General features: G+C 43.5%; 8 protein-coding genes, 3 long non-coding RNA genes, 10 other non-coding genes and 1 pseudogene across 62 annotated transcripts; 6 read left to right on the forward strand and 16 right to left on the reverse strand.

The window, feature by feature from the left end:
- Positions 1-2,274: 2,274 nt before the first annotated feature.
- GLB1 (galactosidase beta 1) lies at positions 2,275-84,569 on the reverse strand. The gene is made up of 16 exons (XM_030551218.1): positions 84,487-84,569; positions 61,219-61,388; positions 56,270-56,420; positions 55,533-55,593; positions 50,721-50,815; positions 41,214-41,394; positions 40,089-40,147; positions 39,249-39,370; positions 39,105-39,145; positions 38,383-38,495; positions 29,947-30,021; positions 26,913-27,002; positions 24,453-24,566; positions 23,181-23,312; positions 13,777-14,016; positions 2,275-5,229 (listed from the first exon to the last, which is right to left on the reverse strand). Exons 1-16 carry the CDS (start codon positions 84,550-84,552, stop codon positions 4,963-4,965), a joined length of 1,977 nt encoding a protein of 658 aa, XP_030407078.1. The 5' UTR covers positions 84,553-84,569; the 3' UTR covers positions 2,275-4,962.
- On the reverse strand, positions 75,175-84,573 carry TMPPE (transmembrane protein with metallophosphoesterase domain). The gene is made up of 2 exons (XM_030551219.1): positions 84,487-84,573; positions 75,175-79,652 (listed from the first exon to the last, which is right to left on the reverse strand). Exon 2 carries the CDS (start codon positions 79,556-79,558, stop codon positions 78,239-78,241), a length of 1,320 nt encoding a protein of 439 aa, XP_030407079.1. The 5' UTR covers positions 79,559-79,652; positions 84,487-84,573; the 3' UTR covers positions 75,175-78,238.
- A 6,464-nt stretch (positions 84,574-91,037) lies between these two features.
- Positions 91,038-91,156, reverse strand: LOC115647291. The gene has a single exon (XR_003999251.1). It is a non-coding gene; the product is annotated as a 5S ribosomal RNA (ribosomal RNA).
- A 1,150-nt stretch (positions 91,157-92,306) lies between these two features.
- On the reverse strand, positions 92,307-92,425 carry LOC115647338. The gene has a single exon (XR_003999293.1). It is a non-coding gene; the product is annotated as a 5S ribosomal RNA (ribosomal RNA).
- Positions 92,426-93,581: 1,156 nt separating this feature from the next.
- On the reverse strand, positions 93,582-93,700 carry LOC115647348. The gene has a single exon (XR_003999298.1). It is a non-coding gene; the product is annotated as a 5S ribosomal RNA (ribosomal RNA).
- A 1,157-nt stretch (positions 93,701-94,857) lies between these two features.
- Positions 94,858-94,976, reverse strand: LOC115647360. Its single transcript, XR_003999308.1, has one exon. It is a non-coding gene; the product is annotated as a 5S ribosomal RNA (ribosomal RNA).
- A 1,156-nt stretch (positions 94,977-96,132) lies between these two features.
- LOC115647372 lies at positions 96,133-96,251 on the reverse strand. Its single transcript, XR_003999316.1, has one exon. It is a non-coding gene; the product is annotated as a 5S ribosomal RNA (ribosomal RNA).
- A 1,157-nt stretch (positions 96,252-97,408) lies between these two features.
- Positions 97,409-97,527, reverse strand: LOC115647297. The gene has a single exon (XR_003999258.1). It is a non-coding gene; the product is annotated as a 5S ribosomal RNA (ribosomal RNA).
- Positions 97,528-98,677: 1,150 nt separating this feature from the next.
- On the reverse strand, positions 98,678-98,796 carry LOC115647309. The gene has a single exon (XR_003999266.1). It is a non-coding gene; the product is annotated as a 5S ribosomal RNA (ribosomal RNA).
- A 1,150-nt stretch (positions 98,797-99,946) lies between these two features.
- On the reverse strand, positions 99,947-100,065 carry LOC115647321. Its single transcript, XR_003999277.1, has one exon. It is a non-coding gene; the product is annotated as a 5S ribosomal RNA (ribosomal RNA).
- Positions 100,066-101,220: 1,155 nt separating this feature from the next.
- Positions 101,221-101,339, reverse strand: LOC115647333. The gene has a single exon (XR_003999288.1). It is a non-coding gene; the product is annotated as a 5S ribosomal RNA (ribosomal RNA).
- Positions 101,340-102,488: 1,149 nt separating this feature from the next.
- On the reverse strand, positions 102,489-102,607 carry LOC115647336. The gene has a single exon (XR_003999292.1). It is a non-coding gene; the product is annotated as a 5S ribosomal RNA (ribosomal RNA).
- Positions 102,608-103,761: 1,154 nt separating this feature from the next.
- Positions 103,762-103,870, reverse strand: LOC115647337 (annotated as a pseudogene).
- A 3,365-nt stretch (positions 103,871-107,235) lies between these two features.
- Positions 107,236-147,865, forward strand: CRTAP (cartilage associated protein). Of its 2 annotated transcripts, XR_003998869.1 has the most exons (8): positions 107,236-107,847; positions 113,882-114,031; positions 115,266-115,437; positions 120,618-120,746; positions 124,296-124,441; positions 128,359-128,442; positions 143,641-143,776; positions 147,414-147,865. XR_003998869.1 is itself a non-coding variant. In XM_030551220.1 (7 exons), exons 1-7 carry the CDS (start codon positions 107,380-107,382, stop codon positions 143,698-143,700), a joined length of 1,209 nt encoding a protein of 402 aa, XP_030407080.1. In that variant the 5' UTR covers positions 107,236-107,379; the 3' UTR covers positions 143,701-143,880. The 2 variants fall into 2 exon arrangements, 1 of the variants encoding a protein (XP_030407080.1); XM_030551220.1 differs by lacking the exon at positions 147,414-147,865 and having other exon boundaries at positions 143,641-143,880.
- Positions 147,866-154,698: 6,833 nt separating this feature from the next.
- Positions 154,699-231,717, reverse strand: SUSD5 (sushi domain containing 5). Its single transcript, XM_030549351.1, has 5 exons — positions 231,293-231,717; positions 216,738-216,915; positions 195,918-196,036; positions 178,618-178,806; positions 154,699-156,733 (listed from the first exon to the last, which is right to left on the reverse strand). The coding sequence occupies exons 1-5, from the start codon at positions 231,390-231,392 to the stop codon at positions 155,460-155,462; spliced, it is 1,860 nt and encodes a 619-aa protein (XP_030405211.1). The 5' UTR covers positions 231,393-231,717; the 3' UTR covers positions 154,699-155,459.
- Positions 231,718-287,245: 55,528 nt separating this feature from the next.
- On the forward strand, positions 287,246-435,590 carry FBXL2 (F-box and leucine rich repeat protein 2). Of its 6 annotated transcripts, none has more exons than XR_003998871.1 (16): positions 287,246-287,342; positions 325,604-325,665; positions 365,731-365,785; positions 367,456-367,530; positions 375,335-375,429; positions 379,209-379,277; positions 379,364-379,459; positions 379,757-379,883; positions 380,067-380,141; positions 381,939-382,069; positions 392,799-392,859; positions 396,248-396,292; positions 397,076-397,132; positions 404,050-404,262; positions 405,432-405,697; positions 432,376-435,590. XR_003998871.1 is itself a non-coding variant. In XM_030551227.1 (15 exons), the coding sequence occupies exons 1-15, from the start codon at positions 287,340-287,342 to the stop codon at positions 405,537-405,539; spliced, it is 1,272 nt and encodes a 423-aa protein (XP_030407087.1). In that variant the 5' UTR covers positions 287,246-287,339; the 3' UTR covers positions 405,540-409,123. The 6 variants fall into 6 exon arrangements, 3 of the variants coding, with proteins under 3 accessions (XP_030407087.1, XP_030407088.1, XP_030407090.1); XR_003998873.1 differs by lacking the exon at positions 432,376-435,590 and adding an exon at positions 426,502-428,175; XR_003998872.1 differs by lacking the exon at positions 432,376-435,590 and adding an exon at positions 413,319-413,580.
- Positions 306,393-320,649, forward strand: LOC115645941. The gene is made up of 3 exons (XR_003998874.1): positions 306,393-306,523; positions 311,334-311,340; positions 320,638-320,649. It is a non-coding gene; the product is annotated as an uncharacterized LOC115645941 (long non-coding RNA).
- UBP1 (upstream binding protein 1) lies at positions 396,552-472,047 on the reverse strand. 6 transcript variants are annotated; one of them, XM_030551224.1, is made up of 16 exons: positions 471,746-472,045; positions 451,907-452,058; positions 443,505-443,581; positions 439,364-439,469; positions 438,451-438,557; positions 436,554-436,706; positions 436,286-436,396; positions 435,625-435,732; positions 426,120-426,223; positions 424,288-424,342; positions 423,963-424,056; positions 417,057-417,147; positions 416,196-416,308; positions 413,587-413,729; positions 412,111-412,162; positions 396,552-396,833 (listed from the first exon to the last, which is right to left on the reverse strand). In XM_030551224.1, the coding sequence occupies exons 1-16, from the start codon at positions 471,856-471,858 to the stop codon at positions 396,826-396,828; spliced, it is 1,587 nt and encodes a 528-aa protein (XP_030407084.1). In that variant the 5' UTR covers positions 471,859-472,045; the 3' UTR covers positions 396,552-396,825. The 6 variants fall into 6 exon arrangements, 5 of the variants coding, with proteins under 5 accessions (XP_030407084.1, XP_030407082.1, XP_030407085.1 ...); XM_030551222.1 differs by lacking the exon at positions 396,552-396,833 and adding an exon at positions 398,954-400,386 and having other exon boundaries at positions 471,746-472,046; XM_030551223.1 differs by lacking the exon at positions 396,552-396,833 and adding an exon at positions 407,767-409,939 and having other exon boundaries at positions 471,746-472,043.
- A 6,433-nt stretch (positions 472,048-478,480) lies between these two features.
- LOC115645942 lies at positions 478,481-490,836 on the forward strand. 2 transcript variants are annotated; one of them, XR_003998875.1, is made up of 3 exons: positions 478,481-478,631; positions 480,263-480,392; positions 490,428-490,836. It is a non-coding gene; the product is annotated as an uncharacterized LOC115645942 (long non-coding RNA). The 2 variants fall into 2 exon arrangements; XR_003998876.1 differs by having other exon boundaries at positions 480,263-480,353.
- A 195-nt stretch (positions 490,837-491,031) lies between these two features.
- On the reverse strand, positions 491,032-783,214 carry CLASP2 (cytoplasmic linker associated protein 2). 30 transcript variants are annotated; one of them, XM_030551253.1, is made up of 44 exons: positions 782,994-783,214; positions 781,773-781,931; positions 769,163-769,241; positions 750,598-750,701; positions 743,066-743,157; positions 742,642-742,717; positions 739,997-740,094; positions 713,597-713,667; positions 666,999-667,145; positions 652,949-653,028; positions 646,895-646,987; positions 646,352-646,497; positions 642,755-642,890; positions 640,075-640,145; positions 638,427-638,486; positions 629,904-629,981; positions 627,473-627,640; positions 613,438-613,493; positions 610,378-610,551; positions 603,757-603,780; positions 591,784-591,801; positions 589,665-589,766; positions 589,510-589,536; positions 573,678-573,848; positions 572,513-572,620; positions 566,792-566,854; positions 565,966-566,072; positions 556,028-556,051; positions 555,309-555,553; positions 551,885-551,948; positions 551,480-551,482; positions 542,655-542,818; positions 541,785-541,863; positions 541,607-541,657; positions 535,992-536,135; positions 527,736-527,879; positions 521,461-521,567; positions 520,627-520,780; positions 518,161-518,389; positions 508,665-508,858; positions 506,542-506,670; positions 502,333-502,539; positions 498,390-498,506; positions 491,032-495,747 (listed from the first exon to the last, which is right to left on the reverse strand). In XM_030551253.1, exons 2-44 carry the CDS (start codon positions 781,902-781,904, stop codon positions 495,661-495,663), a joined length of 4,623 nt encoding a protein of 1,540 aa, XP_030407113.1. In that variant the 5' UTR covers positions 781,905-781,931; positions 782,994-783,214; the 3' UTR covers positions 491,032-495,660. The 30 variants fall into 30 exon arrangements, with proteins under 30 accessions (XP_030407113.1, XP_030407091.1, XP_030407106.1 ...); XM_030551231.1 differs by lacking the exon at positions 782,994-783,214 and having other exon boundaries at positions 781,773-782,812; XM_030551246.1 differs by lacking the exons at positions 498,390-498,506; positions 782,994-783,214 and having other exon boundaries at positions 781,773-782,813.
- Positions 783,215-830,201: 46,987 nt separating this feature from the next.
- On the forward strand, positions 830,202-884,743 carry PDCD6IP (programmed cell death 6 interacting protein). Its single transcript, XM_030551262.1, is given in 18 exon segments — positions 830,202-830,513; positions 837,693-837,747; positions 840,512-840,581; positions 843,019-843,146; positions 846,359-846,512; positions 848,696-848,796; positions 849,797-849,913; positions 851,747-851,969; positions 856,235-856,358; positions 857,954-858,131; positions 865,697-865,808; positions 866,774-866,943; positions 868,133-868,381; positions 873,655-873,794; positions 874,964-875,056; positions 881,136-881,271; positions 881,922-882,103; positions 884,085-884,743. Coding segments are annotated over 18 exon segments (2,604 nt in total). The 5' UTR covers positions 830,202-830,307; the 3' UTR covers positions 884,251-884,743.
- Positions 884,744-1,012,499: 127,756 nt separating this feature from the next.
- On the forward strand, positions 1,012,500-1,022,211 carry LOC115644901. The gene is made up of 3 exons (XR_003998623.1): positions 1,012,500-1,012,511; positions 1,017,214-1,017,219; positions 1,022,070-1,022,211. It is a non-coding gene; the product is annotated as an uncharacterized LOC115644901 (long non-coding RNA).
- The last annotated feature ends 131,222 nt before the right edge of the window (positions 1,022,212-1,153,433 follow it).

Genomic DNA, 1,153,433 nt, shown 5'->3' on the forward strand with positions numbered 1-1,153,433 from the left:
ATTATATTATGCTTCACTCATGGAGTAGAAAAGGAAGCCAAATGATCTGAGAGATTTAACAGTATCTCCAGTGGCAACTGTTACAAGCACTACAAGTTTGATTTTTTCACCGTTAACCTCCCAACATTTATGTCCCAGCACATATTTCCTTTCATGGCTGGGAATGATTTGCCATATGGCTGCCATATAGTTAAAGCGCTGAATCGCTATAAAAAATGTATTTAAATAGAAGTGCAATTCTGTGAATGCTTGCACCCACAAAACCCACAACCGGTGTGAAACTCATTCTGTTCCATTCCGTAGGCTCAAAATGTGGCTCTGATGTATTAATAACACTTAACCATTTATTTAACTCAGAGTACGTGTTCCAAGAGCTGTATAGACACAGGTGCCAGGAAAAACACCCAAATATTAAATACTCCAGGGGCCAACACGTAAAACAGTCCCTAAACCATTGGATTTTGCATATGAAGGACTGCACATAACAAAGGGGTTAGCCACTTAATATGTTAACTTTAGGGGCTCTCTATCCAGCCCATCTTATCTGGAGCCTTCTGAACTTTGAAAGCAACAATGGCCAGAGTATCTGTAGGAAGGTCAACTGCTAGTGAAGGGAAAAAAACTGTTACAAAACCAGAACACTGAGGACTGAAGGACCTTTACTAGGAGAGGCATCACTCCGTTTCTGCTCTCTCTTCACATGCATCTCTGGGCAGGGACAGGAGCACAGAGCCATCGACTAGAAAAAAGACAGTAACTGAAACCAGTAGCCATCACCACTAGGAGAGAGGGTGTATAGTTGCATTTCTCCTGAGTTAGCCACTCCAGACATTGCGACAATTCCTGGACCTCCACAGTCCAATCTGATTGTCCTGGTTTACTTTAGACCAATCTTATCAATGCAGCTATTAATCAAAAATGTTCCTTGAGCACCTTATATTTAGATATACTAAATCTAGTTCCTCCCACACTACTCCAAGTGTCCTGTCACAGCTCTGATAGAGTTCTCCCAGCTGAACATTCACCAGGCTGCTGTGCCTGGGTGCTCCTAAGCTTCCCTTTGACTGAGTAGGCTATAGCACTGTATCTTTTCTTGGTCTCTCTGGCATGATTCTGAGGACCAGACTCTCTATTACCCCTTCAAAGAACCAGGAAACTGCAACCCAGTTGCCTTAGGTCTCCAGGACCACGGCTGACCCCCCGATTCCCCAATAGTGTAAGCACACCATTTCCTAGAGTTGCAACCTTGTGGATACTCTGCATTTACACTCCACCTCTTCCAGGACACGTGATAGTGGAAGCAGACAGACACACACGCTTTGTAAGGCTTCCAAAATCCAATTGCTCTTTACTTTAGCTAGTGCAAGAAATAGACAAACCTAGACAAAACCGTACAGCTATATGCATTTCCCTGTCTCAGTTTCCTCACCACTTGAGCATTCTTTGGTTTAAGGTCGAAGTCCTCTAAGGAATCCAAGATCCCTCCTCCTGCACATGGCTTCTTCTCTCAATCATGGAGCCCTTCTCTGCTGCAGTCAGGTTCCCTCTTCCTCGGATGGTCCTGCAGTTCAGGAGGACCTTTCTGCCATGAAAGCATGCCCTTCTGCTCCTGCCCAAGCTTCCTTATCTCTGTGAGTCTCTCCGCCCAAGTGTCTCAGGGTACTTCTACATAGCAAAAGACCCTACCACTGTAGCATGTCTCAGAGCCTGGGTCAACTGACTTTCCTCATCAGGTTTTTCAGCCCAGGCTCTAGCCCAAGCCTGAATGGCTACACTGCTATATTTAGCCCTGCAGCAGGAGCCCAAGACCACTGACCTGGGCCCTGAGACTTGCTGCATGGGTTTTTTTTTTTTTTTTTTGCTGTGTAGACATACCCTTAATTTCTGGTTTGTTTTTTTTTAAGATCCAGTGTTAACACCTGATCTCTTTGTTCTGCTTGTGGGAAAATCCCACTGTTCCAAACCCTAGTCCCCATGCAGTGAGGTTGGAGAATACTGGATTTACCTATGTGATCATCTCCTCAAGGTTTAACAACTCTCCATTGTCTCTGATCCAGGGAATATGTGACACAGTCCAACACCATATGGCTGACTCCATATACACTGAGGGATTCAATGATACAGTAATTTCATCAGATCAACTAGAATTCATAAACTGGGCAAATTACACAAGTCATCATGTCCTCATCTTCTTTCCGCTTTCTCTTTGCTCTCAGCATGCCTACAGTTGAGGGAAGACTCCTCTTTAAAGAAAAAGGCTTTACTCACTTTCAATAAATTCAAAGGAAGCAAGTTGATAGTTTATTAAAACATTTTTATGTCCCTATCTCAACCCTTTGTTCTTTAAGGCTCCTCCTTTCATACAGAGTTTGCAAGACTGAATTAACACCAAAGAGGAGCAGTAAGTAGAGAAAGAGACTGATATAGAAAGCCAGCTTTCACTGACAGCAACAAGAGAAGATTCTGCATGGTTGCAAACAAAAATCAGGCACTTACATCATGATTAGTAATTAACTGGAACAGAATGGAAGACACCACTAAGTGATTTATAATATGTTCCCAAAGTAAGAGTGAAAACTATTGGACGGAAAATCTTCATCTTCTATGGCATTAGACAACAGAAAACGGGAATCTTCCAGCCCATTTTAGAAAACATGATCACGTTTAAGGCTGATTTTTAAATTTCTTTAAAATTTGCACTCAGTAGTTGAGTTCATCATGACAATGTGTCTCATCACAGCTCCATGGCTGTTCCACCTGGACAGCAATGACAAACTGATCTGATCTCACTTGCACTATTGTAAGTTAGAAGCAAACTCCCTTAAAGTCAGCAGTGTTACACGGACATGAAACCAGCATAAATGATACCAGAAACAGGCCCGTAGGTTATGCACGCCCTGGAAAACTGAACCTATTTTTACTGACCAGTTTGCACCAGTTTAAGCATAAACAGTTTATTGAGTTCACACTAGCCATGCTTACTTGTGTTCTGAACCATTGCAGTTTTGCTTCATGCCCACTAAAACCACTTTAAAATGTTCTGTCTAAACGTTTTTTGGAAAGAAAATGTCTTTTTGACTATGTGGATTTTCTCCCTGCTTTTGTCAATGTTTTCAGGTTTATGTTAAAAAAAACAAAAAAAAACAAAAAAACCAAACCACAGTTTGGGGGTGTACAAAGAAACATTAATTTTGTTTTTGTCAATTTTTCTCACAAGAAAAAGGTCATAATTTGCCAACGAGCTCCTAATGTCCACTGTACCAGAGTCAAGTAGCCTCTTTAAAAGCAGGCGTCACTACCTCAGGGATCGGGAAGGTCATGTGGCTGGGGGGAAGGAAGTGGGTCAGGTGACCAACTAGAACTGCATAAGAAACAATCTGGGGTTGACAGTATGGGGCAGTCCTGGGTAGAGACAGGAGCAGGAAAAGGCTGTCTAGAGGCTGAAGCCAAGCTAGAAAAAACTGCAAAAAGCTGACTGATAAACCAGCTGAGACCTGCAGAGACCAGGCTTTAGGAGAGAACCTGGGAAGGGGTCACCAATCCTAGTGGGCCAAGGCGGAGACCTAGAAAGAGAGAGATAGTGACAGAAAATCCAGGAAAGGACAGTAGGAAAGATGTAGAGAGACAGGCCCAGGGAGATGAAGCAAGGTGTGTAAATGGACTTTCTCTACTTGTACAGTCACGTAACTAGAACTCAGAGTAGAGAACACGTGGGTTCTCCTATGACACCAACTGGAGGTGGTGTGGAAATTCCTCTTCAACTCCGCAGTGCCTCCAGGAGGAGGGCAAGTGGATATCCTTGTGGAAGGAACTACGAGGTCCAGGGAGGGGACTACTGAGCCCCAGAGAGCCCCAACTTTTATGATTTTATCACAACTCTTGTGTTATTGGGTATTTTTCTAAGAGCCTCCGCTCCTGGAGACTATTATATGAGGCTCAGGTTTCATTGAAACATATCTACCCCCCATGGTTGCAGAGAAAAGCTTGAGAATGTGACTAAGTATACCTCAAAGACTCAAATACGAGGAGCCAAAATGGGGGAAAAAAAGTTGTTTTTTCTTAAAGTCTCATGATTACACCAATATCATGATTTTTGAATGCTAAAGTCAGGCAAGATTGTAACTGGTTCAAAAACCCTGCTTGAGGATTTGTTTTGTTAATTCCAAAAGGAGTTGACTTTGTTACTTAGCCAAATAGCTAAATCATGCCAGTGCTGGAGGAGAGTCAGTGAGTTAGCCCAAGGAGAAATTGAGGCAGATCTGCGACCAGAAGCCACTCTCTAACATCCACATCAGTGCTGTTTCATCATTTCACTTGCAATGCACTTTAGGTACCTACCCCACAATTTCCATCACAGGTCCCAGAAGCAGCAGATTCTGGGAGAATTCTAAAGGTCACTGGGAAGGTTTCGGGGGGGGGGGGCGGTGGGGACACAGAGGACTGACCATGCTGGCAGTAAGCTACTGCAGGCTGAAACAGTAGCCACACTAGCCAGGCATTTAAGCCTGGAGGAAAACAAGTCAAATCTAAATGGTACTTGGAATACACAAACCCTTTGGATACTTGCTTGTGGACATTAAATGTTTATAAGCATGGGAGTGGGGCCACTCAGTTCTTAGCAAGGTAAATTTCTCTATGTTCACAAGAGACGGTAAAATGACTAGTTTAAAATGCAGCCACAGTTCCCAAAGCTATCTGTTTACTAAGACTTTGATGTTAAATATTATCTTCCATCTAAGTCAAGTCTTGTGCACAACAACTTACTCTAAGGCTTGAATGTTCACTTTTAAAGGAGACCCTGTATTTAGTATCTCCTGTTAGAAAACAGCTATGCTTTCAGTGCTTGAAAAAATTTCCACAGTTAAACACACTTATTGATTTTTAATACTGATTTTCCCTGCGAAGAATGTAGGATTTGAGGGCGTGGTGTAGAAAAACAGGAGAAGGTAACGGGACACATTCCTAAATAATCAGAGGGTCCAGCCATAAATCTTTAGTGAACAGCTTCCGGGTGTTGCTTTCATACTGCAGTGTTGCATTGATATCAGGTTTGTCTACAAATTCTATGGCACATTTCTGAATGCCACAAGGAGACTGCTCCAGCTCCAACACTGTGATATTGTTCGGTGACGATGAAACGAGGATGTTGCTTGGAACAAATAGGGTCACTTGAGGACCACGGACTGGCCAGTAACGACCGAGGTTAAAACCATTGATCCAAATTTGTCCCTGACAAAAGAGAAACAAACAAAAAAAATACGTAAAATAAAAATTATTAAATTCATAGCTTATTTAACCTCTACCATCCTGAGGACAGGAATTGAGCCTTCATTTTTCATACAATGAAACACTATATTTTCATCAGTCTAAAATATGCTGGGATTTAAATCCTGATTAAAACATACTTTAAAAACAGGAAAAACAATCAGTTCCTTGATTAATTAAAAACGGTGTCAACATTTAAAAACGAGATGTTCAAAGAAAATATACCTTTACTAAAAAATGAAGACTTGCACACCAAGAAAATAAATTAGCAGTATCCATAAAACACCAAGGAGACAGAGAACTACCGTGTCCCAGGGCTTGTCTACATCAGAAAGTTGCAGCGCTGGTGAGGGAGTTACAGCGCTGCAACTTTGAAGGTGTACACATCTGCAGGGCATCACCAGCGCTGCAACTCCCTGTTTGCAGCGCTGGCCGTACTCCCGTTTTGTCTCGGGTGTAGAGGATCCAGCGCTGGTGATCCAGCGCTGGTAATCCAATGTAAACACTTACCAGCGCTTTTCTTGACCTCCGTGGAAGGAGGAAGCCTCTGGTAATCAAGCTGGTCTCCTTCCCCAGCTTGCTCTCGCGTTCCCGGAACCCCGAGCAAGCAGGTCTCCTTCCCTGCGGTTTGCAGGGGGGTTCGGGAACGCGAGAGCAAACCGGGAAAGGAGACCAGCTTCGCCGCGGTTTGCTCTCCCGTTCCCCGAGCAAGCAGGTCTCCTTCCCTGCGGTTTGCAGGGTGGCTCCGGGAACGCGAGAGCAAACCGCGGCGAAGCGGGTCTCCTTTTCCGGTTTGCTCTCTAGTTCCCAGAGCCCCGAGCAAGCAGGTCTCCTTCCCTGCGGTTTGCTGGGTGGCTCCGGGAACGCGAGAGCAAACCGGGAAAGGAGACCAGCTTCGCCGCGGTTTGCTCTCCCGTTCCCCGAGCAAGCAGGTCTCCTTCCCTGCGGTTTGCAGGGTGGCTCCAGGAACGCGAGAGCAAACCGCGGCGAAGCTGGTCTCCTTTCCCGGTTTGCTCTCCCGTTCCCCGAACCCCCCCTTGAAGCCGCCCAACAGCGCTGCAGTGTCGCCACATCTAACACCACTTGCAGCGCTGGTTGCTGTAAGTGTGGCCACTCTGCAGCGCTGGCCCTATACAGCTGTACTAATACAGCTGTAACTACCAGCGCTGCAAAATTTTAGATGTAGACATGGCCCCAGACCCGTCAATACTACTTGGGAAGCTTGAAAAAGTGACCCTTGGCAAGTACTGGAGACATTTGGGAGCAACAGAATTTCTGGATGTTGAGTTTGTGTCTCACCTGAAGCCATTTTCTGCAGAGCTCTGTGAAGCTCAATATTTTAGTTTTCAGGAGCTTTTGGCAAACCTTCCTTTGGTTTTATTTCAAGAGGGAGCTACATAATTTCCACCTCTGAATTTTGCTTTAAGTTTCAGGTTAAAAAAACCTGAAAAAAAATTATATTTGCTTAAAGATAACTGGTAAAGGTAGTGGGGGGACTTGTTGAAAAAGTGCACTGAACAAAGGTCTGAGAGCTTTTGTGCAAAAAAGGTAATTTATTTGCAGCTTGTTTTGGATATCAGAAATTCAGATGTTTCCGACTCTCAAAGTCTCTACGGCAACATGAGAACTTGATAAATAACATCACGAAAGAGAAACGTGAGCAACTGAGAAGAAAAAGGGACAGTCTAACTAGACTGTTAAACTCTGTTTTCGGTGGGTTTTGTTGTTGTTTGGTTAAAGTCAGGTTCTAGTGACCACCAAGACTTAGGAGAAAAAAATAATACTCTTGTTGAAGTTTAAAGATCCAGACCACGTCTGGTAATGCGAGATCTCACACATAGCATCTGAGACATCCAAGAAGCACTGTTGCAAAAAGAGGGATGACTTGACATTGTTGGTGTTTGTAATGTAAAAAAACAAGCTTAAGAAAGCCTTTCAAAAACTTGCATCTTTTAAATGCATCATAAAGCAGCAAAAAATACCCCCAAGCTCATTATTTTTAGAAAAATCATCTTAGTCATCTTTAAACTGTGACAGTTCATACCATTTCAGTGGAATTGTAAACGGACCCACATTCACTCATAACTGAACCTCGGTTCATGAACATTTTAACTGAACTGGGCTGTTTTGAGTTCATAACAAAAAAGAAAGTTCCACGTGTTTTTGAGGTTTAACACGCCACACAGCTCCAATCTCTCACGAACGCTTTTTCTGTGTTAGTCAGCTACAGGCTCAGAACACTGGGACTTCAATGGATGAGAATTCAACAGGAGCAGGTGAATTAAAGCATCAATTTTTCTCTATATAAAATATCCTTAGCAGTTAAGACTAGGGGGAAAAACTATGAGATGCATGGCACAAAGGCAGAATGTTGAATAAATAAAAGGGTTTCTATAAGGCACTGGGAAGGTAGGACTTTAACAGTATTGTTGTGGCTTCCGAAAAACTTAGGGTATGTCAAATTGCAATTAAAACTGAAAGGTGAGGAAAATGTAGCAAAGTCTCCCAAACACAGATCATTAGTAGAGTATTAAAAAGAAAATGGTTATATTGCAGTTGTTTCTGTAAATTTATTTCAAATCTTTATAAATCAATTTATGTCAAATTCATAGTTTTTCTCAAAAAGATGGTAAATTCGCAAATGAAGGTGAGTTCAACTTTCCATTTGCCTCTGTGGCCCAAGATCCTATCTTGCTCTGCTCTGCCAACGTGTTGTTAAACTTCAACCCCAAACACTTTTTTAATCAAATTAATCTCTTTCTGTGGCTTGTTTTTGTGGTACGTAGGGGAAAAGAAAATATTCTGCCTCAGTACTTTGCTTCTGTGTTCTTTTAGGGTGAAAAATGGCATTAGAATTGCTGTAAGTTACTGTCCCACACACAAGATGAATTTATTACGGTAATGTAAAATATACTCTAGCTCACTGAGAACTTGTGGGTTGGTGCAGGACTTAGTGGGGGAAATTCTAAGACCTTTACAGAAGGTCAGATGAAATGATCATAATGGTCCCTTCTGGTCTTTAAGTCTGACAGTTTACTTCATACAATTTCTTGGAAAACACGAGCTCAAAGGTTAATTTGCAAGGAACTGTTCGTAAGTTTACAGATCACATATGCAGCATGGTTATGAAATCATATGTCCATATATGCTCCCAAATCTACTAATTTATAACATCCATATAGACTAAATAACATTATACAAAATAAAAACAGAAGAACCAGCAATTAGAAACAGAAAACTTCCTTTATATGACTAGATATTGAACTAGAAACTTCTGCTGAGTTGTGAATAACTATCTCAACTCTGAAAACCCTTTTTAAACCATACCATTAAGTTCTGCAACAGACAGGAGTCTCTAAACCACTGTGTATATTTTTTAAAAGGTACAGCACACTTAGAATCATAGAATCACAGATTATTAGGGTTGGAAGGGACCTCAGGAGATCATCTAGTCCAACCCCCTGCTCAAAGCAGGACCAATCCCCAAATCGCCCCCTCAAGGATTGAACTCACAGCCTTGGGTTTAGCAGGCCAATGCTCAAACCACTGAGCTATCCCTCCCCTGATATGCTACAACACAGAAACAACTTAACTTTGCACTTGGTCAATTAAAACCTATGCAATTTTTTAGGAGTAAATTCAATACCACTGACAGATGTTAGATTAACAGTCAGACTTTTTTCAAAACGTTATCTTTGTTGTTTTTATATAAAATATTAAAACATAATGAAACAAAACATATATAAATACAAGCAGAAGATAGAAATAGCATATAAAGAACAAAATACAACATTCATTATTTCTAAAATCTGGAAAAAAACAAAACAAAAAACCTGTAGAGATCATGCAGGGCATCAATTATTCAAGTGACTAAATAGATAAATAAGTGAGAACATAACCTATGAGTACTGTGGACTAATATATACTAAACTGCAAAAAATATGCAATAGTTTCATGAGTAACCAGACAGCCTCAAATTTTTTCCAAGAATTTCTATTAGATAAAGTCATTTCTTCCATTAATGCAGTAATAGAGAACCACTAAGCCAGTCTGGGTATGACTGAGGAATTACAGAGCACCATTTTCTCAAAATAACTCTTTTGGCCACTAATATGGTTACTGCAATCCATTCTTAATGTTAGTCTTACATATTAAAAAAAAACAAAAAACCAAATGTTCAAGAGTACTGTATGAAAAAACCCCTCCAGTGTAATGACGACTGACCATGCACAGTATGCGGATATAGCGCAGAGTTGCACCTATCACTCATTTGGAGGGAGGTACTTTTATTTTGTCTTATTTTTCATAGCCATTTTAAAATCTCACTCATGATGAACGATTGTTACTTGTTTTCAAGGAAGTTTCAAAATGTTACTCATTCAAACTAAGATTGCCCAATAATGGCTATGAAGTATGCAACAATTTCATAGCACAAAACTATTTTCAACTTCTGCCAATACTGTATTATTTTGAAGGCTCCTGTGGAATTGATAAAAATGTCAGAAAAACCCTTTCAGTCCTTCATGAACACATTCATGGTTATGCATATGTAGTACCATGACACTGTAAAAGGTGGGTGGGTGGAATCTCTGGCCATGATACAAATTCCACTGAATTTGCAGGAATCTCTCAAATCACATTAACGTCATTCATGGCAAATACAGAAAGGTTGTGGAAACTACCTAAGAAGCATTAGGTGTTGGCACTTTTAATGGCTCTGTTCCAAACAAAAACCCTGGATCTAAGTTCATCCAAAATTTGAGAGTTAGTAGGTTTTGGAATTCAAATCAGAATTTGGCAATTGGTCTGTGTTTTAATTTGTAGGTTAACAGAAGATCTGGAACCTGTGAATGGCCTGAACTTTGAAGAGTGAAAAATCAAGATCCACATTTTCTTTTATAAAGACACATCATTGTGGTCATTCTGCTTCCGTCTTTGAAAAACAAATATCACCCTATTTTTGTTCTTCTCTAGGTGCAAGATTAGCTCCAAATCAGCAATTGGTGTACCTGCATCCGTGCAAACCCCAAGTGTTGCCACGTAAAGCCATGACTGGCACCGGTTGCCTGTGTAACCCTCAATTTATGCAAATCACTGCTTTTCTTGACTACAATTGGGGCTTGTGCTAGTGCAGCTACACAGGTTGCTATGGCTGAATCCCAAGATAGCTCAGGCTTATCCAGTTCAGCATTAGGCATCAACACTGCTCAAGTTTCCCCTCAGTCACTCACAGGCTTGTAGGCTGCTGCAGCGCTTGCATGCAGGAGTCTTTACTGCACTGCAGAATTGCAGTGACTTAGCTCTCTGGCTAAGTCAGAGTTCACCACTTCCGGAGCGTCAAAAATAAAGTCCAGTGGCAACACACAGTCTTCTGCCCTACGTTCTTCCAAGTCACAGCAGTTCCCTCCGAGGGTCTTAGGCAATCTTCAGCCCTTCCACCAGCTCAGTTTCCTGCCTCTAATTAATCTTCCCACATCCCACAGTAATAGCATAGAAGGGGTCAATGCCCACAGTCTACTATAGGTTCCATATTATAATTGGGCTATTTGTCCTTAGTCACTCAAGCTCTAGCCTTGTACTTCAGTTTTCCCCAGGCCATACTCCTCCATAAGCCTTCCTCCAGCTTCCCCTGTATATAAACCCCCTTCCCAGGGTCTCTCAGCTGGGTCTTCTCCCAGCAGCCTTCTGCTCCCAGCAGCCTCACTCCCCAGACCCTCTGCCTTGGAACTAGGATGAACCTTCACACTGCACATGCTTTCATCCCACCTCCACTCTCAAAGTGGGCTACTGGCGCTCCCTATGTACTTTGGATGGACACTTGACTGCCATCCCGAGGGCTCATTCCCTTCAGCTAGGGAGAAATTCTGGGCTTGACTACACACAAAATTGTACTGCTTTAATTACACCAATATAGGTAAAGTGGCACAGAGCCTCGCAACCTGACCCAAACCCAACAGGACCCGACTACAAATGTGGGGTTCGGGTTGGGCTGGAAACCAGCCCACACTCTCAGGCTCAGGTCAGCGCTGATCACTTCCTCCTGCCTGTGGGATTGGCACAGTGGCAGCTGCATGCCCTGCTCCTGAAACCACTGCCACCTCACTGCTCTGTGTGCTGACAGGTAAGAGGTGCTGCAACTACTCGTCACCCTCACTCCGGAGCACATGCCTCACAGCCAGGTGGCAGCCGGCAGGAGCAGGCCATGCAGCTGCTCCTGGGCCAGCCCTAAGGGCTAGAGGTGGCTGGCACCAGGATGACCCCAAGCCTACATGACAGTACTGGCACAGGTTCGGAGAGGGATGGAGTGAGTGTTGGGTTGGGTTGGGGCTTTTGGATCAGGTTTGGCTTTGCTGTGCTTGGGTCAGGTACAAGTCCGGGTCAGGCTTGAAAATTAGGCCTGGGCAGACCTCTAAGGTGGTACAACCCCGCTAGCGTGGATGCAGCTATAGTGATATAAAGTACCAGTACAGCTTATTCCCATAAGGGAAGGGGTATCAGCTGTACTGGTATAAGGCATCTTTATACAGCTACAGCTGCATCCATATTAGGGAGTTGGGTCTGATGCAGCTACTTCGATAGTCTAAATATCACATCCAACAAATCGGTACAAAACAACCCAAATCAACTGTTCAGGCCAGGAAGGGCCAACTCTTGGAGCTAGCACACTGGGCCATGCATGCGTCCTGGGATCACTGAACTGCTGTTCCCAGGTACAGACAAAGCCGGACCATCTGAAGAGTCCATTTTTAAAGTGAGGAGCCTGCTCAGTGAGGGAGGGAGACATAAAATTGAACTGGGGTGGGGGAAATAATTGTTGGGGGAGGATGCTAAACCAATCCAAGTGATTTCCTTGAGAAGATCAATAACTGCTGCATGCCACCAGCTCATATGCATTTTCAGCTAGATGGGGATTTAAAATGGAGTTCTAAATCCACATAGAAATTGGGGCTTGTAATCACCACAGAAAGGGCCCAGCTATGCTATGGGTGCAATTTCAATAAGCACTTAGCACTGGCCTCTAGCACCCCCTGAAGACAATGTAAATTCCACTATGGGCTTCAATGGAAGCAGAGAAGCCAACAGTGAGAGCTGCTGGAAATCCCACCCACTCAGGTTTATTTATTTAGCATTTGTGTACTCGCCTCGCCAAGCATTAGCATTCTTAGTGGCCAAGTGGAGCTCTCGGAGCCCACCACTGAATTTGGTTAGTAGGCACTCCTCGACAAAGGGTATCATTGTTCAACCTGCACCGTAGCTTGGACTGTCTCGAAGACCCCAATGGAGCTGGTTGGTTGCACAGAGGTCTTGCCCAATCCAGAATCAGTTAAGAAGAGCCTGGCGATGAGGCAGGTTGAAGCTGGGTGGGCAAGCAGTAGGGTCTGTGATGAGGAACTGATTGGTGGCTGATGTTAAGCACCAGTCTTCCCACCACAGGGACTCCACTGTCACATCCTGGTGTGGCAGCCTCGATCACAGTTGGGTGCTGTGATGAATGATGTGCAGCTGGTGGGCTACAGAGGTCACTGAACAAGGGAAAGCTTGGATCGGTATGTATCTTATCAAGCAGCTTGCTAGCTGCAATCGCCAACCTGATGTAAGGGGGAGCAATGTGGCTCAGAACTGGAAGCTATGCCAATGTCCAGTTGTGAGACATGATTAGGGATTTTTGCATTCCAACAGGATTTTTTTTGTGGGTAGTGAGGGTGGGGCAACAGGTTTTAGAATCATTTAGGCAACCGTGTTACAAATTAGGTCATGACTGTTCCTGTTGGGATCCTTCCTCCGAGCTAACAAGTCTCATCTTCTGACTCTGTCAGAATTGTGTGCTTTGTTAATGAGCAATTTTTTTTTTAAAGCTAAAAAAGCTAAAATCTCATACAATCTAATGCAAAGACACTGGCTAATTTTCTCTGCTCCTAGGCATGAAGAGTTTTTCTAGCGCCACTTCAGCAATTATGTCCTTTGTTACTTCTGTTCAGCCAGCTTGACTCTACTCTTGCCCAAGAGACCAACTTCCAGTACCTCACTTTCTCCAGAATAAGCAGCCTTTAAAATGCCTGTATTCACTTCCCTGCTGCAGAGGGCAGCTCTCTCTCCATCCCCTCAAGAAAAAAAGACCAAAACCGAATGCTGTATTCTAAATATGCTTGACCACACATATCTTTGTGTCCTACTCACTATATAATAGCTGCATACTTACGTGGCACATCATTTGCCTAGCCAACGTCACTGAATGACTACTTAATACGAGCTTCTCTCATCTTAGTTTGCTACCCCCAGATTTATTCAAGATTGTTAAAATGTATGATTCACAGACTAATCACTTATAAGATCTCAACAGCTCTGAATATCATCTGATATATGTGTGTGACCCTTCAAAACTACCACACCGTTGTTACCTAGTCTTCCACTCCTCTTAGCGGGCTGTTCTTGACCTTTAATAGCAATTTTAAGGTGACTTTAGAGTCAGATTCAGGTTTTTTGGTAAACATCTTAGAAAAAGAAACCTACCTTTGTCCAGCCAGGAAACTTGATATAGGTGTCTTGGGGTAAATCAGGGATTCCACTGGGAATAGAAAATCTGCCAGTGTAAAAAGCAGGAGCTGCATATCTTGAGGGATTACCACCAGAGGTTTTTGATTCACCTCCTTTGCTGTTTAGGCCATGGCCCACCACACCGTCTATGTCTAGTGGGTAGATCTCCCAGTCAATGAGTGTAACTTGGCCAAGAGATAAATTTGACACTAGACCCTGCAAAGAAATTAAAGGTGTTAACAAAATCAATAATCTCATCTCATTACAGTTATTTATCTCCAACTGTCCTGAGTACAGAACAGTTAAGAGAAATAAAATCTTGGCTGAACTACAGTAGTCACCAGTATTGCCAACCTCAAAACATGCGTCTGGTCCCCCAAAATTAAGATCATCTTTAAAAAAGCAAAAACCAAACCAAAAAACTGATCATTTTTATTTGCCTTCTGGGTTTTGAGCCTTTAGGATACATTTGGGTCATATTTTCAAGCTTTTTCTGCCACCATGGAGGCTAGAAAACTTAGCGTTAAAATCAAGCTGCAATTTTCACAATCATGAGATTCCAGGAATGGGCGCCTTAAGGAAATCACAAGAGTTGGCAACACTGTACATAGTAGTAGAGACAGCATTATTTCGTTCCTACAGAACTACTGGAGCTCATACGCAGCATCACAAAGTCAGGGCTTCAAGGCTCACCCTGAGCCAGCAAAGCACTTACGCACGTGCTTAACTTTCAGTATAATAGTCCGTGTAACCTTAATGAGACTAATGTGCTTAATTTGAAGAATGCTATTAAGTATCATGCTGAAGTAGGACCTAAGTGAGGACATATTTCATACATCAGAGGCAGATTCAGAGGCTTGCTTACAGAAATCAAATCCTCCCCTACCCACAAAAGTTGTTACAACAATTTCTATTACAGTATTTTATACTTAGGTCACACCAATAAAGCCTTCCCATGCAAACACAGTCTCAGGGTTGAATTTAAATGGATATAGTGAGACCAGTATAACTCCTAACTTAGACACATTTATTCCAGCATAAGAATGGTCTTTCAGCATAGTTTAAACCCCTTCCCAAGCAACATAAACTAAACTGAAAAAAAGCCTCTCTTACACCGGAATAAGTGTGTCCACACAGGGGATTATACTGGTAAAGCTTTCCCACGTAGACAGGTCCTTACTCTAATAAACAGTCTGAATTCACGTCATAAGTATATCTTTGGCCAGGTTTTCTGAACTTGCTTCCCTATATCCATGTTTAGGTACTTAGATAAGGAGTAGTCTGACTTTCAAATGGTGCTAAGAACCCACAGTTCCTAATGGATACTTTGTCTTTTGTCTTTATCAGCGTCTTTCTAATATTCATTAAAATACAGAAGCGAGTTTTCCAGGTAACATACAGAAAAAGATATAGGAAGCACCTACAACCACACTAGATCTGCTTCCTTCTTTTGTTTCCTTCAGCAACAAAAGACAGATCTGCAAATGCAAAACAACAGCTACTTTGAACTACTTTCCCAAAATCTAAATACTTAATTCCATTTCACATTGTTAAACCTTAACCAAAACAGGAAACACAAAAGCTACCTTATTTGCTTTAAAAATGTAAGCCTTTTTGCAAGGTTTGTGGCACAACTCCTTCAAGTTTAGCTTTGAGGACAAAGGTACTTTAAAAAAAGACTAGATAGTTAATTTCTCTTAGTTTCCTCAACTGATATTGTATGATTGCCCCTAAACCCTTGCTTACCAGAGCAGAGAGAGTCCCTTCTGCAAGAAAGAGTATTACACATTTTCCACAGGTATCTGGAAAATCCTAATCTCTTCTCTGTGCAAAGATGTCACTTCTTTGCAGCCTCTGGTGCACAGATGGGTTTCTTTTCATACCATACATGCCTACTGAACCTGATTTCATTGCTAATATTTAAATGCTGAATCCCAGATTTTCGTTAAAAGCTCAACTCAACCATAATCTATGGAAGCACAACTGGCTCCTCCATAATTCATCTTCTAAACTCATTTTGTTATCTTAATCTAGTTCCCAGTAAAAAAGGGGTACACATCCCCCAGACTATCAGCACACTTGTTATCCTTCTTGGCAGTCGTGGGCTAAGTGAGTCTCACACCCATCAGATAAAGGGTGACGCACACTGGCAGGGCAGCACAGATGGAACTGGTTCTACTGTTGCCCATGCAACACCTGTTCAGTAAATAAAGAAAGGACTTCAGTCTGCAGGACTTAGTCCACCAGCTTCCACAAGCACCACAGACACATACATGCACACATTTTGCCCAGGCTAGGATTTAAAGGTGTATTGTTAGCTCAATCTAATTAGCAACTTCTAAAACTCAAGACAGGACAAGTAAAATTGTACTTTGGCATGCGCTAAGCTGGTGAAAGCCTGGCACTGAGGTACTGCTTCCTTTCTCCTAATTAGAGTTTTACAAAGGTTAGTGAGATTGGACTAGCTAACAGACTCCAGCACTACACCCCTAAACCACACAAACTTCCAAAACGTATCTCACAACCATAAGCACCGTAGGTATCTAAACTCCTTTAGAGGGCTCTTGAAACCAAAGTGGCTGAACTGGAGGGGCTAAAGGAGACAAAGAGGTACATACACGAGACTTTCCAGGACCCAGTGGAGTGGTCCCGCCCACAGTGTGACATTCTCCATGCCGTTGAGGAGGATGAAAGCCTTGAGGAAGAACAATATCAAGCTGGAGTGGAGGGAAATGATCCTACAGTTAGGACACTCCTTCCATATGACATCATGGTATCCTCTTGTACTAAGGATAACCCTTCGGTAGAGGGGACTCCTGTTCCTAGGAACAGAGAGGTAATAGTAAAAAGGGGATTCAATTATCAGAAATATAGATAGTTGGGTATGTGATGATTTGGGAGAATTGGTTGCTGGATGCAAAGGTTGCAGATCTCTCAAGACATCTAGACAGACTTACGTGCAGTGCTGGGGAAGAGCTGATGGCTGTGGTACATGTAGGTACCAATGACATCCGGAAAGCTAGGAAAGAGGTCCTGGAAGGTAAATTTAGGCTGTTAGATAAGAGATTAAAGTCCAGGACCTCCATGATAGCAGTCTCTGAAATGCTTCTAGTTCGACATGCAGGCCCAGTTAGCCAGGCAGAAATGCATGATCTCAATACGTGAATGAGATGATAGTGTTCAGAGCAGGGATTTAGGTTTATTAGGAACTGGGGAACCTTTTGGGAAAGGATGAGCTTGTACAGGAAGGATGGGCTCCACTTAAATCAAAATGAAACCAGATTGCTGCATGTAAAATTTAAAGGTCACAGAGGAGTTTTTAAACTAAGAGGTGGGGGAAAGCCAACAGTTCAGACAGAGACATCCTTTAGGGGAGGATCTATTAACAGGGATTCTCTATGTCCTAGTAAAGAGGAGAGGATAGAAATTGACAAAGAACAAGTAGAAGATGAAGAGAAAGAGTCAAACAAAAAGGAGTTCCATTCAATTACACCATAGGAAGGCAAACAACTAAATACTGATACATTTTATAAGTGCTTGCATACAAATACTAAAAGTCTAAATACTAAGATGTGTGAACTTGAAAGCCTGGTATTAAATAATGATATTGACATAATAGGCATCACAGAAACATGGTGAAACGAGGATAATCAATGGGATGTGGTAATACCCGGCACACATTATACAGGAATGATGGAGTAGGTCATGCCGCTGGGGGAGTGGCACTATAAGTGAAAGAAATCACAGAGTCAAATACTGTAAAAATCTGAAATGAATCAAACAGCACCACAGAATCTCTGTGATAGCTAGTCCATGCTTGAATAATAAAAGAGTAAAGCAGTATAAATGTACTATGGACTACTTGGCCAGGATGGTGACAGTGACTGTGAAATACTCAGACAGATTAGAGAGGCTATAACAATAGAAATCACAGTAGTATTGGGGGATTTCAGCTATCCTCATATTTACTGGGTAACATGTCACCTCAGGACAGGATGCAGAAATCAAATTTCTAGACACCATAAATGATTGCTTCTTGGAGCAGCTAGTCCTGGAACCCACAAGAGGAGAGACAGTTCTTGATTTAGTTCTAAGTGAAGCACAGGATCTGGTCCAAGAGGTGAATATAGCTGAACTGCTCAGTAATAGCGGCCATAACGTCATTAAATTTAACGTCCTTGTAGGGAGCAAAATACCGCAGAAACTCACCACAGTACCTTTTAACTTCAGAAAGGGGAACTACACAAAAATGAGGAAGCTAGTTAAGTGGAAATTAAAAGGAACAGTCACAAAAGTGAAATGCCTGCAAGCTGCATGGAAACTTTTTTAAAACACCATCACAGCTATATGTATACCCCAAATTAAAAAACAATAACAGCAAGATAACCAAAAAAATGCCACCATAGCTAAATAACAGCGCAAAAGAAGCAGTTAAAGACAAAAAGGCATCCTTTAAAAGTTGGAAGTCAAATACTACTGAAGAAAATAGAAAGGAGAATAAACTCTGGCAAGTCAAGTGTAACAGCATAATTACACAGGCCAAAAAAGAATTTGAAGAGCAACTAGCAAAAGACTCAAAAAATAACATTTTTTTTTAAGTACGTCGGAAACAGGAAACCTCCCAATCAGTGGGGCCACTGGACAATTGAGGTGCTAAAGGAGCACACAAGGAGGATAAGGCCATTGAGGAGAAGCTAAATTAATTCTTTGCATCAGTCTTCACTGCAGAGGATGCGAAGGAGATTCCTACAACTGAGACCTTCTTTTTAGGTGACAAATCTGAGGAACTGTCCCAAACTGAGGTGTCAATAGAAAAAGTTTTGGAACAAAATGATAAATAAAACAGTAGAAAGTCACCAGGACAAGATGGTATTCATCCAAGAGTTCAGAAGGAACTCAAATATGAAACTGCAGAACTACTAACTGTGTTATGTAACCTCTCTCTTACATCAGCCTCTGTACCATATGATTGGCAGATAACTAAAGTAATGCTGATTTTTTAAAAAGGCTCCGGAGGTGATCCTGGCAATTACAGGCCAGTAAGTTTTACTTCAGTATCAGGCAAATTGGTTGAAACTATAGTAAAGAACAGACTTATCAGACATTTAGATAATATATGGAGATATACCTATCTCATAGAACTGAAAGGAACCCTGAAAAGTCACTGAGTCCAGCCCCCACTGCCTTCACTAGCAGGACCAAGTACTGATTTTGCCCCAGATCCCTAAAGTGGCCCCCTCACGGATTGAACTCACAACCCTGGGTTTAGCAGGCCAATGCTCAAACCACTGAGCTATTCCTTCCCCTGAAGACATGTCAAGGAAGAGTCAACAGCTTTTGTAAAGGAAAATTGTGCCTTACCGATCTATTAGAATACTCCTGTGGATAAGGATGATCCTATTGATAAAGTGTACTTGGACTTTCAGAGTGCCTTTCACAAGGTCCCTCACCAAAGGCACTTAAGCCATCATGGGATAAAAGGCAAGGTCCTCTCATGGTTCAGTAACTGGTTGAAAATAAGGAAACAAGGGGTAGGAATAAATGGTCAGTTTTCACAGTAGAGAAAGGTAAATAGCAGGATCCCCTAAGTACCGAACTGTTCAACATGTTCATAATGATCTGGAAAAGGAGTAAATAGTGAACTGGCAAAATTAGCAGATGATACAAAATGACGCAAGATAGGTAAGTCCATAGCTGACTGGGAAGAGCTACAAAGGGATCTTACACAATTGGGTGACTGGGCAACAAAATGGGAGGTGAAGTTCAATGTGGATAAATGCAAACGAATGCACATTGGAAAACACAATCCCAACTATACATATAAAATGATGGGGTCTATATTAGCTGTTACCACTCAACTAAGAGATCTGGGAGTTATTGTGGACAGTTATCTGAAAACATCCACTCAATGTGCAGCACCAGTCAAAAAAACTAACAGAATGTTAAGGACCAAGATAGATAAGACAAGACAGAAAATATCATAATGCCCACACCTTGAATACCACATGTAGTTCTGATCACCACATCTCAAAAAATGTATAGAATTGGGAAAAGTACAGAGAAAGGCAACAGAAATGATAAAGGGTATGGAACAGCTTCCATACAAGGAGAGATTAATAAGACTGGGACTGTTCAGCTTAGAAAAGAGATGGCTAAGGAGGGATATGCTAGAGGTCTATAAAATTATGACTAGTGTGGATAGAGTGAATACGGAAGTGTTATTTACTCCTTCCCATAACACAAGAACCCAGGGTCACCCAATGAAATTAACAAGCAGCAGGTTTAAAACAAACATAAGGAAGTATTTCTTCACAAAAACACATAGTCAGCCTATGCAACTCATTGCCAGGGGATGTTGTGAAGATCAAAAGTACAACTGAGTTCAGAAAAGAATTAGGCAAGTTCCTGGAAGATAGGTCTGTCAATAGCTGTTAGCCAAAACAGTCAGGAATACAACCTCATACTCTGACTGCCAGATATTGGGACTGGACCACTCGGTAATTGCCCTGTTCTGTTCATCCCCTCTAAAGCATCTGGCACTGGCCACTGTTGGAAGACAGGATGCTGGGCTAGATGATGACTGGTCTGACCCAGTATGGGCATTCTGATGTTCTTATGTTAAACAAAAATCTAGTTTAAATCCTTTTGTTCTGCATTATCACCATTACAAGATCATTCTTTCACTGTGTATCTAGTGTGACAGACCCAGATTAGTGGGGTGCAGGAGTCTGGGAGAGGGCAAATATACTGGTCACTGGATGAGCAGTTTTCTGCTCCCTGAGTGACCACAGCAGGGGCTACACTAGAGTAATCAAGAACCTGCAAGAACCAATTAAGACAGGCAGGATAATTAAGACACCTGGAGCCAATTAAGAAACTGCTAGAATCAATTAGGACAGGCTAGCTAAACAGGGCACCTGAGTTTAAAAAGAAACTCACTTCAGTTTGTGGCGTGCATGCGAGGAGCTGAGAGTGAGAAGACATACTGCTGGAAGACTGAGGAGTGTAAGCATTATCAGGCACCAGGAGAAAGGCCCTGTGGTGAGGATAAAGAAGGTGTTGGGAGGAGGCCATGGGGAAGTAGCCCAGGGAATTGTAGCTGTCGCGCAGCTGTACCAGCAGGCACTCTAGACAGCTGTAGTCCACAGGGCCCTGGGATGGAACCCGAGGTAGAGGGCGGGCCCGGGATCCCCCCAAACCTCCCAACTCCTGATCAGACCCAGGAGGAATTGACCTGAACTGTGGTTTCTACCAGAGGGGAAGGTCTCTGGGCTGTTTCCTGACCCACATGGTGAATCTGTGAAGCGAGCAAATCCGCCAATAAGCGCAGGACCCACCAAGGTAGAGGAGGAACTTTGTCACACTAGGTTATTATAATTTGCATCTCACCATCCTGGAAGACAACATCAAACTCTTAGTCAGGATTCCATAAAATATCCACTGCATAATATAACTGAAGACAATGAGCAACGTCGTCTATATGCGGTACACTGACAAGTCTCAGATGTGCTTTGGATAGACACATTTAGAGAGCGGTCTACCAAAGCAAGTCAAGAAAGACATTTTATTTTTATTTATTTTCATGTATTTAAAAAATCTACTTCCTCCTTCTGCACACATGCCTTTGCTGAGTAACCATGTAATCTCATTGCTGTGGCACCTTCTCTTCCTCTAGCCTTTCTCTAGCGGTTTGCTTTTGCCCTCACATCTAAATTGGGCTGTAAGCCTCTGCCAAAATCTTAACAGCACTGTGAGGTGCCTAGCTTACCACGGGGGCTGCAGAAAAGACAAGATCTTGATATAAATGGTCAGGATTCTCTGATGCCCAAGTAGAGCTACAGAAACCCCATTTTAATGGCCAGAGGTCAACTCCTGAAGCAGACTGGAGATGAAATTATTTTTCTTCCAAAAGTCATGCTCATGCCAGCAAAGCATCACTAATCTGACTGCAACTGGCCCCAATCCTGCCAAACAGCCGTGCAAGCCTCCACACAATGCAGCTCTTCTAAAGCAGTAGTCTCCAAACTTCTTTGATCGAGCACCCCATCAGTAAAAAATTTTTGAGCACGCACTCCCAATATATGTATATTTATTTATGTATAAATTATGTACATGTACTACTACACTAATATATTATGTACATTATAAAACATATAAAAAATAGAAATTAAAGGATAAGAGATGAAAAACAATATTTTAAAAATTTTTATTGTATTTTATTTATTAACGGTACAAAAAACCTTTTTGCTCTCACAAAAAAATTATTAATATTTTTAGTGAGAGCAATGTGATTGAATATGCTTCATTATTTCTGAATATCTTGGTTTAACATTTTGTGATACAGCGATTCGAAGGTCTGGATTAGGGTTAGGGTGTGGGAGGAGGCTCGGAGTGGGGTGCAGGGTCTGGGAGGGAGTTAGGATGTGGGAGGGCACTCAGGGTGGGGGTGTGGGAGGAGGATCAAGACTGGGGCAGGCAGGAGGTGCAGAGCACTTACCTGGGGCAGCTCCTGCTAGGTGCAGGAGGTGTGCAGGTGGCTCTGCGCAGCGCCGCCCCATGGCCACGATTTGGGGAGCTGCCCCCCACCCCGGACCACCCGGAATGCAGGGGTTTTAGGGGCTGAAGGGCCTGCGAGCACGGGCTGGAATGCAGCCCTGTGAGCATGGGCTGGAGGACTCAGGAGGAGCAGGGGCAGCTGAAGTTTAAAGGTCAACACCAAGCTTGATACTCACCAAAATTCATATGATAGCACTTCCCCCACCCCTGGTTCATGTTAATACAATGTTCGGACATTACTAATGATGCATTACATTCAGAAGTGTGCTTTAGACAAGCACCCAGGGGTTCTGAAGTTTATAACCAAGCCTTATCTCATCTGCTCAAACCTGGACTAGAAATTTGGCAAGATAAAGGATTTGCATGAGGTATCCTTCTTCCGGTGATGCTTAAAAGTGCAGCACTTGCAACTGAACCAGGACATGTACGGGCAATCAAAAGTACTAATTTTATATATAAAATCTGAATTTGAGCTTGAGTTCTAAATGATGTTTCAGCTGTTTTTAATTCATTTGAACTGGTTCATGCATCCCTAGATGATACATCAGAAGATTCAACACCTCTTGAGACCCCTGTGGGTGATATAAAGCCACCAAAAGTTAAAAGGTGTCCATTTGCTTTTAATGCTACTTTATCCTCAATGAGAGCAGGACTCATAAGAAAAGTATTAGTTGTATTTTGAGTTAGGTAGAGTTGCACCAGCATATTCCCAAACCCTTTGCTCTTACTATTGCATTAAGATTTTCTTCTATCAATAAAAGAAAAGCTGATCTCTGGTGTGCTTTGACAAGTTCCATTGTACAATCATTAGTGACTACGTTTACCTTAAAGTCATTGTTGTATCTACCATAGTTTACTCGACCCATGTTTTCTACCAACACATCCAGATTTGCTCCAGCCTTCCCGGTTATATTTATCATGTTTGATTTGCCTCTTTCAAGGACTCCCTGAGGAACCTGTAAGCAAAACACCAAAAGGAGAAAAATAACGTGAGGACAAAACTCAGGCTATTACACTGGATTACTCATTTCTGAGGCTTACTGGCTTGTACGAGGAAAATATCCCTCTGCTGCCCTGCTCAAGTCAACCCCGACAACTATCATTTAAATTGGTCAATAAGATATTCAGCTAAGTAGCGTTTCAGTTATTCAAATAACGGAAAGTTATCAGTTTCCTCAAAAGTGTGGTACATTTCGTTCACTAATTCTATTGGTTTTGAAATTTCAAAGCTCTGCAAGGCTTTTTATTCCTGAAAAACTCAACGAGTTGTCAAGGTCTGTTCAAATGACTGAAAACGGTTTGCACACTTTATAGGTAAAAATATGACTCATTCTCAGATTAAGCTTGGATGCTTTTTTTTTCTTTTGTAAAAGCACTTTAAGATTCTGAATAGAAAACAAAACAACAGTTTGGTTTTGCCAATAGAGACTGTACTGTTTACTACACAATACATCCTAGATGTATTATATAGAAAATAGGGTTCATTAAAGAAATATCAATGCAATATGCTGGAATAAAGACTTTGACAGTCCATAAATTGACTTTTCTCCTTACTGAGCAGGAACAAAGCTGTGCTGTACAAAGCTCAAGGAGGAAAGCGGGGGAGGAATCTACATCCTGTAAAAAAAATTTTTTTTTATTTGTGGTCAATAACCCAATGTTACAAGCAAAGATGTAGACTCAAGCTTCCTGCAATAATCAATTGAAACAATCTGCAGGGGTTGATCAAATATAGTCAACTTCTGATTTGTATCAAACCAGTAGTAAGCAAGCCCAGCTTAAAGATTTTTTTTCCTACTCGTATGAAGACCCTAGACCAATTTTCAGTTGTCTTGATACTAACGGTAAGACTTTTAAGCTGACCACAGAAACGGTGTGTACAGATTAGAATATTTTAAAAGCTTTAGTAAAGTGTAGAATGTACCAACTGTATGATCCCTTTTTTTCTCTTTACGTTTCATATTAAATAAACTAAACTGTATTTGTGTACATGGGGTAAAAAAGTCACAAAGTACACAGTATAATTATTAATCAGAGCTACCCAAAGGCAGCAAGTGACAGACATGGATATCAGTAGTTGTAAGGTCAATATTTACCCCATCTACGGAGACATAGGCACGGTCGTGGACTCCATTTAAAGGTGAAAAGAGTGGTGTTGGCTCACTACAATTTTTGGGGAAAGTAGTCCTGTACAGCACAAACCCAAAATACTAGAAGAAAAAAAATTAGAGAACCAAGTTATTCTGAGGCTACACTTGAGGCCACACAATGGAAACCATTAACCAGAATTTCTGCCTACACATTAGAAGAGTAATTTCAACTTTCATATCCTGTCTGGAGCGATAATCACAAATGGTTTCAGATATCCAGGTTTAAATCTTGTCAAGTGATTTCAATCTTCAATACTCAACGTAAATTTCATAAAGTTTCGTACACATATTTACATAACCTTAAAGATAAAGGTCTCAGATAAGATTTCTCCTCCTCTGCATCTCAGTAAGAGTAAAGGGTCATGAACTGAATCCACTGATATTTATCCATTTTCAGTGAACTACTGACAACTGGAAAAAACGTTGCAACTGAAGCTTAGGTAACAAGCTAAAAAACTGCACCCTACAACCAAAAACTGACACCAGTACTGCCAGTATAGGAGAACCAGCTGCTATACTACTGGAATAATTAAGAATATTTTCATGTGAAATACTGCCATCAGGGGACAACAGAATCAGTGCTGCTGGATTTGTTCCTGTAACAAATGAAACAAACACATGGAAACCATTCTGTTTTTCCCCAGTAGCATTAACATAACACCATAGTCTGCCATGAATTGGATTTTAACTTGGTTCCTGGCCTTCGGGGCAAGAAGAGGTGGGAGCACGGCAGTTCCAGCTAGGGCGACCAGATGTCCCGATTTTATTGGGACAGTCCTGCTATTTGGGACTTTTTCTTATATAAGTGCCTATTACTCCCCACCCCCGTCCCGATTTTTCACACTTGCTGTCTGGTCACCTTAGTTCCAGCTAGTCACATGTGACCACCAATGCATTCAACCGGCAGATGGTAGGAAAAACAAAACAAAGGGAGGCTGTGACCATTATGGACCGCCCCTTTTCCTGAGGCGTCTCTGAGGTCCCCATGAAACCAAGGCAGGTGACAGGGTGTAACAGCTACAAAGCCCAGCAGAGTGTGGAGAAGAGCAATGCATAGAGGGTGAGCTGCTTGAAACATGACCCAATGAGCAGGGATGCTAAAACCAGGGAGCTGAGTGGTCAGAGGCTCCTTTTAAACCAGTTTCTTTTCATAGGGTCTTTCAGCAGCTGACTGAGTGCCTGCTCTCTGCTCCCACAGAAGCGCACAAGTAGCAGGACAGCTTCTGAGCCTCTCTTCCCCCAGCTGGATCACTCTGGTATATGCAGGTAGAGGCAGAGAAGGAAAGCCATCCAGCTTACCGGCTGGTCGTTCTGGTTTGGCCAAGACAGATTTGGGTTTTGAACCCAGCCCAGCTAACGTTCAGAACTGGGTTTTGAATCCATCCCATCCAGTGTCCTGGGACTATGGAGCAGGTAGCTGCTCAGCAATCCTGCCCACCACACGTTTCCTAGTGGTTGCTTCTTTCAGCTGTAGGCAACTGGCTCCTAATCTGTACTTAGCTCAGCAGAGGGGGTGATCTGGGAGCCAGATGCATGCAGTGGAAAGATGGGGCCAGTGAGCAGCCAGGAGGCGAACAGAAAAGAAGTCGGGGAGAAGGGGCAAAAAATGTGGGGAGAGAAGGAGGATGAAGCCACGGCAAGAAGAGGAAAATGGGAGCAAGATGCTTTTTCAAGAGGTATTTTTCTAAATCAGCCTGTGGTGTAGAGGCCCCTTGGTGGATGGGATGTGTGCACTCTGATGAGTCCTGGGTGACTACTCTCAGAATTTTTTCTATCTACATTCTGAAGACGAAAGGAAGTAAAAATAAACAAGATACCCATAAAACATCAACCTTGTGACACCCCACCCCACTCCACCCCCTCAGATCCCCTGCCGTTTATCAAGAGAATTGTCCCTGGCAGATGTTTTGACACATCACCAACTATATACCAGAGAGAAAGAAAGAACAGACAGACCAAGGAGAAAGAGTGGGGAAAATCTGGAAAACAAGGAGGAACAAGGTGGAAGGGATCTTTGAAACCTAGTGCTTCACAGAGAGACTATAAAAGAGGAGAAAGAGCACGAGAAATGGAGGAAGATACTGAGGATGAAGAAAAAATGGAAAGCAGAGATAACAAAAATACATAAAAAGGGAGAGAGAAAATGAGCCAAAAAACCCCAGGTGAGATTCAGCAGTGATGTCAAAAATATGGTGGCCGCAGGAACAGATGGTGTCACAGATGGGGAGGGAACTCCAACCCAAGGAATCTTGGAACAACTACTGTAAGAAGCACAACACTGCAAGATTTAAAGGACCAAGTTCAGACATGGTTTAAGATCTTTCACCCCAATGCAGTGATATCAGGGTTGAATTTCATGTAAGATTTGGAAAATGATCACTTAGTAGTTACATGAGAAAGTCTTACCTGCTGCAACTGAACAAAGGTTAAGGGGTAAGTGCTTCTTATTGGCCCAGAGGGTGACAGGTCATCAAGAAGCTCTGCTACTGTGCCTAGCTGCAATGCAGAAAAAAGCAGATTTAGACTGGTCATAAAATTCAATGTTTAATTAGTAGCTAAATAAGACAAGACAAAAATATGGTCCAAATTCTGCTCTCAGTTACACTGGTGTAAATCTGATGTAATTATTGACTTCCAATGAATTACTCCAAATTTATTATCTGAGGTAGCTCGGAGCAGAATTTGGCTTTGTCAAGTACCATCTAAGAGGACTTTTAAAATGACTGAACTCGCATTTATTTTTGAAGCAGTAAGGCCCCAATTCAGCAAGATGTTTAGGCATAAGTTGAAATTTAAGCATGCAATCAGTCCACTGACTTTAGTAAGACAATGCACAAGCTTAAAGTGAAACATGTGCTTAAGTACCTTTCTGCATCGGTCCAATAGGCACAACTATACTGCAGGTTAATATACCCATGATGCCCTCTGACCTCTTTTTGAGATGATAAAAGCTCTCTTGCAGACTATGCTTCTCTCAACATTTGCTGTGGATTCTATGTATTAGTCAGGATTCACACAATATGCATAATACCCTTTATGGGCTCAAAGGTTCAAGTATTTTGGGCTTTTTTAAATAAGAGCATCAGAATTATAGTCTATTTTACATAAGTGTCTCCACGGGCCCAGCGTAAATTACATTGGTGATTCCAAATATTTTCCAAAGTCAGTATTTGCTTTCAAGTAATGTTGCAGAAAAGCCACTACAAAAATGGCACTTAAAATGTTGTAGAATTCAATATATATTTTATACACATTCACAGTAAAAAGAAAACAATGAAATGCTGGGCGTTTCAAAATAACAAAAGAGCAAGCTTTTGCACAGGCACGTTCAAAAATGAGAAATGCTGCAACATTAAAAACAAACCTCAACATTAGGTATGCAATCGTTTCTACACATTATAGGATAACACAAATCATCTATTCACACGCAATCATTGATTTTGTACATAAAAACAGAGTGACTACTCAAAGACGGTAGTCTGGATATAAGTGGGCTATTCATGCAATAATCTTTTAAAATGTACCAGTTCTATGGCATGCGCCTCACCATGGTAATTGAGTGCTTCCCAAAATTATCCAGTATACACAAAGGAAGGTTATTTCTCTTCCCGCCAGCAAGCAGAGAGTGGACTCTTTTGGAGGAGGAGAGAAATGGGAGGAATGTGGCTTACTGTGGTACGGTCAGGTCAAAGAAGTGGGTTTTGTGTTTTGCTTTGACCATGCTGAGGTTCATGGTCCATGCCAACCTCTTTGTGCAAGAAATCCAGATTAATGAATTAGTCACCTAGAAAGCTAGGTCTTTTGCACATGAGTTTGATTCTTGAGGTTGACAGTTCATCGTTCCAGTGGCAAACAGCTGTTGTGGGAGATCATAATCAAGCAGAAAGATGATCCCTCGGACAATATGGATACAGTATGTGGAGTAACAGGCCAATTAAAAATCCTGTGGCCTGATTCTCAGAGATGCCATGGATCTGCACCTCCCATTTATGTCACCAGAAGTTGTGGATGTTAGGGATGCAAATATCGTTTAAAAAGTTAACCGGTTAAATGACTAAAATTATATTGTTTAACAGAGTGCAGGGCTGGGACTGCTTCTGCTACTGGGGTCAGTGGTTGCGGTCCGCGGCCGCTGCTGGGGTCAGCATGGCCTGGGGCTGCTGGTCCCACTGGTGCAGCCACTGCTCCCATTGGACAGGCTGGGGTTGGCCAGCCAACAGGTAATGGGGCTACTCCAGCCAGCAAGGCTGGTGCTGGGGCTGCTCCAGCCCACCCAGGATGTACACATAGCTGTGTGTAATTTTACTCACTATTGAATATATACTAGCTCAGAGAAACCCTTATAAGGCAGCCTCTTGTCTTCTGAGACCACCCTAAAGTATGCTTAGTCAGAGGCGGCAGTTCTGCTTCACCTTGACTGGATAGCCATTTCTGTGAGAAATTTCACTGCTGCAGACCACTTGGGCTGGATGACTTAAGACAGGTTGTGCTGTATTATCTGTTACCAGTAATCAATGTTGCAACACTTCATATGCCATAGCAAAATGGGTCAGGCTTATCAATCAAAAAGGCTGTCTGCCCAAAACTAAAGAATTACAGAGCACTATCCAAACTTATGAATAACTACATCCAGCTTACCAACTCCCCCAAACAAAAAAAATGTCCCTTATGGCATATAGAGTATTTATTTGCAAAACACAGCACCTCCTCTCTTCCCGTCCTTCTCTTTCCTTTCAATCCACCAGCAGCTAAAGCAGCCTCTCATTAAACTTCTATCTTCAGCAGGCTGTGAAATAAACCCCACCGGCTTACCCAAACTCTGAGTTGTCCAAAGGCTGAATAACTAGAGCTATACAAATATCACGCATTTTAGTGAGACTTAACACACAGCACAGTGCATATTATAAACATTGCATTTTATTTACAAGCCATGTACATTAACATATTTCCTTTTGGTGTAATAAGGTAAATGTTAGTAATTGGTGGAGGTAATTTTGAGACCAGAGTCAAAATGCTTGTCAAACTGAATAAACCCCATTTTACACAGCTAATTTTGGCAAAGCAGTGTTAGTCCTATGGCTTAGTACTTCCATAGTGCTTTTCATCTGCAGATCTCATAGAGGTTAACAAAATTATCATCCTCCCATTTTACAGAAGGGGAAACTGAGGTAGAGGTTATCTGATTTACTCAAAGTCAGACAGCAAGAAAATGGCTGAGCTAGGAAGAGAAGTCAGAACTCCTGTCTCCTAGTCCCATGTCCCATATCTGTCTCTCCTCAAGAGGGTTAAGAAGCCTTTTATCTCTGAGTTTCTATTCTCTCCTCCCTGCTCCTTTATATAGTGCCCGTAGATGGCTATTTCAACTTTATAAAAACATTCCTTACAAAGAAACAAGTATGCACGCACAGATAGACCTACAGGGTAATAAATGAACATTTACCTTTTCCATTGTCACTCGCCCATATGCATATTTGGGTGTTGTTGGCGGGATAGGGCCCTCAGGTAAGTGATTATACTAGGAAAATAAGAGACACCAAATGAAATTTTAATATGAAACACATTTTAACCAAATTCTCATCTAACATTTTGTAACTTAAGGGGAATAAAGACACCAAACTAAAGATAGATTTGGCCAAAAGCAACATTTTTCGCAGAGCTGTAGGAATGCATTTGCAGGAGGTCTTAAAACGGAAGTGTTAAAATCCACCTGATTTGGTTATGTATTACACATGATTTTAACAGTAACTCAGAAATGGGAGCCTTCATAAGAATGTAGATAAATAGACAAATAGTTGCCTGACACTGCAGTCTCTTCAAATCTCATGTAAACCATTCCCAGTTTGTGAAACCATCTGTTCTTTCAAGCAGGTTTTTGTACGTTATGATAGCTAGCCTGGGCCTGCCAGAGTCTCTATAAGCCTCTGACTCATCCAATACACATCACACATTCTGTCCACTAAGGGCCCAACTCCACGCTCAATGCCACCAGTCAAGTTCTGATTTACTCCAGACAAGCATAGTGGCCACTGCAAACAGACTTTGTTCAGAAATAAGGCAGGGCTCTGCAGAACCCATTTTATTCACTTTGTATCCCTGCCTTGTTCATTGAACAAGATCCCGTCTGGGCCCTGAAAAGGCAGAACTCCAGCAGAAGAGATGCATACTTACATGTGCACAACGGGGCCTCATTAAGATTGCCTGCACAGCCTTAAGCATTGCCTCAGGGCTTGTCTACATCAGAAAGTTGCAGCGCTGGTGAGGGAGTTACAGCGCTGCAACTTTGAAGGTGTACACATCTGCAGGGCACCAGCGCTGCAACTCCCTGTTTGCAGCGCTGGCCGTACTCCCGTTTTGTCTCGGGTGTAGAGGATCCAGCGCTGGTGATCCAGCGCTGGTAATCCAATGTAGACAGTTACCAGCGCTTTTCTTGACCTCCGTGGAAGGAGGAAGCCTCTGGTAATCAAGCTGGTTTCCTTTCCCGGTTTGCTTTCTCGGTCCCGGAGCCAGCCAGCAAACCGCAGGGAAGGAGACCTGCTTGCTCGGGGTTCCGGGACCGAGAGAGCAAACCGGGAAAGGAGACCAGCTTCGCCGCGGTTTGCTCTCTCGGTCCCGGAGCCAGCCAGCAAACCGCAGGGAAGGAGACCTGCTTGCTCGGGGTTCCGGGACCGAGAGAGCAAACCGGGAACGCCGCGGTTTGCTCTCTCGGTCCCGGAGCCAGCCAGCAAACCGCAGGGAAGGAGACCTGCTTGCTCGGGGTTCCGGGACCGAGAGAGCAAACCGGGAAAGGAAACCAGCTTCGCCGCGGTTTGCTCTCTCGGTCCCGGAACCCCGAGCAAGCAGGTCTCCTTCCCTGCGGTTTGCTGGCTGGCTCCGGGACCGAGAGAGCAAACCGCGGCGTTCCCGGTTTGCTCTCTCGGTCCCGGAACCCCGAGCAAGCAGGTCTCCTTCCCTGCGGTTTGCTGGCTGGCTCCGGGACCGAGAGAGCAAACCGCGGCGTTCCCGGTTTGCTCTCTCGGTCCCGGAACCCCGAGCAAGCAGGTCTCCTTCCCTGCGGTTTGCTGGGTGGCTCCGGGACCGAGAGAGCAAACCGCGGGGAAGCTGGTTTCCTTTCCCGGTTTGCTCTCTCGTCCCGGAACCCCCCTTGAAGCCGCCCAACAGCGCTGCAGTGTGGCCACATCTAACACCACTTGCAGCGCTGGTTGCTGTAAGTGTGGCCACTCTGCAGCGCTGGCCCTATACAGCTGTACTAATACAGCTGTAACAACCAGCGCTGCAAAATTTTAGATGTAGACATGGCCTCACTTTGGAGTACTTAGTTTTGCATCTCTAAATCTCTTAACACCTTTTTTTTTTTTTTTTTTAAAGTTTCCTAGGTTTGTTTTTTTCTTTGAAATAAAAAATTCCATCTTGTGAACTTATTTGCTATTCAGCACCAGGCTGTTATGTCTTGCACAAGATGCATGCTCAAAGCCCTGCCTCATCTCTTAGGCACTTGCTGAGGTAAAAATTCATTCAAATCATCTACTTCTGCATGCACAATACTAATAGATTGTTGGGAGATACTAAAATAGCTCATGGAATTTGAAAAACACAATAGTAAGTGCACATGCATAAATTGTTGGTATTAGGGTTGCCAACTTTCTACTCACACTAAACCAAAACATCCCCTGCCCTACCCCTTCTCTGAGACCCCACACCTTCTCTGAGGCCCCATCCCTGCTCACTCCATCTCCCCTCCGTCGCTTACTCCTCCCTCCCTCACTTGCTCATTTTCACTGGACTGGCTCAGGGGCTTGGGGTGCAGGAGGGGGTGAGGGTTCCAGCGGGGTGAGTGGCCAGAAAGGAGGAGTTCAGGGTGCGGGAGGGGGCTCCGGGTTGAGGTCTAAAGTGGGTTGGGATACATGAAGGGATGACGGCTCTGGATGGGGGTGCAGGAGGCAGCTCTGGGCTGGGGAGTGGAGCCGAGTGGTTCAGAGTATGAGAGGGAGCTCCGGGCTGAGGCAGGGGGTTGTGGCGTGGGAGGGGGTACGGACTCTGGGCTGGGGGTACGGGTTCTGGGGTGAGGCAAGAAATGAGGGGTTCAGGGTGCAGGAGGTGACTCCACGCTGGGGCAGGGGAGGATGAGGGCTCCGGCTGGGAGTGTGGACTCTGGTGTGAGGCTGGGGATGAGGGATTTGGGGTGCAGGAGGGGGCTCCGGGCTGGGGCTGAAGAGTTTGGAGTGCAAGAGGGTGCTTTGGGCTGGGGGGGGTGAGGGGAGGACTCCGGTTGGGGGTGCAGGCTCTGGGCTAAGGATGAGGGGTTTGGGGTGGAGGAAGGTGCTCCGGGCTGGGATCGAGGAGCTCAGAGGGCAGAAGGGGGATCAGGGCTGGGGCAGGGTGTTCGTTTGCGGGGGAGAGGGGTTTCAGGCTCTGGGCATTGCTTACATCAGGTAGCCCCTGCACTTAGGAACCAGAGGCGGGACATGCCACTGCTTCCAGGAGCTGCAGGGAGCCTGCCTTAGCCCTGCTGTGGCACCAAGTGGACTTTTAAACAGCCCAGTCAGCAGTGCTGACCAGAGTCGCCAGGGTTCCTTTTCTGCCAGACACCAGGCAACCCTAGTTGGTATAGGGTGGGCATAAGAGGAAGTTACTCATCTTGTGGAGTAACCCTGGTTCTTCGAGCTGTGTTCCCCTGTGGGTGTTTCACTATAGATGTGTGTCCCTGCGCTTCTGATTGGAGATTTGTGTAGCAATGTCCATTCAGCCCACATATACACTCCTCCACCTGTCCCGTGCTCTTCCTTGAGGCTAATTAGCGTTGAGTGGGCGAACCACCCTCAGTTCCTTCTCTATCACAAAGACTCTGTTGAGAACTCTAAAATAGAAGGGAGGGGGTGGGTTGTGGAGCACGCATAGGGACACACATCTCCAAGAACCATTGTTACTGCTCAGTGTGAATAACTTCCTCTTCTTCTTTGAGTAGTGTCCCTATACATGCTCCACTGTAGGTGACACCCAAGCAGTGTCCAGATGGGAGATTGGGGCTTCGGAATCAAGTCTGTAATGGATGATAATACTGCACAGCTGAAGTTACATTGGAAGCAGAGTTCCCAGTGATCATGTAGTGTTCTGCAGTGGTATGAACAGACGCCCTGGTGGCTGCTCTGCTGATTTCTGAGATAGGGACGTTCTTGAGGAAGGCGACGAGGAGGAAACCGACCTTGTGAAGTGCGTGCGGATTAAAGATGGAGGTACTACACTGCAAACCTCATAGCAGTGTTTGATACAGTTCGAGACCCATTTGGAGAGTCTTTGGGCTGATATTGCTGCGCCTTTAGACATATCTGGAATGGAAAGGAAGAGCTTAGATTTCCTAAAAGCATTAAACCTGTCCAAGAAGGTGGCCAGGGCTCTCCTAACATCTAGAGTGTGAAGTATGGCCTCCCTGTTATTGCAGTGAGGCTTAGGATAAAAGGTTGGGAGGTTAATCGGTTGGTTCACATGAAAAGATGAAGTCGCCTTGGGTATGAGCTTTGGGTGCAGCCCGAGAGCAACCTTGTCATGAAAGAAGACTGTAAAAAGGCGGGTGCACCATCAGTGCTGCTATCTCCCCATTTCTCCTCACCGAGGTGATGATCAGAAATGCTGTCTTCATTGACAGGTGTATAAGCGAACAAGTGGCAAGAGGTTCAAAGGGTAGTCTGCTCAGGCTCTTTAAAACTAAGTTCACGTCCCATGTTGAGATGGGATGTCTGGGTTGGGGAAAGAGGTTTGTTATGCCCTGGAGGTCTCTCTTTCTAGTTGGGTGTGAGAAAACTGAGTATCCCTGTACTGGTTGATGGAAAACCACTATGGCCACCAGGCATACTTGAGTGAACTGAGAGATAATCCTGACATCTTAAGTATGTGGTCTAAAATCACAGGGAGAGTAGCAGATGCCAGGATAATTTGCCTGGAATTCCACTGAACTCGAGACCTGGTCCACTTTTTCAGGTAAGATGACTGGCAGTCAATTTCTTACTGTATAGTAACACTTTGGGTACCTCCTCAGAGCAGAAGCTCTCTATGTATTGGAACCATGAAGGATCCAGGCCTTGAGTCACAGTATCCGCAGGTTGGTATGGAAAGTGGATCCTTCATTCTGCAAGAGGAGGTAAGGAGTGGGTTGAAGAGGGATTGGTGGACATGCCGCCAGCTGTGACAGCTATGGGCATCACATCAATCTTGGCCACTTGGGAGCAATCAGTATGACATTTGCTTTTTCTCTTTTTATTTGTGACAGGATCTTCATCTGCAGAAGGAATGAGAGGAAGGTGTATAGAAGGCCCTCGTCCCTTGGAAGAAGGAGAGTGTCCAAGGCCAGCATGGACATTTCTTGTTCCGATAAGTGACGAACAAGCATATTGTCAGTGTCTCCCATTGACTGAATATGCTGTGAAGTACTATGGGGTTCATTTCCCACTCATGGTTGTGGGAGAAATTGTGATTAACACTGTCTGCTGTTGTGTTCTGCACTCTCGGCCGACAGGCCACTGACAATAGAGCATTATGGGAAAAGCACCAGTTCCAGAGGTTTAACACTTCTGTGCAGAGGACGACAATCTGGTGCCTCCCTGGCAATTTATACAGTACATGCACACAATGTTGTCCATCACGACTTTCATGTGTGTACCTCTGATCAGTGGAAGAAAGTGAACATAAGCGTTCCTGACCACTCTGAGGTTGATGTGGAGAGTTGCCTCCATGGGCGATCATTTGCCCTGAGTCATGAGGTTGTTGAGATGTGCAACCAAATCTATCAGGGATGCTCAGGTAGTGAGTAGTAGTGTTGGGGGGACTGTGTGAGTGGGACCCCTGTGCAAACAGCTGTTGAGTCTTTCCACCAAACCAGGGAGTGTTTCCTGTTCAAATGTTCTGAGTAAATCAGGTCCGTTTTGTGTGTGAAGGAGGAATGTGTATGTTAAAAGATAAGCGTGAAGGTCATCACCAGACCAAATGTTCTAGGGAGGAACTGAAGACAGGCACAAGGGCACCAGGAGGTTGCAACACATCCCTACTGAAATGTCAGAGGAGGGCAGATTGACGACTCTAAAGATGAGAAAGGCACCTATCAATGGGGACAAGATAACTGTAATCAAAACAAGTATGGGGTAACTCCCTGAGAAACCTGATGAAAGAACAAGACAAAGGATGAAAACAACAATTTATGAAAACAAGCACTTGACAAACAACAACTGATTACAGCATGATGGTGCAAAACTCACTGGTCCCAATGAAGAAAAATCACTATATAAACAGGATGCCTTGCCATGAAACTTTGGGTTCATCCTGCCAAGACTTCTCTGGAGTATCATGTCAGGACCAACAGAACCCAGATCCCACCTACCTGTGATCAACTTTTCTGGGCCCTACATTGATCTGGACTGGTAACTATAACCTGGACTGGCGGGACAGTGGTGTGTGTGGGTGTGGGTGTGAGAGACCGAGAGAGAGAAAATGCATATGCTAATTGGTATATCTTCAAAAAGTGTGGTATATTGCCTTTTCCCGTGAAAAAGATCCCATGTGCTTCTTATAAGCATAAAATTTTGCTGTACAGCAATCCTGTAGAGGATTTTGGGATGCTCCAGACAGCAGCAGATCCCGCTTAGCCCTTCCTTTTGGTATCTATTATTAGAAAAGCTCCGTTTTGTCTGTTTGTTTGTTTTTTCTTGTGTGTTAATGGAAAGGCTAATGAATGGACTTCAGTGACTCAGACACAGGTTTGATACAGGAGTGGGTGGGTGAGATTCTGTAGCCTGTGTTGTGCAGGAGGTCAGACTAGATGATCATAATGGTCCCTTCTGACCTTAAAGTCTATGAGCTATGCCACTATAGCCATCATAGTGTAGATATGGCCAGCGGTGGTAGCAAAGAAGCACTAGAATAGACCAAAGGAATCAGGGGCAGAAAAGCCAGGAGACAGTCAGAACAACTGGCATGTTTTTAAAAGCCAAACTGAAGGAGCTTGTCCACTGGACCATGACAAAGCACTCTCTACATCTGACATTTCTCCCTGCCAAGTTCCAACCACTTCACTGGTAGAGCTGTTAAAAGAAAGAATAATTTATCTCTCTAGATTATGGCATAACTCCACTTCTTCCTCGCTCTTTGTACTTGAAAATGGCTCAACCAGTTCGCTCAAGCTTTCATAAAATCCACTCCAAACAATTTTCACACTAGAGAAGAAACCAGACATAGATCGTTTAAGTCCAAAACCAGAAAGTGTTAAGCAACTGAAAGAGGCCTGTTAGGACAGGAAAACAGATAATACCCCCACACACATCTCCAACCTCCCTCCGTGCCCCCCAAAAAGCCTATAGGGGCTCACTGTGTGTTATGCTTACAACAAATCTATCATTTTGAAAGCAGATATTCATTACAGGACAACTCTCTTTTTAAATGTAACTTTACCTCAAAATGTGATTGAGCAGATAGATTATTATTGGTTTAGAACCCACAGCACAGACAGGAAGATTTTGTTTAGATACTATGGGTATGCAGGGTAAAAGCTAAACAAACCACAGCGTAAATGTTGCGTACACCAGTCTGGCCTACCAAAATTGACAGTGCTTATGTCAACACTTCAGATCCTATCAAAACCAGCTCTCTGCACGAAGTCGTATCTCCCGTGGTTCACATGCATGCAAACACTAAAGATCACATTTCAGATAAGCACACACTTTAATTAAGGAACTCAAGAGCAGCACTTTTTTGTAACATTCATTGGCAAGGGAAGCCACACAAAGATGTGAGGACTCTATACTAACCTGTACTCTAAGGGAGGCAATATAAAGCTATCAAAAAGTGATGAGACTTGGAAGGTTAAGCTTGGGAAAAATACAGAAAGTTATGAGACTGTTCCCCAGTAGCCTTTCAATGGAGACAAAAATAAACCCAACGCGACTTGTGCTTAAACACAGAGAGGGGCCCAAAGCAACTACTTGGATTGAACAGTCTTGAATTTTGGGGTGTTCAAAACCCAGATTCAAATTCCACAGCTCAGCCCATCTCTTGTTTGTAAAAGTTATGAAGGGAAAATCTGTTCATCGGCGTAAGCTTTCCCACTCTTAGAGACCCCAAACACTAGAGTTCACAACAAAGTTTGGAAGCAGACTTTGGGTGATTTTTTACACAACAATCAAAGAATTCAATAGCAGCAAAAAGCAGCAGTGTATTTCAACACCTGAAGTGGATAATAAATAAGTTGGCAGAATTTTTTTTATAATTTTAACAGATAACATCCACATTTATTTTTAAGCATTTTCCCCCTATTTTTATCTATTTAAATTTTTCACAGTTGGGGGAATTATGGAGGAGCCAGACAATAACTAAGGACAGCAGAGATTTAGGTTAAAAAAGTTAAAGCTTTATAACCTCTAAATCACAGATTGTCAACATCATCTGTCAAAATATGCAAAGTAAACATCCTTAAATCAAAGTCTAAATAAGCCCTCAAGCAGCACTTTTCTAACTTTGCATATCTGTACATTTCTGTTCTTATCTTTTTTCATTGGTTTGTGTGTGCTCAGTGAAATCGACATTTACTGATAAAAAACCTAAACCTTCCAAAGCTAGTAATAAATCAGGAGGCAACCCACACCCAGGGCCACCCAGAGGATTCAGGGGGCCTGGGGCAAAGTAATTTGGGGGGGGCCCTCCATAAAAAAAAAGTTGCAATATTATAGAATAGTATATTCTCATGGGAGCCCCTGTGGGGCCCATGGCAAATTGCCCCACTTGCCCTGTCCTCTCGGCGGCCCTGTCCACACCCATGCAGAACCAAGAGAGCTCACACAACAAGCCAGTGAGGTTTTAAAGAAACATTCTAAAAGCTGTGTCTTTTATAAACACTCACCCTACCAATGACTTCTCTCAGAGCAAAATATTTGTCAGTGAGGTCCCCTGCTTCACTCAGTGGAGCGTCATAGTCGTAACTAGTAGGCTGTGCCGCATATGGCATGTTTGCCCCTGTGAAAATTAAAAATTAATTAATTAAAAACAATTGATGGAGCTTCTCCAGTTTCCTCCCCAATGGGATAGTTTTTTAGACTTGTTTCTTTCCACCCACAAATTTCTTTGTTCATAGCAAGATCTCTAAGTCTAGGGATTCAGCCTGGGTTCCCTTCAGGAAACCATCCCTATTCATGACAGAACTTAAGCACCTGCTTATATTTCGCTGAAGTCTGTTGGAGTTAAGCATATGCTTAAGGAACGCCCTGAACTGGAATGGATTTATGCATATGCTTAAGTGTGTTCCTGAATGAGGGCTTTCGATAATGGTGATTAGCAGAGATGTAGTGCTGCTGAAGTATCGCTCCTGCACCTGAAATATAGAAGGTGATATGCTCTGGCACTTTTTAATTCAAGGGCTCCTGGACACCTAATCCTCCTTCCCCACTGGCATTTAAAATACTTACCTGTGTGTCTTAAGAAAATGAATATAGAATTGATTTAGGACATGGGGGACCTAGAGGCTGAAGGTTTAGAATGTGTGTACTTTGTAATATACTGTAAACGAAAGGTGTAGACCTCACCTGCAATTGGAAACCAAGCCACTTTTTTCAAATTGTTCCTTACCATTCCAATAGGCAAAATTGGTTCCACCTATAAACATGTACCTAAAAAGAAAAACAAATAAAGCCACTCAAACCAGGCTTTTCTGACTGCCACCTCACTCTCACTTTTCATTAAAAACAAATCCTCTCTTGAACAAGCACTTACATGTTAACATTAGCACCACGTGCCAGGATTTCATCAAGAGTTTTAGCTATTGTATTTGTTGGCACAACGGAATGAGGGTGACCCCAGTGATCCAGCCAGCCAGTGTAGAATTCAGAGTTTACCTGCCCGGGGTGAAATGTGGAGAGTTGGGGAGAGAACAGGAAAAGGGGGGGGGAGAAGGAGGAATATTAAGGAAACAATATCAGAATTGGAGGTTAAGTTATTTTAAGTTCAATTGATGTCACTAGCAATTAAAAAAAAAGCAGCTAAGTGCATTTGAATCATATTCAAATAATGACTGTAAATACGGTGAAATATGTTAAAAGCCACAGGAGATGAGGTAACTCTTTAGTTAGGATTGAATTCTTCTCTCAGAGTGGCTAAGGCATCAAAATGGCTCCTAATCAGCTCACATCCCATTAACTTGTGTAAAAATCTATGCTAGTTAAAAACAGGATGCAGTTTTTTAACCTGCTCTATTAATTCTGCCTCTAACTTCCGCTCTCACACACACTTGACTCACTCATCTAAGCATCTCTACTGCTTTGTACTTACTTTCCTAGGCTGGGAAAAATCAAGACAAATTGGGATCTTCTGAGACCAAAAAATACTCCACAGAACAGCAGTCAGGGATGGATCACAGCACAGCAGCATGGCACAGACATGTACAGAGAAACTGTCCCCAACCTCTGCCTCACCATGAAACAAGAGTTCCAATGTCCCATGGACCCAGGCACCCCAAGGAGCACAAACAACAAGCACTGCTACTGTCGACCCCTCAGTTTTCATTACTATCATAAAATTAAGAACATATGGAAATTTAAAAAAAAACAAACGTACCAAGGGGCCTCTAGGTTCACTGCCTCTTTGAGTTAAAAATGCTGCTGTGACATTACCACCTGCAAATAAAAAACAAAACTGAGCGGCAATATCCATGCTATTTCAGTCCTTTGCCTTCAGGAGCAGCAACTGGGATGCTGTACCTCTCTCCCCTGCATCAACAGCAACCGAGGTGGAAATCTGGACCTAAATTTTCAGAAGAGGCTAGTGATTTTGGGTGCCCGACCTGAGGCACCAGAAATGGGCCTAGTTATCTGAGTGCTCAGTGCTTTCTGAAAACCATGTCCCTTTCAGGAGCCTCAAGCTGAACACCAAGAACTAAGGCACCCAAAAATCATTAGTTATTTTTGAAAATGTAGGCCTTAGTTTAAAGTAGATTTATTTGTGGGAAGTGTAAACGTCAGGGAATTGGCAAATCAGATTTGGAGCTCCATCTCTAAGTCACTGGTCTGAAAGCCAAGAATAACTGAAAGTCAATATTATTTGACAGATTACCTCCAGGAAATAGGAGGTGTGAGAGATGTGGATTTTTTTCCATTAATAAATGGACTGAGACTACAAACATACCTTACCACAAAGGACAATTCACAAGCGAGGTCCCAGGTTGAAGGCACTTGGAAATTGAACTACATTCACATTGGACTGAAGCCCAGGAAATCTCCCATACTGCCAAGGCTGTGCAGTTTCTAGTGAGGACAAAGTCTCCTGTTCGAACTGGGCACTTTTTACAAGCAAAACACTCACTTAATTCTGCGTGCTTACAGTACCACAGATTGGGGCAATATGTCCCATTTTAACTATGTTCTGCAGCACTAGATTTTCTTCAGAGGAATGCAAGGTGATAATCTGATGGAGCTGGAATTTGGGCTGGACTAAGAGCCCTTGGAAAAACTGCTGACCATTGCTATATTTTTTCAGTAGGTTTGCACTGTAAAGAGACCAGACTGGTCCCAGAGGTGACTCCCTAGTGAATCACACCAGCTGGCTCTCTCTATATGTTTAAGTATATATCAAATGGCAATATGTAGATCACCACTTAAACCCAGGAGTTAAAGAGACCATCAACTTTGCTACAAGCGAACAAACATTGGCTTAGTTATCTTGCTATGAACAGCTGCTACTAACCTGGTGCAAAGTCCACCGTTGCATAAAGACCCTGCAGAGCTCCACATCTCAAGTAATGTTTGCTTGCCCCATCTGTTGTAAACAGTACCACCTCATCTCCAAGATGGTGATGGAAGAGCTTCTGAAGGTAACGAAGGTAATCGTAATCACAGGCAAAGTAGCTTCCATATTCATTTTCAACCTATGCAACAAAAATAATAGATTAGCAGCAAAGCGGACATTTGATAACCAGATCTGCACCCTTCACGGGGAGAAGACTTTTCATATTGAAAATGGAAAAGCCACTCAATGCGACACCATGAAAGCCTAATCTGGATTGCCTCCTCCTTGCAGAGACACAATGAAAGCCCAACAGAAATTCCAGAGAAGATGCATGGTATGAGGGGAGATGCCACACCACCAGCATCATTCTTCTCACCTCCCAGAAACCTGTCTTGCAGGAGAGCTCCACAGCTATCTGGAGAGGCGTTGTATCCCAAAGCATCAACCTCCCATTTCCACAAGAATGCCCTGCCGTAGTTAATGCTGGCTTAAACAACGTTAGCCTAAGCACTGTCTCACTTGTAAACGGCGTGCCCCAAGTACAACCGACAAAGCTCTATTGTAGCTCTGTTAACATGGGGATGGCAGGAGATGTGTTAACTTCGATGGAATAAATGGGCCTACAGAGTCAAAGAAGTTAACACGATCTTGTCACTGCACAACACTAGCCAGTTAAATGTGGTTCGGGGGTTCAAGTAAAGGGATCTCGGCCTGCTTAGTCCTGTAGCAAACTCACCAATATTAAAAATCTTTAAACCTTTTATTAAAGATACTGAAAAGGAAAAACAGTAATAGCATTTGAAATGACCATATTAAAGCCTTACTTAATACTTTACAATATCCCTTATTCCCTGTCGAGAGCTTTTACAGGGAAAAAACCCGTTTGCCACTTTTTAGAGGGTATTCTTTTTGAGGAAAAGAGAAGCTTGTTGAGATGAACTGGAGCTGTTGTTATTGCTGCTGTTGCTGAAGTCTGGTCCTGTTTACATAAAGACAAAACAAGGCACGCATGCAAAATGGGAGTGAAAGTAACAGCAAAGACAGAAAATGCAACTTCTGTCTCTGGTGCTGATTTTCACTTGCAGCTTCACTGCTGGAGAAACACAGGCCCAGCACACAGTCACTCCAAGACCTGGAAAACTTGTAGCAGCGGTGGGTTGTTTAAGGCATTGCATTTGGTTGCCTTACTGGGGACAAGCTCAGAGCACTGTTGCAAAAGATGCTGTCTTGTTTGGCTAAGCCAAACTCTTACTAAACAGAAGGCAAAGGAAGAGACAGAGGGAAAAGAAGAAATAAGCTGGAGAAGGAAAAGGACACATGGAGCGCAGTGACAGCAGAAACCAAAGTTCCATATGCCAGGTAGTGTTAGGGATTTAGCCAGCGGTGGTGGTGTCATCTGGGTCCCTCTCTCTGGCCTGGACTGATCAGGACTTCTCTCAGAATCAGGATGGTGAAGGTCTAACAGAGTCATGGAACATTCCTGGGTCCCTGGAGATGGTGGAGTTGGCAGTCATGATAACAAAGCTTGCTCCTTTCAGTCAACCCATCTTCTAGCCTATTTGAGCCTCCCCAAAGTCTCTTTTTAAGTACTCTAAAAGGGAGTAAAGGGTGGAGTAACCCATCCCCTCGCTATTTTGTTCACCAATTAGGCCTAATTTCCAACATACCAGTTTTAGTTAATTCATTCCTGGTTCCATTTGCCTCTTGTTTACCAATCATGATATTAACACAATTCTTGGGTGGTATTATTAGACCTTTCGCTTAGTCTAACTCAGTATTTTTGTCTCCCTTTTTTTTTTTTTTTAATAAAAACAACTCTTTATAACAGTTTGAGTTGAATTTTTGTTACCAAGTGTTTTTTACATTTGGTAACAAAAATTCAACTCAAATTGTTATAAAGAGTTGTTTCTATGGACATATCCGTGTAATATGCTATAGGCCTACTGTGGATGAAGCGTGCTTGATGTGAGTTGCATGTTGACAACCGAAGCAAGAATGTGAGTTGTTTGTGAAAAATAACTTTATAATGAGAAAGATAAGGAAATATTGGGGGCATTGCCATGGCAATGCATCCGCTGCACCTGTAAACCAAACTGGGGAAAGAGGAACATCTTGGGCCTGAGACTGTTTCTAAACATCCTGGGTTTTGGCAATTTGCCCAGTACTGTCACTTTAAAATTGCCCACACAACTGATGACATGATGGAGTGGATTATAAATGATGTTCTATACACTCACAATTTGGAGTCGTTCATGGATCCAGAGTCCTGTTTAGTTTAAGATGTGGTGCACAACAACAGAGCTCTAGAGGAGTTCTGGAGCCAGTGCAAGGAGGCCAGAATTTCCATGTGGATGGCTAGGGACTGCACTTCACAAGGATTTTGGCAGCTGTATAACTTTTTACAAATAGGTTCCTCAGCTAGATCAACAGGAAGGTAACCCCTTGTCCTGCCCCTAAGCCAAGCGAACAATGTCATGGAAATGCCTCAAAGGAAACTTCTGAATTTCCAATTATTCCTGCAGAGAGGACAATTTGGCCCAAAATGTTTTATTGAATACACATACACCGCACATAAAATAACTTGAAGACTGTCTGTTTTATTACACATTTTGCCTGTGTGATGCGGCATCTGCCCCACACTGGTGGAAAAAGGATTAAAAGCAGCTGGATTAGGGTCGGGACTTGGGGCGGTCAGAGGACAGGGAACAGGGGAATAGAATGGGGGCAAGGGTCCTGGGGGGGCAGTCAGGAAGGACCAGGGGTTGGATGGGGCGGTGGGAGGCAGTCAGGGGCAGGGGTTCCAGGGGCAGTCGGGACAGAGAAAAGGGGTGGTTGGATGGGGCAGGGATCCCGGGGGGCCATCAGGAATAAGAGGAGGGGCTGGATGGGGCGGCAAGGGGCAGTTAGGGGACAGGGAAGGGGGGTGGATGGGGCGGGGATCCTGGGGGTGGGGTGTCAAGGAACATGGGAGGTTGGATGGGGCAGGAGTCCTGGGGGGGTGAAGCAGGAGTCCCGGGGGGCAGAGGGGCACGACCCCCTCAAAGGGTGAGGAAGAGGGAACCGGCTGTTAATATTTTGGCAGCTCATCACTGATTAGAATTATTGTTTGTATTGTAGTGAAGGCTAAGGCCCTCAGCCATAGTCAAGGCTGCACTGTGTCTAAATGTAGAAGAGAAAAGGTGTCTCTCGGGTTTACCGGAATCAATTACCAAAGTCTGAACAGAAAAAAAAATAATAATTAGGAAAATAACCCTCCGGCCAAGACTGTGAAATTTCAACCCCAAAAGGTCAGCAGGAGGCAATTCAGGTAGGGCACGTTGTTCTGATTGTTAATCACATAAAAGCAGCTCTGTAAGCACTTCTGCTTGATCGTTCTCACCTTCCACGTCTGCCTCCACTTCATTTTCTTCACCTAGGGCTGACGCTTCAGTTGATTTCTGTCCTTCTTCAAGGGGCCCAGCTGACACTGCAGGCTCTCTTATTAAAAAGAGCAAGTCTATCAACTGCAGTGCAAGCTTCCCCATGTTAAGCCATCCATTGGCCTCAGCTATGTTCTGGAGAGTCCATCTGACGTCAGGAGGGTAATAAGTTCTCGAAAGGCAAAGGCATGAACTGGTACGGGGACTGAGCAACGATGCCATTTGTGATGAAGACACTACTAGGGACCTGACTGAGCTGAGGAACTCATTTCTCATAGATCCCTGAAGAGCTTTCAGATGGTAATATGTTTCCCTCACTACTGATTCATTTATTCATAGGCCTTGGTATAGCCACCAGCATCACAGAACTGGAGTGGTTTTTGACTAGCTATCAATAGACTTTCTCAAGCTATTTCAGAGTCCAGTATGTGGATATGTGGTTAAAACTGCTAACTTTTACCTTTAGCAGATGATTTGTCTTAGTTTTGACTCTATATCCCCTAAGTGTAGTAATTAATAGTGAGTTTGGGGCTCTTGCAAATTATCTCAGCCAGTTTCTTAAAATGTAAATATATAGTAAGTTGCAAAAGCTTTCTTTAACAACAAAAGTATAATTCATAAAGTGCTAATGTGGTTATGAAAATAAAGCAGTTCATAATACTGAAGAGATTTAATATTGAGATCCAGTTAAATTGTTATATCCATGAAACTCCAACCGCAGTTAACAGCAACATTGTACTTTTATCCTAACATCCATCTAGCAATATCAAAGTACTTTCAAAAAATGGGTAAGCACTGTCATCCCAGTCTGACAAAGGAAGTCACAGAGGGCTTAAGTAACTTGCCTCAGGGTATGTCTACATCTAAAATTTTGCAGCGCTGGTTGTTACAGCTGTATTAGTACAGCTGTATAGGGCCAGCGCTGCAGAGTGGCCACACTTACAGCAACCAGCGCTGCAAGTGGTGTTAGAAGTGGCCATACTGCAGCGCTGTTGGGCGGCTTCAAGGGGGGTTCGGGGAACGCGAGAGCAAACCGGGGAAGGAGACCAGCTTCGCCACGGTTTGCTCTCGCGTTCCCCGAACCCCCCCTGCAAACCGCAGGGAAGGAGACCTGCTTGCACGGAGGTTCGGGGAACGCGAGAACAAACCAGGGAAGGAGACCAGCTTCGCCGCGGTTTGCTCTCGCGTTCCCCGAACCACCCTGCAAACCACAGGGAAGGAGACCTGCTTGTTCGGGGAACGCGAGAGCAAACCGGGGAAGGAGACCAGCTTCGCCGCGGTTTGCTCTCGCGTTCCCCGAACCACTCTGCAAACCGCAGGGAAGGAGACCTGCTTGCACGGAGGTTCGGGGAACGCGAGAGCAAACCGGGGAAGGAGACCAGCTTCGCCGCGGTTTGCTCTCGCGTTCCCCGAACCACCCTGCAAACCGCAGGGAAGGAGACCTGCTTGTTCGGGGAACGCGAGAGCAAACCGGAGAAGGAGACCAGCTTCGCCGCGGTTTGCTCTCGCATTCCCCGAACCCCCCTGCAAACCGCAGGGAAGGAGACCTGCTTGCTCGGGGTTCGGGGAATGCGAGAGCAAACCAGGGAAGGAGACCTGCTTGATTACCAGACGCTTCCTCAGGTATGCTGGGATACCTGCTTATTCCACGGAGGTCAAGAAAAGCGCTGGTAAGTGTCTACATTTGATTACCAGCGCTGGATCACCAGCGCTGGATCCTCTACACCCGAGACAAAACGGGAGTACGGCCAGCGCTGCAAACAGGGAGTTGCAGCGCTGGTGATGCCCTGCAGATGTGTACACCTCCTAAGTTGCAGCGCTGTAACCCCCTCACCAGCGCTGCAACTTTGTGATGTAGACAAGCCCTCAGGCTTCACAGTGAGTCAGAAGCAAAGCTAAGTCAAACCCAAATCTCTTTATTTGCAGTAGCCTGTTCTAACAAACAGTCACCATCCTAGCCAGTAGATCCATGGCTAAATTAGTGGGAAATGTTTATATGAGCCTCCTCCCACTGTCTAATTTTGCAAACAAGACACAGGACATACTTTCTTAACTACTTGTTTTGTAGCTGAGTCCTATCATATGCACACATGACTAACTGCAGACATAAAAGTGAGCAGGGTAAATAAAAACTGATGATTTAAAAAAATTGGATTTTTTTTAATTTAAACCAGGGATTTTTTTATTATTTAAATTATAAACAGTTTTTCTTTTTAAAAATAAACCTGTTTAAAATTAAGTCTGAATATAATACAAAATATGTGAAGGGGTAAACGAATTATAATTTAGTTGTAAATGTGAAACCTGTTCTGATAAGCGAAGTTTATATATCCAAATCACTTAAAGTTGTTTTGATTAATAAAAATAAACTTTATATGCTGTTTTGTGTGTTTAATTAAATTCCAGTTACCACCATAATGCAGCTTAACACAAATTATGAGCAAAAAAGTTAATCATTCACTATTTTCTAATATACTAAAAATGTAGTTAATAAGAATTTGAAAATGTTAAGCTACATAGCTACAAACATATATAGAGTTATAGTGTACCCACAAAAAGATGGACCAAATCTAGTGTAAAGGCTCTATTTAGTTGTAAATCAACATGTTTTAATGTTATATCAACCAATAAAAATGCACCTTTCTTTAGAAAATAACTGAAGTAGAAATTGAAAAATTGATTAAAATGGATGATTTAAATCGAAGTTTTCCACTGGGTGAATTAAATCATGCTTTAAATCGCTGATTTAAGTCAATCCACCCTGAAAGTGCGTCTTTGAAACCTTCTTTCAAAATCTGAACCTTAATGCTTAATTTGTTCAGTGTAATAACCAGTGGAAGCACCAGGGCCAAATATTTAAGGTATTTTATCCTTCTTTCATTCCTGGCTATAGTAGGTCTGGTCAGGCTAGATACTCAAGAGCATTGGTTCTCAACCTATTTATCATTGTGGGCCAAAGAAGTGGCCCACAAAGCGTCAGTTGGGTGGCAGGTTGAGAACCACAGTGCCCCCAACTAACACCCACCCACACACACACACACACAAACCCCTATATCCAGTGCCCTCCACCCAAAAACCCCTCCATAGACAGGGCCGGCTTTAGGAAGTGTGGGGCCCAATTCGAACACTTTCAGCGGGGCCTGGCAGGGATGACTTAAAAAGAAAAAAGTGTAAAAAAAAAAGTCTTCCATTTCTTCCATGTATTACTTACTTTCCATAACTATATAAATAATAAAATTGTATATTATGTACATTGCATCATATATGCTGTTGATTGGTTATTAATTACTGCCGTTTCACATGTGTAAGTCCCCGCCACTCCCTGGGGATGTGCACGTGTGGGTTCCCGCTGCTTCCTGCCCTCCTCATTGAAGCAGGTGTGCAGGTTACTGGCCTAGGAACTGCAGGGCAGCAGTGGACATGGGGCGGGTTCGAGGCAGGGCAAGGGCTGACTGGAGGTAGGGTCTGGCTGCAGGCAGGGCAAGGGGTGCGGGGCTGGCTGAGAGGGGAGTGTGGCAGGGCAAGGCAGGGCAAGGGGAGTGTGGGGCGGGCTGGCTTCAGGCAGGGCCACAGGGGGGTGCATCAGGGGTTGGCAGGGCTGGAGACAGGAGTATGGGACTGGCTGGCTTCACGCAGGGGGGTGCAGCAGGGGTTGGCTGGAGACAGGGCTGGTGCGGGCAGGGGTGTGCGGCAGTGGTTGGCTGGACACAGGGCAGGGGTTTTGGTAGGGGCTGGCTGTGGGCAGGGGGTGCAGAGCTGGCTGCAGGCAGTGGGGGGCGGGCCTGGTGCGGGCAGGGCAGGGGGTGCAGCAGAGGCAGCTGGAGCCCTGGCCCTTTAAAAAGCCCCCCACTATCCCAGGGCTCTGGGGGCTATTCAAAGAGCCCGGGACTCTCCTGCTTCTACCCTGCCCCGGCCCTTTTAAATAGCAATGGGAGCCCTGGGGAATGCATGGGGGCGGCAGGGCTCCGGCGGCTATTTAAAGGACCAGGGTGGCAGAGGCAGCTGGAGCCCTGGCCCTTTAAATAGCCTACAGAGCCCCCTGCTACCCCAGGGCTCTGGGGGCTATTTAAAGGGCCCGGAGCTCCAGCCGGGGGCACGGAGCTTGCCGCGCTCCAGCCGGGGCTCCAGCCAGGAGAGCGGGGCCGCAGGGCTTGCGGCGCTCCGGCCAGAGCTCCAGCCAGGAGAGCGGGGCCGCGGGGCTTGCGGCGCTCTGGTCAGAGCTCCAGCTGAGAGAGCAGGGCCGTGGGGCAGCCACGCTCCCGCTGGCGCTTTGGTCAGGGGAGTGGGGCCATGGAAGACCCCAGAGCAGACCGCAGCCAGGGTAAGTAAAAAAATTTTAAAAGGTGCCTAAAGCACGGGGCCCTCTTAGGCACGGGGCCCGATTCCCAGGAATCAGGCGAATTGGCCTAAAGCCGGCCCTGTCCACAGAGTGGGGCTAGGAGTGGAGAGCTGGCATGGGGCAGGGACCCTGATCTTTTGCGCGGGGACCCTGACCCCCACTGTGTGGAGCTGGGAAGCAGCCGGCTGCCTGGACCCCAAACCCCACCGTGAGGCAGCCAGCTGCCCAAACCCCAGTCCCCAGACCCGCTGGGACCCCAAAACCTGTTGGGAACTTGGAGCCTGCTGCGTGGCAGGGCAGCCAGGAGCCTGCAGCAAGGTATCCGGGAGCCTGGATCCTACAAACTGTAGCACAGGGCCACAGCTGCATGCTAATTGGGTGTCATGCAGCCCCTGGGTTGAGAACTGCTGCTCTAGAGCTTTATCAAGCTAAGTAAAGAGAATGTTCCATTTAATGGCGATAAAAAGCACTGAGCTGTGTCATGGCGTAGCTTTCAGCCTCTTTTTGTGAGTAACTTGTGGTGCTTGGGCTACTGAAACAGATGGCACTGTTTAGAGCCCAGCATTGTGGGGGATTATCCTATGCATGTCTCCCCACACAGCTTTACCAGAGCACTCTAAGGCAGACTTGCTCTACTCCTGACTCCTGTTCTAAACAGCGACTGCCAGTTCTTGCAAACTATGTCAAAGTCATGCAGGGAGGGATGGGAGGAAGCAAGGGAATAAGTGATGGGAGAGTGGCAGGAGGCAAAGGAAGAGGAAAGGGAAGGCCAGCTGTGGTTTAGTCCTCTCTGTGAAGCCACTTAGCAAAGTTGTAGATACCACAAGATGGGGAGAAACAAACAAACAAACCAACAAACCCATCAACAGTGGACTGATCAAAAAGCTGGGAGATTTGGGTTCTACTGGTACTCTGAGACTCACTCTCTGGGCCTCATCTACCCAACCTGTGGAATGGTGATAACACTACTAACGCAGCTTTGTAAAGTGACTTAAGATAAAGGGATTGCAAGTGCACAGAAGATTTATCACGAAAATCTCCAACAGGCCTCAGGGGGAAAAGACCTGGGGTGAAATCTTGGTTCCATAGATGTGAATGGCAAACTCCCATTGACTTCAACAGAGCTGGCATTTCATATTTTTGGTGGGGAGTTGCAGGGAAGCCCTGCAGGTGATTCTGTATGTAATATGGAAAAGGGGAGCAAGCAGAGGGAAAAGCAGAAGAGATGTTAAGAAATAAGTTTGATTGAAGAGTCCCTGAGTCTCAGGAAGTGCTGGCTTCAGCTGAGCTATTCAACATGAGCTATGCATCAACAATATAGGCAAGCAGGGTGGCTAGTAATACATCACTTGGGTGAGTGAGTGGCCATGCTCATCACATCCTCACGCACAATCTCTTTCCACATGGTAAAGAGACATCTACACTAAGGACTAAAAGCCGACACTCAAAGCTTCACTTGTTAAAATGCTGGAGATGCAAGGGTAACATACTAAAATATTATCAGACACCAGACCCTTTTGTTTGTGATACAGTTTAAACTAATTTTAATCTCAGTTATCATGGAGAGCAAATATTATTTAAAATTTTAAAGAGCACCCATGTACATTACTGGAAACATAGCTGTAGAAGCACTGTTAATAATGGGGACCAAAAGGCCTTTTGCATTCACATAGTTAGTGTTCCCATTTGATTTTTGAAATGGATTACCTGCACCATAATAACTGGCCCTCCATTCTGATAGAGATAAGGCTTCATTTTGGGTAACAAGACACCCATCCACCTTTCTACAGCTGACAAGTAATCTGGAATATACAAAGAGAAAATTGTGGGCAGACCAGAGTTTATCTACTTTAAAACAAAAACAAACTACAAATGGGATATTTTTTGTAACCAATACCCTAAATACAAAGGGTATGCACAACATGAACAAGAGCAACAAATAATAAACTGAGAACATTCTGTACTTGCTCATAACTTCAGCCTCTCAGTATCTACAGAAGTCAAGTGGCTTCAAGGACCACACCCGAATCATTCCAATATAGTACAGTCTAAAAACAACAGGAGTACTTGTGGCACCTTAGAGACTAAGAAATTTATTTGAGTACAAGTTTTTGTGGGCTACAGCTGTTACACAGACAAAACTACACAGGATCTTTTCAGGGGGCAAGACAAAGATGCCACAATTATTATAACAACAATTTGATTTATGACAAATAACTAATATTTTAATCCTTATACACACACATTATACCTAATACCTACACACACACACACACACACACACACACACACACACACACACACACACACACACACACACACACGTTCTGCAGCTGCTGCATAGTTACCAGTCCTGAACATAGCTTGAGTTCATGGCTTGATTTTGCAGCTTGGGTTTGTAGCTTGTGGCTGCTAACTGGCCAGGAAAGCGAGGCACAAGGTCGAGCTGGGTCTCTGTTGGGCATATACCAGTGCCCTGGCAGCAGAATGTTACCCTCCAAAGTCTTCCATCTCACCTATCCTTTTTGTAGGCTTTAGTTTGAATCCAGAGTCTATAGGTCTTGCTGTGTCACGCTGCCTCTGGGTTTGGTGATTGATTACCCGTCAATTGCAGGCGTGACTTTCAGCCTCAGACCTGGCTTTGATCTTCCTTCTATTGTACCTTTTCTTTTTAGGGTGGACTCTTCTTACTTTGGCCTGGTCTACACTACGCGTTTATACCAATTTTAGCAGTGTTAAACCGATTTAATGCTGCACCCGTCCACACGAGGCCCTTTATATCGATATAAAGGGCTCTTTAAACCGGTTTCTGTACTCCTCCCTGACAAGAAGAGTAGCGCTGAAATCGGTATTACCATATCGGATTAGGTTTAGTGTGGCTGCAAATCGAAAGTATTGGCCTCCGGGCGATATCCCACAGTGCACCATTGTGACCGCTCTGGAAACCAATCTGAACTCGGATGCACTGGCCAGGTGGACAGGAAAAGCCCCGCGAACATTTGAATTTAATTTCCTGTTTGCCCCAGCGTGGAGCTCTGATCAGCACGGGTGGCCATGCAGTCCCAAATCCAAATAGAGCTCCAGCATGGACTGTACGGGAGATACTGGATCTGATCGCTGTATGGGGACGCAAATCTGTTCTATCAGCGCTCCATTCCAGAATACGAAATGCCAAAAGCATTTGAAAAAATCTCCAGACAGAGGCCACAGCAGGGACTCAGCATAGTGCTGCGTGACAAGCGTAACGGAAAGCCAAAGAATCAAATGGACGCTCATGGAAGAAGGGAGGGGGGACTGAGGACTCCAGCTATCCCACAGTCCCCGCAGTCTCCGAAAAAGCATTTGCATTCTTGGCTGAGCTCCAAATGCCTGGAGGGTCAAACACATCGTCTGGTGTCGTTCAGGATACAGCTCGTCAATTTACCTCCCCTACCCTCCCCGTGAAAGAAAAGGGAAAAAAATCGTTTCTTGACTTTTTTATATGTCACCCTATGTCTACTGCATGCTGCTTGTAGACACGGTGCTGTGGCAATGAACAGCAGCACCCTCTCCCCTCCCCTCCTCGGTGGCAGATGGTACAATATGACTGCTATCCATCGTCATCATCAGCCCGTGAGTGCTCCTGGCTGGCCTCAGGTGAGGTTGGCCAGGGGCACCTGGGTAAAATAGGAATGACTCCTGGTCATTCCCAGTAGATGGTACAGATGGGCTGGTAACCGTCTTAATCATAGCAACTGGGGGCTGAGGTCCATCAGCCCCCTCCTTTCATGTCTAAAGAAAAGATTCTGTACTTCCTGGACTAACATAGCAGCGGGATGCTGGGCTCCTCTCCCCTCCACCGTTTAATGTCCTGCCTGGACTATCATAGCAGCTGGAGGCTGCCTTCCCCTCATTTTATCTCACTAACAAGTCAGCGTTTCTTATTCCTGCATTCTTTACTACTTCATCACACAAATGGGGGGGGGGGGGGACACTGCAAGGGTAGCCCAGGAGGGTTGGGGGAGCAGGAAAGCAACGATTGGGGTTGTTGCAGGGGCACTCCCTAGAATGGCATGCAGCTCATCATTTCTGCGGGCTCTGACAGAGAGCGGCTGTGCTCTCTGGTTCTCTAGCACATTTGCCTCATATTCTAGGCAGGACTGATTCTATTTTTAGATAAACCATAAAGGAGGGAATGACCTGGGGGGGTCATTCCCATTTTTGTCTTTGTGCTCCCGGCCGACCTCAACCAGGGGCACCCATGACAGCAGCAGACGGTACAGAGCGACTGATAACCGTCATCTCATCGCCAATTTACAGTGGCATTGGAGACGGTACAGAACTGATAACTGTCTCTGCTATCTTGCAAAGGCAAATGAATGCTGCTGTGTAGCACTGCAGTACTGCCTCTGTCGGCAGCACCCAGTACACATACGGTGACAGTGACAAAAGGCAAAACGGGCTCCATGGTTGCCATGCTATGGCGTCTGCCAGGGCAATCCAGGGAAAAAGGGCACGAAATGATTGTCTGCCGTTGCTTTCACGGAGGAAGGAATGAGTGACATTTACCCAGAATCACCTGCGACACTGTTTTTCCATCATCATGCATTGGGATCTCAATCCAGAATTCCAATGGGCGGAGGAGACTGCGGGAACTATGGGATAGCTACCCACAGTGCAACGCTCCAGAAATCAACGCTAGTCTCGGTACATGGACGCACACAGCCGAATTAATGTGCTTAGTGTGGCCATGTGCACTCGACTTTATACAATCTGTTTTACAAAACCGGTTAATGTAAAATTGGAATAATCCCGTAGTGTAGACATACCCATTGTTAGGGCTCTTGTCTCTATTTAATCAGAACAGGCTGGGGCTGGAGGTTGATTCCATCATCCATAAATCACAATCTAAACTACACTAATAAGAGTATAGCAGGATTTGTGAAAATGAAGATTGGAGGAAGCTTTTACAAAATGGAGTGAGTGTTTGAAAATGAGGTTTGAATTACAAAATGGCAAACAGTGAATAGAAGTTACAATATAGACAAGTATAGTGGATGGCAAACAGTAAACAGAAGTTACGATGTAGGCAAGTGTAATAAATGGTGAACAGAAGTTATAATACTGAAAAAGTGCAAGTCTCAGTGATTTAAGCAGGAATTGGACTGATAGTGAAACTTACAAAGGCAGCTGACTGAACAGCTATGGCTCTTAACAAGCATTTTTATTGTCAATTAGCCAGTTATTGGGGTCACTGGTTTTATGAATGAATGTTGTTTCATTCATAAAACTTTACTTATGAAGTTACATAAATGAAGTGAACAATTAAAAACAATTTCATTTATCAGTTCTACACAGCCGACTTCATTGGATGCATGCAGTGGAAAATACAGTAGGAAGAGATATATATACACAGAGAACATGAAACAATGGGTGTTACCATACACACTATAAGGAGAGTGATCAGTTAAAGTGAGCTATTATCAGCAAGAGAGAAAAAGAACTGTTTGTAGTGGTAATGAAAATGGCCCATTTTCAGCAATTAACAAGGAGATGTAAGGAACTGTGTATGGGGGGGTGGGGAGAATAAGCATGGGGAAATAGTTTTACTTTGTGCAGTGGCCCATCTACTCCCAGTCTTTATTCAAGCCTAGTTTGATGGTGTCCAGTTTGCAAATTAATCCCAATTCAGCAGTCTCACACTGAAATTCTTTTTCTCTCTTGCTGATAATAGCTCACATTAACTGACCACACTCGTTAGCGTGTGTATGGTAACACCCATTGTTTCATGTTCTCTGTGTGTGTGTGTGTGTGTGTATATATCTATCTTCCTACTGTATTTTCCACTATATGCATCCGATGAAGTGGGCTGAAGCCCACGAAAGCTTATGGTCAAATAAATTTGTTAGTCTCTAAGGTGCCACAAATACTCCTGTTCTTTTTAAGGATACAGACTAACACGGCTGCTACTCTGAAGCCAGTCTAAAAACAGGTGGTAATGTCCCCACAAAACAGAAAAATATCCAGTTACCTTCAAGATCATTATCCTTTACAATTTAAGGGTCCAGCCCTGCAAATCCTTACACAAGTAGTCTTGCTGTTTTCCTCCCTCTTACTACCTTATTCTTTCCATACATTTATGCACAGTGCAGAAGTATTCAGAGAGTATGAAAACCTTATTCAAAGAGCATTCACATTTGTTATTCCCAAACTTTTAGCAGAAACAGGTTTCAGAGTAGCAGCCGTGTTAGTCCGTACCCGCAAAAAGAACAAGAGTCCTTGTGGCACCTTAGAGACTAAAATTTATTTGAGCTACAGCCCACTTCTTTGGATGCATGGAATGGAACATTCCGAAGAAGTGACAAAAGCTTATGTTCAAATAAATGTGTTAGTCTCTAAGGTGCCACAAGTACTCCTGTTCTTTTTTTAGTAGAAACAGTAACACAATACCATATCTGAAAATACTGCCTGACCCTAGAGTTTGGCCACCAAGTCTGCTTGCCATTGAAACATTTTTATAAATCTTTTTGAGCTCCTTACCTAAATCAGAAGATCGGAGAACAATCGATTCTTTCTCTAATAACCATGCTGGAAGACCCCCCTGTGAAGGGAAAGGAAACCATTTCAATGACCATTTGCAGGAAGTATAAGGATAAGTTTAACTAGCTATCCCATAACTATATAGATATTACCAAGTAAGTACTAGTCATTGGGGACCTACATAGGGTGACCAGACAGCGAGTGTGAACAATCAGGACAGGGGTGAGGGGTAAGAAAGAGACCCAAAAATCAGGATTGTCCCTAAAAATTTGGGACATCTGGTCACCTTAGACCGGGGTCCCCAATGCGGTGCCTGTAGGCACCATGGCGCCTGCCAGGGCGTCTAAGTGAACATCCACTGAAATGCCAGCAGCATTTTAGAGGTGACACCTATTGACGCTGCCACTTGTTGGCGGCATTTCGGCAGATGCTTGTCCGCCACCAGACGAGAAATGTTGGGGACCACTGCGGTAGACTTATAGTACCCAAGATCATATTAAAAAATGATCACGATTTAAGGACCAACGCGCTAGAGGCTATAGGAAGTCACGTAAGCAGAACCTGAACCCACAACTTTTAGTATTCTAGATGAAGAATTCTGCATTGAGCCATATGTTCAGTGGTAGGGAATCCCTCGCATCCTCTTCCCCCTCCCCCCCAAAAAGGAAGAACACATATTAGACAGAGATCAGATGTTAATTCTGCCTAGAAATTAGGAAGTTTAAATACAAATTTACCATGTCCCATTCTGCACAGATATAAGGTCCAGCTCTTAGTATCACCAACAAGCCAATCTCATTAGCTAGCTGCAGGAAATATTCTATATCTCTGTCGCCAGAGAAGTTATATACTCCTGGTTTGAATTCATGATAGTTCCATGGCACGTACCTGTGAAGAAAACACCATCCAGAATGAAAAAGGAACACCAAATAATGACTTAATCTAATGCTAAAGAAACAAACTATTTGCACCTCAACTTCACAATTCTGTAAAGATGTATTTACTTCCAGACTAATGAAAGACAAGAATGAATCTAGGACCTAGCTCCTGTAAGGCAATTCTAGAAGCTGAAGGTGCTAAGGTTAGCACCAGGGATGATCAAGAACTTAGAAGGGAAACAGATGTCGGTATTTTTTCATGTAGTCAGTATTTTTTGCACATAGTCTTCCTTTCTAACAGCATTAATGTCATAAAACATATTAAAAGCAAAAATAATTCATTGTGCATCCTCATCTAGCTTTAAAACTCTGAAAAGTCATTGTGAAACAGAAGTGGTGGGTAGTCAAGCAGAAAGCCTCTCACACAGCACTTTTAGGTTTTTATTTTTTTTTAATGTTTAAAGAATTTTTATGTTTTGTAAAAAAACGCCAAGAGAACAATGCAGTGCCAGTAATATCTTTTGTCAATAGACGAAAAACAAGAACCAGTACATGTGTGGATTACATAAATGTATGTATTTAAAAGTTAGGTACTACTTACAAAATATCAGAACTTCTCAGATTTGTAACACAACGGAGGAATCTGCTCAATTTTCTGTGCAGCCAAGATGCATCCTTTTAGCTCTGCAAAGTAATTTTAATTGCCTTCCCAACCTATTTATAAAGTTTCCAATATCCTTATTACTTGGCTCTTCTATAGCCAAGGATTTGAATATGAATGGGAGCATGTTGAATGTCAGTTTTGTTTTCTTGCCTGGATTTGAAAGGCTAATGAGGGGCAAGCTGACTGCTTCCATTAAAGATAGGATCATTAAAGCTGACAATTAAAATAAATAAATAAAAATCTACAGCCTTACTTTTAAAACACATTCATCGTCCCACAAGTTAAAGCCACTGAAAGAACACATATACCACCATCACTATCGTGATGAATCAGTGTTTTTTTCATCGTTTACTAGGTCACTACTCTGCTGAAAAGGGTTATTTTGCTTTCTACATTAGAACACTTTGCCGCTGCTTAGACTATATTCTTTATGAAGTGGAGAACAGCAGCACATCCCAGGTTGCTGAACCGGCCACATAATATCTGTTCTGTGTTCTCTCTTCCTGTTGCCTTCATAGTGGGGGAATCACTTTAAAAACCAACAGAGCAATATTAAAGCCCTTAAAAGGATACAAGGTTTTTACAAAACTCTTGGAATTATTTTATTTTAAGAATATCTATATTTAAAAAAAAAAGGAGTACTGAAACTTCAAGTATCTAGATGCAGCTGTTTCTTGGAGAATGAGTTTCCAAAAGGTATAACTGTATCTGCCACCAGCTAACAAAATTAAAAACAAACAAACAGACTATGATGTTCAAACATCCTTCATATAAATTCAGAGCAGCCAAGAGTATCCGTTGGTTCTTCAAAGAAGCCTTTTTGCTACTAATTTCTCCTGTGTTGTAAATATCTGGCTCCATCTAGTGGTTAGTTATTTAACTGCATCTTCCGAAAAACCACCTGTAGTCTCAGCCACGGATTTTCAAACTGTTTTTTATAGTGCAAACAACACTGTAAGAGAGATTGTCTTATGTACCAATATTTCTCCAATGCATGAATACACATGCTATCTTCTCTCCAATTCATGATCATCTAACAACCCTTTGACAACTACACCAACAGTTTACCCAGAAAGGCAATGTCAGGAAAGTATTTATTTTTAGCTGTCTGTGAATACAGCTGTAAAGGACGACAATGGGCATATGCGGATAGGCAGCTCTCTGTGGCGCACCAGTGATCACACTACAGAGTCTGAAATAGAAAGTTTAAGTTAATACCAATTAAGCTGGACCTTTTTAAACCTTTGACTATGGTGTTACTAATCTATACTTCAACTCTATCCACCATTCCACCCCTTCACATTTTGAAATATCACCAGGATTATAGCATCCAACTTTAATCAGTTATTTTGGAAGCATTTCTGAAGTTTTATCATGGAGATTGAAAATGTTAACTACAGGACCAATCTACCTGCAGAACCAGGTGCTCTCTTATGTCCTGTTGTTAATGTTTACAGGTTGGAGGCGCACTAGTGGCCTACTAAACCCTCTCTCTTCTCTGAGAGCCTCAGACAGCAGCCAGCCAACCTACATAGTCACGGTCAGGATGGAGAGCAAGAACTGGCTGGCCATTTCTGAAGGGAGGCAGAAAGGAATGAGAGGAAGGGAAGGTCTGCTTGACTTTCACTGAAAGGGATTCATCAGGAACCACGCAGCACAAGGATCCAGTGTCTTCTTCCCTGGTGAACTACATTAGGAGTTGTTCTGTAAGTAGGACCAGCCAAGTCCCCCTGCCTAAAGATAAAACAAGCATATCTAGCACCCATTGTAATGTATGGGATCAATGTCAAATTGCAATTGCAATCTCCATGGAATACTGAAGTTCCAAGAGTCAAGCTGCAGCCATTCATCTCATGAAACATGGAAGCTCTGCTGGGTGGCAAGGAGTTCCTTGAGACACAGCTACTTCCCTCAGAATTTGAGCTTCCATAAAAATAATTCTCCACAGTCTATACTCTTAACTAAATCAGTAAAGTACTTACTTAATGGTAAAACTAGAACTAAGCACTAATTTTCACAGGGGGACAGTTTGTATAATCCGTTTGAAGTTTACGCATCTTAGTCAAGTTTTATTAGTGGAGAAAAAAAGAAATCCACTCAATCTTCCTCCCCACCCTCCCATTAACTAAAAACCCACACAAGCCACATCCAAGTTTTCTTTGGCAGTGTGAAAAGTTACCACTAAGTGCCATTAATCAAAATCTGCTTGCCTGGCTACCTGCAAAGTTTCTGATTGATTTTATCTATAAACACACACACACACACACACACACACACGGCAGCAATAGAGTTCCTGGGATTCACCGCAGACATCCTCCAACCTGAAAGCCAGCAGCCCCACCCACCTGAGGCTAGTCCAAGGAAAGCATATGGAAAAGAACAGTAATGGTAGTGAAGAAAATTATGTGACCCCTTACACATCGACTCCATGAGTGCTTCAGGGCTCAAGCACCCACTGGAAAAAAATAGGGGATGCTCAGCACCTGCAGAGCTGGATTAATATTTTGTGGGCTACAGTGCCCGGACTATGGCCCTGCCAACCTCTTTTTCTGCTAGGCCTCTTCCCTCCTAGGCCCCGCCCCTGCCTGGCCTCTTCACCTGCTTGCACGGGGGAGGGGAGAGGAGTGAGCAGAAAGGAGCACCCACTGGCAAAAAACAAAAGTCAGCACCTATGCATGACCCCACATCCCACTGTAAATGTGCTCCTGCAGTACAGGTAAGAGAAGTACTTTAAGGTGGTACCTATCAGTCATCCCTGAACTAATAGCAACTGCTACATACTCAGGGAATACCTCTGCAGCCCTACTTCCCTTTCTTTGCAAGAGCATGCCTCTTAGAGCCACCAATGGACACTAGCACTCCAAGCATCCTGTGTAGCCTTTTGCAAAGGGAGGGAAAAGAGGGATGGGAGCCACAAAATAAGAGCAGTGAAAAAAAACAACATGCAGAGAAATTTTAAAAAGATGAATAGGGAAAAAGAACAGTGGAGAAAGAGAAAATAGCAGGATAAAAATGCAGTAATTATGCCAAGACACAGCATGAGGAGAGGCATGAAGGAGCCACTCATCTGCCAGTCCATCACACAAAGGAAGGTCCATCAGAAAAACCAATGACCTATTGTACAGAATAATAGAGAGAAGATAAAGGATCTCAAAGGAACAGGAAAGAGAAATCATCTGAAATAGCAGGAAAGGAACAAAAAGGATTAAAGGAAAGAAAGAGAGCAGAAAAGTGAGAGAGAATCAGAGGGGAACATAAGAAACTCAAGATCATGAGCCATAGAGGCAGAGCATATTACTACACCTAGGTTGGTAGTCAAGGTTTGGAAACAGAGGAAAAGAAGAGCAATCCGACCAACTGTTGACACCGTGTAGATTCATTTAACAATTTGGGATTATTGTTATTGCAATTTATAACCAAATTTAAAAGTAACTATTCATACACCTTGAAGCAACATCTCCAGGAGCCACCCAGCAAATACTCTACTAATCCCTCTTTTTTTGTATGACCAGAGTCATTGGCTACTGGCTTAGATTAATAAAAGAGCATCAGTCCAACTGCTCTAGAAGTACGAGCATGTTTTTGTAACTCACCAAATAAGGATGGACTCAATCCCCAAGGAGACAGTCTGGAACCATCAAACAAATCCCCTTTTTTCTCATCCACTCACGCACACTCACTCATCCATCCCCCTCACAGGGCTCCTTAGAAAATGGACAAGCTGTATGTCGGCAACAAACTATCGGACTCAGATGCGAGGGGCTAAGTTCCAAACATGCAGGCACTCCCCACTGAGCAAACCATGCCTGCTCCTGAACACATCCGTGAGCTGTCTGCTAGTGTGTCATAATTTATCTCAACTGCCAAGTTGTAATACAAGGAGAGAAGCACTTTAATATACAGGATCCAAATCATAAAAAGCTTTGTAGATTAGAAGATTAGGCATAGCAAGTAGAGCATTAGATAATTTGTTTCAGTTTGAAGTGGAGCATTTGTCAGCTCAGCTACATATTTGCAGCACTCCTGGATTCTCTAGGGTGTTGTCAGCTATAATCTAGAAGAGGTGGCCTTATACACTTAGCTTGCCTACCTCTCCCTTGTTGTTCTGGTCTAAGACTGCTCCCAAAAGTCAACAGTTACTTACGTTTGAATAGCATCAAGCCCCGCCATCTTCATCTTCAACAGACGGTCTTTCCAATAGTACCGGGGCACACGGGAGTAATGAATGCTGCCCGAGACATAGCGGAATGGTTTCCCATCCTTGAGGAAGTAGTTCTTGTCATAATTGATCCCAAAACTCCTCTGGGATGCAGTCTGTGTATCAAGAAGATTACCAGGCATGAACTTCAACCTCCATGAAAAGGACAACAGTTTTCTGTTAAAACATCCTGCTTATTGAACTTTTCAGTACACTAGGTCTCTGGGATGTTCTGAAGCACGACCTGCAGTGATATTATATTGACAATGCAAGGTCCCGTCCACCCCACCCTTGCTAAAAAACAAAAACAAAAACCCCTTCACCTACTAGGCCCCGCCTGTTGGGGCGCATGTGCTGCAGAGATCATGAATGGGCAATCCTGGGTCTCCATTTTTGGGGGGCATTTTTGGACTGCTTGCCTCATTTGGTGCAATTTGATCCACTCCAAAAAGGCAAGATGTTGCTCTTCAGTGGGACATGATTTTAAGACCTTTCAGTGATAAGTCAAGTACTATTTCAAGGGACTGCTTCAGAGGCTGATAAACCCTCCCACTCCTCTCTTCCAGTTGGCAGCAGAATTTTAATATGAAGCTCCCAAGAGCTGCTTCCAGCACATGCCAAATGAGCTGAGCTAAGCAAGATCAAAGGAACCACAGCAGACATGTAGGCCAAGCAGTGATGGCAATATTTAATGCTGCATGGAAATGGTTTGGTTCTCCACTGCCTTTCACCTTGGATAGTCTTTCGTCTGCATCAAGCAGCTGTAAAGCATCATCACTCTGTGCTGGTAGCATCACTTTGCACAGGTCTACTGGACTGCACAAGGTACAGGACAGTGAGAGTCAGGAACAAGGAACCTGAACTGATTCAGAGACTTTTAAAGACTCGTTCAACACGTCAAGTCACTGATCAGTTCATTCACACTTTGGAAAGGGAATGAATTGCAATGACCTTTCTCCTGCTAAATTTCACATTGAAAACTAAAAGGCACAAGCAGCCCTGAGTACTGACACAGACATGTCACAAACTCCATGTGCAAGAGTATGTTATCTGAAGGGTTTAAGAGCTTAGTTTCTAATAAGTGGGGGGCTGTTCAGTTGCCCATGCTCTTAAATTTCCATTAGTCTCTATATTAAACAATTTAATCAATTTTCAGGAGAGGTGAAAGAAGGAGAATTGTTCAGACATATGGCCAAAAAAAGACAGCACACTTCTGCCAAATAAGGCATATTATCTATGAAGTTAAAAAGACAAAGCAAGGTATACTGCAACCAAACCCCTACATTATAATCTAAGACAATTACCAATAATCTTCCACTAGCACTCCATGTAATACTGGGTTCTTCTGTAGCCCCTTTCAGCTGAGGATCTCAAAGCAATTTCCAAGCAGTGAGCTTAGCCTCATCACATTCTTGTTTGATTAATCTCTCCATCTAGCAGATGGAAAAACTAGAGCAGAGAGTTAAGGGCCAGATTCTGATATCTTAACTCCATAAATATAGGTTCACTCCTCAAGGGCTTCCATTGACTTTAGTGAGGTGCTACCCAGCATCAGTAAAGGTACTAGAATCTGACCTTAACTTGGCAAAGATTGATTATACAGGATGTCATTGGTAGAGCCAGGAACAGAATCCATATTGTTCTACAATCCTACTTCTCTGCTTTTAAAGGGACACTACATTTTAAATTTTGTAATTTTGAGGAGGGAAAAATCAATTAAAAGTATTTTTAAAACTATCAACCCGTTCACTTTGCCTCCCCACAGTGTCTGAAATCCTGTAGCGCTGGGAACCTGAAAGAGAAACTGACTGCACATACAGAAATGATACTGACTTTATTTTCATTCTCTAAGCAAAGAGAAGAGAGTAACAAACTGACCAACGAATTGGACTTTTATAATTTTCACTTTTAATAATCTGTCAGCACCAAGATACAGATATTTGTTTACAACATATTACTTTTGAGTTAACTGTACACTTTAACCACTAGCCAGATGCTTTCTTGTTCCCATGTACACCTATTTCATTGTTTCAACCAGATTTCTTGCATGCGGGTATTGTTTTTAGGTCATTCACCTTCCAGCATGACCTTTCCACATTTACACACACACACACACACACCCATTCATGTAGCATCAGGTGGTAGGTCAGAAGTTAAAACACAAAATGGACAAATAAGTAGCATACTTGTCCAACTGAAACAGACCTTTTAAATTGAGTGAATTTAATGCAGCTGAAAGGCAATGGTCTACTTTAAGTCTGGAAGGGTGGGCCTAAGTTAACATAGGACAAAACGCTCACACCCTCAGCTGAGGGAGGGACCACCAACCCCAGAAAATAGATTCAGTGGAAAAACAAATGGTAAATCAGGAAAGCTGGGGGATGAGATTAAAAACAAGGATACTGGATGAGGGGCACCAAGTAGCAAACCCTGATCACTACCAATTGCTCTGCAAAGGAGTCAGGAGAATTCTGCCCAGACGTGAGAGACAATTAGGGAACAGAAATAGCCCCATAGTAACAGAAAAGCTCCCCACTGAGCGTCCACCTCCCAGACAGATGGACGGCCATTCCGGCCAACGCCAGCAGAAGGTGAATGAGGGGGTCCCACGACTTTGTGTGGCTACAGACAAGGAATCCATGGAGGAAAGAATATGTGGAAGTGCAGCCAGCACCGCAGCAGGAGGTTCTGCAGGAGGCAGAACAAGGGTCTGGCGCAGATAGGCATGTGCTGAGGTTGTCCCCGCACTGCAAAACAGGGCAGTTGCCTCAGAGGGCTTCACAAAAACAGTGTCCACACCATTGCTTGACATCTGCGGGAACATGGATTCTTAACTTCTGCAGGCTTCTCAAGTTCCTGCATCTTCTCCCTGTTGGCATTTGGCTCTAGAGTTCCTCAACAAGCAAACTCTCTCCAATCAAGAGCACTACCAATTTCTTTTTACCTAGAGTTTGTGTTTTAAAATTCTCTACTGCAGCTCTCAGGAAATGAGGGCCCATACTACCTAAATAAAAAATTCCTAAAGTGTATCTTGAGAGATTTTAGCCAGAATAGAAGGAAATAAGAAGGAAAAGGGAGTTGGGGGGAGGGGGAGGGAAGAAAGACAGCACCAAATGAAATCTAGTGCACTAGGGGAGGGGAAGAACAGGAATGAGTCAAATAAGAACACTCAATGGGCAGGAGTAACCTGGAAACAGAGAGCTGCTGAGACACTATGGTGATGGGAGCACTAGAGAAAGAAACCCAGGAACTGGGCCAGTTCTAGGATCCCATTATTGGGAGTGCAAGCAGTTACTTTGGTTGTTTTTTAAATAGTGACATGCATGGGTCCCAACCTTCCAGGGGTCCACGGGCTAGACAGTGGGTGGGATAATAAGGAACAGCTAATTAACCGTGTATTTGCAGTGCAAAACGACAGCAAAAGGAGCCAATGGGATTTTAGGCTGGCTACACAAACAGCATGTCACAGACCAAAAAGGTAACAGTCAACATGGCTGTGGTATGACAGCGCCTGGAGTATGTTCAGTGCTGGGCACAATATTACTAGAAAGAAAAAAGGGCCTAGCCACCCTTAAAGTTCATGTGGATTAAAGTAGGGTGTGAATTTACAGTGCAATAGCTCTTCCTAAATCACTCCAGAAAAAGTGCCCACAAACGGAATTAAGAGTGCTTCATTCTCATTTCGTTTAATCCACTTTCAAAGTTCATCAGGAACAACTCCATGTTGTAGATGAGCTGAAGTGCAACAGCGTAACAAAGACAAACTGGAAGGAGCTCAGGGCTTGGCTACACTCGAAACTCCAAAGAGCTGCTGCAGGAGTGCTCCCGCAGCAACGCTTTGATGTGCAAGTGTGGTCGCTGTGTCAGCGCTGCAGGGACTCCACCTCCCCGTGGAGATGAGCTTACAGCACTGAGAGCCGCGCTCCCAGCGCTGGGGCACAGTTTACACTGGCGCTTTGCAGCGCTGTAACTTGCTGCGCTCAGGGGTGTGTTTTTTCACACCCGAGTAAGAAAGTTGCAGCGCTGTAAAGCGTCAGTGTAGCCAAGGCCTCAGAAGAGCAAGAACTCTCAGAATGCTCGAGGGAAAGATTGAGAGGCAAACACACGCAGTTCAAGAGTATCATTTAGGGAGAGGGAAATGTGAGAAGAGTGCAAAATCCAAGAGTGGGGGAGGTATTTAGTGAGGTTCAGTTAGGATAAAAGGGTGCAAATGAGGAAATGCTAAAATGAACTTGAGGAAAGACATCCTGGCAGCACTTCAGAACAGGCCATGTCTACACTACAAACTGTGGGTGATTAACGTTAAAGTTTGTATATTGCTGGCACAGGTGCACACTTTGCTGCTTGTGTTGGTGCTATGCGTACTCACCAGGAATGTTTGTGTTGATGTAAAGCATCTGTGCACTGTGGATAGCTATTTCAGTGTGACACACACTGCCATTGAGTGCAATGCCTTTTGGGAAATTTTCACAATATGTTGTGGAATAGAAATGACTCTCTCAGAGATCTCTGTGAGCTAGGGAGTCAAGTTTCCAGCATGCACAATTTCATAACGCCATCCACATGCCATGAAAAAAAACAACAAAGGCTGAAAATTAAGTCCCACAAATCCCCATGGCACTTGTTGGCATCTGCCATCTCTGAGAGAAGCATGGAGCCTGCAGAGCTCTGCACTATTTTCATGAAGCTGCAAATACAGGATGCATGGTTCTCCTGTATTTGCAGATCTGCAAGAGGTACCACAACAACCACAGACATGAGGATGGCTTTGAGGACAGTTTGCTGAGGGACAGATTAAAAGACAATTGAAGGTTGCTGGTGGCAGTCACAGAGCAGCTTCAGAGGGTGGAGTGCCACTTCTGGGCCCGAGAAACAAATACTGATTGGTGGGATTGCACTGTAATGTAAATCTGGGATAGCTGCAGAATTCCAGGCCACATTCCTGGATCTCTGTGTCAAGCTTGCCCAGGCCCTCCAGTTTAGGGACACCAGAATGAGAGCTGAATTGACAGTGGAGAATCAAATAGTGAATGAGCTCTGAAAGCTTGCAGTCCTGGATTGGTGCAGGTCAGTGGGAAATAGTTTTTAGAGTTGGGAAGTCAGAACCATTGTCATGTAACTGTGCAGGGCCATGAATCGCATCTTGCTATGCAGGAACTCTTGGCAAGTGCAAGACCCAGACAATGTATTTGCAGCAATGGGACATCCAAACTGCAGTGTGGCCACAGACAGTACACACATCCATCCATACTTTGGCAGCAGCCCACCTTGCCACAGAGTATATCAACAGAAAGGGCTACTTTTCTATCGCTACACAAGGGTTGGCGGATCACCGGGAGCGCTTCACGGATATCAGTGTGGGCTGGTCAGGGAAGGGTCACGATACTCACATTTTTAAGAACACAGAACTGTTCAGAAAAATGCAAGCAGGGACTTTCTTTCCCAACCAGCAGATTACTACTGGCGATACAGAAATGCCAAGGGTGATCCTGGAGGACCCAGCCTATGCCTTGATCCCCTGGCTCATGAGGTCATATGCAGGCCACCTGGACAGCACCAAGGTAAGATTCAACTACCAGCTCAGCAGATGCAGAATGACAGTTCAATGTGCTTTTGGTAGATTGAAGGGATGCTTGCATCTCAGTGAGAAAAACATCCCCATGGTTATCGCTGTCTGTTGTTTCTGGTATAACACCTGTGAGACAAAGGGGGATAAGCTGCTGCTAGGGTGCAGGACAGACATGGAGCAGCTGATTGAGTTTGAAAAGCCAGATTCAAGGGTCATTACAAGAGTTTAACATGGCGCTATGGAGTGAGGGAGGCCTTGAAAGAGTCCTTTACCAGTCAGCCACAGTAGTCTTCTGTGACGTAGTGTTCTCCGGGCCTGGAACTTCAGGTGCTGCTCAGAACTGTGTAGTGCTTGCTATATATTCATAAATATGACTGGGTGTTTTCCTGAAACTATGAATACTATGGAGCTTGCTGTACATTTACAAGGACTGTTTGCTTTGAATACCGCTATGCATTCTACAGTATTTGTTGTGAACTAATGAAGATCATTTGATTCTCCAAAAACATTAAGTGGGAAAAAACAGTATAAAAAAGTAATGTACAAAACCCGCCACAAGCAATACTAATGTGTAACATAACGAGGTGAAAACAAATGTTTACTTCCTTTCTAATTTTATGTCCATTTGAATGCACAAATGTAGTCCATTGTGGAAACACATATACCAGTTGCGGTCCTCATAGGTCAGTGTATGCAATGCTATGATTTCTTTGCTGCCCCACCTTCCTCCTTCCCTGTGTGGAATGATAGAGGCAACGATCTGCTCCGTGATGCCACGTAGTATGTTGTGGGGTGTAGGAACAGTGACCATAAAGTTCTCCAAATAGTGCAAAGAGTGGAGAATCCAAGATTTTGGGACCTGTAGGACAACCAGCAGCATTTGAATCTGCTGCCTGAGAAGACCCATTATGTCCTAGCACATTTCCCACTTATTCTGCTTGGACTCCTGGGCCTTTTCCTTGTCCTCTCTGTCTTTCTCCATGTTGTTGGTCATATGGGCTCTCTGAGCCCTTTGTTCGTGGTCCGATGCAGCACTGGCTGGCAGGATCTTGTAGAATACGTCTTTCTCAGTCCTCTTCTTTCTCCTCCTCATCAGGATCAGGTGTTCTGCAGGTATAGAGGGGCAACTCTTCAAGGCGGCCACCCTCGAAGGTGCTGATAAAAAACAGACAGATGTACCATTGGATTTACAGACACAAGGGAAAGGGAAAGATAAGTTTCAAAACTCTCTTCCTTTACTCCCATAAACATTTTTAAAAGACATGCTTATTGGTCCTTCTGCTTTGGAGCAACTCTGCAATCCCAGCCATGGTGAGTATGGCATGCCAGGGCAGGGAAGGTTCTGTTGTATGAAGCTATATAATTTTGGTCCCTATTCTGTAAGTAGTAAAGGGCACTGAGCACTGGCACTATTTTCCACAGGCAGTGGTGCTTTAAGCTGATGTCTCAATCTGGAAGGTATCAAAGGCACAGAGAGCACAGCTACTACGGGCTTCCTGAAGCAACCCAGACCCATATGTTGCTATCCTGTTTACTGCAATGGTGCCAGCCAAAGGCATCACGGAATGGCACGGGGAAATGTCCTACCGTCGAGGAAGACATAAGGCTGCCATCCCTAGCAATCACTGGGAAAGGACTGCAGAGTACCTCCATGAAAGTTTCATCAAACTTCTCTCAGGAGGATAAAAGGGACATCCCTATGCACAAAACCAAGATGCTGCACATGTCATTACCCAGCAGGGTTAGGTTGGGTACACGTAGATAACTCTACCTATGTTTTTTGTACCGCTACTTCCTCTTGTATGAGCAAATGAAAAGTCGATACCCATCTCCTGTTAACTTGGGGTTGGGCCAGGTTCCATCTTTAAATTTAAAGAACCTACAGAAAAATGCATGTACACACTTAACCAAGTTCCCTTCCCCTTCATCAGGCTCATCAACACTCACCTGGTGCCACTGGCTATACTGTGTCTGAATCTCACATAGGTCCCGGCTTGCTGCATGGCTGGAATCCCCTGCTGTGTCTCCCCCACACTCTTTCCTCCTTGCTGTACACACCAGATCTGTCTGTCTTGGGCTCCGCGGAGGTATCCACAGTGGACTGTGGGATGCTGGTGGGGTCTCCGCCAAGTATGCCATGCAGTAACTTGTAGAAGCAGCAGGCCTGAGATGCAGCACCAGATCTATTGTGGCACTCCCTGACCTTGTGGTATCCCGTGAAGTTCCTTTGCTTTCATGCGGCACAACCTCTTCTCCCCACAGGCCCAGGAGATTCAAAGCACCTGTCTACTCCAGCCTGGAGCACATCTAATACCTCTCTGTCTGTGTGGGGCCAGCACAGTTGGCTGGGCAGTTGCACACAAGAAGGGAGAGCTGTTAGGTGCGTTTACCAACATCTGCACTCAGGAAAAGGCATCTCAACGACATGTGAAGGGGAGGAAGGATTTTGAAAGGTGGGGGTGGCTTCTGGTCTCTGTGACCCCTAGGCAGTGGAGTTTAAAATTGTAACCAGAGTGGTCACTGTTGCAGAGAATGTGGCATTGTGGGACAGATTCTGACTGTTAGGGTTGACACAGGCCATGCAGTGTGTACACTCACACTGCACTGACCTCAGTAGGACAACCATGGTTCCACGTGGTTTGGGGAGATGGTTTTGACTGTGTTGATATAACAGGGCACTTACATCATAAGAACGGCCCCACTGGGTCAGACCAAAGGTCCATCTAATCCAGTATCCTGTCTTCTGACAGTGGCCAATGCCAGGTGCCCCAGAGGGAATGAACAGAACAGGTAATCATCAAGTGATCCATCCTCTGCTGCTCATTCCCAGCTTCTAGCAAACAGAGGCTAGGGATACCATTCCTGCCTGCTCATCCTGGCTAACAGCCATTGATGGACTTATCCTCCATGAATTTATCTGGTTTGTTTTTTAACCCAGTTATGGTCTTGGCCTTCATAACATCCTCTGGCAAGGAGTTCCACAGGTCGACTGTGCATTGTGTGAAGAAATACTTCCTTTTGTGTGTTTGCTGCCTATTAATTTCATTTGGTGACCCCTAGTTCTTGTGTCTACACTCCGATTTGTCTCCAGCCAATGTAACACATGCCCAAATAACGTGGCACAAGATAACTTATGTCAACCTAACTTTGCAGTGTAGACCAGGCTTTAGAACAGCCTCCCAAGGGAAGTAGCTGAAGCCCCATCACTTGTGGGAGATTTAAAACTAGACAGGCTAAAGTGATCTTGTATTGACCGAGAACTGGAATGGATGATCAAATAGGTCTTTTTTCCCCATCTAACTTCTATAAATCAAAAACCCATCCATAGGATGTGAACATAATCTGGTCCAATAAGAGATATTACCTCACCCACCTCATCTCCCTCTAAAGCAAGACTATAGACAAGGAGGCAATGAACAGCTGGATAATGGAAGCTATTTAGGCCCAGATCCTGTAAATATTTAAGCACATGCTTAACCTCATGCACGTGAGCTGTTCCATAAAAGTCAAAGGAGCTACTTGCATGAGTTAACACACATACTAAAGTGTTTTCAGGATCAGGGCCTTAGACAGCTGAAGGGTAAAGCAGATGATTACCAAGTATTTTAGAACAAAAATAACTCTGAAGTCTGGAGTCTTATCCTAGGAGTTACTTTTCTATAAGCACTCCCCCTCCTAGCTGCACTACCTCCCGACTACTGAATCTCAAGCCATCAGAGAATGCCCAAGTAAGTGCCAGCTTGATGATTTTTATTTTAAATCCGAGTGGAATGATGCAACTATTCCTTTGCAATCTGCACCTCAATTCACAGAGATCCTGCCACTGTACATGAATGGAAACACAGCGTATGTTCCATGGGGAAAACATTCATAAGCACCACCACCAGTAAACAGAAGGTGTTACACATTCTGGACGTGCCTCAAATGCAAGTGGCAACAGTGCCACTGTTGGAGCAACAGTTTCAGAATTACCATCATCATTAAACTAGGGCTTAGAACCTGGGCACAGTAACAGTGTTACACTATCCCGTTAATAAAATTACAAACAACAGCAAACAACTATGTTAAAAGAACATTAAGGTTCTAAAGTCAATCACAAAAAAGCTAGAAGATGCCACAACTAAGGTTGCTCCTTATCTATGCAACCTTAATTCGACCCTTGTGCATATACATTATGATATAGTCTTCAATTACAGGATCACAGAGTGGATAAAAATCAATTATTTAAAAAAAAATAAAAATAAAAATCATTTTTAAAATCGGATTTTTGATAAAACGCTTTAAGAAAAAACCTCTCTCAAGATAGTTTTAATTAAGATATATTATAGCTCAAAGATATCTCATCATGGAATAGGGATTATAAATTCTAATTCTATAGTATGAGATGATATATTTATGTAATGTTTAAGTTTTGTAAATGAGTTCTAATAGTTTATGGATTAGGGACCCAATCATATGGGATTGCACAGGCTTCGTACAGATTATTTAGGTTAATCTTTCTATCCACCCAATGGGACTCTGTGCTTGGTCTAGAAGATACTATCAGAGATGCTGAATTTTGCAGTTCTCAAACTGTGGATTTCTGTCTCCAGAGGTAACATGCTTGTTAACAGCAAAAATGGTTTTAAATAAATAGATAAATATATAGAGAGAGGTAAGAAACAACAGACCTCAACTCTGTTGTCTCTCTGCAAATTTCTGTACACAAAGTCAATCCCTTACCTCTCTAAAAAAGTGTAAAAGTTTCAAAAAGTTCAATAAATAGAAGATTGTTGGGGGCGGAGCAGATCTGGACAAGGAGAAGAAGTCTGGAGATAAATGTGAGAAGTGAGGGACATATGCTTGTTTTGTTAAAATATTATGTTTGCTGCTGAAGAAAAAATCCAAAATATTTAACTAAAACAACAAAGTTAAGTAAAACAATTTAAATGTGTGTCTAGTGATGTTCTCCTAATACAGCATGGCAAGAAAGATCCTCCAAATATTAATGATTAACTTGTTGAACTGGAGATATTGAGAGGTGAACTGACTTCATAAGTATCTGCTTCAGTTACCTTTGGTAAATGAAATAACCAAACAATTAATTTTCTGATATAGCTGTAAAACTACATCTGAAAAGTTTCCAAAATAAGTCACTGTTTAAAAACGTATAGTGTGTACCTTCTAAAAATGAAACCTACATCTATTTCTGAGTTGTGAAGAATATATTAAGATTATAACAACCAACAAGAATGCACTTTTATTTAGAAACCATGATTAAATCAAGTCTTCCTGACTGATTATTTAAATCAAATCCACCCTGCAGGATCATATACTTTGTCCTCCAGAGGACTTCTGCCTCATTTAATAGTTTTTGTTCGTACTTTTCTAAGTTAAAAAAAAATGAAAAAAACAAACACTACAAAAATTTGATCGTACAGAACCCTACTGACCACTGTGATGGGTTGGATCACAGAACCCCCTTGGGAGCTGCCAACCAATTGTGCCCAGACTACTTCTACCACTGCCTTCCCTGCCAGCTCAGAACCCCAGCACCCTGTCTTGCTGAGTCAGACACACCTGTCTGCTTCAACACAGACCCAGGGTCTGAATTACTTGCCCCAAAGCTGCAGGTTTACCTGAAAGCACCTAACAGAAGTGTTCTTGTCTTTAACACCCAGATGCCCAACTCCCAATGGAGTCTAAACCCAAATAAACCCATTTTACCCTGTATAAAACTTATGCAGGGTAAACTCAAATTGTTGGCCCTCTATAACACTGATAGAGAGATATGCACAGTTGTTTGCTCCCACAGGTATTAATATATACTTGGAATTTATAAGTAGAAAGTGATTTTATTAAACACAGAAAGTAGGATTTAAGTGGTTCCAAGTAGTAACAGACAGAACAAAGTAAGTTACCAAGCAAAATAAAATAAAATGCGCAAACCTATGTCTAATCAAACTGAATACAGATAATCTCACCATCAGAAATGCTTCAGTAATTTTTTTCCTCAGACTGGACAACTTCCAGGCCTGGGCACAATTCTTTCCCCTGGTACATAAAAGGGGCACTGGGGTCTGGGGCAGGGACACGGGGCCAGTAGCCAAAAGGCGAATCACTGGCCTGCAGAGGGCACCTCCTACTGGTTGCTTTGAGAATTAGCTCAAATTCCAGCTCGGAGCACCCTCTGCAGGCCGGTGATCAGCCTTTCGGCTACTGGCCCCATGTCCGACCCCGGTGCCCCTTTTATGTGGGGTTCTGCCCCCTGGCGGTAAACCCTTCCTTAGGGGTTTCCCCTCCCTGCGAACCCCCCACCCTCTATCCTCACTTTGCCTCAGGGTCTTGGCAACTGCCCAGTCATTAGCTAGCCCCACACCCTGGGGCAAACTGCAGTATTAGCGTCTCATCATCGGCAAAGGGGGTTGGACCTGCTGCCTTGGCCTACCCCTGGGTTGCACCCTACAACCCCAGTACCTCCTGGCCCTATTCTAGGCCGCAGCCTGGGGCTTTCCAGGCAGGAGCTCCACTATCTTTCCCCAGCCCTGCTTTACCCTAGGTACCTTATTTGGTTCCCTGCAGCCAGGCCCTTCTCCCTCTACAGGCAGAGGGAGACTGTCTGCCCTTGGCTTCCCTGGCCTTCTTATTAGGCCCTGTCACTCAGTTTGGGGTGTGGCCCCCAGCTGCAGCCACTTCCCCAATCAGCCCAGCCTAAAAGGGCTGCTTTCTCCAGCCCCAGCCCCTTTCCCGGGACTGTTTTTAACCCCTTCACGGCAGGAACAGAGATCCACTCTGCTACACTGGTTATAATTGTTTGGTTTGTTTGCAACAGATCACCTGTGCCCTACCATGACAACAACTATTGTAAAGATCATAGAGCAAGGGGCAGAGTGTTAGTGGCCCCCAAGTAGATGAATGTAAATGCAATGTCAGTACTGTTTTTACTAAAAATCACACTTACTATTTACCACGGCCAGAAAGTCCCAGCTAACACTAATAGCTGAGCTGGCCGACTTCTCGTTGACCTTGGAATTAGATGGCAAGACCTTACTGATGGCCTAATTAAAAGCAAAGAAGTGAACAAATTTTTAGAACAGATGACCAAGTAGGAAATTGGACTATTCATATTATACATGCCAATGGGGACATGTTACGAATTACCACCGCAGAGAAACAAACTACAACCTACCACTGGCTTGATATATTCTCTGGATGGTCCCCGACTACCACTGGCATCCTATCAGTAATGCTACGCCCCTTGATAGTAGTCTTAATATTAAATTGTATTTGTATAATTGGTATGTGTTTTCAGATAAAAAGAATGTATGCTAAATTGGAATCACAAACGCATGTTGCCTCACAGTACCTTCTCTTAAAACAGGTTAAAAAGAAAGTGACACTAATGATTATATACATATCGTAGTGTCAAAAGGGGGATTATGTAGGGATATTAAAGAAGGTACTAACAGTGATTCCCCCAAGTGACAGTGACCCCCCAGTTTCACCGAGTACAAAAATCTTTTAATTCTTACATTAAAACGTGTAAGTTCCTGTCTGCAGAAAACACTGATTGTATCTGTCCTGTGACAAGTTAATTGGACTTTGTTCTTCATGTAAACACTATGCTAGTCTTAAGCTGTAATTGATACAATGTAAACAAACAGACCCCCACCCTCTGTGATTACAGGGCCGGGAATCTCATAGGAATTAACACACATCCCAAAAGTGGTGGAGACAGTACAATTAAAATATGGTTAAGACATGGAATGTATGTTGATGAATGCTTGATGTGAATGAATGGTTAGGGAGGTGCCAGCCTAGAAAGGGAGTATCCATTGGCAGAAGAATGTGTCAAGTGGACCACCAGACAACCCCAGGAGGGTAAATTGAGATCCACCCCATCACATGAAAGGATGAAAAACACAAACTTTGAACAGTGTAAAGCCACCAAGAATGTGCCACTTTAGACAATGTGAAGCCACCAGGAATGTGCCATCTGCTGATTGAGTCAGCAACAGCAGGATGAAACAGCTCCCATAGAGTAACATGGGAATTAATTCCTATAAGAATGAGCTCTAAAGACTGAGGACTTTGAGTCTCTGGTTCTGCTACCAGCCTCCAGGAGCATCAGGTGCATCTGACACAGACTCGGCTCCATCCTCATGACCAAGATACCTGGCCAGTAACTTGGCATGAGCAACTTCTAGGCTGGTAACTATAACACCTATACAGAACTTGAATGAATGATTGTGTGTGTGTGTGTGTAAGGAATAAGTAGTAATAGGAATTAGTCAAACAACGTTGTTTACTTTTGTCTTTTGCTTTATTATTATATTTGCAATAAATGTGGCATCTTTGCCTCATCCCTCTTAATAAGATCCTGTTGTTTTTTATTATATTGGTATAACAATAGCAACAATCCTCATAAATAATTTAATGATTAGAAAAAACGCGGCCAAGAGAGAATGCTTTGCACTACCGAGTGGGAGACATGGATTTTAACTCAGGGCTTTCACTGACCCATCACTGGGGGCTATCTACACAATTCATGCTGGTCAGGTACCAGCTACACTAAGTCAGCCAGGGAAAGAGCAGTCAGAGAAACATAAGGCATACACACAAAAATTGAATGATATCTATAGGGGTCAAGTTACGTTTTGGGATCCTCAGATGACAGCTACTCCATAAATACAAAGCATTTTGTGAAGGTGCAGTGTATTATCACTGTTTTAGACACTGGGAAACTGGGGAGAAGTGGTTCAGTGGTTAGGGGGTTAGCTCGGGACTTGGATTCAATTCCCCATCTCTGCCACAAGTTTCCTCTGTCTCTGTTCCTCATCTGCTAGAACTTCTCTACTCTCACAGGGTTGATGTGAGGAAGATTGTGAGGTGTTTCAGATACTCCAATAACGGAGGCCATCTGAGTTAGACAGAGGCACAGGAAGATTTAATAAAGATGTTGATCTGCCCAGAGCCAACTGTCAAGAACGAGAGGGTGCACAGTTTTGGTGGGTGGGAACAGAGTAGAGAAACATCTAGACAGTGCTTATATGAGGAGAGAGAATCCTGTATGCGGTTAGAGAGTTAAAGGGACACCGTCAGATTAAGCCATTAAAAATCCCTTGGCTATAATTACTAATAGCATCTCAGATTAGTACACCTAGGGAAAGAGTGAAAAAAAGTCTTATTTTTGCACTTCAGTCAGCTTGGACAGTAAGTACAAATTAATTCCACTTCAATTTTTGATTCTTATGTCCTAGAACAATGTGGGAGAACCAAAAAAACCTGGTTTTATTTATATTAAAAACCAAACAATTATTAATTTAGCTATATTAAATTGCACTAAGAAACACACCAGACTGAAGCACGGATTCGAACGCTAGACAGTGCTCTTTAAAGAGATGCACAAAAAGGCAGCCATCTTTTTTCAAAGCAGAACAATTAGAGGTCAGGGCACTAGGAATTCTATACACAAACAGAAGTTACAGTAGAACCTCAGAGTTATAAACACCAAAGTTATGAACTGGCCAGTCAATCACACACCTCATTTTGGAACCGGAAGTACACAAGCAGGCAGCAGCAGAGACCAGACATAAAAAGCAAATACCATACGTACTGTGTTAAATGTAAACTACTAAAAAAAATAAATAAAAGGAAAGTTTAAAAAAAGATTTGACTAGGTAAGGAAACGGTTTCTGTGCTTGTTTCATATAAAACATGTTAAAAGTAGCATTCTTCTTCTGCATAGTATTAAAAGTTGTTTTAAGTTAATGTTCAGCTGTAAAATTTTGAAAGAACCACCATAATGTTTTGTTCACAGTTAAGAACATTTCAGAGTTTGAACAACTCCTGAGGTTTTCATAACTCGGAGGTTCTGCTGTACTTGCTATCTAATCTAGTTCTGGTCATGGGCAAATATTGATTTACAATCTAAATACCTTTCCTTTGAGTCACAGCTGCTTTGTTTTTAAAATTCTCTCTCTTCCCAGTTGCTGGGTTAAAAAAAAACAACAAAAACCTACACAAAACAGAAAGGAGGAAAGCAACCAACTAACCTGACCCAAATAATACAACTGGGAAAAAAAGTTTTTGCACTCCAATTTTTTCAAGTGTAGATTTTAAGGCTATATCTACACTAGAGACCTTACAGCGCACAGCTGTACTGCTGCAGCTGTGCCACTGTAAGGTCTCTTGTGTAGCCGCTCTGTGCCGACGGGAGAGAGCTCTCCCATCAGCTTAATTAAACCACCCCTAACAAGCAGTGCTAGCTACGTCTGCAGGAGAGCACCTACCGCCACCATAGCGCTGTCCACACCAGCGCTTGTCAATGAAACTTATGTTCGTTGGGGGTATTTTTTTCTACACCCCCGGACAACAAAAGTTTTACCAACAAAAGGGCTAGCGTAGACATAGCGTAAGTGTTGCTCATACCAACAGTAAAGTGCTGAATGCTCACACTGAAGTGGGAGTTTTAAGTTAACAGTGGTCCTTTTATAATATCGTTATTAGATACTCACTGGATGACTGGTTACATTTAGGCAAAACAAAGAAGCTATTTCCACCCTTCCCCACTATAAAAGTCTCTCCAATTCTTATGATTTTGATTTTTATGTAGATTTTAAACAAACAGATGCATAGGGCTGCACGTTGCCAACCCTCCAGGATTGTCCTGGAGTCTCCAGAAATTAAAAACTAATCTTTAATTAAAGTTTATGTCATGTGAGAAAACCTCCAAGAATATGTCCAACCATAATTGGCAACCCCAGCACGGGCATCTTACTTTACTGGTCATTCTGCAGAAGCACCCACAGTACCCAACTGAGATAAAGGCCCCCCTATAAAAAAATTAAACAGAATTCCTGCTATCACATGCAAATACCCCATTCACTTCCCATAGTAGGATGACTCGATAGACCTCAAAGAAGACTTTGTAGAGTACTTTGCAAAATTTGCATCCATAGTTTCACCACGCTTCTCAGTGAGTGAACTGCACATCCTCATGAGTTAGGCGGCACTCCATCAGATGCCAACAAACAAGTGAAAAATGGAATATGAATTAATGACAGATTACAGATATTAAATATACACAGTAAGCACACTTGAAACCAAACACTGATCTCACGGTGATATCGTTAAAATGCAACATATCAATAGCACAAATAATAAATCAATCAGATGAGTTCATCATTTCCACTTATCTGCAATGGGTGTTTGATAAGCTTACCTATGTGGCAGAAGAAATAGTGCTTTCTGAACAAAAAGCAGCAGCAGACTTACAGAACCAAGTCCATCACTGTTCTAACTTCACTGACTTCCCCAGAGTTATATCAGGGATGGACTTGGCTTGGGGGCTTGTGAGTCAAACCATCACTTCTACTGGCTGATAGAAGACACAGAATTTGTAAGTTGGCAGACCATTCAGGGAGAGCGCAGGATGATCTCTGTTATTTCAGCTCTGCTGCCCAGCCTCATTGGAATTCCATAATACATAGTCCCTGGGCTGACATATACAAAAGTGCTCTGCCCAACTTTATACAAGCCAACAAAGAAGGGATTCAGCAAATAGGCACCAGCATTCAGAGGGAATATTTGCCCACCATGAGTGTGGCCAGAAAGGATCAAATTTATGTCTGGCCGATCTTGGAGAGCCCATTTTGCAGCCAGTGGCTGATGAGCCAGAAGTACTATGGCATGATCAGCACTGCAGTCGACTAGGGCTTTTTTTAAATCCATGCCATGCCCAGAATAGCGCAACACCTGAGCCTCAATATCATCAACCCCAGCCAGACAGAACCAATCATTGTTGCTCCTTGGAGAAGAGATCTTCACATTCTCATTGTGGAGTGGATGAATGTTAAAGGACTTCAGTAATTCAAACCAGTTGTTGACATCAGAAGTATAATATTCATGGTTTCCAGTGACAAAATAATTTCCCAATGGGGAATTAAGCTCACTAAGAGGTTCGACAGCAGGTCGGATGGCCATCACTTCAGAATCTGACAGATCACCTACAATCACAGTGATATCTGGTTTTAAAGCTCTGACCATCTGCACAACCATTGCAAGTTTAGTCTTCCCTACAGTGGGTCCCAGATGAATATCTGATAGCAACACCACCTTCAGGCCGTCCATGGATAAAGGCAGTTTGTGAACAGGAATCACCACTGAGGTCACTGCAGGAGGCTGGGAGGCATTCAACAACCCAAGGGCAGTCAGTGCAACTGTCACCATAACAACCAAAACAGGTTTCATGACAGTTTTACTACTCTTATTGATACCACTTGTCTTAGCATCTCTGCTGACTAAGAGTTTATAAACTTGCTCTACAGAGCCCAGAGTGAAGAGAAAGAAAATAAGGATTATATAGGCTCCTAGACATGTGTAAGAAGCTAAGGAAAAGAAATAGGGCTCTTCTGCAACAAGAAACAGCAATGTAAAAAAGCTAGAGTGTGCCAAACCTAGAAATATTAACACAGCTATTTTCCATGGCATGAAACAATAGGAGTTAGCAGCTGAAAGCCTGTAGAATGTGGTCACTATACATCTCCAGATGTAAAGAGAACCTATGAGCATCAGCACATTAACAAACAGTGCCATCTGTAATCTCCGCAGCCACCTCTGTGTACCAAATGCAAGTTGCTCTGCCAGTAAGGTCCGGGATATCATCATGGAGAAGAAGACAACTCCAGCAGCCACTGCAGCCTTTGCTTCAAGCGGCAGTTGCTTGAAGGAGATCATCTTTACCGACTGACAGTCCCTGCACCTTCCTGTCCTATATGAGTTTCCAGTAGGTTAGAATGTGGTTGTGAAGGGACTTCTTGGTCAGCTTGGCCTGCAACCAGGAACCAGCATCAGCTTTTTTATATTAAGACATACAATCCCCCCTGCCCAGTCTAGAAATCAGAGAGAGGTATTTTTTGGCACCCACCTCCCAGGACACCAGGGTCGGTGAAGAGACTACTATCACTAGCACGGATAGCTATAAAAGGTTTATTAACTTAGAATAAAAATGATTTAGAACTCGGACAACCCAGTCCTGATCTTTATAATCTCCCATCCTCAAGGTTCCCATTGATAAGTTATCACAAAAACCTGTGAATGCTAAACCAGTAATAAGAATTCTCCTCACAATTTTGGGATATTATCTCACAAATCATATAGTGATGATTGCTTTCCAATAACTAATAAAATATTACCAGCCCCTGCTTACATCGAAGAAACACAGCTGTAGTTAACACTTTGCACTCACTACCTAATCTGCTTCCCTGACACAACAACATCTCCATTCCAACACCACACCATTACATGATAGCAAGTGTCAGTGGTACATAATGTTGCCGTCTCAAGAACTCAACAAAAAAAATCATTGACCCATGATGGTGACTATATTCACCCCAGAATAATGACATAGCCATCAATCATTCATTTCCAGTCTTCATCCATTCAGGATCACTGGAGCACAAACACAAAGCATGGAAACCACTTCCCACATCTCACCCCTGACTTCTGCTCTTTAGAAGAACCATAGGGGGAAAAATAAGACATGCATATGCACAAAACTCCCTTTAAGGCAGCACGGTAAAGTTATGATGAATATTTGCCAGCCCAGGCTGAAAAAAATACAGGCCTGCACTTCTCAAGATGATAGTTTACTCATTTTGCTGAGCGGAATTCTGAAAGCTAGTTTAAAGGAACATTATATATTTAGTGTATATACATTCAGTCCCTTCCACACCTGCACATTCTAGGCCAGGATTTATGGAGACTCTGTATCAATCGGAGTTTTGGCCTGGGAGCTAAAGAGCCATTGAGACCTAGACCAGTGGTTCTCAAACTTTTGTACTGGTGACCCCTTTCTGAATTATAAATGCTGGAGGCAAAGTGGGGTTTGGGGTGGAGGCTGATAGCTCATGACCTCTCATGTAATAACCTCACGATCCCCTGAGGGGTCCCAACCCCCAGTTTGAGAACCCCTGACTTTAGACCAACCTTGTCTATACCCTGCCTCAATAAACCCCTTTTATATGCATCCTGACAACATTCTGTCTCTCCCCTCGCCTTTTATTTTTAAGCCGAGAGGCCACGATACTGATTATTTAAAGTTTAAAACTGTGTTTGCTTTTCAAGATAATTAAAAAGACCAGGTACTGTGTTATGAGCTGCTTTCAGTTTAAACCAAAACTCCTCATGGAGTTATTCTGCTTTTTAATATGTGTTAACATTCTTTAGAATATGTATACAACATTAAAACAGATGACTATTAAAATAATGCTAAGGGTTTACTTCAAACACAAAAACTCAGAGGAAATGCTGCATTGGAACTCCAACTGTACTCTTCATTCAGACCTTAAGCCTAAGTATTGCAACTCATATAGGCCTTTAGCAAGACTGTGGGCTTGTCTACATCAGAAAGTTGCAGCGCTGGTGAGGGAGTTACAGCGCTGCAACTTAGGAGGTGTACACATCTGCAGGGCACCACCAGCGCTGCAACTCCCTGTTTGCAGTGCTGGCCGTACTCCCGTTTTGTCTCGGGTGTAGAGGATCCAGCGCTGGTGATCCAGCGCTGGTAATCAAGTATAGACACTTACCAGCGCTTTTCTTGACCTCCGTGGAATAAGCAGGTATCCCAGCATACCTGAGGAAGCCTCTGGTAATCAAGCTGGTCTCCTTCCCCGGCTTGCTCTCGCGTTCCCCGAACCCCGAGCAAGCAGGCCTCCTTCCCAGAGGTTTGCTGGGTGGTTCCGGGAACGCGAGAGCAAACCGCGGCGAAGCTGGTCTCCTTCCCCGGTTTGCTATCGCGTTCCCCGAACAAGCAGGTCTCCTTCCCTACGGTTTGCAGGGTGGTTCCGGGAACGCGAGAGCAAACCGTGGCGAAGCTGGTCTCCTTCCCCGGTTTGCTATCGCGTTCCCTGAACAAGCAGGTCTCCTTCCCTACGGTTTGCAGGGTGGTTCGGGGAACGCGAGAGCAAACCGCGGCGAAGCTGGTCTCCTTTCCCGGTTTGCTCTCTCGTTCCCCGAACCCCCGAGCAAGCAGGTCTCCTTCCCTGCGGTTTGCAGGGTGGTTCGGGGAACGCGAGAGCAAACCGGGAAAGGAGACCAGCTTCGCCGCGGTTTGCTATCGCGTTCCCCGAACAAGCAGGTCTCCTTCCCTACGGTTTGCAGGGTGGTTCGGGGAACGCGAGAGCAAACCGCGGCGAAGCTGGTCTCCTTTCCCGGTTTGCTCTCTCGTTCCCCGAACCCCCGAGCAAGCAGGTCTCCTTCCCTGCGGTTTGCAGGGGGGTTCGGGGAACGCGAGAGCAAACCGCGGCAAAGCTGGTCTCCTTTCCCGGTTTGCTCTCGCGTTCCCCGAACCCCCCTTGAAGCCACCCAACAGCGCTGCATTGTGTCCACATCTAACACCACTTGCAGCGCTGGTTGCTGTAAGTGTGGCCACTCTGCAGCGCTGCCCCTATACAGCTGTACTAATACAGCTGTAACAACCAGCGCTGCAAAATTTTAGATGTAGACATGACCTGTGTAACACTGGATGCAATCTGATGCAAATCTATATAGAAAGAGCAAGTTGCATGATAAAGCACATTAAAAATGGCAGAGAAAAGACAGATACACTTCCCCGTTCTCAACCCACACTAGTAAACTAATGTGTTCTACGTGGTACGTTGTCTGATGGTGCCAGAGCCCTGACAACTGCAGAACAGCACAAAAACAAATTAAACCATGACAATTTAAGATCTAGAGTTATCTAATGTATAACTTGTCAAGACAGATTCTGAATAATAAAGGCTAAAATAGGCCAAGAGGTGGGGGGCATTTTTTAAATGAAAATTCATGTCTTTCAGGATATCCTGGATTTTCTCTCTATTGTGGATGAGAGTTCAGAAAGCAATGAGCAAAACTAAGGCCTTGTCTACACTGGCAAGTTACTGCGCAGCAAAGCAGCTTTCTGCGGAGTAACTCTCAAGGTGTACACACTGCCAAACCACTTTATACACAAAAAGTCCTCAGTTGCAGTGCTGCACAAAAAAAAAACCCCACCTTGACAAAAATTGTAAGCCTTAAAGCACAGAGGCTCCAGCAGTGTAAACACACGATTGCTTTGTGTGCTGTAAATTGGCCTCCGGAAGAGTTGTGGCTGCTCTGTTCACTGTTTTGAACTCTGTCGGAGACCTGCGCCCCTCCCGACCTGGGGAGGGAGGCGGGAGCTGTTATTAGGGTTTCTCCCTGCCTTGAGACTGGTTGCTTCCTGCTGCTGTCTGCTGACACCTCTCCCCCCACCTCTGTGTACACGTACACGTACACGTACACACACACACACACACCCACACACACACACACCCTTCAGTTGAAAAGCAACTGGCAATGCAGTAGGATGTCCATGGAACAACGGGATCTGGAAACCTGCATCATATGACACTGTGCCCCATGAGGCATTGCAAACCCTTCCCAAAGCACCCTATGGGCCAGCTGCACAGTGGAATAGCTACCACAATGCACTGCTCTCTTTGCAGTTGCAAGAGCTGCTAATGTGCATGCATTCCACCATCACAAGGAGCACAGGGTGGGCATGCAACAGCAGTTTAATTCCAGCCCATTAATAAAAATGGTATGACTTGTTGCGCAGAAACTTGCCGTCTAGACATACCCTAAGTGTCTCACTAAGCCAGACAGCACAAAATCTGTTTGCTTTAAGAAAAATTGTAAACATGGTCTCAAAAAAGGTCAGAATCAAAGCTCCATAACCAAGTGAGGAGGAAAGTGAGCAAGATTCTACTAAAAAAGGTAACCATATTTAAGGATGTCTTCACTAGCAATGTTAAAGCGTTGCCGTGGCTGCTGTGTAATCACAGCACCCCATGCTGTTAAAAAAGGCCACCTCCATGAGGGGAATAGCTCCCAGCACTGGTGCACTGTCTACACTGCCACTTTACAGCACTGAAACTTGCAGTGTTCAGCAGGGGTTTTTTTCACACTCCTGAATGAGAAAGCTGCAAGCGCTGTAAAGTGGCAGCGTAGACAAGGCCTAAATAACCTGCATCTATCCCATCCACCAAACAAGCTGAATAAAGGAGCACTAGGCTCCTGCAATCTCCTCAGGCATCAGGCCCTTATTGGGCTTGAGTGGAGTTAGAGAGCCCCTTTCCACATCAGCACAGCTTGAGGAGTGGCAAGAGGCAGACACACCTGTCCTCAGAAACTACAGCTGAAAACACAGTCATAGCTGCCCCTAGACTACCCTGTTCCACATGCTTTGCACCCTGTACGCAGCCCACCCGATACAAAATTGAATCTGTGCTCAGAGGACAGTGCAGACAGCATGAGTACTTGCCATGCATCCAACTCATGCACCCCCACCTCCTGGCAGTCAGCCCTGAGCAGGGGGTGGGAGGAAACAACTGTACCGAAGCCCCAGCTCACCCGCCCTCCCCGCCTCAATGTTTGCAATGTGTAAATAAAATGAAATGGGATGGGGCCCCAAAATTCCTCTCCAGTGGGTGCTTTCCGCCCCCCCCCCCCCCGATCCCTGCACAGTCATTGACGCCCTTAGGGGAGCTCAGGGCCCGCAGGGCGCCCTCCACCGGCCCCAGCGCAAGAGAACGCTGCGGGCCATTCCCCATTTCCACAGGAGCCCCGAGCAGAGCAGAGCGACTCCCCGGGGACATACTTACAGCTGCGCCAAGCCCCACGGGAAGCAGCGCTACCAGCCCGGCCGCTCGGAGCAGAAAGCGAAGCATGGCCGGCAGGGGCTGCAAAACACGCGGCCGCTGGAACCCAGCCCGAGCCGAGTCTCCTGACTCTACGGAGTCAGCTGATGGCCTTGCAGCGTCCCCGCCCAGCTCCCCGCCGGGTACGCATTGCAGGAGTGCAACATCCCAGCTCGTACGCACAGCTCGGGCCAGGCCCAGCCACACCGCCCAGGTTTTCCACTAGGACCGCCCTAGCACACGGCCCAGTGGGAACTGCTGCTACCTATCGCAGGGAGGAGAGTGAACGCGCGAGCAGCCCACAGAACCACATTTCAAACAAAGGCCTCGCTTCCTTCCCGTCCCATGACAGGTATTGCTAAAGCCCTCCTCTTACAGACAAGAAAGGAAGCAAAAGTAAACGGAAAAAGAAAAGACGAACTGATTTTAAAAACTGACAGCAAATGGTACAACAGCCGGTAAGCCCAGACCGTTTCCAGCCTAGGTATAAAACAGAGAAACTAGGCAACAATTCCAAACTCTGGAATTTTCCTAGCCAGGCTCCCATCCAAGTATTAACCAGGCCTGATACTGCTTTGCATCTGAGCACCAAATGGACCACAGCTCACTTAAGCCTCCTCCCTACTCCCCACACAATATACCACTGCCCCTGCTCCACAACCCACACACTCTCTACTGAGGGTACGTCTACACTACAGGATAAAATCGATTTAACATAAAACGGTTTTATAAAACAGATAGTATAAAGTCGATTGCGCGCGGCCACACTAGGTACATTAATTCGGCGTTGTGCGTCCATGGTCTGAGGCTAGTATCGATTTCTGGAGCGTTGCACTGTGGGTAGCTATCCCGCAGCTATCCCATAGTTCCCGCAGTCTTCCCCGCCCCTTGGAATTCTGGTTAGAGAGCCCAGTGCCTGATGGGCAAAAATCATTGTCACGGGTGGTTCTGGATACAGCCTAACCCCTCCCTAAGTGAAAGCAGCAGACAACCGTTTTGCGCCTTTTTTCCTGGGTGAACTGTGCAGACGCCATAGCACTGCAAGCATGGACCCCCGCTTAGATCAACACCGCGATCGTGAACGTTGTAAACACCTCACGCATTCTCGTGCAGTCTATGGTGAACCATGAACTGCAAAGCCAGGCGAGGAGGAGGCGGCGGCTACGGCAGCGCGGCAACGAGTGATGAGGACATGGAAACGGAATTCTCCTTAACTGCGGGCCCCTGCGCTTTGGAGCTCCTGCTGGTAATGGGGCAGGTTCTACGCACTGAACGCCGATTTTGGGCCCAAGAAACAAGCACAGACTGGTGGGACCGCATAGTTTTGCAGGTGTGGGACGATTCGCAGTGGCTGCGAAACTTTCACATGCATAAGGGCACTTTCATGGAACTTTGTGACTTGCTTTCCCCTGCCCTGAAACGCCATAATACCGAAATGAGAGCAGCCCTCACAGTGGAGAAGCGAGTGGCAATAGCCCTGTGGAAGCTTGCAATGCCAGACAGCTATCGGTCAGTCGGGAATCAATTTGGAGTGGGAAAATCTACTGTGGGGGCTGCTGTGATGCAAGTAGCCAAAGCAATCATTAAGCTGCTGCTACAAAAGGTTGTGACATTAGGAAACATACAGGCCATAGTGGATGGCTTTGCTGCAATGGGATTCCCTAACTGGGGGGGGCCATAGATGGAACCCATATCCCTATCTTGGCACCGGCGCACCAGGCCACCCAGTACGTAAATCGCAAGGGGTATTTTTCAATAGTGCTGCAAGCAATGGTGGATCACAAGGGACATTTCACCAACATCCACGTGGGATGGCCAGGAAGGGTTCATGACGCTCGCATCTTCAGAAGCACTGCTCTGTTTAAACGGCTGCAGCAAGGGACTTACTTCCCAGACCAGAAAATAACTGTTGGGGATGTTGAAATGCCTGTAGTTATCCTGGGGGACCCAGTCTACCCCTTGATGCCATGGCTCATAAAGCCATATACAGGCAGCCTGGACAGTGGTCAGGAGCTGTTCAACTACAGGCTGAGCAAGTGCAGAATGGTGGTAGAACGTGCATTTGGCCGTTTAAAGGTGCGCTGGCGCACATTACTGACTCACTCAGACCTCAGCCAAACCAATATCCCCTTTGTTATTGCTGCTTGCTGTGTGCTCCACAATCTCTGTGAAAGTATGGGGAAAACGTCTATGGCGGGGTGGGAGGCTGAGGCAAATCACCTGGCCGCTGATTATAAGCAGCCAGACACCAGGGCAATTAGAAGAGAACACCGGGAAGCGGTGCGCATCAGAGAAGCTTTGAAAACGAGTTTCATCACAGGCCAGGGTACAGTGTGACTGCTGTGTTTGTTTCCCCTTGATGAACCCCACCCCCTTGATTGACTTATTCCCTGTAAGCAACCCACCCTTCCCCTTCGATTACAGCTTGCTTAAGAAAATAAAGTCACTATCGTTTAAAAATCATGTATTCTTTATTAAAAAGCTCATTATAAAAAGAGGGAGAGAACTGGCAAGGGTGTGGTTTGGGAGGAGGATAGAAGGGAAGGAAAAGGCCACTAAAATCATTTCAATGTAATGACAGCCTTTTGGTTGGGCTGTCCATGGGGGTGGAGTGGTTGGGTGCACAAAGCCTTCCCCCACGTGTTCTTACACGTCTGGGTGAGGAAGATATGGAACATGGTGAGTACTGAGGGTGGGACACAGGGGCTGCAGCGGCACTCTGTGACCTCGCTACTCTTCCTGAAGCTCCACCAGATGTCGGACGATGTCAGTTTGATCACGCAGCAGCCCCAGCGTTTCATTCCGCCACTGCTGATCTTCCTGCCGCCACCTCTCATCTCAAGCGTCTCTCCTGTCCTCACGTTCACTGGCATCTTTCCTGTAATTTGATACCATGTCCTTCCACTGATTCAGATGAGCTCTTTCATTGCGGGTTACTTCCATGATTTCAGAGAACATTTCGTCTCACGTCCTCTTCTTCCTCTGCCTTATCTGAGCTAGCCTTCGGGATAGAGTAGGGAGGCTTGAAAAATGTGCAGCTGCATGAGGGAGGGAAAAAAGGGAGAGAAGTATTTAAAAAGATACATTTTACAGAACAATGGTTATACTCTTTCACAGTGAACAACACTATTCACCTTACACAGCACACGTGATTTCACTACAAGGTCGCATTTTGCATCTTAAGTTTGAGTGCCTGCGGCTCTGGTGTTACAGATCTCACAGACGCAGGTCCGGGCATCAGAATTCAGCTTGCATGCGGCCATGGTAAGCCATTGTCTTTCGGCTTCAGCAGCCTTCACTTCCATTCACAGAAGCCACCTCCACCCCCCTTCCAATTCTCTAGGATGATCGCTTTACCCCCTCACCGCACTGCATGGCTGGTATGATGGAAGATCACTGCTAATCACCCCCCTTCCCCCCCACCGCATGGCTGGTAGCTGGGAAGATTCCTGCTAGCCAAACGCAAGAAAGCTCAGCGCTATCCTTCCTCCCCTCCCCCTCCTTGGCTACATGCAAGGAAGGATTTCTTGTAAGCAACAGGCAAACACCCCTGTAGGAAAAAGGCCATCTCTGTCCCCTTAATTAAATTCCTGAATTTCAACCAGGTTACCATGAACGATATCACTCTGCTGAGGATAACAGAGCGAGATAAAGAACGGATGTTTCTTGAATGCCTGCAATCACCGGGACCATACGCAGCTATGCTTTGTCATACAATGATACCCAATTACTTCCTACCTGCATGGCGTGGTAAAGTGTCCTACCATGGTGGACGGAACAAGACTGCCTTGCCCAGAAACCTTCTGCAAAGGCTTTTGGAGTACCTCCAGGAACGCTTCATGGAGATGTCCCTGGAGGATTTCCGCTCCATCCCCAGACATGTTAACAAACTTTTCCAGTAACTTTACTGCCCGCGAATGCATCCCAAGCCCTCAGGGCAAATCATTCATTAAAAAAAGCTTGCTTTTAAACCATGTTTTATATTTACAAAGGTACACTCAGCAAAGGTCGCTTCCATGGCTTCACTGTCTGGGCTAGTGGCTGGGGAGGGCTGGGACGGTGATTCCGTCTGGGTCAGAAAAAGCTCCTGGCTGTTGGGGCTAACAGAGTGCTGTGTGCTCTCTTCAAGCTCGTCCTCCTCTTCCTCCTCCTCACCTTCCCCGTCCGCATAATCCCCAGGCATGGTTGAGATTACAACCCCCACCACGGAATCCAAGGACGGGGGGAGGTAGTGGTGGCGCAGCCCCCTAAAATTGCATGCAGCTCAGCGTAGAAGCGGCATGTTTTCCGCCCTGCCCCGGACCTTCCGTTTGCCTCTTTGGTTTTCTGGTAGGCTTGTCTGAGCTCCTTCACTTTCACTCTGCTCTGCACTGAGTCCCTGGTGTGGCCTCTCTCCCTCATGGTCTTGGAAATTTTTTCAAAAGTTTTTTCATTTCGTCTTTTGGAACGCAGTTCTGATAGCACTGAATCCTCTCCTCATATAGCGATCAGATCCAGTACCTCTCGTGCGGTCCATGCTGGAGCTCTTTTTCTATTCTCAGGAGACTGCGTTGTTACCTGTGCTGATGAGCTCTGCGTGGTCACCTGTGCTGAGGAGAGCTCCATGCTAGCCAAACAGGATGTGAAATTCAAAAGTTCGCGGGGCTTTTCCTGTCTACCTGGCCAGTGCATCCGAGTTCAGATAGCTGTCCAGAGCGGTCAGTAGTACACTGTGGGATACGGCCCGGAGGCGAATACCATCGATTTGCAGCCACACTAACCCTAATCCGATATAATAATACTAATTTTAGAACTACTCCTCTCGTTGAGGAGTACAGAAACCGATTAAAAAAGCCTTTTATTTCGTTTTAAAGGGCATCGTAGTATACATGGCTGCGGAGTTAAATCGGTTTAACGCTGCTAAAATTGGCATAAACATGTAGTGTAGACCAGGCCTGAGACGGGACCCTCACAAACCCGCCACACGCACCCACGACACAAAACCCCGCGCACCACCACCCCCAGGTGCAGCGCAACCCAACGCCCAGGACCCCGCTGCGCCATGCACACCCGCTGCTGCTCGTCCTTTCCTCACAGCTCCTGGGGCTCATCACACCTTACGCATCCCTGGGGACGCCCTCCCGCACTTGGCCTGCCTTTTCCTCGCTCCGGGAAACCGGGACACGCGGCCCGGAGGCCTCGCCCGCGCCCTGCCCCATCTCCTGCGTGTGCCCAAGGAAGACCTGCAGCCGGGCAGTGTCAGGGAGCGGCAAAAGCTTACAGCACCCAATATGTCTCCCATCCAAGTACTAACCACACCCAACCCTGCTTAGCTTCTGAGATGAGACGAGACCTGGCATGCTCAGGGTACTATGGCTGAAGACAAATCTCCTGCTTTGCCTGCCTTTAAACAAGCCCGCCCACGAGCCCTGTCTCCTCCCTTATATCCAGTCCCCTCCCCTCCCCTCCGGCCCCGCCCCGCCCCAAACAACACAGGCACACGACACCAGCCTCACACCCCTCCCTCGCCACACCAACGCTCCCGCCCCGCCCCACGATCCGCAGACCCCCACCCCTGGCCCGCACACACCACGCCTAAGACTCCACCCCACCCACCCCTCACAAATACACCCCTCTCCCCCGCCCGCCGCGCACTCGCTCCTGAACCGCGGGACCCTCACTCATCCGCCGCACCCACCCACGACACAAAACCACGCGCACCACCACCCTCGGGCGCGGCGAAACCCAACGACCAGGACCCCGCTGCCCCACGCACACCCGCTGCCGCTCGCCCTTTGATCACAGCTCCTGGGGCTCCACACACCTCACGCCTCCCTGGGGACGCCCTCCCGCACTTGGCCTGCCTTTCCCTCGCTCCGGGAGACCCAGGTCGCGCGGCCCGCAGGCCTCGCCCGCTCCCTGCCCCGTCTCCCAATTCGCTAGGCCCCGGGGCAGGCGGATGGGACACCGACACCGACACCGACACAGACACCGCCTCCTCCTCAGGGGGATCAGCCCAGAGGAGACCAGCACCCAACTTCCCCCGAGCTGGGGACTGCTCCCGGCCCGCAGGCAGCCTTCCCGGACAAAAGGGCCACCTTCGGGCAGCAGCCGCCTCTCTCTCCTCCCGCTTTTAAAGGCCCAGCTGCCAGGGAGGCATGCTGCCAAAAGCAGCCAGCCGCAAAAGGCCCGGGCTGCGCTTTGCGGCTTTCCTTTCGCCCAGCCTCCCGCTCCCGCCGCCGGAGCCGAAGCGGCTGGTAGGGAGCGCGACCGCACACAGGCCTTGGGGCGCCTGCCGCCGCTTCGGCCAGCTGGCCTCCCACCCACACCTGCTGCCAACGGGGCAAGGCCGCCGGCTGGTTTCAAAGAGAAAAAACCCCGCGCCACGGGTGCCGGGCGCCCAGAGCCCAAGCCCTCGGCCGCGGCGGGCGAGACGGCTACGGCCTGGGAGACCTTAACGGAAGCAACCAGGACGAGGCGGTAAAAGCGTGTGCCCGAGGGAGACCTGCAGCCGGGCAGCGTCAGGGAGCGGCAAAAGCCTACAGCACCCAGTATTCCCAGGAGGTCTCCCATCCAAGTACTAACCAGGCCCGACCCTGCTTAGCTTCCGAGATCAGACGAGATCGGGCGTGTTCAGGGTGGTATGGCCGTAGACGTCGTCCTCTGCCGCTTTGCCTGCCTTTAAACAAGCCCGCCCACGAGCCCTGTCTCCTCCCTTATATCCAGTCCCCTCCCCTCCCCTCCGGCCCCACCCCGCCCCAAACAACACAGGCACACGACACCAGCCTCACACCCCTCCCTCGCCACACCAACGCTCCCGCCCCGCCCCACGATCCGCAGACCCCCACCCCTGGCCCGCACACACCACGCCTAAGACTCCACCCCACCCACCCCTCACAAATACACCCCTCTCCCCCGCCCGCCGCGCACTCGCTCCTGAACCGCGGGACCCTCACTCATCCGCCGCACCCACCCACGACACAAAACCACGCGCACCACCACCCTCGGGCGCGGCGAAACCCAACGACCAGGACCCCGCTGCCCCACGCACACCCGCTGCCGCTCGCCCTTTGATCACAGCTCCTGGGGCTCCACACACCTCACGCCTCCCTGGGGACGCCCTCCCGCACTTGGCCTGCCTTTCCCTCGCTCCGGGAGACCCAGGTCGCGCGGCCCGCAGGCCTCGCCCGCTCCCTGCCCCGTCTCCCAATTCGCTAGGCCCCGGGGCAGGCGGATGGGACACCGACACCGACACAGACACCGCCTCCTCCTCAGGGGGATCAGCCCAGAGGAGACCAGCACCCAACTTCCCCCGAGCTGGGGACTGCTCCAGGCCCGCAGGCAGCCTTCCCGGACAAAGGGGCCACCTTCGGGCAGCAGCCGCCTCTCTCTCCTCCCGCTTTTAAAGGCCCAGCTGCCAGGGAGGCATGCTGCCAAAAGCAGCCACCCGCAAAAGGCCCGGGCTGCGCTTTGCGGCTTTCCTTTCGCCCAGCCTCCCGCTCCCGCCGTCGGAGCCGAAGCGGCTGGCAGGGAGCGCGACCGCACACAGGCCTTGGGGCGCCTGCCGCCGCTTCGGCCAGCTGGCCTCCCACCCACACCTGCTGCCAACGGGGCAAGGCCGCCGGCTGGTTTCAAAGAGAAAAAACCCCGCGCCACGGGTGCCGGGCGCCCAGAGCCCAAGCCCTCGGCCGCGGCGGGCGAGACGGCTACGGCCTGGGAGACCTTAGCGGAAGCAACCAGGACGAGGCGGTAAAAGCGTGTGCCCGAGGGAGACCTGCAGCCGGGCAGCGTCAGGGAGCGGCAAAAGCCTACAGCACCCAGTATTCCCAGGAGGTCTCCCATCCAAGTACTAACCAGGCCCGACCCTGCTTAGCTTCCGAGATCAGACGAGATCGGGCGTGTTCAGGGTGGTATGGCCGTAGACGTCGTCCTCTGCCGCTTTGCCTGCCTTTAAACAAGCCCGCCCACGAGCCCTGTCTCCTCCCTTATATCCAGTCCCCTCCCCTCCCCTCCGGCCCCGCCCCGCCCCAAACAACACAGGCACACGACACCAGCCTCACACCCCTCCCTCGCCACACCAACGCTCCCGCCCCGCCCCACGATCCGCAGACCCCCACCCCTGGCCCGCACACACCACGCCTAAGACTCCACCCCACCCACCCCTCACAAATACACCCCTCTCCCCCGCCCGCCGCGCACTCGCTCCTGAACCGCGGGACCCTCACTCATCCGCCGCACCCACCCACGACACAAAACCACGCGCACCACCACCCTCGGGCGCGGCGAAACCCAACGACCAGGACCCCGCTGCCCCACGCACACCCGCTGCCGCTCGCCCTTTGATCACAGCTCCTGGGGCTCCACACACCTCACGCCTCCCTGGGGACGCCCTCCCGCACTTGGCCTGCCTTTCCCTCGCTCCGGGAGACCCAGGTCGCGCGGCCCGCAGGCCTCGCCCGCTCCCTGCCCCGTCTCCCAATTCGCTAGGCCCCGGGGCAGGCGGATGGGACACCGACACCGACACCGACACAGACACCGCCTCCTCCTCAGGGGGATCAGCCCAGAGGAGACCAGCACCCAACTTCCCCCGAGCTGGGGACTGCTCCAGGCCCGCAGGCAGCCTTCCCGGACAAAAGGGCCACCTTCGGGCAGCAGCCGCCTCTCTCTCCTCCCGCTTTTAAAGGCCCAGCTGCCAGGGAGGCATGCTGCCAAAAGCAGCCAGCCGCAAAAGGCCCGGGCTGCGCTTTGCGGCTTTCCTTTCGCCCAGCCTCCCGCTCCCGCCGCCGGAGCCGAAGCGGCTGGCAGGGAGCGCGACCGCACACAGGCCTTGGGGCGCCTGCCGCCGCTTCGGCCAGCTGGCCTCCCACCCACACCTGCTGCCAACGGGGCAAGGCCGCCGGCTGGTTTCAAAGAGAAAAAACCCCGCGCCACGGGTGCCGGGCGCCCAGAGCCCAAGCCCTCGGCCGCGGCGGGCGAGACGGCTACGGCCTGGGAGACCTTAACGGAAGCAACCAGGACGAGGCGGTAAAAGCGTGTGCCCGAGGGAGACCTGCAGCCGGGCAGCGTCAGGGAGCGGCAAAAGCCTACAGCACCCAGTATTCCCAGGAGGTCTCCCATCCAAGTACTAACCAGGCCCGACCCTGCTTAGCTTCCGAGATCAGACGAGATCGGGCGTGTTCAGGGTGGTATGGCCGTAGACGTTGTCCTCTGCCGCTTTGCCTGCCTTTAAACAAGCCCGCCCACGAGCCCTGTCTCCTCCCTTATATCCAGTCCCCTCCCCTCCCCTCCGGCCCCGCCCCGCCCCAAACAACACAGGCACACGACACCAGCCTCACACCCCTCCCTCGCCACACCAACGCTCCCGCCCCGCCCCACGATCCGCAGACCCCCACCCCTGGCCCGCACACACCACGCCTAAGACTCCACCCCACCCACCCCTCACAAATACACCCCTCTCCCCCGCCCGCCGCGCACTCGCTCCTGACCCGCGGGACCCTCACTCATCCGCCGCACCCACCCACGACACAAAACCACGCGCTCCACCACCCTCGGGCGCGGCGAAACCCCACGACCAGGACCCCGCTGCCCCACGCACACCCGCTGCCGCTCGCCCTTTGATCACAGCTCCTGGGGCTCCACACACCTCACGCCTCCCTGGGGACGCCCCTCCCGCACTTGGCCTGCCGTTCCCTCGCTCCGGGAGACCCAGGTCGCGCGGCCCGCAGGCCTCGCCCGCTCCCTGCCCCGTCTCCCAATTCGCTAGGCCCCGGGGCAGGCGGATGGGACACCGACACCGACACCGACACAGACACCGCCTCCTCCTCAGGGGGATCAGCCCAGAGGAGACCAGCACCCAACTTCCCCCGAGCTGGGGACTGCTCCAGGCCCGCAGGCAGCCTTCCCGGACAAAAGGGCCACCTTCGGGCAGCAGCCGCCTCTCTCTCCTCCCGCTTTTAAAGGCCCAGCTGCCAGGGAGGCATGCTGCCAAAAGCAGCCAGCCGCAAAAGGCCCGGGCTGCGCTTTGCGGCTTTCCTTTCGCCCAGCCTCCCGCTCCCGCCGCCGGAGCCGAAGCGGCTGGTAGGGAGCGCGACCGCACACAGGCCTTGGGGCGCCTGCCGCCGCTTCGGCCAGCTGGCCTCCCACCCACACCTGCTGCCAACGGGGCAAGGCCGCCGGCTGGTTTCAAAGAGAAAAAACCCCGCGCCACGGGTGCCGGGCGCCCAGAGCCCAAGCCCTCGGCCGCGGCGGGCGAGACGGCTACGGCCTGGGAGACCTTAACGGAAGCAACCAGGACGAGGCGGTAAAAGCGTGTGCCCGAGGGAGACCTGCAGCCGGGCAGCGTCAGGGAGCGGCAAAAGCCTACAGCACCCAGTATTCCCAGGAGGTCTCCCATCCAAGTACTAACCAGGCCCGACCCTGCTTAGCTTCCGAGATCAGACGAGATCGGGCGTGTTCAGGGTGGTATGGCCGTAGACGTCGTCCTCTGCCGCTTTGCCTGCCTTTAAACAAGCCCGCCCACGAGCCCTGTCTCCTCCCTTATATCCAGTCCCCTCCCCTCCCCTCCGGCCCCGCCCCGCCCCAAACAACACAGGCACACGACACCAGCCTCACACCCCTCCCTCGCCACACCAACGCTCCCGCCCCCCCCCACGATCCGCAGACCCCCACCCCTGGCCCGCACACACCACGCCTAAGACTCCACCCCACCCACCCCTCACAAATACACCCCTCTCCCCCGCCCGCCGCGCACTCGCTCCTGAACCGCGGGACCCTCACTCATCCGCCGCACCCACCCACGACACAAAACCACGCGCACCACCACCCTCGGGCGCGGCGAAACCCAACGACCAGGACCCCGCTGCCCCACGCACACCCGCTGCCGCTCGCCCTTTGATCACAGCTCCTGGGGCTCCACACACCTCACGCCTCCCTGGGGACGCCCTCCCGCACTTGGCCTGCCGTTCCCTCGCTCCGGGAGACCCAGGTCGCGCGGCCCGCAGGCCTCGCCCGCTCCCTGCCCCGTCTCCCAATTCGCTAGGCCCCGGGGCAGGCGGATGGGACACCGACACCGACACCGACACAGACACCGCCTCCTCCTCAGGGGGATCAGCCCAGAGGAGACCAGCACCCAACTTCCCCCGAGCTGGGGACTGCTCCAGGCCCGCAGGCAGCCTTCCCGGACAAAAGGGCCACCTTCGGGCAGCAGCCGCCTCTCTCTCCTCCCGCTTTTAAAGGCCCAGCTGCCAGGGAGGCATGCTGCCAAAAGCAGCCAGCCGCAAAAGGCCCGGGCTGCGCTTTGCGGCTTTCCTTTCGCCCAGCCTCCCGCTCCCGCCGCCGGAGCCGAAGCGGCTGGTAGGGAGCGCGACCGCACACAGGCCTTGGGGCGCCTGCCGCCGCTTCGGCCAGCTGGCCTCCCACCCACACCTGCTGCCAACGGGGCAAGGCCGCCGGCTGGTTTCAAAGAGAAAAAACCCCGCGCCACGGGTGCCGGGCGCCCAGAGCCCAAGCCCTCGGCCGCGGCGGGCGAGACGGCTACGGCCTGGGAGACCTTAACGGAAGCAACCAGGACGAGGCGGTAAAAGCGTGTGCCCGAGGGAGACCTGCAGCCGGGCAGCGTCAGGGAGCGGCAAAAGCCTACAGCACCCAGTATTCCCAGGAGGTCTCCCATCCAAGTACTAACCAGGCCCGACCCTGCTTAGCTTCCGAGATCAGACGAGATCGGGCGTGTTCAGGGTGGTATGGCCGTAGACGTCGTCCTCTGCCGCTTTGCCTGCCTTTAAACAAGCCCGCCCACGAGCCCTGTCTCCTCCCTTATATCCAGTCCCCGGCCCCCCCCCCCCGGCCCCCCCCCCCCCCAAACAACACAGGCACACGACACCAGCCTCACACCCCTCCCTCGCCACACCAACGCTCCCGCCCCGCCCCACGATCCGCAGACCCCCACCCCTGGCCCGCACACACCACGCCTAAGACTCCACCCCACCCACCCCTCACAAATACACCCCTCTCCCCCGCCCGCCGCGCACTCGCTCCTGAACCGCGGGACCCTCACTCATCCGCCGCACCCACCCACGACACAAAACCACGCGCACCACCACCCTCGGGCGCGGCGAAACCCAACGACCAGGACCCCGCTGCCCCACGCACACCCGCTGCCGCTCGCCCTTTGATCACAGCTCCTGGGGCTCCACACACCTCACGCCTCCCTGGGGACGCCCTCCCGCACTTGGCCTGCCGTTCCCTCGCTCCGGGAGACCCAGGTCGCGCGGCCCGCAGGCCTCGCCCGCTCCCTGCCCCGTCTCCCAATTCGCTAGGCCCCGGGGCAGGCGGATGGGACACCGACACCGACACCGACACAGACACCGCCTCCTCCTCAGGGGGATCAGCCCAGAGGAGACCAGCACCCAACTTCCCCCGAGCTGGGGACTGCTCCAGGCCCGCAGGCAGCCTTCCCGGACAAAAGGGCCACCTTCGGGCAGCAGCCGCCTCTCTCTCCTCCCGCTTTTAAAGGCCCAGCTGCCAGGGAGGCATGCTGCCAAAAGCAGCCAGCCGCAAAAGGCCCGGGCTGCGCTTTGCGGCTTTCCTTTCGCCCAGCCTCCCGCTCCCGCCGCCGGAGCCGAAGCGGCTGGTAGGGAGCGCGACCGCACACAGGCCTTGGGGCGCCTGCCGCCGCTTCGGCCAGCTGGCCTCCCACCCACACCTGCTGCCAACGGGGCAAGGCCGCCGGCTGGTTTCAAAGAGAAAAAACCCCGCGCCACGGGTGCCGGGCGCCCAGAGCCCAAGCCCTCGGCCGCGGCGGGCGAGACGGCTACGGCCTGGGAGACCTTAACGGAAGCAACCAGGACGAGGCGGTAAAAGCGTGTGCCCGAGGGAGACCTGCAGCCGGGCAGCGTCAGGGAGCGGCAAAAGCCTACAGCACCCAGTATTCCCAGGAGGTCTCCCATCCAAGTACTAACCAGGCCCGACCCTGCTTAGCTTCCGAGATCAGACGAGATCGGGCGTGTTCAGGGTGGTATGGCCGTAGACGTCGTCCTCTGCCGCTTTGCCTGCCTTTAAACAAGCCCGCCCACGAGCCCTGTCTCCTCCCTTATATCCAGTCCCCTCCCCTCCCCTCCGGCCCCACCCCGCCCCAAACAACACAGGCACACGACACCAGCCTCACACCCCTCCCTCGCCACACCAACGCTCCCGCCCCGCCCCACGATCCGCAGACCCCCACCCCTGGCCCGCACACACCACGCCTAAGACTCCACCCCACCCACCCCTCACAAATACACCCCTCTCCCCCGCCCGCCGCGCACTCGCTCCTGAACCGCGGGACCCTCACTCATCCGCCGCACCCACCCACGACACAAAACCACGCGCACCACCACCCTCGGGCGCGGCGAAACCCAACGACCAGGACCCCGCTGCCCCACGCACACCCGCTGCCGCTCGCCCTTTGATCACAGCTCCTGGGGCTCCACACACCTCACGCCTCCCTGGGGACGCCCTCCCGCACTTGGCCTGCCTTTCCCTCGCTCCGGGAGACCCAGGTCGCGCGGCCCGCAGGCCTCGCCCGCTCCCTGCCCCGTCTCCCAATTCGCTAGGCCCCGGGGCAGGCGGATGGGACACCGACACCGACACAGACACCGCCTCCTCCTCAGGGGGATCAGCCCAGAGGAGACCAGCACCCAACTTCCCCCGAGCTGGGGACTGCTCCAGGCCCGCAGGCAGCCTTCCCGGACAAAGGGGCCACCTTCGGGCAGCAGCCGCCTCTCTCTCCTCCCGCTTTTAAAGGCCCAGCTGCCAGGGAGGCATGCTGCCAAAAGCAGCCACCCGCAAAAGGCCCGGGCTGCGCTTTGCGGCTTTCCTTTCGCCCAGCCTCCCGCTCCCGCCGTCGGAGCCGAAGCGGCTGGCAGGGAGCGCGACCGCACACAGGCCTTGGGGCGCCTGCCGCCGCTTCGGCCAGCTGGCCTCCCACCCACACCTGCTGCCAACGGGGCAAGGCCGCCGGCTGGTTTCAAAGAGAAAAAACCCCGCGCCACGGGTGCCGGGCGCCCAGAGCCCAAGCCCTCGGCCGCGGCGGGCGAGACGGCTACGGCCTGGGAGACCTTAACGGAAGCAACCAGGACGAGGCGGTAAAAGCGTGTGCCCGAGGGAGACCTGCAGCCGGGCAGCGTCAGGGAGCGGCAAAAGCCTACAGCACCCAGTATTCCCAGGAGGTCTCCCATCCAAGTACTAACCAGGCCCGACCCTGCTTAGCTTCCGAGATCAGACGAGATCGGGCGTGTTCAGGGTGGTATGGCCGTAGACGTCGTCCTCTGCCGCTTTGCCTGCCTTTAAACAAGCCCGCCCACGAGCCCTGTCTCCTCCCTTATATCCAGTCCCCTCCCCTCCCCTCCGGCCCCGCCCCGCCCCAAACAACACAGGCACACGACACCAGCCTCACACCCCTCCCTCGCCACACCAACGCTCCCGCCCCGCCCCACGATCCGCAGACCCCCACCCCTGGCCCGCACACACCACGCCTAAGACTCCACCCCACCCACCCCTCACAAATACACCCCTCTCCCCCGCCCGCCGCGCACTCGCTCCTGAACCGCGGGACCCTCACTCATCCGCCGCACCCACCCACGACACAAAACCACGCGCACCACCACCCTCGGGCGCGGCGAAACCCAACGACCAGGACCCCGCTGCCCCACGCACACCCGCTGCCGCTCGCCCTTTGATCACAGCTCCTGGGGCTCCACACACCTCACGCCTCCCTGGGGACGCCCTCCCGCACTTGGCCTGCCTTTCCCTCGCTCCGGGAGACCCAGGTCGCGCGGCCCGCAGGCCTCGCCCGCTCCCTGCCCCGTCTCCCAATTCGCTAGGCCCCGGGGCAGGCGGATGGGACACCGACACCGACACAGACACCGCCTCCTCCTCAGGGGGATCAGCCCAGAGGAGACCAGCACCCAACTTCCCCCGAGCTGGGGACTGCTCCAGGCCCGCAGGCAGCCTTCCCGGACAAAGGGGCCACCTTCGGGCAGCAGCCGCCTCTCTCTCCTCCCGCTTTTAAAGGCCCAGCTGCCAGGGAGGCATGCTGCCAAAAGCAGCCACCCGCAAAAGGCCCGGGCTGCGCTTTGCGGCTTTCCTTTCGCCCAGCCTCCCGCTCCCGCCGCCGGAGCCGAAGCGGCTGGCAGGGAGCGCGACCGCACACAGGCCTTGGGGCGCCTGCCGCCGCTTCGGCCAGCTGGCCTCCCACCCACACCTGCTGCCAACGGGGCAAGGCCGCCGGCTGGTTTCAAAGAGAAAAAACCCCGCGCCACGGGTGCCGGGCGCCCAGAGCCCAAGCCCTCGGCCGCGGCGGGCGAGACGGCTACGGCCTGGGAGACCTTAACGGAAGCAACCAGGACGAGGCGGTAAAAGCGTGTGCCCGAGGGAGACCTGCAGCCGGGCAGCGTCAGGGAGCGGCAAAAGCCTACAGCACCCAGTATTCCCAGGAGGTCTCCCATCCAAGTACTAACCAGGCCCGACCCTGCTTAGCTTCCGAGATCAGACGAGATCGGGCGTGTTCAGGGTGGTATGGCCGTAGACGTCGTCCTCTGCCGCTTTGCCTGCCTTTAAACAAGCCCGCCCACGAGCCCTGTCTCCTCCCTTATATCCAGTCCCCTCCCCTCCCCTCCCCTCCGGCCCCGCCCCGCCCCAAACAACACAGGCACACGACACCAGCCTCACACCCCTCCCTCGCCACACCAACGCTCCCGCCCCGCCCCCCGATCCGCAGACCCCCCCCCCAGGCCCGCACACACCACGCCTAAGACTCCACCCCACCCACCCCTCACAAATACACCCCTCTCCCCCGCCCGCCGCGCACTCGCTCCTGAACCGCGGGACCCTCACTCATCCGCCGCACCCACCCACGACACAAAACCACGCGCACCACCACCCTCGGGCGCGGCGAAACCCAACGACCAGGACCCCGCTGCCCCACGCACACCCGCTGCCGCTCGCCCTTTGATCACAGCTCCTGGGGCTCCACACACCTCACGCCTCCCTGGGGACGCCCTCCCGCACTTGGCCTGCCTTTCCCTCGCTCCGGGAGACCCAGGTCGCGCGGCCCGCAGGCCTCGCCCGCTCCCTGCCCCGTCTCCCAATTCGCTAGGCCCCGGGGCAGGCGGATGGGACACCGACACCGACACAGACACCGCCTCCTCCTCAGGGGGATCAGCCCAGAGGAGACCAGCACCCAACTTCCCCCGAGCTGGGGACTGCTCCAGGCCCGCAGGCAGCCTTCCCGGACAAAAGGGCCACCTTCGGGCAGCAGCCGCCTCTCTCTCCTCCCGCTTTTAAAGGCCCAGCTGCCAGGGAGGCATGCTGCCAAAAGCAGCCACCCGCAAAAGGCCCGGGCTGCGCTTTGCGGCTTTCCTTTCGCCCAGCCTCCCGCTCCCGCCGCCGGAGCCGAAGCGGCTGGCAGGGAGCGCGACCGCACACAGGCCTTGGGGCGCCTGCCGCCGCTTCGGCCAGCTGGCCTCCCACCCTCACCTGCTGCCAACGGGGCAAGGCCGCCGGCTGGTTTCAAAGAGAAAAAAACCCGCGCCACGGGTGCCGGGCGCCCAGAGCCCAAGCCCTCGGCCGCGGCGGGCGAGACGGCTACGGCCTGGGAGACCTTAACGGAAGCAACCAGGACGAGGCGGTAAAAGCGTGTGCCCGAGGGAGACCTGCAGCCGGGCAGCGTCAGGGAGCGGCAAAAGCCTACAGCACCCAGTATTCCCAGGAGGTCTCCCATCCAAGTACTAACCAGGCCCGACCCTGCTTAGCTTCCGAGATCAGACGAGATCGGGCGTGTTCAGGGTGGTATGGCCGTAGACGTCGTCCTCTGCCGCTTTGCCTGCCTTTAAACAAGCCCGCCCACGAGCCCTGTCTCCTCCCTTATATCCAGTCCCCTCCCCTCCCCTCCCCTCCGGCCCCGCCCCGCCCCAAACAACACAGGCACACGACACCAGCCTCACACCCCTCCCTCGCCACACCAACGCTCCCGCCCCGCCCCACGATCCGCAGACCCCCACCCCTGGCCCGCACACACCACGCCTAAGACTCCACCCCACCCACCCCTCACAAATACACCCCTCTCCCCCGCCCGCCGCGCACTCGCTCCTGAACCGCGGGACCCTCACTCATCCGCCGCACCCACCCACGACACAAAACCACGCGCACCACCACCCTCGGGCGCGGCGAAACCCAACGACCAGGACCCCGCTGCCCCACGCACACCCGCTGCCGCTCGCCCTTTGATCACAGCTCCTGGGGCTCCACACACCTCACGCCTCCCTGGGGACGCCCTCCCGCACTTGGCCTGCCTTTCCCTCGCTCCGGGAGACCCAGGTCGCGCAGCCCGCAGGCCTCGCCCGCTCCCTGCCCCGTCTCCCAATTCGCTAGGCCCCGGGGCAGGCGGATGGGACACCGACACAGACACCGCCTCCTCCTCAGGGGGATCAGCCCAGAGGAGACCAGCACCCAACTTCCCCCGAGCTGGGGACTGCTCCAGGCCCGCAGGCAGCCTTCCCGGACAAAGGGGCCACCTTCGGGCAGCAGCCGCCTCTCTCTCCTCCCGCTTTTAAAGGCCCAGCTGCCAGGGAGGCATGCTGCCAAAAGCAGCCACCCGCAAAAGGCCCGGGCTGCGCTTTGCGGCTTTCCTTTCGCCCAGCCTCCCGCTCCCGCCGCCGGAGCCGAAGCGGCTGGCAGGGAGCGCGACCGCACACAGGCCTTGGGGCGCCTGCCGCCGCTTCGGCCAGCTGGCCACCCACCCACACCTGCTGCCAACGGGGCAAGGCCGCCGGCTGGTTTCAAAGAGAAAAAACCCCGCGCCACGGGTGCCGGGCGCCCAGAGCCCAAGCCCTCGGCCGCGGCGGGCGAGACGGCTACGGCCTGGGAGACCTTAACGGAAGCAACCAGGACGAGGCGGTAAAAGCGTGTGCCCGAGGGAGACCTGCAGCCGGGCAGCGTCAGGGAGCGGCAAAAGCCTACAGCACCCAGTATTCCCAGGAGGTCTCCCATCCAAGTACTAACCAGGCCCGACCCTGCTTAGCTTCCGAGATCAGACGAGATCGGGCGTGTTCAGGGTGGTATGGCCGTAGACGTTGTCCTCTGCCGCTTTGCCTGCCTTTAAACAAGCCCGCCCACGAGCCCTGTCTCCTCCGTTATATCCAGTCCCCTCCCCTCCCCTCCCCTCCCCTCCGGCCCCGCCCCGCCCCAAACAACACAGGCACACGACACAAGCCTCACACCCCTCCCTCGCCACACCAACGCTCCCGCCCCGCCCCACGATCCGCAGACCCCCACCCCTGGCCCGCACACACCACGCCTAAGACTCCTCCCCACCCACCCCTCACAAATACACCCCTCTCCCCCGCCCGCCGCGCACTCGCTCCTGAACCGCGGGACCCTCACTAATCCGCCGCACCCACCCACGACACAAAACCACGCGCACCACCACCCTCGGGCGCGGCGAAACCCAACGACCAGGACCCCGCTGCCCCACGCACACCCGCTGCCGCTCGCCCTTTGATCACAGCTCCTGGGGCTCCACACACCTCACGCCTCCCTGGGGACGCCCTCCCGCACTTGGCCTGCCTTTCCCTCGCTCCGGGAGACCCAGGTCGCGCGGCCCGCAGGCCTCGCCCGCTCCCTGCCCCGTCTCCCAATTCGCTAGGCCCCGGGGCAGGCGGATGGGACACCGACACAGACACCGCCTCCTCCTCAGGGGGATCAGCCCAGAGGAGACCAGCACCCAACTTCCCCCGAGCTGGGGACTGCTCCAGGCCCGCAGGCAGCCTTCCCGGACAAAGGGGCCACCTTCGGGCAGCAGCCGCCTCTCTCTCCTCCCGCTTTTAAAGGCCCAGCTGCCAGGGAGGCATGCTGCCAAAAGCAGCCACCCGCAAAAGGCCCGGGCTGCGCTTTGCGGCTTTCCTTTCGCCCAGCCTCCCGCTCCCGCCGCCGGAGCCGAAGCGGCTGGCAGGGAGCGCGACCGCACACAGGCCTTGGGGCGCCTGCCGCCGCTTCGGCCAGCTGGCCTCCCACCCACACCTGCTGCCAACGGGGCAAGGCCGCCGGCTGGTTTCAAAGAGAAAAAACCCCGCGCCACGGGTGCCGGGCGCCCAGAGCCCAAGCCCTCGGCCGCGGCGGGCGAGACGGCTACGGCCTGGGAGACCTTAACGGAAGCAACCAGGACGAGGCGGTAAAAGCGTGTGCCCGAGGGAGACCTGCAGCCGGGCAGCGTCAGGGAGCGGCAAAAGCCTACAGCACCCAGTATTCCCAGGAGATCTCCCATCCAAGTACTAACCAGGCCCGACCCTGCTTAGCTTCCGAGATCAGGCGTGTTCAGGGTGGTATGGCCGTAGACGTTGTCCTCTGCCGCTTTGCCTGCCTTTAAACAAGCCCGCCCACGAGCCCTGTCTCCTCCCTTATATCCAGTCCTCTCACCTCCCCTGCCCTTCCCTCCAGCCCCGCCCCGCCCCAAGCAACACAGGCACTCGCCACCAGCCTCACACCCCTCCCTCGCTACACCAACGCTCCCGCCCCACCCCACGATCCGCAGACCCCCACCCCTGGCCCGCACACACCACGCCTAAGACTCCTCCCCACCCCTCACAAATACACCCCTCTCCCCCGCTCGCCGCGCACTCGCTTCTGAACCGCGGGACCCTTACAAATCCGCCGCACCCACCCACGACACAAAACCCCGCGCACCACTACCCCCAGGCGCGGCGCAACCCAACGACCAGGACCCCGCTGCCCCACGCACTCCCGCTGCCGCTCTCCCTTTGATCATAGCTCCTGGGGCTCCACACACCTCACGCCTCCCTGGGGACGGCCTCCCGCACTTGACCTGCCTTTTCCTCGCTCTGGGAAACCCAGGTCGCGCGGTCTGGAGGCCTCGCCCGTGCCCTGCCCCGTCTCCCGCTTCGCTAGGCCCCGGGGCAGGCGGATGGGACACCGACACCGACACCAACACAGACACCACCTCCTCCTCGGGGTGATCAGCCCAAAGGAGACCAGCACCCAACTTCCCCCAAGCTGGGGACTGCTCCAGGCCCGCAGGCAGCCTTCCCGGACAAAAGGGCCACCTTAGGGCAGCAGTTGCCTCTCTCTCCTTCTGCTTTTAAAGGGCCACCTGCCAAAGAGGCAGACAGGCCTTTGGGCACCTGCCGCTGCTTCGGCCAGCTGTCCTCCCACCCACACCTGCTGCCAACGTGGTAAGACCGTGAGCTGGGTTCAAAATAATTACCCTGCACCATGGGGCCGGGTGCCCAAAGCCCAAGCCCTTGGCCTCGGCCAACGAGGCAGCTACGGCTTGGGAGACCTTAGCGGAAGCCAGCCAGGACGGTGCGTGTGCCAGATGCAGAGTGGCTAACCTAACCTTTTCTTTTTTGTGCCAGAATGCTCCTTCCCCTCGGGATGAGCCCATGCCACACCACACATCTCCCTGTGCCCAAGCTACCAGCTTCCTATAGCCAGAGCCTCCCCAGTCCCACCATGCCCAGCAGCCCCCTAGATGCGGTCTATGACGTTATTGATATTATCTCGGACCACATAAAACATGGTTGGCACCAAGGTCCTGTAGTTGCACCAAATCTTATGTAAAGGGGGTAATATAAGCAGTTTAAGACCAGATTATGGGTTGCTAGTTATGATTATGCTGTCTGTATGCGTCATTTTGTAGTTGAAGTTATGAATATTGGCTCTATACTGTCTGTACTTGAAACTTATGCTATGCTTCTGGGACACATCCCAGACAAGTTGGTGTTAGCTCTGCCTAGCCTGCTTTATGGCCCATTAAGGACCGTCAGCTGTATAACTTATCCACTGAGAGAAGGCAGATATGTCTTGAGACTCAGGGCTGGTCTATACTACGGGGGAAAATCGATCTTAGATACGCAACTTCAGCTACGTGAATAACGTAGCTGAAGTTCAAGTATCCAAGATCGAATTACTCACCATCCTTACGGCGCGGGATCGATGTCCGCGGCTCCCCCTGTCGATTCCGCAACTCCGTTTGGGTTGGTGGAGTTACGGAATCAATATAAGCGCGTTCGGGGATCGATATATTGCATCTAGATAAGACGCGATATATCGTCCCCGAGCAATTGATTCCTACCAGCTGATACGGTGGGTAGCGAAGACGTACCCTCAACAAAGTATGCAGGAACTTGCCCATGTGACTCCAGACTCCATTGTGCTGTAATTTTCCACAGTAAGGACAAAGAGGTTCTTACACCTGGAAAAGGCTATGAAAGGCTGACGCCTCATCTCCATCTGGTCTTCAATCCTGCTTCTTACCTCTGGAGCGCCTTTGCTACAAACTGAAGCTTTGAACAAAGGACTGAATGACCCATCCCAGCGGGGGATGTACTCCAGAGACTTGATTTGAACCTGCAGTTTACTCCATCACTGCTACACACCTGAACTAAGAACTTTGCCATTACTGTATGTAATTGATTCAAGTTAACCAATTCTAGCTCTCATCTATATCTTTTTCCTTTTATGAATAAAACCTTTAGATTTTAGAGTCTAAAGGATTGGCAACAACGTGATTTGTGGGTAAGATCTGATTTGTATATTGACTTTGGTCTGGGGCTTGATTCTTTGGGATTGAGAGAACCTTTTTCTTTTATTGGGGTGTTGGTTTTCATAACCATTCATCCCCAGGACGAGTTGCACTGATGGTGATGCTGGGAAACTGGAGTGTCTAAGAGAATTGCTTGCGTGACTTGTGGTTAGCCAGTGGGGTGAGACCAAAGTCCTCTTTGTCTGGCTGGTTTGGTTTGCCTTAGAGGTGGAAAAACACCTGCCTTGGGCTGTAACTGCCCTATTTCAAGTCATTTGTCCTGAATTCGCACTCTCAGTTGGATTTCGCCAGAACCGCATTGTCACACCCTCACAAATGCACAGCACTCTGCACAACACCACCCCACCCAGCATGCCCAGAGCCCCACCACAGCGGCACAGCACTCCCCAAGAAAACACGACTCTCTAGTGCCCCAACACAGAGATCTTCCCTACCTACTCACAGCCCAGCACCTCCCCACATTCCCAGAGACCCATTCCCCCACGCCCTGCCTCCCAGCCACAACTGTGTCTACAGGTCTGAGCCAGTAGCACAGCCAGTGCTAGTCCTGGGGTCAATTAATCCAGCCCATTGGGAGTGGCCCAGTCAGACAGGCTAGGATCTGCCTGTGCCAGGCTCCCTGGAGATGCAATTGCCTGGAGAGGCCCAGCCAAGCCAAGCCAAGCCCCCCTCCCCATCCCACCCCATTGTCTCCACTCCTCCCCGGCTCCCACTTGGCTGAGACAATCCTAGGCGGCTAAGCTCTGGGAAAACAGCAGGTGGTGCACCCCCCAGTTGGTAGGAAGTAGAGACTGCCCAGAGCCAGAGGCTCACTAGGGGCCAGCCAAGGGGCAGAGAGGAGCAGTGGGGTGGAGGCCAGGCTGAAAGGACCAAGTAGGCAGGAGGGAGGGGTGCCAGCAGGGTCGCAGGGCACAGTGCAAGTGGAGCAGGCCAGGGCCCCTTCTGAGCATAAGCCGGGCTCCATGGAGCCACTGTGCCATTGTAAACCTGGCACTGCTTGGAGTGTCTCTTGGCGTGTAGGCGCAGCTGTGAGGCTGCCTGACAGTTCCCCTCTGTTTTTATATTTGCCTCTGACACCTCATGTGCTGGGCGGGCAGGCGCAGTGCTTCTTTCCCCGCCCTCGCTGCATGCAGGTTTGGGGCCCGTCACCTCCCCCCGTGCAAAAGGCCAGCCGGCCCATTGTCCATTTTTCCTAGGACCGCCTCCCCCACTCTTTGTGCTTCCGCCGGGCTGGTAGCTGTTCCGTGGTGCCGGGTCCGGGTGCAGCGCTGGCGGCGGGCAGGATGGGCTGCGAGCGGCCGGGAGCTCTGGGGCTGGGGCTGCTGCTGCTGGCGCTGGCCGGGGCGCGGGCGCAGTACGAGCGCTACAGCTTCAAGAGCTTTCCCCGGGACGAGCTGATGCCGCTGGAGTCCGCCTATCGCTACGGCCTGGACCAGTACAGCAGCGAGAACTGGCCCGAGAGCGTCAGCTACCTGGAGGTGAGCATGCGGCTGCACCGCCTGCTGCGGGACAGCGAGGCCTTCTGCCACCTCAACTGCAGCGCTGCCCGTCTGCCGCCGCGCGGCTCCCCGGCCCGCTTCGCCGGCTTCCCGGAGCTGCGCCTCTTCGCGGACGTGCTGCTGCGGGCGCAGTGCCTCAAGCGCTGCAAGCAGGGGCTGCCCGCCTTCCGCCAGTCCCAGCCCAGCCGCGAGGTGCTCGACGAGTTCCAGAGGCGAGAGCCCTACAAGTTCCTGCAGTACGCCTACTACAAGGTGAGGCCGCCCCGCCGCTCCCCCAGTGCCCCACTGCCTTACATATCTGCCCCACTGCCCCCCCAGTGCCCCACTGTCTTACCATATCCCCCCATAGTGCCAACTGCTCTGTCATACATCCAGTGCCCCACTGCCTTACCATATCCCCCCCAGTGCCCCATTGCCCTGTCATACACCCAGTGCCCCATTGCCTTACCATATCACACCCAGTGCCCCATTGCCCTGTCATACACCCAGTGCCCCACTGCCTTACCGTACCCCCACAGTGCCCACTGCCCTGTCATACACCCAGTGCCCCACTGCCTTACCATATCCCCCACAGTGCCCCACTGCCCTGTCATACACCCAGTGCCTCACTGCCTTACCATATCCCCCCATTGCCTCACTGTCCTGTCATATACCCAGTGCCTCACTGCCTTACCGTGCCCACTGCCCTATCATACATCCAGTGCCCCAACCCCCCAGTGTTCCACTGCCTTACCATACCCCATAGTGCTCACTGCCCTGCCATGCACCCAGTGCCCCACTGCCTTACCATACCCCATAGTGCCCACTGCCTGCCATGCACCCAGTGTCCCACTGCCCCACTTCCTTATCATACCCCATAGTGTCCACTGCCCTGCCATACACCAGCTGCCCCACAGTGCCCCTCTGCCCTTTCATACACCTAGTTCCCCACTGCCCTGTCATATACCCAGTGCCCCTAGTGCCCTGCTGCCCTATCATACACCCAGTGCCCCACTGATCTCCAGTGTAACACTGCCTTACCATGCTCCATAGTGCCCCACTGCCCTGTCATGTACCCAGTGCACCATTGCCCTAGTATAAAACCAGTGCCACACTGCCAATCCATACCCCTATGCCCCACACACTTTTTGCCCCCATTACATCCCTGTGCATCCATAGTGCCCACTGCCCTATCATACACCCACCATCCCCGTTGCACTTCCATAGTCCCTCCTTGACCCCACACCTGCTGTCCCATGACACTCCAGTGTTCTCTCTGCCCCTCGCTGCCCCATTACACAGCCAGTGTCCTGACATACTTACTGCCCCCTCTGCCCCATCACACATACTATGCTTCCACCTGAGTGCCCATTTCACCCATGGTGCCTCCACTGCCCCCTACCCCTCACAGACCCACTAACCTCCTGACCACTGCCCCATCATATTTTTACAGGACCGGCTCCAGGCACCAGCATTCCAAGCTGGTGCTTGGTGCGGCATTCGGCAAGGGGCAGCAGTCCCTGTTGTTTTGAACCCAAGCAGTGTGCGGAATTGCCGCCACTGGCAGCGGGGGCAGTCCGTGTGCCCTTAGGGCATCAGGTGCGTTTCCGTGGTGTCGACAATTCGGCGGCAGCTTCTATGCTTAGCTGTCCGCGACGGCTTCAGCTAAACATAGAAGCTGCCACCAAATTGCTGCCGCCATAGAAACCTGCCTGCTGCGCATGGACTGCCCCCACCCACGGCAGCAATTCGGCGCGCTGCTTGGGGCGGCGAAAACCGTAGAGCTGGCCCTGTATTATCGTACTGCCACAATACACACACCATGCTCGCTGCTGTCATGCACTCACCATCCTATCACTAGTGTGCCCACTGCCTTTACCCCACCCTACTTTGTGCCCATTGCCCCCCCATCCTGTCATACATCCCAGTGCTTCCTGTCTCTGCACCCCACTATGTCCTCTCTCCCTATACCATAGTCTCATTTTGCATTGTAATGTCTTTTACACCCTCCTCCACCCACACGCTCTCTGCTTGCACTCACATCCCTCCCTGCCCTTTTCCTATCTCATGTACTCTACTCTGTATTTCAGTGTAATGCTGCACCCACCCCCCATATGTTCCCTCTCCCAGGATGTCCAACCACCTCACTGCACACTTCAGTGTGCCCCTGCATGCACACCCCCACACACCCCTTCTTGTAGTTGGGTTGCTTCTTCCCTATCGCCTGTCCCCCTCACCCAATCACCTTCTTCAAGGTAATAGTGCACCCCCTACCCATTATCTCCCCTCATATATCCTACTACTGGCTTCTTGTACACCCCATGCCCAGGATGTGTACCCACTATCCTACCAAGTACGCCCCAACCTCAGCCAACTACCTTTGCCAGGACATCCCATCCTACAGTCTATTGTATTATCTTATTCTTCACTGCCTTCACCCAGGCCATCCCATTCCAATTCGCACTGCCTCCCCAAGGCCAACTGAACTTCAAATAACCTAGTCTACTCTCTCATACATTCCCCCTCCCGCCATTTCAGATTATCCCACCCCAGTCTCCACAATTCTCTTCTCCCACAGGTTATCCTGCTCCATTTTTCACTGCCTCACCTACATGTTATCTCCCCACTGGCTCCCCTAGGCCATCCTACCCCTTGTCCCCACTCTGTGACTTCCCTGTGCCATCTCACCCCCAGATCCTGTAGCCCACTCCTCCCATATGCTCCCAATTTGTGCCACTATAATATAATGCAGCTCTGATCACAACCCCATATTTTCTCAGTCTTCCCAAAAATCATCCCACCTACTTGCTTGAATTACACCACTCAGCCCTTCTCTCACCAAGTGCCTTACTCTTGCTGGAATTCTGCACCACTTCACTATGCAGAATTTGCTCAGAATTCATGTTCCTCACAGAATTTTATTTTTTCATGGAGAATTTTTGATTTCCCTTACCCCCTTGGGCATCCCTGTCCCCGCCGTTCCTCAACCCAAGCTAGACAGCACAGCAGCCGAGGGCCCAAGGCAGGGCAAGGGAATGGCTTTCCAAGCTCTCATTCTCTTGGCTGAATACAGCAAGAGCCAGGACGCTGTCATTCTGCCCTGTACTGGGCAAGATGCAGCCATTTCACGTTTCCTATTTCAAGGAAACAGGACAACAATATCAAAAAGAAGAGGAACTTATTTTTCAGAGACATCACCTTGTAATGTTTTATTCAGCAGGGTCACTTGTATTACATGATATGATCTTTTTTTTGTGGTTTCTGCTTGAAAGCATATTCTTTATCTGATAAAGTGCTTTTTAGGCTTCTGCTACATGGGAAATTTCTACCATTTACACCAAGATAACACCCTGTGTGCACACTCTTATTCCATTATAAGAGTGGCTTCTGCTAGTATAAGCTAAACCCCTTGTGAAGTAACATAACCTAAACCAGAAATCTTCCCAGTTGTCATGAAATAAACTGGAAAAAAAACAAAACACTTATGCCAGAATAAGAGTGTTCACACGGGAATGGGAAGTTATTTCGACATAACTAGGTTGATTTATATTCACACCTAATACAAACAAAAATTCCCATGTAGATAAGTAACTCTTTATTAGATACATGAGGTACCACATACATCTCTTTAAAAATGAATGTGCAGTAACTCTACCCTCAACTCATATTCACTCTCCTAATTCCCAAACCAATATATACCTGACCATACCAGCCCTAATTTATCCTCCCGTCCCCACCACCTGTTCCCTTTACAGAGCATGCGGTCTTTACAAAGTACTTATGATCACGGTAGCAAGCATGCCGGATACATAAAATGTTTATGCATAAAGTATTCAGTAAATTACTAGAGAACACATCAGTGCCTTAACTCAAGCAACAGCAAAAGTATATGAGAGATCATTTGCAGAATATATTATAATTTGCAATTTGATTCAGTCATCAAATTTAAGAGCTTTATGTGGCTTCTGCATTCTAGGTATCGTGCAGCTATAAATCACTGCAGGCCCCACAAACCGTTTCTTGGCTGACGGGTTTTGTTAAGGAGGGAATGTTTGTCATTTATTTTCTCGATAACACCACTGTCAGGGGAAACTTTGGATGAAATTTTTCAGATGACTTAGTATTTATTCATGTGAGTGTAGAAGAAAACCTTTGCCACGTCTCAGATCCTGGGAGCAGATATTCTTATTCCTGCATTTGCTCCTTTGAAGGGTCAGGTTTGTCTTTCTCATTTCTGCTGAGTTTACTTTCTTCAATATGTATACAACTTTTTTTTTTCATGTGACACACTGAGATTACAAATAAATCATGGACTAAGCAAAGGAGAAATAAATATCAACCTAACCAGCAAACAGGTTTGAAGAGTAAAGCACAAGACAGGAAACAGAACTGGACCGTTGACGAAAGTACAGCTGCATTTATTCTTGGTCTTTGCTATGTCTGGCCTGATTACACATAGAATATGTGGAGAAGGCCAGTAAATGCTGTTGGCAACATTCCACCTCCTTGACAGTTATAGCTTCACAGTAGCCAGGCTATACTTAAGGGTGGGATTGGCAATTTTGTGCCCTGTCTCCTCTTGATTTAGCTAGTGGGAATGAAATTTTTCCTTCTATAAGCAAAATGTTGGGGGTTTGTGCATGTTTGTTTCGGGTTTTTTGTTCATAAGTATCTTTGCATAAGCTACTTCAGAGATTGTGAAGAGCACACTGGATTGTATTGGCCAGAATCTTAGCTTATCATAGCATGGGGAGAAAATGGTTTAGCAGTTCCAGAAATGTCAGATGGTTCCCTTCCCTCCCGTCTTCTGCCTCCTCCCCCTCCAGCTAAGTTGGCATGTAAATAGTTCTGGGTACCAAATGCATACTTTACTAAATATCTCTAATGTGGCTCAAATGGACAATGTCAGTTTGAAATCAGGTCAATTAAATAAATGACCAGGTAGCGTATTGGCCTATCTGTCCACTACCCAATTGTTGTGGTTTTATAATAGCAATTTCCCAGGTGTTTTTATATATATATTTGTCCCCTGTTGCTGTGTGAATGAGTACATAAACAGCAGAGGAAGCTAGCAGACTGAGCCCAGTTCATAGAATCATAAAATATTAGGGTTGGAAGGGACCTCAGGAGGTCATCTAGTCCAACCCCCTGCTCAAAGCAGGACCAATCCCCAAATTTTTACCCCAGTTCCCCAAATGGCCCCCTCAAGGATTGAACTTCATCAGCCATTTATGCACAAAAGTGGTGCAGGATTGGGAAAAGGAAACTATACATTTTGTGCATTGACCATTATATGAATTGGGAGGGAAAAAATTAAAAATTGCTGGTCTCTTTGATTTATAATAATCATAGCTGCTATTTGTAACAACAGGTGCTAAACATTAAGACAAAATGAACAGTTCAGAACTGTGTTGGTAGCAGTAAAACTAACCAGAATCATGTCAGTTTTACTCTGCTGATGCTTGGGAATGCTTTTGAGTAGCAGAACAGACCCACTGGAGCTGTGACCTCACTAATTGCCCTCCTTTCCCACCACTATCTTTTGTTCTCTGAATAGTGGGTGTCTGATAAAATTCTTCATGTCTCAAAATGTAGCACATTACAGCAGTTTTTTTTAGATTGTAAAACCCTTAGCTCTCAGACAGTGTGTTGTTTTTTTTTCTGGGTCTTGTACAGTAGACTGTGGAGCAGGTTATCAGTGGGTTAAGAAATAAAAAGTAAGACACCAGAGCAAATGTAATACAGTACTTGAATTACAAAATGGCATCCAGAACTCTAACCATCTGCAGTACGTGGCTTTTAGGCAGTCAAACAGTGGAGTGATTTATTGTAATTGAGCAATATGGTATGTCCTAGTGCCTTGTAACACTTAGAGTGTGAATTCATGGTAAATACACTTTTTTTTCCCTGCAGTTTATGCCAGGAATCAGTCACTTTTTTAAATTTAATAGCGTAACTCCACACCACATAGTTTTGTTGAAAAAGAACATTGGGGAGGATTCCTCTTCAGACCTGCAAAGAAAATGTTTAATGTGTGTTTTATTCTGATTATTTCAGAGTTGAATTCAGTTCTCTTTCTTTAAATAAATAAATCTTTTCGTTCGATGTTCACCACTAAATCTACCCTCTGGTTCTCGTAGCCAGACAGTTATATGAACTTGCTGTAGTGAAAAGTCTCCAGAGGTCATCCATTGATTCTATAAAGTGGAAATAAATGTGTACAATGAGATGGAAGGAAAGTTTGCTGGCAAAAATCAGATAATGGAAAAGATGTTTTTTTTAAGTTAAATGTTTTCTCCCTCTTTAGGCTAATAACTTTCCAAAAGCCATTGCAGCAGCTCATACGTTTCTGCTGAAGCACCCAAATGACGAGATGATGCAGAGGAATATGGCTTATTACAAGAGCATGCCTGATGCCGAGGAGTATATTAAAGACTTGGAGACAAAGCCATATGAGGTAAGTTCTCTACCTGCAGTCTGCTCTCCTTGAATACCTCCATTGACTTTCTCTCTCAATGCATTAGATTCAAGGTTCTCATTCTTCTTATAATCTTACTCTCAACTCTATCCCTATTTTCCATCCCATTCCCTCTCATCTTCCCAGTCACCTGTTTGCTACTTTCTGTTTCTCATATCCTGTTACATTACCCTTTGTGCCTGGGGAAGTCTCCTTTTTTCCATCTGCCAACAATCTTCTTTCTCCTCTGTCAAATCCCTTCTTATAACTCATCTCAAGCTCACTCTCTTGTACCCTCGCCTCATTACAGTAAATGTAGCTACAACACTAGCACACCGATTTGAAAGCTTACTCCTTTGACCTGGAACTTTATGCCTGTAGGTATGTCATCCAGCTAGTTTATAGTAAACCATGAAGTCAAAGCAGCCTTTATATAATAGTGTCCAAGCTGAGGGCCAGATTCTGTTAAGATGTAACCGCCATTTAATTTTGTGCATGCGAGTAGTGAACTCAACAGGACTAGGCAAGTATGCAAAGTTATTATAAGTGCAGGATCAGGGCCTAAAACAACTAGGAAATACATCTACGCTGCAAAGAAAACCCACAGCACCGAGTCTCAGAGCCCAGGTCAATTGATTTGGGCATGGGTTGCAAGGCTAAAAACGTCAGTGTAGATGGTCCCGCTGGGGCTGAAGCTGGGGCTCCAAGGCCCTCCTCCCCCCGCCAGGTTTCAGAGTCCAAGTTCCTGCCCAAGTAGGAACTCCATACTGATGTTTTTAGCCCTGAAGCCTGAGCCCTGCAAGTAGGAGTCAGTTGACCTGGGCTCTGGGACACAGTGATGCAGGTTTTTCTTTGCAGTGTAGACATCTCCTAGAACTCTCATTAGGTCATTTGGACCTTGTTGAAAAAATATATTTTTATAATTTGATTGTGGCTCAGGGTCACACTGAAATCTTTCTTCCACAAACTTATCTATCAGCTTTCTGAAATAGGATCATGTCCCCTACTCTCTAGTAAATACCTTGAAATCTCTCTTGATTATCTGTATTTACTTACTTATTCCCATGTGTTACTTGAATAAATGAGGTTGTATTAAGATTGAGAAATAAATGGCATTCATTGTATTTGAATCCCCGTAATTAAACATTTTATTTTTATTCACTGGAGCCCATAGAGCCACTACTTTTTCCACAGATTTAAAAACTGCTGCTTCTCACTTCTGCTTGTTTTTCAGACTCTCTTTGTCAGGGCTGTGAGAGCATACAATGGGGATAACTGGAGAACCTCCATCTCCGATATGGAGCTGGCACTTCCTGATTTCTTCAAAGCCTATGATGACTGCCTTGCAGCCTGTGAAGGTTCCCGGGAGATCAAAGATTTTAAAGATTTTTATCTTTCAATAGCAGGTTGGTGTTCGGCAGCACCTTAACTCTAGGAGAGGGGTGGGCAAACTTTTTGGCCCAAGGGCCACATCTGGGAATAGAAATTGTCTGGCAAGCCATGAACTCTCACAAAATTGGAGTTGGGGTGCGGGAGGGGGTGAGGGCTCTGTCTGGGGCCAGAAATGAGGTGCAGACTCATTTTTGGCCCCACCCCAAAGGAGTTCAGGATGCGGGAGGGGGCTCCAGGCTGGGGTGTGGGCTCTGGGGTGGGATTGGGGATGAGGAGTTTGGAGTGCAGGAGAGTGCTCTGGGCTGGGATCAAGGGATTTGGAGGGTGGGAGGGGACCAGGGCTAGGGCAGGGAGTTGGGGCGTGGGGGGAGGCTCAGAGTTGCAGCCTCTGGGCTGTACACTTACCTCAAGCAGCTCCCGGAAGCAGCTGCATGTCCCTTCTCCAGCTCCTACACAGAGGTGTGGCCAGGTGGCCCTGCACGCTACCCCATCCACAGACATCTCCCCTGAAGCTCCCCTGGTCTGTGGTTCCCAGCCAATGGGAGCTTTGGGGGCAGCACTTGGGGCAGGGGCAGCATGTGGAATGGAGCCCCCTGGCTGCTCCTATATGTAGGAGCCAGAGAGGAGCCATGTCGCTGCTCCTAAGAGCCATCTGGAGCACCCCTGACCCTGCTCCCCAGTTGGTGCACTGGAGCTTGGCAAGCCCCAGACCTCGCTCCCCAGCAGGAGCTGGCTGGCAAGATCTGGCCCGTGGGCCAAAGTTTGTCCATCCCTGCTCTAGGACAAGGAGTCTTGAATACATATTTTAGTTTCTAAATGAGTGTTGTTGGTGTGTGCTTTTCATGCTCCTCATTCTGCATGGTCACCTGCATGATGCCTCATCAATGCCAGATTGGGACCTATGTTAAAGAAGAGTTATAGTTGGCCATATCAATAGCTATCTTGTCCTTGGAAATAGGTACTATAGGAAAGCCATAATGGAGGGTGTTCATATACAGAAGACTATTAAAGTGAAATGTGTTGGTGTTTCTAAATATCTGAGTAGGCTTCTAGGAAATGGTAAGAATTTCTCCGTCTCATTAGCAGTATTAATCCAGACCCATTTCTCACCAGTAACTTTATTTGCTATTGAGCTTCTGTCACACTGTCTGATATGGCTTACAATTCAGAGTGCCATTCTCAGGTCAGACTGTCAGGAAAGAGGGCAGACACGCCAAACTGGTGATATATTCTATAATTAGATTTTACCAAGCCAGTAACAAATGTGCACTCATGGATCACTATATTAGTTTTACCATGGAGTCACAGACAGCTCCCTTACCACCCAGGCAAACTAGACTTTGTGTTGAAATAACCTACAGTGAGGTGATTTTATTTCCAACCTCAGCGGGTTGGTTACTTACCGCAGGTCAATGGATACTCAGGATCTCACACCAAAGACAACACCGACAGCCAATTTCTTTAGTAAACTAACTAAAGATTTATTAGCTATGGAAAAGAAATTAGAGTTATTGAGAGGTTAAAGCAGATAAAATACATCAATAGGTGAATCCAAGTTTGTAAGTTCAAAGTGATAGCAGAGATGTAGTGATCTGCTAATTTTCTATATGTCTCTCAGGGTTACTCAAAATAACTTTGGGTATCTCTCTCCAGTCACTCAGTATTCCACCCTATCAGAATCCATCAGTCCAGAGACACAATATCATTCCCTCAAACCACTATTTATAGATCCTCTTCACAGAAGACCATCTGAACGGTGTCTTCACCCAAGTGGGTTTTGATGAGTAGCAATTGCATGTTGAGTCTGTGAATTTCCATTATTCAAAGCAAGGGTCATTGTGTTCAAGTCAGCATTCTATTTCCTGGCATTCACAAGTAATTTAGTTAGGCTATGTCTATACTACAGACCTGACAGCAGCACAGCTGTACCGAAAGCTATGCCACTATAAGGTCTCCCGTGTAGCCGCTCTTTAATTAAACCCCAATGAGCGGCATTAGCTATGTTGTCAGGAGAGCCTCTCCTGCTAACATTAACCCTGTTCACACCAGCACTTTTGTCAGTGAAATTTATGTTGGTCGGGGGGGGGGGGGTGTATTTTTCCCATCCCTGATTGACAAAAGTTTTAAGTGTAGATAAAGCCATACCGTGATATAATAGTGCAGTTGCCTGCCATTACATTATAATAGGGATAGATAAGTGAAACAATTCAAGTGTCTATCATTCATTAACATTCATGACGTTCTAATACCTGAATATACACACACTTTAATCTGGGGTTATTTAATTACAGGGACATACATAATGTAATGCATCAACCGGTTTATAGGTTAGTGAAGACAATGCCATTAACATTCCCTTTCAACTCAGGTAACACAAGTGAATTGGCCTTTGGCTCTGATTTGAGCTGGCAACCTGCTAGAAAGCATCACAGCCTTAACATTTGACCTGGAAAATTTCTCCTCTCCAGTCTGTATTGTGAATATCTGTTGCAAATTTCTCCTCTCCAGTCTGTATTGTGAATATCTGTTGCATGCTCTGCAGTAGAGATATGCACTGTTGTTTGAGGCGGAATTTAAAAAAATTGAGATGCCTGCATCGCAAAGGATACAATTAGAAAAGCCACAGTTTTTGTGTTATCAAAATGGCATGTGTAAGTTTCCCTTGCTCCTCGGTAACAATGACAATAAATACCATCTCCAGAGCTATGTGAACCTCAGTAAAGGGGTTGCAGAGAGGCTTCTTTTCAAAGGTAGGTGTCTTGGTAACACAGCACTAGAAATGCAGCAGAATTTCTAAATTGCCAAAAAGATGGTTAGCTTGACTTTGTATCCTGAAATGTCTCAGCACCACCAGTCAAGATAACTTTTTTTTAAATTGAATTATAATTGCCTGCAAGTATGGGGAGATGGGTTCCTAATTTTATGAGTAACACTTTTATATTTGGGGATCCTGAATTATGGATAATACTTGTATACAGATATCAGTCCCGGAAACATTTTTGCTGATTGCCTCATGTCATTTAGATAAGACATAACACCAAATTGCTAACTGCTGCATTCAGAGATTCCATATCTTTTCTGAAAGAAGGAGTGATAAGCCCTGATGTTCTAATCAATTTCTGATGTGGGTAATTACATTCTGCCTTCCCATGTTCACCCTGCATTTTCAATGGATACAGTAGTCTTCACTTCTGGAAGGAAAGGGGGCTTAGTAGATAGAGAAAAGGAATGGAGGGGCTGAGTTCTTGATCTTTTACTGTCTCTGTTGATGACTCAGTGCATTACCTGTCAGTTCCATTTTGTTGACAAAGGAACTGAAGCGCCAATATCTGCTTTACCTGGGTGTTGAGTGATAAAGAGTTATTAATGTTCAGGATTTTGAGATCTTTTAAAAGGCCTGTAAGAAGTATATCTCAAAATTATTTATTACTTCAGGTTTTAGCCTGTTTTTGAGCTGTTCAGTGGTTTGTAAATGAGTTTGTGAATTTGAATTTAGGATCTTATATGATGAAAGACATTCTATGAATAAGTTGTCATATTTGCATCTATTTTATTGAGACCAAATACCAGAGAAAGGCAATTAAATAAGACTGCAAAGGTATCAACTACTTAAAAAAAAATCTCTGTTAAGGTCACAGATAGAAATACAGCAGTACTCCATTTAAATCATTTAATAGATAGAAATATCACTGTATATAAAGTGTGTCAACACAGGCTGTCTTTAGGTGTCTGTAAAACATAACATAGCTATTTACTGTGACTGAAACTTTTGGTCAGAAGTCAGGCCTGGTCCACACTACACAGTTAAATCGATTTAAACAGCGTTAGATCGATTTAACTCTGTACCCGGCCACACTACAAGGCACTTTAAATCGATTTTAAGGGCTCTTAAAATCGATTTCTATACTCCTCCCCAACGAGAGGAGTAACCCTAAAGTCGATATTACTATATCGATTTAGGGTTAGTGTGGACAGAAATCGAAGTTATTGGTCTCATTCCTTTAATGTAGCTACCCAGAGTGCACCGCTCCGGAAATCGATGGTAGCCTAGGACCATGGATGCACACCACTGAATTAATGTGCCATAGTGTGGACGCATAAAATCGATTTTATAATATCGGTTTTATAAAACTGGTTTTAGTAATTTTGATTTTATGCTGTAGTGTAGATGTAGCCTCACTGGGGCCTGATTTGCAGAAGTGCTGATCATTAACACTTCTTAGGCTACGTCTACACTACAGCATAAAATCGAAATTACTAAAACCGGTTTTATAAAACCGATATTATAAAACCGATATTATAAAATCGATTTTGTGTGTCCACACTAGGGCACATTAATTCGGTGGTGTGCGTCCATGGTCCTAGGCTACCATCGATTTCCGGAGCGGTGCTCTCTGAGTAGCCACATTAAAGGAATGAGACCAATAACTTCGATTTCCGTCCACACTAACCCTAAATCGATATAGTAATATCGATTTTAGGGTTACTACTCTCGTTGGGGAGGAGTACAGAAATCGATTTTAAGAGCCCTTAAAATCGATTTAAAGTGCCTTGTAGTGTGGACGGGTACAGTGTTAAATCGATTTAACGCTGTTTAAATCGATTTAACTGTGTAGTGTGGACCAGGCCTTATTGACTTCAGCTGGAATTGTGAGGGCTAAGACTCTGTGAACATCAGGACCTTGGTGCCTAGGACCCAGGGGAGCAGTGTGGGGACATAGTGTATAGAGGAGCTGGCTGCAGGAATACTTCTGAAACAGCTAACTGTGGGTACGTCTACACTACAGGATAAATTCGAATTAGCTTAAACCGATTTTATAAAACATATTATAAAGTCGATTGTGTGCGTCCACATTAGGCACATTAATTCAGTGGTGTGCGTCCGTAGTCCGAGGCTAGTGTCAATTTCTGGAGCAGTGCACTGTGGGTAGCTACTGTAAAAGAATGAGGCCAATAACGTCGATTTGCGTCCACACTAATCCTAAATCGATATAGTAATATCGATTTTAGCATTACTCCTCTCGTTTTGTAGGAGTACATAAATCGATTTAAAGAGCCCTTTAAATTGATATAAAGAGCAGTGTATTGTGGACGGGTGCAGCGTTAAATCGATTTAACGCTGTTAAAATCGGTTTAACAGCATAGTGTGGACCAGGCCTGTGTTCTATCCAGTTCTATCTCTGTTTTCCTTTAGATCACTACATTGAAGTCCTTGAATGCAAACTGCAGTGTGAAATCAACCTGACGCCGGTCATAGGAGGCTTTGTTGTGGAGAAGTTTGTGGCAACCATGTACCATTACTTACAGTTTGCCTATTATAAATGTAAGTAGTGTGTTGTTGTTTTTTAAATAAGCTTGGGATGGTGCTGGCAAGCCTACTTCAGTGCCCTTCACCTCTAGTGACAATGATTTAGAATATTTTATTTGTAGCATCTTGAAATTGCAATTAATCTATTTTGGACCTAAAAGTCTGAGACATTTAGTCTCCTTTCTCCCTGGATATGTGTAAGTGCTGTTGACATCTATGGGAGACAAACATATGTGAGGAGAGGTGAATAGCCCCCTATGAAAGTGATACGGGAAAAATGCATTTTATGGCATGATCCTGCTAAGTGCTGAGCTCCCCTCAACTGCCACTGGAGTGACAGAAGTTGTAGGAGGTGCTTGGCTGTTAATGGTCTCTAATCAGGTTTCTATTAGAGCAATGAAGTCTTGCATCTTAGACAATTACAGAATAAGCATGATTTTATTTGTCACATTCTGCTGCATTTCTTTGTCTCCTGTGGGTACAATCTACTGGTCCTTCTCAGCACTTGTCTCCACTGGGGACTTCTGCATCAATCTATCTTAGATACTTATATGGCCCCCATTACTGTAGTGTGTAAGCATCTCACAATCATTAATGTATTTATTCTCAATGCCCCTGTGAGGTGGGGAAATAGTGTTACCCTTATTTTACCGATGAGGAACTGAGTCACAGAGACACCAAGCAACTTTCCCGAGATAATCTAGGCAGTGTATGGGGAAGCAGACGTTGAACTTGAGTCTCCTGAGTAATCAAGCCATTGTTCCAACCACTTAACTATCCTTTCTTTCCTCGCTCCCTATTGTAGACATGTTTATCTGATGTACAGTGGCTGGAATTGGTGCATTCTGGGTTAAACTGCATCAGTGCAGGCTATTTTTTACACAGGTGCAGCACATGTACACTAGGCATTTGCCTTGGTACAGCTAGATTATTGTAGTTATACAGATGCAAAAACCTCAGTGCAGACAAGCCTTCAGTCCCAGACTAGCTTACACATCCTTTTTAGATAGAGAAATGTGCGGTTTTACCAAGACAAGAGAGCTTTTTTGTTATATAAGGACATCCAGCTATTTCAGCTAGGAAGAAGAGAAATAATGACCTAGAGGCAGTGCATCAAATATAATGCAAACCATTGAAAATTAATTTTACAAGTAGTATTTTTTCCATCACAAAGGACTGCAAACTGTTTCATGCATTTCTTTTCATAGTAGGACCTCATTCATCTGACTAAAACTGGGGACATGCATAAAGAGAGAACCTATTATTGCAACTCTCTCAGGAATGATAATTCTTATGAAGGGGTTTGGGCAAATGAGGTATTCATAGGGTGTACTTGGTATGGGAACCGCAGATATGGCTGTAATTGTGTATGAAAGCTTCCTTGCACACTTTCTATGATGGATATTTTTTCATTTGTCTTTGGCTGGCTCTTTGAATACCCCTCAATTGTTAAAGTGCAGTTGTACTCTTAAAAGTGACTTTGTAAACATTGTCCCTGCTTTCTCAGCAGATCTGCTCCTTGCATGTATTCAGAATCACATCTACTGACTGCAGTGACTAGAAGAATTTTCCCTGCTTTCTTCCCTACACTTTTTAAACTTCTGCAGAGACAATACAGCTGAGATGGAGCTAGGTTCTGTTCCTTGTTCAGAAAATAATTGTTTACTAATTTCCAATCAATTACACCTTTGCAGCCCTCTGAAGGGAGGTGTAACAAAAGCCTAATTTGACCAACTGAACTTTTATTGCTGTGGATATGTGAAAAGGGGTAGAAGGGTTGACTTACTGTACACCCACTCATGACTGGACATGGCACAGCAGACACCTCCTCTAGCGCTTATTGCCGACAGCTACTCTGGCCTTGTAGTAGTCTGCCTCTTCCTGGGATAGCCTTCCGGCCAGGTTATGCTTTAGTTCCATCATTTCCAGAATAACAAAGTCCAATGGAAAAAGTCCAGCATCTTTGCAAAAAGGCTTTGCCCCCAATGGGCCTCTGTAGTCCTCACCACCCTTCTCTTGGGATTGTCAGGGGCCTCTCATTACCCTCCCCAGAAGCTGGTAGAGGAAACCAGGCCTTCCCACTACACTGAGTTTCATTTCAGGGACCCTATAACCAAGGTCTTCTCTATCAGATTCCTTGCTGCTGCCTCATTGGACTTCTTCCTGCCATAGCCGGTCAGCAGGCTTCTCCAGGTTTACCCTTCTCTCAGGGCCAGGACTCTTTTTCTCCCACCCCAGAATCCCCCAACAAAATTCCCAAGCTGAGTACCAACTTAAACCTACTTCTGCCCTCTTCAGGTGTGACTTTCCATCCTCCTTTGCTCCTCAGTGGGACACCTTGTAGGGCTCTCTGTGAAAGTCCAGATCCTGCCTTATTATCAGGCCTCCTCACCAGAGCTTGTGCCAGCCCAATGGCTGCTCTGTATCTTTCCTGGCCTCTTGCTAGACTTTGCTACTCAGGAGAGGATGTGCTGGGCCAACTCTTCCGTTGATCTTCATCTGTGACCTTGCTGATCTCTCCGTTCTCTAACACCAAGAAAAAGACGACAATCTCCTTCTAACATGTGCTTTCTCTCTTTATAGTCAACGTGACCACCCCTGCCCCAGCTGATCTTCATCTTTAATTAAACCAGGCCCATCCTCAGGTGCAACCAGGTAGTATACTTGGATTCTCAGGCCCATATTAATCCATTCCTTATCTGTATGGGGGTACACACCCCATGGCAAAATGAAAGAGTCTGGCTTGACTTTCTAAGACCACATTGAGGTTGAAGGGCTGGCAGTTAGAAGGAACACATTTGATAAGAAGATCACTGAGAATTTTACAGTCTCTTTTTAGGTATAGATCTGCATTTTAAGAGCCAGATTTTGCCTTTGGATGCATGCCTAGCTCCTGCTGACTTCTATCAGAGGGTAAAATTCAGGCTTGAGTTGGGGTCTTTTCTGCCTCTTGTGTGTGCCATTTTATTATCCACCTCCCTGTTTGCTTTTCCCTCACCCTCTTAACTCAGTTTTACCATAAATATGCTACAGAATAGGGGAAGATAATCAAACTGGGCCAATATTGCCCTGGTTGTTGGAATGCAGGGAAGAGTTTTTGGTTAGGTTTTTGGGGGTTTTTTTGTTTATTTGTTTTATGTGTCAATGGTAGACTTTTGATATAAGATTATCTCTTGCATTTTTATGGTGAGAGAATTTCAGGTCTTCAAACAATCTCCACAGTTAAGAAGTGGGCTCTTTGGAGCATGCCTTGCATATTGTCATCTCGTGAAATAACCTCTTAGTGATACACATCATTCATCCTGTTACTTGAGCAAGGTTGTAGCCAGGTAATGTTCTGTCCAAGCTTTTCAGAGTAGGCCAGGATGGGAATTTTTTTGTTTTTGTTTTTTAAGTATGTCCTTTCTGGGGGGTTATTTATTTTTATACAGTTAGGAGGGAAGAATTTAGGAGGAATACTGTGCCTGTCGTCACCTGAATTTCCTGAGTTTGGATAATAAAGGGAAATGTGGGTTGTTGCTCATTTACCTTCTCTGCAGGCTTATGTTTGTTTTATTAATTCAGTGAATGACATGAAGAATGCAGCCCCTTGTGTTGCTAGCTACATGCTCTTTGACCAGAAAGATGAAGTGATGAAACAGAACATGGTCTATTATCAGTACCATAAAGACAAATGGGGACTCACAGAGAAGGATTTCCAGCCCAGACCAGTAAGTTGAGTGGGTAAATTGCTTGCAAGATATCTCCTAATATTAACCCCAAATCCAACAGAGTGGAAGTTATGGCAGAGAAGGATTGTTTAGAGGTTTTTGTGTAGAACACAATTCACTTACTAGAATGAGAGAGTTGTGAAAAATATCTGTATATTGTGTTGTCCTACATGTGTAGGAAAGGGATTTTACAATTCTTCCCTCTATGCTGGAGCATGCCGATGCACACATTAATTCACTGAGATATCAAACATGCCTGTTTACCACCTGTGAGGGCTACCTAACCAGTCACTGAAGTCTGGAAGTCTCCAGATCTGAGTGGGGCCACAATAGCACTGGGACTCTTGTTGGTCACTTCCTGCTTGTCCACAGATCACTCCCAGGTCATGAAAGCTGCCTTGCTTTCTTCTAAGTTCTGTAAGCAACGGACTGTAGCTATGTTTAATAACCATATTTACATCATTTTCCACAAATGATTTCAAAATATATTTGGTTGCTGTAGACAGGAACAACCACATTAAAAAGAAATGTGGTTTTTTGAGAAAGCAGTTACATAGCCAGGGTAGCTGGAATATACATATGCTGTATTACACTTAGCCATCTAACCTAGAATGCCTTCTGAAAAACCTTTTAATGTGACTTTCTTCCAAACAGGCCGGCCAAGCCATGTTATAAATCAGTTTAGGCAGGAACCAAGATAAAGTGCGGCTATACTTTGAAAAGTGACTCTGTAAAAATGGTATAATGTGGCTCTGACTCAGCTTGACTTCCAGATCCAATGTTTCCAGTTTACAAGTTTAAAAAAAAAAACTTTTTTTTTTAACTGCGTTCTTCCTCGTTCCTTCTTGCCAGTATTATGGTTCTGCAGGCAAAATAATGTCACTAGTGACACGTGCACAACCCCATCAGCTTCACTGGGTTTGCACATGTGTAACTGACTGGAATTCAGTTAACATTTCTGTTGATGATGCATGATCCAGAATAGAATCTGGCTCACACTCACTTATGATCTGTCTTCATTGCACAGTTAATTTGGGTTAGCCTAGCTGGAGCGAGAACAGCCACACTGTGAAACAACACTCAAGGTGCTATGTCCACACTGGCACCACACTCATTCATGTGTGGCACTTAGACGTGTATGTGCATGTCATGTGATTCTTATTACTACAATAACCTGAACCGCTCTGTGAATTGGAGGAAAATTTGTCTGTCCTTTCTGGGCACGTAGTGGAGAATTGTGGGAAGGCACTGGAGGACAAGTGGCATTCAAATGACACTAGCCTGTATCCACAATGTAGAGTGATCATGTTAGCAGCTGACAAGTTGTGTTCACTTGAACGTTGAGCCTGTATCCCCTCTCAGGTCCACAAACTCAAGTTAAAAGCACGACCACTCGAGTTTAAGGGTTTTGTGTGTGCACGAGTTGGAGCAACGCACGAGTTATTCTTTGACTTAATTTTGTAGTTAAGACAAGCCCTGAACTGTCCTGGCTTTGCAGGGCTAACAGGAGCAAAATGCAGTAAAATCTCATTGTCAGTAGGTAGGAGTCTGAGCTCAAACAGGGAACAGATCTGGTGAGTGAGAAGGTGCCATTTTTATATAGTCCCCTTTCAAAGTAGAAGTGAACTTCAACATTGGTCTTCTACATGGCTGCAAGATCCATAGGGAGTGACTCATGTAATGGCCATAAATGTAAAGGTTCTAAGAAACTAGCCACCTGCAAATGCATTCGGGATGTGGAATGCAGAGAAAGAAGCGCAGACACCCATGCTCTGACACTGTAGGATTCATTGCAGAGGTGGGCAAACTATGGCCTGTGGGACACATCCGGCCTGGAAGACCCTCCTGCCCGGCCCCTGAGCTCCTGTCCCGGGAGGCTTGCTCCCGGCCCCTCCTCTGCTGTTCCTCCTCCCCTTCAGCTTCAGCTCGCCCCGCTGCTGGCGCAACACTCTGGGCAGTGGGGCTGCCAGCTCCTGGGGCAGCGCAGCTGAAGAGCCCAGCCTGACCCGGTGCTCTGTGCTGCACAGTGGCGTGGATGTCTCCAGCCGGGCACCTGTCCTGGCACTCTGGGCAGCGCGGCTCTAGCGCCGCCAGCCACCGGTGCTCTAGGCAGTGCAGTAAGGGGGAGGGTAAGGGAGTTCGGGGTTGTGGTCAGGGTGTAGGGGTGTGGATAGTGGTCAGGGCAGTCAGACGGTGGGGAACGGGGGGTTGAATGGGGGCAGGGGTCCCGAGAGGGCAGTCAAGGGGGGGGGTTGGATGGGGCGGTGGGGGACAGTCGGGGGTGGATGGTCGGGAGACAGGGAGAAGGAGTGGTTGGATGAGGCAGGGGTCCGGGGGGGGGGCAGTCAAGAATGATAGGAGGGGTTGGATGGGGTGATGGGGGGGGGCAGTCAGGGGTGGGCATTCTGGGGGCAGTCGGGGAAAGGGAACGGAGGGTGGATGGGGCAGGGGTCCCGGGGAGGAGCTCCATGGGGCAGGGGCCCCGGGGTGGGGGGAGGCATCAGGGGGCGAGAAGCAGGAGGGGATTGGGGGTGGGGGCCAGGCCATGCCTAGCTGTTTGGGGAGGCACAGCTTCCCCTAACCAGCCCTCCATACAATTTCCAAAACCCGATGCTGCCCTCAGGCCAAAAAGTTTGCCCGCCCCTGATTCATTGACTACTTTCAGGAGCTCAAAGCCTGCAGCACCTGTATGTTTATGTACTATTTTAAATGCACACAACCACATTGTGCTTATCCTTTGATCCTCCAAAAATTATTAAAAATTGTTTGTTGTTTGAGTTGCTCAGCAGAAAATCCCATAGGTGACCTGCATTGCATTCCCTTAGTAGTTACCAGGGCTGCCCAGAGGATTCAGAAGGCCTGGGGAAAAGCAATTTCAGGGGCCCCTTCCATAAAAAAAAAAAAGTTGAAATACTATAGAATATTATATTTTTATGGGGGCCCCTGTGGGACCCAGTGCCTGGAGCAAATTGCCCCACTTGCCCCCCCCCCCCGGGCGGTCCTGGTAGTTATAGAGGGTTAAGTTGGCCAGGGGCTGCATTTTGACCCTATGCTATGCTTTGGACACCATTGTGAAGGAGAAAGGACTCCTCCTTCTCTTGTTACTCTCCCCGAAAGAGTTATATGGGACAAACATTGCAGATGGTGGTAATATCACCAAACATAGCAACTGTTTACTATAAGATAGATTGTGATGTTCAGCCACCACTCTGGGTAAAGAGCAATGCATAGGTGCAGGAACTAGGGGTGCGGCAGGTGTTGCAGTACCCCCAGGTTTCACTGTGAAAAGTTTGCTGGTGCTGTCAGAACAAAGCTAGTATTATTTCATGATTCTTGAGAATCCCGGAGCTGTGCTGCACCCGTGTGGTATGAGCAGGAATTGGGCTTTTTCACATTGCTTTTGAACACACATGGTTTGCAGCTTCATTAGCTGGCTTTCAGCACGCCCACTAGAGTTCCAGAGCCACTGTCAGCAAGCATCTCTCTCCATGGCTGGCCAACTCCATAGAATGGTGTGGAAGGAGGCCAGGGCTCCGTCAAGCACACTGACCACTCACTTTGTGCCTCTTCATGAACACCAGGCCAGGTATGGTCGGACCCTATAGCTGCTTACTTTGGGATCTTGCTCATTTAGTCTCAAACTGGCTAATTTTTAAGACATCAAAAAGATTCAAAAGGATGACACAATTTGAAGGATTCACAGAACGTATTAGATATTTGTTCATTCATTACTTCCATCTTCCTTTCGCAAACATGGGGCAATCTTGAAATTAACCCAGAATAGTGCTGAGTTTGGAACTGGCTTTGCTAGAATAGTTACAGGTGGTATCTGATGCCTTGGGAGAAATTCAGAAATATGTTCACAATGTCTTATTGGCCTAAAAAATAATCTAAAAATTTTGTTATTGTTCTGATAGGAAGCAGTTCGATATTATAACATAACCACACTTCAGACGGAAATGTATGAATTTGCAAAGCGGCATATAATGGATGATGATGAGGTGAGTTTTTGAGAGCTGAGGGTATAGTAATATATACCACTAGTGACACTAAAATAAATGTGATATGTGAAATATTTATTACGTATCATGGATATAATCCTGTGGCATGTGTAGAATATGACAAAATACTCTTTTGTAAAGAAAATAATTATCCAGGTTATCATAGTGTTCTTTGATAAGTGAAAATAGAAAAAGACCCAGAAAACCTAGTGTATATATGTGCCTTTGGGACAGTATATATGGGACAGTAGCACTGTTTACACAAATGTAGAAGTTATATGTGTTCAATAAACAAAAATGACCTTATAAGATCTTCTGCTCTGCAAAACAGGAGCACCAGGGAGCACAAAAGTGGTACTTGTATATCTAAACTTGAAATTTTCTTAGTCTTTTTTTAATCTACTTAAAACTAGATTTAAAAATTATTCCAACTTTTGTCTAGAAATAACCACATTTTAAAATTTAACTCTTCTTCAGCAGATAGTCCTGTTATCTTTGCTAATTCTTATTACACCTTATTACATCTTATTAAATTTTGGTCTTCAAGTCTTATTTCTTAATTGCTTAAAATTCATGAACAAAGGATACATAATTGACTACTGTGAGGTATGAAATTATTTATGTATTTTCATCAGTGCAGGAAAAATGGTTAAATTGCTAAGACTGATTTTTTTTCTTCCCCGCAGCTGGAATTAAAGTATAAATCATGTGTTTAAAGAAAATACCTTTCAGACAGAAAGGGTTTGTTTGTTTTAATTTTCTGTTAAAGTTAGGGAACGGCCCACTGGTGGCATCAAAATAAATGCAGTGTATAAAATATTTGGCCTAGGACTAGGTTGAAATCTATTGTATAACTAGGATAAACATTCCTTGCAATGACCACTGTTAGAGTGTTCCCTAGTTAGAACTGAAAATGGAGGGAAGGTATACCATTTTATAATATGAAATTGTTACCTTGTGATTTTGACTGTGTGACACAAAGGAAAGGATACATATTTTACATCTTAGAAGCAATGCCACCTATATGAATGACCTAAAAACCTGTACTAGAAGTAAAACTCCATTCCAAGTTTAGACTCTAGAAAAGTTGAAAAGACACCCTACCTCACCCCGCCCCAGAAGGTGTCTGTTGTGATTTAACTCTGTGATGTGTTCTTGGTAAGGCTCCCTATAGGCAAGGCCGGCTCTAGCCATTTCGCCTCCCCAAGCACAGCGGTATGCCGCTGGGGGCGTTCTGCAACTCGCCGATCCCGCAGCTCCACTGGATCTCCCATAGACATGTCTGCGGAAGGTCCGCTGGTCCCGCGGCTCCGGTGGACCTCCTGCAGGCATGCCTGCGGCTGCCACCCTCCCGACAAGTGGCAGAGTGCCCCCAGCGGCATGCCGCCCCAAGCGCGCGCTTGGCATGCTGGGGCCTGGAGCCGGCCATGCCTGTAGGATTAAGTTTAGGTGAGGTTTAGAGATCTTGCTTGTTTAATACTTTTTGAAAAAATGTATTTTTCCTGTATCCATAGAGTATTTTTGGTTTTCTCAGAGATTGCAAACATTTGGGCACTTTTTAAGTTCCCCAGTTGACTTGTAAAATATTAGCCCATAAAGTTTAATGTTAGACATAAGAATACATTTCTTTTGTAATTTTTCTCACTTTGCATCTGCTGTTATAACTGAAAGGAAGGGTAATGAAGGAGGTGGGGAAGCATTCCACCATGATGACCTTCAACATGTGATTTTAGAACAGAGATTATGGAGACAAACTATAGCCCTGGGCACGGGACATGGAATAAATGGGAGTGAATAGTTGTTGACTGTTATTCCTTTAATTCATTCAGTAATATAATCATTACATTTTCCCCTAAAACTTCATGCTTTAAAAGGGCCAATTTCACAAAGCCGGATTAAACAATTATGAGATAAATCAGCTGCGAGGAAGAATATGAACAGAAAAATGTGTGAGATAATTGGAAATTGATTAAGTGCACTATTTACTAGATGCTGAAATAGCCTCCATAAAGGAAGAAGGCCGTATTAGAAAACCAGCCTTGTTTAGAGAAGAAGTGAAGGCAGCTATTTAAAAAAAAAATAAAAGAAAGGGGAAGTTGATAGTAATGAATGTAAATCAAGCTAGGAATTGTAGAAAATTCATAATGGATGCAAAAAGACACAAGGAGAAATCTATGGCCAGCAGAGTAAAAGACAATAAGGAGGAGTTTTTAAAGTATATCAGGAACAAAAAGAATCTCCATCGTAGTACTGGCGATTGCTAGATGAAAATGGTAGAATTATCAATAATAATGCAGAAAAGGCAAAAGTATTCAATAAATATTTGTTTTCTGTTTGGGGAGAAAAATAGGTGATGCAGTCAGTCCATTCAGGAAGATGTTGAACAGCAACCAATAAACTTAGACATTTTTAAATCAGCAAGTCCATATAACTTGCATGCACAGGTTTTTAATTAGCTAAGTGAGGAGCTTGCTGGTTCATTAATATTAATTTTTAATATGTCTTGGACACTGGGGAAGTTCCAGAAGACTGGAAAAATGCTAATGTTGTGCCAGTAGTTAAAAAGGATAGACCCTGGTAATTATAGGTGTGTAAGTCTGACACTGATCCTGGGCAGGATAATGGAGCAGCTAATATGGGAATCGATTAATTAAGAATTAAAGAAAGGTAGTATAATTAATGCCCGTCAATGTGGGTTTATGGAAAATGCATCTTGTCAAACTAATCTGAAATCTGAGATTTCAAGTTTGATTGATAAAGGCAAGTGTTGATTTAATGTACTTAGACTTCTGTAAGACATTTGACTTTGTATTGCACAACATTTTGATTAAAAAACTAGAATAATATAAAATTAATGTGGCACACAGTAAATGGATTAAAAGCTGGTTGATAGTTTTCAAAATGTAATTATAAATAGGGAATCCTCATCAAGCAGGTGCATTTCTAGTGGGGTCCAGTAGGGATCAGCCCTACACTATTTAACATTTTTATCAATGTCCAGAAGAAAACATAATCGCTGATAAAGTTTGTCATGTGACCCAAAAATTGGGGGAGTAGTAAATAACATAGAGGACAGGTCACTGATTGAGAGGGATATGGATCTCTTGAGAAGCTGGCAGAAGCAACTGGTGTTTTGATATCAGTAAATGTAACTGTATACATTTGGGAACAAAGAATGTAGGTCATATTACAGGATGGGGGACTCCTGGGAAGCCGGACTCTGAAAAAGATTTCAGGGTCATGGTGGATAATCAGCTGAACATGTGACACTATGGCCAAAAGGGCTAGGGTGACCTCAGGAAGCATAAACAGGGGAATCTCAAGTAGGAGTAGGTAGGTTATTTTATCCCTCTGTATTTGGCACAATGTTCAGTTCTGTTGCCCACAGTTCAAGAGGGACATTGATAAATTGGAGAGGTTTCAGAGAAGACCCAGGAGAATGATTGAAGAATTATAGAAGATGCCTTATAGTGATAGACTTGAGGAGCTCAATCTATTTATCTTAAAGAAAAAGTTAAGGGGTGACTTGATCACAGATTCTATGTACCAACATGGGGAACGATAGTCAATAATGGGCTTGTCAGTGTAGGAGAGAAAGATATAACGTGAGCCAGTGGCTGGAAGTTGAACTAGACAAATTCAGACTGGAAATAACGGGTACATTTTTAACAGTAAGTTAATTAATCATTGGAACAACTTATCAAGGGTCATAGTGGATTCTTCATCACTGGCAATTTTTAAATCAAGATTGGATGTTTTTCTAAAAGATTTGCTCTAGGAACTTACTTTGGGGATGTTCTATTGCCTGTGCTATACTAGATGATCAAAATGGTCCTTTCTGGCCCTGGCACCTATGAATCCAAAACCAGCGAATGACCTTTTTCTGGCTGCGTTTGGGTTCTGCAGAAGGTGGTCAGGTCAATCTTTGTTGGCAGGTACAATAGGATCTTAGTTTAAACATTTTGGGTAAAAACCAGCACTATCAAAGGCCATGTGATCTCTACAGATCACTTAAAAAAAAATCTTCCCCCGCTATCCCCAAATAAATAAATACATCTTCATTGTACAATATGGGGCATCACTCCCCTGCTTCCATGGTTCACCAAGAAACTCTGCAGTTTTTTCCCTTACAGATCTTGAGGAACATACAGGAGACCATGGCCATCCACATGGAGTCCATGTGCTTTTGCATTGGTTCTGGCCTTTACTGGTTTACCCCTTATCTTCCTGGCTACCAGGAGCTCTCCCTGGCGACTGCTACTTCTGAGGACCCCTGAATGGATCATATGGAAAAGATAAAACAGCATTTCTGCTTGTCAGGGGGAGGGTTATGTTTTCTCCTAAGCCCTCCAATCACCAGTTCTCCCCCTACACAGATTCTGGGTACAGAGGCTACCCTTGCAAGGTCTAAAGGAAGAGAGATGGTGCAGTACAGGTGACTGAACCCACCTTCCATGCCAGGAGGAGTTGATTTGCATGTGGGGAGTCCCCACTGTGCACAGGTCTCTGGGAGGATCCATGCCAAAGAGTTTGTTTGCAAACTGTCTGTTTTTAAAGAAACTGTCTGGTTGGGACAGATTTAAGGCCTGTGGTGCTCCGTGTCTTGCCCACCTGATTAAGAATGGCTGGGATGGGAGTGAGGAAGTCCTAACAGAAGACAACTTGGAAACAAGAAGGCTGGGAAAATTCAAAAACTTTACCCAGATTTGACAGGACAGTTTATTCTATACAAACATTGTAAAGTAGAAGACAACATTAAATAGGGATGTGTTACAGGGAAATATATTAAAAATTGAGCCGGGGGAGAGAACCTTCCTTTTGCTCTTGTCCATCTGTTTCAACTGCAAGTGTCTTATGACATGGACCATATCTCTGTGAAGTGTACTGGACGAAGCTTGCTGTCTTTATAGTGAGCTATAAGCCACCAACCCTAAACTGTAACCTCAGAAGAAAACCACTTCATCAGTCCTTGAGTGGATGATTCCCAGCCAAAAGGATTAATAGGGTGTAGGTCTCTTCCTAGATGGTCGGTGCTCTTTCTCTCAAATCATTTAACTCTTTATTTAGATTCCACAGTGCTCTCCTGTCCAAAACAAAAAGCATTTTTTTTAAAATCCTAGTAGTAAAGCAAGTGCGAACATGTTTCATTCAACAATATAGTGCAATAGTTAGAGGCCTGAATATGCACTAATAATTTTTGCATATGTCACTACAAGAAATACTGCCTCATTCTTGTTACCTTTTTAATGCTTTTCCACAAGGAAATTAAAACCTCTGTTTCAAATATTTTATGTACGTGGAGTGACAGAAAATATTAACACCAACTTGCTACAAAGTACTTTCTTTTCTTTAAAAAAGATTACTTATGTATCCTTATTGAGTTTTCCACAATACAGATACAAATACATTATGCAGTGTTGTCATTCCTGAACAGAGATTCCTAAAGAGCAATGCTGGCACTTGAAATACTGTGTATCTTGATTTATGTTCAGACATGTAATGAATATCCTGTGCAGGAGGGATCCTTAGAGGACAAAGTAAATCTAAACTCTAATATTAAAATTACACAGCTTTAAAATAGCAGAGTGAAAAGTTACTTTATGTTGTCATTACAGCACATTACCCTTTAGCTGGACTAATCTGGTGTCGCTCTGACCCTAATGGAACCAATTTACAACTGCTGAGGATCTGACCCATAATTATGTGTTTTGTTGGAAGTGGGGGGTTCAGGGATATTTTTACTTGGCCATCGTAAATTGTGCAACATCCACAAGTATTTGGCTGAGATGATCGTATAATATGTCTTTTTTTCATACCAGATCAGTAGATGGAAAAATTGTTGGCGGATTTGACTTTTTTTGTCCCACTCTTTCTACTTGTATATAAAAATAAACAAAATGACTGAGGTTCAAATACAAACTTCCTTTGTGTGTGATGCAAAGGAGAGCGATTGCAAATACTGACCGAATGTGGCTGCTGCGTGCAGGAGAGATGGCACAGCATTGGTCAAATTATTATTTGCAAATGATAATCTCAGTTTAGTCAAAACAAATTTCTGTTTGTAGATTGTTAGCAAACAGACTGAGTTTTAAAAGCTTACTTGTTATTTCTAGTTGTTCAAAAGTTTGTGCAGACTAATGTGTTGTTTAAATGCCACCTGTTTGCTTTGACTATGTACCAGTCACTGTTACTGGTGTGTAGTTGGTCATGGAAGTCACATAGTATTGTTTCTACTCCCTGTTTGGGTGACAACTTTTTTAAAAAGAAGAATAGCTATTACTTGTTTGTTTGCAAATACGTATGAAGAGCAGTTTTTCTCCAGGTATTTGTACAAAAAAACCCTTGTGAATGTTTGTAAATAGTGACTAGAATACGCATGAACATGGTCTAACTGATTAAGATTTTGGAATTTGAATCAGTGTTTGCAAGCAATGTTCTTGCAGTATTCAGCCAGAGATATAATGTACCAGGGTAGGCAACCTATGGCACATGTGCCAAAGGCGGCATGCAAGCTGATGTTCAGTGGCACTCTCACTGCCCAGGACCTCCTAGGTCTGGGGAGCTCTGCATTTTAATTTAAAATTAAATGAAACTTTTAAAGCATTTAAAAAACCTTATTTACATACAACAATAATTTAGTTATATATTATAGACATAAAAAGAGCCCTTCTGAAAATGTTAAAATGTATTACTGGCATGCGAAACCTTAAATTAGAGTGTATAAATGAAGACTTGGCACATCACTTCTGAAAGGTTGCCGACCCCTGTAATGTACCATGCTAGTCCCTCCATCTGTGTAATGTGGGGGGGAGTGTTACAAAGACTGCTTTCAATGCAAAAAAAAGAAAGGGGTGGGGGGATGCTTACAGAGCTATCCCAAAGTAAAATCCTAGTGGAGACAAGAAACAGATTGCTTTTACGGTGATGTAGCTAATCAAACTAGTTAACCCTATACCCCCTGCCCTGGATTGACCTTGTCTCCACTAGGATTTTGCATCAAGAAAGGCTATGTTGTTACATCAGGAAAGCTATGTGGCTTGCTCCATTAAGAAACGTGCTGGGGATTTTTTTTGTTGATTATTTTTGTGTGTGTTTTGTTTCAGTGGAAGCTAATACTGATCAAAGCAGCACTAATTTGTTGTCGGTGCTCTGTAAGCCATATCCAAGAGAGTGTCCCTGAACTAGGGATGTAAAAGGTTAATCAGTAAGCATTTGGCTTACCGGTAACTGGACCTTAACCATTAACCTCCACATCTGGCTGCCCTGAGTCAGCTAAATGGTGGGACCCCGGCTACGGCGGGCCAGCGGGACCCCTGGCGTGCTGGGCTGGACCGACAGGGCCGGAGCGGCTTCGGCTGCACCCCCGTGGGTGCACCTGTAATTGGAGCACCTGTAGTCAATCAAGGCCCTGTCAGGAACCTAAAACAAAAACCCTGCTTCAGGCAGACAGGATGGTGCGAGGAAGGAGAGAGGGCTAGAGGTGGGAGGTGTGTTGCTGAGAATTGAAAAACCAGAGAACTGGAGGAAGGGAGACTCTGCCCCAGCAGGGCAGAGAGACTCCATCCCACAGCATCAAGGACTGAGGGTAACCCTATCCAAGGAGGAAGAGGGTAAGAAACCCACAGGGGTTGAGAGGGGTGGAGGCTCAGAGTAAGGCGCAAACCCAGACCCTTTCCTTGCTTCCCTCCCCTATCACCTTCCCAGGCCACTAGCAGGGCCCTTGGTGCCCCAAGAGTGGGGGAAAGGGGTGGCATCCTAGCCCCACCCCACCTGCCAAGAAAAACATGGGAACCACCATACCAACATCGGCCATTTTGCCACATCATAGTAATGCATTATTTTAATATTCTGTGATACTGCTGTGCAACCAAACATGCTTCATGACATATGAAATTCCTGTACAAAATACTGTCAATGATCTGTATGGAAAGCATGGGTTATTACAGAAAAGTTGTTTTCCCCACAGTCTTTCCAGTCCACAATAAGAAATGTTAAAGCAGATTATATTAAGAGGCAGTGACATAAAAGAGTGACTCATATTTGCCATGCAGAAACTAGTGTTCATTTTTGGCAGCCAAAGGAAAAACATCTGCCCTTTGTGCCCAAAGGGCCTGAAAGAGGGTGGAGGTGAGGGGGATAAGAGTGCTAATGGTCGCTATTACAATGTTTAGGTGTACTAGCCAAGGAAAAGACAGTGCTGGACCATCAGCCCCAAATGGACTGAGACAGCTATATTAACAAATTTTTTTTTCTCTATCCTGTTCATTTTAATAGCTGGCTGTTTCTCCTAAAAGATTGTATTTTATTTCTTTCTCTCCTTGTGTTGTATGTGTAATGTATTGGAAATGGACAGCAGTGACACATGGACATGGGGTAAAACTTCAAACCCAGTGTGTTACCCTATCCGTTGCAGATTCTGGGTTTTAGCCCACAAAAGCTTATGCTCAAATAAATTTGTTAGTCTCTAAGGCCTGGTCTACATTACGAGTTTATGTTGAATTTATCAGTGTTAAAGCGAATTAACCCTGCACCCATCCACACAACCAAGCCATTTTTGTCGACATAAAGGGCTCTTAAAATTGATTTCTGTACTCCTCCCTGACAAGGGGAGTAGCGCTGAAATTGACATTGCCATTTCAAATTAGGGTTAGTGTTGCCGCAATTCGATGCTGTTGGCCTCTGGGAGCTATCCCACAGTGCACCACTGTGACTGCTCTGGACAGCACTCTGAACTTGATGCACTGGCCAGGTAGACAGGAAAAGCCCCGCGAACTTTTGAATTTTATTTCCTGTTTGCCCAGCGTGAGAACTGATCAGCACAAGTGACCATGCAGTCCCAGAATCAAAAAAGAGCTCCAGCATGGACCGTATGGGAGATACTAAATCTGATCTCTGTATGGGAAGATGAATCTGTTCTATTAGAACTCTGTTCCAAAAGACGAAATGCCAAAACATTTGAAAAATCTTCAAGCCCATGATGGACAGAGGGACTTAACACAGCGTGAAACTTAAGGAGCTGAGACAAACGTACCAGAAAGCCATAGAATCAAATGGACGCTCACGGAGGGAGGGGCAGCTGACGACTGTAGCTATCCCACAGTTCCTGCACTCTCTGAAAACCATTTGAATTCTGGGTTGAGCTCCCAATGCCTGAAGGGTCAAAAACATTGTTGCGGGTGTTTCAGGTTATATGTCATTAGCCTCCCTTCCCTCCCTCCCTTGAAAGCAAAAGGAAAAAAATCGTTTCTCACCTTTTTTCACTGTCACCGTATGTCTACTGGATACTGCTGGCAGACGCGTTGCTGCAGCGCTACACAGCAGTATCTCCTTGCCTTGCCTTGCGGATGGCAGACAGTGCAGTATGACTGGTATCCATCATCGTTGTCCCGTGGGTGCTCCTGGCTGGCTTTGGTGAGGTCAGTCAGGGGTGCCTGGACAAAAATGGGAATGACTCCAGGTCATTCTCTTCTTTAAGTTTTGTGTAATGGAGATTCAGTCCTGCCTGGAATATCATGCCATCTGGAGACTTCTGCCTCAGGCTGCTCTCCCAGCCGGCAGCACCGCCTGGTCGCACCTACCCCAGCCTACCCCTTGCTACCAGGGCTCACAATCAGATACTTAGACCTCTACATTTTGCTGCAAATAAAAAAATTAAGCTGCCATTTAGAACTGTTCCCCAGCATACATATCCTGGGACATTTTGTATTTTACCAGTGTCAACCAAAGTCCTACACACAAATGGAGATTCAGTCCTGCCTGTGCTTCTATCCTAGTGCTTATCACAGATTCCCATTTTCAGCTATAGGCTGAGCAAGTGCAGATTGGTGGTTCACTCTACTTTGCTGTAAGCCAACCGCCCTCCCCTCCCCTCTTTGATCTCTGCTTGCAGAGGCAATAAAGTCAGCATTGTTTCTTATTCATGCATTCTTTATTACTTCATCACATAAATGGGGGGATAACTGCCATGGTAGCGCAGAAGGGATGGGGAAGGAGGGAAGCAATGGGTGGGGTTGTTGTAAGGGCACCCCCTAGAATGGCATGCAGATCATCATTTCTGCGGAATGTCTGGGGCTCTGACCCGGAGCAGCCGTTTGCCTCTCTGGTTCTTTAGTAGGCTTGCCTGATATTCTAGGCAGGACTGACTCTCTATTAGACAGAACTTAAAGAAGAGAATGACTTTGGGAGTCATTCCCTTTTGGTCCAGAAGCCCCTGACCAACCTCACCGAGGCCAGCCAGGAGCACCCATGACAGCGGCAGATGGTACAGTATGACTGGTAACCGTCTTTGTCAATTTGAAAAGCAGCAGACGGTACAGTATGGCTGGTAACCCTCTTTGCTAACTTGCAAAGGCAAAGGGATGCTGCTGTGTAGTGCTGCAGTACTGCGTCTGTCAGCAGCATCCAGTAGACATACAGTGACAGTGAAAAAAGGCTGAACGGGCTCCATGGTTGCCATGCTATGGCATCTGCCCGAGCAATCCAGGGAAAAGGGCGCGAAATGATTGTCTGCCATTGCTTTCACGGAGGGAGGATTGACTGACGACATTTGCCCATAACTACCTGCAACAAATTTTTGGCCCCGTCAGGCATTGGGATCTCAACCCAGAATTCCAATGGGCAGGGGAGACTACGGGAACTATGGGATAGCACTGGGATAGCTACCCACAGTGCAACACTCTGAAAGTCGACGCTAGCCTCGGTACATGGACGGACACCACCGAATTAATGTACTTAGTGTGGTCGCATGCACTCGACTTTATACAATCGGTTGCCAAAAATGGAAATCTGTAAATTTGGAGTAATCCCGTAGTGTAGACATACTCTAAGGTGCCACATGTACTCCTTGTTCTTTTTGCTTCTACAGACTAACACGGCTATCACTCTGAAACCAAAGGGATCCGTATTTTTTTTTTATTTTTATTTGTTTTAAACAATGGCTACACTTATAACTGCTTGTCATGCCAGTAAGTCTCATCAAATTGGATTAGATTGTGCAGAGACACTAAGCAATGAGGTTTGTTTAAAATCCAACTACTCAGATTTCCCATTTTGAGAATTTCATGGGCAACTTGTCTTTTTGGTACTGTCAAGATATGTGTTGTGGCCCCAATATTTCCTCAGTCTTTTATTCTACCATTTAGCAGTTGTTTAGCAATCTGGATAGCATGTTTGTTGATTTAAGCACCATATTTGTGTAACCCACATTAATACCGTGTGACTTTGTCTCCACTACAAAGTGGGTAGACTACAGACAGAGGTTTATGATTTGCTATTGCCTCTGCATCAGTGGGCTTAATCCTTTTAGCTGAATCACTAGAGACTCACAGACAACCTGACTAGGGGTGTCATTACATTTATTGTCTTAATATTATTATTTATTTTCTATTAGTATCCAGAAGGCATAGAGAGCATTGGGAATTGAGAGCATCCAGCATCTTGCTGGAGGTATTAAATATTTTGCTGCATCCAGGCCCTTGGACTCCAGGCCAGTAGGAAGCTATTAGAGCTCTGTTGACAAGCAACTTTCCCACAAATTAACATCTGTGAAGTATTTGCTGACCTCAATAATTTAAAATGCGTTTTTATTTCAGCTCCGCATTCCCAACAAAGGGATGATGCCCTGTCGTGAGGGTGCTAATGGGACAAGGATAGTGATCTGTCTATCAATAGCTTTAACATGACAATCTAATTAAATCTTCTGACATACCATTGTAGCCTAGATAGCCTTTTAATGTGGATGCCATCCACAGACCATAATATGCACAAAAATATAAATGTTTTACATTATGAGGGTGGGGCAGGCAAAGAGTTTAGGTACAGCTTTTAGTGTTCTTCAAACATAATCTAGAGTTGCTGCTTTCTCAAAAGAAAAATTAAACCAGTCTTCTGTTGCATTGCAGCAGATTTTTCTGGGTATTCATTTTTTACATGTTGAGCCAAATCTTGTTCTCCCTTCCATCCGTTTAACTCTGTTAGAGCCTATGGATTTGCATTAGCATAATGGGGGGATAAAATGTCTCTCTTTTTTTCCCCTTGGATATTCAGAGTCTGTGAAAAGAAACTTTAGATAATTTGGGATTTTAGTCAAACTTATTTCATCTCTTTTTTCAGGTTTAAGTAATACTCATTTTTACATGAGATTAGCAGACTTTCAAGTACAAAGGAAAAGGGGTAAACTTTGTTTGGGCCATCAGTGTCTTTGGAGTGTACTGTATTAATGGCGAGTGTGTGAGGAAAATTCTAGAAATGCAATACAATATATGTAGTCAGGATTTATTTCTCGGGGTAGCAGAGACTGAGTTATTAAAATCATAGTAGTGAAGATCACTGTGTCTTCACTCTAAACTATGCTGTCATTGGAAATAATGCTGTCAGACTTTTATGTTCCCTCCCCGCCCAAAATAACCTACCTTTTAAAGGTTCCCTTTGCATATTTACTGAAAAGATAAAAATTTCCTTTTGTCATCCTGTTTTAGCATTTTATTAAAATGTAATATTGAGGCATAGAAAAAGCATTCTCAGTTAGATCAGGGACACCCCTAGAGCATGACTTTCAGAAGTGCTGAATACCCAAAATCCCAGTCAAAATGAATGGGAGCTGCAGGAAATCAGCCCCTCAAGATAGCCTCTAAATTTGGGTACCTATACTTGAAAATTTGAACTGTAACTTCTCTGTGCCTCAGTTTCCATATCTAGGATGATAATACTCACCCCACAAGGGTGTTGTAGGGCTTTATTCATTCACATTTATAAGGTATCTTGAGGTTCACAAATGGTAGGCCCTACAGAAGTGCAAATTATTATTTTTAATAAAGAATAACCAGTTTCTTGCTATGCAGAGATGTTTTTAATACCCTTTTCCATAACCCCAAACTGCTTGCTTGCAGCAAGACAAATAGAGAATATAAAAGAACTGGTGATGTTTGTTTCTTGAACCTTTTTTGAATTGGATACTTACATGTTTCAAGTGAGCGAAACACAAAATAAACAGTCATCCTTCAGAAGCCACTGAAACCACTTCACAGTTTGGTTAAACTCCAACAAAGCTGTAAGAAGGAACTGTGAATTTGGGAATGAGAGCAGCAGTTATTCCAGCCAGCTGTCATCCCACTTTTGGAGGTTTTTCTGTCCTTACTAATTCACACTTCTGAAGAACCTGATATTATTTTTTTTTAATCCTGGCCAGAGTGACTATTGCATTAAAAATAAACAGAGCCTCTCTCTGCTTTAAATTCCTTTCACTGACCTTAGAGGATATAATACCCTTTTCCCATCTGTACGGAAGACTGCAGCAATATCCAGGCTCAGAAACTGCAGAAATAAACTTGGGTGTGCAGTATGCTCAATGAATAAATTCCTAGACAAAAACTTGGTTAAAATCTAGTTAACATTTTAAATTATTATTTTGTAGTACCGTAATTTAGCATGATACAAAACAGTCCATGCCCCAAACAGTTTACATGTGACAAACTAGAAAATGAACATAGTGGACAAAGAATGGGAGTACAAAAAAGAGAGGAGAATTCAAATAAATGTGTTACAAACAAAGCTTATAAATTCTCATTTTTAAAAACTGAGAACAAGGCACAGCTGGTCAGAATTTTTCCAGTGCATTGTTTTTCTGTTGAAAAATGTCATTAATCAAAACCACCATGTTCTACAGGAATGTGTAAATTTCAACAAAATTTCATTTTCGGGGGAAGAAGGTGGAAATCAAAACTAAATGTTTCAACCTGATCAGAACAAAGTGTTCGGATTTTTCATTTCAAAACAACATTTTGTTTAGAAGGTTATTTTATTTTTTAATTTTGTATTTAAAATTTTAAAAAGTTAAAATCAAATTGTGTTGATTGTCCCAAATTATATTTTTATTTATTTATTGGAAAATTCATTTTATGGGAAATTTCAACTTTTTCATTCTGATTAGGAATATTTTTTGTCCTAAAAAAGAAATTGGAATATCCCACCTAACAGAAATTCCAATTTTGGACCAGCTCTAGAATGAAGGTAGGTAAAAAGAAGAGTAGGTAGTGCAGGAACAAAGGTCACTGGTGGAAAACTAGGCCAGAGAAGTAGGGGCGGAGGAGCAGCATATGAAAATCCTTGATGCATCCGTCTTAATTTAATGGATATTTGAATGCAACCTTAAATTACATTCTTCTGCATTTTTAATTCGAGTTTCCTTAGCTTGTGTCTGCATTGCTGCTGGGAGGATGCTTTCCAGTGCAGGTAGAGACAGACAGACTAGCTCCGCTCAAGGAAGTGCGCTAAAAATAGCGGTCCAGCAGCAGCTTAGAGTAGCCATCTGAGTATAAACTCACCTGGACCCCTTGAATACCCACTCAGGAAGCTGGTCCAAACCGCCACCCATGCTACACTGCCTTCACAGCTATTTTTAGCATGCTAGCTTGAGCAGAGCTAGCGCCTGACTGTCAGCCTTTGCTGGGAAGCACCCTCTCAGCAGCTGTGTAGACGTATCCCAGGTGTGTTGAACTACAAAAAACTATGTATAAAAACTTGCTGTGAACTGTAATATTCTCTTCTGATAAGGCCTATATTTTGCTGTAAATATAGGCCAAGTGTAAAAACAATATATTTTAAATGAAAAACAAGGCAGCACAGTATTCTAATCAATGATTTAGCATGGAAGGGTTTGTAACCTTTCTGAACCCAAGTGGTTTGGTTGGCAGAGCTTCTAATTCCACTAGGCTTTTGAAATTTGTTACCTTTGCCAAGATCTGAGTTTTTTTCTAAAGTCTAAAGATTGATTTAACTGCCCATCTTTCCAAAAACTATTAAGCATATGCCTTACTTTAGTCATGTGAGTAGTCTGTTGAAGTGAGTGGAATTACTCATACTTTAAAATGAAGTTTTATGCTTTAGTATTTTGCTCAATCAGGACCTTAATGCGTAAACTAATCTGGATGTGTCAGTGACTACTCAGGGTCCTGAGTTTGTAAAATCTGGCACATAACTATAGAGTCATTGCTGTAGCCATGTGCTCTACACTTAAATAGGCTATCTCATTACTTTTGAAAGCTTTGCACTATCTTGAGCAAACGAAAGGTGCTATATAAAATCAGTCTGTTTTTGACAACTTCAGCTACAATCTAGTTCTAGAATAAAATGTAAAGCCTTTTCCATCCATTCCACTGTAAGTAATTAACATGTGTCTTGCTATCTTTTAATCTGTTTTAGGGTGAAGTTGTGGAATTCCTTGATGAACTCCTTGAAGTGGATGAAAACAGTGAATCCTGATGAACAAAAACAAGGCATAGTTTAAAAAAAAATAAAGACCCACTGTTGTGCCTTCATATCATCATTTATAGCTCAGGTTAGAGATACTTCAAGCTGTGCCTTTAACCTCAGGCCTTGGCTACACTGGCGCTTTACAGCGCTACAACTTTCTAGCTCAGGGGTGTGAAAAAAACACCCCCCTGAGCGCTGCAAGATACAGCGCTGTAAAGCGCCAGTGTAAACAGTGCCACAGCGCTGGGAGCGCGGCTCCCAGCTCTGCAAGCTAATCCCCATAAGAAGGTGGAGTACGTGCAGCGCTGGGAGAGAGCTGGCGCTGCGACCACACTCACACTTCAAAGTGTTGCCGCGGCAGCGCTCCTGCAGCAGCGCTTTGAAGTTTCGAGTGTAGCCAAGCCCTCAGTCAAATGTCATGAATCTTTCCTGTGCGATCACTGCCACACTGCACTGATCTTTTCATGAGTGTGGTTTTTCACTGTATGCTCTCAAAGTTGAGCCATATGGGGTATAATCTTGTTTGATTTCTTTAAAATGGTACTTTAGAAAAAGAAAGCTATTCAGTTGCTCTCACTTGTCACTGAGACTCCTTCAGTCTGCTCAGCTAAATTGTAATAGCTTGGCTAAATTCTGAAGAAGTTTTGCCAGAATATGGACCAAGTAATTGAATAGGGCATACCAACTCTCCAGATTTTCTGAGGCATGTAATGATATTTTGTATGTGGATTTCCCATGATGAGTAGCAAACTTGCACTAAATTTCAGTGCATCAAAAGATGCTAATGCATCAAACTGCCCCATAATTTAGATTGTAAACTTTTTGGGCAAAGGCTCTCCTTTTGTTCCGTTTATACAATCCCTAGTAGAGTGGGGTCCTGATCCATACCTGGCGTTCCCAGGCATTATGGTAATAATAAAAAAAAAAACTGAAATGTGCTTTAACTGACTTAGCTAGTTAGAGACAAGGTGGGTGAAGTAGTATTTTGATTTTATTTTAATAAAATATATTACCTCACCCACCTTGTCTGCAATATACTGGGACTCACAGGGCTACAACTACACTAACTTAACTAATGACCTTTTAAAAACTGCTCTGAGAAGTTCCTTCTGTCAGCAGTTTTGTTCTGTCTTGAAAATTGCACAAGGTTCAATGGCAAGAAGCAGGAGATCAGTCAGAATTAATGCAGTAAGTAGTTAAATTTCTCTCTCTCAATTTTTGCTCCTTGAGGGCCCAATCCTGCATACCTCTTCTCTCACAAGTAGTTCTTGTCCATGTGAGTAGTAGGCCATGTCTACATCTAAAATTTTGCAGCGCTGGTTGTTACAGCTGTATTAGTACAGCTGTATAGGGCCAGCGCTGCAGAGTGGCCACACTTACAGCAACCAGCGCTGCAAGTGGTGTTAGATGTGGCCACACTGCAGCGCTGTTGGGCGGCTTCAAGGGGGGTTCGGGGAACGCGAGAGCAAACCGGGAAAGGAGACCAGCTTCGCCGCGGTTTGCTTTCGCGTTCCCCGAACCACCCTGCAAACCGCAGGGAAGGAGACCTGCTTGTTCGGGGAACGAGAGAGCAAACCGGGAAAGGAGACCAGCTTCGCCGCGGTTTGCTCTCGCGTTCCCGGAACCACCCAGCAAACCTCAGGGAAGGAGACCTGCTTGCTCGGGGTTCGGGGAACGCGAGAGCAAACCGGGAAAGGAGACCAGCTTCGCCGCGGTTTGCTCTCGCGTTCCCCGAACCCCCCTGCAAACCGCAGGGAAGGAGACCTGCTTGCTCGGGGTTCCGGGAACGAGAGAGCAAACCGGGAAAGGAGACCAGCTTCGCCGCGGTTTGCTCTCGCGTTCCCCGAACCACCCAGCAAACCTCAGGGAAGGAGACCTGCTTGCTCGGGGTTCGGGGAACGCGAGAGCAAACCGGGAAAGGAGACCAGCTTCGCCGCGGTTTGCTCTCGCGTTCCCGGAACCACCCAGCAAACCTCAGGGAAGGAGACCTGCTTGCTCGGGGTTCGGGGAACGCGAGAGCAAGCCGGGGAAGGAGACCAGCTTGATTACCAGAGGCTTCCTCAGGTATGCTGCGATACCTGCTTATTCCACGGAGGTCAAGAAAAGCGCTGGTAAGTGTCTATACTTGATTACCAGCGCTGGATCACCAGCGCTGGATCCTCTACACCCGAGACAAAACGGGAGTACGGCCAGCGCTGCAAACAGGGAGTTGCAGCGCTGGTGGTGCCCTGCAGATGTGTACACCTCCTAAGTTGCAGCGCTGTAACTCCCTCACCAGCGCTGCAACTTTCTGATGTAGACAAGCCCGTAGTGTGAGTAAGAGCTAATCAGGTAAAAAGTATGGTTTGTGTATTCTCTCATCTAGATAAGGGTTTTCAGGACAATCTGCATATTTTCATGCCCAAAAGGAAGTTGAGATAAAACTATCTGTTTGAAGAACCATTTATCTTAATAAAGAGCAAACTTGAGATGTAATCATAATCTCTGTACCCATTGTTTAATGGTAGATGGGATGTGATCATGAAGAATACATCTATACCAACTTTTGACCATAGATGGAAGAACTATTTGGGATGATCTTTTTTCACTAGTGTATTTTCCTTGTTATTTTTGTATATTTTCCTTGTCATGTTATATGATCCTGCCCTATAAACAAGTATTTTGAAGACCATGAAAAATATTGTATTTAAAGATAATAGGTGAAATCCTGGCCCCATTGAAGTCAATGGCAAAAGTCCTATTGACTTCAGTGAAGCCAGGATATCAGGTCTTTCTTTAAGAGCTAGAACCTGCAAGTGCTTGAGATCTACTCACTTTAGTGGCAGGCAAGGGCATTCAGCCCCTTTCATGGCTGGGCCCTAACTCGGCTATGGAGTTCCAGTATGTGCAAGTAAATTTGGAGAAGCCTGGTCAGTAAAAATAACTTGAACCCTGCTATTTTGCCTACACATTTACCAGCTATACACTAGCTCCAAGATGTATCAGAGAATAAGAAAGGAAATCCACAGCTGAGGAGTCATTTTTAGGTTGTCTTGCAATCCCTAGTCATAAAAAAACAAAAACAAAAAAACCCAAACCCTTAAAATATAACCAAAGATGTACAGGGTCAGATTCTGTCTGCTGTTTCTCTTTCTTTTCTACCAGAACATTTAGTTTGCTGCAAGCTGGGGAGTGAATCCTCATACTAATCTGCTGCAAGTAAATTGTCATTTGGACCCTGCTGATCTGCATTAACAGTTAGTTAATGCACTTTGATGTAGTCTCATTTCAAAGAGGACCAGATCAAAGTGGATCAGCAGGGTCCACAGGAACAGTTAGTTCACAGCAGGCTGGCGTAGTAGATTCATACACCAGTTGGCTGCTAAATGTTCTTGTAAACAATCCCTTAATCTCAATTTAATCCATTGACTTCAATGGATTAAATTCTCTTTTGTGTTATATAGTTGTATATCCAGCGTAATACCCCCATTAATTTCAGTGCAGCTACCACTGTAATGAGAGCAGAATTTGGCCCACGCTCTGCCTTGGTGCTTTAGCATATGTGGCATGTTGTTATACTTCACAGCATTAGGGTTTATTTATTGTATGTTTATGCATGAATTTAACTCTGCTTTTAAAATGTGTAGCAGTTTATTATAAACTAGTTTTCATTCCATACTAAAATATACCTGTCATCGTGGTATATGAGTGCCTGTACCCTACTGGGATATTTTATCTCCTAGAGAATTTATGTATGCTTAGTACAAGAGATCAGGAGAGGCTGCTACCCTGGAGTTATCTCCTATCCCCTGGCTCTCAAAGATATGTATGGAAGGACAGTTTCCAACCTCTCCTATCAGAAACTTGACATCCAAGGTTAAGTCATCTGCCCAAATGTCTTCTCAATGAGATTCTCAGCGTCTCTTTCAGAAATCACGTGAGTGATATGGGGCTGTTCTGGGAAAGATACTTCCATGCATGTTGTCTTGTTCTTGTTAATTATGTTTTCAATTCTTCTGCCCCTGTTGTTGTGTCTTTTCGTAAACCTACATTGTGAGGTCAGTGGAGCATGGACGGTCTTCCTGTTACTTGTTTGTATGGTGCCTGGCACAATGAGCCTTAATCTTTGAGTGGAGCCTGTAGGTGCTACTGTAATACAAAAATAAATAAATAAAGTGCCTTAAAGACCTCTTCAGGAATGGATGCTCACGATTCGACTTACTGGGACTGATTTTTCCAGTTTTGCTTGCATCTAAGTGATCATTTTGGTCTTTTTCCCTTTAGCTTTTCCCACAATTTGGACATATTTAGATAATATCTATGAGTAGGGCTACGATTATGTCATGGAATCCATGACTTCCAGAGACTTCCGTGACATTTTCTGCACTGGGGCTGGACTGCTGTCGGCAGGCAACGGCTCTCTCAGAGGCCCCCAGCAGCTCCCACTCACTGCAGGAGGCTGGGCTCCCCGCAGCTGTCCAGCCACAGCAGGTGGCAGGAACCCCCTCCTCTCTCCCCCCCCCCACAGCTGCCAAGTCATGGCAGGCAGCAGGGAACCCTGCAGCAGCCCAGCCACGGTGGGGGACTCCTCCACAGCAGCTCAGCCACAGCAGGTGGCGGGGGAGGGACGGCGGACCCCACAACAGCCCAGCCTTGGCGGGCGGAGATTGGGCCTTCTCCCTTCCCATGTTGTCATGGATATTTTTAGTAAAAATCAGGGACAGGTCACAAGCTTCCATGAATTTTTTGTTATTGCCCGTGACCCAGCCATGATATTTACTAAAAATATCCATGACAAAATCTGAGCCTTGCCTATTAGTGTGGTTCTATACTGTAACTATTTGTGTAAAAATTCATGTACCCTTCTAAAATGGCAGTGATCTGTTTTCATTTTGTTCATGTGCCTTGTGGATTTTTATGACTTTTTCTAATTTCCACTACATATAGTCCCAAGCCAGTTCAATTTTAACAAGTGTAAGGAGTTCTGTAGCACCAGCTCTTTTCTAATGAGAAATAGCTGCTCTTCCAGTCCTGTAGTATTTAATGCAGCTTTTTTCAGCATTCTCATGTTCTTTCAAGTGATTTTTCTTCTGCTGCTATTGGTAAATGCCAACACTGTGTGTTACTGCAATAAATCTGTGTCCTTCCTGCCATTTCTTCTTGGGGTCAGCAAGTGGGCAGGGCAGTGTCCCCTCCACTCCCCCTTCGCTCCCCCCCCCCAAAAAAAAATTTCCTGCAACACCTTCATCCTAGCAGCGTCTGCCTAGTTGGTGAGATTTTGATGTTACATCTTCATTTTCTTTTAATATTTATTCAGGGCTTATTTTATGCTCCGTTCCTTCTCTTGTACTGCATCTCAGTCAAGCTACAGTGTACATGTGGCAGTTTTGACAGAAGTGTGTTCCATACCACTTTAACATGTGGCATTGGTGCACGCAGACATCTTGCACCTCATCCTACCACTCATATGTGGGTATAACTCAACTGACCTCAGTGGTGGTCTTGCCTATGACAGAACTGTAGTATCGAGCCTTTTATAATTGCTTACTTTTCTAATAATCCAGCAAGATATTTGGATAACTGCTCTTAGTCTCTCTGAGCCGCCTCCTGCTGCCCACAAGCAGTTATGTAATAGCCTGTTGAGATTACACAAATAATAATGTTGTCAGCATTATTGGTGAACACTGAATGAAATTCATCCCAGAGGGTATGGTTAGCACCAGGCCTTCTGACCCACTTAAGCTCTATGTTAAGATCTTATGTTGGACAGAGGGCTTTGCACAGGCCTTTTGCAAGATAGTGAATTTCCTGGAAGTTTTAGCTCGAACTGGATCACAGACTTTGACTGTCACCATCTAGTTCCCAATGGGTATTTGTCCACATATCTAAACTATCAGACAGTTGGGTATAGTGACAGTCTCTATTGATCTGTAGACTGTGAATCAGGACTAGACTATTAGCAGTATTGCAAGTTGGGAGTGAGTTTATTTGGCAGAGCTGTATTGAGTATTTTAACATGGACTCTTTCTAGCTACTACAGTGCCTCACTTGCTTCTAACTCACTTTTATAAGCTTCAACATTCATTCAAATAAAATAGATAATAAGAGTGGTGGTGGTTTCGTGTATTGTTCAAACATTAGAATAGTTATGTTCTGAAAAGCTACTATACAATGGCATAATGGATTCCATATTTACTGTGTCTCAACGGTTTCTATATTAAATATGTTCAGTTTAGAAGGAAAAATCTTTTTCTAAGTGTCAGTTCCTGCAAATTCAACCTGGAATCTGAAAGTTAAGCTGGGTTCTTTCTCTCACACTGCTAGCAATAAAGTTTCTGCCATGGAACCGTAATTAATAATTCTCTTGCCAATTCATAAGGCAAAACAGAATCCAGTTGTCTCTCCCTTACTCTCTACTCTTGTGCTGTATTGCTTTGCAATGCTACCAAGAATAATTTTTTTTGTAAATTAATAATTAAAGCAGATGTGATTCTGAATATCTCTGGGGAAATACTTCTGAGTAAGAAGGTGCCATTTTTACATACATATTTTACAGCATAGAACCATACTCATAGATGTAACTGAAGATGTACCTCCGAAACAAACTATTCCTTTCTTCCTTCTAAAACCATATTAGAACATTCTGCTTTATATGACTTTTTCTTACCCCATTGCTGTAGCTAATCTCCATTGCATATCCCTGCATTCAAGAAAGGTAATATTGGTGGATATTTACAGCAAAGGCAAACACAGGAAATCTGTCTTTTTAAAGAGGTTCCATTAAAAAGTGATTTTTAGTAACCTGCACTTCTTACAGCACTAAATACTGAGTTGCAAATAGACAAAGATGTGTCGGATTGTAAATGTACTCATGTTTATTATGGCTGCATTTGAGGGTAAACAGTTGCCTGCATGTGCCAGCTACTATGGAAATATGTTTTTTAAGTTCTAATGTGGGCTGTAAACCAAACCTACTTCAGTTCAGAAAAAAATTCAGTACTTAAACTGTGGAGAGAAGTACTGATGCCAGAGAAAACATACTCCTTTAATAATGTTTGAACATAGAGCTGTGATGCAGTTTGCAGCAGAGCAGTGAGAAAAAAACACAACTAATCCTTCATTGCTGCTGTCTGAACTTTTGGTTGTCTGCCATCCTTTAAACAGTGACTTCTTTTTTCTAGTGACTCAATGGGTGAATGACTTAGTGTGGAGAGTTTAAGCTACATACAAAAAGAGATGTTAGTAAGAAATAGCCTGACTTACAAAAGTTTTGGCTATATACACCAGCAGATCAGGTTTTTGTATCTTAACTCCTCTTCAGTGCCTAGAGAAAAATGTAATAAATGGAGACCTTTTTTTTGTAAGGAAATATTCAGTTGCTTAGACTCTCCTCTCTCTCTTCCCTTCCCTCTCCCCCCCAAAAGCATTTGGTGATGTATGGAAACAAAATTCTGTTGAGTTCTTGATTTTTAAAGTTTGTAAATGGTAACCTTTGGGTAGAAGTTTCTTTGATTATTTTTAACCTCTCCCCTTTAATATAGCTTTTGGATAGCTGTGTTTAAATGGCATTAAGTAGTTAATATGATTTATTTTTACATTTGCAAAGCAATGGAATTTTTACTTGTTTTAAAATAATAGGATTATGGGAGTCGGAGCTGTAATTTCATATAACTGTTAACTGTTGTTTTAAAATTAGCTTTGTCACTGTGTGTCAGTCTCTCTACCATTTATCTGCAAAAAGTGTTGGGACATTTTATTTACTGTCTGGAGCATAATCCTGTAAAACAGAGGTGGACAAACTGTGGCCCACGGGACCTTCCTGCCCGGCCTTATAACTCCTGGCTCAGGAGGCTAGCCCCAGCCCCTCCCCTGGTTTTCCCCCTCCGCCTCAGCTCACTGCGCTGCCTGCACAATGCTCTGGCGGCAGGCCTGCGAGCTCCTGGGGCAGTGCAGCTGCAAAGCCAGGGCCTGACCCGGTGCTCTGTGCTGCACGGTGGCATGGCTGGCTTCAGCCGGGTGGCGAGGCTGCCTGTCCTGGTGCTCTGGGCGGTGCAGCTGTAGCGCTGCCAACCACCAGTGCTCCAAGCAGCGCGGTAAAGGGGCAGGGAGCCGCGAGGGTTGGATAGAGGGCAGGTGAGTTCAGGGTAGGGGGCAGGGGTGTGGATAAGGGTCGGGGCGGTCAGAGGGTGGGGAACATGGGGGGCAGTCAGGAATGAGAGGAAGGGTTGGATGGGTGGCAGGAGTTCCAGGGGCATCAGGGAGAAGGGGTTTTCCCTGTCTTAATTTCAGCCCATTGCTGCTAGTTATACCTTTTACTATGTTAAGTAATTCCTCTCCTCACTTTTTTGCCTTTTCATCCTTTCAGTATTTGTATTTATCTTGCTCTCCACACCCTGCCTTAGTTGATCAGGCAAGTTACACATGAGAGGAGAGTTGGATTTCCTCTTCTCCTCCCCTTTCCCCCCCCCCCCCGAAATTTTTTTGGTCAGTGTCTCTCTGGTTATTAAGTGCCCACAAGTGCAAACAGCATTCTAGTTCAGGATGTAAATTTGAAGAGGAAAAAACATTCTGCCGAATAGTATCGGGCTGATGACCTGGATTTAACACTTTTTGACTAATTCTGATATCAAAAACAACGAGGAGTCCGGTGGCACCTTACTTCTGTATCTACAAAAACAACAAGGAGTATATCTGCTCCAAGAAATCCCCGATGGAGAGACCAGTATTTCCTCTACAAACAAATTTGTTTAGTCAGTTATTTGAACAAGAACACTCCTCTCCTCCCCGCCTTTGTAGATACCTCAGAGTACTATGTTAATGCACATTTTGTTCCTTTTCATGAATAACAAGCATCTCACAAGAGCCCCATGCAGTTTGCATTTGTAACTTTATTTGTGTATGATTTTTACATCGTGTATGTTTCCTGACACTAATAGTACTGACTTTGTTTACTTAGCTTGTTGAGCTGTACTTCATTCAAATAACGCTATGCAGAACTGTAACACTGATTTCATGCTTTAAGATTAAAAAAGTTTCAAAATTGATGTTTTTTGCATTTATTTTGCAGTATATTTCCACACAGATAACACAATATGTTTTAGTTAACAGACTCCATAAAGTTACTTAGTGCTAAATCCATTGTTTAAAAAAAGTTGCCTCATAAAAATATTTTACAACTGTAATCCTAGGTTATTTCATATTCTAGAACACATTAAAGTAATGCAGTATAACAGGAAACACACTATTTACAAATCTGAACAGTTTCTATTCTTGCTGTCTATATCCAGGCAACAATACTCAACTTCTCTTGCTCACTATAAAGTCATATTCTGTCACAAAATGTGTAGCTATATTTTTAAAATCCTGTTTTTAATTTTTGTTACCAGTATATGGGGATTGAGTTACACAAAATGGGGCCAGAGTTACTCAGAATATACACCACTGTAACTGAAGACAGAATTTGGTCCTATATGATCTCCACTGATTCATCTTTCAATATTTCACCTTTTTCCCCCTTCATGCTTTGATCTATTGAATAAAGTGAGTATTTTGGCTGAGACTGCCCTGTAAGGAGTAGAAGATGAGCTCATTTCTGACCTGCAGATTATTCATAGTTATGAGTACTACTTTTGTCATTAGGACAGGTAAGAACAAACAGTAAGATTTTTCATTCCTAAATAAGCAAAATTATTCCAGGGATGATAGAAGACATCTTCTATCTCTCTCTCCCAATTCTTAACAATTCTAAATAAGATGTTATGTTGGAAGCGCCTCCATGTTTGCAATAACTAAACAACATCCAATTTAAAAGGCAAGAGTTTTCATTGTAATAACTAGGCAAGGTCTTCCTGGCCTAGGTTTGTTTTTATACTTCAAACTAAAATAAGCAGTTTTTATGAACTTATGTATCTCCCACTGTTCCACATCATATCTTTGATAACTTTCTATTCCCCTTCAGTTCATCAGAGAATAAGAGCATAAGAATGGCCATACTGGGTCAGACCAGTGGTCCATCTAGCCCAGCATCCTGTCTTCTGTCAGTGGCCAGTGCTGGATGTTTCAGAGGAAATGAACAGAACAGGGCAATTATTGAGTTGTCCAGTCCTAGCTACTGACAGTCAGGGCTTTAGGAACACCTAAAGCACAGGGTTGCATCCTTCTCCATCTTGGCTAATAGCTATTGATGGACCTATTCTCCATGAACTTATCTCATTCTTTTTTGAACACAGTTATTCTTTTGGTCTCCACAATATCACCTGGCAATGAGTTCCATAGGTTGACTGTGCACTGTGCAAAGAAGTACACTGCTGTCTATTAATTTAATTGGGGAGATCCCTGGTTTTCATGTTATGTATAGGGGTAAATAACACTTACTTTCTTCACACCATTCATGATTTTATAGACCTCTAGCATCTCCCACCTTACTCCTCTCTTTTCTAAGCTGACCAGTCCTTGTCTTTTTAATCTCTCCTCATCTGGAAGCTGTTCCATACTCCTAATAATTTTTGTTGCCGTTCTCCATGCTTTTTCCAATTTTAATTTTGTTTTGTTTTGAGATGGGGTGCCCAGAACTGCATGCAGTATTCTAGGTATTGGAGTACCCTAGATTTATATCATGACATTATTCTTCTGTCTTATTATCTATCCCTTTCCTAATGGTTCCTAACATTGTTAGCTCTTTTGACTGCTGCTGCACATTGAATAGAAGTTTTTCAGAGAACCATCTGACCCCAAGATTATTTTTTTTAAACATATTTGAGTATACAAGTGTACTTCGGTCATCCCATAGAAGAATGTGGCAAATGTATTTTACATAACATTTTTAATTCATACGTTATAGGCTGTGTATTTAAATTCAACATTTTGATCAGTTGGTCTTAAAGCATTATTACTCAGAAGAACAAATTACTTTAGATGTATTTTCCTGCCAAGGTCTTTATTCCTGTTTGGCTCCTTGATGAGTAAGGGGCTACTCATAGCACCTGAAAGGAGGAATGCACTGACTACCACAGTGCTTGCTTACTTTTAAAGGAAAAATGGAGTTTTCTAGTATTTGTATTATCTCAATTCCAGTGAGAGCATTAATTCCACAAAAAATATTAATATAAAAAAGCACTTCTTTCCAAAGATTAAAACAACATCCCCTAGCCCCAAAATATCCTAATGTCCTACATATTTGGTTAATGTGCTTCAAGAAAATTTCACAACATTGAAGAAAAGTACCTTAGTGATCCTCTCTCCAAATGCAATATCACCCATTACATTAACATACTGTACCAAATATTTTTCCTCACATGATATGCCATGTAATCATTGGTTTTTGGTTAGTTCTAAAAGAAATAACAAACACCAACATATGTAGTAGCTCAAAGAGAGACTTTTGCCCCACATCTCTTTGTCTGGCTCACTGAAAGTAAAGCAGAAAGGTCTGACCAGTCCTGCCATTGGTTTGTAACCAGACAATGTCGTAGACAAAGAATTTGCTTTTATTAATTAATATGAGCAAAATGTAAATGCTGGATGATCTCCAGTTGCACTACATTCTTTTTTGCTGAGATCTCCAAAAAGACCCATGTGGTAAAAATGTACAGATTCTTTAACACTGAAATGTCAAGATATATTAAGTTGTGATTTCAAACAGCTGAACTTCCTTCTGTCTCACACAGGGTTTTTTTTGGTTTTTGTTTGGTTTTTTGCCCTCTGCTTCCTGCACTGATGGATTTCAGTGTCCACCATCCATGTGACTTTTTTTCTTGCTTTCTAGTGTCTGCCAAAAAACAGGCAGCAGGTTAGACTTTCTGCATTTCAATCTGTTGGTGGTGATGGGGATGTCTAGCCTGATCTTTTCCGTTCAATTTATATACAGAACTCTTCTGTTGCCGTTTTTTGAAACACCACACCGCCAGTATAGATACAAACAGTAATAAACATAGAACAATCACAGTGATAGCTATCATGGGACCTTTACTTGGGCTAGGACAATTCTCTCCTACGCAAGATTCAGAAGTGGGAAGAAGTTTTTCTCCTGTGCCATCAGTGAGATTTTCTTGCTCAAGAAATTCATTAGACAATGAGTTAGTAAAGACCTCCTGAGTTGGTATAGTGGCTGCTGCTTGTGTTGAGTATGCTGTTGTTTCTTCTGCCTCTGGATATGGAATGTGGTCAATGGGACTGACTGTTGTAGAGGTTTTCAATGTAGCAATTTTCAAGCTAGGGCAGTCATGCTGTGTAGTTGTTGTAGTAGACTCCCGAGTCACAAATCCCAAAGATGTAGTTGCATGATACCTGATCACATCCTCTGAGCCCTTGCTAGCACTCACGTTCTCGGGAGCACTTGTTGGTGTTAGTACTAATGGTACTTCTTTGATCCCATAATCATGCATCTTTGTTGGGGCTGCCACAATCTGTGTTAAATCCTTGTCTGGGGCTGGATTACTGTTGCCTGCTTTCCTAACTTCAACATGATTTGGTTGATCAGTTGTAAGGATAATGTCATCTTCTGTTCCCATTGATCCATCAACCTTATCCTCCTCTTCGTCATCCTCCACTGCTTCCTGAGTTACAGGGTAACCATCTAACCAGGATTCATCAGTATTGGTGACTGTATCTTTCATTGTCTTTGTATCATTGTTCACAAAAACAGGTCCAATGTGGAAATCCTTGCTGTCATAAATCATTTTGTTGCCAGGTTCATTATAGATGGTTTTCACTCCAATGTGGTTGTTGCCATCAGAAAATAGTGTTTTAGTGGCATCGTTTGTGTCTTTGTCAGATTCAGGTTCATTGAAAGACTCTGCAGGGAACCAAAACAAGTGTTTTTGGCTCAGCAATGATACAGGTGATTCAGTTGGTGTCTTGCTTCCTTTCTCAGTAGAATCTATACCCTGAGTAACATCTTTGCTGCTTCCAACTCTTTCTGCCTCTGTTTCTTTAGGGTGGGAAAACTCCTGCTCTTGTTCCTCCTCCCCTTCCTCTTTGCCATGCTCTTCCTCATGCCCAGCCACAGGCATAGACCTGTCATCAGGAAAATTATCTTCATAGTCAATGTGTGCCTCAGTCTCATCTGAAAAAGTTTTTTTTTTTAAAGTTTAATTTGGTAGAAAAAACGCTGGGCTCCTAGAATGAAGATTTGTTGTTATGCTGTGAATTAAGTGTTGTGTAGTGGTGTCCCTTAAAACATGGCTTACCATATTTTATATGTTGTTCTGCCTTTCATTGAAATATAAGTGGTCACCATAACTCTGATATATTATAGCAAGTTATATACAGTTTGGATAATGTTGCTACAATTTTAACTTTAAATTTACTGACTTTCCAACACTCTTAAAAAAGCATATAGAATTTATTATGCCCCCAGTTAAAGTTGTATACATGTTTCCACTCTAAAGAACCTTTTCAGTTGCTTATAATTTTATCAAGCGTTCACCTTTTAGACTATTTTCCAACTCTGCTCCCTGAGGGCAACATTTAAAAATTTTTAGCAAAACAGTTCAGCTGTTTTCAAGCAGGGGGAATAAATGGGAGGAAAAAAGACAATTCTGCTTTTGTTTCAAAAGTTTCAAATTTTTAAAAATAGTCCTAAATATTTATGGGAAAATATTCCCTGGAACACATGCCTTCCAGTGGTCTGGTGAAAATTAATTTTTATTTGCCCAATTTATGAAGGTTTAAATATATATGTATGAGTGTATATAATGTCATCTATTATGCAAAATGTTATCTTTTTATTTTTAAAAAAAATGCTCTCCCAGTGTTCCACTGACACTCTGCCTATGCATATGTGAATTGATAGGAATCAGGGCTGGCTTTAGGCCTATTCCACCAATTCCCCCGAATCGGGCCCCGCACCTAAGAGGGCCCCGCGCCCAGTGAGAATCCCTTTCCTGGCTAGAGGTGCTTTTTTAATTTTTACTCACCAGGCAGCACTTCGGGTCTTCAGCGGCACTTCGGCGGCGGGTCCTTTGCTTGCTCTGGGTCTTTGGCGGCACTTCGGCGGTGGGTCCTTCAGTGCCACTGAAGACCTGGAGTGAGTGAAGGACCCACCGCTGAAGTGCCACCGAAGACTCAGAACACCGCCCAGTGAGTACAAGTCCCATGTGTTTTTTTACATGTGTGGTTTTTTGTGTGTTTTTAAGTCATCCCTGCCGGGGCCTCGTCGAAACTGTTCGAATTGGGACCCGCACTTCCTAAAGCCAGCCCTGATAGGAATTTCTCATCCATATGTGATCAGGTAATTGACTGATGTATACATGCAAGGAGGTAAAGTTAAGGTTCACAGGCATTTCATGATCCCTGAGTGTTTTACTTTGCAGCCTTACACTATCAACATTGATATTTCAATTAAATGGTCACTTAGTGTTGGGGTTTAATATTACCAACCATAATACCCCTTTTAAAGCTTTTTTCTGGGAACAATATTCCATTGTCAGAAACTGCTTCCCAATGATTAGTACTGCCAAATTTATAAAAGTCAAACCTGGTGCTGTTTTTATACCAAATATCAACAAGACAAAGGGATGGTGTTGAAATCCTGGGCCTATTGAAGTCAGAGTTTTGCCATTGACTTCTAAAGGGCCAGGATTTCACTTTGAATCTCTAATGCTAGACCACTGTATGCAACAAAAAGTATATCACTGCTGACTGTGTAAAAACAGCCTGCTCTTATCAAGGTATTCTTCAAGGAAAGACTAAAACAATTTCTAGAATACATTGCTAAAAATTTACTTTCGAAGAAGTATAGTATTTGATGTATTTGACCCTGAAGGGTCAAACTAAGTCTTGACTATTGAATTCAATGGGAGTTTGCCTCAAAAAGGCCTATCAGATTAGGCCCTATAAATGAGGAATGATATTGCCACTGAAATACAGTCAGCTCTTTAGTAGAAGGGTAGCAGCCCTGGGGCGCTTTGCATTCTGCACAAGAACAGAGTAGGTGAAATTCTGGCTAGGGATACACAGGGAAACCCTTGCTCTTCTGAGATATGCGATGGGATTTTGTCCATGCAGAGCAGACAGGACCTCAGTTTTGAAAGGTCTCATCTGGAAAACACTCACTGTATGTGATATGGATCTGTATTTATGTATCTCAGAAGAATGAAAGCCTTGCCTGCTGGGATTTTCATAGACTCTAGGACTGGAAGGGATCTCGAGAGGTCATCGAGTCCAGTCCCCTGACCTCATGGCAGGACCAAATACTGTCTAAACCATCCCTGATAGACATTTATCTAACCTACTCTTAAATATCTCCAGAGATGGAGATTCCACAACCTCCCTAGGCAATTTATTCCAGTGTTTAACCACTGACAGTTAGGAACTTTTTCTTAACGTCCAACCTAAATCTCCCTTGCTGCAGTTTAAGCCCATTGCTTCTTGCTCTATCATTAGAGGCTAAGGTGAACAAGTTTCCTCCATCCTCCTGATGACACCCTTTTAGATACCTGAAAACTGCTACCATGTCCCCTCTCAGTCTTCTCTTTTCCAAACTAAACAAACCCGATTCTTTCAGCCTTCCTTTGTAAGTCATGTATAGATATATATCTATAGTGCCGGGTATGTAAATAGTGATGACTAGACTTCAGAATAATGCCCTCGGCCATCACCAATTGGACTACACATCTATTTCAATAAATAGATAACCAACAGGGCTGCTGGAACAATTTTTATTGTGGGGGTGCTGAGAGCCATTGAATCGGACTGTAAAGCTTGTATATAATGGAAACTACTTCAATCCAGGAGGCGCTGCAGCACCCCTAGTTCCAGAACCTACGGTTACCCAAGAACAATCAAGTGCAATATAGGGGAAATAACATAATGTCTGAGTTTAATATAGAGACACTGCCCCAGCTCTTTCATACCCACTACTCATTTCACAACAGCCTGAAATAATCAAGGCTTACAACACTAAACAAAAGTTTCAATTAAAGACAAAAAATAGAAGACTGCATTACTATTAATATTTCTGCTGTTAACTGAAAAATAATTACAGTCCAATGAAAATTTTGCTATCTGGGCAGGATGCCTGATTTTGAGCTCACACCAGTTTTACTCAATTGAAAGTTGATGCAATTTCTCCTGGTTTGTGCTGGCATACGAGCCTAGAGAACCATGCCTAGAATCTGGAAAATAAACTGAATCAGAAAAACCAAAGACTGTTTAGCCTTCAGTGGAGATAGTGAAGTCATGACCCTGAGCCTAGCGAGAGGCAGGAAAGAAATCAATAAGAGGAAACTATAAATGCATCAGTCTATAATGTACAAAGTCTTGTGTGTTTACTGTCTTGTTATAGGCTAACAACTTAGGGTAGATTCTTGACTGAGGCCTGTCTCAGATTCTCCATCCCTGGTCCCAAAGCATGTAAGAGAGCTGTGCCCTTGTGCTGACTTACACTATGAGGGATAATGTATAGCTTCACTCTCCCGAACTCCTTCCCCTAACACACTCCCTGCTTCCCCTCATAACAAGGGGTTATGTGTCTGATGTAGGAAGCAGATACACCAGCAGAGAATTATCCCAACACAAAGAAACTTCTCCACTGGCCCTCTGTGGTCAGTTAAAAACATGGGAAAACTTCCATCCGATGCAGAGTGGATTTAGCAGACAGGAGAATTCAGCCCTTTAAAGCACAAACATTTCTGGTAGGACACAAATTCGTCTAACTGTTCATAAAATGTGCTTGTGCAGTCTTTCATATCCTAGCTGCTATTTGGAAGATTACCAGAATATTAAATCAACAGGTTTGTAAAATAAAAACATATATAAATTATCAACAAAACATAAAACAGTTACAACATGCCAGCCTCAATACCTTAATTCCCTTCTCCCACTCATGAATTTTTCCACAGTGCCCTCTGGAAAGAATGCCTCATGCCAGCTTGCCAAGCCACCACCTCCTACTTACTCAAATCCCTCCTAAAAGAAATACTTGTGTGTGATGCCTGTTACAACCTGGCTCAGTCACCCTCTGTAATTAGACCCAACATGCTTCTAAACCACTGTGGACTGCACAGTCCAACTGCATGTGAGGATGGGGGACAGCAAGCAACAGAGGGAGGCGGGAAGATGGAGTGAGTGGGCTGGGGCCTTGGAGAAGGGGCGGGGCAAGGGTGTTTGGTTTTGTTTGGTCAGAAAGTTGGCAACCCTACAACTGTCCTGGAACCAGGACCTCAGACCTTCTGAGCTGCATAGGCCTGTCTATGCAATGTTTTGGAGCATGTGGGCATGAGCCTCCTAGCCCAAGTCAACAGACTCATGCTGGGTGCTCTAAAATTTGAAGTTACAGGTCAGGATGGAGTTCTGAAGCCTAGCAGGGTTACCAATTTTGGTTGGAAAGAATCCTGTGGCACCTTATAGACTAACAGACGTTTTGGAGCATGAGCTATCGTGGGTGAATACCCACTTCATTGGATGCATGTAGTGGAAATTTCCAGGGGCAGGTATATATATGCAAGCAAGAAGCAAGCTAGAGATAACGAGGTTATTCACCCACGAAAGCTCATGCTCCAAAAGGTCTGTTAGTCTATAAGGTGCCACAGGATTCTTTGCTGCTTTTACAGATCCAAACTAACATGGCTACCCCTCTGATACCTGAATTTTGGTTGGATGTATTCCAGGAGATTTCATCACATGACATAATCTTTAATTTCTGGAAGTCTCCAGGACAAACCTGAAGGGTTGGCAACCATAACACATAGGGAAGGGAGTGAGCTTTAGAGACCAAGCTCCATGCCAACCCTAAACTTCAAAACTTTGTCTATGCAGCTGCTTTTAGAGGCCCATTCACCTGAGTCTGGCAATGCAGGCTCTCAGATTTGCTCCCAGGGGCTCCAAACTGGTGGGTAGACATCCTCCTTTTTGCTTACACATGCTCCCCCTCTACCCCAGAGATCCACCCTGACTTCTAGTTCAATTCTTTTGGGGAAAACATGGTAGGAAGGCAAGGAACATGGTTTATAAGGGAATTTCTTAACCTGTTCTTAAAAAGCACTAGAGATTAACAGATTTTTGCAAAATAAAAGTCCTGAGATGCAGCTCCAGCTCCGCTCCTGTCTGCTTTCATCCATTCTGTGAGGTAGAGCAGGTCTTGTCAGTGTTTCAGGCTAGGCAGAGTCCAATCTGCTTGCACATGGAGATGGAGGGCTCTGATTCACAGAGAAGCACTTCAGCACAATCTCTCTTTTTGCAATGTGCTTCTCTGGCATGCTTGATCATTTTACGTCCTCATGTTAGAATCACAGAATCATAGGGTTGGGAGGGACCTCAGGAGGTCATCTAGTCCAACCCCCTGCTCAAAGCAGGACCTAATCCCCAACTAAATCATCCCCGCTAGGGCTTTGTCAAGCCTGACCTTAAAAAGCTCTAAGGAAGGAGATTCCACCACCTCCGTAGGTAACCCATTCCAGTGCTTCACCACCCTCCTAGTGAAAAAGTTTTTCCTAATATCCAACCTAAACCTCCACACTGCAACTTGAGACCATTGCTCCTTGTTCTGTCATCTGGTACCACTGAGGACAGTCTAGATCCATCCTCTTTGGAACCCCCTTTCAGGTAGTTGAAAGCAGCTATCAAATCCCTCCTCATTCTTCTCTTCTGCAGACTAAACAATCCCAGTTCCCTCAGCTTCTCGTAAATCATGTGCTCCAGCCCCCTCATCATTTTTGTTGCTCTGCGCTGGACTCTTTCCAATTTTTCCACAACCTTCTAGTAGTGTGGGGCCCAAAACTGGACACAATACTCCAGATGAGGCCTCACCAATGCCAAATAGAGGGGAATGATCACGTCCCTCGATCTGCTGGCAATGCTCCTACTGATACAGCCCAAAATGCCGTTAACCTTCTTGGCAACAAGGGCACACTGTTGACTCATATCCAGCTTCTCGTCCACTGTAACCTGTAGGTCCTTTTCTGCGGAATTACTGCCTAGCCACTCAGTCCCTAGTTTGTAGCAGTGCATGGGATTTTTCCTTCCTAAGTGCAGGACTGCACTTGTCCTTGTTGAACCTCAGATTTCTTTTGGCCCAATCCTCTAATTTGTCTAGGTCTCTCTGTATCCTGTCCCTACCCTCCAGCATATCTGCCACTCATCCCAGTTTAGTGTCATCTGCAAACTTGCTGAGGGTGCAATCCACGCCATCCTCCAGATCATTAATAAAGATATTGAACAAAACCAGCCCCAGGACTGATCCTGGGGCACTCTGGTTCATACTGGCTGCCAACTAGACATGGAGCCATTGATCATTACCCGTTGAGCCTGACGATCTAACCAGCTTTCTATCCACCTTATAATCCATTCATCCAGCCCATACCTCTTTAACTTGGTGGCAAGAATACTGTGGGAGACCATATCAAAGGTTTTGCTAAAGTCAAGGAAAAACATGTCCACTGCTCTCCCCTCCTCCACAGAGTCAGTCATCTCATTATAGAAGGCAATTAGGTTACTCAGGCATGACTTGCCCTTGGTGAATCCATGCTGACTGTTCCTGATCACTTTCCTCTCCTCAAAGTGCTTCAGAATTGACCTGCTCCATGATTTTTCCAGGGACTGTTCTCGTGTTATGAAACATGGCAAATAGGAGCACACAGTTTACCTTGTCTGCCATTAATTATTTTGTAAGCCTATATTCCCTCTTACCCATCTCTTCTCTAAACAGTCCCAGTCTCTCTTCATATGGAAATTTTTACATGTCTCTAATTAGTTTTTATACCTGGCTTTGAAAGCCTTCTACTTCTAAAATATCCTTTTTGAGATAAGTTGACCACAGTAATCCAGGTGAAATGAGGGTGTAACATTGATTTTACATGTTAGTGTTTAGCCAACCAGTTCCCCACCCCTCCATACTCTTTTTCTCTCTCTCTTTCCCTATGTGTGGTGTAGCCTCCTTATCTGTTTTTCAGATAGGAAGTTCTTCAGGCCAGGAGCTTTATTTTGTGTACAGATGCTCCCCAACTTATGCAATCATTCCATTCCAGAATACCTTGCATAACCGAATTTTGCGTAAGTTGGAAACGTATACCTGACCATTGTATTGCCCCCCCCCCCCACCGAAAAACAAAAACAAACAAAAAAAACACTCCTAGCTTATGGAACTTTTTCCGTAAGTGCGGATTTGTATAAGTCAGGTTTGCATAACGCGGGGGCGTGTCTGTATTGAACAGCACAGATCACTTTGTCAATGTTAAATAATAGTAATAAATGGTCTTGCTATATAAAGTGAAATTCTTTCTTTTCAGAATCTCACTTGAAATACATTTTCTGTTGTTTAGGATTTTTCTACTGAAATATCTAAGTCAAATAATAGCATGAGCTCTTAATAAAATGTTAGTCTCCAATCAAGTACCCAGAATTTGTTCTCTCTCGGCCCAATCCTGCTCAAAAATCATTTGGTCTTTTACCAATTACTTAACTGGAAACAGGAACAAGCAAATTTGTATTTTTTATTAGGGGCTCCTAACTTTGCTGTACAGTATCTACTGCCCATGCATACTTAAGTCTTATTCCTTTAGGGCTAGTCTACACTAGCAATGTTAAAGCGCTGCCGCAGCACTACTTTAACATGATTTGTGTGGTTATGGCAGAGCACTCTCCTGGTGCTCTAAAAAAACCACCTCCACGAGGGGCAAAGCTGCCAGCACTGGGAGCACAGCTTTGTTTTTTCACCCCCCTGAGCAAGAATGTTGCAGTGCTATAAATTGTCAGTGCAGACAAGCCCTTAGATAATTATTGTGGTCCAGGTTGTAAAGCTACTATAACATATTCTCATATGCAATGTCTGCTGTTTGTATAGTTTATAGCAAAGAAGACTATATACATAACTAATGTTAGCTTAGGGGATGCCAGAATGAAAGGATCTATTAATCTCTTTAAACATCAAAGGAAGCATTGCCCTGAAGTTTTGGCCTCAAACAGCCCTGGATTGCTTCCCGTAGTGGTAGTAGTAGCCCATTCTTTCTTCTTGGTTTTAGACCTCTAGATGAGGCCTACATTTGGTATTTAGCAAGTTAATGTTATGAGGACAGCCTTTTTAGCAGCTGTGGACCCTATGTTCCAGGCACTGCTAGCTTACTTTTTACACTCAGTTTTGTTCACTACCTAAGCATTTTTTGGAGCTTTCTACCTTCCAGGTTATAGGATCATAACTGAAGACAAGTGACCAAAGTGTCACTATGTCCACCCCTTATTTAAACAGCTGTAGCCTTTATTTACATGCATTTAAACCAATTACCAGCTGGTTTTAAAGTGGTTGTACCTTTCCTTTTAAGCAGGCTTGGCTTGAAAACTGCTTAAATTGAAAAGCACTGGTCCAAGATTCAAGTCTTTCTTTATTCAGTCAGAGTCCCAAACACACACCTCTCATTACTGCTGTGGACTCAGGGACTAATTACAGTAAGGAACTACTTAATGTGAGTTAGGAAAGCAGAATCTCACCCTATGGAAATCATAATAATAAATAGCTTCCATTTTTATACCGTACCTTTCATCTAAATCTCAAATTCCTTTCCAAACATTAACAAATTAATTAAGTCTCTTACAATCCTTCTGAAATGGGTATAGTAATATCTATTTGACAGGTGATCATGCTGTGGTATAGAGTTGTGAAGTGATTTGTCTAAGACCACAAAGCAAGTCAGTGCAGAGCTGAAAACAGGAACCAAGGACAGGATTATTTTTTGACAGGCCTGTGAAATATTTTGCCTGTGAGATAATACCACCATGTTCCCCCCCCACACACACACAAAGCAATAGACTTTTGTCCCAACATGTCCCAGAATAATAGTAATTAAAAAATGAACTGACTTTTATTAATTATCCCATTCTGCCTTATTGTGAATTGATAACAATCTCAGTTTTTAAAAATGATTGTAGTGGGACTATGATAGAAAGGGCGAGGTTGTTGAATTTGGCCCATAGTGCTTTGGGACAAAAGGTGCTAGAGATATTTATTATGAGTGGAATTTTCAAAAACACTTAGTGTGGGCCTCATTCGGCTTCTACTGAAGTCGATGGTAAAATTTACTCCAATGGGAACAAAGCCAGGTCAATGATGAATGTTTTTGAAAACCCCACCTTGTATGTTTCTTTTAGTGGCCAGCACGGTTCTCTCATGAGCTAACAATCTAAAAGGACAAAAAACAGACCAGGGGAAAGCAATAAAATATACATGCAAAAAGATAAAAGTAAAGTCTGGCAAGCATCATTTTAGTTCAAATTTGGGGACAGGGAATTGATATGATTTCTCATATCTGTAATGACTTGTTTTTTAGAACATAAGCTTTTGCGGGTATTTATTCTGTCTGAGCAGTGCCAGATACAATGAGGCCTCTAGGAGCTTTCACAATGTAAGTGTTAATGCTTGTTATTAGTTTTGTCTATATACAGGAGTTCTCAAACTTCTGACAACAAAAATTACTACATGACGCCAGCAGAAGTAACTAAAGCCTGAGACCAGCTGAGTTCCTACTGCTCCACGTGGGGGGTGGGCGCAAAGCCCGAGACCCACCACCCTGTTTTAGGGGCCAAAGCCTGAACCCCACTGCCCCTGGCTTGGGTGGCCAAAGCCTGGGGCTTCAGCCTCAAGCAGGGGACCCGTAACCTGAGCCCTGCACCCAGGGCTGAAGCCCTCGGGCTTTGGCTTTGACGCCCAGTAATGGGGCTCAGGCTTTGGCCCCGGACCCCAGCAAGTCGAACGCCAACCCTGGAAACCCCATTAAAACAGGGTCATGACCCACTTTGTAGTCCCGACTCTCAGTTTGAGAACCATTGGTCTATAATGAACCAATGATTTAGGGCAAAAAAAAGGAACATTGTCACTTAGCAAGTGATAGTTTCCTTTTCACCCTTTAAGACAGCGAAATACCAGCTTTCAGATCCTTATTATAATCCTAAACTTCAGGATATATTTTCTGAAACAAATACATTCTCTTCACTGCAGCAGAAAAAATAATAAATTGCAAAAACGTATCTTCCTGTTCTCTGCCTAAAGTTGCTTTGTTTGGGTTGAAATCCCTGTGTTTTCAGTTTTAACACAGTGCCCTTTCAGAGTGGGAAATGGCAAGAAAAATAACTATATAGAACCATTTTTCCCCTCAATAATATCTTGATTAAAAAGCATAGTGTGTTACCTCAAGTGTGTAAAACATTTTAGGCCTCTTGCAGCATGTTGCTTTATTAATTTTTGATGTACTTCATTGTATTCACAATCCATTGTCTACAACGAAATGTCAAACTTTAGGATTATTTTGTTCAGTGTGCTTATGCTAATTCTTTCAAAATCTTTCAGATTGTACACTTATTAATGAATTAACCTGGGCAATAGTAACATATGACAAACAAAGCTTGTAGAGTAATCATAATATTATGTAGCTTTTACATGGCACTTTTCATCTAGAAATCTCAAAATGTTTTACAAAGCTGGGTGAGAATAATTATTCTCTTTTTACAGATGGAGACAAAAAAGGGCACAAGGAGGTGAAGTCATTTACCCAAACTCCGAGTGAGTCATTGGCAGCATTGGGACTAGCAACCTGGTTTTTTGATTCCCAGACTTATGTCCTCCTTATTGGTCTATGTGGCCTCTATCTGTAAAAGCATTTAATCTGATTATGTATTTACTCCCTCAGAGCAGTTTCAGAATCAAGTCAGTTGTTTGGAAAATGTCATTTTAATGTAATGGTTTTTCCACACAGGCATTAGATTACAGTATCTTTTTTGTGGTCCCTCATTTCTGACAGGAATCAGCTGCAATAAAAGTTGTGATACATGTTCCCAAAAGTAAACTTTCACTGAAATAGAATCACTTTCCAGCATCAAAGCATCTGAAAATCTCTGTTCATGGGCCTCTGCTGGAACATTTTCCCCAAAAACATTTAGTGATTATTTTTCTCTGCTGTACCAGAAAATATCAACAACCAAATATAACCCAACTTCCTTTTAATTCTAATTAAATTCTTTTGATTCATTCTCAGTTTTTTCATAGTTAATTCTAAGGTTGCAAAACAGGCTTCCCAGAAGCCTAAATCACCTTTCAAAAGTGACTTATGCATATAGGAGCCTAAGGGCTTGTCTACATAGGAAGCTATTGTGAAATAAGGTAGTATGTGATTGTAAAGCACAATAGCTGTTCCTCACTATCTCCTCATATGGACACTCTTATTCCACAGTAAAAGTGTCTTTGTGAATTAAGTTTATCCACAAGAAAGCACTCAATCCAGAATAAAACTGTCCACATGCAAAGCTAGTGAGGAATAGCTATTGCACTTTACATTCACATCCTAGTTTATTTCACTAAAGCTTCTCCATGTAAACAGGGTCTAGGGCACTTTTGAAAATGTAACAGCTGTAGTACTAGTGATGACTCATTTTCACTGAGAACTGCTTTGACTTTTCCTCCTTTTTATCCAGTATCTGCCGGTGTCTATTCATGACATGAAATAACTGAGCAGATCCCAAACATTCCAGGTATGTGTATTCTGAAATGGAGACAGTAACACCAATCACTGTATTCCACCATTCCACCATCTGGAATTTTGAGAGTCTCTTTCTGTTTTACTTGTCTGGTCCAGTTGTGTCATGACTGCTCAATCCTTTTTTTAAAAAGTGGAAAGTTCTACCAGAACTAACTTCTTAGAGGTTTGATACTTCTCTGAACAAGCAGTGAAATGTTGACAAGGAAATTCTGAATACTGTTCCAGTTCCAAGCTTTAGTAATTGAATGGAATTATGTACAAAGAGAGAGAGAGAAAAAAAAAAAGCAAAGGAACTCATTTGAAAATTATGTCAGAAACTATATGCAATGGGCCACTTTGGCTGAGTTATTTTTTATCTAAATTAGAAATAAATCTGGTTGCAGAGACAGATCCTCAGCTAGTGTAAATTAAGTCAGTGGCATGTATTACAAATTTATCATGAGTTTTACAATGTTTGGTTTGTTTTCTTAAAGCACTAATTCCTGGAGTAATGTCATTTAGTGAGAATCTTAGCTTTCACTCTGAAAAAAAAAGGAAATATCTAGCCTTTGTGGTTGCAGAGAAAAGCTTTGAAAACATGTCCCAAATCTATCCTAAATGTTTTTTAAAAATAGGAAAATAAAAAGAATCCCAATTTTAAAAAAAGTCCATGATTTTTAAGCAGTTTCATGATTTTTTTTGCAGGGAGGAGTTAACAAACTTAACTTCATGTTGGAACGGTGGAGGAGTTGAGGTAAGATACTATGTAGACCTAGTTGAAAGTATTAGTTACTAGACAAGATACATTTTCTAAAGGTTAAAAGCCAACAGTGCAATCTTGGCTCCATTCTAGTAAATGGCATATCTTCTAATGACTTTAATGGGAAAAGGATTTCACCCGAAGATTGAGAGCCAGAATGTGTAGGATGGGATTTCCAAGAGGGATGTTTATTGGCCTAATTCTGCTCCCACTTAAGACAACAAGAGTTTTACTAGAGCAGCATTGCCAACCCTAAAAGTTAAAACATCATGAGACAGACTCCCAAAATCACAAGACTTAAAACAAACAAAAAAATGACTATTGTCTTTTGTGGGGGGGGCTGTCTGTTGATTTCTGAACTCCCCCTACCCATACCCACTATATATGAGAGAGAGAATTAGTGTTGCCCACTCCCGAATGTATTGAGTAAAGTGCCTTTGGCTCTGACTGCAGGAGTAATCACTATCTGCCTGATAGCGCAGAACTTCCAGCTTCTCCTCAAACCCCAATATTCTAGTTAAGTTTGTAGCCCCTCATCTCCACATCTGTCCATCGTCCCCAGCAATTAATTACACACTCTCAGCCCCCACATCTGCCTTTCCCCCACAGGCCCCACACCAGCTCTGGGGTCCTTCACCCCATTCCCAGCCAGGGGGGTGGGGGAAGCTGCAGGTGCTTTTCTCCCCTTTTCCAGGCCTGGGAGGAGGTGGCTGTAGGCTTTCTTCACCCCTTTTCCCCCTTTTTTCTAGGCCTGGTGTTATAAGAATGGTTTTATTGTAGACTCTGCCCCAGACTTCCTGTGTGAGGTGGGCAGATAACTTAACCTATCTGTGCCTTAGCTTTCCCAACCTATAACACTAGAATAAAGCCTATCCACAGGGATATTTAGCATGACTAATACTTGAGCTCCTCCATTCTAAGGTGCTAAATAATTGCAAATTATTATTGGAAAACTTATTTATTTTGAGAAACACCCCTGGGAGAGATCATCAGGATGACCCTAACCCCCAGTACAGCCATTCCATTGACCCAGCTACCACTTCTTAGGGAGGAGGAGGAGGAGCAGATTACCTTCAACAATGGGAGAATCCCTCCGGTCACTGTAGTAAGTTCCTACGCTGAAGTGCTACAGCTGTGGCACTGTAGCATTTTAAGCATAGTAGCTACGGTATATACCAAGGCTGAAGGTGAGGGTCAGAAAGGACTGAACGCAGAGGGGCAGTGGGAGGGGCTTACCTGCTGATGTCTCTGTCATAACATTTTTCCCAGATTTGGACCTTAGTGTCCAAAATATGGGTGTTAGCATGAAAACCTCCAAGCTTAGTTACCAGCTTGGACCTGGTAATGCTGCCACCACCCAAAAAATTAGAGTGTTTTGGGGCACTCTGGTCCCCCCAAAACCTTCCCTGGGGACCCCAAGACCAAATTCCTTGAGTCTCACAACAAAGGGGAATAAACCATTTCCCTTCCCCCTCCTCCTTCCAGGTGTTCCCTCCTTGGGTTCCTGGAGAGATACACAGAAGCAAGCTCCGTGAATCTAAACAGAGGGACCCCACCCTCCCCGTTTCCAGTCCTGGAAAACAGAAGTACCGAGAGAGAGCCAAGCTCCCCCTCCACCCCCCTCCTTCACCCAGAGGGAATGCAAAGTCAGGCTAGTAAATCTAACACACACAGATTTCCCCCTGACTTCTTCCTCCCACCAATTCCCTGGTGAGCTACAGACTCAATTCCCTGGAGTTCCCCACTAAAGAAAAACTCCAACAGGTCTTAAAAAGAAATCTTTATGTAAAAGGAAAGAAAAATACATAAAAATGGTCTCTCTGTATTAAGGTGACAAATACAGGGTCAATTGCTTAAAAGAAAAATGAATAAACAGCCTTATTCAAAAGAACACAATTCCAAACACTCCAGCAACTACACACATGTAAATACAAAAGAAAAAAAACAATAACCCCTATTGTTTTATGATCTTTGTACTCACAACTTGGAAACAGAAGATTAGAAAGCAGGAGACAGAAAAATCCTTCCCATAGCTGAGAGGGACAGACACAAGACAAAGAACAAAGAACTCACACACAAACTTCCCTCCACCCAGATTTGAAAAAGTCTTGTTTCCTGATTGGTCCTCTGGTCAGGTGTTTCAGGTTACTCCTTTCCAGGTAAAAGAACTTTAACCCTTAGCTATCTGTTTATGACAGTCTCACACCAGGAACTGGGCCCAGGGGAACAGTAAGAGGGCTGGAGGAGAGGGGGATGCTCCCCTGGATAGGATGATCTCCCAGCAGAGAGGCTGTGGTGGTTCCCACTGGGAAGAGTGGGGTTGTGCTCCATTTGGAAGGGCTGGGGGGAGGCTACCCTAGCAGAAAGACAGAAGAGGACTGAAGAGAGTCAAGGTATGGTAGGAGGCACTGATGTGTGATCTGTGAGATATCAAAGGGTGAGATGTATTGGGATTTTAATTACTACATGGACTGGTGTGATCAGTGGAGGCAAGAGAGCCTGGTGTAGAACCCTTGGGTTACCTGAGAGGGAAAACTGAGGTGGGTGCACGGTTGTGCCTAAGATAGAAGCTCTAGGGGTGTAGTTTTGCCATTGCTGCTTCACTTCGTGACCCCACTTAGCTGCTTTGGTCCTGCAGACAGACTGACCATGCAGCTCCTCTGGCCTCCTAGCAACAGGGGGGGTTGTGGTGCTACTCCTTCCTGGACTCCTCCCTGTGCTTCCTGTCAGTGAAAAGCAAAGAGGGGCAACCAGCACCCCAAGGTGACCAGCTAGAGAAGAATGGGGGAATGGACCTAGTGACCCCACTACTGGCAAAGAGAGACAGGCTGGGGTAAACTTGAGAGTCCACCCCAAGCAATAAGGACCGAGGGAGGCTCCCTATCCCACAGTAAAATGGGGCTAAATGTAGGGAAGTGCCAGAGGCAAGGGAGAATAGGGAGGAAAAATGCAGAAATTCTCTCCATCTCCTCCAACAAGGGAGCAGCTGAGAAACATGCCCCATGGGGCGGAGGTGAAGCTTGGTATCCTCTGATGGGGCATTAGTGCTTCTCAAGTAGGGGCAGTGAAGGGGAATAAGACACTTCCCTCAGGACCAAAAGAAAGCAGAATAGAGACCCTCCCCCACCTGTGAATGAGTCATGAGACTGCTAATAAATGAAACAAATGTCTAAGGGGAATAGGGGGGCAGGAGAGGGAAATGGAGACCTCCAAGTGTGTGGAACGGGGTGGGAAAAGATTCCACTGAAGAAAAGAGAGACCCCTGCCCCAGTGGGGAATGCCATGAGGAGAGCCAAGTATGAAGACAGTGGAGCGAGACCCCACAGAGGGTAGGAGCTTCCAGTTGGGCCTAAGGAGAGACACTTACAAAGGGAAGAAGAGAGCAACTGCAAAAAGAGTCCCAAGGGGGAAAAGAGAGGTGAGAGCCACCAACCTACGGGAGAGGGAAGTGGAGAGACCCACAAGTATGAGGCAGTGAAGCAGATGATCAAATGGTGAAAAGTACCCAAGGCGAGAGAGAGGAATGAACTTGAGTGGGTGGGGGGAAGGGGACTTCGGGCAGACCCCTGGAAGAGGAGACACTCCAGTGAAAGAGGCTGTCAGTGAAGAGAGAGATTCCAGGTGCAAGACCACAGTGACACAACCTAATGGGAGGGAAAAGAATAGGGCAACAAGAGAGAGGAGGGTGGAGGGAAGGACAGAAAAATTAATCAGCAGAAAAACAAATGCTGAAAATAACAGAAAGAGACAGATGAAGAGATAGAAGAAAATTAAAATGTTGAGTGACAATTGACAAGGAATAGAAGATAAATCATGGGAGACACAGTAAGTTACTATTCTTATCTGGCTAGCACCAATAGTTGCAAGGCACTTTACAGACTGGTATAAATTCAAGGTGCCTGCCCTACAGACCTTACAGACTACATAGGTAATGTATAAATGAAGGAAAATAAGTAGTGACGAAAACCAATACAATTGACATTTTGCTTGGATTTATTACTTTACGTTTAAAGAAAGCTCAGTGCCAGAAGAGTACCTGAAAACACTTTGATTTTTATATAGCAGAAACCCTCACGTGAAATGATTGTACAGAGATAGGGGTGTTTGGCTGGTCTGGTTCTATGGGTATTAGAGCCCCAGTGTCCTGCGTATGGGATGCGGGTAACATGCTTTGTTTTATTGTTAACAATGATGCTGACTTCTTCAGTATATTTTTGTATGTTTCTGTGTGCATCTGATGAGAAATGTATGAGAGTATTAAGAGGTTTGGTGCAGGAAAATTAACATTTTAAAGGAACAAATTTTGGCCATGTTGTGGCAATTTATTGAAGTACAGATATAGATAAGCTTACTTTTTTTGGTTCCAAGTTTTAAAGTTTTTGTAAATTTTCTAAAATTCAGAAAATTGTGCAAACTTTATTCAAAATCTATTGGTGGAAGATGCCTAGTCCTTCTCTCTCTGCCCCCCCGACCCCCTTTTCTTTCTCAGCCTTCCCAAACACTTCTTCAGTTTCCCCTGCTTTGGTTGGCTGTCTACAGGTGTGTATGTTGCCCCCAAATTTCCCACTGGTGATGGCAATAATGAAAGCATTAGAGTAGAAAGGGCTGCAAGCATTTTAAGAACTGTGTTGTCTAAGCCTGCTAGGAGCAGAAATATGTGACAAAAATGTTTAAGATGTCAGTGGTGCATTGTCTACACTAGTGCTCCTATCATTGGTGGAGCTGAATAACCGATACTATGTCTACATTACACAGCTTTTAATGACACAGCTGTGTTGCTACAGCCATGCCACTAAAAAGTGCACAGTGTAGATGCTGTTTGTCATCTCTCCTGCCGACAAAAAAACATCCCCTTGAAAGACAAAAGTTTTGCTGACAACAGCACTGTGTTGGCAGGAGCGCTCTCCTGCCGACAAAGCTAATGCTTCTCATTGGGAGTGGAATTTTTTTAACACCTCTGAAAGACAAAAGTTTTGTTGTTCAGTTGCCAGTATAGACAAAGCCTGAGAAACTTTAGATAAAATATCCTGGTGTAGACCAGGTCTAACTGTGAGCTCTTTGTTTTTTGTAGGAAAGATGTCTAAAGAGGGGTGATATGCATCAATTTTAGGTCTGGTCTTACTTAGCATCTTCATTAATGCACTGGAGGAGGGAGTAAAGTGTGTTAATTAGGTTTGCAGAGAAGACTCATTTGGATGATGAAGACAGACAAATTATGTGAAGTGTAACAGATGAGTGAAAGGTACAGGAAAGAAATAACAAAATGAGATTTAACTTGGACAAATGCAAGATAGCTAATCTTGAAAAAAACAATATGGAACACTGATTTATTAGAAGGTTGATACTTGGAAATCAGTAATGCTGAAAGAAACCTAGAGGTGATAGTGGACAACAAATTTAAAATAAGCTTGCAATGCAATATAACACCACGAATGTGATGGAGGTGGTTTTGGGATGTATTCAAAGAGAGAATTTGCTCAACTTTGATGATTCCAAACTTAGATTATAGGATTTAATTCTGAGCATCTCTGAATTCCCTCCAATTTGCCTAGGTCTTTCTAGAGAGCAATAAGAAGGTAATGAACACTTCACAGGATTAGGCCCCAAGTCTCTCTAAAATTAATGGGAGCTAAGGCACTCAGCTCTTTATAGAAGAAACTGAACACTTTGCAGGATTGGACCAAAAAATTAGCAGACAGGTGCATTCTGCACAAATTTCAGTTTCTGACAGATTTCAAGATGGAGTCACATTAGAACAGTGACAACATAATGGTATGGATAACACAGCAATATCTATAGTTGAGAGAACCATGTTTTATATATGCAGCTCTTGCAACTTTACTATGAAAGGACATAGGGTTTTCAGATATATACTGTATACTGCCTTTAAGTATCCAAAGGGAAGTGCAAAATCCAGTTTTTCATTCCAGTAGCCCAGGCTGTAGCAACTCTGGTGTTGTGTGTGGAAAATAAACATAGCACAAGACATACAAAACCTGCATTCACATCTTGTCCACTCCATCTGGTAAACAATGTATTTGGCTCATTAACAGTCTCTGGGCTTAACTACCTTGAACTGCTTTGAAAAATGAACCTCTGATTTTGTTATAACATCAGCAGTTAATTCCCTTCCTTAAGTAAATGAACCAAGTACCGTAGGTTAAAGACCTATGAGACCCACATCAGAATTAGCAAATACAAAATAATAAACAGCAGATCACTGCTAAGGGGCTGGTTCTAACATCATAGCTGGAGGCACATGCCCAGAGCTTATTTACAGTAAATGGGAATTGTGCCCAATACTGCAGAGAAAGGAGGTTTGTGAGAATGAGAAGAAAGATAGTGAGTGTAAGGCAGGGTTATTAAACTGAGGATGAACTCTAGTAAAACATATTGAATACCCTCCAGCAAAAGCACAACAGCAATGTGGCACCATGATGCAACATCATACATGACGTGATCAAGTCTCATAAATCCACAGAGATGACCATCATTGGTGCACTTTAAAAGTGGATGGCGTACAACTTGAATTGCAGGTACCACTTTGCCCTAGGGCTTGAAAATCTAGTAAGCTGGGAATGGTGTTCACACTTCTGTATATGCTAATAACCAAATCCAGCCCTCTCTCCCATGCATGCAACTCCATTCAAGTTGTTTACACTCAGTGCCACTCCCTTCCTTCTTGGCCTAAATTGATTGTCTCTTTCCTGATCTGGCTCACCAGAAAGAATGATCATGTCTCCTATGACCCCAAAAAGACTGGGAGACACTCCTGGGACAAATCTGGCTGGTCAGCCCCCACAAACCAGAGGAAACAAAGAAAATAGGAGACAGTAAACCTAATCAGAGAATTGTTTGGGTGGAACACTGAGTCAACAGAGTCAGCATGAGTGTCTGCATGAACAAATAGCCAGTAACTGGTACCCAAGTTTTTGGGGTCAAAATTATATCCAGAGGAAGTGACATGATGGATATCAGAAACTAACACTTAAAAGATGCCTTTACCAGCAGTTAGTGGTATCTTTTTCATTGCCAGAGACTACTGATACATTGAATTCCAGTGTGAAAGGCTTAAGATTCCATAAAATCAGGAAACCATAAGTGATAAAACAGTGTAATTAGTTTCTTAAATTAACTGCATCCCTCCCTTTTGGATTTTTCAAAGATACTGGATTTATTAAAGGAATGCACATATCGTCATAGCCTGACATGGCCTGGCCTGACATGCATAATTAACACATGGACCGAGGCCTCATTTTTTGGAAGAGAGAATTATGGAAGGAAATAAATAATCAGGTTGAAAACAGAATGTTTGTGCAAAATAAGGTAAATAAATAGATCAGTAGGCTAAGAAGACAGAATGTCTGAACCAACTAAGACTTTGTCTCCATAGCACTTTTATTGGTAAAACTTTTGTCAGTCAGAGGTGTGAAAAAACACCTCCCTGACTGACATAAGTTTCACCAACAAAAGCGCCGATGTGCACAGTGCTATGTTGGCAGGAGACGCTCTCCTGCCAACATAGCTGCCACCACCTGTTGGGGTAGTTTAATTATGCTGGCAGGAGAGTTCTCTCCCACCAGCATAGAGCGGCTACCCAGGAGACCTTACAGCAGCACAGCTGCAGTGGTACAGCTGTGCCCTGAAAGGTCTGTAGTGCAAACATGCAGGAAACTATTTACTATGAACTAGACAACAAGGGACAAGGAATGTAAAGATGAGGTAAAGAGGAAGTTGAATAATGGTCAGTACATGCTGCACAGGGGCTGGTTCCTGCAAAGTAACCAAGCCAAGCCAAAAATGTGTGATACAATGTATAGTAAATACAAGGAGATGTGTAATGTATAAAAAGGGAGAAGGATTCTAAGTAACTTTGGAGCTGTGATGTACCCTGCATCCATTTTTCTCCCTCCCCTTCACCATGTTTGAGTCTGATCAACTTAGCATAGCATTGTTGTATGCCAAATTAAGATACCTGAGTGACAAAGGGTGAAGTCAAACTGAGTTATTGGGAAGTGGAATGGAAAGAGGTCTTGGAGGGAATCCCAACAATATGCAGGGCCAAATCCTGCACTTAGTTACACCCATTCCACTTCACTGTGCAATAGCATGAAGAGTTTGATCCACACTCTTTTGCAAAAAATATATAGATGGCAAGTTTATAGGGCCAAATTCACCATTGGTGTAACTCCATTGGTTTTAAAGCCTATGCACCAGGGATAAACATAGCACTAAAGGTTAAAATATTTAATTTTAATTAGTCTTTGCTTCCCACAAAGGAAGCTTCTGCTGATGACTTCAGAGCATACTGGTACTAGTATATTTATCACTCTGCCTTGTTACTGTTATTATCTATTAATTGTGTAACAGAAGTTCCCAAAGGCCCTAAACCCACAGTGCCTGGTTGTTGAACAAACACTGGAAGACATGATAACCCTGGACCTTTTGCCATATTAGAAAGTGATATGGAACTCTGTGTTTAAAGTGCTGCCCTGGAAAATGAAGTTATTTAGCTGCTTATACTTTATGTTGTTAAGTTTGAATGCATCCATCAGTCCATTTGATATGATGCATTTTATTATGGTCTGATGATAAAGTGACACGGTGGAGGTCTTGAGGGAGGGAGGGAGGGAGGGAGGGAGGGTCTGGGAGTTGCTGCAGACCTTTCTGTGCATCCTGGTGAATTTTATGTTGTTTTTCCGAATTATTCCTTGTATAAGGGTGATAGCGACAGAGGAAACAACCAATGTTGTAGAATGCTCAGGTGACCTTCCAGACCACCAGCTTATTTGACAAACTGTCCATTGATTATTTCAAATGTGTCCCCATATTGTCCCTAATAGCACTCCTCTGTGCTCCCCTCCACACAGCACCCCTGCTGTGCTCAATTTGTTTTCTCTCTAGCCCTTACTTTGTGCTCCCCACACCCTTGTTTCCTCTCTGGAGGAGTATCCTATTGCTGCCTAAAGTAAGATCCTCCCAGCGCAGCCTTCTGGTTACCAGTATAGACTATATATTCCCCACTCCCACCCAGCACCTATATTATGCTGCACAGCTTCAGTGGAAGCAGTTGTCTTGAGGTCCCCCTGAAAATATCTAAGAGGTGACTGGGTTGGTACAGAACCTCAGAGTTACAAACACCTCGGAAATGGAGGTTGTTCATAACTCTGAAATGTTCGTAACTCTGAACAAAATGTTATGGTTGTTCTTTCAAAAGTTTACAACTGAACATTGACTTAATGCGCTTTGAAACTTTTGCTATGCAGAAGAAAAATGCTGCTTTTTAGCCATCTTAATTTAATTGAAACAAGCATAGAAAAGTTTCTTTGCCGTGTCAAATCTTCTTTTTAAACTTTCCCTTATCTTTTAGTAGTTTACATTAACATGGTACTGTACTGTATTTGCTTTTTTGGTCTCTGCTGCTGCCTGATTTGTGTATGTCTGGTTCCAAATGAGCTGTGTGGTTGACTGGTCAGTTTGTAACTCTGGTGTTTGTAACTCTGAGGTTTACTGCATGGTAAGGGCTCTAAGGGCCATTGGGAGGGCAAGTTGTGGAGAATCACCTGGTGCATAGCAGCTAGAGAAGCACTGTTACGCAGCACTGCTATAACACCTTTAACTGCGCACAGTTGCAGTCAAGTCCTGGGGACTGAAAATATCTCGTACCATTTGGGACACTATCAGCCAGACCAGGACTTCCTGACAGCTATGGTTGATAGGAATCTTGGTGTGTATGCTAGATAAGCTTACCTTTGACACAGGCCTGAACTTGCCCATACCATTCCCCACAGCTGTCACAGAGCAGCGTAAAAGCAGTGTCTTTGTTGCCCATGACGTAGCCCTGAGCACAAACATATAGCAGCTCATCCCCCATTTCAAACCCAGTGTGACCATACAGGATCGTGTGAGGGAAGGATGGGGGGTCCCCACATGGTTTGTCTGAGAAGAAAAAGAAACAAGAATTGTTAGGAGAAAATGTAATATGTTGAAGTATATTGCTAAGAATGGTGTTAAACTGGTAAGTCTAGATACAATCGCCTGTATATCCACAGAACACATACACTAGTGACCACATATGGTACACGCTCCCCAGAGTACTTCATAATTATGCTTCAGTCATGCCCTGGACAGGCAGAGATAGAGTTAAAAGAGTAGTTTGAGCTTCATGCCCATGCAATTTTGGGTTCTTTGCTGGAGAGGTGTCAGTACCCATTGAGATGGCAATATGTGTGGACCCATACCTAGTAGGGCTTTTCCCTACATTATAAATCAACCAGCTGCACGAAGGTTACAATGTCTTATCATGTATCTACACTATGAAAAAGGTCAAATTTTGGTCAGGCCTAGATAGCATGTTAGCTAAACCTGACATAAACTCAACTATTTTTTTCTGAGTCAAGACAAAGCTTTGGAAATGGACTGAGACTTCCAGGTCTTTCTATATAGTCCTCTAAAGAGTTGTCAGTTGGTGAGATCTAACTTGAGCCAAGTTAAAACCTGTAATGAAAGGCTCAGTAGGCCACTTTCAATCCTCTGAGCCATCCAGTCCCCTACCGAACAGCATATCTAATCTACAGGATTCTCATTAACCTTTTCCTTCTCATAACGGGAACTCATTTACAATCTCAAATTGGCTTCCAAAGAGGAAACCTAATCTTTGAAGCACTGACCCATGTTCTCAAATTCACAAAGACAGTTAGGGTTAATAAAGCTCTGAATTCTCCTGTGAGAAAACTGAGATGCTAAATCAACTTGTTTGTCAGGAAATAAAATATAAAATGCTTTTAACTGAATAACTCATTTGACAATACTTGTGTATGCAGCGCTGAGAACCTGAAAGTGAAAATGAATACAGTATAAACATACATGTAATTGACTTAATTGAATTTATTTTTTTCTACCTGAGAGAAATGCAAACAGTAAAAAAACAACAGCCATAGTGAAGAGCAAACTGCATTTTAAAAATTTATACAGTTTTAATAATCTAAGAAGGTGTCAATAGCATAAGGCCAGGCTATTCAGGTAGTAATTAGAGCACAGTGTCCTCTCCTTGCAGATTCTCCCCTCCTCATGAACATCCTGTGAGAGAAGGATTAGTTACAACCATGTCACCATCCCTTCTTGCTTCAGATTCCATAAGCCCCCCTTGGAAAGCCAAGGGTGTCAGGGGTGACGCCTTACCAAAACCACAATGGACAGTGAATACAACCACAAGACATATTAACTCTTTCATTGCCCCTTCCACACTTCCTTTCACTCACTCCAGAGACATTGATGGCTTGGGGGATACTGCTGACAGCATAGCTTCAACGAAGCCACATTGTCAAGGAGTTAGTGCAGATGGCACTGTTCTTGCAAATCTTATGGGACTTGTAGCTTGTGGGGCCAGGACCACTGGTTATCCTGCAGGAGGAGACACCTCAACAATCCTAGGAAAATCCCACAAGATCCTTGTTGTGTTTTCCTGCCCCTAGATCCACTCCCATGGGTATTTCTACTGGCTATCTAGGTTAAGATCCGGGCTATAGGGAAATACATTGTTATTAATGATATATGTTTATATGTTGAGAATTATTAACCTTATTGTGGAACTTTATTGTCATACAGAAAATACTGTTGTTACATGAAGGTGCATGTGGTGGAGGGATACTCCTTTGTCAGCATTTCCTCTCAGTATGGGGATGCTTTATGGCCCTCACTGAATGTTTCTGAACCAAGTGTGCTGCAAGACCATCAGCCGCTAATTTAGGGGAGACATGATCAACGTTAAAGCTTTGGAATTTATTCTCTCTTTAATATGCACATACAGCATCCAAGTTTCAGAAGTTAGTGGGAATTATATATACATCCACTGATAGGAGAACACACCTCTTTGAGCTACACAAAGCTCAGTTTATGCTCTGTATCATTTAGGCTTGGCACCTGAGGAAGTGAGGAGCAGTTACCAGCTAATGTGTTTCCTGTGAACTGATAAGAGTGATTAGATTGACATGGGTGAAAAGAATAAAAAATATTTGGCTGCCACATGGGAAAGCTACAGACCACTGGAATAGGTGTACTCTATTTGTGTAGTTACATTAATTAATGTTGAAAAGAGTTAGGTGTTTGCACTGAGGAAAGAATTGATCCCAAAGCATTCTAGTAATAGAGTTACTTATTTGAAGGTATCCTAACCTACAGTCAAGTTGCAAAATTATGGGGCATGGTGGGGGAAATTAGCATCTCCATACTTTAAATATACCTTATACTTAACACATTTGATATGTACACTATATCCTTCTAGGAGATAGAGTTGAAGGGCTAGGGTTGCCAATTTTGGTTGGATGTATTTCTGGAGATTTCATCACATGACACAATCTTTAAATAAAGATTAATCTTTAATTCCTGGAGACTCTGGGCCAATCCTGGAGGGTTGGCAACCCTGTGAAGGGCCCTAGCGACAGAGCAACCTAATGGAGGAGATAAAATGGAGCCTGTCCTTCTTCAGAGCATGCTGCAAAGTCTGCCTCTTTCCCATAACCCGTCCACATAAACAAATAATTAGTAACACTCAATTTAAAAGGAAAAAAAAGAGAAGAGAATTTTCAAGAACTTGGGCAAGGTTCTTGAAGAGCACAGTCAGCTGTGATATTGTCCAAGTATAATGCTACGTAAATGTAAATTACCATAGTGATGGGTGCCCTAGAAATACCTAAGATAGATGCACTGAGATGTCCATCTACATCCTACCTTAAGCAGTTGGTAACCAACTCCCAAAGAAAAGGATAGTGGAAGTGAGTGTGCATCCAGTAATCATTCATAACTTTAGAAGACCTTTTTAAATACAGGTCAGTAACTCTTCTTATTATGGGGAAATTTTCTGTACTTTACCCTGCCCCTGAAGAGTAACGTTAGAGAGAGTTCTACCAGCCTTTCAAGATATTAAAGCACATTAGCACCAGCAAAAAATTTTTTTTCTTTGCTCAAGAACAGGGGGATCAAGGTTAATAGATTCAAGATCTTAATGTCAGAAGGGACCCTTATAATTACCTAGTCTGACCCCTTGCATAAAAAAACCCCATAGAATTTCACCAAGTAGTTCCTGCATCAAGCGTGTGATTTCTGATTTGAGTCCAAGCATATATTTTAGAAATACATCAATCATGATTTAAAAATTTCAAGTGAGGGAGAATCTACCACATCCCTAAGTCAGTAATTCCGATGGTTAACTACCATTACTGTGAAACATTGTGCCTTATTTGTAGTGTGAATTTGTCTAGCTTCAGTTTCCAGCCATTGGATCTTGCTATGTCTTTTTTGTCTGCTAGTTAAAGATCCCTCTGCTATCAGAAATTTTCTCCTTGTGTGGGTATTCAGAGACCATGATCAAGTTACCTCTTAATCTTCTTTGTTAAACTAAATCGATTGAGCTTCTTAATCTCTCATTGTAAAGCAGGGTTTCCAGATCTCAAAGGAGGTGGCAGTAGTCAAAGCAGAATATAATGAGAGCCTGCATGAAAGAATTGGCTGTAGGAATGGAAAGAAAAGGGAAAGATCTTGGTGATGTTGATGCACAAACCCTGGATGTGGAATATATGAACCCTTGGCATAAGACTGTTCTCCATGGTCTTGCCTTCACTGCACAGTTCACTTGAGTGACAGGCATCTGAGTGTGACCACTCAAATTTGCCTAGCTTGAGTCAGAGAGCCAACACTGCAAAGCCAGACTTGAATTACTGCATCCATAAAGGTGCTGCACTCATTTGTGTGAGGTGGCAGGACTTCAGGGGGGCATAGCCCATGGTTCTTAACTGCACTAATCTGAGCTGCTTTCTCTGCATTCTTTTATTGTATTGTGAGAGAACTTGTCTGTCCTTTCTGGACACCTGTTCAGAAGTAGTCTTGGCTAGCAACTTATTAAAGTAAACCACTTGCAGCTTGGCATGCTTCAGACTTCTGTCTGTGGCCACTGTTCAAGCAGGTGGGAAGGCCGGGGTCCAACTTGGAGCAATGGTCTGTACCAAATGTTGGCATTAATGCAAATTTCATTTTGGGAAGAGGACGCAGGTATAGGGCATGAAAGCTGGTAGAGGGTGTTTCTGCAGCAGCTTGTCTCTATGAGAGAATGGGGGTCACCAGGAGAAAGCAGAAATATGGCTTACTAAGGAGATCATGTTAAATGGATGTAGAAATAGAGGAGTGGGGACAGCTGGTGCAGATTTTAATAGCTGATGAATCTCCCTACGCTGACTTGCAGTTCTGAAACAGGACTGTGTGCTTGGGACATTGCTGATCACCTAGTCCATCTCCTCATAGAACTGGCCTGTTCTCAGTGACTTACAGAGCACTGTGGTCCCTGGTCTTCCCATATGTGATCTTTATGGACTTGATACTTTTTTCCCTTCTGTCCTGAGGTCCTATCTGGGGGATCCCTTGCTCTGCCAGTTTCCTAGAGAGCACATAATCAAACTGTGAATTTCAAGTACTGGTCCTGAAATCAGCCTTTGTGGGCCTCCCACCAGAGATCCACAAGAACCCTCATGTCATCATCTGGTCAGCTGGTAGCATGCTGGAAGACAACCTCCTGGACACCATTTCCTGTACAAGCAATGGTACTGGTGCAATGAGCTGCCTGTGAATGTGGGGTCAAACGCCAAACCAGGCTATATATATTGGTAGGTGACTTCTGGTACACAAGTAGGGAGTGAATATCTGGCAAGAAAATGCAGCTCAGATAGTGTTGCTAAGCCTCTAGGATTGGTCTGGAGTATCCAGCAATTAAAGATTAATCTTTAATTAAAGATTATGTCATGTGATTAAATCTCCAGGAATACGTCCAACCAAAATTGGCAACCCTAAGCTCAAGTGGAATTGTGAGAAGACATTAGAGAACTAACAGCACTTGAGTGGCTTAGGCCTGTGTTCACACTGCAGAGTGGTTATGTTCATAGCTCAAGTATTAGCAATACTAGAGCCTATTTTGCCTCTTGGGCCAGCTGATGTTCAGTGAAAAGCACTAGCATGCTTGAACAAGAGGTTTTTGTGTATGCACAGGACTTGAGTCAGAGGCACCGTCAGGTGTCAACTCGAGTCAACTGTCCAGAAAAGACAAGGCCTAAGAGTGTTTGTCTGGCACCAACAAATCAGTTAAGGTCAGTGATAGCTCTGGTTACAGAACAGCAATCGATTCAGTAGCCTTTTCTTTACAAGCAGGTTTAAGAGACCTGAATTACTTCAGACTGCATATTTAGTCTTGACTTGGACTTCAGGAGTAATGACCATCTGAAGAAAGTTAGTGGCAGGTGATTTTTCAGTAGCATTGATGTAAGTCTCTATAGGGGAAAAGAAATCCCCAGTTTCCAGTAAAGAAACTTTCTTGACTTAAATTAGATGCAGCTGTTGAATCCGTAAAAAGGTTTTCTGAGACATCTTGACTACATTTAAATATGCAAATAAAGGACAATCTGAAATAAACAAATAACTCAATAAAGACACAAACCTCAGTTTCTTCGTACAGGTAAATCTCCTTTTGGCAGGATTAGTAATCTTTCCAGTTACCATTTCATATGTTTCACTGACTCCCAGATTCTGGAAGCTACCATGAAACATCTGCCTTCTGGTTTCTTTGAAGGTCAGCCAGGAGAATTTTCCCAGAGAGTTCTCTGGGGTTTGTGATGAGTTGTCCTATTGTTAAGAGTTTAGAAGAGCTCACTCGTGATGCCAAATCTCTGAAAGATGAGGGTGGCTGCTTTACTTTCCTTCTTGATCTTGGAGATACTTAAGCATGGAGAATTTTTCCCTTTTTCCAGATAAACACTGAGATGAAATGAAATGCAAAGAACCGAAACACAACCATATAAGTGTTCCTTGTAAGCTACTGCTGCTGGGGTGCCAATACCTCTTTCATCAGAGAATGGCTGGTAAAAATAACTTGATTTATTAGTTTAAATGACATCATCAGGTAGCTGGAAATTCACTGGCAGCTAAATGCAAAGCTTTGGAAAAGAAAACTATAGAAATTGAAAAACCTCCATGTTCATGGTAAAACATAGCAAATTAAAAAAACAGCATAAACACACAGAAACCTATAGTTTACTCTTTTAAAGTAAACTTTAAAATGTTTGCCTTAGAAAATTCCAACCAAAACTTGATTTTCCCTTTATTGCCGTAGAAAAAGCAAATTGAAATAACTACAAAATCCATCAACTTTTGAGGAATATTTGGAGTCAGAGGTTATGCCTAACAAAATTTGATTTGCATGTCTGCAGTGGAACACTACAGAGATCTCACTCGTTGCCTATAAAATCAATGGTTCAAACAAGGAAGGAACCAGTGAAGCCCAGGAACTACTGATAGGAGGTAGTAGTGGTGGTGGTGGTGGTGTTTTTCTATTGTTTTTGCTTGTTTGTTTGTTTGTTTTTCAATTACACAGGAAAATTAGAGTGAACCAAAACTGTTATTTAAATATGAGATGGAAAATGCATGTTATGTTTCCCTGGGGAAAAGTCTGCTTGACAGCAGAACCCTTTGATGATTATTCCTGTTTTATTCATTTCTTCTGTATTTACATGTATTCTTGTGAACTTTGCTGTGGAATGGCTTAAAACAGATTGTGTTAACATACAGCCCTTGGGCCAGATCTGGCCTACATGAGGATAACATGGCATATTTGGAACCTGCAGAATGTAATCTCTTTTTTTTTAAATAAAGAACGTGTCTATCCCTAAGTGTTGAGAAGATAACCTTTCAAATGTGAATTGAATATAAATCTACAGACAGCTTGAAACAGTGACTGAGATGTGAGCTTGATTTGACCCTTGAAGCTTTAAAAATACCAGCAACCTGCAGTGATGTAAATAATGTAATTTTTTATTTCCCCCTGCTTTTCCGCTCCGGCTGCGCCGCAGGTTTTGTTTTTTTTTTTAAACCTTGCTTTCCTAATTTTTTTTTTTTGCTTTGTCGTTCTGGCAGCTGCCCCCCGCCCTTTTTTTTTATTCTGCTTGAGGCAGCAAAAAAGCCAGAGTCGTCCCTGCTTGTGAATCACCGTGGGCGTTTCATGGACATTAACACAGGCTGGTCCGGAAAGGTGCATGATGCACACATCTTTCAGAACATTGGCCTGTTCAGGAAGCTGCAAGCAGCGACTTTCTTCCTGGACCAGAAGATCATCATAGGGGAAGTTGAAATGCCCATTGTGATCCTGGGAGACCCTGCCTACCCCTTAATGCCATGGCTTATGAAGCCATACGCAGGGATCCTTGACAGCAGCAAGGAGCGGTTCAACAATAGGCTGAAGCAAGTGCAGAATGACTGTTGAGTGTGTTTTTGGCCGTTTAAAGGCCTGCTGGTGCTGCCTATATGGAAGGCTTGACCTGGCCGATGACAATATTCCTATGCTTATAGCCGCATGCCGTACGCTCCATAATGTTTGTGAAGGGAAGGATTAAAGCTTCACTCAAGGCTGGACTCCTGAGGCTAGTGCCAGGAGGCTGAATTTGAACAGCCAGAGACCAGGACTATTACAGGGGTGCACGCAGGGCCATAAGGATCAGGGATGGCTTGAGGCAGCAATTTGAAGCTGAAAGCCACTAATATTTGTTGCTATGCTCAGGAGTGAAGTGCTTGTAATGCTAGGAGGTGATGGTGATTGGTGCAGATGATGCACTATGGAGGTTTAAGAAAATTGCCTGTTGCTTTGCAGGTCTCTTTTTGCTTTCAATTAATGGAATAAAGATTGCTTTCAAACCAAAACAATTATTTTATTAAAAAACAGCAACCAGAGGAGAGAGAGAAACAAAAAAACACATCAGCACTGTGGGGAAAGGAAGAGTCCCAGGCAGAGGTGGAGTCCCGGGACGGTTAAAGATTTGTGTATGTCCAGGTAATATATGCAACCTTGTCCTATGGAGTACAGTGCAGCAGGTACTGTACTTCAGCCAGGCTAACTTGCAGAGGGATGGATATTGAGTGCAGTGACTACTGGGAGTCCGCAGGGCTGGACTGTGATGGGGCAGGAGTGGAATGCAGCAGGTACAGACTGGTCCAGGAGGTTGATAAGAGTGTGTTGGCGGTGTCTGGGGGACACATGGAAAAGAGTTTTGCAGCTGCAGGGCAAGGCAGGTGCGGAGCTGCTTGGTTTGCAGTGCTAGTAGCGCCTGGAGTGTTTCTGCTTGGCACTCCATAATGTTTAAGAGCTGCCCCATGGCTTCATTCTGGCATGCCACGTTCTCCTTTCGGTCCCTCTTCTCACTGTCCTGCCACTCCTTCAAATCTTGGTTTTTGGCTGTGGCGTGCATCATGACATCATGCAAAGTCCTCTTTAGTTCTTTGTGGCCGCTTTCTAATTCTGCACAGCCATTCAGCTGGAGATAACAAAGATGGAGGCTGGGATCTCAAGGTCATAACTGTGAAGCCAAAATGCAACATTTTACAGAAGCAGTATTGTTTGCAACCCACAGACCGCTGATTCAGTGATTTAAAACACAGCCACTATTCACACACCTGTCACTAACTGGCTGACCCCAGGCAAGCACACATGAGCCATAAGACTCCCAAAATGGCGAGTAACAGCAGGGGCAGGGGAAATCAATGTTTCAGGACTGTACTGTACACTGGGACATGGCTCTTGGAGAGAGCCAGCACTGTGGGGGGGGCCCTTATAATCATTACTGTCCCCACATTTTCCACGGGCTGTGTTCATTATGGAAGACATCTCACTGCTGAGGGTGAGCAGGGAATCGAGGGAGGGTCTTCTCCAAGACTGCAGCTTCCGCCCTGGTCCTTATGCGGCTCGCTTGTGTGCAGCAATGGTCCTCCCCACAGTGACGGCAGAGTGGTGTGGAAAAGTTACCCTTAATGGGGCAAGAAACAAAGCAGTTCTGCCAAAGAACCTGCAGCAGTAGATTGCCCAGTATCTCCTTGAGAGTTTCGTGGAGAGCTCTGAGGCAGATTCCCTTGAAGTGACAGAGTCAATCAACACCCTGTTCCACCACTCAGACTAGGCATATGGTGGTACACTCATCATACAGAGACAAGCCTGCTTTTTGCAACCTCCTGCCCCCAACAACTCACTCCAGCGATTCCCAAAATCAAAGCCACTTACCAGGGGCCTCCTCTCCTGTTTGTGCTTCACCAAGCTCTGACAGCTGTGACTGACTAGCCTCCTTCGGGGTAGAGAAGAGCACCTGGCTGCATGCATCTCTGACCTCCAGTCATCCTCTGCCCCTGGGTCATCCTCCCACTCCACAAGCTTGTCCAAGATTTCCTCCTCCTGGCTCGGTCCACTCTCGACTGGCCCATGAGCCACCGAAGTATCCACAGTGGCCTTTGCAGTGGAGGTGGGGTTGCCATCAAATATCGCTTCCAGCTCTCAGTAGAATCAGCAGCTTGTGGGAGCGGCGGTTTGCCTCCCACGCCTTGTGGTAACTGTTCCGTAGCTCCTTCACTTTGACCCTGCACTGCAATGTGCCTCAGTCATGGCCTCTTTCTGTCATGCATTGTGAAATCCGTCCATAGGTATCATAATTCCTGCGGCTGGAGCGCAGCTGGGACTGGACAACCTCCTCTCCCCAAATGCTGATGAGATCCAGTAGCTCAGCATTGCTCCAAGCGGGGGATCACCTGGTGCAGGCATGGTCACCTGGAAAGATGCGCTGAGACCACTGCACGCATCACCGAGCAAACAGGAAGGGGACTTTTAAAATTCCCAAGGAATTTAAGGGGTGGGCTCACGGTTGGTTATCTGAGGACAGAGCAGTAGAGTTCTAACTGATGACTGAGAGGAGAGAACAGACATTGTGGGATACCTCCCAGAGGCCAACTGCAGCACTGTAATTGACCAGGGTGTCTACACTGGCATCATGGCGCTGTAGCCCCAGCGCAGAAAGCTGTATGCCTCTCGTCGGGGAGGTGTTTTTACAGCGCTGCAACTGCGCAGTTTCTGAGCACTAAGTGACTTGGTAATGTGTACACCTCAGGAGTTACACCACAGACAGCTGCTTTACGGCTCAGAAACTTGCCAGTGTAGTCAAGATCTAAGTACATGTAAAGAAATATAATACAATGAGGGTGGTAATTTTTTCCTCTTCTGGGCTTTTCTTTTCTTTCCCATTCCAGCCATTACAATATCTTATTTTTCTTGCATTAACATGTATTTTTCGTAGTTATTTAAAATTTACCTTTGGGGCTGTCTGCAGATACACACAAATATATTTTGTATTCAGAGCTGCTGTAAATCTCAAACCATCACAACATTCATCTTTTTCATTCCATACAGGGGTCTTTTTGACAGCAAATGCCAGAATGATGAGATATACTTCCCTGTGCTGTGAAAACAGCATTCTTAAAATATTTTAGCTGCATCTCTCACTGGTAAAACATAACCTTCAGTGTCAAAGACTGCCATCTGACTTTGTGCAATTTAATAGATCTGAATTCTAGAAGTGCAGAGGGAAAGGTGCTGATTCAGAAAATTTTAACTTTAAGTGATTGATTCTGCATTCCTTCTACACTCAAAAGTCCTCTTCGATTTTAGAGAACACTGTTACTATTGAATTCATTAAGAGCCTTGAGTGTGCAAAGAATGTAGCATTATGGTCTGTAGGCCTCAATCCTGCAAATACGTACTCGTACATGGGCCAAACTTCATGCATGTGAGCAGTCCTATTGAATTTACTCATGTGTTTAAAGTTAAGCACATGTATAAGTGAATGCAGGATCAGGGTCTTAGAAGAAAATTTTGGAATAGTTTACATTGGAATCTGCTGTGACTCTCTCAAATGCACTTTGTATAGCATTAAGGGTTGTAAAATGCCTTATTTTTAAAGATTTTATTTTAATCCCTAAAGGTTGAGTTCTGCTTAACATTCTGCCAGATTTATTCATTTAACATTAATGATTATATTGCCTCAACACTGTTGTCATAACTTTCCTACTCAGATCTGAACCTTAGAGTTCAGAACATGAGAAGTTAGCATGAAACCTCCAAACTTAATTACCAGCTTGGATCTTATATCGCTGCCACCAGCCAAAAGATTTCAGTGTCTGGCTCACTGTGGTCTCCCCAAAACCTTCCCTGGGGGACCCCAAGACTCAGATTCCTTGAGTCTCACAACAAAGGAGAATAAACCATTTCCCTTCCCCCTCCAGGTGTTCCCTCCCTGGGTTCCTGGAGAGATATACAGATTCAAGCTCCGTGAATCTAAACAAAGGGATTCCACCCTTCCCCCCCCCCTCTCTATTCCTGTTAAGTACAGACTCAATTCCTTCGAGCCTCAACAAGGGGGGGGAAAACAAACAGGTCTTCAAAAGCAAGCTTTATGTAAAAAGAAAGAAAAAGACATAAAAATGGTCTCTGTATCAAGGTGACAATATACAGAGTCAATTGCTTAAAAGAAAAAATGAATAAACAGCCTTATCCAAAAAGAATACAATTTAAAACATTCCAGCAACTACACACCTGTAAATACAAAAAAACAATATAAACCTATTGTCTTACTATCCTTGTACTTACAACTTGGAAACAGAAGATTAGAAAGCCTGGAGAGTCCTGTGGTCACTCTCAGAGCCCAGAAAGAGAACAGACCAAGAACAAAGGACTCACACCCAAAACTTCCCTCCAACCAGATTTGAAAAAGTCTTGTTTCCTGATTGGTCCTCTGGTCAGGTGTTTCAGGTTACTGTTTGTTAACCCTTATATAGGTGAAAGAGACATTAACCCTTAGCTATCTGTTTATGACAACTGTTAAAATGCTGTTGATTAAAGGTGATGATGATATTTCTCTAACAAATGAGGCTATGTCTATGCTACAGATCTTACAGTAGCACAGTTGTACTGATGCAGCTGCACCGCTGTAAGGTCTCCCGTGTAGCTGCTTTCCGCCAGGAGGAGAGAGCTCTCCCACCAGCATAATTAAACCACCCCCAGCGAGCGGCGGTAGCTATGTCTGCAGGAAAGCGTCTCCCACTGACGTAGTGCTGTCCACACCAGTGCTTTTGTTGGTGAAACTTTTGTCAGTCAGTGGTGTTTTTTTCACATCCCTGACCAACAAAAGTTTTACCGACAAAAGTGCTCGAGTAGACAAACCCTGAGTTAATAGGTCTCAGTGAAAAGTAAAATAATTGAAAGATTTAGACCTGTAGTTAGTCTTTTTGACAAAGCTGCAAAACAGGTTGGTCTTGGGCCATCTCTGTAGTTGCTACTGTGAGGTACCTAGCATATTTGTAGGATCTTAATAATAATAATTAATATAGTGTTGTTACTCGCCTGGGATGAAACTGCTGCTTCTGAAATCTAGGATATTCTCTCAGCAATAATTCAATTGCTTAATACTACTATCATTGTTATTTATATAGTGTCACAGATGTGCATAATGCTTTACATGCAAATAAAAGATACAGTCCCATCTTACATTGTAGATATCCAGTCCTGCAAAGTGCTGAGTGCCTCCTGGGAGGACAGGAAGTACTGAGGTCCTGTACCCTACAGGCTTCATTCTTCTCTCATTTTACATCAATTACACACCATTCTAAATCCAGTGAATTCAGTGGAGTTACTTCTGAGTTACACCAGCATAAATGATAAAAGAATCAGACTATATATGTTTGGGCCTAGGGTTAGATAAAACACGAAATAGCACAGGGATGAGGATTAATGGACGTCAATCCACAAAAAACTATATGAACACTAAACCCAGCTATGGGGAAATCTGTGTATCCAGTATATTCAGAATAGGTTAGAGCTAAATATTAAACCCATTGAAGTCAAGAGGCTTTTGCCCTGTTTTAATAGGATCAGAATTTGTCTTTTAGTATTTTTTTGTAACTCTCCCATAGCAAACATATATTAAAATCAATTCTTTTTCAAAAAGAGGGAAAAATCATATAAGCATTAGAATGTTGATATTACATTCCAGAGAATTAGCCACAGACTGTAACAGTGATTGGCTCCATACAGCTGTCATTCAGAAATACAGTGAGCAGCCAAGTTTTATGATAATTAATATACTTCACAAAGGGTATCATGTGTGAAAAGACTGCAGCTTTTTTAAAAGAACTTCACAGGCAACGAGCCAAGTGGAACAATTTGTCATGAAGAGGCTTAGGTCTCAGATCAGCCAACCTTTACTTAAGAGTTCTTGTTAAAACATAAATTGTTTATTCAGTATCTATCTGTTGAATATTCAAGCATGAGGGCACCTTGTGGTCATCTGGAAATATTGCTGAATTAAACACTGTTAGATGAGTGTGTTGGTATAGTCACCCTTTCTCTCATCAGGAGCCTCCCTGCCCCGCATGAATGAGCTGCTCAGAAATTGTCTCTTCTGTATCAATATTTCATTTCCCTCAGTTTTCATTGTGCAGTTCCACTGTGTCCTAAAACAATTTCTTCCATGTTTTGAAAAACAGTTTTTATGGTGTATTTGTATTGCAGTAGGGCCTAGGAGCCCCAGTCACAGGCCAGGACCCTGCTAGTCACTTCACAAGCACAAAACAAATAGAGTCCCTCCCTGCCTCACAGAACTTACTATTTAAGAACAAGACAAGGGACAACTGGTAGAGACAGGCAGGCAGAGCACAATGAAACAATAAGACAATACTGCCCAGCATGACAGGCAGTGGTATCAGTACCCTAACTACTTAACCATTGCCCAGTTTTTATAGGCCAGACAGCAAGGGAGAGTTTTAAGGAGGGATTTGAAGAAGAAAGATGAGATGATTGGGTGGATATTTATGGGAGCTTCTCTCGTGTGACAGGCAGCATGGGAGAAAGTTGCTTGTTTCAAAATGCAACAGTTGGGTGAGGAAAATGGCATCAAAGAGCAGCAGGTGAAAGTTGACATGATAATCAATGACAAATGATAGGAAAGGCTGGGGAGAGGCTGTGAAGGGCCTTGAAAGTGAAGATATGTAGTTTGTATTTGGTGCCATTGAGAAGGGGGAGCCAGTGGAAGGATTCAAAGACAGGGGTGACATGGTCAAAGTGAGAAAGTAGCACAATGATCTTTGCAGAAGTTACTGAATAGATAGAAAACTGGACCTTTTCAAGTCAAATGTTGCAGTATTTGATTGTCTAACAATAGATCAGATATACTGCACACCTTTTGTCACTTCAGCTTGATATTGTCATGTCATTATATTCACAGGCTTGACTAAGATTAGGGCTGTCAAACAATTAAAAAAATTAATTGTGATTAATTGCGCTGTTAAACAATAATAGAATTATATTTATTTAAATATTCTGGGATGTTTTCCACATTTTCAAATATATTGATTTCAATTACAACACAGAATACAAAGAGTAAAGTGCTCACTTTATATTTATTTTTATTATAAATATTTGCACTGTAAAAAACAAAAGAAATAGTACTTTTCAATTCACCTCATACAAGTACTATAGTACAATCTCTTTATCATGAAAGTTGAACTTACAAATGTAGAATTATGTACAAAAAAATCTGCATTCAAAAACAAAACAATGTATATCTTTAGAGCCTACAAGTCCATTCAATCAAACCATACAAGTTTGGTTACAATTTGCAGGACATAATGCTGCCCAGTTCTTGTTTACAATGTCACCTGAAAGTGAGAACAGGTAGTCACATGGCACTGTTGTAGACAGTGTCACAAGATATTTACATGCCAGATGTGCTAAAGATTCATATGTCCCTTAATGCTTCAACCACCATTCCAGAGGACATGCGTCCATGCTGATGATGGGTTCTGCTCAAGAATGATCCAAATGTGGGTAAGACAGAACAGGAGACATACAATTCTCCCGTAAAGAGTTCAGTCACAAATTTAATTTAATTTAATTTTAAGGAGCATCATCAGCATGGAAGCTTGTCCTCTGGAATGATGGCTGATGCATGAAGGGGCATATGAATGTTTAGCATATCTAGCACGTAAATACTTTGCAACACTAGCTACAAAAGTGCCATGTGAACGCCTGGTCTCACTTTCAGGTGACATTGTAAATAAGAAGCAGGCAGCATTATCTCCCATAAATGTAAACAAACTTGTTTGTCTTAGCAATTGGCTGAACAAGAAGTAAGACTGAGTGGACTTGTGGGCTCTAAAGTTTTACATTGGTTTGTTTTTTAGTACAGTTATGTAACAAAAAAAATCTACATTTGCAAATTGTGCTTTCACCATAGAAATTGCACTATGGTGTTTGTATGAGGTGAATGGAAAAATACTATTTCTTTGTTTATCATTTTTACAGTGCAAATATTTGTAAGAAAAATGATAATATAAAGTGAGCACTTTACACTTTGTATTCTGTGTTGTAATAGAAATCAATATATTTGAAAATGTAGAAAAATATCCAAAATATTTAATACATTTCAATTGGTATTCTATTGTTTAAGAGTGCGATTAATAGTAATTAATTTTTTTGAGTGAATTGTGTGAGTTAACTGTGATTAATCAACAGCCCTACTCAAGATTTGTTAAAACACCCTAAGCACTGTGTGAGTTTACTGTTTTTCACGTAATGTGTCAGTCAATACCATCTGCCTATCTCTTTCCTTTTTTGAAGTGGCACACAAAACCACATTGTGGGCTTAACAGGTCATCCCCACTATTCCATCATCCCAACTGTACAGTCTATATTTTATATAAAAATTCTCAGGTTCAAATTATTCTGTTACACAAACATATATCTAGAGAAAATCCACTGATATCCATGGAATTAGTTTGGATGTACCAGGTGTATTTGAGAGCACAATTTGTCCCTCAGTTTTTTATCTGAATGAGGAAAACAGATTCTAGATTTAATTCCACATGCTGAGTTCAGAATACTGACTCCCTAGCTGCCAAAGTCTTCCAGTAGCCGTAAGGGCCTCTCAGCTGCACAGAATTTGAATTTATCCAGTTCCGTACACTACTGAAAATGAGATTAAATTTCCATACTGGAAAGTGGCTTTTAAAAGTATGATAAGTTTACTATCAATAACAATATTTTTCTCATAATGCATCTTTACTGGTGGGCCATGATATCTGAGTATCTACAACTAAGGTTAATCTCTAGCACAGTACTTTAGTTTCACATTCAGGATGAACCATGACATCCAGAGTCCCCAAAGCAGGCCTGATCTATACCAACTGACTGGCATACCTTGTAATCGTAACATGCATGCAGCACTTCATGCCAGCACATGAATAGCCATCTTCAGTGTTTCACAAATATTATTTGCACTCATTTGTTGCAATATCCTAGATGAGGTCTTTAGCTGTGTAGTATTAGATGATTTCTTCCTAGAGTAACTTCACCAACAATACAATGTTTTGTATTGGGAAATTATGCAAAAACCCCTGTTCCCAACAACACAGCTGAGCGCTATCAGTACTTCTTGAATCCCAGAATGTATTGGTACAACCATGGTTGTAAGTAGAGCTGTGTGAATAATGATTTTTTTTTTTTTGGTTCATGAGTAATTCCAAAAAAACTTGTGTGGGGGAATCATTTTGGGTCAAACTGATTGTTTTGTTTTGTTTTTTGTTTTTGAAATTTTCAGTAAATCAAAAAGTAAGAGAAAAAGGGGGGGAGAGAGAGATTTTGTTCATTCTGAAAAGAAACATGTTATTTCAATTTTGAGTGTTTTAAAAATAAGTTGGAAGGAAATTTCTAAAGGAACCAAAAACTCAAAACATTTAATTTTGCAAATGTAATTAAATGTTCTAACTCCTGAGATTTTTGTTTTTTGACATGAACAATTTAGCAAACTACTTTGTGAAGTGTTTGTGTTGCTGAATCTGAATTTTTTTGCAGAAAAACGTTTTGGACAAAAGAAATTAACGCAGCTCAGGTTGTAAGATGTGTTTGTGAACACCAAAATGGTTCTATCAGTCGCCTTATTGCTAAACTCTTGCAAGAATAAGTTGGACCACCATGTCATGCAACTCATGTCCTTGCAACAGGTTCCTCACTTAATGGAGACACACTGTAAAGATTTATTTTGCAAAATTTCCCATAATTGCTCCCACTAGTAGAAAAATGTAAGAAAAAAGTCCTTTTTTGTAGGCAAGACAATGGTGACAGTACATTGTTTCAATGACATATCAGTGCTGACCTTCATCTTTCACACAAAATGCATTGTATCTGCCACTGGGAGAGGGATCATTTTCAATGTTAACATCGATAGCTTTCACACTCTGTTCGTTGCTGCCTGTCTTACTGCACACCATTGTCCTAAAATAGAGAAGAAGGAGAACAAAATCAGAAGTTTTGCAAGAACTGTACTGCATATATAGGTGAAATTGGTTGGCCTTATATCACTTCATAGACTCATAGACTTCAAGGTCAGAAGGGACCATTATGATCTTCTAGTCTTACCTCCTGCACAATGTAGGCCACAGAATCTCACTCCTGTAACAAACCCAGATCTATGTCTGAACTATTGAAGTTCTCGACTTGTGGTTTAAAGATTTCAAGGTGTAGAGAATCCTCCAGCAAGTGACCCGTACCCCACGTTGCAGAGGAAGGAAAAAAAAACCCAGGGCCTCTGCTAATCTGCCTTGGAGGAAAATTCCTTCCCGACGCCAAAAAGGGTGATCAGCTAAGCCCTGAGCATGTGGGCAAAATTCACCAGCCAGACACCCAGGAAAGAATTCTCTGTAGTAACTCAGATCCCAGGCTGTCTAGTGTCCTATCATAGGCCATTGGGCATATTTACCGCTAATAGTCAAAGATCAATTAATTGCCAGAATTAGGCTGTTCTATCATACAGTCAGGGAACAGCATTGCATCAGTCTTTATTATTGTCAGGACTGAACTTCTGAGGAGCTTGCACTGGGGTAGTAATGTGGAAAAGGCCATCCTGGTAAAGAACGGATAAGAGAGACAAGTAATTTTTTTAAATGTCTGGTCATATATTAATTCATATATTAATTCAAGGGCACATGAAGCACTAAAATTTGAGGACTGGCATTTGAAAGAGTGATAGCACATTTCAATTTGTGTACAGTATGTCTAAACCTTGGGACAAATCCCAAATCCTGCCTAAGGGCCATATGATGCTTCACTTACAACAGTGTGAATCCACAGCAACAGTGTTGGCTTCCACAGTGTACTCCAGATTCAAAACAGTTTAAATCAGAGCAGAATTTGGCCTTCTGTCTTTTTTAGTTCTTTACTCAAGTAAACTCCTATTAAAGTGTGAGTTTAATAGGATTTAATAGGAGTTTTGCCTGAGTACAAATTAGGTAAAGATCCCAGGATTTCCTATTATCACCAATAATTCAAAATACTTTATTAAAATATTATCCTTAGTATTTTATCATGTTTGTTCAGTTAATCCGTTTGCCACTGATTTGCAACATTGTAGGCAAATCACTTCACTTTTCTGTCTCAGGGTGTATCCACACTGTGCAGTTTTCAGCTCAAGCGGACCTATGCACTAGCTTTGATCAAGCTAGCATGTGTATACAAATAGCAGTGTAGCCACAGCGGCGCAAGCAGCAATATGGGCTAGCCACCCTAATATAGTCTCCTCCAAGATCCTGTGCGTGTACTCACAAGGTTGCTGCGTGCCACCAGCTGTGCTGCCTTGGCTAAGCTGCTGTTTTTAGTGCACTACCTGGATTATAGCTAGTGTGTTTTTGTCTACCCAAGCTGGAGATTACATCACCAGCTGCAGCATATATGTATCTCAATTACTGCACCTATAGAATGGGAATAATATTTACTCACCTACCTATATCTCAGAGATGTTGTGAGGATTAATTAATCTCTAATGTCTAAAGGCATCAGCTCCATAACAAAAATGTGATCTCTGCCCTGAAAAGTAGATCTTGCCTTCCTCACTGTAGTATCTGACCACCTCACAATTCCCCTGTGAGATAGGGCAGTGCCAATATCCCCATTTTATAAAAGAGGAACTGAAGCACAGAGAGGCTAAGTGACTTGCCCAAGGTTACACAATAAGTCTGTGGCAGAGTAGAGAATTAAAACCCACATCTTCTGAGTCCTAGAGCAATGCTTTAACTATTGGACTGTCTTACAGTAGGGGGAGAAAGCAAACAAATAGAGGAGTAAAAGGTAACAATGAGAAAATTATGATCTGAGTGATAAGCAGCAGTCAGAGCACACCAGCTAACCAGTGTCAAGTTTTTTGTAGGTGTTGAAGCACAGGTAAGTTTTAGGAAGCAATTTGAAGGAAGCAACGTGATAGTTTTGCAGATTTTTACAGGGTGCTCTTTCTAAGCGTAATGGGGGACAGGAGAAGAGCCTGAAGGTGCTTAGTGGAAAATTAGGCAATTAGACAATGAAATCTGGCATTGCTGACAGTGGAGGTGGGAATATCCGTCTGACAGAATATGAAAAATGATAAATAGGGTGAAATAGTCCATGGAGGGTCTTAAAAGTAAAGATGAATAGTTGTTATTCTACTGCAGCTATGAATCTGGTAAACAATTTAAACCTTTCTAAGACTGATACAAGATGTGCTTAGGAGCCATTACTGGGTGAATGGATAGGCACAAAAATGGTACAAAATGCACTACTACTTGTAGTAAGATGAGGCCCTGACATATAAACCCTTGGTATCAGAGGCCCGGTATGAGGCCTAAGGCCTGAGCTAAAGTAATGGTCAAGACTTTGCTAATATAAAGCAAAGTGAAGCTGTGAGCCAGAGGCAGGTCCTGCTCACAGAAGCTGGCAAGGAAAGGGCTGATGTTGCACAAACATATACATACAATGTATTGGATACTACAGATATAAACATACGGTACCAGGACACCCTGATACTGGCACATTCCACGCAGATAACAAGGAACAGGCTGACCCATCCTAACGACAGGGTCAAAAGGATAATATGATGGCTAGAGTTGTTTTGTTCCAACCAACATGTACAAGGTGAGAGGTGGCAGCTTACTGCTTAGATGGGTTGTATGTGCTTGGGGTGGCCCTGGTTACACCTTGCTAGGTAGAGTGCACTCAATACGTCAAGAGTGATACTTGTTTGTATCTGTGTATAAGAATGCATCCCTAGGGCGGTGTCTTTGTCTGGCCTAGAGGGCAGTGAAGAGTCTCGCCACTGACTGAGCCGGTCCATTGTCAGGGGGCACATATTCGTAGTATGTCCTGTAGAGTCTACAGGGAACTATTACTGTGCTTCATTTGACGATAAACCTGGCCAGGTGCCTTCGTACCTTATCAGAGTCTGTGGTCTTTGGGGGTTCTCTCAGGGTCTGCTGTGTCAGCTATCTGCACAGAGCTGAGGCAGCACGCAGAAGGAACACACGCACGCAGCCCACTGTTATCAACATTGAACAGAGCAGACACTACTATGAAAAGTGACACTTGAAACTGACACCTACATTTTTTGTGTCTGTGATTTCGATCAAACATGCTCCATTTATTTACAAGCAAAATATGTGTTTTGTTTTTCCCTACCTGCAAGCCCTGAAAACTCAGCTTGAGACCCTGGAGTCAAGCTAGTCTCTTTTTTTCCTTATACATCTTCCTCACCTACAATTAAGGTTTTGTAGAACAAATTATGGCCTCACTGCCACTTATGCAATCCCACTGTCTTCCAGTTAGGCCCTCAGTAACACCTATGCCATCCTATTGCCTTCAATGGGTTTTAACAAAAGTGACAAATTCGAACTAAGTATACAATTCTGTTGATGTTGAACAAAAAGGGGCATAGAATCCATCTCTCTCTATCTCAGCTATGGTGTCTCTACAGAACTAAGAGGAGCAAACAGTCGTATATTATAGACGAAGCTGTTAGCACTGCCTATACTTATGGCTACCCAAACTTACCATTATAAGATCCTATTTTCAGTTGCGTATAATTTTGATTAACTTTACCTGTTCAGGCTGAAACTTCTCATACTGGCATCTATCTTAGGCTGAATTTTTTTGGAAAGTTTCAGCAAAAAATGATTCAGACATTTCCAAGGATTAGATTAGGAAAAAATACACTGTTTTGCCCATGCTAAAAAAAAATTCTTATGAATTTTTCGTTGAGAAATTGTAGTACCTACATGCTTTAGAGCAGGGACATGACATTTTGGCACGGATGCACTTGATGGCAGGGATGTTTGTTTGTTTAATTATTTTTTGCTGTTCTTTTGAAAATCTGTTTGAATTTGACCAAGTTGAAAGCCTTTGAAAAATCTGTTCCCATATGCTTAGCAGAGACTTTGGCAGCTAAATTCTTCCAAGATTACATCTTCACTGACCATGCTCCGTGCCAGGGATGCAGGGACTATGCAATTGTACCACTCTACTTGGAACTGGTGAGGCCTCAGCTAGTGTATTGTGTCCAGTTTTAGGCACAACACTTTAAGATGTGGATAAATTAGAGAATGTCCAGAGGACAGCAACAAAAATAATAAAAGGTTTAGAAAACCTGACCTATGAGGATAGGTTAAAAAAGAAAACTGTTTATATTTATTCTTGAGAAAAGAAGACTGAGGGGAGACCTGATAACTCTTCATATCATATGCCTATATGCATATGTTTTACCTGTTCAAAATATTATTCTTAAAAATTGATTTGAAGGCTTACAAACTTAAAACAATATTAATGAGCTATTAAAATATACTACATCAAAAAACTGATGGTCTCATTACTTCCTTTTTAACTTTCTAGAATAGTTAAAGATGTCATTCACAAGTTGATACCAGAATTTAATTGCTGGCACCATAAACAAAATACAAGTTATGTTCATTTAAATATTTCAGTGATACAGAAGTTTAAAAAAATGAAAACTTGGAAAACCTCATCAGAAAGTCCCCCTTCCCCCCTGCAATCCCTTCCCCCCCCCCATGCATTTTTTCCTCCTGGAAAAACAACACTGCACATGGTGGGCTCATTTTACATAAAAAGCGTTCATGTGTGTGCGTGTGCACATTCATTCACACATGCATGTGAGAGTAGGAAGGAAATCTTTAGATTTTCCCTCCTACTGCATAAGGATGTAGCCCTGCCAAGACTTAGGCACATGCTTAACTTTTACTATTGAAATAAATGGAATTACTCATGGTAATAAGTTCTTGCAGCATCTGTGCCTAAGTGCATTCTAGCTGTTTGATCCTTTCAACCACAACAATTTGTTTGCATTATTTTATATGCAAAGTCTCACTGAAAGTCAATGGAACGTAGACTTACATGCCTAAGTCATTTCAGAAAATGAGGTTTAACTGCCTAAATCACTTAGGCTTTGCAGTGCTGAGCAGCGAAACATCTAAATAGCTTTAAAAGGCTGGTTCTAGGTGTCTAAAGTTTAGTACCCAAAATCCAAGGCACTCAGAATTAGAGAGTGAAAATTTGCTCCACAGTAAATTCAGTGGGAATTTTGGTCACTCATGATCTCTGAAAATCAATCCATGTCCCTTTGGATATGACTACACTGGAGCTGGAAGGTATAATTTCCAGTTCAAGGAGACATATCTGTGCTTGCTCTGATCAAGCTAGAGCACTAAAAACAGAAGTGTAGGTATGGTGGTGCAAGTGGCAGGGTGGGCACTGCCCAGAATACAGTCTCATTCAAGACCCTAGATACATATTCAGGTAGTTAGCACCACTTGCACCACTCTGATTAGCACGGGTATGTCTGCTCCAGTTGGAAATTACACCTTACATCTCCAGTGTAGACAGACTGTGTGTGCCTAAGTAAGGATTCAATGCCTGATCTCAGGCATCCAGTTCTGAACTTTGGAGCCTGCATTTTCTGACTTTTAATCCTCTGTTCTAGCAATTATCCACTACTGCAACCCAAAGCATCACTACTCAGTGTGCTATTTCTGGGGTTGACTGAAAATTTCTCTTTGGCTGACGGATCCTTGGAATTTTGCTATCATGTCCAAAATAGGATACTTTGAATCATATATAGGATTGTGTGTTTAAAGAACGAACTGCTTTTTAATTTTTTTCAGATGCCATATAAAGTTCCTGTGTGGTTTGCTATTGCAAGTATATAGCTGATGGAAATCTAATATAGTACATTGACTTGTTAATCCTTAGAATAGCATTTATTAGTTACTGTTGATAGAAATAAGACTTAATAAAAAAGCTATGAAGTAAGTAATTTTTACCATTATACACAAAGTAAGACTCCAGTGTGTTTGACCTTTTGAATCCCTTACGAAAAGATCCAAACTCTTGGATTTACAGCTAAACCATGTTCCTTCATTAAGTTAAAAAAATGAAATACTCTTCTGGTAGATTAATTCATTCCTGCTTCAAACAAGGTTTTAAGTCACACTGCACTTAAGAGTTTAACTTGGTACTGTATATTATAAAATTTAGAATTGTGAATTTGTTTTGATTTAAATTGAAAACATCCAGATACAATTTCTCTGAGAATGAAGAAATCCTCTCTCATGTAAATAGGGAAATAACTAAAGCCTATTTGATTCTTCCAACCCCACATTCTCTGTCTGTATGCTTTATGCCTACAGCCCAGTCCTGCAAGGTGATGAGCATTTCCTGTGAGGTGTTGACTGCACTCAACTCCCACTGAGCCCTTCAAATGAGAGGGCTCAGCACCTCATACCATTGGGTTTAAGGATCCAGCAGGCTTATAAAACCTTACTTGACTGTTTGGAGTCAATAGGCCTACTTGTGTGAGTGAGAGTTGCAAAATCAAGCCCTTTTCTGTAAATTCTTTGGGATGGGTATATGTCTTTCTACATGTCTGTAAAGTGCCAACCGCTATAGAAACAGTTATTGGTGATGCATGTAGCAGAGCTGTTAACAAAAGCTGCACATGTTTTTCATTTACCATTTCCAGTCCTAGAACTATTGCTGCTTAGGAGTCACCAGGGTTAAGACGATACTATACTCTGAACACCGAATAGAATGGAAGAGGGGGATCACTCTGCATATGTGTGCACTGCAGTAAAAACCCCGGGGCTGGCCTGGGTCAGCTGACTCCAGCTTGCAGGGCTGGGCTGCGGGGCTATAAAATTGCAGCGTAAACATCTGGGTTTGTAGTGGAGCCCAGGTTCTGAGACCTCGTGAGGGGCAGCGGGTCCCAGAGGCCAGCATCCAGCCCAAGCCTGAAGCTCTACTCTGCAATTTTATAGTCCCTCAGCCAGGGCCGGCTTTATGAACTGCAGGGCCCGATTTGAATACCTGGCAGCAGCCCGGGACTTCAGCGGCACTTCAGCGGTGAGGGGTCTGCTCTGGGTCTTCTGCAACACCGAAGGACCCCCCGCCACCAAAATGCAGCTGAAGACCCGGAGCGAACACACACACACACACACACACTCACACACCTGCCGCCGAAATGCTGCCGAAGACCCAGACCCCACCCCCGGGGGTGCCAGGTGAGTAAAAAAAAATTTTTAAATTAAAAAGGCGCCTAAGACGCAGGGCCCTCTTAGGTGCAGGCATGGGGCCCTCTTAGGGGTGGGGCCCAATTCCCGGGAATCAGCCTAAAGCCAGCCCTGCCTTCAGCCTGAGCCCCATGAGCCTGAGTCAGCTAACTGAGGCCAGCCACAGGTGTTTTGTTGCAGCATAGCCATGCCCTGTGGGATTTGAATTTGAGTGGATTTCAGTTCTGATTTGAGCCCAGATGTATATGGAATTCTACATCTTTTTAGCATATCCTTTAGTCTATTGCTTAGTCCAGTCTGGTCTGTGATTTGTACCCACTGTTATTTCACAAGTAGACACAATTTTTTTTCTCTTTGCAGAGGTCTATGCAACACTTAAATATACATGGAAGGAACTAATGAGTCAGAATACTGATGAGCCATAATAATTATGTGTTCTGGTAAACATCTGACCTGGATGTCAGCTATTTCTGAAAACCTCTTACAATACCATGAATACAGAAAAACTGTTCCTCCAATCATCATTAGGAGAAAAAAAACACCCATACAATTATTATATAGAGGGTGAAATCCAGATTCCATATGTACATTCCACTTTCTTCCATTGCTCAGAACTCTCTCAAACAAATTCTTTTTTGGGTTGCAAAGGAAAATTGCTTTAATTGTTCCTTAGTTACCCAAATGTGAAAAATATACTTTTCCTATATGTTACAATTAATTCACTTACATAAATAACAAAATAGTTTCAAGTAGAAGGTTTGCTCTGTGGTTGTCTTGTATATCCCAATTAAAGTAAAAAAATCAAGCCAAATTTGAAGACAAAAAATGGTTCGGTGGTTTTACAGTTACAGTTTAGAGGTGCCAGATTGGCACATAGGCATTAGAATTTTTATTTAAGGTTTTTCATGGAGCTTTTAAAATGTTGGTTCTGCCAATCAGCCCTTCAGCTTTAGTGGTGCCCTTAAACTGAGAACTTAGCTGAGACATGCATATGATATGCAGGCTTTTTAGTGGCAGTGGTGCCAACTACAATTCTTGACCTATTCAAGGAATGTTGAAGTGAATCAAGTGCAGCTTGTAATCTCCCCATGCCAAATAGCTCCACATTTCTTTTTTTATTTTTCCTTTAAAGAAACAAGATAACTAAATATAAAAATACTGCAATGTTAAGCTTGAGAAATCAAGCACGCCCAAGTCAATAAATTGAAAAGTTAAGGTTGCTTCTGCTGTATTAACTCAGCTAAATTGCACATATGTATTTTGTATTCCTGTTTTACTTGTTAAATATTAACTTATTGTCGTCGTGTTTTAGTGTATACCATAAAAGTATCAAATGATCAACCTGGTGGAATTAATGGCCCAAGAGGAATGCTAGTAAGTTTTGATGCCATTCAATAATCATACAATTATGATTAAGACATTTTAGTGTTTGTGGCCTCAAATAAGACACAACTTTAAAGATAGTATAGATTTTTTTCACAACATTTTCCCTTCATAGTATCACTATGGGGAGAATCAGAATTGAGTGAGGACCTTAACTTTGTATTTCCATACCTTAACATGTTTGGAATCTTTGATCGTTTAACCTTACCTTTGAATTCACTGGATTAGTAATGCTTGCTTTTGGGATAATTGAAAACTTCCTGTGGTGATCTTTTTACCTTCAAACTACCCTCAAGCTTCATTCTGTCTTAACGTAGCTTTTTGTCTGAGAATAGTTACGAATGTTTGATTAGCATAATAATGATTATTTTAATGTTATATTGCAGTATAATGATACTTCACCTTTGTTTTATTATATATTTAAAGAAATCTAATCTTTTAAGTTGTATGTATTATACAAGATACAATACTGTAATATCAATGATTGTAGAAGGAAGCCTGTGGAAATGGGTTTAACCCTGAAACAAGATTATCTGTAGCCAAATAACGCCCATTTAATCTTGCAGTTTTTACTGGAGGAGGCTAGGGTTTAGCAATGGGTAGGTCTGAGACTCTAAGGGTATGTCTACACTGCAATTAAAAAGCCGCAGCTGGCCCGTGCCATCTGACAGGGGCTTGCAGGGCTCGAACTAAGGGGCTGTTTAATTGCAGTGTAGATGTTCAGGCTTGGGCTGCAGTCCTAGCTCTGGGACCCTCCCATCTTGCAGGATCCTAGAGCCTGGGCCCCAGCCCAAGCCCAATTGTCTACTCCATAATTAAACAGCCCCTTTGCCTGAGTCCCGCGAACATGAGTCAGCTGGCATGGGCCAGCCATGGGTTTTTAATTGCAGTGTAGACATACCCTAATATGAACAGGCATGAGCCTGTTGCAAAAGGAGGACTTCTGTGTGTAGGATGCCATGAATAGTTTTGATGATGTTGAAAGGCAGGTTATCAGATGGAGTACTACATATTTGCCAGTTGTTCCTATTATGCTGTCATAGAATCATGGAATATCAGGGTTGGAAGGGACTTCAGGAGGTCATCTCGTCCAACCCCCTGTTCGCTCTTATATTGAGAAATACATTTCTTGACATCCAGGATAGCTTCATCCAAGATGGGGACAGAGTGAGGATATCTGAATGGAGGCATCCTCATTTGCTAGTCAGAGGATGCAGCATGTACCATCTGCTGACTTGACCCTGACCTCAGAAATTGTGATGTCTGATCCTGTTAAAACTTTTGACAGGACACTCTTTGATCTGTCAGATGAGGAGCACCACATTGACTGTCCCGTTTCTCCCACAGACCACTCCAAAGTTGGGAAATTCAACCAGAAAGAAGTGTCAACAACCATGATCCCTTCACCATGGATTAAAAAATAAAATAAAAGAAGACTGAATTCCCTGGTGGTGGGGTGTGGGAGCAGAGCACCAGAGTGATGTGAATTTCCTGACAAACTGTGCTATCATGGTCAAAAAGAGTCATGTCCTTCTTGATAGTGAAAGCCAGCAGGGAACACCTCAGTCCATTGCTGACCAATTTTGTAAAATCCTGCCTCAAGAGGGTCTTCTACTTCACACATTCTGCCCTCTTAACTGCCAGTTCAATAATCTATTCAAGGTGTTGTCCTAATCTTTACATCCCTGACGGGTCTAGGTCTGATCTGTCTCAGAGATCAGCACTGATTCTGTGACACAGGGGATAAACTCTGATCACAAAGGATACTGTGGCTGAGGGTGTCGGAGATGAAATTCAAGTGCTGGAGGCAGGGTGTTCTCTGAGAGGGACGATGAGCTGCAGTATTGCCTGCCAACGAATATCCAGATGATCCCAACCCTTACTACTTTTAGGACACAATGTAAGACCTTCTGTATAGTCAAGTCTTACAATCATGGAGCAATAAAAATGGTTTAGCCTCCTAGATAACAACAACCAACATGATGTGAGGGCAGAGTAAAAAGTCTAGGTCCTATTTTTGGAAATAAAATATTTTTACATATTTATTTTCTGCTTAGTGCTCCTTTGGGAAATACTTAGATTAGATATTGGCAGCCAGAGCAGAAAAGAAACAGCCCGAATGACTGATTTCATTTTAAATAAAAATGGCACTGATTTGGTGACACATCCTTCTCTCTTTCTACCACACGCGCACATACCGGAACACTTCATCAAGCAATATTATATGGATCCTTTAATCTCTAAATCACTATTTCAAATTTAGCCCTGTAGCGAGCAAAAGTTATTACCGTCTGATAGCAATGCTGCTGTCTGAGTGGGTGGTCACAGTCCAGTCCTTAGTAAATAGATGTTCACAACTGATCATGATATCATTGGTGGTAATTTCAGGAGGACTCAAAGGACTCAAAGCCCACAGAGACCCTTTCACTCACAAAATTGGCTCTTTTTAGGACTGGGCACATCATGCGAACAGGAGCTGCTAACAGGGAGTTTTGCAAGGGAGTTCTCCAGGTGAAGGAGGAGCACAGACAGCATCTGTGGGGTAAGTGACTGTCTGCAGTGTTTGGGTTTGTGTGTGTGTTTGGGAGTTACTTGCTGTGTGCTGAGCTTGTGTTTGTCAGTCTGTTTGGTTTGTTTGTTTGAAGGACCGTGTGCTGTAGCTGGCAGTTGGAGGTGGAGCTACTAGGAAGGTTTGAAAGCTAGAAGCCTCTGGTAATTGGCTGAACCTTAACCAGTGGGCGGGGCATTCACTCAGGCCAGGGCTTTATAAAGCTGCGCACAAGCGACCAGGGAGCTTAGCGACCAGGAGCTGCTAACAGGGAGTTTTGCAAGGGAGTTTGGAAGGGGGGGGTCCCTTGTCGGTCTCATCTGTGACCCATTGGTCCCCTGAACCCATAACCTGAGCCACATCAAAAATCTTTCTGTTTACAGCAGAGAGGAGCGGACAGGGAACTGTAGACGGGAATTTGCGAGAGTTTGACAGAGGGAAGCTTACAATGGTGAGGAGGACCCGCAACACCTGTGCCAGCACTGCTTCTGTCTCCTCCACCTGCGCCTGTAGCCAGACAGAGCACCAAAGCATGGATGCTTTTACCCAGATTCTGGTGTGGGCTTGCAAAGACTGTAATTTGCAATTTCCACTTACTGATATCCAGGCTGGGGGTGGCATCCAATGTGAAAGGTGCCTGCTGGTGGAATCTCTCAGGCAGCAGGTGGGAGAGCTACAGGAGGAGGTGGCCAGGCTGAGGAACATCTATGTCCATGAGCAATTCCTGGACAGTATTCATGTGGAGACAGCTGATGGTGCTGTCCCAGTTGACAGGACTACCGACACACCAGTGGAGGAGGAGATGCCTCAGGGTGTATCTGACACACCAGTGGAGGAGGAGGCTCAGGGTGGACACAGCCAGCTGGTTACTTCTAGCAGCAGGCAGTTCTCCACCGCTGCTGCGAACCCTCCTGTTGTGGTAAAAGATAACTGTTATGCTCTTCTTGATACAGGAGAGAAGAAATCACCCCCAACAGTGAAGGGGGTGAAGCCTCGTACCCCTAAGGCTGGGAGGTCTGCTGCCACCACTGATAAGAAACGTAGGGTAGTGGTGGTTGGAGACTCTCTGCTGAGGGGGACGGAGACACCCATCTGTCGCCCTGACCGTTCATCCTGGGAGGTATGCTGCCTGCCAGGGGCCCGTATCCGAGATGTTACAGAGGCTTTGTCGAGAATTATCCAGCCTTCTGACTACTATCCCATGCTACTCATCCATGTGGGCACAAATGATACTGCGAGGTGTGACGCTGAGCAGATCAAGAGTGACTACAGGGCTCTGGGAGTACGGGTTAAGGAGTTTGGAGCGCAGGTGGTATTCTCTTCGATTCTTCCTGTTGAAGGTAGGGGTCCGGGCAGAAACAGATGCATCGTGGAGGTGAATGCCTGGCTGCGAAGATGGTGTCGCCAGGAGGGCTTTGGCTTCCTCAACCACGGGACGCTATTTGAGGAAGGACTGCTAGGAACAGATGGCGTTCACCTTTCGAAGCGGGGAAAGGCCTTATTTGCGCACAGACTGGCTAACCTAGTAAGGAGGGCTTTAAACTAGGTTCGACGGGGACAGGTGTGCAAAGCCCACAGGTAAGTGGGGAACAAGACCTGGGAGATGGGTTGGAAACAGGAGGGAGCACGGGCTATAATGGCAGAGAGGAAGGAGGGTCAAGGCAAAGCTGGGAGGCAAGATCAAACCAGTATCTTAGATGCCTTTATACAAATGCAAGAAGTATGGGTAATAAGCAGGAAGAACTGGAAGTGCTAATAAATAAATACAACTATGACATTATTGACATTACTGAAACTTGGTGGGATAATACACAAGACTGGAATGTTGGTGTGGATGGGTATAGTTTGCTCAGGAAGGATAGACAGGGGAAAAAGGGAGGAGGTGTTGCCTTATATATTAAAAATGTACACACTTGGACTGAGGTGGAGATGGACATAGGAGACGGAAGGGTGGAGAGTCTCTGGGTTAGGCAAAAAGGGGTAAAAAACACAGGTGATGTCGTGCTGGGAGTCTACTACAGGCCACCTAATCAGGCGGAAGAGGTGGATGAGGCTTTTTTCAAACAACTAACAAAATCATCCAAAGCCCAAGATTTGGTGGTGATGGGGGACTTCAACTATCCAGATATATGTTGGGAAAATAACACCGCGGGGCACAGACTATCCAATAAGTTCCTGGACTGCATTGCAGACAACTTTTTATTTCAGAAAGTTGAAAAAGCTACTAGGGGGGAAGCTGTTCTAGACTTGATTTTAACCAATAGGGAGGAACTTGTTGAGAATTTAAAAGTAGAAGGAAGCTTGGGTGAAAGTGATCATGAAATCATAGAATTTGCAATTCTAAGGAAAGGTAGAAGGGAGTACAGCAGAATAGAGACAATGGATTTCAGGAAGGCGGATTTTGGTAAGCTCAGAGAGCTGATAGGCAAGGTCCCATGGGAATTAAGACTGAGGGGAAAAACAACTGAGGAAAGTTGGCAGTTTTTCAAAGGGACGCTATTAAGGGCCCAAAAGCAAGTTATTCCGATGGTTAGGAAAGATAGAAAATGTGGCAAAAGACCACCTTGGCTTACCCTTGAGATCTTGCGTGACCTACAAAATAAAAAGGCGTCATATAAAAAATGGAAACTAGGTCAGATCACGAAGGATGAATATAGGCAAATAACACAGGAATGCAGAGGCAAGATTAGAAAAGCAAAGGCACAAAATGAACTCAAACTAGCTATGGGAATAAAGGGAAACAAGAAGACTTTTTATCAATACATTAGAAGCAAGAGGAAGACTAAGGACAGGGTAGGCCCACTGCTCAATGAGGAGGGGGTAACAGTAACGGGAGACTTGGAAATGGCAGAGATGCTTAATGACTTCTTTGTTTCGGTCTTCACTGAGAAGTCTGAAGGAATGTCTAGTATAGTGAATGCTTACAGGAAGAGGGTAGGTTTAGAAGAGAAAATAAGGAAAGAGCAAGTAAAAAATCACTTAGAAAAGTTAGATGCCTGCAAGTCACCAGGGCCTGATGGAATGCATCCTAGAATACTCAAGGAGTTAATGGAAGAGGTATCTGAGCCTCTAGCTATTATCTTTGGGAAATCATGGGAGACGGGGGAGATTCCAGAAGACTGGAAGGGGGCAAATATAGTGCCCATCTATAAAAAGGGAAATAAAAACAACCCGGGAAACTACAGACCAGTTAGTTTAACTTCTGTGCCAGGGAAGATAATGGAGCAGGTAATCAAAGAAATCATCTGCAAACACTTGGAAGGTGGTAAAGTGATAGGGAATAGCCAGCATGGATTTGTAAAGAACAAATCATGTCAAACTAATCTGATAGCGTTCTTTGATAAGATGACGAGCCTTGTGGATAAGGAAGAAGTGGTGGATGTGATATACCTAGACTTTAGTAAGGCATTTGATACGGTCTCGCATGATATTCTTATAGATAAGCTAGGAAAGTACAATTTAGATGGGGCTACTATAAGGTGGGTGCATAACTGGCTGGATAACCGTACTCAGAGAGTAGTTGTTAATGGCTCCCAATCCTGCTGGAAAGGTATAACAAGTGGGGTTCCGCAGGGGTCTGTTTTGGGACCGGTGCTGTTCAATATCTTCATCAATGATTTAGATGTTGGCATAGAAAGTACGCTTATTAAGTTTGCGGACGATACCAAACTGGGAGGGATTGCAACTGCTCTGGAAGACAGTGTCAAAATTCAAAACGATCTAGACAAATTGGAGAAATGGTCTGAGGTAAACAGGATGAAGTTCAATAAAGACAAATGCAAAGTGCTCCACTTAGGAAGGAACAATCAGTTTCACACATACAGAATGGGAATAGACTGTCTAGGAAGGAGTATGGCAGAAAGAGATCTAGGGGTCATAGTGGACCACAAGCTTAATATGAGTGAACAGTGTGATACTGTTGCAAAAAAAGCAAACATGATTCTGGGATGCATTAACAGGTGTGTTGTAAACAAGACACGAGAAGTCATTCTTCCGCTTTACTCTGTGCTGGTTAGGCCTCAACTGGAGTATTGTGTCCAGTTCTGGGCACCGCATTTCAAGAAAGATGTGGAGAAATTGGAGGGTCCAGAGAAGAGCAACAAGAATGATTAAAGGTCTTGAGAACATGACCTATGAAGGAAGGCTGAAGGAATTGGGTTTGTTTAGTTTGGAAAAGAGAAGACTGAGAGGGGACATGATAGCAGTTTTCAGCTATCTAAAAGGGTGTCATCAGGAGGAGGGAGAAAACTTGTTCACCTTAGCCTCCAATGATAGAACAAGAAGCAATGGGCTTAAACTGCAGCAAGGGAGATTTAGGCTGGACATTAGGAAAAGTTCCTAACTGTCAGGGTAGTCAAACACTGGAATAGATTGCCTAGGGAAGTTGTGGAATCTCCATCGCTGGAGATATTTAAGAGTAGGTTAGATAAATGTCTATCGGGGATGGTCTAGACAGTATTTGGTCCTGCCATGAGGGCAGGGGACTGGACTCGATGACCTCTCGAGGTCCCTTCCAGTCCTAGAGTCTATGAGTCTATGAGTAGGTCAGCCTGGAGGAGCTTGCACTGTCATTGCCTTATTTTTACCTGTTATGTGGATAAATAGAGAACTTTGGTTGTGAGAGAGATCAAGACGATGGCTTTTCAGGTTACTATCAGTTTAACTTTGGAAAATCGGTGAAGATTTGGAGTGGTGTTTGGTGGGCTCAAAGGAAAAGCTGCACAAACCTTTCTAAAATGAATTCTAAAATATTTAGCACCTTCTGGCGATAAGGTAGTATAAATTGTTATATTTAGGCAGTGAAGTGGTGTTGAGTTTACCTGTAATTCTCATTTGTCAGCTTGGAATAACTGCTAATAGCTAGTTGCAACAAAATGACACTCTTGTGACATACTTGCCTGTCAGATTAATGACTCAATAAAACCAGTACGTGAGCTGCCAGTGAATGAAAGGAAGAAAAAGATGGAATGCTTTGTGAAGACATAATGGTCTTTTGCAACTACCGGTACTTTTTTAATTTAAACTTTAAATCTGAAAGCTCTATGTGAAGCCCAGCATGGTACAGTATGTTCTTTAGGTTTTCATTCCAACCTCTTCTTTGTGTTTATTTTTAGGTTTCTGAAAGTTGGAAAATGAACATCCCACAGATTATTCTGTCTTCCTGGAATCTCTGATGATCAAGGGTGATGGGGGCTCACATACAGTATACTATAAAATAGCTATTATTTATAGTGAAAACCCTATAATCATTCTCAGTGTTCTGTACTGAAGTTCTCAGGGCAAATATACTCATTCCCAGCCCCTCTTCCCAGCTGCCTTTCATCCCTACCAGAGCTGTCATCTCCTTGCCTAATTTTCATTGTCTTCTTGAAGAGAATGAGACCCTTTCCACTCCACCTAGCCCTATGCAGGAGACCTCTGTTCTGTTCTTGGCTCTACCACTGACTAGCTGGGTGAGCTTGGATCTCTCTTTCCCCTTTCTTTTTAGCTCTTTGAGGTAGGGGCTGTCTCTTACTATGTCTTTATACAGTGTCTAACACAGTGGGAGTCCCCACCAAGAGAGCGCCCCTCTCAAGTATAAAGCAGAGTAACGGTTTTAAGAGTGACCATTTACTTCATTGGGACTTGCATTTTTTTTCTTTTCACTAATCCTTAAGGAATACATCTTAATTGTACTTTTCTATCATTATTTGCCATATGACCCTAGTGTCCTATTTTCCCTCATAAAATAATAAGAATTACATGTATTCCATAGGCTTCAAGACACGCTTTTGTTGTTTTGGCGGTTCTTTGTATTTGTCTTAATATTTTACATAGTGAGACCAAGGTTTGGTGCCTATATTATTTAAAATCTAAACAGGTGGCCCAATTTTTCAAAAGTGCTGAGGATCCAGCAGTTCCTAATAATTTTAATGGGAGCTGCTGGTATTCAGTCCTACAGAGCTATTGCATTCTGATGTGCTACAGCAGACTGCTGTTAATTATGAATAGTTTAGCATTCTTCATAATCATGGTACTCAGGGAAATTCCTCAACTGGTGTAAATTTTCATAGCACCATTGACTTCAATGAGCAGTTGAGATCGGCCCGTCAGCCTATTGTGGCACAGAAATAGAGAATATTTTTGTTGTCTTGCACCTTAAAATGCTGGCAGTGCTTAGAGAGAGAAGAATGGGGACCCTTCTTGTCTCCCCCACTCCACCCACCCCACTTCCTCATTTAATTCTACTGAAAGTTGTATAAAGGGACCTGTTCAATAATCCTGCCATGTACTTTGTAGGGATGAAAATAGTTTTCTTGGCTTTCAGGCCTGCAACCTATTTCAGGGACTGGGTGGTAAAAGACAAAAAGAAGACATTTGAGTGAAGGAAGCTATCTTATTCCTTTTTTTTTTAAACTAGATTTTTTTAAATTCCAAAAGTACTTTAAAATTAGTTTTAAACACTTTCATTTGTACAAAAAAGAATGCCAGAAATAATTGCTTTTGTTTGAAGTTTTTTCATTTATAGTAAAATTTTCTGCCCTTTAGAAAAAAATAATTGGAAACTGTTATTAGTTATTTTAGATAGCATTGGGCTACATGCACTTTTTAATGATAAAGTGCATGTAGCCCAATGCTATCTAAAATAACTAATAACAGTCACCAAAGCTAATAATTCCCTAAAGTTTAAGAACCTGGGAACAGTATTCTGTGGAAAAACATAACTTTGTCAACACTGGACACGGACAGTAAATGAGCTAATGTACTTTACTCAGGAGAATTTTGCAAATACAAATTAAAGGAAGCAGTCGAGTAGAGCAAGGTTAAAGAGGTGAGAAACCAGCTGAAGGCAGAGTTGTTCACAAATTGGAAAGATGATCTTGTGGTTAACTCTCAAAACTAGAAACCAGGTCACCTAGATTCTGTTCCTGGCTTTGCTATGGAATTGCTGTGTGACTTTGACCAAGTCACTGTTTCTTTCCTATGTTGTTATAATGCAACACTGGTCATAGTATCGTATCTACTGATATGTGCTACATGCAAAAATAAATGCGGCTATGTTTCTGTCCAGGAGAACAGAATTTTGCACTGCTCCATTTTCTTAAGTTTGATTATCATGTTGATGTTACTGTGCTTCAGTTTCTGCATCTGTAAAATAGGGATAAGACGACCCTGGATCTTCTCCTGGGGGAATTCTGCACCAAAACATTAAAAATTCTGTGCCAAAAAATTAAAAATCCTGTGCACAATATTTTAAAATACTGTATATTTCATCTGTCAAAATAATTATGCCAGTTTCAGTTATTTTGGTGATTTATTTCAAAACACCTGTCAGCAACTATGCCTGTAACAATACAGACATCAGAAAAGATTCAGGAAATATTTGTTGACAAATAGATTCCATACTAGGCATATTAATACAGAACTTTGAGTAATAATTCATTTAAACTACAATACAGAAATATATTTCTTGCACCCCTCAGAAGCAGTGCAAAGGCTTAGAGGAGACAGGGTAATGGAGGAGCTGAGGGAGAGGGAAGTACCGTGATTGCTGGGAAAGAGCCTGGGTATGAACTTGGAAGCTGTTGGGTGTGGGTGAGAGAAGTATGGATCAGGGTTTTTTTGGGCATGGAGGGATTGTTAGGGAGCCTCCACCGTGTAAACCTTGGCTGCACACTAGCCCGTCTTATTCAGTCAGGCACATCAGCCCCTGTTCTGATGTGTCAATTTTAGTTATTTGTATATACAATAGAATTGTAGTAAAACACTCTAGATTAAACCAGACCTAGCTTAAAGTGTCCCAATCCATACATCATACAGGAAAATACTTTTTAGCTTGTTGTGAAGATGGTAAACACTCAAGGTCTAGCTTTCAGAAGTGCTGAGCACCTACAAACTCCTGTTGAAGTCCACAGGAACTGTACGTGCTCAGGACCTCTGAGATTAAGGCCAGATGTTTACTATATGAGGGGAGGAAAGAATGGCTTTGTGATTAATGCATATGACTTCGAGCCAAAAAAATTTGGCCTCTGTTCCCATGTCACTAATGACTATCTATGTACCATTAAATAAGTCTCTCTGTCTCAGTTTTCATAGCTATAAAATGAGGGTAACTATTCTTCCTTACCTCACATCATGTGTTGGGAAGGTTCCTGAATGTTCACAAAGCACCTTGAAATTCAAAGGCTTTGAAGTGTTACTTACTGCTCTCTTGTTTCCTGAAGAAACATATTTGACAGTTAAGAACTCTATTTATTCTTATAAGCTTCCTTGTCTCTGACATAATTATCCATTCTTTCCCCTTCTTCCATTTTTGTCTTTGTGTTTTTTTTCCTACATGGCTTTCCCATGTCTGGGACCAGCTCCCTGACCTAATCCACCAAGCATTCACCATTCTTCTGAGGGTCTCTCCCTAATACCCCTTCTTAATATTTATTATTTGTTTTGTTATTTTTATAGTGCCAAAAGGTGTACTAGGTTCCTCACAGAAACGAATAAAAAGACATGGTCCTGTCACAGGGAATTTACAGTTAGATATCATGTGACCAGTGAGGGAGGGTAACAAACAGGAGGGGATAGGATGAGAAAGAACATTGCTTCAGCAAAATGATCACACAGTAACTCCGTTTAGACACGAGCACCTAGAGACTTCAAGTGAGGTAATGGCCCTGTTGTGTTAGGCCCAATAGTTTGGCACCCTTGCCCCAACAATTTTACAATCTAGATAAATTACATCTATACATTTTAGTCCACTGACCAAAAATTGTGTAGTTCCTCCCAGTGTCCACAAGAAGTCCATCAATTATCAGTTATCTAAACCATCAAGGTGTGCTCCTGCCTAAACTGAGTCACCATGTGATCATATAGCTGAAGCAATGTCCTTTCTCATCCAATCCCCTCCTGTTTGTTATCTGCACTCGTCACATCAGATCCAAGTGTAAGTTCCCTATGACAGAAACATGTCTTTCAATTTGTTTTTGTGAAGAACCTAGCACTCCTTTGGGCACTATAAAAATTTATAATAACTAATACATTTATGCTGCATGGCCCCATTGACTTCAATGGGCTCTGGATCAGACCCTGTGTTTGTTATTTATTTTGTCCACAGAGTGCCCAACCCTGCACTATTGAAGTCAATGAGAGTTTTGCCATTGACGTCAGTGGCCACAGGATTGGGCCTGTAATGTGTAAGGCTCATATCCTCTAAAGTATTTAGGTGCCTAACTTAACACTCAGAATGGGAGTTAAATTTGAGGATCTGGGCCTACATTCCTTTAGGACTTGGTACACTGTTGGTATTCAACAAATAATAGTGAATGACAACATCCAAGATTTAACACCTAGCTACTCAATATTTTCTGGATTTAAATAAGATATTGTGTGGGCCAGAGGGAATTTGGTTGAAACAACATATTTCTAAGATTAAAAGGAAGACAAATATATTTTAGAACTGTGTATTAGGTGATCTATGTACACTCACATGTCTGCAGCATCAGCTGTACATGACTGATTTTGTGAAAGGTAACAGCGTAGTTAGCTTATCTGAATGAAACACTTGAGACTTGGTTACATAAGGATTTCTTTGTCACCAGTATTCCTCAGTAATAATATTAGCCAAAGGGGGAAAGCTTGTTTGAGAGCAATCATTCATGCTGGTTAGGGTGGATTTTGCTGTTTCCATTCTCCTTACCCAATGGTACCATCGGCCAGCCAACCTCTGGTGCATGCGGCAAAAGAACAGTCCACTACCGCCTGTCTCAATTCCTCTACAGTGGCTAAGCGAGCGCCCAGGTCCGTACACAATTTCTGAGCTGTGGTTAGGTTCAGATCCTGAGAGCTGTTTCTGGATTCAGCTGTGAACAACTTCCCTGCAGCACCAAAGACAGACAGACAAACACAACAACAAAACGTGTCACATGTCACAGTGTTGTATTAAATAAATACACAAATATATTGTGGATTGTGACAAACCTATCAACTGAAAAATTAAACTTATTTTCTTTTATGATCTTAGTTTAATTTTAACTGAGCTCCTTGATCTTGGGAGCTAGTAACTTAAGCCTAGATCTTCAAAGATATTTTCTATTGAAATCAATGGGAATTGAGCATCCAAACACCTTTAAGGTTCTGGTCCTTGCTTCTGGCCTATACCACTAGTAAATTACTACTCCTGTATACAAGTGTGTGCATGCACATACATACACGTTTAGCTATGTGGTTTAGCTCCTTTGGTCAGTAATTAGAGAAGTGGGGCTAAGTTTCCATATATTTCTGAGCCGGGTGAGTGGCTCCCCTTACTCCTACATGCCTGGATCCAAAGTCTGTATAGCTCTTGGAGTGTAAAGAGGGCTTCTTACTCCCTTATAAGGGTGTATAGTCAGAGTCAGAATCCATCCCATAGGAACTGGTAATGCATGTCTTACACTTAATTTATAAAATTAATCAAATTTATAAAATAATAAATACCAGTGTAAAAAGCTAGCAATGTAACTGGCTCTTCCATATCAGCAGCAAAGTAATTCCCAGTCTCTACTAGGCAAGGCAAGGCAAGGCAAGGCAAGGCAAGGCAAGGCAAGGCAAGGCAAGGCTTCATATAATTTGCAATAACCCTGGATCTAAATTCTGCTGCAAATCACCATGGTTTTCATATCATACTAGAGCTGCAGACTGGAAAAGATGCTGCACTTTCAAGTAAATTTTTAAAAAGTGGAAGGCTTTTATTTAATGAAATATGAAAGTGACTATAGAATCAGCAGAGTATTCCTTATAATTTGATTTTGTTTTAAACTCAGTTTATTTTACCCTGACTTTAAATTTTCAATGCACTGCAGATTTTTGTTCTTACAACGCATTCCTGCATTGTGGACTTTATCAGGGTAGAAGCTGGAGGTTTTAGCAGTTGGGCAGAAGGCAGATAGGGTTTTGCATCATGCCTAGGACATCATTGATTTGTAGAATAAGCATATTTGCTAGATGATTCAGCAAAAAATGATAAGCAGCAAAATAATTAACAATGTTTACATTTACATTTTTATAATTAGGTTTTGAAGTTAGCACACCACTGAGTTAATGCAAGTCTCAGAGCATTTGTGTTTGGATGTCTGCAGACCCAGGAAGACAGCAGTACATCAGATTACAACAGTTCATGTCAGGAAGGACTTCTTGTTTTCATAAGTAACAATTTATTTAAACAAAATCTTAGATTCTGCAACACAATTCGACAGCAATTGGGGCATTAGTAGCTGCCAAGGTATGAACCCCTACTCTGAACCTTAGCGTCCAAAAGATGGGATACCTGCATGAACCCCCCTAAGCTTAATTACTAGCTTAGAAATGATAGAGCTGCCACCACCCAAAAATATAGTGTTTTGGGGAAATTTCTGGCCCCCAAACCCTTCCCTGGGGACCCCAAGACCCAAACCCCTTGGATCTCAAAACAAAGGGAAATAAACCATTCCCCTCCTTTCTTCCTCCCAGATTCTCCTCTCCCTGGGTAACACTGGGAGATCCCTGTGATTCACCTCCTTGAATCTTAAAACAGAGAGGAAATTCACCTTCCCCCCCTTCTCTCCCACTCCCACACTCTCCCTGAGAGAGAGACAGTAATCCTAACACAGAGAGAAATCAGGCTTTTCCTTTCTCCCACCAATTCCCTGGTGAGTGCAGACTCCCTCCCCTTGGGTCTCACACAAGAATAAAAAAACAATCAGGTTCTTAAAAAGGAAAACTTTTAATAAAAGAAAGAAAAAGGTAAAAATTGTCTCTGTAAAATCAAGATGGAATATGTTACAGAGTCTTTCAGCTTATAGACACTAGAGAGAATCCTCCCCCCAGCACAAATACAAGTTGCAGCAACAGAGATACAACCCTTCCAGCAAAATACACATTTGCAAAATAATAAAACAATTAAAAGACTAAACCGCCTTTCTAACTGGTACTTACTAAATTGAACAGAAGAGGCTGTTTCAGAAACTTGGAGATATCTGCTTACATGTCTGGTCCCTCTCAGAACCCAGAGAGAACAAACAAAAAAAAAACCCAGAAAGCACAAACAAAGGCTTCCCTCCACCCAGATTTGAAAGTATCTTGTCTCCTGATTGGTCCTCTGGTCAGGTGTTCCAGGTTTACTGCTAGTTAACCCTTTACAGGAAAAAGAGACATTAACCCTTAACCATCTGTTTATGACAAGTAGCAAATTCCCTCATCCCAGATAACATGGGCCTTGACTAAACTAGCTCAGGAACCCTTCAGGCGATCCATCCTGCATTGTATGCCAGGCCCATCACCTTCCTCAAGCACTTCTGGCTTTAGCAAACAGATAACCCCCGCCTTGGAGCTAACTAAACTTTGGCTCTAGCAGACTGCAGGAGGGAATAACTTCCAGAGATGTGGCCCAATGACTGACAACATCCTGCCATCAGCAGCAGAGATTTTAACCCCAGTAACTGACAATGAGATCAATCAAGAGGATCACAATTCCTGCAATGAGTTATGTTTCAGGTAACACACAGACCCCAATCAAAGATTAGGTCTCTGATGTGGTAGGCACTGTATATGCTCCTTGAATTCCCATCAGAAATGAGCTGGAGCCAGTGCAGAGCAGAGACGGCAGCAAGCCTCTACATTTTCTACTACTGATACTTTTCAAAGGCAACAAATAAGAGTGCATAGGAGTAATGTAGCCTGATGATCAGAAATATGCACATGACTGTGTCAAGATCTTCATCAGAGGAGATGTTGGCAGACCTGGGACCAACTATAGCCTGAAAAAAAGGTGCCACAACAGCCACCTAAAAATCTAGGCATGATAATGGATCCAGTGAGACCGCCAAAGGGAAGAAGAGCATGTTTTCACCACCACCATTTGGGATCTCTCCAACAGGGAATTTGTCTACATTACTAAGCCATCACACAGGTCAGCACAGTTGAAGGTCTCTGTTCAGGATTGAGGTGCACCAACAGAGTTGTCTGGGGCAACCATATGCAGCATCTGACTTGAGCAGTAAATGTTAGTCCTTCATCTTAATAAGCACTACTTTCATCCACAAACATTTTAATTAAAAGAATGTAAAGGAAACTAAGTTGGTAAGTGATCAAGCTCCATCAAAATGTAATCTGAGGCAGTGCAGTTCATTAATTTTTTTACCAGCAGTCCATATCAATTGCAGCTTTGCAGGATTGCACCAAAGCTTCTTTCTTTTTCCAGCCAACCAAGACTGAGAGCTAAGGGACAACTTTCCTTATAGTGTTCAAGTAATTATGGCAAAACAAGCACTGCTCTTCAACGAGGCTTTACTGAAAATTCAGAAGATTCTGACAACCTATTTAGTTTTTGTTTGTTTGTTTTTAAATATAGTACAGTCCTACCTATCTGAAAGGTTTTGTGGATGTCCAAAATATTTGGCTAAATAGATTTTAGGGGAACGTGAGACTGATCCATTGTTTAGGGAAAGTTATTAGGAAGTTTTGGTTAGACGGGGTACAAATAAACAAGACTGACCTGGATACCAGATTGACTTATATACTTTTTCTAAAGTTTTCAAGAACATTATGGCTATCTGCCTAGTTTATAACGTGTTCTCAGTTTTATTTGTTTTCTCATTTAAAATAAAATAAAACAAATAAGCTTTAATCCTCTGGTATTTGACTTGCAAGACAGTTGGCATTTCCAATGTGTCTACATCATTCGCAGTAGGGTCCCATTAGAGCAGTGTTTTGGGGAATGAAAGGAAAAATATACTAGTACACCTACTTGGTAAGTTCCCTTATATGAATCAAAACTACAATATTGATTTTGAATTCCACATCTTATAATGGTGTTACAGAAATTTTGGGGGCTATTAACATATAATTTTATTTATAGATGGGCATTCTTGGGAGTCTCATCATTTGATAACTGAAATGAGTAATCAGAATTGTAAAATTAGCTTTTGGTCAAATTCAGCCCTCTTGTACAAAGTTGATGCTCTTAAATCAGTGGATGTTTTGTGTACATACCCCAAGACAGAATTTGGCCTGGAAACACTTCTAATGGAGGGCTTGCAAAATACATATTAATAGAATTTCAAGTACATCTTTGCCTATTGAAATTGCAAGTTCTTTGAGGCATGGCCTGCCTTTTTGTTATGTGTTTATACAGCACCTAGCACCGTGGGGCTCTGGCCACTGGGCACTAGAGTAATAATAATACATAATTAATAAAATTTTGATTTTCAGGTTGCCAGCTGAAAAGGCTTATCTACACTGGGAATTTTTACACCAGTGTAATAACTGCTTATGAGCCCTTCACTTTTATCAGGGGCAAATTCATATGCACACAAAATGTAAATGAGGAAAAATATTAATGATCTGGGGGCATGTATACTGACATTAGCGCTGAGAGCTTAACATATTGTGATAGAAGTACTAGATAGATGGAGTTAATCCTTTTGAATTGATCACCTCAGGAGGTTCTCAGGTTCAGTCTGCTTTAGATAGCCTCCTGGAGATACAGCACAAAATGCATAGCCCATGGGCTGGGGAGGCAAAGGTGGCTTTATGCAATGGCCCTGGCATCAGTTAGCCAGCCACCGGGAGTTCTGTGCACTCAGAGCTGCCGAGAACTACTCTGAACGCTCTGGTGCTATTCCCCCCCTCTATCTTACCCCTAAGCATGCTTCCTCACACCTGATCTCTGTCACACCATGCTCCCACCAGGCTGGCCAGGGGGACTAGTGTGGAGACAGAATCCCCTCCCTAAATTTTGCATGCTTATTTTTAGCCTGTTCAAAACTAGTCATGCCTCTTTGGCTTAGAAATTGATCTGGAATTCTTGTGAGACTTTCTCAAGAGATTTCATGCACTTCTTGGTTCCGGCAAGTTCAGAAATACTCTGAGAATAGTCTTTCTTGCAGTATTTTGGTATTTCCTCTCAGGTTCCAGCTGAAACCAGGAAGAGTAGAGACATAAACCAACCTTTTTCTAACCTCAGAAAGCTCATTTCAAGTTTTGGGAAAAAAATTGGGTCTCTTCTTCCAATCACTAATCAATAGTAATTGGCTCAATGCTCTAGTACTCAGGCAAGATTACTTCTTGAAGCCATAGGAGTCTAGCCTTAGTAAACAGTGGCAAGACATTAATATTTAATGACATTCCATTTACAGGCAATGTTTTTTCTGTAGTAAGAGCAGCCAGTTAGATATAGTTGGGAGCATTTTATAAGAGTGTTATGTCCAAGACCTTAAATTTCAGAGCTATCCTGACAGCAGGTATAGTTGGATTCTGTGATGTATATCTTCTTTGTGTATGTAAAATATAACAAATTTCACTGTAGTAGATGTTTATTCTGCTGCAAATTTTTTCTTTTCTCTGTCCTAATCCATAAGACAACGCAGTTCACAAAAACACTAGTGTATGTATCAAAATTATTGTGTTTTAAATGGCCTTTGTTTTTGACAATTGCACGGTAGTGTTCTTGATGCTTGTGTAAGCAGGGGAATGGTCCCGCTATTGTGGGGAACTTTCCTGGCTTCTTGTGCTACCCCGGTGGAAGTGGGCTAGCGAAAGGATCTGAGTCCTCACTCCCACTTCCTTTACCCAGAGGCCTCCCTGCCCTTGAGGACTCCCCTTGCACTCTCCTGTCTGGCAGAGTTCTTGTAGCCCCAACAAGGCTGGGCCCAGGATTCCTGGGGGTGCTCGACCCCCAACCCTGCTGTGGTTCACCTAGGACACGGGGCTACGGTGTCCCACTCCAGGGTACCCTCTCTGCCTGAGCACCTCCCTGACCCATTGATTATTCCATAAAAATTTAAAGCAAATACAAGTTGTTTACTTAACAATTAATTAAAGAAAAGAATAAGAAAAAATGGGAAAAGTTAAAGGAAAACACATCACCCTGTTCTGTGGCAGGAGCATTACAAACAGTGTCTCTCTGGACATCAAGGCACTTTGCATCTGTTGCTTGTAGGTCCCAGGCCTCCCTTCGCAGGCCCTGGCTGTGCTGCAGGTATGCTGCGGTTAGACACTTGCAAGGTGGTGGCCACACACCTCCAGGCTTTGGATGGTGGGACCCTTTTCCCAGTGCAGCCCCCCTCAGGTTAAGATCCCCCTCCCAGCCTGGTCTGCAAGGACGCTTGGCTGGAGGTGTCTTTCTGCACTGGGCCCTTTGCCCAAGGTCCCCCCTTGGCTGGCCCCAGTTGCTCACCACACTCGGCTCTATGGCTGCAGCTCTGCTCCCAGCACAGGATCTACTCTCCCTGGGCTGTGTCTCTGGCTCTGTGGCTGCAGCTCTGCTCCCAGCACAGGATCTGCTCTCCCTGGGCTGTGTGTCCGGCTCTGTGGCTGCAGCTGTGCTCCCAGCACAGGATCTACTCTCCCTGGGCTGCGTCTCTGGTTCTGTGGCTGCAGCTTTGCTCTCAGCACAGGATCTGCTCTCCCTGGGCTGCAGCTCTGGCTCTGTGGCTGCAGCTTTGGGCTTTCTGGATCTGGCACAGCTCTGCTCTTCAGCTCAGCTTGGGCCCCTGTTCTCTCCTTAGCTCTGCCCCACTCTATCTGACCCAGACAATTCCAGCTCACAGGGAAGAAGGGACCCACCCTGGCCTTCTGTCTCCCTGATTAGCCTGCCCACCCTGTCAATCAGACTGACCTAGAGCATTGGCCTCTCACCATTGTTCCTGGGGACTGTCAGTCTCAGGGTCCTGATTTCCCATCGACCCCTTCCCTTTTAGTGCTGGGAGCTAGTAAACCAAAACACCCCCACTGAATGTTAGTAAGGGGGCAACAATCCCCTTACACTTGATTAATTTGCTGCAGTTTGCATCTTATAAAGCAAAGGTCAGTGAGTGGTTTTCACAATCACGGCATTGCTTTTTTAGCCTCTAAATGTACTGATATTATTAAACTATTCTGTTTTTAGCTTTTGATCTGTTGGAAAAAGAAAAGCTTTGCCAGAAGCTGAGACTGGATGACAGGGGATGGAGGATCACTCAAAATTGCCCTGTTCATGCCCTCTGAAGCATTTGGCACTGGCCACTATCAGAAAACAGGATACTGGGCTAGATGGACCATTGTTCTGATCTAGTATGGCCATTCTTATGTATGTTCTTATGAAAGTTATTATTTATTATTTGATTAGCATGAACAATATATTTAACACCCTGTAACACACAAAAGTAAAGATAGTTTCTGCCCCAAATAGTTTACAGTAAAAAAAATGCATTCTGATATGTAGAAGACAAGATGCTTTAGAGTATCCAGAGATATATATAGATTTTAAGGCCAGAAGAGACCATTATGATCATCTAATCTGTCCTCCTGTGTAGGGCATGGCTGCACTTGCAGATGTAGAGCGCTTTAAGTTAAACCAGCCTTCGTAGAGCAGAGTAGAAAAAGCGCTGTAATCTGTCCACACTGAGGCCTTGGCTACACTCACACTTTACAGCGCTGCAACTGGGGTGTGAAAAAACACCCCCCTGAGCGCTGCAAGATACAGCGCTGTAAAGCATCAGTGTAATCAGGGCAGCAGCGCTGGAAGCGCGGCTCCCAGCGCTGCACGCTACACCCGTAAGGGATGTGGTTTACATGCAGCGCTGGGAGAGCTCTCTCCCAGCGCTGCCACTCTGACTACACTCACACTTCGGCAGCGCTTTGAAATTCCAAATGTAGCCATATCCTGACAGCTGACAGTACACTGGCGTGGCCACATTAACAGCTCTTGCAGTGGCCACAGAGAGCAGTACATTGTGGTAGCTATCCCAGCAGAGTGTGACAGGGAGTGTGTTGTGTGTATGTGTGGAGAGAGAGAGTGGGTTTTGAGGGGGCTGAGAGCATGTCAGCATGCTGTCTTGCAAGTTCAGACAGCAGCAGACTTCCCTCTTTCCTCCCCCCCTCACATACAGCATTCCACAGTAATAGCTGGTTTGTCTCAGAGCAGATAAGCATGCTGGCTGTCAAACGAAGCTTTCAAAGGGCATATCCAAAACAATGACAAGAGTAGCCACTTGACTTAAGGGGATTATGGAACCTTTCCAGAGGCTGATCAGAGCTCGGTAATGCAACACCTCGTTCCACCGGCGGGGGTGCATCAAACATTATTCTACTCGCTGAGGTGAATTACCAGGAGTGCTCTAGCCACGGAATCAGAGCACTCTACGTGCCTTAGGCCATGTCTACACTTACAGTTTTGCAGCGCTGGTAGTTACAGCTGTGTTCGTACAGCTGTGTAGGGCCAGCGCTGCAGTGTGGCCACACTGACAGCTACCAGCGCTGCAGTGTGGCCACATTTGCAGCACTTGCAGCGCTGTTGGGAGTGGTGCATTGTGGGCAGCTATCCCAGCATTCAAGTGGCTGCAACGTGCTTTTCAAAAGAGGGGGGTGGGGTGGAATGTGACAGTGAGCGTGGAGGAGACAGACAGAATGGATTTTTGGAGTTGACACTGTTCTCAGCTCCCTGCCTTGCAAGTTCTAAGGACTGGAAGATACACAGTGCCTACCTTCAATCATTTTAAAAGTTCTAACTCCCTTCCCCCACTCCTCTCTCATTCACTAATGATGAAATTATGTACTGCTAAATACCCGTCAGACCAGATAAGCAACTGCTCAACACGGACTTCCCCCTCCCCCTCTGCCATGTGAGCGTGCCGTTTCTCTCTTCAAGCAAACAGCTGTGAACATTCCAAAGTAATTCCCCTGCCTGCCTCCGCTCGCTCAGCAAACAGGAGCTGTGTTTGTTTTTTAAATAAGCAGTTTGGCTGAACTCCGAACTCTCCCTTTCTTCCGGTTTGTTGTGGACAGGAATTCTGGGATACCTCCTTATACCCCGAAGGTCAATAAAAGCGCTGGTGGGTGTCCACACTTGCTGACCAGCGTTGGATCACCAGCGCTGGAATCCCTACATCCGAGGCTCGACCGGGTGTACAGCCAGCGCTGCAACCAGGGAGTTGCAGCGCTCGCCGTGCTTTGCAAGTGTGGCCACATCCTAAGTTGCAGCGCTGTAACCCCCTCACCAGCGCTGCAACTCTCTAGTGTAGCCATGGCCTTACAGTGTGGACGGGGAGTGAGCTAGTGCGCCCGGGGCTCCTTTAATGCGCTGTAACTCACAAGTGTAGCCAAGCCCTTAGATTTCACATTGTGACTCCTATCTCCAGACCAGTAATTTGTGGCTGAACTAGAATATGTTAGCTAGAAAGACATCCAATCTTGTTTCAAAGACTCCAAGAAATGGAGAATTTACACCTTATTCCTTAGTAATGTGTTTCAGTGGTCCTTACATGCACTGTACCTTATTTCCATTTGAAATTTGCTGACTTTAACTTCTAGCCACTGAACCTTTTTATGCCTTTGTCTGACAGATTAAAGAGCTCTCTACTTCCAGACATCTTCTCCCTCTGCCAGTGATTATAGACATAATCACATTTCCCTTACCTTCTCTTTGGTGAGCGAAATAGATTGAGCTCCTTTGGGTATGATTTAAGGCCAGAACAGACTTTACATTCCTAACATTTCTAAGATAAAAAGCAAACCAAAAATAAAACAACAACAATAAAAAATCCTGTTTCTTTGACCCACACTTTTCAGGCTTTCTTTATGCATTAGAGAAAAGCAAAGCAAGAAAAGCCATAACCTTAGCATTCCAAAAATTGTTTGCAGCTCATTTTTATAGGGCTTCCCAACCACGGAGCAGTTCCATTGAACAATAATACAGCCCCTTTCCTGCTTAATCTCCAAAAACCAGTAGCCAATGGTATGGATTCCTCCAATCCCACCCCCAGTCTGTGCACATTCAACACAGACCTACTGACTCCCCCAAAATGCCCACCTAGTCTGCTGACCCCATGACCTGATGCCAGAAGGTTGGTCCCCTGAAGTTATATAATCTGATGAGTCACATCAAACCAGAGGTGGTGACCATTTGGAAATGGGGAGAGGTACATTTTGTGGGGGTCATCATTCCATTCTGTAGTGAAAAAGCAATTTTATTGCTGTTTCTATGGCTATAGAGTGCAATGGTCTTGGCTGTAATAGCAAGGGTGGAGCGTTCAATTACAGACAGTAAGATTTTTGCAATTATCGGCTGTGCTTGTTCATAAATGGAGAGCTTATTTCTGTAAGGATCTAAAATAAATGATTGCTTCTCATTTAATTGAAAATGCTTTAAATGTTGCATAATCGGAGAAATAGCAAAGTGGGAGACAAACTCTGCACTTCTTACTCAGGTAAATTCAGTTTTACCTTCTGTTTTACCATAGTAAGGGCTGGATTTTTATTTATTTATTGATAAAGCTGACAAATTTATTTTCTGCGCTGTGTAAATGGAAACCTGAATTGCTTGCACCTGCTGCTCATGCACAAATTCCTGGAGATAATAAAACAAAAATAGAATCATAGAGTTTGAGACCAGAGGAGACCACCAAATCATCTAGAACAGAATAAAGGAAAATTCCCATTCATTCTCTTGGGTTTGATTTACACCCCTAACATAGAGAATCAGTATAATATATATTTTTTATTTTACATTTTTTTTAATTATTTTCCCTTCCATCTAAATAGATAAAAGCAACAGGAACCAAGTGCTCAGGAGGGAACTGGGAGCTGCCTTTGTCACAGCTTTCTTAATCCGTTTTCAGTACAGGAAGTTGCTTCTTATTACTTTTCCCTTATTCTTTTAAATGTATCAGTTTTCCATCTGTCCATTAGTTCCTCTGACTTTTTTGTTTACTGATAGTTCCATAAGAAGAAACCTCACATTTGAAATAGTGGGGGTCTAGCCTGCACTCTGTGTGTGTGAGAGAGAACATTAATGGCAGTTTTGTAAAAACATATTGAGAGGAGAATATTCTCAATTGTATTTGAGAAATGAACCAAAACCCTAGATTTGAGTCCCACAACAGCCTAATTTTAGAAACATTAGATATGGTTTAAGGTCAGAATTTTGTAGCTCAGGCCAGTGTCTAATTGTGTCTAACTTTATGGATTCAGAATTCCTGGAATTTCTTCCACTTGCAATCTATGTACTGATCCAATTAGTAGAGCAGGCAAAATGTTTTGCATGTAACACAAAACCTAAAAAATAAAATTACTTCTTGCTGGAGCAATTTTGCAAGCTTTTGCCAAAAGTAAACTACTGGTGTTCACTTCAATATTATATTAATTGTACTGATTAATTACTGTCACATTGTTACAACATTTTGTTCATCTGACCAAATGTTCTGTAGAAAACTACTGTTGGTTTTATGGACATTTTGGCAGCTGTGAAAAAGGTAAAACAGAGAGTAAAAGTTTAAATTCTTTTACAGGGCCTGATTCATTTAACCCAGTGTAAATGCAAACTCCAGTTATTCCACATTTACACTGGTATAGCTGAGGCCAGTCATGACCTTAATGAAATAGCTAAAATCTCCATCTTTACAAGAATGAGGGTTAGAGTTTATTTTGATGTGCAGGTAGTTGTACTAAATCAAGCCATCCATGTAAATTCTTGTGACTATACATTCCCTCCATGTACAAATCTGGAATCTACCCGTGATTGTCATGGATGAACAGCCTTAGGGCTTAGTTCTCTACTTACCCTTGTTGTATTCTGTAGTAACTCCACTGACTCTAATGACTCTAAAATACTCCTGATTTACACCAGTGTAAATTAAAGGAGAAACAGGGTCTTAGGGAGCTTCTATCTGACTGACCTCAGTCCAGGTGCCATTAGCAGACACATTTAGGCTATGTCTACAGTACACAGCTTTTAGCGACAGGGCTGTGTCACTACAGCCGTGTCGCTAAAAGGCACACAATGTAGCAGCTGTTTGTTGCTCTTCTGCCGACAAAGAGCTGTTCACACTGGTGCTTGTCATTGGCAAAACTTTTTGTGTTTCTAGGGGTGGGGAGGCACGGGGGTTAACACTTCTGAAACACAAAAGTTTTGTTGTTCAGTTGCCAGTGTAGACATAGCCTTAACTTATAAAAGTCACACAGCAATTCTAAAGTATATTTTATTTTAGCTTCTACCTACGTCTTCATGGATTCTAGCTACACCATGTCCATGTGTGTTGTGGTGAACTATTAGATCAAATAATCCTTGAGGCTTTACACCTCCACCAGGTTTGTATGATCTCTAGTTATATTGTCTACACTATGTCATTATTTGCATGTCAGAGAGTAAAGCCAGAGTCTCCCTTAGGGAAATATATTGTAACCAGTTTCTGAGGTTTGCCTATATAGAGGCCAGGCTTGGTTTCATAAGTTTTTTACTGGTATACTCTAAATCCCCTCAGGAGTTTGCAAAACATTATTTTTTGTTAAAAGTAACAAATATATATATTATCCAGATTGTTCCTTGTCATTTTACCACTCACATCTCCAGACCTTACAGAGCAGAAATTGTCTGTAAAATTAAATTTTCATCTATAATTTTCACAAATGAGAAGATGGTTTCCTGTTCAGGCCAGTTCAGAATCTATTATGAAAGGAAATATTGTTCCTGGTTTATACTCTCAGATCTGTTTAAACCTGGCAATTCTACATAGTGACATAACTTCATATAAAGTGATTTCTCAGCATTACAGGAGTTGGCTTAAATCGTGATATAAAGAAAACACATTGAATAGCTTGGTAATAATGAACCAACAGGTTTTCCAGAATGTTGTTTAGAAGAAGTTAAATAAAAATGGAGACTATTTATCATTTTATAATAATGCTTTCCACTTATATTGTACTTTACATCTTCTTTCCTGTAATTCTTAATTATTTTAGCATATCTATGTATATTTCATGTGTAAGATGAATGTGACAAACTACTGAATGCCCATTAAAATATGTCATGAACTCCCTTAAGTAAGCCTTTAAAATGGTTACTGAAATACTGTTCAACAACATTTTTTCCTCTCTGTGTAAAAGCTCCAAAGTTTGTTTCTCTCTCTCTCTCACCAGCAAAAGTTGGTCCAATACAAGATATTATCTCACCCACCTTTTCTCTTGGCTATCTCAGGGGAGGTCAGTTTAGGATGGAACCAGAAGCCAGTCATTCCAGACACGCAGTAAGGTCTCTGGGATAGCTACCGCTGATACTTAAGGAAAAGCTTTCCTAACCAAGCAAAATAATTATTCCTTTCTCTGTGTCCCTGTTTCCAAATATAGTGAAGTATTTTTTCTCCCCACAAAGCAGTTTTGCTATATGAGGATCCTTCACTAAAACTGGAATTGCAGTTTTGCAAGTTACAGTTCTTTGAAAGGATGTGACCTTTCCTTCTTTTTCATTCTTAATTTCATTGTCACCAAATTCATGACAGTGAATTCTGCTGCATAAACCTTTATTATACACAGCATGCAATAAACATACACATGCAAGGAAAGTTTGTCTCCGTTTTCTCTTCCGTCTCTTATTTCAATTATTAAATGAAAATCGAAGACAAAAAACTGAGACGAAATATTCTCGGAGCAAAATGAAAACATTTTTGTTATTCAGTAATGTTTGTCTTACCATCCTCCGTAATCACATAGCAAACATCAATGGAATGAGGTTAGTGTACTTAAAAAACTGAAATCAGGCATAATTCTGTCTACCCGGATTGTGAGCATGAAGAAACAAGCGTAGCCATTCAGCACTGCTCTCTCCCAGGAAAACAGACTGTTGTTTTTTTTAAATAAATCATGTTCTTGTTAAGGCAGTTTGATCACCATTAATTAAGGTGAAATCGTTAAAACTGTACAGGCTTCTAGGAAGGAAAAGCATACCGTTCATTCAGATTATTGTCAGAGAGCAAAAAGGATCATTTCATGGTAGCTAGTAGCTGGTGCAGTAACGTTGGCAGATGTCTTGAGCCAGTGTAGTACCGGCGAGAAGACGTTACAGGGAAAAGTCTTTGACTTTTGTCTTCCTGTTTTTCAGGTACCTGATGCTTAAAAACTAGAGGGACCTGTACTGAGGAGATGTCAGGTTCGGTATTTGGGGAGACATTACTGATTGTGGGAGAAGCTATCTAAAATTTAACTATTCTTCTTCTTATCCTGCCTTTTTATTATTATTTCCCCTGGACAAGTGCCCAGTCACATATTTTTGTTCTAATAACATAATCTCAGCCTTATGAGATCTTAATTCTTTTCTCTGTTTAACCCCAGGATATTCATAGAGTTTAAAAAAACTCCGAATCAGGCGTTCCTTAACCCAGAATGGGGCGTATATTTAAGTTTATTTAATTTAAAAAAAAAATTTTGCAATAACAACATACAAATCTGATTCCACTAATAGTAACTCAGCCCGAACTGCATTGAACTCACCATCAGCCTCAACAGAGACGATCTGGAGAAGAAAACAGACAGATCCCATGTACCGGACAAAGGTGAGTGTGAATCTCTTAGAGCCTGGAGCCATTGCCATGCTATTAAGTCCTCAGCTGCAGGAGGTTGGCTATAAAGGGGTTTTATTTCCTCTGAGCCTCAGGCGCAGGATCGCTGGTGGTGATGATTTCAATGAGCACTTTCCTGCGTCTTGGGCTTGCACTAACGGAGGGAGGGATGGAAAAAGAAAGAGAGAAAGAAAGAGGAATCCTTCGCTTGGCTGCTACAGTGAGAGAATAGAGGGAGAGGAAAACGTCCAGCCAGCTGGGTTTGGGGAGCGGTTTTATATGGCCCAATTCTTCAGGGCAGTGCACATGGAGAACCGGTGTTAAAAGTCACATTGCGCTGTCAGTAAATATCTAATGGGTCAGAGTGGAAGAAATGTAAAAGCCCAGAGGGAGAGAAAGGGGGAAGCTGCAAGCATCAAGCAGGCGAAACCCCTGCCTGAAAAGGGGGAGTTAGATAGCGGGTGGTGCTGCGAGTGATGAGTTCACGGAGGGGGCTTTCATCTCTGGAGATTTGGGTTCAAATGTATGGCGATTGTGTGGTCTGCACCACATACTCGTCACCACGTTGTTTGGCAGTCTCAGCTCAGGCGAGGTCCAGATCCGGGATAGCAAAGGGTGCTGTTGCTGTTGTGAGGGCTGAGTGCATAGGCTGAGCGGTGTGGATTCCCAGGGCTGGACTAGCAGGAGGGATACTGCAGGTCAGGCTGAGGTGAACTGACTAAATTGTGTGGGAACCCAGGACGGAAAGGGCAGAGCAGAAAGGCTAGTGCAGGTCAGGAGCCAGGTGCATTGGCTGAGCGGTGTGGAATCCCAGGTCTGGAGAGGAGGTTGGGGCGAGGGCTGCAGATCAAGATAAGTACATCAGCCAGCTATGCAGGACCCAGACTAACGGGCTAGGGCCGCTCAAGAATGAAGTCCACTGACAGAGCTTTGTGTGGGAAGATTGCAGCTTCTCTCAGCACTCTGTGTCCCTTACTGTCAGCACTCCTCGGTCCCTTTTCTCCCTCACCCTAACACGTGCCCGAATAAGACTAAAAGGAAGCCTCCAGGAATGGATGCAGACCGAAAGGGACTGACAGTTGTGCCAAGAACCATTTCGTGAAATACTTAAACGGCACATAGTTTCGTGTTGCTGTTGGAACTGAGCAGAGCTCAGAAATGTTGTTTTTCATATTCTTGTTTGGGGATGGGTTTTTTCCGGGTTCTTAAGATTCCCCCCCCCCCCGGACATATGAGGTTGGGCAGGAACGCGCCAGCCTGCTGGAGAAACGCAGAGCCATCGAGAGAGCAGACTGCAAACGGAGGCTGCCGCTGCCTTCCCTCTGCACCGCCCCCCCCGCACCCCACAGTGTAGTAAATGAAAGAGGGCTGATACCTAGCTGCAGAGACTACGTTGCTACTGTGTTGAACCTTCAGAAAGTTATTTTCACAGTCTAGTAGAAATGGCTCGAGCTCAGGAGTCTCTCTGTGTGATCTCCAAGGGAGACTTTGGTGCTGGATGCCCTAGAAATACTTTAAATAGAATGGATTTGATTAATCTAGATACATGATGCTCTCCCTCAGCATTCCTTCTCACTCTGGTGTGTGTGAATTTAATCCTTGCAAAGGGTTTTAGATTGATAGCTTTGAAGTCTTCTGTTTATGCACAGAAAACACATAGAAGGGGGTTTCTCTATGGCCAGGTCCACACTACAGCGTTAAATCGATTTAAACAGCGTTAAATCGATTTAACGCTGTACCCGTCCACACTACAAGGCACTTAAAATCGATTTTAAGGGGTCTTAAAATCGATTTATGTACTCCAGCTAAACGAAAGGAGTAACCCTAAAATCGATATTACAAAATCGATTTAGGGCTAGTGTGGACGGAAATCAAAGTTAATGGCCTCTGGGAGGTATCCCACAGTGCACCAGTGGCCGCTCTGGACAGGTAAAGGAACTCTACTGCACTGGCCAGGTACACAGGAAAAGCCCCGAATTGCATTTCCTGTTTGGCCAGCGTGGAGCTCTCAGCAGCACAGGTAACAATGCAGTCTCCTGAGAATAGGAAAAGAGCTCCAGCGTGGAACACACAAGAGTTATTGGATCTGATCGCTGTATGGGGAGAAGATTCTGTGCTATCAGAACTGGGTTCCAGTAGACGAAATGAAAAAACTTTTGAAAAAATTTCTAATGCCATGAGGCAGAGAGGCCATAGCAGGGACTTGGTGCGCTGCAGTGCAGAGTTAAAGTGAAGGAGCTCAGACAAGCATACCAGAAAGCCAAAGCAGCAAATGGCAGATCCGGATCTGAGCCAAAAACATGCCGCTTCTACGCGGAGCTGCATGCAATTTTAGGGGGCTGCGCCACGACAAGCCCCCCCTTGTGTGTGGATTCCGAGGTGGGGGTAGTAATCTCAGCCATTGCTGATGATTCTGCGGAGGGTGAAGATGAGGAGGAGGAAGAGGAGGACGAGATGGCAGAGACCACACAGCACTCCATTCTCCCCAACAGCCAGGAGCTTTTTCTCACCCAGACAGAATTACCCTCCCAGCCCTCCCAAGCCACTAGCCCAGACAATGAAGCCATGGAAGCGACCTCTGGTGAGTGTACTTTTTTAAATATAAAACATAGTTTAAAAGCAAGCATTTTTTAATGATTGATTTGCCATGAGGGCTTGCATGCATTAGCTGGCATTAAAGTTACTGGAAAAGTCTGTTAACATGTCTGGGGATGGAGCGGAAATCCTCCAGGGACATCTCTATGAAGCACTCCTGTAGGTACCCCAAAAGCCTTTTCAGAAGGTTTCTGGGCAGGGCAGCCTTATTCCGTCCACCATGGTATGAAACTTTACCACGCCATGCCTGGAGCACGTAATCGGGTATCATTGCATGACAAAGCCTAGCTGCGTATGGTCCCGGGGATTGCTGGCATTCAAGAAGCATAATTTCTTTTTCTCTGTCTGTAATCCTCAGGAGAGTGATATTGTTCATGGTCACCTGGTAAAAATTAATGTATTTTATTAAGGGGACAGAGATGACCATTCCTACGGTAATGCTTTCCTGCGGCTTACAAGAAATCCTTCCCTTGCAGTTAGCCATGCGGGGGGAAGGGAAAAAGCAGCCCATTCCTACGGGGAGGTGTCTGTAATGGCGCTGACCTTTTTAGCATTTGGGCAGCAGGAATTTTCGCTGCTAATTGTCAAGGGAGGGTGGAGAAGGGGGAGGGGGTAAGGTTTCAGTGACCTGCCATTACAGCAGACCTGCAGAGTGGGGGGGAAAACCATTCACAATTTTCCTCTAGTGCTTAACCTTTCTGATGGCATAAGAAAAGAAGCAAAAGATGTGCTTTTTAGCAGTTTGGCTGCCCAGCATGACTTTTACCTGCTAATAGCCACGGGTGGGGCGAAAGGAGGAGGTTGTACGGTTAACTGCCATTAGATGTATGCCTTACCATGTCCGCCTGCAAGCTGATTTGTAATCCCCGGACCTGCGTCTGTGTTGATCTGTCACACCACATCCGCAAGCACTAAATACTAAAAGAATCCAAAGGCGACCTTGTAGTGAAGTGACATGTGCTACATACGGTGAATAGTGTAGTTCACTGTGAAAGAGTATAACCATTGTTCTGTGAAATGTATCTCTTATGATCCTTCTATCACTCTTTTCCCCCACTCATGCAGCTGCATATTTTTCAAGCCTCCCTACTCCAGTCCGAAGGATAGGTCAGATAAGGAGGCTGAGGAAGAAGAGAACACGGGAGGAGATGTTCACAGAAATAATGGCAGTAACCCGCAGTGAAAGAGCTCATCTGGGGGAGTGGAAAGACGTGGTAGCAAAGTACAGGAAAGCTGCCAGTGAACGTGAGGACAGGAGGGACGCTCGAGATGAGATGTGGCGGCAGGAAGATCAGCGGTGGCGGAATGGAACGCTGGAGCTGCTGCGCGATCAAACTCACATTCTCCAAAGTCTGGTGGAAGAGCTGCGGGGTCACAGAGTGCCACTCCAGCCCATGTTTAACCTCCCTCAGTACTCACCATGTCCCATATCTTCCACACCCAGACGTGTAAGAACGTGTGGGAGAAGGCTTTCTGGACCTGCCCACTCCACCCCCGTGGACAGTCCAACCAAAAGGCTGTTATTACATTGAAATGTCCTTAATGGCCTTTTTCTTCCCTCCTATACTCCTCCCAAACCACTCCCAGGGTACCTTTTTATTTCTCTTACTCTTCTTATAATGACATGCTATTCAAAGCAAGTGGGAGGGTGGATTGGTTACAGGGAATGACTTTATTTCCATAAGCAAGCTGTTAGGGAAGGGTGGAGGGTAGCTTGCTTGCAGCAGGAGTCAATAGAAGGGGGGGGAGGTTCATGAAGGGGAAAGAAACACAGCAGTCACTGGCCCATGATGAAACTCGTTTTCAAGGCTTCTCTGATGCACACCGCTTCCTGGTGTGATCTTCTAATTGCCCTGGTGTCTGGCTGCGCGTAATCAGCGGCCAGGTGATTTGCCTCAGCCTCCCACCCCGCCATAAAGGTCTCACCCTTACTCTCACAGAGATTGTGGAGCACACAGCAAGCAGCAATGACAAAGGGGACATTGGTTTGGCTGAGGTCTGAGCGAGTAAGTAAACTTCTCCAGCGACCTTTGAGACGCCCAAATGCACATTCTACCACCATTCTGCACTTGCTCAACCTGTAGTTAAACAACTCCTGACCACTGTCCAGGCTGCCTGTGTATGGCTTCATGAGCCATGGCATCAAGGGGTAGGCTGGGTCCCCCAGGATAACTACAGGCATTTCAACATCCCCAACTGTAATTTTCTGGTCTGGGAAGTAAGTCCCTTGCTGCAGCCGTTTAAACAGAGTAGTGCTTCTGAAGACACGAGCGTCATGAACCCTTCCTGGCCATCCCACGTGGATGTTGGTGAAACGTCCCTTGTGATCCACCAGTGCTTGCAGCACCATTGAAAAGTACCCCTTGCGGTTTATGTACTGGGTGCCCTGGTGCTCCAGTGCCAAGATAGGGATATGGGTTCCATCTATGGCCCCCCCACAGTTAGGGAATCCCATTGCAGCAAAGCCATCCACTATGACCTGCACATTTCCCAGAGTCACAACCTTTCGTAGCAGCAGCTTAATGATTGCTTTGGCTACTTGCAACACAGCAGCTCCCACAGTAGATTTGCCCACTCCAAATTGATTCCCGACTGACCGGTAGCTGTCTGGCGTTGCAAGCTTCCAGAGGGCTATTGCCACTCGCTTCTCCACTGTGAGGGCTGCTCTCATCCTGGTATTATGGCGTTTAGGACAGGGGAAAGCAAGTCACAAAGTTCAAAGAAAGTGCTCTTACACATGCGAAAGTTCTGCAGCCACTGTGAATCGTCCCACACCTGCAAAACTATGCGGTCCCACCAGTCTGTGCTTGTTTCCCGGGCCCAAAATCGGCAAGCAATGGGTAGAACCTCCCCCATTACCATCAGGAGCTCCAAAGCGCGGGGGCCCGCGGTTTCGGAGAAATCAGTCTCCAGGTCCTCATCACTCTCGTCGCTGTGCTGCAGCCTCCTCTCCTGCGTTTGCTGTTCATGGTTCAGCATAGACAGCACGAGAATGTGTGAACTGTTTACAACGTCCACGATCAAGGTACTGATCAGACCAGGGTCCATGCTTGCTGTAAAATGGCGTTTGCTCATTTCACCCAGTAAAAAACACGCGAAATGGCTGTCTGCTGCTTTCAGGAAGGGAAGGGGTGAGGCTGTACCCAGAACCACCCGCGACAGTGATTTTTGCCCCATCAGGCACTGAGGTAATAACCCATAATTCAAAGGGTCAGGGAACACTGCAGGAACTATGGGATAGGTACCCACAGTGCAACGCTCCGGAAATCGATGGACGCCTGGGACCATGGATGCACACCACCGACGTAATGTGCCCTAGTGTGGACGCGTAAAATCGATTTTATAAACCCTGTTTTACTAATATCGATTTTAATCTGTAGTGTGGACGTGGCTTATGTTGCCCTGCCAATCTGTCTCAAACCTCACATGGAAGGACAACCACTACTAGAGGTTAGAAGTTAGGTCAGTTTCCTGCCCATTCAGTCCTTGGCCTAATGTCATTATCTGATTACATTATTTATTATGTGTGTGCTAAATATAACAGATATTAATGTACAACATGATAGCAAGGGGAAAATAACCTTTTGGAGTTCTTTGGACGTATTCATTTGATTCTTTTACTAATGATGTAGCTACTGAAATAAAACAAACCTGATATTTGCTATTTGTTAACCTTCTAAAGGAGCCTGTATTTTGCTAGTCTTATTCATGCAAATATATCTATATATCTATCTCTCTCTATATATATATAGATATCTCCTATTGGCCCCAAAATACATGCGTAACTACGGTGTGCAGGATTTGACCATCTGTCTGAAGACAGAACACCAATGTTTAGGTATAAACTTTTTAAATTATTTCATAGAAGTGTGTGTGTGTGTGTGTGTGTGTGTGTGTGTGTGTGTGTGTGTGTGTGTGTGTGTGTGTGTGTGTGTTGTGACAGACCCAAACCAGTAGGAGTCTGGTCCTATTGTTATCCAGGAGGTGGGCGGGCAAAGTCTACCCACTTCTAAAGGACCTCCCCCAGCCTAAGGGGAGGATCCACAGGTCTGTGACACCAACTAATTCCGTGGGACAACTAATGAAAAAACAGGATCGGGAGTGAGGTCACACGGCTAAATGAAGGGAACCTGATGGGGACACCAAGCAGAGAACCCTGGACAATGCCCACTGCTCCTTGAAGGCATCAAGGGAGCCAGCGGACACCGCCCAGAGGAACTCTGCCCGGATGCGTGAACGGACGGAGGAGCAGAAATAGGCCCCACAGTCACAGGAAATCCTGTCAGCCAACCTCCTCTCCCTGGTTTTGTAGATGGCTAGTTTGACCAGGGCCAAGAGGAGGTTAACAAGGAGATCCTACAACTTGGTGGGGCCACAGATGGGGAGTGCGTAGATAAACAGGTGAGGGGAAAAGTGCAACCAAAAACGCAACATAAGATTCAAGAGCCCGGAACAAGGGCTGCAATCTGGCGCACTCTAAATAAATGTGCGCCAGGGTCTCTTTCATGCCACAAAAAGGGCAGGTGTTGAGGACAGGGGTAAACCGTGCCAAGTACACGCCCGTGCTCATGGCCCCGTGAAGGAGCCACCAACTGACATCCCCGGCGGGCCTCGGGACCAGGGCAAAGTATAAGCTGGCCCACCGGGGCCTCTCACCCTCAAGAGGTGGCAGGAGGTCCTGCCATTTGGTATTGGGGCGGGACGCAAGGGTGAGGTAGTGGAGAGTGTGGAGCATGAGCATGTACAGATGTTTCCTTGGCATGGCCTGGAACAGAACCGGCTGCAGATCGTGCAGCTGGCACGCAGTGAAAGGGTGAGGGGGCCGATTGGATCCACGGGGCGGGGGCCCGATAAAAAGGTCCACGGGGCCTGGGGTGGAGGGTGGGTGTGGCGTGCCCTCTCACAGGATCCAGTCGAGGTAGGCCCGAGCAGCAGGCAGTAAAGCGGCCTTCACATCCTGAAGTATGCACCGGGGAGTACGAGGTCTGGAGAGCCCCATGTGCTGAGCGAGCATCAGGGGATCCAGCCAGTCTCCCCGGTCGTAGTTCAGGAGGTCTCTGACCCTGGTCACTCTTGCCAAGACCAGCCTCTGGCACACCGGGGGGGACTCCGCTACCTGCACATAAAGCTGGGGGTTGTGTAGCAGGGGATCTGCGAGGAGATCGGCCCCCACGGTGGCCGCCACGGACCTGGTCATTGAAAAGAGCTTCCAGGTCCAGAGGAGGTCTTGGTAGAAGATCGGCAGCCCGGAGAGTCTCGCGGAATACCTCTCGGATGGAGGTAAAAGAGCTGCCGGTCGTATCAGAGCCCTCAGAAGTGGCGGAGGAAGGCGTGTGCCAATATGCTCCACGCTGGACTACCTGCACCATACAGGAGCCTCTGCAGGGCCTGGCAGCGGAAGACATGGACCTGAGTGTGTAGGCACTTCAGGCCCTGCCCCGCCTCCTCCAGGGGAAGGTGGAGGACCCTGCAGAGACCCAGTGCATCCCTGGCACAAAGAACTCCAGAATCATTGTCCGGAGTTTGGCCAGAAAACCCGGCCAGGACCAGGGTGTTGAGCCGGTACCAGAGCATGGACAGGACTAGCTGATTGAGCACCAGCGCCCTTCCTCGAAGGGAGAGGCACTGGAGTAGTCCCGTCCATTTCCGAAGCCGCTCCGTCACCCTGCCCTCTAAACAGTGTCAGTACTCTGGTGGAGACGGATGCATGGCAGAAAGGTAAACGCCGAGATAGAGCAGCGGCCCCACGCTCCATCAGATGGTCTGAAGTACGGGTGGGAGGGAGCTCGCCTGCCACCCATCCCCGACTGCCAAGCCAGAGCTCTTGACCCAGTTGACCCGGGCGGAGAAGGCCGCCAAGTAGATGGCCTGGCAAGCCTCCACCCACACCAAGTCGCCCGGGTCCTGGACCACGAGGAGCACATCGTCGGCATACGCCGACAGGACCAGCCGCAGCTCCGGCTCCCAAAGCACCAACCCCGTCAGCCTCCGAACGCCTTCTCCTGATCCAGGGACAAGAGGGCGAATGACAGACCATCCCTACACCCTAATTCCAGAAGGTCCTGGACTAGATACAGGTTATCAAAGATCGTGCGGCCCGGGACAGTGTAGGTCTGGTCTGGGTGGATCACGTCCGCCAGCACCGATCCTAGCCGCATCAAGATGGCCTTTGCAACGATTTTGTAGTCCGTGCTGAGGAGCGAGATGGGACGCCAATTCCGTACGTCGCGGAGTTCCCTCCCTTCGGCAATAAGGTGAGCACGGCTCACCTGCACGAGAGAGGGAGGACCCCGCCCTGCAAAGACTCGGCCCAGACAGTGACCAGGTCTGGGCCGAGGACGTCCCAGAACACGCGGTAGAACTCCACGGTCAGCCCGTCCGTGCCTGGAGATTTATTGGTGGGCATGCGACGGAGGGCTTCCGAGAACTCGGCCAGAGTGAGAGGCAGCTCTAGCTGGTCCCGGCTGCCCGTGCTGACCATCGGGAGTTCGTCCCAGAGCACTCTGCAAGCATTAGGATCAGTTGGATCAGGGGAGAAAAGAGTCGTGTAGAAGACCCTGTCCTCTCGCACATCTCTGCTGGATCCATGAGGGGGGTGCCATCCTCCGCCAGGAGGCAGGTGACATGCTTCTTGGCCCCACTCCTTTTCTCCAGGGTGTAAAAGAAGCGGGAGCCGCAATCCATCTCCCAAAGGAGGCAGATGCGGGACTGAACAAAGGCACCCCGGGCCCGATGGACTTCGAGGGCCCGGAGCTCTTCCTGCTTCTCCCGGCATGCTCTGCAGAGGGATGGATCCTCAGGGCTGGCGGCCAGACGCCTCTCCAGCTCCAAGACCTCCCGTTCCAACTGCCCTATTGCCGCATCCCTCCGTCGGCTGGCGCCCCGGGTGTAATCACGGCAGAAGAGCCGGGCGCGCACCTTCCCCAGGTCCCACCACTGCCGCGCTGAGGGAAAGGCATGCCTCTGCTCTTGCCAGGCCAGCCAGAGCTCCTGGAAGGATGCCACGAAGCCCGCATCCTCCAGAAAACTATTATTAAAGTGCCAATAGGCCGTCATGGTGGCAAGGTGGTGAGCTGAAAAGGGGGCCGGTTGAATGCTGGAGGAGTGGAAGGTGTGTGAAAGGTGGAAATGCAACAGGTAAATACGGTCCAGCCGGGAGTGGCACGACCGATGGGCCTCCACCCGGACGAAGGTGAACGTCGAGATGTCGTCCGGGTGGTGGTCGCGCCAGACGTCCACCAGGGAGTGGCAATCAACGATCTCCCAGAGGATGTCCGTGGCGGCTGGGCACTGCTTGGTCCCCGAGCGGTCTCGTTCCTCTAGGGTGTTGTTAAAGTCCCCGCCTAGGACCAGGCACTCACGAGGATCCAGGGAGCCGAGGAAGGCGGACGCCTGCTGATAAAAACGCAACCTCTCCAGGCCTGATGTCGGGGCGTAAACATTGACAAGATTAACCACAAGCCCCTCCATATGAACCTGGAGGTGCAGCAGGCGGCCCGGCACAGCCTCAGCGACCCCCAGCACCTCAGGCCGTAGGTCGGGGGAGAACAGGGTCGCCACTCCAGCCCTGCGGACTGAGAGGTGGCTAAAGTAGACCCTGTCCCCTCACTCCAGCTGCCAGCTAGCTTCAGCGGCTGGATCCGTATGGGTCTCCTGCAGGAAAACCACAGAGTACCCCTCCCCCCCGAAGGGAGGAGAGCACCTGGCTCCTGCGGAGACCCATCCTACAGCCCCGGGTGTTTAATGTGGCAAAGATGATTGGTGCTATGAGGAGGACTAGGGGGGATCCTCGCCAGCAGTTATGCCCGCGGCCTCCGTCGGGCCGCGCAGCAATCCGTGACCTACCCCGTAGGTGAGTAAAGAGTTGCGGAAGAGGTGGACCCGCTGGTAGGCCGCAGTGGCCTGCTTCTTGGTCCTCTTACCCTCCCCCATGAGGGCTCTTGCGGCCCGGAGGACCTGATGGAATCCCCCCACCGCTAGAGCGCAGCTGGACTTTGTTACGGGAGCCACGGACGTCCTCAAGAACTCCCGCAGCTCCTTCTTCAGCCATGGGGGGCAGGGTCACTGATCTATGACTGTCCCCCAGTGAGGCCCCTGTCACAGCCCCGTGGCCCACCGAGGCGGGCAGGCAGGGGGCAGACCCCCGATGTGGCGTCCGATGGGCTGACACCACATGTCCTGCCCCACTCCCCGGTTCAACAGGGGCGGTGTAAGGAAAACAGCAGTCCCTGATGGGTCGGGATGGGGAAAAACAATGAAAGCTGCTCCCTGAGGGGTATCCGCAGGGGCGGCACTGGCAGCACGGGAGGTGGAGGCGACAAGGACAGGGCTGGCATCAGGAATAGGGCAGGGGACAGGAGTAGGGCGGGGAAGGGAACCGAGAGTGGGGTAGAAGTAGGATCCTGAGCCTCAATAGTCGGGCCGCTAGAAGGCAGCCCCTCCTGGTTAGGCTCAGAGATCTGGGGAGTGGGAAGGAGACCCCCAACGATGCCGGGCTCAGCCACTATGGTTTGGGCAGTAGCCCCGGCATCAGGAGATGGATGGTCATCACCCTGCCCGGGAAGGAGGTTGGGTGCTCCAAAACCAAGAGGGACACCCTCTGGGAACTGGGTCCCGGCAGCGGGGCACCAGCCGTCGCCTCAATGGGCTCAGCGGCCGTCAGCAGGGTGCCGCCTTCAGCCAGGCGCCGCCTTCAGCCGGGCTGATGGAAGATTCCAGGGGACCCTCAGAGGCGGGAGCAGAAGCAGCGGTCAGGGGAAGGGAACACGGGGACAGGGGGACCGGGGTGAAGTCGCCCAGATTGGGGCCCGCTGGCAGAGGTTCATCCCCTCTCTGCGTGACTGGGGCCTCAGATGGAAACGGGGTGAGAGGGGCTCCCTCGGGGGCTACCATAGGAAGGGACCCCGGAGGAGGGGTGGTGTCACTTTCCGGCGCTGGCACGGCATCCCCAGCTGGTACCACACAACGGAAGTCGTCAGGGGCCAAGGCAGAAGGCTTGTTATCGGTGCTCCCCTTCCTGCTCTTCTGGGAGGGGTCTCCGAATCCGAAGGATGTAACAGGGCTCGAGCCTTCCATTTGCCCCGCTTCCGCTGCACTAAGGACCAGCCCTCCATGGCATCATCTGGGGGCTGGCTAACAGAGGTCGGGTCAGGGGGCAAGGGCGATGGCTCAGGAACTTGGGAAGGCAATGGTGGGGTAACAGGAATGAGGGAGGTGTCTCCCTGGGGCAAGCCCTCTCCCACGCCCGGTAGTATCTCCGCGCACCCTCCTCCACAGCGGTGGACCGAGAAGGAGGAGGGGCAGCTTCAGGTGCCAGGTGGCCAAGGTCATCGGCGATGACAGGGTCAGCGCCTTGCTGGAGTTTGGGGGTCTCGGACGCTCCTCCGTGCCAGGCCAACGGGAAGTCCCTCCGGACGTGCCACATTGCCCCGCAGAGGTAGCACCGGGCCTCCCCCGTCGAGTAATGCACCCGGTAGTGGGCTCCCTGATAGGGGATCAGAAAGGACCCCTCGAGTGCCTCTCCGCCATGCACCATCGGCGGCAGTTGAAGCTGCACTTGCTGGCGGAACGAGAGGACGTGACGGAGGGCAGGGTCCTTGCATCCCAATGGGAGAAGGCTGATGACGGAGATAGGGCGCCCCATGACAGAAAGGGCGGGCAGCAGGGTGGCATTGGGCAGGAACGGAGGGACGGAGGTCAGGACCAAGCGGATCCCCAGGTCTTCCAAGGCTCCAGGGGGATGAACACGCCCCCTGCCGCCAGGCCCATCTCTACCGCCTCCTGGGCAGCGGCCTCCGATGCCAGGAAGAAAACTACCCTCCCGTACAATTTGGAGGCTGCCACGATGGCCATGGGTCCCACCACCCTCGCCAACGCCCGCACGTAGGTCTCCACATGGGACGAGGTGGGCACCAGGAGGCAATGGACGCCGTGCTTCCTGGTCAAGGTGGGGAAGGGCCCCCGGCTGCTATAGATGGTAGCGGAAGTGGCAGTCGGAGGAGCAGCGGCAGGCGGGGGGGCTGCCGTCACCTGAGCGTACGCCTTGGGGGTTGGGGGAGGGACACCCACAGAGCTGGTGGAGGGAGCAGTGGGGAGGATGCTGGGGCCGGTAGCAGGGCTGTGGCAGTGGGGGCAGTCTCTGCCATGGAGGGCCTGGCCTTTTTAGCAGGGCCCTTACCCTTCTTCCCACCCCGACCTTTCCCACCGGCTGGGGGGGCTCCACCCGAATCGGAAGGGGTGAGGGACGTGGCAGCAGCGGAGGTCTCCCCGGTACTCGCTGCCACCGGTGCCTCAGCGGGGGCAGTGGCAGGTGGGCCGGCAGCAGCGATCGAGGTAGAGGCCTGGGGAATGGACATGAGGTTAGGTGGAGGAGGGGTGGTGGGAGCATCACGAGGGGTCTCCCCCGCCGCGTCCCCCGCCATAACGAGAGTGGGGAGGGAGACAGTGAGGGGAGGGCAGGGGAGGGAGAGGAGGCGACCACCCCTCCCTGCTAGGCTGCAGGCGGGGGAGGAGGGTGCCAAAAAGGGAAGGCTAAAGGGGTGTGGGGAGCAACCAAGGATCTAGGAGCGGGAGGGTGTCAGGTCACCGATTCAGAGGGGATTCCGGCTCCTCCAGTTGCACTAGGGGATATGGGGGGCAACAGGTGGGGCGGACAAATGTGGCAAAGGAAAGGGGGTCAGTCCAGAGGGTGGGGGAAGGTGGTGTGCCCACAGGCACTTGTGCAAAAGTCAATGCTTGGCTGCCGCTGCAGGCCCAAAATGATGGAAGCAGGCGTGGTGAGCCAGGTGAGCAGTTCAGTCCCAGAGGCAGGAGTCCGAAGCAGAAGGAAACAGCCAGCCGGGGTGGTGGAGGGGCAACAATGGTGGTGGGGGCAAAGGGGAACACGGATGGACCGGGGGCAGGCTCCACGCCACACCCCCAGTGTCCCAACAGACGCAGTCCAAACCCCCACTACAAGAGCACAGTTTGAAAAAGACTCAGTCCAGTAAAGCCCCCTCCAGATCGGTCCTCACGTGGTCTTCCAGCAGCGGGTGGTCCTCTTCTCCTCCTCCTTCTCCTCGGGGCTCCAACAGCTCCCCAGCAATAGCCACAGCAGTCCTAGCAGCTCCAGGTGGTGGTGGTCTGGTGTCCAGGCAGGAGGGACCCCGCTCAGATGGTGTCCTCAGCAACAAGAGCTGGGGTCCCTCACTCCCCTTCTTCCCTGGGAAGCAGGCCAGCAGCCTCCCTCCCACCCCTCCGGGGCTGTAGGTGGAGCAACAGCAGCAGTTGAGGGTGAGGGGAGGGTGAGGGGATCAGCAGCCAGCCAACTAGAGGGTAGCAGAAAAGGGGGGAAGTGGGGATGGAAGTGGGGGTGTCTGGCCCAGCCAAGGGAGCAGCAGGAACAGCAGCAGCAGCGGCAAGGGCTCAGTGCTCAGCAGGAACAGCAGCAGCAGCCCTCTCCCACCTTCCCTCTACAGCAGAGGAATAGAAGGGAGATCTACTGGCCACTGAAGAAGCAGGCTTCTGTTCCCTGAGTGACCAGAGCAGGGGCTGCACTAGAGTAATCAGGAACCTGCTAGAACTAATTCAGGCAGACAAGCTGATTAGAATACCTGCAGCCAATCAAGGCAGGCTAATCAGGGCACCTGAGTTTCAAAAGGAGGTCATTCCAGTCAGGGAGGGGAGTCAGAGGAGAGGAAGTGTGTGTGTGTGCTGCTAGAGGACTAAGGAGTATAAATGTTATTGGACACCAGGAGGAAGATCCTGTGGTGAGGATAAAAGGTGTTTGGAGGAGGCCATGGGGAAGTAGACCAGGGAGTTGCAGCTGTCATGCAGCTGTTACAGGAGGTACTATAGGTGAGCGTGGGTTCCCCCCAAACCTTCCAACTCCTGATCAGACACAGGAGGAGCTGACCCAGACTGTGGGGAAGATCACTGAGGTGAGCAAATCTGCTAATAAGTGCAGGCCCCACCAAGGTAGAGGAGGAACTTTGTCACAGTAAATATATATGTCTTCTAAAGGACTAGTTTCTCAGCCTGGAACTTTTTAAAAATGCATTAGAAAGTATTAAATTTTATATCTGCATGAGATTGTAATTAAATGGTATCCTGTACATATTTTTTATTTTAAAATCTTTAAGTCCTTAACAAACATTCTGTTAAATGATTAAAATCTTTTTGTGCCAAAGGAGAGCAGGCATGTCAGTCTGGGGGTGGGTAAAAACAAGATCAGTGAAAAATTCCTTCCTGACCCCTGCCTCCAAAAGAGGAGCTTCCTACTCCTTTAAAATGCTAAATTGAGGATCATCCATCAGACCTGCAGAACTGAGGTGTTACTTATTTAGTGTCTTGTTAAGCTTTTGAGTATTCCAGATCAGGATACTGACAGTAGTAGTTCACACATATAGCTACATGCAAATATACAGTGCTTAAGTGATATATAAGGTATTATTACTAGTAGTAATAATGATGATATATTAAGGGTGTCCCATTGGTAAAGGGCCCTGACTTGTCTCTGGGCAATGCAAAGAGTCATATCGCATCTGGAGGAAACAAGAAAGTAGGCTTCGCTGTGTCCTAACACATGCATATTGTTTTATTGTCAAGGCATTTTATCTTCAGCACACATCTGTTAGGGCAGCGGTTCTCAACCAGTGTTACATGTACACTGGGGAGTATGCAGAGGTCTTCCAGGAGGTACACCAACTCATCTAGATATTTCCCTAGTTTTACAACAGGCTACATAAAAAGCACTAGCAAAGTCAGTACAAACTAAACTTCTATACATAAAATGACTTGTTTATACTGCTCTATATACTATACACTGAAAAGTAAGTACAATATTTATATTCCAGTTGATTTTCTCATTTTTATCATATAATTATAAAATAATAAGCATTTTTTTCAGTCATACTGTGCTGTCACTTTTTTTGTATTTTTATGTCTGATTTTTGTAAGCAAGTAGTTTTTAAGTGAGGTGAAACTTGGGGGTACATAGACATAGCCTCCTGAAAGGGGTACAGTAGTCTGGGAAGGTTAAGAGCCACTGTGTTATGGCATGTCAGAACTTGTACCTTCTAGCCCTTCTCTCCCCCTTATTAGGCAGCCTTTATATATCAAAACCTTATGATTTCTCTCTTGCCAGTATAGAATCATAGAAATGGAGGGCTGGAAGGGACCTCAAGAAGTCATCAATTCCAGCCCCTTGTGCAGAGGCAGGACAAATATATCTAGATCATCCTTGACAGGTGTTTATCTCACAACCTGTTCTTAAAACCTCCCATGGACAAGACTACACAGCCTCCCTTGGAAGTCTATATATAGCATTAGTAGCAAAGACATATCTCCTTTGTCCATTGTTAGGAGAAGGTGATCTATCATGTTAAGGTCTTTCTCCATAGTGTGGAATGATCTGAATCCAGAATGAAAGGTGTCAGAAAATCTAATTGTTTCCAGATGGGACTGAAGCTGTTCAATCACCATCTTCTGAATAACCTTTCCCAAAAAGAGAGAAGGGAGTAGCCAGTAGTTGACCAAAGTTAACAAAAATAAACTTTTTAAAGAAAGGGCCACACATCTGCTTGACTCTCCATTGCCTTGCACTTTGTGTAGTCCCTTTACACCTGTGCAAAGTGGGAATAAAATCTGCTAGACCAGTGGGTGTTTTATACACCCATTTCACCACTACCTTTGCATAGTGTAAATGAATGCACAAGGTGCAAGTCAGTGGAGAATCAGTATGCCTATATGTACAGGTGGGTCCCTGACCTGAAAAGCAGCAGTAATGATCTCTAACAGCAGCAGTTACAGCAGGCCTGCACAACTCGTTAAAGCGGCGAGGGCCATATTCTTCCAAAGCAGAGGCGGCTCTATGTTTTTTGCTGCCCCAAGCATGGCAGTCAGGCGGCCTTTGGCGGCGTTTCTGCGGGATGTCCACCCTGGTCACATGGATTTGTTGGCGGTTCTGCAGGAGGTCCGCTGGTGGTGCACCTTTGGCATATCTGCCGCCGAATTACCACCGAAACTGTGGGACCAGCGGACCTCCCGCAGAAATGCTGCTGAAGGCTCCCTGATTGCCGCTCTCACAGTGACTGGCAGGCTGCCTCCTGTGGCTTGCCGGCCCAGGCATGCTCTTGCTGCACTGGTGCCTGGAGCCGCCCCTGCTCCAAAGAAAACAGCTGAAGGCTGAAAACCCCCGCCCCCCTCCAAAACACCCCCCCTAGCTCCACAGTCCCCCCGAAACACACACCCCTGCCCCAGTGCCACCTGGCCCTGTGGAAACGGCCCCCCACCCCCTCCTTCCCCAGCATCACCCTGCCAAACAATGGTATTGAACCTTGGTAATATGTTATAGAGGGCCCCCAAGGTAGTATAATTAAGATAAAAGAAAAATGTCTTTTTGCTAGAAGTAGAATAAGATCTTCCCCTCACTTTGGGCTTGGCTACACTGGAGAGTTGCAGCGCTGGTGGTGGGTTTACAGTGCTGCAACTTAGTAACTGTCCACACCTGCAAGGGACATCCAGTGCTGCAACTCCCTGGCTGCAGCACTGGCTGTACATCTGGTCTGCTTGGGGTGTAACGATTCCAGTGCTGGTGATGCAGCGCTGCTCATCAAGTGTGGCCACCAAAAGCACTGTTATTGGCCTCCAGGGTATTAGGAGGTATCCCAGAATGCCTGCTCACAACAAACCGGAAGAATGGCTAAACTCCAAGCTCCCCCGAGCTGCTTATCTAAAAAACAAACACAGCTCCTGTTTGCTGGGAGCGAGCAGGACAGGCAGGGGAATTGCTTTGGAAGGTTCACAGCTGTTTGCTTGAAGAGAGAAGTCACACGGCAGAGGGGAAGGGGGGAGTCCGTGTTGAGCAGCTGCTTATGTGGTCTGAAGGCTATTTAAGAGTGCATAATTTGCATTTAGTGAATAAAAGTGGGGTGGGGAAGGGCTACGAAACTTTTAAATTGATTGCAGGTAGGTGATGTGTAATGTTCCAGTCCTTAGAACTTGCAAGGCAGGAGCTGACAGATCTGAAAATCCACTCTCTCTCTCTCTCTCTCTCTCTCTCCCCCACGTTCCCCCTCACCCTCCTCTTTTGAAAAGCACGTTGCAGCCACTTGAACGCTGGGATAGCTGCCCACAATGCACTACTCCCAACAGCACTGCAAATGCTGCAAATGTGGCCACACTGCGGCTCTGGTAGCTGTCAATGTGGCCACACTGCAGCGCTTTCCCTCTGCAACTGTATGAAGACAGCTGTAACTCCCAGCACTGTACAACTGTAAGTGTAGCCATACTCTTTGTAGTCAGTTGCTCTGTTGAATGAATGAGGTGTGAATATGGAGGGCAGGCACCTCCAGACAGCTGCAACCCTTGGGGTTTGGCTACACTTGCAGCTGTACAGCGCTGGGAGTTACAGCAGTCTTCGTACAGCTGTGTAGGGAAAGCGCTGCAGTGTGGCCACACTGACAGCTACCTGCTCTGCAGTGTGGCCACATTTTCATCATTTGCAGTGGTGTTGGGAGTGGTGCATTATGGGCAGCTATCCCACAGAGCACCTCGTCCCATTCTGGCGCTGTGGGTTGTGGGAAGGGGGCGGAGGGGGCGGGTCATTCTGGTTCCTGTCCCAACGCCCTGTGATGCATCGCTTCACATCCCAGCAATCCCTGTGTTTCCGTCCACATTTGGCGCCATCTTTCAACGGTTTCTGTGCAGCGCGATTCTGTGTTCTGTTTCGGTCTGTGAGAAATGGAGCCCGAACTGCTAAGGTGTATGCTGATGAATCTCGCCAGCATATCACATTTGGCAGTTGAGCTACTGCTTAAGATCCAAAGTGACAGTGAGGAGTCTGACGATGATAGCAAGTCGCGTAATGCATATGACATGAAATTGCTTGTGGCATTCACAGACATGCTCAGCACTGTGAAACGCCACTTTTGGGCTCGGGAAACATGCACTGACTGGTGGGATCACATCGTCATGCAAGTTTGGGATAACGAGCAGTGGCTGCAGAACTTTCAGATGAGAAAAGCCACTTTCATGGGACTGTGTGAGGAGCTCGCCCCCACCCTGCGGCACAAGGACACGAGATTGAGAGCTGCCCTGCTGGTGGAGAAGCAGGTGGCTATTGCAGTCTGGAAGCTGGCAACTCCAGACAGCCACCGATCAGTCGGGAACCAGTTTGGAGTGGGAAAGTTGACCATTGGAATTGTGTTGATTCAAATTTGCAAGGCCATTAATCACATCCTGCTAAGAAGAACCGTGACTCTGGGGAATGTGCAGGATATTGTGGATGGCTTTGCACAAATGGGTTTCCCTAACTGTGGAGGGGCGATAGATGGGACGCATATTCCTATTATGGCACTACCCCACTTAGCATCTGAGTACGTTAATCAGAAAGGGTATTTCTCTATGGTTCTTCAGGCACTTGTGGATCACCATGGGCGTTTCATTGACATTAACGCAGGCTGGCCCGGAAAGGTACATGACGCACGCGTCTTTCGGAACACTGGCCTCTTCAGGAAGCTGCAGGCCAGGACTTTTTTCCCAAACTGGAAGATCACAGCAGGGGACGTCAAAATGCCATTGTGATGCTTGGAGACCCCGCTTACCCATTAATGTTGTGACTCATGAAACCTTGAGTCTTGACAGCAGCAAGGAACGGTTCAACTACAGGCTGAGCTGGTGCCAAATGACTGTGGAGTGTGCTTTTGGCCGTTTAAAGGGGCGCTGGTGATCTCTGTATCGGAAGCTGGACTTGGGGGAAAGCAGCATCCCCGTGGTTATATCCACGTGCTGTACCCTCCATAATATTTGTGAAGGGAAGGGTGAAAGATTCAGTCAGGCATGGACCTCTGAGGTTCAATGCCTGGAGGCTGAATTTGCACAGCCAGAGAGCAGGGCTCCTAGAGAGGCCCGGCACAGGGCTTCAAGGATCAGGGATGCCTTGAGGGAGGAATGTGAGGCTGAAAACCAACAGTAATGTTTGGTGCCTTGCACGGGAGTGAAGTGCAGTGGTTACAATGTTAGCAGAAATCTGTTTTTGCTAAGCTGATTTGCAGTGCCTGTTTCTTTCCTGGGCTAAGGTATCTTTAACTTTCTGCAATAATAAAGACTGTTTTCAAAGCTAAAAAATAATTTATTGAAGACACACAACTTTTTTGGAATCTGAAATGGCAAGGGGGTGGGGTGGGGAACTGTACAATCACAGGTTTGCGTATGTCCTGTCTGGAGTGCTGTGCAATGACTGCTGCACTTCAAAATGGCTGAAATACATGGTGATGGAGGTTGAGTGCAGAGGGTAAGGGTCGTAGTTCTCAAGGCTGGTTGATGAACGTACGGGTGTTGGAGGCAGCTGGTGGTGGTAAGAACCCGCATGCTGGGGAAGGGGATGTGGAGCTAACATAGGGGCACAAGGGAAAGAGGTTTGGGACAAGGGCAGCGGGGAGGGGGGCGCTGGCGGTAGTGCTCCACCTTCATGGCTACAAGCGCCTGGAAAGAGTCTGCTTGGCGCTCCAGGATGCTTATCAGTTGCTCCGCGCATTGCTTCCTTTGCACTGCGTTTTCCTTGTGGATCCTGCTTTCCCTCTCCCTCCACTCCTGCGCTTTTTGATTCTCTGTGAGAGATTGCTTCATCGCTTCTTGCAGCATGTCTTCTTTGCTTTTTCACGGCCTCTTCCAGAGGTTTTGTAGTCTCTCAGCCAGTGATAACACGGACAGCTGAGATCTCAAGGTTGCATCTGTAAAGGCAAAATGCAACACTTAACAGAGGCAGCATTGTTTATACCAGACCCCCCGCATTGAAGCAGGGCACATTAACAGTCTTCACAATAGCATAATTTTTCCATCCCAAAGAGAGCGCACATAACCCACGGGAGCCCCGAAATGGTGAGTAAGGGGGACTGATTGGTTCAGGGCTGTACTGGGGTTTCTGTACGTTGGGGAAAGCAAACAGCTGCAGGGGGCACCTACAGTGAACACCTGGGAAGCACGAGAGGGTCTTCTACTGCCATGCAGATTCCGCCCTGGCCCCTATACAACTTGCCTGTGTGCAGCAATGGTCCATCCACCCCTCGTGGAACAGTGGTGTGGACGCGGTAGCCTGATGGGAGGGAGGGAGGGAGGGAGTGGGGACTGAGGACTCCAGCTGTCCCACAGTCCCCTCAGTCGCCGAAAAGTATTTGCATTCTTGGCTGAGCTCCCAGTGCCTGAAGGGTCAAAAACATTGTCCCGGGTGGTTCGGGGATATGTTGTCAATTTACCCCCCTCCCCTACCATGAAAGAAAAGGGGAAAAATCGTTTCTTGACTTTTTTCAATGTCTCCATATGTCTACTGTATGCTGCTGGTAGACGCCGTGCTGTGGCGCTGAACAGCAGCATCCCCTCCCCTTCCTTTACTGATGGCAGATAGCACAAAAGGCTTGGAAACCATCCTCATCATCCCGTGAGTGCTCCTGGCTGGCCTCGGTGAGGTCGGCCAGGGGCGCCTGGGTAAAAATGGGAATGACTCCCAGTCATTCCCTTCTTTAAGCTTCTCCTGGAGAGGCAGACAGTGCAAAAGGCTTGGTAACCACCCTCATCATAGCAGCTGGAGGCTGAGCTCCTCACCCCCCACCCTTTCTTGTCTAATGAAGATTCTGTACTGCCTGGACTATCATAGCAGCAGAAGGCTGCGCTCCTCTCCCCCTCACCCTTTAATGAGTAAGGGAGATTCTGCCCTGCCTGGAATATCATAGTAGCTGGAGGCTGCCTCCTCCTCATTTTATCTCACTAAAAAGTCAGGGTTTCTTATTCCTGCATTCTTTATTACTTCATCACACAAATGGGGGGACACTGCCACGGTAGCCCAGGAAAGGTGTGGGAGGAGGGAAGCAACGGGTGGGGTTGTTGCAGGGGCAGCCCCTAGAATGGCATGCAGCTCATCATTTCTGCAGGATATCTGGGACTCTGACCTGGAGCAGCTGTGCTCTCTGGTTCTCTAGTAGACTTGCCCCATATTCTAGGCAGGACTGACTCAATTTTTAGACAAAACATAAAGAAGGGAATGACCTGGGGAGTCATTCCCCTTTTTGTCCATGCGACCCCGGCCGACCTCAGCGAAGCCAGCAGGAGCACTCATGACAGCAGCAGATGGTACAAAAGGACTGGTAACCATCATAGTCAATTTCAAAATCAGAAGACAGTGCAAAAGGACTAGTAACCGTCTCTGCTACCTTGCAAAGGCAAATGAATGCTGCTGTGTAGCACTGCAGTACCGCGTCTGTCAGCAGTATCCAGTACACATACGGTGACATTGACAAAAGGCTAAACGGGGTCCATGGTTGCCATGCTGTGGCGTCTGCCAGGGCAAACCAGGGGAAAAGGGCACTAAATGATTGTCTGCCGTTGCTTTCACGGAAGAAGGATTGAGTGACTACATTTACCCAGAATCACCCGTGACACTGTTTTAGCCCCATCATGCTTTGGGATCTCAACCCAGAATTCCAATGGGCGGGGGAGATTGCGGGAACTATGAGATAGCTATGGAATAGCTATCACAGTGCAACACTCCGGAAATCGATGCTAGCCTCGGTACATGGACGCACACTGCCGAATTAATGTGCGTAGTGTGGCACTTGACTTTATACAATCTGTTTTAAAAAACTGGTTTCTGTAAAATCAGAATAATGCCATAGTGTAGACATACCCCGGGACAAGGATCACAGTAGCTCTCCCAATAAACCTGCACAAGCCCATTGCCCACGCTCTGGATGAGACTTTTGAAGAGATTACTGAGGCCAATTACCGCAACGTGATAGACCACATCAGTGCGCTATTCTGCATCTAGGCATGCATGTATGCAGCCCTAACCCTCCCTCCTCTCCTGAAAAATTTCCATCCTGAAAATAAAAGCCACTTACTGGGAACCCGCTCCTCTGTTTTTCCTCCACCAAGTTCAGGTTGCTGCGACTGGCTACCTTCCTCCTGGCTTGAGAAGAGCTCCTGGCTGCATGCCTCCAGAAACTCAGGGGTGTCTCCCCCTACCCCAGTACCATCACTCTCACTCTCCTTCTCCTCCTTCTCCCCCTGCTCTGTAGTGTCCATTGTGGTCCTTGGAGTGGAGGTGGGGTCACCCCCAAGTATCATGTCCAGTTCTTTGTAGAAATGGCAGGTTGTGGGGGCAGCCCCGGAGTGGTAGTTTCCCTCGCGGGCTTTGCAGTAGGCACTCCGTAGCTCCTTCACTTTAATCCTACACTGCAGAGCGTCCCGGTCATGGCCCCTTTCCATCATGGCCCTTGATATCTGCCCATAGATATCGTAATTACTATGGCTGGAGTGCAGCTGGGACTGCACAGCTTCCTCCCCCCAAACACTGTTGAGGTCCAGCAACTCGCCATTGCTCCATGCTGGGGCTCATTTGCCGCGTGGAGGCATGGTCACCTGGAAAGATTCACTGATTGCACTCCACACCTGGCTGAGCAAAGAGGAAGGGGATTTTTAAAATTCCTGGGTATTTAAAGGGTGGCTCACCTGAGGCCAGGGCAGTAGAGTTCAAACTGATGAGCAGAGTGGCTGAATAGGCATTCTGGGATACCTCCGAATACCTCTGGAGGCCAATAAGAGCACTTTTGGTGGCCACACTGGCGGAGCAGCACTGCAGCAGCAGTGCTATACTCTTTGTACTCCACCTCAACGAGAGGAATAACCAGCGCTGTAGCCAGGGAGATACAGCCCTGTATGTGCCTTGCAAGTGTGGATGGTGAGTGAGTTGCAGCACTGTAAAACCACCACCAGCGCTGCAACTCTCCAGTGTAGCCAAGCCCTTGGAGAGGGGATGGGAGCCAGACCAAGGACAATCAAACTTGTTAAGTGGGTTGACTAGAGAAGAGCAGACATACCGACAACTCGGGGGTTAGAAGCAAGCACCTTCCTTTGGGAACACCCTCTTTGCAGCATTGGGACAACTCCCAGACCAGAGAAAAGCAGCAAAAAGGACCAATTTTTATGAGAGAGAAGATCAATAGAACAGGTCAGCCACCGACTCTCCGCTCACCTCCTCTGTCCACCCCAACTATAAAGCCCCCCCGCCCCTGCCTACCCAGCTCATCATCCCCCCACTCCCCAGGCTCACCTACTCACCCCCTGCCGTCCGCTCGCCTCCTCAGCCCCCTTCCCCCGCCACCACCACACCTGCACCCCGCCACTGCCCGTCCGCTCGCCTTCTCAGCCACCTGCTCACCTGCCCCCCCACTGCCCGCCTCCTCAGCCCCCCACCCCCTGGCTTGCCTACTCACCCCCCGCTGCCCACTCGCCTCCTCAGCCCCCACCCCTGGCTTGCCTACTCACCCCCTGCTGCCCCCTTTCCTCCTGAGCCCCCCACTCCCTGGCTTGCCTACTCACCCCCTGCTGCCCGCTCGCCTCCTTAGCCCCCTTTCCCCTGCCGCCAGCTCACTGCCCAGCCCACCCGCCACTGCCCGCCCGCTGACCTCCTCAGCCGCCAGCTCACCTGCCCCCCTGCCACTGTCTGCCTGCGTGCCTCCTCAGCCCCCCACAGCTTGCCTACTCATCTCTTGACACCTGCTTGGCTCCTCAGCCCCCCCTCCCCTGCCGCCGGCTCACCTGCTCCCCCACCACTGCCCACCCACTCGCCTCCTCAGCCCCCACCTGCCGCTGCTGCTGCTGCCAGCTCACCTGCCTATCTGCCACCAGCTTGCCCGCTCCCCCCACTGCCAGCTCACCTGCCTGCCCACTGCTGGCCTCTTACCTTCTGCTGCTATCCCTGTCCCCTGCCACTGGCCTCACTCCTCAGCCTGCCACTGGCCTCTTCAACACCCCGCTTACCCTCCAGCTGGCCAGGCGGCTGTTGGCTTGCCCCATCCTGCTGCTTGCCTACTCTCCCCCTGCGAGCCACACAGTGAGTCCACGTAGGCCACATGCGGCCCGTGGGCCATATGTTACGCAAGCCTGAGTTACAGAATACTGCCCTCTCATTAAATTTAACCAGCCAGGAAAGACATGAATCCATGACACAAGTGGTCAGTCTTGCCCACCAAGTAGCATCATCAGATTCTGAGAGATATCAACCTCTATGTGGAAGACAACATATATCTGAAGCAATTTGCTGGAAGCTGTTGTAGGAGCCCATAGGGTTATAAAGCTTCTGGTAGTTTTATAATGATTTAAAAATCAGTCAGTGTAATGATATGGGGAAAGATATTGCATCTAAGTAATTTAAACCAGTTAGGTTTAAATCCCCAGACTGGATAATGAAGAAATGTATGAACAACACAAAGATTAGTATAGCATGGGTAGATGGCAAATGCCTAGAAGACCTAGAATTTGCTCATGATATTATGCTATTGAATGACATCCCAAAAAAGCTACAGATACCTTGGCAAAAACAGCAGACCAAGTAGGGCTCAAAATCAGTTATGCCAAAACAAACATCCTTGAAACCCAGAAGTCAAGCAGTAACATCATGTTAGAAGGCAAAAACATCAAGAAGGTTGAAACAGTTCATTTACTTGGTCAGCACTGTCTTAGTAAATGGAGACCTAAATAAAGAAGTGACATCAAGAATAGGAAAGGCATCCACAGCATCCACTAAACTCAACAACATATGGAAATGAAAGATACGCAGTACCAAAAAAACCCACAGAATTTTCAACTGGAATGTAATCTCAGTGCTAACATATGGTAGCAAGAGCTGAAGATCTATTAAAATGTTATCTAGAAAACTAGTTGCCTTTGAAAACAAGTGCCTGTGAAAGATTCTAGTACTTGGATGGAGAGACTTGGTCACCAACGAGGAGATTTGAGAAATAGTAGTCTTTAGTAGTTAGAACAGAGGAATAGAAGCCCGGAAGAGCTGGATTCTATTCTTGACTGTGACACTGACTCTCAGTGTAACTTCATGTAATTTGTCTGGGCATCTTAATAGATAACTTAGTAATATTACATTGTTATTGTGGCAAATTTTTACTTTCTGAAGCCTCTGGTATCAGCTGATGCCAGAAACAGGATACGAGACAATATAAAAGTGTCTGGCCTTGGATGGCAAATCTTATGTAAAGGGAATTGAATTATCCAACAGACAATGCAGTATTTACATACAAGCACTGCACTGGTGGACATATGGCTCCTAAGAGATGCAGAGCCTGTGTGCCTGAGGTACTCAGAAAACACTGTAGTACTGTACAACTATTGTATGCATTGATAGTACTGTATACTGTCAGCTGAAGTTTTTTTTTTGCAGTTATATACAAGTTTCTAACTCCCAAAACCAGATGAGAGGGGTGAGGGGAGGGAAAGAGAGAATGATTTCTTTGTTTATAACATTTGAATTATTAAGCAACAGCAATGGAGACAAACATTTTTCAGCGTGTGGCACTCAGCAGCAGTCTGTTAGCCACATGGAGCTTTTTATTTTATTTATACAGAGTGTTTGCACCTCGTTAAATGAAAAGCAGGAACATGCAGAGCTACCTAAAAGTAATTCAGGGAGCTGCCAAAAATAAAATAAAAAGGCATGTACCCCAGTTTGTGGGTGGTGCGGTGAACATTGTGATATGGTTCTATGAGAATGGGTGTGATTCTTACACTTACATCATGTTGTGCAGGTCAAAGGATGTCATGTGACCGGCCAGGACCCACATATAAATCATTGCAATGCGATGTAAACTGTAAAAATCACACTTAATTCCTGGAGGACTGAGCAGACTCAGGGAGAGAAAGCAGAGGATGCCAGGCCAGTAAGCAATAATAATAATAATCAGTAATTAACACTTAAAATATAAAGATCACATGTTTTACTGAGTTCAGTTTAATATGCTGAAGAAAGTCAATGTACAAGACACTATCAGGGTTATTTTGTTTGTTTGTTATAAGATTTTTACTTTGTTTTTCTCTCAATTGTTTATAATATCCTCTTAGAAGGTTTAAAGAGAGAAAAATGATGCAGCCTTTTGAAATATGTTATTTACTCCAATTGTATCCCCTAGTTCTGTGCACCCTCTTCACATGAATTTCCTCCTCCTGTGTGGAAGTTGGGGGGTCAGCTACCTCTATTTCATTGTTTCCCCCTTCCTTAAGCCCCGCAAAGGGCTTCATTGGGTTCTGGGAATGAGCAGAGGGCAAGTCAAGGGGATGCATTGAATCCTCCCACTGCCCCTGTGTAACAGTCAGGGCAAAAAGATAATACAGTTTTGGGCAGGTCCCAGCTAGAGCTGGATGGGAATTTTCTAACAAAATGTTGTTTTGTTGGAAGATGCTGATTCATCAAAACCAAAACTTTTTGTGGCAATATATCAGTTTCTATGGGAGGGTTTCTCAGCTCCAGAATGGAATTTCTTGTCACAAGGACCGAGTGTGAGAGAGAGATCAGAATAGCCAATAACCCAGTTCTTAGGACACTCACTGAGAAACATTTTGAAAGGTCTAGGTTTCATCTTGATGCAAAATGGCAAAAAAAAAAAAAAAATAGGAAAACCAATTTTTACCCAGCTCTGGTCCAAGCCTTGTTGGGATTCTCTTTAAAGGGTATGTGCGGTGTGAGATACTTGGGTATAGTTTCTGACTGTAGTAGTCCTGTCTACGTAGCACCACTTGTGCTGCACAGACATGCGGAAGCGACTAGGAACCCAGGGCCATCATGACGTCACACCTTCCTCCCATAGAACAATTGGGGAGAAATGTTTGGGAGGAAACTCTCAAACAAAGTACTTCCAGTTTAGCTTCCTGCAGCTACAGGCTTTCTTTCAAGAGGGAGCTATGAGGTCCTCTGTTACAAATTTGGAAGCAGCATGCTCTAGTGGTTAGAAAATAGGAGTCTTGGTGCATAAAGCATGTGCAGGCCTTCTGCAATGGGATGGATTTTTGCCCTCAGTTTCTCAATCTGCAAATTAAATATACTACTAATCACCTTAGAACCTCATGGATTCTGTTGCCAGGAAGTTCATCTTATGCAGCAGAATTGTGCTCCAGAATCTCAGCTTTCATTTTTTTAAATAATATTTTTAGTCCTTTTGGCTGCATACAGAACCTTGAAAATGCAAACAGAGTATAACCAGTGCAGTGATGCTCACCCAAGTCTGCACATAGCTTGGAACAACAGCCCCAGAGCTGTGAGTTGCCCCAATCAGGGCTCTGTGGACTCTGCAATGTTCTGGTTGTGGAATCTGTCATTTTTCTACGAATTTGCAATATCTGCCGCACCAAACACCTGACATTTTGGTGCTCCTTCCCTGCTGGACCTTCCTGCAGCAGCCTCTTGCTCTCTCAGTTTTTCCATGAAGGGGAGTTAACTCAATCATAGTGCACACTCCCTGACTCTCTGTTTGACATCCTCTGCTCCTCGGCTCCTGCCAGGGTGGCTCTACCCCTTCATGAAGGGGTTTCTAAGATCACTAATGCCCTGTGGCAGACCCCTCTTCCTTGGCTCCTATCTCTAAAAGGGCCAAACACAAGTACTTAGTGCCAAACTAAGGCCATGAGTACTTATACTTCCACCCAGCCCCCAATTCCCTTGTGGTTGAGGTGGTTAACCATAAGGAGAGGCAGGGACAAACCAGGGTTACCCCCAAAAATAAAGACTCAAGGAGGATGGATCTTTTCAGACGAAAGGTTTATTCATCTTCCAGCCTTCAGCTGAGAGTGGCCAAGCACCAAGCCCTCCTTGGCCGATATGACTTCAATATGTGGCAAGCCATGGCTAAGTTCAAAGGGGCACTCACTGAGGCTTCCAAGAAGGAGTTCCACTCGATCCTGGATGAAGGCATGACCGTGCCCAGGGTGGCCCTCCAGGTGGCGTCAGATGCTGCAGACGGTGCTGCCCGCACCACGGCTTCCGCTATCTCCATGAGGCGAGCCTCTTGGCTGCTCCTCTCTGAGTTGTCTACTGAGGCTCAGCAGTCAATGCAGGACCTGCCCTTCGATGGCCTGACCCTATCTGCAGAAAAAACAGACAGCAAATTGCATGATCTCAAGGGCTTCTACACCACCCTAAAAACCCTGTGTCTCAGACAGTCCATGTGGAGTTCTTCTTCTTGTGGTCCTCAGCCTGGACCAATCTACATGGGAGGTCCACTTCCTAGATACCATGGTGCAAATAAGTGATGGTCACATTAACACCACCCTATACCGAAAACCTACCGACCGCTATGCCTACCTTCATGCCTCCAGTTTCCATCCCGGGCACATCACTGTAGACAATCCATTGTCTACAGCCAAGCACTGAGGTACAACTGCATCTGCTCTGACCCCTCAGACAGAGACCAACACCTACAAAGTCTCCACCAAGGATTCTCAAAGCTACAATACCCGCACGAGGAAATAAGGAAACAGATCAACAGAGCCAGACGTGTACCCAGAAGCCTCCTACTGCAAGACAAACCCAAGAAAGAAACCAACAGGACTCCACTGGCCATCACATACAGTCCCCAGCTAAAACCCCTCCAACGCATCATCAGAGATCTACAACCCATCCTAGACAATGATCCCACACTTTCACAGGCCTTGGGTGGCAGGCCAGTCCTCGCCCACAGACAACCTGCCAACCTGAAACATATTCTCACCAGTAACTGCACACCGCACCATAGTAACTCTAGCTCAGGAACCAATCCATGCAACAAACCTCCATGCCAACTCTGCCCACATATCTACACCAGCGACACCATCACAGGACCTAACCAGATCAGCCACACCATCACCGGTTCATTCACCTGCACGTCCACCAATGTAATATATGCCATCATATGCCAGCAATGCCCCTCTGCTATGTCCATCGGCCAAACAGGACAGTCTCTACGGAAAAGAATAAATGGACACAAATCAGATATTAGGAATGGCAATATACAAAAACCTGTAGGAGAATACTTCATCCTCCCTGGCCACACTATAGCAGACCTTAAGGTGGCCATCCTGCAGCAAAAAAACTTCAGGACCAGGCTTCAAAGAGAAACTGCTGAGCTTCAGTTCATCTGTAAATTTGACACCACCAGCTCAGGATTGAACAAAGACTGTGAATGGCTTGCCAACTACAAAACCAGTTTCTCCTCCCTTGGTTTTCACACCTCAACTGCTAGAACAGGGCCTCATCCTCCCTGATTGAACTAACCTTGTTATCTCTAGCTTGCTTGCATATATATACCTGCCCCTAGAAATTTCCACTACATGCATCTGATGAAGTGGGTATTCATCCACGAAAGCTCATGCTCCAAAAGGTCTGTTAGTCTATAAGGTGCCACAGGATTCTTTGCTGCTTTTACAGATCCAGACTAACACTGCTACCCCTCTGATACAGGATCAAGGGAGTCAGCCTTGGCAGGACCAGCCCCATAAATGAGCCAAGGGCTACAAGCACCCATAGGCACCAACTTTTCCCAGCACCGGTGGGTGCTCGGCCTGCCCACTCGCTCCCAGTCCTGTCCCGACTCCACCCCTGCCCTGCCTCCTCCCAGCTCTGTCCAGCCCCCATCCCAACCCCTTCCCCAAAGTCCCCATCCCAACTCTGCCTCCTCCCTGCCCCCATTGGATCCCTTTCCCAAATCCTGGCCCTGCCTCTTCCCCGAGCACGCCGCATTCCCCCTTCTCCCCCCTCCCTCCCAGCGCTTGCTGATGCACAACAGCTGTTTTGTGGCGGCAAGCGCTGAGACTGAGCTAGGGGGAGAAGCAGGGAAGGTGCGCTTAAGGGAGGAGGTGGAAGCAGAGGGAGCTGGGGCAGGGAGCTGCCGGTGGGTGCAGAGCACACACTAATTTTTCCCCATGGGTGCTCCAGCCCCAGAGCACCCATGGAGTCAGCACATATGCAAGTGCCACCTGCCTCCACCCTGTACCCAGTCAAGCTAAACCCATAATAAGCAGGGGGCCAAATGGTCTCATTGTGCCACAGAGTACACAGTGGGATGTGATGAGGAGGCTTGATATTTGTAAATTGTTTTGAAATCTTCTGAAGAAAAGTATTATTAATAAGAACACTATTTTCTGCTTTTATAATAAGGCCTTAAATTATGAAAACTGAAAGATTTTAAAAAATCTAATTTATTTTTACCCGTTGATTTATTTTTTGCATTTCACTCAGCCTGGGCAATGAAATTAGAGTAACAAATGTTCTTTCAGGGGTAGTGGTTTACTTTAAGGAATCCTTCACTTCTCATTAGCAAAGTTAACTCTGCCCTCTAGTGCTGCACAGAGCACTAGGAACTGGGCCTGTATTATAGCAGAATGGCAGCTGGCTATAGTTAAGATTAAGGGCATGGCTACACTTGAGAGTTATAGTGCAACAGAGCAGCCCCGGGCCCCGTAGCTCACTCCCCAGCCACACTGGCAAGGCATGTAGAGCGCTCTGACTCCATGGCTACAGCGCTGCTGGTAATCCACCTTGGCGAGTGGAATAACATTTGCCCCTGCTGGAGCGCCACGGCGAATGAGGTATTGCGTTATGCACAGTGATCAGCCTCTGGAAATGTCCCATAATCCCCTTACGTCAAGTGGCCACTCTTATCATTGTTGTGAAATCGGCTGCAGGAATGCAAAAGTGCCCTTTCAAATCTCCATTTAGGAGAAGATGGCTGCTTATACGCTCAGAGAAAAAGCAAACATTTATTGCAGGGGTCAGCAACTTTCAAAAGTGGTGTGCCGAGTCTTCATTTATTCACTCTAATTTAAGGTTTTACGTGCCAGTAATACATTTTAAGAAAATCTCTATAAGTCTATAATATATAACTAAACTATTGTTGTATGTAAAGTAATAAAGGTTTTTAAAATGTTTAAGAAGCTTCATTTAAAATTAAATTAAAATGCAGAGCCCCTGGACCGGTGGCCAGGTCCCTGGCAGCATGAGTGCCACTGAAAATCAGCCTGTGTGCTGCCTTTGGCATGCGTGCCATAGATTGCCTAACCCTGATTTATTGTTTGTTTTGAGTGAGTGAGAGAGAGGCAGGAGGGGAGGAGGGGTCTAAACTTACAAGACAGCATGTTGACACACTCTCAGCACCCCAAAAACCCACTCTCTCTCCGATTACATATACGCAACACACTCCCTGTCGCACTCCACTCCCCCCACCCCACCCCCATTTGAAAAGCACATTGCAGTCACTTGCATGCTGGGATAGCTGCCCATAATGCACTGCTCGCAATGCCGCTGAAAGTGCCACAAATGTGGCCACGCCAGTGTGCTTGAAGCTGTCAGTGTGGACAGACTGCAGTGCTTTCCCTACTGCGCTCTACGAAGGCGGGTTTAGCTCACAGTGCTCTACATCTGTAAGTGTAGCCATGCCCTAAGACTCACTTACTGTTTAAAAGATGACTGTTCTAAGTAGGATGACCAGATGCCCCTATTTTATAGGCACAGTCCCGATATTAGGGGCTTTGTTTTATATAGGCGCCTCTTAATCCCCCCACCCTGTCTGATTTTTCACACATGCTATCTGGTCACCCTAGTTCTAAGCGTTCTACAAACCACATGCTTTATTTGTCTTGAAATTTACTGTGTCTTATGGGATGTGGGGTAGGATTCATTGTTCAAATTTGTGGTCATTTGAATAAGTGGTTCTTGAGATACAGCTCCCTCCCTCTCCCCCCCCAAATTAGCACTTTACAAAATCACCTGGTTTATCTAACATGATTTTGTGGACACCTGGGACTCAAACTATGGATATGATTCTCTCCAAACTAATCTCTGCTTCTTGGGATTTATCTCAGTTAGGTCGTGTCTACACTCGAGAGTTTACAGTGGCACAGCTGTACTGATGAATGAAATTGTTTTTAATTACTCACTTTATTAATATAACTTCATAAGTAAAGTTTAAAGTTTTATGTAAATAAACAAACAGAACTTCATAAGTAAAGTTTTATGAATGACACAGCATTCATTCATAAAACCGGTTACCCCAAAAATGGAAGAACAACCGTTACGAGGGGTAGGTAACTGTTTTTTATACTGACAAAACTGCTAATGTAGACATAGCCTTAATACCACCACCACCCACTGCCCCTTTGGGGAAGCAATACTGAAAAAGTTATTAACCTTAGAATTTGGAATTCTAGGTTGGGTCCTGATAAACCAGGGGTTGGCAACCTTTCAGGAGTGATGTGCCGAGTCTTCATTTATTCATTCTAATTTAAGGTTTCATGTGCCAATAATACATTTCAATGTTTTTAGAAAGTCTCTTTCTATAAGTCTATAATATATAACTAAACTATTGTTGTATGTAAAGTAAATAAGGTTTTTAAAATGTTTAAGACACTTCATTTAAAATTAAATTAAAATGCAGAGCCCCCAGGACCGGTGGCCAGGACTCAGGCAGTGTGAGTGCCACTGAAAATCAGCTCGCGTGGTGCCTTTGCCACGCGTGCCATAGGTTGCCTACCCCTGTGATAAACTATTGAGCCAAAGAGATTGAAGTATGCATGTTCATCAAGACGAGGAATCTGTTAAAGGACAGGCTTTCTAGACAGGCTGTTGTCATAGTAACTGGGTGGTTCAAAATAGCATACTGTGGTCATTGAATCTGATCTACACTCACAGGCTGTGATTTTGAACCCTATCCTTGGAAGTATTCAAAGAATGTGTCGAGTGCATGTTCCTTGCTTTCTGCAGGAGATCCTTTGTAAGTTTTCCCACAAGACCAACTCTTCTAATTTCAGAGCGAGATTTTTAAAGTGTTCTAAAATAGACATGCAGATTCTGCTTTAGAAGTACTGTAAATAAATCAGTATTAGTTAAATAGAGAGAGGACTCCAGGAAGGAATTAGGATAACATAATCATGTTCCAGCTTTAATGAGAGAGCTAAGTATGCTCAAAGGAAAGCAAGTCATTTGGTCAAGGCAGGGGTTCCTGATGCCCAGCCCCAATGTGTGAGCTGCTCATAACATTTTCAGATTCTTACAACTTTTTCGGTGCAGAGCTTGAGAATATAGGGGGTTGGAGTGGAGGGATGGGTGAAGGTGCCAGAGCAGTGATGGGGATGTAAGAGTTGGGAGGTGAGGGGAATTTGGGGGCTGCAGTGAAGAGAGGGTGATAAATGAGGATGGGGAGTAGGAAACGAGATGAAGGGGCATGGAGAGGGGTGGAAATTAAGGGGAATGGGAAGGAAAAGGCAGCTAGGAGGGGGAGACATGGGTAGTAAGACGAGTGGGGGGATTGGGGCAGGGCCGGCTGTCAGTTATACATTCTTTTCTCCCATTTGAAACTTCTGCCCCCTCTATCTCCCTCCCCCCCTCCTCATCCTGCCTGGGCTGGGCTCAGGGGAAGATGTCTCCTTTCATGGCCCCCCTCTCTCAGGGCAGGGTCCAGAGGGAGGATGTATCTCACACAAAGCTGTGAGAAAGGGGAATGTGTGAACCAGCATATGGGGAGCCTCTGCCACTTTCAGAGTCTCTGAGCCCCTCTGCCTGCCATCCATGTGAGCTGGCATCTGGGTTACCCTGGCCTTCTGGGGGTCCTTGTTGCCCCATGTGTGAGACAGAATTTGGGGAGCACTGCCCCTCTGTGGGTGGTGTCTGAGCCTGTCTCCCTCCCCCCGTGAGTGTGCCATGATCAGGGAGGCACTGCTCCTCTGGAAAGTCTGAGCCTTTCTCTCTGCTCCCTCTTGCAAGGGGGGATCAGGGAGGACACTACTCCTCTATGTGTGGGATCTGAGCCTCTCTCCCTGTTTCCTCCATGAGTTAGCTGGGATATGGAAGGCCCTGCACCTTTGGGGGAATCTGAGACCCTCTCCCTGCATGCCATGTGAGCCACGTCTGGGGATCCCTTCCCCTCTGGGAAGGGTTGAGCCCCTATCACTTCCCTTCCCATGTGAGCCAGGATCTGTCCCTCTATGGGCTGCGGGACTGAGCCCTTCTCCCTGCCCCCCATGTGCGAGTAGGATAATAAATGCCCAGCGGAGGGGAAATGAGAACAGGCTCTGAGATAAATGGAGTGATTCACACCTCTCAGAGCTATTGTTTCAAGCTGTATTCACGGGGTGTTCTTACTCAGCTGGGAACAACTCCTTGAGATGACAGGGCCATTTCACACCTCTCTGAGCCTCCTGTGCTGCAGGTGGATGTGTAGAGCCCCTTCTCCAGATCAGAGGCAGGGACTCTGTATCTCTGCTTTTCTGCCCCTCCCTGCCTCTATCTAGTACAGCCCCACCAGCTTCTTCCCCATAGCCCCTCCAAGCTTCAAAGGGCATGGGAGTTACCAGGAGGAGGGTGATCCTGGTGTGTGTAGGGTGGGGCTCAGAGCAGTGGGGTTGTATGTGTTGGGGCTTGGAGCAGCGGGGATGTAGGAGCATCAGAGCAATGGACGTGATGGAGCAATGTCAGAGCAGTGCTGGGGGTGTCTTAGCAGTTGGAGGGAATATGGGGGTCAAAGCAGTGGGAGGAGAGCTGTTGGAGCAGTCAGGGAAGAGTGGGATGGAAAGCAGGGCATCAGAGGTGTGCAGAGAGGGATGTTGGGGAACCTTCATCTCCGTGCTCCCACACATATCTGTTCATGCCTTAAAAAAATGTCCCCACTGACTCCATGCTAGTCCCTGCATCCTCTCCCCAGCTCTCCCAAATCTGCTGGTCCCATGCTGATGCCTGCCTCTCCATCAGAGGAGGAGGAGGGATAACCAGGCTGGGCTGGACAGACATAGAGACGCAGGAATAGTGAAGAGGTAGGGGGCAGGGCCGGCTTTAGGAAGTGCGGGGCCCAATTCGAACACTTTCGGCGGGGCCCTGGCAGGGAGGACTTAAAAAGAAAAATGTGTAAAAAAAAGCCTTCCATTTCTTCCATGTATTATTTATTTTCCATAACTATATAAATAATAAAATTGTATATTATGTACATTGCATCATATATGCTGTTAATTGGTTATTAATGACTGCCGTTTCACATGTGTGGGTCCCCGCCACTCCCTGGGGGTGTGCACATGTGTGGGTCCCCGCTGCTTCCTGCCCCCCTCATTGAAGCAGGTGTGCAGGTTACAGGCCTGGGAACTGCAGGGCAGCAGTGGACATGGGGCTGGTTCGAGGCAGGGCAGGGGCTGACTGGAGGTAGGGTCTGGCTGCAGGCAGGGCAAGGGGTGCGAGGCTGGCTGGAGACAGGGGAGTGTGGGGCGGGCTGGCTTCAGGCAGGGCCACAGGGGGGTGCAGCAGGGGTTGGCAGGGCTGGAGACAGGAGTATGGGACTGGCTGGCTTCAGGCAGGGGGGTTCAGCAGGGGTTGGCTGGAAACAGGGCAGGGCAGGCAGTGCAGGGCTGGTGCGGGCAGGGGTGCGTGGCAGGGGTTGGCTGGAGACAGGGCAAGGGGTTTGGTAGGGGCTGGCTGTGGGCAGGGGGTGCAGAGCTGGCTGCAGGCAGCGGGGGGTGGGGCTGGTGCGGGCAGGGAGGGGGTGCAGCAGAGGCAGCTGGAGCCCCGGCCCTTTAAAAAGCCCCTAAGCCCCCTGCTATCCCAGGGCTCTGGGGGCTATTTAAAGGGCCCGGGGCTTCCCTGCTTCTACCCTGCCCTGGACCTTTTAAATAGCCGTGGGAGCCTTGGGGAATGCACGGGGGCGGCGGGGCTCCGGCGGCTATTTAAAGGACCAGGGTGGCAGAGGCAGCTGGAGCCCTGGCCCTTTAAATAGCCCCCAGAGCCCCCTGCTACCCCAGGGCTCTGGGGGCTATTTAAAGGGCCCGGAGCTCCAGCCGGGGGCATGGGGCTTGCAGCGCTCCGGCCAGAGCTCCAGGCAGGAGAGCAGGGCCACGGGGCTTGCAGCGCTCCGGCCGGAGCCATGGGACTTGTCGCGCTCCGGCCAGAGCTCCAGCCGGGGCCGCAGGGCTTGTCGCGCTCTGGCCAGAGCTCCAGCCGGGGCCACGGGGCTTGTCGCGCTCCAGCCAGAGTTCCAGCCGGGGCCACGGGGCTTGTCGCGCTCCAGCCGAAGCTCCAGCTGGGGCCACAGGGCTTGTCGCGCTCCGGCCAGAGCTCCAGCCAGGAAAGCGGGGCCGCGGGGCTTGTGGGGCTCTCGTCAGAGCTCCAGCTGAGAGAGCGGGGCTGTGGGGCAGCTGCATTCCCGCCGGTGCTTTGGTCAGGGGAGCGGGGCCGTGGAAGACCCCGGAGCAGACCACAGCCAGGGTAAGTAAAAAAATTTAAAAGGTGCCTAAAGCACGGGGCCCTCTTAGGCGCGGGGCCCGATTCCCAGGAATTGGGCGAATCTGCCTAAAGCCAGACCTGGTGGGGGGTATGGATCAGCCTTCATGTCGCACTCCCTGTCAGTACCTGCCCCGAGCCAGGGAAGCTAATGGTCCAACCAGCAGACCAAATTCAGTGATGAATCCTGGTCATGTGCCACTTGAGCTCGTTGTGTATATGCTAAGAAGAAGTGAAGGGACTAACTGTGAATTCTGTGCCTGGTCAATTTGCTCCAGAGGTAGAAGTGTGCAGGAAACTTTTCCTACCATTGGATTTCCAGGACAGTGCAATGATGACACATTGCTGCCGAGGAGATGGTTAAAATATTATAAAGTATTTTTTTCCATAAGTAAAATACTGAATTTGCAAATTAAATTGGACTTTGCACAACCTTTTAGAACATCAGCATTTTATAATTGTTGTACTAAAGAGTTGGGAAGGTTGAATCACAAAGTCATGTGTGCACCTGTGCGTGTGAGAGAGAGTTTTCCCTAGCTTTTTTATTTCCGCAACTGAGAACCTGGCCAATATGTGATTTCCAGACATGAATCTAATAGTGCATGTCACAAGCTGACATCTCTAAAATTAGATTTGTGGCTGAGACCATTTATTTGGAAAACTAATATATTTTTCCATATACTGTATGTACATGTTATGTTTCACATATTTGGGAATATGTAAAATACACTTAAAATATGACAATAAGTGATTTTTCTGAATGTTAAAAATATAACATGACAAAGTATTTTAGCTATGTATGCAATCCATTTTAGTAAATATATAATAAATAATTCATACTTTATTATAAATAGAAATTACATTATCTCTGTAGCTAAGGTACTGCTTAACCAGATATTTTACTGGAACATGTGTTTCTAAATTACTGATGAATACTTGCCGAAAGGGATACAGCCACTACTGGTGTGCTTAAAATAAGACCTACTAACTCTCTTTTGGTTTGTGGTCACATGAAAATACATCATACCATCCCTTATCTGTCTGGCCATTCTATTTCAGCCTGACTGGATATCCAGGTTAAAAAAAGGACTACATAAATTCATGGAGGATAGGTCCAGCAATGGCTATTAGTCAGGATAGGCAGGGATGCTGTCCCTAACCTCTGTTTGCCAGAAGCTGGGAATGGGCAACAGGGAATGGATCATTTGATGATTACCTGTTCTGTTCATTACTTCTGGGGCACCTGGCATTGGCCACTGTTGGAAGACAGAATACTGGGCTGGATGTACCCAGTATGGCCGTTCTTATGTTCCCATCTATGACCTGGCCAGAGGGCAGGACCTAAGGGGGACTGGGAGAGAGGAGGCGGTGCGAGCTGCCACAGGAGTGCCCCCCTCTGGGTAAGGCACTGCTGTTTGGCGGGGCAACAGTAACAGCTTGTGCCCCACCCCCAACTCTACCCATGGGCTTGGGGTTTCTATCTGCGAGGAGTGCATGGACTCAGGGCTTCAGCGCTGTGTTGCTTCCGGCTTCAGCCCGGGATGGGGGGGCGCAGGGGCTCCCCTGCCATTCCTGGCTTCCACGGGGAAGGGGCATCCAGGCTCCTGGCTTCAGCACTGCAGGGGGGCACCAGGGCTCCCAGCTTCAGCCCTGCACCGGTGCTGGCTTCAGATGGCAGGGAGGGCGCCAGGGTTCCCAGCTTCAGCCTTGTGGGGGGCACTGTGACTCAGGGGACCGAGTTTCAGCCCTGGAGTCCTGTAGCCTCCTGAAAGGGCTCGCAGACTCCAACGGGGCCACAGACTCTCATTTGAGAATCACCGGTCTACACTGCAGAATTTTGTCAATGCAAGTTATGTTGACATACAGCCACTGCTGTAATTAAATCACTGTTGCATGTCCACCCTGTGCTCCTTGTGTCGGTGGAGCCAGTGCCTGTGCAACCTATTAGGAGACCTAGGCGGTCGCCTAGGGCACTAGGATTTGTGGGGTGGCATTTTCTTCGGCAGCAACCACAGCGGCCGGATCTTCGGCCGCCCGGGTTGCTGCTGGCATTTAGGTGGAGGGAGCTGGGGCAGGAGGGTGCGGGAAGGGCCGCCTGCAGCAAGTGGCTGGGGTGGCATGCAGGGGAACTCCCTTCCTCAGCTCACCCCTGCTCAGCCTCCTCCCCAAGCACACCGTTGCTGCTTCACTTCCGCCACCTTCCAGGCTTGCGGCGCCAATTAGCTTAGGATCTCAGCGCATTTTGTCAAAAGATAATCAATCAATCCTCACAATACCCCAGTGAAGCGGGCAATTTATATCTGTTTTGTAGCTGGGCAAAATGAGGGGAAAGAGACGCAAAGAGAAGTATGGAATGTAAATGATGACCTGGGAGACTATTGGTAACACCTGTACAAGTGAAGGAGGGATGGAAACAATACTTTGAGGGTCTCTTAAATGAGGCAAATCCCTTTAGGGTGGAGTTGCCAACTTGTGATCCTAATGCGGTGCCTGAACCTAACATAAGAGGATGTGAGAAATGCAATCCAGGAAATGAAAAATGGTAAGGCCTGATGAAATTCCAGTGGACATGGTGAAAGTCTTACATGGGAGAGGTACAGTAGAACCTCAGAGTTACAAACACCAGAGTTACGAACTGACCAGTCAACCACACACCTCATTTGGAATTGGAAGTATGCAATCAGGCAGCAGCAGAGACAAATAAAACAAGCAAATACAGTACAGTACTGTGTTAAACATAAACTATTAAATATATAAATGGAAAGTTTAAAAAAAGATTTGACAAGGCAAGGAAACAGTTTCTGTGCTTGTTTCATTTAAATTAAGGTGGTTAAAAGCAGAGTTTTTCTTCTGCATAGTAAAGTTTCAAAGCTGTATTAAGTCAATGTTTAGCTGTAAACTTTTGAAAGAACAATCATAACATTTTGTTCAGAGTTACAAACATTTCAGAGTTATAAACAAGTTCCCTTCCCAAGGTCTTTGTAACTCTGAGGTTATACTGTATAAAATAATGGCCTGGTCTACACTATAAGTTTATGTTGAATTTAGCAGCGTTAAATCAAATAAACCCTGCACCCGTCCACACAGGGCTCTTAAAATCAATTTCTGTACTCCTCCCCGACGAGGGGAGTAGCGCTGACACCGGCATTGCCATTTCGCATTAGGGTTAATGTGGCCGCAATTCGATGGTATTGGCCTCCGGGAGCTATCCCACAATGCACCATTGTGACCGCTCTGGACAGCAATCTGAACTCGGATGCACTGGCCAGGTAGACAGGAAAAGCCCCACGAACTTTTGAATTTTATTTCCTGTTTGCCCAGCGTGGAGCGCTGATCAGCACAGGTGACCATGCAGTCCCAGAATCAAAAAAGAGCTCCAGCATGGACCGTACGGGAAATACTGAATCTGATCTCTGTATGGGGAGATGAATCTGTTCTATCAGAACTCTGTTCCAAAAGACGAAATGCGAATACATTTGAAAAAATCTCCAAGATCATGATGGACAGAGGCCACAACAGGGACTCAACACAGTGCTGTGTGAAATTTAGGAAGCTGAGGCAAGCATACCAGAAAGCCAAAGAATGAAATGGATGCTCACGGAGGGAGGGGCGATTGATGACTGTAGTTATCCCACAGTTCCCGCACTTTCTGAAAACCATTTGAATTCTGGGCTGAGCTCCCAATGCCTGAAGGGTCAAAAACATTATTGCGGGTGGTTCAGGGTATATGTCGTCAGCTCCTCCTCTGCCCCCCCCCACCATGAAAACAAAGGGAAAAAAATTGTTTCTCGCCTTTTTTCAATGTCACCGTATGTCTACTGGATGCTGCTGGCAGACTCAGTGCTGCAGCGCTACACAGCAGCATCCCCTTCCCTTCCCTTGCCTTACGGACAGCAGACGGTACAGTATGACTGATCGTCATTGTCATCCCGTGGGTGCTCCTGTTTGGCCTTAGTGAGGTCGACTGGGGGTGCTTGGGCAAAAATGGGAATGACTCCAGGTCATTCTCTTCTTTAAGTTTGGTCTAATGGAGATTCAGTCCTGCCTGGAATATCATGGCAGCTGGAGGCTTCTGCCTTAGGTTGCTCTCCCAGTCAGCAGCTACCAGGGCTCTCAATCAGATACTTAGACCTCTACATTTTGCTGCAAATAAAAAAATTAAGCTGCCGTTTAGAACTGTCCCCCAACATACATATCCTGGGACATTTTGTATTTTACCAGTGTCAACCAAAGGCCCACACACAAAAGGAGATTCAGTCCTGCCTGTGCTTCTATCCTAGTGCTTATCACAGATTCCCATTTTCAGCTATAGGCTGAGCAAGTGCAGAATGGTGGTTCACTCTGCTTTGCTGTAAGCCAACCGCCCTCCCCTCCCCCCCTTTAGTCTCTGCTTGCAGAGGCAATAAAGTCAGCGTTGTTTCTTATTCATGCATTCTTTATTACTTCATCACACAAATGGAGGGATAACTGCCACGGTAGCCCAGAAGGGGTGGGGGAGGAGAGAAGCAATGGGTAGGGTTGTTGCAATGGGCACTCCCTAGAATGGCATGCAGCTCATCATTTCTGCGGGATGTCTGGGGCTCTGACCTGGAGCGGCCGTTTGCCTCTCTGGTTCTTTAGTAGGCTTGCCTGATATTCTAGGCAGGACTGACTCTCTATTAGACAAAACTTAAAGAGAATGACCTGGGGAGTCATTCTGATTTTTGTCAGGTGCCCCCGACCAACCTCACCGAGGCCAGCCAGGAGCACCCATGACAGCAGCAGACGGTACAGTAGGGCTGGTAACCGTCTTTGCTAACTTGCAAAAGGCAAGGGGATGCTACTATATAGCACTGCAGTACTGCGTCTGTCAGCAGCATCCAGTACACATATGGTGACAGTGAAAAAAGGCTGAACGGGCTCCATGGTTGCCATGCTGTGGCATCTGCCCTGGCAATCCAGGGAAAAGGGCGCGAAATGATTGTCTGCTGTTGCTTTCACAGAGGGAGGATTGACTGACAACATTTACCCATAACCACTGGCAACAAATTTTTCGCCCCATCAGGCATTGGGATCTCAACCCAGAATTCCAATGGGTGAGGGAGACTGCGGGAACTATGGGATAGCTATGGGATAGCTACCCAAAGTGCAGTGCTCTGGAAGTCGACGCCAGCCTCGATACATGGACGCACACTGCCGAATTAATGTGCTTAGTGTGGTTGCGTGCCCTCGACTTTATACAATCTGTTTCCAAAAATCGGTTTATGTAAAATCGGAATAATCCCGTAGTGTAGACATTCCCAATGAGTAGAGTGGTTAAAGCCATATAATGAGACAAGAAAATTCCTGAAGACTGGTGCAAATCTATCCTGGTCCCAGTACACAAGGAGGGAAGCATCTATCAATGCAAAGAGATTGAGGGATAAAGATATTGTTGCATGGGACGAAGGTACTGGAACATATCATGGACAATAGAATTAGAAAAATGGTGTAATCCCTCCTTGAATAAGAACAATCGGTTTTAGGAAAGGATGAGGAACCATAGATGCCATGTTTGTAATAGTAAGGGATAGAGAAGTGGCTAGACTACCAACAGGATAGTTTCTAGGCTTTTATAGATGTAGAAAAAGTATACAATACGGTGGACAGAAGTCAGCAAACTGCAATATGAACTACAGTCTAGATTAGGGAGTGGTGGAAGTGTATGGAATAACATCTCAGAGGTTGTGGAAGACAAGCATATGCCACTGAACCTAAAAGCCCAACTCTATAGAACAATGGTGTACCTCACAAAGCTGTATGGTGCAGAAGCCTGAGCAATAAAGAGATGGCAGGTTCAATACCTACAGATGTTTAAGATGAGATGTCTTCATGCCATAAGAGGACTTACATGAGGACACAGGTTTCTAACTGAAAGTATTAAGATGGAAATCCAAGTCTGAGATGTGGCTGACAAATCAAGGAAGCATTACTTTGTTGGTTTGGACACATGCAGAGGAGGAATGAAGGTGACCTGGTGAAGGTAGTATGGCAGGAAAGGATAGAATAGAGATGCTGAGGAAATGATGGATGGATTGCATCAAACTAGATAGTAGGTAAGTGGATTTTAGTGCTTCCTCAGACATGCAATGATGGTGGATGCTTCCATGATGATATGACCCCAGTTGATAAGATAAGGGGAAAAAAATTAAATTTCAACATTTTCAAGAAGTAAAACTGATGGAAACTACCACAGAACATTTCAGCTAAACTAAAGTTAGATGTATTAAACTGTATTAATAGTTACAATGTAAGGAGTTAATAGAGGAGGTATCTGAGCCTCTAGCTATTATCTTTGGGAAATCATGGGAGACGGGGGAGATTCCAGAAGACTGGAAGGGGGCAAATATAGTGCCCATCTATAAAAAGGGAAATAAAAACAACCCAGGAAACTACAGACCAGTTAGTTTAACTTCTGTGCCAGGGAAGATAATGGAGCAGGTAATCAAAGAAATCATCTGCAAACTCTTGGAAGGTGGTAAGGTGATAGGGAATAGCCAGCATGGATTTGTAAAGAACAAATCGTGTCAAACTAATCTGATAGCGTTCTTTGATAGGATAACGAGCCTTGTGGATAAGGGAGAAGCGGTGGATGTGATATACCTAGACTTTAGCAAGGCATTTGATACGGTCTCGCATGATATTCTTATAGATAAACTAGGAAAGTACAGTTTAGATGGGGCTACTATAAGGTGGGTGCATAACTGGCTGGATAACCATACTCAGAGAGTAGTTGTTAATGGTTCCCAATCCTGCTGGAAAGGTATAACAAGTGGGGTTCCGCAGGGGTCTGTTTTGGGACCGGTTCTGTTCAATATCTTCATCAACGATTTAGATGTTGGCATAGAAAGTTCGCTTATTAAGTTTGCGGACGATACCAAACTGGGAGGGATTGCAACTGCTTTGGAGGACAGGGTCAAAATTCAAAATGATCTGGACAAATTGGAGAAATGGTCTGAGGTAAACAGGATGAAGTTCAATAAAGATAAATGCAAAGTGCTCCACCTAGGAAGGAACAATCAGTTTCACACATACAGAATGGGAAGAGACTGTCTAGGAAGGAATATGGCAGAAAGAGATCTAGGGGTCATAGTGGACCACAAGCTTAATATGAGTCAACAGTGTGATACTGTTGCAAAAAAAGCAAACATGATTCTGGGATGCATTAACAGGTGTGTTGTAAACAAGACACGAGAAGTCATTCTTCCGCTTTACTGTGCTCTGGTTAGGCCTCAACTGGAGTATTGTGTCCAGTTCTGGGCACCGCATTTCAAGAAAGATGTGGAGAAATTGGAGAGGGTCCAGAGAAGAGCAACAAGAATGATTAAAGGTCTTGAGAACATGACCTATGAAGGAAGGCTGAAGGAATTGGGTTTGTTTAGTTTGGAAAAGAGAAGACTGAGAGGGGACATGATAGCAGTTTTCAGCTATCTAAAAGGGTGTCATCAGGAGGAGGGAGAAAACTTATTCACCTTAGCCTCCAATGATAGAACAAGAAGCAATGGGCTTAAACTGCAGCAAGGGAGATTTAGGTTGGACATTAGGAAAAAGTTCCTAACTGTCAGGGTAGTTAAACACTGGAATAGATTGCCTAGGGAAGTTGTGGAATCTCCATCTCTGGAGATATTTAAGAGTAGGTTAGATAAATGTCTATTAGGGATGGTCTAGACAGTATTTGGTCCAGCCATGAGGGCAGGGGACTGGACTCGATGACCTCTCGAGGTCCCTTCCAGTCCTAGAGTCTATGAGAATGTAGTAATAATAATAAAAAAAGTTCACATGTGGCAACAGTATTTTATTACCTGATTTAATATTCTGCCCAGTTCAAAGTAGATTTTTATAAAGCTTACAATTTATATTATACTGAGTTATATCCACGTTTGGTTTATGTAAAAATTATAAAACATAAGGTTTTTTTGACATTTTGTAGAAGGTGTCATATCTTATATGTTTTATAATTTTTACATAAGCCAAACACATGTGGACATAACTCGGTACAATATAAATTGTAAGCTTTATAAAAATCTACTTTGAACTGAGCGGAAGATTAAATCAGGTAATAAAATACTATTGTTACTTGTGAACTTTCTTTCTTATTTCAAAGCACATGATCTTATTTCAGAAGTTGCTCATTCTTCAGATTTTGACTTAATGTCTTAAATATATCTTTAAGCCAAATATATTAAACTATTGGCATATGCAGTATGTGGTTAAATAGACACCACAAGTCTGCATTGTATGGAAAGTTGGTCTATATTGTGTACAGCAGATAGATATATGTGGCAGTGGATAAATATATGCGCTGTGTCCTTGGCTGTCACATAATTAATTTTTTTTTCAAACTTTCACCAGACTAGTTTTCTCAAAATGGTATTTTCTGGTGGTGAATATGATAGAAATTTCTACACCCATTATTTAAATGAGAAATTAAACTAAAAACACTTGAGCTGTGATCTGTCAAAACCACACAGCTAATAAAAATGTGCTTTGAAACACAATAATTAAGGTATCAAATCTATGTAAAATACACAGAAGGCAAATTCTGATTTCAGTTATGCTACTGTAAATCTCAAGTGACTCCTGACTTCTCTACTTAAAGGGACTACTCAGGTATGTAAGGAAAACCAGTTGTGTGAGTGTTTGCAAGACTAGGATCATAGTTTGTCAAGATCTACCACACAGGAAATACTTGCCAAACTATGGTGCTCCATTATATTTGAGTGAATGATTACTGTAGATGTTAAAGTATGGTAACTGATTAAATTCTTTAAATTTTTATTATAAATGCATTTCTTAAAAAACTTAATTAATGCAGAGTTAAGCTTAACTGGCAGTAGCTCAACTCTTCCAGAATGTGAAATGCACCAATACTTAAACCTCTGAAACAGTTTGACCGTAACTCTTTATTTCCTAACTCAGACTCTGAAAACCAGGAGATACAGAGTTAAAGGTAATGTCTCCCTCACTATCCCCAACAAAACCTTAACTCTGCCCCTTGGAATTGGCAGTAGGCCCAGGGCCCAAACCAAACTTGATATATCCCTAATAAAATCTGCCATTTTGTTCTGCTGTGTAATATATGATACTAAACAATCATTGCTCTTCAGATTCTCTGTCAGGAGTAAGGCCCCGCAGCTGCACCTGCTCAGTCTCCTGATGGTCTAACAAGTCAACTAAGCTCCCTGATGAACTGCTCTGCTTGATTGGATAAGGAAGCTAGCAAGCTGGTTCTTAGCCTCGCAGCAGTGATAGCTGGCTTGCTGCTCAATGCACATACTTGTGGATGCTTGTCTCACTCTAAGCCCTGCACTCAGCCTTGTTTCAGTCCTTTCCCAGTCTCACTCCTGCCTCTGAATCAGGACTGCTCTTGCTTTCTCTGACTCTGGTTGTGATCTTCAGCTCCAATTCCTAGCTCATACTTGGTCTTGACCCTTGAGTCTAGAATTTGGGCTGTGACTAGGGTTCTGAGCTTTGCCTCTAACAACTAGGTCAGACTGCCTATGTCCTGGTATCCTGACACACTCCTATTGACCCTCACTGTTACTGTATTGATTCAGCATTAGTTGCTACAAACTACCATATCTGGCACTGCCATTTTAGGAGTAACTGTAGCTAAAAGAAGCAGGGATTTTTTTCCTCCATGGCTGTGGTGTGCAGGAGGTCCAGACAGATGGTCACAATGACCTCTCCTGGATTTAAAATTTAGGAATGTATACAAAAGTTTTTTAAATATCTCTAGAGTTTTAGGGGCACTTGAACAGCTGTCATTGTCACCTCCAGAGGCTGATGTTTCACTCGGTATGTCAAGAAGATAGGCGACTAAAAGTGCTTCACCCCTTTCGAGCACTCATTTGTACATTCTCATTGTCTGCCTGAACACCACACTGCACTGGCATTTACACAATGCCTTGCACCCCCTCTATGCTTTGTTGCACTATTGCCCTGGGGAGTAGTAGCAGTCTATTGGCACACACAAAGGCTCAGCCAGGACTAATGGAAGATGATTTCCCAGAGGAAATTCCTTGGACAAGGCTGAATAACTAACTGTTAACATCTGGCAAGTCTGTGGTGATTTGTCTGGAGGAGGCAAAGAGATTGAGTATATGTGGTGCATACATACCTCATGTTCACTAAGTCTGACCTAAACTTGAACTTTATCTTAGTGAAGAGTTTTCTTTATATTATCAGTATGCACTTTTTATGCACCCCCTTCTGATGTTTAGGAAGAGTACAGTTCTGTTTTTCTCATAGGGACTCATTAGGGCAGTGCTCAAAAGTTGCGGTTAACATCCTCCCTATGGTGTTGAAGACATTACCTTAACTGTGTTTTTTCTGTTTTTCAGAAGGTTACATGGAAGAGTATGGGATACTGCCAGTCAAACTTAGCTCTGTATTAACTTTCTTGGATACTGAATTTCCCTTGTTTTTGCGGAAGTGGGATGTGATTGAGGACCATCTGTCTGCGTGAGGGATGAAGAACCATCCAGGAAACAGCTCACTGTTACTCAGCTACCAGCTCTGTCCTCTTGTCAGCCCCCTTTGGTCCTTTTAAAATTCCAGCCCAAATGTCAAAGGTCAAATTTGAAAAAAGAAAAGGGTGGTGGTACTCTTTAAAGCTCTGCCCATGTGAAATGCAAGAATGAGATGCTGCTTACGGTAAATGGTGCAGATACTCAAAATATGATTGTGTGCGCTACTTGGCTCCCCCTCATTGGGGCATCCATAAGATAATGTGGTCTGGTTGGCGCCTTCTTGTTTGCGGGAAAAAAATCTTGTTTAAGGGGGAAAAAAAGTGGCAAAATCTGCCAAACACCACCCATTTGTGGCACCAAAATGAGTAGTCACTTAGGTCATGGGTGTGGTAGTTTTGGGTATGCTCCAGTAGGTTCTCTGTTGCTGGGATCAGATTCCATGAGGGCAAGCAGTCAAGGCAGCTGCTTTGCAAAAGGCCATGTGCCCTGTGCAAGTTGAGAGAAGCTGAACCCAGGAGTAGAAAGCAGGCTGTTGTCCCTAATTCTGAAGCATTTTGTAGTAGGTTAGTGATTATTGTTAACCCTCAAACAGGGAAGCATGGGCAATGTTAATTATAAAAAGGGGAAATTGGGAGGGAAACAGGGCTGGCTCTAGGAACCAGCGTTCCCAGCATGTGCTTGGGGTGGCACTCCTCTTTTTTTTTTTTTTTTTTTGGCTTTGGTCACGGCAAAAAACCTGGAACTGGCCCTGGAGGGAAAATTCATTTCTTTTATTTTAATTGTATACTTTGAACGTTGTTTGATTTTAGCCAAACTGTTTCAGTTAAATTGTCTCAACTAGTATGTTTCACCAACTTCTCTTTAAGTATGATACTGGGGAAAGAGTCATTTATATTTTGCTACTCTCAATTTTGTATTTTCTTGTAATGGGTGTTTAAAAAAATCTGTATGCATAACTGAGTGGTTGATAATCAGTTAGCTGAGTGGCTAATGGTGATTTCAGCAGAGGAAGTGGAAGTGTATGCACAGATTCCAGCTGAAGATTCCTACAAGCAAATGGAGGGAAGATGTTGCTTTTGACTCAGCAGATTGTATAGATTTGGTGATCAAAGACTAACTGAGACTCAAGTGAGCTCAACAACAGCTTTTGAAAGAAAGAGAATGTCAGGGTTGGAAGGGACTTCAGGAGGTCATCTAGTCCAACCCCCTGCTCAAAGCAGGACCAATCCCCAGACAGATTTTTGCCCCAGATCGCTAAATGGCCCCCTCAAAGATTGAACTTATGACCCTGGGTTTAGTAAGCCAATACACCCTGTTAAGCCTGAGACTAAATCTTACAGTGACATTGTGGAAATCCTGGGGTCCCATTTTTCCCCCAAACCACTGGTAATTGCTGAAAGATATCAGTTCCACAAAAGAGACCAAAAAGAAGATGAAACGGTTGTACAATTTGTAGCAATTTTAAAAAAGCTAGCAGAACACTGTGAATTTAAAGAGATGTTAAATGATGCCCTGCGTGACAGGTTAGTGTGTGGCCTGTACAGTGAAGCTATACAGAAGCTCCTACTGACAGAGGCTCAGCTTACATTGCAGAAGGCTGTTGATATTGCTGTCTCCATGGAACTGGCTACAAGGGAGGTGCAATGCATTGGTGCATCCCCTAGGGTGCAAAAAGTGTCACAAGAACCTACCCACAAAACTGTGCAGCGTCAGAAATGTTATCGCTGTGGTAAGCCATCAGAATGCTGGTGTAAGAACCTGGTGTGTCAACACTGTGGCAAAAAGGGACATATTGATTGTGCCTGTAAACAAAAGAAAAAGATGCCTGTGGTCTGGCCAACAAAAAGAGGAACCCTGCATACCCTAGAGCACAGCCAGGATGATCAAGGTGACACCTCATCGCAAGAGGAAGTGCCACTGCATGTTTTGTCTTTGGCAGTGGGCTCACATGAATACTGGGTAACCCCATTGTTAGATGGCAAACTTATATGCATGCAACTGGACACCGGTGCAGCCGTCTCGCTGGTCTCCAAGACTGTGTATAAAGAAAAGCTACAGCATCTTCCGCTTAAGGCAACAAAAACTGTTCTGAAGACGTATACAGGAGAAGTTGTGCCCATGTTGGGCACTATCGATGTTAAGGTGGAGCTCAATGGACAGGCTGCTAAATTGCCACTGTTTGTGGTGAGAGGTAACTACCCAGCCTTAATGGGTAGGTCTTGGCTTTGGAAGATTCAGCTGAACTGAACAGCAGTGCACCGGATGACTAAAGAAGAAACCAGTCTAACCCCTATACTATGGAAACATGCTGCTGTTTTTGGAGAGGATCTGAGAAGTATGAAGGGAATCACTGTGACATTGAACATTAAACCTGACAGCCCACCAAAATATCTGAAAGCCTGAACTATGCCATATGCGATCAGGCCAAAAGTTGAAGCAGACCTGGAGTGCCTGGTCACCAATGGAGTCCTAATACCAGTTACCCATAGCCCATGGACCACTTCTATCGTTCCAATAGTGAAGAAAGATGGCTCTCTCCGGATTTGCGGTGATTTTAAAGTCACTGTCAACCCAGTGTTGTGTGCAGAGCAATACCTGCTTCCCCGCATCGATGACCTCTTTGCAGGCCTGGCTGGGGGACAAAAGTTCAGTAAATTTGATCTGAGTCAAGCATATTTACAGATGCACGTCGATGAAAACTCCCAAGAGCTGTTGACTATTGTGACTCATAAGGGGCTTTATCGATACTGTCGCCTACCCTTCGGAATAATGTCTGCTCCTTCTCTGTTCCAGAGGGCTATGGAACAGATCTTGTGTGGCTTGTCAGGAGTTCAGTGCTATCTGGATGATATCCTGGTCATTGGAAGGAATGAAGAGGATCACTTAAAGAATTTAGAGGCTACCCTACAAAGACTGGAAGAGTATGGCCTACGAGTTCGCAAAGACAAGTGTGAATTCTTCAAGTCCTCTGTTGAATATTTGGGACACATCATTGATTCTGCAGGTCTTCATAAGGCCCCTGCAAAAGTTAAAGCTATTGGGAGGCTCCCCCACCTCGAAATGTAAGCCAGCTGCACTCATTTCTAGAACTACTGAACTATTATGGAAAGTTCATCTCACAGTTAGCCACACTGCTAACTTCATGAGCTCCTTGGGCAGAACAAGGCCTGGAAGTGCACTGAAGCCTGTGATGTTGCATTTAACAAAGCTAAGGATGCATTGCTAAATTCTGAAGTTCTAACGCACTTTGATCCATCCTTACCCCTACAATTGGCCTGCGATGCCTCCCCTTATGGAGTGGGAGCAGTCATGTCACACATTATACCTTCGTGAGAAGAGAGACCTATTGCTTTTGCTTCATGCACTCTAAGCAAAGCAGAAACTAACTACGCCCAAATCGAACGTGAGGCATTAGAAATTGTTTTTGGAATTCAGACGTTTCATCAGTACCTGTTTGGGCAGAAGTTTACTCTTCTCACAGACCATCGACCTCTGACGTCAATTTTTGGACCCTACACAGGCATTCCCCCATTAGCTGCTAGTCGTATGCAACATTGCGCATTGTTACTTTCAGCACACACATATGATATCAAATATCGGAAATCCACTCTGCACGGCAATGCAGATGGCCTCTCAAGGTTGCCTTTGCCAGTCAAACATCAAGATAGTACCCAAAAGGAAATCTTCTACTTTGAATAGGTAGAGAACACACCCATCACTGCTACTCAGATAAAGAAGGCAACTTGCGTTGACCCAGTATTGTCCCAAGTTATGGACCTGGTGATGCATGGAAAATCTCGACAAACCTCTCTGGTCTCACCTGACCTTGTTACCTACATGTCCAGGAGGACAGAGTTATTGGTCCAATCTGGTTGTTTGTTGTGGGGGAGACGTGTCATTATTCCACCACCACTGAGATCACAGATGTTAGAACAGCTACATTCTGGTCATTGTGGAATAGTGCGCATGAAGGAAATTGAACGAAGCTATTTTTGGTGGCTTGGATTGGACAGTGCTATTGAAGAGAAGGCAAAAGCTCGTATGTCATGTCAGGGTGTGAGGAATGCACCCCAGTGGGCACCCCTACACCCATGGGACTGGCCTGAAACCCGTGGCAATGTATTCACATTGACTTTGCTGGCCCCCTTGGAGGAAGCATGTTCTTGGTGGCAGTAGATGCCCATTCTAAATGGCCAGAAGTCTCTATAATGCAGTCCACTACTGCAGAGAGTACTATCCAAAAACTACGGGGACTCTTTAGTCGTTTCGGTCTGCCAGAACAACTTGTGAGCGACAACGGACCGCAGTTCGTCTCTCAGGAGTTTCAAAATTTTATGAAGGCAAATGGGATACACCACATCATGTCAGCACCATATCATCCATCCCCCAATGGATTAGCTGAAAGATTTGTGCAGACAATGAAACACGCTTTGAAATCAGCAAGGGGACAAAACTCCATTCAAAAGTGTCTGGATACCTTCTTACTTTCCTACAGAAACACACCTCATGCTACGACTCAGGCATCTCCGGCTTTTCTAATGATGGGATGACAGCTGCACACATGCTTTGATCTGCTGAAACGTTCTGAACCCTGAAAAATTGTGCAACATCAGCAACAATATCAAGTCATCAGACAGGCACCCAGAGCAAAAGACCGAACCTTTAGCCCGGGACAGCCAGTTTTGGCTTGGAATTATACTTCTGGAGCAAAATAGGTCCCTGCCACAATCATCACTCAAACAAGACCTGTTTCCTACACAGTCCGGACTGCAGAGAATCTTACCTGGCAGCAACATGTAGATCAGCTGTTGCCAGGTCATGCCAGTCCTCAGGACACATCTGCAGTTGGGTGGTCTGACTTCACCTCTTCTGGTGAGACACCGAATCATGAATCACCTGTTCCTGACTGTTTTCCTCCATTACTGCCGGCGGCTGAGATACTCCTTTGCTCAGCATGAGCTGATACCACCTCCTCACCTGTTCGTGCTGCGGACTCTCAGCCCATGGTACTTTCGGGTGCAAGAACACCAGAAGTTCGCCGTAATCCACCTAGAGACAGAAGGCCTCCTCGTCGGCTGGATCTTTAGATAGGGCAAACCCATGGTTATGGGGCAAAATAATCCCCAGGGTTTAGCCGGGAATGGAGGCAGTCTACCCTCCTTCTCTAATCTAGTGTGTGTTTTATTTAGGGGAGGTGTTCTTATTGGGGGGGGGGGAGGAATATGTTGTGTATTTGGTTGTCGCGGTTTTTGTTCCTATGGCAACTGAGTTAGATTATTAGGAGATAGCCCAGCCAGCTTCGGCCGGTTAGGCGAGCTCTGTGTCTGTAAATAAATGATAGTTTTGTTAGCTGTCTGCTGTCTGGCCTCAAGTGATTTATTCCTAAACCGGCTGCCCCCAAGGATATAACACCCTAACCTAGCCCTAACCCCCTCCCACACTCCAAACTCCTTGGCCCCAGCCCGGAGCCCCCTTCTGCACCCCAACCTCCTTGCTGAAGCCCTGAGCTCTCTGCCACACCCAAACTCCCTCCCAGAGTCTGCTCCTCACACCCTCTCCTGCCCCCCAACCCATTGCCCCAGGACCGTGAAAGTGAGTGAGAGTGGGGGAGAGCAAGTAACAGAGGGAGAGGGGAATGGAGTGAATGGAGGAGGGGCCTCATAGAAGGGGCAGGGCCTTGGGGCAGAAGGCGGGGCAAGGGTGTTTGGGTTTGTGCAATTAGAAAGTTGGCAACCCTAGCTGGGTTTTTTAGGCTCTAGAAAAGGGCAATGAAGTGAACTCTAGCCCACCCAAAGGTTACACAGGCTCTTTCCATATGGACTCTGGACTAGTGCAGCAACAAACAATTTGTATTGTTAATCAGTGTAAAGGGAATTAACAAAAATCTGTCCCTAAGTGGGAATAGTGAGTTCATGTATTTCTTTTGTGGTCTTTTGTTTCTTAAAAAATGTAAAGGTCAAGATGGACCAACACCTGCTGCTATCTATTGTCTCTGGCAGACTTATCTCCCAGGGTATATCTCACTATGAAATTAGGTCGATTTAGTAGAAGTCGAATTTTTATAAATCGATTTGATACAGTCAATTGTGTGTGTCCCCACTAAGTGCATTAAGTCGGCGGTGTGCGTCAACAGTAATGAGGCTAGCGTCGACTTTTGTAGCGTTGCACTGTGGTAGCTATCCCACAGTTCCCACAGTCTCTGCTGCCCATTGGAACATTGTTGCGGGTAGTTCTGGGTACATTTCATCAGGCCCCCCTCCCTCCCTTGCTCCCTCCATTAAAGCAACAGCAAACATAATTTCTCACCATTTTTTCTGGGTTCCTGTGCAGATGACATACCACGGCAAGCATGGAACCTGCTCAGCTCACTGTCACTGTATGTCTTCAGGTGCTGCTGGTAGATGTGGTACTTCAGTGCTACACAGCAGCATCCCCTTGCCTTCCCTTGCTTTGCGGACAGCAGATGGTACAATGTAACTGCTAACTGTTGTCATCGTCCCGTGGGTGCTCCTGGTCGACCTTGGTTAGGTTTATCGGGGGTGCCTGGGCAGACATGGTTGCTCCTGGCCGGCCTCAGTGAGGTCTGTCAGGGGCGCCTGGACAAAAATGGGAATGACTCCAGGTCATTTTTTTTAAGTTTCATCTAATGGAGGTTCAATCCTGCCTGGAATATCATGCCAGCTGGAGGCTTTTGCCTCAGGCTGCTCTCCCAGTCAGCAGCACCGTGCTGGACAGTAGTAAGGAGTCCAACTATAGGCTGAGCAAATGCATAACGGTGGTAGAATGTGCCTTTGGACATTTAAAAGCTCACTGGCGCAGTTTACTGACTTGGTTAGACCTCAGCGAAACCAATATTCCCATTGTTATTACTGCTTACTGTGTGCTCCACAATATCTATGAGAGTAAGGGGGAGACGTTTATGGCAGGATGGGAGGTTGAGGCAAATCACTTGGCTGCTGGTTACATGCAGCCAGACCCCAGGGTGGTTAGAAGAGTGCAGCATCAGAGAAGCTTTGAAAACCAGTTTGATGACTGGTCAGGCTACAGTGTGAAAGTTCTGTTTGTTTCTCCTCGATTAAAACTCGCCCCCTTGGTTCACTTTACTTCCCTGTAAGCCGACTGCCCTCCCCTCCCCCCTTTGATCTCCACTTGTAGAGGCAATAAAGTCATTGTTGTTTCAAATACATGCATTCTTTATTAATTCATCACACAAATGGGATAACAGCCAAGGTAGCCCAAGAGGGGTGGCGGAGGAGGGAAGCACAGGGATTGGGTAGTTGTTGGGGCACCCCCTAGAATGGCATGCAGCTCATCAGAGAAGCAGCATGTCTGGGGCGCTGACCCGAAGCGGCTGTTTGCCTCTCTGGTGCTTTGGTAGGCTTGCCTAAGCTCCTTAAGTTTCATGCAGCACTGCTGTTATAACCTCTGTCCTTCATGCCCTTGGAGATTTTTTCAACTATTCTGGCATTTCGTCTTTTGGAACAGAGTTTGGATAGCATGGATTCATCTCCCCATACAGTGATCAGATCTAGTACCTCCTGTTCGGTCCATGCTGGAGCTCTTTTCTGATTCTGGGACTCCATGGTCACCTGTGCTGATCAGCTTGCCACACTGGCCAAACAGGAAATTAAATTCAAAACTTCTTGGGGCTTTTCCTGTCTACCTGCCCAGTGCATCGGAGTTGAGGGTGCTATCCAGAGCAGTCACAATGGAGCACTCTGGGATAGCTCCCGGAGGCCAATACTGTTGAACTGTGTCCACACTATCCCAAATTCGACCCAGCAAGGTCAATTTCAGTGCTAATCCCCTCATCGGGGAGGCGTACCAAAATCAATGTTAAGAGCCCTTTAAGTCGACAAAAATGGCTTTGTTGTGTGGATGAGTGCAGGGTTAAATTGATCAAATGCTGCTAAATTTGACCTAAACTGGTTGTGTAGACCAGGGCCCCGATTTCAGAGTTTAGGCCCTGGCAATATGCCAGCAAGAACCCCAAATGGATGTAAGTTGCAAAGGTCCTATGGGAAAGTTATCATGGGCTTTAATGCTAGTTTTATGCGCAGGGTACCCTCAGTATCCTGTCATTACTTAGCCCTTGAGCCGTTGTAAGTTGCTGAGGCCAATGAGGTAATATCTTTGGCTCAAAAGCTTCTTTCTCTTTATCTCTCACCAACAGAAGTTGGTCCAATAAACTATATTACCTCCCCCTGATCCCCACCTTTCCTCTCTTGGGGGAGACCCCTGCACTGCTTATTGGAGGGGCTCTTTCAAATCCTGAGAGCGAACACCCTTGTAGGGCAGGCACCTGGGAAGCCTGGCGAGGAACAAGGGAGTTCCCAACGGGCCCTCTGCCGTTAAACTTCTTTGGTTGAGGATTACATGGCCACAAGGCGCCAGGCTAACCGGGAGAGCGGGACACCGCCCGTGCGCTGGCCCGGGAACGCTCTCGCCTCTGGGGCACGTGCCATCCCGCAGCCGCTCATTGTGGGTAGTGGCAGAGAGGCGCAGCCACTTCGGGCCTCTAGGGGGCGCTGCTGCCACCAGAGTATTCCCCCTCAACCCCGCCAGCCGCGTCTCCTCTCCCGCCGCGCCCAACTGCCTCGAGCTCCGCCTCCCCGCGAATACGTGACCTCTGATGTGTGCACGCGACACCCCGCTCCCGCCCCATCTTCTCCCCTTTCCGTCCCTTTGGGTCACGTGAAGGGGATGAGCCGAATCAGCAGGGGTGTTCCCGGTCACGTGCCCCACTAAGCTAGCCCACTCGCTTTGGCTGCGCGCGCAGACCCTGCACCTGGCGGTGGCTGCTCTGCGCTCCTTGTCACCAGGACAACCGGCCCCGCCGCAGCTCGTTTGCCATGGTGAGTGTCGTGTCCGCGTCCCCCCGCGCGACTCGAGCGCCCTGGCTGGGGGGGGGAGGCTGAGGGGAGGGGTGCAGTGGGGGGGGAGTACGGGGGAAGGCTGAGTGGATTGGGGGAGGGGTGCGGTGCGGGGGAGAGGGGTGTTGGGTGTGGGGGGGAAAGGCTGAGGGGATTGGGAGGAGGGGTGCGGTGTGCGGGGGGGGGGAAGGCTGAGGGGATGGGGAGGAGGGAGGCGGCAGGGTGAGTGAGAAGGGGATGAGGTGAGTGAGTAGGAGGGAAGGGAATGGGGGTCCTGGAAGGGGCATGTGCGCTGTAGTATGTATCTCTGTGTTTGAGGAGGGAAGTATGTATATGATATGTGTTTCCACTGACTCCTGGAGGGGATCCTGAGCCTGAGTTGTTTCACAGTGGTTGCTTCCTGTTGAAGGGGACCAGAGCTCTGCTATGCTTTGATATACTTGGGGATATTCTTGTCTTCTGAGGCAGCAGGTTGTATAACCAGAGATCTGTACAGGTTTAATCAAATGTGGTATATGCACAGAGGTAGTCTATAATCTTGTAGTGTCCTTATACCTGTGAAAAATATAAATGATAGGAGGAGCTCTAGGAAGAAGAGAGGTGTGGATGTATCTTGTGTGTTGTTGCCTTTGATTCTGTAGAGGGCTTTCAGTTGGTGATAACCTGTGAAAGGTTTCTTTCCTTTTCCTCTACATGCAACCATTTCCATCCTTTCTTCCTTCTCTCTAACCTTGCTACTAGTTTGTACATTTTAAATGTGTATTCATTTAAAAGAAACAAAACATAAAAACCTATTGGGAAATAAAAAGGGAGATTTCCTTTGGCTGCACTACACTGTTCTACTGTGTAATCAGTTTTGTTTCTGGGAGGAAGACAGTTAATTGTGGAGGCTATCTTTATGCTAGGTTTGATCTGGAAATCTCCATTACACCACCACCAGATGGACTTCAGATGGTTGCTGACACTTTTACCACCATTTCATGTAGTACTGCTGAGAGCAATATCTGGTGTGCACCTCTTCCATTTCCCCCTCCATAAAAAGTGTCCTACACTGGTGTTTCCATTATCACTTCCAACAGAGGAGCTGCATTGATGGAGTGCTTCCAAATAAGTCTAAAATAGGCACAACTCATCTTCTAAATGTAGGGAAAACTAAGATTTTGAAAATAAAACACATTCATTTATACAATGTCAATATTGTGTAAGTAGATGCCTTCTAGCTACTGAGATTCAGATATCAGGGGGTAGCCGTGTTAGTCTGTATCCATCAAAACAACGAGGAGTCCAGTGGCACCTTGAAGACTACAGATTTATTTGGGCATAAGCTTTCATGGGTGAAAGACCCACTTCTTCAGATGCATGGAGTGAAAATTACGGATGCAGTATAATATAGTATAATAATGCCTGCATCTGTAATTATATATAGTTATATCTATGTATCTATCTATCTAGATCTATGTATCTGTCTATATATGTAGTATAATAATGCCTGCATCTGTAATTTTCATTCCATGCATCTGAAGAAATGGGTCTTTAACCCACGAAAGCTTATGCCCAAATAAATCAGTTAGTCTTTAAGGTGCCACTGCACTCCTTGTTGTTTTTGAAATTCAATTATAGACTTTCTTTGAAGACTGTCATAAGCAATTTTCCCTCTTTGCTGGTGGTAAAGGTTCTAATTAAAAGTTTTTTTGCAGTCTCATTCCAACAAACTTGCAATTTGGAAAGTAAACAGGCAATGTCGTTCACAGGTGAAATCAAGTTAATGATGCTAGATAAGCCCTCTTGTTGTTCTAATTTGAGTCCTAGTTGTTGAGCAGCCCCATACTTTTAATTTGAAGGCTAATGGAAAAGACCTGTTAATGAATGGAATATATTGTTTTTGATTTTCGAATATTCACTGTGGGAACACTTTTACATGGACCATTTTCTTTATAAAGATTATAACAAGGCTTTTGTTTCCCCACTTTCTTTCAGATCTGCATAATTTCAATAGTTTGATGTTAAATCGAATGAGCAAGAAATTATATTGACCAGTTAACACCAGGTGTTGTTGTAATGGTGAACCAATGATGTTCCCTGCAAAATAGCAAAAGGGAAGTAAATTAGGGCTACAGAGGTGCCTTTAAAGTTAGTCTGAGATAAGGTAGGGATGCTAAATGTGGAAACCTGTTTTTGTTTTTTTAAATGAGTGCCAGAGTCGGATTTCCACTGATATATAGCTGCTCTTTTATCTTAGTCTAGGAAAGCAACGCTAATTTCAGAATTATAGCAATGTTGTTTTGAATGGTAATCTTAGATCACTTAAATGGTGAATATTAGCTGTGTTTCAGGTGCTTTGTGAGCTAAAAGTCCATAACTTGGTATAACTTGTTAACTAGATGCACAGTAATTCTGTCCTTGTTCATGAGAGTTTTTGGATACAGAAAAGGAAGATGACAGAGTTGAGTGAGATGGATTTCATAATTTGTGAGTTTTTTCATAAAGATTCTTCTTAGAGCTCTTTCAGCCAATTAGCTAGCCACTCAGTTCATGTACATTCCTTACAATACATATTTCTGATAGATTCCTAATTTCATTCTCTAGCGAAATGCCACATCTGTTTTTCTAATAACCTTTTTATTTCCTAATTAAAATTAATTTCCCTGTTCTGAGAGTACATACACATTTTGTAAAACTGATTTTTCCAGTTGTCAAATGAAATGGTGATGTAACCCAGCTTTCCTGTTTTAAACTCATGCAAAGTTGGAGTTCAGTGATATTTTTAAAAATTCTCTTTTTTTTAAAGAGTGAAATATTTTATTTATAGCTTATGAAGAACAAAGCCTGCTCTCTGATCCATCGCTCAGTATTGTAAAATGCTATGAATGTGAAAGGATGTGCATATAGCATGTTTTCATGCAGCAGAAGTTGACATGATATTAGACTATTTTTGATCCTTGGGATTTGGTTATTATAGTCCCTGTGAACAGCATTCTAGTGTAGATTGCTTCTGAAACTGGATGCCATAGAAGTATTCATTTTGTACTTATAAAGTTTCTTGAATGGTCAATGGGAATATCTTCAAATATTTGAAATCCAGATTCAGGTGTACGCAAGTTTTTAATTTTAGTCTACTCAATTTATCATTATTGGTGAGAATAGAAAATCAAACAAATGGAATCTGATAACAGATGCAAGAGAGGTCCTAGAGTCATAGAACCCTTGTTTGACTACTACATGATCAAAATTGTTAATTGTAGTTTGTGTGACTTTTCAGTTTAATTGGCTGAATCCAAAAAGATTAAAAAAATTAAAAAATTACTTTTGCTAAAATCAAATCAAATACTGTAAAATGGGAAATGTTGATATTTTCTTATAATTTAAGAGAATAATATCCCATTTTAAAAGCTGAAATAGAATTGACAATTCAAAATTAAAACAGATTTGTAATTTATGATTCATTTTTGGTAGATTCGTTGTTTGTTTTATTTGGGGAAGGATAGCCCATTAAGATGTATCTTTGATTTAAAGAACTGCAAAACAGTTGTGTGTTTTTGTACATTTGGACTAAATTTTTTGCCATTAGATATGTGCCTTAAAGATATGATTTATGTTTTGTTTTGAGGGGAATATATTAGAAGAATATATGCATAGTAAGTGTGTGAGTTTATATACGCTCTCTCTCTTCTCTGCCCGAATTTTAAATCAATAACAAAATTAGTTCAGTGGCTTCCACAGTTCAGTGGCTGTGGTATCTAACCCTAAATCTGGAATAAAATGTATCATTTTATACATGGAGTTTGACTTTAACCTACAATCACCTTATTGGGACACGTGAAAGTGCTCCTATGTGGGAGACAGCTCACTTGAATAACATGCTGTTATAATTGAAATACTGAATGCTGCTCTGAGAGCTAACTTACTTCATGGGTATGGTTTCTCAGGAATCCCTTCAAAAGAAAACACAGGTTTTCATTATGTTTATTGGAGCTCTACTTACAGGGCATTTCCTGATTCTAGACAATATTGCTCCTAGCAGACTTTATGTACTTCTAGCCATTACTGGAGAGGGGCTAAAGTCAGATTCCTCCATCCTTTCTTTGGAACGCAAGGAAGGGTAAAAGCACAATCAAGACACAGATAAGGACCAACATTTACAAAGGACAGTTTTTGTATTTCCTTCTGCCTTAAACAGTAGAGTAATCCAACAGTTGCCAAGAGCCACACTTTGAATTTATATTACTTTTTGAATTTTTTGAACAATTTTTAAGGTTCAGGGTGCAACTTGTTTAATATTGTCACCCTGACTCTTCCTGTGGTTGTTGCCTCCCATCACATTGTCTACAGTACACTTGCCTTTAGGAAAAAAATGTATGGGAGTACACAAGGCTTTAAATATCACTTTCTGAATTACCGTGAAAAGGTGCTTCTTGATTTGGAAAAGTATTACCTGCCCCAGCATTTTTTTTCCTATCCTGTTTCAGCCTTAAACAACAAGTTGTTGTATTTTTTCTCTTGGATTTGATTAGTGATAAACTGGTTAACCAGTTCTGTCCTGAAAATCTAAATCACTAAGCAGCCATCAGCTGCTCTGCATAATTGCTAAACACATTCAATATTCCAGGCTTTTGTCCCTAAGGTCTGCTTTACACCTGAAAAGTAGCTTGACTCAGCAACATCAGTCAGTACTGTGAAAAGTTTGTGCACTGTGATATGTAGTTAAATGGACCTAACCCCACTATAGATGCAGCTGGATTGACTAAGGCCTTGGCTACACTGGTGGTGGCTTTACAGCGCTGCAACTTACTCACCGTCCACACTTGCAAGGCACATACAGCGCTGTATCTCCCTGGCTACAGCGCTGGTTGTACTCCACCTCTGCCTGGGGAATAACGATTGCAGCGCTGGTGATGCAGTGCTGCTCCGCCAGTGTGGCCACCAAAAGCGCTGTTATTGGCCTCCAGAGGTATTCAGAGGTATCCCAGAACGCCTGTTCAGCCACTCTGCTCATCTGTTCAAACTCTACTGCCCTGGCCTCAGGTGACCCGCCCTTTAAATGCCCCGGGAATTTTAAAAATCCCTTCCTGTTTGCTCAGCCAGGTATGGAGTGCAATCAGTGAATCTTTCCAGGTGACCATACCTCCACGCGCGAAACGAGCCCCAGCATGGAGCAATGGCGAGTTGCTGGACCTTATCAGTGTTTAGGGGGAGGAAGCTGTGCAGTCACAGCTGCGCTTCAGCCGTAGGAATTACGATACCGATGGGCAGATATCAAGGGCCCTGCTGGAAAGGGGCCATGACCGGGAAGCAGTGCAGTGCAGAATTAAAGTGTAGGAGCTGCGGAGTGCCTATTGCAAAGCCCATGAGGGAAACCACTGCTCTGGTGCTGCCCCCACGACCTGCCGTTTTTACAAAGAGCTGGACATGATACTTGGGGGTGACCCCACTGCCAATCCGAGGACCATGATGGACACTTCAGAGTAGGGGGGAGAGGTGGAGGAGGGGGAGGAGGAAACCGAGAGTGAGGGTACTGGGGTGGGGGGGAGACACCCCAGAGTCCCAGGAGGCATGCAGCCAGGAGCTCTTCTCAAGCCAGGAGGAAGGTAGCCAGTCGCAGCAGCCGGTACTTAGTGAAGGACAAGCAGAGGAGCGGGTTCCTGGTAAGCGGCTTTTATTTTCAGGATGGAAATGTTTTGGGAGAGGAGGGAGGGTTAGGGCTGCATGCATGCATGCCTAGATGTGGAATAGTCCATTGATGTGGTCTATCACGTCGCGGTAATCGGCCTCGGTAATCTCTTCAAAAGTTTCAGCCAGAGCGTGGGCAATGCGCTTGCGCAAGTTTATAGGGAGAGCCACTGTGGTCCTTGTCCCAGTCAGGCTAACGTGTCCGCGCTACTGTGCCGCGAGGGGTGGATGGACCATTGCTGCACACAGGCAAGCTGCATAGGGGTCAGGGCAGAATCCGCATTGCTGTAGAAGACCCTCCCGCTCTTCCCAGGTGACCCGCAGCAGCGAGATATCTTCCAGGATTAGCCCTGTGGAAAATGTTGGGAGAGTGTTCACTGTAGGTGCTCCCTGCAGCAGTTTGCTTTCCCCAATGCACAGAAACCCCTGCACAGCCCTGAAGCAATCAGTCCCCCTTACTCACCATTTTGGGGCTCCTGTGGGTTGTGTGTGCTCTCTTTGGTATGGGAAAATTATGCTAAAGTGAAGACTGTAAACTCCTTCATTATCTGGGAATAACTGTCTGAGATATAAACAATGCTGCCTCTGTTAACTGTTGCCTTTTTTTCCTTTCCACAAGCGACCTTGAGTTCTCAGCTGCCCGTCTTAACAGCAGCTCAAAGACTCCAAAACCTGTGGAAGAAGCCGTGAAAAAGCAAAGACGACCTGCTGCAAACAGTTATGGATTACGCTACCAGAGAGAACAAGGACTGCAGGACTGGAGGGAAATGGAAAGCAGGATCCGCCAGAGACACGCAGCAGCCAGGAAGAAAAGCACAAAGCAGCTGATAAGCATCCTGGCGCGCCAAGTGGATTCTATCCAGGCGCTTGTAGCCATGCAGGCAGAGCTCTACCGCACCGCCGCCCCCTGTCCCAAAGCTCTTTCGCTTGTGCCCCAATGTCAGCGCCAAACCCCCTTCCCCAGCATCCAGGTTCTTACCTCCACCAGCTGCCTCCAATACCTGTATGTTCACCAACCAGCCCTGAGAACTAAGACCCTTACCCTCTGCACTCAACCCCCATCACCATGCAGTATTTTCATCCTGAAGTGCAGCAGTCATTGCATAGCACTCCAGACAGGATATATTCAAACCTGTGACTGTACAGTTCCACACCACACCCCCCTGCCCTTTTAGGTTCCCAAAATTGGCCTGCTAAACCCAGGGTTGTGAGTTCAATACCTGAGGGGGCTATTTGGGGATTGGCCCTGCTTTGAGCAGGGGGTTGGACTAGATGATCTCCTGAGGTCCCTTCCAACACTAATAATCTATGATCTCTATGTTGTGTGTCTGTCAAGAAAGTTATTTTCTTTTCAATAAATGAATTCTTGGCTTTGAAAACAGTCTTTATTATTGCAGAAAGTCAAAGATACCTTAGCCCAGGAAAGAAACAGGCACTGCAAATCAGCTTAGCAAACACAGATTTCTACTAACATTGTAACCACTGCACTTCACTCCCGTGCAAGGCACCAAACATTACTGTTGGTTTTCAGCCTCACATTCCTCCCTCAAGGCATCCCTGATCCTTGAAGCCCTGTGCCGGGCCTCTCTAAGAGCCCTGCTCTCTGGCTGTGCAAATTCAGCCTCCAGGCGTTAAACCTCAGAGGTCCATGCCTGACTGAATCTTTCACCCTTCCCTTCACAAATATTATGGAGGGTACAGCACGCGGATATAACCGCAGGGATGCTGCTTTCCTCAAAGTCTAGCTTCCCATACAGAGATTGCCAGCGCCCTTTTAAACGGCCAAAAGCACACTACACAGTTATGCAGCACTGGCTCAGCCTGTAGTTGAACCGATCCTTGTTCCTGTCAAGCTTCCCTGTATACGGTTTCATGAGCCAAAGCATTAACGGGTAAGCAGGGTCTCCAAGGATCACAATGGGCATTTCAACGTCCCCTACTGTGATCATCCGGTCTGGGAAAAAAGTCCCTGCCTGCAGTTTCCTGAAGAGGCCACTGTTCCGAAAGATGCGTGCATCATGCACCTTTCCAGGCCAGCCTGTGTCAATGTCAGTGAAATGCCCACGGTGATCCACAAGCGCTGGAGAACCATGGAGAAATACCCCTTCTGATTAATGTACTGGGATGCTAGGTGGGGTGGTGCTAGAATAGGAATATGCGTCCCATCTATCGCCCCTCCACAGTTAGGGAAACCCATTTGTGCAAAGCCATCCACAATGTCCTGCACGTTCCCCAGAGTCACCGTTCTTCTTAGCAGGATGCGATTAATGACCCTGCAAACTTGCATCAAAACGACTCCAACGGTTGACTTTCCCACTCCAAACTGGTTCCCGACCGATCGTTAGCTGTCTGGAGTTGCCAGCTTCCAGATTGCAATAGCCACCTGCTTCTCCACCAGCAGGGCAGCTCTCAATCTTGTATCCTTTCGCTGCAGGGTGGGGGCGAGCTCCTCACACAGTCCCATGAAAGTGGCTTTTCTCATCTGAAAGTTCTGCAGCCACTGCTCGTCATCCCAGACTTCCATGACGATGTGATCCCACCAGTCAGTGCTTGTTTCCTGAGCCCAAAAGCAGCATTCCACAGTGCTGAGCATTTCCGTGAAAGCCACAAGCAATGTCGTGTCGTATGCGTCAGGGGACTCGCAATCATCGTCGGACTCCTCCTCACTTTGGAGCTTAAGGAATAGCTCAACTGCCAAATGTGATGTGCTGGCGAGACTCGTCAGCATACTCCTCAGCAGTTCGGGCTCCATTTCCCACAGAAATCGTGCTGCACAGAAACCATTGGGAGAGTCACAATGGCTCCAAACGTGGATGGAAAAACAGGGACTACTGGTATGTGAAGCGATGCATCATGGGGTGTTGGGACAGGAAGCAGAAGGACCCGCACCCTTCTGTCCCCTTCCCACAACGCCAAAATGGGACGAGGTGCTCTGTGGGATAGCTGCCCATAATGCACCACTCCCAACAGTGCTGCAAATGTGGCCACACTACAGAGCAGGTAACTGTCAGTGTGGCCACACTCCAGCGCTTTCCCTACACAGCTGTACGAAGACAGCTGTAATTCCCAGCGCTGCAGACCTCCAAGTGTAGCCAAGGCCTAAGAGTCTTCCGCCAACATAGCTACTGCTTCTTTGGGAGGTGGATTACCTACATTAATAGAAAACATTTTCTCTTGATGTAGAAAACATCTATGCTACAGCAGCACAGCTTCAGCACCATAGTGCTGCTGTTGTAGTGTAGAGATGGCCTTAGGCATTGTCTACACTACAGAGTTTTTTGACAAAAAGCAGCTTTTGTCACCAAAACAGTGGAGGTGTACAAACTGCAATGCCACTTTTGACGCCAAAACTCTCCTGTTTTGCCAACAAAATAAAACCACCTCGATGAGAGAGACAGAGCTTTTTGCAACAAAATTTTGTCCACAAAGTGCCAATGTAGATGCCGCGCATTGTTTTGTCACTGTAAATAGTCTCCAGGAGGTGTCCCACAATGCCCATCATGACCACTCTAGTTAGCAGTTCAAACTCTGCTGCCCTGCAGCCAGGTAAACAAGCATCCACGCCTCCCCTCCCTTAAAGGGTGGAAAGTTGTGAAATTCCATTTCCTCTTTTCTCGGCATGGAGAGCTCATGTCACATCTTCCCAGCTGGCCATGGCAGCTCCATGTGGCAAACGCTCTCCCACTTAGACCACTGCGGAGTTGTTGGATTTGCTGAGTATATGGGAAAAGAAGGCTGTCCAGTCCCAGCTCTGCTCCAACTGTAAGAACTTCAATACTTATGGGCAGATTTCTCGTGGCTTGTGTGAGAAGGGCTATGACTGAGACACGGTGCAGTGCAGAGCAAAGATAAAGATGCTGAAGCAGGCATACCAGAAGGCAAGGGAGGCAAATGGTCATTCCATTGCTGCACCCAAGAGCTACTGCTTCTACAGAGAGCTGGATACCATCCTCTGCAGTGACCCCACCTCTATCACCAAGAGCCCTGTGGACTGGTGGGACTGGAGGCAGCGGAAAGTGGACCTAACCCCAAGGATGAAGTTGTGGACAAGGAAGTGGAGTTGGAGGACGTTGTGGAGCCCGCTGCAGGGTGGTCCAGTACCACATGAGTCAGGAACTCCCTTCCAGTCCAGAGGGGTGTAGCCAGTCCCAGCATTCAGTTTCCAGAAAGCATGGTGCAGGAGCAGAGTAAGTAATCTTTTTGAGTTGATGCTGTTTGGTTACATGGCATACAGCTGTCCTTTGCTCTGAATATTATAGAAATGGGTGAAGGAAGGGGTAGAAATGTACAAGACTAGCTGTATTTCAGTGTGCTCCACATTTACCTGCTCAGCTAAGCAGTGTGGTGGAACAGTGTGTTAATGCACACAGAGATTTCACAGGAACCCTCCAGAGAGATCTCTAGGAAACTTTCCTGGAAGTACGTGGTAATCCTTTGCTGAAGGTTCCTTGGGAAAGCTGCTTTGCTTCTTCCCTCGTTTGTAGGAAACTTTCCTGTGCCACTCGGCAGTCGCTTATGCAGGGACCAAAGCAGCATACAGGTGAGCAGCATAGGGACCGGATCTGAACCCAGACGTGTGCAGCAGATGCATCCTTGCTCACCCTCAGGAGTGAGATATCGGCTTCAGTGACCCCTGCCTGTGGAAAATGGTGGCAGAATTTAAAATATTGTCCTCAGTTGCTTTAACTGATCCCCTGAAAGCATTACTAACACCCTTGCCCCATTTTGAATGCCCACCCAGGCTGAACTTGCCATGTTTAGGGTGTTCGTTGAGATGTGTGTTTGCCAAGGGACAGAGAGAAAGTGATTGCTATGTTAAAAGAGGTGTATTTCATTGTAATGATTCAGTGCTGTGAGCGAACAAACAATCATGCTTCTGTGAATTTTCTTGAGCTTCTGCAGATGTGGCCTTCAGGGAACCCCCTGCATGCTGGTGGAGCGCCTCTGCCAGATAAGGAAGCAGCCAAGATGGAGCACGGAGGACATGTTCAGAGGGATGCTCCAATTCTCCAATCAGAAAAAACAGAGCGCCATGAGAGAAATGGATAGAAAGTATAGTGAGGAGTGCATTCTAAAGGTCCATGAGCAGATGATGAAAGTGATAGAGGAGCAAACAGAGATGTTGAAGTTCCTAATCACACTCCTGGCAGAACAGATGCATGCTCGCCCCCCCTTCAGCCTCTAGAGAACTGTTTTCTATGCCCTCCCCAAACTCCTCCCATACATTCCTTGCAACTTCCCCAAACATCTCAATATCCTGTTCACTCCAGCCCTTGAGACACCTTCCAAAATGATAGCTGGATTTATGCACAGCTGTGAGAGCCCTCCACTGCTCAGCACTCCTACCTCCATTCCCACCAACCCTTTTGTGTGAGTTAATTGGTGTTTAATAAAAACAAACTCTCTGAAAGATAGCCAATCTTTATTTGTGTCCTACATGTAGTGATTGCTGCTGCTAGTAACGTATGCATGCATTCTAATAATTTTCTTACTACAAATCCCAGTCAGGAATCATCACAAGTGCTAGGCCAAATAAGATAACTGAGTTTAATGATGCATGGTAGATTGCTGTATAGAAAAACAGAGTACTAGTGCTCCTTATCAAAATGTTGCCTCAAAGCCTCCCTGATTCGAATTGCTCCTCCTTGTGCCCCTCTAATAGCCCTTGTGTTAGGCTGCTTGAAATCAGCAGCCACGTAACATGACTTGGAGCTCCACTCAGGGCAAACTTTTCACCCTTAGCCTCACAAAGATTATGGAGCCTTCAGCTATGACGATTGGAATGTTTTCCTCACTTAGATCTAACCTGCGTAAAGGCAGCACCAGCATGTTTTTAATCTGCCAAAGGCACATTCCACAGTCATTCTGCACCTACTCAGCCTGTTGTTGAAGCACTCCTTGCCACTGTCCAGGTTTCCCTGTAAGGCTTCATGAGCCATGGGAGTAAGGGGTATGCTGCGTATCCCAAGATCACTATGAGCATTTCAGCATCTCCCCACTGTAAACTTTGGTCTGGAAAAAAAGTCCCTGCTTGCAGCTTTCTGTAGAGGCCAGTGTTCCTGAAGATGTGTGCATCATGCACCTTCACAGACCACCCAACATTGATATCAGTGAAACACCCGTATTATCCACAAGCATCTGCAATACCATGGAGAAGTACCCCTTTCTATTGATGTACTCTGTCACAAAACGGTCCAGGGCCAAAATTGAACTATGCATTCCATCTATCGCCTTGCTGCAGTTACGGAATCCCATTTCCACAAAACCATCCACTGTTTCAAGCACTTTTCAGAGAGTCATGCGATTAGCAGAATGCGATTAATTGCCCTGCACTCTCGTGTTAACACAGCCCCCGCAGTTCACTTCCTGACTCCAAACTGATTCGTGACTGACTGGTAGCAGTCCGGGGTTGCTAGCTTCCACACAGTGATCTCCATGTGCTTCTCCATTGGTGTCCTTGTGCCTCAGGGCTGGGGTGAGCTCCACACACAGTTCCAGGAAGGTGGCTTTCTGCATCCAAAAGTTCTGAAGCCACAGACTGTCATTCCAGACCTGCATAGCAATGCAATCCCACTACTCAGTGCTTGTTTCCCAAGCCCAAAAGCGACGTCTGCTGTGTGCAGCTACTCCATGAATGCCAAAAGTAATCTGGTGTTGCTTCTTTCCATGACGCAAAGCAGGTCAGGCAACTCTGATTCCTGGTCAGATTGGTAGCTCATGATTAACTGCATGACCATCCATGATGTGTTAATAACAGTGACCACAACAGTAGAGAGCAGTGCAGGATCCATCCTTTCACACAGATGGTGGGCACACAGTAAACAGGGGCCATTGAAAAATGCTGCAAAAAAAGTCAGAAGACTGTGGAATGCAGGGACAGAAAATAATGCATTATGGGACATTGACTCAGCATCCATGATGTGGTGCGAGCCACTCTGCCTTCCCACAAGTCCTAGCTGCAGAAGGTGGCAAGTAGCACACTGGGATAGGTACCCACAGTGTACTGCTCTCACTGTCGATGCTAGAGCACCAAGTGTGGATGCACTCTGTCAACAGAGCTTAGCGTGAACATGCAGTAGACATAAAATTATTGCACTTTTTGATCAACATAGTATTTGTCAAAAGGACTCTAGTGTAGACAGCCTTAGAGGCTGATACTGAGGTCAGCTTCACTAAGGAAACAATCTCCTTGCATTTTATGACTTCAGTTTGCTGTGCTATGGGAAGGCTACTCAAATGTAAAGGGATATAATATTTTAGTGTGCTTGCAATTCTGAAGCTTTTCTCTATTTGTATTATGTATTTAGGGCAAGAATAACTAGGATCTTTTATTTCTACCATTCAAAGCCTTGGAATTTAGACTAAGGTCAACTATGGAGAAAGTTACATAAAAGTTATGCATCTTCTCCAGTTCTCAATTTCTTCCTTTTGTTGGAGCATTTTTGAAAGCTTGAGTCTGATCCTGCTCCCACTGAAGTCAGTCAGAATTTTTATTTAGTGATTTCTCTGTGATTATGAAAAGGTGCCTGTAAGCCGGCGGTGTCAGGGCTCATCCCTCTCAGGCGCAGCGGAGAGCCAGGGCGCCTCCTTACACACAGCAGTCCAGGTAGGCCTAACTCCTCAGCCGGCGTTGAGGGAATAAAGGGTCTGCAAACAAAGTATATCAGGCCGGGCCCTTGGGCAGGGCGGGGCAGTAAGCAGTTCAAGCTCAGGCCTTCAGCAGGCTGAGCAAACACAGTATATCAGCCCAGGCCCTTGGGCAGGGCGGGGCAGTAGCAGTTCAGGCTCAGGCCTTCAGCAGGCTGAGCAAACACAGTATATCAGCTCAGGCCCTTGGGCAGGGCGGGGCAGTAGCAGTTCAGGCTCAGGCCTTCAGCAGGCTGAGCAAACACAGTATCAGAGAAGTCTATACAGCAGGCCTCCTCAGGCCAGGGAGAGGGGGAGTCTGCCACCCTTGGGGGGGTGGCAGGGGGAACACAGGCCCTCCCAGCCCTGTGGCGGACGGTGAAGGCATAGGGCTGCATAGCCAAGTACCACCGTTGAAGTCGCATGTTGTGGTCCTTCATACGGCACAACCATTGGAGGGCGGAGTGGTCAGTGACCAAGGTGAACGGGGCCCCAAGGAGGTAGTAACGCAGGGCATCGCAGGCCCACTTCGCTGTGAGGGCTTCCTTTTCGACCACTGCATAGTTCTGCTCTCTGGGGAACAGCTTCTGGCTGATGTAGAGGACCGGATGCTCCTCCCCATCCACCTCCTGTGAGAGGAGAGCCCCGAGCCCCGCTTCTGACGTGTCGGTCTGCAGGACGAATGGTCGATGGAAGTCAGGGCTAAACAAGACCGGCTTGCTACAGAGGCTTGCCTTAAACAACTGGAAAGCCTTGTCACACTCGGAGGTCCAGCATACTTGTCGCGGACTGTCCTTGCTGAGGAGCCCAGTCAAGGGGGCGGCCATCGCCGCAAACTAGGGGATGAACCGTTGATAATATCCCACCAGCCCCAAGAACTGGTGGACTTGGCGCTTCGTGGTTGGCGGAGGACAGGCTGCGATGGCCTGAACCTTGTTCATGAGAGGTTTCACTTGCCCATTTCCAACGGTATACCCCAAGTAGGTGGTCTCCCGTCAGCCGATGCGGCACTTCTTAGGGTTGGCCGTTAACCCGGCCGCCCGCAAGGACCTTAGGCCAGCGGCGACCTTTTCTAGGTGAGTCTCCCACTGCTGACTGTAGACGACTACGTCATCTAGATAGGCTGTGGCGTAGTCGTGATGTGGTTGGAGGAGGCGGTCCAACAAGCGCTGGAACGTGGCGGGTGCCTCATGAAGGCCGAAGGGCATCCGCGTGAAGTGATACAGGCCGGTCGGAGTGGCGAACGCAGTCTTCTCCCTGGAGGCCGGTTCCAGGGGGATCTGCCAATACCCCTTGCTTAAGTCCAGGGTAGTGATATAGCGAGCCTCCCCAAACTGGGTCAGCAGCTCATCTATCCGGGGCATGGGGTAGGCGTCAAACTTGGAGATGGCGTTAATGCGCCTAAAGTCAATACAAAATCGCTGGGAGCCATCGGGCTTTGGCACCAGGACGACTGGACTACGCCACTCACTTTGTGAAGGTTCAATTACTCCCAGGTCTAGCATCGCCCGCACCTCGTCGTCAATGATCCGCCTTCGGTGATACGGCAGGGGTCTGGTCGCAGCCTGGATAACCACCCCCGGCTCCGTCTGAATCCGATGATAGACCATGGAGGTGTGTCCCGACTGGGCCATAAAAGTACGGAGGAACGCTTGAAGGAGGCAGCGGGTCTGCTCGAGCTGTTCTTCTGTTAGCGTTTCCCCAAGCTGGAGTCCCTCGGGGTCTTCATTGGGGTGTACCTGGGGCCCTAGCTTGGGTTCCAGTGGATAGGGATTGATCAACAACCCTTCTCGTTCCCGCCAGGGCTTGAGGAGGTTGACGTGGTACCGCTGGAGCTCTTTCCGCCGGTCAGGCTGACGAATTTCATATGTAATGGGGCCCACCTTTCGAACCACCTCGTAAGGGCCCTGCCATCGAGCCAGGATCTTGGACTCACTGGAGGGGAGGAGGAGTAAGACCCGGTCTCCAGGTTGGAAGTCACGGGTGCGTGCATCCCGGTTGTATGTCTGGGCCTGCGTTTCTTGGGCGGCTTTCAAGTTTGCCTGCGTCAGGGTCCCAGCCTGTTTGAGACGCTCCTGGAGCTGGATCACATATTGTAGGAGACCCTGGGCGGGTGATGGGGTTTGCTCCCAGGTTTCCCTCATCAGGTCCAAGAGGCCCTGGGGTCGGCGGCCATACAATACTTCGAAAGGCGAGAACTTGGTTGAGGACTTGGGGACCTCTCGCATCGCCAGGAGCAAGGCCAGGAGTAGCTGGTCCCACCGGCGGAGGTCCTCCAGGGGAAATTTTCGTAACATGTCTTTCAGGGTTCGATTGAACCTCTTTACCAACCCGTCAGTTTGGGGATGATATACCAATGTCCACAGCTGCTTGATCCCTAGGAGCTCGCACACCTGATCCAACAGCCGCGAGGTGAAGTTGGTCCCCTGATCCGTGAGGATCTCCCAGGGCAAGCCGACGCGAGCGAAGACCTTGACCAGTTCGCCTGCGATAGTGCGGGTGGTGATGTTACGGAGCAGGATCGGTTCGGGGAACGGGGTGGCATAGTCCAGCATCACTAGGATGTACTGGAACCCCGCAACACTCTTAGGGAGGGGCCCCACCAGATCCATGGTCACACGCTCGAAAGGGGTCTCGATTAGTGGCATCGGGACCAGCGGTGCCTTGGGCGTCCTTGCCGGAGCGGTCAACTGTCAATCTGGGCACGAGGTACAATAGTCCTTCACCTCGCGGTGTATCCCTGGCCAATAGAAGCATCCCAATATTCGGGCCAGGGTCTTTTCGGTACCCAGATGTCCGGCAGCCAGGACGTCATGGGCCGGTTTCATGACCACCCGTCGATGACATCGGGGCACGAGGAGTTGAGTTCGGGGCTCCCTGGTGTGTGGGTCCCTCTCGACCCAATACAAGCGGTCCTGCTGCAACTCAAAGTGCGGCCACTGGGCTGCTCGACCCGGATTAAGGATAGTCCCATCCACGGCAGCGAGCTGCTCATATGCCCTGCTGAGGGTGGGGTCAGCTCTTTGGTCCCAGCAGAAGTCCGTGGGGGCTGAGGGACCCCTTGCCTCCCCCGGGGAAGCATTGTCCCCATCCTTTATCTCGATGGGGTTCTCAGGGTGGGTGCTGCTCATCCTTCTCCATTTCGGGGGCCCCCCCGCTCATCTTCCTTCCCTTCTGGGGTCTCTCCTTCCAAGGCTGGTACGGGACCCATGCCGCCTCCGGTATGTTGGCGCAGGATGGCCGGAAACTCCGGCCAGTCCCGGCCCAGGATCACTGGATATGCCAGCCTGGGTGCGAGGCCTACCACCAGCCGTCGGGTCACCCCGTCTATTGTCAGTTGGGCCCAGGCGCTGGGGTAAGGCCATATGTCGCCGTGGATGCACTGCAGGTGAATTTCCCCCAGGCATGCATCTGCCTGGGGACCTAAGTGGGCGCAGATTAACGTCTGTCCGCAGCTGGAGTCGAGGGCCGCCATGGTCGGGTACCCCTCAACCACCATGGGCGCCGTAATCTTGGCGGGCTGTCGGCGACGGGCCCGAGCCTCCCCGGAGCAGACTTGGCCAAAGGTGCTCTCCGTATGGAGGCAGTCTCTCTGGAGATGTCCTGACTTGCCGCAAGCGAAACAAGGCCCTAGGTCGGTTCGTCCCGATCGGGCCGAATCCTGGGGGAGTCCCGAGCAGGGTTCCAGGGCATCTTCCGGGGAGTGGGAGTTGGGGCTTGGGGCGGCCTCGCAGGTGGGGCTGCAGCCCGAGTGGGCGTCGCCTTCTTCTCGGGGTTGGGGCGTTCCGGCCCCAATGGGGTTGTTCGGCCAGTCGGGCCCACCAGTGCTTCCGCCGCTAGGAAGTCCTCCATCAGGGTGACAGCCGTGGCCAGTGTGGCCGGTCGATGACGGAGGGCCCAGGCTCTTCCTCGCGATGGAAGGATGTGAGTGAACTGTTCGAGGATCACCTGCTCTGCCAGCTCTTCCGACGTTCGACATTCGGGCTGCAACCATCGCCGGCAGGTCTCCCGGAGCTCCTGGGCCACCATACGAGGCCGGGCCTCAGCGGGGTACGTCAGGCCCCGAACCGCTGTCGGAAAGTCTCTGGGCTTACGTCGAGGGCATCCAGGATAGCGGATTTCACCTGACTATAGTCCTGGGCAGCCTCGGCAGACAGGCCTCAATAGACTGCCTGAGCCGTTCTTGTCAGGTATGGGGCCAGGATGGAGGCCCATTGGTCAGGGTTCCACCCCGTGACGGTCGCCACCCGCTCGAAGGTGACCAGGAAGGCCTCGGGGTCATCGCCGGGGCCCATCTTGGTCAGTCGGATCGGTGGGCGGGGGCTCGGGGCCCCCATCGGTGCCTCCTGACTGGGCCCCCTCTTGGGGGGCCCGCTCCGCGGCAAGGTGCTGGAGGCTTTTTAGCTGGAACTCCTGCTGCTGCTGAACCAGGTCCTGGATCAGCTGGCGCTGTTGAGTCCCCAGCTGCTCGATGAGCTGCTGCTGCTGCTGGAGCTGGGCGGCCTGCTGCTCTTCTTGCCGCTGTGACTGAACCGCTTGCTGCCGATCCTGGTTCTCGGTCAGGAGGGCGATGAGCTGGGACATATCCATCTCGGGGGAGAGGGCTCCCTCTCCCGCAGCCCCCCGTTCACCGGCGTTAAGAGTCCACGCCCACATCCTGGACGGAACTCCCCACTTCTGGTACCACGTGTAAGCCAGTGGTGTTGGGGCTCGTCCCTCTCAGACGCGGCGGGGAGCCAGGGCGCCTCCTTACACACAGCAGTCCGGGTAGGCCTAACCCCTCAGCTGACGTTGAGGGAATAAAGAGTCTGTAAACAAAGTATATCAGCCCAGGCCCTTGGACAGGGCAGGGCAGTAGCAGTTCAGGCTCAGGCCTTCAGCAGGCTGAGCAAACACAGTATATCAGCTCAGGTCCTTGGACAGGGCGGGGCAGTAGCAGTTCAGGCTCAGGCCTTCAGCAGGCTGAGCAAACACAGTATCAGAGAAGTCTATACAGCAGGCCTCCTCAGGCCAGGGAGAGGGGGAGTCTGCCACCCTTGGGGGGGTGGCAGGGGGAACACAGGCCCTCCCACTCCACTGCGTTCCAGCCTGGGACCCTAGCACCGGCAAAGGCACGCTGCTGTCAGTGGGGATCCTGGCCGAAACACACTGACATGGGTTCAGGCTCTTCAGGAGCCAAACCAGGGTCGGCTACCCCTGGGCCACTTCAGACCTCCCCCTCTCTGGGTACCTGTCTCTCGTCAGCTTCGTCTGGGGGGTCCCGGAGCATGGGGTCCTCCGGGTACCGGTCGTAGCGAGGCTCAGGCAGCTCCTCGGGATACCGGTTGTAGGGAAGCTCAGGCCGCTCCTCGGGGTACCGGGCGCAAGGCAGGTCAGGCCGACGTTCCTGTGGGTACCAGGTATGAGGCAAGTCCGGCCAGCGTTCCTCCGGGTAGTGAGCACAGGGTAGGCTGGGCCCAGCGGGAGCTCTGGCTCCAGCGTCTGTCCTCTCCGGCAGCCGGCCTCCAACTGAGCACTTGGGCCGGGCTTTTATACTTCCTGTCCCGCCCCTTGACTTCCGGAGGGCGGGGACAGGCAGTGGTGGCTAACGAAGTCAGAAATGCAGCCTCCTTAGACACTAGACTTAATGGTGGGTGGTTATTTAAAACCAGTTTCATCAACCGGGGGGGGGGGGGTTCTGCTCTCAAAGGAGCAGCCATTTACCCAGGTCAATATATAACTCAGATCTGGCCTAATAATCATGCTGTTGCCAATCCTTTAGTATCTGATATCTAAAGGTTTATTTATAAGAAGAAAAGTGATAGTGAAAATTGGTTAAAGGACTCAAATACACACAATAATTGCAAAGTTATTGGATCAGGCTTGAAAGAGTGATGGCATAAACTGCCGGCTCAAGTCAAGTCTCTGATTGCTTCAGATGATTGGAAGGTCCTCAGTCCTTTAGTTAGAATGCTCCCATTAGTATGAGTCCGTAGTCCAGAGATCAGAGCAGGAAAGAGGCAAAATTGAGATGTTTCCAATGCCTTTTATAGCTTTTGCCATGTGGAGGGAAACTCAATGTTCCAAGCAAAACCCTCAGCATAGTTTGTGGAAAAGTACAGGCTCAAGATGGAGTTCAGTACCACATGGTCTAGTCACATGTCCTTGCATGCTTCAGTGAGTCATACCAGAGCCATTACTCATATTTTAGCTAGAATCCTCCACAGGAAAGTCCATTAGGTAGGGATAGGCTTCTTCTATGGCCCACTCTGTTTGTTGATGGGCCATTAACTTGAATACTCCATTCACAATGTGCTAGCTAGACTGTATGTAAATTACCTTGTGGGTATTACCACTGGAACAAAAACATTTGAAATGCAGGTACTGTGACGCAGTAGGGAGTGGGGTGGATTGACCTGGGAATGTCATCTGGTTTCATTGAGACAGTCTGCAGGGGGGATGGGATAGTAGGGGGTGACTTTACTTGAGGGACGATACCTGAGTCTGTATGCTGAGCCAGCAGGGGGATTGTGCCAGGTGATACCTTTGCTCAGGAAACTGGACAAAGGCTGGAGGAGGAGCCAGAAGGAGGGGGATTGAGACTGCTGGAAGGGTTTTTTTAGTCTTGGTCTGGCTGGGGAATTGGAAGGAACCCCAAGGTTAGAGTCTAAGCTCCCTGCCTCCCAGAAGGACCTGACTGAGGGGTCCTGTTTATGCTTACAAGCTCTGGTTTGGACTGTGTTCCTGTCGTCTAATAAATCTTCTGTTGTACTGTCTGGCTGAGAGTCATGGTGAATCGCAGGAAGCCGGGGGTGCAGGGCCTTGTCTCCCACAAACTGTGACAACTGGTGTCAGAGGTGAGATCTACTGCACCCTATGGATGGCGCTTCCTGCAGTAAGTGACTGGGAAGCAGTAAATGAAGAGGGATTGACAGGGACCAGGTGTGATGAAGAGTCAGCGAGAAGCAGTCTTGGGGTGGAGGAGTCTGCAACTCGACTTTGGGGGAGAGGTGGTGACCTGGAGAAGGGCTGGCAAACCAGGGATTCCTCCTGGAAACCAGCACATGGGCCAGCAAGTGGCCAGCAGGAGGATTTATAACAAGCGCCTTAAGAGCGACCTGGTGGAGCTGTGCAGGCAGAGGGGACTGCGCATTGGGAAGCTCACCAAAGAATAGCTGATTGTCCAGCTGGAGGAGAGTGATCACTCAGAGGAACTGATCCTTGTCTTGGAGGGAATCAGCCTGGCAGATGCTAGGCAGGCACCAGGGTCTGTCCCAGCTGGGAGTGGTCAGCCGGCTGCTGAGGGCATCCTGAGACCTCCTTCCTATGCCCAGGGGAGGGGCCGAGAGGAGCCCAGTGAATACCAAGGGCATTCTGACCCCTGCGGCCAGCAGGGGATCCTCCCGGCGGAGCTCCCCATTGCTGGAGCTGAGGCGGCTAGGATGGGAGAGGGAGCTAAAAATGAGAGAGTTGGAGCTGAGGCAGCAGGAACTGCAGGAGGAGTGGGAAGAATGGGAAGAGTAGCGTCAGCATGAAGTGGAGCTGGCGAGGCTGAGGAGTAGAGAGCCCCCTGCTGCAGTGAGTGAGGGGGGACCCAGGACTGCATAGAGCTTTGATAAGCGCATCTTGTCCTAGTGTAAGGAAGGGGAGGACATCGATGAATTCCTGATTGCCTTTGAGAATGCCTGCGAGCTGCACCAGGTTGACCCAGCAGACAGACTCCGGTTTCTAACCCCCTTACTGGACCCCAAAGCCATGGTGATGTACAGCTGAATGGAAGGCGCAGAGAGAGGGGACTACAAACTATTCAGAAAGGCCGTGCTATGTGAGTTTGGGCTGAATCCTGAGATGTCCCGAGGTTCCAGAGCCAGTATAACACCCCTGAGGTCTCATATCTGCAACGGGCCATCCACATGGAGGGATATGCTCACAAGTGGGCAGATGGGACCCAGACGAAGGAGGACCTGGTTAAGCTGATTGTACTGGAGCAATGTATGAGTGATGCCCATCCAACCTGAGGCTATGGTTGGAGGACAAAAAGCCAGAGAACCCGAAATGCGCAGGGCAGCAGGAGGATGAGTTTGTGAAGAGCTGGTCAAGCGGTGACAGGGAGGAGTCCCAAAGGAACAGGCTCTCCATGATGCAGAGAGAGTGCCCCCATGGGACCTCCCAAAGGAGGAACATGGAGAACCCCCTCCCAAGCGGAACAGCCGGTGTCAGGACCAACCGACTGGCTCAAGGGGACCAACAGGACCTGAGCTGCTGTCACTGTGCCACATATGGACCCAGTGTCCCAAGCTCGAGAACAGATTGAGCAGACCGACCCCACACCAGGTTAACTGGGTAGGGACCCAGCTGGACAAGGGGCAGGCTTCGCAGGCAAGAGGGGCTGACAGCTTTTCAACTGCTCAGGAAGGCGGAGGGCCCCAGACTAGCTCCTCTGGAGGTCTGGATGCTCCAGACTCAAGGTTCTCCGTTTACAGGGTGGACGTGGGGCTGTCCCTGCGGAGTGAGTGCCTTGTTCCCCTGAAGGTGGATAGGAGGAATGTCAGTGGATACTGGGATATGGGCGCGGAGGTCACACTGGCCTGGTCTGAGGTGGTGACTCCAGATCGGGTGGTGCCCAACACCTGCCTGACCCTGACGGGGGTGGGTGGAACCCCATTCAAGGTGCCTGTGGCGAGGGTCCATCTGAAACGGGGAGCCAAGGAGGGTCCCAAGGACATGGGGGTACACCACCATTTGACCACTGAGGTATTGATGGGAGGAGACCTAGAGGACTGGCCAAGAAACCCCCAGGGTGCCCTGGTCATGACCCAGAGCAGGTGAGGGGCACTACTCCCTGACATTGGGAAGGGTACCTTACCTGAGGCACAAGACCCCATCACGGAGGGGAGGGAGTTCTCAGGGACACAGCTCAGAGGGGCTGTGGTCTCAGACCCAGCTGGCAAGAGGGAGCAGGTCCCCATTCCTTCCCCTGCTGCTGAGTTGCAGAAAGATCACTCCTTGTGGAAGCTAAGGGACCTGGCCAACCTCAGGGAGGCACAGACCATGGGGAGAGGTTGCCAGGAGAGGTTCCTGTGGGAGAAGAGGTTCCTGTACTGAGAATGGGCTCCCACAAGGGAAATGGAGTCATGGGGGAGCAGGAGGCAACTGGTGGTCCCCCAGAAGTATCACCACAAGCTACTGTACCTGGCCCATGACCTCCCTCTCGCAGGGGATCTGGCGCACCAGGCAGAGGCTGCTATGGAACTTTTACTGGCCTGGGGTCTTTACTACTGGCTAACAGTATTGCCGATCCTGTGACCCCTGTCAGTGGATAGGGAAGGCCCGGGACAAGGGGAAAGCGGCTTTGAGACCTTTGCCCATCATAGAGGAGCCTTTCCAGAAGGTGGCTATGGACATAGTGTGACCTCTCAGCAAGATGACCTGGTCAGGGAAGAAATACATTCTGGTGGTGGTAGATTTTGCCACCCGCTACCCCGAGGCAGTGCCCTTATCTTCCATTGAAGCAGACACCGTGGCAGATGTGCTGCTAACCATTTTCAGCCAATTGGGGTTTCCCAAGGAAGGCTTGACAGACCAAGGTCCAACTTCATGTCGGCCCTGCTCCTGTACTTGTGAGAGAAATGTGTGGTCCGGCACAACTGGGCCTCAGCATACCACCCCCAGTCCCATGGGCTGGTGGAGAGGTTCAACAGGACGTTAAAGGTTATGCTGAAAACCTTTATGAACCAGCACCCGCAGGGTTGGGACAAGTACTTACCTCACCTGCTGTTCACATACAGGGAAGTGCCCCAGGAGTCTACCCGGTTTTTGTCTTTCAAACTATTATGTGGCAAGAGGGTAAGGGGGCCCCTAGACCTGATGAGAGACAAATAGGAGAGGAAGGCCACTCCTGATAGAGAATCAGTGATGGAGTATGTCCTGACCTTCCGAGAAAGACTTGTTGAGCTCATGGGCCTGGCCAGGGAGAATCTGGGCAGAGCCCAGAGGAAGCAGAAGGTCTGGTATGACTGCACAGCGTTGACTCGTGCCTATGCCACTGGGGATCAGGTGATGGTTCTCATCCCTGTGAGGAAAAACAAACTACAGGCCACCTGGGAAGGTCCTTTCAAGGTTGTCAAACAGCTAAATGAGATAAACTATGTGGTGGAGCTGTCTTACCGGGCACACCACCGCCGGGTGTACCATGTCAATATGATGAAGCCATACTATGACAGGAGATGTGGTGTGGACATTGGGAGAAGCAGGGAGATGACCCTTTAGTAGATCTATTCCCTGGGACAAGAGCTGTCTCCTCCCAGGAAACAATTCCTCTATCTGATCGGCTGACCTCTGCTCAGCAAGCTGAGATCAGAGAGGTGCTGCATCTGCACCGACAGCTGTTTTGCAATCAGTCTGGAAGCACTAATCTGACTGTCCACCTGGTGGAGACCGGATCATACCCGCCTATAAGATGCTCCCCCTTCTGAGTCACAGGGAAAACTGCTCAAGACCTGGAAAGAGAAGTCAGTGACATGCTGGCTTTGGGGGTGATCCAGCCATCTTCCAGCCCTTGGGCCTCGCCGGTGGTGCTGGTCCCCAAAAAGGACTGGTTGATCCCGTTCTCTGTGGACTATCAGAAGCTCAGTGTCATCACTGTATCTGATGCCTCCTACCCCATGCCCAGGCCTGACAAGCTCCTAGACAATCTGGGAGGAGCTTGGTACTTTACCACCATGGATTTTACAAAGGGCTACTGGCAAGTGCCGCTGGATGCAGATGCCAGGCTGAAATTGGCCTTTATCACCACTCTGGGGCTCTATGAGTTCCTGATCCTGCTTTTCGGCCTCAAACGGGCACCTGCTACCTTCCAGCGCCTGGTGGATCAGCTACTGAGGGGGATGGAGAGTTTTGCTGTGGCGTATATTGATGACATCTGTGTCTTTTAGTCAGATCTGAGAGGACCATGTGTCCCTGGTTAGACAAGTGCTGGTCTGACTCCAGGAGTTGGGGCTGACCATAAAAGCTAAGAAGTGTAAGGTTGGAATGGCTGAAGTAGCTTATCTGGGCCAGCAGGTGAGGAGTGGCTGCCTAAAGTCGGAACCAGCCAAAGTGGAGGTGATCCAGGACTGGCCCGATCCCCAAACCAAAAAGCAGATCCAAGCCTTTATTGGGATGGTGGGGTACTATTGAAGATTTATGCCCCACTTTAGCTCCATAGCCACCCTTGTCATTGAGCTGTGCAAGAAGGGGAGGCCAGACAAGGTGGTTTGGACTAAGGAGTGCCAGAAGGCTCTCTGGGCTGTGAAAGAGGCTCTGGTCAGTGGCCCTGTTCTGGCAAACCCAGACTTTGACAAGCCCTTTATGGTGTTCACCGACGCCTCAGACACAGGACTGGGGGCAGTGTTAATGCAAGATGATGAAAAGGGGGAGAGACACCCCATCATGTATCTGAAGAAAAAGTTGCTACCCTGGGAGCAAAACTACATAGCCATCAAGAAGGAATGCTTGGCCATGGTATGGGCCCTTAAGAAACTATAACCATATCTATTTGGGTGACACTTCACTGTGTACACCGACCACTCTCCCCTGACCTGGCTACACCAGATGAAAGGAGCCAATGCCAAGCTCCTGAAGTGGAGCGTGCTCCTGCAAGATTATGATATGGATGTGGTCCATGTGAAGGGAAGTACCAACATGATAGCGGATGCATTGTTCCGGAGAGGGGGCCCTGAACTTTCCCAGGTCACGGGTCAGAGTGACCCTGCTCAGTTCAGTCTCGAAGGTGGGAGAGATGTGACACAGGGTTGTGGTCTAAGCTCTCTACCCCCGAGAAGGACCTGACTAAGGGATCCTATTTATGTCTCCAAGTTCTGGTTTGGACTGTGTTCCTGTCATCTAATAAACCTTCTGTTCTACTGAGAGTCACGGTGAATTACAGGAAGCTGGGGGTGCAGGGCCCCCAAACTCCGTGACAGGTACATAGTCAATATTCATAACTTCAGATACAAAAATGATACATGAATACAATCATATTCAGAAAATCATAACTTTTTCATTCGAGTAAGAGTAATAGGACACTGTGTCAGTTCAGTCCTTGCTCTCAGTATCAACAAGGGTGTGAGTTACACTAGTGAGTTGAAGTGGATCAGTGATGTTTTGTAGTGTGGTCAGAGAAGCTTCTTCTAAAACCTTAGGGACAGTTGGGATGACTTGCCTCCTCCTGGGGTTCAGTCATTCTCTGGATATTGCAGAATCATCCCTGTAACGAATGACACTTTTATTTCTGGGGCTCAGAAAAAGTATTTTTGAAGAATAGATGCTCTTTGCCTCTGAAATGTAATAAGCTATTTTTCAAAAAATCTCCTGTAGGAGAGATTCTTCCCACTCCCTATGGCTGCCTTGGCCTTATAGGGACTGTCAAAGTTGAATTGCATGCGAACTGCCTCATCCCAGAGCAGTGCATCAGAATGTATGTAGGCATGCTGGTTACATGAGATGAGTACAACTGGCCATCAACAAAACTTAACAGCACTTTGTGTAAACAAAAAACAATTTTTTTTAGTCTATTTTTTCAGTCATAATCTTAAGGGTCATTTGTTTAAAGCAAAACAAAACATGTAAACAAACTTTCCAGGTTGAAATGTCCCTTTAATCTCTGCCAGCACACAGCAGGTTACTTAAATTGAAGCTCCATCCTGAAGATAGGGCCATTGACTAGTGATTACCTGTTCCTGAAGACAGGACATAAACAGCCTGAGCTGTATAAAGCAGAGGTCTCAAACTCAAATGACTAGGAGGGCCACATGAGGACTAGTGTGTTGGCCCGAGGGCCGCATCACTGACACCCCCCTTCACTGCCCCTGGCCCTGCCCCCACTCCACCCCTTCCACGAGGCCCCACCCCTGCCCTATCTCTTCTTAACTTCCTCCCCTGAGCGCGTGACTCTCCGCACCCCCCCTCCTGGAAAGTGCTAAGCGCCACCAACAGCTGTTTGGTGGCTTGGTGGTGGGAAGAAGAGTAAAAAAGTAAAAAAAAGAAGAGTAATATAGTAGTATAGTATTAAAATATAATATGATATTAAAAGTCAATTTATTAACTTTTTTATTAACTTCTTTAACTGTAATGTGAAAAGTCAGTGCTAATTTTGACAATCATTTCATTTTTGGCCACTTAGCTGGCAGCGTTTTGCATCAGCCAGAGCATCAGTATTAGGTTTGATATCCTGAGACGAAACCAGTCTCAGTGTTGCTTTCAAATGTTCATCAGTGAGTCTTGACCTTAACACAGATTTGTTAATCTTCATGGAAGAGAAAAACTGTTCACATATATATGTACTTCCAAACATTGCCATTATACTTGTGGAATCAGAGAATAACATGGAAGATCTTTCTTGCGAAAGAAACCTGTAGAATTCTGGAATTCCATCATCTGTATAGTTCTGCTTCAAAATGGTGTCACACTGAAGCTCCACTAACTCCATCTGCATTTCCTCTGCAACATAGTCAATTTCAACAGCAAATAGTGTGGAAAAAAGTTGAAAATGTGGTTCAAGTGCCTTGAAATCTTTAAACCTCACATCAAACTGTTTGTGTAAGTTAGAAATGATATCTGCATATTCTGTCAAGAATTTGGGTTCAACTTTTCCTAAGGAATTCAGTCAAGAAATGAACCAAATTGCCAGCAATCAGCTGTTTCCCCCATAAAGTAAGCTTGACTTTGAATGACTTAACACTGTCATACATCTGTGTTATCACGTTTTCTACCCTGAAGTTTCAAGTTCAGAGCATTCCGGTGATCAGTTACATCTGTTAGAAAAGCAAGGTTGCAGATAAAAGTAGAATCATAAAGCTGTGGAACCTCCTTGTTTTTCATTTTCATGAAGGAATCAATCTTCTCTCTAAAAAAAGCTTCAAAACATTTCTGCTATTCAACCATCTACCTTGAGTATGATACAGAAGTTCCCCATATTCACTGTCCATACTTGCTAGAAAAGAAGTGAACTGTCTGTGATTCAGCCTCGTGCACGTATAAAATTAACAGTTTTAACAACTACATCCATAACTTCCTTTATTTGTAGACTTTTACTACACAGGGGCTTCTTCGTGCAAAATACAATGTATACTGGTGAAGCTATTTCCTGGTATATTGAGTCTGTTCAGTTTGGTCTTCAATAATCCAACCAGTGTTTTCAGAGCCTGTTGATGGCGCGCCGTCCGTAGCCAAAGATACGAGTTTGTTCCATGGCAGCGCAGCTTTTTCAATGCACTCTTCCAGTCCTTGAAATGTGTCATGTCCTGTTGTGGTATCCTTCAGTGGCATTAAGTCTAGCAATTCTTCAGTTATATTCAAATTGCAGTCCACACCTCTAATGAACACTGCACGCTGTGCGGTATCTGATAAATCTGTACTCTCATCAAGAGCAACTGAAAATGCTCTGAAGTCTTTTGCCATTTGAATCAATTGTTTTGGCACATTATCAGCTAAATCCGTTATCCTGCAGGCAACTATATTGGCAGAGAAGCTTATGCCTTCAGACACTTTCTTCCTATCAGGACATAAAATTTTGCTGGCCTTCATAAGACATTCTTTTATGAGTAAGCCTTCTGTAAAAGGTCACGATGATTTAGCTATCATTTCACGTATCACAAAACTTGCTCTTACTGAATCTTCGCTAGACTTGTTAATTCCTGGAAAGAAATTTCTTTGCTTGGCAAGTGCTGCTTTATGTTGCTGAACTTTTTCCTCTTGGATTTTTCCAGTGAATGCATCATTGTTTTCACGGTGCATCATGTCGTAGTGCCGACGCACGTTACACTCCTTGGGAACAGCAATAGTTTGCTGACAAATAAGGTATTGAACGTTATCTCTTACCTCTGTGAAAAAATATAAATTCTCCAATTTGTCTTGAAAAACTCTCCTTTCTTCCATGAGTGTTCTTTTTTCCGACGAAGTCATTTCCAAGCGGGTTTAATAAAATATATACACTCAGTAAAGTCCCTACACTGCACTGGGCTGCACCACCACTCCACTCCTGCTCTGCCTCTTCCAGGGGTGGCAGGTTTGTAGAAATGGTGGTGGTATCCAGAACCTGCCCTCCCCCAAACTCTGCTCCCACCTGCCTAAAGCTCTAGGAGGGCATTTGGGTGGGGGAGGGGGGTCTGGGGTGCAGACTCTGGGATAGAGTTTGGGTGTTGGGTGCAGGCTCTGGGCTGGACAGGAGGTGGGGGTACAGGCTCTGGGATGGAGTTTGGGGATAGGAGGGGGTGCGGGGTGAGGATGAGGGATTTGGGGCATTGGAGAGGCTCATGACTGGGGCAGTCTGCCGTGACCCTAGTGGAGGGGGGCACTAGGACCCTGTCGCAGCAGGTGATGCTGGAAGCTGGCAGAGCCGAGTGGAGTCAGCATGAGCTGCAGGCTCCCAGCGGTGAGGGGGCAGCAAGTGAGGCCGGGGGACACTTGGGGGAGGCGTGTGGGGGTGGCAGGCGTGGCTGGGGGAAAGACCTGGCCCCAAACATTGGAGAGCAGTGCACGGGGAGCTTAGCTGCCATGTAAAATAATGCGGGGGGGCGGGAGTGAGGGGAGTTCGGCGTTGACAGGAAGGAACTGTGGGTGGGGGGCATGCAGGGAGCTTGGCGGGCCGGCCTGCCGCATGTTTGAGCCCCCTGGTATAAAGAAATAGCTGAACTGTCTAGCTGGTGTCTGGTTCCTGATCTAAACACTGATATGAACTTGTAATCAAGGGGGCAAACCTAGTTTTGGGGTTTGAAAGACTGATATCTACCAGAGGTCCACATTGGAGTTGGAGATGACCTCTGGTAATCTTTCAGCATGCTTGTAGGTTTTTAGATATGTTTTCTTTGTAATGCTTTTGCTCTAAGAATATAATATGCTTTGAAGACTGGTTAGTAATTGGTGTACACTATGCTAGCCCTAGGAAAAAGAGATAAGCACAGGTACTGATACCAGGTCAGTTCCAATCTCATATTGAATTGCAGAAGGATTGCAGGCCTAAACCCCTGGTCTGAAGGGGGAAAGAAATAGGTCTCTGCCCCCAGAGAGGTGATGGCTGGGAAGCCCACAACCTTGAATAGGTGCCGTCAAGGAAGACCTGGGGTGTGTATGTCAAAGATGCACTTAATCCTGAAACTATGATCATTATAAATAATGACAATAACTTTAAAACTTGTGCTTCAGGGCTTAAACAAATCCCTATCAGGTTGAAATCTTTGTGTGGGGACAAATTATTTCACATATGCCTACTGCAGAGTTATGCTGGTCTCTGGGGATAGGATACTGGACGAGATGGACCACTGGTCACATCCAGTATGCTACATCCTATATTAAACATTTGCCCAGTTATTTTGCCTCCCTCCTTGGTTATGAGAGAGAGTACATTTATAGGTTACAGGAATTTTTTTTGAGCGCCTCCTATTTAAATATTGGTAATACAGTACTGATGTGGATTCTGTAGTACTAGGAACAGGACTAAGCCTCCACAACTAAAACACATAGAATCATAGAATATCAGGGTTGGAAGGGACCTCAGGAGGTCATCTAGTCCAACCCCCTATTCAAAGCAGGACCAATCCCCAAGTAAATCATCCAGCCAGGGCTTTGTCAAGACTGACCTTAAAAACCTCTAAGGAAGGAGATTCCACCACGTCCCTCGGTAATCCATTCCAGTGCTTCACCACCCTCCTAGTGAAAAAGTTTTTCCTAATATCCAACCTAAACCTCCCCCACTGCAACTTGAGACCATTACTCCTTGTTTTGTCATCTGGTACCACTGAGAACAATCTAGATCCATCCTCTTTGGAACCCCCTTTCAGGTAGCTGAAAGCAGCTATCAAACCCCCCCTCATTCTTCACTTCTGCAGACTAAATAATCCCAGTTCCCTCAGTCTCTCCTCATAAATCATGTGCTCCAGCCCCCTAATCATTTTTGTTGCTCTGCGCTGGACTCTTTCCAATTTTTCCACAAACTTCTTGTAGTGTGGGGCCCAAAACTGGACACAGTACTCCAGCTGAGGCCTCACCAATGCCAAATAGAGGGGAATGATCACGTCCCTCGATCTGCTGGCAGTGCTCCTACTTATGCAGCCCAAAATGCTGTTAGGCTTCTTGGCAACAAGGGCATACTGTTGACTCATATCCAACTTCTCATCCACTGTAATCCCCAGGTCCTTTTTTGCAGAACTGCTGTTTATCCAATTGGTCCCCAGCCTGTAGCAGTGCGGTGGGATTCTTCCATCCCAAGTGCAGGACTCTGCACTTGTCCTTGTTGAACCTCATCAGATTTTTTTTGGCCCAATCCTCTATTTGTCTAGTCTCTCTGTATCCTGTCCCTACCCTCCAACGTATCTACCACTCCTCCCAGTTTAGTGTCATCTGAAAACTTGCTGAGGGCGCAGTCCACGCCATCCTCTAGATCATTAAGATATTGAACAAAACCAGTTCCAGAACCGACCCTTGTGGCACTCTGTTTGATACCTGCTGCCACCTAGACATGAAGCCATTGGTCACTACCTGTTCAGCTCGATGATCTAGCCAGCTTTCTATCCACCTGATAGTCCATTCATCCAGCCCATACGTCTTTAACTTGCTGACAAGAATGCTGTGGGAGACCATATCAGAAGTCAAGGAATAGCACGTCCACTGCTTTCCCCTCATCCACAGAGCCAGTCATCTCATCATAGAAGGCAATTAGGTTAGTCAGACATGACTTGCCCTTGGTGAATCCATGCTGACTGTTCCTGATCCCTTTCCTCTCCTCTAAGTGCTTCAGAATTGATTCCTTGAGGACCTGCTCCATGATTTTTCAAGGGACTGAGGTGAGGCTGACTGATCTGTTCCCCAGATCCTCCTTTTCCCCTTTTTTAAAGATGGGCTCTACATTAGCCTTTTTCCAGTCATCCAAGACCTCCCCTGATCTCCATGAGTTTTCAGACATAATGGCCAATAGCTCTGCAATCACATTCACCAACTCCTTTAGCGCCCTCGGATGCAGTGCATCTAGCCCTATGGAGTTGTGGTCATCCAGCTTTTCTAAACAGTCCTGAACCGCTTATTTCTCCAGAGAGGGCTGATTATATCCTCCCCATACTGTGCTGCTCAGTGCAGTAGTCTGGGAGCTGACCTCGTTCGTGAAGACAGAGGCAAAAAAAGCATTTAGTACATTAGCTTTTTCCACGTCCTCTGTCACTAGTTTGCCTCCCCCATTCAGTAAGGGGCCCACACTTTTCCTGACCTCCTTCTTGTTGCTAACATACCTATAGAAACCCTTTTTGTTACTCTTAACATCCCTTACTAGCTGCAACTCCAAGTGTGATTTGGCTTTCCTGATTTTACTCCTGCATGCCTGAGCAATATTTTTATACTCCTCCTTGGTCATTTGTCCAAGCTTACACTTCTTGTAAGCTTCTGGATTTCACTGTTAAGCCAAGCTGGTCGCCTGCCATATTTACTATTCTTTCTACACATCGGGATGGTTTGTTCCTGCAACCTCAATAAGGATTCTTTAAAATACAGCCAGCTCTACTGGACTCCTTTCCCCTTCATGTTATTCTCCCAGGGGATCCTGCCTATCAGTTCCCTGAGGGAGTCAGAGTCTGTTTTTCTGAAGTCCAGTGCCTGGATTCTGCTGCTCTTCTTTCTTCCTTGTTTCAGGATCCTGAACTCGACCATCTCATGGTCACTGCCTCGGAGGTTCCCATCCACTTTTGCGTTCTTCCCGGTTTGTGAGCAGCAGGTCAAGAAGAGCTCTGCCCCTAGTTGGTTCCTCCAGCACTTGCACCAGCAAATTGTCCCTGCACTTTCCAAAATCTTCCTGGATTGTCTGTGCACTGCTGTATTGCTCTCCCAGCAGATATCAGGGTGATTGCAGTCCTCCATGAGAACCAGGGCCTGTGATCTAGTAACTTCTGTTAGTTGCCTGAAGAAAGCCTTGTCTGCTGTACTGGAACAGAGGATCTGGGGGGACATTTGGTCTTGGTTATTGTGGGTGTTTTACATGTTCTAAATTAATTTGAGAATCTGAGTGGTATGTATATTGAGTAGAACTGAAGAAAGAGCTATCTTGAGCTCTGGTGGCAATAGATAATAGTGGTTACTGTTAGCTATTTATACTGTATTCATCACCAGAGTATCTGAACATCTGATTTAAATAATAATACTGATGCCATAAAAAATATCAAATATTGTCATAACAGTAGAGGGTACTAAAAAGGAGATATTTGTAAATCTGACTGACTAAATGTTTATGGTTTACAAGGCAATTAATCTGAGTCAAAGGCCTGGTCTACACTACAAACTTAGGTCAACATAAGCCTTGTTAAAGCGATCTAATAATGTATGTGTCTAAACTGAGTCCTTTCCGCTGACCTAAGTGGCCTGAAAGTTGACTTCTGTATACCACCTTTGCGAGAGGTGTAACGCTTGATTCAACACCCATGGGTCTACATGGGGATAGTGTAAACTGAATGAATTGGCCTCCAGGAGGTGTCCCACAGTGCTCCACTGTGACTGCTCTAGAGAGCACTTTCAACTCCACTGCATCTCAGCCAGGTACACAGGAAATACCGCTCCCCTATTAAAGACCCAGGAACTTTTGAATTTTCATTTCCTGTTTGATCAGTGCAGAGAGCTTGCCAGCACAGCTAATTGTGGAGACTCAAGGCCGCTTCATGGAGTACGCAGGAGGTAGTGGATCATATTGCTGTGTGAGGAGAAGACTCTGTGCAGGGAGAGCTCCGATACAGCAGAAGAAATGCTAACATCTATGCCAAGATTGCACGGGGCATGGGGGAGAAGAGCTACTCTAGGGACATGCAGCGGTGCCGCGTGAAAATAAAGGAGCTTTGGCAAGCGTACCAGAAGACAACGGAGGCGAACGGTCATTCTGGTTCTGCCCCACAGACATGCTGCTTTTATGAGGAGCTGCATGCGATTCTTGGCAGTGACCTTATCGCTACCCCAAAATGCTCTGTGGATGCCTCCCAATGAGGACATTGTTGACAAGGAAGAGGAGGAGGAGAATGTGAGGCAGGCAGGCGAAGGATCGATTCTCCTCGACAGCCAAGAACAGTTTTTAACCCTGGAGCCCATCCCTTCACAGGAGCAGCTGGCAGCAGAGCGTGATGCTAGGGAAGGCACCTCTGGTGAGTACACATTTCCAATCAAATTGTAGGGGTTACATGCTATTATTTTTTGTGTTTAATCTGAACTAAAAAGTAGGTGTAGTGGATGGTGTTGGCACTCCAGCTACGCAGAGGGTGCTCTCCAAAAAACACTGTTTATGTGCCTGGGGGTGGCCTGGGAATCCTCCATGGAGATCTCTAGGAAGTTTTTATGAAGGTACTCTGCAGTCCTTTGCAGAAGGTTTCTGGGAAGGGCTGCCTTATTTCATCCACCATGGTAGGACACTTTCTCGCACCACTCCAGTATTAACTCTGCTGGCATCATTGCAGCACACAGCATTCCAGCATAAGGACCAGATCCGTACCCCGACGCTTGCAACATCTGCTCCCTTGCCACCTCTGTTACCCTCAGGAGAGTGATATCGCATATAGTCACCTAGGGGAAACGGGGCAAATCTTCAGTGCTAACACTTAATCTGCAAACAATTCAACAAGTAAACTGCCCCCTGTTTGGTGAAATCTGGGTCACAAAACCACACTTTCCCAAATATGCTGTGGTTGTGGTTGGAAGGGATCACCATATATTGCAAGCAGCATTGAAGGAAAACAAACAAAAAATGGGTGGTGGTAGCGGCTTCCTGTTTGTCTCCCTCCCTCCCGCAAGCCAGTACCTCTTTTGTGAAAAACAGTTTGGGGGGCTTTACACTGGTGCCTGTCCTCGAGCCCCATCCAGGGAAAAAGGGGCTTTTCTCAAGTTCCAACCTGTGAGCCCAAGGATGTTTTTACAAAAGCAACGGCAGAGACGTCTCGCCCATGCCTTGTGGCCTTACTCATCATGACTAGAGCAGCAAGCTGACTCTTGCAATAGCCAGTGATTGTGATTACATTGTGGCTTGCAATCACATTGCAGAAGAGTGTACTGAGGGGTGTTTTTTTAATTAAAAAAAATTAACTGTGCACCAGAAACAATATATGCACTGTCAATGCTACCCTTGAGCTTTGCATTCCTTGCAGCTGAAACCTTGTTGGTTGATGCATCCTCCGCCAACGGGACAGAGACTTTCTGAGATTAGAATGTGGAAAAAGAAGATTCGGGAGGACATGTTCAATGAGTTATTGTGCACGCCTTTGAGAATGATAAGATGGAGCTCAGAGCATGAAGGATTACACTGTCTGATAACCTGGACATGGACAGGACAGCTTGCAGGGAACAAGTGTGTGCCACGCAGGAAGAGATTCTGCGGATTATGAAGGAGCAATCAGACATGTTGAGGCGTCTGGTTGAAGTTTGAGAAAGGCAGCTGCTGGTGCTAGAGGTCCAGCATAGATGCAACCTATGCTGCACCTGCTGCCATCATCGCCCAGTTCTACATCCTCCTCCCCTAAAGGTTCTGTGAGGCCAGGAGAGAGTGGGGAGTTTGGTATCCCTTGCACTCAATACCAGGGGAGGGTGCAAGGACCAGAAGGTGCCCATTCCCAAACCTTTGTTGTTGCAGTGCATCTGTAAGCAAGCTTTCCTTGTCCTCCCCCTCCCTCAGTGTTATCAGCCCTTTTGCCCCAGGTTATCTTACTCTTCTTTGCTGTCTCTGTGTGTTTGTGTGCATAATAAAACCTAATGGAATGAGGAAAAAAGGCTGTTTATTCATTGAACGCATGGTTGTTGGTGGAGGTGGAGTTTACAGAGGAGAAAATGCAATGGAGGGGACAGTTTGGTAAGGAACAATACAGATAAGTATATTATTCTGGCTCATTTTCTTTCTTGGGTATAGTTTCCATTTTTAATATTTAACAGATTATTTCTGACTTGGAACAGATGCAATCATGCATGTATATTGTATTTGTTTATTTCAGTAAGAAAATAGCTGCTTTGACTTAATTTTATTATGTTTGCAGGACATGTTTACAGAAGCTAAATTTTTTTTTTCATGCTTTCACATCAGAAAGTTACATTCTAGTTAAAGAATTTTACCTCACTTGTCCCATGACTATACCTGTAGTACATATTAGTTGGGGTAGGATTACTGGTCAATGGATGAGCAAGAGAGTGTAACTTGACTTTTGGATATCGGGAACTTGAGGTTTTAAAAAGTTGTTTTTGCTTGTAAATTGAGCAGATTTTATCTTGGTGTCCTTGAGATGCAAATGTTTAGCCCTGCATAATACCATTTTTGTAGATTTTTAAATATATTTTTCAGAGTAAAAGAGCACTTTTAGACTTTGCATTCCTTGCAGCTGAAACCTTGTTGGTTGATGCATCCTCCGCCAACGGGACAGAGACTTTCTGAGATTAGAACGTGGAAAAAGAAGATTCGGGAGGACATGTTCAATGAGTTATTGTGCATGCCTTTGAGAATGACAAGATGGAGCTCAGAGCGTGAAGGATTACACTCTCTGATAACCTGGACATGGACAGGACAGCTTGCAGGGAACAAGTGTGTGCCACGCAGGAAGAGATTCTGCGGATTATGAAGGAGCAATCAGACATGTTGAGGCGTCTGGTTGAAGTTTGAGAAAGGCAGCTGCTGGTGCTAGAGGTCCAGCATAGATGCAACCTATGCTGCACCTGCTGCTATCATCGCCCAGTTCTACATCCTCCTCCCCTAAAGGTTCTATGAGGGCAGGAGAGAGTCTATTTTCATTCAGCTACATATTCATAATCCACAAAACCAATACTATATGATATGACATTTGCAGCTGAGGCACACAAGAATACCTAGTACATATTATGTAAAGAAAACTTTGTAACAGAATGACTGAGGTATGACTTACTTTTCATTAACAGATGTACTAGATAAGTGAATACTTCATGTGTAATTAACTCATGGAGGTTAACTTTCTCATGTGAAGTACTAAAAGTTGAACATTTTTCCCATTATAAACCAGATTCCTGAAGATTAATGTGTTGGCCATATCAGATCACATTCGGCTGAAATGTGATATACAATTTGTCAGTCCAGCTGTAAATTTAAAAAAAAAATCCATCTCATAAGTATTTTTTTCTTGCAGTGTTTCCAGAAATGTAATTTGAATGCAGTTTTAGATTTTTAAGATCTAATAGAGGAATTGCTTAGTTCCCCAAATTTGTAGTATATCTTTAATAATGACATGGCTTTTTGATACAGACAGTGATGGAGAATTAAAAATCGCTGAAGTACTGAGCATGTGTTGTAGCTGCTTTAAATATGTATTATTATTCTGTTGCCTTATTTACTTAAATGCCATGCTGCATTCTCATAACAAGTGTATGCCCATATTAATGGACATGTGGGGAATTATTAGTTAAAGGGTAAGTAAATGATGTCAGTGTTTGCATACAATAAAACAGTGGCACATATATGTAAATTGGTAGTGCTATCCTACATAACAAGAAGTGACATTCTTTCAGCCTCATTCTCCTTTGGTGTTACAATTCTTCTGGAAGAATTTTGCACATACACAATTATGAGATGGTGGTGTAGTTAAGGCCCCAGACTGTAAATCAGGGGATCTGGGTTCAGTTCTCAGATCTACCCACAGGTTTTCTCTGTGCTTCAGTTCCTCATCTGTAAAACAGGAATAGTACTTTCTTTCTCTCACCCTTTGACTGTTTGTCTATATTAAGTTCTTTGGTGCAAGGATTGTTTCTTACTATCTGTTTGAACTACACCTAGCCTAATATGGTTTCAATCTTGTTTGGTTCTTCTAAATGCTGCAGTAGTACAAATTAGTACCTTAGTGACTAAAAAATGACACTGACCTAAGTATATTTAATCTCTACGCTTCTGAAGCAATAAACCAGCTCAGGCACTGACATTTGAGGTTTATAGTGTTTCAGTGCAAGGAGCTGAAAATAGCCACCCAACAGCAGTGACCTGGTGGTTAGAAATAATCAAAGATGAGTGTGAGTGTATGGTCAGCCCTGCAGGAGTTGATCTAAGCCCTGAGAATAAAATATAGAGTTCATCATTTCCTGGGAAGCAGGGACTGGCCCACTGGAATCATGATCAATGTGCAGTCTGATATCTGAAAGGACAGTAATTCATAGTAACTCCAACAGCATCTCAGAACTGGAAATCTTCCATGTGACATTTTAGGTTGTATACACCCACAGAGTCTTTCTCTAGAGACACAGGAAATGGAATGGATGCTTAAATAAACTTGCATCTGCTGTTTTCCCCAGTACACATTGGAAGGAAGGACAGAAAAAAATCATACTCTTCATTTTTATAAGAGGGGTGGATCATGCAATGCACACCTGGCCTGTGTGTGCCAAAATTAGGCTGGCAGCATTATCTAGCTAGGTCTCAGAGATCTGGGTAACAATCCATGATGGAATCAGAAGATGTAGCAGCCTTATTCAGGCCCAGTAGTGGCGGGGGAGTGTGTGTGTCTTATGGGTAAGGCTGAGGTTATGTAATAGAGGTCACGTAAGACATGGAGTCTGTAACTTCCAGAGACCTCTGTGACATTCTCTGCTTCAGCCCTGGGACAACAGGGCTGGAGCTGTGAGCCGAGGGGGGTGGGGGGACTCCACTGCTCCCCAGAGCCACAGCAGCCATGAGTGTTGGACCCCCTTCCACCCCAGTTTTGTCACACTTATTTTTAGTAAAAGTCAGGGACCGGTCATGGACTTCCATGAGTTTTTGTTTATTGTCCGTGACTTTTACTAAAAATAACCATGACAAAATCTTAGCCTGAATTAAGGGTATCAAAAGGAGGCTGTTAGATACTAGGTATAGTGCTGTTGCCTAAACTTGTAGGATTTGTTGAGTTTAAAAAAAAGAAAAGAAGAGACAATGCATGAATTTTCTTCTTGTCCTAATGAACTAGTGTTTTTTTTTTCATAATGTACTTGGTTTCTTTTTTCAGGTTTTCTCAAACAGTGATGAAGCCCCCATTAACAAAAAGTTACCCAAAGAACTTCTGTTAAGGTAATTCTAGTTAATTTGTGCATTAAGAGTTACAATTTGAATGTGATGCTTAGATTTGTATGGCTTAGTGAAATGAAATATACTCTTCTTTCTTACATAAGTCTATGATTCAAAATAAAGAGTTCATCTGATTTTATTTTTTGACAGTCCTTGAACTTACATTTTATTCTTAATGGAGAATGTAGCAAAATACATAGCTTTGCTCCTGAAATCTATTTTAAAGTATGGTATAACATTATACAATTAAGTGCCAATTTATGCATTAGTAATCTGGTTTTATTATGAGATAAAGCAGTAAGAGACTATATTTGGAAAGCTTTGGTTGATATAGGATTCTTTTAAAAAAAAAAACACTTTGGGGGATCTAACATAGGTGCAGATATTGTTTGTCTGCTCTGTTAACTGCATACTGAACAGACTAAAAACTTTTCCCTGTCACACATATTACCATCACACACTATGTGAATAGCATTCTGTCCTTAATGCAATTATTCCAGTGGCTGTTTGGGCTTTTTGTTATGAAATCTCTTTTGTTAATAAAAATAAATGAAAAGACGAAAGCTTTCTAAAAGTTATTTTAAGGAGACACCTCCTATAACTGTTTTATTGTTGCTCTGTGCTACCTATAGTTCAAGCAGACTGGGAAGGAAAAGAGAAAACAAGCAAACTGAGATTTTATTCATGTTAATTCAGCCAGCCTTAGACTTGCTGGAGTGTTGTTGTCTCTTCTGGACAGGCTCAAAGTAAGCAGGAGTTAGCTATAGTATATGCTCAAAAATACAATATGTAATTAAAGAATTGATGGATGTCCCATCTCTCACACCTGAGTTGAACTTTATTTCAGATAAAACTTAAACTGCCTCTCATGACAACTTCCAGTCCTGAAATATCTGAAGACATTCCATTTTTGTATGAAGCCAAACCTGGCCTGAAACAGACAGCTCAGTAGGTAGCTTGACATGGTTGTAGTTCTCATTGTAGCCCTTCCTTTATGCTAACATTTCAATATATACTTTGGTGCAATTGCCATTCTTTGTCGTGGTGTCACTAGAATTGAGTTCACACTACATCCTTCATACATTGAAGAGAGGCAGGTTAATCAGTGTGTCATCACTTCCTGCCTAATTTTAAGTGGAAGAATGTTTGCAATGCTTTCTTTGTATTTTCTATCTTGTGTTAAAAGGAGTGTTCCGAAAATATTGTGCACGCTTCAAATGTGTCCATATGCTAGAACACTGGTATTCTTGTGGCATCAAAGAAACTAATTTATGTTTAAAGAAATTAGACTTCAGTTTTTTTCAAGTAAGCTTGAATTTTCTTTGAGGGGAAAAATAAATTCTTCATGCTGAACATGGTGTAGCTTGCATCTACAGACCTGTTAGAAAATTTCTGGTTGTTATATCAACACACATAGCACATTGCACAGTGTGTTATATTAATACATTTTAAAATATTCTCTGTCTGCATATGAACTTTCAAAATTTCAACATTTTTTCATGTGACAAAATTTTTTTCACATCTTGAAGTTGCATAGACTCGGTATGAGAGGTCCTCTGACAACAGATTTCCAACAATTTCATTTTGTATTGTTGCATTCCAAACTTGTGATCCAGAGGCCCATTTGTGCCAGTTGTCAAAAGGTTCAAAGTTTTGTAACAGCAATTCCTAACAGGCCTGACAAATTCACTACAGCTAGCACACTGCTTTCATTGTATTTTCCATAAATTATATCATGTGAGGTCTCTAATAAAAGTTTGTCATACTGATCTTCATAGTGGTTATGAGATGTTTCTACGGATGATATTTAAGAAGTCGTGTGTATATACTTAAAATTCATTTTAAAGTCTATCTCCAAGGGACAGTTGACAAAGGGGTTTTTGCAAAACAAAGGATGTATATTCACCTTTCTGCCTTGATTCATGTGTAAATTAAACATCATATGTCAACACAATGGAAGCCAAGCCCTGTTAGCATACAAAGTCAACATGAGCGTCATCACGTTCATGATAACCAGATCCCAACCTTCCCTGTTTGGAAGCACTGTAAAAGACTTTTAACATGAGAGAAACTTCTTTGGGCAGAAAGTTAGCCTGTTAAGTTTAATGTCTAGAAAGCATATACTGATTTTGTTTTATATGTAACTTTCTGTTGCCATCATGGAACCAATCAAGGCACTGCCTCTCTCCCTCAGACAGCAAAGCACACAGAGCGCAAGTATTTTGTACCAGACAAGGGGTACAAATTCCTTTTTTCTCACCCTCCCCCAGGATCCCTAGTTGTTGTGGTCACCAATGAGAGGGACCGCCAGGGATGGACAGCCTCTACGCCTAAGTCAAAGGAACCAAAGGAACTGGCCTATTCAGACAGAGGGCATTTTCCACGGGGGCCCTTCAACTCTGCGTAGTGAATCTTTCTGGGTTGTTATGATTTTAATATTGGGAGTCCATGATGAAATTCAAGGACCTTCTCCCATAAGACTCCATACAGGCCAGATCAGTGACCACTGCAGTGACAATATGGAGAAGTTCGTGGTTGCAGTCCTCGGGGCTACCTAACAAGGTGCAACAAACTATTGAGGACCTCCCGTCTGAGGGAACATTGGTCTTTTTGGAGCAAATGGACGGTAGGCTGCATGGCCTCAAGGACTCAAAAGCAGCCTTGAAATCCCTGGGACTTTATGTGCCCGCAGGGTCAAGAAAGCAGTACAAACCACAGCAGACAAGTCACTACTTCTGTTCATCTCCTAAGCAGGACCAACATAGGAGGAAAAATAGGGGTTTAAATGCAGACCTCTTCCCCGTCTTCATCGGCAGGTCCCACTCAGTCCGGACCTGGACACTTGGGATCATCAAAAAACTCATTTTGACAACATGCTTGAGGTTGGCACTGCTATTTCCCCTGTATCAGATCCAGCTACCCCATTATTTTCCAACCACCTTTCCCAGTTCTTGGATGTCTGGACTCAGATCACATTGGACTGCAGGGTCCTCAAGATGATAGAACTGGGTTATACCATCCAATTTTTATCTATCCCTCCTTCCCACTCCCCCGCCCCCAGTCCCTCTTCAGTGACCTTTCTCATGAGCATCTGTTGGAACAAGAAGTCCAATTCCTGCTTCAGGTGAGAGCCATAGAAGAGGTTCTGGCTCACATGAGAGGGAAGGGCTTTTATGAACAGCAGTCTGAAGCTACACTGATGAACCTAATGATGTTTCAAGAGCTATGCACCTTGGCACCAAAAATCATGTCGGCAACCTCAAGTAGAGTACCACTAAAGGATTTTTTCACATGTGTTGTTTATCCTGTAGTACTTAAGCAGGAAAGTGAAGTTTGGATACATTTTTTAAGTTATCGTTATAAAAACTCATACCAGTACATTTTGCTGCAGCATGTTTTTTTAGTGCTGTTTGAATGGACATTTAAATTGGTGGGCTTTTGTGTTGGCATTTTTTCATGAATAATGAATACTAAAAAAGAAGCAAGAGAAATTACTTAAAATTGAAATACAGTACTGTGTTAAATGTCAAGTATTAAATATAAAGGGAAAATTTAAAAAATAAAGATTTGACAAGATAAGGAAACTGTTTCTGTGATTGTTTCATTTAAATTAAGATTGAAAGGAGCATTTTTCTTCTGCATAGCAAGAGTTTCAAAGCTGTATTAAGTCAATGTCAGAGTGGATTTGATTTAAGTCAAGTTGATTTAAATCATGATTTAAATCACTAGTCAGGAAGACTCAATTTAATCATGGTTTTCTACATAAGTGCATTCTTCTTGGTTGTTCTAATCTTAATACATATTCTTCACAACTCAGAGATAGATGTAGGTTTCATTTTTAGAAGGTACATACTATACATTTTTAAACAGTGATTTATTTTGAAAACTTTTCAGATTAGCTTTACACCTATATCAGAAAATTAATGATTGTTTGATTATTTCATTTACCAAAGGTAATTGAAGCAGATATTTATGAAGTCATTGGGAAGTGAACTATCTCCAATGATTAATATTTGGAGGATTTTCTTGCCATGCTGTATTAGGAGGAGACAGACATTTTAAATTGTTTTATTTAACTAAAACAACATCGTTAAATATTCTGGATTTTTTTCTTCAACAACAAACATATAATGTTTTAACAAAACAAGCATATGTCCCTTGCTTCACATATTTATCTTCAGACTTCTTCTCCTTGTTCAGATCTATTCCGCCCCCAACAATCTTCTATTCATTGAACTTTTTGAAACTTTGCACTTTTAGAGAGAGGTAAGGGATTGACTCTGTGTACACAAATTTGCAGATGACAGTAGAGTTGAGGTTTGTTATTTCTCACTTGTATATATTTATTTAAAACCATTTTTGCTGTTAACAAGCATGTTACCTCTGGAGACACAAATCCACAGTTTGAGAACTGCAAAACTAAGCATCTCTGATGGTATCTTCTAGACTGAGTCCCATTGGGTAGATAGAAAGATTAACCTAAATAATCTATGCAGAAGTCCCTGGAGCCCCATAAGATTGAGTCCCTAATCCATGAACTGTTGGAACTCATTTACAAAACTTTTCTTAAACATTACGTGAATATATTGTCTTATACTATAGAATTAGAATTTATAATCCCTATTCTATAATGAAATATCTTTGAGCTATAATGTATCTTAAAATTATCTTTAGATAAGTTTTTTCCTCAAAGATTTTATAAAAAAAATCCAGTTTAAATAAAAAAAATCTGACTTTTTTAACCATTGATTTTTATCCACCCTGGTCAATGTTCAGTTGTGAACTTTTGCAAGAACAACCATAACGTTTTGTTGAAAGTTACAAACATTTCAGAGTTATGAACAGTGTTCCATTCCTGAAGTGTCTGTACTTAACTATTCTTAAAGTTAGCTTTTTCTGATGTTCATCCTAAATCTCCCTTTCTGCAAATTAACCCTATTACTTCTTGTCTACCTTCAGTGGACATGGAGAACAGTTGATCACAGTTCTTCTCTTTAGAGCAGCACTTAACTTATTTGAAGACTGTTATCAAGTCCCCCCTCTGTCTTCCTTTCTCAAGACTAAACATATCCAGTTCTTTTAACCTTTTCTCATAGGTTAGAATTTAGAAACTTTTATCATTTTTATTGCTGTAGTTTGGACTCCTCTCCAATTTGTGCACACCTTCTCTAAAGTGTGGCACCCATAATTGGACACACTAGTCCAGCTGAGATCTCATCAGTGCCATATAGACCAGTACAGTTACTACTTGTTTTACATACAACACTCCTGTTAATACATCCCAGAATATTAGCCTTTTTCATAGCAGCATCACATTGTTGACTCATTTGATTTGTGATCCACAGTGACCTCTACATTCTTTTCAGCAGTACTACCCCCATCCAGTTAGTCTCCCTTTTGTAGTTGTGCATTTGATTTTTTTCCTTCCTAAGTGCAAAATACTTCACTTATCTTTATTTAATTTCATCTTGTTGATTTCAGACCAGTTCTCCAATTTTTAAGGTCATTTTGAATTCAAATCTTGCCCTCCATTGTGCTTGCAACCCTCCCGGTTTGGTGTCATCCACAAATTTTATAAGTATATTTTCCAAGTCACTAATGACAATATCAAATAGTAACAGACACCTGTGGGACCCTGCAAGAAACTCCTACCAGTTTGACAGCAAACCATTGATAACTACTCTTTGAGTATGGGCTTTCAACCAGTTAAGCACACATCTTATAGCATTTTCATTTAAACCACATTTACCTCGTTTGCTGATGAGAATGTCCTGTGAGACTCTGTTGAAAGCCTTAGTAAAATCAAGATGTCTCACATCTACAACTCCCCGCCATCCACTAGGCCAGTAACCCTCACAAATTGAAAATTAGGTTGGTTTGGCATGATCTGTTCTTCGCAAATCTGTGTGGACTACCACTTATAATGTATTATCCTGTAGGTGCTTACAAAGTGATTGCTCAATAATTTGTTTCAGTATCTTTCCAGGTATTAAAGTTAGGCTGATTTGTCTATAACTTCCCAGGTTGTGTTTGTTCCCTGTTTTAAAGGAAGGTACTATATTTGCCCTTCTCCAGTCCATTGGGACCTCACCTATCTTTCATGAGTTTTTGAAGGTAATTTCAAAGATATTTCCAAGATTGCTTCAGCTAGTTCCTTAAGTACTCTGAGGAGAATTTTGTCTGCCAAATTGAATACATCTAACTTATCTAAATATTCTTTAAGCTATTTTCCCCTATTCTGGCTTGTGTTCCTTCCCCCTTGTTGTTGTTAATATTAATTATGTCGAGTATCTGGTCATCATTACTCTTTTTAGTGAAGGTCGAAGCAAAATAGGCATTAAACAACTCAGCCTTCTTGGTGTCATCTATTGTTAGCTCTCCTTCTCTGCTTAGGAGTGGACATACACTTTCCTTTGGCTTTCTCTTGCTGCTAATGTATATACAGAAACTCTTCTTACTGCCTTTTATGTCCCTTGTTAGGCATAGTTAATTTTGAGCCTTAACTGTTCTGATTTTATCCTTGCATGCTTGTGCCATTCTTTTGTAATTATTTTTAGTAATTTGTCCATGGTCGTCTTGTAGGATTCCTTTTTGAGTTTAAGGTCATTAATCTTCTGCCCCACTTCCCAAAATTATATAATACTAGTGAAACTACAGAAAATGGTCTCCCATGTCAGTCTGAGATTTTTCCAATTTTGAAAACAGATTTTGGCTGTTTGGTATAAAGAAGTGTGTCTTATTTATAGGGTTTAATTTTTTTTGATGGGGTGTGTCAACTACTAACATAGCCAATATATACTATTTTTAAAGAACTGTTCTGATGATGTGGTAAAGATCATACCTTCTAAAATGTATAATTATCTGTTTAACCAAGAATAAGCATTTATTTGAAGTCTTACAGATTTGTGAACCAGAAATAGTGTAATTAATATTGACATCAACCAGCAGCATCCAGAAAGATCAGTTAGGATGACTAATGTTCTCCAAAATATGCACAGTCTGAAAAACCAAAGGCACAGGTTGTGTCCGTGTGCAGTGTTCTATTTTTTTATTGTCTTGAGGTCTTACTACACCATCAGAGACTCCGAATTGCTCTACAGAATATAATTAACATCCTCATTATTTTTCACTAAATTAATTCTGTATTGCTTCCTTTAATTAAGGAGTAATTCAACCTTGGCAGAAAGACTTTGCTCACTGTTTAGGAATTAGACAGTAAGTACTGCTGAAAGTAAAAGTGATATCAAATGCTCTATTGCTAGTTGTCATAACAAAATTTGTTATCTCCCATTTTTAGCTATTTATAACAATATGATATTGACTGCTCTCTTCTATTTTCCACGTGTACAAAAAACATAATGTTTAAAAATAAAAGCTATTGCATTTTCTTATCATATTGATATATTTGCGGGGTATAAACAGAAGACAATCAAAATCTTTTTATTCATATTGCATTCTTTTTTCTTTAAACTTAGCTTGTTATAATGAAACTGCTTATCTTTCTCCTATCATGAAACTTTCACCTATAACTCCACTTCTAACATAGTACTTATGAGAAGCGGGTGCCAGTTAAAAAAATAATGTCTAAGATGTTCAGCTACAACAGAGTAACCAAGTAATCTTCTTACTGTAAATGTTGTGCTTCATTACCATGCTCCCCACACTCATGTCACATCTAAAATTAGACTGTAAGCTTTTCAGGGTAAGGACTGTCTTTATATTTGATTTACAAAGTACCTAGTGCACTTTATTGTAAATAACAGAAAAGTTCAACCTTACTGAGTGGGGAAAGGTCTGTCTGAGATGGAAACCAAACAGACCTCTTCAAGCCCTTCAAGGGCTTAGCGAACAGAGGCTGCTAACAGGGAGTTTTGCAAGGGAGTTCTCCAGGTGAAGGAAGAGCACATACAGCATCTGTGGGGTAAGTGGCTGTCTGCAGTGTGTGTGTTTGTGTTTGGGGTTTACTTGCTGTGTGTTGAGCTTGTGTTTGTCAGTCTGTTTGGTTTGTTTGTTTGAAGGCCCGTGTGCTGTAGCTGGCAGTTGGAGGCGGAGCTACCAGGAAGGTTTGAAAGCTAGAAGCCTCTGGTAATTGGCTGAGCCTTAACCAGTGGGCGGGGCATTCACTCAGGCCAGGGCTTTATAAAGCTGTGCACAAGCGACCAGGAGCTGCTAACAGGGAGTTTTGCAAGGGAGTTTTGGAAGGGGAGTAAGAAGGGAGTGGGGGTCCCTTGTCGGTCTCATCTGTGACCCATTGGTCCCCTGAACCTAGAAACTGAGCCACATCCAAAACCTTTCTGTTTACAGCAGAGCAGAGCGGACAGGGAGCTGCAGACGGGAATTTGAGAGAGTTTGACAGAGGGAGGCTTACAATGGTGAGGAGGACCCGCAACACCTGTGCCAGCACTGCTTCTGTCTCCTCCACCTGCGCTTGTAGCCAGACAGAGCACCAAAGCATGGATGCTTTTACCCAGATTCTGGTGTGGGCTTGCAAAGACTGTAATTTGCAATTTCCACTTCCTGATATCCAGGCTGCGGGTGGCATCCAATGTGAAAGGTGTCTACTGGTGGAATCTCTCAGGCAGCAGGTGGGAGAGCTACAGGAGGAGGTGGCTAGGCTGAGGAACATCCATATCCATGAGCAATTCTTGGACAGTATCCATGTGGAGACAGCTGACGTAGCTGTCCCAGTTGACAGGACTACTGACACACCAGTGGAGGAGGAGATGCCTCAGGGTGTATCTGACACACCAGTGGAGGAGGAGGCTCAGGGTGGACACAGCCAGCTGGTTACTTCTAGAAGCAGGCAGTGCTCCACCCCTGCTGCAAACCCTCCTGCTGTGGTAAAAGATAACTGTTATGCTCTTGATACAGGAGAGAAGGAATTACCCCCAACAGTTAAGGAGGGGAAGCCTCGTACCCCTAAGGCTGGGAGGTCGGCTGCCACCACTGATAAGAAACGTAGGGTAGTGGTGTTTGGAGACTCTCTGCTGAGGGGGACGGAGACACCCATCTGTCGCCCTGACCGTTCATCCCGGGAGGTATGCTGCCTGCCAGGGGCCCGTATCCGAGATGTTACAGAGGCATTGTCGAGGATTATCTGGCCTTCTGACTACTACCCCATGCTACTCATCCATGTGGGCACAAATGATACTGCGAGGTGTGACACTGAGCAGATCAAGAGTGACTACAGGCTCTGGGAGTACGGGTTAAGGAGTTTGGAGCGCAGGTGGTATTCTCTTCGATTCTTCCTGTTGAAGGTAGGGGCCTGGGCAGAGACAGATGCATTGTGGAGGTGAATGGCTGCGAAGATGGTGTCGCCAGGAGGGCTTTGGCTTCCTTAACCACGGGATGCTATTCGAGGAAGGACTGCTAGGCACAGATGGCGTTCACCTTTCGAAGAGGGGAAAAGCCTTATTTGCGCACAGACTGGCTAACCTAGTAAGGAGGGCTTTAAACTAGGTTCGACGGGGACAGGTGAGCAAACCCCACAGGTAAGTGGGGAACAAGACCTGGGAGATGGGTTGGAAACAGGAGGGAGCACGGGCTATAATGGCAGTGAGGAAGGAGGGTCAGGGCAAACCTGGGAGGCAAGATCAAACCAGTATCTTAGATGCCTATATACAAATGCAAGAAGTATGGGTAATAAGCAGGAAGAACTGGAAGTGCTAATAAATAAATACAACTATGACATTGTTGGCATTACTGAAACTTGGTGGGATAATACACACGACTGGAATGTTGGTGTGGATGGGTATAGTTTGCTCGGGAAGGATAGACAGGGGAAAAAGGGAGGAGGTGTTGCCTTATATATTAAAAATGTACACACTTGGACTGAGATGGAGATGGACATAGGAGACGGAAGTGTTGAGAGTCTCTGGGTTAGGCTAAAAGGGGTAAAAAACACAGGTGATGTCGTGCTGGGAGTCTACTACAGGCCACCTAATCAGGTGGAAGAGGTGGATGAGGCTTTTTTCAAACAACTAACAAAATCATCCAAAACCCAAGATTTGGTGGTGATGGGGGACTTCAGCTATCCAGATATATGTTGGGAAAATAACACTGCGGGGCACAGACTCTCCAATAAGTTCCTGGACTGCATTGCAGACAACTTTTTATTTCAGAAAGTTGAAAAAGCTACTGGGGGGAAGCTGTTCTAGACTTGATTTTAACAAATAGGGAGGAACTTGTTGAGAATTTGAAAGTAGAAGGAAGCTTGGGTGAAAGTGATCATGAAATCATACAGTTTGCAATTCTAAGGAAGGGTAGAAGGGAGTACAGCAGAATAGAGACAATGGATTTCAGGAAGGCAGATTTTGGTAAGCTCAGAGAGCTGATAGGTAAGGTCCCATGGGAATCAAGACTGAGGGGAAAAACAACTGAGGAGAGTTGGCAGTTTTTCAAAGGGACATTATTAAGGGCCCAAAAGCAAGCTATTCCGATGGTTAGGAACGATAGAAAATGTGGCAAAAGACCACCTTGGCTTAACCACGAGATCTTGCGTGACCTATAAAATAAAAAGGCGTCATATAAAAAATGGAAACTAGGTCAGATTACAAAGGATGAATATAGGCAAATAACACAGGAATGCAGAGGCAAGATTAGAAAGGCAAAGGCACAAAATGAACTCAAACTAGCTATGGGAATAAAGGGAAACAAGAAGACTTTTTACCAATACATTAGAAGCAAGAGGAAGACCAAGGACAGGGTAGGCCCACTGTTCAGTGAGGAGGGGAAAACAGTAACGGGAGACTTGGAAATGGCAGAGATGCTTAATGACTTCTTTGTTTCAGTCTTCACTGAGAAGTCTGAAGGAATGTCTAATATAGTGAATGCTTACGGGGAGAGGGTAGGTTTAGAAGATAAAATAAAAAAAGAGCAAGTAAAAAATCACTTAGAAAAGTTAGATGCCTGCAAGTCACCAGGGCCTGATGAATTTCATCCTAGAATATTCAAGGAGTTAATAGAAGAGGTATCTGAGCCTCTAGCTATTATCTTTGGGAAATCATGGGAGACGGGGGATATTCCAGAAGACTGGAAGGGGGCAAATATAGTGCCCATCTATAAAAAGGGAAATAAAAACAACCCAGGAAACTACAGATCAGTTAGTTTAACTTCTGTGCCAGGGAAGATAATGGAGCAGGTAATTAAAGAAATCATCTGCAAACACTTGGAAGGTGGTAAGGTGATAGGGAATGGCCAGCATGGATTTGTAAAGAACAAATCGTGTCAAACTAATCTGATAGCGTTCTTTGATAGGATAACGAGCTTTGTGGATAAGGGAGAAGCAGTGGATGTGATATACCTAGACTTTAGTAAGGCATTTGATACGGTCTCGCATGATATTCTTATAGATAAACTAGGAAAGTATAATTTAGATGGGGCTACTATAAGGTGGGTGCATAATTGGCTGGATAACGTACTCAGAGAGTAGTTGTTAATGGCTCCCAATCCTGCTGGAAAGGTATAACAAGTGGGGTTCCACAGGGGTCTGTTTTGGGACTGGTTCTGTTCAATATGTTCATCAACGATTTAGATGTTGGCATAGAAAGTACGCTTATTAAGTTTGCGGACGAAACCAAACTGGGAGGGATTGCAACTGCTTTGGAGGACAGGGTCAAAATTCAAAATGATCTGGACAAATTGGAGAAATGGTCTGAGGTAAACAGGATGAAGTTCAATAAAGATAAATGCAAAGTGCTCCACTTAGGAAGGAACAATTAGTTTCACACATACAGAATGGGAAGAGACTGTCTAGGAAGGAGTATGGCAGAAAGAGATCTAGGGGTCATAGTAGACCACAAGCTTAATATGAGTCAACAGTGTGATACTGTTGCAAAAAAAGCAAATGTGATTCTGGGATGCATTAACAGGTGTGTTGTAAACAAGACACGAGAAGTCATTCTTCTGCTTTACTCTGCGCTGGTCAGGCCTCAGCTGGAGTATTGTGTCCAGTTCTGGGCACCGCATTTCAAGAAAGATGTGGAGAAATTGGAGAGGGTCCAGAGAAGAACAACAAGAATGATTAAAGGTCTTGAGAACATGACCTATGAAGGAAGGCTGAAGGAATTGGGTTTGTTTAGTTTGGAAAAGAGAAGACTGAGAGGGGACCTGATAGCAGTTTTCAGGTATCTAAAAGGGTGTCATCAGGAGGAGGGAGAAAACTTGTTCACCTTAGCCTCCAATGATAAAACAAGAAGCAATGGGCTTAAACTGCAGCAAGGGAGATTTAGGTTGGACATTAGGAAAAAGTTTCTAACTGTCAGGGTAGTTAACACTGGGATAGATTGCCTAGGGAAGTTGTGGAATCTCCATCTCTGGAGATATTTAAGAGTAGGTTAGATAAATGTCTATTAGGGATGGTCTAGACAATATTTGGTCCTGCCATGAGGGCAGGGGACTGGACTCGATGACCTCTCAAGGTCCCTTCGAGTCCTAGAGTCTATGAATCTGTTAATCTATAAGTCATCGGATGTAGACACAGAGGATTGGGCAGGGCAGCAAGAAGACATCTGGAGGGAATGGGTGTCTCCAAGAAGACATTCTTTGTATGGAAGGATATCATTGCTTCAATTCCAGGTGGGAAGGAGGCTGATCTATGTGGACAGTGGTCTACCTTGTGTACCTTTTCTGGTTTAATGACATTATAATCATAAAACCGATATTTGAGTAGACTTATTCTACAAAGAAAACAAGCTGCTTTTATAAATGTTAATTGCTGCTTAGTGCCATTGTCCAAGCCAACAGAAAAATTACGACATATGTCAGCTGTTGCAGTGTTAGTTTACCACTTGGCCAGGGCCACTCTTGTCCTTGTGCTATTGTATTGTTGGGGACCAGAACAGCTAGGACCAGCTGCTGGCCTGCTGCCTGACTGGTTGTCTAGCAGCACAATTAGTGAGCCCTATGCTGCTTTGGACCTGACAGTGGCCACAGCCCCGATTGGTTGCTGGTTTATCAGCCCTGCTTATAAGCCTAGCCCCCCACAGCAGACCAGCAGCTGTTGAACACATACCAGGCCCACAGCTGTGCTTGCCCTTGTTCAGTCCCTGCACCTGCTTTGTTCCACTCCTTATTCCAGCACCTGCTCCAGCCTGCTTCCAGTCCCTGCTCCCCTGTGGTCTCAGACTTCTGGCTTATGACTCTTACCCTCTAATTCTGGCATTCAGCTTCTGTCTCACTGGTATTGATCCCTGGCTCTGCCTCTGGCTTAGGACTCCGGTTTACCCTCTGGCTCTGGCATGTGGCTACTGATCCTTGGCTAATTTCCTGGACTCTGCCTACATTGGATCTAGCTGTTAACCAGTAGGCAGAATTCTTGTTTTCACCACTACGCCTGACTGCCCATGGCCTGATCAGCTACATTTATATTATGAAAAGTGAAAGGCTGAATAAATTTTTAATTGCATAATTGAGTAAGAATATCAGAGAGGTACTTACTTTTAAAATTAGATATTATCTTCATACAACTGCAGTTAGTGCTTTCTTTCTTTTTCTCTGTATATATCGTAAAGCATTATTTGATTATTCAGTTTATCAGTTACTCTAATATAGGGGCAATCTGAGAAATAGGTTTCTTAACCCCAGAGTATAATGACAGAAGTAATAAGTCAAATCCAAGACATTATTGTAAATCTAGACACAACTACTTTTCTATTGAGATGGCACAACCTTCAACTGCTAATACTCAAGAAGGAATTAAAGACCTCTAAATTGTTAATTACAGGAGGTGTTTTTGTGCTGGTAATAGTAACTGTAAATTGCTGGAAAAATGAAAGGATTTTTTTTAGCCATAAGCTAAAATTTTAATTAAAGCATTAGAAATGAACCACTTCAAATAGTGTAGATATTGTACAGTCTTGTGAAAGTGTTTTTGAAAATATTTTTAAAATGTGATGTGTATTTAATACAATGAATATAACAGTATATGATTGAAAAAGAAAGCATGTCTATTACTTATAATTTTGGCAAGAAAAGAGAGGTGACAAAGGTTTTGGGGAAAAATAGTTTATATTATTTGAAGTGCTGATATTGTAATAAGACTAAAAACACACAGCCCCAGAAACAAACAATGGACTTGCTTCGAAAGGCCTTTTTGAAAGAGTATAGACATATACATATGTATACAGGAGAGGATGCCTTTCAAAGTAATTGAGGCTAACAGCATTTTGGGCTGTATAAGTAGGAGCGTTGCCAGCAGATCTAGGGATGTGATCATTCCCCTCTATTTGGCATTGGTGAGGCCTCAGCTGGAGTACTGTGTCCAGTTTTGGGCCCCACACTACAAGGAGGTTGTGGAAAACTTGGAAAGCGTCCAGCGGAGGGCAACAAAAATGATTAGGGGGCTGGAGCACATGATTTATGAGGAGAAGCTGAGGGAACTGGGATTATTTAGTCTGCAGCAGAGAAATAGAATGAAGAGGGATTGATAGCTGCTTTCAACTACCTGAAAGGGGGTTCCAAAGAGGATGGATCTAGATTGTTTTCAGTGGTAGCAGATGACAGAACAGGGAGTAACGGTCTCAGATTGCAGTTGGGGAGGTTTAGGTTGGATATTAGGAAAAACTTTTTCACTAGGAGGATGGTGAAGCACTGGAATAGGTTACCTAAGGCGGTGGTGGAATCTCCTTCCTTAGAGGTTTTTAAAGCCCATCTTGACAAAGCCCTGGCTGGGATGATTTATTTGGAGATTGGTCCAAGCAGTCTAGATTTCTCTGAATCACTGATCTGTCCTCTTCATTATTGACTTTTCCCCCAATTTGCGTGTTATCTGCAAACTTTATCTGTGATTTGTTTTCTTCCAGGCCATTAATAAAAATGTTTAGATAGTGTAGGGCCAAGAACAGATCCCTGTGAGACCCCACTGGAAAGAGACCTGCTTGATGACGATTCTCTGTTTACAGTTACAGTTTGAAACCTATGTTATCCAGTTTTTAACCCATTTAATGTGTGCTGTGTTAATTTTGTATCATTCTAGTTTTTAATCAAAGTATCGCATATCACCAAGTCAGACAACTTACAGAAGTCTAAGTATATTACATCATTACTATTACCTTTACCAGCTAAACTTGTAATCTTGTCTAAAAAAGATATCAAGTTAGTTTGACAGGCTCTATTTAACATAAACCCATGCTGATTTGCATTAATTACATTAGCCTCGTTTAGTACATTATTAATTGAGTCTCATATCAGCTGCTCAATTATCTTGCCTGGGATCAATGTAAGGCTGACAGACTTATAATTACCCAGGTCATCCTGATTACCCTTTTAGAAAATTGGCACAACAATAGCTTTCTTTCAGACTTCCAGAACTTCCCCAGTGCTCCAAGACTTACTGATAATCAACATTACCTGTCCAGTGTGTTCCTCAGCCAGCTCTTTTAAAATTCTTGAATGCAGGTTATCTGGACTTGGTGATTAAAAAAGTCAGACTTTAGTAGTTTCTGTTTAACATCTTCTAGAGATGCATGTGGAATGGAAAGAGAGATTTCACCATATAATGAGACGCCGCATCATCTGTTTTTCCCTAAATACAGAACAGAAATGCTGTATTTATTGAATACCTCTGCCTTTTCTGGATTATTATTGATAATTCTACCATTTTCATCTAGCAATGGACCAATAACATTATCAGGATTCTTTTCATTCCTAATATATTTAAAAACTCCTTATTGTCCTTAATTCTGCTGGGCATAAATTTCTCTGTGTGTCCGTTGGCTTCTTATATACATTTTCTGCAATTTGTAACTTCTGATTTATATTCATTACTATCAACTTTCTATTTCTTCCATTTTGTGTATCCGTGTGTGTGTATGTGTGTACACACACAGAGCTACCTTCACTTCCCCTATAAACCAGGTTAGTTTTTTAACCAGCACACTCTTCTTCCACAGTTGTGGAATTGTGGCTTTTTGAGCATCTAGTAAGGTGTTCCTAATGATTCCCAATTATTATTCACATTTTTCTGATTACATTCTTCCTGCCAGCTGATTTGGCTCATAATTGTTTTCAGCTTTGTGAAATTGGCCCTGTTAAAGCACCGATTATGTATATTACTGGTCTGGACTTTATTCTGCTTGCACATTATAAGTGTGATCAAGTTATGATCACTTGTACCTAAGCTACCATTAAGTTTTAGTTCTATGATCAATTCCTCTTCATGTATTAAGACAAAGTCTAATGTAGAATTCCCCTGTGTCGGCTGCAACACTTTTAGTTGGGAAGGCAACCCTTTTTGAGCTAGGAAATAGTCATCTATAATGTTTAGAAATTCCAAGGGTGTTTTACTACTGGCAGCGTGAGACCTCCAGCATATATCACTCAAATTAAGTTCCACGTGATCTGTTTTTTTGGTACACATTGTAGATAGGAAACGGTTATCTTGTTTCTAAGTGTGATTTGATGGTCTGTAGGAGACACCAACTAGTACCCCCTCTTCTGGTTTATTTGTTAGGACATGGATCCATAAGCATTCAAGATGATTTTCTTCTGAGTTATCTGTGACTCGCAAAACAAATAATGCCATTTTTGATGTAGAGTGTGACTTCTCCTTCTCTTTTGCCCACTCAATCCTTCCTAAATAGGTTATAACCATTGATTTTAACTTTTCAGTTGTGTGAATCACCCCACCTGCTTTCAATAATACCAGCCAGATCAAATTTATGCTCATGAATGAGCAATTCCCATTCCTACTATTTTGTTATCCATGTTCCTAGTGTTAACATATAGGCAATTCAGGAATTTCTTCTCTTTGTGTCCTTTTGTTCCTGGATTAATTTTGTTCTGAACATCTTAGTTTTGTGCCGAGTGCTCATATCTTTCCTCCTTTTACCCTCCCTTGTTGCTATTTGTTTAACCCACTCCTGACTACTCTCTCCCCCCAGAGCCCACCCAGGAGTCCCCTAACCCAAATACCCACACCCCCCCCCGAGCCCAGCCGTGGGGGCCCCCCCCCAGCCCAGATACCACACTGCTCCCCCCTAAGCCCAGCTGTAGGGCCCCCCCAAGCCCAGACGCCACCCCCTCACTCACAGAGCCCACCTGTGGGCCCCACGAGCCCAGACACTGCTCCCTCTGCCCCCCAGAGCCCAACTGCAGGCCCCCCTTTGCCCAGATACCTGCACCCCCTCCCTCCATAGACCAGCTGCAGGGCCCCCAGGAGCCCTTGATACTGCTAAATGTCCTGTACACAGAGAACAAATACAGTCAAACAAGCAATCCACTGAGGGACCAAATGCACTGCACACCAAGTCCTGCAGCCTCCATGCAGAGTTTGTAGTAGGAACTACTCCCCACAAAACTTGCATTAACTTCCTCTGTTCGCAGCTACATAAGTTGATTAATATGCTGTCATTTAACACTGTGCACGCAGGTTAATTTTTTATTCAAATAAAGTATTCGGTAAGAACATGACAAGAAATTTCACAATATTTTTATTTGTAATTTTTTCTTAATCAGTTTTCTTATGTATTAAAATTTCCTATTAAGCACCTTAGGATTCACCACTGCCAGCAGAAATATCTTTTCTTCCTTCCTCTTTCCTAATAAAGCCTAACCTAGCCTAAGGTAGTTTCCCTCAGTTTTCCTAGTTTTCACACTTTATTTTTTTATTTTGACATGTAAGCTTGAGAGTCAAGAAGGGAAAACCAGAGTCAGTATCTGTAGGGAAACAGCTCTTGAATTTTTCTTTTCAGCTCCTTCATGACTCCAAGTTACTGATCGCTATAAACTGTGCTAAAAACATATATTCAGCTATGTGCCCTACAAAACACTCAGCTATCCAAAAGTAAGCAGTCCAAAACAGGTACTTATGCTTGGGTCTCATACCTTAGGCATCAGAGTCAAAATTGGCCTATCCAGCTAAAGGTTTACAATCCACAAAAGAAATACATCCACGGGACCCAAGTGGGTAGGTGGACTCTCCTGTTGACAACTGCTAGTGATTTTTCTTGTATGTGAGACTATACAGCTCTTGAAGTGCCTTACTAAATGCTACATATGCTTCCATGTTCTGTTCTTGTTCATACTCTCGTTACTTCAGCTTGCCATTCTGTTCGGTTTTCTGTAGTACTTCCGTTATTGGAAAGAGGAAAAATTGACAGAGGCATAAAGTGAGCTAAAGTGTGGTGTTACAATTTGTATTTAAGTGATATATTATCATACTGATGTTAATCATTTTAAATTGTTTCCTGTCTATTTTCAGAGTCATATTTGGGGCAGGATACAGCAAGAAATGTCATAAATGCACTTAGCATTTCCTATCTATCTTAGTTACTTTATATGGCCCCCATCACTGTAGTATCTCTGAGTGCCTCATTATTTTTAATGTATTTATCCTCACAACACTCATGTAAAATAGGGGAGTGCTTTTATCCTCATTTTACTGATGGAGAACTGAGCCACAGAGAGGCTAAGTCATGTACCCGAGATCACACAAGAAGTCTCTGGAGCAGGTTATTGAACCCAGGTCTCACAAGTGCTTTAACTGCTAGATCATTCTGTCTTATGATCCTCTCTTTTTATTCCTTGCACAGAAATAGAAGTCAGTCAGATCTCTGAAATTAAGTGATTATTTTAAAGGTTTAGGCACTCCAGCGCTGTAGCCAGAAGAGAAACTGTTAGAATTTAATGTAATGTTTTATTTCTAAAGGCCTTTGCAAGATCTGACTTTAATGATCAGTGTGCTAAATTCATTTGTCCAATCAAATTTCTTGTTCTCAAGGTCCTGAATGCGACTCTGACCTTGTCTACTTATATTTCCCTTGCTGTTTCTGCTCTTTCAGTGAAGTCAGCCACAACACCCCTTCATCTCCTTCTACTCCTATCTGTGTTCCTTGTTCCATGCTCTCATGTCTGAAATACCATACAAGTTCCAGTTCACGAAGCCATTATGCTCTCTTCATTCATATCCAACTGTTGTATCAACCAGGCAAGCTACTAACAACTTCAACAGGACTTTATTTTTACAGAGGAAACCTCTGTACCAAGCTGCTGCTGCTGCACCCTCTGTAACTCTCACTCAGCCTCCTCAATTCTTTCCCCCTCCTTCCTGTTTCCTGTCCTTTGAGACTCCCAACAGCCAGTGTTCCCAATTCTAATAATTACAAGCACATCTAAACACCACATTCCCTCCTCTCTTAAGAAACTCTCCCAATTAAAATAAACGTTGTTCTAACCACAGGAACAAATAGGAAACAAGACACTATACTACTGGCAGAAATATTACACTGGAAGCCCTTTAGATACTATATGACATAGTCTTCAGTCCAGACAGGTGGTCTTCTGGATCTGACAGGCCTTGTCTCAAGCCTGGTTCCAGTGCAATGTCTTGTGTTGGTTCTATGGTGAAGTCATCCAGTGCAGACTGAGTGTTGGCATAATCTCCTCTTGGTGCATAGGCAAGTGCAAGATAAGAAGCATTCCATACCCCCATCAGAAAGTTGATAGGTGTAAGATCCCTTCTCTATGATTTTAAGAGGAGCTGTGAATTTATGGTCCCCTTTGCGTAAAATTCCAGGTGTTTGTATTCTAACGAGGGAACCACATTCAAACTTTGGTTCCTTAGCACCCTGCCGCTTGTCTGTAAAAGCCTTATACTTTGCTTGGTTCTGTTCAACTGTTTTTCTCTTAGCATTACTCAGTGTCCTTGAAGCAAATGCAACAGTTCTCTCTGTGTTGTCCTCATGAAGTTGTGTAAGGACAGCCCCAAGTCCATAATCAGAGGCATCAGTAGTTACAATTGTGAGCAATGAAGGACTGAATAGTCAAGTACTGGACTATGTACAATCAGGTCTTTCACAGTTTCAAAACTAGCTTGTGCATCTATTGTCCACACTAAGGTTGAACTTCTCCATAGTAATTCTCGTAACGGTTCAATGACAGAAGCATAATTGAGAATGAATTTTGCATACCAGGAGGTAAGATCGAAGAAGGAACGTAAAGTTTGCAAATCTATTGGAGGAGGAGCATTTGAAATTGCCAGGATGTGATAGGTTTTAGTCCAGTTGTGAAATTGTATGCCCCAGAAAGGAGAGTTCAGTTTGTTTAAATTTGCATTTGGATCTATTGAGCTTGAGGCCTGCTTTGCTGATGCAGTTTAGTACAGACTGCAGGTTATTGTCATGCTCCTCAGTAGTATTTCCAAAAACGATAATATCATCCATATAGCAGTGAATTCCATGTTGATTCTTCAGAATCAATTACATCATTTTTTGGAAGGCACTTGGGGCTGAAGCGAGACCATTTGGAACACATTTGAAACGAAATAGTCCCTCGTGTAATAAATGCTGTGAGGTCTCTGCTGTCTTCGTGCAACATAACCTGAAGGTATACACTCTGCAAATCAAGAGTAGAAAACATGTTTGCTCCATGGAGTTCTGCAAATACTACTTCTATGTGAGGAAGAGGATGGCTGTCAATTACAATAGCTTTATTTGGCTCCCTTAAGTCCACACAAAGGCAAAATCTGTAGCAATTTAGTTACTACATTCACTTTTGGCACAAAAAAGTTCTTTAATGCAGTGAGTGCAGTCTCATATTTATCATCTGCAAGGGGAAAAGTGTAAAATATACGCTGCCCTTCTGCTCCAAGGCAGTGGATCAGCAGAGCATGCTTTCTTACTTCAGAAATCTCTGTAGCACTGATTGCAAGCAGATAAGTCTCAAACATATGGATCCAGAAAGTAGAAGCAATTGGAGGCTCACCTGGGCTTTGCAGAAAGGGTGCAGGTGGGTTCAGAGGCAGAAGATCCATCCTCGTCACCAAAATGTTGTAGCAACCAGGCAAGTTACTAACAACTTCAACAGGACTTTATTTTTACAGTGGAAACCTCTACCATGTTGCTGCTGCACCCTCTGTAACTCTCGCTCAGCCTCCTTAACTCCTCCCCCTCCCTTACTGTTTCCTTTCCTTTCAGACTCCCAACAGCCAGTGCTCCCAGTTCTAATAATTGCAAGCACATCTAAACACCTCACCAACCTAATAACACTTCTTCCTTGTCACTTTCAAAAACTGTGTTAAACAATTGTAAAATAGTTAATGGAACTGAATATGTAATCCTGGTGCTTCCTCATGGTATCATCCTTATTGTTAATCTCATTAGGGCATTTACTGTGTAAAGCACTCACTTACTATGTTTTCTAGGGTGCTGTATAGACAATAATAAAGGGACACTGTGGACTTAACTAAATATATTGAATTTACTAAATGAAGAGTAGCTTCAGAAGCTTTACCTGTCTGTTAGCTTGCCGGTTTTTGTCATTTTATAATTGTTTTCTTTTAAAAAAAAATTACCCCCACTCCCAAACAAAACCTTCTCACACTTCCTTGGTGCTGTCTGGAAGACCCATGCAAACAGAAGGACTAAGTAACTTACTGTACAGGAGAAGTGAAACTGAAGTTGATGTACCTTTAACAATCCTAGTTTATTTATGTGCACTGGCTTAATTCTTAATTATGTGCACTGGCTTAATTCTTAATGCAGAAAAAGCATTCTAAGATGTTATCTTAAGCCTGGTCTACACACAATTTTTGTACCCATTTAATGGAAATACTATAAGTGATATAAGCACCTTTTATGCTGGTATAACTGCACTCCCACTGGGGAATTGAACCAACTTTACATGTGTTTATAACTGATAGTTGTTAAATCAGTACAAAAACTGTGTAGACAAGCCATATAGACCAAACAGTCAGGTAAGGTCTTTTTGTGATTTGGTTTTATGTATATACACCTGTACCCGGATATAACGCAGCCCGATATAACGTGAATTCGGATATAATGAGGTAAAGCAGTGCTTCCGGGGGGCGGGGCTGTGCACTCTGGCAGATCAAAGCAAGTGCGATATAACGCGGTTTCACCTATAACGCGATAAGATTTTTTTGGCTCCTGAGGACAGCTTATATTGGGGTAGAGGTGTATATATATTCTAAAACAAAACCAGTTTTTCACAAGAGTTAAAAATGGCTTTGTTGGGACTTCAGCATTCCAATAGTTCTGTTCAGCACTCAAACCAGAACATGAAACAGTCTCTTGTTTTGTTTGAGTCTATTGAAGTACGAAAATGAAACTGCATAAGTGGTTAACAAGTAAATCATCTTTGTAGGAACAATGTAGGATTGTCTAGATGTCAAAAACCTATTTTAAACATTTTTAAATGACCACAAACCGCTATGATAAATATAACTATATGCGTGATCTGAAACATAATACATACAATGCTGAAGGACTGTATGTATAGATTATCATACAAAATGCATAGCTGGAAATATGATTTTAGTCACATTGGAATATGGAATACTTCTCGGAATATGATTGGTTTATCTATGAAAGTCAGGCATTATATACTGTTTAGTATGATGGGCTTTTTTATCTGTTAATCCATATATTATAAAAAGTCTTCGAAAGTGCTAGTCTCTTAACGCCTTCCTCAATCTTGTGTGGTCAGTGAGAATTTATTTTGTTTTAGTGCCCAAATGCACTAATATTTCTCAGATTTTTCACTCGATTTTACTGAAGCCCTGTTTACTGTGTAACATTGTAGAGTAAATTAAACAGCTTTTAAATAACCTGACAAATCTTGACTCTTCAGACTTTTCTATCGCTTGTCCTGATGAAGACAATTCATATAATTGACTTTTTTTTATATGAGGTTTTATAGCTTTTTTTTAAAAAGGTCATTACTCTTTTCCCTTCCTTTGCCATCCCATCATCTTTTGTTGGTCAAATGTACATATTTTCAGATAAACTCCTTTTTTAATACAGAATATGTAAATAATGACAAATGGCTATGGAGAAGCTCCTGTAGCTTATCAGTTGCTAAAAAGTGATGATCCATTGTCTCTCACCTTTTTTTGAAATAAAAATAAGTTTATACCCATGGTGATTGTTTGCAAAAGATACTGGTTACTGCTTACGTAATCCTCACTTGCCTATCCCGTTCCCTCAGCTTTCAGTCTGCTCTCATTGAAGTTAGTGATAAAACTCATTAACAAAGGTGTGATCCAGGGCTATCCTTACCCATACGCAAAGTACGCAGCTGCATAGGGTACCAGGAAACTTTGGGCACCACATTTCTTGGTGCCTTGCGCAGCTGCGTGCTGCTCCAGCCCTTGCCCTGCCTCTTCCCCATGGCCCCTGCCTCACGCCGCCTCTTCTCGCCCCTGCTTCACCCCAGGCTGCTTCCCTGCTGCACCGCTTCCCCAAAGCCCCTGCCCTGCTCTGGCTCTGTCCCATGTCTTCCTGCCCCTGCTCCGACCCAACCCCGCCTCTTCCCACCCACGAGGACTGAAGCAAGGCTGGGCCTGCACTCACTAGTTGCAGAAGTGCAGGGACCCGGCCTCAGCTGCACTGCAGGTGAGTGCTGAGGGGTGTTTCCCCCTGCCCCCTAAGCCATCCTCCCCTCCCCCCCGTGGAGGCCTGGGGCCAGCCTCACACACCCGTGGAGGCCTGGGGACTCCCCTCCCCCACGGAGGGGCTGTGTAGGGCCCCATAGCTAGGGACGGCCCTGGTGTGATCCTCTACCATTTGAGTTGTTTTTAACTGAAACTTCATAGAAAGTTAACAGGCAGCTGGATACCAGAGCAGACCACTGGTCACAAATAAACTTGTAGTGTTATTGTGATGAAATCTAGCAAAAAACAAAATTAATGCAACCAAAAGCTGCACTAAGCAAAGACATCATGTTCTGTGTGTGATCTTCATCTGTGCTCACGGGACCTAACCAGATCAGCCACACCATCACCGGTTCATTCACCTGCACGTCCACCAATGTAATATACGCCATCATATGCCAGCAATGCCCCTCTGCTATGTACATCGGCCAAACTGGACAGTCTCTACGGAAAAGGATAAATGGACACAAATCAGATATTAGGAATGGCAATATACAAAAACCTGTAGGAGAACACTTCAACCTCCCTGGCCACGCTATAGCAGATCTCAAGGTGGCTATTCTGCAGCAAAAAAACTTCAGGACCAGACTTCAAAGAGAAACCGCTGAGCTTCAGTTCATCTGCAAATTTGACGCCATTAGCTCAGGATTAAACAAAGACTGTGAATGGCTTGCCAACTACAAAACCAGTTTTTCCTCCCTTGGTTTTCACACCTCAGCTGCTAGAAGAGGGCCTCATCCTCCCTGATTGAACTAACCTTGTTATCTCTAGCTTGCTTGCATATATATGCTTGCCCTGGAAATTTCCACTACATGCATCTGATGAAGTGGGTATTCACCCACAAGAGCTCATGCTCCAAAACGTCTGTTAGTTTATAAGGTGCCACAGGATTCTTTGCTGCTTGTGCTCTGAAAGACACCATATTTGGGCTGGCAACAGGAGTGATTATCTGACCTGCCAGTAGGAGTGATTACAGTTTAGCCAGTGAGCTTCTGATTGTCAGGCTTGAGTCAAAGTAGGAATATGATATAAAGAACAAGAATTTCAGGTCAATTTTTTTTGCAGATTTTCTCCTTTGCTCTTGAACCCTATCATCTGTCTTAGTTTAGACCAGGGGTCAGCAACCTTTGGGAATTGATGTGCCAAGGTCTTCATTAATTTAAGGTTTTGTTTGCCAATAAAAGATTTCACGTGCCAGACTGGCAGCGTGGGTGGCAGACAGAACCCCAGACCCGGGCTGAGCCACTCAGCCTGCTGCCGGTCTGGGGTTCTGTCCAATGGCCCCTGCCAGCCAGGGTCCTGGCCACCAGTCCTGCTCAGCCCGCTGCTGGCCTGGATTCTGTCCATCGAGGCTGGCAGCGGGCTGAGCGGGGCCAGTGGCTGGGACTCCGGCTGGCAAGGGGCTGGCGGCCCGCTCAGCCTGCTACCGACCTGGGTTCCATCCATACAGGCTGGCAGTGAGCTGAGCGGAGGCGGTAGCCGAGACCCCAGGTGGCAACAGTGTGCCACTAAAAATCAGCCCGCATGCCGCAGGTTGCCGACCCCTGGTTTAGACCCTCAATTTGATTTTCTTTCTTTTTTTTTTTTTAAGAGAATAGATTTTCTAATTAAAAATCTATGAATTGTCTATACGGAGCTTGTCTGTGTTGGAACTATTTGTCTTATTTTCAGTTGCACGCTGATCAATTAGTGCTTAGCAATTCATGTCTTTTTTTTTTGGGTTCTTATTGTAAAAACACTTCACACATGGCACTAACAAATCTTGATATTAAATCAGAAATCAAAATGAATAAAAAGAAATACATGGAAATAAAAAGCTGACTCATCAGGTATTGAAAAAACATTGATTTACTCAAAATCCTATGTTTAATCCTATGTCTTTCTATTCTGAAAAGTAAAACTGAAGAGATCCATGTTTATTTTCTGTTATCTTGGCTAAATATGCTCAGTTAACAAGTAAAGTTGTTTCTAACTGTGAGTCTTGAAAATTCTACTTAGGCTCCATGAGTCAGGCTGTTTTTGTTTTTGTTTTTGTTTTTTTATCATTGATGATAAAAGTTCAGCAGGGTAAAGCAGACCCTACTTTACAATTCTGTTGATGATGCCGCTCACTTTCTTCTCTTTATTGGCTCTACAGGCCTAACAGGAATAAAAAGTGGTATAAGCTTTTTTTTGTCATTTAAGCAAGTCAGAAGCTTCTTATTCCTTTTATTTTTAGTTTTTTAAAGAAATAACATGGCAGAGCAGAATGAGAGACACAATACAGATCTATAAAATGTAACAGATAGGTATGAAAATGAGAAATCAAACACAAATGTGGAATCTGCTCTGTGTGTGTGTATGTGTATATATATATATATATGTGTATATAAAAAAAGGGGCTGTCGATTAATCGCAGTTAACTCACGCGATTAAAAATAGTAATCACAATTAAAAAAATTAATTGAAATTGCACTGTTAAACAATAGAATACCAATTGAAATTTATTAAATATTTTGGATGTTTTTTACATTTAAAAATATATTTCAATTACAACACAGAACACAAAGTGTACAGTGCTTTATATTATTTTTTATTACAAATTTTTGCACTGTAAAAATGATAAAAGAAATGATATTTTTTAATTCATTTAATACAAGTACTGTAATGCAGTCTCTTTATCATGAAAGTGCAACTTATAAATGTAGGTTTTTTTGTTACATAGCTTCAAAACCAAAACAATGTAAAACTTTAGAGCCTACAAGTCCACTCAGTCCTACTTCTTGTTCAGCCAGTTGCTAAGAGAAACAAGTTTGTTTACATTTATGGGAGAGGATGCTGCCTACTTCTTAATTACAATGTCACCTGAAAGTGAGAACAGGCATTCGTATGGCGTTGCAAGGTATTTGCGTTCCAGATATGCTAAAGATTCATATGCCTCTTCATGCTTCAGCCATTGTTCCAGAGGGCATGCTTCCATTCTGATAATGCTTGTTAAAAAAATAACATGTTAATTAAACTTGTGACTGAACTCCTTGGTGGAGAATTGTGTGTCTCCTGTTCTGTTTTACCTGCATTCTGCCATTTATTTCATGTTATAGCAGTCTCGGATGATGACAGCATTTTGTTCGTTTTAAGAACACTTTCACTGCAGATTTGACAAATCGCAGAGAAGATGCCAATATGAGATTTCTAAAAATAGCTACAGCACTCAACCTAAGATTTAAGAATCTGAAGTAACTTCCAGAATCTGATCGGGATGGGTTGTGGAGCATGTTTTCAGAAGTCTTAAAAGAGCAACACTCTGATGCGGAAACTACAGAATCTGAAACACCAAAAAAGAAAATCAACCTTTTTCTGGTTGCATTTGACTCAGATGATGAAAATGAACATGCATCGGTCCGCACTGCTTTGGATTTTTATCAAGTAGAACCCATCATCAGCACAGACTCAAGTCCCCTGGAATGATGGTTGAAGCATCAAGGGACATATGAATCTTTAGCGCATCTGGCATGTAAATATCTTGTGACACCAGCTACAACAGTGCCATGCAAATACCTATTCTCACTTTCAGGTGACAAGAAGCAGGCAGCATTATCTTCTGCATATGTAAACAAACTTGTGCATCACTGCGCAATTGGCTGAACAAGAAGTACGACTGAGTAGACTTGTAGGCTCTAAAGTTTTACATTGTTTTATTTTTGAATCCAGTTTTTTGTTGTACGTAATTCTACATTTGTAATTTCAATTTTTATGATAAAGATGTTGCACTATGGTACTTGTATTAGGTGAATTGAAAAATACTATTTTATAATTTTTACAGTGCAAATATTTGTAATCGAAAGTAAATATAAAGTGAGCACTGTACACTTTGTATTCTGTGTTGTAATAGAAATCAATATAGTTGAAAATGTAGAAAACATCCAAAATATTTAAATAAATGGTATTCTATTATTGTTTAGCAGCATGATTAATAATGGTTAATTTTTTTAATTGCTGGACAGCCCTTATATATATATCATCATAATTGAAGCATTTGTATTTGTCCTCATGGATTTTTGAGGGATTATTTTATTCGAAGTCTAACAGAAGCCTGATGATTTAAAAAAAATCCTAGTTATTTTCATATCTGAGTTTCTCCATGTGTCTCAGATCCTTCTAACTCAATTAATATTGGAGGGGGGGCTCTTTTCTTTTTTTTCAGTATTCAGTTAAAGATGATCTTTCCCCAGCCAGAAGATAGGAAATTAGTCTGGAATAGTGTTTCAGTAGAGGGGCTCTCGTCCTACCAGAGTTTGAAAGAGAACTAGGTGGGCAGTCTAGATCACGTGGTTTCAGAAGTCTAATCTAAGATACACAATGAGAAATTGGCCATCTTTAAATCTTCCCACCAGCTATGGAGAAAGGTATATTTCCTCATGCAGTTTCTAACAGACATCAGAGGTACTTGTTTTTTTATTTGAGAGGAAGAAAGATACCACTGAAACATCACCTTTTTTTTAATGGCAACACATATGCAGTGTAGATGAGGTAACTGCAAGCATATTTTTTCATCAATTTTGTATTACTGTAGAGGGAAACTTATACTTTTATGGGAATTTTGAGTGAAAGAAAAAACAGACCGTGGGTGACAGGATTGCTAGGTATCTAGCTGTAAGCATTTTGATTGCTGTGATCCTACAAATACTGGAGAGAAAGTTAGAATTGATGAGATACTTTTAAACTGTATTACAAGGGGTAGAAAAATTGATATCAAATAGATCACTGCCAGATATATAAGCTCTATATTTAGGTGTTTTATGTTTTACTTTGCCCATTTAAATTTAAACTTAAGAATCTTTGAGTTTACTGGTCAAGGCCTAGTTCCATCTCTTTGGAGCTTTAATAATTTATCTTGAAACTGGAGTGTCATAAACAGATTGTTAAGGGTTAATGTCTCTTGTACCTGTAAAGGGTTACAAGCAGGGAACTGGACACCTGACCAGAAGACCAATCAGAAGACAAGATACTTTTAAATTTGGGTGGAGGGAAGTTTTTGTGTGTGTTCTTTGTCCGTTGTGTGTTCTTCTCTCGGAGGGTCTGAGAGAGACCAGACATCACTACAGGCTCTCTAAGCCTTTTCAAATAATAAGTAAAAACAGGTGGTTTAGGCTTTTTGATTGTTTTACTCTATTTGCAACTGTGGATCTGGCTGGTTAACTTTTATATGTGTAGTTGCTGGGAATATTTTGATTTGTATTGGTACTGGGGGGAAAGTCTCTTTCTGATGTCTGTAAGCTATAGGACCCTGTAATATTTACATCTTGAAGTTACAGAGATAATTCTTTACTTTTTCCTTTCTTTTAATAAAAGATTTATTTTTTTAGAGAACCTGATTGATTTTTTTCCCCCTTGTTTCCCTTGTTTTATTCCAGGGGATTGGGATAACTCACCAGGACGGGTGGGGGGAGACGGGAGGGGAAGAGATAGAATCTCTCTCTGTTTTCCTTGAATCTGTTTGCCTCTTTGTGGAAGGGAAGGGAGATGCTTCTCTGTATGGTGGTTTAAGAGGTTGGATCAGTATCTCTCAGGATAGCCCTGTCATAATATAATTCCCAATTCTGGACCTTAGCATCCAAAATATGGGTATTAGCATGAAATTCCCTAAGCTTAATTACCAGCTAGATTTGCTCGGCTGCCACCAATCAGGACTTATTTAGAGCGCCTGATAAACTCTGGTCTCCCCAAACCCTTCCCTGGGGACCCCCAAGACTCAGATTCCCTGAGTCTCACAACAGAGGGGAATAAACCATTTCCCTTCCCCCCTCCTTTCTTTCTCCCAGCTTTTTCCCGCCCTGGGAACACTAGGAGATCGCCTGATCCAACTCCTTGAATCACCACTCCCCCCTCCCTTCTTCCCCAGAGAGAGATACACAGATAAATGCTGAGAGCAGGTTTCCCTTCCCTCCTCCCATTTCCTTTCTCCCACCAATTCCCTGGTGAGTGCAGACTCCCTTCTCTGGAGTTTTACAAAAGATAACCAGAAAAAATCAATTAGATTCTAAAAAAGAGGAAACTTTAATAAAAGAAGAAAAACATAAAACTTGTCTCTGCACTTAGATGGTAAAAAGTTACAGGGTCTTTCAACCTATAAACAATAGAAAGAAACTTTCTCCAGTAGAAACACAATTTAAGCTACTTCCAGCAAGTACACATATGCAAATGAAAAAGAAAACAAATTAAAAGACTATGACCGCCTTTTCTACTTACAATTCTGAACAGATAAGAGACTATAGCAGGGAGATTGGCAGAAACCTGGTTACACCTCTAGCCCCGTCCAGGACTCAGAAAGAACAAAGCCAAACCCCAAACCCACAAACAAAGGCTTCCCTCCCCGAGAGATTTGAAAGTAGCTTGTCTTCTGATTGGTCCTCTGGTCAGGTGTTTGGGGTCCCTGTTTGTTAACCCTTTACAGGTAAGAGAGACATTAACTCTTAACTATCTGTTTATGACAAGCCCAGGGGAAAGGTGGGGGAATGGTTTATTTCTCCTTGTTTTAAGAACCCAAGGGATCTGGGTTCTTGGGGTCCCCAGGGAAGGCTGGGGAGGTCAGAGTGCCCCAAAACACTATATTTTTGGGTGTTCGCAGCGCTATCAGATCTAAGCTGGTAATTAAGCTTTGAGGATTCAGGTGCTAGTATCTCATTTTCTGAACTCTAAGGTTCAGATCTGAGAAGGAATGCTATGATATGGAGACCACCTTAAACTCCACAATTTCTGCTTAAGAAAAACTGAGGTTTCAGATGTCTCCAATAAAACGTTTTTAGCATATAAAGCTAATTTATTCTCAGAGCCTCTAGTTTGTGTGCCAGGAATGCCACTCTTGTTCCTAGTTATCCCTGCAAAGGGTTCTGTCAGTATGGCAAAAAGAAGTGACAGAGGGTACCCATGCCCAGTTCCACTGTGCAAAACAATTAATTTGTTTTAGTGCCCAAACTATAACTTTGGCTATGGAGTGTTGTGTAATAACTTAGTCTGGTGCATTATATCCCCCAGATTTATGCTTTGAATTTCCCCCTTTAAAGAATTCAACAACTTGATTAAAGACTTTTCTTCATATTAGGGACCTTCAACTGACCTCAATGGATCATTCCGGCTGACCTCTTACATTGTGTGCCAGTTGATGCCTTGAAAAGAACAGGTCTGATCTCTGTTCACCAATCTAGGTAAGATAGGTTCTATCCTCGTAGGTGGAACTTTGGCAAAAATCTTAACATCCAAGTTAAAGAACGAAATGAGTTGCAACATGCAATGTTGTGGAAATTACAGACTTGCTGTAGCTGTTCTGTGAGCCACAGTAGGCTCATAGCACTGCCCAGGGAGACTGCTGTAATTTACAGGCCCTCAGGGTTATTACAGTTACACAGTTGTTAAAGTCTCCAGCCCTCAACACAGCCTAGGATTGTGAGGACACAAAGGTGGTTTGAAGTCACCTTAGTTCCTCTACCCTTGGGCTGTGAGTCCTGGGCTGTTTCTCTTAGAGAGACAGCACAGGATCTCACCATATGCCTTTTTGAAAAGTAACACTTAAATGGATGGCCTCTAATAAGAAGTTCCATGACTATATTTTTAGAAAGCATTTGTGAGAATTTTCAGTTTATCTATGCCTTTAATGTGTTCTTTTGGATCCTTTTTTTTCTAGAGGCAGTACTAACTAATGAGTTTCCCTCTTGGAAACATTCCCATGAGGTTCCCAACCAATATCACTGGAGGCCATAGATGCTGGAACTGAGGGTGCTGTATCTTCTGACTTGAAGCGGTTTCCATTATATACAGGGTTTATAGTTTGGTTCAATAGCTCTCAGCACCTGCACTATAAAAATTGTCCCAGCACCCCTGTTGGAAGCTTCTAAAATTTTTTAGTTTGACGTATATTTTAGGTTCTTTTCTAAAATTACTGTCATCGAACAGTAGGAAATCAAGTATACCTAATTTTTGCTGCTCAGTTTTTCTTACTTGTCTGAAGTCGGATTAAGTACAGACGCTCCCCGACTTATGCAAGCGTTCCGTTCCAGAATGCCTTGCTTAACTCGAATTTTGCATAAGTTGGGAACGTATACCCAACCATTACACAAACCCCCACAAAACAACAACAACAACAAAAAGCTTTCTAGCTTACGGAACTTATGGAACTTTTTCCGTAAGTGCAGACTTGTGTAAGTCGGGTTTGCATAACCCGGGGAGCTTCTGTACTGCTTTTTAGTTGCATTCCAGTGTATTTTTACTTGTGAATTGAACAAATTTGAAAAGCCATTAAAAGTAAGTTGAGGTGGAGCTGATTATAATGCCTTTTGTGCTCAGCTTTCAGACTACAGCCGCATTTCAGCTTTAATCTGCTTAATTTAGTGGGTTTCCATTGTATGTAAAATTGATACTGCATTAATTTCATATATATACAGCATTTCCTATACTCTATACTTGGTCATAGGATGGACTGATCAGATGGAGTATTAAATCATTTTCTCAAATATGTTGTTAGAGCTTTTGGAAGTTTAGATGTTAAAGCTGTAGTTACTATACATATTGAGGTTTAATGTTACAGTATATGTTAATTTTATGAGTAAGCAAAAACATTATTTTAGGGCATTGTAATGTGGAGCTCTGTATTCTTTAAAAGCAGTGTCTGAGCTATAAATACAGACAATGGTCTTACAGTATAAGGAAAAGTTGATTAAAACAAAGGTGATATTATTTATTTAAAAGAGTGAATTTTGTTTAAGCCAAAACTAGATACTATTGGAAATCTTCTAGAGATCCCATAGTATGCCAACATTTTTATGGCTGACTTAGAACAACACTTCCTTAGTTCTCATCCCCTAACGCCCCCTACTCTACTTGCGCTACATTGATGACCTCTTCATCATCTGGACCCATAGAAAAGAAGCCCTTGAGGAATTCCACCATGACTTCAATAATTTTCATCCCACTATCAGCCTCAGCCTAGATCAAGCCACACAAGTGGTCTATTTCCTGGACACTATTGTGCTAATAAGCGATGGTCACATAAATACCACCCTATACTGGAAACCTACTGACTGCTATACTTATCTACATGTCTCCAGCTTCCATCCAGGACACACCACGCTATTCTTTGTCTACAGCCAAGCTCTAAGATACAACTGCATTTGCCCCAATCCCTCAGACAGAGACAAGCACCTACAAGATCTCTATCAAGTATTCTTAAAACTACAATACCCACCTGCTGAAGTGAAAAAACAGATTGACAGAGCCAAACGAATACCCAGAAGTTACCTCCTACAAGACAGGCCCAACAAAGAAAATAACAGAACACCACTAGCAGTCACCTTCAGCCCCCAACTAAAACCTCTCCTGCACATCATCAAAGATCTACAACTTATCCTGAAAGATGATCCCTCACTCTCACAGATCTTGGGAGACAGACCTGTCCTCGCTTACAGACAACCCCCCAACCTGAAGCAAATACTGACCAGCAACAACACACCACTGAACAAAAACACTGACCCAGGAACCTATCCTTGCAACAAAGCCTGATGCCAGCTCTGTCCACATATCTATTCAAGTGACATCATCATAGGACATAATCACATCAGCCATGCCATCAGGGGCTCATTCACCTGCACATCTACCAATGTGATATATGCCATCATGTGCCAGCAATGCCCCTCTGCCATGTACATTGGCCAGACTGGACAGTCTCTACGCAAAACAATAAATGGACACAAATCTGACATCAGGAATCATAACATTCAAAAACCAGTAGGAGAACACTTTAGCCTGTTTGATCACTCAATAAACAGACCTGAGGGTAGCAATTTTGCAACAGAACAGCTTCAAAAACAGACTCCAGCGAGAAACTACTGAACTCGAATTGATGTGCAAACTAGATACGATCAACTTAGGCTTGAATAGAGACTGGGAATGTCTGACCCATTACAAACATTGAATCTATCTCCCTGTGTAAGTTTTCTCGCACTTCTTATCAAACTGTCCGTACTGGGCTATCTTGATTATCACTTCAAAAGTTTTTTCTCTTACTTAATTGGCCTCTCAGAGTTGGTAAGACAACTCCCACCTTTTCATGCTCTCTGTATGTGTATATATATCTCCTCAATATATGTTCCATTCTGTGCATCCGAAGAAGTGGGCTGTAGGCCACAAAAGCTTATGCTCAAATAAATTTGTTAGTCTCTAACGTGCCACAAGTACTTCTCTTCTTTTTAGGGATACAGACTAACATGGCTGCTACTCTGAAACCTTTTTTATTATTATTATTTCTAGCAATTTTTCTTCTTTATATGAAGTTTGTAGCTCCTTATTGTTTTAGCAAAAGAGAGGAAAGCTTTATCTAATGGAGAGAGATTAGAATTGAAAAAGCTACAGAGAAAAACAACAAAAATGATTAAGGGTATGGAACAGCATCCATGTGAGCAGAGATTAAAAAGAAGAACTTTTCAGCTTGGAAGAGAGACGACTAGGCAGGGATATGACAGAGGTCTGTAAAATAATGTGTGGTGTGAAGAAAGTGAATCAGGGAGTTCTTTGAGTGCTTGCTCATGTTGATTCCATTCTAGATGTGTGCATGCCCATGTGCACAGTCATCCGAGATTTTTGCCTTAATGGTATCCATAGGGTTGGCTGTGGTGCCCCCTGGAGTGCCGTGCTCATGTTTCAAAATATTATGCGCCACTGGCCCTACACCCTCTCAGTTCCTTCTTACCACCTGTGACGGTTGGTCAGAGTGCCTGGTCTTGCATAGCAAGAGAGTTAGCTGGTCTTAACAGCCTATTGTTATTCTCTTTCTGTTTAGTCTGTAGGTACTTAATTAGCATTCTAAGTGAGTATTAGTTGTTAGTTTAGTGGTTAGAGTTCTGCCACGGACTTTGCCCTGAAGCAGAGCATGCCCCATTCCCCAGGCTTAACCTGTGTTTGTCATGCAAGAAGCTGATGCCTATCAGTGACCCTCACAGCAGCCGTTTGAAGTGCTTGGGGGAATCCCATATAAAAGATAAGCACAGGATTTGTAAAAGCTTTCATCCAGAACCCAGAAGGAGAGGGACATCCGCTTGAGAGCCCTCCTGATGGAGGACACGCTGCACCTGGTGTTGGAACCTTCCCAACCAGATTCCGCTCCTAGCACCTCGGGATCAGTGCAGAGCACCCCGCTGGCACCAGGATACTACTGGCACCATCCTCCCTCACCGGTGCCCAAGAAGCATCTGAAGGAAAAGGGCTCCCTGGCACCATCCAAAGAGGGGAAGGGGGGCTCTGGGCAAAGGGCCTAGTTCAGGCCATGTGTCTGCCCCAGAGCTACAAGGGAGTGTCGATAAGATTGGACACCCCCTTGCCCAGCCAAGGTTCTGCCTCTGACTCCTGGGAGCAGTAGGGGATATCCCAGCTTCTACAGGGACCTTCGTTGTCTGGGACAGTCCAAGAGGCCAAAGACCTGGTGGGCCTAGGCATTGGAATGCTGTGCCAGGTGCTGGAAATGGGTAAGGCCCTGCAGCCCAAGGGCATGCCTGTCATGGGACCTCGCCAGAGGGCAGGGGAGTACCATCAGTCCCCGGATCGCAGGCGTTCTTCCCTGTCCCAATAGCCTAGGACACTGGTCCCACAACCCTGGTCGCTGGCTAGATGGCCCAGGTATCTGGTGCTGCATTGTCCTTCCACGAGGCATGGATTTCCAGAATCAAGGCATCAGTCCCCGCAATCCTGGTAACTATTTGCCTCCTGCCTAAGTTCAACTTGGTGCAGATCATCCGGGAGGTCTTCTAGGCACCAATCCCCACTGGTGTGGGACCACTCCCCATCATGGCACCAATCTCTGCTGCCTTGGTACCGCTTGGGGGATAGGCGGCAATCTCTGCCCTCTAGACATTGATCTCTGGCAAGAGTTAGGTGGTACACATAGGCCTTCACCGCCCCACCATCGTCACTGGAAGGGGACTGGTCCCAATTGGAGCCAGGGTTTAGCCCATTGCCAAGGGGGTACGAATTCCTATCAGCCCATGAGACCAGCATGGCGTTGACACCAGCGGCATGGCAGCAGGGATAGTGGCCTGTTCAATGGCCAGCTTGGAAGCTTTGGGGGGTACCAGTGATGCCAGTTCCATATTTCCACCGCTCCTCTGTGGCCGCCTCAGACAAACTGCTGGCACTGAGCTTGGGACATGGTGAGGAATCCACTGTGGGGACAATTCAACAGGCGCAAATGCCCAAAGAGCTGTCTCCAGAAAGGGCCTCCACACTACATAGCAGGCCAGAAAGCAGTTCTGGTCTCCTCCATCTAGATTCTGGGGATCTTCCCAGCAGGGGTCCTACAGGAGAAGGGACAAAAACAAAGGGTTTAAGCACCACCACCCTTCATCCTCTTGCTCGCCGGCTCAACCTGGCCCTTTGAAACACCACCGGGGGCCAGAGACAGGTGTTTTGAAGGTGCGACCGGGGATGGTGCCCCAGTCAAGTACCTGAATCCACCCTCCTGTTCTTTCCTCAACCTCCTACAACCCTTCTAGTTGGCATGGTTGCAAGCGACATCAGACCATTGGGTTGTCAACACAATATCCTTGGGCTACACCCTACAGTTCTCGACTGCTCCTCCCTTCCACCCCCCTTTCTCCTCCCTCTTCAGGGACCCGTCTCACAAGCAATTCGCTCAGGAAGTGGGAAGCCTCCTAAGGCTGCGAGTGGTGGAGGAGGTCCCTCGGTATATGAAAAGAAAAGGATTCTACTCCTGATATTTCCAAATCCCGAAAGCAAAAGGGGGCCTAAGACCCATCCAGGACTTACGTTGCCTCAACAAACATTTCAAGAACTTGAAGTTTTGAATGATTCCCTGGCCTCTGTCATCCCCTCCCTGGATCCAGGAGATTGGTACATCACCCTCGACTTGAAGGATGCATTTTTCCATTGTCCCAGGACATAGCTGGTTCCTGTTTTGTGTTCGGCCAGCTCCATTTCCAGTTAACGGCGCTGCCCGTTGGTTTCTCATCAGCCCATAGTGTGTTCACAAAGTGCATGGCACCAGTGGCCGCTTACTTGAGGTGTTGGAGCGTTCAAATTTACCCATACCGTGATAGCTGGCTGATCAAGGGCAGGTCTTGGAATCAGGTGCGATAGCACCTTGGGCTGGTTTGCTCCACACGTCGCGATCTAGGTCTATTGCTAAATGAGAAAAAATCTCAGGCCCCTACAGACATGGCTGGTGTCAGTCTATGTCCCCAACAGACACAACATAGCCCAGGCAGTCAAGATTCTGGACCACATACTGTCGTTGCTTGCTTGGTGGTTGGATCCCACATCGGTGTTGGAGGGAGTCCCCTTTGTAGCCCCGTCCCCTTTGGTCTCCCTGGTTTCTGATACTTTGGATATGGGATGGGGAGCCCATCTAGGTGACCTTGGCATGCAAGGTTGTTGGTCGAGTCGTGATCACTTCTTGCACGTAAATGTCAAGGAGCTTAGAGCGGTAAGCCTGGCCTGTCAAGCGTTCCTGCCTTATATGAAAGGGTGGTTCAAGTCCTGATGGCCAATACTGCTGCTATGTTCTATACCAGGGATGGCCAACCTGAGCCCGAGGAGCCAGAATTTACCAACGTACATTGCCAAAGAGCCACAGTAATATATCAGCAGCCCCCCATCAGCTCCCCCCTGCTCCCAGTGCTTCCCACGCACCAGCAGCCCTCCCCACACTTCCCGATCAGCTGTTTCGTGGCATGCAGGAGGCTTGAGAGGGAGGGGGAGGAGCAAGGGCATGGCATACTCGGGAGGGTGTGGGAAGGGATGGAGTGGGGGCAGGGCCTGTGGCAGAGCCAGAGGTTGAGCAGTGAGCACCCTCTGGCACGTTGGAAAGTTGATGCCTGAAGCCCCAGCCCTGGAGTTGGTGCCTATACAAGGAGTCACATATTAAAGCTGAAGTGTGGTAGAGACGAGTGGAGAGGTTAGAGAGAACTGGACAGAGGAAAGGAACTAAAACAGGGGAATAGGAGGAAATGAGAGCAGCTTTTGCCATGGTTGACTGTTGACTTTGAGCACGTTGGATTCTGTTCACTTCACGGAGTCTCTTGCTGTTATTCCCAAGACTGTATTTGCTATATTTTGCATTTGAGCTAGGTGAATTTACATAGACTCTGTTGTTGAGAAGATGGCATGGAATTGCCTAATTTGGCATTCATTCCACAAACACAGTGGGAGAAGGAGTCCCTATTCAGGATAGAGATTAGCCAACTCCAAGAGGCCTGGAACCTGATCAGAAGCCTACTTAAAGTTAATGAGGGCTTTTCCATTGACTTCAATGAACTGTGAATCAGACATTTATATCAGTATCTGCAGAAACAAATTTCTGTTAGATTGGTCAATAATATGGAAGGCAGATAATTGTCTTTTCAAGATGATATTAATTAAAAAAACAAGAAGAATGGAAATCTTTTTGCTTAGTATTTCAAGCAAAAATAATGGCAATGGATAAATTATGGCATTGGTGAAATGACTCATAGCAATTATAGCTAAACAAGTCAATGGTATCTCATGCTGTCAGCTGTAATACTTAACAGTTGCATAGCATATTACACCTTCAAAGTGCTGACAAGGATTAATTAATGCCTGTAAAGAAAAGAAGAGGCATGATGCATATGTTCTGTTATTGCCATTATTTAAGTTGTCTGTTTCATGATGCCAACTTGGCTGACTTCCAAGGATGGTAGAAAAGTTGACTTCATCAGATAAAGCTAAAAACTTCTCCAGTTGAATTAAATTAATTAATTTAAAAGATTCTCCTTATAATGCAAAGCAACTCCCTGAAGAAAGTTGCCTACGCTAGAATAATGGCCAACTGCCAGAGGAGAAAGAAATAAAAGCCTAACTGTATGTTTGACCTTTGTGTTCTTTCCTTCTTTTAAAACAGAATATTGATTTATTTATGTGCACCATCATAAACAGTGAAACATTAGGACACACTATTAGACAATTCAGAGTAATGGGATCTACAAACTCCTTTCCTCTTCACCTCTTCCCAGATCTCTGTATAATGTTACCTATGACAAAATGAATAAGGCTATTATGAAAGCCAAAACACTCCTCCTTCTCTCCATTCAAACAAGAGTGCCCCAAAATAGTTTGTCACCGCCTTTATTTTTTGACTAGATAGAATGTGAAGACAAATTTACTGAAATAATTTGGACAACTGTTTTGAAATCAGCATGTATAAATCTGAGACCTTCCAAATCCATTCACATGGTGTTGGTATTTAGTTTTATAAAGTGCCTTGAGCTTCAAATGGGTATTCCAATCACAATAAATATTGTCAAAAACGCTTCTTTTGTAAAATGCAATTCATACCTTACAAAGGTGCTCATTCTTCTGTTTGAGTTTGCATGGTAAATGGATCTATTTTAATTCATGTGTATTTTTATGTATTGAATAATAGAATGTGTTCAAATGTGATAATGGAATATCAGGAAAGACCATTTTAAAACCTGGATGTTTAAAATTAGGTATCCAAGTGGCATTTGGAGATCATGTTGGTATTGAACTGAAAAATTGGCAACTTATTTAGGTTCCTAATTATGAGTTTAGATGTCTTGATTTAAGCTTTAAGGTTTGAAAATGTTGGTCAGATTTTTTAGATCATTTTTAATAATCATCTCTTCACCAACACATAAGCTGTATTTACCATCGGTGTTAAGATTTTAGTACAAGATGACACTGATAGCAAGTTAAGATTTTCATAATTTTGAGGATAAAAATGTTGATGGCCCTGTGAGCAGGTAATGTTTTTTAACTTTAGTATATATTCTTGTGAGTGATTGTAGTAGAAGATAGTTTTGGAAAAGAATCGGCATTTTTCTGGTTATACCGATATTCTTTCCTCCCCTGAGAACATCCCCTGAGCTGCCTTTATTGATATTTGGAACATGTCTTCATCTTGCCAATGCAAATCTCCTTCAGAATTGAACAGTTAGAGTAGACAGGTTTACAGAAATGGTATCATGTTTAGATAGTATTGGTGAATACTATCAGAGGGGTAGCTGTGTTAGTCTGGATCTGTAAAAGCAGCAAAGAATCCTCTGGCACCTTATAGACTAACAGACGTTTTGGAGCATGAGCTTTCGTAGGTGAATACCCACTTCATCAGATGCATGTCATCTGATGGCCACACAATAGTAGATTTTAAGGTGGCCATCCTGCAGCAAAAAAACTTCAGGACCAGACTTCAAAGAGAAACTGCTAAGCTTCAGTTCATCTGCAAATTTGACACCACCAGCTCAGGATTAAACAAAGACTGTGAATGGCTTGCCAATTACAAAACCAGTTTCTCCTCCCTTGGTTTTGACACCTCAGCTCGTAGAAGAGGGCCTCATCCTCACTGATTGAACTAACCTCATTATCTCTAGCCTGCTTCTTGCTTGCATATATATACCTGCCCCTGGAAATTTCCACTACATGAATCCGATGAAGTGAGTATTCACTCACAAAAGCTCATGCTCCAAAACGTCTGTTAATCTATAAGATGCCACAGGACTCTTTGCTGCTTTTACAGATCCAGACTAACACGGCTACCCCTCTGATACTTAGCTTTTTATGTAACTTGAATTTTTTCCTATGATTATGAAACTGTGAGCCTATATATTAGACTGGATTTGTAATAAAACATCAGAATAATTTGATTCTGTTCCTTTTCTTCCCAGAATATTTTCCTTCTTGGATATTGTCACTCTGTGCCGATGTGCGCAAGTTTCCAAGGTACAGTATTTGCTTTACTTGGGTCATTTGTGCACTGGGAAGGACCATTCTGTTAATTACCAGCAAACAATGAGCTTTAGATCAGGCTCTTAGAAATCAAAAGGAATCTTAAATTGACTTTGATGATCAATAGATAAGAAACTGAGAGCCCAATCTTGCAATCAGATATGCAGAATGAATCACTGTGTGTCTGGAGTTTTCTCTTACGGGGTGGCGGAGTGGGGGCAAGAGATGTGCAATGACACATGCTTTGTATCTGCAGAAAGAATTAGGCCTTTTTTGGTATAGTGGCATTTGCTATTTAAAGTTTGTGGCTTTAGAACACTATTTTTGAGAAATATTTTGGGCTTAAAATTCCATGTAGCTCTGTTAATATTCAACATATGTTTAAGAAGTGTATCCATTGTGTTTGCCAAGTGCTGAAGGTATTAAGTAAATCTACTTCCAGTAGAGAAAAGGGCACTTGTGTGAAGACAATTGAAAAGGCATATCTAAACACATTTTTATGTTAATCTAGCTTGTTTTGCTTGAATTAAAATGAAATAGATTTTATTCTTACATGAAGTGTGTACAAAACAAACCTTATGTACACCAAGCTACCATAGTGAACTTTTTTCTGTATTATTTCAAAAGGCAGGCTTTAAAATTTTCACTTCACTTTTTTTCAGTGAAATTCAAACCTTTATTTTTTCTAATTCAGAACAGAACTATATTATTCCTGTTTTCATCCCACCATGAACTGTGATTTAATAAGCTAAGCAGCATCAGTCTTGGTCAATATCTCCAGCTCAAACCTAGTATGCTGCAGAAAATAATGTTGATGAATCAGTAGGTAGTAGTCTTCCCTCTGAGTCAGTATTGAACTGGTTGAGTAACCACATGTCCCAGCAGTTTCTGTTGAATAAGAAATCCCTTTTCACTTTCTAGCCTGAACTGTTGTGTAGAGGTGATGTGTGCTATTTAACAGCTGCCGTGTTTCACCCCAGTGATGACGAAGAAATTTGTGTGTGTGTACTATATAATAAAATATGATCCAATCCATCCAGAGAGGGGCTGAATGCCTCCATTCCCATGAAAATAGGGGGGTTCAGAAGGTAGGATCTTGCAGAAGGTATTCTGCTCCTCTCAGGACTGAGCCAATAGTTTGTAAAGTTTATAAAGAATTTTGGAGTTGAAAAGCTCTATATAAATACATTTATTTCAAGCGTTCCCAGCTCTTCCTTTTTATTCTTTGACTAGAAGCAGCTACATTTTAAGTTCTTCTTCTTTACATACAGCTCTAATAAAAATCATTTATTGAACAATGAACTTACTAAAATTGCTTTAAATGATGAGGTTAATATTCTGCCATTATACTGTGTATGTGTGTGGCCTGCATTTAAGTCAATGTTCATGCATGTATCCATGGGCAGAATTTGGCCCTTACAGTCTGAAAACATGCAATCCCAGGATTTAAAAGACTCAGTACAACAAAATCTGTTTTTAGCAAGCTACTTTTTCATAACCCTTAATGCGTAAATCACTTTTGATTTACATACAAAATATTGCATTCTGAAAGAATAATTATGTCGTGTCTGTGATTTCAAAACACTCATACTATAGCAATGAGAGGAGTGCTATATAGGTACCTGATAGAGAAGATTTATTAAACATATATATGTTTTTTCTAGGCATGGAATGTCTTGGCTCTGGATGGAAGTAACTGGCAAAGAATAGATCTTTTTAACTTTCAGACAGATATAGAGGTTAGTACTGTAGTTTTTTTGTCTTTACATGGGATGTTAAAAGGATAAACTGTCTTAATTATCCCTTTACTGGTAAAAGGATTTTGGTGTCTCTGACCAGGAGGGATATAGTATTGTACACAGGAGGGCTGTCACCCCTCATTCACAGTATAAGTATCTCAGTCTTAAAATACGAAATGGTAATGCTGTGAAGGAACAGATAGAAAAAGCAGATACACTTCTACCCCGATATAATGCCACTCATATAACACGAATTTGGATATAATGCGGTAAAGCAGAGCTCCCGGGGGGGCGGGGCTGCGCACTCGGGCGGATCAAATCAAGTTCAATGTAACATGGTTTCACCTATAATGCGGTAAGATTTTTTGGCTCCTGAGAGTGTCATAACTATAAAGGGAAGGGTGACAGCCCTCCTGTGCACAATTCTATAATATCCCTCCTGGCCAGAGACACCAAAATCCTTTTACCAGTAAAGGGTTAAGAAGCTCACATAACCTGGCTGACACCTGACCCAAAGGACCAATAAGAGGACAAGATACTTTCAAATCTTGGTGGGGGGAAGGCTTTTGTTTGTGTGCTCTTTGTTTTGGTGGTTGTTCGCTCTTGGGACTAAGAGGGACCGGACATCAATCCATGCTCTCCAAATCTTTCTGAACAAGTCTTTCATATTTCAAACTTGTAAGTAACAGCCAGGCAAGACATGTTAGTTTTATCTTTGTTTCCTCAACTTGTAAATGTTCCTTTTGCTAGAGGGTTTACCTCTATTTGCTGTAATTTTGAACTTAAGGCTAGAGGGGGTTCCTCTGGGCTCTTTGAATCTATTACCCTGTAAAGTTATTTTCCATCCTGATTTTACAGAGATGATTTTTACCTTTCTTTTTTTAATTAAAAGCCGCCTTTTTAAGAACCTGATTGATTTTTCCTTTTTTTAAGATCCAAGGGGGTTGGATCTGGACTCACCTGGAATTGGTGGGGGAAAAGGAGGAGGAATGGTTAATTTCTCCTTGTTTTAAGATCCAAGGGTTTGCACCGATGTTCACCAGGAACTTGGTGGAGAAGTCTCTCAAGGCTACCCAGGGAAGGGTTATAGTACTTGGGAGGGAGGTAGAGTTTCCCAAATGACTCATAAATAATTTGAGTGGTGGCAGCAAAACTAAATCTAAGCTGGTAGTTAAGCTTAGAGGTTCTCATGGAGGTCCCCACATCTATACCCTAGAATTCAGAGTGGGGAAGGAACCTTTACACAAGGACAGCGTTATATCAAGGTAGAGATGTAATTGTATTTGGCTCACTTTTTACCTTGGAATTGTATCTGAGATTTGATCTTCAGCTAAGTGACAAATAATTTATTTTGGTTTAAGTAATTCATGTGCACACATTGTTCACAAAAGGTATGGGATTGATGTGATTCTATGATACTGACGTGGAGACTCAAGACTTCTGTTCATAGAACAGGTATCATACAGACAGTACTGGATTATTATGCTTTTGTTTTGGGACATACGTTTTTCATATGCTATAATTTTTCTAATTCTTTGATTAGACAATGAATTTGTAGCATAGCCTATGTGCTACAAGGCGGTATTGTGTTCTTGATGTGTCCTGGGACAACCATGTTATAATCTGATCCCAGGATATGGTTGATTTTCAGTATAGATTGTCCCTTTATCATTTAGATTTAAAACAATACAGTGGCTGCTATACTTTGAATTTGAGCTCAATAGTAATTTAAACTTACCTTTTAATTAATTTATTTACTGTTTACCTAAGGCACACTAAAAAACTTTTAAAAAGTAGTTTTAATATAATATTAAACAGACACCCACCCAGACCCAGTGTTCTCATAAAAAATAGAGCTCTTTTGATGTCTTTCCATCTTAAAACAGCATCTTTTTGGATTACTGTTTGAGGACCACAGATTGTAAAGTCCCTGTAGACACGATCTTTTGCTCAGCATGACTTCACAATATGCCCTTGTTGTCACCATATACCATCATAACAAACGTTACCGAAGACTTATTCTGCCATAGGATTAAGATGGTACACTGTTTTGTAATGTATAAAACAAATATATGTATTGGTCTTGTATACACAATACTGGAAAAAAAATAGACTGCCTTACCTTTATAAGCAGACAGCTGTCTTAGGGATTTATCAATCTTATGCAAAGTGTGTGTGCTGGGATGTAGTGCAGAATGTAAGCGGCGATGGTGAGGGAATTGCACTTTGCTGATCTCATAAACAAAGACCGGGAAAAAAGTATATTTAAACTACTAAAGCACCAAAATACCTCATGTTTTATTCAGGGCCTTTAATTCTTAATACTGAAACTGCTTGTCTGTTTTTAAATACATTTGCAGACAGTGGTGGATTAGTCACTGGGTCAACAGGGCCCATACCCAGGGGCCTCGACCAACTGGGGGCTCCGGAAGAATGGGTGCTCCCACACCCAGACTCACTGCCTGCCTGGCGCTCCTGCTGGGGAGTGTGGGGAAGCTCCCTGTGTCCCAACCCTGCTCCCCAACGGAGGGGCTGCAGGCAGAAGGGGTGGGGAGGGCCCTCACAAAAGCTTAATCCACCACTGTTTGCAGATCACCTCTAAGTGAGCAGCATAGTCTTTCAAAGAAGCCTTAATTCATCCTCCAAGCTTGTTCCAAGCAAATTGACTGAAACTATGGAAAAGAATAGAATTATCAGACACACAGCTGAACACGATATGTTGGGGAAGGGTCTACCCGGCTTTTGTAAAGGGAAATCATGCTTCACCAATCTATTAGAATTCTTTGACCTCTATGACTTGAGCCCGCGGCGTCTGGGAGCTACAAAGCCCCCCGCTGCCTGTGGTGGCTGGGAATTGTGGGGGCTGCAAGCTCCCAGCTGCAGCAGGTAGGTGGGTTGCCTCTGGAGCTCGCAGGCAGCGGAGGTGCCCTGAAGCTCAGAGCTGCCATGGGCAGCGGGTCCCCCAATTTTTCTTTATTGCCTGTGACCTGTCCGTTACTTTTACTAAAAATATGCATGACAAAATCTTAGCTGTACTCATAAATAAGGATACATTTTAGTCACAGATATTTTCAGTAAAAGTCATGGACAGATCACGGACAGTAAACAAAAATTCATGGCCCGTGACCTGTCCATGACTTGTACTATATACCCCAACTAAAACTTGGGCTTGGGGCAGCGCTCCGGGAGCTCTGCAGGTTTTGGAGGAGGAGGCCCATAACCACCAGCTGGTGCCGGGGTGAGGTTGGGGGGCAGCAGCATGTGGCCCAGGGCCCCTACCCAGCTCAATGCAGCTCCCTGGAAGCGGGCAGCATGTCCCTACAGCTCCTATAGGGAGGGAAGGCTAGGGGAGCTCCGTGTGCAGCCCCTGCCACAAGTGCCGTCTCCGCAGCTTCCATTGGCCGGGAACTGCAGCCAATGGGAGCTGCAGGGGCGGTGCCTGCAGGTAGGGGCAGCCTGCAGAGCCCCCTGGCCCCTCTGCCTAGGAGTTGCAGGGATATGCTGGCCAATTCTGGGGAGCCTCCCCAAGGTAAGCATTGCCCTGAACCCCTACCCCAGCCCTGAGCCCCCTCCCACAGCCAAACTGCTGCTGCTGGCCCAGGGACTTCCTGAGCCCCAGAGCCAGCCACACTGGCTGCTGCAGAAATCACAGAGGTCGTGGCAATTCATGGAATCCATGATCTCTGTGACAGACATGCAGCCTTACTCATAAATGTTCTGGAAAAGGGCGTAAATAGGGAGGTGGCAAAGTTTGCAGACAGTACAAAATTACTCCAGATAATGCAGTATTGGTGTAGCCGTATTGATCCCAGTATATTAGAGAGGGAAGATGGGTGAGGTAATACCTTTTATTGGACCACCTTTTATTTTGTTGGTGAGAGAAACAAGCTTTCAAACTTACACAGAACTCTTCTTCAGGTCTTGGAAACTGACTCAAAGTGTCACTGCCAAATACAAGTATTTGAACAGACTGTTTAGCATAAGCAGATAACACACATTTCAAAGGGTCATTCAGGGTGAAGAGGCCTGTGAACACTCCTCCAGTTATAGGGAGGAAAGGCAAGGGAAGAGGAGAGAGACAGCTGGGGTTGGGGGTTGTTAGTGGGTTACAGTTTGTTGTAATACGTTATAAATTCAGTATCTCTATTCACTCAATGTTATGAATTTAAGCTCACAAGCTCATCTTTTGAAAACGTTGTGCAAGTTTCTTTTGAGGATGAGGAGTGATAGGTCAGGTACAGAGTGATCGCTTTATGAAAAGTGTTCACCCACAGATGACGATGTTTTGTCTTTTATCAATTTTCTGTGTGAGTTCATATGAGAGCATAGTGATTGTCTGGTCTCACCCACATGGTTGCTATTGGGACAGTTAGTGCCCTGGATAAGGTACACGAAATGCTTTGATGGGGATGTGTGGGACCCATGGATCTTGAAAGGGGTGTGTGTGTGTGTGTGTGTGTGTGTGTGTGTGTGTGTGTGTGTGTGTGTGTGTGTGTGTATGTGTACGCACGGGGGATGTTGATCATTGTAGTTGTGGAGAGATGTCTGCAGGTTTTGCATCTGTTGTTCTGGCAGTGTCTGGTGCTGCTTTGTTGATGTATCCTGCTCTGTGGGGAGCTTTCTTCTGATGATGAGCTTGGAGAGATTAGGGGTTGTTTGAAGGCCATACTTGATGTGGACCCCATTCTGAAAGAAAATCTTTCCTGAACCCCCTCTTCTGACCGGTTTACCTTAGAAAATAGACTAAGAGGGGATATGCTAGAGGTCTGTACAATTAGGAACGGTTTGGAGAAAGTGAATAAGGAAGTGTTATTTACCCCTTTACATACGCTCCCTCCAAAAAAAAAAAGGGGGGGGTTCCCCCCAATGTATTTAAAATACAGCAGGTTTTAAACCAAACATAAGGAAGTACTTCACACAATGCACAGTCAACCTATTGAACTTGTTTCCAGAGGATATTCTGAAGGCCAAAAGTTTAACAGGATTCAGAAAAGAATTAGAGAAGTTCATGAAGGGTATGTTCAATCAATGGCTATTATCCTAGATGGTCAGGGATGCAATCCAATGTTGTGGGTGTCCCTAAACCTCTGACAGCCAGAAAGTGGGAGTGGTCAAAAAGGGATGGAATCACTAGATAATTGCTCTGTTCTGTTCATTCCTTCTGAAGCATCCGGGCATTGGCCATTGTTAAAAGATAAGATAGAGGATTAGATCGATTATTGATCTGACCCAGTGTGGTCATTCTGATGTTTTCTTGTCTAAGCTTTTGTGTATCCAGATTGGGTAGTTAGACACACCACATTTGTGCAGACAAATATAGTTTTTACATATGCAAGTTTAGTCATGAAAATTCATGTTCAAAATTTCAGGTAAGTCTTTAGAATATATTTTAGAAAGTTTGTCCCACAAGGCATTAGTTATAGCTAGTCGTGTTAAAAATCATGTGGATATATTTAAATTTGTAGATCCATAATCTATGCTTTGTGTCCACTAATGAAGTGAGACTCTATTTCAAGAAGAAGTATATGTTGGCTTTCTCTTATGTGAAAGATATTTTCAATACAGAATCAATAACTGATGCAACATAATTTTTAGTAACTTTCATCCTGAGAAAAGAATAGGAGTACTTGTGGCACCTTAGAGACTAACAAATTTATTTCAGCATAAGCTTTCGTGTGCTACAGCTCACTTCTTTGGATGCATCCTGAGGCAATTTTTAATTTGAGGTATTTATAATTATATATATAATTATAATTCAATTTAAGCATCGTACACAATGAGCCCATTATGGCCCATTGGTTCACAACTCTGTGGCCAACCATGTGCTACTTAGTTGGTAATATTTTGAACATTCCTGAAACAGTTGGCTTGGAAAATTTAGAATATATTTAATTTGTGCATCTTTTAATTTTAGATTAAATAATCGAAATATTATTGTTCTGGAGCTTTTTCTTCATTAATTACATTTTACAGTTGGCATTTTTGCATTTTCATGGTTTATGTATCTACACTATATTCAGTTTATTTTGGTGATGTTTTTTCATCGTTTTATTAGAGGTCATTAGCTTCAGTTAGGAAGCAGTTGTGACTAATCAGAGCCTAGCTTAAAAAATCACAGCATCTCAGGAAGTGTATTATCAATTTTAATTTGTCTTTTTTCTATAGAAATAGTATAGAATTTAAACATTCTATTAGTTAACAGTGAGAAATGATGCCTCATAATAGAGCAAAATGTTTTCACATATTGTTAGCCAGTACTTTTGGATTAGCAGTGAATAGTAAATATTAAAAATACTGTATTTGGGAAGTTGTGTGTTTGCCTGTATTTCAATATAACTTCCTTTCAAGATTGCGAAGGAACATAAAACCTTTGTGTATTTGATCTGCTCTAATTTTAAAATGTTCTGTTTTTAAAAATGTTTGCTTTTCTTGTGCACTTAAGTATACATTTGTTTAGTAAATAAAATGATCAGTTTTGTAATTATATTTATTTTTGCTTCTATAGTTTAATAAAGTTGTAATTGCTCCCTTAAAATTATTCCACTTCGTAAGTATTTAGCAAGGGGTGGTGTGGCCAACCGTATATAATGCTTCTGCCTTTTGGTATAAACTAATGCAGGGGTTCTGAAATTTCATTGCACCGCGACCCCCTTCTGACAACAAAAATTACTACCTGACGCCAGGAGAGGGACCAAAGCCTGAGCCTGCCCAAGCCGCATCACCCTGGGTGGGGGGCCAAAGCTGATGCTCAAGGCCTGCAGCCCCAGGCAGCTTTGTCCCCAGGCAGTGGAGCTTGGGCTTCAGCCACAGGTAGTGGGGCTTGGGCTTTGGCTTCAGCCCTGGACCCCAGCAAGTCTAACAGCAGCCCTGGCCCATTAAAACAGTCATGACCCACTTTGGGGTCCTGATCCACAGTCTGAGAACTGCTGAACTAATGTATTCCCCCCTCGTCTCGCCAAAAAAAAAAAATATCAGGGTGGAAGAGAAGGGTGTAATACCATAATTCTCCTTAAGGGGCATTTTTTAACAATAATGCTGTTTTCAGTCTGCATGTTGAATCATGCCATTCAGTTGAGAGACATAAATAAATAGTGTTCTGGAGCAAATGCCTGTAAGTTTAGAAATGCAGAGTGGTGTATAAAGTATGTGCATCTTTGAGGACTTAAACTTGTGCTTAATGGTAAGGATCAGATTTGGTAAACACAGGTGTGAGCCCAATAGATAAGCCGACCTAACTCCCGGAGTAGATGTGGCTAGGTCAATGGAAGGATTCTTCCATCGACCTAGCTACTGCCGCTTGGAAAGGCAGATTAGCTACAGTGAAAAAATTTCTCCTGTCGCTGTAGGAAACGTCTAATATGTGGCACTACAGGAGCACAGCTGCAGTGCTGTAGCGCCTGTAATGTAGACAAAGTCTTAAATATGTAATAACTCAGTGGGATGACTAAGGTAAATCAGTGTTTCCAGGACTGGGGTCTAAGTGTACGAGTATCTGTTTCAAAAAACTTTGTTTCAGCAATATATTACCATAGAGTTTTGCTGAAGCAAATAGTAGTTCTTTTCATCAGATTGCCTGAAGGCTCAGTCCAGCACCACCAAAGTGAGCGGGAATTTGGCCATTTATTTCAATTGGAGTTGGTACAGATCTTCAGTGAGCAAGTACTTTTTCCTTACGTACTTTAGAAATCTCCTTCTGGAGGAGGATGTCAGGGGTAGGGACTCAGCATTGAAATTTCATATTTGTTTAGAATATTAGGTGTGTCAAAACAACATTTATTAAAACTTAATTTTTATCTGGCTTAAGGGTCGTGTGGTGGAAAATATTTCCAAAAGGTGTGGTGGGTTCCTGAGACAGCTTAGTTTAAGAGGATGTCTTGGTGTTGGAGACTCTGCTTTGAAGTAAGTAATCTATCTACAACTTGATTTAGACATATTTGTACAAATCTTAATGACTTAATCTAGTCACTCAATGTGAATTCCAGTTTGGGCAGAGAATAGGTAATATTTTCTTGAAATGAATTAAGTAATGAGAACGGTGAGAGATCATTTTTAGTTTTCCCAGCTATTACTGATTTTGAATATTTTAAATGCTTGACAGTGGAACATATTTTTGCAGACTAGTTGTTTGTACCTAAAAAAAAATAATAATAATTTTTTTTATGGTGTAAGTATTCAACAAATTTGCAGTGAACAGTTTATTTCTTCCCTTTTCATGACTAGTCTTAAAAGATAAACCATGTTTTCTCAATAGAAGCCTTGTTGCTTTTAAATAGCTAAGCCATATATAGAAACAACCAAGTTTTCTTTTCAGCATTAAAAAAAAAAGTTGGCAAGAAACAATGCATTCTTTTTCAAAATTAAAAACCCATACTAGTAACAGAATTTCTTTATAAAGAGTAGGAGAAAAAAGCAAGAAACAAACAAATTTTCTGTTTCAAATAGAACATACTCTGCTTTGTAAAATAAAGTTAATGCTGGAATCAGTCAAAAGTGTCCTATTTAAAATGAAAAATTATGTTGGAATCAATAAAAATATAAAACTTAGATCATGTAGGAACAAAACAACATCTTTTAAGGAAAAAAGCCATGTTTTATAAAAGGAAAGCATGTTTTCCGGAGAGTAAAAAGGAAAGGAAAAAACCAGTTAAAACCAACTAACATTAATGTTCTCTATGAAGATGTCTGGAAACCTTTTTAATCTTTACAACTGTTTTTAAAACTGAATAACTTTTTATAATTTACTAAAATATTCTCAAGAGGAAACCTTAGTGTTTCCTTAGTTTTTTTTTTTTTTTTTTCCCAGTGAGAAGCTCTTGTCCTTCTGGAATAACTTACCTTACGTCAGTTATCTGCAGTGTAACCTTGACATCTTAGTGTGCTTCCATTTAGATGAGCAGTGAGGCCCACAGCATAGAAATGAGATGGGCCATAATTTCAGTTAAGAGTGCTTAAATAACCTCGCTGAGTCTCTTCACATCCTGAGGTTGATTTCATCTTTTTTCAAATGTTGGGATTTGTTGAGAGAATCAGGTCCCTTACCATCCCCGCCCCCTTCCCTGTTATGAATACTAGCAGTGTTGACATTTATAACTGCTTATTTGTGGTTCAGATTACAGGCAGGTGCTGAAAAGATGTATACAGATAATTTAAACAGGTACACAGAATATTCATGAGCTCATTCAAGTAAATGATGCAAACAGGAAATAACATAGAGTTAGATGACATGGTTTACATGCTGGTGGCCTGTGTACACTACTGCTTCCACAGTGAGTGCCATTGGTGGAGCTGCACTGGTGACAGCAAGTAGTGGGGAAAAGCTGTAGCCTATATACGCTCCAAGTATGGGTGGGATGATGTAGTCAAGAGAAAATCCAGTAAATAGTAAGTGGCCTAAGCTTTCTTTAGGGAAATAGTTAGGAAGATTGCTTTCATTTTCAAATAATTACTGTATATACTCGTTCATAAGCCGAATTTTTAAGTTAAAAAGGGAAGCACCAGAGGAGGGGGTCGGCTTATGAATTAGTATAGAGAGGGAGAGGACACAGAGGACACAGCCCCTCCCCCCAACAGAGGGAGCAAGAAGAGGCAGTACAGCCAGCAGAGCCAGAAGGGAAGAGGCGGGGCCAGAGCCTGTCTGCTTCTGGCCACGCTGCTCTCCCCCCAGCCTCTGAAGTAGCTGCTGCTCCGGGGCTGGCAGGCTGCAGCCATGCTGCTCGGCCCCGCCCCCCAAAGCAGGCTGTGGCCCTGCCGTCCAGCCCGCCGGAGCAGGCTGTGGCCGTGCGGCCTGGCCCAGACCACTGAAACATGCTGCAGCTGCTCCACCTGGTCTGGCCCGCCAGAGCAGGCTGCGGGCGCGCTGCCCAGCCTGTTGGAGCAGCTCCAGCCAGGCCAGAGACATCCTCCCCTGGCCTTCCCCAGACAGGTGGGAAGGGATGGGATGGGGAGAGTGTGGGGGTCCTGGGTTAGGGGTGGGGTCATGTGGGGGGTGGTCACAGGGGCTGTCCCGGCCCATCAGGGTAAGCAGCTAGTGTGCCGGAACACTTTGTTTACTTAGATTTACCTCCGTGCCTGCGGACGCTCAAGGTAAACAAATCATCTTGGCCCTCCAACGGCTTATCCTGATGGCCTGGGAGCCAAAGTTTGCTCACCCCTGAATTATAGGGTCGATTTATGAACGGGTCATAAATTTTTTTCCATTTTTATGTATCCATCTTGGGGGGTTCGGTTTATAAACGAACTAATTTATGATCGAGTATATACGGTAATCTGAAATTACTTTTCTGTTTAACTGTCTTTCTGTGCTGTTCTGTTTTCAGATCTGCTTTCTCACCCCTTTTTGTTTTACCATGCTTGTGTTAAAAATAATTCCCAGTCACCGAAAGAGATGTCAGATACATAAATATTGCTTGGTTGAGGTACCTGTATCAGAAAATCCACACATGGGTTTTGCAGGACACAGTTTTCCCAGTAGGTTTACTATTCCTACAGCTTATTGCAGAATGGAGAAAATGCTGAGAGTAATCAACAGATGTCTCATTTGTCTAATAAATGTAAGTTTCCCTCCAGTAAATACTTGAACTTTGGAATAGCCATTTTGAAGATTCAAGTGGAAACTATCAACCATATAACTACAAGCTGTTTCTTCTCTCCTCCCACCCCTTTGTTTTCAATTCACACTGGAGAGCCAGCAACTTGTTACCAGCTGAGTGTACAGTTGCATCTGTTAACGAAGGCAAAACTCCAGACAAAGCTGTTTTTGTGTGTGTACCTCCAACTGTGCCCATAAACATTAATAAAGTTGGAGGAAACCTAGATATAAAAATACTGTTCTGAAATGCTGTGTAGCTGTACATTTTTTTTTCATCTGTGCAGCCTGATGAAGCCCTGGCTGGGATGATTTAGTTGGGGATTGGTCCTGCTTTGAGCAAGGGGTTGGACTAAATGACCTTCTGAGGTCCCTTCCAAACCTGATATTCTACGATTCTATGATATTTATGTATTTCCTCCAGGTAATTAGGGTAATGTTATATACAGGTTTTTAACATGATAGTGACAATAATCATCTTTACAATTCAGACCCAGCTGATGGCAGTACTTCATTCAGTTGCATATATTATAGCTCATGACCAAAGTATAGGCCTAGGGGACCTGCATGGATAGTCCAGTAGCTTTAGAGCCTCATCCTATAGCCTGCTGGGGACCTTCACTTCCCTTTGACTTAGGATGGATCGGCCCCTAATGTGGCCCATTTGAGGATTTAGTAATACAACAGAAAAATGAGTGAATCTCTGCCCAGTGGCTTAACTAGAGTCAAATATCCAAATGTGGTGATACTTGCTTTCTTCTGTTCCTATTAAAGTTTTGAGTTAATAGGTGTAAAGCAGGACAGATACAGGAGACAACAGAAGTAGACTTCTCCCTAAAATCAAGTTTGAGGGAAAATGGTTTTGCAAGTTAACAGAGACAAAAACTTACACAAGAACTCTGGCAAAAGAAAGAAGCAGCCCCTGTGACAATTGTGTCTGAAATTTACTTTGTGGTTACTTTGTGGCCCACATCTCAAGGTTGTTGGCTGTTTCTGTATATTAGATGAAGAGGTTGAGGGGAGGGTGTGCTCTAGTGGCTGAATTATAACTTGCTCCATATAAAATTTCATTAACTTTTTATTGCTGTTTTAGGACATTTGCACAGAACTGTAGAAATATTGAACATTTAAATCTAAATGGATGTACAAAAATTACTGACAGGTAGGTGAAAGGCTTTTACCATGTGATAGTGAAATTTGAAAAAAGAAGTGACTGAAGATATTTTTAGTGTGTCTGCTGTTTTGCAGCACGTGTTATAGCCTTAGCAAATTCTGTTCCAAGCTGAAACATCTGGATCTGACATCCTGTGTATCTATTACAAACAGCTCTTTGAAAGGTTTAAGGTAAGAATATTTATTCATGTTAAAAGACTATTTTGAAGAACATTTACTGAAATCACATATTTCTCACTATTTCTTGAAACTTATACTGTGTATCAGCCTCATATATGCACTATACTTAGCATTTCTAAAGGTGTAATGTATAGTGCTTATGTGTGGTCTTTCCCCATGGTTTTTCTGTAGAGCCCTGGCACAGTTATCCATCATGAATTTGTAACAGCATGTATCATTTGGGTTTTTCACTGTTATCACTATTCTAAGGTTGGATTTAACTTTATGCATTTTTTTAAATTCTCCCAGTGAGGGTTGCAGAAATCTGGAACATTTGAATCTTTCCTGGTGTGATCAGATTACGAAGGATGGTATTGAAGCACTGGTGAAAGGGTGCAGTGGACTAAAAGCACTATTTCTTAGAGGTTGCACACAGGTACATAACTGCTTGGGTGTGAAGATAATCCTTTAGGAGTACAATTTATATTTTGGTATTTTGAAAACCTCCTTGACTTTAGATGATGATGTTTTTGTTACAGAGTCTTTTTATTTTTTAACACTATAAAGTCCGTACATTTGTAGCGTTCCTTGCTCATTTATTTTTTATTCATTAATACAGTTGGAAGATGAAGCACTGAAACACATTCAAAATCACTGTCATGAACTTGTAATCCTGAACTTGCAGTCATGCACAGTATGTATTTTAAACTTTGAAAGAGTACATTCTACTTTTATAGCACTTTTTATCTAAGGGTCTCAAAGCATTTTTCAGACATTGATGAATTCAAGTGTTATGCTTTTGAATAGTTGGGACAGCACATTTCTACAAGTCACAGAATATTTCAGTCACGGTGTTGATAAAATAGCTGAGTGGAACATAGCCTGTGCTGCCTGGAGGCCATAAACCCACTGAATATTTCCACTGCTGAATGCAGATTTGGAACCTTTGGCTTTCCATTATTTTTATTTGTAGATAGCTTTAGCTTTTAACTAGTAACTGGAATCAGTCAACTACCATGAACTGTATACAATCAAAATAACCACGCAGTCTTACTGATGTCATTTTAACCCTGTTCTCCCAGGCCCCAAGCCCCAAAGTCTGTCATCTGTGGTCTATTTTTAATTGTAAGTTCTTTGGGCAGAGACCATGTCTATGAGGTGCTAAGCACATTCTTGTGTGCTGGATATTTAAAAAAAAAAAAATTTCTAGTAACATTACATCTACTTGATCAGGGGTCTCAAACACGTGGCCTGCAACTCCTCACGGACCCCCCGCTCTCCCCAAGTGTTTACCTAGAGCGGCTCTGGCCCGGCGCACACTGGGGGCAGGGCAGGCTCCTTTTTTTTGGCTACTAAAAGTAATGTTTGTGGTAGTGGTTAGTCTCAGAAATAAGGTCATATTAACATATCTAGATAATTGGCTCATTAAGGTAATAAACACAGTCATCTCAAAAGGCAGCAGAAATCACTGTTTTCATCACATGGGAATGACAATCCAAAGAGGAATGAGCTTGTATTAACACAAGGATAATTTATTTGGGAGACGTTAAGTTACCAAAGTAGGAAAAACACTTTTCAGAAAGGAAGATCCAGAAGAACTGACACAATTCATCTTTCTAAATATTATAATCCTACATTGTGTCCTAGAAGACTATTCATATCATGTGTGCAACTAGTATTGAGGAGCTGTTTGTTTTCAGTTATGCCTGTTTCAGAAAATAACCATGCAAGTTCAACACCAGGCATATCAGAACATAAGTTAGTTCTCTCTATCAGAGTGGCTAAACCAGAACACTATAATGAAAGATTAATTCAAAGGACAGGGAAATGAGATGCCTGGGTTCTTTTACTGGGTCTGCTGCAGGCTTCCTGGGTAATTTGGGGCAAATCTCTGTATTTCAACATACTTTCTGTAAAACAGGGATAAGAAATAGTTGATGACTTGTAATTCTGTTTCTTTGAAGATAGCATACAATAGGATTCCCACTCTTGGGTTTTGCATCCCCAGTTCAAGACAGGTGGTAATTGCTCTTAGTTTTTGGCAGTGTGTGGCATTGGGCATGAACCCCTCCCTCATCTTTCATTCTAACTGCTTGTGCCTAAACTCCTTCTGGACATTTCTTAGTTAATCCCTAAATTTGTGGGAAGGAAAAGCTCCCCTAAAAATACAAACTGCATGTGATTGTAAATTAAAATATTTACCACATGAAAACCATGCCAAAGATGGGAGAAAACCCAGCTTCACACTGCATTAGAACAGAATCTCAAATCTACAAAAAGATGTGGGTGAGCAGGAATCCGATGTGGTGGTTGTGTCAAAGAAGCAGAGTTATTACCTGGTGTGTAATTTCCTGCTGACATTTTGTGGATGAAAATAGACAACTTATCATGGTTGCACACTGTTGATCTGATGTCATGCTGCATGGCTCTATTTTTATTCCTAGACAAATTACTTGATAGGATAAACTTCAACCTTTTTTATTTGTTGCAGCAAATTTCAGATGAAGGCATTGTAAAAATTTGTAGAGGATGCCACAAACTTCAGTCACTGTGTGTTTCTGGTTGTAGCAACCTTACAGATGCTTCTCTCACAGCACTTGGTCTAAACTGTCCGAGATTGAAGTGAGTATGTCACAATTTTTATATTCATCATTGGCCTGATCCTGGGAGATTAAGTTTCTCCTATGAAATTCTAAGCACCTTCAACTTCCATTGATTTCCATTGGAGTTAAGGGTATTCAGCATCAGGGCAAAAACCCAACCCCTGCATATCATGTGAAAAGAGGAAAAAGAATTTGTCACAGTTACTAACTGACTCTGTATTACTTCATAGATTCATACAAAGGATCCTCAGCTGCTGTAAGTTGTCATATAACAATTTCCACGAGCTGAGGATCTGTCCAATATATACTACATTTTATGGTTCGGTATCTTCTTCTTTTGCTTTACAAATAGTACTGTAAATCATACCTGAAATACTTAACTAGCACTACACGTAGGTGACATTTTAGGTGTGTTTTTCCATTAGTATGCTATGCTGCCCAACATTGTTAGACTTAAATGCACAATGGTCTAAATTATCTACACCAATTGGGCACAGCTGAGGTTGGGTGGCTCAAAATGAAGTTAGTTGCAGGTCCCTGATCCTCTGTCTTGTTCTTTCCCGGCATGGATGTACTTAGAACAGCCTTTAGGTTCAGTATGCCAGCCAAGAATAGCTACAGTACAGTAGCACTTTGGCTACATCTCTCCCGCCTTCAGATTGTAATGCCCTTATGCTGAGGGTTGCAGTGGGAATGGCATAGGTGTTGGCTGTGCCTGCTCTAAAGCTAGCTGGTGACTCTCCCACAATGGGGCAATGCTCAGCTATAGAGATGTTTTTGCTTTTGGCCCCGTTACACAACCGGAGCAGCACAGAGGTCTGGAACAAGGAAAAGAATCTGGTTAAATATATCTGAATTTATCTTCAGAATGTTATTACTATAAATAAATTATCTGCCAATTCAGAAATAATATAAATTTGTTGTTAACTTTTTATATTATACTGGTATTAGCTGCACCGTGCCCGCTATATGAACCAAAATAATTTAATTTAACTCTTAATACTAAGGAAACTTTCTCTAAAGGGTAAGTATTCACTATAGTTTCCCTTCCTTGGGTTACTTTACTTAAAGTGATACATGGTATCGAAAATGATTTCAAGCCACAAACCTCTGTGTGTACGTTAAATGCTGTAATTATAGGCAATTCCTACACAGATTTTATTTCACCCACCACTGAAATGCAGCCATGTCAGGAGTGAAATATAGCTATTTGACAATATATGGTAACACTGCATAGTTAATCTTCATTTCTCAATATTTTGAAGAATCTATTTAATGCAGAAATGCATATCTGCCTCCACCCTAGTCATGAAGAAGATTTCTATTATGGGGCAAGTGTAATTAAAAGTGTAAGACATTTTCCTTTTAAGGATGATTTTTTTAATACAAAAATATTAAGCTTCTTAAGATTAAATTAAAACATAAATTATGACAGAAACAGATTCAATAGTTCTTAGGGAGACTGACCAATTAAACTTTAATTATGGACAGTTAAGGAAATATATATATCAGTAAACTTTGTATCAAAAAAAATTCTGACAAACTATATTTGGATACCAGTGTTATATGTAATTACCAAACACATTCTGCCATGTTCATTTTTAACCTGATTGATAGGGGAAAAAAGAGCTTTTGTTTAATTTAGAAAGACTCTCTTCAAGTCAATGTCTGTATCTGATCCAAATCTGGCTGCTTATGCAAATAGCTATGAGTGCTTATGCATGCTCTTGCTTCAGTCACAAGAGTCTTTTTTCAAACTGATTTGTCACACTCCTTAGAAGGCTAAACCCCTTGTCACTAGTTAGGACAAATCTGAGTCTTTCTCTCTAACTGATGTCAGAAAAATGTAGTACTTTGAAATCATTCCTGGCTCACTTTCTAAGGCAAAGAGAGAGTCCTAAAATACCTATCAGTCTCACACTCCTCCTTTCAAGTGAAAGACAGCTCTCATGAAAAATCTCTCAAGAAAAATGTAAGGAAGCACCTAACGCGGGGCACCAGAAAATGTTCTGCTAGCTAAGCAAGCCTGATTTACTAATCTATAGCTTGCTCGTCTCCCTCAGTGCCACCAGGGGACAGGCTTCAGCCATTTCTCATATAGTAACAAGATATCACCAAGGAAAATGAATCTGACAAAATGATCCCCATAGATCCGTCTGTCATCCAAAGTAAGGGTAATGCAAATTGCCATAGACTGAGCTTCAAGACCATGTACTGAAATATACTGTATTAAAAATTTCAGTCAACGGAAGATGCAACTCCCGACTTCTTTGTACCTCCTAAATAACACATCTTTTGAAGAACTAGAAAACCTGCAAAAACCTTCTAACTCCTTTCCCAAAATTGGATCAGCTGATTTACTCACTGGCCATTTTAGGAGAAAGCCTTATAAGAATATTTGCTATCCAGGGATCAATCTTACAACTACACAAGCTTTCTGTAGAATTACCGTTACAAGAAGTACAATAGTGATTAAACTCAGATCATGACTGTCAGTGCCTTGCCTCTTCTTCACACACTTATCACCTATTTCTCTCTATCCTTTAGGAAAGAGTGAGGAATCCAATGAATAAAAAAGGTGCTTTGGCAATGCATGCACTCTCTCTTGAGGAGAAAGGGAAGGAAACGGTTCAAGTATTGCCAACTCTGCAATACTAGTAGAAAATATCCTGTGTACTTAATAGAGTAAAATCAACATTCAATGATCTACTATACTTCAGCTGAAAAGGGGGGAATAGACTGTTTCCTGTTCAACTGCATATGACAATGGCAGGTGTAGCCATATAGTGCTCTCTCTTACAAATAGACCTTTCATTAACAGTTGTTAACCACCTATGATGAGCTGCTCAAGATCACAGAACATGGGCTTAACAAGCGTATAAAGAGTTGCTCATGGATGTTCAGTATAGCCCTATTGAGAGAAGATGGTTCCTGTATTACAGAGAGTATTTACTCAGTGACCCTACACTGGGTAGACTTGGGAAGATGAGATTTTGAGGCATTTCAGAGTAGTACATTATGGTCAGCACTTTGAAACGCATGACTTCTTAAACCTTACCTGTGTAAGGATTGTTTAGAATGATCTGAGTCAAGAACTATATTAATCATAAATGCCTTCTAACACACAAGTGACGATAGGGAGCCTTCAGTCATAGCTCTACTCTTACAAGGCAGTCATGGCTGCTCCCTATGCAGTGCTATTAGACAAGGTGTCATGGATGAATTAAAATTTCATCTATAATATCTCTTTCCAAGTTAAGTTACACCTCTTTCCTCCCTCTGGTTTATCTTACATAGCTTGGAATCTCTCACTGTGTCTGTCTGTCCTGGTTTTTCTTCTTCGGTTTCCTTAGCAGAGATACCTCCCTTTACCTCTCTAGTCTCCAAAGAGTATGACTATTCTGAGAATGCTTACCTTGGAAGAAAGAGAAAATTATTTAACTGTAATTGTAGTTTCCTAAAAACAGTGTGCTCAGATCTTTACCAAGAGTGCACCATAACTCAGATCCCCTGTCTGTGTCAGGAGTCGGCAACCTTTGAGAAGTGGTGTACCAAGTCTTCAGTAATTTAAGGTTTCGCATGCCAAAATAAATTTTACAATTACAGGGACCCCCGACAGAACTCCAGACTGGCAGTGGGCTGAGCTGGGCCAGCGGCTGAGACTGTGGCTGGCAGGGACCAGCGGATGGAACCCCGAACCGGCAGCGGGCTGAGCAGCACAGTGTGCTGCCGGTCTGGGGTTCCATCTACCACCCACGCTGCCGGTCTGGGGTTCCAGCTGCTGGCCCAGCTCAGGCGCTGTGGGCCGGGGTTCTGTCCATCCAGGCCGGAAGCAGGATGAGCGAGGCCGGCAGCCGGGACCCCAGACTGGCAGCGCAGGGGATTCCATCTGCTGGCCCCTGCCAGCCGGGTTTCTTTCTGCTGGCCCTGCTCAGCCCGCTGCCAGTGCGGGGTTCTGTCCATCCAGGCTGGCAGCGAGCTGAACAGGACCAAGACCCCGGCTGGCAAGGGGCTGGCAGCCCGCCGCCAGTCTGGGGTTCTGTCTGCCGGCTCCTGGCAGCCAGGATCCCGGCCCTGTTCAGCCTGCTGCCAGCCCGGCAGTGGGCTGAGTGGGGCCAGTGGCTGGAGCCCCGGCTGGCAAGGGGCCAACGACAGGAACCCTAGACCGGCGGCGGGCTGAGCGGCTCAGCCAGCTGACAGTCTAGAGTTCCAGATGCTGGCTCCTGGCTGCCGGCCCCACTCAGCCTGCTGCCGGCTTGGGTTTCCATTCACCCAGGCCGGCAGCAGGATGAGCGGGGCCGGCAGCCTGAACCCCAGACTAGTAGCGCACTGAGCTGCTCAGCTCACTGCCTGTCTGGGGTTCCATCCACTGGACCCTGCTCAGCCCGCTGCCAGCCCAGGGTTCCCTCCATTCAGGCCAGCAGCGGGCTGAGTGGGGCTGGCGACCAGAACCCTACGCTGGCAGCTGGCTGAGCAGGGCTGGTGGATGGAACCCCAGACTGGTGGCGGACTGAGTGGCTCAGCCAGCTGACAGTCTGGAGTTCTGGCCGCCGGCTCCTGCCAGCCGGGGTCCCAGCCATCGGCTCTGCTCAGCCTGCTGCCGACCTAGGATTCCATTCACCCAGGCAGGCAGGGGCTGAGCGGGGCCAGTGGCTGGGACCCCAGCTGACAGCAGCGTGCCAGTAAAAATTGCCTCATGTGGTATAGGTTGCTGAACCCTGATCTATGTATCTGTCACACACCAAAGCCAGTTAAGATGGCCACTCACCTACATCCCCCTCCAAAACTAGTTACAGTGTAAAGAAATAAACAGAGAAAATGCCAGCCAGTGCCTGGAAAGAATTTCTCTAGACAACCACATCAGATCTGGTGCAATCATCAAAACAGACCAACACCAGAACCTTACTCACCCTCATGCTTATCAGTGCAATATCTGTGATCAGTATGCCCCAATATTAAGGCCCAATCTAATCTGCATCATGGCTCCCTAGCTGAATGACACAGTAGGGCAGCTGTTAGCTCGCCTCTCCACACCCCGTCACTAGATCGAGGGACAGCTAATCTGAAGGTGGAATTGCCATTCTTTTCCTTTCTCCCCCACTGCTGCCTGTGCACCAGTGTTCAGTGCTTTTCAATCAGATGTGTAGCAAGTAAGTTGCATGATTGCTCTTTCTTTTTAAAGCATATCCCATCACTATGCATGTTTTTATGTTATGGAGCATTAGACAAAAGGTTTGCAGGATTGATGAGCGGTCACACACACAATTAGAATTGAAAAAAGGTTAGTGGTATGCAAACAAGGAAAGGGATAACACATGGATGGTTCTAAAACATGTTTTCCCTTATGCTTGACATTCTAAATAATTTTTGCACCAGTTATGTGATTGCTCTATCCAGGTTTTCATTAAGGGTTGCTAACCACCTCTGATGAGCTACTCAGAACTACAGAAGAGGAGGTTATTTACTGTAACTGGAGCGTTCTTTGAGATGTGTGGACCCTACTTTGATTCCAAACGTGGGTGTGCATGTGTGCCCTGTGCTGGAGCTGGCACAGTTTTTTGTAGTGGTATTCACTGAACCCAAACACATTATCTACAAGCTTGCCACCCGAGGCAGTAAGAGGTCATGTGGGTCGCTGCTGCTCCAATATCCCTCTAATCGGTAAGAAAAGTAGTCCATAGCAGAGGCGATGGAGGGTGGGTATTGGAAGGCAAATAGGCCTGACATCTCACATTGGAGAAGGTAGTCCAGGAGGATAGGAATGGAGATGGAGTCTAGTGGGTGATGATGTCAGCGTGCCCAGGCGGTGAAACACTTCCATTTCGCCAGATAGCAGGCCCTGGTGGGCGGCCTCCTGCTGTGCTTGAGGATGTCATGCACTGGGGTGGAGCATGCTCTGCTTGCTTGCCAGCTCCATCCAAATACCAGGCCGTGGGATGGAGTGGGCTCAGGTTGGAATGTCAGAGTTGGCTCTGTGCCTGTGTGAGGATATCTGGGTGGGGGCAGAGGTGGATCCAGGGATGAGCAGAGAGGTGGAGGAGGTCCATGAACCAATATTCTTGAGGACAGAATGAACGTCGCTCGATCCCATCGAATCTTGCACAGGAGGAGAATGGGCAGAAAGACATAGTGGACTTTGTTGGTCCAGGGCAGGAGAAAGCCATAGCCCTGTGAGTCCATCCCAAGTGATACTCTGGAACAAAAGAGGGGGAGTTTTTGCTTCTTGTTGGTTGTGAACAGGTCCCGACGCCAGACAGCAGTATAATTCTGAGCGTAGTGTGGGATCATGTAGTTCCCACTTGTGGTTAGCATAGAAGGACCTGCTGAGCATGTACGTGAGCGAGTTGCTGGCATCTGAAAGGTACATGGCCTGAATTGTGACATCGTATCTGATACATCAGTTCCAGAGTTGGATGGCCTCCACACACAGAGGGGACAACCTGCACTGCCTTGCTTGTTAATATATAACATTGCCACCATGTTGTTGGATAGCAGTCGAATGTGACGTGATCGTATGAAGGGAAGGCCCTGGGCCATGTGAGCATCCAGGTGGGCGCCCCAACCCGTATCAGGAGGTGTCCATAGTTAGAGTGGTGCAGGAGGCAGGAGGTGTAACAGGGTGCCTATCAGTACCGTGGACAGGTCTACCAGGTGAGGGAGGCCAGGACGTAACGGGAGAGGGACAGATTTGCAAGCGGTCTGTCTGCGGTTTGTAGGTTGATTTGATCTATAGTTGAAGGCAGCGCATATACAGGTGGGCAAGGGGCATTAAAGAGGTGCAGGCTGCCATGTGGCCGAGGAAGGAAAGGCATGCACAGATGCAGGTGTGTGGTTTGTGGTGTAAAGTGATGAGAGAAGTAAAGATTATAAACCGATCTGGCAGGAGGAAAGCCTGACCCAGGAGAGTGTCCAGGCATGCTCCAATAAATGTGATCCATTGGGTAGGAACAAGGATGGACTTCTCCTCATTGACACAAATGCCCAGATTGGTGAGGATATCATAAAGAGTCTGGATTGCTCAGAGGAGGTGGTTACGAGAAGTTGCCAGTAGGAGCCAGTCACCTGGGTAGGGAAACACGGAATGGCAGAGGCATAGCATGTGGGCTGCAACAATGGTGAAGACTTTTGTGAATACGTGTGGATTGGGGACGATACCAAAGGGGAGGACATGGAACTGATAGTGGGGGTGACCAACTGTAAAGCAGAGAAACTTCCAATGAGCCAAGTGAATATCAATGTGGAAATATGCTTCTTTCACATTGAGAGCCATGAACCAGGCTCTGTGAAAGACACAAAGGATAATGAGGGGAAGCATGACCATCTGGAACTTGAATTTTCATACAAACCTGTTGAGCATGGGGCAGCAGCTGCCTCCATTCTTCAGAATAAGGAAATATGGGGAGTAAAAGCTGCAGCCCTGATAATGGAGAGGGACACACACTATGGTGCCTTTCTGGAGAAGGGCATCTACTTTCTCTTGGAGAAGATCTCCACAGCCAGTGTGGGGCAGGCAATGGGGGGAGGGGTAATGTGAGGAATTCTGTAGAGTACCCCTGGTGAATGATGTCCAGTACCCAGTGGTCTGTGATGATCTTGCTCCAATTTTGGGCAAAGAGGGCAAGATGGGGGGTAGGGAGACATTTACAAGTCTTGGTGACAGTGTCAGAATTGTTGCTTAGACTGACATCCCAGGAGGGTTGAGGGAGCGGAGGTTGTAGTAGCAGAGTATTGCCACTCTGCCGCCTAGGAGTAGGGTGTATGCCAGACCAACTGTGCTGGTTGCAGCATGGCCGCATGGATGTGGAGGGCAGTGCAAGAGGGTTCCTGGTTTCATTTGTCCTGGTCTTCCTCCACTGGGAGGCCAAGAGCTGCTGCTGAAGCAGGTTGTGGTATTGTTTATAGTCATCCAGCAGGAAGAAGGAAGGCAGAATTAGTGCCTTGTCCAGTGACAATGAGGCTACAGTGGGGACTGGCAGTACTGATTGTACTGGCTGTACCGTAGCATCATCTGGTTCATTGTCAACCGAGAAAGGCCTGGTGTGTGGCCGGGTTGGTAAGAGGCTACCAGTGTTAGTCCATAGTCCTGGTAGCGGTCCCAAGAAGGCCAGCAAGGCCAAGTGTACAGGTTGCCAGGCATCGATGGACACCAGGGATAGTGGAATCCTGGGTCGGAAGTAAGGTCATACACCAGTAGATAGGATGGTGGGCGCCTGGGATACGGGCTGTGAGATTGGCCAGGTGAGAATGAGGGAATCCAGCTCTGAAAAGTCTTCTGAGTTGGAGGACAGGTCTAATGGGGGCGGAGCAAGATGAGTGGAAGATATGCATCATGCCAGGAAAAGAAGGAAGGGTTCATCCACCAGAGAAGGGAGCTCTGTGGTGGCTGGGGGACCGGACACTAGTGAGGAACCTGGGAATGTATGGGAGCAACAGCTCCACAGTAGGCATCAGTGGTTCCGGGTGTGCAGGGAACCATGCGTGGTGGCCTGGAGAGGCCCGGCATCATCAATGGTGCCAGAAGTGATAAGGGTGCCGGACCAGTGACTGGAGCCGGAGTGACATCAGCGGATCACATTGATACTTCAGCTTATGCTTCGTCTGGGGTTTCTTGGGAGCTGGAGCAGTCGGGTTGATGCATGACTTCTCACCGACTTAGCATAGCTCAGGAAGGCAACACTGTGTTTAGGGGCAGTCCCTGTTGGGGAGCCAACCTTATGCTCATATCTGTGTTTCTTATGCTCACAGTGGGCTTCTGCGACTGCGGCGGTACCCCTGGGTTTGGCGCCTTGGAGGAAGATGGAGGGGCATTCACTGGTGGTGATGGGAGGCATTCCAGCACATCTGCTGGTCTGGATCTGACTGCACATGTGGGCGCATAGGTTCCCCCCATTAGAAGCCTATGGAGGCGAAGTTCTCTCACTTCTCTCATTCTGAGCAGGAATGAGCGGCAGATGGAGCAGCAGGTGACGATGTGAGCTTTGCTGAGGCAGTAGAGGCACCGTTGGTGCTTGTCACTCACAGAGAAGGAATGCAGGCATGAAGCACAGTTTTTGAAGCCGGCTTGCCGGGGCATAATCTCCAGAGCGGGGGATCTCCCTGGTGGGGGAAGGGTCCAGTGAGGATCAACTAGGAATCTACACTATAAATATCTGTATACAACTATATATACTGGAAAAACAGATAAGCAGCTCTTTTAGCAAGGCTAGGAACACTGAGGAACAGGGATTCTGACTGGCCGTGCAGTGATAAGAGAGAACTGGAGCGGTGTCAACCCTCACGGCCTCCGAGCATACGGATGACCCACGTTGATGTGCAGGTCAACGCAAACTACTAAAAAAACTGCGCATCCGTGTTTTGGAATCCATATAGGGACAATCACTTGAAGAAGAATGGGGGCCCGAGAAACCTATGAAGGGCATATGGATGTTCAGTATAGCCCTATTGGCAGAAAAGAGAATACTTACTCAGTGACCCTGCTGGGAGGGAGATGAAATTTGGAGGCATTTCTGAATAGTGATTTATGGTTAGTACTTTGAAAACTAATACTAGATGTGTAATGCATTATGGTAGAAACGGCAAATTTTGATAGCCTACCCCTAAGCTTTGATACCTATGCTAGTTTCTCGTGAGCATGTTGCTAGACTAGTCCAACCAAGCCCTCTGCACAATCTCAGGACTCAGAGAAGGTATGAATCCTGTGAGATCACATTTATCCAATGGATATGGGATGATATCCCTTTCTTCTTTGTCCACAAAGAGAGACACTCGAGTTCTAGCTACGTCTTAAACGCTATCTGTGGCTACATTTAAACAGAGAAATCTAATCAGCAGTCTCGTAGTCTATTTCCCTTATCTCTCCTTTATGAATTTGTCTGTCAAAACATAAAGGAAGTGGCTGTTGTGTTCAGTGGGGGACTTCATGCTCGTGGTTACTCTGTGACACTCTCGTTAGTCTCACTGCTCACTACCATCTGCTTAGTTAAACTTGAACAAGGAAAGAGCAGAAGTACTACAATGAAAACCATACATACTGGTATTGTTTGTCATAGTTTCCTTTTTTCTCTTCTCTTACTTCACTCACACCTCTCCTAAGGGACTGCTTCTCGGGTGATGAGTTTTTTCCTAATGTATTTCTATATTTGTTTCTGGAAGATTGAATCAGGTAGGTTTGGCTTTACGTTCTGGCTTTGACAGCTATTTGTCTCCTTGCTTTCTGACACCTGAAGCCAAAATACTTAATGTAAGAACCTGACAATAAATAGAACATTGGAGGCACATTGTGATGGCTTGACCTACACTTTCCTAAATTCCTCTCTGTATACTCTTTCTGTACTCTTCCCCAACATAGAAACTCCACTTCTGTCTAATGTATTTATTTCTTTGTGTATTAGGAATAAGATATGCAGTGAAAATGGTATTTTTCAAAATACAGTTTTGAGTATTACAATAAGTATATGCATAGCCTTAGAAGTACAAGAATTCACTGTACATTTTTTTTCTTTACAAATGTCCATAGGTATAATTCTTAATTGTACATAATTTAATTCTGCTATGTAGCCTGAACATTCTTCTGATTAGCTGAAACAAAAATCAGTCCTGCCTTTTTTAAAATTGCAAAATGGACTTATGAGTTTGGTTCAAATCAGTTTTGTTACAACATATTGGTAATAGATTTAAATAAAAAGAAGTAATTATTTTTCATTACTGTATCAGTAATATTGTTATGTTGAAAACAATTATTTTTTTAGGATTTTGGAAGCTGCAAGATGTTCCCACCTGACAGATGGAGGTTTTACACTTTTAGCACGGGTAAGGATTATTTTTAAAATGTACAGTTTACTTAATTGTCACTGCTACTGTACATATCTGAATTTATCCAGTCATGCGGGGGATGATGAGAAGAAAGTAGTGTAGAAGAGAGGCCCCTTAGAGGAGATGGCCAGGAAAGAAACAAAATAATTGATTTTATTTCTGGAATCTATTTACAAATAACTGGAGCTTGGAATATTTTTTACAGTGGCTTTCTCCCTTCCCCACCCCTGCTCTTTTTATTTTTTTCTAAAAATGTATTTAAATTTAATCACATGTATTTTTCATATATAGAACAATAATTTTAAAGCCTATAACTATAATGCAGGCAGGCTTCCTAAGTACAGAAAGTCTCCTTATAGCAGATTGTTCTGTGTATCAATTATTGCTGCAAAATATATCTAGATAATATTTTCAGTTAAGCCTTAACTCATGCCTATTGATTTCAATGAGACTTCTGTAGCGTTGTAAAGTTAGAAGCAGACTTACTGTGTTGATTAAGGGACTGGCTAGAAGTGAATATTTAAAGGAAAAAGGTTTCTGTTTTAATGGCTCTAATTTTTGTTTCATTCTTTTATAAAATTGTGTAAGGTTTATTTTAAATAAAATGAAGCACAAAAATGTTTTTATTTAAATAGGAGTTGTGTAACAAACATTTGATGTGTACAAGAGCTATTTTAGTTCCATGGGTATAGGGGGCAGTTGGCAGGGTATTCTCTAGACCTTTGGAACATGCTTCCTTATCAGGGCTGTAACATCCCAAATTTGTTAGCATCTGCAGCAAGATGCACCTTTTTCCCTGGCTTGTGAGATGAGGGTTTGGTAGGGCTGGATAATAATGCTGTGTGAACTATATGGGGAGGTCAGTTAGTTCTTCTTGTATTTATATTGTCTCTGGGTTATTTGATTGTATTGCAGTAATTTTGGGGCCTAAGTATTTCTTTCCCACATTGTGGCTTGTTCCATACTCAGACAACACTGCTGCGATGTTCTGCCTTAACAGGCATGGAAGCACCAGGTCAGACCTCTTTTGCCAAGAAACAATGAGCCTCTGGTCTTTTTGCATCAAGAACAAAATTATGCTCAAAGTATTTCACCTTCCTGGGTGTCAGAACTGTCTAGTGTACCATTTCAGGGGATTGTTCAGAAGAGATTACGAATGGTCCCCTCAGACCTGACATAGCAAAGTCCATTTTTCAGATGCGGGGAATGCCAGAAATGGATGTAGTTATTACCTGACAGCACAGGAAATGTCACCAGTTCAGTTTCAGGATGAGTGTCGGTTCAGGGTCCATATCAGATGCCTTTCTACTATCCTGAAAGGGGAAACTTTTTAACGCTTCCCTCCCACCACCCCCAAGTCCCTGTGGTGCTGAGAGTGGTAGGAAAATTCAGGCAAGATCATGCTGTTTAATTTTGATAGCAACAGCCTGGCCTTGACAGCATTGGTTTTCAGACCTGTTGAACCTTTCAATTTGAGATCCAGGGATGGCCAACCTGAGCCTGAGAAGGAGCCAGTTTTTACCAATGTACATTGCCAAAGAGCCACAGTAATATGTCAGCAGCCCTCCATCAGCTCCTGCTCCCAGTGAGCACCCACTGGCACATTGGAAAGTTGGCGCTGTAGCTCCAGCCCTGGAGTCAGTGCCTATACAAGGAGCCGCATATTAACTTCTGAAGAGCCACATGCGGCTCCAGAGCCATAGGTTGGCCACCCAGCCATAATCCTTCCTCGGGTCCCATAGTTTCCCAGAACCAGGGCCAAACTGCATTCCAGCCCTTTTAACCTTCACCTGATTGGTTATGTTCAGTGGTTAACTACTCATGAGTCTACTTGTTCTGTTGCAATGTGAAACATTCTTTTGAATAGCAGGAAGCCCTCCACTAGGTACACTTCATAAAATGGAAGATGTTCTCTGTGTGGTCCCAGCAGAAAGATATCTTTCATTTATGGGTTCCCAATCAGTTTCTTCTTCATTACCTGCTTCACCTAAAGGAAAAATGTCTTTCTGTCAGTGCCCTGAGGGTTAATCTGGCTGCTATCATAGCCCTTTCATCTATAAGATAGTGGTATGCTGTTTTCTTCAATCCTATGACTATAAAGCTCTTGAAAGGTTTGAGTAGGCTTTTCCCAGGTATTTGAGACCCAACTCCATCCTGGAATCTAAATTTGGTTCTCTCTATTTTAATGGGGCCTTCTTTGAACCTATTGCTATGTGCTCATTGTTTCACCTCTGGATGAATGTAGCATGCCAGGTAGCTATTACGTTGGCCAGGAGCACATCAGGCTTTGATGGCTGACCTTCCTTAGATGGTGTTTTGCAAGGACAAAGTTAGTTTGCATCCACACCCTAAATTTCTCTTGGAAGTGCTTTTGGATTTTCATATTCATCAGACTATACTTACCAACTTTTTCCCTCCAAACCTCACTCACACAAAGTTGAGGAAAAGCTCCATACTTTAGATGTTTGCAGAGTTGTGCCTTCCTGCCGGGACAGGACTAAAGAGTTTAGGACACTGCATTTATTAGCCTCCTTTGCTGATAGGGTGAAAGGGGAGCCCATTACATCTCAGAAGCTCTCTTTCTGGATCTCCTCCCTCCCACATCTGTTATGATATTGCCAATGTTCCATGATCTCGAAGTGTTTTAGCACACTCTACAGGAGCTCAAGCAGCTTTGGCTTCTTTCCTGGGTCATGTTCCCAACAGAGACATTTGCAAGACTGTCTCCTGGTCATCTGCTCATATGTTCGTTGCTCATTATGCTCTCTCCCAGGCCTTTAGGTACAATGCTAAGTTTAGCAGAGCGGTGCCGCAGTCCTTGTTTAAGTAGATTCTGATACTCTCTTCCCTCAGACTCCTATGGGCCACTTAAAGTGAAATGGACATGTGCAATCACGCAAAGAAGAAAACACCGTTCCGTACTTGTTCAGTAACTATTGTTCTTTGAGAGCTATTGTTCACGTGTTCATTCCACGACCTTCCCTCCTTCCCTTCTACATCGGAGGCACAGCATATACTGGCTTCCAGTGTGAAGGAACTGAAGGAGGAGTCAGCGCAGCTCCATATTTTTATACTTTCATCTAGCAGCACAAGCATGCAGAGGTCACATGTGCTGCCCAGACAGGTCGTGCCTAAAGTGGTATTGACATGTGCAGCGCATCTTAAAGAACAACAATTACCAGACAGGTATGTAACCATTTTTATAATGGCAAAAGCCAGCATGGATGCTTGAAACACTGTAATAATCAAATATTCTTTCTCCCCTTGTCTGTGCCCCAATATTAATGGTGATGTGGTTAGGGCCACCCATTAGAATTCAAGATCAAACTGCCACCCTTCCTCTTACTTGTGGTATTTTTTTGTTTTTATTATTTTAATTTTTTAGAATTGCCATGAACTGGAAAAGATGGACTTAGAAGAGTGCATTCTGGTGAGAATCAGTTTTACAAGGAGTATTCATCATAAGTCCATTATAAGAACCTGTAATGCCATTCAGAACGTCGGTGCTTTGTGGGGTTTTTTTTACCAATAGGGGGAATTCCAAATTCTAATGTTTCTAATAGTAAATGCAGATAATTATTGGGAGGTCTTCTAAAGAGGAATTCAAAGAAAGGTGATTACAACCATTTAACCATTTCTCAGAGACGTCTTTAATAGACCAGTTTATATCAGAACCGTCATCTGCCAGAGAGAAATACCTAACTCTGATGTAGGGATTGGGTTACAAACCTGTTGTTTATGGTATCAAAAGATAAAAATGAGCAAAGGAACAAAACATGGCAGAATTTACTGGACCTTTAAGAAGGTCTACAAAACCCTCTTTGTTGGAAAAAAGGATGGCAGGTTTTTTTCATCTCACATCCTCTCTGACAATTGGCAAGATGACAAATCTATCCAAATAGCTTGGTGGTAGACCAAGTTCAATTCAGCATGTAGTAACTGTTTTCCTCCATTTTAGGCTCTTCATCCATCTGTTCAGATAAAATTTGGGAAAAGGGGAAGACTTTATTTTTTATCCTCTTTATGGGTTTATAGATCAGAAGGGTATGAATGGAATAAAATTAAACCCAAGTGTATATGTTCAGCTACTTGAACAAAGTAGATTTTTTTCAGCTAGTCAGCTCTATTATTATGTATTACCCATAATACATACCAATACCAGTCTATAACTTTGCATTTATGTAGCTAATTGTTTGGTTTCTTCTCTTCCTAGATAACAGATAACACATTGATACAACTTTCTGTTCACTGTCCTAAACTGCAAGCATTGGTGAGTTTAACTCTTATTATATATCTATTAATAATGATTGGTTCTCAGCCTGTAGCTACTAGTTTTTTGGTGTTACAACACTGTACAATTTATACCTTTTTACAAAATATGTTTTAAATGAAGCTTATTTCTAAGACTGTTTTAAATATGGCATCAAGTTCTGTAAGTAGGTCGTCTCAAAGCAATCCATGAATCCCAATATAATCAGAAAAACGGCTTAAATGTTATAATGAACCTCTAACCCTCCTTTACTTGTGAGCAATTAGTCAGAATGAAAAGCTACATGAGACCGTTTAAAAATATTTAAAGATGCTCTATTACATATTTTATCTCAAAAGATTTTTCTAGGAAATCATGAAATTTTAATATACAATATATTTTGAAACAGATCAAATGATTAGTTAAAAAAAGGATAATTGCTTAGCAAAAGTGTATACAGATATGGCCCAATCCAGTAAACAGTCATGTGTGTGATTTTCACAGCAGTGGGTTTACAGTATCTAATGTCAGTTTTTGTTGCCTACATTTTCAAAAGTGACTAGGGATTTTGGGTACCTCATTCTTAAAGAATCCAACTTGAGATATTTTAATGGATCTGATTTTCATAGGGTGGGTGCTCAGGTCACTTAAAGTGACTCAGATTGGCCACTTTGAATTGAGGTACCCAAATCACTAGTGGGTTTTGAAAATTTAGGCCTAGGCATTTGGAGCCAACTGTCACACTACCATTTGGCATAAGGAAGGGTATTGTATTTTGTGTGTGGCAGGTCACTGTTTATTATGATATACTGGCTTAAATCTACCTGAAGAAAATAGATAGATATACTTTCTAATCTGTGCTTAGGAGTGATTAAGGAAATGTTTACTTCTTCATTAATTGCGTAGCCGTGTCATTGACTTCCTCCACACCCTCAGCTCGAGGAAGTGTGTTATTAAGGCAGCAGCAGGCTCAGGAAGAGATTTGGCTTTAAAAAGGAACCGTATTCACTGTTATATGCAGAATAATCATCCCATCTGATCCCTAGGTCATAATTCCACACATTGTATGCTTTAGTTCAGTGAATGAAGTAGTCTGCCAGTCAGACAAGGAACTGTTTACATGTGAGTCTTTATAAGAATATGTTTGCCTGCATGTGCCACAGTACTGAAAATGGCTTCAGTCCCATCTCTGAATCTTCACAGGATCATTTATATCCAAACATATTTTAAACTGCACAAATCTAGGTCAGTCAGTCCAAAATATTTATTGGCGTCCTATTAAATAGTGGACTTGAACATATATTGTAATTTAGCAATCTCACTCAGCAGAAGGAATCTACTTTATAAAGAATTATTGTTCCATTTGATAGTCTCACTGTAACCTTACTTAGATTAATAATTTGACACAGTCTGTTTGGTATGACTAGAGATGACTTTATAAAATGCTGTCTGTCTCTGTGGCTGGGAACAATATGCTATAACATCACTTACTTGAAATGGAAAGGAAAGTTTAGAAATAAAACTCAGTTTAGGGATCAAAATGAATGGAGAGGAGTAATTACTATAGAAATTACAGTATTGTATTCTTTTTGATATTGTAATCCCATTTATAACCAGTCCTCCTCAGCTACATACAAGATTTTTTTGTGCCTCTCCCAGTACTTCAAAGGAGATGTCATAGGAATCAGCAATCATGGTTTATGGATGTTTTTATTCCTCCTTTAACAATCTACTTCACAGGTAACAGGATTGTGATATCCTGTGCCTCAGACAACCGCTCCTGACCTACTTGAAGGTCACAGTCCATCAGCTGAGAACTGGTACAATGTTAATATATATTATGGAACCTTTATAGTACAGAAACCATGAATCCTGTGATTGTTTAGTAATAAAAATTGAATTTCTTGTCCAATGCTATCGTGTGTAGCGGAGAACATTACAAAATGTCCAGGCAGATTGTGTAGAGAACACCACCAGGAGAGTTGAAAAAACAAAAATAAGCCCACTAATCTTAATTTAAATTTTTTAATTAATTCACTTTAGCTGTGCTGTGAACTTTGTGATTGCTTTCTGTGAACATTTATCCAATTGAGTGTTAGTGGCACAAATATTTACAAAGTGCATTTCAAAGTGGCAGAAATCGAATTTAAAATTCACCAGTGTTTCCTTACAGAACAAATCAGGGAACAGAGACACAAACTTACCTGGCAGAATTCAAATACTCCATATATACTTTATGTATATACTTTATATAATCCATTTGTAGACATTCAGAAGCTTTTAAGAGTTTTATGTGATTTTTTTAAAACAAATACACCAGAGAAATTGTTATTGGCCAATTGATATTCCATCAGCAGAAAAAGAATCTTATTTCATCAGTTATTTTCTCAACTTTGTCTTAATTTGATTTGTACCTAACATTTATTTCTAAATAGCAAACCAAAAAGTTGACCAGCCCTCTGTATTTTAAGATTTTAAAACTGTAATCCTGACACTTTCTACCTTGTTAACTATTTCAGCCAGATTTATCAAGTCTGAAGTATCTTGTGCTTTAATACAGAATATTACATTAGGTATGTTTGCTTCATAAGTTCTATGAATTTAGCTGTACATCCTGTATTGTCTTATTCTGTTTCAAGTCACTGGAGTACGATCTCTCAGGAAAGCTGAATTTTATAAGCTGCTTATTTCCTAGGATGTGAAACTCTCTTAATTAGCCAGTAGACTGATACAATAGCCAAAAGGTCACATTTGTCTTCATATAACCTTCTTTCCTTCCTTGAAACCACAAGTTTGTTATAAATAGACTTTGCCGGGGAGAGAGGGGACACAAACCTCCATGCTTTTAACCTTTAGACTCCTGATAATTTCCAGGTTGGCAGCGAAGTAAGCGCTCAGGAGGATCTGTATACAAGTATATACAGAGAGAAGGCAAACGAGATCTAAAACATCCAAAGACTGAACAGGAGCTAAGAATGTCAACACAGATCTTAAAATAAAAGAGAGTTGACAGGAGTAAGCACTTGCATTTTGTGACTTTTAAAAAATAATACATGCTTACATTACATGATGATCTAATACAAAACACACTGCACCCTGTTGGGTGAAGAAAATGAAAATACAACACGAAGCAGCTGGAATTGAAGGGGAAATGCTGAGATGGTTCCTCTGGAGAAGTGGATGAAATCCCGCTTCTCTCCATCAGACTGATTCAGTGAGAGAGCTGGAGAGTTCTGAGTCCTCCCTCTCTTTCTGGTCTCTGTTTTTCTTTGCAACTTTGAGTAGAGGGGAAAAACAGATGAGGAAGCTAATCTTAAGGATATACAGGTTAATGTGTGCCTGTTAATAGCCAAGAATCCCTCATAAACCAAAGCAAGTAAGCATAAGGGTTTGCCACACCAGGATGGATTGATTTAAATCAGAGGTTGTCAAACTGCGGGGCAGGGAGCAAGAGGCAAGCAGTTTTAGGACAGGGGTAGGCAGCACGCGAGCTGATTTTCAGTGGCACTCACACTGCCTGGGTCCTGACTACTAGTCCAGGGAGCTCTGCATTTTAATTTAATTTTAAATCATAGAATATCAGGGTTGGAAGGGACCTCAGCAGGTCATCTAGTCCAACCCCCTGCTCAAAGCAGGACCTAATATGAACTAAATTGATTACAAACTAAGTGAGAAAGGGACCAAATCTTTGCCAGACTGGCAAGCTGAAAATTATTCTGGAAGCTTCTGACACATTTTAAAAACCTTATTTACTTTACATAGAACAATAATTTAGTTATATATTATAGTCTTATAGAAAGAGACCTTCTAAAAACATTAAAATATATTACCGGCACGTGAAATCTTAAATTACAGTGAATAAATGAAGACTTGGCACGCCACTTCTGAAAGGTTGCCGACCCCCGTTTTAGGGGGGGAAAAAAAAAATATTGTGAACATTTTATCCACAGCAATGAATAACTAGCAACTATGATTCCTCCAGACATACCGTGTCCTCATTTGCTATGACACGGTGTGCACATTTAATTGTAAGCATTGACCACAATCACAGTTTTGCATTTGCTCTTATTACAGTGGATCGTTGTCTCTGTTTGAATCAATGCTTTACTGTTTTTAATATTTAGTGAGAGCTGCATGTTGATTTTTTTTAAAACAGTCTATGTACTTGTGGGGCAGGGGGAGCGTAAACTACTACAGACACAAAGAAGGGGGGCACAATCAAATAAGTTTGAGAACCACTGATTTAAGTCAAAAAGTTTCAGATTATCAGTGTAAATCACGATTTAAATAAGCAACTTTAATTTATTTCAGTTGTGATTTGTAGTTCTACATTTTTTTTAGTTATTTTGCTAAACAAAGGTTCATTACCAGTAAAGGTTGGTAACTATTAAAATATGTTGTTTGCAACTATCAACTTCAAACTAAATTAGGTGCTTCTTTTTGTTAATCAGAAGGATACAATTTATCTATACGCCTTTATATAGCTTAATTTACCTTTATTCAGATTCTTAATTTTTACATTTTTAATAGAAAATGATGATTGGTGCATTTCTTATTTACTAGATAGCTAATTTTTAACTTATTGTATGCAGTGTTGTGGCTGTGTTGGTCCAAGGATATTGGAGAGACAAGGTGTGGTTGAGGTAATATCTTTCAGTGGACTAACTTCTGTTGGTGAGAGAGACAAGTTTTCAAGCCACAATGAAAGAAAGATATTACTTCACCTACCTTGTCTCTCTAATTTTTAACTTGTCAAGCTCTATTTGGATGGAAATTCAAATTCAATTAAAATACACAATTCAATTTCTTTTAATAAATAAAACTACCTTGAAAGTGCTGAATGCATAAGAAAAAGAGTTTATCAAAATATGTTTTCCATTTAAAACTGATTTATTAAACAAAGGAAATATCTGTAGTTAATTAATTGAACTGCTTGTTTCCAGTTATGTCCTTCAGATTTTAGAACTGATAGAGCTCATCCTTTCAGACCTAATTTTTATTCATTGATTAGAAGAGGAAAACAAACTTTTGTTTTTTCAGCTCTCAGTTAGTTTCTTAACTTTGAACTAGCCCTTGAACTGAACTTGTTGAATAAATGGAAATGAAGCAAATATACTCTCTGTATCTGCAGAGGAGACTATTGCTGTCAGAAGGTGACTAGCTCTTTAACAAACTCTGGTTCCAGGTGCTTAGCTAGTGATTTCTCCCAGTTCAGTGGTTTGACTTTCTTTAAATCTTGGCAGAAAACATACTGCTTAATATTATTTGTATTTAATTTAAGTGATTTTAAGATTATAGTAAATTTAGTGCTATTAACTTAGGTTGTCATTTCAAATTGAATTTTTAATAGGTTTATTTTAAATAAGCTTGTATTTAATGTAAATAAAATCCTTTTTTTATTTCTTTAAATACATTTTTATCCACCTCATGCCCCAGTAGTAGTCCTCAGAATTCGGTGTCCTGCTGGAGTAAAAGGTCTGACGTGCTACAGGCGGAGGAAAGGATACAGGTGTTCCACAGCTTTCCGAATTGTTGGATCTGAACTTTCAGTGGGAGGTGGTTGGATCTAAAGGACTGTTGAGTGCTGCTATTTGCCTCTGGTGAGGAGTTAGAAAGTGTCCCCACTTTCCATTCATGACCAAGGGTCTTCGCATCAGAAGCTCTCTCCAGAAAAGGAAAAAGGCACACAGAGCAGATAGCTGGTGGTCTATGGACAATTCATGGTTCTGAGCTGGGTCAGAGTGAAAGATGGAATCAACTCAACACATCAAGACCTTCTCCAGAGGTGATGACAGTGCAGAGCATTTATTTTATAGGTAGCTGACAAGGGTCTCAAAGTATCTGCAGTGAAAATTCAAGGGTGTCTTCTTATCCTGACAATGCTTCTGTGAAGGCCACAAATCCTCAGAAGGAGGCAGGAACCAGCTCAACTTGAAATAGTTTTCTGGAGTAGGGGACATGAGGCTTTTTCAATTCTCTTCAAATATGAGAGGTCAACAGTTGCAAGCTGACATCTTTTAAGGGAAGGCCAGTGCTCTGAAAGCTTGAAATACAATTCTTAAACCTACTTTTACCACCTTCAGTATAAGACCTGTGTCAATAAGTCCTTGGTGAAAAAACTATATTTTATAAGTAAATAAAGGCTAAAACAAAAGGCTGAGGAAAACATTCTCCCAAAAAAGCAGTTAATTCAGCATAGTAATTGGGTCTTTGAGGTGATTGCTTGCATGGATCCAGAGTATGCACTAATACATGCCTGCAGTGTTCATGTGGCATATCACAGACACCCAACTGTATAGGTAACTTATTCTGCAAGAAATCTAGCAGTTTTGAATGTAAGATCGGATTTTTCAGAGGTATTGAGGTACCCGGAACTCCTGCTGAAGTGAGTTTAGCACTGCAGAAAAATCAAGCCATTGTTGTTCTTCATACATAGATTGTATAATTGCAGGTCTGTAAAAGAAATAATGTGTGTTCTGGGAGAACACAGAAGAATATCATGTCTCTCCTCTGGCATTGCAAATGTGTAATTTTGCCCCTTATTTTCAGTAAACTGAGCTGTGCAACAACATAATTGGATTTCTACATCTCTAGAGAACACAGGGTGGGTGCTGAGTTTGGCCATTGCTACAAAGTGCCTGTCCTGGGGCTGTAATGATGAAGTCAAATTATGATTTAAATGGTGCAACCGTAAGCTGCTCCTTTTGGCAGCTGCTTCTCCTGCTCTTCAGGTTTAAGGAGACAGCACTTTAAATGTGTATCTTTGCTTCTGCAAAAGGATTAGGAATGAAATGGCACTAACAGTACAAGTATTTTGAACATGGTAATCCAAATACAAAGTCGCTTGAGGTTGTTCTTAGTTCTGATCTTTTCCATGGGACATAATTAAAAAAAAAAAAAAGTGGAATGAAACATTTCATTGTCTTTTTGTCTTGTAGAGCTTATCTCACTGTGAACTGATCACAGATGATGGGATTCTGCATCTGAGCAACAGTACCTGTGGTCATGAAAGGCTCCAGGTCTTAGAGTTAGACAACTGTCTTCTTATCACTGATGTGACCCTGGAGCACCTAGAGAACTGCCACAGTTTGGAGAGAATTGAGTTATATGACTGTCAGCAAGTCACACGCGCAGGAATCAAAAGAATAAGAGTATGTGTTTTGTGTTTTTAAAGATTCAGCTTTGGGAAAGACCATCATTTGTGCAATCAGGGAAGACTGATCGTATCGGATACACTTACAGTAGCGTAACAGATAGTCCAAAGCAAGGGAAGGTAGGATGAAAACTAAGGATGATTAACATACTTTATAAGATTCCCAACTTTAGGCATCAGAACTACCATGGGTATATGATCAAAAATCACCACCCAGTGCCTAATTCCATTTATAGTCCAAGCTACTGTTGGTATCAGAATAATTGTCCATGTGGATTCCAGCTGTAGCTCTGTGTTTAGTCCCTAATGTTTGTTTCTCATTCCCTCACAGTTTTTTAAAGTGTGGTTGTGTTTTTGTAGGACTGTAGAATTCTTTAAAATCTACCAACCATGCATAGTCCTTACAATGCAGATATAATAAAGTATAGGACACTTGGGTAATAGGGGCAGTTAGGCCTGTAGATCTACCTAGTAACAACAGACCTAACATCCCCTGGCCTTGCAGGATCAGTCTCCCCTCCTCTATGTAACTCCCTGTGTTTTAAGAACAGAACTTTTCTGCTGAGCACGTGGCAGCATTTAGGGCATAGTACTGATCCACAGACACAGTAATGCTGCGCTAGTTAACTTTCAGATTCATCGATGCAAAGTGATTAAGTCTGCCTCTCTCCCTTGCAGGAACTGCTGAAGGTACCACCACTCCCTCCCCTGCTGAGGCAAGCATGGGGAAAGAATGGTTGTATGGGGGAGACATAATTAAAAGTCTTGCTTCTGTTTCTTCACTGGCAAGAAATCCACCCTCTAGTGATTAACAGCAGAATGAAAGTTAGCCAGCCCACATCAGCAATGTAAATACCAATTCAACAGAAAGGAGTCAGTCACTGAGATTTAAGGTGGTAGCTTTAGGATAAGTGAATGGCCAGGTTCTAGATTATTACATTGCTCTCCTATGCTTAAATATTACTCCTATGCCATAACTTTTCCAGTTTTGCTGGACATAAGCACTGGGACTTGGCATCTAGGTAATGCAGGTTAAGCCATGGCATGCCTGGATGCCCTATATATAGATAATATGAGCAGGAAGAAAAGCTTTGACAGTAGTGTGATCTGTCAGCAGTAGTTTGGTTTTGCTCTTCATACTTTTTTCATTTGCATTTTCATCTACAGGCTCATTTACCTGATGTGAAAGTTCATGCCTACTTTGCTCCAGTTACCCCTCCTCCTTCTGTAGGAGGTAGTCGACAGCGACTCTGCAGGTGCTGCATTATTCTTTGACAGTAGGAGCATCAGCAGAGGAAGAAAGATTCATTTAATTATGGAAACAATCAGACTGCAAGTGGTTTGCAGAGTGTCAGTTTTTTAACTGCTGTAGGAGTGATGTCACAGTCATCCAATTTTGTGCTGGTACTGACTCAAGAAAGGTGTTTTCGCAGGTAAAAAATCTTAATGTTACATGTGGATGTGGAGTAACCGATGCTTTTTTTTTTTTGTATTACATCTACTCCACCATCCCTGCTGTTGATATGACAATCATAGTACCATTTGCTAATGTGGACTGGGGTATTGCAGAGTTGTAGATGCTCAGTGGCAGCCCCAAAACTGTAAGCCTCACTAAACCTGAATATTAGTTCCTATTTGTAAGTATTCTTCAGTGTAAAAAAAAAAAATATTCAGGGTCTCTTAAGCATGAGAGTCCAAACTGCTGTTGTACAATACACATAACCAATTACATCACCAGGTTTAAGGACAAATCAGCTTTAGCAGAAGTTGACCAAAAAAGGGACAGTAATAATGAAAAATAGCTTCCTATTTTGCTACAGCTTTATTTAATTTCTACAAAAACTCCCAACATGTAAAGAGGTAGTAGACCTCTTGAAAACTATTTAATTTGAACTTTGTTATATTCAAAAGAACTCAAATTGATGAATGGTCTGTATAGAATATTTCTCTTAAGTGTTACCAAGTAGGTTAGGATAAGAAAGGTCTGGCAGTTTGTGCCCTGTACACAAAAGGTCTTTTTATATGCCCTAGCTGAGTAGGTAGAGCTGTTTACTATAGTGGCTGAAAGAATATGTATGGTACTTATACTTCCCCTCATTGCCATGGTATTTAATATATTTAACTAAAATCTATAAAAAAGGCAGTAATACCCCTCAGAGCTGTTTAGGGCTAATTTGCCATGAGACAGAGCAAGGAATTGAATCCTGGGCTCCTGCATCCCAGGCCAATACCCTAACCAATGAGCTGAGTGGTTATCAATCGGGGGTCCTAGACAATTCGGATTTCCAAAGGGGTCTGCAAATGAAAAACTCCTGGGCTAAGTAATTTGACCTGGTTGAGCAGATTGAGACCCTGAACAAGCAGTGGTTTCTGTTCCCTTAAAAACTGAAGCCAAACTTTTCAGAAACTGAGAGCATTCAACATGACAATTACATTAATACCTTAATTTTTTAAAATCTGGTAGGGTGACATCAGTAGAGACAGGATTTCAGCTGTAGATTTAAGCCTTCTACAAAGGAGAGTGAAATCTGAATGTAAAACCACAAGTCTAAGGGGGAGCTACATTTTTATATTAAGCCACCTAAATAAATGGTTGGTGTGCTCAGTCTCTGTGTACTCAGTTAGTTAGGTACCCAGGCTCAACAGTAACCCTTTAAAGGAAAATATCTTGGGCTTAAAAAAGACTGGTCAACTGATATAGTGTTTAAATCCTGGAAATATTGCCTTACTATTATGGGGAATGTTTAAGTTGTTGGCAAAACATAACTGGATGCAGATGACAGTGTGTACGTTTACACCATACCCTTAAAACTGATCTTAATCTGGAATGTTTAGAACCACATGTTTCAAAAAGTTAATGTGAAAATGTAAGGCAGCTTTTTACAGCTGCAGCTCTGCAAACTTAAGATACTGAACATAGCTGAAAATCTATATGAATACAGTATAAAGACCTAGTATTAAACTTTGGTGGTTCAGCTTTGTAGCAACAGCAAAAATTCCAGGATTAACTTTCATATTACAAATATACTTGTATTACCAAGATTCTCACTTAGAAATTTGGATTTATACAGTTTTCTTAGCAGAACATTGGGGAAGACCAAAATTAAATGTGAACTCAATGCAACTTGTCAGAATGAGTAGTTGTATGTTGCCTTAGGTTTGGCTCATTTTTGTGGATATTATTGTGAGGCTTTTATGGCATTAAAGTTGTACAAAAACCAAAATTTAACACATGCCTACACTAAGAAAAATTATATAGGAAACACATAATTTTTGAAATCAGTGAAATAGAAGTTCAAGTAAATATCATTTAAGGAGCACTGCAAGCCATTACTATTTTACTCTCTAAAAAAGTATGTTTTTTGTCAACCTGAAACTGAGTTTTTTCAATTTTTCTAATATATTGCTGGGGGGGAGCAGAATTATCTGCTCTGAAATGCATTGCTCTTACTAACAACGTTAATTCTATTTTAGAGGAAAAATAAGAAGCACATTTACAAAATTATTGAAAAACATTTATTATACGTAAATTGAAATGTGTACATCTTAAAACAAAAGCCATTTGCTGGTGCCATAATTTAATTCCAATTTCAAGTGAGCTGGACAAACAACTATACAGTTCCTTTAAAATGAGATCACTAGTTGGATACTTTCCAATCAAGGATTTTTCCACTTTTATAAAACATTTGGGATTTGAAAATGGTGCTGAGGCAAAATGACAATTGTCAGTTCAATAAACTATTAAGACTCAACCAATACCAAAAGATGAACAATTTACAGGCAGAAGAAACTCAAACTTAAGTCCACAAAATTCCATTTTATCAGTGTAGAAAAACATTTAAGTTCACAGAATTGCTAGACCTTTAGAAAGGCTCTCTTGGTAAGCACTTTAAAGAAGAAATTAAATAATATCAAAGTAGCATTTTGCATGCTGCAGTAGTTTTTTCTCTATAAATGATTTTGCACTACAGCATTCAAAACTTTCAAATTGATGGGGGATACTGAGAGTTAAAGGGGAATTTTTTGTCTTTGAAAAATCTTCCCCAGAGTACCTAATTAATATACTACTACCCCCATATAACACACTGTGATACAAAGCAGGTAAAGCTCCGACACACGGATCGGGGGGGGGGGGAGGGGGCAGGAGCTGTGGGAGGGCACTGTTGGGGGCCCTGGCAAGGGAAGCTGAGCAGGCTAGGGCTGCATCACTGTTTCCCACCACAGGTGAAATGCCAGTGGGGGTGGGGCAATCCTTTCCCCAACCTTCCCACACTCACCTGGAGCAGAACAGGCTGCTCCACTGCCCATGAGTGCCAGGGGTGTGTGTGTGTGTCAGGGAACGGGGCCAAAGCAAGTTTGATATAACACGGTGATTTTTTTTTGTTTTTTCTCCCGAGGACTGCATTATATCAGGGTAGAGATGTAATTCATACCATAAACTCTAAGTGGACATTAATATTAAATGTTTGAATTTCACTGCCATAGATTTGACAATTTCAAGGAAAAACTCATCTTTTGAAATAAGCAATGAGATTTTTCAAAATCAAGTATTTGGTCATATTGAAGAGGCAGTGTAAAAAAAAAAAAGTACAGAATCAATCTGAGAATAAGGAAATCACAGAAAAAGTCAAGATACCTGCCCATAAAGAGAATAAGTGATTGTATATTTAGTGTTTCTTGAGCAACGTAATTGACAGTACTTAAAGCTGTGTTGTAGCCCCTTCATGCCAAATTTCTCTGTTAGCACAATTCTCGCCCTCCCTCCTCAATCATCATTACTGGCAGTTTAATGTTTTTAACCCCACCATTTTAGAAAGCAAAAAAAAACCCACAGCAGTGCTTCTTAGAGAAACTAGAAACTAAAACTTAAAGATGCATAGGCAATTTTTTTCCATTAAATTTGTTAAAAGCAAAACAATTACTTCGTACCCCACAGGATTTATGTTAATCCTTTCAATAAGGTACTGTCAATAATGCAGTTTGCTGCATGCATATATTGCATCTGGCTAGGATTTATTAAAATCCTGTTCTGGCATTTACATTTCTTACGTACACTCTTATACACAATTTACACAGGGAAGCTGTTTTGACAGCTTTACTCTCAAAGACCCCACAACCTGATCACTATCATCTTAACTACTCATCTCCGCACAGCTTGCTATGTGCTCTGCTAACATCAAAAAATAAAATCAGCATAAGGTACAAGCAAGTAATAGACAAACTGGCATAGAAAGGTAAATGCCCCAGAATAAGTTTACATTCATCTCCAAACTGGACACAGTATAAGCAGTACTGCTTCTAGAAACTGTATCTACTGGCCATAATTTGCCTTATTTCAGTAACGGGCAAGCACCTTTGCTTATATTGTCTTCCATGCCTGTACATAGGCTGTCATGGCATTATACCTCTTATGAGGACACTTAGCTATGGCAGTGATAAGAAAGTTCACCTATCAAACAGCTCATTAGAAAGGTCTTGTGTTTTCAATATGAAACATTTTATATGGTGAAGTCCAATCCTAAGAGTTTTTGGATGTTCTTCATCGTCATTAAGCATGACTTCATTCTGCATTGGAATATCAGTCCAGTATATATATAGATACACACACACACACACCCCCCCCCTCTGTCTATGACATCACTTCAGAATTATATGGAAACCTTCACCATTTTCAGCTGCAGAGAAGAAAAAGGACAGGTTTATATGAAAGAATGACATCCCTTTACCCAAGACTCCAGCTACTGAAGACAGAGCACTATAAAATTCATGTATGTTATTGATGCTCATACTGAAAAGCAAAACTTTTAACTACTAAATTGATCTGTGTTATCATATGACTACCTGACCTTTTTTCGAATAAAACCAGCAAACTTTCCCAGTGTAACATTCTGCACCACTTTCCAACAATACTGACTCTCTAATAAATTAAGCTCAAATTATCTTGAATGTAATTTTAAATATCTAGACACTTGCTACTTTTATTTCTAGAACTTCTTTGTTCCCATTTCAATTCACGCAGTCCCTCCCTACTTTTATTTTTGATCTCTCATCAGTTCTAACACAGACCCAAAGGGTCCTGTGCAACTCCAGTTGCTGAAGTTTTTTTTTAGTGCTTTTATCCTCAAATCTCATTTGTTCTATAATGCTGTGCTTCACAAAACTGATGAACAAAAGAATCTGCATGAAATGATTTGAGGGGTGATTATTTTAAGTTTTTCAAGTAAATACAGTAGATTGTATAGTGTTATTCTTTGGTTGTCTATAGCAACATTAGCGAATGGGTTAGTTATCCTAGGTTAAAGCAGGTAAATCAGCAAAACAAGTGTGTGAATAGGAAAGCCATCTGCCCTGTAGCCCAGAACATCAGGATGCAGATAAAGCAGTTGGCCTTTTGAAACAACTGCAGTAAATAGTTACTGAAGCCAAACTGAACTTATAAAAATTGTTTTGAAAAATATTTTTTAGATCTGTAGAAAAGTGCAGATTCACTAGGAGTAGAAATTAGTGACTATTTACAGAAACAACATTTTTGGGGAAAAGGTGGATTTATGTCAGATGCCTCTACTATTTTTTATTTTTAGCCATAAGATTAAAAGTAACAAAGATTTGATTAATGACAAACCACAGCCACAAACCATAAAATTTAACATAAGAATGGCCATAGTGGATCAGACCAAGGGTCCATCTAGCCTAGCGTCCTGATCAAGTGATCTCTCTTCTGACAAACAGAGGCTAGGGATACCATTCCTTATCCATCCTGGCTAACAGCCATTAATGGACTTGACTTAACCTCCATGAATTTATCTAGTTCTCTTTTAAACCCTGTTATAGTCCTAGCCTTCACAACCTCCTCAGGCAAGGAGTTCCACAGGCTGACTGTGTGCAGAGTATATAATACTCTTACTATATAATACCTTGTCTTATATAGTAAGAGTGATGACAAATCCAAATGCCTTGGATTTGTTATGTATTGGCTATAAGGCATTGTACGTGGTGTGCAAATATGGAAGGAATACAGGCTAGAAAACATCTGAGGGATGTAAGCAACGGCCTGGGAAGTGTGAGGAGACTAGGGTTAGTGATGAAGCAAGCTGGAAAGCAAGAAGTAGTACACATGTAATGCCAGCCTGAGCATGTGCAGCCACTAAATGATTTTTTGGTTTTGTTTTGGTTTATACAAATGTGAATTGGAACAGCCAACTAGAGTAGCGTTTACACCAAGATCACAAGAGGGATTTGTGCCAACCTAAAATAATGCTCTATCAGGTGGCTCGCTAACCTTTGGAAATTTGCGCTGCATCAAGCTGGACACAAATTCTTTCTAGAAAGTTAAATGTTATAGAAAGCTGCAACCTTCAATTTTCATCACCCACAGTGGTATATTTCTCTCTTTGAAACTTTAATTCATCCCTATATAACGTAAAGTACTATTGGAGTATCTGGCACAGTAGTGAGCAGTCATACAAACAGTGCTATAGAATCACACTTAAAGCCTGTGAACTGTTAGTTTTAAACTGACAGTTTGGGGATTAGATTTGGATCAGGTTACTTCACTCAAATTTGCAAGACAGCTGTACTGGCATGGATTTATTAATAAGTAACAATCTCTAGATAAAGAGATATCTAAAAGAAAAAGTATTAGACCTTTTACATTATAAAAATCTCTTAGTTTGGAGTTGAAAGCAATAGTCTCCACCTCTTTCCCTCAAGTTACTTTACTTGGCTGCACTGTTACTTGTTTGTAGAAGCAACACTGTTGGCATTTCAAGGTGCAAATTCTGCTTCCTAGTTAAAATCTAGATGCTATTTAGGCCCGTTATCTTTATTATTACAAAAAATAATATACCTTTTATTGTGGTGACTAAGAAGCAACTCTCATCTTGAAAGTTCTGAACCATCTAGAAAGAAAAAGGAGATATTAAAATCCCAACTTTGTACCATCTAGGAGGCCAGCAAGCCAACTGGGAAGAGGGATAGCTCAGTGGTTTGGGCATTGGTTTGCTAAACCCAGGGTTGTGAGTTCAGTCCTTGAGGGGGCCATTCGGGGATTTAGTTGGGGATTGGTCCTGCTCTGAGCAGGGGGTTGGACTAGATGATCTCCTGAGGTCCCTTCCAACCCTAATAATCTATGATTAAGCAATTTGAATGCCAAAGTGATCTATAAATATTTCTGAATGGGCACTCCATGCAACTATTTTCATAATATTTTTCTCAGTACAATGTACTAGATTCCCCAAAAGGAGCTACTAATAAATAATAAAATAATAATAATTGGAGCTATACCAATTCTCCTAGAACTGGAAGGGACCTTGAAAGGTCATCAAGTCCTGCCTTTGCTAGCAGGACCAATTTTTGCCGCAAATCCCTAAGTAGCCCCCTCAAGGATTGAACTCACAACGCTAGGTTTAGCAGGCCAATGCTTAAACCACTGAGCTAAAATGTCAGTATATAAATACAAGAATAATTTATTGATACTTCATTTACAACATCACTACTTAAAGGGCGCCAGAATTATGTGGCTAGAATCTTTGTTTGCATAAACTGCTTAAGTAATTTGCAGCTAACAATGGTATTTAAACCTTGCTACTTACATACTATATTTCTTTCATATGTATCTAGACAAGAAAACAAATTGTATCTCATAATTAACTAACTGCCTACATAGTAAATCGCATTCCCATACTTTTTCAATTCCTAAATTACTAATTGTGAGGAAGAGAAATTAAACACACCAAAGTGTCAGTGAACTCTTAGATGGTTTGTTTACTGTTGCAAGGTAAAGATTTCATAGTATTACAATTGATGTACATGCAACATTATGAAAATATTGATGTTCAAATATTATATACTACTGGGACCTTCTCTCAGATCCCTTGTGCCCTAGTCATCACTATACTGCCAGTCATGAATTTTGTACTAGGATAACCACTCTCACCAGAATCTGGTTAAGCCACATTCTACTCTGAGTTTTATGGAATGTCTTTTTGACCTTTGGGAGTGAAGAAAGGAGAACCTTAAATCTAATGTATTTATTTAAAATGGCTTTGATTCCAGTCACACTGTTGCTGTGGAAAAACACAAGTTCTAACTATCAGAAGACATTAAGTGTATGCTACATACTATGCAAGAGAAAAAAGCAGTGCTGCTCAGAGAAAACTGCCTAAAGAAAGTGTGGATACAAACATGTTTTAAAATAAACCACAACTCTTAACTTAAAACTTACCAACTTTTAATTTGTACACTTGTCAGTTTTGAAACCACAATTTATTTAAAAAAGCAAATGAAACAATGTTAATGTTTTTAAACAAAATAATTTCATTACCTGATCACTAACTAGGATGTGGATACCAGTAGGACCTTGTCTGTAAACCTGATTAATCTGATGCAAAGGAATATTAAACACCAAAGCAAGCTTGCGAGTGACTTCTGAGGCTGCCATTTCTTCTAAGTAGATTGCATGATAAACTATAAGAAAAAAGCTTTTTCCTTTTAATAAGAATTATACTGTCATTGATAACAATTTAGGTGAAAACATTCCTGTAGGGTTGTAAAATTTACATCCCCCCACTTTATAGTCCCCCCCCTTTTTTTTTTAAACTGTCCTTGGTCTGCAATACCTTCTTAGAAACTTGAATACCTTTTCTACAGTGTTGTCCTTTATTTGGCAAATAAACACTGATTCTTACCATTCTCTAGTTCATTTATGTGCCCAAAATGACCATGACTTTTCCTTCAATCTGATTTCTCATCAGAATGATCAATATTCAGCACAGTTCTATGAATAGGGCTAGTTTGTATTTGTTTTGATACTGAAACAACCTTCAAAGCATCTGTAGGAAAAATGTATCATGTACCTTTTAAAAATCCATTTTAGTTCTGCTACAAAAATGACTGGAAAACTTTTAATCCAGGACATTATCTACCATATTCTATTTTTAAGGCAGATAATATATTTGGCCTGAGCTACTAGACTAATCACTTTGCTTCATGAGTTTTTTGCAAAGAAAGCTCTCTACAGAGTCCACCCAGATGATTTCCCCCTTAATCTCTCCCTTCAATTTTATATAACTTGATATGATAGTAAAAGTGAGTGTGTATAGCAGGGGTAGGCAACCTATGGCACATGTGCGGAAAGCGGCACATGAGCTGATTTTCAGTGGCACTTGCGCTGCCCAGGTCCTGGCCACCGGTCCACATTGCATTTTAATTTAATTTTAAAAATGAAGCTTCTTAAACATTTAAAACCCCTTATTTACTTTACATACAATAGTTTAGTTATATATTATAGACTTATGAAAAGAGACCTTCTAAAAACGTTAAACTGTATTACTGGCACACAAAACCTTAAATCAGAGTGAATAAATGAAGACTCGGCACACCACTTCTGAAAGGTTGCTGACCCCTGGTGTACAGCAAAATAAAACATGGCCAAAGTTTCTTATTTTCCAAACAGCAGCATGACTGTGGGCAGCTTAATGCTTGGTTTTGAATTTTACAGATTTATACAACTGTGGGTTCCAAGAGATGAAAATTAAAAAGCTTTATACCAATATGACAAACAACAGTGATCAATATTGGGTCAGATATGTTGTACATGTTGCTGGGAATGCTCTAATAAATGAAAAGAGGCAGAAGTGTCTAGCAGCTACATATTTGGATAAGCCCCTCCCCCTTGACCTCCTCCTTTCACAGCAATTTTGAACCTTGGGTGCGTTAGCCATCATCAAATTTAATTCGAAACTACACTTATACAAGAGGAAGTTTAGCTTATTTAACATAGGACATACGGTAGAACCTCTTACAAACACCTCAGGAATGGAAGTTATAACTTGCAACAAAACGTTGTGGTTCTTTCAAAAGTTTACAACTGAATAGTGACTTAATACAGCTCTGAAACTTTAATACACAGAAAAAAATGCTGCTTTCTCTTTATTTTTTTTTTTTTTAGTAATTTACGTTTAACAGTATTGTACTGTATTTGCTGCTTTGGAGGAGTGGGAAGAAAGGGTGGTTGTCTCTGCTGTTGCCTGATTGTGTATTTCTGGTTCCAAATGAGGTGTGTGGTTGATTGGGTAGTTTGTAACTCTGAGGTTCTAGTGTACTCCATACAGATACTCCCTCTCTGGCTGGAAAGTGTTTAAGTGCTGGAATACGATCCTCAGTCAGTCATTCTCCAGGAAATCCGAAAGGAGGGTGAGTCTTCACTCCCTCCAAAAAGTTGACATAAATGAAAGAGCAAGATAAATTTAGCTTCAAGTAGTTCCAGTGGCTCGAATAATAGGAGCAATGTGGATTTACTTGTTCTTTAATGTTATTGCTCTGTAATGGGCTCAGTTATGTTCTCAGTAACGGTGGAAACAGTAAAATGGCATATCCTTTAATACACTCAGCTATTTTCCCTTATCCAAACCACACTAGTTTCATTTCAAGTATATAAAGTCCTATCAGTTAAAAGTAATTGAAATAGATATGAACATAAGTTCTTTCAATTACAGTTGTACGTTCACCTAAAGTGAATTTCTTGGCAGACCACCATGGATCATTTGAATGTTCATTAACTACATTATCCATGCAACAAAAACAAAACCTTAGATTTTTTTTTACCAAGCCACTTAAAAGCTTACTTTTTATTAAATTTTCTATTCTTGAAGGTGTGATGTGTTCCACCATAAAAGCACATATACTACTTCTGGCTGAAAATCTAAGGAGTGCACTCATCTCTGCAATGCTAAAACTGCTGTGTCACCATTAATCCACTTTCCTCTGCATATTTACTTTCTGGATACACAATTCTAGCAGTTTATAAATTAGTCTAAACTATTATATTTTACTGAAAATCTATTCTCAGCTCCTCTTTTTCCTCTCCTCACATGTTTATTTCAAACTTTTCATTGCTTAGTAAGTCATAAAAAGAGCACTGTATGATCATACCATATATTGCACCATTGCTGTTATCACCATTGGTTGCATCTTGCTGCCTTTCCAGTTGTATGCTCCTCAATGGCTCCTGGCAGACATAGATTGTTAAACGGGGCCTAACAGACCTGCAGTTTACAAAGGATACATGTAAATTTTAAAAATAAACACACTTGCCCAAAAATGGTATGAAGGATTTATATCCATCTTATTTCAGCTGCCTTGCAAAAACAATATACTTAACATTTTGCTGCTTTACAAGCTATTTTAAAAAAAAACAAAAAACACCTCATACAAACTATCACCAGTGGCTTAATCTAGTCTCAGAAACATTGAGATGGTCTGCCAGATGCTGGTAAATTTAAATTTAAAAATTAATTCAACAATTTTAAAATCACTGACACAAGACTTGCTTACAATGGAATCCTGGAGCACAGCTACTGAATAGCAATAATTACATCTCTTATAAAGACAGTATGTTACTAAATATGTATTATCAGTTTCATTTGTAATTAGAATTCTGTATTTATTATTTAGCAGCCATGACCTCAAAAAATTTAGGTTCTTTATAGCTCACCTAAATGAGAAGTTTTGTCTCTTGGCAACAAACCCATCCGTCTTCAAGAAATCAGTACTGCCCAACTGCATTGCTACCAGGCTTACAGTCTACCTTTGAACTCATCAGTGCCTGCATCATATCTGTAGCCTGCCCTGAAGGTGTACACAAAACAGTCTTCTTTTGAGCATATTACTGCCAACTCCTGAGACAGCTAAACAGGCATATGCCAACCTAATTCTCAATTCATATCTCCCAAATCCCCTATTCTAAGAAAGGCACATTACTGCGATTGAACGTTTGTAAACTTGGCATTTTACCTGGATTTCAGTGCATTATATAGCCGAATGCCATCGGCCGGACCACAGATTTGTACCAGGTCCTCTCTTGTCAGCTTTAATAAATCAGCACCTGGAGAAATTCAAAAGAGCAGGATTTAGCTAGTTTCTTTTAGGACAAGGAAGCTCAAAAGAATCCAATATTCATTTAAAAACAAGTGACAAAATTGGCCCTTGAAAAACAATGCAGCTCTGCAAGATAAACACTGACAGCAAACAAAGACTAAAAGATGATTTTGATAACACTCCTGCAGAACACACAAGTACTTGCTGACACTAAGAAATAATTACCTGATTTTCAGAGAAAGTAGCACCCCTAGCTCCAGCTTAATTCAGCCCCTTTGAAAATCAGATAATGTGACTGCAAAATGTCACCTGTTTTAGTACAAATGGTTTTCAAATATTAGACTGCTTTATAGATAAATCATAGTTTAACTGGCTTAAGACAAGATTAGGATATTTACACCTGGGCTAATGTGTTTCAGTCAGATGCAAAATGGAGGGGGAAAAAAAAAAATACACCCTCATAGAAGTGTTGATTTATCACAGCCTGCTGATCCTTATATTATAGTATAGCTTTTGGGACACTATTTATCCTAGACTGTGTGCACTGAAAATGCTCTGGTTACATTGCTGTTCCCTAGAAAGATTGTGCATATCAGAAAATTTGGATGAAAATTCCTCTGACACCCGTCACAGTTGCTCAATGTCCATATGTTAGCTGTATCAAGAACCTCAGAGAGTAGGGCTTCAGCATATATTTACCAAGTTCTGGCAATGTGTATTGCTGTGCCACAAGATCAGCTGATGTCCACTTCTCCAACCTTCTCTAATTTGAGTCAGTTACCAAAGAACAGTCTCACAAATGGTATCGAGATCCACATTTACAGAGGAATAACTATAAACTATTTCTACCATATGCCAACCAATACAAAGACCACAATATTAAGTGCAGTTCTACTCTGAAAAGTGATTACGCAAAAATGGCACTTTCCTAATAGACAAATCTGCATCCTACAGTGTATTCGGAATCAGATCAGTTTACGTGACAAATTTTTTAATCCGAGCAGTAACATAACATGTTCAATTCCATTTCTTTCTTGTGCAACAGAATAGCGTATTGAATTCTGATTTTAAAGGCCTATGGCCCTCTGCAAATCTACTGAAGACAGTGAGGTTATACAGATGTCACTGAGGGCATATTCTGAAAATTCAGCTCCAGTTTGGCAGAGGAACTTCAGGGTCTTGATGTGCAGTGGAGAAGATGGTGCAAAAAGGTCTACATTTATTAGACGCTGGGGATCTTTTTAGGAAAGGCAGACTACACAGAAGCAGTGGCTCCATCTTAATAAAAATGGAACCAAACTGATGGCACAAAATAATTTAGGTTTTGATTGAGTTCTTAAACTAGGAGCTTGGGGGAAGAGGACAGGAGATGAGCAGTACAGAGACATCTTTCAAAGATATCAGTAATTATAAGGAATAGTACTATGTGGCCAATACAGGGCAGCACAAAATGCAACTGATCTAGATGAGGGACAGGAAAACCAGAGGAAACTTCAAAGAAAGGTGTTAAATAAAAGCACAGACATCTGTCCCAAAAAAAAAACAACTATTCACATATAAACTAAATGGCACAGCTGGGCAAAGTTTAGAGAAACACTTTCTCGACGTTTTAAGTGGTTGCTTATATCTAGAACACGAGAGGCTATTCTCAATTTATTCTCAAGTAACACACTGGTGTTAGATTTCAGAGCAGCAGTCGTGTTAGTCTGTATCTTTACACAGGAGTTAGTTCGAATGTGTCATTAGCTGTGCTGCTAAGTAAGAGTGATCACATATAATTAGGGTCAAAATTCAAGGGGGATGCAAGATACCAAAAAGTGACACAGTGACAGTTTCAGAAAGCCAGGATTTTAATAAAATGATAAGAGTAGTCAAAAAGTCCCTAAAGGCAAAACTTAAAGAAAGTAAAATCCTTAGAAGCGGCATGTATACTACCTAAGAAGAAAATAGACTCATAAGACCTGCATGCCACTGAACAAAAGGGGAACCAGGCAACAAAGTGTAAAGGAGTGTGGTGAAATGACAAGGTTCTTGAAGTTACTTGACCCAAAACTGCTATCCCTCAAAATTTGGAAATTGGACACTAGAGAAGTCAGACAGCAGCATAAGTTATAGCAGGCAATAAGAAGGGCCAAAGTGGATTTCAAAGAGCAAATAGTTAAATATGTAAAAACTAACAAAAAGTTTAGTACATCAGAAGCAGAAAGAAATAAGTGAGGTCTGCTAGATCACTACAGACTAAAGGAACAATCATTGGGAACGAATATATGAGTCAGAGACCACCAAAGAAAAAAGGCATCCAGCATTAAGCCTGGGTTTATATTTCCTCTGGAATAGAAGTTTGTGCATTTGGTATCGTCTTCTATGGACAATGAGGGGTTCTTAATTGATGGAATAGGAGGTCTATGACATAATTCAGCTACCACTCACGTTGGACCACTGCATGCCTCTTTAAAACGTCTCTGGGAGGTGTATAGACAATGGGATAATCCTGTAGTGATGGCACTGCTTCTAGAGCCTGATGGTTTCCTGGTACAGAGGGGATTATCACATTCCTCCCTGTTTTTATACAGTGCATAGCAGACATGTCTGTCAGGATTGGTACCATGGAATTTCACAGAAGGACAGGAACGCTATGCAGGCTAGTCTGATGGCCGCAGCTTCAAGATGGTCAAATGTAATCACAGATCCTGGAGCCATGTGTCTTGCACCTACAGGTGGTTCATGAGAGCATCCCACCCTGTCCCTGAATTGTTTGTGATAAAATGTCAGTCAGGTAGGGGACAGAGTCAGTTCCCTTTCTGTATGTTCACTGGATCCAGCCACAACAGCTCTTGTAGGATGTGGGATAGGACTGACTTTTTTGTTCATGTGGTGTCCGGACAGAGCATACACAGTTGTAAGGGCTGAAGATTAATTCTGGCAAGCAATGTCACATATATACATAGCAACATGTGGCCTAAAAGCTCCAGACATACACACACCATCATAACTGGGTTTGACTACAGGTAGTTTACCATCAACTGGAGACACTGGACTCTGCTCTATGGCAGGTAGACTGGCTGATAGGGAGTTGATCACTCAAACTCTCTCATCTGGGATGTTAGGGATTTTTTTCATTGCTCATGTGGAGTTCTAGTTGGGGGAACAGAGAGAAAAACTTAATCCAATGTTGGGATCTGCATCTGATCAGCCTGTCATCCAAGTAAGGATAGACGAATGTGCTCCTACTACTGCCTGACACTTAATGAACACTCTCGGTGCCAAGAAGAGGCTGAAGGGCCATGGTGCCTGTATTTGTTGAGTCTCCTCAGGTCTAAGATAAGAAGGGGGAGGCCTTCATCCTAATTGGAATTAGGAAATACTGAGAGTAGAAGGCTCTTCCCTTGCATTTCTTTGGAACCTTCTCTATGGTTTCTAAAAGCAATGAGGCCATCTCTGATTGCATGAGGGGGGCAGGGATGTGGTGGGCAGGGGTGAAGAGTGGAAGTAGATCGGGTAGCCATGGAAAGGATCTCTAACACCCATCTGTCTGATATAATGGCAGACCATGCCCAGTGGAACAGGCAAGGTGGCTTTGGAAGGTAATGCTCATTTGACCAGCTTTGATGTGGTTCCCAACTGTGTAATCAGATTTGCTGGCATGTCATAGGAGCGGTATGCATTGCTGAAGAGGAGGAAGGTTGGCACCCTATCATACCATGGTATTTTCTGTGCCTTGTATTCAAGATGCCTGTGCTGGTATGCAGGCATCCAAGGCCTCATCTGCAGGTGAGGATCATATGGCTTGAGATATGGGGCTGGGGTGTAATTCCTTGGAGAATTTAAGGTGGCCTTTGAGTCTTAATGAACGTACAGAGCACTCTGCTGGCTAAAGGGCTCTGTGCCCACAAAAGTTAAATCTTCAACTATGATCTTTCCCTCTCCCTCGGGATATCCAATACTTGGAGCCATAAAGTTCTGCACATCACTATGGTGACCACAGATCTCACCACAGTGCTGGAGATGTTCATTGTGACTTGGTGTGTCATCCAGGCTACCAGTTGACACAACTTTAACCCTTGATTAGGTTTCTAACCACCTCTCTGGCGTCTTGTGGAGCACTGCAAGAAGGGGGGGTGGGGGACACCTTGTCCTAGGTTAAGAAGTTATATTAGGTCAGTAAGGCTGGGCAGTTTGCTGCATGCAATTGTAGAGAGAGGCAGAAAAGAGTGACTTTCTCCCAAAGAGGTCAAGACTTTTCAAGTCCATGTCAGAGTCATAGACTAAATTCAGAAGGGACCATTATGATCGCCTAGTCTGACCTCTTGCACAATGCAGGCCGCAGAATCTCACCCACCCGTGTCTTTGATGGTACTCTTGCTCAACTTAGATTTCTCCTGTACCACGAACACAACTAAGGAGCCTAGGTTGGGTGGAATACAGAAATATTCAAACCATATTAAAGGTATTTGGTACCTCTTCTCAACCTGTTTCATGGTGGGCATTATTGTGGCTGGCACCTGCCACAGGGCCTGGCTGGGTCAAGCAGCCCCTCCTTTCTCGGGATGGTAATATTATCCAGGACAAGAACTGATAGGATGTCATATAATTTGGTATTTCTCTTCTACCACTGCTGTCTCTACCTCCATAGTTCCAGTAACCTGCCGAGGGAGTTCCTGGAATATTTTAAAGTCATCAGACATTGGTACCAATGCCAAGGATACTGCCTTTTCAAGGAGGTTCCGTAAGTGGCAAGATGGGGTGCTGGTGTTGCTCTATCCTAGGATCTGGTTCCTCCCAATATTCCAGCATGGTCTGGCCAGAGATGCTGAATGGGAGTGTGACCTCTTCCTCTATTACAATGAAGACCGGTTCCCCGATGCCTGAGATGGTGGCATTACTGTTGACTCTTGGGCATTGACCAGTCCATTGCTAGTCTTCTGGTGGTGGCTGATCCTTGTAGGGGATTCTGGCAAGATGCTCCATGGTACTGACCTCCAATCTCTAAACCTCTCAGTTTGAAGATGGGAAGAATGTACGTCCAGGTCATAGTGAGAATGAGACAACTCCTCTAAGAGCAACGACTTACATGGCACAGTCAATACCACGGTCTGTACCAGTACCAGCAGGTGCTTCGGCACTGGAGGTTTTTCCGAGTCTACCTTGGGCTTATTCACCATGGTTGGTGTTGATGCTGAAGGGGTAGGTCCTGGAGAAAGGGTCAGTGCTGGTGTGGTCTTGGAGCAGCCTGTGGCACCCATTTCCCTAGCCCTCAATGCTAAACAAGGCCTGGTGGATTTCTCTGCAGAGGCTTTGTATTACCTGTCTTTATGGGAGGACACCGAAAGTTCTGTCTGGAGTCTCTACCACTATGCTTTAAAGCAACCTGTTGGTACTGGACTTTGATGCTGTAGTTGGTGGTCCCTGTTTTGATGCTGATGATATCTGCTTTGGTGCCATGGCAGCTGTGCCCTATTTCTTTCTTGGTGCTGTTTTGTCCACGCTGGTATCTTGTCTGCTGTGGAGAGTGCTGAATGAGCCTGGCTTGTCCTCTAGAGCTCATCTCCTCAGGCCTTAAGACAGACCTTTATGGATTGTTCCGCAAAGTGGAGTTTGACCCTTGTGTCTTATGACTAAACAAACATATCCTAGCAGGAAATGTCAGGCACACTGAACATCTGCTTGGTATGTGTGATTCTCCAAGGTAGAAGAGGCACCAACTGCATCCATCTTTTAGTGGGACTAGTCCAGCGCAGCATGAACAGGGCTTGAAGCCTGCAGGTTTCAAGTCTGTCATGTTAAGGAGCAATTTTAGAGGGCAGGTTAACCTCCAATACCCTGTCCAGTCAAGTGAATAGGATCCCAGCAGTTGAAGAGGAAGATAATCAAAGGAGTTCTGAAGAAGTTCACAAGATTTGAAGAAGGTTGAGACAAATCTATGGTCAGACATTCACCATGTTCTATTGTGCTGCCATGAGTGGTAAGAACAGACTGGCCATTCCACTCTTTATGCCCTCACATGGGAGCATGATATGGCACAGGGTGTACATGTAGCCCCAACGGACACTGCTACTCAAGAAATTCCAGTCCCATGCATGTTTACAGTGGGATCTACACTGACATGCTCTAAGAACAAGGGGGATTTCAATAAAATTTAGAAGTAGCAAATTCAAAACAGCAAAAAAAAAAAAAAAAAAAAAACTTCACACACCATATGAAGAAACTAGAACTCACTGCTACATCGTGGTGTTGAAGCCAAAAATATTAAGATTAAAAAAGTGATCAGCTATACATATGAATAAAGAATAGTTGTTATAGTTAATGCTAACAAATTTTGGGACAAGATCAAGCCTCATGTTTTAGGGCTTAAATCTGTGACTCCTAGGAATTACAGGAGACCTAACTGGGGAGAAGAGGGGCCTACATTATCTCACAGCTGCCTTATGAGAAATCTCTTGCGCCTTCCTCTGAAGCACATGGTACTGACCAATGTTAGAAACAGGACACTGAACTAGACAGACCATGAGTCTAATCCAGTGTGTCAGTTCATTTTCCTCCTAAATAAGGAGTGAATCAGCATTTAACTGAGTTTGTAAACCATCATTACTGGTGGTGATGCAGAAGAACGAACGAACCCAGTTCCACTTTCAGGTGTCAGGTTGAGTTTGTAGAGCTGGCAGTTAAAGGCAGCTTTTTCCCTGTAAACTGAACTTTTGGCCTAGAAATCAGAAAGACACTAAATAGTCAACCTCATGACACTATTTTTACAGAGTAATTTTTCAGATAAGACTCTCACTCAAAACTTGAGGAAAAACTCTAAATAGACATTAAAAAAAATACCTGAGAAATTTGAAAAAAGCCTTGTATAGGTAGAGAACCTATGTTTGAGTAACCACTGCTGAGTTTCCTGGATTGTGGCTGAAGGATGAAGTTGCTGTGAGAAACAGGGGTTGAAGACAACAATTTTGATGTTAATTTGTTTTTATAAAACAAAGTCAACTAATTTTGTTACATTATTAAAAACAATTAACTATCTCATTTCCTTTCATCAGAACACACTAATAATGAAATCAGTATGAATCACCTCCACTTCACTGATTATTCAGCAATTAGGTACAAGGTTTGCATTGTGTAACGAAAACCAAACAGGAATACAGATACTTACATCTCCAGACCCTTGAGAAGTTCCATCTCCTTGATGATTTGGGGAGGAAGAATTGCTACGGTGGAAAGGTGGAACAAAAATAAATGATATTACTGGATTTTTAAAAGTTAAGAGAATAAAACCATTCAAGCATTACTGATAAAGGTAACCTTCAAATTTTCAAAATGATAAAAAAATGTCCCTAGTTTATGGCAGCAGCATGATTCCTAGGTTAAAGACCACTCAGGGAATAAACTGGTCTGGTGGAGATATGCTGTAAGGAAGAGGAATATCATCACTTAGACTGTGCAAATCACTTGGTTCCTAATCTAATCCCTGCTAGTCAACTGAAAAAGCAGCACCCATAATAAACTCACACATCCAACCATCTATCTTAAAAGGAAGAAATGAATAGTGGTCACAGGATTGAAGAGGTAAGAGAGGTGCTGTCCATCCTCTGATGCACAGGGTCAGTCACAAAAAAGGTAGAGATGCCAGGATCAGCTTTCTGAACACCCTGAAAAAAATTAGTGGTTCTCCTGAATGTTGCATTAGTGGCAGTAAATTACACCAATACTTCACATTTATATAGCACTTTTCACCCCAGTTTCTTATATTTTTATACATATGGCACCACTGCAGAGACCTCTGACATGGAGGGCATCAGTCAACCAGAGCAAAACATGAGATACAATAGCAGGCTAATCTCTACTCTTAACGTAACATTCAGCTCATACAGATTCAGTTTTTAAAGTCTAATCTGAAAGATTGATATAGATACTGGCATGGAGCTCTATTTTGAGGCTTAAACTAAAGGATGTGCCAACCATACCAAATGGTAAACACATTTCTACAAGACAAATGAAACATTTAAAACCTGATATTTAGATTACTAAGCAATCCTTTCCAGCAGAGCCTATAAATTTCAGAGGTAGAGGTACTGTGGGTACTTTAAGCTTTTCTATGCAGAAAACACTTCTCTCAAACATTCTTCTTCCCCCAACACCCCATTAGACCAGGTCTGATGGGTAAAATCTGTAATTTGCCACTGTCATGGCATCTCCTTCCCAAACACCACCGTAAGCAAAGAGATGCATATTAATGTTTTCTGTAAGTGCTTCAACTACAGCATCTACTGCCAGTAAGCCATCACCCTTGAAGATGATAAAGCAGAAAGACAAAAGAAAGGTGGGGAGAGAAAGACAACACTCTTGATCATAAATCTTCCCCTAGGTCCCTCATCTTTAGTTGTGCTATCTCACCTGACTCTCCCCGCCTTCTCCCCCTTTTAAATGAAGGAAGGAAGGAAAGTATTTGATTTAGCAGCTATTCCTGGTATTTCACTGTGAATTTCATAGATTAGATTTACTGTAATATCCCCCTTCCCTTACAGGAATAAGCTATAGTGGCACAAGCACTTCTATACCAATATTACTGTCCACACGAGGGGGGGGTTGTACTGCTGTAACTTCACTGATACAGTTTAAGTGGTCTGACTTTTGTGTAGATAAGGCCTTAGTAAGTACCCAGTTAAAAGGAAAAGAACTTGTTATGAATTGTGCTAGGGTCAATAAGTTAAGTTTCCAGCAATGGATACTGAGCAGGGAAAACATGATTTCTGGAACCGGAGGAATAATTTTACAATTGAAAAAAAAATAAATGCCAAAAGTTTCAGAGTTCTGAAAAAATCTTGGCCAAAGTTCTACATTTCTCCCCCGCAACTTAATTTTGGGGATTGGTAGTCAATCTTCCATATTTATACATAATCTACATTCAAATGAAAGGAAAATGCTTTAAGCATAAGATTAATTTGAAGTATTTTTTAAAAATTAAACTACAGAAAATAAACTTACCTGTCTGGGACACTGTAGGTACTATGTTGAGCAGAGGTAAAAGTTGGTGTTGGGGTAGGACTGTTGTTTACAAATGCCGTAGGAGTATCAGGCCATGGTGAGCACTAAAGATAGAGAAAAGAATTAAACAATAAGTTGATTGTAAAACCTCATGTCACCTTGGCATGTAGTCCTACACTCAAAAGCCCTGAATTCACTCCTGTAGAATTTTAATCTGAGTTTTCAAATTAAGTTTCCCCCACCCCACTTGTTCCATCCATGTATCTGAACCTGACCAGGAATTTTAACTAAACCAAAGCTGTTCTAGTCATTTTTTCTGTTCCATGAAGGAGATTCCTATTTATTAACAACTTGATTATTGCTTTCTTATGACACAATGAAGGTGGTGGTGATGGACCTGATGGAAGGACTGCAGAGATTATTCAGTTTAAAAAACGACATCTGAAATCTGCACAAAATAACCCCAATAGGCAGCAAATGGCTACAGAAGGTTCAGGGATAATGGAGTATAAGCAAAGCTGAAAAACCAGGATTTCAGAATGGCACTCAGTCCATAAGCTTAAAATGTGCCTACCCTGACGGTGCTCACATCAGCTGTTGCTCTGAGATGTCTAGCAGTATTTCTCTTTCAAACAATCATTCTTTGGACTGAAATTTAAGAGTTATTTAGTAGAAGACTAAATTGATGCCCACATGCAGTTTTGCGTTCTTGTGAGTTTCATGCTAAGCTAGGAGTTTTATTCATGAAGTAGTAATTCATCACAAGCATTTACTGATAAACCCACTGTCAAGTTAGGTCAATTTTTTTTTAAATTGACCAGCCAAGATAAAAGCCCTTTAAAATGACACTGGTGTTAAGTGCTCCAAATGCTTTATCATAATCTATTAAAAATAAAATTAATTAAAAAAAAAAGATTTAGCTTTTAATAAGGAAAAGTGCAAGGACACGTGGATAAACTGTAAAGAAAGCAACCAAACAAAGATTAAATGAACTGAAGGCCAAGACCATGCTAGACATGCCAACACAGGTTTCTGATACACTCTTCATGATTGTCTGTTAACCCAAATGTAAGCTAAGTTTCTTTCAGGCAGTTTTTAAAGCTGTTTCTTGTCCCTGAAAAGCAAGAGCTAAACAGTAAGTCCCGGAATTTAACAGGTGCCAGCACTTCAAACATGGAAGATCCAGTGAACTTGAAATCCCTCATATGTCTGAGTACTAAAAGGCCCTTTTTATCGACAATAACATGAGAAAAATCTTATGCTGCCTGCACATTTTTTTGATATCCTTATTAATCTTTTTGTGCTGGAAGTCTGGCTTTCACTTGCCAGCAATGGGTACACCAAAAATCTTAAAACTGGTTAATGTTCCTAGAGACACTGGCTTGGGGCCTCAAAAGCTGGAAAACTTGGAAATCACACATATAAAGTGGACTCAATCTAGAGGTGGATTTGTGATCTTATTTTTATTACAAAGAATGTCACATTGTTACCACGTACAGATATAGCCAACACTGGCATACTAGACTGTGACTTCACTCATACTAAACATGATTGTTCACTGTTACCTGGTACTCCCCACCCATTCTATCATATCTACCTGATGTCTCTCATTATAAACTAAGACTCTAAGCTCTCAGGGACAAGGACTTATGTGTGTTTACAGCACCTAACACAATGTGGCTTTGATCCCTAATTGTGAGCTTTAGGCAAAACCACAATACAAATAATAAAACTAATGAGCCATCTATTTCTCTAGCACGAAGAGGAAAGTTTAGAGGCGGAAGTTTTCTGACATACATGACATAGCCAAGATACTACCTCCTGCCTGTGCTCTAGTGAGGCAATTTTCTGTATGTACTTACCACTAGGACATTGTGTTTTGAAGTGTTTTGATTTTAATATAACTTATAGTAGATTTTCTTTAGTTAAAGCTGCCAAAGGTTTTTTAATTTTAACTTTTTAGCATTTACACCAAATCAGAATGACCTGAGATTCTGGAATTCTGGAAGTAACATTGCACAGTTGGCTTTTGACCAGCCTTAAGGAAAAATAAAAAAGAAACTCAGTTCAGTTGGGACAGTGGGGTAATTTCCTTTGAAGATTCTCAAAATTCTCAACCCCCACAGTCCAAGAGACTTCACTATAAACAAGACAAGAATTACATCCCTCTAACTCTTTGGCTGCTTTCCTGAAGTGTTATGGTTCAAAAAACTTGAATTTTCTGATACTATAATTTGTGATAAAATACTATATGATACAGCCCTACCAAATTCACGCTCCATTTTAGTCAATTTCACAGCCATAGGATTTTTAAAACCTTAAATTTCATGATTTCAGCTATTTAAATCTGAAATTTCAGTGTTGTAACTGTAGGAGTCCTGACCTAAAAAGGGAGTTATGGGGGCGGGGAAGGGGGTCACAAGGTTATAGCAGGGAGGGCTGCAGTACTGCTACCCGCACTTTTGTGCTGCTGCTGGTGGCGGCTCTGCCTTCAGAGCTGGGCAGCTGGAGAGCACTGGCTGCTGGGCGGGAGCCCAGCTCTGAAGGCAGAGCCACCGCCAGTGGCAGCACAGAAGTAAGAATGGCATGATATGGTATTGCCACCCTTCTGCACTGCTGCCTGCAGAGCTTGGTCCACAGTCGGCAGCTGCCACTCAGCTCTGAAGCACAGAAGTAAAGGTGATATGGTATGGTATTGCCACACTTACTTATGCACTGCCCCCTAAAATAACCTTGTGACCCCCCTGCAACTCGCTTTTGAGTCAGGACCCCCACATTTGAGAAATGCTGGTCTCCCCTGTGAAATCTGTAGAATATAGGGTAAAAAGTGCACAAAAACACCAGATTTCACAGTCCGAGACATGTTTTTTGTGGCGATGAATATGGTAGGGCCGTAGCGATAATGCTTACTTAGTACTTTTCCAGTACTCTAGACATAAACATAGTTACAACATACTTGTTTTGCTTAAATTTTCAAGGTCCCCCACCCCATGAGGAATATTTACTAGGGCAGCCAAGCAATTAAAAACAATTAATCGCTCAATTAGTCACACTGTTAAACAATAATAGAATACCATTTATTTAAATATTTTTGGATGTTTTCTACATTTTCAAATATATTGATTTCTATTACAACACAGAATACAAAATGTACAGTGCTCACTTTATATTTTATTACAAATATTTGCACTGTAAAAACTAAAAGAAATAGTATTTTTCAGCTCACCTCATGCAAGTACTGTAGTGCAATCTCTAGTGTGAAAGTGCAACTTATAAACGTAGATTTGTGTGTGTTACATAATTGCACTGAAAAACAAAACAATGTAAAACTTTAGAACCTGCAGGTCCATTTAGTCCTATTTCTTGTTCAGCCAATCGCTTAGAGAAACAAGTTTGTTTACATTTACAGGACTGCTTCTTATTTACAATGTCACCTGAAAGTAAGAGGCAGCATTCACGTGGCACTTTTGTAGCCAGCATTGCAAGGACCATGCCAGATATGCTAAACATACATATGCCCCTTCATGCTTTGGCCACCATTCCAGAGGACAGGCTTCATACTGATGATGATCCTTTAATGTGTTAATTAAATTTGTGACTGAATTCCCTGGGGGAGAATTGTATGTCTCCTGCTCTGTTTTATCCACATTCTGCCATATATTCCACGTTATAGTTATCTCAGATGATGACGCAGCACGTTAGTATTAAGAACACTTTCACAGCAGATTTGACAAAACGCAAAGAAGGTATCAATATGAGATTTCAAAGGACAGATACAGTACTCGACCCAAGGTTTCAGAATCTGAAGTATCTTCCAAAATCTGAGAGGGATGAGGTGTGGAGCATGCTTTCAGAAGTCTTAAAAGAGCAACACTCAGGCCACGTCCAGACTAGGGTATTAAAATCGATTTTAGATACGCAACTTCAGCTACGTGAATAACGTAGCTGAAGTCGAATTTCTAAAATCGAGGTACTCACCCGTCCAGACGACGCGGCATCGATGTCCGCGGCTCTCCATGTCGATTCCGGAACTCCGCGCGGGTTGATGGAGTTCCGGAATCGATGTAAGCGCGCTCAGGGATCGATACATCGCGTCCAGACTAGACGCGATATATTGATCCCCGAGCAATCGATTTTAACCCGCCGATGCCGCGGGTTAGTCTGGACGTGGGCTCAGATACAGAAACTACAGAACATGAACCATCAAAAAATAAAATCAACTTTCTGCTGATGGTATCTGACTCAGATGATGAAAATGAACATGCATTGGTCTGCTTGATAATGATCCCAAGCAGAGCAGAACCCGTCATCAGTATGGACGCATGTCTTCTGGAATGGTGGTTGTAGCATGAAGGGACATATGAATCTTTAGCTCATCTGGCATGTAAATATCTTGCAACATCGGCTACAACAGTGCCATGCTGATCTCACTTTCAGGTGACATTGTAAACAAGAAGTGGGCAACATTCTCTCCTGCCAATTGTAACCAAAAACTTGTTTATCTGAGCGATTTGCTGATGTAAGACTGAGTGGACTTGTAGGCACTATATTTTTTAATGCAATACAAAACTTTAGAATTATGTACACAAAATAACTTATTTGTAAGTTCAACTTTCATGATAAAGAGATTGCACTACAGTACCTGTATTAGATGAATTGAAAAATACTATTTTTATCATTTTTTACGGTGCAAATATTTGTAATTAAAAATATAAAGTGAGCACTGTACACGCTGCATTCTGTTGTAACAGAAATCAATATATCTGAAAATGTAGAAAAACATCCAAATATATCTAATACATTTCAATTCGTATTCTATTGTTTAACAGTGCGATTGAGATTAATTTTTTAAATCAGAGTTAATTTTTGAGTTAATCATGTGAATTAACTGCGATTGACAGCCCTAACAGTTACACAATATGTACATTAAAAGCTGTATGTTGCTCTCATTGTACCACTTTACATTAAGCCATGTGCCCTTACTGTTCACAATATATTAAAATAAGAAAATGAATATACAAGACAACCAGTCAGAGGCAAGACAAGGATATTTGTGTCCACCACAGCACAGTAAAGTGGTTGCTACTTATCAAACAACTTCTGTTTGACATCAAAATAGTAAAACAAATGAATATCCCTAACTTCAGTCTAATGACTTTCAAACAACTAACATTCTCAACCTTTCAATGGCCTAATATTTGTTCACCCTTACTTTCTTTTAAGCCATTGACTTCAGACCATAGAGTCTCACATGAACTTCATTTCTCTTTAAATAGCCTTGTTTTATAGAAAATTTATTTATATAAGAATTGATTAAATAAAATATTACATGACAACAGCAAGACAGATGTCAGCATTCTTATATACATCTATGATGTCTTGCAGAAGAACCAGAAATACTTTCCAACAAGCCACAGTTGCTTTAATCACATCTGCAATAACTAAAAAACTTGTATCCATGGAACAATCCTCCATTATTCTGTCTTGTTATATGCCAGGGTAGATAAAAATCAATTATTTAAAAAAAAAAAAAAAAAAGGTTTTTTTGATAATGCTTTGAGGGAAAAACCATCTAAAGATACATTATAGCTCAAAGATATCTCATCATGTAATAGGGATTATAAATTCTAATTCTATAGTATGAGACAATATATTCATATAATGTTTAAGAAAAGTTTTGTAAATGAGTTCCAATAACTCAAGGATTAGGGACCTCTGGAGCCACTTCTCAGAGCTGTTTTCTCCCTACTCTCAAAACACTGAAATTCACTCTGAATTTATGCTTTGAGAAGGTACCTAAAAAGTCAGATTGTGGGTCCTGTGAGAAGTTCACTTCCTATCCAAAGTATCAGATTTAGATTTAGAGTGTGCTGCTTGATCAGCATGACTATTTATAGAGCCGCCATAATGGCATGTCAAAGAACATATAAAAATATAGGGTTCCTATCCCAAATAGCTTTTAGTCTAACATGACCATATACAATTAAAAATTCTATTCATGTAGTAAGTTACTTTAAACACAGAGTCAGAAAACGAGGACATTACTGTCCCCATAATTCTAAATCAGTCATGCTGCACACCTTGTACTTTTGGCATGTAACTTGAATATATTAAAAGATACATTTAAGAAGAAACAAGCATAAAGTAGTACTAGGTACATGCTATAGGGCCAAGCAAGTTTTACTATGATAACCTTAATTTTAAGTGTCACCCACCCATATACTTTATACTGCATCGTTTGGCTTTGTTTCTCCAGAGGAGTGGAAGAGAATGCAGCAGTGTGGAGGAAGGAGATATGATCACATGGAAGATCTCATTTGGGTACTAAGTGTGTGCACATGGTCAGAGAGTAGGGCATGGTAACTCAAAGACCCAGAAACTTCCAGAACAGAGTGGTAATTACCAGACACTCTCAGTTGCTGTTCTGAGGCTGTATAGGACATTTTCACTGTGGGCTACTCACCTAGCAGTCATATTCTAGTCACTCTCGGAGAGCTGAGCCAACCAGAAAGCACTGAATGGGGTGATTATAAACAGGTGTTAAAAGTAGCCCCGTGGACTCAACAGGTAACTGACACAGAACCATGAACAGAACTATTTGCTGTGAGGGCTGGGTCCCCATCCCTGTACCACTTTGGACATGGGCTGCAGATTTCTGTTTCCCTACAACAGAGAGCACCTATCAGCTGTTAACCCAAGGCTTAGAATGCTGCTAGCTGTGGAGGTCCACGTTGTTTGCTGACAGGGTTCTGAAGTGTTTGAAAGGACTGAAATGCTGCCATTTCTCAGGCTCTGAAGAGTCCAGGTGACATACTGTGGTCACGCTACAAGGAGCGAGAAAGCCCGTTTGAAGATCAGAGGGGAATGCATTTTGATAGGTGCACTAATGAACAGAAAACGTTATGTTAAAACCTTGTATTTGAATGTTTGTAACAAATAAAAAGGGAGAAGTCTATATAAGGAACACCAGCAGATTTACTGTTTAATACCTTTTATTTAAAAGTTATTCACAGCATTCCAAATATACTTCTACCTCGATATAACATGATCCAATAGAACATGAACTCAGATATAACAGGGTAAAGCAGTGCTCTGGGGGGCGGGGAAGGGGGGGTCTACGCACTCCAGTGGATCAAAGCAAGTTTGATATACCGCGTTTTCACCTACAACGTGGTGAGATTTTTTGGCTCCTAAGGACAGCGTTGTATCGGGGTAGAAGTGTACTATTTACCATGGGTTATGCTATTTACAAGTGCTTTGTGTGCATTAAATGTTTGTTTTACTAAGAAGATGTATGGTACTCGCTCTCTGAAGCTGACTGGGAACTATCAGCATCCATTTATCAAGGTTTACATAAAATAGCCCTGAAGTTTAACTCTAATTTTTTCTGAAAAGTCCTTACAAGACAGAACTATAGCCTGCTTCAGCAAAGAGTTAAGCTGAGGTGCAGTATAGTTAGACACAATATTGCATGAGCAGCCCATGTTCCTCATTATATAAACACCAAGTCAAAAAATGAAGTGTACTATGAACTGAAGTTTTTGTATTCTAATTTTGTATTTCAATTAACTTTTGTTTAAAAGAATTAAGCTCTGGACAGTTCAAGCCTTACAGTTACAAAACCTAACATTCAGCATATTATAAACTTCACATTTGCCAAGATTATAAAGTTTGAGGAGTATGGCTCATAACAGAGGCCTTTAATCATTGAAAGCCTTCAGCCTATAGTTCTACATAACTTCCCTTGAGACAGGCAGGACACGAATTGCAGGATTAAAACAACAACAACAGACTCCTGGGCTTAAAGAGTCTTGACTACAAGGGAAGAAAGAGCAGTGAAGGCCTAATGAAATCATTATGAAAAGGACTAGGTCTATTTTTGCCAAATGTAAGGGAAGTTCTATCTTTCTCTAGAGACTAAGCTCTGGCTTTCCAGCACTTAAGAGGGATGCAAATTGGAGATCTCCTTCCCACAGGACAACACCTGCCTGACCACTAGCAGCAGCAACAATATGCACTTAGCAGGAGGCCACATCCAAAGAGAGATTCACCGAGCACAGGGAGAAAAACTCCCTGGGCATTACCATACTCTAAAATACCTAATTAGTCAGAAAGGAAAAAGAGGTTAAGAAACGTGAACACTGGAAGCTAAGCCTTGCCATCTGAAAGAGCTGCCTCCACCTAGTTAGAAATGTTAACATGCTTTATAGGGAGAGACACATGTGCACTGATTTTTTTTTCTCCTGTATACATCTATTGATGGATATCCTGCCTAGCAGCAGAAGAATGTCTGGGTTGACAATGGATACTGTAGAAGAAATGTAAGAGCTTTAACTAAGGAACTAAGTATTCCACGTTGCCAGTATTTTACTATGAACTTTAGTTAATTCCAGACATCCTAGTGTTTACTACAGAATCAAGTAAAACAAAATTCTCGAAAGAATTTATCCCACTGTTTACAGTGCTCGCTTATCATAGCGCCTCAGTTGTGTGTGGCATTTCATACACAAAGAATGAACAGGTCCTTTGCCTTGAGAAATGTACAAGCTGAATTTTGAGTAGCACACAAAGGGATGAGGAAGTGCGGAGGGGAATAGTGATGGACAAAAGTCAGCTAATTGTCACATAAGTGCTTTATGGGAAGAGGTGTCACAGAAATACGAACAAAACTTGCTTGTTCAGTGAATTAAGTCAAATAATTGACTTTCACAGGTGGACATTAACATATGACCAAATTTACCAATAGGTAGATGCAGGATCATGACTTGCTCAAACCAATAAGTTGCTAAGATCTATCTTAGAAATAAAGATATTGGAAAATATTTATCGTTCACCATAAGTGTCAATTTAAACACCTGGAAGGTTAAAACTTGATAGGGAAAGTGTAAAATACACATAGTTGCTTCTTTTAAGCAGACAGATACAGGATTAAACAGAGGGTCCACATGCTGTGAGAAAAAGTAGTGCTCAGTAACATTAAGCCTTGCTGTATCTGACTGAAGAACAAGGAGAACTAGATGCAGAGAGCCAGAGGAAACAAAGTACTATTACTACAAACAACCTCTCTGCAACAATACATGGGGCTTTAAAAGTACAAATGTATATGGAAACTTACATTAAACTCAGGTGGAAATATGGGACAAAACATACATGCGGTAACTAAATTTTGCTATTTACTTTCACTGATTACATATATATAAAGAAAGCAAATAGCTTTTTAAAAACATCTAGCTATTTCAATAAAGGAAATGCAGGTGTAAACTGAAAGCTCTTGGCTTGTTTGTTTTTTTTAAAGGAGTTATGCAGTCCCTCTGCAACAATCTGTCTTAAGTGTTAGATTTAGGAAGCATTCCTCACTGAAACAGAGTAATTGGTGTAAACAAGAGAGAATGAAATTAAGCCAAGGAAGTCAAAATGTTTTTATTTTTGATCATGGAAGTTTCTCCTATATCTAACACTGCACAAGGTATCTTGCACAATGAAAAGGTAAGCAGAAGTCCCTTACAGTGCCTCGCTTTGCCAGAGAATCACCGCAGTCTGCTGGCAAAGTCCGCTTGCTGGACTTTTTCTGCTCATGTTCAACTGCATCTTCAATTATAGGCTCAAGCCTCATCTGGACAAACACCAAAGATTTGGATCAATTTCTTTTCATTATACAGTGAGGAAAGATCTAAAAGCCTTTTAAAAACTTTTGTAATCTTTAGAAAACTGTATAGAACTCACTGGTGTTTAAATAAAAAGAAAATGCAAAAACCCAGTGAGGCTCTAGCCATAAACTCAATAGTCTCTAAAAACGTGGTTTTGAGCTCAAATATGACATGTATAAATAAAACCTAAACCCCAGTTTTTGTTTTTTAGCTGCAAGGTTTTTAGATCTGTACACGACTCTTGTTTTAGAATTCAGCACAAACAGTGCTCTATCCAAGGGTATTTGAATACAATATCTACTATATAGCCAAGTGAAATTTACTCAGCAGAATCTTAAAGGTTACTGGTGTTTTTCTTTGGGACAAGTTTGTCATATTAAAAAGCCTACCTTTGTCTATATGTTTATGCTGTAACTCTCCCCCCCCCATTTTGAGGATATAATTTATTTACTGCTAATATTTCATATATTGTATCTAGATAATTTTTCTTCATAAATACATGCAGTTCCATCGTGTTACCTCTGTGAGGACTGTGGTGTCATACGAAGGTTGATACTTTTCTTTTTCATGTGCAGTTCGCTTCTCCATCTTTTCTCTATCTGTTTTCTGTTTCCTGTCTGCTCCTTTTGGCTAAAAATTAATAGTTTAAATGAACAAGCAGACAGAGAGCAGCTTTGCAACTGAAATATGGATCTAAAAATCAGCCATTATAATGTAAACATGTTTTCTATGTCTAAACTTTTCTTTTTTTTTTTTTAAACTGTGAACCATTATTTACATCTATTACCTTAAAAACTTTGATTTGGCAGCTGGCTGAATGCAAATGATCTGTATATTCTCCATTTTCAGTCTGCTTAAAAGTGTCAACCTGAATCCTAAAAGGAACTCCTTTTTCACCTCCATGTTTACGTGGGGTAAATTCAGTGCTGATGCAATGTACCTGAAAAACAAAGTGAAGCTGTATTCCATTCTGGGCATATTCTTAATACTTTTGCCACTACCATTATATAAATTTCTCTGACAGGGTGAGCAACAAGTTTTGGTTTATTCAGGAAATGAAACTGGAAATCCAAGGGAGGTAAGAACAAATTCCTTTATCTTTGCTTGCCGCACAGGCGTGGAAGTCAGGTTTAAACCTGTCCCTATTTACTATCAATACATCACCTATATTCTCCCCAAAAAGTAATACTTTAACTCCTATATCTTTCACAACATTAAATAACTGTTGTGGATTGTCATCATATGTTACTAAAAAAATCCCTCTCAAATTCTTATATCGGATCTTAAGACAAATATAAGAGCAGAACAACTACATTAATCATGATGAATAAATTCAAAGATTTTTCCAGGTACTAGTACACAGTGGTATAATTTAGCTAGCCTGAACATTAAGATTTTTTTTAGTACATCTTGAAATTTCTATCAAAACCACTTACTGGAACGATTTTTAAATCTGACTTAAGGCTGGGATTTTCAAAAAGGAGGCTAATGGAGGTAGGTGCCCAAGGGTCAATGAATGGCAGTGGGAATTGATACCTAACTCCCTACAGCTTTTTTGAAAATACCAAAATAAAGGCATTGAGTTTATGAGACAAGTGAATATCATGGCAGTAAAAAGGTACAATAAAAAGAGAGTGTTATACTAGGGAACAGTACAACAGTTACAATGTTGTAGGGCATTAAATATTCAGTATATCTCCAATGCCACCACACTGCGCACTCCCACCTTCCAAACAGTAAGAGTTGACTAAGCTTTTCTTCATGCCATGAGCACATTCTGCGAGGCTGAAAATATAACTGTACAAACAAAAGTAAAATGGATGGCTCATTACACACTCTTTACTCCCTTGCAGCAAAGCCTGACAAGGAAGCAGACATTGTAATAGTTGTGTAATTCTTTGACAAAGGAAGAATTATTTCTGTCAGGGTACAGTAGCACAACATCATTTACTGCCAACGTGGGAACAATTTACTTGAGCTAATAAGCGAAGGAATATTGCCACTTATTGCTTTGCATTTTTTCTTCATACCAATACCTCATTTTTTAAACAAAATTATCCAGAAGGAAGACTGTAGTATAATACAAAGGATTCTAATGAAATCTAATTCCATGGAATAAGCCACTTAGAAAAAAACCCTGCCTTGACTATAACAACAAACAAACAATCAAGAATCTAACATTTTATCAATCAGGTAAGTAAGAGAACTAAAAATCTGCTTTGAAATCTAGTGATTTCAAATGCTTTCTCTATTGATAAAGCAGATTAAGTCCTATTGAAGGGCTCTATTAACTGGAACTGAAGTAATTGAACAACAAAAGTTATTTACAAGAACTGCTTTAAAAATACACCTCCGTAAAAATTTATCCATACAAAGATGTAAGAGTAATCATTAATTTTCATTTAACCACACTTTCATATTCATTTTACTGATCTGTTTTAAAAAGCGCTTCTGTTCTAAGCTATGTTTAAAAACCTCATATCAAGATGAAAACTCTGCTAATGTCACCTGCAGAAGAAGCAATTGACTGGATCTAAGTTTCCAAAAATGATGGATCTAATAGGATAATTTTGCTTTTTACTAGGATAATTGTATAGGAAACAATTATATAGCACAACTGTTATCACATTCATGACCTAACAAAAACCAAATCAGCACACATCCAGTAAAGCAAAGTTTCAAACCTGAATAAAGGCAGATGTACGCTTTTCAGGATCCCACAGAAATTCAACTGCATTGAGCTGGCTTGGATTGGTCTTTATATCAATTACTCCAACAGACATTGGAATATCTACATAAAAAGGAAAGTATCAGAGGGTAGCCGTGTTAGTCTGGATCTGTAAAAGCAGCGAAGAATCCTGTGGCACCTTATAGACTAACAGACGTTTTGGAGCATGAGCTTTCATGGTTGAATACCCACTTCGTCAGTTGCATCTGACAAAGTGGGTATTCAACCATGAAAGCTCATGCTACAAAACGTCTGTTAGTCTATAAGGTGCCACAGGATTCTTTGCTGTTTTTATAATAATGGAAGTATATGCTATAGGAATACAGCAGTGAGAGGACTTGGTTTGTTTTGAATAAAACCCCATTGATCTGTAAGCTCCTGTACAGTGAAACGTTCTGTAAATTACCACACCCAGGATGACAAAAATTGGTTGTTTAATGACAGTTGTCTTCTGATAAAGATGGAGATGTGTACTTAATTTCCGGGGAATAATGTGAGGTGATCTTATGAAATCTGCAATAATTAAGTTTTTACAGTATATTAGCAATACAGATATTTCTCTCATGTTCCCCTGATTACCAGAACACATTTTGCTCTGAAAGGAAAAAAGGGGTATTAACTGAATTATTTAGTGTTGCTGTTTTCTGTAAAGTTAGATGAAGGCCATTAGAGGTTTTCATGGAAAATTCACAAAGTAACATTATTGAAAACATTTATATAAATCTCAAATATCCTAGCACAACAAGTAGCATAAAGACATTGGTATGTATGCTTCTGCTATCCCTGCTGATGATATATAAATTGATGGTCTTCACATAAAGACAGTCTCTTATTTTAACCCTAGATAATAAGGGAACTGATAGACGTACCTAAGTCAAGAAGTCTGTCCCCAGGGCGATTCCACTTCCAACCTTCTAGTTGCTGGTGCTCTGTATATTGCAACCTTCTGTCATGGAACACAACTCTTATGATACTCTAGTCAGAGGAAGAAATAGTTAAAAATTAGTCTTGGAATCAGTACTCATTAAAGAGGAGACTGAAGTATTAAAAATATTCTGAAATACATACTGGTGATAAATACACACATTTTTAGAACAAAATCAATGGGAAGTACTTAATCCAACTTTATTTGGTATAATGTCCCAGAACATTCTAGACTAAGCAATACAGAAACAAAGGTGAAAAGAAGGGGCAAGAAACAGAGTATGGTTCAGATGCAATCTGAAGTGAAATGGAGAGCTGGAGCAGACACTGCCCGTAAAGGCTGTTGCAGATTAGGTGAACTGGAGAGGATAAGGCTCTCACTCAGCACAGTGGCCAAATTACAAGGATACAGTGAGGCTAGCATTAGGAAAATCATATAACTGGTCAACCGGAAAGGTTATAACTTCAGTTTCACTCACTCAGAATAGCACTGATCTATGGTTTGAACCAAATGTATAGAAGAATTTGCTGGAAAAATCAGAAATAAAAGGTAACATTCTGCAGTAATCCACAAAATAAAATATTTAAACTTGAATGAGTCACCTAAAAATCTGCAAAAAGGGGGTTTGTACAATTTCTAAACAGGAGTGCATCAATTGAAATATTTAAAGTATAATTGTGACTCCAACAGTTCAGAAAATTAATAAATGGATAAATTGATGCATTTGTGTAAAAAAAGATGTATTACTAGATAAACATTAAGATCTTGCACTACACAGGGAGGACTTCAATTTATAGTTAGCATGGACAGAAACTGCCAATTCTAGAACTATTCCCACTCTTCTAGATACAATATTAATCTAAAAATTTAGCCAATTTATTAAGAAGTTAAAAATAGGTTTCAAATACTATGCATGCCCCTGAGTAGCCCTGCTAAATTTTGTGGTTTTACAACCACATCTCTCTCTCTCTCTAAAAATAAAAAAGTCTCTCTCTGCCTAGTTGTGTGAACATGCACAGAAACGGGAAAGTTACTATACAGAGGGAAATGGAGAAACTGGCAGTTCACAAAGGGCTGCCAAATGCCCATAAATGCCCACAGCACTCAAATATGGTGTTTTGGCTTTATTCATATCCTTGCCATTATACTAACCTTCTCAACTGAAATCGTTAAGCCTGTTGGGAACCTGAAATATCTGTAGCTGTTTACAGCAATGTAAAATATCCCACTATAGAAAATACTTTACAACCAACAAGCATTTCAGTATCCAAACTGAAAACATTTCAAATACCTAACTAAAGTAGTAAATGCAAGTCAAACAACTGTTGAAAAGTAACCCTGATCTCAAATACTCATCCAAAGTTTGGTCATAAGTGTATTCAACCAGTAAAAACAACAAATACTTTTAAATTGGTCTCAATTGCAGTGGGTTCCCATCAGATGCACTGAACTATTACTTAAAGCCCCCAAAGGAAAAGGTGGGAGAAATCTGCAATGTTTGTCACAACAGCAAAGCAGCAACACAGTTGATGACAGTGTTTCAGTTCTAAGGTCCATAAATCCAGCAATGTGATGCTCTCATCTAGCACTCATTGATGGAATTATCACAGAATAAGTTCCCTGTCTGAATGACTAAGCAAGAGCAAACAGCAGGACTATACTTGCTAGCCAAGTTCTCAATGGACAGAGTTGGCATTGCTGGGCAAAAAAAACTAACTAACTATCTTGATAATTCCCTCTCATTCAGAGACTTAACAACAACAAGGTATGTATTAATTTCTTCAACCTGTCCTTCTGGACATTAGAAAAAAAGTTAAACAAGTAATTCATGAGCATTTGTGTGTATTCCCATTTTTAGCTTGCCAAACATTACATTCACTCTACATTATTTTGTTTACTGTAGCTCCTAACAGCAAGTTAGAAAGTTTTGGTTAGCACTACTGATAAGACTGGGAGTCACAAGAAATGGGTTCTTTGCTCAGCGGCCACTGGGCTGTTGCGTGACCTTCAGCAAGACACTTAAGATCTGTTTTTCTAAGGTGATGAGTACTCACAGCTACCAACTGACTTCAACTGAAGTTGCAGGTGTTCAGCACTTCTGAAAAAAAATCAAGCCCATAAATCTTCATGCTCCAGCTTCCTCTATCTGCAAAATGTGATAACTCACACCAAAACTCAAAGCTTTATATGGCACAGAGTCAAAGTGCTAATTTCATACTTTCAGATGTTTAGGTTTCTTGAAGTTTAACTTCAGCTCTGAATTCCAAAGGGCTTTTGTCTGTTTTTGTTTAAACTACAGTCTTATACTAAAACAAAACAAAAAAAAACAAAAAACACACACACACACAACCAAAAAACCCTCACAACAGCCAGTAAGTTATGATGTACTCTCAACATTAATTTTAAATAAACAATGATTTTGTCTGGTTTCCTTATTATTTTCTTTTTAAATATTTATGACAGCCACAGGGAGGTAAGAAGGAGAACACCCTCCAGAGCTTCTAAGTAAAAGGGAAGCAGGAGCAAGTGATTCATGGAAGCCATCTGGGAATTAGGTCCAGAAACCTGCATGACTGATTCATCTTCTGGTGCCAGAGAAAGTATGCAGAGCTCTATAAACAACCTATGCTGGGCTCCTGCTGATGCCTGCTACCTTGCACTTGGTAAATTCCAAAGCCCTTTAGCTGACTTATAATAGAAAGCAAATCTTCAATCTTAGCAATGTACAGTGACGATCAAAGTAATCAAAATAAAGAAGTCTCTATCCTGCAAGACAGAAGATAGGTTGCAATGGAAAGCAAAAAGGTGAGGGACAGTTTAGGGCAGGGGTAGGCAACCTGTAGCACGTGAGCTGATTTTCAGGGGCACTCACACTGCCTGGGTCCTGGCCACCAGTCTGGGGGGCTCTGCATTTTAATTTAAAATTTTAAATGAAGCTCCTTAAACATTTTAAAAACCTTATTTACTTTACAAAAAACAGTAGTTTAGTTATATATTATAGACCTATAAAACAGACCTTCTAAAAACATTAAAATGTATTACTGGCACACTAAACCTTAAATTAGAGTGAATAAATGAAGACTCAGCACAGCACTTCTGAAAGGTAGCCGACCACTGTTTTAGGGTTTTTAAAAACTGCCTTCTTATGGGCCTTGCTATATACACACAGAATGTTCTTCCCTTCCGCCAACAAGACAGGTCACTTGAAGATAAAAACCTAATATGCAGACCAAAAGAATATCTGATTTTCAGAACCACCATCTTGATCATATTTTGAAGGAATGCTAACAGCTTCCATACCAGGGGAGACTACAAAGATTAGAACTGTTTAGCTTAGAAAAAAAGAGACAACTAAAGTGGGATATGACAGCAGTCTAAACAAACATGAATAGTGTGGAAAAAGTGAATAGACAAATGTTATTTTCCCTTTCCCACAATGCAACAGCTTCCATAACCCTGATCATCTTTGTTGCTCTTCTCTGAACCTTTTCCAGTTCCGCTATATCCTTTGAGATGGGGCGACTAGAAATGGACAGAGTATGCAGCACGTGTGCACACCATGGATTTAAGATACACCTCTACCTTGATATAATGCGACCCGACAGAACACAAATTCAGATATAATGCGGTAACGCAGTGCTGCGGGGGGGGGGGGGGCTGCACACTGCGGTGGATCAAAGCAAGTTCAATATAATGCGGTTTCACCTGTAACGCAATAAGATCTTCTGGCTCCTGAGGACAGCATTATATCGAGGCAGAGGTGTACTAAAGTTTTATTTATTTTGTCAAGTTACTCAGATTTGATTTTATCCCGCCATGTTATCTGGAAGGAAAATACTTAATTTTCCTTTAATATTCTCTGGCTCCCAACCAGACTAAGCTATAGGGTTCTCAACCTGGGGGTTGTGCCTGCTTCTACTTTCTTTATGGTTGGATTAAGAGGTTTGGGGGAGAGAGGGTTCCAAATTTTTTTCTTGTTGCAATGTGGGGTAAGAGTAGAAAAAAAAAGTTGAAAACCACTGGAATAACTTGGCAATCAGCATCACTCTCTCGTTACTATTATCTAGAGAACAACTCTACTTCACCTTCACCAGTTTTCCACTGATCTCCGGCATGTCTCCAATCTTCCGATTATCTAGCATCCGTATTTCATAGGACTGACCTTTAGAGAAAAAAGTTTGCATCAATAAAAAGGTGATATATAAAGCCTCTCTCTATGTTTAACGCAGAGAATATCTGGTTTATATTCAGCAAGTTGTAGTAACATAAGGCTAAGGAACTCTTATAGGGAGTTTTCAGTATATAGCTGGTTGCATAAGAATAATGTGAAACTTTTATGCTACTGCTGAAACTACAGATACCTAGGGTTTGGAAGTATCCTACTTTATGTCTAGTGCAAGTGTTTATTCCTATTTGGCAGAAAGGAACACAGACCACGCCGAAAGTTGAATTCCTTTATATGTGAAAAAGCTGAAAGGCAACATGTTGATGACAAAATAGAATATTCTCACAAGTACCATATATTCTGACTGCAACGGAATGAGTTTTTATACCGTTTACAGCTGCATTTATGTACTGATCGCCTGTATTTTAACTTGCCTTAAACACATACTGCCTTTGGGGTAAAAACTCTTCCTATAACTTTCTAAAAGAGGCAGTCTTTAAAATAATTTCCTGCTATTTCAATAAGCAAGAGCTTGATGAATCAGACTGCTATGCTTTAGTGAGTTTGTTTCGGTACAGAGGAAACTAGGAGTAGTTTATCTAAAACTGATAAATAAGACTTTTCCTCCTAAACTGAAACACTACACATTCGGCAAGGCTAAATTTGTTCTTATTTATGACTAAACAGAAATCTTAAGAGGTTCACTAGGATGCACTGGATTTACTGCACCATTTCAAGTTCTCCTAAAAACTTTCTTTATTTCCCAACATCAACTGCACAGACACATTACATTTGCTGGCTTGTTTTACCAGATACCACCACCAAAGGCTATAAGCTAAAAGCATCAGCTTTACATCCTTCATGAACAGTGCAAGAGCAGAACAAGTAATTTGAAAAATCAATTCCTCACCCACACTCATGCCGCTGCTCCGTAACTTTTAGGAAGAAGTTACTCCTGACTATGAACTTCTAGTTAAAAAAGCATGACACTTAGTGTACACCAGGAGAGAGCGAGCACGTGTACGTATATACACGTGTACACACGTACACACACACACACGGTCTTTCACATTGTAAGCACTTTATGATGTTATGTGTACCAGAGAAGAAGGAAAATGGAAAGCAGGTCAAGCATTCATTACAGTAAATCTAGTGGTTTAAAATGTTACAGTATCCAGTAAATTGGAAAATGAATCCATACTATTCCTAAAAACAGTTCTCTTTCTTTCTTAAATACTCTTTGCTACCTCCTCTTTCAATCACACCTAGTAGTCGATTTTTTGTTGAAAATACAATCAAATACATCTTTTTCTTTGTTCTAACATTTAAGGCCACGTTTACACATACAGCACTGCAACAGTGCAGCTGTACTAATACTGGGGGAATTTTATACAGAGTGTTTTGAGCACAAATCTGCTCCTATAGTTTGAAGGGCACTGGGAGGAACTCTGGTCTTACTGGCTGCCTCTCCCTGTACCCCATCTCTACTCTTCATACCACCAAAATAAAGGCAACATAAGAGGTCCCTGGGTCTACCATAAACAAAAACAACCACCACCACCCAAACCCACTTTTGCCTTCACAAAAGCAATTAGGCAAGCAGTGTTAAGGAAGCCAAAGAACCTTGTTTTCATGCACTATGCTTACCCTTCATAGCTTTCATATGAGATCTGTTGATCAAAACATTCTCAAGTCTATACATCCAACCCACATCCTATTGCAAAGCACACAACTCAAAAAATTCCCACCTACAGCCAAGCCACTACCCTAACAGATTTACTCAATGGATCTTAATCTTACCTCTTTCATCTGAGCCTTTCAAAAATCCCAGGAGGCAATAACCAGGACTGTTTCAATATCTGAGGTTACGTCTACATTACAAAGTTAAGTCGACTTAAGTTATGTCAACATACAGCCACCACTGTAATTAAACTGCTGTTGCATGTCCACACCATGCTCCTTATGCTAGTGGAGCGCATCCACAGTAGCAGCTCTCGCATTGATACAGAGCAGTGCACCGTGGGTAGCTATCCCACTGTGCAGCTAGCTACAGGCTGTTTTGGAAAGGGTTTGCAATGCCTCATGGGGGCAGGTTCAGCACCACATGATGCAGGTTTCTCAATCCCATCATTCCATGTTCATCCTACTAGGTTTCCAGCTGATTTTCAACTTCCCTGGGTAACCTGCAAGCGAGCCATCTCTGCCAGAAAGCATGGATCATGCACTGCCCTTCTGTATTTTGCTGTGTGTTGTGAACACCAGGATATAAGAGGAGCTCAACGGGGAGCTATTTGGCTGAAAAGGGCTTAGAAGGAACATTTTTAACAATGAGGCACAGAAATGTGTGTTGCTGTAGGGTGCTGAGCCTGGCATTGTTTGTTTGCATCGTGCTACCTCCTCCCTCCATCAGAAAATTAACCCTATGCAATTGACATCTGTTTCACAAATGTGAATGCCAATGATGTCTGTTTTTACTTGCCCAGAGAAAGTTAATTCTGTTTCTTTTCATTCTTCCTTAAAACCATGCCTCTTTTCCCAGAACCTGAGGCTAAGCACCCTGACTGCTCCTCCCATCTACTCCACAACCCTGACCCCAGACCCCAGCTTGTAGAAGCAGCATGTCTGCAGCTCTGCACCACAGTGACTATTTGCTTCCCTTGCCTTCTGCTATGCCTGCCGCATCTCTTTGACTTTTTACACAGCACTGCTGCATGTCCCTATTATAGGGCTTCTCCTCCAGACCCTCAACAAGTCCTGCCTGCACAGCCTTCCCTCCTCACAGGGGATCCAGCACCTCACATGTACTCCTAGCAGGAGCATGTTTGCTGCATGGAGCCGGCATGCTCAGCTGGGCAGTAGCTATATGAGCTCTCCACATCAAGCAAACAGAGCAATTTCAAAGCTTTCTGTGGCTTTAAAAGGGTAGGGACGCATGCCTGTAAACCGGCTGCAGGGCAGCAGAGTTCAAAACGGCGACCAGAATGGTCACAGTGAGCATTGTGGAACACCTCCTGGAGGCCATTTAGGGCGACATAAACAATGCAGTGTCTACACTGACACTATGTCATCCTAAGTGCTTCGCCTCTTGTCAAGGTGGTTTTATTATGTTGGCACAGCAGAAGAGGACCATTGCAGTGTGTACACCTCCACAGTTACATCGACAAAAATTGCCTTACGTTGCCTTAACTTTTGTGAGCGTAGACAAGCCTGGAGACATTTCAGTCAGCACCAACTGAGAATCAGACTTGTCTGTATCACCTTGTCAGCTGGTCGGGTTGAATGAAGCATTATGTAATTAAGAGTAAAGTCAGGGTTCATCTAAGGATTATGTTAGCAGATGCTATATCTCTGGCAGATTCAGGGCAAAACTTGCCATGCTTTGGCATTCCCTAACCACATATTCAAGACAGTTTCATACATCACTGGTTAAGACATAACTGACAATCAGCTAAATTCACAGCTCAATTCCTTTGCTTAAATACTACAGTGACTGGTACCATATTAACACCCAAGATACCCTCAGATTAAAATCACTAGAAGATTTAATGTATACTCACACCTAGTAATCTAATCAAACATTAAATCTTACTACATTTACTCCAAAGTAGTCCAGAAGCAAAGCTTTTGGTGCTTGAATGTTGTTACAAAGAAAAATCAGATCATGTAGTCAAATACTGAAACACTGACTGTGGCCAGTACATTTTCCTTTGAAGCATCTGGTAAGAACACTGCAATGGACAATTATGGAATAATTTTTCCATAGGAGGAAGTTTTGTCTGAACCCTTTCAATTAGTGGTTGGTCTATCTCAGAAACTTTAATCAAGTGTTTATAAAGACAAATAACTTTAAACATTTGGATTCCAAAACACTAGCCTAGAGGATCAAAAGAAATGTATGACTAGCTAACAAAGCTATTTACAAAATTACACAATGCTGCAACAATTTATATTTTTCTTAGACTAAGCTCTTTAGGGCAAGGACCTCATACCTACTAAGCTTGTGAAACATCTAGCACAACACAGTCCGCCATCATAATATTGCCCATTGCTGTTATAATAAATTTAGGTATTTTCCTGAACTATTCATAAAATAATTACATATATTCCTCACTGAGATACTGATGAGGGAAATGCAATTCAAAAGACTCAGATGGGATGGGCCTACATAAATTCCCTTTCACATTCAGTACTTAGAGCCCAGACAATGTACTTACATGTAAAATATTTTTTTAGAAGCATTTATTTCAGTTAAATCCTTCTTGATTATAAATGACCCCTTCCATCTTGGAAGGCCCAAAACAAATACATGCAGTACTCACGTATCCTACTCCATCACAGTGCTCCCTTCTGGCCTTAAAATATTTGTAGTCAGACCTCTTACATAATATATTATGTAAGCAGAGAATATATTATGGTCTTTATTCAATCACGTAAAAACTGCTATTACTCTCAAGGTGCTTAAAACAAATATAGAAAGAGTAGGTTATAAATAAAAGTGCCACAAGATGAGATACACAGTGACGTTATTCATGTGGAAATCTGAAGATAATATCTGTCATCATGCCAGTATTAAATGTAGGTACAGTCTGCATACATGGATTCTGGGCCTCAGACAGTTAATACATTTCCATCTAACTTTAAGTAGCATGAGATTGTGCTGTTGAAATTAAACATGTCCTCACACAAGCACTACGATCAACTAACAGACATAGCAGGGACAAGAACTGGAGCAGGGGATGAAGGCAAATATCAAAAAAAGGACAACAAGGAGGAGCACAGTGGTGTTTGTATCTGTCACTCACTTCAATTAAGGTTTCAAAATAAATTTACTGCATTTATCAAGGTCTTTTAACAGCCAACTAGAAAGGTCATGAAAGGATAACTTTTGGTACACTAAAAAGGGTTTGTGAAGGGACGAACTTGAGGGGAGGAGGGAATAACTTTTGAACTTAAAAGATATTGTGAACGTGATTCACCATTCAGAACAATTTACCTTCATATTTTCCTAAAGCTGCAGGAATAAAATGAATAGTTTACTTAAACCTCACACTAAAGGAAACTTCCTAACCCCGCTTGGCTGTTCTGTTATCCCTTTTAAATAATTTTAATAGATGGCATAAAAAGATAAACTCACTACACAGAAGAATTTAGTATGAGTAAAACTGCCTCACATACAAACACAGAAGGTTGGTATCAGTGAATGGCAAAAATAAAAGTCAGACATTTTTATTTATATAGAAATGCTGAACTCTGACAATCTGTTCGCTGATTTACAGCCTGTATCAGTTGATGCAGAACATTGGACCAAAACTGCAAAAAACAACAAACAGCAAACAAATGGGAATATCATTGGAAAGAAAACAAACCCTCCTTGCCTTTTCCTCAAATCAAAACAATTAGCACCAAACCATCATATGATGTGAAAATAATAAAATGAAAAAGGCTACCTTCTTGCAGCAAAAAGCATAAGGTATTAGTAGACTGCTAATGGCTTAGATCAGTGGTTGTCAAACATTTTTTTCCACAGACCACTTGAAAATTTCTGAGGGTCTTGGGAGACCACTTAATGATCTTTCCAAATGTTGTTTGCACTGTTAGGAACTATTGTAAAACACGTTGGATAAAAGCGTTATATTTAAAAAAAACAAAACTTCATAATAATTAACTTTTTTGTTCTACAAATAAAAGCACACAACTCATATTTTAATATCAGTAGTCTTACCTTTCTAATGCAATGGATGTGCCCCCTCTCCCCTGCTGTGGCACCCCTGAGCTGAGGCTGGGTAGGAGGGGGCTCACTCCCCACCACAGAGCTGAGGCTGGGAAGGAGGGCCATCTCTCCCTGGCAGCCGCAGCCCTGGAGCTAGGGAAAGTTGCCTTTTTCTCTGGCCGCCACAGCCCTGCACATCCCCAATTTCCCCCACCCCTTTCTTCTCACCCCACTGCCCCCTCCCACCTACCCTCTATTCCCCTCACAAGGCCACCACCTCACCTTACATGTGTGTCTTCTCCAGGGTCCAGGCACCTAATTGATGGAGCCACTCCTGCGCAGCTCCACTACTTAGGAGGTGGGCCCGTCATTCTCTCACGTGCGCCTGCCCAGGCATGCACCTTAAAGGGAACTATCCGCGGACCACCTGAATGGAGCCTGCGGACCATAGTTTGAGAACCCCTAGCTTATGTGTTTTATTTTTAACTTACCTACTATGGCAACATTTCTTCCCTTAAACTCAGCAAGAGAAAAACTTCCCAAGTTTGCCTACTGACTGGTGAAGTTTAGTGGAAAGGACTTTCCTAGAAGATCTTTCCATCATAGGCTACTAGATAAAATGGCAAGAGTTGCATGACAAGTAATCTAACTGGCTTCCTGTAAGTGACACAGACAGTAAAGTACTTAAGGGCTGCAAGGACAACTACCTTTATGTGTTACTTTGTAAATATTTGCACAGATAGAACATTCAGAATTTACCTTTCAAATATACGTTAGTCATAAATAGCTTTCCAAGACTTGACAGTAACCTACATTGTTATTTTAACCTTTGAATTATCTCAAAAAAACAAAAACACACATTAAAAACATCAGCCAAGTAACTAACCTAACCAACTATATTTAAAAAGGACACCACCTTAACGTCTAGTGAATTTTTTCAATTTTAATTAAAATTAGTTTCATATAGTAACATCTGTTCATGTGTCTCCTTCCCCATTTGGGGGCATTTAAAAGTCACATTTTCATACTCTTAAAAATAATGTCTCTTTCCTTTATTGTTGGGAGAAAATCCACAAAAAGAAACTGATCAGCTATAAAGGGGACACAATTAAACATATTATATATAAAATGTTATCAAATGCATGAAGAAAAAAAATTGTGATGTATCCCACCTATACCAAATCTATTTATATTCATTTTGAGTGCTACCCGCAGGTACAAAAAATTTAGACAGTATCCTTTAAAAGGTGAAATAACAAACACTTCACTTTCACACTAGTACAGTAACAGATCTTTTAAGCTTGATTTTCTAGTTAATTACATACAAGTAAGCTTGACCTTTGTTTTCCTTGAAGCAAAATAATTTCAGTATCTTTTTCCAACACCTGCAGAGGATCCTCTCAGTAGTGGCATTTTTTCTATCCCTACACATTCCCTGCCCAGAAGGATTCCCTTTGCCTTTAAACTTAAATTAATATTAATTTTTTAGATTTCTCTGGCTTTAGGTGCTCCTACTGCTTTGTAGCTACTAAAATACTTTTGCAGAATACTACCTAAAAGATTAATTCACAGTTTTGGTGCACTTTAACCTTTTGGAAGTTTAGTTACTACCCTCTGCATGTATGCTGGCTTCTCTAACTCCTCTGCCCCCAGCGCTGAAGCTTCATGATACATTTTGTTATCACCTCTTCTTACCTGTTCTTAGATTGTCCCAGTGGTCTAGTGCTTGGACTTTAAGTTTAAGGTAGAAGGAGACTTCCTAGGAAGCTAATGTGTGGGAACAGAACATTAAAATCGGATCGGTAGCGGTAAGTCCTATCTGATCCCTATGTAGCAGTCACTAAAGCCTTGTTTTAGTAGCATCCTGTGCTGTCTTGAGAGTTACTCATCTAATGAAGATTTGCTTACGTATCCCTCCACAAGCAGGAGCACAGAATGCCAAGTCAGATATCTGTGACATCAAGGTCAAGATTTTCATAATTGAGTGCCTGTAGTTAGATGCCTACCTACCTCATTTTCTACAGTGTTAAGCACCCACCAGCTCCCACTGATATCAGAAGTCAACTTTAACATTAGACATGCTGTTATATTCTGTAACTTTTTAGTTATGTCATTACAAAAGTGATTAAAATACAGTCCCAGACCACTTTCATCATATAACTGCAGACCAATGAAATGATCCAACCGTTGGTTTTTATTGTTGGTAAATTCAAGCAATTTGTATTTAACTATCAAGGAATATGTAGATAAAAGCAAATATGATGTAATGCTTTTTTTTTAAATTTAAAACATGCATATTTACATGTTGCTCTTAGACTATGTTATAGTTCTGAAATGGACCTATGTCATGAGAGTCGGACATACTGGCATATATGACGGTCAGGAAAGCCATAAGAGGAATACCATAAGCATTGCTAGAGGTCACTGAAATTGACAGCCAAAGCTATAAGCTGTAAACAGAAACCTCCCCCAGCACGCTTGGTCTTTCATTTTCACATGGAAATTCTAAAGATGAAGATACTACACCTATTTTTCATCCCTATACTTTTCAGCATCCCAACATTCATTAAGCTACATTCATGGTAAACAACATATGCAGAAGACATACTAACCTTGGTTCAAATAAGTAAGAGTTTCATCATGCAATTTGACTGCTGGAGATGTTGCAGCACACATAACATATTGAAACGGTGGATGTTTGGTCTCACTCTCTGGTGGAAGGCTGGAATCTTCCTGCTTGAAGATTGGCAGTGCCAAAACATCACTGAAACAAAAATCCCACAACGTCAGTCTGAAAGAAGCATCCATTTATCTTACAAAACAAAGGCAAAATCACAACCACCACCACCACCTCAGGAAAAATATTTTAAAAGAGCTGAGTGGATAAAAATTAATTAAAAAAAATCAGAAATATATTTAAATCAGATTTTGTTTAAATTAAAAATAGATTGGGCCTTAGCATAGGTTACTATAATCTATTTAAATTAAAATTAAAAAATATTAAGCAGTACATGTCTGCTGCAAAGTTTTAAAGGAAGTCAAACCACTCAATTGGTCAAAGTTACTGGCCAAGCCCCAGAAACCAGAGTTAGCTGAAGAGCTAAATCAGCTTTTGACAGCAGTAGCCTCTTGTGCAGGTTCAGAGAGAATGTTTTCTTCATTGCTGTTCATTTAACTAGTTCAGTTCACTGACTAGATCATTCAAAGTTAAGAAACTACAGAGAGCTAATAAAGTGGAAAAAAACTTGTCTTCCCCTTCCAATGTACGAATAAAATTGGGTAGTACAGAAGGATGAGATCTGCTAGTTCCATACTCTGGTGGAGCTGGACAGGTGGAAGCAAGACACAGAAAGTTTTCCCAAAACTACCAATGCAGATAAGACTATGTCTAGAACTGGAGAAGGAGTCACGAGACATGGTTTCTATTCTTTCATCTCCCACTAATATACTTTGACCTTCTGAAGTTACTGGACTGCTCTGCTTCAGTTTCTCCATCTGGGAAGCAAGGTTAAGAGATATACCTACTTGAATAGTTCTATGTGATATATTGCTTATAGGTTCACACTCCTAGAGTGAAATAACTCCAAGCTCAAATGTCTAAAGCCATTATAGTTGCAGTAAGAAGAGTTTTGTCACAGCACCTACAATGCAACTCATCTCAAGCACCTAAACCAACAGTCCTTTTCCTAATGAAAGGTGAAATTACTGCCAAACAGACAGACACAAACAGAAACTACCTACATTATAAATTGGAAGCAGGCTGTAAACAAGTTCCTGGAGGTTCTATTAGAAGTACTGCATAGACAAGGTTTAAAGGGACAAGTCATGAGTTAAACTTCAGCAGATCAAAGAAAGTAAGAAGGATTATTGGAGGAAGTTAGGGTGCCAAGCTTCAAAGTTAACATCAAGTTCATGGCCTGCTTTACTTGCTTTACTGTACATACACTACGTACACTAAATTGGTAAGATGATTTACCTTGCTTGTGTGGTAATCACAGACAATACAGCTAAGAAAATACAAAAGAATCCAACTGAAGGCTCCTGTTCTGCCCATGTTTATGAACAAAGGTTGTTGGCAGTCACTTAAGATACATCTAGGAGGTGAATCTTCCTACTCATCAGGCCACCTTCAGTATGGATGCAGCTACCAAGCATGTATTTTCACTTAAGTGTTTAGTAAATTCTGCTGACTCTTGTCTAAAACAGCCAGCTCCAGGTATATGAAGCCTTTCCCAGACAAAGAAAAGGAATAGAAAGTAATGACAGGAAATACAGCAGAACCTCAGAATTACAAACTGACTAGTCAACCACACACACCTCATTCGGAACCGGAAGTTCATAATCAGGCAACAGCAGAAACAAAAGAAAGCAAATACAGTACTGTACTGTGTTAAACACAAAGTACTAAAAAAAAAAAAAAAAAGAGGAAAGCAGCATTTTTTCTTCTGCACAGTAAAGTTTCAAAGCTGTATTAAATCAATGTTCAGTTGTAAATTTTTTTTAAATAAATGCTGCAACATTTTGTTCAGAGTTGCAAACAACCTCCGTATCCAAAGGTGTTTGTAACTTTGAGGTTCTACTGTAATGGAAAACGTTTAACTCAAGGTTTCTTTAGACCATTTGTTTAAAAGCTGAAGCCACATGGAAACATGCCATCTGCCCAACAATCCCCAAGGATATTCCATAAGCCATGTAATCCTTTTGAGAGGAAATGGAAGGCAAAAATAACAATACCTAGGTAACTGTAACCTCACACTCGGAACTGGAAAAAGTTCAGATAATTTTAGAATCTAGAGGTGACATACTTAAAAAAATATTGTTGCAAGGTAGCAACTTGTGCCATTGTTAAAATATTGCTCACATACACATGGTCTACATACAGTGGAAAGTACCTTTCAGGAAAAGATGTATTATTTCAAATATGCTGAAGGCCAGAAGGGCCCATTTATGATAATCTAGTCTGATCTGCTGCATAACATAAGTCACAGAAATTTACGCCATAATTCTTACAACAAACCCATAACTTCTGATTAAGCTACAGCTACTTTTTTAAAAAGACAATTTTGTTTTAAAGATTTCAAGTGATGGAAAATCCACCACACTTTCAGTTATTTGTTCCAGTAGATAGTTACCATCATTTAAACATCTTTTTTTCTACCTGCAATACTAACAATATATGACTGTTTGAGATATATCAATTAGCAACTATTTAAAATTCGATATATACTACATTGTTTTTTGTGCTGAGGAATTTTCAGAAGCCAGAGAATCTGGCATTTGGTGCTGACAATGTCAGAATCCAGGGACCAATGCTTACCAGTGGCAAAGAGCTTCTAAACAATGAAAAGTGAACTGTATAAATCAAGCCAAAATTTAGTTAAACCCAGAAAATATAAACTGAATGCCTCCAGCAGCCAGACAGTACAGGTGTAGGTTAATAGCTTAGCTTTAAAAACAAAACACAGAAGATACTTGGAAGGAAGTTTCTTCTCCCCCCAGCCTCTCCAAGGTAAAATTAAATTTATTTCCTTGCATAAGCCTTCCATACTCTGGTTAGTGGTGGCATTCAGTATACATCCATGCATGAATTCAGTTAAGCTTTACAAATCGCCTTTAAGACTAACTGCTATTCAAATTTTTCTCCACAATAATTGAGGAAGCAATGCTATTTACCACTCATGATTTTTAAGACTGAATATTCCCACAGGTTTTATTTAAAGCAGAATGGGGGTTGGAAACCATGCCCACATTTAAAGAACCCATAACTTCATAGAAGACCAGTAAACCACATGTTGCTTTGCAATTTATATTTAACTAACTTTACACTTAAGTTTTATGCTAACCAGGATACAGTGTATTTCTAGATATGATTTAGAACTTCAGCAGTAAACGTGTACTGCTTGAGCACGGGTCCCTTCCATCCTGGGAATTTGTTATGGATGGCGTGATTGATGGATGACTAGAAGATGTCCACGTCTATCACAGTATCTTCCTCTCTGGCTGTTAGGCATCTATCCTGGTACTTTGCGTTGTGCATACTAGCAAGAAAATTAGATGGTATAAACGCTTGCTCCATCTGCTTGCTCACTGACTGAAACATTTAAATTTGTTGTTGGCTATCCCGCAGTGTTGCTTGAAGGTCTTTCCAAACTTCAACACCATTAACAATAAAGCAATTTGTCCAAAGTTATAGAAACAGGTTTCAGTATATTTAGCATGTCTTCTACACTTCTCTTCAGTCTTATGTTGATTACTTTTGGCTGCCATAGTTCCATCTATTTTGTCCTGCTTTTCTTCACAAGTTTTCATCAGCATAGGCAAGTTTTTAACAAACAGCTCACAATAGTCATCCTCTGAATTCCATCTTGCATCATGGAGAATTAGTTTTGATCCTCCTCCTGTCTTCAGTGAAGCTGAAGCAAAGTGACTCACAGAAGTATTTTACAATTTTAAAAATTTGCTTTATTCCTAGAGTATGTAAATGTTTGACGAGAAGATGCATCAAACAGGCACTACACACTCATCTATTATAGGCTTCAGGTTCACTTCATTATTCTCTTCTAGATTTATCATCTTAATATCAACATTTTTATTTATACATTACAGTAAATTTAGCATCTAAGTCAAAACTTAGAATTTAATTTTAAGCAGGTTTTTTTTTAAATAAAAATATATTTATGTAAACAAAAAAGTCTGATTAAAAAAAAAAAAAGCATAGATTTAACCACCCTGGACTCTTTACACTTCTGGCACAGGTGGCAGTCATAATCTCTACTTTTTGCCAAGAAAAAACTCCTCTTACAGGCAACCTTAATTCTGACATCTTCTAACTTCTGAGTGCAACATTTTACCACCTTAAAAATGTGGAAGTTTTTATATATATCATCACTTTTTATTAATGTGCCTATTCTCCAGTGGAGAAAATCAGAATGGCTGAGCTCCAAAGAGCCTGAATATCTGCTTCAAGCAAACAATGCCCAACTTTATGCTTCAGACAATTTTGTCTTCACATCCTTCTCACAGTGACCTCTATTTTCTTCTATGCCAGCCCTACACCTGGAAACGTCTTCCTTGCCTGGTCCACAAGGTCACCTCCCTTTCCAAATACAAATCCTTTCTGAACTACTTCCTCTGTGAAGAAAACAACTGGCTCCCAAGGCCACAGAGTAATTGGGGAGTCGTCATATTTATATAAACAAAAAAATCATTTTATCAAGAATTTTATTATCAAAAGTGACTCTATAACTGACCGCTCTTAATTTTGTTCGTTTTAGATCACACGATCTTTTTAAGCATCACTTTTTATGTAGGATGCAGTGCACTGATATCCAGTTTGTGGTCCAGAGGTCACTTGTGGCCTTTGGGGCTCTAAATTGTGACTTCTCACAATTTGTATGTATTAATGAGTATTTGATAAGGTAAAACTTGTGCTCCCGCAGCCAAGCTCTGCAATGTTAAAGTAAGTGCTTGAATCAGCCACATAACTACAAGAAGGAGGCAGAAAGCATCACATCCCCAAATCCTCCCAAAGCTTCTTTCCCTGCAGCCCAAGGAACAGCTCTGATGAGAGCTGGGAGCACTCAGAGCAAGCAGCCCTGGCCCTTCCCTCTTGCAGCTGCTCAGAAAGTCCCCTGCTGCTTTATAGGAGGACAGTAACTCTGGCTACTCCACTGTCTTCTTCCCTGACAGGCTGCGGGAGCTTGAGAGACAGCAGGATGGGAAGTCAACTGGCTATGAGCCTGAGCCAAGGAGAACACTTAGCAAAGGATGGCTCCCCGTTCTCATACAACCCACAGCAATCCAGGAAAAAGAGCAAGGAGAATCGGAGAAACAGCCACCAGTTACATATCCCTTGTTCTCTGCCCATCTCAGCGCAGGTTACAGAAACCACTTGGCTGCCCCATCTTGTGCCAGCTGGTTATGATCATGGGATCAATGCCATGGGGGATACTGAAAAGCAGTATGCAACAGTCACTCTGCTGCTCTGCTACACACACACACACACCTTTCATCATGGGTTGTAAGGAGGGAGGCATAGGAACTAGCTAGGCAAGTTCAACAGAATCTGTCTTGAACTACTAACTACGGCTCCTTGACCTTTTAGAAATGTATTCAGCCATTAGGCTGAAAAGGTTGGACACCGCTGATCTAGAATATTGGGGTCATTACCATAAATAAAAATTTATAGCAGTACAAAAAATGTAAACACATTTATCATTCTATTAAAAAAGTATTTGTAATATGTAATGCATATGGTTTTATGTATGACATTTTTATACTATAAATTTTTAGATTGCAAGTTCTGCAGGACATGGATTGTGTCTATGTTTTGCACAGCACCCAGTATGACAAACCTGTAATCCTAATTGGAGCAGGACTTCCGGGATCTACTACAATAAAAATAAGGTTATATATATATAAATTGCGCTTTATATTTGTATGTGGAAAAAAATAGCCAAACACAAAATATAATATTTAAAGAAAAGAAGTGCAAAAGCTGTTTGATTTATTGTTAAAAAAGCAGCTCAGAACTTTTAAAATATTAAGAGGAAAACTCAATGATCACTTAAGTGTTTCACAAACTAGGGACCCCACTGATCAATTCTATCCCCTTTCTCCCTGTGCCTCCTGCACACTGGGGAACAGCTGCTCAGTGGCACGCAGGAGGCACTGGGTAGGAAGCGGCGGCGCGGGGACAGAGTACACTGGAGAAGGGTGCAGAAAGAAACAGGGAAGAGGAGGGACAGGGGTGGAGCCGTGAGAAAAGGGGGGGAATGGGGGCAGGGCCTGGGGGGTCCCTGAAAATTTCTAAATCAAAATGTGGGGCCTTGGGCTGCTCAAGCTTGAGATCCACTGACTTAGATAATTTGGTGTGTGTAACTATACAGGAAATCTGGACAAAAATTCAAGTTTGTTTAGAAAATGATGTAATGTTACGGGAACTATATTAAACAGTAATTTGATCTGTCAAAAGTAACAGTATCCACAAATATATAAGAGAAGTACGTACTGAATCACTCACCTAAATATTTTACTTTGTTAGTGCAGAGCTTGAGAAGTTTATTAGGCATCTAAAGAGCTATGAGATAAACAGCCAGACACCAACATAATCCGCAAGGGAGGGGGGACCCCAACTGTGAGATCCAAACTCTCTCTCTCATACACACACACACACACACACACACACACACACACACCCTCCCACTCCCCATTAGTGGGGAACAGAACTGACAGTTCTAGCCAGCTAGTGTCCATGGATCCTGTTCAATTGCAAGGCCTCGTTTAACAAGGGAATAGATGATTTTTGAAGTTCCACAAACCTCCAACACCCCAGACTGTAAGGAGCTTCCTCAGATACTGTCAGGGTGAAAGAATGATTGTGTTAATTTCAGCTCCCAAACCTCCATTCTTTGTTTTGGTTCTTAATTCCAAGAGATCCAGTTCCAACCCCAAGGCCACTCCTAACTTTCCCAAGATGCAGCAAAGTCAAGGTGAACAGATCCTTTAAAGGCTTGTCTACAATTGGAAATATACTGAAATAGCTATACCAGAATAGCATGCATCCGATGCAGTGGGTTTTTACCCACGAAAGCTCATGCTCCTAAACGTCTGTTAGTCTATTAAGGTGCCACAGGACTCTTTGCAGCATATACCAAAATAACTATTCTGGTATAAGCTCTGGTTTTAAGACTCTTGTTCCAGAATACGAGTACTTTTTCCTGATTTAGCTTAATCCACTTCTAGAATAAAGATCTGCACATGGGGTTTATTCCAAAGTAACTATTTCATAATAGCTGTTTTGGTAAATTTACAAAAGTGGACAAAACCTTAGTTTCTCTACGGTACACACAATTTTGAATAGTAGCAGTTTAACTAGCATGCATTACACTTCCCACTAGGGTGACCAGACAGTAAGTGTGAAAAATCAGGACAAGGGGTAGACTGTAATAGATGCTGTCACAGACCCAGACCAATGGGGTACAGGAGTCTGGTCCTATTGGCATCCAGGAGGTGGGCAGGCAAAGTCCACCCATGTCTAAAGGACCTCCCCCCAGCCTAAGGGGATCCACAGGTCTGTGATACCAAATGATTTTGTGGGACAACTAATGAAAAAAACAGGATCGGGAGTGACGTCATAGGGCTAAACAAAAGGGAACCTAATGAGGACACTGAGCAGAGAACCCCGGACAACGCCCACTGCTCCTTGAAGACGTCAAGGGAGCCAGTGGACGCTGCCCACAGGAACTCTACCCAGATGCATGAATGGACGGAGGAGCAGAAATAGGCCCCACAAGTCGCAGGAAATCCTGTCGGCCAACCTCCTCTCCCTGGTATTATAAATGGCTAGTTTGGCCAGGGCCAAGAGGAGGTTGATAAGGAGATCCCACAACTTTGTGGGGCCACGGATGGGGAGTGCATAGATAAAAAGGTGAGGGGAAAGTGCAACCAAAAACGCAATAAGATATTCGAGAGGAGCCGGAAAAGGGGTTGCAATCTGGTGCACTCTAAATAAATGCGCGCCAGGGTCTCTTTCACGCCATAAAAAGGGCAGGTGCTGGGGACAGGGGTGAACCGCGCCAAGTACACGCCCGTGCTCACGGCCCCGTGAAGGAGCCGCCAACTGACATCCCTGGCAGGCCTCAGGACCAAGGCAGAGTATAAACTGGCCCACCAGGGCTTCTCACCCTCGAGAGGTGGCAGGAGGTCCCGCCAGTTGGTATCGGGGCGGGACACGAGGATGAGGTAGTGAAGAGTGTGGAGCACAAGCGTGTACAGATGTTTCCTTGGAGTGGTCTGGAACAGAACCGGCTGCAGATCGTGCAGCTGGCTCGCAGTGAAAGGGTGAGGGGGCCGATTGGGTCCATGGGGCAGGGGCCCGATAAACATGTCCATGGGGCCAGGGGTGGAGGGTGGGCGGGGCGTGCCCTCTCGTAGGACCCAGTCGAGGTAGGCCCGAGCAGCGGGCTATAAAGCGGCCTTCACCTCCTGAAGTATGGGCTGGGGAGTACGAGGGCTGGAGAGCCCCATGCGCTGAACGAGTGTCAGGGGTTCCAGCCAGTCTCCCCGGTCGTAGTCCAGGAGGTCTCCGACCCTAGTGACTTCCGCCAAGGCCAGCTTCTGGCGCACCGCGGGGGACTCCGCCACCTGCACACGAAGCTGGGGATTGTATAGCAGGGGCTCTGGGAGGAAATCAACCCCCATGGTGGCCGCCACGGACCTGGTCGTTGAAAAGAGCTTCCAGGTCCAGAGGAGGTCTTGGTAGAAGATCGGCAGCCCGGAGAGGTCTCCGGGAAGACCTCTCGGATGGAGGTAAAAGAGCTGCCGGTCGTATCGGAGCCCTCGGAAGCGGCAGAGGAAGGTGTGCGCCAATATGCTCCAGGCTGGACTACCTGCACCACACAGGAGCCTCTGCAGAGCCTGGAGGCGGAAGACATGGACCTGAGTGCATAGACACTTCAGGCCCTGCCCCCCGTCCTCCAGGGACAGGTGGAGGACCCCTGCAGAGACCCAGTGCATTCCTGGCCAAAAGAAATCCAGAATCGCCGTCTGGAGGTTGGCCAGGAAATCCAGGGCCGGGACCAGGGTGTTGAGCCAGTACCAGAGCATAGACAGGACCAGTTGATTAAGCACCAGTGCCCTCCCTCAAAGGGAGAGGCACCGGAGTAGTCCTGTCCATTTCTGGAGCCACTTCGTCAGCCTGCCCTCCAAACCGTGCCAGTTCTCCAGTAGAGACAGATGCGTAGCAGAAAGGTATACGCCGAGATAGAGCAGTGGACCCGCCCTCCACCAGATGGCCTGAAACGTGGGTGGGAGGGAGCTCACCTGCCACTCGTCCCCTATCACCAGGCCAGAGCTCTTGACCCAGTTGACCCACGTGGAGGAGGCTGCTGAGTACACAGCCTGGCAAGCCTCCACCCGTGCCAAGTCGCCCGGGTCCTGGACCACAAGGAGCACATCGTCAGCATACGCCGACAGGACCAGCCGCAGCTCCAGCTCCTGAAGCATCAACCCCGTCAACCTCCGGCAGAGGAGACAGAGAAAGGGCTCGATCGCCAGAGCGTACAGCTGGCCCGAGAGGGGGCACCCCTGCTGTACTCCCCGCCAGAAGCTGACTGGCTCGGTCAGGGTCCAGTTGAGCCTGACCAGACACTCCGCAGAAGCGTACATCACCTGGAGAAAACCAACAAACCGGGGTTCGAAGCCAAACGCTCGCAGAGTGCTTAGGAGATACCCGTGATCCACTCTGTTGGACGCCTTCTCCTGATCCAGGGACAAGAGAGCGAATGACAGACCATCCCTACACCCTAATTCCAGAAGGTCCAGGACCAGATACAAGTTATAAAAGATCGTGCGGCCCAGGACGGCGTAGGTCTGGTCAGGATGGACCACATCTGCCAGCACGGACCCTAGCCACATCGAGATGGCCTTCGCAACGATTTTGTAATCTGTGCTGAGGAGCAAGATGGAACACCAATTCTGTACATCGCAGAGGTCCCCCCCTTCGGCAATAAGGTGAGCATGGCTCACCTGCACGAGAGAGGGAGGACCCCGCCCTGCAAATACTCGGCCCAGATGGTGACCAGGTCTGGGCCGAGGACATCCCAGAACACACCGTAGAACTCCACGGTCAGCCCATCCATGCCCGGAGATTTATTGGTGGGCATGCGACGGAGGGCTTCTGAGAACTCGGCCAGAGTGAGAGGCAGCTCTAGCCGGTCCCGGTTACCCATGCTGACCGTCGGGAGTCCGTCCCATAGCACTCTGCAAGCGTTAGGATCGGTCGGATCTGGGGACAAAAGAGTCGCGTAGAAGGCCCTGGCCCTCTCGCACATCTCTGCCAGATCCGTGAGGGGGGTGCCGTCCTCCGCCAGGAGGGAGGTGACGTGCTTCTTGGCACCCTCCTTTTCTCCAGGGCATAGAAGAAGTGGGAGCTGCGATCCATCTCCAGAAGGAAGCGGATGCAGGATCCAACAAAGACACCCCGGGCCCGATGGTCTTCGAGGGTCCGGAGCTCCTCCCGCTTCTCCCAGCACATTCCACAGAGGGACAGACCCTCGGGGCTGGCGGCCAGACGCCTCTCCAGCTCCAAGATCTCCCATTCCAACTGCCCTATCGCCGCATCCCTCCATCGGCTGGCGACCCGGGTGTAGTCACGGCAGAAGAGCTGGGCATGCACCTTCTCCAGATCCCACCACCACCGCACTGAGGGAAAGGAGCGCCTCTGCCCTCGCCAGGCCAGCCAGAACTCCCGGAAGGACGCCACAAAGCCTGCATCCTCCAGCAAACTATTATTAAAGTGCCAATAGGCCGGCCCCGGCCTCTCCGCACAGAGACACCCCGTCACGGTGGCAAGGTAGTGATCTGAAAAGCGAGCCGGCCTAACGCTGGAGGAGTGGGCCCGTGAAAGGTGAAAGCACTACAGGTAAATGCAGTCCAGCTGGGAGTGGCACGACCGATGGGCCTCCATCCGGACGAAGGTGAACGTCGAGACATCATCTGGGTGGTGGTCGCACCAGACGTCCACCAGGGAGTGACGTTCGACGATCTCCAGGAGATGTCCACGGTGGCTGGGCACTGCTCGGTCCCCGAGTGGTCTCGTTCCTCGAGGGTGGTGTTAAAGTTCCCTCCCAGAACCAGGCATTCACGAGGATCCAGGGAGCCGAGGAAGGCGGATGCCTGCTGATAAAAACGCAACCTCTCTGGGTCCGATGTCGGGGCGTAAACATTGACAAGATTAACCACAAGCCTCTCCATGCAGACCCAGAGGTGCATCAGGCGGCCCGGCACAGCCTCAGTGACCCCCAGCACCTTGGGCCATACGTCAGGGGAGAACAGGATTGCCACTCCAGCCGTGTGAACTGAGAGGTGGCTAAAGTAGACCCCGTCCACCACTCCAGCCGCCAGCTAGCTTCAGCGGCAGGATCCGTATGGGTCTCCTGCAGGAAAACCACAGAGTACCCCTCCCCCCCGAAGGGAGGAGAGCACCTGGCTCCTGCGGAGACCCATCCTACAGCCCCGGGTGTTTAATGTGGCAAAGATAATTGGTGCCATGAGGAGGGCTGGGGGGTTCCTCGCTGGCAGACATGCCCACGGCCTCCTTTGGGCCGCGCAGCAATCCGTGACCTACCCCGTAGATGACTAAAGAGTAGCAGAAGAGGCGGACCCGCTGGTAAGCCGCGGCGGCCTGTTTCCCGGTCCCCTTACCCTCCCCCACGAGGGCCCTCGCGGACCGGAGGACCTGATGGAAATCCCCCCACCGCTAGAGCACAAGCTGGACTTTGTTACGGGAGCCACGGACGTCCTCAAGGAACTCCTGCAGCTCCTCCCTCAGCGCATAGGGTGGCAGGGTCACTGATCTATGACTGTCCCCCAGTGGGGCCCCCGTCACAGCCCCGTGGCCCACCGAGGCGGGCAGGCAGGGGGCAGACCCGATGTGGTGTCCGATGGGCTGACGCCACGCGACCTGCCCCGCTTCAACAGGGGGTGGCGTAAGGAAAACAGCAGCCCCCGATGGGTCAGGACGGGGAAAAACAACTAAAACCACTCCCTGGGGAGTACTCCCAGGGGCGGCACTGGCAGCACGGGAGGTGGAGGGGACAAGGACAGGGCTGACATCAGGAATAGGGCAGGGGACAGGAGTAGGGCAGGGATCAGGAAGGGAACTGGGGAGGAGGGCAGAAGTAGGATCCTGAGCCTCAATAGTCGGGCCACTGGAAGGTGGCCCCTCCTGGTTAGGCTCAGAGATCTGGGGAATGGGAAGGAGACCCCCAACGATGCCGGGCTCAATCACTATGGTTTGGGTGGTAGCCCCGGCATCAGGAGACAGATGGTCATCAACGGCGTCCCTGCCTGGGAAGGAGGTTGGGTGCTCCACATCCAAGAGGGACACCCCCTCGGAACTTGGTCCCGGCAGCGGGGACCGGTTGTCGCCTCAATGGGCTCGGCGGCCATCAGCAAGGTGCCACCTGCAGCCGGGCTGATGGAGGATTCCAGGGGACCCTCAGAGGCAGGAGCAGAAGCAGCGGTTAGGGGAAGGGGACAAGGGGACCAGGGTGAGGTTGCCCAGATCGAGGCCCACTGGCAGAGGGTCGTCCTCCCCCTGCGTGACCGGGGTCAGACCCCGGGCCTCGATCTCCTCATAGATGGAAGGAATATCACCGTCCACTACCCCAGGGCCTTCCCCGCCAGCACCCGAGGCAACGCCCACCTCAGCGCTCGCAGGGGCTTCGGTTGGGAAGGGGGCAAGAGAGGCTCCCTCGGGGGCTTCCACAGGAAGGGACTCTGGAGGAGGGGCGGTGTCACCTTCTGGTGCTGCTACGGTGGCCCCAGCCAGCTCCACACAACGGGAGTCATCAGGGGGCAAGGCAGAAAGCTCGTCATCGGTGCCCCTCTTCCTGCTCTTCCAGGGAATCTCCCAATCTAAAGGATGTAACGGGCCCGTGCTTTCCGCTTGTCCCACTTCCCCTGCACTAAGGACCAGCCCTCCATGGCATCATCCAGGGGCTGGCTAACGGGGGTTGGGTTGAGGGGCAGGGGCAATAGCTCAGGGACTTGGGGAGGTAATGGTGGGGTAGCAGGAATGAGGGAGGATTCCCCATGGGGCAAGCCCTCTCTCACACCTGGTGGTATCTCCGCCACACCCTCCTCCACAGCGGTGGACTGAGAAGGAGGAGGGGCAGCTTTGGGTGCCGGGCAGCCAGGGGTACCGATGATGACAGGGCTGGTGCCTTGCTGAGGCTCCCGGACGCTCCTCTGTGCCAGGCCAAGGGGCAGTCCCTCCAGACATGCCCCATTGCCCGGCCGAGGTAGCACCAGGCCTCCCCCATTGAATAATGCACCTAGTAGTGGGCTCCCTGGTAGGGGACCAGAAAGGACCCCTCGAGCGCCTCCCAGCCATGCGCCGGCGGCGGCAGTTGAAGCTGCACTTGCCTGCAGAATAAGGGGACATGACTGAGGGCGGGGTCCTTGCAGCCCAATGGGAGAGGGCTGATGACGGACATGGGGCGCCCCAGGGCAGAAAGGGCGGTCAACAGGGCGGCATTGGGCAGGAAGGGAGGGACGGAGGTCAGGAGCAAGCGGACCCCCCAGGTCTTCCAACAGTTCCAAGGGGACGAACACGCCGCCCACCGCCAGGTCCGTCTCTACTGCCTCCTGGGCGGCAGCCTCCGCTGCCAGGAAAAAGACCACCTTCCTGTACATTTTGGAGGCAGCCATGATGGCCATGGGTCCCACCACCCTCACCAACGCCTGCACGTAGGTCTCCACGTGGGGCAAGGTGGGCACCAGGAGGCAACGGACGCCGTGCTTCCTGGTCAAGGTGGGGAAGGGGCCCTGGCCGCTGTAGATGGTAGCAGAAGCGGCAGTTGGAGGAGCAGCGGCAGGCGGGGGGGGGGGGCCGCTGCCACCTGGGCGTACACCCTGGCGGCTAGGGGAGGGACACCCGTGGAGCTGGTGGAGGGAGTAGTGGGGAGGGATGCCGTGGCCAGTAGTGGGGCCGCGGCAGTGGGGGCAGTCTCTGCCATGGAGAGCATGGCCTTTCTAGCGGGGCCCTTACCCTTCTTCCCACCCCGACCCTTCCCACTGGCTGGAGGGGCTCCCCCCGAATCGGAAGGGGCGAGGGACGTGACAGCAGCAGCGGTCTCCCCGGTACTTGCCGCCGCCGGTGCCCCATCAGAGGCGGTGATAGGTGGATTGGCAGCGGCGGTCGAGGTAGAGGCCTGGGAAATGGACACGGGGGTAGGTGGAGGAGGGGCGGTGGGAGCATCGCGAGGGGTCTCCCCTGCAGCATCCCCCGCCATAACGAGAGCAGGGAGGGGGACAAACAGCGAGGGGAGGGGAAGGAGAGGAGGCGACCACCTCTCCCCCCAGGTTGCAGGCAGGGGAGGAGGGTGCCAGAAAGGGAAGGCTAAAGGGGTGTGGGGAGCAACTAGGGACGTAGGGGCGGGAGGGTGTCAGATCACTGACTCAGAGGGGAATTACGGCTCCTCTAGCTGCACTAGGGGATCATGGGGATAACGGCATGGGGAGGGGTGCAGTGAATAAGGGCAAATTCAAATGGGGGAAGGGCACAAGCGCATGGGAGGGGGCGTGGGCGCATGAGGGGAGGGACAAATCAGGGCTGGAGGATCACCGTGTGGGAAAAGGGCGAGCTAGTAACAGGGCGGAGGGACCACGGGGATAGCTGCAGGGCTGCGGCAGGACAACGAAGGCCGCAGAAGGAAACAGGTGGGGCAGACAAATATGGCATAGGAAAGGGGTCAGCCCAGAGGGCAGAGGGTGGTGTGCCCACAGGCACTCGTGCAAAAAAGTCAATGCTTGACTGCTGCTGCTGCAGGCTCAAATGATGGAAGCGGGCGTGGTGAGCCAGGCAAGCAGCTCAGTCCCAGAGGCAGGAGGTCGAAGCAGAAGGAAAACAGCCAGCAGGGGCAGTGGAAGAGGCGAAGGGGACACAGATGGACCGGGGGCAGGCTTCATGCCACACCCCCAGTGTCCCAACAGACACAGTCCAAACCCCCATCACAAGAGCACAGTTCGAAAAAGACTCAGTCCAGAAATGCCCCCTCCACAGTGGTCTTCATGTGGTCTCCCAGCAGCGGGCGGTCCTCTTCTCCTTCTTCTCCTCCGTCTCCTCGGGGCACGAACAGCTCCCCAGCAGTAGCCACAGTAGCCCCAGCAGCTCCAGGTGGTGGTGGTCTGGTGTCCAGGCAGGAGGGACCCTGCTCAGATGGTGTCCTCAGCAACAAGAGCTGGGGTCCCTTATTCCCCTCCTCTTTGGGAAGCAGGCCAGCAGCCTCCCCACCCCCAAAAGGGCTATAGGTGGAGTAACAGCAGCAACCGAAGGGGGAGGGGGATCTACCACCCAGCCATCAAGCAGATAGCAGAGAAAGGTGGTGAGTGGTGGTGTCTCGCTCAGCCAGGGGAGCAGCAACAGCAACAGCAGCGAGGTCCCAGCACCCAGCAGGAACAGCAGCAGCAGCAGTCCTCTCCCTCCTTCCTCTACAGCAGAGCAGTTGAAGGGAGACCTACTGGCCACAGGAGAAGCAGGTTTCTGTTCCCTGAGTGACCAGAGCAGGGGCTGCACTAGAGTAGTCAGGAACCTGCTAGAACCAATTAAGGCAGACAGGCTGATTAGAACACCTGCAGCCAATCAAGGCAGGCTAATCACGGCATCTGGGTTTAAAAAGGAGCTCACTCCAGTCAGGAAAGGGGGAGCCAGAGGAGAGGAAGTGTGTGTGAGGAGCTGGCAGCAAGAGGCACAAGGAGCTGAGAGTAAGAGGGTGTGCTGCTGGAGGACTAAGAAGTACAAGCTTTATCAGACACCAGAGGAAGGTCCTGTGGTGAGGATAAAGAAGGTGTCTGGAGGAGGCCATGGAGAAGTAACCCAGGGAGTTGTAGCTGTCATGCAGCTGTTACAGGAGGCACTATAGACAGCTGCAATCCACAGGGTCCTGGGCTGGAACCCGGAGTAAAGGGTGGGCCCGGGTTCCCCCCAAACCTCCTAACTCCTGATCAGACACAGGAGGAGTTGACCCAGACTGTGGGGAAGATCACTGAGGTAAGCAAATCTGCCAATAAGCGCAGGACCCACCACGGTAGAGGAGGAACTTCGTCACAAAGCTTATATAAGACAAAGCTGAAAACATCAGGACATCTAGTCACCCTATTTCCCATATATGATTTTTTTCTAGTTCACTGTTAATGGCTATTGTTGGCTCTCAGTTACAGAGTTTATATACAAATCCCCAAATGGTAGGCCATATTTTGGCAGGCAACTTATGAATACTGAAAACTGCAGTTTTAAAATCAAAATAGCCAGTTTTGAAAAAACTAAGTATAAAACACGGAAAAAACTGTATTAGTAATCTGATTTAATTTAAATGAAGGCTCATGGTGTTCATGATATGGAAAGAAAAAAATTCTTTCCACCACAGAAAAAGTGAATAGTTTCTTAGATGAACATTTTCTCTCGACACAGCCTTCACTATCTGATGCCTTATTAAAAAACACACACAAAACACACTCATTTGCCCCAAAAGAACCAAGTTTGCTGCATCTGGATTATGTTAACCCTCTTTCAGATTATTAACCATTTACACAGCTTAAGAATTTTGCCCCAAAAGAACCAAGTTTGCTGCATCTGGATTATGTTAACCCTCTTTCAGATTATTAACCATTTACACAGCTTAAGAATTTTTCCACAGGGCTGTGGAACCATACTGGTTTTGGTCATGAACTTTGACAGCACCTACTTTAGAAACATGACATTAAGTGCTTTTGTGAGTGTCATAGCTAGTACAGTTACTTTTAACAGCCAAAATTACCATCACTGAAAGACCTTAGCAAAAAAAAATTTGATTTTTTTCCTCTCTCTGGTTCAGGGGGTTGTTTTGTTTTCTGTACATTTAACAGCACTAGGTACACACCAAGTGTTTCATATGTAGAGTTAGTTTCTCTGTAGCATAACAGATGCTTAAACAGATGATCATGAAATTTAAAAAAATTTAAAAAACATCTTTTTCTGATCTACTATTTAAAGAGTATCATTAAAATCTGGACATTTTTTAAATTAGTCAATTTCAGGTTGACTGCATCCCTTTAAAATCGACATTGATTAACAGACATCCACAGGTATTCTATTTGGAGAATGCTGGTTTGGCTGACATCTTATCCTTCAGGACACAAACTGACCATCAACTTGGGTGAGAATCCCCACATAGAAAAATAGAGTTCAAGTCACCAAATACTGAAGACTGGCAGTGGGGCAGGAAGCACATGCTAGTCTTCCTTTAGAGAGACAGAGCACGGACATACGATCTAGAGGTTTATTTCTATATAGCAAGCCTATTTTTCAAAAGATGAATACATTCTTCTGTCACTTCCTTCCAGAGATTACAAATATTGGACTGCTCATACAAAAACAGGCACAAGAGAATGAGACTCACGGTCACATTCTTTACATTCCATCACTTGCTTTTATTTTTCCATTTATGTCACCATCATTAACCCAAATCATACCCTACTATGTCCTACTGCAGATACAAGACCTAACGTATCTGTTGGTGCTACCTAAAAATCCAACATATTTGGGTAACCTACTCTGGACTTTATCCAAAGAATAATACAATCCCAATTAGATAATTCCTTTGACCACATGCCTACAGATAAAAATTCCAAAATAGTGCTAATGTTTTTGCCCATAGATTATCTAAAAATAACTTAGTTTGTGCTTTATTGTAACCCTAAAAATATGTGCAATATTTACTTTAGATTCTTACATGTAATTTACAACTTGCACTTTTTTTTATTTAAAAATGTTTTAAGTGCTGCTGCTATGGCTACTATTTGAGTGATAACTTTTTATGAGACCATGATTTATATCCTGTATAAACAGCAAAATCTCAGATTGGGTACCAAACACAAAGGAAGATGTGACTGAGAAAAGAGGAGCATTCGCATAGTAAGGAATGGATTCACAGGGTGCAGTGGTACTGGAGCTTAGAATCAATACCACGCAATAGGAAGAATTAAAATCTATAAGCATGGAAGGAAAGCCATCATAAACAAAGCTCAGATCACAATTCCTCAGCTAGATAATAAAGAATCAGAAGAAACAACACATTTTAACATGACTACTCAAAAGTCAGTTTGCTTTTTTAACCACACTTTTTCTTTGAAATAAAACAAAGAAAATGCTCCAAAAATGGGTGTATAAAATCAGCAGACGTTTGAGAGGAAGCCTGAACAATGATTTTAAAAAATAAATAAAAAGTAGAATGAGTTAATGATAGCCAGACTGGTTACAGGGAAAAAGAAGTGTTTAAAAACATACCTGAGAGAAGAGTTTTATTAGCAACTAGACTACTAGTAAGCTAGAGGAAATAAATAATTAAAAAAAAACCTTAAGACAAATTAAAAAATGGACAATAAGAAAAATTAACCTCACAAAAATAACTGATTATAAACACAGCTCAGCCAAGAACTGCAGGCCCTGCACCACCTGGCACACAACTTCATTCCCATGAAATGAAGCGTCTCAGATCTTGACTGAGATAGAGAATGGGCTACCACACAGGAGAGCTGAGTGAATAAATACCAACAATCTCAAGTGGGAATGAGCTACTTGTGAAATTAATAATAAAAGAGAGTATTAAATTTGTCAGATTGGCAGACCTTTAACAAAAATTGCTATTTTAAAAGAGCAGGAAAGTGAATTAAATGAGAATCATCATAAAAGGTATACATACTAGAATACTTGGTCTTTGAAGACCACTCAGAAGCTTCAGCTAATGTTCAGTTTTGCCACCAAACTGATTACAGTAAGCTACCAAGAGTATATAAAACATGTCCAAGTTCACACCTCATTACTTTTACTGCCCAATATGAGATTTGTCTCTTATCTAAGCTTTCCCAACCAGGTTCTGGAACTTCTTGGCACTGAGCCTACGGCTAGGTTTTTCACTACTCCGTCTTTGTCCTTTAAGGTTAGCTAGATTGGTGTTACAAGTAAAGGAAGGAAGGTGGAATATAATTTATTTATTCTAAATAAACATTTAAATTTGAAGTGCACCCAGATGCCATAGTGATGGGCACCTTAAACACTTTCAGTGGACAAGAACACCTGGAAACCTATAATGGGAAAATATACCTAATGAGAACAGACTGTAAAATTGGGTATAAATTGGAAAAGTGTCATGATAGAAAAAAACAATACAAGCCATTGCTATTTTAGGTTGCACAGCGACTCAAAGTCACCATTATTAAGCAAAAGATGAGCTGCCTAACAAAAGTACAACTAGATACTATGCTTGAAAGAATGCTGACTATCAGAGCTCATGGAAGAGCAATAAAAGTTATTAGATAGTTAATGAAAAATCAGTTAAGCTGTTTTTATTTAGTTAACACCTACTTTGGGAAACATGACAGACTACCACCCTGAAGGATGCAAAAGAACAAGAAAGGTTGATTTAAAGAAGAACACAGATTTAAAACTAGCAGTGCTTATGTTAAGAATATGTGCACTTTGGAGACTTTTGCAACCTGGGTACATTCCCTATTGGCAAGTCCCATCCCTACAGACGTTTAAAGCTAAGCTGTAAAGAGGCTCAGAGCAACTCAGTACTAGTCTCTGCAAATATGGGCTACTGTAGACGGTGCCATCTGCCCGTCCGCGTCCCCACCCCCAGTACACGTTATTGGGGTATGGCGGTATCGTCTCTGTAGGAAGGAATAACGCACAAGGCGGGCTCTGGGCACGTGCTGGAGGAAGAAGGGACTGGGATCTGGCTGCTCTCCCCCCCCCCACCATGTAGCGGGGCGGAGGATATACTCTGGGCTGATGCCCAGCATGTGGCCAGGCACCGGGAGTGCCGCAGCGGCTGTGGGGGCAGCACTGACGGCGTAGCGGGGCCTGCCTGGCCGCGGCGGTCCGGGGAGCGCAGCGGGGCGGGTACCTCATGCTGTAGGCGCTGGCTCCCAGCTCCTGCCCGATGCCGGAGAGGCTGGCATCGAAATCGTGCGCCAGCCCGGACTCGATCACTTCATCCATCTTCAGCACCCACGCCATCTTCCGCCGCGCGGCGCGGCCGGGGGAGGAGCAGCTCAGCCCCGCCGCCGCCGCCGCTACTCCTGTGGGAGGCGGTGACTCGGCGGGGGCGGGTAGGGCCCGGGGGAGGCGCCGAGAGCCCGGGAGAGGAAGGGGAGAGTCCGCGTTCAGCCCCGGGGGGGCCCTTTCCCCGCGGCAGCAGCACCAGGGCGCGGGGCCGCTCTCAGCATCCTGCGCTCGCCCGGCCGCCGCGAGGGGCCCAGGACCCGGCGGCCTCGGCCCGGACACAGCGAGGGGCCGCCGCCGGCCGAGCTCCGACCCAGCCCAGCGGCGGGTGCCGCATCGTTCACGGGAGAAGCGGCAGCAGCACCGCCCGCTACCCGGGGACCCGCCGCCACCTACAGCCCAGACGGGGACCCGCCGCCGGCGACAACAGCCCAGGCCGCCAGCGCCGCTTCCCTCCCGGTACCACTGCCGCTGTCCCCGTCTCCCCGGTCGGGCTCCGAGCACCCGGCTGAGAGACGCGGCGCCGCTGCTTGTCAGGCGCTCCGGGGACTGGGCTCTGCCGGGGTCTCCGCTCCAGCGCGGCTACAGAACCTGTACTAACATGGCGGGCGGCTATTTCCCCTTCCCTGTTCAGGTCCCTTACCGGGGCGGGGCTTAGCCATAGCGAGAGGAAAGGTTGGCTGGAACTGGTTGGCGGGCAGCAAGACTGTCCAATCAGAACCTCGAAGGGAGGCGGTAGCCAATCAAAAGGCAGTGCCCCACGCCTCGCGACGTCGATTGTGAGCGATTCAGGGTGAAGTGACTAAAACCCCCAACATGCATTGCGGGGCCTTTGGTGCATGCTGGGAACTGTTGTCGCCCTGGTGGCTTGTATTACAGCCCGCCTTCATTGGCGGCGCTGATTTGGGACGTACCTGCCCGAACAGCGCTTGCGTTTGGTTGGAGCCTAAGACTGACAGCTGTAAGAACCAATCCATGCTGGAAAGGGAGGTGGGGCTCTGTCACTCTCCGGGAAAAGGAAATGGGCGGCAGTAGAATGACAGGCAAAGAAATGGGCACGGCAGCCAGGGCACGTCATTGCCTGGGGCGGGGCCTGGCTCCAACAGCGCCTGCGGGCTGCAGCAGGGGGAGGGTTAAGAGCGTGTGGTGCGCTTGGGCTGCAGCGGGGTGACCAGGCGGCTCAGAAAATCAGGAGCGTCCCAGGAGTTGGGTGTTTGTCCCGCGTCTCGGCCAACGCACTGGGCTTTTGTTTCTTTTTTGTTCTGCAGGGAAACACCCCTCCCCGTCCCTATTTTCTCCCTCTCATTTGGTTCCCCCCCCAGCCCTGTGCCATAGGGAGGTCTGCACCTCCCCCAGGCTGACCAAAGAGCAAGTGTGGAAAATCAAGGTGGGATCATGGGTACCCTTGTAAGACAAAGCCCCATAACTGTCTTTGTAAAACTGAAATATCTAAGCACTTTAGTGTCTCCCCCTCCCTGTGTAAACTAGTTACCTACAGCTGTTACCTACTCTTGAATTAAAAGTGCAACCAGTCATTTTTAAAAAAGGAAGAAAATCAACAAACAATGAGAAACCAATTGCTTATTTAGAGCTAGATCAACCCACTGCCAGACTGCGGCTAAGCTCTTACTATTTAAAAAATATTTTATCCAGAATGTTTTAGTAAGAGAAACTGTAGCTCTAAAGCCAATAAATATATAAGCTGTAAAAAGAAGCTGAACTGAGAGTAGGACTTTGGAGAGCCTTGAAATATTGTGCTCGGGTTAAGGAATGACTTCTGAAAATGGTAAAGGTAGAGAAATGTGCAAAAGAGGTAGGAATGATATTAAAATATCACAGGATGCTAAAGTCATGGAGCCTTACACAGATACCAAATTCAGAATCCTTGAAGAGAATAGAAATAAGAAAGAAAATGCAAATTTTTAATCAAGGGATGGAGGTTTTGATGGCTTGAGATACAATATTCACTTTCCCTTATGGAAGTTGCAACATGACTCCAAAACACAAGCCTCTGCTGCTAATTCAGTATATTGGGCCTAATGGGGGGTGCATGAATATGCCTTCTCCTAATGCTCTCCTTTTCCTTCAACTGCATAGATCCCAAACCCAATATCTGGTTTCCCTTGCTTGTAATAACTAGAGCTGTCTACAAAGAAATGGTACCTTTTGAAGGAATCTTTCTACTGAATCAATGGTAGAAAAAGCTTCCTTTTCCCCCTTAAACTCAATTGGTCAGTATCTAGACATACATGTGGCTCCCCTTGGAGCCACACAGATATGGTGTTCTAACAGGTTTCACTACAATATCCTTTCCTTGCAGCAGGAAGGCCCAGTGGGCTAGGTGGGCATTTGGGACTTACCTATCTTTTACCTGACTGGATAGTAAGAACTGAAGGGGAGTGTGCAATGAGTTTAATATGATTGGGCTGAGACCAATCAGGAAAGAAAAATGTTGTATGACGCAATTAGTGGCCAGTGAGTAACTTTTCATACTTGTCATATTGAGCTCTACTGGTGACATTAAATGTGAGGCAGGGCCTTCCCTAGCTATTCTGGGGCCCTCTGCAGCCCCCACCCCACGCTCACCAGTGGCACAGCTGGGGCTGGGTTGCTGCACTTCCCGCCACTTGTGAGTGCAGGCCTGGCTCTGCTCCGATGCTCAGGGGAGTGGGGGAGGGGCTGGGGTGGAGGCTTTGGGGAAGGGGTGGAGCAGAAATGGAAAGAGGTAGAGCAGGTGGGGCATGGGGAAGAGGCGGAGCAGGGGTTGGAGCAGCACAAAGCTGTGCAGGGCACCAGGAAATTTGGTGTCCTACACAGCTGCATACTTTGCATATGGATAAGGACGGCCCTGATGTAAAGCATAGGCCACAGGTCTGATTTTTCCATGCCTCTCTTGTGAAGCCACAACTGCCAATCCATTAATACTCACCGCCACCTCCAGATGATAAAGTATCAGGATTTGGAGTGATCAACACTGGAGCTATGACAGTGGCCTGTTTCAACTAGAACGCTGCTTCTGTGTGTTGCTCAGTCCATTCTCATTGAACAGACTTCTGTAGCAGTTGGTACAAGGTACCTAAGTGGAAGCAAAATTGGGAATGAAATCTCTGTGATACCCAGTCAAACCCAGAAAGGATCTTAAAGTCGCTGGATCTTTGGGTAGAGGCAATTTTTGGATTGTGTCCACTTTCTGTAGAACTGGGGGTCTACCTCATTTTGTCAGTGTGAGACCTAAGAAAAAGACACAAGTGGCCATTAACTGTGCCTTAGCAGGACTGCTCTTCAAGCCTACTTTCTTTATGATCTGCAGGGGATCTTCAAGCCTTTCAAAATGTTCCTTCTTGGTATGGGTCACTAGAGAAAGGTAATCTACATACTGGAACAGAACCATTATTGGTTTAGAAAATTGCGACAGTACCTGCCTAATCTAAGCAGGAAATAATGCAGGGGAACTTTTGTACCCCTGGGTTAAACGGTTCCAGAAATTTTGGACCCCCTGAAAACTAAACACAAATCAGTACTGGGAAATGTGGGTCAGTATAACATCCAAAAGCTATTGCTGATGTTGAGGACAGTAAACCATGTGGCCTCTGGATCAAAGGACTTAATGAGATCTGGCAGCTTGGCCACCATACGGGGCACAAGTAGGTGTGACCTGATTTAGGCATTTCTAATCAATGGTTAGATGCCAAAAACCATCTGGTTTCTTAACTGGCCAAATAGGGGAATTGGCCGTGGAAATACATCTATGTAGAACTCCTTGTGTCAGTAAGGACTTAATAGTCTTGTCTATGTATTCTTTGGCTTGATCTGGGTAAGCATATTGTTTGGAGCTGGTACATCTCCTCCCATAACAATAATGACTGTCATACCTCCACAGTCAAGTTTGTGTTTGGCAAAGGCATCCGCATGCTTGAAAAGTAAACTCTGTAATTCGGGTTGGTCTACATGCTCTGCCACTATTTTGTTCAAGTTCTACCTCTATGGTTCCAGTTCCTCTGCCATATTCAGGCATGATCACAGGCGGATAATTCATTCCCTACTCTGTAGTATGACACAAGAGGAAGTTACTCACCTCGTGCAGTAACAATCATTCTTTCAGATGTGTCCTCCTTAGGATGCACCACAGTAGATTTTAGGTAGTAGTGTCCCTTTAGCATGCTCATGTGGTCGTCTCTCTCGTGATCTGCCTTGAGGCTATATAGTACTGCGTGAGCAACCCCCCTCGGTTCCTTCTCTACTTCAAAGCCCCTTATGGAGAACTCTGAAGTAGAGGGGAGTAGGACAGGTTGAGGAGCACCCATAGGGGGACACATCTCAAGAACCATTGTTACTGCACAAGGTAACTTCCTCCTCTTCTTCAAGTAGTGTTCCTATGGGTGCTTCACTGTAGGTGATTTCACAGCAGTATTCCCCATGGAGGGCTGGGGCTTTGGAGTGGAGTCTGTTACTAGGGAGTAACTTGATTCTTGCTTTCATATATATACACACCTGCCTCTGGAAATTTCCACTACATGTATCCGACAAAGTGGGTATTCACCCATGAAAGCTCATGCTCCAATACGTCTGTTAGTCTATAAGGTGCCACAGGACTCTTTGCTGCTGTTACTAGAGAGAGTACTGTGGAGCCAAAGATGACATCAGAGGACGGATCTCCAACGATCGCATAATGTTCTGTGAAAGTGTGGGCAGAGGCCCATGTCACTGCTCTGCAGATTTCCAAGATAGGGACATCTTTAAGGGATGCAACAGAAGTAGAAATTGACCTCATGGAATGTGTACAGATTCCAGATGGAGGCAAATGGTTGTGCCCTTCATAACACTGATTAATGCAAACTGAGACTGACATGTTCTGTACCTTGGGGGAACACCCTACACCTCCATGTTCATCCTTATAATATGATTGTGTAGTATCCAATGCAAAGTTTGTCATCCCAGTTGTCTTCAGAAGGCTCATGATGTACTGAGCATTGTTGTAATGGCAATTGTTGTTATAGTAATGTTATAGGTTGTAATTTCATGTATATAATTATGAGGCTGAAAATGTGTCCTCATGGCTTAAAGCAAACCCAGGCAAAAATTCTCCAAGAACAGAGGCAGTTCACACCTCATCAGGGCATTAATGGAACCCAGTCAAGCCTCAGAGGAACAAAAGACACTGACCTAGGCAGCAAAAAAGGATCAGTTGGACTCTTGAATGACTCATCTCCCTTCCTTTGGTCAGTTTGGGACTGCGATAAGATAATGCTCACCTGAGTCTGAAGGGGGCAAAGCCAAGAGGGAAGATGGACATGATAAAAGGGAGAGAAGTTTGCCATGCTTTTCCTCTCTCTTCCACCTCCATCTACACACATCACCACCAAGCAACTGAAGCTCTGAACAAAGGGGAGAGCCTGTCTTAAGGGCAACCAGCCAGCCGGTGAGAAACATCTAAGTTTGTAAGGGCACGGAAAGTGTAAAGATCAGCTTAGAATGCTGATTTGACCAGATCTGACTCATCGTGCTTTGACTTATAATCACTTAAAATCTATCTTTGTAGTTAATACATTTGTTTGTTTATTCTACCTGAAGCAGTACATTTGGTTTGAAGCATGTCAGCGACTCCCCTTGGGATAACAAACCTGGTACATTTCAATTTCTTTGTTAAACTGACAAACTAATATAAGCTTGCAGCATCCAGCTGGCATAACTGGACACTGCAAGACAGAGGTTCCTAGGGTTGTGTCTGGGACCGGAGATGTTGGCTAGTGTCATTCGGTTGAAAGTAGCTGGGAGCAGCTTACATGCCAGAGGCTGTGTGTGAACAGCCCAGCAGCGGGGGTTCTCACAGCACCATAGAGTAAGGCTGGCTCCCAGAGTTGAGGATTGGAGTGACCTAGCAGATCACCGGTCCAGATAACACCAGAGGGGAACGTCAGAGAGACCCATTTGGATAGTTTTTGAGCTGATATTGTGAAGCTTTTGGATCTTTCTGTGAGCAAAAGGGAGAGTTATGTGGACTTCCTGAAGTTCTTAGTCCTGTCCAAATAGAATGCTAGTACTCTTCTAACATCTAGCATATGCAGAATTGCCTCCCTGTTGTCACAATGTGGTTTTAGGGAAAAAACAGGAAGATGCATCTGTTGATTCATATAGAAAGTGGAGCCAACTGTAGGGAGAAACTTGGGATGCAGCCTCAGTTACTTTGTCTTTAAAAAAGATCATGTATGGTGGGTGTGCTATTAGGGCCACTATTTCTCCTAGGCACCTAGCTGAGGTGATTAGAAAATTAGCAATTAGAAATGCTGTCTTAATGGACAGGTGTAAGAGAGAGGAAGTTGCCTTGGGCTCAAAGAGAGGTCTAGTTAAAGCTCTGAGAACTAGGTTAAGATCACAGGTTGGAGCAGGTGGTCTGATGTGCAGGAAGAGATTCCCAATGCCATTAAGGAATCTACGTATCAGCGGGTAAGCAAATACAGAATCTCTGCCTCTGATGGTGGAAAGCCCTTATGGCCACAATATGTACCATAAAGGAACTAAGTGACAGTTTTGACCTTTTGAGGTCTAAAATGTAGTGTAAAATAAGAGGGAGGGAAGGTGAGTTTGGGTGCTTAGAATGACACCAAACTTTGAATCGTTCCCATTTTTGTAGGTAAATACATCAAATGATCAACTTTAGTCTGTGCAGCAATATGTCTTATCAGCGGTGGAAGATGCAGACAGGGGTAAAGGCTCAGCCTGTCGCTTTGAAAGTGCATGTTGGGAATGTGCCAAAGAGGAACCAGAGGATATATTGCCATCTGTGTCAGGTAAGGAACCAGACATGTCTTGGCAGGGTCAGATTAACTTTTTGTGGGCCCGGCACCAAATGTATTTGTGGGCCCCCCCGGGGAATGATTGTAAAAGGAGCCGGGGGTAAAAGCACAGTGGGGCAGGAGCTAGGGTTGGTCTCTGGAGCAAGGGAGGAGTCAGGGGTAAACTGCAAGTGCAGCAGGGCTGGGGAGGGGGTAAACAGGATTCCCCCCTGCTCACATAGAGCAGGTACCTACCTGGTTCTAGCCCATTCCGTCTCTCTCTGCACTGAGCTGCCGCTCCTCCTGCAGCAGCAGGACAGGTTCTCTTCCAGCCCTCTGGGATGGGTGTTGGGAGTGGGAGGAGCGGAGGCTAATGTGGTTACTCCTATAACCGGACATTTAGTTTCCAGTCAGCACTGCCAACCGGACACTCAGGTCCCGTTTTCTACTGAGTTTCCAGTCTAAAACTGGATACCTGGCAACAGGACTGCCAGAAAAGCGGGGGAGAGGAGAGGCAAGCAATCATTTTTAAACGTAAGAGGGTTAAGCCTTAAGGCGGGGGGGAAGAAGTGGTGGGTGGGCTAGGGAGTGGAGAGGAGCTAGTGGGCAGGGCCATGTCTGCTGTACTGCCCAGGTAGGTTGGAGACTGGGGGGATCAGGTGACAGTATCCCCAGCCCAGGCAACGTGACAGCCAGTGATAGATTTAGAGTTAGTGGGGGCCCCCAGCCCTGTGCTCAGCTTCATTTTTGGGGCTCTTACTTGGGACCCAGCCAAGAAAAAGAACATTCTCGCTTATCTCCCCCCATCCCTCATTCTTTTTTCTTCATCCTCCTCCTATAAGTAATAGCAAGTAAATGAAAATAAAGTGAGGTACCTTGATTGTTCTTGTAGTCTAACTTATTTTTCCACAGACCACTTGAAAAATCACAGAGGGTCTTGACAAACCACTTAATATTTCCAAATATTGTAAAAAAATGTTGGGGGTGCGTAGTCTGGCCAGGAGCTAGGGCAAGGGAGAGGACTCAGGGTTGGGGAGGAGGTTGGGGTGTGGAGAGCTTACCTGGGGCAGCTCCTGTTTGGTTCTCAGGAAGAGGGGGTATTGGGGGCGGAAGAGTCAGGGCTGGGGAGGTGTGGGGGTGCAGGGGTCAGGACAGAAGGCTGGATGTGTGTGGGGGGGTGCAGAGGTCAGGGTGGGCAGGTGGCTGTGGGTGTGGACTGGGGTCGAGGAGGTGCTCACAGAGGGGGCTGGAGGGGGTATGCCCCAATTCCAGCCCCTTCCCCAAGGCCTCACCCCTGCCTCTTCTCCTCCTCCTTCCTGGAAAACGGAGCGTGCTCTGGCTCTGCTCCTCCTTTCCCCTCTTGCTGGCAAGCAGCTGATCCAGCTGATTGGCAGCGAGGGCGAGGGGGAACGTAGCACGCTGGGGAAAGAGGCAGGGGAGGAGTTTGGCTGCCGGCAGAGCCTGCCACGGAGCCCCAGCAGCCGGCAACATCAAGCTTCTGACCCCACAGGAGAGAGCAGAGGCAGAGAAGAGCAGGCCGGGGCCCGGCACCATGGTACTAGTGGTGCCATGGTAAATCCAGTACTGTGTCTTGGCCAGAAGGGGGAATCAGAATAACTCACTTTGGTTTGTCATATTTTCAACAGAATCTTGTATAGAAGAGGAAATGGGAGAGACATACAAGGGGTCCCTGTTCCATAGGAAGATGAGAGCATCACCCAGTGAATGTTTCCCCAGGTGAGCCCTGGAACAGTAGTGAGGACATTTCTTCTTCCAGTAAGTAGGGAAGAGATCTGTAGTTGGGGTTCCCCAAAGGACAACTATGTCTTGAAGCACCTCAGAGTTCAGTTCCCATTTGTAGTCATGAGAAAAGTTCCAACTGAGACTGTTGGCTGTCACGTTCTGTATCGCTAGTAGACAGACAGCTGAGATTAGCATGTTGTGATGGATGCACCAGTTCCAAAGTTTGAGTGCTTCTGTGCACAGGGAGGGAGATCGGGCACCTAAGTTCCCTCTGTGCTGCGTGGCTGCACAGCAGGCTATCAAGGGCCATGCAGGCAGGGAGAGGCGCCTCTCCCTCCACCCCGGACTGCTGCAGCAAGAGAGACCTGGGGCGGGGAGGAATCTTCTCTCCCCGCCACAGCCCAGGGGCAGCCTGTGTAGAATTGATGACATTGTTTGTAATTGTTCACTTTATTAATGTAACTTCATAAGTAAAGTTTTATAGAATCATAGAATGTCAGGGTTGGAAGGGACCTCAGGAGGTCATCTTGTACTATGACAGCAGGATGCGATGAGGGGCCAGGGAAATGACATCCTCCTGGTCACTGTCAGACTTCTGAGTAGGGTGGCACTTACCAGAGTATTGGTGGTATGCAGCCCAGTGCTGAGGGTGATTCTGGGCACTGGGATATCCTCATTACTGGGGCCCCAGGACCGAGAAATGGGGATAATGGTTCTTTCCCAATCGGCAGGTCTCCAGGGTACCGGAACTCTTGCAGTACCATTGATTCACTGAGTACCACAGAGGAGAGTCTGTGCTATGTTGTCGGTATCAATGGTTGTAAAGATGCAGAGCATTCCCTAGACGGGATTCTCAGTGACACTCCTTTAAAGAGAGTACGGTATTTGTCTTTGTCCTTATGGGTTGATACCTCTGCCTCAGAGCCTGAGCCCTTGGTGTCTCGAAGCAGTGCGACAGAGCTCATAGTAGAGGTACCGTGTTTCAGAGCCGCCAATACCAAGGTGATTGACTGCCCTGGGGAACCCTTCTGGCAGGCCAACAGCTCAGTTTGGGGGCTTGGAGCCCTTTCTCTCAAGCCTTTGGTGGGGGGAATCTGCTGGTTTTTTTCCATGACACTACCCCCTTTGAATTTGAAGGCTCTGTGGATGATCTGGGCTTGGCATGGGAGTGCCTTCTCCATAAGGAGGAGTTTTAACTTGAGCTCCTGGTTGTGAGACCTCAGCTTTAGCTGGTGGCAGAGGGAGCACTTCTGAGGGATATGGGACTCTCCAAGGTACCGGACACATTGAAAGTGTTTGTCCGTTACAGGAATCAATTCTTTGCAGGAGAGGCACCTCTTAAAGTCAGGGGAGCCAGGTGTGCCCTGGGGCGGGGAGAGGGGGGGAACTACACCCTCTAGTAGTGACGAATGCAGAAGAAATTCTTTTCTCTGCTAATCTCCTCCTCTGCATCACTAGTCTTCTCTTCTAAAATGATGCTCAATTCCCATCTTCCGCTGTGCCACTCTGGGACTTCCCTTTTCTGCTGGCAGACTTCTCATAGCTGCTTCACTGCTAACTTCCTCTTCTGACTCTCCCCGCTGCTCTTAAATCTGAGTCTGACTCTGCTCCTGAAGGTACCATGTCAGCCTGAGTTAACTCTCTTGCCCTACTTCTGGTAATTGCCCCTGCACGTTGGTTTATCTCCTTTGGCTCCACCAAACCAATGGGGCTGGGAACCGATGTTCCATCCTCCTCTAACTCATCCCCTATCTCTCTGACTATCTGTGTCACCACCTGCACCTCTTTATTCATGGTCTCTTTCAAGGAGCTTGTGGCTGCGGGCATTTCTGAAGTCTCCCTATATTCTGGCGCCGTGCATCAGTTCGCCTTCTCTCTAACTACATCACAAATACCTTCCAACTCCCTGATTTGATCCAACAACTGACCACAGTCTGATATATAGCCACCCAGCAATCTTAATTTGGCAGCTGTTCCCTCCTGCCACCTGTGAGTTTCCTCACCTGCCTTCTGTGCATGATACTAAGTCCATTCTAACTTTCCCTCCAACTCCTGTCCCTTTTGGAAAAGTACTAATCACTCCTCTGAAGCAACACACAGCTGATTTTTTAGCTCCTGGATAGTCTTCTTTTTCTCTTCCAAACAGGAGTGGCGCCAGGGTTTTTGGTGCCCTAGGCGGGTGTCCTTCCGCGTTCCCGGTCGTTGGCGGCAATTCTGTGCTGGGGGGGGTCCTTCCGCGCTCCCAGTCTTCGGGGCACTTTGGTGGCAGGTCCCAGAGCGAGTGAAGGACCCGCAGAATTGCTGCCGCCGACCTAGAGCGCGGAAGGACCCCCCGCCACCGAATTGTTGCCGAGGGTGGCAAAATGCCGCCCTCCCAAATCCTGATGCCCTAGGCGACTGCCTTGGTCGCCCAAATGGAAGTGCTGGCCCTGCCTCCAAAGCTTGCTGGGCTCTTCTGAGTGACTATTTTCTTAATTCGATTTCTGCCCAAGTGCACTACAAGCCACCAACAAACATTCAACAGAAATCCCTTATATCTCTTTAGTCTTCCTTTTCTTCTGCTCTACTTCCATGTCAAACACCTCTCAAAACCCTTTGGATTACAATGCTCAGAGATAACTTCTCTATCTCTCAGTTGCACTAAATCTCCTCCATGTTGTATGATCCTTGGAATGTATGACAAGGACACTCATGCTGAGAGCAAAATACAGCCTTCAAGACTTTTATTAACATAAATTGGAAAAGTAATCGAAGTTCCAAACCCCAGAATTAAAAGGAAATAGTACTGTTCTAGAGGTATATGTGGTATCATTTACTATAAAACTTCCTAGATTAACATCCTCACGCCCTTCCTTCAGAACCTGGTGGTAGAGACAACGGACCAGCCTCATCTCTGGCATACTAAAAGAGTCCACTGGTCCAGCTTCCTCAATGCTCGAGTGGAAGATGAAAAACTTAGGGAAAGCCAGAGAGCTAGAAACCTATAGCCACAGAAAAACGAACTCACTCACTCACATGGTGGTTTGCCCCTCTTATACAACCTGAGCATTGTGTGTCCAACCTTCCATCTACAAACTTAATTTCCTCACCCAAATAATATCGGGTTATGCATACTCTACAGGCTGGCATATTCATACATATTTATGACAATTAGCTCATTCTCAAACCTGTTATTTCTAGCCTGAATCGGTTTGCTGGTGGTGATTTCTATCTTCTTTGTGGTGTACACGTTACATTTATAGAGGACAATCAGTAGGCCACTTATCTATGTCTATCACCACTAACATATGTATGCTAACTTGCTTTAGCTCTTCATACAGGATGTGGCCTGTAGGTTCCTTGCATTACTACTAAAAATATTCTAATACAAAGCTATAACTATTATAATAAAACAAACCAATAATAAAGGATATAATCAAGCAAGCAAGCAGGCTAGCCGTATGGGCTACATATTTAAGTTTTGAACTTCAATTTAATGTTCTTCCTTTGTCTATTATAAAAACATTCCAACTACAAGAGATTTTTCACATCCATTTTCTTTAGACTGTGTCAAGAACAAGATGTGTTTTGCTGCAATTAATATTTTGTGACATTTTCTCATTCTTCAGGTTAGCTTTGCATTCTGAAAGATTTGTCAATTCCTATGGCCAAGTATTGGAGAAGGGGGGGAGGGATAGCTCAGTGGTTTGAGCATTGAGCCTACTAAACCCAGGGTTGCGAGTTCAATCCTTGACAGGGCCATTTAGGGATCTGTGGCAAAAATGTCAGGGGATTGGTCTTGCTTTGAACAGGGGGTTGGACTAGATGAGAGTCCTTCTTCCTTGCCAGTGAGGATTTATCCTTAGGTCTGGGCTACACTAGCAAGGGGGTTCAAACTAAGATACAGTACTTCAGCTATGCTATTGGCATAGCTGAAGTATCTTAATTCGACTTACCTGGCCATCCTCACGGTGGCGAGTCGACTGCCGCGGCACCCCCGTCAACTACACTTACTCCTCCTGCCAAGGTGGAGCATGGGCATCAATTTCTTGCATCCAGACAAGATGCAATAAATCAATCCCCGATACATCAAACACTACCCACCGATCCAGTGGATAGTATAGACATACCCTTAGATGATAAAGGTACATTTGAGAAGCAATTTTTTTGTCTGTATGATGTGCCAATTTGCACCAAAAGAGGCACATATTTTACCTGCCAATCAGTGGGGTCGTTGGACAACTGAGGTGCTAAAGGAGCATTCAAGGAAGACAAGGGCCATTGTATCAGTCTTCATTGCAGAGGATGTGAGGGAGATTCCCACACCTGAGCCATTCTTTTTAGGTGACAAATCTGAGAACTGTCCCAGATTAAGGTGTTGATAGAGGAGTTTTTGGAACAAATTGATAAATTAAACAGTAATAAGTCACCAGAATACGATAGTATTCACTCAAGAGTTCAGAAAGAGCTCAAATATGCAATTGCAGAACTACTAACTATGGTATGTAGCCTTCGCTTAAATCACCCTTTGTGTACCAGATGACTAGAGAATATCTAATATGACACCCATGTTTAAAAAGGGCTCCAGAGGTGAACACCTGGCAATTACAGGCTAGTAAGCCTAACTTCAGTACCGGTTTACTGGCTGAAACTATAGTAAAGAATAGAATTAGCAGACACACAGCTGAACACGATGTTGGTGAAGAGTCAACACAGCTTTTGTAAAGTGAAATCATGCACCACCAATCTATTAGAATTCTTTGAGGATGTCAACAAATGTGGACAAGTGTGATCCAGTGGATATAGTGTACTTGGACTTTCAAAAAGCCTCTGGACAAGGTCCCACACCAAAGGCTCGTAAGCAATTATGGGATAAGAGGGATCCATATGAGTTACTGGTTAAGAAAGGAAAACAAGGGGCATAAATGGTCAGTTTTCAAAGAGGAGAGGGGTAAAGATTGGAATCCCCCAAGGATCTGTACTGGGAAAAGTGCTGTTCAACATCCTCTTAAATTATATGGAAAAATGGGTAAACTGTGAGGTGGCAAAGTTTGCAGACAGTACTAACTACTCAAGATAGTTAAAGTCCACAGCTGACTGTGAAGAGTTATAAATTCATAGACTCATAGGTCAGAAGGGACCAATCTGATCATCTAGTCTGACCTCCTGCACAAGGCAGGCCACAGAACCCCACCCATCCAATTTTATAACAACCCCTATCCCAGGACCGAGTTATTGAAATCCTCAAAATTGATTTGAAGACCTCAAGCTGCAGAGAAACCACCAGCAAGCGACCCGTGCCTCACGCTGCAGGGGAAGGCGAAAAACCTCCAGGGTCCCTGCCAATCCGCCCTGGAGGAAAATTCCTTCCCGACCCCAAATATGGTGATCAGCTAAACCCTGAGCATGTGGGCAAGAGTCACCAGCCAGCACCTAAGAAGGAATTCTCTGCAGTAACTCAGTTCCCATTCCATCCAACATCTCCCCACAGACCACTGAGCAGACCTATCTGGTGGTAATCCAAGATCAATTGCCCAAATTAACGATCCTATCATAACATCCCCTCCATATACTTATCAAGCTTTGTCTTAAAGCCAGGAAAGTCTTTTGCCCCCACTACTTCCCTCGGAAGGCTGTTCCAGAACTTCACCCCCCTAATGGTTAGAAACCTTCGTCTAATTTCAAGTCTAAACTTCCTAATATCCAGTTTATACCCATTCGTCCTCGTGCCTACATTAGTACTAAACTTAAATAATTCCTCTCCCTCCCTAACGTTAACCCCCCTGATATATTTATATAGAGCAAGCATATCCCCCCGCAGCCTTCTTTTGGCCAGGCTAAACAAGCCAAGCTCTTTGAGTCTCCTTTCATAAGGCAGTTTTTCCATTCCTCGGATCATCCTTGTAGCCCGTCTCTGAACCTGTTCCAGTTTGAATTCATCCTTCTTGTACATAGGACACCAGAACTGCACACAGTATTCCAGATGTGGTCTCATCAACGCCTTGTATAACGGTACTAACACCTCCTTATCCTTGCAGGAAATACCCCGCCTGATGCATCCCAAAATCGCATTTGCTTTTTTAACAGCCATTAACACATTGGCGACTCATAGTCATCCTGCTATCAACCAGTACCCCAAGGTCCCTCTCCTCCTCCGTCGCTTCCAACTGATGCGCCCCAAACGTATATCCAAAATTCTTATTATTAATTCCTAAATGCATAACCTTGCACTTTTCACTATTGTATTTCATCCTATTTCTATTACTCCAGTTTACAAGGTGGTTCAGATCTTCCTGAATAGTATCCCTGTCCTTCTCCGTGTTAGCAATACCCCTCAGCTTCGTGTCATCCGCAAACTTTATTAGCACATTCCCGCTCTTTGTGCCAAGGTCAGTAATAAAAAGGTTAAATAAGATCGGTCCCAAAACCGATCCTTGAGGGACGCCACTAGTGACCTCCTTCCAGCCTGACAATTCACCTTTCAATACGACCCTCTGGAGTCTCCCCTTTAACCAGTTCCTTATCCACCTTACAACTTTCATATTCATTCCCATCTTTTCCAATTTGACTAACAGTTCCCCGTGCAGAACCGTGTCGAACGCCTTACTGAAATCTAGGTAAATTATATCTACCGCATTTCCTTTATCTAAGTAATCCGTCATCTTCTCAAAGAAGGAGATCAGATTGGTTTGACACGATCTACCTTTACTAAATCCGTGTTGCAATTTGTCCCAATTACCATTGACCTCTATGTCCTTAACTACTTTCTCCCTTAAAATTTTTTCCAAGACCTTGCATACTACAGATGTCAAGCTAACAGGCCTATAATTACCCGGATCACTTTTATTCCCTTTCTTAAAAATAGGAACTACATTAGCAATCCTCCAGTCATACGGCACAACCCCCGAGTTTATCGATTGCTCAAAAATTCTCGCTAACGGGCTCGCAATTTCACGCGCCAGTTCCTTTAATATCCTCGGATGGAGATTGTCCGGGCCCTCCGACTTTGTCCCATCGAGCTGTTCAAGTACGGCCTCTACCTCAGTTGCGGTAATATCCACTTCCATATCCACATTCCCGTTTATCATCCCTCCATCATCGCAAGGTTCCTTACTAGTCTTATTAAAAACTGAAGCAAAGTACTTGTTTAGATGTTGGGCCATGCCTAGGTTATCCTTAACCTCCATTCCATCCTCAGTGTATAGCGGCCCCACTTCTTCTTTCTTTGTTTTCTTCTTATTTATGTGGCTGTAGAACCTTTTACTATTGGTTTTGATTCCCTTTGCAAGGTCCAGTTCAATTCGGCTTTTAGCCTTCCTCACTTTATCCCTACATGTTCTGACCTCACCAAGGTAGCTTTCCTTACTGATCCTGCCTTTCTTCCACTCCCTGTAAGCTTTCTGCTTTTGTCTAATCCCCTCTCTGAGTTGCTTGCTCATCCAATTTGGCCTACAACTCCTGCCCATGGTTTTTTCCCCCTTTCTCGGGATGCAGGCTTCCGACAGTCTCTGCAGCTGCGACTTAAAGTAATTCCAGGCCTCCTCCGCATTTAAATCCACTAATTCCTCAGTCCAATCCACTTCCCTAACTAATTTCCTTAACTCTTTAAAATTAGCCCTCGAGAAATCAAAAACCCTAATCCCAGATCTACATTTGTTTATCCTTCCATCTAGTTTGAACTGAATCAGCTCATGATCACTCGAACCAAGGTTGTCCCCTACCACCATTTCTTCTACGAGGTCCTCACTGCTCACCAACACCAAATCTAAAATGGCATCCCCTCTCGTTGGTACTTCAACTACTTGATGAAGAAATCCATCCGCTATCACATCCAGAAAAATCTGACCCCTATTATTCTTGCAGGTACTCGTCCTCCAGTCTATATCCGGGAAGTTGAAGTCCCCCATAATCACACATTTCCCCTTTGTGTTTACTTCATTAAAGACATTAAAGAGGTCTCTATCCATATCCCAATCAGATCCCGGCGGTCTGTAGCATACGCCAAGCACTATCTCAGGGGAAGCTCTAGTTGCTTTTTTACCCAGTGTGATTTTTGCCCAGACAAACTCTGTCTTATCCATTCCATCGCTTCTTATTTTGCTACAGTTAATTTCATCATTGATGTACAAGGCTACTCCACCACCTTTGCCTTTCTTCCTGTCTTTTCTAAACAGCACATAGCCTTCAATACCCGTGCTCCAGTCATGAGTACTATTCCACCAGGTTTCAGTTATCCCTATAATATCCGGTTTCACTTCCTGCACCAGTAACTCCAGTTCCTCCATCTTGTTACCTAGGCTCCTCGCATTAGTGTACAGACTTTTTAATTTTTGGCGTTTGGCGTCAGTGACATTCTTTCCCCCGTCGTGCAGAGACCTTTTACCATCAGCATCACCCGTTACTCTGGTTTCTACTCCACTGTTCCTCCTTGGATCAAATCTTGGGACCGCAAGGGTATCCCCTCTCACTTTGTTTACTTTCCTCTCCAGGTTATATTCCGGCGTGGAGATCTCCCGAACATCTCCCAACCATCTCCCCCAACTTCCTAGTTTAAAGCTCTCTTGATGAGGTCGGCGAGCCTCCATCCTAGAATTCTATTTCCCTCCTTGCTTAGATGAAGTCCATCCTGAGCGAACAGTCGTCTATCCGTAAATGCTTCCCAGTGACCGTACATCCCAAAGCCCTCCTTATAACACCTTAGTGGTTACTACTCCTGAAAGTCATCATGGATGACTCTGAAAATATCTGCTCAATGTGCAGTGGCAGTCAAAAAGCTAGCAATATTAGGAACTATTAGGAAGGGGATAGAAAATAAGACAGAATATACCATAATGCCACTATATAAATCCATGGTACACCCACATTTTGAATAGTGTGTGCAGTTCTAGTTGCTCCATCTTAAAGTTCTATTAGAACTGGATAAAATACTGAGAGGGCCAATACAAATTATTAGGAGTATGTAACAGCTTCCATATGAGTAAAGATTAAAAAAGACTGGAACTATTCATTTTAGAAAAGAGATTAAGAGGGAATATGATAAAGGTCTATAAAATCATGGTGTGGAGAAAGTGATTAGGAAGGTGTTATTTACCACTTCACATAAACTAGGAGCCTCCCAATGAAATTAATAGGCAGCAGGTTTAAAACAAACATAAGGAAGTACTTCTTCACACAATGCACAGTCAACCTGTGGAACTTGTTGCCATGGGATGTTCTGAAGGCCAAAAATATAACTGGGCTCAAAAAAGAATTAGAAGTTCCTGGAGAATAGGTCCATCAATGGCTCTTAGCCAAGATGGTCATCATGGACAAAATCCCATGCTCTCAGTGTCCCTAAACCTCTGCCTACTAGATGTAGAGACTGGACGACGGGATGGATCACTTGGTAATTGCCCTGTTCTGCTCACTCCCTCTGAAGCATCTAGCATTGGCCACTGTTGGAAGCCAGGATCCTGGGCTAGATGGACCATTGGTCTGACCCAGCATGGCCATTCTTATGTTATCAGTCACTACTGCTTAACAGTAACAGACCACTGACAGTTTTTTTAAATAAAGCATGTAAACATCACTATGGGAATTTTCTAACTAAATCATCCCATTATTATTATTATTATTTTACTAAAACTTGTAAATACAATCCATTTTCATTGGTGATTTTTTGATAATGGCCTCTGATCAAAGTTTCATAAATTAATTAAGAACTCTAAAACGAGTTACAAAAAGCGTATACTCTTGCAATAGTTTCTCAGAGGATCTAGCTTGACTACAAACCTCTTTGAAAGCTGATAGTATTAAAATAATTGTTCAGCGTTGTCTTATGGTAGTTACATAATGTGGCAGTCACAGTCTGAATAAACTTGTAAGTTTCCCACCTGGAAATTTACCTCAGTATTTAGTTGGGACGGTAAGACTTACTCCCTATCATCTTCTGAAACTTGTATATAGCTGGGGTTATTCAAGGTGTGAACTTTCTTCAGGACAATGTTTTCATAAATGTACATACAGAAATGCTTGATACTTATAACAAAAGAGGAAAATGATTTCTTCCTGCTTGCCTGTCAATTATCTGTTCCATCTTTCCAAATTCAGGGTGGGGTCTCCAGCAGAAGTATGGCTGGTAAGAGGAAGACACTGGCTCTGCTATCTCCTAATACACTGCAGAGGGAGACAAACCTGGCTTAAAGGACTTGTGGAGAAAAATGGCACTTGTTAACGTGGGTTCCAACTTAGAGCTTGTGTCAGGGCAAGAAGCCAAAGTGAAATGCTCTGTTAATCTATAAAACATATAAGGCCTGGGCAACCTCAAATTTTCCCCCATCACTACATTAAAGTGCCTCAGACTGACTTGAAGAAATGGTGAGAGGATACTGCAATTCTACCCAATCAGTCCATGGCATGCATACAGAAATTATCAACATGGGAGCTAACTACACCTCTACACCGATATAACGTGACCCGATATAACACGAATTGGGATATAACGTGGTAAAGCAGCGCTCCCGGTGTGTGTGTGTGTGTGTGTGGGGGGGGCTGCTGCATGCTCCAGCAGATCAAAGCAAGTTCAATATAATGCAGTCACCTATAACGCGGTAAGAGTTTTTGGCTCCCGAGGACAGCGTTATAATATCGGGGTAGAGGTGTATCATGCAGGTAGCATTTTTTGAAATATAAATATTTATATGTAGGAGCTAGACAGACTACTAACTTATTTCACAAATACATCTAACTTAGTCACCAAATATCAATCTCTCATTAACCTGGAGTGAGTGGACTTTGACTGGCAACCTAGGTTCTGTATTTCATTACCAGTCCCCTAATCTATGAAACAGTGATGTTTTGGCTATTTTCAACAGTTTTAAACTAACAATTCATCCTGAACTCAACCTTAACTTCCATATTTCTTGAAGGTTTACATGAGACCGAAACAGTCCAGAAACACGTATTTGGGCATTTGAAAATGCATTCATATGACAAACATTTATTAAAGGTGTATAGTGAAATTTTCAGTGTATAAGGTATTAAGAAGCACAAAGATTCAGATGGGACCCGTACATCCTGTAGGTGCTTCTGAAAATCTTCCCTGTATTTAGGTAGACAAACTTTTTAAAATTATGTATCATTCAATGAATTTTAAGAGAACATTTCTGATCAGTGAGTTATATCTTTGCAGTCTACATAGTTGCATGCCTGGAAAGGTTGGGGGCAAAATTTACACTGGACAATTTGAAAGTATTTATTTACAATTTATTTCAAAGAACATTTTTATGAAAACAAATTAATTAAAAATTCAGTGGTACTAGACTATTTTAGGATATTTGCAATTGCAAAACTGGTAAGAGTTTGCTAAAATGGAAGAACACTAGTTTTCCTTCTCCTGACAACCCTGCTGGTCCCAACCTCACCACTTTATTTTAATGTTTACCATATTCTAAGTCTAAGTCTATGGCTCACAATAATTGACCTTGCCACAACATTACCACAACAAATAGAATAATTCCAGTTACCATTAAGCATCAAATGCATTTATTGTTGCATAATTCACCAGCCTGGCTTTGCCTTGTATGTATTTGTTTTCAAAAGGAAAATGTTATATTTGAGAATTCTTTTAAAATGCTTCCTTTACTGAAAATTGAAATTTGACAGTTGGGGTTTGTCTTCAATAGAGTTTTGACCTTGAATTAATTTATTGCCAATTAATTCAAAGTAACTAACATGTTTGTAAAGGCTAGCATGGATATTCCCAAAATATTTTTCCCAGGACACAAGCATTTAATCCTTATCATAGGCCTCTGCCCTTAAAACACTGAAAACAAATCTGTTGTCTGTAGTTTTTAAAGGAAATGTTAAACAACATTAAAAATCAACAAAATTCAAGTTTACAGTGTCCCTTCAACTTCAACTAATTACCCCAACTTCCTGGCTGGGGCTTAGGTTGAGCACAACACTACAGTCAAATTTTAATTTTAAGACAACTGGCATGTCAAATAACCTTTACATTTATTATTCTGACTCTGGATATACTGTGGTTTTATTTTTACATACAACTGCAAAATATAGATATTCTACTCCCAAAAATCAAACTTTTTAAGAGCCATAGGTATATGTTTCAAAATACGTGTTCCAGCTTAAAAGTTTTGCATGATAACCTTACAAGGAAAGAAAGGCTATTAAGAGATGACATCATCCTTAGAACTATCTGAACTTTTTGCTGACCAACAAGATTGTAAAACGTCTTTTCACTGCACTTCATCTTTATGTGCATTCATTAGAGATCTCCAGTTTAACATGTACAAGACACATCATTAATTATAGTTGCAATTAAACTGAGCTAGCTTTTTTTTACAATATAGGAAATAAAGCCCAAGTAAAGGATTGTTGTAGCTTGTCCAATGTCAATGGGAGCAATATGCATTTTTATTGTAAACTTCCACACTCCTATCCTATGATTAAATGAATACAAAACAGATCCTTTTCACAAGAAAGTGCATACTCAGCAATCTGTTCCCCGTGACTAGCAGATATGATCAGGTTGATAGCAGGTCATTACTGACGATTAAAATTTTTTAAACATTTAAAATTTAAGTTTAGTTTTTTTTAGGACATGGGATGTTTAAATATGGTATGAAACAAGACTGTGGTCCAAGCTTCTTATAAAAACAAGATTTCTCTGTCTTTGTGAACATAAACAACCCCCACACCAACTTTTAGCCTTGCTATCTATGTACCCAAGATAACATCTCTCTCGCAAAGGGACTGACAGATTTTTTTTCCTGTCCACATTGTTAAGGAAAAAAAGGTTATAACATTAGGCCATAAACATATTTAAATAGGCTTATTTTTGTAGTGTAAATGGGACAGACTCCATGTTCAGAAAGAATGGAAATAGCGCAGTCCTCCTGAGGTCAAGCCTTGAAAGAACACTCTTCAGAACAAACAGAATTAAGACCTTATACATTTACACTTATGAAGAAGGTTTAAAGTAGGGCTGTTAAACTGTAATCTGAGTGACAATTTAAAACAACTGGGATTTTCTGTACCACTGAAATAAAGATAGCAAAATCCTTTGAGAAATGGGGTACTTAGAATGTCTAAAAAAGCAGCATTCTGAACACACAGCAATTATGCAGAATCTTTTGAAAACAATATTGGTGCCTATGACATCTATAATCTTTCACATAACATGATTGAACAAAACAGAAAAACGGCCTGTATACATTGTTAATTTTTTTTTCAAGTAATGTTATGTACATTTTATTGCCAGTATATGCACAATGGTAAGCAAAGAACTATAAATACACAACGTAGTTAAACAGTAGAAAACAAAGAGAAAGTTGCACACAAGGGAGGAGAGAAAGGGGAGACACTACTTTCCTGATGCAGCTGCTAAAAAAAAAAAAAAAAGGTCCAGTGACAAATAATGAGAATTTCCCTTTTTTAAAGTTTTTACATACATTTCTACATTCCCCCCTGCCCAAAGAAAACACATCTCTGCAACAGCAGCAAACTGCTTCTTTAATAACCATGTCTCAACTTTCTCTGTCAGATTCACTTCAGATTAAGTGAAAATGACCTCTCAGAGAATGTAATTGCAAGTATCCAGCTCCACTTTTAGTCAGTTTTGTCTTTCAAGGTAACTAGCAATTGAAATGCATTAGCAGTTCCTTATGATATCTGGCGACATGATAAAGAACAGGGCTTCGAATACACAGTAGCAAATGGTGATTTGAAAAAATAATTAAAAAAAGATTTCTATAGACAGTTATTCCACAAGACACTATGGGCAGCAGCTCAGTCAAAAGTAAAGTAATCACTCTGAAGAGGTAGAGAGAATTTTAGCCTAGAACAGAAGAACATCCTTGGCACTGTTATTTTCTCTCTTACCAGGACACATGTCCTAAAACTAGACCATACCATAGTAAAAAACAAACAAACCCAGGTTCCATCATTCCTGGACAGGTGCTGTTTTACCCCATCTCTCAGCTAAGTAGCTTGTTGATTACGTCTGAGAAACAGAAAGACATTCAAGGACATATATTTACTTGATTTTTGTTCTCTCTTTCCATTATCATAAATACAAAGAAGCATTATTAACAAACTAAAATTTAAAAAATAAAACAACAACCTGAAAACATTTTCACACCTTAATCCAGATGGGTCCTGATGATGCTGTTCAAGAAAACCATGCAAATAATTTGGTGCTGCTTTCCCAATTCATCCAAAACATTTTTTTTGAAAAAAGTGGCAAGATTCATAGCACTTGTGATTCTCCCCTGCCACCTTAAAAATTCAGTGCAGAATGTTTTAGTGCTTTTAAAAAGACAACCAATGAACTGCACTGTTGTCATATACCCTCCATGTGAGTTACAATACAACACTACTGGTTCCAGCAACCAGGTTGAGAGGAAACATTCTAGTGATAAAGATAAATACATACTGAGCATGCTTGGGCAGAGCACTCCACTCTGAGGCATCCTGCTTGAAGAAAGGATAGTGACAAGGATGGTTCAGGTCCATCAAGTAAGTGTTTTCTCTGCTGCTAGAAAGCAGGTTGTCACACTATCACCAGTTCTGCGACACTGGACCCTGAACGGGCTGTCTTCCACATTATGATGTGCTAGCTGTACTAGTCCTCTACTGCTCACAATAAATTCTTATTTATGGGACAAACATACAACCAATGAACAATATCACTTTCAAAGAACTGGATCAATCCAGCTTTTTATGGGCATAATTCTCATACTCCAGAATATCCCAAACAAGATACAAATAAGATGTACCACCACAGTGACTGAGTCTAGTTGCAGTTCAGACTAGTCCTGCCATGTTTCATATAAATTTCTTCTTTCTAGCAAATATGATATTTAAACAAAACAGCAATAAAAATAGCATGTTATTCTGCAGCCAAAAATAAAAAAGCAACAGAATTTAGATTTTAACTTTTAAAGCTTAAAGCATTCTTGTTTAATTAGCATTTTTAAAATTTTTTTTAAATACAGTCATAACACTGGTAAAAGTTAATGGGAAGACACACAGAGGAGTGCGAACAGAAAAAGTGATGGATTAGATTTTTAAAATTTATTGTGTTTTGACCAGCTGATATTAACACTGTTTTCTCCTTGGATTTGGAATAATTCTACTGCAACTGTCACATGCAGGCTGAGGGGTAGCCATCAGTTTAAAAAAAAATAAAAAAAGAAAACAAAAGACAAACTGGGAGAAAAAAAAAAAGGAGTTCCAAAGGTATGTGTGAGAATTTTCCTTTCACTGATATCAGAGTGCCTGTCCTTTCTTTAGAAGACCTGGTTCACTGTAGTCAGTTTCATTAGCTTTGGCCAGAAACATCTGCTGCTGTGTCACCTGCTCCAGAGCCTGTCTGTGCACGTTTGATGTAAAGGTTCAATAATTTCATCTGCAGATTTAATTCAGAAATGCATTTGTTTAACATTTATCAGAAACACAGTTTAATAGTAAAAATTCTAAAATAGTCTATCAGCATGGGTAAGACGACAGTAAAGAACGTTCTAAATAAAGGTGAGTGAACAATGGATTTTTTGCTTTGCTGGTAATTCTGAAACACCGAAAAAAGTTTTGTTTCAGGTCAAACTGAAAATGAATTTTTTTGGCAAATCAAAAAGTCTGAAATATTCAGAGTAAGGTTGAAACAAAACATTTCGGTTCAACCCAACATTTTTCATTTCAGTTTTGAGCGGTTTTACAAAAATAAAGGACTAGAGTCACAAAATGCCTAGGGGAGGGGAGAAGAGGACCTCTTTTATAACCGTTATCACAGTGTACTCCTGGGGGATTCTGCACCAAAAAAATTAAAAATTCTGCGCTCAATATTTTAAAATTCTACAAATTTTATTTTTCAAAATAACAACACTATATAATCATACCAGTTTCAATTATTTTGGTAATTTATTTCAAAATAGCTGTCAGCAAGTATGTCTGTAACAATACAGACACACAAAATTTTCCCCAGAAGTAGAAAGTTAAAGAAACGCCTACAACAACCCAGTTCCTGTTTCTCTGCTCCCCCCGCAGCCCAGACACTCACACCCACTACCCCCCAGAGTCCAGGAATCCAGAGGGAGAAACAGACTGATGCTGGGTCCCAGGCTTGCATGGAGTTTCCCACATGCCACTGCTTCCTTCCATCAAGGTGTGCTGGGAACTGCAGCTGCTGGTAAACCTCCAGTTCCCTCTTCCTTCCCCTCCCCCCCAGCCTTATCTTCTATTTACAAGCTGGGCTTTGCCAGGTCCAGCAGCCCCTAGTGGTGACCAGTAGCTCTGAGCCCATTTCTGTTGTGGGGGTTGGGTGGGGGGGAAGGAAATTCTGCGTGCACATTATTTTCTGCAAAATTCTGCATTGTGCAGAATTCCCCCAGGAGTAACCCAGTGGTTAGGGTCTCTCCTGAGACATGGGAGTCTCAAGTTCAGTTCTCTCCTCTGCCTGATGTGGAGCAGGAACTTGAACTGGGGTCTCCCACATCCAACATGGATGACTAACCACCTGGCTACTGAGTAATTCTCACACTTACTCCTTGGCCCAATGATTACCCATTGTCAGTTATAGTAGATATTCATGGTCATTTATGACAATAGATAGTCATTTCGCCAGGGAAAGAGAGTGAGAACGACTTTCTTGTGTGGTGATTAGGGCACCCAACCTAGTATGTGAGAGATCCAAGTACAAGTCACTGATCCTCATGAGGCAGAGGGAATTGAACCTGAGTTTCCCACACTCAGCACAGTACCCTAACCATTAAACTAAAGATTATAAGGGAGGTCTGGTAACCAAAAAATATTCATCTAACTTTAATAACTGAGCTGTTTTCCCTTTAGTGAAAGTAAAAATCTTTAGGGGAATTTAAAATAAAGGAAGAAGTATCTTTTTATGTACCTGTAAGTGAAAACCTCAAAACAGACCAATATTCTTCACAAGGAGTTATTGCTCACAAAGAGTTAAACACACAAAAAAGGGGGAAGCTGAAGTAGTTGAGCTGGGGTTAATGATTATTATTCCTAAATTTTAGAGGCACTGTGAATAAGTTGGTGTTATTTTTATAGGAGAAAACCCATTTTGAATCTAGTCACTGGAAGGGTTTTGGGAGCCCTTAATGCTCAGGGTAAGTGGGGTTTCTATTCCCTAAAAAGTCCTTGGTTTTGGGTCACCCTATGTAAAATCATGTTAAAAAAAGGGGCGGGGAGGGGCAATATCCACACAGTGGAAGTTTTGTATCTTATCACTCATCATAATGCATAAAAGTGAGTCGTCTTATTTATTTTCCAGGACAAGATGATATATAATGTTCAATTGTCTCTATGTAAATTAAATTTTTCTGCAAATGTGCAGCCATCCAAAAAGATGCATTAAAGATTTTGTGTTTTTCAAATAATACAGAAATAAAATGTACTTAAAAGGTTGTGGCATGCAAATTACTTAAGGAAAGGTACAGACAGAAACATAATTGGTTAATTTACTTCTACTGTACATTTATCTCCCACCAAACAATGACATTTTCAAAAGGCAACACCAGATGGAGCAATGGTGGAGATGAAAGTCAGTACACTGATTATGTTCACTGTGGAATTACCTACCATTTTACATAATATACACACAACACTAAATAAATACATTGATTTTGAAGGTGTACTCAACCATCTTACGGATGTTTATGCAAAGGTTTCTTAATCTAATTTTTCAAGGAGAATTTTTTTAATATTTTGAAGCACAGTTGTGCTTTTGAGCTAATTTATAATATAACCACATCTAATCTAACACAGCAAAATATGGGGCTTAATTCAGCATTTCTTATAAATCAATGAGAAATTCACTTGCATGAAGATTGGACTTATGGTTTGCATATTTTTGAGTCTCACATATGAAAGTCACCTTGATCCTTTCTGTTTGCTAGTAGCTTCAGCAACCTGGGTTGTTATTCCTTCAGATATATACTTCCTTAGTTTTAATAGTTGCTCACAACTACACTGAAAACAAATACATGCAATTAGGGACTAGGATTTCTGTAAATGGCATCCTCCACTTACTTTGCTGCCTGTGAGTTGACTGAGATGTGGTTTTAGTTCATCGCCAATTACTGCATGAATGGCTACAAGGCAGAAAACACAAGCCTTACGAACACTGCTCTCCGAATTATCATAACCCTAGGCAGCAAGGAAATGAACATTAATACCTAGCATATGACTAAAATTCCAAGAGAGATTTCTTTTTATAGATATATCCCCCCCCAAAAAATCACACTAAATGAATGTTAAAGTTACCAAGAGAACCACTCTCAAGTTAGAAAATGCCAAAATTAAACTTGCCCAGATAAACAGAGGATTATTTGTTCTTTGAGAGTCACCTCTGTGCATTTACACTTGTGGAATATGGTGCCCCAAGCATAGAACTGTGGAACTGCCTTGAAAATCCATGTCCATTGAGAAGCATGAAAGATCTTGCATGCGTGCAACATCATTGCCCTACTCGACAAGAATGCATCCACCAACCACCTCAATTCCTTCCCTCTAACTGTCAAGTCCAGATGTTATATAGAACTCTGAGGTCGAGAGGAAGGGGGTAGGTAGTATGAATATACAGAGACGATTTCTGAAGAACAATAGTTACTGGTTAGTAATCTCTTTTTTCATCAATCATCTCTGTGCACACCCATTTGTGGGATATCAGCGGGATGATGGTAGGTGGAGTTCTTAGTTAAATATGGACTGTTGTGCTGCTCTCTCAAACTGAGCATCAGAATGCAACTCTAAGGCTGAGGAGCAGTGCTTTCTGAAAGAGTGCATGAACTCCAACTTGCTGAGCTTGAATTTTCTTACGTATTTGTTGAGGTTTCTGAGGTACACTATGGGTGTCAGACTGTCATTCATCTTGGGGATCAGGAAATAGCAGATGTAAAATCCTTTCCCTTGGTGTTGCTAAGGAACCTCATCTTTGACTTTCTTCTTGAGAAAAGAATCCGCATCTTACAAAGGGATTCTCTCCTATGAGAGGTCCCTGAAGAGTGAGGTAACCATATGGTTGCCTGTGCAACCTTATTTCTGGAATTTCCTAACCTTTGAGAGCTTGTTGTCACAACCGTAATGCACATTTAATGCTAGCTTCTTAAAAATTTAACTTCTTAATTCTTTTAAACACCGCCAACCAAATATTGTGGAATCAGACTGACACTCAACTTAACACATCAACAGAGTTTGGACCATTAGGTCCACAGATATCTACCATTTGAGCTCATGGAGTAACTGGCAACAGCAGCAGGTTGCCATCCTCCATGTGGACCAACACTAGAGTAGGATGACACACACACTTTGCCGGTAGGTTTCACAACTATTTGCTGACAGTAGAAAAATGCAGACTCAGAACTACCAGGTTAAATTCCAGGTTCTGAAGGGAGTGTTTGCTAGTGGTAAGAGACCCTTTTTCCCATTTCATTCAGCCTCTCCCTGTCCTCTTCTGTTCTTAGCCTCTTTTCTCCAGCTTCTTCCCTGCCATCCCCATCTGGCTCCTATCCCCCTCTTCTGCTCTTATTCGTTCCCTGGCTCCTGTGCCTATCCCCAATCCTCTATTCCTGCCCTTCCCGCAGCTCCTGCTGTTTGTGTCCCCCTCTTCCCTTCTATCATCCTGCAGAGCTGGGCTAGAATATACCAAGTACAGGTGGAATCTTTGGAGAATTTAGCTGTCAAAGTCTAGCAAGTTTCTCCTGAGCATGAGCAAACAGAAGTGTTCTGACTTGTCCAAATATGGGCAAGTTTTCATGGGGATAGCAAAAAAAGGCATCCCTCACAAGAGGGCGACTCCTCCTGCCTCAACACCACCAAATTTCAAGTCCCTGGTCCGAAGCATGGAACAAAATAGAGACAGGATTATTATTATTTTTAACGTGGGCAATACAATGCATTTTCCCCTAATCTATTTCTTGGAAATGGCTGAATTATTTTTACTAAAACTTCCCTCCCTGCCAAAAAAAAAACACAAAAAAACAGAACCAAAACCAAAAAACAATCTCACATGCCTAACACACATAGCAAGGACATAGCATAGAAATTTCAGTCCAAACTCTTAAGTTTGGCAAAATTATAAGTAACTGAAAACAGGTTCTTATAATGAAATTACTAATGGCAACATTTCCTGCACGTCCTAAAAGGAGAATTATGATGGCACTGTAAAAATATCTTTTGTGCCAAAAAATTAATACTGGAAAGAAGCACAGCTGAACTGGTACAAAATTTTCCATTTTAGTACACTGGTTAACATAAAGCAAAGTTTAAAAACATTTAAGCTATACTTCACTCTGCCCTATCCAAACCTCAGCTCAGCTATGAGACCATTTGGGTATGTCTACAGTGCAATAAAATATCCATGGCTGGTCCATGTGAGCTGACTTGGACTCATGGAGGCTTGGACTAGGGAGGGCTATAAAATTGTAGTATAGATGTTTGGCCTCAGTCTGGAGCCTGGGCTCTGGAACCCTTCCTCTCATGGGATCTCAGAGCCTGGGCTCCAGCCCAAGCCCAAACATCCTCTGCAATTTTTGTAGCCCCGCAGCCTGAACCCGAGTCAGGTGACACAGACCAGCCACAGGTGTTTTATTGCAATGTAGACATATGCTTTGTGGCCCTATCTTCTCTTTCTCATTTTTAAAATAGTGGATTTTATACAAAAGAAAATAAAAATTATTTTAAAGGAACAGAGAAAAATATTATGTGGTATCTAGAATCATAGAATATCAGGCTTGAAAGGGACCTCAGAAGGTCATCTAGTCCAATCCCCTACTCAAAGCAGGACCAATCCCTGGACAGATTTTTGTGCCAGATCCCTAAGCGGCCCCTTCAAGGATTGAACTCACAACCCTGGGTTTAACAGGCCAATGCTCAAACCACTGAGCTACTCCCCCGCAATTTTTCAAAACATTTAAACTGATTTAATAGAGCCAATTTAAGTCACCCAAATGTAGGGTAAGATCTTGCAATGCGCTGAGCATCTAATAGGTGAAATCATAACCTCACTGGATTAAGATTCTTAATGATTTAGTAGAGATCAGCATGCGGAACATAAACATGACGACTGCATAATATTATTTATTTAACATAAACCAGGACTTCTCAAATGTTAATCTCAATATCTAGCTAGCAATGTCATCACTAGCTACTAGATTAAGAAATCTTCCTGAAAATAAAGTATCACTAAAATGGTTTCAAGCAATCTAATCTAAAGGCTGAAAATGTGCTGCATCCGGATAAACGTTTTTTAATGTTTCTAAGATCTTAGGGATTCATAGAATCATAGAATATCAGGATTGGAAGGGACTCAGGACATCATCTTGTCCAACCCCCTGCTCAAAGCAGGATTCCATGCATTATGGTCTGTTGAAGTAAATGAGAGCCATTTCTAATCAATGGCACAATTAAAAACAGCAAATAACTAAATTCGGTAAATAACTGCTAGATTATTCTGCACATCAATACAAAACCAGACCTCTGTTGCCCCAAAACTGATTTTCCAATGTTTTCATTCTTTGGACAACTTCACAAAAGAAAAGTCACTTCATGGACTCTCTTTCCAAAAACTAAATCCCCCCCCCCCCCGCATTCTTAAAATATCTAATTTTAAGAAATGAAGGGAGAGCTTTACAGGGCAGTTTTGAAACACTGGGCTCACTACATAGCTAATCCTGACTTCTGCAGCTATACCTTTCTCCCACTCCCCATCCTTCCTTATACAGCCTCTCCTCCCAGGAGATTGTCACACACGCTTAATTTTCAGTTCCTCCCTCAACCTGACCACGCCCTCCTCAGGTCTACCAGATAGAGCTCTCAAGCGCTCTCTAAACATTCTTGGGCCAGTGTGGGCTTTATACACCCCATCACCGGGCCACAAATGCAACCATCTACTAGTTTTCCATGAGAGGTGAGTGAAATACTTAAGAGATTTAAACTTCTGGTTTAATTCTTTACATCTGCTATGGTTTCTTACCTGTATTAGACCTGGCACAATCTCTGGTAAAAGCTGAGCAAGCGTTTCTTTAGATACTCTCTCTATCACTTTTGTCTGCATTTTGATTGCAGCCAGATTAATGGGGTAATCTGCAGTTTGGATAATGGGACAAAGTACTTTGATGCACTGATCTGGGCTAATGGAAGTGGCCAGCATTGAAGCAGCTTCTTCAGCAGATCTCACCACCTAAAAAAAGATTAAATAAAACAATGGAGAAAATAGTTTTTAAAAAAGGCTTGTGCAATCTAAATCCTGACAGTTCTGCTCTTGAACCTTGCAGTGAAATGAATATGTGTTTGTATTTTTATTTAGTTTTATTTACAATTTAATTATATAACTGCAGCTCTACAGTACTGTAAAATGATTTGGACTGGAAGATACAATTAGAGACAAATTTTAAAAAATCCTCGGCACCCAGCAGATTCTAAATGCAAGCGGCTCTTCTGAAACTGTGGAAAATAATCTAGGCCTAACCTCTGCATTGTGGTGATACAGACATCAACATTCCCCAAGTCTCCCTGACAATAGGTGCTGAGTCAACCCTGGAATCTCTTTAGTGATTGCTATTTCACATCCATCCTTGACAGACTGTTGAAGTTTTTGTTAATATTTTTAACACCCAATTTCCTTACTGTAACTTTCTACTTCTTGTAGGTCCTTGCTGATCAAAGACACAGATTTTCCATTCATTCAAGAAAATTATTTTAGACAACAGCACATACAGTACATTTTTACTTCTAAAATTAAGTCTAACTTGCATAAAAGTTAGAAAAAAATAGCAAAAATTTGCACCAGAATCTTCAGCTAATAGAGGATTTAGTAAGGTAACATAACAGTTATTAGTTGGGTGCTAACAGCTCGCAGATCAAGAGGATGTTGACAAATGGGGATACTGGACAGGGGTTCTACCCAAAAAGACATGCTCTGCAACTGTGCTCCCTGCTGGCTGACACAGCACACAGCCAGCTCTGTGATGTACAGAGTGCTGCTTGCTACGTGAAGCTCTAGAACGGGTGGCCAACTTGTGGCTCCGGACCCACATGCGGCTCTTCAGAAGTTAATATGCGGATCCCTGTATAGGCACTGACTCCGGGACTGGAGTTACAGGCACCAACTTTCCAATGTGTTGGGGGGTGCTCACTCCTCAACCCCCTGGCTCTACCACAGGCCTTGCCACCACTCCACCCCTTCCTGCCTCCTCCCCTGAGCCTGCCATGCCCTCGATCCTCCCTCGGGGAAGGAGGGAGAGGCACTGATCGGTGGGACTGCCAGTGGGTGGGAGGCGGGGTGGAGCTGATGAGGGGCTGCTGATGTATTACTGTGGCTCTTTGGCAATGTATATTGGTAAATTCTGGCTCTCTCTCAGGTTCAGGGTGGCCACACCTGCTCTAGAATGTCCCCTTTCACTGGTTGCTTCTGGGAGGGGGTAGGGTGAGTTTGAACTCACATGCCAGGGCTTGCACTTTCCCTGTCCACTTCCAGTGAAGTAGGAGGGGTGAATGCACCAAGACACTCCCTGTCACATCTGGCGATCGTGTGTTGGGACTCACAGGAGCGGTGAGGAAGAAGAGTCTACAAAGCTCTTGTTCTCTCCCCAACTCTGCCCCCCTTTCTCCCTTTGTTTCTCTCTTTCATTAACACAGTGAAGGAAAGGGTGTGGAATGGGAAGGGAAAACAAGTGATGGAGAGAATGTAATAATGAATATACTGTATGGAATAAACAGGGAGGGAGGAAAAAGAGGAAACAATGAGAAAGTAATGTGAGAGGGGTGGGGCCTGGGAGAGACTGCAGTCACAAGTTTCAGAAGCCTGAGCTCAGGCAATCAATTAGTTCTACATAGGTAAAAAAATCGGGGGGAAACACACTGGTGAAAGTTAAATTTTAAAAAATTAGAGGAATGTTTACGTCTGACTTTCTTTGCCTATCAACCTCAAAAGCAATATTTATGTAAATTGCTTAATTTTATATAGGATTGCCAACTTTCTAGTTGCACAAAACCAAACAACCTTGCCCCGCCCTGGTCCTGAGGACCCACACCTCTCCGAGGCCACCCTCCCCACTCACTTCATCCCCATCCCTCTGTCGCTCCCTCTCCTCCACCCTTGCTCACTTTCCCCAGGCTGGGGCAAGGGGTTGGGGTGAGGGCTAAGGCTAGGGGCTCTCAGGTGGGGCCAGAAATGAGGGGTTCAGGGTGCGGGAGGGGGCTCCAGGTGGGGGGCTGAGGTGCAGGCTCCAGGAGGGAGTTTGGGTTTGGGCAAGGGTTCAGGGTTGGGGCAGCGGTGGTGCTTAACTCAGATGGCTCCCCTGAAGCAGTGACATGTTCCTCAGCCTCTAGGCGCAGGGACAGTCAGGCAGCTTTGTGCACTAGCTCTGCCTGCTAGGGCCTCCCCCACAGCTCCCACTGGCTGCGGTTCCAGGCCAATGGGAGCTGTGGAGCCTGCGCTTGGAGTGGGGGCAGCATGCAGAGCCCCCCTGGCTGCCCCTAAACCAGAGGGACATGTTTCCACTTCTGGGGAGCTGTGCAGAGATGGATAGGGAGCCTGCCAACCCTGTGCCAACCGAACTTTTAACAGCCTGGTCAGTGGCTCTGCCACCAAGGTCCCTTTTTGACAGGGTGTTCCAGTCGAAAACTGGGCACCTGGAAACCCTAATTTTACAGTGGACATTGTAGTTATTTTCTTTTATATATCAATTCAATTATGTCTCCTGTTCTGCCCCCTCTCCACCTCCCATGTGTATGTCCTACATCTGGGATTTTTCATATGCGCACGTGAGAGAAAACGTACTACTATGGCTTCCTTCTCTCCACATGTTTTCCCACCCTCTGCTTTTTACCTTCCACACCTAATTTCACTGTATTTTCCCTTTCCTTCTTTATCTTCTACCCCCACTCTGCATCACCTGGTTATCCTGTCATATCCATGTCTTCCCTTTGCTCCCCTTCTATTGCTGCACCAACGCTATGAGAAAAGAACTTTCAAGCATGTCCCCCTAATAGTATAATTTGGCTAAAAAACTGGATGGGATAGAGCTGTGGACCCTTGTCATGTTCAGTCTCATCCTCCAACACATGCCCAGTGGAGCTGTTGGTCAAAGGAACACAGTGCAAGGCCAGATGCAAAATTTCTTGTCTCCCCCATCACTCCACCCAGCCACTAATTGGCCAAAGATACTAGGCAAGGAAAAAGCTGCAGTCCCATACTGCACTGATTTCAGTGGCAGGGCAGGGTTCTTCTGTTTGAAGGGACATGGTTAAAGCTGCATGACCCTCATGACTGCACACAGTTTAAAAACATTAAGTCGCACTATTAACAGCATATATGTTACAGCAAACAACATGTCAAGGAATTTCTAAAGTATTGGTATCTTTATGCATAACTGAGAGCATTTCTGTATATTATTAAAATGGATTACCAGGCTCTGGATTAACCATGTTGCTACAAAACATTTTAGAAATCATCAATGGACACAGAACCATCATATATGCTCTTTGCAACAACACCATGCCATACAAATAGTTTCTCATAGGGTTTTCCACTGACACCTTTTGCTTACTTTTAAAGAGCTTCTAAATCTGCAGTAGCAGACGCAACTTGCAGTCAGATTAATTTGTTTTAGAGACGTACTAACATGATGAGAAAGATATCTGCTCCTTTTCTTCTGTTTACAAAAATAGTATCAAGATGCATCTTCTTACCTTTCCCTCTGTTGAACTAGATGTAGCATACATTTTATGCTTCTGCTTTTCTGAGAAATACACTTTGAAAAGCAAAAATGTGATGGTGATAATACAATATAAAAATGTTTCCCCATGTACACATTTCTTCCAGAACCTATAGCTTTATAGGGAGGCAATTTCCTTTATCCTTTTTGTAGTACTGAAAGTGATCCATGGGATGCTATTTAGTTCGGTGCATCTGTGTGTCATTTGGGGACAACAGCTAAGTAGGAATCCACTTTATTAAGGCTGAAATTGTGCATTTCAGGGTCTATAAAATAGCAATCTTTCCTACTATAGCATGCCTTTATTAACCAATATTTGCTGAATCCTTGACTATCAAACCAATTACTTCCCCACTGGCATTTGAATCATTTATCAAGCATATTTTCTGAACATTACATTTGATTTGTGCTTTGACATGTGTCACATCCTCAAATACACAAAACACACAGAGCCGCTTACTAACCTCCTTATGAGGATCCTTATGAGCTTCTAGTGTCTTCATAATTGTAAGCTCTGCATAATTTTTAAATCTTGCTGGTTGGTTCCTTAGAATTTCTCTTAAAACTTTCAATGCCAAAGCTCTGATTGCATGCTAAAGGTTAAATATTGTATATAATTGAGTTATTTCTCTTTGAACAGACAATGTGCTTTTAATATTAGCTCAGCAATTGGACACAAACTTGTTTGATAGTGGAAATCTAAGGTAAATTATAATATGCTCCCCCCCGAATGCATACAGTACAAGCCTATTCATTCAAGCTCTAAGCATATGGAACTACCAGAAAAAACATTATATCATCACAACCCATATTCTCACCCCTGCTCTATACATATATCTTACATGGTGTTATGAAGTTTTTACTAAGTAACATATGTAGATACAACATACGCCTGCAAAATCACAAGCAACATATGCAGATCATCCCAAGTGAGTGCCAATAAAACCTTTACACAATACTATTCCCAGATTTTGTCTAAATCACTTACTTTACAAAAAATATGGTTTAGAAATATTTTAGTTTTAAAAAATGTTATTCAATTTTTGAGCCTCTCTGATTGAGAAGAAATGTCTAGTTACAAGTCTAACTATGGTATAGTAATTATAGTAAGTCTAATTATACTGAACTGAAAGGGACTTACCAATTATAGCAACTACATTTTAGAAACCTCTAAAATTACTTAAAATGTATTTCCTATACATAATGTTGTATGTCTTTTAGAACTTTATACCTTGGAACATAGCAGGGGCTAGCGAAAGCTAGGTTTCGTATCCTCCCAGAAAGCTAGGGAAACCACCTTTCCAAAAGAGAAGAATATGGGGTAGGAGGGAGATGTATACACTAGCGATGTAAAATGTTAAACAGTTAAATATTTAACTGGTAAGTATTAGTCTTACCGATAATTCACAGTAACTTAATCTCCCGCGTGTGGGTGTTGAACTGGTTCTCCTGCAACAGAGAGTGACTTGTGCCCCAGCTGTGCTGGCCCCAGCCCAGTCGGGGCAGAGAGAGAGAGAGAGAGGTGTGTGTGTGTGTGTGTGTATATGTGTGTGTGTGTTGTAGTAGTAGTAGTCATCGTCCCTGGTCTCCCCCACTGCCACTGGAAGGGGTTTGGCTGCGCAGGCGGATGGCGCACTGTCAGTGAAGGGAAGGGAAGCTGCTGCTGGGGTGGCATGGAGTGTCTGCGGAGGCCACATCGGGACAAACTAGGTACCTGGTCCCCTCTCCCTTTAATTGGTTATCCGGTTAAACAATTTAATTTTATAGTTTAAGTGGTTAACCTTTTAAATGATATCTGCATCCCTAGTATACACATACTTCTTAATTATACATTTTTAAAGGCAAGCTTTGCATGGCCCACTTAGAAGGTGACCTACAAATAAAAATACTTAGAATTTCATAGTTATTAGCTAAATATCCCCAAACCCTAAGGTAAAAAAAGGATGAGCAACCAATTTTAAGCTTCCATAACTCCCACCCGAGAGTTCAAACTAATAGTACCCGCTGTGCATAATATATATGCATTATATTGTCATCCACCACAAAAATCACCTGAAACATGAAGCCAGTATAGGAAACGGGGAGGGAGAATCAGATAAATGCCTTTTTGATACAAAAGGATATGTATTTTTCAGTTATTTTGTATTTTATTTTTTTAAATTGCTATCTCAACATAAATATGTTGTATGAAGAAAAAGCCATGTACCTGACCCCTATCCAGTTCATTACCAGATGCTGGATTGTGTCTGCCTAATGCACAGAACTTTGGACAGAGTGAGAGTCAACAAGACTGGATACTGGGAGAACCCAAAAGACAAAAAAATCCTGTAAAATAAACATGACTACTGTCTCTCTTTACTTTTTGGGGGACTGAGATTATTCTAAATTTAATGGCATTGTGTTAGGCCCCATTTGTAGACGGTCATTAAAAAGTATTTTACTACTACCAGCAACTTGTCTATCCCCTTCTAGAGATACTATTTAAACCCAATATGAATTTCATCCATGTGAAGTGTTACTGAAGAATGGGCCCTAATGTCAAAAGCAACTTCCGTGCACAGTCAACTTTGGGTTAGTATGAACTTACCTCTTTGTCCCCAAGAGTTTCAAGTAACAGAAGTAGTATTGTTTTGAAGTGCTCATCCCAAACACCAAAGGACTCTTCTTGAGTCAATTTCATAAGCTCATACAAAGCAGCCTTTCTTTCTTCAACTCTCTCATTATGGTTTGACAATTCCTTCAGCAATTCTGCAACCAGATCAGAATGGTCCATGGGGAGCTCTATTAAAAAGGAATAAATGGACATATTCCTCAAATTGCAGAGTTGATAAAAAAAACAACTCCTATCACATAATGCAGAGATAGTTTTAAGGCCTATCAGCCTAGAAACTGTTGTTTATTTTTCTCAGCTCTGTCTGCAAGGAGATTTTTACCCTCAAAATAAACACAAATATTGTATTTTCAGTGTGGTCAGCATTCCTAAGAAACAAATGTCTGGCATGATGGCAAAAAACAACTTGCAAACTGACAGCTTGAATCTTCCAATGACTGAACAGGTATGTGAAGCTAACTAGACTGGGAATTCCACAGGACTGCGGCTGCTCAGGCTGCTGTCCCTAAGACAAGCTCTCTGTGTAGGAGAATTTAAAACAATATTGGGGAGGGATACCATAGTGATGAACAAGACATGAATAACTAGACTGATACTTATACAGATTGGGCAGTCAACCCAAGATGCCTGCAAAACTTCAATAAAACCTGGTCTCCAATGTGAATTCAAATATCAAGTTGTCTTTACTTCGTTAGCAAATAGTAAGACATTTCTGGCCTTTGAAAAGGGAACTTTCATGTCTTCTGCCTGTGTCTTGCATTACAGGCAGAACATTAAGAACCTCACAGTACTTTTTGAAGGAAAAAAGGTAAAACATATAAACAAAAAAATCTCTCTCTCAAATAAACTTCTATTTTACAAGGCATGTAGGATGGAAGGAGTCAAATTTTCTCACATCTGCAAAACATGGCAATTAAACAGAGTCTTGTATCTTTCTCTAGGGCTATTTCATGTTGACATTAAGCTACAAGTGAAATTTCTGCAACAAAATTTTTTATGACATCACATACAGATATATCCCAAGTTAATCAGTCCTTGAGTTTATTACGTTATTACTATTTAGTAACAAGTCATTTTGGGGAGAAGAAACTAGTAAAAAGTGAATTCATTAGAGCTGTGTAAATTTTAACTGCCTCAGTAAAATGTTTACCATCTACTGAATATTTTAGATCAAAACTTTTACTCAGTGCAGAGAGTAAAACTCCACTTGTTCTATTTATCCTCTCTTTTGGACGAATAGCCAAGGACATGGATACATGAAAACAAAAATGTTTATTCAAGTAGCAGCTCTCTCCATTTAGTCCATAAATGAGTATGTTAGAGTTTATATGACTAATAATGCATGCTTTGCAAATTCTCTACAAGGACCATTAATGTCCACCTAAAGGAAACTGTTTTTTGATGATATGATAGTCATTAATTAGTACAGAGGACTGGAACAGAGAACTTTTACTGAGTATGATAATTTTTATTACCCAGGCCACATTAGTCCTACCACAGACACTGAAGATAAGATACCATGATAAATTTTATTACTGGGAACATATATGGACATTATATTAGGGAAACAAGGCATATATTCTGCCCTGACAGGTTAATTCCACAGTATAAATTTAATCAGCATGATATTCTCATCAACATTGCTGACTTCACGCATTCAAAGGTTATTGCATAAGTTCATCTGCTAAGAAATTTAGCAGTTTTTGAAGGACTGACATTGTATAATACTGCTCTGAGTACCAAACAATTAAATTAAAATGCATAGTATGAATTCATAGCTAATGCAACACTAATTTTTAAAAAAGGCTCCAGAGGTAATCATGGCAATTACAGGGTGGTAACCCTAACTTCAGTTCCAGGCAAAATGGTTGAAACTATAGTAAAGATCATGGATGGTGAGTGAAGCTTCCACTTGGGGAGGCAGTAGCACCCTAGACAGCCTCTTCTGCCTGTGGCCCGACTCATACTCCACCCCTGCTCTGCTCCATGCCCCACCTCCTCCCCATTGGCTCCCTCTTCTCTTCCCTCACCACATGCGCATCTCCTTCCAGCCAAATCCCTGAAACCAAGCAAATGAAAAATACATATATATTTGAAAACCCTCCTCCACTTTTCTGCAATTTCTTTCTAAAGAAAATGGAGCATGTTTTCCATTCTGTGCCAGATGGTGTTTGTGAAGACAGGATATGCAGAAGGTACCTAATTAAAAGCACTAAACTTGGGAATAAAAAATGTCAGTCACAGGTTTTTTGATATACTCTGATAGCTGACATGCAGGCAGCCTGCAAAATGGCCCTTTCAAGTGCCTCGACCCCCTCACTGATCCGGGGGAACATATAATGGCAAGCAGCAGTTAAAGCTAATTGAGAAATCTCTGTCCTTCCTTCACACAATAAAACAAGGTATCAGGCCTCACCCTCAGATGGCATTTACACCCTGACAGGAAGAAAATGGCTGGAGTTAGACTGCAAAAAACTGCCACCTCATTTTCACTTCTTCACACAAACAAACTAGAGGGCTTCCTATGTTTATTGTTCCAACAGCAGTAAGCACCTCAGGGTATGGCTACACTTGAAATTTCAAAGTGTGAGTGTGGTCGGAGCGCCAGCGCTGGGAGAGAGCTCTCCCAGCGCTTCACGTAAACCACATCCCTTACGGGTGTAGCTTGCAGCGCTGGGAGCCGCGCTCGCACTGATTACACTGAGGCTTTACAGTGCTGTATCTTGCAGCGCTCAGGGGGGTGTTTTTTCACACCCCTGAGCGCAAAAGTTGCAGCGCTGTAAAGTGCCAGCGTAGCCATGGCCTCAGGCAATAAATAAGAACTGCCAAGAGGAGTGGCTGCTACAGCTAGAGATGAATCCAGGCAGTAAAATAAAGGCTGGCTGCTACTTCAACAATAATACCCACTTAGCTCACAGAATCAAGCCGGTAAAAAGTCCCACTGAGGCAGCATGGTGGTGCCAGCTTTATGTACCAGACCAGCAGACCATATATCCCCAGGGGTGATGGAACCAAATCCCCAGCCCCATTCTCATGAGACACCAGGCAAATGTAATCTCCCATCCACTGAAAAGAGATGATGCTTATCCTCTCCTCCCTGCCACCATATTCCTCCTCCTTCTGCCCCCCACTTCCTTCCCTCCATACCCCTCCCCCTCAGGCTTCCGCTGCTCAAGTTCTCTCCTTCCCTACTCTCCCCATGCCGAGCACTCCCCTGGCCCTGCCCATAGCAGAATCTGAACAAGTAAAAAAAACAATTGCCCCTGGCCCATTGCTTACCTGTGGGAACGCTCTGAAGGGCTCTGGCCCAGGTGGGGGGGATCCATTACTCCTGGCCATTTATTGCTTAGACTCAGCTGCCCAGTCCTGCTTAGCTGGCACTGGCCCTGAGGACAGGACAGCATAGGGTGATCCAGCCTTCCCTGTAGCACACTGACTGACTGCACACATAGCATAAGGCTGGCTGGCCTCCTTGCATCTTTGTCTAGCCCTCCTGCCTCCTACTGTGTAAAGTGATGATGGGGGCCCTGCTCCTAACCCCCTTCTGGCAAGCTGCTCTACCATCACACAGTGGGAGGAGTCATCATCCCATAAAGTCCCAAATTTAAATTCTCCTGTGATCGAGAGGAGTGCCTACTGCATGAATGCTGATCAAAAAAGAATAAATGGACACAAATCGGATATTAGGAATGATAACATACAAAAGCCAGTAGGAGAAAACTTCAATCTTCCTGGACATTCTATAACAGATTTAAAAGTAACTATACTTGAACAAAAAAACCTTCAGAAACAGACTTCAAAGAGAAATAGCAGAACTAAAATTCATTTGCAAATTTAACATCATTAATTTGGGCTTGAATAGGGACTGGCTGGCTCATTACAAAAGCAGCTTTGCCTCTCCTGGAATTGACACCTCCTCATCTATTATTGGGAGCGGACTACATCCACCCTGATCGAATTGGAGCGGACTACATCCACCCTGATCGAATTGGCCCTGTCACCACTGGTTCTACACTTGTGAGATAACTCCCTTCCCTTCATGTGTCATTATATAATGCCTGCATCTGTAATTTTTACTCCATGCATCTGAAGAAGTGGTGTTTTACCCACGAAAGGTTATGCCCAAATACATCTGTTAGTTTTTAAGGTGCCACTACACTCCTTGTTGTTTTTACTGCATGAATGAAGCATAAAGCTTTTGGGACTGTAAAAAACACTTTGCAAAACTGCACTTCTAAGCACTTTCCATCTGATGACCTCAAAGAACCTAACCAAAAACAATGAATTTACACAAACTCCTGTGAGGCAGGCAAGTATTATGGAGAAACTGAGGCACAGGTTAATTAAGTCCCCTATTTGGTGTCTTTTAAAATCAATAGAAAGACTCCCTTTGATATCAAGCCTTAAATGATGGGACCAATGTTATACTGGAAGTCTGTGACGGGGGCCATTAATAAAACCCCAGATCTCCACATTTCTAGCAGTGGGTACCACAGGCCACTGGCTGCATTGAAGTGGGAGTTCACCCTGATGTCCCACCTCCTCCAGTACAGGGACTCGGCAGCGAGGCTGCATCTGACCTGACACAGTGCAAGGGCTGGACATGTAGATGAACACGATTTGTTGGGGAAAAATCAACATTTCTTTTGTAAAGAGAAATTGTACCTCACCAATCTATTAGAATTCTCTGAGATGGTCAACAAATAGGTGGACAACGGTGATCTAATGGATACAGTGTACTTGGTCTTTCAAAAAGCCTTTGACAAGGTCCTCACCAGAGGCTCTTAAGCAAAGTAAGCAGTCATAGGATAAGAGGTAAGGTCCTCTTATGGATCAGTAATAGGTTAAAAGACAGGAAACAAGGGGTAGGAATAAATGGTCAGTTTTCAGAATGGAGAGACATGAATAGCGGTGTCCCCCAGGGATCTGCACTGGGACCAGCAATGTTCAACATATTCATAAATGATCTGGAAAAAGGGGTGCAAACAGGGACTGGCAAAGTTTGTAGCAATACAAAATTACTTGAGATAGTGAAGTTTAAAGCAGACTGTGAAGAGTTACAAACAGCTCTCACAAAACAGGGTGACTGGGCAACAAAATGGCAACAAACTCAATGTGGATAAATGCAAAGGAATGTACAGTGGAAAATATAATCCCAACTCTACATACACAATGATGGGATCTAAATTAGCTGTTACCCATCAAGAGAGAGATCTTGGAGTCATTGTGGATGGTTCTCTGAAAATATCTCCTCAATGTGCAGCAGTCGTCAAAAAAGCTAACAATGTTAGGAACCATTAGGAAAATGATAAATAAGACAGGAAATATCAAAATGCCACTACATAAATTGATGGTACACCCATATCTGGAATACTGCATGCAGTGCTGGGTCACCCCATCTTGAAAAAGATATTAGCAACTGAAAAGGTACACAGAACGGCAACAAAAATTATTAAGGCTAAACTTCCATATGAGGAGAGGTTAAAAGATGGGACTATTCATATTGGAAAAGAGATGATTAAGGGGGGAATATGATAGAACTCTACAAAATCATGACTGGGGAGGAGAAAGTGAATAAGGAAGTGTTATTTACTCCTTCACATAACACAAAAACAGGGATCACCCAATGAAATGAATGGACAGCAGGTTCAAAGCGAACAAACTGAAGTATTTCTTCACAAAATGCACAGTCAACCCGTGGAACTCATTGCCATGGGATGCTGAAAAGACCAAAAGTATAACTGGGTTAAAAAAAGAATTAGATAAGTTAATGGAGGACAGCTAATAGACACTGATGGGCCTAAAATGGTCAGGGATGCAACCCCATACTTTGGGTGTCCTTAGGCCTCTGACTAGCTGATGCTGGGAGTGGACAACAGGTGATGGATCACTTGATTGCCATGTTCTGTTCATATTCTCTGAAGCATCTGGCACTGGCCACTGTTGGAAAACAGGATACTGGGCTAGATGGACCATTGGTCTGACCCAGTATGGCCATTCTTATGTTATCCTAAGAAAAAAATCCAGCATGCGTCTCCAATTATGTGGAACACTAATGTTTGACAGCCTGGAATGATCAATACAAGTCAAGTCAGTAGTTTCATTCAATTTACTAAAATCACCAGAAATACCATGTCCCTGGTGGTAAAGGAAGCAAGGAGGCTCACACTGTAATATGATAACACCTTGCTAAACAGAGAGATTTGATTATTTTTACTTGGTGCAGAATTCAAATGGCCTGCATATTTCTGTGTCCCCTGCACACAAAAATGCAAATCTGCCAAGGGGGGTGGGGGGAGAGATAGAGAGGAGGAGGAGGAGGAGGAGAAGAAAACACTTGCAGGAGGAAGGCCTTTCCTGGAGCCAGAAATGTAGCAGCCTGCCTGCATAGTAATATTGTTAATGTCCCTATTGTTAGTTAACTGTTCCCATTCTTAGTCAATTCCCGCAGGAGCATAAAACCTGTAAAAGTTTTAAGGGCCCTACATTGCCACAGTGATGTAAACCCTTATAAATTACAGTAAGGGAATCAGCTAGGAAGATCTATGTACTTTCTCACATTTTTCCTGTGCCAAAGTGGCACAATGGGGTTAGATTACAGTTCAGAATTTATTTTACTTACCCATTTAAAAAAAATAATTAAAAAAAAGACTTTGAGGACAAATAAAACATTTACCAAGCAGTTAATAAAATATCAGGACAATCAGAAGCAAGCACTTCCCAAAGTACCCAGTCAAGTCCAGGACAATGATTAGCAAAACTGTACTACTTTCATGTGTGGAAGTCTGAGCAATTTAAAATGACTTTCTACTTATTTTTTTTCCTCTTTGGTGTTCTGTAATGTAATTTAAATGAAAATCCAGAATTATAACTTGAATGCAGGGTATTAGTTACCAAGTGTTTTTAAACTTAACTTTCTTGTGTTTAGGAAATGCTGAATAGTTATTGTGATATTTTCTGTATTGTAGTTCAAATAAATTACCTAAACAATTGAAACTGGTGTGATTATATTGCATTATTTTGACAAATAAAATATGCCAAATTTTGAATTTTTTGGTGCAGAATCCCCCCAGGAGTAATGATTACATTATTGCATAATGTTAAGCTAAGAGTTGTAATGATTAACATTTCATTTCTTATGTTTACATTATCAGTGATATGTAAAGATGTTAAAACTTCCTAAACAAACAGTAAAACACAAACATTGGCCATTTACTCACCCCAACCATCACTTGGTAAAAAGCTATGTCAATAAATAGAACTACACTTAGGTTAGATCAAGTACATAGCACACTTTTTTATCTTACATAAAATATAATTGAAGACTAATTGACAATGGCTGTTAATGCTGACAACTAGTTATGTAAATGGTGATGTTTCAAGAAAATAAAGCTGAATACAAGTTAATTTTCCAAGCAGAGAATCTCATAAATCTCACTCTGAGTGCAATTACTAATCTGAATACAAACAATGCCAGAGAGTATATTGTTTTCTTTCAGGTAGTTCCTATGGCAAATCATTGCTTAATAACAGAACTACAGTTGAGACAGAAGAAATCCCTTCTCATCAGTCTCTAATAAGAGCTACTCTTACTGACATAATAAAGATTAGACTATAACTGAATACTCATTTCAAAATATTCACTATCTACTGAAGCAATACAGCAACAATCTCCCCTTCCAATTTTTATGCATTGCCATCATATTTTAAAAGGTTTCCTTGAGATTTTCAGTAAGGTGTACAGCATGTACAATTGGGAGTGTCAAGAGGCCAAGGGCCTTTTGCTGGTGTATGCTCTATGTTAAAGAAAAGTGAAAAGTTAAGACTTCATTACAAATCTGCGTATTCAACTTAATATGAAATCATTTCATCATGAACAAAATCACTTTTCTATATACTTGAATTTGTTTCTGAGCATGGATAGAAGTATGATAAGGTAAACACCATTAGAATGAGACTTTAAAACTGTTTATAAATGTATTTTTAATGAACATGAGGTATTTACCAAAATGAAAGAGAAATTCAAATAATTTATAATTTTACTTAAGTGTCTCAAGGTCTACTTGATCGAACAGTAAAGATTGTTTACCAGACACTAGTAAACTTGTACAGGCACTACAAGCTTCCTTCTCCTTTACTTAAAGAGGAATCTCTCCACTGGTCCACAATCCACTGTTTTTGCCCATCTACCATTTAGTTGTGTATATTCTAACCAGCAATGGAATACCAAAAGCCACAAAAGTTCCCTACCTAGTTGTTAAACTACCATTCCCTTCAATCCAAGCAACTTCAATACACTGAGTATCTGGGGGCAATGGAAAATAAACTGAATATAATATCAATATAAATAAATAAATCACAAAGGATACTATACTGATTGACATGTATGAAAGAGTAGTGATTGAGAGGGGGCTAGGTAGACAAAACAGTGCTGCATAATCCTGGGGATACTGCTACCTCTGGACATACTTCAAACCAAACTCTCAGTAAGGTGATATCTTAGTGGTCATCATCTTTTTGTTTCAAGAATGTGGGGCCAGATCCTGAGCTGGATATCAGTGTTTTGCCTCAGTTCAGACCAGCTGATAATTAGGAACATAAAGTTCACAATGGAGCTACAGCCAGCACCATATCTATAGAAAATGTTATTATAGGATACAGAATTAGGGAAGAAAAATGAGCAAGATAGAATGAGAAAAGGAAACAAATGCAAAATAAAACATTTGGTTATAAACATTACAAGAAAATATACCGGAAAAGATTAAAATTTAGCTTAACAAGCTTATAAAGCAGCAAGCTGAATATCTATGTCAACATATTTGAGTGCAGCCACCTTTTCAGCACATGCATTTAAAAAAATGTTAAGTCAACACAATATACCCCCGACTTGTGTTTCAAATAAAAATATTTCACTACCAAAACTCTGTGCTGTTAATCTTTCATCTGTAGCCAAAACTAGTTTTACCCAGTTTCTTTTTCCATTATGTAATTCACAAAGATCTTTTTTCCCTTGACAAATTGAAAAAAAATTAGATAAAGCAACATAACTACAAATATTTTTTCTTTTTGTCTGTCATGCACTAAAATATACTTACTATAACCTGAGCCCAAATATATAGTATATGCTACAGTTAGCAATTCTCTTATCCCCAGTCCCTTACTTTTCCTGTAACTTTGTATTTATGAGGAACAATATTAAAACTTGCGTATTCCATTACACTGGAATTTTGTTTGATAGCTTCTGTAACACTGCTTGCTTTTCACATTACTCAGATAGGATCTGCTATTCAATAAACCTAGCCTGAAAAACATGATTTATTGCATCAGCAGTCTGGTTCCTTCAGATACTTGTATGTATAGCTAATTTAGCTTACCCTCTATTTATTACATGAAAACCTTAATGACTATATGCAACACATGTAGACAAATCTTATGATTTCCCCTCTAACAAAGAATGGAATCTAGAACTTACCATCCGGAAATTGCTCAGCATCATCATCAAACATAGCTTCTTTCAAAGCAGATTTGTTAAAAGAACTGATACTATCTGAGTAATTGTACGGGTTATAATCTCGTGAACGTGGAGAAGAGTGGGGAGGCATTGTGTTAAGTAATGATGTTTTGTTATCAAGAGCTGTTCGGCCTGTATCAATTGCTCCACCTCCTGCTCTCAGATCCGCTATTCCAGAGCCACTGCAAATCTGCCAGGAAAAAATAAAAACACCCCTCCCCATAAACATATTAAATATCTCACTCACTTTTTAGTTCGCTATTCCTCTTAGGTTAACAGTAGCAAATAACAGTCTTGTCTACATAGGGAAGTTAGTGTGCAGCAAGCTAGGTGTACATTTACTGCACTCTAGCTACTTTACACTAATTCCTTTGTGAAGACTCCTATTGTGCACTAAAAGTGCTTTTGGGTGGTTTAGCTTTTAGTATACTTTAAAATCCAGTACTTTAAAGGGTTAAGCTAAAGCACATGACGGCCCTCTTAGCACACAGTAACAGTGTCCACATGTGGGGGTTGTACAGAGTAGGTAATGGGCTGTAAATGCACACCCTAAATTGCTGTGTGCTAAGTTCTCATGTAGACAATCCAAAGACAAGCTACAAAGTTTGCGAGATTCCATGGGTGCCACAGAATACCAACTAACATCTTAAATTGGCTCATTGTTTCTCAACACTTATGGCTTGTGTAAACTTATGGCTTGAACACTTAGTTTGCAGCAGGCTGAGTTGTAAATCTACTCTATACTATTGTGCCGTTCACTAAGTGTCCATCTGAGCCCTGCTGCCATGTACTGAGCACCCTAAAGCAGAGGTTCTCAAACTGTGGTCCATGGATAGTTTCCTCTAAGATGCGCGCCTGGATGGCCACACACAAGAGAATGAAGGGTGACCCACCTAATCAGTGGAGTCATGCAGGCATGGCTACATTGATTAGGTCCCTGAACCCTGGAGAAGATGCACATATTTGGTGAGGTGGTGGTCTTGGAACGATTAGGAGGGAGGGGGCAGTGGGGTGACTAGGGGGATGGGGAATTTGGGATGTGCAGGGCTGCGGCAGCCAGAGAAAGAGGCGACTTTCTCCAGCTCCTGGGCTGCAGTTGCTGGGGAGAGATGGCCCTCTTTCCCAGCCTCAGCTCAGGGGCTGCTGCAGTGGGGGAGAGAGGGAGAGACCCGTACTCCTTCCCAGCCCCAGCTCCGGGGCTGCCATGGCAGGGGAGAGAGGGCACATCCATCGCATTAGAAAGGTAAGACTACTGATATTAAAGTATGAGTTGTGTGCTTTTATTTGTAGAACAAAAAACGATTATTATTATTAAGATTTTTTCTTATATAGCGGTTTTATCCAAAGCTCTTTACAATAATTAGCTAATGGTACAAACAACATTTGGAAAGATCATTAAGTGGTTTGCTGAGACCCTCAGCAATTTTCAAGTGATCTGCGAAAAAAAGGTTCGAGAACCACTGCCCTAGGGAACTTTTAGTGCACAGAAGTAGGGACCTAACAAACCCATAGTGAACAGCACGCTAGTGCAGGATAGATTTAAATGCTACTCTGGTGTGAACTAAGTGTTCATTTAGATGAGCCCTCAGAAAGCTTAGCTTTCCTCTCAAATGGTATGTATGAACATTGCCTAAAAAGGACTTAGGAGTTTGAACTGAACACAAAACAGCAACATTTTCATAGGGGAAGCTTAGAGTTAGGTATTTAAATCTATATTTAAGCATCTAAATAACTGGCCTGATTTTCAGTTGTGTTGATCTTGAGTTCCAGAACTATAGATACCCAAGTTTGAAAAATTTGCCCACAGCTTTTAAACACTATAAAACATTTGTTTGGACTTGCTCCTTTTGAGGGACAAACATCAAAACGTGTCTAGAATTCTTTTTACTCAAAGTTTTGCTCTTTGAAAGAGATTTCATGAAGTACATATTTCATTCAAATGATATTATTTGGGGACAGAAATCATACAGTCTCTCTCCAGTGCAACAGCAAGAATATAAAGCAGATCACTTAGTCTAAAACAGGTAACACCAATAAGCAGTTGTAAGTTAAAACTAAAGCCATAGTCCAACAGGCTTTAAAGTGCTGGCATTCTATATAGACTTGATAGCAGCATGACTTTTTGTAGTTAGAATTTGACAGCTCTAACATAAACAGGTTACTTTAAGACTAGAAATACAATTTTCAAAAGCATCTAAGTGCCTTAAGGAGCCTCAGTCCCATTTTCAAAAGGTTGATAGGAATGGATAGGCATTTAAGACCTTGAGTCTCACTGAAAGTCAATAGGATTTAGGATCATAAAGGCCTACGGCACTTTTGAAAATGGTACTTAGGTGCTCTGAAAATTCTACCCCAGATATACAAATCAATTTAAAGAGAATTCAGCTGTACTTAATCAGCTCCTCGCGTTGTCATTCAAACACTCACTGAATCACCATCGTCCTTTTTGGAATCTCGTTTTACAGGCTCATTCATATCTTCCTGACTACGGAAACTGAAGTTCTGAATGGCTTCAGTGACGCCACGAAGAGAACTATAAATATCTTCAGAATTCATGTTTTCTGTGTCATAATCGAATGCACTGTAGATCCAGGGAAAACATGGAAGAAGGAGATAAAAAGGTTCAATTTATTTTCTATTATTTTACTGACGAGTGGGGCTACAGGAGTGGAACCACACTCCTGGGGGAGCTGTGGTGGCTGCCTCTCAATGGCACCCCTGCCTTCCTTTGTTAAGGAGACCACCAATGACTGATACTTGGAGTTCAAGTGGTGGAACTGGATGGCCAACAAGGGGGTTTGCTTATTTAGGAATAGCAGCAAGAGGAAGCAGACTATTGCTCCAGTCTCTACTGCTTAAAGTATTAATGCCTTGAGCTTCTGCACAGTTTCTCTATTAAATATAAAATATAAAACTATTACAGTGAACTTGCCTACACTTTTAACATTTAAAATTTCTAACTACTAAATCCATCAGCATCAAAAACATGACCTATGAAATCCTCTAGACTGGTAGAAATGGCTATTAAGCTGTAGAGCATTTCACTGGTTACTTCCTTTTACCCTCCAAAATTTTAAGTTGTCTGGAGATTGGTCCTAGTTAATAGTTTTTAATAAGTGATTATTCTAAGTACCCAATGGTTGATTTAACTTGGGTAAAATTCTTTCTGCAGTTTTTGGTGAGGTTGGAATTCAGGAGAACACACAAAAAAACCCATAACACCAAGTTTACATGTAAAGTTAGAATGTAGCATTATATTACCTTGGTGACAAAGTATTCTGTGATGTATTGGTTGGGGAAGTGAGAGGACTGGACCAACTGGCTGGTGAACGTGGCGTAGGTCTTGTTAAAGGACTTCCCATTGACCCCTATGAAAAAATGGTATTCTAGTAAAAAATAACATTTCCTTTTAAATTAATGTTATATTTATTTTTTAACACCAGAAAAGTTCTGAGACTAGCTAGCTAGATAAAAACAAGGAGTCCTTGTGGCACCTTAGAGAGTAAAATTTATTTGGGCATAAGATTTTGTGGGCTAAAACCCACTTCATCAGATGCATGGAGTGGAAAATACAGTAGAGAGGTATAAATACACAGCATATGAAAAGATGGGAGTTGCCTTACCAAGTGGTAGTGGTCAGTGCTAACGAGCCAATTCAGTTAAAGTGGAAGTGGGCTAGTCTCAATAGCTGACAAGAAGGGGTGGAAATAACTTTTGTAGTGCTAATGAGGCCAAGGTAATCATGGTGGCTCATTTCAAACAGTTAACAAGAAGGTATGAGTATTAGCAGGGGGAAATTAGTTTTTGTAGTGACCCATCCACTCCCAATCTTTATTCAGGCCTAATTTGATGGTGTCCAGTTTGCAAATTAATTTCAGTTCTGCAATTTCTCGTGGGAGTCTGTTTTTGAAATTTTTTGTTGAAGAACTGCCACTTTTAAGTCATGCATCTGACAAAGTGGGTATTCACCCACGAAAGCTCATACTCCAAAATGTCTGTTAGTCTATAAGGTGCCACAGGATTCTTTGCTGCTTTTACAGATCCAGACTAACACGGCTACCCCTCTGATACTTTTAAGTCTGTTATTGACTGCCCAGGGATATATGCCATCATGTGCCAGCAATGCCCCTTTGCCATGTACCTTGGCCAGACTGGACAGTCTACACACAAAAGAATAAATGGACACAAATCTGACATCAGGAATGATAACGTTCAAAAACCAGTAGGAGAACACTTCCATCTTCCTGGACACTCAACAACAGACTTAAAAGTGGCAATTCTTCAACTAAAAAACTTCAAAAACAGACTCCAACGAGAAACTGCAGAACTGGAATTAATGTGCAAACTGGATATCATCAAATTAGGCCTGAATAAAGACTGGGAGTGGATGGGTCACTACAAAAGCTAATTTCCCGCTACTGATACCCACACCTTCTTGTTAACTGTTTGAAATTGGCTACCTTGATTACATTGGCTTCATTAGCACTACAAAAGTGATTTCCACTCCCTCTTGTTAACTGCTGAGAATAGCCCACTTCCACCTTAATTGAATTGGCTCGTTAGCATTGACCCCCCCCCACTTGATAAAGCAACTCCCCTCTTTTCATATGCTGTATATTTATACCCCTCTACAGTATTTTCCACTCCATGCATCTGATGAAGTGGGTTTTGGCTCACAAAAGCTTATGCCCAAATAAATTTGTTAGTCTCTAAGGTACCACCAGGACTCCTTGTTGTTTTTGCTGATACAGACTAACACAACTACCACTCTGAAACCTAGCTAGATATAAGTAATTTCAGAAACTAAAGAAATAGGCATGAGATATATTACTGTTTATGAAAGTTAAGAGCACCAAGAGCTAACATGATCAGTTTACTTAAAAGTAATAATGCTGAGAATTCTCAACTTTTTGAAATACATATATACACACACCTCTTTTTAAAATAAGAATATTGTTAACTATAAATTAAGGGAGATTCCTAATTAGAAGCCCCATGCAAATAAATAAAACCCAACTGAAAATCATAATAAAAAAAAACCAGTTACCTACTTTCACGTAACTGTTCTTCGAGATGCCTTGTTCATGTCCATTCCAAGAAGGTGTGCGCAGTCGTCAGAAGGAGTTTCCTCTAGCATTATCCATCGAGTTGGCTGTGGAGCTTGCTGGAGTTGCGCCTTCAGGCGATGTATATAGGCCCCTGATGATCCACCGCCTCTGCAGTTTCTTTGGAGTACTCTGACAGAGGGGCAGGTAGATGCTTCTTGGAATGGACATGACCAACACATCTCAAAGAACAACAGTTAAGAGAAGGTAGCTAACTGTTTTTTCTTCTTCAAGTGCATGCTCATGTAGATTCCAAGTAGGTGACTCCCAAGCATCTCCTAGGAGGAGGGGTTGGAGCTCAGTGGGTGGCAGACTGCAGCACTGCTCTGCCAAATGCGGCATCATCTCTGGCCTGCTGCGTAATTGCTCAGCGCAATGTAAAGGTGTGGATTGATGAGACATCACTGCCATGCAGTGATCTTGAATAGGGACTTGTGCCAGGAACACCACTGAGGATGCCTGGCCCCTGTGGAATATGCCATCAGCTCAGGGGCAGGTATCTTTGCCAGATCATAGCGTGCCCTGATGCAGTCCATGAAGAGATTCTTTGAGACGAAACTGGAAGACCCTTCATTCGCTTTGCAATCTCAATGAAGAGTTGCATTGATTTCCCAAACGGCTTTGTTCTTTTGATGTAAAAGGCTAACACTTGCCTGACATCCAGTTCCATGCTCCCAGTTCCTAGCATGTGGCTTAGGAAAGAACACCAGAAGAAATATATCCTGGTTTATGTGGAATTGTGAAACTACCTTGGGAGAAAAGGTGGGTGGGGCACAACTGCACTTTGTCCTTACAGAAGACAGTATATGCGGGCTCAGAAGTTAAGACCTTAAGCTCAGACACCCTCCTGTCTGAAGTTATAGCCACCAAGAACGCTATTTTCCAGGAGATGGAGAGAAGAGATCATGTTGCTAGGGACTCAAAGGGAAGACCCATCAGTCTTGAGAGTACCAGATTGAGATCCCATAGGGGGATCAGTTGTCTTGAGGGTACAGTCTATCTAGTCCTTTGAGGAAGCAGCCAACCATAGGGTTAGTGAAAACTGACCGGCCAGCCAAATCGGGATGGAAAACCAAGATAGTGGCAAGGTGCACCTTTATTGATGACAATGACAGGCTCTGCTATTTCAGATGTTATAAATAGTCCAGGATAAAGGGAACTGATGACTGTAAAGGAAGAGTGTCCTTTTGTAATGACCAAATAGAGAATCGCTTCCACATAGCCGAATAAGTGACTCTTATTGGTTTCCTACTGCCAAGAACCACCTTCCTAACCAGGTCTGAGCATGTGAGCTCCAAGGGGTTTAGCCATGGAGTTTCCAAGCCGTGAGATAGAGAGATTCTAGATTGGGATGCTGGAGGCGGCTGTGTTCCTGCGTGATCAAGACCAGGACCAGGGGCAAGGTTATGGGCGTGTCCACTGACAGGCCGAGGAGCATGGTGAGCCAGTGCTGACATGGCCACACTGGTGCTATTAAGATCATTGATGCTCCCTCTCTTCTGACTTTTTGCAGGACCTTGTGTACAAGTGGGAAGGGTGGGAATGCATGCAGTAGGTTATCCTTCGAAGGGAGGCGAAAAGCATCCAGGAGCCCAGGCTGTGATTCAGGAAGGAATACAACTGCTGACACTTCCTGTTGTGCCTGTTGAGAACAAGTCTATCTGGGGAAACCCCCATCATTGGAAGACGTTGATCACGACATCCAAATGGAGGGACTACTCGTGATTGTGAAAGGACCTGCTGAGATGATCAGCCAGCTCATTCTGAAAGCCCGGAATGTACGATGCCTTTACATGTATCGAGTGGGCAATGCAGAAATCCTACAGTTTGAGAGCTTCCTGGCATAGAGAAGAGGAGCGAGCACCACCCTGTCTGTTTATATAGATCATTGTTGAATTGTCGGTCAATACCGATACACATCTGCCCTCCAGATGGGTTTGGAACGTCTGGCAAGCAAGGCAAACCGCTCTTAGCAACTTGACATTGATGTGCAACTAAAGTTCTGCCTGGGACCAGAGACCTGAGTCCTGAGACCTGAGTCTTCCTAGATGTACCTCCACAATCCCATTGCCTCTGTGACTAGAGACAGCAAGGGTTGGAGCCTGCACACACCGCTCTTGTGGGTTGAGCCACCACAGGAGGGACTTGATAACTGGAGGAGGAAGAGTGACTATTGTATGTAGGCGGTCTTGGTTTGGCCTGTATACTGAGGCAGCCAGGCCTGCAGACCCAGTATCTCACATACTGAACTACATATGTACAAGCGGCCATATGACCAAGAAGCTTCAGGCAATTTCACGCCGTAGTAGTGGGGTATCATTGTAAGCCCCCTAATGGCATCCATGGTCAGAAAATGGAATTCTGGAGGGACTGCTTTGGCTTGACCTGAGTCTAGGAGAGCTCCTAGTGATGAACTCTATCCTCTGCGTGTGAGTTAGAGTTGACTGTGTCACATTCAGTATCAGCCTGAGCCTGTCAAAAGTCAACCGTACCAGGTTCACATGCTCCTCCACCTGAACTCTGGTGCAGAACTTGATTAGCAAGTCGTCTAGTATGGGAATACTAGTACCTGTCGCCTCCTCAGGAAGGCATCTACAACCAACATGCATTTGGTGAACACCTGAGGGGGTGAGAACTGTAAACTGATAATGGGTGGTGTTGACCACAAAGTGAAGGAACCGTCTGTGGGACAGGACTATCGAAACATGAAAGTACATGCCTTTCAAGTTGAGGGCAGCGTTCCAGTCCTCCAGATCCAGTGAGGGGATAATGGAAGCCAGGGAGACCATGTAGAACTTCAATTTTTTCATGAATCTGTTAAGGTTTCACACGTCTAGAATAGGCCTGAGCCTGCCCTTGGACTTTGGAATTAGGAAATATCGGGAATAAAACTCCTTGCCCCAGAACTCCTGAGGGACCTCCTCTACTGTTCCAGCTTCTAGGCGCATTTGTAACTCCTGTATGAGAAGTTGCTCGTGAGAAGGGTCCCTGAAGAGGGAAAGGGAAGGGGTGGGAGGGATGGAACAGAATGAGAGAATATCCCAATTCAACCATGAATAAGACACATTGATCCAAGGTGATCCAGGTCTAGCCATGGTAGAAATGGGATAGACAGTTCACAAAATGGAGGAAAGGATCTGGGATTTTACTTGGTGCATCACTCACAGGTGCACCTTCAAAAGTTTTGCTTGGGACCAGAAGACTGCCTCACTGAGCCCTGGCTCTGGGTGGATGAGGGCTGAGGTGGCCTCCTCCTATTATTTTTGTCCTGCTTCCTGTTTTAATCCTGTCTAGGATGAGTAGGGCAGAAGAATGGGGGAGGCTGATGTTTGAAATGCTTCTTTTGTGGGGCTGGTATATGGAGCCTGAGAGATTTTAATGTCGCTTGCTAGTCTTTGAGACTGTGGAGCTTAGAGTCTGTTTGCTCCAAGAACAGCCTTGATATATCGAAGGGCAAGTCCTGAACTGTTCGCTGGACTTCATGCGGGAAGCCTGAAGCTTGCAGCCACGAGCTCTTTCACATGGCTATACTAGTTGACATCATGCAGGTTGCCACCGAGTCAAATGTGGCTTACAATGAGGTCCTTGCTATGACCTTGTCCTCTTCGATGATGGTCCTAAACTCTAACCAGGATTCAGCTGGAAGCAACTCTTTAAACTTAGTCACAGTGTTCCAAGAACTGAAATTGTAGAGGTTGAGGACCACCTGCTGGTTGACAATCAGAAGTTGGAGCCCTATGTTAGGGTAGACCTTTCGGCCAAAGAGGTCCACCTTCTTTGCCTTCTTAGATTTTTTGGGTCCAACATGGGCTGTGCCAGTTGAGGATGGAGAGCTGACTCTATAAGGAGTAGTTTTAGCCTAAAGTCTCTCTCCTTTTTGGTTCTTGGGTGGAACCTTGGCAGATCTTGTACCTGTCCATCTGGTGGGCCTCCCCCAAGCACTTTAAACAAGAGTCGTGGGGGTCACCCCTTGACATAGGTTTCTGGAAGGACCCGCACAGCTTCTGGCATGCCCCAGTCCCCAGGAGAAGAACGCAGTGGGGGAGAACCCAAACAGAAACATATCTAACTATAAAAACTACTTGAAACACTAATTAACACTAAGTTACCTATTTACAGGTACAAAGAGAAAGACCACTAGGGGACTGAGACGAAAGCAGCTCCAATGACTGTCATGGGCGGTAAGAAGGAACTGAAGAGATGGCGAGTTGGCAGTCACCTATATACACCACGATGAAGGCATGACTCCAGGGGGCTCCACAGCCGATCCGACAGGTATGACTAGGAGAAAGCCTTTCAACGATTGCATGCAGTACGCGCATACCTACTTGGAATTGACATCAGCAAGCCCTCGAATAAGAACAACCTATATTAAGATGAAGATGAAAGTAAGTATCAGTAGCTTCAGAGCAAAAAAATAAGTGTAAATACCTGACCACCATTGCCCGTATTCCGGAGATGGTTGTGGAGAAGCTTTGTTGCTCCATCCTGAAATGTTTTTGGTAAAGCACCCAGTAACATTGTGAACTCTGGGGTATTTAGTTCAAATAGGGCAATCAGCACTGACTGTGCAGCCTAGAGCAAAAAAATATTAACGAAAACTATATGTGAATTTTTGTTTTAAAAATGTTAGATATTGAAAATTGCTTTATTTTACCAATCAGGATTCCAGAGAAAGGAGTAATCAAAAAAGAGAGCAGAAATGCAATGCTGTTTTCTTGAAGTTTTTATATAATTAAAATAGGTATATAGGTAGACGTGATTAAAAAACAAACAATGGACATTTGCTGGTCACACACTGATGACCCTTTTACTTCCCATAATCCTCCTAGCAACAAGTTATTTTGAGATATTCTCCCAAAGTGCTTTGTACTAGTAACAACAGATGAAATGACAAACAAAATGGCATGATGACTTAAGTAATTTTGGCATTAAAACAGAATTGTGTCCAAATGACAGAAGACTCATATTTAGCAGAATACCTCAGACATGATGGAAGCCAACTTGCTACACCTGTCTCTTCCCCAGACACTTTCTGGTGAGCTCTCAGGTGGGTTGACCCACAAGTTTATCAACTGAGAATCCTTATTTTTTATCTTAAAAGTTAGCAAATAGATTTGTTAAGCTGGAGAACAGTAGGCTTAGTTCTGTGGTCTGATCATAGGTCTTTATCTTACGTCGACTCCCCCAAGATCACATGGGGAGTCATTTAACTTCTTTCTTCTTCAGTTTCCCTTATCTACCAAATATGAACAATAACCTTGCGAGGTAAATGTTTTAAGAATTAATTTAGCAGACTGCAAAACACTTTGAAGATGAAAAGTAAAATTTGAAGAATTAGTATTAGAGCTTCTGGCTTGCTGCATAATTTTTTTGATTTTAAGTTTTTATTTGTTAGGCAATTTATAGATCCTCCCTGCCTTTACGGGGAAAATACTTGTTTTTAAACTGGTGTTTTTAAATTGTTTTCCTTGACTTGTATCAAAAGCACAGCTTTTTAATGACAGTAGAATGTTCTTAGTTAGGAAGTGTATTTGTTAGCTAACATTTTTAGCTGATTTAGTAGCATTTATACAATTTAGTCAATGCTGATTTGAGAGGCCAAAAGGTTTGTCAGCGTGGCAAGAGGCCAGTCACGTATCAGTGAAAGGCGGGATACTGTTGAATTACACAGACTTACTTAATACTTTAATCTGGAATCAGCTTGATACCAGAATGAACCACTTATATCTAGCAGCTCACCAACAAGCCATGCGCTGGACAGAACCAGTCTAATGCTTGAATAAATGACAGACAACTTGCTTAAGTACCAAAATATTTAAAGTAATTTAGAAAATTCCTTCAGATATTTCTCTTTTTCTCTTCAGAGTACTAAACTGTAGCAACTTTAGGCGGACGGCTAACACTGAAAACATATATCAGCACATATTCATGTTTGTGTTTAAATGTAATTAAGTAAAATTATTAAAATGTTAAACACAAATTTGCTGTGAACAACTGTTCTTCACTGGTGAGTGGCTACATGTTTAAACCTCTTTCTCCTTTCTGTTCTAGTGTCTCCACTTCAATGCAATTTGAGTTAATAAAAACCTCAGGGAAATTGACAGATTCATCAACTCCTAACTGGTTAAACTTACAAATACAGGGCTAGTAGTGATTCATTGATCTCTTTGCCAATTGAGACATAAATCCCCCCAGAACTCTAAAGTTTCCAGATTGTACCTGTAGCTAATCTTATATGCAACCTTGTGTTATTACTGTCACTCTTATCTTCTCTCTCTTCTCTGTTGTATTTTAAGCCCTTACCCCCAGGCATCATTCAAAATGATTTAGAATTTAAGCTTTCCGGGGTACAAGTGTATTTTATACTTGTACGGAGCCCATCACAATAAGGCTCAAATCCTGCCATCTCTAGGTATTGCGGCTTCTAATTATGCACATTTTATTTGGATACTGTAGGCGATTTTGAGAAGGAGCATGTGTCAATATGTTCTTATAATTGGGGGTCAAATTGAGAAATAAAAATGGTATTCCCAAGGTCTGCCCACAAATGAAGTTTTATTTTTGTGTCTCAGGTAGAGCTACATTCACAGCAGATTTTTATAATGTGATTGTCTATTTTTTTTCTTACATACTTTGACCACCAAACAGTTATCAATTTTGATGTTTAATTGGTCATTATTTTGCTTCATAGTAAACTATGCCTTTAAATGATTTGGGCTAATTCACAACCCTCTCGCAACTATTATTTCAGGCTAGCTGTAGATGGATGCACATATCACTGTTTTGGTTTACATACTGTTGACCTAAAAAATTTGACCTTTGAAACTAGGAATGCTAGAGACTTTTCATTAAAAACAAACCCAAAATAAAACTGAAAACACAGCTGAGATTCTGGAGCACAGAATGCTAGCCTCCAGAAAAAAGTCCCAGTTCAATGACCAACAGCAAATGGTCCACTGAAAATGCTCATACTGGAAAACGTCATTTGTACAAAGTAGGTGGAAAAAAGCTGCTTTGTTTTAATATAATTGAAAAGTTCATTTAAAAAAGTTACCACCTATTAAAAACAGAGCAAGTTGCTGTGAATGGTTATGATGTATCTAATTTTTCATTCAAATCTATTTAAGTGAAAACCATTTAAACCACATAGTTTAATAATGTCAGGATACCACTTTTGAAGATTTACTGGTGTAATCTTGACGCTCAGGGCAACTGGCTATTGCAAGTGGCTCTCTGACAGTAACAAAAAGATGAGAAAATGTAATTACATGAAGTGTTCCAGATGATAAAGCTCACTGGCAGCTCCTTCATGATTCAGTTACTTATTGACATAAGAACCCATACTAGAGATTCTAATCATCAGATAAGATACAATACCATGTGCCTTACTACTTAAACTTCACTGATTTAGGTTAAAGAGATCCCTGAATATAAAGCTCTAGAAAAAAGAGTTATCAGGTCTTGAAAAATTCACTTGCTCAGTGTGAATATGAAACTTCTCTGGACAAGTACCACCAAACCCTACAGAATCTTAAGCTTTCATTTAAAAAAAGATGAAGTCCAGGTTTTTCAAAAATGATGCCTAAAGTTAGGTTTCTAAATAATTATTTATGGATCTACTGTATGGTCCCTACTCCTGAAAAAAAAATCAAGCACTTTGGGCGCCTAAAATATGAACATAGGAATCTAACTTTTGAAATTATTGGCTTACATTTCTAGCCTTCTGCAGTTGTGAAGTTAAATTCCAAAATGTGAACCAAGTGCAAAGTGAATTAATGCCGTCTCCTTTAGTCAGCAGTCTGCTCCTGTACCTCCTATGCTTAAAACTTTGCCAAGCTAAAGCAGAATGAAAATTGATCAGTCTGATCAGTTTTCACTAATGTTATTAAGAGTCCTGTGTGCAGCTGTGAGATCTACAAGAATATGGTTATATTTCATTATGCTGGTGCTTGAAAGCTCTGAGCAGAAGCAGAAGCAAGCACTGAAGCTAGCTGATGCAGAAGAGGAATCAAAAAAGAAGGCTGGGATGGAGTCAAGAACTGCAGAATCCCACCTAGGCTTGTAACAACTAAAGTTCTGGGGAGGAAAGACAGCATGAGGGGAGAGAACCACAGTATGCATGTCTTTTCTTCCCTTCCAGCAGCCTGAGGAGTTTATGACTGATAAAGTAAGCAGCACTAACACCTAAACAGAGGCAAATCTGAAAGATAATTAGTATTATGGGACACCACCTAGGAGGAATACTATCATAAACTTCCCCCTTCCAAGAAGCTAGAGGGACTGGCTTCTCGTTTGGGCGGTGCCTATGGGTAGTAAGACCCCCAGTGTTTTGCATTAGTTTGTAGCTAGTAGATGTCTGATATTTTCAAACATGAGACGTCAGAACAGAGAAATACTGTAGGAAGATTCTGGAGGGAGAAGCAGAAGAAAAGTGGTGAGAGAAAAACACTGAAGAGGAGGTAAAGAATACAGTATAGATAAAGGGGGAGAGAGAGTTGCAGAGGAAAAAAAGTAAACAATAAAGATAGCTCAAGATTAGACACAGTATGATCTAGTATAGTAAGAAAAACGAAGTTTAACCAGGAAGGAAAATAAAAACAGGAACCAAAACAAGAAAGATGAAAAAAGTAGGCTTGCTGAACAATACTTGGAGATTATATTACAGTAACTCCTTGCTTAACGTTGTAGTTATGTTCCTGAAAAATGCAACTTAAAGCGACACGTTGTTAAGCAAATCCAATTTCCTCATAAATATTAATGTAAATGAGGCAAGGAGGGGGTTAGGTTCCAGGGCACTTTTGTTTCCAGCAGACAAAAGACCACATACACACACAAAAAATATGTTTTAAATAATTTAATACTGTACACAGAAATAATGATTGTGAAGCTTGGTTGAGGTGGTGAAGTAAGAGGGTGCGATATTTCCCAGGGAATGCCTTACTGCTAAATGATGAACAAGCATTTGGCTGAGCCCTCAAGGGTTAACATTTTTTGTTAATATAGCCTCACACTCTACAAGGCAGCACAAATGGAGGGAGGGGAGACAGCCTGGCAGACAGAGACACACACCCTGTGTGTGGGGGAGGGAGAGAGAGAGAGAGAGAGAGAGATGTGCATTGACCCTTTAAGTACGCTGACACCACGCTCTAAGTACACTGCCTTTAAAAAGATCAGGGAGTTGAGACAGCAGCTGCAGCCATCTCTCTCCGTCCTGAGCCCTGTTGTGTCTCCCCCCTGTTCTATATGGAGAAGGGTAAATGATGGGAGGGCAGAAGTGTGGGGAGACACCCTGACATTAACCTCCCACTTCCCTCATCCTCTGCACAGCAAGCACGAAGCTCCCAGGAGCAGCTCCAAGGCAGACGGCAGGAGCAGCACTTGGCAGGGAGAGGGGGAGAAGAGAGGGACAGCTGAACTGCCGGCAATTGATAGCCTGCTGGGCAGCTGCTGCACAGGGAATTTAGGGGAGCGGGGAGCTGATAGGGTGGCTGTCGGTCCACCCTGGTTCCAAGCACCCACCAGCTAGCTGCAACGGGCTGCTCTTCCTGCAAGCAGTGGACAAAGCAGGTGGCTGCCAAACAATGTTAGAAGGAAGCATTGCACAACTTTACATGAGCATGTTCCCTAATTGATCAACAATGTACCAATGAAACAACATTAACCAGGATGACTTTAAGTGAGGAGTTACTGTATTGTATTTGCATTTCACTAGTATTTGCCAAATGTATTTGACAAATATACTGTGTATCAAACTACTCTTGCAAATATAGTCTTTGAAAAATGCTAGTGAAACTTGCCATATACAGTGTTTAAATATCTTTTTCTATTCATTTTATTACTTCTAAAATGTGTTAGCATTAAATGTAATAATTCTGAATATTCTTGTTATCCATATAAATACCCAAGTCATAGAATCATAGAAGATTAGGATTGGAAGAGACCTCAGGAGGTCATCTAGTCCAACTCCCTGCTCAAAGCAGGACCAACCCCCAACTAAATCATCCCAGCCAGAGCTTTGTCAAGCCAGGCCTTAAAAATCTCTAAGAATAGAGATTCCACCACCACTTCCCTAGGTAATCCATTCCAGTGCTTCACCACCCTCCTAGTGAAATAATTTTTCCTAATATCCAACCTAGACCTCCCCCACAGCAACTTGAGATCATTGCTCCTTGTTCTGTATTCTGCCACCACTGAGAACAGCAGAGCTCCATCCTCACTGGAATCCCCCTTCAGGTACTTGAAGGCTGCTATCAAATCCCCCCTCACTCTTCTCTTCTACAGACTAATAAACCCAATTCCCTCAGCCTCTCCTCATAAGTCATGTGCCCCAGCCCTCTAATCATTTCCCTTGCTCTCCGCTGGACTCTCTCCAATTTGTTCAGATCCTTAATGGGCTCTAGCTAGTGTTATAGTGTAACTAAGTTACAGGAGAATAAATTTCTGAAAATGTTTGAAAAAATATTTAAAACTGTAAGACACAGAAAGGGTTCACATGTAGTTCATTTAAAAACAACTGCTGGACACCAGCATATATCATACATAATTAGAAAAGGATTCAAATACCTCAACTTCTACTAAAAAAAAGACTCCCTCCCCTTTTAATCATAAAGTCAGTTTAAAAAAAAAGGTGTGTGTGTGAGAGATAAGCAATTTAAATGAAGTCTTAATGGTTAAAGAATATTGTGCTTGTCTGGAGAACACCTGCTTGACCAACTTTTTGCCATATACTGCTATACATTTTGATGACTGCATAGATTGATGAGATTCTCTTCACTATTTTAAGGAGCAGTTTAATTCAGATAATTGTCCAGTAAATAGGAGCATTTTGTTAGACTCCCTCACATCCTTCATTTTCAATATCTCCTCGTTCTCAGTAGCTTAAAGGACTAGGAGTTTAGCATGATCTGGGAGGACAAGGAAAGCTAAGAAAATGGATCTGAAGAAGAGTCTGGGCAGGGCTGGTGCAACATGCAAAGTACATGATTTTGGGAACAGTGTTTTGGATGGACTGATGGACAATAAGGCAAGTAGGGATAGCTCAGCTGAGTTGATAAAGCCTTGGACAAGACTCAACAATGGGAATGGCAAAGAATGATGGACTTTTCTGAGCAGTTGAGAAAAAACAGGATTCAACAGTTACTGTAAGTGGAAAGGGGAGCAGAAGTGGAGAGAATGATTGAAAAAGGACACCAAAATTAAGAACATAATGTGTAAGTTTGATATGCAATTAATACAACACTTGTCTTTTAACAAAAGTTACTTTCCATTTTCTTGCTAAATGATGATCCAGTTCAAAGAGAAACACACTAAGTTTCCTAAAGTTTCGCACCAATTTTTGTTTGCACACAACGAATGAAGTTTCTTTTTACAAACTTTGTGAAATCTGCTCTTTTTGTAATTTTGTATACTTTTACACACTTGTGGTAGAAAAATGATACTAAGACAATCAGGGCCAGAGGGACAAGTATGATGGTGGAGTTGCTAACGGGAATAGAAGAGGGCCAGTTTAGGAGAAATTATTTTACTGTAGGTTAGTAACAGATCCACCATGAAGAAAAAGCTAGAGCGAGCAGAGGCAGATCTACAAATGATCAGCAAAGAAGAGATGATTGTAAGCATGTGATTAGATTATATCTCCCCAGAAAAGAAAAAAAAAAGAGAAAGAGGTGCCAAGTTCTAAGGAAGGGAGAAGCTGTCAAAGGAGTGGTCAGATAATTCTCTAAAGCCTGCTGATGGGAAGTTGGTATAAAAATCTCAAGAAGAAAGGAGTGACCCAAAAAAGATAAACAACACAGAATAATCTGTTAGTGAAAGCCAAATCTCTTCTTTTTAATCAATTTTTTTTACTGGGAAACATAACCCGCTCTCACTTCCTGCAAAAAATCTCTGTAGAATGTGTATTTTAGTTTTCCCCAGCAAATGTTACCAACAGTAGCTTCTGTATGAAGAGTTCTTTGATGCCAAAGTAGTAGTTTTATTAAAATGTCAGCTTCCTACTGTCACCAACTCAACAATTACTCCTTAAATCTTTTTGTCAAATACAAAGAATGTGTAAAACCAGATGCAAACATCCAACCAGATGAACTATAATTTTAGTTTCTTACTCACCCCTCCTATGATCAATGTATTATTACTGGGACAGAAGGTGGCCCTTGTTGGAGTAATATTAGTTAAAGCTGTCTAGAGAAGGCCACTTAAGTACATTTTACTGTCATACAAAGTGTTTTAAACAATAATATTCCTTTTACCCTAAGACAGGTTCATCCCAACCAGCTAGAATATAACTTGCATTGTCTAGAGCTTTAAATTGTATTAGTTATAACATTTAAAATATTTGAGCTTAAAAAATACAGCTTTCTGAGTCTAGATAAGGCTTTATTTTATCTATTTTGACACTACATGCTTTAATTTAATCTATGTATCGTGAAATGGAGTAGGTTCTCCATACCCTTAAAGAATGAACCTACAGAGAAATTTTTGTAGGACTCTTTTGCTGGAAAAATTGTCTTAAATTACAAAACCCTAAGACATTTTTTTGTTAAAGCATTAGTTAGGAATATGGTGGTAACCCACATACAAATAGTGCCTAACTCTGATAGGACAATCAGAATAAGTTTCAGTTTAAAAACTACTGAAGAAAAACCCAGAAAAACTAACCACATTTTTTAGCATGAATGGACATACCTTTCTAACATCTGAACTTTTCGGTTCTGTTGTCCAGGTGATGATCCGAGATACTGCCAGCCTAGTTTCACTTGAATTTATGAAATCCCCTGGGTCCATCTGCTGTGCAAGAGTCTCTATGTATTTAAGAATTGCAACTTTAACCTGCAAATGTAAGCAGAGTCAGGTAAACAGATAAAAACAAAAGTGTGCTGTAAATGTGATTGTACTCAAGAAACAGGGTTCTATTTATTTAGAACAAATAATCCAGAATGGCTAACATAATGGGACAAAATGAGATACTTTTTTTTAAAGTGAATTAAATATTGGCAATTTTATCAGAAGTATTTTAGCTGATTTTAAAATTAATTACCTGGAGTCAATGTTTTTGTTTAATACCCATATAGTATCTATAATCTGTAAATGAGTCTACTGTTCTAACAGACATCTTCATTCTCACTAATATTAAATAAAAATACTAGCATACTGCATGTGCAACTGTTTAGCCATTCACTTTCTATTTAGTTTGTTTATATTTGGCATAGGGAGCACCACCTGATGAACTGGAGAGGATACATACAGATGTAATTGGCTTCTTCCAGTAAACCATATTTAATTTGTACTCAGAATCCCCTGGCAGTCCCTTTAGCTAGCAGAAATCTATGCTGAGCATTAAACATCTTTGTTAGGGGATAATTTTTGTAAAACATCTTCCTATTATAAACAAACCATAAGGGAAATAGGACTGTTACAATAAAGCAGTGCCAGCAAGTAAGCAATAACACACATGGCAATCAGTACACACATTTTCTTTGAAGGAATTCACTACATTAATAAAAGTCAGTGTGTTTATGAATAGGCATAAATGAGACAAGGAAATGGGGTGGGTGATTATTTGGATGATCTGGTTTCACTTCTTAACTGTTTCTGTCTCTATTAACTATGGTGCTAGATCTGAGATTATGCACAGTAAAACCTGAGAGTTTTGTTTTTTTTTAATGTGTTTGTGGCTTGCACTGATAACAGTTCTGAATAAACTGGACGGATCATTTAAAAGCTTCCTTCAGTCATCCTACTATTTCAGATATATAAAAAATGAAATGCATCAATGCACTGAGTGACAAACATGTTAGTGGAAGGAACTGAAACTAAATGTAATTTAACCATATTAATTTTTTCCCTCTCTTGCTGGCTATTAGGTCTTGCCTTCTCTGAAGTTACACATAACCCAAGGATTGAAGCTCTTTATGGTACATAAATCAATGGAAAATACTGTTAAGAACCTGGCAGCTAGAATTTTCTCTTTTTGAGATAAAAATCTTAAATTACTTATATTTTGCAAAATGTGTAATTCAAAACACACACTGAAAACAAAACATCTCCTTTCTAATAGCCAATCTAGTATAATTGTGCGCATATACTATTTCCTCCCCCACAAGGCTAATGAGCCTTTTTGTGACATCGCTGTGTCCATCTGCTAGCGATACAGGAGGGCCAGGGAGCAGTGGTAGAGTCCCACAGGGGAAATATATAGGCCCAAGGCTAATTAAGGTGTGGTTCCCTGGAGACTAGAAAGGGTGGCTACAGGTTAATTGGAGCACCTGCAGTAAATTAAGGCCTTGTCAGGAACCTAATAAAACCCCCTGCTTCAAGAAGTCAGAAGAAGGAGGAAGGAGAGACGACTGGAGCTCGGAGGTGAGACTTGAAAGGTCAGAGACTCGAAGTAAGGGAGACCCTCCCAGCAGGGGATGGAGATTCTCTCCCCCAGCATCTAGGGACTGAAGATACCCCACCCAAGGAGGAAGAGGGTAAGAACCTGCAGGGGTTGAGAGGCGCTGGGGCTCAGAGTGAGGAGAAACCCAGACCCCTTCCCCGCTTCCCTCCTTTACCACTTTCCCAGGCCACTAGTGGGGCCCTCGGCTCCCCAAGAGCAGGGAGAAGGGATGGCATCTTAGACCCCACCAAGAAAAGAGCAGGACCCACCACACTAACATTGGCCATCTTGTCACCACATATACCTTTAAAGCCAGATGCTACGATTAGAAACCAATGATAACATGGTGCAAAAATGCACCCAGCTATCTGTACACAAAAATTCCTAAGAACAAGATATAAGGTTTATTCAACAGTTAAAAATTGTGGAGAAAAGCATTCCCAATGGAAGTAGAGTCAATCTGTCTTCAGGAAAGATGGTGGCCCCTTGTTGTCTACAGAAAGGAAGGAGCACTGAATAGCAGGTGAGTAGAAGTAGGAACCATCTAAAGGGCAGCTTGTGACCTCAGTCCCATTATGAACAATAAGAGATGACAGTCATTTTGAAAAAGGTTAGTTCATGGTGTCTTTTTTTTTTTTTTTTGAAAGAGAACATTATTCTTCTGTGTCTGTGGAAACTTCTATGTTGAAGAACAAGAAAAGATGACCATTAGAATCATAGAAGATTAGGGTTGGAAGGGGTCTCATAAGGTCATCTAGTCCAACCCTCTGCTCAGAGCAGGACCAATCCCCAGACAGATTTTTACCCCAGTTCCCTAAATGGCCTCCTCAAGGATTGAACTCACAACCTGGGGTTAGCAGGTCAATGCTCAAACCACTGAGCTATTCCTCCCTCCTTGTACAGTAACTGGAGTTGTTCAAGATGTTTGTCTCTATGGGTGCTTCACTTCAGTGAGGCATGCTCCCTATGAGTCTTTGACTGGGGACTTTGGGTAGTGCCAATTCAGTCCGCGCATGAGCTGTAGCTAACCCCATGCCCTCTATTGAGGGCATATAGGGCAGTGTCAGATAAGATACCATCAATTCCTTCTCTACCACAAAGTCCCGCAAAAGCAAAGACTCCAAAGCAGAGGGGAAAGATGGCGCGGTTAGTGGAGGACAAAAGACAAACCTCTTGAACAACTCCAGTTACTGTATAAGGTAAGTAACTTTCTCTTTGAGTAATGTCCCTACAGGTGCTCCACTGATTTATTGATTGCATTTCAATTGTAATCTTGAGCTGTATAGGAAGTAAATTAGTTTGTGACATATATTACTTAATTTATATTTGTTTTCTTATTTTTGTAATAAATCTGTAAAAGCATACTAGAGTCATTCCTCTCTCAAAACTTCAATGTGGGAAAACAACTTATTTAGAGGTAAAGGTAAATGCATTGAGTAGCTCCTGGTCATGTATTTTATTTATTTGAATAAAATCCTGTTCAAACTATTACACATAAGCATGATGCATTTGCCAAAATGGTCCTACATGACTTATCACTGTCCCAGATCAGTAATATTTGCTAAAAACCTTCACTTCTTCCTTCCAGCCATCGATCTGGCCAGTATTTTCATGTATCTGTCACCTTCAAACTGCATTCCTTTAATTAACTGTATGTGAAGTTGAATGTGAAAACAATGCGAAGATGCTAGCTGGTGCAAAACCTGGCTGTCTGCCTCCTTCGTGGACTAGGTCTTCAGAAGCACATTATTCCTGTTTTCTGGGTCCCCCACTGGCTCCCCATCTACCTCTGAGGCCAGTTCAAGGCCCTGCTTCCAATTTTCAAAGCCATTAATGGGTCATATTCCAGCTTCATTAAAAATCATATAGCTATCTATGAACCATGGAGACAGCTGTGCTCCTTTGGACAAAATACAGAACACAAAGTCCAGGACACAGAGTGTGTGAGCCAGAATCAAGGCGCTCTTGGCTGAGGGAGATACGCCTGTAAAACAATTTCCCGAAGAGATGAGCAATCCAGAATCTGATCACTATTAGGTCATGCTAAAAGACTTTCCTCCTTGATATAGTTTTGCCATCATAACAGGAATGATATTTCCAACAAACTTCATTCCCTCTCACCAGTACATAACCATCCCTTCAGCAAGAGTTTCTGAAAAGCACAGAAGGAGAAGAGCTGAACTCCATCAAGTTCAAAAGGAATCTTTCTGTGCCAATCCAATTAACCCTGGGAAGTACTATGGGGATGGGTACCAGTACAAAATACTAACACAGGTAGGTAGAGTCCTTAACACTACTACTACATTACATTTTTGATTACTTCTAATAAATATGTTCTCTGGCTGTTCAGTGATAGTAGTAAGTTTTAGGAAGAAGTTGAGGGGTACGGAATGGGGTATGATAAGTTCTTGGATTTCTGAAGACAAGATTATTGCCTGTTAACTGTAAACTTTACAAAAAAGGTAATATTTAAAAAATGCTTTAAAAATCTGTTTGAAACTACACATATTGAGACAATAATTTGAAACCACAGCTCTAAGAAAGAGGTAGCTTCTCCAGACAACTTCTAATAGAGAAATATTATATTTCTCTAACATTGAGGAATCTTTATGATAACTGCTTGGTCTGTTCCCTAAATCAGTCTTAAAAAAAAAACCTTTCTTCTGTCATCAGGAGGATGATCTTGGCCTTGGCTTCCTTGGTCTTAAGCTCTGGCTCCAATCTTTAAGGAATTCCACTCTTTGGACCCCATCCTCATACCAAAAATCCATGCTTTCTTTCAAATCTACAGCATGAACTTCACAAAAGGGAGCATATCATGCTTTAGTATTTACATCAGAATTCTATGGAGAAAGTAACTTGTAGCAATCAACGCATTAATCTTTCAGCAATAAACCTCTGTCTTAAGGACATGCTGCAGAACAAATTGTGTGATTTCATTACTACTTCATTTGTTTTCTTCAACAACTCTGATCACATCATAAGATAGTAGCTGCTATTTAATACACCACCACAAAGTAATAGTAGTCAAAGTATAAACTGTCCTCAAAGTGAGTAATATTATAAAGTTTACTGTGCTGCAAACAAAAAAGCAAAAAAACAAAACAAAAAAATGAGGTAATTGCATGTGACTTCAGCCCCACTGTGTATAGAGAAAAAACAGTGTAATCTTGTGCATTGTTACGTTGCATAACATTCCAAACTGTGTACAAAACTTTCGTGCAGGACAGAGCAGAAAAATCCAGCTTTGTATATGCTTGTTATTTCCCCAATTTGCCTTATTTGTAAATCTTATTAGGATTTACTGCATTTATACCAAAGCCAACCTCTTCTCTAATTGTACATGTCCTAGAGAAATCAGTTTTAATTTTAGGTTGTACAACAATTTTTATGTCAACATATTCTTAAGCTGTGAAAATGTGTGCATATATAATGCAACACATTACTTTTAGAAAAGCTTAAATAAAATAATGCACTAAACATAAAAGTAATATGTTTTTGAATGAAAATTTAGGTACATGTGTTAATATTAACATTACTTAAATTTTAACTATGCCCATAACATACAAGATGAAAGTAGTTTAGGGAAAAACCTTCATTGTCAGAACTACATCCGGAAAAGAAGATTGGGAAATCACAAACATAAAATGAGAAAAGACTTGATAGAGTGAGTTTGCATAACCAGCTTGGTGTTAGGCAGCCATATTTTTGTTGCTTCTGTATTCACTGGAGTGTGGTCTTTATCAGGTCTGTTTTTGCAAAAAACGCTCTGACACTAGTATGTCACTTGAAGTTGAATATCTGCATGCTTAAAGTTTCTTGCAAAGGTTAGTAGCCATAGACGGATGCATACAAATAAAAATTATCAAACACTGTAAAGTTTTACATAGGGTTAAAAAAGGCAATAATGCAGATAAAAAACCTTGGAGCTCCAAAAAGAGCGAAGCTGGTCCTGCAGTGCTGGCTTGACTGTCTGAAAGTTTATAAAAACAAAATCCACCAAGTGAAAACCTTTTTTGTAACACAAATCCAAATAGTAAGAGAAAGCAAATTTCTATCAACAAATATTTCATTTGCAATCTAGACTTGTAAATTCTTACCTTCAAACTAGGTGTCTGAGTCTGGTCAACAGTGAATCTCATTAAAATACTGAATTGGAGATCATTCGGAAAAGATTCCCTGAAAAATAAAGAATCAGGCAAAACATACTGAATGCATAGGACACGCATTTAATAACTGTACAGGTGGTTGCTCTAATTTATAAAAACTTTGTCTACCTTTCAAACTACAATATATGCCTATCTGTTTTAATCTCTGGGTACATATGCTAGATCATACTTTCCGAAACATCCAGCTAATGTAGAAAAGAACATACATCAAATGATCTTACTACTTTCAAGCAATTATATGAGCTAACATGTAAGAAACAAAAACTCTCTCAACAGTAAAAAGAACAGGAATACTTGTGGCCTTAGAGACTAACCAATTTATTTAAGCATAAGCCTTCGTGGGCTAAAACCCACTTCATCGGATGCATGCAGTAGTTCATCCAATGAAGTGAGTTTTAGCCCATGAAAGCTTATGCTTAAATAAATTTGTTAGTCTCTAAGGTCCCATAAATACTCCTCATTCTTTTTGCTGATACAGACTAACACGGCTACCACTATGAAATCTCTCAATGGCATGTGACTCATTAAATCGAATCCTGCTAGGATGTGCATTTCATAATCTAGAAAACCAATTCTGTATTCATCTTTCAATGGTAAGCATTCAAAATATCTGGGATGATCTGAATTCCTTAAATTGGCTGGTATTTAGAAAACCACTACTATTACATTTGTTACATTTTAAAGCCATCCACAGGTTGTGTTTTGGGGCCAATATCCTCACAGTACAGTAAGAAAGAAATGTGGGAATATACTCTGGTACCAATTAAAATTGCACACACATTTTTGTCAGCAATGTACTACCTTGTGACATCAAGTGCCTTCTGAACTTTTGCTTGTACAGACCCAAGCAAATCAGCACCCATTTTCTTCAACAGCTGTGTCAACAACACAAACAACCAATCCTGTAGATCTTCTTTATGGACCTGGATGAAGTCAACCAAGGTCTCCAAAAACATGCTGAACACCTAAAGGAGGCAGAGAATGGGGAAAAAAAAGGGGGGGGGAGGGAAGAAAAGGAAACGACATTGACCTGTGTTGAACTCACAAATGATGAAGAAAGCAGTAGGGGAATCAAAGGCAGATAGAGGCAGTGATTTGCAGCCAAGCAGGAAAACAATCTGTCTTGCTTTTCATTGGTCTCCGTGATACAAGAGAATATTGCTATTCAACTTCAGCTGAAGTTTGACAATTAGCTATTCCATGCAGTATCATTGGGTAAATAAATGTTTACTGTGATGGCTGGCACAACTTTATTTAATTTTTTAAATTTAAACTTCTTTCCACTTCAAGCTTTATGTAATTAAGTCAGTTCTACGTAGACAATAAAACTGGCTTATCTTTTTTAAAAAAGCAAAGAGACCACAGAATGCTTAATTAAAATATAAGCTGTGGAGATCTGCATCAAGAGAATGCTTGTTCCTTTCCATAGACTATTTGGAGAATGGAACAGGCTTCTCTGTTCCTGCAGCATTCTGAAACAAATTATTCACCCTAGCAGAAGAAAAACTACAGTACATTTCTGATTATGATGTCCTTTTGAAATATATGGAATATTAATCTTTCTAAAAACATATTAGCTACTATAACAACATTTTGGAAGAGTGGTGTTGGGAAGCAAATATTCAGGAAAATGATCTATAAGTACATTTATGCTGCATAGTACCTCCCCCTGGCAGTGATTCTCAGAGCCCAGGTCAACTGACTTGGGCTCACGCTCTGAGTCTAAAAAATAGCGGCATGGACATTTCCGTTTGGGCTGGAGCCTGGGCTCTGAAACTCAGACAGAATCTCGGTGCCTGGGCTCCAGACCGAGTGGAAACATCTACACTATTTTTAGCCCCATTAGCCCAAGCCCTATGAGCCTTAGTCAGTTGACCTGGGCTAAGAATTGCTACAGTATTTTTTTTTCCCAGTGTAGATGTACCCTATGTCAACTTGTATACTGCAAACTGCACCAAATGTATAAGTGTGAATGACAATTTTTTTTTTAAACAAATTTCAAAACTTATAGTACAACCTTAAGATCAAGAAGTATTTTAGGGCTTGGGGTTTTTAAGTGTATGTATATATAAAATTTACCACTAGGTGGCATTTTTTCTTTTTAGGACCTTTCACTAGCTTTTGGATTTACATGTGCTTATGCAGGAGTGGAACAGTCATGTTCTAGATATACAATTTTAAAGGTATGTATTATGCCAGAATTCCAGCTTAATCTAGGCCATAACACACTGCTGCATAAGTGCACGCATGACAGAGTTCACTATAATTACTTTTTAACACCGATGTCATATGGTCATGAAGATAAATATACCCAACACACTAAAGGTGCAAATCCATATGTTTAGTTTACAAGTGTCCGTCATTAGGTATTTGAGGCTGGCACTTGGTTAATAGGCACTGGATGCCAAATATACATTCAAATTCTCTCAGGATTCTACAGACACCAAACAGTATAATCTTCAGGGCTACTTTAAATATTTTAAGTATTAAAAACCATCTTCCTGTCCCAAATAGGTAAAAGGTTCCTCGAGAGAAAACATTTTCTTCCCACTCTAAAATGAAATATTGTAGGGTATATTCTCCTCCCTTCCATTTATTGTTCTTGATCTTTCTCTCGCTGGGAGAAGGCTGAACATTACTCCATGCTGCTCCTGGTTGAGGTGGCGGGTGCGGGTGGGGTTACCCAAGAACCACATTGGAAGGTCCCCACAACCAGCGCTCCTACCCACTGATAACTCAAGGGCACAGAAAAAAAAACAAAAAAAGCTATCAAGCTCAGGACTTTAACTCTGATTCCACATAAGGAATAGCATATAGCTTGTTGTGTAGGCCATTCTAAATGTGTTTTGCAGAATTATTATATCTGTACATACAAATCTCCAAACAATAGCACTGGAAAGTCAAATGATCAAATTATGTCAATTAATCTGCCTGAGTTACATATAACTATAAGCGAACTAGACTTGTAACAGGGCATTCCAAGTGCCTTTTCTTTCTTCCAGGAAACTCCATTAGGTTTGGTTGAGATATCAACTGTTAAAATATCACTATTTCCCTGCTGTCACTTGCATTCTTCAGGAATATTTTGGCAACATGTCAAAATAACAGAACATGAACATTCAAAAGAGCTGGACCCATGCTGCCACCGCAGCAGCACACACATCTCTGGGAATAACCGGGAGCTGTTAAAATAGCTGTAGTGGGGAAAAGGGTGGGAAGAGGGCCAAGCTGGTCTCCCCCAGGTCCAACACAGAGCTCCAGTTGCCCATCTTTACCTTTTTCCTCTTTAAACACAAAACAACAATAAACCTAGAAAATTACATATAAAAAACTATTTTAAAGGGTGTTATTTCAATTGCAAAGTTGAGCACTCAAAAGTTAGGAAATGTCATATTTAACATCGCCTAGGGAATGCTGCTCCCTATACATATACATTGTTGTACAGGGTAAAAATGTAATTAATTTGAAATTTTGAACATCCATGGGACTTAAGTTTCTGCATGGACTTATAAAAACTCTAGAAAATGGGACCTGGGTGCTTTTGAAAATTTTATTCACAGTCCTTAATTACATGATCACATACTTTTTTTTTTTTTTTGCAGGACCCCTGTCTCAGTGCACAGGATGGATGTCCAACGAGGGCAAATTAAGGGTTTATGGTTAACCTTACATCAGGCATTTCCTAACTTTTGAGGATTTAACTTTGGAATCTAAATAACACCCTTAAAGTAGCTTCTCTCTCTCTCTCCCCCCCCCCCCCCGTGTGTGTGTGTGTGTGTGTGTGTGTGTGTGTGTGTGTGTGTGTGTATATATATATATATATATATATATATAGGATGTGCAACATGGCTGAATTAAGATTGCTCTCACAGCTGCAATTTTTGGAATTACCTGATTTCTGAATGTTTGTTTCTCAAACTTAACCGTATGTTAACACCACCTTTTTATTATTTTGCATTGTACAAGCCAAATTAATTAGTCTACACCAGCTTCCATTGGTCTCAGAAAATATTTGAACAGCAAGGAATCTGCAACTTTTTTTTTGCTAGGGAAAACACAGCCAACCCCAAAAAGTGTGCTGAAGTTGCAGACCAGGCATTAGATGTGCTTTGGGCATGTACTGATTTCGTGCATTCCCACTACAGCCAGGGGACTAATAAGGAGCACAGCACAGATTAAAACTATTGTTCCCTAAAGGAGGGAGTACCTTTCCTCATTGCAACATGAAACTGCTGAGGCCAAGAATTTAGCAAGATCGAAAAAAGGAATGGACACTGCTACAGACAGCAAGATATCTGGAGCTGTCGTAGTTAATGATAAATTATAGAAGGGATATTAAATATAATTTTTCAGGGCCTGAGCCAGTATCTAACTATAGAAAGGGATGAGACCTAATGTCGGAGAAAGATTACCACACATTTGCTCACTGCAAGGTTCTTATACTTTCCTCTCAAGCCCACTGATCACCCTCATAGAAAGATTACTGGACTAGATGGACCTCAGGTCTAATGCAGTATGGCAATTCTTATGTTTTTTCCAAGGGGATGACTTTTCCTCTTGCTGTTATGGCCCTTCATGAAGAAGGGAGGTGAAATTGGTCTCTCCTTTTACCAACGGAGAATTCATCTAGCCCAATTTATTAAATGTGAGGGAAGGGGAAAACACTGCTAATGTCATGCTTGAGAATTAAATGTACAAAAGAAGGACGTATGAAGTTATGGTTTCCACAGTAACTATAAATCTGACACCAGCACATATTTAATATTTTGTACTGCTATGTACTCATCTATATCATTATATACATGCAGTGCGAGAGTTAGAATTGCTGGGAAAATTGCAGCTTTCAATTTTTTGGCTTTTGTACATTTTCAATTCTCAACCATGATGTTACAGTAAGTGCTGCGTCTGAGTTTCCTTCCTTTAAAAAAAAAACAAACACAAAACCCCCAAAAAACTTGGTTGGAGGGAAAAACTCAAAGAAAATTGTGACTGATCTTTGTGAAGCAAGATCCATGTCATACAGTGCATGTCAATTTTCAAGTTCAGTTATTATTAAGTTGGAGAAATAGTGTACAGATAGTCACAAAATTATTTGCTGTCTTCCTACGTACATATGTACACACATAATTAAGTTTAAAATCAAGCACATTGTTACATCAAATGTACTTTCATAAGGACAAGACGCATATTTCAGTTTGTTGGACGTCATAGAAAAGAAAGAAATTAATTTTATCAGGGACTACTGGAAAAAAGTCAACATTACTGTTTTATTGGTAGATACCTCTTTTGCTACCAGTTAGCAAATGAATTAATTGAAAATCTAAAGTTGCATACTATAATGCTGGCTCTTTAAGAGGATTCTGACTCAGCCTCAACTATGCTAGGCTTAGGTTTTCTCCCCTAAAAGAAAGACATAAGGGGTCACTAGGTTTTCTGGGGAATATCAGGGCAACCCGAATTCAGTCAGAGAGTATGGAAAAAAAGCTTGCTGGAGAGGTGACAACTTTTCAGAGCTCCCAGGCAAAAGGCCTAGAAGAGAGAACTGCAAGAACAGTAACAACTTGTTGAGGAACAAGCGTCAGCTGAGGGACCTGCAGGGAGAAAGGAATGTAAAGGATTTAGAATGTGGAGGTCTTTTAGGAAGGGGAAGCCCTGATAAAGGACAGGAAGAACTTTTAGCCAAGATGGGGGGTTATGTGGATGTCAAAGCCCATTATAAACTGAACGGACTAAATGAATCCATGAAAGACGGCTGCAAGGTTGTGTGTATTATTTTATGGTACTAAGCCACACTCAGCAGAGGAAGCAGTATTGTGAAAATATGAGATACAGTGTCTTGTTTGACACATGACAGAAGGGAAAACTGAGGCAAGTGCAGGGCCAAAACCAGACTTCTCTAGCTAAAGGCTTTTAACTATGTCGAAGTTCAAAGGCGTACAGCAAACAAAGAAAGTGTTATGAGCTTCTTAACAAAAAGGTCACAAGAATCTATTATAATTAGAAATGCAAATTAAATATAGCAGTTGCTACCAGCTCTCCCTATATAATAGTATTTGTTAATAATGATAATATTCTAATATTTACATTTAACAATGCAAGCAGAAATCTGAAATACAACATATATACAGCACAGACAAATATTATGGGAAACCTTAACTTCTGAGTACTTGATGTTCCATCATAACAATTAATTGTGGATTTTTTTTTGGTGATTTTTAAAGATTAAGGAATTGAGCCAGGAGCTTACAAACTCTGCTTTCTTTGTCACAGGGGCTCATAAATTTCTTGATCTGGAGTTATTTGGTTTGGTGCCTCTTATACTGAAATCTGCAGGCTGAATAAGCTGGTTAAACATTTATATGCTCATAGAGCACTTCAGATTTCCCAAAATAAATGTTCATATTAAATTAAATTATCTTCAACCTTTGTCTTGTCTCAATTAATGCCTATAAAACAAAACAAGTTTGACATTTTGTTTCTAATTTCAGCTGTGTCTATTTATGTCTGGGAATAACACAAAAATGATTCAAGTGATTTTGCTCAAATTTAAAAAACAAAACACCATCACCTCCCAAAAAAAACTCACAAAACAAAAAACCCAGACACCTCTGAATTGGAGACAAAGCATGGACAGTTTGTTTGAGAAACTTATATGAGCATCAAAACAAAAGCGTGAGATTAGAATGGAAGCTGGAATTCAAACTCTAATTATAGTGGGAACGATCCATACGTGCTATAGTTTCTCTAGATACAGTCTTTGTTTTCATTATTAAATTTTAAATTCTGAAATCAGTCATCTTAATCACATTTTGATAGTGGAGAAAAACAGATATTGTAAGAAAAAATAACTATAATTGAGATCTTTCTTTAAAATGAATTAAGTTTCAGATGCGCCAATCACCACAATATAGAAAAGGAGTGCATAACCAAATAAGGTCAGTTAATTAGTAGAAAAACACATCTCAAAACATTACCACACATAATTCTATATGAATTGCGAAAGGCTTGACACTGCATGAACTCTTTGAGGGAGGAAAAAAATAGAGAAAAAGCGTTAATTTCACAATCATGCAATAAGGTTAGATTTCCAGCAAATATTGATCCAACTTACTCTCTAAAGAGAGTTCCAACACAGGGGACAGCATGCAAAAAGAAAAAAGGGGAAAAAAGATAAAAACACACAAATTAGTTTCCATCAATGCAAAGTTCCTGTATGGAAGAAAAAAACAAAAAATAAAAAGGAATTTCAAAACCTGTACAGTAAATTTAAAATTATGTTTCTACTGTTCTTAGAATAGTTTGGAAATAAGCAATTGGTTTGCTCCTGTTCATTTTTTTCCTTAAAACCAATTTTTTTCCCCAGAAGGACACAACTACGCTACTATTTTCTTATATTTGGTTTTAAAGATGTACTGGAACACATTAAAAAAAATTAGACCTTCACACCTTTACATATTGTAGTTATAATAATTCCTGTAGAAGCTGGGAGAAAAACTCTTAGAAAAGATTTTATAAGGTCACCTCACATATAAAAAAATTAATTTTAAATTAACTCTTTGATGTTTAAAGTTGGGGTATCCTGCTGCGCGCTGCTCGACAATTAATGGTTGGTAATATCTCGTGGTGGCAACACAGTCAGTGATTGGAACTGGGGTTAATTGTAAATATTTTTTTATAAGTCACTACTGTACAGTCACAAACTTTGGTTTATACATAAAATGGATGATACCTCAGTTTACAGAACAAAAGAGGTGTTGTTAAATCAATGTGTCCAGTAAACATGAAAAGGAGAGAGATATTATATACATATCGAACGGGATAATTCTTTATGACATCTCAGTATCTATTTTAAAGTCATCTTCATTCCAAAAAAGATGCCATGCATGCTTATAATGTCACTTCTGTTTTTTTGTACACTATTCTCATGAAATAATTTAAATGCTATATTTGGCATATACAATTTCAAGCTGGAATATTTTTAATTCTGCATATTTTGCAAAGAAAAATAAGTTTTTAGTATAAAGAAAATTTTCACTCAGTAGTTCTTTGATATATCAACTGATGTAACATTTGTAAACCAGCAGCCAAACTCCTATTAACTAGCGTCCAAGTCAAATAGTGACAAAAATCAGCAATTTGCCATTTCATCAACGTTGATATATTTATGGAGTTTACATAAATGTTCTAGACAGCAATATTGCTAAAAGAATACTGTACATGCATGACCAAGTAAAATAATGCAGAAGTTTACATGAGATGCGCATCTCATACATTTATCACTTTGCTTCAGCAGTACCCACCGCCATTATTCATCTCCTGGAATTCTATATTTTTCAGTACTCTTTTTGTGTGTGTCGTCATTCTCTCATCCTCCCCTCTTCTACTTCTGGCTGTTCACTTGATCTCTCTGGGGCATCTCTTCTTCAACTTTTCCCTTTTCCACTGCATCCTCCTCTCTTGACTCACTATGATCCTCAAAGCCTTTACCCTTCAGGTTCAGGCCTCTGTTCTCACGTGTACCCCAAAACTCCCGAATTTCTAATCTTGCCATAGGTGGCTATTACTCTGCTTTATCCATAAAAAGGGGAGACAGCAGACAAACTTTGACAAGTTAATTTGGTGCTTTACTGTTAACTTTAAATTAGTCAAGATTTCAGTACAGTTTACATATCACCAAGTTCTGAAGGGTTATCAAGTGTACATTAACATTTTGATAGGCATTTTTCAGTATTCTATTAGCAGCAGCCATCAGTTGTGACATTTATAGTAGAGTTGTAAAATACTGAGATGAACCACTTTCTGTTTTGCTATGAAACTGAGTGTTTTTGCTATCACTTAATCAATACTGATAGATGGATAGAAACTAGCATATGCTGTACATCTCAAACAAAATGATTACCTATTACTTTCAATCCATAGAATACCTATAATTCAAGATAAGCCCTACATTATAAACAAACATTAAGTTTTAAAAATGTTTTATATTTATTTTCATATCAGCATCTGTACTGCTGTGCCCAGTTTTCTGAGACGTTTCACTATAAGTTCGTAAATGGAGCATTAAATAAGGCACAATGGTCCACCCACTTGAGAGAGAGAGAAGGCAAACAACCAAAACTGAAAATATAACCCAAAAGTGGAGATTCAATAAAATAAGTTAGTTCAAATTGCTCTTAGAAACCCAAAAGAATATTTTAATTGTTATAGCGTCATCCTGATTTATGAGGTACTGGTCCATATTTGCCTTGTAAAAAAAGTCATGTAATGTGAACAAAACATGATAACGTTTTATTACTGATAGCGATATATTCTTTACCCGCATTTTACTACATATTAATGACTATATAAAAAGAATTAAATAAACTGTGGAGCCCTAATTTCCAACCAGTCATTTATCTATGAGAATAAAGAAAGACATAACATAATCCATTATCACTCAAAAACATATACTCAAGAAAGCATCTGAAGTATTTACCAGTGGTTGCTAATCAGCCTCATTTTGTAAATTTAACTAATATTTCTTGCATCAGATGAACTCAATAATGTTCCTGAGTGAGAATCACTTTTCATTTTACTTTTGCAACAAATACTATGAGCTTACAAGAATATTTAAAAATGTTGAACACTCTCTAAATGTTGAATACATTTCTATTTAGGTACAATAAAGTATTGTTTACTTTAACTCAATTATCCTGTATCAATAAAAGAAAAAGTAAACTTGTTTCAAATCTCAAATTAAGTAGATCAAAACACCACAGTTTCCTTACATTCTATCAGTTAACTCAAAACAGTGAAAATTAAGAACACATACCTATGCCTCACCACCTGTTTGCAAAGAGTTCCTAAATAACTCCTATGACCACCTCTCGCAATTCAATTTTTATAATACACCTTTATGGCAAATACTTTTAGTGTGCAAATTAATACTTAATATCATTTACAGAAATTGTTCTGTAGTATTAATCTAAAATATTTCAATGTGCTGACTACAAGTAAACAAAGGAATATCAACAGAAAAAAATAAAACATACCTTGCTATGAGGGTCAGCGAACATCCTTGTGAAGATTTCACACAATCTTTTTAATTCAACGCGACTGTTAAAATGACATGAGATAATTAATTAGTCAACTACGGGATACTGTAAGGAATTATTTTAAAAAGGACACAGACTAGATACTTCAAGTCCAAAGTTCAGATTAAGAGGTTTTGAAAAATACCTTTTCAAACAGAAATATTTTCATCTTTGCTTAAAATCTAATTTGAAGTTTAACTTCAATTTAAACATTCTTATGTGCTATTTGCAACCCAAATAACATAACAATGGTACTAGTACAGAACAACCAGTGAAACTGACTAGAAGTCAAAGTGAAAATAGCTATTAAACATCTCTAATAATAAAGTTAATTTTACAATTTTCAGTTTTAATAATCTGATGTTAATACAGATAAAATTTATTTTTAAATATGACTTAATCCAATAATGTCCCTTTATAGTAACACTTACAAAACGTTATATAACCAAAACATTGTTTAAATTTCCACTTATGACTAAAATATGAAACGGTATATTTAGAGACATTCTTAGCTAGAAAGGTGCTTCCCAACGCAGGCAGACAGACATAAGCTAGTTCTGCTTGAGCTAGCATGCTAAAAATAGCAGTGTAACCATAAAACAGATTGGTGGAGGCTCGGGCTATCCATTCTATATACTCAGAGGGACAGGTGGGATTGTACTGTACTCAAGTAGCGACTCCAAGCCACAGCCTGGCCCGCTGTGACCACACTCCTATTTTTAGTGCGCTAGCTTGAGTTGAGCTACCAAATGTCTGTCTACCTGTGCTGGAAAGCACCCTCTCAGCAGCTGTGTAGATATACCCTAGGAGTATCAAATAGTTTCTGTTGAACGCAAGATTGTACCTCCAGTTGACACAAATTAGGACTTCACAGATTAGGAGTTTTTCTGTCCTGAGGAGCTCTTGCTTTAAATTTTGTCTCTAATGCTATTAAATAAGGACTTCTAACACTATTTATTATTTCTTCAGTGCCACCAATAATTTCAACACCATACAAGGTTCCCAGACAAAAATTATGTTAAAGTAGAACATATATCAGTAAATTAAAGATAAAAATATTACAGGGATGTTGTAATTATACCCCAAATAAGAATTACAAACCCAGGAAATTAAGAGTAAATTTAAAAGAAATCTAAACATGACATGGTATCAGAATGCTGTTAAATAAACAAACAAACCTTAACTCTGCTTTGTAAAGATATCATTGTGATGAGTAACAATTATGAATAGTGCACTACAGTCCCAGATTAAACTAAACTGATTTTTAAAGACATCTGATAATTTTGAAAAAATGCTTCCCTCATGGTATCATTGCAAGGAAGAGATAAGGTTATCTGGGTGCACTAACTGTGTATTTGCATATTAACATGTTTGGATTTCTTTTAAATTTAATCTTAAACCTGAATTTCTTAAGTTTCCACTGCTTGTTTTTGGGATACTTAAATGTAATGTTATTACTTACATTACTAATATACAGTCAAACTTAACTACAGTTTAATCTAAGTTCTTAGATATGATTCACTTTTAAAAACCCCTTCATATTTGCACACAAAAAAAATCCCATGAGTAGTGTTAACCATGTGGTATTTCCATTGATTTGAAGATCTGCAGCATAACCCCAAGATCTGTATTTTATTTCAACTTTTCCGACCAGATTAACCAACATACTCTGGATGCTTTACTCACTTTGGAGACAGACCATACATAACCGCTTTCCGCTTCATCCTGCCCCTTCCCGTTTTCCCCTTTCTCCTACGCTCCAAATTCCCCTGCACATCACCTCTCAAAATTTCCCCTCCTGCTCTCCTTGCTGAGTAAATCTGGTCAAAGGGTATTTTTTAAAAAAATATTTTTTTAAGACTGTCACTTTCGCCATTATTTTTCATAAACTGAGCATTTCTTCTTTAACAGGAGCTAAAGAATAGTGTTCTTCTACAAATAATTTCATCAAGATATGCCCTTTTCAAAATGGCTCCCCATCTTCTATTGTCCTCAGTGAAACAAAGGCCACAGCTGTCCTAAGCTGCCCTTTCAAAGTAACCACTAGCTCCCTGAAAATAGCATAGTGTAGGCCTAGCTTGACATAAGTAACTTGTCTCATTTCTTAGTGGTCATGATTTGGAAGGTGAATAGAAAGTTAAGTTGTAAACAGGGTCTTGACAAGCAGTATGCTGGAGTCAGCTAGCTAAAATAAGCAGCAACACCCTAATGCTAACGACAATGGACAAGATAAACCTGCAATATGAAGATCATATTCTGCATGAAAAGCACATGGACAGAACATGCTGCACAAGGATTGGTTCTTGCAAAATAACCAAGCCACTCCAAAAATGTGTGATGTAATGTATAACAAATGCAATATAATGTGTAAACGTATATAAAAGAAGAGGTTTTCTGTGTAACTCTAGATGCATGGTAAGCCCTAAATCCAACCCCGATGCTTGAGTCTGATCAACTCAGCATAGCTTTGCTGTATGCCAAATACAGGAACCTGAGTGATGAAATCTGGAGTCAAACTGAGTGATTTGGATCCCAGAGAACTGGATGAAGAGTTCTCCCAGAACTGGACATGGTGTTCTGGATAAGCTGAGTGGAAACACTTTCAGAGGGAATCCCAACACACAGGAATCCTCACTCTTCTGTGCGGGTAGCTTGGCTTACCTCCCCATTCTGAGCAATGGGAGACGGTGGCTATTTCCAGAATTTCAACTCTCGATAGTTTAAGAGTATTGGGATGAGGAACAAGGATCTCTGGTACTTATTGTAGAAGTAAAAGTGTTTAAGCATGTTTCCTTCCTGGTTTGAGGCCAGTTTTTGCAGTTTCTTCTGACTCTGCAAATACCTTGTCCTCCTTGCTAAAAGAATTGGTCACTAGTGAATTTTACACAGTTCATAGTATTTGAATCTAATATCCAGATCTACAGTCACAGGTTCCTCCAGGCTATGTCAATGAAAGACATGGACCTTGCTCTGGGCATCCACAGATGTGTATGCTAGGAAAGTAGCAGCTAAGGAAATCTTACTTTGGATAAAGTCTACATTTTCAGTAAGTAAAGACTTTAGGGTTTTAAGCTGTGTTCCTAAAAAAATTGTCCCAAGAAAGCAGGAAATGAGATACTGTTTTTTTACATACCAAGAAACTGATTATCATCATTTTTCTCCATTTACAGGATAATGCAAAGAGATCTCACAGAAACATTGCAATCTGCATTATTTATTCAGAAGAATATACTACTTTACTTATTTCAGTAATTTGAAACTCCAATTCTACCTGAACGCTACATTTACACATAAAGGTACTAGGAAAATGAGCCTCAGCTGCAAAACAGTGTGCCCCCTCCACCCCCAGAAATCTGTTCTTGAGTAAGACACATTTTCTTACCTTAAAGTCCTCTGATTTTTTAATAAATTCTGTAGACCTAGAAGACCTTCTTTTCTTTCTGACCAGTTGGAGCTAGCACAGCGATTGAGGACCTCTGCCACATCTTCTGTCTGCCGCATATATGTAGGTATGCTGCCATTGCGAGAGCTGTATGATCTTTCTGAACAGGCACTGGATGCATCACTGTTGGCATCATCATCAGAGTACATTCCATACGATTCGTACCTCCTTCGTACAGGCTTTTTCTATCACATACAGACTCCCAGATTAGCAATGATCACAAAGAGGTGTCAAACTTTATATTTGCACATATCTATACAAAAGGATAGCACGTTCACTGATCACCTGCATTGACATTATGGTTCCAATTCCATTGTTCAACAAGTCAAGCAACATTAATTCTTAAAGTCAGATTGATTATATAGAATTCTAAAAGTAAAAATGAAGCAAACAGCGCATGACAGGTTATCCACCTAATCAATTTTCTTCTGCATATGTTTTACTTGTGAAAAATACAAATATTTATCATAATAGAGGGACAACAGAGATACTGAAATTTAGTCATTTCACTCAACTGTTCACAACTTCAAAACAATATAAAGTTTAAAATTACATTTTCTATTACTTCTTTATTTATGTTTAGTTTTGTACAATCTCAGTATATACTATATTAAAATGTTAAACTATCAGAAGTAAGGGGAAAACAGTGATTTCTATACCTTAGTCCGTATGTCTCCTAAGAGCTGATAGCAGTAAATTATTAAAGAGAAATAGAGAAATTAAGAACATTGAGGATAATTGCCATGTACTAGTACTATAACTAATTTTCATTATGGTATCATCTGTCACTAGAAGCAACAGTGGGTTGTTTTTTGTTTTTTATTATATTGAAGAAAATGGCTATTAGCATGCAACTTTATTTATTCTTTGCCCTCACAATCTCTGATATAAAATATGTAACACTGCCATATCATATATTAAGAAGAAGAAATTTTACACATCTATACTTTTCCAGAAAAATATATCATAATATAATTTATTAGGTCTTCACAAACTAAGACAAGACACAAACTTCCCAGCTTAAAACTTTCTGGCTGTCTTACACAATGACAATTCAACTTGAGGACCCTGTTATATACAGTCAACTATCTCAGCACCAAGCAATCAAATGTTCCTGGTTTTGGAATTTTTTGTCAAAATGTTTTTCCCCTTTTTCTGTTGTAGAAGTTTTCTGACCAGCTCTGCTCTCAGCATCTGGAACCTTCCACCCAATTCTGCAATTGCAAAGACTCTCTATAGAAGCAAATTACTAGAATGCCTTATAAGAATTAATTTTAAAATACAAAAAACGAACAAAAAACAACTAACACCCTCTTCGGCCTCAAAAAATAACCAAAAACCAAAAACATGAAACCCAAACAGGCTAAGGGATTGAGAAAAACAGACTTCTCACCCTAGAGGAAAAAAAAACAAAACACCTCAGCGAAAGAAACCCGCTATCCAAACTCTGAATCAGAGGTGTGTAGTGAGAATCCTGTTTGATTATAGTCAAAGAAGCAGAAGTATTAACATTACAATTTGCACAGAATTCCCACTCTTCAATGCTGAATAACTTGAGGGATGCTCCTAAAACAAACAGCACTGAAACAGTGTAACAAGTAGGCCTATGCTTAACTGTATGTGGAATTATTTCATGACCTTCGGAAGGAATCCAGAATGTGCTCATAGTACCACATTATCAGTGTAAAGCCTGATTTGAAGTGGATCAGTCAGAGCTTGAAGCTCTATGAATTGAGCTCTTTGCTACCAGGAAAATGAACATTCATATAAAAAATGTTAATTGGTAGAATCTGAATAGCTTGAAAGTAGCATTCATCAGTTTTGAGCAGACTATGTTAATACCATAACAGGAGGAGGGGGTGCGCTTATTAATTAACGAGTTATTTCTAACACGTAAAGAGCCATGTGAATCAGGTGACCAAGCCCTGCAGAGACACTTCTTTAAATTCAACAGATCCACGATAGCCCAAAACAGTTGCCAAATAAACAGGAATAGAATAAATCTTTAATCCTTGACTTGCAATTAAATGGTAGTGTAGCAGTTTTGTGGGGCTGGTGGCAGGAGGAGAGAGAGAGAATTAGGTCAATTTACATTACAAATATTTTATATTTACAAATAGATGTCATGATACTGAAGTTCTACCTTTTCAAGAACCTGGAGAGGGACAGATTCCTGTACTGCACCAGAGTAAAATAAACCCAGAGCCAGATTCTCATCCAAATGGATAGTCACTACCAATCTGAGCAAGACTGAGAAAAGACGGTTACTCACCTTTGTAACTGTTGTTCTTCGAGATGTGTTGCTCACATCCATTCCAGTTAGGTGTGCGCGCCGCGCGTGCACGTTCGTTGGAAACTTTTTACCCTAGCAACTCCAGTGGGCCGGCAGGTCGCCCCCTGGAGTGGCGCCGCCATGGCGCCCAATATATATCCCTGCCGGCCCGCCCGCTCCTCAGTTCCTTCTTGCCGGCTACTCCGACAGTGGGGAAGGAGGGCGGGTGTGGAATGGATGTGAGCAACACATCTCGAAGAACAACAGTTACAAAGGTGAGTAACCGTCTTTTCTTCTTCGAGTGATTGCTCACATCCATTCCAGTTAGGTGACTCCCAAGCCATACCTAGGCGGTGGGGTCGGAGTGAGAAGTCGCGGCACGGAGCACTGCAGTTCCGAAGGCCGCATCCTCCCTCGACTGCTGGACCAGGGCGTAGTGGGAAGCAAAGGTGTGGACCGATGACCAGGTCGCTGCCCGACAGATTTCCTGGATGGGCACGCGGGCGAGGAAAGCCAGCGACGACGCCTTCGCCCTGGTAGAATGCGCAGTCACACGGCCCGTAGGGACATGGGCCAAGTCATAACAGGTCCTGATACAGGACGTAACCCAAGAGGATACCCTCTGGGAGGAGATAGGAAGCCCTTTCATACGATCTGCTACCGCCACGAAAAGCTGGGGGGATTTTCGGAAGGGCTTAGTCCTCTCTATGTAGAACGCGAGAGCCCTACGGACATCCAGCGAGTGGAGCTGCTGCTCCCTGCCTGAGGAGTGAGGTTTTGGGAAAAAAAACGGAAGGAAAATCTCTTGGTTGACGTGGAAGGCTGAGACCACCTTGGGCAGAAAAGCAGGGTGTGGTCTCAGCTGCACCTTCTCCTTGTGGAAGACCGTATATGGGGGGTCTACCACAAGAGCTCGGAGCTCCGACACCCGTCTAGCTGAGGTGATAGCTACTAGAAAGGCAGTTTTCCAAGAGAGGTAGAGCAGGGAGCAAGTAGCTAACGGCTCAAAGGGGGGCCCCATGAGCCGGGACAACACCAGGTTAAGATCCCAGGTTGGAGCAGGGGGACGGACGTTAGGGAATAAACATTCCAGCCCTTTCAGGAATCTCGACACCGTCGGGTGAGAAAAAACGGAGCGACCGTCCGCACCCGGGTGAAAGGTGGAGATAGCTGCTAGGTGGACTCGCAACGACGATAAGGCCAGACCTTGCCCTTTGAGGGACCAAACGTAGTCTAAGATTTCGGTTATCGAAACTTCCATAGGGCGGAGATTTCTCTCTACGCACCAACAGGAGAAGCGCTTCCATTTCGCCGAATATGTGGCTCTTGTGGACGGTTTCCTGCTGCTCAAGAGCACCTCTCTCACAGGCGTGGAGCAGCGCAGCTCGGAACCAGTCAGCCACGCAGGAGCCACGCCGCTAGGTGCAGCGACTGCAGGTCTGGGTGACAGAGGGTCCCGTGGTCCTGGGTAATCAGGTCCGGATGAAGGGGCAGGGGAACTGGGTCGGCTATGGCCAAGTCCAGCAGCATGGTGTACCAGTGCTGCCTGGGCCATGCCGGGGCCACCATGATCACGAGAGCCCTGTCTCTGCGCACCTTCAGGAGGACCTTGTGGACCAGAGGGAACGGGGGAAACGCATAGTACAGGTGGGTCGACCACTGGATGAGGAAGGCATCCGCTATCGACCCCGGCTCCCTGCCCTGAAAGGAGCAGAACGTTTGGCACTTCCTGTTCCCCTTGGACGCGAAGAGGTCCACCCGGGGATAACCCCACCTCCGGAAAATGGAGAGAGCGACGTCCGGGCGAAGGGACCACTCGTGTGACAGGAAGGATCTGCTCAATCGATCCGCCAGCGTGTTCCGTACTCCAGGGAGGAAGGAAGCCCTGAGGTGAATGGAGTGGGCTACGCAAAAGTCCCAGAGTCGTATCGCCTCGTGGCACAGGGAGGAGGACCTGGTGCCGCCCTGCTTGTTGATATAGTACATGGTCGTCGTGTTGTCCGTGAACACGGCGACACAACGACCCTGAAGCTGATGACAGAACGCTTGACAAGCAAGGCGGACCGCTCTCAACTCCCGCATGTTGATGTGTAGCCCCACCTCCTCCTGGGACCACAGGCCCTGTGTCCGCAGGGCCCCTAGGTGGGCCCCCCAGCCTAGGTCTGAGGCATCCGTTGTCAGGGATACCGAGGGCTGAGAGGGGTGGAAGGGAAGACCCGCACATAATACGGACTGGTCTAACCACCAGCCAAGAGAATCTAAGACCTTCTGGGGGATTGTGACTAACATGTCTAACGGTTGCCTTGCCGGCCTGTAATGACTGATAAGCCACAGCTGGAGAGGCCTCATGTGGAGCCGAGCGTAGTCGGTCACAAAGGTGCACGCCGCCATGTGGCCTAACAGGGTTAGACATGTCCTCACTGATGTCAATGGGGCTGACCGCAAACGTTGAACGATCGCCGCCATGGTCTGAAACCGTTGCAGAGGCAGGGAGGCCCTGCCCACAGTGGCGTCCAGGACGGCCCCGATAAATTCCACCTTCTGCGTGGGCCTCAGGGTGGACTTGTCTGTGTTTATCAAGAGGCCCAGACTTGCAAACATGCCGGTGATCACGCGGACATGGCTGTTGACTTGCTGTTCCGACGTGCCCCGAATCAACCAGTCGTCCAGATAAGGGAACACGTGGACACGGTTGCGCCGAAGATGCGCCACGACAACTGCCATGCATTTTGTAAACACCCTCGGGGCCGTAGACAGGCCGAATGGGAGGACTGCAAACTGATAATGAAGAGCCCCCACAACGAAGCGGAGAAAGCGTCTGTGGCGTGGCCAAATGGCAATGTGGAAATACGCGTCCTGCATGTCGAGGGCGGCGTACCAGTCTCCCGGATCCAGGGATGGAATAATGGTCCCCAGGGATACCATGCGGAACTTCAACTTCACGAGGTATTTGTTGAGTTCTCGCAGGTCGAGGATAGGCCTGAGGCCCCCCTTGGCCTTGGGGATCAGAAAGTAGCGGGAATAAAACCCCTTGCCTTTCTCGTTTTCCGGAACCGCCTCTATAGCTCCTTTGCTGAGGAGCGTCTGCACCTCCTGCCGAAGGAATTGCTCGTGAGAGGGGTCCCTGAAGAGGGACGAGGAAGGAGGGCGGGAAGGAGGAAATGAAACAAACTGCAGGCGGTATCCCGTCTGCACCATGCTCAAGACCCAGCGGTCCGATGTTATTTGGGACCACGCCGGGAGGAAAAACGAAAGGCGGTTGGAAAACGGGGGGGAAGGATCCATAGGGGAAACTGTTACCGCGCCCTCGGGCGCACCTTCAAAATGAAGGCTTAGGACCAGGCGGGGGTTTTGAGGAGCCTTGGTTCTGCCCCCCTTGGTTCCCCGACTGTCTGCGCCTTCCGTTCCTGCCGCGGCGCCTGTAAAGGTCCTGCCGCTGGCGGAACTGGGAAAACGGCCTACGTTGCTGCTGTTGTTGCGACCTAAAGGGTCTACGCTGCGTCACGGGGGTGTGCATCCCGAGGGACCGCATAATAACCCGGTTGTCTTTTAGACTCTTGAGTCTGGGGTCTGTCTTATCAGAAAACAGGCCCTGGCCTTCGAAAGGAAGGTCCTGTATGGTATGCTGGAGCTCCGGCGGAAGTCCGGAAACCTGCAGCCAGGAGATGCGACGCATCGTAACTCCTGACGCGAGGGTACGGGCAGCCGAGTCCGCAGCGTCCAAGGAGGCTTGTAAGGCCGTGCGTGCGACCTTCTTGCCTTCGTCCAAGATGGCCGTAAACTCTTGGCGAGCATCCTGTGGCAGCAGCTCCTTAAATTTGTCCACTGCCACCCAGGAATTAAAGGCATATCTGCTCAGCAGGGCCTGCTGGTTGGAGACCCTGAGCTGCAGCGCCCCAGCCGAATACACCTTACGGCCAAGGAGGTCCACCCGCCTGGCTTCTCTGGATTTGGGGGCTGGAGCCTCCTGGCCGTGACGCTCCCTATCGTTCACTGATTGCACCACCAGTGAACCCGGAGTCGGGTGTACATGGAGATATTCGTATCCCCTAGAAGGGGCCATGTACTTCCTCTCGACCCCTTTCGCTGTCGGAGGGATGGAGGCCGGGGACTGCCAGATGGTATTGGCGTTGGCCTGGATGGTCCGTATGAAGGGCAGGGCGACCCTGGTGGGAGCATCAGAAGAGAGGATGGTTACAATTGGATCCTCTATCTCCGAGACCTCCTCTGCCTGCAGACTCAGATTTTGAGCCAAGCGCCTGAGGAGGTCTTGGTGCGCCCTGAGATCCAGCGGGGGGGGACTGTTGGAGGAGGTACCCGCCACCGCCTCATCCGGGGAGGAGGAAGATGAGACCCCAGGCACGAGAGTGTCTAACTGAGGGTCTTCCTCAGCCCTCGCCTCTGCCTCCGGAGCCGTAGCGGAGTCCTGCTGCTTGGACCCTTCCTCCCCTTCCAGGGAGGGAGGGGGGCGAGACAACGAGGCTTCAGGGGCCCTACGCTCCGCAGTCGCCGGTCTAGCAGGGAGCTGCTGGGGGCCCTGGGCCTGATGGTATGCCCAGGGTGTCCAGAATCCCCACTGTTGTGGGCCTTGGTCCTGCAGCGGCGGATCACCGAACAGCGCCGCCTGCCTGTCGGTGCCCAGCGCATACCCGCTGTCCGTCTGGGAAGATACGGACGGCTGTCTCGAGGGCCATGGTGGGGCCGACCCTGGATGGTAAGGGTCTGCGCGGGCCGGCACGGAGGATCGTCTCGGTGCCGGGGACCGGTGCCGGGAGTCATATCGGTGCCGGGACCGGGATCGGGACCGGGATCTGTCACGGTGCCGGGATCCTGATCGGTACCGGGCGCCGCTTCGGTGCCGGGACCTGCCACCAGCTCGGTGCCGGGAGGTCGACCGGGACCTGCCACCAGCTCGGTGCCGGGAGGTCGACCGAGACCGGGACCTGCCACCAGCTCGGTGCCGGGAGGTCGACCGGTGCGGCGAGTAGCGTCGGGACCCGCTCCTGGAATCGCGGTGCCGGTGTCGACGACTGGAGCCTGACCGCGACCGTCTCGATGCCGACCGGTGCCGCAAGTGCGACCGGTACCGCTGAGGGGAGCGGTGCCGGGACTGCGAGTGGCGTCGGGATCTGGAGCGCCCAAGACGTCGGGACCTGGATCGTGAACGACTGCCTCTGGGCGGTGCCGATATCATGGGCTTGCCTCTGGACACGACCCGCACCGGAGGTACCGGGGGGTGGCAGCCGAGTGGGCTCAGTCAGGGCAATAAGGTCCCGAGCCGAGGCGAAGGTCTCCGGTGTGGACGGGACCACTATCTCAACCCCAGATCTCATGGGGGAGCTCGGCGGTACCGGACTCAACGGACCCGCCGGGCCCGGAGTCAACGGTGCTGACGGTGCCGGCGGCGCCATGGCCGATGTCGAGGCCGGGCGCTCTAGCCGGGTCTTCCTGGCCGGAGTATCAGACTTCGACGGCCTTGGCTCTGACTCCAGTGCCGGAGAGGGTCGGTGCCGAGGAGTCTTCTCTGTGCCGGAGCGATCCGGTGCCGGTGCCGATACCACGGCCTGCGAAGCCGTCGGGTCAAGTGCCGCCTCCATGAGGAGAGTCCGGAGCCTTTGATCCCTCTCCTTCTTTGTCCTTGGCTTAAAAGCCTTACAGATGCGGCACTTGTCAGATCTGTGCGATTCCCCGAGGCACTTCAGGCACGCTTCGTGGGGATCGCTGGTAGGCATGGGCTTCTTGCAGGCCGCACACTGCTTGAAGCCCGGCGAAACAGGCATGAGCCTGGCGCCGGGTGCCGGGAAGGGCTAAGCCCCCGGCGAAGAACTACTTAACAACTATTTAACTTAACTATCTACTTAACCAACTAATTAACAACTATAATGGACTAGAGATGAACGATAGATAAACGATAGAGAACTAGGAGAGCTAGGGACGTGGAGGACAGCTATGCCGCGCTCCACAGTTCCAACGACCGACACGGCGGTAAGAAGGAACTGAGGAGCGGGCGGGCCGGCAGGGATATATATTGGGCGCCATGGCGGCGCCACTCCAGGGGGCGACCTGCCGGCCCACTGGAGTTGCTAGGGTAAAAAGTTTCCGACGAACGTGCACGCGCGGCGCGCACACCTAACTGGAATGGATGTGAGCAATCACTCGAAGAAGAACCACCCATGCCAGGGGCTTTGCTACAAGAGGTTATGGTGGACAGATGTAAAGATGACATTTCCTTCTCTAGTGGGTGGAGAGGCATTCCTTATTAGTGTGATCTTCCAGTATGAGAAGCACAAAACTGATAGTTTCTCATTCAGGTAAGCAACAGTCTAAAACCTCAGTGAGTGAAACAGTAGCAGAAGACAAAATTGAGGAAGAGACATTCATAAACCTGACTCCCTCTAAGACACCACTCTCCCATCACACACACAGACAAACTGAATCTTAATTGTTCTTTTCCATGAAGCTGACAGAAAGTTCTTCTCTATCAGAGGTACTGGATAGTTTCTGAGTGCACGTAACCAGGATTTACCAAAAGGTCAGTCACACCCTGAACAGTTTTGCTTGACAGGATTTCAGCAACGGAGGAAGAGGAGAACATTTTCTTGACTTTTATCTCAGCCAAGGTACAGTTATAGGAGTTTTAAAAAGCTATGATACAATTACTCTGACTCAGAATGGTTTCTGCCAATGACACTCTAACCTATGTCCTCCAAACATTTAATCTATAAAGCACATTGACCTATGAAAGTAATGGACAGGAAAAAACAAAGCAAGGAATCACTTAACTGATGACTTTATGAATGTAAGTGGCATACTACAGGACAACATGCTAAATACCAATTTATGACAAAACACAGGAGACCACCTTTGATTTCAGGATATTAGGTTAATCTGAATTTGAACATTTGCTAATGTGAAATTAAGGCTAAGAAAATACAGAAATAACAACAAAAAAAATTAAAATATGCTTAGACCTGACTTGATTTAATAGAGGAAGAAAGTAAAGAAAATCCCTTCAAAATATTAAATCAACCTTTTATTTTTGGTGGTTAAAAATATCAAAGAAAGGTAAATAAGTGGAACTGGTTGGAAATTCACTAATGGAACTTCTTCCATCAGAAAGCATCAATTACTTGAAATTGAGACATCTGTGGGACTGCGTCCATTTTGATAACATTCTGATGGAAATCAGGCACGTTTCCAATGGAAACCCACATACCTGTTTTCTGCCAGCTTGTCTGCTAGGCTCCTTGGCAGCCCAGCTGGAAATAATTGTGGAGCTCAGACTTCCAAGCTCCTGGCTCCCAAGCTCCCAGACTTGCAGCTCTTTGGCAGCTCCCAGGTAGCTTGCCTAATGGGGCACTGCAGAGCCGGGGCTTCTTAAGGAGGTGAGCTGTCATTTCCCTGTCTGACCGGTTCGCCACCTGGCCAGCTCCCCATTAAATATTTTAATTTTTTTTTTTTTTTACCCAATTTTGCTATAGAATGGAAATTTTTTCAAAATCTATAATTTTTTAATGGAACAAAAATCTCAATGCTGCTTAGTTCCAGTAAAGAGGTTCTTCACTTTTTGTATAACATGCAAAACACATTTAGATACTAGAAAGTATAGGGTAAATATGACATTACCAACTTTATATGTGTATATATTTATTTTCCTGTGTACCTTGTAAATCAGTACAACACAAGTGTCCTATTATCCACATTTTAATCATTTTAAAGTTGTGATATCAATTTGACAGTCATTATCATGGCAAATCCCAAAAGGATCTCCTTGCACAATGAGTACCATCTGGATTGATTAACATGACAATAGCTGAGAAATAAAACTACAACCAAGTTGGTCTCTGAATCACAAGTCTGTCTTTTGTTCTGTAGAGGTACAATGGCAGAGCAACTTAACTTTCAAAATATGTTTTTATTTTTTAAGTTTCAATAATTAACATAATTCTGAGCCAAGACACAGAAAATGGAAACCAGATCCAAAGAATCTACAATCTTGAGAAGATATTGGAACAGTTTCAGATTTTGGACACATCATTAATTTGCTTGTTCAGAGCTTTAGTTTTTATTCAAAGGGAAAAAAAAATTCAATCACTCATCTTGTATTACACTAGCTGTTCATGTTATCATTTAATCAAAATTCCACCTCAATGAGCTAGCTCAGGTAAACAAACATAATTTCAAACTTAAGGAACTAAACTGTTTCACAGTTCAAAATGCATATAAATACATACACCTCTACCCCGATATAACACAAATTCAAATATAACATGGTAAAGTTCAAAGTTTTTAGTCCACTTAAAATGATAAATGGAGGATTCTTACCAGTGCATCTGCTACTGCTTCTTCTACATCAGAACCTGTGTTCAGAACTCTCATAGCACTAACTGATGATGACAATCTACTTGACTGACTGATCCCAAACCCTGTACCTGTCATAACAGAATAAGAAAATAATAAACATTTAAATCAGAATTGCAACATGGAAAATAGAATTTCAGTCACTTAAAAAAACCCAACCAGAAATATAGTAATTGGCAAGTGCTCTGCTCTGCTTAATTTCATTTAACTGAAAAGTTAAAAAAAAGAATGATGTGGCAATTATCTGATCTGTATTTCTGCAGTAAAAGAATAGGAAAAATAAAAAAAAATTAATGATTAAATAGAATGTCTGATAAATATTTATACTATGAAAGAAAGGAATCAAGAGGCTCAACTGAAGCGTCTGCACTACAGAGCTACTTTTCTTTTGAAAAGCACCTGTTAAAATATATTAATTCTTTGGGTTTTTTTAAATTTTTTAAAAAATAAAATGAAAAATATAAGGAGGGCTACCAACAGCGCTATGTTGCAGAACTACATGCATAAAAAGTGCTACAAATACCAAACAAACAATGAGGAACTAAAATAATGTAAATCTGCCAGGAAAAAAAATTGTAAATACATTATTTTTGGGGGGGGGGGGAAGTTGACCTTGGGAAAGAAAAGCTTGCAATGTGTACACATCTACCTTGATTATGCAAAACACAGAACTTAAATTAATGTAAATAATAAATAATAGTTTAAAAAAATGGATTGTAAGGAAAACCAAGTGGGAAAAAAATATCCAGGATGACTGCACAGATGACAGCAAAGTGTACTCATCCTTCACCTGTAGCCCCATATACTTCTGGGGTGTAGAGAGCACCAGTAGATCTGGAGTGATGCCTGGAAGCTGCAATAACAGGATCATATAAACCCTATCTATTATTAAGGAAGCAAGGTACAGTGACAACTGTATAGATAAGGAGAATACTTTTTAGGAAACAGATGTAGCATTACTGCATGAAATAGAACAAATTAACAGAGAAAATATGAAATAACGTTTCAGAAAACAAGTCCCTCAACTAAATAACAAGTGGGTTATTGTTCGGAAGCCAATTCATGCAGCAGAAAATTTAAAGCAAGCATTCCCTTTTTTAATTCAAAGCAAAACACATATATACACCCCTATATGAGCCTTTTAGAACAGCCCATTGAGTCTGTATCTTAACTGCAACGTTAACTTGACTTGTCTACACTGGAGGGCCTAGCTTGAATGATAGCAGCCACAGTGCAAAATAATACTTGAGCTGCACAGAATAATTAAATTACTGCACAGAGTTATTGTATTAGCAGATGACAAGTTGTGCTATCTTGAGCTGTAGCCTATACCTTTGAAAGGCTAGCTAATTCAAGTTAAAAGTACCACTAGGCTCAAATTAATGTTTTTTGTGCCTGGATAAAAAAAATGATTTAAAAAGGTGTATTTTTTAAAAATAACTTTTCATTTAATTTTTAATAATAAAATATTTAAAAATAAATTCAAATTTAATTTTAAACCTCTATTAAGGCCTAAATTTACAATTATTCTACTTAAATAAATAAATATATGTTACATCAATTAGTCTCTTCAAATTTTAATGAGATTAAAGAGTGCTGCTTTTTAAATTATATTTAGAATCAGGTGAAAATATCTTTAATTTCTGAAGTCAACTCAAATTTTATAAATGTGTCACAATGTCAGGTACTGCATTAAGAATCTGCATTATTTTCAGTCTTTATAATGGAGTGTATATTGGTACAGGATGAACCTCTCTAATTTGGCACTTGCTGGTCCGGTAACATCCGTGGTCCGGCATAGGCGCCGACTCCATGAGTGCTCCGGGGCTGGAGCACCCATGAGGAAAAATTAGTGGGTGCGGAGTATTCACCAGCACCAAGCTCCCCCGTGCCTCTCACACGCTGGTGTCCCCACACTTGCCAACTCCTCCTCCTCCCACCCAGTGCTTCTGGAGTGCCCCGAACAGCTGATTCACAAGTTCAAGCTCTGGGAAGGAGGGGGAGGACCTGGGGCCAGGGCTGGGACCCTGGGTGAGGGGCTAGCAGCTGGAAGACAGCAGCTGGGACCAGGTGGCAGCGGGGCCAAGCTGTTGTGGGGGCCACACTGGGTGCACTGCCTGCGGGTGCTGCAGCATCCCCTACATACGTGCCTACAGAGACCCCCGGCACTCTGCATTGACCTCCCGGGGTTCGGTAAATACTCTGGCTCGGCACCGGTCAGGTCCTGAGGGTGCCGGACTAGACAGGTACAACTTGTATTTACATTTTTTCAAATGCAAGTACTTTCAGTTACTGGTGTGCAGAAAAGCTTGTGCCTTAATTTTAGTTTCAGTTTAGCTAGCAAGTACAGTGAGAATATTTTCTTCATTTGGACTAGTTCATTCAAAGCTGAGAAATTGATTGGGAGTTGAAAAAGCAAGAAAGCTTGTTTTCCTCTTCCAATCTATGAATAAAAATATGTGGGACAGGATGAGATCTACTAATTCTAAACATTTGAAGGACATGGGGCCAGACTATCAAAGGTATTTAGGTTTCAACTGCTTTTGAAAATCTCACTAGGCACCTTTCTGCATCTTTAGGTGCCTAAATACCTTTGAAAATCTGTCACCATGTCCTTCAAGTTTTTAGGATTAACTTCCCTTGGACATGAAACTGAAATACCTTCAAAAATCTGGCTCATGGTGACCATAAACAATCCATCAGTTTACTAACTACAGTTAATACTTCCTTTTTTTAACTAATCAGTTTTAAATGCAAAATATGTTCTGATAAACTTATTTGTTTTTCTTATGTATCAACATATTTAAGGTAGTTTGATTTAACTAACAATTTTAAAATGCTGGTTTTGTACTATTTAAATTTAATTCAAATTTCCATCCAAATATATCTTGACACCAACCCTGAGTAAAAAATTGTAATCTAATAGGAAAGAATTGTATCATTCACCATTTTCTAATTGTAAAAATTAAGAATCTGAACAAATGTATGACAAGCTATATAACTGATTAAATACATATGTACAGATCTTCTACATCCTCCTGATTAGCAAGAAGTACGGTCAAATTTAGTGTAAAAGCTTTATTTGGTTGCAAAACAGCATGTTTTAATGGTTATTCAAACCAATGAGAATGAACCTGTCTGTAAGAAAATAACTACCTTAAATATGTTGATACATAAGAAAAACAAGTACGTTTATCAAAACATATTTTGCATTTAAAAATGATTAGTTAAAGAAAGGAAGTACAAATGCAAACAAGATTGAAATTAGTTATTATGTCAAGGTTTCCTGCTTGCTGATTTAAATAATGAATAAAATCTGTGATTTAAATCAATCAATCCTGGTATGGACAGGACTTGAGTTACAGGTAACATTCCACTTATAACCTGAGTTGACTTTATAGTGAAGACAAGCCCCCTTAGTATGCAATAGATGACACTTTTTCATTGTAAATGTTGTAATCCACTAAGCAATGTTTAATATATTTTGCATCAATATAAATATGCTTACATTATTTAACTATGAAGTGTTGTTTTTTCTCCCCCACTAACTATGTTATTGGATGTTTGGTTCTTTGGCAATCATATGCCAGCATACTCGACTAGACACTCAGCAGTACAAAAGTCAACACAAAATCAATGGCAGTGACACATGCTATCTGCAGGGCTTTGAACACATGCACTAGTGGGAGCAATTTCTCTATAATCTTCTACTGAAAATTCAATTCTTCCACTCAAGATATGAATTAAGAGTTCACAATATCACTAGGAATTCTATTTAAAACAACCTCTCTCTCTCCACAATTATATAAAACAAGCAAGCCAAAATATGATAATACTTTGCTATAACATATTATAACATGTAAAGTTGATTTTATTCCACAATCTCTTCTTCAAGAGTGCTCTTTGTACTCCTGATATTATAATGGACCATCTCTAATTATTTAATTTGGTTATTATTTTACCAAATTTTTAAAGATTTGTTATAATGAAAAATGTTGAAAAGGACTAAAAAATAATGTACTTTCTGGTCAAAGGAATTTAGAAAGTAATCTTGAAAAATATAAACCTTTAAAATTAACTGTATATCATAAATCAATATTCACTTGCATATAAATCACTTGTTTCTTAGACCGGTGAATTAAAATAGGTGCTCCTCCTCAATTCTTTGATATCAGCATCTGTAATCCCACTGTGATGTGGGATTACAAAAAGATTTATATACCACATATAGAAATGGCATAAACTTGGCACATTATGCAAACAAAATATTTTTTGGGAGCCATTAACAACAGTCTATAGTTGTAGAAGGGTTATATGGCAAAATTGTCACGTACATTATAAAAGAAAACTAACCACTGAGACAGCTGATTTACTTAGTATACATTCCACTGGAATCAGTGGAAAATTTGAGCGAGTAAGGTCTGCAGAATTATTTAAAGAAATAAATTTGACAATAGATTAATTATATGGAATAAGACAAACTGGCTTAACTAATCGCTAGGGAAATTTGAAAACAAAGAAATCAGGAAATAGAAAGGGAAGAAGTCCTGTGATATTTATTTCAGGAACAGACATTTTTACTAAATCTTGATTTCCACAGGGTTATTTTACATTATTGATACAAGCAACAGATACAACCTACTTGTGGCATTTGGCATCTGAACACAGAGGATAAAAACTTCATTAACAACAACAACAGAAATAACATTTCAAGTAACAGCTTTCCCAGTAACCCAATCTCTAACAACAACATTATGGAGTTATTTTAATAATGGTGTTTTAAAAATATGGAGCACTTGGCTTGGCATAACACGTCAATCATATACAACATGCAAGCAATTAAACTATTCAACTGTTCAAGCTGCAGAGTAGCAAAAGAAGCATATAAGTATCTGAAAACACTCTCCTTTTTGAAAACAAACACGTAGTACACCACAGAACCTATCAGTTGCATATTGATAAAGAGTTGACTAGTGGATCCTATATAACATGCTCATTCATTAGGTTTTCTGATTAAATAGCATCTGGTTAAATTAGTATTAGATACCGAGACAGCTTCCATTTATTTACTCAACTCTTTGCCAGTAAAAATAAGGCTGAAAGGAGCAAACTGCCTTAACAGCCCAAAATAAGGATCAGACTTTCAGGTGCTAATTAGGATTATACTGTGGTGCCTTAATTTGATGTTGAAAATAGAGTAAATATCTTAATATTTTGGAAGTGAGCTGAGGAGTTGGAAGCAAGGTATCTTTGCTGTAAACTATACTGAACTGGGAAGAAATAAAAAAGGTACTAAAAATCTATGATAAATTCATACAAAGTAGGTAAATTTCAAATAGAACCTTCAAGTGATACATTTTCTACCTTACAGAAGGAGCCACAAACTAAAATAATCTTTTCAAGACAAGTTTGCTACCTAAGTCATAGGCAACTTCAACCAGATAAAATAATTTATGATTAGAAGCTATTGATTTTTTTAAAGCCAACTCTGGGGTTCCTGTACTTCCATTTGGGTTTTATAAATAGATGTCAGTTTGATACTTGCAGATATTTGAAGTGTCAGTCCAGTAAATTGCAGTATTGCATGTGAAAGCTGTGTCATTGTTTACAGTAGCTCTAGAAAAGAAGTCTGAAGTATCTGTGGTTGTGCAAATCTGAAATGTAAAGAAGTTGCCAGCCTCCTCTCCCCCATGTAATGACCTATGTTAATTGTGTGTTATCCTGTTTTTGAGACACTGAAAGTAAGTTTCAAAACTGGATTTAGGTTCACTTACTCTGACAAGGGCCCTTACTATTTGCTTCCATTTATTTCCAAAAAATTTGGACTATTCTTACAGTGCAAGTCTGCTTTGAAAAATGACTGCATGAAACTGGCATCTTCCAACCCAATGGATCTGCTATTAATCTGCACTGAGATTCATACTGACTTACTTCAGTGACAAAAAACAGAATTTTAATTTTTTTTACTTCTATTATGACAATATAGCAATTTTTTTCTTTTCTATCAATAGAATTGTTTAGTAACTACACTATAATTTCTATTATTCCTGCAATATAAAACCAGTTATCAATTCGATCTATCTGATCCAGGGAGCAGGAAGAAAAACCCAGGTTTTGAGCTCAAGCAAACCTAGTCACAGTTAGTTTTTTATTTATAAGCAAGCCTTTGATATTGAAATCAAGACAAAAACATGTAATCTTACAATGCTGTTTTTACAGTCACTTTTCTGAGCAGAACTGCCCTTTTTAAAGCTTCAATCTAAGAACTGTGGGGTGAGGTTATCTTCCAAAGGTTCTTGGTGTAAAGGATAAGACTAACACCACTGTGACATTTACTTTTTTAACGTGCATTTAATTCACACGTTGATCAATACTCTAGCAAAGTAAATGGCAAATGAGTTCAAAGAAAATAATGGGTAGCTACCATAAGCTAAATGAAGAAGGCATGGGTTCACTAGATGCAGATGATGAAAGGCATAAATAGGCACAACAAAGGTCTCCAAGTACTTACCAAGGGGTGGAAAAGAGCGGACAGGGCTTGTGTCCCTGCTACTTTCACGGCTGGCCTCCCGACTGCACCCCTGACTCACACTAGGTCGAGGAATGCGGCTGCCTCGTGCTAGTATGATTCAGTGTACAGATAAACAGCAGCACAGAAAGGGAGAAGACACAAGAAAAGTTGTAGTTTTAATGTAATTTTGTTTGTGCAATAAATCAGATCAATTACGTATTTCTAAGAACATACGTTGCCTCTATTCATGTAGCATTACAGTATTATCTTCTGATATTTTACGAATTTGACGAATTGCACTAAATGCAGCCAGTTCAGATGAAAGTAAGTATTTTCTCCACAACATAAACTAACGTGAATTTGGAACCTCTCGAAAGAAAGCTGAAAAATGCTTGAAAAGGATGGTAACTTTTTTCAGATTATAGTTGAAACATTGATCAGTATAGCCTGTGAAGAGCATACAAAAACAGTAGTTCATTCAGTAACTTAATCAGTTTAGTTCCAGCTAATCTTTCTTTTTTCATGTGGAAATAAATGTTGCTTTTGCTACACTAGTGTACAGTACAACAATCTATTTAAAAAGGGGGGAAATAATTCAGTTTAAGATAAAGGTACGGTAAAATTAAATACAAATACTATAGAAAACCAGCTTACGGATAGCAGTAGCCTCAGTTTTATTTACTAACATATTTCAAGAGAGTATAGATAATTGAATTAGACCATGAAGCTGTATTTGGAGAAAATATGAAGCATAATGCATTCATTTTTACACCACACACACACACTAAAACAAGTATTTCAAAGACACTAATTGTCTTGATGTCTTCTTCCCAGTTTTCAGTGTTTCCAGGGTGCCATGAAGATTTTGAGGGTTCCCAACAACACTGGATTTTTATAGGGGTCCAATTCACTTGCTCCTTCCACACTTCCTTTTCTCTGCTTAAGAGTTAAGCATGGAGGCATAGATCAGTGCATTCAGAGAACAGCAATCTTCATAGTCTCACCTTAAATTTGAAACTGTGTTGCAAATCATAAGCCTCCCTTTGGGAGTTGGCTTTGCGGGTCCCCAGTCAGATTTTAGAGTTTCATAGTTTTTCAGCCCAACCGTCTGTAACTAGGCATCAAATGCATAAAGATACCTAAAAGGTTACTTGATAGTTCTTACCTACTGACAATCTAGAAGGACTTGCTTCTCTACTGCATCCTTGGCTTCGTGGGATCTTGCTCCGTTTTTGTGCTGTTGCTGGATTGACTAACACTCTCTGAACCCCCGTGTTCATAGTTGAAAGTGCAGTTGTAGTCAAAACTCTTCCAGGAGATCCAGATCGACTACCAGCTGAAGGCAAAATAAGTAAAAATAAATAACTTCAGATAAATAGCAAGGATAAAAAAGACAGAAAAACAACATGTTTGACTGAAATGGTTTAAAAAAATAGTTTGGAAGAACTTACAAGATAAAATGTAAAATTTGAGAAAATCTGTAAGATCTACATCTAGTCTTAAAAATAAAGCACCTCTCAAAAGGTATAGGTATAAAAATATCCCTGCAAGTCTGAAAACACTTATCACAGTATTTAGGACTATATGAGCACCATAGCAAGCAATTGTAACCACACACCAAAAACATTATTCCTTTCACTAGTATTTACAAAAGCATCCAATATTCTCGAATGTGAAGACGGAGAGGTTACTTACCTTACAGCAATTTGAGTTCAAGAGGTTTTGTCCCTATGGGTGCTCCACCATAGGATGTATGCAAGCCCATGCATCCACGATTGGAGACTGCAAAGTAGTGTCTGTGAGCCCATGCCTGTACAGAGCAGTTTCTCCTGCTTTAAACGAGTGCATCTTGGGAGACATCAGCCCACCACCACTCAGTTCCTTCTTGACAGCGAAGCTGAATTCCACAGCTGAGGGGAAGGAGGGCGGGAGGTAGAGCACATTTAAGGACAAAATATCCCAAAGAACTCAAGTTACTATAAGGAAGTAACCTCTCCTTCTTCTTTGAGAATATGTCTCTATGAGTGCTCCATTGTAGGAGACACCCAAGTAGCAGCTCAATGAGGTAAATTCAGGACACACACAAAAGCCGCATCACCAAATGAGTTATCTCAAGAAGCAGATAAGATGAAGCAACGTTTGGCAAAGGCATGCAAAGAACAAACAGGAGTTCTGCAGATTTCTGCTATGGCAACAACCTTCAGTGGAGTTACAGATCTGGACAGAGCACTAATGGAATGTGCTATTACTCTGTGAACAACAGCATTTTCAGAGCAGGTCAGGATGCAGTAAAAACCCACGTAGTCTGTGTGGGAATTGGTTAACCCTTCATTCTATCTGCAATTGATATAAATAGTCTGGGAGTGGCCAGAATGGTTTATATAGAAAGCAAAGGCCCTCCTGGCATTCAGTGGACAAAGGCTTGATTATTCTCTGGAGGCACAAGGTTTGTGAGGAAAACTGATAGGTGAATTTCCTGATTAATCTCATATTCCAAGGGAGGAATATAACATCTGGGAAGAAGCAAGGATAGGGATGTAATATAATCTTGTCTTTGTAGAAGGTGGTACGTGGTGGGTCCATCATGAGATCTTCTCCCTCCCCCCCATTCACCTTGTTGAGGTGAAGGCAATTGGGGAGAGAGCAGGTTGCCATTGGTTTGAAGGGGGATTTTTTGGGGGCATTCAAAATCAGGTTCAAGTCCCACTGGGGAGCCAGCTGTTGAGTGGGCAAAGGCAAGCTGTATATGCCCTGAAGAAATCTGGTTGCTGTAGGGTGTGGCAAAGACTGAAGCCCTGGATAGATGAGTGGAAGGCTGTGATGGCGATAGATGTACTCTGACAGAGCTCATTGAGAAACCCTATATCTTTAATTTAAATAGGTAGCCCAGGATTTTAGAAAGCAGAAATTCCTAGCCTTTAGAAGATGTGAGGAAGCATAACGATTGGAAGTGCCTGCACCTTTGCAAACAAGTTTTATGAGTACTAGGCTTTCTACTAGATAAGAGAACTGACTGAACTCCATCCAAAAAGGTCAATTCCATGCCTGAAAGTCACTGAGCAGCCAGGTTCTCAGATTCAGAGAGAAGGCAATGGGATGGATAATGACCTGTGCCAATAGGTCTTTTGTAATAGGAAATCTGAGGGGTTTTAACTTCAAGAGGTAGATGAGGTTTGAGCACCACACCTGTCTCAGCCAAGCAGGTGATACAAGGCTAGCTCTCACTCCTTGCTTCAGAAGAGTGGAGGATTAATGGTACAGGTAGATAAGCACAAATAAGGGTACAAGGCCATGCTGTTATCAGGGCAGTCCCCAGAGAGTCATGATTGTAACTTCCATTGCAGTAGAACAGGAAACATTTCATTTTGTTCAGGGTAGCGAAAAGGTCTACCCCAGTATACCACAGGTCTAATAGATCCTGTGGAAGACAGAGTCCTTGAATTCACATTCATGATCTCACCAGAAGTGCCTACTCAAGGAGTCTGTGATTGTATTGTGGATACCTAGAAAACAGGCTGCTGATATTTCTATCTGATGAAAGACACACAGATTCCAGCCTTAATAACTATGCACATAAGGACTGAGGTCTTGTTCTGCCCTGGCAATTGACTTAATACATCGCTACCTTGTTGTCCAGCATTACTCTGACTGAGTGACTTGGTATGGTGTGAGAGAAGTGTTGGCAAGCACATCAATCTGTTTTTAATGCCAGATACTGATTTGGAGCACTGATTTCTGTGCCAAGTCTCCCTGTAGATGAGCTCCCATCTCAGAGATGCATTTATTGTAAGGGTCTTCAAAGGTGCTGGATACAAGAATGGGGTTCGAATACAGACCCTCCATGTGTCCTTCCATCATGTAAGGTAGCTTAACATCTTCTAAGGCATTGTGATATGTTAGGAAAGGCTGTGTCAGTTTGGACTAGATGCTGTCCTTATCCACGTACAGAAGCAACCTGAGGTGCATCCTCACATGGGGTGTCACATACCTGGAGGCGGACACGTGGCTTAAGACCTACAGACAAATTCTCACTGTTGTTTGTGGGCTGCACTGCAATGTTGAGATTTGGTTGGACAGGGTGAAAAATCTCTCCTCAGTATTTAGGCTCTTGCTGTTGTGAAGTCCAGAGTAACTCCTATAAAGTCTCCTCTCTGTACTGCAGATAGAGTATATTTTTTTGTGGTTGATGCAGAATCCCAAAGATGAGAATAGTGTTTAATAGTCTGGACATTGCTGTCTGAACTTCTGCCCACCAACTCTTGGACTTCCTCTAGTGGGATCAGAAGTGAATCTACTAGCCTTTTCATGAGATCCTGGAAAGTCAAAATCATCAGCATAGGAGAGCAGTGGTGACAATAGCATTTGGAGATGAAGAGGTGAGATCTCAGCCTGAGACTCTTGCTCCTCCTGTACACTGTTTTATTGTCCAGGGCTGTAAACAAATCAGCAACAGTGACTGAGGCAGTCTGCAACACAGAACCTAACCTAATGTACTGGGACTTGGAGGGGGAGAAGCATCCACCTCCAGAGCTAGGGCAAGTTCTAGCAACAGGAGCTTAAATCTAGTCCTAGTCTAGTCTCCCTGTTCTCTTGGATCTACCTTTGAAATCCAGACAGACCTTGCATTTAGAAGGGTTGTGACTTGTGAAAGTCCCCCCAAACACCACAGGCCGCTGGAGTGTCCATCAATATGGGGAAAGGGCTTATGGCAAGTCTCAACCCCTGCCCCCAACCAACACAATAGCTGCTATGCAAAATAAAGGTAACAATGAAAATAGATAAACTAAAAGAAATTACTAAAACAAATACATGAAGTAAAGAATTCACAAAGTGAAGGTGGGAAGCTGAATACAGCAGTCTTTCGAGCCACAAGTGGCTAAAAAGGAACTTTGTGGTGACAGGCTTGCAACTCCTTATGTTTCCCTTTTCAAAGCACAAGGCACCTCTCTGCATATGCCCACGGACATGCCTCAGTCTTCGATTGAGGGGGCACAGGCATATGCACATTCTATGGTGGGGCACCCATAGGGAATATATAGTAGAACAACAACTGTGTGTTCATTTTGTAAATTAATTATATGAGACTGTTGGTCACATATTGCTATTTTCTGAACCACCAGTAGTTAAACCAAATAGTTAATTTAGTTCTGTAACATGCCTGGACTGATCACCTTGGTTTTCACAACACAACAAATAACTATTGTATTTTCTAAATAAGTAAAAGATGAAGTAGGCCCTGGTATTTCTTCAAATCCTACTCTCCTAACACTGACTGTAGACAATGGAAAGACTCCCACTGACTTCCATGGAAGTTATTCTAAAAATTCAATTAAGAAAGCTTTTTTAAAACTACAGTTTTCAACCTCTGGAACACATTATGAAAAAACACACCTGATCAAGATGTTAACATTCTTTGTTAAAGTGTCTTAGCAAATTTTATTCATAAAAATTATACATTTATTAGAAATTTGATCTTTGATTTTAGCATATTGCATCCATTGGAAGAAATTGGTCACTTTTACCTGTGAAGTTTCAGCTGTGGATATCTTACATTTTAATACCTAACAAATCATAGAATCATAGATCATAGATTATTAGGGTTGGAAGGGACCTCAGGAGATCATCTAGTCCAACCCCCTGCTCAAAGCAGGAGCAATCCCCAACTAAAACCCCAAATGGCCCCCTCAAGGATTGAACTCACAGCCCTGAGTTTAGCAGGCCAATGCTCAAACCACTGAGCTATCCCTCCCCCCTCATATCCCTTACCGATACTCTAATTAAAACTGTATTTTACAGCAATAATCAGTTTAATTATATGTCATCACTGCCAAATGCAGAATAAAAACAATTTCACCTAAAAAGCTTAATTAAAAAGCAAAGCTACTTTTAACCAAAATCAGCTCAGTGAAATGAAGCCTTTAATAATTTTGCTAGCCCTATTTAAAAGAAGAAAAACAGTGTAAGCATAGCAACGCTATAAGATGTCTATTAGCTTTAGTAAGTTTCATAGTACTCTTACATTACAAGAACTACCAGTATCAACCAAAAAGCAAAGATGCTATAACAATAAAAAGTCCACAGACATATTTTTGGACCACAAGATGATTAAAGCTTGATAGCAAGAAATGACTGAAAAAAATGTGGGGGGGGGGGAGGGGAGGAAATCGGGAAACTGAAAACAATGTACCATGCATACATAAACTATATGATTTGTTGGTTGAACACTTGAAATGATTATTTAGCAAATTGCCCTTTGCTATCTATGGGCCTATTCAGCAAAAATGAAATATGCAATATTGTGCAGCATGGAAGTCATGAACCTAGTTTCTGTTACGGAGATGAAAAGCAGACATTTCTACCAGTTTTGTGAGAATTAAGAGCTTATGCAGAGCCTCTGCATATCACTGAGCCCATCCCAATTGATTCAGAAAGACCTGGCAGAACACAGAAAAACTGTCCCCTGTACTAGAGAATTTCCAGCAGATTCCCTGAAGAAGCTTGCAAAACCTGATAATCCTTTACCCTTCCCCTTCGCTAAATGCAAAAAGTGTGCTTGATCAACAAAGTTACATACATCACTCTGCTTTTATAAAAGTTTGTTACATCTGGCTGACCACTACTGTGGGGTACACCGGACTCATTGAACATGTTCAGCGAAGTCTCGTATCTTCAGAACTGTTCACCTTACACACAGTAGCATGAGCAGTTGCAGGTCTAAGCAATTAGTGCTATTTTGATAGTGGAAGAAAAAAAATTACAAAGAAGAAATGTTTCTTCCTTCTAAGAATTACATTAAACTAAGCAGTTGTAGGACCACGGAAAGTGAGCTGGAATTTCTGCTGAATAGGGTCCTATGTTAGGTATATGTAGACAAATGATCAAACAACAATGCACACACAAATTCTGAGAGTCTTACCACCAATGGGGTTAGCAGACTGTGATCCTGAACAAGTGTAAAAGGCAGGATTAGGGTAAAGGTTTATAATCCATGAAGAGGGAGGGAGCAGAGCAGATTAAAAATGGATGGCAAATGGAAACAAGAAAGCTTTAGTCAGTTCACACAGGAGAAAAAAGCCACAAGATTCAAGCGAAAAGCAATGCATTCTAGTAGCTTCCACAACTAAAGAACTAGGATCAGATGCTTGTGTACAAATCAGATGAAGCAAAGCTGCAAAAGCAAATTACAAGTTTCCATCTTTCTACTGTATAATACTAAAGAATTACATTATTTTCAATTAAATATGAACTCAACTTTCAGAATATTTTCAAGTAATATAAGACTGCAAAACAATAAAGATTTAAAAGCTGAAGAATGCAATTTTCATGAAAGGCCACAAACATTTTCTTATTCAAGACAAAAACAATGATGGAAAATTTGGCTGGGAGTGAGGTGGGTGATCAAAACAGCTCCAAAAGGGGAAGCACAGGTAATTGGAACACATTTGTAATCTGACAAGACACTTTCAGATAATAATAATAAAATGAGTCAAAATTTTTAGACTTAATTAAATTGTGTCATACTTTCTATTATTTCCTTTATTATAATCCATCTAAGGGAAAAGCAAAATAATATTTTTTCAATCAGAAAATGTATTCTTTTTCTCTAATAGAGATAAACATAGTCACACTATGCAATCCCTAATAAATTAGCCGGAACCAAACTGAAAACAAGAGTAGCAACTTTTCTATTCATGACTTAACTGCAATACAGATCTGTATAAATGTATTTAATACGACTGTCTATTTACAAATAGCTCTGAGGTTGGGAGCAAGAGGAAAGTTCCTCCAAAATCCCCAGTTATAATTGTGTATTTTTTCCACACCACAAAACTACCCAACCTTGCGAGTATCAGTCAAATATCCTAGCCTTTAAATATATACCCTAGAAACTTGAAGTACAGCTCTAGCCCTAAATCAGCACAATGGTTTTGGTTTCAAAAGAACTTATACAGGCAGTATGAGACAATAATATCTTGTTATAAAATGACTTTTTTTTTTTTAAATATGGAGACTTGTTCTAAGACAACAGAAGGGGAACGCTGTACTACAATTATTTGTAAGAGGTGGGAAACTAAGTCTAATATGTAACCCATTATAAAATGGTCTGACTAATCTGCAACTTTTCACTCACAGTTTCATGTCAATAATTCTCATTTAAATTAGAATTTTAGAAAAATTATGCCACAAAATGTCAGGCACACTTGTGCTTCAGTTGCCCGTCTCCTGTCCACTTTTATTTATACTAGAGTTGGAAAAAGGTTCAGAAAAGGACAACAAAAATGATTAGGGGTCTGGAACTGCTTGCATATGAGAAGATTAATACAACTGGGATTTTCCAGCTTGGAAAAGAGACGACTAAGGGGGGGATACGATAGAGGTCTACAAAATCATGACAGGTGTGGAAAAAGTAAATAAGTATTATTTACTCTTTCTCGTAACACAAGAATTAGCAGTCACCAAATTAAATTAATAGGCAGCAGGTTTAAAACAAACAAAAGGGAGTATTTCTTCACACAACACACAGTCAATCTGTGGAACTCTGCCAGAGAATGTTGTGAAGGCCAAGACTATAAAAGAACTAGATACATTCAAAAAAAGAACTAGATAAATTCCTGGAGGATAGGTCCATCAGTGGCTATTAGCCAGGATGGGCAGGCATGGTGTCCCTAGCCTCTGTTTGCCAGAAGCTGAGAATGAACGACAGGGGATGGATCACTTGATGATCATCTGTTCTGTTCATCCCCTCTGGAGCACCTGGCATTGGCCTCTGTCGGAAGACAGGATACTGGGCTGGATGGACCTTTGGTCTGACCCAGTATAGCTGTTATTAAGTTATGTTTATCTGCTCTATTAGTCCTCTTTTACATTGTCTAGGAATTCTTATTTGTCACACTCCTGAGATTTGTAAGCAATGAGCTCTGCTGAAAGATTCAGCTCTGAGTGTGGGTAGGGCTGCCAGTTAGGAAGCGGTGGGGAGGATTTATTTTTCCATACTACCATATGTAAAGCCATCCAGTTATTTCAGAAGAACATCAGGGAGTTCTACCCACCTCATCCCTTCAGGCTCTGATCCAGACAGAAAGTGAGTTCTTTTGCAAACCACCACAATTACCAGTAAAATGCAATTTAAAAGCTTAAGTTAACATTTTATTGAATGTGAAGAATTAATTAACTAAAACTCAATTAGAATACAAACCTCTTAACACTGACCACCTCTGCAGAAACTGAATATCCATCAATTTAGGCATAACCCTTTTTTGGCATTTATTTTGAGTAATTTCCCATCAAAATTTCTTGATTAATAAGCTCTTTTATGGATATAATGCGTATGTCTGTTGGTCTTTAGATTTTATAAAAGCTTGTTTTCACAGAACCTGCAAATTCTGGGCCAAGTTTGACCAGCGTCCCTTTGAAAATAAAAAGGTCTTCAGGAAATTGTTACTGAAAAATTAATGCAAACTTATAGTAAGGAAGATTTTATAACCAAATGTATTTGTTGACTTTTAATTTCTGGTATTCCATGACTATCTAAAAAAGGTATGTTATGGACTAATAACCTTTTTAAGTTATTACACTTTCTGTGCACTTTAAAGCATCATTCTACTCTGAAAAGTGGTTAAAATTATATTGGGTGTGTCATATCTCTCACTGGTTTCATAACAAACTTGCTAACTTTACAAACAAACTACTGATTTCTTGTACCTGACAGTATTTGTTTGTGCTGGCCTGGTAACTGCACAGTAATTAGCCATATACAAGTACAGGTGAATGTTTGAAAATGAGACCCCAAATCGCTGATTTTTAAAAAATGTTTTGTACAAAAGTGCATACTGAGTGGAATGGGATAGCATTTTTTTAAAATCAAAACTGATAATGTGTTAAAAAAAAAAAGCCAAAACCCCACTATTTAATGACCACTTATATTTACGTTTGGCAGAATCTAATTTTTTTTTAAATAATTTTCATGAATATCATGGTTTATTTTTAAGCACCATTTTTATCAATTTATGTCTTCATGGTTGAGCATAATTATGGGTTTCAAGCATTTTTTTATTTTTATCAATTTTAAATGTTTACAGTTGTGGGAAACTGGGGGGGGTGTCAGCAATTAGGGGTCAGACAATAATTTAACTAAAACAGATGCTGAGATTCAAAAAAAGATGGTTTCTTACCTTAACTGTTGTTATCTTCGAGATGTGTGTACCCTATCTGTATTCCTCTGAGGGTTTTGCATGTGCACTATGTGTCTGGAGTTGGATAATTTGAAAGTAGTGTCCATTGGTCCACGCATGGGCCCTGGTTCACCTAATGGTTTCATATGAGGTGATAAAGGGCAAGGCGGACCAACAGCATCTCCACTTTCTTCTCCACCACGAATCCAACAGATCCATAGCAGAGGGGAAGGAGGGTGGGAAGTGGAATACAGATAGGGATCATACACCTCTAAGAACCTCCAGTTACAGGTAAGTAATCTCCTCTTCTTCTTCGAGTGATGGTCCCTATTGTACTCAACTGAGGGTGATTAATAAGGAGTACCTAAGTTAGAGGAGTGTGCAAGGCTGGAGATGGAACTGTTGAGCAGAGGATTGCCATGCTGAAGGAGGCATCTGCTGTCATGGCCTGTACCAAGGCATAGTGTGTAGCAAAGGTGTGCACTGAACTCCACATGACGACCCCACAGATATCCTGGAGCAGCATGTCATGGAGGAAGGCTGTGGTCAAAGCCTGAGCTCTCGTGGAATGATCCTGCATCCCAGTGGGCAGGAGGAGGCCAGAGAGTTGATAGCAAAATGTAATGCAACATAAAATCCACTTGGAGATTCTCTAGGTGGAGACTGTCTGACCCTGAGGTTTTCTGCTACTGTCACCAACGGTCTGGGGGACTTCCTGATGAGGCCTATCTTCTATAGGTAGAAGACCAAGGCCCATCAGATGTCTAGGGAGTAGAGTCATCATTCCTCTGCAAATGTGCGTGGCTTCAGGAAGAAAACAGGTAAGTGAATGGATTAAATGTGAAACTAGGAGGAGGCCATTGGTAGAAATTTGGGATGCAGGCACAGGGAGACTCCATCTTTATGGAAAATCATGAAAGGGGGTTCCACCATCTTGGAACCAAGTTCACTGACCCTTCTTGCAGAAGTGATAGCAACAAGAAAGGCAACTTTCATTGAAAGGAGGAACATGGAGCATGATGCCAACAGTTCAAAGGGTGGCTTCGTTAGTACAAATAGAACTAGGTTACGATCCTACTTGGGAGCAAAGGGTTTGATGGGAGGGAAGGTTCTGATAAGCCCCTTCTAGAACCTAACAGCTAACGGGTGTGTAAAGATGGAGTGCCCTTCCATGGGGAGGTGGAAGGCGTTAATCGAAGCTAGGTGGACTTCCAGAGATATGAGGGTGAGACCTGATGCCTTCAAGGACAGGGGGTAGTCCAGGAGGAAGGCGATCCCCACCAATTTTGGGGAAAGTTCCTTTTGCTAGGCTCAGGAGGCGAAATGTTTCCACTTGGCCCAGTAACAGTGTCTACTGGATTCTTTCCTGCTGCTAGAGAGGATGTTTTGCATGTCTGCGGAACAGGCCCATTCTAGAGAAGATGCCCATCCAAATACCATGCTCTGAGGTAAAGTGCCTATAGATTGGGACATCTGATCTAGCTGTTGTAGTGGATCAGCAGATTTTGAACTGTGGGGATAGAAATTGATGGACGGGTGGTTGGGAAACTAGAACTGTCTGGGCCAGCAGGGGGCTATCAGAACAACTGTTGCTCTGTCTAGTCTGATCTTGTGGAATACTTGTGGTTGGAGGTGAGGCACAGTTATTTTGGTCTGAGCAGGACAGTATGAGAGTATCGCTGTGAGAGTGGTGTCTGAGATCTCCCCAGAGCAATACATGTTGCATTTGCTGTTTATGTGAGAGGTGAAGAGGTCTCTGGTCGGCACCCCCATCAGTTGAAGATGTAGTGAGTTATGCAGTCGTGGAGTTCCCACTTGTGATCGATTGCAAACTGCCTCATTATTGAGTCCACAATCACATTCTGTGTCCCTGGGAGAGAAGCTGCAGACAAGTGGGTGATGCACCAATTCCAGAGGTTGACTGCTTTTACACACAGAACAGTTGACTTTTGCTCCCGTTTGTTGATGTGGAAAACAGTGGTGGTATTGTCCAACATGATAAGAACATGATGGAAACAGATAAATAAGTTGGAGGAGTGTGCAAGATGAATAGGAGAAAGGCTTTTCTTAAATGCTTTCCTTACAGCCCAGACTTCCAGGATGTTGATGTGCATCCTTGATTCCTGAGTAGTCCATGTTCCTTGTGTCATGTGATCATCCATGTGTATTCCCCAGTCTTTAAGGGATGCATCGGTGATGACTGTCTTGTCCGAAAGGAGGAGAACAGCTATTTAGACATGACGTCGGTCTGTCCACCACTGGAGGGCTGAGAGTACCCTGCAGGGACTGTCAACACGAGGTCCATGGCATGATGGCTGGGTGAGTAAACAGTCTGAAGCCACATCTAGAGGCAGCGACGGTGGAGTTGAGCAAAGGCAGTGACATATGCACATGAAGTCATGTGGCCAAGGAAAGACAAACAAGTCCTGGCAGGGACATAAGGATTGTTATCAACGCAAGTTATTAGTTCTCTCAGTGTATGGAACCTGTCCCTTGATAGGTAGGCCTGTGCTATGACTGAGTTGATGGTGGCCCCTATAAAACCTGTGGATTGTGTGGGGTCCAAGGTTGATTTTTCAACATTGATACTGATCCCAAGGGACAAAAGAAGGCTGAGCAACACGGATGTTGAAACTTAGGCTGTGTGTCTGGACTCAGCAGCCAGGAGCCAGTTGTCAAGATATGGGAACCAGGACTCCATGACATCTGATATAGGTAGGGTGACCAGATGTTCCAATTTTACAGCGACAGTCCCAATTTTTTGGGTCTTTTTCTTCTATAGGTTCCTATTACCCCCCACACTCATCCCGATTTTTCACTTGCTGTGTGGTCACCCTAGATGTAGGCCACCATGACTGCAAAAATCTTGATGAAGACACTGGGAGCAGTAGTTAGTCCAGAAGGGAGAACCATGTTTTGGAAATGGAGCAGATCGTGAACATCAGGAATCATGTGTGGGCTGGATGGATGTCTATGTGGGAGCGTCTTGCATATTGAGAGCTCACATGCCTTTTTCTAGTGATAGGAAATTGCTGCTAGTGTGACCATATGAAACTTGGGCTTGTAAATGAAGCGACTGAAAAGACGGAGGTCTAGAACTAGTCTCCATCTGCCTTTCTTCTTGGGTATCTGGAAGTAAACTGAATAGAATCTGGTCACGTGATATTCCCAGGAAACACCATCTATCACTTCCCATTGTAGTAAGGAGTTCACTTTCTCGGCGAGGATGCTGTCATGATGGCAGTCCCCGAGGAGGGATCAGGGGGCTGTGAAGGAGATAGTTTGATGAATTCGATCATACAGCCATGGTGGATGATATTTAGCACCCATGTGTCTGTTATTGAACTCCAAGCCTGGAAAAAAAGAGTGCCTCTGAAGGGGGTAAGACGGTTGTATGGCAGTAGGCAAGATGGCTCTCAAGAATGTCTTACATATACTTTTTAGCTGGGGATTGCATCTGCAAGGAGGAAGCCTGTGAAAGTGGTCCCGGAGGGTGGGATCTCTGTCTTTTGTCTTTTCTGCGGAGGTGCACAAGGTCTCTGGTGGAAAAACTGGGAGGATCTGTAGCATTGTGTGCATGGCAGGCAGTGGAGCTTACACTTCGGAGCAGGCATAAAAATACCCAGTGAACATGGGGCAGTTCTTGAGTCTTTGAGAGTATGAAGGGAATCATCAATCTTTTGACTAAAAAGATGGGATTCATCAAAAGGGAAGTCTTCTATAGTGTTCTGTACCCCCCGAGGAAAAACCACGATCCCCTCCGCATGACTATGCTTGCAGCCATAGTTCTGGAAGAAGTATCTGCCACATCCACCACTGATTGGAGCACTGTTCTTGCCACCAGCTTCCCTTCTTCCTATGATCACCTGGAAATGAGCCCAGTCTTGCGGAGGATGTTTGTCAGAAAATTCCTTCAGTTTGTTATAATTCAGGAAAACATATTTGGCTAGTAATACCTGATAGTTCAAAATCCTGAATTGGAGACTGACCAAGGAAAAGACCTTATGGCCCAAAAGGTATAACTGCTTGCCCTTTCTGATGGATGATGTGGAAGGTGTGTGCTGTTGCCTGGATTGTTCAGTTGCTGCCTGACCCACAAGTGGGTTTGGGGGATGTGTGAGAAAAAAAACTAAGACCCCTTAGCTGGAACATATCATTGCTTTTCCCTTGGAGGTAGGTGTGCATGTGGCCATCGTGTGGCATACCATCCTAGCTGGTTTAAGGATGGCATAATTGATAGGTAGTGCGACACTAGTTGGTGCAGATGAATGGAGGCTATCCAGGAGTTTATGCTGTGTATCCCGGATTTCCTCTAAGGGGATGTAAAGCTCCCTCACTACTCTATGCAGGAGACCCTAGAATTAGCTAAAGGCAAGGAGCACGTTGAAGTCACTGCCTTGTCTGGGGAAGAGGAAGGGAATCTCTCTGGTTCCAGTAGCACTATTGGAACTAGGCTAAAGGGCTTCTCTTCCAGGACTGTATCTGAGCTTCTACTCAACGGCCCCTTTAATGGGGAGACAGATGAAGTCTCCCTTGCAGACCAGGTGAGTTCTGAGAGGGAAGTATTGGGACCATGGCCCACAATAAGGCCAGTATGCTCAATCTGGAGGGAGTTGAGGCAGATCCCCTTGCATGGGGAACCAGTGGGTCCATAGTGGTTGCATCGTATGGTATTGCATGATCCAGATGGCCTTCTAGAATACACGTACTGCTATAGGGGATTGATAGTCCCTTTCCATCATTCAACTCTTCCGAAGATGAGAAGGTGGACTACAGTTCCTTCGGTGGTATCATCAGAGTACAGCAGAAGCATATAGACCATTAGAGCAGGAGGTGAGAGATGGCATGTCATGAGGGGGAGAAAGTCTCCCAAGAGGTCGAGGATCCCAACATGCAAGACAATCTTGGTTGCTCTAAAATGAAGGTGTCCTGGGGCTCCAGTGCTTTTCCAAATCTTCCTGATGTTAGGGGTAAGTGATGGTAGAGTAGTGGACTTCCCTGGATCGCACGAGTCCCACACTTTATGGGGTGTCAATGTTGACAGTACCTGCAGTTTGGTACCTGGGACCACCAGATCTCCTCGCTTGTGGGACTTCTTTTCGTGTTTATGCACTTTAGAGTGCGCTCCCTCTCCGTGACTCAAACTCATGGAAGCAGTATCTCCTTTCTTTGTTTTCAAGGAAGACTTAATACCACGCTTATGGGAATGCTTCCTTACCTCCAGACTAGTCCCCGGTGTGGGTTCCATAGTGGTGGTACCGCCAGTGCTGGATCCAGACTCAGTGGCAGGAGATGCATACCTAGCTGTTTCAGAACAATGTACTGGGGTGGAGTGGGGTGGATTCCCCTGGCCGGGGTCCAAGCAAGTCCTCATGGAGACTTTTATAAGGTACTTCCAGAGGCAAAGGCCCCAACCTTTTCGGGTATAACTGCGGAAAGACTGGCAAATATTGCACCATAATGTAATGTGGGTTTCTCCCAAGTAGTAGAGGCAGCACTAGTGTTTGTCACTGACTGAGAAATAACACAGGCAGGAGGCACAGAATTTGAAGCTCAGAGTCTTAGGCATTGTACCTGTGTGAGAGTACGGGGAAAAGCAGGAGGGAGGGTAGAGACCCCCCAAAAGAAACTATCTATCCTAATCACTAACATTACGATAAACTATGATAAAACAGCTAAAAACCCTATAAATTGTAAAATTCTAAAACTATGTACAACCATGTTTTTAAAGGTGCTTCAGAGACAAGGACACTGAAAGTTCCGATCTGGACCAGGTGGTGTTGAGAAGGAACTGAGGACGCGGTTGTGTCACCTCGTTTTTTCTCACCTCAGATGAAACCATGAGGCAAACCAGGGCTCACACATGGACTAGTGGACGCTATTTTCAAATTCTCTAGCTCTGGATGCATGGTGTGCATGTGTAAACCCTCGGTGGACTACAACAGAGACCATCACTCGAAGAAGTTAAAGGTTTATAACAGTTAAAAAAAAAACCTGTCAACATCACGTCAAAATATGCAAAGTAAATTCTCTTAAATCAAACTAATAAATTCTCAAACATAATTTTTCTTATGGTGTCTGTCTGTAAGTTTTAATTATCAGTGGAAATATTTTTTCATTGGTTTATGTGTGTACAGTAAAATAGACGTTTACTGATAAATACCTAAAACTTCCAAGCCTACACATATTATCATTTCAAAATTTTAAAAATCATTTAAAGCCTAGATAACACAAATCACTTTTAAACATTGTATATTTAAAATAACCACCACCTTAGCTCCAAGATTAAACTATTTCTATTGCTGCTGAGGTAGAAAAAAGTCCCAGTGAAAAACCCTCAGTGAAGAATTTAAAAAGGAACATTAAATGCAAAACAAAAGGAAATTTGAGGACTAAAGATACTGGTGATATGCAGGAAACTAGAGTGCACCCAGGTGGCAATGGCAGTGTCTACTTTATAGTGAAAGGCAGAGGGGAAAATACAATTACTGAATTATAGACTACCATTAACTAAAGAACAAGAGGATTTGGGTACTGAAGAACTAGGATTTCATGTCATCTATAAGTACAAAAAGACACCACCCACTTTACCTAATTTCTGATATTACATTTCTAAGTATTCTAGATAGTTAGTACAGAAGGTTTTGTCGGGGGTTTATAAGACTACAAAATGGCTTTAGTGGCAGATTTAATTTCCTGTTATACAACCTATTTTAAGGGGTGAACTAGCCCTAATTTTTCTCCGAAAAGTATCACAACACAAATCATCAAAGATTTCAAAAGCATGCAAATACTACTGACCCAAAGCACCGAAAAAAAAAATACCTTCATTTTTGTCTGGCGATGATGAACCTAAGGCACAGAACAACTCAGTATGCGGCTTATGTTTTTTAAATTAGCTTTGACCATTGCCATTGGTCAACGAATGTATGCTAAGCATATGGCCTACCAAGTATTACTGATACATGAGCAATACATACGCTGAGATTGAGAGACAACTTTCGTTCGACTACGTCCTCTAGAATCTGTCTTTGAATTTCCAATTCCAACAGACGGTGTTGAAAGCTTTGTTCGTATACGACCTATAAAGTAAAAATGACATTAAGAAAAAATAGTCTTCATTATGAATAGAGATGTCATCGTGTTAACAAATGTTTTATTATGTTACTACAGTTGAAAACTGAAGATTTACATACCGGAAAACTCAATCATCCAAACCTCACTTGAAAAAACCCAACTCGGAGTAGAAAATTAAATACCGCGCTAGATTTAACCGCAAGTTAAGAAACACAAACACTTTTCTTTCACTGTAGGTACTTCAATAAAGAATTATTTAGAATTTAAACTAGCTTATCTTCATCAACACCAAATTAGATAACTCTAGTTTTCTCCAGAAATATACTTTTATATTTTTAAATGTAAAGCTTATGAAGTAAGAGTCAAGAAAAATATTTTACAATTTAGGAGGAGAGAAGTACCTAATGTAACAAATATACTCTACTCATTACTACTTGAAGGCTGTAATTTTATTAACTTTCCATTTTTGTCCTCCAGGTAACAAAGACAACCCTGGCTCTCTTTTGAACAGGCCACTGAGGATTCTTGCCAACAATTCTGAGGAGCACTGCTCCGTTTTTTTAGAGACCTGCAATCTAATTTCTCTGTACATCAGGATACCACTATATTCATGCCTATGAATGTGCACACAAAAGTAATTCTTTATACTTTAAAGCACTTTCCATACAAGGTTCTCAAAGAACTTTGCAAAGACTAATGAATAGGTCTTAACATCCATGTGAGGTAGAGAAATACTACCCTTGTTTTACAAAAGGAAGAACTGAGACACAGATTTTAAGGACTTGTCTGAAATTACTCAGGAAGTCTATGGCAGAACCCAAATAGAATTCAGCTCTCTCCAGACTGCTAACCGATAAGATCATCTTTTGTGTGACAACATCTCTATTCCTCAACGTTTAGACAATGCAATGAAATTACAAAAGCAGGGAAGATTCCAGCAGTGTGAATGACTGTTAATAGGCAGATTACTCTTAAAAGTGAATAGCCAGAATTCTGCATACAGGTCCTAAACCAACCTGAGAGCCCCACACAAAAACAATACCTAGAACAGCGAGTTGGACACAATTTTGGAAGGTTACAAGAAGAAACTGCTTGAGAAGTGATGCTCTAGCACAACAATTAATTCAATTTAAGACTGTGTTAACTTTAATAAAAAAGTTTTGCAGACATATAGGGTCAATCTTTGACCCAGAAGAATTAGGCACACAGGCTCATTATATCTAGTTTCCAGCCCCTTTAGGCTTTCCACAGCAGGCTTTCAAGACCAGCCAAGTTAATATTATTCATCCAAGTAGAAGGAACAGTCCACAGTAGAAAGTCTATGGGAAGAGAGCCAGGATACAGAAGGTTATTCACTTAGCTACTAGAAAGCAATGTATTACCATTACTGGTTAAATTGATTGGGACAAACTCTACCCTCTGTCACCACATGCATTGCCAATATTTTTCCCACTAATTGTAATGAGGTTTCAGGGCTCGTAACTGTGTACAGAATACGGCTCAGAGAGTATAGGAATATAGTACGCCACTAATTTGGTTGATGCTGAATTATCACTAAAGACCTGATTTAATTTCCAATAAAGTAAAAAAACAAAATCTGTTTGAATGTTATGAGGCAAGCATACTGACTGATTCTCTGGTGCTAGCTTAGAAAGGTTTTAAAAATACATTTTAAAATGTTCTTCCACATTTCAAATAGATAGTTAATAGCGCCTGCTTCCTGAGAGTGTGAGCACATCTGATCAACAGATGAGTTTTTCCTAATTAGTTTATAATGCAAAAGATATAATACTCCTGTAATTTATAGTAAAATGTTAAGTAATGACATTTGTAATGAAAATCATAAAGCAAAAGAATTAACAAAAATACTACTTCAAAAACCAAATATTAGATGCGAAGCCAAATGGAATGACACCCTCAACCACCACAATGAGCTAATTCTACTTCTAGAACATAGTTTGTATAAATGAAAACACGAAGATGAAGTATTTGCTATTCTAACAAAAGATTAATTTTTCTTACCATCTTCAGAAGCTGTTCCTAAACAGAAAAAATAATTAAACAATGATATTCCAAACAGCACTATTCTTTGATTCAATTCCTTTCAATGAGAGACTACTTATATGAAAATAGAGTACCTTGACAAAATATATTTATTATTTAAGAACGGATCTTAACTTCTGCTCTCTTGCATTGCAATTCCATCATTAAACTACAGTTGAAAGCCAAAGGCTACATTGTGAGCTGACTGTAGAAATACATAATGCACTACTGGACCCCAAACTTTCTTTGAAAAACCATGGAATATCAAAGAAAAATGGAAGTTTTAATCACGCATATGAGTTTAAGGCAGTTAAGTAGAATGTCAAGAACAGACTTTGATACCAAGCATACTACCACAACCAAATGCTAATGAAATCAGGTGACAGATGCACATGGTGCACATTTGCATATAGAATTCCAATACAAGCTCCAGGTTGAAATAAGCAATACAGACCCAGTGCATTAAACACTAGGTAGAGAGAAGCTGATGGAAGATGTTAGAAAGGAGGATTCATTCAAACAAAGTTCAAACTGATGCCTTAAAAAATGTACACCCTTTTAGACCAAGTCCTGCTTTGAAAAGTGAGCTGTGAGAAAAACAAGGTTACTGAAAATGGGTCACAGTTGGAGTGTTTATGATAGTTTAGTATCAGAGGGTAGCCGTGTTAGTCTGGATCTCTAAAAGCAGCAAAGAATCCTGTGGCACCTTATAGACTAACAGACGTTTTGGAGCATGAACTTTTGTGGGTGAATACCCACTTCCTCAGATGCATGTAATGGAAATATCCAGGGGCAGGTATAAATATGTGTGCTAGCAAGCAAGCTAGAGATAACGAGGTCAGTTCAATCAGGGAGGATGAGGCCCTGTTCTAGCAGTTGAGGTGTGAAAACCAAGAGAGGAGAAACTGGTTCTGTAATTGGCAAGCCATTCACAGTCTTTGTTCAATCCTGAGCTGATGGTGTCAAATTTGCAGATGAACTGAAGCTCAGCAGTTTCTCTTTGAAGTCTGGTCCTGAAGTTTTTTTGCTGCAGGATGGCCACCTTAAGGTCTGCTATAGTGTGGCCAGGGAGGTTGAAGTGCTCTCCTACAGGTTTTTGTATATTGCCATTCCTAATGTCTGATTTGTGTCCATTTATCCTTTTCCTTAGAGACTGTCCAGTTTGGCCGATGTACATAGCAGAGGGGCATTGCTGGCATATGATGGCGTATATTACATTGGTGGATGTGCAGGTGAATGAGCCAGTGATGGTGTGGCTGATCTGGTTAGGTCCTGTGATGGTGTCGCTGGTGTAGATATGTGGGCAGAGTTGGCATCGAGGTTTGTTGCATGGATTGGTTCCTGAGCTAGAGTTATTATGGTGTGGTGTGCAGTTACTGGTGAGAATATGTTTCAGGTTGGCAGGTTGTCTGTGGGCAAGGATTGGCCTGCCACCCAAGGCCTGTGAAAGTGTGGGATCATTGTCCAGGATGGGTTGTAGATCCTTGATGATGCGTTGGAGGGGTTTTAGCTGGGGGCTGTATGTGATGGCCAGTGGAGTCCTGTTGGTTTCTCTCTTGGGTTTGTCTTGCAGTAGGAGGCTTCTGGGTACACGTCTGGCTCTGTTGATCTGTTTCCTTATTTCCTCATGCGGGTATTGTAGTTTTGAGAATGCTTGGTGGAGATTTTGTAGGTGTTGGTCTCTGTCCGAGGGGTTAGAGCAGATGCGGTTGTACCTCAGTGCTTGGCTGTAGACAATGGATCGTGTGATGTGCCCGGGATGGAAACTGGAGCCATGAAGGTAGGCATAGCGGTCGGTGGGTTTTCGATATAGGGTGGTGTTAATGTGACCATCACTTATTTGCACCGTGGTGTCAAGAAAGTGGACCTCCCGTGTAGATTGGTCCAGGCTGAGGTTGATGGTGGGGTGGAAGCTGTTGAAATCATGGTGGAATTTTTCCAGAGTCTCCTTCCCATAGGTCCAGATGATGAAGATGTCATCAATGTAGCATAGATAGAGAAGGGGTGTGAGTGGACGAGAGCTGAGGAAGCGTTGTTCCAGGTCGGCCATGAAGATATTGGCATATTGTGGGGCCATGCGGGTGCCCATAGCAGTGCCACTGATCTGGAGATATATATTGTCATCAAATTTGAAATAGTTGTGTGTAAGTATAAAGGCACAGAGCTCAGCAGCCAGTTGTGCTGTGGCATCATCAGGGATAGTGTTCCTGACAGCTTGTATTCCATCTGTGTGTGGGATGTTTGTGTAGAGAGCCTCTACATCCATGGTGGCTAGGATGGTGTTTTCTGGGAGGTCACCAATGCATTGTAGTTTCCTCAGGAAATCAGTGGTGTCGCGGAGATAGCTGGGAGTGCTGGTGGCATAGGGTCTGAGTAGAGAGTCCATATATCCAGACAGTCCTTCAGTGAGAGTGCCAATGCCCGAGATGATGGGGCGTCCAGGATTTCCGGGTTTGTGGATCTTGGGTAGTAGGTAGAATAACCCTGGTCGGGGCTCTAGGGGTATGTTGATTTCTTCTGGTGTTAGTGTAGGGAGTGTCCTGAGTAGATGCTGTAGTTTCTTAGTGTATTCCTCAGTGGGATCTGAGGGAAGTGGCCTGTAGAATTTGGTATTGGAGAGTTGTCTGGCTGCCTCCTTTTGATAGTCAGACCTGTTCATGATGACAACGGCACCTCCTTTATCAGCCTCTTTGATGATAATGTCAGGGTGATTTCTGAGGCTGTGGATGGCATTGCGTTCTGCACGACTTAGGTTGTGAGGCAAGCGATGTTGTTGTTCCACGATTTCTGCCTGTCCACGCCGGTGGAAGCATTCAATGTATAGGTCCAGGCTGTCATTTCGACCCTCAGGAGGAGTCCATGTGGAGTTCTTTTTCTTGTGCTGTTGGTGGGAGGGCACCCGTGTATCAGTGCACTGTTCCGTGTTGTCCTGGAAGTATTCTTTGAGTCGGAGACGGCGAAAGTAGGCAGGCCAATCCTTGCCCACAGACAACCTGCGAACCTGAAACATATTCTCATCAGTAACTGCACACCACACCATAATAACTCTAGCTCAGGAACCAATCCATGCAACAAACCTCGATGCCAACTCTGCCCACATATCTACACCAGCGACACCATCACAGGACCTAACCAGATCAGCCACACCATCACTGGCTCATTCACCTGCACATCCACCAATGTAATATACGCCATCATATGCCAGCAATGCCCCTCTGCTATGTACATCGGCCAAACTGGACAGTCTCTAAGGAAAAGGATAAATGGACACAAATCAGACATTAGGAATGGCAATATACAAAAACCTGTAGGAGAGCACTTCAACCTCCCTGGCCACACTATAGCAGACCTTAAGGTGGCCATCCTGCAGCAAAAAAACTTCAGGACCAGACTTCAAAGAGAAACTGCTGAGCTTCAGTTCATCTGCAAATTTGACACCATCAGCTCAGGATTGAACAAAGACTGTGAATGGCTTGCCAATTACAGAACCAGTTTCTCCTCTCTTGGTTTTCACACCTCAACTGCTAGAACAGGGCCTCATCCTCCCTGATTGAACTGACCTCGTTATCTCTAGCTTGCTTGCTAGCACACATATTTATACCTGCCCCTGGATATTTCCATTACATGCATCTGAGGAAGTGGGTATTCACCCACGAAAGCTCATGCTCCAAAACGTCTGTTAGTCTATAAGGTGCCACAGGATTCTTTGCTGCTATGATAGTTTAATGAGGCAAAGTATACACATGACAGTTCTGACAAAATCTGAGGTAAAACACACATCAGTGTTCTGAAAACCAAAGAGTGGAAAGAGGAGAAAAGCTGTTCAAGCACTGTTTCTCCACCCCCCACTGAGGCTCCCTTGAAACCGTGGTCTGCAGATTCTGGGTGAATATATTCAGGAAGTGACAGGGATTTGTAAAATGTTCCCACTATTGGTTGGTAATCTTTTTCAAATCCAACGCTGTTTCTGAATTCTGAGATGACCGTAGTAATCAAAAGCCATTCAGCATCTTCACCTCATCTAGAGGTTGTGGGAGGTTAACCTCTCTGTGAACCTTGCGATAACTGTGCACACTTTTGCCTCTTCTATGCATGGAATATCAGGGTTGGAAGGGACCTCGGGAGGTCATCTAGTCTAACCCGCTGCTCAAAGCAGGACCAATTCCCAGACAGATTTTTGCCCCAGATCCCTAAGTGGTCCCCTCAAGGACTGAACTCACATTTCTAGACTGAGCTACTCTATACACTTTATTTACAGCAGGATCACCACTGAAGCCTCAGAAGCTCCAGCTAGTGCAGACCGTAACACCTTTTAAAGTGCAACCCTATCCTAATAATGACTTTTTAAAAAACGCATTGCGAGAGTGTCTCAGTTTTCCAAATCAAGTTTTTCCAGTTTGCATATAAAATATTTTTTTTAAAACTGCTAGTGCTGCAAATTCATCCTGGACTCTTAGCAAGTTGTGTTTATTCTATCTTGCACACCATCAGAAGTAACAGAAGTCCTGAAGAGCAAACTATGTCCTGAAATATATCTGCATAGTCCCATTCTCTTCCAGACACCTTTGAAAATCCACTGAAGACCACAGGGTGGCACGTTTCTCCCTGAGAGCAGAACTTGGCCTGCAGAGCCCATATTACTTGTGATGATGCACAAAATGGAAAAAAAAACCCAAACAAAACAAAACAAAAAACAGCTTGACTGCAAAAGTTCAAGGTGAATTTGGGATGCTGCTAATTATAAAAGTGATATGCAACCTAATCAATTTTTGATTTGGAAATCAGAGAAAAGAATACAGAACTGTACATTGCTGTTCGATAGGGCAGATAAATACCTTATGAAATTTGGGCTGCTATAAGCAAAAAGTGACAGTTACTTACCTGTAAACTGGAGTTCAAGAAGGCTCTGCATACTTTCAATTACCACCTTGTGGCAGCAGCCTTTTTTAGCTGTATCAGCTAGAGTGCTCTCGCATTCCCCCGCCACTTGGCATCCCAAAGCACTGTGGGCAAGGCTATAAAGGGGACAGAGCACCCTTTGCTCCTTAGTTCCTTCCACCATACATCCAGAAAACATAATTACAAGAATTCTGACGGAGAGGGGAAAGAGGATGGAAACTGTGAATATGCAGAGCCATCTCAAAGAACTCCAGTGACAGGTAAGTAACCTTCATTTCTTCTTTGAGTAGCTCCGCACATTCCAACTTATAGGATACATTGATAAGCAGTGCTGATACTGACCTGGAGATGGGAACAGAGTCCTAGTTGAATAAAGACTGAAGTATCGCCTTGCCAAACCCAGCATGCGCTCTAGAAACTAAATTCAGAGGACAATGCTGGGTGAAGGTGTTTAAAATATCTGGGTTGCAGCTCTGAAGAGCTCAGCAACTGGCACTAGCCTCAGACAAGCAAAGGAAGTAGCCACAGCTCTAGTAGAATGTGATCTGATTGAAGCAGGCACAGGAACTCTCACAAGCATATAACTCAAAGTTACAGAAGCTTGATCCACTGTGAAACAGTCTGGGAAGAACTCGTAATGCCTCATATTATTCTTGGCATATGAGAACAACAAGCTAGAAGTTTTAAATGTGGAAATCAGCCACCACCTTATGTAAGAACTAAGGATCACGTCTGAAGACTACCTTTTCCTTCTGAAACTAAGTAAAATATGGATCAGTCATGAGTGCATTCAGTTCACTCACTCTACTAGCTGATGTAATGGCAATAATTAAAGCAGTTTTCAGGAATAAATGATGAAATGAACGCTTCAGCTATGGCTCAAACAGGTATTTCATCAAAGTGGTGAAGACCAAACAGAGGTCCCAAGAAGGGACGTGATTCTTAGAAGGATACACATTTGACAAACCTTTCATAACCTTTTTACCTGAAGCATGAATCAACAGCAATCTATCATCAAGTTGAATATGATATGTGGAGATGGACGCCAAAGGAACCTTTATTAGGGTGACCAGATGTCCAGATTTTATAGGGACAGTCCTGATTTTTGGGTCTTTTTCTTATATAGACTCCTATATAACGCTCCACCCCCACCCTGATTTTTCACATTTGCTGTCTGGTCACCCTAACCTTTATCAATGAATTAGATAGGATCAGGCTTCTTCTGCAGCCACGCCTGAAATACAGACCATTTTGGATAGTCAGTTTCTAGTGGATTGTTTCCTGGATTTAACCAGTATATCCTGTACAGATGAAGAACACGACTGCTCAAGTGCAGACAGAGTCAAAGTCCGATCACTCATGCCATCAGATGAAGGGTCGGTAGGTCTGGGTGAAAAATCCTGCTCCCCTTCTCGCACAGATCTGGAGACAGACTTTGCCGAACAGCTGAAGGTCTTAGAACCACTGCAGATGTGGCCAAGCCAGGGCAATGAGTATTATTCCTTGCTCTGTCCAGATGTATCTTCCTTGCCACATTTTGCATCAAGGAAAAAGGAGGGATGGCATACATCAAACCCTTCCCTCAGTGCAGAAAAAAAGGGCCCAAGACAGACTATCCCTACTTGCTGTGGAACCGAAAAGATGACACTTTTTATGTTGAATTTTGTCGTGAACAGGTCCACAATTGGTTACTGCCATCTGGAAAAAACAGTCTGAACTAACTGGTCCTTCAGAGAGGCATTCCTACTGAGGCAATATGCAACTACAGTAAGGTCTCGATTTACATGGCATTTTCTTTGAACGGTTTCAGTTATGCACAGTCAAGTAATTGTGACCCTTTATATTTGTACATGGTAAGGATTCTCTTTTACACGGTGGAGCGCTGTCACCAAGATGCACAAATCAGGGGCGTAGCCAGGACCCTACACTTGGCGTAGGTGGGCAACGATAGCGGTTGGGGAGGAAAAGCAGGAGGAATAGGCTGCCTCCCCTCACTCCCTCCAGCCAGCCTCACAAGGGGCACAGAAATACTGGCCAGGGTCCCCAGGTGCAGGGACAAGGCACAGGTGTATGCACCACTCCGCCCACCTGGCACTCCCGCTGGGGAGCGGGGTTGGGAACTTGCCCCACTTTGTCTGCCCGGAGCTCCAGCTGGGGAGCAGTTTCAGGGGCCTTACCCCACTCTACTCACCTGGCCTTCCAGCCGGGATGCGAGCAAGCCTCCGTGCCCTGACCCTGCTCCCCGGCAAGAGTATCAGGGGCGGGGGGGCACGGAGCGGGGCAAGCCCCTGACCCTCAGCAGGAGCCCCAGGAGGGCGGAGCAGAGCGAGCCCCCAACCCCGCTCCCCAGCTGGAGCACTGGACGGGCAGGAGGAGTGGGGTGAGCCCCTGACCCACTCTCTCGCAGGAGTGCCAGGCGGTTGGGTAGAGTGGTGCAAGCCCTTGCGCTCCAATCCCCTGCTGCGGGTGCATGCATGGGTGGCCTCTTGCCAGAGTTGTCCATGGCCCCCCGCACAGCTGGCTGGAGGGGGTGAGTGGAGGCGGCCCCAATCCTTCTTGATTCCCCTCTCCCATCCCGTTATTGCCCATCCTCCTGAAGTCAGGGCCCACCCCGCTGCTCCACACTCCCCGGCCTCCCCAGATGAACCCTCAGAGTTCTGACTTCAACAACATGATGATAATGCTGATACTGTGTCAAGTTCATCCTTACCATGAATAAAGGTTAGTACCTGTACTGCAGTAAGTTTGAATGTCATTAATTTTTTTTTTAATAAAACTTGTAGAATTATATTGTATTGTATAAATTAGGAAGATCATCTTGTAAGCCTGGAACCTAAACTCACAGACCCTTAGTATCTTTTTTTACATGATTTCTATTTGTATGGCGTTTTTTTAAGAACACAACCACAGTTAAATCGAGGCCTGATTGTACAGTGTCTTCCCTGGCCAAATGTACTGCTACATAAACACCTTGGTGGATGCACCAATTCCATAGCTTTACCACCCATGCAAAAGGGGTGGAGTGAGCACCCACCTGTTCGACAATATAATACACTGCTGACATTTTGTCCACTACTACTTGCATGACCTTCCTTTGAAAGTGAGGGAGGAACAATCTTAGGGTCAGGTGAACAGTTTTTAGTTCCAGTACGTTGATGTGCAACATTCTTTCCTGAGAAGACAAACATCCTTAAACTATTAAGTGGTTCAAGTGTCCCCTCAACCTTTGGATAATGCATATGAAATCACTGTCTGGGTTGGATCTGAGAGATTGAACTGCATACCTTTGAGCTCATTGGTCCTGTCTACCTACCAGTCTAGTGAGGTTATTATGTTCTGGGCACTCACCATGAGCAATGTGCAATATCATCTGCATAGATGAATTTATGGGATTATGTGACCATAATGTTGCTGGTATAGAGACTGAACAGTGCAGGTGCTAAAACAGATCCTTGTGGGATGTCACTGTTCAGTCTCTGCGATTTGCTAGCAGATTCACCAACACCAAGTACAGCAAATCTTCTATTACTCGGCATCTTGATGATGACAGTTTGATGATTATCATTTGCTTTCCCATGCCAATTTCAGCCAAAGACCTTTGAAACCTACAGAATCATATACAGAAGAAAGGTCAATTGATGCTGCCACTGTTTTTAATTTTAACTGCTAGATTTCACAGATTCTAGGTCGCTGGTTAAGACCAGTACCTGGCCCAGTTTCTTGAGGAATTCTGAATATATTCTGTCCATTCCTACTGCTTTCCTGGGCCTAGTACTGAAGAGGCTCTTGTCCGTTTCATCTACTGTTAAGGGGAAAAAAGGGGTGAATGCAACTGGCACTACTTTACTGAGCAGTAAAGTTTTTGTGAACTTGCTGCCTTATGTTTTTATCCACTGGCACACAGGTGCTGGCAAACAACTATGCAGCAATGCATCTGCACTTACTTGAGGTGGTTTGCAAGCTTCTGGAGCTACCCTGCCTAATCTCTCAAATTCATAACTGGGGATGAAGGTGAGATCCAGGAACTGAAGGCACCTGTCTCCCCTCTTGTGTGCCATGCACTTCAAAGCCAGATCCGAGACATGCTCCAGAGATAGAGGGTGGACTACAGCCGTCACTGTGGCAGAACTCTTCGGAACCAAGGAGGTAGCTGGGGTCAAGACAGTAGCAAGGTCTGCTATGATACCAAATCCGATGGTCCACATGGGCTAAACTCCCTCACTGCTGTGACAGGGGATGGGGCTGATCTACACTTAAGAGCCATAACGGTGTTATCTGAAATAAGCATAACCAATAACACTGATGCATGGGAACTGGCACTGCTAACACTGGCAGTCTTGCTCCTATGCTGCTCTTTCCTTGGTGCCACAGCATCTCAGGCTGATGGTCCCTGTTCACAGGTACCACCCATGTCCACCTTGGAGCCAGTTCTGCAGCTGTGGAGGCCCAGTCAGAGTTAGACAATTGTAAGGCATGAGATACTTGCACTCGTGAGGGTGGTCAGACTGGTTCTTGACGTTTTCTCTATAACCGAGGTGGAGGGATGTGATCACACACAGGCCTTGATTTGGACACGTATGTCCTTGGAGGTTTGAACAAGAGAGGCACAGAAAACAAGTCCAGCCCTGTCAGAGGATGTGGCTTTTTGGAACCTGCAGTCTGCTGCAGCCACCAGAGACCACCAGCGCAGAGGTTGGTAGTCCCTGGAAGCAAAGTCTAACCTTAAGAGGGTCCACCCTTAAGGGTCTCCTTAAAGCAGAAGTTGGAGACAAATGTCCCCATCCTGGAGGGCTCTGAGGGTGAGGGTCTGGCAAATCAAACACCCAGATGTCAAGAGGCCTCCACGTAGACACTTTAGGAACATGTCTTCTGATACCAGGAAGATGGCTGGACAGGAAGTGCATCTCTTAAATCAGGTTCCTTTTGCTTCCTCAATTCCCTCAGTTCTGAAAAATGGTAAAGTACCCTAACTGCTAGTAGGTAACCGAAAGCTAATACTAACTTTGAAGAGAAAACTCTTGGCTTCAACGAACTGGAGGGTTCACATCCATCCTGGCATGTGATTGGAAGGAACAGAGATGAGAAGGGCAGTCCAGCCCTTTTATAGCCTCCATCTTTAGTGCATCAGGATGCCAACTGGAGGGGAGAAAGAGCACTCTAGCTCAGGAGTGGCCAACCTGTGGCTCCGGAGCCACATGCAGCTCTTCAGAAGTTAATATGCAACTCCTGGTATAGGCACTGACTCGGGGGCTGGAGATACAGGCGCCAACTTTCCTATGTGCACTGCTCAACCCTTGGTTCTGCCACAGGCCCTGCCTGCACTCCAACCCTTCCCGCCCTCTCACCTGAGCCTACTATTCCCTCGCTCCTCCCCCTCCCACACACCACAAAACAGCTGATCAGAAGGTGCGAGGAGGGAGGGGGAAGCACTGATTGGCGAAGCTGAAGATGGGCAGGAGGCACTGGGAGCCGGGGGGTGAGCTGATGGGGGGCTGTTGGCTCTTTGGCAATGCATATTGGTAAATTCTGGCTCCTTCTCCAGCTCAGCTTGGCCACCCCCACTCTAGCTGATACTCCTGCAAGCGGATTCCACCACAAGGCAACATAAATGGGTGAAACATCCATAAATGGAAATATGCAAAGCCACCTGAAGAAGGTCATTTGTACTCCATGATCTTTACTGGCTTACAATTAGCTGCAAAATGCAATTCACCATGCTGGTTATCCATAATTCTTCAAATGGTTTGGGATTCTGGTATTTTAAAAATCTCTTCTCCTGTGTGCCACCTAACTGCATTTTCAATGGAGACCCTGGTTCTGGAATTCAATCCCTCCTGAGGTCTGCTAGATTCTGATGGCCTTTACGATGTGGTTCAGAATGAGTGCGTATTTAATATGATTATTTGCTCATCTGACTCAATAATGGATGAAAATATAGGGATGATGATAGGGAATGGTGCCTGCTTTGTTGACAGTAGCTATAGTTCTTCATTTTTCTGAACACCGGGATATAGTTACAATACATGTGACAAACGTTTATACAGATTTCAGCATCTTTCAAACCAACATGGCCAATGGTAATATCCTTGAGCAAATATTAAACTCAGCTATTATGGCAAGGCAGGAAGCAGATAAAGCACTAGTTATAGCTACTTACTGGAAGCATCTAGCAGTAGCATAGTAACAGTTGCTAGAGGAATGCTGCTTCTCAGAAGGCCTTTTCAATTATGACAGGAGATATAGCTGACAACTAGCCAAAGATTGTTTAATATACAGCTAGAACAAATACTAAAATGCTATTTGAGGGAAAGTCTATAAATCTTTAAAACATTATGTTAAACAAGCTGAGGGCTATGTAATCCACGAATGTAGGCCTACTCAGCAATAATTATCTTTAAAAATAATTAAATTGATTAAAGTTAACAGTGTCTTGTTTAATGTCCCCAAATATGCCTGTTTTAAAATCTAGGTTCTAACAAGAGCACTTTTTACATAATACATCTAATTTTTAAAAGATCTAAAATATTTTACAATAATTTTCTGTTCCCTTATTGATGTTTATAAAGGTCTTCCCGCAAAAAAGAAACTGACTGAAAATACAGGAGAAATTGTGAAACTCTTGAACCTCTGAAACACAAGGTACTGCCAAATACACAAACTTTTCACAGTAGCATATACAAAACTTTCAAGATTAAGTTTTCAAGTTGATGATACCCTAGCTGGCAAAGTTGGCGTCTAAATAAAGAAGGACAAAAACTTCTATTTATAATATGATTGGTTATTATGGAAATAACATCAGATTTAAGATAAACAAAGTTTCTTTTAAAGCTGGATGCCTGACATCCATAACGTCAAGATATATTGACAAATACAGTAATAATACAAAAGACAACCACTTTAAGACTAAAATTAGTATACAGAGGGGTTAATGAAGACATTTTACATATTGATCAATAGAGGTGTGTAGTACAAACATCAAGTACTTTACATGAAATGTAATTTCAAAGGATGTTTTAATAGGATTAGAAGAGGGCAGACAAAACAAGTTCTTACCATCCATCTTGTCAGAAGTATCCTCTTTGTTGAAAGAGCAAGCAAAGAAACAGGGAAAACTTAGTGTGTTAGAATAAAGACATTCATAACAGAATCATAAAACATTCATTAAAGAAACTATATTAACAGTAAACACTGAAGACATTTGTAGATCTAATTCATTTGTGTAAACTCTAGAAAAGTTAGTGGTTCCCAACCTAATGTATGCAAAAATATAAGATAGGGTACAAGATCCCCCTCCCCCAAAAGATGGGGAACCTATTTGCATTATCTAGATTTGAGCGAACCCCGGAAGTGAAGGTTATGAACTTTTTCAGGATACATCAATTGCTTTGTGCTCAACAGTCAATGAGAATTCAAATTAACATATATTTATAGCGTTACTGAACCACTATGACCCCACTTCTCAAATTCTCCCACTTAACTTGAAACTTCAGAGGGGGAGAACGTAGAAATTTAAGAAAAAACAAACAGGACAGCACAATAAAGGCAGAAAAAAAGGAAGGGTGACTAGTGCGTACAGCTTGAAGCAATTAAAGATTTTTCTATCCATTTGGCATGGAGTGTGTATTGCAAGAAAAGGAGCACATAGATTTTGAGTATAATATAAGCAAAATAAAGGCTGAGTACCACTACAATACTTACTAGCGTAGTGTTTCTTAAATGCGGCCACTGGAATTTTTCCTGCAGCCATAACAGCCTCTTGTGCAGAGGTGGGGGAGGGGCAAAGCAGTGGCCCCTCCCTGCAGCACTCAAGGGCAGGCTTCAGCCCCTGCCTCTTCCCCGCTCCACAGTCCAGCCAGAGACTTGGGCCACAGGCTACAGTTCCCCCTCACCCAGCGGCAGCCACAGGACTCTGGCAGCAGGCTTCAGCTGCAGGTCTCCTGAGGTGGGCTTCAGCGCCCTGCCTCCACCCAACTTCAAGGCTTTGGGTTTCAGTCTCCCCACAGTAGCAGGGCTCTGCCTGTAGGCTCAGCCCACCCCCAACTCCAGCCATGGGGCTCTAGCTCTGGGCTTCTGCAGGGCCGGCCTTACCCAGTGGTGGGGTCCAGAGGAAAGAAGTGGGAGCCTGGGGTCTGAGACCATGGAAGGGAGCTCAAGGCAATGGGGGAGGGGGGGGAAGCACTGGGGCCCGAGCAGGTAGCGGGGGCCAGGGGCACCAAATATAACTGTACATTATTTTTACTATTGAGTCTACAAAAAACCCTACATGAATCAATTACAAGGACCTGGACACATAAATATGCATATTTGTTTGTTTTTCCTAAAGTAATTAAGTATTTTGGGAAAAAAATTGTCAGAGCGGCCACCAAGCATAGTTGGTGACCGCACTCTGAGGCTGCCAAAAAATTTCTTGAGAACCCCTATACTAGTGAGATATGTATAATCCGCTGAATGTTGGTTATAAGGATGCTAATAATTTCAGGCCTCAAAGCAGAACTAACCTTACAATGGCTAAAGTCTGGCAGAGAATGTCTTCCTGATTCAATAGCTACAAAAACAAATACATTCTAATGCAGTAACAGCACAGGGGAGATTCTTTTTCATCAATAATAAACGAGCAATGACAGGTAGAGGTAACTAGTGACCTGCGTACTCCGATAAGTTGGTCCCGATTTCTACAGCTACTTAAAATTTAAAAAAAAAGTTTATAATTAAATATGAACACGAACAACACTGGCCCTGGTATTTATTTTGATATTAAACTCTCCACATGGAAAGATATGGAAACCAAACTGGAAGCAGGATAAGCACATTTGTAGGACATTTCTGGTAAGATGCTCGGCAATGAAATAATTAACACATTTGTCCATTTAAACAGTCATTTTAGGTTTCAACAACCCCATTGGGATGAAAGGGACAAAAGGGACAGTCTACTCAGTACTGTTTCATGCTGCCAGCATATTCTGGCATGCTACATTGCTTCAGTTATCCTTAAAAATATGAACTGAGTGTATTTTCTTAACTAAGAGTACTAGATTATTTATTTTTAAGAGCTGAGACTCTGGGGCACCTTTCTGCAAGGTAGATTCTATGATGAATCCACAGCCAACAAATATATGGGTCCCAGACCACACATCCTTAGCAGGGGCAGGTACATACCACCCACTGTTGCAAATAGTTTATATACGATTTAGAATTCTGAATCTTGAGAAATTCTTACCAGTCATGCTGCAAGCACAGACCCAGAAATAGCAATTTCTTGAAAAACATTTTATTTTAAGAGGTTATTGTAAAAAAAAAGCAGGATGAAATAAATTTAAAACATTAAAAAGTAGACAGTATTCTCTTAATATTTTACAGAAGCATAGAAAAGGGGACTTCAAGAGGCTATCAAATCCATCCTCTGCACTGAGGAAGGCCTAAGTAAACCTAGACCATCCCTGACCAATCTGTTCTTATAAACCTCCAAAGGCAGTGCTTCCACAGCCACCCTTGGAAACCTAATTCCAGGGTTTAACTTCCTTATACAGTACATCTACACAGCAACTAGACACCCAGGGCTGGACCTTGCTAGCTGACTCAGGCTCATGGGGCTCAAGATGCAGAGCTATTTAATTGCTGTGTGAACAGTCAGGCTTGGGCTGGATCCTGTGGTGTGGGAGGGTCCCAGAGCTCTAAAGTGTAGTACTCTGCACTTGTCTTTACTGAATTTCATCGTGTTGATTTTAGGCCAATTCTCTAATTTGTCAAGGTTATTTTGAATTCTATTCCTTTCATTCAAAGTGCTTGCAACTCCTCCCAGCCTTGTGTCACCTGCAAATTTTATCAGAACAACTCCACAACATTATTGCAGTCATTAATGAAAATATTGAATAGGACCAGACCCAAGACCCAGGACTATGCCTGTGGGACACCACTAGATAAGCCCACTCCAATTTGATTGAAAACCATTGAGAACTGTTTTTTGAAACTGGTTTGTACAGGTTGATTGATATCCACCTTCATCTAGACACATTTCCCTAGTTTGCTTATGAGAACATTATGTGGGACTGTATCAAAAGCCTAACTAAAATCAAGATCTTGTCTACTGCTTCCTGCCTATCTGCTACACCAGTAACCCTGTCAAACAAGGTAATTATATTGACCAGGACCGGCGCCAGGGTTTCTCGCGCCCTAGGCGCCTGGCCATTTCGCCGCCCCCCACGCTGATCCCGCAGCTCCAGAGGAGCTGCCGCAGGCATTCCTGCGGAGGGTCCGTTGGTCCATGGCTCCGATGGAGCTGCTGCAGGCATGCCTGTGGGAGGTCCACCGGAGCTGCAGGAGCAGCCGACCATCAGCAGGCATGCCTGCAGCAGCTCCATTGGAGCCGCAGACCAACGGATCCTCCGCAGGCATGCCTGCAGCAGGTCAACCGGAGCCGCCTGCCGCTCCCCGGCAAAATGCTGCCTCTTCAATAATCCTGGCACCCTAGGCGATTGCCTAGGCTGCTAAATGGTAGCGCCGGCCCTGACATTGACAAATCCATTTACTGAATGATTCCTTTTAGTTTTCAGGTCATTAAAGAGCTCTTGATGGAGCCATACTGGTCTCTCACTATTCTTCCTACCTTTCCTTCACATCGGTATAGTTGGCAGTTATGCATTTAATACTGTCTCTATGAGAAGCTGCCAGCTATTTGGAACATGGTGTAAGACCTATTTACGAGAAACCCACATGTGACAGAAGGAAAATAAAAATATGTATAACCATAATTATATGCTGAGAACAATAAAGAAAAAATATTCTGCAGTATGTGGTACATTTTTCTTAGTTTCCCCATATCCCTTCTTTCCTTCACAATTCTAATACTGCTACATTTTCAGTTTATAAACACTATATTTTTAAAAGTACAAGGATACCATAATAAACTCAAATACCTCAGCCTATTAGTGCTATTATGATACTACGCAGATTCAGACAGACCATAAATAAGAATGTGATACCACAGACAAAAATAAAAATATGTAGAATTTTAAATTATATTTCTTGTGTAAGTTTTCTCTATTAATTGAATCTATTGTTTGACACTACCAGAACACAAAGAAAGGGCTAGAAACAATCTTTTTACAATTATTTCTTGATTATAAGTACTCTTTCTAATTTGCATTACTAGTCAACACTACACTAATCATTCAGAGAAAGAGAATAGTAAAAAAAAATATCTATTTCATTTCGACTAATGTATACTCATATTCTGTTTTATCTTTAACCCCTTAGACCAATGTCACAAACAGTATTATCTAAATTCTTCCATCAAACATACATCTCAATGTTCATTTTTTCCATTTTAATCTAAGAAGGTGTGACAGAATGTACCCGTCTCCACACCCTATACACTATTGTAATAATCTTTGTATAATGTATGCCTTGTGAAGTATCATTTGAAAACTCAATTCGCTGGTCATTATTGTCTAGATAAAATGTTTGTGGCAACACTGCATGGGAAGTTATAAGATTCCACTGTGTGGTGTTATTAATATGTTCCAAACTGAGGCTGGCAAACAGGTCTGTCTCAAACAAAGGAACGTGTGCTCTACTTAATTTTCATGTAAGCAGTAAACAGAGGCATCAAGCAGGAAGCGAAACAAAAAACTGAAACCATTCCCCATAGCCTTTTGTCTCCTGGTACCCAGCAGGAAATGTTATTCAAAAGGCGAACAGCAATTACAAAAAAGGATGGACAAATACCCCAAAGCACCCCTCTTCTTCTCCCTGTCCATCGCATTCACAGCATCAGAAGTGACAAAAGAAGTCTTTGTTGGGCTCTGGGAGAAAGGGTGCTGACTAAGAAGTTTGGTCAGCAAGACTGCTGAAGGCATGTGGTGAGAAAACTTCGCTTTGAATTTAACATAGTTTGTTAAGTTAAGCACCAGTTGCATTTTATCTTATTTTTCTTGCAAATCTTTCTGACTTTTATGCTTCATTACTTGTACTCGCTTAATCTCTCTCTTTGTAGTTAATAAATTTGTGGATTGTTGTTTTTTTAATCTAATCCAAAGGGGGTGGAATAATGGATTTTATATAAATCTGTACTGTCCAGGAGAGGACTGGGCAGTATAGGACATACATTTCTGGGGGGAAATCTAAGACTACGAGTGTGTTGGGGTCACCCTGCAGTATAACCCAGGTTGGTAAGAGCCAAGGTGTGACTGACTGGCTGCAGTACACAGACAGACAGCTGGGAGTCACTTACATGCTGGAGGCTGATCGTGAGCAGTCTCTGAGCTGAAGGCTACAGCAGAAAACCATTGTAAAGGCACCTCACGTTACAGGGCAGGGGTAACACAGCTACTCATTAGTCTGAATTGTGCCCCAGATATGTCACAAAGGGTCTAAATGACAGCGAGACAATACTTTCCAGCTAATCAAAGCAAGATTTAAACAATATGTTGGAACGGGTCCCAAATGCATCCACTAAAAAATAGCTATGAAACTAACAGCATGAGTAAATCCTACTCCCAGTCATTTCCCTGCATACAACTGCCAGCAATTACCCTCTTGAAAATGTGTGTGTTCTTTTAAACTCCTATCTAGGAGAATGAAATATGTAGTCCTTTGTGTGTTCTGAAAGCACAACACTGTTCTAACCAAAATTTTGTTTTTTTCTGTTTAAACTTAGCAAAAGACCAAAGTAATCCTTTCACTTTATCATAGGTAAGATAACTTTGTTATTCTGTATCTCCTCCTCCAACACTATTTTAATATGACCATTTCTCTTTCTTCTCCTGTCTCTACCATGCCTCTTTCTTTTGCTCTTCCCTACCACAATGGTTGTAGAGTTACGGCTAAATCTCAGCCTTGCCTTGAGCCCTGAAGAAGAGCTTGTTGTTGTTGCATCCAGAAGCAGACCATGGATAGATTATGACTCAGTTCATGTTTGGAGTTTGCAACAGTTCCAGCATCTAACACCAAAAGTGATACCAGTAAGAGACCTCTCCTCAGACTGATATTATGATAGCCCTTCTTATGGCTAACAGAAGTAATGTTACCCATCAACAAAATTGCAACTTAGGTGAAAATATACACAGCAATGCTGGAAAACCTATGAAGAACTCTTCCAAACCAACCATGTACACAGTTGTACAAAACAGTGGCAAATATGGAATACTGCAACCTTTTTATATACCTTGAAACACTTCACCATGCCTCAGCTAAAAGAGTATTTTAGATTTTTTTTTTTTTAAATAAAATGGAAATTTGAGATTTCTAATGGTGACTGGTATACTGCCTCTAAAATTGGCAGAAACCATGACTGCTCTCTTCTATTTATCTGCTGCCGGAGATCAAATGAGAGTGTCTCATGTATTTTAAGAGCATAATGAAGACACTCTTTGCACTGGCCTTCTTCCTCAATAAAGGAAGCTCTAAAGGATCCAGAACACCTCCATGCCTCAAAATTAGCTCTCTCTTAAAATCATCCATAGAAAGACAGTTTAATCAAAACAGGGAGCCAAGATAGTAACTCTTAGTCAGACAATACTGATGCCCCTTAATTCAGCACTTGGTGCCTACGTACTACTATGATGATTGCACCAAATATCCATACACAGCACTTCCCAATAATGGAAGTATTTTTTCATTACCATTTGCTTTCTATGAACTCCAAGAAACAGTTTACAGTAAACTAGGATCTCTCACCTAGTGAAGCATAGGATCCAGGAGGAAGACCAGCAGCAGACAAGCGCCCAGCTCCTGTTGACTGTCCAGCAGCATGCCGTGCCTTTGCACCTGCAGCAGCATTAACATCAATGTCACTGCGGGACCTCTGCAGTGTTCCTGGACTTGGAGCAGTCTTGCTGCTACTTCCTGAAACTAAAAAGAGTAAAGATGGTAAAATTAAATCCAAATTAAGCCCACTTATTATCAAAAGTTTGGTTAAGATTTTCCATCTCTGTCCAGTATATAGTTTTATAAACCATAAGGTTAACTTGATTCAATACATTCAATACAATCCTATATAATGTAAAATATAAAGCAGTAGTCTCCAACCTTTCTGTTGCAATAGCATATTCATGTTCCCAGAAGAGTATGGTGGGCGCCAGATGACCAGCTGCTGAAATGCCGCCGAGAAGCAGTGGCATTTGGGCACAATGCTTCTTGGCATTGCCGCTTCTTGGCGGCTGGTTGTCCAGTGGCCGCGCTCGTTGGCAGCACGTTGTCCACCGAAAGCGTTCCCTTTTCAGTAGGCGGGTGCACATAAATGCCCCGGTGGGCACTAGGGCACGCGTGGGCACCACATTGGGGACCACTGATACAAAGTAACTATATTAACAGAAGGCTAAGGTTGCAAAAATCAAGCCCCCCAAAGGTACTAAAATGACAGAATTGTGGTCGCCTGTGCAACCTTAATTCGGCCCCGCTGTGTGCAGGTATTATGATATAATCTTTAATTACAGAATAACATACTATTTTTTCCAATAAGACCCCTGCCTCATTCAGTGCATAGAATAGATGGTGCTCACGGAAGGGAGATCATTCGTTTCTTTTACCTTCCTCATTCAATGCATTGTCACAGGCCTTATTTAATACACATCATTCCATCTTCCTACCCCATGCACGAAGTACAAAATCATTAATTTCTACATACGCAGTTCTGTGGTCTATTCATCATAGTATCCAAGTGCTTCATAAACATTAATTTATCTTCACATTATCTGTGAGATTAGGTGGTATTATTTCTTCCAGTTTACAACTGAAGAACTGAAGCAAAGAGATAAGGACAAATTTGTCCACTTATTTAAAATGCCCAACTTGATGAAACCAGGACCAGATTTTTAAGAGTACTTAGCATTTTACCACCACTTTATATGTTCACAGCATAGCTCTAGTTCTCTTCAGTTGTGGCTGTGAGTGCTCAGCATTTCTGCAAGTCATACTGGTGAGTCTCAAGTTTGGCATCCAGAAAATGAGAAACACAGTTAAGGGCCACCTGTAAAAAGGTGTGGTTTAAGTGATTTAGACAGCACCAAATAGGATCTCTGTGACAGAAACAGGGATAGAATTTGATTTTCTGGGGCACAATTCAACTACCTTGCCTATGAGACTATCCTTTCTCTTCTTGTAGTCTCCTGCCTCACTCAAAACACCCTTCCAACTTCTGCAATAGATTAAGCAAAAGTCCTAGAGACAATAGTCTCATTCATGATACAACCCTGACATATTCCCTGATCAGGTCCATTTTGCTCATTGAATGATGCAGCAGTCCTGTATAAAAGAATAGTATAAGATTCTTATCAATGCATACACACAAGATGGTGAATTAAGGTTGCACAGATAACTTCAATTCTTGCATTTAACTATCTTTTAAACATTACAGTTTCAACCTACTACAGGATAGTGTTTTGGGTTTTGTTTTTTTTTTTAATACACCTCTACCCCGATATAACGCTGTCCTCAGGAGCCAAAAAAAATCTTACTGCGTTATAGACAAAACTATGTTATATCGAACTTGCTTTGATCCGCTGGAACACGCAGCCCCACCCCCCTGGAGTGCTGCTTTACCGCGTTATATCTGAATTTGTGTTGTATCGGGTCGCATTATATTGGAGTAGAGGTGTGTCTATTTATTTATTTAAGAAGTTTAAGGGATTTACAAATCATGGTCATGAAAATATCAGAAACAAATGGATAATTACAACAGTGAGTTTATTTATTTATTTTTTGTTTAGAGAAATTATGCAGCAATATAATCCTCAAATCTCACTAACAGAATGTTACCTATAGAGTGAACCTCCTTATACTATCCAGGATGTGTTATTTCTGGTAATTTTATTTAACTGAGTGAAACTACTGACTGTTCATATTTATCAAATCAGGTGTGTCTATTAAATATTAATATTGAAACAATTGGCAGGGGTGCATTTTTTTTTTGGTAAGCAAATGTACTTTGAGCAAATTCTATCATGTGGAACCACCACTTCTCAGCTCCTGCAATCCTCTCTGCAGTCCAGTCAGACTCATTTCTCTTTCTCCTCATCACTGACTCTCCCCGTTCTCTATCCCTGTGTCTGGCACCCAACAACCAGAAGGGGCAACTGCAGGAAAGGTCTCGCTCAGCCACTACAGTCCCACACTAGAGTATACCCAGAACAATCCTCTGAGAATTTACTTGCCAAACTCAAATACATTTCTATTGAGCAAGAAAGCATTGAGATTTTTCAAAGGCTGAGAACTTGGCCAAATCTGGGTGAAATTTTCACAGGGACAAAAAGGTACATCCCTGACACCAAGGCTATCCTCTTGCGAAATTTCAAGTCCCTATTCCAAAGCACAGAGGCACTAGAGCTTCTCTATTATATAGACTTGGGAATTTTTTTTTTTGGTAAGGGAAAAAAAAATCCTGTATTTTTCTTTAATCTTGTTCTCTGAAACAGCTGAACTATTTTAGCTAGAAAACAAATTTCATTTGAGGCAGGCACCCACCACAGAAAATTTCAGCCCAAAAAGCTGAAGTATGGCACGGTCATATATAACAGAAAAAACAGGGTCTTACAATGGAAAGTGATAGCAGTCTCAACTATAAGTGGAACTGGTATCAATGCATATAATAATGCAATTCTGTATCAGAATAAACAGAAAAATACAAAAAAATCTTAAATTATGGCTAAGGCTAATTTAAAATATGAACATAACTTTCTAGATGGTCAATTTGTAAGAAACAAGTCTATTTGTGTGTACTGTATAGCAATGAGAGCATACCTCTGCCAGCTATACTTGCTGGGCTGGCTGTGGACCATTTAGAAGATAAAGGACGACTGAAAAAAAAGCAAACAATAACTACATTAGTAAGACAAATCTCAATTGGATCCAAAGAGCAATTATACATTATGAAAACACTTTTCAGTCCTGCATCTTTTTACTTCTATTTTCTATTTCTACTTTCTGAGGTTTATTCAGGTAACACACATACTATACAGAATGACCCTTAAAGCATGCTCATCCTAATACATCACCTGCTTTTGCACATTATAAAATTAATTCCTTGCTATAGTATTATTTAATATTTTGGTGACTGCAGACATAATATAAACCCTTTAATATAAACTGCAGATGTACAGAACTATCTAGTTCCAGTCAGAGGCTTGAGAGAAACATGTTGGGTGCTGACGGTGGCTCAATTCTGTTTCTCTTGCTTTGCTTTCTAGATCTCCTCACACATAAACCCCACTTAAAAAAAAATAAATCTTTTCTGAACCTACTCCCTTCTCCAACTCTTGTTCTACATTTTCTTCCAATCCTGCTCCCAATATTCCTACACAATGTATCTTAAATAGTTTGGGAGTTACATGGCTCCCAACACATAGATGTAAAGATACTACCCAGCAATGTTAAGTCCTTTCGTAAGATTCTATCTTATCCACAATTCAATATTCAGCCCACGTGCAACCCTTCAAGTTTCATGAACAAATTACAAATCAAGCTCCTAGTAGAGATAATGCATTAACTTAAGCAAAGGGTAAGCAAACCATCTGTGAAAGTACATATTTGTTGTTGAAGATAGTGTTGCCAACACCGTTCCCTATAAATTTCTATTTAAAAATGTTTATATAATTACAAATGACATATTGCAGCTAAAATTTGGCATAGATAAGGGAAGGGACTCAATTTTTAAGGCTACTAGTTAAAAGTATTGCTACCAAAAAACTAACTTTTCAGCGTTTGGAGAGGGGGGAAATTCTTTCTACTCCCCTTTGGGCCACAAACAAAATCAGTGAAAATCAAGTTAACTCATTTTGGAAGATTACGAATCTAGACTAAGGTCTTTACAGTTTTGGTTTCCCCAAATTTGGCACCATAACTCAGATCAGTTCTGAGAGCTGAAGTAGTATATTTGTTTTCCACACAGATTTCTATTGTAGCCAATACTAGATGTGATTTAAGAACAGAACCTCATATGTTCAGGATGTCTTCCATAATTTGAAGAATAGAACTTCCACATACTACTATTTCCGTCACCACATGCTGCTTCTATTTATGAAGAAAGGCCAGTCCTTTTCCAATGAGGCTTCTAGATGAAGATAATTAGTACCTATTGAGGACAGCAGCACTGCCCTGCAGCTAAGTGCCAATTTCAACTTCATTTTGGCAATTAGAACAATACTGAAAAAGAAAACTGAAAAAGTAATTGTGAAGATAAAATTAACTCATTTTTGTTCATCATAGAACTTACACTATTCCACTGAACAGTGGAACTGAATTTCAACAATTTCCACTCCACCATCAATCTCATCCTGGACCAGTCCACACAAGAGATCCACTTCCTGCATGCTACAGTACACAAATAAGCTATGATCACAAACACCACGCTATACCGGAAACCTACTGACCTCTATACTTACGTACATGCCTTCAGCTTTCATCACACGACTACACTGTCTACAGCCAACCTCTAAGATACAACCGCATTTGCTCCAATACCTCAGACAGAAGCAAACACCTACAGGATCTCTATCAAGCGTTCTTAAAACTATAATACACACCTGGTGAAGTGAAGAAAAAAACGGTTACTCACCCTTTTTGTAACTGTTGTCCTTCGAGATTTGTTGCTCATATCTATTCCAGTTAGGGGTGTGTGTGTGTGCCGCGGGCACAGCTGTAGGACGCTTTTCCCTAGCAGCTACCCGTTGAGCCGGCTGTGGAGCCCCCTGGAATGGTGCAGATATGGTGCTCTATATACAACCCTGCCGGCCTGACCCCCCCTTCAGTTCCTTCTTGCCAGCAACTCTGACAGGGGGTAAGGTTGGGGAGGGGGGGAGGAGAATGGAATAGACATGAGCAACACATTGCAAAGAACAACAGTTACAAAAAGGGTGAGTAATTGTTTTTTCTTCTTCGAGTGCTTGCTCGTATCAATTCAAGTTAGCCTTACTTCGGAGGTGGAATTGGAGTCAAGGTATTGCAGATTGAAGCACCGCTCTACCGAAGGCCGCATTGTCCTGAGATTGGCAGACGATGGCATAGTGCGATGTAAAGGTATGCACTGAAGACAACGCGGCAGCTCTGCAAATTTCCTGAAGAGGTACGTAGGCCAAGAAGGCTGTTAACAAGGCCTGTGCCCTCATGGAATGAATCATAATGGCAGGCAGAGAAACCTTTGCCAAGTCGCAACAAGCGTGAATACAGGCTGTGATCCAGGAGGAGATCCACTGGGAAGCGACTGGCAAACTTTCATCCGCTCTGCTAAAGTGATGAACAACTGGGTTCTTTTGCGGAAAGGCTTCGTTCATCAGTACAGAAGGCGAGCGCCCTTCTAAGGTCCAGCGAACACAGCTGCTGTTCATGAGGGCTGGCGTGCAGTTTTGGGTTAAAAACTGGCAGAAAAATGTCCTGGCTAACATGATAGTGGGACCCGACTTTGGAAAGAAAGGCTGGGTGAGATCTAAGCTGCACCCTGTCCATATGAAAAATAGTGTATGGAGACTAAGACGTGAGGGCCCGCAGCTCAGACATGTGTTGTGCCAAGGTGATGGCCACCAAAAGAGCAACCTTCCAAGAGAGGTAGAGGAGTGAACAGGAAGCTAATGGCTCCAGGGAGGACCCATGAGGTGAGAAAGAACTAAATTAAGGTCCCAGACTGGGATTGGCAGCTACTTTGGGGGATGAATCTTCTCCAAACCTTTCAGGAAACGTCTCACGATGAGGTGCGCAAACACTGTGTGCCTGGAAACACTGGGGCGAAAAGCCAATATAGCCACGAGATGGACCTTGAGAGAACTGAATGACAGGCACTGGTCCTTCAAGTGCAAGAGATAATCCAGGATGCATAGGATTGAACCCTGGAGCAGAAGCACCTGCCTTTGGGCACACCAAACAGAAAACATTTTCCATTTTGCTTTGCAAGTGGCTCTGGTAGATGGCTTGCGGCTCTCCAGAAGTACCTACCTCAGTGGGTCCGAACAGGCAAGCTCTGCCTGGTTCAACCACAGATCTTCCAGGCCATGAGGTGGAGTGACTGAAGGTCTGGGTGAAGGAGGCGGCCATCTGCGAGATGAGGTCGGGAGCGAGAGGTAGACGTACCAGGGACTGGACTGATAGGTCCATGAGGGTGGAAGGTACCAGCACTGGAAAGGCCAAGTTGGAGCCACCAGTATGACGTCCACCCTTTCCCTGCGGACCTTGAGAAGCACCTTGTGGATAAGTGGAAATGGTGAGAAGGCATATAACAGTTGATTGGACCATGGAATCAGGAATGCATCTGCGATCGAGCCTGGGTTTTGACCCTGGAAGGAGCAGAAGGTTGGACACTTCCTGTTGGCCCGTGTGGCGAACAGATAGATTCGGGGAAACTCCCAACTGCGGAGAATTAAATGGATGTTGTAGGAGGGCTTCCTGATAGAGAGAAAAAGATCAGGCTCTGCCTTGCCTGTTTATATAAAACATAGTTGTGGTATGGTCCATAAGCAGCATTATATAGTGGCCCTGCAAGCAGGACAGAAACGCTTGGCATGCAAGGCGGATCGCCATGAGCTCTTTGATCTTCATATGCAAAGCCAGCTCCTCCACTTGCCAAAAGCCCTGCGTTGTTCAGGCTTCCAACATGAGCTTCCCAGTCTAGTGCAGATGTATCCGTTACCGGAATCAAGGTGGGCTGGGGAGAGTGGAAAAGAACCCCAGTGGCCACCATGCGGGGGGTCAAGCCACCATCATAGGAAATCAAGAATATGCCTTGGAACGGTCAGCACCATGTCCAGACTGTCATGGTCAGGGCGATACTCGGTGTGAGCCATGCTTACAGAGGCCTAATTCGCAATCTGGCATGCTGCACCACGTAGGTGCAGGATGCCATGTGGCCCAGCAGCCTGAGACACTGCCTCACTATGGTGGTGTGAAAGCTGCAAAGGCTGCTGATTATCTGCGAGAGGGCCAGATGCCACACCTCTGGGAGGAACACTCTCGCTTGATTGGCATCAAGGACTGCCCTGATGAACTCAATTCTTTGAGTTGCAGTGAGGACAGATTTGCTGACACTGAAAATGATGCCTAAGCATTTGAACGTGTCTCTGACCATTTGCACCTGCGATTCCACCTGCTAACGAGAGCAGCCTTGGAAGAGCCAGTCATCCAGGTAAGGGTAGACATGCATGTGATGGCGGTGAAAGAAGGCTGCCACGACCACCATGCATTTGGTGAAGACACAGGGAGCCGTGCATTGACCGAATAGGAGAGATATGAATTGATAATGTACCTTGTTTATCATGAAGCAGAAGAATCATTTGTGAGATGGGGTAACAGATATGCGAAAATAGGCATCCTTCATATCGAGGGTAGTGTACCAGTCTCCCGGATCCATGTGGAACTGGTAAGTTCCCTCAGGTCCAGAATTGTCCTTAGGCCACCCTTTGCTTTGGTGACGAGGAAGTAATGGGAGTAGAAACTCTTGCCTTTGAGCTCCTGGGGCACCTCCTCCACGGCTCCGAGAGCGAGGAGGGTCTGAACCTCCTGGATAAGAAGTTGCTTGCGAGAGGGGTCCCTGAAGAGGGACAGGAAAGGGGGACAGGAGGGCGGGGAGGAGCAGAAGTGGATAGAATATCCCACCTCTACCATGCGGAGCACTCACTGGTCCGATGTAATAAGGGACCATGCACAGTAGAAGGATAGACAGTTCAGGAAGGGAGGATAACTGGACGGGCTGTGGACTGGTAATCTGTCCTCATGCACACCTTTAAAAGGGGCGCTTAGGGCCTGGAGGGGGCTTGGACTGGCCCTGGCCCTGCCCAGGAGGAAGGCACGACCGTCTATGCCGACTATATCTATTCCTCCTGCGGGAGAAGTCCTGCCTGGGCCTAGTAAGGAAAGACCACTGCTGGGGGGTCTGCACTTTGAAATGCTTCCTTTGGGTCACCGAGGTATGCATACCAAGGGACTTTATGGTATTATGGGTGTCCTTCAGGCTATACAGTCTAGAGGTTGTCTGCTCAGCCAATGGGCCCTGGCTGTTGAACAGGAGGTCCTGAATTGTTTGCTGAACTTCTGGAGGGAGACCCAAGGATTGGAGCCAAGCACTGCATCTCATCGTACCCGACGCCAGGGTACACTGCATTCAAAGAACCCTGGAGGGAAGTCCAGGCTACAAATTCTGCCCTTCTCAGCGATAGCCCCCAGTTTAGCCCTTGACTCGGATGGGAGAAGCTTTTTGAACTTTTGGATTGCAGACTATGTGTTGTAACTGTATCTGCTCAGGTTTGACAGCTGGTCAGCGATCAGGAGAGAAAGGACCCCTGTTGAATAAACTTTTCTCCCAAACAAATCAAGGCATTTAGCGTCTCTTGATTAGGGCGCAGGTCCCTGCTGACCTTGCCTCTCTTTTTCATTTATTGCCTCCAAAACAAGGAAACACGGAGGAAGACGGGTGAGAAAATATTCGTACCCTTTAGTGGGGACAAAGTTCTTTCCTTCGAACCCTTTGGACATAGGAGGAATGGAGGCAGGCATTTGCCAAATAGTCTTGGTGTTAGACTGGATAGTCTTTAGCACAGGTAAGGCCATCGAGAGGGACCCTATGGTGCCAGGATGTCCACCACAGGGTCCTCGCCCTCTGCCACCTCCTCCACCTGGAGGTTCATATTTAGGGCCACCCTTCGGAGGAGTTCCTGCAGGGCCCTGAAGTCCATGGGTGGTGGACCGGATGTGGAGGTACCCGTCACTGCCTTGTCAGGAGATGACGAGGAAGAAACCACCAATTCCGTGGCGGCCTCATGATCCTCTAGGACTGGTTTCTCCCGAACCTCGGGTGTAACCTCCACTGGGGATGGGGTTGGATCTGGGTTCTGAGATGGATCCTGAGGTGAGTGGCTGATGGTTGCCTCAGGGAGGCAAGACCCCAAATGGGATGGTAGGGGAGCACCGGGGGGGTGGGTGGGGGATGCATCTTGGGCCTGATGGTACGTCTAAGGGGTCCAGAATTGCCAGTGGGGTGCTGAAGCGTCCTGTCTAAGACTTCCCGGCTCTGATCTGGGCGCTTCTGATGCCCCCGATGCTCTGCCTGATCTGAGAGGGGTCGACGTTGAGCGGGAGGGTCAAGGGGGGGCAGTGCAGGACTGCCCCATGGAGGCCTCCTCCTCCTCCTCGAAAGGATGGGATGAGTGCCGTGGGGAATAACGAGGACAGGACAGTGACTGGTGGTGCCACTGCAGGGAATGGCAGGAAGATGTAAAGCGGTGCCAGGAGGTTGATCGGTGCCGCAAAGTAGGGCTTCACATTGCTGGGGACCAGTGCTGCGATTTAGAGCGGCGCTGCGATCGAGGCCCGAGCCAAAGTGGGACTGGTGTCCAGAGCAGGATCTGGAACGGTGCTGCAAACGGGAGCGGTGCCATGACACAGAGGGACGACTGGGAAGTGCAGTCTGAGTTGATGTGAGTGGTGCCACGAGGTCATAGATTGGGATCTGGAACTCGAGCAGGACCACAACCTATCAGCTGACGACCACCTCAAGCAGAAACGGCTCTGAGGGTCAGGGCAGCGAGACCAGTGCCACAAGTCGGACTGGTGCCACAAGTCAGACCGGCATGGGGCATAAGTGTAGCGCCGGGACTCAGAGCAGCGCAGAGATCCTGGCTGGGGGGTAGATGGCCCGAACATAGCCAGTTGGCCTCTGGATGGTGCCGGGTCTCGGGGTAGCGAAGGCCTTGAGACTGGGGACTTGGGCGTTGTCATTTTGAGAAGCCCCCTAGTGGCCGCAAAAGTGTCCGGTGTGGAAGGTAGCATGATCTCCTCCACCTGCAGCCACGGGGAGTTCAGGAGTGCGCGGCTTCCTGGGGAGATGAGGGCCGTGAAGGTGAGCCTGATCGGAGGGTCTGTCAGCTGTAGGCCCATGCTCTGCACCATGCCCTGCCGACACTGCGGTTTCCGTGTCAGGCCATTACAATCATAGAATCATAGAATATCAGGATTGGAAGGGACCTCAGGAGGTCATCTAGTCCAAACTCCTGCTCAAAGCAGGACCAATCCCCATTGTGGAGGCTTGTCCTTAGCCTGCTTCCTGTGAGCCGGAAAGTGGGAGTGGTGCCAAGGGGAACCCTTGTGGGCCCCGGGAGACTGCCGGCCCCTGGGAGGACGTGCCGAGTCCTTTTTCAATGCCGTGGATGGCACCGCCGGAGGAGCACTCCGCACCGAGGCGCTCAGGGCCGGGTTCTGCTGCGGACAAAGGGCAGACTCCATGGAGGAGGAGTTTTAAAATGAATGTTCTTCTCCTTTCTAGAGTAAGGCTTGAAGGCCTGGCAGATATTGCACTTGTCTGTCTGATGGGCTTCTCCCAGATATCAGAAACAGGAGTCATGGGCGCTGCCCATGGGCATAGGCTTGGCACAGGAGCTACAGGTTTTGAAGCCCTGGGATGGCATGTCCCAGAGCCCTGCAGGGCCTTCGTTGAAGGGGGAAAACCCCCCAACCACTAAAGACTACAATTAACAACTAGAAGAGAACAATTAACTAACAATGGGTAACTATATACAAAGATAAGCAGAAGAGCTAGGGATTAGTGGAGCACTTGCGAGCAAGAGACCACTGTTCCAACAACTGTCACTGGCGGTAAGAAGGAACTGAAGGGAGGTCGGGCTGGCAGGGTCATACACAGAACACCATATCGGTGCCACTCCAGGGGGCTCCACAGCCGGCCTGACAGGTAGCTGCTAGAGAAAAGTTTCTGACAGCCGTGCACATGGCACAAGCACACACCTAACTGGAACTGATATGAGCAGGCACTTGAAGAACTGATTGACAGAGCCAGAAGGGTACCCAGAAGTCACCTACTACAGGACAGGCCCAACAAAGAAATTAAAAGAATGCCACTAGCCGTCACCTATAGCCCTCAACTAAAACCTCTCCAGAGCATCATCAAGGATTTTCAACCTATCCTGAAGGATGATCCCTCACTCTCATAGACCTTGGGAGACAGGCCAGTCCTTGCTTACAGACAGCCCCCCAAGCTGAAGCAAATACTCAAGAGCAACTACGCACCACACAATGAAAACGCTAACCTAGGAACAAACCCTGTTGCCAACTCTGTCCACATACCCATTCAAGGGACACCATCACAGGACCTAACCACATCAGCCACACCATCAGGGGCTCATTCATGTGCCATCATGTGCCAGCAATGACCTTCTGCCATGTACAATGGCCAAACCAGACAGTCTCTATGCAAAAGAATAAATGGACATAAATCAGACATCAAGAATTGTAACATTCAAAAACCACTAAAAGAGCACTTTGATGTCCCTGGACACTCAATAACAGACTTTAAAATGGCAATTCTTCAACCAAAAAACTTCAAAAACAGACTCCAACAAGAAACTACAGAACTGGAATTAATTTACAAACTTGACACCGTCAAATTAAGCCTGGGAGTGGATGGGTCTCTATAAAAAGTAATTTTCCCTCTGTTGATACTCGCACTTTCTTGAAAATGGTTGGGAATGGGCGACATCCACCTTGATTGCATTGGCCTTGTTAGCACTACAAAAGTAACTTTCCCTCTGTTGATATTCATTCCTTTTTGTCAACTGTTGAGAATAGGCCACTTCCACCTTAATTGAATTGGTCTCATTAGGACTGACCCACCACTTGATAAGGCAACTCCCATCTTTTCATGTGCTATAATATATATACAGGTCTGTCGCATCTTACGCGCATTTAATATATGCAATTTCGGCTTTGCGCGGTCGAGAGAAAGAAAAAAAACGGGCGATTCCACCAGCGTGAGACGCGAATCTGCTGTTCCCACTAAAATATTTTTCTGGTGAGACTTGACAGCAACAGCATGTCTTTAGGCCTGTGATAATGGCCTCCTCTATAGTAACCCTGGAGGGCTGGCAAAAAAAAAAAAAAAGTTTAAATAGTGTCTCTGCCCCAGAGTGAGTGTGAGATGGGAGAAGCGAATCTGCTGTTCCCATTACAGTACTCAGTCCCCCTGTGCCTTTCATACTGTGCGCATCTCGCTGCGCTGAGTGAGATTCGGCTGGGCCTGTACTGTTTAAAAAGACAGTACGTATTTTTCATACTATATAACATAGCCCCTAAACGCAAGGTACTTCATCTGGTGCTCAACCGAAGAAACAGCAATGTGTTCCAACGCTGGAGGAAAAACTGGCCGTGTTGGACTTATTGAGAGACGGTATGTCCATCGCCAACGTGGCGCGTAAATACGGCTGCAACAAATCTAGCATCTGTGCCATCAAGATTCGAGAGATAGAAATTCATCAAGCCATGGCATCAAGTGCTCCAGTAACTGCTACGGTGATGAACCAAGTGTGTGATACAACTTTAGTGCAGACTGAAGAGGCATTGAACTTATGGCTGGAAGACATGAACCGTAAACGTGTGCCTATCGATAGCAACATTTTGCGAGAAAAGGCTCTTAGCATCTATGCGCTATTCAAACCTCCCACCGAAGAGGGACAGCCTTCTGATAAGAAGGAATTCAAAGCCAGCCAAGGTTGGCTTAACAGTTTTAGGAACCGCTTCAACCTCAAAAATGTGCAGACTACTGGTGAAGCTGCATCTGCCAATGAGGACGCAGCAAAAGCCTACCCCGAACAATTAAAGAAAAACAGACGAAAGGGGCTATCTTCCAGAACAAGTTTTTAATGCTGATGAGACTGGGCTCTTCTGGAAAACAATGCCTACCGGCACTTACATTTCAAAATCAGAAAGAGAAGCCCTGGCTTCAAAGCAGCTAAAGACCTTGTGACTGTGTTGCTTTGTGGCAATGCGGCTGGGCATTTAATAAAGCCAGGCTTGTTCTATAGGGCTGCAAATCCCCGTGCACTAAAAGGCAAGAACAAAAATCTCCTGCCTGTGTTTTGGCAATCAAATAAAAAGGCTTGGGTGATGGCAGCATTATTTCTGGATTGGTTCCACAAGTGTTTCATTCTGGAGGTCAAGCAGTACCTTGAAGAAAAAGGATTTGACTTTATAAGGTGTTGCTGATTGTAGACAATGCTCCTGGCCATCCTGCAGCACTCCAGTTTGCACATAACAATGCTGAAGTCGTCTTTCTGCCCCTCAATACCACCTCCATCCTCCAACCTCTTGACCAAGGTATCACTAGCTGTTTCAAGGCCATGTACACGAGGCTTACATTCTCACGGATCCTTACCGCTATGGATGCTGATCCCAATGTTAATGTGATGGAGTGTTGGAAGTCCTTCAACATTGCTGATTGCTTCGCTTATATTAAACAGGCAAAGGATGCAATCAAGCCTGAAACAGTCAACGCATGTCTGTGAAACCTATGGGAAGACTGTGTGAGTGATTTTAAGGGTTTCCCGATCATTGATAAAGAAGTGCAACTCATTGTTCAGGTGGCCAGGCAAGTGGGTGGTGATGGCTTCGTCAACATCCTCAAGAAAGAAATTGAGGAATTAATTGAGGGCCACAGAGAAACACTGACTAACAAAGAGTTAGAGGAACTGATAAAATTGTCTACAGAAGACAAAGATGATGATGAACAGGAAGAGCCAGCAACTTGGAATCTTCATAAATTTTCTCAAGTGTTCCAAGCAGCAAAACACTTGAATGATTTAATTTCTCATAGACTCATAGACTAATAGGTCAGAAGGGACCAATCTGATCATCTAGTCTGACCTCCTGCACAAGGCAGGCCACAGAACCCCACCCATCCAATTTTATAACAACCCCTATCCCAGGATCGAGTTATTGAAATCTTCAAAACTGGTTTGAAGACCTCAAGCTGCAGAGAAACCACCAGCAAGCGACCCGTGCCCCACGCTGCAGGGGAAGGCGAAAAACCTCCAGGGCCCCTGCCAATCCGCCCTGGAGGAAAATTCCTTCCCGACCCCAAATATGGCGATCAGCTAAACCCTGAGCATGTGGGCAAGACTCACCAGCCAGCGCCCAAGAAGGAATTCTCTGCAGTAACTCAGTTCCCATGTCATCCAACATCTCCCCGCAGATCATTGAGCAGACCTATCTGGTGGTAATCCAAGATCAATTGCCCAAATTAACAATCCTATCATAACATCCCCTCCATATACTTATCAAGCTTTGTCTTAAAGCCAGGAAAGTCTTTTGCCCCGACTACTTCCCTCGGAAGGCTGTTCCAGAACTTCACTCCCCTAATGGTTAGAAACCTTCGTCTAATTTCAAGTCTAAACTTCCTAATGTCCAGTTTATACCCATTCGTCCTCGTGCCTACATTAGTACTAAACTTAAATAATTCCTCTCCCTCCCTAACGTTAACCCCCCTGATATATTTATATAGAGCAAGCATATCCCCCCGCAGCCTTCTTTTGGCCAGGCTAAACAAGCCAAGCTCTTTGAGTCTCCTTTCATAAGGCAGTTTTTCCATTCCTCGGATCATCCTTGTAGCCCATCTCTGAACCTGTTCCAGTTTGAATTCATCCTTCTTGTACATGGGACACCAGAACTGCACACAGTATTCCAGATGGGGTCTCACCAACGCCTTGTATAACGGTACTAACACCTCCTTATCCTTGCAGGAAATACCCCGCCTGATGCATCCCAAAATCGCATTCGCTTTTTTAACAGCCGTATCACATTGGTGACTCATAGTCATCCTGCTATCAACCAGCACCCCAAGGTCCTTCTCCTGCTCCGTCGCTTCCAACTGATGCGCCCCCAACGTATATCCAAAATTCTTATTATTAGTTCCTAAATGCATAACCTTGCACTTTTCACTATTGTATTTCATCCTGTTCCTATTACTCCAGTTAACAAGGTGGTTCAGATCTTCCTGAATAGTATCCCTGTCCTTCTCCGTGTTAGCAATACCCCCCAGCTTCGTGTCATCCGCAAACTTTATTAGCACATTCCCGCTCTTTGTGCCAAGGTCAGTAATAAAAAGGTTAAATAAGATCGGTCCCAAAACCGATCCTTGAGGGACTCCACTAGTGACCTCCTTCCAGCCTGACAATTCACCTTTCAATACGACCCTCTGGAGTCTCCCCTTTAACCAGTTCCTTATCCAACTAACAACTTTCGTATTCATTCCCATCTTTTGCAATTTGACTAACAGTTCCCCGTGCGGAACCGTGTCGAACGCCTTACTGAAATCTAGGTAAATTATATCTACCGCATTTCCTTTATCTAAGTAATCCGTCACCTTCTCAAAGAAGGAGATCAGATTGGTTTGGCACGATCTACCTTTAGTAAATCCGTGTTGCAATTCGTCCCAATTACCATTGACCTCTATGTCCTTGACTACTTTCTCCCTTAAAATTTTTTCCAAGACCTTGCATACTACAGACGTCAAGCTAACAGGCCTATAATTACCCGGATCACTTTTATTCCCTTTCTTAAAAATAGGAACTACATTAGCAATCCTCCAATCATACGGCACAACCCCCGAGTTTACCGACTGCTTAAAAATTTTCGCTAACGGGCTCGCAATTTCACGCGCCAGTTCCTTTAATATCCTCGGATGGAGATTGTCCGGGCCCTCCGACTTCGTCTCATCGAGCTGTTCAAGTACGGCCTCTACCTCAGTTGCGGTAATATCCACTTCCATATCCACATTCCCGTTTATCATCCCTCCATCATCCCAAGGTTCACTAGTCTTATTAAAAACTGAAGCAAAGTACTTGTTTAGATGTTGGGCCATGCCTAGGTTATCCTTGATCTCCATTCCATCCTCAGTGTATAGCGGCCCCACTTCTTCTTTCTTTGTTTTCTTCTTATTTATGTGGCTGTAGAACCTTTTACTATTGGTTTTGATTCCCTTTGCAAGGTCCAGTTCAATGCGGCTTTTAGCCTTCCTCACTTTATCCCTACACGTTCTGACCTCACCAAGGTAGCTTTCCTTGCTGATCCTGCCTTTCTTCCACTCCCTGTAAGCTGTCTGCTTTTGTCTAATCCCCTCTCTGAGTTGTTTGCTCATCCAGTTTGGCCTACGACTCCTGCCCATGGTTTTTTTCCCCTTTCTCGGGATGCAGGCTTCCGAATTTCTGAATATGATCCCTCTATGGCACGAAGCCTCAAAATCACACGTAGTATTACGGATGGTTTGAGACCGTACCAAGAAATGTTTGAGGAGCTCAAGAGACAATGTGACAGTTGCCAATCACCATGTTTTTAAAGAAAAAACCAGCAGCAGCAGCTTCTACACAATCAACTTCTCGAGCTGAACCAGATCCAAACCTTAGTCTACGACTCGCTCTCCATCACCCAAGCCTGACCCATCGTCTCCTGGATTGACATCAAGCCCTGACGACTCAATAATAGTGTCGTCAGGGGAAGAGGAAGACTAATCATTGGAGTGTGTACGGTACAAGACTGGTGACTGTTCAGGTTTACGACACTGTACTGTACTGTTTTTTTTAATTCTTTCATTCTTCTGTCTCTCATGTTATTAAAAATACTGTAAAATTATATTTTGCATATGTAGTCTTTTATTATATACTATACATTGCCGTATACAATACATAGTACTTTATGAATGATTTAAGGGATTTTCAAGGGTCATTTTGACTATATGCGGTTTTCGCTTTATGCGCTGACCGCGGAACGTAACCCCAGCGTAAGATGCAACGGACCTGTACTGCTTACAGTATTTTTCACTCCAGGAATCTGATGAAGTGGGTTTTAGGCCACAAAAGTTTATGCCCAAATAAATTTGTTAGTCTTTAAGGTGCCACCAGGACTCTTCATTGTTTTTGCTGATACAGACTAACACGGCTACCACTCTGAAACCTGTAGGCACATCTGAACTAGACAATTTTTGTTCTTTCAGACTGGGAATCATTTAAGTCGCACTTACTTGAGACTCTCCTGTGAACTTGAAGATGACCTGTCTGACTGAGGGAGAGATGCTATACTGCCAGAATTCTTCAAGTAAGTCTGGAGACTTCTTTGATAGGATGGCTCAAGGTTATTGTACAGAACCTCTGCTTCTCCAGGAAAGTGACTTCTAAGACCCAGGTAAGTCCTACAAAACAAAAGAACAGCCAGGTACAACTGTGAAAGGGTTTTTGTTTTGTTTTGTTTGTTTTTTGTTTTTTTTTTAAACTACACAGAAAAAAATGAAAATCCAGCTGTGACACACAGTAGAAAGGGTTACACAACTAGCAGGCTAATTGACCCAAATTCAAACTTTATAAAAGGTGTTAAAGAATGTAAATAGTAATTAGGGCCATTTCATATTAGATTGACTAGAGCTTTGAAATGGAAACCTGTATTGTTAGAGAATTAGAAGTAATACTACTTGAATGTGTTTACTTATATCTCATTAATGTTAACCATGTAAACAGTTTCTATTGATTCAGAGATCAAAAAGGAGTATTAATACGTAGATGAAACTTGGGTAGAACAACATCATTGTCTATATTTCACTTTGAAGTTAATAATAAACTGTTTATGAACTGCTTAATGAATAATTACCTTATACTAATCAATGTACCTAACTACTAGTGATGTTTAGGAAAGAGAAGGTTACTTCAAAAGACTATTGTTCACAAAAGAGGCTGCAAAAAATCTCTATAAAAACTCTTGGGACCTGATCCTTTCATCTCAGGTCTGCTTATGCTTCATCAGGGGAAGCTTGAGCCACAAGACTGAGATCTCCAGTGTCAGCTGGATCACCCTGATATTGAACATTGGACTAAACCTATGGACTAATTCTAAAAGAACTCTGTATAACTCCAAAGCTCACCATCTGCACTATGAAATTGACCTAAGAACAACATTCATGTCTGTATGTACAATGATCTTTTAAACCAATATTCTCCCTCTTTTCTTTGTAAATTTTAGTTTAGTTAATAAGAATTGGCTATAAGCATGTACTTGTGTAAGATCTGAAACATTCATTAACTTTGTTGGTAACCTGTCTGATCCTTTGGGATTGGTAGAACTTTTCACATGATGAACAAGATTTTCAATAAACTCATATTTGACTTGGCTGTCTGGGTGGGAGCCCAAAGGCTGGATAGCTTCTGGGTAACCAGTAAGGTATTGTAGAAGCTGTTTTGTTGTTGGCTTAGTAAATCTACGTATCAGAATAACTACCAGTTTTGGGGGTTGTCAGCCCCATTCTTTGCAGTTTGTCCAAAATGAACAATCTCAGCGTGGCTCCAACTCACACCAGCACTTAAATGTGCTGAATGCTTCTCCACTAGCCAGGTATGGAGGCCTCTAGCACAAAAGTCTGAACTAATCTTTCCAAAGTAACTTCTGTCCTCCCATCACATTCTCTGTGATATATCTTTTGATATTTCCTGCTCACTGAAGATACTCCAGAATATACCATCAAATAGTCTGAGATTTTTTTTAAAAGTTAGTTAAGATTTATGGTGATTTAATTCTGCTTCAAAGTTTGCTTTTGAAGTATATTATTATTTTGGAAAACAGAAGGTGCTTGAGAAATACTAGATACTGATTCTGCATTTTAAACAGATGTACTTTTCATGTAATTCAGAATTCACTGCACATTACACAAATGTAAAAGACTGGCCTGGGGGCATAGCAGTAATGGTCTGCCTTAATGGTCTGCAGCCAAACAGGAGTGAATTTAGCCCTCCCCAGTTCCATTTAGCACAATCAGGTGAGGATTTCAAATCCTAACTGAGACTATTTGAATGCTAACAATAATTACTGGCAGTTTTATTTTCACCACTACGCAGAGTGGTACAGTGGAGAGGCTACAGGACTGGGATTCAAGAGAGCTGGGTGACCTTGGGCTAGTCACTTCACCGCTCTCTCTCCCTCCCCCTAGAAAGTCCTAAGTGCTGCCAAACAGCTGGATTTCCTGGGAGGGATGGGCAAGAGTGGCAATGCGGCACTTCCCCACTCCTCCCCTTCCCTCCCAGCGCTTTGGACTTTCTGGGAGGGAGGGGGAGGAGTGGAGACGCAGCCCTTCCCCGCTCCCCCTCCTCCCTCTCAGAAAGTCTTAAGCACTGGGAGGGAGAGGAGGTGGAGAAGACGAATTTGTGCAATGCTCCCTTGTAAAGATGCTGCTCTTCCACAGAATCTTACAAGCAGTGGATAGAGCAGGCAGCCAAACGACATTATAAGGGAGCATGGCACAACTTTAAACGAGCATATTCCCTAATTGAGCAGTGATGTAACTTTGAAACAATGTTAAGGGGAGGAGGTTAAGTGAGGAGTTAATGTACTACAATATATAGACATCCCTTCCCTTGGTATAAAATGTCAAATCTTTCAACCAAGGTTACAAGTTCACTCAAAACTCTTACTTTCTTGCCTCCACTCTTGCCTCAGCATCAGCATCATGAATGCCCTTCTTGATGGTTTCAACCAAGACAGTTGCATGCCTAGAAGACAAACATATCTCATGTTAGTTTTTACTTTTACAAATTTAATTATACCAAGGTAATTTCTTACCTGTTAAATAAGTTTCTCCAAGTCATACAGAGTACATCTAAACAGCAATTAAATAGCAATCTAAATAGCAATTAAAAACCCGCGGCACCAAGTTTTGGAGCTGTGTCAAATGACTTGGGCTCAAGGAGTTCAATCTGTCGGGCTAAAAATTGCAGTATAGACATTCAGGCTTGGCCTAGAGCCTGTGCTTTGAGACCCACCCCTCTCGCGGGGGCTCAAAGCCCAGTCGCCAGCCTAAGCCCAAATATCTAAATTGCAATGTTTAGCGCCACAGCATGAGTCAACTGATCTGGGCAACTGCAGCTACACCAAGGGTCTTTTATTGTACCAGTCATGCAAGGGCAGAGTCTGTCCCCTCCCCACTCTGAGTGTACCTTAATAATATGCGTGCGCGACCAGTCTCCTCAGTTCCTTCTCTACAATGGAGGCTACCCCAACTCCGAAGCAGAGGGGAGGAGGATGGGCAGTGGAGCACCCACAAGGACACTCATCCTGAAGAACATCAGTTACTGCACAGGGCGAGTAACCTCCTCCTCCTCCTCTTCTTCTTCGAGAGATGTCCGTGTGGGTGCTCCACTACAGGTGATAGAAAAGCAGTGTATCTCAAGGAGGTAGGGACTTCGTATTTGGTAGGAATGCAGTAGATAATACAGCTCTGCCTAATCGTGTTATCAGAGAGAGGTCCTTGAGTAAGGGCATAGTGCTTAACAAATGCGTGTTCAGAAGACAAAGTGGCCGTTTTACAGATGTCAGCCAGGGGAACTTTGCATAGAAAATCCATAGAGGTAGCCACAGATCTAGTATAGTGAGTTCTGATGCCAACTGGAGGTGTCATTTTCTTTATCTGATAGCACAGTCAGATACACACAGAAATCCAATTTGAAAGTCTCTGGGTAGAAATAGGTGTTCCTTTGGAATGCTCTGCGATGGAGACAAAGAATTCCTAAAGGGCTTGGTTCTCTCCCAATAGAAGGACAAAGCCCTGCATACGTCTAACATATGCACGTGGAATGACGAATGCACCTTTGGAAGGAATTTGGAATGTAATTGGAGGGTAACCTTGTCCTTAAAAAATAGTGTATATGCATCTGGCAGAAGTGATTGCCACTAGGAATGTTGTTTTCACAGAGAGGGAGCAAGTGGCTAGGGGTTCAAATGGTTGTTGAGTTAAGCAGGATAAAACTAAGTGAAGGTCACATGGAGGGGTAGGAGATTTAATGTCCAGGTATAGGGATTAGAGCCCTTTGAGAAAATGCCTGGTGATTAGATGAGCAAAACCAGAGGTATCATCCATCTTGTTATGAAAAGTTGTAATAGCAGCGAAGTGGACTTTGACTGAGCTGAAAGAAAGGCCCGATTGCTTGAGGTCTAATAGGTAGTCAAGCATGATTGGGAGAGGTGCAGAAGTAGGAAGTTGTTGTTTAGATGAGCACCAGTGTGTGAAGTACTTGCACTTACGGAGATAAGTGATGTGAGTAGATTGTGTTCTCTATGTAGGAGCACTCTTTGAACCTGTTCAGAGTATGCTAGTTCGTTCTGGGAGAACCATGTAGGAACCAAGCTTTGAAGCGAAGCATGGACAGGTTGGGGTGAAGAAATCAGCAGTGTTGCTGCAATAGGAGGTTCGGAGTGAGGGGCAACAAGATTAGTGGGCAGATTGATATTCTGGTGAGGTTGTCTGGGCAACGATGGGGCAATCAGAATTACTATGGCACGATCTATCTGCATCTTTGTTAGAACTCTGTGGAAAACCGGGTATAGAAGGAAAAACATATAGCAAGTCCTGGCACCATGGGATCATGAACGCATCTCCCAGGGAATGCTTGCCTAGTCCCGCTCAGGAGCAAAATTCAGGGCATTTCATGCTTTTTGCAATTGTGAAAAAGTCTATGTTTCGTAGCCCCACATGTGGAGTGTCTGCTTAATTCATCCGCTATGGTATTCATAGCTTTGGGAAGATAGGCAGCTGATATCCAAATGTTCGCAAGGCACCAATTCCAGGGCTTCATGGTTTCTGTGCAAAGTGAGTGAGAGCAAGCCCCACCCTGCCTGTTTACATAGAACATGCAGGTGATGTCTGTCATTATCCATACATGTTGGTTCCGGATTAATGGGAGGAAGTGATGGCAGGCATTGCATATGAATCAAAATTCTAGGACGTTTATGTGCAGGGAGGTTTTGGCTTAAGACCATAGCCCCTGGGCTGTGTGGTGGGACATGTGTGCACCCCACCCTGTGAGGGATGCATCGGTAGTCATTATGAGGGATGGTGCATCCTGGAGAAAGGAGACTCCAGAGCAGAGGTTGGAGGGAACTGTCCACCACAGGAGAGAATCTTTGACTCTGAAAGGTATGGCTAGAGGCTTGTATAGAGCATGTACATTCGGTTTGTAAACTGTGGCCAACCAAGCTGGGAAGCACCTCATGTATAGTCGTGCGTTTTGGACCACGAAAGTGCATGAGGCCATGTGACCTAGAAGTTGTAGACAGTCTCGGGCAGTGACCTGAGGACTGCTGCGGAGTTTTGCTGCCGATCATTTTATGGTGCTGAAGCGATGAAGTGGGAGAGATGCTATTCCCATCCGGGAATTGAGGTGTGCTCCTATGAACTCCAGGTGCTGGGTAGGAGATAATGTGGATTTGTATTTGTTTATTTGTAGGCTGAGGGATAGGAAACAATTGACAGTGAGCTGCGTGATTCGAAGCACTTCCTCAAGCGTTGAGGCTTTGAGGGGACAATCGTCGAGGTAAGGAAATAATATGACCCCTTGTTTCCTGAGGTAGGCAGTGACTATGGCTAGGAGCTTGGAAAAAACATGGGGCGTCAGTGGATAGGCTGAAGGGTAGCACCCTGTATTGAAAATGTGTCGAGCTGAGGGTAAAATGAACGAAACATCTGTGAGCAGGATATATACCTCTATCCCGATATAATGCGGTCCAATATAACGTGAATTCGGATATAACGCGGTAAAGTAGCGCTCTGGGGGATGGGGCTGCTTTACCTTGTTATATCTAAATTCATGTTACAACAAGTGGTTCCTCTGCGCCCACCCATTACTTGTTGCAGCCCTACCCAGGGCCTCCCCACCCCAGCTCACCTCCGCTCCGCCTCCTCTCACAAGCGCGCAGCAGATCCGCTTTTCCTCCCTCCTAGCCGTGCTGCGCCAAACTGCTGATTGGAGTGGCAAGCCTGGGAGGGAGGAGGGAGAAGCGGAACTGCGGTGCGCTCGTGGGAGGAGGTGGACCGGAGGTGAGCTGGGATTGGGGGACCCCAGGGAGGGCCACAGCAAGTAACGGGGGGTGCAGAAGAACTGCTTCAGCTCATCTCCGCCTCCTCACCTGAGTGTGTTGCCGCCGCTGCTCCACTTCCCGCCCCCAGGCTTGCCAGGTGAAACAGCTGATTGGTGCGGCAAGCCTGGAAGGGAGGGAGGGAGAGAAAAGTGGAGCAGTGGCAGTGCACTCAGGGAGAAGGCGAAGGCAGAGCGGAGGTAAGTTGGGGCGGGGAGCAGTTCCTCTCCCTACCCCGGTATAACGCGGTCTCATCTGTAACAGTGAGGTTTTTTTTGACTCCTGAGGACTGTGTTATATTGGGGTAGAGGTGTATAGTCACATGAAAATAGGTGTCCTGTAGGTCGAGAGCTGAAAACCAATCACCCTGCCCCAGCGCTGGGATTATGGTGGTGAGAGTAAACATTTTGAACTTTTGCTTTTTGATAAATTTGTTGAGCCGCCTGAGGTCGAGGATAGGTCACCATCCCCCAGTTTTCTTTCCTGCTAAGAAATAATGGGACTAAAACCTGTTCCTTCTGTGGTGTTCGGGCACAAGTTCCACTGCTCCCAATAGAAGAAGATGTACTTCTTGGATGAGCAGTTGCTCATGAGAGGGGTTCCTGAAGAGGGGCGGGGAGGGTGGGTGAGTAGGAGGCAAAGATAGGAAAAGGATAGAATACCCAATTGTGACAACCTCAATAACTCACTTTTCAGTGGTAATGTTCTGCCATTAATGGGAGAATGGTCGCAAGCGGTGTCCAAAAATAGGGACATGCAGTTTAAGCGCTGAAGTGGGAATATTGTTTTCTAAATCTTCGACCAAGGCTTCAAAACTGCTCATTAGTCAGAGGGGGCTGAGATGCTGCTGAGGAATTGGGACAGCAAAGCTGGTATATGGGTCTCTGGCATTGCTGTTATTGTTGCTCATGTGATCTATGGAATTGCTGGGAATATACAGGGTAGTGTTGATGCTGGTAGGGTTGATATCGATATTGTCGCCTTCCGATCATAGGGGTTTGAATTCATAGAGACCGGAGAGTTGTCCTTGAGTCTTTCATTTAATGAAGTGCGTCGTTCATCGTGGAGGCAAAGAGAATTGGTCGCCGAAGGGAAGATCTTCAATGGTATTCTAGACCTCTCGAGGAAAAGAAGAGGAGGAAAGCCATGAGCCTTGGTGCATGACCACTACTGTAGCAGTGGATCTTGCTGCAGTGTTGGCTGCATCACGAGCTGCTTGAAGAACGGTAGATGATGTGTCCCTCAGAAACTAGAGCTGTGAATTGTTGTTTCTTTTCTTCCAGAATGTCACCAATAAAGTCCATGAATTTGTTGTAATTTTTGTGGTCATATTTTGCCAGAAGAGCAGTATAATTAGCAATGCAAAATTGTACAGTGGAAGATGCATATACTTTACGTCCAAGCAGATCTAGTCACTTACCGTCCTTGTTGGATGGGATAGAGCAGGGAAACTGGTGTTTGGTCTTTTGGTGACTGCGTCTACCACCAGCAAGTTTGGCACTGGATGAGTGAAAAGGAATTCAGAACCCCTGGAAGGGATGAAGTACTTGCAGTCCGCTCATTTACAGATAGGTAGGCTTGCAGCAGGAGTCTGCCAGATGGCTGTAGCAGGTTCCAAAACGGCTGCGTTGATCGGTAATGCAATCCTAGAAGAAGAGGGTTGCAGGATGTCTGTTAACTCATGCTGTTCAGGAACCTCCTCCAAGTTAAGAATTAACTCACTGGCAACTCTTTTGAAAAGGTCTTGAAATTCTGAGAGGAGGAAGTAAGGCTTCATAGGGTGTAACAACTGGGTCTACTGGGTTTGAGGCAGGTTGTGACTGATCCTGCAGTTGTGATGGTGCTACCTGGTGCCTTACGTCAGTGTCAGGTTCATCAGCTGGCGGTGCCGGACAGGTGTCGTGCATGGTTGAGGTAGAATAGTGAGTGTGATCTCGAGGAGAAGATGCCCATGGCGCCCAATATTGCCACTGTGGAGGGAAGGGCATAGGTGGTGCCATCCAGTGGTTTACACAAAATGGGGCAGGACCCTGATAGTAGGACGAGTTAATTTTTCTATGACCTCTATTGATTGGGGTCTGAAGATGGGAGATTTGATGTGGTGAAAATTCCCCCCTGCAATCCACCTTCCTCATCACTGGAGGAAGGCTGTCTGGACCCTGACTGAGCACTTGGAGAGAAGTAGGCATTGAGTAGGGGTGACTGCAGGATAGGCGATACCAGCAGGTCCCTTGACTCTGTAAATTGCAGTGTTGGAGCTCCTCTGTGAGGCGAGGTCTGTGCAAAAGGAATGTGCTGTGAAGAAAAATTCCTCTGCACCGGATGCTAAGCATTGTTTCACTGCTGGACAGGTTAGCAGGTGTCAGTGCCCGGAAAGTAACAGCCGCCTGCGGGGGGTCAGGCACGTTAGCATGTGTCGGCATGGCTTCCGTCGTGGTGCCAAACAGTGACATATGAGAGGTAGGCAACTGGAAGCCTGAAGCCTCAGCACCGAAGCTTGGCAGAACCGCCGCAGCCACAGGTGGGTTTCACACGGCGTCGGAGGAGCCCAGCACGTCAAAAGTGTTCAGCCGGGGAAGTGCTGGGAGGGAGGCTGTAGATCTGCCAGAGGAAGTCTTCTCCCGCAAAGTTCCCTTTGAGAGAAGGTGCCCTTTTTTTTTGCAGTTTTCTTTTCTCTATTTGAGGTGGGGGGGGGGGTAGCATGCAGTGGAGCCAGAGTCAGTGCCCGGGTCTGAAGCTGATCCTAATGGTTTCTGAAGGAGGAGCAGTTTTAGTCTCAGCTCCCTGTCCTTCCATGCCCTAGATTTAAGTTTGTTGCAGTGGGCACATTTTGTGGGGGATGTAGGACTCCAAACATTTTATGCACTCTGCGTGGCCATCTGACTGACAGAGGCATGGCATCACTGCAGACAAAGCAGTGCTTAAAACCTGGGGAGTCAGGCATGTCGGACACAGCTGCCACTGACAGAAACAAAGAAAAGTTTTTTTTCATTTATTTTATTCATTTATTTATTTTAGGAGAGAAAAAAAGATAGAAAAATGGTAACTAAATATTACTGGTAATAAACAAACTAACTAGAAAGGTAATTGTAACAAAGGGAGAGAAAGTCTCTAACGAGTCTGCTGAGCTCCATCTCAGACTGGGGACGGTGGAGAAGGAACTGAGAAGACTGGTCGCGCATGCGTACAATTAACGTACACTCAGAGCAGGGGGTGGGGGAAGGAGAAGGAAGGCTCTGCGCATGCATGACTGGCGTGAGTACTGCTGTTAAAATCTCCAACCAAAGGCACAGGGAGGCACCAATACCTGGAGTGGAGACCCCACAGGGACATCTCTTGAAGAAGAATGATTATTTACTCAGAAATACTGTACTAGTAGTTGAAAGCAAAGAAGTCTCATTACTTATAAGATATCACCACAGTATTAGGAAAGGATGATCTTGCATTTAAGTTATTGGACAGGGATTTAGGAGGCTAGGTTCAATTCCCAGCTCTGTTACAGACTTCCTATGTGACCGGAGGCAAATCATTGAATTGCTCTGTACCTCAGCTCTCTAGCTATGAAAAAATAATACCTTTCCTACCTCACCAGAGTGTCAATGAGATTAAATACATCTAAGTCTTTGAGATGCCCAGATATTACTGTGATTTTGGCCAATAAGTACCTAGATTAATATGTTTTATTTACATTCTTTTCAGACTGGATTTAAAGTGCACTGAATATTGTCAGCCAGTATAATACCTATCAAATACTGTCGCAGCAAAATACTAATTTTGTCTTTTCTTAGAGAACTGAGATATATTTTTACCTCTCTGATTTAACATGCTAGCAATACATAGTGTATTGTGTATCACTGAGTAATGTGTAAAATATTTTCCAGGTCATTTTACTGTAGACTAATTTAGGCCACTGGTGGGTAACATACTTATCCTTAGAAAAAATATTCAGTCACAATATTTCCAACATCATAATCCTATTTTTCACTCTAGACAAAAAAGTTATGTAACTGTTTAGTTTACTAGGAGAGAAGATAAGACAGTCTTTTCCCACCTTTCAGATAGTTTCATATTGCATCTATACAGCCAAACACATAGATTGTACAATACCACCAATCTGGAAAGCATTTCAAGTAATAACAAGAATTTTATAGTATTTCCTTTTCTTTCTAATGTTAGGATTAAAATTCCAGACACAGTATCATCAGAACCTAATTTGTAATAATTATTTATTGAAGGAATAGTAATAACGTTTTAAAGAGACTGCAGGTCCTTCTTGCATCCCCCCACAAAAAATGTAACTAACATTTCAACTACCAACCTACAATTAAAATCACTATAACATTGATTAATACAAACACTAATGGAAGTCCTGAGTTTTCATAATCCATGTAGGAAAGGATACAAAAAAAAAACAGGCTGAGGGCAACAGAAACCCTGACCACAAAAAAGGAAGAGGGAACACCCCCCATCCCAAGCACATGTTTGGGCTATAAAATAAAAGAAAAGCTAACTAACAAAAAGAAACACTTCACACAAATAATAAACAAGCTGTGTAGCTAGCAAGTAGATACTACAACACTGTCTCAAGCTGCAAGCAGTTGAGGACCACCACTACTCCCTACATATTCTCGTAATGGAGCACACAGATGAGCAGGTCAAAGGCATGGTCTAGAGGGCACGCTGACAAAAAGTTTGATGTAATGCACACATAAGACATAGAGCACCTGTAGGGACAATAACTTGAAGAAAAATATCTGTTGTCTCTTCAAAATACAGCTGTTTTACTGGATCATAAAATTATTTTTTCCATCACATTAATGCTAAGAGAAACAAAACAAAATTTAAGAAAACCTTTTAATTTCAGGTAAGTGTTTGTCTACCAGTTCTAAATTCCAAGGTAAGTTTAAACAGAAGCAATAAAACACTGATAGGACAATTCATAAGAGCAAATAGTATAGTTATACAGAGTAAAAGCCTATTTCACAAATTAGTTAAGTGGTCTAGTTGTAGAATTTAAACAATGGATTTTTCTTTTGAAATTAATTGAAAACTTTTCTAGATCACACAAAGGAACACACTCCTCCTACCTTTCCAACGAATGAGTCTGCCACTCCTGCAGTAACAGGTCTAAAAATTCAAAGGAGCGTCTAAAACAAAATAGGAAAAAAACGTTAAAAACCTGCAATTCTCTACTTTCCTGAAATAATAGGTGATAACTTTGTTCTTTTTCCTCCTCAAAAATAACAACTGCATATAATAAAACATCTCACACTTAACACACTAGGAAATTGCTTTTCTTATGTTGTAATGGTAGAAAATTTTCTTACTTTGCACCTTGTTTATCTTTAACCACTTATATGCAATCACACTGCATTTTAAAAAGAAGAAATGGTTCATATGACTACTTGACATTCAACAAGCGTTACTACAAATACAACCGCTTTAACATGTTTAGCGCAAAATGCCCACCAGCTAAGCCAAGTGGCAATTCCCCAGTGAGAAAATCAACCACACCAAACCTGTTGAGGAAGAGGTTGGTGAGTTTTCGACAAGACAGCAAGTCCTGTTCCTTGCTTGAGAGTATCATCTTTTGTAACAGCCTGTTACTAGCTCGTGTCTTATAAATTTAGAAGTCCAATCAACAAGGCGCTGGAATATGCAAGCAACTTTACATCTTTTTGTCCCCCTGCAGAACCTTCTGATGGCTTCAATTGGAGGAAGGTCTCTGCTACTCTATCCCTCCCCTGCTTCATAGAAGAGCAGGTCTCCCTACTCCACTCAAGCCCTTCAGGGATCTGTAAGAGTGCGAGGCAAAATCTATAATGCTTCTGAGCTGCCCCTTCCCCACGAATAACCTCTGGGCTTGGCTACACTCGAAACTTCGAAGCACTGCCGTGGCAGCGCTTTGAAGTGTGAGTGTGGTCGCAGCGCCAGCGCTGGGGGAGAGCTCTCCCAGCGCTGTATGTACTCCACCTCCTCATGAGGATTAGCTTGCAGCGCTGGGAGCCGTGTTCCCAGTGCTGCGGCACTGTTTACACTGGCGCTTTACAGCGCTGTATCTTGCGGTGCTCAGGCGGGTGTTTTTTTCACACCTCGAGCGAGAAAGTTGCAGCGCTGTAAAGTGCCAGTGTAGCCAACGCCACTGTGTCTGCCTCTGCTGCTGTTCACAGATCTACAAAGTAGTAGTAGTAGCCTAAAAATGACAAATTGGATACACTCACTGTTGCTCAGTGGGTTCTGAACTGCAGCAGCAAAACTGACCAGAGTAATGTTAATTTCAGTCTATTTCTGTTTGGAAACCTATGCCAGCAGAAGCACTGCAATTTGGAAAACACTTCAGACTTGGGAAAACATCTCATTTATTTACATTTAGGTTCCATTTGGAAGGTTACCTTTTGCAGTGAAATAAGCTTGAAACTTTAAAACAAAAAAAGAAAAAGAAAAAGCAAAAATCAAAGCTTCAACTGTGCAGAAATTGATAGGTGAGACCCCCCTCACATATTTGAGAGAAAAAGTTTTTTCACTCATTACCAGCATGTGGACAAGTGGCTTACTTTGTTGAATCTCAATTATCTGTAGTGCATGGTAGCTTATTAGATAATAGATTTTCACATTATATTCCAATGACTGCAATAAAAACATACTATTTTGAAGATAATTTTGCTAGTAGTCTATTATAAAATAAGGAAATATAAACTAACAGTTTTAATAATTTGTTATTTATAAAATACTCACCTCCTGACAGCAACTGATTTTGAAGTACAGTTGCTTGTTATTAAAGGTATTAGTCTGGGCACATGGGTATGCTGAAAAAAATCCATAAAAGTTATAACAGAACGAAGCCAATGACAAAAACATTCCTGAAATCAGAGTGCTAAGCTTCAAATGAATGTAGTAAATATTTTATCTGTTGCTGAAAAATTAATAATGATTAAATATAGGATTTAAAATGTTAATTGTTTAATCCAAATTAAGAATGTGTGTAAAAGTACACTTCCCTGATTAGGTCACGAACATATGTAAAATTAAGATATAAAAATATCAAAGGAAAAACATTTCTGACCATACACCAATTTTCTCATTTATGTAACATTTAGCCACCAAAAAAAAAACTCTGAAGGCTGAAATGTACCCTGTTTCCACACAGAAAATCTAAATTGATGCTGCTTCCACACAATTCCAGATGTTATTCTAATCAACACCTGAGCATAAAAAGTAAACTGTTATAAATAATATAAAGACTGCACGGCCTTTTTTAAACTGTATTATTAGCAATACATTCAGTACATGGTATTTTTCCCCATAGCTTGTGAATGTGACATGTGACCGTGTGAACATCTCATAACAGCAGGATTCTTCTCTGTTTGTAATGCACTGCCTTCTCTCAACATTAAAAATAAATTAACATTGAAAAATTCCAGAACAGCAACTGATTTGGTGTATTTTTCACTTAACATTGACTTTTAAAAATTAATATCAATTCATTTGTACTTTGTACTGTTTTCATCAACGAATAAGGGCATTTGATCAATATACAAGGCATGTGGTAATGAGACCCTACTGGGGAAAGAACATGATTTTTAAATAGAGGCAACAGCCTTATTTTACAATATTTGGTCTAGAGCTATTTACATCATGACACAGGCCTCTCAGAAAAATGCATCACAAAGGAATTAGAAAAATGCACAAAATTATTTATGTAATCAAATATTTCTGAAAAATACAGAATATTGGCCTATGGCTTGCTTTAAATTGACTATGAGACTGCATTAATAAGTCAGCTTTAATGTTGTCCACAGATACATTTCTTTTTATCAGAATCCCACTTCAACAGCTTAAACATTGGAGCCAGCGCTCAAAAGCCTGAGTGAAGTCCCGCCTCTCTGGTGGTGGAAAGGATTCCTCACCCTCATGACCACTCTTGTCATAATCTGCTTCTACTGGTTTTCAAAGGGAAAACAGACCACACTAAGCACTGCCAGGTCAAGGAACAGGAAACACAATGAAACGGCAAACAAGACTGAAGATGGGAGTAAATCTCCTTAAGCCCATTCAGAGACTGAAGCCGCTGCAGAATAAGTGGGATCTCTCACTACCACCACAAGACACTAGTACCTCAGCATCTACACTGGTTTTTAGGAGGAGTTTGAAGTGTTAGCTTTGACCTATAAAGTCCTAAATAGCCTCGGACCTGCCCCGGCAGATCACCTTTGCCCCTCCCCCATGCCCCCAGTGCCCTACTGCCATGAACAGTATCAGTCAAGGTGCTTGACCCTTCGTGATTACAGAGACAAGCCAGGGGGTAGGGTGCTTTCCGTGAGGATCCTTTGGCTCATTTCCAGCGTTTGGTACAAGAGCTCAAATTTGCTGACCTTCCAGGCACACTGCAAAAGCTATCTGATTGATAAGGCTTCGGGGCACACTCGGATAGGAATTATTTGACTGTCAGATTTATTTTCTGGTATGTTACCGCCTGTTAATCTTAAGTGGTTGTAAGTTTAAGACCTGTCATAAACCTTTTTCCCAATTAAATTGTAATAAGCAAATCATTTGTTGTATTCACTTTTTGCATCTTACTCCATGACACCTAGTATATAGTTTGGCTTCTGTGAGCAACTAGACATAGTTATTTTGGTGTGTACAGACATCCCAGCTGATGCCACTAACTGAAAAAACTACTCCCTCCTCCTCTCCTAACTGTGCAGTTAGACATCCCAGAATGCTTTGGAAGAAAAACACCCGTGGCTCCTTAGCACAAGCAGTTGTTACTTAGGTTCTAAGTGACAGCTCTCCAGAATCTCCCAGAATACTCTCTTAAAACGTGGTTAGGAAGAGTACTAGGTGTGGATGCCATAAAAACACTTGCAGCTAGTTAAGCTGACTGGATCTCTAACAATTTACAAAAACAACCCCAGATCCAGCTGTAGTGTGGATAAGGTCAGTGTAAAATTGTAATTACTACTTGTAAAGGCTAAAAAGGGTCAGAGCTTTTTATATATAAACTGCAGGCAGTCTGATTTTTTTTATTTAAATAAAATGGATGTTTGGATTAGTAGCAAGTCCACAGTTTAATTCACTCTGCCGTTCCCTCAAGGCAATGTTATTTCTTGGTATACGCTTAACAAATAGCCCAGCTTCACAACACAGTCAGGAAAATGCACATGCCCTTCACAGTATCTCCTCGCCCACCCTTTACCATGATGGTGGTTATGGATGATGAATAATGACCTTTTGTCCATCTGTCAAAAAAATCACTTGCCCAGGGCAAAACTCATAGTTCAGTCTTTAAAAACAATGACTATGTGAATATGGAATATATATTAAACTGGCAACAGATTTTTGTTAAGAGTGACTAACTGAGTAGAGTTACTTTTTATCAAACAAATTCATAAAATACCATCAAAGGAATACCTACACGAATGACAAATCTGATTGCAGCACAGCCAGAAGTTGCCATGACTTTGGCGCTGTTAGGGACCAGATTAAAAAGAGTAGGCACAATGGCTTCAGCCCCATGGTCAAACTTGTTTCCCAAAACTGTTGAAAGATGACTGTTCAGGAAATGAAATAAAATTAATTAATAAAAATAATTTTATGGCCTCAAAACAAGAAATGGAAAGTTAATCAGACATTTTAAAGACTGATCTTTCCAAACAATGGCTATAATAGTACTTAATTTACATTTTTCCAAGTCTATATTTTCCTAATGAAAAAAGATTCACGGAATTAATGAATATCACACTGTTTACCTTACAGACAACTTGAAAATATAAACAATAAGTAATTTTTCTCTCACACTTAGGCTTCCTTATAATTAAGATTACATGTAAAATATCACTTTTAAAAACCTGAAGTTAATGTGTGTACCGTTACTTAGGACCTACAGTGTTTTTTTTTCTCACCATACCATGATAGCATAAACTTGGAAAACAAAAGATTTGTGTGGCTATTCTCAAGGACATCAAGTATTCATTGTAAATGCAATACATTAAAACTGAATTCTAAAAGTAATTTAACACAGCATTTATCCTAATGACATTAAGTGACATTTTGAGTTTTACATCATAATTTATCCTGCCATAGGCAAACTATAAAATGTGTCATAGTTAGCCATACATGAAATCTGCAGTCCCTCCCCATCTTATTTATTCAAGAGTTGTGGCCATAAATTCAGAGTAGCTGATCATTTCCATACTCATAGCAATTTAACTCTCCATTGCTCAGAGCAAAGTTTTCACCAGTGCACAGTAAATGCAAAATGTGCTTGTAATCAGAAGCAAGTGTCATTCTGAGTACCAAAGGGTTAAATGTCTTTTGTAAAAACACATTTAGAAGGAAGAGTGCCTGCCTACTATGTGGTAAAATATGGATTTTTTTTTCTTCATTTGTTGAGGGAAAGCCCCCAACACCACAGAAAAAAATGTCTTTTTCTGTTTTTGCATTTCTGAGAATACCATAAACATTAAATTGGAGTCGGCAAGCGATTGGAAAAATTAATCGCTATTAATCGCGCTGTTAAACAACAATAAAATACTATTTATTTTAAGTATTTTTGGATGTTTATTACATTTTCAAATATGTTAATCTCAATTACAACACAGAATACAAAGTGTGCAGTGCTCACTTTATTTTTATTACAAATATTTGCACTGTAAGAAACAAATAAATTTTATTTTTCAATTCACCCCATACAAATCCTGTAGTGCAATCTCTTTACCGTGAAAGCTGAACTTACAAATATAGAATTATGTGCAGAAGAAAACTGCATTCAAAAATAAAACAACGTAAAACTTTAGAGCCTACAAGTCCACTCAGTCTTACTTCTTGGTCAGCCAATCACTCAGACAAACAAGGTTGGTTACAATTTGCAGGAGATAATGCTGCCTGCTTCCTGTTTACAATGTCACCTGAAAATGAGAACAGGCATTCGCATGGCATTGTTGTAGCTGGCATTGCAAGATATTTACCTGCCAAATGCGCTGAAGATTCATATGTCCCTTCATGCCTCAGCCACCATTCCAGAGGACATGCTTCCATGCTGATTATGCTCGTTAAAAAAAATATTGCGTCAATTAAATTTGTGATTGTTCTCTTTAGGGGGAGAATTGTATGTCTCCTGCTCCGTTTTACCCACATTCTGCATATATTTCATGTTATAGCAATCTTGGATGATGACCCAGCACATGTTCGTTTCAAGAACAGTTTCACAGCAGATTTGGAAAAATGTAAAGAAGGTACCGATGTGAGATTTCTAAAAAGTAACTACAGCACTCGACCTAAGGTTTAAGAGTCTGAAGTGCCATTCAAAATCTGAGAAGGACGAGGTGTGGAGCATGCTTTTAGAAGTCTTAAAAGAGCAACACACTGATGCGGAACCTACAGAACCCAAACCACCAAAAAAGAAAATCAACCTTCTGCTGGTGGCATCTGACTCAGATGATGAAAATGAACATGCATCAGTCTGCACTGCTTTGGATCGTTATCAAGCAGAACGCATCATCAGCATGGAAGCGTGGGGCATACAAATGTTTAGCATATCTGGCACATAAATACCTTGCAACGCTGGCTACAAAAGTGCCATGCTCTCATTTTCAGGCGACACTGTAAATAAGAAGCAGGCAGCAGTATCTCTTGTCAATGTAAACAAACTTGTTTGTCTTAGCATTTGGCAGAATAAGAAGTAGGACTGAGTGGGCTTGTAGACTCTTAAGTTTTACACTGTTTTATTTTTGAATGCAGTTATGTAACCAAAACAAAATCTGCATTTGTAAGTTATGCTTTCACAGTAAAGAGATTGCACTTCAGTACTTGTATGAGGTGAATTGACAAATACTATTTCTTTGGTTTATCATTTTTACGGTGCATATATTTGTAATTAAAAATAATAATATAAAGTAAGCACTGTGTACTTTGTAATCTGTGTTGTAATTAAAATCAATATTGAAAATGTAGAAAAACATCCAAAAATATTTAATAAATGTCAATTGCTTTCTATTGTTATAAGTGCAATTAATCACGATTTTTTTAATTGTGATTACGTTTTTTGAATTAATCACGTGAGTTAACGGAGATTGACAGCTCTACATTAAATATATTTCACCATTTACATGTATATATGATATGATATTGAAGTTCCTCATTTCACTTCTATTTTCAATCAATTGACTAGACTATTAAATGTAAGGGCCTGCTCCTGAAAATGCTACAGGGCACAGTGCTTGTTACTATGAATAGCCACACTGAAGTCATGGTAACAAGCACCCAGGAGTAATTGTTCTGAGGCTTGGAACTTGAGTTTCTGAGTAAACAGTGATTGGATGTGTTTACACATTACATTAATTTGGTTATCAAAAGGACTGAAATGCATAACTCAAATGATGGCTCATCTGTTTTTCTACAAGTGATTTTCTTTTCTATGAAAGAATTGCACTTACTATCTAAAGGGAACATAAACTTTGTCCCAACCTAAGTGATATACACTGAAGGTCACTCAAGACTTCGCCTGTTGTTCAAAAGAAATCATTTTGACAAGGCATTATCCAAATATAAAGCACATGAATTATTCTCAATAGAAAATTATAATTAAAATCTAACATGACTATTTCTATGCTTAATTCACAATACATTCATGTACCTTTTCAGAACAATTTTAGTAAATTAATAAGTGTAAAAATATTTCACTTACTAAAATAATCCCCTGCTCTTTTATATAAACACTCTCTTTTCAAGCAGATGTCTTATTCAGCCAAGATATAGCATATCTTCTACATCATGGAACATACTCGCAGTTACAATGAAGAGTGCTGCCTTAGATTATATGCATTGTTCCACAGCTTCAAATCCTGACTCCACTCTCCAACCAGGTATGGTACACAGAAACTCAACACATATTTAGCTGATGGTGCATTCGCACAGCTGAGATGTATTTTTTTTTAAATCTTGATGTTGCTAGCCATATACCTCATATACCTTATTTAAATCTAGACCCATTTAAAACCAAGCATGTACTTACGCTACAGTAATGCACGCTTCTCTAACCACCTGGGATCTGAGATCCTTAGCTGATAATTTAAAAGCTCCATCCAACAACCGTAGATGCTGGAAAAAGCAGTCATACTGTGCAGCTCCAGCAACAAGCAGCGATCGAACCTTCTTGAGCTACAACAAAATTAAGACAGTTAGTTATCAATACTCCTGACTGCACAGAGACAGAGGTTTTAAAATATGTAAAGCCTACAGGCAAGTGTCACTACCTGCAAGGCACATGTATATGTGTGTACACATAATTTTGTGCTTACACACGCTGAGACTCAGAAGACGTTCTTTGGAAAAATTACCACTTAAACACCGTTAGAAATATATTTTTCTATATATTCTAGGGTTTTTTTTTTCAAACTGATATTGCAATGATACACCACCACATAAAAATATGAAAAACAATTCCATCTTTAAAAGTGAAAATTTCTTGAATTAATCTCAATTGTAAATACTTCACCATTTTGTGAAAGCTTTTTTAGAACAACGTTTGGACAATCTGTTTGGATAAAAAACATACCGCACTGGCTCGCTGATCCCAGTCATGTTTATCATCTGAAAGAATTTCCCTGATTTTGTTTAATGTTTCTTCAAGCTCTCGACTAGAATAGATCTGTTTAAAAACAAATAAAATGTAGACTTAATATTTTCATGTTTACCTGAGAAAAGGGACAATAATTGCCTTAGGTTTAAAAAAAAAACTGAACTACAATTTTGAAAACATTAAGGACAAAATTCCACATAGGCAGATTCTAATAGAGTTTCCATTTTAGAACACATTTTTATTTATATACACAACTGTCATTCAAGGCCTTCTAAATTCAAAAGTGTAACGTTGATTTTGTGATAAACATTTTATCTCAGGAAAGATTTCAGTCTCAATCTACAGAACAAGTAAATCACCAACTCCAGTGATTTATTAATTTCAGTAATTTAATTTTTTGATTCAGCTACAATTCATTGTGAGTGAAATGTTTAGGAAATAGGTCAATGTGTTACTGTGATTAAATTTCAATCTAATTTCCCAGTATGTATATAAAATTGTTCTACTATGAAAATAATATTGGGGCAGGGACTTATGTGTATATAGTACTTGGCTCAATAGAGCCCTGACTGAATTGCTAGGCACTCTACAGCACAAATAAAACCAACAATTTTTTTGAAAAATACTTTAAGAATCTCAGTAACATCTATGTGAGTAATATGTATCCCAGTGATGCATAGCTAGAATTAGTTTTTTTCAATGTTCCTTCTGTACATTCCTTTAATAAATGCATTTAGTAATTTATTACATTTTTAAAACTATATTTTGAAGAAGGCCTCTATTTTCACAGTTTGGGTTAGCTTTTCACCTGAAAAAAAAAAAATCAAAGTTTGACTGACCAACAAATCAATAACTCGACAAAACAAAAATCAACTTGTTAACTACTGTTGTCAATTCCAGTGTTCATGTATAAGAAAGAAGATTTCACAAGGAGGAAAATTAAAAGCTTAAGAAAATGCATGTTTGAAAGCACCCACTTTCATATACAATCAAGTTAATGAAGTCCTTCTGATTTCTCTACTCCATCTCCTACATTCACATACCCTTCTCTGCTCCCCAGGATCTAACTAGAACATGCTCCTTCCTGCCTTCATGGAACATGCTAAATTCATGTTCTGACTTTTCTCCAGCCAACAGAGGGAAGCAGGTCAGAAACAGAGTTTTGAGTAAGTTCCTCTTGAGCAACTTCAAATAATTTGACAAATTTTGTTGTTGTTGGAAAATGGTAGTATGTTGAAAATGGAGGTTTGTTATTTGTTACTGGAGGTTCTATGAGATATGTGGTCCCTATCTGATTCTATGACATATGTGGTCCCTATTTGTATTCACGTGTCCGAGTCTAGACATTTTTAGTAAGCCGTGTCCGTTGGTGCGCACATGGGAGCTAATCTCCTTGTGCTCTGAACCGAAGGTATGAACAGCAGAGCAGGCCAATGCCTCTCCAGTTCTATTCTTACCAAAGATCTGGTCATGATCCACAGCAGAGAGGACAGAGCAGTGGAATTCAGATAGGGACCACACATCTTACAGAATCTCCAGTTACAGGTAAGTAACATCCATGTCTTCTTTGAGTGACAATCCCTGTGTATTCCACATGTGGGAGATTAGTAAGCAGTGGTCAAACAGGACGTGGGCGGGAGGCTGCAGATGGTATGACTGTAATACTGCTGTCCACAGGGCTTCAGCCAGAGGCGATGTGCGAGGAGGACATGTGGGGTCATGTGCTGTCGGGCCCCCTCCTTGCACTGCAGCTACTGGAGCTGGCAAGCTGGAGGCTGTGCCTTGGGTAAAGACAACGGGAAACAGCTGGGAGCTGCAGGGAGTGCTGCTACTTTTACTGCTGCCTCTCCCCAAGGAGCTAAAACAGAGGATCCTCCATGCAGCTCCCAGCTGTTTGCCGCTACCTCTCCAGGCAGAGCTAACACCTGGGAGCGGAAGGGACGTGGCGCGAAAGAGGAAGGTGAGACTAGGGGTGTGAGACTCAAGTTATTGGGGGCCCGAACCTTTTAACTGTGCCCTCCACCCTCAGCAGGCATTAGTCATTTCTGGCGGAAGCCCCAAGCTCTCCCCCCCCCCGCCCCCAAGTCTGCTATGCAGAGAATGGGGGGGAGAAGGGGGGCAGGAGCCATATTAACTGTAAAAGAGCCGCATGCAGCCCACGAGTCTTTTTGGCCACCCTGGTCTAGACTAACACGTAATGTCTTGTAAAGGCATGTATGCAGCTCCAGGTCACCACCCTACATCTTGTAAAGGCACGTTTTGCAGAGATGCTGCAGAGGTTGCTTGAGCTCTAATTGAATGGACTTTCATCTCCTCCATGCAGCCTGAGATCCATTTAAAGAGTCTCTGCACAGATAGACCTTTAGACCTTGATCACTCTACTATGTGATAAAAAGTCTAGGTGTCATTCTAATTGCTTTTGTTCTCTGTAGATAAAAGGCCACCAGACATCTAGGGACTAAAGCCTTCTCTCTCCATCAGAGCCATATGGTTCGAGGAAAAATTCCAATAAATGAATAGTCTGATTCATGTGAAACTTTGAAATGACTTTAGGAATGAACTTCAGTAGGAGGCAAAGACAGACTTTATGGACGATGGTGTATGGTGGGTCTGCCATGAGTGCTCCCAGCTTGCTCACCCTTCTGGCTGACGTAATGGTGACTAGGAAGACAACTTTCACCCAGAGATGGCACAAAGAGCAGGTGGCTAATGCTTCAAAGTGAGATTTGGTAAGGTAGAGGTCCAACTGAAGTGTTGGTTTCACCATTGCTGGAAAAGTTCTAATAGGTCTTTTCAGGAATCTAGTCATCATTGGCTGAGTACAGATAGTCCTCAATTAGAGGATGAAAAGCTCTGATTGCTGAAAGGTGGACCTGCAGGCAACTGATAGAGAGGCCTGATGTCTTATGGGTAAGCAGGTATTCTACAAAAACAGAGATTACAGAGGATCTGGAGATGGCTGGTGGTGGTGTAACCAAGAAAAGAAGCACTTCCACATGGTCAAAGAGCTTCTCTTGGTAGAGTCCTTCCTCCTGTGGTTAAGAATGGATTGAACTGCCACTGAACATGTATGCTCTGCATCTGATCCCTATTCAAATACCAGGCCTTGAGTTGTAGTGGTCCTGAGCTGCAGTGCCTGATTGTACCATTGTGTTGTGTCAACAGATCTGGCAGTGGTCAGATGTTGATGGGAGGATGGGTTGAAATCCTCAGGAGTTCCAAGAACCAGAACTGTATTGGCCAGTCGGGCACAATGAGGGGGGAAGCATCATCTGGAACGACAGATTTTCTTGATGAAATAATAGGCTCCTGCTCTCCTGGTGGTGACACAGATAACGTGGGAGGATGTTATGAGTTGTGGACACATTAGGAGAGGATCCTCTTCCTCTCAAGGTGATTTCTTCAGGTGTAGGGATGTCTCCAAGGAGATCCACGACCATCAAAAAAGAATTCTGTAGTTACAACAGAGTGAAAATATCCTAAAATGACATACAGGTTTTGACCCTCCCTGATGTCTGGGGAGCCTCTGAGAAATGGATTGGGAGATCCAGGTGTAGTACTCAAAGGATCCCATAAGAGTAAATTGGAACCGTTGAATGGATCTGGTTGGTACCCGCCCTTTGGTTTGTGGGAAGGAGCCAAAACTGGGACTGTCAGATCTTTCTTCCTTCGCACTTTGCCTTCTTGAATGGCAGGTTTATGCGAACCTAACTGTCTAGGAGCTGCGCACTATGACTAACCTTTGGACTGATATGGGGAGGGATCTTTTTTCTTTTCTGATTTGAATGGGGATCTGTCTTTATATCTATTGCCATGTTGCCTGCTCTTGTGCAAGGATTTCCTAGGCTTAACAGTCTTACTGTCTACTCCAGAGCTCATGCTCGGAGCAGTGCTACTTGCAATCTGAGGCCACTATACAGGAGGTCTCCTGGCCTGGATACAAATGCAGCCTCATGGCCTGATCCATGAGGTGCTCCCATATATGCTAAAATCACAAACCACTACCCTGACCTGCACAACCTGTATAGGGAGATCTGTTTCAATTAGATTTTGACATTTACCATTTGGACACTCTTGAGTGATTACAAGAATCTGTCTAGGATCGTATGTGTTATACAACCAATATAGACTGACCACACCCTGTGCTGCAGAGCATGGCCCTTGCCAACATACTGGGGATAAATGCTAGTAAGAAAGAGTGGTGTATTTGCATTCAAAATCATCCACGCAGGAGCAAGATGTAAACGAGAGGGGGAAAAAAAAAATCTTGCAGCATAAGGGTTGAAATTCTGCAAAGATTTGCTTAAGGGTGGGGCCGGGTGTTATGGAGATACCTGCAATAAACTATTCACTTCACAAAAATGGTCAGCTGCTCCTTTGCCTATGGATGTCCTCAGAAGTATACCTAACAAACAGCTGTGTTGTCATATGGAAGGAACACTATATACCACTGTGGATCAGTCATACAGAGGGTTCTTTATGGTAATCACAGCCTGCAATGAGTTCTCAGTGTTCTACTATAAGTTGGGGGTTTAGGTAATTTTTTTCCCCCAACAAGAGATCACTTAACAGGTGGCCCAACCACAAGCAGCACCAAATATCTATAGTTCAGCACTCTGATAATTCAGACCACTTAATTAAAAGTCAGATATCAAAAAGAACTCAGCACCCATAATTTAGGCACCCAGGTATAAGGCTAGACTTTTCAAAAGAATTCTGTTAGAAATAAGCACTTCTGAAAATCTATCTGGGTGTGCTGGATTCAGGTCCTAAATTTTAGGCATCAACTTTGAAAACATTAGCCTTGCTTTTTAAACTATTTGTCTAGTTCAGCATTTAATTAAGTACAATCCTAGATTTTCCATAAAATCATGTCTTCTTTCATTCACATCATGTATCAGCATTAAACAAGTAAAACAACACTTCAGTGAGAACAAGGTCACTTCTCTCAGTAGTTACTGGGAAAAGATTAATAAAATAATAATGGTCTTGAACCTGAAAAGAAAATAAAAAGTTAATTAGTAACTAATAGTTGAAACAAAGCGTTTCCAAGAGAGGCTGGGAAATAACCATCAATGGAAAACTTAACGACTAATTTGACATTATTTACCAGGAACAATGCAATGATGATGGAATTGATCCTATTATGATGCAAAACTGGACTCAATTATACATTTGCATTTATTTCCAAAGCAAATATTTCCATGATTAGCTGCTGTATCAAAAAAATGCATATTTTCACTTTTCTTAAAAAAGAGGGTGCCTATTCATATGATAGGGACCATGACACAGAAAGTTTACATGTTCATTTTGAATGAAAGTAATAACCAACATATGTAAACGCAGGCATTGTATGAGTGTATTAAACAATTCCTACAGTTAATATCTTGGTAAATTTTAATCCACTATTCACAAACAGAAAGGAAATTAGCAATGTGAATCAAACCTCGTCAACTTATTTTAAAAAAATCAAACCCTCCATGACTCAAATTACACAAGAAAGCTGTTAAAAAACAACACTATTTTGTATCAGAGGGGTAGCCGTGTTAGTCTGTATCTGTAAAAGCAGCAAAGAATCCTGTGGCACCTTATAGACTAACAGACGTTTTGGAGCATGAGCTTTCGTGGGTGAATACCCACTTCCTCAGAACACTATTTTGGGTTTTTTTAATATATCAGCACAAACTGTCCTTTGCCTACGTTAGAAATAATATTAATGTCCTAGACCAGACCAATATACCAAAGTTCAGTGCAGAACAAATCTTATGGCTAACTTCTAATTCTAGCCTAAAAATATAATGGAAGCCAACACCCATTTTTAGAATGTATGAGCAGGCACTGGCAACAATTTGAAGGGGAAAATTTAACAATGCCCCGCTAAAAGTCTGATCACTTCATGACAACAAAGCATAATTAGAAAAAAATTAAAGATTAAAGAAGTTTGTTGACACAAAGAATTGTAAATCAAAACACACAAAAATAAGACATTTCTTCTGAAAATAAAATTGAGCATGAATGACAATGTCTTACCTGTACAGAAGGAACATCTGTAAACGCCTTAATGAAATCATCCTCATCGACAGCTCCAGCTCCTCCTTCTTTCGATGCACCTACGCAAGTTTTAAAACAAAATTAAAAAAAACATATCAACTGCTTAATGGTGTTGAATACATTTCAAATTTACAAAGATCTTCTAGTTCAAATACATTCAATTTATACTTAAATTTTAGTTACACTGTAATCTTTATTTGGGTGAAAAAGATTGGCAAGGTGAAAAATTTAATAGAACTGATAAACATCGAATTTCTAATATATAGGACATTTTAATATTCTAACATCTGTTTTCATCTTTAATCTGGGCAGAATCAAAATACCAAAACTTTCCACAAAATAGTAAGTTACAAAAAAATTTGATCTGGGAATGTCAAATTTCTTTGACATTTTCAGCCAAAAAAAAATGTTTCAACATCCTCGAACTGAAACATTTAAATTTGTTAACCTAATATAAAATATTTTTTCAATTTTTACCATAGAAAAAAATTCCCCCATCAACATTTTACAGTGAAAAAATTCATTTTTGCTGAAACCACATTTTCTGCCAAAAAACCAACTGAAACCCATCACCATATAACAGGCTTGTACAGAATGCCTCTACTGAAATAAAACAGGTTTTCCTTGAACATATACCACACAATAAATTAAATAATGTATTTAAAAATCATATTTATAAAATCATATTTAAAGTAAATCTTCATTTTAAGTAATTTAAGTAGGGATGCTCAAACAGCCCCATGTCTTTTTCAGCCAAGTAGTCAAAGGCCCTTTGGAAAAGGTACATATTTTATTGGTGCAGTCCGATTCCCTTGGTCCTACCCTACTGACTAATATTGGTGTGATGCTGACAGAAGCATCAGATTACTGTATTCAGGATGAGCTGCAATTAAGTGCTTGGCAGAACTCCATTAAGATACAAGAAGTTTCACCTTTCTTTAAATGGGACCAAAATTCTTCTACTAGCTTAAGAAGAGAGTTGGACACTGGTTATTTCCACTTTGATTTGTCTGGATAACAATAGCTGGTATGCTGGACCAACTGTGAGAAGGGCCCTTACTAAGAGCACAGCAGCTATGCCAAATGGTTGGAGGCTATGGAGGCTGAAAACTGATGGTCTTCAGCCTTCCTCTAATATCATCTAGATTTCCTTATCTTCCTCCAGCGGGAGTCTAGTCTTTCTGTTGAATCCTGAGAATGTGCAGGCAGAAAATTTTAACAGTTCTTATTCATGGACTGTACTCTTCCTTGTTCAGTGTTGGTAATAGGGGACGTCATATCAAATATTTTTTCCTAAATATTTTTTTCCTAGAATCAGATAGGGACCACATATCTCATAGAACCTCCGGTAACAAATAACAAACCTCCAATTTCAACCCCCACGGGTCGGTTTTGTTCAACATCTTCATTAATGATCTGGATGATGGGATGGATTCCACCCTCAGCAAGTTTGCAGATGACACTAAGCTGGGGTGAGAGGTAGATGCGTTGAAGGGTAGGGATAGGGTCCAGAGTAACCTAGACAAATTGGAGGATTGGGACAAAAGAAATCCTTTGCACTTCAACAAGGACAAGTGCAGAAACCTGCACTTAGGATGGAAGAACCCCATGCACTGCTATCGGCTGGGGACCGACTGCTAAGTGGCAGTTCTGCAGAAAAGGACCTGGGGATTACACAGTGGACAAGAAGCTGGATATGAGTCAACAGTGTGCCCTTGTTGCTAAGAAGGCTAACGGCATATTGAGCTGTATTAGTAAGAGCATTACCAGCAGATCGACGGAAGTGATTACTCCCCTCTATTTAGCACTGGTGAGGCCGCATCTACAGTATTGTGTTCAGTTTTGGAGCACCCATTACAGAAAGGATGTGGACAAATTTGAGAGAGTCCAGCAGAGGGCAATGAAAATGATTAGGGGGCTGGGGCACATGACTTATGAGAAGAGGCTGAGGGAATTGGGCTTATTTAGTCCGCAGATGAGTGAGGGGGGAGGTGTTAGCAGCCTTCAACTACCTGAAGGAGGGTTCCAAAAAGGATGGAGCTAGGCTCTGCTCAGTGGTGGCAGATGACAGAACAAGCAACAATGGCCTCAAGTTGCAGTGGGGGAGGTCTAGGTTGGATATTAGGAAAAACTATTTCACTAGGAGGGTGGTGAAGCATTGGAATGGGTTACCTAGGGAGGTGGTGGAAATCTCCATCCTTAGAGGGTTTTATGGCCCAGCTTGACATAGCCCTGGCTGGGATGATTTAGTTGGGGTTGGTCCTGCTTTCAGAAGGGGTTGAACTAGATGACCTCCTGAGGTCTCTTTCAATCCCAGTGTTCTATTATTCTAATATAGATCACAAGTTTCTTATGATCTGAACTGGCTGCCTTTTGATTCCAGGGTGGAAGTTAAGATGTTGGTTTTGGCCTATAAAGTCCTAAATGGCTTAAATTTTGCCTGCTCGAGAGAACTCCCATTTCTAGATGCTATGCCACTACAGATACAATTAATGGAGACTCTGGAGCTACATTCTCCATTGGTCTGAAATACATCAAATTTGTTGACTTTCAGAGCAAACTGCAAGCCTATTTCACAGGCTTTTGGGAAGTATGGAGTAGTTAAAGTATGTACTGAACACTGATTTCATATTTTCAAAAGTTCTCAGTCTTCTCTTAAATAACCTCTGAATCAGCTAAAGCAACTTGGTATACAATAAAGGGCTTGGTGCATTCACATAAATTACATGCAAGAACACAACATTCAAAGAACATTATTGAAGTTGCAAAGTTAAGCACTCAGGGTACGTCCAGACTACCCGCCGTATCGGAGGGTAGCGATCGATTTATCAGGGATCAATATATCGCGTCTCAATAGATCGATCCCCAAACGCACTCCCTGTCAACTCCGGAACTCCACCGGAGAGAGCGGCAGTAGCGCAGTCGGCGGGGGAGCTGCAGCCGTCGATCCCGCGCGGTGAGGACAGGAAGTAAGTCAGAATAAGAGATTTCGACTCCAGCTACGGTAGTCCCATAGCTGAAGTTGCGTATCTTACATTGACCCACCCCCGCCCCCCAGTGTAGACCAGGCCTCAAAAGTTGAGAAATGCCAGAGTTAAGGTTACCTGTGCAACCTTAATTTGGTACGCTTGTACAAATGCATTATTATATAGTCTACTTACATCATTACATACTATGTGTCCATAGAACTCCTGCCTCCTTCAGTCCTCAAAATAGATAGTGCCCACTTAATGAGAAGTTATTCAATATTTTGCTTCCTCTTCGAAATTCTATATGTGGCTCAAAGCCTTCGGATAGTGTGAAGTAACTTAAGTTGGGCTGTAAACAGAGCTATTAATTTCTTCATAGGCTTTTTCTATAGTTCTCATCACCACACTATTTGAGTGCTTCCCAAATATTAATTTATCTTCACAACTCACCTGGTATTAGCTCCATTTTACAGGAATATGAAAAATTCACATGTTCTGTGCATATATATTTTCCTACTGTATCTTCCATTGCATGCATCCGATTAAGTGGGTTTTAGCCCACGAAAGCTTATGCTCAAATACATTTGTTAGTCTAAGGTGCCACAAGAACTTGTTCTTTTCTCCCCCCGAGTGCTGTAGCTATGCCAACCTAACCCTGGTGTAGACATGGCTAGGTTGACATGCTTCTGTGGCCCTAACTCCTGCTGCTCAGGGAGGTGGAATTCCTACAACGACAGAAAACCCTCGCCACTGTAGGATGCACCTACATTACAGAGGCATAACTACAGGACTGTAGCTATATAGCTGTAACACCCATAGTTTAGACATGGCCTTAATACGCATATAGCTTACACTGCAAAACACTGCTTTTGCTGGTAAAGCTTATTCCAAACACACAGACAAGAGCGCAATAAGCTATAGAAGCAGCAGTTTTGCCGGAATAACTGTTTACACTAAGGGCTGTTGCCAGCCCAGCTATGTCAGTCAGAGATCACACCTCATCACATCCTTGACCAGCGCAACTACGCCAGCAAAAGATCGTAGCATAGACTTAGCTTCAGTAAATAGGAATTGATATATATTTTAACTGTACATTTTGCATGTTAGTGATTGGATATTGCCCCAAATAGTGCATCTCTTATACAAGTTTTCTTTCTAAACAAGGAAGTGGCATCAGTAAAACTTCAGGCGTGAATCTAAACAGAAATAATTAAACCAGTTAAAAAAAGACTGAATAGATGCTTCTATGCAAGAGTGGTTTACTTCAGTTTAGTATAAGTCAGTTAGGAATGGGTTTAAAATAAACCTAATAAGTCATTCAAACTGATATAGGAGCATCCACAGAACATTTTGCACTGGTTTAACTATATTGGTTTAGAAGAGACAGTTCAATATATATCCAAGTAAGTTACACTGGTAGACTAGCCCTTATGTTTGTCAAAGGCCTTGCATAAAAATAAGCTTGCACCGGATTAGCTAAAGGTGCAATTTTAAATCAATGCTGTTGAACTGAAAGTGTTGTGTAAACTTTTTACACTCTGGTTTAATTCTCTAAGAAAAAAATTTAACATAACTAAAATCAACCACCCTTAAACCTAAGTGAAACAAAATTAATAGTAAGAACTTGTTCAGATGAGTTTATACACATTTCTTCCCCAATTTTGTAATCTTAGTTACTAAAGGCAATGCAGGTAACAACACTTATTAAAGTTGCCCAGCACTGCTCATTATAAGCCTATTCTCAGTTGCTTACAACTTTGCCAAATTTGAACCATTTGGGCTGAGATTTTCCATGCTGGGTGCTATCGCTGATACAGGTTTCAGCTAAAATGTTTCAGCTGTTTCTGAGAATAAGATTTTAGACAAATATTTTCTCCATATTAAAAAAAAATCTTACATTTTTACTGAGAAGCTCAGGCACTTTCATGCTTAAAGGACGGACTTGAAAATTTGGCAGGTGATTGACTGCCTTTGTGACAGGTATGTGCCTTTTTCTGTTCCTGTGAAATGCCTCTCAAATATAAGCATCTGAAAAACCTGATTTCACTCATGGTCTTCAGAGACTTTAGAGGTTGCCAATTAACTTCTCTACAGATTCCGCTTGCACTGGACATGCCTTATTCCCTTACAGTTCCCATGTGCCAGCCACACTGTGCATGCACCATCCCCACAGAGTGACCAAGCATCCTGAATCCAAGGGCAGCAGAGGCTGAATAGGACTTTTCCTGCAACTGTGGTGCAGGGAACAGTAGCAGAAGGGGATAAGGAATGTTGTTGGTGAGTTGCAGTGTTGAGGAGGGAGACAGTGAGAGAAGGGACATTATCAGGACCTGGGTATCTCAAGCTGGGAACCTAAATTTAGTAGAAGCTTGACATATTTGACCGCAGTTACTCTGTACCTCAGTTCCCCAGCTGTAAAATGCAGCTATCACCATCACCTAATCTAACAGGCACGTTATGGAGATAAATTCATGAATGCTTGTGAAGCACAGATACTCTGATGAGAACACCATGGAAACAACAGTAAGGAAATTAATTTTGTATTCAGTGCAGATTTTGCATGGTGTGCAGTAAATACAGTCTGAGATCAACACAATGAATGTGGAGGATAAAAAAATTATTGATTATGCACCCATTCACTGCATGAGGCAGGAGTCGGGGGTGGGGGGTGGGGGGCAGAGTGAGATTACAGATGCGCAACCTTAATTCTGGTATTTCCTAACTTTGAAATGCTTGACTTTCCAACCTTAAAATTCTTATGATGTAGTTTTTTAATGTAATCATGTGCAGTACTTGAGTTTTACACTAGTTAATTTCTAATCTTAAACTGGATGGGATCAGCTAGCCTAGGAGGCTCTTAGTATCTGTGCCTTGCCAATAACCACATAAAGTAGAAAATCTTGTGAGCCACCGGGAAAAACTATTTTCAACCACAAATTTCAAATGACACATAGCAGTTTCTTCTTGCCCTACTAATTCATAACACATCTTAAAAATCACTTTTTGATTATCATCTTAACTTCCCCTAGATCCTAACTTCATTTCTAAAATAATTTATATTGCGACCCCCTTGCGAATCACAGAAATGTAAGGCTAAAAGCGACCTGCGCTGAGGCAAGACGAAGTAAACTTAATCCAGCTCTGACAGGTGTTTGTTCAATCTGTTCTTAAAAACCTCCAATCATGGAGATTTTACAACCTCCTATGGAAGCCTATTGTAAATCTTTACTACCCTTCAGTTAGAAATTTTTCCTATTTAACCTAAATCTGCCTTGCTGAAAATGAAACCCTTTATTTCTTGTCCTACCTTCACTGGACATGGAGAACAAGGGAGAAACTAGTCCTGATACCAGCTGCACCAGGCCCTTTGTGTCCCTGGCCCAAAACGGTCAGCCGGGACCCTTACTTTGAGTGTCGCTGCTTTTAGTCAGTGAGTGAGCTTTAAAAAGTCCAGAATAAATCCCAGCTGCAATAGACAACAACTAGCCTTTTTAGTTTTATATCATCACCCCCAATTCCCATTTATACGGTACCTTTTATGTGAGTATTTTAAAGCACTTCTCACTATTAATGCATACCACCACAGTAAGGTAAGTGCATGAACTTCATTTTCTTAGTAGAAAAACTAATGCAGAGAGATGACTTGGGTCCAAAAGATGACACAGCTTTACCAGGTGAAAAACAAGTTACCTATGGGGCATTAGACATGCAGTCTTTGATTACGATCAAGTGAAGACAGACAACATGAATCAATTGGAAGTAGTGAAGAAACCTACTGCCACTGGTTCCAATAAGAGACATACCTTGTTGGGATAAGAGTCAGGTCAGTGGCATAAAAACTCAAGTGCTCTTGCTAGAGGTTGCTAAAAATTGACATGGTGTCTCTTAGGATTCTTTCCTGGGCCAATTATGGGACTTATACCCTGTGCTGACCAGATGGTATCCTCCAATTCACTACTCAAATACTCCAACTGCCTGTGAACTAGAGCCCTACATGGGACTGTTTTTTTAATCCTGCTCCTGCAATACCCATTCCCACTCCTGCATTGTTTCTTGCATTTTTATTCTGCTCCCACCCACAAAAACCTTAGATCCCGCAAATCCTGCAGTAGAGACAAATTCCCCCATGCTACTAAAAAAACCCAAAACACCAGCCTTTTTATTATTTTTATATATACATACATACACACTGAATTCAGACAATTTTTACCATTAAAAGAATAAAACAAATCTTTACATGGTTTAAACCATGTAAAAAATACTTTAACTCCTGTTATAATAGACATAAAATCTCTTTCTAGACCTCATTTGAATTTAAATATTACAAGTTTTAAAGTGTTTTCCCGCAAATTACCTCAGTCTATTTTTTCTGCCTGCCCAATTCCACCTGCAATAAAGTACATTTTATTCGCTCCCATTATTATGGCAGTGGGTCCTGCAGGATCCCAGTGCTGCTGCAGGGCTCTTCTATGAACAGATAGGGCATAATTTGCCTTCTGAAGAGCCTGTGAAAGCTGCTTCACTTATGGACCACCACTTAGATTTAGCTTGGTGTTTGCAGGAGAGCTCATCCATGCTGAGGGGGGATGGGCCGAAGATTCTTGGAAGGGAGGTGTTGCCACACCAGAGTCAGTGGGCTGACAACCACTACACTGGCAATTACCCCATCCAGGGAAGGAGGATGAGAAGCAAAAATGAATGAAGAAGTAAGTTGGCAAAAAACGGTCAGGAGCAAAGCAAACCAACACTAACTACTGCCACAAAGGCAGAAGATTTGGTGGCAAGCTAGAGGAGAAGGCGTGTCCGATATGGGCTGCATTAGAATATTACAAACTGTAGAAAGGAGGGAAACAGCTCATATGTCTCAGAATTGGGGGAGACACTGGTTTGCAGAAGAGAGACTATGGCTATTGCTCAGATACTGTCTGACAAATTTAGCTTTTTTTTTCCATGTCCCCAAAGAATAAAAAAGGAGACAGTTATACATATCATCAGATTAAATCTTCTACTATTACTAAGTGCAAGTCTACACTACAAAATTAAGTCAACATAAGTTGTGTTGACATACAGCCACCACAATAATTAAATTGCTTTGCATGTCCACATTACAGTCCTTTTGCCAGTGGTGTGCGTCCTCACAAGCAGCTCCTGCAGTGAAGCAGAGAGCAGAGAAGCATGGGTAGCAATCCTACTCTGCAATTTGCCACTATCTGGCACAGGCTGTTTTGAGTTGCACATGGGTGAACATGAGAACATGTTTCAACGGCCCATGATGCTCTTTTCTCCATCCCATAATATTATCTGCATCCTAGAAAGTTTTTTGCCTCTTTTCAAAAGCCCCACAAACCCATGCATTTGCCACCTCTGTGAGAAGCATGCATCCAGCACTGCTATTCAGTGGTGTGTTGACCTTTACGAACACAACACACCTGGTCCTTCAGCATTTTCAGAGTTGCCAGAGAAGCTGCGAGGGATATAACAATGCCTTGCAGGCTAATGGATGTAGAAAGAAACAATTCAAGGTTGTTGGCATTCAGCTCAGTTGCAGATGGTGCAGCACTAGTTCTGGGCCAGAGAAACAAGTACAGACTGGTGCGATCACATCATTATGCAGGTTTGGGGTGACAAGCAGTGGCTGCAGAAGTTTCGGATGCACAAGGACACATTAATGGAACTCTGTGCAGAGCTTGCCCCAACGCTCTGCCACAGCGACACCAAAAAGAGCTGCATTCATGGTGAAGAAGCAATTGCTGTGTGGAAGCTGGTCATACAAGACTGCTAACGATCAATCGGGAATCAATTTGGAGTTGGGAAATCCACTGTGGGGGGGTTGCTGTGACGTGAGTATACAGGCACATTAATTGGGTCTTGCTGTGATGGACTGTAACACTTGGCAAAGTGTAGTACATTCTGAGTGGTTCTGCAGCAATGGGGTTCTGAACTGTGATGAGGGATAAGCACGCCATCTATTGCCCACTTTGGCATCAGACAACCTTGCCAATGAGTACATTAGCAGAAAGAACTACTTTTCTATGGTATTGCAACATCAGTGTGGGATGGTGCATTATGCATAATTTTTAAAAACACTGAGCTATTTAGAATGATGCAAGCAAAGACTTTCTTTCCAGACCAGTGGATTACCATTGGGGATATGGAAATACCAATCATGATCATTGGCAGTCCAACTTACCCTTCATTCCTGTGGCTCATGAAGCTGTAGACTGGCCACCTCAACAGCAGCAAGGAGCACTTCAACTACACACTCAGCAGGTGCAGAATGGCTATTGAAGGTGCCTTTGGCCATCTGAAAGAGTGCTGGCACTGTCTATTCATGCAATTAGACTTTAGTGAAAAAAAATATCCCCATGGTTATAGCTGCCTGCTGTGCGTGTCATAACAACTGTGACGCATTTTCCACCAGGGTGGAGCACAGAGGTGGAATATCTGGCTGCTGATTTTGAGCAGCCAGATATCAGGGCTATAAGAAGAGCTCAACAGGGAGCTATAAAGCTCAGAGAGGCTTTGAAAAACTGTTTCAATAGTGAGCCACAATAATGTGTTATTGTTGTACTGTGCTCTGCTGGGCACTGTTTTTTAGCATACTGGTACGAACCTTGTAAAGAGTGCTGTGTGTGAGATAATATAATATTGTGAATGCACCTATTGCTTTTATCTTTTAATGACGTCAGCTCCAGCCACCTTATGTTGTGAACTAATAAAGATGAATTAATTTTCTATAAATAAACATTTATTCCAAACATATGCAAAAACAATTGTGACTGAATCAAACTATATAAATTCAGGGAAAAGAACCTTTGAAAGGGAAAGAACATTCATCCTCATTTCAAATAATACACCACCACTCTCTCTCTCTGGTCAGAGTATGTGCGGCTGTGATTCTCTGTACTTTTTCCTCTGAGTGGAAGGATAATGGTACTGCAACGGCCCTGGAACATATGAGGTGGGTTGGATCAGTAGGGAGGTCCCAGAATGCAGTTATCAATAGGCTGCAGTGGGAGATGACCACCACAGGTGACTTAGACCAGAGATCTATAAGAGTCTCCATTATGTCCATCCGGCACTTGAGAAGCATTGTCATGTCTTCCTGCGTCCGTCCTTTTGCTGCATGTTTCTCCTTTCTGCACTCTCCCTTCTCATTCTGTCCAGAAGGGCACTCCTCCAAGCAAAAGCTTGCAGGATCTCTTGGAACATGTAGTCCCATGTTGCCTTTCTTCTCCTCATCTGGCTAAACTGCTCCACTAGTGTGGATGGTGAGACCCTCAAGGCCACATTTCCAGCTGCAAAAGACAAAATGCACAGAGGTATTATTGTGAGTGTTTTCACTCCCCTTGATCCATAAAAGTTACAATTACTACAGTCTACTATTTCCACTGGGATTCATAGAGCACGGTGGCAGTTCCAGCCGCAGCGAGTAGGGCCCAGGGAGAAAGGGACAATTTCGGACAAGGGGGGTGGGGAGCACATGGGCACCAGCATATGTGGAATAGGGCAACTGAATTGAATACTGGCACTGTTTTCCACAGGTGGTGGTGATCTGAGCTGGCATCTTACTCCTGAGGGTAACCCCTGAAAGGGAACAGCCCTGCACACTTCTGGACACAGAACGGGTCCATATGCTGCTAGCCTGCACGCTGCAAGGGTGCTAGCTGAAGTAATTGCTGACTGGCTTGGGAAAGTATCCTACCACGGTGGAAGAAATAGGGTAGCCCTCCCCAGAAACCTTCAGCAAAGGATTGCAGACTATCTCCAAGAAAGTTTCCTTGAGATCTCTATGGAGGATTCATGGGACATCCCAGTGTGCATTCCCCAGGACTCACTCTGCCTTACTATATAAGGGAACAAGAAGCAGATAGCAACTCTTCCTCTACTGATTATTTCACTACATCTTCTATCCTGATTAAAAAATAGCAAATGAACTGCAAGCTTACCAGAAGTTCCTTCCCTTACATCAGGCTCGCCAGTTCTGTAAGGTAGGGACTGGCTCAACTGCTCCGGCATCAGAAAGAGCTCCTGGCTTGCCGCACCACTGGATCTTCCAGTAATCTTTTCGCCACACTCCTCCTCCATTTCCTCGTCCAATACCTCCTCCTCACTATATACTACAGGGGCCAGCCCCCTGAAGTATCCCCAGGCAGTGGGCCCCACAAAGGATGCAGTCTCTTGTAGAAGCAGCATGTTTTCAGCTCCGCTCCAGAGCGACTGTTAGCCTCCTTTGCCTTCTGGTACACCTGCTGCGGCTCTCTGATTTTCACACGCACTGCTGCATATCCCTGTTGTAGTCCTTCTCCCATGCCCTGAGCGATCTGCTCATAGATACTGGCATTTCTATGGCTAGATCAGAGCTGTGCCTGCAGAGTCTCTTTCACCCACAAAACCAGGAGATCCACCACCTCTGTGTACTCCAGGTAGGAGTGTGTTGCTACGTGAAGCTGGCATGGTCAGCTGGGCAGTTGCTATGTGAGCTCTCCATGCAAAGCAAACAGGTAATGGAATTTAAAATTTGAGAGGCTTTAAAAGGAAAGAGTTGAGCTCAAAACCGTGACCAGAGCGGTCATAATGGGGCATTGTGGGATACATCCTGGAGGCCACTAAAGTTGCCATAAATAACAGTGTCTAACCTGACACAGCATCAACCTAACTACAAAGACCTAAGTGCTACGCCTCTCATGAAGGTCAAGTTATTAAACTGGCATAATGGTTGAGTTACATTAGAGGGAGCAACATTTTAGCGTAGATACTTAGAGAGGTTGACGTAAACTGCCTTGCATCAACCTAACTCTGTAGTGCAGACCAGGACTAATTTTCTTCTTTTAGAGGCAACACTTTCTTTTTGCATAACCCAAATCAGAAGAAATCCTTAGCCTGATTACAGTATACCAGACCCAACCAAAACAAAACCAAAAAAGCCAAGAACTTCTGTTATCTTTACCAGCCTGAAATGAATGGGAAACAGTATGTATATACTAGGAATATTTTTGCATTCAGAGCAATTGTATAATCTTTCTCTAAGAGAAGACTAAGTTATTCCATCCAATATGCTAGCCTACTTTTTTTTAAAACATCTTCAAAACCTTGACTACAGCAATATGAATTGGCTAAATCTATATAGAAAGCGAGAGAATAAACAATTTTAAGGTTTCCAGAACTGAAAAGGGAAGACTGATAGGAAAGGCAAATATATAAAGCAAAGTAACATTTATTTTTGACGTCTCAATTTTGTTAGACTAGTGCAATTACTTTTGTACAGTCTAATTTCCTGAAACTTGTTTTTTAAAGTGTAGCAGTCGATCAGGAAAAGAAAAGCAAAATAAAGTTTCAGTAATTTAAAATTTATTATTTTATAGTTAATATTTCTTCTGTGATAAAATTTTAGATAGTTTAGTAGAGTGGTTAACTGTTTATTATACTAGCAGAGTGGCTACAGTTAATAGAAGTACAATTTTAAAAGCTTGATAAGAACTTTGCCTACTTTGTAACAGAGGGAATTTTGAATCTCAAAAATTCAGTTCTAGTATCACATCTGTGTAACATTTGAAAAAAAATAGTCCAATGCTCTTAATGTACAATCCTGTTCTTTTAAACACCAGTTTATCATAAAAGGGACCTACAAAACAAAACTAATGTTTTAATTAAGTCTAGATACCCATACTAAATGTCCAGGAGAACCAGGATGAAAAAGATATTCAGCAAAAAAAAGTAAATATTAAGCAACTTTAAAAAATAAAACAAGTTGTGTGAAATTCTTTTGTTTATGTACTTCCTGGTTCACTCCAACATCATCATAAATTGAACTGTTATGTCGGTACTTATCACCTTCTGAGAATATCTTCAGTGAACAATAAAGTACTATTATATTGGAAGGGAGAAAAGATATATATTAGTTGCATCTTATTGGTATGCTAATGAACCCCACAACTTGGTGGGTGAGTACACGTAATACATATATCTGTGTCAATTCGTTTTCACTGAGCAATTCACATTTATCAGACAATGTTAGATGAGCAACCTAGAACTGAAAAAATCTTGCAGATAGGTTCCAGCAAACAAAACAGTGATGCTTATCTAAAAAAATCACTATATTAAAAATAATTAGCTATTCATAGCTTTTAATATCTAAAGACTGGTATAATGAAAAAATTGCACCCTCAGCAGGCTGAAATCAGATCCTTTTAATTTTCAGGTACTTCAAGACAGAAATGGAAATGTTTTCCCAAACTATATCATTTGCTGTATACTGAGTAGGCAAATATGCCAAGTGTCGTCCTTCTAGTGGTAAATATTCACTTTCATTCTTAGATAAAATGGCTGGAAAAAGTAATAATTAAGTTTATAGTTAGATCTTAGATATTGAATTAGAATGAACTCCATGCAATGAGTCTGATAAAACAGATCACAAACAGATTTCTCTAACTAAAATGATTAACTTCCATACATAATAAGAACAAGCCATGTACTGCTTATTTCTATTATACATAATTCATGTTAACAGTTTCGTATATTGCCCAGCTTTTTCCGTTTTTTAATATATTTCATAGTTATTGTATCCAGTTTAAGGAGGCAAAAAACTCTAAAGGTGTACTAGATGCCCACACTCCTTTTGTTGAGGTACATCAAGGTTCTTCAACCATTTGAAAAAAGAGTGGGCCTCCATCACAAGTTGAATTCTACAAATCTATTGCAGATTTTTTGTAAACATGTTTTTTTCAATAACTAGTTGTCCTGAAAGTTATCAGAGACCCATACATTTATTCAGCACTTTCATCAATCCGATTTCCACCTTCCACATGTTCATTTGATTTATGACACCCATTCTATGACAGATAAACATTTGCAGCCCTTTATGTGTTAACTGTATGCTTATATACCCACATATATAGCAGCTAAAGTACTACATCCATCGAATAAGCAAAACCAAGGACTCATTAATAAAAATTGTTAATTGTATGTAATAAACAATCATCCTTCAAATTTCTTTGATTTGTGCTCACTATGTCAGGTTTGGTGGAAAACATATCAGAGTGTGAGTAGATTTATATTACCTCCAACCTTAGGCCCACCAGCTGAACCTGGTTTTCTTGCACTGTTTGAAGGATTCCCGAGTTTTTTAGGTGCAGGAATCTTGAAAGCTGAGGCAGCTGACGATGGCCTATTCCCATCCACTGACTCCTCATCATCAAAGCTTTTATCTACAAAAGGATACATAAAATAAATTTACTTATGAGAACAGAGGGTTTTTTTTAAATTGCTCTGCTGCATTTTTCACAGAAATTTACCAGAAGATGAAATAAAAATCAATACTAATTTTGCCCTTTGTGGCATGGGAAACAGATGACAAAGAAAAATAAAAAGCATTTTAACACCAGAAGATTTTATACAATACTGCCTTTGGATTTGAAATTATCATTGTAATATTAAACACAAAAATGAATCCTACACACAGTCAACATCACAAAAAGAAAAATTCTCTGCACAGGTTAAATGTTTCCTGTCCACCATCATCTCAAAAAGAATATAATATTCAGTTAATTCCAAGCTATCCAAGAGCAATGCTTCTCCCTTTTCCTCTGCTCATGCATGCATTTTCTGCTACACATCCTCCCACAATGTGTCTACCAACACTCCCTGTCTCATTCCTTCCACCCAGATCTTGCAACTTACAATCACAGATCCGCTTGCAGATCAACCGCCTCATTCCTCTGATAGCTCTTAATTCCCCTCACACTAGGATGCTCCCAATACCTCACATGGCTACACACAATAGATTCTCAATACCAATCAAAGATTCTATCCAAAACCGTCAGAAAACACCATAGCTCCACCACTGAGATTTGTGCCGGCATCTTTCTCTCTCTTCCCTGCACTAGGTGCTGAAACAACCAATCAGCTTCAAGGTGACATCATCTTCTGGTAGCCACTGCCAGATGAAGAGGTTAAAATTCTTCATACATATAAATTCATTCCCACACACACACACACACACACACAATATCTGCAGCCACAACTTCAACCATTTAAAAATTTCATAGCCATACTTTGCTTGAGGGTTTTCACACACACCCCAAAAATACAAGGACTTGTCTTTTGTTCAGTCAAGTCAGAAACTCATCTCCAGCAGACAGTTAAAATATTCTCAACAGAGGATGTGTTGCACTTGGTGTTTAAATTAATTTTTTTATTAAAAAGAATTCCAGAAGCAGACTGTGACCATTTTGTAATTCAATTACTAGAAAAAGTTGGATTTATCTAAACCCTGTAATGCACGTAAAAACAAATCTGTAGTTCATATCATAAACGAGATGGGTGAGGCTGACACACAACTGCATAATGATATAAGCCAATTTAGCACATATTTCTTCACTTGAACTTGCCATTTCTAAAAAATATCACAGCACTGCCTTTATTTCAGGAATTTTCATGTTTATTTAACCTTGGTGTACACTGAATGGCAAAACGTTCCCTATAAAATGAGCTATATTTAAAAACAATCTCCTGGGGGAAGACACATTCACTATCATATCAGAGCAAACATGTTTTTCCAAATGGCATTTATAGCGACAGCTGATGTAAAAACACTGAACATTCTGGGATTTACTTTAGTTTCCTAATGACAGTATCACTTCAGAAATATTTTTGTTTAACCAAAACAACATATAGCAATATTAAACCTCTACTTTCATTTACAATAAAAAAACCTAGAAAACAGCAGGAATTGAATATCTGAAAATTTTCTCCAACATGCTTGTTTCCTTTTAACTACCATTATAAGAGAATGTGATTAAGAATACTTCTGTGTATGGATATATAAGCAAAACAGAATGCAAGAGGAAGGGCAGTGAAGAAACACATATTATTCCATGAGTTTCTATGGAAACACTACTTAGTCCTCACACAAGAACTGGGAGAATACACTTCAGTTCTAACTAAGAAAAGACACTGATTTAACTCTTAGTGTCTTAAAAAGGTAACTGTAGACATCAGCATTTTTTAAAGAAACTGTTAGACCTATTAATCTAAATCACAAGTTTTATAAACTTAATGCTGCATGAAATAAATGTTAATGGTAGTGGTTAACACTGAGGATTTTGACTCAGGGAAACAACGTAACTTCAAAATAGTATTAAAAAACAGGCTGTAGATGAAGCCAATTTTTAGCATCTTCTTTTTTTAAACATGATGAATATCCACCTAAAACTTCTTAAATTATGATACCAGAAGTAGCTGATTATTAAAACTCAACTCTAAATTTATTTTTCACTGTTAATACACACATACTGCATTTTTTTCAACTTTGATTATGAAAACTGGTTACACTTTCATATAGTCAAACGCATAATTCTGCAGTCTATGAGCTGCAAATAGTATATGAAAAGACAATTTTTATTAAAAATAAAATGGTTTCCAGTGCAATTAAAAAGTAACGGTAAGATTTCTGCTGTTTGTATACTTGTACTCTTATTCCAGAGTATATATGAAGCTGCAGAGGACTTTAAAAAGAATACTGGACAGATTTCTACTGAAAATGCACACAAATTACTCTATAATCCTGCAAATACATAAATTGAATGTGATGACACCTAGTTTAATAAGAAATTTTACATCTAAGATGATAAAAAAATTACATGCAAGATTTTATAAAATATGAAGTAAAAATTTAAGTATAGTTTTTTTTAATAGGAATTGCAACTTCCTCCCAGCCTGGTATGTATTTATGTCTCTGGGTTTTATAAACAACAGAACCCGCACTGATCTTCAGGGAGACTCCAGCTCTAGAAAGACCCATAACAGCATTTGCATATATCCGAAGCATCAAATCTGTGTTTACAGAAATTATTACAGGCTTATATAAATGTATTACATTTGCTTCAAGTATGTAAAATTCACATCTTTTCACCAACACACACACACTCACACACACACACGTATCTAATCATGAAAATAAATACACCTGTATATATTCTTGTCTGCGGCACTCCAGATTTGGGCATTTTTTTCAGCACGGTATAAATCCACCAAAATCAACTGAGTTGAATCCATCTACTCCTGGCCATAAATTAGCCCACTGTGTACATCTGAAACACTGCATCTGGTCATCCTGAGATTAGCAGCCCTGGTGAAGTCCTGTCCATGCATGCAGTTTTCAAATTTATTTCATTATTTCTAATTTAATTAATTTCACTATTTCCAAGTCAAATTTCTTCACTAAATATAGGAAATTGCAATAACTGGGGATAATGTGTAAAGTATATAAAGTTTTAAAATTTAATTGTTTGAAAATTACCTCAAGATGTGAAGGGGGGAATAACAAAAACAAAAAAACACACCTCTTCCATTCTGGAATACCACAAAATGGCCAATTTTCACACACAAAATATCACACATACAAAATTTATTTTGGGACCAAGAAACCAAAACCCTAAATAATATTTTTTCCAGAAAGTTACAAGTTACTAAAAGCAGGAGTTATGCAAGCTGATCCATAACTTCAAATAGAGTGTTGCTATAATATACAGTAGCATAATACACATGTTCAATTCTCTTGTACAAGGTATCTGATTTTCAGGAAGCAAGCAATGCACAGCAATCAATGAACAGAATTAAGCTGCAAAGGAAATGGAGAATTAATGGGATGAAAGAATTCAAATTTTAGTCATTTCTCTGACTGTGGTTTGGTGACTCAGCAACTTAATTTTAAATCAATACAAGTGAACTCTTTAAAGAAGAAAAAGGGAGTCAGGGCTGTCTATACAGTGAGGTAATTCACTCTGAGAGGGTATGATCTCTAAAGTGCAATAATGTGTAACTCATCAGTAGGTCATGTAGACCCTGCTGGTGTGCACTAAAGGTTCATTACAATGCTTTAACGTACTACTTCAAACATCACATTAAAGCATACTAGCAGTATCAACATGGATCAATTCATGCACAACATGTTAGTATGCTTTAGAAATCACATTCCCATACAGCACATTACCCCATCATGTAGACAAGCCTTTAGGCACCCAACTCCCCATTGAAATTCAGTGACAGTTGGGTACCTAATTCGCTCAGGTCCCTTCGAAAATCTAAGCCTATATTTCTACTAGTTAGTGACAATACATTTCTAATGTGAAGCAAATTTCTCTTAAAATGGACGAAGTCAAAAATTAAAGCAACTCAAAATTTGGATTAATATTTATCTTTAAGATTATAATCCAGACATGGTAATTAGCATGGACTGACAGTCCTGAGTTGTACTTGCTACCCATGACTATTATACCATATACAGTATTTAATGAGTCACCTAGAACCTAGTGAAGTCCTGTATATTTCTACAATACAGGCTGAACAAACTGAAAGCAACAACAAATGAAGAATGAGTTTGAAAGTTTCTAATAGCTGGAGGAAGAGTATGCCACAGATCCAAGCACATAATCACAGAACACTAGCTTCTATCACCATGAGATTAAATTCAGGGCAAAACAAATAGGTAATTGTCCAACTATACCCAAAGAAGGCCAGGATGTGGTTTAATTAGGCTGCATCTTTATTAACAACTGTCTGAGAGTACCTGGCAGATAAAAGTGTACAGTGTAGGTAACTCCATGATCATTTCAATATCTACCCAGGGGACTTCCATCAGTCCCCTCCTTTTTTCCCCCACCCTGGTCCCCAGCCAACATGCTGCTGGGACCTTACCATTCCCGCTCCCTCAAATGAAGGATAAGGTGGGCTATAAGGGAGGAGAGAAAGGTCGTCTCCCTGCCATTGCAGTCATAGAAGCCACTAACCTGTTTCTGCTCCTTTAACAAATACTCCTTTAAATCCTTTACCAAACCATTTATTTGATCACTGTATCCCTTCTCTACTGAGCATCTGCACCGGATATCTGCCCCACATTTACAGAATGAGTTGCTACATCATAGCCTAACCCCCATTCCATAGTCGCTCCAACTAAGCCCCGCCCAAACTCCATCTGAAATACCCCCTCTCACCACCACCACCACCACACACACACGCACACTCTGCCTTGGCCAACCTGGCAGTGAGGGAAAAATTCCTTCCCAGCCCAACAAGAAAGGAGTAGGCAGCAGAGTGCCTATAGCAGATCCTGACCAAACCTGGTATTTTGCCACTTTCAAGGCTCGGAGGATGGGTGCCTCTCTGCTTGGTCCAGATGAAAAAGGGCTTCCCCTGCCCTCTTCCAGTCCAGCCAGCTGGGGGGGGGGGGGGTGATTCAGCAACCTCATGCAACATTTATAACCCCCGTCCTTAAAGAGGTATACTCCTTTCCCCAGTAAGTCAGACAACGCATACACACACAAACCCCGAAGGTGTGGTGCAGTCATTGGTCAAATTGGATCTTAAAGGCCAATTTTGAAAATAAACTGAAAAAAAAAAAAAATCAGAGCAAGGTCTGAAGGTCAACAAAACACAGAACTGGTGTTGTACTGAACTCATGATCCAAAAGTCTAATAGCAGAGGCTAAAACAAGCTATAAGGATTTCAGATCCAGTATGTCTCATTATACTAACACAAAAAGCCTTAACTATTGGCAGTGAATAAACTTCTGAACATCTTGAATGAAAGTAGTCTCCATGCTGTGATATTTGTCAAAATATTAATACAACAAGGTAGAATTCATCTGTCCACTTTCCCCTCCCCCAAGTACCTGTGACAGGTACTGGATTTTAAAAAAATTAAATAAAAAGGTTCTTAAGAGGGTTTGTTCTCTAAGAAATACAACCAAAGCTTGTTTACAATTACAAGGGATCATTCCAAAATTCTACAAGAGGCAAAAAAGAATTGTGCCAGATAGTTTGGACCCCTTAAATTTGCAAACACAATTTCCATTACAGGTTTTACAAGCACGGGTTGCAATGACTTCTTGGAACACCTGGGATAAAATCTTTAGCTCAATTTCAGTTGAACTGGTGCAGCTTACAAAAGTTTTTCACAAGCACAAAAAAGAAAGCTACAAGGACTGCAGGCGCACCACTTTTAAGTTCATTGTTTTAATTCCATCCCTCAGCACTGTGCCATGCATTTCTCAGTGAGCATTCTGTCCCCTGCATCAAGCATTCTATGGGGCCATTTTGTCAGTATTAACATGAAGTGCCTTATGAGTACATTCCTGCAGCACACAACTGTTTATCAGCATCTATCTGCTTGTGAGGAAGTCCTGTTTCTCGCATCATAGACTCATAGGTCAGAAGGGACCAATCTGATCATCTAGTCTGACCTCCTGCACAAGGCAGGCCACAGAACCCCACCCATCCAATTTTATAACAACCCCTATCCCAGGACCGAGTTATTGAAATCCTCAAAATTGGTTTGAAGACCTCAAGCTGCAGAGAAACCACCAGCAAGCGACCTGTGCCCCACGCTGCAGGGGAAGCCAAAAAACCTCCAGGGCCCCTGCCAATCCGCCCTGGAGGAAAATTCCTTCCCGACCCCAAATATGGCGATCAGCCAAACCCTGAGCATGTGGGCAAGAGTCACCAGCCAGCACCCAAGAAGGAATTCTCTGCAGTAACTCAGTTCCCATTCCATCCAACATCTCCCTGCAGACCACTGAGCAGACCTATCTGGTGGTAATCCAAGATCAATTGCCCAAATTAACGATCCTATCATAACATCCCCTCCATATACTTATCAAGCTTTGTCTTAAGCCAGGAAAGTCTTTTGCCCCCACTACTTCCCTCGGAAGGCTGTTCCAGAACTTCACTCCCCTAATGGTTAGAAACCTTCGTCTAATTTCAAGTCTAAATTTCCTAATATCCAGTTTATACCCATTCGTCCTCATGCCTACATTAGTACTAAACTTAAATAATTCCTCTCCCTCCCTAACGTTAACCCCCCTGATATATTTATATAGAGCAAGCATATCCCCCCGCAGCCTTTTTTTGGCCAGGCTAAACAAGCCAAGCTCTTTGAGTCTCCTTTCATAAGGCAGGTTTTCCATTCCTCGGATCATCCTTGTAGCCCATCTCTGAACCTGTTCCAGTTTGAATTCATCCTTCTTGAACATGGGACACCAGAACTGCACACAGTATTCCAAATGAATATATACAACGCCTTGTATAACGGTACTAACACCTCCTTATCCTTGCAGGAAATACCCCGCCTGATGCATCCCAAAATCGCATTTGCTTTTTTAACAGCCGTATCACATTGGCGACTCATAGTCATCCTGCTATCAACCAGTACCCCAAGGTCCTTCTCCTCCTTCATCGCTTCCAACTGATGCGCCCCCAACATATATCCAAAATTCTTATTATTAATTCCTAAATGCATAACCTTGCACTTTTCACTATTGTATTTCATCCTATTTCTATTACTCCAGTTTACAAGGTGGTTCAGATCTTCCTGAATAGTATCCCTGTCCTTCTCTGTGTTAGCAATACCCCCCAGCTTCGTGTCATCCGCAAACTTTATTAGCACATTCCCGCTCTTTGTGCCAAGGTCAGTAATAAAAAGGTTAAATAAGATCGGTCCCAAAACCGATCCTTGAGGGACTCCACTAGTGACCTCCTTCCAGCCTGACACTTCACCTTTCAATACGACCCTCTGGAGTCTCCCCTTTAACCAGTTCCTTATCCACCTTACAACTTTCATATTCATTCCCATCTTTTCCAATTTGACTAACAGTTCCCCGTGCGGAACCGTGTCGAACGCCTTACTGAAATCTAGGTAAATTATATCTACCGCATTTCCTTTATCTAAGTAATCCGTCATCTTCTCAAAGAAGGAGATCAGATTGGTTTGACACGATCTACCTTTACTAAATCCGTGTTGCAATTCGTCCCAATTACCATTGGCCTCTATGTCCTTAACTACTTTCTCCCTTAAAATTTTTTCCAAGACCTTGCATACTACGGACGTCAAGCTAACAGGCCTATAATTACCCGGATCACTTTTATTCCCTTTCATAAAAATAGGAACTACATTAGCAATCCTCCAGTCATACGGCACAACCCCCGAGTTTATCGATTGCTTAAAAATTCTCGCTAACGGGCTCACAATTTCACGCGCCAGTTCCTTTAATATCCTCGGATGGAGATTGTCCGGGCCTTCCAACTTCGTCCCATCGAGCTGTTCAAGTACGGCCTCTACCTCAGTTGCGGTAATATCCACTTCCATATCCACATTCCCGTTTATCATCCCTCCATCATCGCAAGGTTCCTCACTAGTCTTATTAAAAACTGAAGCAAAGTACTTGTTTAGATGTTGGGCCATGCCTAGGTTATCCTTAACCTCCATTCCATCCTCAGTGTATAGCGGCCCCACTTCTTCAGTTACAAAGATTTTTGCTTCCTACACTACTGGCTCCAATCTTAGATAACAAGCCATTTTCTCACATTACGTTACAGGTTGTAGCAAAATATCTGGAACTACATGTCGGTAGCTGTGCAATTTTACATCTCCAGCTAAAACAGAGAGAAATCTGGGAACTATCCATATAGAAATGATAGCTGAAATAATAAGAACGTATTGATTTTGCCAGATAGAAAGACTACAGAAGGAGAAGAGAAGATGATAATCTTCCTGAAGGAGAATGTTATCCAATGTTAAAGGAGGTCAAGAAGATTGTGGAATTACAGGCCAATGAGGGCAAGTGAATGGTTTGGAATCACTAATGATAGTGATTAGTTGTTAGAAATGGCCAGGTGTAAATCAAGTTGATTAAGTTTCAAATAAATACAGTACATGTTAAATAGTACACAACTCTAACTCCTCTAAGTTGTAGGGGTCAAGGTTTTGGGCATGTGATAATACAAGTCTTTTTTTACTCTGGCTCGAAGATTTAGTACTAGGACTGGGAAATATAAATAAAATTCAAGCCTTCACAGTCAATTATATTTGGAGTATCTATCCATTTTTAATGTGGATATTAGAATTCTGACAATTATAATCTGCTATCATATTTGTACGATGCTTAGCACATTACGGCTCAAGCTGGTTGCAGCCTTTAGGCACTACTGCAATATAAATGTTGCATAGCAACAACAGTAACTAACATCATGCCATCAGATCACTAATCATATCTGGGTGTGAGACCTTATCATGATCCTTGATGACCTTGCCTAACCTTTGCTCACTTAGTTAACAAAACTATACTCTGATGACACTAAAGTCAGGCTACTGTCAGCTGATGATTCAGGAAGTGAGTGGCTACTGAATGTGCCTATTGAAGTCTGTAAGTGAGGTGGACTTCAGAAATAAAGTGCAATAATACTGACTATCCCAACAGTTTCCATTAGTTGCTTTTGCATAACAGTTTTGAAAGCTAAAATGGTATAAGCAAAAATGAAAAGTGGAAAACTCAAAACTGATAAATGGACATACTTCTCACTCAAGAGGAGGTTACTTACGTGTAACTGGAGGTTCTTAGAGATGTGTGGTCCCTATCTGTATTCCACAGAGGGTTACATATGAGCACCATGCGCCCTGAATCAATTTTGAAAGTAGTGTCCATTGGTTCGCGCAGGCGCTTTGACTCCCCTTGTTTCCATCCAATGCAATAAAGGGCAGGGTGGACTTATCGTGTCTCCAGTTCCTTCTCCACTGCAAATCTGAAAGATCCAAAACAGAGGGAGAGGAGGACAGGAAGTCAAATACAGACAGGGACCACACATCTTGAAGAACCTCCAGCTACAGGGTAAGTAACCTCCTTTTCTTCTTTGAGTGATGGTCCCTACTATATTCCATGAAGGTTGACTTATAAGTAGAACCTACATTGGCAGATGGTGTGAGGATAAGAAGGAAGGGTTGTGCAGATGAACACCATGCCAGAGGAAGAATCCGCTGCCGAGTCCTACACCAGGATGTAACGTATTGAAAAGGTGTACACTGAACTCCATGTGGCTGCTTTACATATGTCTATGAGAGGCACGCCCTGGAAGGAGGCTGTAGTCATAGTTTGAGCTCTAGTGGAATGAGCCTGTATTCTGGTAGGGGGAGGCAGGCCTGACACTTGGTCGCAAAGTGTGATACAGTCAGAAATCCACTTGGAGATTCTCCAGATGGAGATGGTCTGTCCCCTGAATCTCTCGGCTATTGCAATGAACATTCTAGGGGACTTCTTGATAGGTTTTGTTCTCTGCAGGTAGAAAGCTAGAGCACATCAGACGTTGAGGGAATGGCGTGAACATTCTTCTGCAGAGGTATGTGGTTTTGGGAAGAAAACAGGTAAGTGAATCTTGGTTAATATGAAAGTGGGATATCACCTAAGGACACCTTCTCCTTGTGGAAGACTGAATGGAGGGTCTGCCATTACAGTGATAGGAACCGAAATGATAGGAACCAGGAAGGAAACTTTCACTGAAAGGAGGAACATGGAGAACGATGCCAGTGGCTCAAATTGGGGTTTCCTTAAACCTGAGGGTACCAAATTCAAGTCACATGGAGGTGCGACCATTCGAAGGGGAGGGAAGGTTTTGAGGAGGCCCTTATGAAATGTAGGGGTTAGCAGGTGTGTAAAAAGAGAGCAACCCTCCACAGGTGGATGGAATGCACTGATCGCAGACAGGTGGACTGTCAGAGTGATGAGGGTGAGACCCAGTGACTTCAGGCATAGAACTGTATTCCAGGGTCAGGGGGATTTCCACCTCTTCTGGTAGAACTCCTTTATGTTGGGCCCAACAGGAAAAACTCCTCCATTTAGCCTAGTAACTTTGTTCAGTGGAGTCCTTCCTCCTGTTATAGAGAATGTCTTGTACAGCTGAGGTGCATGCCCATTTTAGAATAAATGCCCATCCAAATACCACGCCCTGAGATAGAGTGAATGTGGATTGAGGTGCTTGATTCTGCCACCATGCTGGGCCAGGAAATTGCCTAAATTTGGGGTGGAAATCGGAGGACAGAACGACATGCAGAGGCAGCTAGGGAACCAGAATTTTCTGGGCCAGGTGGAGACAATAAGGATGACTGTTGCCCAGTCTTGTTGGATTTTGTGAAGTATTCAAGGTAGGAGTGGCAGCGGAGGAAACCTATAGCTGAGTTGGTCTGACCAGTGACCACTAGAGCAGGAGAGTGTAACCCTGGGAGCAATATCTGATGGCTTCCTTGGAGCAGAACATGGCATGGATGCTTTTGATCTGAGAAGCAAATCTACCTCTGGTTGGGGTCCCCACACTGTTTGAAGATATTGCATAGCACCATATCATGAAGCTCCCATTCATGGGAGATTGCAGAGTGTCTGCTGAGCAAGTCCACAAGCACACTCTGGATCCTGGGTAGATAGGCTGTGGATAGAGTGATTTGACATCTGATGCACTAATTCCAGAGATTGATCGCTTCTGTGCAGAGAGCCGACAATCTCTCTTCACCACGGTTTTCTATATCAGAAACAAGGGGGCTGTTGTCTGACAAGATGAGGACATGCTGAGAGTGAATGAAGGAGAGAGAGAGGATTTGCATGCCTTTCGCACTGCTCAAAGTTTCAGGATACTGATGTGCATTCTGGATTCAAAATGCATCCATGTGCCTTCCCCTGTGCAGTTGTCCATACAAGCTCCCCAGCCTACTAGGGCCATGTTGGTGATAATTCTGCTCTGAGAAAAGGAAACAAAGGGAACTCCCAGATGTATGTGATGTAAGTCTGTCCATGACAGAAGGGATGACAGTACCTTGGGCAGAAACGTCAGCCTGAGGTCCACAGAGTGACAGCTCAGTGAGTGCACAGACTGGAGCCATGTCTGAAGGCAGTGAAAATGAAGTCTAACGAAAGGGGTCACCTAGGTGCACAAAGCCGTGACAGAATTTATGGTAGCCCCGATGAAGTCTAGTGACCGTGTGGTGTTAAGGATCAATTTTTTTTATGTTGACACTGACTCCAAGTGAAGCAAGGAGGTTGAGTAGTTTGGAGGTTAATAACACGGGCTTCCTGGCATGGCTGCCAGGAACCAGTCATTAGGGAATGGAAAAAACAAGAAAATCATAACACCTGATCTGAGCTGCTACTATGGATAATTCTTTGGTGAAGACTCTGGGAGTGGTAACTATTCCAAAGGAAAGTATTGGAAATTATCAGCGTTCACCATAAATCTGAGCAAACGTCTGTGAGTGGGATGAATGTCAACATGGAAGTAAGTGTTCTTCATATTGAGAGCTGTGAATCACATGCCTTTTTCTAGGAATGGAATTATCACTGGCAACGGGAACACATGAAACTTGAGTTTGCAGATGAAGCGATTGAGGTAGCAGAGGTTGATTGATCTCCGACTGCCATTTTTCATGGTGATCAGGAAGTAAGTTGAGTAGAACCCTGTTCCTTGATATTCCAGAGGAATGTGCTGGATTGCTTCCCGATGCAATAAGGAGTTAACTTCTTGGGAGAGGATACTGACATGACAGTGGTCCCCAAAGGGGGATGAGGAGGGAGGTTTTGGAAGAGGTAGCATTACAAACTTGATTGTATAGCCATGGTGGATGACACCAAGCACCCATCTGTCCATCAGTATTGCACTCCATGAGTGATGAGTGATAAGCAACACCCAATGGGGGGTGGGTCCCCCAAAGGGAGTGGAGGGATGGCAAAGTGTTAGGTCTGTGGCTGGCAGCTCTCGAGCTCGTATCAACAATATCTCTTGGCCTCAGGCTAGATTTGAGACGAGGAAACCAGCAAGGCGGGATGACATTTTTGTGGAGGTTTGTAAGGCTTCTGGTGATAGAACTGAGGAGACCTGTACGTATGTGTGGGCAACAAGCAACGGAACTTACATTTTGGGGCAGGAGTGTATATGGTTGTAAAGATGGGATTTCTCAAAGGAGAGGTAATTGATGGTGTTCTAGACCTCCTTAGGAAAACCAGAAGCATGAAGCCAAGATTCCCTATGTATCATGACAGCTGTGGCCATGGCCCTAGAGGAGGTATCTCTATTTTGGACTGGAGGGCAGTTCTAGCTATGAGTTTCCCTTCCCTGACAAGGATTTGGAAGCAGGCATGATCTTGTTATAGTAGGGAATATTTAGCCAATAGTGCTTGATAGCTGTCCATCAAGAATTGCAAATTGGAGGAAGAGAAGATTTTCCTCCCCAGAAAATTGAGGCACTTCCATTTCTTGTTCCCACTGGACAGAGAATGTTGCTGCTTGGTCCTCCCTGAAGTAGTCTGAACGAACCATCTGCGAGTTTAGAGCAGGGTGGGAGAAGGGGAATTCTGATCTCTTGGTTGGGACATAGTAACATTTCTCAATTCCTTTAGAAGTGCCAGAACATGTGGCTAAAGTATGCCATACAGCTCTGGCTGGAACCAATATGGCATTGTTAGTTGGGAGTGCTATCCTCCCCGGTGCTGAGGTGTGTAGGATATCCAAGAGCTTACACTGCGAGTCTTGAACCTCCTCCAGTGAGATGTGTAATTCTCCCTCAACTCTCCTTAGAAGCTCCTGGAACTCTGGGAAGTCACCTAGTGGGGAGGGAGATAATGTAGTTACCGTTTCATCCAGTGAGGAGGATGGGAACCCTAGTAGGCTCCAGTAGAACCACCACGACCAGGGTGTAAAATCCTTCTTCCACTATTGGATTTATGAACCTGCTTGATGGATCCCTTTGGGGGGAAGCAAGTGGTGATTCTCTTGCAGGTCAGGCAGGTTCCGAGAGAGGATACTGTGCCCAGGGCCCCCAATATGGTCAATAAACCAGCTCCACCGGAGGTTGCAGAGGTCCCCATGGCATGGGGTAACAGTGGCTGTGATGAGGACGGGGAGTAGTAGTTCCCGTGGATGTGCATGTCTCAGTGATGGTGTATAGAAGCAGTATGGAAGAGGTTGTTGTTCTCCTTTTTCTGATTCATCAGAAGGGGAGAAGGTGGACTTCGGTTCTAGTGGCGGTACCATTGGAGCTAATGGAACCTAATATAGTACCTGTGAGGAGGGCAAGAGACCGCATACCCTAGGCCAGGGGTGGGCCCAAAGGCCACATATGTGAATAGAAATTGTATGGCGGTCCATGAATGCTCACAAAATTGGGGTTCGGGTGCAGAAGGGAGTGAGGGCTCTGGTTTGGGGTGCAGACTCCAGGATGGGGCCAGAAATGAGGAGTTCAGGGTGCAGGTGGTGGCTTCGGCTGGGGGTGCGGGCTCTGGGGTGTGGCTGGGGATGAAAGGGTTGGGATCGAGGGGTTCAAAAGGATCAGGGCTGGAGCAGGGGGCTGGGGCATGGGAGAGGCTCCAGGCGGTGCTTATCTAAAGCAGCTCCCAGAAGCAGCAGCAGCAGCATGTCCCTTTTCCGGCTCCTACCTGGAAGCACAGCCAGGCGGCTCTGCACACTGCCCAGTCTGCAGTCAATGGGAGCTGTGGGGATGGCGTTTGGGGCAGGGGCAATGTGCAGAGTGGAGCCCCCTGGCTGCCCCTACGCATAGGAGCTGGAGCGGAGCCATGACACTGCTTCCAGGAGCCGCATGGAGCGGTCCCCAACCCTGCTCTCGAGCTGGAGCCCCGGAGCGGGACAAGACCCAGACCCCACCCTCAAACAGGAGCTCACGGGATGGATTAAAATGGCTTATGGCCCGGATCTGGACCGTGAGCGTAGTTTGCCCACCCCTGTCCTAGGCACATCCCATGGAGGGGATATGATCTCCCTGGAAGAGAGGGACCCAACAAAGGACATGACACTGGGTTGGGTAAGGCAAAGACCTCTTGGGGTTCAGCCAAGAATCCGGATCTTCCCAGTGTCAGGGGCACTCTTTCCTTCCCAGACATCAGTACTGACACTGATATCTTTCCCTGGATGGGCAGTTCTCACGCTTTGTGGGGTGCCAGTGACAGCGGTACGGCGGTTCAATGCCCAGGACAGTTGGCTCCCATAGTTTCTGGGTCTTCTTCTCATGCTTGTGGCACTTAAATGAGCTCAATCCCCTTGGGCCAAGCTAGTGGAGGGAATGTCCTTTTTCTTGGACTTAGATGAAAAGACAGACCCATGCTTATGGGAGTACTTTCAAACTTCCTGATTACGCTCCGTCCCTGGAGGTGATCCTGCCAGCACTGGAATTGAATGTAGTAGCAGGAGGCAAGCTCCTCGCTGAATCAAGCCAAATTATGCGGGCGGTTCCCCAGTCTAACTCCAAGTGCAGTCTCATGACCAGCTCCGCAGAGATGAAGGGCTCAGCCTTCTTGGGTTTGTCTGGGAAAGGATTAGGAAATCCTGCACCTAGCTACGATGTGAGCTTCTCCCAGGCAGTAGAGGCAGCATTGACGGTTGTCACTGACCAAGGAGGATGGTGGGCAGGAGGCACAAAATTTCAAGCCCAGAGTCCTGGGCATAGTCCAGCACCCATCCACAGGTTCAGTGTGGGAGGAAAAAATAACCAAAGCTATTTTAAAATTAACATTAAAACTATTAACTAGGAAAGATATAAACTAGTAAAACTGCAAATAAAACTGGCAAAAATAACGAGAACTACGGTCTTTTTGAAATGCGTCACAGACATGGTCACTGAAAATTCCAACCTAGACCACGCAGCTGTGGGAAGAAACTGGGGATGCAGTCAGTCCAACCCACCCTTTATCGTGTTGGTCGGAAGCACGAGGCGAGTCAGGGAGTATGCATAGACCACTGGATATTACTTCCAAAACTCTGTGACTCTGGGCATATGGTGTGAATGCTTAACACTCAGTGGAATACAACAACGACTATCACTCAAAAAATAACATGTAAATTAGACTGTGAAACTCATTGCTACACGATGTTGGAGAGGCCAAGAATGAAACAAGATTCAAAGAGAGACTGGAGATTTATACAGTTAACAAGATTATATGGAGTTATGGTAGTTTATACTGATAAGTTTCAGAAGAAAGAAAAATTTATGCTTCAGGTTTTAAATCAGTCTCACTGCTAGAGATTAGGATGAGACCTTGATGGGGGTAGATTATCCCACATCTACTTACTCACCTTCTTGCACCTTCATCTGAAGAATCTGGTGATGTCCATTCTGGGAGACAGGATATAGGACTAGATGGACAAAGGTCTGATCCAGCCTGGTAATACCTATTTTCTGAGGGAGAAGCTTTTGTAGAGAGTGAATTGCCAAAGTCGGGAAAGCTAACAGAAGAGATGTCCTCTGCCAGTACTTTGCCACTGGAACAGCAGAGAAGAGAGGATTACTCACCTTGTATAGTAACTGAGGTTCTTCGAGATGGTTGTCCCTGTGGGTGCTCCACTTTAGGTGTCTTGATGCCCTGAGCTTGTAATTGGAGATTTGTGACAGCAATGGCCGGTTGGGCCGCACGCACGCCATAGCCATCTCACACCCCTCCAAGCAGTTACATAACAGTATGCAGCTAACCATCCCCCTTTCTTCTCTACCTCAGAGAATTGGCCTGAAAGGCCAAAGTAGAGGGCAGGAAGGTGGGTAGTGGAGCACCCACAGGGACAACCGTCTCGTAGAACCTCAGTTACTGCACAAGGTGAGTAACCCTCTCTTCTTCAAGGAGTGTCCCTGTGGGTATTCCAGTTTAGGTGACTGTTGAGCAGTGCCCCTCAGTGAAAGGAAGGGGCTTCGGAGCTGGTCTACTGATGGTGGATAACATCATAAGTCCAACATGAGTATTCAATGCGGACTGCTGCTCTAAACATAGTGTTTAGTGAAAGTATGGACTGATGTCCAGGTAGCTGCTCTGCAAATGTGAGTGATAAGGACATTTTTGAGAAAGGCCACAGATGCTGCCAGTGCTCTGGTAGAGTATGTGTGGTGGAGCTTGTAAATTGTTCTTTTGGTAGCACAGATGAATACATCCTGATATCCATTTGGATAGTCTCTGTTTTGAGATGGTTTGGTCTAGGTGATTTTCTAAATGCTTTTAATCTTTCAATGCTCTGCGAACATCTAATGTGTGGAGTGAGGCCTCCTTCCCGTCCACATGTGGCTTAGGAAAAAATACAGGTAAGTAAATGGTATAAACGAAAGGGGGAGGCAATGGTGGGTATGAATTTAGGATTACTTTATCTTTAAAGAATGTTGTATAAGGTGGGTGTGCCATTAGGGCACCTATTTCTCCCTGGTGGACATGAGGGCATTGAGGAAAGCCACCTTCATAGTCAAGTGCAATAAAAAGCAGGTTGCAAGGGGTTCAAATGGCTTTCCCATGAGTCCGCGTAGAATGAGGCTGAGGTCCCACATGGGTGTAGGGTTTCTTATTGTGGAGGAAGTGTTTTCAATGCCTTTAAAGAAGTGCTTAATCGTCAGGTGAGCAAATATAGTGACCCCGTCCACTTGTCATGGAAGGAAATAATAGCAGCCAAGTATACTGTGATGGAGCCTGTGGATAGCCCTGATTTTTTATGTCCTAATATAAAGTCCAGGATCTGAAGTTGGGGTGTGTGTGTGTTATGATTATGGCAAAATATGTTTATCTTGGCACCAAGTGCAGAAAATCATTTCCACTTACAGATATGTCTTTCTTGTACTTAGTCTCCCACTGTTCAGTAATATACTTTTACTTCCTCAAAACAGGGCTTCTCAACCCAAGCCAGACAGAGTAACCAGGCCTTCAGATGTACTGTGAGGTTGGGGTGACAGGCACACTCCGCATCTTGAGATAGATGGTGAGGTACTAAGAGAAGAGTTTGAGGTGGTTTTACTACCATGTGATGCAAGTTAGGGAACCATGGTTTGTCTGCACCATGTGGGCGCTATGAGAATGACCCTGGATTTGTCCTGCATGTATGACTCAGCTTCGGAGTGGGCTGGGAGGAAATGCATACATCAGTGACAACTCCTACTTTGGGAGGCGAGTGTCGCCTAGGGAATGGTGTTCCAACCCTGCTCTGGAGCAATATTGTGGGCAATTGGCATTCTGAGCCGTTGCAAATAGATCTATGTTGGGCAATCCCCATAGTTTGAAAATAATTTGAGAATTCTGGGATCCATCTCCCATTTGTGTGTTTCTGAGAAACCTCTGCTTAGTACATCTACTGTTGTATTCTGGCATCCCGGCAGATAGGATGCTGGTATCTCTATGTTGTTGGTGATGCTCCAATTCCAAAGGCATACTGCTTCTGTACATAGTATGATTGTGCTCCCCATTGGTAGTTTATATAAAACATGCATGCTATATTGTCCATGAGGATCTTAATGGCATTGTTCTTGATTAGAGGGAGAAAGTGCTCGCATACATTTTGAACTGCCTTTAGTCCCAGTAAGTTTACGTGCAGGTTTGACTCCGCTGGACTGTATTGTTGAGTAGATGTTCTCCCGCCCCACAATCTATTAGACATGTGCCTATCATGATTGTCATGGTTGAAGTTTTTTGTTGGAAAGGGACTCCTGAGCAGACGTTCTTTGGTTGCGTCCACCATGTTAATGAGTCTTTTACTCTGCGTGGCACTCTGAGGCATCTGTTGAGAGAGTCTGTGCGGTATATACATTGTTCAAAGCCAAGCCTGCAAGCATCTCATGTGGAATCTGGCATGCTTGACAACAAACGTAGTTGCCAACATGTGCCCCAAGAGTTGTAAACAAGCTCAGAAGGATGTTTGTGGGCTGTTCCTCACTGTTGAAATTAGGGTGACTAGGACGAGGACGTGCTGTTGGGGTAGTATTGAGACAGGCTCCTATGAATTCCAACTTTTGGACAAGAACCAATGTGGACATTTGCATGTTTATTTGCAACCCTAGGTTTGTGAAAAGGTTATCGTGCTCTGCGTGGCATTTATCACTTCTAGCCACGATTGGTGCCCATATGAGGCAGTCGGCCAAGTACGGAAATATCATTACGCCGTGTCAGTGTAGGTGAACTGTAACGACAGCAAGAACCTTGGAAAAAACCCTTGGGACAGTGGATGGGCTGAAGGGTAGGTTGCTTCCCTAGAGTGAATGTTGCTTCCCTAGGGTGAATCTCAGGAATCTTGTGTGACAGTTAGATGGTAATATGAAAATAAGAGTCCTGATGGTCGACGGCTGAGAACCAATCTCACTTCTTTAATACTGGAATTATTGTGGTTAGAGTCACCATTTTGAAACATTGTGTTCTCATGAATTTGATTTCTTAAATCCAGGATGGGTCTCCACCTGCCAGTCTTTTTCTGCGTTAGAAAACCACGTGAACTAAAAAAAACCTTCCTGATTATGTTTAATTCTCATATGAAGAAGAGTGTGGGAGCAAGAGAATGGTATAATTCTTGCACTATTTGGACAATTATAAAAACATTTCATGTATGAAAGCATCTTCTGTTGATCTGTAGAAATTACACAATTAATAACAATCCCAGTGAAGAAAAAAAATCAGTGGGTTTAATAGAAGAAATATTCTATCACGTCAACGTAACTGAGGTCTGCGGAGTCTGAACGATATGAGGAAGATGGGAATAGGAAACGTGCATGGGGAACCATGAGTAGACTGAAAACACAAAAGATTTGTCTCAATATAATCTTCCTGCATTCTCTCTGTTCTCCAGCTGCATCTTCATTATCAGTTTCTCTTTCCCCTGGATAGTTTAGTGAATATTTTTCCTACGGCATACTCCTATAGTAGTTAAATGGTTCTGCCCTGTTTTTCCTTGGTCTGGTACAAGGCACTGAATAGTGGTTACTATCCTTTTCATTTTGTGCATTGGGCATACTATTTGTCTCAGCATGGCCTACTGAAAAATCAGAACAAATATGGAGGAGGGAGTTAAAGTATGGCTTTGACTATCTACATGCCGCAGATCTGGAGTTCAATGCACATATGGATTTTTCATTCATTGATAATTACAGGCTCTGGGAAATTGCTGAAAAATACAATGTACATTTTTCCTAAACTTCACCTTGTCATGTTCATTCTTGCTTGGAGCTCTTAAGGGAGAATGACAAATTACAATACCACTGCTGTAAATACAATTTATCAAAGATTCTTAACCCAGTTCTTTGGGGCAACTTCACCTTGGCTGGTTTGTAACAGATTTGGTAAGGCACTATGGTAAATGTTTTCTCTCACCTTTCTCACACAGTACATCTTTAATAAATGTCTCCCTCTCCTCCTCGAATATTTCTTTGGCATATTCCAAACTACTCTAATAAACCTGGACTCAGATTTCACACAAAGATGAGCATGGCTGACACACGCCTCTTTCATCATACTTTAGTTGATTTTGATGGAATGCAGGAAAAATATGCTTTTCCAGACAACCAGGATGCAAATTTGAAGGAGTGGTTGCCACAGAGTAGTCACACAGACAACAGGAACTTATTGAGATTAAATCCAAGTGTCAGTAACAGGACCTGGCATGCTGAATCACATCTTCCTCCCAAACCCATCAGCACCTTACCAGTCCCACATGCTCATTAGAATTAGACACCTTCTCTTCTCCCTCGTACACATCCAAGCATCAGCATTCCATCACTTTTCCCTCTAAAACACTAGCAAAAAAGATAATCTTTCCTCTCTATTCCTATCAATGAAGTCTTTGTCCATGTCATTGCTTGAAAGTTTACCACATACCTACAACCCCAATTATTAAACCTGGTAAAGAGAGTGAAACACGTGTGCTACAATCCCAAGCAACAAAAAGTTAAACCCACTGCAATTTTATGACAAAACAGTTACGTATTGCGTTCTCCTTTCTTCATCACAATAGACAATACTATTACTTTCACTCGGGTCCAATCTGGAGGTTCCTTCACTTAGCACTTTCAAAACATACACATACACACACACATAGTCTCCAAATCCTTCCACAAAACATCTCTACAATCCTGCGTTTCCTCAGTCCCCAAAGCTAAAATTCCTCTTGCATCTTGACCAATGTGATCTCCTCCTTTCTTGCTTTGCCAAATGCAATCCAGCCGCAGCAACTCTATTCAGACCACTGCTAAGAATCTTTCTGGCTTTTTGCCCTGACAAAATATCTCAGGATAAAATCAGTTTTAATATTTACAACACTGAGCTTCCATACATCATTATTTGCTTTATTACTAAAATTACAAGATGTTTTCAACAATATCTGTGCAGACAGGCTAAACTGATCTTTCACAGCCTGAATTGATAGAATAATCTAATTATGGACCATTTCAAAGGAGAAGTTAAATAAAATCAAACTCAAGTTTGCACAAGTGCTGAAAGTGTGAACTAGCATATCAATTTATGAACAAAATAAAAACATTCCTCTAGTAACAAAATGAATGTTTTTGTTTCCCTTATTTTAAAGGGATAATATAGTGATTTTTTTTAACATACATAGCACGCTAAATAAAAAAAATGAACAATGAACAAGCTTGAAGAGTAATCTGATTGGCAGTTTGAAGCTATGCCACAATGAACAGTCATGCACATGTTAAAAATTGTTAGTCTCCTTTAATCAATGTGGCAGATAGCTGGGGAAGGAGAGATGGAAGGAAGCCAATTTATTTTTTATTTGTTTTAATTCACTTTAAATTAGGGATGGGATAAATATTTTAATTCCATATTGGAATACCAAAATATGAATATCATATAGAGGGAAGGGCGTATTGCCATGGCGTTCAAGATATATTACAATATGGCTGTACCAACAGTTATGGCCTAACTTGCCTTATACAAGCTGGTGTGAAAAGATGTATTGCACAGAGACTGTGAAATTCCAGTCCCAGCCTCAAGGACTCAAAAACTGGATAGAGAGGATGACTCATTTTAGTTGGACATCTCAAATCTTTAGAAGTATAGATCACCAGCTGACCGATCTGCACCAGAACCTCCAAGAAAAGGAATAAACTTTGGACCACCAAAAAAATAGGATAAAACAATCTGCTTCCTTCAGCATATCACTTTCCAAAAGCTGAAGACACCTGGAAGGGAGAAGACTACAGTCCTGGGCAGGGCCAGCTCTAAGCACCAGCAAACCAAGCACGTGCTTGTGGGGGCACAATTTCAGGGGTGGCATTCCGGACACTTTGGCAGTTGCTCTCCCAGAGGGTTTTTATTTTGGGGGGGGGAGGGGCACTTGGGGCGACAAAAAACCTAGAGTCGGCCCTGGTCCTGGGTGCTTACCTAGGAGTCCCCATCATGACACTAACTACCTATCTCAGACAGACACCTTTAACTGTCTCTTTCCCATCAATTCACATTACCTGCTAGCGCACAAGGAAAAGACGATAGTTGTGTCCATCTTTTACTCCACCTGTGTTTGCAGTGTCAACTCCTGCTGTGAACAACTGAGCTAAAAGCTGATGGCTGGAGAAAGATCTGGCAATAAGTAATGCAGAGACCTTTTCTTGGGTAATGACCCAAATCAGTCAACTGATTACTCTCCGAAACTGGGTACCTAACTAGTAAGGAAAAGCACGTGCTTGTGTTTTAAAGATTGTCAAAGAGTTACAATGTGTAACGTTGTTTTGTAACAGGTTCTAATCAAGATTGTAGCTTTGAAGCTGAACAGGCTATTCTTAACTAAGATTGTAGAACACTGTACATGTGTATCGTAGTTAATAATTTCAAGCTTCCTTTCAAGATCTAGGTGTATACAAATATAGGATGACAACAAGTGTGTAAGCTTTTTGAACTGCCCTCAGTTTACAGTGTGTCAAATGTAGGAGTTTGTCTCCGGTAGTTAGTGTTAATCTAATCCTGGGGCTAATAATTGGAAAAAAAGTTAAAAGGTTTGATTATTATAAATCCATCGGGAAGGAGACCTTGGTAAATTGGCACGTAAGTAATTAACCAAATTGTTTTGTGATCTGGCTTTGTTTTTCCTCTGTTGTGTTAGCAACACCAGAGATGATGATCAGTTGGCACAAGTGAGGCCCTATTCTGAGGAACTCTTGGTCAAAAATCTAAACAAAGTCACCTTTCCCAGACAGCCACTGAGTATAAGTGTTATTTTCTATTGTGGTTGTGTAATTTAATTCTGAAAACCTGAATGGTTAATATGATCAATCTTCTGCTTTTCTGTTTACTGAATCATAGATCAATACTATTTTTGTCTTCTTATATATTCCATACTATTAACTCTGTTAAGGATAAAACTTCACCTTTGTGAACATAAAACTCTAGAACTAAATTCAATTCTAAACTCCTTTTTTTCAGTTAAGAAGTCAAAATTAAAAGACTCCTAAGAAAGGTGATATGGGTTATCAGTTAAGCAGTTGCTTAATGAAGGCTTGTTTTATACACTTTCTTACACCACTCTACATATAGAGGTTTTCAGACTAAGGCCTAATCTACACTAAAAAGTTTGGTCTTATAGGTATCTGGCAAAACCCACCAAGTGTAGGTGAAGCTGATACTGTCCCCCTTCCACAAAAAAAAAAGTTTGCCAATATAAATTATACCAGTTTGGTGAGCAAAATAAACTACACTGACTAAAGTACTTTTATACCAGTATATCTGCATCTACACTAAGGCTTTTGCCAGCATAGAAATGTTGCAAGAAACCACAAACCTCTAGCTAACATTGCTATGCCAGCAAAAGTTTCTAGTCTAAACCTGGCCTAAAGCACACCAGTACTAGTGATTCCCACTGAAAGCTGCCAAACATTTCAGGCTCTAGTTAACTATTCCCAAATCCAGTCCCTCTTCCCAAAAAGCATCAATAGGCTAACCTTCTCTGGTTTAAGAAAGGGAGAAAGAGTGATCCGAGTAACTATAGGCCTGTTAGTTTGACATCTGTAGTATGTAAGGTCTTGGAAAAAAATTTGAAGGAGAAAGTAGTTAAGGACATTGAGGTCAATGGTAATTGGGACAAATTACAACATGGTTTTACAAAAGGTAGATCATACCAAACCAACCTGATCTCCTTCTTTGACAAGGTGACAGGTTATTTAGACAAAGGAAATGCGGTAGATCTAATTTACCTCGATTTCAGTAAGGCATTTGACATGGTTCCACATGCGGAATTATTAGTCAAATTGGAAAAGATGGGGATCAATATGAAAATTGAAAGGTGGATAACGAACTGGTTAAAGGGGAGACTACAATGGGTCGTACTGAAGGGTGAACTGTCAGGCTGGAAGGAGGTTACTAGTGGAGTTCCTCAAGGATCGGTTTTGGGACCAATCTTATTTAACCTTTTTATTACTGACCTTGGCACAAAAAGTGGGAATGTGCTAATAAAGTCTGCAGATGACACAAAGCTGGGGGATATTGCTAACACGGAGAAGGACCGGGATATCATACAGGAAGATCTGGATGACCTTGTAAACTAGAGTAATAGTAATAGGATGAAATTTAATAGTGAAAAGTGCAAGGTCATGCACTTAGGGATTAATAATAAGAATTTTAGATATACATTGGGGACACATCAGTTGGAAGCAACAGAGGAGGAGAAGGACCTTGGGGTATTGGTTGATCACAGGATGACTATGAGCCGCCAATGTGATATGGCCGTTAAAAAAGCTAATGCGGTATTAGGATGCATCAGGTGAGGTATTTCCAGCAAAGATAAGGAGGTGTTAGTACCGTTATATAAGGCACTGGTGAGACCCCACCTGGAATACTGTGTGCAGTTCTGGTCTCCCATGTTTAAGAAGGATGAATTCAAACTGGAACAGGTTCAGAGATGGGCTACTAGGATGATCCGAGGAATGGAAAACCTGTCATATGAAAGGAGACTCAAAGAGCTTGGCTTGTTTAGTCTAGCCAAAAGAAGGCTGAGGGGGGATATGCTTGCTCTTTATAAATATATCAGAGGGAGTAATATTAGGGAGGGAGAGGAATTATTTAAGCTTAGTACCAATGTAGATACAAGAACAAATGGGTATAAACTGGACACTAGGAAGTTTAGACTTGAAATTAGACGAAGGTTTCTAACCATTAGAGGAGTGAAGTTCTGGAACAGCCTTCCAAGGGGAGTAGTGGGGGCAAAAGACATATCTGGCTTTAAGACTAAGCTTGATAAGTTTATGGAAGGGATGGTATGATGGGATAGCCTAATTTTGGCAATTGATCTTTGATTATCAGCAGATAAGTATACCTGTTGGTCGGTGATGGGATGTTGGATGGGATGGGATCTTGGTTACTGTAGAGAATTTTTTTCTGAGTGCTGGCTGGTGAATCTTGCCCACATGCTCAGGGTTTAGCTGATCGCCATATTTGGGGTCGGGAAGGAATTTTCATTGGCAGAGGCCCTGGAGGTTTTTCGCCTTCCTCTGCAGCATGGGGCATGGCTCACTTGCTGGTGGATTCTCTGCAGCTTGAGGTCTTCAAACCACAATTTGAAGACTTCAATAACTCAGACATAGGTTAGGGGTTTGTTATAGAAGTGGATGGGTAGGGTTCTGTGGCCTGCTTCGTGCAGGGGGTCAGACTGGATGATCACATTGGTCCCTTCTGACCCTAGAATCTATGAGTCTATAAATGAATAGAAAACATTTTTTATTGTAAAGACTGTTTGGTTAACATATTGCCATCATTTTAAAAAATGAAATCTAACAGACATAAGAAAACATGCCAATGGCCACAAAAATGCCATCATATATGTTGCAAACTTGAGACTATATAAATCATTATTGGTTCATAAATTACAACTCCTTGTTTTAGACACACACAAAGTTTTTTTTTGTTTTTGTTTAAATGTGTCTAAAGAGACTACAAGGACTTATTCTTCAAAGTAAACTATTACAGGACGGGCCATTTTTGCTGTCCCCATAGCAACTTGTATGCTATTTTGTCTGTTTGAGGGTGGTGGGGATGTTCTATAAAAGCCATACAAAATCCTATACTCAGTTCTTTAAAGCTAAAATACTTCTAGAGTGACCACGTAGTATGTTCAGAGGAGTTTATGCCTCAGACAGACAAAGCTGTAAAGAACCTTCACACCTAAACAAGGTATTTTAAATTGACCTATATTAAGGACTAAGGGGTCTTACCATCTGATTATCTGATAACTGGGACACTATATAATAATGGGGAGGCTTGTGAGCTAGATCATAAACAAACAATCAACCTTGCCTTTACACAGCAACTACAAGCTGGTCAGAAGTAAGGTCACTTGAAACAAGTATCACAGAAAATCCATGCTAGTGTGTGGATGTGGGGTCTCTCTCCATAGATTTGTGATATTTCCCATGTTTTCTTCAAAATTTAACATATGTTCCTATCCTAAAATGTTATTAAGTATCAACCGCAACTTCTTCCTCGACAGATTTGCTCCTTAGTTCTGTACAGCTAGAAAGCTATTGGAGACTGAGCTGGGCTAGACTTCTCTCATCCCAATGGGGTTCTACAAATATAACTGAGGGCAGAACATGGCTCACAGAAACACTACTGCTATAAATTATATGTGCAGCAGAAACAACAGCTGTCAACTTTCAGATCTTGTATTGAGTTTTCACTGTTAGCTGTTAAAAATAATCAGATTATATTCTGAAAACAGAGTAAATTTGATATGAAGTCACTAAAAGAAACAGGAATGCCCCAAACACCATTTTTACTGTTATTTTGCACTTATAACTTTCTAGTCATTCTAGTGGCTAAAAAGGACTATTAAACCAGATTTACATTCTGCATTGGTGAGATTGCAGGTAGACACACTAGCTCTAGGAAAAGTCTGAACTGCCCCATTTTACATAATGGGTGTTGACTTTGTTACCTCATAACCACCATTTAAAACTCAAAATAAGTTATTTCACTGCTGATAATCTTTGACAGAGGTATCTGGATGGTATGCATCAGTGGGGCTAAATTAATTGAAAAAGTTGTTTCACAGGAATAAGGTAAATTTTAAAATACAAATATAGAGAATGATGTATCACATATATGGTGTGTCATCAATCCCCTTTTCCCCCAAATATTCTTGAAAGGAGGAAGATCATCTAAGAGCACTATAAACTTGCCACGGGGAGGGGGATGGAAAGAAGTACAGGAATTACAAGGTCTCAGCAGGAAAATTTTGAGGAAGAAAACAAAAGATGTCAGGGTCAAGGTTGTTTGTTTTTAAAGAAAGAAAGTCAACACCCATTATGTAAATTTTATTTAGAAGTTATTCAAATACATAGTTTTTGAAGAAAGTGGTTTTTCATGTGCGCTTTGGAGTTAATTTGCTTTAAAAATGCTGCAGATTGCTCCCAATTTCCAGTTGCCTTAGTTTTAGATCAACCTTTACATACTGTACTAGAGAGAATAGTTAAACAAACAGATAAAGGCTTAAAACTATATTTTCTATGAACCATTTTTCTATTCCTCTCTAATATCCTCGACTATTTTCTTAATTAAAAAGTTAAGATGCAGAGCAAAACAGATTTTTTCCAAAGTTTTTGAAAATTAAAGAATTACTAGTGCTTTGAAATAAACATGGATGTTTTATGGATAGAAAGAATGCTAAATACGGTGAGGCAGAAATTAAAACTTTTCTCCCCGTATAATTTGGCCTACATTTTCAGAAGTGACTAGTACTTTTCAATGCCCAACTAGAGTCACCTTAATGTGGTCTGATTTTCAGGAGGATGAGTGTTCAGCACAATGAAAAGGCAGACTAGAAAACTGATAGCAGAAACAAGGATTTTCTAGAATATTTTAGAATCCTCCAGTTTGGTCAGGTTCCACTGTATTTAAAAAAAACACTCAGGAATAAGGTAGATACTGACTACTCTTATATTCTAGCCCCATCCTCTTCCCAACATTTTTAGAAGTGAGGTTCCTCAGCACATGCTGTTCTGTCCCACCTGCCTCTCTCTCAGCATACATATTGATAAGTATTCTTCTTGCTACACAACTTGTAAATTTACTTTCTGAATGAGATGGTTAAGGACTTGAGAATAGGGGAAAATTATCCAACAAATAAAGCCATAGAATTAACTGAGGTATCTCCCCCCTCACTTTTATACTTTTTATTTATTTAAATACAATTCCTGTGCAACTTAGTTTCCATAGATAGGAATAAGTATAATTTGTGATAAAGAATTAAGTGTTTAATTCACTCATCAATAAATCTTACATTTAAAACATTACATAAACACGCCAAAATCAATAATTTTGAATTTGTCTAATTCCACAAAGATTGTTTACACTTTTATAGTATTCTGAATATAAATTAATTTCCCTCACTGTATCATAAACCTCTTATAAAAATGTTTTAAGCCTGGAGCTGTGGGAACTTGTCAGAATACATCTCTTTCCTTTTTCTTCCAGTTACTTTGCTGCTCAGGGTGTAATTATTAATTATACATAAAAGTTAGAAAAAGGAAGAAGTTACATTCATATTAATATTTGTACCAAGATATGCTTATTTGCTCAATAATTATGCTTAGCTAAAATTTTATCTCAATAAGTCTTCATATGCCCTTTGGTCTCATTTACACCACATGTTTTTCCTTCAAGTTCTTATACTGTTGCCAGCCCCCGTGCAGCTAAATTGCTGGTAGCAATTGTAGGTGCCCTAGTATAGTCAAGGTGCCAGCAGCAGCCAGCATTCTAATCATCATGAGATTGATCCTTGTTCCATTAGAGTCAATGGGAGTTTTTCTACTAACTTGTACTTGAGCAGCATCAAACCCGATGTCATCCCGATCTGCCCTGCAGGTCTAGACATGATGGTTAAAATGCCAGTCACCATGAAGCCTTTTTACAACATTACTGTTCCCAGCATTGCTAACACTGAGGGAGCTACAGCAGTAGTAGCAATGGAAGGATATTTTAGGAAAAATACTAGTTTGTAAGCACAATTAACATGTGGGGGGGAGACCATGTTTATAAAAGAACTGAAGTGGGAATTGATTGATTTATTTCCATTTCCGCAGAGTACATTCTGGCTACCATTATCTGCAAAAAACTTTTTTTAGGAAGTGAGCTGGGGCTGGTCCTTAGCAACATAGCCGTGTCCCACAAATATATTTTAGTCCAAGCATGAAGAAGAGATTGTCACATCCATCTTTCACATAAAGTGAAATCTGTTGTGTGGGAACTGACTTCTCACAAAATGAAATAACTTCTTGGCTATGTCCATTCTTGATGTGCATTCCCACTGGATGCTTTTTAAATATCACAATAAAATCTTCACATATCTCTAAAGCTACATAAATCATTAATGTAAAATATTTACAGCCAGAAATAAAATATCATGAAACTGTATAGCATCCAAATTTTACAGGAAGCAGTAAATCAGGTTAAGGATTTACTAAAGACACTGCTGTTTAAGAAGGAATGTCAGGGAACAGTAAGATAGGAGATAACAGCACATGTGCTCTAGGATGGCTTATGTATTAATACAATAATATTTTTAAAGTAGGCAAAAGCATAAATTGTTACATATTATTACATAGAGTGGAATTTAAAGGTAAATTTCCATATTCCCCAAACCAATTGTGCATACACTTTATACTCAGAGATCAAATTCTGGCATGTGACAATTTACAAAATTTAACACTGAAGTATCCTGTAAGTATGATGGAATTCTATTAAGAAATCCCATTGATCAGCAGATACAAATGAATTAAAATATAAGGGGAAATGTGTAGCACAACAAAAGTAAAGTATAATAAAAGTACAATACAGTGGACAAGTGTGTTCTCTCACAAATCTGATTATGTTTTTAGATAGTCCTCAATGCCCTAGGTCTGTTAGTACAATACATTTGACCTATTATCTGAGGAAAATCAGAGTGGTTTTAATATGCCCCCTCTCCCTCTGCTTTCACAGATCTAGTTTTATCTATGAATGAATTTTTATCCATATCCCGATTTTTCTGTTCAAATCTGAGCAAGGCAGCCCAGTGCCTCTGAAATGACAAAAAACACCACTGAACTAATTACAGTCAACGTGTCAAAATCTTGATGAAACAACTGAATTACAAACTAGGAAGAAGGGTGTTGTATCGCCCTGAACTGATGATGTAGTACACAACAATTATATTAGCTACATTCTAAAAGCCCTAATCTGGTTACCAGCAGATAAAGACAGCTGCATTATCCTCTTCAAGGAACAGCTCACAAGAAATCCAGTGCCAAGAACAGTTCTTGACTTATTCTCCTTAGCAGCCTCAGAATCTGATTTGCAAAGCAACCAGGCATTTACAATCACCTAAATATGTGAAATGCCTTCAGAAATAAGACACAATGTTATTGTCGTGTTGGAACATATTCCATACAATGAAAACTGAAACATTTATGTTGTCTGAGATATACTATAATTTTTTTTATATTTGCATTCAAACAAAACACTGGAGAGCTTGAGACAACTGACTTGAAAGCAAATAAAAACCCCTAACTGTCCCCCACATTCATTATGGTGATTAGAACCGTAAATGTAAATAAAATTATAACTCAAAATTTAGTAACCACATATTTTAATATACCTTTGTTTGTATTCTGGAGAAAACTGCATAATTGCAAAAAACATACTACAATAAGCCAGACTGCCCACCAAAAATTCGTTTCTGAAATACCAGTATCCTCACATAGAATTTGTAAGCTAACCATCTTATCTTTACAATATCTCTATAGCTGAACTTTTATATCAGATATCACAGGGTTTGCTTTTAATCCAATTTGAAGCTGATTCAACAGTACAAATTCAGGATAGTGAATTTAATAACAGTCCTGTATAACATTTTCCAGAATTTTAACATAGGTCTTCACAAACTGCACATAAACAAAACCAATAGGCCTACTGACTTCTCTTTGTTACAAAAGAAAAAATAACAATATTCTGAAGCATGAAGATTTAAAACCAGGATTACATATAGTTTCTTAAAAAAATATTCAAAGTGTTTACTAGCCCGTAGGCATGGTTATCTAGAACACAAAACCAATATGGCAAAATCTACATTTAAATTATTAAAAAGGATCAAGTTTACTGCACAGTTACTAATGTTTTCTTTATCCTAATCATTCCACTATGCAATAACAGAAGACTGAATTCCTCATAAATGTATGAAGCAGTAGATTTAAGCAAGACAAACTGCTACATAATCATCCTACACATTGTTAATTGTATCTGACATTATTGCTCAAAGCTCCTACACAGAATGTCAGCTGTCTGCTTGAACAGTACTTTGTTCTTAGTTCTTGTGCTAATGACGAATGAATTTATACAGAGAAGAGCTCCACAACCACCCCCAACTCTGTAAACCTGAATTCATCACAGAGCTAAAAAATTCTTTAGCCTTGTTGAGGGAATATGGTTATTTGTTAACATGTTTGTGCCCTTGAACTATAAGTTTCCACAAACCATTTTTAGAACATGAATGAGAGATACTTTACATGAAAAGCAATATAATTAAAGGTACGTCACATAAAAACCTGAGTGAAACTGTTTACAATCTGTTTAGTTCCCTAAATAAATCCATGATCTTTTTCTGAGAAAAATAATGGAGCTTGCCAGTGTTACAGAAAAGTAGTAAAACGGCAGTGTTTAAAGGTCAAAAACAACTTGCACCAATGGTGGGAGGAGGGAGGAGAGGAAGTGTCCTTCATGATCAAGAAAAAAAATCTAACTCATGTAACTGGAATAGTCTCTCTTTTATGTCAATAGACAATATTTCTAGAACTGTAATACAGCAATTTTAAGGGCTATTCTGATTGCAATACTGTACAGCTACTAGCTGAAAGGATGAATATCAAAAAGCTCAAGTCTGAAAGAAAACTTTCAGGGTGACTTAGAAAATGAGAACTCTCTCAAGATTCCCATGTATACATTTTAGCAAGATTAAAGTATAAGCTTGTCTTCTAAGACGATTTTTTTAAAGTATATATATATGCATATTCACACACAGAACCACATAAAATATTTCAAGTCAGACAAGACTTTTGAAAGCCTGTCTGAACTATCAGAAGAAGGTTACCAAGGCTATCCAGTTATACAATCACCTCAGGCAAAAGTGCAAAAGTAAACAAAGCCAAGCTATGCCACATTTTTATCCACATGCACTATATCTAATCAAAGCATAAACAACTTATTTCATTTGCCTTGTAATACTGGACCATTCATATTGGTTTATGTAACAATGCTATTATAGCTGAAGAAAATACAACAACACGCCACTTATTTCTTGTATTTATATTTTAGCTCTAAAAGTAAACCTTTTATTAATACCCTAAAATATTGGCTAGGTTACGTTTTTTTTTAGTTTTTTTTTTTTGTTAACACACTACATTCAGCAGATGCTACCCAGTTCTGTTAAAATAAACACTTAGGTAATAGCATTTTTTCTATTTGTTGGACAGATGTGCCAATACAAAATGCAAATAGGAGACATTTAACCTATTTAAAATAGCTATTTCAATTACAGAAAATGCCACAAAAATCCAAAGACCTGATTTTAAAAAAAAAGTTTACCAAAATATTGTATTAAGGTTAATATTTTTAGTGTCTAAAGAAACCCTTAGGTGTTTGTATTATCCTTGCATGATGGGACTTTAGCTGATGCTAAGCACCTCAGAGAAGATGTCAACCTGAATAACTGAAGACTTTGATGCACTTAATATGGTTAAACCTTGCTTCAAAAGAATCAGCCTTTGCTCCAGAAGCTGTCTTCTCACTACAAAAGTATTTGGATATTTCCCCATCATTTACATACACATGACACATCCTCTTCAGCCACATTCCCCATGATCACCACACAAAATAATGACAGAGTTAAGTATCTGGCTTGCAAATCAAATTGCTATTCTCTATTTTATCAGTTTAAATGCACTAAAAGTGGTAAAGCAACAAAAAACAATTAGTTCACAGAAAATATGCAATAATATTTGTCCAAAATATTTTAGAGATTAAAAAATGGTTTCAGCCAACACAAACTTACACAAAAAAATGGATATGTACAAACATAAAAATCTTACTCACCATCCCCAACAGCCATTATACAATTTAGATGCTACTGGGAGCTTTCTGAATGAACCAACAGATCAAGTAACAGCCAACTATATGAGTGACTGTATGTGCCTGCGCCACCCTCAATCCAGTGCAGCATGAAGACAGAGTACTGTGTGACCCTGTCAGATCTGCAGTTCTTTGGTGCAATAGCCAACAGCTGCTACACCATTTCAAATACAGTCCTACTCTCTTGCGGAAAACTGCTTTCAATTTAGCATATCCAGTATCATTCTATCTTAAACATTAATGGTGCACATACTGGTAGATTTCGGTTCCTTTTTTTCCTCCTCTTTACAAAGGGTCTGGCCTGTTTTTTATTTAAATCAATCTCTCCTGGCCAATGAACGTTGTCCCATAGAAAGCATTTAATGCAATCATCAAAACACGAGGCATGTGTTCAGTAATCACTTTCTGCATCTACTCCCTAAAGATGCCTTTGCAAACAGTGATCATCACAGATCTGATGGATTATCTGATTTACATCTTTTAAAAGGATTCTTCCCTTTATAATTATCCTTTACTATTTACAAAGAGAAAACAAGAAGCACAGAAATAACAATATTCCAAATCTGCTCAATTAACCTCTTATTGTCCAAAAACAGTGCTGGTTGCTGTAAACAAATCACGTCAAAGGACAGTCTGTCAAAGTGCTTTTCTGTGTGCACAAGCTGTGTCACATAAGCAAGAATTGCTTCTGGTGGAGACAGAGACTGAAATTCAATTACACGTGCAGCTGCAGAGAGTCTGTATATACCTTTTGTCAAAAAGAACAAGCAGTTATTTTCCCAGTCCCCGATAAAGACAGGACAAGTGCTTTCTACAAGGAAGATCAAAAATGCATACAAATCTGCCTCCATGCAGAAGACTATAGCTATTTGTTTCCAATTTATTTACAGTATGCCACTTCATGCTATCCAACTACATACAAAGAAAAAACAAAAATCAGATTTTACATGAATTGTGCCCAAAGAAGTGATACAAGGATATTCTAATTTGATATAGAAGTCCTTTATTAAAATAGGCCATTTTTAAGAAGACAACTTGCAAACTTTCTTTAAAAAAAAAAAGGGGGAGGCTTAAGATATAGATGCACAATAATTTAATTACTTGGGGCATTCAAATTTACTTGAAAATCTTTCCCTTTCTTTTAAAATGAGACTTGCAACAGATTGCTCGCTCCCACTTAATGCATATAGACTGCGACAGTGTCACATCTACCAAAGAAGTCTGCTGGAAAACTGAGCTATTTCCATTTATTTTCCTTAGTTATTTTTTAACACTCTTACATCCATATTACATCATATAAGAATATAGGTATAAAGAGTGTAATATTGTAAAAATGTAATAAATGTGTAGGTAGTTAAAGGTACACAATCTAGATTAAAAAAAAAAAACTGACCCCAACACACACCCAATTTGTTTCCTATGGCATGGTAGACACCCCTAAAAGAAGCAGTGCTTCAAGTGCAATATGCATTTAACTATGGAATAATTTCAAATTTCTCAAATAAGAAGGGAGGGGCACTCATTTGCTGAGGACAGTTCTGGGCAATTTTTATTAAATTATATCAATGAGAGGTGAAGGTGTTCAGTAACTCTGAGAGAAAAAGAATTCAAGCCAAGGTTCTTTTTTACGTTTTTGTCATAGAGTTATAATTTCCCTGTCTCAGCTAATGTCTTGCTGATCAATAGTTTTTGATGCCTAAAACTATTAGCTAGCAAGGACAACAACAATGAAAATTAAAAAATCACATGCCTATCTCTTGGCCACTTGGATTGTGTTTGCCAGTCATAAAATGAATTTTAATAATTTATACCTCACATACAGCCATGACATTCTCAGCAAATGCCCATATTTCCAAAACCTTTATATAAATGCATTTTGAATCACATTTGGGAGCTTCGCCAATATCAATTACATCAATGCTTCCAAAGCAACTATAATTACAGGAAGACAATAGCAGAGAGAAACTTAAAGGAAAGCATTAAAAATAAAATAAGTGGCAAAACAAATATTTTTGTGATGTGTGATACTATTAAGTTTTTACTGACACTTGTTTGGAAAGACCTACATAACTCATCCATAGCCTCTCCACCCATAATATCCGTCCTAAAATTGTGATACAAAAAGCTTTAACACACTAACTCATACTATCACATTTTATTTTTATAAAATGGGCATTATGAATGGAGACATACTATTAAGTGAGATAACTGTAAAGATTGTGTCTAGACAGCCAATTCAGATTACCCTCAAATCATTTCTCCCACTGAAGAGGAAAAAAAGCCCCAACTTAATGTTCTCTATTCTAATTACTTTTACTTTAATACCCTCTTCCCAACATTTACAATCCTGTAGACTAGAAGTCTGTCAGATTCTCCAAGAAATCATATTTACAAACCTCAGCCAGCAGAACAAGCATTCTAACAGCTCTAGTGTGGCTGCCACTCCTGTTTCCATGGAAATGGTCATTTATTTGCTGAAAATGGGGAGGTGCTTTAAATTACCTTTTCCAGTTTGCAGGGATACAACATTGATTTCCATGGGAATTAAGGAGCGCAAAAGCTGGCAGTTAACCTATGAGTTGATATAACTGGCATGAATTTATACCACCACAGCATTAAGCACAAAACTGCAGTATTAATACTATAAATGTGAACAAAACCCCAAATCACAAAGGTAAAGGTTTTCATACTAGCTAATTCATCTGTGTTATACACATCGGAGAAAAGACGCCTGCTTCTATCACCTACCAAATAGCTGACTGACAGAAGATAGGAAAGAAACCACTGAGTGATTGCAGTACTACTAGAGGCATAGCCAAGAAAAGAAAAGCTCAGTTGAAGAAAGAATGAATGTACAACATCAGTTAAGGTTGGAGACACGGGATCAAAGCAAAAACACTATAGATCCCTCTCTCGCCAGTCTATGCAAAACCTTCCATTTTTCCCTTGCCTTTTGAGACTCCATTCTTTTACCCCAATTATTGCTCCTTCAGTGCCCATTTCAGTGGGTCCTCCTCAGTGCTCTCACCTCACATGAGGATTCCACAAAATTCTGTCCACGGTCCACTCCTCTTCTCCCACTACATCTGTTCCCTTAGTGATTTCACCTCTTCACATGTCTGATTGTTGTCTTTACGTCATTAAACTTGTCACCATCCTCCTATCTCTCTCTGTCCAAAATCCCTTATCTTAGCTTCTATATAATCCTTCTGAATCTTAGCATCAATTTAAAGTTGATAAAATCAGAACCATCCTAGAAGTAGAAAAGGTGTGGATTGAAATTATATAGTTATTAAGTGCAAATCTGTGTATGAACACTTATTCTGGAATCAGAACAGCTCGTATCAACACACAGACTTGTACTGAAATAACTACACAATGTCAATTCACACCTTTTGTTATTTCAATGCAAATTTATGTGTAGACTAGGCCTCAGATTACTTTTTTAGGATAGCATTTGGGTTAGAGTGGGTTGAAACTGATGCCATCAGATTTTTGCTTTGCTTTTTGTTCTGTTTTTTTGGGAAAGATGGGGAAACCACGTGACAGGGAAGGAGATGAAAGAGAGAATTCACATCCACAGCAAAATTATTTTATGTCAGCTCTAACTCTGTTTCTTCTCATTCAATGCAACAGAGATGTTATTTGGTAGAAACACAGCCCATAAGGTTTAAAAAGAGAAAAGACGAGGTTATTTATTTAGTTAGTTTATGGTTTGATAAAGGAGGCCTGTAACATTTTTGAAAAAAAGTTCAGAGGTTCTTAGAACAAATTTCATTCTACTTTGTTTTTCCCAAGAGAAGTCCACAGGCAACTAGTGTTTTGAATTAAAATTAACTGATTACCAATTAAGTCAAGTTAGCTAACACATCTGTACTTATTAGTTTAGATACTTCACAAACGTTTGCTCCAGGTACAAACATTTGTGGTTCATCTTCATGCCTAACTCAACTTAAATGGCAATTAATTAACTTGAATTAAACTGTAGTGAAGACAAACTCCAAGAGAAATAAAGTTTTAAAAAAATCAAACATGGAAATTAAATCTGCAAGTGATTTTTATTCCGATTGTTTTAACCTAATATTTTATTTTTAAAATTTTGTTCAATAGGTATTAACTGAAATACCTTAATAGTTGGCAGAAGGTTATTTGATTAAAGAATCAAAGATCCTTCCCTTCAGTTAAGTCAGGGTTTCTTAGACTTTTGTACTGGTGACCCCTTTCATACAGCAAGCCTCTGAGTTTGACCCCCCCTTATACATTAAAACACTTTTTTTATATATTTAAACACCATTATAATGCTAGAGGCAAAGTGGAGTTTGGGGTGGTGGCTGTCAGCTCGTGACCCCCCCATGTAATAACCTCATGATCCCCTGAGGGGTTCCAACTCCCAGTTTAAGAACCCCTGAGTTAAGTCAACGTTCCCAAGCCACATCTTTGGGCCCTTTAAGAGAAACCTTCAGCAAAACAGGAAAAATTACATTTATCTGTAGAAATGCTAAGTATGTAGAAGCCCTATGGGCTCCCTGCACACTCTCTCTTTTTTAAACCCCAAAAGAATAGAAACCATTTCGGATCTTTTTAAATATATCAAAGTAGGAACAAGGTACGAAACCATTTTCCCTCCATCAGTGTCACTCCAAATGCATATGGAAATTAGAATCTGGGCCTCTTAACCAGCCATGTTTGGCAAAGGTACTAAAAGGTGCTGGCAATGCTGCTACAGGAAGCAGTACAATAAATTTCAATCTGGATGCAAATATAGAAAGCATAGACTACCCTTGTCAAAATCACAATCTGCCTTCCACGAGAGATAGGGGAAGCTTTTTTATTTTACTTTTGATGTTGGCCCCCTTTTTTTTTTAAATAAATCAGTATACTGAAAACTGCTAAACTGAGAAGAAAACATTAAGGTATGACCAAAAATAAGCTGAAGCACGTATTTAATGCAAGACATTTTGCCTCCATGATGACAGAGTTGAAAGGAATATAATAATTTGCACTCATATGGCACCTGCCACCCACAGGATCTCAAAATCCTTCACCAAGGCACAAAAGCATTTAAAAAATAGCTACTTACCTTCTCATAATTGATGTTTTTTGAGATGTGTTGTTCATGTACATTTCAATTAGGTATGCACATGGTGCGTGCACAGCGGCCAGAAAGTTTCCCCCCCAGCAGTATCTGTCGGCTCAGGCACCCCCTGGGGTAGCACCTTTATGGTGCTGGATATAGGGCCCTGCCAAAGAGCCACCCCCTCTGTTCCTTCTTTTCGGCTGCTCCAACAGAGGGGTAAGGAGGATGGGTATAGGAATGGACATGAACACCACATCTTGAAGAACAACCGTTAAGAGAAGATAAGTAACTGTTTTTCTTCTTTGAGTGCTTGTTCATGTCAATTCCAATTAGGTGATTACCAAGCCCAAGTTTGGAGGCTGGGTCAGAGCTCAAAGGTTCACTGACTGTAACACTGATCTACCAAAGGCTGCATTGTCTCTGGCCTGCTGGTAATAGCATAATGTGAGGTAAAGGTATGCACTGACCACGTCGCACCTCTGCATATTTCCTGCGTCAGAACATGGGCCAGGAACACCGCTGATGATGCCTGCACCCTTGTGGAGAGCGCTGTAAGCGGAAGGGCAGGTACCTTTGCCAGATCACAGCATGCCTGGATGCAGAACATGATCCAAGAACAGATCCTTTGGAAGGAGACTGGAAACTCCTTCATTCTATCTGCCACTGAGACAAACAGCTGAATGGATTTCCAGAACAGTTTCGTTCACTCAATGTAGAAAGCTAAAGCCCAGCGAGCATCCAATGAGTGAAGTTTTTGCTCCCAGCTGCTTGAATGAAGCTTATAGATAACTGATTGAAAGACATCCTGGCTAATGTGGACCTGGGAGACGACCTTGGAGAGGAATGCCGGATGAGGTCTGAGCTGAACATTGTCCTCGGAAGCTCAGAAGTTAGTGCCTTGAGCTCCAATACTCTGCTGGCCGACGTTATTGCTACCAGGAATGCCACCTTGTATGAGAGATACAACAAGAAACATAGCGCTACGGTGAGGGTAGAGTCTGTCGAGACCCTTTAGGAAACGACTCGCCATCAGGTTAGCAAAGTCTGACAGACTCTGCATGCCTGGATGGAATTCAAAATAGCAGCCAGATGTACTTTTAATGATGACCATGATCCTGAGTTATCAAGTCCAGGAAGAACAGTAAGCTGATTGGGGCTTCCACAGACATTTCCAGGAGAGATGTGTACCAGTGCTGATGGGCCCAGTATTACCAAGGCCTCATCCCTCCGAACCTTGAGAAGCACTTTGTGAACGAGAGGTATAGGAGGAAACATGTACAAGAGGTGTCCCTTCCAGAGAAGGAGGAACGTGTCCATGATGGAGCCTGGGCTGTCATTCAGGAAGGAGCAAAACTGCAGGCACTTCCTGTTGCGTTGCGTGGCAAACCAGTCTATCTGGGGAAACCTCCACTGTTGGAAGATGGTGTTTGCGACATCTGGGTGTAGGGACCACTCGTGGCCATGAAAGAACCTGCTGAGATAGACCGCCAACTCGTTCTGTACTCCAGGTACAATGCCTCCAGGTGTATCGAGTGAGCTATGCACAAGTCCCAAAGTCTGAGGGCTTCCTGGCACAGATGAGAGAAGAATGCATCCCCATCTGTTTATATGATATACAGAGATATACCTATCTCATAGAACTGGAAGGGACCCTGAAAGGTCATCAAGTCCAGTCCCTTGCCTTCACTAGCAGGACAATGTACTGATTTTGCCCCAGATCCTTAAGTTGCCCCCTCAAGGACTGAACTCACAACCCTGAGTTTAGCAGCCCAATGCTCAAACCACTGAGCTATCCCTCCCCCTAACATTGCTGTTGTATTGTCCGTCATAACTGATACACACTTCCCTTGCAGATGAACTTGGAATGTTTTGCATGCTAGGCAGACCACTCTCAGCTCCCTGATGTTGACATGAAGGGAGAGCTCTGACTGAGACCAGCAGCCCTATGTCCTGAGGTCTCTCAAGTGCGCATCCCATTGACACATCCACCAGCAAGAGGGCTGGTTGTGGTCTGGTGAAGGGAACCCACACACACCACCTGCAGTTTGATCCACCACAAGAGGGAGTTGAGGACAGGACAAGATAGAGTGACAACCTTGTCTAGACCATCCTGAACCAGGCGATACACCGAGGCCAGCTAAGACTGAAGAGGCCAGAGTCTCAGCCTGGTATGTTGTGCTACATAGCTGCAAGCGGCCATATGACCAGAAGCTTTAGACAATTCCTTGCTGTGGTGGTAGGGAACAGCCTAAGGCTTCGAATGAGGTAGCCCAGGAACCGGAATCACGACTCCAGGAGGTATGCCCTGGCCCCCGTAGAGTCCAATATCACCCCTATAAACTCTATCCACTGCACAGACGATAGGGTTGACTTTTATACATTCAGAAGGCCCAGGTCATCTAAAGTAGCCCTTATGAAGCTGACTTGTGCCTGCACTTGCGCCCTGGAGCAGCCCTTGATTAGTCAGTCATCAAGATATGGAATATTTCCACACGACGCTTGCATAGGAACACAGCCACAACTGCCATGCATTTGATAAATACTTGAGGAGCCACCAACAGGCCGAATGGGGTGACTGTGACCTGATAATGATTGTGGTTCACCACGAACCTGAGGTACCTTCCGTGGGACAGCGTGACTGAAATATGAAAGTTAAGCACCCTTCAAGTCGAGGGCAGCATGCCAGTCCCTGGATCCAAGGAAGGGATAATGAAGACCAAAGAGACCATGCAAAACTTCAGTTTCTTTATGAACCGGTTTAGATGTTGCAAGTCTAGGACGGGCCTGAGGTCGCCTTTGGCTTTTGGTATTAAGAAATATCGGGAATAGAAGTCCTTGCCTCTCAGCTCCTGAGGAAACTCTTCCACTGCCCCCAGTATTGGGAGCGAGCGCACCTCCCATGTGAGGAGTTGCTCATGTGAAGGGTCACTGGAGAGGGACGGGGAGGCGGGGTGGAAGGGCAGAAAGGTAGAGAATTGGAGGGACTCTCCCCTTTCTACTGTGCAGAACACCCACCAATCTGTCGTAATACAGGCCCACGCATGGGTAGAAAGGGGACAGCTGGCACAAAAAGGTACGGCAGGGTGGATCCAGTGTCCAGACTGGTGCATCGCCCCCGGGCGTATCTTCAAAAGTTATGTTTCTAGCCAGAGGACTGCTTTGTCTGACCAGAGCCCTGGCCTGACAAAGGGTGAGGCCTCCTTCTATTGTTTCTATTCCACCTGTGGAAGAAGTCTTGCCTATTTTGCTGCTGGTAAAAACTAGGCAGAGACTGCAGCTTAAAGGGTTTCCTTTAATTAGCTGGAGTATGAAGGCCAAGGGACTTGATGGTGGCCCCTGAGTCCTTCAGGCTATGGAGCCTTGAGTCTGTTTTCTCTGAAAACAAGGCTGAACCCTCAAAGGGGAAGTCCTGTATCCACTGTTGGACCTCGTAAGGGAGCCCAGAGACTTGCAGCCAGAAGCTTCTTCTCATGGCTATCCCTGAGGCCACATTCTGGCCGCTGAGTCAGCCATAGCAAGGGCTGCCTGCAGCAAAGCACAGGAAACCAGTTACCCTTCCTCCATGAGCGAGGAAAACTCCACACTCGAGTCCTCTGTTAACAGCTCCACAAACTTGTCCATCGCTCCGCAGGTGCTGTAGTTGTACCTACCAAGGACAGCCTGGTGGTTAGATATACGGAGCTGGAGCTCCACAGTCAAATACATTTTCCTCCCAAAGAGGTCCAATTTTTTTCTTTCCTGATTTTTGGGGGATGGGCATTGGCGCTCCCTCTCATTTGCCACAGCCACCACTAGGGAGTTCAGCCAGCTGCGTTCCCTGTAAGCTGCACACTTGGGTGGCTGCCAAGGAGAGATTCACATGCCAGCAGCATGTGTTCGGGTGCCCCTCCCCCCACATGCTGCCCTGTCCTGCAGCTGCTCCTGGGACTTTCCTGCTGGCTGTGTACCGTGAGGGAGTGAGGGAGAAGGAGGAGGGTGCTGATGTCAGGGTGTCCTTCTCCCCCTGCCCCGTACCAAATCTCTGTAGAGCAAAGGAGAGAGGACTCAGGACTCAGAGCTGCTGCAGTGAACAGTGAGTGACTGAGCGCCTTTCTTAAAGAGACAGTGCACTGTTTCTGAGATTTCCCCACCAGCAGACGCGCACAGTCTCTGAGTCATATACGCACACAGAGTCTCCGGGTCACATGCTTACAGAGTTAAACACCGTTTCTGGGTCTCTCACACACACACACACACACACACACACACACACACACACACACACACACAGAGTCACTTTCATACTCACCTCCCAACACATACTTGTATTATTATTGTGGTTTCTTCTTGGTACTTCCTGCAATACACATCTATTCGCTGTAATTTTATTCTTTCAAAGTGTATTATTTAGTGTTTTGACTGGTCTATGCATTTCATAATTTTTATTTCTCTTACGCTCAAATTTAATTTTGAGCAGTGAGTTCTAAAATGCTTAACTTGTCCTGGCTGGAGTAATTATTCCTATGGTAACTTTTTTAAAATATACATTATATCTAGTTTTTTTGTTTCTACTGGTGTCGCACATCCGGCCATACGTTAGTGCACATAACATTTATTCCACACTGGGATGAAAAAAATTAGAGGGAACATTGCCAGTGGGGTGGGTGGGTATAAAGGTACTCGTAGCATCTAGAGCAGTGGTCTCCAATCTTTTCATGCCCAAAATCACTTTTTGAATTTAAGGGAAACCAAGGATCTACCCTGCCCATTCCCTAAGGCCCTGCCCCCTTACCAAAAACCCTGCCCACTCCATTATTCCCTCCTTCCATAGCTCACTCACCCCCATCCTCACTCACTTTCACCAGGATGCAGCAGCGGGTTGGGGTTCGGGAGGGGGTGTGGGCTCTGGGCTGGGGCCGAGGGCATCACAGTGTGGGAGGGGGCTCTGGGCTGAGCCTGGGGCAGGTGGTTGGAGTGTAGGAGGGGATATGGGGAGCAAACTCTGGGAGGGTGTTTAGGTGAAGGAGGGAGCTCCGGGTTGGGGCAGAGTGTTGAGGTGCATGACGGGGTGCCGGTTTGGGGGAAGGGGGGGTCAGGGATGGGGCAAAGGTACAGGAGGGTGTATATGGTCAAGGCTGGGGCAGCAAGGTCAAGGTGCAGGAGGGAGTAAGGGATGCTGGCTCCAGGAGAGGGCTCAGGGCAGGGCTGTGGCCTCCCACCAGGCAGCACTTACCTCAGGCAGTTCCCGGTCGGCAGCGCAACAAGGCTAAGGCAGGCTCCCGGCCTCACACTGCTCCCAGAAGGTGCCAAACATGGCCCTGAGGCCCCTGGGGAGGGGAGAGGGGGATACGTAGCTCTGTGCGCTGCCCCTCTCTGCAGGCACCGCCCTCAAAGCTCTCATTAGCCACAGTTCTCCATTCCTGGCCAATGGGTGCTGCAAGATTGGTACTTGCATGCAGGAGCAAAGCACAGAGACCATTGCCAAGGGGCATGCTGGCTGCTTCCGGGAGAGGCGTAGGGCCATGGCAGGCAGGGAGCCTGCCTTAGCGGCAGCCCCGCTGCACTACCATGGCCGGACATCACGATCAACTGAGAGACTCCCCATGATCAACCAGCTGATGGCGATTGACGGGTTGGTGACCACTGCTCTAGAGAGAACAAAGTACTACCACTCATTTCTCTTTGCTTTTTCTTATGAGGCACTGGTGAAAGTGAGCGATGCTGACCCTGTCCTGTCGGTGCCGAGGGTCTCTACTCAAGTCTTCTTCGGGGCCGATTTGTGTGCTGGCGGTGCCAGTGCGCTCCACACCAATGATAAGATGCTCGGGGTTGGCTCCGTCAACTCAGGGTCCAATTGCAGATGGAGAGCTGCCTCCATGATTAATAACTTGAGATGCTGATCTCTTCCCTTCTGTGTCCTTGGACAGAAACTTCTGCAAATTTTGCAGCATTCTTTTTGATGAGCTTCCCCCAAACACTTTAACCAAGAAGAACGGGGGTTGCTCTTGGGCATAAGCTTGCCAGAAGCTTCGCAGGGTTTAAAACCTGGAGACCGAGGCATGCCCACTGGGAAGAAAGTGGAGGGAAACCCCCAAATGAAACTTGTATGTAAAACTACTACTGACTATGTAAACTAACTATATAAAAGAATGAAACTTCACCTGCTAGAGACATGCTTGCCAAAGGAAGAGCGAGCATTCTGGCTAACCATCACAGGTGGTAAGAAGGAACTGAGAGAGTGGCAGGTCAGCAGGGTCCTATATCCAGCGCCCAAAAGGCGGGACCCTAGAAGGTGCCTGAACCAACCCGACATACTGCTGGGGGGAAACGCAGCACGTGCACACCTAATTGGAATTGACATGAAGCAGCACTCAAAGAACACCTGTTTTACAGATAACATAACCAAGGTTCAGAGATGTTAAGCAACGTGCTTAAAGTCAGATAAAAAGACTGAGGCAAAGCTCAGAATACAAGAGTCCAATAAGGAGTGCAGTATCATGGTACATCTACAAAGCATGCTTGCAGTGGGTTGTGTTGCATGCCCAATGTCACACTCTCCTCCCCTCCCCCACATCCACACTCAAATCCACATAAGAGGTGAGCTGAACCTGAGTTGGTGTGCTCGAGTGGGTATGGCGAAGAGTGCGTGTTGACCTATGATATGCATGTTCCCCGCTCACACCATGGACTCTCAGAAGTCGGCTTGGCTAATATACGCCCACATGCACGAGTCAGGACACAGGTGCATATTGCTGTGTAGACATACACACAAGGCAGTGGTTCTCAACCTATTTATCATTCAGGGTCACATCCAATACTACCTATATGGCTGTGAGGAAGTCACATGGACGCAGCTGTGTGCTGACTGGTCTGCAAGTGGCCCATGGGCCGCAGATTGAGAACCACTGCCCTAAGGTTATGTATACACTGCAATTTAAGCCCAGGGTTAATAGAACTCAAATTGGCAGACCATAGGTTTGTTAACCTGGGGCTTCAGCATCTACACTCATTTCTAACTCCGGGATAGGAACTGTTAAACCCTGGGTCCCAATCTGCATCTCCTGCTTCTACACTGCATTATACAGGCCCAAGTCTAACCACACATATTCCAGACTTCCTAGTGCCCTCCTAAAATGTGACCACTCTAGCCTTTTGTCTAGTGCAGTATCCACCAAATGTTACCGTTTAGAGGACAAAGAAAGTTGGTTTGTAGCGTTGGTATGGTGGGTCCCACACTTTTCTTGGTGGAGGCTAGGACACCACCCCTCGTCCCTGGTCTTCAGGTGCCGAGGGCCCCACTAGTGGTCTGGGAAGATAGTAGAGGAGGGAAGCGGTCTGGGCTTGCTCCTCACTCTGAGCCCCTAACCCTCTCAAACCCTACGGGTTTCTTACCCTCTTTCCTCTGGGGTAGGGTTATCTTTGGTCCCTGCCTGTGGGGGAGGGAGTCTCCCTGCCCTGCTGGGAAAGGGTTTCCCTTCCTCTGGTTCTCTGGTCTTTGAAGTCTCAGCAACATACCTACAAACTCCAGTCCTCTCTCCTTCCTTGTACTACCTGACTGCCTGAAGCAGGAGGGGTTTATTAGGTTCCGGGACAGGGCCGTAATTGACTACAGGTGCTCCAATTAACCTGTAGTAACCTTTCCTAGTCTATAGGGAACCACATCTTAATTAGCCTAGGGCTTATATATCTCCCCTTGACCACTATCCCACTGCTCCCTGGCCCTGCTGTATCAGTCACAATACTAATTTTTGGAAAATGCATTTATATTTAATAAAACAGGGTAACATTAACTCTAATTTCTCTACTTTTAAAAATTATAATAGAATGCACTTTTAAGGCAATCCAGATTTGTCTCAAAAAACAACGATCAGAAAAATCCTATAAATGTAAATCAGGATTTTCTTACATCTGAGACAACAAAAAAGAATGATGAAAGCTCCAAAGCAGTCTTATTGAAGTCTCTGATGCAGCACCTTTTTAGTTGCAGTATTAATTTTTATAACTGGCTTTCACTTAAAAACACAAAACTCAAAGTAATTTGTTAATTAAAATAATGAGTGATGCTTCTGTTCTTTCACTAAAACCAAATACTATACTAGAACCACAATAAGAAATTTACAACAGGAATTCAATGCCCAAGTTTGCTTCAGTGAACTGCATCAAAACTAACAGTTAAAATAATCTAGCAAAAGTAAATTTGCTAGTACAGGGAACTTGAGTAAGATCAGAGTCCTTACTTCAACACACATCAAGTTTTCTAATAGCTATAACAGTTTCAAAATGCTCTTACAATTGTTTATAGACACTTAAATATTTTTCTTTTAAAGAAAAAAAAACTGTCAATATATTTATGTTTAATTCCTGGAGAGAGACATGATCTAAGTTAAATATATGTAATGTATGAAAATGTATAAGGAATTACACACACCTATTTAGATAGCCTTTCTGAAACCTCCTCATTACCCCTTACTGAGCACAGAAGTAACTATTCTGAACATAGTTTGAGGACCTAATTGCTTCAATGGTGCTGCAAAACTAGCTGTTTTTACCACCTTTACACTGCAATAGTGCAGAGATGTAAGTAATGAAATTATAGCAATCACTGCAAGATATTTTAGTCATTCACACAGTGGGGTACAAGAGTGTTGTGCAGAAAAGGATATTAACAATGACTTCAAGAAAGACCATCAGTATGAGAAAGTAAGCATTTGTTAGAATTACCCTAATGTCTAACGTTCAGATTGTGGCTTATATGTGTATTTCTACAACAGATTAACATGAGCTTCACTTTTGTAATGCTAGTAGTTCCACAAAACAGATTACAGTGCTTAATAAAGGTTAAATGTGAGTTACGTTAACCTCCAACTTTGAATAGCAATATATAGTTGCATACTTACCACTGATGTTACTTAAAATCATATTTCCAGAGTCTCTCACTTCATCAAATTTTGCAAATATTGTTTGTAACCTGGAAATAAGGGCAAAGATCAATTTTAACGTCTGTGAATGAAGTAGGGATATTTCTCCAACCACCAAAATGAAAAATAAAAACTAAACTCCAACTCAGTTCTAGCTGTATTTTCTTCATGAGCAGATTTATAGACAAATGGTTGAAACTCAAGCTGTTTATTATTTCAACCATTAGAAATCTATGGAAACAATATCTGAAAGACTTTTCCTCTTGAATAAATTCAACATATTCTAACAACAAAATTCACTTAGCAATTAATCAAATTGTACATTACAATTAACATGACAAAAAAAATTACTACATTACATTTATATTAATGGTATACACTATGCTTTATGTGAACCTACTAGCATATTTATGTAAAGCTCTAAAAAGTAAAGTAGTGGATATATTGTAAAAATGAAGGATAAGATTGAATTTGTTTGGTGGCAATTACCAGATTTGTCAAAATCTCTGTTTTATTTTAATAAAGCTACTGTTCATAAGAGTAGTTTTGCATTTCAGTAGCAGGAAAAAAGTAGTTATATTTCACTTTCAAAACATACTAAACATTTTACTCTTATTAAAGTAAAAGGTAACAATATTTTATGTATGATTACAAAAAGAACAGAAATATGCCGAGTGCTCTAAGTGTATGTAAATAGACAATAAAAGAAACTACAGTAAAAGCTGTATTATCCGACTCTTTAGCAACGGGAAAGCTCTATACACCGGCATTTCTGATCTTCATTGAAAGCCCAGTTTATAGTCTGGTTGGCGTGGGGCCAGTAGGCTCCCTATCCAGCTCCAAGTGGTTCCCCAGAAGTGGCAACATGTCCCTGCTACTTCTAGGTGGAGGAACGGCCCCGAGGGAGGGAATGCGGGCCGTATGGTCTGGGAGGGAGTTTGGATGCAGGAGGGGGCTCAGGACAGGGGGTTGGTGCGCAGGAGAGGTTCAGGGTGCCATATCCGGAGGGTGCTCACCTTGGACAGCTCCCTGCAAGAGGCAACATGTCCCTACTATTTCTAGACAGGCACGCTGTCCCAGTCCTAAGCACTGGCTCCGCAGCTCACATTGGCCGGGAACCAAGGCCAGTGGGAGCTGCAGGGGTGGTGCTTGTGGGTGGAGGCAGCAGAGCCGCCTAGCTGCGCCTCCAACTAGGAGCAGCAGGGACATGTTGCCACTTGCAGGGACCTGTCCGAGGTGAGCGCCGCCCAGATCTGGTACCTCGCATGCCCTCTGGCGCCCCAACTGCCTGCCCTGAGCTCCCTCACACAGCTGATGCCTCACACTCCCTCCTGTGCCCCAACCCCCAGCCCTGAGCCCCCTCCTCTACCCAAATTCCCTCACACAGCTGATGCCCCACACCCCCTTCTGTGCACCAACCCTCAGCCCTGAGCCCCCTCCTGCACCCAAATTCCCTCCCTATTAATTAACTGGCATTTTTGACTTACCAGCACCTCCCATTGCCCCAACATGCCAGATAAAGCTTTTACTGTATTCATTTAATATTGTCCATATTCCTCATTTAGCCCAAACTGCTATGAGATAACATGTACTTGTATCTATGTATTATTGAAACAGACAAACTTGAAAGCAATGGATGACAATTGCAGTTTAATATAAAATAATTAAAATATTTACATTTTCCAGGCTGGGAATATATCACTATATGTCGACCTTTTACAAAAAGAATAGAATAATTAGGCTACGTCTGCACCAGTGACTGTACACTTGTCCATACACCTAGTTGTGCCATAATCCCCTTACTGTCACATCTCAACCCTAAAAGCATGTGAGTAGAAGAGAGTAAGCTAGTACACCTGTAGGGTAAGTACATGCCTCAGCTGTGGCAGTCCTGTACCTGTGCCAGTGTGAGAGAAAGAGGCATGTAGCAGATCCCGAGTATCAACAGTCCTCCACCCACACTCATACAATGCAGGGAACCCTTTCCTGCCTGACCCCTTACCCAATCTATAAAAAAGTCCCTGTCTGCCCATTGTCACCAGCAGTAGCGAACTCCACTGACCAGTTCAGAAAGGTCTTTTACTCTTTAGCTCACTAGTCTCAAAACAGGATGCATGTTCACCTGTAGTCGCCTGGTCCTTCTCCCACACCCAGGTCCTGAACTGTGTATGGTCAGAGTACACTGCCCTTCACAACTTCACCCAGAGCAACAGGAATATTTATCTGTACTGGCAAATTTCATGGAGGGTGGAGCAGGCAGGCACCTACTGTTTTCCAGCCTACTGACAAAAACACATGAAGCACCTGAGGCTTCTACACTTGAGGACAAAAGACTCAGTCCCTCCAAGAGAGATCCTCATACGTGCCCATTCTATAATGAGCTGAACTGGGTGCTCTCAAGGGCTCCCAGTACAGAGACAGAAGTGGCTCACAATCCCTTCCTTAATCCTGCTGGTTTTACTGTCTGAAAGGAAGTCCATAAGGGCTATGGTGAGGAAGCAGAAGGGTCCAAAAAAGAAGCGCCAGAAAAAGAGGAGCATGTCATTCTATACCCCACCCAAAGGAGCCAGTACAGCAAGCGCCTCCCAACACCTGGACAAACCTCAGGAGGACCCCGAGCTGCAGCAGGAGCCAGAAACCAAAGTTGGCAAGTCACAATGGAGCGCCATCCTCTCACCAATATCCCCTCTTGCTACAATGCCACACTCCTGATTTTAAGCCCAGCCCTCACTCCACTCACCCCTAAATGGTCTCCGAGCAAGATAATGCTATATAGCAATAAAACTGAGTTCCCACTATTTCACATTTGGCAGAAGCTATAGAATTTATGGAAAAATTATTTCATCTGTATCTGTGCATTTACGGGCCAGTACGCAGGCAACAAAAATTTGGGGGGCCATACATACCAAGGGAAGGGAAGAAGTGGGTTTAGAAAGGTCCTTGTTGAGTAAGGATAGTTGCTGAAAATGTATAGCTGGTTGTAGAAGCTAACAGCTCTCTCTTCTTCATGGGAAGACTACACAGTGTATGTGCTCCTCCCTTCTCTCACTGGTCTTAATGTCGCCTTACAAAAGGGAGCTGCACAGAAGTGGAAGGAGTGGTTGAGAGGGAGGAGGAGAAAGGAAACCCTTCGGATGTCCAAAGAACATCACAGCAGTCTTCCCTTCCCTGGAAAATTATAAAATTTTTTACCTTCCCTGTCCTTGGTGTCTGACCTCTCCCCACACTGAGCCATGCTGAACAAACTCGGAGAAACGGGTGGAGGAAGATCTAGTCCATCAATTGCACAAATACAAGTGCAATGTCACTTTGCTGCAAAGAGGTGAGGCTTATAGTTCTGACTTGAAACTTCAGGGAATGAAATAAAGGTGTGTTGGGTCTTATTCTTTCCCTGTTCTTTTCACTGCTGTTAGCTAGACACAAGGGCTGGAGACCACAGCGATGGCAGAGGGCTAGGGGGATCGGCGGCGTTCGTGGTTCACTTTTCCATTCCCATGGAAACTCTGTATGCTATCTTAGATTATAGTCAACTTCCAGGTGAATTGCCTCCCAGTCCCATAAGCATATTTCAGTAAGTTTCTGGTGTAGCAGTGTGACATTTTGGGGATCACTGAAATCAGTAAGGGGTTCTGTCACATTCAGCCCTATAATCTTGGGTGACTTAGTGCTACACTACTATGACTCAAAGCCCTGACACCAGTAACAAACCTACAAGTATAAAGGTATGACCCTGGCTTTCACCAGCCCAGTTACGCCTTGCAGAATGACCGCAACAACCCTTCCAGTCTGAGTCTTCCTAAATCCGTCTACCCCAAGTTCTTAACTACCAGGCACTCTGACTTTTCCTCTCTGGTTTGTCATCCCTGCCCCCAGTTATCAGTTCACTTTGGCATATATAATCCACACTGTTTGCGCAATAGAGGGCTACTTGGGGGTAAAAATAAACTAAAGGTTTTATTTAACAGAAAAATTGTATTCAAAGATGAAATAGTAATGAAAAACAAACGCATACAAGTTACATAGAAAAAAAAACAGATGCAACTTCAGGGTTTACACTTCGATATTTGCTAAATTCCCTTTTGAAATATAAAGTTATCTATTGCCTCTGAACAGTTTCCCAATGGATCTCTCTCATAAAAGGGATACAGTGTTTCACAGACAGCACCCTGTGTAAACGTTGGCCCTCTCTGTTTCTCTATGTTCTTCATTTCAAGCATCTTTTCTTTCACGGGTCTCTTTTTCCTCTCTCTCAGACTACGGCGAGTCACCATGGAAGAAATTCCCTCCTCTCCTAGTTTTCCAAGACTAGTGGTTTCTTTTTAGTTACAAACGGTTTCAACATTTTCCCAATAACTCTAAAGGTACACCGTTGTCTTTTCCTGACCGGACCATGGATAGGTACTTGATAATAGTTTTGCATAAACAACTGGTTTGGAAAGAGCCCCTCCCTGCTGTAAGATGTACTTGGAAGATGAGGTTACTTATCTGTAACTCGTGGGTCTTCGAGATGTGTGGTCCCTATTTGTATTCCAAACGTGGGTGCACATAGGCGCCATGCGCCAGACATGTAAGATTTTCGTAGCAATGGCCACTGACCCATGCATACATCTTTCATCACCTCATGTCTCCAGTGAGGTTATATTAGGCTGTGCAGGCCAACACCCCTGCATTCACCCACTTACCACCAAGCAGACGGGAACAGAGGGTAGGTATTGGAATACAAATTGGGATCCCACATCTTGAAGAACTTCCGTTACAGGTAAGTAATCACCTCTTCTTCTTAGAGTGACAGTTCCTATATGTATTCCAAACATGGGCACAGAGTACTCAGCATGGAAGTGGGTGCAAAGATGCCACGAGGAGCACAGCCTGTAGTATGGTATGGCCTACTGCAGTATCTTCCGCTGTCCTTTTGGCGACTGCATAATGCAGTGTTTTCCACCTATTTACCACTGTGGACTGCATTTGCAGCTCTCCATTGTGTTATGTGGTCAGCATCCACACAATATATATACTACCTGTATGGCCCTGAGGGTGTTACATGGCCACAGCTATGTGCTGATTGGGCCACAGGTTAAGAACTACTGATGTAATGTATGGAACACCACATTGCCACCCAACAGACAGCCTGCAAGGAGATGTCCGCAAAGAGGCAGATGTGGCTGTCTGCGCCCACATTGAGTGACCTCTGTAATTGCAGCAGGAGACCCATTTTGAGATTCGTTAGGAGGGGAGGCTTTGGCCCTTGGAGAGGTCAGCAACAGCAACAAACAGTCTGGCAGAGAAAGGCTCGACTTCCATGCAGGAAGAAAGCCCACATGTGGCAGACATCAAAGGAGTGAAGAGCCCTGTCTGCAGGGATGGTGCACAGCTTAGGATGAAAGACCAAAATGGGAACATATTGGTTGAGGTGGAACTCAGACCACCTTCAGGGGGAACTTAGGATGCAGATCAATCTTCTCCTGATGGCATCTGACTCAAATGATGAAAATGAACATACATCAGTCCACACTGCTTTGGAGCGTTATCGAGCGAATCCGTCATCAGTATGGACACATGTCCTCTGGAATAGTGGTTGAAGCATGAAGGGACATACGAATTTTTAGCACATTTGGCACGTAAATATCTTAGCACTGTTGCATAGCCAGTGTTGCATGCAAATGCCTGTTCTCACTTTCAGGTGACATTGTAAACAAGAAGCTGTCAGCATTATCTCCTGCAAATGTAAAAAAACTTGTTTGTCTGAGAGATTTGGCTGACGAAGAAGTAGGACTGAGTGGACTTGTAAGCTCTAAAGTTTTACATTGTTTTGTTTTTGAATGCAGTTTTTTGTACATAATTCTACATTTGTAAGTTCAACTTTCATGATAAAGAGATTACACTACAGTATTTGTATTAGGTGAATTGAAAAATACTATTTCTTTTGTTTTTTACAGTGCAAATATTTGTAATAAAAAATATAAAGTGAGCACTGTACACTTTCTATTGTGTTGTAATTGAAATCTATATATTTGAAAATGTAGAAAACATCAAAAAATGTTTAAATAAATGGTATTCTATTGTTGTTTAAGCAATCATATGATTAATCGTGATTAATTTTTTTAATCACTTGACAGCCGTAGTTAACAGAGGACGGTTAATGACCGTCAATTACAGAGGAACAAAACCATCACAGATATATTTAGCCCCACAACTATGTGCCAAGTAGATGCACAGTGTGCCACCTTCTGTCTCTCTGTTTTTCCAAGGTATGTGCATATATAGCATCCTGGATTTCCCTTGCATGTTGGGAACTACGACCAGCATGCATATGGGTGGAATCCAGCTGTCTATACAGATTTTGTAAACCAGATCTGTTCTGCACCCACTCTGGATGGCAATACTCTCGTTTACCCTACCAAATGTTACATAGCACACAGCATGGAACTATTACACAAACAACACTGGCCACAGTGGCATCCACATGGACACACAGGCAGCGCCAATGAGCTTTCAGCCTACCAAACATGCACTCTATGACCATTCTGCAGTTAATAGCTGAATTCCCTTGTTCCAGGGTTGCAGATGTTGGGGTGCGGTTTCATGAGCTAAGTGGGGAACCCCACATATCTGTTCCAAAAAGTAACTGCTGGCACATACATTGCAGAGAACGACATCATTTCTGAGGAATAAAGTCCTTTCTTCCCTACTCAAGTACAATCTTGATCTGAACACGCTCACATCATGGACCACGTTGATATTCATGAATCTGCCTCTGTAGTCCACCAAGCCTTGCAGAGTGAAAGAACAAAAACTTTTTCGTTCACACACTCATTCGCCCCTTTTGGTGGGCAAAGTACAGAGATATGGGTGCCATCTACAACCCCTGCAGAATTCAGAAACCCTATCCTCTCCAATTCAACTATTTGCAGAAAAAAAGAACTGTTTATTAACCTTTCGCAGCTGTTCTTTTCAGAGGTGTTTTGCACATATCCATTCCACTCCAGTGTGCATGCACCTTGCACATAGTTGCTGGAAATTTTTCCCTCTGTGCCCTATGCTGCTGCACACTATTAGAACTGTTATAAAGCACCCAGCAAACCACACGTTCCCTCAGTTCCTTCTTTTCAGAAAACTCCAATGTAGACAGTTGACAGTTTTTCCAAAGAGACATTAATAAGGGAACAAGCCCAAACTATCCCACTGTGTAAGAAAGATAGCAAGTATGGCAAGAGATAAGCCTGCTAAAAATCAAAAGAGTCCTACCAAAAGTGGAAACTAGGTCAAATTACAAAGGATGAATATAAACAAAACAAGTATGTAGAGACAAAATTAGAAAGGCCAAGGCACAAAATGAGATCCCACTAGCTAGAGACAAAGTGTAACAAGAAAACATTCTACAATTACATTAGAAGCAAGAAGACGACCAAGGACAGGGTAGGCCACTTACTCAATGGGGGGGGGGGGGGCGCAGAGAGAGAGAACAGAAAATGTGGCAATGGCAGAGATGCTTTGTGACTTTATTTCGCTTTTCACCAAGAAGGCTGGTGATGATTGGACATCTAACATAGTGAATACCAGTGAAAATGAGGCAGGAGCAGAGGCTAAAATAGGGAAAAAACAAGTTACAAATTACTTAGACAAATTAGATGTCTTCAAATCACCAGGGCCTAATTAAATGCATCTTAGTATACTCAAGGAGCCGACTGAGGAGATAGCTGAGCCATTAGCAATCATCTTTGAAAAGATTTCAGAGGACTGGAAAAGGGCAAATATAGTGCTAATCTATAAAAAAGGGGGGAAAAAGGACAACCCGGGAAATACAGACCAGTCAGCTTAACTTTTGTACCTGGAAAGATAATGGAGCAAATAATTAAGCAATCAATTTGCAAACATCTAGAAGACAATAAGGTGATACGTAACAGTCAGCATGGATTTGTCAAGAACAAATCATGTCTAACCAACTTGAGAGTTTTCTCTGACAGTAGTAAGCTTGCAGATTGGGAGGCGGGAACAGTAGATGTGGTATATCTTGACTTTAGTAAAGCTTTTGATACGATCTTGCATGATCGTCTCATAAACAAACTAGGAAAATGTAACCTAGATGGAGCTACTATAAGGTGGGAGCAAAACTGGATGGAAAACCATTCCCAGAGAGTTACCAGTCATGTTGGATGGGCATAAAGAGTGGAGTCCTCAGGGATCAGTTCTGGGTCCGATCCTGTTCAATAACTTCATCGATGATTTAGACAATGGCATGGACAGCACACTTATAAAGTTTGCGGACAACACCAAGCTGAGAGGACTTGCAAGTGTTTTGGAGGATAGGATTATAATTCAAAATGATCTGGACAAACCAGAGAAATGGTCTGAAGTAAATAGGATGAAATTCAATGAGGCCAAATGCAAAGTACTCCACTTAGGAAGAAACAATCAGTTGCATACATACAAAATGTATGGAGTCCTAGGATGGAGTCCTGCGGAAAGAAATCTGGGGGTCGTAGTAGACCACAAGCTAAATATGAGTCAACACTGTAATGCTGTTGCAAAAAAAGCAAACATCATTCTCGGATGTATCAGCAGGAGTGTTGTAAGCAAGACATGAGAAGTAATTCTTTCACTCTACTCCGCCCTGATCTGGCCACACTACTCCAGTTGAGGCCTATTCTGGGTGCGACATTTCAGGAGGGATGTGGACAAATTGGAGAGAATCCAGAGAAGAGCAACAAAAATGATTAAAGGTCTAGAAAACACGACTTATAAGGGAAGACTGAAAAAACTGGATGTGTTTCATCTGGAAAATGAAATGAACACGTGCAACACATCTCAAAGCACAACAGTTACAAAAGGTTAATAACCATTTTTTCTTCTTCCAATGATTGCATACATGCATTCCCCTCTAGGTGTCTTCCAAGCAGTTAAGTAGGCGGAAGAATCTGAGTTCATGTACACAAAGACAGCAGTACAGCTCAATCAAATCTGGTTCCATCTCCTGAATGCTGACTGATGGCATAATGGGAGCAGAATGTGTGCACCAAAGACAGGTTATTGTTTTACACATTTTGTGAATAGAGATTGGCACTAAGAATGCTTCTGAGGACGCTTGCGATCTTGTGGAATGAGCAGTCAGGTTAGTTGATAGCAAAACACCTACCTGAACATAAATACATGAAGTTATCCAGGACAAAACTGTCTGTGAAGATATTGCAAGACCTTTCATCCTGTCTTCTACAACCACGAACAGTTGGGTGGACCTCCAGAATGGTTTAGTTCTTTTTATGTAGAAAGTTAGAAAAGACGGTTACTCACCTTTGTAACTGTTGTTCTTCGAGATGTGTTGCTCATATCCATTCCAGTTAGGTGTGCGAGTGCAGCGTGCACGTTCGTCGGAAGATTTTTACCCTAGCAACACTTGGTGGGCCGGCAGGGTGCCCCCTGGAGTGGCGCTGCTATGGTGCCGGATATATACCCCTGCTGGCCCATTCACCCCTCAGTTCCTTCTTGCCGGCTACTCCGACAGTGGGGAAGGAGGGCGGGTTTGGAATGGATATGAGCAACACATCTCGAAGAACAACAGTTACAAAGGTGACCAACCTTCTTTTCTTCTTCGAGTGCTTGCTCATATCCATTCCAGTTAGGTGATTCCCAAGCCTTACCTAGGCGGTAGGGTCGGAGTGAGACGTTGCGGAATGTAAGACCACTGAGCCAAAGGCAGCAACGTTTCTGGACTGCTGGACCAATGCGTAGTGTGATACAAGGTGTGGATGGAAGACCAGGTAGCCGCGCGACATATTTCCTGGATGGGAACATGAGCCAGGAAGGTGGCAGATGAGGCTTGAGCCCAAGTAGAATGGGCGGTGAAATGGCCAGTCGGAATGTGAGCAAAGTCATAGCATGTCCAGATATAGGATGTCACCCAAGATGAAATCTGTTGGACAGAGACTGGCATGCCCTTCATGCACTCTGCGACAGCTACAAAGAGCTGAGGCGAATGTCGGAAGGGTTTGGTCCTCTCGATATAAAAGGCAAGAGCCCTGCGGACATCCAGAGTATGCAGCTGTTGTTCCCGACACGATGAGTGCGGCTTCGGGAAAAAGACTGGTAGAAAGATGTCTTGATTAACGTGGAAGGCAGAGATCATCTTAGGGAGGAATGCCGGCTGCAGTCCAAGCTGTACCTTGTCCTTGTGGAATACCGTATACGGGGGATCCACAATCAAACCTTGAAGTTCCGAGACTCACCTTGCCGAGGTGATAGCGACGAGGAAGGCTGTCTTCCAGCACAGGTACAGCAGTGAGCATGTGGCTAAAAGCTCAAAGGGGGGACCCATGAGCCTAGCTAATATGAGGTTTAGATCCCAGGTAGGGACTGGGTGCTTGATCTGAGGGTAGAGCCGCTCCAAGCCTTTGAGGAACCTGGAAATTATGGGGTGCCAGTTTCCCCAGGATGGAAGGTGGAAATAGCTGCAAGATGCACCCGTATAGAAGAGATCGCCAGGCCCTGCTCCTTGAGGGACCATAAATAGCCGAAGATAATGGGGACCGATACAGCTTCGGGGATAAAGTCATGCTGGGCGGACCAGTGGGAGAAGCGCTTCCACTTGGCGAGATATGTGGAAGGCTTTCTGCTCCCCAGCAGTATGTGTTGCACTGCGGTGGAACAACGCAACTCAGATTAGCTCAACCAGACAGCAGCCATGCTGTCAGATGAAGGGACTGCAGGTCCGGGTGGTGAAGCCTGCCGAAGTCCTGCGTTATGAGGACCGGGCAGAGTGGCAGGGGGATCGGGTTTGCCAGAGAGAGGTCGAGCAGCAGGGTGTACCAGTGCTGTCTCGGCCATGCCGGAGCGATCAGTATTAGTTGGGCTCTGTCCCTGCGGAGCTTGAGTAGAACTCTGTGGACGAGAGGAAATGGTGGGAAGGCATAAAATAGGTGACCTTTCCACGGAATTAGGAACACGTCCGAGAGGGAGCCTGGGGAGCGATCTTGTAGGGAGCAGAACACCTGGCATTTCCTGTTCTCTCGGGAGGCAAAGAGGTCTATGTGGGGAAAGCCCCACTTCCAGAATACAGAATGGAGAATGTCCGGACGGATGGATCACTCGTGAGACAGGAAGGATCTGCTCAGTTGATCTGCGAGAGTGTTCCACACTCCTGGGAGAAAGGAGGCTACCAGGTCTATTGAGTGGGCTATGCAGAAGTCCCATAGTTGAATCGCCTTCAGACAAAGGGGTTAGGATCATGTCCCTCCCTGTTTGTTTATGTAATACATGGCCGTTGTGTTGTCTCTAAACACTGCAACACAACAGCCCTGTAGATGACGCTGGAATGCTTGGCACGCCAGTCGGACTGCTCTCAGTTCTTGGACATTTATGGGTAATGCCAACTCCCAAGACAACCAAAGGCCTTGAGTGCGAAGGTGCCCGAGGTGAGCACCCCAGCCGAGAGATGACACATCTGTTGTTAGGGACGCGGAGGGCTGCAGTGGATGGAACGGCAGACCTGCACACACCAGGGATGGTGTCAGCCACCAGTCGAGGGAGCCTAGATTGTTCGGTGGAATTGTGAGCATAATGTCTATGGCATTTGTGCCCGGACGATAGGCTGAGGTCAGCCAAGTTTGAGAGGACGCATGCAAAGTCTGGTGTGCTTTGTGACGAATGAGCATGCAGCCATATGACCGAGGAGGCCAAGGCAAGTGCGGGCAGAGGTTGTCGGGAAGCTTTGAACTCTTTGTACAAGGGAGACTATAGCCTGAAAATGAGGTAGAGGCAACCTGGCCGTTGCAAGATTGGAGTCCAGCATGGCCCCGATGAACTCTATCCTCTGTGTAGGCACCAGAGTGGATTTTTCCAAATTGATTATCAGGCCTAGACGCGTGAATAGGTCCTTGATGATGCTCAGATGACTGGTGACTTGTGCCTCGGAGGTCCCTCGAATAAGCCAGTCATCGAGGTATGGGAAGACATGTATTCGACGACGACGGAGGGAAGCGGCGACTACTGCCATACACTTCGTGAATACCCGAGGGGCCGAGGAGAGGCCAAAGGGAAGGTCCGTAAACTGATAATGTTGATGATTCACCACAAAGCGTAGATACCGTCTGTGCGGAGGGTAAACTGCAATGTGGAAATATTCGTCCTTCATATCGAGAGTGGCGTACCAATCTCCGGGATGTAGAGAAGGAATGATGGTTCCCTGGGATACCATGCGGAACTTGAACTTTTTCATGAATTTTTTCAGTCCTCGCAGGTCTAGGATAGGTCGGAGGCCCCCTTTCACCTTGGGGATTAGGAAATATTGGGAATAAAACCCCTTGCCTCTTAGTTCCTCTGGTAGCTCCTCTATAGCTCCGATTGTAAAGAGCCTCCGAAACTCCTGCAGCAGGAGTTGCTCGTGAGAGGGGTCCCTGAAGAGGGACAGGGGGTGGGGGGTTGAGAGGGAGAGGGTGAAAGAAAGTGAAGATGGTATCTAAGCTCCACCGTGCGTAGGACCCAAAGATCCGAGGTTAATTGGGACCACACAGGGAGGAACGAGGAAAGGCAGTTTTAGAACTGAAAAGGATCCTGGGAGACAATTGGTACACTGCTCTCGGGCACACCCTCAAAAGTTTCATTTGGGTCCCGCTGTTGGCTTGGTGGGACCAGAATTGTGACCCCCTTGAGGTCCAGACTGACGTATGCGGTTGGTACGACCTCGTCTTCTGATAAAGTCTTGCCTTTTCCTAGGCAGGGGGTAAGGGTGCCGAGGCTGGGAGCGGAAGGATTGTCTTTGAGTCTGTGGCATATGCATTCCTAGTGAACGCATAATTACGCGATGGTCTTTTAGACTCTGTAGCCTAGGGTCCGTCTTCTGTGAGAATAGGCCCTACCCATCAAATGGTAAGTCTTGTATAGTTTGCTGAAGTTCAGGTGGCAGGCCAGACACTTGCAGCCATGATATACGTCGCATGGCGATTCCAGAGGCGACCGTTCTAGCTGCCAAATCGGCGGCATCTAGCAAGGCCTGTAGGGAGATCCACCCTACTTTCTTTCCTTCCTCCAGGAGTGCTGTAAATTCCTGGAGGAAGTCCTGCGGGACCAGCTCTGTAAACTTCCCTATCACCTCCCAGGTGTTGCAGTTGTACCTACTAAGGAGGGCTTGTTGGTTTGCTATCCTGAGTTGGAGGCCTCCCGCAGAATAGATTTTTCGTCCCAACAAATCCATTCGCCTAGCCTCCCTTGATTTAGGTGCAGGGGCTTGTTGGCCATGGCATTCCCGTTCATTGACGGATTGTACAACCAAAGAACATACAGGTACTCATACCCTTTGGAGGGCACCAGTATTTCCGTTTGACCCCTCTGGCTGTGGGTGGGATGGACACCGGGGATTGCCAGATGGTGTCTGCCCCAGCCTGGATCGAACGGATGAAAGGGAGGGCCACCCTAGTTGGTGCCTCCCCCGACAATATACTTATCACCGGGTCTTCCACCTCTGGAATTTCCTCTACTGGCAAGTTGATATTCTGTGCGACATGCCGCAGAAGGTCGATTGGAGGCAGGCCCGATGATGACGTCTCCGCTACTGCCTCATCCGGAGAAGAGGAGGATGAAAGCCCTGGGACGATTGAGTCCTGTACTGACTCCTGATCCTGGGGGACCTCTGGAGCTGGAAGATCCTTGGGCAAACCTGCTGTGAGTATCCGAATCCCCATAGGAAGCACTGTCCACGTGGGATGAGACGGATGGATGACAAAGCCACGGAGGCGCTGAGACCGTTTGAGGAGGGTCTCCGCGTCCATTCGATCCGTCTCCGTGTGGCACCAGAGAACAGTACCGGCAGTCGTACCGGTGCCGGGAGTGAGACCAGGACCTGCGACCGGCGCGGTGCCAGGAGGTCGACCGGTGCCTTGAATCCCCGTGTCGAGATCGCCTGCGAGACGTACGGTGCCGCGAGCGGTGCAGGGACCTGGATCAGTGCAGAGAGTATCGGGTCAGTGACCGGGATCTCGAACGGTGCCGCGAGTACGACCAGTACCTAGATGGAGAGCGGTACCGGGACTGCGAGTGGCGTCGAGACCGGGATCGATGACGGGACTGAAAGTGCCTGCGGGACCTGGACCGTGACCGGCGACGTTTGATGTTACCGGGCGAGGATGGTCTCATCAGGGCAGGATTGCCTAATGATTGAACAACCAGCACCGGCAGTGCCGGGGGTTGAGGCAGCTCGGGCTCCGTCAAGGCAATCAACTCCCATGCTGTGGAGAACATCTTCGGCGTGGAGGGCATGATAAGCTCAACCACAGCGTGTGCCGAGGAGCTGGTAGGCACCGGACTCGACGGCTCTTCCAAGACCGGAATCAATGGTGCAGAAGCCATCGGTGCCGCGGCAGTTGACGGTGCCGGGCAGTCCGACTTCGTAATACGCTCTGACTGCAGCATAGATACAGTAGCCACAGGAGTCTTATGCTTCTTGCTCCTTGGGGAGAGAGAGCGGTGCCGGTCAGGAGCTTGGGCCGGTGAAGGGTGGTGTCGAGGAGCCTTTATTGTAGCTGTGCGCTCCGGTGCAAAGAAGGCACTTGTCCCCGGTGCCGCAGTCGGTGCCGAAGATGGAGGAGTTAGAGCTGCCTCCATCAAGAGTTGCTTTAGACGAATGTCCTGCTCTTTTTTCGTCCGAGGCTTGAAAGCCTTGCAGATGCGGCACTTGTCTGCGAGGTGGGATTCACCCAAGCACTTGAGACAAGAGTCGTGAGGGTCTCCTGTGGGCATCGGCCTATCACAGGCCGAGCAGGGTCTGAAGCCTCGTGAACCGGGCACGGGCCCCGGTACCGGGTGAGGGGAAGGGGCTCATCCTCGATCTCCCTTAACTATATACAATAACTACTACAAAGAACTAATAAAACTAGAAAACTAACTAGAAATATAGAATATGGAAATATATACACAATAACGATTAGAAACGAGAGAAAAACTAGGGAGGTGGAGATCAGCTAAGCCGCGCTCCACTGTTCCAACGACCGACACGGGCGGTAAGAAGGAACTGATGGGCAGATGAGCCGGCAGGGGTATATATCCGGCACCATAGCGGCGCCACTCCAGGGGGCGCCCTGCCAGCCCACCAAGTGTTGCTAGAGTAAAAATCTTCCATGCACACACCTAACTGGAATGGATATGAGCAAGTACTCGAAGAAGAATCTAACATCCCATGAGTGATGATGTTATTCACTCTTAGTTGCATGAAGTTTCATGTGAAAGACAGGTAGGTAAATTGCCTGATTGCTTTGAAATTGTGAAACCATTTTCGGGAGAAAATTGGGGTGAGGACGTAAATACATCTTATCCTTAAAGAAGATTGTGTACGGAAACTCTGATGTGAGAACTCAAAGTTCTGACACTCTGCTGGCCAAAGTGACAGAAACTAAGAAAACCACTGTCTAGGAGAGGCATAATAAGCAGCACATTGCTAAAGGCTCAAACAAACAGTGGTCCCACAAGTTTTGACACAACCCAACGAGAAACCGGCTTCCTTACTTGAAGGTATAACCTTTCTGTGCCTTTGAGGAATCTGTCATTTGGAAAAACAGATTGGTTATCCATCTGAGGGTGGAAAGCTGATATTGCTGCTAGGTGTATCTTGACAAAGGAGATTGCTAAATCTTGCCGTTTCAGTGCAATATATATTTGCATATGTTTTATATGGATTAACGCATCGGCAAGACTCATCAATGGGATGCCCACACTGAGAACAGCTTTCATTTCAAGAGGTAAGCAGCTCTGGTGGAGGACTTTCTATTACCTAATAGAACCTTACAAGCTTGCTCTGAGCTAGTCTGCTCTCTGAGACTGAGCCATGAAGCTTCCAGGCCATCAGATGAAAGAAGCTCAGGTTAGAGTGGAGCAGCTGACCACAGTCCTGGGAAATCAGGTCTGGATGCAACAGAAATGGGACTGGAGCCGCCACTGAAACATCTAGTAGAGTAGCAAATCAGTGTTGGTGGGGCCGTGCTGGGGCTATCACAATACCCCAGGCCTGGTCTCGCTTAATCTTTAGCGGCGCTCTGTGCATGAGCAGGATAGGTGGAAAAGCATAACAAAATTGCCCATCCAAGGCAGCAAGAAGGCATCTGTGATGGAACACATAGTGTGGCCTTATAGAGAGCAGAACTACTGACACTTTCTGTTGTATCTGTTTGCAAATAGGTCTATTCAGGGTGTGTCCTACTGCTGGAAAAAGAGTCTCGCCACATCCGGACAACAGATCACTCATTATTACAGCAGAAATACCTGCTGAGGTGGTCTGCTAGCTCATTCTGTGCCTCCAAAAGATAAGAGGTCTCAAGATTGATTGAGTGGGCTATGCAAAATTCCCATAGCTGCACTGCTTCCTGACAAAGGAGGGAAGAGCAAGCTCCTCCTTGCCTGTTGAGATAAAACATGGCTGCAGTGTTGTCTGTGAGACAAAAGTTTCTGCCCCTAATGTGGGGCAGAAAGGCTTGACTGGCAAGGCAAACCTCTCTGAGTTCCCTGACATTTACATGAAGGGAAAGTTCTGCCAAAGACCAAAAGGCCCTGAATTCTAGCACTGAAGCATCTGAGACCAAAGTCACTGACAGTTTTGGGTGTATAAAAGGAATGCCCACACAAACAGTAAGAAGATCCAACCACCAATTTAGAGACGAGAGAACATGTGGAGGTACACAAGTACAGTGTCCAGATGGAGATGACTTGGTGAATACACTGATCTGGAGGGATCCGAGATGCAGCCTTGCGTATTGTGTACTTATGTACACAAGGCCATATGACCTAGGAGCCTCATACAATTTTGGGTTCCTGTGACTGGATGATATTTGAGAGGCATTACCAGGGACTGGATTGATTGGAATTGAACCTCTGGGAGGTAGGCCCTGGCCTGGATAGAATACAGCACAGCCCATGCGAACTCTATCCTCTGTATCGGAAAGAGGGAAGATTTGTCTTCATTTATCAGATGGCCTATTGCCTTGAATGTGAACTCGATGAGTCGAACGTTGGACGCTACCTGAGCCCTGGACCAGCCCCTGACTAGCCAATCATGTAGATAAAGGTTAGACCTGCACCCTTAAGGTCCTCAAGAAAGCTGCCACTACTGCCATGCATTTTGTGAACACCCAAGGAGCTGCAGACAGGCCAAACAGGGGTACCATGAATTGGCAGTGTTACTGGTTCACTATGAATCTGAGGAATGTTTTGTGTCCTTGGTATACTGACACATGAAAGTTAGCATCTCTTAAATCAAGGGTGGCGTACCAGTCTCCAGGAGCCCGAGCGGGCATAATGTATGCCAGGGTGACCAGCTGGAACTTTATCTTTCTGAGATAGTGGCTGAGTTGATGAAGTTATAAAATAGGGCTGAGACCTCCCCTGTCTTTCAGAATTAAGAAATAATGTGAGAAGAACCCCTTTCCTCAAATTCTGCAGAACGCCTAAAATGGCTCCTACCCAAAAGAGAGATTGAATCTCCTGGACTGAAAGTTCTTCCTGAGAGGGGTTCCTGAAGCTGAATGAGGAGGGAGAGTGGGAAGGAGGATTAGAAATAAACTGGAGAGTATATCCCACTTCTACAGTGCTTGGTATACAATCCAAGGGATTTAAGGGTTGCTCTCGAGTCTTTTAATCCATGAAGCTTCATGTCGGTCTGCTCAGAAAAGTGCAAAGCTCCTTCAAAAGACAGGTCCTGAATAGTCTTGTTGGACCTCCTGCGAGGCCGTCGCCGCTGATTTTCCCTCGTCCACTAGTGAGAACTCTTGCCTGGTCTCTTGTGGAAGCAAGTCTGAAGTTTTGCATGGAGTCCCACATGTAAAAATCATATCTCCCCAGCAGCGTCTGCTGGTTTGTAATTTTGTATTATAACCCCATGATAGAATAAACTTTCCTATTGAACTCAAAATTTCTTTGAGGTCCTTTGATTTTGGGGTTGTACCCTGATGACCCTGTTTTTCTCCTCATTGACAGCAGATACCAACAAGGATCCCAAACGGGGAGGGAGCAAACGAACTCAACCCGTGGGTGGGAACATAGTATTTTGTCAGCCCTTTTGAAGCAGGGGGAAAAGATGCGATGGTCTGCCATAGAGACTTAACTGAGTCCATAATGCCCTCACTTTTGAAGGGCCCACAGTGGCAAACATGTCAACCAGGCTGCAGGAAGACACTTTCACTACCTCCATCTGTATGCCCAGCTCTAAGGCCACTCTCTTCTAAAGACCTTTTCCATAACTGGTGTTCTTTGAGATGTGTTGCTCACGTCCATTCCACAATAGGTGTGTGTGCTCGTCATGTGTACCGGTATCAGAAGTTTTTCCCTAGTAGTATCCTTAGGAGAGTGCCCCTAGCGACCCCTGGAATGGAGCCTCTATGGCATAGTATAAGGGGCATTGTGTGCTCCCTCCACCCTCAGTTCCTTCTTGCCAGACAACTCCAACAGAGGAGAAGGTGGGTGGGATATAGACTGGATATGAGCAACACATCTCAAAGAACACCAGTTATGGAAAAGGTAACTGTCTTTTCTTCTTCGAGTTATTGCTCATGTGCATTCCACAATAGGAGATTCCAAGCTGTATCTGTTGGAGGTGGATAGGAGTTCACAGACTCTCAAGACGGAGTACAGCCCTGCCGAACCCGCGTCCTCCCTGGTTTGGGAGACAATTGCATAATGTGAGGTGAACGTGTGAACCGAAGACCATGTGGCAGCCCTACAAATGGGGACATGGGCCAAAAAGGCAGCTGATGAGGCTTGCGCCCTAGTCGTGTGTGACCTCAGGATCGGCGGCGGAGGTACAGATACATAAGGTGATCAAGTTGGAAAGCCGCTGAATGGAGATCAGCCAAACTCTCATGCATTTGGCAGAGGCAATGAACAACTGAAAAGATTTCCTGAACGGCTTCGTACATTCCAGGTAAAAGCCAAAGCCCATCTCACATCCAGTACGTGGAGGTGGAGCTCCTCACTGGACGCATAGAGCTTGGGACAGAGCACCGGCAGGAAGATGTCCTGACCCATGTGGTAGGTGGAGACCACCTTGGGGAGGAATGAAGAATGCGGTCAGAACTGGACCTTATCCTTGTGGAACACCGCATACAGGGGATCGGATGTCAGGGCCCTGAGCTCTGAGACCTGTTGAGCTGATGTGATCACCATCCATACATGGTGTTCCACAAGGATAAGGTCCAGCTCCCACAGCCCGAGGGCTTCCTGGCATAGGGCAGAGGAGTTGGCCCTACCTTGCCTGTTCATGTAAAACAGTGAGGCCGTATTGTCCGTGAGAACCCTGACCACTCTGCCCTCCAGGTGCAAGCAGAAGGCCACATATGTCAGACAGACCACCCGGAGCTCCTTGACATTTATATGCAGAGCAAGGTCCTGTGCAGACAACAGACCTTGAGTCTGAATGTTCCCCCACATGGGGGCTCCCCACCCTAGGTCAGACGCATCAGACACCAGCTCCATTGATGGGGGTCTGCCCCTGAACAGGACCCCATGGAGCATGTTCTCCAGGGAGGGAGGACCACCATTTTAGGGAGGCAATCACTGGTTCAGGCACAGTGAGGACTTTGTCCATCCTGTCTCTGGACTGGGAGAACACAGAGGCCAACCAGAGCTGGAGGAGCCTCATCCTGAGTCTGGCATGGCGAACTACATATGTGCACGCCAACATGTGACCCAGAAGCTGGACACACGCTCTGGCTGTGGTCGCAGGGAACCTTGTGACTGTGTCCATGAGCCATTTTAGTGTGTCAAATCCGTCCATTGGGAGGGAGGCCCTGGCCGATGTCGTGTCCAGGACTGCCCCAATACACTCAATGTGCTGCACCAGGACTAACATGGACCTGGTGTCGTTTACCATCAGGCCCAGAGCGGCGGACATGGACAGGAGGAGCGCAATGTGATCCCGCATCTGAGCCCTGGAGCTGTCCTTGACCAGCTAATTATCAAGATAGGGAAGATCTGAATCCCACGACATCTGACGTAGGCTGCTACCACAGACATGCACTTCGTGAATACCCTGGAAGCAGTGGACAGGCCAAAAGGGAGGACCGTAAATTGGTAGTGTTCCTGCCCAACCGTGAAACCGAGGAAACTTCTGTGCCCTTCAAATATATGAATGTGGAAGTATGTGTCCTGCAGATCGAGGGCGGCGTACCAGTCCCTGAGATCCAGGGAGGAGGTGACAGAGGCCAGACAGAACATGCAAAACTTGAGTCTATCTATAATGGTTCAGGCCTCGCAGTTCCAGGATAGGCCTGAACCCCCTTTTGGCCTTCAGGGTAAGGAAGTAGCGGAAGTAGAAACCCTAGTGTCTGAACTCTGCTGTCACTATTTCCACCGCTCCTAAGCCAAGGAGCCACTCCACCTCCTGCTTGAGCAGGACCTTGTGAGTGGGGTCCCCCAGGAGGGACGGGGACAGAGGGTGGTTGGATGGGGTAGAGGTAAACTGAGGGTGTAGCCCTAAGAGACAGTGTTGAGGACCCACTGGTTCAAGATCAGCCGCGACCACTCCAGGAGAAAAGCGCACAACCGGCTGGAGAAGGAGAAGCTTTATTGTGGGTTGATCCCCTGGCGTCCCATTAAAATTGACCTTTTCCTGCCTGTTTACCCTTGGAAGGCCCAGGTTGGAGGGCAGACCAGGACTGCCTCTGTGGGCATTTCTTATAGTCCCTTGACTTTTTATAAGGGGGCTCATGTTTAGAATGGGTGGTCTGGGTGGAAGCCTGCTGAGGCTTAAACTTGGTCCTGGCCGGAGCCCGGACATAAAGGCTCAGGGTCGTAAGCGTTGTGCGGGAATCTTTCAGGCCGTGCAATTTCACGTCCATCTATTCCGCAAACAGGGCCTTGCAATCAAACAGAAGGTCCTGCAAGGAGTTCTGCACCTTGCTGGACAGCCCAGACAGCAAAAGCCACGATGCCCTCCTTATGGACACTGAGGAGGTCATAGACCTTGCAGCCATATCAGTGGCATCCGACGCTGCCTGAAGGGTCACCTTTAAAGTAGTACTGAGTGTCAGTGAATGCAATGAGTAATAATAAATGAGCAGTATAGTAATAATAACTTCACTGATATTTTGTTTAAGAGAATCCACCCTCAACATACAGGATTCTGAAGACTATCCACCTTCACGATCACCATCATTTTCTATACAAACTGTTAAAAAAAATTCGAATGTCTACTATGCAGCCTGGTCACAGACAATGCTGCAAGTGTATCCTAAATAATTTCTTCTCATCTTTGAGAGCGAAGGGAGTTCCAAGCTAATAATATACGGTTGCAGTGCTTACTTGATGCACCTCCCAGCCAAAGACTTCAGTGTTCTAGAAATAAAGGCTAATGTTGTGGAAATTGAAAAAAATACTTCCATAATGACCACTTTGCAGCAGCTGCTCTGAAAAAAGTGGGAGGACTCAAGCTAACTCTCCCACAAGAGGTACGATGGAACTCAGTAGTGGACTGTTTTGAGCACTATATCAAGAACTGGCCTAATCTGATGACAGTTTGTGAACAAAATCGTGAAAAAAATAGGTGGCACTGTCACAGCCAAAGTTCTCAACATTGGGAGTAAAGAGAAATGTTGAAAACATGCTGAGTACCCTGAAGTCTATTTCTGTAGCTTTGAACAAAATGCAGGGAAACTGTTTTATTGCTGACTGACTATGTCGAAATTTGGAAGGAACTGAGTGAGATCTTAAAAAGAGAAAAATGCAATGACAGAGTTAAATTACAAGCAGTAAAAAAAAATAATAATAATAATGGGACAAGCACTGTCTCCAGCTCATTTTCTTGCAAATATTCTCAATACTCGGTACCAGGGTCAAACGTTAACTGCTGAAGAAAAGGAGTTGGCTATGACATGGACCTCCAGCAATCATCCCTCCATAATACCAACTATAATAAACTTCAAAGCTAAGGTGAACCATTCAAGAAATATATGTTTGCTGATGTTTTAAGTCACTTAAGCACTTGGACTCAGAGATTGTTGAAGTGACAATCTCACTTCTAACAGCAGTAGCTTCTTCTACTGGTATAGAAAGAATATTTCCTTTCTCTGGACTAATTCATTCCAAACTGAGAAATCACTGGGAACCTGAAAAGGCAAGAAATCTTATTTTTCTTTTCCAGATTCTGAACAAACAGGAAAATGAAGGTGTAGATGACCGAGTTAGCTGCAGAAACCAATATTTTAAGTTTCTGATGTTGACCTGGCTGACATAGTCAATTTCATTTTCGTTTTTTAAAATAATTTCATCTAACTATTTTAGTTAAACAAAAACAAACCTGATTTAAAAAAAACTTGAATGTTTAATTAAATTAAAAAAATTCATATGCTTGTTTGTTAAAAATAATATATTTTTGCTGTTTAAGAAAAAAATCCAGAACACATAAAACGTTGTTGTTTTAGTTAAATAAAACAATTTAAAATGTCTGTCTGGTGATGTTCTCCTCCTAATACAGCATGGCAAGAAAATCCTCCAAATGTTAATGATTAACCTGTTGAATTGGAGATAGTTCACCTCCCTTGACTTCATAAATATCTGCTTCAATTACCTTTGGTAAATGAAGTAACTAAACAATCATTCATTTTCTGATATAGCTATAAAACTAATCTGAAAAGTTTTCAAAATAGTCTTCCTGACTAGTGATTTAAATCATGATTTAAATCAAATCCACCCTGACCCAGTCTATACATGAACAGGACACTGTGTATTCCACAGTTAAGCATGTTCCACAATCTACAGTCTTAATTTTAAAAAAGTGGCTCTCTTGCATTCATGGGTGAGAAGATAACAATCAATGCAAACTTATACTGTGTTGTCTTCACACATCTACAAATCACCTGAAACAAAGAGCTTGGAAAGGTTTAAGATGGGTCATTTATTTCAGTGGGGTAATCTCTGAAGCCTGAATGGTGGAAATCTAAAAACAAAATTATTTCAGCAAAAGTATCCAACCTATGTGTTTACCCCATAACTGACACCACTCAAGCTTTTTCTTGTGTCAAAAGCCCCAATAATGTCCTCAACACATCTGTCAAATTTCCCAGCTTCCTTTCAATTTCTTGGAGACAATTATAAATTGCCAATACAAAAACCTGTGCCACCCAGAAATCTGTGGTGGATTAGCAAAATAAACTGCATTTCATATTACAACACAAGAAAGTGTACTGTAATGACTATATTGGTCTTCAGGTTTAATTCAATAAAAATCTCCATTACTTCATTTCAATAAAAGATTGCAGATTTTCCAATCTGCCTTAGAAACCAGGGTCTTAACACAGAATTTAGACCCAGAGTCGCAGAAGGTGCAAAGGGCCTAGTATACAAATTATCCTGAAACAACTGAGAGCTGTACTTTGCGTGAAATTGTTTAAGTTTTTATAAAGCTCCTACATATTTAAAGCAAAAATGAAACACCAAAAAAGCATAAAACAAAAAAACCCCAAACACAGATCAATGGACCTTTTAAATCTAGTGGAATCTTAATTACGTGTGATATGCCTCAGATATGAATGAAGTTACACAAAATTTCTTACAAACTGCACTTAATTAACTTTCCTGCTTTCCTCAATTTAGGACACAAGCATGCTTTGCCAGTACTTTACAGCAGAGTGCATTGAAGCGTCATCTGTAAGATCTTACATGAATAATTATTTTATGCAAACTAAGCAGGTACACACACAATGAAACAATACGGACACTCTAAACCATACTTGTGTACAAATACTAAAGGGAAACATGTTCAGTTACATATTAACTTTACAACTTCATGATCCACTTTATAAGTCACTGTCATAACAGAATCGTTGAGAAGCTCTGAGTCAATTTGAAGTAGTTGTATTCAAACTGTAGACCAACTACAGTACTTTAAAATAATCAAAGTTACTCAACCATAGAGCAGTAAAAATAAGTTTCTATAAGAGTAATGATCAGCTGTCAGACTCTCAATATGGTAAAGATTGGCCTTCACCATCTACAAACAGAAACGAGAACCATGACAGTCTAAACCAGTATAGAGCTACTAGGAACATTTAACATTTATCTTTCCTGAGCTTTGCTACAGGAGTAGACAGGCCACACCGAGTTTGTGGCTTTTTTGTCAGTACCATTGCAGAAGATGATAGCTTCATGTTTGAGGAGAAGTGATTTCCATCCTAGTCTTATGACCGGAGACTCAAAGAGCGTTGGCTTGTTTAGCCTAACCAAAAGAAGGTTATGGGGGGGGATATGATTGCTCTTTATAAATATATTAGAGAGAGAAATATTGGGGAGGGAGAGGAATTATTTAAGCTTAGTACCAATGTGGACACAAGAACAAATGAATATGAACTGGAAACTAGGAAGTTTAGACTTGAAATTAGCGAAGGTTTCTAACCATTAGAGGAATGAAGTTCTGGGAACAGCCTTCCAAGGGGAGTAGTGGGGCAAAAGGCATATCTGGCTTTAAGACTAAGCTTGATAAGTTTATGGCGAGGATGGTATGACTGGGATAGCCTTAATTTTGGCGCAATTCATTGGGCAATTGATCTTTGATTATCAGGGCATGTGAGCGATGTCCCATTTGGTCTGTGGAGGGGATGTAAATGGGATGGGATTTTTGAGTTTTTGCTACAGAGAATTTCTTGTGTCCTGGTATGTCTTGGGTGGTGAGGTCTTTGTCTCAGTAGTTGCTCAGGGGTTTAGTGTTGTCACACCTATGTGGTTGGGGGTCGGGGAAGGAAGGTAGTTTTCTCCGCAGGGGGGAGGATTGGTCAGAGCCCTGGAGGTTTTATCGCCTTCACTCGCTGCAGCCATGGGGCACGGGGTTCATTGGCTGTGTGGATCTCTGGCGAACTTGAGTATGCTTCTAAACGCACAATTGGAGGAGTGCGCAGTAACTTCAGAGCTATTAGGTAGGGGTTTGTGTTTAGTAGAAGTGGGGATGGGTGATGGATTCGCATGCGCGATTGTGGCAGTGGGGGTGCAGACTAGACGATCATTAATGGTTGCCGGTGTTTGTAGCCTTAAATGGTTTGTGAATGTCTATCTTTCATGACTTTGATCCAGTAGGGACCACGTGCAATGAGCTTTTATTTCCAAGGATAACACTCAGTCTATTACTGTATTCTCCTTGCAAGACAGGTACAGAATGGTTGTAAAATGTTTTGTGGGACAGAACCAACTTCCCTCCCCTCAAGGGCTTCATAACAAGCACCAGTACATCTCTGCTTGTTTCTGCAAAACATGATGGTCCGACTGCCTGTTTGAACCAGGAAAACCTTTTGAGAAAACAGGAAGCTGTTGGTCCTACATGCATCCACCCATCTCAGGTACATTTACAGTCAGATGCTGCTCCTGGAGAACCCAAGTTCCTTAAGAGTGGAATATTCGTGTGTGGTTTACGCATTTCAGAATGGACACAACCATTGTCACTACGATTTACATGGCAGAAATTTAGGAATACATGCGTAACTGCAGTTTGTCCCTGGACTGTCATCAGGATAGAGAGACCAAAAGATAACATTTTATCTGGATAATAAATTAAGTCCCTTTGATGTTTGCTTTCACTTGGACCTTAAGGTCCACTGAGGTTGCCTCACATGAAGATGTGGAGGAGATGCGTACTAGGAATATAGTTGCAGTAATCAGATCCACCATTTGCAGCATGGTCTTAACTGTCACCTATTAACTTATGCTTTCTATCAGAATGGGGATGCCTTGAATCCTGTCTTGACACAGGAAGGGGTTTAGTTGAGCCATGTCTTGCGCCTACCTACTCCAATTATCTAGTGTAGACAAGCTGAGACTTTGGATAGTTTAATATCAACTCTTGAATTGTTTGGGAATATGAATTAAGCAACTCTTTCAAATCTCTCTAGCTTTTGTACTCTTGATCCCTAAGAAAGAAATCCTTCTACTAATAATATTAGAATTAGAGCAGGTTAAATAACATTTGCAGAATAGGCTACTAGATGATTTCCAAATATTTTCCAATAAATAATTTCTCTCTCACACACACCCCTACCTATTCACACAAATGTACAGTTGGACACAATATATTTGAATAATTTGTTCAAAGTTAATTACTTTTTTTATTATTATTACATTACAGGATTTTTTCCCCGTTATTTGCCCAGGTCTACTTTAAAAAAAAAAATCTCATTTGATTCTTGGAGGTAAAGCTGCATATAGCCCATGCATCTTCCAGCAGAAAAGATGAAGTAAGGAGTTTTCAATTCTGGTTATATATAATTTGTTACATAACAAGCAGAATTAGAAACAGCAATGAAGTTATAATATAAACAAAAGGAATTGACAGATGGTATAAAAATGGCATTGCATATTTAACAGTAGCAGGATTTTAATGCATTCTAGGCACTGATCAAAATAATTAAGTGGTAAAATTAAATAATGACTTACCTTGCAGAGGGAATTCCCCTCTTATTAAGGTCAGCTCTTACTTTCTCTCCTACATGTCTATAAATCTCCACAATTGCCAATAATGCAGCATCTCTCACCTGTGAATGCATATTTAATTAAGAGTTTTTGTTAAATTACAAAAGATTATATTTGACATAACACAATGAATAACCAATCTTCTAGTGCCCCTACGACAACCCAACATGCAGGTTTACCTCACAAATAGTTGGAAGAAAGGATGGAAGAGGTGGGTAACAAAAAGTTATTTCAAGGACCTTTCTAGCCATTCCCCATTCAATTAGCCTACCACACCTGGGATGCAGTCTGGGGTTAATTAGTAGAACCAACTGAGAATGAAGAAGTTGATTCTCCTATAAAGAGCAGCAGTAAACAGCAAAGAAGGGGGAATGCTTAGAAAGCTGTAGAAAGACTATAAAAAGAGTGAGAAAGGCTCCTGAGAAAAGCTCTTGAGACTAGGGAAGTTGCTTCAGTTATTTGCGGGGCTGTTGCGGCTGGAATTAGCCTGCTAAGGAAGGAAGGACCCTGAGAACCCGGGGAGTTTGAGGCTGTGGCCAGCTTAAAGCTGGGGGAAGGCTTCTGTGTTCAGTTTTGAACTCTAAGTTAATAAACCAGACCCTAAGCAGGATTGTTTCACTGGTCTCTCAAAAGCCAAGAACTCCCTTGAAAGGGAGAAGGTAAAGCAGGAGACTGAGGCAGGTCCACCTGCTGAATGATCTCTAGCAAAGAGCGGGCACTGGGGAGGTGGCCATCTCAGCGACACTACAAACTGAAACATGGAGGGGATGACACAGATCAAACCAGGGGTGGGGGCAGGTTGTTAATTTTTTCAGAGTCCTACTATACTAGATCAACAATCTCAAACATTATTCCATATATTCTGATCAAATAGTGCTGGTTCCTCTGGTTCCACTGCTTCTAATCCAGTTGTGCTTTTCACTGTAAAAAGAACCCAGCTGCCTGAAAAAGCAGACAGAAACAAGCAAGAGCACTACTACAAAGAATCACAGGTAGGGAAAGAATAAGGGGACCAGCCAGTAGAGAAATATATGCAGAAAAGGAGTGGGGGAAGAGAAAGAAGAAAGAGTATCTCCAAAAACTACATCATACCTATCATATTAAAGACAGCTAAATCAGAATTCCTTAATATTACTATTCCATGTAAAGTATTAATGTACTTGGTTCAGGAAAGCTATTGATCTGTGAACAGAGAAGCAGGTGGTCCACAACATACTCACTTTATTAAGATATGTCCCATACCATGACTTGTTTTAAAAAAAAAAAAAAAAAAAACGAACGAAAAAAGTGAGCCACAAAATGTCAGAGCTTCTTTCAGACTTGAAAACAATTCCCTATGCTATTAAGGACAGGGATCTAGCCTAATTGAAAGCAGAAGCATATAAATTAAATGGAAGACCTGTTATCTAGTCCATATCCCAAAAAAATCTTTTTTCCCCCCTTACTGTATTTTCTAGTGCTCTGTCAAGTCCAATTTTAAACAAACCACAAGTGGGGCTCCAACCACTTCCTTCTGAAGGCTATTCGACAGTGCAGATGTCATCACTCAGAAATTTTCTCCTCACTTTCATTTTAGCAATCTCTTTGCTTAACTTCATCTCATTACTAGCTATAGTTAAGGCTATGTTTATGTCATGGAGGTTGTGGAATCTGCGACTTCAGAGATCTCGACAACAATCTCTGCTTCAGCCCCAGGGGCTGAAGGATTCTGGAGCTGGCCGTGAGCTGGGCCCTGGCAAGGTTCCAGTGACAGGCGAGGGCAATGACAGGCAACAGGGGGCCCCCTACAAGGTTCCAGCGGCAGGTGGCATACTCCTGAGGGGGCCCTTTCTCAAGGTTCCAGCGATGAACTACAGCCTCGCAAAGGGAGGGGGATGCCTCAGGAGAGCGGCTGGAGGTGTCCCGTTTTCTCTTTGGGAAATATGGTCACCCTGCAGTTCCCAGCTGCTGTGGGTGGAGGGGGGCCTCCCTGCAACTTCCAGGTGGGGAAAACATGGAGCCTCAGCAGCAAAAGTCCCAGACAGGTCTCAGCTTCTGTGAATTTTTGTTCATTACCCGTGACATGTCCATGACTTTTACTAAAAATAACCATGACAAAACCTTAGCCTTACCTATAGTCCTTGTACATCCCTAAATATCTCGCCTCACCTGTCTGCATCCTGCAAGATGGGATCATTTTGTACTTGCTATGCTTCCTTAGTCAATTGGTCAAGCTATACAAATGTCATTTTAATCTTCTGTCTGAGGTTAATCCTTCCTGTCATTCAACTATTTTTGTTGCTTTTCTCTGAATATGTTCCAAAGAAAATGACTATCAGACAGTGATTTGACTTAAGCTGCTGGAGACAGGAAACAAATGAGATGAGAGAGCAAACAGGCCCCACTCAGGCAGACACACTATAACTGTTTCCCCACAACACTGTGTCCATCTGGCAACAGATAAGGCTCAGGGAGAAAAAACCAACAGGTAAGGCTTGAATAGGTGGAATTAAAAGACAGCATAAAAGAGATTTATGAAGGTTTTTCTTTAAGGACATAACATCAATTCACAATTTTTTAAATATCAAAATGAACACTGTACAAGTAATATATAGCAATAAAACACTTACCTGACTATTGGAGTCTCCAGATAAGATACATAAGTGTGGTACCAACTTGCTGAGGATTAATGGTTGTGCACCATAACTAAAAACAAAATAAAATCAATCAAGAGAAAAACACTTTTTCCACACTAAAACAGAAGTTTTATTTTGTAGCTTAGCATCGCTAAAGTAAACATTTTCATGGATCCCCAACTCTTGGCACACTGGTTACACACATGAAAGTGTGTGTGTGTGTACACACACGTGCGTGCCAAAAGAACATTCTTTCAGCTAACTCCAGAAAGCCTGGACGAGTCAATTTAGTAAGAGCATTTTTTAAATGCATCAAGCATCTTAAAATATTAAATTCAGATGGAAAAGTCATTCAGAAATAAGCAGGATAGAGTACTAATTATAATATTTTATGTCTCCATAAAAACAAGATGCTCACATATTTAAGGTTGCAACGAGACACAAACACACTCCTTCTCGGGATCGGTAGTTCTTATGTTTAAAGCCAACAGCAAGACGGTCCCAAATACACTATTAAAACAAAAACAATTGCTTTGAATTACTCATAGCACAACGCAATTCTGTTCACCTTCTATAATGAAATCAAAACTTCAGAATATTTTTATATCAATAGTTTCTGTTGAAGTTTTGTTTTGTAAAATGGAGGAATGTTTTGAACAAAAATGGGGGGGGGGTAAAACAGGCTTTACAGCATGGAACACTAACCAACTCCGCCCACTTCTCCCCATCATTGGATTATTTACATTAAGCAACAGAAAATATCTCACACTAGAAACATTTCTAAAACAGTTTATCTTTATACACTCCCAATATTTCATTCTCCTAATTCTATATATTTTGAAACATTTTTCCTTTTGTAATTCAACTGCAAAACCAAAGCAAAACTTTAAAATTTACTATTATGACTTAAAGGTTTTTCTTTATTCATTTTGTCCAATAGTTTACTTATTTCCCTATCAAAATCTCCTTCTATTCCCAGTTTTTAGTCTCTTCCAGTACTCAGGGCTTGGCTACACTGGAGAGTTGCAGCGCTGGTAGGGGGTTACAGCGCTGCAACTCAGGATGTGGCCACACTTGCAAAGCACAGCCAGCGCTGCAACTCCCTGGTTGCAGCGCTGGCTGTACACCTGGTCTGCCTCGGGTATAGCGATCCCAGTGCTGGTGATGCAGCGCTGGTCATCAGGTGTGGACACCAACAGCGCTTTTATTGGCCTCCGGGGTATAAGGAGGTATCCCAGCATATCTTTTCAGCCACTCTGGTAATCGTTTCACACTCCACTGGCCTGGGCTCAGCTGATCGGCTACCAGAAAAACCTCGAAGCAGTTGATAAGCCTCCTGGCTCGCCAAACTGACTCTTTCCAGTCTCTCGTAGCCATGCAGGCAGATCTGTACCATGGTAACCCAAACCCCTCCCAAAGCTCTCTTTCTTGTTCCCCAGTATTTGCACAAAACACCCTTTTCCAGCAGCCTGTTTCTTACTACCCCCAGTTGCCCCCAAAACCTGTACGATCACCTACCAGCCCTGATAACTACAATCCTTACCCTGTGCACTCCACCTCCATGACGCTGCAGCATATTAATCCTGAAGTACAGTAGACATTGAAGAGCAATCCAAACAGGACATATTCAAACCTCTGAATGTACAGTCCACCACCCTATCCCCCTGCCCTTTTATGTACTGTATTTTGAATAAAGGATTTCATGGCTTTTACAATAGTTTTTATTATTGCAGAAAGTGGTAAATACTGTACCCCAAGGAAAAAACGAGACAGCAAAGGCACCAAACATTACTGTTGGCTCTCAGCATCAAATTGCTCCCTTAAGGCATCCCTAATCCTTGAAGCCCTTTGCTGGGCCTCTCTAGTAGCCCTGCTCTCTGGCTGTGCAAATTCAGCCTGTAGGCGTCGAACTTCGGAGGTCCATTCCTCACTGAATCTTTCACCCTTCCCTTCACAAATATTATGGAGGGTACAGCACGCGGATATAACAGCGGAGATGCTGCTTTCCCCCAAATCTAGCTTCCCATAAAGACAATGCCAGTGGGCTTTCAAACGGCCAAAAGCACACTCCACAGTCATTCTGCACCGGCTCAGCCTGTAGTTGAACCGGTCCTTGCTCCTGTCAAGCTTCCCTGTATACGGTTTCATGAGCCATGGCATTAAGGGGTAAGCGGGGTCTCCAAGGATCACAGTGGGCATTTCGACGTCCCCTACTGTGATCTTGTGGTCTGGGAAAAAAGTCCCAGCCATCAGCTTCCTGAACAGGGCACTGTTCCGAAAGATGCGTGCATCATGCACCTTTCCAGGCCATCCTGAGTAAATGTCAGTGAAACGCCCACGGTGATCCACAAGCGCTCGGAGAACCACGGAGAAATACCCCTTGCGATTAATGTACTCTGATGCCAGGTGGGGTGATGCCAGAATAGGAATATGCATCCCATCTATTGCCCCTCCACAGTTAGGGAAACCCATTTGTGCAAAGCCATCCACAATGTCCTGCACGTTCCCCAGAGTCACAGTTCCTCTTAGCAGGGTGCGATTAATGGCTGCACAAACTTGCATCAGCACTATTCCAACGGTGGACTTTCCCACTCCAAATTGGTTCGCCACCGATCGGTAGCTGTCTGGAGTTGCCAGCTTCCAGATTGCAATAGCCACCCGCTTCTCCACTGGCAGGGCAGCTCTCAATCTCGTGTCCCTGCACCGCAGGGTAGGGGCGAGCTCAGCACACAGTCCCATGAAAGTGGCTTTTCTCATCCAAAAGTTCTGCAGCCACTGCTCGTCATCCCAGGCTTGCAGGACGATGTGATCCCACCACTCAGTGCTCGTTTCCCGAGCCCAAAGGTGCCGTTCCACGGTGCTGAGCACGTCTGTTACTGCCACAAGCAATTTACTGTCTTCAGCGTCAAGCGAATCAATATCATCGTCTGACTCCTCACTGTCACTTTGCAGCTGAAGGAATAGCTCCACTGCTATGCGTGATGTGCTGGCAACATTCGTCAGCAAGGTCCTCAGCAGCTGGGGCTCCATTTGTAACAGAAATCACGCTGCAGACTCACAATGCTGCCAAACTGCTTGGAATGTGTAGCAAAGCACCACGGGGCGTTGGAACAGGAAGCGGAAAGACCCGCACCCTTCCGTCCCCTTCCCACAAGCCACAGCGCCAAAATGGGACGAGGTGCTCTGTGGGATAGCTGCCCACAATGCACCACGCCCAACAGCGCTGCAAGTGCTGCAAATGTGGCCACACTGCAGCGCTGGTAGCTGTCAGTGTGGCCACACTGCAGCGCTGGCCCTACACAGCTGTACGAACACAGCTGTAACTACCAGAGCTGCAGAACTGTAAGTGTAGCCATGGCCTCAGGGTTTAGCTATACTTGCAGCTGTACAGCACTGGGAGTTAGGGTATGTCTACATCTACAATTTTGCAGCGCTGGTTGTCACAGCTGTATTAGTACAGCTGTATAGGGCCAGCGCTGGAGAGTGGCCACACTTACAGCAACCAGCGCTGCAAGTGGTGTTAGATGTGGCCACACTGCAGCGCTGTTGGGCGGCTTCAAGGGGGGTTCGGGGAACGCGAGAGCAAACCGGGGAAGGAGACCAGCTTCCCCGCGGTTTGCTCTCGCGTTCCCGGAGCCACCCAGCAAACCGCAGGGAAGGAGACCTGCTTGCACGGGGGTTCGGGGAACGCGAGAGCAAACCGCAGGGAAGGAGACCTGCTTGCTCGGGGGTTCGGGGAACGCGAGAGCAAACCGCAGGGAAGGAGACTTGCTTGCACGGGGGTCCGGGGAACGCAAGAGCAAACCGGGGAAGGAGACCAGCTTCCCCGCGGTTTGCTCTCGCGTTCCCTGAACCCCCCTGCAAACCGCAGGGAAGGAGACCTGCTTGCTCGGGGGTTCGGGGAACGTGAGAGCAAACCAGGGAAGGAGACCTGCTTGATTACCAGAGAGGCTTCCTCAGGTATGCTGGGATACCTGCTTATTCCACGGAGGTCAAGAAAAGCGCTGGTAAGTGTCTACACTTGATTACCAGCGCTGGATCACCAGCGCTGGATCCTCTACACCCAAGACAAAACGGGAGTACGGCCAGCGCTGCAAACAGGGAGTTGCAGCGCTGGTGATGCCCTGCAGATGTGTACACCTCCAAGTTGCAGCGCTGTAACCCCCTCACCAGCGCTGCAACTTTGTGATGTAGACAAGCCCTTAAAGCTGTTTTCATACAGCTGTGTAGAGAAAGCGCTGCAGTGTGGCCACACTGACAGCTAGCAGCACTGCAGCTTGGCCACATTTGCAGCGGTGTTGTGAGTGGTACATTATGGGCAGCTATCCCAGCGTTCAAGTGGCTGCAACATGCTTTTCAAAAGAGGGGGGTGGGGTGGAATGTGACAGGGAGCCTGAGGGAGACAGAGAGAGTGGATTTTTGGAGCTGACACTGTGTCAGCACCCTGCCTTGCAAGTTCTAAGGACCTGAAGATACACAGCACCAACCTTCAATCATTTTAAAAGTTTCGACCCCTTCCCCTACCCCTCTCTCATTCACTAAATGCAAATAGCCTTCAGACCAGATAAGCAGCTACTCCAAAATGGACGCCCCTCTCCCCCTCTCCGGGTTGCTTCTCTCCTCAAGCAAACACTAGCTGTGGACATTCCAAAGGAATCCCCCTGCCTGCCTCTGCTGGAGCAAACAGTAGATGTGTTCGTCTTTTAGATAAGCAGCTCCGGGAGCCCTGAGTTCACAACAAAACAAAGGGCGTTATCTTTACTTAAAAAGCATTATGGGAATGTTCCAGAGGTCAGTACGGCATTGTAAGATTAATCACTGTTTACACTGGAACCCCAGCGCTGCAAGAGCAGCGCTACAGTCATTATTCCCCAGGCCAAGGTGGAGTACAGCCAGCGCTGTAGCCAGGGAGATACAGCACTGTATGAGCCTTACCAGTGTGGACGGGGAGTAAGTTACAGCGCTGTAAAGCCACCACCAGCACTGTAACTCTCCAGTGTAGCCAAGCCCTCATACTTCTACTCCTGCATTAAATTTCTTCTGTATTCTTTCATTTTATATTTTAATTTTTTTCCCATTCATTTATCCTGGTTCTATTTGCACTCCAATTTCATTGGTTTCTGCTTCTCAGTATGCTTCTGTGTTGATCTCTTGCCATTTCTTTTATTTCTTACACTAAACAATCCCTCATTTGCTTTCCTGCATGTCATTTTTCAGTGTCTTGTCTGTTTTTATTCATCCCCTTCTCGTTTTATCTTTTTTAATTCTCTGTTTCCCAGTACTTCTGGAGCTCTGTATCACACAGTTAATGCTGCAACTTGGAGCTTACAAAACTCTGGAATTCCAGTGATATTTAAAAGCAAGTACATGGACTCAAACTGCAAGCCCCTTCAGCTGCAATGCTGCTATCATTGAGCACGCATCTGAGAATAATGTAACCTAGCAACAGCTGCACACTGCCTGAGGAATAGCATATTTTTTAGTGTATGCAGCATTCTATAATTTAGCCTCTCCAAGTACCGCAGTTCTGATGTAGCATAGTTACACCAAACAGTACACTATAGTATACGTATGTAAACTATTAAAATTGTATTGTCTTACTGAAAAAGACTGAAAGCAACAATGCTAATCAAAAAGACGTAGGGTAAGAAGTACTAAATACTAGATAACATCCTTGTTCATAATTATGTAGCACATTTTAGAGTAGTTTTAAAAAGATTATAGTAATCAAAAATTTTAAATCAATTTTTGCTTGAAAAATCTTACATTTTACAATGTATAAATTGTAAAGAGAACAAACTAGAGAAGACAAGCAGTATTGCTTGCAAAAACAGCACAGATGAACAATAAAGCATAGGCTGGCAAGAAAGAAAACATGCATCTCCAATTAGCCCATCTTGTGAGGTAAAAAAGAGAAAATAAGGAACTCATCTTGCCAGACAGAGAGACAAGAAATAGGCACAGAAGTAACAAGAGATTGTGGGTAGTAAAACAAACATCTTCAAACAGAAATTTAGGATTACTTAAACTACCCCCTTTCCCCCCCACTACCACCCATCCCTTCAAAAAGAGACAATCACATGGGTCTCTGAGAAATCTGCTCTAGCAATAGTTAGCATCTGGTTCTCATATTTGGCTTGCCACATCCATGCATTTACTTGCTGTATTTTTATAATTATGCTACTATATCTTTCTCATGTTTTGTTCTCTATTTTATTGCCTTTGGGTTTTGTGTATTTTATTTACTTTTCAGAAACAAGCATCCTCAACATCTCAGTGTAAGAAAAGGGAGTTTACCAGCAAGCAATTCAACTGTTCCCTAGGAATAGGCTATTACAGAAGCAATAAAATGCTCAGTAAGAAACCCATGCGACCAAATCCTTTTTGGTTGAGGACAGGGGACGGAAGGAGTTCAGGAGAGATAACTGTGTATTTTTAGGGTTGCTTAAATCACATTAGAATACTTTTTGTAACACAAACAATTTTTCAAAAGTTCTTTCTAGCTGTGGACGAAGTTTATAGATTCAAGCTCCCTGCACATTCATTCCCACATCTCTGAACAAACATACACAGGTTTTAGCGGTTTAAAGTACCTTGCTCTGGTTTACAAAACTAAAAGTCTCCCTATTATTTTCCATATCTAAACTTAGAAAGAGGGCTTCCTTGCGAGGGAATTAGTAATAGCTGAGTAACAATAGCATTACTATTCATCACAGAATCATAAACTATCAGGGTTGGAAGGGACCTCAGGAGGTCACCTAGTCCAACCCCCTGCTCAAAGCAGGACCAATCCCCAGACAGATTTGTACCTCAGTTCTCTAAATACCTCCCTCAAGGATTGAACTCACAACCCTGGGTTTAGCAGGCCAATGCTCAAACCACTGAGCTCTCTCTCCCTGTTCCAAGACGCCTCAATTATACTGCTTAAGCAACAGATCCAATTAGGCAATCTTCCATTTTTCAGACTTACATTAATAGGAGTCTTACAGAACCACCTAGAAGACCCAACCATAAACAGAGTCCCGTTGTGCTAGGCACTGCACAAACACATAATAAGAGACAGTCTAAGGCTATGTCTACACTACACTTCCGTCTGTAGCCCTTTTGTCGCTCAGGGGTGTGAAAAAAACCACACACACATCCCGACCAACAAAAGTTTGACTGATGAAAAGCACGTGTGTAGACAGTGCTCTGTCAGTGGGTGATGCTCTCCCACCAACAAAACTACCGCCCCTTGTTGGGGGCCATTTTATTTTATCAACGGAGAGAGAGAGCTCTCCTGCCGACAAAGAGCGGCTACACTGTGTACCTTACAATGACATGGCTGTAGCGACATAGCCGTGCCACTGTAAGGTGCGCATTGTAGACATAGCTTAACAACAAGACAGACAAAAGATGGAAAGTATTTTTAACTCATTTTATACTGGGGAACTGAAGCTCAGGGAGATTAACTGCTTTGCCCAAGGTCAGGCAGGAATTATGTGACAGATCCAGTAACCCAGATTTTCTGAGCTGTGATCCAGTGTCAACCACAAGATTATCATTATGTGGATGTGGATGTATTATTCACCCTAGGTTTTTAATTAATTTGATTTTGGGAAAGTTGAGGGTCAAGCTTATTTCCATTGTATTAATTAAAATTCAAGCCCATCTGGAATTTCAACCATGTTTAATTTAAATACTTCTGCCATCTTGACATGAAAAGATCCGCTTTTGATTTATACATAATACATATATAATGTAAAAACAGTATGCTTAGTGTCAGAGTTATATCTTCAGCTAAAGCAAAACAGTCCAATATAGATTACATATTAAAACAATGATCCAACTAAAACTTGCACACACACTTAACAACTGACTTCACTGGAATGACTTGTGTTTCAAGTTAAGATCACATGTAAATGTTTGTAAGATCAGAGCCTAACTTTGAATTTCCAGAAGTGGTCATACCATTGGTGGTGAAACCTGGTCCATTAATTTCAATATAAGAGTCTGGGCTTGCTCTCGAACTTGGTCTTTGGCATCTCCCATTCGATCAATCAATGCTAGAAGAACTACAGGACAAAAAATATATATATATATTAATCAATTTAAGACTAACATTTATTAGAAACGTTTCTTAAAGCAGAATTAAGATTTCTCGACTTCAAAAATCAAGACATGACTGAACACAAGTCCAAAATATTTTAAAGAAAGATTTTTCAAAAATAATTATTTTAAATGAGTTGCTAATCGGTTTTCTGTCACACATGTTTAAGAACAATCTGTTGGACTGGAATTAAGAAGCAGAATGCTACAGATATTTCCCTTCTTGCCAACCATATACATTACTTCAGTTTGATCTTCAAAAAGAATGTCAGACAAAGGCTTCTCAGCCTATATTATTGAGGCAGGATGTGTAAGGATAAGGCCTTTGTCTGCAGCCATACTGTAAAGCCTAGAGCCTAAGGCCTTTGTCTGCAGCCAGATTAAAAGAGCAGCCAAGCAGCAGCCATTAGCTGAGAAGCAGGAAGTCTCATCCTCACATTTTATCTAAATTACATTAAAACAATGTATTATCACGCTGTGAAGGAGGAGACCCTGTCCTAATAGTACCCACTATCACCAGACTAAGGGTATGGCTACATTTGGAATTTCGGAGCGCTGCCACGGCAGCGCTTTGAAGTGTGAGTGTAGTCAGAGCGGCAGCGCTGGGAGAGAGCTCTCCCAGCACTGCATGTAAACCACATCCCTTACGGGTGTAGCGTGCAGCGCTGGGAGCCGCGCTCCCAGCGCTGCTGCCCTGATTACACTGACGCTTTACAGCGCTGTATCTTGCAGCGCTCAGGGGGGGTGTTTTTTCACACCCCAGTTGCAGCGCTGTAAAGTGTGAATGTAGCCAAGCCCAAAGAAACAGATCTTAAGATGGTTTAAAGGAAAATTAGTTTGATAGCATCCTGTCTGTCAAAGAAATCACGGCAACGGTTGTGAAATCCTCATTTCTTTATTGTTTTGTCATTAGGGTCCTCACTTCCCTATTGTTCATCTGTATGGTCTCTGCCTGGTTCTTTAATTGTTTGTCTGTTACATAATTAATTTTGCTAGGCATAAATTAATTAAGGTGGTGGGGTAGGATTGGTTAGAGAATTTTGTTACACTATGTTAGGATTGGTTAGTAAAATTTTAGTATAATGATTGGTTACGGTAGAGCTAAACAGGACTCAAATTTCACTATATAAACTGAGGTCCAAAAGGAAGTTCTTTGGGAACCAACTCCAGGATACAGCCCCAAAGATCAGAGCTGTCAGACTTCATCATTCTGCCAATGATACTGTGCAGAAACTGGAGTCCCCCAGATGGACCTGATCCTGACTGCCCATCAAGAAAAGTTCATCTGTCTTATTGGGAGTGGGAGGCACTGTATGTGTAGCGTGTGCCGTCTGTTTTCGTGACAGTTAATAAATAGAGGTTATGTAAAAGGTCCTGCACACCTGCAGAAGCAGTATACACCTGGAGCCCTATGTATTGGGAAAGGGTGTGGATACTTAAATTGACCAAGATAGTTGCACCCTGGGCCATACGAATTGGGTAAGGACAGATGCTTTTCACCTGAAGCCCTACGATTTGGGAAAAAAGATGGGGGCTCCTAAATTAACTGGGTTATGCCTGGAGCCCTACGGACTGGGAAAAGGTTGGGAGCCCTAATGTGTGCAGGTAACACTTCAGAAATAGAACATTTTACCCCAGCTCAAAAAGCTAGCCTGGAAATGGTTTTTAGATGAAGTTTTCTTCTAATTATGCATGCCCTTTTTAGTAGTTCCCTCAACTTTATATTTCCAGGCATAACAATTATTGAAATCTGTACAGAATCACAAAACATATTATTAAATTAAGGTTGTATCATCCACAAGAATCCGGGTACAAGAAGGCACAATATTAAGCACAAGCACCCTTAATACTATTTAATAAAATCAATATGACTATCTTCAAGTGCTGAATTCAAAAAGCTGTAATGGAAATCAATATCAGACCTGTAAAAACTTTGATTAGCTGTGTTTCCAAATTGCAACTTAAATTTGATTAAAAGGCAGCATCACAACAGGGTTTTAAGGTTATGCAGCAACCTCCTGGATGAACTGCTAGACCAAAACTATGCAAGTTATCTTTGTTAGTATATAGATATTCAGGCCTGTCTGCAAAGACCTATACTTTAAGAATTTAGGTGTATTCTTATCACTTAGCTAGTTATAGAGGTATAAAAGAAAGAATCAAAGATCATTGTCTGTGGAATGGCCGTCTCTTACTGTGACAGGCTAAGGCCTTCAGCTAAGATGTAGTTAGGCAGCCATAAGCTGGGAAGTGTATGGTCACCTCCTCACATTCCAAACTAGTCACATTGAAATAAGGTGCTATTGGGCTATTAGGAATACAATCCTGTCCTGATATTCCTATCACCTCCAGAGAAAGGGAAGAGCCTAGAAGATGTAAAAGGAAACTTAGTTTGATCACATCCTGTCTGGCTAGAACTCACTTACCAATAGACACAGCTGAAAAACCCTTACTTATGTCTGTATAGACGTAGTTGTAAAATACTCACTTCTGTATTGTTTTGTATGTTTATTTGCATGGTCCCTGTCTGGTTCTGTGATTGTTTCTGTCTGCTGTATAATTAATTTTGTTGGGTGTAAACCAATGAAGGTAATGAAATATAATTGGTTAAATAACCATGTTACAGTATGTTAGGATTGGTTAGTTAAATTTCAGTAAAATGATTGGTTAAGAAATAGCTAAGCAAAATGTAGGTTTTACTATATAGTCTGCAGTCAATCAGAAAGCAGGGGGGAATGGGAACAGGGACTGGGGATGGGGGAATTGGGATCATGTTTTGCTAAAGGGGGAATGGAAATAGGGGATGGCAACAGGAACACGGACATAGGCACGGCTCTATGGTGTCAGAGCTGGGAAGGAGGACACCAAGGAAGGAAACTGGAATCATGCTTGCTGGAAGTTCACCCCAATAAACATCCAATTGTTTGTGCCTTTGGACTTCGGGTATTGTTGCTCTCTGTTCATGCAAGAAGGACCAAGGAAGTAGGAGAGTGAAGGAATAAGCCCCCTAACAATCTTGCTAGGCTGATTCCCAGTACTGTGTTCATAACCTAAATGTGTTCCGTAGCAGACTCCTCCTCTCCTATCCAATGGTCTCAGACAACCTCTTCAAAGTCAAAGGAGCTAACATATAGAAGGCTCTGCCAGCAGCTCTCTGTCAAGAGTCTGTTGATCACAGTTTGGCAGTATGATTGAGATACTTGCTGTCTCTCAATTAAGCAGTTACCAAGTCATCTAGCGCTTTTTTGTTCACATCCAACTCCTGGAACTCCACCCGGAAGTCATCAGATACCCATAGTAGATTTTAGATCACAGTGAGTTACACTGCTACTTCTGTGCCAACTTCAGTTTCTGAGCTAAAAAAAAGATAAGGCTAAAAGAGATTATGATCTAGCCTTACCTTCTGCATAATTCAGGCCACAGAACCGCACCCAGCATTTCTGCACCAAGCTCAAAATTTTGTTTGATCTAGAGTGTATCTTTTAGCAAGACATCTGGCTTAATTTAAAGACTGAAATGATGCAGAATTCATGGCATCCTTAAGTAACTCGTTCCAATGGCTAAACAGCTTTTTATCCAAATTTCCTTAGTTTTTTATACAAACCATTTTATATTGCTATTTAAATAATAAAGCACCTACACATCTGTCGTCTTCAATTTATCATTGTTATCTTTATCTTTGTGAAGCTCCACATTTCGCCAATCAGTGCCATGCCAACCCATATTGAAAATAAACTGTACTCAAACACCTGTTTTTTTAATACAACTGTAGTTTTACTGTAATTTTGAAATGATATTTTTAAACTGCGTGAAAGAAAACTGATTAGTGACTCAAATCTATGATTTCCCACTTTTTAAAAAAGGTATATATTCAGAAAGCAATACCTCTTAAATTGAAAGCAACATCTAAACACTATACATTACAAGGAGCTGGAATTTTTCATCTTATATTCAGGTAACCCTTTCTGAGGAAAGCAAACAATGTAACATACACTAATACAAACCCAGAGGAGCACAGCAGGAACTTAACAAAACTCAGGCCCTGGCTACACTGGCACTTTACAGCGCTGCAACTTTCGCACTCAGGGGTGTGAAAAAACACCCCCCTGAGCGCTGCAAGATACAGCACTGTAAAGCCTCAGTGTAATCAGTGCTGCAGAGCTGGGAACGCGACTCCCAGCGCTGCAAGCTACACCCGTAAGGGATGTGGTTTACGTGCAGCGTCAGTCTCTACTTTCATTCCCATTCCTCCTGAGACCAGGGAGCACCAAATGTTCACTGCGTAGAAAAAAAGGCTTTTCTAGTGCTCCTGTTTTCCCAAGTTTTCTAAAAATGTAACATGCAAACACACAATAGTGAGCACTTCACACATACATTCATTAAGGTGAAACACTGAGTTATAGACCCTGTAAAACATAAGTCTGACACAACCTTAACTATAGTCTCCCTACTGCAAGACCAGAACACTCAAACCTTAAAAGTTTCTCTTCTGGCTCTTCTCTCTAATCTAGTTAACTCTAGCCTTTTTAAACGTCCATTGTGTGTAAACCCAGTTTTTGTTGCCCTTCTCTGGATATTTTCATTCTATGCTCTATCCTGATACGCAATGACAAAGGCTTAAAATAAAAAAAAAAAAACCTACTCACTGAAAGCAACTTGTAATCTTTCCCAACTGAGTGCTATCAACATCTATAAACTCTGTGTTGCAATTCTCCCTCTTGAAAGATGATGGTGTAGGTGCCAAAGCAGTTCAGTGACCATGTGTCACATTGCAGAATTGCAAGTGGCTAAAAAGTCAAATTATTTAGCAAAGGTCCTTGCCACAAACAGGGCAGGTGCAGAGCCAGAAGATGAAGCCAGCGCACTACTAGTGCTTGAGGCCTGCTTCACTTTCTTCTTCACTTTCTTTGTTTTCCTCTCTCAACCAACTCTTTTCAGTCTCTGACTCCCTGACATAGCACAGCCTCCCAGTGTGGCCTGTTGCTAGCTGCATCTTCCCAACTTGACATGTCACTGTTGAACGTTTTCAAGTCCCTCTGGCAAACATCTGAACCTGAACCTAGGTCAGCCCAGTGGCATTAGAGCACCTGCAAGTTCTCCATACAGGAGATCCTTTGGAATGCGTCCATATTCCACCCAGTGCAGATGACTATGCTAATGGAGTAAAGAGTAATCTAAAGAGCTAATGACTTGACAGGTTTTTTTCCCTCAACTATTTTGATTTCAGGAACCTGGGTTTCCCACTTCACAGTTAGAACATGGTGAAGACAGTAGATGTAGAAGATGTTTAGCCTTCTCTCATGACTGCTCTAGGAAACCCAGGTCTTGCAATCACACAGCAGCGTGCTCAAAACGCACATCTGGTAAACCCTTATCTTTTGGTGTTCGGTGTTAGGTTTTTTTTTTGTTATCTCACAATTCTTGGTCAGTTGGCCAAATGGTGATAGTTGCCTTCCCAATGCAAGAATTAAACTCTCCATCTAGAGATAAGTTAACCAAAACACTTAATCCTAAATAGGAGAACTTGCATACAACTTCTAGCATGATGTTAGCAATTGAAACTTCTGATGCAGTCAACACATCTTGTACCAGAATCACTCTCATCTTAAAACTAATGGCTAAAGGCTACGAGTCAGTCCCGGAGGTCACAGATTCTTTGATTTTACGTGACCTCTGTGACTTCAGCCCCACTACCCCCCTGGGGCTCAGGCTTAACAACATAGGAACGGCCGTACCAGGTCAGACCAAAAGGTCCATCTAGCCCTGTATCTGTCTACCGACAGTGGCCAAAGCCAGGTGCCCTAGAGGGAGTGAACCTAACAGGCAATGATCAAGTGATCACTCTCCTGCCATCCATCTCCATCCTCTGACAAACAGAGGCTAGGGGCACCATTCCTTACCCATCCTGGCTAATAGCCATTTTTGAACTTAACCACCCTGAATTTACCCAGTTCTCTTTTAAACGTTGTTATAGTCCTAGCCTTCACAACCTCCTCAGGTAAGGAGTTCCACAAGTTGACTGTGCGCTGCATGAAGAACTTCCTTTTATTTGTTTTAAACCTGCTGTCTATTCCTTTTGTTTTAAACCTGCTGGCTTCTGTGATTTATTGTTTATTGCCCATGTTCTGTCCATGATTTTTACTAAAAATACCCAAGACAAAAATCTTAGCCTTACCAATAGCTATTCCAAACACAGAACAAGCTAGCACAAAACTATTGCAAAGTTTTTGAAGCTCCTGTTTGCTGTGTTCGATGAGCACTCTATCATCCACAAAAAGTTCTCTTATAGCAGGTGTTTTACTTTGAGTTTTCTCTTAGACATGCAATGTAGAGTTTTCCATCTCATTTTGTACACCTCACTACTAAATTAGAAAGCACAGCAAAGCAGCAGAGAGAAGACTATATGGAACAGCACTGGTTCCAAAATACCAAAACATCCCATTTCAGACTACTCTGGATTTTAAAGCAGTCAGACTGATCACCATCATACTAGACCGCAGCCTTCATGCCAGAATGAGAAGGACTGGGGCGCAACCAATTCTCTATAGCAACTGAAAAAGGCCATTTCTCCAGACCAGGTCAAAAGCCTTTAAGATATATGAAGGCCACGTAAAGAGGTTTTCTTTGTTCTTGATGCTTTTCTTGCAGTTGCCTTAGTGTGAAGGCCACATCTAGAGTAGATCTACTGACATGTAAGCCACACTGACTCTCTGGAGATATGCATTTGGCAAGAACTTGCCTTCTTTTGCAAATGACCCAGGAGAATGTCTTGCCAGTAACACTAAGGAAGAGAACTTCCTCTGTAGTTGTTGCAATTACTTCAACTACCTTTGTTTTTAAACAACATTATGATGTTGGCATTCTTCATGTTCCATGGTACCACTTCTTCTCTCCAGCAGGCAAGCAAGACATTGTGCACATAGCGCTGCTTCTGAAGCAGCGGTTTCCTGTAAATAAAGTTTGTGATATTATTCTATCCAGAGTTCCATCTCCTTGCTCCTGTCAGTGATGAGGTCTGCATTAAGAGATTCCAATGAAGCAGTCTTCTTGTTTTCTTGATTCCATCATATATACTTCTTAGATCTCCATTCTCAAAGAACATTTGTATCTTCTCGCACAGATCAAGCCAGTCTGAGTGAGAACATTGCCTTTGCTGTTTGTTGCAATGCGCTCTTGGCCATTCCGAGGTTAGCGCGTCTCAGGAGAGGGGTTCATGTTGTGGTGGAGATATGCTGCAAGCTTTGCTTTAATAACTGGAAGCATTTCTCCAGAATATGCACAAACCAGACTTTATCTGCAGTACAGTCCTTTCCAAAAGCTAAGGTTGCAGATACATAGATTTTTTAAATTCAGTGTTCCATGCTGCATCTGCATTCAGGGAAATACAATCAATTACATAGTTTCCTTGAAAAGTAAAGTAAATTGGAGACACGACCTTCGGTCTTTTGTGTATTGATGTTAATGCAAGGGCAACAGCTTTGTCTGGTACAATGGAGTTTCCTTAATGAAAATTTTATTTACAGAATACAAGCACACTGTCTGTGTCACAGTCTGCACTATGAAAACTGCAAGCATGGAGAACATCCAGCTGTTTTCGGCGGGTGGCAATTAAATCCAATTGGTGCTAGTGTCCAGATGTGGAATATCTCAACAAGACCTTCCAGTAGTGAACACTTTGGAAATAGGTGTTGGTAATAAACAGTCCTCAAAGGCTAAAGAGCTCCAGTAGTCTTTGCGCACTTTTGTTCAGTTTTGCCCCCTCTATGGTGACCAAGACATAGCAGGCACATCTCGTGATCTGAGCCTTCTCTAGCGCTGAAGTCTCCCAGTAGATAGTGTCATTCACCTGTGGTAGCTTGCTGATGATACTGTTGAGTTACTGATAAACCAAATCCTTTAATTCAGACATGGATGAAAGTGCTGGACCACATGGGCTAATGATGTTGTCTCTCTTTGAAAAGGACTCCCTAGCCTTTTTATACATGTGAGGAAAACTCTTCAAACACAAACTGAAGTTAAATCTCTGCAGTCATGTCTTCCTATTTCTGTAGAGACTGTGCCAAAGCTATTGCTGCTGCTACTAGCCATGGTGGGCGAGGCAATATCTTTTATTAGACCCACAGCTGCTGGGGAAATTGACAAGCTTTCCAGCTTACACAGTTCTTCTTCAGTTTCTCCTTCAGCCCAGACCTGAAGGAGAGCTCTGTGCAAGCTCAAGTTTATCTCTCTGACCAACCGAAGCTGGTCGAATAAAAGGTACCCGCCTTGTCTCTCTAACATCCTGGGACCAAGACGGTTACAACAATGCTGCATACAACAGTGGTGGATGACTGTTACTACTAGAAAGAGGGGAGATTGCCAGCTGCCTCTTCAGTTTGAGCAGCTACTGCACTTTTGAGTAAGATGCATGGGAAGAGGAGATGCTCATACAGGGCTCTACATTGCAAAGATCCCATTACCCCAATGCATAAATTCATTTTTGGGGAGGGCACTGCCTAGCATTATTTGGGGTGGGAAGGGAGGATTAATGTATTTAGTAATGGATGTGGGCCTTTGGGAAGACACAAGGTTAGCCAGCATAAGAGGAAGGTCTTCAACCATAAAGTTGATGAGGATGTATCTTACCAGCAGAAGACCAGAAAAAAGAAGGGGCACAGCACAGGGCACAAGTAAATGTCAGTTTTTTGACTAGACGTAGGGCGTTTCTACACTGCCCGCCGATACAGCGGGCAGTGATTGAACCAGCGGGGGTCGATTTAGTGCATCTAAGATAGACACGATAAATCAAACAAGCGCTCTTCTGTCAACTCCGGTACTCCACCAGAACAAGAAGCGCAAGTGGAGTCGACGGGAAAGTGTCAGCTGTCAACTTACCGCAGTAAGTAGATCTAAGTACGTTGACTTCAGCTGAAGTTGCGTATCTTAGATCAGGGGTCGGCAACCTTTCAGAAGTGGTGTGCCAAGTCTTCATTTATTCACTAAAGTTTCACATGCCGGTAATACATTAATGTTTTTAGACAGTCTCTTTCTATAAGTCTATATTTTATAACTCAACTATTGTATGTAAAAGTAAACAACGTTTTCAAAATGTTTAAGAAGTGTCATTTAAAATTAAATTAAAATACTGATCTTACGTCGCCAGCCTGCTCAGCTCGCTGCCAGCCTGGGGCTCTGTTCACCAAGGCCGGCAGTGGGGGTGAGCATGGCCTGCCACCAGGACCCCAGACAGGAGTGGGTTCAGGGGTCAGGGCAGAGGGGTTTCAGGGCAGAAGGCTGGGGTGTAGGGCAGAAGGCTGGGTGGGGGGGGATCAAGGGTCAGGGCAGAGGGTTCAGGGCAGAGGGCTGGGGCTCTGGGGATGCAGGGCAGAAGGCTGGGTGTGTGTTGGGGTGGGAGGGTTCAGGGCATGCAGGGCAGAGGGCTGAGTGTGTGGGTGGGGTCAAGGCAGAGGAATGGGGCTGTGGGGGTGCAGGGCAAAGGTCTGGGTGTGTGTTGGAGTGGGAGGGTTCAGGGCAGAAGGCTGGAGGATGTGGGGGGGTTTCAAGGGTCAGGGCAGAGGGCTGGGGGTATGGGGGCTGCAGGGCAAAAGGCTGGAGGGTGTGCAGGGTTCAAGGGTTAGAGCAGAGGGCTGGAGGTATGGGGGCTGCAGGGCAGAAGGCTGAGTGTGTGTGGGGGGGTGCAGGGCAGAGGGTTGGGGTGCTCGTCCCATAGGGGTGCTCCCAGCCCCTTGCCCTGAGCGGCTCAGGGCAGGGGGCTGGAAGGGATATGCCCTGTTCCACCCCCTTCCCCAAGGCCCCGTCCCTACCTCTCTCTGTCTCCTATACAGAGCTGTGTGCACGCTGCCATGCTTCCCCCTCCCCCTCGCTAGGGCCATCAGCTGATTGGCATAAGGACAGAGAGCGGGAGGGCAGGAAAGCACCACACGGGGGGGGAAGAAGCGGGGGAGGGGGAAGTTTGGCTGCCGCAGAACCAAGCTTCTGCCTTCTGCCCCTGCAGGGGAGAGCGATGGGCAGTGGGACTGGGGGCCAGGACCGTGCAGGCAGCTGAGTGCCGCTAAAAATCGGCTTGCATGCCGTAGGTTGCCAACCCCGTCTTAGATCAACCCTGTGCAGTAGTGTAGACAAGCCCTTAAACTATTGCAGAAATATATATTTCAAGCAATGGTGGTGGCTGGAATCAAAAAAAAAAATCTAGAGAAATTCAGTAACTTTACTCATAGACTTTAAGGTCAGAAGGGACCATTATGATCATCTAGTCTGACCTCCTCCTCTCACCCATCCATTTCTATAACAAACCCCTAACCTATGTCTGAGTTACTGAAGTCCTCACATTGTGGTTTGAAGACCTCAAGCTGCAGAGAATCCTCCAGCAAGTGACCCATGCCCCATGCTGCAGAGGAAGGCGAAAAACCCCCAGGGCCTCTGCCAATCTGCCCTGGAGAAAAATTCCTTCCCGACACCAAATATGGCGATCACCTAAACCCCAAGCATATGAGCAAGACTCACTAGCCAGCACTCAGGAAAGAATTCTCTGTAGAAACTCAGATCCCATCCCATTTAACATCCCATCACAGACCACTGGGAATTCTTACCTGCTGATAATCAAAGATCAATTGCCAAATGAATTGCCAAAATTAGGCTATCCCATCATACCATCCCTTCCATAAACTTATCAAGTTTAGGCCACGTCCACACTACAGAGTAAAATCGAAATTAATAAAATCGATTTTATAAAACAGGTTTTATAAAATCGATTTTACGCGTCCACACTAGGGCACAATACTTCAGTGGTGTGCGTCCATGGTCCCAGGTTACCATCGATTTCCGGAGCAGTGCATTCTGGGTAGCTCAGTAAAAGAATGGGACCAATGACTTCGATTTCCGTCCACACTAACCCTAAATCGATATAGTAATATCGATTTTAGGGTTACTCCTCTCGTTGAGCAGGAGTACAGAAATCGATTTTAAGACCCCTGAAGATCGATTTTAAGTGCCTTGTAGTGTGGATGGGTACAGCGTTAAATCGATTTAACGCTGTTTAAATCGATTTAACGCTGTAGTGTGGACCAGGCCTTAGTCTTAAAGCTAGATATGTCTTTCGCCCCCACTATTTCCCTTGGAAGGCTGTTCCATAACTTCACTCCTTTAATGGTTAGAAACCTTCGTCTAATTTCAAGTCTAAACTTCCTAGTTTCCAGTTTATATCCATTTGTTCTTGTGTCCAAATTGGTACTAAGCTTAAATAATTCTTCTCCCTCCCTAATATTTATCCCTCCAATATATTTATAAAGAGCAGCCTTCTTTTGGTTAGGCTAAACAAGCCAAGCTCTTTGAGTCTCTTTTCATAAGACAGGTTTTCCACTCCTCGGATCATCCTAGTAGCCCGTCTCTGAACCTGTACCAGTTTGAATTCATCCTTCTTAAACATGGGAGACCAGAACTGCAGACAGTATTCCAGATGAGGTCTCACCAGTGCCTTTTATAACAGTACTAACACCTCCTTATCTTTGCTGGAAATACCTCGCCTGATGCATCCTAAAACTGCATTAGCTTTTTTAACAGCCATATCACATTGGCGACTCATAGTCATCCTGTGACCAACCAATACTCCGAGGTCTTTCTCCTCCTCCGTTATTCCAGCTGATGTGTCCCCAATTTACAACTAAAATTCTTGTTATTAATCCCTAAATGCATGACCTTGCACTTTTCACTATTAAATTTCATCCTATTACTATTATTCCAGTTTACAAGGTCATCCAGATCTTCCTGAAGGATATCCCGGTCCTGCTCTGTGTTAGCAATACCTCCCAGCTTTGTGTGATCCACAAACTTTATTAGCACATTCCCACTTTTTGTGCCAAGGTCAGGAATAAAAAGATTAAATAAGATTGGTCTCAAAACTGATCCCTGAGGAACTCCACTAGTAACCTCCTTCCAGCTTGTGTGAAAGTAGAATGAATTAAATTGTAAAAATAAGAATGGATTAAAGAAATGTTGTATGTACCTTTAAGCAGAAATAAGTAATGTTGAAATACAGGTGCCAGGAAAAGAAACATTAGGCATAAACAAGGGTGCTAATGGCGAAACATAACAGAGGATCGGTAATAGTTAGTAAGGAAATAAGATATGCATGCCTAGCCCAGGTAAACTTATCAGATTCTGCTTCCTTTGTTATCTTGTTACGTGCTTGCCCTTTTATCTGTATAAATAAGATAGTTTGTGCCTTGCATAGTGCTCACATTATCTGGGGCCATGTCTACATCTAAAATTTTGCAGCGCTGGTTGTTACAGCTGTATTAGTACAGCTGTATAGGGCCAGCGCTGCAGAGTGGCCACACTTACAGCAACCAGCGCTGCAAGTGGCGTTAGATGTGGCCACACTGCAGCGCTGTTGGGCGGCTTCAAGGGGGGTTCCGGGAACGCGAGAGCAAACCGGGAAAGGAGACCAGCTTCGCCGCGGTTTGCTCTCGCATTCCCGGAGCCACCCAGCAAACCGCAGGGAAGGAGACTGCTTGCTCGGGGTTCCGGGAACGAGAGAGCAACACCGGGAAAGGAGACCAGCTTCGCCGCGGTTGCTCTCGCGTTCCCGAACCACCCTGCAAACCGCAGGGAAGGAGACCTGCTGCTCGGGTTCCGGGAGAGCAAACGGGAAGGAGACCAGCTTCGCCGCGGTTTGCTCGTCGCGTTCCCGGAGCCACCCAGCAAAACCGCAGGGAAGGAGACCTGCTTGCTCGGGTTTCCGGAACGAGAAAGCAAACCGGAAAGAGACCAGCTTCGCCGCGGTTTGCTCCGCGTTCCCCGAACACCCTGCAAACCGCAGGGAAGGAGACCTGCTTGCTCGGGTTCCGGGAACGTAGAGAGCAAACCGGGAAAGGAGACCAGCTTCGCCGCGGTTTGCTCTCGCGTGTCCCGGAGCCACCCAGCAAACCGCAGGAAGGAGACCTGCTTGCTCGGGGTTCCGGGAACGCGAGAGCAAACCGGGAAAGGAGACCAGCTTCGCCGCGGTTTGCTCTCGCGTTCCCGGAGCCACCCAGCAAACCGCAGGGAGGAGACCTGCTTGCCTCGGGTTCCGGGAACGCGAGAGGCAACCGTGAAAGAGACCAGCTTCGCCGCGGTTGCTCTCGGGTTCCCCGAACCACCCTGCAAACCGCAGGGAAGGAGACCTGCCTTGCTCGGGTTCCAGGAACGAGAGAGCAAACCGGGAAAGGAGACCAGCTTGATTACCAGAGGCTTCCTCCTTCCACGGAGGTCAAGAAAGCGCTGGTAAGTGGTCTACATTGGATTACCAGCGCTGGATCACCAGCGCTGGATCCTCTACACCCGAGACAAACGGGAGTATGGCCAGCGCTGCAAACAGGGAGTTGCAGCGCTGGTGATGCCCTGCAGATGTGTACACCTTCAAAGTTGCAGCGCTGTAAACTCCTCACCAGCGCTGCAACTTTCTGATGTAGACAAGCCCTGGGTGTTATTAGCAGAGCTGCTGTGCTAATAAAACAGAGTGGTCTGACAAAACTGTGAGTCCTGAGTCTAACTTTGACACTTGACAGTTCACCTTTCAGTACGACCCCTTGTAGTCTCCCCTTAACCAGTTCCTTATCCCCTTTCAATTTTCATATTGATCCCCATCTTTTCCAATTTAACTAATAATTCCCCTGTGGAACCATATCAAATGCTGTACTGAATCAAGGTAAATTAGATCCACTGCGTTTCCTTTGTCTAAAAAAAATCTGTTACCTTCTCAAAGACGGAGAATCAGTTGGTTTGGCATGATCTACCTTTTGTAAAACGATGCTGTATTGTGTCCAAATTACCACTGACTCAATGTCCTTAACTACTTTCTCTTTCAAAAAATTTTTCCAAGACCTTATATACTTTATTTGATGTCAAGTCCCGCCCAATGCCAGCACCACCAGGCACAGCTGCCAGTGAGCCTGCTGCCTGGCCCAGTGAGTGGGCTGGGGGCAGCATGGTCATGTCAGAGGAGCTGCCGGCTTGGGCACTGGCTCCAGGCAGTGGTAGCCTGATAGGCTGCTGCTTTTGCCACTGTGATTCCCAGTAAAGCCCTGTAGCTCCACACATAACAATTTGCATCTATCTATCCTGTGCAGGACCTATCCTCCATGAAGTTCCCTAATTTTTTTTTTTAATTTTATTACAGTTTTGGCCTTCATAACACCCCTGGCAACACGTTTCACAGGTTGACTGTATGTTGTGTGAAATACTTACTTGTGTGTGTTTTAAACCTGCTGCCTATTAATTTCATTGAGTGATCCCTAGTGTTGTGTGTTATTTGAAGGAGTAAATATTTCTTTATTCACTTTCTCTGCACCAGTCAAAAATTTATAGGCCTCTATCATATCATTGTTCTTCTATGCTGCACTATTCACAGCCAAAGATCAGATAAGAGTCCCAATATCTGTGAAGTGCTGAGATTCTTCACAATGATGGTGGTTAGAGGAAAGGGTAGGAATTAATTTGAGGAATGAGGTTAACTGTCTTGCCTCCGTTTGGGAAAAAAAGAGGTAGCTCTGGTGAATGAGGACTTGTACAGAGTTTCAAAGCACTATTTTTGTGCCATTTCTCCATACATTTATTCTTTTATTTTTCGTCCTCTTATGTACCACTCCTTTAAAAATACTTCAAATCATTTTTGCAAGCCATGGAATGTGGTAGAAAAAACAGAAATGCATGTTTACGTAATCGCTAGATTTTGTTTTAAATCACATCTTCATGAAGTTTGTGTTAAATTACACCAGAGCCCTACACTGTTTCAAAGACAGACACTTCTTTAAAAAAATGCTGCTTAATTTGCTTAATTTCTCCAGAAGGTACCTCTCTGTTCTTATGAATTACCAGGTATCCTTAGACTTCTACAATAATCTCTTTGGTTGTGAAAACAGTTCAATCACCTTCAATTAAGGTATTTAAAAAAAATAATAATTTCAGCATTTCACTTCTCTCAGAACTCCCAGAAATATCAACAGTGATGATAGCTGCAAGATGTGGAATATGGTTAATCTGAAAAGAAAGGGTCATCACCTTGTAAAACGCACTCACTACAATGCAACACTGTTGCCTAGGAAATTGAATTAGTTACCTTTTACCCTATGGTATATACCTCCATACAAAGATTACTAATGGGCAATTCAGGTCATATTAAAATGCCTGTGTTGTAACTACTGTACTTACTGACCTTGGCTAAACCTAATTTTTGGGATATAGGTAGCTCATAAAGCTATATAGGTAACCATGCTTTTGTTTTGCTTTCACTCCTCAACAAAACCCTTGTTTATTCTTAAATGAGCAAATGCCTTAGATGACAGTTATTCCCCTTACCCCACCTTTAAAGAGCTACATTCCAATGTAACTGCACATGCCCGTGTTCTGACATGTTATGCTTAGGTAATGTGTTAGCTCGGTTATTACTGGGAGTGTAAGTATCATGCACAGGAACATTCCAATCTTTCAAAAAGACAAGACATGAAGTGAGAAAATGCAGGATTTTTTTTTTTTTTGGCATGTGACAACCCTTCAATTTCTTATTTCATTGAAGAAAATAATATATACCAAAAGAGCAGATAAATGTCCAGCTGGGGTAACATGGATTTAAAAAATACTCAACATCATTATATAAAAGTTGTAGCAATTTAATCTCAGAATAATGGGACAGAATGGTGCTTAATATAATAAGTGATCATCCTTGAATACATTCAAATTTTGACACTTTTTCGAGTAAGAATATCAAACCACAAAGACTACTTACTGGAGTATATAAATGAAGAAAAAGGAGAGGGGGAAGTTAATGGTTTGCATCAGCATTTTTAATTTTCAAAGTAATATTTAAGAGCTGATTGGGAAAACGCTCTCCATTTCTAATCTGGATGTATGAAGAGATCCAGCAAAGTCAGATTGAAAGAGGCATATTAGAGAATATATACATTTGCTAAGAAAAAGATTCAGCCATCTTGTCTTCTATTTGGAGATCTTATGCTCCCATCTCTCCCTTAATATTCTCCTGTCTAGTAATAGGAGCCCTCCCTCACCCCCCATATCACACTACTAGTCTGAAGTGTAAATCTGCAATACATAACTGGCCACCAGCCCACATCATTAACTATGACCATAATAGACAGTGCCATATCTGTTAAAATGTTACAGCTTTAGTTTGCAAAGAATCATAATTTTGATTCTTTCCCACTGCTTGACCATGGGAGCTTTGGGTTCAGCACAAAGTTTATAGGATGATTTATAGTCTTACAGCCTCTCAAGTCAGCAGTACTGCTATTCATAGAGCCAAGATATGGATTGGAAATATTTTCTTCTAGAACCCAGACTGTTTAAACACAGTATGGTCACACCCAAGAGAGCGTTATTTGACTAGTTCAGGCTTAGTTATGCACGAGTGTGCAAGAGGCTTTTCACACTGAATATACAGTGCAACAACATTGCAGTGTTTTATAGAGAGATGGCTGAAAAGAGAAACTACTAGGGTAATGTAATCCATATCTCTTTCCTTCTACATTAACAACCATAGAAGTGATTCTGCGCATTGATGGACTGGAGAAAAACTGGCTCTTAGTTAAACTTATTTCTCATCAACGTGGCATATAAACAGTGAATACACATAAAAAGGAGAAGTTCCATCCTCCCCTGGCATTCCCATGGTTCCCCCAGAGCAGATCTCACATGGCAATTTAAGGCCTGGCCTACACAAAGTAGAAGCAGTTTAACTGAAGCTGCCATTTTAAGTGGAATTAAACTGGTGAAAGTTGAGTTTAGACAAGCTCTCAAGCTCACCTTGGATAAAATGCATCACAGATGGGCTGGGAAAACTTGCTGGTTTATCAGCATCTACTTATTTAGTTTGCATGGAGCAAATATGCAGTGTCCACAGCTCAGGGTAGAATGGCATTATTTTTATTTCAACACCAACATGGTAAAATATTTAAATTGTAAGCTTTGAGCAAAGACTTGATACCAAAAGTACTATCTATCTATATCTATATATAAAAATCACATTAAAGCCCAGGCTTAATCCTGAGATGATGGAAAGCAAGGCCTTCTCCATGAAGATTTATTGCAGAACTCCAGAACACTCCCTACACATAAGACAAATATATCTGACATCTTCAGGACAAGATAAAAGACTTAGTATTTTCTTACACTAAGCATGTTTCTTAAATATAAAGTATAGTGGGTGTTGTCTTATTGTGTGATGGAAAGTGTTTGTGCTCTAGGATTTAGAAACTTGCCTTATTTTTATCACATTTTCAATTACATTTAATTATATTTTAAAGCTCCCAGAAGTCTGTACTTATAGGCATATACAAATTAATATTTATACTATTTACTGCTCTGCATTGTCAAAATCGGCAACGAGCTCAAAGTCTTAGTGTGACACTTGAGCTCCTCACCTTCCGGTCCAGAGGTGAGAGCTACCAAGTAAGCTAAACTGACATACAATGTAAAGCAGGGTTTAAAAAAGGATTAAAGTTCTGGCAAGAACCTTATGGAGTAATATGCTGCTCACTGCCATTGATTTTGCTTGAAAAGCAATTTAATAAAAAAAACCATTTTCTGCACAGATGGAAATAATACATGGTAAGTAATTTCTGAAACAAGGTAACCAACAAATTTGTAATTTTATGAACTCTCCATGAAATTATCTTCCTTCACTATGTTTCTGCTAAAATGACCAGTAGAGAAATGGTTCTGATATTTAAATAAAGTATCAACATTAAGTTTCAAAGTCAGCATCCCAATGAGTCAAATAGGGTACTTAGTTCAGACCTCTCAGAATTTTGCACTTAGGCAGATGTCACTGCACCCATCTGCAATCAATAAACATTTGGATTTTTGTTCAGGGTTTTTTTTTTTTTGTTTGGTTGGTTGGTTGGTTTTTTTTTTAAGAAACTTTAAATCCTACAGCACAATTCTACAGCAGGAGATGAATTCTGTAGCAAATAGTGGCCGCAGAATCATGTTATATATACATGGAAACCTGATTTAGACATTGTACAAACAGAAACTGCAATTTATTAATACAATTTTAAAGTAATACAATCAAGTTCTCACAATTTTAGATAATGGACAACAGTAAGCAACTGTGTGGCAAGAAATCAATGATAGAAAAAATTCTTCACGATACAGCTGACTTAAAACATTAAGGTAAAGTACATACATAACATCGACAAGTTAATATAGGTATCTGTAAGTCAAACCCTAATGGGGCATATAGGCCCTCATCCTGCAGATACACTTGCACTAAAAAGCATGTGTGTTTACCTGATTAGGGTCATAGTTGCTATCAAAAGTTCTCAGCCATTTGTCAGATATAGTTACTAAAATAAGAATGTTTACTAAGAAAACAGCTCTTTTTTCCTATATTTTTCTCTGAAGGAAAAGGAGAATTAACTAGTACTTCACTCACCAGTTGGTACATAGGATTTAAAGTGTCCTGATAGTCTGTCAACAAAGGCACCTAGGACATCTAATCCAACTAACGCCACCTGTAGAAATAAAATAAACTATTAGATGTATATAGTGCATCACAAGACAGCTCTTTAAAATATGTTATAATCTGTCTATAAACACCTGGACTAGCTACTGCTGTAATCACCCATACTGAACCATCAGATCAATATTCGAATTAGAGAGCTGACAATTATTTTCTAAGGGTTTTATATAAAGTGAATAATTATACAATATTTAGGTTTCATCTAGTCTGTTTACATAATGTGATGCACTTTGGATTTTTCAGTACCTTTTGCAGTCTTCAGTCAAAAGGGAGCAATTTTTAGGAATGCAACATTTTCATATTCTCATCTATAATGGATTTAAACTCAAATGATTTGTCTAATTTTTGCATTTGTAATTGACAATGATTTACTTAAAATTCATTTGCTAAAGGAACAACAGATACATCAACTATGTTTCCACGTCTGCTTACTGACTGTAAGGTTCCTAGCCCCTATGATCAATCTAGGTCATGTGACCGCTAGACTAAGGAGGTTATTTTTAAAGGCATTCTGGCCAGCTGTCTAGGTATTTAACTAGGCAGTTGAAAGCACATGTGGACATCCTATCTTTAACCATGAAGATCACTTAGTACTATCTTATTGTACTTGCCAGAATTTTCAAATACTTTTAAGCTTATTTCTATTCCTGTTTTCCAAACCTAAAATTAATCATGCAATTAAAAAAAATCATGTGATGAAAAAAATTTTAGCAAACACTCAGGTATGCCAGGAATAAGGTAAAACATTAAAATTATAAAATAATTATCTCACCATCACTTTGCTTCAGCTTCACTGAAGGGATTAGGATCAAAACTAATTATCCCTCACAATGTCTGATGGAATTCAGTGGTTAACTGTTTTGAGTTATTTATTAGTTACTTACCTATCCTGATGACAATTTGTGAAGAAATTCTCTATAAAGTAGATGGAAGTTTCAGAGTGTGACACACTACCCCAAAGCAACACCCTGGCATCACTATATTCACCACTGTAATGTTTTGTATAAAGTATACCTTGTGAGGTATCATTTTAAAAGTCTTGATCTGCTGAACATGAATATTCTATTGGATTATATGTGCCATCACTGTATGTGAAGTTATGAAGCTTTGCTGTGTGTATCTTACTGAAATATGTTATAACATTGGAAAACACCCACAACCAGGCTTTCAAGTACAACAATGGAGAAGCCAGACAGCACTGATGGCCAGTTAGGGGGATTCCACCCTTCCACTACCAAGAACTATCTGAGGACCTGTATACAATGAAGACTTCTCAGAGGGAACACAGACAATGGACACTGCTTGACTCACATCACAATAAAAGATTTTTCCAGAAAGCTCGAAGAACCTATAAAGAAGGAGAAGCGATATCATCATTTGGCCTCTCTCCTCCCACAACTCCACACCTGGAAGCACATCTGGTGGACAAAGATTTGGAATGGCAGAGGTGGTCCCAGACTAGAAAGGAGAATCCTAGCTTGTATTAAGGCTCTATACGATCAGAGTGAGATGTTCCTTGATTCAAATCCTGTCTAGTTTATAGAACTCAGATTGCAATCTTACTTTTATTTCTTAGGTAACCAACTGATCTTTCTGTAGTTAATAAATCTGTTTTATATTTTACCTAAAACAATGTGTTTTGGTTGAAGTGCTTGGAAAATCTGTGTAGCGTACAAAAGCTGGTGCATGTCCTCTCCACATTGAGGGATGGGCAGATTAGGTTATAAACTTACACTGGTCAGGCTTCTGACCAAGGCAAGATGATCCTGGGCTGGGGAGCTGTGGGAATTCACTGGAGTCTCTCTCTTGTTAGTTCATGAGTGGGTGGGTAGGAGAAGCATTCATGTAACTCAGCTGGGTGTATCCCTGCCTGTGGATGGCTGTGTAAGTGCAGTAGCTGGAGAGGTTTGCAGCTTGTCACAGCATCACGGTGTGAGAGAGAGCCCAGGTTGGTACACCAGAGGGCTCAGCAGTACTCCAGTTTCAGATTGCACCCTGGAGAACCCATCACACACAGCAAAAAGTAGTCAACACTGGACTTAAATGAAACGTAAAAGATAAGTTAAATATACTAAAAGCTGTTTGCAAAGCTTTGGACAATCTGTAGAAATATAGCTGCTCTATTACTGATGCTGTTGAAATTTGGAAAGAATTTTAAGCAACACTGAAAGAAGAAACACCCAATGAAGTTAAATTGCAGGCAGTGAAGAAACAAATGGAGCAAGCACTTATCCACCTCATTTTCTTGCCAATATCCACAACATAAATTACCAGGATAGAGGCCTAATTGCTGAAGAGGAAGATGCTATTATAATATGGACATCTACAATCATCCATCAATCACATCAACCACAATCACTTTCAAGGTTGGAGTTGAACCATTCAAGAGGTTTATGTTTGCTGCTGAAGTTTTAAGAAGTCATGGCACTGAACTGGTGTAAGTAATTTGTTAAGCACCTGGAACCAGATTTTACTGAAGCACTAAACAAGCCCTTGACAGCAGTAGTCTCTTCCGCAGGTGCAAAGAAAACACCATCCTGGACATGTAACAGTCAAGATGTAAGGGATGTGGTTTTATTAGGTTGCATCTTTATTAATTTAACTATTCTGGGAACTATCCAGCAATAATTCATATGGTGTGGGTCACGATTCCTTTCTAATTGTTTCCAGCTGGTGAAGAGCTGCTGTCAGCCCTCGCACACACAAAAACTGGTCCCAAACCTACTGTTTGGACCCCAAACACCCTCCTCTAATATGATGGTTAAGAGGCAAGAGAAAGGGAGTTGTCTCTTTCGAGTACCAGATGTTAGGAGCCCTAAACCCATTACACAGCCTCTTTGCAGGATGCCTTCCACTACAGTCAACTTCCAGTTTATCAAGGAACCAGACCCTGCCATGAAATCATTACCTGAACTGGACATCTCACATGTGCTAAACTATGACAACACTACCATTACCTCCTGACGTACATCACAGGGTCACTGAGCTCCTGCGAGGAAGGTGAAAACCAGCCATCCAAGCTAATCTGGCAGTGAGAAAAACTTCTCGCCAATCCAAAAAAGGAAACTAGCACAATGTTCACACCAGACCAAAAAAACAGGGATGGGATGGTGGGTGCTGCTAATTTAGCTATAACATTGGTTCAAGGTGGAGGAACAGAGTTTATGCACCTTCCCCATGCAGGAAGGCTTACATGGGTCCCACCAGCCTACCTACCCAGTCAGATTATTACTTCCTACCCTAATCATCCCTAGTCTGCAGCCACACCCAAGAGGGTGACCCCTTAAAGGGGCCACTATATTTCTTTCCCACCAGCTAAGACTTTTCTGCTTTGGAGCAAAATGTTCTGACCTCCAGCTCAACAGCTTCTTGTGGTGGACATCATCCAGTTACCATGCTGGATATCCAACTTGACCTGAACATTGTTCTGAAAGACACCAGGAGGGTGGATAAGATGAAGAGGGGCTGTATTGAAATGATCATCAGATCTGAATACCAGAGCTACTTAGCCTATGTTAGGGCTATCACCACAATCATCAGTCCTGTGCTTTGTAATACTTCCTCAGAACCCTCGGGATCATGGGGATTGGTGGAAAGGCAGACAATAAGGCCATGGCTACACTGGCACTTTGCAGCGCTGCAACTTTCGCGCTCAGGGGTGTGAAAAAACACCCCCCCTGAGCACTGCAAGATACAACGCTGTAAAGCCTCAGTGTAATCAGTGCTGCAGCGCTGGGAGCATGGCTCCCAGCGCTGCAAGCTACACCCGTAAGGGATGTGGTTTATGTGCAGCGCTGGGAGAGCTCTCTCCCAGCGCTGGCGCTCCAACTACACTCACACTTCAAAGCGCTGCTGAGGCAGCGCTTTGAAATTTCAAGTGTAGCCATATCCTAAGCTTAGATGTCTGAGGGAAGAGAAGATGTCTGTCAGGGAGCCTGAACTTGCACACCTTCTGAAATAAAATGTTACACTTGTCTGGTCTGCAGGGCAAAGAGGTCTATTGATATACAACCTCACTTACGAAACACGTTCTGTAGGACTGTCTTTGAGGGCCACTCATGGTCAGTAGAGGATTTGCCACGGAGCCACTGGCACCATGGAGCTGGGCCAACACTCTAAGGGGGACCCGGCCAAGGCCACTCTTCTCCGGCCCCCCCCACTCTCTTCTGGGGGGGGGGGCAGAAGCTTGGTGCTCCTGGCACTGAGGAGGCTCCTGCTGCAGTAGGGCAGCCAAACGCCCCTCCCCTGCCTCCTCTCACAGCCTGCTCCATTCCCACCCTCCCCCTTCCTGCCCCCGATCAGCTGTTTCGATCAGCTGTTTGCCAGCAGGAGGGTGGTGGCAGAGAGGAGGCAGAGAAGAGGCGAGGTGGGGTCTTGGGGAAGGAGAGTGGCATGAGCAGACCTACTCTGGCTGTAGAGCTGCACAGCCCAGCTGAAAAAAGAAGGTGCTGCTCAGATCCTGAGACTTTGCAGCTGGACACCACCTTCTGCATCCCAGTGCTGGCTGAGCTCCCTTCTGTGTGCTGGGAGCCATCCTCCATCTTGAACAACAGTGAGTGCCCGTGGTAGGGCAGGCAGGGCAAGGGGACAGAGGCAGTGGGGAAGGAAGGGGGTGAGATAGGGAGGGGATAGAGTGGTGGGGAAAGGGCATGGGATGGGGAAGAGAAGGGGATAGGGCAGAGATCTGCAACCTTCGGCCCACAGCCCGCCAGGGTAAGCCCCCTGGTGGGCCAGGTCAGTTTGTTTGTTTACCTGCTGCGTCCGCAGGTTCGGCCAATCGTGGCTCCCACTGACCACGGTTCGCCACTCCTGGCCAATGGGGGGCTGCAGGATGAGGGACGTGCTAGCCACGGCTTCTCGTAGTCCCACTGGCCTGGAGCTGCAAATCACGGCCAGTGGGAGCCACAATCGGTCGAACCTGCGGATGCGGCATGTTAACAAACTGGCCCAGCCCGCCAGAGAGCTTACCCTGGTGGGCCGCGTGCCGAAGGTTGCTGATCCCTGGGATAAGGGAAACGGGGGCCCAGCATTCGGATCCCCTTGGCAGTAGCTGGGGCTCCCCTGTTAAACAGGCCCATCACACCCTCACCCTGACAAGCCCCACCTTCCCTACATCTGTACCACCCTGATGAGCCCCCCCAATACCCTCTCTACTGAGCCCCAACCACCTACACCCCCACCCAAATGAACCCTGTAGATAAATCTCTGTATTAAGCATCTTCACATAACTTTCATATGACTTTGTATTATGCCTCTCTATATAACCTTGTATTAAGCCTATCCATATATAACCTCTAACTTTCATATGACTTTGTATTATGCCTCTTCATGTAACCCTGTATTAAGCTATTTTCATACAACTTTGTATCAAGTCCTTCGATATAGGAACTTTGTATCAGAACCCTATGTAGAAAAACTTACAGAAAACTATACCAAGGCTTAACGCACAATGTTATAGTTAAAGTAGAAGAAAAGTGCCTTTTTGCTAGGAGTAGAATAAGATCTCTCCCCCCTCCCATCCCCCGCCTTTAATCAATTGCTGTGTTGAATGAGGTGTGAATGAGCAAGGCGTGGAAGGCAGGCACCTCCAGAGAGTTAGTTGGAGAGGGGATGGAAGCCAGACCCAACAATAAAACTTGTCAAGTGGGCTCACTGAAGAAGAGCTGACATATTGACAGCCTTGGGGGGGGGGGGGCGCGTTTTTAGAAACAAGCACCTTCTTTTAGAAACACCCTCTTTGAACAGCAACGGGACAACACCCAGAAGGAAGCAGCACAAAGGACATAGACACCGATTTTGAATCTAGTACTGATTTGCATGAGAGGGAAGCTGCTATAAATGTGAAGTGTCTTGCAGAGGACCCCGGGTCTCATCTTGTCAATATGAGAGCATCGATTCGGATTGGCAGAAGCCTGGCTCCACCCCTCCCCCCTCCCATCTAACTCACCTGGCCAGTGAAGTTAAGGGGAGCAACTAGTTGGTAACAACAAGACGGAGTGTGCTTGTGTGCGTGTGTATGTGAGTGCATGAGTGTAATACAGATCATATGAATATGATAGTGTTGATTGATGCATGTATTACCAATGAATGTGGTGTTTGTCTTATTGCCCCTGAAAAGATCCTGTGCAGTACTTTAAGTACAAACAACCCCACCTCCCCTGCACCCAGATTCCCCACTGCCGCTGAGCTCCAACCACTTTCACTTGATCCCCCCTGCAGACTCCCATTGCCCCTGCACCTGGCACCTCCCTGTGCATCCAGATCCCCCACTGAGCTGCCTGCATCCAGACTGCCACCCTCCAAACCCTCTTACCCCCCCAAACCCTCTCACCCCATCTGGATACCCCCACACTAAGTCCTCCTGCACTTGGATCTGCTGCCAGGCTGAGCTTCCCCGCCCACATCTAGTGTGCCTGGCGCTAAAGGGGCAGGGCCCTAGGGTGTTTCTGTGGCAGGCCTGGCCCTTGTCCTGTGTCAGCGTCAGGTTCAGTCTCACTGCCAAGTCTCTGTTCCAGAGCGGCAGGGGAGGCTGCAGGGTATTCTCCCACCTCCATGCAGCCTGTGGCCTGTGCTCCCGACTGCCGTGGTGGAGCTTCCACATTTATTATTAAATAAATTCAGAATTTTAAAATATTATGCACAGAATTTGATGCAGAATTCCCTCAGGAATATGGGGCACTATACAGTTGGGATGGTGGGACTGTGAAGGGGGTGCTGGGCAGGGGATATAGTGTGCAGGGTGCTGTGCAGTTGTGGTGGGAGGTCAGCAGGAGGGGTCTCTAGGCAGGTGTGCTGGGCATAGGGATCTGTGGGGAAGTCTCTGGGTGAGGGAGCACTGGCATAAGGGCAGGGCACTGGACAGGGGGGCAGTGTGGAAGGGGCACGCTGGCAGCACAGGGCTGGGTATGCCAGTGTGTGTCTAGGAGTTGTGGGTTTGTAACTAGCGGCGTTGTGCTGAGCTGAGTGGGGCCACTCCCACTGTGCCTCATTGTCCCCAAGCGGCCCTTCACTCTGCGGACCGCCTCCCCCATCACATGCCCTATTTCCCCACTGGGGCCCACAAATATGTTTGGCATCGGGCCCACAAAAAGTTAATCCAGTCCTGCTCATGGTTGCCTGAGAACTGCCTGCTGTGCTGATCTGCCAACATATTCTGAAGACTGGGAAGGTGCAGAGCCACTGGTGTGATCTAATTCAGAATGCACCAACCCCGAAGTCAAAATGGCCTCCTAAGAGAGCAGAGACAATCTTGCTGCCTTATCTTTTGGCAAAATGCCTAGCTGTGGTGATGTTACATGGATCTGTGGAATTCAGATAGGAATGCTTTGTATGCCAGGTGGATCATAAGGAGAGAGGACCTATGGTTACCTTATGAATCTTGAGTTTGAAGGTGATCTAGATGAAATCTCTATTCCCAAATGGAAGCATGTGTCACCAACATCTTCGTAAGCACAGGTACTCCATTCCACACCTAAAGAGGGTCTTTCCACCAGTTTTATGAGGAGTTCTTCATGGTCTGTGAATATCATTGTCCATGTGATGCCTGCTGGACAGACACACTGATTTCAACTGCTCCTGCATGGAACATAGGTGAGGTCTGGCAAATCTCATCACATAGGTGTATGAGATCATGCATCCCAAGAGTTTGAGGCATGTTTGCACTAGTGTCTTGGGGTAATCTAAGTTGGTTGATGAAGCTCACTATCATTTGGAATCTTTCTTAAGGTAAACTCACTGATCTGGAATCTAACACTGCTCCAATGAACTATGCTTTGAATCAGAGTAAGCATGAACGTCTCTGATTTTAAAGCCCAGGGCAGTGAGGAGTTTTAATTGTTCTTGGATCAAGTTGGTGTAGATGAATCTCTGCATTAAGCATCTTCACATAACTTTCATATGACTTTGTATGAGATCCTTATATAGAAAACATTGTATTGAGCCTTGGTATAATGTTAAAAAAGATGTCTTTTTGCTAGTAGAATAAGATCTCTTCCCCCTCCCTCCCCGCTTTATTCAATTGCCCTGTTGAATGAATGAGGTGTGAATGAGCAAGGCATGGAAGGCAAGCACCTCCAGACAGCTGCAGTTGGAGAGGGGATGGAAGCCAGACCCAAGAACAATAAGGCTTGTCAAGCGGACTCACTAAAGAACAGCACTGGGCAGTTGGCTTTAGGGACCATCTGAGTAGCCTTGGAAGTTAGAAGCAAGCACCTTCTTTTGAAAATACCCTCTCTGAACAGCATTGAAACAACACCCAGAAAGAAGCTGCACAGAAGACATGGAGATGAGGCAGAACCAAAGGTTCTATTTTATCAGAGATCTGTAGAGTTTAAGACAAGAAAAGACAATTAAATCATCTAGTCTGATCTCCTAAATATCTCACAGTCCATTACATTTCACCCAGTTACTCCTGTATTGGAGTCCAAAAACTTGTGTTTGGCCAAAGTATATTTTCCAGAGAGGCATGCAGTCTTTATATGACATCAAAAGATCCTTGATAGACTGGTCCAATGATGAATTACCACAATTGCTACAGAACTGTGCCTTATTTTCAGTTAGAATATGTGACTATAGCTTCCAGACATCGGTTCTTGTTGTCTTTCTCTGCTAGATTAAGAGAGTCCTTTGGTGCGATATTTTCTCCCCATGAAGGTACTTACACACTAATCAAGTAACTAAGGAATTTTTTTCAGCCCTAAAATCTTTTGTGGCTCTTTTCTGCACCCTCTACAAATTTGTCAACAGGCTTTTTAAAACATGGATACCAGAACTCTCTCACCAATGCCATACATAAAGACAATCTTCTCCCTAATCCTGTTCGCTACACCCGTTATACATCCAAATGTAGCATTAGCTTTTTTTGCCATAGAATCAGAGTGGGAACTTGCATTCAGTTGCTTGTTCATTTATGATTCCTAAATCCTTTTCATAGTTCTTACTTTCCAGGATATATTACCCCATTTTGTAGGTATGGCCTGCATTTCTTATTCCTAAATGTTTAACTTTACATTCAGATGGATTAAAATGCATTTTGTCTGAATGGGTCCAACTCATCAAGCAATCCATATCGCTCTGTGTGACTGTCTGTCATCATTTACCATTCTGCCAATGCTAAATAATCTGCAAATTTTATCTTTGCTAACGTTATAGTTACTTCAGATCACAGATGTAGATGATGAATAGCTTCAGATCCTTGTGGATGCCCACTAGAAACACCCTCATTCAATGATATTTCCCCTTTCACAACTACTTTGAGATGCCAGTTAGCCAGTTATTTATCTAATTAACTTGTGCTCTATTGATATTGTGTTAACATTTTAATCAGAATATTGTGTGATACTAAGTCAAATGAATTACAAAAGCATAAGTATATTATGTCCATGCAGCTACCTTTCTCAACTAAATTTGTAATCTTGAAATCAAGTTTGACAACACCTAATTTTCCATAGAACTATGTTGACTGGCATTAACTATATTCCTACCCTTGAATACTTTATCAGTTGAATCCCTTATCAGCTTTTCCATCATTTTGCCCAGGATTCATGTCAAGATAACTAGCCTATAGTTACCTGGGTCATCCCACTTGCCCTTCTTGAATACTGGCACAACATTTACCATTCTTCCTGTCTTCTGAAATTTCCCCCATATTCCAAAATTTATTTAAAATTATCATCAGACCAAAGACCGCAGTCAATTCTTAGGATTCTTTGGTGCAAGTTATCTGGCCCTGCTGATTTAAAAATGTTTATCTCTATTAGATGTTAACTAACATTCTCAATTACTAATGGACTGGAAAGCACTTCATCAAATGATAAGAATACTTCATCCTGCTTCTTTCCACATACAAGACAAATATTTACTGAACACTTCTGCCTTTTCTGCATCATCACTAGGGCTCTGTGACTTCTGCAGCAGCCACCCCGGCCACTGCTAGAGCAGTTCTGCAGCCAGCTGGGCTCTGGGGACCATCTGAGCAGCAGCCGATGCAGCTGACCCTGGGGTTGGCAGGAGAAGCCGCAGCTCCCGGCAGCGGTCCAGGGGCAGCCATAGCAACCATGGGCTTCCCTCCGCCCCAAGATTCAATCAGGGGTACAGTAACTCCTTGCTTAATGTTGTAGTTATGTTCCTGAAAAATGCTACTTTAAGCAAAACTATGTTAAGCGAATCCAATTTCCCCCCAAAAATTAACATAAATAAGGGTTTTTTCAACCACACTGAAACTGTGTATCTATGGTATCATGAATCCAATACCTGAACAGTTTACATTCAGTTCACAGATCAAAGGTCATGAAGGGCACACTTTAAAAAATCTTAATCCTTCAGTACAGAATTATTTAAATGCATTCAACATTGAAAGAAAGAATCAAGTTGACAGTCCCTTGGAAAATGAATAAAATCATTTTCTCACACAATTAACCTGTGGAATTCATTAACAAAGGACTATCATTCAAGTCAAGAGTCTATTATGATTAAAATAAACTTAAGACAATTACATGGATAACTTCTACTGCTGCAGCTGTAAAACAAAGCATAGAAGACACAAACTCCTCAAGCGCAAGGAGAAGATTCTTAATCTTCCTTTAAAGTGGTGACTACTATCATAGACAGGCTACTGGATTAACTGAGCAATTGGAGGAGTCCAATATTGCAATTCCTACTACCCTTGTATTGATGTAACATCCTTGTTTTATTGTTTTTGAAGGGGGCGGGGGGAGATCCTGCTCTTTGTGTGTATAAAATTCAATGCCAGAAAGGAGTTATATGCACTTAAGGAATGCAAAGCTGAATCCTAATTAGCCTGCAAGCCTTTTACATTATTAAAGTCTATTAAGCTCTGTAAGAGCCTTATTTGTACAGTACAGTGTTTGATAATTCATAATTACATATTTCTTGCCTTTCCACCAGTCTTAAAGAACAAGGCACCCACTCATCTTTACATCTAAAGCAAACTGAACATTCTGATGTGAGAGAAAGAAGTTACACTTTGAAAAGAGCATGATTTATCTGTAGCTAATGGTATCTTTTGTGAACTTTTACACAGAACACACAGAAGTGATGCTTGTCTTTGTTGCCTATCTTAAGTGAGCACTTTTTTTAAATTAACATCCTGCTGAGAAAAACATAATCAGTTGCTCATCATCTAAACTAAAAGCATTAACTCTTTCAAACCTACCCAATTTTGCTATGTGCCTATATGAAATATCTCTACTCCAAATTCAGCAATTTAAGACCAAGGACACACAATTGTGCTAAATATTCAATAAGGAGCCATCTCTACACTAACATGACCTGTAATAATTTATGCGCTTGTGAAAATAGCTGAAATTGACAGTTTTCAGAGCTCAATCCTAAAATCAGGTGTAAATGTTATAAAATAATTCACAGATCTGTAACATCTATAAATGCTTAAAAAAAGTTTAATTACTGTGCCACCATTAGAAATGTACTACTATACTATACAAATTGTTCCGATGCTTGCCTGTTGAGCTGTAATCTTCAGAGAACTATTGACTCAATAGAATTAATTTGAGAGGTACTTCAAAATGCCTGGTAAATCAAGTAGTCATAAGTACATAACAATCAATTTTGTATATGGAACTAGCCCTGCAAACAAAAAAAACCCTTATGCTCACTTAAGGGACTTGAGTCCAGCACTATGGAGCAACACTGCCATCAGCTGACTGAAGTGCAAAGCAACTGCACTTAAATAGTTACCCAAGTGGACAATATGACCACGTTCCCAATGTTTCTCCTGGGTATCCAAAGACAAGAGAATTGCCCACATTCACTCCATGAACCCAGAATTAGCAGTTTCTTGTATATATCCGCTAAAAATGCATGAAGAACAATTTGAAAGATGAGTCACCACAGACCTCCAGAAAGATAACACAACACTACTCATGCTGGGAAACTATACAAAAGATAGCATGGATAAACTCAAATTTACACTTGGACCCTGAAACAGCAATCACTAGTTAACCCCTATGAAACAGAAGAGATGATACAATGCACATATAGTGAAATATCACTTGTATAGCCTACAGAAAATAAAGGCAACTCCATAAAATTCGTACCTGAGTGAATATAGGGTGCATGGAATGGGAGGGGTCAAAAATCAGGATGACATACAATGTGAGAAAACAGGGATATTTGCTTTTAGCTGCCCATAATCAAGAGCCACACACACAAAAGATGCACCAAAACATCTCTCCATAAATTACTTTTCTTAATGCAATATTTTAAATGACCAATGCTAGTATTATTTTTATTCAACATGAAAGCAGAAAATATGAACTCCTCTTACAGGCCAGAAATACGCTGTAAAACAATCTTTCCAGCCAACAAAATCCACTTTTCTGAAAAACCTCTCTTTGTGGAAGGAAGGAAGGAAGAAACAGGATATGATAGGCAAGAGAAATTGCCGTCCTGTTGTGCTCATTTATGATTTAAGGATAATTAAGAGCACCATCCCTTTTTAACACGAAAAATCCTGTTACACACAACCTCTGCACAACATTCTTACCTTAAAATTACTAGAGTTAACCCATCCTGTTAATTCGTCAATCACTTTATCGAGGCGCTGTTGATCCTGCTCGAGGTCAGTGGATCTACTTGGATCAGCCAGATACTCCAGCAACTCTTGGCCGATTTGCATTCTGCGACTCACATCTTTCTGCTGCACCTGATCACAGAAATAGTCCATATTGCCAGGCTCCATTGTGGATTTGAACGAAAAAGTTTATTAGGCAAAGAATCAAACTGCTTCAATATCAAAAACAAAACACACACATACAAAGTCAGGGGTAGCGTGGGGAGAAGTGCCCAGCTGGAGAAGTAGCCACCAACGTTTCACCTCCAAGCCCTACCCAGCAGAAAGGAGATGTTTTTCCCCTCCGTTCTTCTCCCCCAACAAACTCCGCAAGGTGAAATACAAGGCCTTTAACCAAGAAACACACTAACAAAAATCCTTTCAAATGCATTAAAAAATTAAATCTCCAGTGATTCCCTTGTGAGGCTGCTGGTGACGCGGTCGGGGAAGGGGTGTTTGCAGGATCCACTGATTTCGGGGAGCTTTTTTTTTTATTCCAGTTTTCAGTGTTTTTCACGATTTTCAAGTTTCGTTTCTCGCGAACTTCCAACAGCGGTGGAGCTGCTGGCGTCTCTCCCCAGCCCGCAGGCCCGGCACGGACCCACCGCAGCCGCTTCTCAGCGCAGTGGGCAGTGGCGCCTTGTCGCCAAACGCAGCCGGAAGCAGCGGCGAGGCCGGAGCGGAACTTTCATGCTCCCTGGCCCGGGGGATGGATGCGGCTCCACGTCCCCGCCCCGCGGCAGGTCTAAACTTCAGCCGCTCCGGACTCGCTCCGCAGCGGCCCCGGCGCCTCCTCCGCCCGGTCTTCCCTGAAGAGGTCGGGGCGGCAGCCGCGGGACCCCGCGGGCTCGCTCAGTCGCGTCTCCTGGCTGAAGCGGCTCCTCAGTCCCGTGGAAGTTGCGTGCCCAGCTCCAGCCCGGCTCAGCCGGCGCCCGCCTCGGGGTGTCACTCACTCTCCGGGCCCCGCCTCGCTCCTCCCCGCGCCGCCACCGCCGCCGTCTCCTCCGCGCTGCCGGGCGGCTCTCAGGGCGCGCGACACTCCCGCGCGCTCCCCTGCGACTGCGGCGGCTCCCAACACCGAACCCTGCTCGCTCCCCGCGCCGCCGGCCGCCCGCCCGCGTGTCCGCTGTCGGCACAAGTCCAACTCACACACACCTCCGTGCGCGTGCGCACGCGATACAACTCTCCTTTCCTGACCTCCACCTCTTTTCCCGCCCCACGCTGCAGCGTGCCCGCGCGCTCCGTCCTCTCCCCTACTCTCGCTGCAGGGCGCGCGCTTGGTCTTGCGGCTCCATCTTTACAGGCGTCAGCAGGCGCATGCGCTTGTCGGCTGCGGTTGCTGTGCTTGCGACTGTTCGGCCACCACCTCCCCAGTATAGCGGGTAGAGTCCTTCTCTGTCTTTAGGTGCCTGCGCACGGCCTGTGTACAGCGCTTTGCCTAAATGATCAGTGGACGGGGAGGGGGCAGGCTGAGTCGGGGAAGAGAGAAATAGCAGAGGGTAAAGCATGCTGGAACCAGTAGAAACGCTCTGAAAGCGGCCGTGGCTCTCAGGCAGTGCAGGAGTCACCCCTAAGGAGGGGTCCTGCTGATGCTGCTTTGAAAGCCCCCGCGCGCAGCTAGCCTACATGCAGCAGCGGTGTTATTGTTGCTGCAGTCCGCTGTGGCCGGGCGGAGGCGTGTAGAGGGAGCGGCGCATGCGAGTGAAAGCGGGGCGGAGACAGACGCCTGTGAGCCAGCGGGGGACCCAGGGATAACAGTTTGCATGAGCAGAGGATCCCTCGAGACGCGGGTTGAGTGAGCTGCGGTGGGAGCGCTCGGGCACGTTCTACATCTGCAAAGCCAAAGTCATGTGGTGCGGGGGATCAAATGGGGTCCAGGCAGTTCCCTGGGCGCAGAACTGAGAGACTCGCCGCATCACCGCCACCCTGGTTACTAGCAGCATTGCTGGCTTGGCGGGGAAGAAACTACAAGGAAGAATCTGGGTCAGCCCTGGTGCAGGAGCAGTTCAAGCAGGGAGGTGATACTATTTTGTGTATGCAGTGCAGTTGTAGCCCTGGCAGTCCCCAGGATATTAGAGAGACTAGCTGGGTGAGGTAATATTAGTCTAAGAAAAGCTATTCCCTCATCCTGTGTCACTGATGTTCTATATCAAACAGATTGCAGGGCTCGCTGCATTTTTCACAGTAACTCTCTCCCAGGTGCTGATTGGCTGTTTGCGCTCATCCCCTCCATGTCGTTCTTTCCTTCCAGCCATTCTCAAACCTCCTTGCGCTGCTACCCCGTCTGACAACAAAAATTACTGCATGACCCCAAGAGGGGAGACCAGATGCTGCAGGCAGCATGTCGAAGCCCAAGGGCTTGCCTTCAGCTGCGGGGGGGGTGGATGGGTAACCTGACCCCTGCTACCTAGGTGTGAAGCCCTTGGGCTTTGGCTTCAGCCCTGGGCAGTGGGGCTCAGACTTCTGCTTCAGAGCTGGGTGGGTCCCAGAAAGTCTAATGCCACCCCTGGTGACCCATTAAAATAGGGTCTCAACTCACAGTTTTGAGAACTGATAGCTAATTCCTTCCCAGTAGAACCTCACTGAAAGGGGTATGGACAATTTTTTATTGGGCAGAAGGGGTTAGCATTAAAAGGAAAGAAAATAAGAGCGATTGCATATTGTCTGAATGAGTAGGTTTGTACCATGACTAACTTGTCCACTTTTTAAAAGTGAGATAAATGAGCTTCCATTCCAAACTCAGTGTTTTCTTTATTTATTAATGCAAACCATAGACATCCCCAACTTCTAGGTGTCTACACCAATAAGAATTGAATGACACTCCCCGCCCCCCAAAAAAGTAGGAATTAACATGACATTTTCTGTCACCACATAGTTCATGGTGGTTATGGGTTCATTCCTATCCCCTCTCCTTTTTCTACTTGTCTTGTCTACTTCTATTGTATATTCTTTGGGGCAGAGGCTGCCTCTTAGTTTATTTTTGTACAATGCCTAGCACAATGGGTCCTCTGTTCTTGGTTGATTGCTAAGCACTAGCACGGGTGAGCAAACTTTTTGGCCCGAGGGCCACATTGGGGTTGTGAAACTGTATGCAGGGCCAGGTAGGGAAGGCTGTACCTCCCCAAACAGCCTGGCTCCTGCCCCCTATCTGCCCTCTCCCACTTCCTGCCCCCTCACTACCGCTGACCCATCCAACCCCTCCTGTTCCTTGTCCTCTGACTGCCCCCTCCCAGGACCCCAACCTCTATCCAACCCCCTCTGCTCCCTGTCCCCAACTGCCCCAATGCCTATCCACACCCTGACAGGCCCCCTTGGAATCTCAAGCCTGTCCAACACACCACCCACCCATGTTCCCCATCCCCAGACTACCCTCTACTCCCACCCACCCCCTTGGAACTCCGCCCCTTATCCAACCCCCCTGCTCCCTGTCCCCAACTGCCCTGTCCCTATCCACACCCCCACCCCCTGAGGTGCCCCCTGGGACTCCGATGTCTATCCAACCCCCCTCACCCCCTGTTATCATGTAGGAGCAGGATTTTATAATTGTACTATGAGAATTAATGTATGATTTGATTTTATCCTGTCAGCTACCCTTTTTGAATATCAGAAAGGAATGACAGACCAGAACAATCCTTCTGACAGATTATGGTCAACCTTTTGTTTTAGGATAAGTTATAATGTCTACTGTGGTTTTCTATATGTATTACAAATTAGGCACTCTAGTTAAATATACATTTCTTTGTTTTAAGGTTTTAGTAAGTAAGAGACAGGATCTTGTATTGTATCTATGTTAAGGAGATTAGAGGAATGTTGAGGGCCTGAAGCCCCAGTGTGAATTGTTTTAGTTCTAAGATTTAGCAAGGCTTGATTTACAATGTATTCTGCTGAATATACAATACTGCTATCTCTATACCTTTGAAGGATTCTGTAAGAGATTGTTTGTGTGAAAGAGAAATGCATGCATTGGGAAAAGATAAGGTGTGAAAGCCATCACAAATGTCCAGATGGTCAAGGAGAAGTGGGAGACTTGGAAAGACCAGGAGACAATCCAAAAATGTCCATTGTATCCGATGCTAAACATGTTAGCAGCATTGATGACCTCAGAGGTAAGGCAGGCATTCGCAAAGGCAAGACAACAAATAGGAGATAACGATCGGAAGCCCAACAATAACCATCAAATGATGATAGCAGAGAACCCCAAGATTAACAACATTTAAGGACTAATGATTACAGGATGACATTGCAAAATGCATGGACTCAAATGGGAATTTACAACTATAAAGCAGCGGTGTTTTGCCATTGAACTCTGGGCTCAGTCCTGCAAAGCATCAGATTGCGACCGACAGAGCCCAGCTCCATATTCGTGCTCAATCTAACTGGCCATTATTGACTCGAGCTACAATAGACTGGTAATAATAAACCTCACCTGGCAGGAGTATATGTGCGTGTGTGTGAGACTGAAATGCATATGTTAACTGTTATATTTTCAATAAATGTGGCGTATTTGCCTTTTCCCTCTAAAAAGATCCCGTGTATTTTGTATAGCATAACACCCTGACTGCCCCCCGGAACCCCTTGCCCCTTATCCAACCCCCCACCCCTGCCTCCTTACCATGCTGTTCAGAGTAGCAAGAGCTCACAACCCCACTGCTCTGCTGGAGCCAGCCACGCAGCCCAGCAGGAGCAGCAGGCCAGAGCGCTGGCTGTGCACTGAGGCTGTGGGGGAGTGGGGACAGCAGGGGAGAAACCAGGTGCTAGCCTCTCCATCCGGGAGCTCCAGGGCCGGGCCGGCAGGCAGGACAGTCCCATTTGCTGGATGTGGCCTGTGAGCCATAGTTTACCCACCTCTGCGCTAGCATCATAAACACAAATATACAAATGAACTTACTCTATTTTTAAAGCTGATTGTAATTTTAAATTTGAAAAGACTGTGATCCCCCCATCATGATAGCTTTGCAGATTCATGTTCCCATATCCACATAGGTTTTAAATAGCGCCTAATTTGGGTGTTTGCTATCCTAGCTGTGGAGTTTATATTAGCTAAGATTAAGTAGGTTATAAAAACTTTTAGTGCAGTTTTTAAATTGCTTTTATTATAAATGGGCCTTGAGAGACTAATTGATAAGTGCATCTCATCAGTGGATAAAATAAATACACACACACAAGGAAAAGAAAAACAGCTCTTGAGCTAGGATATTCCTCAGTGTAAGACTTTGGAGTTCTGAAGTTCCATAATGCTACAAGAAATAAAGTAAGTAAAACTAGTACATTCCTTATTTTTTTCCAGATGTATTAAAAGATTAGCTGACTAGATTTTGCTTCATTTTCCAAAAATGCACTGCTGGGCTACCAGTACTTGTAGAATGTTTCAGTCCATCAGACAAATTTTTTGGAAAAAGCAGAGTTTGAAACTCAACTTCCATTATATTCTTACAGGAGCCAAGTGGTTTTCATGGCTGAAAGTATTAGCTTGCCTCCCAAGAGAAGCCTTCTATGTTCAGTGTGTTGAGTTCAAGGATTGTCATCTTTGAACTGGAATCTGCCTTTTGATATGCAAACATGCAGGGTAGCTTTTTTAGAAAACACTTGTCCCAAGCACCTGGGTTCAAGATCAAATTCTCAGTCAGTCTTTCTTTTGGACTGAAGGTATGGGTAAAGTACATTATTACAACACCAGGAGTTAAAAATCATTAGATAAACCACACTAACCCTACGAGGTGGATTTCCAACCTGAACTGCACACCAAACCTGTTCGTACTGCACACATTCCCATCCCATACAAGTGGGTTACAGAACCATAGCATGTAGTATCATGTCTTAAATGTGATTAATTTGAGCAAGAAGTGTTGTCAAGCTTAAAATGAACAACAGAATTGCCAGTATTAGGCCTAAAACTTCAGGAAGCTTTATAGAACGAGCTTTGTAAAATTAAGCTGCAACTTGTGGTCAAAAGACATCTACAACCAGACAACATTTTATGCTGACTTCTATATGGTATAATAGGACATGCCCCCACGTACGGCTTATTGAAATCACCTTTGAAACTTGTAGTTAAGAGACACTGCAGCCAAAAAACTGATTCCTACGTGGGTTTGATGGGCTAGACCTTTAGGCATAGGTCATCAAGATAACCCAAGAGCTTGGCTACACTGGAGAGTTGCAGCGCTGGTGATGGGTTTACAGCACTGCAACTTAGTAACTGTCCACACCTGCAAGGCATATCCAGCGCTGCAACTCCCTGGCTGCAGCGCTGGCTGTACACCTGGTCTGCTTGGGGTGTAACGATTCCAGTGCTGGTGATGCAGCGCTGCTCATCAAGTGTGGCCAGCAAAAGCGCTTTTATTGGCCTCCAGGGTATTAGGAGGTATCCCAGAATACCTTTTCAGTCACTCTGTTCATTGTTTCTCACTCCATTGCCCTGGGCTCAGGTGACCGGCCCTTTAAATGCCCCGAGAATTTTAAAAATCCCCTTCCTGTTTGATCAGCCAGGTGTGGAGTGCAATCAATCAATCAATCAATCAGTGACCATGCCTCCACGAGCCAAACGAGCTCCAGCATGGAGCACTGGCGAGCTGCTGGACCTCATCAGTGTTTTTGGTGAGGAAGCTGTACAGTCACAGCTGCACTTCAGCCGTAGGAATTACGATATCTATGGGCAGATATCAAAGTCCATGGTGGAAAGAGGCCATGAATGGGACGTGGTGCAGTGCAGGGTTAAAGAAAAGAAGCTGCGGAGCGCCTATTGCAAAGCCCGTGAGGGAAACCACCGCTCAGGTGCTGCCTCCACAACCTGCCGTTTTTACAAGGAGCTGGATGCGATACTTGGGGGTGACCCCACTGCCAATCCGAGGACCACGATGGACAGTTCAGAGCGGGGAGAGGAGGGGGAGGGAGAGTGGGGGGAGGAAACCGAGAATGAGGGTACTGGGGTGGGGGGGAGACACCCCGGAGTCCCAGGAGGCATGCAGCCAGGAGCTCTTCTCAAGCCAGGAGGAAGCTAGTCAGTCGCAGCAGCTGGAACTTGTTGGTGAAGAAGAAGCAGAGGAGCGGGTTCCCGGTAAGCAGCTTTTATTTTCAGGATGGAAATGTGTTGGGAGAGGAGGGGGAGGGGTTATGCCTAGATGTGGAATAGCCCATTGATATGGTCTATCACGTCTCGGTAATCGGCCTCTGTAATCTCTTCAAAAGTTTCAGCCAGAGCGTGGGCAATGCGCTTGCGCAAGTTTATAGGGAGAGCCACTGTGGTCCTTGTCCCAGTCAGGCTAACGTGTCTGGGCCACTGTGCCATGAGGGGTGGGGGGGACCATTGCATAGGGGCCAGGGCGGAATCCGCATTGCTGGAGAAGACCCTCCCGCTCTTCCCAGGTAACCCGCAGCAGCGAGATATCTGGCAGGATAAAATCCTGTGGAAAAGGTAGGGATAGTGTTCAGTGCAGGTCCCCCCCCGCAGCTCTCTGATTTCCCCAATGCACAGAAACCCCGGTGCAGCCCTGACCCAAGCAGTTGCCCTTCCGGGTGAGCCGCAGCAGCGAGATGGCTTCCAGGTGTAACGCCTGTGGCAAATGTAGGGGTAATGTTCAGTGCAGTTTCCCCCCAGCTGCTCTCTGCTTTCCCTAATGCACAGAAACCCCAGTGCAGCCCTGACTCAAGCAGTTGCCCTTCCCAGGTGAGCCGTGGCAGCGAGATGGCTTCCAGGAGTAACTTCTGTGGCAAATGTAGGGGTAGTGTTCACTGCAGTTTTCCCCCAGCTGCTCTCTGCCTTCCGCAATGCACAGAAACCACGGTGCAGCCCTGACCCAAGCAGTTGCTCTTCCCAGGTGAGCCGCGGCAGTGAGATAGCTTCATTAATCACTCATTCCCCATTACTCACCATGTCTTCGCTGCTGTGGCCTCTCTGTGCTATGTTTGCTATGTGTAAAGGATGCTACAAATGAGACTAAAAACTCCTTCACTGTGATTATAAACAATGCAGCCTCTGTAATAAATGTTTCTATTTCTGTTTTTTTTCTAAGTCTCCTTGAATAGTACCAGTAATCCACCATCCCTATCACAGACTGCTGAAAAGCTACAGAACCTGAGGAGGAAACCAAGAAAAGGCAAAGAAGATTTGGTGAAAGCAGTTATGAATCAGTCTGCCAGAGAGAGTAAGAGGCTGCAGGACTGAGCAGTGGAGGGAAACAGAAAGCAGGAGAAAGGAATTGGCTAAGAAGAAAAGCACAAAGCAGCTGATAAGCCTCCTGGCATGCCAAACGGAGTGTATGCAGTCACCCATAGCCATGCATGCTGCCCACCCCCATCCCAAAGCTCTCTCCCTTGTGCCCCAATGTCAGCTCAAAACCCCCTTCTCCAGCATCCAGGTTCTTACCACCACCAGCTACCCCCAACACCTGTATGTTCATCTACCAGCCCTGAGAACTATGACCCTTACCCTCTGCACTCAACCCCCATCACCATGCAGCATTTTCATCCTGAAGTGCAGCAGGCATTGCACAGCACTCCAGGCAGGACATATTCAAACCTCTGACTATACAGTTCACCACCCTACCCCCCTGTCCTTTTACTTACTGTCTTTTCAATAAATGATTTCTTGGCTTTTAAAACAGTTTTTATTATTTCAGAAAGTGAAAGATACTGTACCCCAAGGAAAAAACAGGCACTGCAAATCATTGTAACCACTGCTCTTCACTCCTGTGCAAGGCACCAAACATTACTGTTGGCTTTGAGCCTCAAATTGCTCCCTTAAGGCATCCCTAATCCTTGTAGCCCTGCTCTCTGGCTGTGCAAGTTCAGCATCCAGGCGTTGAACCTCGGAGGTCCATTCCTGACTGAATGTTTCACCCTTCCCTTCACAAATATTATGGAGGGTACAGCACGCGGATATAACCGCAGGGATGCTGCTTTCCCCCAAGTCTAGCTTCCCATAAAGACATCTCCAGCGTCCTTTTAAATGGCCGAAAGCACACTCCACAGTCATTCTGCACCGGCTCAGCCTGTAGTTGAACCGGTCCTTGCTCCTGTCAAGCTTCCCTATATACGGTTTCATGAGCCAAGGCATTAACGGGTAAGCGGGGTCTCCAAGGATCACAAAGGGCATTTCGATGTCCCCTACTGTGATCTTGCGGTCTGGGAAAAAAGCCCCGGCCTGCAGCTTCCTGAATAGGCCACTGTTCCGAAAGATGCGTGCATCATGCACCTTTCTGGGCCAGCCTGTGTAAATGTCAATGAAACGCCCCCGGTGATCCACAAGCGCCTGGAGAACCATAGAGAAATACCCCTTCCGATTAACATACTCGGATGCCAGGTGGGGTGGTGCCAGAATAGGAATATGTGTCCCATCTATCGTCCCTCCACAGTTAGGGAAACGCATTTGTGCAAAGCCATCCAGAATGTCCTGCATGTTTCCCAGAGTCACGGTTCTTCTTAGCAGGATGCAGTTAATGGCCCTGCAAACTTGCCTCAATACTATTCCAACAGTCGACTTTCCCACTCCAAACTGGTTCGCCACCGATCAGTAGCTGTCTGGAGTTGCCAACTTCCAGATTGCAATAGCCACCCACTGCTCCACTGACAGGGCAGCTCTCAGTCTCGTGTCCTAGGGCCGCAGGGTGGGGGCGAGCTCAGCACACAGTCCCATGAAAGTGGCTTTTCTCATCCTAAAGTTCTGCAGCCACTGCTCGTCATCCCAGACTTGCAGGAAGATGTGATCCCACCACTCAGTGCTTGTTTCCCGAGTCCAAAGGCGGCGTTCCACAGTGCTGAGCATGTCCGTTACTGCCACAAGCAATTTATTGTCATGCACGTCAGGTGAATCAATATCATCCTCACTGTCACTTTGGAGCTGAAGGAACAGCTCAACTGCCAAACGTGATGTGCTGGCGACATTCATCAGCAAAGTCCTCAGCAGCTCGGGCTATTTCCCACAGAAATCGCACTGCAGACTCACAATGGCGCCAAACTGCTGGGATGTGAAGCGATGCACCACAGGGCGTTGGGACAGGAAGTGGAATGACCCGCACCCTTCTGTCCCCTTCCCACAACCCACGGCGCCAAAATGGGACGAGGTGCTCTGTGGGATAGCCGCCCACAATGCACCACTCCCAACAGCGCTGCAAATGCTGCAAATGTGGCCACACTGCAGCGCTGGTAGCTGTCAGTGTGGCCACACTGCAGCACTGTCCCTACACAGGTGTACGAAGACAGCTGTAACTCCCAGCGCTGCACATCTCCAAGTGTAGCCATACCCTTACCCACAATCAAGCCAATAGCCCATTTAGAGGTAAGTTGTCTAGAAAACTAAGGAAAAACACAGTCGAGACAGTGGGCTATATAGAAGTAAGCTATCTCCTTGAGCATAATTTATAAACTAAAACAATAATTGGCTACACGAAAATAAGTAAGCATGAATTATATAGCCAAAGCGACGTCACTAAATTTGGCCTAACCTGATTGGTTCACCTGCTTCAAAACACATCGGGCAGATGAGATTAAATGTGTAGAACCTCAGGGGTGTATGTGTGTGTGTGTCTTGGTCTAAGAAGTTATTCTCTTTGATTGGTCTGACCCGCACTCCCTGAACCAAAGAAACCTGAACTGCACCGATTATCTGCACCTGGCCAATGCAAAGATCAGTCGACTAGAAGATAACATATTCTCAGTAGGGTAAGGTTTTAAAAGAAAAAGTCTGGTTGCATGCAAAATAAGGTAATGGAGTAAAGAAGTCTGAGTTGTTCGAGCTGTTTTGATCTCAAGTTGTACTGACACTATAGTATTAAAAAATGATAGTGTCGGGATAATTAAATCTCAGATTATATTAGTGCTGCAGTATTACAAATAGTAGTAGAAGTTTAATACTAGTGTTACATTGTTTAGAAATAGTAGAAAGTTGTTAATCAATTTATAGTATCTTTGTACTTATAATTATTAAGGGCAGGAATAAAACTAGTAAGGTTAATAGTTAATAAGTAATAATAGCTTTGCATGTACTCGTGCCTGTCATCAGTAAAAAACTGGCAATGTTAAAAACATGCTTTTATAGTGATAAGTAGCTAATGCATAACATTACCTGTACTTGTGCTTGTTTGCAATATAATTTGTCACTTATATTAATCCTTATTCAATGCTGGTCTTTAATTTTTCTTTTCCTATTCTGTCTGTGTTGCATTTATAGCTGCAAGTAATTAAAGGCCTATCTTGAGGAATAATCAGTAGTTTTAATTTCTTTATATGGACACCACTTAACCTCATTACATCTGTGTTGGGTGGTGGGAAATAGCAATCACCCAGAGCCCCATTTGGGCCTTGATGTGTGTCCCCCTCTTCCTATATCTCCACACTAAAAAAGGCAGAAAACATAGAAATAATGTACCTGCGCAGCTAAGGAGTGGTGTGTGACTTGCAGCTTCCCTGTCAGAAAGTCATTTTTCTGCAGGGAAGCAAGTAAATCTGTGGGGGACATGAATTCTGCACACGTGCAGAATTCCCCCAGGACTAAACACCCCAACATCTCCAAGCTCATCATCAGAAGCAAGCTCCCCCCAGAACAGGACATACTGACTCAGAATGGCACCAGCCCTGTCAGAGAAACAGATGCGAAATTGTAGATGCATCTCCAATACTACGATGATTAGGGCTAAGATTTTGTCAGATATTTTTAGTTAAAGTTGTGGACAGGTCAAAGGCAATAAACAAAAATTCACAGAACCCCATGACCTGTCCTTGACTTTTACTGAAAATATCCCTGGCAAAATGGGGAGAGACGAGGGACCCACCCTCGCCTGTGGCGGCGGGGCAGCTGCTAGGGTCCTCCTGCTGCCCAGTGGCTGTGAACTGTGCGGGGGCTGACAGCTCCCGTCCCACTGCCCCAGGGCTGAAGTGAAAAATGTCAGAGGTCTCTGGAAGTCATGGATTCCATGACTTCCATGACTATCATAGCCTTAATGATGATCAATACCTCCCACAATATATTTTTCAGGATCCATGGATCCTACACGTGCCTGTCACAACATGAAGTGTACCTCAGTTGAGGCATTTTATGCCCCAATAATAACTATGTGAAACAAGGCAATCACTATGCTTTCAAATGTACTCATACCTAATAATGATAAGACAAAAATACCATATCACCTGTGATGAATACTTATCACAAAAGGGGCACTTCATATCTGACTTCTCAGTCCTCATCTTCAAAGAAAGCCTGAACAACACCTTAAAAAGATGAGACTGGGAGATTAAATTCATAACTTTGCTAGACATTACAAAATCATGGACTCAATAAAGACACTGAATGTATGGGTTATTACAACAACCTGTAACCTACTAACCCTCCTTTGTCCTAGAACTGCAGAGGTGTTAACTGCTCACTTCCCCATGAATGGTCTCTTGCAACATGAGTTAACTCCTTATGCTAAACAATCTGTTCCACCTTGTATTTAGCTATGACACTCTGGGCTTGGCTACACTCACACTTTACAGCGCTGCAACTGGGGTGTGAAAAAACACCCCCCTGAGCACTGCAAGATACAGCGCTGTAAAGCGTCAGTGTAATCAGGGCAGCAGCGCTGGGAGCGCGGCTCCCAGTGCTGCACGCTACACCCATAAGGGATGTGGTTTACATGCAGCGCTGGGAGAGCTCTCTCCCAGCACTGCCGCTCTGACTACACTCACACTTCAAAGCGCTGCCGCGGCAGCGCTTTGAAATTCCAAATGTAGCCATACCCTCTGAGTGCCTTTCCTAGATCTGAAGAGCTCTGTGTAATGGTGAAAAAGACAAGCTTTCAACAAAATAAATTGGTCCAATAAAAGATTTTACCTCACTCACCTTGTCTCTTGAACTGAAACTCATATTACAGATGTTTTGACATTTTTTAACATGAATTCTTGCTTGTGAAATGGTCAAAAATTGAAACTTGTAGTCTGATATTTTTCCTCTGCTGCATTAATTAAATACATTTAATTTAAATATTTGGGGACAGATTAATATCTGGTATAACTCCCCTGTTTTCAGTGGATTACTTCATGCATGAATTTGGCCCTTGGTGTCAAACATTTTCAGACATGTACACAATTATAATGATACAAACTTGGTTTTGAGGTACCTTTAATGATTTGCTTTTCTGATTTTTCATATACACATGAGAGATTCTTTTTACAGTGGTTCAGGAAACAAAATTCTGGGTAAAGAAATCAATATACATTTGCTACAGACAAGTACATAGAACAAAAAGAAAACAATGTCAAATGTCTACTTGTTTATAAATACACTTTGTTCTATCATGTCAATATTTACATATTCATTGTTCAATGTAAATATTGCTGTGCCTCACTTTGTTTACTGTGAGAAAAAGGTTTGCAGAGTTTGTCAAGACCATGATTATTTCTGGCCTGTACATATGCACACTGTTTTAGACACTGATTCATTATGAATTGCTATTCTTAAGTTTTATAACCAATCCAAAAATATTTCCTTTACAAAAATGGGATGTCTTTGCTTCCTGTGCAACTCTTCCATAATGCTGGGTGGAAATGCGTATTGTCAGCAACAAAATATTGCTACTGAATTTTCAAACATTAAACTTAAATCCTCTAAACTTTTTATTACAACATTTTTATTGAGTTCTACAAACTTTTTAAATATAGGTACTATATTTAAATTACTATAATTAGTAATTACACTTTATAGTCTAATGCCTCTATTCCAACAGATCTAAGCCCTGCAAAAAGATCCAAAATTCTACAGACAGCTTGTTATGCTTATAAGAAGCACACAGGATCTTTTTCAGGGGAAGATACAACAGTTAGCATATGCATTCACACACACGCACACACCAATCTCATAGTTAACCAATCCAGAATCTGGATCAATCTAGTGGCCAGCTAGGTTGATCACAGGTATGGCGGAGCCGTGTTCTCTTGGTCGTGACATGATGCTCCAGGGAAGTCTTAGCAGGATGAACCCAAAGTTTCATGGCAAGACACCCAGTTTATATAGTGATTTTCCTTCACTGGGATCAATGAGTTTTGCACCGTCGTGCTGTAATCAATTGTTGTTTGATGAATGCTTGTTTTCTTGAATTATTTTTCTCATCCTTTATCATCCTTTATCTTGTTCTTTCATCAAGTCTCATACTGTTTTGATCACAGCTATCTTGTCCCCATTGATAGATGCCTGTCTCATCTTTAGAGTCGTCAATCTGTCCTCCTCTGACATTTCAATAGGGGGGTGTTGCAGCCTCCTGGTGCCTCCCCACTCCATACTTCAAGCCGGCTCTGTGTCCTGCAGCCAGTTCGCTTCTGGACCGCACCCAGGGACCAACTGTACACGCTTGCTGTCAAAAGATGGGGTACCAGCATGAATTCCTCTAAGCTTAATTACCAGCTTAGAACCTGTAGCGCTGCCACCAACCAGAAATTACAGTGCCTGGTACACTCTGGTCCTCCCAAAACCTTGTCCGGGGACCCCCAAGACCCAGTCCCTCTGGATCTTAACAAAAGGAAAGTAAAGCCTTTCCCTCACCGTTGCCTCTCCCAGACTTCCCCTCCCTGGGTTACCCTGGAAGATCACTGTGATTCAAACTCCTTGAATCTTAAAACAGAGAGGAAAATTCACCTTCCCGCCTCCTTCTCTCTCCCCCTCCCAGACTCTCCCTGAGAGAGAAAGTAATCCTAACACAGAGAGAAAATTAATCTCTCTCTCCCCCTTCCCTCCTTTCTCCCCACCAATCCCTGGTGGATCCAGACCCCGTCCTCTGGGGTCTCACCAGAATAAAAAAAACAATCAGGTTCTTAAACAAGAAAAGCTTTTAATTAAAGAGGAAAAAACAGTAAAAATTATCTTTATAAATTTAAGATGGAATATGTTACAGGGTCTTTCAGCTATAGACACTGGGAATACCCTCCCAGCCTAAGTATACAAGTATAAATTAAATCCTTTCAGCAAATACAAATTGAACTCTTTCCAGCCAAATACACATTTGAACTCCTCTCAGCCAAGTACACATTTGCAAATAAAGAAAACAAACATAGGCTTAACTCGCTTTATCTACCTAGTACTCACTATTCTGAACTTATAAAAGCCTGTATCGGAGAGATTGGAGAGAAACCCGGTTGCACGTCTGGTCCCTCTGAGCCCCCAGAGTGAACAACAACCAAAAACTAACAGCACACACAAAAACTTCCCTCCCTCAAGATTTGAAAGTATCCTGTCCCCTGATTGGTCCTCTGGTCAGGTGACAGCCAGGCTCACTGAACTTAACCCTTTACAGGCAAAAGAGACATGAAGTACTCCTGTTCTATTAACCCTTGACGATCTGTTTATGACACTTGTGCTCCACATGTTGCATTTCCTCACCCTCGTGTCCTGTCCCAACACCAAATGGCAGGACTATTTACCGCCTGGTTCAGTGATGGCCTTCACACTTATCTCTTAACACCCATTCCTCATTCACACACAAAACAGAATTAATTTACACAGAACATCAAATTCCAATGCAGAAGCCTTCATTCTAAATTATACAACATACAAACATAAAATACTACTACTACAATCTGAGGGATGGAAGGCAGGAGCCAGTCAGTAGTCACTATGAAGCATAGCATTAGGGGAAGTTAAAAATGTCACCAAGGACTCCAGCAAAACCCCTATGCTTGCAAAAAGTATCATGGAATCTTAAACATCTATATCAGTGGTTCTCAAACTTTTTTCCTCCACGGACTGCTTGAAAATTGCTGAGGGTGTCTGCAGACCACTTAATGATCTTTCCAAATGTTGTTTGTACCATTAGCTAACTACTGTAAAGCACTTTGGAGCCGGGAAAAGTTGCCTCTTTCTCTGGCTGCTGTAGCCATGCACATTCCAAATTCCCCCCACCCCCTCTTCTCACCCCACTGCCCCCTCCTACCTACCCTCTAGTCCTCTCCAAGGTCACCACCTCACCTTACATGTGCATCTTCTCCAAGGTCCAGGCACCTAATTAGTGGAGCTACTCCTACGCAGCTCCATTAATTAGGTGGGTGGTCCTTCATTGTCTTGTGTGCGGCCACCCAGGCGCACACCTTAGAGAGAACTATTTGCGGATCACCTGAATGGAGCTTGTGGACCACCCACAGTTTGAAAACCTCTGATGTATACAAAACATTCAGGATGTTAGTTTTTAAAGTCTTGCATATCTCATTTACATGTGATGACTTACAAAGTGATATGGGATTATATATTCTTAATTATGTATCTGCTGTTTTCTGAAACCAGTCAGTGTGCATTGGCATGCATGATACTGATACTTATGCAGTTTTTGAAATGGTGTAGAGAGATTTATCCAACACGACCAAGTCTCCCCATTGCTGAGAAATAAGAGTGGCAGGGGAAGAGAGTGTGTAATTAGTTTTGTGGGCCAATACCATCGCTTTACTTGCAAATCAAACATTGTACAGGGGCCAGTTTCTGCAACCCTTGCTCACCTGAGCAATCTTTATTGTTTGAAAAAGGATTACTCAGGTGAGCATGGGTTGCAGGATCAGTCCCAAATAGAGGAAAAAAGGTTTTTGCTCTAATTCTATTGTTGAAGCAATATATATAATAAATTTAACATGATTTTGCTTTAAGCTTCGTGTGCATTAACATCTTGCAATGACTTTAAGGTGACAGTGAATTCTTTGGGACTTAGATAACTTTACTATTCTTTTCCTTGGCACTTTCAACCAAGGAAGCCGCTCAGACAACAGGTACTGAGCCCTTCTTTAATTTATCTGACTGCATGAGAGCTCCCTCTACTGGCTACTGTGACTGTACAACTTTACAGTCTGTACAGCAAAATGGGGGCAGAATTATTACTGGTGTTGATGTTGTAGGAACAGGATTTTATAATGTCCCATAAGAATTAATGTATGATTTGATTTCATCCTGTCAGCCACTCTTTTTAAATAGCAGAAAGGAATAACAGACCAGAACATCCTTCTGACTGATTGTGGTCACCCTTTACTTTTAGGATAAGTTATAATGTCTATTATGGTTTCCTATAAGTATTACAAATTAGGCACGCTAGTTAAATATACATTTCTTTGTTTTAAGGTTTTAGTAAGTAAGAGACAGGATCTTGTATTATATCTATGTTAAGGTTAGAAGAATGTTGAGGTCCTGAAGCCCCAATGTGAATTGTTTTAGTTATAAGATTTAGCAAGGCTTGATTTACAAAGTATTCTGCTGAATATACAATACTGCTATCTCTGTACCTTTGAAGGTTTCTGTAAGAGACTGTTTGTGAGAATGAGGAATGCATGCATTGAGAAAAGATAAGGTGTGAAAGCCATCACAAATGTCCAGATGGTCAAGAAAAAGTGAGACACTTGGAAAAACCAGGAGATAATCCGAAAATATCCATTGTATCCAATGCTTAACATGTTAGCAGCATTGATGACCTCAGAGGTGAGGCAGGCACCCATGAAGGCGAGACAACAAATAGAAGATAACGATGGGAAGCCTGTCAATAACCATCAAATGATAACACCATTTAAGGACTAATGATTACAGGATGACATTGCAAAATGCATGGACTCAAATGGGAATTTACAATTATAAAACTGGGGTGTTTTGCCATGGAACTGTGGGTTCAGTCCTGCAAAGCCTCAGAGCATTGGATCGCGACCTACAAGAGCCCAGCTCCATACTCGTGCTCGATCTAACTGGCCATTAGATTGATTCGGGCTACAACAGACTGGTACCTATAAACATCAACTGTCAGGTCTGTGTGTGTGTGTGTGTGTAACTAAAAAGCATATGCTAACTGTTGTATTTTCAATAAATGCTGCATATTTGCCCTTTCCTATAAAAGATCCCATGTGCTTTGTATATCATAACAATGTGGGAGAATGAATGAACCCAGTCAGAGTTTACAGGGTTGGCATTTAAAAGAAAAATAAACTTTTTGCTCGTAAATGCCTCATTTGACATGGAAACAGCCAATAAATATGGAATCCACATTTAATGAGGTTTCACAAAAGTGCAGTTAATTAGTCTCGTAACTGGAATTTAGTCAACAACCCTGTGCACACGGTTGTATTATTTAATACAAATATTGCATTAGTCTCTAGAGGTCAACTAGATCATGGACCCATTTTACTAGGTGCACCACAAACATAGTAAATGAAACATCTCTTCCCTAAAGAGCTTAAGCAGCAAAGAATCATGTGGCACCTTATAGACTAACAGACATCTTGGAGCGTGAGCTTTTGTGGGTGAATACCCACTTCGTCGAATCTAGTATCCAGCTCATACTTTCAGCTAGGTTGGCTCTGCAGAACAAATAAGAGCTAATTGCAGTAAAAACCTATTTTGTCATGGACATGTGATAGGGCCTTCGGTGGCCAGGCAGCCTAGCGGCTAGATCATTGGTTAGGGACTGGAGGTGGGGGGGGAGGACCTGCGCTCCTTTTCCTCATAGTTCTGGGCCACTCACACCCTTAGAGAGGGGAGATGGATCTTGCTCCCAACTGTGAGGGAGGGAGGGGGCCCGGCTCAGAATCTGTTGTCTGAACTGCTCCCTATGTAAGTCCTTTAGTTTGGGGCATGGTCCTTCTAGTCCAGTTTCCCCACAGTTGGGGCTTGGCAGGGGAAAACGCTTGCTTGCTTGCTTGCTTCCAGTGACTGCATTGGCAGAAGGTTGCATCTGTGCCTTCAGATAGCCACACAGAGAGCTCCTACGTCTTCACCAGTCAGCCCCTGACTGAGCTAGGCTCTTTTCTTTTCTCCTCCTTCCAGGCCTGGCATTGGCTGCAGGTGGGGCAGGGCTAGCTGAACCCACAGATTTTCTTTAACCTCTACTGTGCCTGTCAGCCATCTCTCTGTTCCCTCACACATAAGCAGGTACAACAGAATACAGACAAGGGACAGATCTGCAGAGTAAGAAGGTGCTAATTTTAGTCACTTTTCAGAAGAAAACTGCACTTTAAAATTCAGTTACATTAAACTTGAGTGAAACTGACTTCACCCATGCAACCTCACTTTGAGTGGGAGAAGTGTAGATTGGATGGGGAAGTGAGACTCACTCCCACATCCTGGCCAGCAGTGTGATGCCACAGTGCCAGTGGACTGATGTAGCAACTATAACTCTTGGGAGCCCTTTGTGGAATACAGTGGGGCCATTAGGATTTACCTGAATACAAATCCCATGGCTCACCGCTGGCCAACACATATTGCTATACTTCCCTCTACTTGATGTCAGGTAGTGCAGAGACAGTTTTTGCAGCTGGAGGAGAAGCACAGGCTCTTAGCCCTCAGGTTCAATCCACAAAGGTAGTTAGGCACATATGTCCCGTTTTTAAGCATCACTGCAATCCACAAAACTGCTTGGCAGCTACCTAAACCTGTAAGCACTTAAACTCACTCAGTGCCTAAGTTTTACTGCCTCCTCTGGGCATGCACACTACTGCCTCCCTCCTGCCTAAGCCCAAGAGCAATTTGAAACCAAGGAAGACAGGTGTTTGGACACCTAAGTCATGTGAGGGGCCTGATCTGGTAGGTAGCAGGTCAGGCGCCTTGGGCAAGTTCACACAAAACAGCCTGGGGCAAGGGACCCTTACTTATAACCTTTAGCCAATGGATAGGGTACTCACCAAGCATGTGGGAGACCCTCAGTTCAAGTTCTCCCTTCTCTTAAGGGGAACAAGGGATTTGAAGAGAGAATAGCTACCCCACATGTGAATGCACTAACTCAGGGGTAAGCAACTTATGGCATGGGTGCGGAAGGTGGCACATGAACTGATTTTCAGTGGCACTCACGCTGCCCGGGTGCTGGCCACTAGTCAGGGGGCGCTCTGCATTTTAATTTAGTTTTAAATGAAGCTTCTTAAACATTTAAAAAACCTTATTTACTTTACATACAAAAATAGTTTAGTTATATATTATAGACTTATAGAAAGAGACCTTCTAAAAATGTTTAAATGTATTACTGGCACACGAAACCTTAAATTAGAGTGAATAAATGAAGACTTGGCATACCACTTCCAAAAGGTTGCCAACCCCTGCACTAACTACTAAGCTATAGAGTCATTCTAATTCTTTCTCTGGCCCATTTAATATTTAATTATTAAATTAAAGTGAAACAAGTTCAACAGGAGACATTGAGGGAGATTGATATCAGTCTAGTGATCAGGGCACTGCCTGAATGGTGACAAAGCTTTTGCCCTCTTAGGACAAGCAAGTACTATATCCTTTAGGCTAGATGTTACAAAGGAGGACCTCCCTCCCTCCATATTGGGCTATTTTGTTTCAGGTCCTGCCCACAACTTAGGCAGCCAAATGCATATCTTCCCCCAGTTAATGGATTGCAAACAGAAATAAGAGCTTCCCTCCAGCCAGACTTAGGGACCTATCTCTAAGAGAGGGGCGTGGCTTAGCACCCCCCCCCTCAGGGCAGCATCGCCTATTGGCTAGTTTAGGCAGCCCCCTGCCTAGTATGTTGGCTTTGTGGATATTAGATAGACAAGGTAGGTGAGGTAATATCTTTTATTGGACCAACTTCTGTTGATGAGAGAGATAGTTTCAAATTTTGTGGGTCACAATCTAAGATGCATATATTTCCCCACTCAGTGTATAGAAGCCTAGGCATCTAACTCAAGTTTTGTGGATCAGAGTGTTGTTCTTGTGATCTTCTAGGTCAGGGATGGGCAAACTTTGTGGCCTATGGGCCACATCTGTGTATGAAAATTGTATGGTGCGCCATGAATACTTATGAAATTGGGGTTGGGGTGAGAAATTAGAAGTTCAAGGTGCAGGAGGAGGATCAGGGCTGGGGAAGGGGGTTGAGGCGCTGGGGAGAGGGGATGAGGGCTCCAGCTGTGGGTGCGGGCTGTGGGGTGGGGCCAGGAATGAGGAGTTTGGGATGCAGGAGGGTGCTCTGGGCTGGGATTGAGGGGTTCAGAGGGCAGGAAGGGGATCAGGGTTGGGGTACGAAGGGGAAGAACTCTGGCTGGGGGGTGCAGACTCTAGGGTGGGGCCAGGAATGGGGAGTTTGGAGTGCAGGAGGAGGATCAGTGCTGGAGCAGGGGGTTGGGGCCTAGGAGGGGCTCAGGGGTGCAGGGTCTGGGCGGCGCTTACTTCAAGCAGCTCCGGGTAGCAGCGACAAGTCCCTTCTTCAGCTCCTATGTGAAGGCGCAGACAAGTGGTTCTGCACACTGCCCTGACCTCAGGCTCTGCCCTACGGCTCCCATTGGCTGCGGTTTCTAGCCAATGGGAGCTTCAGGGGCAGCCCTTGGGGCAAGGGACCAGCACATGGAGCTCCCTGGCTGCCTCTATGCGTGGGAGTGGGAGGAGGGACATGCCACTGCTACTGGGAGCTGTGCAGAGCCATAGCACGTGCAGAGCAGGGCAAGCCCCCGACCCTGCATCCCAGCTGAAGCGCCAGAGCGGGGCAAGTCCCAGACCCTGCTCCTGGGTGGGAGCTCAAGGGCCAGATTAAAACAGCTGATGGGTCGGACGCAGCCCACTGACCGTAATTTGCCCACCCCTGTTCTAGGTCACTAAGAGTTAAAGACTCAAATGCTCAGTGTCACACTGCCTAAGTCCCTTTGTGGGTCAGGGCCCAAGGAGTTAAATTTAAGTGATTGTACAGCGTCTATGCTGAGTCTCTGCTACAAGGTGAATTTTAAACATTAGGAATAAAAGTTAAAACATAAGATATTGTGTATTGCTGTAAATGCTAAATAAATAAATAAAGACCCCAAAGTTTAGTGTAACATTCAGGGCCATTCCTCCTCACTTCTCTCCCCTCTCCCTCAGCGCCTCCTGACGCCACGAAATATCTGATCTGCGGCAGGCAGTAGGTGCTGAGAGGGAATGGGAGGTGCTGATCAGTGGGGCCCTCTGGCAGGCAGGAGGCACTGAGGAGTGGGGGAGGTTCTAATAGGGGGGCGCCTCCTCGCCCCCGCACCCGCCTGCTGCTTGCCTCCCTGTTTTCCTCCTCATCCGCTCGCCTGCCTGCCTCCCGCCTCACCACCCTGCCTGCCTCCTTACGATTTAATTGCGGCACAGGGGGCCCCCAAAGCATGAGGCCCAGGACTGTCGCCCCGATTCGCCATGCTCAAGGGACAGCTCTGGTAACATTAATAACACAGTTAACATTTTAAGATCAGGAAAAGGTTATAATGGAAGACCATGGGATTGCTGTTTGCATGTATTTTGTTGGTTCCAAGATTTTTTTTTTTGTAAATTATATGTACTTCAATGTATGGTGTTTGTTTTAGGCTTTATATTGGCTGGTTTTTTAATAGTAAAATTTTTAAATAGTTAGTCAAATAGAATCATTTGAATCAACCACAATGGGCCCATATCTAAGGCTACGATTATGTCACGGAGGTCACGGAATCCGTGACTTCCATTGACTTCCATGACATTTTCTGCCCTGGGGGCTGGAGCTCCCTGCCAGCCACCCCCCACCAGCTCACAGCTCCCACCCTGGTGGAGGGACAGCAGCTGCCCAGCCAAGGGGGACAGCAGGGGTACCCCCACAGCTGCCCAGCTGCAGTAGGGGGACTCCCTGCAGCTGCCCAGCCGTGGCAGGCGGAGGGGGGAACCCTGCAGCTCCCAGCCATGGCGAGTGGCGAGGCACCCCCCTCAGTGCCCAGCCACCCTGGGTGTGAGGGGACCCCACAGCAACCGAGCCCTGATGGGCAGGGAGATCCCAGAGCTGCAACTTACCGCAGTGGTGGGGGACCCAGGAGCCCCAACAGCAGTGAGTGATGAATGCACCTTCACATTTTGTCAGGGATATTTTTAGTGAAAGTCAGGGAAAAGGTCATGAGCTTCCATGAATTATTGTTTATTGCCCATGACCTGTCCATGACTTTTACTAAAAATATACGTGACAAAAACTTAGCCCATACCTAATCCCTGAATCCAAGCAACTCAAATTCTGTGCTTTCTTATAATTAGGTCTAGATCCAAATTTTCTGGGCTTAAATTTCAATATGCTATGCTGCATTTTTTTTTAAAGAAAACTCAGAAGAGGTAGGCAAAGATGTTGATGTGGAATATTTTTGGCTACAGATGTGCAAACCTGATATTTCTCAAATTAAGGACTAATTAAGATACTTGAAGCTTAAGTATATATATATACTTTATGGATGCAGCTAGAGATCCATTTTGATAGTCTGTGTGTGGATATAGCGGAGCCTTTGAAAAGTTAGGTTGTGGAAATGAAAAGCCTTGAGGATTTTCAGAAAGGCTTAGATCTGTCCAGATGGAATGTTATTGTGCATCTGACATCTAGAGTATGTAGAACAGTCTCTTCTGTGTTCCTGTGAGGTTTTGGATAAAATGTAAAAAGGTGGGTCAGTTGATTTAGATGAAAGGAAGATGATATTTTGGGTAGGAATTTTGGGTACAGTCTCAAGGTGACCTTGTCCCTAAAAAATACGGTGTATGGGGAATGAGCCTTGACAACCCCTATCTCTCTTACTTACCGGGCGGAAGTGATTGCAACTTCATTGATAGATGAAGTAGGGAACCGGGTTTGGATAGCCAACTGGTAAGGCATTTGAGCACCAGATTTAGGTCCCATGTCGGGGAAGGATGGCATAATTCCAGATAAACATTCTATATACTGGAGAGAAAGTTTTTGGTGGTTGGATATATGAATACTATTACTCCATTGATCGTATGATGGAAGGCGGTAATGGCCGCGAGGTGTACTTTAATGGAACTTGTTGACAGTCCCAAGTTCTTTAACTCCAGTATGTATTCCAACACTAACGGGAGTGCTGCCGAAACTGTGGCCATTGGTTTGCTCTGACACCATAAGAAGAACCTTTTCCATTTTTGGAGGTAAATCTTACATGCGGTTGATCACCTGCTGTTTAGTAGCATGTGTTTAACCTATTCCGAGCAAGCTAACTTGTCATGATGGAACCAGGTAGGAGCCATGCCTTCAGGTGAAGTTTCTCCAGATTCACGTAGAGAATCTGACTTTCGGCCTGTGAGAGAAGATCCGTCCAAAGCGGGAGAGTTTGTGGAGGCCATACAGCAATGTGTATCAGGTAAGGGTACCAGGTCTATCTGGGGCACATCGGAGCTATCAGTATGAACTTGGCTTTGTCAACACATATCTTGTGTATCACCCATGAGAGCAGCAGTATTGGTTGGAATGTATAAGAGTGATGTATCTCATGTGATTAGGAAGGCATCCCCCAGTGATCAAGGTCTCAGTCCTGCTCTTGAGCAAAAAAGTAGGCATTTGTGATTTCATGATGTCGCAAATAAGTTGATGGGAGAAAATCCCCATTGTTGGAATATGGATTGTAAGACTCTGCTGTTCAGTTCCCATTCATGGCCCTGTGAAAATTGTCTGCTCAGTGTGCCCACCATCGTGTTCTGGCAACAGGGGAGGTAAGAACCTGAGACATTTATATTGTGGTTTATGCAGCAGTTCCACAGCCTCATGGCCTTGATGCATAAGGAGTGAGAGTGGGCTTCTCCACGTCGATGTATACAGAACATGCAGGCGATGTTGTTGGTCATCACATGTACGGTTTCATTCTTTATCAGTGGGAGGAAGTGAAGACAGGTCTTGCGAATTGCACATAATTCTAGGAGGTTGATGTGTAATTGAGTCTCTGTAGAAGACCATCTCCCTTGGATCATATACTGATTCAGGTGGGTGCCCCAGCCACTCAACGAGGCATCTATTGTGATCATTATGGATGGTGGGTCCTGGTGAAAACGGACCCCCATGCATACATTCTCCCATGGGCGGTGGGTGAAGCTTTCCCTTTACCCTGCCTCTTCTGGCTGAGGCCCCACCTCTTCCAGCCAAAGCCCTACCCCTTCATGGCCTCCAGCCATGATGGTCTGCGTATTACTATGGCTGTCGCTGTTTTTCTAGCCACCATGTCTGCCACATCAAGGCTCACTTGTAGTGCCATTTTGGCGACCAGCTGTCCTTCAGATTATATGACTTTGCACTGTGCACTCCTCTCCTCTGAAGGTCATTAATACATTAATTCAGTTTGCCATAATTATCATAGTCATATTTGGCTAGAATCGCGCTGTAGTTTGGAACTCAGAATTATAGGCTCACGAAAGAACAGACCTTTCATCTGAAGAGGTTGAGTCTTTTACACTCTTTGTCCTGTGGAGTGGATCTATACTGTGGTTGTTTGCTGCATATGTTTATAGCCTCTACTACTAGGGAGTTGGGTGGGGAGTGAGAAAAAAGGAAGACCATACCTTTGGTGGGCATGTAATAGTTCTTGTCTGCCTTCTTACATGTTGGTGGGGTAGTAGCTGGTGTTTGCCAAGCAGTCTCTGCTGGATCCATGATGGCATTATTTTTGGGCAGCCCTATTTTAGAAGTTGATGATGTTTGGAGAATGTGGAGGAGTTTGTGCAGGGTTTCATGCATCTCCTTGAGTGGAATATCCTGACCCTGTGCTATCCTTTTAAACAGTTGTCCGTGGTGGGAGGTGGGGGAATTATGGCTTCATCCAGAGACGATGAAGACTTATGTGCAAGTGATGTTATGTCCTGTTTGGTGCCCTCTTCCCTCTCATTCCCTGTTTCCCCCTGGGCTTCAGAGGTCTCCAGTATGGAGGATGGTGGTAGTGATTTCATCTCTGGGTGGGGTTGAAGGTCTATTGTAATGAGCCCTTTATGCTGCCCATAGGTCCAGGATGGCCACTGCATGGGAAAGGCCATGGGTGGGCCCATCCATGGTTGCCCATACCAAAGTTGCATGTCTTGTCCATAGGGAGTCTTTGATCTTCTGGGTCCCCAGGGTAGTCTGCATTCAGTGGGTGAAGAGTGGTGTGAAGAGAAGGCACCCTCTTTCTGTTTGTCATCCTTGTTGCTAGAGAACAGTGAGGCGGTGGGTGAGGCTGGTTGAGCTGGTGTTGTATGCTCAAGGGAGCCACCAGTGCAGAAGAGTACTGAAGATACCATGATGTCTTTTTGTTGTAGGAATTGGTGTGGTGCCATTGGTTTTGGTGCTGTCATTGTTTTAGATGGGACCGTTGATGGTGCCAATGACTTGTGGTCCGACCTGTTCAATGCGAATGGTGCCATCTTGCCTCTGTCTGTCGGTATCATTAGTGTCGTCATCACCGGTGGTGGAGGCATAGCTACTGCTGAGGGCTTTGGTGCAGCGTCTCTCACTGATGTGGTTGGTGCCATAGAGGAGGAGGCAGTCTTAGTTATGTGCCTCGACTCCTTGACCTTCCTATGGGACTAAGCTGAGATCCTGGTGCAGACAGCGCCAGAGGTGACCAGTGCCTCAAAAGTGCTCACCCATGGAGTGGACGGCACTGAGGACAGCAACCTAGCAGGAGACTGCTTCTTTTTATTTGGCTCTCTCTGCTGTGAGGTTGTAGCTCTTTTCCTCAACCTTTTAGAGGAATGAGCACTGTCTTTAGTTGAAGGCGATGTACCCAACGAGCTCCCGGTGCAAGGAGTCTGTTGCCCTGGATCAGGGGCCGGTCGGAGAGGTTTTTCCATCAGAATAAATTTTAGACAGAGGTCTTGATCATGTCTGGCCCTTGCCTTCAAATTGCTGCAGTGAGTGCACTTCTGGGGAATGTGCGACTCACTGAGGCAGCGAACACAGAGAGAATGACTGTCTGAGATGGGCATAGCATCGTGGCACAAGCCACGTCTTTTAAAACCTGGGGAACCAGGCATTGTTGAGTGGGGTTTAGTGGTCCCTGCTCTGAGGAAAGTTTTTTATTTATTTATTTATTTATTGTAACTGACTAAGACTAACCAAACCAACACTAATTATACTAGGAAAAAAATTAAACTATTTCTAACTATGTTTCCCTAGGTTTGTGAGAGACATTGGGACATCACCACAGAGCTCCATCTCAGGCCGAGGATGGTTGAGAAAGAACTGAGGGAGTCGGGTCATTTTCACACTTGATGAGACGTCCATGGCGCCACGAGATGACTACTGCCCATGCATGACCCAGACAGACACTGCTACTGGGATGCACTGACTCCTGAAGTGGAGCACCCACAGGGACAGCATTCGTAGAAGTTACAGTTATGTTTACTGAAACCATTTTCAAAGTCTTCTATATGCACTCTAACAAATATTGCAGTCAATAATTTATTTAATATTTGCACAAATCCTTTTGTTATTTAACCACAAGGAAGTTGACATGTTTATTTTGCCCTAATCAGTAAAGCTGAATTAATCTTAGGGATTTCATAAAACAGATGTCAATTTAGCCTCATCTTTTATAGTAATTATTTTCTAAGAACTACCTGCTGCTATATTCCAGAATGTAAATGGTTAGATAAGAGAACTTCAGAGAGTTTTAACATAGTCACGTTGAACAGAGGAGATTGTTTTAGAGCTAGGTTGTGAATAGGGCTTTTGTTCCTCTTTCAGAGCTGCAGTTTCTACTAAAAGAAATAGCTCATCCAATTGGCACCTCTTGGTGAAAAAAGTCATTATATACAGATGAAAGGGGTGGGAAAATCACATTTTAATAAAGGCAAGCATATCATTCTATTATTCTCAACAAAAATGTTGAGGAACAATATGCAAATTATTGGAAGCAGAAGTGGGCACTTTTTAATGTACTTTTAACTGAATAATGGAAGTCTCTGTAATCCTACAGTGATAAACTTGATTTTTAAAAAAAATTAGTATGACTCGTTATAGAAACATTGTTATATTCATTGCAATACTTCAGTACAACAACGAGCCTATTTTAAAATAAATTTTCATTGAAATAGAAAAATCTCTGTGTGGGAATATTTTTCATACCACTTGCCTCTCCACTTTTATGAATTTTCCAGAAAAGTTTAAATGGATATATACCCACTATATCAGTGCTCAAATTAACAACAGAAACAAAAGCACAGTAGGCAGCATGTTCTAGATCCCTCTTTGCATGCAATTAAGATCTATATTTTCTGTCACTCTAGGCACTGGTAGGAAGAAATTATTCCACACTTCATTAAAAAAAAAAAGCAGTGATATGCCAAATATTGCCTATTTGGGACTAGTCTAAAAGCTCATTCAATCCATACTCCTGATGAAGTCAAAAACTCGTTTTACATGCTCTGGGTTGCTTTAAAGTGATTTAAAATGCCAGTGATGGGCGTGATCCTTGTCCACCTAAATCATGAGTTTTAGGTGGGCAAGGAATGTAGTATCAAGGGCAAAGATTACAAATTCAGAGACCAGTAGAGTGTTTTGTTTAATAAAACTAAGCATTTTTCATATTTAGGCCTAGATTGAGCCAATCTTATCCAGGCTGAAACACTTACTCTTACAAGTAGACCTATTAATGTCACTGAGACTACTTCATGTAAGTGCTCACAAAAGTGAGGAATGGTTGCACAATCAGGCCCTTATGAAATAGTGAGGAGTTTGTGTTATACTTTAGAGTACACTGAAAATTGTCAGTAGTAATTAACATAAACTGGTCTCTAGCCCCCAATACATATATCATTATTTTTCATGAACTACAAAAACTTGTGCATTTGACATAAATAAATGACATTCACATAATAGGTAACAGAGTGTTCTTTTAATCAGGGAGCCTCTTCCATTTACTGGATGCACTTAAAGTACCCATTGCTAAAAATGGAGAATCTGTATCACAGATCTCATTACAGGGCATTGTGATAAAGCAGGAGTAAGAGCTGCAGAGCTAGTCCAATCAGACTCTCTAAATTTGAGATAGGCCTGAGCTGCAAAACTGAGGTGTGAATCTAGAGTTTGAACTCTAGCCAAAAATTAGGGCTGCTCACATTTGTGGTTTTGATTTGGCCCTTTATAGAGATAGGGACTAGGATGCAAGATCTGGGTTCAGATTCAGAAATTCACAAAAATCTATAGTATTGAGATCTGATACAGTCCTTGCTCAAGCAAGACTCCCACTGAATTTAATAGCAGCAAAGAGTCCTGTGGTACCTGATAGACTAACAGATGTATTGGAGCATGAGCTTTCATGGGTGAATACCGACTTCATCGGATGCCCACGAAAGCTCATGCTCCAGTACATCTGTTAGTCTATAAGGTGCCACAGGACTCTTTGCTGCTTTTACAGATCCAGACTAACACAGCTACCCCTCTGATACTGAATTTAATGGGAGTGTGCCGAGTAAGAGCTGCAGGGGTATGCCTCCATATAGGAATAAAGAACTTTTTTGGCAGTATTTACAAATGCACTTAAATATGCAAACAATCCTGAAGCATAACATGTTCAAAACAGTCATCTAGAGTATTCATGTACTGTTAAAAAAAAGAGATGTGTACCTCACCAGGCTACAGTAATATACAACTCTCCCAGCTTGTGATGAAAATACCCATTAATTAAATATATATAAGGGAAAGGAGCTGTGGATTGATCATCTACTTCATTTCTGCAAGCAGAGGAGGTAGACTTTGGCATTTCTGCAAGTAGAAGAGATAGATGAATCAATTAGACTTTGCCATCTAGGAAGAGTGAGTTACTGAAGACCCTCTTGGATAGTTAGGAAGCTCATCCATAGAGACTGGGCTCTGTGCGGTTTCAAGGAGCAAGACAGTTAGGAGCCAATGTTAGTAACATTCTCTGCAATATAGGCACATACCTTAATGTTGCTTGATGAAGTAGACTGGGTTTGTGCAGGCATGAGGTACACAATCAGAGACCACTTATTTTCAACATCTAAATATCAGAATATTATAATTGGTTTCAGTGTTTACCAGTCCATGGTATTCTGCACTTTAGATGCCAAAAATATATATGGTCATGAACTGTCATGGGAGTGGCATTTACATACATGTATAAAAAATTAGAAAATGAACATGCAATATAAGTGAAAAGCACAGGGTACAAACGTTTTCCCCAACATCTTAAAATGAACATACAGTTAATTGAATGTTCTGCCACAAAGAGGCAGCCTCCACCAGAGAATAATGCATACAAGCTTCCTGAGACTGGGAAACGATTGGGGACCTTTGTCTGAATGAAGACTAGCACTCACCCATCATAAAATAGGTTTCTGCAGTCTCTTGTTAACAATGTGTTGATTTCAATGCGATTTTTGTCTGAATAAGAAGTACAGGTCTGGGTCCTACGTATGTTCAAGTGCAAATAATCCAACCATGACCTATGATGTGATTAAATAACTGTAATTTTTCTGTATCTAAAAGATTTTTCCAGCTTTAATTAAGATCAACTGCATGTCAGGGTTTTTTCCCCACTTTGAACTTCAGAGTTCAAGAAGTGGGGACCTGCATGAACACTCCTAAGCTTAATTATTAGCTTAGGTCTGGTACGCTGCCACCAGCCAGAAGTTAGTGTCTGGCACACTTTCTGTTCCCCCAAAACCTTCCCTGGGGAACCCAAGACCCAAACTCCTTGGGTCTTAATACAAGGAGAAATTAACCATCCCCCTCCTTTTCCCCTCAGACTTTCCCCTCCCTGGGTTGCCTTGAGAAGCTTACACAGATCCAAACTCCTTGGATCTTAAAACAAAGAGGAATTAACCATCCCCCTCCTTTTCCCCCTCACCAATCCCTGGTGAGTTCAGACTCAGTCCCTTGGATTTTAAAATAAGGAAAAATCAATCAGGTTCTTAAAAAGAAAGGTTTTAATTAAAGAAAGAAAAAGTAAAAATTATCTCTGTAAAATCAGGATGGAAAATGCTTTACAGGGTACTCAGATTCATATAGACTAGAGGGAACCGCCCCCCAGCCTTAGATTCAAAGTTACAGCAAACAGAGGTAAAAATACTTCCAGCAAAAAGACACATTTACAAGTTGAGAAAACAAACATAAGACTAATCCGTCTTGCCTGGCTATTACTTACTATTTTGAAACATGAAAGACTGATTCAGAAAGATTGGGAAAGCCTGGAATGATGTCCCGTCCCTCTCAGTCCCGAGAGCGAACAACGAACCAAACAAAAAGCACAAACAAAGACTTCCCTCCACCAAGATTTGAAAGTATCTTGTCCCCCTGTTGGTCCTCTGGTTAGGTGTCAGCCAGGTTTACTGAGCTTCTTAACCCTTTACAGGTAAAAGAGACATTAACCCTTAACCATCTGTTTATGACACTGCAGTTATCCCTTTAACGCACATCCACAACAGTTTTAACTGCAGTTTAATTGCCTTCCCCATCATTAACTAATAGTTGATTTTATTTGAATCCCCCTTCCTCCCTAAATCCTGTCAACCCCAAAACTAACAAACAAAAACTATACTATTAAATCTGACAATTTAAAGTATTCCACAGTTATTGTTTCTTTTAGGTGTTACTTGTCATTAGGGAGAAAGCCAAGGTCCTAATAAAAAGAAAGACCAATATTACATTATTAGGTAATAACACTGTACAGTTTAATCTTTTCACACTGGGAGCTGAATTTTGCCATCACAGCATCCATAACTGGCAATGGATGCACCAAATCTACCAGCCCTACTGAGAACTAAAACAAAGGCACAGCATGAAGTATATTAGTTTTAGCTTTATCCTGTAGCTAAAAAATGAAGTTCCTGGCACTTCTACCAGTTCCTCGTTTAATTGTTGGTGGAGGGTGAGTGAGTCATTGACTCCTGAGAACCATCACATACAGTAATGGTCGATTTCTCTGCTGCTGTTTCCATAACATATTGTGTTTTTTACGGGACAGGATTGTTAGCCCTGTGCCTAACCCCCAACCTGGAGGACCACGGTGTCTGTTTTGTTTGGCCTCTCCTCCATAGACCAATTTGGCATGGATGAACCTGCCAGGAGCAAAAAGCCCCTACCAACACAGCTTCTGGAGATTGTTAGAGCATGGAAGATGTTCCGCCATGACAAGACATGGACACCAGAGGACAGAGGACTGAAAATCAACTACAATAAGACAGATATCATGACCTTTAATATTGCCCCACCATCAGCAGTATTGATAGAGGATTATATTCTCACCAATATAGAAACATCCATATACTTGGGCAGCACCAGCAGCCAGGATGGTGGATCAAGCCAAGACATCCGGAGCAGAATCAATAAAGCCAGAAACACCTTCAGAAGCATAAATACAGTGTGGAAATCATCAAAATACAACAAAATCAAACTAAAGACTTATCAGAGCTGTGTACCTTCAACACTACTTTATAGTGCAGAAGGCTGGGAAATGAGAAAGTATGACATGTCCAAACTGTCTTCGTTCCATACAACCTGCCTCAGAAAAATCCTCCGTATCTTTTGGCTCAGAACAATCTCAAACCAAGATCTGTTCACACAGTGCAGCCAAGAAGATATGAGCACCATTGTTGCCAGGAGGTGCTGGAGATGTATTGGCCAGGTGTTTCGAATGGACATTGATTCCATCAGCAGAATAGCAATAAGACGGACACCTGAAGGTAAGTGAAAACGAAGCCGCCCCAAAAAATATGGCGAAGAGCTGTGGAAGTCGAGCTGAAAAACCTGGGGCACTGCTGGGGAACCATTGAAAGACTTTCCAGAAATAGACAGGAGTGGAGGAGCTTCGTTGCTACCCTAAATGCCAGAGGTGTAATGAGAACATGATGATGGTGGGGGGCGGGGAGCAAAGGAAGCACAATTTGCATAATAATGAATCATTATTTAAAAGACTTTAGGTTTTCAACAGTAAAAGCAAGACCTAGTAATAAATCTCTTCTTAAAGAGATGATCAATTTATTAAAGTTTTCAAAAACTATGAAAAGTCAATAAAATTATTATATTAATTATAAGGTTATCATAAGCTTCTGTGTCTATTTAGTCAATGCTTCTAAGGAAATTCAAAAGGAAGATGATTGTGAAGAAGTATGTTGTGACACCTCTATAACCTTCACCCTTGTAAAATTCTACTCACTTGGAGGGAGTAAGTTTATTTATTTAATTTTGTACTAAGTTTATATATAGGTAAATCATGGTAAATGATGTGGGAGTAAAATTTTGTGCCTAGGCTGGTAAATTTTCATGACAATTTTGGAAGATTGACATGAGACATTGCGTAATGTTAAAAGTATTTCTGTGTTGTAATCTAATCTAATCTAACCCTATACACACACATCACTTATATCAAATAAAATATATATTCATTATGGAAGAACCTGCAACATATCACTGCTTAGGAGTCACCTTGGTCAAGGTTGAAATATGCCTTCCATACAGAGCCTAGCTTTTGACACCTTTTAATTTTTTTATGGGAGTGTAGTCAAGTAGTTAGAATATGAAACTGTGCAGGCCAGATTCATTCCTGTATCAATGCAATCTGTCACAAGGAACAAAGGGAAGAAACATGTGCCCTCTTTCCACATCCCAGGGCTGCCAGAGGCCAGCTTGATCCCTGGCACAGGTTACAGCCACTCTGATGGCTGCCCTAACTTGTACCACTATTCCCATGGTCCACTGTAATACTGCACCAGCACAGAATAGCTGATGAATAAGAACAATGTGGCCATACCTCCACCTTTTCCCACTCCACTTCTTTCCTACAGAATCCTTCAGGAGTTGGGACTCAGAGCTACAGAGCCAGCTCTACATATGCCAGGAAAACCTTTCAGCTAAGGCATAGTCTTAGGGATGGGTAAGGAAGTCAAAAAGGGAGGGAACAACTTCTGGCTATAGAACACTGGAGAATGCCACAAAAGTAGAACTCTGGGGTTCCTGACCTAACTCGGCCATTGACTGTGTGACCTCGGCAACTTCTCTGCTATTTTTAATAAGGGTGTGTTAATATATAACCGCCTTAGAGGGTTATTGTGAAGCTCAATTAACATTTGCAAAGTGCTTTGAAGTCTTTGGGAAAAGGCACTTGTAAATGCAGTGACTCAGTAGATTCTATACAAACAAAAAAACAACACTCCCAACCTTCCTCCTCCAAAATGTAAACATTTAAAATATATTAAGCTCCCTTCCTCATTTCACTAAGAGGGAAATATTTACAACAAACTGGTTTTATATTATCAGAAAACTAATTCTGAACCATCACTTCAGCTTGTAACTGGTTGCAGTGTCTTCTTTACTCTACAGCATTCCCTATCTCCATCTCCTAACTAGCCACCATTATAAATTTCTGCCTTCCTGCTTTTGAACCTGATGATCATGCAGTTTCTGGCCCTGACTTATTAACCTGCACAGAGTACCTGTGAAATGGGAGGGGGAAACTGAGCTGGAATTAACTCTGTTTGCCAGTGACCAACATTTTCACTGCACCCTGTCACAGCACTATAACAGTATAAATTATTATATAGTATTATGACTATTTAAAATAAACTCTTTTTGACCTAAAGTTTATCATCTGTAGCCAAAAAAAAAATCCCACCTCTCTACTCTTTCTGAAAGACATATCACATGCATAATCTCAAACTCCACATTCAAAAAAAATTTCTCATCTCCCACTGACTTGGTTGTCCTTCATAAGATGTCTGAAGTTAGATTTCATATGTCTCATATAAATGGTAATGCTTACAGTTGATTTACTGCATAAATTACTGGACAATAAGAACAGGAACATTTAAGTAATCAGTGTGTAAACAGTGGAGAATTAATATGATATCATCCAGACAATGAAGTAGGGAAAAATGTTTTTCAGTCACTTCCTCACTAAAAATAGATGTTTCATGAATCATAAATATACTAACATGTCAAGCAGATAACATTAGTGAGGTCAAGTGGAAAAATGACACTCATTACAAGGAACAAAACATATGATAAGAGAAAGAATTGATCCATTATAATGAGTCATGTCTATCTAACTACTATGACTCATGCCCTTTATGGACCGTGAAAGGTGGAGCAAAAAGAGACTAGAAATAAATGCACCCAGAGAGGCATAGAGAGAAAGCATAAAAGCACAGCAGAAAACCAGACACAGACATTATGTAAAAACAACGAGGAGCGCTTGCGGCACCTTAGAGACTAACAAATTTATTTGGGCATAAGCTTTTGTGGGCTAAAAGCCACTTCATCAGATGCATAGTGTGGAAAATACAGAGGCAGGTATAAATATACAGCACACAAAGCTTATGCCCAAATAAATTTGTTAGTCTCTAAGGTGCCACAAAGACTTTGTTGTTTTTGCTGATACAGACTAACACGGCTACCACTCTGAAACCTGATATATTATGTAAAGGCAATAGAAATTGGATGATACTCAAGGTAAAAAAGTGGGTTTAGCCTACCCTGTTCTGAATGGACAGTATGAGCATTACAAACTAACCTATAGAGGCTTTGAGCACCATTTTAATATCAGTTTTACCTACTCACCTTCAGATATCATCAACTTTCATTAGGAATATACATAGGAATGACCTTACTGAATCAAGACCGTGGTCTATCTAGAGTAGTATCTTGTCTCTGACAGTGGTTGGCAGAAGATACTTCAGAGGAAGGTGCAAGAAATTCCTCATTAGGCAGATATGGAATAATCTGCCACACATTAAAGTCCCATTCTGATCCCTAATAGCTAAAGATTAATTTAAGCCTTGAATAATGTGATTTTATAACCCTTCCAAAACTCTTTAGTTGCTACAGAAAAACAGAGTGAAAAAACAAATCTATGTCCCGTTAGCCCTGATCCAGCAGACTTGAACACCTGCTTATCTTTATGCAGGTGAGTAGTCTCAAGCATAAGTGCTTGCAGAATGGGGACATAGATAGTATCCAAGAATTCACTGGAAATAATATTTTAGACAATGATATATTATCCTGTGTTCTTTGATGGATCTTATTTCTTTTTGTCTAGGAGGAGAGAAATAGAGTGTTAAACTAAAGTCATGTCTACACTACAAACTACTCTGAAACTACAAACTTTGGTTCATGTAAGTTACATCAGCATAAAGTTTCTGCAATTAGTATATCACTTGTGCACATGCACACTTGGCTCCTTGCACACTCACCAGGAGTGCTTATGTCGATGCACAGCGTGGTGCATCATGGTTAGGTATCCCAGTATTGAACCCACCAGTGTCCAGCACTCTTTCGGGAAGTTTTGGCAATGAATGGTGGGGCAGAAATGAGTCGTGCAGGCGTGATTGGGAGCAAGGGGTCAACTTTCCAGCACACAACTCCCATAATGTCATCTATATCCCATCATTTCTGAGTCTTTTTTAAAAATCCCATGAAACAGCAAATCCCTCCTCGCTGTCCACCATCTCTGACAGAAGCATGGAGCCTGCACAGCTCTGCACTATTGTCATAAGCGTTGCAAGCACAAGATGCACAATCGTCTCATATTTGCAGAGCCATAAGAAAAACCGAATCAGTATGGAACATGACAGTTTGTCCTGCCACAGAGGAAAAAGAAGGCTGCTACTCCTAGACACCTTTGGGAGAGGATTGCAGAGTACCTCCATGACAGTTTCATCAAGATCTCTTAGGAGGATTCCAGGGACATTGCTGTATACATAAACAAACTGTTCTGCATGCCCCCCTCCTGCCTAACTCTACAGGGGAATGAAAAGCAGGTAACAAGCTACCCCTCTTTGTACTGCTACTTCTTCAAGAACAAGTAAATTAATGAAAAGTCGACAGCTGTGTCCTGTTAAACTGGGGGTCCATTGGTACATCATTGTCACAGGAAATACAATTACATACTTAGTCGAGATTCCTTCCACTGCATCCAGCTAACTCATGCTTGAATGCTGGGACTGAATGCACTGTGGTGGAGTCTCAAAGAGGCCCTGGTTTGCAGCATAGCTAGACCTCCTGATTGCATGTCCCCCAACCTTCTCCTCCTCACTTTTCACACCAGAGGCCTGTGATTTGGACTCCTCAGAGATATCCACGGTGGTCTGAGGGGTGATGGTGGGGTCTCTGCCAAGTATGACATGCAGCTCCTTGTAGCAGCAACAGGCCTGTGGCTCAGCATGGTTGGCTTCCCTGGTTCTGATATGCCTGATGCAGTTCATTCGCTTTCATGCAGCACTACTGCTGGTCCCCTTCTCCTGCGTCTCCCTAGCAATCTGTTAGTAGATGTCTACAGTTCTGTTACTGGTCCGTAACTATGTTTGCACAGCCTCTTTTCCCCACAGGCCCAGGAGATCCAATATCTTCTGTCTATGCCAGGCCAGAGCACGTGCAGAGTGTGTAGCCAGCATGGTCAGCTGGGCAGCTGCTAGGTGTGCTTGCCAAGCTGGACAACTAGAAAAAGGCATTTAAAAAATTCAAGGGGCTTTAAAGGGGAAGGGGGCCTTCCATTCTCTGTGACCCCTAGGCAGTGGAGTTCACAATTGTGACCAGAGTGGTCAGTATCAGGCATTGTGGGACAGCTGTTGGAGGACTGTTAGGGTTGACTGAAGTAATATAGCATCTACATTCACGCTGCATTGACCTCAGTACATTGACCATGGCTCAACACCGCTCAGAGAAGTGGTATTAGTGAGTTGCTGTAATATGGCACTTACATCAGTAAGGGACAAATTTAAGAGTAGACACATGCACAACTAGATTGATGCAAGATAGCTTATGTTGATCTAACTTTGTAGTGCAGACCAAGCCTAAGCGCTTGATGAGTGTGACAGTTGAATAAGAATTGCTAGTTCCATATTAAAGGGAGTGCCATATTGGAGCTTTGTATGTTACTCACTGGAAGCAAAAGAAGTCTTTGTATACACAAATCATGCAGTTCCTTTAGGTTCAGGAGAGGCTTATATCTCAGATAAGAAAATTGAAATATTTTCCTTTAAAGGTTACTCATTTAAGCAATCTCAGGACACCATGTAGCAGAGTAAAAGTTCATCTTAAAGCAAAACAAAACCAGGGCAGGTCAGACTGCTGTGAGTACATGCAGTAGGTGCAGGCATAGCCTTCCAAGCTCATAAAACAATGTGCATACTAGCTTCCTTGCACTAACATTGCTAATATTAGCCAAGCCCTATTGAGATGTTTCATATGATGTTTATAGTCCAGGACCATAGAATCATAGAAATGTAGGACTGGAAGGGATTTCAATAGGTCATTTGGTCCAGCCCCGACCCCCTACACACTGAGGAAGGACCTAGTATACCTAAATCATCCCTGACAGCTGTTTGTCTAACTTATTCTTAAAAAACCCCGAAAACAGGGATTCCACAATCTCCCTTGGAAGCCTATTCCAGAGTTTAACAATCCTCGTAGTTTAAGAAGTTTTTCCTAACACCTAACCTAAATCTCCCTTGTTGCAGATTAAGCCCACTACTTCTTGTCCGATCTTCAGAAAACATGGAGAACAATTGATCATTCTCCTCTTTATATCAGCCTTTAACATATGTAAAGACTGTTATCAGGTCCCACCCCTCAGCCTTCTTTTCTCATGATTAAATATACCCAATTATTTTAACCTTTTCTGACAGATCAAGTTTTCTAAACCTTTTATCATTTTTGTAACTCTCCTCTGGAGTCTCTCTAATTTGTCCACATTTTTCCTAAAGTTTGGCATCCAGAACTGGAAACAGTATTCCAGCTGAGGCCTCACCAGTGCTGAGTGGAGTGGGACAACTAAATCCTGTGTCTTGCATATGACACTCCTGTTAATACATACCGGAATGATAGTAGCCTTTTTTGCAACTGCATCGCATGGATGAGTCATGTATGAACAATAATAAGCCAAATTCTGTCCTGATATATCTTGTGAAGTCATAAACTACAGTGAAATGTCACAGCATGACATGGCTCATATAGTTACTCTTTAACTTGCCCCAATTAATGGCTGAGTCATGGTGTTTTTCTTGCTTCCTAAAATGTGTTTAAAATGTTTGCTAAACAACAGATCAAGTCCAACCTGTTATACCTGTAGAGAAAAACAGCAAATGCTACATGCAGGGAAGCATCTATAAATGCTTATTAATTTTACTTCAAAGATTTTACATTTAAAGAATTACTTGTAATGACAACTTGCTTTCTCCTTTTCTCTTTTTTCATTGAGACGGGGGTTGCCAAGTTATGAACCTAAGTTATCAATGAACATAAAGCAAATCTTGCACAGATGAGGCTATTGGTCGGTGGACCCACAGGGACTGGGCTCCAAGGATAATTGTTTGTGTGGCTTTGAAAATACCCCCTCTGTACAAGCACGCTACCTTTACGTTACAGAGTGCCTTACTAAATAGACAAACTACAGTGTCTTTCACTGTTTATCATGATTGAGTGACAGGCAACTAGCAACAGCCAAGATGTAGAGTGTGTGTTTGACCAAACAAAGATATTGGCAAACTCTTGGAGACTCATGCTCCCACTGCACGACAGATGCTTCTTGGCTTGTGTACATAAACAACATGCTGATTTCAGTCAGGGCAAATGTGTGCAGTCCACAGGAAGACCATTGTTTATTACTGTGCTCTCCAAACACAAGACTGCTTCATGCAGTGAAGGGGCAGGCAATGGATATTTGGAGCTGGGGTTTACTTCAGGTAGGGTGACCAGATGTCCCAATTTTTGGGTCTTTTTCTTATATAGGCTCCTATTATCACCCATCCCCGTTCCGGTTTTTCACACTTGCTGTCTGGTCACCTTAACTTCAGGCCCATCTCTATTTAAAACGCTGAAAATGAAAGAGTTCACTACCAATGGTCAGACTGCTTAGTTGCCCAAAACTCTGATTTTCAATACAGATTCCTTAGAACTGTAGACTGAATCTCACGCAGTGTTAGATTGATCCTTCTGAGTTCCATATAATTTAATGTGTGAAGGTCCTTTTGATGGGACCTCCTGTTTGCATCATGTACCACTTTTCAGAAGAGTCCTTAGCCAAGATTCCTCCTCCCCAACCACTGAGTGAGTAGTGTACTATGTAAGGGCTGATTGCCAGTCACTGATCCCCATACCAGATGTATTTTAGTGTGGGTGAAGTGATTCCTATATGTATACCTTGCAAATTAGTTTGGGATGAAAAGTACTGTATGTATAAATGTAAAATATTTACACTGGAACTTATTAGGAAGTCATCCTGGTATATGGCAAGGGCCTGGTCTACACTTAAAATTTAGGTTGACATAGCTACAGTGTGGAAAAATCCACAACCTTGAGCATCATAGCTCGGCCAACCTAATCCCTGATGTAGACCTGGCTAGGCCAGTCGAATAACCCTGCTATTACTTGGGGAGTTTGTTTCTCTCAAGTGATGGAAAAAATGCTTCCATTATTGTAGGTTCAGACTACACTATGGGGTTATGCCAGCAGGCAATCTATACTGCAGTTGTTACAGGTGTATAACTCCACATGTGGATGCTCTCTTTTGGAATAAAAGTGGTCTTTTTACATTAATTAACTTGGAGTTATACCTCCTGCAGTATAGATTCACACCTTGCTTTATGCTAGTATAACTTCCTGATAATTCCCCATGTAGACAAGTCCTTCACTGACTCCATTTAAGTTGGATATGTGTATCAGAGGGAAGAATGTGATCCTTCACTAGTATGGAGCAAATATCAGATCAGATCAATACAACTAATTACAAATAGGTTTATCCAAATCCTTTAAGAAACAGATTTGCATTTTATATGGATATTTTCAAAAAACTATGCTGTGTTTGACAGTATCTTCCTGAATTATTTCTAACTGAGCTGAAAGCTGTCACTGTCCTCCACCAGGTTTTTGGTTTGTAAATTTTGTATGAACATATGGAGACGTACAAACAATATATATGAAATACTGTATCAGAACAGTAAAGAGTACTTACTTTGTGGCTGTCTAAGGGTATGCAAAACAAAACAAAAACAAACAAAAAAACTGAGTTTGACACTGTTCACAACAAATCTTTTGAATGGCTTGTTCTTTTTAAAGTATTTTAAAAATAAATTCGATTTTATTAGTTTACAGAGACCCAAGATTACAGCTGGCATTGTGGTTTACTGAAGAGCTACTTCTCCTGTAGCTTTGAATCCACAGTACATAGTGAATTTGAATAACAAATGCAGGCATTGTAGTAACCTAATCAGTAATACTGCCTGTCTCTGGAGGCTACTGACACCTCATAGAAAACTTTGAGCAGCATTCTGTTTAGAAACAATTCTGCTTATAGCTAATATTTTTGAACTATTTAATGTAAATATCATTATCAATGTATGGACTCTTTGACTTATGCTACACTCCATCCAAAATGCAGCAGATAAAATTATTTTCCTAACTCATCCAAGATCATCCTTGTTTTTTTAATTATTCCAGTAGCTCCATTGTATCAAATATAAACATCTTATGCTGACTTTCAAGGTGCTGTATAACTCCACCTCTTCCTCCCCACCTGATCTAGTTTTTTATTGCTTCATTCTCCAGTACACTTTGCTCCCCTTCATTTATATCTCCAACAAGCATCTCTGCACCTTTTTTTCATGTCATGTCCTATATCTGCAATGCTCTTTGTATTCTGGTCCACAGAGTCAGCAGCCTCTCCTCATTTAAATCTATCCTGAAAATTTGCTTTTTCTGTGATGCTCACAATAAACATGTCAAGAATATTTATTATCTTTTTAGTTTTGATTCATATAAAAAAGAAAAACGTATCTGAACTACCATGAGGTACTGTATATGTGCTTAACCTAAGTCACCATGTGATCATACTGCTGTGATCCCAGGCTGCAGAGCTGTTTAACTGTGGTATAGATGTTTGGGCTCAGGCTGCAGTTTGGGCTTGGAACCCTCCCTCTTTGCAGGGTTCCAGAGCTCAGTCTCCACTCCAGCCTGAGCCTGTGTGTCTGCACGGGCCAGCAATGGATGTTTAATTGCAGTGTAGATATATCTATTGTGCTAGGTTCTATACAAACACAGGTAGGCATGGTCCCTGCCTTGAAGCGCTTGCAATGTTATTGTCTTCTGTTAAGTGCCGAGCATACCTCTGAGTACTATAACACAATAAAAAATATCAATTAAATATGCAGTAAAATGGATTTATAATTCCTTAGGAGTAAATCTTGTGTTCTGTGAAAATCATAAGTAAATGGGCTTTGTGCAAGAAGAGATGATAGACTCTTCCTCTGGGCTACGTCCCTCATGCTACAAGATAGTAACTGCCTGGGGTTAGAAATAAATTGCGCTCATACACCATGAGAATTTTACACCCTCCTCTGAAACTTCTGGAGTAGATGGGGTGTTGCAATTCCTATATTCTTATGCTTCTGTAGCTTCAGACACAACCCCCACACCCATCTTCCACAAACATTTTGGTCAATAGATCTTCATCATTACAGTTCCACCAGTCACATCCCCTCCCCCTATCCACCTTGCTCCTTCAAAGACCAGTTGTATGGTAGTATAGAAGGGGGGAACAAGGTCCCTATGTAATGTATAGATGCCATTTTAGGATTGTCAGGAACAGGTTTAAAAATTCTTTCACTCTGAGTAGAAGGAAGAGAGATATGTGCTCTAAATGCAGGAACTGTCAGTATAGTAGGGCTGGGCTGGCTATCATAATTATTGAATAATGTGCAGCAGAAAACATATGCTCTCTGCTGGGAGAAAGCAAGAAAATATCAGGAAGAATCTTATGTAAAAAGCACCCTACCCTATTTTTATTTATTTTCATAGCCTTTTCGAATACTCAGTGTAGAGTCTGATTATGGGTAGTTCATTTTGGTTATTGTGACCAAGCTCCCAAAGGCTTGATGCACCCATTAATTATGGGATACTGTAATGAATCTGAATCTAGCATGGCAGACTCGTCACAGTCCCCCAATCTGTCCTGTCTGCAGCTAGGACTCCCTTGTATGGTGGAAATGTGCCAGTCCTGATGCCTTATTTGTCTTGTTACAGCTGCAGGATATGGCCCTAAGATCCTGGGTCAGATTCCCCAGTGTAAAGAGCTATCCTTGGTGCAGGACCAGAGGAGGACGGGGAAAGGTGGCTTTAAATTACCATGACATTCCACCAATCCTGGATCTGACTGCAGTTGGTCTGGTCCCTCGCATAAATTGGAGCAATCTAAAGGCAATTCTAATTTACTGGTCTCCCATGTTATCAAGGGTCCATTCCACAAATGAGGATTAGCTGAGCATGGGGATGCCACAGTCACATGGGTAGGAGTGGTGATAGTCAGTGCTATGGCATCCCTATGTTGCTAGATAATTCCCCAGTGATGAGAGACTGACGCAGTGCAATCTAACAGATTTAAGTCAGCTTTTTTCAGGGGACCAGAACAAAGTAGACTTAATAGACCCAGGAATTAGGTCCCTTATCTGCAGTCCTGCTGCTTGTTTTTCATCTGTTTGTGATATCAGGACCAGTTGCTGCTGGAATGTCTGTGAAGTTACAGAGGATTATCATTTCAGGGACAGAGCAACAAGGCCAGAAAAACTAAAACTAAAACTAAATAAACATCCTGCATTAATGCAAATGTCCTTAGTCAACAGAATTAATGAAAAAGAACACAAAACAAATACAAAAATCTCACATTTTTCCTCAATTTCAGAAAATCTCACATACAGAAAAAGTATTGTAGCACATTGAAAAAAGACTGGTGAAATGAAAACAAAATCTGACTTTCAAAAAGGCCAGAACACTTGAGACCACTTTGGTCTGTGGTCTCTTTATACATAATTTATGTTGGGGGAGGAAGACAGGAGATCTGGGCACAGCTAATAATTTATCTACACTAAAATTCACTGTATCCATGGCTCTGGTATAATGCTAAAAACATGTTTAAATCCTGTTTGTGCTGCAAAAAAACAACAAACCTTTTAATTATTTTAGGGAAAGACTGTGTTGTAATCAGGTCACATGATAAATTTGCATTTAATTCTAGTACATATCTTTAAAAAAAAGGAAATAAGGTTTATTGTTTAAAGCATAAGACTCTGAGTCACAAGATTTGAATTCTGTTCATAAGTGTGTGGCTTTGGGAAAGTTCTTAATCTCTCAGGGTATGTCTACCCAGCAACTTGGGTAGACATATACACACTAGTTCTGCTTTAGCTAGCGCCTAAAAATAGCAGCACAGAGTATGTATCTAGGGTCTCAGACAGGATGTACTTGAGTGGCTACACTGAGTTGCTGCCTGTACTTCCATGGTGAAGTTACTTATTTTAGTGTGCTAACTGAAGCAGAGCTTGCATGTGGATGTCTGCCTGAGCTGGGAATTACACCTCCCAGCTGCTGTGTAGATGTACCCCGTGTCTTGCTTAACCATCTGTAAATTGGGAATAACACTTACAGTCTCAGAGGTGTTAGAAGGCAATTGGCAAATCATCAATGTTTGTAGAATTCTTTGAGATTCTTTGAGAAAGAATGCAGTACAGAAGTGTAAAGAAGTATTAATAAATCCATGGCAAGGGACTAAATGATGTGTCGGTATATCGGTTTGTCTGAAGCTCTAATGATTTATACTATCATCTAGTATAACCTATGTGGTGCTGTCCGGAGGAATTTAGGAATACTAACAACCACTGAATGGATTAGTCAAGCAATGTCCAACAAAAGGTCACTAGGGCTCGAAAACAATGCATGATCTCATTGCTGTAGTTGTTGAAAGGGAGTGGAAGGCGAAGGGCAAAATTTATTTTTCTTCATCATGACATATCCTAGTTTAAGTCCCAGTCCTGAAAACACTTACTACTAAGTGTAGAGAGCTATATTACCTTGAGTAGTCCCACTGATTCCAGTAAAGCTACTGTCAGTAATAAAGCACATAATGAGAATTTGCAGGACTGGGGACTTAGATAGTAAAATCTTTGAGGCAGGGACATTTGGCTTAATCTTATTCCTACTGAAGTCAGTTGCCATGCTGTCGGGAGTGGCTCATGACTGTGAATGCAATCCCCAGGGACCCTGCCAAAAAGCAAGGCAGAAACTTCAAACTGGTTGTCTGTTCTTTCTATGATTAGACTTCACCAACCCAGTAACAGTCTTACCATGGAGTCTTGGACAGTGCCCTTGGGCTTTCCAGTCTATCTTGCCATCCAGGCAAGCCGGACTGTGTGACAGACAGTTACTTTACATCACAAATCAAAACAATATTCAGGTTACTCCCAGTCCCAAAGGACTAGTCACTTTCTCCAGGTCAATTGTACTCAGATCTCAAACCAAAGACAATGCCTGGAGTCAATCCTGTAATAAACTAACTAAAAATGTATTAACAATAAGAAAATAAATAAGGAAATTATTTACAAGGTTAACACAGGAAACATACACACACAAACGAGTAGTCTTAGATTTAAAAATGTAATATAAGCTTTTATAATAAGCAGCTCTGTGTGTCCTTTAGGGCTGACCCATGCAGCATGGGGCTCTCTCGCTTATGTTTAAGAATCTTTGGCCCCAGAGTCCAGACACTATAAAGATCTCAGTTTCTCCTTGTCAGAGATTTTTATCCCCTTTAACCCAGAATCTAAGCTGATGGGATGGGTTCATGTGCAGGTCTCCCCTTCCTAGAGGGAGTTGGGAATACAGTCAACAAGGTCTCTGTCCTTTAGTTCTACCCAATGCCTCATTTGCCTTCTGTGGTCCATCTTGTGTGCAGAAACAGGACTTTACCTTAATTATTGTTGTTTTTCCTGTTTGGTGAGTTACACAATTATAGAGGTTTATAATGCAAAAACTCAATATAACTTTATACCATGAGCAGGGCCGGCTCCAGGCCCCAGCACGCCAAGTGCGTGCTTGGGGAGGTATGCCGCGGGGGGCACTCTGCCGTTTGCCGGGAGGGCAGCAGGCGGCTCCGGTGGACCTCCCGCAGGCGTGCCTGCAGAGGGACCAGCGGACCCTCCGCAGGGACGCCTCTGGGAGGTCCACCGGAGCCGCGGGACCGGCGAGCGACAGAGCGTCCCCTGCGGCGTGCCGCAGTGCTTGGGGCGGCGAAATGGCTAGAGCCAGCCCTGACCATGAGATACAGATATTATAAGTTGGATTATTACATGCAGCACCCTACAAGCATTCCATAAAGTCTAAACTCAAAACAGATTTTTATAACACGAATATCTATTTTAACTATACTAACTAGGGCTGTCGATTAATTGCAGTTAACTCACATGATTAACTCAAAAAAATAACTGCAATAAAAAAAATCAATCATGATTAATCACATTGTTAAATAGTATACCAACTGAAATGTATTAAATATTTTTGGATGTTTTTCTATATTTTCAAATATATTGATTTCTATTACAACACATAATACAAAGTGTACAGTGCTCGCTTTATATTATTTTTTATTGTAAATATTTGCACTATAAAAATGATAAAAGAAAGTATTTTTCAATTCACATTATACAAGTACTGTCGTGCAATTATCGTGAAAGTGTAACTTACAAATGTATATATTTTTTTGTTACATAACTACACTCAAAAACAAAACAGTGTAAAACTTTAGAGCCTACAAATCCACTCAGTCCTACTTCTTGTTCAGCCAATCCCTAAGACAAACAAGTTTGTTTACATTTACAGGAGATACTACTGCCTGCTTCTTATTTACAATGTCACCTGAAAGTGAGAACAGGCGTTCGTTCGCATGACACTTTTGTAGCCGGCATTGCAAAGTATTTTTGTGCCAGATATGCTAAACATTCATATGGCCCTTCATGCTTCAGTCACCATTCCTGAGGATGCCTGGACCTTGGCATGAACTAGTCTGCCAGCATCACATTGATATCACAGCTCACACTAAATTCAGTAGATGCAGGATTGGGCCCATTATCTTTTTTACTTGTCTGTAAAGAAAGCATCATGCCCACTTATGGTGCTGGATAAATAAATAACAATTGCATACAAAACAAATGCTAAAATAAAGTTATTTAGGTTGTAAAGTCTAGTGATCTTAAGTTAGGAAATGCCAGATTTCTGATTGCTTGTGCATACTTAATTCTGCCTCATCATAGTCCAACCTTTGCACTGAATTAGGCAAGAGACTTGTGAAAAAAATTGCATGTGATCATGTAGTTAAAGATTGCATAATAGTGCATATGCACAAGAAGAGCAAATTAAAGTTGCATGAGGTGTTTCCTATCTTTTGAGTGCTTGACTTTGCAGCTTTAAATAACTTTCTTTTAATTTTGCATGCAATTTTATAGTTTTTATAAAAGGGGAAAATATAACAACAAATTAGGTTACATACTACTGTAACAATCTCCACCCTTCCCCTATCAGCAGCATTTGAACCATGAACCTTGAGCACAGACAGCTACTACTCAAGCTACAGGTCTGTTAGTTGGCAGCAGAAAAAGACTACCATCCCAGTGGGGGGCTGGGGGTGAACCACTGGTGTCATATACTCCATTCAGTGGGTGGTCAAGAGAAGCCCAACCCAGCCAAGTATTTCCCTTCCCTTCAACGTGATTATAGGAGACATCCTGATCCATGTGGTGTTCCCTGAATGGAGATGAGCTGGTGGGATCATATGCTAAGTCCTGGGGGTTACATGAGGGGAGCCTGGTCCAGCTGTCTCTCCTGATGGGAGCTGGAGGACATTCATGTGGTGCCTCAAGTGGAGGGGATGGAATATGATGGGATGCTGGAATCATAGGCTTGGGTTGGATTTTGAGAGCCCATTCTCCCCCCGGTTGCTGCTTCAGCAGCTTCCAGGTGTTCACAGTGTAGTGTACTGTGTAGACAGGGTAAAATATTTATTTTAATATGCTGACAAAATGTTCTGAAACACACAAGTGACAGAAGTGAAATGACAGGTTTCAGAGCAGCAGTCCTGTTAGTCTGAAGTGAACTGTAGCTCACGAAAGTTCATGCTGAAATAAATTTGTTAGTCTCTAAGGTGCCAGAAGTGAAATGGTGATTTTCAAAAGTTTATAACTCAGCCAAACCTAAATGAAATTTCAAAGGGAAGGGAAAAGTGGGAGGGCACTTTTCTAGCTTGAGGCTTTGTTTCCCTGCTGAATTTTGCAGCCAACTGCAAACAATGGAGGTTGTTAGATTGTCTCAAAAAAAGACTGCAAGAATATTTTTATTGAAAAGTGTGAGGCAATCTAAATATAACAGTGATTAACTGCTCCTTCTATAATATAGTAAATATCAATGTAGAAAAACAAATTTTAAAGTAAAAATACCTTCAGTTTTATTTGCATTACACTAGCACTCAGTAGTCTTAGCAGACCAAGGCCCATCTAGTGAACACTCAGCTTGCAATCTTATTTAAGAAACTTAAAAGTAGATGAAACAAACAACATGGAGGCGTGGGGAGGGCACGAGAACAACCGTGTAAGAATAATACCAGGGACCAGCTTTCGTTTGGCTCACAAGAAAGCTACACGGCCTCCGTCGCTCTGCTCAGCTCTGCCCGCCCTTGGTTACTGAGAACAGGTAAGCAGAAGGGAAGCACCACGGCTCAGGCACCTAACGCGGAACTACCATTGAGGGGTGGGGGCGGGGTTATGGAGGGAGGGGGACGGATTTGAGACGCGGGGCTGGGCCAGGGAGGAGAGAAAGTGCGCGGGGCTATGAAAGGCAGATCGTGGATGACGTGGAGGGGCGGGGCTAAGGGAACAGGGCGGAGTTAGGGAGGGGGAAGGCACCTGACTGACGTGCTGGGGTCTGAGTTTGCGCAGATCCGGAAGTGCGGCGGGTGGGCGCGGGCAGTTCTCAGTACTCGGGCGGGCGGGCCCACCAAGCGCAGGCAGCGGGAGGGAAACATGGCGACTTTTATTTCGGTGCAGTCGAAGAAGGCCTCCGAGGTGGACTTGGCCAAGCCGCTCTGCAAGTTCATCCAGCAGACGTACCCGGCCGGGGAGGCGCAGAACGATCACTGCCGCGCGGCCGAGGAGCTCAACAAGCTGCGCAAGAGCGCGGTCGGCCGGCCGCTCGACAAGCACGAGAGCTCGCTCGAGACGCTGATGAGGTGCGGGGGGGGGGCACGCGCGGGCTCCACGGTATGGGGGTCGGGGAGGAGAGCGACGCCAGGCCTGTGCGCCAGCCGGTGCCGAGCAGACACCCACGGCGGCCTCTGGCGGCCGTTGGGCGCGCGGGCAGGAACTCCAAGGGACTGGGGGGCGCGGGGAGGGGCACGCGGTAGTGTTACTTGTAGAGCGGACCCGGTGTTTCCCAGCGAGGCCTGGGCTGGGGGCTGCAGTGCCCCTCGCGTCGCCCCCCCCCCAGGGTAACAGGGTTTCTGTCCCCCGGCTGTGTTCACACAGCGGCGGTTTCTTACCTGGGATGTGCTCGCGCCGCCTTGGCGTCTCCTGCGTGACGTCAGGGATCCGTTCAACTTGCCGGGACACCTGTGCCGTGAGGCGAGGCTGCGTCACGTCACGTCGCGCTGACGGCCGGGCCCACGCGAGCCCAGTGGCCTGAGCTAGGCCGCGGGTCGGAGCAGCGAGGTGCCGCCCGGGGGCCTCTCTCCGCCCGCTGTCTCCGGCCCGTTGCCGTGGGTGGTAGTTCCGGACCTTATCGCCCCTTTTCTATGGCTTGCAGCTCTCCCCCCCCCCCCCCGCCTCGTGTGCCGTGAGCTGAGCTGCCTTCACGTCGCCGCCTCCCTCTTCCTTCTCCTCGCTTCTGTCACATTTGTTGCTGCTTAACTTCTTGTTGTCCTCTTGTGTTTGAGCCCCTTCCCGGCTTCCCAAGCAGCGCATCTGCTTGGTATGAGCGAGTCTGCCCGTGGCTCTCCTGTGCCAGGCCAGACTCTTGCACTCTAGGTGATTGGCACAAGAGAAAAAAGAACCATAGGCAACTGTGGTGCTGCTTCTAACTTGCAACGCTGTACACCCGAGCTGTGTCTGTGTCCAGCTGTTGGGGATGCTGTGCGGCCCACCTGCGCCTTTACCCATGGAAGTGCTCCATCTTTTCATTCCCACTGGATTAGGCACAGTTTGCTTGGGAAACACTGATCTTGGGGTTGATTACAGGTTTCAGCCTGCCAAGTAACTTCTTCTAATTTCCAAATGATAGGATGCATGCTGGGACTTGTAGTTTATGACACGTATTGTTAAATTGAAGGAATGGCTGCAATCTGTTACATTGTATGTGAATGATGTGAAGCCCTTTGGCAAATTGTGGGTGCTGCCTTAATGGGGCAAAATCCTTGTTAAGATCTTGGAAATTATTCCAAATAGTAAGCTTCTTTGACAGCTAGGAGAGCAAGTTATACTGTCCAGTTACACAGGCAAAAGATACTGTAAAAGGGTCCATATGAGCAACAGACCTCTGAAAAGCAAGTTAGACCAACCTAAGGCTTACACTACAAAATAGTAAAAGAGAAATCGGTACTTCAGAGTGTTTTTGTGTACTTTGTGTTCTGAAAGTACACAGTGGAAGCTTAAAGGGAGGGAAGTAAATGAAAGAACCATAATACACACATGATCAGAATTTGAATGAAGGCACTCATTTTTTAGGCTTTGTATACACTTAAGAATTTTGTTGACAAAAGTTATGCTGCTTTAATTAAACCACTGTGCATGTCCACACTTTGCTCCTTGTGTCTGCGGAGTGCATCCCCACTAGCAACTCTTGCATCGACACAGAGAGCAGTGCACTGTAGGTAGCTATCCTATTGTGCAAGGGGCTGCAGGGTGCTTTGGGAGAGGTGTGCCTTGCCTCCTGGGGCAGGTACAGCATCACATGATGAAGGTTTCTCAATCCCATCCTTCCAGGAGCATCCTAGTAGGTTGCCAGCTACTTTTCAACTGAAGTAAGTGTGTGTGGAGAGTGTGACAAGGATTAATGTGTGTGGGGAGAGACCAGAAACAGTGTTTAGACCCCCCCCCCCCAATCCTGCTTTGCCTGCCTATGGTTCTGTGGTTCCCTCTGAGTCCTCCCACAGTCTCCTCAGCTCCTCAAAACAATGGCCTCAGCAGCTGTGAGAAATGTCAAAGCTTCCTGAAGCTTTGAAAAGGGAGGGGCACATGTATACATAGCTAGATGGAGTGCAGCTGGGTTCATGAGTCCCCGCCTTCCTCATTGGTTCTGCACAGCAGTTCTGTCCCGTTTCCTCTCCCACTCCCACCCCCACCAGGAACGTGCCTGGTGCTGTGTTCCTAGTGAGGGAGAGCAGGAGAATTCCATGATGATGATTTGCTCTTTGGTGCCTGAATGGTATGCTCAGCTGTTGGGACTTCCTGGAATTTTTGCAAGAGTTGGCGCCAGGCCTGCTGACAGCAATTTTGGGGCCCAGAGCAGAATGGTCTCCCTCATATTTGGGTGGTGCCGCTTCCTGTTCTGGCTAGTGCCTAGTGAGCTGGTGCCCCTGCCTGTGCTGACTAGTGCCCAGTGAGCTCTTCCAGCACAGTCAGGGCTTCCACATGTGCGCTCGGCTGCCAGTACCATCCTGCGTGTGTCTAGGAGTCCTGTGGGCTGCCTGGGCAATTTTAAAGGGCTTGCCACTGCTACTGTAGCAGTGTCTGGGGGCCCGTCTGGCCCTTTTAAATTTCCTGGGCCCCTGGGCAATTGCCCCCTATGCCCCTCTCGTACCCCCCCCCATCATGGGCCTGGGAGGGGCGCATGCCCGTTGGACAGTTGAGTTCAAAACAGTGAGCAGAGTGGTTACAGTGGACATTGTGGGATACTAGGGGAGACATTGTCTACAGTGATGCTTTAACGTTGCCACAAAAAACAACCCAATAGCTTCCCAACTCATGCAGAAGAATTTTTGATAAGTTGAGATAGTGATATACTGTAGCAGTATTCCTGTGGCATCAGTTAATACAGACCTGCATATTACAGGGTAGTACATTTGTTTTAATCTCCATAGAAAAGGCAGTTCTTTATATATAAATTGTCTCATCCCCTATGGCACCGTTCTTACATACCCTTTGAGCCAGAACTTTGTCCAGAAAACCTAAGTGACTCCATAAAAATCACACCAAGAGAAGCTTTCTCTACAAGGGCTATGAACAGTGTATTGTCAGCAGTTACAGCTTACCACAAGCTCTCTAAGAAAGCACATTTATTCTTCAGGTAAAAGCATTACAGAGAAAACATAACAACAAAAGTTCCTATTTACATGCTAAAAGCTTTCCAGAGATTGCACATCAGTCTTATGGGGCCTTTGTAGGCCAAAGTTTTTCCAGACCCTCTACAATTCACCCTTTTTATCCTCAGTCCTTTCATTGTGTTTGTCTCTGGAAAACTGAGTTCGAACCAGTGTATGTAAGCTTCCCTAAGGGCTGACATCTCTCTGGAGTTAATTACAATCAGAATGATTCTCCTTAATCCCCTGCTGTTTTTTGTTCTTGTGGCAGCTGTGATAACCTGATCCCCTGGAGTTGCATTGAGTCTTTGGCCCACAGTAATGAACACACTTGATACATTATGGTCTCCAAAGTTACTGCATGGCATTTCAATATGTGTCTCACGCACCATCCTGCCGCTCAGCCCTGATGGCTTTTTAACAGGCTCAGGTGTTCTATTAACTGCCTAGATAGGCTCCTTCCCCTTAAATTGGCTTTTTAAGGGTAGCCCGGCCTAGACTCGTCTTAAAGGCGCCAGCAACTCTGTAGCAGGGACACAAGAAGTTGAGGTTCTCATTTGTCTGAAAATTTTGTGCCTACAATGGTAACACCTACGATTATTACAACTTAAGAATCTAGTAAGGGAGGGAAATCTTTCTTTTTCGGTTGACTTTGTGTATGTTTACAGTCATAGTGTTTTCACTGCATAGAATACACTTGCTCGAAAAGATGTTTATAAATGTCAACATGGAAGCAGAATAATTCTTTCAATAAGGCTTTTTAAAAAGGACGTGCCTATTTATATCAAACTGGAATTTCTTTGTTAATTTAATAAAAGCTGACTATCTCTTTTTAATATAAGAATTTATTTTTGTATTGTATTTATCAACATTTTGTAGGGAAATAAAGCAGGCTATCAGGCAGAAGCTACATTAAATACATTCACATCCCACTCCACTCTGTAGTTGACTAGATTTAGGCTTTAGAAGCCCATAAAAAGGGGTATATGTGTGGAATTCCAAAGGGAGTGTAAGGGTCATAAAGCAAGAGCTCTACTACAGCCATTCCCAGAGTATTTGACTCTAAGATGGTGAGAGTTGGCCAGCTGATTTTAGTTGCCAGGTTGTAGACCATTTAGGGACTTAAGGGTATCTAAGTGATATATCTACCCTACAGTGAAACAGCTACAGTGCTGCAACTGTGCCACTGTAGTGTAGCTGCTTCCTACGTTGATGGATGGAAAAACTCCTTCCATGTAGGTAATCTACCTCTCTGAGAAGTGGTAGATCGGACTAGGGAAGAATTTTTCTGACAGCGAAGTTGCGTCTGCAGTGGGCTTAGGTTGACCTAACTGCTCCACAGAAGGTGCAAACTTTTTCACAGCCCTGGGCAATGTAGCTAAGTCAATGTAATTTTTATGTGTAGACTAGGCCTGTATTTTTTAAGGATGTAAAGTAAGTTAATTATTAATGCTTTGAATTGCACCTAGATGTGAACAGGAAGTAAGTACAAATACTTCAGCAGGCTGTGAGACTTTTGGAACTTTAAAATCACTTATGTCATCACCAGCTCATCTTCCCCCTCTCTCTCCGTGCCATATATTCAGTAACTACTTTGACTTAAAGATGTTTTTAGTAGCTGCTATCTTGAAATGCTAGAAATAAACTGCTTTGTCATCTGCAATCCACTTGGAAGTCCAGTTTGCAAATGGTATACAGCATTAATCTCTAACTAGCACTTTTAGAGAGCCTGTTACATTCCTATCAGAATGGAGGTCTTATAGAGGAAAAGAAGGATGCCATTGTTCTGAGTGACTTGATTTTAAGTTTTGTCACCTGCCAAGAGTGAAATATAGAGAAAAATGTTAACTTCTACCCTTTCCACCTGTCTAAGGTATGTTTGTAGAATTCATGGATCATGAAATATAGTCTCTTAAATTTATTGGTCCTTCATTTTAGAATGGTCTTCCTTGGTATATTTAGTACTGAACTAAAGCAAGTCCCCACTACAAGACAGGCCCAACAAAGAAAGTAACAGACAGCCAGTAGCCATCACCTACAGCCCCCAACTAAAACCTCTGTAGATCAAGGATCTACAACCTATCCTGAAGGATAATCCCTCACTCTCACAAACCTTGGGATACAGGCCAGTCCTCACCTACAGACAGCCCCCCAACCTGAAGCAAATACTCACCAGCAACTGCACACCACGTAACAAAAACACCAATCCAGGAACCAAACCCTGAGACAAACCTTGGTGCCAACTCTACCCCCATATCTATTCAAGGGATACCATTGTAGGACCTAACCACATCAGCCACACCATCCGCAGCTCATTCACGTGCACATCTACCAATGTGATATATGCCATCATGTGCCAGCAGTGCCCCTCTGCCATGTACATTGGCCAAACTGGACAGTCTCTATGCAAAAGAATAAATGGGCACAAATCTGACATCAGGAATCATAACATTCAAAAACCAGTAGGCGAACACTTCAGTCTCTCTGGTCACTCAATGACAGATCTAAAAGGGGTAATTCTTCAACAGCAAAACTTCAAAAACATACTTCATCATGAAGCTGCAGAACTGGAAATAATTTGCTAACTGGATACGATCAGATTAGGCCTGAATAAAGACTGGGAGTGGTTGGGTCATTACACAACCTAAATTTAATTTCCCCAATACTAGTTTCTCCCTGCTGTTACTCACACCTTGTCAACTGTCTGTAATGAGCCACTCTCTTGCCACTTCAGAAGTTATTTTCCCTCCCTTGGTGTCCTGCTGTTAATTGATTTATCTCGTTAGACTGACCTCACACTTGGTAAAGAAACCCCCATCTTTTCATGTATTTATACCTGCTCCTGTATTTTTCACTTCATGCATCTGATGAAGTGGGTTCTAGCCCACAAATGTTTGTGCTCAAATAAATGTGTTACTCTCTAAGGTGCCACAAAGACGCCTCATTGTTTTTGCTGATACTGGCTACCACGGCTACCACTCTGAAACAAGTCCCATATTGTGGTCCGGTATTTATTGGCTAAGTGAGCCCCTACTCAAAATTGATGACATTTCTCTTTGTTGGATGTAATGTAACTTTTGGACACTCTATCAAACTGGTTCCTTGAGGGAGTGTTCTAGGCATCAGTGGGCAGAACCCTATAGATTTTGATGAAAATTGGGTAAACCAGAAAAGAGGCTTGCACAACTGTGGGTTAGATGCTTAACTGCAGGAGTGGAGAATAAAAGCGGCTTTATTTCTTCTTTTTTTAATGCCCTGCCTCACCAAACCCTGCTTGGTTGGGTTGGGGTGGAGGGGTGAGAAGGAGAGGGCACTTTCCTTCCAGTTCAAGGGAAAGATGGGTATGTTAGAAGGGAAGAAAAAGGGTGGAGGGGGAGAGAGAGAGAGGCCTTGGCATGAGGAATGGGCAGGTGGAGGGTTTTTCAAGGAATCCCTGAAGTAGAGGAGAATGGGAGTGTGGTGCAGAGGGAGCTTGTGGGGGTGACTGGAAGAAAACAAGGAGCCCTGGGTGTGTGCCTTGAGCTCCGCTATGGAAATGTGCAACACTCTAGTTTATTTTTGTTAGAATAGGTCTGGGAGGCCAGCAGAGAATGGGGCCTGATTGTGCTAGGCAAAAATAGTGACCAAAGAGTTTGCAATCAAAATAGACAAATGGTTGGGGGTAGAGAGAGAACATAGAAGTTGAATCAGCATAGTGATGGTTAGCAAATGTTATGTTAGTGTCATGATTTTTTTAAAATTTTGATTTAATTCTCTAACATGATCATGATGTCAAGGGCAAATTTGTTTCCTTGTCTGTCATGAGTTCGTACGGTGGACCCTTTGCATAAGAATCTATTTCCTCCTCCTACTACATGTGGGAAGTGTGATGGAAGAGACACATTGTCCTCAGTATCCCTTGCCTTCCATCCACCTCCCCTCCTAGATCCGCAGTGATTGCTGCCACAGTGGAGGCACATTGAATGTTCTAGTTATTTCTCCCAAAATGTTGCAGAATTAGTGGGTGAATTCCATGACTTACGTATGGAGGGCAACCCTCCCTCTTCCTCAATGTAAACAAGACCACTACAACTCTTAATCTGGTATTTACCTCCGCTCTTTTGTCTGTTGCTCTAGATACTACGATCAGCTGTGTTCCATAGAGCCAAAATTTCCATTTTCTGAAAATCAGGTAAGGTGTAAAAGACTTGCATTGGCTTCACATGTACTATATTGGGACAATAGTTCATGGAAACCAGGATGTCCTTTTTTTTTTTTTTTTTTTTTAATTGTTTCTTCTTCTTCTACTTGGCCTATGTCTAAGACAGTGCTTCTCCCAGGAAAGACACTAATCTCTCTTAGCTTCATTTCCTAATCTCTCTCTCTTTACATGTGGCTGTGGATGTGTTTAATCCTGATACTTTGAGTTTTCACCTGTGGTAACTATCATTGCTCTCATTTTACAGATGCCAAAATGCAGGCTCAGAAAAAATGTGTATTTTTTGTTTTGTTTTGTGTTTTGTTTTGTTTTGTTTTGTTTCCTGGAGGCCACTGTGATCTGGTCCATCAGTAACAGTGGCACTTATTCAGCTGTAGGGTTCATTTGCAATCACCTCATTTGCTAGTGTACACTATTTTAAATTTTGTATTTAAACCTGATTTATTTTTAATAAGGGTTGCAAATTCTTTCTTTGTGAGCAAAGAGGTAATGTACATCTCTTAGCTGTTCTATATTAGTCTTTGAGGTATAAGAAGACATCAGTCATTCATTTCGAGTTGGCTGCGCCAGTGTCTATAGGGCAGAAGTTACCATTTCTGTTCTTTGAAAGGAGTACGCCTTAAGACGATGTCTTTGGCAGAAAGACTGACACACTTCTTACAAAGAGATTTGTATGACAGCAGCTTAGTCCTTCTTTCAAACATGTTAAGTTCTGCAAGGTTTATTCAAAGAGAGCTTCTACTGAAGTCTGTAAAAGGTGCTCCAAGTTAAGATGGCTCAGTAAAGTGGAAATAATTGGAAGTGATGGTAAAGAGACCCGAGAGGTGACTGTATGTTTGTATATAGTTGCAGAAATTGTTGCATGGGACTTCCTCCTGTGATAGATTCTCTTGTGGTGATCTTCACACTTTGCCATGCTGAAGAATTGAAGAACTTATCTGAGTTTCTCAAAACTTCTTCTCTTCAAGAAGTAAGGTCTACAGATCCCATCCATCCTGGCGATAAAATATGGCAGGCACCCTTTTCTGCTAGCAGTACTTGCTCAGAGTGGAAAATTCTCAGAGATCTTGTACTAGTAATTCTTGTCATGGTTACAAAGCTAGCTACACCTCTGACCCTTTCTCCGGTCTCCCTGAGTGCACCTCCATTAGGACTAAAGCTTCCTACTTTGCCTTTCCTGGGATGGAATACCATGGTTCTTCCTCTTTTAGACTGGGTCCTAGGATATAGGGCCTATGTACTGACTATGCTTTCTTGGCAGGTACAACTGGATTCGGCGTTGCCAAGCCTCCAGGATTGGCCTGGAGTCTCCTAGAATTGGCATTGAGCTCCTAGTGGCTATTGAAAGCAATCCAGGAGATTTTAATAAGATATTTTAAGAAAATGACATTACGTCATGTTGGTAGGTGGAAAATCTCCGAGAATAGCTTGTCAGCTGGTAGCCCTCGGTACCAGTGGTGGTTCTCTGTAGAGTCTGTGACCAGCTGTGAATAGAGATTCAAACAGCCTTCCTATAACAAAGTATTTTTTGTTCTTAACAATAGGAACAAAATATTAACATAAGAAAAAAGGATTAAAGGATTAAAACAACAAAAGGTCGACATAAGTCTCTTTCATTCAGGCCATGTCTAGACTACCCACCGTATCGGCGGGTTAAAATCGATTGCTCGGGGATCGATATATCGCGTCTAATCTAGACACGATATATCGATCCCCGAGCGCGCTTATATCGATTTCGGAACTCCATCAACCCCAACGGAGTTCCGGAATCGACACGGAGAGCCGCGAACATCGATCCCGCGCCGTCTGGACGGGTGAGTAATCCGATCTTAGATATTTGACTTCAGCTACGTTATTCACATAGCTGAAGTTGTGTATCTAAGATCGATTCCCGCCCCCCCCCCCCAGTCTGGACCAGCCCTCAGACTCCTAGACAGACCTGTTTGCCCCAGACCCCTAACCTCTGGGTGTGTGCATCTCAGTCTCCTACCTCTCTCTCTCCCCCCCCCCCGCCCCCGCCCCCGCTGTTGAGGGAGTGTCCTTTTAAAATTCAGATAGGCTTTTTATTCTCTTTTCCTTGAGCTTGGATCTGCTTCGCAAAACCAGTTTAAGTGCAGCAGAATTTCAGAAGTGGAAATTCAAAGTGAATGGCTCTTGTGTTTCTGAGGTTTTTGCTAGGAAGTGTGTATCAGGATCCACAAACATACGTTCCTTCCTGGGTGCATTTCTGAACAATCCTGCTGTTGAATTAAATCAGTATATGCATGCAGGAAGTAGCACAATCATCCAAGCAAGAGATGATATTCATAAATTATTGCAAAGCATTTTCTAATCCATCACAGTTCTTCAAAAAAAAACAACGTGTACTTTACTTTGGAGAATGATTGGGTTTCTTTGTAGCTTTGGCACTCTCTTCAGGGGAAGGAGGTTCTGCCCTGTCATTCACAGGTACAATTCTGCTTCCAAAATGTGAGCATTGAAGACTCGTTGTGAGAATCTGAACTTTGCTTATTGAAGAAATTTTGTGTAAGCTCAGATAGAAAGTTGAGTAGGAAAATTTATATGTGAAACTAAAGACTGTCTTAAAGTTCATAGGATTTTTGTAACATTACTTACACATTGCTAAGCATTATAATGCTTTAATTAGAATAAAACAGATAAAACTGTGTACTGGATGTCATTTTAAAATAAGTCTTTCTAAAATGAAATGCAGTGCATTCTCCTTCCCTTTTTTCAGATCTGTGTGACCTTTACATGGAAAGATGCCTTTGATAAAGGGTCGCTTTTTGGAGGATCTGTCAAACTTGGTATGTAATTCTAATGAAAATAAAATGCAAGTAATACTTCTAACAAAGAATTTTGAAAATATTTGTATTTTGATGGTGGCCTGTTTTTCAATATCACTGTTTCTCACTATGGCTGTTTCAGTGAGTCCAGGTACTAGAACTCCTCTTGGAGATTTGTCCCTTTGGAACTATGCAATCAGCAGGTGTTTGCAGCGACGCAGGACAGCCTTTTCAAAACAAGGCAGCTTTTATTAGCCAATTGGAATACAGTATTTTTGGGGTCCCTTTTTTTGGAATGAAAAAGCTAAGCTTGTACATGTTACCATGTTGGCAGCACTACCTTCCTCTCTGTCCCCTGCTATCCAGGATTGTGTGTCTGCAGTGGTCAGCAGACTACTTACTACCGCTCCTGAAACATCAGTTCTTTGTTTTAAGCTCTACTCATGCTGTTTTCCTGTGCTCTGCTGGCCAAGGGAGGTAGTCCGTGAAAGTTATGTGGTGGTTAGTCCTCCATTTTTTTTCTTCGAGGTAATTCAATGTGTTGAGGGTTCTTGGGGGTCCATACTTACCAACTCAGATATATGCCCATGACCAACACCCATCTCTTATTCCCCTGTCCTAGCAAAGAATTTAACCCCCTCAGTCCTAGAAGGTCATAATACAAAAGTGAGTGGGAGGACCAAGTCTCACACTTTTTTCATAAAATACAAAAATTTCCCCCATTCCACTTGGCAGTATGTGCAATCACAGTGTTCAGCTGGATAAGTAAGACTGACTTCCTCTCTTCCTCAATACATTGCTTTTGGTTTCTTACTGAAGCCCTGCAGATGCATTTATTACAGTACTGCTCACTGTTGAGGGGTGTCCTGTTAGGCCATACTTCACCAGTTCATGGAGAGAAAACATTAAAATCCCTGTGTCACTACTTGAAGGGAGGGGAAGAAAGGAACAGTTTACTCCCTCCTGCAGCTGCTTTGTTCTAACCTTATCACTTTGGACCTCTCTCCTTTTTCTCCTCCCTCCTGCCCCAGTTTGTTTCCTGCAAAATGCTCTACTGTGTGGGGAAGGAAAAGTCTTGTTCAGAGCAGATAAGGGTGCAGTGCAAGTGGGTGGGAGAAAGGGTAAACTCACTGCTGCTGGACCTGCTATCTCATGTCTTGGAAGCTGCGTATGACTAATAACTTCTCCAAGGCTATTAATGGGCTTGGCTGCTTGATATTCAGAGCCAAGTGTTTTCCAGTGTGTGGGTTAGGTACATCCTCTTGGGCTGTGAAGAACTGCTGGTGGTTGGACAGGTCTCTCAGTTCTCCAGAGTGAATGCTTAGTTTAAATAAGGATGTGTCTACCCTGCAGCTGGGAGGTGCAATACCCAACTCCAATGACAACTCATGAGAGTGACCATGCTGAGTCAGATGAATGGTCTGCATCCAGTCTAGCATCTTGCCTCTGACAGTGGCCAGTGCCAGATATTTCAGAGGAAATTAATAGAACAAGGCTTTTTGGAGTGATTGTCCTGTCATCCAGTCCCAGCCACTGACGGTTGGAGATTAGGAACGCCTGGGGCATAGTGTCCCTCAGCTAGTTTTGCACAAGATAATGCACTAAAAAAAGGCAGCGTAGATATTGCGGCACGGGCAGCATCTCAAGGTAGCTGCCCAAGTACAAATCCACCAACCCTCTGGGTCCGAGCTCAGGTGGCCAGCCCGAGCCTCTGCCTGTGCTGCAGTATCCACGCTGCCTTTTTTATCATTCTAGCTCAAGCAAAGCTAGCCCGAGTAAGTCTGTCTGTGTGCTGAGAATCATACCTCTCAGCTGCAGTGTAGGCATACCCAAAGTCTCTAGCTGTTATGGGTGCAGAGAGAATCTTGACAGCATGAATCTAGCATAACTAAAGCAGAGATCTGCCAGAATTTGCAGAGATCATGAAACAATAGCTCTCAGGTCTGAAATGCTCCATTCATTTCAGTAGATGCTAACTTAAATGTCAGTGGTGATAGTTTAAATGTTAATTGACTGTTTCACTGATTGTGTAGCTGTGCATGATACTTCCTCTTTGATGCGTTAAACAATCTACTCTTAAGTGACTGCTCACTTTGAGCAGGACTTCAACAATAATACATGCTGGAACTGAAGATTTGTGACTTCATTTTCCTAATGTGGGACTTATCTTTCAAAAGTTTGGGAAATGCTGTGCTAGATGTAAGATTCAGCTTTCTCTAGATAAACAAGGATTTTTCTTTCTTTGTATAGTTCTCTTTAACATGCAGGATCAGAGTGATTTGGGTGTTAAAAGTTCCATACAGTTGCTTCCTTAGCTTCCTGTTTGAAACTACTGGTGGCCTCCAAATTCGGAAGGTACTTATTTTCCTGTAAGTGCTGGCCTTCTTGTCTTTAAAGGGCAAAATGCTGAAGCATTATTTTCCTCACGGAATGCTCACTCTAGCTTTTTTGGTTTCAGCTCTGGCAAGTTTGGGATATGAGAAAACCTGCGTTTTGTTCAACTGTGGAGCATTAGCTAGTCAGATTGCATCAGAGCAGAATCTGGAGAATGATGAAGGATTGAAAACTGCTGCTAAACATTATCAGGTGTGGAAGTCTTTCTGTACTGACAAACATTGAAACTATTAATTCTTAAAATTAAAAATTTCCAATTTAGAAAAAACTGTCTTAACCTCCTGATACTGAAAAACTTGAAACTGTTGACCTCTGATTGAACACCAGAACTCTAATAGGCCACACTCAGAACACCCCAAATAAACATCTGTTTTAACCTGTAAATGTGACTCTTCCCCACCTCCCATCCCTGCCTTTCGTTAAGTGGTCTGCTGAGCAGCTGTTCTTTACTGATATTTAATCTTTTTTTAAAGTATGATATAATACTATGTATGTTTGCAAGTTCCTTGAGAATCATAAATAGATGGAGAATTATCTTTGTGTTTGCTGAAGCCTTTGAACTCTATTGGTTATGTCCTTGGTAATAAGTTCTTCAGAACCTTTAAGTTGAGTTTGTCACATCTCCCCTCTCCAAAACTAGGAGTCCAAAGAAATCCGGGCATTGCAACAATGTTTAATTCCCTACCGCATCCCAAACTTTGAATCTGCTGTAGTATTTTTGAGCATTTGCTTTTACTGTTATGAAAATATACGCACCATCTCAAATGTTCTTTCAAAATACTGAGTTTTCTGGCTGTGGTAAGAGAGTTCCTTATTGGACACTCTGCCTGCTTTTGGGTCAAACAAGGAAGTTTGGGATATTGAAGGATATCTTCAGCAAAAATACAGTGTTGCTTCTAGCTTGGCTTAGCTTTGGAATGTTTTGTAACACAGTAAGGAACTGTAGGTGGTTAATTATGATAGAAAGCTGAGGTGGGGCATAAAAATCATATCTGTGGGAAGCAAGGGCTATGAAAAATGTAGTTTTGTGTTCTCCAACATCTTATTTACTGCCCATTTTAAAAAAAACAAATTCTCCCAAAAGTATAATAGCTGTGAAAAACATTAGATTTTTCATAACTTGTTTCTTCAGTTATGCAGTATTCTTAGTTCGAACAGCCCCTTTTTGGGAAGTATGGAGTGATAAGAGTATGGTCCATCAGTATTTCAAAGGCGTGCAACTATGATTTTGAAGTTTATTTGTAGTACCATTGCTGAGGTTTCAGCCAGATATCGGAGCCCCATTTGTGCAGACAGTTCCTATTCCAAAGAGCTTGTTCTCTAAGAAGATAAAACAGATCTAAGGATGGTAGAAGGAAGAGATGTAGAGAGATGAAGACATGATTTGTCCAAAGTCGCTCAGCAGGTCCCTGGCCAATTTGGGGATAGAACCCCAATATCTGGAATTCCACACTGCCTCCTCTAGAATGAGAAGTGCCTTCTCTAACGTTAACTACTCAGTACTCCTATCTTCCATAGCTGTATCGTCAATACAGAAAAAATTGTGTAATATCACTTAAATTATATTTCTAAATTTTGTACTTCTCAAGATCTTTATCATAATGTGGAAAGCATAGGTAACTTTTCTAAGATTCATGTAAAAGGTATAAAACTTTCTCTAGATGTGAATGTATTGTGGATTATGTACACATTAGACAAAAGATATACAATTGTTTTGTCAACCTATACTTAAAAGACAATGAACTTGTACTGAAATTGATATATACATGTTTAGTAGTTTGCAAATAGTTAACCTGGCAATTGAATCACCTCAGCAACAACAAAAAAAACCAAAACTACAGCAACTTCAATTTGTCTACCGTGATTATGGATAGCCTACATCTTCTTGGTCTTAAACTGCCTTATTCATAGAATCATTTTAAGAGACAAAAGATTCAGAAAAGTCTGTTTAGGTTACCCGGTTTTAACTTTATTTGTATTTTGCAACTCTTCTCCCCAGACTGTTGATACTTCTAACAGAACTAATCCATTAATTTCCATGCTCCCTTCCCTGCCTCCTCAGTATTTACATGCATCTGTCTCTTATTGTACCACCTCATTTCCTTTCTGGTGGTACCCCTCTAGATATTTTTCAATCATGGTTTGTTATACCATGCTGCTGTAATGTGAACTCAATTGTGCATAACCATGAGGACCCTTCCTTTTTACTGCTTATTTCATATATCTTGAGCATTGCTGTAAGGCCATCTTAATTCCATGTCAGTAGTTTCATTTAGAAATGTTGATGTTGCAGTGTCAGAACAGACCAATAGTCCACTTACACCAGTATCTTATTTGATCATGACTAGATGCTTCAGAGGAAGTCATTAATGATCACAGAATGCCCATAACTATGGAATACAATACCATGACAACAAACTTTTATCTTTTAACCTGCACTTGGAGTTTTAATAGCCCTTGTTTTAGCCTGTATCTCAGTGCTCTTAATATAATTCGTATTAATCCCAACTTTCCACTTCATTTGCCTTAAGCCTGGTCTACACTATAGTGTTTGGTCAACATAAGGCATCTTACATTGGCCTAATTATGGAAGTGTACACACTACTGTAAGTGCCCTACTACACCGACATAATAACTTCTCTTCCATGAGAGGCATAGGGGTTATGTCTGTGTAGTTAAGGTGATGCAGTGTTCATTTAGACATTGCATTACTTACATGTATTGGCTGTCATTCTTGTCAATTTCACGGCTGTTGCCCAGGCTCTTGGCTCCCTGGTCCGTGCTGGGAGCCACCTGTGTTCCGGATGAGAAGTGTACCTGGGCTCCTGGCAGGGAGATCGGCACCTGGTGTCCAGCCAGCTGCCCCATTTCTAGTGAGGAGCCAAGAAGCCTGTTGCATCTGCTCTGTTGCTTTCAGTGAGGAGCTGCCCGTGGAGCTGAGAGCCCAGTCTCTCAGCCCCCCAGACTGCCCCCCTTAAGTCAGTGGAAGCATTCCTGGTGGGGATGCACACCATTGACAGAAGAAGGGGGCAGTATGAACATGAACCACTGCAATAATTACAGCGGTGACGGTAAGTCAACCTAATATAGGTCGATTTTAAGTTTATAATGTAGACACACAATGCACTCAGTTGAGGGTATCATCCATATTTATATACTATTCTACTTTATAGCTTTGGGTAATAGCTTCTCAGTCAGCCTTGTTCAGCTGTCTTAGAACAGGTGGGATATCAAGAGTTACAAAGCCCACATTCTAGATTTTGTCCTTTCTGGTCTCTGCATTGTTGTTAACTATAAAAGTAAGTTTGTTTCTCAGACATCTGTTTGTGCTGTACCTTTTTTATTAGCAAAAGTTTGTTTGAAATACAGGAAGAAATAATGTATTCATTTTTGCTTTGGTTCAGTTTGCTAGTGGTGCCTTCCAACACATTAAAGACACAGTCTTGTCTGCATTGAATAGAGAGCCTACAGTGGACATCTCTCCAGATACAGTTGGAACCCTTAGTCTTATTATGTTGGCTCAAGCTCAAGAGGTGTTTTTCTTAAAAGCGACAAGAGGTATAACTTTACATTTTACAAATGTACTTAAGTGTTCTTCACAACTTCCACAAATGTTTTGATTTTGACTTATTAATTTGAGAAATGAAGTTTAGTATCACGTGGGCCTTTCAGAACTGCCTAATTCGTCCCTCAACTATTCTTTTCACCATAATGGAAGTACTGACTGTGTGAAAACTTAACATTTCTCCTTGTCATAGTGAATATCAGCTGTCAGGTTGTGACTTGATTTTGAGAAGTGAGATGTACCATTTCATCATCCCGTCTTTCTCTTCCCAAGTCTTACCAGGACTGAGCATGCTGCCTGAAAAGTGACCATGTTCATGTTGGCAATCTATCCCAGGTCTTGCATGTGGCACAGAGTGCTATTTACTAGACTACTGGATGACTTGAATTCTGTTTTTCAATTTAATATTCCTTGATAAAATGCTTCAATGTCATTCCTATAGATTCATGGCATTGGACAACCTTTTTTTGATATTGCAGAGGGGCAGAGTTGAAGGAAAACAACTAACAACATCTTATGAGAGATTGAAAATAATTAAGTATCAACTAGTAAATTGCACAACTGAGTTTTTTATAACCTCTGTCAGGAACGTCTAAATAAAGAATTTACAGTGTTAAAATATTTTACTAGAGCAGACCTTGCTCATGTTAGATCTGCAGCACCTCCTTGCAGTGAGGAGCAGAGTGACCAGAATGAAGCTTCCCAAAAATAAGTAGGGATGCCTCTCATTCTTGCTATATTCATGGCTGCTGACAGTATTACATAAGGGGACCACTGTCTTGGGGTGCATTGTGTAGAACGATGCTTCTCAAAAAGGTTGTCCGGTCCGTGAGCCATCAGCTGCCAGTCTGCGGCGAGTTTCCTCATAAGAGCATTGAATAGGATAATAACATGGCACCGGTCCCTGACACCTTGGGGAAAAACAATTGCTGGTCCCCCACATCAGATAGCTTGAGAAGCACTGATGTAGAATACACCCCAAAACTTACCAGTACATTCTTTGCTAATGGTGAACAAATAGTTTTTTTTTTTTTTCAGTGTAGGGGCTGAAATGGGGAAAGAGAATAATTGGTCTGAACCAAAACTGATTTTTTGGGGGTTTTCCTCTTGCTGAAACAAAAACCAAGCTTCGAGTCAAACAAAACATTTGGAAACAAAAAAATCTTTTTAGTTTTGGGTCGTCGTCAGGTGTTAAATCTTTTTTTGGTGTGCTAAATTTCAAAGCAAAATGCATTTCAGAAGTAAAAGTTGAAATCAAATGCTGTTGCAGAATGGTCTCTTTGCCAAATACAGCCTATGAAAACATGCATATTTTTGTGCAGTTTAATATCTCAGAAAAATTTGGCCCACTTATATTTCTGGCCCACTTTTGAACCAAAATGTTCATGTAAAATCTTCCTCCTGATCACAGGCAGCGACAAGTCACATTATGATTTGTAGGTCTTGGTGAGACTTTCCTTCTTCCTGAGATATCTGGTTTACAGGCATGGATTCCTTTCCGACCTCTGTACAAGAAAGATATTGTCTTTCATGGTAGTTACAGCATTTATGTATGAGGTTACCAACAAAGGAGATTTTGACAAAACTGTCTGAAAAATATCCCAGATGCATCATTGTAGCTTAAGCAGTCATTCTTTCTGTTATGTGCTTTAGCTCAAGGTGGGTGAGGTAGCAGCTTTTTATTGGACCCTCTTCTGTTGGTGAGAGAGACAAGTTGGTCCAGTAAAAGATATTACCTCACCGGCCTTGTCTCTCTAATATTCTGGGACTGATAAAGCTATAACTGCATTGCATACAACATTGGTTCAAATAGACATTCTAGCTAAATAATCTCATTAGAAGACCTCTGTGTGACATTTCATTCCAACACAGCATTAAATGGAATTTAAACTAGCAATGTAGCAATTTTCAATTGAGATTTTAAACTTTTATTTGAATATTCTGAATTTGAAAACTTGGTCCAGAGCATGTCGTCTTAATCGTGTTCATAACAGGGCCCATTCTGTCTGCAGTGGACACTGCTATGAAGCATTTTATTGTCAGAGCTATACTGCCTCCACATCTTGTGTGTGAATGTGCAGAATCCCTCCTGAGCTCATTACAAGTGAGTAACCTTTTCATGAAAACATTTGTATTAATGTTTTTTGTGTTGTCTTTTTGTTGTTTTTAATTCCAGATAAAATGAAAGATGCTATCATAGCTAAACTGGCTAACCAAGCTGCAGATTATTATGGTGATGCTTTCAAACAGTGTCAGTATAAGGACACTTTGCCCAAGGTTAGTAATGCTAATAAAAAAAAATACAAAATATACTAACGTAACTCTAGTTGAGTATTACATTCTATAAATTTATCTCTGAGATGGTTTCTCAAGCATTTTTATGATCAGACTTTTGTAGCAATGGAGGTGGCGGGGGGGGGAGAAACCCTGGGAATTCTTGAGTAACTTTAAGAATCCAGAAAAATCCTCCAATTCAAGTATTGTCAGTTGTCAGAAGCACACTTCAGTTTTCTTTGAAAGCTAATCACTTTTTAGTATTATAATAATATTTTGAAATACATGAAATACTGTTTTATTAAAACTGTTACTTTGGGTAAACTTGTGACAGTGTATTTAGGGATGGCTTATTTAACTCCTTAATTTGTTTTTCAAACTAACACATTCTAATGGGGTTTATATAATTTTTATTTTGTTGGTATGACAGTAAAATTATTTTTGTAGGTCTACTGATAATTATTTAAGTATTCTTGGTTCACTGTAAATGAAAACTTATTGCAATGGTTTCTGCTGGATAATGGTTTTATTATCCTTTTAATGGTTATGTGGGGAAAAAAGTAGATGTAGAACTATCATGTCAGCCTCTAAAGTATGATGACTTGATTAACGAAGAGGGCTAAATATTCTTTCATACTTTTTGAAAGTACTTTGTCTTGGGATCTTTGATGTCCTTTCTACTATTCTTACTAATGCATGTTTGAACTTCTAATCTTTGTAAAGTAAAGGTTGTGACTTCATGGCTTTAATTAAATGAAGTGCAATCCCCAAATCAACATAAAACTATTGAAATAATTTTACCAGACCAATATTTTTATTTTGACTGAATTCAATCCATGCAGTCACACATCTCTAACATTTACTTCTAATGTTTTAACCTATCTAAACCATTAATTGGGTGACTCTGACTTCCTTTTCTTCTTCCTTTTTCTTCCTGCATCCCATGTTGTCTGTGGTGGTTTATGTGGTTGGACTTTCCCCTGGTCAGTATTTTTATTTCCAGGAGGTGTTTCCTGTTCTGGCTGCGAAGCACTGTATTATGCAGGCCAATGCAGAGTATCACCAGTCTATCCTGGCAAAGCAGCAGAAGAAATTTGGTGAAGAAATCGGTAGACTACAGGTGGGTTGGGACAGAACTCTTAAGAAATGTAGGAAGACCTTTTTAATGACTACCTATGACAAATCTTATATACTTTGAGTTGCAAAACTCCGATAGTTAAGATTGACAAGTTTCCTAAAAAAATAAAATGAAATCCCCCCCCCCCCATACTGTTGATCAGAAAAATTGAATGCCTTTTTTGGGATCTGAAACTTTATTTTCATAGTCCTCTTTCATGGACTCCTTAAACATAATCAACAGACCCCTAGCAGTTCTCGGGCTGCAGGTTGAAAGCCATTGTTTTAAAGAGAGGTTCGAAAAGATGTTTAATGATGTTTGCAGTGGTACTAAACAGACTGAGGTCTCTATGTGCCAAACCTCAAACCTTGTTTAAAACTGTTCAAAGTTGGATAGTGACTAAGTTATGTTAATGCTTTGGCACATTATATATATATAAAATACACATTTTATATATATAATATATATATATTAAAAAAAAATACACCACCACCCACTGTTTCAGGCCTGCTTCAAATAGTTCAGTTTAAAAATCACAGGACATGGCTTAAGAAGCACACTTCTCATTTATAAATGGTCTATTTTATAAATTGTAAATGTGCCCTTAAGGTAAAATATTTGTTAAATGGTTGATTAATGTTATAAGTATGTTAGATATAAGTAGAAAGGATTTTATAAATAACCTTGTTTGGTTGGACAGCTCTCTGGCCTCTGGCTGTGGGATATTTGGTTGTTCAAATAGGGAAATGATTTTCTTTGGTTGTTGAAATGGGGGGAGGTCTGTGCTACTAGAGGCAGGTTCAGGTGGGAGAATGAGTCTCCTGTGGCTGGTGGTGGTGGGGTGGAAGCAGGGGAAATAGATATCCTTTTGGTTAGTAATGGGAATGAAGGGTGTTTTCTCTGAGTGTGGGTGTCAGGTCTGGGTGGAGGAGGGTTCCAGGTTCCTTAGTATCAACTTTTCAGAGTCTGAGTTGGGGCTTAGTAAGCAGACAGTGGTAGCAGGGAGATGGCTGTAGAATTCCAACCTAGGTGTGCAACTGTATCTTAACCTTTCTTTATTGCACATTGTTCGAGAAACAGGCAAGAACTGGAGAACAGGGGTGGAAGTACATGATGTCTCCCATGAACCTTTAGCAGCACATGGGAAGGGGACACAAAAGAAATGTAGCATCTGCCACAAGGCTCCTTGAACTAGGAACAATCAACTCAGTCCTAGTCCTTGGAGCTGAGATAGTGTTAGCTATTTTGAGTGGTCTTGTGAAATAATTTTACCCTATGTTCTACTTCCCAAATTATAACTGAATTCTGTGGATTTTTGAGACTATTGGTGAGATTACTTAGGGTGTGTCTTCACTAGCAGTGTTAAAATGCTGCCACAGCAGTGCTTTAATGTGTCTGTGTAGTTGCGGCACCAGCGCTGTGGGAGAGCTCTCCCAGTGCTCTTAAAAAAAAAAACAAAAAAAAACCACCTCCACAAGTGCAGCACTCACACACCCCGAGTGAGAAAGTTGCAGCGCTGTAAAGTGGTAGTGTAGACAGGGTCTTAGTATGAACTGCAGAGGACTCGTGATCCCATTAACAACAGAACTGTATATAAAGTCAGTGTATTGCAGGAAGTAATTTTTCTAATTCTTCTCAAAATCGTTAGACATTTCCTTAGTAGGCAGGGAGCAGCTAATGCTGAATCTTATGCCTTTTCAATATTTGTAGTTGGCTAACTAAGATGATCAGCTGTTTTACTATACATTGTTTGTGTTAAAGAGATGGAATACTGCTAGGAAGAGGACTGGATGGAGAGACTATCTGAATTGTAATTATGTGTATTTTGATTTTTAGCATGCATCAGACTTGATAAAAACAGTGGCATCTCGTTATGATGAATACGTAAATGTAAAAGATTTGTCTGACAAAATCAACCGCGCCCTTACAGCTGCCAAGAAGGACAATGACTTCATTTATCATGACCGGGTTCCTGACTTGAAAGATCTAGATCCCATTGGCAAAGCCAGTCTTGTGAAATCTACCTCAGTTGTTGTCCCTATCAGCCAGAAGTTCACTGGTAAGCAAAATATTCACAGCAGATTTAGAGGTGAAGTGTATCTTGCCTGTATATAAGATTAATATGGTCTCTAAAGTTCAACCGTAGCTCTGTGATTTAGATGTACAATGTTAAAGTTAATGTTCAATCTCCAATAACGTATTCTTCTTCAAGTGCTTGCTCATGTTGATTCCATTCTAGGTGTGTGTGCGCGCCCACGTGCACAGTTGTCAGAGATTTTTGTCTTAGCGGTAGCCATAGGGTTGGCTGTAGCGCCCTCTTGAGTGCTGCATTCGTGCGTTGGTATATTAGGCGCTGTCGACTCTGTGCCCTATCAGTTCCTTCTTACCGCCTGTGGTGATTGGTCTGAGCGCCTTGTATTGCATTGCAAGAACGTTAGGGATTCTTACAGGCCATTATTCTGTCTCCTTTGTTGTTAGTTGATAGATACTTGGAATCCCGGCTGGGACTTCACCTCAGAGCGGGGCGTGCCCAGTTTCTCAGGCTTTAAGCCATGTTTGTCATGCAGCTGGTTGATACCCATTAGTGACCCCCATGAGAGCTGTTTAAAGTGTTTGTGGGAATCCCACCGAAAGGATAAGTGCAGGGTCTGGAAAAACCTTTGCCCTTAAACTCAGAAGGAGCAAGATATCAGCTTGAGGGCACTCCTCGTGGAGGCTGTGCTTCGTCCCATCTCGGAGACCTCTCTATTGGACTCCATTGGTATGTCAGCGCTCCATGCAGCACACCACCGGCACCAGAACCCTCCCAGCACCATTCCACCTTCCCGGTGCCAAAGAAGCCATCAAAGTCAACAGGCCTTCTGGCACTGTAGAAAAAGGGTGACTCAGGCAAAGGACCTCTGTCAGGCCGCATGCCTGTTCCAGAGCTGCTCAAGCGTACCACTGCGGTCAGACCCCCCTATTCCAGCCAGTGACCCAACTCTTGGGAGCAGCAAGGTGTACCATTCCCTTGTAGGTCATCTATGCCTAAAGTGGGCCTGGCGGCCAAGCAGGCCAGCCAGCACCGCAGACACAAAGCCAAGTGACAGACCCGGCCAAAACCCCGGCATCTACAGGCAAGCCGGTTATGGGACTGCCCCTAAAACATCAGAGCGTACCTGATCCCCAGACTGCAGGCGTCAGTCCCCATCACTGCAGTCTCGGTCACCAATTAGAAGAGACAGATCCCTGACACCCAGGTCTTCACCTACAAGGCATGGGACATCCGAGTTGTGACGCTGATCCCTATACCCATGGTACCGTAGGGCCTCCCACCAGAGTTCGCCATGGCACAGATTACCACCGCTTAGATAATCTCCCAGGCATTGATTTTGCCCCGGTGCGGGATCATTCCTGGTTGCGGCACTGGTCTCTGGCTCCCTGGTACAATCTTCAGGCAGGTACCGGTCCTTTCCCTCTCCTTACTGGTTGCTGACAAGGATCAGTCAGCAGACTCGGGTATCTACGACTCGGCCCTGATCACCAGAAAGGCAGTGGTCCAAGCGTGAAGGGGATTTCAGTCCTTTGCCTATAAGGCAAATTGCCACCGGCCCATGAGACTGGCATGGCTTCTGCGGCAAGGGGTGTGGAGGCAGGGTCAGTGGCCCACTCAGTGGCAGTACTGGAACCAATGGGCTGTACCTGTTATGCCGGTCCCATACTCCCACCATTCCTCCCAGGCTGGATCGAGCAAGCTGCCCCCGGCACAGCTGGCACCTGAGTCAGAACACAGTGTCAAATCCCATGCGGGGTGACACATCAGGCCCTGATGCCCAAGGAGCCGCCCCGGACAAGAAAGGGGAAGCTGCCCCTCCCGCTGCTGTAAGTATCTTGGTTGTCTATGGACGAAGCGGTGGCAGGCCCCTCACAAACAAGCAGCTCCCCTGACGACTTCAAGGAGCGCCAGGCTCAAAAGGGTGGCTGAAACCTGAACTTGGAGGTCAAGGAGCTAGCAGATAAGTCAGATGATCTCTTTAATGTTATATCTTCCTCCACCCCAGCCCGGGTTGCACAGCCCCTCCGCTCAGGGGTCCTTAAAATTGTCAAGTCTGTGGGGCAAACCCCCTTTTCCATTGCGCCTACTCCAAGAAGGCAGAAGAGAAGTACTATGTCCCCGCAAAAGGGGTTGAATACCTGTCACCCTCCAGCGGGATTGGTGGTCGTGTCTGCCGTCAGTGAAAGGGCTAGGCAAGCAGCGCGTGGAAAAATAGACGCCAAGAGGCTGGACTTGTTTGGCAGGAAAATTTAATTGACGGACAGCCTGCAATTTTGGGTATCTAATGGTGCGGACACTCTCCAGATGGCCTTGGATGCTACGGACTCGGTGTCCAGGATAGTTGCCTCCATGGTGGTCATGAGGCGCAACTCCTGGTTACAGCCCTCTGGGATGTCCCAGGAGGTGCAGACTACCCTTCAGGACCTTCTGTTTGAGGGAGCAGGGATCTTTTTGGAGCTGACTGATGCACAGCTCCGTGGCCTTAAAGATTTCTATACCCTCCTCTATTCCTTGGGCCTTCACACACCTCTGCAGGCTAGAAACCCTTTCCATCAATGTCCATTGAGGCCCTGGGTAGTCCTCCAGTCTAGCTTCTACAGAAAGAAGACAGAGACAAAGGATTTAAACTGCGTCACCCTTTGTCTTCTCGTTCCTCTACCTAGCCTGGTTCTTCCAGAGGCCAAGGAAGCCAGAAGCAGGCATTTTGAGGATGCGCCCAAGGACGGCGCCCCAGTCACTTTCCAGGATCCACCTCCCTGTGCTTTCCTCTACCACTTGTTCCCCTTCCAGTCGGCCTGGTCGCAGCTGACCTCAAACCGTTGGGTGCTTGACATAATATCTTCAAGCTACACCCTGCAGTTAATGGCCAGCTCTCCCTTCCACTACCTGCACATCAGGGACCCCATTCTGCCATGGGACCTGAATCTTAGTGCTGTCACAGGGACACCCCCTCCCCTTTTAAACCTCAACCTTCCAGGTCTTTCCCCTGTCCTGGAAAGTCACATTCCTAGTTGCGATAATATCCGCCTGCCTAGTCTCAGAGATTAGGGCACTTACCTCGGAACCGCCCTATACAGTCTTCTACAAAGACAAGTTGATGCAATTGTTCATTGCGGTGGCTAACAGGATGAAAAGTTGTCCAGTGTCCGGTCAAAGAATTTCTTCTTGGATCACTGCCTGCATTCGCTGCTGTTACAATCAGGCAAAGATGCCACCTCTGGTGATTTGTAACTGCTCATTCAACCAGGATGCAAGCCTCCTCAGCAGCTTTCCTAGCCCAAGTGCCTATCCAGGACGTCTGTAGGGTGGCCACCTGGTCATCCATCCACACATTCACGTCCCATTTTGCGCACTTACCCAACAGGCCCGGGACGATTCTGGCTTCAGTAGAGCAGTACTGCAAGCCGGTAGACTGTGAACTCTGAGCCCACCTCCGAGGATGCTGCTTGTGAGTTTCCTAGAATGGAATCAACATGAGCAAGCACTCGAAACGGTTACCTACCTTTTTTTGTAACTGTTCAAGATTTGTTGGTCATGTCCATTCCATTACCTGTCCTCCAACCCTCTGCTGGAGTTGCTGGCAAGAAGGAACTAAGGGGGTGTAGGGTCAGCAGCGCCTAATATTCCAACACATGAGCGTGGCACTCAAAGGCGCTATATTCGACCCTATGTATACTGTTAAGGCAAAAATCTCTGACTGCATACGTGGGCGAGTGCACCTAGAATAGAACGGACATGAGCAACACATCTCTAAGAACAACAGTTAAGAAAAAGTTGTATTATGAATTAAGCCATTGGTTTTAATGTCAAAAAGATTACTGACAGGCCCCTGCAAACGGTAAATCTTCAATTTCAAGTTAGAACTAGTGCAGATTTGAATAACTATCTCAAAATGTTTGGATGAAGTACATAATCTGGTCTCCTGAAGAAGGAGTTTTGTTGAAGAGCTCTTATCCTACAGATCTAACTTGAAGACAGCCCCTACTGTTAATCTTACAGCTTGCCTAATGCAATATGTTGAAATCCTATACATATCCTCTATCATGAGTCTTTTGTGATAAATCTGAAGTTGCAAGTTTTGAGTGTTGGTACTAGGCCTAAGGAGATGTTGACTTTTCCTCGGTGGTATTTCCCACTCAGTTTAGAAACTTGGATTTGTGAAATTTCTGTATCAGTAATTGTCTAGATGAATCTCTTAAGTATATTTCAAAAGGATATAAAGAAGCTCCATGTTTTTTTGGTCACCTTTATAGTTGCATTAAAATAATTTTATATTGCCTCAATCACAGATCTGTTTGAGAAGATGGTTCCTCTGGCGGTGCAGCAGTCTCTGAGCCTCTACAACCAGAGAAAGGCAGACTTGGTAAATAGATCAATAGCCCAGATGAGAGAAGCTACCAATCTGGCAAATGGGTAAGTATTGGTTATTCAGACTTCTGATCTTTTTCAAAACATTTTTTCATTGTGTCTGTCTTTGTCCAGAATAATCAAAACTTTACTTTTATCCACTTCAGTGGAGATTTTTATTTAAATATCTTGTTCAGATTTTTTAAATCTCTGGTTTAGGCAAAAATTGGGTGATAGAGGGGAGAATATGTGAATGCTAATTTAAAAAAAAATCCCAGTCATGCAAAGTTATAAATCACTTCTAATTTCCATTTGCTCAGCACTTCTCAATAAGGGTCTTATAGGACTGGGCCAGTAAATACTGTAATAGTTAGACTTCTTCTGTTGTAGGAGGTAAACCAGGTTGCCCCTCAATAGGTTTTGGAAATTTTTACCAGATATCTAACAGAGGACTAAAATCCCATTAGCCACATATGGATGCAAAAGGTTGAGGGCTACACTGTTTAGGGGCAACAGCCAGATGTAAAGCCATTTCCTTCCCCTCCTAAGCTTCTGGGAAATGGAAGGTTACTGAGTTGTCTGCCATAGTGCTGTCCTGACAGTCTGCTTGTGAGCATCATTGATTTTGCATTTGTGTTCAGTTAGTAGGTGTCTTATAAATTGAAGTCCCCACCCACCACCTGTGGCTGTTAGGAGGAACATTCTCTCTTCTCATCCCTATCACCTCAAAGGCTCCTGTCGGCTGCCCTGTGGTATATGGCTTGGCCGAAGAGGGATATAGCAGTACGGGCACGTTAGTTTTGCTTTAGCCAGAGAATCACTTTTTCTGGTTGCTGGAAGGAAGGAGTCTCCAGTACATTATCCCTTTTTCCAAATCTGTTTGGTCAACCCCCCCATTAAATAATTCCACTGTGTGTCTGTCTGCTTCTGTTTTCCAGAACAAAGTTGAAGTGAGATGGACCTAATTCTTTTTAGTCTCCCTACTTCCTGCAGGCAACTGAATCACAGTAGTGATTGGCAAAACTATGAGAAGCATCAGAGCCATTCGTTTCTTCTCTGCAGACATAAGAAAACAACAGTTTTACATTTAACTCATGGTTTTAAAGGCTTTCCTCATGAACAAAGCATGAGGCTAGAGGTTTCATTTTTTTAAATTAAACTTACGTTCTGTAGAGGCTGATGTTGCTTGCTCAGGAAAAGTCCCTACTATTCCCCTGCATAAATGAATATTTCAAGCCGTTGATATTGTTTCAAGGCAATGAAACAAGAATTTGACTTAAGTAAATACAAGTTAAATATAAAGCCAGGGTTCTGGATGAAAGTAGATGAAGTTTGTGTTCAAAACTGTCATATATTGCTTAAAATTGTATGCAAGTCTGCTGCTATGCTTTTATAAGCACTAAAATACAAAGGAAAAATGATGGACAAGTTAAGTTACCTTTAAAAAATGTTGAAACTATTGCTTTTTTGGTTAAGTATGTCCATTAATCTTTAAACTTTTCCAGTTTTTAAATTGTTATCCAAGATTACATTATGCGCCTGTTTGTTTTCTTTTTTCCCTCTGTTCTTATGGCCTGTTTAATTTGGATATCAAAATGTTTCTTTTGATGCTGTGATTTTTGTGGTGTACTAATTGTAATGCAATACATTGACTTTCTCAGAGTACTGGCTTCTCTGAACCTGCCTGCTGCCATCGAAGATGTGTCTGGTGATAGTGTTCCTCAGTCTATTCTGCAGAAGTCTAAGTCTGTTATTGAACAGGGAGGCATCCAGACCATTGATCAACTGATCAAAGATCTACCAGAACTGCTACAGAGAAACAGAGAGATTTTAGATGAAGTAAGCTTAGAAACAACTGAAATAATCTTTAAAATGTGCAACTTTAGGAATCTAACTCAACTTATTTAAATAGTAAAGCCCGCTTGTTATAATATTTAAAAAAAAAAAGTAACTTGTGTTTGTCTAAAATAATTTTGTCACTTCAGTGACATGATAAAAGCTCTTGATTGTGTGAAGGTTTTAGCTTTTAAATGTGAAGTCCAAAGATATATGGATGGAGGTTGGTAGATACTTTATTCTGCAATTGTCCTGTGTCACATGTAGTGTTGTCTTGACAGATTTTTTTCAGTTTGAGATTTATGGTGGAGGGAAACTGGTAAAAGTAAGAACATGATTCTTATTATAGTCACTACTACTTCAAGTAGCGTCTCTGAGTGCTCCATTCTAGGTGCTCTTGCACCAGTGTGCCTCAGATCAGAGATTTTAGGTAGCCGTGTCTGTTCAACAGCACACGTGCGCCCTGGAGCCGCGCGCCCTGCACCAAGGGTATATGGAGCTGAATGGACGAACCACCCTCATTCATTCTCGGCTGCCTCAGCCTGAGACAGAGCCTCAAGCCTGGTCCACACTACGCTGTTAAACCGATTTTAACAGCGTTAAATCGATTTAACACTGCACCCGTCCACACTACACTGCTCTTTATATCGATTTAAAGGGCTCTTTAAATCGATTTATGTACTCCTACAAAACGAGAGGAGTAACGCTAAAACCGATATTACTATATCGATTTAGGGTTAGTGTGGGCGCAAATCGACGTTATTGGCCTCATTATTTTACAGTAGCTACCCACAGTGCACCGCTCCAGAAATCGATGCTAGCCTCGGACCATGGACGCACACCACCGAATTAATGTGCCTGATGTGGACGCGCACAATCGACTTTATAATATCTGTTTTATAAAATCGGTTTAAGCTAATTCGAATTTATCCTGTAGTGTAGATGTACCCTCAGAGTCCAAGTTGAGTATACCTCAACTGTATTTTTCCTGATTCTTAGTGTTAGCTCTTAGTTTCCTTTGTTAATTAGGTATAGTAATTCTTATAGTTTAAAAAAAAAAATCTTAAAAAATTTTTACTTGCACTTTTAGCGTAAGAACCATTGTCCCTTCACCTATTTTTCTGTGTTTTTTCCCCTCAGGGGAACTGAAATCTTGGGAGGTCTTCGCAGGTTTAAACATTGCCTTTTGTGCTAAGAGACTATCCTGGTGAATGATACTCCTAGTTTGTCTGCTGCCTTATGGAGTCAATCTTCTCCACAAAGTGTAATTTCTACCTGAAATTAAAGTTGAGGGCAAGAAAGAACTGGGAACTTTAAATTACGTCGTCTTATGATGAAGGGTTTGCACCGATCAGCTTCTGACCTTGGCCAGCAGCCCTGCCTGTACAATGGTCTCCGAACAGGTCAGCTGCTTTGACCTTGATGCAGCACTCCCCCTGAGCATCAAAGAGGAAGTCTCCAGAATCCTCAAAAAGACCCTAGAAAGCAATCTTCCAGTCCTATGGTAGAGAAGCTACCGCAAAGACAGTATCCAATTAAAACACCTGTTTTGGCACCTACCAATATCCAACTCGGTATCCATGAGTCTGCAAGTTCCTCAAGTACTATGACCATCAGCAAACCTAAGGGACTAAGGGTTCTGGCTCTTGAATTGATAGTACTGATCTTCAGAGCAGCAGAGAAGACCAGCTCTTCTAAATATGTACTGACAGAGTCTACTAGGACCTCAGCACTTCGGTTCTGCAAAAGACCAAACTGATACGTACTGGTCATTCATTCGGTGCCATAGGTGCCTTATGCCAACATTACCTCTACTCACCTTGCATCATCAGTACCGCCCACTGTTTCATTATGCAACAGTTTTCATTTCCTTGGACTTGGCAGTAACAGAAAAGCCTGACTCTCCTGATGAGTTCTCGGTACTGACCATCTCTTGTTCCCTGGAGATTTGCCTGGTTCTGACAGAGTCTCCACCTATCTCTGACTGCTCCTCCTCTACCAAGTGACAGGGGGCCTGTAAGAGTCAGACAAAAAGTATTACATCCCCTCCAAGGATTCTGAATTTTTATTTTTGCATCCATCCTTCAGCTCCCTTCTGGTTGACATTGCGCATGAACATGGCAGACAGCACCACGTTAAATAAATTCCATATGACAAAGATTTAAAGCTTCTTGTGTTTTTTTTTTTTGGGGGGGGCCATAAGTCATGCTCATAGGCTACCTAACAACTTAGAATTGTCAATTATCAAGCCCTCATGGTGAAATACAGCCATACTAACTATTCAGAGTTGAATACCTTTATTGAGCATCTTCCAACAGGCAGATGGAATAATTCAGGTGATCATCGCTGCTGGCCAATTGTGCTCGCAAGAACATCTCTACATGCCTCTTTGGAGCCGCTCATTCTATCTCCACAGCAGTAGTCATGAGCGCCTTCCCATTTCAGCTCTTGGGTTTTTCAAGGAAAGTCCAAAATGCAGTTGAGGATCTTTCTTTTGATGGTTGAAAGTTGTTTGCAGAAAAAACGGATGAATGCTTGTATACTTTGACTCTAGAGCCACCTTGTGCTCTTTGGGAATTTACATCTTTGCATAAAAAATTTCAGTGAATCCCAGACTGCACAGAGATCTCATCTCATCCAATTTCCTGCCCCCCAGAGACGTTACAAACCCCAGTGTAAACGACAACGGTCCAAAAGAAGAAACCAGCTACTTGTCAAACATCGACCTCACAACCCACAACTTCGAAAGAACACCAATTTGGAAAAGTTAGGCAAGGTACTGAGTTACCATCCCCATTCTTATCTGCTGCAACAATCTGTCGCTCCCTTGCTTTCCGGAGACCACCTTTCTCGTTTCTGTCGGAACTGGGAACATATCTCTTTGGACGAGTGGGTGTTGGAGATCATTTCAACAGGATACTCCATTCACCTTACCTCCCTTCTTTCCCATCTCTCTTCGGGGAGCCCTCTCACAAGCACCTTTTGCAACAGGCTATCAACTCTACTGAATATGAGTGCCGAAGAACCAATTCCCATCCAACACAGAGAGAGAGGGGATTTTACTCCAGGTACTTCCTGGTTTCAAAAAAGAGTGGTAGTTGGAGGATTATTCTAGATCTAAGGTCATTCAACAGATTTATAGAGTTAGAGGTTCCAAATGGTAACTCTTGCAGAAGTGTCATCATGGGACCGAGGGGGATTGGTTCTCAGCCCTTGGCCTTCAAGAAGTTTACTTCCCTATAGCAATCCACCCCTCCCACAGAAGGTTGCTACACTTTACTCTGGGTCTAGAGCACTTTAAATATACAATGTTACCATTCAGTCTCTCGTCTGCACCTGAAGTGTTCTAAGTTTGTTCTGTGGTTGTGGCTCATCTTCACAGGCAAGGAACTCTCTCTTTTTCCTGGACCTTGACATTTGCTGGCTGAAAGAATGGTCCTTTGACAAAGCTTCAGTTGCCACTCAGAGGGCAGTATATCTATTTCTCAGACTGAGACTACAATTAAACATCCGAAAGTCCACCTTAACTCTAGTACAAAGTCTGGAGTTCATAGGAGTTGACCTTGATACATTAATGGCTGAAGCATTGTTCCCTTCATGTGGGTTTGTAACCCTACCCAATTTAGTCACTAATAGTCCAAGTTAGCTCTCAAACATTGGCCAGAAATTGTCTTCAGTTATTGGGACAAATAGCAGCTGGCACCTTGGTAATAAATCACGCGAAACTTCTTATGTGCTGCCTCCAAGGGAGGCTCAGAACTGTTTTTCTTATCAAGCAAGCTGAGTTTAAACAAACTACTGTCCGTGCCTTTGGTATTGAAAAAAATCCCTCTTCTGGTGGAAGAACACAGTATTTGCACAGGGGTGCCCTTTGCTCAGCCATCCTAGTAATAACAGATGCATCCCTTGGGGGGGGGGGTGCTCACCTAGACACTCACTGTTCAAGGCAGGTGGTCTCCTCTTGAGTCCACCTTGCATATCAACTTGCTTGAACTTAGGGAGTGGATACAGGGTTGCTCTTACACTTATCTGGGGCAAATACATAAAGATAATGACAGACATGTCATGCATGTTTTATGTAAACTGCTAAGGAGGAGTAAGATCACCTTCCCTTGCACTGAAACAGTGAGACTTTGGAATTGGTGCTTATGAAACCGGATCAATATCAGTAGCTTACATTCTGGGCGTACAGAACACCACAGCAGATGCTTCTTGCAAGTTTACAAGTGAGAGATGGATCCCACTATATTCCACTGTATATTTCAATGTTGGGGTGTCCCATAGATAGAGCTGTTCACCACAACCAAGAACAAGTAGTATTCCCAGTTCTGCTTGAGAAGTGGTCTGGGTCACCATTTCCTGGGAGATGCCTTTCTTCTTCTTTAGAGTACAGATCTTCCATTTGCATTTCCCATGCTGTTCAAGATAAAGAAAAACAAAGCCAAGGTTGTTCTCGTAGTTTCAATGTGGCCGAGACAAAAGTGTTTTCCTTACCTCACTCAGCTTGTTGTTTGACAACTGATCGCTCTCTAGACTGTCCCCCATCTTCTCTCTCAGGTTGCTAGTCAAATCAGTATCGCAGTTCTTCAGCTCAAGGCATGGTTTATAGATGAGTTGCAGGGTTAGAAACAAACTGTTCTGAGGGTGTAAAGAGAGTGCTGCTACATAGCAGCAGGAAACCATCTACATGTGACATGTATACCAAAAGTGGATAATATTCAAACACTGGTGTTTCCACTACGTTGTTTCCATTATTGTTTTGTAGTAATTCACATTTTAGAGCTAAAAGTGATAGGATTATCTTTAAGCTTTGAAGAAGAGCATGTTATGACCTTCCAACATATGGTAGAGTATTTTTCAGTCTTCGCTTATCCTACAACAAGGTTTCTCAAGGGACTGGATAATCTCTTCCCACAAATCAGATGCCCTATACTAGAATGGGACCTAACTTGGTACTCTGATGTTTTATGAGGCCTTTCTTTGAACTTACGGTCACCTGCTCACTTTTACACCTCTTTATGAAAACTGAATTTCTAGTAGCCATGACTTCTGAAGAGGTGGATGAGATGGAGCTCTCATGGCATTCGCCGCCACCACCCCCGCAACAGAATAAGATCACACTGCAATCGCATCCCAGGTTCCTGACAAAGGGATTTTTGGCCTTGCACATAAATCAAAACTGTTCATCTTCCAGTTTTCTTCCCTAAGCCACACCAGTATAAAGGAGATGTGACATTACATGACACCACAGCCATACGCTCTGTCAGAAAGGCAGCAATCTTCTACTTAAACAAGATTAAGCCCTTTAGGAAATCTCCTCCTAGATTTCTCTCCATTGCGGATGGAACTAAAGGATCTCGAAGTTCCAAGCAAAGACACTTTAGATAGATATCTGGTTGCATTACCTCTTTGCTATCAGTCTTAGGATCTTCAACCTTCCTCTAGAGCAGGGGTTGGCAACCTATGGCACGCGTGCCAAACCTGGCATGCAGCGGGTTTGTTTGTTTTTTTTAAATGGCATGCTGCTGCCTGCCGGGGTCCTGCTCAGCCTGCTGCCGAACCCTGGCAGCTCCCCAGCCTGCTCTTCTCTGCCCCCCGCCTATGGCTCTGTCTGGTGGGAACGGGGCAGAAGCAAGCTTGGTCCTGCCAGCTGCTGCTGTAGGGCAGGCTCCGCCGGCAGCCAAGCTTCCCCCTCCCCTGCCTTTTCCCCCAGCCTGCTGCGTCGAGCCCTGCCTCCTCTTCCTCCCTGCCGCCGATAGCCCTTGCGACGGAGGGGAGAAGAGCAGCCCCAGTGCCCTTACTGCTCAGACTGGTAAGGAGGCTGGGAAGGGAGGCAGGAGCGGGGCCTTGGAAGTGGGGTAGGAGCAGGGTGTATCCCTCCAGCCCCTTGCCATGAAGCCGCTCATGGCAGGGGGCTGGGAGCACCCCCCTGACCCCTGCATTTCCCCTACCCCACGACCCTATCATTGATTCCTGCACCGTCCACACATACCCAGCCCCCCTTCCACACACCCCATCCCTGACTCCTGTACCCCCTCACACACCCCATCTCTCTGCCCTGACTCTTGCACCCCCGACCCTGAGCACCAAATGGGAGCTCCTGCACTGCCCCTTCCCCCGCCCCATTCCCACCTGCATCCCTTGCACCAAATGGGAGCTGCCCAAGTACGCGCTCCACATCCAAACCTCCTGCCCCAACCTTGAGCCCCCTCCCTCATTCTAGCTCCTGGCCAGACCGTGCACCCCAACCTGCTCCTTCATCCCCAGCCCTGTGCTCAGTGCACTCCCACCCTCAGCTCCATGCAGATTGAGAGGGGAAGAGAATGGGCCGGAACCAGGGAGAAGGTAGGTACCCACTCTGTGGGCAGGGCCCGGGACCCCAGGCTGGCAATGGGTTGAGTGGGGCTGGCGGCTGGGACCCCAACTGGTAAGAGGCTGGTAGCCAGAACCCCAGACTGGCAGCGGGCTGAGTGGGGCCGGCAGCTGGTCTGGGGTCCCGGCCGCAGGCCCTGCTCAGCCCGCTGCCAGCCTAGGTGAATGGAACCCCAGGCTGTGAGTGGGCTGAGCAGGCCGGTGACTTAAGATCAGCATTTTAGTTTAATTTTAAATGAAGCTTCTTAAACATTTTGGAAACCCTGTTTACTTTACCTACAACAGTAGTTTAGTTATATTATATATAGACTTAAAGAGAGAAACCTAAAAAACATAAAAATGTATTACTGGCACGCAAAACCTTAAATTAAAGTGAATAAATAAAAACTCGGCGCACCACTTCTGAAAGGTTGCCAACCCCTGCTCTAGAGTGTTAACTCACTCCACGAGATCCCTCTCTACTTCAATAGCCGTTCTTAAGAATGTTCCCATCAGAGAAATATGTAGAGGTATGAGTTGCACATTCATTCATAGATTTGCTGAATACTGTGCAGTCACTCAGCCTCTGATACCATATTTGGCTTTACTATTCTATCTTCAATCCTAGACTCGACTCCAAAGCCCCACCCCACCACGGAGGGTACTACTCCATAGTCACCTAGAGTAGAGCACCCATAGGGACACTACTCGAAGAAGAAAAGAAGGTTACTCACTCTGTGCAGTAACTGTAGTTATTCGAGATGCGTCCCCCATGGGTACTCCACTGCCTGTCTTTTTCCCCTCTGCTTTAGAGTTCTTCAACGAGTGTCATAGTAGAGAAGGAACCATGGTCAGTTTGCCTGCGCAGCTCCATATAGCCTTGATGCAGGGCACAAAGCTTCAGGGAATGTGTGTGCAGGCTGAATGGACGCTGCTATCTAAAATCTCTGATGTGAGATACATGGAGCGGAAGTACACCTTGAATGGAGTAGCCATAGAAGGATACATCTCGAAGAACCACAGTTACTGCACAGGGTGATTAACCTTCTCTTTGGGCTTTTATTCACTGAAATAACTGATAGACTGTTAGGTTTAGTAAGTCTTTTTTCCAGCTTTATTACTATGTTCTAAAATTTCTTTACAACTTATAGTTGTAAAGCCATTTCATAGTTAGGAAAAACTATATTGCGTGTAACACTGTTTTTTAATTCTTTAAGTCACTGAGATTATTGAGTGAAGAGGAAGCCACAGACAATGATCTAAGAGCAAAATTCAAAGAGCGTTGGCAAAGAACACCATCCAGTGAACTCTACAAACCTTTGAGGGCAGGTAAATCTCAACTTTCCACTTCTCTGAGCCTGGGACTGCTGCATGAAAGGCCATTCTTAAATTTAAATTTAATGTAAATTTAAAGTAGCTTTGAGTCATCTGGTATTAGTTTCAACAAGATCAATTCAGTTGAAGAAAGATCTGTCTGGGCTCTCATTACGCCACTAGAACCAAGATTGAGGGTATTGCCATAGGAGTCTCTTTGCTGGGTCTGTGCCATCAGAGGATCGATTCCCCCCCCCCCGGCCCCCACCCCTTTGCACAACGTTAATTCATAGAGCCCTGCAAAATCTGCAGGTATCCACTTTATATCTGTGGACCATTTTTGTGGATCGGATGCAGATACAAATTTCATGTATACACAAGGCTCTATTAATTACCTATATATACTAGTTGTACAGCCAGATCCTACTAGTGATGTGAAAAGAGGCTGATCTTATAACAGAATAACTGGTTTATTGTGTCACTTAAATAGTCTGTACTCTTGAGTATAACAGACTTCCTGTTTTAGGTTTTAAGAACTGTATGCTGCTTTTCATTGTTTTGGATGGATTAGAAAGAGTCACTTGTTGCCCTTTTTTCTGAAAGAATTTTGTTTGTAAAAATTCAATTTTTAAACCGCTGTTCCTTACACTGCACTTAATCACCTATCACCATGTTCTTTGATTTCTGATTTGTATTATTTTGAAATTTTGAACTGACATGCAAGCTTTTAAAATTTGTGCAATTCACACCACAGAATTTTTTAATGTACTTTCTTAGTAATTCCTTGAATAATCAACAGATGAGGATTTTAATTTGGACATTTTAAACCTTCATTGCATATACAGGACTTCTGTTTGAATGTTCTTGTGTTTGAAAACTTATAACGAATTTCTGAAAGGTACAAATGTTGCTGTAGTATAAGACTTGGATTAAGTTGCAGCTTTGTAGTAATCTAAATATTACCTCTGTTTTATTGCCAGAGGGAGCCAATGTCAGTAATATTTTGGATAAAGCTATACAGGCAGATGGACATGTTAAAGAGCGCTATCAGACTCATCGGGATACAATTTCACTTCTGTGTAAACCAGAACCAGAATTGAATGCAGCCATTCCTTCTGCCAATCCAGCAAAAACCATTCAGGGAAGTGAGGTAAGGCAAGGAACTAGAAGGTTGCCTATTAGTGGCTACACTGAATGGCAATGCATTGGGACAACAGTTACTTAGTTTGTCTAGAGTTTCTTAAAGGAAAAAAAAAGAATGGATCTATATGAAATTTAAATGGGCAATTATCTGGACAACATTTAGAATGAGTTGTGTTGCACAGGATAACACTAGCATGGTATATGAAACCGCACTATTTACAGTATTTGAGGTTTCCCTTAAGGATTAGGAAAAGGGAGCGCTAGAACTAACCTACTTCCTTCCCAAACTGATTCCTCTCTAGAGTATAAAAGGGAGTTAAACAGATGGTACTAAAATCAAGGGAAGTTTTGCTCCCAGAAAAGACTACAGAAATTATCTTCTAGTAACCTGTGGATCTCATTTTTATTTTGCTCACTCTTATGTTCATTTACCTAAAATAAAAGGTTTCAAAATTGATCTGGTTGACAGCATGTGGGAACAGAGGTGATCCATAGGATGTTAAGATGACGATGGCATGGAAACATTTGAGAGCCCCTACCTAAAGTATGAAGCAATTAGATTAATTCTATTTCCAGAGTAGCCATATTTAAACTGCCAGTATGATTAGTTGCCTACTATGGAGCAGTTTGAATGCAGTATGTTTGACAGCATGTCAGACGTTTGCAGCTATTTCATGGATCCTTAAAAACCCTTCCTAGTACTTTAATACTTAAGGTTGCAGTGGTGGCATTAAGTCTTTAAAGGAGAATGTTTCTTTAAATATATAAAGAAACAAAAACGTTTTAAGTATCATATCCTGGTAGTTCATGCTTTGAAAGTTAAAACCTCATTCAATACATAATGTCCATGTAACCTGATACTACTTTCATGACTGTGGTGTCATAACTTCTTAAAGTTATTCCATAGCATATAAAATTTTAAATTCAGGTTGTTACTCAAACCCTTTGATCCATGTTGAAATTCTCACTCCTGTCAATCATGGAGAAGACTTCTGAAGGAAAGTGAAGTATTGTACAAGTGAGCTGGCTTCTCCTGTTAACTGGATATAGTAGTGAAAGTTGTTTCAGAATGTAAACTGAATATCAGAGGTCACCAATATTGAATTATCTGTGAGGAATGCAAGATGAGTGATAGAGTACAGCTTGCCAAATTTGCTTCAAAACTAAGTTCAAATATTAACTTACTTTTTTTGTAGGTTGTTAGTATCTTAAGATCTCTACTAGCTAGCCTGGATGAGGTGAAGAAGGAGAGAGAACAACTTGAGAATGACCTAAAATCTGTAAATTTTGACATGACAAGCAAATTTCTGACTGCACTTGCACAGGATGGTGCTATAAATGAGGAAGCTATCTCTGTCACTGAATTGGACCGGATATATGGAAGTTTAACACACAAAGTGCAAGAGACCCTGAAAAAGCAGGATGAACTTCTCAAAAACATTCAGGTATAAAACATTAACAGTAGGTTTCTCCATGTGACTTTTTTTATAAACTTAGCAGTGCTGTCCCAGATCCATAGGGCCTACTCAGATAGCAGGACTGCAGATAATTTACGTAACCTTTTAGTCTTTACCTTTTCCTTCTCAGGACTCCCACTATGCTGAAATAATAGCTGATCAAGTGATCCTTGACAGATAAATAGTTCCCAATGAGGATGGCACAGTGTAAAGTGACATTCTATCTGATTAGAAAGACACGTTTGGGTGCCGAGGTACAGCTCACTCCTTCTAACCAGCAACTATAGTTGGACACTTCATCAGAGTCTTGAAGCCCCACCAGTGTATAAAGTTGCACCAGCCATATGCCAATTAGAGTTTATAGCTTTCAAACTGTAATTCACTCTGACAATTCCATCCTAGTTTCATACATCAAAAAGCAGATGATACCAGAAGCAAAACTGTAAAAGAAGCAGCTTTGCTCATAAATTTGGGCAGAAGGAAATGTCTCTCTGGAGCCCATGATGGTGGTTTTCTTGACTGCATCCCATGTAGAAACTTATGTTCTTCAAGCATTTGTCCACATTGGTAGATATACCTCAGGGAGGAGGTGGGGTGGGGTGTCTAGAATATTTTAGCCAGCAGTGTCCATTGATTCAGCATTCCCCCCACTTATTTCAGAAAGTAAATATTTTTTGGGTTTGACATGTTCTTCCACTGATCATCCTAATGGCTTTTATCTGCCAGAATAATTTAGAGGGTCACCTAAGCAGGAGGGCCTTACTTAACCATGAGTCTGGACAAATGGACTCGATGATTAAGTGTTTTGGGATTGGGGGGTTCCTATGATAAACCTATTTGCCACTGAAGTGATTAAGAAGCGTCCTGTGTTTCATTCCTTATGAAGACTCAATCTGGACTCTCCAGATGTAGTTCTGATCTGGTGGGGGTTAGGAGTTGCTATGCCTCCCGACACACACACTGAAGTCCCAAAGTCTTTAGGAAGATATGTCAAGACAAGGTCTAGGTGATACTGATAGCACCTGTGTGGGTGTAACCATTTTTGTTCTCTGACCTAATATACCTTTTTATCTGACAACCTTGTCTGCTTTCAGTCCTCCTAGACATCTGGGCTTGAATTTCACAAAACCATAACCTAGTGCTACACCTGGAGCTGAATTCTCTGCAGCTCACAACAAGGAAATTATCTGGCTAATCTGAATCATCAGGAGCTTTTGGTCTAGCTATGGTACTGGCACGGGGGTAAAAGGAAGCCCATCTCACTAGGGGCTAATCAGACATACTCAGCTGGTGGAGTATTCTGTCTGTTCTGGATTATTTATTGTCCCTACAATATTTGGGTCTGTCAATTGGTACTATCTCTGCTACTCTCGGGTTCTTGTCACCTCCCCACCCATTTCCAAATTTCTGAAGGGATTAATTCGTTTCCACTATTTTGAAGAGCGCTTTCCTACATGGGATTTGACTGTGGTGCTGATGTCCTTAATGGATCCTCATTTTGAATCTGTCGTCATGCTCAGTGTATTATCTCTCCACAAAAACAGCGTTTGTAGGAGCTATTGCTTCAGCTTGTAGAGTGAATGATTTACAGGGTTTTATAGTTGGGGGGACCCCATTTATACCATATTCCAGAAGAACAGAGTTATTCTTAAGCCACATCTGAAATTTTTGCCATGCATTGTTTCAGGCTTCCATTAAACAAATGTATACATTTATCTTTATTTTTTCCTCAAACCTCACAATTCTCCTGCTGAGGCAAAGCTTCATATGCGTGATTTACTTAGGGCTGTAACTCTTCACCTTTTTTAGGGTAAAGCTTTTGCATACATCTCATAGGCTCTTTATAGTTTTTGGCAGTAAATCAAAAGGATTGACTGTTTCCATCCAGAGATACTTAATGTAGATTATATTAAGATTTCCTATGTGTTGAATAAACTTCCCCTTCCTTGTTCGGTTAGGGCTCAGGTGACATCTATAGCGTGTCTTCAGGGCGTTTCTACCTTGGAGATTTGAGGTACAGAAGCTTGGCGTTCTGCCCATACATTTACTAATCACAACTACAGAGTGGCAGTTTCTAGATCAGATGTTGCCTGCCTTGTTGCTGTCCCTCAGTAGAAGGGTCGTTGAACTTGGAGCTTTGATGGCAGACCTGCCATTCACAGTATTCCACAAGGATATGGTCTCCTTACATCTACAGCCAAATTTTTATCAGAGATAGTCTCCCAGTTTCACATTAACTAATCCATTTGTTTACCTGTTTTCTTCCCAAAACCACACATGTCTGCAGAAGAGCATTGACTCTATTTCCTCTATGTCTGATGAGCTTTGGCCTTCTACTTGCAGAGAATGAAACCAGTCAGGAAATCCCCTGGACTGTTTGTTGCAGTAGCAGAAAGACTTAAAGGCCATGTCCATCCAGAGAACTTTAAAGTGGATTTCTGGCTCTATTAAACTCAGCTGTTGAGCCTACTTGTCCCCAGAGGAGTATGGGTTCCTGCCACTAGAGCTCAAGCTACAACCATGGCATCCCTTCTATGTGCCTCTTACAGGCATATGTAGAGCAGTCATGCGGAATTCTGTACAAATCTTTGCCACGCATCCTGCCTTGGTGCAGGACTTGATGGCAAGTGCCTCCTTTGGCACAGTGATTCTCCTTATGACCCTTCTATCCTCATCCTCGCACCCTCCTCCAGCTTATGTACTGCTTGTCAATCACCCTAAGCCGAAGTCAGTAGGGACCGTCACTCAAAGAGGAGGTTACATACTGTAACTAGGCTCTTCGAGATGTGTGGTCTCTGTATTCCATATCTCATACTCCTCTGGATCTGTCAGATTCATGATGGAGAAAGATCTGGAGACATGGTCACTCTGTCCCACGCTTTATCGCCTTGCGGAGGCATGAGATGAATCGGCGCATGCTCAGACTCAGTGGACACTGCTTTCAAATTCTCTGATTCTGGGAGCATAATGTGCACGTATAACTCTCAGCGGAGTACAGATAGGGACCACACATCTCAAAGAACCTTCAGTTACAGGTAGGTAACTTCATCTGGACATTGGTTCAAGCTGTTCTGTAACTTCTTTTGAAGGCTTGGGTTGTGAAAGGGTCTAGGACCTGGTTCAGCCTCTCACACAGCTGATGTTTCCTTACCAGTTGCCTTCAAATCCAGTTGCCTTCAAATCCTACTGTGGCATTTAGTTTTTGGGTTTTTTGTTTCTTTTCTTTCCTGTTTGAAGAACAAGGGTTTCGAGATCTCTGCTTCAAAGATATATATATATATATATATACACACCCTTCTGTAGGCCTTTCTAGATGAATATAATTAAAAATCAGGCCACAAGAAGTGCATGGTTTGTAGATTATGCAGTTTCCAGTTTCACTGTTTAGTGTATAAATCAGTTCCCTTCTTACAGAAGAATGTAGCAGGAAAGCAGAGGCAAAAAATGCTAGGGAAATGAGCATTCAAACTCTTTCCATTCTGATTGGTGGAGCTTAAGGCCTGTCAGTGACCAATATCACAGTTCATTACTACAGACTGGAAAAGCTCATTGTAGAGCTACAATTTTTAGGAAGGATACTAATGTTCTTTTTCTCTAAGCCAGCTGGTGGGAGTCTTAGAACAAGAGTCCACAGTCTCCGCCCAACAGTTTACAGTTGCCTGTCTGCTCTCTTCTGTTCCTTTGATTCCTTCCGGTATTAGAGCAATGCTACAGCCCTTGCCTTTAACAAGGAAGTGGGTGCTTGGTGACTGGGAGATGGTCAATCATGGGGGAAGAGCAGGGGAGGGAAGTTGTTGAAGTTCTTTTTGCTCTTTTGTCTGAAACATGTACTTGGAGATGGGAACTGCCCTTTAAAGAAAAAAAGGGAAACTCTAGATAATTGAGGTGTAAAGCTGGGAAACTCTCATTTCTGTACCTAATGCAAGTCCTGCCAAGCATCCTTGTAATTACTTTCTTTTACGTGCCCTCTTGTACTTTGCATATAGAAGATGTGTGGGATGTTTGATCTTCAAAACTCTACAACATTTCACTTGGTCAGAAGCTTAATTATTTCATGCTTGTTGAAATCTCTCTTCTGGTGTGCAACTAGTAAATATTCATTAGAGTGGTTAGAACATTCTAATGACAGTTTTTTAGTTATTTCCCAAGAAAGAGAAGCTTGAATTCAAAAAGGTAAAATCATATTGTTGGTCTTTATTTACTATGTCGTCAATGTTTCTGTATGACTACAAAATAATGATGCAATAGATGTTGAGTAAGTGTCCAGAAGTTTCTGAATAACTATTTAAACGTGAAATTATTGTTTGTAACCTATGTGACAGACCCAGGCCAGTGGGATGCAGGAGTCTGGTAGAGGGCAAATATACTGGTCACTGGCTGAGTAGTTTTCTGTTCCCTGAGTGACCAGAGCAGGGTCTGCACTAGAGTAGTCAGGAACTTGCTAGAACCAATTAAGGCAGACAGGCTGATTAGAACACCTGCAGCCAATCAAGGCAGGCTAAGCAGGGCACCTGGGTTTTAAAAGGAGCTCTCTCCAGTCAGATGGGGAGGAGCCAGAGGAGAGGAAGTGTGTGTGAGGAGCTGGGAGCAAGAGACACAAGGAGCTGAGACTGAGAGGGTATGCTGCTGGAGTACTAAGGAGTATAAGTGTTATCAGCCATCAGGAGGAAGGTCCTGTGGTGAGGATAAAGAAGGTGTTTGGAGGAGGCCTTGGGGAAGTAGCCCAGGGAGGTGTAGCTTTCACACAGCTGTTACAAGAGGCACTATAGACAGCTGCAAATCCATAGGGCCCTGGGCTGGAACCTGGAGTAGAGGGCGGGCCCAGGTTCCCCCCCCACCCCACCCCCAAACCTCCCAACTTCTGATCAGGCACAGGAGGAGTTGATCCAGACTGTGGGGGAGATCACTGAGGTGAGCAAATCTGACAATAAGTGCAGGACCCACCAAGGCAGAGGAGGAACTTTTGTCACACCTAATAAACTTTTCTACAATTTCTGTCTCTGCAGAGGTTGAGATGTTCCTTACTTCCAGGAGGAAGAAACTGTTTCTGAATGACAGTACGTCATTCATGTTTACACCGAATATTTTAAATGCAAAAGTCTCTTAAATACACTACACATAATTGTCTTTAATCCTCGGAGATATTGCTGTGTTGATGTTTGAATGCCTTGGATTTTAAATTTCAGGAATTTTAGACATCTCTTGGGGCCAAAACTCTTCATTCTATTCTATTCTATTCTATTTTTTTTTTTTTTTTCCAGAATGCACACCAGGAATTTTCAAAGATGAAACAATCAAACAATGAATCTAATTTAAGAGAAGAAGTTCTGAAGAATTTAGCTGTAGCAAATGACAACTTTGTGGAACTTGTAGCCAATTTAAAAGAAGGCACAAAGGTATAGTAACCTTAGGGAGACAGACAGAGTACATTGCAGTGTACATGCAAAACTATATGTAAGCAACAGCAAAATTTCCAGTTGTGTCAGATGCACTCTTTTCTTTGGCTTACTGTTTTTACTCTTTTTTTTCTCTAAAATATGTATCTGTATAACTCTGAATTGCTGCAGTTTTAAAACTTTTGTCATGTTTGTATAAAGACTTAGGGCTCTCCCTTACACACACTCACTCACTCTTGTGCCAGAATAACAAAAGATGTGAATTACACCTTTTTAGTTAGATTTAGTTAATTCAGTGCAAGACTCTGTAGATCAGCCCTAGTATTTGAGGCATTTTTCCTCTCCATCTACAGTGATAACAGGTCACTTCATAAAACTTGTGTTTGTATGCATTACTGTTTGTGCGGTCTGGAGAGAGATCAGGAAGGCCATACTCAATTTGTCTTTATTTTTGTTGACTTTTGATACTGGAAAGTTGTCTCTGGACAATTTGTTTTGCTTGTTTATCAGTAAGAGATTAACATTAACCCTATAGTAGAGACTGCTAGTGTTTATGTAATAGTCTCATTTTAAATTTTATTAAACTAGTATCTCCTGTTTAAATATTCTGATCTCCGTTTGATCTGAAACAAATTTGTCTTCCATTTATAATATATTTGCAGTTGCCCAGACTAGTTGATTGATCTAGTGCAGTGGTTCTCAATGTGTGGCCCAATTAGCATACAGCTGTGACCCAGCTGTGTGCTAAAGGCTGCAGGGCCTGTGTGGCTGGGGTCCAGGCTGCCCTGCTGGAACAGCGGGGTCTGGGGCCCCTAGCTGCCATGCTCTACCTGGCACAGCTGGGTCCGCTCCTGTCCCCACTCTGTGGAGGGGTCTCGGGGTGGGCACTGGGCGTAGGGGTCTTGAGGCTGGGGGATGCAGTGGTTCTCAAGTAGTTTTGAGAACCACTGATCTAGTGCTTTTCCAACGAAGAGCAAATGTATTCAGTGGTGTGTTTTTACTGGAATCAGAAGTTTTGAGCCATGAAATGTCTCTTCATAACTGAGCCAATTTATAAAAACATGTATAATGTAAAGAGTTAAACATTAAGTTGTTTTTTAAGTGGAGCGTGAATTATGCTTATGTGGATCTTAAGACTATATTCATTGCAATATGTTCACTTTTTTTTTGATAGTTTTAAATGAATGACAGAAATCTTGCTGAAATTCCAAACAAATGGCAGTGACATCGTTTTTGCCCGTAAGACTGAAAGAGATGAACTTCTAAAGTAAGAATCTAGTATTTGTTTAAGCGCTAACGAAAGTAATATTATTTAGTCATAAGTACAATGGTTGTGCTTATGTGGTACTAAACTGAGAGGAGAAGATGGCTCTTGGATAAAGTACAGCTTCTAAGAATAATTTGTTCCTTTCTAACACATTAAATTATTTGAAAGGATTATCAAAACAGTGGTAAAGTGAGCAGTTGAACAAATTATTAAACTTCCAGAAATCTCTTCACAAGATGCCTTTATCATTTTATCCTAGCTAGTGTCTGCATAATTTAGCGTTATCATGCTAGTATCTACCCCTTTAAAAATTTTTCAGATAAATACCATTTAAAGTGAAGATCATTGCCTCAGAACTCATTATTTGTCAGAAATTACAGTTGTCCTAATACTTTGGATGTCCTCTGACAGATATTTGGAGTTCACTTGTACTAAACAATTTTCCTCAATGTATCCTGTAGTAGGGAATTCTCAAGTGGTACTTGGTAAAATGAAGAAGTATTTCCTATAATCTATTTCATACTCTAGTTTTGTATAGATTTTTTTTTTACCATCCTCATTATCAGTGTCTGTGCACATTCCAGTAGCACATTAAGCATGGACTACCTTTCTGTCATATCTTTGTGCTCTCATCCTCTCCCCATGTCTTGTTTAATGTTTTTTAATATGCATGTTGCTATGTATTTATGTCAGAGAAGGCAAAGTCAAAGAAATGCCCCTTCTGCTTGGGGTAAAAGGTGATGAGGGAGCTCCTGCCACGGTCTTGGACCAGCCCCTGAGAACTTCCTCTTGTTGCCTTTTAACTTCGTGGCCTTTGTTCTATGATAACTCAGTTGTACTTCTCTGTACTAGTCACTTGATGCACTGCTTTTCCATATACTCTAAAACGAAGTCTGTTCATTTTCAGAATGCTGCTGCTTCCACAACTCCTCTGTTGCCTTTAGTGTTTTTCCTCACCTTTCTCTGGATCTTTTTATTTCTGCTATACTTCTGAAGGAAGTATTCAAGCTGAATGCTTCAGGTCATAAGGTCATCGTCATCTGGCATCAGGAAATCATCTGCCCTTGTGTGCCCAGTAACATAAACCTAATGCTGCCCATTCAGTCTACTTCATTGTGGTGATCTAACATAAGGCTAAGATTTTGTCATGGATATTTTTTATTGAAAGTCATGGGCAGGATGCAGGCTGTAAACAAATGTACACACAGTAATGCAGTTTTTTACTACACCAATACAGAAGCTTTTTAATTGCCCATAAACCTTATATAACTTTGACTACTGACAAGATTAATTGTTAGTGTAAAATGATCATTTACTAACAGTTAGAGCGTTCCACATTCTGAAACAGCTTGTTGTATTGTGCCAGGTTGTCATCTCGCAAGTTATCTTTGTAAGACAAAAATGATCTTTGGCAGTCCACACTGTTATCGGGCATTAGCAAACTAATCAGATCTATTATGGTCAGACTGGAAAGCGATCTTAAGTTGTACCAAAATTTTACAATGTCAGGGCACTTCATTCAGAAACTGCACTGCTGTAGCTGCAAAACTCTGCTTTTGCCAACTCTTCTTCAAACATGGGAATAGACCTTGCATCACTAATGTATGTGTATCAAGAAGTTTGGGATGATGGGGATCAAACGCATCAGCAGGCTAAAAAAAGCTGGCAGCTGGTTGACAAACTCTCAGAACCAGCATGAGGCTTCCTAGCTAAAAGATTGTCAGTTGTGTCACTGAAGGACTTTGACCAACTGACAAGATCAGCCAAGTCATTTGCTGCCTTACAGGATCTGATTTCTGTTTTTTCATAAGCAGTGAGAGTTGCCATTATTCTTGGTGCAAACAGTTCTAATGCCTGCGATATCTGCTTTTATTTCCATGATTTACTGAGTGGCCACATCTTCAGCAGATGAATTACAGCTTCACTCCCACTCCTCAAAAAAAATCCACATAATCCTGCAGGTGGCTGATACGAAAATGGACAGCTTCAAACCAACTGTTCTACCATATGGTTACTGGTGAAGGTGGAATTACAGGCACTTCCTTTTGCTGGAACGATTGACTGAACTATGTTTTGTGGGCAGGGCAAGCAGTAAATGCACTTTTTACAGCAATGACAATTTCATTTACTTTTCGAAATGTTTTTCTCCAAGTTTTACCCATTAAGTTGAGAAGAAGTGCTGTGTATGTTACGTGCACTGTATTTAGAAAAAGTGCTTTGAGACTCTGCTCCCAGGTTTTCTTCATATATGCAGCATTGTCAGTGACAAAAGCAGTGACTTTTAAAAAAAAATTCCGTATTTCTGAAGTGTTTCCACCACTGCGTGACTCCGTTTTGAAGTTAAGTCTTCAAACATACACACGCTGTTTACAAAGACTTCAATTCCAAACTATCTTCCCCTTGTTGGCTTGAAGTGTCTGCAAAAGACAAACAGGGATATTCACTATGTAGCACCCTGCAGCATCAGTAGTTTCACCTGCTAGGAGACCAATTCCAAAACACTGATTCAGCAGTTCTTTCAGCTCATTTACATGTCTTTCAAAAAGCTTTGGCAAGTATGTTTTTTGGAGATGATCCAAGGTAGGTATAATGCTGATGTTATTCATGGAGCTTTCCAGATAGCTTTTCTTAGCAGAGTAGTCTAAGACATGTAGTAGAACGTTAGCAGTGCAGAAAGCCTCTGTAAACATCTGTCCTATGATGCATCTGTTCTTCGGTCTTTACAGTAAACAGGTCATTCACCATTTTGTGTAGTTTAGCTTCTTGCCCAGACCCGATTCAAGGCCTTGTGCCCTACCTTTTATGCAAAGTACTTTCTGTATGTTTGTCACAGCTTGCGTTTCGTGTGTAATCTACAGGAGCGTTACATGCTGTACAAAACATCAGTCCGCCACTTTCATGATTTTCCATTTGAGTATTTTACTATTTCTCTGCTTAGCAGTTGTTTGCCATTTTGCTCCTCAGTGTACTTTGGGATTGCCATTTTTTCTCTCGCGCAACTAAAGCTCCCACATATGCTCTTCATGATTGACTGCTCAGTTACAAAAACCTTATTGGCTAAGCAACAACCAGGGCCAGCATTAGGCTGGTGGATCCAGGCAGAAACTAAGGTGTGCCCCCTGGTTCTGAATGAATGGAATTTTGAGGCAGTTGTAGAGGTCTCATAAAAATCACGGAATCCGTGGCTGATTATTAGCTTTAATCTTATGCCTTTCAGTGAATAAGCCAGCATTGTCAAGTGCTTGAGACCTGAGTACCAGAGTGAACTGTGGTTTGATCTTGTGTGACAGTTATGTTGTCATTTAGATTAGTCAAGCACAGTACAACAGTGGCAATAGCACAGCTTTTCAGCCTTCACATGTAGGGTGACAGTATCATGCTGCAACAGTAATATGTACATGGATAAGGTTAGTACAATAATATGCTTCTTGAGGGTCACCACTGGCCCTTTTCTTGCTTAAGAAGAAAGCTTATCAAAGCTACATATGTTCTGTCTTTCTAACCAGATCATCTTATTCACCAAAGCATTGGTGAAGGCTGCTTGTTACTGAAATTAGTTGGAGAATGTTGCTTTAATCAGTACACATGCCCTATTGACACTTAATCCCCAAATCCTATCCTATCCTTTTTTTTAGAAGTGCTTTATATGGAAATTGTGCTTGTAAAGTAAATCTTAACATTTAATAGAGTTGTTCGCCTTCCTGCCACATCAGGCCAGCAAAGAGGAACCTAAAGTTTCTCCACTGTGGTATATTTGAGGTGAAGATTCCCAAATTCATTTTTAAGCCTGACAGTCTCTCTCTCTCAGTGTATGGGGTTAAAGCTATAAAATTAGTGCAAACAAAATATTACCATCATTCTGTCAGTAGTTGGTTAGTGTCACTAGCACTGTTACTGCTTGTACTAAGAGTTGATCACCACCAGAAAGTTGCTGTAGGACAGAGTAAGATGACCAGACTCTTCAGGATATTTGTAGTACATCTCTACTAAAAACTCTTCTGCATTATGCAAAATCTAAAATCCTAGTAAAATATTAGTCAGTATAACATCCCCCAGGTAGTTCTTGTTTGGCACTGGAACCTTTGGAGCTGTAATATGACAGGTTTTTTTTTCATTTTCATGTTAATTAAGGTATAGGAGGAACATTAAAATGGATTTGACTTCTAGCATTGTGGTAAGAGCTTTGTATTTTGAAAGGCTAGTTTTTAGTCTTTAAATGGTTGTTAAGCTGGCTAAAATACCATAAGTGTGGTGTGGGTAGGATTTTTTTTTTTAAGTTAAGCCCTGAGCTTTATGCTTAAGAGTAGATATCCTAGTTAGTTGTTGGATCTCGCCCCTAAAAATCCCTTCGCCTAAGATGTTGCAGTCTGTTTGAAACTTTTGGGATGTGGTATTTAATAAATAGTAGTTCCACTGTCTGCAGCAAATTGAGTTTGGCTATTCATATAACCTTTCTTATAAAAACCCACCAAGACAGTATTGATCTCTTGTTCATAAGAGATCTCTCATTCCCTTAACTGCAATGACAATTTTCTTTCTCGCTTAACCAGCCAGACCAATAGTTGTCCAGTTTTGTCTCCCTCTTCTGAGTTGACCTTCATATTTGTCATAGTATGAAACTCAAGTTTATTATTAGTGAGATTGGAGAGAATGATACATTTTTATCTTTGTTAGTTTTCTATTTCAAAATGGCATGTATAAATTTCTAGCTGTGACACTTTTTGATTTTATCTAATTTATCATACTTTTATGTGAAATAGACTTCCTTTAAATGTTAAATGGTTTCCAAAGAGTCTCAGTAGAATTGGCCAAATCTCAAATATTTAATTTTATCCCAACATCTTTGAATATGCTACATTTCTCAGAATGTCTGACTTAAATCTCCAAACTTCTGGCTTGGAATTCCTATGGAACTTTAATATAAGAAAAGGGTGGTAGTTTGGTGTTACTTTTAGTATCTTATATTATCTGAACTCTCTATGTATCTTGTAAGATGCTTGCTTAATAAAGTTTAATTAAAGAAATAGAGATCGCATGCTGAAGAATGTGAGAACAAGTGTTCTGAGAGCTTCAGGTTTCTGGCAGTTTGCATATTCAAATATTTTCCCGCTGCTCTCCCAGTGCTCTAAAAAAAACCACCTCCAGGAGGGGTGTAGCTACCAGTGCTGGTGCACTGTCTACACTGGCACTTTACAGCACTGAAACTTGCTATGCTCAGGGGGGTGTTTTTTCACACCTCTGAGTGAGAAAGTTGCAACGCTGTAAATTGCCAGTGTAGACAAGCCCTTAGACTGTTCATTTTAATCCAGAAGATCATATCGACTAGAGTATCTGAGACTAACTTTTCCATCCTCCCCTGAAACATGGACGGTCTTGCTCTAAAGTAAATAAAAATGTATGTAATGTGAAATGATTTGTGCTCTGTATGTGAAACAGTCACTTTGCAGAGTAAAGATTTTTGTATCGGTATGTCCTAGTCTAGCGGTACGTTTTGTAACCTAAGAGTATGTCTACACTAGTAGAGAGATTCTCACTAGCTTGGCTTGAACTAGTGTGTTTAAAAATAGCAGTTTGGACTTTGTGGACTAGCTGCCCAAGCTTGGACAGAGGATGGTGGGGAGTGGTGGTGTCTGAGCTTGAGTGGCTAGCCAGAGCCTTAACCGCTGCTGTAACATCCACACTGCTGTTTTTAATGTGATAGTTCAAGCCTGTCTGCCTGGACTAGGAGATATGCTGTAGACACACCTTTCAGAGACGCTCAAAGTTGCTGAAACGTTCCTGATTTTTCTAGGAGTATGTTTGTTTTTTCCTAAAGCTTGGCTCACTTAATAAGCTATATTCTGGGTGGGTTTGGAGCCCAAATAGGAAATAGCTGTGCAAAATGTTTAAAGGGATTAGCTGGAGGAAGGAATGAGCAAGATGAGATCATTCTCCAGTCAAAAGTGGGTCCAATATTAAGTGTTACACTTTAAAATAAGATGGGCACTGCCAGATCCTGACTTGTCTTGCTTCAGGTTGTTAGTGAACAGAAATATAAAATTAGTCTAAAATCTAAACCATACTTTCACTCTTTTTATAGAGACTTACAACAAAGCATTGCTAGAGAACCCAGTGCTCCCTCTATTCCTTCACAGCCTGCATACCAAACTGCAGCAGCTGGAGGAAGTAAACCTGCTGCATCAACTACTCCAACTCCCGCACCCAGAACCATGGTGGTAAGTAAAGGCTTGTGTTATATACAAGTTGATAACATGAGCCATGCTTTGTAACAGTATTAGATTATAATAACTTTTAGCAGTCTCTTTAATGTATTGGAGTGCAGTAGAACCTTAAAGATACAAACACCAGCGTTACAGACTGCCCGGTCAACTGGAGGGATGGGGACATGCTGTTTTTACACACACCCCTTTGCAGGCCCGGAGCGGATCAAGCTGGCAAACTCATTCCAGGCCTGAGTAGGGAGCTCAGCTGCTGTTGAAACCTGGCCTGGAGCGTCAGCTGCTGGATCTGGAGCCTGAACTCCACAAATTATGAACATTTCAGAGTTACTGACAACCTCCATTCTTGAGGTGTCTGTAACTCCAGAGGTTCTACTGTATTATATTTTAACATCTATTGCCAAATCAAGGGGGGGGTGGGAAAGCATTCAGGAAATGTCACAGTAGTTGCAATTAATAAGGTTTATAGTAACTTTGTTTCCATTTTATCATCTTGCATTTGTCTCAAACTTTCTGAAAGTTTGAATTAAGCAATTATACAGCAACATAATGTATAACATTGTGTAAAGCCAAAAAAAACTTCTAGAATTGAACCTGGTGCTTTCCTTGAAAAACTTGGTCTAATTGACTCTTTATTTCCTTTTTAGTCTAGTAAACCACAACCACCAGCACGTCCTCCACCACCAGTGATTTCTACAGCAAGTGCTCCTGTATCGACAGCCACTGGAGCTACTGCTTCTCCAGCTCCTCTACCTGGTTCATCTGCGGCTAGCACTGCACCATCACAGGCACAGGGACCACCGTACCCAACCTATCCAGGATACCCAGGGTAAACTATAAGAATGTTTAAGTAGTTCATAGATAATCATTTTTTGGTGCTGTAATAGATTATTTTGTTAAATATGAATTGAATTAAATAAGCTGCTTTTAGTGGACACTGGGTTTTTGTCTTCTGTTAAGATCTGACGTTTCTTTGATTTGTCATGTCTGCAGTTCAGATACATGTTAATTCTTAAACTGTGGTCTGTGGACTGCTATGGGGGTCCTTGCTTAACTGACTAGTCACAAAGTGCTGGCTTTCCTTGCTTCTAGTTCTTGCATCATATTAAAGTCAGCTAAAACGTATAATGATTGCTAGAGCAATGTCATATAGTTGCAAATGTGAGGACCCATGATGGTCACGATACTGCTTAGACATGATTAGTGCAGTTTTTCAGGGAAGGATGGGTAGGCAGGAGGGAAGAGTTTGAGATGCTCTTGTAAAAGGCTTTGTCTTTAGTTGGTTATATGAAGAAGCATTATAAATAGAATTTTACAGACCTCCCATCTGTTTGCAATATTGGCTTCTTGTTCTATAAGTAGTATTGGTATTCACTTTATATCTTATGTCCCTTCCCTCTTTGAGACTAGTAGCTAGACTGTGGGAACCCTCCCAAATACCCTACTTGGTTTGAGTAGCTTATAAAAGTAACTTATAGCCTTCAATCTGTCTTGCTGATGTAAGAGCTATGTACGTATGTACCTACCATTGTAGTGAGTTTTATATTGCGACATGCTGAGGGAAGATTCATGAAGTAGAAATCAGCTCTTCATTTAGCTCTTGCACGTAGGGCATTTTGTCTAAGAACTAAAGAATTGGTATTGCCACTCTCTTAGTGACAGCAACAACCAACACTCTGAAAATCCCAAATTTTAATTTTAAAGAGCCTATTTTAATTTTGCAATTGTACTTAGCTTTTTCAGATTCTATCTTGGCTTCTTGGTTGACATGGGGTCTGCCTATAGGGTGCAGCACTAGCAGTTCTGGGTGAACTGATGAAGAATCTTTGTGATCCTGCTTATTAAAGACGGCATGTGGCATCTCTAAGGGTGGGGACTGAATCTTGTTGGGGAGAACTGTGAAGACTCTAGCAAGGGCAGGAGGGAGCTTTCGATAGCTTGATCTGGCACTCTGCAAAGCTGCCAGGAAAGCAAAGGGAAGGAGTCGCCATCATCTGAGAACCCCTAACTCTTCCTGTGGTCACCGCCAGCAGTACATATATGACCTCTTGTCTCCCTTTCCTCTGGTACCTGCTGCTGTGTATGTCCTGTATATCCTCTAACTGCCTCAGACACACATGTGAAAGGAAGAATAGAGAATTAAGTAGCAACTAGAATCGACACTGAGAGGAAGAGGCTAGTAAGGGAATCCTATACAAACATCTGGATGACCTCACGAGATGAGACTTCATTCCCGGCTGCCTACGAGCATACCCAGAATTGGGAGTCAGCTGCAGCTCCTGCTAATGCCTGCTTATCTCCCTGTGGACTTTTCCCACTCCTGCCTCTCTTCCACCTTGTAGCCTAGAGCGAATGGGATATCTCCCTTTCTGAAGCAGTCGCTTTTCCTAGTAGTCCCCTTTTGTTGTTGCAGTGAGTACTGCCCCTGATTGAACACAGTGTTATCCAGGCAAACCTTGTCTTAACCAGTGAGTTGGAACGGTCTGAGAATACTAAGTAAATACAATTATATTCAATATTGTTTTTAAGAAGAGGGGAAAATAGGTGTAGAACAGGGTCATGGTCTTTCTAGTTATGAAAAGCTGCTGGTTTTTTCCTTTAGCTGAATTTCACTTCAAGGTATTGTGTTGCATATAATACCTGCTTCCTAAAAGTTATGTGCAGTAGTAAATGCTGTAACGGGGGAAACAAGTTGAAACTGTCTCCTGTGGGTTTCTTGCCTTTTTAGCTTTCTCTCTAATGCTGCATCCTATTGCTGCCTCAGTATTTAACTTGTAATTTTTGCAATTAATGGATACTGTTTTCCACAGGTATTGCCAGATGCCAATGCCAATGGGCTACAATCCTTACACCTATGGCCAGTATAATCTGCCATATGCACCACAAATGTATCAAAATCCTGGACAAGCACCATACCCAGGACCTCAACAACCTGGATACCCTTACCCTCAACAGCCTTATTACCCACAGCAATAACATGTCTGCAAAGAAGTTCTGCTTGTTAAAAATGAGAGAAACTTGCAATAAGCATACTAAAACTTTAGCTCCAATTAATGTATCATACTCTACTGAATGCAGTCTATAGCTCCTGTCTGTTAAATACTCAAAGCTGTATTCCAGTTTCTGACTGCACTAAACTTCTTGAGAGATTTGCTGCTGCTGCAGTCCAAACACTAGGCATGATGTGATCAGAATTAAATTACAGCATAATTCAACTGTATGAAAACTGTAACTGCACTTAAACTAAACCAAAATGTTTCTTTACAAAATCTTCATTTCAGTAGTAATGGGATATTTGAACAGTGCGTGCACTGGGTGTGATATATTTTACAGAACTACATAGGGTTTCCTTCTATATTCTGTTGGTTTGTATCTCTTTTTGTTTTTGAGTTTAGTTACTATTTTGTCTAATCAAGGCCTTGTAAATCATATAAGTAAATAAAAATAAATGATGTAAGAATAGTTTAAATTTTTTTTAAACATTTGCTATTCTCTTACCATAAAAAAAATGTTTTGTGTGACTTATTGTGGATTTATCCTTTGACTTAGACTCATAGACTCTAGGACTGGAAGGGACCTCAAGAGGTCATCGAGTCCAGTCCCCTGCCCTCATGGGACTTCTGCTGGTTTACGAAGCAGAAGCAGCTGTTCCATAGTTAAGATTGCAACTGAGTTTCCATTTATTTCACCTGCAAATCTGCAAACCAAGGAACAACCAGCTCAGCATTGATTGGACTAAGTCTGGTAGAATTTATCTACCAAATTTGAAGTGAAATTGGCTAGGGATTTGAATTAGGACACACTAAAAGTAATTGTTCAGTTCAAAAAGTGTTTAAAAGTTTTTGCCACTTCATGGCCGCTTCCACTTCCCTCCTGCCACCGTTTCCTCCTCCCCCAAACCTCCAGAAAGTTGGGAGAACTGGCTGCTCACTGAATTCACCAATTCAAGGTTAGGGGCATGGGCATAGCACCAAAAATGGGCTGTTCAAACTCAACTTCTCAAAACAAGATTGTCAATGTTTTCTGGCCCGTGTACTCCAGGCTTAAAATAGGGATCCGATGACTACTGTAGACCTCCTCTTCCATATTTTAAGAAAGAGACTATAGCATTTACGTTTTGAGGTCTCTCAGCAAAGAAAAAGGCTCAACAGTTCCCTCTGGGAGCTTGTCATCAGTGCAATTTTGTAAATTAAACCATCTTAAAAATGGCAATAGTTACCACAGCTACATGACTTTTTGTAACACTTCCTCTCTTTTCTCACCCTAGAAGAAACTTTTAAAAAGTGAGCTTGCTGGACAATCATCTTAACTCCCTGCTGAGCTGCCTTTCCTCTTCAGTCCCTTGCTACCCCTAGAGGTTCTCTAGCTATCTGCATCTGGAATGATCTTTCCAAGGGCCAAGCGTAAATCTGCAGTAATGTGCTGTTCTTGGCTCATGGTTTTGGATTGGGGAATATTTCTGTAGCGGTTGACCTACTTGCAGTGTTCTCACCTACCCATCTATAGCCACATAACTGAGACCTGAGAAGCTTCTGTAGGCTTTGAAGCAAGGAGGGGAACACACAGGGGAAGCAGCGTGCACCATTTCCTTCCTTAGCAATGATGTGTAGGCTTGCATTTCATTTTATGTGAGGAAGTTGATTATGATTCAGGGTTTTTGTGAAACATCTGTTAACCATGTCTTTGGGATAGCCTGCATTTCTAGAGGTGTATATTTGATAAGGGATTGGATAATCTGTATTGCTGGTTGGTCTACAGTATGACAAAATCCTGCCATAATGCCATGGGTCAGTTTATTTTAGATTTTCTGAACTGCTGCATGCAATGTATCCTTTCTAACACACATCTTTCTTTTGCCACTTTTCATAACTTTTACCACTTTTTCAGTTAAATATCTGATGTAAACAAATGTGATTAAAACATTAAGGCATGTTTTAATTATAACTTTATTGCCTTTGAGGGCGCCAGTCACTATGACATCTGAGTGTAAACCTCTTCTTAAATAAATTTTCCCAAGCCTTTTTTTTAAAGGAAATTATATGCCGGGGGAGACCAAGCCCTGAGCTGCATGTGGCTCTTCTAGAGGTACTGTGGCTTGGGGCACCCCTGTCTTCCCCATTCTCTGCATACCATACTGGTAGGGGGAGGAATTCAGGGCTTCTGCCAGAGATGACTGATGCCTGCTGAGAGTAGGAGGAAACAATTTAAATGTTCATCCCCCTGCCTCCCTCCCTCACCCCCCAATAGCATGAATCGCATCTCCATCTTACCCTCTGTGGCCCCTCCCTGTGGTTCTTAAGTGTTTGCCACTGCTTCTCTGCCCAGAGCTAACAGCTGGAAGTTGCAGGGAGGGGCTACTGCTTTAGCTCCAGTGGGAGAGGCAGTGGCTCTTCCTCCAGCTCTCACTGTTTGCAGTTGCCTATTGCCAGCTCCAGCAGTGGCCATGCAGGGAGGGGGCCTGGCAGCACCATGTGACCAAGCAGGACTAGCAAACCCTGGCAAAAATTTGGTGGGGAGGGGCATATGAGCCACATGTCCCCCTACGTATCACCTCTGGCTTCTGCCCAATGGGAAGGGAAGTCTTGGGCACGGGTGCTTGGGGGCTCAAGCACTCACTGAAAAAAATAGAGGGTGCTCAGCACCCACAAACAACCGCTAGCTGGCAGGAGCATGTACATGGTGCACAGTGAAACCAGAAGGTGGAAAGCACCCACTGGCAAAAGCGAAGTCAGTGCTTGTGGTCTTTGGACTTCAGCAGGAACAGGGCTGAAGCCCTGGTAGGCACACCCCAGCTGTTGAACTTCTGAAGATTGTCATATGTGGCTCAGAGGGTTACTAAGTTTAGACACCCATGTTATATGCATATATACTCTTCCCCCAACCCCGCCTCCAACGTTCTCATTTTGCATGCAATCACTCCCTTTACGCTGCATCAAGGAATCTGCAAAGCCAATCAGAAACCACTAAGATGTCTGCACACCAATGCAAGGAGCCTGCATAACAAAAAAAGTGAATTAAAATTAGTGGTGCAAGAAGTGAAATCACATATTACAGGGATAACAGAAACATGGTGGAATAGTAGTCATGACTAGAGTACAGGCAGTGAAGGGTATGTGCTGTTCAGGAAAGAGGTAAAGGTTGGGGAATAGCATATATTAATGACTAGGTAGAGCGTAAAAAAATTAGAAGTGACAGAATGGATAAAACAGAATCGGTTTTACTGGGGTTGCCTAGAGAACCTCAGGATCTGATTTACGGAAAGTATTTATTTAATTAAAGTGGTCTATGGGGAATTGTGTGATTGTGGGAGAATTTAATTTTCCACATATCGATTGGAGAACAAGTGCTAGTAATAATGGTTGGGCCCAGATATTCCTGGATGTAATAGCTGACATTTCCTCATTAAATAGTCACTGAACCAACAAAAGGTGATGACATTTTAGGTTTAGTATTGGTAAGTAGTGAGGATTTCATAGAGGAACTGGCTGTAGAGGACAACCTTAGTTTGAGTGATCATGAGTTAATTACGTTTAAACTAAACGGAAGGATAGAAAGTATAGGTTTGCAACTAGGGTCCTTGATTTTAAAAGGGCGAACTTTATAAAGCTAAGGCGATTAGGGAAGCGGCCTGGACTAAAGAACTCTTGGATCTGAATTTGCAAGAGGACTGGAATTACTTTTAAGTCAAAGTTGCAGAAACTGTTTGAAACCTGCATCCCAAGCAAGAGGAGAAAATTCATAGGGAAGGGCTACAGATGAAACTGAATGAACAAATATCTCAAATAGATTATTAAGAGAGTAGCTTTTCTTGCTGATCCATTCCTTCTATTTCTTTGAGGTCAGAAATTGTAAGTGAGAACTGCCAAAAGCCAACCACAGTTGGACCTTGCAAAAGAAATTTAAAAAAGTAGTAAAAGGTTCTTTAGTCATATAAAGAAAAAGAAGAAAGTAGTAGTAGGAGGAGTGTGAAGTACTAAGGATGGCCTGGAGATAAGATAATCTAGGCATGGCCTACCACCTAAATGAATACTTTACCTCACTCAGTTTTTAATAAGAGTAATTAGGAGCTTGGGGATATGACAGAGCAGCCAGTAGGAATGAGGATATGAAAGTAGAAATGATCACATAAGAAGTGAAAGGGAAACTCTAACACCTTAATAGTACCAAATTAGGGGGGAAGGCGTTGGATAATCTCCATCCTAGGATCTTAAAGGCACTGGCATGTGAAATGGCAAACCCAATAGCAAGAATTTTTAATGAATCCCTAAACTCAGGGATCACACCTTAAGACAGGAAAATTGCAAATGGAGTACCTATATTTATATTTAAGAATCATCTGGGAAACTACAGTCCCATTAGTTTCACCTCAATCATATGCAAGATCTTAGAACAAATTTTGAAAGAGAAAGTAATTAAGGACATATTAAACAGTAATTGGGATAAAATACAACATGGTTTTACAAAATGATCTTGCCAGACCACCCATCTTTATATCTGGATTTCAGTAAGACATCGGATACTGTTGCACATGGGAAGTTATTAGTTAAATTGGACAAGAGGGGGATAATAGATCATGCTGAAAGGTGAGCTCACAGTCTGTAGGGAGGTTACTGGTAGAGTTCTTCAGGCATCGGTCTTGGGACCAGTGTTTTTCATTTTTATTAGTGACCTTGGTACAAAAAGTGGAAGTGTGCTAATACAATTTGCAGATGACAAAATTTGCCAACACAGAGGAAGACATGAATATCATACAAGAAGATTTGAATGACCTTGAAAATTAGAGTAATGGTAATAAAAATTGGGAGAAATTTAATAGTTAAGGTCATACATTTAGGGACTCAAAACAAGAATTTTTCCTATAAATGGAGGATGTATCATTTGGAAGTGACAGGGGAAAGAGCTAGGTGTATTGGTTGATCATGGGATAACTATGAGCTGCCAATCTGATGCCACTGTGAAAAACGCTAATACAATCCTAGGATGTATCAGGTGAAGTATTTCCATTAGAGAGAGGACACAAGAACAAGTGGATATAAAAGGGCCATCAACAAGTTTAGGCTAGAAATTAGACACAGGTTTCTAACCATCAGAGGAGTGACATTCTGGAACAGCCTTCCAAGGGATGTAGTGGGGGTAAAAAACCTAACTTGTTTCAATGCGGAGCTTGATAAGTTTATGGAGGGAATGGTATGTTGCTATTGCCTACAATGGCATATGGTCTGTTACATGACTGCTATTAGCAAATATCTCTAGCTGCTGGAAATGGGACGCTAGATAGGGAGGACTTTAAGGACTTTCCCAGGTTTCGGGCTGGTGGGTCTGACCTGGCTCAGGGTCTAACTGATCACCATATTTGGAGTTGGGAAGGAATTTTCCCCGAGGTCAGATTGGCTGGGACCCCCTGGGTTTTTTTTGCCTTCCTCTGTAGCATGGGGAACGGGCAACTTGTTGGTTTGAACTAGAGTAAACGGTAGGCTCTCTGTATCTTGAAGTCTTTAAATTAAGATTTGAGGACTTTAGTAACTCAGTCAGAGGTTATGAGCCTATTGCAAGAGTGCATGGGCGAGGTTCTGTGGCCTCTGATGTGCAGGAGGTCAGACTAGATGATCATGATGATCACTTCTGGCCTTAAAGTCTACGAGACTATCTAGAAAACCTGAATCTGTGTGTCCTTTTTGCCTAGCTATTATCAAGGTAAAGTGTAAAAGTTAAATGTGAATCAGGTTCCAACTACTGGAAGCAATTTCCACACAGCTGAGTTTGAGGCCGCTTTGTGTTTTTTCCCTGCAAACACATCTGAATGAAGAAGAACATGATTTCCGAATTTAGTTTTTCTAATCAATATACAGTATAAGGTGCAAGGGAGGGCAATGTCTCATGTGTGGTTGGTATGGGCTCTTTATAGACCAGAAAAAAGTAGAGTAAATACATTTTTAAACCAACAATTAGGGCCTAATTCTGGTTCCACTAGAAAATAGTAGAAAGCTTCCATTGACTTCAGCAGACTTCAGTGGTAAATGGGCCTGATGCAATATTTTTCAAATTAAATTCTAAAGTTGTGTATTACAACTGGTCCTAGTGCTCAAATTATTAAATTACGTATATATAAACTAATGTATAGATAAATGGTTTTCGTGCCTCAATTTATAAAATTAAACTTCTGGATAAATGTTCCCTAGAATTTAAATTTCCGATACTAAGAAATTTCCCTTTCTAGCTTATTCTTGCATTTGTATGTAATTAGAAAGTTTGGGTTCTACATTCAGCTTTCACTTCAATGTCCTTGAAATTTTTCTGGGAAAAAAATAGAAAAATCCATTCATTCTTTTCATGTATGTATCTGCTTTTAAGCACAAAGTTGTGTGTTACAACTGTTTGTTAAATGTTACTTTGTTCCGGTGTAGTTTATTTAAAAAACAAAACAAAACAATACTTTTATCATGTGTACTTGTGCTTCAGCCTAGAGCTACTTTACTACAGTTCAAAGTAGTTGATTTGGAATATCTTTCCTCAGCTATTTTGTGAAGTATTCCTCTCTTGTAAATCCAGTAAGGCCCTTCTATTGCCAGTAGACGTGTCCTATCAAAATGAAGTTGTTTCATTAGCTGTTGGTGGGCAGGTGTTGATGTAAATAGTAGAAATGTTGTTAAACTGGGCAAAAGGGCAAAGACTTGAATTGACAGGGAGACTGGAATTTTCTTATCACAACAGATACTAAGCTTCAGAACACGCATTGAACCATGCTGATGTGGCAGTGGTAAGGAAGATGGAGGAGAGGAATGCTAATGTAATTCCTCTGGATATCAGTTCCTTTGAAGCTGCCTCCCCCCAACTCGTGGTGAGGTCTGCATATACTAGCTCAGACTGGATTCTTCAGGTACCCATAGACAAAGAAAGGATTTTAAATAAATAGCCTGGTTTTAAACTGGCTCAGGTCCTTTTTCCTCATCCAGCAATGGGACAGGAACTGCGGTCCACAGAGGGCCTCAATCCTTAGTGAAGGATTCAAAGTACAGGGCCTACTGAGACGCCATAAAACTGGTGTGCTTGTTCTGAGCTGAAGCTGTGATGAACTTGAAGCTACAAGGAAAACCCTTGGGTCGAGTGTTTGAAGACCTGCTCCTGCCAGAGCCCATGTTAGGATTGGGGTGATGTCTGGGAAGTTTATTAGTGTGCGCACAGGTTTTTTTTTTTTGTTTTTTTTTTGTTTTCTCTGTACTGCTTTTACCTTACAAATAAAATAGGCTTGTATAAAAAGAGCTGTGGTAATTATAACTGTGGGCAATCACACTGTTAACCATCCCTCTGAAGAAAAAGTAAGCAGGCCTATCTCTGCTGGGGATAACAGTGAAGACAGGGAACTGTGCAACCTGATCAGAAGGGAGAGAGAGACACATGTCTCCACCCAAGAGAGGTGATGACTGGGGAGCCAGAGACCTGACTGTCCCCTTGTTATACCATAGATGGGGAATACAGGTGCCGTTGCCTTGAACTGTGCTAGTAGTTTCTTATGTTTTTAAGCAGACTCTTTCATGTGTTAAATGAAACACATTGGTGTAGTTTATTTATGGCAAAATAATCACCATAAACTTTATAATTTGGGTGAAATTATACTGTTTGATACAAGTTTGTGCCTACTATTGGCATCGGTGGTTGCATGCAGGCTTCCCAGGATAGGTCTTGGCTCCTAAAGTTTACCTTGTTCTTACAATCAGTGGATATAATACTATTACAGTAGAATTGGAACAAACTGATTATGACCCACTGCTACACCTAATAGTTTTTCATTGTTAGCCAGTGGTATGACAGTGTAGAAAAGTGATTTAAAAGGGAATTGTGTTTTTAAGTCCTTGTAAGAAGATTAGAGGGAAAACATTTCCTAACAATCTCATGGAAGTGAACTTGCTCCACAGCTCAGTAGTCACTAGGATGTCAGAAAAATGTCCGTAATAGTTAGTTACTTTCATTGGCAGTTTCAAAGGTAAAAGGAAACAGATGAGACTTTACTGCCAATAGCAGAGTCAATACAAGGTTGGCTGAGACTAAACGCTTGCAGTATTTATTCTGTGATCTTTTAGTTTGTTCTGGAGGTACAAATTTAATCAACACAGCTATCATTTACAGTTATCTCAAGATATCATGGGGAAAACAATATCTTGGTCTCATTCATTTCAATTTTCCTGCTGAGAAGCCTGACAGCACAGTTTGTCATGAGAAGGAAATTATTTTTTTACTAAGAGTAATAGATGCTCAGATTCAGCATTTGTCTCAATTCTTACATTATGATATTAACTTTATACTTACATACTTAACATTTGTTAATGGTAAATATTTTGAAAGGCAGCATCACATAATAGTCTTAATTCATAAACTCAGTGAAATTAACTTAATTCTGGGTAATAAACTGTTCAGTTTGTTATAGTGGTAGTGCCAGGGGCCCCAGTCAGCTATGGAGCCTTTTGTACAAATGCATAGGATAACATGGTCCTTGTCCTAAGATCTTACAGTCTGTCACTCATAAAACCAGGAGAAAGGTATGTCTACCTGCAAACACTGTATATGCATATGCAAGTTACTTTCTATATAATTAACATTGGTTGTTTGCTTTACTGTCACTTAAAATACTTCTTTACACACTTATTTTCCATAGATTTCTCCCTCACCTGCCAAAATGGTGTGGAATCAAACAAGAGTACAGCTAGAAAAGGCTTCTGAAACAAAGCTGTTATATATTGGTCACCGCTGTCTACTATGACTGCAATTGATTTTTTTCATAGTCTTAATAAGAACTCCACCAGTAATATTGTTCATTTATTGCTAATGTTTCTGTGTAGTATTTCTGTTTAGTCACTGCTGTTTATTGAGTGAAGTATTATTGCTAAATTAAGGGAAATTAGTATTTCTGTTAGTAAAGAATTTCTCTGAACATAAAAATACAAAGATTTGATACTGCTGCTACTGTAATGTGACATACGCGCATACATTTTCCCAAATAAACAGTCTTACAGTAATCATTACATTAGATTGAATGTTAAGGCCTTTTCCCCAAGTAAAGTTCTTATGGAATTCTGGTGCTGTGAGATCACACATTGACTGCTTACAGACTTCTGTTCCTGTGGATATGAAATAACTGATTTGGGAAACTTTCTTAAAAACTATTTAAATCAGCATTATGGGCAGAGCAAGATAGTTATACCCATTGTAAAAGTTGCTTAACAATTTTCATTATAAGCCCCTGTTTTCAATGGCTTATAACTTTGCCAGACTTTAGCTGTTTTCCATGCCTCTTCATCAACAAAAATCGTTAAGCTGATTCCAAGAATGAGGTTAAGGAAAAATAGATTTTTTCCCAAAGTTAAAATTTTTTTCCTTGTGGTTTCATTGGAGAGGTCTAGCACCTCCATACTTTGAAGCAAGAACATGAAATTTGGTAGAGGGATAGAGCTGGGTGAACAGGATAGTATGTTTGCTTGTCCCAGTGAAAATCTGCTCAGATTTTGTTGATTCATAAGCCTCTGAAAATTGTCATTTGTACATGCACAATGGTTGGTTAGCGGCTTGCTGTTAAAATATCCGAACATTCCATCCGCACTGAGTATTCTTTAGCCTCCAAGTGCTTCTTATGAGTCCTCAGCAGTGCATGCTCTTTCAAACCCCCACCGAATCTCATGCCTGGCAAGCCTGAAACTAGAACTCTAGACTGGAAGTACGTAGCAGTAGTCATCTCTACCCCCTTTGATTTAGAAAAATGTGTGTTGGGTTGGAAGCAATGAAGTCTAATCTCAGCTCTTCTACTGACTAGTGTTAATTCTGTGCATTTCATAGCCCTTACTTAGTAAGGTGTTACAATGCTATCCTAGGAAGTAAGCACCATTCACCTATTTAAAAAAAATGATTTTAACAGAGGTTGCACAAGATCATCCCTAGTGGAACTAGTACTTGAAACCAGATCTCTTATATAGCACACCCAATTCTTATCCACAGTGCCTTCTGAAATGAATGTGCTGAATCTACACACTAATGTGATCATTATACTCTCACGGTTAGTTTAATGGCAGGGAACTATGTAAGTAAATTTGAGTTTTGATGTGACCTTGGGAAGATCAATCAACCGCTGTCTGCCTCAGTTTCTCCACCTGTAAAATAGGGATAAGGCATACACACCTTTGAAAAGTACTTTGAAATGAATGGAAGAAAAGTGCTAATTATTTTTTATTTTATTCTAATAAGATGCTATTTTCTGCTAAGTGCCTGCATTCCAATGATAGATAAAGTGATTTGCTGTGTGCAAAACTTAGTTGTTTTTTTGATTTGTAATCAATTAGTTCATTTTATCATCCATTTATCATTGTGTGATTTGGTGTTATGGTCAATTCATATGCTATTTCATATATAATTAATGTAAGATCAATAGATTTAAATTGTAGGATTATAGCAGTATAAGATTGAGAAGTATTTAGGAATGATGAGTATGTTTTAGGTATATAAGTAAAGCATGGCTAGAATGCAATCTACAGACTGTGGCCTGTAAGATTTTAACTTAGCCATATTAAGCCATAGGCTTAAGAATACTTGATCTGAGTGAGTGATCTGGGAATAATCCTATGCCAGTAAGGGCACATTTTAGGTGAGGTTTAGAGACACCAGATTGCAATAGATGGCAATGTATTGTCCAAGATCACAAGATATCTAATTGTAACATCATGGAATGTTGTCCTGTCCTGATCGCAGGTTACATGTTGTGCATAGATGCTAAGGAGAATAAGAGGAACTAAGAAACAAGCTATAAAAATGAGGCACCTCAATATTAATGGGGTATGGAAGTACAGATAAAGAAAAGAGGGTTGAAAACCTCATGCATGTGAATAAGGTGTTAGGTGTGGTTGGAACAACAATATAAAAGGGGTTTGCTGATTGAATAAATGTGGGAAGACCCCAAGAAATGATCCCACTGGAAACCCCAGCAGGAACCATCCCTCTATTGATCATCTGTTGAGAGAGCCATCAAACCCTAGAATATCTTTGAGGATGTGAGTATGACTACAGTCTTAGTCATAGCGTGGATTTTTGTAGGATTTATATATGCATGGGTAATTGTAACTTATTGCTTTAATAAGACTTTGCACTTGTGATTGTGTCTGGGGTAGCTAACCTTGCTCTTCATGTATTCCTGGAGTCTCCAAATTTGAAAAAAGCACCAGAGGTGATTTTCATTCTGTTAAGCTTAAAACTGTAGCAACAGGAGCTGAGCCAATAGTAGTTTAATACACAATGGTCCCTTCTGACCTTAAAGTCTATGAGTCTATAAGTGTGTGAGGCAGCATAGGAGAAAGAATGATGGTGCTTATTTGAAAATTTTAAAAGCGGGCAGTGGAGGCTGGCATGGTGGCCTGATTGGAGGTGAGCAGCATTAGTGAATGAGAGATGATAAGGTGGGGATAGATTGTAAAGGGCCTTGAAAGCTAATACAAGCTGTATGGATGGAAAATACTACGTCTGTCACTTCTTAGGTGCATTTAACATGCGCAATTTTAGCTTTATGTGGTCAGCAAAAACAAGAAAAAAACAACAAAAAGAGAAAAATAACAATTTAAATACTGTTTCTGTAGTGTAGGTGATTCCGCTGCCATTACACTCGATGTAATTTTGACTATACGCAATTTTCGCTTTACATGCTGACTGCGGAACGTAACCCTAGCGTAAGATGAGACAGACCTGTATATAAATGGAAGATGCTATTATAACCTGGCAGCTAATGGCTGTATTATCAGTCTATGGATTTGGCTACAGGTCATTACAGCTCCCATTTGTTGTTCTGTTATGCATTCCCAAAGGATTTCTAAGTCTCAGTGTTGTCAGGTTGTGCAGGACCTTTTTTATCTGTGTAAATTAACCTATTTTGGAGATTTTCTTAATCTGCAACCAGATCATCTCACTAACAGAAATGTATTGCTGTATTATATCTTCCAATTATACTGACCACAAATGTTTCTGCCTGGAAATCTGTGAAGAAGGGTCATATTTATACATGTTAGATGAGAGCTTGTCTTGATAGTTACTAGAAATTTTCAAATGCTTGTTGTTAACAGATAATGAACCACAACAGAACTTTTTCAAACTTTGGAAAGATGCTAAGTGCTGTATCTACAGTAGAGGGCAGTCTGGTATCATTGAACAATGAAAACTGCTGCACATTATTAACTGGTCTTTTTGGCTTGATGTATACATAAAAGAGGCAGCTATGTATGATTTAAAGAGATGGGTTTAAAGGAAGGACTATCACCTTCAATTAAGCAATGCCAAGTTTTATTTAAATGAATGTGTTGTGTTCAGGGAAGCTGCCAGATTGATGGCCCGGGAGAATTGCCTATTTATCCACAGAACACGTACAGCACAGGAAACAATGTAAACTTCCCAGGTTCACTGTGCCAGTGCACTGGAAGCCTGACTTGGAGCATCATCCTGTGTAGACAAGAGGAATGATCAGTCTTCGTGCTCATCTTTAACCTTTTGAAAAGCTCTATATTCCATTACCAAGAGGCTTTTGCAAAACACTTGATGGATTTGAAGTGCTCGAAAAGCTGGAGACTGCTAAAATGGGAAATGCAGTAGTGGTAATGTTGACAGTGGCAGGGAGGGGAAAGGAGAGTGTGTCAGAGGAAAGATATGGAGGTCAGTTTTGGCCACCTTTGGGCTGTTAGTGAGCCATCCATGAGGAGATGGCAGACCGGCAGAGATGTGGGACTGTCAGAAGTAAGGAGTGTATCAGTGTAGAGATGGCAGTTCAAACCATATGAGCAGATGATACAATACAGGGAAAGGGTGAAGAGAGAGAGAGAAGGAGGGGACTAAGGACAGAGACCGGGTAGAGGAAGACCCAGTGAAGGAGTGAATGGTTAGAGAGATAGGAGGAGAACCAGGAGAGGTCGATGGCATGAAAGCCGAGGGAGAAAAGGATGTTAAGGGTGTGATCAACAGTGTAGAAGTAGCAAAGAGGTGGAGAAGGATGAGGATGGAGTAGGCATCCTGAGATTTGGCCAAGGAGAATAATAGAATCATAGAAATGTAGAGTTAGAAGAGACTTTGAGAGGTCATGAAGTTCAGCTCCCTGAGATGAGGCACAGAGGTAAACCTAGACCATCCCTGAGAGGTGTTTGTCCAACCTGTTTTTAAAAACCTACAATGATGGGGATTCTACAACCTCCTTGGAAGCCTATTCCAGAGCTTAGCTATCCTTATAACGTTTCCCCCCCTAATATTTAACCTAAATCTTCCTTGCTGCGGATGAAGCCCATTACTTCTTGTCCCACCTGCAGTGAACATGGAGAACAATTGATTACAGTCTTCTTTATAACAGACCTTACTAACGTATTTGAAGACTGTTATCAAGTCCGCCCTCTTCTGCCCCTGGTCTTCTTTTCTCAAGACTAAACATGACAAGTTTTTTTTAACCTTTCCTCCTAGGTCAGGTTTTCTAAACATTTTATCATGTATGTAGCTCTCCTCTAGGACTCTTTCCAGTATGTCCACATCTTTCTAGAAGTGTGACACCTAGAATTGGACACAGTACTTCAGCTGAGACCTCACCAGTGCTGAGTAAAGCAGGACAATTATTTCCCATGTCTTACATATGACACTTCAGTTGATAACCCCAGAATATCACCCTTTTTGCAACTGCATCATATTTTTGACTCTCATTTAATTTGTGATCCAGTATAACCCCCCAGATCCTTTTCAGCAGTACTATCCCCTAGCCTGTTATTCCCCTTTTTGTAGATGTGCATTTGATTTTTCCTTCCTAAGTGAAATACTTTGCACCTGTCTTTCTTTATTGAATTTCATGTTGCTGATTTCAGACCCATTCTGTAATAGTAATACATAAAAAGAAACCATGTTGGGAAAGTTTCTAGTGGTGTGAGGAGGGTAGAATCGAGGTTCTAACAGTTTAAGGATGGACTTGGAGGAGAGGAATTTGAGGCGATGATTGTAAATGGCTCTTTCAGTGAAATTAGAGGTGCAGGAAAGCAGGGAAATGGGGCGGTAGCTGGAGAGGTAGGGCTCACAGGTAGCTTTTTGAGGGTGAGGGAAAATGGGTACATGGTTTTATTTTGATGTGAAAGAGTCAGAAGAGAGTGAGGGTACTGGGGAGGGAGGGGGGTGAAAGTGAGGAAGTTTAAAAGAAGTGAGCAGCTGAAGGGGTAGGATCAAATGGGTAGGTAAGAAACCTTGGAGCTAGTGACAGGCATAAGAGGAATGGTCTTGGAAGGAAAGATGATCACAACAGATCACATCAGTTTCTATTTGAAACAAATGCCATGGAGGTGGGTTTTAGGAGAAACCAGAGTTTGAAAATAAGGAATGGGAATGTCCAAGGAATAAGCCACCATGGTGAGTGGGGAAACTGACCCAGTCTTGAAAGTCAACAGTAAGTAAAGTTGGGAGCAAGGAGGCCAGGGACTAGGAGCAATATGAAATTTGAAGTTTGTGAGGAGAGGGAAAGAGGTGTATGTGTCCAGATATCAAAATCCGAAAGCCAGGTGATAAAGGGGGAGCATAGGGGCTGGTGGTAGATGACAACAACATGAGGAAGAGTCTGATGGAGATTTTTCTTCACATTTTTTTTCATTATGCACATTGTTACTAATTGTATTTTTGATAATGCACAGAACGCTGCTTCAGCATCATCTGTCAATTAATTCTCCATTAGGCTGCAGATGCCTGCAATTGTTTAGTCCCCTAAGCAGAAAGGGAAATGGATCTATTCGAAGTTTTCTTTAGTAGATGAGAACACAGTGACTGAGCTGCCAGACTGCTGTGCTGATTTCCAGTGTGTGCATATCACCAACTTTAATCAATTTTTTTCAGTACAGTAAAATAAAAACAACTTTTTTCAGTGTCCGAGCCCCTGTTTTTATATCCATAGGAAAGAGCCTTTTCATTCCTATGAGCAGTTGGTAATTTGCTAACACTAGGTGGCATTATATGGAAAGAAATGGGCTGATTATTATACTGAGTTGTCCACTGCACTGCTGTTAAACCTCTATCTGAGTAGCATCATCGATTGTGTGGAAAAATTTGAACAGTGTTGTTAAGGGTCAAAATGAAATGATATAGGCTTAAGGAAGAAAAATAAAGGCTATAAAAGGAGATTGTTGGGAACATATTAGCAAAACCTGGACACCACCTGTAAATCTATAGAAGCTAGTTTTGCAGAATGAGATATTTGGGCTTTGGCAATTGCTTTACTTTTTGCCTCTGGCTATTTTAAATACATGGTACCACATCACAGGACTGTTAGCACCTACGTGCGGGAAAGTCTGTGGGAATTTATATATATAAAAATCTAACAGAGAAAAACACCAACCCAATAGCTCACCAACTCACACAGAAGAGCAGAAGAATTATATATAGGTTGAAATACTGGTATACTGTAGCACTATTCCTGTGACATCAGTTAATACAAATCTGCATATTAGAGGGCAGGACATTCATCTTAGAAAAGGCAGTTCTTCATATATAAATTGTCCCATCCCCTATGCCACCTCTCTTACATACCCTGTGAGCCAGATCTTTGGGCACCATGCCACGCCACTAATGAACTTTGTCCACAAAACCTAAGTAAGTGGCCCCACAAAGATCACCCCAATGGAAGCTGATTGATTGCTGCAGCAGTGTTCAGCTGGTATTGGGACTTTTATACTACATCTTTTTTGGTGATGTAGCAGGAAAGTGGGTGTAGTTACTGAAAAGGGGATGTGGTTAGGATGAATTTACACTAGGATTTGGCCTCTTGTTACCAATATAGGTTGGTATAACTTGAAGCTTTTCTAATACAACATAGAGCAGGGCATGTACAGAGCAGCCATCGGATCAAAGCAATGTAAGTGAAAGGTTATGTCAGTTTTGCATACCACCACTTGTGTTCTGTATATCATGGGATTAACTGAGGGATCTACTCTCTGTGGATGGGCAGGTGATGGGAGGGAGGACAGTGTCTGTGTATTATAATAGCTGCAATGTAGCAAAAATTTGCTGACATTTGGTATAACCTCAGGAGTTCTTAGCTTCTAATTGAGTGTTGCTTGTGCATGGATTGTAAGAAATGGCTGAGCGTGTAGCAGAAGGTACAAAGTCCTTATCTCATAGAGGAGAGTTTTAAAGTATTGCTAAACACCAGTGACAATCACTTAAATAAAGTTACTGTTTACTTCCCTAAAATACTGACTAGTTCACCTTGTAGTGGTTTTATATGGCTAAACTAGATGATAGAGGCAGCGAGGTGTTTGGCTTTTTGAAGTATGTATACAGCAAGTATTACTGTCTTGGTGGCAAATATCCCAGCTCATAAAGTAGTTACTGAAGATTTTGATTAACTACTTGTGCTCCAAATTCATACCAGGTGTGTCATTCAACAAGACCTTTTCTGCCTCCATACATGTTCTTAGTAATAATAATTATGGTTGTGTTACTGTGCATGCTGTGTTGTCATGTTTTTCCACACACAAAATGCAAACAGATATTTTCAGTCAGAGTGGCCTTAATTTTCAATTGAGAACCACAAAACGAAAAAGAACAAAAATCAAGTCTCCAGGGGAAAGCACTCAATGTGTTTCTTCTCTGATGGCCTGTAGGGCAGCGAACACAAAAGTGGTTGCCACTCCCTGCAGACAGCAGAGTCGTTGCAGATTTAAAGAAGTAAAAAGAATACAAAGGCATAAATTATGCAGTCATGAGCCATTATAGACTATTGAGGTACAGTGTAACAAAGTTTCGTTCTTGTAATTTGATTAATGAGTAATGGACTAGAGAAGCAATTTGTGAGTGCAAAGAAATGCTACTGGACTAGGAAGTATGAAATACAGCAACAGACAGACATTCAGGATTCATGTAAAACATCCCTAATCTTGATCAGTAATCATTACTTGTTCATTACTTAATGCCCATAAATTCTAAGACATAGAGTATGTAACAAGCAGCCAATTATGGAAGAGCAAAGAGACAAACTTTGCCGGCCAGTCTCACTGGTTTGGTTCTAACAACATTCCTGATTAGTTGTATGAATGGCAGATATAAATGTCAGGGTAGGGCACCAAAAAGGACTGACAGCCAATGAGGACAGAGCAATCAATTATTCTGTTAGCATCTCTAATTTGCAGGCATGGAGATTTGCAATTTGCAGTTATTAACTAGAAATCTCAGTAAATGGGCATACAATTTTTGATGTCAGATGTTGTCTTCTAATAAAAAAGTGTAGAATCGTAGAAGTTAGAGGTGGAATATACTTTTTTCAGACTATCCTTTCCCGGCCCCTACCAGTGCCGGATTGTCCCCTTACAGTATGTTTTGTATATACATTTACATTGTTTTGTGAAGATGGCTGTAGCTTCCATTTTTAAAGCACTCATGGTGTGCTTTGATACATGAAGAACCAACTTTGGCAGTAGGCCCTGTCTTTCCTATTTCTCCTAAAGAAAAATGTTATGAGAGACCTCTTGCCAAACTTCAACCTTGCAAACATCATTTTGTGCTGCTAGGGCAGCACAGAAGCCTTAAACCTGCCCTAAGTGGGCAGTTAAGGGTTCCTTCAATATGGGAGAATCCTCAATTAGTGTAAAGCTTGTGCAACCAGCTCTGCAGTAGCACCTCATGCCCCAACCAGCCCTCAGAGGGGGTGTTTTGGAACCAAAGGAGATGGGCCAGAGTGCAGTGTGCTCTGGCAATCCTTGCTGGCATAATGGTCTTTAAGGGGCCAGTCCATAGACCTCTAGCTAGCCCCAGGATTGGGGGAGGAAGAAAAATAATTTAGAGCCACCTTTACCTCTCCCAACTATCAGCTCCATCAATCAGTTGCTCACAGCAATTGAGTATTGAACCCATAATCTATCATAAACAACAGATGCATATAGCCAGGGTCATGCAAAGCGCTTAAAACTTGCTAAAGTGCATTTGCAATTTGCATATAAGCAAGATTCTGCACTGCAGAAAATCTTACATTTTATTTCATAAACACAGGCATCTGCTACTAATTAAAGTAGCAGCATATAATTATACCCTTTCTTATTAGTAGATATGGAGTCTGACAGTTGCTTAGATACAAAATAAGCAACTACAGATTGTCTTTTGCACTTTAATAAGCATAGGGAGCTGGAACAACAGAACTGGAAACGTCTGTATTATCTTCAGTAAATGTGCCTAGGAAAGAGATGTTTAATCTCATTGGTAGCTTGTAATTTCAGCTGTAAGTTTGTTCCATTACCTCTTTTCTCTCTCTCTCTCTCTCTCTCTCTCATATAAAATACTACAAACTTAAAAACTCCTATGGAGACAGAACATTGCCTGTGAGAAAACATTAAAAAGAAGGATGAACAATGCAGTTAATAGCCACCACTTTGCTCAGATCCCATTTTCCAGATTTTTTATTTGCATAAACATATATTATTCTTTCTGTTATTGATGTTTTGGAAACATCAAAGAGTAAGCCATGTACAGTTGTTACTGCTATCTGCAGATAAATTTTAATTTAACAAACTATGTTCTAGCAAATACTATAATATTTAAAAAGACAGATACTGCAAATTTTAGTTGCCAGACTTATGGTTTTAAGCTGTCAGCCAAAACACTGTCATAATAAGATTAAATAAATCCAGGGCCACCACAACAGAGTCACTGTTAGTGTCATGAATCTTCTGAGAACTGTGTTAGGAAAGCATGTTACTTTTTCCCCCACAGAACTTAGTACTACTGCATCCTGAGATGTGCAATTCAACAAGTGACCTTTTCTTTTCTCACATTCTGTTAATAGTCTCCAATTTTTCTTGCTCCAAGACTCTATAGTTCTGCCAATACAAGTGCAATCATAGTTCCCATGTTATTAAACTGTAGGGAATGCAATCAGAGTAGTTAATGCCATGATAATCCTCTTGGGCCATTCACTTATTTTTCAAGATCTTGGGAGGGATGCTGCCTGTACACGCGGTGCTGTCTGTAATGGATATTTGGTACCATAAATCTTTGGAGAAATTTACAGCGCGCACCCTCAAGACACTGCGTACTGCAGCACAATGCAGCTTCAAATTACTGTAGTATCAACTGTTGTAATATTGTTGAAAGAATCAAGTACTTTATTTTTAAATAAGCTGTCCATGGAAAGATTTGATTTTTCTCTGCACAACCTTTCCTGTAGAGTAAGAGCCATGAACAAAGGGAACACGATTAAAGTGAAATAGTGTATAGTTTGTGAATTGTGAACTGACCAGCAGGGGGTGCTGTATAAGCACATCAGTGAGCATTCTTCTCTGAAGACAGAATTATCTCTGCAGTTTAATTTTTGCCAGTTTGGAGAAGTAGAGAGAGGGTGAGAAATCTCAATTTTCCTCTTAATTTTGATATATCAGCTTTATCAGAATTTAGGACAATGTTTCATGGAAATCTGAAGATAAAGATAATAAACAGGAAACTTGTTAAATCTGTCTTCTCAATGCAGGTATTTTAGTCATTTCTTTATGTGCTGCTAGCTATATAACCATGCACCAGTACAGCATATCGCTTGCTATGCACAAGGTGATTCAATACAATTATTTTTCAATCAGCTGGATGTTTTCCAAGAGCTGTTAAGTTCTCAATGAGGCTCTTTATGATCATGAATCATTGCTAGAAATGAGTCTGAGGTGCAAAATTCAAATTCTAATTCCTGTGACCTTTCCCAAATTGGGGATATTTGGATCTTAGGGTTTTAGTGTGGGTCTATCTTTTATTACTGTACTAACTTATAGTAACAAGCAATCTGCACTAACTAGCATGATATATTTCAGTTGTATGGAGCAAATTAGGTCGGAGTCTAGATACCTACTAGTTAAACCATTGGTTTTCAAACTGTGGGGCACGTCCCCCTGCCTTGGAGGGGTTAAACTTTGTACAGCATAACTTAATTTAACAGATCCACAGTATTTTTTTAACAAGTTTATTTCCATGTTGACACCAAGTGTTTATTAACTAGGGGTTCCTCCTAAAACTATTTAAACCTGGCCCTTGCTCATGGCAGAAGGGTTACAAAAGTTACATCTTATTTTTGATCAGTACAATGGCACCAAAATGCCTTCTTCTCCATCTGTGGCTTACTAGTTCACTGTAATATACAAATGATCTGTCACAGGTGAAGCACAACAATAGAGCACCAGGTGGTGGAAGTCTTTGTCTCCATCTGACTAGCTGCAACATTGTTTTTGAAAGATTATGCCAGGGCTGTGCAAAAAACAAAGGCAGGTTTCCTCACTTCCATCACAGCACCAGCAAAGCCTTGGTTAGCAGGAATTATTCCAGTAGTTTTTATCTGATGAGACCTGGATATTTATTGCTGTGAGGAATTTGCAGGTAGAGACTCTGCTAGCAGAATTGTGCCTAGAAGAGTCAGAGTCTTTTTTGCTGGGGTGGTGTCGCTCACTGAGGCTCTGTAAATGTGGAGAGCTGTGTGGGCTGCAACATGTGAGTTTGATAGATGCCACTCTTATCAACACCTCCATGTGGAGGAAGAGATGCCAGCTTCTATTAAAGAAATAGTTGTGTTACCCTCATTGATGAAATCATTTCTTAGTCCCAGTAACTAATCTGGTTTTCCCCCTAGCTCAGATCCTTCTTGTTTGGAGGAAGTTTACTGAGGTGGGTGTAATGAGTTAATTCCCGAAATATTTGGGGTCAGTGAGGGTATGTCTACACTACAGTGTAAGTCTGGGCTCAGACTTAGGCTTTAGCCCAACCCCTCCCTCCTTCCATCTACCCACAAATCTCTGACTCGGATCTAGAGTCCTAGGACCCTGAGGGGGTGGAAGATTCGAGCCTCAGTTAAGCTGGGACCCAGAGTTTGAGCCCTATTGCTTTAAAGTGTAGACACAGCCTCCTGGGAGTCTGCCAGAAGTACCCCACAGTCCCATGGGCCAGCTTTGTCCTCTCTGTGCTAAGAACCATCAACCAACTGCAGCGAAACAGAAGCAACCTCCCTTGGTGTAGTGCAGCAGCTCGGTGGGTCAGCATTTAACCCTTCCATTGTCTTCTAACCGCTGAGCTGCAAACACATAATCAGAGAGCCTCCTGTGTTTGCAATGGAGACTGAACAGAAGAAGTCTTTTGCCCAGAGTGTGGCTTCACGGTCACAGGAGCACAGCCAGATGTTGGTAAATGTCTGCTACAAGGCCAGTAAACCAGTAGACCTTAGTAAGAGTAGCAGGAGTGATCGCGAATAACAGCAAATGGTGAAGAAACTAGAATCATTGCAAATTTGCTGGATCAGTGACCAGTGCAGGGAGTGGTTTAAGCAATTCAAGACTTAATACAGGAGAACCAGGGATGAGAACTGCACCTTGAGTAACTTGCTGACATCAAGACTGTTTTATGAGGAGGTTGACCAGGGTGCTGGATACTATGCTGAGCATGGAGCTGACAGTGATGCATGATGACCCAGTGACCTGGGATGGTGCCCTGCTGGCCCCAGAATCCAGCATGGGGACTAATGGGAACCAGCAGCAGGCTCTGAATGAGTCCAGCAAAGTGACTCTGTTGCTGAAACTGGTCCATGAGGAGGTTTTGCCACAGGAGAAACAGCAGAAGCACATCTTGCAGTCATACTTGAAGGAGCTTTTTGATGTCCCCCTTGAGGAACAGCCTGCTGCAGAGCCTGCAGGAGACACAGAAGGGAAAGAAGCTGCCCCGGAGCCTGGTAAGTTTCTGACTCTATTTTAATGTTTATTATAGGAACAAGAGGGATTTTCATTCCATGAACTAAGGCAAAAGTTATCAGAAACCCTAGCTAGCAGCATGTATCCGGTAATGGTGGATTGTTTTCCAATGGCTTGGCTCCTGTGTGCAGTTCAAAATGGTGACCAGGAAATAGAAAAAGTAAAAAAGTCTTGAAAGAGAATTTTTGTTGGAAAGGCACAGATTTTTGCTAGAGCGTTTCTGTTTGTTAAAAATAACAACCTTACATTGGCACCCTGTAGTCACTGAATGATGTAATGAATCACATAGAAACTGTAACAGTTGGGCGGGGGTTAATTTCAGTTAAACATAGTCCATGCAGTCCATAGGTGACACATTCATTTGTCCCAAATTCAACTGTCCAGCAATGTGCTGGGGGAGAAGAAAGTTGAGGAGGATGGCTAAGCCATGTGTGGAAACTAATGCAGCATCCTGTTGATTTCCTCATGACTTCTGACCCAATCCTATGTGCTGATAGCTGCAACTTTTCCTGAAGCAGGAACTCCAGATAGGTAGTCACTTTTCAGGGAAGGGCATATGCTCCAGGGCCATCTCAACAGATGACCAGCCCACTCATAGATGTGCTGTTTAATCACTGTATGTTTGAATACTTTGCTTATATGCTGCAGGTTTCCCACCAGCTGCTTGGAATAACATCTCCCTTTGCCAATCTGGCACCATAAGAACAGTTATGTCCTTCAAAATGTGGAAGGCCTGAAATGATAGAAAAAGCTTTTGTAGCACAGACACTGACCACCCTCCTCTCACCCCCAACCGAAGTAGTTTTTTGCAGTTTTTTTGGGGGGGAAAGCAACTTTGAGTTGTTAAACTTGCTATTGTCTCTGCACTTCTTTCACTGCGATTAACCAGGCTGTGTCCAGGGAGCTTCTGTGATCTTAAGCATCTGTCTCACAATACACTGAAGTTCAGTTTGGAAGAGTAACATTTATGTCCTTGAAATTCCACAAGGATATTTTCTGTGCTTCTGCACTGAGCTATTTAAGACAATAACCCTCTGTGTCTTGTCCTATTCCAGGCTCCTCAATTTCTACAGCCTGCAGTACCCCCAGAACTCACTCAGAGTGCAGCAGAAGACTCGGCCAATGTACTTTCATGGACTGTTCCATGATGTGTTTCCATGATGAACTTATGGTGAAGTTCTGGACAGGGCCAACAAGCAGGCTGAGTACCAAAGACGAGGACTTACAGCTAGAGGAAAGTCATGGCAAGAGGAAAGACTCAGGCTGGCTGCACAGCTTGAGGACAAGATTCAACATGGGAAAAGGCATTTGCTTCATAGTTCCTGGAACAGGAATGACAGCTGTGGGAGGAGGACAGAGCTCAGCAGAAAGAACTGTTTGAGCAGCTGGTGACACTAATGGCTGCAAGAGTACCGGCCCTGCTGCATCACTCACACCAAAACCTGCATCCCTTGTTGCAAAGTCAAGAAACAGTTTGGAAAAGTAAATGGCTAGGTGCCCCATGCAATCAGGCAACATGAGCGATGAGAGAGGGCAACTTTGCCCCAGGCAGTCCTCCATATTGATCCCTTCCCCTGTGGATTTCTCCATTCTTCCTTGTATGTAAGACAGGAGTGTGACTGCTCAGAGCTCGGGTATGAAACTGCAGAAAAACCTGTGTGTCTCTGGATTAAGTTTAGAAGTGTGAGCAACAAGGGTGATGTGGTGGTGAGAGTCTGCTATAGACCACCAGCCCAGAGGGATGAGGTGGACGAGGCTTTCTTCCGGCAACTAGCAGAAGTTACTGCGTTGCAGGTCCTGGTTCTCATGGGAGACTTTAATCACCCTGATATCTGCTGGGCGAGCAATACAGCAGTGCACACACAATCCAGGAAGTTTTTGGAAAGCGTAGGGGACAATTTCCTGGTCCAAGTGCTGGAGGAACCAACTAGGGGCAGAGCTCTTCTAGACCTGCTGCTCACAAACCAGGAAGAATGCAGAAGTGGATGGGAACCTGGGAGGCAGTGACCATGAGATGGTCGAGTTCAGGATCCTGAAACAAGGAAGAAAGGAGAGCAGCAGAATACGGACCCTGACTTCAGAAAAGCAGACTTTGACTCCCTCAGGGAACTAATGGGCAGGATCCCTTGGGAGAAGAACATGATGGGGAAAGAAGTCCAGGAAAGCTGGCTGTATTTTAAAGAATCCATATTGAGGTTACAGGAACAAACCATCCTGATGTGTAGAAAGAATAGTAAATATGGCAGGCGACCAGCTTGGTTTAACAGTGAAATCCTTGCTGATCTTAAGCACAAAAAAGAAGCTTACAAGAAGTGGAAGATTGGATAAATGACCAGGGAGGAATATAAAAATATTGCTCAGGCGTGAAATCAGGAAGGCCAAATCACACTTGGAGTTGCAGCTAGCAAGAGATGTTAAGAGTAACAAGAAGGGTTTCTTCAGGTATGTTAGCAACAAGAAGAAAGTCAAGGAAAGTGTGGGCCCCTTACTGAATGAGGGAGGCAACCTAGTGACAGAGGATGTGGGAAAAGCTAATGTTCTCCATGCTTTTTTTGCCTCTTTCTTCACAAACAAGGTCAGCTCCCAGACTGCTGCACTGGGCAGCACAGCATGGGGAGGAGGTGACCAGCCCTCTGTGGAGAAAGAAGTGGTTTGGGACTATTTAGAAAAACTGGACGAGCACAAGTCCATGGGGCTGGATGAGCTGCATCCAAGAGTGCTAAAGGAGTGGGCAGATGTGATTGCAGAGCCATTGGCCATTATCTTTGAAAACTCACGGTGATCGGGGGAGGTACTGGATGACTGGAAAAAGGCTAATGTAGAGCCCATCTTTAAAAAAGGGAAGAAGGAGGATCTGGGGAACTACAGGCCAGTCAGCCTCACCTCAGTCCCTGGAAAAATCATGGAGCAGGTCCTCAAGGAATCAGTTCTGAAGCACTTAGAGGCGAGGAAAGTGATCAGGAACAGTCAGCATGGATTCACCAAGGACAAGTCATGCCTGACTAACCTTATTGCCTTCTATGAGGAGATAACTGGGTCTGTGGATGAGGGGAAAGCAGTGGATGTGTTATTCCTTGACTTTAGCAAAGCTTTTGATACAGTCTCCCACAGTATTGTTGCTGGTGAGTTAAAGAATTATGGGCTGGATGAATGGACTATAAGGTGGATAGAAAGCTGGATAGATTGTTAGGATCAACGGGTAGTGATCAATGGCTCCATGTCTAGCTGGCAGCCAGTTTCAAGCAGAGTGCCCCAAGGGTCGATCCTGGGGTCTGTTTTGTTCAAGCTCCTTCCTTAGAGGTTTTTAAGGTCAGGTTTGACAAAGCCCTGGCTGGGATGATTTAGTTGGGAATTGGTCCTGCTTTGAGCAGGGGGTTGGACTAGATGACCTCCTGAGGTCCCTTCCAACCTTGACGTTCTATGATTCTATGATCCCAGACCCTGGCTCCAAGAGCACAGAAAACAGGGAAAGAAGGGAAAGGATAACGGGGGGCCAGGAAACATGTAGCTGTAGTGGGGTTCTGTCTTGTACATGGTTTCACTGTTTGCCCTTGTTTATGCACTTTGATTTTTATTTTTTTTTTCGTTAAGGTTTTGTTGTTACTGGTGTTTTGGTGTGGTAATGGCAGATGGACTGGGTGGCAATGGGTGAATGATGTACTTTTCAATACATGTTTATAAATAAAGCCTTTTATTTTATCAAGAAAGTTTATTGCTGCCACTGCATCACCTCATACAAAATGTGTGTTTAAAGTAATAAAGGTGAATAAGACATGATATGGGGAAATTAGGAATTTGTATACAAATTATATTTCTGAATATAGTTAGCTACATCAGTCTATACTTCAGTCACTTCTGTACATCAATATCTACTTTGACTCAATCCTTACACCAGTGGATAAGTGGTCAAGTCTTTCATAAGTCATTGCATCCCCAAGCACTGACCCCCCTCCCCATAATTAATCAGCCCCCTTCCCTCTTCCCCCACAAGCACATTTGTAAAGGTATTATTCTCCCTCTTCCATTGGGCCATCCAAGACCATAAGGCAGGAGCACAAAGCTGACTTCTGTTGTCTGAGTGCATCCAGCTCCAGCAGCAGTAGCTGAACTTTCTGGCTGAGGGTACTGATTCAGCAACTCCTTGCTGTCATAGGTCCATTCCAGGGGAAATGGCTCACCTCTGGCTTCACAAAGATTGTGAAGAGCACAGCAAGCCTTCAATTGCTCCCAGATGTTCAGGTTGTCATGCTGTCTGGAGTGGCTCATGACTGTGAGTGCCCACCTCAGGGCAGACTGTCAGAACAAGGAAGACACCCCAAAATGGTGGTGTGTTCTGTGATTAGATTTCATCAAGTCAGTAACAAATGTGAACTCCTGGATCACTATAACAGTCTTAGCATAGAGTCACAGACATTCCCCTTAGGCTCTCCAATCCGTCTTGCCACCCAGACAAACTGCATTTAGTGATAAACGATTACTTACGCCCCCCCAAAATCACACAACATTCAGGTTGCTTCCAGTCCAAAGAGACCAGTCACTTACCCCCAGATCATTTGGTACCCCAGATCTTACACCAAAGACAATGCCTGTAGCCAATCCTGTAATGGGGGGCATGGATCAGCATTCATGTCATAATCCCCGTTAATACCTGGCCCAATCTGGGGAAGCTAATTATCCAACCAGTGGACAATTTGATGAGGAATCCTGTTCACATGCCACCTGAGACATGTTGCGTATATGTGAAGAAGAATCTTATAATAAACTATCGACAGGTTTATTAACTGGGAAAAAGAAATAGAGTTATTCACAAGTGAAAGCAAGCAAACATATACACACAAATGAGTTATCATATAAATCCTAAGAGTGACAGAGTTGCAGTGATCTGTCAATTCAAAGCATCTTTCAAGGTGGACCCAGGGTTAACCTCTGGGGATCTTTGCCTCAGTTTAGAGTCTCTGGCTCTGTCAGAGTTCAAACAGCAAAGAGAGAGAGATGGAAAATTTTTATGTGGCTTTGTTTTATTTGCTTCCTTCAGCTTCCAAGTTCACAGGACGAGCTTCCTTGCATGTCGCATTTCCCAGGTGTGATATGGCCATTAACCAATCCTTTGTATTCCAATTTTCCTTATTGGCCCATTTTATTTTGATCGTCTTTTGGGATGTGTATGTGGGGGTGAGGGGTGGGGGTGATACCTGTGTCTGGGTTCAAAAGTTCAGAGAAAACATTTTCAAAGTTATGAAGCAAAACTTACATATTTTCTTATACCATGACATACAAACATTACAAGTGAAATTAATGCATGCAGCAACTTACAAGTGTTTCATAGGGTCTAACACTAAATACATTCTTATCAGACTAATGCCTATTCTGAGCAAAACTAATATATATATGAAATGGTCTGGTCTCAAGCTAGGAGTTTGTTAGTTCTTAGCTAATGCCTGCAGTCTTGGCAAGCGATGGCACTTGGCTTGCCAGCGTCATACAGGTAACAGCAGATGCCAGGAGTGCATTTACCATTGGCACTTGTCAACAAGGGTGCAACATTTTTTTTTTCCCCTTCAGATGGATTTGAATGTTGCCATGGTCATCCATGCCTTTGCCATCCTCCCACTGCACTGATTCTATGTATTCTATGTACATTGGGCGACACCAAGCTCAGAGAAATGCAAAGAAGTAAATAAAAAGCAAAAATAATTAAAAGTAAATAATTAAAAGTAACATTCATTCAGTTTGAACAATATAATTTGTTATGCAGTAAGGGATTTTTTAAAAGTATGATCTTATTTTGTGGGTGAGGTAATATTTGTTTTTGAACCAATTTCTGTTGGTGAAAGAGAGAAGCTTTTGAACTATACAGAGCTCTACTTCAGGTCAGACAATCAGAGGTAAATACAAGGTGGAACAGATTGCTTAGCATAAATAGTTAAGACATATTCTAAGAGACCAGTCCCAGGATGAAGTGGCTTGTTAATAAATCTGCAATCTTAAGACAAAAAAGATTGTTAGTGGGTGTGGAGCACTGACTGTGCTCTGGGCGAGCATTACCATCAAATGGTGATACTCTGGAGTGTAACGCTAGTCCAAAGGCCACTTTACCTAATGGTTACAGTTCTGGATGTGTTGGGGGGAGGTGTAGAGGAACTCACGTCAACACTACTCCACCAGGTTCCGACCCAGGGCCCTTCAAAACAGAGTAGCCCCTATGCTGGGCATAGGGTCTGGTACCATTACGAGTGTTTCCTAGGTTGCTTCCTACCCTTGCTCCGGTTCCTCTGGCATTGTCATGGGTTATACTGGGGGATCCTTCCTGTGTTCTCTCTGGTCTGTCTCTGGAGGAGTCTCTTCCGCTGGCAACATTGAGTCATCACCCTCGGTTCCTGTGGTTGAAGGGCCTCCCGTGGCTTGGCTGCGAGACTTGGTCCTGGTGGCTTTCTGGTAGGATGCTGCTGCACCCCACTGCTTTTCTCCTAGGTCAGCCCAGACTGATCTGAGCTGCTCTCTTTTGAATGCTCCTGTCACAGGAAGCATGCCCAGCAGTGGTGAGGTGGTGTGGTTTCGTGCATCCAGAGTAATTCCTTAACCCTTATCTCACCAGTGTGGGGTTGATGCACCTTGTCCCAGTGGGTTACAGATTGTTGTACTACACCATAAATCCAGAGTCTTTACTAAGCCCATGATTTTTAGTGTCTAGCAAAGTTATGAATTTAAGCTTCCAGGCTTTTGAAGGTGTTGTGCAGATTTTCTTTGAGGACAAGGATTGAGAGATCAGATATGGAGTGATCATTTTGTGGGAAGTGTTTGCTCATGAGTGATATGGTGTTTTTGTCTTTTATCATTTTCCTGTGTGAGTTCATTCAACAGTGTAGTGATTATCTGGTTTCACCCACATAGTTATTGTTGGGGCATTTAGTGCACTGAATGAGGTATGCCACCTGTTGTGATGGGCACGTGTAAGACCACTGGATCTATAAAGGTGTGTTGTGGTGGAGGAGGGGTACTGATCATCACAGCAGTGGAGATATGTCTGCAGTTTTGCTTCTGTTGCTCTGGCAGGGTCTGGTACTGCTTTGAGTTCGTATGTCCCGGTCTGTGAGCAGTTTGATATAATGAACTTGTAGCAAAGCTAGGGGGTTGTTTGAAGGCCAGAAGAACAGGTTTGGGAAATATATTTTTCAGGATGTGGTGCCCATCAAGTATGGATTTTAATTGTTTGATGATACCTTGTATGAGTTCCAGTGTGGAGTGGTAGGTAAGAACTAGAGGTGTGTGATTGAAGGGGGTTTTATTTCTGTATTGAAGCAGGTTCTTCCAGGGTATTTGCATGGCCTGTTCCATGATGAAATCTACTTCTCTGTGGAGTGTCCTTGTTCAATGACAGTGCTTTTAAATGTGTTATAGTGTGTATCCTGGACTTTCTCCTGAGAACATATTCTGAATGCCTACGGTAGATAACAGATTTCTTGATATATTTGGGGTGGTTAGTGGATCTGAGAAGGTAAATGTGGTGATCTGTGAGTTTCTTGTATATAGTTGCAAAGTTCCATTGTTGCAAGTGTCATAAACAGATAGCTAAGGGTTAATGTCTCTTTCACCTGGAAAGAAGTAATCTAAACCACCTGACCAGAGGACCAATCAGGAAACAAGACTTTTTCAAATCTGGGTGGAGGGTTTGTAGTGTGTGAGTCCTTTGTCTTGAATCTTTCTCTCTCGACTATGGGAGGACTTCTGTTTCCTGCTTTCTAATCTTCTGTTTCCAAGTTGTAAGTACAAAATATAGTAAGGCAGTAAGGTTTCTATTGGTTTTCTTTTGTATTTACATGAATATAGTTGCTAAAGTGCTTTAAATTGTATTCTTTTTGAATAAGGCTGTTTATTCAATATTCTTTTAAGCAAATGACCCTGTATGTGTCACCTTAATACAGAGAGACCATTTTTATGTATTTTTCTTTCTTTTTATATAAAGCTTTCTTTTTAAGACCTGTTGGAGTTTTTCTTTAGTGGGAAATTCCAGGGAATTGAGTCTGTACTCACCAGGGAATTGGTGGGAGGAAGAAGTCAGGGGAAACTCTGTGTGTGTTAGATTTACTAGCTGGATTTTGCATTCCCTCTGGGTAAAGAGGGAGGTAATTCTGTTCTCCAGGACTGGGAACGGGGGAGGGTGGAGTCCCTCTGTTTAGATTCACAGAGCTTGTGTCTGTGTATCTCTCCAGGAGCACCTGGAGGGGGGAAGGGAAAAAAATTATTTCCCTTTGTTGTGAGACTCAAGGGTTTGGGTCTTGGGGTCCCCAGGGAAGGGTTTCGGGGGGACCAGAGTGCCCCAAAACACTCTAATTTTTTGGGTGGTGGCAGCAGTACCAGGTCCAAGCTGGTAACTAAGCTTGGAGGTTTTCATGCTAACCCCCATATTTTGGACACTAAGGTCCAAATCTGGGACTAGGTTATATGACAGCAAGTAGATCATGGTGTCGAGGAAGTTGATGCTGGGGTGTGAGTATTATAGAGAGACTTTGATGGATGGGTGGTCAATGTTGAAATTGTAGTGCAAATCTATGAGGGAGTTTAGGTCATCTGTCCAAAGGATGAAAATAGCGTTGACATATCTCAGGTATATCATTGGTTCTCTGGTGCATTTGTTCAGAGATTCTTCCTCAAGTTGGCCCATGAGGAGGTTGACACTGGGGAGCCATCGTACTACCCATGACTGTTCCCATGGTTTGGACAAAGAGATTGTTGAATGTAAAATTGGTTTGGGTGAGGATGAAATGGATGAGACTGGTGATGTGTTTGGGGTGGAGATCTGAGTGTTGTCCATTGTCTTGTAGATAATTGAGGCAGGCAGAGATACCACTATTATGAAGGATGTTGTATAGGGAGGTGACATCCATGATGCAAGGTTCTGTTCTGAGGGTGGTTATTAATACTAAGGAGTTTCTAGAAGAAGTTGGTTGCATCCTGGAGGAAGCTGGCCCTTTGTGTGGTGAGTGGTTTGAGAATGGTCCAATAAGAGATATTGCCTCACTCAGCTTGTCTCTTTCACCGACAGAAGTTAGTCCAATAACAGATATTATCTCACCCACCTTGACTCTCACATACCCTGGGACCAACATGGCTAAAACAACACTGCACAAAATGTATTTTGTGTCATTTGAATTTTTAAAAAAATCTATGGAAAATTAATTTTAACAATTAATACAGCTTACTGCTGTATTATGTGTTCCATATTTTTAATAGGTAAGCTCTATGGAACAGTGATAGCATGAGTGGGCACAACTTCAATCACCTAAAACCTTAAAAGCAGGGAAATAATGTAAGGGGAAAGATTTGTGCTTTTCTTCCCACCTTCATATTGCCTAAAATACTGTCGATAACATACTCCGGTGCTCCCTAATGCTTTTACTTCCATTTCCAACAAATCATAAAAGCAATGCCTACACTAGCTTCATCAAACTTGCCCTCTAATGCAAAACCTTAACAGTTACCTCAGCAGTGCTAATACAGAAAAACTTTCCAAGGTACGGAATGTGTGACAAGGTACGGATATGCCTGATCTGTTGATATACTTAATGCCTGATCTGTTGATATACTTAATATAAAAGCATATGAGCACTCCTGATTTTCAATCCTCTCCTCTTACAACTAGACATACTCCCTGTATTACTATACAGCAGTTAAATGTCTTCCATAGATACCTGGAGACATATATATTTTACACCATAGTTAAATGTTTAAGACATCCTTGAGGTACTATAATTTCACCCATGTCTGTCTAAATGTAATCCAGCAAACTAAATGTTCATTTTATGCTGAATGTTTGGAAACGGTTCACCTTACGTATGACTAAAATAACACAGTATATTTATTTACATTTCTTCCAACAAATTGTTTAAATGTGAATGACTCACATCCACATCGGCACCTCCAGACGTGCAAAAATCATGAGTTGGGCTGCAAAAAAATTATGGAATTTAAAAAAATAAATAAATTTGGTTTTTTTTATTTGTCTTCTGGCTGTGAGTCTTGAAGGTGCACTTGAGCCTCATTTTCAAGCTTTTTATCTGCAATCGTAAGCGCTAGAATCTTGCTAATTTTTTAAAAAATGAGATTCTCGCACAGCCAGCAGAAGCTCTAAGAAAAAAACCAAATCCCACAAGACACTCAGTAATGCAAAGCGAGTTTTCAGCCCATGAAATGAATAAAAAAACACACTTTTTAAAATAAAAGTTATAAAAGCTGCAAATAAGTCAATATATTAGATCAGAGGTCAGCAACCTCTGGCACGCGGCTCGCCAGGGTAAGCACCCTGGCAGGCCGGGCAAATTTGTTTATCTGCCTCATTGGCAGGTTCGGCGGACCGCTGCTCCCACTAGCCACGGTTTGCTGTCCCAGGCCAATGCAGGAGGCAGGAAGCCATGGACAGCACATCCTGCGGCGCTTCCCACTGCCCCCATTGGCCTGGGACAGCAAACTGTGGCCAGTGGAAGCCGTGGTCCACAGAACCTGCAGACATGGCAGGTGAACAAACTGGCCCGGCTTGCAAGGGTGCTTACCCTGGCGAGCCACGTGCCAGAGGTTGCTGACCCCTGTATTAGTTGTAAATAATTCAGCTTCACCTAAAATAAAAGATGAATGCATTGTTACTGAGCAAAATACTAGTGAACCAGCTTAAGATTATAGCTATGTATGTATGTATATGTGTTTTCTTAATCTCATGTGGGTGTGTATTCAAATAGCATGAAATATGCTCCTGTGTAGAAGCCCAATATGTAGGCACCACTTAAATCTTCAAAACAAGTAATAGGGCTTAAGCAGTGACTTATCCTTTTGCTGGTCCTCTGCACAAGGATGAATTTCTGTACAGAAAAACAAACTACATCATAGTGTACAGATGATAAGAAATATTTTTGTGTAGTAGGGATATCTTTATGTGGTAAAGTCCTCATGTATAGAAGTACTTCACAAATAGATACCACGGTGACTGGGCACTTTAGATAGATAGGATTTCAGTGCACAAAATCTTCAGAAGACTTCACAGTTCTAGTGGCTTTTAAAACCTATTCTTAATTTAGCAATCCTGAACTGCTCTTGCAAGTCCTTTGATATGGAGCTATTCAGTCTACAGAAATTGCAAGCTACACTCAAGTGAAATACATTCCTTGAGGTGGAAATATTCAGTTTGTAAAGCTTACAGACTCCATCAGCCGTATCTGTACAGGAGAGTGCACTGAATGGGAACATTTTTAACATCATTAGGATGCATTTAAAAATTGAAATACAGATAGAAAAGCTCTAGTGAACATGCAAAAATTGCCATCATTATGCATTAGTAGCTTAAAAATACTGCCCCACTTTTCAGTTTGATTTTTGTCTCAAAGGATGAGTTGAGTGCCTAAACAGTCATTTGTGCCTTTGAAATCTCCCTCCACACTAATATAGTGGCAGTGAGCCTTTTAGAGTTAACATAACTTGGAAGGACCTGCCAGGTGGAGGAGAGCTTTCTATTTTTGGTGCTTTATGTAGTCCCTAATTTGCTCCTTCTTTGCTTTGAGCTCTTCAAGAAGTTACCTGAAGCTGTCTGAATCAGCCATCAGCTGAAGCCCCTGAGGAAGGACTCCAGTAGTAAAGAGAGAGCTAATAAGATTCCTGCCCTTGGAAGATACGAATACGTAGAGCATGGAGACTGTATCTGAACAGTGGTGTGAGACCAAACATGAGAGGGAAAGCAGTGAGGAAGAGAGATGAAATTCTCGGAGTTGTTGGCCTGCCATGCTACCATATGGAACTGCAGTAGCTGGATAATATATAGCCTGGGAGGTTCTAAAGGATAAGACCTGTGCATCCATGTCTTACTCCAAGTTCAGTCTTCTCAGAGTCAACTTCACAAACAGAAGTCTTCATGTGCTACTTTTTCACCTTGCAAGTTGCATGGTATTAGACTTGGCTATGTGAGTTATGACTCATAATTTTGTTTCTCTCTCTGGACCAGGTTTTTCTTCCAATCTTTTTGTTCTTCAAATCTGGGAGTGCAAAGGCTCATGGGAATTAAAAACAAAATTTTAGGAGCTTTCTAGAATGCTGGTTTTAGGGGTCTGATTTGGGTTTTGGGTATTCAAAGGGTGGTGGGGCTGGTAGAAGTGGTATTGCCTTTTACGATCACAATACTTTCTCCTTTTCAGGATAAAGTGGTAGACAGAGTTAACATGGAGTTGTGATCATTTCACCAGGCAGGGGTATCATTAACAGTGGGAACCCCTTTCCAGACTTGTCTTTGCCATCCATCTCTCCAGTGTAAAGCTTAAAGGAGCAAAAGTAATCTACATCCTACTGTTTAGCTGTATTTATTTTCCACGGACTACAGCACCACTAATCTCCCAGAGTATCTGAAGCTATTTATTTTCTGTTCTGAGCCTGAGACCGTGATAGTGCTCAAAGCCTTCTGGGGTGTTTTGTGGGTGTTCCAGGCATGCAAGGAAAATAAACAGGGAACTCTGACTGTTAAATCCAGAGTTGGTGTTTTGGCCTCCTACTTCTATGCATATGTTTTCAATTTTATTAAGCATGCACAGATGTATCATGAACTATCTGGTGGGCAAACATACTCTACATAGTGATGCACTTGCTGATTGTATGGTCCTTCTAGAGCTGTTTTAATGACATCAGCTCTTTTATAAACACAACAACCAGTGTTAATGATGAGAGTAATTAACCAATGGAACAATTTTTCCACGTTTTGCAGTGGATTCACCATCACTGACAATTTTTAGATCAAGATTGGATTTTTTTTCTAACAAATATGCTCTATGAATTATTGTGGGGAAGTTCTAGGTCCTGTGTTATGCAGGAGGTCAGACAAAATGACCACAATGGTCCCTTCTGGCTGTAGAATATATGAATCTATAAAACAACACGCCCCTTTCTTTAAAAAAATAGTAATTGAGACTTCTAATATTTTCTAATAAATTAGGAAAATACTTAATGCGTTTATCCAGCTTTATCAACTTTTCAAACATGAGGTAAACTTGGAAGAAAGCATTACATGCAAGAAGAACACATTTTACATATACTACTACAATTGTAATATATTATTCATGATATGTGTGTATGAACATAACAACTTTGTCAGAGTGGCTGACACAGACACACTTCTGGTTGTGGCCATAGGTGAGTCAGGTGTTTGGGGAAAGTTCAGCTCAGAACTGAGCTAGCCAATTGCTTTTGATGAAAGATGAGTTCTGGGTGATTATATGGTTACCAGTCTCAGCTGTGAGAAGACTTCCCTTCTTCTCCTTGAATTCAACATGGTCATTTATTTAATTGATTGGCTGCTTTACAAGTACTGGGTCACCTTTCTTGAGCTTAGGTAGTGTAGCTTTGTGTTTTCATCAGCTTCAGATAATCTTTTGTAGTTGTAGCTGTACTATCATTTTTCTTTAGATTTCCTTCTGTTGCACTACCACCAGGTGGTTGCAATGGTGGGGATAATAGTGTATATTGGCCACCAGCATTTCAACTCCTACGCCAGCTAATCCTATTCTGAGTTGGTCTAGATACCATGGTGGTTAAAATACCAAGTGTCTGTCTACAGTAGCTGTCCTGCTGTGGCTACCAATGGTGGAGCTGTAAAGGTGGGAATTTGAAGAAAAATCTTAATGTAAACAAGGTCTAATTTCTTGTCCTGTGGTAGATGAAATGGACAAACTTCAGGCAGTGTGATTTTTTTCAACATCTCTCTGAAAAATCAGAAAGAAGGATTTGACATTTGTCATATGTGATACTTGTTTGACAATCATGTAGACTACATACCCTTCTGTGTCAGCTACAGCAAATACTCACATGGAAACATATTAGGAAACTAGTGTATTTTAAAGCTTCTTTTAGTTCAACATAGCAGATGAAAAGAAGGAGCCAACAACAGGCCATCAGCTGGCTCTCCACAAATCACCAGCAAGTTCTCCATGGAATAATGTTTGAGGACCTCTGTAATAGTGGTTACTGCTGTGGCTTAGCTTTGACTTCTTGTGTAACTTTTTCTTCTAGGCACTTTGGTCCAGATCCTTCATGGTATTGTGGAGCCTAACTCACATTAGTTTCAATGGAAGTTAGGAATCTAAATACTTTTGTGGATCTGGTCCTCTAGGCCCAAAGAAGCAAAGTTCCCTGGAGCAATTGAGATGACTGAAGCAGTTTGATCAATTTATTCACCTTAAAACTAGAGAAGAAAGTGGAATTTCCTCAGATGTTTATACCTCCTAGGATGTACTCTCTCCATCCTGTAAGTCAAGCTTCTCTATAGGTTTGTCTTCTTTGGCATTGGGAGAGAAAGATTTCACTTTAAATACTTTATAGCTATTAATTAGGGAAAAATTGGTTAGAAAATTGGTAAACTTTTGTCTAAAATTAAAAAATGTAAAGTTCTATGGAACTGATGCATTGAAGTCAATCAGCTATTGTTAAGGAACAAGTTCAAATTAAATTGGACCTAAATAAATGTGTCATATTGTTTTGTAGGTTAGAGGTGCTGTAGGATAAATCCAGAGTCTCCAACCTAGCTTTAATAAGTTTACACAAGTTCTTAAACAGAGATTGCCCTGTTTATTTCTTTGCCAAAGTTATTTGAAGACTTCCAGTTGAAAAATTGGTTAATTCTTATACTTAGTTGTTTCCTATTGATGGTTTATAATTATCACACACCTTTTTGGCCTGTTGGTTGGAATTCACTCATCCCTGGGTAGTGGGTGAGTGCAAGAATAATGCACCATTTTAATCCATAACTTGGGGGCTCAGGTAAGACTTAGGTGTTGTACAACCTCTGTGGTGGCCCTCTATCCCAAGGTGTATTCCACCCTTTTGTATATACCGCTCTCTTTTAAAATGATAAATACAAAGTTAATATTAAAAAAGTCTGTTATATTTCGTCAACATGTGTTGGCAGTTTCCCTATTTGTAATGGTTCAGGTTTGTTTATATGTGGTAGCAGTTGGTATTTTGGTAGGTTTAAATGAGATTGTCCACATACTGGCAAACCTGAAGAAATGATTATGTTTTTAGTACAGCTTGTCAAGAGACAAGGCACAGCACTTCTATGCATTCAGCTCAGTCTGAGTCTGCTGTGGCTTTTGGAAACATCTAGTTTGTACTGGGCATTCTCAGATGTATATCTCAGGTATTAGCATGGGGATAAATTCTGCTACTTGTACTCATGTCAAGTAGGGCTTTACTCCTTCAGTAGTAATCCAACTGATGTGGGAGAAAAAATGAAAGTTTGATTTTTCAGCTAAATCAATGAGATTACTTGAGTAGTAAGGTACAACTCGACATGAGTACAGAGAGCAGAATCTGGCCCAAAGTCACTACCATACTAATGTTACATGATTTCATTAGGATAGTCACTATGGGTCTGATTTTGCAAGCCACACATTGGTGAGCATTCACACATAGGAGCAGTCCCACTGAAATCAATAGGACTACAGGGGTATGTGGTCATCATCATGAGTAAGTGTTGCACAAATGAGCCCTCTGAGACTAGTAACTCAATACTTACACTTATGCCCCAATGCTCAATTTAGCTACTTTAAGTCTGTAACTTTGAAATAGCAAAGGGTTTCAATGGGAATACTCATAGAGTAGGGCAGTGTTTTAGAAATTTACTAAGACCCACCAGTTTGAGCACATTATCTTCTATCTAATGAGCACTCATCACCATAGTAACTAATTGAAATCAGTGGGACCATTCCCAGAGTAAGGTACCAGGCAGTGTGAGTAATGGTGGTGTAATCTGGCCCTTACTTAGTTAATTTATAGTGTATTTCAATGTGTAGATCTGGCTGGTATTCTCAGGACACAGGCACTAACATGACTCATTCCAGGTTGATTAATTCATGGCTTCACCTACTTGGACCTGGTGACTATGGAGTTACTGGAGCCTGCAAGTGCTCATTCTGATCCTCTTTTATCCTCAGCTGTTCTTCATCTGAGAAAGCAAGCTTTTTCTCCTGCATCAAAAGATATCTGGGAAGTCTCAGGTATTTCAAGTAAATCTTGATGATTTCTCTAGTACCTCAGGCTGTCTGTTTCCACAATAGATGACTGCAGCATTGCTATAGGATGAAAAGTCTTGCTGTCTTCCAGCAGTTATCTTCTGTCCTTGGATGGACTGGTGTCCAGCTGCAAGCCTGGCAAGAGGTTTTGAATGTCTGCAGTAATACAATAGTTAGTCCGAAGAGTTGTGAGGCCTTGGCAAACTTGTTGACAATATGCTGAAGTTCATTTTCAGTGTGAGCCATGAGGGCACAGTTGTTGGCAAAGAGTGCCTCAAGAAGGAGTTTCTGCATTGTCTTAGTCTTTGCATTCAGGCGACGGAGGTCAACAAGTGAACCATCGTGCCGGTATTTCAAATATATACCTCGATCCAGATCTTTCATTGCATGGTTGAGGACACATGCAAAGAACAGGTTAAATAAGACAGGAGCGAGAACACATCCTTGTTTCATGCCGTTGGTGATGTTGAAGGGGGAAGATGTGTCTCCATCAGACAATAGATGGACACTATATAGGCGTCACATCAAGCAGCTCGAAGGATTCCACATGCGTTGCCTCTGCAACATCATGAAGATCTGCTGGCAAGACAAAGTGCCCAATCTTGAGGTCCTCGAGAGAGCCCAGATGACAAGCATTGAAGTGATGATCATGAAGTCACAGCTACGTTGGACCGGTCATGTCAGCCATATGGATGCCAACAGAATCCCCCGCCAGCTTCTCTATGGTGAGCTCTCTCAGGGCATCCGGCATATAGGTTGTCCACGAAAACATTACAAGGACACCATCAAAACCAATCTGCAGTATATCAGTATCAAACCCAGGGACCTTGAGGACACCGCCAGTGACAGAACTCAGTGGCGTGCAACAGTCAGAAATACTTGCATCGCCTTTGAGGAAGACCGCTGCCGGCGTCTACAAGAGGCATGTGAACGACGTCACAGAGCACCAGCAGCACACAACCCACTGACTGCGAACTTCCCATGCACCATCTGCAGCCAAATGTGCACCTCTAGAATTGGCTTGTATAGCCATCAGAGGGCACACCATGAGACCAACGGTAGATGATTTGCTCAGATTTGTCATCATCGGATCGATGGACTACCGGGAGTAATACAATATTTTTATTTCCCATTTCTTAAGCTATTTGAGTAAGTGGGGTATTTGATTATCTTTGAGAAACTGAAGTCTAGTGGGAATTAAAATCCCAGCTTGTCTGTCTATTAACATTTGTGCTAGGGAAGACAGTCCTTTGCTTGGTGTATTTAAGATTCAACAGGGCTAGATACAGATCTTTACTGCTATGTTTAGCTTTCTTACCATTATTTTTCACTGCCTAAGTAGCTCTTTTGGCCATCCTGTTACTCTGCAGGTATTTTGGTGACAAGCTTAGTTACTACAGTGATAGGTGCTATGGAAAAAAACCAGATAGATAGAATTAATGTGCTCAAACTGATAGGTCTTAGCAAATTACTAAAATTCTGCCCTTGAAGACTGGCATTCATAGTCAGTGATCAGAAACTCTGGAATACTGTACATGCATATTGCAATTTGATAGGGGTTATCATTGTTCAGCTACTTCTGTTTGTTAGGTAGGAACAAGGGTATTAGTAAATGGGTTTCTCTTTCAAATTCAAACAAGTCCCCTGCAGAGGTGTAGCGAGCGCTCTCCGTACCCTCCGACCGGAGGGGGCCCCTCAAGGAAGGGGGCCCCTAAAAGTGGCAAAAAAATGTAAGGTATAACTAGGTAAGTGACATTTATTGACGCTATTGCACAATCCATGTCGGTTTTACTGACAAAACCGTTAAGTCATTATGATACATCATAATGCTATTGGCTACATCAGTTGTCTGTCAGTCAGTTTTGAATTTTAGTTGGACCCATTCAAAGAATGTGTATTTGCGTTCATAATGGCGGTCGGCAGATAAATGTTATTAATTTAGTTGTACAGTTTTTTATCGTTTCCAACGCAGAAGCGTGCTTTGTGATGTCTAAGAGAATGTATAAGAGCGGAGCTAGTAAATGAAAGGCAGCAAAAGATGCGGAGAAGGAACTTGAGAAAATTCCAAAGTTGTCAACGTATTTTGTGCTGCAATCCAACATACAGGTACAGGCACATGAAACGGACAGTGCTAGCAGCGACGAATCGTATCCAGAAGTATCCAGAAGTGCTTCAAGTGAGGTCGAAGGTGAAGCCAGTTGTTCTACCAAACAAACTGTGACAGATATTCCAGCTGCTGCCGGGAAAGAAGTAACTGAATCTGAACCACTGACTGATGATCCAGGAGATTGACCGTCTATAATATCGGACAGGCAAGTGTGTGACATTGTTGCACGTGGCCCACCGCAGCAGAATGAAAGTTATGAATTTCCATTTAACGAGGAAAGACGGAGGTTCACAAGTACTCATTTCTATCGAACCATGGCAAACGGTGAGAAAATAAGACGTTCTTTCAGTTCAGAAAGATGCCATTTTTTGTTTTTGTTGTAAATTATTTGGCACTGGCGACATACCGCTACATCGTGGAACATCTGCTTGGAAAGCACTGTCAAAAAGACTTCAGCCGCATGAAACAGGCAAAGGTCATCAAGACTGTATGGTGAAATGGTTTGACCTTCGGTCAGGCATAGTAAACCGTACATCTATTGACCAACTCGAATTGCAGGCTTTTCTGAAAGAAAGAGATTTCTGGAGAAATGTTGTCAAATGCATGGTTGATGTCGTTATTTTCTTGTCCGAAAGAAACTTGGCATTTCGAGGAAGTAATGAAAAGCTTGGCGATCCTTCGAATGGCAACTTTTTGGGACTGTTTGAATTGCTTGCAAAGTATGATACTGTCCTCAGCGAACTTTTACAGAGGATTAAGAAGGCAGAGACACATGTTCAGTACCTCAGTCCACAGATCCAAAACGAGCTGATTCAACTTGTTGCCAGTAACATTCAAGAGGCCAACATAGCGCAGCTTAAAAAAGCAAAATATTATTCAGTTATTTTGGACTGTACTCCTGACTTGTCACATGAAGAACAGAAGTCTGTGGTGTTACGCTTTGTTGAATGCAACGGTGAAGATGGTGTCAATATTCGTGAAGCGTTTGTTGGTTTTCTTAATGTTCATGATACAACTGGTGAGGGCTTATTGGAAGCATTTCTTGAAAAGGCAAACAACTTAGGAATAGACATTGCTGACATGAGAGGCCAATTTTATGATAACGGTGCAAATATGAGAGGAAAGAATAAAGGAGTTCAAGCCCGCTAGAAATAAATGACTGTGCCTTGTATGTACCATGTGGAGCTCACACTTGGAATCTTGTGATCTCAGACGCGGCAAAGTCATCGAAATATGCTGTTGACTTTTTCGGTCTGATTAACAGAATATACGTTATCTTTTCTTCTTCACCTTCACGTTGGGATATACTTCAAGAACATATGCCAATATCTGTTAAAGGGTTATCGGACACTCGTTGGGAGTCGAGAATTGATGCTGTGAAGCCATTGCGTTATCACCTTGAAGAATTGTGCAATGCTTTGTCATCTTTGCGAGAATATGCGCTCGAAAAGAAAGATGGCAATACAGCAACAGAAGCTGGTGCGCTTTTAGACCATGTTACTACGTGGCCTTTTGTTCTGACTGTGTACACGTGGTACGATATACTATTTCAGGTCAATAAAACCAGCAAATTAATTCAGTCACCAGATGTGTCAATTGACATACTGCAGGCAGAAGTCGGTGCTACAATGAAGTTTTTGGAAGACTATCGAAATACAGGATATAACTCTGTGGTCACAAATGCACGTGAAATCGCAGAGCATATGGGTATTGAGCAGGTGTTTCCAGAAACAAGGATGCGACGTAAGAAGAGAATGTTTGATTACGAATGTGCTGATGATTTGAGTCATCTTTCTGCCGAAGAAAAATTCAAATCGCAGTTCTTTCTTGTTCTCACTGATCAGGCCATATCTTCTGTTTCGTCGCGATTTGACCAACTCGTGGAGTGGTATAAGTTGTTTGGATTTCTGTACAACGCTAACAGCCTGAAGCAGTGTCACAGAGAAAATGAACTGGAGAATCACAGCAAAAATTTTGAAAGAAAAATGGGAGACATTGATGCCAACGAACTCATAATGCAATTGAATCGTTTTATTTATGTCATAGAGAAAGAGAGAGGACTTGTCACGGCAAACAATTTTTTAATGTACATATACAAGAACAGCCTTCAGGAGATATATCAGAATTCTTCTGACCACACCAGTTACTGTCGCTGGTGCTGAAAGGATCTTCAGCAGAATGAAACTGATCAAGAATATCCTGCGCTCAACCATGACAGATGACAGGTTTTCTGTGCTTGCAGTTATCTCAGTCGAAAACAAGATTGCCAGATCTCTGGACTATGATGCATTGATTAACCAATTTGCGGAGAACAAGGCTCGAAAGAAGAGCTTTGTGTAAATATGGAATACATGTACACTGTAGGCCTATGTATACATAATATGAACCCTGTATATTGTATAAAATAAATACCGCATTCCAGTTTCTGCATTGTAAGGGGCCCTGGACATATGTTCAGAGGGGGCCACATTCTTTGTTGCTACGGCTCTGGTCCCCTGCTTAGGTTATGTTATGGTCTGTTTGGGACTTCACGACCTCGCATCAGCAGTTTTGTTTGTACTTTTCATAAGAGATTATATCTATACTGTGAGCACATCAAGTAGCTGACCATTTAGCCCAGGCCAGAAAAAATACTTTTCCCTTTGCTTGTGCTTTCCATTACATAGGTGGCTACTATGTATTTCAGACTTGTCTACTCCAGGAAATGGGTCTTTTGATGAAAATGGGTCCTGTTGAACCAGTATTGAAAATTGGTTTAAGTCTGAAATAGTGTAGACTGGACTAAACTGTTATCTGTTCAGAAAAAGTGACTGCAATAGGGTGGAACCAATTCCAGTTCAGAGCTTCTTTATCAATGCTGGTGATTTGGCACCACTGGGCCAAGTTTTTCTGACTGAGGTTTTAAAGAATCAAAATGTCTGTAGAAAGCAGCTGGTACTTGAAGGAGGATATGTGTAGCCAAACATCTTACAAGATCCACTGAATGTTTTTATTCCAATATAGAGAAACTGCTGTATTTGGGGATTGCAGGGTGGTTGTTGGGTGGATTTTTTTCTTCATGAATAAATGTCTGTGGTACAACAAAAATGAGTTCAGTGTAAGATGGAGAATGTTTTATGCCTGCATGTGAATTGGGTGCCAAGCCTGCAACTCATATAATTGCAAGTAGACACTATGGGGTGAAGGGCACACCAGCAGAACTGAAACATTCACATTTGTTGTGTATAACATTTTAAAAATACACACACCTTAGCCCCTGGGGACCCATCTATAGACCCTATTCCAAAAAATACTGACAACCATGGTATTTGGGACAATGATAGGGCAAGATCCCCAGCTAGGGCTATGATGGTTTACACAAGCAGAAGATCTGGTTTATAGTGCTTTTAAGCTAAAGATCTCAAAGGGCTTAAAAAAGTATAAATAATGGGATCACCATTTAACAAATGGAAAACTGAGGCACAGCAAGGTTAAATGTCTTGCCCAAAGCCAAACAATTAGTCAGTGGTGGAGCTGGAAAGAGAACCCATCCCTAGCTACTCTCTACAGTATCCTCTCCTCTGGATTTAACAGTGATTTGGGGATAAACAATGAACAGCCATCAAAAGCAAACTTTGATATTGCAGGATTTCATACTGACATTTTTTGAGAGTAAAACAGATTAGAAAATCAATCCATGTGGGAAGTGTGCTTTTTCTAGCCCCTCCTCCTTCCCCCACTTCCATTCTCTGAACTGTGGAGGCGTTTGAAGTTTTCTGCACAGACTGTCATCCCCGAGGATGTGAATCGGCAGCAAGAGGATGGACAAGAAGTTTGTGTTCTGTGGTTTCTTTTTAGGGACATGCCTGTCCGGAGGCAGTTTTCCTTTTTAAGTAGCAGGGGGCCTTAGTAAGTGGAAGAAAGATGTTCTTGACAAGGCATGATAAAGGACAAGTCTGGTAAAAGCAGTTAGGAAGAAATCTCCTGTGACAAAGTTCCTCCTCTACCTTGGTGGGTCCTGCGCTTATTGGCAGATTTGCTCACCTTAGTGATCTTCCCCACAGTCTGGATCAACTCCTCCTGTGTCTGATCAGGAGTTGGGAGGTATGGGGGGAACCTGGGCCCGCCCTCTACTCCGGGTTCCAGCCCAGGACCCTGTGGATTGCAGCTGTCTATAGTGCCTCTTGTAACAGCTGCATGACAGTTACAACTCCCTGGGCTACTTCCCCATGGCCTCCTCCAAACACCTTCTTTATCCTCACCACAGGACCTTCCTCCTGGTGGCTGATAACACTTGTACTCCTTAGTCCTCCAGCAGCACAGCCTCTCACTCTCAGCTCCTTGAGCCTCTTGCTCCCAGCTCCTCACACACACTTCCTCTCCTTTAGCTCCTCCCTCCCTGACCGGAGTGAGCTCCCTTTTAAACGCAGGTGCCCTGATTAGTCTGCCTTGATTGGCTACAGGTGCTCTAATTAGCCTGTCTGCCTTAATTGGTTCTAGCAGGTTCCTGATTACTCCAGTGCAGCCCCTGCTCTGGTCTCAGGGAACAGAAAACTACTCAGCCAGTGACTAGTATATTTGCCCTCTACCAGATTCCTGCACCCCACTGACCTGGGTCTGTCACATATCCCTCCCCTCTGCTCAACATCAAGGGGCTGGGCAGCTTGGGATGCCAGACAGTGGACACGTGACAAGCCATCGGCATTACCGTGACGTCTCCCTGCTCTGTGTTGCACACGGAATTGGAAAGGTTGGAGGGATAAGAACCATCTGGTCACCTTTGTGTTCTTCTCCTTGTTCCGCTGCATCCATTGAAGAGGGGCATGGTCGGTCACGAGGACAAATCTACGCCCGAGCAAGTAGTAGTGCAATGGCCCATTTTACGGCGAGGCACTCTCTTTCCACCACTGCATATTTTTGTTCCATTGGAAGGAGTTTCCTACTGAAGTAGAGAATTGGGTGTTCCTCTTCCCTGACCATCTGTGATAGGACAGCCCCCAAGCCTACTTCAGACGCATCTGTCTGCAGGATAAATTCCTTGGTGAAATCAGGGGCTATCAGTACAGGGTTACTGCAGAGGGCAGTCCGTAGGTCTGTGAATGCTTTCTCTGCTGTGTCAGACCATCTCACCAGATCAGGTCCACGGGCTTTCACTAGGTCTGTCAGGGGGCTTGCCCTTTTGGCAAAGTGGGGGATAAATCATCGGTAATACCCCACTACACCTAGGAATGCCCAGACTTGTTTCTTGCGACGTGGTCACGGCCAATTTTGGATGGCCTCCAACTTGTTCACTTGGGGTTTTACCAGACCTTTTCCCACAATGTAGCCAAGATATTTGGCCTCTGTAAACCCTACAGCGCACTTGGCAGGGTTAGCTGTAAGGCCAGCTCACCTGAAGGTATCAAGGACTGCCTCCACCTTCTCTAGGTGGGTTTCCCAGTCTGGGGTATGAATAACCGCATCGTCCAAGTAGGTAGCAGCATAACTGTTATGCGGGCATAATAGTTTATCCATGAGGCGCTGGAAAGTAGCTGGGGCCCCATGTAGTCCAAAAGGGAGGACAGTATATTGAAAAAGACCCTCTGGTGTAGAGAACACAGTCTTTTCCTTTGCGTCTTCCGCAAGGAGAATCTGCTAGTACCCCTTTGTCAAGTCTAGGGTAGTCAAGTACCGGGCATTCCCCAGATGGTCCACTAGCTCATCTATGCGAGGTATGGGGTACGCATCAAACTGGGATACTTCATTTAGTTGCCAGAAGTCGTTGCAAAACCTTGTGGTGCCATCAGGTTTGGGCACCAGCACGATTGGGCTGGACCACTGACTGTGGGATTCTTCGATGATCCCCAACTCTAGCATTTTTTTCACTTCTGCTTTTATTTCCTCTCTTTTGGCCGCTGGCACCCAATAGGGCCTCATTGTTATTCTGGCCCCAGGGTTCGTGACGATGTGGTGATATGTCTCGGTTGTTTGACCTGGTTTTTTCGAGAACACGTCTTGGTTCCGGAAGATCATCTCAGACACCTCATTCTTCTGGTCTGGTGTTAAATTGGGAGACATTCTCACCTGTTTGGAAGGCTTGTTTTCCTGGGTTAGGTCTTTTCAGATAGTTATTCATGCCTCTTGTGCATGCCAGGGTTTCAGAAGGTTGATGTGATAAATCTGTTCTTGTTTTCGGCGTCCTGGCTGCCGCACCTTGTAGGTTACTTCCCCCACGGGTTCAACCACCTCATAGGTCCCCTGCCATTGGGCCAGAAGCTTGCTTTTTGCCGTGGGTACCAACACCATCACCCGATCCCCTGGTTGGAACTGTCGGACTTTTGCCTGGCAATTGTAATAGGTTCTCTGGGCCTCCTGTGCCTTTTCCAAATGTTCCGTACAATAGGGGTGATACGGGCTATCTGGTCTCGCATCTGTATTACATGTTCTATTATATTTCTTCCCTCATTGGGTTTCTCTTCCCAAATCTCTTTGGCGATATCTAGTATGCCATGGGGGTGACATCCATATAATAACTTGAATGGGGAAAACCCAGTTGAGGCCTGAGCTACCTCCCGGATAGCGAACATAAGATAGGGCAGTAGGGTGTCCCAGTCCTTCCCGTCCCGACTTACCACCTTCCTTATCATAGCCTTGAGGGTTCGATTAAAGCTTTCTACCAACCCATCAGTCTGTGGATGGTAAATTGAAGTTCTCAGGGTATGTATATGGAGCAGTGTACAGAGGTCCTTCATTAGCTTTGACATAAATGGGGTTCCTTGGTCTCTTAATATCTCCTTTGGTAGCCCCACTTGGGCAAAGATCCCCACCAGCTCTTTGACTATCGTTTTAGAGGCTGTGTTCCGCAGGGGGACAGCTTCCGGGTAGCTAGTAGCATAGTCCAAAACAACAAGTATATATTGATGGCCCTGAGCCGTCTTCTCCAGGGGTCCCACTACGTCCATGGCTATTCGTTCAAAGGAGACCTCTATGATGGGAAGGGGTACTAAAGGTGCCCTCAGGTGGGGACGGGGACTGTGCAGCTGACACTCCGGGCAGGACGCACAGTACCTTCGCACTTCTTCATGTACTCCGGACCAGAAGAACCGTCGTAGGACTCGTGCCAGGGTCTTCTCTACCCCCAAGTGCCCCCCCAAAAGATGACTATGTACAAGACTTAATACAGCGTTCTGGTGTTTTTGAGGTACTAAGATCTGCTTTACCTTCTGCCCCTGTACTGATGCAACTTGGTATAAGAGATTCTCCTTCATTATGAAGTAGGGTCCTGGTCCTTGTGTTCTCCCTTCCACGAGGACCCCATCTATTTCAGTCACCTCCTTTCTAATGTGGTTGTACCTTGGGTCTTCAGCCTGGTCCGGTCCAAAATTTCTTCTTCCAGGGCTAATCTGCCCAAGATCTAGGGGCCCAGTCTCTGTTGCCTCTACTGGTTCAGAAGCGTTAGGGTGGGGGTCAGACTCAGGAGCTTCTCCCTCCTGGGTGGCCTCCTTTTCAGCTGCTCTGGTCCGCCTACCTACGAGAGCAACCCTCTGGCTTTGGGTCAGTATTTGGGTGTCCAAGGCCTTAGCTGCCTTCCTTTCTCTTTTCGACTTTCTACCATGTCTGGGAATGGAAAATAAATCTGGGGATATTTCAGTGAAGACTAGGGGTTGACAGTCTACTGTGGATGCCTCACTAACTTCAGGATTCTCCTCTTTCTCCAATCCTCCTACTGGGAGTAAGTCTCCAAACCGTGGGAAGTCCCTCCCTATGAGCACTGGGTTTGAGAGTTTAGGGACTACACCTGCTGCTACCTCAGTAGTGTTCCCCTGAATCTCAATTTTTACTGGGATGGTGGGGTAATAACCAACTGTCCCATGGATGCATGTTATCCCCGTATGCTTAGCCCGCAGCAGCTGACTACACTTCACAAGCTTCCCTGAGACAAGCGTGATAGCACTCCCCGAATCAACCAGTGCTGTGGTCTCTACCCCATTTAGCTTTACTGGTCTGGTGTACATATATGGGGTTAGTGAGACCCCCACAAGGTGGATTAGGGAGCATGGGTCTGCCCAGTTCCCCAGGTTACACTGCATAGGCTCCTCAGCATTGGGACACTGTGCAGCTATATGTCCCCACTCCCCGCAGGCATAACATCTGTATGGGGCCTTAGGCATTCCCCGGTCTCTTGGTTTGGGCAGTCTAACATCTTGATCCTCTTCTCTCTCAGTACTCTGACTCTTTGTGGCTTCTGGTGAGCCTTCAGCCCCTCTCTTTTTCCACCTGGGCTCTCCTGGTGGCCCCGTCACTCGAGCTCTAGGGCTTAGTGCTGCTAATTTAACCCGGGGTGCCTCCTCCTTAACTGGTCGGGTCAGCTCCCTCGCTGTCCTTCGCCTTTCTACCAGTGCAACAACCTCATCATAGGTGGAGGGTTCGTTCTGGCTTACCCAGGCACGAAGATCTGGCGGTAGTCCCCTCATGTATTGGTCAATGACCAGAACCTCTAGTATCTCTTCTGGACTCCAGGACTCCATTCGCAACCACTTTCATGCGAGATGGATGAGGTCATACAATTGGGACCGCGGGGTTTTATTTTCCTGGTACCTCCACTTGTGATACCGCTGGGCCCGTAATGCAGTCAATACCCCGGATCTGGCCAGGATCTCTGCTTTCAGCTGGGGGTAGTCTGCTGCAGCCTCTTCAGGCAGATCATAGTAAGCCTTCTGGGCCTCCCCACACAGGAATGGGGCAAGTATGCCAGACCACTGATCTCGAGGCCAGGCTTCCCGTAGGGCTGTCCTCTCAAAGGCCAGAAGGTATGCCTCTACATCATCCTCCCGCATCATTTTCTGCAGCCAATGGCTGGCCCGTATGATCTGCATCCTCTCATGGCCGCGGTTCAGCTCTGTAAGGGTCTTTACCTGGTTCACCAGTTCTTGCAACATAGCTTGGTCTTGAGAAGCCTGGTCCATCAGCAGGCGATTAGTCCCTTGCTGCAGCTGCACTGCCTCCTGTTGGGCATCTGCCTGTACACGGGTAGCCTACTGCTGGGCTGCTGTAGCTTGTATCAATGCCCGTACTAAGTCATTAATTGTGGTGGAAAAAAAAAAAGCCCTCTACCTTCTTTTTTTTTTTTTAAATCACCCTCCTTCTGCCGCACTGTGCACACCAGATCCCACCTCTGACACCAGTTGTGACAAAGTTCCTCCTCTACCTTGGTGGGTCCTAAGCTTATTGGCAGATATGCTCACCTCAGTGATCTTCCCCACAGTCTGGATCAGCTCCTCCTGTGTCTGATCAGGAGTTGGGAGGTTTGGGGGGAACCCGGGCCAGCCCTCTACTCCGGGTTCCAGCCCAGGGCCCTGTGGATTGCAGCTGTCTATAGTGCCTCTTGTAACAGCTGCATGACAGTTACAACTCCCTGGGCTACTTCCCCATGGCCTCCTCCAAACACCTTCTTTATCCTCACCACAGGACCTTCCTCCTGATGGCTGATAACACTTGTACTCCTTAGTCCTCCAGCAGCACAGCCTCTCACTCTCAGCTCCTTGTGCTTCTTGCTCTCAGCTCCTCACACACACTTCCTCTCCTCTAGCTCCTCCCTCCCTGACTGGAGTGAGCTCCTTTTTAAACCCAGGTGCCCTGATTAGTCTTCCTTGATTGGCTGCAGGTGTTCTAATCAACCTGTCTGCCTTAATTGGTTCTAGCAGGTTCCTGATTACTCCAGTGCAGCCCCTGCTCTGGTCACTCAGGGAACAGAAAACTACTCAGCCAGTGACTAGTATATTTCTCCTCTACCAGATACCTGTACCACAGTGGCCTGGGTCTATCACACTCCCCTATTTTAAATGCTTTCAATTGTGTGATAATGGGGTCTGTGGCAGGCATACCTGGGAAGAAATTGGTCATTGGAGACAGTTGGAATAAAATATGTGGGCTTCTTAGACTCTTTTTTTCCCCGTGTCCTCTTCTTAATTTAGAAGGGCCACTTTTCTGTTTTTGACCATAGCTACAGAGAGAATCAGCAGTTATGGCTGGTCAAAGAATCATGCCTCATTCACACTGCATATAGAATAATGTTAAGTGTAGCTGGGATCTGACACAGTTCTAGGTACGTGGAAATACAGTGGAAGTACAGTTTTCTTTGCAAAACCATTCATTCTATTCTGTTCCATTCCTTGGATTGTGCCCATCATGATGGCATCCAAATGCCTGCCAGAGTTAAAATAAACAAGGAGACTAGCCTCTGTTAGTTTCCTCTCCATTCCTGTGCTCCAGAGGGAAAGATGAGGTGGATGTGCTTTCTTTTTCTTTTAAATAAATATTTAAATTATCTACTATGCCATGCCCTACTTCATGGAAAAACGAGGGTGGAGAAGTGAAACCATCATATGGTGAGATTCCTTGTTATACTTTGCATTGTCCACATTAGAGATTTTTAACTTGGTCGACTGCCAATTAACTCATGGCAGTGAACACTTTTGTAAGAGCTGTCTGGATGGTTTGTCTCAGGACACAATTGTTTGTGGTTTACCCTAAATATGCTGTACCATTTTTCTCTGAGTTGAGCGCTAGTGTACACTACAGATGTTTGTGTCTTGGAACAAATGTTTGTGGTGTTCCAGACTAGTTTGTACAAAGGTGAGTAAACTTGAGTTAACTGTCAATCTTGAGTTTAAAAACTTTAGTATAGACATACCCTTAGCTCCAATGGAAGTGATTTCAACAGTCTTGCACATCAACCAAGAAAGACCTGTCACCTGCACATTCAAATTTAATCCTTTCAGTAGATAGTTAAATTGTTTTTTAGGAGTGGACATGTCAAGAGAGAAGTGGTTTTTTAGGTATCCTGATCCTACAGTATTTATAGCCTTGAAAATACGGATTTAGATATTAACTTTAAACTTAATGCAGTGTTCTATAGGGAGACAGTGAGGAGAGTGGAGAATGAGGTTTGCAAGTGATTCTAGGCCAAAGAGGTGGAGCAGAACTGTTCCTGTATTATGCGCCAGTAGCAGTTTTCTCTGGCTGGTGTTCTGAAGCCTATATAAACAGCACTGCAACATCTAATCCAGAAGTAACTAAGGCACGTATGATCAAAATCGGGTCATGATCAGTAAGGATGTATTGTTGTCTCCTAGCCAGAAGTGGTAGGATGCATTTTTTCTTGGATGATGGTACGTGTGAGTCCAGAGCCAGCAAGGCATCTAAAACCACCTTTGAACTGCAGGGTATCTTGATGATTTGTGGACATAAGTCTTTGGGTAATGGAGGCAATTTTGAGGTGGCAAGCTATTCAAAGTGTTTTCCCCTTCCTTCTAGTTAGGATTTAACTTCAGCCATCTTTTTCTCATCCATGCCAAGAGTGATAGATGGCTGTAATCTTTGAACAGATTACCCCAATGTTTTTGAGTGGAAAAAATGGCTTTTGGTTCCTGCCTGGCTAATTTTCCCACTTTGTTATGGCATCCCAGGAAGATATTGTGTGACACCTGTGTATGTGAGTTTGTTGGACTTCTGTAACATTTCCCAATCTTGATTGCATTGAGTACTGTTGGGGGACCCTTTAAGATTTCACTTTCCCCCATTAAAGATGACAACAGGAGTGTAAGCTTCTAACTATATCAGCCACTGAGCAAAAAGGGAATGAAAGAATTTTCTTCAGGTTCCCATGGCTCTAATCTCAATAGGCTTTGATAATATAAAAACTGGGAAAGGGCATCATGTTGCGATAGACAGTTTAATATTACCTGCCTGCTGTGAAGTACACTGGCCAAACTAGAGAACTACAAAGTATAAATTGTCTTTTTAACATTGATAAACAGGTAGGAATAAAGAAAATATTACAACTTAATTTTAGTTCTCTGCTGGGATCGGCAAATCTGGTTAATCTTTGAGCTATTCCTGTTTAATAAATCTCCTAGCCCCATAATAATTATTTCTTTAACCCTTAGGAGGTTGATACTTTAATCTGTGATATTGAAACAATTGCACAGCAGCCTAGCGATGCCAGTTTTTACCTATTTTCATTATGTGAACCAACCAGTCAAGTGTCTGTCTTCCTTCTCCAGCGGTTCTTAAACTTATTTAAGTGCTCACAACATTTTAATACAAAGGTGGTCTTGTGGACTCCTCTCCTCCTATTTGTCATAGAGCCATTTGTGGTCATTTAACATCACTGTAGCAAGTACATGGAAAAGTGATATATTAGGAGAATAGTTGGGTGTGTTTTAGCTGTCATTTAATGCAGTATAGCATATAGCGATACGGAGGAGGACCTAAGATCACTATGCAACCAGTCAGCTGTTCAAGAACTTGCTGGTCGAATGGTGTCTTCTGAGGTTCTCAGTCAGGCCTGTCTAAACAAAATAAAAAGAATAAAAAGAACACATCATATGGTTTAATCAGTTGATGACAGAGGCAGTGTAATTGCCTACAGATATTTTTTTTAAGGTTATAAACACCAAGACGGAAGGAGGATAGTTCAGAATCATCCAAGTAGGTATACGTCTAGGAGTCATGGGATGAAATTAAGTAGTGGATAATTTAGGCTGAATATCAGGGAAAAATTCCTAATGTTGAGGTCTATTAGAATGTGGAATAGTCTCCAGGGGAGAGTGGTGGAAGCTCCACTGCTAGAGACGAAAAAACGAAACCAGAGAATATAATACTTCATAATAATAAATGACCACATTCACCAGTATGTTCCATCTGCTTTGTGCTGCTCTGGCAACCCAAAGCAGCTGTAACCCTGGCTTTGCTGGTTTTGTCAGTGGAGCAGCACAAAGCAGATGTAGTGTACTGATGAATCATGCCAATGAATGATATTTAGGGTGATTTATCACTTTCCACGGAAGGATCTAAAAATATTGCACAAAGGTGGATATTATTACCATTTGATAGATGACGAGCCTGAGGTTTACAGAGTCTGTAACTTGCCCAAGGCTGCAAGGAAATTTAGAAGGAATTGAGGACTAGAAGCCAGGTGTCCTGACTTCCAAGCCTTTGCTCTTACCACTTGACACTGGGCCTGATTCACTAAAATGTTTACTCCAATTTTATGCCAGCATAACTTCATTGATTTCAATGCAGTTACCATGGTGTAAAACTGAAGTTATGCAGTGGGGAAACAGGCCCATTGCCCCTAGTGCTACAAAGAAAAATCCTGCGCTGGAAGGGGGCTGCATTTGACATGATCAATAGATCTGTCAGTAAAGACTTGTTTTTCTATAATAGCAGCAAAGAGTCCTGTGGCACCTTATAGACTAACAGATGTATTGGAGCATGAGCTTTCATGGGTGAATACCCACTTCGTCGGATGCATGTTATTTTTCTATAGCACTTTTCATCTCAAGATTCACAAGTGCTTTTCAGTATTAATTAAGTTGCATTCCTCTGAATTAGGTAAGAGTTATTTAGTAATGACTTCACTCACCACTGAAATGCAGCTCTCTCTTGGGTGGAATGCAGTAGCTGTTTAGTAATAAACATATCAATTTAGTTACCTGTAATGATGGCAAATGGTCAGAACATTGTTTTCACATCTCATTAAAAAGAGAAAAACAACAAAAAAAAGGATGTCCCATTCAGCAGGCTAGTATCTTCTAGCAACATGATATACCTCGGAGAGAGATGTGCTACCTACTGAAACATTAGCACCACTGCCTGCGGCACCTAGATGGTCCCTAGTGGTCTCCTATTCAGCCTAGCCCTGTGAGATTTGAAAGGATCACAGCACAGTGTGGTAGAGACAGCATGCAGTTATAACTTGTGTGATTCTTTTATCCCAATCTGGTGGGGCAATGCAATGCCCCTCTCTGTGCTCCGGGTTGCGGGAGAAGAATAATTTGCCTTAATCAATACACTTGAAATAAACTGAAAGAATAATCCCCAAATAAATATTAGTGGGAAAAAATGCTATTTGCATAATATGACTGTAAGCTGGTCGTGTCGGGGCTCGTCCCTCTCAGGCGCGGTGGGGAGCCAGGGCGCCTCCTAGCATGCTGCAGTACGGGTAGGCTTAGCCCCTCCGCAGGTGTTGAGGAGGTACAGGGTCTGCAAACAAGGTAGAGCCCCGGCCCTCTAGCCGGGGTCGGGGCTCTCAAAGTAAATAAGCCCCAGCCCTTGGACAGGGCGGGCAGTAACAGTTCAGGCTCAGGACTCTAGCAGGGGCTGAGCAAACACAGTATCAGCCCAGGCCCTTGGCAGGGCGGGGCAGCAGCAGTTCAAGCTCAGACCTCTAGCAGGGGCTGAGCAAACACAGTATCAGCCCGGGCCCTTGGCTCGGGCGGGGCACCAAACACCAGTCTAGTTAGCTCTGGCCCTCTGGATCAGGACAGAGCAGTGGCAAAGTCAAAGGGGGCCCAGCCCTTGGTTCGGGCGGGGCACCAAACACAAGTCTAGTTAGCTCTGGCCCTCTGGATCAGGGCAGAGCAGTGGCAATAGGCGGGAAGAAGGGGAGTCTGCCACCCGGTTACAGGTGGCAAGGGGAACGCAGGCCCTCCCACTCCACTGCGTTCCAGCCCGGGGCCCTAGCAGCGATCAAGACCCGCTGCGGTCAGTGGGGATCCTGGCCGCAACACACTGACATGGGTTCGGGCTCTTCAGGAGCCAAACCAGGGTCGGCTACCCCCGGGCCACTTCCAACCTCCCCGTCTCTGGGTACCTGGTCCTTGCCAGCATCGTCTGGGGGGTCCCAGACCATGGGCTCCTCCGGGTACCGGTCGTGGGGAAGCTCAGGCCATTCCTTGGGGCATCGGGTATACAGCAGGTCAGGCCGACGTTCCTCCGGGTACCAGGTCCGAGGCAAGTCCAGCCAGCGCTCCTCTGGGTAGTGGGCGTGAGGCAGGTCCAGCCAGCGCTCCTCTGGGTAGTGGGCACGAGGCAAGTCCGGCCAGCGCTCCTCTGGGTAGTGGGCGCGAGGCAGGTCTGGCCAGCGCTCCACTGGGTAGTGGGCGCGGGGCAGGTCAGGCCCGGCGGGAGCCCGGGCACCAGCGTCTGTCCTCTCCTGAGCGCTGGGGCCGGGCTTTTATACTTCCTGTCCTGCCCCTTGACTTCCGGGGGGCGGGGACAGGCCGTGCTGACTCCGCCCACTGAGGCACCTGCTCTGGCTTGTCCCTCTAAGGTGCGGCGGGGAGCCAGGGCGCCTCCTTACAATGCCATTATTAGTAGAGACAAAGGGACAAACATTGGCAGCTCTTAATTATGTGCACATTAATGATACATACCACTTTAGATGAAGGAACATCATAAGTCTACTTCCTATCTTAATTTTGTGCTGTGCTGTTTGAAATGCTAATGAAGCCAGAATTCTCAAAGGTCATAATCTGAATACATTGGGTATTTTTTACTTAGTTTCAAAACAATTAAATTGAGGTTCAGTTCCTAATTTTGCTAACAATGTTAACTTTTCCGTTAATTACTGTGGGTAGGAATGTGCCGTCAAACTGGTCATTTGCAGAATGGAAAGGCATTTTATTTTCATTTAGATCACTCCTTGGTGTTTTCTTCCTTGGGATGTTTTCCCCACATTGATTATGTGAAAGAATTGGTGGCGGGTGGGAAGGAGAAAAGAAAAGTGCAAATTTAGCAGAACCCAGCATTGCATTTTCCAAGGAGCCATTTATCATCCTTAGAAAGTTTTGGTTCTTCACAAATAATAAAGAAAAAGGTTGTTAATTGCTATATTCAACTAACTGACAGAATTGTGTCATGAGAGAGGGAGAATTTCTGCATTGCCTTTCCTGATGACACTTGAAGGTTGTTCTAAACTTTTTGTTGCTGCTAAAATAGGAAATCATCGCTTCTTTCTGTTCATCATCATTAATCCTGTGGCTGACTCTTTTTCATTCATTTTTAAAGTATTATATGACAGGGATGTGGCAATTCATGTTAGTGTGAAAAGAGGAAGGTAAAGAATGTTTCCATTAATTTGGTTTGTATGATGTAGTTATATAGTTTTGCAATACATGTTTAAATTTCATAAGGTATTTATAGTGCCTGATCCAACTCCTACTGAAATCATCTGGAGTCTTTCTATTCACTTCAGTGGAAGGTAGCTGATGGCCTAAATATCTGTTGTTAAACTCTAGATAGTGGTTTCATATATCAACCTTAACTCTGCCCCCTATAGATTCTTAGTATCTTATGATTTGAGACCTTCACCACTTGACACATGCAGTTTGTCTGCTCTGTTGAGTTTATGAATGCCAATAGTATGGTCTTCAGTTACATGATGATATACCTACCCTTCCAGTCTATAAGTGGAAAATGTCAGGATAGGTTAATGCAGGGGCATGTACCTGAGAAACAGAAAAAATAGGTAAGTCCAAATTATCTATATTATAAAATGTATTTTTTTTTGCTATTTGCATAGCTTCCAATATCAAAGCATCTGAGCATCCCAGACTCTCTAGTATATTTTACTCATAGCCTTTAAGGTCAGAAGGCCATCATGATCGTCTAGTCTGACCTCCTGCACATTGCAGGCCACAGAACCTCACCCACACACTCTGTAATAGATCCCAACCTCTGACTGAGTTACTGAAGTCCTCAAATCATGGTTTAAAGACTTAAAGTTACAGAGAATTCACCATTTACACTAGTTTAAATGTGCAAGTGACCCATGCCCCATGGTGCAGAGGAAGGAGAACCCTCCTCCCCAAGGGTCTCTGCCAGTCTGACATGGGGGAAAATTTCCTTCCTGATCCCAAATATGGTGATCAGTTAGACCCTGAGCATGTGGGTAAGACTCACCAGGCAGATACCTAGGAAAGAAATCTCTGTACTAACTCAGAGCCCTCCCCATCTAGTGTCCTGTCTCCAGCAGCTGAGGATTTTTGCTACTGGTAGTTTCCAGTGGGACACATGCCATCATAGTCTGATCTATCAGACCATCCCCTCCAACTATCCTCACAACAGCCCTCTGAGATAGGGAAGTACTGTTATCCCCATTCTACAGATGGGGAACTGAGGTGCAGAGAGATTAAGTGATATGCATAAGAAGAGGTGGATTAAGATTTCTTAGGGCCCTGGGCACAAAGAATTTTTGAGACCTTCCATACTCCCCTGGCCATGGGGCCCTGCCCCCTGCTCCTCTCCCCATTCCTTTTCTCTCCTCCGATCCCATTCCTTTCTCCCTGCCTCTTTCCCCTCCTCCCACCTTCTCCACTGCTTCTTCCCCTCACCTCACCCCATTCCCCACTGCCTCTTCCCCACCTCACTTTCCCACTGCTTCTTCCTCCCACCCGGTTCCCCCATTCTTTCCCCACTCCCACATTCCCCTTCTCTCTCCTCACCCTCCTTTCCCCATTGGACTGGAAAGCCCAGATAAAAAGGGGACCTGGCAGTGTCCAGTCAGCAGTGCTGACACTAAAAGTCTGGTTACCAGAGTAACCACAAGCAGCTCCCCGCCAAGAGGGCAAGAAGAGCAGCAGCTGCTGCTGGAGCCTGGAGGAGCTGCTGTCTGTGCAGCTGCTGGGGGAGAGAAGTGGCTGGCTGGCTGGCTGGCTCCCAGACCAGCTCCAGCCTCTCTGGCAGAGAGGTAGGTGCCAGCTGTGACGCTGCCTGAGTGGGGGGATCCCTCCTGCCCCCACAGCTGGCTCCGGAGACTGACCCCCATCCACCCTACTGTTTCCCCTCCTCAGCCACTCACTTCAGGAACCAACCCCCTTCTTTGCCCTGCCATGCCATGACTGGGCAGGCAGTCTCCACCTCAGCTCCTCCCAGCCTGGCTTTGCAGGTGACAGGTGAGTCCTGGGATAGGAGAGAGCGAGTGATGGGGCAGAGGGGAGTGAATGACAGAGGGAAGTGGGAAGAGGAGTGAGCAGAGGGGTGGGGCCTGAGGGAAGAGGATAGTGGGGGTAGGGTGACCAGACAACAAATGTGAAAAATCGGGACGGGAGTAGGGGGTAATAGGAGCCTATATAAGAAAAAGACCCAAAAATTGGGACTGTCCCTATAAAATCGGGACATCTGATCACCCTAGGTGGGGGACTTCTGGGGGAAGGTGCTGGGCAGGGACGTCCAGTTTTCAGCAATTAGAAAGTTGTCAACCTCAACCTCAGGCTGAGCAGAGCTGCTCAGCGCAGGCAGAAATGGGAGGGAGAGTGAAATATAACCCTATGTTCATCCCCACATCTTGCCCGTGTCCCCTCCCTGGCTCCTGACACTACAACCTCCTCCTCCCCTAAGCTGGGGTCCCTCTGCCTGGAATGAGACTCACCTGCTGCCTGTGAGCCAGGCCTGAGAGCTGCAGCCACACACAGAGTCTGCTGGCCCCAGTTTAGCAGGGGCTGATGCTGATGATGAGGTGCTCCTCACTCTCACCTTTCCCTAAGGCAGGTTTCTTTTGTTAAAAGGTCTATGCCCTCCCCCAACTCCTGGGCCTCTGGACTCTCCACTTGCCCCAGAAGGGCAGGGATATGGGCCGGGGCTGTTCTTAGGCACCCCACCCCCATGCCCAGGGCAGGTGCGAGGCCTGGGGTTCCCCACAGTGACTTGAACTCCCTGGGTGGCTCTCGCTTCCGGCCTGGCCAGGAAGTGGGGGTCCCCAGGGAGGGGGGAGAGAGCAGAGGAGCAATGGGTGTGGTCAAAGTTCCGGCATTTCTGGGGGCCCCCAAATTGGCTAGGGGCACTGGGCGAGAGGGCCCGTGCAGCAATCCATCACTGTGCATAAGGACAAAAGAAGTAGAACATGGAACTGAAGCGAAATCGCCTAAGCTCTAGGCTAGTGTCCTAATCGTGAAACCATTCTTCAACTCTAAGATGCTCTACACTTGTTTGTGTATTCAGCAACATAAAAAAAAATTGATTGTTTAAAAAACCTGCAGATCACTTTAAGGGAAAATCTAGAGTTTTAGCAGATTTGGTATATTTCATAAAAACATTGTTACAGGATGCATGAAAATGCAAAGGTTAAAGTAATGTGGCATAGACCCTTATTTACAAAAAAAAAATCAGTTAACTGAAGCAAAGTTGTCTCAGTTTCTTGGCAAAAAAATAAAAATAAAAAAACAAACAAAAAAAAATCTTATCTTCCAAGCTAATTATGGATTTTTGTGAGCACACTTTGCTAATCAGGTTTAATGATGATACTAAACCCAAATCACATTATTATTTTCCAAAGCCGTGTTGGAGATATGCCACATTAACCCAAACAAAGCACATAGACGACAGCAAAAACATTGGAGAAACAAACTCTTATTAGCAGCTATGGGGCTAGCCCCTTTTACAACGTGGCACATGTAGGGATTTGAAAATAAAGAAATATAAAACAACAAAAAACTAAAGCTGTGCTTGAAGTATATTAGAGAGGAGCCTATTACATTAAAGAGCAACCTCTGTGGGAGATTAGGCCTGACTTTATCCTCATCCTTATCACGGTGTCCAATTGATTAGGCTAACAAAATACAAATAAGTAAAATGCAGTCCACTTTGTAACACATTATTACAATACAGCACGTTGTCTTTTTCATAAGAATTTCTCCCCTGCGCATGTTGTCACCAGAACCGTCTATACAACTCAGTTACATGGCACCCCGTTACTTGAGCCAGAACCATCCCATCACATGGGAAAAAAGCATGATAGAGGGCTCGAGGAAGGGAGGCTATCTCCACAAGGATCAGCTTGTGGAGTTCCTCTCCTGCCTCTCCATTAGGAGGCACAGTTCCAATGCTGCCAAGGTTTTATTTACAGACTTGTGATATTAGGTGTTATGTCCCTGGCTCCTGGAGTCAAGTCACGACAAGAGAATCTCAGCTTTCATTTAAAATAAAAAGTTTCTAGCCTTTATGCTTGTGAAGAAAAAGCTTGAAAACATGTTTCTGAGAAGCCAGAAGGCAAATAAAAATATCACTCAATAATTGTTCTGTTCATTCCCTGGCATTGGCTGCTGTTGGAAGACAGGATATTGGGCTAGATGGACCATTGATCTGACCCAGTATGGCTGTTCTTATGTTCAAACATATTTTTGAAATATCTCAAGCCAAATGTGCTTTTCTGGGGTGTTATGATTTTTGATTACTTGGGGTTGGCAATACTGTAGCTAAACCCCACAGAATAGTGTTAGGTGGAAGGTATTAATGACTGCCATCAAGTAGGTCTTTGATCTGTAATAAATCACAGGCTCAGTTAAAGCCAATGGATGTGTTTAAGCACTGTTCTTTCAGGATCAATGGAAGAGCAATTAAATGCACCTTTATGTAGTGAGAGAGCTGGAACCAAGAGGAGGCTACTGCCCAAAGAAATGGGCTGCATGGCAAGGTCTGATGAGAAGCTAAGCATGAGGCGGTTTCTTGAGTGCAAACACAAGGGCTTGGGGATTGTCTGGCAAGCTGTGTGTGAGTGAGAGGAAGGAAGCCAGCAGAAAGTAAAGAGAGAGCCTGCAGACAGAAAGAGAAGCAGTCATGAATGGAGCCCTGAGAGATCCCTGAGCGAGAGCAGAGAGACAGAACTACTTGGAGCACAGAACTAATCAGAGGGGCAGAACTAAAAATTGTGAACAAGGAAACTATTTGCTTCTGTTTGTTTTTGTTTTTTTGTTTTACTGTGCTCAGGGAAACAGGACTCTGTACAGTAGAACCTCAGAGTTATGAACACCAGAGTTACGAACTGACCAGTCAACCACACATCTCATTTGGAACCAGAAGTACACAATCAGGCAGCAGCAAAGACAAAAAAACCCCATGCAAATACAGTACAGTATGAAACGTATTAAACATAAACTGCTAAAAAAGGGGGGGGCCTGTATTTTTCTTCTGCATAGTAAAGTTTTGAAGCTGTATTAAGTCTAATGTTCAGTTGTAAACTTTTGAAAGAACAACCATAATGTTTTGTTCAGAGTTATGAACAACCTCCATTCCTGAGGTGTTTGTAACACTGAGGTTCTACTGTACATTCTTTGTAAATAAACGGGATTGCATAAGAATATACCTGATGCTCTAAATTTATCTACCCAACAGAAACAATCTGGCAAGGCACCAAATGTTGACTAACTACTGGGTCCAAAAAGAGGCAACAATAGGTCTGGAGAGCTGTGGGAGACCATTTTTGTTGAGACCTTGTGTTTCCATGCTGACTCTAGCCCCTGGAAACCCCTCTCTTCCGTGTTCGTAAGGAGAACGGTCCCATTGGAGCAACACTTGCAGGAATCACCCTTGCTTGTTGCTGGCCATGAGGGAAGGCTTTGTGGAATTATTACAGCCCGAATTTTTTTAGTTTAGGCTCTGTAAAATAGGTGGTGGCAGGGAAATGATTTGCATCACCCTAGTCACACATACTCTTCCCTTGTCTCTACCATCTTCTTCCATGTGGACTCCAGATTGATGGAATGCCTTCCTCTGAGTTTTGTGTGTGTGTGTGTGCATGCTTGTTTGTGTGTTGGGGAGCGGGGGGAAAGGGAAGTGCAGGGGAAGGGAATGGCACAGAAGCAGATGGCTGTCCTCCCCCTTTTCCCATAAGAGTGGGCAGATCCTTGTGTAGTCTTGGATGATCTTAGGCAAGAATTGCAATTTACCATTTAAAGCTAACCTGCACAAGACAAAAAAAATCACAATTTTTTGTTTCTCTATTATGTACAAATTAAAAAAATTAAGAAAATGTTCTGTTTATTTGTTTTAACATTTCAATTCATCTATCTTGGAAGCCTCTTTAGGTGACAGGGGGTCTGACAGGAATATAAAATCACAGATGCCACATAAAATTAACTGGTTTAATTGAGATGGGGAGTAAATTTTGGTCAGACCGTTTAAGACTCTTTTTTGGTTGTTAACATCTTAGTAACTAACCCTTGGAGGAAAACGTCTTCTTGAAGAGCTGATGATGATAATGAAAAAGCTAATGGGATATTTTTTGTCCTTAAAAAACAAACAAACCACCAACTATTTCCCATTGTCTGGATATAGTTTTGCAAGGCATCTCCACCCAGTATATGGCTCATTTGTGCTCACTCTGAAGTCAATGGGAATTTAATCATGGCTTGGAGGGGAATGGGATCAGACTATAATGTATCAAATACGTATATAAATATGTGTGTACACATATATAAATATTAAATATTCACATATACACACCTTTTTAATCATGGAAAGAAAATAAAACAATATATGTGACACCATTTGTGTCACTCTATCATGCCACATATCCTACAACTAATTAGACTCTGATCAATAAACTCAAGCAGAGTAAGACACATCATGATAGATAGCATTGTACTAAAATCTTGCATTCAGGGAACTTGAAATATACCAGAAAAAGCTTACTTCATCTGCAATTTAGTATGTGCATTGTATTGTGTACAGTGTAATAGGACCTGAGTTGATATAACTGTAGTAATCTACCAGCACTAAACAACTTACACAAGTAGAACTATGCTATAGGATGCCATCAATCTTTTCTCAATAGTTAGAAAAGGAATCCATTTTCTTTGATAAAAGACCCATTGGTCTTGTGATCTATAAATCATCCTTTCAAAAGAAGCCCTTTGAAATATCAATTTCAGGTATTCTCTCAGAATATCATTTTATAACTTTTTCCAGTGATGGAAGATAATCCTCAAACCTATCAAAAAGGAAAATCCCTACCATTTTTCACTGAGTTTCACAACTTTAGCAAAAGCTCTCTAAAGGCCCAGTATTCCATCTCTTGTCTTCTATACCTTGTGAATTAAGTCAGAAGCTTGGTGTCAAAATGGAATTTTTCAAACATGTGGGGAAGGGTGGAATGATTGAAATAAAAACTGATTCACGTAAAGCAGGACTCTTTCCACTTGAAAATCCCAGTCCTTTTCATGTGAACCTGGAACCAATTTATTTTAAGAACTGATTTCCCAGTATTAATGTGCTTTAGGGAACCCATTAGAATGCTTCCTCTCCGGTCTCTTGCAGAGGCCTCATTTCTTATAAGTGAGTTTTACAGATACCTTGTACCCTGTTAATTATTTGATAAGTCAACCTAATGCTTTGGCTTCACTCACCTGTACCTGAATATTAGTCTGCTCTTCCGATACCAGTTCTATATGGTAATTAGAGATGGGCTGAGGAATGTTTCTTTGGAGTAGCTTTTCAGTGAGAGTCAAAGTTTGGATTTGAGGTTGAATCAGGGGTAGAGGTTAGGTTTGGATCTGATTGCTTTCAACCATCACAACCTGTTTTTGAGAGATGATTGCCCTAGAGCAGTGGTTTTCAAACTTTTTTTCTGGTGACCCAGTTGAAGAAAATTGTTGATGCCTGTGATCCAACTGAGCTAGGCAGGAGGGGTTTGGGGTGTGGGCAGAGCTCAGGGCTAGGACAGAGGGTTGGGATGTGGGGGTGGAGCTAGGAATGAGGGGTTCAGGGTGTGAGGGGGTCTCTGGGGTGAGGCAGGGGGTTGGGGTGCAGGAGGGAGTCAGAGCTCTGGGCTGGGGGTGCTGCCTCTGGGGTGGAGCCAGGGATGATGGGTTTGGGGTGCATGAAGGGGCTCTGGGCTAGGGCAGAGAACTGGGGCATGGGCTTACCTCTAGCAGCTCCCGGTCAGCGGCACAGCTGGGGTGCAGAGGCAGGCTTCCTGCTTGTCCTGGCACCATGGACTGCACTGTGGCCCAGAAACGGCCAGCAGCAGGTCCGGCTCCTAGAAGGAGGCATACAAGGGGGTCTGCATGTCTCTCGCTCATGAGCACTGCCCACCCAGCTTCCATTTGCTGGGAGCTGGTGCTCGGGACAGCAAACAGAGCCCTGTGACCTGCCACACCTAGCAGCTGGACCTGCTGCTGGTCACTTCTGGGACGCAGCATGGTACTGGAGCAGGTAGGGACTAGCCTGCATTAGCTGGACAGTACTGCCAACAGGACTTTTAACCACCTGATCGGCGATGCTGACCAGAGCTGCTGTGACCCAGTGCCTTTATATTCCATGACCTGGTACTGGGTTGCAACCAACAGTTTGAAAACCACTGCCCTAAAGGTTGGAAACATCATTTGATTAGCTGATACAGCTAGATTTCTGATATTTTGACCAGCAGAAATTGTCAGCTCACTTACACATTTTTATCATCTTGTCTAAATGCTTGCAAGAATGGTTATTTTGTGGGATGGCATCCCTATCCAAACTAGAATCAGAAATTTGGCCCAGTGTTGCAATTTGCAACAATCTATCAGCAGGGGTGAAAGTAATTTCAAGGACTTACCGATACGCAAGAGTCCTGAGCAGGGGCGTGGCCTCAACTGGTAGAGGCGGTGCTCCGGGCTCTTTAAATCACCGCGGGAGCCCTGCCACTGCTGGGGTAGTGGCTACTTTCACCTCTGCCTATTAGCAATCTGATACCATTTGTTTACTAGGCATATTCATTTCCTTTGAAAAGTGAAAACCTGAAAGTCTCTAAATGTTGTGTGTGTCCTATCCTGGGACCTTTCTGGTCTTTTAGGATTTGTATCAGAAATCTTTTTGTTGTTCAAAATTCTGCTATAAACATACAGGGTTAGATAGTTGCTGACTCCTGAAAGGGTGTGAGAAAGCACAAAGGGCTGAATACAACAGTGGGGGTCCTTGCACTCAGCAAGTATGAGGATTTCACAAGAATATAATTGCTAGCAGTGCTGTCCTCCACAAACGGGCTGAAGAAGAGAAGGTTCTAGCCTGTTGTGTTGGTGGCACTGTACAACAATACTACTGCCAGTACCTCTTACTGCAAGCATTAAAAAAACATGAGCCAAGCCCCAAAAATCATGAGATTGAGATTTAAAAGAATGTTGGGATTCTTTTTATTTGGCTGCTGGTGTTGATGCATTTAGGGTCCCTGTTTTCAAGCTTTTTTCTGCAACCCAAAGGATAGAAACTTCTTTTCATTAAAATGACAGTTGAGATTCTCATATAATAATTGAATCTGATATCTGGGACTTTATGAAAAACACACAAAATTGTAAATCTCTCAATAAAATTGTGAGACTAGGAAACTTTGAAGTTCCATGGTAGCTACATTTCAGTGGTAGAAAAAGAAAATGAGCCCTAAATGTTCATAGCATTATGAGTCCTAAATGTACACGTACTTTGTTAACTTTGAGACTTGCAAAAAGCATTATACAAATCAGACAGTAAATGTAGCTGTTTCATGTAAATAATCCTTTCTGCTTCTAATAATCTGATTATTCCCCCAGTGGCATATTGTTTGCAGTATTTAATCTTAAAGTAGAGATTTTGACCTCTATTGCAATATGAAAGAGGTGAACTCATCCAAATGCAACTACATTGTTTTAGAGGTATTCCATAGCACGACTGAATTCATAGTTTTCTTCTGTTTGGAGATTATGTTTCATCTTTCTTTTTTCTTCATCTTTTAGTTCATCTTATTTTGTTTGGCTGGCTTAGCGCAGCAGGATATTTTGTGTGGTTTGTGAGATTAAAATAAAGAAGAATTAGGTGCATGTAATCCACTCTTACTTTTTCCAACTTGTAATACATTAGTAGAGATCCTTGATCTTTTAATTTCCTCACAGGAACATCTAAGCGCTCTAAATCCATAAAATCATATTCTTAGATGGATTGGAGGGGTCATATGTAATAAACAATGGATCAGGTACTCAGAGGTGTAAATTGATTTAGCTGACTTGGACGGAGCTATGGCAAATTACACCGAAGATCTGGCACATAGACTCTTAGGGAATCATATAATCTTCAAAATATCCATCATTCTCCGTAGGAAGAAGATGTGCAACAGTCCAGTTCTTTCTTCATATCTGTAAGTCAACGTTGCAAAATTGTCATGAAAATCTAACAGCCTAGTCATAAAGTCTGCTCACCCTCTATGATGATAGTGAGGAAACAAATGATATTTCATTTGCCTATGCAAAAGCAAAACAAAAAACCAAACAATCCCTTCTCCCTTGGGGGAGTGGAATTTTGCAAGGATACTTTGTGCCCCTGGAGCATTTTCTCTGTACATATTATTAACTTATAAAATTTATGGCTTAAAAAAAAAAAAACTACTGCAGGCCTGATATGGAATCAGGAATATGGAACTTGCCCTTTTCTGACCACCTCTAGAGTATCTCATGTAAAATCAGACAGCACTACCCATTGCCACGACTCTTTTATATTTTTCTCTCTGTCTACTGAAATTCCAGATCAATATATATTAAAACATTGTACTAACACAGCATGGAACAGATTATCCAAGAAGTTCTTGGAATGTATTGGAGACAATTTTTTTATTTCAGAAGGTGGAGAAAGCTATTAATGGAGAGGCTTTTCTAGATTTGATTTTGACAAATAGGGAGGAACTGGTTGAGAATTTGAAAATGGAAGGCAGCCTGGGTGAAAGTGATCATGAAATGGTAAAGTTCATGATTCTAAAGAATGGTAGGAGAGAGAACAGCAAAAAAAAGACAATGGATTTCAAGAAGGCAGACTAGCAAACTCAGGGAATTGGTAGGTAAGATCCCATAAGAAGCAAGTCTAAGGGGAAAAACAACTGAAGACAGTTGGCAGCTACTCTGGATGGTGGTAGCTTTAAAGATCTTCAAAGATCTGAAACTCAAAAAAGAGTCCTACAAAAAGTGGAACCTAGGTTAAATTACAAAGAATGAATATAAACAAACAACACAAGTACATGGGGACAAAATTAGAAAGGCCACGAAACAAAACGAGATCAAACTAGCTAGAGACATAAAGGGTAACAAGAAAACATTCTACAAATACATTAGAAGCAAGAGGAAGACCAAGGACAGGGTAGGCCAGTTACTCAATGAAGGTGGTGGTGGAGCGGGGAGAGAACAGCAAATGTGGAAATGGCAGAGATGCTTAGTGACTTCTTTATTTCGCTTTTCACCAAGAAGGTTGGTGGTAATTGGACATCTAACATATTGAATGCCATTGAAAATGAGGTAGGAGCGGAGGCTAAAATAGGGAAAGAACAAGTTACATATTACTTAGACAAGTTAGATGTCTTCAAGTCACCAGGGCCTGATGAAATGCATCCTAGAACACTCAAGCAGCTGACTGAGGAGATATCTGAGCCACTAGCAATTATCTTTGAGAAGTCATGAACGATGGGAGAAATTACAGAAGACCAGAAAAGGGTAAATATAGTGCCAATCTATAAAAAGGGAAATAAAGTGCTGGAGACAGGCAAAGCCCCCAGCAAGATCAGTCAGGAGAAGATGAAGTCCCAGTGGAACTGATGCAGATTTTGGATCCAGGCATTAGAACACTTACTTGAGTATGGGTAGGGGTTTTTGTAGAGAAACAACAATGATTCAAGGGAGAACACTAGATTTGTTTATGTTCAAACGAGGGAGTATACCAAAGTTGTTTTGTTCAGGATAGACCATGGGAGCTGATCATTCCTGGCTTTGGGTGGTGTTCCTTGGAGGGAGCTCACAAAGCAATTATGGAGCTTCACTATTTTGGATACTAATAAAGGATTTATTACTAGAATTGGTCTGATAACTACTGAGCTGGGTGTGTGCAGGTGTGGGTTCATTAACATCTGGAGCAGAGACCCCCCCCATCATGCAGTGCTTCCCTGCTTTTCTGGGCCAAGAGTTCAGTGTGGTTCTTGCCTTGGAATTGCTGTTCTCCATTTTGTATGCTAATGGAGATTCCTCCTTGTCCTATCTTTGATGCAAATGATACTAGGGGAGTTTCCTTAATTCTGTCACCCTTATCTCAGGGGTTTAGGTGTGTCTCCCACTGCCTTTCCATTGCTTTTTGTAAGTTTTTCTTCTAATCAGCTTTGGTTCAAGCAGAGTCTGGAGGGGAGGTGGGGACGGGGGAAGGTTTTTTGTGAGTTAGACAGGCTGGGTACTGGGTACCCCAAAAACACAGAGCTGACAGGTAACAAGTGTCAGGGTGGTTAAGCACTGGAATAAATTGCCTGGGGAGGTTGTGGGATCTCCATCACTGGAGATTTTTAAGAGCACATTAGACAAACACCTGTCAGGAATGGTCTAGATAATACTTAGTCCTGCCATGAGTGCAGGGGACTGGATTAAATGACCTCTCGAGGGCCTTTCCAGCACTATGAGGCTATGATTTGTATGCTATTGATTGATTTTTCACAGTTGTCCCTAAGGTGTTAACCAACAAAACTTGATGTTTTTATCACCAGCAGTGAAGTGTTTTACATTCATGTCAGTTTTGCTAGTTATCTGTGGTGTGCTCTCTGGGATACTCATCAAAGGGTTAGTTTGCAAGAAGGTAGCATGTTCCAGTGCATAGGATGTGATTGCTCTTGTACTGAGTTGCTGCATAACCTTGGGCAGGTCATTTAATCTATTTGTGCCTCTCTCCATCTATAATATGGGAAATGCAATGCTTGCTCGGCTTCATAAAATGCCTTGAGATGAATGGAGAAAAAGCACTTAATATTATTATTTATTATTAGGCTTCCAAAAGATGCTAGCAACAGTGTCACCTCCTCAGGGTATGATCAAGAGTATCCTTATATGATGTAATGCTTGCTGAGAGCTTTGGTGCTGGTTATAGAGGTCCAGACTATCTCTTGAACCCAGAGCTGATTATGGCTTGCTGATCCTCTGTCCTACACAGATTCAGTTTTGGTGCAACTCCAGACTGCACAGGACCATCCACCAGCAGAGAATTGGTGGAATGTAGCAGTATTCTGGGCAGGGTTCCTCTCATCTTTAGCAGACTCCCTATTCTGGGATTAGTGGTCATGATGGCATTTGGAGTTTTACTCCCACCAAAAGCTCCAGCCTCCTGGGGTGATTTTCAGTGAGCCAGATTTTCCAGCCCTTCATACCAACTCAGATGACACAAAGAGATCCTATCTAGGGTAGAAACTCATCCAGAATTTCTGTGGAAGAAGAAACCAGTAGAATTCTTCCCCTTCAGTTTTCCCATCAGTTCTGTTAAGTGCATATGAATTATTCTTGTTTCTAATAAAATCAGTCAGTTGTCTAATTGGTTTCTGGATAGCTAAATGCTATGCTCAACATACTGGAGTGTCTTGCAGCTTGTGTAGTCATTTACATCTGTGCAAAGTACATGTAAAGTGATAACCATTCTGGTTTGGTAGAATTTTACACCCTCTTTGCACAGCTGTAAATGACTGCATGAGGTGCAAGGAAGTGGAGAATGAAGTTCTATTACCACATACACAACCACCTGCTACTTGTGTTTCTGTGATAAATATTCTCTAATTTATTTTTTCTGGTTCATTTTTTTTCATTCTTTGGCCTGGTCTTTTATTGTTCACAGATATTTTTTTCTGGGTCTCAGTTTTCTGCACTCATCATGGCTACTTGCTTTTAAATATTCCAATTTGTTTCACCATCTATGCAACTATGAAACCTCCTAGTTTCTTTCTCAAAGGTTTGACCGATACAGTCACCACTTGAATCTTGGAATCAAGACTTTGCTTTTCAATTTGTGATGTCCATCAGTAATTCTTTTGATCTATGTAATTCACCTTCTTTAGTGGAAGTAGTTGCAGAGCCTAGAATTTCTTATGAATCATCAGATAACCAGGCAGTGCTTGTCTTGCTATTTGTGTTTCTTTCCCTCTCCCCCACACTGATTCTTACCATTCCCTCATTTTTTGCTGTTCTTTGTTCACTGGGTTAAATTTTCTTATACTTCATAGTCTTTAATATTCAAGCCATTCCATGAGAAGTCTGGAAAAGGACAGAGCTCATTCTCAGCATGCCCACTCACATGGGAGCATGTGCTATCTTTCAGCTGACAATTTCATATTATAAATTCTTCCCTTGTGCCTTCCTGAGAGTGGCATCCTGGTAGATCATGCACCTGCCAAAAGAGATTTACAGAAAGCTGTCATTCATATTCATCTCTCCCAATGTGTCTGAAGGACAGTAGAACAGAATTTGGATTTCTTACAAGCCCATGAAAGCAGTTTCTTAATGCAGGTATCATGCAGAAGACTGTTCTGGAGAAAAAGAGAAGTGAATATCATAAAACATAGTGGGTCTTTAGTTTCTGTGCTTGCTTCTTTCTTGAACAAAATGACTATACCATTAGACACATGGTCTGCAAACTTTAATTTTGGATTGAACAAGCTCTTGAACAGTATGTGTAGGGAGTGTCAAGCTTAATGCTCTTCTTAGGTGCCATGAGTGTGAATTGTTGATCAGTTTGATCAGTCTTATTTGAAATAATTGGTAATATATTCCCAGGAACATAGGAATTACAATACTAGATCAGACCAGTGGTCCATCTCGTTCAGGGCTGGGCAAACTACAACCCGCAGGCCAGATGCTGCCTAACGGATATTTTAAGCTGGCCCTCGAGCTCCCGCTAGGGAGCGTGGTCTGGGGCCGCTCCATGTGGCTCTTGGAAACCGTAGCATGGCCCCAGTCCAGTGCTCAAGCCGGGGAGCAGGTTTGGGGGCCACTTCATGCAGCTCCCAGAAGTCGCAGCATGGCCCTCCTCCGGCTCCTATGCGCTCCAATGGCTCCGCTCCAACGGTCCTCTCCAGAGCTCCAATGGGAGCTGCAGGGCAGCGCCTGCAGACAGGGCAGCGTGCAGAGCTGCTTGGCCATGCCTTCATGTAGGAGCTGGAAAAAGGGCATGCCGCTGCTTCCAGGAACTGCTTGAGGTAAGTGCCACCTGGACCCTGCACCCCATAGCCTCTCCCCATACCCCAACCCCCTGCCTCAGCCCTGATACCCCTCCCATCCTCTGAATCCCTCGATCCCAGCTCGGGGCACCCTCCTGCACTCCAAACCCCTCATTCCCAGCCCCACTCCAGAGCTTGCACCCCAGCCAGAGCCTGCACCCCTTCCTGCACCCCAACCCCCTGACCCAGCCCTGATCCCCCTCCAGCCCTCCAAAATCCTCAGTCCCCTCCCAGAGCACCCTCCTGCAACCCAGAGCCCTCACCCCCATGCACCCCACTCCTCACCCGGAGCCCCCTCCCACACCCTGAACTCCTCATTTCTGGCCCCACCCCAGAGCCCTTATCCTCAACCAGAGCCCTCACTCCCTTCCACACCCCAACCCCAATTTTGTGAGTATTCATGGCTTGCCATACAATTTCTATTCCCAGGTGTAGCTCTCGGGCCAAAAAGTTTGCCCACCCCTGATCTAGTTCAATATCCTATTTCTGACTGTGACCAGCACCAGATGCCTTGGAGGAAGGTGCAATAAACCCTGTAAGGGACAGTAATGAAATAACCATAGAGGATTTCCTGTTTCCTGACCCAGGTTCCGATGTTTGAGGAGTGTATATAAGGGATAGAGAGAAGGCTCTATATCCCTTATAAAAAAAATTGTCCAATGTAACTGTGGATGCTCTCACCAACTTTTTTTGAATCTCACTTAGTGCTTGGCCTCCAGGATTTTGTGGCAATGAGTTTAACAGGTAAATTATTTATTGTGTGAAGTACTATTTTCTTCTATCAGTTTTAAATTTGTTGCCTGTCAATTTTGTTCAATGGCTCCTTGTTGTGTATTAGGATAGACTCAATTTGAATGTCTGATATACCGTCTCTGTTCTATTCATTGTTTTACATATCTTGTTCATCATCGTCATTTTATAAAAACTAATTGTTACATTGCATGAAGGCAGCCTAATTCTACTCTCCCTTACATTGGTGTAGGAAATCAAGAATAACTTCATTTAAGTTAGTGGAGTATTACTGTTGCAAAGCTATTCTGCATGTCATCAGGATCAGATCAGAGTTGCTTCTCCCAGGAGACCATTCGAACTTTCCAGACTAAATTAATTTATTGAGTTTAGACCCAGATTTGAAGAAATAGTTTTTTTCGTTCTTTTGCTATACGCTGATCTTCTTCAAGCCCTAATGTTAGGGGCGGTATCAGGGACTCTTGCCAATCATCTTTCAAGGGCTTTCCCCACTCTGAGGGGGGAAATGTTCCCAATATTGTCCAAATGTATTTCTTTCAATATCCATGTATATATGTTAACACATGTTAGCTCTCTGCCTCAGAATGCATCACCATGTTACAGATGATCTCATTAAGATGCTTATGGTTTTAGTGGTGACATTTGTTCTGTTTAATTGAAATAATTTCATAACCTTCTAAAATTGGCTTTTATGACCCATCAATACCTGGAACATTATCTCTTCAATTGTTTATGCACCTTACAAGTTATTTCCACATTCCTTCTAATTTATTGTTATATAATATGGCTATTTTTGTGTATTGACTTAATAATGTGCCCTTCATCTTAGATTAAGCCCTTATTTTGTTGCATTCTAGGAAATATTTTTTTCTAAGTGCTATGGAATGTATGAACAATGCATATGGTTTGGTTGAAACATATAAGGTCTTTTCAATCTGTTTTTTGTAGCTGCATTATTCCTGTGTTACAAAAAAAAGTTCTATTAATATGTCTTCCTTCATATTGTAACCTGCCCATTGTTGTAACTAATCTAATGTTTTGAGCTAGTTGAATGAACGATGGATTGTAAATACAGTTGCATTGTTCTGATTGAATGTACAGGCCACATTCTGCCCTCAGTTGTGCTTGTTCCAACGCACTGAAATCATTGAGGTAGAATGGATGAAATAGAGATAGACTGAGCCCAATTAGCTTAGCTTACCAGTAGGTGAGCACTCTAACACAGTCTGCCTTCTCAAAGAGTTTATATTAGAATAGGAAGTGGAACAAAAGAGAAAACAGAAGCAAGAGTTCATAAATGTAACAGTGCTCTGGGCTCAGAGCCTTCACTGAAGTCTTATTTTATCTGCTGAAATGTTGCTTCCCCTGCACACAGCTGTCTTCTGGCCCTCTTATACATTTGATATTGTAACATATAACAATGGCTTTAAATATATTAGTAACAGCAGGTCTCAATACTAGCTGGATCTGTGAAAACTCTGCACTTTGCTTCAATTGAAAGTCACAGCAAAATCAAGACACAATCAACATTTTCAAACTTGGTAGCATAAAGTTAGGTTCCTAAATCCATACTCAGATACCTGAATAAAAGTGGCTTGATTTTTTTCAAAGGAGCACAGCATCCACGAATCCCGCTGAAGTCACTTTGGAAAAACAGAAGATTTTTATTTAGGTGTCCAAATGTGGATTTAGGAGTGGGATTTCAACAACACCTAAATGATCTAGGAGTCCAGGTCCTCCAAATCCTAAATTGCTTTAGTAACTGTTGAAAATCACATGCCTAACTTTAGGCATCCAAGTTTGAAAATCTTTGTTTTCCGTACACAATTTCTCTAGTTTGCTAGAACTTACTGGAAGTTCCTCAGTTCTTTCATTAAAAACAGATGATATTTTGGGGTTGTGTGATAAGAGTTCACTGATTAGAACTAAGAGCCTTCCTGCTGGGTGGGCAATAGTGATGCAGGGATAGCATAGGGTGGTGGCTATGTATGTAGCATAGGGTGGAAAAATAGCTTTGCCTTTTAAACAAAATAACTTTCAGCAGTATGAACCAGAGTTCCTGGGAAGGTGACTACATTTTTTTATCTTAATCTAAGGGCTAAGCATTAGTATTCATTAAAAAAAAAAACCTTAGTGCCAATCTTCCTGTTGGTTCTTTTGAAGTGTAATATGTTTAACATTTTTTCTTACTCCTATACAAGTTTTTAATATGCCTCCTACACATCTTTCATTGAGCATGCCATCTTTGATTATTAATGCATAATATGTCCTAGAAATCACAAGAACACATGGGTATAAACTGGACACTAGGAAGTTTAGACTTGAAATTAGACGAAGGTTTCTAACCATTAGAGGAGTGAAGTTCTGGAACAGCCTTCCAAGGGGAGTAGTGGGGGCAAAAGACATATCTGGCTTTAAGACTAAGCTTGATAAGTTTATGGAGGGGATGGTATGATGGGATAGCTTAATTTTGGCAATTGATCTTTGATCATCAGCAGGTAAGTATGCCCAGTGGTCTGTGATGGGATGTTAGATGGGATGGGATCTGAGTTACTGCAGAGAATTCTTTTCTGAGTGCTGGCTGGTGAGTCTTGCCCACATGCTCAGGGTTTAGCTGATCGCCATATTTGGGGTTGGGAAGGAATTTTCCTCTGGGGCAGATTGGCAGAGGCCCTGGAGGTTTTTTGCCTTCCTCTGCAGCATGGGGCATGGGTCACTTGCTGGTGGATTCTCTGCAGCTTGAGGTCTTCAAACCACAATTTGAAGACTTTAATAACTCAGACATAGGTTAGGGGGTTGTTATAGAAGTGGATGGGTAGGGTTCTGTGGCGTGCTTTGTGCAGGAGGTCAGACTAGATGATCATATTGGTCCCTTCTGACCCTAAAGTCTATGAGTCTATAAATCAATTTAACTGATTCTCATCTATTGTTTAGCATCTGTTCTTCTCTTATCCTTTCAAAATAAGTCTTAACTGGGACTAATGTGTTACAGAGGCTAGCGTGGGCAGGCCCTGTGCATAGGATGAATTTCATCTAAATCTGTGTAGATACTAGGCAAGCTTCCTACCCAGAGTCCTGCCAAAGTACCTCAGTCCTAATCTGCCATATCCCCAGTATTTCTGTTATTGGCCTTTCCTGAGAATATCAGCTTGTGATATGGCCAACCAGGGAGTAGGTTGAGGATACAAACTGATTTGTATATATAACCTAAGAGAAGATTCAAACAATACAATCTCAGCAGAGGCAGATTACTATTTTGTGGGGCCTTGCACTAGAGCAAGAGGAGGTCCTCCCAGTGCTTCTGCTGAAGAGCGGGGTCAGAGGCTTGCCCCGCTCTGCCCACCTGGTGCTTCTGCCAAGAGAGTGGGGTCGGGGTGCAGGGGCTTCACCTTCTTCCTGGCAGAAGCATGGGGGGGGGGGGCTGAGTGGGGCAAGCCACAGTGCCCCGACCACTCCAGCAGAAGCGCTGGGTGGGCAGAGTGGGTAGAGGCATGGTGGCGCCCATTTTGTCAAGGGCCCCCAATTGGCCGGGGCCCCTAGGCATGGGCCCCTTTGGCCCAGTGGCTAACCTGCCACTGAATTCCAGGGTGAAAGGCTAATGAACTAATTTGGTGTGCTACTCAGCTCATAAAATAGACTCAGTATAACAATACAAACTTTTCTGGTGTTGTCACATTGTGACGAATCAGAAGGAATTTAACAATAAACATAGAAATATAAAGCAAATGCATCATGCAGTTGTAATGGCTGCCATATTGGCAGAATTGAGCCAGGCACCTCTGGAACTAAAAGCATAAGTCTAAACAGCTAGAGCTAAAGAAGCAGCATAACTGATGGGGACATGTAACCGATTCACATTCTTTCTGGATTGGGAACAGATGAGGATACATAATAAATTTTTACCAGTGGGTTGCACAGCATTAGCGGTTAAAATCAGTAAATAGTTGGTGAAAATAAAGACCTGAAGTTTAGACTGAAACACAGGGGGAGGTTAAGGACATTCCTGATGTCAATTGGTGATTAATTCCACAAAGCTGGTGTGTATTAAGTGGGAAAGTCATCATCCAAAATTACCCAATTTGGTGGTGTTGATGTGAAACCTGCATCAGTTAATCTCATTCTGTGATGTGGAGAGAACCAGTAACTAGTTAATCTACAGAAGTCCTTGCAAGTTTGGTTCAAAATTGCTTCATGATATTTTTTGTCAGAACCAATTAGTGTTGGCTTGCAAGCCCTGCGATTAGAAAATTGTTTCTTTATGGTCAAATCTCATTGCTAGCACATGAGCAAGGCTCAGGTTCACACTTACTTTCTCTGGTTTACTGCTTCTTTATGTGTAGGACTAGTGACCATAGAGCGTGACCTCCTCTATGACTTTTCCCAGAGCATATGACACAGATTTGAAATGTGCAGTGAACAGCAGCCTCAAACAGTCTGCTGAGATCCACACAGAGCAAATGCATTTCAAAAAGCTTGAACGAGTAGCTCACTACAAAAAATAATTGAATCACCCAGTGTCAGAATTCAAACAGCCGTATGCAGTATGATTTGGTAAGTGTTAACAAACACACAAAACAAAACAAAATTAGAAATCAAAGTTTGAAACAGTCTAAGCCATTGTCTGCATGAGAAAATTGTGAGCTAACGCACTCTTAAACTGGAAGAAGAGTCTTCCCCTTAAGGAAATGCACACAATTTTCTTGTGCAGACAAGGCTAAAGATTCCTTATCCTTCTCAACTTATCAACTTCCTCTTGGCTTTTCTAGTGTCACTGGTTCACTGTTTCTTTAGTCATCATAGGCCATGTTGATACTAGATAATTTTACTTATCACTAATTCTAGCATAGGCAAAGTGGTGGTGGTCTCTGGCATTTTTACCGCTGGATCAGTTAAGCCTAATGAGAGTCACACTCTCCGCATTTGGCTCATCTGCTTTACAGATATTCCATTGGACATTATGTGGTGATATGACACATGCATGGCTTACATGTTTTGAGGAAACATAAGCCACACATACAGTATTCACACAAAGGTCATGTAAGCCACATAAACTCTACCTTTGACATTTGTGCTCTTTGCCCATGCGCATACATGGGCCACGTCTCATTACAACTTGTGAACTTGTGAACACAAGTTATGTCAGCATTCAGCTGCCAAAGTTAGCATATTGCTTGTGCATGTGCATACTTGGCTGCTTGCATCGGTATTGCACATACTCACCAAGAGTGCTTGTATCCATGCAAAGTGCAGTGCACCATGGGTGGGTATCCCAGTGTGCTTCGTGCTGCTGTCTGGCACAATGCCTTTTGGGAAGTTTCCACAATGTGTTGGGGGGCAAAAATGTGTCACGCAGGGTTCTCTGGGAGCTAGGGTTCAAGTTCCCAACCCATAAGGCCATTCATAGCCCATAATTTTTGCATCATTTTAAAAAAAATCCCACAAACTCACAAGGCACTTTTGGGTGTTCACCATCTCTCACAGAAGCATGGAGTCCACACAGCTCTGCACTGTTCTCAAGAACCTTGCAAATACAGGATGCATGATCCTCCAGTATTTGCAGACCTGCAGGTAGAATTACAACAATGATGGACATGATGATTTCTTTGAGGAGAGATTGTTAAAGGACATAATGAAAGACAATTCAAGGTCATTGGTGGTGTTCCCAGAGCAGCTGCAGAAAGTGGAGCGCTCCTTCTGGGCCTGAGGAACAAGCACTGACTGGTGGGAATCACATTGTAATGCAGGTTTGGGATGATAAGCAGTGGCTACAGAACTTTTGGGTGTGAAAGGTCACATTCCTTCATCTGTGTGCCTGGCTTGCTCTAGACCTCCAGCACAGGGACACCAAATGAGAGCCGTACAGTTGATGGATCACCGGGGATACTTCACTGATATCAGTGTGAGCTGGTCAAGGAAGGTGCATGATGCTCATGTCTTTAAGAACACAGAACTGTTCAGAAAGTTACAAGCAGGGACATTCTTTCCCGACCAACAGATTACCATTGGCAATACAGAAATGCCAATAGTGATCTTGGGAGACCCAGCCTATGCCTTGCTCCCGAGCTCATGAAACTATACACACGCCACCTGGAAAGCACCAAGAAAAGATGCTCAGCAGGCTCAGGGTGACATTTGAATGTGCTTTTGGTAGATTATAGTGATGCTGGTAGTCTTTACTCACAAGACTGGATCTCAGTTGGAAAAAGAGTCCATTGGTTATAGCTGCCTCTTGTGTCCTGCATAATATCTGTGAGGCAAAGAGGGGAAAAATTGCCACCAGGGTGGAGGTGGACTAGCTGTCTGCTGAGTTAGAACAGCGAGACACAAGAGCTCAGTGTAAATCTGTGCAGTTGTGGGAGGCTTGGAAAGAGCAATTCGATGGTCAGTCACATTAATGTGCTGTGCTGGACTGTACTCTGGCCCTGCAGGGTTGGGGGCTATTAGGAACTGTGTAGTGCTTGCTGTACATTTATAATTATTCCACTGTCTTTAACTGACACACTGAATTATGTGACGCTAGTTATACATTTTGAGTTGGTCCACATGAGTGGGTGTTCTGTTGAATGTATGAGCTCTGTGGCACTGTACACTTACAAGTAGCTTTTGAGTATGCGACACATTCTGTAGCATGTGTGATGTACTAATAAGGATGAGTTTATTTAAAAAATAGAATTTTATTGAGTTACAAAAAACAGTGATAAAAGTTACAAGTAAAAAAGGACAATATAATACAAACTTTTAATATAAATTAATAGAATGGAACTTGAAAATTAGACAGGCAGCAAACCTTTCTGGCCATTTCTGTGCACAAACACTGTCCATTATGGCTACAGATACACTAAGCATGCCTCTCACAGGCCAGTGTAGATAAAGCTGTGGTCCTTACTATCTCCTGGCATGGAGTGGTAGGGAAGGGATGTGACCCATGGTGCCGAGTGGACTGTTGTGTGAGTGTAGGGAGCTACCACCACAGAGTTCTCTGGGGATTGCAAAGGATAGAAAGTCCAGGACTGTTGGACCTGTAGGTCAACCAGAGCATACAGATTTTGTGTTTGCTGCCTCAGAAGCCTCGTTTTGTCCTGGTGCATCTCACTCGCCTTCTTCTTCTCTTGTTGGGATTCCTGGGTCGTTCTCCATTTTCTCCTGTCCACACTGTCCCTCTCCATGCCATCTGCCGTGTTGGCTCACCAGGCCCTTTATTTGCAGTCCAATGCGATGCTGGCTTGCAGGATCTCACTGAATCTATCCTCCCTCTTCTTTTACCTCCTCCTCAGGGTCAGGCATTCTGCTGGTGTGTAGAAGGCACCCCTCAAGTTCTGCCTCAAGCAAGGGTAGCAGCTACAGATAAAACAGACAGATGTATCATTGGATATACAGACACAAGGGAAAGGGAAAGATAAGTTTCAAAACTCCCTTCCTTTATCCTATACTTTTTTAAAAAAATACATGCTTACTGACACTTTGGCTGTGTCAGCACTGCTCTCTAGTCCCAGCCATGGTGAGTGTGGCCTGCTAGGGGAGAGGAGGGTAGGGGTAGGGTGGAGAGTGGAAGGAGGAGGGCATTAAAATGTTCAGTTGCATGAAACAATACAATTTTGGTGCCTATTTCCATGGCTATGAATTTAGGGTGATGGCACTGAGCTGCTATTGGCATCCTGAAACTGCCCAGGTCTGTATGCTGCTAGCGTGTTTACTGCTGTCCTGCCAACCAAAAGGAGTGGTGTGGAGAAATGTCCTACCATGGAAGAAGAACTAAAGTTGCCATTCCTAAAAACCTTTGGGAGAGGATTGCCCAGTATCTCCATGAAAGGTTAACTGAGATCTCTCAGGAGGATATAAGGAACATTTCGATGTACATAAACAAATTGCTCTACATGCCCCCTTCCTCCCCCAACACCTAACCCTACAAGGGAATGAAAAGCAGATGCCATCTCTACCTCTTATAAGTGAGTAAAACAATGAAAAGTTGATGGCTGTGTCTTGTTAACCTGGGCATGGGTTGGGCACCATCTTTACATTTAAACATTGGAAGGGAAAATAGATGCACACATACCCAAGGTTCCTTCCTCTTCATTGGACTTGTCTGTGCTTGGCTGGCAGGACTAGCTAGGTTGCGGTGGAGTATCAAACAGATCCTGGCTCATTCCCCCAGTTTGGTCTTCCCCCCACTCTGCTGCCTCAGTGTTCATGGCAGGGGTCTGTGTCTTGGGCTCTACTGAGGTACCCACAGTGCTCTTTGGGGTTCTGGAGGGGTGCCCACCAAGTATGGCATGCAGCAGCTCATTGTAAAAGAGGCAGGTCTGCGGCGCAGCACCAGATCTATTGTTGACCTCCATGGCCTTGTGATGTGCCTGATTCAGTTCCTTTGCTTTCATGTAGCATGGCCACTGATCCCTATCATACCCTTCCACCTGCATCCCCTGTGCAGTCTTGTCATAGATGTCCATGTTTCTTTGGCGGGCCGTAGCTGTACCTTTTCTCCCCACAGGCTCAGGAAATTCAATACCTCCTCTCTCCTCTAGGCCAGAGTATGTCTAGTGCATGGAGCCAGCATGGTGGGTTGGGCAGTTTGCACACAACAAAGGAGAGCTGCTAGGTATGGTTGCCAAGATGGGCAATCAAGAAAAGATATTTCAAAAATATGTAGGGTGTTTTAACGGGGATGGGGTGGTTTCCAGTCTCTGCGATCCCTGTGTGGTGTTCACCATTGAGCATTGTGGGACAACTGGTGGAGGACAGTTGTTAAGGTCGACATAGGTCATGCAGTGTCTACACTTGCACTGTGTCGACCTTAGTAGGTGGACCATGGCTCAATACTGCTTGGGGAGGTGATTTTATGTGTTGCCTTAATGAGGCGCTTACATCTGTCACAGACAGATTTGAGTGTAGACATGTGCACACTAGGTTGACATAAGGAGACTAATGTTGACCTAACTTTGTAGTGTAGACCAGGCCTTGTGCTAAATCCAAATCTGTTTTTCTTTACTAAGGCCTTACACTGTATTTGCATGTGTGTGGTTTATACTTATAAGTGACAAACTGTGATCCCACTCTGTGCTTATGATTATGTACTTTAAATAAGTAGATGGAGAAAGAAAGTGTGAGATGAGTAGAGTATTCTGTGTAATGAGTGCTAAAAGCATATTTGGCCCTAGAAGTTATTTACCAGGGAAACAAAGAAGTGCGCTGAAAAGTGTATGACTCATACTTTTCTCCTTCAGTGAAAACCATTCCACTCTTCTTTGTCACTCCTGACACACTTCATTCTCAGACTCAGATTGTCCTAATAATCTGGAAGTCTTTAGGAACATGGACAGAATCAGTGGGTCATTTATACCTGTGCATCTACTTTATCAGATTGGTAGTGTATTACACCCATTTTATATTGGTGTAAATGACTACATAAGGCGAAAGGCAGGGGAAGGATCAGGACCCATGATTGTATGACAGTGTCTGCAATTTAAAGAGGTTTTTAAGAAAAATGTTATTTTGACTTTTACAACTCTTTAACTGTCCTTGACCAAACTGACTGTCAAGTGTCAGTGGCATGTAAGATATCATCCAAAGATATGATTACACATGAAGAGGTTACATTGCATTACAGGTATCCCACTACTATCTTGAAAATTGACTTGAAGTTAATGCAGTGTAAAACCATTATATTCAACACCAGAACAGCTAAATGTGATTTTGAAAGTGCCTTTATTTTTACAATAGATTCACCTTCTCAGAATGGTCTTATCTTTAAAACCAGAAATGGATCCAAGTTTAACTGTAGACCCAAATACCCTCAAACTTTAGAAAACAGAGTAATTGTATATGCAGATAGGTAGTTAGCCATACAAATTACCTAGTGTATGGGCAAATGCTATTTTACACGTGCAAATTTTGGTTTATATGGATTTTATGACAATATGCATATTTTCCCAAGTGCACTAATTGTTCTTTTCTTTGAAAAAATTACCACTAAAATCTGTCTTGTCTCTTTGTTTCTCAGGAAAGGATAATTAGGTACACAATATATGTGCACATAAATATCTTCACAGCAGTCAGAGTAGCTCCTTAGGGAGATGGGTCTGACTACGTGGGAATTGGAGAAGACCTAACTGGAACTATCTGTCCCCAAATCCTGTCAGAACTGAAGCATGTAAAGTGATCAAGATACTATATTTCCCCATTGGGTTATATAAAGTATCCGACAAAGAACAGGATAATCCAGTGAAATGCAGGATTATTAGCCATATATTCACGGGAAACATTTTGAAATCTAAAGCAGTCAGCTTTAGAGGATAGTAGAGTCTTCTCCTTCACAGCTTTTGCATCTGGCACAGCCTGCATGTATCTCTTTGCCTAACTGACTTTTTCAATATCTTTTCAAATCTCATCTAAAAACAGAATTTTTTCATTTATCTATGCCTCAAGTCCTCTGCTATTATTTATTGTTTAGCTATACATTATCTAACATTAGCAGATACAACTTGTATAATGGAAATCACACTAAAGTACAGTTGTATCAAATATAAAAACTTCTTAGGACACTACATAATGCATATAGCAGGTGGTGTTTGCTTCTAATCCAGCTCAGAGACAGGACACAGTCAGGGTCCCTTTGTGGGATTATTTGTTATGAATGATTTATACAGCTTTTCCAATTACAGTGTAGAACAGAGCTACAGCTCCTTTGTCTCATATCCACACCTCTCCCCCATCTAAAACTCTTGTCTCTGTCTGTTTAGAGCACTTAGTATTATTGCTTAAAAATGTGCATTCTGGCCTTTAGCACTAGTGACAGAATATGGAGTGTAATAGATTTTGAGGAAAATAATTTGTGCACTACAGCTTGTTATGGCAGCAGTAGCAGCAGCAGAAGCAGTAGCTGGTTTAAGTATTACACACCAAATACTGTATAGTGTGTAGGAGCACATAGAGTCAAGATAAATTGTCTTAATAAACTCTTTTGTATTTGGTCAAGCAATGATAATAAACTTTGGTGTGAGCAAACTGGCAGGCAGGACAATAATCTGCTTCCTAAACCACTCAGAATTACATTAAACCGCTCAGAAAGAAGCAGCTTATTACGGCTAATCGTCAACATACATCTTTAATCTCTCACATTAAAATCAGATGAAGATCACACTCTATTATATAGGAATGACAGTCTCAGTGACATTCCAAACACTTTGCCTAGAAAAATATCAGATTTATAAATTTATACTGGATTAAATTAAACTTCACAATACTGGAGTGAAGAGGGGGAAGGGATATGTAAGGACCACTTAAGACGTTGATAGGTTTAACAGTTGTTCAGGTAACGCAATCAGATTACACATACAACAAAACAAAAAGTTATGGGCCAAATCTGATGATCAGGGGATAGACTCTTGTTTATATTAAGGCCCCTTTACACCACTCTAGCAATGTTAAGGGGCCTTAGTGTAAGTGGGCAGTAGCTCCAATAAGTTTGCACAGGTATAGCAGAGAGCAAAAGTGGCCCTTTAAAATCATTTTATAACCAAAGAAAGATTACATTTTGGGCCAAATGCTGGTGGAGCTGTATGTTATAGTGTGGGGGCATATTAGCTCTTGACCACTGCTTCTGCCAATTTTACACTGACCCCTGGCCTGACCAGTCTTAAGGATAGAAGGGGGTGGGGTGGGGAGGGAAGGACCATTGTGCTTGCTCTGCACTCAGAAGATGTAGATTTTTTCAGGTAGTTGGGGAGTTTATGCAGCTGAATTCTCCACTCCCATATAGCCCTGGAACCTAATGGGCACTTTCTCTTTGACCACCTGACTTATTCAGTGGGTGATTGACAGCTGAGGAAGAATCAGCCGTATGTGAACTGGGCCTGGGGCATGCATGCTCAGTGCCTGAGATACATCATTCCTTTGCTCTTAGTTAGCTCCCCCTACGGATGGTGGAGGCATCACTATTTTATGATCTCACAGTAGTGAGAACATAGTTAAGATTGTGTCAGAACTTCTGTTTTACAGGGTCTCACATTTGTTCAGAACCCTTTCTGGTAAACATGCCATGGGGAATCTGAACCAAATTTCAACCCCTAGTTAACGTGTGTGGAATGATCTCCATTATGTAGTTTGTGTTTGTATGTTGTTGGTTGTTTAGGAAATTTGGAAAAACCAGAAAACTGAAAAACCTGATATTTTCCCCACTTGATGCACATTTGCTGCCCCCTGAAGGTGCCTGAGCAGAAATATTGTCACATCACAGATGATCAGCCACTCAGTGCTCCCTCCTTCCAGTTTATTTCCATACTTGGGAAGAGTTACTATGACCCTGGCTGTCATGGCAACTGCTGCCTTTCGTAACTGATTTACCTCAGAGGACCATCACATTGTTGCAAATAAAGATCACATGAGGAATTGCAATGGAAGCAGTGCTGGGTTTTGATAAGCTCCAGTTGTGCTTCTCTGGGTTTGTACAGTGGTAGGTTACACTGCTTCTTGTCAAAGGGAAATTGTTTGTTACTTTCCTCAAAAAGGGTTACATGAAAATAAGATGAAAAATTCCAGTTCTGTTTGACGTATTGTATTTAAATGCTTGTTACAAATTGGGGGCTATTGCTTTCTGAATATTCACCTTTTAAAAAAAATTGGAAATTTCATTAAGCGAGAATATCATTTAGAACTTGCAGTTAAGAGGAAGTTGCATTAAAAATGTTTGGTCTGACTACAGTTTAATACTATTTTCAATAGACTGGTCAACATGGCACTGAGAATTGAAATATGGAGCTTCACAAAGATAACAGTGGTAACAAAATACACATTGAAGACAACAAATGCGTAAGTGCTTTATTATTTAAATAGCAATATAAAATATTAAAAACAAAGTAAATTCATAATGATCAGGCCAACTCCTCCATATGTGGGGAGGGAAGAGGGGCTCGGGCCAGATCCTCTGCGTGCCCACGAAAAATATGTTCACCATACCACAGCTGGGCTCTAGCTTTTGGTCTGGGGCCTCAGGGAGGAAGAGGAGAAGCATGTCGGGGCCTTGGGGGAAGAGGAGGAGAAGGGCAGTGAGGCCCTGGGAGGGAGGGGAGAGGCAGGGGGCAGGGCCAGAGTTCTGGTGCTCCTACGGGACCCTGTGGGCTGATGCATTAATCCGCCACTGTCTGTAGGACCTCTGCCTCATTTGCTGCAGAAGTTGGAGGGCTTGTACTAGTTATAGTACTGGAGGCAGTGGACTACAGGAAGAGAAAAGGTGGTTTCCTGGTTAGGGAGTTGAATTCTGTCCTGGAGAACTGATGCTAGCCCTGCCTCTGCCCCTGAGTTTCTATGTGATTCTGGCCAAGTCACTTACACCCAACTTTTCACAGGTTCTGCATCTAATTAAAGAGAGCATCATAGTACACATGCACAAGAGGGTTGAATTAAGTTTGATTGGGCAACATTCATTCTGGTATTTCCTAACCTAAGAGTGCTTGACTTTGTAATCTTTTAATCCTTATCTTTCTATTTCCTAATTTTTTATGGTTTGGTTTATTGATGAGAGCAACCTTGATTAACTAATTAAATTTTTTTGTTTGTGACTTGATTAACATTCAGCAAATTTGGATGATCCAGCCTGGGCTGTGCAGCTCTGGCAGGTTGGAAGCCCATTATTGGGGTCCAATACATAAGACTGACACTAAGGGTATGAATTCATTACAAAGTGAAGGTGTGATTGCAGCCTGGGTAGACATGCCCTTGCTAGCTTTAATCCAGCCAGCATAGGTAACAATAGTGGTGCAGATGTGATGGCATGGCCTTTAGCATCAGGTAGATGACCAAATACCTAACCAGGGTTCCCGGCAGGCTTGTACTTGGTTGACTAGCCCATGCTGCCATGCCTTCACTGCTATTATTTATTACTCATGCCAGCTAAATTAAAGCCAGCATGGCTATGCCTATCCATGCTACAATTGCACCTTTGCTTTGCAGTGAAGACTTAGGTCCATTCAGAACTCTTAAGATCACAGTGAGGGGCATGTGCAGTTTAAGAGCAGTTCATGGCCTTACTTTATACTTATTATGGAGGATCATTTTCAGATACTAACAGTATACATAAAGTTTGAAAATGTTGAGCAAACTTACAAATATAGATAGAATTACAAAAGTGCTCTGTTAAACACTAAGTTAGCATACAGTATTTTGTTGAGTATACTCAAACATGTCCTAATGCAAAAGTAGTGTATTAGGGGCTAGATTCACTTTTTTGGGTGTAGAGAGAGAGGGAACTTGGCAAATTATACCCTTGCTTCAGGGAGTCAGCTACTCAAGAGGGATCGGAGGGCAGGAGGCATTTGCATGGTCCTATGGAGGTTTCACCAGAGAAGGGCAGTTTAAATTTATGGTAGGGATCAGTAGGATCACTGCTGGTGGAGGTTTTCTGGAAGGTATGAGTCAGCTGTGCTAGTTCCCTGGCCAGAGCCTGCCCACTTTGGAGTTGTGCTGGCTGGCTCTAAGCCCTTCTTTATTAATTTGGAAGTTGCAAGTGCCTTGTGCCATTCACTGCTCTCCAGACAGATGTTCTCCTCCAGCCCTGTGGTACACCAGGGGAACCCAGGTTGAATACAGCCTTAATAGTTCCTTATTCTAGTGTATTGTCTGTAGCTCCTCCCCTGATACATGGCTCAAGGCTCTTCCCTGCTGCTTGCTAATCAGAGCAACTTCTCCCCCCTATTTGCATGGCTTGGGCGAGTCCTGGCTTCTTTGTTGCAATGGCTGGTATCTCCACCCAAGGTGGTTCCTCTCTGTGCCTAGGACACAAGGGCTGCCATCCCTTGGGAAAATGACTAATACCACTACTCTGAACAAGGAGTGTAACCCAGTGCACAAGATACAAAATGCAATAATACAAACCCCAACAAATGAAATGCCACAACTAAAATCAACAAGCTAACAAAGGGGGGCAGGAAACAGAGGCTATCGGGAAGGAAAGGGTTAAGGTTAACTCAGACATGCTAAAAATATTAATGAAATAATAAAGCTGCCCACCTCTCAAGATTCACAACTGTTCTCCAACCCCCATCTCCCTCTCTGGTGCATTGCCAGGCAGATGGGATACTTAGGACGAGTCCGGAGAGGATTGTAGCAGCGCTGCAAATGTTGGTTGGGTTAAAGAGAATTAAAGGGGCCCCTTTTAGAGTGTTGTCACCCCTGAGGGGGGCAGGGGCCTTTCCTGGCTCCTTGGTCTGGAGTGGTGGTCTCAGCTTGCTGTATTTAGCAGGCACCAGGTCTGGTCTCTGCTTCTCCGGATGTTGATCTCCACAGGGCTGAAACTGTCTGACCACACACTGGATCCCACAATAGTGCAAAGTCCCCCTTTGGAGGGAGTGAGAGTAAATCAGAAACTTCCTGGGCTGTTCTGCTTCTTTCTCAGCTCCAAACTCTCACAGCCGGAACTCCTGGTTCATATATGGCCCAGACAATTGCCTGTATGAATTACTCCATCAGAAACCATCCCACTGGTCTCTGAAGGAGTTTCCAGTCCTTTCTGTCCCTATCCCTGACCCTAGTGTCCAGTTTTCAACTGAACACCCGGTTGAAAAGGGACCCTCCTCGGCCCTCCCCAGCCTGGTGAAAATGAGCGAGTGAGGGTGGGGGAGAGCAAGCGATGGAGGGAGGGAGGGAGCTGGGCAGGGCCTCAGAGAAGGGGCGGGGCAAGAGTGTTCTGTTTTGTTTGGTCAGAAAGTTGGCAACCCTAGACTGTAAGTAGATTGGGAAATGGTGTGTGGAGGCTCTGCAGCAGCTGCTGTTGTAGCTCTTGGGATAGGATCCCTAGAGGCTCAGCCCAACAGTTTAGGTGATGACACATGCCAAAATGGGATTAGATAGCTGTTTTATTCCTATGAACAGGCAAACCAGTAACCTTTGTACTGAAATATTCTATGTATCTTATGTTTGTACATGAACCCAAGTAGCTGTGTTGCATTCTAAAGGTTTCCTAAGGAGCTATTATAGAGCTTTCATAACAACAATACTTTGGCCTTATTTCTTTCTCTGAGGATTTCAAAATGCTTAGAAATGTAGGGAAGTCTTATTAGCTTCAGTTTACAGATGGGAAAACTACGGCACAAAGAGTTTAAGGCCCCAGTTTGAGAAACGTTGATCTAAGTTCCAGAGCAAGTCAGTGGCAGAGTTGTAAACAGAATCCAGCTCTCCTCACTCCCAGTCCTTGGCTCTGCTTATTATATAAAGCTGCTATTTCAGCTCAGTGGAAAAAGATATTTGTTGTTTCTCAAACCGCCTTGCACTTGTGAATAAAGACGAGGATTTGTTTGTAATCTCCAAAGTGAGCTATATATTTTTTGTATTTATAACAGACAGAGGATTGTTATGCCTTCACTATGAATAAACTTGAGATGAAGGAGACACGGATGAAAACAAACCTTGATAGTTTGGCATAACAGTGAATCACTGGGGTCATATTCTCAAAAAGCCTCTGCAAAATTTGTAGGTGCATGTTATTTCCAGGCACAATCCCCGTGTTTGTGTGCACAAAATAGGTATTTGTGTTTGCACATTGGGCATTTAAGCATGCAGGTACCTGACTGACATGCACAACTACTTCTCTGAATGCACAAAATCCATTTTGGGGATGCCTAAGTGGAGGCTGGCTGAAAACATATCCCCTTATGAGTAAATGAACTGACTGTTTGTTTGACTTGAATTGTTTCTTAACAGAAACACAAAATAGCTTCTGTTTAAGCTTCTGACTATTTCAGTTCATATCTAGTAGGGAATAAAGTGAATAAGACTGTATCTTCAAGCAATGGTGTTTTTCAGTTGTTGCAATACCAGTTTACCAGTGGGCTAAGAAATAAATATTCTTCTTACAGCTGTATTACCTGACGAGGTTATCAAATTCTCCTATTTTAAAGAGAATTTGAAAATGGCTCCAATCAGATGTTATTGCTTCATGTGTAAAGTGAATGCTCATTTATTAGCCCAAATGGTTGTTTATTATTGTGCCACTGAGAGAGTCCATTGCTTCAAGCTTAGCCCTGAATCAGCAAAATACTTAAATACTGGCTTATGTCCTTTTGAAGTCAATGGTATATAACTATTTGCTTTGCTGAATTGAGGCTTTAATCTCCATGCACATCTTCCTGACACTAACTTTCTTTCTTGTCTTTTGGTTTTGTCTGATGTGATGCAAATTAACTTCCAAGAAAAATTTCTTACAGCAGATTAGATTTCATTAATATCTTTGTTCCCTGTCCCCGTTATTTTTTTAGAGATGAGTCTGAGCTCTAAAATTCAGATCTGGATTGAATTTCCACAACATTTGATGGTGTTTGGGTCTTGATTTTTAATTTGGTTTATTACAGATGTAGGGGTCAATTACAAAATTCAGATCTGGATCTGAATTTCTACGAAGTTCGGAGGTGTTTAGTTCTGGATTTAAATGTTTGACCTTATGATTGTGTTATGATGGTTAGGTAACCCTTCTGCATGTGGATGTGCCTGGGTTTGATAGATTTCCTTTTTCACAGTTTTGTTATGTATAACAAGAACAATGTTTCAAAGACTGCGGCCCAGGAACTGCTCTACAATGTCTTTTCAGTGATGCTCCTCTTATCATCTGCGATCCCAATAGACAAAAACATCTTGCATTGATTCCCCAGTTTCCCAGTGGAAGAGCAGATCACTGCAATGCCTTTTCAGTCCTTTAACTTTGAATATCTATGTTTCCTTATGGCCACTTATTGAAAAATAGAAAAAAAGAAAAAAAACAGTGTGATCTTATGTGAACATCTAGGCTTTCCATTCACACACTGAGCTACTTTACAAACATTATTGTATTTTTCATAATTAATAGGCATGACATCAAGAAAACATATGTCCCAGCTGAATCTACAGTGGAGGCTTCAATCCAATGAGAATGTAAAGCATGGGCAGTGTTACTGCATATGCTGATGGGGGTGAAGTTAACATGGGGTCATAATCCCACTTCCCATTCTCCTCTGATTCACCAGCCAGTGAGTACTTATGGGAGCAAAGACTGGAACCTGTGGGAAGATGTACCAGTTGCTCCTTTTCTGTACACTCCTGCAGAGAATCTGATGGCATGAGGCAAACATAGAAAGAACGACATCAGCCAGTCCTGCTGGTGCAGTTCTTTCTGTATCCTCCCTTATGCAGTAAGGGCCATGACTACACTGGTGCTTTACAGCGCTGCAACTTTCGCGCTCAGGGGTGTGAAAAAAACACCTCCCTGAGCGCTGCAAGATACAGCACTGTAAAGCCTCAGTGTAAACAGTGCCCAGCGCTGGGAGCGCGGCTCCCAGCGCTGCAAGCTACACCCATAGAGGATGTGGAGTACGTGCAGCGCTGGGAGAGCTCTCTCCCAGCGCTGGCGCTGCTACCACACTCGAAACTTCAAAGTGCTGCCGCGGCAGCGCTTTGAAGTGCAAGTGTAGCCATACCCAAGGACACTGAAAGTCACATCATCCTGGCTCCGAATCTGTTCTGAAATGACTCATTATCCTTACTTAGAAATTGCATTGCTGGATTATGTAAGGAAACACTTGTGGTGTCAATACGATGTAGTTCTCATAGAAAACACCCTAAACATCATTGTGTTACATAAATAATAAAATTCTAAGATTCTGCGTCTTCCATGAGTAGAATCAGAATTCAGAATTCTTGACATCAGAATTCCTTAGTTCTAAAATACAGTATTCAAACATTGTAGAATACTGCATTACTAGAAGATACCCTACAAAAACAAAGCAGTCTTTAGGACATGGTCTTAACTTTAAATTATGTGTATGGAAAGGGATTGGCAGGGTCTGGGACTTAATAACACTGCTCTACAGCCAAAATGCTTCTGAAATAAATGTAGTCCAACTTTACTAATTCTGGGTCACTGAGAACAAAAATGATGCTTAAAATTGTTGATTGATTCTAGTTTTCAAGACATGCTATTGGGTCAGTATATACGACCCTTGACTTGGGAATGTCGGAGGATAAGTGAGTTATAAAGGGAAAGGATCTCAATTTAAACCAGAAATGACTAAAATACATATTTGACTGGATCTATGAATAAATCTATGACTGGGTTTGGACAGTACTTGCTTTTGAGGCAAAACAATGAATGATGCAATCTGAAGCTGGTATTGCATCATACATGATATGAATTGCATGATGTTATTCCTAGAAGTCATGGATGATGCCATCATAACGAAGCTTACATCACTCTGCTGAACAAATTGCCCTATATCAGCTCTAGAAATCATACAGTGTCATGCTCTCTTATTTGTCAGTGTTTGATTTTGCAAAGGGACACATTTCTGTTTAGCCAAAGTGAGCAGAGATGCCTCATACGTGTGTGAACAGTGCAGATAACTTCTGCTATGTTTGTGGTGAAGTGACTTTTGCATCACAAAAGCGCAGTATAACCACTATGGTTAAGAAAGCCTATCACCTTTATTTTGGCTGCAAAATTGGAGATCAGGACAAGAGGTGGGCCCCACACATATGCTGCAACACTTGTGCAACAAATCTTCGCCAGTGGTTGAACAGGAAAAGGAAATCTATGCCTTTTGCAGTGCCAATGATTTGGAGAGAGCCAACAAACAGATCATACCAGCAATTGTTACTTCTGCGTGGTGCCTCCAGTTGGGAAAGGTGTGTCAAAGAAGAAAAAGTGGACTGTGCATTATCCAAACATTCCATCAGCTATACGCCCAGTACCCCACGGAGAAGGACTGCCGGTTCCTGATGCAATAGAATCATTCTCACTTGAGTCAGACGAGGAAGAGGAAGATGATGAAACTTCGGTCCTGAACCATCAATGTCACAGAACCCACATTTTCTCCCATCCTCCTCCTCTGAACCACACCTCATAACACAAGGTGAACTGAATGACCTTGTCAGGGATTTGGAACTACCCAAGAGTAAGGCAGAGCTGTTGGGCTCCAGACTACAGCAGTGGAATCTCCTGGCAGGCTATCAGGGCAAATGGAGCCCATCAATGCTTGCAGACTATTGCTGGACAGTGGCAAGAGATGCTCCATTTAATGAATACAAGAGACAAGCCAAGAAGCGCCGAGTAGACACTGAATAGGACTAAACTATGTACATAATAGTTTTTTGCCTTTTGTTTCATAATAAATTTTATTTATATAACCCTTTTGCTGATTTTTAAAGTGTTCCATAAACAGGACAGGTGAAATATGATCATGTAAAGCAACCATAAACACATGAAAAGACCTAGGTTTACAATTTATGATTAAAACTCTGCTATCTACACAATATACATAGACATAAAATGTAAAAACTTAAATATCTTAGAAACAGTAGCCAATCAGTAGTTTTAATTGTCATATTTGAATTCAGCACATCAAAATACATAATAAATATCACATTTTACCTCTGAAGCAGAAGACTTCTGAAAAATTGTAGACCAGTGTAATATGATATGAGCCCTTGTATCTCGGTAACCAGTTCAAAGCTGGATCAAGTCGGTAGTAATTGAAAGTCCTTTCCACTTGATGGCTATTTAGCATCAGTTGGGGGCCTCTATTTACGCACCTCTCAATATCACAAAAACTACTCACAGTTATTGGCACTCTCAGCTGAGTGACTGAGGAATGAATGGGTACAGAGACTATACCACGTTCTGATGTGTGGAGGTGGTTTCTGTAGGTCCGTGTTGAGACATGCTCATAAGGCAGGATGGGGTAGCCTGGGTGATGAGTTGGATCACAGAACTCCCCTTAGGGCTTCCAACTGATGTGCCAAGACTACTTCTGCCCCACTTTTCCTGCCGGCTTGGGACTCCAGCACCCTGTCTTGTTGAGCCAGACACACCCATCTTCTCCGACACAGATGCAGGGTCTGAACCACGTGCCCCAAAGCTGCAGACTTAACTGAAAAAAACTTAAGAAGTGTTCCTGTCTTTAACACTCAGACGCCCAACTCCCAATGGGTTCCAAACCATAAATAAATCCATTTTACCCTGTATAAAGCTTATACAGGGTAAACTCATAAATTGTTCTCCCTCTATAACACTGATAGAGAGATATGCACAGCTGTTTCCCCCGCCCCCAGGTATTAATACATACTCGGAAGTTAATTAATAAGTAAAAAGTGATTTTATTAAACACAGAAAGTAGGATTTAAGTGGTTCCAAGTAGTAACAGACAGAACAAAGTGAATTACTGAGCAAAATAAAATAAAACACACAAGTCTATGCCTAATACAGTAAGAAAACTGAATACAGATAAAACCTCACCCTCAGAGGTTTTCCAGTAAGCTTCCTTTTACAGACTAGTCTCTTTCTAGTCTGGGTCCAGCAATCACATCCCTTGTAGTTACTGTCCTTTGTTCCAGTTTCTTTCAGGTATCCTTGGAGGTGGAGAGGCTTGAGCCAGCTGAAGACCAAATGGAGGGGTCTCCTAGGGGTTTAAATAGACTTTCTTTTGTGGGTGGATACCCCTTCATCCCCCTGTGTAGAATTCCAGCTCCAAGATGGCGTTTTGGAGTCACATGGGGAAGTCACATGTCCAGGCATGACTCAGAACTTACAGGTAGCAGCCATGGTTCACATGCTACCTTGAATGTCCTCATCTAGACTTCTCATGTTGATTGGAGCCTTCCAAGATCCGTTGTCTGTTACGTGCTTTTTGATTGGGCAATTAACTTGCACAGTCCTTTCTCAAGAAGCTGACCAAATGCTTTACTAATGCTACTTAAAATCAAGCAAATACACGGCCAGTATTCATAACTTCGAATATAAAAATGATACATGCATACAAATTGGATGAATAGATTCAGTAGATTATAACCTTTACAGAGATATGTTACATGGCATATGTAGCATAAAACATATTCCAGTTATGTCATATATACATTCATAAGCATATTTCTGTAAAGCATTATGGGGTGCACCATCAACAGCCCTGTTGAGCTGTTGTACATGCAGTATCTGTTCTGTGGATATACAGATGACTTGAGACCACAGGGCTGCCAGTCCAGCATTGTTTGAGCTCTAAATTCACTTAGCAATTTTTTAAATAGAAAAAATAATATATAAATAATAGAGTGAGGAAGCTAATCTCTTTGTTCTTTTAGGAATTTATGAGCTAGGAACTTTTTGGCTTGAATATCTATGGAGACTGAGCTAAAGATGGGGAACATATGGGAAAGCCAGGAGGAAGCATACAACGTTAATTTTCAAACCTCACTTTTTGGTTGTTACACTAATTTAACGAAAGGACATTAAATGAGCCAAGGTTATTAAACCCTAAAGGTTACTGAGGTCTATTGGGGATCACATGCAAAATGTAATTAAACCAAGCTCAGCTATCTTAATTTGTAGTGGGAGATGCCTCCAATACAATGATTCTGTCCCTAGTTCAGAACCATCTTGAAAATAGGGTTGTTCATTTATTTATTGTTTTGAGAAATAACTTAAACATCCATTGTCAGTTCTAATACACCAGTAAATACCAAAACCATAAGGTCACAGTTCAAATCAACTCAGTGCCCAGGAAGACAGATGTATTATGCCATTATTAAAATTCCTGTCTGTTGAAGTTGTTTAGCTACCAGTGATACGAATCAGCAAACAGACATCTACTCTGAACTTTAAAGTACATGATAGCCTAAACGTCCAGAACTTTCCATGACTGATTTTGCCCTCCATTAATTGTTGTGTGGGTGGGGGCAGTTTTCTGAGGTGTAATTTCCACCAGGTATGAATTTGGGATTGTCTCCTAAGAGAAAATTCCATTTTTTTTACAATATCAAATATGCATATTTCTCTTCTTTTTTCTCAATCTTCACCCAAATTTGGATGAAGAACAATGATACCTCTAGTCTAATGTTTATTGCAGGCAGCAGAATTTTTAACTTTGCTCCACTTCAGCATTCTAACTCATCCAGAAAATGGCTTGCAGCAGGAATCAGTGGGTGAAATTCTGAAGCCTGTGTTATGCAGGAGCTCAGCCTAGATGATCATAATGGTCCCTTCTGGTCTCTAAAGCTATTAATCATCTTATGTGTGATATTCTAGGGTCCCAATTCTCCTCTCTCAGCCCAAGAGCAACTCACATTGAAGCCCTTAGGAGATTTCGATGCCAAAGGCAATAGATGCAACCACAGAAGAAAGTTGTGAGGGATAGGTTGACCAGAAGAGTTTATTCTAGTTAAAAATGACTTAATCAGGAGAGAATGAGGGTAGCTCACAAGGGCTGGACCTATGTCAGTTTCTGTCTTCATCCCAAAAACTTATTTTTTTTAAAAGTTAAAAAATGGCTATTTATTGTACAATTGTGCCTCTATCCTTTCTATTAAGTGAAGACTTTTAAATTTACTTTGCCTTCCTTACATTTGTGCTTTTCCATTCTCAGTTTCACTATCTGTTAATCCTTTTCTCTACCCTATATTGTTTACTGTCTTTATTAGACCATTTTCACTTCAATATCATTTCAGCACATGATTCTCCCCCAGAATCTGCTTCTCCATGCAGGCCCCTTCCCCAAAAAATCCACTCGCACACATACATGTAGGCTCCCACAGAGGACTTGCTGCACTGTCCCTTCCCTCCACTCTGCCCCAAAATGTATGTACACACACCCTCTTATTCCTGATATGTGCAGTCTCCCCTGCCCTACTCCGCACCCCAGGAGTATATGCAGCTCCTCTCCCCTAGTTTTCTCCTTCCCCTATTATTCCCTTACACAGAGGTTTCATTCTTTCCCCTCCACACCCCTCACTCTTGTACCTCCCCTTCTCCTCAGGCTCTCTCTCATCACTTTCTCCTCCTGTTCCCCTCCATAGACTCCCTCCTTCTTTTTTTATCCTCTCCTCAGACTCTGTCTCTGTCTCCATTTCCCTCTACCTAGAATCTATTCCTTACCCTCCCTTCCCCAGAGTCAGACTTGCACCCTCTTCCTCCTCCTTTGACTTCTTCTCTCTCCTCCCCTTCCCCTTAATCTCCTTGTGATTCCTACAGTTACATAGTTCTACATTTTATAGTGATGGAGCCCTGAAAAAATGATCTCAAGTTTGTCACTATACTGAGCATCATTGCCTGTTTGCAGTGCCCTGCCAAAGGCAGGGGCAGCCCAGCATGCAGCAAGTGCGGCAGAGACTCATTGCATAGGGATCCCTGTGGCTCACAGCACCTGATAATAATCCATGGACGGGTAGGGAGACACTTACAGTCCATCACCCCAACACCCAGTAGCAGCAATGCCCTCACCTGCAGCAGAGATAGCAAACTGCACTAGGGGCTTGCCTGGCTGCTTTACACCCCTCTTTACAACATGGGACAGTGGCAGCACCACCACAATGGCAGCACAGATGAGGCCTGGGATAGTTCTCTCCTGAAAGGCAGCAGGCCAGAACTATCATGACAGTTGGCCTGGGAGTTACAGGTGTTGCATTTCCAGGTAAGCTAAACAACCATCTGAACTTGAGCTCCCAGTGTGATGCTATGCTCCAAAGGGCTAATGCAATCCTTCTATATACAAGCAAGGGCATAACAAATAGGAGTAAGGAGGGTGCTTATGCCACTTGTGAGATCACTGCTGAAATACTGTGTCCAATCTTGGTGTTCACACTTCAGAAAGGATGTTGAAAAATTGGAGAGGATCATAAAATTGCTACATGCATGATTTGATGTCTGGACAATCTGATCAAAAGAAGTTTAATCTATTTATTTTTTACCAGAGATAATGTTAAGAGATGACTTCATCACAGTCTATGAGTACCTACACAAGGGGGAGTTCTGGGACAATAGAGGTTCTCTCTAATTTAGCATACAAAGGCATAACAAGATCCAGTGGCAGGAAGGTGATGCTAGACAAAGTCAAACTGGAAAAAAAGTGCAAGTTTTAGTGAAAGCTATTAACCATAGGAACAAGTTATCGAGAGGACATGCTGGATTCTCCATCACTTGAGATCTCTGAATCAAGATGGGATGTTTATCTAAAAGATGGACTCCAGTTCAGCCACGGGTTGTTGAGCTTAATGCAGAAATTACTGGGTGAAATTCCATGGCCTGTGTTATCTCTAGATGAAATTGTGTCAGTCAAGTCATCCCCACAGGGAACCCACTCAATGGAGTAGACAAGGTGCAGGGCCATGTACAGATGCTCCCCAACTTATGCAAGCGTTCTGTTCTGAAACACCTTGTGTAACTCAAATGTTGCATATGTCGGAAATGTATCTCGACCATTATGCAAAAAGCCCCCAAACAAACAGAAAAACACTCCTATTTCTAGCTTATGGAACTTCTTCCGTAATGCACATGGCCAATGCTGACCTGCAGGGAGGTGGGAATGGCTTCTGATTCAAGTATGGGGTTGCGGGAGGGGAGAAGAAGAGACATGGGGTAGAAGGGAGGGTAGGTCTGTTGGATGAGTTAGGAGGGCAAGGATGGGCCCTTAGGGCTGGCCAGTCAGAGATAGATGGGGGGGTGGACCCATGGGGTGAGTGGGAGATGGGTCCATATGGGAATGTTGGAGCTCTCCAACAGGGTGGTCAGTTTGGTTACTTGGCTCCGGACCATGAAGGCCCATTAGTGCTTGAATAGCAGCCAGTCAGGGGGTAGCTGGGGAAGCCTCCCAGTAGCGTGGCTCAGTGTGGGTCCAGGAGCTTGGTCCACAGCACCTGCTTCACTGCCAGCTGCACAGCTGAGTCACAGAGTCTCTGGAAGAGCTGCCATCCCTGCCCTCCACTCAGGGCACAGCCTGTGCCCAATGTGGTCAGTCTGGAAGTGCGAGCTCCTGGCTCTGGGAGCCTGCCTAGCTACAGGAGACAAGGACTGGCCTGGCTCTGAGGTGGCCCCAACCCAGCAATGCTCCCATCCCTTCCCAAGCCCCATCTTCTCTCCCAGGAGACCTTGTTCCCCTCCCCAAGCCCAGCTACCTCTCTGGACTGCAGGGGAGCAAATAGCTGGCAGGCTGATGCCACCCTGCTCAGTTCTAATCCCTGGCAGGGTGGAGACGCCCCATTGATCTGCTGGCCGCGTGGCTAGAGCGTAGGCAAAGCCTGCTACTGGGCTCAGGCGCTCTGTCCCCTGACCAGCAGGCAGGGTGCTTAGGGAGCTGTGTGTGCTGCATTTATTGAGAATACAGCAGTTAGCATATAGTTTTCAGTTACAAACACACACACACATACACACATAGACACACAGTCCTGCCAGTTGATGTTTATAGTTACTAGTCCAGAATCGGGATCAATCTAGTGGCCAGCCAGATTGGTCGCAGAGGGGAGCCAGGCTCTGTCAGTAGTGATCTGATGCTCCTGGAGTGTGGCAAGATGAACCCAAAGTCCCATGGCAAAGCACCCTGCTATTATAGTCTTTTTTTCTGTGTTGCAGTCTATGGATTTTGCTGTGTCAGTTTCTGATCTATTACTCCTTAACTGGTGGTATCTTTTGATGTAAACATTCTAAAACACCTCCGAGGGGGTCATCCTGTCCCGGATTTGATTTAATCAACTGTTGATTTAATCAGCCTTACCGCAGGGTCGTCAACCTGCCCTTCCTTCATTATGGATGCACGTTGATGGTGTCGTTAGGTCTCTCCACACTTTTTTCCTTGACCATTTGGCTATAACAATAGCCTTCACACCTTATCTTTTACTGATGCATACATTCCTCATTCACACAAACAGTCTTTTACAGAGACCTTCAAAGGTATGCAGCAGTTTTTATGCTGAGCAGGAAAAAGGCATTGTAAATTAAACCTTGCTAAGTTTCATAACCAAAACAATTCACACTGAGGCCCAGGACTTCAACATTCCTCTAATCTACTTAACATAGACACAATACAAAATCCTGTCTCTTACTAACTACACCTTAAAACAAAGAACTAAAAGGGCCTTATGTGTAATGCATGGGAAACAGAATATCTCCTAGCCCCAAAGGGTCATTTCTTTCTGCTATTCAAATGCGGTGGCTGGTAGAATAAAATCAAGACATACATTAGTACCTTTATTCTTATAGTACAGTTAGACAGTCCTGCTCCTACATGTGCCCAGGATGGTGATCGAGGTACAGCACTGACAGCCCTGGCAGAGACAAAGGGCGAGAGGAGCCGTGCAGTGCTGCCCTGCCCTGGAGCCAGCTCCCAGGCTGTATCAATGGGCGCATGAGCAATGACCCTTGTCATTTGAAAAACATTCATTATCGACCCAGATTTTTATTTCCAAAGTGCCAGAGCACAGCTCCATGCTCGATTTCAGGTGCTGGAGGGCTGCTCCGGGCCGCTCTGGCAGCACTACCTCTGGATCCCTAGTCCCCAGTGCTGCCCCTCTGCATGGATGAAGGGAGCCTATTGCAGGGCAGGAGGAAGAAGTACTATCATAGCTGTTCTCCCTCCATCCCCTGCAGGCTCTGCCAGCTGCTGCAATCCAGGAAACTTCTGGCACCAGCAAGAGCTAAGGTGGGAGGCATTAAGTGGGGAGGAGCAGCACCGTAGATGAGTCAAGATGGAGGTGGACACAGGACAGCAGCAAGGGAAAAGGTGGTCAGGGAGGGACCTGATCTGATTGTTGTGTCTCCCCTTCTATCCGCTCCATCCTTAGTAAAATCTGAATTAAAGACTGAAGTTAATGGGAGTTTTTTTTATCTTATGGGTGGAGAACTGAGTCCTTAAAGAGTGTCCTTTTCTCTCTTTGTAGTCTGATGTTAAAAGTGAATCTTATGGACCCATATATGAGATCAACATGGGGTTGAGCTATTTAAATGGGTAAGAAACTGGATCAAAATCTGAGGGCAAAGACAGGATTTATGAGAGGGACTCATTTTGGATGGAGGTGACATGAAGTGTCACAAGCATCAGTAGTAGGAATCATGTAGTTCCCTTTATCAGTGATCTGAAAGAGGGGAAGTGAAGTAAGGAGACAAAATTTGCACCTGATGCCAATCTGGTAAAAGGAGGAAGTGTCTGATAATCTGATTTACAACAGACACAAAATCTAGAATGGCTCAGAGAGAGACTAGTTCAACAACAGATCTGTGCCTTATGAAAGTCAGCCAAGAAATGTATTAATCAATGAGATGAGGGCGAAAATGGACATTTAGATTCTTAAAGTTAGTTCACTGGAAAAGATTCTGTACAGATATAGTGTAGAGTGAAATCTTTTTGCACAGCGCTTAAAATAGGTAAAGAATTCATACAATTCTAGGATGTATAAACAGAGTTACTAAAAACATATTATGGCAAATAATAATAGGTTAAATCCCAAAGTTCTTAATTCAGTTTTTATTTACTTCTTACTCAGGTGAAATTCTCATTGATATAAATGAGATTTTTTACCAAAAAAGGGTTTGACCTGATGATTACACTGTTGTAAAGGAATTAATGAGGCCTCATTTGGGACATTGTGCTCAATTCTGGTCATTTTATAATTTTTCCTGAGTATGAACTGACAAAGGAATTGGATTAATGATTATGATGCTCTAAGCGGAATGGTTCTGGTTGTTTTGTTATGAAAGGGATAGATTATTACAGGATTGGTGACTATATGGATATAGTGGTATGCAACCAAAATGATTCAGGAACAGTGGCAACTTAGCCAAACAGGAAGTTACAGAAGCAAGTCTTTGGGAAAGAAGTGGCTAAGAAGGTACTTTTGATGTACAGCATGCATTGTTTTGAAGAGCATAAACTGAAAAGTATCTATGCTGCAGGCAAGAGAAACTATTTTGGATTAGGTCACATATAAGAACCAGAAGGCACAAAGTCAAGTTCAGCAAAGTCAGGCTTTAGAATGTAAGAATGACCATACTGAGTTGGTCCAAAAGGTTCATCTAGCCTAGTATACTGTTTTCCAACTGTGGCCAATGCCAGGTGCTTCAGAAGGAATGAACAGAACAGGTAATCATCAAGTGATCCATCCCCTGTCGCCCATTCCCAACTTCTGGCAAACAGAGGCTAGGGACACTTCAAAGCATGGTTTTGCATCTCTTCTGATTGTGGCTAATAGCCATCCTCCATGAATTTATCTAGTTCTTTTTTGAACCCTGTTATAGTCTTGACCTTCACAACAACCTCTAGCAAAGAGTTCCACAGGTGGACTGTGCATGGTGTGAAAAAATACTTCCTTTTGTTTGTTTTAAACCTGCTGCCTATGAATTTCATTGGGTGATGCCTAGTTCTTGTGTTATGAGAAGGAGTAAATAACACTTCCTTATTTACTTTCTCCACACCAGTCATGATTTTATAGACCTCTATCATATCCCCCCTTAGTCGTTTCTTTCCCAAGGCGAAAAGTCTGTCTTATTAATCTCTCCTCATATGGAAGCTGTTCCATACCCCTAATCATTTTTGTTGCCCTTCTGTACCTTTTCCAATTCCAATACATCTTTTCTGAGATCGGACGAGCACATCTGCATGCAGTATTCAAAACATGGGCATACCATGGATTAATATAGAGGCAACGGAATTCTGGCAGAATTTCTCTACACAGAGGGCACTCAGTAATATAAAAGTGCCGCTCGTGACTCTATAGTTAAGTCTGAGTTTTGAATGTAAAATGGAGATTGAACTACTTTGTTACATACGAAGAATGCAGCACATCCTTCCCAAGATTACAGCATGAGTACGGAAAGAATTTCCAGTGAATTTACAAGTAAATCAGTAATGAGTTAAAATTAATTAAAAATGGGCCATTTAAGAAATTTAGCCCCACGTGTCAGACCATTATTTTGTCTTGAGTGATCTTAATAATAGAATAACGCAAATACGTCGTTTCCCATATGGTTAATACTAACTGACTTATGCACTGGCTACATCTGAAGAAATTATTTTTCAGATTAATGGTAAATTTTGCTCCTATGCTTCCTAAATGAAAGTTTCTTCTTCAGCAGAATCCAATGAATAATATTCTGCTGTAGAGAACTTCAGGAAAAATGACTGCCTTTCAAAATGACTGCAGGGAGGCTACAGGCTGCTCTTAGCAAAAAATGTTCTCTTTCAAAATGGTCACCAAATCTCATTGCTCTCATTTAGAGTGAAGCCAAGCTACCCTTAAGGAAGATAGTGGCACCTGACAGCATACTCCGGAAACCAATGTGTGCATATGTACGTGTGTGCAAGGGAATAAGAAGAAATAAGGGGAAAAACTGGTGTGCATGTGAGTGGCTAGGAATGTAAACATCACAAGCTGCGGGAAACTGGATAGTATCACGTCAGCTTTGCACTACCCCAAAGTGGGATAAAGCAACTGGAGTGTACTTCTGAATCTCACCCTAAAAGTAAAACTAAAAGATTTATGATTGATTCTACATATGATTAAATCATTAGAACTATCACATGGTAACATTCTATTTGGGTTCCTTATTTACTGTTCATGTATCATATTTTTTAAAAAAAGGAAATTCCTAGATAAAAAGGATGTTAAACAAGCGTTAATGTTCAAAGTGTATATCAGTAACCCGATGCAGGGATGTTGTAATTATCCAAAACCAAGCATTACAAACCCAGGAAATTCAAGAGTTAAAGTTAAACATAAAATAAAGCCAAACGTGAAGATATGGAAATACACATTAAAGGAACCCAACCAACTTTGACTCCACCCTGTAGTAACACAAATGACCAAAAAAATCTAATGTGTCTTTAAAAATCAATTTAATGTAACTGGGAGCACAACCATTTCTGTGCAGTAATCATAATGGTATAAGTATTGCATACTGTTACTACACAGTGGAGCTGATTCTCCAAAGTTTTAATAGTTATTTATGCTGAGATGCTTAGAATTCTTCTGTCATTTGTCACTTCTAGACTCAGTTGGTTCAGCCAGTCCAGAGACGTACAGTGGAAGTAGTTGCTATGCACAAAATATGAATTAATTTCCTGATCCCTGCCTTTTATTCCCAGGGTTGGTATGGATTAGGATGGAAGTTCAAGGTATACAGTGTTGGGGGACAATTGATTACAACTGAATATTTTAAACTAAACTATAACGCTCTTAAAAATTGAAATTACTGACAAGGCTTTTTAATGATTTACAAACATAATGCAGGACTTTGAATAAAAAGTTTCCTGAAAACCTATGTTTGGAGCAGAAAAAGAAATGTTGACATTGAAGGTAATGATTTTTTTCCATAACTTAATTAAAGGTTATGATGATACATATATTTATATGCTGAATTGTGGTATTAAAATATAAAGATGAGGAATTGCTGAATGGTAAAAATAAACTTTTTGTTAGTTTAGTTTAGTTTTGTTTGTTAGTTTAGTTTAGTTTTGTGAAGTTCTGCAACAGTGAATACAAACCATGAGTAAGCAACAAAGACTTCTAAATGCTGAAGGGAATTATATCCTCACTGGTGAAGGATGACTTGATGTTGTTTAGAGTGGAAAACTTGGAAAATCATTGCAAAAACAAGAAACTTGTGTATGCTTAATGTAAAGGAAGGTTGAATTAGAGGCAGCTGTAGATGGCATTTGAAATTTTTTTCAGTATTGCTGGGGAAAAAACCATAATTGTTATTACTAATGGAACTGAGGTTCTGGATAGAAGCCTTGGCCAATCTTCTGATATTACATACACAAAGGATTGCTCTGCATGAAATATTAAGTTTACAATGTGTGTTTAAACTAATTATTTTCACTGATTTACGTATGAATTATAAAAGCCCACTTTATTTGCAAATCTTATTTAAATAGGACTTAATCAAGATCTTAAAATGCTTGACATAAGATATGTAAATTATTACTATTTATTACTTGCATTGTGCTAGCAGTGTACAGAGACATAATAAGAGATAGTCCCTACCCTGGAGAGTTTACAGTCTAATCTGAAACAAGACTCAACAGATGAATGTAACAAAAAATGAGAAGGTTTAAGGGGAGTGAGAACAATAATAACAGTAATAAGAAACTGCATTTACATAGGGTAGCTATGTATACAGTTAGGTAGTTTAGAGTCAATTACTTTAAAAATAAGAACAACAAATACATTATAAGTCAAATATCAAAAGTCCCCACTGGACTCTCTATCTAGCAATTGGCCAATAGAAGTTGGTCTTGAGGAAGAATTTGAAGGAGGGCAGGACTGTGGCTTTAAATTATCAGATCTAGTGTTAATGTATGTTTGACATGGGCCCCAGACACAAAGTTTGCATCTGCATTCAAATTTCAAACATCCCAAAATACAGGGTGCAGGAGGGAACTCTGAGGGTTTAGATCTGGAGGTGTGGTTTATTATGAAGATAAGAAATTTGGATTTGGTTTGGGGTTTGGATTTTGAATAGCCTCATAGACTGGGGGTGTTTGGATCTTATTTTTAGGTTTGGGACCAGCTTCAATATAAATGTTTGTAAAACTAATATTGGGTTAGATTGTCCCTGTGTCCCAGCCCTTCTAACAGCACAAAAAAAATAGGCCAGAAAACAGCTTGATCTGGACAGCTGGTACAGAGCATGCGTAGCCAACATCTGAACCATGCCTCATCTGGCCTGGCGTAGGGGGTGTGTATGGGGCAATAGGGTGTGTAGCTAGAATGCACTGTTGTCAAGCAATCCCAGGATAGCATGCCCTCCCTTGGTATTGCCTGTTGGTGTATATTAGAGCAGCTCTGTGGCTAAGGCTGATGCAGATAGGCCCAGGAAATAAGGAACCATAATTGGCTCCATGACCAGCCTCACCCCTATCTCCTGTACAAAGCAGATCTTTGCGCAGAATTTAATCTGGGCCATTAAGAATAATTTAACAAACTTTGCTCACTGAATATCATATTCTGAGGGTCCATTTACTGGAGTAAATAGGAAATAATTTGGTTTAATTCACTGAACATACTCCAGCTGGACAGCAGTGCAATTGAGATCAAGTCTGGGTCTCAGTGAGTAAGCAATGATTTACAGTAAGGTACAAATCATATGTGACCAAAGACTGATTTTGCAACATTCATACCTCTGAGATAGCATGTACGCTGAGGAATTGCGCCACAGTACAGTTTACCACTAGTGTTTGCCTATATGCATCCTTCATTTTTCATGTAGTGATTTAACTGGGTCTGGCCAGGAAATGAATAATTGTCATGCTGTTGTTATGAATTTTGTTTTGTGTGAGCTTTGCATATTTTTCCTTTGTCTGGAATGTGCTGTTTCGAATGTGACAAAATAAGAGAATGGTTTTCATAGGAATTTGGATGCAGATTGGATCTTGCATTTTTTAAAACATGCATTCAAAATAATGCCACCCATGCAGCATGAATAAATTACCACTGTTACTTAAATCAGTGGCTATAATCACGAGTTTTTCGAAGCTACGTTCATCCAAAGTTCATCCAAAAGCTTGCCTAAACCTATACACTTTATGCTGTGGCCCAAATGCTCCTAAACTGTGGTACTGGCAAATTGTCTGAAGGGGCAAGTTACTGCAGCAAGGCCCCTATACAAAACATGAACCAATTATAGTGCAAACCTGGTTGTATGAACTCTGTTTAGCAGGAACTCCTGCTTAAATGACATTTATTTATGTATCCTCAGGTTGTACCATATCCCGGAATGAAAACATTGACTGCCTTTTCAGTGTAGCCACTATAACATGATCCATGTTCTCTGGAGCTGAATGGACTATTATTGATGAGACAAAAGGGAAACGGAGAAGGGAGGGAGATTGGATGGAAATATCTCAGACATATGGACAGAGCAGTCCACAGGGTTGTTCAAGAATCGATCTAAGTTATGCAACTAAAAGATCTATTCACTGCAGTGTCTTCACTGCGGTAAGTTGATGGCTGACGCTCTCCTGTCAACTTCGCCTGTGACTCTCGCCCTGGTGGAGCATAGGAGTCGATGAGAGAGCACTCGGTGATCGATTTTTCATTGTCTAGACTAGACATGATAAATTGACCCCCGCTGGACTGATTGCTGCCCATCGATCCAGCAGGTAATGTAGACAAGCCCTAAGTACCCTACTGCACTGACATAATAGCTCCACCTCCATAAGAGGTGTAGGGCTTATGTTGGTGTAGTTAGGGCAATACAGTGTCTGTGTAGACGTTACTTACTTTGGTTGTTGGCTGGCCTGTCAGTTTCACTGTGAAATTGATAAGAAGGCTGGACAGTTAGAGCCCACCTGCTCCCAGTTCCTCCCTTCCCACTCAGGGAGGTGAGAAGTGTGGTTGGCTGTCCCCCTGCTCCCAACTGGAGCCAAGAACCCCTGGGGGGGCGGCAACTGGGCTCCAGGAGGGGAGCTGCACAGAGCTGAGAGCCTTGGCTCTCAGCCCCCCCACATCACCCCTCATCGGTTGGTGGAAGTGCTTCTAGTGAGGACACACACCACTAACAGAAGAAGGGCAATGTGGAAATCAGTCACTACCGTAATTACTGTGGTGGCTGTAAGTCGACCTAACATACATCGACTTAGGGCTATAATGTAGACATGCCCTCAGTGCCTTTCAACTGGCTGCCCCTATCGTCTGTAACCCTGTTTATCGGAAGGTTTCTGATGCCCATGAGGCTTTTGGATAAATGGAGTATATATTGTATTTGAATGATGTTGCTCACTTTCTCTCCTTGTTTAACTTTTCCTAGCTATGAAAAACCCCTCCAACATATGTACAGTTTGTAGTAATTGGGAATTGAATAATTGCATTTAAAAAATGTTTCAGATGGCCTCTGTAAAAGCAACCAAGGATATTTTCTTTAGCTGCTCTATGTTCCAAACTATAGTCTTTCATCTGAGTTATGTGTATTGATTTTTTTGAGGCTATTTTGATCTTGTGTTCATTTTCTGTTGTCGGGTTTTTTTCTGCAAGCTTTCTCTGCCAAGCATGGTCAAATTTATTAGTTAAAAAAAGAGAAAGAAAATAAAAACAATAACAAAAAGAAAAGAAAACCATAAAAGCCACGAGACATAGCTAAAAATTCCACCTGGCATCAGTGTTGCATCACAGGGTGAATCACGATTCTGACCAGCAAAACATTACAGTTTTTTTCTTTCTTCTCTTGCTGGACTATCAAAAAACCTATCAATTATGTTTAAGCAATTCTAAAACCATAAGGCTGAACTAGGGACATAAATGTTATAGCGAATACTCCCCATGAATCTACTACGCAGAATTTACTATTCACTTAGGTAACAGAGCCTATGTGAAAATTCTCTGCTAAGAGTTTAAGTATTTTTAACCTGTAAAGTATTTTGTAAATATTCATTTATTAATCCTCATAATGCTCCAGAGAGGGAGGTAAACAAGTATTTTTATTATCTGTTATAGACTGAGAAACTGAGATGAAGAGGCTAAGTGACTTTCTTAAGGCCACAGAGGGGGTCAGTATCAGAGCTGGAATTGGCAGTCAAGAGTCTTTGTCATAGGTTGTAAAGGCCAGTGTCAGGCATTTGATCCTTGGCTGATTAAGAGCGATGAACATTAGATTGCAGTGAAAAGCCCATATTATTTATATCTTTTTTGAGAGTCAATGAGTATATGTTGTTGCTCTATATCAAATGCAGTGACACTAGAGCAAGATTCAGTAGAATTAAATTGAGAAGAATGCAGGGTATTTGTTACAGACATTAGCCTAGAGTTTCCTACAATGACATCTCTATATAAATGATAATTCAACAATTCTATGTTAGAATTATTTGCTGGTGACAAAATTTTCAGACTCAAAGGTATGGGGATAATTAGGCCTCTTGTTAATCATTCTGCAGTTTTTTTCCTCCTCAATAAAATGAGATTCACACAGATTAATTACTACCTGCTATAAATAAACTCTGAGAAAGGCAATCTGCATAGCAGAGGCAGAGGGTAACTGTCATTTAATATATCACAGCTTTCCACGCACCTGTTCTCTCAATGCTGTTACCATGGAAACCACACTTTATAAGAGAAGCTATGCATAATTAGCATGGATCGAGGTCTATATCAATCAGAATAATTCGGAAGAATACTAGGAGCCCAAAGGAGAAGGCAAAGCTACTTGTCTCAGTAGGAAGGTATCAGACCTCTGCTGTGTGGTAAATAGGGAGGCAGCTACTGTGGGAAATCAGATCAGCAGAATTAGGAATTCTGAGGTTACGGAATTATATAAAAAGCAATGTTACTTTCACCAAAGGAGAAAAACTTTGTCCCCTTGGTTTTCATTAAAACATTGTTTAAAAAGGAAGGGCACTAAAATGAACAAATACATAAAAATATACTAAGATATACTAGCATTAATGTCCAGACACAAACCCGGAAATTCCAGGAATTTCACAGATAAGGCTGTCAGTTCTGCAAGAATGGTGTGACACAGAAGCATGCTGGTAAACTAATAACTTTACTTCCTGGTCCCAGTCACCTGACCTTCAAAAGGGTTACAAAGATTTATAAGGCACAGTTTTCTGACCTTTGAATTATTATAGTCGCAATGCTTTGAACTATGGATGGAACAACAGCTTTAACTTCATTTTTTCTTGTTTTTGTCAGTTTGTGTCACAACTACAACTTTTAAGGGATTTAAGGGATCTTTAAAATGTCTTTAAAAATCAAAAGTAGTTTTAAAAAGAAGTGTTAGGTGTGTGTGTGAGAGAGAATGAATCTTCTGCTAATATTGTCTTGGCTCTGAATCTCTGTTGAACTTGATACAATTTTAATAAAATTGCTACAGTACTGAAGTTGCCTCACAGTCTTTGTGGTAGTACATGAGACAATATCTTTGAATTCTTAAGGGTTCCAATTTGCGTGCAAGTGTCAGTGCGTAGCATTATATATTTCTATACTAAATATAATAAGCACTAATGATAAGATCCATCAAAAGGAAAAAAATGAACAAAAGGAATTTCAGCTCTTATCTTTGTGGTGGTGTTTCTTGGCATTAGTGATAATAGGAAACAGTTTCAAATATAAAGACCAGTATGCTAGCAACAGCTATCCAACTAAAGAACCGTCACTTACATATAATATGCCTAGATGTAGTAGGTTGTATTGTCTTGACTCTTAAAGATATATATTGAAATTACATCAGACCTGAAAGATTTGTAGACCTCATACAATGGAACAGTTAAAGTCCTTTCATGAAACCAGAATGGTCTTTGATACTATATAATACAGAGTTCAAGAGTTCACTTTACATTACTATATAGATTGGACTCAGTGTGAAATGGAATGAAAGTCACAAATTGCTTCAATTTATTTCAGTGGACTTTCATTCCATGTATTATGAAGGTAAACTCCATTTATCTCAAATATTTTCTTTATCCGTAAGCAGATTCCACTGTGAAGTGCTGCACTACAAACTGGTTAGGTCTCCTCCTTTGCTCAATAAAACTATAGGAGGAGAAGAGAAGTTTGTTGACCAATATATGCGGAAAATATGTATTTCCTCAGCGTTAAGCACAAATATTATAGCATTTATGTAGCTTAGATTGCCCTATACCTTTAGTACAATCCTGTTCACTTGTGCTAAGTATCCCATAACACCTTGCATTAGCTGAAGTAAGCTTTGGCTTAAGTAGGTAGGAAACTGCCAGGTTCAGGACATATGAGTATTTTACCATAGCAACAGGTAGAGAGTTGCCTTCATGGCTTTGTATCTGGAATGTTAATACCCAAAACAAAAATAAGGAAAAGAACAGAACAACAAGTAAAGGAACTGGGACAAACTGATGGGTTGAATTTTAGTGACTTGTAAAGAAATGTGTAACTTGTAAAATTATCCTATAAATACTACCAGCTGAAATGTGTAACTTTGGGTTACTTTCTGCATAAGGTGAATGTTGCATGAGATCATTTCCTGGAGACTGGTATCGTGTAGAACCTTTGTCCTGTACTATATTATTATTGGCTCAGAACAATAAACCTGACCGATATTGGTTATTTGCTCCCTTGAGTATATCTAACAATGAACCAAAGTGTGGGCAAGCAATTAACTATACAATTTATCAACAAGTTGTTGCTATTTTTATCTCCACAAACCCAGGGACTGGAGATGGTGGGGCAAAAAGTTGACATTGTCAGCTTCCACCCATGGAGTGGAGGCCATGTCTTGTTTTTTAATGTGACTGTGGCAGATAAAGAGATGATGATGTTGGTTCCCCGTACGTCTATTGGAACTAGTATAGTCTCCAGCTTAGAACATGATTGTTAGAGGGTGAGATGAAGAGACCCTGTACATTATGCCTGATGCTTGTGGGGAAGGAGAGAGAGAATGCAGCATTGAAAAGGTGGGTTGAAGCTATAGTGAAACATTGTTTATAGGGCATTATTTGTGCCAGATCCTCACCCATGCCAGTTCTGCACCTGTTATAGGTGAATGGGACAGGGAATGGGACCCATAGGATATTAAAGCCTCTGAAGCCTCATGAGAACAGTTTATATGTCAGTATTGTTAATTATGTCACCGCTGATCATTTTAGCACTAATATCCAGGTGATATGCTTATCTCACAATCTTTAACTGCATGCAGGGCCATCCTTAGCCATAGGCAGAACAGGCAGCCGCCTAGGGCACCACTAGGTCTGGGGGCACCACTCTGCCAGGAGCCCGGACAGACGGGAAGCAGTGGAACATGTAAGAGCAGGGCTGCTGGGTCCTAGAGAGAGCAGAATGCTGCACAGTCTGAGGGAGGGGATTGGCTGCGGGGGTCTCTGGGAAAGGGTGGGGGAAGGAAATCACCTGTGAGTGTGACTCTCTCCCCCAGTGTGAGGTGAAGCAGGCTTGGCAGCTCTGGAACCAGTATCCTTTGTTGTCCCCCATAACATCTATTCTTCTCTCCCTCGCCCCACAGAGCACCCCCCTTTTTCTCCCTCCCCCCCATGGAGCACCCCTCTCTCCCCTCCCCCCATCAGGGCTGGGTTGGGTGAGTTGCTGCGGGGGAGAGGAGGCTGGCTGCCTGCTTGCTGAGGAATGACAGTGAAAGTAACTCACTTCCTCGCAGGCAGCCAGGATTGGAATGTCACACAGGGCTGGGCTGGGGATAGCCAGATAGCATGTGTGAAAAATCAGGACAGGGGATTGGGGTAGGGTGAGCAGATGTCCCACTTTTATTGGGACAGTCCCAATTTTTGGGTCTTTTTCTTATATAGGTGTAACCCTTTTGCCCCTCTGAGCTGGCAGCAACAAGGGCCGGGTTCAGTATCCAGGGGTTTCGTTTCAATAACACAATGCCAAACCAGCTCGAGCCCCCACCCAGTGACCTGGGAAAATCTTACACACACCCCTAGGTGCCTCAAAGAGGCAATGCTTCCCCTCTCGCAAGCACAGAGTCTCGGTGTAGTAGAAAAGGTTTAATTACATGAGATAAACAACAAGCACTAAATTGGGAAAACACCTCAACTAGAGTTCCTAGACCAAACCGTGAGCAAAGACCCACCCCAGGAAACTGGGCTGTGTCCTTTTCCCTGGGCTCTTGAGACCAGCAACCTCCAAATCACCCACAGTCCCAAAAGTCCCACAATTCAAAAGTCTCTGTCCTGGGTCAGTGCAGCTCCACAGTTCGAGAGTCTATCTGCAGAGGTCCCTCCCCCCAGCCTGGGTAGAAAGGGGCATCTTACGTGGTCTGGGGCCAACTGCCCTGCCTCTCCGTGGGTTCTGCTTCCGCCTTCTCCACGAACTGCTCCGCTCCACTCTGCTCCTCCAGCCGTCCTCATAAACTGCTGTCCCGTGAGCTGCTCCAGTTGTCCCTGCAAACTGCTTGGCTCCGCTCGCTCTGTGGGCCGCTCGACCCGTCCCACAGCTACTCTGCTCTGTCAGCCGCTCTGCTGCCACCAGCGGTCCCGTGATCGGCTCCAGCCGTCCCCACCACTGCTCCACTCCGCCAGCCACTCTGTTCCACAGCATATCTTCAGGCTCCCCCACTAGTTAGCACAGTACTCAGTGCTCTCAGCTCAGTAATTTCAGCTCTTTCGTGATTTCAATTCTTAGTGATCTCAGCTCATAGTAGGGAAGCCCCAGTGCTAGTGCACCATTAGCCCAAAGTGAGTTCAGCTCAGTAACCTGTATCTAGATTCTTAAGGGAATAAAAAACCAACTCTGACATTCCACAGTGGAGAGAGGAGGGGGTGGAACTGGTGCTTCTGGCTCCACAAGGAGACTGCACCACCAGGCACAGATACCTGTCCCCAGCCTCTCTCAATTCACTGGGTTTTGGAACCCATGTCCCTTGTCTAGCAAGTACCACCCGACTGAGGTTGAGTCATTTCTGTCACAAAGCAGTCCCAGTGCTCGGCAGCCTGGGATGGGGTAGGTGTGCCTCTGCAAATACACTCTCTGAAATTCTTTCCACCAGATGTCAAGGTAGACATCTGTCTACCATATGTTGCCATATGCAAAATTGATGATGGACATTGTACAGTTTATTCATACCAGCAAACTTGTTGACATATATCCTAATGTGTACATTGCCGCTTGTATTCTACTGACAATTCCTGCATCAGGAGAACAGAGTTTCTCAAAATTAAAGCTCATTAAAAACTATCTCCGCTCTATAAGGAGTCAGGAACACTTGACTGGTCTTGCTGTTCCTGCAGTCAAACAAGACATCACTTTGTCTTTGTCATATGATGACATTATTACTGATTTTGCAGCCAAAAAAGCCAGAAAGATTGCTTTTAATTAAAAACTAATTCTTGTTTCAATACCTCTTCATAGAAATTTTCAATAAAATGTTGACAGATTAAAAAAATTATATTATTTGCATCATTCTGTCAAATCAGAATTTTTTCTATAGTGCTATCTCTTTAGTGCTAGTCCATCAGCATTACAGTGGCTTCACTACGTTAAACTGGTTTTAATAACATGCATGTGGCAAGTTTTCCAGTAGTGTAAGCTTATGTTTGTGTTGCTAAGAGCAAGAGGGGCACAGGGGCACCAGTTTAACAATCCTGCCTAGGGCACTGGAAATCCTAAGGATGGCCCTGACTGCATCTCATAACTTCCCGATGCCAAAAGCGCTGATTGTCCCCTAAGCAGCTACTAACATCCCCAGTTTCTCCTCTGATAACTTTTGTATCTGAACCCTTTGTGGAAGACTCAGGCAGCAAAGGTAAAGCGTATTCCTCTTAGTCTTTCACACAACTCACACTCTTCTTTTCCTTCTCCTTTTTCACCACCTCTTCCCTTGGTGTATCCTGGGAATTGTAGTTTCTGGCCCAGAGGCTACAGGATCCACTGAGGAACAAACTTGCAGACACAAACTGTGATAGCTGTCTGTCCAACCTAGATACAATATCTACACTACAGATATGTGTTTTTGGTACAGCAATACATAGGTGCTGGAACTAGGAGTGCTGGGGGTTCTGCTGCACCCCCCGGCTTGACGTGGTTTATATCATACACAGAGTTTACATTTGGTTCAATGGCTCTCAGCATCCCCACACATTGTTCATCACCTTTGCAACAACATGTGCCATTTGAGTACTTCAGCCCACTTCAGTCACCCTAAATAACTTTTCAGACTGAATCACATATAGATCTGATAGTAATGATCTATCCTATGTGCCTACACAAATTCACTTAACGAAAATAATACTCCTTCTGGTCAAAAAAAATACTTGATCTTGTAAAATATCCTTTTTAAATCTATAGATCTTAATAACAAACAAACCCTCAACACCAAACCCCCAAAACAAAGAACCCTACTAAATTATTAATATGTTTAAAAGAACAACTTTGCCCCAAAGTTAGGAATTTGTTTAGTATGATTCAGCCAGTTTCATAAACCTCTTATAATTGGAATTAATCCTGATTTACACTTGTGTAACTGAGAGGAGAATTGGGCCCCTTGACTCTAGCTTTGCAAAACAATTTGCAGTTGTAGTGATATAATAAATGAAAGAGAACACTTCGGTAAGAAAAGTCTAAAATGTATGAGAATATAAATTTGGAAGGGAATGTCTCTACTGCATTAAGGTTGAAGCAGGATGTGTAGCTGATCAGTTAGAAGCTCTTTCTAATCTAGACCAAATTATTCTGTGATCCAGTAAAGTAGCAAGCTAGATCTTCTTTGTATGTCTGTTTTTATTTTTTCTAGCATTCATTTTTGGATGAAAATAGCTATATATTTTGTCCTCTCTATCAAAACCAAGAGTGAAATTATGTATAAAGTTGCCTTGACACATAACACCATTTGTGCAAGTACCAAGCACATATTGGAAGGAAGTGTCCGAGACCAATGCAGGTTCGAGTAAGTTTTTGATTGAGAGAGGAAAATTAAAATGAAAACAGATTGTAATTCAAAACCAAGTGGTTGTTTATTAATGGGGAATGAGTTGCAACTTGGGCTGTGGAGGAGCACTTTTACCAACCAACAATACTATCAGAACAAGAATATACACACAACTTAAAACAGTCTATTTACATCCAACAACAAGAAACCAAGCAGTCACTTGGTTACTAAAATCACTGCTTACTAAAATCCAGGACAGATACACAAAACTAAGTAAACTGTGCGCACATTAACTGAATATTGTAAAATACAACAATTAACCACAATAGCAATCAATACAACAATTCAACTCTCATATACTATATACACAGCTTGATATCATGTAAGGGAGAGGGAAAAAGGGAAGAAATTAAATAAACAGAGTATTTACAGCACACTTCAGGTGCAGCTGACCAGCAGTACATACACCAAGGGCATGACGAATTGGGGAGAAAATAATCCAAAAAAGAAAGCGAATCGACATGACCCGAGCCGGCTAAATCTGGAGGAGACCTTGGCTGAAAGGGTGATCAGGCCTTTCAGCTAACCCGCAGATACTCCTGCAGATTTTGGTGCGAGACTTAATTTTGTTTGAAGACTCTTATTCGTGTCAGAGTCTGACTGGTCTCTAGCTCTTTCACCAACCAGATTCTGAGCTGGTGCCCTCTACGTCAATGGGAGCTGCACCCGGCACACTACTTTTGCACACAGCCCTATGCTTTTGCACACATCACCAACTTGACCTTTTGACCGACAGAAGGTTCGAGAACAGGCATACTGGTATTTTTGCACACGGCACTAGTCTGACCCTTAGTTGACCAGGGAAAAAGAGCGGGAATAGGCTCACGGCACTATAATGTTGCATACCGCACTACGGTGTTGCACATGGTACCAATGTGACCTTTTGACCGACAACTGGCCAAACAGACACCATGTTTAAGCACAGGCTTTAGGGCTGCGACAGGAAGATGATAAATAGGAAGTTCTGATGGTACGGAGCCATGAACAATGTAGAGGGAACTAAGTTTATTTTAAGAAATTGTTTTTAAGGTTTGCTAAAGGTGCTGGGTTGACAGGACTGGAAATGGATGTCCTGCATTTGTCAACAGAAAAAATACAGTCTGGGCACATCTGTCACACTACTCCACCAATGTGCTTCAACACTGACATGGAGGGACCACCACTCAGGATGAAAGAATAGTGCATTCTCTCTCTCTCTCAAGTCTTGGCCTCTGAACTGAGTCTGCCTAATGTGGTAAGGACACTTGTATACTAAGAACTGGATTGAGACCACTAGCTCATTTCATGCAGGTTACCTCAAAAAATCTTTCAAACGATGACAATCTTTTATGACAACAATGGCCACATTTGAACCCATGAACTCAAGATGAGAGCCTCTGTATCTTATTACCAATCCCTCAGTGCCAGCCAGTGTGTTTGCAATAAAAATTTAATCATAGTCTCTGCCTAAATTTAATATGTCTTCCTGAGGAATGAAAGGAACACACAAAAGTCCTTCCACTCTGACCTTACAGTTATTGCAGCAGACCTGTATGAAGATGATAAATCCTCTCCCTTCTTAATTTAGGAAATTAGGTACCAAATGTTCCACAATATCTCTTCTACTTCGGAAAGCAGCAACAGCTGAGTGGGTATCATCAGTTGTTCCATATAATGTTTTGGTGGAGCTTTCCACTCCCACTTGAGATGGAATGTTCGGGGTAGAGGCAATGACTGTTTTATTAACAATAGTGGCTGCAGCAGGCAGGCAGAGTTATAGGAACTAGATCTTTATTGACTATGCAGAGGCCAGCATTATATCCTGATAGGCCTGTGTTTGTCTCATAGCAGACTGGCCTCAGAGCCTCATGTGCCCCACTAAACTGGATCCCTCTTGAAGCCTAAGCCTTTTTCTTCAATTCCACTCATCATAATACCAACACCACCTCTTGTGACTACATGTGCCATTCTTATGCACAACCGCTGTCATATCGTCTCTCTGTTTTATTTTCATTTTTTTCCTCTTTCCTATCCTCTTCTGACTGCTCTTAATTCCTTCGTGCCCACGGCTGGGAAATGATGGACTTAAATATGAAGAAAAATGGGGAAGTCACATGCATAACTGTAAATTACATAATACCTTTTACAGATTGTCTGGGTATAAATATTGTCCCTGATTCACCATCACCCTTACGTCAATATTATGCTAGTGTGACTGCATTGATTTAAATATAAAACTAGTGCAACAGAATGATGACTCATAAGCCATGATTTATATATTTCCCTATCTATCCCACACGTGGCTATGGAAGCCAACCCCCTAAATCTGAGTTCCATATTTCAAAGGAGATGGAAGAGAATGTGAGCTCACTTGCACAGCCTCCTTAAATCCCATCTTGTCATTTGCAGTGGGGGCACATAAATTTCTCTGCCCCTAAGAGAAATGTGATGTATCATCATCTTGCTTCATTAACAAAAATCTTGACTGATAACTAGAACTAGAAGAAAAAAAGCCATAATAATTATCATTCTAGAATAACTCAGCATTTTATCCCCCGGCCTTTTATCCTTAGGGAGTCATAGAGTTTTTAAGATGTGGGGGCTGTTTGACTTCCTTAATGAAAACTTCTACCACCAACGTAGGCACATACAGCTCTTCGCTTTTATTGCTAATGCAATGGATTTGTGGTGATTCCCTGTTACAGGTCCCATGGAAGTTATTTACAACTGCAGCAGAGGGATCAAAACAACACTGTGAAAACTAGCCTCCATTGACACTGTCAGGTTTCCAGTTCTGAAAGAAAAATGTTGTTTCTAGCCCACAGCAACCTGTGTGCCGTGCATTTTGATTCAGATTTTTATTACACAGTCAGAAGCACAGGAGTCATGGCTTGTAAAGGGGCTTAGATCAATACCTGAAAGTGATGAAGTCATGTCAGCAACAGGGTCAGCAGGCAACACATGTGGTACTTGCCCCTTGGCATCAATCTCCAGGGAGGAGAAGGAAGTGCCTTTCTAAAGAGCCTCAGACTGTACATGCACTTAATTAGAGCTTTAACTAAGGCCTACAATTAGTTAAAATAATGGAGTGTTTCTGGAAGAGTTGGTGACTAATTCCATCTTGTTCTCATTGTAGGTATCCAGCCGGTTGTTGCTATTCATTATTTGTATTGTGGCAGCACCCAGAGTCCCCAGCCCCTTCTGATTATGCACTGTTTAGAACAAAGACGTGACCTGTCCTATAGAGCATAAAAAAATCTAAGTATTTTCCTTCCTTGATCTCTTGATCTTTGTGCAGCAACCTGGGACACTGCCACTGCTGCTGCAGCAGTTTGAACTTTTTTTGTGTGTGATGAACTATAATTTAGGAGTAAATTTTACAGCTCATGAGAATGAGACACTAACCCTTCTGGCAAGGGCAGAACACAGCATTGGCAGGCAATGGCCAGGGTTCCCTACTTAGCTCTGCTCCTGTGCTTTCAGCCTCACCTGGGATATCCCTTGCTCTATCTGGTTTACTCTGTCATTATCAGAGACATCCAGCCTAATCAGCAACAGGACCCAGTAATCTTCTGCCAGCTCCCACTGATCTGCCATATTAATCTTCAGAAGGTTTTCTCAGGCTTACCCTGCACACTGTGCCATTGATGTGGCATTGCAAAATTGGCTCAGCTGTGAAAGGGCCTCATCAAAGTTTCAGGACTGATTCAATTCTAGGTTCAGAGAGTTGAACTTTAACCAAACCATGCTTACCATGAAGCATCACCTCTTGATCTATGTCTTTTTATAATGAAATATGCCAGAACGGCAGCTAGTTCTACAGTTTTCCTGCGGCAGAATCCAGCAAGATGTCTGTAAGCAATTTCTGCATTATAGTCCCTATTTATATCTGCAATTAAAGAAACAAATATCATGGTTATCCTTCTAATTTCATAATTACCTCTTTGAAATAATAACCACATTCCAGATGTTTTCTAAAATAAAACAGCCAGGGAAATTAATTTCAATTAGAAGGGGAAAAAATACAAACTGAAGTGGAGTTGAAAAAAGATACCTGACATACTTTTCTTGGAGCGTACTTCATTTAGATAATTAAATCTCGGCAATGTGAATGAACCATTGGCTGTGATGCCCTTTAAAGAATGACATTCAAAATACATTAATCTGCTGAATTCTGAGGCTTCCCAACAGGTTAAAACACATCTGGAGGCAAAAAGCCTGTAAATTCTTAATAAGAATGGCTAGTTTTTTGGTAAGTAGTACAGATGCTTTAGGCTTTCTGGCTGAGATGAAATAATAGTGTCAGGAAACCTGAGTGTACACATGTAAATTCATATAAAGCAATTACAAATTTATTGTGTGTGTATGTGTGTGTGTCTTGGCTTTCAGAAGAAACATGAGTCTATACACTCAAAGGATGGTGGAGAGTCTACCAAGAACCACAATTACGTTTTAATGATTCATTGCAGACATTTCTCCTTTTGTTTTGTATCCCCCTCAATCACTCTGCCTACTCTCTTTGCATTGTCTTGTGAACACCATTTATGCTCTTTTCTTCTTAATGCTTGACAAGGTAGCAAGGGGACACCATTTGCAGTGAGATATGTGGAAGGGAGCTTGTAGAGACCTTCCAGATCTGGCAGCCTTCAGGAGAAAGTTATGCTCATTAAAGCTGCAAGTCTAAAACCGAACTGCACACTAACTCCTCTCTCATTCTTTAGTTCAAGGCCACCCCAAAGAGCCTGAAGCAGAGCTCACAAGAATGTACAACAAGTCATGAAAACAAATTCTAGAGGTCTCAACTTTTCTTATGAATATTTAAAAATACATTTGTTGACACTAGGTGCGTTAGGAGTTGTCATTACTGAAGTGTGACTCTCAAGAGGTTTGGCGTTTTGGTTCAGAAAAGCACCCAAAAGCTTGGATCTTAGACTTCATGTGAAACTCTTAAAACTGGGCTAGGAATTTCATATGAGCAAGCTGGTAATGCTACACCAACAAAATTTCTTGTGGCACTGATGTACTGTACTCTGGGTCCTGATTGGAATCAGGAAGTACAGACAGAGAATGGCCAAAATTAAACATAAATGTGATTCTCTGGTATGTCCTCTCCTGTGAGCTGAGTCTACTCCTGTGGCCTCAGTTCGAGGGTAAACCACTAATGTTTTGTGCTGGTATAAACGTTTGTGTAACGTCTAGACCAGCATTTACAATTGTGTTAGTTACCATGAGTAAATTGGCAATCCATTAACTCAAATTTAAACAGGACCATAGACTTAAGTCTAAACAAATCCTGTGTGTAAACTCATTAAGGGGCATGAGTGAGAAACAGAATTCAAAATGGTCAGTAAAAATACTGTAGGCCTGGAGGGGGAAATGTTTCAAATGGGGTGTGGTTTGACACACTGATGGGGTAGATACTGAATATAGATATATGAAATCCTTCACATCATGATGTAGAGAGACTTTCCTTGCAGAGAAAGCATTCATAATTATCTCAGTAAGGTATACATTCATTTGCCTTAGATATATTTTTCATAATTGCTCTTCCTTTTTTTGCTAATAAGCAAAGCTACTTGTATTTAAAGACTTGCTCCCTCCTAGCCTGCCTTTTTCTTCCTCTTTGATCCTGCAGTGAAATCATAGTGCTGTGTTATTTGTGATATTACAATCATTTCCATGGCAACAGACTGATGTCCAAAACACAGGACCATGACTTCAGTGTGGGATTAAGTAGGAGGATATAAAGTCCTTATTAAAACATATACTTTGTCAATAAGAGTAAAGGGAACTCATAAAAAAATCCATTAATTTTATTATTCATTCTCCTTTCCAAGTTAGCACTAGTGCAAATGGAAGTACCCCCTTTAAAGGATCATTTGGTTTCTGTTTGTTGGTTTTGATCGTTCAGATTTTGGTTTTGATGGCTTTGGGGACATATGAACTAAAAGGCAATACAGCAATGATTTATTCATGAATTTGTTTAATGGCCTGATTGTGCAGCTTTGTCTTCTGTTGAGTTGTACTTACTCACACAAGTAGTCCTGTTAAGGTCAATGAGACTGCTTGTAAAAGAACTATTCAATGGGTGAAATTCACACTGGCACAAAAGGGTCACACAAAGACCGTACCCCACTTACGTACTCAAAATATGTGGGACTTAAGTGGTGCATAAATCTTGCGCAGAGTCTCTGCACAGGGGTGCATTTTATGCTCCGTGAGTCAGGATTGCACAGTTGGGCACTGTAATGTGGTGCTGCTCTTGGGCATGAGTGCATATTCCAATGCCCTCTTCCAAGGCGTAGTTCCTCAAGGCTGAAAGGTGACTGCAGGCTGAAAGCAGCACCTGCTATAAACCGAAGCAGTATCACTCAGTACAGAGAGACTCAGGATCAGGGAAGGGGAGGGCTCTCTCTGCACTGGTCCGGTGGAAGGCCTAAGAGGGAGACACTTGCAGGAGTAATGGTTGGCTGGGAGGACATCTGAGTTAGGGCCGGTTGTGAAGCTCTGAAAGAAAAGCTGCAAGGACAGTGGAGCTCTGGAAGAAGAACTAGACAAGTCCATAAGGGGGCACTGAGACTGCTTTCAGTTCCTTTGTTTTGAATCTTTGTTTTTAAGTTAATATGGGAAAGCTCTGATCAAGAAACCGAAGCTGTTCTGTTGGGAGTACAATTTCACCTACCTGCCCTCGCTGGTGCATCTGCTCCAAATGTGTATTTGTTATGGGGGCTGATGAGATGTAAGGGAGCAAGAAGGAGAGATGGACATTTGGACAGAGTGGAGACTGTGCAGGCCTCTCAAAGATTTATTGCAATGATAACAATAATGGCCAACGTGAAAACAACATAAGCAACAGGCTTTCTGGGCAGATGGCTCCCAATTCTGTTACAACATGGAGCCATGTTCCTGGAGATCAAGACTGTCACAGATGTGTCCAAGGGGTGGGAGTCCTAAGGTTTCTTTTGATCCCAGGTCTCCTGCACGGCAGAGAATGACACAAGGCCTTTCTGTTATGGTCCCCTCCCTCGTTTTAAAATGCTATCTTTGTTGTGTGCTAGCTTGAAGGATACTTTTTATGTTGAAGGTGCAATTCTGAATCTCTAAGCTCCAATCAAAAGGAAACAAGTCACTTCAGTAAGGGCCTAAAAGCTAGTCTGGAGAATGATTGTGATCATGGCAGCTCTATGAAAAGTCCCCCATTCTCGCACAATAGGCTGGTTGTCCTCTGACTTATGCCAATGCAAAACAGGAGTAACCCCATTAAGATCAATGAAATTACACGAGTGTAATGCTGGTCTAAATAAGAGGGAAAATCAGGCCCGCATTTCAGTGGGTAAAGACAGCAAGAAGGCATCAGGATCTCATCTCCCATCGATGCATGCAGTGATTTATGCATAGAACTCCTCATTAGCATCACTGGGGGAACAGATATTTACATTATTAAACAGGGCTTTTTCTCTGATGCCTGAAGTCAGTGAGCATAGGGCATATTACTAAGCCTGTGGTGAAGGAGATTTAGGAGAAGAAATAGCAAAAAAGGAAGAGGAGAGATTGTTTTTAATCTCAAACCGAGTAACTAGAGGAATTCTTTCAGATTTTTTTTTGAAGCCAAGAATTGTTTGACAAGCAACCGTTGTTTAACAGTTTTGAAGCAGTGGTGCAATCTCATTATTAAAACTGGTGTGTGTATGTGTGAGACTACACGAATCCTAGTGCTATAATGGGGTGGAGGGCACACACATAAAGGACAGTAAAAAGTTGAGGGTGTGGAAAATGAGCACCCTTCATTGCTCCCTAGTGGTTGTTCCAAATCCGAAGGGGCCCTAGATTACAATCCAACTTTCAACATTATAGCATTGGAAACACTGCCATGGATCATGCTATTTCTTCAAGTTAGTTTTTCTCTCTTTCCCTTTTAATGGAATGAGGGAAGATTAATTTCTGATCTGGTTACTTGGCCCCTTCCTTCAAATATATCTAAGGTGAAATTATGTCTTCAAACACCAGCGTTTTGCTTTTTCCACTAAAACGCTATCACGGGATGAAATGGAACAGCCTCTCAATATAACCCAAAGCCAGGAATCACAGCAAACTGGTAAGAGTTAATCTTTATTAGGTGGATGCCTATAGGCCCAGCACAGACTCTATAGTCCCTCTATATTCTCATGCTTACCATTTCCTTTATTGATTTGCCTGTCTAAATGAGTACTTCTAAGCTCAGTGGGAGTTTTCCAATTAGATAAAAGGCAATTCATGTCACCCTGCTGCCGCACTAACAGCCATAACCAAGAGAGCACATTGAGGACTTCTCAGCAGAACAACCTAGTTTAATCAAGGCGACCCCCTTCAGAGCTACCTCATCTGCAGGACATTTCTTTTAATATGCAATGCTTTCTTTATTAGAAGTTTAGAATAATGGGCTGCAGCTAACCTAACAGCTGTGGATGAGTTTTATAGGCCAACTATATGGTTAGTGGAGAAGATGCATGAGCTTTCCTTCCATAGGCTGTTTTTGGAAAGTGCTGCTTCTCAAATGAGAGAGTGGGTGTTATGCACACGGCTCAGTGCACTACTCCAATCAAAGCTGCCAGAGGCATGACCCTTTTTCAAACTAGAACAAAATGTCTCAGAAGAATGTGGCTATTGCTAAAGGAATGTTGCTGCCACTGTGAAATCTGTCCCTTTGAATCTGACAACCTGCTAATGTACAGAATCCAAAGAAAGTTGTGCTCTGAGTACTGTATCTTCTGGTGAAATATAGATTCTGAGTTTTGGTGTGGAAAATGTGTCCTCTCAGATGTTCAGAACTCTTTGAACACCCCAATGGGAAAGAATGTGTATGTGGCAGAGAACTTCTGGACAGGGATGGGTAAACTACAAAAGAGGTGGGGATTGGGTTCCATTCAATTAAGCATGGAACAATTCTGCTACTTATCCCAATCTAAATAATTTCCCCTGCTACATGCTTCTTTCAACTTCTTCTGTCAAGTGGTCTGCCTTCTCAACTGATCTGCCAAGAGCCACTCCTGGCACTTGGTGACTCACCTTTTGGTCTCACAAGATCCCTGCACTTAGTGGCCCTGGCTTTAACCCCACAACTGGTTCTGAGAACTCTCCCATTTGTTGTTCTAGTCACCTAATCTAGACTCCTGGCAACATGTGGCTCTTCCTTCCTATGAACACGTGGACAGGTGCTAGACTTCGTGCAGCCTCCATTCCCAGTAGGGTCCCAGCATTCCTCCTGTCACACATATCTAAAAGTTTCTTGGTGTTGCTCTATCCAAACAGACTCCAGCAGAACCTCTCTCATTTTAGGCCACACTGTGGTATTAACCACTGTCTGGGGTAGAGGAGAGTGTGAAGTCAATCCCTCCACAGTAGTCTTGGGTGTATAGGACAGCACAGTCTGAACCATCCTTTGTCGATGGGAAGCAGGCTGCACCATTCTAATGTGCTAGGAGGAGGATTAGCTATGGATCTGCCTCATCGCAGTCCCCTTTGGGAACATTGAGGGAGAAGTTCTCAGGCTTCTCTGAGCACAGGAATTGTAATTGTTTTAGGCTTTAGTGCAAGTTGTGCCAGTGGGGATTATAGGGATCTGTGAACAATTTTAAAAAACTGATAGCAGGAAGCCAGGCAGGAGGAGAGATGGGGAAAGTTAGAAGCAGAAACTCTCCAGCGAAGCAGAAAGATACAGAACAGTTTTAGGTGTGTAGTAGTATGCCTTTTAATTGTTTGTGAGTTCTCTGATGGCACTCATTGTGTGCAAGGCCTTCAGACCAAAAGCTGTAGGGGGTTCTCTGCTCGCATATATTGATGAACAAGGAAGAAGGGCCACAGGATGGCTGCTTCATGTGCATAAGCTATTTATCCAGAACTCCAGATGGACATGAGCTCCAGAGGGGAAGGAATTCTCTGCTCCATTTATTGGTAAAAGGGGAAATATAACTATGGAGAGAGTTTTATTTGCACAAGCTTTCTACTCAGAAATCCTCCAGTGCCAATTTGGGAGTCACCATAACTAGACACAAACTCAGAATTGGTTGGGTAGAGGAACTGAACTAAGAAAGGGAGAAAAGTGCTTATCCTGTGGATTGGAACCTGTTGCGGGATCTTATATACCATTGGTTCCCTATCTACAGTGGATTCTACACTGTTGCAGAGGACTGTGCATTGGGAGATGTCACAGAAGTGACTTCTAGATGGGGTGCAGCAGTGAGAGGAACTTTTACTGAAGTGGTAGCAGAGGACACTTTCCCCTGCTATACTTTGAGGAGAATAATACTATGACAGCTACAGTACAACCACACACTCAATATTTATTAGACAAAAAACCGCAGACAGTTAATGAAGTACATCTCATTCATTTCTTTTCAATAACAATATCAAGCAATTTGCAGTTTGACACTGTCAGGTCCAATTTTTACAAAATTAAAGTAGTGTAATCCTAATAAAATAATAATAATTAATAGTAATTCCATTGGAAGCTATCTTTTAAAACAAATAAACATTCCTCTGCAACATTTGCAACCCAAGTATTGTGGCGTTCGGTTAGAGCATGAGATGCAGAAAGTGAAACTGACTGATCTATTTTCATTGTTCAAATTGAGAGAAGTGTAAAAAGTAAACATCGTGACTAGTAAAGAGTAATGGAGAGGCTGAAAATTATTTAATTATAATAATCTAAAATGTTGTTACTAACAAAGGTGAGGAAATCTGTTTGAAACTATGATTTAGTAACTTTTTAATAGATATTTTACACAATTACTTAATGACTGTTTATTAACTTTAAAGTTCTTTTAACCTTGTTTCACATCACCTAAGGGACTTAATCCTGCCCAGGATTATGCAGTCATGTAATGGGCACTGCATTCATGAGGCAAGGCAAATAGAACTAAGGTTGCATTGGCACCTTACCTCTGACTATCCTAACTCGTGTGGGTTTAAATCCTACACATAAAAGTCCTAGCACTTTTTTTAGTTTGTTTTTAAAATTTTGCATTGAACACACAAACATTAATAGCTCACTCAGTGCTGCAATGTAGTGATTGCTGTTACTATAGTGTCTAATTTCTTGTGTACAGACTAGCTTTGTTTTATCTAGTTCTCTGCATGTTTAATAGCCTAATATTTTGCTGTATGACTTGAAAAAAACCTTTCTAGCTGTATGGGTAGTTAAGCTCTGGAAAAGGCTTCCAAGGAAGGTTATGGAATCCCCGTCACTGAAGGTTTTTAAGAACTGAAACACTTGTCAGGCATGGTCTAGGTTTACTTGGTCCTGCCTCAGTGCAGGCCCCTTCCTGCCCTACATTTCTATGCTTTTATAAAGAGCAGGTGTTCAGAACCTTGTAGCAATAAAAGACGAGCCAGGTTATCTTTTGATCAAGAAATTTACTCTAGTGTTTGGAAGGAGTGAGGTGGAAGATAAATGGAGATCAGCATTCAATTAGAAGTTTTTTGGATACTATTGTAGATTATAAAAAATGTAGGCTTTGAATACAGATGTGTACATGGTACTGGTCAGGGAAATATTAGATCACGTGGCATTTCTGATCAATTGTGTAAAGTTCTGAAAGCCTTCCTTTGTTGGAAGATAGGGATGATGGGTTTTATTTCTGATAGCCTCAGGGAGTTTTATGGGAAGGTAATATTGAAGATATATTTCATGAGCACAGACCATGATTTTGGGACACTTCAGGTTAACATGAGGATAGGCACTGTGTTAGAATCTAGATAGCTAGAACAACCTCATCGTAGTGCCTAATTCTGCCTTTGTTCAAGTTAACTGCAAGATTACCATTAACAGAATCAGATACATAGATTCTAGATTTTGCTCTGTGCTTCTGAAACATGGGGGAAAGAGCACAGGCAGCTTCTTCAGACTTATAAGTATCTGGATAACAATCTCATCCTCTATAGATTGGGCACAGGGGAAGACATGTAACACATATTGACCAGTGAGTCACATGCTCTAGCTGAAAGTGTGTGCTTCTCCACTTCATAACAGTCCCAAACTGCATCTGTCTGCAAAACTCTTAGTGCTTACCCAGCAGAACACTTTCTGCTGGCAGGAGTCCTAGAGCACAGGATGCATTTGCTGGCATCCCAGATCCCTTTAGCAGCACTGACTGGAGCAAGATTTGGCCCACAGAATTTAGTGATGGAAAGGACCTATTAGGTAATCTAGTCCATCTGCTTGGCTAGTTCATGATTGTTTCCAACAGTGTATTTTCTAGTGTTTCATCTAGTTTAATTGAGTCAAGTGACAGAGCTTCCACTGCTTGCCTTGGGGAACATCTTTCAAAATCTAATAGACTTCTCTGTTAGGAGACATTTTCTGATATGCTGCCTAGATTTTCACTTGTTTAACTATGATTGGTAATTGTATAATGGCAATGGTAATTATCATTGCTGTCTTCATTAGCAAAATACTGTAGCCAATTCGGAATTTAGCTGGCATTTTAAATCTCTCACTGGTGGTGGAAAATAGAGCCGGTCAAAACTCAGAATACTCATTCCATGGGAAATTCCAAGATTTTGAAAAATGTTTTTCTGGTATAAATAATTTTTTAAAAATAAAATATAAAATGAAATATAAAATATGCAAATAAAATACGGAAATCAAAAGTTTCATTTTGAATAAAAACATTTAAAACAAAATGTTTCAATTTTTCAAAATGAAACTTTTGAATTCAGTATTTGATTTGCATATTTTAAAATTTCATTTTATATATTTTTTAAATGATTAAAAAAACTGCTCAGATTAGTATTTAGTGAAACATCTGTTTTCTTCTTCAAATTGTCTTCTGGTTGATGTTGTTATGACACTTTGAATCAAATGGCTGCAGGATGTTCTGTGGAATCAGTATTTTCTGGTGGAAAACTGTTCCTTCTTGAAAATTTTTGACCCTGCCAGGTGCTAGAGCCAAAGTTGCTCTAGCAAGGTGACAAATAACTGCATGTTGGTTTTACTATTGGTGTTGGAATTCCTTCTTATTGCTGACGATACATTGATATGTCATCTGTCCACTGCATGCTTATGAGCCATAGTCGGGTGGATTTATTTCTGAGTATAAGGCATATTCTGAGGCAGGATGAATTTTAGATACTATTACTTTCATTAGAAATGCAGCACGTATAGGTTTGCAAGTGTTAATCTTGATAGAGCGCAGTCATTATTTCAGCTTCAGTGCATTTTAATCATGCTTCTTTTGTCAAATATAGAAACAATTCCAATTTTTGACCAAGGTCTCTGTTTCTTTCTGCACACACACATATATATCAGGAACATAACAGAACAAAAGTCCTATGGCAATTGATATGCTTTAGCCAAACAAGTTATGGGTCTCCATATAGGAGTAACTGGGTGAAATTTAACCACCCGTGATGTTCAGACAAGATGATATAATGGTCCCTTTGGACCTTAAATTCTATGAATCAATGCTAGTAGCCAGAGACAGAACATTTAAAATGTGTGGCTATTTTTTTAAGCATAACTAACTGCCTGATATTCCAGGATACATTTGATACTCAAGTCCACAACAGTATTTAAGTGAAGAAGGACATCTAGTAACAGGAAGGGAAATTAAACAGTGGCTCTTCTTCTCCCAGCCCTATAGCTAGGAGGATTTGCAATTCATAGCCAAACCATAATACTGGGCAATTTCAAATGCAAAAAAGATGAGTACCAGCATGCTCTGCTGAACTGGGGGCTCAGAGATAGGAATTCCTGAGTTCTTATCCTGACTCCATGACTGGTGCGTTGTTTAGTCTGGGACAATTCATACAGCTTCTCTATCGGCTTTTCCCATCTGTAAAATGAGGACAATAATATTTCTGACTAATGCAGTCTGAGGATTAAAATTCAAAGCACTATATAAGTGTGAAGTGTTATTTTTCCAGCTTGAGAATAAATACAGAACAGTCTTCTCTTCTCAGTATATTTTTCTGGAAGTCTTTCCCCCTTTAGAATGTGTATATTAGATTGCCTGTGTTTTTTATACTTTGGTAAAATGAAATAGCAGTAGACACAATAGTGCAGTTCCAATGGAGAACTGAAGCTCACTATTAACTGAACTCTTCTTCAGTAATAATCACAAAATGACTGCTCTCCAATTTCTTGGTGCTGCAGGACCACAGAAGTGGTAATATTGACCATTCCCTCCCATTCTGAACTTTCACTTAGGGTATGTCTACACTGCAATTAAAAGCCCATGCCTGGCCCATGCCAGCTGACTCGGGCTAAGGGGCTGTTTAACAGCAGTGTAGATGTTCAGGCTTGTGCTGGCACCTGGGCTCTAGGACCCTACGAGATGGAAGGGACCCAGAGCCCAAAGGTCTACAGCGCAATTAAACAGCCCCTCAGCCTGAGCCCTGCAATCCCAAATCAGTTTTCATATTACAATGTAGACATATCCTTAGAGACATTGAACGTGCCTGTGGCATGCCCCTGGTGTGAAATTCCTTTTACATACTTATACAGAACCAGAGGGTGCCTCTATCAAGCTGTGGCTCAAAGGGAAATCTTTGAGGGAGCCAGTAGGAAAGAGAGAGGGGATGACAATAACTGTGAGGATATAAAGGGAAGGAGAAGAGCTTCATGGACTGATTTTGTAACTCAGCCAAAGCTTTTCTTGCCTGGGAAAGACTCAAGACAGGTCTACACCGCAGTTTAAGGTCTGACTGTAGCGTGGGTGTGTATACCTATGCTAGTTTTAGTCCAGCTAGAATGGACAACAGTAGTCATGAAGACGTGGCATAATGGGCTTCAGCACAGGCTAGCCTCAAGTCCCCACTGGAGTTGTACTGTCAGCACAAAAGAAGCAGAAGACACCACTAGCTCAGATATGGTGCACACTGGGGTACAATTTGGGATAGCTCAGACTCTCTTTCACCCAGATCATTAGTTGTTAGAGAGGCAGAATTCAGCCCCCCTTCCCTGAGAGCTCCAGCCATTTTTACTATCTGGCCACTACTGAACCCCCCACTTCGGGTTTATCATTTTATAGGAGCCCTTTCCCAGCATGCTTCCTTGGCAGCTGGCCCTTTAAAAATGAGATCATTTTGACCGGGGTGGTTGCAAGCTTGGAGACCTTTCCATGGGGCCAATAGGTATTTCAGCAGCTTTTCAGATATATTGTCCTACATTCTTTCTCAGGAGGTGGCCCATCTTCACAGAACTGATGAGGAATAGGAGGAGGGCTGGGCTGAGTTGAGGAGAACAGAAAATGGCAAGTGTGGCTAAAAATAGAACAACAACAACAACAAAAAAGATACAACTGTAACAATTTTTGGGAATTTACTTTTTCCCTGCTAGATACAGAGAATCTTATTTCCAATAAGCAGTCAAGTACATCTTAAAGGGTTTTATTTGTATTTGGGAAGCTTCTTTTGTTTATCATCACTTCTACTTGATTCTATAAGTGGTTTGTCTTAAAGAGCTGCTGTCTGCTGACATGCTAGCCTTTAATAACATTCTTTATACAAACTATGCTCTATATGTGCCACACTCATTTCCATATGTCTTTTCCTTCATTAGGACATACTAAAAATGGAATCACCACCTGAAGTCACTATGACATTTTCTGTGACATAATTTCCACAGTTATATGTTACTGAGGACCGAGGCATCCACCCTGATTTACACCATTGACATCAGAGGGGATGCATGAGACAGAAGTCCAAATACAATAACTGATCCTTTAATTCCCAGGAGAAAGAACAGGAGTGGATGAGTATTTTAAGGAAGAAAGGACCTGATTCTCATCCCACTTATCCTGATATAAATAAATAGGCTTTCTACTAAGACAATCGAATTACACAACTATAAATGAAATCAGAATCAGATACAAAAATCTGTTTTCTTAGAAATATCCTCTAGTGAAGGGAAAAAAGGGAGAGAAATATAGCAGATATCTGGAGTAATCTGAAGTATTTCCTAGCTCTGTAACTAACATAGATGGTCATTGTCTAACAATTGGATGGCTTTGTGACTGGTTGGCCTGGGATGCCATCACACAGTAGAGATGGCATCACCTATAGCACTCTAGGTTATCCAATTATTTTAATGTTTCCCTTCAGATTGGAATGTAAACATTTCACATGAATAGCTAACAATATGACATCGCAATTCCCTCAATAGAGTTTGAAATAAAGTTTTAATACCTTAATAAGAAACAGAAATTGTTTGTTTGTTAGTACAAAAGACTTTGTGACTATTGACTTATGTACACCGAATGAAAAAGAATAAGCAGTGGTTATATAATATATTCTTTGGAGGATTATTCCATGTAGATGACATTTATGATTTCCTCATAAAGCTATCTTTGAATCATCAGCAGTTGATTTGCAGAAATTTCCACATACACCATTGCTATTAGTCCAGAAGCTATTCTGTGTTTTTCTTTGTGTTTGGCTTCCTTTGGAACTTCACATTTTAAAAAAGAAATCTTATTTTCTAAAACTTTCAAAGGGAACAATCAAACAAAATAATAAGTTCCAGTCACGAACCCACCATTTCTGTCTTGGCAGAGTTTTGTACAGGACTATTCTTCCCATATATTCTAGAATCTAGAACGAAACATGTTTGAACATATTAATAAAGAGAACAATTTTAACTGGGGACAAAATTCTTCTTTCAGACAACTCCATAACAGTCCTGTGGATGCTGGGAGAACAAAATACTGAGACAGAGCAACAGTAGTTTAGAACAGCTGAGGAAATGGCCTATTGCAATTAAGGAATTAAGATTTGCTATGTAGAACTGAGAAACAGCTAGTATAATGACACCAACCTAAATCAGAAGATAATAATGAATTACAGTGCTCTGAAGAAGTGAAGTGCCATGTATGTCTAAAGTATTTTCATCATCTCATTTATACTCGAATAACAGAATAGGTTTTGCTTTGAGTGAAACTTAAAAACAAAAAGTTTGCTTCTCCTGTAAACACATACACAATTTTCCTGATATGTTCTATTTGACTATGGAGTTAGAGAAGGAAAAAAATGATTTAATAAAATCTGACTTCCAGTACTGGTACAAAAGCTCCAGTGTTTTACCTTGAGAAGTTTTGGATTGCCGTGGATATAATTAACTACAATTTTTGAAGTTTGCTAGTGCCCCAGGAACAAAGAGAAGCAGCAGCAGTAGCTACACCTATTTTGTCAGAGGAGGAAGATACTAAAAGTCTTGTTTTCCTGAATTCTGTTATGCATGATGAGAAATCTTATGGGATAATGTTATTTTCAGGATTCCTTTTTTCTCTTTATTTTAATGCAGTAGGATATTATTTGGCTTTGATCTGTTTGATTTCTGTGAGAGGTGGAATCTCTGGTGGACATTGTGAAGAAGAAAGAGTCATTACTTGAACATTGATCTGTCCACTAATGTTGCACTTCTCAACTGACATAAGCACAGTTGTAATTTTGACCATCTCTCAGAGATCCACATTTGCAATGAACCCAGCACATCAAAATTTGTCAGGCTTCTGCTCTAGACTGTTCCCAGGAAGAGACTTTTAGTGCTGCTACAGACCTTGATAAGATTCCACTGGGCACAGCTCTGATGGGTTTTTATTTTTCCTTGAAGCCATCTCTGTGCTTTTAGCCCATCTTCTCCCCAACTAGTGTGGTGGCTGGTGTCTTTAGCAGTGTAGTCTCTTTGACACAAGAGGAGTATCTTCCACATTCTTACTATAACAAATCTGTGACTTTTCCTGTATAGTCATTATGCTTATCCACTATTCTACTCACATGCAGCCAGGGCCGGTGCAAGGATATTTTGCGTCCTAGGCGAAACTTCCATCTTGCTCCCCCCCCCAAAATCACATACATTATACACAATACACGGTCATGAAATTGTGCCCCAGACCTTTTTTTTTTATCTGCCATGAGGCTGCATCAACTGTAAACGAAAAAAAAATGAAATTTTATTCCTATCAGTCCTTTTTCTTGTTCACTATTAAAAGTAAAGGATAGAGAATGCATGTCACTTACTATAATTAACTATTTGAATTTCATCAACTGTTTGACGCAAATATTGATTAAGAGATCAAGATGACTTTCCCTTAAAATTAAGCAATGTTGATTGTAATCAGAAATACACCTTTTTTAGTCACGTATACGTCCTTCCTTCATATCAAAATCTGACTGGGAGTGCTGTGGAACCCATTCTGCCTAACTAGCTATGCACCTCCAAATGATTAAAAACATCAAATGGTACAAACTCAATTTGAATGAAAAATTCCATTTTCTAACTAAATAGGTCACACACACTCAAATGGTTGCCAAGTGCTCTCTGTGGTGGTATGTTCATCTGCTCTAAATGCCTACTAACTGCCCTGTGAAAATAATCTTTGACTTTGATCCAATGAAAGCAGGATGGAAAAGCTCCCCCCCAAGAAGACCTAAGACATGATGGCTGGATGACATAAACAGACACCTGTCCCTCACAGGCACTACCTCATAACATGCCAATTGTGCTCAGGACAGAACATCATAGAGGAATACTAGTGGAGTCCCTCAAGGATTGGTTTTGGGACCGATCTTATTTAACCTTTTTATTACCTACCTTGGCACAAAGAGCGGGAATGTGCTAATAAAGTTTGCGGATGACACGAAGTTGCAGGGTATTGCTAACACGGAGAAGGACAGGGATACTATTCAGGAAGATCTGGACCACCTTGTGAACTGGAGTAAGAGTAATAGGATGAAATACAATAGTGAAAAGTGCAAGGTCATGCACTTAGGGATTAATAATAAGAATTTTAGATATACGTTGGGGACGCATCAGTTGGAAGCGACGGAGGAGGAGAAGGACCTTGGGGTATTGGTCGATAGCAGGATGACTATGAGCTGCCAATGTGATATGGCTGTTAAAAAAGCAAATGCGATTTTAGGATGCATTAGGCGAGGTATTTCCAGCAAGGATAAGGAGGTGTTAGTACCGTTATATAAGGCGCTGGTGAGACCCCATCTGGAATATTGTGTGCAGTTCTGGTGTCCCATGTTCAAGAAGGATGAATTCAAACTGGAACAGGTCCAGAGACGGGCTACTAGGATGATCCGAGGAATGGAAAACCTGCCTTATGAAAGGAGACTCAAAGAGCTTGGCTTGTTTAGCCTGGCCAAAAGAAGGCTGCGGGGGGATATGCTTGCTCTATATAAATATATCAGGGGGGTTAACGTTAGGGAGGGAGAGGAATTATTTAAGTTTAGTACTAATGTAGGCACGAGGACGAATGGGTACAAACTGGATATTAGGAAGTTTAGACTTGAAATTAGACGAAGGTTTCTAACCATTAGGGGAGTGAAGTTTTGGAACAGCCTTTCGAGGGAAGTAGTGGGGGCAAAAGACTTATCTGGCTTCAAGACTAAACTTGATAAGTATATGGAGGGGATGTTATGATGGGATAGTTTAATTTGGGCAATTGATCTTAGATTATCACCAGATAAGTCTGCTCAGTGGTTTGCGGGGAGATGTTGGATGGGATGGGATGGGAACTGAGTTACTGCAGAGAATTCCTTCTTGGGTGCTGGGCGGGTGAGTCTTGCCCACATGCTCAGGGTTTAGCTGATCGCCATATTTGGGGTCGGGAAGGAATTTTCCTCCAGGGCGGATTGGCAGGGGCCCTGGAGGTTTTTCGCCTTCCTCTGCAGCGTGGGGCATGGGTCGCTTGCTGGTGGATTCTCTGCAGTTTGAGGTCTTCAAACCAGTTTTGAGGATTTCAATAATTCAGTCCTGGGTTAGAGGTTGTTATAAAAGTGGATGGTAGGGTTCTGTGGTCTGCCTTGTGCAGGAGGTCAGACTAGATGATCATATTGGTCCCTTCTGACCTATGAGTCTATGAGTCTATGAGTCTCTACACTGGCCAAGCAACAGCACGACAACTAACCTAACCAGTCCATCCAACTTTTTTGACTGCTTCTTGGGCACTGGTGAGGGGTAATGGTGCCAGACTGAGCCCGGTGATGGGTGCAGTACAAGTCCACAAACTGAGGCAAGGTGCTGGGCCTAGAGTCCTGCTGAGACTGCTGTCCTGCACCAAGTGGAGCACAGCCTCCATGAGGAGAGAACTCAAACAAATATCATGCTCCTTCTGCATGATTCCCCCAAGCACTTCTTCAGGCAGCTGCTATGGGGGTCACTCACTGGCTTAGGCCTGCCTGTTGCAGGCAAAACACAGCAGCAGGGCTTAAAACTCAGACAGGGCTGCCCAGAGGATTCAGGGGGCCTTGGGCAAAGCAAAATTGGGGGGCCCCTTCCATAAAACATTTGCAATACTATACTAACATGTATTAGGAAATGTAAAAAATAACTAGTGAAATACATTCAAAAATTAACTTGTAATAATTTGAAAATACACTAAATACATTATTTAAAAACATTAAAAGCTGTAATGGTATGTATACATTTGCAATTACATAATGGGCAGATGATGGGTGATTGTGATGGTTGGTACCAATGGGCTGTCGCTGCCTGGGAGTGGTGCTGTTGTTGCCCAGGGCTGGGTGAGGAGCTGGGCTCTGGGTTCAGGGGTGCCCAGCTCACAGGGCTGGGCTCAGGGATGTGGGGAGATGGGGTCAGGGTGGTGTCCAGCTCAGAGGGGCTGGGCTCAGAGCTGGGGGTCAGGGCTGTGGGGGGGTGGGGTCAGGTGGGTGCCTGGGGGAACTGGGGCAGCTCAGCTCTGCAGGCTGCTGTTCTCTCCAGCCACCCACACACAAGGGGAGCAGGAGCAGGGACCAGCCAAGGACCAAGGGGGTAGGAGCACAGGTGCCTGAGGCTGAGCTGTGGGAAAGCACTTGCTTACCTTGCCCAGCACATGAGCATCAGGGTCTTCTTTCTCCTCCACTCCACCAGACCACCGCTGAGGCTCTTTTCTTCTCCTGCCCCTCGCTGGGGCTGATGTGGAGGCTGAGTCAGGGGGCAGCCCCAGCTTTCCTCCAGAAGCCCTTGTGTCACGCCATCGCAGGGCTCCTACCATGTGCACTAAACAGAGCTGCGCAGCTTTGCCCGATCGCCCCCCCCCCGAGAAAAATTGCATAGGCTGGAGCCCCTGCTCTGGGAGGGAGAGGGATTCTGATTTCTGAGCCTCTGCTAGCAGCCCAGGGATTCCCCTGGGCAGTCGCAGCGGGACTCCCTGGGCTGCCAGCTGCCACGGTGGCACCCTGACCAGGGGGACCCCCTGGACTGCCGGCTGCCGCGGCGGTGCCCTGACTCATGGGGCCCCTGGCCTGCCAGCTGCCGTGGCGATGCGTGCTGACCCAGGGTCAGTGCTCCTCCGCGGCAGCTGGCATCCCGGGGTTTCCCTGGGCCAGGGGATCCCCTGGGCTGCCGGTTGCTGCGGCGGCGCTCTGACTCAGGAGACCCCCTGGGCTACCCACGGGGCCCCTGGCCTGCCGGCTGCCGCGGTGGTGCGTGCTGACCCAGGGTCAGTGTGCCTCCGCGGCAGCCGGAAGCCTGGGGTTTCCCTGGGCCAGGGGATCCCCTGGGCTGCCGGCTGCCACGGTGGTGCTCTGACTTGGGGGACCCCCTGGGCTGCTGGCTGCCGCGACGGCGCCCTGACCCAGGGGCCCCTGGCCTGCCGGCTGCCGCGGCGGTGCGTGCTGACCCAGGGTCAGTGCGCCTCCACAGCAGCCGGCAGCCAGGGGATCCCTGGGCTGCGGGCTGCCGCAGCGGCACCCTGACCCGGGGGACACCCTGGGCTACTGGCTGCCGCGGCGGCGCACTGACCCGGGGGACACCCTGGGCTGCCGGCTGCCACCAGCAGCTCAGACTTCCTCTCTGTCCAAGCAGCAGCAGCCGGTCAACCATTTAAAAAAAAAATTGGGGGCGCTTTTTGGCACCCCCAAATCTCGGCACCCTAGCAACCGCCTAGTTCACCTAAATGGTTGCACTGGCCCTGCATGCAGCATGTGGGATAGAACCCAAGATGATCATCTCCTAAAATTCAGGCCTTATGCTAAAGGAAAATCCTCCTTTATTTGTTCTTGTTGTTATGTGTAGTAGTAGGGCTTTTATCTTCTGAGAGTCATCTCTAATATATTATGTCATGTTATGATATGACAGATCTACCAACCTTTTCCACCGTGCTTCTCTTCTTTTGCATCCTACAGTGCATTCCAATTTCATATTCAATTACTTTGACCCTCGTCCCTTCTTAGGTGAGTATGCCATTGATGCTTATGCACTTTATTATTTTTTTCCCCAAGCAGCCACCATCTGCACACAGTTCAGATTCAATTAAACTAAAGCAAACCTTCCTGCTTTGTATATTTTCTTCTTGCAGTTCTTTGTCCTTCCTAGTGGGACTATTCTGAATAATCATTCTGACATTCTTGCTATTTATTTTAAGTTATTAATAGACCAATGACCAATAGTGAATGGCACTTTTTAAATAATAGAGCCATTATCTTTGATAATATTGTATGCTGGCTGACTTTCTTCAATTAATAATTCTTTTTATTTAATAATTTCCTAATTAACATCAATTTTTTTTGACATTTGCTGCTTTTGGGAAGCTTACATTATTTAAGTGCATTGTGCACATGTTTCAACTACTGGAAACTAATAAACAGAAATAGCACACAGCGTTGCAAACGAACACAGCTTCTCAAAAGACTGCCCTTTAATACAAAATGCTGCTATTCTGGTCTCTTAAGCCTAAGAATGGCGAGTAATTTTGGGAAAGATCAATGAAATAACCTTACATATTCCATAGGCCACTTCATATTCCATAGGTGATGTCAGTGAGACATGTGCCTTGTAGTGTGACATGGTCTTTGATCCTGGAAAGAGTCTCTCTAGGAAACTGTGGAAACTGATCCTGGTGAGGCTTTCTCTAGGTGCATGGATTTGTTGTGGGCCTGGAGCCCTTTTTGTCAAGCTATTAGAAATCCCTTTGAAGTCAGACTCTGGGCACTGATGGAGACAGGAGTGGGATAGATTCTCTGTCCTTGTTCTAGCCCTTTTGCACCACATGAGCAATGGAGTTTGAATCTGTCCACAGCTGCCCAGTAGAGAATTTCTGTGGTGGCGGTGACATTCATATGATACAAAGCCAGGAAAGCCAACTCCTATGTCAACTCCCCCTCCTACCCCAATTTGAACCCTGGCATAGAGTGTATATCGGGGGCTATGGCTGAGGAGGAAATATAAGGGTGAGAAGGAGTGTGATAGTGCACCACAAATTCTTAGCTATCATATGGTCCCTTAGGCATATAGCCAGCTGTTGTAAGTTAAATCAGCCCATAGGCTATGTTAACTTAGTAGGGGCAGCTGGAGCTTGAAAATCAGTTAGCTGTAACCGTCTCCCTGAGAATCCTCCTCCTCTCACATGAAGGCAGACAACTAAAAAGTAACAAATTTTATCAGTGCTTATATAAAAATGCTAGAAGTCTAAATACTAAGATGGGTGAACTTGAGTGACTGGTATCAAATGAGGATATTAATATACTAGGCATCCTAGAAACTTGGTGGGATGATGACAATCAATGGAACATGATAATACTAGGGTACAAAATAAATAGGAATGACAGAGTAGATTGTGCTGGTGGGGGAGTGACACTGTATGTAAAAGGAAGCCTAGAGTCAAATATAGTAAAAATCTTAAATGAAACAAACAGTACCATAGAATTTCTATGGATAGAATTTCCATGCTTAAGTAATAAGAGTATAGCAGTAGTAATATACTACCAACTACGTCACTAAGATGGTGATTGTGACTGTGAAATGCTCAGCGTGATTAGAGAGGCTATAAAAATAGAAAACTCAATAATAATGGGGGATTTCAACTATCCCCATATTGACTAGGTACATGTCACCTCAGGAAGGATGCAGAGATAACGTTTCTAGACACCATTAATGACCACTTCTTGGAGCAGCGAGTCCTGGAACCCACAAGAGGAGTTGCAATTCTTGATTTAGCCCGAAGTGGTGTACAGGATCTGGTCCAAGAGGTGAATATAGCTGAACTGCTGGGTACGGTGACCATAATATCAATTAAATTTAACATCCGGAGGGAGAGGGAATACCAAAGAAGCCTGGCAGGGTAGCATTTAACTTCAGAAGGGGGAACTGCACAAAAATGAGGATGCCAGTTAAAAGGAACAGTCACAAAAGTGAAAAAGTTTCCATGCAGCTTGCAGGCATTTAAACACACCATAATAGAGGCTCAAATTAAAAGTATACTGCAAATTAAAAAAATAGTCAGAAGACCAAAAAATGCCACCATGGCTAAACAACAGTGTAAAAGAGGTGATTAGAAGCAAAAAGGCATCCTTTAAAAATTGGAAGTCAAATCTTCCTGAAGAAAATAGAAAGGAGCATAAACTCTGTCAAGTCAAGTGTAAGTGGATAGTTAGATGGACAAAACAGAATTTGAAAAGCAACAAGCAAAAGACTAAAAAATTATCAGCAATTTTTTAAAAGTACATCAGAAGCAGGAAGCTTGTAAAACAATCAGAGGATGATTGAGGGGCTAAAGGATCATTCAAGGAAGACAAGGCCATTGCAGAGAAGATAAATACATTCTTTGCATCATTCTTACTTGAGACCATTGCTCCTTGTTCTGTCATCTGCCACCACTGAGAACAGCAGAGCTCCATCTTCTCTGGAATCCCCCTTCAAGGAGTTGAAGGCTGCTATCAAATCCCCCCTCACTCTTCTCTTTTGCAGACTAAATAAGTCCAGTTTCTTCAGCCTCTCTCCGTAAGTCATGTGCCCCAGCCCCTTAATAATTATTGTTGCCCTCCACTGGACTGTCTCCAATTTGTCCGCATCCTTTCTGTAGTGGGGAGCCCAAAACTGGATGCAATACTCCAGATGTGGCCTCACTAGAGCCAATTAGAGGGGAATAATCACTTCCCTCAATCTCCTGGCAATACTCCTACTAATGCAGCCAACATGCCTTTAGCCTTCTTGGCAACAAGGGCACACTGTTGACTCATATCTAGCTTCTTGTCCACTATATTCCCTAGGTCCTTTTCTGCAGAACTGCCGCTTAGCCAGTTGGTCCCCAGCCTGTAGCAGTGCATGGGATTCTTCTGTCCTAAGTGCAGGACTCTGCACTTGTCCTTGTTGAAGTGCAAAGGATTTCTTTTGGCCAATCCTCCAATTTGTCTAGGTCACTTTGGACCCTATCCTTACCCTCCAGCATATCTACCTCACGCCAGCTTAGTGTCATCCATGAACTTGCTGAGGGTGCAATCCATCCCATCACCGAGATCATTAATGAAGATGTCAAACAAAACTGGCCCCAGGACTGACCCCTGGGACTCTCATAGACTCATAGACTCATAGACTCTAGGACTGGAAGGAACCTCGAGAGGTCATCGAGTCCAGTCCCCTGCCCTCATGGCAGGACCAAATACTGTCTAGACCATCCCTAATAGATATTTATCTAATCTACTCTTAAATATCTCCAGAGATGGAGACTCCACAACTTCCCTAGGCAATCTATTCCAGTGTTTAACTACCCTGACAGTTAGGAACTTTTTCCTAATGTCCAACCTAAATCTCCCTTGCTGCAGTTTAAGCCCATTGCTTCTTGTTCTATCATTGGAGGCTAAGGTGAACAAGTTTTCTCCGTCCTCCTGATGACACCCTTTTAGATACCTGAAAACTGCTATCATGTCCCCTCTCAGTCTTCTCTTTTCCAAACTAACAAACCCAATTCCTTCAGCCTTCCTTCATAGGTCGTGTTCTCAAGACCTTTAATCATTCTTGTTGCTCTTCTCTGGACCCTTTCCAATTTTTCCACATCTTTCTTGAAATGCAGTGCCCAGAACTGGACACAATACTCCAGTTGAGGCCTAACCAGTGCAGAGTAAAGCGGAAGAATGACTTCTCATGTCTTGTTTACAACACACTTGTTAATGCATCCCAGAATCACATTTGCTTATTTTGCAACAGTATCACACTGTTGACTCATATTAAGCTTGTGGTCTACTATGACCCCTAGATCTCTTTCTGCCATACTCCTTCCTAGACAGTCTCTTCCCATTCTGTATGTGTGAAACTGATTGTTCCTTCCTAAGTGGAGCACTTTGCATTTATCTTTATCTCTCCACTTGATACTGGCTGCCAGCTAGACATCGAGCCATTGATCACTACCTGTTGAGCCTGACAATCTAGCCAGCTTTCTATCCACCTTATAGTCCATTCATGCAGCCCATAATTCTTTAACTCACCAGCAACAATACTGTGGGAGACCGTATCAAAAGCTTTGCTAAAATCAAGATATATCACATCCACTGCTTTCCCCAACTCATTATAGAAGGCAATCAGGTTGGTCAGGCATGACTTTCCTTTGGTGAATCCATGCTGACTGTTCCTGATCACCTTCCTCTCTTCCAAGTGCTTCAAAATGGATTCCTTGAGGACCTGCTCCATGATTTTTCCAGGGACTGAGGTGAGGCTGACCCAGTCTGTAGTTCCCCAGATTCTCCTTCTTCCCTATTTTAAAGATGGGCACAATATTTGCCTTTTTACAATCATCTGGGACCTCCCCCAATCACCATGAGTTTTCAAAGATAATGGCCAATGGCTCTGCAATCACATCAGCCAACTCCCTCAGTACTCTTGGATGCATTAGATCCAGGCCCATGGACTTGTGCATATCCAACTTTTCTAAATGGTCCTTAACCTGTTCTTTCACCACTGAGGGCTGCTCACTTCCTCTCCATACTGTGCTGCCCAGTGTAGCAGTCTGAGAACTGACTTTGTCTGTGAAGACCGAGGCAAAAAAAGCATTGAGTACTTCAGCTTTTTATATCAGTCACTAGGTTGCCTCCCCTATTCAGTAAGGGTCCCACACTTTCCCTGACCTTCTTCTTGTTGCTAACATACCTGTATAAACCCTTCTTGTTACCCTCCACACCCCTTGATAGCTGCAAGGTCCATTAATAGCTATTAGCCAAGATGGTCAGCAACGCAACCCCATGCTCTGGGTGTTCTTAAACTTCTGTCCTCCAGATGCTGGGACTGGATGACAGGGGATGGATCACTTGATCAGTGTCTTGTTCTGTTCTTTCTGTCTGAAGCAGCTGGCATTGGCCACTGTCAGAAGACAGGATACTGGGCTAGATGAGCCATTGGTCTGACCCAGCATGGTTGTTCTTATGTTCTCTCCTGTGCCAAGTGGATCTTGGTGCAGGACAGAATATGGCCCTATATTTTAGGAGCAAATGAAGACCAAGATTAGCTTTGGCCCAACATCCTTAATAGGGATGTTTTCTTATCTGATGTGGCTGCTGCTAATGTTGCCTAAAGCAGACAGAAAAACACAGCTGATCATGCTGGAAATAGGAAATACTTATTGACCTGAAAGGCAGAAAAAGAAGAGGAAGGGGTTAGTGCTGTTATCCAGGCTCAGCTGTCTTATGTCTTGCATGAGGTTGTGACCAGGAACCCCACCCTCTTCTAAGACTCAAAATTCTAAGACTCAGAACTAAGCTTGGTGATTAGAGAGTCGAGATTACCACATAGCATAGGTCTTCAGCCTTTTACAGTTTGGTTTGTGGATGTTTAAAAATTAATAAGGGCAACTTAAGAGACTCCAACTCAAACTAAAATCCCAGTAGATTCCTGTTTTGTGGCTAGAATGGGGATATTCAATTTATTTGGGTAAATAGGGGACTTTTCAATGCAAATGATGCATGGGTGGAGGTCACAAGCCAATTTAAAATGAGGTTGATCTGTAATACTCTCCTCAGAATGACAGTTCAAAAGTTCACAAACCAGGAAGCATTTCACAGCATTACATAATGAATAAAAAAAATTAACACACTTTTCCTCATTTTAATTGGCATTTCTGAGTCTCCAGCTGGTGAGGCCCAACTTGCTTAAGAAAAAAGGTGATATAACTTGTGACATAACATGAGAGACTGCAAGGAAGTGTTCATCTAGATTTACTATAGTAGTAGTTTGACACTTGGATTTAAATATTACGCATTTCCCTTCCATGCTAGTACTGATAACAGATTTAAGGTGCCTGTATCCATCTATAGCATTTATACCCGAGCGGATATATCTTAGATCATACCATAGATCCCTAGATAGACTCTAAATAAAGAATGGGTCTGGGAAATTATGGCTGATAATGGCTAGTATATTAACCAAAGTAGTGCTGTGTGGATGCACATAGTTTGCTGTGTGAATCAGAGACATTACCACCAACACATTAGGGTTGTTTTGGATAATAGAAATGGTGGCAGCTGATCAAGGAGAGCTGCTGCTTCCACCCAATCTGACGCTCATGGTGTTGTAGGGTTTAAACTTCTGAGGTTCAAAAATCCAGGACATCTGGGATGATCCTGAGCACATAGAACTGGACAGATGGGAGTGTGTACTGAGCACCTTTACAGATTTCCCAAGACAGCTACCTAAAAAAATGGATGATCCTGGGAAAACCTTGAGAGGTGATGTCACAGGGTTTGCTGCTCACTACCGGGGTGATTCCTTGTGTCTCATCTCGGGATTAGCTCTCAACCAGCCTGACGACCCCTCCAGTTGCTTGCCCTGTGATCACTCTCTGGACTCAATTGTTCCTTTTTTGTGGCTCATGGTGTTCCTTCATGGCTTGGCCCTCCAGCTAAGTCACTATAATTTTATTCTTTCAAGATATCAAAGTCTCACTGGACTAGCTGATGAGGTTTTGTTCTAAGCAGTCCTCTAATTCAAGCCTATGCCACTTCCCTGTGGCTGCTTGTGGAACCTGGGCCCACCCTCTACTGTGGGTTCCAGCCCAGGAACCATACAATCATCAGTCAAGGTCTGTACCATCCCTAAACCCTGCCAGCTTTCCCATGGGCTGCTTCCTATTCTACTTCAATCAGGCTTCTCTCTCACCTCTGTGCAAACCCTTCCTTCAGGGATTGGATCCTGGGCTCAAATTTCTCTCTGGGTTTCCACCTTTCCCTCTCTAAGACCAAAGAGTGACTGCAGGCATTCACACTGGAGCCCATTCTTCTCTAATTTCTTGGATTTATATAAGCACCGCCTGCTCCTACCCAGTTGGGCTCCACCCGCAATCACTGTTTGCCTATGAAGCCTAATTCTCCTTCAGGTGTGGCCTACCAGGTTACTCAACCCTCTCTGAGCCTCGTTCACTCTTTTCCGGCTAGTGGGGGTTGCACAGCCCATCACAGGTGAAAACCCTAGCATGCTGGATCTCACATGATTGTGGTGATTTCATTGCGGTACTATTATATATCTCCTTCCCCACTTTCCATTTCTGTTCATTCGGGGCCTATCCTAACTCCCAGTGAAGTCAATGAGTCTTTCCATTTACTTCAGTGGCATTGGGTCAGGCCTTTGAACAGGAACTTCTATATCTGAAATGTCCAGACAGAAGTCACCCCTCTGCAACCCTAGGTACTAGGGATACAATTGCAGTGATATATCAGTGCTAACAAGTGGTGTAATTTGCCTCTGTGCAAAGCATCAGCACCAATCTTCTAGAAAAACTTATGTTCCACTTCATCTCTAATTTGAAGGCTTACGTGGAACTTAAGTGTTGTGTAGGCCTTTGGGATGGATTTCATTCATGATGTACCAGTACTGTCCTCTTCTTCCCTCTTTCCATTCCTTGTAATATAAATGTATTTTCTGAAACTATTCTTAAGCCTTGATCCTGATGCTACTGAAGTCAAATGAAACACTTCCTCATAAATGATATTTTCAGGGATGCATAACTTGACTTGTTGCCTTGTGTATTTTTACCCCAAATCCTTTCCCCCCATAGACTATTAATGCTGACTTCCAGTAAAATCACCTATGTAAGTAAATTCTGGGGAAAACTTTCTGATCATACCATTAAATATACACAGAATCTTAGTACAATAAAAACAAATACCTGGTCTCTGGGGGAAAAAACGCATTGGAAAGAGACGAGTATTATAAAACAATACATGAGCATAGCCATCACGGCACACAATTCTTTAATCACAAGAAGTGTCAACCCTCATTACCACAGGGCTTAAAGGAAAATCTCTCAAAGTTTTAAGAGTATGTGTGAAAAATACCAAAACCAAATTCATGTGGTTGCAAGCGTATGCCAACAGATGTAAGTCTGCAACTGCTCGATGCAAATACACTCTTCAGGAGAGAAAGGCCAATAGCGCTGGCATGTTTTCAAGAAACAGCTTCAGAGAAAAAAATAAAATGTGCACCTGGGCGCGCGCGCGCACACACACAGGATTTTAATATAACACTATGCTGAATAAACAAAAGAAACATATTTTAATTAGCCTCACACTGAGCCGAGCAGTGTTCCTGCTGTGAAAAGGTGGATACAAGAGGACTTTTGCAAATGAAGAAAAAAGGAAAGTTGGACACGTTCAGGCCAGATTGAAAATTTCTTACCCATCTCAATGAGAAAAACACAAAGATAGTTTAAGTGAATTAGATCTTTGGAGCCAAATCCTGCTAACCTTCCTGTGTGAGAAGTTCCACCAAAATCAAAGGAATTATATATATAAAATCTCTCTCTCTTTCTCTCTCCATATACACAATGTGATATATATATATTTAGAGTAACAATTATGAATAGAAAGCTAATAGGTTCAGGTTTTTAAAATGCTACTTTACATTTGCTGCACTTAAATCTAAAGCTAGGAAATGTATTTGACTTCATGAGCAAACTTTAGTCTTCCTGATGAGTACATGCAAGAAGGGCAGGAAACAAAAGAATGAGAACTACCAGGGTGATGCTTAATTGTACTAAATCTACACATTAATTCACACGCCGGTGGCGTGCTGCAGCATTCAGATGAAATAAACCATGCAGAAGACAAGGCAAATATTGGATTGTGTCTTTTTGTTTTTAATAAATGCATATTAAGTGTTGTTTTACAGTTGCTTAATACCATGGATTGGATTTCACTAGAATGTCTCCTGATTCGCCTCAATATGAGACAGAGGAGAAGCAGGCTCACATCCTGGTTTTATTTCATGTTAATAAATTATTCACTATTGTTAAAGATGAATGGGCAGGCTTCAGTAAAACTTAGGAAAAGTAATATGAGCTGCTAATTTCAAGATGGTTAATGGTTGAAAATGAAGAAGTGCTATCCCTTTAGATTTGGCAAAGTCAAGCAGCTGTAGCCTTTGTCCATAATCTTTGGTGGCTATAATCTTTTATCATGGGAATGTTTCTCAGGGATTCTCTTTGGCTTCAGTTAATTCAGTTAATAAAGCCAAATATCTCTGTGGTTTTCCCAGCTGCAGAGTATGTGGAAGGTCAGAGATATTTTTTCCTATTCAGGTGCCAGTTTGCTTTGTGGTATCAGGCCATGACACATTGTACAGCAGGGAGCAGCAGAGCTGATGAAGGGAAGAGAGCTCAAGCAAATGTGCTTACCTACCTTCCACACATTCATCACTCCTTCTCTTTGGTCCTAGCTGAGGCTGGTGACATGTGAAAGTGGGTTTTCAAACATGATACTGACTCAGTGCCATTTTACAGCAGCAGGTAAGATCCCACTCTAGGCTTTTGATGCTGCATCCTTTGCACATCCCAAACTCTAATGGAAGTCAATGGAGCTTTAAGGTACTACATCTAACTCAAAACCAAGTAGACACTTGCACTTAGGAGTCTTTATCATTTTCTGTGTCTTTGTTCCTTGCTGTGGCTATATATATTCTGCGGGAATTGCTCCAGCTCTGCAGTGTTTTTCCATCAGTCAAGATGCAATAGCTCAGACTCTTTCTAAACACCAATGTTCTTTTAACTAAAACATGTGCCTGTACTGGTGTTATTTTCCTTCTTGATTATCTTATTTTTTTAATTAAACCCCATAATATTATGGATTCAGAAACGCAGAAGGGGATGTTTGGCTCATTTGCCAAGAAGGGCAGCTGGGGTTCCTGGCATCTGCTCATTCCTGATTCCTGATTATTCTGACACTGCATTGGCCTTGGCTGTTAAGAATCCCTGTCTACCTCTTGCTCCAAGCTTTGGTAAGCCTGAATTCTAGAACAGCTGGATCCTTTTTGAAAAGCAAAATCTAGGAGTCTCTTGGGTCCTAGATTCAGCAACTTCTTCCTTGTGGCCTTTCATGTCTGAGTGTGGCAGACAGTATTGGACTTTATAGTTCTTTCTTTCCAGTCATGTTTGACAAAGTTAGGAAAAATCTCCTGCTAGGTCTTCAGCGCAGCAATTTGCTTCTGGTGTCTGGCTGGAGACTTCGCTAAGGTTTTGTAATTCAGGGATATGCTTTTTGTGAACTGGGTTATGGATTTAGGTGTCAAATTTTCTTTCAGTCAGAATCACAGTGGGAAAAGATTGCTTTACAAGAGAAAAAAAATGAATATAACAAGGTAGGTGGGGGCCAACCATTAATGCCAGTGTAGCCAAATTCTGTCTGTATGCAGGTTCAGGTTTCCACTGAAATCAGAGTGAGCTCTACATGTGTAGAATTTGTTCCACAATAACATCCACCTTGTGCTTGTATTAGGATAACAACAACAATCTGAGTTCCAAACTAAAAATGTAACATAGTGATCTAGGTTTTAAGCTTTCCTGAAGGAATGGGATGTGTGCATCTCCTGGATACATTACAGATGGATAAGAGCTTCTAGACTATCATCCAAGTCCATTTCCCTGCCATTGCAGGACTGTTCTCTACAATATAGTTTCTAGTGCATTGCCCAGTTAGTTTTATATGCCCCCACTAATGAGGTTTCCATCACTTCCCTTGGGAAACTATTCCACAGCATAATACATCTGATCAGAGTAAATATTTCTGGTTATTCAGCTTACATTTTCCCTTTCTAATAGCCTTGGTGTAGCTGAACTGGTGCCAGCCCATAAGCATAAAAAGGTCAAGCTGGGCTTTGCGCCATTTCAGCTAATGGGGAATTACCAGGGGACCACACCTGCAAAATCAATTGATTTTTAGCTAGTGAATGGTGCACAGTCATTTTGAAAATCAGGTCCACCAGGTGAAATTCCCCTCACTGCTCAAATGGGGCAAACTACTGAGGGCACTTAAGAGGTCAGCACTGATTTCTGACCACTGATTGCTAACCTGGGCTATTCCCAAGTGTACAAAAGGTTTTAATTCTATCCCATTCCTCCCAGTTACACCCTTTGGGCTGCTCTAAATAATTCTTCGCTATCTTTGCCGTTAAGCCCCTTTGAACATTTGCAGACTATTATGTCTCCCTTTCGTCATTGCTTAGTCAACCTATACACATTTAGCTCTTGTAATCTTTCCTCATAACTTAGTCCCTCTAGCACCCTGCTCTTCTTTGAACTCTATCCGGTTGGTTGACGTGAAAGCAAATGTAGTAACGTAATGCCCAGGACTGAAAGCCCAGCACATACAGTCACACTGGAGCCACAGAGAATAGGACTTGTACCTCCCTGATTTCAAAGCCAAAGCTGTAATATCAAATGACAAGTTTATAATTTTTCACTGCAATGGCTCAGTTTTTTAGAGTTTGCAACTACTTGTTAAAGTCAATATTGACTGTACCTACAGAATGACAGGAAGCCATTCAAAAGCAGGCCGAATGGCTAGAGATATATTACTAACTAGAAGTAGCAATGACGTTTCTCCTCTTTAATACAGAGTCAAGTAAAGCTTTGATGTGCATGTAGTCTTCAGAGATGTTTGCAGAATTTTAAGCCCTCTTTTAGCTGACATTGCCCTGATGCCCCAGCTCTGACTTAATAAGACAAATTCCACTGTTGGAGCCATGTTGGTCCCAGGATATTAGAGAAACAAGATGGGGGAGGTAATATATTTTACTATACCAACTTCTGTTGGAAGAAGAGCTCTGTATATCTCTACAGCTTGTCTCTTTCACCAGCAGAAGCTGGTGCAATAAAAGATATTATGTCACCCACCCTGCCTGTTTAATGAGGTAAATGATAGAGGATAGAACTTTGACAGTGAGTGCAGAGGACAAAACAAAACAAACCTGTTTAAAAATACTCTGCTACTTTCCTTTACTGAAGGCTTCCTTGGGAGTTCATTGGAAATAGTTGTATCCATCTGCTGCAATTGGAGATTCATGCTGCAGTTTAGCTTTCCAGCCAGGAACACTCAGTGACCCAACAGTAAAACATATTACAGTAATTCATTTATCGCATCACATGCTTAGAAGTATGTGAAGTGTGATAAGACTAATGATAAGGAGAAACAGAGATTGATGGATCCCGTAGATAGGGGTGGAGGTATTAACTGCCAGAAACTATACTTTGTTTTGGCCACTGGTGGGCAGGTTTGCCTTTTGTCATTAATAACTAACTGGTGAACATTTTGGACCAAATTCTACTCTGATTATGTGGGTGTTAATCTGAACAAATGCCACCAAAGTCAATAGAGAGGCTATGAATTCACATCAGTATAACTAAGAGCAGATTCTGTCCCTTTGTCTGCACAAGCTTTTTCCTCAGCACTAATGTTATCCCCTAATTTCCTCTTTATGTACTTTCTTGCTCATATTGACATATTTATTAGTCTCTTTTGACTGTATGAAACTGCTTAATGTAACATCTCTTTAACGTATCAAGTAGCATGGCAGTGTGTTGCCGAGCCCCATTAATGTCCTAAGTCTCCATTCTTTTAGGGTGAAATTCACATGCCAGGGGCTGCCTAGGCCTGCATTGGCCTTGACAGAGGGGAGGGAGGTAATGGAGCAGCCATGCAATTGAGTCTGTATGATGCCACTCAGTGAGGCTGTGTGCCAGCACCAAACAGGCCAATGCAGAGGTCAAGGACAATAAGGCAGGACAGGGACAAGCTGGAAGAGGAGAAACTGGATCCGTACTTATGTGAACCCAGTGCCCTAAGCCCCATGTATGAAGATTGTGGCAGGGCTGGCAGGTCCATTGCAGCCTTGCAATTGCCCTGTGGGACAAAGGAGTGATTCCATGGTTGCAGCTGAGTTCCCTACAAAATGTCTGAATCCTTTCATGTGTGTATGATTCATCTCTAAAGCGTAGTATCCCTGTGGAGTTTTAATGCTTGTTTATATCACTGACAGCTACATAAGAAAGAGATTATTAATGAAGTTATAGTCATTTTGCAAAACTGCTATGATTTGATGACTTAGAGAAACACCAAGCTTTAGAGTAATGAAAAAATGAACTGTGCATTTGGATTTGGTTCTGGACTCTTTAAATCTATCATGACTGAGACAGACCCAAGACAGCTTTGAGATATAACATACCATCTTCACTCAGATATGCATAAAAAACATGTCAGTGTGCTCCCAATAGAAATAAGTTTCTATTTTTTCTAGTAAATGTTTATCTGTGTCTTTCTGTTTTGAACATATTGGTGTAACTATGTGGATAACTGAAACATATGATTTTCTAACCTTTTCATGCTGAGAACCACAATTAAAAGTAATTTATTTTATCTCTAAGGTAAAACACGCCTTTTTAAAAGTATTATACACACTAGCACCCAGGGGACACTGTTATGTCACATAGAGATGGTTTTCTTGTTTCACTCTTGAGGTTCTCCATCTGCCTATGTTAAAGCAATTGTCTCTGAGAAATGAATGAAGCTATTCCCTGACAAAGAGGCAGTGTAAGAGGAAGAAAAACACAATGTAACAAGAGGTAAAAAAAATTATATAAATATGATCATTTGTAAGAGAGAAACACTAAACCTGCATCAATCAAAAGGCATTTGTGCAAATTGCTCCATCAACATAAACAGCGTAGACTGCTGTGATAAATAGAGACATTTAAGACTGAGATGTTTTATATACAACTCTGATGCTAATTGTAGATCAAAAAGATTCTGTTGGTAAATGCAACTTGCATTGCATTTTTGCTTTTAAACTAAAGATACAAATACAAAGCTGCTATACCTCTGTAATGGCTTTGAGTGGTCATCCTTGGAGGGAGGCCACCCTCTCTTGCTACACCACTTAGCAAGCTATCACTAATCAATTGGCATGGGATTAGCAAGGTATACTAGTAGTCTGTGGTCTAGGGCCCTGGCCCTTTGGGGTGGGGTCTGATAATCAGCAGTCTGTCACTTCAGCTCCCTTGCTTGGGCAGAGGCAACCACCGTCAGGCTCTAGCCCTCTGGGTGAGGCAGAGCAGTTAGCAGTCTTTAGCCCAGCCTTCTTAGCTGAGGCAGACAGCAAACAAACACAGGCCTTCCTGCCTTGGGTGGGTAGGCTGCTCCCCAGGGATGGGGTTGGCGACCAGGGGTAGGGAGGCCCAGTCCCACCCTACTCCACTGGATCCTAGCCCAGGGTCCTAGCAGTGGTCCCTGCCACTGGGTCAGCAGGGATCCCACTGCAATATGCTGACTCAACTCCTGGCACCAAACTGGACTAATGTCTGGTTTCCCTGTGCTCCTTCCTACCCCAGTCTGTTCGTAGGGATCCGTCATTCATGGGTCCTCCATCTTCTTGGGGTATTCGGTGGATGGCAGTCCCAGCAGCTCCTCTGGGTATTTGGCAATGGCAGCAAGGCAGGGACGTCTGCCTCCTTCACTGGCTCCAGCCCAACTAAGCTGAAGGCCCAGCCTCTTATACTTCCTGGCTCCTCCTGCTTCCAGTGCAGAGGGTGGGCCCGGCCTGGCTCAACCCACCACAGGGCATTGAGTGGTTCCTCCCGGTCAGCCTCGGAGGTAGGCCACTCTGCCTCACTACAACCCCTATCTTATTATGACTAAAAGGGGCTCAAATCAGGACCCCAGATCTGAATTTAGGGGAATGTGGTGGAACATTGGTGCCAAAGAAGGGCTGAATTTTGCCCTGCAGCTGTAGCTGGAGGAACCAACCCCCCTCCTCTGAACAACTCAGACTTTGAAATCTCTGTGTCTGAATAATGTGGTTTGAGTCTGTTGGGATGAAGGCCACAAACACACAACAAACCCACGCTCAGGTACCACAGGAACAAACTATTGAAGTTAAGAGGCGGAGAGATTCCTTGCCTAACTCATGGCTACCCAGAACAAACTGTTGTACTACCACAGTCAGAGCCAGAGGGAAGCATACAGAAAGGGCATGGAGGGATCTGCCCCTAAAAAGGACAGACAAGCACAAACAATGCATACAGAGGCTTTAACTACAGATACTGGGGCAGATTCTTGTGGTGTCTGGCTTGTGCTGGGCACAGTGGAGTGAAGTGGGGAGGCAGCCTGTTGGAACCAGTTATAGCTCCCTGATTCGCTGACCCAGCTGCAGTGCAGGTTAGAGAAGTTTGGGAGCTGCTTTAAATGATACCAACTGGTGTAAGGCCCCAAGGGTGCTTCCCTGCTGACAACATGCCTTGTACTTGGCCCTAAGGCCCATGCCAAGAGTTTCCCAGGTGACATGTGGCAGCTTTGTGCTGCCTGAAGGACAGGAGGGGAGCAGTTTGGGACAGATAATCTGCCCTGCCCTCTCCCATTCTAATAGTGCTGTTTTGAACTTGGAATTTCTGAAATATATTTTGAATAAACTTTTTTCAATTAAATACTGCATTATGTCGCTTCAACCAGATCTCTTTTAGTTTTGCTAGTTGCATTTATATTTACATTTCATGCAGTGTAGGTACAGTGCATACATTCAAATACTTCCGAAATATGGAAGTATAGAACTGGATACTTTTAAAGGTATCCAAAAGCTTTGCAAACTCTCTGTTGTACAGAATAGCATCCTAGCTTTTGGTATACCTAAGGGCCAAATTCAGTTCTCATTTACACTGAGGCATCACCACTATAACCCTGACCCACAGATAAAACTGAAAAAGGTACTCAGGTCAATACATGACATTATGGACCAGATTCTTAAAAGAGATCAGGGCTAGATTTACAGGCTCTCATCATTCACAACTGAGTTCAGATTTTCTAAAGTGCTCAGCATCCCATATGCTATAAAATCTAGCTATATATTGGGAAAAAATTATAGGTAAATACTTCATAGAGAGCAAGAATGATCCTGTGCCAGCCTAGGATTTGTGAGACCTGGATTCAGTTCCCTGCCCTGTCACAAATTTCTTATGTGACCTTGGGCAGGTCACTTAGTCTTGCTGTGCCTCAGTTCCCCATCTGTAAAATGGGAACAATGTCACTCCCCTACCTCACAGGCGTGTTCTGGGGACAAATAAGCTAAAGACTGTGAAGGGCTCAGATACTATGGTGATGGGAGTCAAGCTAGATGAATATAATATATATGTTCCCTGGACATACAATATGTATAATATATTCATATACAGTTTGACATCACATTGGGCCTGATTCTGAACTCATTGGTAAATCCACTGATTTCAGTAGGAGCAGGACTGAGCCCACAAAGATTACCATATTCACAACTCGTTAATTATAATTATATTTGAAGTACTATAAAATTGGGTCAGTAAGGTAACTCTTTAATATTTTGCTTTATTGTTTAAAAAAGTACGCCAGGTCAAAAAGATGTGCAGGATTTTAACCCCTTTTCTGCATCTGTTGTCAAACCCCAAAGCTGTGGGGCAACTGGAACAAGCTGCAGCAGCATATAGGGCCATTAACAAAGCCTTGGAGCTACCCAGAGAGAATTTCCCAAGTGCAGTCATGTAAGAGCTCCTGTCTCCTGCAAGCCCTGTTGTATGGAGTGTGCTGTGGGTGGGACAGAGGGCAGGAGGATGTGGGCTTGGAATGTATGGGACTGTGGCCCTTTACAGAGATGCCAGTACTTATTAGACATTCTGGGGAGGCTGCTGTTATTTAGGAAAGACCACGAATGCCTAAGATACAATTGGGGCTGATTTGGCCTCCAAAGTAGCTTGGAATCAGGAGGGGGGAAATGTGGCATGAAGCCACATTTGCCTTCTCTCCCCCAGGACTATGAGATCTGTGTTGTGTGAGGCACAGCAAAGAATCTCACCTGATCTTTCTAAAGTAAACAAGAAATGAAATATAGCAAGTATTTTTGTTTGCAGAATATATTTTTCTCCACACGGATAGACAAAGAAACGCCAATTAGATTCTGCTCATGTGCAAAGGTAAATGACAAAAATATGTAGGTCTCTCACCTAGGAGACAATGCTAGGCTTAGGAAGCATGTTTTCCTTGGTAGTGGGCAAAATCATTGTTATTAACGTGATAAAACTTTGAAACCATTTAAATGTGAGAGTTAAAATACAATTGTGCTGTTGGCCCTTTTTTTCTGAGTGCGTACCTGAAAATAAATGCCTAGAAAAAATGGTTTGAAAAGAGTGCAGGATGAGGTTCAGGCTGAAGCAAAGGAAAGTGAATAAGGAAGAGAAACACTTTCAGCATGGCAATTGTAATAGCTGGGATCTACTCTCTTAAGGATCTAGAACAACTGGGCTCAACGTGAAGGTGCTTTTTTTTTTTTGGTATGTGTGTGTGTGTAATGACATACAAGTCACAGCATAATTACTTCATCTAAGCCTGTGATCTTGAGAGAAATCCCAGAATACTCTGTCATGCTCACAGATGGCGTGACTTGGCATCTGTCTGAACTGCTTGGCATATCTTAAATATCTTTTCCCCTTGCCTACTCTCCACATGTCTGCTTTTCAAGACTGAAGAATTATTATAGTATGTCCAGGGGCTAGACGGATTCACCAATCTACTTTTCACAACGCAAGAGTATGGGGGTCCTTAGGAAGAATTTTTTAGGGTCTAATGAATCTTCTTTGATCATTTTCTGTATAAACTCCCTCCCTCTTCCTCTATTTGTGTCTCTTTGCTATTCCATCATCCAATTTTTAACCAGTTGTTTTTGCCCACTGTTCTGTTCGTTTTTTCAACTGCCTTGAAGCTCTGATGTCTGACAGTAAATGCCAAAGTAATTTAGTAGCTGATAAAACAATGGAGTAGCCAAGTGATGTAGATTTGCTAAATGATTGTGTGTGATTTTTGCTGGGCACCCAGCTACCCAAATATAAATGCTGGTTAAAAACTGATCACAAGAAAAACAATTAGATTATTCCTTACTGGCTGTATGTTGTCAGGACTTTCTTTACATAGGTCTAAAAACAAACCAAACTGAAAACCTCACGCAACAGGTAAAATTTTCCTCTGAGATCCACACGATGGAGCTCAACTGATTTCCTTTGCTCTCAGTGTTATCAAAACTCCTATTGATACCAATGGGAGTTCTGTATATACAAAGCGAGCACAATATCAGTCTAAAACTGCTCAGTGGATCTGAGCTAATTTTGCTGGTAATTAGTTTTCCTACCACTCTTCAAAAAAAAAATCTTTGAGTCTAAACAGCAGCACAAACAGGCTTCTCTCCATCTGAAGATTCCCACAAACATTATTTACTGGCAGGAAGGGTCAATCCTGAGCAGTTTCCAACAGGGTGAGATGAGGCTTCCAAGATTACACTGGAAGGAAGGAAAGTATCAGAGGGTAGCCGTGTTAGTCTGGATCTGTAAAAGCAGCAAAGAATCCTGTGGCACCTTATAGACTAACAGACGTTTTGGAGCATGAGCTTTCGTGGGTGAATACCCACTTCCGCATGCATCTGAGGAAGTGGGTATTCACCCACGAAAGCTCATGCTCCAAAACGTCTGTTAGTCTATAAGGTGCCACAGGATTCTTTGCTGCTTTTGGAAGGAAGGAAAGGTGTTAGTCACTATGAAAATCTAAAAGGAAGTTTAATTTTTGTTATTCTTGTCTCTGGAAGTGATCAAGTCAAGGGGCAAATTCTAATCTATGCACCCCTGAGAGATCCCACTTGCAGTTTTTCTTTTTCATGCCTAAAGTCAAAGACAAGGTGATACAGCAATAGACCATATAGTGTGCCACCAATGAAAAACTGGTTTATAGGTGGAGGAATAAGGTTTTTTTTTAATGGAATCTTTTGCTAGATAAAACACATCAAACATTGTAATCTACTGGCAGGATTCTCTGGTTGGTCATGGCTTCTTGCACCATACTGGTGGTCCAAAGGAATCGTACTCTGTTTAACGGGCTAGTGGACTGTAGCACACAGTTGTTGGCATAGGGAGCATGACCATGGCAAAAAGGGAATGACTTGAGGTATCCCTGTGCCCCTATGTTAGAATAATTCTGGTGAGTGGTTGGTAGCTGGAGTAAAATAGAATAGTCTTCAGACTGCACTATTATGTTCTGGGGACTGATCTGGCATCCAGTGGTCCCAGGATCAAATGTGGCATAATCCACATGCCACATGACTTAAAATGTGGCATGATCCACATTTGCATTGAGCACAATTCAGCTGGTCTGGAAGAACTGGGCTCCTATGTTTGTAAAATCAAAGCCCTGCTGATACTCTTTGTATATTAATTTCAATGAAGGACTCCTTTTTTAAAGTGATCATTCTAAAAATAATGCAGCTGGCAGCTCCTACTCTACTGAACAGCAGTGTCCTCTGCACCACCAACTGTAGCAGCAGCACCTCTTCATTCAATCTCACTGCAGAGACATTTGTTATGATGTTTAACCTCAGTAAAAGAAACAATGGGCCCAATTCTTTTCTTACTTAGATTGGCTTTACACCTAGGACCAGCACTAGGCATAAGCAGACTGAGCAATTGCTTAGAGCTCTGAGCAGTTCAAGGGGGGCTCCCAATTCACTTTTTATTAGGTGTTGTGTGTGTGTGGGGCCCAAAATATACCTGTGTAGGGCCCCCCACAGGCTGGCACTGCATCTGTTTACATCAGTTGACTGCTCCAATGTAGTTCTGATTCTCACCAGAATGGTGCTCATGGGGGTCAAATCTGTAAATCTGAAGTCTCTCCACTGACTTAAATGGAGATAATATAGGTATAACTGAGACTGGAATTTGGCCCACTGAACCCAATTGAAGTCAACGGGAGTTGCAGCTTATGTCCTTTATCTGAGGACTGATTTGGCCCATTACTGCAGTTGTAACAGACCGTAATTCCATAACATCACTGGCACATATAAGAAATTTCATTATCATTTTAAAGAACTATCTATTCTTGCTTTATAACTCAGCTCTTCCTAATTATTACTCATGGCTCTGTGTTAAGTCTTGTTCTCCCATATTCTGATTCAAAAACAAAATAGCCAGGGAAGACTTAGTAATTTTTTACAGCAGCTTCAGAATAGCCACTACTGCCCTTTCAATGGCATCACAAAAAAAGGAAAAAAGAAAAGAAAAAAGAAAAAAAAAGTGGGGGAGTGAATTCCAAAGTGATGATATGACAAAATTATAAACACTTGACAAACCTCATTCTTCCCTGAAGAAAAGTTAAATCATTGGCACCACCTAAGGTTAGCAGATGTTCAGGGCCATATATCCAGCAGATACCATTGTGCAGGAGATAATTAAAAAAGAAAAAGATTTTGACACCTCAGTCTTTGCAGAGTGCTGCTTTTAGTACTGTGTTCTAAAACCTGAATGTCTGCAGAAGACTCTCTGCTGCTAAGTTTTCAACAACTGCTGAGCTTTCCCTAATGGAGGAATTTATGCCAATGGCTTTTGCACTGGGCAGGGATATATCAACCTGACAAAGATCTATATCTAAGGATACCTGATAGAGACATCCCATCTGCTTTCCTCAAGAATTAAGATTATCCTCAACTTGGAAACTGTTTACATAGTCCAAGGATGAAGTTAGTAGATAGGTTTAAGGTGAAATTAGCTCTGAGTGCTTAGCATGTTCTCAGTACAGACAGCTGATGAAATATAAAATAAATAAATTATTTATCCTGAAAAAAATATCTGTAACCTTCTTGGTCATACAGATATGACTGCAGATAATAAACTGCAGAAAATGTTTGATTTAAATTAAAATTTCAACTCATTTGCTATATGGTTTTATTGAATACTGAAGATAGTGCTTCTGCTGCTGCTTTTGCATCTGCTTGTAGTCTTTTAGTGAATATTTCTTTGTTTAAGGAAGCAAACTAGATGTAAATGACATTATAATTTCTCTAACATTTAAACTGAGATTTCATCAGCTGTCTGTACTGAGAGAAAGAACATTCTCTGTGCCAGTAAAATTAGCCAATAATCCCATTATTAGAACAGGGGAAAAAAGTGAGACTTTTTGTCCTTAAAATGTTCCTAAGAAAAGTTCAAAGATGTGATGTTGTTTAGAGATCGATGAAAACTAGATGGAATTTAAATATTAAGAGGCAAGAATTTGCCTTCAGGTAAAAGATGATATTTGCATAATACCAAGAATGACTCCTATGTTAGGAGGTGAATGTTTGACTAGAATCTAAAATTCAGGCGCTTGAATGATCTTTTACCTTAGATGGCAATAGGAAATATGCTAATCTGGGGAAGTTAGTTATCCATCACATTCAGCATTTTCCATAGGAACGAAATGGAATGAATTCACACACAGGGTATAATGTAACAAGACACTGACCCAAATTTTCCTCACAATTACACAGGTGCAATTCTCACTGTTTTTAATAAAGTCAATGGATTTTACACCACCTGGCCAGATATGCAGTTAGCAAACAAGTGGAGTCCATAAGTTATTTCTGAAGTGCTTACTTAGTCAAAATTCCCACTGAGAGTTTAGACTGAGTAAGAACTCCAAGATCCATTATGAAAATTCTGCAGTTTTCCCTATTTGGTAATAAATGCAAACCTAATAACTTTCATTGATGCTTTTGCTTCATCTTTCTCTCTTGCTGCATTTCCTCTCACTCTTTATTACTCATTCCTCATTTTTCTTTTCTTCGACTCTTTACTACACATCTCTCTTCCTCTGTCCAGTTTATTCCTCACCCTTCGGTCTCCCCATCAAACATGGCTGTAATTTCCTTTCTGTGTTTTGGATTACAGGAACATATGCAGTGATCTATCTGCCTAACCATGTCTCTCATCTGCATGGGAGATCCAGTTTTCAAAATTGGGTACTTAAATCTATATTTAGGCACCTAATTACTTGTGTTAAGCATCTAAGTACTGATCTGTGGTGCCTAAATTTAGTTACCCAGCTCAACCATAATGTACATTTTGAACACCTTTAAAAACAATTTTTCCCCAGAGCAGCTGGGTTCAAATACAATTTCCTCATTTTTCAGTACATTGTGTAGTTGCGCTGACCTCTTGAGGCACCTGGATATCAATTTACACTGCCAAAACCTCTCATTGGGTCAGTAATTCAACCACAATGTGAACGGGAACCCTTCTGGCCTGCCATTTGCCTGTTATCATCAAGTCATACTGCCTCCTCATCTGACACCTCTACCTAGCCAAGCAATCTTCAGTTTTGTCCCCTGTGAGGTAGTTTCAAGTCTTAGTTTGGTGTTTTTAATAATAGTTTCATTTCCACTTATTTTTCTCTTTGACATTTTCAGTTGTGTGTCTATAAATTACCTGGTTATTGGACCTTGGAACTTTTGCAATACAATTGCCAGATATAACCTAAGTATATATATATTTCTCTCTTAGAGGATATAGGTGAAATATATCACAGCTTCTACTTTTAGTTCCTTTTTTTTCCCCTTGGACAAGCTTCTGAGTAAACGTAGTGCTCCAAAATGCAGGAAACTTGCTGTATAACATTGACTTGAGCCAGGCAGAATGAAAGTTGTGACATGAAATCTTCCCTGGCACAACTCTGCCAATGCCCCTTGTTGCTGACTTGCAGCATCCCCTGGTTTTCCAGTCATGGGTTCTTTTTGAGAAAAGCTTGGCTGTTTTGTGATGTGCTCAAATAGATATTAACTTAAGACTTTGCTTGTCATCTAAATATAAAGACAGATCGCCAGCTGTTGTAAATCAGTTGACTTCAGCTGAGGAATCAGGTCCAGGTAAACAACCGTAACAAATATTTCATGGATTCCCTGGCACGGTACTACACAGGTAATTGAAATTCTACTATGGCATCAAGACCCTGATTTTGCTCTGATTTCTATCAGTGTAAATCAGGAACAACTTGATTCTTTACTGAAGTTAATGGAGTTTCGGCAGTGCAAAAGGAAATTAGAATCAGGCTCCATATGAGAGTCTTTAACAGCATGTTTATGTGTGGCTCTGATTTTCTCAGCACTATGTGACAGATGCAGCAGTAATCTTGTGCATTCATTTCCGAGCCTGAGTGCAACATTATTTTTCAGAATGACTGAGATCTTCGGCAATATAAATGAGATACTGTGTGTCCTAACAGTGTATCTGTCTACTCCCCAAAATTATTTTGGCCCACAGATTTAATATTCTGTTGGCAACATACTGAAGGAATATTTCAATATATTTTTGCAAGATTTGCTTTTAACACATAAAGCTATAAGAGCTGTGCAAGTTATATCCTTTAGTTCAGCGGTTCTCAAACTGTGGGTTCGGAGGGACCCCAGAGTCTGAAGCCAAAGTCTGAGTCTCACTGCCTAGGACTGAAGCCGAAGTCCAAGGGCTTCAGCCTCAGGCAGCAGGGCTCAGGTTACAGTCTCCTGCCCAGGGTTTAAGCCCTGGAGCTTCAGCTTCGCCTGCCCCACCCTTCAAGGTGGCAGGGCTTGGGATTGGGCTTTGGCCCTTCTGATGGTGTGGCAAGGCTCAAGCTTTGGTCCCCCTAGCTGGGGACATGTACTAATTTTTGTTGTCAGAAAGCAGGGGCATGGTGCAAAGAAGTTTGAGAAATGCTGCTTTAGGTAGTACTCTTTACAAAGATGATAGCAAAAATGTTTTCTCTCTTTGTCACATAATGAACTGTTACAGTGTCTGTGGATGTTTTGATTCACATTTTGGAACACTCTAGCACAAAATGAGCTCCTCCAGCTGACTGTTCAGTTCAACATTATTTTAGTGACTTCTTATTGGTATGCAAGGAAGCTTTTTGCCTACCATATTTTAGTCAGATTCGGTATGATCTTTACTCAGTGTTGTTAATTGGTTCTGACTATGCCTTTGTCTCATTTTTTCCTACCCTCTTTGAGCTGCCATCAGCCTTCACTTCATTTTTGGGCATAGTTTAACTTCTAATCATTCTCATTTAATTTTATTTTAATCTGTTTTTTGTTGCCAGCTCTGCCATTGGGTCACGACAAGCCACGTAACCATGCTGTGCCTCAGTTCATCCATCTTAAAAAAGGAGATATAAATACTTGGACTGATTACTGTTTGTAAAGCACTTCGAAATATAAACTACTATATAAATCTGATGTATTATCTTTATTAACGCCTCAGAACTGAGATGGCTAAAGTATTCTTTAACAAAACCTAGTGGGTACTTAAACAATTCAAACAGGCATACTTATTATTTGGATGAGTATGAGAAAATATAGCGTATGAATATTTTCAAGAATAGAAAAGACATGAGTTTGATTTTATTTCATAGCATGAATTGAGGGAAAAGTCTATTGATGTCAGTGAGGTACACTAATGTAACATTGGCAAAAGTGAGGCCAGACCTGCGTCCAAGGTCTATACATAATGTTAAAGTTTATTCTTGCCTTCAGGTCTGTTAGTAATCTTTTCCTGTGACCTTTCAGAGTTTTTTTTCCTTGATCTTCTATCCGCTGCATATTTGATGGCATAGAAGACTGAGCAGGAAGTAAAATTTGTTTCTCAGTATTAATTGCTTGAAAATGTGTTGCTTTTTTATGTCAATTGTCTTCAAAGTTCATTCCTGTTCAAAGTGCGGGCTTTCTGTTACATTGTGTTAAAGGGCTCTTAGCAGGGGAATGATATTGTTTGTGATGAGGAGGACGTTGGGCTTTGATCAGCAGCTTTTGTGCTTGTTGAACATCCTTGTTCTGTTCTGTATGCTGTGTATGCGCCTGTGGGTTCTTGATCTATGTGCAGTGAAATTTGTTCACTGTAGTTCTTGTCACTGTATTGTGCAAAGCTTGTTAAAATGCAGAAACTTTTTTCCCTCTGATTGTTTCTCCTATGTTATTCTAGTGAGCTCTGGCTGAGGTATAGACTGTATATCCCTTATATACTAATGAGCTTTTGTTTATGCCAGAAATTTTGGTTTGTCCTAACCTGTACTATAAATCTATGCAGGTTGCTGCAATATATATTCAGCATTGCAAACTCTCTGTTTCTTTCTTCTCTGCTTTCCATTATATACACGAATAAATAGATATTGAACTGACAGAAAACTAATAATAGCTGCTCTCCCCTGACAAATTTCAAAGTTGTCAGGACAAGGGACTGACATTCTCATATAGTGGCAGCTATCCCTGCTGAGTCACATAGGTTTCTCTATACTAGCTTTTTGATGCCAATTAAGTCAAGATAGTTAATATATTTATAAAAGCTTGGGTGGACATTTCCCAAAGGTTTTGTGTCAATATGTAAGCTGAGGCATTGTCTTCCCTGCTAAACAAAGGTATGTTTTTTATCTTTGGGTAACTAATGCTCATGAGCTATCCAAAGATAAAAATTAGAGCTAGTGAAGAATTTTTTGACAAAATGTTTTTTGTCGGAAAATGGCAATTTGTTGAAACTGAACCTTTTTGTGGAAATGTATCGACTTTGATAAAACTTTCATTGGGAACGTTTCTCGGGTCCAGGATGGAATTTCTGGTCAAAACCAGAGAAAGAGAGAAACTGTGTGTGAGAGCCCAGAATAACCAACAGTGGTGAGGTGCAAGTCCGTGCTCTGTAACCTGTGTCCCCCATATCCCAGGTGAATACCCTAACCACTGGTCTATTGACTATTCTGCAATCTGTTTTTCTCTCTCATTTTTCATGAAAAAATTTGGGAGGTCTCGCTGTGTGTGGGGAACAAAACCAAATGCTAAAATCTTGAAATTTTTCACGGAATGAAACTGTTGTTTTCTGGTTAGCCCTAGTAAAACATGGCAAAAACAAGGCACTTTAATTTTAACTTGAGGGTAAACTAGGGAAGATCAACCTCAGGCAGCGGCAGAGTGCCGACCTTGCCTAGTTTACTTCATAATAAAATTCAAATGTTTCTCTTCACTGTTTTTTTTTTTAAACCTTGGGATAGCTCAAGTGTTTTAGTTACCCAAAGGTAAAAGATGCCTCTCTTTTTTAAACAGTGAAGATAAGATCTGGAACAAGCATAAATGTTTGCATTTTGGAACAAATGCTTAGTGAGTTCCATGTTAGCCTTTACAAATGTGTTAAGTATTTCATGTTAATCAGCAACTACTGTAGTTAAAAAAGCCTAGTGTAGATACCCTTACTGTCTACCAGCCTCACTTCATGGCTGCACTGAAGCTGATATTTGCAGCAAAGGATGCATTTGCATGTAAAGCGTACTGTTGAAGATGTTAGTGTCAAACACAGTATCATTACTACTGCTGTCTCAGTATTTTCTCAACAGTACAGCATTGCTTGTCAATCAAAATTAAATTGCTACTGTATTTCTGTACAAACTCATTCACAACCAAGCAATCTGAGAAAGAGACAAGCACTAAGAATGTTCCAGAATGAAAGCCAACTCCGTTACAATATCAACAAAAACACAGTCAGCATAGTGTGCTGAATGTTTTCCAGTTAAATATGGAAGAAGAGGAATTTCTAACGTGCTAGGCACCTCAGTTCAAGAACTTTGTTCACTTGAGCAGAACTTTTATCTCTCAGTATATGAACTATGCATCGTGTTTTGTTTTCAGTTATTCTAGCTGAGACAGCATCAGTTTAAAACAATAGTTGCTCTGGATTCACACTAGTGCAACTGAGAGCAGTATCTGGCTCTGTTTATGTAAAATGCTAGGAGATTCTGAGGGTTCTTCTCTCCTTTGAAAATCATGAGGAGATAAAATGGGAGGAAAACATGATTTTTTTCTGCATGAGATGGCTGAATTATGAAAATCCTACATTATACCTTTCAGAAATAGTGGGCCTGATTCTGATTTCACTTACATTGGTTTTATATTGGTGAAAATGTATTGACTTCAGTAGAGATAATCCTGATTTACAATTGCATAACTGAGATCAGAATCAGGGGCATTAACTCTTGTATTTAGTGTCACATATTGATTGATAGAATATAAATCTCATGTTATGGTTTTTAAAGATCTAGCATTACACAAGCACAAATAATTAATAATACAAGATATTCTACCTTAATATAAAAATATCACTCTTCAATTGTAGTTTTAATTACCCATAGAGAACGCAGTACAAATAGCATGGACTAAAGAATTCCAGCAAACAGAGGTCTACGCCTGACAAGGCAAGGTATTTAAAAATGGTCCATCTAATCAATCCATCCTTGCACATAATAATAGCATTTATATAGCACTTCATGGGCCAAATCCTCAGCTGGTGTAAATCAAGATAGCACAGTGACTTCACTGGAGCTATTTTGATTTCCACTAGCTGGGGGTCCATCTATTCATGTTCAAAGTGCTGTACATACAGTACATACAAACAGCCCAGCTCTGTGTTGAAATACAATCTATTTTTGAAGTTTTCCAGACAGTATTTGAAGAAGTAAATTTAAAATTAAAGCTCATGTACATAGGTGAATTCTTCTGGAGTAATAGGGGAGAGAGAGATCAGATTTGGTCTTGAATGTGGCTAGTCCTTTCCTAACCAACTGCCTCTATTATTGCAGTAGGATCATTGAGCTCTCTCTGCAATGCCACGTGAGCATCTTCTCCCTTGCAGCATGCCCCACTCCTCAGGGTTGGTACAGCTCCCAAGAACAGACTGCTTTCGTTAGGGGAAAGTCCCAATCCCCCTAGCTCAAGAGCAAGGATCCAGGCAGATTCTTTAAAAATAAAAACAGATCACCAAGGCAGGTAAGTATCTCCTTGATTTAGTCTTGCCATGTCTCCCTGGTGCTACATGAGCTTCCCAATACCGCTCACACAGCTGGTAACCAACAGGTGTGGTGAGATTGTGACGCTACATGGTCTGAAATCTATGAGGCAAAATTCCACCAGCATTCATTCTTGTGACTTCAGTGGAGCTACTTCTAATTTTCCCTGGTGTGACTCAGGACAGGATCTAGCCCTTTCCTTTTGACTTTCTTCAGTTATATTTTTAAGGTTGATTGTTTCTTCTGTCTTACTGTTTGTGTACATGTTGCTTGGAACTGACCTCACACAACTATGTACCATAAGCCATAGTTAGTACTCTGTAGCTATATAGAGGTGTAGACCAGTGGGGTGTAATATTCTCATTAGTTCAGGCTAACTAATAATAAGTAGTTCTATCCTAGTTGCCAGTTTTTTGATTTGTGAGTTGAGACAGTTTGAACAAAATGTTACTGAGAACACTTCTGCAGTGTCTTGCTGACTGCATACAAGGTGCTGCCGAGTTTGCCATCTGCCTGCATGCTCACAGTGGTAATTATATCAGAGTGTCACAAGTGCTGGAACAAGAGGGATGTCAAATGCACTTTCCTTCCTTTTTAAGGTAATTTTCATTTTCTCAGCTCATTTGGAACTGCATATGATTATCAGCTGCAGGTGTGAGAGCAGCACAGAAAAAGAGATGAACAGAGAGAGAGAGAGAGAAGGAGAAAGAGAGAGAGAGAGGTCTTTACTCCTAGAGTGCCCAGAGTAGAGTGCATATGCTAATCTTGGCAATTTTAAATTAAGTGCCAGCCTGCAAAAATTCCTTCATTATCACTGCACATATTTTTGACTGCTATCTTAAAGTCTTTTTTATTAGTCAAATAGCCCAAAAAGCATGTCTCTTTGTTTGAGTGGCATTTATAATTTAAAAAAAAATGTGGAAAGCTATTGAAAGTGAAGCTGTACTCAGTTTGCTGCAGATGCAAGGGATTCTTTGTATTGTTTTGATTGCTGCTGCTGTTTGGGTTGTAGTTTCAAAAGATTATGGGGTTAAGAAGGTTGGTGGGTAGCAGGGGAGGTGATTTAGTCAGCAAGAGACTGACTTAAAATATAGACTACAGGGCTCTAGACAAGCAAGGTCTAGTACAAGGAGGACTGATAATTGTCATTTCTCTCACTGGGGGAAGGGGAGATGTCAACATCTGTTTACATCAGCACCCTCTGCTGGCTGATCTGGAAGAACAGGGAGGTTAATATGGACAACTATGATGCCTCTTGACGTGACCAAGAGATTTGTCAGGTGGCCTACAGAAGAACAGGCAGGTAGGAATTGACCTTCATTTTAGGAAGTATTTGAAGAACTCTCTGGATTGGAACACTCCCAGACTTTGGGGAAGTTTGGATCTGGCTCTGCAACAGATCCTTATTGCTACAGTGGGCCTATCCAACCCTCAAACTCTGGGAATGATTAGGGTAAGATCGAAATGTTGTGGCTTTAATCCATCTCATGGAACTTGTGGGAAGGGAGCCATGTGGGAGGAAATCTTCATTAGGGTCCTCTTCCATAGGTTCTTCCTGATTGTTCTGTCAGGGGAGGAAGAGATTTGCTCCTCAGGAGGTGAGCTGTGGAAGCGGCCAACAAACTGCAAAGATCCTGGGGGAATCCACTGGGGAACTGGACCATTCATAGCCACTTTGGGCTCACAGCAATCTCTGTCCTGCTCTGTGGCAACAGGGCTGTAAGGAAGTTTTGTATCAGAGACTTCTCTTGATTATTGCCCTTTGAATCGCCCTTAGAGGAAATCTTCACTGTCCAAACTCAGCATCTCCTCCAACACAAGCACAGCCCACAGCACACTGCAGCCTGTCTGGTCCTGCCTCCTTATATCCCAACCCCAGGGAAGACCTACCTCTGGGTCTTGGGAAGAAGTTGATACTGTGGAGAAGTGGCTGTGAGATTATGTAGTGGGGGAGATTCTCACACAGAGGATCCTTTCCATGCACGAATTTTGAGGGGCACAGGATCTGGGACCCTCCCCACCCCTGGGGCTCAGTCTCCAGCCTGAGTCCAAACATCTACTCTGCTATTTTATAGCCTAGCAGCCCAAGCTCCACAAGCCCAAGTCAGCGGCCCGGGGACAGCCAAGAGCATTTTATTGCAGTGCAGACATACCCTCTGTGCCTACATGTTTGCAGGTTCAGGGCCCAAGTGACTTGCCCAAGTTTACTCAACAAGTCTGTGATAGAGGCAGGAAGAGAAGCTGGCTTTCCTATCTCCTGATTCCATGTCATGACTCAAGTATTACCCTTAAAATTTCTTTTAAGAGCTCCAAATAGTTCTGAGGCACTCAAAATCCCTTGTTCTTTCAAGAAATAAAACTATGTTAATTCTGAACATCTTTCACCATTCAATATTATTTGAATCACATTTTATTTTCTTTCCAAAGCGAGACTTCTGCAGCTCTTTATTAATATTTGTGATAGATTTTACAGACAAGATTGCCAACCAACAAATGGAAAGTGGACCATGTATTTACTACACTGTCTCCATTCCCCCCAGCAGATTTAGTGCCCCACCGCATAATTTAAAAACTTCAAGAAGAAACAAAGAGTTGAACATGTAATCTCATAAACCTGAGTGTTATAGCCACAGAAACATACAGTGCTATATACGGAGAGTCCATTGAGCCTGAGGAAAATAAGGTTTAGGTCTTGGGACTGGATAATTTTTATCTCATTTAAAATTTTTTTAGGGTAGTGGCTTTTTTGGTGACAACACCATATATTATTAGCGAGTTATAATAGCAAAGCAAAAATTGTCACTCATCCTCCGTGATTAAGATGGAGACATACAATTGAGGATGATTCTGTTCCCACTTCCAGTGAACATCCCTTTCTATAAATTAAAGGGTAGGACTATTGGATAATATGTCTTTAGAAAAACAAATCACTCTAGACAAGTGGCTAGCTAATATTTTCCTATATTGCCAAACTCAGACCCCTCCTAATTGTGTCTTTAGGACTCTTTTGGTTCAAGCCTGCACAGAATTCTAGTTTCGATTTTCAGGAACTTATTCTCTTTCCAGGGCACTTTTTGGATTTCTCTCAGCACAGTAAAGGTCCTTTCCATCCTCCCACAGTTAATCACCACCAAGTCTCCACATCAGAGGCACTAACAAGCTTCTTTCTGATCAGAGGAATGGGCACAATTCCATTTAGAATCTAAATGGTTCAAGCTTTAAGCGACATAAAGCCCTCCTTTTCTCCAGGGGGATAAAGGCGCTGGACCTGATTCATCATTGCTCTCCACTTGTGTACTCATTTAGGTCAGTGTAATGTGTGTGTGAAATGCAGCCATTTGGATCTGGTGGCATTTTACACCCACTTTGTAGTCATACAAATACAGGGTGATGATGAACTGGGCCCTCTGTCACCATGGAATTACTGGTACCTAGGACAAGAGACCAAGACAAAGACTGAACCTGTATCTCCTGTATGGTAATTGTCACGGACCCATGGGCTGTATGCCACTCCTCAGCTTTTAAATGGTTCCTTGGAGTCCCTTCAGTGTGACAGACCCCCAAAGAGTTGCACTATTCTTTAAGCATTGGCCACAGTGGCTCAGAGACTGAGCCTCTAGACCAGGGATCGGCAGCCTTTCAGAAGTGGTGTGCGAACCTTCATTTATTCACTCTAATTTAAGGTTTTGCATGCCAGTAATAAATTTAAAAATGTTTTTAGAAGGCCTTTTTCTATAAGTCTATACTATATAACTGAATTATTGTTGTATATAAAGTAAGCAAGGTTTTAAAAATGTTTAAGAAGCTTCATTTAAAATTAAATTAAAATGCAGAGCCCCCCAGACCAGTAGCCAGGCCCAGGGCAGTGAGAGTGCCACTGAAAATCAGCTTGTGTGCCATAAGAACATAAGAATGGCCGTACCAGGTCAGACCAAAGGTCCATCTAGCCCAGTATCTGTCTACCGACAATGGCCAATGCCAGGTGCCACAGAGGAAGTGAACCTAACCGATAATGATCAAGTGATCTCTGTCCTGCCATCCATCTCCATCCTCTGACAAACAGAGGCTAGGGACACCATTCTTTACCCATCCTGGCTAATAGCCATTTATGGACTTCACCACCATGAATTTTTCCAGTTCTCTTTTAAACACTGTTATAGTCCTAGCCTTCACAGGCTCTTCAGATAAGGAGTTCCATAAGTTGACTGTGCGCTGCGTGAAGAAGAACTTCCTTTTATTTGTTTTAAACAACGCGTGCCATAGGTTGCCTACCCCTGCTCTAGACTCCAGCACTCCTGTTTCACACTGTGAGCTCTGCCCAGTAAGTCCAACTGAGATACTCTTCTTCATAGAATGTTTGTCCTCTTCAGGAATCAATGCATCTCTGCCAGTATGTGCAGTGACTCCAGACAGCTTTTTCAAAGCAGATTTATTAGCCAACTGGAACACAGCATCAGGAAGTCGTTAGGTTAAAACAGAAAAGCAAATGTGAAGACATAGTCCATACTGGCCAAGTCAGGGCTTCCCTGAGCCATGCTGCTGTGAAACCATCTTGGCTTTCTCTCTCTGTCTCTGTCTCCCAGTCCCAGCTGAATTTCTTTGTCTCTCCAGAGACCCACTCTTACCCTAGCTGCCTGTCACTTCTCTGTCCCTCGTTCTCCTCCTGCAGACCCCTGCTGAGTTCACATATTCATATACTGGAGTTTCCCATTGTTAGGTGTCAGTTGTTTGGTCGTTGGGGTTCCCATCAATATGGGTGGGTTTCAGCCAGGTCTTTAATGACTCATTCATACCACCACAGACAGTTACATGACACAGTTACCTCATGTTTCCAGTTCTACCCCCAAAGAGATTTTGAATCCTTTTACACTTGCTGGGTAGCAATTCCTAGTCAAGTCCGTCACTGCCATGCATAGCGTTTATAACATTACAGAAAATTCTCACTTCATCACAGTCATGATGAGCTATGCTTCTAGGCCATCGAGCTGGCCACAGTTTTACCTGCTTTAGAAATAACTTTTATACTGAGACAAGTGTTTTATGCTAGAACTAGACCAGTTTTTTCATATTGTGGGCCACATGTTAAAGAGATTGTCTGCAGGACTAAAAAGATTGTACTGTGGACCACCTACCTCTCTTTGTGATTGTGCAGCCCGCACACTCTCCCATTCCTGGTCACACAAGATCCCTTTTGCAACTGCAGTGATTACACAGGAGAGTATTTAATGCCTTTTTAGTTGATTTTAATGTGATAAGTGTGTTGTGCTTTTGGAAAAAAATTAGGCGCGCTGTGTCTGCTTTTCGCTTTTCATTTAATCTCTCCCTCCCATCTCTTCTATGTCTCTTTGATGCAAAAAGGAAATGTGACAGCACCAAAGCCCACTGAAGTCTATGAAAATGCTTGCACTGACTCCAATCGGCATTGGATCAAGTCCTATGTGACTAAGCAACTCTCTGTAGACTATCAGTGATCCATGGACAAGAGTTTGGGAACCTCTGTTGCATTCATGATATTAGTTATTATGTAATGCTGTCATTACTTACTAGATATTGTCACCCCCTGTGCTGAGTAGTAGATGCCTGGGGCTTTGCATATTTGCCCCCCGCTGGAGGAGAAATCAGTGACACAGAGTCTGGGTATATGCCTAGTGTGACTTTGTTTTATTTACACATATGCACCACTTCTAGAACAGAAGTCATCACAAAAAATGCACAAGAAATATCTTCTTTCAGGAACTTAACTGAAACCCCAATGCTTGGATCTTATGGAACAACTCCTTTGCAAGATTTGACTTTAGTTAGAGAGATTAGGGCAGAGAGAAAACTCCTTTGCTGCTTGCCACAGCTCCCTCCAAAGAACCTTCATCAGAAAAACAACATAAGAAAAACAAAAATAACACAGCATTTTCTTGAAGACTAAAAATTTGCTCAGATGCTTAAAAAACCCCAAACTTTTAAGACTGTTTAACACCACCACCTGGTGATATCGTGTATAACGGAATAGACAACTCTGATGGAGGTCTAACTGACATATTCAGGTAGGCAATGAAGGGGGTTGGATCAACAATGGTGTGATTTTAACTAGACCTGAGCAAATAGTAGAGGAAAAATTATTTTATAAATATTTGAAAGCAAATTTAGATTCAGCTGTTTGCTGCATTTTTATGTTCATTTTCCCTGAACATTTTGGTTTAGCAGAGCAAATACTTGCAAAAAGTGAATTTTAGCTAATATTCACCACAAGAAAATATCAAATTACATATTCAATTGTAAACCTCCCCCCCCCAAATTGCAATCAGTGCATCATTGGCTAATCATCCAAAGAGGGAAACAGAAGTAATTCTCAGCAGCTTATGAACCACACCAGCAGCCAGCATGAATTTTGAATTGTGAGTATTTGCAATTTGCAGTTTTTGCTTGATCTGCAGACCAAGAATTAATCACTGAAGAAATTTTGTATTATGAACAAATTCAAGAATTCCACAGTCCGTGGACAGCTATTAATAGGGGGAAAAAGGTGAAATTAATCAAATAAATTATTCATGATGAATTATTCACCCAACTCTAATTATAACAGGGTAGGTAGAAAAGTAATTAGGTTCTGAAAAGTGGTGGGATGATCCCTCTGACAGCTAGCATCTCACACACAGACATGCGCACACAACTACATGGAAATGCATCACAAGCACACTTCTTAGGAAATACTGCCTATTTTAATTATAGCCTCACATAAGACTGATGGGTTTGAATCTGCTACGTAGAAAACTCTTAATTGCATTTTAGTTCAGGCCACTAGGTAAACGTGAGTGGTAGCAAATGGTTGGTTATACTGGCTTTTTTCCCCTCATTTAGTTTAATAGCTTTAAAATGTTTTCTTTCTGCATTAGAGAGAGCACTAAACTGCTGTGTACCTCAGGAGAGGAGTGCTAAAAAAACAACGCAAACCTTTAGTGCAAACCAAAAATACATACTAAATTAAGAAGGCTTTCTGACCTGCAAAAGACCTACCATTTCACCGACTGTAAAATCAGAGTTTTGTAATCTCTCTCTCTCTCTCTCTCTCTCCTCTCTCTCTCCTCTCTCTCTCTCTCTCTCTCTCTCTCTCTCTCTCAAAACCAGTTAGTTGTTTAAAAATAGTAGCCTCTTTCTTCTCCAGCTGTCAAGGCCTCTGTTTCCTACCTCAGAAGCCAGCATTTACTGGTGTTCTTTGAATGACACCCTCCTCAGTTCTAAGATGGAGCAGAGAGTGAAAGAATGTAGCATTTCACTGATGGATGCTGAGACCTTATCAAGAATGTTGCTTAGCAACCTCCCTGGTGCTGCATTTTGGAAGGGCGGGGGAGAAAGCAGCATAACGTACAAATTAAGGACAATGTATGAACATGTTTTTTTAAAAGGTAGCCAGAATGAAGAACCACTGAGCAGTTTATCTCCAAGTTCCTTAACTATTTGGTAGGACTGGATCTGGCAAACCTTACCAGACCCACAAGAGCAGCTGAAGTGGGACTGCTCACTCCAGCAAGGAGTGCACAAGTGAGTAAACAAGATCTAGACCTTTAGCTGTCACTTTTATTCCCCCTTATCTAAAAAGGTGAATTCTTTCCTATGTGTTCCCTATAGCTACAAAGCAGGTCAGAACTATATGATTCTTACTTATTACTATATTTAATTTGTATCTGACCCTGTAGATAATGTTTGGCAATATAGGCCAGAACCCTCTTCTCGTTGCTGAGGGTCCTTGTGCAGCAAAGGCTAGCAATACTTGTGGTGCAGGGATTGTGACAAGCTGTAGGTATTAACAGTGAAAGGTCATAAGCTGTGCTTTTTAGGCAACTTCTGGAGTTTTTGTTCATTGACTTTTTACTATATTAACCACTTGAGGGCAGTGTGTGGACTGACTGTCAGGTAGAAGTCATTGGTGGAGCAAAAACAGAACTTGCGTTTGTGTGTATGATTGCAAGAGAGGGATCTTCAATGCTCTTGTTAATATCCTACAGATAAGTGAGGACTCTATATTAAAGTGCACCTGCATTAGTGAGATTCATGTAATCTGCACATGGGAACTTTGGTGGACAGCAAAGAAGTAAAGTGTCCTAAACAAAATGAGCAAAGAAATTCTTCACCAGCTCTAATTTTTATCTTTGGATAGCTCATGAGCATTAGTTACCCAAAGATAAAAAACATACCTTTGTTTAGCAGGAAGACAATGCCTCAGCTTACATATTGACACAAAGCCTTTGGGAAATGTCCACCCAAGCTTTTACAAATATATTAACTATCTTGAGTTAATTGGCATCAAAATGTCTAGTATAGAGAAATCTATGTGACTCAGCAGGGATAGCTGCCACGATATGAGAATGTCAGTTCCTTGTCCTGACAACTTTGAAATTTGTCAGGGGAGAGCAGCTATTAGTTTTCTGTCAGTTCAATATCTATTTATTCGTGTATATAATGGAAAGCAGAGAAGAAAGAAACAGAGAGTTTGCAATGCTGAATATATATATATATTGCAGCAATCTACATAGATTTATAGTACAGGTTAGAACAAACCAAAATTTCTGGCATAAACAAAAGCTCATTAGTATATAAGGGATATACAGTCTATACCTCTGCCAGAGCTCACTAGAATAACATAGGAGAAACAATCAGAGGGAAAAAAGTTTCTGCATTTTAACAAGCTTTGCACAATACTGTGACAAGTACTACAGTGAACAAATTTCACTGCACATAGATCAAGAACCCACAGGCCCATACACAGCATACAGAACAGAACAAGGATGTTCAACAAGCACAAAAGTTGCTGATCAAAGCCCAACGTCCTCCTCATCACAAACAATATCATTCCCCTGCTAAGAGCCCTTTAACACAATGTAACAGAAAGCCCACACTTTGAACAGGAATGAACTTTGAAGACAATTGACATAAAAAAGCAACACATTTTCAAGTAATTAATACTGAGAAACAAATTCTACTTCCTGGTCACCAATGCATTGTAGTTTCCTCAGGAAATCAGTGATATCACAGAGATAGCTGGGAGTGCTGGTGGCGTAGGGTCTGAGTAGAGAGTCCACATATCCAGACAGTCCTTCAGTGAGAGTGCCAATGCCTGAGATGATGGGACGTCCAGGATTTCCTGGTTTGTGGATCTTGGGTAGTAGATAGAATAACCCTGGTTGGGGCTCTAAGGGTATGTTGATTTGTTCCGGTGTTAGTGTAGGGAGTGTCCTGAGTAGATGTTGCAGTTTCTTAGTGCATTCCTCAGTGGGATCTGAGGGAAGTGGCCTGTAGAATTTGGTGTTGGAGAGTTGTCTGGCAGCCTCCTTTTGGTAGTCAGACCTGTTCATGATGACAACAGCACCTCCTTTATCAGCCTCTTTGATGATAATGTCTGGGTGGTTTCTGAGGCTGTGGATGGCATTGCGTTCTGCACGACTTAGGTTATGAGGCAAGCGATGTTGTTTTTCCACAATTTCCGCCTGTGCACGTCGGCGGAAGCATTCAATGTAGAGGTCCAGACTGTCATTTTGACCCTCAGGAGGAGTCCATGTGGAGTTCTTCTTCTTGTGCTGTTGGTGGGAGAGTACCTGTGTATCAGTACGCTGTTCAGTGTTGTCCTGAAAATGAAAGTAGGCTTCCAGATCGCTGCAGAACTGTATCATGTTGGTGGGGGTGGCAGGGGAGAAAGAGAGTCCCCGAGATAGGACAGACTTTTCTTCTGGGCTGCGTGTGTAGTTGGATAGATTGATGATATTGCTGGGTGGGTTGGGGGTACCACGGTTGTGGCCCCATGAGGCAGGTAGGAGTTTAGACAGCTTACAGTCCTTTTTCCTTTGTAGAGAGGTGAAGTGAGTAAAGTAGATCTCCTGTCTTATTTTAGTGAAGTCTGTTTGTATGGAAGTTTGGTTATTAATGAAAGTCTCCAGGTTGGAGAGCTCTTTTTTGATGTTTTCCTGTTTGCTGTATAGGATGCTGATCAGGTGGTTCCTCAGTTTCTTTGACAGAGTATGGCATAATCTCTCACTGTGGTCTATGTAGTATGTAGATAGCAGTGGATTTTTTACCTTTAGTCCATTTGGTATGATGTCCATCCGTTTGCATTTGGAAAGGAAGATGATATCTGTCTGTGTTTGTGCAAGTTTCTTCATGAGGTTGATGGATTTCCACTCCATACGGCTAAATGCAGTGCCTTGCATGGTGTCAAGTACTAGAGGGGTAGCTGTGTTACTCTGGATCTGTAAAAGCAGCAAAGAATCCTGTGGCACCTTATAGACTAACAGACGTTTTGGAGCATGAGCTTTCGTGGGTGAATACCCACTTCATCAGATGCATGTATTAGAAATTTCCAGGGGCAGGTATATATATCTGCAGGCAAGCTAGAGATCATGAGGTAGTTCAGTCAGGGAGGATGAGGCCCTGTTCTAGCAGTTGAGGTGTGAAAACCAAGGGAGGAGAAACTGGTTTTGTAATTGGCAAGCCATTCACAGTCTTTGTTTAATCCTGAGCTGATGGTGTCAAATTTGCAGATGAACTGAAGCTCAGCAGTTTCTCTTTGAAGTCTGGTCCTGAAGTTTTTTTGCTGCAGGATGGCCACCTTAAGGTCTGCTATAGTGTGGCCAGGGAGGTTGAAGTGTTCTCCTACAGGTTATTGTATATTGCCATTCCTAACATCTGATTTGTGTCTGTTTATACTTTTCCATAGTGACTGTCCAGTTTGGCCGATGTACATAGCAGAGGGGCATTGCTGGCATATGATGGCGTATATTACATTGGTGGACGTGCAGGTGAATGAACTGGTGATGGTGTGGCTGATCTGGTTAGGTCCTGTGATGGTGTCGCTGGTGTAGATATGTGGGCAGAGTTGGCATCAAGGTTTGTTGCATGGATTGGTTCCTGAGCTAGAGTTACTGTGGTGTGGTGTGCACTTACTGGTGAGAATATGTTTCAGGTTGGCAAGCTGCCTGTGGGCAAGGACTGGCCTGCCACCCAAGGCCTGTGAAAGTGTGGGATCATTGTCCAGGATGGGTTGTAGATCCCTGATGATGCATTGGAGAGGTTTTAGCTGGGGACTGTATGTGATGGCCAGTGGAGTCCTGTTGGTTTCTTTCTTGGGTTTGTCTTGCAGTTGGAGGCTTCTGGGTAAATGTCTGGCTCTGTTGATCTGTTTCCTTATTTCCTCATGCAGGTATTGTAGTTTTGAGAATGCTTGGTGGAGATTTTGTAGGTGTTGGTCTCTGTCTGAAGGGTTAGAGCAGATGCGGTTGTATATCTCAGTGCTTGGCTGTAGACAATGGATCGTGTGATGTGCCCGGGATGGAAGCTAGAGGCATGAAGATAGGCATAGAGGTCGGTAGGTTTTCGGTATAGGGTGGTGGTAATGTGACCATCACTTATTTGCACCGTGGTGTCTAGGAAGTGGACTTCCCGTGTAGCTGGTCCAGGCTGAGGTTGATGGTGGGGTGGAAGCTGTTGAAATCGTGGTGGAATTTTTCCAGAGACTCCTTCCCATGGGTCCAGATGATGAAGATGTCATCAATGTAGCGTAGGTAGAGAAGGGGCGTGAGTGGACGAGAGCTGAGGAAGCGTTGTTCCAGGTCGGCCATAAAAATATTGGCATATTGTGGGGCCATGTGGGTGCCCATAGCGGTGCCACTGATTTGGAGATATATATTGTCATCAAATTTGAAATAGTTGTGTGTGAGGATAAAGGCACAGAGCTCAGCAGCCAGTTGTGCTGTAGCATCATCAGGGATACTGTTCCTGACAGCTTGTATTCCATCTGTGTGTGGGATGTTCATGTAGAGAGCCTCTACATCCATGGTGGCTAGGATGGTGTTTTCTGGAAGGTCACCAATGCATTGTAGTTTCCTCAGGAAATCAGTGGTGTCACGGAGATAGTTGGGAGTGCTGGTGGCATAGGGTCTGAGTAGAGAGTCCACATATCCAGACAGTCCTTCAGTGAGAGTGCCAATGCCTGAGATGATGGGGCATCCAGGATTTCCGGGTTTGTGGATCATGGGTAGTAGATAGAATAACCCTGGTTGGGGCTCTAAGGGTATGTTGATTTGTTCTGGTGTTAGTGTAAAAATTCCACCACAATATTCTAAACTCAATTTACTGCAAAAATGCCCATCATTCAAATACAAATATCCCAAGCTGCTAGCTTTCTCTGCAGTCAAGTTTTAAAGCAGAGTCTGACCTATATACAGTAAGTACAGAGGGACTAAAAAGCGAGGAGGAAGAACAGGAAGAATGATGGGGAAAGAGGAGGATTATATGTATTTGTTACCTTTGCCTTTGTGTCATCCAAGAATCCCAACCCTTGGGTTAAGGTGAAACCATGACATATTAATAAAATTCTCACAAATAACACATTCTTACAAATATATTTACATTAGATTTTTTTTGTCCACCCTCCTAGCAAAATTCACATTAGAGAGAAATTGCTAGTCATTAATATACAATAAGGCTTCCATTTCTTCCTCTTGAATATCAGGTCCCTGTAGTGAGGGGGCCCCACTCCCCCGCGCTCCTGAGGAGAACAGGCCAGAAAGGGCACGGCCGTGGGCGAAGCCCCCGCCGCCTGTCCCCGCCCCCCGGAAGTCAAGGGGCGGGACAGGAAGTCCAAGGCCGCTGCTGCCTGTCCCCGCCCCCGGAAGTCAAGGGGCGGGACAGGAAGTTCAAAAGCCTGGCCCCAGGGCTCCGTTAGAGAGAGGCGGCCAGAGAGAGCAGACGCTAGGGCCCGAGCTCCCGCTGGGCCCGGCCTACCCCATGCCCGGTACCCGGAGGGGTACTGGCCTGACCTCCCCTGGGGCCAGCACTCAGAGGAGCCGACTGAGCGGTCCGACGCTTGGCCTGTGGAGGAGCTGCTTGGACCTCCCGACGCCCAGTACCCCGAGGAGTGGACTAGACCTCCCGACGGTGGACCTCCTGAGGAACCCATGATCTGGGACGCCCTGGATGACGCTGGCAGAGGGCAGGTACCCAGTGAGGGGAAGGTTGGAAGTGGCCTGGGGGCAGCCGAGCCCAGTCAGTCTGCAGGCTCGCCTAGGCCAATGGCAGTGTGTTTCGGTCAGGATTGCCCACTGACCGTCATGCTAGGCCCCGGGCTGGAACGCAGTGGAGTGGGAGGGCCTGTGTTCCCCCTGCCACCCCTCCAAGGGTGGCAGACTCCCCCTCCCCTGACCTGAGGAGGCCGTCTCCACGTTCTTGTTGCTCAGCCCCTGCTGAAAGGCCTGAGCATAGACTGTGTGTTGCCTCGCCCTGCCCAAGGGCCGGGGCGTACTTATATACTGTTCTCTCGTGCTCAACCCCGCAGCAAGGGACGGGCCCAAGGCAGAAGGAGTGAGGTGAGCCGGTGTGGCTCCCCTTCCCCCTCAAGGAGGGTCGAGCCCCGGCATCGCTATACTACAGTCCCCAAATACCACATAATAGTCCACAGTATGCCAGTGACTCTGGAATTTTATAACACTAGCAATTTGGAATGTATTCTCAGTGTTTTTGCCCGAGTGATATGAAATCAATCAGCACTGCAGAAAAGGAAAAGAAACCAACATCATGTATTAGTCAACTTCAAAGCATTACAAAACTGGGATTTCCACATGCTGAATACAAATGTGGCTAGACGTGTTCAGATATTGCAATCAGATAGCTTTGAATGTCAAATGAAATTACTTTGGGAATCTGCTAAGCCCTCTTCTTAAAGCACATTGGTACATAAATCCCCTTCTTTCACTTGATTAGTCCAAAAGGCTATAAGATATATTATTACATAACAGAAAACATGACCAAAGTATTAGTCATTAGCTTCACAAATTCCCCAAGGTCCTAATTTATTCTAGTTCCATATCTTCTGAATGGAAAGCAGTCAGTGAACTTAATAAATAAAAATATACTTTTAGACTCATTCACACTTGTTTATAAATACATTTTTTTCCAAGAAAATCCCTGGAGACTTTCGCATCATCCCTATCTTGCTCAAACTGAATGTGATCGCAAAATAAAAATATAGTTATTACATGCATATTAAATAACCATTATGGACAAAACTGTTTTTGTTCCCCGTTAGCTGATAAAATCATTCTTGCTGACACAAACTCAGATAATAATAATGATCAACTCTAAGAGTAGATTTCTTTCTCAACTTAATTAAATCACAAAGATACATACTCAGTCTAACTTTGACAAGCTGCTGCAGCAGCAGAGCCAGGTAACCAAATGTCGCTATAACCTGAGAAAATGGTCATGAAAAGTGGAGGCTTCGTAGTGCAGAGACATTGACATGAACACTGGAAGAAATACAGGCTCCAATTCAGGAAACCACCCTATTCAAGCAAGCACTTCAGCATGTGCCTAAGTTCCAATGAGACTTAAATATGATCTCCAGTTTAAGTGTTTCTTTGAAGTGCTTTTCTGAATTGGATCCTAATGTGTTGCCACAGGGTTGTGTGGAACTCCTAAGTCTCATGCATGTGCTCTTATTGGAAAGGTTGCTGCCACCATACCAAACCAGGAAAATAGTAATGCAGAACCTTTCATTGTAAATCATTATTTGACAGCTTATTAACTAGTCAGTACATACATCAGGCCAAGTACTGGCATAAAAGTGGCATAGCTTCATTGACCTTAGTGGATCTACACCAGGTTATACCACCAGCTGAGGGACCTGCTCAATGGAATCTAGAGGAGAACAGATTGGACTCCTTTGAATTTAGTTGTTTAACTTAACCATGGCAATTGTTCTTTATGATGTACAAAAAACTGTGATAAATAAAAAACAGAGACATAACTCCCCTGTTTTCTGTATGATAGTGGTGAAGGGAATATAGTTTTACTTACCTCAACTTCCTCTACAATTTAAGCCTTGTAGTATAGCTGGATGCTATTAAGCAGTTATTGCAATCAACCCTGGAGATGGTTACATGTGAATGTTTGGTGAAAAAGTGTCGCTTGTATGTAGTTTAATGATATAATTCTATAACCTGAACTTGGGTGAGGGTGCATGGAAAAATGTTCCTGAACAAATCTGGGGTGAGGCCCTACATTTCTCGACATTTAAGTCTCTCCTGAAGACCAATTTCTATCATGATGCCTACAAGAAAATTGACAGTGTCACACTTGAAGGAACAATCTAGGTATAATTTACATCATTTTTATACATTTATTTACTCCTCCCACCTGCTTTGTTTGCTTATATATCAGTCTTTAGACTGTCAAATCTTCGGGGGTGGGATAATGGGTTCTGGATGGAAAACACACTTTGGATTCTACTAGATAGAAATAAAAAACAACAATAACCATCCTTACATGAGAATTATTGGCAAATGCTGGGCCTACATTTGTAAAATATTCTGGGTATACTTGGGTATAAGAGGCATTATATATTGTCAATGAAAGCTACTATTACCATTAAATATAGTACGCATACAATCAAAATACAATATACTCTTCCAGTTTGCAAATAACAGTAACAGGAGAGAAGGGAAAACAATAGAATTCAAAGATGAGGCTGGAAAACTGGGTCGGTTTTTGGATCTGTCTAAAGATGTGATTGATTCTCTATTCTACTTCAGTTTATTTGTGCTCAGAAGTCAGCTTCTGTGTGAGAGAAAAATAGAAAGACTAAATCAGCACTTTTTCCTCCACCCAAGATTTGTGTATATGTTGCAATTAGGGTAACAGATTATACCTCCAATTTTAGAAAATTTTCTGTTTAAATTTGCAAGTACATATACGCCTCTACAATATCTGACATCTGCTCATGGATGCAAATAATTGTTTTGACACTGACAGTTGCAAGAATGTTTTTTAATTTTTGATACATGTCGGACTGATAATTAGAGTTTAATTCCTATTTGTCAGTGACATAGATTTTTGAGTCAAGGGTTTTCTGACTTTTGCAATCCATTTTTCCTAGTCCACACTGGACACTTCAAAACACTCAAGGTGTTTTTGTGAGACTCAAGCTTTTTCTTATTCAATAGCCTGCTTTCTGTTTTCCTTACTTCTATGAATCAAGCTATTTCTGCTTGTTTATGGATATTTTAATTGTTTTGAGCCTTTTTTTTAATAAAAAAAGGAAGGATGGTCTTATGCTTCATGCATTGGCCCAGATTTGAGGAGATTTAGATTCATTTCCTGTCTCTGCCACAGACTTTGTGTATTTATCATTTGTATTGCCATAGTCTCATCAGACCAACCAACTCAGAGCCCCATTGGGTATACACACATAGTAAGAAACATATCCTGCCCCAAAAAGCTTACAAACCAATAGATGAGAAAGACAAAGGCGGGGGGGGGGAAATTGTTTATCTTCATTTTATAGATGGTATGGAGAGATTAAGTGACTTACCAAAGATCATCTTTTCTTTTAGTTATACTCTTTTGGGCAAGGACTGTCATTAATGATCTGGAGGATGGTGTGGACTGCACTCTCAACAAATTTGCAAATGATACTAAACTGGGAGGAGTGGTAGATATGCTGGAGGGTAGGGATAGGATTCAGAGGGACCTAGACAAATTAGAGGATTGGGCCAAAAGTAACCTGATGAGGTTCAGTAAGGACAAGTGCAGAGTCCTGCACTTAGGATGGAAGAATCCAATTCACTGTTACAGACTAGGGACCGAATGGCTAGGAAGCAGTTCTGCAGAAAAGGACCTAGGAGTTATAGTAGACGAGAAGCTGGATATGAGTCAACAGTGTGCCCTTATTGTCAAGAAGGCTAACGGCATTTTGGGCTGCTGTCATAAACAGATGGTTAAGGGTTAATGCCTCTTATCTGTAAAGGGTTAAAAAGTTCACCTAGCCTACCTAACACCTGACCAGAGGAACCAATGGGGGAACGAGATGTTTCAAAAGGAAGGGGGGAAGTTTTTCCTTTGTTGAGAGTTTCAGTTTCAGCCGGAGTGAAAAAGATCAAGGAACCAGCCTCTTATCAGAGTAGTAAGTTTTAGAAAGGGATAAATAGGTTTATGTTTATTTTCTTTGTAACTTGTCTTGGTATCATTAAGGGAATTATCAAAAATTGGGTATTTGGGTGTTTTTTTTGTGTAACTAAATTTGTGCCCAGGGAACATCCTCTGTGTTTTGAATCTGTTGTCTGTGAGAGTAGCTGGTATGCTAATCTCTCCCAGAGGGTTTTCTTTTACCTTTCTTTTCTTTGATTAAAAGCCTTTTTCTTAATACCTGATTGATTTTTTTCCTTGTTTTTAGATCCAAGGGGGTGGATCTGGATCCATCAGGCGTTGGTGGGAGAAAGGAGGGGGGATGGTTAAATTATCCTTGTTTTAAGATCCAAGGGGTTTGGATCTGTGTTCACCAGGAAATTGGTGAAGTCCCTCAAGACTATTCAGGGAAAAAGGGGGTACTTGGGGGTGGTGGCAGCGATACCAGATCTAAGCTAGTAATTAAGCAAGGAACCTTGACATGGTGAGCAGTGGTGAGGGATTTTTTAGGAACCAAAAGCCAGATTTTTTTTTCCTACTTTGAGATGCTGGGGAAGCAGTAAAGGAGAGATACCCTGAAGGCAAACAGATAAAGGTTTTTCTAACAAGGCTTTGTTAGAAAGGATTCCAGCTGGGCTTAGCTGGAGGGCAATTAACAATTTGCAAAAGACAAGTTACAAACCAGTTTTTCTGGTTTCCTCTCATTCTGAGAAGTCCAGTTAAAAGCTGTGGGTTTTCTTTTCTTTTTTTTTTTTTGCCTCACAAATCAAGATAGCTCAGACAGAACAGGGAAAAATGTCAGGCAAAGAGAAAAAAAACATACAACAACAACTAGAATTAGCCAAACTCCAGGCTGAGGAGAGCCAAAAGGAACATGACAGACAGATGGCCAGAGAAGAGGCTGCCCACAAAAGAGCTATGGAGGAGAGAAAAAGAGATGGAGATCCAGAGGGAGGCCCACAAGCATGCCCTGGAATTAGCAAGGGCTAAGCAGGAGTTACCAGCCAACCCTAACAACCCTTCTCCAGGTACTGTTTCCCATCCCAGAAAATTCCCAACCTACAAGGCAGGTGATGATATTGAGGCCTTCTTAGAAAATTTTGAAAGGGCCTGCCATGGGTACAGCATCCCTACAGACCAGTACATGATAGAGCTGAGGCCACAGCTCAGTGGACCCTTAGCAGAGGTGGCGGCTGAAATGCCTAAGGAACACATGAACGATTATAACTTTTTCAAACCAAGGCCAGAATCAGAATGGGGCTAACACCTGAGCATGCGCATTGGCAGTTCAGAGCCCTAAGGTGGAAACCAGATGTGTCATTTACCCAATACGCCTACCACATTGGAAAGAATTGGGATGCCTGGATATCAGGAGCAAGTGCTAAATCTCTGGAAGAGCTGTCCTTCCTAATGCAAATGGAACAGTTCTTGGAGGGTGTTCCTGAGGAAATAGAAAGGTACATCCTAGATGGGAAGCCCAAAACTGTAACCGAGGCAGGGGAGATTGGAGCCAAATGGGTGGAAGTGGCAGAAAAGAAAAAAACTACTAGTAGTTGGAGCGAATATCAGAGGGGGCAAACCGAAACTAAACCCTATCACCGGGGCCAACCCAAGACCCCACCTACAACCCGAGGAAAGCCCCAGACACCTTATTGTCACACCTCACCAGTCTCCAGCAACCCACCTTGTCCCAGTGACCAGTCAACTGGGTGATGTTTTAAATGTAATGAACTGGGACACATAAAGGCCCACTGCCCCAAGAAACCCAACCGATTACAGTTCATTACACCACAATCACACCAAAGATCCCCAGGCACAGATGCCTCTCAAATACCCTCGGAGCAAAGGGAAACCTTGAGAGTGGGTGGAAAGAAGGTTATTGCGTGGAGAGACACTGGGGCACAAGTGTCAGCTAGCCACCAATCCTTAGTGGACCCCAAATTCATCCACCCAGAGGCCCAAGTGACAATTCACCCATTCATGTCAAAATCTTTAAACTTGCCTGCAGCTGAGTTGCCTGTCCAGTACAAGGGCTGGTCAGGAATGTGGACTTTTGCAGTCTATGACAATTATCCCATCCTCATGCTACTGGAGGAAGACTTGGTCAACCATGTGAAGCTAGCCAAGAGGGTGGGAATGGTCACACGCAGCCAGGCCAAGCAAGCTTCCACACCCATCCCTGTTCCTGAGCCTTCCACCAGGGCCCTGTCTGTGTTATCAGAGACCCAAACAGAAGTGGTGGAACTGGATCCCCTGCCAACAACTGCAACAGCCATAGTGAATCCAGTCCCAGAACCTGAACTGGCAAAGCAACCAGCACCAGAACTGTTGCCAGCACTGACTCCAGCACTTGCAAACCTATCTACAACTCTAGTACTGGAGGGCACCAGCGGGCCTGAACTGGCAGAAGCAGCAGACAACCCTACCTTAGAGGCCCAGCCAGAGCCTGAAATATCACATAGTGCATGTACCTATTGGGTGTCTGGGAAGTGGGTGGGCAAAGCCCGCCCACTGCTAAAGGATCCTCCCCCAGCCTAAGGGGAGGAACCACAGGGCCACAGAACCAACTGAGTGTGGGGGACAACTAATAAAAGAACAGGGACAGGAGTGAGGTCAAAGGGTCAGAAGGAGGGAACCTAACGGGGACACCGAGCAGAGAACCCCGGACAGCGCCCACTGCTCCTCGAAGGCGTCAAGGGAGCCAGTGGACGCCGCCCAGAGGAACTCCGCCCGGATGCGTGATCGGACCATGGAGCGGAAGCAAGCCCCACAGTCACCGGAGTCTCCATCGGCCAACCTCCCCTCCCTGGTCGCGTGGATGGCCTTTTTCGCCAGGGCGAGGAGGAGGTTGACCAGGAGGTCCCGGCACTTCGTGGGGCCACGGATAGGGAGTGCATACAAAAGGAGGTGAGGGGAAAAGTGTAACCAGAAATGTAAGAGGATGTCTGTGAGGAGCCGGTGTAGGGGCTGCAACCTGGCGCACTCTAAGTAAATATGCGCCAGGGTCTCCCTCACGCCGCAGAAGGGGCAGGTGTCCGGGACAGGGGTAAACCACGCCAAGTACACGCCCGTGCTCACGGCCCCATGGAGGAGCCGCCAACTGATATCCCCAGTGGGCCTTGGGACCAGGGTGGAGTAGAGGCTGGCCCACCGGGGCTCCTCACCCTCTAGAGGTGGCAGGAGGTCCCGCCACTTCGTATCAGGGCGGGACACGAGGGTGAGGAAGTGAAGGGTGTGGAGCACGAGCGTGTAGAGCTGTTTCCTCGGTGCGGTTTGGAAACGGACCGGCTGCAGGTCGTGCAGCCGGCTTGTGGAGAAGGGACGGGGGGGCCGGTCGGGCCTACGGGGCAGAGGCCCGATGAAAAGGTCCGGAGGGCTTGGGGTGGGGGGTGGGCGGGGCATGCCCTCCCGCAGGACCCGGTCGAGATAGGCCCGAGCAGCGGGCGGCAAAGCGGCCTCCACCTCCTGGAGTACGCGCCGGGGAGTGCAAGGTCTGGAGAGCCCCATGCGGTGAGCAAGCATCAGGGGATCCAGCCAGCCTCCCCGGTCGTAGTCCAGGAGGTCTCCGACCCTGGTGGCTCCCGCCAGGACCAGCCTCTGGCGCACCGCGGGGGACTCCGCCACCTACACACGAAGCTGGGGATTGTGTAGCAGGGGCTCCGCGAGGAGGTCGGCCCCCTCGGTGGCCGCCACGGACCTGGTCGCAGAGAACAGCTTCCAGGTCCGGAGGAGGTCCTGGTAGAAGACCGGCAGCCCAGAGAGGTCTCACGGAAGACCCCTCGGTTTGAGATAAAGGAGCTGCCGGTCGTATCGGAGCCCTCGGAAGCGGCGCAGGAAGGCGTGCGCCAGGGCTCTCCACGCTGGACTACCCGCACCATAAAGGAGCCTCTGCAGTGCCTGGAGGCGGAAGACGTGGACCTGAGCGCGCAGGCACTTCAGGCCCTGCCCTCCCTCCTCCAGGGGCAGGTGGAGTACCCCTGCAGGGACCCAGTGCAGTCCTGGCCAAAAGAACTCCAGAACCACCTTCCGGAGGTCGGCCAGGAGACCCGGGGCTGGGACCAGGGTGTTGGGCCGGTACCAGAGCATGGACAGGACCAGTTGGTTGAGCACCAGTGCCCTCCCTCGAAGGGAAAGGCACCGGAGGAGTCCTGTCCATTTCCGGAGCCGCTCCGTCACCCTGACCTGCAAACTGTGCCAGTTCTCCGGCAGAGACGGATGCGTGGCGGAAAGATAAATGCTGAGATAGAGCAGCGGACCCGCGCTCCACCCGCGCTCCACCTGCCTGCCACCCGTCCCCGACCACCAGGCCAGAGCTCTTGACCCAGTTGACCCGGGCAGAGGAGGCCGCTGAGTACACCGCCTGGCAGGCCTCCACCCGCGCCAAGTCGCCCGGGTCCTGGACCACGAGGAGCACATCGTCGGCGTACGCCGACAGGACCAGCCGCAGCTCCGGCTCCCGAAGCACCAACCCCGTCAACCTCCTGCGGAGGAGACAGAGGAAGGGCTCGATGGCCAGAGCGTACAGCTGGCCCGAGAGGGGGCACCCCTGCCGCACTCCCCGCCCGAAGCTGACCGGTTCGGTCAGGGTCCAGTTGAGCCTGACCAGACACTCTGCAGAAGCGTACAGCACCTGGAGAAAACCCACAAACTGGGACCCGAAGCCCAACGCTCACAGAGTGCCCGGGACGTACCCGTGGTCCACCCTGTCGAACGCCTTCTCCTGATCCAGGGACAGGAGGGCGAACGACAGACCATCCCTGCACCCAAGCTCTAAGAGATCCTGGACCAGATAGAGGTTATCGAAGATGCTACGGCCCGGGACGGTGTAGGTCTGGTCTGGGTGGATCACGTCCTCCAGCACGGACCCCAGCCGCAGCGAGATGGCCTTGGTGATGATTTTGTAGTCCATGCTGAGGAGCGAGACGGGACGCCAATTCCGTAAATCGCGGAGGTCCCCCTTCTTCGGCAATAAAGCGAGCACAGCTCGCCTGCACGAGAGAGGGAGGACCCCGCCCTGCAAGGACTCGGCCCAGACGCTGGCCAGGTCTGGGCCGAGGACGTCCCAGAACACACGGTAGAACTCCATGGTCAGCCCGTCCATGCCCGGAGACTTGTTGGTGGGCATGCGACGGAAGGCGTCCGAGAACTTGGCCAGAGAGAGAGGCAGCTCTAGCCGGTCCCGGGCGCCCGCGCTGAGCGTTGGGAGCTCGTCCCAAAGCACTCTGCGAGCGGCAGGATCGGTTGGATCCGGGGAGAAAAGGCGCACGTAGAAGGTCCGGGCCCTCTCGCACAGCTCCGCCGGATCCGTGAGGGGGGTGCCGTCCTCCGCCAGAAGGCAGGTGACGTGCTTCTGGGCCCCCCTCCGTTTCTCCAGGGCGTAGAAGAAGCGGGAGCCGCGATCCATCTCCCGAAGGAGGCGGATGCGGGAGCGAACAAAGGCGCCCCGAGCCCGATGGTCCTCGAGGACCCGGAGCTCCTCCCGCTTCTCCTGGCACGCTCCGCACAGGGATGGATCCTCGGGGCTGGCGGCCAGACGCCTCTCCAGCTCTAAGACCTCCCGTTCCAACTGCCCTATCGCCGCATCCCTCCGTCGGCTGACGCCCCGGGTGTAGTCGCGGCAGAAGAGCCGGGCTCGCACCTTCCCCACATCCCACCAGCACCGTGCCGAGGGAAAGGCACGCCGCTGCCCTCGCCAGGCCAGCCAGAACTCCCAGAAGGACGCCACGAAGCCCGGATCCTCCAGCAAGCTGTTGTTGAAGTGCCAGTAGGCCGGCCCCGGCCTCTCCGCACTGAGAGAGTCCGTCATGGTGACGAGGTGGTGGTCGGAAAAAGGGGCCGGCCGGACGCTGGAGGACTGGGCCCGTGAAAGGTGGAATTGCGACATGTAGATGCAGTCCAACCGGGAGTGGCACGACCGATGGGCTCCCACCCGGACATAGGTGAACGTGGAGACATCGTCCGGGTGGTGGTCGTGCCAGACGTCCACCAGGGAGTGATGGCTGACGATCTCCCGGAGGACGTCCATGGCGGCCTGGCTCTGCTCGGTCCCCGAGCGGTCCCGCTCCTCCAGGATGATGTTGAAGTCCCCGCCCAGGACCAGGCATTCACGAGGATCTAGGGAGCCGAGGAAGGTGGACGCCTGCTGATAGAACGGCAACCGCTCCGGGGCGGATGTCGGGGCATAGACATTCACGAGGTTCACCACGAGCCCCTCCAAGCGGACCCGGAGGTGCAGCAGGCGGCCCGGCACAGCCTCGGCAACCCCCAGCACCTCCGGCCGTAGGTCGGGGGAGAACAGGGTAGCCACTCCAGCACTGCGGGTGGTAAGGTGGCTGAAGTAGACCCCGTCCCCCCACTCCAGCCGCCAGCTGGCTTCGGCGGCCGGATCCGTGTGGGTCTCCTGCAGGAAAATCACAGAGTACCCCCTCTCCCGAAGGAAGGAGAGCACCTGGCTCCTGTGGAAACCCACCCTACAGCTCCGGGTGTTCAATGTGGCAAAGATGATGGGCACCATGAGGAGGGCTGGGCGGGGATCCTCTCCAGCAGGGATGCCCACGGCCCCCAGTGGGCCGCGCAGCAAACCGTGACCCACCCCGAAGGTGAGCAAGGAGTCACGGAAGCCGCGGACCCGCTGGTAAGTCGCGGCACCCTGCTTCCCGGTCCTCTTGCCCTCCCCCATGAGGGCCCTCGCGGCTCGGAGGATCTGATGGAAATCCCCCCAGCACTGGAGAGCAAGCGCCACCTTGTTGCGGGAGCACCTGACGTCTTCCAGGAACTCCCGCAGCTCCTCTCGCAGCGTGTGGGGGGGTGAGGCCCCTGGCCCCTGGTGACCCACCAGTGGGGCCTCTGGGACAACCCCGTGGCCCACGGGGACGGGAAGGCAAGGGGCGGACCCCCGACGTGGCGCCCGATGGGCCGGCGCCACACGGTCCGCCACAGAGCCCGGCTCGACGGGGGGCGGCGGAGGGAAGAGTGCAGCCCCTAGGGGGTCGGGACAGTGAAATGTAAAGGCCGCCCTCTGGGGGTCACCCTCCGGGAAAGGGAATGGGACAGCCCCAGGGGCGGCAATAACAGCAGGGGCAGTGGAGGGGACAGGGACGGGGTCAAGGGCAAGGGCGGGGCCGAGGTCAGGGATAGGGACAGAGATGGGATCCGGGACCGCAGGAGCTGAACCGTCAGGAGTGTGCTCCTCACGGCCAGGCGCGGAGGTCAGAGGGGCAGGGAGGGGGTCCCCAGCGATGCCGGGCTCAGGCTCGGTGGTAGGCGCGCTAGCCACGGAATCGGGAGATGTAACACCGTCGGTGGGGCCCCCGCCCGGGAAGGAATTCGGGTGCCCCGCACCACCGAGGGATACCCCTGTGAGCCCGTCTCCCGGCCGTGGGGCACCGGCCGTCACCTCAACGGGCTCGGTGGCCGTCAGCGGGGCGCCAACCACGGCCAGGCAGGGCAGGGAGTCCAGGGGACCCCCGGAGGCGGGAGCGGATGCAGCGGCTAGGAGGAGGGAACACGGGGAGAAGGGAGCTGGGGTGAGGACGGCTAGGTCGAGGCCCGCTGACGGAGGGTCATCCTCCCCCTGGGTAACCGGGGTCAGACCCAGGGCCTCGATATCCTCAAATATGGAAGGGTGCTCACCTCCCACCACCCCGGGGTCCTCCCCGCTGGAGCCGGAGGCAATAAGCGCCCCGACTGTTGCAGGGGGCGCAGGCGGCAATGGAGCAGGGAGAACCAAATCCGAGGCCGCCACAGAGGGGGGTTGCAGAGGAGGGACGGTGGAACCCTCTGGTGCCGCCACGGCTTCTCTGGCTGGAACTGGCAGACGGGCCGACCCCAAGGGCACGGCGAAAGGCTCGGCATCCGTGGCCCCCTTTCTTGTCTTACAGGGGGCTCCCGCATCAGGTGGTAAGAGCAGAGCTCGAGCCTTCCGCTTGCCCCGCCTACCCTGGACCTGGGTCCAGCCCTCCATGGCGTCGCTCACGGGCTGGGTGTCAGGGGTCGGGTCAGAGGGCAGGGTTGGTTGGTCGTGGACCTGGAGGGGCACTGGTGGGACAGCGGGAGGAAGGGAAGATACCCCTTGGGGAGGGCCCTCTCCCACGCCCGGCAATACCCCTGACACACCCTCCTCCACAGGCCCCGCCAGAGTGCAGGCAGCGGAGGCAGGGCCCACCCGCTCGTCTGGGCATGCCGAGGGAGGTACCCCTGCAGCCCGAGCGGGAACAGTGATGGATGGAGGAGGAGGAGGGGCGGCCCTGGGCACCGGGCTGTCAGGGGTGCCGGCGATGACGGGGCCGGCACCCTGCCGGGGCTCGGGGGTCCCGGGCGCTCCTCCGAGCCGAGCCAAGGGGCAGTCCCTCCGGACGTGCCCCGTCGCCCGGCAGAGGTAGCACCGGGCCTCCCCCGTGGAATAGTGCACCCGGTAATGGGCCCCCTGATAGGGGACCAGGAAGGACCCCTCGAGCGCCTCTCCGCCACGTGCCGCCGGCGGCAGTTGAAGCTGCACCTGCCGGCGGAACGAGAGGACGTGACGGAGGGCGGGATCCTTGCAGCCCAAGGGGAGAGGGCTCACCACTGAAATGGGCTTCCCCAGGGTAGAGAGGACAGGCAATAGGGCGGCATTGGGGAGGAAGGGGGGGACAGAGGTCAGGGTGATACGGACCCCCAGGTCCTCCAGCGGCTCCAGGGGGACGAACAAACCCCCCACCGCCAGGCCCTTCTCCACCGCCTCCTGGGCGGCGGCCTCCGAGGCAAGGAAGAAGACGACCTTGCCATACATTTGGAGGCCACCACGATGGCCGTGGGCCCCACCACCCTCGCCAACGCCCGCACGTAGGTCTCCACGTGGGGCGAGGCGGGCACCAGGAGGCAACGGACGCCGTGCTTCCTGGTCAAGGTGGGGAAGGGGCCCCGGCCGCTATAGATGGTAGCGGAGGCGGCGGCCTGGGGAGATGACGAAGCGGCAGGCGGGGGGGCCGCCGCCACCTGAGCGTATGCCCTGGGGGCCGGGGGAGGGGCACCCGCAGAGCTGGTGGAGGGAACAGCGGGGAGGGGCGCCGCGGCCGGTGGTGGGGCCGCGGCAGAGGTGACAGGCTCCGCCATGGAGGGCTTAGGTTTCCTAGCGGGGCCATTTCCCTTCTTCTTGCCCTGGCCCTTCCCGCCAGCCGGAGGGGGTCCCCCAGAAGCAGAGGGGGCGAGGGACGTGGCGGCAGCAGAGGACACCCCTGCACCCGCCGCTGCCGGCGCCGCAGCGAGAGTGGTTGCAGGCGGTCCGGCAGCAGCGGCAGCGGTGGAGACTAGGGGGGTCATTGAGGGAGCAGGGTGGGCGGGGGGGACAGGGGTCATCCCAGGGGTCCCATCCGCTGCGTCCCCCGGCATGACGAGTAGGGAGGGAGGGGAAACACCGGAGAAAGGGAGGGGAGGGGAAGTAGGGCAACCACTCCTCCCCGCTAGGCTGCAGGCAGGGGAGGAGGGTGCCAAAATGGGGGGGGGCAGATAAGGGGCCAAGCAAGGACTCGGGGGCGGGGATCAGTCACTGGACAGGGGAGGGAAAACCGGCTCCTCTAGCCGCACTAGGGGAGGGAAGGGATACAAAAGCAATTGGGGGGTGCAGTGCCAGAGGGGAAAACTCAAATGGGGGGGCACAAGCGCACGAGAAGGGTACAGGCGCATGAGGGGGGGCCGAACAGGGCGAAGGGGCAGTAGGGAAGGGGTTCAACAAGGCTGGGAGTGGGGCAGAGGGACCAAGGGGCCGGTTGCGGGGCTGAGGCAGGACAAACAAGGCTACAAAGGGGGACGGGCGGGGCAGGCAAACAAACTGAAGCTGGGAGTGGATGGGCAAAAGGCTACAGGGGGTAATGGGGCAGGCAACAAGGGGAAAGGCTGGGGGGCCTGACACAGAGGGGAAGGGGTCAGGTTGGGGAGGGGGGGTGGGGGGGTGCATGCACCCACGAGCACTTGTGCAGGGGCTAAAGGTGTGGCTGGCTGCTGCTGGAGGCCCAAACGGTGGAAAAAGGGCGTGGCTGGCCAGGCAAGCAGCTGAGTCCCAGAGGTGGGGACTGAGGCAGATGGTAAGCAGTCCGTGGGGGTGGTGGAGGGCACAACAGTGGTGGTGGGGGTTGGGGGGGCACAGACGGACCAGGAGGCAGGCTCCACGCCACACCCCCTGTGCCCCCACAAACACAGTCTACACCCCCACCACTAGAGCACAGTCAAAGAGTTACTCAGTTTCTGAGGGCCCCCTCCACAGTGGTCTTCAGGGTCTTCCTGTGCGCTCCCCCAGCAGCCGGTGGTCCTCTCAGGCCTCATGCGCCTCCAGGCTCCAGCAGCTCCCCAGGCAAACACAGCTCCAGCAGCAGCGGCTCCTCCTCCAACAACCCAGGTGGCCAGGCAGGAAGGACCCCACGCAGGTGGTAGCAGCGGTGGTGGTGGCGGTGGTGGGGTCCTGGCTTCTCCCTCCGGAGGTGGAGGAGTGGGGGCTGGCCCACAGGGCCCCCCCACCCCTCGCTCAGCAGCAGTCCAGGAGGGGAGCACTCCAGCCAACAGCAACAGCAGCAGCAGCCCAGGAAGGGAGAAGGAGCTCCAGCCAGCCAGGCTGCCAGAGAGGGGGGGGCGGGGGAACGCTCCAGCCATCTATTGGGTGTCTGGGAAGTGGGCAGGCAAAGCCCGCCCACTGCTAAAGGATCCTCCCCCAGCCTAAGGGGAGGAACCACAGGGCCACAGAACCCACGGAGTGCGGGGGACAACTAATAAAAGAACAGGGACAGGAGTGAGGTCAAAGGGTCAGAAGGAGGGAACCTAACGGGGACACCGAGCAGAGAACCCCGGACAGCGCCCACTGCTCCTCGAAGGCGTCAAGGGAGCCAGTGGACGCCGCCCAGAGGAACTCCGCCCGGATGCGTGATCGGACCATGGAGCGGAAGCAAGCCCCACAGTCACCGGAGTCTCCGTCGGCCAACCTCCCCTCCCTGGTCGCGTGGATGGCCTTTTTCGCCAGGGCGAGGAGGAGGTTGACCAGGAGGTCCCGGGACTTCGTGGGGCCACGGATAGGGAGTGCATACAGAAGGAGGTGAGGGGAAAAGTGTAACCAAAAACGCAAGAGGATGGCTGTGAGGAGCCGGTGTAGGGGCTGCAACCTGGCGCACTCTAAGTACACGTGCGCCAGGGTCTCCCTCACGCCGCAGAAGAGGCAGGTGTCCGGGACAGGGGTAAACCGCGCCAAGTACACGCCCGTGCTCACGGCCCCATGGAGGAGCCGCCAACTGATATCCCCAGTGGGCCGTGGGAACGCTCCAGCCATCTATTGGGTATCTGGGAAGTGGGCAGGCAAAGCCCGCCCACTGCTAAAGGATCCTCCCCCAGCCTAAGGGGAGGAACCACAGGGCCACAGAACCCACTGAGTGCGGGGGACAACTAATAAAAGAACAGGGACAGGAGTGAGGTCAAAGGGTCAGAAGGAGGGATCCTAACGGGGACACCGAGCAGAGAACCCTGGACAGCGCCCACTGCTCCTCGAAGGCGTCAAGGGAGCCAGTGGACGCCGCCCAGAGGAACTCCGCCCGGATGCGTGATCGGACCGTGGAGCGGAAGCAAGCCCCACAGTCACCGGAGTCTCCGTCGGCCAACCTCCCCTCCCTGGTCGCGTGGATGGCCTTTTTCGCCAGGGCGAGGAGGAGGTTGACCAGGAGGTCCCGGGACTTCGTGGGGCCACGGATAGGGAGTGCATACAGAAGGAGGTGAGGGGAAAAGTGTAACCAAAAACGCAAGAGGATGGCTGTGAGGAGCCGGTGTAGGGGCTGCAACCTGGCGCACTCTAAGTACACGTGCGCCAGGGTCTCCCTCACGCCGCAGAAGAGGCAGGTGTCCGGGACAGGGGTAAACCGCGCCAAGTACACGCCCGTGCTCACGGCCCCATGGAGGAGCCGCCAACTGATATCCCCAGTGGGCCGTGGGAACGCTCCAGCCATCTATTGGGTATCTGGGAAGTGGGCAGGCAAAGCCCGCCCACTGCTAAAGGATCCTCCCCCAGCCTAAGGGGAGGAACCACAGGGCCACAGAACCCACTGAGTGCGGGGGACAACTAATAAAAGAACAGGGACAGGAGTGAGGTCAAAGGGTCAGAAGGAGGGATCCTAACGGGGACACCGAGCAGAGAACCCTGGACAGCGCCCACTGCTCCTCGAAGGCGTCAAGGGAGCCAGTGGACGCCGCCCAGAGGAACTCCGCCCGGATGCGTGATCGGACCGTGGAGCGGAAGCAAGCCCCACAGTCACCGGAGTCTCCGTCGGCCAACCTCCCCTCCCTGGTCGCGTGGATGGCCTTTTTCGCCAGGGCGAGGAGGAGGTTGACCAGGAGGTCCCGGGACTTCGTGGGGCCACGGATAGGGAGTGCATACAGAAGGAGGTGAGGGGAAAAGTGTAACCAAAAACGCAAGAGGATGGCTGTGAGGAGCCGGTGTAGGGGCTGCAACCTGGCGCACTCTAAGTACACGTGCGCCAGGGTCTCCCTCACGCCGCAGAAGGGGCAGGTGTCCGGGACAGGGGTAAACCGCGCCAAGTACACGCCCGTGCTCACGGCCCCATGGAGGAGCCGCCAACTGATATCCCCAGTGGGCCGTGGGAACGCTCCAGCCATCTATTGGGTGTCTGGGAAGTGGGCAGGCAAAGCCCGCCCACTGCTAAAGGATCCTCCCCCAGCCTAAGGGGAGGAACCACAGGGCCACAGAACCCACTGAGTGCGGGGGACAACCAATAAAAGAACAGGGACAGGAGTGAGGTCAAAGGGTCAGAAGGAGGGAACCTAACGGGGACACCGAGCAGAGAACCCCGGACAGCGCCCACTGCTCCTCGAAGGCGTCAAGGGAGCCAGTGGACGCCGCCCAGAGGAACTCCGCCCGGATGCGTGATCGGACCATGGAGCGGAAGCAAGCCCCACAGTCACCGGAGTCTCCGTCGGCCAACCTCCCCTCCCTGGTCGCGTGGATGGCCTTTTTCGCCAGGGCGAGGAGGAGGTTGACCAGGAGGTCCCGGGACTTCGTGGGGCCACGGATAGGGAGTGCATACAGAAGGAGGTGAGGGGAAAAGTGTAACCAAAAACGCAAGAGGATGGCTGTGAGGAGCCGGTGTAGGGGCTGCAACCTGGCGCACTCTAAGTACACGTGCGCCAGGGTCTCCCTCACGCCGCAGAAGGGGCAGGTGTCCGGGACAGGGGTAAACCGCGCCAAGTACACGCCCGTGCTCACGGCCCCATGGAGGAGCCGCCAACTGATATCCCCAGTGGGCCGTGGGAACGCTCCAGCCATCTATTGGGTATCTGGGAAGTGGGCAGGCAAAGCCCGCCCACTGCTAAAGGATCCTCCCCCAGCCTAAGGGGAGGAACCACAGGGCCACAGAACCCACTGAGTGCGGGGGACAACTAATAAAAGAACAGGGACAGGAGTGAGGTCAAAGGGTCAGAAGGAGGGATCCTAACGGGGACACCGAGCAGAGAACCCCGGACAGCGCCCACTGCTCCTCGAAGGCGTCAAGGGAGCCAGTGGACGCCGCCCAGAGGAACTCCGCCCGGATGCGTGATCGGACCATGGAGCGGAAGCAAGCCCCACAGTCACCGGAGTCTCCGTCGGCCAACCTCCCCTCCCTGGTCGCGTGGATGGCCTTTTTCGCCAGGGCGAGGAGGAGGTTGACCAGGAGGTCCCGGGACTTCGTGGGGCCACGGATAGGGAGTGCATACAGAAGGAGGTGAGGGGAAAAGTGTAACCAAAAACGCAAGAGGATGGCTGTGAGGAGCCGGTGTAGGGGCTGCAACCTGGCGCACTCTATGTACACGTGCGCCAGGGTCTCCCTCACGCCGCAGAAGGGGCAGGTGTCCGGGACAGGGGTAAACCGCGCCAAGTACACGCCCGTGCTCACGGCCCCATGGAGGAGCCGCCAACTGATATCCCCAGTGGGCCGTGGGAACGCTCCAGCCATCTATTGGGTGTCTGGGAAGTGGGCAGGCAAGGCCCGCCCACTGCTAAAGGATCCTCCCCCAGCCTAAGGGGAGGAACCACAGGGCCACAGAACCCACTGAGTGCGGGGGACAACTAATAAAAGAACAGGGACAGGAGTGAGGTCAAAGGGTCAGAAGGAGGGATCCTAACGGGGACACCGAGCAGAGAACCCCGGACAGCGCCCACTGCTCCTCGAAGGCGTCAAGGGAGCCAGTGGACGCCGCCCAGAGGAACTCCGCCCGGATGCGTGATCGGACCATGGAGCGGAAGCAAGCCCCACAGTCACCGGAGTCTCCGTCGGCCAACCTCCCCTCCCTGGTCGCGTGGATGGCCTTTTTCGCCAGGGCGAGGAGGAGGTTGACCAGGAGGTCCCGGGACTTCGTGGGGCCACGGATAGGGAGTGCATACAGAAGGAGGTGAGGGGAAAAGTGTAACCAAAAACGCAAGAGGATGGCTGTGAGGAGCCGGTGTAGGGGCTGCAACCTGGCGCACTCTAAGTACACGTGCGCCAGGGTCTCCCTCACGCCGCAGAAGGGGCAGGTGTCCGGGACAGGGGTAAACCGCGCCAAGTACACGCCCGTGCTCACGGCCCCATGGAGGAGCCGCCAACTGATATCCCCAGTGGGCCGTGGGAACGCTCCAGCCATCTATTGGGTGTCTGGGAAGTGGGCAGGCAAGGCCCCCCCACTGCTAAAGGATCCTCCTTCAGCCTAAGGGGAGGAACCACAGGGCCACAGAACCCACTGAGTGCGGGGGACAACTAATAAAAGAACAGGGACAGGAGTGAGGTCAAAGGGTCAGAAGGAGGGATCCTAACGGGGACACCGAGCAGAGAACCCCGGACAGCGCCCACTGCTCCTCGAAGGCGTCAAGGGAGCCAGTGGACGCCGCCCAGAGGAACTCCGCCCGGATGCGTGATCGGACCATGGAGCGGAAGCAATCCCCACAGTCACCGGAGTCTCCGTCGGCCAACCTCCCCTCCCTGGTCGCGTGGATGGCCTTTTTCGCCAGGGCGAGGAGGAGGTTGACCAGGAGGTCCCGGGACTTCGTGGGGCCACGGATAGGGAGTGCATACAGAAGGAGGTGAGGGGAAAAGTGTAACCAAAAACGCAAGAGGATGGCCGTGAGGAGCCGGTGTAGGGGCTGCAACCTGGCGCACTCTAAGTACACGTGCGCCAGGGTCTCCCTCACGCCGCAGAAGGGGCAGGTGTCCGGGACAGGGGTAAACCGCGCCAAGTACACGCCCGTGCTCACGGCCCCATGGAGGAGCCGCCAACTGATATCCCCAGTGGGCCGTGGGAACGCTCCAGCCAGCAGGGCAGCCCAAGCAGACACAGAGCGCTCCCGGTAGTACGGGTGCTTATGCTTATTCTTATTCTTATTCTGCTTCTGCTTCTGCTCCTGCTCCTGCTCCTGCTCCTGCTCCTGCTCCTGCCCTGAAGGGATGAAAACAGCCCTGGGAAGGGGCTGTGGTTGGAGAAAGCAGCCTTTAGGCTGGGCTGATTGGGGAAGTGGCTGCAGCTGGGGCCACACCCCAAACTGAGCAAAGGGTCCTCATAAGAAGGCCAGAGGAGCTAGAAGCAGTCAGTCTCTCTCTAGCTGTAGAGGGAGATGGGCCTGGCTGCCGGGAGCTGGAGACAAAGTACCTGAGGAGAGCAGGGCTGAGGAGAGGCTCAGGAGCGGGGGCGCTCTAGCCTAGAAAGCCCCAGGCTGAGGCCCAGCATTAGGCTAAAAGGTACTGGGGGTTGCAGAGGGCAGCCCAGGGGTAGGCTAGGGCAGCAGGTCCAAACCCTGTTGCCTATGATGAGTGGCTGATAGTGCAGTCTTCCCCAGTGAACGGGGCTAGATGGAGACTGGGCAGTAGCCGTATAGTGAGGCAAAGTGGGGATAGAGGGTGGGGGTCCCCTGGGAAGGGGAAGTCCTCAGAGAAAGGGGTGACTGCTTGGGGGCAGCACTCCACATAAAAGGGCACCAGGTCCAGGGAGGGACACAGGGCCAGAGGACAGGTGGATCATTGGCCTGCAGAGGGTGCTCCGGAGCTGGAACTGAGCTAATTCCCAGAAGTAACCAGCAGGAGTTGCCACAGGGGTGAGTCCGCACGTCTACAGTGCACCAGTGGAGAGAGGTTCACAATCAACAGAAACAACCCCATCACCTACATTACTTTCAGAGGGACCAAGCCCAAGTCCACAGTCTAAGGAAGAACTGGTGTCTCCAGCATCAAAGGAACAGTTCCAGGCTGAGCAGGAAGCAGATGACAGCCTTCAGAAAGCTTGGGTGGTGGCACAGAGCACCCTACCGCCTCTCAGCTCTTCTAACCGATCCTGGTTTGTTGTAGAACAAGGACTTTTATACAAGGAGACTCTTTCTGGTGGACACCAGGAAGACTGGTGTCCTCAAAGAGAGTTGGTAGTTCTGACTAAGTACTGGATAAAGCTCTTTCTTGAGCTTATACCATGATCATCCCAGTGGTCATTCTGAGGTGAACAGAACCAAGGACCGGTTGGGGAAGTCTTTCCACTGGGAGGGAATGGGCAAAGACATTGCTAATTATGTCTGGTCTTGTGAGGCTGGGCCAAAGAGTGGGAAAGCCCCAAGACCAGGTCAAAGCCCCTCTCCAGCCACTCCCCATAACTGAGGTCCCATTTCAGCGAGTAGCTGTGGATATTCTGGGTCCTTTCCCAAAAAAGACTCCCAGAGGAAAGCAGTACATACTGACTTTCATGGATTTTGCTACCCGATGGCCGGAAGCAGTAGCTCTAAGCAACACCAGAGTTAAAACTGTGTGCCAGGCCTTAGCAGACATTTTTGCCAGGGTAGGTTGACCCTCCGACATCTTTACAGATTCGGGAACTAATTTCCTGGCAGGGACCATGAAAAACCTGTGGGAAACTCATGGGGTGAATCACTTGGTTGCCACCTCTTACCACCATCAAACCAATGGCCTGGTGGAGAGGTTTAATGGAACTTTGGGGGCCATGATATGTAAATTCGTAAATGAACACTCCAATGATTGGGACCTAGTGTTGCAGCAGTTGCTTTTTGCCTACAGGGCTGTACCACATCCCAGTTTAGGGTTTTCACCATTCAAACTTGTGTATGGCCACGAAGTTAAGGGGCCATTACAGTTGGTGAAGCAGCAATGTAAGCAACCTACAAAGCATCCTCCGACACTCTTTAGCCCTTGCTAAAGAAAACCTAAAGGATGCTCAGGGAGAGCAAAAGGCCTGGTATGATAGACATACTAGAGAGTGTTCCTTCAAAGTAGGGGACCAGGTTATGGTCTTAAAGGCGCTACAGTCCCATAAGATGGAAGCATCATGGGAAGGGCCATTCACAGTCCAAGAGTGCCTGGGAGCTGTTAACTATCTCATAGCATTCCCCACCTCAACCCTAAAGCCTAAAGTGTACCATGTTAATTCTGTAAAGCCCTTTTATTCCAAAGACTTAAAGGTTTGTCAGTTTACAGCCCAGGGAGGAGATGACGCTGAGTGGCCTGAAGGTGTCTACTATGAAGGAAAAAGTGACGGTGGCGTGGAAGAGGTGAACCTCTGCGACTCTTGGACGTCTGCAGCGACAGCAGATCAAGGAGCTGTGCACTAACTTTGTACCAATGTTCTCAGCCACCCCAGGACGGACCGAATGGGCATACCGCTCCATTGACACAGGTAATGCTCACCCAATTAGAACCCCACCCTACTGGGTGTCTCCTCATGCCCAAGCTGCTATAGAACAGGAGATCCAAAGCATGCTACAGATGGGTATAATCCGCCCCTCTAACAGTGCATGGGCATCTCCAGTGGTTCTAGTTCGCAAACCAGATGGGGAAATACGCTTTTGCATGGACTACCGTAAGCTAAATGCTGTATCTCGTAATGACAACTATCCAATGCCATGCACCGATGAGTTATTGGAGAAATTGGGATGTGCCCAGTTCATCTCTACATTAGACTTAACCAAGGGGTACTGGCAAGTACCGCTAGATGAACCCACCAAGGAAAGATCAGCCTTCATCACCCATGCAGGGGTGTATGAATTTAATGTGCTTCCCTTCGGGCTGCGAAATTTAATGTGCTTCCCTTCGGGCTTCCCTTCGGGCTGCGAAATGCACCCACCACCTTCCAAAGACTTGTAGATGGTCTCCTAGCAGGATTGGGAGAATCTGCAGTTGCCTCGATGATGTGGCCATTTGTTTTGATTCATGGGCAGAACACCTGGAGCACCTGGAAAAAGTCTTCAAGAGCATCAGGCAGGCAGGACTAACTGTTAAAGCTAAAAAGTGTCAAATAGGCCAAAACAGAGTGACTTACCTTGGACACCAGGTGGGTCAAGGAACGATAAATCCCCTACAGGCCAAAAGTGGCCTGTCCCAAAGTCAAAGAAACAGGTCTAATCCTTCTTAGGCTTGGCTGGATATTACAGGCGATTTGTACCACACTACATCCAACTCGCTGCCCTACTAACAGACCTGACCAGAAAGACACAGCCAAATGCAGTTAAGTGGACTGATGAGTGTCAGAAGGCCTTTAACCAGCTTAAGGCAACACTCATGTCTGACCCTGTGCTAAGGGCCCCAGACTTTGACAAACCATTCCTAGTAACCACAGAAGCATCTGAGCATGGTGTAGAAGCAGTTTTAATGCAGGAAGGACCGGATCAAGAATTTCATCCTGTCGTGTTTCTCAGCAAGAAACTGTCTGAGAGGGGAAGCCACTGGTCAGTCATTGAAAAAGAATGCTACGCCATTGTGTATGCCTTGGAAAAGCTACGCCCATACGTTTGGGGACGGCGTTTCCAGCTACAAACCTACCATGCTGCGCTAAAGTGGCTTCATACTGCCAAGGGAAACAACAGAAAACTTCTTCGATGGAGTTTAGCTCTCCAAGATTTTGATTTTGAAATTCAACACATTTCAGGAGCTTCTAACAAAGTAGCTGATGCACTCTCCAGTGAAAGTTTCCCAGAGTTAACTGGTTAAATTGTCCTTGGAATGTGAAAAATATTGTACTTCTACATAATTAGTAGTATATGTAAAGGTGCATGTGTTTTATTAATCTGTTTATTCTAAAGTTCTAGGAAGAAATCACCGCCAGTGTGGTTCCACACTGTCTGAGACTCGGGGGTGGGGAGGGGGGGTCGTGTCATAAACCGGTGGTTAAGGGTTAATGCCTCTTTTACCTGTAAAGAGTTAAAAAGTTCACCTAGCCTACCTAACACCTGACCAGAGGAACCAATGGGGGAACGAGATGTTTCAAAAGGAAGGAGGGAACTTTTTCCTTTGTTGAGAGTTTCAGTTTCAGCCGGAGTGAAAAAGATCAAGGAACCAGCCTCTTATCAGAGTAGTAAGTTTTAGAAAGGGATAAATAGGTTTATGTTTATTTTCTTTGTAACTTGTCTTGGTACCATTAAGGGAATTATCAAAAATTGGGTATTTGTTTAATTAAATTTGTGTCCAGGGGAACATCCTCTGTTTTGAATCTGTCTGTGAGAGTTGCTGGTATGCTAATCTCTCTCAGAGGGTTTTCTTTTACCTTTCTTTTCTTTGATTAAAAGCCTTTTTCTTAATACCTGATTGATTTTTTTTCCTTGTTTTTAGAGGTGGGTGGATCTGGATCCATCAGGCGTTGGTGGGAGAAAGGAGGGGGGATGGTTAAATTCTCCTTGTTTTAAGATCCAAGGGGTTTGAAGTCCCTCAAGACTATTCAGGGAAAAAGGAGGTACTTGGGGGTGGTGGCAGCGATACCAGATCTAAACTATTAATTAAGCTTAGAAGTGTCCATGCAGGTCCCCACATCTGAACCCTAAAGTTCAGAGTGGGGAAGGAACCTTGACAGCTGCATAAGTAGGGGCATTGCCAGCAGATTGTGGGACGTGACCATTCCCCTCTATTTGACATTGGTGAGATCTCATCTAAAGTACTATGTCCAGTTTTGGGCCCCACACTACAAGAAGGATGTGGAAAATTGGAAAGAGTCCAGCGGAGGGCAACAAAAATGATGAGGGGGCTGAAACACATGACTTATGAGGAGAGGCTGAGGGAACTGGGATTGTTTAGTCTGTGGAAGAGAAGAGTGGGGGTGAGAGGTTTGATAGCTGCTTTCAACTACCTGAAAGGGGGTTCCAAAGAGGATGGATCTAGACTGTTTTCAGTGGTACCAGATGACGGAACAAGGAGTAATGGTCTCAAGTTGCAGTAGGGGAGGTTTAGGTTGGATATTGGAAAAACCTATTTCACTAGGAGGGTGGTGAAGCACTGGAATGGGTTACCTAGTGAGGTGATGGAAGCTCTTTCTTTAGAGGTTTTTAAGGTCAAGCTTGACAAAGGCCTGGCTGGTATGATTTAGTTGGGAATTGGTTCTCCTTTGAGTAGGGGGTTGGACTAGGTGACCTCCTGAGGTCCCTTACAACCTTGATATTCTGATTTACTATATGTTTTGTCATAAACAGATAGTTAAGGGTTAATGTCTCTTTCACCTGTTAAGGGTTAACAAACAGTGAACCTGGAATACCTGACCAGAGGACCAATCAGGAGACAAGATACTTTCAAATCTCGGTGGAGGGAAGTCTTTGTTTGTGTGTTCCTTCTTTGTCCGTGTTCTTTCTGGGGTCTGAGAGGGACCAGATGTGTAAGCAGATTCCTCCAATCTTTCTGAAAAAATCTATTCTGTTCTAATTTTAGTAAGTTCCAGGAAAAAGGCGAGTTTAGTCTTTTGATTGTTTTCTGTATTTGCAAATGTGTATTTTGCTGGAAGTATTTTAAATTGTATTTTGCTGGGGGAAGGCTTCTCTCTAGTGTCTATAAGCTGAAAGACCCTGTAATATACCATCTTGAATTTACAGAGATGATCTTTACTCTTTCTTTTATTAAAAGTTTTCTTTTTAAAAGACCTGATTGATTTTCCCCTTGTTAAGGCTCAAAGGAAATTGAGTCGGTACTCACCAGGGAATTGGTGGGAGAGAGGAGGGGTGGAGGTGGAATTCCTCTGTTTTAAAATTCAAGGACTTTGAATCACAGTCATCTTCCAGGGTAACCCAGGGAGGGGAAGCCTGGGAGAGGCAACAGTGGGGGAAAGGGTTTACTTTCCTTGTGTCAAGATCCAGGGGATCTGGGTCTTGGGGTCTCCAGGGAAGGTTTTGGGGGGACTAGAGTGTACCAGGTACTGTAAGTCCTGGTTGCTGGCAACCTATTAAATCTAAGCTGGTAATTAAGCTTAGAGGAGTTCATGCTGGTACCCTATCTTTTGGACTCTAAGATTCAGATTGGGGATTTACACCATGACATGTTTGCATAATCCCTAGTGCAATAAGGGGGGCAGTCTCAGTTGGGGCCTCTAAGCTTTTCTGTAACACATTGTTAGTAATATGTTTCAGTATTTTTTCTGTTTGAAGCTGATAAATATACAGCACTGCCTCGAATATATTAAATAAGAGTTCTTCAAAGGGGGAGGCTGATCTCCTTATTGATCTCTTCCAGGTGTCCTAAGTGAGTGTGGTAATCATCTTGATGCAGAAAAAGCCCCTTCTCTAGAAGTGCCTTCCTCTGTGACTAAGTCTCTACAGTCTTTCCCCAGTCCTGGGGACTGGCTCTTATGGGAACTATTTCACAGAGGCTTTTCTGGGGTCTGGTCCTCTAACTGTGGCAGAGACAAGCTGCTGCAGCCATTAAGTGGCCATTTTGCAAGAGAATGCTGCTGTTTGCATCTCCCTGCCATCCAGCTGGTAAGTGTTCTTAGCTCCTGCTGGCTTTTTGCTTTCTTATTTTGGCAGAGATGCCACACCCCGACAGGCTCTGTCTTCACAAATATTAATGCACCTACGTAACTTATCTCATGTGTGCAGTCTCAATAACTCTATACAAGAAAGCCAAAGGTAACTGGAAAAATATTTAACTCTCCTTTCTTATTGTTTTCATTAAGGACTTAGTAAATGTAGGCTCATTATTTGTGCTGAGAATGTTCTCTGGATGGCCTTTACATGGTTCTTAAATGGAAATGGGATAGTGTGAAAGGAAAACAGAAAGGTTGTCCCTGTCCATGTGTTTAAAAGATGCTGCTAAAAAGGCCCTGTGTTCCCTGAGGGTATGTGGGGTGTACTCATCCACATCCCATGTTCTTCTGGAGAGACTTTCACTATTTCTTTTTCAGTGTTTCCCATCAGAAGCCAAACCATTCCTGTACTTCAAAGCAAAGAACCTTAGGACCAAGGTTTCATAAAACTTCATAAGAAACAGAGAGCCAATACACCACTCTTGGTACTACTTGTAAAAATAAAACTAAAATAGTACCATTGAGCACCCCTTACAATGTAACCCACTGATGAATGTATGTTCCCCTCTGTGCCTGATCCCCAGGAGATGTGAGGCTGTTCACAGACTCATAGGTGGAGCTTTGGATCAAGTTGTAGCAGCCCAGGATTTGGATCTGGCAGTCCCTTGTTCAATCCTGTGTGTGTTGGTCCAAATGTCTGCTATCACAATAGCGCCTGCATCCAAGGATTTTAAAGTGCTTCAGGTGTATTCGTTGATTAAGCCTCACAACATCCCGGGTATGCTAGGAAGTAGTATTTAGTAATAATTGCTAGGGAGATTAATAAGTGAGGCATGGAGAGAGTCTATTAAAACTGTGATCCCTTGACTTCCAATCCTATGCTATAACAATTAGATAATGTTGCTTTTGCAGTGAAAAATCCTGTACTGAAGGGCTCATTTTAGCAGGCATCTTGTTTCTCTCTCCTCTCCCAGGAAAGCTCTGTCTGAGGGCTTTCAGAATCACTACCTATAAAAACATACCGATTTCACTCAAAAATGTCTCCTTTGACTGACAAGTTTGAGGCTGCATCAATAAAATCAAATGATCTGGATGAATTTGTGACTAAGTTGGGGCAATAGCTGGATGAAGTGACAGTGTCCACAGTACTAGAGGTCTCTTTGGAAAATTTATGTCTATATTACCAATGAAATAAGAAGGTGGCCTGAAATTTTGGTAATAGGAAAAATATAGCTCTCCCAAGAAAGACCTGTTCATTGCACATCTTCAGCAGTAGCCATTGTAATCACCTTGTAAGGGTGTCTTCTTGACAAGTTAACCTGGATCCAGGATTTTCTTGGGAACCTGAAGGGGGTTTAATGTGCAGGGATTATTTTTAAAGAAAAGGAAACTGACAGGCCCCGGACTTGAGAGGCATATGGCTAGCTTTATGCCACCTTTACATCCTGCTGATTGTTGAGCAGGACAGGGGTTGGGTCAGCCTTTGGCACAATTTAAAGCTATCTCGCGCTTGCTGTGAGCTGTGCCTGTGGCTCAAAGAGGCTGTGCCACCAGCTAGAGATTACTGTGATGCTCAGTTTTCCACTTTTCCTGCCACACACTCTCCACAGCTCCTGTGCTGACAGGTGGGGTGATCTAAGGCTGGTGTTGTCTTCTTTGCCAAGTGAGGGAATCTTTAACTTGCAGTCAAGGTGGCTTTATGGTCCCTTTGTGACGAGGGCTAGGAGACACTCTGGCAATAGAAATAAGGTTGTGGTCAAGAATATGGCCCACAATCTGAATTGAAACTATATCCACTTTCAGCTGTAATATTTACAGAGGCACCAACAAATTCATTCTGTTCTTTTCCAGTCTTGCCTGCATTCAGTAGACAGTTACTCCTGCATTAAGTTTGCATCTTGTACCACTGTAACAGGAAAAGATGAGAGCAGGATACAGAGGAAACTTCTGCCAATTTCCCCTTTAAGAGAGTTGCTTATGCTGTACTAAAGAGTTTGGGGCAGTTATGATTTGATATCTGAGCTCTCTGTAAAAACCAATGGTCAGACCTAGGCCCAGGAGGATGCTGGGATACGTGATTTCCATGATATCTGGATCCAAGCCTTTTAGGTTTTCCTCTTAACACAAAAGAGGATTACAGAGATTACAGATCCAGACTAACACGGCTACCCCTCTGATACTTAATGCAAAATGTTAGAGATGCTAAACTGAAAATTGACTACTCCCCATATGCAGTCATTCCCCCCCATAACACAGGTGAATTTATAGTACTTAATGTACAGTGCTTGTCCATGTTAATGTCAAAACCACTCTTATGATACAAACGGTCACTATATGCTACCCTGTGATATTTCTCAAGAAATCTGTTTCACAATAAAGGGCTAGACTTTGCTCTCAGCGACACCCATATAAACCTGGAGTAACTCTTCGTACAGTTGACATTAATAGTATGTGACTATACACTTATTCCAAGGCTCTGAGACATAATTTATGGATGTCATCTCTGTCCAAAAGTTCATACAAAACTCAAAGGCCTAGGAAGCGGTTCTAATTTCTTATTCTGTATATTTCTTGTCTTTGCACCATTCACTCATTCCTTTCCACTGGGTGAATACACTCATTTTATAGAGTCATTCTTACTCTTTCTCAATGACTATTTTAAGTGTTTCTTACAAACTCAAACAGCTTATACAGGAGAGATTCCCACCTCAGAATGCCTCTCCTGTTGCTCAGTGGAGAGGGTGCTCACCCACAATGTGTTCTGTGTTCAAATACCTGCTCTGAATTAGGTAGAGGAGGATCTTGGAGCTGGATCTCCCACATTCCCAGGATCTGCTCCAGCCCCGGGGTTATTGGGTGTGAGGGTCAGAACCACCACCACTGTGTTTTGTGCACAGCTACACTGGTAGTTATGTTCTTAGATGACCTCAGAGCATGTTGACTGGATCTCACTGTGGATGCTCAAGTCCCCCATGTGAATCTAGCCCCAAAGAAGAAGAAGCTTCATGAGGAAAACACCTGCAGCAGGTCTTCAGCTACCATTCCACTGCACTTTTTTTCCTCTTGCATCACAGCTTTAACCCACTGCCCCAGCACACCACAGAGCTGGAAGTATTAGTTCCTTGAATAAGCCATTGAACACCATGAATGTTCCCACTGTATCACAATTACAGAAATACAGGCACTAAGTGAGTTTATGCTGATCCACTGGGAACATTTTTAGAAAGTGTAATAGCCCTGAAAATTTCTCATTTCTAACCTGTCATGGGGTTGCCTAGAGGCTGCTCATTTTGCTGCACTATAAAGCATGTAGGGAATCAGTAATCTGGTTCAAGACATCATTAAAATCTTCTTTTTAGGCAGTAATAGTCACATGCCATATAGGTCACTGGGTCCATTTCCTGCTGCACTTACAGTGAGAACACAGCAATGTATTCCAGGCCTTGAAATCCTTCTGATCTAATTAGAAGGGCTTACAAAAACTCATGTAGAGATTGTGAAATGTTCAATGGAAGGAATAAAGAAAACACAAATCTAATGTTTAAATCTGGGCATATTGCATATGCAAAAGAGTCATAAAATATGGATTTTGTTAATAACATTAGATATATCATTGGTGATTATACAGGCTTGATCCCCTGATACACAAATAGAGGCAGTTCCTATGCTTCATAGGGTATGTCTACACTTACGGCAGCATGTAGAGCACATACACTGCATGCTCTCCTCCCTAGCACAGGTATAAATAGCTCTGTAGACAGTGAGGCACTACCTATGTGTATTAAGACACCCACCTGAGCCTTAGGGAATGTCCCCTACATGCCCAAGAAGTGTCTCTTATGTCTACATTGCTGATTTTAGCAGTGTAGTGTCTTCCTATTGCCAGGACCGGCGCTAGGGGTTTTAGCGCCCTAGGCGCACTGCAATTTTGCCTCCCCGCACGCTGGTCTCACGGCTCTGGTGGAGCTGCCGCAGTCGTGCCTGCGGGAGGTCCACTGGCGCCGCGAGAGCAGCCGACCGTCCGCAGGCACCACTGCGGCAGCTCCACCAGAGCCGCGGACCCTCCGCAGGCACCATTGCGGTAGGTCCACCGGAGCCGCCTGCCGCCCCCTCCGGCAAAATGCCTCCCACCAATAATCCTGGCGCCCTAGGCAATTGCCTAGGCTGCCTAAATGCAAGTGCTGGCCCTGCCTATTGCCCCACTGTTGGAGGGAAAGACTCCAGCAGTGAGGAAGGGCTCTGGCAGGGAGGAGGCAGCACAGAAAGGCTCTGCTGCCTCCCCACTGCCTCCTCCCTGCATCACTGCTGCATGGAGCTACACACCAGAGTTTGAATGAGGTATGCTTTTCCCTGTGGCATGTAGCTACACGTACCCTTTATGCTGCCAGAAGTGTAGACAAGGCCACAGAAGAAGAGTTTTCAAACAGTCTGAACTAATTCTAGTTTAATAGCCCTAGGGTGACCAGAGGGCAAGTAAGAAAAATGAGGGTGGGGGGTAATAGGATCCCATATTAAAAAAAAGCCCCAAATATCAGGACTGTCCCTATAAAATCGGGACATCTGGTCACCCTAACTAGCCCCAACCTCTTGGAGCTTTATCCTGCGAAGTGTTGAGCCCTGTGGACTGGATCCAGCAAAGTACATAAAACATGCTTACCATGACGCATTTGAGAAGTCCCATTCACTTCAGTGGCATTACTCACGTGTGTAAAGTTAAGATCATTCTTAAGAGCATTGCTGGGTGAGGCCTAAAGTGTTCATCACCTTGAGGATCTAGCCCAGGGGTCGGCAACCTTTCAGAAGCGGTGTGCCGAGTCTTCATTTATTCACTCTAATTTAAAGTTTCACGTGCTAGTCATTTTAACATTTTTAGAAGGTCTCTTTCTAAAAGTCTATAATACATAACTAAACTATTATTGTACATAAAGTAAATAAGGTTTTTAAAATGTTTAAGAAGCTTCATTTAAAATTAAATTAAAATGCAGAGCCCCCAGGACCTGGGCAGTGTGAGTGCCACTGAAAATGAGCTTGCGTTCCGCCTTTGGCACGCGTGCCATAAGTTGCCTACCCCTGATCTAGCCCTTGGTGCATTTGTGGAGGAAAGTAATTTTACAGTATGGTTTAAATAGATTGAAAATGTTAATGCTCTAAAAATAGACTCCTGTATTATATGATACAGTGTTCAGTGGTGGAAGAACAGAAAGATGGGTCCCTTCCCTCAAATTCTGATGAGTGTAACACTTATTTGTACACCTCAAGTGTGCCAATTCAACTGTTCAATACTTCAGAACATTTAATTCTGCTCCATTCCCTTCCCTCTGCACCCTGCATCCAGCCCTGTTCCCCTCTCCCTCTTTTCCCCTCAGCCAGTCCTGGTCCTCTTCCTTGTCCTGTGTTCCCCACATACAGGATTGCTGCCCACCTTCCCCATTCCACATCCAATCTTACTTCCACCAGCAGTCCAGCCCTGCTCCCCCTCCTGTACCTGGGGTCTCTGGGCGGGAGTTGCCATCGCATCCTGCAGTGGGCAGGAGCACACACACCAGGTGACCCTGTTCCAGTGATGGTGGGGCACACACTCCCCCTCTTCCTATCGCTCCCTTGTGGCTGCAGTTCCCTGCTAGGCCAGAAAAGGTGAACAGCCTGGCCTGCTCCTCATGGCCTAAATAAGTCCTTGCCCCTCCCTGCTGGCTCAAGGCTTCCTGTCAGTCACTGGTGCTGAGAGAAGCTGTCGCAGGTTCTGGTACGAGGGCCCGGATGGCAGAGTGGGACTGAGGTGCACATCTGGGCCTCATTTCTGTGGATGCAGTTGTACCACTGAACTCTGCCTAGAGCCACCAGTACTCCTGGGCTCCTCTGAGTTAGATGGGCCCCTGTGTACCTGCAGCGGCAGCGGACAGATTAGAGAACTAGCCTAAACAACCACTCTTGATGGGAAATCCAACTGATATTAAGAAAGGAGTTGATTAGCGGTTTCAGTATAACTGTACAGAAAGGTAGTCAAACACCCCCTCTGTGAGCTGACAACTTAAGAGAAAGTTCTGTTGCTAGGGAGACTGCAACCACAAAGTATCCTGCTAATTCATGTTTTTATTTTAAACAAGAAATGTTGATTAATGAATAGATTTAATAGATTCTTTTCATTCTCTGGTCCTGTATCAATGATAGATCAAATCCTGGGAGCTACTCTAATTTGTGCTGGAGCACCAGTTGGACATAAAGCTGCCCCAGGATTGCAGAGTGACTACAAAGATAATGTAAAGATGTGCTGGGCACTCCTCAGCTGGAACCATGGATCAGGGCCAGAAGCTTGAACTGAGGGGGTTTTAAGAGGAAGAATTTATCTTTTGTTTTTTCCTTCTGGTACGGTAACATAAAGACTTAAATTAAACGTAATGCCCCCAAACAATCTCCTTCACTCACACAAGAGTCCCACAATAGATGCTATTAGCCTTCAGCATACAGAAACTATTCTAGTATGTTTGTACTGTCAATATGAATTGCATCTTGCCAGTTCATGTGCCATTCTTCGTGGAGTAGATGATTCACTCTTTGATGTATAGAGACAGATGACTCTTCCGTATCCTGCCCCTCACAGATGCATGATCTGTACTTTGTCGGTCAAATTTGAAAAAATAGGCAATGAGGCTCAGCTCCTGCAATGTGGACACCTGTCAGACCCACATTGAGCCCCATAGACTTCAATGGAACACTGGGGGATGGGGGGCACAGGTGTCTGCCCCAGTGCATCTCATTGTAGGGTTTGGGGCCTTAATTTGCAAAATATGAGAGTGGTGGTTTGTCGATAACTATACATGCCAAATATGCTGTTGCAACCATGCAATGGATGGTTGCATGAAGAACAATGTGCTTTGCATGCACAAAACCAGCTCCTGAAGTACTTACTCTGTGAAAAACCCATGGACCTCAATACGAATCTTGTTTAGTTAAGAAGAAGTAAGAGCTATGCCATTTGTAACGCACTGTCCCAATTATGCTGCTACATATGTGTATAAATTAGCAACCTAGTTTTGGCCTTAAGGGTTTGATCCTCCACCTACAGAAGCCAGTGACAAAAATCCTATTGACTTCAGTGGTGCAGGATCAGGCCCTAAATAAAAAACTCTGGAAGTTATGAGTGGGATTCATAAGGCGGATTTAGGCACCTAACTACCATGCTAGGTGCCCGAGTCCAACATTTAGTGCCATTGGCATTCACAAATCCACTGTTCAGTGGCCACGTAACCCTGCATTTGCCAAAATCTCTAAGCTCCTTGGTTTTTGCTGTTGAAATTCCTAACTTGCCTGCATTTCTGTGGCTGGACATGTGCACAGCCAAATCCTGACACTGATCAGTGGCTCGATACCTAACTCACACCTAAGCCCTTGCAAGATTCACAGACTAGGTGTTCCCCCATCTATCTTTCCTTTGCGGCCTATCTGGTAGACATGCTCAGAGCACACACTTCAGAGCATGGCTACACTTGCAGATGTAGAGCGCTTTGAGTTAAACCCGCCTTCACAGAGCACAGTAGGGAAAGCATTGCAATCTGTTCACATTGATAGCTTCAAGCGCACTGGCGTGGCCACATTTGGCGTCCCCAGCAACATTGGGAGTGGTGCATTATGGGCAGCTATCCCAGCATACAAGTGGCTGCAATGTGCTTTTAAAATGGGAGAGGTGGAGTGGAGTGTGACAGGAAGTGTGTTGTGTATATGTGAGAGGAGAGAGAGTGGGTTTTGGGGTGGCTGAGAGCATGTCAGCATGGTGTCTTGTAAGTTCAGACAGAAACAGACCTCCCCCTCCTCCCCACCTCTCTCTCTCACACACAGCATTCCACAGCAATGGCTTGCATGCTGGCTGTCAGAAACAGAGCTCTGAAAGGGCATTTCTGCATTCCTACAGCAGTTCAAAATAATGACAAGAGTGGCCACTTTACTTGAGGGGATTATGGGACATTTCTGGAGGCCGATCAGAGCACAGTAATGCAACACCTCATTCACACTGATGCCCGGGCGTTGGAGCCAAGGTGCAGCAAACGTTATTCCTCTCATTGAGGTGGAGTACCAGCAGCGCTGTAGCTGTGGAGTCAGAGCGCTCTATGTGCCTTGCCAGTGTGGACGGGGAGTGACCTAGGGCACCCAGGGCTCCTTTATTGTGCTGTAACTCACAAGTGTAGCCAAGCCCTTAGTCTCTCCTGTTGAAGCTGGTCCACATTGTAGAAGTAATTGAATAGTCATTGGGCTGGAAAGAGTGACTCAGAATGATTCCAAACCCCAGTGGTTAGGGTGCTCATCCGGCAGGTTGGAGAGCCAGGTTCTGGTCCCCCTGCTTCAATGAATGTTTAATTATTTAGACATAGTAGAATGGCTTCAAAAGGAGAGCTTGAGAGATCACGGCCCAGTGGTTAAGGCCCTCCCCTGAAAGGGGGGAAGTCCTAAGTTCAAGTCTTTGCTCCATGACAAGCAGAAGAGAGACTTGAACTGGGGTCTCTAATCACAGGGGTAATGGTTGGGAGAGAGTGGGAGGGCTCGTCTACCTTAGTTTTTCTTGACAAAGGATTAACCTGGCTGATTTAGGCACCTAACTCCAGGACAGAGCTCATAGCTGTGAATCCCAAATGGAGATGGGCATTTAACTCCCACTGAGAAGTGGAGCTTAGGTCACACTCCTCTCCTGAGCATTTCCTATTGGCTAGTTAGGCGTCTCCCTGCTCTGTGCCAGCTTCAGTGAATCCCATTCTTAGGCACCTCATTCTCTCATGCATTGGATAGGGAGTCTGGGCACCTAACTCAGGGCTGTGAATTCTACCTGGCACCAGGCAGTGCAGTGCTCAGCAGGACAACACTCAAGTTCCCCTTGTGAATCGCACCCTACAGTCTTTATTCTTCCCATGTAACATTCATGAAAACGCAATAAACTGATTTAAAATTGATAAGAGGGGAAACAAAAGAGGCCATGACGTGACACAACAATGTTGAAGAAGTACACTCCGCATGCGTGAAAGTGATGAAAACTATTTAAGATATGAATCAATGGACTGGGAGCTTTGTGAGAAGGCTTAAATAACTCTCTCATTAAATACAGCAAAATTAGTATAAAAGCAACTATAGCAGGCTGCAAAACTGTTGTGTCATATAATAAAATAAATAATAATAATAATAAAATGGATGCAGTACAATGTTAAACCAACTGCATGTAGATAGCAGAAGGGTTGCAATGCATAATAAAAAGTTTAAGGCAAAACAGAATGACCACAGCATCAGAATAGACAGAATATATGGTGACATTTTGTACCAAACCGAATATAGCCCAGGGAATCAGATGAAGAAATTTGGAGTGAAAGTGATGAAGGATCAGGTATGCTTCAGAATTGTCCACATTCTTTTGTCTTTCCTCAGCTGTCAGCAATAATCTGGGGGAAAAAATTCTGCTCGTGATATCATTTTCAAACCAATTATTGTACATCTGGTAATGTCACTACTTAAAGCCTAGCTACTGAACCCTTAGAATATTTCTGTGTCACTGCAAGCCTCATTTCTTCAGGAGGGTTTTGAGAATTCGGATCACACTTGCTTTGGTGATAGGTGTGTGCAATTTATTGCACGCAGGTAGAATTCTAAGTTCTGGGCTGGATTCTATTTTCAAGCTAGTATAACCCCATTGGCTTTAGTGAAGTTTCCGTTGTTTTTCAATGATGTCAGTGAGAGGGGGACCAGGCCCTCTCTCCCCCCTGTTCCCACAATTCTGCACCACTGGAATCTTTCACGCTGTGTGTAAGTAAATCCTAGCGTGTTGCATGCTGCTAATCTGAATATTTTTCCTACATGAGGAAGTGGAAATTAGTAATCAGGCTGATTTGGACACCTTCCTACTCCTTTTAGTCATTACGTCTGAAACATTACCACTAAGTGCAAATATAAGTTTCATCTGTATACAGCTCACCACATACAGATCTGAGAAACTGTGAGCTTAACCACAAAAGCAAGTTTTTGGTTTGAGAAAGAAAGAGTGCGTTCTGTTAAGCATTTATGCTAACAGAGGCCAATCGAGTTATAATTGGCTCTGATTGGCACCCCCACAAGTAATAATGTTCTTGAAGACACTCACAAAGGTGTGAAATTCTTTCCTGCCTTTGAAACATCAAAGAAAATTAAAGCAATTACTTCCAATCTGATTCATAATCTCAAATGCCTTTCTGGCCATAAGTGAGGGCAAAAAAACCTCCAAACACCCAGTACCACTGGGGACAGAAAGTAAATCGAGTAGCAGAATGATCGCTATAAGCAATGGTAAGTATAAAACTGAATTCCACTCAATTTAATTATTTTTAAATAAAACTATTCCCACCATAGCACTCAAATCATCCATATTTTAAATCTAAATGCACTTTTCCTCACCCATTACCCACATAGGTTAATGTTAGCACACGTGACCTTCAGAACTATGGAGTCATGTAGAAGAATACATGGGATATGCCACTGCAGTATTGCTATAAGTAGTTGTTACATTATTCCTGTGTGCATGTGTTAACATAGCCAGGGGTGATCTTTGTACATCCTCACACTGCTCAGATCTTTGATATCCTTCATTCCTTCTCTGCTGCTGAAGTATATTTTTAGCTGGGCTGAAGAAACCCAGCCTCCCATTTTTGTGAATTTCCACCTGTTGTTTTTTCCCTCTTCAAAATGAATTGCAGGTCCAAGTTTTCACCTCCCCCCTCTTTGATTTATACCAGCAATTAACCACAGGTACTCTGATTTGTGCTGACAATTCCACTGCAGGTACAAAAATAAAAAAGTCCCTATATGAAAGAGAGGCTGCCACCCTTCTGAAAATGTGCCTCTGTATATTCAAAAATACCACAAAAACAAAAAAGACCAAATGCTACTAGTTGCTTTGGGAATGCAAGACAGGAAGGCAATAGGAGAGAGGAAAACTGGTTTTAAAAGGAAAGAAAAATTCTAAACAAAAAGTTGTAACAATTAGCAGAGGAGCTCTTCAAAAAGGTTTTAAAAGCTGTTAAAAATATCAGCATGATTTAAAACCTTTTGAAGAACCTTCAGTCCATTCTTATCTTATCTTGCTACTACCTTTTCTTGTTCATTGTATGTTGCAGCCCAAACAATGCCCTGGGGTGCTAACACATGCTTGGTTTGTATCTTCTCTCAATTGGATGCTGCTGCTGACATCAGATACAGATCTGAACGTTTCCTGGAAAGAGATTCCAGTCCTTCATTTCAAAGATCCATCACTAAGTCGTGAAGCACTAGTAATGGTTTTTCTTTCTTCTAAAAATCCCATTTACTTTCTGTTTCTTATAGTTTGACAAAGATTTAGCAGCAAGCTGGTGAATCCATGTAGCCCATTTAACAAATGCAGGCTTGGTGAAAACTCAAGGTCATGACTGTTCTGAACAAAAATAGTGGCATAGGAGATAAGAGCTCACTTCTTCTATTTCTAGACGTTTAAGCGCTGCTTAGGTCACAAGATGAAGTGAGTTTGGTGGTTTTATCCTAGTACTACATGGATATTTGTCTATATCAAAGTACCACCAGATAACTTGGAGGCCATTACTGGCAGTGTCTGGGTAGCGGAGACCAGTGGTGAATGAGCAGCAGGTTACTTTAAAGCAGTGAACTGTGGAGCTAAAAGGGCAGTGTCACCCCATGCTATGCCTGGCTTTGTCTAGTGCTCTAAGCACCATATTTCATGAGTCCTAAATTTATTCTTTATTGCAAAAGAATAAATGTTAACATTACCTTTAGATTTAGTCGTGCCATTTCTACAAATTCACCTCTCTGAATCACTGCCTAAACTCAACGAAAGGTTTTTATTTGCTGATAACTTTTCGTTTGAGAGATTTAAAGTGCCAGATAACATTAGCTCTAGTTCAATGAAATCATTACATTTTCAACTTAAATCTCACACACAGGAAGCTCTCATCAGGGTCACATGAACAAGCTGATTGTTTTAGTCATGCTACAAGAGGGATATACTCATTCCAGTAAATTCATATATTCATGCTGAAGTATGATATATGATTGGATACTTCACATTTAACATGATATGGTTTCTTTACTTCAGTGTTTTTACCAGTTATATTCTTGTCACCATAACTGATATCACTTTTGCTCTGCTGCATGCATTCTGTACTCTATTTTCATTTTCCTTGTGTGAGACAGCATGGCCAGAGGGCAGCAGGAGAGGGTTAGAAGGGAGCCTTATTCCCTGTAAGGGGAAGAAAGTTTGCTATAGATTAATTAGAGCACCTGAAGCCAATTAGAGCACCTGAAGCCAGTCACATGGTAAAAACCCCTGCTTCAATCAGACAGTTTGAAGGAGTTGGAGCAGAGAACAGTTTGGAGAAGTGCTGCGGTGAGCTAAGAAGTCCAGGACCCTAGGTAAAGGGGCACCTGGCTTATACGGAGGGAGGGCAGGAAGCCCCCCACAAACTGAAGGGCAGGAGAGGGAAGTAGCCCAGGGGAAGGAAGTGTAAGTTCAAGTGGTTTACCACTATCCTCAGGGCCCCTGGGCTGGAACCTGGAGTAGAGGGCGGGCCCAGGTCCCTCCCTCTCCACTCCCCTCCTCTAGGACACTAGTGGGGCAGTTTACATTCCACTGCAGGGGCAAGAAATGGTGCCCTGAACCCTCCCCAAAGAAGAGAAAATGCGAGACCCATCAAAATAGTGCCGGAAATTTGCCACAAGTGGTGTCGGGTGGGTTTTGCACTCTGGGGACTTAAACCAGGATTAGACAAAACCCTCCCATCCTTAAGATGGACGACATAGTCAAGGCCCTAATACAAGCCACCGCGGTCCAGCAGGAGGCTACCCGGGTCCAAGCAACTGCCCAACAGGAGGCAACTCGGATGTAGTAGGAAACTAATCATTTGTTGATGAGTCAGGCTGCCCAGGACTGAGCCCTGCTGAAAGACCTGGTGAACCAGATGAAGGCCCTTATGGAACTGAACCAAAGCTGTGAAGGGACCTGGACCATACGGGCCAGCCCATTGCCTACAGAAAATGACGCGGGAGGATGATGTGGAAGCATACCTCCTGGCTTTTGAAAGAGCAGCCCTGCAGGAGGCCTGGCTCCGAGATCAGTGGTCTAGTATCCTCACCCCATTCCTGTGTGGGGAGGCCCAGAAGGTCTACTATGATATGGCCGCAGAGACCACAGCAGATTACCCCTAGCTGAAGGCAGAGATCCTGGCCAGATCTGGAGTAATGACAGCATTGTGAGCCCAGAGGGTCCATGAGTGGCAGTATATGGAGGACAAGACACTCCGATCACAATTGTTTGACCTGATTCACCTGACCCAGAAATGGCTGTGCCCTGAGGCCCTCAGCTCTGAGAAGATGATGGAGCTCCTGGTACTGGACCGGTATGTGAAGGGGCTACCACCAGGCCTCTGGGCTTGGGTTGGCCAGAATGACCCCTCCACCTATGATGAGTTGGTCTCCCTTGTGGAAAGATGGCTGGCAGCCCGTGAACTGTTTCAGACCCCAGGCGGGGAGATACAGCAAACCAGGAAGCCAACCCCAAATCCACGGCCCCTGACTGTTGAGAAATACAGGAGACCTATAACAGAGAGGAAAGACACTGAGGAATGGCCCGAGGCCAAGAAGGGACCTGGAGGTTTGGGAAGAGGGGTGGGGGGCCGGCCAAAGAGCCTCAGACAACTGGAATAAGGGGGCGGTGTTATGAGTGTGGGGAATTGGGGCATATAGCAGCCCAATACCCCAACAGGGAAGAGCCTATGCAGTGTAATCTGGGGGATTACGGGGAGCAATGTGGCCTAATCGGCCTGGTAGGGGTCACAATGACCTCACATGGGTATACAAGATCAGTAAAAATGAATGGTATTAAGACCACGGCATTAATAGATTCTGGGAGTGCTGTCACGCTGGTCTCGGGGAAGTTGATGTGGGGAGACCAACTCACCTGGGCCAAAAACACAGGGGTAACGTGTGTTCATGGCACCGTGAATTTCTACCCCACAATACTGGTATGGATTGAGATCCAGGGGAGTATTGGGTATAACCTGATGGCCTGTTTCAATACACTGTCCTCCCTTTCGGACTCCATGGGGCCCCTGCAACATTCCAATGACTTATGGATAAGTTACTGCAACCCCATGCCAAATATACTGCTGCCTATCTGGACGACATAGTCATCCACAGTCCTGACTGGGAAAAGTAGAAGCAGTGCTTGATGCCCTGCGGAAGGCTGGCCTCACTGCTAACCCTCACAAGTGCCTAATAGGACTAGCTGAGGTACCTCGAGTATGTAGTAGGGAGAGATTTGGTGAAACCCCAATGGAACAAAGGGGAGGCAATATAAGGTTGGCCTCGACCAGTCCGCAAATAGAAGTATCCTCTGAGTGTATGTAATATAGAAGGATAATAATCTGTCCACAATTAAGCTTGAAACTAACTTTGCCCAATCACCCTCCTTTTTAAAAATATCTCCTGTAATTTACCAAAACGAAACCAATCTCATTGAAATTTTACATGTAGAATTTTTCTGGAAAATCTAAAGCAAAAAAAACAAGGCGAGTTATTGAAATTAAGCGTTTGAATGCTTTTAGAAGTCTCCCACCTTCTGCCTTGTCATAAGCCAAAAATGTCCAGATGACTTGAGATAGATACATCTCTGGATTTTACACTCTTCTGGTCTAAAATTTTAATTGGTACCTGTTAAGGCTGATTCCCCACTCTGGCACTTTGCACCTTCGGGGGCCGCAAGGAGTCTAAAAATTTAATACTGGCCACTCCAGACTGGTATTAAACTCCCAAGGTTACAGCTTCTCTCTGACCTTGGATGAGTAGATGCTGCCACCACCCTAGTGCAAAAAATCCCTTTGGACCCAGGAAGGCCCACTTGGGAATTCCTCCCTGTGGGGTACCCTCAAGCCCTTTCACCCCCCCCTCCGGGGAAGAGCTGAGAAAGAAAAACAAAGGAAATCAACTGTTGTCACCAGCTAATTAAACAACATGCACAAACCTCTTGGGACAGGAAAAATCCTGTTCTTAAAAAAGGTAAATTTTATTAAAAACAAAAAGAAAGAAAATACATCTGGAACTTAGGTTATTGCTAGATTTAAAAAGAGCAAATATAATAATTAAGCATCAGTAATGGTTTTCTTGAGGTCCAGTTTAATGGTTACAAGGAAAACAAAAGCATTTGGGAGTTAGCACAGAGAAGTCCACAAGCCAATAAGAAAAAAAACAACAAAAAAGAGATAAAACTAATCACGTCTTCCTAGACATTCCCTGATCTACTTTCATATCTGGGGATTTCAGATAAGTAGTCTCTAGGTATGATCTGATGTTTTTTTCTACCTGGCTTAAAGCTTCCTATAGCATAGTTCAGTCCTGTTCCTGCTCTGCATCTCCTCTCTTTGGAGAACAACAACAGACAAAGGGAAAGGTTTTTTTTGTTTTTTTTTTCTCCCAATTTTAAAAAGTTCTAGCTCTCCCATTGGCTCTCTTGGTCAGGTGCCCACTCCCTTCCTTTTACCTATGGGCTTTTTTAACCCTTTACAGGTAAAGCAAGTAGAGAACAGCTACTAACAGGGATTTTATAGCTAACTGGCTGGCTGGGTGGCCATAAAAGGGAGCTACTCTGCCCCTTCATTTGTCACAATACCATTGGCTAGCTTTTTGGGATTAGAAGAGTTTACCCATGGATTAGGAATTCTATATGCCAGTTTTAACGGGCCCTAGGAAATTGGCATCACTAGATGCAGCATTTGTGATACCTCTATGTGCTTTTATGGACCTTATCATCCTAGTATCTGTGCACTTCAGCAATATGAATACTTTTACCCCCACAACTCCCTTGTGAGTTAGAGAAATACTATATCCCTGTTTTACCAATAGTGAATTGAGGCTCAGAAAGATTAAATGACTTGGTCAGGGTCTCACAAGAAATCAGTGGTAGAGGCAGGTATAGAGCGTAGGCCTTTTGAATCCCAGTAGAGTCTTAACCATAAGACAAGTCCTTGCTCCAGACTTGTATCAGAGCCATTGTGAAACCAGAAGTCTTTCTTTCAAAGCATACTTTACAGAGGCTGAGCAGTCTAGTGGATTGAGCAGATATGGGAGCCAGACACCTCTCGGTTCTCTTTTCAGATCTGCCATGCTCTCTATTTATATAACACCTTTTGTTCAAGGATCGCTAAATGCTCTGCGAACCTGAATTACGTCTCATGATTCTCTTTTTAGTTACAGTAAGTATAATTATTCACATATTATAAATGGAAAAACTGAAGCCAGAAAGGTTAAATGGCTTAATGCATATGTCCATGGCTGTACAATGAATCCAAGCAAGAGTCAGGAACGGAACTTACATCTCTGTTACTGCATCCTATGCCGAATCTGCTAGACCAAACTGTCTTATGCAAGTCACTTAACCTTTCTAGGCTTCTTTCTTTCCTACCCCAAAACATAATTAGCTTAGAGTTGATATTTTTAATATTTAGCAATAACTTAAGGGGAAAACCACAATAAATATAGTTAACCCCAATGCCTTTAATCATCATCATTATTTGGATTCTGGTAGAGCCTAAAGGCCCCAACCAACTTTGGGAGTACATTGTGCTAAGCACTGTGTACACACATGGTAAGGGATGGCACCTTTGGTTCACACAACACACAGCGAGCCTGTGGAACTCATTGCCATGAGATGTTGTGAAGGCCAAAAATTGACTGGATTTAAAAAAGAATGAAATAAGTTCATGGAGGATCTGTCCATCAATAGCTATTAGCCAATATAGTCAGGGACACACCTATGCTCCAGGTGTCCCTAAACCTCCAACTGCCAGAAGCGAGGACTGGATGAAGGGGATGGACCACTTGAAATTTTCCTGTTCTGTTCATTCCCTCTGAGACATCTGGCACTGGCCATTGTCAGAAACAGGATACTGGGCTAGATGGACCACTGGTCTGACCCAGCATGGCCATTCTTATGAAATTTAAATAGAAAAGACTGACAAAGGAAGTATTATTATCTGCACAGATGGGAAACCTGAGGCACACGGAGTGACTTGTCCAAAGTTAAACAGAGAATCTCCTGATTCCCCATCCAGTGTCTTAATACAAGACCATCCTTTGTCAAAATCAACCATTTCTGAATTTTCTGATTTTCAAGTTAAGGTTACACTTAGCCCCCCACTGTTGCCTGGTTTCAGCTCCAACTGGAGTATTTTCTGCAGTTTCCCCAAACCTATCGTGCCCTATTTCCACTGTCAAGTGGCATCTCCTCCTGTTCCCTTTTCTTGGGTACCAATCAGAGATGGCATGGGGAAAGGCCAGCTCTTAGAGCACGCTATGTGTGATGGTTTTTTTTTTTTTTTTTTTTTACCACTAGTGCTGCAGGATGAATGACACAATGGTAACATGAAACTGGAGCTGCCTTCTGTGACATACCAGGGTGCTAACCAGACCAGTGAGGGGCTGTGTCACCCCTGCCCTGTAACCTTGAGTGCCTTACTATACCTTGCTGGTAGTAGCTCCCACCTGGGCTGCTCACGAACAGCCTTCCAGCACGCAAGCCACCCCCTGAGTGTCTGTGTGTAACTGCAGCCTGCCAGCCACACTTGGTTACATCTGGCTCTCACCAGCTTTCATTATACCCTTTCTTGTCAAAGAATGGCCACTTGATAGGTGATGGACCATCAGCTTTGTTGACACATGGCTGGGGCATCAGCTTTCCCTTTGTCTTTGGGAAACTGCTTTAGTCCCTCCCCAGACTTACCTGGGAAACACACTTCAGGCATGATTTCAGCTTATGCTCGTACCTTAACACACCATGTTGCTACTTGCATTTTACCATGATATTACAGCTCAGCAAGTTGAGTTTTCAAATGATACCTCACCTCACCAGGCATGCATGCCTCAGACAAAGAATATTACGATAGCAGGTAGGGTGTGAATATAAGTGTGTGTTCCATCACACTCATCCCTGCAGAATCTCTCACCCCTGCATAGAGTCCTGCTCCACAGGCTGAGAACCAGCACTAGTTGCCTTTGCAGTTAGGCTATGGATGCTGTGCTGTAAATCGGTTGTGGTCTGAATTGCAAAGCTATCTAGGGGTTAACCTGCCAGCTTGCTGTGCTACACATCATAGAAACATAGCAACAGTACAACATGGGTGTACAAATTGATGGGGACATGAGCACAGAGTTAAGGCTGTTTGCGGTACCTTAATTCAGCATTACCATATTTTCCAGTGCTCGAATTTTTGTCTTTTTAATGTGTTACCCTAACTTTAAATTCCCGGGCTTTTGGGCCTTTCAGCATTTCCACTGTTGCATTCTATTAAGGCTTTTTCAACTTAACTTACTGATATATGTTTACAATTCCAGCTTCAGCAAGGGTTTTTAAATTGTTTTTGCTGGTACAGCTGTATAAAATGTATTGCTCAGGAAAGTGAGTGGCTCATAACAAACTAGAGCCAAGCTAAGAACGAGCAGGTGTTGTACAAGTTGCCCTCAGATAGTCGTGCTAATGCATCTTTAGTCCAGAATTAGAGTTCCCCTGCCATGTAGAATTCCCCTGCAACAGCACAGTGTACCCTGGCGTGTCTTAGCCCATAAATGTAACTCAGAAATATGGGAAACAATGTTCCGAATCTGATGGCCTTTTTAGTCACAATTACAGAGACAGCATGAGTTTGAAAACATCTACACAAGGACATATACAATAATCAGACAGTTAGATGTTTACACTATTAATCCAAATGTGGATGAGCTTTTGGCTAGCAGTTTTTTTTCCCCCTAATATAATGCTAGTGTTGTAACAATATTTCTGGTCCGACATAATGGATGGCAGTGCACATATGTATTGTCACTTTTAATGATCGAAATATCTCACCGTTTTGTATGGGCCCCTACGGACCTAGAGAATATGAATGATGGAAATGTTTTTATTTGGCTGCAGATTAAAACACTTTAGTCTGGAAAAGTAGTGTGCTCTAGTGCTTTGAAAATGAAAGAGGGGATGATGAAAGAAGACTAATCCCACCCAAGAGAGAGATAGAGAAGACATTCTGCCTCCCTCTCCCACATTTCTCTCTTATTTAATTTATTTTTTCAGGCTCAAACCCTGCAAAGTGCTGAGCGATTCCTCTGGCATGCTGAGTGTCCCTCAACTCCCACTGACGTGAAAGGGTGTTGAAGGCCTTCGGCACCTTGCAGGAGATGCTCAGCACTTTGTAGGATTGGGCCTATCATCAGAAAAATGTCTCCCATTGCGAGGGATAGGTGCCTCGGCAGAAAACATTCAACCACATACTTTAGAACAAACTAGATAGACAGATAGTCAGTTAGTCAGAACGCCCAAGACTGCAAGAAAGCCTCCCACAGCTCCTCAAACTACCCTTCTGAGAAAAGCCTGAGTAAATATGCAGCATTCAGCGTGCTCTGAAGGTCAACAATCTCTGGCTTTCTGGATGGAGCCACTCACATACTGTCAAGGCTGAATCCCCACTCTGTCACTTCAAGTGCAGAAGGATTCTAAAAATTAATATTTGCCACTTCAGGCTTGTATTAAACTCCCAAGGTTACAGCTTTTCTCTGACCTTGGCTTGGTAAACGCTGCCACCACCCAAATACAAAAAAAAACCCCCTTGGACCCAGGAAGGAGCACTTGGGAATTCCCCCCTCTGGAGTACCCTCAAGCCCTTTCACACTCCGCCCTCCCGCCCGGGATGAGCTGAAAACAAAGGAAATTAGCTGTGGCTACCAGCTAATCAAACAACATGCACATATCTTTTAGGACACCAAAAATCCAATCCTGTTCTTAAAAAAGGTAAATTTTATTAAAAACCAAAAGGAAAAATATACACCTGTAACTTAGGCTTTTTGCTAGATCTTAAAATAAACAATTACAAAAATTAAGCACCCAAAATGGCTTTCTTGGGGGGTTCAGCTTAAAGGTTACAATCAAACAAAAGCATCAGGGGTTAGCACAGAGGAGATCCACAAGCCAAAATAAGAAATTAACCTGATAGCATCTAACTAAACATTCCCTATCCAAATTATTTCTTCTAGCTATGGAAGATACTTTTTTCATACCTCATTCAAACTTTCACAGCATTTCTGCTTATAGCATTGCTGCTCCATGTCCCTGCAGCCCAGAGAACAACAGACAAAGGGAAAGTTTCTTTTCCAATTTTAAAATAGTTTTACCTTCTCATTTCAGAGTAGTAGCCGTGTTAGTCTGTATCTGCAAAAGGAACAGGAGTATTTGTGGCACCTTAGAGACTAACAAATTTATTTGAGCATAAGCTTTCGTGGGCTACAGCCCACTTCATCGGATGCATAGCCTGGAACATACAGAAAGAAGATATTTATACATACAGAGAACATGAAAAGGTGGAAGTAGTCATACTAACTGTAAGAGGCCAATCAATTGAGATGAGCTGTCATCAGCCAGAGAAAAATACTTTTGAAGTGATGATCGAGATGACCCATAGAAGGTATGAGGATACTTAACATGGGGAAATAGATTCAATTAGTGTAATGGCCCAATCATTCCCAGTCTCTGTTCAAACCTAAGTTAATTCTATCTAATTTGCATATTAATTCAAGTTCAGCAGTCTCTCTTTGGAGTCTGTTTTTGAAGTTTTTTGGTTGCCACCGTCAAGTCTGTCACTGAGTGGTTAGAGAGGTTGAAGTGTTCTCTCACTGTTTTTTGAATGTTATGATTCCTGATGTCAGATTTGTGTCCATTTATTCTTTTGCATAGAGACTGTCCGGTTTGGCCAATGTACCTGGCAGAGGGGCATTGCTGGCACATGATGGCATATATCACGTCGGTAGATGTGCAGGTGAACGAGCCCCTGATGGCGTGGCTGATGTGATTAGGTCCTATGATGGTGTCACTTGAATCGATATGTGGACAGAGCTGGCATCGGGCTTTGTTGCAAGGATAGGTTCCTGGGTTAGTGTTTATGTTGTATGGTGTGCGGTTGCTGGTCAGTATTTGCTTCAGGTTGTGGGGTTGTCTGTAAGTGAGGACTGGTCTGTCTCCCAAGATCTGTGAGAGTGAGGGATCATCTTTCAGGATAAGTTGTAGATCTTTGATGATGCGCTGGAGAGGTTTTAGTTGGGGGCTGAAGGTGATGGCTAGTGGCGTTCTGCTATTTTCTTTGTTGGGCCTGTCCTGTAGTAGGTGACTTCTGGGTACTCTTCTGGCTCTGTCAATCTGTTTTTTCACTTCAGCAGGTGAATATTGTAGTTTTAAGAATGCTTAATAGAGATCTTGTAGGTGTTTGTCTCTGTCTGAGGGATTGGAGCAAATGCAATTGTATCTTGGAGCTTGGCTGTAGACAATGGATCGTATGGTGTATCCTGGATGGAAGCTGGAGGCATGTAGGTAGTTAAGTGTAGCGGTCAGTAGATTTCCAATACAGGGTTTCCTTCTCATTGGCTCTTTTGGTCAGGTGTCCACTCCTTTTCTTTTATCTGTGGGCTTGTTAACCCTTTACAGGTAAAGCAAGCTGAGAACAGACCAAGAGGGATTTTACAGCTAACTGGCTGGCTGAGTGTCCATCAAAGGGAGCTACTCCCCCTCCCCCTCTTCATGTATCACACATACCATGGTAAATGGGCCTGGTTAAGAAACAAGTTAGACAGACTGGTGGTGAAAACAAATAGAATCAAGAGCCATTCCTTGAGTGTTCTGTCCCTAGGCCCTTTATGCACAAAGCTAGAGGAAACTTTCTTCTTCATGTGAACTTCAGTGTTGGGGCACAAGGAATTCTGGTCCCCAAGATATATTTGGGTTGCTGTTTTCCTAGGTATTGAAGTGGTTTGGGTGAATGGTATACTGACAAATGCTGACTATCAGAACCTACTCCATCTTGATCGTGCCCATGAGAAGCAAAGTTGTGTTTCTGACAACGCAATAATTTTCCAGGAAGTAAATTATGGTACCTTCTCTAGAGAAGGTTTTGGTTTAGGCAGACATTTACCAGCAAGAGACCTGGATGTGTGTGTAAATGGTGTTCCTACTACCGAAAGGCAGCTGATTGAAACAGTACCAGCAGAGAAATGCATCTTGCGCTTTTATTACATATTCATGAGATGCAGTTTATTAGTCGTTGTATTTAGTGTTGATGGAGTGAGAATGTCATCCTCTCTCTCAAAGTTTTTATTTATTTATTTATTTATTTCATTTTGCAAATAATGTGAGAGAGAAAACTGCTTTTTTCCCAACCAGTTTAGTAATGGTGAAAAATCACTTCCAGGAGTGGCTTAACTTTAAACGTTTTTAATAGTAGCATATACTGACACTTACATCTATGGAGACAACCCTGTATTCTTTAGTCTCCAGGAGTGTGGCTGTGATACAAATGAAAAAACAAGAGATTTACTCACCTGTAAATCTTTATCTCTAAAGATATTATTTGCATAAGATCCATGCTTGCCCACTCATCTATATTGCATGGGTAAATTTCTACCTTTTGCTTGAAAAAATAACTGAACTTTGGGAGTTTCCAGCTTCTCTTGTTTTAGAACTCTCATAGCACTAAGTGTTTTGGCCCTTCTAAGGCACTGGTAGTTAAACATGAGTTTCCCTTCCTCTCATGTACTTTCTCTCGTGTGCTTTAGCCCTGCCGCACCTTCCAGTCAGTCCTTGATTTGCACAGGTAGTGAGCTCTCCGTTGCATAAGCAAGTATAAAGGGGCAGGGGACTGGACTTGATGGCCTCTCGAGGTCCCTTCCAGTCCTAGAGCTTATGAATCTGTGAATCTCTCAGAGCAAACAAAAGCCTAGACAACTTAAAAACCACTGAAATCAGCGAGGCTGTGCGAGCATATAATTTGGCCTGAATTTGGATCACATTTTAAAATGACTTATCACTGAGTGAAAATCAGGTGCCATTTGATTAAAAATCACAAGAGTTAGCTGGCAATCTATTCCATGTGGCCTTTTGTATTGAGATTTTCAAAGGCACACTTGGGAGTTGGAGCCCACATGAAACTGGACCCCGGCTACCAGAAGCTCCTTTGCAAATTCCAACCTCAAGTAATTTTGCAGACTTGCTTTTGCAAATGTTTTCCTTCTCTTGCTGCACTGGCAGGGGCAGCTCTATGTATTTTGCTGCCCCAAGCGCGGCAGGCAGGTGGTTTTCAGCGGCATGCCTGCGGGAGGTCCACTGGTAACGCAGATTTGTTGGTATGCCTGCGGGAGTTTTGCCGGTCCTGCACCTTCGGCATACTCGCTGCTGAATTGCTGCCAAAGCTGCGGGACGGGCGGACCTCCTGCAGGCATGTCGCCGAAGGCAGCCTGACTGCCGCCCTCGCAGGGACTGGCAGGCCGCTCCCCGCAGCTTGCAGCCCCAGGGACACGCTTGGTGCGCTGGTGCCTGGAGCCACCCCTGTGCACTGGGCAATCCTAGTGTTGAGATACTATGATGACTGCTACTGTATAAATGACAATAGATGGATCTTGCTGTTCCTAATTAATATTTTTTAATCTGTCAGTAATTAATTTTAAAGTCAGGAAGTAGAATCCGAGACTCTACTCTGAGATCCACTTTCTAGCCAGCAATGAATGTACGTATTCATTATATCAGGAAATTAGAAACTGGAGCAAGAGCCAATCTATTTGACATTTTGTAAGATGATATAAATTGTCCTACTCAATAAACACTAGATTTATGTCAGGATATGAATGATGTCTGTCTGGGACAAAAGTATAATCTCTCTCATGAGTTAGTTAATGCCAGACATCAATTAAATATAGTTCATTAAAGCCGCTGGGTAACCTTATTTTTTTTTTTTGTCTGGATTTGAGGAGCTATCATCAAAGGACTGACAGAAGGGTCATCTCAGTAATAATCTCCACTTTTACTCCTTTCATATGCTGGGCTAAGTGAAGTAGTGTATTGTCTGTAAATAAACTAACCTTTTCAGTGAGAGTATATGTGGAAAGAAAAATAATAGGAAGTGATTACATTTGTGGTAGCTGCAAGAGGTGTGCCCTCAGATGTGTCAGCCATGGTATTAGTGCTGACATGATAATGGTTGATTTATGCACCAACTCCCCCTTCCCAGGCATGTACCATTGCTAGTGCTAGATTTTATAGAGTGTTGCCCTTTCATGCTCGATTTCCAGGGGTAAACTTACAAATTGGAACCAGCAAAGTTTGTAGCAGTATTAAAGACAAGGAGGTGGGGAAAAAAAATCCCCAAACCTCTGCTTTGGCCAAAATATTGTTTGAAATGTTTTAGGGGGTTCCTTACTTTATTTTAGCTAGCTTCAGTTTTAATTCTTTTCCTGGATTTGATTAATTGTCTCCTGCTCACACCCTTTTGAACCCAAAGAGTAAGGAACCTACTATTACTAGCTAAGGAAGTTCTCCTTTAGCTTAAGTGCAAGAGGCCATATCTTTGCAACTGAAGGACCATATTTAATTAGCAATAAATGATGTGTTGGTCAGGCAGCATTGTAAGAAAGATACCTTTTACTGAGCATGCATAGAGTAGAGTGTAACAACCTGAGAGGCCTGTGTTTCTCTGGTAGCAATCCAGCCACCAGATTGCATTCTTGTCCCATCAGACTATGTCCCTCCTGAAACCTGACCCTCTTTCTCCATTCCCTCTCATCCTGTTAAAGACCAGGTTTCTACCATGGCATCTTAGGTATGTTTAATTATTGTAGTAGTTGTGTCTGTTTTTTTTGCAGCATCTGGAGTCATTACAGCACCAGGTTGGGAGGACAGGAGAGGATCATCATTGGATGATGTTATGTTCATGACATACAAAGAGGAAGTTAGATAAAAAACATAAATACTCTTGCTGGAAGGTTGCAATGTAGCACTACTTTAATTCTTAGAGTTCAGAGTGATAATGCACAAGAACCCAAAGCCAGAAAGAGAGAAAACAGGCTGCTCCCTCTGGCAGAGGGGCACAATTCATTCCACCTTGCTTTATGTTGGCTCTTTTCCTCTGATTCAGATTGCACACTTTGCTACAGAGCCCTCTTGCCTGCAAGCAGGACAAGGAAAACTCCCCCACCCTTAAAGTGATAGCTTGCAATTCCAACATAGTTCTCAATACACCATAGGGCCAAAGGTGGGTACACTAAAAGTGGCAGAGAGAACATCACCAATGATGGAGAGTACACTTATAAAGTTTGCGGATGATACCAAGCTGGGAGGGGTTGCAAGTGCTTTGCATCTGGACAAACTGGAGAAATGGTCTGAAGTAAATAGGATGAAATTCAATAAAGACAAATGCAAAGTACTCCACTTAGGAAGGAACAATCAGTTGCACACATGCAAAATGGGAAATGACTGTCTGGGCAGGAGTACTGCGGAAAAGGATCTGGAGTTCATAGTGGACCACAAGTTAAATATGAGTCAACAGTGTAATGCTGTTGCAAAAAGAGCAAACATAATTCTGGGATGTATTAGCAGGAGTGTAACCAAGACATGAGAAGTAATTCTTCTGCTCTACTTCGCACTGATTAGGCCTCAACTGGAGTATTGTGTACAGTTCTGGGTGCCACATTTCAGGAAAGATGTGGACAAATTGGAGAAAGTCCAGAGATGAGCAACAAAAATGATTAAAGGTCTAGAAAACATGAGGGAAGATTGAAAAAACTGGGTATGTTTAGTCTAGAGAAAAGAAGACTGAGAAGAGACATTATAACAGTTTTCAAGTTCATACAAGGTTGTTACAAGGAGGAGGGAGAAAAAATTGTTCTTAACCTCTAAAGATAGGACAAGAAGCAATGGGCTTAAATTGCAGCAAGGACGGTTTAGGTTGGACATTAGGAAAAATTTCCTAACTGTCAAGTGGTTAAACACTGGAATAAAATTGCCTAGGGAGGTTGTGGAATCTCCATCATTGGGGATTTTTAAGAGCAGGTTGGACAAATACCTGTCAGGGATGGTCTAGGGAATACATAGTCCTGCCATGAGTGCAGGGGACTGGACTAGATGACCTCTTGAGGTCCCTTCCAGTTTTATGATTCTATGTAATGAGGGGTGTGATTGAGAGGACTGCAAGGGAAAATATCAGAACAGAGATGGGCAAAGAAGACTAGTTCCTGGTTTATTACCTGGATGAGTATTGGGTTTCTCACTTTCCTTCTCTGACAAAGGAGATGGCAATAAGGAGGAGACAGTCAAGCCCTGTCTAGGAGGAGGATGGCAGCCACCACAGTCTTGGATAAGTGAGTGTAAATAGGGCTGAATTTGACCCCAAATCTGGATGTAATTGTATCTCCTGCAGATAAGTGTATACTTCTTTTAAAATCCCTTCTTATTTTCAAATTAAGCTAGTAGGTTTATTAGCATTTAGGGAAAATAACTTTAAATCACAGATCTAGATTTACTAGATCCTATATATAATATAATATGGCAGAATTCTGACTTCCCCTGCACAAGTTCCCTAGAGGGAATAGAGCCCTGGGAACCTTTTCTCCTGCAGTATGCTCACAAAGAGGTGGTTACCATACAGATTTAGTGATCCTTTCAGCACTAGTATGGGGATTCAGCTTGCACCATGAGTCTCTAAGGCCACAGGAGGGTATGGCCAGACTGGTAGGAGTGTAGCCAGGACCCCTTTTCTGTTCACCTGCAGGCATCATGTAACAGGAGCAATTACAAGCCCAGGCTGTATCTTTCCAAAGTAGCAGTAAGGCACATTAATGAGAGCATTCTCACAGTGCCATCCTGAGGTATTCTGCCCTGTGGAGGTAGAATGCTTCAAGCCACCTCTGCTCATCTGCCAGAGCTCTACCCAGCCACCCATTGCGAAGCCAGAATCTTGCCCATAGGGTGTATATAATACCAGCCACGGCTTGACGTACAGCCTAATGTATGTCAAATCTCCAGCAGCATATGTCAGCTAATCCTTGCATATATTGGAGGTTCCTGTTTCAGTAGCATTCAGAGTAGAAATTCATGTCAGATACTGTATAATGAGAGAATTGGCAGTGTTGATTTACTGAAGGGATTATTTCCCATGGGCAACTCATATCATCACACAGAGCGTTCGGTGTTTGGGTTTCTGTTTCTTACCATGCTTCCCAAAGTCTTGCAGAATCCTTATACATTTTTTTTCTTGTAGCTATTCTGCTTTGCATGTGTTTTTTTTAAATTAGTGTTAATTGGACAGACAATAACACTTCACATCCAAAGGCAAGAAATCATCTGTTGAAGTCTTGGGGCAGGAGGCAAACCCTGGGAATGGCATAAAAGCAAATCTTGTGGCTAGACCCTCAGCCAGAGCAAAGGTGTTTCTGAAAAATAATTCTAAACAGGCCTATTAGTGACCCTCTTGAGCTGTACTTGAAGTGCTGGCACTAATCTATCCAGCTTCAGAAGTATAAAGTTTTATTGTGTTACCTGCCTTGTCACACCGTAATTAGCATGCTTTCTTGTCAGGCCATGCAGCGCCTTAGTTCACAGCAGCTGTCAGCTCCTATGGCAGAGCATATGAGAGGAACGTACTTGATGGTGCCAGCTTCTGGAAAATACCCAGCTTGCCTTTTTTTGCAGGGGTTGCTTTGATTCAAATTTCTCCTGCAGGGCTTTGGTGTAACAAGATCGAAGAAGCAAATTGTCGTCGGGATGGTGTAACCCCTTCAGAACAGATGGAAACTAGCAGCTTATTGATGTTGGATTTCACGTTTGCCTTTCCCTCATTTCTGGCAGCTTTTGTGCTGGATTTATCTGATGATGATTTTCTGCTTTGCTGGCTGCTGCCTCCATGGGTGAGACACGTGTCCACCATGCCAATGTAATGTCCCTTGTGATAGAGCAGAGAGACCTTGGTTGTAATTAACAAATAGAGGATTCTTTGTGACCAATCGATACAGACAGACTCTGTAATTCTCCCTGGCTCTAGCTTCCAGAATAACACAAACCTGTGCTGCCTAGTGTCACCAGCCACGGTCTCTCTAAGACCTGATTGATTAGTGCAGGTCCACTGTATATACAGTACAGTTTAATCATCGAAGAGAATATGCCAACCACTAAGGTGCAAATGGGATGGGAAAAGAATGGGATGGAGGACCCGTTGCCCCTCCCCTTATCTTTTTCTGGATGAATTAAAAAAGGGACGTGTAACAGGAGACCTCCCTACAGTAAAAGCAGCAAAGAGTCCTGTGGCGCCTTATAGACTAACAGAAGTTTTGGAGCATGAGCTTTCGTGGGTGAATACCCACTTCTTCGGATGCATGTAGTGGAAATTTCCATGGGCAAGTATATATATGCAAGCAAGAAGCAGGCTGGAGATATATATACCTGCCCCTGGAAATTTCCACTACATGCATCCGATGAAGTGGGTATTCACCCACGAAAGCTCATGCTGCAAAACTTCTGTTAGTCTATAAGGTGCCACAGGACTCTTAATCTGGATATGTAAAAGCAGCAAACATGGCTACCCCTCTGATACTATACTCCCTAGAGTAGCTGCTATCACATCTTTGCTGTGAGGTTGGGAAAAATTGCTGATATTTTATGCAGATTACACAGTGTGTTGTTCAATGAACTGCAGATTAGTGAATCTCTACTGTATTATTGCTGCTACAGTAGCTGAAATCATAAATCCCAGGACTACAGGAAATGTGACCACATCTCAGAATCTATTCTTTCAAATGTCTATTTTTAAATGGCCTTCTCCAGATTAGCTAAATGTGCTATCTCAAGGTTTGATCCTATCACTCTTCTGTACCCTTAACTAACACTGAATGCAGCTTGTGGTTCTCATTCGCTGCTGATTAACTGGTCCATTACCAATTTTGTAAAATCTGGCCTTTTTTTACCCTGGTAATAACATACCCTTGTGCATTTTATCTAAATAATCTAAATATTCTCCAAATTGGTTTTCAATTTTTATTTTTGAAATTATATTAAACTCTCCCCCCCCTCCCCAGTTACATAATTCATTTAAGGATATCACAGACATAAAATAATGAAAAGACACAGTTACAATATCTACTTGAGACAAGACTTGCTGGCCATTAATAGGGCCCCAAGCTCTCTATTTATATATCTCCCACAACACTCAATGCTTTCACTCGTGCTGAGCTTGTCACCCCAATTGTGCTCCTTCACAGTTCCTCAGCTTGTTAATTCATTCACCAATTTGGTCTTAAGAAGGAACATGGCTCCTTCTTTGGTATCTTGAAAAGTGCTAATTGAAAACACCTGTATTTGCAACTGCTGAATCTGTGCATTTGGATAAGTACAATATGGCCATAGTTTGTCATCAGTCTCTGGTGATCATATGTTGTTGTTTTCACCAGCTCATGTGATTATACTCCTGTACTGTTATGGCTCTTGGCAATGCCTCAGAATGCTGATTAGTAGACTACTAGGTTGGGAGGTCCTAGAATTCTCACTTACTGGTTTAGGCATGAACCCTGCAAAGAGAGCTGTGTAAACAAACCCATGGACACCAAAGCTAACGAGGCTGTTTGGGGGCAGAGAGGAACTCTTGCATAGTTCTCTTTACAAAATCAGAGCCTTATGTCACCCCTTGTGGTAATGAACAAAGATAAACCAATTGTTCTTTTCTTTAAAATGTGGGGAACATATGGTGGGTGCAAGAACAAAGGGATATTCTAGGTAAACAAAAAACCATGCATAGAAAACCACCCTAGTATGGACACCTGTACTGCACAGGTCTGGGTACTAGGATACCATTCCATGGTGTTAGATTTGAGAATACAAAATTCTTGTACTAAATATGCCTGTGCTGATTTTATGTGAAAATGTGCAGTGTTAAATCAGCCTCACCATGTCTTATTTCTTACCCATGCTGGAGCCAGATTTGAGGGTGCAAACTGGGTTGTCAAAAATTACATGCAGGATTTTACAAATGTTAAAATAGGCTAAGGGTATCTGAGCATTCTACAGTAATTGTCTACAGCATTCTAGCCTGCAATAGCAACCCTGCAATGTTAAGCTCTGTTATTGCAGAATACTCCAGCATTTTTGTGTTAGGGAAGTAGTAGGTGATGCTCTCAGTGAGAAGCAGGCAGTTTCTTTTGATATCTTAGTGGGCAGAATCAAGCAGCAGGTTCTTCACTAGTATCACTACCCACATAGCTCTCATGCTTTTCAGTGTCATTTTGTTCTCAAAAGGAAACAGAATGATTGAAGAGAATGACACAGTCGTGATACAGAGCTCTCAACATTATTTTTTTTAAAAGCCCCACCATGTATTAATATTTAAATTGAAATGAAAGACCAAATCTACAGTCAAGAGCTTGTCTGAGTTCTCCTTTCTCCTGTATAATATATTAGGTTTGATACTAAAGAGAGGTCACATTCATTCTGCAGTGTTGAGGCTGTGCTGAGCTCCAGATTATCACCAGCATTTTTTCTCTGAAAGCTTTGTACCTTGAACATGAATAATATTAGGACACATAGGCTATATTCTGCTTTCTATTACATGCAATCAGCTTGATTCACTTAAATAAGGTTGAAGATGAAGTTGAGGGCAGATTGGGGCTATTAACTTTTAAAAGAAGATAAATTGGATAGGATGGGGACTGACAATGAGATTTTTACCTCTAGGCCATTGGTTAGAATCTTGCCTAGGCTGGTAGCGATAGCTATTTGGTGGGTTCTAGCTGGTGCTCTCAACCCCCTTCCAAGTGGACAGGCCCAAACTCAGCCATCTTGGTAGTGCTAGTGAAGAGGCCAAGGACTTAATGGGCATAGCGAGTGTTCCTTCCAGGACAAGACTGAGGCAGAATGGAGTGGCTTGTGCTGCTCCTCTCTGTGCCATCCCTATGATGTGGCTGAGTGGAAGACTTCAACCTTTAGTGCTGTTGAACTAGTACCATCCACACTTTTTTTTTTTTTTTGCAACCCCTTGAAAAATTAGTTACATTTTCTAGGCTTCTTCCTGTGGGTGGCACGTGAACTGCTGGCTAGGGAAGGCTATCCCCCACCCCTGTCCCTTCCACCCGAGGCCCCACCCCTTCCACCCCCCGCTAGAGCTCAGAGTCCCCCCCACCGTGGCCGCCAGCCCCTGCCCAGGCTACCCCCTCCTGCTCCCAGCCCTGGAATGCTGGGAGGGCAGGCTGCATGGTCCCAGCCTCCCCAGCGCTGGGAGGGTGGGTTGCAGCCCAAACTGGGGCCACCGCACAGGAGGAGCTGCAGAGATGGGTCTGGGGGTGGAGGATGAGCGGGGGCATGCCAGGCTGTTTGGGGAAGGCACAGCCTCCTGCAGCTTATGATACCCGCCGCCAGTTCTTCCTTATTGTAAGCCAGCCACAGTGTAAATCTTCGCATGGAATACAGGACAACACAAAATTACAACTTGTGCTGCTATTTCGATGCACTGCTTCTGTAGCTGAAGTAGATGGAAATTTATGACTCTTTTCTTTTACTACTCTTCTGACTTAATACCTTCTTAGTCTTTGACCTAGTTTAAACCGGTCTTTTTGTTGAATATAGCAGAGAATCCATGTCTGTGCTACTTCTAGTGGTTCCGTTTGGGTATAGATGCTGAGATCTAATTTTCTTATTGTTTCATATTCTTAAGAAGGCCTGTGTATAAATTCAATGCAGGAGCATTTCATTGTGTTTCTGAAGTGTGTGTAGGCCAAAACGTAGCAGGAGCCGGCTCTAAAAAACATATTTGGAACTCTAGTGGCAAGCACTTTCCTCCTACGCTGGAAAACTGTGAAAAGCTGTTGAGATGGAGGCATGCATAATAACGCTTCTGAGGACTGGAGTTGTTTTATTTTTTAACCCAAACTTCATTTTGGCATTTAAACTAAATACAACAAAACCCCTCTGACAAAACAGACTATGAAAATGCAGACTAAGCACTTCACACTACTTAAAAGTTGCAGCATTTCAAAATATTCACTTAAGAGCTGCCATGCTTCAGACAAGTATATGTGGCTCCAGATGGGGCTTGATTCTCCTCACACACAGCCTGTACCCCAATGTAACAACACTGACTTCAATGGCATTGAAGGCTGAGAAGTATGACAGGCCCTAAAGGTTGTTTTCACACCATCTCACTATGGGCCAGATTCTAATATTCTTAGTTACTCACACAGAAGACAACGTTACTGTGGGCCTGATCCAAAGCCAGTTTAAGTCAATGGAAAGATCACCAGTGATTTCAATAGGCTTTAGATCAGACCCTAAATGAATAATCCCATTTATGTCAATAAGACTTCTTATGAGGTAAAGTATCACAAAGAGTATTGGAATCTGGCTCTTTGTAATATGTGTGTGGAGGGTAAGATTAGTTTAAATCCAAGCCTTGAATTAAACACAGTGGTTGCTTCTTTTAAAAAGAGAGAATCGGAACATTTACTACAGTGTTTGAATTTATTGTGGTGTTTTCTATACTTAGGTTAAGAAAAATTGTTCCTACAAAGAAAATGCCAAGGTGCAGTTTGTGTCTGTGTCTGTGTGTTGTAGCAATCAATGTATCAAGCAAAAAGATAAAAAAAACCCACAACAAAATACCAAATGGAAATTTAAAAACTCTGAAAAAGTGAAAATAAACTTAAAACTGCTGGCTACGGTTCTGCTTCTCCATCTCATGCCTGCATGTTTGGCCCCTCTAGTCTCTTCTTCTTCCTAACTGACTCCACCTGAAGTTTAAATCAACAATGGTATCTAGGGTGAATTCTTTAAAATCATAGGCCCTTAGCTGGTCGTAGACATAGCAAAAATAACATGTAGTAGGGGTATATTGCACCTAATAGTAAGCAACTCTCCTCTCGTGTTTGTTGGGAGCTCTGGGCTCCTGGTCTGATGCCTGGTTGTCTCCTGCAGAATTTCAAAGCTAGTTATTTCCCCTGTCACTGGCTTTCTCCTAGCTGCTCCAGGGATAGCTGCCTCCACCATGGTTTTTGGCTTCTTTGGTGTCATTGCTAAACTCTGCTCTGCTTTTTTCCTAAAGTGTCGCTTTCAAAAGAAAGTTTCTAGCTGTTACCATTTTAGACGGAGTTTTCAAAATGCAACCTGACTGATAGGGTTGAAAGGAGACCTACCTGACCTCCAGTTTTTAGCTGAAATATCAAGCTTTTTGCTCCCTTTTCTCTAGCTTCTGAATCTGGCTTCCTGGTTAGGGTGTGTGTATGTGTGTGTGGGGGTGTGTGTAAAAGAAAAAAACCTTCAACACTTGCCTACCACTGAGGGCTGCTTGCCCAGCTGCTGTAGGGCACGTGGGAGGCAGATCAGTAGCTCAAACATTTTCTCCATAACCACTCAGAGTGTCTTCTGTCTCTAAGCTCTTTCTCATCCTCCTGGCTGTGCTGTCTTTCATTGCAGAGCTGTGTTGACGGCGGCGGAGCTGGGGAGCTGAAAGAATGCTGCAAGCAGCTGAGAGACAGCAACCCAGCACCCAGAGGTGATGGCAGCCACATTCTTCCTTTGTCTAGTGATCTTGGGAAGAAGAGCAAGAGGGGTCAGGACTTTTGGGGAGGTGGAAAATAATGGCAGAGAGTAAAAGACTGGAGGGTGGTGGGGTTTGGGTACAAAACAAAGAGCCCTCAATGGCAGATAGAAGGCACATGGGGGAACGAGGGAGGGAGTGAGAAAGATGGGGAAGGAAAATGAAAGAGAATCAGAATAGAGATGCCACTTGCCTGACACAAGGTAGGGGATAGGGAACTGGCCCCTGAAATTGCTTATGAGGAGTGTGAGGAGAATGTGTGTTCTGGCTGCTCCTGTAGATGTGGAAAGTAAAATATTTTGTTTTTCTATGGGCAGAGGATGTACTTCTTATACAGATATGTTATCAGGTTTCTTGATAGTCTAGTGTAGGTAAGTGTAGTTGAAAGCTTGTTTTGAGACTATTCCCTGGACACAATAATTTTGCTTCACCCCTTGTTTTTCTGTGCTCTTCAGGGGTTTCACCCATTGCACAAACATCTCAGCTCTTCAAGACTTTCACTTCAAAATTCTAGAGACATTCTGAATCTGATTAACCTCTGCAAACAAATGCAGCATGAGCTAGGCATTTTCCTAAACCTGGCACCATAGTGTAAATGCTTTTATCTGCTCTGCCATAGGAACTGACAGCTGCTGTGAAATAAGGCTCAGATGTCAGAAAGAATGCAGGACACAGACTATTCTACAGTGACCCATGTGCTTGTCAGGTCAATAAGAAACCACATGAAAGTGCTTTTCATATAATCAAGGAAAGGTCTAGTTGAGTCACTTGGCATACAGAAGATAAAGACTCTTAGGAACATAAGAACTGCTATACTGGATCAGACCAGTGGTATCTGATGGTGAACAAAACCTGATTCTTCCATGGAAAGTGCAAGAGATGCTATAGTGGGCAAGTTAAAGAATAACCTGCGCATAGGTTAAATTCTTCCTGACCCCCATCAGTTAGTGATTGTCCTATGCCCTGGAGCATGAAGATTTACATTTCTTATAAACATTGCTTATTCTGTCTTCTGTAACAGTAGATGTTTTCACTCTCTATATAAATATTGAATCCTTTCTTTTTCCAGCAACAGGTATAGGTCATCCCTCAAGACTGAGAAAGCAATAATTTTGCTCTTATTATTAGTAGATGTAAGTCCCTTTGTACAGGAATGCACCAGCTCCTCCATTCTCCTCCTGCTGTGATTGTGTTGGTTGTACCAACAGTCCATGTAAACAGTACACTTCCGAATGTAAAATTCTTGCATGACTGACATTCCTCTCCCACTGATTCTTTTGAGCATTGCTTTTTAACATCCAGTAGAAGTTAATTGGGAAATGAACAACGTAAGACAGCTTTAGGAGACCTGTCTTCTCAGGCCCTAATTTTACAGATATTGTTATACCATTCCCCTCTTCAGTTCATGTGCAATTGCCATATTTCCATCCAACTTGAAATAATGATGTTTCAGTGCAGAAACTGCTGATTTAGTGGGCCTGAAATAACATTTCCTGAAACACATTCCAAAGGCATGGATATCACATCAACTCATTTCAGTCACTGGTCTTATACAATGTCTGTGTTAGGGGATATAGTGGACAATATGACCTGCAATATGCTGGTGACATACAGGTTTCTCTTTCTCTCTTTTTTAAAATTTTTTTATTTTTCCCCCCAGCCTGCTCTGACAGTGTTGCTTCTCAGCTATCTCAGTGCAAAGAGGAAATTGGAGCCTAAATGAAGAACACTGATTCTCTAGTAGATAAACAATGTAGCCTTGATCATGCTGGGCTCATTGCTAACTCTGAGTATGCAAGCAGCAACAGCCATCAAAGCTTGATACCGCCCATCTTTAGCTAGCAAGCAGAATCTGTCCATTCCTCTTGGACAAAGACCAGGTCACTGCAGTTTGTAACTTTTTGCCCCCCCACCCCTCAAATTCACTCTCTCTGGCTCCTAATGAGAAGCTGAAAAAGAAGCTACAGCTTGTGCATAACACTAGCATTCATCTCTTTCTCTGTTCATTACTAGATCCACTTCAGTGTCCTGGTGCCAATCTACAAAGCCTTTAATAAAGCAAGCCCATGTTATTTCAGGGACCCTCTCTCTCCTTCTGGAACCCACCAATAAAAGTACGATCATCTGGGACAGTCTGAATAACAGATATGTATTTGAAGGAACCAGAGGAAGAATCTTTCCAACTGTAGTTCTAAGGCTTTGAAATGCTCACCCAATGGACATCAGGAAGAGTTATGCCCTTTGCATCTCTGGATCAGATTGCAAGACTGTCCTATTCAATAAAACTTCCCCCAAAGTACCAGAATAGAAGAAAATGTGGCAGCGTGCATAAAATTAGAACCCAGGGTTAAAGCAGAGCTGGGCAGAGAACTGGCTGTCCCTTAAAAAATATATATATATATATATATATATATATATATATAATTGGAAATATACCAATATCCTAGAACTGGGAGGGACCTTGAGGTCATTGAATCCAGCCCCCTGCCTTCACTAGCAGGACCAATATTTTTTTGCCCCAGATCCCTAAGTGGCCCCCTCAAGGGCTGGGCTCACAACCCTGGGTTTAGCAGGCCAATACTCAAACCACTGAGCTATCCCTCCCTTCTCCACAGTCCCTCCCTTCTGATCACATTCCATTGTTTTGTGTAACCCCTGGGAAATTCCTACACACTATGGTAATAAACATTTTAGAATTTGGTTTCAAAGGGCCGAGGAATGCAAGTGGGAAGTTGGTCAGCACTGACACAGAGTCGTGATGAAAGGAGTGTGTGCTCCACCTAAAATAAATACATTTAACGAGTACTGAAGGGGTGTGTACTTCTTGGGACCCATAGAGACACTATGTCTGTTCCTGCCTTCTGCAAGCATAGTGTCACCAGGAACCCATGCAAACTATGCTCCACCTCCCTCTTTCCCTCGCAGCTCAAGCTTGTGGATCCCATAGCATGTAAAGGGCTTTGGTCTCTCTATGTAAGTCCTTGGCGTTCAGCATACTTGCTGTGGAGGAATATCATTTTCTAATGTAATCCGGTCACCTCTAGCCAGCCTGTTCCCAACAGATCGCGAGCAGTCAACTTTGCCTATGGGAGGTCACACCATCCTCACAGTCACAACCACTTTGGGGTAATACTCTTTAATAAACTTCATAACAGGTGTCCACAGGCACGGTCGCAAATTGGATTCCACAGCTGAGATAAGAAAAATCTATCTCTGCTTCAGATATCTTTGTTATATCTTGGAAAGGAGAGAGCCAACCTTTTCCTCCTGAATGCTTTATACTCACTTGGTGTTGCTCTGGATCCTCATCTCTCATTGTGTTGAAGTGAACAATTCAGTTCTGGCAGTGAAATCACATTTACAAGGTTTCACAAAAGAAAACATTTGTCCTTATCTGGTTCCTGAAGAAACCAGCTGCCCGGGCATGTGTCATTTACCGCTGAAGCTTTTTTCACTTGCCCTTTCTTGTTCAGTAAAGGGATTTTTTTGCCCCTCTTTTCCTCTAGTGTCTCTCCTTGGCACTGCACAGACAGAAAGTGTTCAGAGAGATGCAGTAGTTTGCACTGTTTTTTTGCGTAGCACAGAAGAAAACAAAGGGAGAATTAAGCAGATTTCATGTCACATACAAAAGAGAATTTGTGGAAATCTCAAACAAAAGCTGTAAAGCAGCCAGCATGCTCAAATCTAGAAAACAAGAATTTTACTTAAGAAATGGAATCAGCTTATGAAATGAAAATATTCTGTAGCTGGAACTTACCTGAAGAGCCTCAGAAACAAGCAAAATTAGTATAGAAAAGATTAACTAAAATAGCCAGTGTGATCTGTGCCCACACAGACTGCAAGCCCTAGCAACTAGGGCACTTTGAGCATGAAAGAGCATTTCATGCTGGGAGCTGTAGTTCTGTGGACTGCACCGCCATGTCTGAGAGTGGGCCTGATTCTGCTCTCACACTCGTAAAATAGCAGTAACTGTACTAAAGTCAATGGAGTTGCACTGGAGTGAAAAACAGCATGAGAGGGGATTCTGGCTTAGATATGGGCCCAAGATGCAAAGCTCAGATCCATATCCAAATTCTCTAGTGTGCAGTGGGGTCAAAACTGGGATTTGGGCTTGGCCCATTTTAGAGATGGGCTGTCTGCAAAGTTTAGATCCAGAGGCAAATCTGGATGCAAACTCCTGCAAATGTAAGGGATGTGTGGATTCAGAATTTTTGTTACAGGCCTAACTCTAGTTAAAGATCAGGGCAAATTGGTGTGTCTTGCTGGCTCCTTATGAAGTTGCCAATATGGTCATAAAATGAGAAAGTTTGGGATGCACTTGGGTTAAAATTGCATGAGCAAACCAGCAAATCTACATCTCTCAGTATAACCTAGATCTACCAGGATTATTTGCAGTCTGTTTGCCACAGTCTGACAGTGTATGATGATACAATTATGCTATTGTAGGGCTTTTGTAGGCCGTCTAAACTTAGTACATGTCTCAGAGCAGCTGGTCCCTGTGGATAGACTAAGCCCAGTGTCCCTGTATTGGAGCAAGTGAGCCCAATCCAGCTAATTAAAAAGGCTGGGCTACACCTGGGCCTATAAAGGCCTGCTAGTAGGCAGCTAGGAAGGAAGGACTGAAAGGAGGGAAAGCTACAGCGGAGTGGAGCAGAGCTAGCTACTGTGATGGGTCCCTGGAGCAAGGGAAGGGTGCCGAGCTGATTTGAGCTTGGGAAGCTGCCAGGAGGAGACCCTTGGGAAGGGTAGCCCTGAAGCTTAGGGCTAAGAATGGAGCTGAGACTATTTTCCATTTGTTTGTTAACCTCTGTAAGAAAATAAACCTCCTTGACTGAGACTGGGTGTGGCAGTGCATTCTTTGTAGCTGGGGAGAAGCAGGGCCCAGTGACAGCACATCACTGAATTAAAGTTATCCTACTACTGTCTTCTCAGTACGGAAATCTGAAAGATCACATGGCAATAGTAGGGTTGGGCAAACTCATTTTGCCTAATTTCAGACTCACTCAAATAATGTTAGGCAAATGTGGTAAGAGGTGCCTAGGGTGAATGGAAGGAAGAGCATAGTGAAGGTGACAAATGAAAAGGAATAGAGAGTGGAAAGAGTAAAAACTCCTGAAAAAGGAGTTGAGATGCATGAACTAATGAAAGATATAAACAGTATTGTAAATTTGTGGTGTTCCTGTCCTTCTTCTAACACAGCATATTGACTGGGGGTGTTGGCTAAACTCACCCTGCCCTCCCACCTTTTCCTGGGGATTTACTTTTATTTGTGATGTAAATAACAAAGCTTTAAGCGAGCAGGACTGTAGTGTACTTTAAAACATAAGCCTTAATTCCAAAGATCCCTTCTGACTTGGGATATTTAGTATTTCTACCTGTAGGACCTCTAGCCTTTTCCTCTAGGTCTCTCTTGCCTGAGGGAGACTTCCTTTTCACATCTAAGTGGAGCTAATGAGATCTATGTGGTCTAGCTACCAGGGTGAGTCAGCAAAATAGCTCTGCAACCCCTCTCCTCTCACTACAACAGGGGTCGGCAACCTCTGGCTTGCCAGGGTAAGCACCCTGGCAGGCTGGACAGTTTGTTTACCTGCTGTATCGGCAGGTTCAGCTGATCGCAGCTCCCACTGGCCATGGTTTGCTGTCCCAGGCCAACGGGGGTGGTGGGAAGCCACGGTTAGCACATCCCTCGCCCATGCCGCTTCCCACTGCCCCCATTGGCCTGGAGCGGCGAACCGCAGCCAGTGGGAGCCGTGATTGGCCGTACCTGCCGATGCGGCAGGTAAACAAACTGGCCCGCCCGCTAGCGTGCTTACCCTGGCGAGCTGCGTGCCAGAGGTTGCCGACCTCTGCCCCACAAGATCTTGTGTCCTGACAGTCAGTTACAAGTATATAAACCGCTTGTGCCAGCCTGGCTTTTGAAGATGAGAAGATTCTATCTATAAAGCATGACACTTAGCTGGAATTTTTATTTAAATTAAACCTTTTTTTGGGGGGGGGGATGGTTTTGTATTACAAGAAGTAAAAGGTTCACCATCTAGGTTTGCACACTGCAAGCCCAAAACATATTTCAGATAACTTGTCAGTCTTCAAAATCCATGAAGTTTGCCCAACCCTCCTGATAAGCATTTCTTTCTGCAAAATGTGAAATGTATTTGAAAATAGACTTTTAAAAAGAAAAACAGCATTCATAAACTTATTGCTGGGGATGACCATATTAATTAATGTAGCATTTAACATCTCCAGAGCTCTTGATCTTCTGTAAGATAGGTAAGTAAATATAATTGCCATTTTACAGAACCTCAAGTGAAGCAAAGTAGTTGTGACTTTCCCAAGATGAGAGAAGGCATTTAAGTCAGAGATACAGACATTGGAGTTTCTGGCTCCCAATCCTGTGCTCAGACCACTACACAATTGCTCTGTTTTATTCTTGCTGAAGAGTAGATTGTTAGTGATATAAACTGTGTGGGAGTTCAGAGTAAAGAATTGTACAGCAGTTTTCTTTGCTTTCGTGTTGATTTAAGAATCAGACAAAGGATTTTATTGATTGAACATGAACCATTTTGTTTAAATATTAAGCTGTAACATCTGTCTTCTGATTGTTGAACCATTAGTACAGAGGATGGAAATTTATTTAGAGTTTCTCTTTCATTAAGTTCCCACATTGCCTGAGTCACAAATTATGTCACTTTTCAGCAAGATCACAATCTCTAGCACTGTAAGCCATGGGGAATATTACATACAGTTAAAATCTTTACAGTTAAATGCAAGTAGGTAGATGGGAAGCAGCATCTCCCCATGGTTAGCACACCGGATTGAGTGTTAAGAGATCTATGTTCTAGTCCTGCCTCTGTCCCAGACCTGCTGGGTGATCTTGGGCAAGTCACTTCTGTCTGTGCTTCAATTTCATGATCCTTACAGTGGGCATAATAATATGTACCTACCTTTGTAGACCCTGCATCCTACAAACATTATGAATGGCATGCAAAGAATGGGACAGCTCACTTCTGCAGAAGTGTTTGACAAACTGGGGCCTTTCAAAACTAAATATTTATATTAAATTTCTTGTAGCCACTTTTGTAGGGATTGCTACAGTGAGTCTTGCTTTAGCTTTTAGCAGTGTTGTAAATTCCCATGACTTTGCTGTTATCTCCCTTCTGCAAGGCCTCCAGACAGTCACTGAGGCTCTTCGTTCTTAATAGCCGCTCTGACAATGTTAGGTTTCAACCAAGATTCTTGTTAGAATGGAGTAGAGAGATGTCCTCACTGGTGATCACATATCCCTAATGTGCAGAATCCCCCATGTGGTGGTTGGTCTCAGAATGCATGTGCATCCTGCACATTATTGCAACTGAGATTTGAACCATTGTCCCAAGGCAGAAATTCTACCATGTGAACCAAAAGGAGCCTATGTCCGGTGTATTCAGCTGGGGCTGTTCTGAGCTTTCCTCAACTGGAACTTTCTTGCTCTGTATCTCACAGAAGAGAGAAATATGACAACCGGTTATGGACAAGCCATCCAGTGGCAAATTTTCAGTCCTGGCCTTTGATTTTGTATGTGTGCAACTAACAGAGTCCTCAAAAATGGGATTTAGTCTTCTTAGGCAAAATCTGCTTTTGTATGCTATCCACTAGGATGCACAAATGCCCAACGTATTGGCTAAAAATGGGGGAACTCTCACACAAATGGTTGTGCATATGAAAGTAGGTGTGCAAAATCAGAGGCTGGGGAATAAAAATTTGAGTTAAGAGTTTTGCTTGCATTTAACACAAAAATATCATTGTAGGCAAAAACATATTTAATGTATGGATATATGTGCATTATATGCTGGTGCTACACATAATGTGTGTGGGTGTGTGTATGGATGAGAAGGATATTTCACTGAATCTGGAATAATATCTTGAGTGCTGAGAGAGAATGAATCAATTCTTTTGTTGAATATACAGTAGCAGCAAATCAATGTGACAGTTGTGTTTTTTTTTTAAAGTAAAATGTGTAGCACATTAGCAAAGCATTACATACCTCATTATGGACAGACTATAGGAATACAATAGTGAAAGGATGGCTAATTACCGATGTTCAGACACAGCACTTGCTACAGATTGGATGGAATAGTGAAATTAGTCAAGCCTACATGTCGAATCAGCCCTCAAAGGTCAAGGAAAAATAAGCAGGACATGTGTGAAACTCTGATCTTCTCAGAAAAGCACACCATGCAAATTAATGTCTGCAACTTGGCACTTTGTCAGCAGTTGACAGGCCTTTAACAACTGTGTGCATGTGTCTGTATAGGTGTGTTAAACTTCCCCATCTGTAAGTAATTGATGGTGGGAGTGGGGAGAGATGGTGATGGAGGCACCTAAACTTTTAAGAGGTTGCAAGGAAAACCTAACCAAAGGGACAATGGCCTGTGTCACCAACTTTTCTGACAAAATGTATAGCCTTTTTCCCCCCTTCTTTCTCAGAACTGTGCAGAAAGGGGCAGCATGAAAGAGTGAGGTTGTCAAGAGTGTGTGTGTGTGTGTGTGTGAGAGAGAGAGAGAAAATGTAATCTCCCAAGAGCTAAACTGCTTTATTTATTTATTTATTTTATTTTTTGTGTGCTGAAGGCAAAAATCCGCTCCTTTCAAACCTATGTTCAGATGAAAAGAGTTTTTAGGCTAATATGCTTTGGTACTTTGTCACTGTGACTCAAGAACTGGCTGCTGGTTTGAGTAGAAAGAAAACACTGTGAATTTTTGTAAGTTTTAAAATTATATATCTGGTACATATAATTTTGCATCTTTTCTCAGTAGGATATCTGCTAATGCAGAGGACTTCTATTTTGTCACAAAGACAGCTTTACAAAAGTCAAGTTACCATAACAACCAAATGCAGCTTTTAAATCCAGAAACTATGCTCTTCTGATAGACTATTTTTTTCATTTTTTTGTTTTTACTCACTCACACACACAAAAAAGACAGATAATATAGATGGATGCATAGACAGATACACGCAGCAGGGATGGCCAGACCTCAGAAGATTCACAGTTTGTATACATTTTGGAGAAATATCCAAAACTTCGCATACATATATTTGTCCAAACACCTTTGTAGTGGGGCAGATGAGATTAAGGGCAGTTGAGGGAGGCTGGTGAGGTCGTTGGCCCCAGCTGGCTGGCTTAATCAGTCCACAGCTGGTCTGGATGAAAGGGCTGTGGGGCCAGGAGACAGGGGAGTTTCACTCTAGCCCTGGAGTGGGAAGGGCTAGCTGCCTGAGAGTAAGGTACCTGAAATAGAGCACTGTTGGGGAAGAGCAAGAGGAGTTGGGGAGCTCCAGCCTGGTAAACTCCCAGGCTGTAGGTCTTGGTGAAGGCCCACAAAGGTACTGGGGCTACAGAGGTGCAGCCTGGGAATAGGCAGAGGCAGCTGGTCATAACCCCTTGTCAATGATGAGTGGCCATTACAGACTGCAGTCTGCCCCAGTGAGCGGGGTTAGATGATGACTGGCAACAGGCCCTGAGGCAAGGGAGGTTTAGAGGGTTGGGGTTCCCCTGGGAGAAGAAATCCAGAATAAGGGGGTACTGCTGGGGCAGAACCTTGAGGAAAGAGGCACTGCGGTCTGGGCTTAAAACAGGCAAGATACCAGCCAGAAGGAGGTGCTGTGGAGCTGGCATTGATCTAATTCCTAAGATGACCAGCATGAGGTGCCATGTGGGAGAGTCTTTGTTTTGCTACACCCTTGCATCTGCAAAGCTGGGTTGGAAATGTTACAAGAAGAGAGGAAAAATGTTTTCTTCATCTGTTTGTGTATCAAATGATCTCTTTTTCTTCACATTCCTTCTGGGAAGGCTTTTAACAATGCTAATTATTACCTTTACCAGGGGTATTGTTTATCTTTTGGCTTGGGAATCCTAATTTTCTTGGTCTTTGTGTGTTACAATCTCAAGGTCTGACTGTCTACTGCCTTGCTGCTTGTGTGATCATTTATACCAGTGCAAAGTAAGAGTAAAATGCTATCAAATTGGAAAGGCAGTTCTTTATACCTACTTTACATAAAGGTAAATGATCACCTAAGGAGCAAGGCAGTGGAGAAACAAGCTCTCAAATGTAATGTTGTGTATGTGATATAACAAGCCTGTCCAACTTTAAGTGTGCTGGCTGTATCTGTGTTTATTATTCTGATTGTTTTCTCTGATCCATTGTCACCCATGAATTATGCTTATATAAAAGTCATGTATGGTTGGTTGGCTTTTTCAAATTCAAACTTTAGAAACTTGAAGACATCATAAGCCACAAAAGGACATGGAATATAAATTTTATATACTAGGATGCCTGGTGGCTGAGCAGAGGAAACCCATAAAGTTTGGAACTTTTCTATAATCTACAGAAGAGCAGGTGTGAGAGCTGTGAGGTAGACGTAAAGCTGTGCAAATTCTAGGCTGGACTCTATGTGCTGTACAGCTGCTTTACGCTCTATTGTTGGTAGAATTTGACTATGGAGCAAGTATAACTGGCTAAAGGAGCACTTAAGTATAGGGGGAAATGCTTTAGTAGCACAGAGCCAGTGTATCAGCTTCCGCAGTACCCTTACTTTTTTGCTGATGTGGCCCTGTACCCTCTAATCTCTGATTGTGCTTTCAGCTCCTTAGAGCTGTTGGTAGCCAGTGTGATGAAGAACAGACTTAAGGGTGCTATATCATATCTGAGGGGACTGGCTAGGATACTCAGAAGGCCCAGAATCAGGGAAATTGTATATGAAAAGTTTTCCCCCTGGCTTTCCTACAACTTTTGCTCTAAGCTCGTTGGCTATAACTAAGAATCTGGTCCTATGACTCAAATAAGATAACGCCGTATGGAATGACTTCTCAGCTTACTCCTAATGTGTTTACTAAGCAATATGTTAGCTTTAGCTTCAGATCCATTTTGTCTTGAAGAAATACTGCTAGCTGTATTGATAAATAGTCAAATGAAATAACATAAAGGAAAAAAAGTCAAACAAATCACACATAAAGCTCCCCCCTCAACCCCATCTGTTCTCCTCAAGGAAATTATTACAGTGTGGGCTCAACTCAATGTGCTGCTAGAAAAAGAAAACAAGCTGGTACAAGCTATTAAGAAAATAACCCTATTTTGTTTTTGAGCCAAAAGGAAATAAAATAAAAAAAACCCAACACCCCCCCTCCAACCTCTGTTTAGGGCATTCACAAATTTTAGAACCAGAGTTGGTTTCCTTGTGGGTTTTTTTTTTTTAAACCTCTCTAAGGAAATCTGTCAGAACTTTGGATGAAAAGCTTTCTGGTGTGTGCCATAATGATTAGTTTGGAAGAAGCTGAAGGCAGCAGGAGTGAAAATTCTGGAGAAAATTCTGTCCTGAGGGCTGGAGTGTGCTGGGGTCAATACACTGCAGACAAGTGAGAGTAGCTATTTCCCCTCTGAAATTCCATACTGTCTGTGCAAGTTTAGAAAGTGAAAGGACATCATAAGTATCAGAATAAGGCCCTGATCCTATAAACTGATCTGTCACATGGACAGGGCCGACTCTACAGTTTTCGCCGCCCCAAGCAGCATGCCGTGGGGGGCGGGGGCAGTCCATGCGCAGCAGGCACGTTTCTGCAGCAGCGGCAATTAGGGGGCAGCTTCTATGTTTAGCTGAAGCCGCCACAGACAGCTAAACATAGAAGCTGCCGCCAAATTGCCACCACCGCGGAAACGTGCCTGCCGCCCTAAGGGCACATGGACTGCCCTGGCTGCAATTCGGTGCACTGCTTGGGGGCAAAACAACAGGGACTGCCGCCCCTTGCAGAATGCTGCCCCAAGCACCAGCTTGGAACGCTGGTGTCTGGAGCCAGCTCTGCACATGGACCACTTCCCCTTTGCAGCGCCCTGTTGTAGTCAATGGCTGAGGTCTGCCCATACAGATTAGTTTGTAGGATTAGAGCTTTAAGATCCCGGTCCTGCAAAGTGTTGTGCACCCTTCGATCGCATTGAAGTAATGGAATTGAGGGTAATCAGCACCTTACAGGATTAGGCCTTTGATTTTGATTCCAGAGTGAGGGTGACTATAGTAACCATGTTAATTCTAAGGCCTAGTCTCCAAGCCAAACACCTGTGCTTTTATGTAGCTGTTGCTAGCATGGTTAGGCATATTCACACAGCAGTGCTATATCTGCCATGATCATGTTTTGGCTGTGTGTTGTTCACACCTACTGACCTTCCCTAATTTGAACCTGTCCCTCTAGTGAGCACACTTAAAAATTCATTCTGGTGTTACAGCGACTGCTGGTTCTCCGAGTTATTTCCTTTGCTTAAAATAGGGAACATTGCTAGAACTGGTAATATCTCTAGCTCCAGAACGCGTTTAAGTGCATCTCCTATACCCATGCATGACAGGAAGTGATTTGGATAAAATAAAAACAGATTAAAACTTAAACAAATGAAGCATTTTGGGGAGTGTGAAAGAATACAGTTAATTTCTTTCCTCGCTATTTTGCATTTTCACACACCTCATGCTTCTTGGATCTCAGTGGGAACAGAACCAGAAATCCTGAATATCATGAGGAAAGTGGTTCTCGCAGTATTTCCAGCTTAACCAGAAGCTGGATGTATCAGAAATCTTTTGAGAGCCTATGCCTGGGAGAGGTTTTTTTTTTGAACTCCATTTTGCAGATTGTGAGATGAAGTTAGGTAGCTCAGGTAAAAGTTGGATAACTATTCCACTCCAAATGGAATCTTTTTATTGTTCCACTTGCAGTTACTGTATCTCTAGTGCATGTGGAGGCCAGATTTTCAAGAGAACTCTGCTCCTATTTAGGCACCTAAATGAAGAAGCCAGATTTTTCAAAACTGCTCAGCATGCAAGATGGTGACTCTTCTGAAAATCTGGCTACTTATTTGGTGTATAAATGGGAGCTGAGCTCTTATGAAAATCTGGCCTTTAATGTATTGAAAATACAGAGGGAATCCTACTCAGTTTTTGCTCAGTCCTTACTCCTCAGCCAAAACTTTAGGTGAGGCCGGCTCGTCTACACTTAAAATGCTGCAGCGGCACAGTTGCACTGCTATGTTCACAGGAGTGATTCTCCCATTGGTGTAATTAAGCCACCTCCTCAGAGGCAGCAGCTGGGTCGACGGGAGAATTATCCTGTCAACCTAGCACTGTCTACACCAAGGCTTTAGTCCGTTTAACTGCATTGCTCAGCAGTGTGGATTTTTCACATCCTTGAACAACATAGTTATACCAACCAAATTTTCTAGTGTGGACTGGGCCTGAGCGTAAGGACTAAGCCAAAGCTTGATAAGAACTTCAGAATTTGGGTCCAGTGTCCTCTTTTGGGAGGAAAATAAGAACACAATACTTTAATAAATGTGTTAGAGAGAGAGGTTCCATTTAGAGCTTAGTTGATAAAGAAAACAAACACTCAAACTGACTACTTTTTTTTCCCTATTACAAGGCACTTTGGAATACTTTTAGTAGGCAGGTGCAATGGTATATTAAGGCAAATTGTAATTCTATGTGTCAATTTGGCTTTGTTAGAACAATACAATTTGTTTTTATTGTAGCCGTGGAGAGGGAGACGTCTTGCTATTAATTTACTTGCATTATCCTCTGTTTAATGAATATGAGTCTCCCTTCCAAACATCCTTCTTTTTTTTCTTTTCTTTTTGAAAAACTCTTATTTACTTCTTCGACTTGGATCAGATAGAAAGAAAAAAACATTGTTAGTTGCTCTTCAAAGGACAATACAGCCTAGACAGTTCATGAACCAGGAACTGGCATGGGAGCAGAAGTTTAATATCCTTCCATTCTTTTAATTCTGTGCATTATTAGAACAATGGCTAAACACTCTAATGCTTTAAGATCTGACCTTTCCTCCTGGCCAGACAGCTAAAACGCTCATGAAGGCCTTCATCATCTCCCATTTTGATTAATATAGCATTCTCTTCATTTGATTCCCTAGTACCCATGCCACCAACCTCCAGTCCATACAAAATAGCTGTTGTCTTGATCTGTCCATCTGACCAAGTCAGCGCCCTCTTTGAATCCTTATACTGTCTCTGTCTTCTCCACTTCATCCAGCTCAAATTTTCTGTGATCACCTGTGTGGCCCTATATAATGGTATCCTTCCCTGCTTATCCATAACTGTATCTAATCCCATTACCACTCTGTCCCTTCTGTTCTGCCATTGATAGCAGCTCCATTATCCCAGCTGCACCTATCTTCTCTGCTTTCTCCCATGCAGGTTGCTATGCTGGGAACACTTTGTTTTGCTGTAAGTTACATTAAAGGCTGATTTGGCCCCAAACTCATCCAGAATTAGGGGAGCAGAACAGTGTCTCAGATCTAAAGCTGGATTTTCTGTTATGTAGGAAATGCCTGAATTTGGATTTTTTTTTCATTCTGAAATGGAACAAAAATGAACATTTTTTGAAATGTCCCATGAAATGTTCAGAAAAAAAATCCTGGTCAATCTCAATATTGCTTTGATAAAATCATAACATTTTGTTCTAATTTTGACCTTTTAAACTTGACAGCTTTACAAAACGTTATTTTAAATTTTTGGTGTGTGTGTGTGTGTGTGTGTGTGTGTGTGTGTGTGTATATATACACACACACACATATATAATTTTGGTATATTTCATTTCCAAATGTTTAGAACAACAACAATAAAAATTTAAATATTCTGTTCTGAAACAGGATTTTATCAAAACACTTTGTTTGGATTTTTTAAATTAAACTTCATCTATCTATCTGTTTTCAGAAATATTTTTAATTTTGACAAAAATAGCATTTTTGAAAAAAACATACCCCAAGAAAACCTGTTTTGCCAAAAAGTTTCTGACCAGCTATACTTGGAGCCACCTCTCCACACTCTCTTCCTTTCAGCATGACGGGGCCACAAATGGTTCAGTAGAATTAGAGGTATTTAAAGAGAGAAAATACCTGTCTGTATATCCAGGTTTTTATATTGGTGCCAATCATTGTAGTCTCAGAACACATCTGAGAATCTGTGGATCTATCAGACTAGAATATTTCTTAAAGCATCTGCTGTTTATTGTTTCCCCACCAGTTAAAAAAAATAAGGCAATTCCTCCCTTGTGTCCCCCAAAAAGAAAGAAATCAAACTGCTCTTTCTGTTGTACTGGAATAGTTAGTTCCATTTTTTAGCTATAGTCAGTCATTAAAAAAGTGTTATCAAGCTAATTAAAAAGCCTAGCAAAAGAATATACTGCAGCCTTGTAGAGGATGTACAATTAACCTTAAATGAGCAAGAAAGAGAAACAGCAAATTAACAAACCAGTGGCCATTATTCAGTTTCTACATTCAGCTTTCCACTCACTATTAATCAGATGGATTGTTACATGCTTTGGGATGTTTAGCTGACTTGCAGTATCAGCACAAACCAGAATCTTACCAAGGAGATCACACTTGTTTTGAAAAACATCTGAAAGAATGTATAGCTTCTGAATTACAAAAGCCGCTTTAATTAGCCCCAAGAGGCAGTTATATAAGAAACAGCAAAAACATTGTCTAGTCATAGCTGCTTCCTTCTCGCGATTTTTTTTATACGAGATTCTGGTAATGAATGTTCTTTAACAATTGGAGCTGAGACCCCATGGCTAATAGCACTCCTGAGTAAACATTGTTCTGTATTTGCAACCCTGCAAGTGTTAACTGTAAGCTGAAACCAGAAGATACTACAGTCACTTGGGAAATTTCTTAACCACCAGTCCCTTCCATTCCACAAAAATGGTAGTTTAACAATAATCAGACTTGTCCGTCATTGTTCCATCTTTGCATTTGTTGTGATAATTCTCTTTAAAATGTATGTGAGCTTTTCAAGGTTTTCAAGGTATCTTTTCCCCACCATCCTGCTTCCCGAACTCCTAGATGTAAGAATCCCTCTTGGTCCTCCTCTTCTGGGGTCTGATCGTGCACTACTGACAACTATTGGAGCTTTGCCATTGATTTCAATCAGAGCAGGATCTTCCACTTTAATGATGACCAGATGCAGTCATGCAGTGTTTGGGGGTAGGGGAAGGGAGAGAGAGGGTGAGGAAACAATTTTTCTTTTATAATTTCTAGGTCGCAACATCTCCATTTTAATCCCAGATTTTGCTCGATTTCATTATACACTGTGTCAAAGGTTTGAAAGGAAATGAACGAACCAAATACAGGGAGACTGAACCTGCAAACTTTATTCATGTGAATAATCTAATTGAAGTAAAGAGATTACTTACTTGCATGAGTAAGGGTCATAAAATCAGGGCCAATTGAATGTGCTGCATTCCTATGATTCCCTCTAATGATTCTGAAATAAAATTAATTGCAGCTTTGATATACAGACAGATTTCTTGTGTCCATGTGTTAGGTGATATCTCAGAATTTTGCTGGCCTGGATATGTTTGAAATAATTGTTAGCAACCTTATTACCTTCAACAATTAGACAAGATCTATATAGGCAGTTTCCATTAAATATTGCTAATTGTCTTTTAAAGTCCCTGGGCTGGTATGCATAGTGTTGCAATACCACATCTTAGTATGTTCAGCACTGTACAAGGTATCAAAGACAAAATTTCCTTTTGTCTTTCCCAATATGTGTAAATGAAGCCCATAATCTGTTTTATGTTTTTAATTTCTTAAATTAATGTAGCAATTTCTCAATATCTTAACCCTAAAGCCTCAGCTCTAAAATATGGATGTCTAAAGTTAGGCACCAAGGCCCAGATCTTAAAATTGTCCTTGATTTCATGGGACTGAGATGCCTAAATATCTTTGAGGAGCTGCTCCTAAATAAGCGAGCTGATTTTCAGTGGTACTGAAGAAACCAAAATGATACTGGAAGTCAATGGGAGCTGCTAAGCATTCATGAGCGTATGAGAACCCAAGTGTGAAAACTGTGGCCTTAAGTGTTTTTTGTTTGTTTGTTTTTTTGTCTCTTCTATTTATTTTACTGAGTGGCTTTTTTATTTTTTATTTATTTATTTTTTTTGCTAAGACCCTTACAGAAATGAAAAGAACACCTCTATTCCCTGAACATCTTGAAATAAATCTTTTGGAATTAATAGTCATCTCTTAATATAATCTGACTTTGTGTTTAAAGACTTTTTTATTGGTTTTACAAGTGACACATAACTTTAGCGACTCAGGGGAAAGGAAGAGAAAAAGAGGGGAAATGAGAGACAAGACTTAGGGAGAATGAGATCACTGATGGATAATAAAATGAGAATAATGTGATTGTTTAATTTTTGTTTTCTATCATGAAGTAAATAATTAGGAGATGTCTAGAATCAAAGAAATGTCTTTTGTTTTAAACTGTGCTAACTGCTATCAGCAACTAATCTAACAGCTCAATTCCTGATAATTCCATTAACTGATAACATTTAAAGAGACAAATCAAGTATTCAGAAAAGGTACTTACACAACTGAAATACTCTCCCGCCCATACCTTTTGTCTGTTACAGCTGTCCCCCTGCTGCATTCCTTTTTCCCCTCTCCTTTCTGTTTGTCCTATGTGGCCGCCCCTCCTGGCCATTATGCTAACTAAAGTCACAGCCCTATTCACAGGAATGGCTTGTACAGACTAACTGGAGCCATTGCTCTGCCTAGGGAGGAGGCTTCTTGCTTCTTTGTTTGGCTCCTTTGTTCAGACCCAGGCTTGGTGTGGGGGGCGCTGCCCAGAAATGCAAGACCTGAAGTGGCCAACTAATTAAGCATATGAGTCATACCTGTGGCTCAGAACATGCCTATGCTTACCTGCAGCCTTTCCCTGCCTTCTCTCCTCCCCTGTATCAAGAGGAGCCAATCAAAAGTACTGGTGGGAAACTGCCTGAGTTTGCCTTTAAAGCCAGACTTTGCCACCTGGTCTGATCAGCTAGGAGTCTTTGGGGGGCCCTCTCCCCGCTCTCTTTTGTTTTTGAGCGTACCTCCGTTTTTAAACTCCCCTCCCACGAACAACGAATTAGTGCCTGGAGATCTCCTGATTATTGTAAGCGAATCGAGTCCTCTTTCCATCCTCCGATGCTACTGCTGTTCCTGCCTCTGTGCTTGCTGCTGTCCTGGGGATTGGTAAGAACTCCCTCTTGCAGACTCCCCCTGTCCTAGCTGCTGGCCTTGTTTCCCCAGCAGACAGACCCAAGCTAACTCCTTGGTCTGTATCTGTAATCTGTTTCTTGCTCCGCAGCACCTTTGCTGCTAAAAATAAGCCTGTGCCGCTGCTAAGCTGTGCCTTCCTGGACTGTATCCTGGGCCACCAGCTTGCAGCCGCCCCACTGCTGCAGCCACCCCCCCCGCCCCGGGGGCTGTACCTTGGGCACACACCACTCTGCCCTCTGGAACTGCTCCCCCTCCCGATCAAAGAATCGGCATAGTGTAAGGTGCACCTATTAGAATCAGGTTCTTAGTCTAGATAAGTTGTAATTTCATTTTGCATAGCTGTGGTTAAGTTAGGTTTAAAGAATTGTTTGTATTGTGCTCTGTAAATTAGGTTTAAAAAAGAATTGTTGCATTGTGTTCTGTTACTTGCTAATTTGTGTAGTCTTGGTTTAAGTTAGATCATAAATAAGATTTTGCTGTGTTCTGTATAATTGTGGTTAAGTCTGTCTTCCCGCTGCCCTACCCCCCCCGCAAGCTTGCCCGTGTCTCCCCCCCCCCCGAGCTCCCCAGTCACTCGTTGCAGTCTCTCTGCTGTTTAAACTTGCAGCCTGTCTGCTCTCTGTGTCTCCCTGAGTTTAAATCTCCCTCCACAGGGCCTCTGCCTTTGGTCTCTGCTCCACTACGTGCTCCTCTTCCCCCATCCCCCAACCTCATTCCTCTACTACTGCCTTTCTCTCTCTCTTTTAATCCCTTCCCCCATGTGTTCACCCCACTCCTACTGCTGCCAAACCTCAATTGTATTACTGAAGTCTAGCATAAAACCCCATTGGTTACCCTTTTTCTCTCTGACACACCTCACATTTTACATTTACACCACTGTGACACATTTTTACCTAGAGTTGTTGGTTATTTAACACATTTTACCCATAACTGTTAGTTGGTTATATGCTGCTGTGACACACCCTTTACATAGAAATTGTTAGCTACCTGTTACATTTATACTTCAGTGTTAATTGGTTACCAGCTGTATTGTACCCCACTGTATTGTACCCCACTATTGAAATCCCCTATACTATTTACTAAAATAAACCCCTTCCCAATTTTCTACCTTAACAAACCCCATACCTCTCACTATTGAATTTTCCCTGTTTTTGCATTTTCTTAATAAAGTTTATTTTGCACTCCACCAGTGCAGTAGTTGTCCCCCAAGATCCCCTACCTGCTGGCAGGGTCACCTTTATGGATAAACTGGTCTCTGACAAGCACAGAACAGATCTATGTCAAAGGATATATTTCTTTTGAGGTGCTGAACACCATCCACTCCCATTGATTTCCTGAGTCAGGAATCTTGTATAAAGGGCACTAAGATGATAAGAAAGCAGCAGGTAAGCAACGGTACATTCAGCAACTGTCACTCTGCTGCCCCAATAGATCGCTTAGACAGAAACAGAACAATTGTCCATGCTGAGGATTTGGTACAATAGAAGTAACAGAGCATTATCACAATAAGTGTTTCTTCCTGCAATAGACAATAAATGACACTGTATCACATTAATATTTATTTGTCCATAAATGCAGCAGCAAATTTATCTATCAGCACGAAATCATTATCCTATGACAATATTCTAATCATGTGACATTAGTTCTTTACTCTGTTATCTATGGGTATTCATCATACTTTGTGTATTATGTAAATTCATTAGAACAAGCTTCTTTTAAACAATGAATACCACAGATCTGCCCTAGCTCTCTCCCCTGGACACTCACCAGGCTGTTCTTCAGCCCATGTTAACAAGTGGTGGATTTCACACACACAGAGAAACATTCCCTGATACAGTAGCTTTATAATAACTTCATAGCATCTATCAGAATTCACAGGTTATAAAGACAGATTCCTTGAATCATCACAATGACTAATTCAGATCTACTGTCTATAGCTTGCAGCCATCAATAAAGGGGATTTCATGACAGCAGTAGATTGGAAGGATGCCCAATTTCCAAATATTCCAATTGGACAGTCTCACACATTCTTCCTACACTTTGCTATTGGAGGACATTACCAGTTCAGGCCGTGGCCTTTTGGTGAGTGTTTATGATAGTACTAGTAGAGTTAATAGCAACTCTTAAACACAGACCCTCCTCCTGTCTACCCCTTCCTGGGGGATGGCCGTTATCTGAGCCTCATGTGAAATTCGAACGGCCATTTTGGGCTTCATGTTTGTTTCACATGTAATCCTACCCTCCAAGGCATGGGAGAAATGCAGAAGCAGCTGCTCATCCCATGGAGGAAATGAGAAGGGAATGCTGTATAGTTACTGCCTGACCTTAGGAACAGTAGTTCAAAATAGATCAACTCTGCAGTGCTGTGTTGATTGGCTCAGGAGGGAATCCTATCTAGTTTTCTTGACTTGACATATTACGTAGGGTTGACAACTTTCTATTTACACAGAACTGAACACCCTTGCACTACCCCTTCGCTAAGACCCCACTCCCTGCTTACTGCCTCCTCACCTCCCTCTGTCACTCACTCTCCCAACCCCCACTCATTTGCTTATTTTCACGGGGCTGGCTCAGGGGATTGGGATGTGGGAGGGGGTGAGGGCATGGAGGTGCGGGCTGGGGATGAGAGGTTGGGGTGTAGGAGGGGGTTCTGGGCTAGGGGGTGGAGCCAAGGGGTTTGGAGTATGTGAGGGGGCTCTGGGCTGAGGCAGAGGGTTGGGGTGCAGGAAGGGATATGGGTTCTGGGCTTGGGGGATGTGGGTTCTGGGGTGGAGCCAGAAATGAGGGTTTCAGGGTGCAGGAGGGGGCTCTGGGCAGGGGGTTGGGATGTAGGGGAGGCTGGGCTCTGTCTGGGAGGGGTGGGATCCAGTGTGGGGCTGGAGGTGCAGGAGGGTGCTCTGGGCTGGGACCGAGGGGTTCAGAAGGTGGGAGGGGATCAGGGCTGGGGCAGGGGGTTGGTGCATGGGAGAATGAGGGCTCCAGCTTGGGCTGTGGGTTTTGGAGTGGGGCTGGGGACGAGGAATTTGAGGTACAGGAGGGTGTTCCAGGCTGGGACCCGTGCGGTTCAGAGGTTGAGAGGGGGATCAGGGCTGGGGTTGGGCTGTTGGAGGGGGTTGGGATGCAGACTCCAGGCGGTTTACCTCATATGGCTCCCGGAAGCAGAGCCATGTCTCCCTCCAACTCCTACACTGAGGTACAGCCAGTGAGCTCTGCATGCTGCCTCATCCACAGGCACTGCCCCTGCAACTCCCATTGGCCACAGTTCCTGGCCAATGGAAGCTGCAAAGCTGGCGTTTGGGGCGGGGGCAGCACGTGGAGCCCCCTAGATGCCCCTAAGCCTAGGAACTGGAGGGGGACATGTTGCTGTTTCTGGGAATTGTGTGGAGCCAGGACCGGTAGGGAGTTAGCCCGAGTACCTGCTGTGCCGCTTGCTGGACTTTTAACAGCCTAGTCGGCAGTACTGACCAGAGCCACCAGGTTCCGTTTTGGACTGGGCATTCTGGTCAAAAACTGGACAGCTGGCAACTCTGATATTAAGGTATGCTGGGCCGATATCAGTTTCTCCTATATGGCTCTGAAGAGGGAATAACTAGGAGTGAATCTCAGAGGATTCCCCAGCCTAGTTTTTTCTTCAGGCTCCTCTGTTAACTTCTAGAAGATAGCTTGTGGGTCGTTATCCTTTGTTGTCATTAGTAATCTTCTCTGCCTTGGGTGGGGTGCGGAGTGGAAGTTGATGCTCACAATTGTATTGATTGGGCTTCAAGACTGTTATTGATGCATCACATGGACTTTGGCTGAATTTTTGCTGCCAGCATACCAGCTGATCTGTTGCTCAGAAGTAGGCAAGCGCCATCAGTCAGAGCTGATGAGCTTACAGAAATCATGTTAATAATGGTAATGAAAGTGGCAATGATAAGAAATAAATTAATTGTGAGAGATATTTGAGATGCCCTCAGAATTCTGCAGAAAGATTTAACAGCCACTTTAGACCTTCCAGCATATTATCCAATGAGTTTAATGGTCAGTGGACTTAGAGCATGCTTAGAGTAACTCAAGTGATGAATTGAGACAGTTGTTACCATGCCACATAGAATCTTTTACTGTACCTTTTATCTCCAAGGCAACAGTTCCTTTGAGAGGAATTGACTTTTTTCTGAGTTGCAAACAGCTGCCATTTATGCAGACAGAGTAAGAGCCCAGAGGGATGTGATTTTGATTGACTTCTCCGCCATGTGATCTGAAGATGGAGTATAGGGTGGTGTGCTTGGTGTAGTACAAAACACAGGGTCCCTGCCCTGCAGAGATCCTCAGATATCCTGGTTAATGGTGCACTTCAAGGACCTAGAAAGATAGAGAGAGACAAATACAGCTGCAAGCTACTCTCTCATGAATCCACTTCTACACATAGATGAAATGAGGGCCATTACAGGGGGCTGCTGACATGACATGACATGATAGTGCTCACCATGGTGACTCAGATTAAGAGGGCAGTGAGCACACCCAGTGAGAAATGCTCCCTTTTTGGTGGGCATGGGTCCAAAGGTTGAGGATTGCAAGAGCTGTAGGATTAGACCCGAGTCTGTGTGTATGTACATCTCCAGACTGTGTGAATGCTGATGGGCCTGAGGAAGCTTGTTTGGTCAAATGTGAAGTGAATGGGAGGGGCCAAAGAAAGGGATGCACAAATTGGAGCCCTGGAGAGCATACAGAAAGGATGGGGATGTGGCAGGAATGGAACAGAAAGAAGAGGTGAGGAAAAAGGGATGGAGGGCAAAGGGATAGGAGGAAGGACAAGAGTACCTGGCCAAGGGGGTTAGAGCGAGGCAGGAGGAGAGGGGAGAGGGTGCTGAGGAGTTTTTTTGAGGTCAGTAACAGGGAGGAAAGAGAAAACCAAGAAGGGAGAGGGGAGCAAGACTAGCTTCATTATTGAGGCAGGAAAGGCTGCTGCCAAATATTAGGGTCAGGAAAATGATTTGTAACTGTTAAATTGTGAGAATGAAGGTGGATTGGGGTGTGTGTGTTACCAATTAAATTGGCTAGAGCAAGGGTGTACTTACAACCAGCATTCAAAGTCACTCTAAATTGGAGGGAGATACTCAGGGGAAAAAAATGGTTGCATTAACTTATACAGGAACATTGCTAATGATTCAGATGTGTCCCCTGCTCCATCCAGGGCTACCAGCCCCTCACCTGCCTCTCTGTTTAAGGTTTCTTCCCCAACTTCTGTGTTTCACTCTCTTATAGTCTAATCATGCAATCTTGATTCAGGCAAAACTCTCATTAATTCTCAAATTAATGGGAGTTTTGCCTGAGTAATGACTTAAGTTCTGGACTCTTAGTGCTGCTCTTTTAGGGTATGTCTACACAGCAATATAAACCCAGGCTTGAGCCCAGGCTCAAGCCAAACTCCCCTCCTTAAACTCACACACCAGTTGTGCTAACCTAGGGCTCAGATTTAGGATCCCAGGACCCTGCATAGCTGGAGGGTCCAAGCCCATATTAAGGTGGGATCTAGGGTCCAAGCCCCACTACTTTCTTGTGTGCATGCAGCCCCAGTTTGATTTGGGTCCTGGAAGTCCTCTGGATGTATCCTAGAGTTCCAGGTGGAGCTCGAAGTGCCATTACTGCCTGGTTGAGGGTGTTTCCCTTTCCTGCTGTGGCTCCTCCTCGCTGCTGTGTGGCACTTGCCTGGAGCAGGGAGCAAACCTGACAGATGGGAGGCAGCTCTCAGCTGCCAGCATATTGAGAGTCATTCCTCTTCCCATCATGCTGAGCTGGGAGCTCTGCCACTCCTCCTCCCTACAGGGAAGCCACTTATTCCTACTCTGTTCTCTGTCCCTTTTATAGTATAATTCCCAATTCTGAACCTTAGTGTCCAAAATATGGGTCCTAGCATGAATTCCCCTAAGCTTAATTACCAGCTTAGATCCTGTAGTGCTGCCACCAATCAGGACTTAGAGTAGAGTGCCTGATAAACTCTGGTCTCCCCCAAAACATTCCCTGGGGACCCCAAGACCCAAATTCCTCGAGTCTCACAATAAAGGGGAATAAACCATTTCCCTTCCCCCTCCTTTCTTCCTCCCAGCTCCTTTCCGCCCTGGGTACACTAGGAGATCACCGTGATTCAAACTCCTTGAATCACCACACAGAGAGGAATGATACCTTCCCCCCTCCTCTTTTCCCTTCACCCAGAGGCTATCCAGATTCAAACTCCGTGAATTTAAAACAAAGAGAAAATTCACTTCTCCCTTCTCCCCCCTGCTCTCTTTCCCTTCTCCCCACCCATTCCCTGCTGTACACAGACTCAGTTCCTTTGAGCCTTAACTAGGAGGAAAAAATCAGACAGGTCTTAAAGCAAAGCTTTTAATAAAAAGAAAGAAAAAAGGTAAAAGTTTATCTCTGCAATTTAGATGGTAAAAAGTTACAGGGTCTGTCAGCTTATAGAAACTAGAAAGAAGCCCCCCTCCCCAGCAAAATACAATTTAAAATACTTCCAGCAAACTACACATTTGCAAATAAAGGAAAACAAATAAAAAGACTATACTGCCTTTCTACTTTGTACTAACGAAATTGGAATAGAAGATTAGAGAGCCTGTAGGTACGAGTAGTCACTCGCAGAGCCCAGAGAGAACAAAGCAAAACCCAAAAAACACAAACAAAGGCTTCTCTCCACCGAGATTTGAAAGTATCCTGTCTCCTGATTGGTCCCCTGGTCAGGTGGTTGGTTCCCTGTTTGTTAACCCTTTACAGGTAAAAGAGACATTAACCCTTAACTATCTGTTTATGACAGTCCCTTGCTCCCGGGCCCCCTGCCCTTCCAGGCAGTGTGCACTGTGATGGCAGTGAGTGGGAACCAGCACCAAAACTTCCCCCCTGCCTCCCAGGGATCCCTTATCCCTGCCTCCTGGGCTGTGGTAGGGCAGAGATAGGGTATCCCCAGGGGGCACTGGAGCACACTGCACCCCAAACCCTGGGGATGTATTTCACTGCTCTGCGGCCAGAGGCAGCTGGGCTGGAGAGTGTGTGGTTTGCCTTTGAAACATACATTTTATTTCAAGCGTGAAAACAGGAAAAAAAAAAATGAAAAACCAACCAGCTAAAAACCCCTTCATTGAACTCCCCAGTTTACCAGTTCATTATTGCAGAGTTTCATTTCAATCATTTGACAGCCCTGGAGACTGATGTCCTAATTATCCTCAGAACAGGTGCACATGGGCAATGTCCTGCCAATGTAACTCAGCCAAGAGGTGGAGAGCCCAGTTCCCAGATTAGATAGTAGTTCAGTGCAAAGGCTTTGCCAACTGAAGTTATTCTACTCAGACAGCCACTAAAGGAGTTAATAATGCAGTTTATTTGCTCATGTACTCTTTATGGGCACCTGAGTCCCATCAGTAGCACCACCACAGAGGGGAAACAGGGTGGGCAGTAGAGTTTTCCCACAGTTCTCTACGTTCCTAGGGCTAGAGTGTTGACATTAGCAGGGGGGTGCTAGGCACTCTGGGCTATGTTTGTTTTGACTTAGGTCTGTGCACTGCAGTGTAGATGCCAGAACTCTAAGTTCGAGCAAGGGTAAGAACATTCTTAGCCTAGGGTTAAAATGCAATGTAGACCCTAGGCTTACATTGCTGTGTAGACTTACACTTAGTCAAGTACTACAGATCCATCATTCATCAGATAATCAATTGATATATGCACCTGAAGTTGGCTCTACCTACTTAAAAAATAAAAACACTTGATAGTAAATTGTAATACCAGAGCCCATTCAACAGCACTGGGATCAATTTTGTAAAGGACTTTTGAGATTTACTGATGAAAGGCACTGTGTAAGACCTACATATTAATATTATTTATAAATTAAACATAGTACAATTAACTTTAATTGAATGGTATTCCCAACATTAAGAACAATTACTATTCGTATTTGTTTCACTTAACAGATTTGTACCTAATTTTGTTGGCAGTGAGTGAACCACTGTACTTTAATTGAAAGTTTGTCATTTTCAATTTAGTCCAAATTGAGAAATGGCTGATGCTTAAAACTGTAAATACAAACATTAAAAGCTTTTTGATCTAACAAACTGATATACAAGTGAAGACATTCAGGGTGACTTTTTGTTGGGTTGCATCACAACTTGCAAAACTTTTCAAACTTCTTGGGTATTATGATAAAGATCCTCTGCATCTTTTCTCCTCTTTCCAGTTGGATGTGTCAATCTCTACTGCCCTATACATATGAAATAGTTATGATTTTATCCTTTGCTGAACTTTTCAACTGTTGCCACTGGCATCTAAATACATTTCAAAATTCAGTTTGACTCTTTTCCCAGTGTCTATCAAATTTCCTTAAAATATGAGACAGTGTTTGGGAGCTTTGTTATTCCCAATGGATTCCCGTTTATTTAGGATACCACAAAATAGACAGTCATTTCCTAATTCCATTTATGAACAAACACCTTGATATACTTTCTGCATTTACACAACCCTTTTTGTACCCATGTGCATTTATCATTAAACATCAGTAATGTGTCCTCCATACCAGTATTTACCTGTACTTTTTATAAGCTTGAAGAAAACTGATGTTACAGTGTATTCTGTGATTGGCAGGTGTATGTAGAACCCAACTATATACATTATTTTGGAGGGAGACAGATGACAGTAACTTGTCTGACATCCTAAAGTTTCTCATGCAAAGAGGAGTAAATCCAGTCTTCTGAAGATTTAGCTCAAATGCTTATTAATTAAACACACAAATTTCCCCTCCTCCGCCCATTGTTTGGTACTATCTGGATGTGGCTTATTTTCTGAGCTAGAAATTATATCAATCTTCTGAGCAATAGGAGACCCTAGGGATTTTGATTACTATCAAAATATTTTGAGACAGCTAATAAAAATAGCTAACATGCCATCTCCTGATGGCATTTCTCCCCCCCCCCCATACAATAAGCACTTTCAGAACTAATCCAAAGCTGGGGTGGGGGGAGTCCTTCATTGTCACAAGCCTTAGCAGTCAGTACCGCTCTGGTACTTGTGGCTGTGAAATGCATTTCATGCCTCATCTGTTACCTAAATGAGATGTGAAAGCAGTTCACACCTCGTTTACATTTGTGCAGTTTTATAGAACAGGATAGACACAGTTCCACTGAAAGTAATGGAATGAGGTCACCTACCCAGTTCTCTCCTTGGATTGAATCCATGCAGCCTGATCCTCTCAGTTCACCAAACTGAAAATGAATCTGTCTCTCTGAGGCCAGCTGCAATGAAATACCATCAGTAGTTGTCTATATTTTACAAGGGAAGTAGGCTGTTTACTGGAAAGAAAAAGTTAGCTATGCATTTATATTACATATATGGGAAATGAGGGATTCTGTCTGGATTATAGGTAATGTAATCAATGTGGACAAGCATGAAAAATAACCAGCCTGATTTGGGAGGCTAGGAAAAAAAAAGATGCAAAGAAAATAGTGTCTATTGGTTACTTGCCATCTCTTTTATGGCTGTGTGTGTGTTGGAGTTTGGACAATTGCAATAATGCACTTATACAGCAAAGTTTGGTTCAAGATTAGAACATTTTTTAAAGTCCGAAGTGCATTTGGTTTGAGGTTCTGGTTCAAACCCATCTCAGTAAACCGTAGGTATTTAAGCTCCAGAGACCTGATTCTCCTTTGCCTTGTCCCTTTTGTAGTCGTTCACACCTTTGCAAAAGGAGCACCATTCTGATTTTGCCTGGCTTTTTATACCCTCTTTGCATGCATGTAAATAACTGTATAAGGAAGGGGAGGATCAAACCCTAAGTTTATAATTGTAAAGACTCAAACAACTTCATTCCTTCTTCTTTTTAGTTCTTTAAATAAAGACTTTGGTGTCTGAAAACGAATTAATAAAAATAAAGTAAGTTCTTATGATGGTCTCATTATAAAATTCTATTAAGTTAAGAAAAAAGGACTTTTAGCCAGAAAAAGTGAACTGTGAATAAATTATATCAAGGCTACATTAAAACTCCTTGTAGAAAGTTATAATGCTGCAAGAGGAGCATTTCATTGAAGAAAATATGCTAATTCTTGTAGTTCGAGAACAACTCCTCCTCTCCCTCCTTGAAAAATTAAAGGTTATAACTCCTCAAGGAGTCTTCTACAGCTGGCTGGTGACTAACTTCCTTTGCAGTAGTTTCATTTCTTTTCAATTTATTTCATGTCATCAGTTGAGATAGGTCTAGAACTGAAGCCAGGATAGAAATACATGAGCTCTCATGGTGCCTACTAAATCTGAACTCACTGTATACTCCATGGAACCTGGGGGAGAAAATCCATCCCACCCCAACGCCCTCTTTGAATGTCCTCTGCAAATGTTTGGGACACTGTGTTTCTGACCTGGGTCACTTGTCTTTTTTCAGTCCATCCCTGGTGGAAGGTAGGGGTTGAGATTAGAGAGGAAAATGTAGGTGACTCTTCTCCAGAATCAGAGATGTTACTAGTTTTTTTGCTTTCCTGGGCCCTCAGTGTTTTAAACTGGAGATGTGAATGATTCTCAGTTTATTAACTCATGGTCTGACTCAGAGCCCACTAAAATCAATGGAAATGCCCATTGGCTTTGCTAGGCGCATTGGATAACCCCCCAACCAACCAGATATAGGTTTGGATCTATCATAAATGAAACAAACAGACAAACAACAAAAGCTTGACTGAACTGCTGAACTTTTCACAGTGTTGTTTTGGGAACATACAAAGCACACCAGACTGGATCAGACCAATGGTGCATTTAGTCCATTATCCCTGTCTCTAGTAGTAGCCAACAGCAAATGTTTCAGAGGAGGATGTAAAAACTCCATAATGGATAATTTTGTAATAATGTGTCTGGAAGAGAATTCCTTTCTAACTCCAGGCAGTTAATGGTTGGCTTGTGTCCTGAAGCATGAATATTCATAGCCTTTATAATTTATGAATAGCTTTCTTAATATTCCTGTCAATTTCTTGAGCTCTACGAAGATCTTTGAGTTGATAACATCTTGGAGCAGCGACTTCCACAGGTTAATTTTATGTTTGACAGGCACCCTTTTGCCAGCACATTAGGGATTGAAGCAGGAACATCCAGAGCTAAAAGCATGAGCTGTTACAACTTGAGCTAAAGAAACAATCCTCTATAGCTAGCAGACATGACTACTCATATCATCTAGATCGACACTGGGGGACCTGTAACACACATCTCACCAATGATGGTTTACATGTGCTTGCAATGAAGCTATCATTAAACCTATTAACAGAATTTTGCTCAGCTATACAAATCATTATTTTATTGCCTTTACTGTATGTGGGAAATGTGCACAAAGTTCCATCTTTGTATTTTTGTGCTTTCTCTGCTGGCATTGTGAAAGAATTGAATTACAAGAAGAGGTGTGCACATTTTTGCTGACATCATCAGTGACCCCAGTGCATAAATAAGGAAGCAAACAAAACTAATTTGGCTTAGAATAGAAATATTATTGGCCAAATGGAAAAGGACAACATCTGTCAAGGAAGAAGTATTATTTCCAGGATTCACAGGGGGTATTGCAAACAGCAAAGAGTGAGAATAAACACAATGAAAACTAAAAAGATTGGTTGGCAGCATTAGTGTCCCTTTAATGTTTGCCTGCTAGTGTTGAACTGCTAGATGAAATGCGAACAGCCTGTAGAAAGTGTGCGAAGCTATAAAAACCAGAAGGGATTTCCTGTGCATGAAGTGCAAATTGGTGTCTATGCTGGAGGACAAGATTCATGGATTGGAGGGGCAAGCTCAGATGCAGAATCAGAGAACCTGAGGAGTTCCCAGACAGCCAGGTTTGGGAAACACCAGTACTCCAGGTTCAAGTTAAAATGGAGCTGGCCAGCATGGAATTGGAGAGAAAGGAAGTCAGAGAGGAGGACTGGTGGTTTGTAGCCACCAGAGGCAAGAGGTGAAGGTGGCATTTTACATGGCTGAAGACACATTAGGATGAGCAGGATGTGGTCTCCAGAAAGAAGAGAAACAGGAGGAATACCACCCAGTCTGAAGTTTCAAATTGATACCAGGTCCTCAATGTTAAAATTATGAAAGATAGCTCTCAAGATCCAGCAGGTCCAAGGGAATGGAGAGATGTACTGGGGACACGTGGATGGCGGCTCAGCCCAACCTGTAAGAAAATCAAGCTTTCCCACAAAGAGTTCTCTAACTGTTCAAGTAGGACAAACACGGAGAGTCAATATTCAGAAGAATTGAAAGAACATTCTACAAGGGACAGGCAGACAACAGGACTGTGTGTTGCTTTCCTTGAGACAAGACACAAGACGTCACTCTAAGATTGACTAGTCTTCTTAAGTCAATGGGCAAGAATACATTGGTGATGGTTCATGTCAGCACTAATGGCACTGTTCATGGGATATCTTGAGGATAATAAATGACTTCAGAGAACTTTGAAAGTTTGTTGAAGAAGAAGAATATTCAAATGATTTTCTCTGAGATTATTCCTGTCCCATGAGTTAAAGACAGGAGGCAGAAGGTTCTGGAAGTGAAGCGTTGGCTAGGTAAGTGGTGTAGGATGCAGGGCTTTGGTTTTGTGAACCATTAGTCCACCTTCTATGGGGAAAGGTGGCTATATAGTTTAAATGACCTCCATCTCAGTAGAAGGGCAACCAAAGTTCTATGGGACAGGCTGACTAGAGTAATCAGGAGGGTGTTAAACTAATAGCAAAATGGGAGGATAAAAAGAGATGTTGAGAATAAAATTAATCCAGGAACCAAAGGACATGAAAAGAAGTAATTACTGAATTGCCTATTCATCAATGCTAGGACCCTGGGTAATGAACAAGAGGAATGGGAATTGCTTATTTATGAGCATACATTTGATACAGATGGTATTACTGACACCTGATGGGATGATCCACATAACCACTGATTTTAACATTCCAGTTATAACCTATTTTGGAAGGATCGAGTGGGCAAAAGGGGAGGGGGAGTGGCTATCCCTCACGCTGCAAAAGGGGCAGGCGTCTAAGATGGGGCTGAACCGCGCCAAGAACACACCTGTGCTTACGGCTCCGTGAAGAATCTGCCAACTGATATCCCTGGTGGGCTTCGGGACCCGAGTGGAGTATAGGCTGGCCCACTGGGGTTCCTCATGCGCTAGAGGTGGTAGGAGGTCCCACCATTTCATGTCAGGATGGGACATGATGGTGAGGATGTGAAGGGTGTGGAGCACGAGCATGTACAAATGTTTCCTTGGTGTAGTCCAGAAATGAGATGGCTGCAATTTGTGCAGCCGGCTCACAGTGAAGGGGTGGGATGGCCAAGTGGGTCCCTGGGGCAGGAACTTGATTAAAAGGTCCAGAGGGCTTGGGGTGTAGAGTGGGTGGGGGGTGCCCTCTCGCAGGACCTGGTCGAGATAGGCCCGAGCAGTGGCCAGTAAAGTGGCCCTCACTTCCTCAAGTACACACTGGGGAGTATGAGGGCCGGAGAGCCCTGTGGCATCAGCAAGTCTCTCCAGTCGTAGTCCAGGAGGTCTCCAAGTCTGGTGACTTCTGCGAGGGCCAGCTTCTGTTGCACTGAGCTGGGGGTTGTATAACAGGGGTTACACGAGGAGATCCGCCCCCTCAGTGGCTGCCACGGACCTGGTTGCTGAGACCAGTTTCCAGGTCTGGAGGAGGTCCTGGTGGAAGCCCGGAGAGGTCTCACAGAAGATCTTTTGGATAGGCCCTTCAGCCTTGCAGAGAAAGGTACACCATGGTCCAGTGGTTAATTTGTGTATCTGTTGGGGTCTCTTTTATAGGCATCTTCCTAGGGGAATAATGCCATACAGTGTTTCTAAGGACATGTCCATTCTCCTCCTGCTTTCCAGATGACCATGCCCCCTGTCAGTGTGTGAGAATTCTAACCCAGATCCTCAAAGGTATGTAGGTGCCCAATGCCCAATGGGAATTAGGTGCCTAAATGCCTTTTAGAAGCTAGGCCTCTGTGTCCAGTAGCTTCTCAAGCTCCTATGGGGCTAAATGCATCTCATATGTACTTACCATTTTCTTTGTGTTTTGCATTGTATTCACTTCATTGCTAATGAAACACACACAGTGGTTTAACACCATGATTTCTCTCCTTCTCCCTTCTCCTTCTGCCCATTTATCTCAACGCTCTTGCTTCTTTTAATATTTTCCCTTGCAAGGTAAGGTCATGGAAATATTCTTGAACAGAATGTTCCTTCAATATCTATTTGGAAACATTGTAGAAACAAGCTTCTGGCAGCATTTTCATCGATGTGGAAAAATCTGTAAGGACAAACTATAGTGTGTGGATTCACTGCATGTGTTTTCAGTGAACCTTGCAGGATCAAAGGGTGGGAGTTTCTAATTTTAAAATGAACCATTTACCCGTCCGTGAAACAACTGAGACATCCAGTGTATTTTGTAGGTAAAAGAGGGTCAAAACACAGAGCCTCTTGCCCTCTTCCCCAAGAGAAGCTGAGCTCTTACTATGTTCTGGGCTCCCATCCTGTGCACCATCGTTGACTTATTTCTGTACATTTTCTGAACATCAGTGAGGAAGACCTGAAACTCTGTGTGGCCGGTGAATTAAATTCTTTGCTAATGTATGCCCTTTGCAACCTCATTGACTATGCAGAACAATTTATGGTAATAAACCAGTGGAGGCACATGGGTTTATAAGTCAGCTGAGAATTTGTCCACTGGCTCCAAACTCTAACTAAGGTCATCCTTGTGAGAGTGATATGTAGATCGGTTTGGAGGTAATGAGAGGGGTAATTTTAAATTAAAACCCAGGATATGGTTCTGAATAATTTCTTTTTATTGCTGAATTTTACATCCTTCAGATATTTGTAGGTAGTTATATCTCACCTTAGTCACTGTTCAGCCAAGCTATACATACTGAGTTCTTTTAATTTAGCCTCCTGCAATATGCTAATCCATTTACAAGTTTCTGACAAATCTTGTCTTTGAAGTTGTTGCAGTTTGATCTAGCTCACAAAATCAACTCTGGAAGAGATTATTCCTCATCCTCTTCGCTCTGTTCCATAGTTCTAGCGGTTATGTATATGTGCACTACACAAGCTAGTTCAATGTCATGAAGGAATTAGTTTGAGAAGTTTCTTCAGGTGAGAATGAAGGTCAAAAAGTAAGTAATTAACTGCCTATCAAAGAGATGATGTAAGGTCCAGGGTGTGTCACATCAATAATTTATTTAAGGTCCTAGCTCTTGGTTTCTAGTCTCCAGTTTTCAAGGAGGTCCTCTAGTGTGTTTGGACACTGTGGGACGCATGCAACATTGTGGAAGCATTGCTCATGCCACTTTTATGTACCCAGTCTGCTTACTCAGGACTTTAAATCAGTATAAATAGGAAGAGCTGAGATCCTCACTGAGGTACTAAAAAGCAGTCCCATTCGTGTAAATTCCATGAGCAGCACTCCAACATCATAGGCTGCGTTGGCAGCTGCAGTATCATGGGAAGAATGGAGTAAAGTGAGGAGACAGAAAAAGAAAGCAGGAGGTGAAAAAGAAGGAAGTGAGGTTCTTCTAGAAGGAAAATATAGAGAGGAAGATGGAGGAGTGGCAGAGATGAACAGATATTGGAAGCAAGGGGCGGGGAGAGAGAGAGAGACACCAGTGTGTGGCCTAGCAAAGGAAGAGAACCTGACTACTGAGCTAAGTAATTCTTAATTCTATCTGGGGGAAAGGCTGTGTTTTTCTGTGGTGTAAAGGACAAAAAGAAGACAGCTTTGTTTGTATAACAGAAAGATGTGCCTAAAATCTGGGAGCGGATAGGCTTAAGTTGCTCCTAGCCTCCGATGAAGCTTTCTAAGTTTGACTTGGCACAGAAAGCATCTAAAATGACTCTGAGGTAAAGCAGTCCCCTGGCTGGTAGTCAGTATCTCCTCCCTAAGTCATCCATTTCAAAGGAGCCACAAAAAGCTTATACTGCAAACATTTTTTCCCACTGATTCTCATTCATTGGAGTAGAGAGGACATGTGACTGCATAGAACGATTTGTTATATTACTCTCCTTGTGTTCTACTCTGTCTCAGAGGTGGATGCTCTGCTACCCAGGAAGCATAGGATGAAATTTTTTTTTCAAATAAACAGAGAAAAGGATGATTGTCTTTTGAAGTTTCAGGAATTTAAAGG

The sequence above is a fragment of the Gopherus evgoodei genome, chromosome 2 (genome assembly GCF_007399415.2).
Source record: "Gopherus evgoodei ecotype Sinaloan lineage chromosome 2, rGopEvg1_v1.p, whole genome shotgun sequence".
Classification (NCBI taxonomy): domain Eukaryota; kingdom Metazoa; phylum Chordata; order Testudines; family Testudinidae; genus Gopherus; species Gopherus evgoodei.

What these genes read in the sequence shown, in the direction of transcription:
- FBXL2 (XM_030551227.1), top strand. An exon ending in GATGTGCGCAAGTTTCCAAG is followed by an intron (nt 365,786 to 367,455) that starts GTACAGTATTTG and finishes TGTTTTTTCTAG; the next exon opens with GCATGGAATGTCTTGGCTCT. An exon ending in CAGGAATCAAAAGAATAAGA is followed by an intron (nt 404,263 to 405,431) that starts GTATGTGTTTTG and finishes TTTCATCTACAG; the next exon opens with GCTCATTTACCTGATGTGAA.
- UBP1 (XM_030551222.1), bottom strand. Translation starts at nt 471,858, where the DNA reads ATGGCGTGGGTGCTGAAGATGGATGAAGTGATCGAGTCCGGGCTGGCG. An exon ending in GGACAGACTTCTTGACTTAG is followed by an intron (nt 438,558 to 439,363) that starts GTACGTCTATCA and finishes CTTTTTATGTAG; the next exon opens with ATATTCCAATGTCTGTTGGA. An exon ending in CTTAGTCACCACAATAAAAG is followed by an intron (nt 400,387 to 412,110) that starts GTATATTATTTT and finishes CTCTACTCAAAG; the next exon opens with TTGCAAAGAAAAACAGAGAC.
- SUSD5 (XM_030549351.1), bottom strand. Translation starts at nt 231,392, where the DNA reads ATGGCAATGGCTCCAGGCTCTAAGAGATTCACACTCACCTTTGTCCGG. An exon ending in CGTCTCTGTTGAGGCTGATG is followed by an intron (nt 216,916 to 231,292) that starts GTGAGTTCAATG and finishes TTGGTGCTGCAG; the next exon opens with GGAAGTTGTTCACAGCTGAA. An exon ending in AGTTCAGGCCTGTGTCAAAG is followed by an intron (nt 156,734 to 178,617) that starts GTAAGCTTATCT and finishes AAACTTTTTCAG; the next exon opens with ATGAGACTGAGGCACACATT.
- TMPPE (XM_030551219.1), bottom strand. Translation starts at nt 79,558, where the DNA reads ATGATCTCCTTCAAGCAACTGCCGCTTGAAGCAAAGGCTGCAGTGGCT.
- GLB1 (XM_030551218.1), bottom strand. Translation starts at nt 84,552, where the DNA reads ATGCTTCGCTTTCTGCTCCGAGCGGCCGGGCTGGTAGCGCTGCTTCCC. An exon ending in TCTGTGCAGAATGGGACATG is followed by an intron (nt 55,594 to 56,269) that starts GTAAATTTGTAT and finishes TTCCCTTCACAG; the next exon opens with GGGGGTCTTCCAGCATGGTT. An exon ending in CGTGGTGCTAATGTTAACAT is followed by an intron (nt 39,146 to 39,248) that starts GTAAGTGCTTGT and finishes TTTTCTTTTTAG; the next exon opens with GTACATGTTTATAGGTGGAA.
- CRTAP (XM_030551220.1), top strand. Translation starts at nt 107,380, where the DNA reads ATGGGCTGCGAGCGGCCGGGAGCTCTGGGGCTGGGGCTGCTGCTGCTG. An exon ending in TGCAGTACGCCTACTACAAG is followed by an intron (nt 107,848 to 113,881) that starts GTGAGGCCGCCC and finishes CTCCCTCTTTAG; the next exon opens with GCTAATAACTTTCCAAAAGC. An exon ending in ACAGTTTGCCTATTATAAAT is followed by an intron (nt 120,747 to 124,295) that starts GTAAGTAGTGTG and finishes TTATTAATTCAG; the next exon opens with TGAATGACATGAAGAATGCA.
- CLASP2 (XM_030551231.1), bottom strand. Translation starts at nt 781,967, where the DNA reads ATGGAGCCTGGCAATATGGACTATTTCTGTGATCAGGTGCAGCAGAAA. An exon ending in TCCTTCTAGATTGTCAGTAG is followed by an intron (nt 572,621 to 573,677) that starts GTAAGAACTATC and finishes GAATCATACTAG; the next exon opens with CACGAGGCAGCCGCATTCCT. An exon ending in TGCTGAGCAATTTCCGGATG is followed by an intron (nt 508,859 to 518,160) that starts GTAAGTTCTAGA and finishes CCTTTTTAATAG; the next exon opens with AGCTCCCCATGGACCATTCT.